Below are 856,851 nucleotides of genomic sequence, written 5' to 3' on the forward strand. Positions count from 1 at the left end.
GTGAAAACATATCAGTGTTCCAATTCCCAAATAATGGCATAGAGGTTTTATTTTTAAAACAGCATAATTCCTTCATAAGAATAGCTAAGGTTACATTAGAATTAAAAGATTTCTACAATATGTAATTTCTTTATTTGGATCTGTCTTTCTCCATTCTTACAGAAAAATGCCAAAGTTGACCCACTTGAAAATTTAGCTTAAACCTCACCTGAAAGAGACAGAGCTATTTCAAAGCTCTAACTGTGTCAACAAAAACTGTCCATTATACAATCATCCTTAAAATTTAGGAATCAATTCAGTTCATAGAACAAATTTAAGTGATATGATACTAACAACTAAGGTTACTACACCTACTTAAAAAAAATAAATAAAAGGAATAGGGACTGGGATGTAGCTTAATGGTAGAGCACTTATCTAGTATGTACAAGGCCCAAGGTTCAAGGTTCAATCCCAAGCACTGTAAAAAAGATTTTAAAAGTAATAATTGTATCATGCATATTAATGCTAAACACAATTTAATAATGCTATGGTGACATGTGATCACATGCTACAACTCAATCACTCTAAAACTCCTGTACTTTTTGAAAGACTGATGAATTGTTTGGTTTTATTATCTTTAGGTCATTAAAATGGCAAAAGAATTGAAGCATCTTGTTTTTGTTGTTATTTTTGTTTGTTTGTTTGATGAAGTACCCAGGACCCTCTACAACTGAGCTATATTGTCAACCCTTTGAGACCCTCTGAGACATGGTCTCACTGAATTGCCCAGCCTGGCCTCCAGCTTGCCATTCTTCTGGCTGTAGCTGGGATTATGAGTATGTACTACAAGGCCTGACCTGTAACTTTTTACTCTAATAGGCCCTCAAGTTGAAGAATGCCTCAATTCCTAAACCCATCCTACAGAAGTTAGCAAGCATCTTAACTTCAGATAGGAACTTCCTTTTCTTCCCAGCTGACAATTCCTTTCTGCAGGACATTAGAAAAATGTAGAATGTCCCTCTTAGCCTCTAGCAACGTTTTTTGTCTTAAAGTCTATTTTGTTTCATCTTAGCATAGGTACTCCAGCTCTCTTTTGGTTGTTATTTGCATGGAATATCTTTTACATCTGTGGTATAATAAAAAATAAACACTTGCTATTTTTTCCCTGGATCCTAGCATAGAGCTCCTAAGACCCTTGACATTTACTGTCTTCTCTAAGCTAAAGAGATGACTCATGATGGAGGGTGGGGGAATCCAGATACTTCAGGATGGGAACCAGTCAGCTGATTAGAGTCAGCCTCACTCCCTGTCTTTCAGGGAAAGGAGAGAGGATAGAGATTAAATTCAATCACCAGGGCCAATTATTTCTTAGTCATGCCTATGCAATAAAATGTAAACAATGGAGTTTATTGGGTTTCTAAGTTAGTGAACACATCTACTTGCTAGAAGGATGGTGCCCCTTGACTCTATGGGACAGATGCTCCTGTGCTAGGTACCCCTTTAGAAACTGCCTCTTGATCTGGCACCTCATTCATATCCTTTATAATAAACTGTAATAGTAAGTAGAGCATTTTCCTGAGTTCTGTGAATTGTTAAAGCAATTTATCAAATCTGAGTAGGGGATGGAACACCCAAATTTTGCTGTTGGGTGGGCAGCTTGGTTCACTTGGGAACCCTACTTGTGGATGACATCTGAAGTGGAGGCATTCTGTGGGACTAAGCCCTTTAAATTTTAGAATCTAATGTAAGTAGATAGTGTTCGCATGGGATTGAATTGTTGGAGACCCAGCTGGTGTTAGAGATTGGAGAACTGACATGGAAAATTAACATAATTGTGTTGCTAGGGAAAAAAAAAAACACCCATAATCATTTTATTTTCAATCTATTTGTAGTTTAGGATCCAAAGTGTTTCTATTACAAACAACAGAGAAATGGATCTTGTCTTTTGGCATTTGATAATTGGTACCTTCTTATAGGATTGCTTTATTCCTTCACATTTTGGCAGGAGAGAGTTGCTGGGGATTGAACCCGGGGCCTTGCACATGCAAAGCATGAATTCTACCACTGAGCTGTATCCCCAGCCCACACATTTATATTATTATTGATATCATTACACTTGTATCTCATTTTGCTTTTTAGTTTCTATATGACTTGTATCATTTTTGTTCCTCTTTTCCTTTACCATGTTCTTTTTGTGTTAAGTAGACATTTTCCAATGTATGAGTTTAGTTTTTTAATGAATTTTAGATTATTTTCGAGTGATTTTGTTAACATTCACTGTAAGGAATACATATATACATATATGTATACATATATACATATGTATACACACACACACACACACACACACACACACACACACACATATATATATATATATATATATATATATATATATATAGAGAGAGAGAGAGAGAGAGAGAGAGAGATACATTGATTTTTTTTTTTTAATACTGAGGTTCGAACCCAGGGCACTTTACCACTGAGTTATATCATTAGTCCTTTTTTTGAGACAGGGTCTCATTAAGTTGCTGAAGCTGGCCTCATATTTGCTATCCTCCTGCCTCAACCTTCCCAGTAGCTGGGATTATAAACGTGTGCCATCATGCCCAGTTTACAGTGTATATCTTAATTTATTAGAATCTACTTCAAATTTTAATTATTGACAATTCCTATGGGACATATTTGCTGCAATATGGCTTCATTGTCACTCCCTTAGATTTTTGTGCTATTATTGTCAGACACAGTTAAATTATGTATGTTTCAAACCCAAGAATACAATTCTATGGAAACAGTTTTATATGATCTTATATCTTTTTTAAAAAAGCTTAAAAAAAGAAGGAAAAAATGTGTTCATAGAATTTTTTACATGAATCTTCTAATTTATAAATTCTTATTTTCTTCTTTTATTCCTATGAGCTTGAATTACCATATAATGTCATTTACTTACTAGAATATAGTTTCAAATTAACTTCCCCCTCTATGTCAATTATATTATCAAACATATTACATATCTTATATGGTATAAATAAAGCAATACATTTTCATAGATATTATTCTATAAATTTTAAAATCAGTTAAAATAAGAAGGGAGAAGAAATATGTAATCATATTCTTATAGATAACTATATAATTATTCACCAGTTTCCTTTTTTTTTTTTTTTGCATGTGGATTCATATTACTCTCCACTTTAATTTTCTTTCAATCTTAAGAATTTCCTTTAGCATTTCTTGTAAGGTAAGTCTCCTATAAAGGAGTTCTGTTTTTGCATATCTGGGAATCCTTCATCTTTTCTTCATTTTATTATTTTAAAAAAATTTATTTGCTCTTTTTAATTCTACATGAAATTAGAATTTTAACATATTTGGAATATATCTTATTCTAGTTAGGATCCCAGTCTTGTGGATGTACATGATGTTGAGATTCACTGTGATGTATTTATATATGTACATAGGAAAGTTATGTCAGATTCATTCCACTGTCTTTTTTAAAAGATAGTCTGTGGGTGTTTTTCTTTCAGCACACTGAATGTGTTATTGCGCTCTCTTCTGGATTGCACTGATTTTGAAAAAAAAATCAGCTGCTAATGTTATTGGAAGTCACTTGAATGTGATGAAACATTTTTCTATTGGTTTTAAGATTTTCTGTTTCTCTAGGATGTGTCCAATTGTGGAAATCCTTGTCTATCATTCTTAGAACTCATTAAGTTTCTTGAGGTGCAGTTTAAACTTTTTCATCAAATTTGGGAAATTTTCAGCCTCTGTTTCTTTGAATATTTTTCACCTCCTCCCTCATCTCCTTCTGGCACTTCCCTTCCACATATTTTGGTGCTCTTCTTGCTGGCTTACATCTCTATAAGACTGTTTTTTTTTTTATTATTTTCTCCTGTTCTTTACACTGTATAATCTCTAGTGATCTCTCTTTAAATCTGCTGTTTCTTTCTTTTGCCATCAAAATCACTCTCTTGAGGGCTGGGGATGTAGGTAAGGAGTAGAGCGCTTGCTTGGTGTGCATGAATCCCTGAGTTCAATCCCCAGCACCGCCCAAACTGACAGACACCTCAGCTCTGTTGAACCCCTCCCGCAGACCCCTATGGAAACATCTCTTGGCATCACTCCTGGATGATTCCTTTTCCTAATTTCTACCTTCTAGGGATGACCTCACTGCCTCTTGGAGGCTTTCCCTGACAATTTTCATAGTCAGCATCATTGAATTCTTGCTACAACTCTCGAGTGTCTATAAGGCAAATATCATCACTTTTATTTTAAATAAATAGGAAATGTGAAGCCCAGAATTGAGTAGAAATGTGTCTAAAAAATAAAGGACTAGAAGCCAGGTCTTTGAAATTTTAACCAAGCAGTTAATGAATCACTTATGGATTTATATAAAAGATATGATTCTCATCTCCACCTACAGTGAACATGAGACAGTTATGTAACTCATCAGTGAGGAAACCATCTGGATGGAGATGATGATTCAAAGGAGCACGGGAGAGACTCACACACAGAGTGAATGAAAGAAGGGGCTGGCACACCTTGGAAATCATTTACAAAGGTGGCTAAGGTCCTGTAAGGTAAAAAAGCAACATTTGTAATCATCTTTTTTAATATAAATTATTTGTATCTCTACTATTCAAAAATTACTTGAAATGTATTTATCTGCTACAAGTTAGCATCTGATTTCATAGAATCTGGTCCTGAATCAATAGCCAAAACAAAGATACATTCCTAGAGACTTAGATAACACGTGGGTGGACCTGTTAGATAACTGTTCCACCATGAAAAGACATGCAGTCATCATTTTGCCTGATTTCCAAGTTTTGGATAATTTTTATTAATATACATAAAGTGTTTAGCACAGAGCCTGCCACAAAATAAGTGCTCAGAAATTGATTGCATGTTTATTTCTATCTTCGTAATCCTGCCTCTGCCATGTACTGCTGGATGATCTTAGTCAGTGTGCTCTTTTTGTTTTAGTTCTCTCATCCCTAAAATGAGAATAATGGGGGTTTATACCTTATAAGGATATTGAGAGGATTAAGTAAGGATTTAATATATACAGAGCATTTGGGCCTGGCACATAGTAATCACTAAATAAGTAAAAGTGAATGCTGTCATTCCCTGGGCATTTGATGTCCCACCATAGCTGATGTTTTTACAATATAAGGAAATGAAAGGGGGGAAATCATTGCTGCAATGTTGAGTGTGGGCATAGCTGGTCAGCAAGCCCAAAGGCCTTTTGTAGCTTGAATTCAAACTGAAGAGTGAGCTATTTATAGCTGGACTGGGAAACTAACTCAGTGTTGCCTCAAACATTATTAAAATAGACATATTCCAGGGATGTGAATGCAAAGATAAATTGTATGCTCTTGTTTGTCTGCTTTTTGCTCTTACACTGACACAGCAATAATGTGCAACATACTTTCACAGGTTACTATAAGAACTGTATGATGTTTCTAGACCAATCAAGGCCTATTGTGCCTATGATGTCTTCCCCTGGAGATGAAAATGTTAACTATGTTTTTTTACTAAGAGTAGCTTCCCCAACGTGTTTGCCTGCCTTATTTGGTATAGAAATAGAAAGCAAATACTGTTAACTATTTACTACACATTTTCATAGCATAATTAGCCTAGCAGCTATAGCTATTTTCATAATCACATTCCCCTGTATGAAAGGAACATCTGAAATGTGTGTAGAGGAGACTAATCATCATTGATATACAGGGGGAAATACTCTAGATCAAAGGTCAACCTATGCTGGCATAAATAAGACGTTTCTGAGATTTGTAGACCATCTCTTTTCTGTGATGAAAGACAAACAACATGATTATGAATAGATGGAATCCAGAGGTAGCCCTGTTATTTTCTCAAAACACAAATAATATTGATGAAAATAGGGTTGGTGATGGTTTTGGGGGGTACAAGTTACTAGTAAACCATCCAGAGTGTGACTCTCCACCCAGGTCAAGTTTCCTAAGTTGAGAACTAGAGAGTTCAGCACACAGTCACAGCGGGGGTGGGGGGGTTCATTTTCTTTAATAGATGTATTTCAGGAATGAGATGGGCTATAATGTGTCACTGTGTGAGCAGGTGATTAGTGTTGAAAGGTTTTTTATGACCTTTCTCAGAACTGACCTATTTATTTATTTAATCAACTATTCATTTATTTCTCCTCTAGTAATAGAGGTAATTATCAGTTGCAGATTATCCATATATCACATTAAAGCAGAAAGGAATAGCCAAAACTTACCATAATTCTAAATCTGAAGGTAACTCTACCAACAAATATATATATATATATATATATATATATATATATATATATATATATTTTGTTTGTTTTGTTTTGTTTTCTGTACTCCTAGTATCTTTTGAAGATACAGAGAAAGAGAAAATGAGGGATCAAGATCATACGTATCATATATATGGCTTATAACCTGCCTGCCAGATAAGGATTGGTTCCCATTATCTAAATCTGCATAAGAAACCAAAACTTGTTCGTTTAAAAAAAAAAAAGCAACATTGATTTTGTTCACAAGTATGCACTTTGAGCAGGGTTTGATGGGGACAGCTTATGTCTGCTCCACTTAGCATCAGGTAGGGTGGCTCAGAGGCTGGGGCTTACATTATCTAAAGGCTTCTTCCCTGTGCCTAGCCTGGTGCCTAGGCTGGAAGAATCAAACCACTGGGTCTGGAATGACTAGGGGTTCTTAGTCACCTCCCCCTGTACTCTCTCCTTGTGGTGTCTCCAGCAAGGAAGCTTCATGAGAGCTGCTCTTCTTACGAATCCAAGGACTGTGACCTGCCAGAGAAAGGACGAGGAAGAGAGAAAATTGTGTCAGCTTTTATGACATAGCTTTGGAAGTCCACAGCATCTCTTTCACATTGTTTATTAGTAATAAACCACTAGGGCCAGGCCACATTAATGGGCATGTTGGGAAGACCATGCTGAGCAAGCCCTTCCCACCTTGTTGGGAAGAATGTCAAAGAAGCTCTCAACATGTTTTAAAACCATTGGGAAACATAGCCACTACATGAATAGTTGAATAAATAAATAGTAAAGAATGGATCACTTCTGAGAAAGCATGTAACAATCTTTCAACACTAATCACCTGCTTCCATGTGTCACATGGTAGCCCATCTCATTCTTGAAATATAAAGAAAACACTTATTGTCTGAGGCAATGAACATTTGTTGGCTGAAGGAGGTTATCAAGTCATGAATATTTTCCTGTTTTAATGAATATTTTATAGTACATGTTTAAGGGCTTGCAGTATAGATATACCATAATTTATTTCACCAATTTCTTGTCACTCATTACTAGGTACTGGAATTATTTTTATAACATTCAATAGACTTTGTTTATTCATATATTTATTTATTTGGTGTGCTGTTAGGGATTGAACCCAGGACTTAACACATACTTAACATTCTATAACAGATCCCAGATACCTGAATTATTTACTTTGTTACATAGATGAGTCTATGATTAACATTTTAGGATAGAATTCTTTATTTTCTTTCAATAAATTCATGAACCTAAAATTTCTTGGCAAAAGAGATATGGGCTTAAAATTTTTGAGAAGTTACTCCAAAAAACCCAAGATTTTTTGTGTCCTTGTTGGCTACTGCAAGAACACCTGCAAGTTAGCCTGGTAAGCCAAGATATCAATACATGGTGGAAGAGCAATACAAGTTTGGAAGCAAAAACAAACATTTAAAATAAAGCTATTTTCTTTACTAGTGATAGGCCACCAAATTTGACCCATTGTTTTTCAAGGTATCAACTAAAAGAGAAAATAACAAGTAGAATCAGTAGAAGCTCCAGAGACTGGAGAGAAACTTCTCTGGTAACTATTCTGAGAGGGAACACCTCTGTTATGTGAAAGATAATAGAGGGTATCCTTACTGGCTCTGACTTACTGGACTTACTGCTTATGTATCTTCCATAAAACTAGGGACAACAACCTCAGTTTCAGAGGACTGTGTGAGAACCAAGTGCCTTGATGCACGTGAAGTGATTAGAACAGTTTCTGGTATGCACATACTCTCTGTGCTCCAGGAATTACAGCAAAGGAAGAACAGAAGATCAGCAGCTCAGAGACCGGGTCTGGAGTCACCTTGCCTGGGTTCAAACCCTAGGTCCTCCACAAACTGGCGGGTCATCAGTGGTCATGAAACATTAGCCCTGATGATCATGAGAATTCCTGCAGTGAACACATGGACAGGTAACTCCACGTTGTAACAGATCCTTGATGTCAACTAATGGCAGGCACCACACCAAGTCTCAATTCAGCAAAATCAATTATTCAGAAGGCACAGCTGTGCAGCACAGGTAGAAAGCTCTCCGAAAGTTCATCAGAAAGGATTGAAAGGTTAACAGTTGAAAGAATTGCTCAGATATTATTTTTTTTTCAATCCAGAATAAAATGGAAACCTACACCAAGTTATTCATGATTATAGTATTGTTAACCATGAAAACCACAAATTTAACCCTTGATTGACCTCTGTTATGGAAACCCAAACATGACTATCATGGTTCAAAATAGAGATTCTCAACGTTCCATTTTAACGGAATGAATTAAATTCTCCACTACTTTTTTCCCAAACACCAATTCCTGGTAGCACCTTTCTTGACTGATGTAGCTTCAGCATGCTTCTCAATGCAACAAGATGGAGATTTAGAGGGAGTATACCTTGAATGCATTAGAGAATATTAAATATATTATAATAAATTAAATCTACATATCTGTAAATGTAATAAATATATAGAATTCTACATTATATTAAATGTACATGACAAATATCTAGAATATATATTAAAATATAATTAAAACCTACAACAATGAAGTCTATGCTCTCCTGTGCAATGGGAATTAGTTTGTTTACATGGTTTTAATTCCCCATCTAGGGACTCATGGTTTCAAGCTGATATCCAATCCAAAGACTGCAGGAAATATCTTTAAAAAAATAACTTAGAAACACAAAACCATGTCAAAAAAAATGATGCTTGTTCAGATAGTATTTCATATCAGCTGTGTTTCTCTATGTAGCATTATACATTTCCTTTCCCTATTAATTATTTTGTTATGGGCAATTTTTTAAAAATGTGCATAATAATTTTTCTTACAATTAAAGGATCATAAAAAATGCAGGGTCTTATTGCATCTGAATCTGTTTCTATTAATTGAAATGAATTGCTGTCTATTGATCTATTTGTGATTTTATTTAAAATCCTCCCCCATTCTTAACATGCAGTATGAATTCTTTTATTGTTGTTGGAACTGGAAATTGTACTTCTCAATCCCAGCTTTCTTCTAGCTCTGTTTCCAATTAAAGTTCAATTTCATCCTATTGTTGGCCATATTATGAGATGTATCATATAAAATCTAATTTGCATATTGCTGAAACATTAGAAGCATACCAGAGGCACTTTTTAGTTATTTAAATTCTAAAATCATTCCCTTATCCCACATCTGGCAGAATCATGTAATGTTCACTTGTTCACGTTTTCTTATCCTTTGAAACTCCCCTGTGAGCTGTTAACATTGAATGAAATCATCCTCAAAGGCTCTGAGAACTTTATCAAACATTTGTATCTCTAGCCTCAACTTTCTTGTTGGATTCACATATAAAGAGTAAAAATTAAAAAAAAAAAGAGTGAGTCACATTAGATTGGGTAGAGAGAAGTGATGGGAGGGGAGGGGAGGGGAAGGGGGAATAGGAAGGGCAGCATAATAAAATAGACACTAGTATTGCTGTATGTAGATATGCGACTGTATGACCAATGTGATTCTGCAACCTGTACACTTGGAAAAATGAGAAATTATACCCTATTTGATTCAAATGTATGAATTGTCAAGATCATTGTACTGTCATGTGTAACTAATAAAAATATTTTTAAAAAGTACAAATTCACATGAACAATTTAGCTTACTTATTTCTAAAAGCCCTGTTGCATTCTATTTATACTTAAGAAAATGAGCAGAAACAACGATTTCTTTGGAACCTCCCTGCTCCCCTTCTTTTGTTCTCACATAGGCATCTGCCTACATAGGGTGGGACAGTCACCATTACCTGTAAAGCTAGCAGTTCAGTGACAACAGTGAGACAGAGCATTTCTTCCTGCAGATTTCCAGTGAAAGTCCTGGACTATGCCACCCTAGATTTATTTGGGTTAAGTGCTCACCCTTGAACAAACCACTGTACCCAGAGGGTGAAACCTGCTCATTCAATAGGATAGGTCACGGGTGTTCCCTGGATCCAGAGGCATGGTCAGGATCATCCAAAACACTTGATCAGGGAGTAGAGTTAGGGCCTGGTTCCCAATAAAAAAGTAAACATCTATTTACAAAAAAGTAGTAGACTATTCTGGGCAGGTACACAAAATAAATGTCTACTATACTTCCTGAATAGTTGGATCTCTCCATCCTAGCTCTGACTCTTCCATTTCACTCAGCTACTACACTTTAACTAAATAATCCAATCAGCTGGTCATCATTTGAAAATTTGCAGTGTGTTGAAATATAAAGACTCCAAATATTTCCTTTTTCAAGTAGTTATATTATCATCACATGCACATGAAGCTCAAGGTAATCAATGCAGCTCTCACTGCATCACCAATGGAAAGAGACAAACAAAAACAAACACAGTTAAAGTAACGTGTTTATCCATATTCCAAAGACTCATAAAATGACAGGAAATTTTTTATTCTTTGTGGGGAGCCATTCTGACACGTGATTGGGTGACTCCCGTTAAGGGCCTGAGGCGCTCTGGCTGTGTCGGAGCTTTCCCGACCCTTTCCTGATGAGAGAGCCCATCCGTGTGGGGGTGTGCGTGACCACTGACCCCGGAGACCCAATCACTGGCCCTGACCTTGGAGTGCAGCCCCCCCTCAACCTTCATTGGATGGAATTCTCCCCTGAATCTCTTGTCCCCCCAAATAAAAGGCTACTCCCCGGCGTGTTCGCTCTCTCTCTCTCCTGCTAGCCCAGAGTAATCCTCGCTGCCCTGCTGGGCGGCTGGAGGCGGGAACCAGGGAGGTGAGCCGTCTCGGACCTAGCAATATAAATAAGGTAACTGGTTTGTGTGTTTTATTTCAATCTCTTCTAACTAACTTTATGCCTAGAACCTCATTAATGAAACCACTGCGCAGGCCGCGTGGTAGAATTCTTTGAGTATAAATTCACTAGCACAAAGAGTCTTAGAAGAGATGACAGCAAAAAGATTTTAGAAGCTGGAAAGCAGATAGATAAGACCTGAGAAAGATAAAAACTAAATCAGCTTAGGTGGGGGAAACAGAAACAAAGCAAATCAAAACAGGAAGGTCCAAGAATTGGGGCCACCAAGTGTAGTTCAGGTGAGACTGAAAACAGAAGAATCAGATAAAAAGACAAAGAGGAGACACGTCCAGAAATGTCTCCTGATCAGAGCCGCCTGGTGACCCATCTTACTGCAGTCAGCCAGAAGAGGGGTGTAGTCTCTGGCAAGGCTGAGGGAGAGAGATGGTTCATGGGGGATCCATGTGGTGCCTGAGTTTAGGATACATTCATAAAGCATTTGGGCCTTCAAGTCTGAACTGAGAATTGAGTTCCCAGTCCACTTCCCATCAGGAATCCAAGAATCCTAAATTTGAGTCTAGTTTTCCAACTTATTATAAAGGTGTAGTTGTCAAAGTGAAAGCATAGAACATACTTTGTTTATGGCTTGACTTATTATTTTTGTTTATAGACATGCAGCCTGTGGACTCTCATTTGTGCTCTTGCCACAGGCCCTGCAAACGGAGTTCAAAGCAAATAAGAAAACATAACCTTGAAGAACACAGACAGTGTAGGAAACAGAAAAAAAAATCCTATAAATTACACTGTCATAGAGACAGGAAGAGATACAACCCAGGGATCTAATACAGAGTCTCTCCAGGGATCCTGCCTCTCCACTTGTCTACATAGCACCATGGACTTGGCTGATCAGCGCATCTTGAGCTTCTTGCAAGAACATCTCTTCAAAAGAGACTCCACATGCTCCTATGGATGCCACCTTGTCCACCTTGCACAGTCTCCACACCACCATGGGCTCTGTCTGCTCGTGGAATGGGCTATGGCCGTTAGAACCTGCCTACCTTGGTAACTGAGAAGAACCTCACAACCAGAATCTCAGCTTGATGTCTCTGAACACCCTTAAGCGGGCCCAATCACATTCTGTTCCCTAACTCTTAACCTCCGTGGTGACTTCTGTAATACAGGATCAGACACTAACTCCATCTCTGGAGAAACTTCTGCATCCTCAAGTCCTTTTTGGAAAATTCCTTCCACCTTCTGGTCCCGACGAGACATGGCTTCTCTTGAGGCTATAGCTTTTTATGTGTCTTTTTCAAGTATTAGTTGTTTTATCCTCCATATCTCACTCCAAGGTCCTGGAGGAAAGAAGGATCACCTTCCATTTCTCACTGCCATTTAAATTTCTGTTTGTCTCTCCTCCTTGATGCCTCTCACTATTCCTGAAGCTCAGGAATTCACATTCTATTATTTGCCCCTCTTGATAAGGTTCTTCTACATCTCTAGTTCTCTTCCCATCATTTCACAAAGATGTCAGCATCTAGCTTGTGCTATTTTTTTCTAACACAACTCCAGTTATAACATTTGGCAAGTAATTTGAATATGCATTTCTCCAGTGAAAATATACAAATTGCCAATAGGCACGTGTTTTAATCAGCTTTTTTGCTGTGACTAAAGGACCAAAACCAGCACAATTGTAGAGGAGGAAAAGTTTATTTGAGGGCTCATGGTTTCAGAGGTGGTAGTCCACAGACGCTTGGTTCCATTCCTTGGGCTCAAGGGAAGGCAGAACACCATGGCCAAAGAGTGTGGCAGAGAAAGTAGCTCACATGATGATCAGAAAGCAGAGAGAGAGAGAGAGGTTTCCTTTGCCAGATACAAATATATACCCCATAGCCATACCCCCAAAGAACCACTTCCTCCAGCCACACCCTACCTGCCTCCAGTTACCAGTTAATCCCATGAGGGATTAATTCACTGATTAGGATGAGACTATAACACAATCATTTCCCCTCCAAACCTTCTTGCATTGTCTCACATGTGAGCTTTTGAGGGACACCATTTTGAAACCATAATAGCACACAAAAAGATGTTCAACATCATTAGTTTTTAGTAGTCACAAATCAAAATCATTGAAATATCACTTATACCCATTAGGATGTCTATAATAAAAAAGATAGTAACAAACATTATCAAGGCTGTGAAGAATTAAGAACATCATACATTACTGGAAGGATTAAAAAAGATTCAGCCCCTTTGGAAAACAGTTTGGCAATTCCTCAAAATGTTAAATATAGCATTATCACAAGACTCCTGGTTATTTTCCCAAGATAACTGAAAACATATAGCCACATAAAAACATGTATTCAAATATTCATATTGGTACCATTATAAGTTAAAAATAGAAACAGTCCAAATGTTCATTAACTGATAAACAGATAAACAAAATTATTACATCCATGTGGTGATACATTATTTAGCCATAAAAAAGGAATGAAGTATCAATATACTGTATCAATATACTATAGTGTCAATATACTGTACCATGAATGAATCTTCAAAATAACACACAAAGTAAAGAAAACCAGTGGCAGAAAGCCATGTGTCATATGATTCTACTTACATGAAGTATTCAAGAAAAGTGAAATTCATATAAACATAAAGATAATTTGTGGCTTCTTTGTGGAACTGGAGGAAATATGAAATGACAGCTAATGGTTTGTGGTTTCTCTTTGGGATAATGAAAATATTCAGGAGTCAGATAGTGGTCATGACTGCACGATTCTGTGAATATACTAACACCCTTTCAATTGGGGCACATTAAATGGGTAAACGTTATGATATCTGAGTTGTCTCTATTTAGAGCTGATATTTTAAGTATGGGTGTGAGGTGGAGTCATTGGCTCAATCAGCTGGTCTCTGACATTCTTCAACTTTGCTGATGGACCAAGATTCATTAAAGATGTACAAGAAGTAGGCATGGAGAGAGCAGAACACAATGACTCCAGAGCTGAGAACAGCCTTCACTATACCAGCAGAATCTGCAGGGGGTAAGCCAGGATTTTCACTTCAAGACATTTTGCTCTGAAAGGCTTAAGAGAAGCAGCAGAAAAGTGAAACGTAAGGAGGTGAATAAAGACCAGAACTCGCTGGGAAGCATTGTTGCAAGAGAAAGATATTTACTTGAATACAGGCATAAAGGCAAACACACTAGCAGGGCTAGGGTAGAGGCTCGGTGTTCCCAAGCATTGTGGGTAAGAAAACATGACAGAACAGGAACCCGGTCAAGTGCTTTACGTGAGATCCTTGGAAAACTACCCAGACCTTTTCCTGCCCATACCTTTTCCATACCAATTCCTGTAGTCCAGGAATTCAGATTTTCTTTTATCTTTAGGTGTGTTATAGCTTTTTCTGAAAAGTGTTTTTAACGTTTTTTAAAAATTGCTTTTATTTTTAAAATACATGACAGTGGAATGCATCACAATTCTTATTACACATATAGAACACAATTTTTCATATCTCTGTATATAAAGTATGTTCACACCAATTCATGTCTTCATATATGTGCTTTGGATAATGATGTCCATCACATTCCTTCATCATTGCCAACCCCCTGCCTGGTCTCTTCCCCTCCCATCCCTCTGCCCTATCTAGAGTTCATCTATTCCTCCCATGCTCCCTCTACCTACCACTATGAGTCAGTCACCTTATATCAGAGAAAACATTCGCCATTTGTTTTTTTGGGATTGACTCACTTCACTTAGCATTATCTTCTCCAAATGCATCCATTTACCTATAAATGCCATGATTTTATTTTCTTTTATTGCTGAGTGATATTCCATTGTATATATATATGCAACATATACGAAAAAAATGTTCATCATCTCTAGCAATTATAGAAATGCAAATCAAAACTACTCTAAGATTTCATCTCACTCCAGTCAGAATGGCAGATATTATGAAGACAAACAACAATAAGTGTTGGTGAGGATATGGGTAAAAAGACACACTCATACATTCCTGGTGGGACTGCAAATTGGTGCAGCCACTATGGAAAGCAGTATGAAGATTTCTTGGAAAATTGGGAATGGAACCACCATTTGACCCAGCTATTCCTCTCCTCAGTCTATACCAAAGGACTTAAAAACTGCATACTACAGGGACACAGCCACATCAATGTTTATAGAAGCACAATTCACAATAGATAAACTGAAGAACCAACCTAGATGCCCCTCAGTAGATGAATGGATAAAGAAAATGTGGCATGTGTTAACATTATTTGTCATTCTTATATTTTTATTGGTGAATTTATTTCCATTTTTTCCTATTTAACAATAAACTTGAATACTCATTTTCATTGATATTCAGCAAGTATTGTTTATATTGGATGTCTTTTAGGTTAACAGTCCCAATTAGCTAATCATTTATTAGAATTATTAACTTTGTTTTTTTTTTAGTTGTTGATACACCTGTATTTTATTTATTTATATGTGGTGCTGAGAATCGAACCCAGTGTCTCACACAGGCCAGACAAGTGCGCTACCACTGAGTCCCAGTCCCAGGCCCAGCCCCAGAATTACTAACTTTTATCAAGGACAAATGTATTTTTACCCAAGATGATTTTAAGAGGTGATATATGTGTCTACTGATACAGAAAGACTGCCTGACTTGGGGCCAATAATCAGAACATTTCTTCTCAGGCCATCCTACTTAAAGTTGTCTATTTCCTTGTTATTGCTGTATAACTTGAAACCAGATTGCTGTTACAATTCAACACAGATAATTTGTTTATACACTTATTTTTTTAACAAATAAATTAGTGGAAAAAAATTATGAGATACAGGGTCATACTTAAATAGTTTTTTAAAAAATCAGTGGCTTCCAGGGAGTAATTTTAAGAAGTTCTCTGGATTCTGATACCAAATAATTTTAAAGCCAAAATTACAGCAAACTCATTATAAGCCATTTTCATTTTACAGTCCTTTCCTAAAACATTTATCCCTAAAAATTAACACTGGTTAAACTACTAAGGTATAGAGAAAAATTAAAATAGCCTATAAGAGCCATTTGTTGGATTTTATATAAGATTCTTACCCACAAATAAGAGAATCAATGAGATATTATTAACTAAATTTGAAAATAATGTTCTTTTCAAAGACAATTTTAAAAGACTTAATTGGACTGTTCAACCCCATTTTAAAGATGAGCCTCAGCAGTAGACATCAGCTTCATTTGGGAATGGAATCTTTGAAATGCCAGACATGGCATTCCCCATCTTGGGCCAAATGGAGTTCTACCAGGTCTTCCCAACCTTAACTGGTCCTTTACTGGACAGTTTTCTAATGGAATATCATCAGCAATTCTAGTTGAGTTGGGTTTAGGTCATCTCTTAGGCATTGTAATTTCTTTCATTTTGAGTAATTCAAGTTTCTCTGTAAAGTATAAAATATAACTTAAATCAATGTCAGCTGAAGCTGATGATCCACAGATGCCAAAAGTTCAAGGCTACTCATTTTTACTCCTTGTGTACAAAATGTGGCCTTTATCCTCAATTTTTACTTTTGTGTGTATATATATATATATATATATATATATATATATATATATGAAAAAGTAAAAATTAAAATAGCCTATAAGTAATGTGAAGTTGATGTTCAAGTGTTTGCTTTTACTTACTGACTCCTTGAGATCAATCCCCAGACATTAAAATATTTAAGAGAAGAGATGAAAGACAGCAGGAGGTGTTGATTTATCTGTATTTCGATTTTCATCACTGGGAGGTACAGAGAAAAAAAAGTTGGATTTTGGTTTTATATTTGTTCAAACCAAAAAAGAGAGAATAAGTTTAAAATATTAGTTATGAAAGTACACTATTTCAAAAACTACTAAAGCTTCTCACTGACTCTGAACATTTACCTTTGTATAACGGAACAACCACAAGTAGTGTGGGTTGCTTTCTAAAAAAATATTTATTGGTAATGGAGGGAGACCCTTATTGTTATACAAAATTACATATAAGAGGTTGTGAGGGGAATGGGAAAATAAACAAGGAGAGAAATGAATTAAAGTAGATGGGGTAGAGAGAGAAGATGGGAGGGGAGGGGAGGGGGATAGTAGAGGATAGGAAAGATAGCAGAAAACAACAGTTACTAATAGGGCATTATGTAAAAATGTGGATGTGTAACCGATGTGATTCTGCAATCTGTATTTGGGGTAAAATTGGGAGTTCATAACCAACTTGAATCTAATGTATGAAATATGATATGTCAAGAGCTTTGTAATGTTTAGAACAACCAATAAAAAATTTCTTTTAGTTGTACATAATACCTTTATTTTATTTATTTATTTATTTATTTATTTATTTATTTATTTATTTTTATGTGGTGCTGAGGATTGAACCCAAGGCCTTGCATGCGCTAAGTGAGCACTCTATGGTTAAGCCAAAACCCCTTCCCGCGTGGGTTGCTTTTAAGGTACTTTATACTATCTATCTTTAGGAACTCTAATACGCTACACTTGCATTATTGTCCTCACTTTTTGTTTGTTGTTTTTAGATATACATGACAGTAGAGTGTATTTATTATGACCATTTTTAACTAGAAAACGTATTCTATGTTTCAGTACATTATGCAGGTCTGTTGTTTTATTTATTTATTTATTTATTTTTTAAAGAGAGAGTGAGAGAGGAGAGTGAGAGAGAGAGAGAGAGAATTTTTTAATATTTATTTTTTAGTTCTCGGCAGACACAATATCCTCGTTGGTATGTGGTGCTGAGGATGGAACCCGGGCCGCACGCATGCCAGGCGAGCGCGCTACTGCTTGAGCCACATCCCCAGCCCTGTTGTTTTAATTACTTTGATATTTGTTAATTATACTAGAGAATACTCTTTTTAAAACTTTATTTGTAAATTATCACTAGAAACTAAACTCTGTTTAATTACTCAGTGGAAGTTAGCATTTAATAATGTTCATGAAGGTAGGGAAATCTAAATTTTTGTATCAATGTTTGTTTTGCTGCCCAGATTTAGAAATATGCATTAGCTATTAATATTGTATTTTATGTTATTTTACCAAGACATTAATCTCTATTTTTTAAAATAATTACTTAGTTAGTTAGTTGTAGTTGGACACAATACTTTTATTTTATTTATTTATTTTATGTGGTGCTAAGGATTGAACCCAGGGCCCCACACATATAAGGCAAGCGCTCTACCACAACCCCATCCCCTAATCTCTACTTTCAAGAATGTGTTTTGAAAATGCTTGTTTTACACAATCTATATCCACCAAACTTAACTTTTTATCAGTAAACACTATTGGTTGGATATTTTCAAAAATTCTGATGGAATTCTAAAGATTAACAATGGTAAGGGTAGAATTAAGACACTCTCAAATATGCAAGTTCCCCAAGCATTTATTACCCATGCAACCTTCCTTTGGAGGTTATCAGAGAATATGTTCTATCAAAACAAATGAACAATTCAAAATAGAGGAAGGAAAATCCATCAAGCAGGTGATCCAACCAAAAGAGAGATAAAATGACTCCAAGAATGGCAATAAAAATAAATTTAAAAAAACAAATTCAAGAGCAGCAAGCACCCCTGTCATAGCCACAAGGTCAAAAATCTACAGAGCCACTCTCCAAGAGATAATGCTAGAGACAGACAACCTGATAGATAAGAACATTTTAAGAGAAGATCTACATGTCTGGAGGGAAGTTTGGGGATCAAGTAGAAAAAAAAACAAAAGTTATTTTGATATTTTTTAGAACTCTCCAAAATTATCAAGTCCAAGAGAAATATACTTATATAAAATAAGAAATATAACCATAATACACCATGTGACCTAGCTATGAGTAAAATTTATGTAAGAATAGTTAATATGAGCAATGAGGATTGAGCTAACCAAATATTATTACCAAAATATGTTAGGGGTAGAGGGGGAATTGTGTGGGTGGGGAGAGATTGTGGGTAAGGGTCTGCAATATCAGAGGTCTATTTGAAAGGAAGAAAACTACATCCTCACCTTCTATTAATAGATCATAGTAATAGATTAATAACACTGCACAAACCAAAGCTACCCATATCACCATGTTATTTAGAAACTCCAAAAGAAATAGGTAACAAAGTTGAAAATGGTTGCCTGTATGAAACAGATATGGGGTATGATGTGTACGTGCTGTACTTTTACGATAAGTTCTGTAGAACTATTTGACTAACTGTAAAACATGTACAACTTTGGTTAAAAATATAAAACTATTTTAAAAGAGAAAATGTAGGGAAAAATACACTCAGAATGCACTTATTTCAGTCACTATTTAATAGTCATTCCTATGGAGGAGAGAGAAATCTTCAAGAGAAGCTCAAAATGTCTTGGACTCACCTTTAGGAAGTGGTAATGAACTTTTATGGATGATCACTGACTCCTCTCAGAATTAGACCCATATTAAGCTTTCTTTACGGGAAGGGAGGGAGTAAAAATTTCACAGTTTGACTCCCTGAATCCACTTACAGATCCTTTTGATATTAATATATCATCAATTTAAAACCTTGCTTTGGAGAAAACAATAAATATGCAGAAATATTGTCAAAGCCTGAAAATGGGCCAAGTAAAAAGAGCTCCATTCACCTGAATGAGGTTCATAAAATTGGCTCTGACAGCACAATCAGCCATGAGCCATTACATCTTTCTGTACACATCTACTGTTCCCAGTAAATCTCACATAAAACCAGCCTGGAACCTCTGAGATTGCTTCCTGTTCTCAGTGGTTTTAAGACCATGAACCGTCATTTTTCTCCTGCATTAAAAGGTCTTGTTATTTCAAGAGTAAATGCTAACGAAGAGAAGAAGAGAGAGAACTCAAATTACTAGCATACGGGATGAAAAAGGCAATATCACAACAGACACTTCAGAAATACAGAAGATAATCAGAAATTATTTTGAATCCTTATACTCCAATAAAATAGAAGATAGTGAAGGCATCGATAAATTTCTTAAGTCATATGATCTGCCCAGATTGAGTCAGGAGGATATAGACAACCTAAACAGACCAATAACAATAGAGGAAATAGAAGAAACCATCAAAAGACTACCAACTAAGAAAAGCCCAGGACCGGATGGGTATACAGCAGAGTTTTACAAAACCTTTAAAGAGGAACTAACACCAATACTTTTCAAGCTATTTAAGGAAATAGAAAGAGAGGGAGAACTTCCAAATACATTCTACGAGGCCAACATCACCCTGATGCCTAAACCAGACAAAGACACTTCAAAGAAAGAAAACTACAGACCAATATCTCTAATGAACCTAGATGCAAAAATCCTCAATAAAATCCTGGCAAATCGGATTCAAAAACATATCAAAAAAATTATACACCATGATCAAGTAGGATTCATCCCTGGGATGCAAGGCTGGTTCAATATATGGAAATCAATAAATGTTATTCACCACATCAATAGACTTAAAAACAAGAACCATATGATCATCTCGATAGATGCAGAAAAAGCATTCGACAAAGTACAGCATCCCTTTATGTTCAAAACTCTAGAAAAATTAGGGATAACAGGATCATACCTCAACATTGTAAAAGCAATCTATGATAAGCCACAGGCCAGCATCATTCTGAATGGAGAAAAATTGAAGGCATTCCCTCTAAGATCTGGTACAAGACAGGGATGCCCTCTCTCACCACTTCTGTTCAACATAGTCCTCGAAACACTGGCCAGAGCAATTAGACAGACGAAAGAAATTAAAGGCATAAAAATAGGAAAAGAAGAACTTAAATTATCACTATTTGCAGATGACATGATTCTATACCTAGCAGACCCAAAAGGGTCTACAAAGAAACTATTAGAGCTAATAAATGAATTCAGCAAAGTGGCAGGATATAAAATCAACACGCATAAATCAAATGCATTCCTGTATATCAGCGACAAATCCTCTGAAACGGAAATGAGGACAACTACTCCATTCACAATATCCCCCCCAAAAATAAAATACTTGGGAATCAACCTAACAAAAGAGGTGAAAGACTTATACAATGAAAACTACAGAACCCTAAAGAGAGATATAGAAGAAGACCTTAGAAGATGGAAAAATATACCCTGTTCATGGATAGGCAGAACTAACATCATCAAAATGGCGATATTACCAAAAGTTCTCTATAAGTTCAATGCAATGCCAATCAAAATCCCAACAGCATTTCTTGTAGAAATAGATAAAACAATCATGAAATTCATATGGAATAATAAAAGACCCAGAATAGCAAAAACAATGCTAAGCAGGAAGTGTGAATCAGGCGGTATAGCGATACCAGACTTCAAACTATACTACAGAGCAATAGTAACAAAAACAGCATGGTACTGGTACCAAAACAGGCGGGTGGACCAATGGTACAGAATAGAGGACACAGTAACCAATCCACAAAACTACAACTATCTTATATTTGATAAAGGGGCTAAAAGCATGCAATGGAGGAAGGATAGCATCTTCAACAAATGGTGCTGGGAAAACTGGAAATCCATTTGCATCAAAATGAAACTGAATCCCTTTCTCTCGCCATGCACAAAAGTTAACTCAAAATGGATCAAGGAGCTGGATATTAAATCAGAGACACGGCATCTGATAGAAGAAAAAGTTGGCTATGATCTACATACTGTGGGGTCGGGCTCCAAATTCCTCAATAGGACACCCATAGCGCAAGAGTTAACAACTAGAATCAACAAATGGGACTTATTCAAACTAAAAAGTTTTTTCTCAGCAAAAGAAACAATAAGAGAGGTAAATAGGGAGCCTACGTCCTGGGAACAAATCTTTATTCCTCACACTTCAGATAGAGCCCTAATATCCAGAGTATACAAAGAACTCAAAAAATTAGACAATAAGATAACAAATAACCCAATCAACAAATGGGCCAAGGACCTGAACAGACACTTCTCAGAGGAGGACATACAATCAATCAATAAGTACATGAAAAAATGCTCACCATCGCTAGCAGTCAGAGAAATGCAAATCAAAACCACCCTAAGATACCATCTCACTCCAGTAAGATTGGCAGCCATTATGAAGTCAAACAACAACAAGTGCTGGAGAGGATGCGGGGGAAAAGGGTACACTTGTTCATTGTTGGTGGGACTGCAAATTGGTGCAGCCAATTTGGAAAGCAGTATGGAGATTTCTTGGAAAGCTGGGAATGGAACCACCATTTGACCCAGCTATTCCCCTTCTCGGTCTATTCCCTAAAGACCTAATAAGAGCATGCTACAGGGACACTGCTACATCGATGTTCATAGCAGCACAATTCACGATAGCAAGATTGTGGAACCAACCTAGATGCCCTTCAATAGATGGATGGATAAAAAAATGTGGCATTTATACACAATGGAGTATTACTCTGCATTAAAAAATGACAAAATCATAGAATTTGGAGGGAAATGGATGGCATTAGAGCAGATTATGCTAAGTGAAGCTAGCCAATCCTTAAAAAACAAATGCCAAATGACTGCTTTGATATAAGGGGAGTAACCAAGGACAGGGTAGGGACAAAGAGCTTGAGAAGAAGATTAACATTAAACAGGGATGAGAGGTGGGAGGGAAAGGGAGTGAGAAGGGAAATTGCATGGAAATGGAAGGTGATCCTCAGGGTTTTACAAAATTACATATAAGAGGAAATGAGGGGTAAGAGAAGAATAATACAAGTGGAAGAAATGATTTACAGTGGAGGGGGTAGAGAGAGAAAAGGGGAGGGGTGGGGAGGGGAGGGGAGGGGGGATAGTAGAGAATAGGATAGACAGCAGAATACATCAGACACTAGAATGGCAATATGTAAATCAATGGAAGTGTAACTGATGTGATACAGCAATCTGTATACGGGGTAAAAATGGGAGTTCATAACCCACTTGAATCAAACTGTGAAATATGATATATTAAGAACTATGTAATGTTTTGAACGACCAACAATAAAAAAAAAAAAAGAAGGTACCCGTTGGAGGTTTGATGGTGTAGGACTGCCACACATTTCCTCCATTAGCAGTGCTTGGTTTAGTTAGAAAATGTAGGTCCACAGTTTCATCTTCTGGACCCAATTTGGCCATAAAAGATTAAAGAAACCAAAACCAGATTCTTTTCACATTAAAAATGATGAAGGCCTCATGGAATTTGGTACATGAATGTTTGCAGTAAGCACTGTAAGTCTTCAAAACACTACTGAGGCAAACCAGAATTGGCCAGGAAAACATATTTTCCAGATTTTGAATCATTGGTGGAGTCCATTTGGGCATTTTTGAGATATATTATAGAAGACACTCAAAGGGAAAAAAAAAAACCTATATTAAGAAGCATTCGGTAAAATACAGTTTAGAGTGGCTTCAAACCAGTGAGCTTTCACAGCTGCATAGTGGCTGTCTGTTGAATAAGACTTTACACCAATCTCTCCTTTCAGTTATCTGAAATTCATATAGAGCCTGCTGCCAAATTAAAAGGATGCCAAATGACATTAGTTACAAAATGCAAAAGAAAATTTGTCTCTTTTTTCCAAGCTGGCAGGCTTCACTACCTGAAGGAAAGAAATTAAGCAAGATTGTGCCAGAACAAAAACTTTATTTTCAGCTTTTTTTTGGAACTGGTCAATTACAAGACTACCCTCTCTCCCAATTTTTTTTTATATAAAAAGCTACCTCAAAATTACTAATTTTCCATATTTGGGTCTGTATTCTATTGAATTTTACCATAAAGCTCCCAATTCTTTTGCTCTTACTAAAAAAAAAAAAAAAAAGACCCTGTTGAACTGGAATAGTTATTGAGATTATTTTTCACTGTTTGTTTGTTAAGAGGCTTCCCTTTAGTGTTCCCCCCCCCCCCCCCGCACTAAATAAAACACAGAATCTTGGGCTGGGATGTAGCGCAGCAGTAAAGCACTTGCCTCACATGGGTAAAGCCTTGGGTTTGATCCCAATTCCAAAACAAAACAACAACAGAATCCCAAAGGAATTCAATAAGAAGAATTAAGAATAAAAATTTGCAAATCATACATTAATCACATGTAATGAAATTGTAGGAATCTAATATAAGGTAGGCCAGACTGTTTGCCACATGAGGGTTGACTCCTCAAAAGGCAGTTCAGAGGACTTAAAAACAGCATACTATATAGGGACACAGCCACATCAATGTTTATAGCAGCACAATTCACAATAGCTAAACTGTGGCGCCAACCTAGATGTCCTTCAGTGGATGAATGGATTAAAAAATGTGGCATATATATACACAATGGAATTTTACTCAGCAATAAAAAAGAACAAAATCATGTCATTTGCAGGTAAATGGATGGTGTTGGAGAAGATAATGCTAAGCAAAGTTAGCCAATCCCCCCCAAAAAATGCCGAATGTTTTCTCTGATATAAGGAGGCTGACTCATAGTCAGGTAGGGAAGGAGAGCCTGGGAGGAATAGATGAATTCTAGACTGGGAAGAGGGATGGGAGGGAAAGGGAGGGGGCAGGGGATTAGCAAGGATGGTGGAATGTGATGGACATCATTATACAAAGTACATGTATGAAGACTTGAATTGGGTGTCAATATACTTTATATACAAACAGAGATATGAAAAATTATGGTGCATATATATATGTATTAAGAATTATAATGCAAAAAACCCCACAAAGTACATGTATAAAGGCATGAATTGGCATGCACATACTTTATATACAGAGATATTAAAAATTGTGCTGTATATGTGTAATAAGAATTGTAATGCATTCCATTGCTGTTGTGTATTTAAAAAAATAAAATCAATAAAATATTTTTTTTAAAAAAAGGCATTTCAGAGGAGAAGATCTGTGAGCAATCCCCACCATTCCATTCTCCAGTCTACCCCTCCAGTCTCTGTCCTCTTAATCAGCAGCCAAACTGTTTTCGACACCCATTCTGAATGCTATCAGTCACCTTTTAACTAATACTGAATACCCAGAATAGGATCATTTGCAAGGGTCTTTAATAATGGTACTTTTAAGTAGTGGAAGATGGTGATAAGAAAAACAAATGTGTTCTTCCTAACTCAGAATCTCTATTTTCACTGATGACATTAGTGCCTCCTTACCACCTAAGATTTCCCCCTACATTCTTATTTATTGGTTGCTGTCAGATGTACCAGGGCTCCAATCCTTTCCATGTTAGAACTGTCTTCTGGATGGCATGATCAAGAATACAAGTTTATTTTAGCTCTGTAACCTCAATGCTTTTGTGTCATCTAATTCCTTTTTACTTCAAATATTTGAAAGGTTGCTTTATACCTTGGACTCACACAAATATACTTGGAACAAGGCAAGAACATTTCTTGCCATTCAAAAGTCTCCTCTTGATCATCCTAGAAGGGTACAGCTGATGTTCTTCATTGCCTACTGGAAAACTGTTGCTCTTGTTAACCCCAATTTTATCTGGATAATCTGCTTCTTCCAAAAAAAAAAAACTGCAAAGGTCACCAAATTGCCATGGCAGTCCTGTCCTGCTTTCAGTTTAGGAATAGTCCTATGATGTAGTCTTGGCCCATCACTCACCCCTCACTCACCTGTAGGGGTTACATGGAAAAGACACTCTTAGGTACAGAACAACCCACTTTCTCTGGGAACCTGGTTTTCTGCTTCTTTCAGAAGAGGTTGCCTAACATATTCTGAGGGTAAATCCCTTGGAACCTTACCCAGAGGATAGAGGATATTTCTCTTTGGATTTTGCCCTTGCTTTTTACTAGCATTCTCATAATTATCACCCCAGAGTGCTAATAAGCATGAAGTAAACCAAAGGGGAAAAGATCCATAGACCAGAACACTCATAAATTTTCAACTGCAGCTGGCCCTATTTCTTGCAAAAAAAATCTTGAGCTATATGTTTGGAAATATCTTAGAAAATAAGTTGTAGTACTCACTAATGAAAGAATAGCATCCCTGTTAAGTGGGTTTGTGGGCAATAACCATTTGGTCAATTATTTTCATTCATGCTGAGGATTGTTGGGCAGCCCCAAAATGGCGATCGATAGGCTCCCTCGTGGAGGCTTCCAACAGGCTATGTTTTCAGTGTGTAGTCAAGGTCATAAACACCCTGATTCACATACACCCTGTGTACTTAGGGTCATAAACATCTGTTTGTGAGCATGCACCTGCTGATATAACCTCTTGGCAGTGTGCCTTCTTTGTCTGGCCTGCATATTAAAAAAAAAAAAAAAGGTAAATAGAAATGGTTCAGGGGGCTAAATGGAACTGGCTGGGCCAAAATGAAGCTGCAGCTGCCACCTTTGAATAAAGAATGTCTACTATCCCAAGTGCATCTTAGATCTTCCTCTACCTGCCAAGATCCCAAATCTGTTTCCTGGGTTTGAGCCTCCTCCTGACAGGAATTGAAAGGAAAAAAAAAGTGACGATTCATAATAAGATCATTCAGAAGTAAGAATAAAGTGGCAGATATAAATTGAAAAGGAAGAGTAAATACTACAACACAAAAATATAGTTCTCCCCAACCAAGAGACCCTAATATAGTTTGCTTAAGAAATTTCACTTTTAAGTATATCAGGTTTTAAATGATTTTAAATGACCAATGGATATGGCCAATACACTTTATCATCAGTTCAATATTGTCTGTGTGCATGGAATTCTAAAATTCATATTCCTTTAATGAGTCTTCCAAACCTTGTGGAGATATCTACAGAGAGCAAGATATCTCCACTCACATTGATAATAAGGTTTATATATGAAATTAACATGAGCCCAACAGAGGTAGTGACCAATTGCCTTGGACTTTGGCTAGTTGCTGAAACAACATAGCATAACCCATTAGGTACAAGGATCAGTTGATCTCACACACTCCCTGTGTCTTCCTGGAACATCTGGGAGGATGTCATTCTGCTTTCTTTCAAACAGACAAAATCGACTCTTCAGATGGAGTTGATAGAAAGTGAAAGACTGAGTCTAATGTGGTAAGAAGCCGTTAAAAGATTAGTATTGGCTTTTGGTGGAAAAACAATTATGCTGAATTACAAACACATCTGCCACACACTCGGCAAACTGTCAGAGAAGCTAGATTTTCCTCACATTTTACTTCTTGGATCTTTTTCAATTTTCAAATAGAATACAGTGCTCTAGTTATTGCTTACATGCATTTTCTTTAAATAAACTCAGAACAAAACTTAGAAAGTCTGACATTATTTCCTATCAAATCTTTTTTTCCTAACCACTTACTTAGCAGGAAACAAAAATAACACCCTGTAGTTCCATAATGCTTTATACTTTTTAGGATTCTCATATAGGCATTAATCTGCTGAAGAACATAAATTAATTTATTTGCATTAATAAATTAATAAACTTGGGGGCTGGGGCTGTAGCTCAGCGGCAGAGTGCTTGCCTAGCATGCGCGAGGCACTGGGTTCGATTCTCAGCACCACATTAAAAAATAAAGTAAAACAAATACAATAAAGGCATTCTATCCATCTACAACTACAAAAAAAAAATTAAACAACAGCAACAACAACAACAAACTTGTGCTGGAGTTGTAGCTCAATGGTAGAGTGCCTGCCTAGCACATGTGAGGTCCTGGGTTGGATCCTCAGCACCACATATAGATAAATAAATAAAATAAAGGTATTGGGTCCATCTCAGCTACAAAAAATACATATATATATATATATATATATATATATATATATATATATATTATATATATAAAGAACAACAAATGCAACCAGCTTACTCCAGCTCTGCATAGAAAATTCTAAAGGACTAAAGGGTGTGCATCCGTATCTACTGCTCATTCATGCAATAAATGCTCATTGTCTTCTGTATGCCACACCCTGTTCTAAATTTTGAGAAGACAGCAGTGGAAAAAAGAAACAAATTCCTGTCTTCATGTAGTTTACAGCCTCAAGAATACAATAAAATTGTGTGACACATTTCCTTTTACTTATGGATCCATCAATACCACATAGTTTAGTTTTTCTGTGCTGCATTAAAGATGGAAGAGGGCTAAAATAAATATTTAAAATAGCAAGACCCTGAAACTAAAAAATATAGCTAGGTGACTGCTTTACAAAATGGGAAGTTTTCCAACTCATGATGGAAAAAACAAATGAGTAACCCATACTCATGTGAAGTATTTCTCAAGGCATAGAGTGAAGTTTTTTTTTAATTAATATCATAGTTTTTCTTAATCCCTTTATCACACATAGTCATTATGTGTACAGCATATTACATTTGTTTTTACTTGATTGCTTGCTCACATCAACTCTCAGAATCTAGTAAAATTATCTAAATTTTCCCAATTACACACACACACACACACACACACACACACACATGCACACACATACACACACCACAAAGAGGTGAGTAATGAGTTTAGAGTTGCAGGTTTTGGTCTCTATGACTCCAAATCCAGATATTTCCACTGAATCTTGCTATTTCTCAGGACCACCACTCACATGAACTTCAACTTTGAAGAAATAACCAAAAGAACTAATTCCTTTCCTACTGAACTTCCAAACATGTTTCCTGTATACTCCCTGTGACATTTATCACCCCAATTTTATATTAGGTTTATTGGCATTCATATCTTGTATTCTCCCCTGGACAGAAAGGACTCATTCTGGTATTCACGTCAGGACCTATGCCAAGCTTAGCTCAAAAGAATCATCCACCCTGGTTTGTTGAATGAATATGTGACTATATTTGTTTGTTTATTAAATAGAACAGTGGGTTTTACGAAATATTTCCCCCCATCAAAGAGGAGCCGAAATAGCCCAAGTAATATAAGATGGCAAGAGGAAAACCTGTAGTGGGCCACATTTTATAGGAGGATAGATAAATCATCATAATAAAGTATTATTAATATAATTTATCATTAAAAACTGTTATTTAATAATTTGTTATTATTAATAAATTTTATTGATAATTTGTTAATGATCTTATTTGTTAATAATATTTAATTTATTATTCTTATCCTTTTACAATACTGGAGATTGAACCTAGAAGCCCCCTACCAATTTAACTATATCACTAGCCCATTTTTATTTTTTATTTTGAGATAGGGTCTTGCTAAGTTGACAAGCCTGGCCTCAAACTTATGAATCTCCTGCTCAGCCTCCCAAGTCAGTGGGAATACAAATTGCACCACCATACCTAGCTAACAGTATTATTATTATTGAGCACCTACTATATATCAGGCACAATTCTAGGTGTTTACATATATTGCATGGTAGAAAATTTGTATCGAGTTTTGGTATGTGTAGTGATCAAGCACATGGACTTGAGCTAAACTGCCTTTGTTGTGTGATCAGCTCTACCACCAGCTAGTAGAGTGATCTTGGGCAAGTATTTAAACTTCCTGTGCCTCTGTTCCTTTATCTCATAAGTTTATTGTGAGGTTTTAGTAAGTTAGTGTGATAAGCTTAAAATAGTGCAGGGCAAAGAGTAAGCATTTGATAAATTTTATGTATTTACCAGTATTTCAAAAAAATTAAAGACAAGAAAACAGAGGACCAGAGAGACCAGTTGCTTGGAATTTCAAAGTTGGTAAGGACCAATCCCCTCAGAGAGACTACAGAAAGACCTGGGCCTGACCTCTCCAGAAGCTTATCACACCCAGTCAACCCTGCACACCCCAGGATTAGCTGCTACTAGAATATTTTCTCCATATTGTGTTGAAATAAGTTTAATTTGGTTCAAAAATGAAGTAGGTGGCCAGGTACCCACTAGTTAGTTCTAAGCCTATCTACTCACTTCTTTGGAGATAGGAAAATAGGGCTCTGAACATGGGATGCTCCCTCTATCAGGCAAAGACAAAGTCACAATAACAAGCAGCCCAGGGTAGGGCGAAGGTCCACTCTTGTGCAACCAAGACTGGGTTAAAGGCACCAGCGGTTGGAAAATATCAGAAACAAAACATGCTGGCTTTGAATCTCCTTGGGGTATTTGCTCTTCCTTAAGTTACCAGACATCCTTCCTGGTTCACAGAGGCAAGGCCGTGACAGGGAAGAGCCTCAGAGCTGCATCACTCCTAATGATTCTGTCTCTCCTGTGTGCACAGTTCATTGAGAACCATGTGTCCAAGGGCCTATGGTAAGGGGCCACAGTGAAGGCAGAGGGAGAGAGGAAGAGAAATAGGAGTCCTCTCTTTGGGAGAAAAATTTGTTTCTATGCAGGTCAATTTAAATTAGTAATCTCAAAAAAAAAAAAAATTAATTCGCCTTAGCACTCTGGTCACTTTTCATATCCCTCCACATGGCAAAACTTTTATCAAAGTTACTCTATGGTTTCCATTTTCCTGGGTTTGCCTTAAAAACTGAAACATTTCCTGGATCTGTTAGAATCCTGGTTAGTTAGCATTAAGGTCTTTACTTTTTCAGTCTACCCTGCTAAATATATAAGGAAGCTTTTTTGAATACATTTTAGTTTAAACGCCTTTCTTTTGAGGCTCAGCGTTGGGGTTTCCATGGGACATTTCAAGGGCAGAGCATTTTCAGGTTTGTAGAAGCCCCCCTCACTGCATGGTCCCCTCCAGAAGGCTTCCCAGAACACGCTTTTCCTTGTGTGTAGCTGGCTCTGATGTTGCTGATAGAAATGATCGTCATCTGGGGGCTTTCAGAATCACTTCACTCTGGAGTAGTCAGAAGAGCCATCATTTGGCCTCTTGGACAGGTCACTGAAACTTGTAGGTCAAGGTTCTATCTTTACATGCAGTCTGGCCATAGTCCATTTGTACATTCTGTGTCTCATCCTCACAGTGAAGGTGCCTGAGAGCCGTCTCCTCAGAGCACCAAAGGCTCAGGACTTTTCCAACTCCTTAGCCTGTAGGCACTTTTCCATTTCCCCTGAAAGCTGGAATGCTAGATAAGCTCTGGCTCTCCTTACAAAGCCCAAGAGGTCCTAGAAAGCCAAGTATACGTTCCAAGAAGCTCTGACCTGCATGCAGTATCCATCACAGACCTGGTTACAACTGCAATCCTTACAGTTTGAGAAAGGAATTCTGCGAAGGGGCCAAAGAGAATCATCTGGAGCCAGATGGGCTCTATTTACTGGTATACAAGACTAATGATAGGCAAAGAATTGTGAAATCTTCTCAGTCATCATTTAAAAGATGCAAAAATATTTACCATCCTTCCAATGATAAAAAACATACACGAGAATTTAAGACCACTGTCCTCTGTCTGTGAGTTCATCTTCCAGCCCAGGGAGACCCTTGAACTCTTGAGAGGACTGGGTTCAGCTAACAATCCTTTGTGGATATGAGGTGACGGATGTGCTGAAACCTCCTCAAGAGCCATTTCCCCCATCAGCCAGGAGTCAGGGACCAGCAGAACTGTGCGAGGCAACCTTGGCAAAGGCAGGGAAGTAAGTCACCGATGCCAAGTTCAAGAGGAGGTCAAGAGCTATGCAGTGAACACCACCCCATTATAATCTATTTGTGGAAAGCATAATGTGTATTTTTGTGAAAGGACAATTATACACGAAGGAGAACTGAGCTGGCAGCCTGGTGTACAAGGAATCTGTGTAACAGACAAATAAAGTAAGTGTAAGAGGAACCTTTCACCCTCCCACAAAAATTGACTCGAAAGAAAATGTGCTGAAATGACAGACAAAAAGCAACTAGATGTGGCATTTACTTAGGTCAAAGCGCTCAAGATGACAGAAGAGTCACACTGCTTTTTAAAATGGCCCATCCCTGAAAAAGAGGACCCTGCTCAGGCAATTCATTTACTATCCAGTCAACCAAAAACTTAACTCAGTAAAGCATGAAATTGTGTCTGGAGGTAAACTGTGGTTAACCCTATGAAGACAATTCATCACTTTCTAGGGTGGCTATAAAAAATTAAAAATAGGAAAGACACTCCATGAAAGACTAGATATGTCATTGGATGGTGAGACGAGTCAGCCTAAGAAAATAGCACAGTTCAACTTTCTGTTTACAGGATAAAGGTCAAAATGAGGAATATTTTAAGGACCTCCAGAAACAAATTCATTAAGAGAATCTTTCCCCTGGTGTTTTCAGATTCTGGCATTATGCAGTAAGGGGTAGCTGGCCAAATGACTAAAGCATTATGAGGTTGTGTTTCTGTGCTTTTTACAGAAAAATTATCAATATGCCCAATCATAAAATCACCTCTGCCTTCTGACAGTATCTAATCCAGAACAAAACCACGATTCCTTGATCTGTCGCCAAAATCACCTAACACAAATCCAGCTCCTGTAACAAATCTTCGAAAACTTCCTTACTGAGACACCCCACAATTCCACCTGGAGCAAAACAGCCCTCACTGCAACAAATTGATAAATCCAACTCTTCTTCCATTCACAGGTGTCTTTGACCAGAGAAGTGCCAGTACAACCTTGAAGTTCAAATCAAGGCAGCTCTCTACAGCTGAGGACATACATATCAACAAAACAATCTACTTAGTGGGGAAATCCAAACTCTTTTAAGACCCACTCCTAACCATCCTTTAAAACAGGATTAGAAATCATTGGTCAGAGCATCTCTGTAGCCTCATTTCCTGTCTCTGCCTCTAAGGAGAATTCCAGGCCATTCTTCTGCTCTCCCTGCCCCACATTTCCAAGGTGAAAAGATGCTGAGGGACATTAACTTCTGGCCATTGATTATGCAAAATCTAGAGAATGGAAGAGCCAATAGCAATTGGGAATATCATCAAAGGTGCAATCAGGCGAGCATGGTGGTGCACACCTGTAATCCCAGCGGCTCAGGAGGCGGAGGCAGGAGTATCAAAGGTGAGTGCAGAACAAACTCATATTAGGTCAACTCAAGAAACATGGCAGAAGTATTTGGGAAGGGATTTGTTAGTGTTGGTTGGTCAGAGACGGGTCCCTTATAATGCTCTGTAAAGGCCAGGTGGAGATGGCTAGAGGAAGAGGCCAGATTACAACTATTTCATAAAACCAAGTGTGCTAAATGAGTCCCTGTCCTCAAAGAATCCACTCTTCAGTAGAGGAGATGGACCTGATTTAAAAAAAAAAAAACAGTTTGATGTTGCAGGCCATTCATCTTCTCTCTTCCCTGAAAACTTCCATAGAGGATAGAAACACAGAAGGCAGGGATGAGATGAGGAGAGCAGCTAGAACAAGGACAAATACTAGACACTCCTGAGCCATCTTTTAGATGTAATTTATATGAAGCTCAGCTATCACATGACAATACCACTAAGGAGGTGACCTTTATAAAAAAAAATTGGAAATTTTATTTTAAAAATTGAAATCTTTCCCACTAAAATACAGGTTTTGTTTGTTTGTTTGTTTGTTTTTCTTTTTTGTTAAGAAGATGGTGGGGCTGGCATTGTGGCTCAGTGGTAGTGCGCTCGCCTAGCAAGCGCGAGGCCCTGGGTTCGATCCTCAGCACCAGATACAAACAAATAAAGGTATTGTGTCCAACTACAACTAAGAAATAAATATTTTTTTAAAATTATATATATAAAGAAGATGGTGAACAGGAGAGAGGATTGAGGGGTATGTTGTGCTTTCAGAAAGCTTCTTCACAATTTTTCCTCTGGTTTTCCACATACAATATTTCTACCACTGCCATTGCTTTAAAGTCTCTCTTCCCTGATTCCCAACTCCTCTCGGGAAGTTGGGCCCTCTGAATCCAACCTTGCAGACTCTCCCATTCTCTATCTTCCCTAGTTCAACTATTTGTTATTGATTGCACTTTTTTTTTGGTACTCGGGGTTGAACCCTGGGGTGTTTAATCACTGAGCCACATCCCCACCCCTTTTTTTATTTAGAGACAGGGTCTCACTGAGTTGCTTAGGGCCTTGCTAAGTTGCTGAGGCTGGCTTTGAACTTGCAATCTTCCTGCCTCAGCCTCCTGAGCCATTGGGATTTCAGGCATGCACCACCACACCCAGCTGCACCCATCTTCATACTTCGATAATAGAGTTGGGCCCAGAGCAGCCTCTCTATATAGTGAACTATACCCTAACTTGATATATAAACAAATTCTAACCTAACCAAAGAGTATTACTAAGAAGATAGATCTTAACCAATCATATCAATCAAATTTCAGCCAATCACAGGCTGTTCAGACTGTGCTCATATAAGGCAAAGGCCAGTTGAAGCCAATAAGGGTGTTTCTATATGTTACTTCCTGTTCTCTGGCTACAAATATAACCTATATAAGTGGTAGAGTTGGGTGGGGGGGTTCTAAAATACCCCATTTTAGAACCTTTTAAAAACTTTGTTGAATTTAACTGGTCTCAGTTTTTCTTTTAGCATTTTCTTTCTTTTCTTTCCCAGTTCAGCCCATATTTAGAATAATAATAATAACTAATGTTGTCTGTGGGCAGGGAGTTAAGTCCTTTATGTTTATTAGTCCTACTAATTTTCATAAGAATTATATTAGGTAGACATTGGTTTTGAACAATTTAAAGTTAGAAATCTGAGACTTGGAGAGGTTTGGTAATATGCCCAGAACACAGCTAGTAATTAATGAAATTACTTGAATTTGCTTCCTTGGATTTCAGGCTTTTCGCTGTTGTGCTATGAAGAACAAACTAAATTTCACACAAAACCTTTCAGTCAGGTCTTAATTTGCGTCATCTGCCCTATCTTGTAACATCTCTCTAAACTCCAGCTCAACAGGACCTCTCAGATTCTCTGCAGATGACCCCAGAACATTGCTTCTTCTGTTGCCTTCCCCCACCCCCGCCAAAAGGTACCCTATTCTACTTACCCATCTTTGAAGATCCAACTCAGAAGTCTCCTCTGTCCTAAAGCCATCTCTGCTTCCTCCACCCCTTAATTGGATGTGATCTTGTTTCTTTCTCCCATTTAGTTATAATTTTTCATACAACACATTATAGTCTGCCTGAAATAACAACAATTCTGATGTGTATCTTTTACTTTAAGCTTCTTTCACAACTAGGCATAATAACAGCAAATGTATATAACACTTATTAGGTGTCTGGGAATATGTTAAGTAATTGAATCCTTATAACAACTCTACAAGATGTGACTGTGCACACTCATCCTCTATGTTTTCAAGGTGATGGAACCAAGGCATAGACAGGATGAGGTCATAAAACTAACAACTAGCCATGGCAGGACTCGAACCCAGGCAATCTACCACCAGTGCCCCTGGGATGAGTCTTGAGTCCAGACTGGCAAAATATAGTGAGAGTCCAGTGTTTGCTAAGTCAAGGGCTGAATTAATACTGAATGAAGGCAAGCCACTCAAGTCTGTAAAATTAACCAAGCCGCTAGTACTTGATTTATTAGAATCCAATAGTCCAAAATTTGAGACATTAGAAGAAAATCATGCATTCAACATTTACTTTTTTCATTCATTCCACAGATATTTTCTGAAGACTCTGTGCCAAGGTCAGGGCTAGAAGTTGGATGAGTTTGTGCCCTCAAAAGCTCACAAGTATCCAATGAGAAGAGCTTGTAAGTAACAATAGTTTGCTCCTGGGTTGTGTAGAAATGAGATATCTGAGACTTTATAGCTACACTTGGCTTCCTTCCTGTTATAAACCATGGACTAAAAAAGCAGTGGTTCTTAACTCCTTGTTTGACATCACCTGGAGACAATTTGGTGTCACAACTGGAGTGTGGGTAATACTGGCATCTGGCAGGTAGGATCTAGGAACGCTGCTATCCATCCTGTAATGTACTGCCCCCATGACAAAGAGTGATATGGTCCAAAATATCAATAGAGATGAGACTGAGAAGCTCTGTAGGAAAAAATGTAAACCAAAATCCCCCTACCAAAAATCAAAGATGAATAAAAAGTTCCTGTTGAGGGGGTAGCCCTCAGACTCCTTGGGGAGAAGGCTTATGTAAAATTAAGAAAAACAAATTAAACCACAGCAGTGAATAATAAACAAAGCATACACAGTAAAATAAAATCAACTTAAAATATTCCTTAAATCTGAAGTAGCATTTAGCAAATTAATCTAATTACTGGGAGTTTTGCAAATGCTGTCAGTGGTGCTGGTATGCTGGCAGGAGGAAGATTCAATTTCCAGCCTCCCCCAGAAATTCACTTAGGAAACTCTATTAGTTAGCTATCCTTGCGTGATATAGGGTTGAGGCTCTAAGAGGAGCAACTGTTTCATCTGAGATAAAACATGACATTGAAACCTGAGGTGGACAGAGTGCTTAGCTCAGAAGATTCAGAAACCACATCCTGAAGACCAGCCCTCTACAGAGCAGGGTGGGCTGGTTACCCTTTTCCTGACTGTATAGAAAAGTTGGGCCTTCAAGAAGCTCTAAAGAGAGGTCCCAAGGGATACTGTCAGGTATCCCCTCACTCTTCTTTTTTCCTAAAGCACTCCTACTCCATCCTAAATGTATCTGGAAAGGAAATTTATCAGTGATTTTTTTTATTCCAGCAATTTAAAAATAGCATTTTATTAATTTCTGATGCCCTCACTTTTTTTTTAAAAGTTAGCTATTTGTTCTCCTGGTGTTCTCTGAAGATCTAGTCTGAAGCATGTTTTTTATACATTTAGATTTCTCATCTTTCTCCATTCCACAATGTGAGATGAGTAATGACCAAAGCCATGTCAGACTTATTCATCATCAGCATCTAGAATCATACCTGACATATCTATATTCAAAGCATATTTTTAAATAATTTATAAATGAATTGTGTATCATGACAATAGCTATTGGTTCTCAGTGAAATGCAAAACACAAAGTCGCCACTAAAATAGATCGAATGAACAGAGTCATTGTTTCTGGACGAGATCCATACCATCTTTCTGAGTTCACAGCACCCTTCAGATGGTTTGCACCTCTGTGCAAACCATTTTAGCCCTAGATTAAATTAAATTTCACCAGTACATAAACATTTTCTTAACCACATTTTCTTAATAGTGTTGATGAACTCTACTTACATACCCAGATAGTGACATCTGAAAACAAGAAATTAGCAGGGGTAAGTATCTTTTTAAGTTATTTATTACATTAAAGATGAAACAAGCCAAAATGTGTTCTTTTGGAATTAGCTTCAGATAAATTTACCTCATAGTGTAATCTCCAAAGAATGGAGATTTATTAAACACAGAGATTAAAAGAGCTTTCAGGTGATTTTAAGCCAATAAAGATAGTTCACCTTCTCAGAAAACATCAGGCTTAACGACCGACCATCAGAGACAGACTTTACAGATAAGTGAAATTTCTTCTCCTTGCCAAAGGGAAGGAAGATCTTATTTTTTTTAAATAAATCAAATTTTGCAGTTAAATCTCAGATACTATTTCAGCCTCAGCATATTCATATTAAAGCACAGCAGTGGTCTTGGCTGTCTACAAATGATACAGAATCAAGTTTCATGCAAGTGATTATTTTAATGACTTTTAGATTTTCTCTGTTTGACTTTATAACATGAGGCAAGTCTTTGAAGCTCAAATGTTTATCAGTCTTTAGTTATTTAATGGAAGGGTAAGAATAGACTCTACATTAGACAGAAAGACCTACTGCTGTGCCATATGCAATGAAGACTATAGAGAACTTTTAAAAAACTGACTCTTTGTTTCTGAGTCAGATTTTAAAATGTGGTTTCATTCCCCAACACAGCAACCATTTCCCAACACATGCATGTATGGGGAGTCTAGAGTCCTTACAACATATTCTTTGGGTAATCCACACCCTGGAACTGCTCTAATGATGGGAATAGCTGGGAATTGGCTATCACTGTATTTTGAGAAATCCATCTGGGACCAAGTTTTCTTAAAACCTGACATGCAGTAAAAACTTGACTTTCTTCATGTGTTTACTCAACACATATTTATTGTCTACGTATTTTGTGCTTAGGTGCTTAGGAGAGGATAGTGAATAACAGAGTAAAGGTCAAGATGATCAAGCAGGCACAGCAGGGATGCATGCCTGTAATCCTAGCACTTTGAGAGACTGAGAAAGAAGGATCATAAGTTCAAGGCCAGCTTCAGCAACTTGGACCTTGTCTCAAAATAAAAGATAAAAAAGTTCTGGGGATGTAGCTCAGTGGTAAAGGGCCTCTGGGTTCAATCCCCAAGTACAAAATATAAATAAGTAAATAAAGGTTAGGCAGTTTGCAATCAGGGGGAGAGTAGAACTTGGGAGCATGCATGAGGCTAATGATATTCTAGGACCTATGAGCATGGAGATACAGAAATTTGTGACTGTATAATGTCACAAATTATAATTCCAGTATAATGGATGCCATGGGAGGCTGACAAACTCTCATAAAAATAATTGTTCTAGCACTAAGAAAATCATCAAGCTACTGTTATTGATATTTATTTCTTTTAAGTACCTATTTATTTATTTATTTTGTGGTACTTTGAGATGCACTTTACCACTGAACTACATCCCAGCCTTTTTTATTTTGAGATTAGGTTCTCGCCAAGTTGCCCAGGCTGGCTTTGAGCTTGTGATCTTACTTTCCCCTCCAGCCTCTGGTGCAGCTGGGATTACAGGTGTGTGCTATGACAATGCTGGCAACTACTGGGTGCACACTTGCTCTGTAAAAAGACATTGCAGAGAGCACTATAGAAGCCATCTCATATCTCATCCTTTACTAACCTAATGAGATGGACACTTTCTTACTCACATAATAGATTTGGCCACAAAGCCTTGGACAAGCTAACTTGTTCAAGTTCACAGGAATAATAAATCATGGAGCCAGGGTATTAACCTAAGTCTTCCAGACAGCAGAATATTGTGTTGGTAAAGGTCAAAATATGTGATTAAGTATCCAGAATTTTTCAACAATTATTTATCCAGTATCTACCATGGGCCAGGAACTGCATCAAAATCATAGAGCCAAAGGGACCCTAAACACATTCTGGGCCAATCCTCATATTTTAGGTATGAGAAAACTGAGGCTTGCAGAAGTTAAAGGACTTACTAAAGTGCCTTGACTATCTTTGTCAGCTCTGAATGGGAAAGAAAATCTAAAAAGAACAGTGGAAATGATAGATCTATAGATTTTTATTTTAAAGCATTTAAATGATAAGGCATGTAAATATTTCCTCCAAATACCTTTCATCTCTTCAGTTAGTCACTCAGTAGAGGGAAGTTTCAATCAAGAAAACAATTAAATGGCATTAACTTTTTCCCCCTTAAAAAAAAATGCCTTCATCGAGGAAATTGTGATTCAAGTGACTTTGTGTGTTTGCATTTTCTCAGATGTGCCGAGGATCCCTTCCTGGAATTATCCTCCAACGTGCTTGTTAACGACTTTCTTTAGACTGATTGGAGACTGCTCTAATTAAAATAGCAACTCAAAGAAGCAGGTCTCCCCCAACAAAGGGCCCTTGTCTCCTTCACTGGGGTCGGGAAGACTTTAAATCATCCCTATATTGGCCCACCAAAAACTGAATGTGCAATTGCAGTGGCACCAGATGAGGTGCATTTGCTGAACTAACATCTGTGTATGGTTATCTCTCTCTTTTTTTTTTCAATCTGGAATATTTATTTTAAAGTTTGGCCCATGTGCCCCACTTATTTTTCAGAAGGTGCATAAGATTCCAAATACTTTGAGCAACCCATGGCAGGCATCAACCTGGCTTAATTCTTGGAAATCACATACAAGAGAAAAACCTCTATGAGCTAAGTCACACCCAAGTAATTTGGGCAATTGCACTGGAGAAGGAGATCGTTATTGGTACTAGTTATGTAGCAAGGATTTTCTTTATATAAACCATGAAGGTAAACCTTAATCCAGCTCCAGGAATTCTTTTGATTTCTATTCAATGCAGTCTGACTTATAGGCCACAAATTTATGTGTACAGGCCCTGGACATGATTTTTTGTCTTTGGCAAGGGAGAAATCAATGATTCAGGAGAGCTGTTTTTCAAAGTATGTTTCATAGAAAGTTGATAGGAAATAAATATATAAAAATAACAAAAGACCTTATAGGCAAATAGATTTGGCAAGCCAGATGAAATCTAAGGTAAATGAGTATTTGTACTCAGTGTTTTAGAATGGTCAACTGTTGAAAGTACCTCTCCAAACTTACTTAGAGGCAGCCTTTATTTGTAGTCCTGTAATCCCTATCTTTTCCTTGCTATATGTCATCATGTCCTAAGTCCAGTCCCTAATCATTCTAACACTCAGCTTCACTATGTCAAAACAGAGGCTCAAATACTTCATATCATGGGGTCAATATAAAGATTAAGTAAAAGTTTATGTACATACATGAATGCCCTGCAAAATGATAAGTATGATTTATTATGTAAATGTCTGTTATTAGGCATGACAATATATATCTAATGGTAAAAATTATATATATATATATTTCTTCATGCTTTTTGCTGTATTTACCCATGTAGATAGACCCTCAAATGCAAAAGAAGAAAAGCTTTGTTTTTCCTGAGCAAAAGTCACTTTGCTTAGGCTACTTTGGCCTCTGTTTCTTATAATTTTATGCACAGTCTGATTATTGCATCTGTCTCTCCTCTTGTCAATGCTTACACATATCCCAGCATTTTCCAAAGTGTGAAATTTCGGGAAAGCAGGATTAGACAATTTCAACAGATGTTACACGTCTCAGGTCAGTGGGCCATCTGAGAGCATTCATTACACAGAAGAGTATGAGCAAGGAATTATAACAGGCAGCATATTTTCCAAATTTATTTTACAATGGAACACCTTTTGTATAGAAGGTATATCTATGTGTATTAATGATTTGCAGAACACATGTTTGGAAAAACTGCCATGTAGGTTTGACAGAAATGGCTTCACTGTTAAAGACAAGGAGCACCTCAGAGCCTGTTTTCCCAATAATCTTACACTGCTCTTTGATATTGTTCTGTCATTTATGTATGACACTTAAGTGTGAAATTTTGGGAGGTAAATGTGTAAGTCATACACACTGTAATTACACTGTTATGAAAGTTTCTGAAAATATTACAGAAAACTTCAAACCAACTTCACAGACAGCAAAAATCTTGAATAAAATAAATTTCCCCGGATATAAAATAGTTTAATATATTGAATCATTTGGTTCTAATAACATTTTAGGTTAAAAATACTTATAAAGCCTATAGGTAGCTGGGCGTAGTAGCACATGCCTATAATCCTAGCAGCTCGCAAGACTGAGGCAGGAGGATTGCAAGTTTAATGACGGTCTCAGCAATTTAGCAAGGCCCTAAGAAACTCAGTGAGATCCTGTTTAAATAAAAAAATACAAAAATGGCTGAGGATGTAGCTCAGTGGTTGAGCGCCCCTGGGTTCAACCCCCAGTACCAAAAAGACAAAACAAAAAAGAAATGTTATAGCTATACTATGTAGGCTTTGCTAATTCAATAAATAAATAAGCATAACTGAAATATGTTTTGATGAGTCAATATCTTTGTTCAGGATGCTAATTGTATACAGTAATTACTAGATAGTGCTACAGAAATAGTAGGTACCTCAACATATAATAAAGGTCATTATAATAAGCCAATAGCTAACATGATACTGAATAGGGACAAGTTGAAGCTTTCTCTCTAAGGTCTGTAACAAAACAAGAGTGCCAACTTTCACCACTTTTATTGATCATAGCTTTTCTTGCTATTGTAAATGGGATTGTTTTATGATTTCTATTTCAGAAAATTTACTAATTGGCATATAGCAATGCTACTGATTTTTATATGTCAATTTTGTATCCTGCAATTTTGCTGAATTCATTTTTAGTTTAAATAATTTTGATAGATTTTAGGGTTTTCCATGTATAAGATCATGTCATCTGCAAACAGTGACAATTTGACTTCTTTTCAAATTTGGATGTGTTTTATTTCTCTCTCTTGCCTGATTGTTCTGACTATGACTTCCAGAACTATGCAACTCACCAGAGGTGATGCTAGCTGGAATAAAAGCCTGGTAGATTGGGGTTCAGTGTATTTCCCTGGCACTGGAGCTATTCCAGAAGATCCATTCACAGTAGACCTGAGAATGAGGACCATTAGCATCTGCCCAGTATTGGATCTCACTACAACCAATGCTAAATTTCAGGGCAAAGCTAGAACTTTTATTACCTTGTCCTATCCCAGCAAATGGGTTCATACATCATGCTATGCTGCCCAAGCTTGGGTAGTTGGTGAATGCAGACCCTTGGCCACCTATGCTGATGCTCAGTTGGGTTGTGCCAGAGTCTCACAGCCTACACTGTCTCAGGGGTGCACAGAGGTACACATTTCAGGCTGAGACATAGGTCTTTCCCGCTGGGGTACAGGTCTCTGCCTGGTGCTGGGGTAGTTCTAGAGCCCTGTCTGCAACAATGGCCTGGAAGTAGTTGTGCTGCTTCAGGTTGCATGACAGATGAAAGAGACAGGACCTTGGCAACCAGGGTTGACACGAAGCTGAGTTGCTTCTGAGTCTCAGGCTGCAGGGCTGACACAGACTTGGGGGGAGGGCAGGAGTCCCTGAGGTCTACACCAAGGCATGTGGGCAGCAACTAAAGTCTGTCTTACTGGCACACAGGTTTCCACCTGATGCTGGGTTGGTCTAGAGAATCCATTTGTGAGCTCTGGCCCATATATAGGGACTTCAGCTTTTATCAGGAACTCAGTCTTACCACAGAAGGTCTGGCAGTGGGCTGGGGATCCAAGACAAAGCCCTGTGCTAGCTTTTATGCCCTGCTTCACAGTGGGTGGCGTCCTCCACCCATTCTACTAGCCAAGATTGGAGAAAGGGTGGAGGAGGCAGCCAGCCACACATCTAATGCAGTTCCAGTGGTTGGGACATTGACAAGTACTGTGTTTCACTGTGGCAGAACTTGTATAGGGTTTCAAGTCTAGACCTGTACTTAATTCTCCCTTCCTCCCCAAAGTAGACGGGGTCTTTCTCCATGCTGAACTGCCTGGAGTTGGGGGAGGTTGATACAGCAACATTTTCTGTCTTCTTCAATATGTCTTTTTGTTTTGTTATATTAAAAGCAAGCCCTTTGATTTCCTTAGTTCTTCTGAAGGTGATCTGGGGTATGAATGAACAGCTGCTGTTCAACTTGGTTCAGGAGACATAGTGGAAGGATGATACTCAGCCACCATCTTGTTCTACCTCCAATAAGCTACTGTTTTTTGTTTTTGTTTTTATTTTTGGTTTTTGTTTTGTTTTTGTAGTGCTGGGGGTTGAACCCAGGACCTCACATATGTTAGGCAAATGCTCTATCACTGAGCTACACCCCCAGTCCTATCTATCTATCTATCTATCTATCTATCTATCTATCTATCATCTATCCATCCATCCATCCATTTGAGACAAGGTTTGTTATGTTTCCTGGAACTTGCCATCTTCTTGTCTTCAATAGCCAGGATTACAGTCATATGCTGCTGTACCTGGCAAGATACTTTTTAATGATGTAATTTTCTTTAATATATTATCATAACTCATTTTCCAGCTTGCAATGTGTCCTGGCTTCCTCCCTAGGGATCTCTCAGTACCTGCAGGACCTAAGGTGACAGAGGCTGCTGCAGAGTCCCCTGGGCCTGTCAGAGCCAAAGAGACCAGCCTGGAAAAGTTTCTGTTGTATTTACTGAGCACTCACAATGTGCTAGGTATCATGACAACCATTCTGCATGGATTGTATCTTTTGGACCTCAAAGAAATCCTACAAGTTAATTACTTTTCTTTTTCATCTTCTGTGCCCTAGAAAGTGAGACTGGGATGGGTTCACTATTAGCAGGTAGCAGAACATAATTTGAGCCTGAACTCTGAAGAATTGCTCCACATTGGTGCTCTTTACTAACTCCAAAGCCTGGCATTGAGCATGAAGACCTACCTTGAATAAGGCCAGAAATAGGCTGGGTCTGGTACCAGGATGACTCACAGGGACATGTCCTGGGGAAAAACTCAGCTGTAGGCAGAAAATGTTTGGGGGCACATAGGAACTCAGGTGAGTATGCCTGACCAGAAGTGTTGTGGGTGTCCTGTAGGGTCAGTGATGGTGGACTCAGGAGAAGGCAAGAAGGCTGGCATTTGGATGGCAGTGGATATGCTTACAAATAGGGTTCCTGGACTCTGATGAGGTTAGGGCACTGAGAGGAGCCTCACCAAACATGGTAGAAATTACAAGTGAGGCAGGTCATGATGATGCTTTATTCCCATCAGGGAAAGGTAGTTAAAGGCTTTGGTTATAGCAGGTGAATTGCATCTTGTAGTTAGCTGACTAACTACAGATTTGGCTGAACCATATCGATTTCTGACTCTTTGGAAAGGTCTAGCCTGATGAGTTGTTCCCTAGTGGTTTGTCTGCCATGGTACCTCTGTCTTTGTCTGATCCACACAGCATGAGATAACTCTGCGGTTGGGACTTGAAGCAAAGATAACTTCCACAAAGCATTCCACATGACTGCAAAGCAGGGGCGTTGGAGAGAAGGGTTTCTTCCTAAGGGATCTCCTAAGTAGATCCATACACCCCTTAAAAATGACAAACTAAGGAAACGTTTACTGTGCTTAACTCTTCAGGATGGAATAATTCGATGACTTTTAACAACACTCTGAGTTTAAGAAATGAGAATTATACCAGCCACAGATTGATTCTAAAAGTGGTACATAAAGAGAAGGAAGTTTCCAGAGAGAGAGAGAAACTTCCTTTCTCAGGTGCCAATCTTTCTCCATTATCATTGCTACTCATTGTATTGCTAGAGTTGTAATTTTCTTGCCTTTCTGGCTACCTATTTGTCTTTAATGTAACAAGTGTCAGCTAGAATACCTTTATATAACTTTTAGTAAAATTCTAAAATTATAGAAATCAAGCTCTAAATGTTTTCCAACAAACCTAATATTTGCGAATGAATATTCCTGCTTGCAGAACAGGCTCCAGAGTAGGGTAGAAATTTTATTTTCTTCTGTTCCTGATAGGCTAGAGAGAGACAAAAAAGAGGCACAATCCCTTTACAGTTGGGATTAGTAAATGGGATTTGTGATTGGATCAGGAGGGATCCTGCATTGCAAAGATAATTAACAGAGGATGAAACCTCAGAGAGCTAAACATGGTTAATTCCCCCAGAAAAGTCCAATCGAGGATGCTATTGAGAGAAACCTTTTAAGTTATAGATGGGAGTAAATAAGATTTAATTAATAACATGCTTTAATAAGTTAATTAGCTGTTCCAAATGTTTGAGTCAGCAGATAACCCTAGCTGCATATTAGAATCCCAGCGTTCAGGCTTCAATTGGACAAACTAAACAAAAGCTTTGGGAGTATGACTCAGATGTTAGTCTTTTAAAAATCTCCCCAGTTGAAGCCAACACGCAGCCAAAGTTGTGAGCCACTAATTTAGGCATATTTCAGAAAGAAAGATTGAGAAAATCAGCACGGATTAGTCAGATCATCCTTAGGTGGTTTCAGAGTACAAGAGTTGGAGAGAGTTGAAGTACTATGCTTCTCTAAGGAGGTAAGCCAGGCAACATCCTTCAGGGAAGGTTACAGGTGAGGCTGGCAGAGAAACAGCAGGATAGCAAAAGATCGCAACCTAATCAGCAAAACTTCTTCCATGAACAAAGTTTGTTGGAACAGTAGATATTTTCAGCAGACCAGAACTTACTGACTTATCTCTCCTTTACTATGGTGCCAACATAATGCTCAGTCTGGAGGAGTGTGTCAGACAGAAAGCAACAAGAGTTTAAGTTGTGAAAATACCAGGACTCAGCAGTAGGAAGGGCAGAAAGTAACCTAGAAGCAGGTGAAGATTTTCAACATCTCAGCTGGAAGGAGGAGAGAAACAAATCATCACATTTGAGTTACATTGACACAAAGATGTGGTCCAACCAAGGGAGCCCAAATGTTTCCATTGCAGTAGAAGCCAGCAAATTAATCAAGGCCTGCAATAGTCAAAGGCTATGGACTAAATAATGAATAAGCAAGCACATGAGAAGATTCTTAACATTGGTAATTTTTAGAGAAATGCAAATCAAAGCCACAATGGTGCCTCCCACCCATTAGGATAGCTACTATCAAAAACAAACAAGATCAAACCCAGACAAGAGCTATTTTGGAAAACTGATTTACTGTCGGTGTCAATATAAAATGTTGCAACCACATGGAAAGCACTTTAGAATTTCCTCAAAAAATTAAAAAAAAAAAGAATTATCCTATGAACCAGTAACTCCACTTCTGGGTAGGAATCCACAAGAATTAAAAGAAGAATTAGCCACACACCTAATGCAGTTCCAATGGCTCAGTCCCCAGGTACTGGTCTGGTGATAAAGGTTGGGGGCATTGACAAGCACTGGGTTTCACTGTAGCGGTCCTGTTTTCAGTCTAGGGCCTGTACTTAATTCTCCCTCCCTCCCCCAAGTGGGAGGAGCCTTTCTCCATGCTGAACTGCCTGGAGGGGAGAGGGGAGAATTCCCTCAGGCAATTCTTCCTGCCTTCTTCAATACTTCGTTTTGTTGTGTTCTATTAAAAGCAGACACTGTGGGCTCTCTCATCTGATTTCCTCAGCTCTTGTTAAGGTAATCTGGTATATGAACAGCTGTTCAACCTGGTGAACATCTTTCAGGAGAAAATCACATGTATAAATCCTGATGTTTTTTAGATGCAAAAATCAAGATGTAGTATAGCTTTTATCATTTTCAAATATTTGAGGGTTAAAAAAGGAATAAAGTAGTATAATCTGTGTTTTGCCTTGCTTTATTATATATACACATATTTTGTATCAACATCAGAAGAACAAATAGAAAATGAAAAGGTATGGAGGAGATGGGACGGTGACTTTTGGGGTATATCTTATTTATAGTTTTGACATCTGAACTACGTAACTGTGCAGCCTATTTAAAATAAGATAATAAAAAATAAGCTGAGGAGTGGAAGAGGCCCTGAGCCTGTTCAGGGGCCTAAGATTTAATGGACACACCAACAGTGGCTTCATTCCAAGTATCTGTGGCTCCCATTTGTATCTGGCAGAGACAAATGGGAAATTAAAGTGAAAATGCTTCTAGGAGACAGGTGCAAGAGCCCAAGAATTCCAAAGCAGAGACAGTGGAGCAGCCCCCCTGTTGTGGGACTAACAGGCCCAACCTCTTACTGAAGATGGAGGAATAGTGAGGTCAGGAGCAGGACTTGGAAAACTCCATGGTACATATGAAGGGACCCAGGAATGAAGTCCAGCCTGGTCAACCTGGAGGAGCAGGGAACAGAGGGCTCAGATGAGAAAGAGCAAAAGGGGACTTGAATGTTGGGATCCTACATAGAGGAAGAATGCTGGAGCGTCTCAAATGCCACTTTTTTAAGAGGAAACATTGTGTATAGAGGTTTCAGTCCCCTCAATGGAAATACAGTTTCCCAACTAATATGGTGATGGAGCAGCTCTCTTTTTGGAAATTAAATTTTCAAATTATATTCTTGCTCTGGACTCCTGCTCAGCTTGACCAAGTGTCCTTGCAGGCTTGAAAACAAGGATATTTTTCTAGGCTCTGCAGCTTTCTCTATTCCATCCCCATGGCAATGCTAATTCAACACTTGGGTCTTTAGCTGACAAAGCAATGTGGATCTCTTGAGGGGAATATTATTTTTCCTGGAAAATTGTTCTAGGGTAGCACGCATTCTTGTTGGGATGCATTTCCAGAAATAGTACTTCCAGATGAAAAGGTATGTACACTTAAAGCTCTGATAACTGTTGCCAAATTGTCTCCTAAAAAGGCCACTTCAATTTGAACTCCTTGCAACTGTGTCTGAGGTCTGCACCTGTGTTCTCACCAACATGGTGTGGAAACCAGATTTTTCTCCATTTACCAAACCGCTAGGGAAGAAATGTGACCTCTTAGCCCTCAAATTTGAGTACCAAGACTCATTTATAGTCTTCTAATATGAATTGTAATTTATGTCCATTAAGAAAATTGTGCCCTTCACTCTTAAAATGGCAATACTTTCACCAGTTTGTCTTCTGGTTTTGTGTCCTTTTAGGATGAGCAGACATTTTTTTAAAAATTCATTTTTTTCCTGCATGCTTCTTGAAACATTTTCCCCACTCTTACACTAAGTTTTTAAAAATTCTCTTGCAATTTCCAGACTTCATCTGTTTCAGTCTGGGTAGGGAACATAACAGAAACTTATTTTGAACAAAGACAGGTTTCTACCAGTTTAAAAAAAAAAAAGAAATAAAACATTTTTAAAAACTGGGTATTACTCTTATATACTGGTTTCACAAAGAAATCGTGTGTTTGTTCCCTGCCTGTCTAGGGGCATTTTCAAGTATTTCTTATAATTGTAACCTAAAAATATGTCTGCAGAAATATCGCTGCCACTGAACACATGCATGACTTATTTTCATGCTCTAGGCAGCCTCATTCTGTTCTGGCACCCAGGCAGGTTGTATTTACATTCTTAACAACAGTCTCCAGTAAACAGATCACACTGCATGGGAGAACCAAATTTGGAAGGGGACACAGTTGAACTTTCGTTATTTGTCCATTACCAGCATGGAGCCACTTCTTATGGATTTCATGTGACAGGTCATTAATATCGTGTGCTAAAATACATCCATTAAAGAATTCTCTGGGGGATGGAGAAGTAGCTCAGTGGTAGAATGAGTGCTTAGCATGCACTGAGTTCAATCCCCAGCATCACAAAAAAGGAAAACAAAAACACCAAAAAGAATTCTCTTGAAGTGTTTTATTCAGCAACATTGAGAAATGTTCCCCAAGTAATGGTTTCATAAACTTTGAAGTGGACCAACTTTTAACTTATTGTCAGTGTAATTTAGAGATTTTGAGGCTCTTCCAGAAGTAATTTATCCTAAATCCCATCTCTAGAAATGATACTCCCAAGGCCTTCTTTTGCAAACAAAATACAAAATATATTGGGCATGTTGCATCTTGGTGGTGAAAATTCCAGAATCCCTGATAGGAACTCAGTTCCCCATATAGATGTGTTTCTGAGGATCTCTACCACGAACACAGTTCAAGAAATCTGAATGAAGAGCAAAACATTCTCCTTTTTGGAATCCTCTGCTGTCTTTATGTATCTACCAGGGGCTGGTGAGCAGTGAGATGATTCTTCCAAAAGAATAAGAAATAAAGAAAATGGAATAACAGTATAAAAACTACTATTTCCCAAAGTCAAAAGCTATAGAGTCATTCATTCTCCCTCAATGCCTAGCTCAGCTCTGGACTCAAATGAGATACCCATGAAGATGATGAATCTGGACCCTCAGACAGACCCCAGTTCCACCCTCTGACTCTCAGATCATCAAGACCACATTTCCATATTGTGTTCTGGATAACCAGCACTGGGGAACATTCTTTCTCAAGTAGGGCTGCCAGATATAGCAAATAAGAATACACAAATTTGATTTCAGATAAACAATGAATAATCTTTGGCAATATTTGGGACATATACAAATATTTTTTCAACATTTATCTAAAGTTCAAATTTAGCTAGGCGTTCTGCCCCTCCAGGGCAGCCACCTTGAGATAGCTGTAATGAATAAAGAGTTCTTCCTTACCACGAAAGACCATGGGTGGTCTTCCAGATATTGACAGAGAGCTATAAAGTCAGACAGACTTGGGTTTAGTTCTGGTACTATGTGACCTTGGGCAGTTTATTTAACCTCTCTGTTTTCTTATTTCTAAAATAGTATAGTATTAATACTCAAATTACAGGGAAACCATTATTATTACAATTCTTATAAACCCCAAATAATCTCACAGTCTAGTTAAAATGGTAGTTGTAATCAGTCACAATCTTAAATAGTGTTAATGGAAATTTTAAAAAGACTTTTCACAAAGGTAAACTACTGAAATAGTTATTATCCTTTTCTTGGGCAATGAGGAGGAATATAAGGGAAATGGTTAGAGAATATCTTACCCACTGATTACCATGAAATTTAGGTTAACTCTACACTTACTCTGTGTCTGGTCATTATAAATTCCTAAATCTGTTGCCTAAAAAAGGACAACGAGTGTTCCTATCATACACGGAGTTATTAGTTAATAGTTATTTCTCAACAATAGTAGCTGCAATCCTGAGACTATCTGTTATAAAATATGAATATGAGGTACAAAATATTTTTTGTTAGCTCACCTAAAATTGAAATGAATTTGTTTATAGAAGCTATGAATATTAACATAACTGGATTTCACTAATCTGTTAGAAATTAAAGTATTCTGTATAAAACTTTGTAGATTCCTTTACTTTTCTTTTAATAATTAGTTGTTTGCATTAAAATATAATGTAAAACCTTATTCTTCCACATTATTATGTCAGTTTCCAATACTGTTCTGAACCACTTCCTGGTCCCTGGCTAGTTACCCACATTCCCCCTCTCCTCACCCCAATGCTGGGGATGGAACTCAGGGTCTTCTGCTTGCAAGGCATATGTTCTCCCACTGACTCCCACCCCCAGCCTAGCTACCCACATCTTGTAAGGAGGCTCACAGTGAACAGAACTGTGCTAGGCACTGTGGTTATCAGCTCCAGATCTTTTGGGAGCCACATCAGCAATTCACTTCCATTGTGCTGTGGACAACAACTTTTTTTTCCTTAGAGATGCTGTATATAAATTTATCTTATATCTTGAGTTTTATTTCTTCATTCCTAAACAGGTAAGACTTGCTAGATTTTAACTTTTATCTGAAGATTATAAGTATAGTCTTTTCAGATTGTTTTCCCAATTATCTTCAAAATCTTCATCTATCATCAGTATGTTTTTTAAATGTTGTATGTGGTGGGGTGGGGGTCCTGGAGATTGAACCCAGAGGCACTCTATTTCTGTGACTTACAGTCATTTATATTTCATTTTGAGACAGGGTCTTGCTAAGTTGCTGAGGCTGGCCTCAAACTTGCAATCCTATTGCCTTAGCCTCATGATTTACTGGGATCACCAGACTTAAAATGCTTCTTAATTTAGAAAATCAAACTCTGAGACAGGAATCTTAGGTTAAAAACTAAAAGAGACCCTGAGTTGAATTTTTGTATCTCCTTTTCTTACCAGCAATTAATTTTTCAGTACCCATCATTGTGGTCTATTAAAAGACAACAAGAGTAACTAGATGGGTTTTCAATTGCTTTAGTATATCTACCTCATAGCAGGACTGTGGGAGGAAGGCAGATTTTTGCAGTACTCTGAGTTCTGCAGAAAAATAGTGTTTATTTTGCATTTTCAAACAGTATTCTAGAATGCATACTAGAATTAGGTGCTGTTTTCCCCTATATTTTTCCAAAAAACTTTTGGTGGGTGTACATCACATATTGCCATAATTCCGACATTTATAATCATAAATCCAATTTTGGAACTGCTCTCAGTCTGGCAGAGAAAAGAAAAAGGCACTTTATTCCAAAGGCCATCCTTGATCTGAAGAGACTCAAGTACTACATATCAAAGAGATAAGAGGCAACTGGAAGCCAAGATCACTGATTCTTGGCACAGGACAACTCCTCTACCCGGTTGTAACCATAATTCAGTCTAATCCTAAACAGTGTTTACATGTTACCCACTAAAGCCAAGGATTTCCCTACAAAGCTGAGCACAAATCAATTCTGCATTCTGAATTTGCATCAGAATGTCAAAAACACACAGTTCTTGTTGCTTCCCTGTTGCCGTTTTAAATTCTTCTGCCTCTTCCTGAACTCTCCCTACATTTAGCTCTCACCTAAGTAATGTTTACATGAACTAACAGAATTCTTTAAATAAAAATATGTTCTTTCTCTTTTTTGTCGGTAGGGAAACAAGATGGGAAAGAATATATTTTTTAGTTTCTTTAAGTTGCAAAAGCACCCAAATTAGGAACAAATAAGGCCTGAAAAAGATCAGTAAGATAAGGACTGGCACAAACAAACAACCTAAAAGTTAACTGCACAAATAACATGGTATAGTAGAAAGACTGCCACAGGCTTTTGGCACAGCCGGAGCAGGGCTATTAAGCATGGACTTTACTTATTGAGTGGTTTTGGGCATGTAATTCTTGACCCTCAGTTTTATCAAATTTCAGAACAGCAATTTAGGATAACTAACACCTCAAAACATTGGAAAAGCATAGTTTTTGCATGAGTGACCAATCCTGTTAGCCCTTAATCTACAGTGTGAGTGTGACAGGCTGAGGAGTAGAGTCCGACTCTTCCAAATGGCTTTGTTATTCATTTGGCTTTTCTCTACAAACAATAAAAACTGGAAAACAGCTAAAAGCTGATGGGTATATTTATATTGTATGAACAAACATTTTTTATAGATTGTTTAATGACAAACATAGGCAAGCTGGTTCATAGCTGCTACAAAAATCTCTAAGCCGTGTTACTTCATTATTTGTAAAATCTCTTGGATGAACTTCAGCTCAGAGTCTGCAAAACAGTGCCCTGCTCATGAGGTGCTTGGTGCATTTTGGTTTTCTAGAGAACACTATGAAGCAGTTCCTTTGAATATGAAAGTGATCTCACTGGCACAAACCAAATGTCAAACCACGCTGGAGCATTCATACAAGGAGGGAGAGGCCACAGGGGCATGTTTTATCCAGTGCCAAATATAGTTACCCTTCTTCACAAAAGGGTATGGACCCTTTAAAGTGCATGTGCTACAAATACAGGATCCTCTGGAAGAAATCTGAATGAAATATCAACCCTCACTGGTTAAATCGTGGGAGCTCCTAGAGCAGCAAAGAAACATTTGTGTGTCAGGGACAAGGAGGACCTGTTCCTAGCCATATAAATTAATCGTTCCCCAGTGAACTGAATCTAGTATTTCCATGAACAGCAGCTTAGAGCCAATGGGGTAATAAAGGAAGGAAGTTAGAAGAAAATTAGGTAAGTCAACATTTAACTAAGATGGGATGGATACATTAGATTCTAGTGAGTTTCCAACCTGCAGTCTTCACCCCATCCATCCATTGCATGTGCCTTGGGATAGACAATCTTTGCTTGGATGCTTTCATTGTTTATTTCCAAGTATTCTAAACAACTTCTTTGCTAAAATGAAGTTTTGAAGAAAGATTCCTTTTCCAATCTAGATTGTTTTGTACCAGTAACTGAATTTTAATGAATTATCCTTTAAACCATAGATTGGTGAAAAGGACTTGAAAAAAAAATCTATAATTATATAATAATATATATAATGTATACACACACATAGACACATATTTTAGAGATTTTTAAACCAGCCTATTTATTACATAATGAAAGTAAGACCAAGACATATAATTGTGAAGATAGCCAACGTACAGAACAAGGAGAGAATATTAAAAGCTACGAGAGAAAGGAGGCAGATTACATTCAGGGGTAAACCAATTAGGTTAACGACTGATTTCTCATCACAGACTTTGAAAGCGAGAAGATCCTGGAACAATGTATTTCAAACACTGAAAAATAATGGATTCCAACCAAGAATACTGTATCCAGCAAAATTAAGCTTCAGATTTGACAATGAAATTAAAATCTTTCACGATAAACAAAAGCTAAAAGAATTCGCAGCAAGAAAACCAGCACTGCAAAGCATTTTGAGCAAAATACTACAAGAAGAGGAATTGAAAAATAGTGCCCAAAACTAACAGCAGGAGGTGTCTCAGTAAAGGGGGAGGAAAATAACCAAAAAGTAAAACCAGCCAAACTAAAATAAATAAAGAAGCATGACTGGAAGTACAAATCATATCTCAATTGTAACCTTAAATGTTAATGGCCTAAACTCACCAATCAAGAGACATAGGCTAGTAACCTGGATCAAAAAAACAAATCCAACAATATGCTGCCTTCAGGAGACTCATATTATAGGAAAAGACATACACAGGCTGAAGGTAAAAGGTTGGGAAAAATCATACCACTCACATGGCCCTCGGAAGCAAGCAGGAGTGGCCATACTCATATCGAATAAAATCAACTTTAAACCTAAGTTAATTAAGAAGGATAAAGAAGGACACTATATACTGTTAAAAGGAACCATCCACCAACAAGACATAACAATTATCAATTTGTATGCACCAAACAATGGAGCTGCAATGTTCATAAAACAAACTCTCCTCAAGTTCAAGAGTCAAATAGACCACAACACAATAATTATGGGTGACTTCAACACACCGCTCTCGCCATTAGACAGATCCTCTAGACAAAAACTGAATAAAGAAACTATAGAACTCAACAGCACAATCAATAACCTAGACTTAACCGACATATATAGAATATATCAACCATCATCAAGTGGATACATGTTCTTCTCAGCAGCACATGGATCCTACTCAAAGATAGACCATATATTATGCCATAAGGCAACTCTTAGTAAGTATAAAGGCGTGGAGATATTACCATGCACCATATCTGATCACAATGGAATGAAATTGGAAATCAATGATAAAAGAAGGAAGGAAAAATCCTACATCACATGGAAAATGAACAATATGTTACTGAATGATCAATGGGTTACAGAAGACATAAAGGAGGAGATGAAAAAATTCTTAGAGACAAATGATAATACAGACACAACATACCGGAATCTATGGGACACAATGAAAGCAGTTTTAAGAGGAAAATTCATTTCTTGGAGTTCTTTCCTCAAAAAAAGAAATAACCAACAAATAAATGAACTCACACTACACCTCAAAAACCTAGAAAAGGAAGAGCAAAACAACAGCAAATGTAGTAGAAGACAAGAAATAATTAAAATTAGAGCAGAAATCAACGAAATTGAAACAAAAAAAAACCATTGAAAAAACTGATAAAACTAAAAGTTGGTTCTTTGAAAAAATAAATAAGATAGACAAGCCCTTAGCCATGCTAACTAAGAGAAGAAGAGAGAGAACTCAAATTACAACATATGGGATGAAAAAGGCAATATCACAACAGACACTACAGAAATACAGAAGATAATTAGAAAGTATTTTGAAACCCTATATTCCAATAAAATAGAAGATAGTGAAGATATTGATAAATTTCTTAAGGCATATGATCTGCCCAGATTGAGACAGGAAGACACACACAATTTAAACAGACCAATAACAAAGGAAGAAATAGAAGAAGCCATCAAAAGACTACCAACCAAGAAAAGCCCTGGACCGGATGGGTATACAGCGGAGTTCTACAAAACCTTCAAAGAAGAATTAATACCAATACTTTTCAAGCTATTTCAAGAAATAGAAAAAGAAGGAGCTCTTCCAAATTCATTCTATGAGGCCAACATCACTCTGATCCCAAAACCAGACAAAGACACATCAAAGAAAGAAAACTACAGACCAATATCTCTAATGAACTTGGATGCAAAAATTCTCAATAAAATTCTGGCGAATCGAATACAAAAACATATCAAAAAACTTGTGCACCATGATCAAGTAGGATTCATCCCTGGGATGCAAGGCTGGTTCAATATACGGAAATCAATAAATGCTATTCACCACATCAATAGACTTAAAGACAAGAACCATATGATCATCTCGATGGATGCAGAAAAAGCATTTGACAAAGTACAGCATCCCTTTATGTTCAAAACACTAGAAAAAATAGGGATAACAGGAACTTACCTCAACATTGTAAAAGCTATCTATGCTAAACCTCAGGCTAGCATCATCCTAAACGGAGAAAAACTGAAGGCATTCCCTCTAAAATCTGGAACAAGACAGGGATGCCCTCTATCACCACTTCTATTCAATTTAGTTCTCGAAGTACTAGCCAGAGCAATTAGACAGACAAAAGAAATTAAAGGCATAAAAATAGGAAAAGAAGAAATTAAATTATCGCTATTTGTGGATGACATGATAATATACTTAACAGACCCAAAAGGGTCTACAAAGAAGCTGCTAGAGTTAATAAATGAATTCAGCAAAGTAGCAGGTTATAAAATCAACACGCATAAATCAAAGGCATTCCTGTATATCAGCAACAAAACCTCTGAAATGGAAATAAGGAAAACCACTCCATTCACAATATCCTCAAAGAAAATAAGATACTTGGGAATCAACCTAACAAAAGAGGTGAAAGATCTATACAATGAAAACTAAGAACCCTAAAGAGAGAGATAGAAGAAGATCTCAGAAGATGGAAAAATGTACCCTGTTCATGGATAGGCAGAACTAACATCATCAAAATGGCGATATTACCCAAAGTTCTCTACAGGTTTAATGCGATGCCAATCAAAATCCCAACGGCATTTCTTGTTGAAATAGATAAAGCAATCATGAAATTCATATGGAAAAACAAAAGACCCAAAATAGCAAAAGCAATTCTAAGCAGGAAGTGTGAATCTAGAGGTATAGCGATACCAGAGTTCAAACTGTACTACAAAGCAATAGTAACAAAAACAGCATGGTACTGGTACCAAAACAGGCAGGTGGACCAATGGTACAGAATAGAGGACACAGAGACTAATCCACAAAGTTACAACTATCTTATATGTGATAAAGGGGCTAAAAACATGCAATGGAGGAAGGATAGCATCTTCAACAAATGGTGTTGGGAAAACTGGAAATCCATATGCAACAAAATGAAATTGAATCCCTTTCTCTCGCCATCCACAAAAGTTAACTCAAAATGGATCAAGGAGCTAGATATCAAATCAGAGACGTTGCGTCTGATAGAAGAAAAAGTTGGCTCTGATCTACCTATTGTGGGGTCGGGCTCCAAATTCCTTAATAGGACACCCATAGCCCAAGAGTTAATAACAAGAATAAATAAATGGGACTTAGTTAAACTAAAAAGTTTTTTCTCAGCAAGAGAAACAATAAAAGAGGTAAATAGAGAGCCTACATCCTGGGAACAAATTTTTACCCCTCACACCTCAGATAGAGCCCTAATATCCAGAATGTACAAAGAACTCAAAAAATTAAACAATAAGATAACAAACAACCCAATCAACAAATGGGCCAAGGACCTGAATAGACACTTCTCAGAGGAGGGCATACAATCAATCAATAAGTACATGAAAAAATGCTCACCATCTCTAGCAGTCAGAGAAATGCAAATCAAAACCACCCTAAGATATCATATCTCACTCCAGTAAGATTGGCAGCCATTATGAAGTCAAACAATAGGTGTTGGCGGGGATGTGGGGAAAAGGGTACACTTGTACACTGCTGGTGGGACTGCAAATTGGTGAGGCCAATTTGGAAAGCAGTATGGAGATTCCTGGGAAAGCTGGGAATGGATCCACCATTTGACCCAGCTATCGCCCTTCTTGGACTATTCCCTGAGGACCTTAAAAGAGTGCACTATAGGGATACGGCCACATCAATGATTATAGCGGCACAATTCACAATAGCTAGACTGTGGAACCAACCTAGATGCCTTTCAATAGATGAATGGATAAAAAAATGTGTCATCTATACACAATGGAGTATTATGCAGCACTACGAAATGACAAAATCATAGAATTTGCAGGGAAATGGATGGCATTAGAGCAGGTTATGCTAAGTGAAGCTAGCCAAGCCCTAAAAAACAAATGCCAAATGTCTTCTTTGATATAAAGAGAGCAACTAAGAACAGAACAGGAAGGAAGAGCACGAGGAAAAGACTAACAGTAAACAAAGACGAATGGGGGGAGAGAAAAGGGAAAGCATATGGAAATTGTAGGAGACCTTCAATGATACACAAAATTATAAGAGGTTATGAGGGGCAAGGGGGAGGGGGAAAAAAGGGGAGAGAATTGAACAACAGCAGAGGAGGTAGAGAGGGAAGATGGGAGGGGAGGGGAGGGGGGATAGTAGGGGATAGGAAAGGTAGCAGAATACAACAGTCACTAATATGCCATTATGCAATAATGTGAGTATGTAACAGAAGTGATTCTGCAATCTGTATTTGGGGTAAAAATGGGAGTTCAAAACCCAATTGAGTCTAATGTATGAAAGATGATATATCATGAGCTCTGTAATGTTTTGAATAATCAATTAAAAAAAAAAGAAAGTAAGAGATTGCAGTACAGCTTTTTCTGATTTAGCATTGTGGTAGGCAGTGTTTGGAGATAACGTCAATGATTCCTGCCTCTTGGTAATCATACCCTTAAGTGTGGGCAGGAACTAGTGACATGCTTGGCAACTATGATGTGTGTCACTTCTAAACGTAGGTTATAAAAGACTCTAACCTCACCCTGATGAACTTAATGCCTTCTTGGCTTGCACACTTGCAAGCTCCATGTTGGAGGGGCCCATGGACCAAGGAAAGGAAGGTAGCCTGCTGCCCATAACCAGCAGGAACTAAGGCCCTTGGTCAAGAGCCCATGGGGAGCAGAATCTTGATGCTAGAGGCTTGATGCTTGATGCTAGAGGCTCCAGATGAACCCTAAGATGACTGTGGCTCCTGGATGACACCTTTATTTGTAGCTAATTGCAAACTTATATAAGACCCTGAAGCAGAGCTAAGCCTTGTCTAGATTCCTAACCACAAAAACTGAGTTTTAGAGCAATTCTTTATCCAGCAATAGGTAATACTACAAGTTATCATCCTATTTCTTGTTTTAAAGAGTAAAAGAATTACTGAAAGATAACTTACAGTGTCTTTGGACTTTTTGCTTAAAATTATGATTATGAATACCAAAATGAAAGCACAGTTTGGCATCCAAAACTTGAAATAACAAGCACTCACAAACTTATCAGTGATTTATTTTAAGCACTGGGGTGAATGCATAAAAATCCCACTTCCAAAATGCAGTCAAAATAATCAAATGAATGTTACTATATAAAAATCCCTCACTGAATTAAGTACTTCTCAAACATGATTTCACAAAAGCAAATGATTCTGACACTGATGTATTAAACTAACGTTTAAAAGATACATTTTCAGAGGTGTCTAAGAGAGAGCAAAAGAACACATGCATGAAAGTATTACTAACATAACTTGAAATATATTTGAGAGAGAGCATAAGGATAAATGCATAGGACTGCTTTGTGAAACACTGTATTCAAACTATACAAAAAGGAAACAGGAAAAGCATAATGTTGTTCCTTACATATCTTTATTAGATCTTTTTTTGGTGAGGTCACATTATATATGTCTGCACACCAGAAACATATTTTTGGAAACCACTTGATTTGAAAACAACACACCAAGACATAGTCAATGAAGAGTTTGACCATTTATTCAAGTATATTGTCAATGAACTGAAGCAAAAGGCAGAATATACATGTCTAATTCAAGTAAGACATTTAAGATAACCATTTGTCAGCAGAGGAGGAATCAGAAATTGATAGCTAAGTGACAGAACAACTTTGCAGGGGAACTCATTGTGCATCCTGTAATGAAGTGGAAAGGAATATTCAATATTGGCTGCCTCTGATCAGACCATCTGATGCAGCAAACTAAATTTATAAGGTTGCTATATTTTTGGAACTAGATAACTTGATGTAACATGAAACAATGGAAAATGAAACCCTCCAAAGAAGAGTCTCCATCCACCTTTAAAAAAAAAAAAAATATATATATATATATATATATATATATATATATATTAGTTGTAGGTGGACATAATACCTTTATTTTATTTTTATGTGGTACTGAGGATCAAATCCAGTGCCTCACACATACTAGGCGAGTGCTCTACCACTGAGCCACAACCCCAGACCCTCCAACAATCTTAATAAAAAGTTTGCTACTCTGCAAAATTCAGATGTGGCCTGGTTTCCTGAGAGAGGCCCATTGTAATTTCTTTCTTATAAAGTGACAACCTTTAGAGAAGAATGTGTACCCTCTGTTGTAATCCCAAGGCACAGTGGAACGAACATTGATCTTGGTTGGCATAAAAAGATCTATCTGCTCAGTCATTTTGTGGCTCTGGGACCTCTTTGGCTTCATTTACTATTCATAAAAGTCAAATAATACTTATCTACTATTTCAGTGACTGATTGGGAACCTCATATAAGATATATATATATATATATATATATATATATATATATATATATATATATATATTTGTATTCAGAGCTTTTATAAACCAAAACTGACACACAAATAAGAGACTTAAAAAATATAAGTATTAAATAAAGCTTCCTATCACGAAATTTCCCAAGAGAAACAACTCAATTTGTGATTAGATGTGTCACTGTAAAGTCTATGAAGACATGGCTTTAAGCCTATCTAGTCCTTGAAATGCACCAGTCATTTCTCAAGCAGGTAAACTGTGATTAGACCATTGCCTAGAACATAGTCCGTTGGCTGGTTACTTTTGAAACAAGCTGTTTTTAGACTGGATAATTAACATAACCATGCACATTTTCCCACCTGGCTGATCCTTTTAGAAAAGTAGTCTTTATGGTAATCCATTTTAAATTAATGCTCAGAGCCACATGTAATGAGTACATCCTAAAATACTATCCTCCTGAACCTGAGACTCCCGCATCTGTGAAAAGCCAGAACTGCACTCACACATCCCTCAGCCTGCCCAGGGCCTTCAGCATACCAACTGCAGCTGATCAGTGGCCTCTTCCACTCTCTACCCAACTCTAAGGGCTGGCCATCAGTGCTTTCTCAATGCGGATTCTGCTATTAGTGCGCACTCGTGCACATGTGAATATACATACACATACAATCAGTGAAGACTTGGAACAGCTGAGACTAATTTTTAAAGAAATACTGAAGCTACCCAAAATTCATTCTTTCAACCCTTAGACAATAATCCAAAAACAGGTTCCTGTCCGTCATAAATCTGCTTCTCTACATCGATGAACACCGCTCTAGCCTTCCATCACTCTAGCCCAAACTCCCATCAAGATACTTTCTCCCAAATCTGTTCCTCTGAATTCCATAAGGCCTGATTCTAAAGTGAAAAATGCAACCTATGCCCTCTGCTCCCTTCCACTGCTCAAATCTCCTGCTTTACTTGTTGAGCTTGATGGGGAATAAAACCCAGCTCTAGGTCAATTAACTTTATGTTCCCTCTGTTCCTAAGTAAGACTGCATGCTGGAGTTCTGAGTAACTACAAACCTATAACCTCACCTAATTCAAGCGTTCTTTAGTCAACTTAATATCTTAAACAGTGACCTCTTCCTTAATTTCCAGGCAGAAAACCACAAGTAGCTTGCTGAAGAAAATAAGTCAGTACAATGTCACTCTCACCTTCTCTTGTCTTAATCATCTCTTTTCCCATTCCTTCATATCAAAAGGCATCCCCACCTTAGCCTATTCTTCCACCTGATTATCTGGAGGATGCAACACTGGATGTGAGAAAATCAATAACCAACACATGGTCACTGTGGTAGCATAAGAGGTAGGCAGCAACTGGAACTGTGGCTCCATGAATGTTAACATGTCCCTTCAGCTTCCCCCAAACACAAGAGCTGATCAGAGTTATAATCACATACAACCACCAGCACTGGTGCACAAGTCCTTGCATCCCTCGTGTCAGAGGAAAAAGGAAGACATGTTAGAGATTACTTCTGTTCTCTGGGAAAAGATGGTTGTGAAGAGGTAGAAATATGGAAATAATTTAAAATAATGACTTCTAAAGCTGCAATGCTATCAAGGTGATCTCATAAGATGTGGAAAGAATATGATATATATATATATATATATATATATATATATATATATATATATATATATCATATATATATACATATCATTTAAAAGGAAATCAATCTTCATTGACACCAATTACAGACTGACATGGGGACCAGCCCTCCAGTGACATCTGCAGCATTTGAAGCCTCACCTCCAGTCTATATTGAAGTGAACCAAGAGCTGAGTAGAAATTCCAGTAGCTCCCAAACTCCTTACTTTCCATTTGGAATGTATAGCAAACTACAGCTATCTATGTCAAGGTGGGTGAGTGTAAATTTTTATTTAACAAACTAATCTTTAAAAAATGGCTTAAAGGGATCCCTGCAAATAAATAATGGATTGAAGTCACTTTATAATGCAAGAAACAAACAATAAAAAGAGATGACCCCCTCCTCCAAGTCTTTCATCAGGTACATCATGAATTAAAACAAAGAGAATCTCATCAGATTTGAGAAAAATCTGGCTAAGAACATTTAACTGTTAAAACTATTTGAAATACACATGTGCATCAATGTTGTTAAATCTCACTTTAAGATTAGCGAGACTTGATAGCTATTCATAAATACATACAAATACTCTAGAAGAAACTAACACACACATTACTGAAAAAATTTTATCCAAGGGAACATGGAAGTCTGGAGATGACTAGCTCAGAAGTTAGAAACTGTGGGAACCAAATCTCCTAGTCTTTGCCCTGGGGCAAAGTAGCTGTACTTTAAGAATAATAACATTCTAAAAGAATGTTTTGTTTTTATTTGGAGAAAACTTTTGAGAAACTTCTTAACCTCTACTTTCATCTCCTATGCAGTGTTCAACTTCCAATAATGAAGAACAATTAAGAGTATGAAATTCCTTTGAAGGGCTGGGGTGTAGCTCAGTGGTAGAGCACTTGCCCTTAATGTGCAAGGCCCAGGTTCAGCCCCAGCTCCAAAAAGAATGAAAAACAAAAACAAACAGGAAAAAAAATCCTTTGAACATTCTTTGTTTTAAATTCATGTTGTTTTAATTTTGCACATTTGTAGTAGTAGTAGTAAAAAAAAAAAACATGTCTATGTTGTCCCTCACACTAGATATTCAGGAATGTTATACATAGACATGAGAGTTTATGTACCTAAAATCAACCAAAATTTCAGTCTTGCAGGTTAAGTCAAAAATTTCAAAGCACTATATGAACCATTTCTTGCCCACTTTGTTGATGACTTCATTTGCTTCTAAGCAGTTTCTGGTAGTAGTCAAGTCATCTCTAACATACATAAAAAGAAAATTAAGTTACTAGAGTACTAAAGACAAAGCTGAAGTGTCTTTGCCTTCTTCATGGGGTCCTAGGTGGCAGTGTCATCAGACACACATAGAGAGAAGCAATAGGCACTTGCAAAAGCTCTGTTTGTGGGCATCAGATCACCCAGGAGACCACAAAGAACATGTACTTCAAAGCAACCTGTCAAAAGGAGCAGACAGCTGCATCTCATTTCAGTTTCCCTTGCTGCCAATATTGAAATAAAGTTTTAAAATAATCAAAAACAATAATAGGATCCATTCTTCACCTCCTCCTACCTTTTCTTTTTTCACAGGTCAATCCTAGACAGCTGGGGCCATTTCCAAGCCCTTCAACCTACCTTGGCCATAAAATTAACCACATCTGAGATTTTACTAGGCCAACTCCTTCCTGTACTGATGTCAAAGAGGATATGCTACATATGCTATTGTTTCAGAAGAAAGGAGCATTATAAAAGAACCAGTAGTTTTGATTTTTAAGACAAAAACTGTCTACTCCACGGTTTAGAATTGAGGTTAATTCCAATGTATTTTGCGAGATGGGGGTCTCACTATGTTACTCAGGTTGATTTGGAACTCCTGGGCTCAAGTGATCCTCCTGTTTCAGCCTCAAGAGAAGCTGGGACTAGAGGTTTGTGCCACCACACCTGGATCAATATTCTGCTGCTTAAAAAGAAATCGAAAAAATAGAATAAGGAAAAGAAAAGAAACATGTGCAGGGGAAGAGGCATTCCTGTTGCATTCAGTAAAACTTACAAGAGGATTCTTCAGAATTCAGTCTGAGGTTCCAGGATTATTATTAGCACAGAGGAGAGAAATAATCAGTCATCCCGTCCCTATTTCAAAAGCTCCCATGAGGGCAAATGCTGATAAGTTCCTTAAGACATCTCTGAAATATTTTAAACTACCTATCTTTTTTTCAAAAAGCTTATTTTATAACTTAAAAGGAAAATCCTTAGCTCTTTAACAGGGGTAGCATTCAAACAGGTTGAGATAAAATCATTCCCTTAAATCTGTCTTTGAAGTGGAAATGTGAGCGGATGCAAAGCTCTCCAGGAATAAAAATTCCAACTGCCTTCTCAGATGACATGTTTATAATCAAAAGCAATGACTATGTAGCACCTAATCTCATAGGTTTGAATTACACTTTCCATCACGGGTTTCCACCTGAGACCCATGCTTTGGCAAAGAAGGACTTACTACTGCTTAAAAATGGCACCAATTTATGTCATTGGAAACTCTAGACTCTTCAATGTTGGCCTCTGTTAAAAAGGCCAAGCAGGAAAAACATAATCCCTGTTCCCAAACACCACCACTGCCATTTGTTAAATTAAATTCATGAAGTTATACAGAATGCCATGACCTGTACTGCCCAGAGCAATAATCAACCATCCTAATTATATCTGATGCTATTTTCATATTTAGGAAAATTCTGTAATCTGATTTTTAAATGAATACAAGTCAGAAGAATATCACTATGTTACCTTAGTGAAATCTGTCATCCTGTCATATATATCCTAATTTCAGTTCATTTTTCAGTGATCTTTCTTATTAATTAACTGCAAGAGGGCAGGAATATTGTAACCTTAGAGGTCTCAACAGTGTCTAGCACATGGCCAGTACTTACTCAAAATATTTGCATAATGAGTGACTAACCTTATTCTAACTTCCTTTTGATATCCCCCAAATTTAGCCTGCCATACTATTAGTAAACATAAACAAATACTCTTTTTTTTTAAACCAATTAATGAACAACAGAAAAAGTTCACTTTAAATAATCAGGTATTCCATAGTCAAGTGAATATGTTTTATTAAATGCATACTAATATCTTTCTATAGTATGTGAGTATACATAATAAATTAAAATGTATATATTTATTAAATATAGGTAGATATAATACCAGAACATGATTATTTCAGATGTTCAGAAATCAAAATAAACCCATTTTAAGTATCTTTTGGTCACTCCAAATTGATACTGCTCATAAAAAAATACACCAATTTTCCCTGGGGAAAAAATTAATTCCATAGCAATGTAGTTAAGGGACATGTTTTATTTCATAGCTTTTTGCAAGCAAAATTGCTTTGTTACAAAATGAGTTCAATGATACAGGTGCTACTGTCCACTCAAGCGAAAGAAAACCTCACATTTATATGAATGCACTTTATAATTATATTCTTACATTATATTAGGTCTAACGTCCAGGATGCCTCTGGCCGCATTTAAAGCAATGGCACAGAAATGCTGCAGGGTACTTGAATATTGTGGTACTGGTAAGTGCTTGAAGTAACCTCCTGTGGGTTCTCTGTCAGATACTGCTTGAAGAACTGTGTATGGATGTGTTTGTCTTTTGCCTTCCACTTCTTAGTTTACATTTACATCATCTCAAAATATATCCCTGGTGCGTCATTTTTTGGCTATTAAGAATTTCCATAAAAATAAGAAAATGTCATGAGGTATCCTTAATGTTAGTTATCAATGTAGTGCCATGGTTGTCAGAGAGGATGCAGACTTACCTGTAGGTACAGTAACTGATTTTAGTGTATGCTCTACACAATACAGTGCAGAAGTGTTAGTTCATGTTAAACTCTTTCTTCCCCATCACATATGATGTGACTTTAACCCCAAAATATCTGACCAAAAAATGATACAGATCAAATAAAAAGACAAATACACAAATAAGGCCATCTTCAGAATTTTAAACTCACCTCTTGCAATATTTCACAATAATTTCTACATCATATTTTACATTGTTCAAACTTAAATAATAAATGAATAAGGAAGGGCCTTGGTGGAACCAATTGCACTATCTCTTTGAGGACTTGTCCAATTTGCTGGCAGGTGACTTCCTCTGAGGCGTGGGGATTTTGGAAGGCTTGGCTGTAGATGGCCGAGAACCTGCTCGGGGTGAAGGTCTGTGTGTCTGGGGGACAGTCTCCACGTCCGAGCACACGGACTGGATTTCTGAAATGTCAAAGTCTGATGCATCGCTGCCTCGGCGGCTGCTGGCCCTGCTACCAGCTTTGCTTCCTGCTCGGCTTCCTGGTCGGCTGGGAGTCTTTTTGGAATCTGAGGAAAAAAGGCAGAGATGGGTCAACCTTATTCAATTCTTGGAAACCTGACACCATCTTTTATCTGGGACATTTTTCTCCTGACACCTAGTAGGCACTTTTCTAAGACTTTGGATTTATGGCTTTTTCCTATTATGTAAGGATTAAGACGACTTACTTTAAGAAGATGTAACAGAGCAAAAGCTAGATTCACATATAAATGGTAAGTCTGGGTTTGCTCTACATATCCAGGATTCCAGGTACCTATCACTTGGGATTGTGCTTCCTAAAGAGTAGCACATGTAACCCTGTCACATGGAGCAGACTCTTAGGTGTAACTCAAAGAATGCAGGAATTTAAAAGAGAAGACTCGAAACTCTACAGAAACATCACATTTGCTGAGTTTAGAACTCAGGGGTTAGTAGTTCACTACATTTCTTCACAGGTTCACTACTATGTGAAGAAATGTAAGAGGCACTGGCATAAGGCTTGGTGTGGATAGGTTTTTCCAACCACCCCAAGCATCTCTGTACAATCTCTGAGCAAGCAGAAGAGCTACGGGCTTCAAGTGTGAAGCAGTGCTTTTTTTTTTTTTTTTCTTCTGGCCTGTAGTCATTCTCCCATCTTTCTTTGATGCTTTCCCAAAGGATTTTCTTAGTCACTTGCTCCCATGACTCATTTATTATCTACCTTTATTAGAGGATTGGGGCTACATGCTATTTCAAAAGAACACTGCATTGCCAATTCAAAAATTACTTTCCCAATTAGGAAGAAAGGGGACTAGGGACTATAATCTTCAGTTCATCATATTGCAAAAGCCTTTAAAGAAAGAAATGCACCACACTCACCAGCAAACTGTGTTCGGACTCTGGCAGCTGCGGTTGTTATCAAGCCACTGTCCTCTCCGGAGTGGAAGCCTTTCCCTGATAAATACCCTGGAAGTCGCAGCTTGCTTCCCTGTATTGGTGTTCCCTGCATTAAACCAGTGGAGAGACATTTCAAGATATTGCTCGTGCACCATGACATTCCACTGACACCACTTTATGAATGGGTGGGAACCTATACAAGACCCCTTCAGGAGATGGGAACTTTACAATTGAACAAGGCATAGGGCGCCTACTTTCCTTCCCCAACCATTAACTTTCAGCCAGAGTTTGAAAGAAACCTTTTAAAGAAAATGGATTCCCGGTTGAAATAAAAACACAAAAATGGAGGTCCCCAGTAGAATACAAAAGTGACAGCAAGGAAAACAAGACAAATTGAACTGTGAGTACATTAGTATCTTCCAGACTGTCAGTGAATGTTACAGAGTTAAGAGAGTTATTGCCACAGGATGGCAACCGCCTGGTGAAGAGAAGGGGACATTCTGTTGCTTCCAATGCTTTTAAGGAATTAGGCAGAAATAAACAGAAATAGAAGAAGTACATAAACAATGCCTAGACGGCCACTGTTTAAACAGACTTAACTGCAAAAAGAAAGAGGGATGTTTTACAGGTTAGTACCACTATGTCACTTCACTTCTTGGCTCTGTCACTTTCTATAGTCCTTACATACAAGATTCCTAGGGGACATTTGGGCATAATTCTTTTAAAATGCTACAGGAATTTGTAGAGAATGGCTGAAGCAATTATATAATTCTATGATAAGTCTAAAATCACCGCATCTTCCCAGATTCTGACAACATTTTGAAAATTCTGCCCAAGTTTAAAAAACAAATAAGTCTCTTGAGGAATACAAGCAGCATCACATTCCTCAATGAATGAACACAGAGCCAAGGAGCTATTTGGAGAAAATAAATCTATACAAATTATGTGTACATTCATAAAATATCTAATTTCCTCTTAAAGTTTTCAATGCTTAATAAAACATATGCAGGACCACCTGATATGTCAGAGCTGTATTTATTAATATGAATGTAATATTCCTACCATTCATCTACATATGTATGTCATACACACTTAAGCATAGTGTTTATACATGGTTCACATACAGTGCTCAAATTTTCAGAAGACTTTTACACATATAACCATAATTAATCACCCACCTTTCAATAAATGTAAAATATCAGGGCCCAAGGGAGGAAGTGATTTGCTTCAAGTCTAGCCGATATGGTTAAATTCCTCTCTTACAAAGAATCTCAACAGTCAACAGAGACTGACCACAGGTTATGAAGTGTATCACTTAAGGTGGTAGAAGTCAATGACCAAAATCATTCTTCTCCGATTGCCTTGATTTGATTTATTATCATAGACTCTTTCCATGAAGATATATTCTTGGTTTGTCTGGTTTGTATTAATTTTTAAATTTATTTTATATATATTTTAGTTGTAGGTGGACACAATACCTTTATTTATTTATTTTTATGTGGTGCTGTGGATCAAACCCAGTGCCCCACCCATGTTAGGCAAGCGCTGTACTGCTGAGCCACAACCCCAGCCCTGGTTTTTATTTTTAAGGTAATTTGAAATGAGACAGTTTTTTAGTGCAAACAACAGACTTTAATTTTAGGCAGTTTCTACTTAAAAAAAAATTAGAACACAGCATTTTAGCCCTAAATATTTAAAACAAATGCTAAAATGTCACTTCAGATTCTTTAAACCTTTCTCAGTTTTTGCTACTGTAGATCCAATGACTGACAGAAAACTCCATAACTAATCTATGAAACTAATATTCTCCACCTGGAAGAAAAAAGGTGGGGGTGTATAGGGGTTGGGGCAGGAAGAGCAAGGAATGAGGAAAAGCTGATGAATGGGGTGTTTCTGCCTCAGTCCTACCACCTAGCAGTGGCAGAACTGCCATCAAATCGTGAAGGTAATGAACTTTTCTCTGCCTACAACTTACTGTTGTGAGATAGGAAAGTATTTTGAAAAGCACAAAGGACATTGTAAAGGTACCATATTTCTTCATACAAGGGTCAAGTGGCCTTTTAAGATACACTTGATCATTAAGATGAAATACCTCCTTTATTTTAAGAAAAGATGTTTAGGGATTTTCCCCTAATTACTGTCACTTTAATCAAAGAGGTGATTATTTGGTGCCTATGTTTGTTATTTCATGGAGAAGTTTCTCAAAAAGATACATGGTTGACTTTTAACTGCATATGACTCTCAGATGAGAGTCAATCTTGGCAAATTTTATGTTCCCTAAATATCTTATTCTCCTATGTCATGCTATATTGAGATATAAAAGCATCCTTCAAAAATATCAGTCCTTCAAATCTGATAAAGATGCTTTTTGAAAATCACAGGTTATTTTCTTGCCTACCCCTTTGACCTCCTGCATAGATCACAGGACTTGTCACATCTACCCAGTGGTGCTGGGCAGAAACAAATGCAAAGGACATTGAAAAGGACCATGCCCAGAGTGAACATTTGCTAAAGTTTTTTTTTTTTTGTTTGTTTGTTTTACTTTTTTTACTTCTTTGTAGTACTTTGAATCCAGGGGTGCTCTATCTCTGAGCTACATCCCCAGTTCTTTGTATATTTTATTTTGATACAGGATCTCCCAATGTTGCCCAGGCTGGCTTTGAACTTACCATGCTTCTGCCTCAGTCTCCTAAAGTATCTGGGATTCCAGGTGCATGCCACTATGTCTAGCTTGGAATTCTTTTAACTGATTCTCTTCCAAATGATGCTACTTCTTACTCCTATCTAAAAGGGGTATGTTGCCTTTCTTGTCCAAATTATGTCTATCAGTGAAAGCATTCCATCAGCTTTAAAAGAAATTTTACTGAGGTCTGGATATTTTAGCAAGGCTGGTATTTCACTCTTTTAAGAGAGAAAGTAGAATTAAGTATAGGTGAGAATAAAAAAAGCAAATGAATCATAGAGCCTGCAGGTGTGACTAGGGCAAGCTGCCACTGTCTTTTCTGTTAACTCCTTACTGTCTCAGAACTTACTCTCCTTACTCTTCTCAGAACTGCCAGGCTGATGCTTATTTTACAGAAATCTATAAAAAGATGTAGCATTATCAAAAGTAAATACAGGAAGGGAGTGGTGCAGCAGTGTTAGTGGGTGGTAAGTTTCAGTTAAATGGGACTGTTAATACTGGCATCTTGGGCCTTACAATACCTCTGCAGATGACACGGGAAAGTCTGAGCACTCTGCTGGTTTACAAGGAGTTGACATTTTGCTGTTTGTCAACCATGGTTTACCATAATTGCGTGTTAAAGGATGGAGAATCTGTATGGAATAATGGCAAATCAAATGTAAAGGACAGCAGGTAAAAACAAAGCACAGAAAGAGATATTCATAGCAGAGAATCACATTTCACAGTCAGAATAATAATAATTAAAAATAAGTAGAAAGCTCTGATGGCAAATCATACACATAACAACAACAACAACAACAAAAAGAGAATGAAATTCAAAAATAAAAATCAAATCAATCTGAAAGATTAAAAAAAAAGCCCCTAATCTCTGTATGGGCCACTAGGTATATATATTTTTAAAAAGTCCTTAATTTCCTATATCATGAGAAGAAACTTACACGGAAACAGTTAATCTTAAAAATTCTAGAGACCTAAAACATTCAAAGGTATACACTCAGGACATTGGCTACTTTGGAGAAGGAAAGAATTTTATTCTGGAGTCCTACCTTGGGTGTGGTGGTGACAGGGACCTGTGGGGAGGCTGCCTGGCCAGCCTGACTGGACACAGAAGTAGATCTGTTGGGCGAAGCTGCTCGTGAGGAAGGCCGGGATCGGCGTCCCCGGGGTCGGAAAGCAGCCATACCCTGACTGGCACCATCTGCTAAAATGAACTTCTCACGAAGCTCCATGTTGGTTCTTCCTTTAGCTGGAAAACACATACACACACACACACACACACACACACACACACACACACACAGAAGGAAAAGAAGAGGTATTCAATTGTTATGGAAAGAATGACCACAGCAGCACCAGAGATCACGCTGAGAATTTCAAGAACATCTTTTTGCCATGCCAACTCCAACTCAGCATAACAAAAAGTTAAATGCATTCCTTTACAATGCATTCCTTTTGGATACAAGTGAGTTTGGGGAGGAGGAAAAAAGTGTGCTTATTCTAACACTAGACACCAGCAAAAATAACCACTATAAAAGAAAGAGTCAGCATGAAAATGGAAAGCTCATGCTAAAATACTGTTAATCCACCAGTTACTGATGCCCACATGGTTTCATTACCCTTTCACCACACCAAGAAGACAAGCCAGGAAGGCAGGGACTGTGTCTTTTGCATGTAACATTAATCTCAGGAGAATGCCAGTACTTAACACTGGGATTAATTAAACAATAGAATTACACAGAATGAGAGATGGCTCATTAGTCATGGTGACAACACATAAACTTCCAGATTTTTCACTGAAATGAGGCAGCTAGTATTTTTATTTTATGCTTTAAAAAAACTGTTTTACCAACATGCAATAACAAACACCAGACCCAAGGATCTGTTTGTTAGGTAGTCAGTGATGCAGCACTCATACAAACACGTATGCACATGGAGAACGCGCCCCAAGAACCCTATGGGCCAAGTGTCAGCATGTATTTGATCACTTACGTGACACCTGCATTTGCAACACACCAGGGATGTGTTACAGTTTCGGAATTTAAATTTGGAAGCACCAGCTCAGTTGGATATGAGTTAAGCCATACGCAATGAATGAAGCATGTTATATTTAAAAAAAATGATTAAAGCAAGAATGTAAAAGTAGGAAAGAGAAAAGGAAAGAGGCAGAGGCAAAGAGAGGGGTTGCCAACCTATAGTAGGCTGAGTAGTAGTAATTGAAGAGTTTGATTCCGAACGTAACATTTTACTCCCATGATGATGAACTAGAAAAAATGACACAGGATACCAATCACATTAAAGAATACTGTTAGCAGGAGAAGAAACAAAGTACAGTAGTTGAATATGCAAAAGGTGCTCAGATCCAGCCTTTAGCACATTTTAGAAGAAAAGTTGCATAAGGAAAAGAAGCCCTCAAAGGTCTGACTCAACAAGAACAACATCTGAAAGACTTTGCAACAGCCATGCTAACTTTACTAAGCATCCCAACACAACTGTATACATTTGAATTTGTTTCATAAGTAGAGCTGCATTTTACTTTAGGCTGCTTTATTTCCAAAATGCAGTCATGCATCACATAATGATGTTGCAGTCAACGATGGACTGCATATACAATGGTGTTCCATTAAGACTGTGGCCACCCTAATGTTCTAGCCATTGTAACGTAGGGCAATGAATTACCCACATTGGTGGTAATGCTGGCATAAACAATCCTATTTACACTGTCACTAGTATAAAAGTATAGCACACATAGTTATGCATAGAACAAAACGCTTGATGACAATAAAAAATCACTTGTTTGTTGATTTACCATATTGTATTTTTATTGTCACTTTAAAATGAGCGTATTCTTTTCATATATTAAAAAAGTAAAGCATGCTGGAAGACGGTATGCCATGTTATTATGCCAGCAGCATCCTTCTGTATCATCTCATGTTAACTGCGCCTCTTGGTGGCATTATTTTCTCCTGAGCTTGATTTAATCTTAAGTTGCTTTTTGGTCTTGGCCCTAGGCACAATACGTTATATCATGTACATACACATATATGTACATATGTGTATACCCACACATGTATTGCATATAGCAGCCAGGTGTGCAGTGAGCCATACCATGTAGGTTTGTGTAAGAATGTCTCATGTTTGCACAATAATGAAATCACCTAATAATGTATTTCTCAGAACATATCTCTATTGTTTTAAGTGATTCATCACTGTTATGATAAAATAGGAGTTTTATTCTTATTTTACTTTTCTTTTTAGGTATATTTTTAGTCTATGGAGGCCAGAGCTACTGCATATGACTATATAACAATGCATGGCAGCCTTGGCAGACAGGCCTGCTGACTCTGATAGATCTGTGTATTTAGTTACTGGGATAGAAACCCAGGGACCCCACTGGAGGATCCTTGGTCTCACATATTCATATTCTAATAGGCAGTGCTGGCACAGACCTTTAAAAACAACGACAATAAGCTCACAGGTTAAAGCAAATCATAATTCTACTGTTTCTTTTTACAAAGTCAGGAAAATGTGCCACTCAGTAGATGACACCTAATTTGAAACCTCAATCAAATGTTCACTTATAATGTAAATCAATTAAGAATTTAACAACTGACTATAGAATCTGAAAATAGGAACATTAAAAGCTAACCTAGGACTCTCAGGTTGGTAGATAGGGAACAATTATTATTATGTTATATATTATATATTATAATATGAATACATATTATTATATAATATATAGTATTATATTATAAAATATAAATATTAAATTTATATTTTTAATATTTAATATTGCAACTTGAAAGTAAGAGTAAAGTTAGCAGTTCATTATTATCTTTTAAAATTTTAAGTACTCCTTGCCTCACCACCCCATCAAGTTGTTAAAAACTCTGACTTTGGAACTTCACTACCCAGAACCTTTAGTCTTCATCACCTCATTTTTTTTCCTCCTACCTTGCTACATAATGGCAGACAGAATCCTTTCCTTTGCAAGTTAAGTATTCATTTTGAAAATTGCAGAACAGAAGGTCTCATGAAGAAAATCTAATCTAGTATTTCCTACCTACTACCTAAAGTAGTAACAAATAAAAAACTGAGAAGAACATGGTTTGTGTGACTGCCACAGTTGTTCGGGAACTTAAGGCTGAGAGACCAATGTGAAACATTCACTGCTAGAATAAAACACCCCAATTATGCTCAGAATGTTTTCGTGCTAGAAAACAATGCGAGCTTGTGCTTTTGTGGTGTCGTCTTGACATGAGTGTCTCCTTACCCCTGCACGGATCATTTTTCACTAAGAACTCATCGAGCGCCATCCATCCTCCTCCGACTCGAACCATCACTGTACTTCGCAGGATCCGAACCAGTCGCAGTTGCTGGGAGTCTCCAAACTGTGCAGGGAAGAAAGAAAGCATCTCTAATTGTCAAAAAATAATTCTAAAGTAAAGGATGATGTGCAATCTGAAGTAGCTTAAGCAACCAACTTTGATTTCTTGCTTAGTTCACAGCGATTAGTAAAATCTCAGAAAAAGGGGTTTGTCATGATCTGCGTTAGACTGCTGCATGCGGATTTAGCCCAGAGGAAACAGATTGGGAAAAGATTACAAAGGTTATCAAGTATAATATCAAAGCTCTATTCTAAAAATTATTTTTCTTTCCTATGACAGAATCAATATTAGTAAGGCAGTTATAGGAAATTGTTTCTAGAAACTAAACACAGCTATAAAAATAAGCACTGGCCTACTTGCTGAAGGCTTATACAAGATAAGATGATTCTATGGCACATTTAATAAACTGATTCATCTTCATTAGAATTATGTCTTACATGAAAACTATTTTCCATTCAAATATGTGGGAGAAATAAACTCATTTTAAGAATTTTGACTCATGGAAAATAATGTAATAAATACGTATGACTAATAAAAAATTCATAATCAACTAAAACTTCTCTACCCCTAATTATCTGGAAAACCAACTTTTTAAAGGTTGAATTAATATGCCACTTTAGATCACCATAATATTAGAATAGCCACTAGCAAAATATTAATGATACGGCTTTTAAAAACTAAATGGGGTTCTCTTAAAGGTATTTGTATCATAATACTTGAGACTAACAAGCAAATCATTTTTTTATTGCCCTTTCCATGAACGGCCAATTACTTGGGATATGCTACGAATTTTGCAAGTCCTAAATAAATGCTACACTATAGGTAGTTCTGATCATAAGTTTATTTGTTTGGAAAGCCTGTGAGAAATGATTTTACAGTTATAAATCACTTCTAATAGGCTCATGTCCAACTTATGAAAACCACCATACTAGATTTCATGGCTGCCAACCCAGCAGATACCAAAGCAAAATGAACAATTAAATATAAATAGTTTCTTTTTAAAGCAGGGAAGAAACAATTGCGACATCAACTACTTGTCTGAGCTTACTGTGATAAACAGAAAACTTTATATAGGAACCGTCCGCTACTTTTCAGTAAGCTTCAACATTAGATTTCTGTAAGAGAACCCTAAAACAAAACCAACCTATTTACAGTCAAGATCTTAAAACTCACAAGAAACTCAGAAAGAATTGGGAACAATGTAAAAGGCACCAGTGGGAACTCATGCATTTTACATCAGACCTTGTAAATAACTATTTCTAAATCTGATTTTTAAACACTGAGACTTAAATGTTCTTATCAGTGAACCTGTTCCTGAAATATAAATGTGAGTTTAAAAATGAAAATGTTTATTTTGTTAGAAAAAAATTTGGTGCTGCTAATAAGCAAAGGGAAAGGAGGGGATTTAAAGAAAATTACCCTTAAGGAACCAGATAATTCCAAGATTATGCTACAAACAAAAGCTTTTAAGAAAATAACTTTTGTAGAGATATTTCAGCTCTATTAAATAAGTAATTTTCAATTTTATTTTAAAAAGGCATTCTCCAGACAACTAACCTTGTCTTCAGAATTTTCCTAATTTTCCCAATAGGCAAATTGTGAGACAAGAAAAAACCAGATTAATCTTGTTCATTGTGTTTCTAGTAAATTACATCTCTGGAGGTAAGTGTTTATCTTATTCTTTCCACAAATACAAGATGCCAACCCACTTGCTGACTCAGAGGATAACAAGAATGTAAAAAAGTAACACTAATGGAAACTTTACCCTGATTTGATCCTTATACATTGTATACATGTACCTGTATCAAATTATTAATATGTAAATATGTATAATGATTATAGTAATTAAAAATATTTCCTGGAAAATATATTCAAAATAAGTGAATATTTCTATTTAAATTATTTGCCTAAAATAGATGGGGTAAGAGGTATTTGAAACATAAGATATAATATTGATTAAAAATGGAGTGCCAGAGTAATAATATCTAATATGATATTGTTAGGTAAATTAGATAGTACTGTTCTTTACAAAAGAATGAATTAAAAAACTTAAACTTTAATATGTTTAAATCAAAACAATTTCTCTTGCCTTCAGTTTTGAAATGACTATACTATAATGTCAATTATATTATAGGCAATTTATATTGATGTAAATGTCAATATATTTGGTCAAGTTGTCATAAAAAAGGTTTTGTATATTACATATGATAATTTTCCTCAGAAGCAATGGCATCACCTAAAACCTGCAGAGTTACTATATCTATCCAGAGGATGGAAAGCCCTAAATCAATCATTTAGGGCAAATGGAAAATAGCAGCCTTGAAAATAGCTGCATGTTACTTGTAGCTGAATGACATGGAGACCTCTTAGTACTGGGTCTTCTCATGCCACTGCCTGATGCTGATCCTTCTCTGCCACTGCACACCATGCATCCTAAATAGTGAAACATAGAGATGTGTGGAGAATTAAATTTGTATTCCAATGAATACTTGCATAAATATATACTTATAGCATTATTAAACAGGAGAATTGAAAATTACGTTTGTTAATAGTGTAGCCAACTATGTAACAATTCATTATCTGGTTTGCTTAAAAGTAATCTCCTCATTTGAGACACAAGGCAAAAAGGAATCCTGGATCAAGGACCCTTATAGCGCTGACAGAAACACCACGCCAACCAACAATGTAGTAGCTAGGGAGGCAGCATGGGAAGATTGGCCAGGGCAAGCTTTAAGGACTATGAATTAAAGGTAAAAAAAAAAAAGAAAAAGAAAAAGAAAAATCATTGGGCACTTGAGAATACATTCCACTGGTTTATACCTGATTTCCCAGGAAGAACTGATAAAAAAAATGAAAAATGGAAGAAAGACACAATTAGTTCAACAGGAAACTTTCTATGTGACTTGAGAATACACACACACTCTCTCACACTCTGGGCTTCTGGATATAGTATCTAGTTTAGAGATGTGCAGGTACCCAGGTCTCCCAACTTCAAACCAAATAACCAGAAAATTTCCTCTACAATTTTACTAAAAACACTGAGGATTTTAAATTTAAAGTTTGAATATACAAATGAATTTTTATCAATGTGAGAGTATAAAAAGAAATAATGTTGCAGTTGTAAATTCACAAAGGGAAACTCAGCACATTTCCTATCTAGCTACTACATATAAGAGATGTTCCAAAAAGGAAAATTAAAAAAGACAAAATGATGAAGTCACATTGCTCTTCTGTTTTAATGAACCAGGTTGAGAGTTTGAATAAAAGCAAAAATTACTGTGTAAATGAAAAAAATATTGCCTCTTATTCATATTTATAAAAATGAGTCAACCTTTTTAACTTTGTGGTTATGCTTTGGAATAGCTTTTCTATTTGAAATCTGGAATTTACCTCTAATCAGAATGGTAATATTATTTATAAAATTGTGTGAAGCAACAACAGAAATTATGAGATTGGAGTGTTTTATTGTGAAAAATTTTCTCATTAAAAGTAATGTTCATGTTGCAAATGTCAAGGATACATCCTAATTAAAAAATGAAGGGTATCTCTACATAACTTAAAATAATAAAAGTAGAAGTTTCATATGCCATTAAATTTTGGTATGTAAAAATAATTAGGATTCCTGGAAAACAAGGCAGATCAAATGGTACACAAATTTCAATTTATATCCTTTAAAGGAACTATGAAGTTATTTGGAAAACTTACCCTGTACTTGTTATCACCAATCTGTTCAACTTGAAATCGTTTTGCACATTTACACTTAGCTACCTGCCTTGTTACCTGCCAAAAACAATGATGAAATATTCACTTTAATGTTAATATTACACAGTGGAATCCTTACAACTTTGACACAAGAACTAAAGTGGAAATAAATAAAATGGTTGTATGGATTGCACATGATGTCCTGGCAGAACATACTATTATTTTTGTAGACAGTGGAAAGATAATGAGTACCTCATCTTCAATTTTGTCAGCATCTGTGATAGGTTTATATGCATCTTTATTTGGGTGAAGGGCTGCTACAAATTCATAGTAGTCAATGTATCCATCACCATCTCTATCAAAGATGTCTGCGACTGCACTCATCTCCAGGCGACTGGTGGGGAACTCTAGAATTTTATAAAATGATAGTAAGAAGGTAACTTGTCAATTCTCAAGCCATTCTCCATTTCACATCCTAATCTCAGTGTGCCCGGTTAGACAATCATGGTGATCAAATATGCAAAATGCTTTTCAAAAACTAATTTATATCATAACAAATGGACATTTGTATATGTGATCTGAAATTTATCTTCAATTACTATTGGGGCGAATCAAAGGAAAGTGTTTCTGTAGTTGAAACTGTTTAACATTGGCAATTTCATATGATTCAACAACTACCCTACTTAAGGAACAATTGGTTTGAAATTTACATTAAGAATGACTTCTAGCAGCATATGTCAGGGAAATTACACACAAACAACTCAAGTGTCAAACAAAAACCAAGATATTTTATGGGGTACTAATGTCTTATTAATGACAATGTGAATTAGCATGAAAAATGAAAGGGACCTGCATTTATTGACTTCCTAATATATGCCAGGCAACACAAAAAAACTAAAAATCAAACATTATGAAAATTATTACACTAGCAAGGACACAGCTTTAGTGAAGCGAAGGAACACATGTGTGGTCACACAACTAGTAAGCATACCCAAGTTCAGGACCACAGAGTTCCCCAGACACTTGTTTTGCATGGTGGTGACTTTCTAACAAGTGTAAAAGCAATGCTTTATTTGCCGGGTCCACACTTTTACACTGTGCTCATTTTCCTAAAAATGACCCCAGTTAATGTCATGACTCCTGGCACTTACTTGAGGAAAGAATTCCATCAATGAATTCCTGCCGGGTGATCTTCCCATCCTGGTCTTTGTCAATTCTTCTGAAAAAGTCCATCACTCGAGACTTCTTGTGATTCATCCACCGCATATATTTTTTGCGCCAGACGTCGAAATCGAAGTTAGCAAATTCCCTCAACTGAAAAGGATACAAAGTAACTGAGCTAGGTTAATGCTAAACTCCAATTGTATCTTAGACTATATTTCTAATGATTCTCCAGGTAATACACATCTCTCTCCCATTTCAAAGAAAGGTATGATCTTGCCAAGGGGGTTCAGAAACATTTTATCTGTGCTGTTTATTTCACTAAGAAAATCCCTAAAAACTTAAACTGAAAATTTCTGATAACAGCAAAGTCACAACAGTGGTCTGCTCCAACTTACCAGCACTAGTCCCATGCATACCGAAAGGCACAGACCCACTTCAATACTTCTCACCTAACTCCATGCTCTGTCTCACCCCACACTGTCAGCCAACTCTCTTAACTTCCCTGGACATTTGAAAATTTTCCAGTTTCAGAACCTAAAACTCCCAATCTCAAGCCACAGGATATATTTGCCAGGCAGTACCACCAGCAAACATGTCAAGTTAGAGCCTTTCTTAAGAAGTCAGCTTCTCACTATTAAAACACGAGAGTACTTTACTTTATTGATTGCCTAAATCCCGATCCCATATATCAATTTTTTAATAAAAACATACAGTCTTGGTATTCATTTTAGAAGTAAAACATGCACTCAAGGAGCAAGAGTTTGCTAATATGTGAGAAGATTGCAATTTTGGCACTGTGTCACGGTGAATGAAGGCAGGGGAACAACTTGGCCATAGATACATGAGTTTCCATACCTCCTCTAGCCTGTCCAAGGCGTCATTGAGCTTTCTCCTTCTTTCCAATGCGAGGAGCCAGACTTGCTGCCATTTGCTCACCAGTAAGTTTACCCTGGGATTCTTAGTTTCAATTTGTGTTTGTGATCCAGAGGGATATAAGCTTGATGCTGGGAAGCGTTTTCCTGTAAAAATACACTTTAGTTAGGATGGCAAGTTTCTAAGCGTTCTGATAGGTGGTAAGGCTTGGCCTTTTTTTTTTTTTTGTTCCTAGCCAGGATGAGTCAACTTAATAACTGGGTAATGCAAGCAGAAATATTATAATTTAGATGGTGCATAATGTTAAGATCTAAATCTGTATTACTTATTAAGGACCACATACTGTTCATGTAAATTAGATTCATAACTTGACAGGGGCATTTAAATATTAGAAAGCTCTCTCTAAAAATTTATGCTTAAAACATGCTCCTGCTTCAAATTCATGTTGTTTCAGTGGTAATGCCGCACCCTGTGCTCTTCCCTGTTGTTAAGGAGAGAGAAAGAAATCTCATAGGCAGACACACATCTTAGAATCAGTTACAGCAAACCCAGCTGTCCTTCTTAGAGAATAAGGCTGAAAGTAGAGGAAGTGAGAGCAGGACATACCAGGCAGTCACCAGAGTCACAGCAAGTTGCTTTATTAATCCTAGTCAAGTGTGAAAGTATGTCCAGGACCCCAACTTTCTCCCAAGTCCATTTCCCACTGAGATTATGTGTTTCCAGTGTACAGACTCTATCCAAGTTTCCTAAGTCACTCAAGTTATCTCCCTCTTTCTAGCCATTCTTCACAACTTTGTATAACTTCACGAAACAGTTATTAATTGTTGCATTTTCCTCATTTAAATAAATGATTAAATGTATCCTTGAAAAATTACTGGTCCAAACTCCCATAGGATGTTAGTATCCAGGCTGAGATTTATATGGATCACTAGTATATATTGAGTATTTAACTATAGGCCTGGAAGTACAATAAGCACTTTATAAAGATCAGCTCATCTAATTCTCAATGCAGTCCAAAGAGGTTAAAATCATCCCCTTTCACAGAAGAGGATAGTGATGCTTATAAGGAGTATAAATAATCTGTCTGAGGTTATGTCTCCCAATTGGTAAGTGGAGGGGGCAGCCAAGGAGCCTGCCTCCAGTGCTCTCAGTCACTTTACCTGGTCTCTTCCTCATGTAACACAGTACTTACAATAGCTCTGACCCCACTTAAAAAAAAAAAAAAAAAAAAAAAAAAAAAAAAAAAAAAAAAAAACAAAGACACCACTCACAAACACACAAAATATGCAATACAAATTGTGCTTTTTTTTTAACATCTTCTCCAAGCTATATTATTTTTAAGGTCATTTTGGGGGGACTCAGATTGTCTGAGAAGTACTAAATAGAACCTGAAGTCATAAGAACATGGGCAAAATCTATCAGATTGCTGGTCACTAATGAATAATTAGATTATGAACTATACCCAGGTTATGATCACTTTTGTTCCATTCAACATTAGTGCTATTTACATAGAAGAAAAATGACACAATTCAAAGGGAGTGAAGGTTTCTTCTGTACTTATGAATTTTTCTAGTTTATTCTAGTTAATCTGAAAGATAAACTTCAAGCACAGAGTTAAATACAGAAAGCTAGGCAGAGCAATTTCTTTATTTTTCAACGAGTTGCCACAATGCTTGAGCCCATGTATTCTTTCAAGAAATCTTTTATGATAGAGTGCTCATGTAGAATCACTAAGTGCTCCAAAATTTCAAATGATGCAATTTTATTTAACCATTTTCATTTCAAAGAAATTGACCACTGCTTACTTCCGGTTCGTCCCTTATCCAAGACTGGAATATGGGATTGTAACGCGGAAGGATCAGCTCCTCTCCTCTTATAGGTCTTGGTGACTTTATCAACATCAGGCTGTTTTCTGGTCATTTCCTCCATGAAGGTCTGAAATGAAAGAAATGATGTCAATTAAATAAAAGTACATTAGATTAAATTATCATTAGGAATGAACAAAAAACAAGGGTCAAAGGGCCAGGCTATTATTTCTGAAGAAGAATAAATTACCATGTCTTACCTTTAAGTGAAAAAAATATCTAAACTGGCATAAGAAAGCATTTACTAATGTTCAAAGAATGCAAAGTGTTATAGCCAGCAAAGACAATAAATTAAAAACAAAAATAATTTGTTGTAGTTCAAAGGCCAAATATAGGAGCAGTTGTGTGAATGAAATAACCTATCTGTTCACCAACCAAGTTAAAGCTTTCAAGTTCTTCCACAAGAACTTTTTTTCCCCCACAAAAATTTGTATTGAGCATTTGTCCTAAGGAACACCCCAGCTAACTGATTTCTTTGAGGCACATTTCACCTACACATTTGGAAGACTTAAGCTGCCTGTGATATATAGTGATATAAGGTATCCACATTAACTGTAGATGTATTAAAGTCATAAGCAAGCTATTTCAAGGAGGGTGAAAGTGAACCAAGTGAAGATATATTACAGTTACATTTCTTGTCACTTTTCTCAGGCTTATTATTATTACTGACTAAATATTCTAATATCTGGAATACGTGGCAAAGGCTTGAGATAAGGCAGAGACTGATAAAAAGTGATGAGGAAAAGGCAAGGCAGACAAGAGTAAAAAGGGGAAGTAAAACACATTTCTGGAATATTTATCACATTGGAAAGCTCCACTTGAACACCTCTGATACCAAAGAACACGATTTGAGACACTTAGGATCATTCCACATGTTGATACCTCAGATTTTCACCAAGATATATATATAATAATGGCAATGTTGACAGCTGAACCCATTGACTGACATTCAGTGTTTCTCCTGTAAATGCTATCAACTAAACAAGCTATAAATCAGTGAGTGTGATGCCCATTCTTTTTGCAATTAAAACAAGTTAGATGTACAGAAGAAATAATTTTTCAAAGATAATGCATTCCTTTTAGATGTGATATATTTGGAGATTTGGTGGTCATCTTGGGAGATGGATAAAATGCCAACACAAAACAATAAAACAAGTACCAGTTAAAGCCAAGGATTTGAGTGAAACTGCCAAAAGATAGAGCAGACTGAAAGGAGTAGAGAACTGAGGAAAAGATGCAGGAGAAAGAAGAGCTGGCACTGGGAAGACAAAGGTGGTGCAGGAATCACTGTGAGACAGTGTCACCTGGGAATAACTTCACAAAAAGCAAAGAAAAAAGGCTTTGCAGAAGTCCAGTGGGTAGCTGTGAAGAGGAGTTTTAGGCCCAGCTGACTGGAGCTGTGGAGTATGTGCTTAAAGAAGTGAAGGCAACAATCACAAAGCAATCTTTTAAGATGCATCACAGGAAAAGGAAGAAAACAGTGGAGGTGATGACTACCAGGGGTTAAGATTAAATTTATTTTACCTGGTGTTCTGCAATGAGGGCTTTCACCTCTTCAATCTCCTGGGGGATGACTTCTTTATCCTTATCACTTAGTGTTGTTTCGGCCCATTGCAACCAAGCCAGCAAAGCTTCCAACAATTCCTGTTTAGCAATGAGCCCAGCCAGGGCACTTGCCAATCTTTGCTGATGTTGCTTTGCCCAGGCCAGCACCTGTTGGAGAAATAGAAATTTCTTCCAACTTAGTGAATAATTATATTGATATACAATAAACACCTTTTTAATGAAAATGAGGATAACTCTGGGGTAAACCCAAAATGCTTCCAATCTTTCCAGTCCCCTTTGGTGGCATGAAGACCCAGCCCAAGGAGGTTAATGGGAGCTCTCTAGGATGTTTGTCATCTTTGGCAGTTTAAACCTGTCTATCAATCACCTAGGCTTTCTTTTGCTTTCTAATTTAAGTGCAAATATGCATTCTCTGAAGGATCAAATATGCTTATTCCATGTAGTACTAAGTGGAAATAAAAAATAGTTAAGGGCTGAAGATGCAACTCAGTGGTAGAGAGCTTGCTTAGCACATGCAATCCCTAAGTCCAATCCCCACTACCACCACCCCCCCCCCCCAAAAAAAAAGGTGAGAACTGAAGTAGAGTTAATTTACACTATACTAATTATTTAAGTTAATTTAAATTATACTAATTCACATCACAAGTATATATTGTTCTGAATCCTGGAAGTGAGAAAAAAATGTTTTCCAATGAACCAAATATCAGCCTCTTAAGGTTGTGGGGACATATCTGCAAATTCCTTTAACTTTTAAAAGAAAATTGAATTTTAGAAACTGATAGTGCACAAAAGAAAGCATTTTAAGGAATAATTTCCATGGGGAGGCCTCACTTTCCCATGCTGGCAACTGCATCTTAATAGCTGAAATTTCCCACACCCTCAAATCTCTGAGCTACTGTTCCTGTGAAGATATCTGAAACATACTGACCTCCTCGAACCTGGCCCGGATGATTGTTATCCAGTGCTTAATGGTGGTGATGGAGTCAGGGTGGCAAATGGCCAAAACAGCATCACCCATACTGGTGGCTTTATTTAATTCAGTTCTTTTTTCTTCTAGTTTCTTCATGAATTCCTACAACAGAAACAGAGACTTCAGTTAGCTGTTGGCACTAGATGAAAACAAAACTCTGCTGCTGTTTATTTACTGTTAGGGTTAAACAAATAAACAGGAACTTCAATTGTTTATTCACAGTTGGAAATAATCCACTAATTAGAGAAGAAAGGGGGGAAATGATAAATTAAGTATTTTCTAACATGTATGTCAAAATATAAGTACAAGATAATATGTCATGTTTTATTGACAATGTGCTCTGATAACATGACCTACCCTTTTCATATCTTAACCTACTTTAAAAAATATTTTAATTTTCCCCAATAGAGTCCTTAAATGAAAGAGTAAAAAAAAATAACTTAGTAGGAAGAGAAAACCATAGGTCAATAACAACTGTACTTCCTGAGGAAACCAGAGAGATCACACACTTCTAATTACTCTATGCCCCCGAAGAGCTCCAAACCAGATGGGAGGGACCACTCCCTGCCACACTGTGCTCTTCGGATCTAGTCTCAGGGTTACCTTACTGGTTGGTACTCACATGGGAAAACTTGACATTTTTAGAAATTGGATTATACTAAGAAGTCTTTAGTCCTGTGCCAAGAAATTAAATTACACAATCTGTTTTTCTTTGGTGAATGTGGAAAGGGAAGCAGTGAAAATGAACAAGAATGAATAATGTTACTGTAAAATAGTATTACTAATAAACACTTCATAAACTTACAGGTAATTCCATGCCATCTATTTAAAGATTTAGTTAAAACTATTATAAAATAATCTGTTGTAAAAAAAAACCACTCCCCCTGCTCTGGTGACTTGCTTACTAGTCCTACTGTGAGGGCAGCGATACCAACAGGTGCCCAGCAGATACTGCTACTCTGACACCCAAACCCTAGTACATTAGTGGACCTCAGTGCTGGTTGGTGGTCAGCTCACAGCAATATAATACAACCTAGATTTTTAAATATTGAACTGAATCAAAAATTTATAATAAATTTGATGTAGTTGTCCTATTCTTTAAGTTAAGCCTCCAAATTTAAAAGATATCTACTGCATTTCATTCCTCCAGATAATGTTGTACAAGTTTAGTGCACTTTTATTAATGACAAGGCAATATTTCATTGCTACAGGTTAGCCAACTCCTCTTTGAGAAAGGGTATTAATTATAAGGAGTCTCTTATAGATGATGTAATCCATGTTAAAGTGGAATGAATGATGATATAGTTCCACCCTGACCTTGAAAGGCAAGATTATTTAGTGGTGTTAAAAAGATCCTTTAAAGTTAATAGGAAATGCTGACATCAACACTACTTTGAGTATTTGCACTGCAAAGTCCTGACTTAATGAGTCAAAGGTTAAAAAACATCTGTTAAGAGCAATCTGAACCATTCTCTTAAGAATCTTGTTAACTCCATGCATCGACATGGGAAAGATCTTGGCTTGAAAATTCAATGGCTGGATTTTAACTTGGTTAGTTATTCAACCATCTGTTTACTTAGGAATTTCATTTCTTAAATTTATAATTTAAAAAATATAAATATATAATCCCAGCACTTACTTAATATGTTCTACAAAAAATTTTAAAAGGTTCTTGATTAAAAACAGAAGTCAGAGAGGCTTAAAAATAAAATTTAAAGACTTTAAATTTTACTAAATTACTTGTCTTGTTTATAAACATCCAAATTATTGATTTGTATAATTTTATGAATGCCAAACTGCTCTTTGAGGAAGTTTCATTCTTAAAATCTACATAAAAGTGCAGTACAATGAACTAATTTGGGTAGGAAGCCAAATAACTCCCTAAAAAGATCAATGTGCTTCTTACAAGGCATGAAACACAGTGACTAATTCTAGAGTTACCACTTTCACTAATGAGGAAACAAAAAGACAGCTGCACATGTATGAATGTATATGTATGGAGACACAGGTACATAAGCAAAGGATGGAGATACAATCTCAAATGTACCAGATGTTTATTAATTCTCAGGAAGGAAAATATTCATGTACTTGATATTTGTAATCCTGAGCCTATTTTCTCTACTTTATTTGATTTTTTATCATTTAGTTTTAGTTTTACTGAACATTTAGAAATTACTCACTTTATGTTGATCAATGAGAGTCCGGAGAGCATCCTCATCATCTGGGAGAACACCATGGAAACGCAGGGTTTGCTCTGCCTCGGCCAGCCATTCCAAGAGGGCATGTACCACAGAGTGAAATTCCTCTGCCTAACGGTTCAGACAGACACACATACAGACACACACACCAAGCAAGATTTCCAAATATGTCTGTTAGTAAAATTTGCTGAATTGTATAGTAGATTCTTCCCCTCAATGAAAAAACAAGTCTTAAATTTAAATAGATTAATTATGTACATTACTCCCATTAAAGAGATAAAGATACCTTGTGCTGCATTTTACAAATATAAGAAAATATCTCATATATCAATAAGGCCTATATGAAGAACAATTCACCAATTTCACAACTTGGTTTTAAATGAATGGCAGTCCATTGTACGTTCAAGCTGAAAAATTACTCAAGCAGCACTTTGAGCTGAAGATTAGTAAACCTCCCTTTGCAATTAATTTAAAGTCTTGAGAGAGGGCAGAGGAGAGGTCAAGGCAATGAGGCTACTAGACTGTCCATATTGAGAACAGAGGATCCTCACAGTTATTTACTAGAGCCATTTTTGTTGAGGTTTCAATACTTTTCTCATAACACCCAGTTATTATCTGCATGGTTTTTACCTGACGCAGAGCTGCTTCTAATCTTGTCTGCTTTGATATAGACAGGGCACACACAGTCTCCCAGCGCGTGCTTAATTCCTGCATCTGGACCTTGACCCAGGAGGAGTCATCCCGGCTGCCTTCTATGAGCTCTCGGGCTGAGCGCTTCAGTGCCTGCACACTGCTGGTCCTCTTCCCCAGTTCTTTTTGGAAAACCTGAGAAGAGCAAATTTTGTAAATTAATTTTAAAGCCTCAACAGTAACATGCGCTATCTGAAACATGTGCATAAAACAATACATACAGACACATAAGACTCACAGTTCAATAACCATATTTTTGACAAATCTTCAGAGGTTAAGAAATGCCAACTGCTTGTAGTTGAGCACCAAGAATGCAGTCTTTTTTTAAAAATATTTTCTTTTTAGTTGTAGTTGGACACAATACCTTTATTTTATTTATTTATTTTTTTTGTGGTGCTGAGGATGAACCCAGGGCCTCGCATGTGTAAGGTGAGTGCTCTGCCGCTATGCCACAATCCCAGCCCGGAGAATGCAGTCTTATATATATTTGTTTAATCTTGTAATATTTTTATGAGAGAAAAAAGATATGCATGCCTTGTTTTTTAAAATAAGACACTGGATTTAAATAATGGCAGTCAGGCTTTACTTCAATTACACACACAGATGCATCAAATTTCTTTTTTCAATGATTCTTTTGATAGGATGTCCCAATTCCTCCCAAATTATTAGTGTGACTGCCACATGCATGTTGGCCACTGCGTTACTCAGGGAACACAATGAAGAGACAAATGAATGACTAAGCAGTCCTGATGAACATCTGGAGGTCTCCAAGATAATGATGGGGAATCCACAGGGAGTTGGCAAGTAGTCCTTTTTTGTTTCTTTTTTATAGAGCAACTTTGTCTTCATGGCACCTATCCTAAATAAATTCATATTCATTCAAGATGATTCAATTTTTATTTATCATATTAGATGAAAAAGCTTTTAAGTTTTTTTTTCCCCCTTCCTAATTTTGATGAACTTCTATGTGCCAAGCGCTAAGTTGGTTTCTTTTGGCCCAGATTTATCTAGGAATTTCCAGGATTCTTTATTTCTGATCTAAGAGTCTGTATATAAAAGTAGAGCTTTCAAATGACCAACCTTCTGTCTACAATAAAATTAATATATTTTTCAAATAATCCCCCCAAATGAACATTACCATTGGGTATATCTGTGTGTTTCTATTGAGACTCAGATCAGTCACAAAAGGGAGCCCATCCAAGAATCCAAACACAGTATAGTTAATTCTTTGATTTCACTCAACCAGTGTTAAATGATATGTGTCTGCAGACAGACGGTACACACATATGTACTGCACACACACACAAGCACTGAAGGGACAATAACTAAACATTCCATTTGTGATGAAACTAGTCCCAACAGTTCTGATTAGAGATTCCAATGTACTTTTATTGAAATTTCCTGAGCCTTCCAATTGTATTACTCATGCTAAATGATTAATTCATTCTTGGTGATCTTTAACATATAAAAAAATTGGCAAGTGTCTAGGGCAGTAAATATTTAGACAGTGAGTTTATTAAAATGGCATTATGTAAAAAGTAACATTATACTATCCATTACTCACTAAATGAGTTCCAAGAAATGGAAAAGTTTGTATTAATCATGCACAAAACGTTTGTTTCAATATAAGCAATGTAATTTTTAAGATTTGTAATTTTTGTAGGCCTTGTCAATGTTCCTTATTTATTCTTTAATTTTCTAGTATAATAAAGTCTCTTTAATGGGTATAATCATAGAATAGAAAAGGAAAAAAATATGCCAAAGAACCAATTATGTTAAGAAGGACAGGTAAATCAAAATAGGGAAACATAAAGAGAACATTTAAAAATGTATACATTTTTTTGTACCAAAAAATCACAATAGGAATTAAGTCAGAGTGCTGTAAGATATTTGTTCAGAAAGTCAACTTTAATACCATAACCATTCTATATTAGTACTGTTTCATGGTGTTTCCAAGGTTAAGCTGTATTATATCGTTTGATCATAATTTAGGAACTTACACTACTATCAGCTGGGCACTTCAAATATATCTTTGCATGACAGTTTAACGTACAGATCAGGAGATTGCAAGCAAACCAATTATCTTGAAAAAAATAATAAATCCCTCGTAGCACATGCTGGTGACTCATAAATTGCTATAGTTCAAGGGACAAGGTTAAAACAGCTTTTAAAAAAGAAGGGCTTTAATCATGACCCCCACGGATCATGTCACAAATCTGCACATTTATGCAATGACCTAGTTCTGGGTCACTGAACAAATGATTTTAAATTTTATTATATAATTACTTAGATGAACAACTAAAGATAGTAAAACATGCTTGAAACGGGGTTTAAAGCACAAAAACAAAAGTATTTCACCAATAACTCAAGTAATTTTCCCCTATCACCTTTTTGGTTTTCGTTTCGGTACATGCCAGGTAAGTGCTCTACTACTGAACAACATTCCCAGTGCTCCCCAGCACTTTTTTAGTTGGCTTCCTGATTTCTGCTCAGAAGTACACAAATTTTAACAACAAAGATAGTGATGTACTATGACACAGTCTCCTGATTTTAAAGGGCTAATTTAAGCGGTACACACCCCTCTAGACTCAAAATAAGCAAATGAGATAAAATGTCCCAGAAAATACCTTGTGATTATCGATTAGATTCATCACTAAATCAATGTCTCCATGAACGGGCTGGTCTTCTGCCAGCTGGGGTTCAACCCTATACAACCAATCGATGAGGGCCTGCAGGGCATCTGTGAATTGTCCAGAAAATAGCAATGCTTCCTCCAATTTGTTCTGTCTGGGGAAAAAGGGTAGAAAAATTACTCTGAGAACAGAAGAGCTGCCTTAACATGTCTGAACATATGAAGTTCATTTATGCAGGGTGAGTGGTATTCAAGACAAGAGACAATACATAGGTATTTACTGCTGTTTCTTTACTTTCCATAGAACATAAAAATAAAAAAAAAGTTATAAAAGTTTTGTTATTAGTTAAAAATTCCTGACATCTGTTCCAGGAAAATTCCATTACCATAAACTTTGGAAATTAATGATTTTTTGAGTTTCTTCCTAAAAACATGCCTTCATAATTTAAAAAAAGATTTTTAAAAATTTGTTTTAGGTGGTCAGACAATAAACTTGACTGTTTTAGTATGCTGTTTTATGAATTTAAATACATGTGCAGATTCATATTACCATCACCATAATCAAGATACCGTTTCACCATTCCCAAGCCCCTCATGCTCTTCTTTCCTTATAGTCACACCCTGCCCTGGCATTCACTGCTCTGTTCCTCATCACTGTAACTTTCTGCCTTTTCAGAAATGTTAAAACAAAATCATTTATATGACATTGCAAAAATGATGTCCTTTTGAGATGGAAGAAGATAAAAAAAAACTAATACTGTGAAAACTTATTGTGAAGTTCTGCAGAACTGAATAATCTTTATTATTATTAAGACTTGAATTTTGCCAAACAAACCTTTTGGAAATAAAAAAGTGAAAGGAAAACATAACATTTGTTAATTTACGAGTTGTTTGAAACAGGAACACTTTCTAAAAATCATGTACAGAAATTTTATTTTAAAAATATACATCAAAAAGCAAAGAACATAAAATTCACATAAAAGATGCCATTCATCCCTGAAAAAGTATGTGGCGCGCGTGTGCGCGCGCACACACACACACACACACAATTTGTATGTACATATGTAAAAGGGCAAAAATCTGCTAAAGGAGATCAGAAGGAAAATTCCAACAACAAAAACTAAATTTTCAGGGGCCCTTATTTAATCTGGATACAGTTGAGGATCCCTGATCCAAAAATCTAAAATCCAAAAATGTTTCACAATCTGAAACTTTGTGAGGAATAATGCAATGCCACATATAGAAAATTCTATACCATGACACTTTATGGCAGGCTCAATATTATTACAAAACACTACATCAGGCTATGTGTATAAGGTATATATGAACCAAAGAATTTCATGTCTAGATTTGGGTCCCATCCCCAAGATATCTCATTCTTTAAATGCAAATATTCCAACATCTAAAAAACTTCTTAAGTACTTCAGATATGGTATACTCAACCCTTTTGGCAAAAATAACTAAAACTAAGGCTCAACAGAAAGCTTAAAAACATTTACAAGATATTTGAACTCTTGTACTTTGTACTTAAGTACTCAAAATTTTTGAAATAAGTCTTGTACCTTCCCAAAAATGTAATGAGAAAGAGGGAGACTGGAAAGGGGTAAATGGAGGCTGAAGAGAATGCTGGGGCCAGATCAGTAGTGCCTTGCTTGCCACATTAAGGAGCCTATGTCTCATCCACATCCAACAGCAAGGCTCTGAAGGGCATGAAGCAGGAATGATAAGATCCCACTGCATTTAAATAAAAAAAAAATCCTAAGTAGCTCCATGGAGGTTAGATGAAAGGAGGGATAAACCAGGTTTGGGGAGACCAGTCAGAGCAGTTTGTGTAGTCAAGTGTGAGATGACAGAGACTGGGGAAGGTATCTTTTTTTTTTCCTTCTAATGAGTAGTTAAAAATAAATAAGAATGAACAGCAAAGGCTTCTCAGAACAGGTGCTCTGTGAATGGATATTTAGGACAAGCAGATGTCCCCTAGGCAAAGAAGTTATCTAAGGTCCCTATAATGTCCCTGCAAAGTACCACTAACTTCTATTTGAGGGAGGTCTACAAAGTAACCAAACTGCCTAAAGGACATCCTACTTTCTTTTTTTAAATTTATATGATTGCGGAATGCATTACAATTATTATTACACATATAGAGCACAATTTTTCATATCTCTGGTTGTATACAAAGTATATTCACCAATTCTTGTCTCCATACACATACTTTGGATAATAATGTCCATCACATTCCACCATCATTTCTAACCCCATGTTCTCTTCCTTCCCCTCCCATCCCTCTGCCAAGTACAAGCAAGGCACTACTGATCTGGCCCCAGCATTCTAGAGTTTGTCTATTCCTTCCATGCTCCCCCTCCCTACCCCACTATGAATCAGCCTTCTTATATCAAAGAAAACATTTGGCATTTGATTTTTCGGGGATTGGCTAACTTTACTTAGCATTATCTTCTCCAACTCCATCCATTTACCTGCAAATGCCATGATTTTATTCTCTTTTACTGATAAGTAATATTCCATTGTGTATATATGCCACATTTTTTTAATCCATTAATCTACTGAAGGACATCTAGGTTGGTTCCATAGTTTAACTATTGTGAATTGTGCTGCTACAAACACTCATATGGCTGTGTCCCTGTACAATGTTGTTTTTAAGTCCTTTGGGTATAGACCAAGGAGAGGGATAGCTGGGTCAAATGGTAGTTCCATTCCCAATTTTCCAAGAAATCTCCATACTGCTTTCCATAGTGGCTGCACCAATTTGCAGCCCTACCCGCATTGTATGAGTGTACCTTTTTCCCTATATCCTCACCAACACTTATTGTTGTTTGTGTTCATAATAGTTGCCATTCTGCCTGGAGTGAGATGAAATCTTAGAGTAGTTTTGATTTGCATTTTTTAATTGCTAGCAATGATGAACATTTTTTCATATATTTGTTGACTGATTGTACATCATATTCTGAGAAGTGTCTGTTTAGGTCCTTGGCCCATTTATTGATTGGGTTATTTGTTTTTTTGGTGTTTAGATTTTTGAGTTCTTTATATACCCTAGAGATTAGTGCTTTCTATGATGTGTGAAGGGTAAAGTTTTGCTCCCAAGATATAGGCTCTCTATTCATCTCACAGATTATTACAGATTTAATGCAATTCCAGTCAAAATCTGAATGACATTCCTCATAGAAATAGAAAAAGAAATTATGAAATTCATCTGGAAAAATAAGAGATTTTTATTTTAGCAGGAAGAGTGAAGCAGGTGGCATCACTATAACAGACCTTATAAATTGTACTACAGAGCAATCATAACAAAAACAGCATGGTATTGGCACCAAAACAGATTGATAGACCAATGGTACAGAATAGAGGACACAGAGACTAACCCACAAAATTAAAATTATCTTATATTAGACAAAGGTGCCAAGAACATGCATCGGAGAAAAGATAGCCTCTTCAACAAATGGTGCTGGGAAAACTAGAAATCCATATGCAACAAAATGAAATTAAATCCCTATCTCTCACCAAGCACAAACCTCAATTCAAAATGGATCAAAGACCTAGGAATAAAATGAAAGACCCTGCGTCTAATAGAAGAAAAAGTAGGCCCTAATCTCCATCATGTGGGATTAAGCCCCAACTTTCTTAATAAGACTCCTTTGGCACATGAATTAAAATCAAGAATCAATAATGGGATGGACATCCTACCTTTCCACAGATTTTCCACATATGGTATCCCACTTGTCTCTGAGTTCACTCAGCATGTTATCCAGCTTCAGGTTGTCATCAGCTAGGGTGGTTTTCTCCTTCAGAGAACGGCCAGTTCGGTTGGTGGTATCGTAGACAGAATGCTTGGCTCCAAGGGATTTCTGAAACTCCTATATATTTAACAAGAAAACAATGTGCTTTTCTACTTGGACTAATAAACAAAATAGATAAAAGGCATTAAAGAGGCATCCCTGACAAATGGAGTCTCTGAGCCAATATGAAGGGGAAGTAAGAATGGCCCCTCTAGATTCTCATGTTTGGGCCCATGGCTTATGCCATTCTCACCATTTAGGAAGCCTATATCCTTCCTCTCTGGCTATACAAAGCCCTATCTATGTCTTAGAACATCTACAGATTGCTCTTTCAGAATCTAATGGCTACATTGCTAACATGACATCTACACCTTGCTGCCTTTTACACGGTTAGACTTTCATGTTTGTGTATGTACACATCTCTATGTGTGGAGGGATGAGTTATATTTTTTCTACACAGCTCAATTATAAGCATTTATAGACCAGAGGAACTGTCTTTGCAAGCCTTTTGTTATCCTTTTATACATAGTAGGTATTTGTAAGTGTTTAATAGAAGGTTAGGAAAAAAAGACAACTCATTGAATGTACAACCTCATGGTCAACTTAATGGGTAGCTTACAACCTTACAAAATATCAGGCAATTATAATACAGTGATTCTCAATTCAGGCAGCACACTAGAATCACACTAGGTAGTAAAATGCTCTGCAAATGTAATTTTCTCACATAATATCAAGGTTAACAATGATCTAATAAGATTTTATTGCCTGTAAAAGTTATACTTTAAATGTCCTATTACAAGACAAAATAGTATATTTTTTAATTTATTTTGAGACAGGATCTTGCTAAATGGCCCAGACAGTTCTTGAATTCGCCTGCCTCAGCCCCTGAGTAGTTGGGATTATAGGCATATATCACCAGGTTGCATTTTTTAAAAATGTAATTTTAGTTGTAGATGGACATAAAAACTTTTTATTCTACTTATTTTTGTGTGGTGCTGAGGATCAAACCCAGGGCCTTACACATGCTAGGCCAGCACTCTACCACTGAGCTACAACCCCAGCCCCCAGGTTGTTTCTTTATATAATATAATATAATATAATATAATATAATATAATATAATATAATATATATATTTGTAGCTGAACACAATTCACTTATTTATTTATTTTTATATGGTGCTGAGGATTGAACCTAAGTACCTCACACATGCTAGGCAAGTGGTCCACCACTGAGCCACAACCCCAGCCCCATAAAATGTATTTTGAGGCAACTACATCTGGAAATCTTAAAGTATTAAAATAATTATAATATCATGCTATTTCTATAGTTTATTATTCTAAATGTTATTTTTTCATGCATTCTGAACAGAATGCTTGTGTTTAGAATCACGATATTGATAAAGGCTTTCTTCACACGGTAAACACATAATAAATATTAGAGCCGAGTATTTTTAAAATACAAAAGTCCCCAAATGATGAATAAGTACAAAAGACTTCTTTGAAAATTAATAATGGACTACTATTAATTAATGGACTACCTTGAAATGTGTCTTGAAGAAATGGCTGACTTTGGCTACAGGCAATATGGGGCAAAATAGAGAATCTGTTAGATTAGTTCTGTGCATTTTCTTTATCTGGGATTCTCTATTATGCAATATACTTTCATAACACTACAAGTCCTCCATGTTCAAATTCATAAAAGGCATTCTATCTTGAGAAACAGGCTATTGTTTTTCCATCAGAGGGGAAGGATGGAAGGTGCTGTTCACTGTCACTGTGCTTCCAAGATTGGATGTGGCAGCTCCCCAGCTGCCAACAGAACAAGCCATCATAAGCCCTCATTCAGCCAAGAACAGATGTTCAATGTGTTTCCTCCAGGCATCCTCTGGTAGTGACCCTGTGAGCCTAGCCCGCCTGGGTGAAAATAATGGCTAGAATTTTCTGATGATGAACCTGATGCTGCTCCCAATTTTTCCAGCCTTTTAAAGTTATCATGTTTTAAGCAGTGATTTATCGGTAGATGCCTAAAACTGTAAAACTGTTTGCAAGAAACCAACTCTCCTTTTACCCACATCCTCACTCTCACGGTTGGTGATCACTTTACAAACAGAACTGTAAACAGACACAAATGCAAGAGTTGGGTAGCAGGGTATGTGAAAATCGAAATGCCAATGCCAACATTCAAACCACTACAAATCCTTTATGTGTTTTAGACTACAGAGGAAGTCTAGTTTTATTTTATTTATTTTCTTTTTGGTAATGCTGGCCATCAAACTTAGGATCTTGCATGTGCTAAGCAAGTGCTCTACCACTGAGTCACATCCTTAACTCCCAGTTTTAATTTTGTATTTTTTTAAGCAATTAACTCTTGAATCATTAATATAACAGTCACTAAAAGTAAAGATATTATTGCTGCCTGACTCACATCAAGTGCAATTGGTTTTAAATTTGACATAGGTTCATACTGGGTGGGCTTTTTTCTCTAGTGATGAATAAATACATAATCAAGTAAGAATCTAGATGTGATACTGAAATACATAATGATGTATTGTACAATATGCTTTTCTAATGACAGACCCACCTTATGCTGTGCAAGCTGTGTTTTTATTTTATCTGGATCATTGGCAATTTCCAGTTCAGAATCCAAACACTTTTCTGACTCTTCTAGCCATTCCATTAGTTTAGTCCAAGCTTCATGGAACTGTAAAAGAAATTCACATCTTTGTCCAGAAATTTTTGAATATACTGTATTTGATATCTAGCATATTTTAAAATAGAAATTAATATTAATGGACATATTGAATATCATTCATTCAAAATTTCCCTTGAAGAAGAAAAAAGTAAAGCTTTCTCCAGAAAATTACAAAATGTCTGGACAGTGCTTGGCATTTATGTTTGTACCCCATGGTAATTTTGTTGTAACCCATTCAACACATGGACATGAACAGAAATAGGAAGAGACCCAGTTAAGGAGCTCCAGGGAGAACTTCCTTTTTTCCTGTTCTTTATTTTTGCTCAATAATTAACACAGATTCTCAGAAAATGTTGTTTGGTCTTTTTGTTGTGTTGTGGTCCACCGTGGTCTCTTGACACATGTGGATTTACTTCTAAGGTGTTTAATTTCTTTTTTTAACATTTATTTTTTAGTTGTAGTTGGACACAATACCTTTATTTTATTTATTTATTTTTATATGGTGCTGAGGATTGAACCCAGGGCCTTGCACATGCTAGGTGAGCGCTCTACTGCTGAGCCACAACCCCAGTCCCAGGTGTTAAACTTCTAATGTGTTAAGAAAAAGGAAGGAAAGTAGAGGAGGAAGAATAAAGCTTGGAAATTGATTTTTAAAAGTAACAAGAACAAAAAGGCATTGTATTCCTACTAAACATAAAGATAATTCCACATCTTCATTTTTGCTAACAAAATTCTCATATTAATGCCTGTGTCTCACATACTGGTTTTATATGTACAAGCACGTACAATACTTCAGTTCTAACAAAATATAATTCTCACACTCTGGAGAGCTACATATTTGTGGTTTCAGCCAAGGTCTCTTTTCTATCATATAGAAGAATTAGTAGGTTCTAATTTTAGATACCAAATTGTGAAACTGGTTATAAATTATTTCTTATAATAAACTAAAATGAACATATACATAACAAAACTAAAGTAATCAACATAAAAGACTTGTCTACCAAAGAACATTAATAATGAAATAACAAAAAGACATTTATCAACATGAGCACAATCCAGGCACAGAACCACAAAGCTTCAGGGCCCACAAGAGATTATCTCATTACAAATCTGCTCTCTCTGCACATCCCTCCAAAAACTCTAATCAATTTAAACATAGAAAAAGAAAAAAGCCAGGCAGAAAGGCACATAAAATGCCAAAGTCAGAGAATTATGATCTACATTAGAGCCAAAAACTGAGATAGAATAAAAAAGAAAGAAATTAAAGAAACAGCTAGTTAAGGTGTTAGGTAGTTTGAGAATAAATAACATAGGTTGCAACACCTGGATGCTAAGTTCACTAATATAAACCATAGTTTCTAAGGAGGGTTCTGCTTTCAAAGCTATTTTTAAGCCATATAAATAGAGGGAATGCTATCCATTTCCAGTGAAACAGTGGAAAATGTTTATGAAGTGAGTTAAATGAAATGAAACCAGGAAATTGATTAAGTGAAGAATGAAGAAAGAGGATGAGTAACTGGCTATTGGTACCAAAAAACCTTTGTAAATGAGAAGTTCCAAAATCAGGAAATACCTGTACTACAGGTGGCAATGTGCCACATACTACAGAGACAAAAAAATGTTAGGCTCAGAATTAATATTTTTTTAAAATTTTTTAGTTGTTTATGCACCTTTATTTATTAATTTATATGTAGTGCTGAGAATCGAATCGGGTGCCTCACCCTGGTAGGCAAGTGTTCTACCACTGAGCCACAACCTCAACCCAAATTAATATAGTTTTGAAGAAACATTAGAAACTAACTCTGTTCCAAAGGCTTCTTTTGAGCATTGGACAAGTCATCTCTCTCACTCAAAAAGGAACATACAGCATGTAATTCTCTAATGCAATCTGCCATTTCTAAAACTTTAAAAAATTTATCCTGATAGCTATAAACAATGAAACACTTGATTCCCATGACACTTGTTATATCATGTAACTGAGCTTGCCTTAGGAAGACTGCCTTAGGAAGTACTTGGAAGTTAGTAATAAAATAAAGTATGATCCCTTGCTCTAAATATGAGAGTGGAGGCTGAAAAACAAAGGAAAAATCAACAAACACAATAACAAGATTTGGAGCTTCTTTTTGAGCTTTAATGATAATGGTCAAGGTATAATCAGTCTTTCAAGATCAGTTCCCCAGGGCCTGAAATTGCTGCCAGGTCAAAAAATGATGTCAACATGCAAAAATAGGCCATGGTCTTTTCACCTTACACTGCCCGCAATAAAAAGTACTTTAATAACATACATTTCAGTAGTTAGAACTGATCCAGTGCCAAGTTCAGAGAATTTCTGTAAAGGTTTATTACCTGCTTGGCCCTCTTCCTTGCTTCATCCAAAGATCTTCCTCTTTCTACTAACCGTTGAACCACTTTTTCCCATCGACTTTGAACACTGATGAGTAGATTCTTAATTAGGACAACATCTTGTTTCTGACTAAAATACTTCAGGTGGGTTCCAGTTTTGTCCAGTTCTATTATCTGCTCTCGGTGAGAATTTACTTCATTGGCAAAAACCTTTCCCCCAGAAAAAAGGACAAAATTAGAAACAGGAGAAAAATGCTTCTGGTGTCATAAAGCTCAAATTGTTTTAATGGTCAACAGAAGGTTTTCAAGCACCATATTCATACTTTTCCCATGAAAAGAGCCCAGCGTCTGAAAGGAGAATGCTATCCATTTGAGTCACTACATACCTTGTGCTCATCAATTTGAAACAAGACTGTGTCCAAGATAAGACTTGGCCGAGAAGCTACATTTAGGGTCTGTTCAGCCTGGGTGAGCCAGTTGATGAAGTCTTGGAGGGAATTATGGAACTCCATTGCCAAGTTGAGGGCCTCTTCCAGTTTAGTCTGTGAAGGCAGATTATTTAGTGTTTGATGCCTAAGGGTTTGGGTTATATTGTTGGTTTGTTTTAGGTTAATCATTCTTTGCAGATTCCTTTCCCTTCTACACTTTATGAATACAGTACCCATATTAACCAGTCAGATTACTTTTTTATAATGGGCCTTCACTAAAATACTAGCAAATCAAACTTCTTTATTAATTCCATCTAGTAAGAAGTATTTTCCCACAGCTAGAAAATATTTAATATACATTAAACTGTGCTAATGGACAATTTTCTGATAGCATTACTCCCAGCATTACAGATTTCTTAGATTGTTGCTCTGAAATCTCTAAAAAGTGACAAAAATTCATAATTTAACATAAATTGTAATCACTTTTGGATCAAATTTTTATGTAAATGCTCATAAAATCCAAGTAGAATCTCTTGCTCTTTCTTTGTTTCGTGGGTGTGATTAGAATTTGAGAGTTTGATAATATTTAAAAATATCCCTGAATGACACTTGAGCTATGATATGTTTTTATCTGTATTGTATAGATACCTCTTTGTTCTCCTGTCAGCATACTAGGTTCAACTGATGCCATGGAACCCCATGCATAATCCTTTTTAAACGTGAATTACTAAAAATTTTACTCTTGATAGTTCTAACTCAGAAATAAGGCAAAATCCATGCAATAAACCAACTAAAACATTGGTTCTATTATTTTAATCAAAGTACATACTTTCCTTTCATTGAGTTTGGTTTCCACTGATTCCCATTTTTCTTTCAAGTTATTTATGTCTTGGTCAATATTTGTCTCTGCAGATTCGGGGCATCTTGCAAGCATCTGCTGGCCTTTCTGCATCAGACTCTTATATGTTTCCTCTTTAACATCAAAGGCAGCACAGACTTCCTAAATTGAGATACCTTGAAGTTACATGACTTTAAAGAAAATAAAATCTAAGAATTCTCTTTCTAGGTCATCAATCCCAAACCCCTCAACAAATATTCATTCCTCTGGCATAAAGAACAATCATGACACGCAGTTAAACTTTTTTCTATATTGAAATAATTCTAAAACCTACAGCTATATCCAGTCTACTGAGAAATCTCAGAAATGGTGCTATTATTATCAATGCATTCTGCATGCCAAAGTTTGAAGCAATAATTTTCATGTTGTCAAGAAATATTTCACAGGCTGGGATTGTATCTCAGTGCAGAGTGCTCACCTAGCATGTATGAGGCACTGGATTAGATCCTCAGCACCGCATAAAAACAAATAAATAAAACAAAGTTATTGTGTCCAAATACAACTAAATATATATATATATATGTATATGTATATATATATACATATACATACATATGTATATGTATATATATATATATATATACATATACATATATATATATATATATTTTTTTTTTTTTTAAAGAAAGGTTTTACTAGCCAGGCACAGTGATGTGCACCGTTAGTCCCAGCTACTTGGGAGTCTGAGACAAGAGGATGGCAAGTTGGGAGCCAGTCTCAGAAACTTAGTGAGACCCTGTCTCAAAATAAAAAATAAAAAGGGCTGGGGTGGAACTCAGAGGTAGTGCACCCCTGGGTTCCGTCCCCAGTACAAAAGGGGAGAGGGGAGACACACAAGTATCTTCTTTTAACAGAACAAGAACATATTTTCTAGCCTTCCATGGTACTAGGTGAGAATATCATGCTTATTAAATGAACTCTGATAGGGCAAAGGGCAAGGGGAAGGTAAGGGAAGGGAGTGGGGAATAGGAGTAGGAAAGATGGTGGAATGCGATGGTCATCAATACCCTAAGTACATGTATGAAGACAAGAACAATGTGACTCTACTTTGTGTACAAATAGATATGAAAAATTGTGCTCTATATGTGTAATGTAAATTGCAATGCATTCTGTTGACATATATAACAAATTAAAATAGAAAAAACCAATAATCTTGTATATTCTGATTTATTTTGGAGATTTTTCTTTATACTTCAAGGCCCAACAGTTTAAAACCTGCACAGGATTATAACATTATCCATTTGAGCTTATCAATTTTGGGGGAAATGTTGGCTTCTAAAAAATAACTTGACTTCTAAAACCTCATGTGCTGACACATTAATCTTTGAAATAAAGAATAGGTTCTGACTTAAAATTTTTAATCGATAACTGGTATTGTTTCTTACACACAATAATCTCTGCTATAAAATCACGTATCCTTTAAAGCCTTTTCTTATTATATATAATATAACACCAGGGCCCACAAAAATGGTCAATCTGTTAATCTGAGACTAGAACTATAAGAAATCTGAACGTACCATATGGGCATTAAGTTGCTCCCTGGCCGTTTCCGGTAAACCTCCCAGAGGTTTGGATGCCAGCAGATGACGCTCTGTGTCAGTAAGCCACTGCTGTAAATCCTCGATTTCGCCATGGAACCCTTTGGCCTGCAGTGATAGGTAAGTTTTAAGTTTGAGCCACAAACACTGTCACTTTCACAGCAGAAAACAGATTTAAACAGTCCCAGCCTGCCAAGCCCCTCTCTGCATTCCCAACGGCCAGGTACCATTAAATCTGCCTGGCCCCTCAACTCAGCAGATAAGAGTATTATGCTAAGAACTGAAGAGTGCCTTCTTCTTTACTCTGTTCTTTATCCACACTCATTTCTACTACTCTCCTTAAAGTATAAAAATTAAACAGCAGTCTGTGAACTAATGAGAGAAATCCATGCTATTTTGGTCTTGAACACTACAGACTAAATCTCAGGATTTAGTCTCTTTATTCACCTGACGTAAGGCACCATCCAGCTGCTGCTTCCTTTTTTCTGTTTTTTCCAGAACATTTTGCCAGCGTTGATTTAAAACTTCAAGCTTGTGCTGAAGATTGCTTGCTTCTTCTCCTGCACTTGATTCAATTAGATTATTTCCTGCTTTATTAACCGCTTCCACTGTGGACTGATGGGCTAATACGTCATTTTGAAGCACCTGAAAATATTAAGAAAACATCATGTTTTCCAGTTGGTAACATACTGACACCACTTTTAACATAATTGTATTTTCTGTTTATGAGACATTCTGAAACAAAAACCTCAAAGCAGAGATTAACGTGAGGTTTTAAAGTGATGGAATTCATTTCACTTTATAGCTTTCCTAGATATAGTTTTAGTCTACCAACACTCCTTGAAATAATTGTGTAAGGACACCTTGCCAGTTCTTCCCATTACAATGAACTTGTAACTGATGCACTACGTATCTGGAGATTATCATTAAAGGTTCTAAATTTTTTCAATTTATTGAATCAAAATTAATTTTTATGTCTTAATTACTTAATTTAGAAATATTTTTATATATTCATTTTCAAACATAAAATTATCACTTCTAAAATATAGATATTTTATAATTAGCTTTCTAAAAGGAAAGAAAGTAACCAAAGAATATTCCTTTATTTTCTCTTATTGGAGGGGCATTAGAATTAACTGCTAATTTCAAAGGAATGTAATATTGTAAGGGTCCATTATAATCCTTCCCTATGCTTACTGGCTCATAGTTGGCAATGGTAAAGAAAAAGAACTTCAGCTCTCAGCCCATGTCAGATATCACACATTTGTAGGGGAATCAAGATAGGGATTTCAGAGAAGGGCAGTAGCCATCTGAGAGCACTGTTCTCTGACAGTATTCACTCATTTTCTAAGGCATCTGGTGAAGGAGTGTTTTCCAAAGGCTATAAAACCAAGTGAATAAGGAGTTATCTTTATAGAAAGCAGGTACTTTGATATGTTAATAGTAGGAATTCTTTCTCAAGATGGAAGAGTTAAATGTTCTTGTCCAAATTTAAAAGAAAATACTATAAAATGCAATCTTCTAAATGGTCGGGGTCTATAGGAGAATGCAGGAGAGGAAGGGGTGGAAACATTACCTTCCTTCCTCCATCCAGCAACTCTGTTAGAATTCTAAATCTTCTAACTTTTGATCTTTGAGCAATGGAAAGAAAAAAGGAACCATTTTTAACTGCTCAAAAGATAGATAAACAAAACTAGAAGGTCCTTCCAGACCCCTCACCAAAACTGGATCTGTGCCTCATCTTTCCTTCTCTACTATATATTTTATGTAGTTCATATCACTGATGTAGGTTACTTTTTGAAACAACTACCAGGTTAATGGAAACATAAATGCATCTATAAATTCACACTATGAAAATAAACATTTGGTTTCTATGAAGTTAGTCTGATCAGTCATTTTTTGCTTTAAGCAAAGGTATAATACAGACATTAAATAATGAAGCAAGCTTCTATGTAATCACTATTTATGCAAAATAATCCTAATTTCTTAATCAGATATAGCTGGTCAATGACTATCCATTTAGACAGGACCAGGCAAAAGAGGAGAAAGAATCTAAACTAGGGAGTTGTTCGCATGGGGAAAAATATGAAAGAAGGAGAACTAAAGTAAGAATAGTCAAAAACTGTATCTCATTATCTTAAATGCTATTTTTTGAATTTTACATTTATTTTTAAAATGTTAATGAAAGTAAATTATTAAATGTTTCCTCTTGATAATCAGGAAAACTTAAAAGTTCAGCTTCAGGACTTGGAAGACACTATTAGTAAGGTAAATGCTTAAGTCTAGGAAAGACTGTGGAATGTTAAGGTAAACTTTACTGTGCATTTATAAAAGTCTAGTGATTCAAGAAATAGGGAATGATCTGCTGCTAAGAATTATCAACCAGTGTCACAAAGATGACAATGACATAAAATGATTTTGCATGAGTCTCTTCAGATTAACAACTTTCATCTCATAAGCTTCAAATCAAAAAACATAAAAAACTCCTTTAAATATAAATGTTTTTAAAAACTGATTTAGAAAGGAATATGACACAAAAAGCCAGTCAAAGATAAGAGTGGCAGAGACAGAATGAAAAACCACAACATAATGAGAGATGTACAGACAGAAATCAGTTAGATACCCAAGCAGGCTAAGAGACATTGAGTGGAGACAGGAACCAGAGGAAAAACAAAATCTGTATCAAAACAACAACATTTTGAATCCCTAATTTTTTTAGGCTATGCCCAACAACTTTTAAAAATAGGTGAAGTTAACACAATAACAGGTATAATTAAGAATTTTAATCGTTCATGTTTGCCATGAAGCTCCAATAAAATTTAGCCACAAATTTCCCATCTCTGCTGTATTTGATAACAACTATACTGAACAATGAGAAAAACATTGTAATAAGAGCCTATTAAGTAGTTTAATCCTTAGTTACCAATATCAAATATGAACTTGTATTAAAACCATAACCTTGAAAAATGCATAAAGAAACATACCAAAAACTTTGATGACACTAAAAATGCACAGAAAAGAAACATAATATGTAACAATAGCTACATACGTGATGCTTGGCAAGTTCAATTTCAATGGCTTTAGGGTCTCCTCCAACAGGTTTCTGTTCACTTAGCAAGCCCTCAGTGTGTGTCAGCCATGCCAAGAGCTCATCCAGAGCATGCTGGAACTGACCCAGTGCTAACAGAGCACCCTCCAGCTTGTGCTACGAGAAAGCAGAGAGAAAGAAGATCCATCTATGAATGACCCATATTTATAAAAAAAAAAAAGGCAAAAATCAATTGTTTTCTTCTGCCAATAAGCACATCCCACTGAAAGCAATCAACATACACTGCCACATTTTTAGTTTGATCTTCTTTCTTTAAAAAATGGCATAAGCAAAAAGAGCTCTAATAAGAGAATCTGGGACTTCAAAAGTTTATTTCCATAATTTACTGATTTTATTTTTAGTAATTATTTTACATTAATGCCTAAAATCAACAATGCTTAACTTCATAACCAAAGTCTTGGTGTTTACCTGTCTGTTGATAATTCTCTCATCCAGGCTATCCCATATCAATTTCAGTTCCATTAATGGGTCTTGCACTGTGTGTTTGTCACTTTCTTCTGTTACTTTTTTCAGCAGAAGTTCTGCTTGATGGTTCAGTCTTTCCATTTCTATCTGTTGTTGATAGGCCTCTGACTTAAATTGCTATTTTAAAAAAGAAAGATACAAGGGATTTTTTTTTAACACATTGGTAATTTTAAACAAACAAAAATCTGTGGTTAAATATTTATTCCAATTCATATTTCCTATTGTAGGGAAGTGAGAAGGAATAAAAATCAAACATGGGATTAACTGATGGAAGAATACAGATAAAAAATTAAGGAAAATGTTTCCTCTTTATTCATTGTTTCTGGTGAAAAGATATTTCTATTTAAATTTTGATATTTCATTTTTGTTCTCTACAACAAAATGAATAAATATAGAAGTCTGAGCATATTCCAATATCTAATTGTACACTAAAAATGAGTTTGAAATGATAGAAAAGATGAAAATAAAATATATATTAACATATATGAAAACCAGAAAACAATGTACCTAAGAAACTCAGTATTTCTTGCTCTAAAACATACATGCACCTTGCATCCCCTGATAATTTTTTTGTGGTTATGTTACATTCATTAATATTTAGTCATTCCTACACTTCATCCTTCGCTGACACAGAGGAACACTATTCCCTGACATGGTGCCTCTTATAATACAGACATGTAGTTAATAACCTTGGCTTTGCCAATCAACAGGTTAGAAAATGGTTGCTTGTAACAGAAAATTGTCCTGTCATAAAATATCTTCATAAAATATTTTAATCTGTAATAGTAAATAATGGCTAAGCAGTTCCTTAATTTTCTTTCAAACATATGAAAATAATAAGTAAATTACAGTGAGTACTTACTATGATCAAATTACTCAACCAACTTATTACTATAAGGAAATACTCTCATCCTCCATTCACACTAAGGACACAAAAATAGAGAAGTCAGAAAACTTTCCTGAGGTCATTTGGCTAGCAAACGGATGAACTCAAACCTAAACCTAGACAACTTGATTTCAGAGTTTTCTCTCCTAACCAGCTTACTATATGAAAACCACCTGAAATAAACACAAGGATCCAAAATAAATTCTCCTTCATCGCTGTAATTGTACATATAAAGTATGTCATGTGCTTGCTATATGACAAGGCAAAGTAAAACAAAACAAAATAACAATGGTAATCATAAAATTCTCAAGAAGAAAAATTTGTTTCTACGTGAAACAGTCTGTCAGACTCAGATGAAAATGGCATAATTCTAAAGTCAGATAATTATTTTACATCAAAATCTATAGGACTTCGCTGATAGTGGTCTCTGTATGAACAATTAGGAAGGCAATAGCTGATTTTACTTCAGTAAATAATCACTCTACAGAAGAATCCAGAGAGGAAACAGTCCAGCCATTTTCACAGCTGGAAATTAAGAACCACAAAAGCAAAAATGACAGAGGAAAGCAGATGGAAACCAGTAAACATTTACAAAACAAACATCTTGGGAAATACAATTATACTATAAATGTGTCCATTAATTATTCAGAACATATGAAAGAAAAAATGTTGCTGCATGTATATTGGTGACACACTCCCCACACTTCACCATACCCCCAATATGAGGATATGTGAAAGACTATACATCAAATCTCAAGAGTACTTGCTTCTGGGTACAACATATTTTAGGAAACTTAGAAAAATTGTTTTTTTTTTCCTTTTAGCTTACTTGTATTATCCTACTTTTCTATAATAAACAAAATAACAAGAAAATAACTAGTATATTTCCTTTTTAAATGAGCATTTAGCTACTGCTTACTCTGTGTAGGCACTATTTTAAGCCCGTTTTAAAAGCAAAATGTAAATATGTTTCATGTTAGGAATCTGATGACTTGAAAACTTAAAAATGTAGTGTTAGGATATGGTTCAGTGGTAGAGCATTTGCCTAGCATGCATGAGGTCCTGGGTTCAATCCCCAGCATCAGGAGAACAAAACAAAGAAATGCAGAAAAGTCTTTGGTAAATGATGTGGCTGCCACACATACCTTTAGCTCTTCAATCTGCTGCTTGACAGTTTCAAGGTCTGTTCCAATTGGAGACATTGAAGCTAATTTACCACCTGCAATATCGACCCAGTCAAATACTGCCTGAAAGACACATTAGTGTATATGTTAATATACTAGTATATTTGAAGGTGCTACAGTATCTTATGTATTTTAGAAAAGTCTTAACTCACCATTTTTTTTTTTAGGCACTAAATATATAAAAAGTGACACTGTGCTTTAGTGAAGTTCCCAGACAATACAGTGGGGGGAAGATCTTGAAAAATATCTGAAATTGCTGCCATTAATGAACCCTAAGAACTTAAACAGCAACTTGGGAAATAAAATATTTTCTACTTCCTAATCATACCTCGGAACCTCAGAAGTACCTGGGGACTTCCATATCTATAGTGACACTAGCTGCAGGTCTTTAATGGGAGTCTTCCACCTCTAGTGACACCAGCTGCAGGTCTTTAGTAAATCCAGCTGCTCCTCAGGACCAATAGGACCTTTGATGGTCCTTGTTTTTCTAGCAGTGGAAGGACTCTTATGACTGTCCCTCTAATCTTGGAGGACAATGCAATTCAAAGATTCACCATCATGGCCTGACCTTACCAACAGGGCTGGAGTCTGATTTAATTAGTACTCAATATTAACTAATAAGTTATCACTTTGTTTAAAAAAAAGATGGGTGGAAAGTTTTAATAAGGTGTTATTTGTAATGATTTTTTTAAATATATTTCCAAAGTTCAAAACCCTTTTCAGCTAACATAAAGCCTGGCTGGTGATATTTATTTTTACAAATATAGAAATGAAATGGCATAATGAAAAAGGAAAAGATGTTCTCATCCGAACATTAAAAAGAATATTCACTCAGTGCTATGGAAATACTTAGAGAGAGGTTTTTTCCATATGGTAAGAGTGATCAAAGATTAAACTCCTGCCAGCCTGTTAGGAAATGGAACAAAGTTAAGGAAGGTAGGGAAGAAAAATCCCTGAGTTTGCCTCCACTGAAGAGAATTTTGGGTACTGAAAACACCAATTCATAAATGGTTAATGAACTGATTGACAACCTTGAAGAGATGTGAAAAACAACTATTAAAAGAAACTATATATATATGGAAAAGAAGAAAACACTTTTTACAAATCAGATTATGACTTAACAAAATGGAAATCTATTTTAGTACATGGAGAACATTGGCTTCAAATCAAATTTCTTTACTTCTGACTTTAGTTAAACTTGGTGATATTTTTAGATAGTGTTTACTCCTTTCATCTCATTCCACTCAACTTCAGAACAAAATTTAGTCTCAGTTTCATTTCACTGTTTGGTATAAAATCATGTATGAAAAATTGTTTGAGGGAACACTTATGTTCACTTTAAAAAATTAAAGTATTTCTTTTTAAAGTAAATTTCACTATGTGTTTAGATACACATTTCAATCTATACACCTGGAAGGTCAGAAAAGACATCTAAAAGGCCAAACATGAACCGGAGTAGCTGGGACAGTTACAGGAATAGATTTGGCCACAACTGCATGCACACTTGCAGTCTTGGGTTGTGCCAATGTGTAATTTTGTCGACATCAACTAGTATGATGCCTCCTTCAGCTAAAACCAGCAGACACACTGTAACCACCTTACCTGCAGTCCATCCTGGTACTGAACCGCAGCCTGCATGGCCTCCTCGAGCTTATCAATTCTGTCTTTCCAAGCTTTATTTAGAGAATCCCACGCCGAATTTAACTATGACATAAACATTATAAGTTTTTTAGGGTCAAGTTCAAAATTTTTAACTAGTTGTTAAAACATGTTAGTTAAAAATATTTGAGTTAACTAAACTGTTTCAAAGGCATCTGATAAGAGTAGAAACTAAGCCAGTTGTACCTCATCGATACTCTTCTTGACGATGGGTTTATCAGGTTCCCCACATGCAGCAATGAGTTCGGAACCCAGGTTAATGACCATGTCCAGCTCTTCCTGTAGCCCATCTATTTCTTCCCTTATGGCCTAGAATAAGAAAGTGACAGCCTTACATGTTAAGCAAAACCACCCTGAAACTAAAATGATGTATACAAAAGATACTGATAGTAATTATTTCTAGGAAGTGGGATTATGATAATTTTTATTTTCTTCCATTTCCTAAATTTCTGCAATAAATTTTCTCAACATAAAAACAAGAAATATTTTAAAGGAAAAATGGCACCATTTAAATAACAAATGCCACATTTTTATTTTAAGAACACTAATAAATAATAAATATTATAACAATACAGGAACAAATTTTGAAAAACATCAGCAATATTATAAAGTGTAGGAATATTTTGTTTTTCAAACCAAATATGTCTGACAACAAGCATTTAAAATAGACTTAAGTAAAATATAAGCTCAAAGACTTTATACAAATTAACATATGTTAGTAGATTTAGGGTAATCAAGCTTTGGATTTAATGTCTTTATTCTAAGTATGACTTATAAACTACAAAAACATTATAACAGAAATGAAGTATATTATCTTTGCTTTTATCTTCTTGGTTAAATATATATTAATTAATTTAACAAATATTTAGTAAGCATAATACAAGCCCTAAGGCACTGGGGATATAAAGAAAAATAGATCTAGTTATTCCCCTCAAGGAGCTCACAGTCCATCAGGAAAGACAGAGGTATAAGCAACAGTAAGTCAGACTATGTGTTTTATGGCAACAAAGATGGTAACTTATTCTTAGCAGATAATTCTGCTAACTATACAAAAATAGAGTTACACGGGGTAGGGGCGGTAATAATTGAGCTTAAACTTGAAGCTTGAATAGGATTTGTCACCAAAGTGGCCAAAAGAACATTCTAAGGTAAGGAAATAAAGTGTGCAAAGGCACAGATGGATGCTAGGGAAAGCACAGGAGTTTTTTGGGGATGACCCTTTCTAACTACTGCAATTGAGGGAATCTGGTAAAGAAGCATAGAATAGAAGCTTTTGGAAATAGGTCTGGGCTAGGCTGGTGCATAACAAGCTGCATACTCTGTTCTAGGAAATTTGGGTTTTATCCAGTATGCAGTGGTACCTCTGAGGGTTTTCAAGCAGCAACGTAATAAAGGCAGATACAGAGAGATGATTGGCAGCAAGGTTAGAGGCTTGGCAATTAAAGAGACTGTACTGTGGGTTACTTTGGAAGCCAAAAGGGGAGATAATGAGGCCCTGAAAAGGCAGAAGCAGTGGAGATGGAGAGAAATTATTTTAAATATGCAGTCTCCAAGCAAAATTTGTGGGTATATTCTATCTCCTACCAACATTATGCATTCTATGTTCAGAAACAAATATAAAATTTTAACAGAATAATATTCCTAACATATACCACAGGAATCCAGGTTTCATTATATATACTATTTTTTTTTAAACTTTAAATGAGATTTTCTGCTTACCTCTGCTGCTTCTTGCTGTTGTTTTACTACTGAAGGATCAATTCCAGGATCCTCCAGGTCCCGGATGAAATCTTGAGTATCTTTAGTGGTAACTACCAGTGACATGTGATCACACCAGAACTTTTCTGCTAATTCCATTACGTCCAGGAGTTTAGCTTCTCTTTCTTCCACCAATGTGTGTATGTTCTCCCAAATGAAAACCATTTGGTCAAGTTTATCCTGAACAGCTATGAAGCCAAACAGTATTAGCATAGATGTTGGCTAGCTCCATTGAAGCAATAAAGCAAAATGTTTTAGCTCACACAGAAAGCAGCGATTTAGTTAGCTAGGTATTTAACACTGGACTAGGTCTTGGCTGATTGTAGTCTGATCAGTATCACTGGGCCCAAAGATCCTATTCCAGCTAATGCAAGATCTATGGGTCTCTTGTTCTGCTGAACCAAGGCTCTTCCTGAAAAAAAATGGATGCTCAAAGCTATTTAAACTCAGAGTATACCCAAGTTTAATAAGTTTTAAGTTTGCTGAGTCTGGTCAAACTTTCTCAAAAATTAAGTAACCATGTAAACATTTGTTATGCTCTCCAACTCAAGAAAAAAGTTATCTGTTTAGTCCCAGGAATATAAAAATGTAGGATGTGTACTTCTGGCTTGCTTCTAGATACCCCTATCATGAATTGCCACTGTGCACAAGGCCAGCTCATGGCTTTAAGTTGGATGGGCTATGCTCTTGCCATTTCTGTGGTTATGGGACAGAGCAGGCATACTAGGTAAGATAAGAGAATCAGGAATGAGAAAAAAAAATTATTGAAAAACCTTGGTTTTGGCCTTATTAGCACTATGCTTTAGCCTACTTGTTTAAAAAGGCCCAGGGATTACATGGTCTTTGTATAACGGCACAGTTTGTATTCAATCAATTTCACAAACGCAGGAAGACATTAATGAGGGACTTGTATACCCAGCCCTTCCACCCTAAACACATATCTGTAATGCCTTTTCCAAGATCTGGCATTCTGTTATGCAATTGGACTATCAAAGAACAACATAAAAACTGAGAGTTGATACAAAAGCATAGCTGAATTTTTCAAAATTATTACCTTTGGCAGATATGTCTTTATCAGTGCCGCCAGATCTAGCAATCATTTCCTCTCCCCTCTGTTTAAGAGTTTCATACAGTGGTTGCAGCTTTTCCATATCTACTGATACGTTCTTATTCTCACTGATCTGCTCCTTGATCTTCTCCACCTCAGCAGAGATGGAAGGTGGCTGCCTCAGGCGCTCCACAATGCGCTCCAGGCTCTCAAGGATCTGGTCGATCTTGTCATGGAACTAGTAGTACAACAGTGGGATCATTTGGGAGCAAATAGATCTGGGATACTAAGTGTGAAATTTAAGTGGAAAAAAAATCCACTTAATTTCTTTAATTAAGAACTAAATGTGAATCTCATTTGTCAATATATTCATTCATAGAGTTAGATACAGCTGGTATATTAAGTCATGCCTAAAATCATGACTTGTATATACACTTCTGTGTGACATACACTATGTAAGTAGAATGGACTTAGTTTCTTTTAAATAATTGAGGGTATTCATTAAGAAATGATAATATATTAATTAACATATAACTGGATCACTGGAAAGCAGCATCTATTTTAACCTGTTACTTCATCCTGTTATCACAATTCAAATTTTAAAATTTATATTCAATAAACTAGATATATGTCTATCAAAACTGATTGTTTTCTTCTTTTCTAATGACTATTTTGGTATTCTAAAAACCTATATTATTAAGTGTGAAATTCACGGACAATTTTGATTTAAAAGATTCCTTAAGTTACATATTTGCTAAACTGAAAAATGTCAAAAAACTAAACACAACATTCCACAATGCTATATCAGAAATTTGGTTTTAGGGCTGGGGGTATATAGCATATGCTTAAAATGCACAAGGCCCTGGGTTCCACTCCTAGCACCAAAAAAAAAAAAAAAAAAAACAAGTTTGTATTTAATTCATGGTCAAACACAATTTAAAAAAAAATTTTTTTCTTCTTTTCTGGTACCAGGGATTGAACCCAGGAACACTTAACCACTGAGCAATATTCTCAGCCCTTTTTGAAAAACATTTTATTTGAAGACAGGGTCTTGCTGAGTTGCTTAGCACCTCACTAAGTTGCTGAGGTTAGCTTTGAACTAGTGAACCTTCTGCCTCAGGCTCCAGAGCCACTGGGATTATAGGCATGAGCCACTACACCCAGCTAAATTTGTTGTTTTTATATTAAGCAAATTTATAAAAACTAGTCCATTCACAAGTTCTACTTTATTTATTTCCAACTTCGTATTTGCTTCCTTTTTATTTGGCTTATCATTCAGCCTTCCCTCTTAGTGCCTTGAGAATGTTTTATTAATAATGACAGTAATACTTTATCTCTACCAATGGCAAATGCTACCTTCCACTTGAGATGGACATGGAATTAAATATCTGACAAAGAGAGTGACTGTATGTTTCTTAGTCACTGAAAATTATCTTTTATTGTGTCTTAAAGCAGGCACAGAAATATAAGGGCTGGGCACAAGCAAACACCACCTTTGAGAGACAAATACCCTGTGTCAATACCCTGAGTTAATGGAGTGAAATAATTCTGGTTGAAATTTAATCAGGATATCTAAGAGGATGGCTTTCCCTGCTTTGCTGTTTGGGAGGGCGGACCCAGTTCTATTTCTAGTGTACACGATTACCTGAGTTGATTGAGAAATGGCTTCATCCAGTGCCACAGCTCGCTTTTTGACATCTTCTTTAATTTGACTGTAGAGGGTGTCGGCTGCCACATACTTCTCTTGGATAGAGAAGCCTTCCCCTGGGCTCAATTCCAGTAACTGTGGCCCAGTCTTGTTCATCTTATCTATATGAGGCTTGTGTTCGGCTATCAACTCTCGAAGTTGCTATAACAAACCAAACAGCTTCTCAGAATCTCAGAGTCACACCTCCATATTACAGCTGTCCACACCCCCAACGCATCCAGCTGGCAAGAAACACCAAACAAATGCTCGCCCCACAGCAAGGCATTTAGCACATGATGGCTCACACAACTCTTTGCCAGGAAGAGATGGCCCTGACACAAATATTAAACAACAGTCTAGTCATGCCAAAGCCCCTTCAAGGGTACACACACACAATTGCTGGTTGAGTGAAATAATGAACCCAGTTCTTTATGTATTCCATGCCAATAGCAGTACACTTTGACAAGAGTATAAGCCAAGGGTCATTTTATGTGAAAGGATACTAATCTCCTATGTCCCTACAGAGACCAAACAATAACTCTTGATGTACCTCTGTATACACTTGTGATATGTACAAAAATAGGGAGAAAGGAAAAAAGAGAATGGAAAGAAGCTCAGTAGAAGGCAGGCAGTGTTGAGAGTAAAAACTCAAGATAAAAGAACATGAGGGTGATGTAAGCCCACAAGGCATTGCATTTATGTGAACCAATATAAAATGGATACACATTATACTGTATATGAATATTAGAATCTACTCTACATATATATGACATAAACATTATACATACATATGAATGAGTTTATTTCTATTCACTATTTTAAAATGTTAAAGTTGTAAGGGCAATCAACCTTTCAAATACATAGCTATATATTGTGTGAAAGGTGCATTTAAAGAAAAATGTGTCTTAGGTATATGTTGCATAATTTCACAACCTAAACAAGAGATACAATGATATTTATATTAATGAATGGAAGTGGGATCCAGGTGGAGCCCCATTCCTGCTGATGGAAATTATGGATTGAAGGCTTGAATAAAGCTGCAATATTTATATTTCATGTATCTTGGGTTCTTAGTGGAATAGCTTTTTTCATGAGTCAAGCCCCAAACCATTCCCAGGGGAGTTTTGCCTAGTTTCTCTGAGGCCAGCCTCCATGCATCACTAAGTAGCATTCCATATGTCCATGTGATAGACTGGGTTCCCTCATCAGCAGTTCCTTGTCCTCAACAGAAAGTACATCTCCAAATAGTTTGCTATCCAATCCCTAATAAGACCTTCTCTGAGAGAAATCACATTCAGGAAAGACTGTCTAGAGATAAGCTAGCCATTCTTTTCTGTACATTTAAATTTCCATTATTCATAAAGTAGAATCACCAGGATGGACATAACTGGGTTTTTTATTCAAAGTGTCCCATGAAACTAGTATTATGGATTATTGTGAGAACTTGTTGAGGAAATTAGTACATTACATCATCAACTATCCTCAGTGTAACATACTATTTTTAAAGTTTTTAAAGTTTAGGAAAGAGCTAAACAGGAATTCAATTTTAAAAGGAAGAGGATGTCTAATTGAATATACTGCAAGTAAGGACATGGGAGGCGTAGGCCTACAATCCAGCTCCTGAGTGTTTTAGGATGAGCTTTCCTTATTTTCATTTCATATAATCAAATCATCTCTTCCTGCTGCTTGACAGAATGGAGGTGGTGATGGCAATACCAGCTATGATAAAATCAAATGGGAAAGGAGAGCTGGAGACGTCACACACATTCTGGTTTCAGTATTCCACAGTTCATGCTTGGAAAACAAGTGCACACTCAGAGTAAAATGCAAAACCTTTGCTGAGGTTTCTCAGGCTGCCTAGAGATCTTATCTGTGCAGTACTACTAAGAGGTGACAGCCTGGGGAGCATGACAAGAGCCTTTTGCAGACCATTCCATGACACACAAGAGAACACCCAATGGATACCCACACTTGGGCATGTGTGGGCATGAGAATAGGGCCTCATATGGCAAAATGATCCGGGACTCCAGTCCTGCTGGAGATACTTCATTGTGATTTTAAGATATCTAAATCTTGGTAATAAGGTCCTTGGAACCAGCTTTTATTACAGACAAGAATGAACTAGATCTTCCCCCAAAACAGAAGGAGAGATGGTGAAGCTGAAGAAATGCCATTCTAGAACACTACAAATATTCTGAGAGCTTTTAATCTGAACAATCTGAAGACTTGGCTGCAAACCTTCATACTTTTCCTTATATATACAATCATAAATTTTTTTTGAATTTAAAGATTATGCAAAAAAGAGAAATCAACTCAATTTTGAAACTGTCAGCTCCATAATAGACCCTTTCTCACCATCTGATATTATGTGAAAAGCAGTTATTAAAATCACATCAGAGTAAAATAAATCCATGAAATAATTTATATTAAAAATCATTCTGCGAATAGTCATCAGGATTTCCACCACAAAAATCCTTCTACTAAAATTAAATCTGATTCTGTATAATTTCTAAGTTTTTCTATTGCTGAATGATTTAAACAGAATTCCATGAAATTTTCATTTTCCCTTAAACAAATTGTTCTCTAAAACTCTTTTCTAAATAAATACTTGTTAGAGATAGTCTTCCATGCTAGTATATTAAAATAGTAAACAAACAAGTTAATAAGTTATTCACATATTACAAACAATGATGTAATATACCCTGAAATATACCCTAAGTTCTCTCTCTCTTCCTTTCCTTCCCCCACTCCTACACTGATTAAGTCTCAGAGTACATTTTGTACAGATCTGGGAAAACAACTAGGTTCACAAGTCCATAAATAGCAAGGACTCCAAATTTTATTCTGAGTCTTGAACTTTCTCTCATACAAATCTTTGCAAAAGTTTAAGTAACATTAATAATTAAGTGATTGCTAAAATGAGGGCTTCATAATGCCATTGCACTTATGTTTATAATACATATAATTGTAGTTGTCAATATATTCCCTAATATATTCATCTACACTTAGGGGAATAGGAACTTCAAAGAATTCCATGTACACGGGGGCTGGGGGGGGGGGTGATATGTCTTTATACCTCAGCATATTTCCTTTTCACAGTTTTTGATATTGCTATTTGGATATATTTCATGATACTGTACATTTTCTCCAAGCTGTATGAAGCCTCTTCCATATATTTCTACTTTTCCTTTATAGTCTAGATGGCTCTGACCACTACATAAAAAATATAAAACTTAGTCAACATGTACAAATGGAAAGAAATTTAGCATGTGTAAACTTGAAAAAGCACTTCCAAAACTTATTTCTCTAGCATTTTGAAAAGGGAGTTTTTTCCCTACCCAGATGGTTTATACTGTGTACTCTTCTATAAAAGTCATGATGCAATTAATGGCATATACAGCATACCCTACCCACATGGGGCCTTCCATATAATTCTGGGCCACAGGTTAAACCTTTATGAGGTAAGAAAACTGTGTAGACCAGAAGACAATATTATTAAGACACTGTAGCCATGTAAGATGTCTAATGGCATTTTCAAAAACCATCAAAACCATGATGCTTTTTTAGGGGGAATATCACATTTTCTTTTACCCTCAGCTTACCCGATGTTCTTCCTGCTGTTGCCTTAGAGTGTCATACTCAAGGGCTGGGGCAGGAAGCTGAGAGATGATTTTTTGTGTTTCTGTCAGCCATGGCCAAAGTTCTTCATATGTCTCCCAGAACTGGTTAACCAGGGACTGTGCCCGTTCTAGCTGCAGATACCTCTCAGAGTTTATCTGGCAGAGGGAATCATAGTTCTTCAATAACTTGTCCAGTTTTTTCTAGAAAATCAGATGATGAAATATGTTTAATTGTCAGGCAGACTAGTACCTGTATTCCAGACTACTTTGTCTAGCACTGTACACCTGGCATAGAGAAGGTACACAACAAATGTATATGAAATGAATAAATCAATAAAAGCTATTCTAAGTAATTGTTTCTGTGTACAAAAGTTCATTCTAAATTCAAGAAGGACTGCCAGTTTTTATGAATAAGATACTAGCTCTTCAAACAAGTAGAATTCTCCACTCATTCCTATAATGCCCTTGAGGCTAGAAAACAGGTTTCATATGATTGTACCAACATAGACAGTATTTTCTTGAAAAGCAAAAGACTTTCCTTTGCAAATGAAACTGTAAAAATTGCTAATCAACAAATTAATTACATATATTAGAATCAAAGTAGAATATTGTGCTACACACAGATTTTGTGTAGCAGTCACAGTGATCTTGACTATGGTATAAATTCACAGTAAAAACTCATAGCAGTTTAAGGTCTGGTACAGTGATGGCACCTGCTTCACTCTTCCTGCTAAGGGCTGCTTTAGCTATTCTGGGTCTCTTATTTTTCCAGATGAATTTCATAATTGCTTTTTCTATTTCTATGAGGAATGTCATTGGGATTTGGATCAGAATTGCAGTAAATCTGTATAGTGCTTTTGGTAGTATGGTCATTTTGATAATATTAATTCTGCCTATATAAGAGCAAGGTAGATCTTTCCATCTTCTAAGGTCTTCTTTGATTTCTTTCTTTAGGGTTCTGTAGTTTTCATTGTATAGCTATTTCACCTCTTTCATTAAATTGATTCCCAAGTATTTTATTTTATTTTTTTTTGAGGCTATTGTAAATGGGGTAGTTTTCCTTTCTGAGGATTTGTTACTGATATACACAAATGCCTTTGATTTATGGGTGTTGATATTATATCTTGCTACTTTGCTGAGTTCATTTACTAATTCTATAAGTTTTCTGGTGAACTTTTAAGGTCTTCTAGATATAGAATCATATCATCAGCAAATAGTGTTAATTTAAGTTCTTCTTTTCCTATGCATATCCCTTTAAATTCTTTCATCTGTCTAATTGTTCTAGCCAGTGTTTCAAGAACTATGTTAAGTAGAAGTGGTAAAAGAGGGCATCCCTGTCTTGTTCCAGTTTTTAGAGGGAATGTCTTCAATTTTTTTCCATTTAGAATGATGTTGGCCTGGGGCTTAGCGTGAATAGCCTTTACGATGTTGAGATATCTTCCTGTTATCGCTAATTAAAAAAAAAAAAAAAACAGCAATGGTATTGGCACCAAAACAGACTGGTAAATCAATGGCACAGAATAGAGGACACAGACTAACCCACAAAATTACAATTATCTTATATTAGACAAAGGAGCCAAAAACATAAATTGGAGAAAAATAGTCTCTTCAACAAATGGTGCCAGGAAAATTAGAAACCCATATGCAACAAAATGAAATTAAACCCTTCTAACCATGCATAAAACTCAACTCAAAGTGAGTTGACATATGTAATAACAATGGTTTATACTGATAATAATGATAAAAATACAGTTAACATCAATCGAAGCTTAATGTGTGCCAGTTAGCCAAGAACCCAAACTTTAAGAGCTTTTTTTACGTTTATTAAAAAAGATTGTCCTCTTGGTCATTCCCTGTAGGAATATTCCTTTCATTGTTATTCTGTAAGGTGAAAACATGCCTTATCTAAAACTAATGAGTTTGCTGTTTGAACAGCAGCTGTGGATAAAAGTCTTTTGTAGCCTTAAATCTCAACACATGCTGCCTATTTAAGAGTCTCAACACCAGTCACATAGAAAAGATTATACCTTCATTGACTGTTTCTCCTCTTCACTGGATGTGGTCATGATTTTATGTCCAGATTTAACAAGTTCATCAATAATATCCTTGTGTCTCAAAATCTCCATGGTGAATGTCTGTGATTTACCAAATAAAGATTTTAAAGAAAAAAGAAACAAAGTTTGTAACTAAAAAGAAAACAATTAGGCAAAGTAGTTGAAAATACCAAGTAACACTAGAGGGGTTTTGAAAAGCAAATCATGCAAGCTTATTTCCTAGACTTGGAGCACAGCAGCAAATAATTTACAAAGCAACTGGAAATGTATCTATTCACCTTTTGAACCTGCAGCTGAGCAGAGGTCTGGTCTTGCTCAAGCCTAATGTCACCCAGAGACATCAATTTCTTTTCTGTTTCAGTAATCCAGGATAACTCAGCATCAGCCGCTTGGTCAAACTAAACAAAAGATAAATCATAAGGTCAGCAAGTTCCTGTAACTGGTGCCAGAAAAATACCTATCTACATTTCTTTTAAATATCCTTATTACACAAGTGGAGACTCTGAGCTTATCTCTTCATGGCATCCTGAAATAATTCATGAGAATGACTGAGTCATAAAGAAAGGAGAACTTTCCATAGAGCAATTAAATATAAGCTCTTAAAATGTGTTGAAGTCATACACTGCATTAATGATTTTAGGACAGTGAGTCTCACTGCCTTCTTTCCTGGTGGACCCAATCGTTTACTCCTTAGGAGTATTATCCAAATGTAACAGCAACAGACGTAAAGGGCCAGATACCATCTTTAATTACTCTGTCACCTTGACTCACACTATACCAGGTAGCAATCTGCTGTAAAAACACATGATTCCTAAGTAAAAGAATGACATATTCCCATGTACTACTATACTATATCTGTGTGTAGGAATAAATGTGCAGATATATGTCTCAATGTATATACAGTGTACTACCAAATTTTTCTTGTATAATTTTTGAACATTTCATTTAATAATGGCAGGAAACATTTTTGAGAGAATTCTTAAATATTTTAATAAGAGATTTTATTTTCCTGATCCTACTAATGATTCATGGACATGGTAAAAATTCATAAAGTACAGAAAAATATACAAAAGAAAATTAAAACCTGAAGCTAATACTGTTGGTATTTCAGTGAATTTTCTTCCAGAAGAAAGACACGTAAAGGTCTAGGATAATATACCCCACTTTTTAAATTTATTATGAACAATTTCCCAAGTCATATTTTTCAATGTGATTTTAAAATAGCACCAATGTATTCTAGCATACTCAGACATTTTTATTCAGGCTCTCCATAGATTTTTTGCTATAAGTATACCTGTATGAATATCGTATGTATAAATCTTTTGGCATGTCTAATTAGGCTCTTGGTGTAGATTCCTAGAAGTGACTATCAAGTCAAAGAGCATTTTAATTAATTTCAATGCTTACATTAGATAAAACACAACACATTTCCAGACTAGGAAATTATCATTGACAATATAGTAGGCAAGTGACACCATGGGCACCAATGGTGAATGGTAATTAACAACAGCCTCAGAATTAGTGGGGAATGGATGCTGTACGTATTCAAGCCCAATTCTGCCAGAACTTCTGATTTCTGAAGAGAAGCTGGAAATCCAGATGGGGTGGGGGAATAACTAGGAGAAGGAAGAGGAAAGACTGGAAAAGAATTTGTACTTTTCAAACTATACAATACTATGTGGACTCAGGAGATGATGGAACAGCTGAACTTTTCCTAGTTCCTCATGATACGTACAGTGTCTGCGCATTACATAAAACACACACAGGGATTACACAGAGGGAGAGAGAAGAGGGCAGAAGAGCTGTGGACCCTGGACCCTGAGGAACACCATGGTGATGAATTTTCTGGGATTCCTTTGTGCTCACCTATCCAAGACTGGATACTAGAGAAACTAGCAACCTAGACACATCAATGTGCACAGACAAAGCCCCAAGACAAGCCTGATCTCTCTAGTGAAAGGACAAGGATAAGGGCAGCCTAGCAAGTCAGAAAACTTAGGTAGTTACCACTTTTTTCCAACCAAATACCATGGGGAAAAAATGTCGCCCTCAATTCTACTTATATCAAGAAAGCTGACCAAGGAGCCTAGATGCCCACCTTCATGAGGCTACAGCAAGGTTCCCAACATCTCTGCCAGGGTAATGTTAAAGAAGGCCAAGGAGAGAGGCAGAGACCACATGTAGATCCTGGGCTTCCAACCCCAAGCAAACAGCCATGAGTTGTGCCCGTTCTTGTCTCTGAAGTGCGTCAAGGCATGCCTAATGGAAAGAGGGGGTCCTTAACGTCACTCACTCTTGAACCACTGTGGCTAATAGGTATCAGTAGAGACCACATGGGGAGCTGCAACTCCCAAACCCACCCAGCAAAAACAATGGGGCATCCCCTGAGGTGTCTAGAGAGGCTAAGTGATGAACCTGGACATCTACCCTCACCTGGCCAGCTCTTATGCCAGAGTGGAATCCAAAAAAGTCCTTAAATCAGAAAGTTAATTTTTTTTGAGGCTACTGAAAATGGGGTAGTTTTCCTTGTTTCCCTTTCTGAGGATTTGTCACTGATATACAGAAATGCCTTTGATTTATGGGTGTTGATTTTATATCCTGCTACTTTGCTGAATTCATTTACTAGCTCTAGAAGTTTTCTGGTGGAACTTTTACGGTCTTCCATGTATAGAATCATATCATCAGCAAATAGTGCCGATTTGAGTTCTTCTTTTCCTATATGTATCCCTTTAATTTCATCTAATTGCTCTGGCCAGTGTTTCAAGAACTATGTTAAATAGAAGTGGTAAAAGAGGGCATCCCAGTTTTTAGAGGGAATGCCTTCAATATTTCTCCATTTAGAATGATGTTGGCTGTGGGCTGGGGATATGGCTCAAGTGGTAGCATGCTCGCCTGGCATGCGTGCGGCCCAGGTTCGATCCTCAGCACCACATACAAACAAAGATGTTGTGTCTGCCAAAAGCTAAAAAATAAATATTAAAAAACTCTCTTTCTCTCTCTCTCTTTAAAAAAAAAATGATGTTGGCCTGGGGCTTAGCATAGATAGCCCTTATGATGTTGAGATATGTTCCTGTTATCCCTAGTTTTTCTAATGTTTTGAACATAAAGGGGTGCTGTATTTTGTCAAATGCTTTTTCTGCATCTATTGAGATGATCATATGATTCTTATCTTTAAGTCTATTGATGTGATGAATTACATTTATTGGTTTCTGTACGTTGAACCACTCTTGAAGAGACACTTCTCAGAAGATGATGTATAATCAACAAATACATGAAAAAATATGCATCATCTCTAGCAATTATAGAAATGCAAATCAAAACCACTCTTAAAATTTCATCTCACTCCAGTCAGAATGGCAGCTATTAAGAATACAAACAATAATAAGTGCTGGTGAGGATGTGGGGAAAAAGGCATACTCATAAATTGCTGGTGGGACTGCAAATTGGTGCAGCCAATATGGAAAGCAGTATGGAGATTTCTTGGAAAGTTGGGAATGGAACCACCATTTGACCTAGCTATCCCTCTCCTCGTCTATACCCAAACGACTTAAAAACAGCATGTTACAGGGACACGGCCACATCAATGTTTATAGCAGCACAATTCACAATAGCTAAACTGTGGAACCAACCTAGATGCCCTTTAATAGATGGATTAAAAAAATGTGGCATATATACACAATGGAATATTACTCAGCAATAAAAGAGAATAAAATCATGCCATTTGCAGGTAAATGGATGGAGTTAGAGAATATAATGTTAAGTGAATTTAGCCAATCCCAAATAACCAAATGCCAAATGTTTTTTTTTTTTTTTTTTTTTTTTTGATATAAGGAGACTGATTCATAGTGGGATAGGGAGAGGGAGCATAGGAGGAATAGATGAACTCTAGATAGGGCAGAGTGGTGAAAGGGGAAGGGAGGGGGCATGGGGTTTTTAATGATGGTAAATGTGATGATCATTATTATCCAAAGTACGGGTATAAAGACACAAATTGGTGTGAATATATTGTATATACAACCAGAAATATGAAAACTGTGCTCTATATGTATAATAAAAATTGTAAATGCATTCCACTGTCACATATAAATAAGAAAAGAAAAAAATCAGAAAGTTAAGATCCAAGAAATAACTTCATATGAGAACCAGAAAGATATCAAATTGAATTAAAGAAAATAATCAAACAGATGCCAGGGGCTACAGTTGTAGCTCAGTGGTAGAGTACTTGCCAAGCATGTGTGTGAGGCACTGGGTTTGATCCTCAGCACCATATAAAAATAAATAAATAAATAAACAAACAAACAAATAAAGGTATTGTGTCCATCTTAAAAAAAAAAAAAAAAACAACAGATGCCAATATCTGGATGGCAGAGATGATAGAATTATCTGATAGAGATTTTAAGTCAGCCATGATAAAAATGCTTTTGACAACCATTTCTGGATGTTCATGGTTGAAATAAATGAAAAATCAGAAGCCCTCAGCCACAAAACAGAGCCTCCACAAAGAAATGACACCTAAAGAATAAATGGAAATTTTAGAACCAAGAAACATTGGAAAATAAAACCAATGAAGGGGGCATAGATTTTTATTTTTTTATTTTATTTTATTTTTTTAGAGAGAGAGAGAGAGAGAGAGAGAGAGAGAGAGAGAGAGAGAATTTTAATATTTATTTTTTAGTTCTCGGCGGACACAACATCTTCGTTTGTATGTGGTGCTGAGGATCGAACCCGGGCCGCACGCATGCCAGGCGAGTGCACTACCGCCTGAGCCATAACCCCAGCCCCTAGATTTTTAAATATTTGTCAAATTTCTAGGTAGATTTCCTTCATTATAAGGAAACCAAAAAACCTTCTGAAAAAAAAATCTCTTAATCTGGTTTATACTTTGTATGACATTGTTCATTTCCAAATTGAAGTACTCATTAGTAATTACAGATCAATGAGGAAACATAAGAAAAACACTTCATGGACTAATCCAGCAGCCTCAGGTGTGCATAGTCCCCATGGGAAAGAAATGAAAGAGTCTTCTAATATATTTTCTGTTTTCAAGGTACATACAATACAAATGCAGGCAGAGCCTGACTATGTGGTTCACTTAGAAGAGTCTAAGACTAAGAGAAACCATCTGGGCCTTTCCATCTCACTGTAAATGCTGCAAGAGATCTAAGTAAGATTTAACAGTCATGATGTATTTTTTTCTTCTATTGATCCCGGAAAAAATAAAGCGACACATCACTGAACCTTATCTGTTTGTGTTCAAGCTGTTAAAAATATGACATTTATAATACAGTAAGTCAAGTTGTTGTTAATATTAGTTTAACATGATGGCTTCCCTTTAAAAAAAAAAAAGTACCCAATGAAAAACAGTCTGATGATACCATCTAGGTTGCCAAAATGGAAAGCTGAAACTCAAACACTGTTTCTTTAATGAAGTCAAATATTTGCTTTACTGAAAGAAAACAAGGCTTCAAGCAGAAATTTCCCTTCTGCCTTTTGAGAAATCTAAAAAATTAAATTAGCAAATATTTATTGTTAAGCAACAAATGGATCAGCCACAGGGATATGACTCATTCCAAATGACTGGTGTGTATTTCTAATGGGCCAAAAAATGGTCTCATTTTTACATGTGAGTAACACAGAGAACAACTATATGATTACCAAATTTTAATAACTTTGTTTACTGCTTGTATAAGTAGCAAAAGATGACTTTAAATAAATTGTTGATAATCTTGGCACCTTTTTTGAAACTCCATAATTGCATTCTGGGCAATGTTTTAACATTTAGCATCATTTTTTTTTTTAACCTTAGCTATTATGTTGAATTCACATTTCAGAAATTTCCTAAAAGTTACTGCAAGCCACTTTTAAGAGACTCTCTTTATTCAAAAACAAAAACAAACAAACAAAAAAAAAACCCACTGAAACCACAGCATTCTACTGAACACATTGTTCTCAGTGTTTAACAATCAGTAGCTCCCTTTATCCTGACAACAAATACATAATGTGGGAACACCATTAACTTCATTTGCAGCCAAGAAAACTGAGGAAGAGAGACGTTAATTAATTTATCAAAGAGGACACAGATAGTAAATGTTGGACCTGAGGTTTTAACCAGGTGGCCTGAGCACAGGAACTGTACTTTACCTCCCAAGTTATACAGTCTGTGCTTATATATTATTTGAGCTTTGAATTCAAAATACTCTTGTGATTTCACCAAAAATGGTTCACAATAAGCAGTAAGTAATAAGTTTTGACTTAAACATTTCTCCAATTGCTAAAATTGTTCATACTTATTCAGAAAGTTTCTAATGAGTGGTAATAAAGGTCTTTAAGACACAGCAAAGAGAAGACCTTGAACCCAAGGGCATCCTCTCTCACTCCCTTCCTCTGGCTTGAGATCTTACCATTTTCCTTTGATTAGCGTTTCCTTCCACTTTACTTTTCATCATTCCTATTTTCACTCCCTGAACACCTGGAGGGTCTAAACAAATCTCATTTCCGTAGGGGATGTTTCCTTCCGGTTTTTTAAAAGAAATAAACAGGTGGTATTTTTCTCCAAGGCAGATTCCTAATGACAGGAGCTATACTACCAACCCAGAGGCCTCAGCACCAGTGTTATTACAGGGCCCACTTACAGAAGCTAAGCAATTAGAATTGCTGGAGCCCCTCGAATTCCCAAACCTAGTGAGACGCCACAGGTAGCAACTTCTGACAATTGTACTAGAGGCAAAGAACAATGAACTACTCTGAGTTTAAACAATTACAGTGGTCTTAATTTAGGAGATATCTAAGCAAAAGTGCCTTTACCAATTTCTACAGCGCTCATTTAGTTCAATATTAGTTCAATTTGCAATTAGAGAAAGAAAGCAATACAGAAAGGCTAGTTTGTGTGGGTTTAAAGTGCAAAAGCATGTATAGTTTCTAACTCAGAAAGTGGCAAGCACTGCTAAGAGAGAGGCAGTCTAGCTCAATATCACTATATGCTCTGCCCAGATTGTTTCCTAAAAGTAATGAATGGGCCCAATTATTTTAAACAAGAATAACCTCTTCAGAATACCAATGTCTGGAAACTTGGAGAATCAGATTTGGGGGATTTGTTGACCCGAGCATATATAATTCTCACTCATTTGCTCATAAGTGAGATGATAAGCTGAGGTCAGAAGAAGAAACACATAATGATAGATAATTTGTTTATACAACATAAGATGGTACCAAATATGTGGTTAACATTCAACTCTAAAAATATATTTTTCATCACTCCTTTTATATTTCATGAATATTTATCATTGGGTGAATCAGAAATTCAGTATCCAACTGTATTATGGTCCTTATTCTAAACATCTATTATTTTATACAAGTTTACACACTAATGTTAGTGGTAAATTTGCTACTTTCTAAATTTGAAAATCATGAATTTTGAGGGTTCCCTCCTAAGGGCAAAACTGAGTCACTGCCAAACTAGAGACAGGCAACTACTCTGCTCTTAACTCGCCTAGAAAGTGATGTTCCATGATCCTTAAATGTTGCCTTGTCAAGTTTTACTATCCTTATAGTTGGAAATATTTTCATTACAGGCTTCCATTTTGCTGAAAAAAAAATGGTACTTTCTTCATATTACTGAAGAAGTTAGAAAAGCCATGGATGACTTTTCAGGATTCTTCCTATCCATATGATTCATAAGGAGGCACTCTAGTGAAGAAGAGGAGATCTGGATTAAATTCTAGTTCCAACTCTGCTACTAATTAGCTGTAGGACCAGGAAAGTTGCCTCACCAGGTATTGTTCATACACATGTTCCTCTCAGGTTTAGACACCTTTAACCTTACTGGAGGGAGTTCATTGGGCAGATTTACAGGTATTCCAAAGAAATGCAGATATAAGCACACAAGTGTACAACCAGAAGGTGGTAATGGCATTATTTCTAGCTGTGACCTACTGGTAGTACAACTTTTAGTATTCCCAAGCACACACTCTATGGAAAGGAAAGGGTGGAAAGACATACAGTCCAAACTGTTCACACATTTTTTTAATGTGTTTTTTGTAGTGCTTCAGTAAAATCTCAAAAATTCCTGTAAAGAATAATTTTCTCAAGAAACAAAAACACATACACACAACAATCATTATTTTCCTGAAGGACATATGTTTTAGGTTCCTGAAGATTTACACTGACCTGGTTACTTTTTCTTTGTTAACTTTGGAAAGCATTTGCAAAACCTTGAATAAAATTAGGCTACTGCTAATGGTCTTGACAAATATCAGAGCATACTAACCAATACAAATCAGTACTAACTCAACTTCTGACCTTACCCTTATTACCATCTCATTTCACTAAAATGACCTATCCTAATTTCTCAAGAAAGTCTTATTCCACAGGGTACGGAGTATTTGTCTTAAATTTAGCAAAGTCTTCAGTGCCAGTTCTGAAATATTTAGATACATTTCAGTGGGGGAAAAATATCAGCATTTTAAAAAGTTAAATAAATTTCACAAACACTTATTTTCCTATAATAATGAGGCATACAAATTCCTCCAAACGTTTTTAAAAACAGAGTCGGGCAAACACATTCCTCAGGCATGAATGCCCTCCTTCACAAAAATTTCTTAGGGCTTTTGCTTTTGTTGTCTTCCAGCAGCTTTTGTGAGTTTAGATCACAGTACCAAAACAAGGAATGCAGCATTGTACTTCAGAACCATATAAATTACACTTTTATGGCAACAATTTACAGCAACAATTAATTTTCAATGCTCCCACAGAATCTGCGGGATTTGTGTTTCCTGCCTTTGACTTATTAGTATAAGCTTAGTCACATACCTTCCCAAGCTCCGCTCTCAAGTACCACACTAGCCCCCACATGGAAAATCTGCAACTAGTCTGATGACTTAATGTAAATAGTCACAGAATTTCAAATAAAAGTTAATCATGACACGTATTACAAACTTCTGTTTCCAGGGTCCCCCTCACTGCTATCATATTCTGGAGCTGTGGCTAAGGGCAGGGTATCTCTAAAACCATAGAATATAAACTCTGCATAAGCCGCAGACAGGTCAGAGGCTATAATTTCTTCCCCTTCAGTCATCTTTGGAAAAAAACTCCACATCACCAACAAAACTGTTACCTTTATAAAAATGCATTTTTTTTTGCCACAGTTGCATATAAATGAATAATTGGTATTAACTTGCATACAAACTCAGTATATTTACTCACAAAAAGATTAGACTGAGTGGAGGCATAAAATAAATATTAGCGATAAGCATATATGTAGGCAAAAAGCATTCTGTTTGGCAAGCAGGGCTGATCTTCCCAGTGTCTGGTGTGGAAAGGGTAAATCTGGGAAGCATTGGACAGATGGCCATTAACAATGTACAGATTAGCCTTGCCCTAGCACTCACATGGAGCCCAGTCAAATTCTATTCAAATCCACTCTTTCATTTTTGAAGTACAACAAATGAATGGAAACACTAGTAACAGACATCTTTGTTCAGGTAAAGGCTCTGGGAACAGCTGGAGAAAATTTATTGCTTAGACAACAAACCACTTGTCCCTACCTGCTGTGATCTCAGAATGGCAGCATCGATCTCCTCCACCTTCTGGGTGATGGTGTCACTCACCAACCGGTAGCGTTCATTGTCCTCAGCCACCATTTTCTCCAGTCCTTCCCTTGCCCTCCATGGTAGCAATTCCAGCAAAGCACTGCTCACTTCATTAACAGAATCCAGTAAGGTTTTGTTGTTCTTGGCTTCCTTTTTCAGTTCCTAAAAACATACAAATATATGGGTATAAGTGTGAAAAGGTTTTTCTTTCCCTTAACTATTTTTGGGGTGACAGTCCTCTGTTGGCCACTGAGTCTATGCTTTGGCCCCCTTAGTTTTAGTTGAGTGAAACAAAGCTTTGTTATTTAAAGCTACTTTACAAAGAATAAAAAAAGCTTCGGAGAGAAGTTCAAAGAAAAATTCACTTATCAATGAGGCAACATTGAGTCTTTGAAATTTAATATAAATATTTAAAATCTAGAAAACAAAACCAAGCCAATTAACATGTATTATTCTTTGCTTTCTGGAAACCTCTAAGTAATCAGGTAACAGAAAAAGTAAAAATAATGAGTTTAATGCAAGTCAGAATTAAGTGACCTTCAAAATGAGGACATACAGGTATTAAATCACTCCACTTGAGTCATTATAGTCTCAGTGAGCCTGACCTCACTGACTCCCTTTTGCCCATATGTAATCATACATCAGGGGTGAGATAAAAGAGGCTGCTATCTCTGAAAAGAAGAATGGCCAGCAAAGCAGTGTACTACTATGTGCTATAAACAGAAAACCCGCCCCATGCTACACATCTATCTTATAGAAATGTTGTTATTCTAACCAAATGACATGTCTCTGAAATAGTGATCATTTCCCTCCCCGCTCCCGCCCCGTCTTCATCATTCTGTCTCTTCTGTAATAAACTATACTCCCAAATGTAAGTCTCTTGGAGTAAATTATAATATGCTGTTTTCATCTCTAGGTTCCTAAAAGTTTAAAGGGTTGATCTGCTGCCAATGTCTGCTGGGTCCCCGCCTACCAAGGCATCCTTCAGCATGTTAGAAATGACACAAGGCAAATATAATTTCATTGCTGTGTGAATAAGACTCCCTGAAAGAGGACAAGCAGATCCGATATGTATAAACCAGGGCATACTTTTTGTCTCACTTGTGCTTGGCTTGCTGCTTCTCCTTTCAGATCCTGAGTCTCATATGAAAGTAATTCCACCTCCACTTTGTCCAGCCAGGTACACAGCTCTTCGTGCGTGCAGTGCAGCTGCCCTGAAAGCTGCAACGCCTGCTCCACAGTCTTGGCTACGTCGGTGCTCATCGTGGTAATGTCTTTGTACTTTTCTTTAAGGGCTTCCAATTTGTCTTGAATTATTAAAACTTCATCACCTAAAATTCCAAAGATGTTATTTTTTATGAAAAGGAAAAAGAAAGGTATGTGTAGGGGGTTGGGTTTCTTTGGATATCATTGTATAATGATGAAATTTTCTTGGGAAAAAAGAAGATATTTTTATAAAGATGAGCGGACCCAAGAGAGCCCTTAATGAGGTTTTCATCTTTCCCAAGATTGCTGGCAACTCTGATCAGCTGAAAAATACAAAAGCAAAAATGGGAAAGGAATATAGTGCCTTTAGTTATGTGGAATTCAGCACCTTTGCATCCATATTATAATACTTTTAGTAATCAAAGCATGAGGATGCAAAATGCCTTGGTTTAGCTCATTAAGTTCACAGACTTCATGACTTTGAAAGCTGGGTTATTTTAGGCAGGATACTTAACTTCTCTGTGTCCTTCCTTATCATTACTCACTGGCACCATTCTAGTGGACACTCACCTGCCTCTATCTCCTGTTCACACACACAGAAATTGTGTCCTAGGTTTCAGACTTCTAATTCAAGTATCTAGATATGATATTTCTTCAACTTTTAATGAATGGTAATTGCTCCCTGTACACGCATGCTGCTGAACTGGATACAGGCACTGGGAAACCTTCCCATGGCCAAAGGAATCACTAAAACAAGTTAGTTTGAGTTGTTCCAAAATTACCTCCCACAAATGTTAAACCAAGTATTTGTGCTCTTGGTGATTCACACATGGAGAAGTTAAGCCTGTGTATTGCCACAACATGTGTCACTGCAATGCAGTCTACCTTAAAACAACTGTCTCCAACCTATGTGTTCATCTGCCTTCTGCAAGTGGAAAACCAAGGTAACTCCATTGTAGGCTTCTCTGACTAGGTCCTGTGCCAAAGTGCTTTAGGTTATGAGTAATACAAAATATCCATCAGGAACTCAAGTGAGATCATGAGAAAAAAGTGAGATCATATTCCAACCGCCCCCCTTGGTTGGTCTTCAAAGCATTCTCCAGAATAAAGTCTTGGAACAGGCTCAAAAATTATACATGGTTTTGTCTTTTTCCCCCAATCCCTAAAATATTTGAAAGCAATGCAAAATGCTGACTGCACAGTTATTTGAAAGATGGCTCACCTGTGGTTTGTTTAAGCAGTTCTAAACCATTTTGTAACACCTGATCTACATGTGGTTTCGTGAGTAGGATGTCCTCTTGTATAGCCTAAAAACAAAGGTACCATTTTTATGTGGGAGAAGAAAAAATTAAAGCAGTATTAGTATTTGTTAATCACAGAAAACTTTAAGTTCGTTTCATAGAGAAATATCTGAGGATGCCCCTCACATTTTCACATACTCATTCTCGTGTTTATGCCTCTTCTTTTTACCATTGTGCCCCATGCCCCATGCTGATCTACCATAATTCAGGGCACTCTCCTTTGTAAATACTTAGGGCCTATGAGAGTTGACTCTGTGGAGGTACTCAAGTACTGATTCAATATTAGGTCCTTGTATACACACACAAAAAAAATAACAAAATGAAAAGCTAAAAATCCAGCTCATTGGATAAGTTCAATTTCATTTAAAAGTGACATCATTAAAAATATTCTGTCTACACAGTTAGGGTATTTTCTGAGTATAGCGACTCACCTAAAACATAATGGATGTAAAACAATACATAAATAATGAAGATTAAATAATAATGAACAACTTAAATGAAAGAAATAAAATAAAAGAGATCCAAATACCCGGAGTTCAGACTGCTGCTTCCACAGTCCCTCAGTGCTGTAATCCTGGACTGAGAGCTTGCTCAGTTTATCATGCACTTCATTCAGCCAGTTCATCAGCTCAACTTCATCTTCCCCAAAAATCTTAGCATTACATAAGGCCTGCTGGAGAAGCTCAGACCTTCTGTGACTTTTCTCTTGAATCTCAATGTACCACACTTGAGAGAAGTCTAATTTATTCTGCACCAAATCTTTATCCTCCCTGGAGCTCAAAACCTTTAAGGACTGGCCAATGCTAACAGCCTGGTGTAAATGTTTATTGTGACTGGTGATGTCATCTTCTAAGGCCTAAATAAAGTTTAAAAAAAAGAAGAAGAAACACAAAAAAGAATGGACAAATAAAAATGAAATGAAAACATAAACAGAACTAAAGGATGACATTTGAAATGGATTTACTTTGCAAATATGCATAACAATAGTACATAACTGAAAATTTATGTCATAAAACCACAAAACAAATGGAAAACTGAGTCTTACTGATGTGTGATTATATCTTACTTTGTGCATTGCAATTTGCTCCTCAAGATTGGCAGCGCAGGTTCCTATGGGGTCTAATTTTGCCAGCCTCCCTTCTATGCTCGTGAGCCACACATTCAGTGGTTCTAGGGCTTCATGAAATTGCTGTGCTACCACCAAGATACCTTCCAACTGACGATTCCTACAAAAGTGCCAAGATAAAGGTCATTTAGGGACAAAGAATGTGTGAAATATTCAACAAAATTCTGTAGTTATGCTCCTCCGTTCTACTCTAAAACACTTTTTGTAGAAATCAACTAAGATTAAAATTGAAATCTCTAACATTTAAAGAACATGTTAGAATAGTCCTGTTAAAACTAAAGTTGAACAACAGATCATCCCTGAGTACCTAAATCTCAGGAAAGGTGTATTTTTTAAATAATATTCCTAATCATTTCAGCAATAATAATTAGAGTGATAATTAACAATGCTATAACAACAGCAGCAATAAAATAATTGTTGTTATGTACAGTGGTTGGTCCTATTTAAGTCCTTTATATATTAACTTCAAATGGAGCACCAGTACTGAGATCACTTTTATGCCAAATTGCCAAAACGATTTAAAGTTTGAAAGACATGTATCTATCCCCTGATTAGTAGAATTAATGCTGATTTCTACTTTATAAAAAGTACAGTGTGTCAAATTTATTTGACAGAAGCAATAGTTTATATTTTATAGTTTAAGATATGAACAGAGATGAACTGCTCAGATTTTTCTTTACAATTAGAAACACTTTTGCTCAGCAGAGGAACCATATGTAAAATCTGCTTCCAGTATCTTTGGTTGTTCTCTAACACAAATGACTGTGGTAGTCTGCAGTCAGAGTTCCTGATTTACTCCCAATCCTATAAATCCTTTCTGCCAGGATCAAGACTGATTGTTGTCTTCTTTTCATGCTTAATTTGTAGGGAATTATATGATTTGGGGAATTAGATTTCCTTGAAGACAAGATACTTATGGAACACTGGCACAAGTTGCAATGTATAATTTCTGTGTCATTATATGCTATATTATGTACAAAAAAGCTCTTAAAGTTTTCAATGGAAATATGTTTGATCAAAAAACTGAATAAAATAATCACATTTCTCTTTACTTCTGGATGATCACTATCTGACTCTTTTTTTTTCTGAATTTAAATATCCAATCATCTAGAATCAATGGAAACAATTGTTTTGTAATTGTGTTTAATTTGCCATGACTGAAATTGTAAGCCATAAGTCTAAGCATAAATTATAACTATTAGTAATATCCCTCCATTCAATATTACTCTGAAGAAGGTTTTAGGAAAAGAATACCAGTTACAGCAGTAAAGCTATAATGCAGACATTTATTCATTCATCTTAAAAATATAAATTACTGACATCATCTTCCATAGCAGCCCAGGCTTGCTGTCACCAGACATTACACAGAAGGTTTTATCTGTTGACATGTGTTAAAGAACAAGAAGATTTTTAGCATCCTTGGGAGTACCTCATTCTGTGGTCTTAAAGACTATAATTCTACTCCATAATCCAAGATAAGCAAATACTTCTCTTCACTATTCTGGTTCCAAAGAAGGTAGGAATTCATGGAACATACTTTCTGTTCAGTGGCTCATCTATGTTCAACCCAACAGTCTAGGTGACTTCAATGGAGCCACATTTAACAATGGTCAATGTAGAATTAATGCTGAAATGACATACTTAAAGCATTCTATAAGAAGAAGCATGTTGTGAGCAAGGGCCCAGTGGAACCATGTTCTAGGCTTCCTGAACTTCATGAAACTAGAAGACCCTTCCACCTAGTTAACTCCAATTCTTTCCTTAAGACGAAGCTTAGCTGTCATTTCCCTGACCCCAGTCTAGGTTCTTCCGATTATATGCTCCCACAGCACCCTGCATTTTTGCTTCCAAACATCACATTTGTCATCACTTTTCAATGGCAATAAACCCAAAAGTCTGCATCTTATCTGAGGACAGATAAGATGGACATAACCGAAAGCCTATGTCTGATATGTGGTATTCAGGCAATAACCTTGTATTAAAATGAATAAATCACCCAAGGGAAATGCTTTCTTAAAGAGTTGGGATATGGCTGGTGCAAGACCTTTCCCTTGGAGGAGTAAGAGAGATATTGTAGCCCTTGCTACCTATGTTTATACACAGGATAAACACAAGAGAATAGGATTTGAAAAAAAGTTATAACTAAAATATGCAGTAAGGTCACTGCTGCTCTTTCAAAAAAACTGGAAGTATTTATGTTACCTCATTTCAGCTTTATTAAGCAATGCTTCCCATCTACTATCCAAGAGACTCAGCTGTTTCAAAATCTTCACTTGATCTGCAGGTTCTGCTGTGGCAGCAATTTTTTCTCCTTCTCGTTTGATTACCTCCACAGTGGATTTGCGGTCATCCAACAATCTTTGGAGAAGCTTGAGACAAAACATTAAATATTTTAAACAGCAAAATAACAATTAAGCAAATATAAGGTTAAAAATATTGTAAGTACTTCTGATATTGTGACAGCAAGACACATTTTGTATCGATGCACACAAGAAAGGATCTGAGAAATGGAATTTTAAACTTATTTGGTTTAATTATTCATTAGTAATGAGTCAGGCAGTGTGGTAAGGCTTTTCACGGTAGAAAAAACTAATATCGATAAAAAGTAACAGAAAAGAAGGTGTTATTGGGATAACTCCACTAAATCTCGGGGAAAGTGCAAAATCCCTACTAGGGTTCTAACTCAGGGGCACTCAACCATTGAGCCACATCCCCAGCCCTTTTTTGTATTTATTTAGAGATAGGGTCTCACTGAGTTTCTTAGTGCCTCACTTTTGCTGAGGCTGACTCCTGCCTCAGCCTCCAGAGCCACAGGGATTACAGGCATGCACCACCACGCCTGGTCCCAGTAGTTTTTAATAAAATAGTAATGCCCTAAACATTCAACAGTTATCTACAGTCGAAGTTAAAATTATTACTATAAATAATTAATACTTTTAAAACCCTTCCCCACATTAAACAATCTGTTATAGACAAGGAAGTTTAAACTCAGTCCAAGTCCACCAGTTTTCAAGTCTTTAAAAAAAAAAAAAGACATATAAGAGGTTGTGAGGGGAAAGGAAAAAAAAAACAAGGGAGAGAATTAAATTACAGCAGATGGGATAGAGAGAGAAGATGGAAGGGGAGGGGGGAGAGTAGAGGATAGGAAAGGTAGCAGAATACAACAGTTACTAATATGGCATTATGTAAAAATGTGGATGTGTAACCGATGTGATTCTGCAATCTGTATACAGGGTGAAAATGGGAGTTCATAACCCACTTGAATCTAAAGTATGAAATATGATATGTCAAGTGCTATGTAATGTTTTGAACAACCAATTAAAAAAAAGGCTCTTGGCTCCTTTTACCAGGTGCAACTAGCTCCTAAGATCTGTTAGGAGTATGAAAACTCAAAAACAGCCTCTAAGTATTATTTCCAAAGGGAAGAGAGTGTGGAACATGTCAGAAATCTCCAAAGCTGGCCAGATAAGATTATTATTTCAGGATTTTACAGCATAAACAAAATTCAATTTAATTCTAATGGCACATTTTAAGAGGTCTGAAATGAAATGTTTGCTACAGGGAGCCAGAACTCAAGGATTACCTTGCTCTACCCTAAGGAAAAACACACAATTTCTGAGCAACTGCTATGCACAGGCACTGTATGACAGTAAGGAGGAATGCACAAGTGTGCAACACACCAAGTGCTTCATGGCTTCCTTAATCTGATCCTGAATGGCAGTTAAGGACTAAAGAAGTAAAATGTTAGAGGAACACTTTGAGAAAGACCACCAAGGCCAGAGGGAAGAGGAATGCATGTTTAAAAAGAAGGGGAAAGATGGCGAACTCTCAACACTGGTTTGAGTCATTATAAAAATCAAAGTATAGGGCTGGGGCCGTGGCTCAGTGGTAGGAGTGCCTACCTTGCATGTGTGAGGCACTGGGTTCGATCCTTAGCACCACATAAAAATAAATAAAGATATTGTGTCCGACTACAACTAAAAAATTTAAAAATAAATCAAAATATATAACAGGTGGTTTAGGCAGCTAGAGGAACTAATGAAGTGGATTACTTCTGATAAACTTTAATAGCAAAGCCTCTGGCAATCAAGAAAGCAAAATGCAAAATCAATAATAGATTTTGGGGGCTAAGCATCATTAATTAACTCTGGGAAAATAACATCAAACTGTAAAAAGTAGCAGTTCCATTATTCAAAAATCATACAAATGCAATGTGTTTGCAGTTATGTTTCCTTAATCCTTACCTCTAACTTTATTTCTAATAAGTGTACTTTCCCAATGTGCTAGTTTAAAAAAAATTAGAGATAAAATGAAATACAGATATTAAAGTATACAATAAATTTTAAATGTGGAAGTTTAAAAAAATTAACTGACATAATAATTGCATATACTTATGGAGTGCAATGCAATGTTTTGATGTATGTGTACATTCTGGAATGATTAAACTAAGATAATTAGTATATCTAGCACCTTCCCTACTTACCATTTCTTTTGTATTGAGAACACATAAAATTTTAGTAATTTTGAAACATACATTATTATTATTAACTTTGCTAAGTAAAACAAAGCCAGAATAGAAAGATATAATTAAATTTTAATTTAAAAGAATTTTAAATGAAAAAAAGTAAATTAATTAAAATTAATCTACTCCCTTTCAAAAATTCCACAGGAGAAAACTTACCACTGTGCTATGTACTAGGCCCCTTCCCATCTGTCATTTCATTTCATAGCTGACAAATTACTATTGAAAATGTCATTAAATGTTTCATAACTGACCACTACCATCAGAAGCCCAAAACTGTACATGTGGTCCTGAGTAGTTATCCTTACACAGATTGTATTTTCCCACCTTGGACATTTTTAGCACTGTCATAAAAAACAGTGGCACCTTCCTGAGCATAAATGAATCCAACATTTGCCTCATTAGCACTCATTGAACTTTAAGAAACTGCCAGTATTTTTAATCCATAAAAATGGCAATTTCATATGAATAAACCTACCATATAAAGGAGCAAAGTACACCATAGATCCCCACTCTGGCACTTCCTGCCCTCATCGCTGCTCACTTCCTGATTCCTAGCCCTCATTCCTGGCTTTATTACTGTCTTTCTAACTTATCACTGTTTATATATTTGTTTATTGTCTCGCTCCTTATCCCTCCCTTCCCACTAGACTTCAAACTCAATGAGGAATTTTCATGGTTGTTATTCAGTGATACCTCCCCAGAATAATGCCTCGGTGAGAGACGTTCAGTAAGTATTGGATGAATGACTACCAAAATAACCTCTAGAGCAGCAAGAACCAGTTAACTAAGATATCCTATCAATATAAGTAAGGAGGCACATTTTTACCCTCATCATTAGGATTTAAAATGGAACACAATACAAAAGCATCATTAACTTACCTTTTGCTCTTGTATCTGGGCCTTCACCACTTTGAACTCTGCAGATGGTGGCTTCTGATTGGCTACAAGCTCCTCAGTATCCACCATCCAGCTGAGCAGGGACTCCAGGGCATCTTGGAACCTCCCACAATGCAACAGGGCTTCCTGCAGCTGGGCTGCTCTCTGAGCCACCTGTAAAGTTTCACTTGTTTCAATTTATTTACTCTTTCCATAAAATAAAATCTGCTGCCGGCTACCCCTTTTCATGCTTCTTTTCCCATATAGTCACAAATTTTCTTTTACTTTTCACTTAAAATTAACACAAAGCAATTATAGTGGGAAGGATTTCAACTTTAGCAAGTAACACATGAAAATAAGGTTCTTATCCCAGTCAATATGGACATTAAATCTTTGAGCTTTTGGGAATGCCCAATATGTTTGTGATTAGCAATAAATGATTAAATTATTAAAAATAACCATGCATTAGTCATTTTATTATTATTGCTGGGATTCATTTTTTAAAATTTCCTACTAATGAATATCCACTTAAACTCTACTATCTTCAAGCTCTGGAGTCTCTTTTTGATAAACTAGGGCCTTTGTCTCCTAGTAAATGGAGTCTCTATGTCCTACATAGAGATATCCTCTTGCTCTTCTAATAGTCTCTCCTTTTGGACTGAAAAAGTAGTTGGCAAGTACTGTGGAATATATTTACACCCAACATGCATCCCAGTTGTGTTTAAGAAACACTACAATATGAATCAGGCTCTAAAGAGTGAAAAGTTTTTAAGACATAGCAATGACTTAAGATTTCAATGCAGGGAAAATGATAAGAACCACTACCACCATTAAATAAGCAGTGCCATCCCATAATAATCTGGTCATTTACGTCACATGAAGAGCCACTGTGTGTCAGCATTATTTCCCCAAGATTACTGAAGCATTATTTCTAGTGTTTCCTCTCATGAGAATTTATTAAAAGGTTTCATAGGTAAAATATTTAGAGTTGATGGTCTAGGGCTGCTAGAGAGACAGAGCTTCTTTCACTTACAGTGTGAAATTAGTCACCCACATTTGAAAATGGGAAGATTTCACAGAGAGAGCATAATTTCCAGTTCTTTTGAAAGTAAGTAGAGTATCTGGCAACAATGGGCCTGCATCCCTGTATGTTGATGATTTACCAAAATTAAGAAGCTACCAGGTCTCCTGACATGGGGTCACAAATAGGTCATGGCTGTCTGCCATCACACCTGTTCAGTATCTGTAGCTATATCTCTGTCAAAAGTCAAGGCAAGGGCAGGGAGAAACCCTGTTTTATCCAGCTTATTTATTTATGTTCCCTACCTAGCTCCTGTGGCACCTGAGTTGGGCCCTGCAGTTTATAGCAACATTAAATTTAAAAAAAGACATGTTTAGGGAGGTTGGGCTACTATAAATATGATTAATGGTTACAATAAATGCTACTCAAAAATGATAATGAAGGGAATAAAAAAATACCTTCTTATTGAGAGTCTTCCACCGCGTATTGACTTCGTCCAGGTCATGCTCCAAACCCTGTGTGCTGGTGCTTTTAGCAGCACTCTGAATAAGGCCTTGACCTAACCAGTTTACATCTTGCTGTTTAACCTGCAAGGGTTCGATTTCTTCTTTCTGGAATACCTGCAGTTAGAAGGGCCATAATCATATGATTTATACTATCTACAAACTACCAAAATGTATAATGAGCATTTACTTTGTCATTAGGTAGTAGGAACTATCAATCATTACAGAAGTAAAGATACTGCCGTTGCCTGTTCATAGGTCTTAGCTACCCTGGGAGCGATAGTACAAAAGTAAACAACATATACATTTGTAGCATATCAAACCAATTTGGGAATATTAAAGAATTATATTCTAATTAAATTATATATAAAACCAAAAAGACAGTCTTATCTGTCCTCTCTTTATTGCTTCATTATAATCACATGATAAATTTCCTACTTTCTCAACTGAACTCTAACAAAAGGCTTACAGAAAATGCTAAAAAACAAACTGGTAAGATGGGGTCAAATGAGCCTTACTGGGCAAGGAATTCTCATCAGCTCTCATAAGGATGGGTGCTGCTAGCTGACAAGTGAAGCTTTAGACTGAAACTGGAAATGAAGAATCACTGGCAAGACAATGAAGTGGGCCAAGAGGCCAGACACATGGCCGGCCAGAGGAACAAAAATGTAGGGCTGGAGAAAGGAAAAAGACACAGGTATGTGCCGAAATAACATAGATCTCTGCAAGTTCAGCCTCCTCTCCTCCATGCCTATAAAAATATCCATGGGCTTGCAAGAAGCACCGTGGCCTCATCCCATGGATCTGACCACACATATCAGTGGCACAACAAGTCTAGTTCCTCTTTGGTCAATGCTACCTGTGCATCTGCTCTGAGCAATTGCCCAGGGCTGCCTCACCTCCTCTCCATTACATCCAACTTATGGTCACTCAGTCACCTGTGACTAGCAAAGGATGCAATGTATTAAATAAAAGCTGCAAGTTCTGTGAAAGTACAAATTTTGGCCTATTTTCCTTATGACAGTTCTATGCCTGGGCCTACCACGGTGCCTAGCATGTTGTATGCACCCAATAATTATATGGCAAATTATTTTCAGTATGGAAATATTACATTTCTACCTTAGATGACATCAGCTCTTTAACAAATAATACTGGAGGTAAATATATCAATTCCTTCACAGATACCATGTTTGTAATATAGGACTTGGAGGAAGCCATGAGAAAGATCAATTATTTTAACTATGTAAGGAAAGTTCTGGACAGATTTTAAGATAAAGCACTGTTTGGGATTCTGAGTTATTAGAACAAAGGGCACTACATAAATAATCAATAAATGTCTAAGCAGAATATATGGAAACATAATATAGGCAAATATTAAAATAGCAATTAAGAAAAAAAATCTACAGATATTATATAAAAATTAAATTTGAAAGATGTAGAGGCCACAGGAAACAAACTCTCCAAACCCTGGCCCAAAGCCGAGCACACAGGATACTCTTGTGTTACTGTATGAATGAGTACATTAGGGAACAGCAATCAAATTACTGATCATTTCCTGTAAAAGTCCCCTCTAGCTAAAAGGCCAAGCTGCTTTTTCCACAGAAAATCCATATGGACAATTTCTATGCTGGCTAATTGTTTTTATATAACAATACTATATATAAAAATTAATTATACATAATCAAAGAAACAAGATCCCACAAATCACTGAGGAAAGAATTAAGTTTTGATGATTTTTTTAAAAAATATAACTTACCAAATAAGTCAACAGAAAGTTGCAACAAGGTGGTCAAGATAGAATTTGGCAGAATGATTCTATTTCTTTTTTATATAACTTTCTAAGTTACTAACTCTAGGCATCAGTAGCTTTGGATAAGTTTAAATATTTACAAAAACAATGGGAGGCATCAAGAAAAATTGCTATATTCTTAATTTCAGGAACTTTCATGATACACTGTAATTCAGAAAAAAAGTTTCCTCCTCTCTTACAGTTGGTTATGAGGACTCACGCACACAAACTAATATAATGTTCTCCTAAATTGCCTTAAACTCTGCTTTTGACTTTAATTTAGGGATAGATTTCAAAGAGGATTTAGATGAGTCTGGGGTCATTTCCTAAAGTGCTATAAAAATACAAAAAAAGCATATAATCCTAAAATTAATTATCATCTACAAATTAAGGACCAAATCCTTTACAGGGAAAATGCACTTTGCTAAGCTTTTAAATTAGTAGGCCATTTGTTGCATACCCAAGAAAAGGGTACGGATCACTAAAGCAATTATTTCATAGACTTAAAAATAACTGTTCTGATATTATCTAAATTCTTTATCTCTCAGTGGTAATAAGACACCTACGAAGATAGACTTCCCTCTCCCCAAACTAACCTACAGCACAGACACAGAGAAACCTAAAATAAAATCAAATTACCTCTGAGGAAAAGTTTACCAGAAGAGCTCAGTAAAAGTACTAAAATAGCTGAACTTCAATCTGAGTGGCAAGAAAAAAATTACAGGCTTGACAAACAACCTCTAGTTATTACTAGGTTGCACCCTTTACTTTCTTACCTCATCCACCACTCACAAGAAGTTAGGACTGTAATGCCTGGGAAACTAGTACAGTGACTTCTCTACTCTCACATGCGGAGCTTCTGAGAGAAATTTTTTAGTGCTTTGAAAAAGTCCTCAGTTTAGGTAGAGAAGTTTGCAGACCACAACAATATAATATTGTGTTCAGATCTTCATGACTAAGCCTGTTGAAGCTTAATATACCCAATATAACTGACCTTAAATGGCAGTATCTTAAACCACAACTTGTACAAAAGCCTCACATGAACATAAATTCACAGTGACAACATTCTGAATGAAGGGGAACAGCCAAAATCGGCACAACCAATAGCAGGGCCCCAAACACCTGGAAAAAACTGCTCCTCTTTTTAAACAAACAAACAAACAAACAAACAAACCAAAACCACACAGGGGTCCCTTAGTTAATTTGTTATAATGTTCAAATTATCAATAGCTGGCATCTTACAGGGTGCTAATCAAACATCTCAAACAAATGACTGAATTTGATCATTACTAGAAACACTGGTAACCACTCTGAAACAGAATCATAAATGTTTGGCATTGCAAAGTATCACATTTCCATTAATTACCTGGACTGATTGGAAGCCATTGCATACTGTGTCCAATATTCCTGCCTGGGTCCCTGTTTTTCTGGGCACTGCTTTCTTTCTTACTGGCATGAATTTCAGGGAGCACTTCATATGGGTCACCTCCATCTCCTGGGCAGAAAGGGGAGGCTCCAGTTCCCCTTTAGATGCTCTGTTGGGTTCTTCTGAATCATATTGTGCTGACAGTGTCACAATTTCTACCAAACTTGTGCTACCACAATCTACATCACTCTCCTCCAGGGTGGTGTGAGAGAAATCTAAACCCTTTGTAAGTTCCCTACTTTGTGCTGTCATTTGGGATTCTCCTGGTCCATAAGTGTTCTCCTCTTCCCAGGAGTTAGAAATGCACTCCTTTTCTTCATCTTTTGGCATGATTAATGGATCACCCTTAGTGCTCTCTTTCAAATCATTCTGCAGGCAACAATTTTCATCATGGATTTCCCTTTGATCATTTATAGATTTTGATTCCTCAAGTGAAGAAACATCATGCAAAATCATTTTGAAGTTATCATCAGGGTGGGCACTTCTACATGAAAGCAATGGGATTTTCTGTTCACTCATGGAATTAACAGAAAAAAATGGCCTATAGTGTTCTGTTATATGAATATCTTCAGCAGAAGATAAGCTTCTAATTTGTGACTGGTCTCCAGTTAAAATGCCCTGTTTTTCTTCCCTCTCTGCTTGAGGGCTACATAAACCAGAGTCATCCTCCTCAGAAGTCAGAGAATTAGTGCCCCATCTGCACTTGCTGGCCTTCGTAACGCCATCTGACATATCGGGAGGTTCAACAAAAGAGCTTTCACTTTTGTTTGCATAATCCATAAAATTGGCTGGGACAAACATTCGCCAAGACCGTCTATGCTCTTTCTTTTCTGCATGAGATTTGGCTTTGGGTAATCCTGTGGTTCGAATGATGTCACTATTCAGTTTGAGTGCATCAAAGATCATCTTTTCATCTAGTTTGTTAGCTTCACGACCTCTCAACTCAAATACACTGGAAGAAGTAAGGGCACCATTAGAGCATAAAGAACTAACATCCAGTGTTCTGTGACTGTAGGGTAAAGTCCGATCTGTAAAATGCCTGGAAGACAGGCTACCTTTTGAACCAGAGTCTATCTGTTCATTTAGTCTAACAGTGTCATAGATTGACCTCTGTGGGACATAACAGTCTTCAATATTTAAGTCCTCTTCTTCTTCACCCTTCCCTACACATGGAGGATTCTGACGTAAACAGTCTGGTCTACTGAGTGGCTTCCCCATTTTGTAGATAGTCAAAACAAATATTGCAGCTCTTGACACAGAAAATAAGAAACAAGGAAGGGCATCTTGCAAAAAAGTCTGCTTCTGAACAGCACTATGAAGTGTCCTCAGCATAAAGACACATACTAAAATAATACACGAAATATATGAGGTGCTTAGGGTCATTAGCAGTGCATCGGTATTAATGCAACTATCTTTTACCTGGTTGGTTTTAGAATTATTCTAAAAAGTAAAGTGCATCAAGAACAGAGAACAGAAATCTCCTTCCTCTACTTCCCCAGCCCCCAAAGTTCCCTTTCACATACTCCAAAACACAGAAATACACAACACTTAAAAGTGGCTCAAACACTCAGAACATTCCATTGTCAGTCCATTTCCCTTTTTTGTCTAATTTTGCATCTGAGGTTTCCAGATTAAAATTTCCAAATGAGCAAGCATTTTAACAGGCTGAATGTTAATTTCAGCAAAGCTCTGGTTAACTGTAATCCACTTAAAGATGGCTTGCAAAACTCCATCTCCTTTATAAATAAACCAAGTTTCAGAAACTTAAAAGACAAACAGAGACCATGTATTGTTCAGCTGAAGGCACAGACCAAGTCTTCAGAGAAAAATAAGTTAATTCTATGTAAAAAAGTTAAATTTTCCTTTTACTTTCTCTTGGGGGCAATAACTATAAATAATCTTGATTCAAAAGGCAGTTTTTCTTCCCATATTAAGCTTCTTCAAGGTTACCCAGAACTACCCACGGGGGAAATATCAGCCAGCCAGAGCAGAGCAGTACAATCCAGCAACCTTTCAAAGTAAACAGAAAGCATGTTGTACTATAATAAGCTTCTCTTTAAAAAAAAAAAAAAGTTCAAAGATTCTTATCTGATCCTCAAGAAGGCTTATTCCACCTGAGGCAACTGCAGCAAAAGAAGAGCTCCGCGGCTTCCTCTAAGGCACAGGCAGCGCAATTCACATTCAGCTGAAGACCAAGCCACTACTCTATCCTTTGAAATTGACCAACTGCTGTGGCCGCAGCTGGGTCTTCATTTCAGCTAAAGCTGGCGAGAGGGGGAGGTGGCAGTGGACGCGGCAGAAAAGGAGCTCCAGCAGGGAGCTCCTGCGTTGTCCCCGGCTCCTCAGGGCAGCGGGGTCCTGGGCAGGCATCCTCTCGAGCCAGGGCGCTCCCAGCAATGCCCTCTCTCTTCACGCAACATCTGCTAAGTCCCTGAGCCTGCAGGCTGCTCCAGACCTCGGCTTGCTCTATAGCTCCGGTGCTACGCCCTCCCGCGACTTAACTTCGCAGTCATCTTTCCTCCGACTCCTAGCCTCCTCCCCAACAGAGAGCACTTTCAGTGGGAGGTACCTTGAGGCCAGAGAGGCTGCAAAGCAACAGCTAAGCGGTGACATCAGCGCAAAACTGGACGAGTCCTGAGATTGGGGAGAGGGGCAGTACCGGGTTCAGAGATTGCTGAGATTACACCAGCTATACTTCAAAATGGGAAAGGACCCGAAGGGCTTGCAGAAGCAGAACCTGACACCAGGAGGCCCTGAAGAAATCATTTTGAGACCCAATTCACTTGATTCCTAAAAGGAAAAGGCGGTGGAGGCTACCCAGGTCTTTCAGTTTAAACTACACTCTCAGCAGCGAATCACTTGTTTAAGCAGGCTCTGCCAATCAAAGTGCAGATCACACTGAAAAGGAGTGTTTTGTCATTCTCTTTTAAAGCCCAAGTTCAAGTCTAACAGTTCTCAGGAGTCAATTATTCCTAAAAGCACTGTGCACTGCTGACATGAATATTTGTAGTTACTAACATCCAGGTAGTCCTTTTGAGATTACTGCAGGGTCCAGGCAAACATAGTAACTGACTCTAATAAAATAATCACCTCTACAGATTTTAACTACTGAACAAACACCCTTTAAAAATATTATTTCAAAGTAAAGTTCAGCAAATCAAACCTTAGCCTTTGTAGCAGAAATGATAAGTTTTATTTACTAAAATCTATCTATTTTTTATGAAATGAGTGACACCGTCAGAGTAGCAGATAGTTACAAATGAAGGCAGATAGTCTTTTTTCAATCTCATAAAACAATTATTAGAATGTGAACAAAACAGCACTGACACTCAAATGAAGAAGGCAGTTCTGTTCAAAACAACCTTATGTTTTCTCTGGTAATCCTATAGAAAAGATGTGGGAGGGAACTTTTTTATGGTTAATGAGAAAATATCACCCCAAAATTATTTTTTATAAACCTACAAGTTGCATTTAAAAATATATTTGTAACCAGAACTCCTTATAGGTAACTCATCATGCAACTCAATATGTAGCCATCATTAAGCTGAAATTGCATTTAACCATCTATCTACAAAGAAAAAAATAGGTATGAAATATCCATTAACATCACAATATCAAAGCCCATTTTTCATGGTTAAGAAGTGAAATATTTCAACAAACACCTGATTTTGTGCTTTTTAAAGCACACAGGCTGTTGTGAGGTACTGATAAGAGACAAAAAGAAAAATGTGCACACAGCTTCTGTGTTTGAACAGTGGGTTGAGCACAAGACTGGGAATTAGTAACCACCAAGGATCTTACTCCCAGCTGCCACTATCTTGATATGTAAGCCTGGAAAAGCTACCTATCATGGCAATATCAACAAAGTTTCCATGAAATCTGCATGAGTAACTTTCTCTAAACATTCTAAGGTCCTTACAGAAACTTTTCATGAGAAAGAATGGCCCTAATTCAGTCCACCTTAGACTCTGACTCATTAGCACAATATTATTCTCGCCTTATGAAAAGCTAAGAGCAACATATAACCTAACATTTGAGGTAGGCAAATATTTTAAAAACTTTATGGATGTGTGCATGAATGGATATGAAGCAACAAATCCCATCATTATATACAACTATAATGCACCAATAAAAAATGTAGAAAGAAAAAAAATGATGTAGCCAAGGGGGTAAAAAAAAACCTCATGGATAATTCATTCATAAATTCAACCATTCAACAAAAATAGTGCTCACTATCTTGCCAAATAGTAAGTGAGCACTGGGGAAATATTATGGCTGAGTGGGGAACACAGATGTAAAAATGGGCATGACACAGTTTGGAAGTAGGGAGTACTCTGGGAAAATGTGCTCTGGCCGAATATGCTTAAGCATATGCCACTTATTTAACAACTGAACTCTTATTTATTAAACTGACTTAAATTTATTTATTATATTCTGATTTAAGTTGAAACCTGTACTATTAACATCATGGTGGGATTTATAGTAATAATTCACATATATCTCTGTTACTTGAAATCACATTCCCAAGACATAGTTGGATAATAAAAGAACTCAGAGCAGAACTGGACTGGTTTATCTTTTCCTCTCTATTTGGTCTATACAGCCACTTTAAATGTTATTGTCTCTAATATTAATAAAATCAAGATGAATTAAGTTGTTCCAAATATTAATTGTGATATGTAGATTGCTCACATTTTCACGAGAAATACATAATCAATAAAATAAGCAAAGCTTTTCTGAAAAACAGTCAACACTCTTATTCCATACATAGAGAAACTACAATGCTGTTTTCAAATGCAATCTTCCCTATTTAATGTGTAGATATGATCCAGCTAAATTACCTACTACAGCAGATGATTTGGGGAAAGTACACCAATACTAACTGAATTATAAACAGAATAGTACCATACTACCGTTCTATATTTCTAAAGTTAAATTAAGTCCTTAAAAAGGAAACTTTCTGAAAATAATCTTACCACTAAGTGCAATAACCATGGAAAAGTTAAAGATTAATTTTATCAACTCAAACATGGACATTTTAGAGCTGAGTAATTGGAGATATTAAGAAATTCAAGGCAAAGTAAGAGGAAAGTGTCTGTGTAAGTAAATGCTATATTATCCATGAAAACTCCAAAAGTCCCTTGTAGTACAATAGCTCTTGAAACATAGATTATAAACTAACAAGAGATCTGTGCTTTGTACTACAAATACAAAAACAGGCATTAGGAACAACACTTTCTATTGTTCTGTTTAAAACAGATAAGTCATTAGCTAATGAAAACTGAAAGCATCCTATAGTTTTCAAACTAATGAAGTTTTTCGTATGACTAAAGGGTTTTCAAGGATATGCAGCTGATGAATATGCAATAGCTATTTACTTCACTGGAAAGTAGTTTAAAGAGAATAGAAGATTTAGACTCCGCCACAAAGAAACAAGTTTAGAAACACTCAATAGATTTATTGTCTCATCTTGGAAATTTATCTTGATATAAACCTTGGCTAATATCTTCAATAAGTACTTGTTATTTTTCTGTAAATTACTACAATACTAAGACTATGTTTTCCCACCATCTTCCATGAGGTGATTCGACATATGAATCTTATTATTTAAAATGTATGCATATATACACGAAAATACTTAAACATTCGGATTTTTAAAAGCCATTCAGAAAACGAAACTAATGCACACATTAAGAATACCATTCAGTTTCTTTCAGAGAAACTAAGACCAAGCAAAATCTGAAAATGTTATTCATATTAAAATACTGGCTAAAGAAACAAAACAGTCTTTAGAGGAAGACAATTACAGATGCATGAAAAGAGGATATGGGAGCACAGACATTTTCTTGGGGTGTCCTGGTTCTTAATGGCTCCAAAAGTTTTTTTTTTTTTTTTTTTTTTACTTAACTTAAAATTGCAGCATTTACCTATTCTGTGCTATTATTTTAACAAGTCATCAGAGACCTAGACAAAAATTTAAAAAACACCAAATGCTCTTATCAAGAAACCAATGTATAATTTCATAATAGCAATGCAAATTATCTCTGTCTCTCCCTCTCATATGTATAAACACACACACCCAGGCACCCACACCCCTTAAACAACTTTCCACAATAAAAGAAATCATGAAGGCCTTCTTTTATCTAAAGGAGGCCTGTGATAATGACAGTAAATATTATAGTTGGGCCTTTTTTTTTTTTTTTGGATCACTTTAAAATAGTGAGAGAGATTTATCCAATTAAAATCAAACCAAAAAAAGCAAACATTTAAAAAATCATTTTTTAAAAACTCTCTGGCTAAAATTGACCTCAACAACCTACTTTAATTCCTCAGTCTTAAATCAAGCAATAGAAGTTATGAGAGGCTATGTATGAGACAAGAAGGGTCAGTACATTAGCAGAACTGGAAAGAGGACCCATGTTGCCAGGTTCCCTTTTGACTGCCCTTCCAGATTAACACTGCATAGTCCTTGTGTGACACAGGAAAGAGGGCAGTTATCTGTTATGCCTGGTTAAGTACAAGGTATTAACAATACTAACCATCATATCAGCCTTGACTGGTAATAGCTAGGTGTGGTCTTTATGGGGGTAGGAGGATGTCTGCCTTGCCCTGCAGATGTAGTATAGTATTCTTTCATCCTAAAATCTTAAGTGGTACTTTGAAGTGCTTTATTAAATAGTGTGACTTTCCTACAAAAGCCCATTCATCTAGTTACAGTTTTTATGCTAAAAATATTTTCACCTTTAAAAACACCAGAGGAAGGTATTGCACAACCCCCTGGCTAATAGTCTCATTCACAAAGATCTTGTCTATCAAGAAACTGTCCCTATGAAAAACTTTTTTTCTGAAACAGTTTTATCTAATTTTCCCCTGTACTCAACAAAAGCAGAGAACAATTCCTCACTGACCTCTACCTACCAATATGAATACAACTTAAACACTGCTACTAATGCTCTCTTTGGACAGTTTAATTCTATCTTTATAAATATGGTGACATTAAAGATTTTTCCAGGTTATTTAAAAAATACCATAATAAGAAATTTGTCCAAACTGCCTGGCTTCTTGAGCCTCAAGATACTTTGCATTTTAGTTACCCAATATTCAAATAATGATGCCTGCGTTGAATAATACTTCACCTGTACCAGAAGTTATTACAGTAAAATCAGGCATGTGTTCTGGTCTATGTCTCTGGTTTCAACTTGGTTTTAAAATGCTCTGCTCTATGTAATGCCATTTCCATTTTGAAAATAAAAATAAATCTTTAGTTCAGAAAGCCCTGTACCAGAGATGTGTTCATTTGTGAGGATAAAATGAATCACAACTGGGCAGTAACAGAATGGCCAGAAGTAAATAGTAAAAGCAGGGTCTGAGGTAAGATTTTCTTTTTTAAAAAAACATGGCCTAGATAGAGAGGTAGGGAGGGGTACTAATTTAGTTAGAATGTGACTGTGTATGTTCTTCAAAACATCTAGTTTCTTTGATCTTCCCTGAAATTAAATCAATTCAATATGGTAACAGTGATTACTTCATGATGACCAGGAGATCTGATTGGCTGTTACTGGCATCACAGGAATCACAAGGACATACTCCTTCCAGAGACTGCAATTTCACATATCTTTGATAAGTAAAAGTATAGAAATGTTAATATTTCTTAATAAAAATGTGTCTTCAATTTGAAAATAACATCGAGTCAGGGGCCTTCAAACAGAAGTTAGGGGCAAAGATAACATGAAAGGAGTTTCTTTCTTCCCGGACATGTGCAGAATCTATTCACTGTTCAATTCAAAGTTTTTGACAGTGTGCACAGAATTTAACTGTAATAATTGCAAAGTATAAGCAGAAAAATGGTACTTTGAGTTATCAACACTACAAGGTTGTAACATGTCTAAAGACTAAAGAGACTGCCACTCTAGACACACTTAGTCCAATCTCCAGTATTTAGCATGAGGAACATATATGGCCACAGAACTTACAAAATCAAACAGTTTAAAAACTTCAAGCCAACTGAAGTAACACTAATTTGTTTTCAAAATCTTCAGAATAGTTTTCACTGAGAGTGAATCAGGGCCTTCTGTTCAGAATAGCAATTGTTTTCATTATATTTGAGTTGGTCCCTTAAACATAAGTGAATTTTGTCTTTTCAAGAAAACCTAAGGTCAATATGAACAGCTATTTCTTGGGCAAAAGTTTAGGGGTAAAATGGAAGCAGGGAAATTTGTCTTCCTGGTTAAAAATAATGTATTTTGCTCCCACTGAATAGGAGTGAGGCATCCTTTGTAAGTAACAGAATAATGACTATTAAGTTCCAGTCCTGGTCTGAAGGCAGTTTATTTTGCATTAAGAAAAACTGTTAGAGAATGTTATCCATGACAGTAGCTTAAAAATTAAAGCTACCTGATGAATTAATGCCAAACTGGACTATATTTTAAAAAGTCAATAATGAAAACTGGCCTAGCCCTTTGGTGCTTTTCTGTTTCCTTATCAGAAATTACAATACCTAGCTTTTTACTTAGTACAAAGCATTCCACTCAACAAATCAAAAAACTTTCTAAAAAACTATGTTGAAACTAAAGACCCAAAGAAACTCAACCAAGATTGAATAGTAAATGAGATAATTTGCCACTTTAATTAAGAAAGATAGAACCACTAAGACAATGGACTGTCTGGTTCTGTCTCAGTCACAGTAGTAGTGGGAACACTACAATCACAACCACTACCACCACCGTCATCAAGATATAGAGAGAACATCAGCTTCACACACATTTACCTTGTGTTTCTTATAGAAGCTAATTTGATAGACAGTTTCTTTAAGTAGGTGTTCCTGGTGTTTGGGATTAAAATGAACAATGGCTGGCTACTAAATGCCTAAATTAGATTACAAGCAAAGATGATGTGAAAATTCCCCAGAGAAAAATATAAGATGTGAAAATGATGAATAAAGTCCACACAAAGCATCACAGAAGCTGACACTTACTACTTGTGTGACCTTGGGCAAGTCACCTAAGACCCTAGACCTTAGGTTCTTTATAAGTGAGAGGGGGACAATAATAGCATCTCCCTCTCATGACAGCAGTGTTAAATATGAAGAGTTTAGGGTGGTGCCTGACATACAATTAGCCTATGATAGATGTTAATTACTGTAGTTGCTTTTTAAAATAAACACACACACACAAACACACACACACACACACACACACACACAAATGGAGTTATTGGTTGTATAGGCTATCATCTTTCTTTACCATAATTGTATTCTTTTTATTTTTGTTTCTTACCTATGGCACTATAATGTATTATATACAAATGATCTATCCCTTGAATCCCTCCTTTTTTTAAAAGTCACTGGATTTCAAGACACTAAATCTATGATATTCTTTATTACTGAATTTCAATAAACCAACTCCTTCCAAAATAATCAGGAAACAAACGAGCACAACATGCTAAATGGTTGATTTTAGGAGATATAACCACTATTTTTCTTCACAAACAACCAAGACAATGTCTCCTGCTATTAATGTTAATGAGCTTATTTGGTGCTGCTTTAGTTTGCAAAACACTTTCAGTGCAATGGTGAGAAAACTCCTCTCTCTTGCTTTTCCTACTTTCAGTTCTCTACATGACAGAAACACACACAGGGAGGCAGCCACCAGTAGCAGCACCAAATATTATTACTTTTGCCCACTTTCTTACAGTTCATGAACGAAAGGAAGAGAAAGGAAGACCTACTCTTTCTTTTGTTTTTGCACTACTAGGACTGATCCCAGGGTTTCCACATGCTAGGCAAGGGCTCTATCACTGAGCCATACCACCACCCTAGGGTACTCTTTTTCTCTACACAAATTCCCAGAAAACTCAGAGAAGTCACAATGATGTCTTACAAAGGCACTGAACATGGTTAAGTTTCAATAGGAATTTTAAAGTTTTATCAGGATTCTACAGAAAATTCTAAAGCTTTCTGTCAGAAGAAGAGCCATGTCTTCTGTCTTTAAAGAAGCCATAAAACTGTTTTTCTAATAGCAAATTCTCTCATATGGAATCTTTGTTTTGCAAAGAAACATGAAAATTTGACAGTGTAATGAAAGAAGTCAAGTCAACAATAAGGGAAATTCCTTCGCCTTCAAGAATCAAGATCTAAAAACAGAATCACAGATTTTTAAGCCTTGGAGGAATTAGGCTTCAAGCCATTTAATAATGGCAAATAGTAATAATAAAAAGTTACACTAAAGTTATTTTTCAAAATTCAGTAATCAAATGTTATTAAAGATAAGCAAAGAAAACGTTAGATAACAACATAGAATTTGGAAGTTCACTTGATTCACCCTCATTTCCCATGGGAAACAATTTGTGTGTTTTTTTTGTTTGTTTGTTTGTTTGTTTGTTTTTGATGCTGGAGGTTGATCCCAGGGTCTCAGGCATGCTAAAAGCACATGCTCTAGCACCGAGCTATACTTCAGCCCAATCTGTAGTTTTGGAAATCCTGTTTTTATTTGGTCTTAGTTTATTCTCTGTGCTAATGATGCAATACATATTTACCATCCCTCACCAGAAAGTAAAACACATCTCAAGATCAGAACCAGGACCCATAACAATTGTGAAGGTTTATATCATACCCCTGTAGCAAATTATTAATATATAGGACACAGAAAGCAATATATGACTTCTGATCTGTAACAAAGGAGGCCAAATTCAATGACACTGAAACTGGGCCACTATTTTAATCTAATGTTCTATTCATTAAGGATCACTGGTCAAGTGGTAGGCATTTCTTGGTCTGAGGAGCTTATATAGAGTCCAATGAAAATAATTCACACCTAATCCTCTGAGGCACGAACCCCCAAGATCTTTGTTTTATGAAATCAGGATTACAACATGAAATGCCAAATTGCCTGTTAAAAATATGAACTTTAAGAGGGAAAAAAGTTTGCAGAAGAAATTAAGAAGAATGACAAGAGGGCTGGGGATGTGGCTCAAGTGGTAGCGCGCTCGCCAGGCGTACGTGTGACCCGGGTTCCATCCTCAGCACCACATACCAACAAAGATGTTTCTCTCTCTCTCTCTCTCTCTCTCTCTCTCTCTCTCTCTCTCTCTCTCTCTCCCCTCTCTCACTCTCTCTTTAAAAAAAAAAAGAAGAATGACAAGATAAAAGAAAAGGAAAAGACTATAATTCACCACTGAAGAAAAATGTAGCGAGTTCAAAATGCAGCTCTGGTAACTACAAATGTCAGTTGTGAATGACATCAGAAATGGACTCCACATCAGTTTCTGGCTTGTTTAGAACTTTCTCTGGCACCCTCTGACCTCCATGTCCAAATCCCCAGTAGGCTTGGAACTGCCCCATGCATCTGAATATTATCCTGACATATGCTCAAACACTGTATTATAGTCATTCTTGAAGATTCTAAATAATATGTAATCACCTTTCTATGCCAATTATAAAACTTATCTTAATAATAAAAACATTCAGTAAGAATGAAGAACTCCCTACCTTGAATACATTAAGTTGCTGATTAATTGTCTCTGTTTCCATACCAACGGGACCTTGTGACTCTTCATGTTCTTCAGCCTTCTGAAGCAAAGTAGAAAAGTTGTTCAATTTGCTGTAGAATTCTTCGAGACGCTCAATTGTCCCTTCAACCTGCTCTTCTCTGGCTTGAGCTCGGTCCAGTAACTTGTTGCACCGTTTGCTTAAGGCCTCCAAGTCCCTTTTGGCTCCAACAAGGTCAGGAGAGGTTTCTTCTGTGGCTAGCATCATCTTGCAGGTTTTATTGGCATTGTCATTGTTTGCTATGAGGGCTTCTAGTTTCTTCAGAAAGGATTTTATGCCCTCCTTTTGCTTTTGCAATGTTTCCACATCTCTCCCCACTGGAGCCATGCCATCCAGTTCATCATCAAATTCTGCAAACTGGGAAAACATCTCTCGGATGGTGTTCTGGAAATGCCCAATGCCCTGAAGCTTGGTTTCCAAGAATGAACACTTCTCATCAACCTGCTGACTTAGTGTATTATGCTCTTGAGCTAAGGTTTCTACTTGTAATAAAACATCAGAGACTCCCTTTGAGTCTGAGGCTTCTACTACAAGGTCCTGTGCAAGCCTTTTGGCCACATCCACCTGATGCTTCAAAGTCTGAAGTGATTTCTGCTGAGTCTGCAACATGGTCAGATATTTGTTACTGTGAGCCTGGGGTCCCAGGGAGTCATGGACATCCAGCTGCTCCTTTGCATACTGAAGCTGCCTTTTAGCTTCTTTGGAAGATTCTTGAAATTCCTTAAACTTCTGGGCCATGTTCTCCAGGGAGAATTTCTTACTGTGAAGTTGTTCAGTGACCATGTCCACCTTCTGGACCAATGATTTATTCTCATCTGTAACAACCTCTTTATCTACCTCACAAACACTGAGCAAACTATTGGCTGTGTTGTTCAGTAATTCCACCATACCAAAGTGTTGGTCCATTTCCTTCTGCAGAGACTTTAATTTGGCAATAGAATTCTCTGTTTCAGCAGGATCCAAGCAAAATTTTACTTCCTCCAGCTTGTTTTGACATTTATCAATCCATGGCCGGAGAGTTTCTACGTGCTCTTTGTACTTGAGGGCTTTTTCCAATGAATCTTTTAACTTGTCTTCTCTTTCTTTCACCTGCTTATTAAATCCATCCCAATCAGTTTTAATAGTGTTAAGCTGTAACTGTAAGGCTGCCTTTTCAGACCCGTGTGTTTTTAATAACAAATTTTCACCTTCTGCAATGGTTTTTTCATAGATATTAGACTGAGCAATCAAAGTTTTACTGAAGTCTTTCTGATCTTTAATTAATGTCTCCAAGACATCAAGTTTGGCTGATATTGGATGACACTTGTTTTGCTCTTCTTTCTTTGTATCCAGCCAAATCTGAAAATCTCTAGACATTTGCTGAAATTGATGAGAGCTTGCACAGGCTGACTGCAGGTGCTGGACATGATTCTCTGAAAGCAAAATCACAGACATGTTTATTTTACATCAAAGTGTCAATCTATGAAAAGTCAGTAAAAAAAATCTTCAAATTAATATGCAGAGTTGTCTAAAAGCAAGGACTTCTAGCACTGACTACAAGAATTACAAGTGAACTTACTGACAGAGGGAAAGAAGAAGTAAGAGGTAAATACAACAATAAGAAAAAGGACAATTGGCAAGAAGCAGAAGGCACATAAGAGGAGAAAAGCCTTGATTTGGGAAGTACAAACGCATCAAGCTGCATGGTATGGTCACACTGCACACGGTCTGCTTTGCCAGTATCATCTACATTCCAGAATAGGGAGGAGCTAACTGCCAAGGTCTAGATTATGTTTATAATAAAACACTTCTTTGCAATGACTGTTTCATATCTATGGCTTTTACATATTGTGGAGGTTTAATTATTTGCCCAAGATTTTCCAGCTCTGAAGTGGTTAAGTCAGGATATAAACTCATGTGGTCTCTATGGGTTACATTATGCTGTCTCCATACTGAATAAAGTTTAATGTGAAATGATTGCTGTAATCAATAAACACATCCAATAATTAAAAAACATAAATTGAGTATTTACCAAGTGCAAGGTATAGTACTATTTTTCCAACAAAAATAAACATAGCAAAAAAGTTTGTCCTTCCTTGGAAAGACCCTCCTGAACTCCAACAGCACACTATGGTGTCTCTGACAAATACTAGCACAGCTGCCACAGAATTAGTGCTGCAGTAGGTGAGAGAGGAGAACAGGGAAATAAGAGAAATTTCTCTAGAAAAGTTTTCTGTGGCAGAATCAGAAAAAGTAATAGTAAATAAGAAAATGACACAAAACCTTTTGAAAAACATTCATCTATTTTTTCCCCCAGGTGAAATAAGACAATGTCACACAGCAAAAATGTTTACATCTTTTAAAAACCAATTTGGGATACCACAGATCAATGAGCCTTCGTTAAGTGAGTTTTGCTAATTTTTTTTTGATGGGAATGGAATTGCCTGACCCTTAAACTGTTCTCTGCACTTCTATGCTCAACCACCCCTTCACTTATGCTCAATGAGGCAGGGGCTCTTTAAGGTCCTGGATTATTGGCAACAGCTTGGAAACAGCAATATCTGATATTCATTTCTGTCCAGGAAATACATGTATCATAAGAGAAGACAGACAAACCTGCTTTTTGTTCAATATCCTTAAATGATTTTAAGATGCCTTCCAGTTGCCTACTGAGTTCTGCTTTCAAGTACTCTTCTTTAACCAGTGCTGACAGGTCCTCACAGAGTGCCTGAGCAAATTTTATCTGCTTTGTTTCTTGCTTTATTTCCTGCTTCAGGTTTTGAGCTGTTTCCAGCTGCTGGTTCATGGCATCAGGAAGCGTGTTCACCACCACACTGCTGGTGAGTCTGTCATCCAGCTCACTCAGCTTATCAGAAAGGCTTCTTAGCAGGCCCTGATACTGAGTGCTTTTGACAATGGCCTGGTCAATCCAGTCACATCTGTCACTCAATTGTCCTGTCAAGCCATCCCACTTTTGGGTCACAGCTGCCAATTGCTCTTTCACAATCCCATGTAAAGAAGGGTCTTCTCCAGGTCTGCTCAGAATGCCTTGACCAGATGCTGTTAGCTGTTCATACTGAGGCTTCCGGGTATCGAATTCTTGCAGCAGAATCTAAGGTAAATAAGGGTAAATAAACACAAACTACTGTATAATTGATTATAGAAGACAGAGTTTTGAACATTCAAAGAAGAAGATATGGTACCAATTAATCTAGTTTTTGTTTGTTTCCTAGTATTGCTTTCCTAGCTTTTATTTGAAGGGCAGTGCAGTTATCTTATACTAATTCCTACAGTCATGATATTTCACAGAGATAGCTTCATCTAAAATCATCACATCTCCCAAAGGGGAAGAATAACATAAATACTTTTGGTAGCCTGGGCAAAAATGAACAAAAAAGTACATGTTCAAGTTTTCACACACAAAAAGAAACACTGCCAAGAACGAGTTCATGTCACATGACCACCACATTCATCTTTTCCTATTCATGTTTTTCTCTTTGCCTAATTTATGAAATATTCAATAGCATTCCACATTAGAGAACATGTGCAATTATAATTGTGTGTCATGCTCATGATGCACTGATTTACAATTTATAAATTTTTTTAAAACTAAAGATTTATTTTTTACAGTCTATTATAATAATGTTAGAAAATCAAATTGCTCAGGAGACAGAGGTTCAACATGACTGTCATTATAAAATGAATGACCCCAGAATTTCTTTCTTTTAGTATATTTACCTACCTTTTATTGTATATTAATCTCTATTTATCCATCTCTGGGAGACTGACTAGAAACAAATATTTCCCCCTGATATTCATTTTTATCTTTTGTTTTATGTTTGATTATGAACAGATATGAACTAGATCATGTGACCCAAACTACCAAGACTTATTAGTATTTTCAGCTCATGTAATCACCTCCCTTTTCTCAAGCCACTGATCACAGATGAAGAAATCTAACTGGAATCACAATGGAGCTTCTGCTATTTATGTCTGACTTTGTAGATTCCCCACCCCTGCTTGTGGATTTTTCTACTTTGTAATTAGACTAGCCTAACACACAGGCTTCAAGTTCCCTCTCTGCTTCCCTGACTCCCTGTCCCCTTCTTATTCTGTCTCTCTCCCCCTCAGGACCGTACTGCATGAGTTTTACAAGTTTCATTATCTGCTACCACAATCAAAATGAATAAAACCTCAAAGGAGTAATTTCTAAACAATAAAATTATAACTAGCTTCTCATAAAAATATTAAATAAGCACATTAATACTTCAGAGAAGGCCTTTTTTAACAGGGTCTGCACCAACCACAATATGACTGAAATAATCAGGGGGCTTGGTCCACTCATGGGCTCAGGGAGCATACGATGGGATGCCTTATAGCTGCCATTCTCTAAAAATCATAGCTTTGGGGGGAGTTTCCACTAATCTTAGGATGGTGTCTCAGGAGCATCTGAAATATTACAAAGACACTCCAAAGCAGTTAAAGCACGTATTGCCCAAAGCTAACATGTTTATAATGAAAGCATTTGTCTTGTTAAGTCAAGGTGCTATGCCTGAGCTGGGATATTAGGTAATACTCACCTGCACCTGCTGCTTTTGTGTGTTCAGCATATTTGGGTCAATTGACAAGGGCCCAAGAACACTGACCATCAGTTCTTTCTCCACAAGCCACTGTTTTAAGTGAGCCTCTAAGGTCTGGAATTGGGTTAGATTATTGGAGGATTCTTCCAATTTTTGTTGTCTATCAACTGTTAATTGGTTGAGTTCTTGCCACTTAGAATCTAAAAGAAAAAGGATGAACTGGTATTGGTTTTTATATATTTAATACAATTATAAGAAAACTGTTTGATATTTTTCAAAATATAAATTTGGCATAGTTCCTTTCTTATAATTCTCCTTATTTAGCTAATTGAAGGTCTAACCTAAAAACAATTAAGTGCATTCAGTGACACAGATTTTATGGACCTGGTGGCTGCATATCAATGGAAGTATAATAAAAAGAACTGAATCTCATTTTAGAAGATAATATGGAATGTGGAATATTCCTTAAAGCCAACAGGATCCTGAGAGCTTTCATTCTTCGAGAAATCATTCAATCTGTTTATTCAACTACTAGAACAATAAACATTAATTTTCTTTTTTGAAGTATCAAATCTTCAAGTATCCTTTCTAGGCAAGTGGCTGCCAAATGTGCATCTATCCCCAATCATTCTCTCCTATTCAAATCACTCATTAATAACCAGCTGCTGGAAAGTTCCAATAGAAAAATCTCACCAACCCTTTAAACTCAACATTAAAACATAAAATTCATTTTACTCCTCTCAAAACTGGAGGATATTTCTGACTTTTAGATTTCTTTCAAAGGCTGCTATCTCTCCCAGGTTGCTGGGATGTAATAATTCAGAATGTTCTTTTATGACCTCCAAACTTATTGATCAAAAATGCTTTACATTCCTCCTTTACATTTCCAGTGGTGTACTCCATTTTGGTTTTTAACATATTTTGTGAACACCAGTGTTGCTTAAACTTGAGCTGCATTAGAATCACCTAGTAGTGGGGGATAATAAACACAGATGTGGGGGCAGGGTCACCTCCAGGGTTTCTGCAGTAGGTTTGGGGTCTGATAGTCTGCATTTCTAACAAGTCCCAAGGGTGGTGCTGTTCCTAGTGTGGATTCCACTGGACCCAAGAACCACAGGGCTCAGCTAATCAATCTTTTTAATGGTATTGTACTCTTAGTGCTTCTCACCTGCAATCCATGTGTTTTAAAATACTTTCCCTTATAACAATATACTAATTTTTGAACATGGCACTTGCCTGTCCATTACCTGTTCAAATCCTTGAATACTTAAATTCCTACCACACAGATGATAAAATCTGAAGATTTTTTCCCTGACATTCAGGGCTTCTCCCAATCTGGCTCTAGTCTACTGATCCTAGGGAGTTCAACTGAGGTGAATCCGCCAACCTAACCTTGCACATGTTGCTCCATAAACATTTATTGATGGGTTGTGACTAGTTGATTTTAGAGATTTTTTTTCATTTACCATAATATACTAATAGGCTGATTTTAATAGAACACAATCCCTGAATCCTTGTCTATATAATTCTACATGGTGTGTTCCAAACACAATCTGACAACAAAAGAAGTCAATTAAAAAAATGGTAGAGAAATAAAAACATCAATAAGTGTTTTTGAAATACACACTCCACACTCCCACTTCTATTCTTAAATGTCTTGATAATACTCTACCCAAGTAATTCTGATATCCCAGGGAAGGCAGTAAATTAGAAGCAAACTGGCTACAATGCAACAGGGGTCTCTTTAGCTGGATTACACATACCTATTAACTGAGATCTCTTAGGGTTAACTTTTTTCAAGCTAAAAAATATTTACAGGTTTCTAAATCTATCACAGTATATCTGATTCTAAAGAAAGGATAATACTTAGATAAATATAATGGAACATGTCAAAGTAGAGTACTTATTGTAATAATTGATGGTATAACTTAATAGCACTTACTATGTGCCTGGTACTTTCCTCTGAGCTGTACATACATTAACTTATTAAATTCTCCAAACAATAGTATGTAGGAACAAATATTATCCTTGTCTTACATTTAATTTTATATGTGTGTGTGTGTGTGTGTGTGTATGTGTGTGTGTGTATATATATATATCTTTATTTTGTTTATTCATTTATATGTGGTGCTGAGGATCAAACCCAGTGCCTCACATGTGCGAGGCAAATACTCTGCCACTGAGCCACAACCCCAGCCCTTACATTCAATTTTCAACATCATCATGATAAGACATGAAGCTTGTGAAGAAAATTCTGCATCGATAAGCAGTAGTTTTTACAGGGACAGGATGTAGGAGGATAACTGTGAGTAAGGAATGAAAATCATCAGCCTTCTGTAGCAAAGTACTTTTTGATATTGTTTGGGGGAGAGAAGAAAAGCATGTAGTACAGGGCTGCAGGAGTCCCAGAATTAACCCTAGGAAGAGAGCCAAGCCCACCTTTTTCAAATAAATGAACAAAAGAAACATGTAAAGTAAAATATAATAAAGCATAAAAATGATAATAAAGCATAAAGGTTACAAAAACTAGTAACAAGAAAAAACATTAATGAAAACAATATTATTCAATGCATGGCATTTTATTAGTACATGTGTCTATTTTCTTCATAAAATACTTATATGCCAATCCTCAGAAAAAAATATAAAAGGACACTTTTAAATATGCAAAAATGGATTCCAAAACATTAAAGAAAATCCAAAAATAAGTGAGGCTATTGGATGTTTTCTGATAAAGATGATAATTAAAAAAAATGATTGAGCTTCTGTTCATGGACTTTGCTCTAAATTGTATAACATACCTATTTCTGTCAACATCTGTTTCCATTTGGGGGCCTCAGGAGTATCTGGATTCTCCTCCAACAATTCCGTCAATTTGTCTTTCAACTCCTGTACTTTGTTTACATTTTGCTTTAGTTCTGCCTCAAATGACTAACAAGGAAAAAAAAGTAACTAAAGTATACCAACATCAAAAGACAAAAACACAATTATGATAGAACTTTTTTCCTTCTAACATGACGAAAAGAGGAAAAAAATCCACTGTTAAATGCTCAAGTGGGTGAGGGCCTGGATGCAGCAGTTAATTATTTTTCTTTCTTCCTCTCTGCTAGTCTTCAACTCTGGGATAAAGGAATCCCACAGAGGAACACTATAACCATGGAGATAATGACTCTCGTCCCCGTTACTGAGGAAGAATTTCATATTCTCAAACAAACCACCATGGAAAAAAAGCAAGATGACATCAGTAAGATCATAATTAATAAGAAAATCAGCTTTGATAAAGGCTGCCAGAATTTGAACATCTACTGGGGGATAAGCATCTTTTTGGACAAACCCATTATCCAGTTCAAATATAGATTAATAATCTGTAGAATTTTTTGCCATCATTTTCACCATGGAAAATCATTTCCCCAGTCTGGATAGCTGCGAATACCATCCACTAGAAAGGGAGACATTAGCTGCCCAAATCTATACTAGACACAACAGATCCCTAGTATACTTAGCCCTTAACTAAATATTTTTCAACAGTTGTTTGGTTAATAACCAAGATTTAAACTTATTTAAAGGTGACAAAATTTACTAATACCCAACAGGATACTCATCTTTTATTTTTGGTACTAGGGATTGTACTGAGGGGCACTTAACCACCAAGCCACATTCAGGTACTCAATCTTTATAATGCTAAAGTGCAGAAAATGTGACTATTATCAGTCTCTAGGGAAAGGTCCATTGAGCAAAACTGTTAAACTGTAGCTCTAGAAAAAATAATAAAGCTCCTGACCCCCAAGGCTCAGTTCCAAACATAAATCCACTCTATTCCATATCTTCAGAATAATATACCTTATTCTGTTCAACCTGAGTCTTCACAGCTTCAGTGTCTGTAGGTGTTGGAGTATGATGCCATTTTTTTGCAGTTTTGTTCATTTTCTCCAACCACTGCATCATTGAACTTGATTCTTCCTGAGCCTTTTGCAATTTGGAGAGTTTAGAATTCAGTTCAGTTATTTTGTCCTTGAGTAAGAGGCCAAGATCTTCATAACCATGACTTATGTCAGTCATGTCCTTTTTAATGGATGTTAAACCTAGGAGGAAAGAAAAAAAATTATACTGATATATGTTCAGAACATTGGAGAAGAGGTTTAGAAACAGAATTTGTTTTATACAGTATTTCCTTCTATTTTGTCACTCTGAAGCTTGCTATGGTAAACCATAGATCTTTTAGAACTAAAAGGCTAGATCACTTTATAATGCTATTTCATGACATATTGTATAATATAAGTGAACAAAAGACTCAAAGGAACAAAAAGGAACAAAAGACTCAAATCATAAAATGTATTCATCAGGCACCAACTCAATAAATTGGTTCAAATAATGTTATTCTAAGTGACAAAATATCTCAAATTAACCAAAAAGAAGGAAATAAAACCAAGTGTCAAACCAAATACTATGTTAATAGCAAATTATGCAAATATGATATTTATAGAAATTGTAACTACTATTTAAATACCATTTAAATAAAGTTTGAAATTTCAATATGACAATTGTTTTCCTCTAAGATTTAGTCTGTCAAAAAATACCAAGTTATGTTACTCAATAACCATTTAAAATTACTATTTACCTTTATTTGCCAAAATGTCTTGAGTATTTGTGTCTGTTCCTTCACCATTTATTATTACTCCACCTGCACAAATATAAACACTGAGGTAATCATAGATTTCTTATACATTAATTATATTACACAATAATAATGTAATAAGTGTACCTACTACTATACATTAATAATACATTACATTAAATCAAACCCCATAAGTGATGATCATTTTTAAATGTTATTACTATTCAAAAATGAATTCAAAACCCAGCAAAGGTCCAATATTTAAATACTCATCTTTACATAAAATTTGTTGTTTTGGGGTACTGGGAATCAAACCATGGTCTTGCACATACTAGGCAAACTCTCGATCATATCCTCAGCCCTAAAATTCATTCTTAAAGTAGCAACATGAGCATCTTAAACACCATAGAGTTTTAGCCCCTTTAAACTATACAAATCAATCAGTAAATATTACTTCATAGCAAATTGTGATAAAGTTGCTTTATGGCTCAAGTTACATTAATGACAAATTGCTGAAGTTCAGAAGGTGCTCAGTATATTCCTATGTCGAAGCATAAATAACTGGCCAGAATGTCCACCTTACTGAAAGTCTGAAAACTGTCTGGTGCAGTTGCATGGGGTAATCATGGGCTTAATGGAGGCAGAATGATTGAAAAAGACATGAGAGAAAAGTCAAAAGTCAAAACAAAACATAAACCCTGTTACTCAATCCACATAAAGTCAACACAGAGAAAGCGCAATGGTTGGAGTGCTAGGGCTGGGTGTATGACCCACCTAAATTTAAATCCCAGCCCCACTAATGATAGGCCATATGTGTTTGGACAAACTAATCAACCAAACTGATGAGAGCAATAAGACCTCACTTGAAAGACCACTATGGGAACTAAAGATGGTTAACTCATTGCCTAGCAAACAGGAACTACTCAGTGAGCAGTAACTAGTATTTCTCTTTTATTATATAACCATCTAGCATTGGTACCTTTCCTCATAATCAGAATATTTTTAAAAAATCAATTAAACTTTCTCATGCAAGTGTCCACTGGCTGCCTATCCAAAACACAAATGCATTTCCCAAATCAACCACATGAGAACAAGTCTAAACAAATACTTAAACATCTGAATTTAAGTTTGGTTCTTTAAAAAAAGAAAAAAATAATCTCACAACCGCATCTCAGATGGAAATGAAAACATCCTATAGCTGCTCAACATTAATTCCTATTATGGCTGCTACTTACCTAAAGTCAAAACAAATAAAGTTATTGTGTATCTATTACAAATGGAAAGGGGACACAAGGAACTAAAATAATTAATACACAACAGGATTCCTTTTCTTTAAAACAAGACAAAACAACACATTGACATTTCAGGAAATCTGATTAGTAAAGAAAGGAGAGATCATCTCACCACATATAATATGGGTTTTCCCTGAAATGGAATTAATAGAGTGGAATAAATGGTTGGTTGAGAAAGGCCCAGCTGGAACATCAGTATCACAATAGGGACAGCTGGAGGCCTGGCCAGGCTAGATAGACCACAGAGGGGACCCAGAAACTCAGAATAAGGTTAGAGATTTGCCTTCTATTTTTGGATTTTCAAATCTCAGTAGAGTATGTTTTAAAAAACACAACTCACTTAGATTGATTTTACAACAAATATTTTACACGTGACTCTCCCCTTCTGTTGAGGAGAGGGTCTCACCATGACCAAACTGTGATTCTGATATGTTGGCTTTGAAAACACTGTACAGAATAAAGTGGATAGGAATAAATAAGAGCAGTCCACTCTACAGAAAAGAGCATGTTTCCTCTCCTCACTTCCTTCATAGGTAATTAGAATTGTTTAATTAAATATTATAATGAGAATAGAAATACCTCAAATAGAATTTCAATATTTCCATTTAATTAAGGTAAAAACAAAAAAATGAATTTTACCTGGCCCCACAGTATAATGCTTCTTATTCTAATATATTAATTTGAATACATTTCATTTGTATCTTTTAATAAAATGAAACATGAGAGGAATCTGAGATTGATTATTACAGGTACTTTTCCATGACAGGTTTTAGTGTGTTTACAGATGCCTCCTATCTTGCCACTTTCACTTTGTATTTATGTCATTTGTATCATATTTATGATTTTGTTTTTAAATGGACAAAAGCTAAGATTCAGATAATCTTTCCAAATATTTCTATTTGCTTACATTTGTTTTCCTGTGGTAAATTTGGGAAATGTTTTTGTTTTGGAGAGGCAGCCAAAGGACTAACAAAGGACAAACTACTAATCAGTAACTTTTAGCTGATTTACTAATCTGTGCATTCACTTTAACATACAAATAAAATTAACATGAGTGGCTCCAATTCTTACAGTTTTTGCCTTAAATAAAGTACATACCTGATTTAACTGCTGCTATTGCTTTTGCAGGGGTAGTCACAGCACTTATAAGGTTACATAGTGAGATCCCACTGTTATTTACTTTCTGAATCTCTGGTGATTTTAAATTCCACTTTTCTTGTAATTTCTTGAGATATAAAAACACATTATTTTTCAGTTTTAATATCTTCAAAGTTGCACATTATAATTCAATTTCTTACGAATATCTTAAAACAATGACTACAGGCCCTGATTTGTGGGGCTGTGAATGGAAGAAAAAGACACCATCCCTCTTTGTTCCCACAGCCCAGGTAGCTGTTAACACTGTTAGCAGTGAGAGGGAAATGAGGTACAGCCTATTCTGCATTCTGCTCCTAGCCATGGTGGAAGTCAGGCTATGCCTGGTTCCAAAATAACTGTCAACTGTCAGTGTGTAAGACTACTAGGTACCAGCCAAGTTATAAGATGAAATTCAGTAAGAACAATAAAAATAAATACATGGGAATTCAGAATTCCATTTCACTATTAGTTTTAATCATCAAAATTTCAATGAATTTTCAAAAACATAACTTTCCTCAAATTAGGAGAGGAAAACTGTCTTAACTGGTTGTAGTTTTTATGACTTTCAGTCAGAGGACTAATGACTTGTACACTATTTGCAAAGGAAATTCAAATAACTTATATCTTTGAATACTGGTTGATATTCAAATTCTGAGTGAAAAACAGGATCTTTTACTTGCTATTATAAGAAGTTGTATGAAAATTTAAAAATGAAGTAGAAATTTTTTGGGGGAAGGAAACTTGGAAACTAGAATAGCAACTCATTAAAACATCTTTTTTTTAAGCCTATTAACTGAAAGTTTAAGCCTTTCTCAAAAGGATCAGTTAAACCCATATCATGATTCTCAAAGATAACTAAAACATACAGTACATACAGAGATCCAACTTACATGATTTTAGATTAAGGAAACTATCTTTCATTACCAACATAGGCAAACAAAAATTAGTACTAGAGACAATGAGTCACCTTAGTTTCTTCCAGGGATTTTCCTAAATCCTCTGCACCAAAAGAAGGCTGCACGATGGGAACTTGCTCTGTTGTTTCTTTTATCCAAGACTTCAATGATTTAGCAAGGGCTTGGAAAGCTTCCAGCTGTTCTTGACAAGAAGTTACAGCTTCTTTCCTGGTTAACAAAAATCATACCAAAATATAAGCCACAAAAGGAGATATACTCCTCCAAAGGAATAATTACTAATCAATAATTATTATTTCAATATTGGGCATGACATTAAAAAAATAAAACTTCCATGCAAAATCTGTTACTTTGACACCAGGGAAGAAGTTTCCTAAGTGGCGAGTGAAATCGAGCTAAGTAACTATTTGTCTCTTCCTCAGGCAAAATTCATAGATAGGAGCAGTCAAGAAATCTGCAACCCATATGTAAAGACACTCTCAAATGCTACATAAACTCTAAGACTACATAAACAACTTTAACATTAATTAGATTCAATGAGCTTTGATCTGTCCAGTTTGTATGATGCTTAACACCAGCATGCAAAGAACCAGAAAGGAAGTTGTAATATCACCAACAGGAGGAAAACATCACACCACCTAGTGGTTTCTACACTGTACTACCATCACGTTAATGGATGGGTAAACCAAGTGCTCCTGGAAGATCAGATTTAGGTCTCAAATTGAGATGAAAGCTAGTGACTAGAGAGTCTTATTGCCAACCCCCACCCCAGGCCCCATGGAGAGTCAGGAAGCTTCACAGTGAACTACAGGGATCTTCCGGTATGCTCAGCACCAGGGAGGGAGCAAACGAGCCAGCACAAGAACTATGAGTGCGGTGACACTTGGCATGTGGATGACATGTGTACATATGGGAGTGTGTGGAATACCAGATAAGAATGTGCTACAGCTGGAGTAATTAATAAAGGCTCTGTGGTTTTAAAGTTGGACCCATTTGAAAGAATAAATAACCTACAGATTACCTAAGGAAACCAAGAACACTTTTTCTGTGCAGTATGAATTAAGTAACATATGAGGAGATGGAAAATATAGCTCTGTAAGTAGTATGAACAGCACCTAAAAGTTTTAAGTGGAGAATTCTAAATAAAGAAAGAAAAGTTTCTGAAAGAGACATGGCCATTTTCTATCTTTTAGAGGGTTTGCCACATAAACCTCAGCAACAGCAGATGTGTATTCTAAAGTAACATGAGGTCAGAAATGCAAAAGTTCAGTCACAAGGTTTATCACTGTATAGCTTTTGTAGTTGAAGTTAGGTTTATTCTATTCTCTTGTTTCTTCATGGACTCATGGCTCAGCTACTTTGTTTTATTTTTGTTTTTTTGGAAACAGGGTCTCATTAAGTTGTTGAAGCTGTCCTCGAATTGTGATCCTCTTACCTCAATCACCTAAGTCACTCTCATCTATTCTTTAAAAAGTAAACTGTTATTTAAAAAGGAAAAAAAAAGGCCATTAAAATCTATATGGAAATTATACACAGCTTATGAATTGAGTCCAGAAAGCAAAGAATCATGAGCTATCTTTTCAGGTTATTTCTGTTTTTGCAAATAAAAATGTGTTATTTGACAAAGGCTTGAGGGATTACAGTGAGTTTAAATCTATTTCAGTAATCCATTACCATCACCATTTTTCATACATAATGCTTTCCACTTTTTTGGAGGAAGCATTTGAGTTTTCCTCCAAAGCATTTTAAGAAATAATATATTTAATTTTAATAGCAAAAATAAGTCAAAATATAAAAACAGGTAATAACTCTACTTATTCTTAAGTTTTTGAAATTGTTTAAGTTATCTGCATAAGTAAATAAAAGAAACTCATCTACTTACTATCAACCAGAATAAAATAAATTTTCAAGTGCTACTTACTTTTCTTTGATAGTTTCCTCCATTTCTTTGAATTTCTTTGACAAGTTATTTGTTTTTTCAAAAACCAGAGCCTTATCACCTGGTAAGCCATGGCTGGATATCTCCTTCAGGAGGTTATGTAAAACTTCAAGATCTTTCTTGTGTTCTAAGAATTCAGAAGTTGATTTCTACAAAACATTTAGATAACCAATATAGATGTTTCTGTATCCTAAAGGGAATTCCATTAAGTGGTATATACAGGACCAGAATGGCTTTATTCAGAATTTCACAGAAGAATAAATCTGCCTGGTCAACACTCTAAACATAATATGCAGATAGGCTATTTGAAAGAGAATAAAATTCATTTAATTTTAACATGTACTCTGTATTTTGTTTCTTTCTGGTTTGGTTTCTGGCATGTAAGATGATATTTATAATATCTGTGATATGTATGATAAGTGGTATTTATTTTTATATGATAGACAAAGGCTTTAAGGCAAAGATGTGATTTGTAGCTTTTAAGGGAAGAATACATAAATCTTTTGTTAGTATACAAGCAATGAAAATGATAATTTATATTTATAATTGTATTTATAATTATAATTCTGCCAATAAATTATGAGTTTGCTTTACTTATTAATCTCTTTGCTCAGTCTCAGGACTATTAAGGAAGACATACCTGCATATACTGAGACAATTCAGTAACATCTTTTCCTGGCACATCTACCTCAGAAAGAGCCTGAGTTTTTGTTTCTAAAAATGTCTGGAGCTTTTCTGAGAGGTTCTCAAAGAGTTCGACTTTGGTTTTCAGCTCCTCCATTTTGGCAAGTTTTTCTTTGTGTTTATGGCTTGCTTCTGAAAACCGAACAGATAGGTCCTTCATTTTAGCTTGCAGTGAGGAAGCAGTGGATGGATCTGTTGTTTCCATAAATTTCTTCACTTTTTCATTCATGGCATTTATACTGCTCTGGCGACCTGCAATATCCTGTTCCAACATCTGAAATACACCAAATATTACATACGCTTTATAGTGATGTTTACAAAAAATGCCAGAGTTTTAAAAATTACTATTCAAAACAACATAAGCTTGAACAACCTGTGACTAAGAAGGTTATTAGTTGAAACTAAATGACAACTTTGATTTGTCCCCTGAGGAATCCCATCCCAAATCTCTTCAAGGGGGAGTCGAGAACAGCTGGCTGGTTGCTCGAAAGAAGCAGGAGGCTGCTGCTTTTCAGCAACCCTTGGGAACCAATGGAGCCTGGGGATTAGCCATGGTCCTAATTTTTAAATGGCTAGACAACAAGAAGATTGATCTGATGAACCTCATGTGCAGCTGGCTGAAGCAATGACAAACAAGATAGGACTCAATTTAGCTATACACCCTCTCTAATAAGCAGTATTCATGAAAAAGTAAATGAAGCCCTTTCTATCCTCTATCATAGAAGAATCATTGCACACACTTGAGTTTGTGCAAGCACTGCTTTTCACACTGTATTACATGCAGGGAACATATCCTCTTCTGTTTCCTTAAATTTATGTTAAAGCTACCTATCCTTGGAGTTTACAAAACTGTTTTTTTAAACTATCAATGAAATTTTTTTTTTTTTTTTTTTTTTTTTTTGCTTTTTAAAATTGTCACTTACAGTGTTTTTACTGATGAGATCCTGAAGGGCTGCAGAGTTTAAGGGCACTTGACCTTGTTCTTTCAGAGAACTTTCCACACTTCCCATCCAGTCCAGCATTTCATCTAAGCCATCCTGCACACTCAGGGAACGGGTCAGGGTTATCTGGAGTTTTTCATTGCGTTCACTAACAGACTTGGACAGATCATCATATCTCCCAACAATGTCATCTAGTTCAAACAGAGCAGGAAATGTTAACCACAAAGCTCTCTTTGCCCTATTCCTTTTCAAAACAACACCAAGGTGAATCATAAAATTTCCATACAAAAGCTGGAAAAGGAAAAAGTTTAAATGATAAATTCATAGTGCTTAATCAGATCACTAAAATCTTTAAAAAATGAAGAAAGAAAAGAATCTAGTAGAAAATAAAAAGTTAAAAACAATTTTTAAAGTTTTATTTGTATACTCTACTTTAGGAAAGAGATTTTTGGATGTATTAACATAAGAATTGTCCAAAAGAGATGAATGATCTGAACAGCAAATCTCTGAAATAAATACTAGGTCTCAATCTGGCATTTCAAATTGGTAATACCTGTTAATATAACTATTTAGATAAAAAATGAGAGTCATAAAACTATTCTTAAGAGATGTATGTACTCATCAAGAATTAACCTTTACATCTAAAATTTATCACTCTCTCACTCACTCTGTCACACATACATATGTGCTAAGCTCCTGTCATTCTTCATAACCTGAAAAAGCATTAAAACTGGCAGATGCAAATGAATTAAGAAACAGGACAACAATGAAAATTCAATTAAAGGTGAGTTAGGCTTCTAAAGTATACACAAAGGGATTTTACTTAAAAGTTTAATAGCAAACAAAATGAGGAAATCACAAACTCAATGAGCTAATCTTTACTTTTAATTCTACAGTTGCTGAAAGATTTAAGAAAAAGAAAAACCCTTCCAGCTTAGTTTTCACTTGAATGTAAAGCTCTTCTCTTTAGCATTTCATTGTAAGCCATTGAGAAGTTCAAAGAATAGTGCTGTTTGATGTATTCACTTTTCTCTCTCTGGAAAAACAATCTTGTTTTAATTGTGAATTTAATTTATCACTTATTGTCCAAGAATTCAAAAAGTATCTTAATTATTTCTGAATGCTTTCACCTAATAACACCATAGATGCTTCAGTAGAAAAAAGCCATGACCTGAAACTCTATAAATGAAATATGTTACATTTGTGTTTGGTCCATGGAACACAATCCAAATAACAAAACATTATTTTGGGTTGTTTTAAAGATGTCAGAAAACAGCTTGACAAATTTTCACTGAATTGAGAGGTTAAGGTTAAGGGCTTGGGGATGTAGCTCAGTGGGTACAGTGCTTTCCTAAAATGCTCAAGGCCCAATCCTCAGTAACACACACACACACACACACACACACACACACACACACACACAAAAGACAGAGAGAGAGAGAGAGAGAGAGAGAGAGATGTTAACGTTCTGCAAGAGACAGTCATGCTCCAACTACCAAAACTCAGTGTTGGATCTGATGCTTCCTTTCGGTGGGGGTAAGAATGCTGAGCAGGGAGGGAAGAGGCATATCATAGGCACCAAGAGGCAAAACAAGCAGCATGAGACCTAACTCAAAGCCATGAGCAAAGTTACTCTAAACTGCAGGTTGAGGTTTGCAGGTGAGCTGCTCCTCACCTGGGCAACACCTGGACAACACCTGTACATCAACAGCATGAGTGACATCAGCGACTGTTTAGCCATGATATGCAATTTCCCACACCATCAGGCATTTCTATATAATTAACACATTTTAGTGTTATTGTTTGCTATGGACTGATTATTTATGTCCTCCTCAAATGCACATGTTGAATGAAGCCTAAGCCCCAAAGTGATAGAATTTGGAGGCAGAATCTTTGGAAGGTGTGATATTGTGATATATTTAAAAATATACATTTGATCTCTGACCATGGCTTCCTGACTTTGAGCTCTTAAAAATGTCCTGAGTAATAAGAAACACGAGAAAAATCTTTTGTTCTGATATTTGTTGATCCCACTTCCTGACACAGAGCTCCTAAGACTTTTATAATTTCCTGAGTGACAGGAGTGTCTTGACAGGGCTCCTAAATCTCTTGAAATTTCCTGGGTAAGAGAAGCATCTTTTGTTCTAATGAGGTGACTCCTAATGGGATGCTCCTTGATGGCTTCAGGATGGGGCTGGTTCTCAGGGGGACAGATCTTGTGACTGAGAGTAAACTTGCATCCTCCACCCTTTGACCTCCAGGGAGGCAGATGGGCTGAAGTCTGAGTTGACATCCATGTCCAAGGATCTAATCAGTCATACCTATGTTAATAAAGCCTTCTTTAAAACATAAAAGGACTGGTTTCTGGGAGCTTCAGGATAGCTAAACACATGGAAGTTCTGGAGAGTGACCTGCCCAGAGGAGCGAGGGAGTACTATGCCCCTTCTCCCCTACCTCACTCTGTGCATCTCTTCCATTGGCTGTTCAATATCCTCTGTAATACCCTTATAATAAATGGGTGAATATAAATAAACTATTTCCCCAAATTATGTGAATTGCTCTAGCAAATTAATTGAATCTGAGGTAATCATGGGAACCTCAATTTATAGCTGGTTGGTCAGAAGTACAGGTCTCAAAGTGGGAACTGTGATTGGCATGTGAAGGGGGAAGGAGGCAGTCTTATGGGACTATAGGATCTGATGCCTTGCCAGGTAGACAGTGTCAGGTTTATAGAAAGCTCAGCTGATTTCCACTGAAACACTGCTCGGTGTGTGGGAAAAACCCTTTTTGTATCAAAAATAGTCTGTGTTGGGCTGGGGATGTGGCTCAAGTGGTAACACGCTCGCCTGGCATGCGCGGGGTGCTGGGTTCGATCCTCAGCAGCACATAAAAATAAAATAAAGATGTTGTGTCCACTGAAAACTAAAAAAATAAATAAATATTAAGAAATTCTCTCTCTCTGTTAAAAAAAAAAAAAGAAATAGTCTGTGTTGTGTTTAGTGCTGTGTGAGAAAAACACTTAGGTTTTCCTGTCACTTGGAGGAGGTAATTGGTCATGAGAGTGGAGCCCTCTTGAGTAGGACCGTTGTCCTTATAAGAAGGACATGAGAGAGATGATCCCTCTCCACCATTCTCTACCATGCAAGGAAGGATCCATCAAGAAAGTGGCCATCTATAAATCAGGAATAATGCCCTTGCCAGGACCATGACTTACTGGCACCCTGATCTTGCACTTCCAGACTCCAAAACTATATTTGTTGTTTAAGCCATCCACTCTATGCCTTCTTATAACAGCAGCCTGAACGAAGACACTATTTGTTCTGCATTTCTTAGTGAAAAATATTGTCACGGAACTAAATTCTTTATTTTAGTGGCCAAAACATATTTTAGAAAAAGCTACAAAACAAAATCTACTATCTACTTATTTTTTTTTAAGTTGCTGGTCTTCTTAGAAGTCAGAAAGATCTTTGAGAAATTCCTCTGTATCCTAAATACAGTTTCACACATTATGAAATAATGCCAGAGAGAAACTTCAAAGTCTTAATGTAACATGAAATTTAAACAACTAAAAATGAAACTATGTACCCTTAACAATGGTGGTTGCAAGGGTGGGGGAGGGACTAAAATGGCTCTTCAAATAACAGAAATACAATTAAGATAGTCTTTCTCTTTCAAGTCCCAATAGCAGTGGTCTCTGTGTGGATGTACAAGATGGGGACAGAGGAACAAAATGTTAAAATTGCCATTTATACTTTCACCTTATATCTTAAAATTCTGTTTTGGTTTTATAATTATAATACGTGTGAAAATACAGTAATATGTGCATATAATTTATAAGTATATGTGTTTATAGAGGGGGCAGGTTGAAATTATTTATTGTTACAGGCATCTGATCAAAAAGTTTGGATGTCAATAAGAATGAAAAAAGTATCAGTGGGGGATAGGAAAGGGAGCAGAGTACAACAATTACCAATAGGGCATTATGTAAAATTGTGGATGTGTAACCGATGTGACTCTGCAATCTGCATTTGGGGTAAAATTGGGAGTTCATAACCCACTTCAGTCTAATGTATGAAGTATGATATGTCAAGTGCTTTGTAACGTTGTGAACAACCAATTAAAAAAAAAAAAGAATGAAAAAAGTATCCCCCTTCTACAGAGTGGCTTTTGAAGCATAGAGTTCTATTCTTCTATTCACATAAAATTTCCACTCAGATTTTACTTCATGCTTTATCTTGGTGAAATATATGTCCAATCACCTGCTGTGAACATTATTTTTTTAAATTTCACACATGCACATATAGAAATATATGATTCCCATATCCTGCATAACCATTTCACAGAGAAGGACCACAAGTAATACAATATATACATTTTCTCTATGTTTTTTAGAATATCTGCCTTTATAATTTACCTATGAGAAAGGAAACAAGAAAATGAATTTCTTACCCAGAGTTTTCTGGATCTCATTTTTGGCTGGAAGTGAAGATCCCCCAGAATCTAGAAGTACTTCAGCTGTTTTTTTCAGTTTCTCTATAGCAACCTGCTGACTTGATATCTGTCCTTGCAGAGCCTATAGGGTTAAACACTTTCCAATTATACTCAAGAAGACTAAATAACAGTTTTCCAATATGGAAAAAATGATTTACAATATAATAAAGTTAAACCAGACAGAGTAAACTTTCCATCATATAAACTTTCATCATTATAAACTTATTCTGGAGTTCTTAGAATAAGGCCATTATAAAGCTGCATTAGCCAGAAAAGCATCAGCCAGCCTGAATAACAAAAAAATAAGTCCTGAAATAAACTATCAGCCTATGTTCCTAATAATGTTCCGGTTCCTAACCTTAGAACCCTCTTAACTGTAGCCCGGGTTCTCCCTTAATCCTCATTTCTAGGCTTTGACAACAACTCTATTACCAAAGACATCCAGGACCATCTCTGACTCCAGGTAGGAGAAGTTAAGGACTTCCACACCAGTAGGTCCTGACTCAATACCAAGTTATATTTATGTTTGTTGATACAATAAATGTTAGCAAACATCTATCAAGAAGCCTTGCTATATTCTATGAACACAAAAATAAAATAGATACAAATCTTACAGGAATTGTAGTCTAAGGCAGGAAATGACAAGCACCAAATATGAGTAGGGAAAAAATGCTACTGGAAGTTGAGGGACAGAGCAACTAGAGAGGGAAACAGGGCCATTGCCATGGTGGTGCCATTGCAATGGGGCCTGTGGAGAGTGTGCATGTGGGGAGGGAGAGCACCTCCCCCAGAACAATCAAAAGGCACAAGGGTGGGGGCATAAAAGAAATCAGGCTGGAAAGGCCTCAAAAGCCAGGCCAAGGGCTTGCTGTTGTATCTGACAGCAATGCAGACTTATTCAGGGCTTTTGATTCAGGGCTGTCCTATAGGAAGGCTAAATTTGTAGCAATTCATGGGAAAAATCCAGTGACGGGGGAAAAAGCAAGCAGAGACCAGTCAGGTGAGGACCACTGAGGACTGAGCACCACTGCACTATCTGGTCTGTCGGGGCTGACAAAGTACAATTTGAGTCGGGAATGTCTGAGGACGCAGGACCAATACAGTAGTGGCTAACTACAGTGATTTTTCAAATGAAATAAAATAAAATTTTAAATTCAATTTCTCAATGGCAGAGCAAAATAGCCCCCAGTGACTAGTGGTTGCCATGGTAGGCAGAGCAGCTGACAGAACACCTATCATCACAAAAAGCCCCATTGACAGGCACCACTCAGAGGGCAGGAATAAAGCACAGAGGAGCCAAGAGGAGAGAAGTAGCCTGAGTTTTTAAGTCCAGGTAACACAATTGTGTTCACAAATTTATAAGCCTATTTGGGAGTTCATGACTTCAAAGAGCTTTCTGGACTTTATACATAAAGAAAAAGCAAAGCTGGCAATGGAGGAGACCCTGAACACAAATGGCACTAGATATAAAGCAGAAATCAAGACACATGAGGAGACCACTAACGGAAAAAGTTCAGAAACACCAGAGAAGGAGATTAAGCAGCACCATGATGGATACTTCTGTTTATATGACAGGGAGGGGAGACTGCACAAATGTGATCAAATAGGTAGAAATGGGCCCAGTGTGATTCTGACCCCAAGGAGAGAGAAAAATGGGAAAGTGTCAACTGGTTCAGAAAGATCATGTAAGGCAAATGATAACAAACCCTTGAATTTGCGCACAGAGGTACCTGCAGATCTGAGTGAGCAAATGCAATTCAACTGTGAGAGTGAGGAAAAATGGTGGGAGCAGAAAGTCTCCCAGAAGCTAGTTCTAGATTCCTAACACTCCTGACAGACCTCTGCCCAAGTGGGATGGCAGGACCCACGCTTGGCTTATCTTCATTCACCAAGATACTTGAGCTCTACTCTGCCCAGCATTCAGATCTCAAAGTCCCATTGTCTAAATGGAGATTAACTCATCTCTGGTCATGGGCCCAGGTTTCCAACTGCTTCTTGAATATTTCCATCTGGGTGTAAACAGCGACCTTAACACTCATTAAAAAAAAAAAAATCAAAATCTGAACTCATCATCTCACTCCCCACACCTGTACTTCCTCCTAAGTTAAATCTGATTACCTGAGAACTAAACCCGGAACTACTTCTAGACTCCATCCTCTCTTAAACCTTTTCCATGTGCAGATCAACCATCAAGTCCAGACAGTTTACATGCTTTACACTTTTTCAAAGTCAGACCCCTGCTCTGCAGTCTTCGGATCACTGCAGGGTATTCCCTCACGTGAATCACTGAAGAATGACTCCCAACTGTACAGCTGTCTCCAACAACTCCCCTGAGAGAGACCCTTATGTGTTTTATCCAAAGTAGGTTATCTGACCAAATTGCTGTTCCAGGAACTTCCCTTTGTAAGGCTAAGATTTGAGCATGCTATAAAGGGCTCAAAGTAATTTATTCCCCCATTCTATCTGCAATCTCCTCTTTCTCCATTTCCTGTTCCAGAAATGCCCAACAACACAGCTATTTCTTAGCTATTTGCTCATGCTGGACCCAATGCCTTCACATCTCTACACACTGGCCTCTTATGTAACCTGCACACCCCGCCTCCTCACCTAGTTGTGTAAGTACTCTCCTGGGAAGTCCCATAAACATACTGTGAATGTTATTGCCTTGATCTGTCTCTTCTATCAAACTGCCATCTATCTGAGAACTAGGAATTCATCCTAATCAGCTTTTTATTATCCATGCATAGCCCAGCATTTACCATATAGCAGGCCTTGATAAAAGTTTCTGGAATAAGTGAGTGAACAAATAAGTAAATAAATGAAAATATCAAGTGTAAGACCTAAAAGGCCTTCTGATATGTCAGCATTTTTTTTCATTATTTAAAATAAGTGCTTAAACCTAATGACAGAAACTTGAACTCATCTTTATAACACAAGAAACTCGAATACACACAGGCAGCCCACATAGAGGTAGAAAGGCCCTCCCAACCCTGGCCAATAAGGAATCTGTGGTCAGAGTAACAGATCTGACCTGCTTCCAGAGGAAAGAGTCTACATCAGAGTAGATGTATTTGGGAAATTCTCCCAGAGACATAGTAACAAAAAGTGGAGGAAATTCCTGGAGACATGAACTTTACCTATAATCAGACTGAAATCTGGGCCATAGGGACAGCTTATTTATATCACATGTTTATTTAAAAGATGAAATAAAGTTAAGGACATTGGTTGTTGTTGTTGTTGTTGTTGTTGTTGTTATATTTGAGTTCCCCAAGGACAGAGACAGGGTTTTAATAAATCTTAACAATGTCTTTACAAAACTTAACAATGGACCCAGAATGCAAACATTTACTGAAAAGAGTAAATATGTGTAAAAGTTACGTATAACTTTTATATGGTTCTATAAAAACATCCAGTGCCAACCAGGCTTGCACTATTATCTTTTTTAAAAAAAACATCAGAAATTTATTAGATGCTCAAAACATTACATTGATCCTGACATACCATATATCATACATTTGTTTCAAATGGGGTATGAATTCTTATTATTCCCACGTGTACAGATTGCAGGATCACATTGGTTATACCACCACGTTTATACTTACTTCCATACTAGTGTCTGTTGTGTTCTGCTGCCCTTCCTATCCCCCCTCCCCTCCCCTCTCCTCTCCTCCCCTACCTTCCCCTCCCTCTACCCCATCTACCATAACTCATTTCTCTTTCTCTCTCTCTTATTTTTTTTCTCCCCTTCTCCTCACATCCTCTTATATGTATTTTTGTATAACAATGCGGGTCTCCTTCCATCTTCCGTGCAATTCCCCTTCTCTCTTCCATTCCCTCCCACCTCTCATCCCTGTTTGATGGTAATCTTCTTGTCATGCTCTTCCTCCCTGCTCTGTTTTGAGTCACCCCCCTTATATCAAAGAAGACATTCGGCATTTGTTTTTTAGGGATTGGTTGACTTCACTTAGCATAATTTGCTCTAATGCCATCCATTTCCCTGCAAATGCCATGATTTTGTTATTTTTTAGTGCTGAGTAATATTCCATTGTGTATATATGCCACATTTTTTTATCCATTCATCTATTGAAGGGCATCTAGGTTGGTTCCACAGTCTAGCTATTGTGAATTGTGCTGCTATGAACATTGATGAAGCTGTATCCCTGTAGTATGCTCTTTTTAGGTCTTTTGGGAATAGTCCTAGAAGGGGAATAGCTGGGTCGAATGGTGATACCATTCCCAGCTTTCCGAGGAATCTGTATATCTTAAAATGGATATTATCTTAATATGAAGGAATGGATTATAAAAGAATGTCCCTTCTTCACTTCTCCTCAAAATGTCCCATGCCTTTGCTCTCCGTAATTAAATAAAAAAGAGTTAACATGTATGAGGTTGTAATGTAATGAGAATCATGTTTAACACAACTACTTTGTAACAAAACTGAAAATTAAATTATTTAAATAGATGTCTTATTTTGAATAGATTCCAATGGAATTAGCATCCATGACACAGAATACTACAAGATTATGACCTTGGTCTTCTTGCCTGCACCAGAAAAGGATGGAGCCTATGAAGCTGAGGGTCCTTTTCCGGGTCATAAAACTTTCCTGGCTTACCACCACCGGGCTCAGTGCAAGCCTCAAAGGGCTACATCATTGGTCAACATGATCTGGCCCTGTGGCCAATTCCAAACCTAGGCTTCCAGGCTGGTCTCAGAATCCTGCCTTCTCTGCCTCTGAAGGGACTAAAATCTTGTTTTATCCAGTGATTTCTCTGGAGGGGATCTTGAGGAGTGTCCTTGTAGCCTAGTGGTATCTGACTACTGACAACACAGCTAATAGTTTTTTTGTTTTGTTTTGTTTTTTTAAACAAGGCCAATAACAACATGCTATTGGATGGAAATATTTCAAATGAACTAATGAGGCCCGCCAAAATTACATTTGTTACACAGCAAAATATAAGAAGCAGCAGTAAGGGCAGGAAAGATTGATTTTTATACAGGTGCAGTTGTACACACCTATAATCCCAGCTACTCAGAAGGCTGAGGCAGGAGGATTCCAAGTTTGATGTCAGCGGGGCAACTTAGTGAGACTGTGTCTCAAAACAGAAAATATTTTTTCTAAAAAGCTAAGGATATAGCTCAGTGACAGAGCACCCAACTTGAATTCAATCCCTAGTACTGGGGAAAAAAAATCTGTAGTAGTCTTTAGTGTTTATCTTATTATTGAAAGAAATAATCATTAAATATTAATAGATACAAAAGAAACAGACTACCTAATCCTCATAAAAATCCTTACTATATATGGAGATCATCTGTGAGAAAAACAAAACATATGCCGGGAACAGCTTCAACTGCAAATTTAATTTTTAAAGTTATGCTGTGACTTAATTAAAATTCATTCTCCTTTGAGATAACTCTCTCCTCTTTGTATTTTTTTGACTGCCTTTGGACTTGAGGAGCTTTTTTCAACACTAACCAAATAACTTTTTTTCTGTTCTAAAATTAATCTCTGTATCAGTTTAATTAAAAAGCTTAGCTATCCTTTGGGTCTTTCTTTTTTTTTTATTTTGCTCTAGTTACATAAAAATTAATTTTATATAGGCCGTAATCCATTTCCTAACACAGATCTAACTTTAAAAAATTGTATTTTTACACTAGAAACACCTAACTTAAAAGATATTTCCATTATACTAAAATGCCTAACTTTCTAATTACACGTAATATCATCAATCTTAGTTAAACTATTGGCATTTCTCATCAAAACAATAGCCTTAAGTGCCACAGGATCTCCTCTGCCATTGGCATTTATGCTGTCCTTGAACACATAATCAGTGGGAACTGAAAACTTAATTAAGAACCAAACAAAAATCAGGACTGAAAATGCACACTGAAGGAAGGCAGCAACCACAGGGGGGCTGCATTAATCTGGGGACACCTACCTGGCCCAGGATACAGCCTGGTGTGCAGGTCAGATGGGGTGAACGCTCCAGCCCAGGAAAGCAGCAGTGCCCTCGGCCCTCTACCCACTCCCTGCTCCCAGCCTTCACTTCCACCCACTCCACTGCTTGGCTTTGACCTGCCACATTTACCTTAGCTAAGCAATCACCAGTCTCAGGCAATACTTGACTTTAAGCTCAACTAATAGGGGACCTTTTTTTCTTGTTAATGGCACAATGGTGGTTCATGACACTGTAACGAACATGCGATTATATTCTAAAAGGCAGTGTACTGAAAATTTTTTGTTTACTTTCTAGCTAGGGTAGCAATTAGTTGCTGCTACCCCCAGCTAAAAGAAATCATTGAATAGTTTATGAATTAGAACTTTCTAATTCAAAATTATTGATTGTTTCTAATAAGAATAAAATAGTTTAAAAACATTCTCTCTCCTTACATTAGAATTTTAAAATATGCTTTAAATTTAAGAAATAGAGATTTTCTCTAACACTGGGTCTGAATGATTATACAATTATGATATGAAGCTTGCATTTCTGAAAAGGCAGGGAGACAGTTTGCCTTGCTTTCATGGTGCTGGGGGTCAAATTAAGGAACTTGCACATGCTACCTAACTGTGCTACAATAAGCAATCCCCCCAACCCACAGGCAGATATTTTGAGAACTGTGCTGAGTAAAAATTGAAGTCTATATTTCTAGGAATCACAAGGATACTCAACAAAAACCCCAGTCCTGGCCCTTGAGAACTCTGTATTATAGTGAGATCCCTTACTCCCTTCTACCTTCCCATTTTTGAACAAATATTTATTGAGCACCTACTTTAGTCCAGGTAACAGCCCAAGCACTAGGAACATAGCAATATACAAAACTAAAACACCTATCCTCACAGAACTTAATTCTAATAGAGGAAGAAACAAAGGAACAAGATACATAAAGAGGCCTGGACAATTCTGGGTTTTACTTGAAGAGACTGGATAGTGCAGATACCCATAAGGGCAATGTCAAACCAGCTGAGTAACTCTGGGCAAGGGAGGAGACTGGAGAATCAAAGTCATAGCTCCCTCTGGAGGGAGAAGCATACTTTTCCCATCCTTCATTCCTCTACTCAAGGTAAAACAATCACAAAAGCATGAGAAACTATTTGATGGTCTTTCTTGCTTTTCTCTTTCCTTCTCCTTTTTTTCTTTCTTACCTTGGTCTCTTCTAACTGCCTCTGCAGATTTTTGGGGTCCACAGCAATAGGTTCAAGTAAATGTTTGCTCGCTATGGCCTCACAGGCCTCAAGCCCAGAAAGAAGTCCACATGAAGCATCTTCGTAGTGTTGATATTTGTCCACCAGATCTTTAAGATTATTTCCAAGAACATTGCACTAAAAAAAAAAAAAACAAGAGGCAGAATGCAAGGGAGATCAAAACCTACTATCTTCTCCCGTGTCAAATAACTCTAGGACCTATGAACTATGTAACTTGGGAAACAAAGGAATTCAACCAAAGTTGTAAAGCTTAGGTCCCCCCCACTTTACACGAAGAAGTCAAAAAGCAACTCTACAAACAAGGAAATAGTAGATTTGTATGAATTCAAACGAAGGATAAAGATATCAATCATCAGAGCAGATCTGCCAGGGCACATTCCCTGGGTATTATACACCATGTGTTTAAATTTGCATTTGATGAAAAGATTTACAAATGCTTAATAAATCATTTCCAAATATCGTATAAGATTGAGTGACACAAATAGAAGAGTGTAGAGTAAGAGTCAGTGATACTTTTAAAAGCACTTATGCCCCTTTGCCAGTCTATACACTGACACTGAAAACGGAAATAGTGCTTGGGTGGTGGTGGTTGTTTCTAAACAAAACTACTTAACTTGTCCACAGATGTTAAAAAAAAAAGTGGGGGGAGGCAACAAAACATCGTGTAAGTAATTAAGTATGCAAATAATGTACTCATCAAATATATCTGTGGGGCAGTCTTACATTTGATAAGAAAGCAGTTCCGAAGCTTGAGGCCAACAGCCCCTTTTAGTTTAGTTACACGTGATCCCCATCTGGTGGTCATATTATATATTACAGTGGTGATCCATGGCTTCCTATAAATCCCTGTCAAAACTAAGTAACTTTAGGGCACAGGTTGTGGCTCAGTGGTGGAGGGCTTGTCTCACATGTGTAGGGCACTGGGTTCAATCCTCAACACCACATACATAAAATAAATAAAATAAAGGTATTATGTCCATGTACAATTAAAAATTTTTAAAAAAACCCTAAGTAACTTTAAACTCCTAAACTTTAAACACCTCTGTCAGAAGTAAAGCAAATAAATAAAACTTAAACTATGATTTCCCCTGAATCATTTTTTTAGGCTTCCTGCTTCTAAATTCAAAATAAAAGTTACAAGGACAGCATGAAAACTATAACCATAGATTGATCTTTCCCCTAAAAAAAAAAAAATAATTAAAAAAATTACCTTAGAGTAGAGAGACCTGAAGCGATCAGTAGCATGATCCAGTTTGCTCTGGACTTCTTTGTAGGTTGCAGAAGTGTCAATGTTATCCTTGCTGACCTTGCCTCCCTCTTTCTTGCTGCAAGATTTGGCAGCTTCCAACACCCTGTTTCCAGAAATTGTGATGTACCTCAGGTCACCTTTGTGAGAAATGACATCTTCTGAGAAACTCTTCTGCCTCTTCAACTTGGCCATTAAGCCACTGAAGTCATCTGCACCTGCTTCCAGGTTTTCAAGCTCTTGCTCTGACTGCTGGAGCCAGTGCTCAAACTCACTATAATCAGTATCAAACTTCTCTAACTCTTCCTGCAGGGAGTGTGTTAACTTCATTTTCTTCTCAGACTCTGCCAGTGCAGTTTCATAATGTACCTTCAGTTCCTTCATGTTCTTTTGCAGTTTCTCTTTTTCCTCAGGAGAGAGATAGTGGCCCTGTTTTTCGAGCAGTGCTTGTGCAGACTGTGTGGCTATGATGACTGCTTGGTGCTGAGAGATGATCTTTTCGTGTTGAGCCTACGTGAAAACAAATTGACCATAATTTTAAAGCTGTCTGGAGCTCCCTGTGGCCTCAGGACTGACAGGTGTCCGTGACAAAGGGCTTCTTGCCCTGCTTCTCAAGCTGAACAATATTCTCCTTTGATGAATTTCAGAACAGCAAGAATTGTATTTTGATCTCCCTAATCTTATTTTTTAAGAAAATTTCTATACTTCTCTAATAAGTACTTACATACTAATCACAGAGGACAAATGTTTTTGAGAAGCTGGGGAAAAACATAACAAATTTCTATTCAAATTCTAAAGGAAGCAGGTATAATCTAATCACATTTTACTCATTGATCCCTGACAGCCACCCAAGAGGGACTGATAAAGTCTTTACCTTATTATTGAGTAAATGATTTTAAAAAAAAAAAATTAGGAAATGATCTCGATAAAACATTTAGTTAGGGAAAAAATAACTTGCAATTTTAAAATAATAAAAACATTTTTGTAATAATTATACATGAATGATACACACAGAAGCCAAATAGAAGTTAAAGAAGCAGATATAATAAAAGAAAATACTGGAGTGACTTAGCATCACTGGACTTCAGTTTCCAGGCTGTGGAAATGGAGACAATAACCTCTGTACAGCACAGATTTACTGTGAAGAGTATATGTGATCCATACCAAGACTACTTCCTGCAGACACTGATAGGCACTAGGTCCAGTCATTTCCATAACCAAAGGCAACACTGAGACAAGATCATTTATGTGACACTTTAAGAATGGTTCTTCAAAGGTTGCCTTTGATCCTGTAGTAGACATCCATCCTAGCTTTAATTACAACTGTTTGGAACTTTTTGAAGGGCTTTATTTTTTAATTGTTTTTTTAATAATCTCCTTTCAACAACAGCCTGCACTGTCTAGATGAGCTGAGCTCAGAAAGGGTACAAGTGAGCTCAAGACTGCTCAGCAAGCCAGTCTGTAAACATGGATTCAAACCTACCAGAGTGACTGAGGACAAAGCTAATTTTTAATCCAAACCCTCTCCCTTACAACATGTATAACTTGGGCAAGCTACTTGAGCTCTGTAAGTCACAGTTTTCCTGTAAAACGAAAATAAAAACCTTGAAGAGTAACTGGGAGGACTAAATGAGGTAAGGAAGAAAGAGTGAAGAGTATCTGGCCCATCATAATGGTCCCATGAATGTCAACTGTTACTATGGGCTCGGTTACTTGCTTATGCTACTGCCTCACTTAAGTAGAGTGCGCCATCACTAATGAGTTCTCTTTATTTTTTCTGACTCGTCTGTTATTCACTTAATCTATATTTAACATCAGGATAACAAAGGACATCCCTTTCTGTGGCCACCAAGTCTTCATATGTGCTAGGTCATTTCTATTTTTACTGACCTCGAAACAGAATCTGATGACACCACTATGTTTAAAGCCACATACCTTCACTTTCTGGTACTGCTGGTTCAGATTCTCCTCAGTGGTTCCAACATGCCCATCAAGGTCAGTTTCCAGCAAGTTACCATTGACTTCATCCTCTTCTCCCATCGCCGACCTCCCATCGCCTTCTTGAAAATGGGTCCCATTCTGCTCAATGACCTGCTTGTGTCTTGCCCCCGCCCTTTCTGAATCTTTGTCGACATTTGACAACCAGTCCAAAAGGTTTTCTATTTTGGTTTTGCTCTCTTCCAGCTGCTTCACAGCGGCAACCTGGGCAGGGAAGGTTCACACAGGTATTATGATTGCAGGCCAAGGCATGGTTTTAAGACACCCACAGAATAAATAATTATTTCGATAATTTTAGATTTTAAAAATTGGCAGTGAAAAGTTTACACATTGAAATTAAACCTTAAAGCAACAGGCAGTTTACTCTGAAGTTCTCATTGCTCTTAGAAATACATTCCAAAATTTTAATTACTATTGATGAGGGATCACACTCTCTACAAGTCCAGAGTCTCATAGCCCACTCACTTTTAAGAAGTGAAGCAAAGCCAATGTTCCAAGGCTTTTGTTGTATCTGGCCAGTTACAAACCTGGACACCCAGAATTCTAGTTCTTGGTGCTACTTACTGCTCACTACTACCCGATATCACTAAATAAAATCAAGTAGCTGCTATGTAATCATTTTTGACAAAGCAATAGTGAACCATGCATTTGAATAGGACCTTTTCAGTTTCTTCCTTGATTGCTGTCTTCACAACTTTATCCAGCTCCTTTTTCGATTGTTCTGCCTTTAAATTCAGCTGTTCACATTTTATCTTCGCTTCATTAAGTTTCTGTTCTATCAAAGCCTTATCTTCTTGGGACAGCTTTTCACCATTCTCTTTTAAGAAGTTCTCTGTGTTTTTCACTATTTCAGCCAATGCCTGTGCATTTCCCTGCATATCTTTCTGTAACTCCTGGAATATAAAAGAAAAAACAGTACATTTTTATCAACTTCACTCTTCTAGAGCTATAATTCTTAGAAGGGAAAACAGAGAGTCCAGCACATGTAGTTTGACAAAGCATTTTGAAAATGTTTATTTGAATTGGTTTATAGCAATCACAAGACTTAATATAATTTTAAATCTCACCAAAGAAGAAAAGCATGAGATTTTCATGCTTAACAAAAAAAATGTAGTTTGTGAAATTCTGAAAACACTGAAGTAGTCAGTATACATGCAAATTTGCATGTGCTGATTTTTTTTACAAGTATACCTACAAAGTTTGTAAATACATAGTAATATTTATTCTGTTGCTAAACATATATATGAGGGATATATATTTACTGCTCAGGATAAAAAGAAAATAGTTCCCCCAGTGAACTAAGATACCTCCTTCTATTAAACATCAGACCTTATAATATTTGCTTCTTTGACCTGACTGCCAGGAAGCTCAAAATTAAGATCTTTTCTCAGTAGTTTTCCCTTGTCTCAACAGAGGAGATTTTCCTATATAACTTTTTCTCTGTTATTGTGCATTTTAATTCTCTACATTATACTACATTTGAATTTTAATATTATTTTTCTCCATATCTTAAGCCTCCTAAATTTTTCTGAGAAATATCTGAATTGAAAGAGATCCTATTTATTTAGTCATTACTGTGTGACACTATGCTCATGACTTAATTCAGAATATTTACTTAACTCTTATAATAATGTAGCAATGAAAATACAACCAATGAACAAACCAAGGCTCAAAAACATTAAGTTATGAAGCTAACAATAGGTATAGTCTGGAATCTGAACAAACAGGTATCTAGTGAGTGAGAATATTCTTTATCCTGATACCAAAATAAAGATATTCTTATCTGATGTTTTTAATTTGTTTTTCATCATCCTTCAATAAAAGGAAACAAATGACAGAGAAATATGGGAGGAAGTAGCAGCAGCTAAAAAAGTGAAAACCAAGCAAACAAAAACCCCAAAGTGATGGCTAATTTTTCCTGGTCTACAAGTGAGAAGTCTAACTTTAAATGGATTCAAATTTTAATTTACCACTCAAGCTATTTCCACCATCAAACCTCCTTTAATACCTCCTCCCATCCAGTATCTTACCTAGAAAATTACCTGGCGTGCTCCAAGTTGGAAATCCAACTTTTAAAATAAAATTTAAAGTTCAGGCCGGGAACTTCTAGGTATGCCTTGCTTTTCTATTTTTCAACTATCTTATTGCCTTCCAAATGACAGTAATCAAACCTAACATGAACACAGTTATTTTGTATTTTGCTAATACAAAACCAAGTTCTACCTCTTGCTTGGACTGGTACTTCTTCAACTCCATGGTGCCATCTCCAATCACAAAGGCTTCTTGGTGACCAATGAGGCGGTTCTCAGTCTGGGTGAGGAGATCACATATCCCTTGCAGTTTCTCTTTGTATTCCTGTTGACGCTCTGCCACAATCTACAGTGGAGAAATCCCAAAACACCTTTAATGTATGTTCAAAATTACTATGTGTTATTTCTTATTAGAACAAACTTTTCAAATTTCCTCTACTAAGCTTTTATAAGTATGCCGTAAACATGATAGCAGTGGGGTACACACTGAGCCAAGTGATACAGAAAGAACGAGCATGTCCCATGTACAAGGAAAGAGATCGTGTGTGGATGAAATTGCTCAACAGAATACTGGCCATGCATATGTGTAAGAGATGGAACTTCTGACCAACAGGAAGAAACATCCCATTTTCTTAAGCTCTTGAAACCTGCGACACACATAATTAATTCTGCAAAAGGACACCAAAAGAGAAGTTAGTCGTGATTTGTCAGTCAACATATCTGATAAGTATATACAGGTTATCATGCTAGAGACAATGCCTGGGTGCTTCAGAAAATAATAAAGAAAAAATTGCATGCAATACTTTTTACTTAATCACTATGTCTAATTGCACTCCTAAATTTTTCTCATTATTGCTATTAGATATAGCACTCTAGTGCAACTCAGTAAATATTCTAAAAGATTAGTAAGTCAAAACTAATTACTTGCCTCTTTCATGTTCCTACACTAATTATTCATCTTATAGTACAACATTTCATGTTTATTAAAAACCTAGCACATGCTAAGTGTTTTACATATACTCTTTTGTCAGTGTTCATAACACTACCAGATAAACACTTATTATTTCCAATTTACCCATCAGAAAACTACAGTTAAGTGACTTGCTCTCACTCACACAAGTGAGTATGGCAGCTGTCATGCAAACTCAGGCAATTTGACCCTAAAGCCCACAATCAGAGCTGCCATATCATCTCCCAGAAGAAAAAGATACTCTTATCTTTCCTTTGCCATATGTTCATTAATTTATCCCTTGACATTTCTGAGTGCATCTATATTTCCTATTATTGGGGATAGGTGGGGGGCAGAGGATAAAGAATGGACCTACACTAACTAGTGTCAGAGAGTCTAAGCCAAATTATGGCATCGTTATAAAAAACAATATTTGTTAAACACTGCAGGGTCTCTACTTGTGTCCTGTCCATTAACACCGTCCAGAAAATCTTTCTACCAATGCTATTATCCTTGCAATCTACATCAAGTTTTCACACTAAAGTCAAAACAAAGAATTCCATCTCTACAAAGGCAAACCTTCTGATCATCGAGATCTTGTTCTAGCTGTAACTGAGTCTCTAAACGTTGCACATGAGTAGTTGCTGATTCCTGTACATCAAGAAAACACTTCTGAGTTGTATTTAAGAGCCTCAGCAGTTGTCTGCTTTGGTTGGGGGACAAATCTTGTGCATATTCAGAAATGAAGAACTGAACATCGAAGGCAGTAGTCTCCAGTTGCATTTTGGTATGTCCAAGATCTTTTAACACATTCTGTAAACAAAGTTGTAGAAGTTATCAAGAGAGAATGAAGCCATGATGAAGTTTACATTAATATGACTGACTTTTCAAATATGCTCCTTTGATCAGTAGTCAAAAGTTTAATGGCACTGTTTTCATTATTCATCATCTAGTAACATGACAATTAATTAATTAAATGCATGGTAGTTAATACACTATGTAAAATAAATAACCCTTCCAGGAATATTTTATCTTACCCTGTCGTATCACACTTAAATTCTGCCAAAAGACAAAGATCCAATTTACATATATTTATAACACTTAAGAGAACCAATGACATTAAATATCAGTCCCTAATATTCACAGCATCTTTTAATTGTGGTAACACATAAATAAGAATCCAGGAAATGTGAAATATGAATGAATTAAACAGGCCAGAATCTCAATTTTCTGATTCTGAGGAAAGGAGTCTCACCATGTTCATGGGGCATGTTGTTCAAACTAAGAGCTTGAAAATAAAAAATCATGCCAAAACTGACTACCATAGGAAAACTATTTATACTACTGTGTATAATTTATACTATTTTGTGTTTATGCGATTAAATAATACATAAACAAATATATACATACAAATCTCAATATGTCAACAGTAGTCATAGTTTGATAAAATATTTGGGACAGCATCAGAATAGCATCCACAAAGTTGTGATTATTTTTTTTAATTCTCCCCTTCACTCTTTTTTTAATTTACTTTTTAGTTATAGGTGGGCACAATATCATTATTTTATTATTTTATTTTTATGTGGTGCTGAGGATTGAACCCAGTGCCTCACGCAAGCGCTCTATCACTGAGCCACAGCCCCAGCCCCAAAAGTTGTGATTATGTTATGGTTGTGTCAACTATGAAGACACACCTCTTAGAGACAAAGGAAAGAATTCTTTTTTGTCTTAAGGAAGTCAAAAAGATTTATACAGTAAGTCAATTTTTAAACACTCACTACATACATCCATAGATTTTATAATGTACTTTGTCACATTAATTCTGGTACTTGCCTTAAGAAACGCCAAACTTTTCTTTACATGTTCAGGATCTTGAACAGTCACAGTCTCAATATCCTTCACAGATTTGCTCTTTTCTGATATCCAATCTGAGAAAGACTGAAGTTTATGCAGAAATTCCTCATGGGAAACTGCTAGTTTAGACTGGAAAATAAAGTTGTGCATTCATTTCTGTCTCCAAAATTTCAGAATTCTATAAACAGGGGTTCTTTTTTAAGGGCTTAACACTCTAAAAATAAAATACTTCATCTTGTGACTAAATTCTCAAACACCCAAATTTCATTCAAAATTTGCTGCTTTCATGCCTACCATTTCAGAGTCCACTGCAAGCATAATATGCTTCATTCTTTCTGAAGACACACTGCCAAGGGAAGAGAAGGCAGCCTGCAAGCTCTGGTGGCTCATGCTCAGCTCCTCAAGATGTCTTCTGGGGAAGTTACTGGGAAGAGACCTCAAGAACTCTTCTGCCAACTTCATATCTTTTCTTAAAATCACAGCAATTGGAGCCAATCCCAGTTCAAATGTCTGAAAAGAAACATACCCAGATCTGGTTACTGTTCAGTGAAAAACACAAACAATAAACATAAAAGTACTAAGTGCTTGCTTAGCTGATACCATAAATCCATAAATAGATAATTGTTAGAGTTTGGATTCAGGATGTCCCATGGCTGGGTACCCCAGCATGGTGCTTTGGGAAGTAGAGGCAACTTTCAGAGGTGGGAGGTCTTTAGGTCACCACAGATATGCCTTAAAGGGGCTTGTAGGTCCTTATCTTAACCCATTAAGCTCTAAGTTTTCAATTCTGTAAATAGTTCAACAAAACTGACACAGGTATACTAAAACAGGTTGGAAATTATAATCCATAGCTTATATGTATTACATTAATTAGTATCATAATTGTTGTATGATCCAATTATATTTAATTAGCATTATTATATTATATATTACAAATATGCATAAGTGTTTATAAGTGTTCCATATCTGGGAGGATACGACAAAATAGAGTAAAGGAAGTGTCTTTCGTTTGCTCTCCAGCCATACAGTAAGTGGTTTCATTCTACCACCTACTCCCCACTATAATGTGCTACCTCTCCATTGGCCTAAGAGCAACAGGGCCAGTTTAACTGATCCATAGATTGGAAACTGCAAAACTAGGAGCCCAAATAAACCTTTTCTCATTATAAGTTGGTTATTTCAGGTATGTGTTACAGTAATGTAAAGCTAACTAACAAAGCAGCAGATAATTCTTACCTCTAACTGTTTCAGTTGATTCTTTAAAGCTTCTAGATCCACAGACTCATTGTTGTCTAGGGGGGGCTTCATATCTTGAAGCAAAGCCAAATATTCGTGCATTTTTTCAGTGTGCTGTAAACACTGCTGCAACTCAGTGGAAAACTAAAAACAAATTTGGACATTTTGATTCAATCGCCTTTATGCAGATTTTTAAAGCAAATAAAATGTATGGGATTGTTCCCAAATGTTTCATGCAGGTACTTCCATATAAAACATAAAAATCGACTTACTTGTTCCACTGAGCTAACCCCAGAGGTCATTTCTTTTGATCCAGAAATACATTCCAAGTGGTTTGGGAAATCACTATAGAGCTGCTCAAGCTTTCCGTCTCTTGGTAATGCTGAAGCACACCCAGCAGAACTTTCCAGTCCAATTTCTTTTGTAGTTTGTAAGTTAAGGGAACAGAGATTTCCTTCTTTATGTTTAAGATAATCAAGAACGTGTGGCTTTTCTTCCACTATCTCACAAGCAGTACCTGTTTTTGGAGTCACGATTCCCGTCTCTTCTCCTTTTTCTGAATATCCATCAGAAAGCAGCTTGCAGAAAATCTGTTCAAGTTGCAGTGAAAGTACTCTAGATGAAATCTCTCTTTTCTCTAGGTCACAATCCGTTTGAGTTAAATCTCTCATCAACTCCAAAACTCCTGTGACTTTCTGATTCTGTTGATTTTGCTTCAGTACATCAAGGAGAAGCTCAGACTTCAGATTTGCAAAACAGAAAGCATCATCTCTCTTTTCTGCCTTCAGTTCTGATGAGTTACCCATGGGGCAAACTCCATAGTTATCATCGTTTTTACAGTCACTGGGCACACTAGATGCTTCATTTACCAACTGTGATGAACTAACCCTTTTAATTAAGTCTTGAATTAAAATTTTAGCATCATTTGCACAAGTTGAGAGGTCTCCCACCTCTTGAGGATTCCTATGGCCTTCTTTCAAACCGCTTTTTAAGATATCCTTTAAATCCTCCACAAGTACTGGAGATAAATCAGGAATCTGAACCTCCTTTTCTTGGGGTCTTAGAGACAAGGCTTGTTCTTTTGGTGACTGTTTCTCAACTCTTTCTTTCTTATCATTAATTTCTGAGGAGTAGTAGTCAGTTTCTAAAATGTTACTAGAGTTATTATTTTTTATTCCATTCATATAGAGCTCTGACTTTACAAAATTGCTATTTTCTTCAAGGTCTTCCACATTTTTAAGAGGTAGGACTGAAAGGGTGGTTTTGCTATTTTCTGGTGTGAACTGAGGAATTTGTGTTGCTCCTTCCAAGATACTTTCTTTAGTACAAAGATCATTTTGCTGAACTGTGTCATTTAGAGGCTGGTCTTCTTGGGTAGGTGTTGACTTCACTTTCATATTATTAACTTCTACCTGCATATCTTCTTTCATGGGAGGAGCAGCTATTAAGACATGCCTTGGGTTGTCTTCATTCGGTTTCAGCACATCTTTTGCTTTGATATTTTTAGCACAATGTTTTAAAGAAGTGAACAACTCAAGCTTTTTCTCAGATCCCTCAGTGAATGAACCTTCCTTGAGGCTGGTATTCCCTTCAGACAAGGTCATATGTGAAGAAATGTTATCACTGTCCACTCTGGAAACTGATGTGTCAAATATTTCTTCAAGATCCTCAAATTGAACTGGACTTTTACTAATAATTGTTTGTGCCTCCTTTGATTCATCTTTAAAAGTTACAGTTGCTTCTTTCAGGCTTCCTTTCTGATTAAGTTCTTCATTATTTGTGAGGTATGGCAATGGAAACTGAGTCTTGTCTAGCTTGAGGTTCTCTCTTTTATTAGGTAAATGTTTGAGGTATTTATTTTCTTCTTCTGGGCCTTTTAAAAGCAGTTCTCCTTGTTCTAAGCACATTTTCTGAACTGAAGTCTCATCCTCTGTTTGCATATTGCTTTTGCTGTTTTTCCCTTTAGTTGAACTTCTTCCATTTCCTTGGTGATCTCTGTCTATCACAGAGACTATGGACGACACCTGGCCTTCTGCAGGTTTTCCTGTTAACTCAGGCTCAGAACAAATGATTTTATCATAAGATGAGTCACCTTTAGATGTTACAGTCTCAAGATATTGATCTCTGCCTTTCACAAAGTCTGCAGATTCTGGCCCTTGAATCAATTTGACCTTTGTGTTCACTGGACTGCTCTCGAATTCAGAAGGTGAACTAATGTTATTTTGTGAAACACCTTCAGGACCTAAGGCGTTTTCTGATTCAGTATATTCAGTGACAGGCAGCAATAAATCTTTAAGTGCCATCTCATGACTTGACAGATTTTCTTTGCTTTTTCCAACAGCCTCAGTTATATGTTCTGGAAGGCTGCCTCTGTCAGTAACTACGTTGCCCTCGCTAGCTGATTCTAGCTGTAGAACACATACACTTTGCTGTTTTTCTAAAGAATTACAATTATACATTTCATCCAAGAGAAACATTTTACGAATATTTTGATTTTCATCACTGTTTTCCTTTCCAGCGGTGGAACAAAACTGGCAATCTTCAGCCCTATCTTGGCACATTGGTCTTCCATTCTCATCTTCCACTTCTCCCCCTTCCTCCTCACCAAGATCATCATTACCAAGATTGTCATCATCATCGTCATCATCCTGATCATTACTGTCACATATAAAATCCCCATAACTTTCTTCACTTTGCACAGAATCTAAATTATCAGTATCAGATTCAAATTCTTGTCCAGTTTCAACCTCTTGTTTTCTTCCTCTCCAACTGCCAGTGTCATCAAATTTTAAGGAAGCACCAAAGCTCTCTTCCTTTCCCACAGTTTCATTATCAGTCAATGAGTCGCACCCGTCACCTTCAAGGTCATTTGTGGGTCCCCTTTCTGATACACTCACATCTAAGTCAGCAGATCTGAAATGCTTTCTGTCACCAGAATAAAATTCAGCTTTCTCAATACCTACAAGAAAATCCTGCAGACATTGTGCTCTGCCCCTCAAATTTAAGCTACCAACTAGTTCCTCCTGGGCAACCACAAAATCTTCATTCTCTTTTGGAACATCATAAAAAATTTCACCAGGAGGCGCTGTCCCATCTGTTTCCTCTTGTAGTGTATCATAGTCCTCGGGCTGCAGACAATCATGGTCATCACCTTCAAGAAGCAGAGAATCATGGTCATCATCTTCAAACAAGGGAGTGTCATAAAAGTCATCATCACTATCAGTGTCTGTTCCTGTGTCACTCTGCTGATCATCCAGCAGTGACGTTTCATAGTCACCAGCACTGGCAATTTCTTCATGCCACAGTTTACCAGGTATGTGAGGTGGGCTGGCACTATCAGGACCACCCCCTGGAGACATGGCACAGGAGTCCTCTTCCACTTCACACTCCTTTTGCTCCTCTTCAGCTTTCGGCTGAGAAGCACCAGGCAATTTTTCATTCTCCCCAGAAGTATGTGACACATATTTATCATTGTGATATTGTACTTGAGAGGTACTACCGCCAATATTTAAAGATTTTTGTTCAGAGTGCTCTTCCTGTAAACTGATGTTAATAGCTGCAATTCCCAGAAACTGGTCTTGAAATTTTTCTCCCATTCTTTGATCTGATAACATGCTTTGGTCATTAAATGACAATGAAGAGGCTTCATATTTATTGCCATTGCTCTCTGGGGTGTGTCCATTATTTAAATCTCCCTGACTGTGCCTCAATTTATCATGGCTTAATAAGGCACTTAGCCTGGGGGAATAGTCAAAGATAGATGCATCCTGGCTGATGTTATCCTCATTCTCCAATTCATTCAAATCACAGAGTCTACCAGTTTTTAATGTCATGATAGGATTTGTTATCAAATCACTTGCAAAGTTTTGAATGTTTTTAGAACAGCTGTTTTCATCTGCATGTTCATTTGTTGCAAGTTGACTTTGACTTTCACATTTATTAAGTATGTTTTCAGAGCCATGTCTAAGCATGCTAGCTTCTCCAACTTCAGTTTGTGTCAAATATGATAAGGGATTGGGAACACATACACTGGATGAACTGTTAACTTTATTATCAATTGTTATTGTATTTGCCAGGTTGTCAGACTGGTAAGATGCACTAGTGATAACATTATTTCCCATTTCATGAAAGTCTTCATCTATGGCACACTTTCTATTTTCAGGATTCTCTTCATGTTCAGGTTCAGTGTAATGAGATTTATAAAAAGTAGCTGGTGAAGTTGCACATTCATCCTTTTCTATTCTTGGAACATTAGTAAGAACTACACCAGGGAAGCTTAAGACATCAGGACTTTCCCTTGTGGGTATGTCCTCCTCAAATTCTGCCCTACAACCTTCTAGTAGTATACCAACTGCCTCATCCAAGTCTCCATCATACAGCAAAAGCCTCTGCCCTGTGTTGGCATCCATATAACTATTTACCATCAAGTAAGATAAAAATAATTTTTTAGTTTGTTCTGAGTTCTGAGTTGTCACTGGCTCTTCTCCATCAAAAACATCCTCTTCTTGCCTGTAATCATGAACTGTAGATAGCTGGAATTTACAGAAAGAGAGCCATCTTCTGGCATTTTTACATGTCTCTAAATCTCCTAAATCAGGCATTTTATCTGGCAGTGTTATATTCTTTAAAACTGATACTGTTTTATTATCTATGATTCCGAGCTGCTTGGCAACATCCAAACCAATGACTTGAGAACTTTCTGGAATATAAAGAGCAGCTATTTTCTGTCTGCCATTCAGTATTTTGTAGGCCAACTCATTTGTAATCAACTCTTGCTGCAAGGAGGAAGATGTAGGGAATATTTCACCAGAATGGGGCCAAATGAGTCCAACATAGCCTCGCTGAGCCTCTAGAACCAAGAGAGCACTGCTGGAAGTTATCAGATCACACTGGACTGCCTCATCTACTGTTAAGCGTTTAGCGGGATTAGAGTGGATGATTCCACCTGTTTGAACCTGATAGGTGAGAATACTGTGGGCAGTGTCTCTGTCAAGCACCCCTTCTGCCATGGCTTCTTCAACAGTCAGTTTTTGACCAGAGTTACAATTGACTAGACCACCAGACAGAAGCTGAGCACCCAATAACCTAAACATGGTCTCACGGTCTATGAGACCTTCATGAGCAGCTCTTAAAATGCTTATGCTTCTTCCACATTTTAACGTTATTCTGCCCCCTTCTTGTGGTCTCACAGGTAGAAACCACATCCCAGTACTTTCCTGTAAAACACTTCTTTGTACCATATCTACTAAAGACACCTTCTCAGAGGTGCAGGGGTCAATTAGGTCCCTGCACATATTTTGCCTTTCTAGAACTTTAGAAAATAATGTTGAGGAAACCAAGTTCTGCTGGAATGCTTTGTGTAGGGTCAACTGTTCTCCTGTAGCTGGAACAACCAGAAAGCCTGTGGAAAGCAGTATCTCAAGAACTTTGACAGCCACGGATTCTGATATCACGCCTTGAGCAAGAGCATCCAGCACAGGAATTGTGGTAGATGGCACAGCAGAAATCATCTCCTTAGCTTTATTTAGCTCTTTGAGTTGGCACAAAATTTGTTCATCAATAAGGCCTTGTCTTTCGGCATCTTTGAGGTCAAAGCACTTTTTTAACTCTGGTGAAATTAGACCAGAAATCATCAGCTGAGTCTCAAGCAACCTGACTCCTGTGTCATAGTCAATGAGGCCTCTTAAAACTGCCTGAAAGACTGAAAGGACTTCTCCAGTTGTCTGATCAATGGTGCCTGCAATCACTTTATCCAGCTGAAAGGTAAAGTAAAAAAATCACAGGTCAGTCTGTTAAACAACAGCAGGGAGAGTTTCATGCAACTTAGTTTTTTTTTGTTTTTTTTTGTTTGTTTTTTTTTTAATAATACACTTCATCAAAATATCCTCTACTTACCAAGGCGCAGCAATTCTGTGAATGTTAGGCAGCTCAAATGCACAAGTGATCTATGTCAGTGATCTATTCAACAGCACAGGATGTGATAAAAGCTTTAAAAACAACATGCATCTGTGAATTGAAAACTTGATATTGTGTACATTAACAAGGTTAGTGAGGACACAACAGAGTAGATGGTGACAGAGAGAAAATAGAACACATACCTAGAAGGCCAATCATGCTTTCTGCATTTGGGTGAGATTAGAGTCTAGTGATATGAAAGAGCATCAAACCCCATGCTATTCATGTTTACAGCATACAGGTTTCTTCAAAGACAGTAAAAAACTAAGGAACCATAAAAATTGTTACATACCCCCCAAAATGTGGCAAATTATGTGGAAAGTTGTTTGCAGGAGTAACAGAATTAAATATAAAAATAAATTTTTTTGAAAATTAAATATTGGGCATGCTAACAGTCAAGTTTAAAAAATTAAGAACCAGCCAAATATTAAGCAATTCCTACTAGATTTTATGAAGGTGATAGAGCATCCTCACAGTAATGTATGACCTTAGATTATTCAAATAACTCTCATGGGTATCTCTGAAAATCAAACTCCAAAGCCCTTTAGAGGTGACCCACAGGATCTTCTTTAACATCACATTTTATAATAAAATACCTAATATGGCAATAGAAGAATGAATTTTAAAGAGAAGAGTTAGAAAAATGAATGAGTCTTTTCTTTTACCATGCAAGGCAGAGAGTAAGACGTCATGAAACTGATGACCAGCATGAGGAAGACTGTATTTAATAATGCCAGAATCTCCAGACACACAAGTAAGCCCATTCACAGTTTACCCACATACAAATGCATTTATGATTGACATCTATTTCTACAATCATGCAATTAAAATAGGCTTCTTGAAACAGCCTCATGGTTAATAAGTATTACCTTCTCCTCTACCTTTGTATCGCCTGAGGTTTGTGATTCTTGTTTCAGAGATCCACTGAATAGTAAATTATAACCTTCTTGAAGAGTTTTGACTTGTTTTTCCAATTCATTTCTTTCTTCTTCTGTCATTCTAAAATAGAAAGTAAGAAAAGAGTAATTCTAACTTTCAAGCATAAAAATTATGTACTAGGTTCAATATCATTGTCACATGTCTTAAAATCTAGCCCCACATACACATTTCTTAGTCCTTGGTCCAACTGCATGTGAAATTTAGGATGGTAAAAACATCTAGGGGTTTCCCCTTATTTGAGAAAGGCATTGAAGGAAAGTGTGTGAACTGATGTTTCAGCATGTCCCCAATATATAAACTTCCAGAATAACTGGGAAACATACTGTTCTTAGCTCCAACAAGGAAAGGGGACAGTATGGTGCCATTTCTCAAGATAAAACTTGCTTAAACTGAAGAATAAATAGACAGGGAATTTACAAGGACATTAACTTGATTCTCTAAGATGCAATATGAAGTCCTTCTGGAATAATCTTAAAGAGGGTGTCTAAAAGGGCTTTAAGACAAGTGTGGATTCCTTTCCTGAGTGATTAGTTGAAATATATGAAGTACCTTGTGGAAAAATGCAGGACCAAAACATGAAAATAGCAAAGGAAACAAAAAACATACCAACACATGTTTTGCAAAAGGTGGTCTCAGAAAATGCTCCCTAGAACTAAGACTTGACCTGGAGTTTTAGCTCTATCACCAACTCGCTACTAACCATTAGCCTCTCTGGCCTATTTTCTTATCAATAATATATGGGAATAACAGGTAAATTTCTGAGCTGTGGTACAGACAGAAGTAACAATGAACTATATTGCTAATTTTATATTCTATGTGATACGAAGTAAACTCTAATTCATTTGAATTCCATTTTTAAAATCATAATTCAAACTTACCAACTTCTTTTTTGTTCAACATTTGATTGATTGATTTAGCTATTGTGGATTGAACCCAAGGATGCTTTGCCACTGAGCTACATCCCCAGCCCCTTTTATTTTTTATTTTCAGACAGGGTTTTACTAAATTGCCAAGGTTGACTTCTAACTTGCAATCCCCCTGCCTCAACAACCCAAGTAACTGGAATTACAGGTGTGAATGACTCTGTGCCTGGCTTATTTTGCTGAACATTTTAAAGATCATGTCCCTCCTCTGAATAAAAGTGCTAATGAAAAGCAACATACTTGTCTCCATGTTTAGCCAGAAAGAGCTGCATGGTTTGAAGTGCTTCAGATAGCTGTTCTTTCTTGGCTGATATTTCCTCACTGGAAATCTGTAAGGCAAAGAAGGCATATTCAAACACACCGCTCTAAAAGACCACACAATAGTAATGTTAAAAAAACTAATCAAGTTTCAATTAAGATCCAAGTGATGGATCTACATTCTGGGTGACCCAAGTCCATAACAAATCAGTTTCTAAGCATCTGTAGGCCTGGGTAAGAAGAGTACTTTATTTAGAATGTTTAATTAAGGAAAGTGCTTTTCTCTATCCTCAGTGCCATCATTTTCACGAGGAAACATATTTCCTGCATCTGTCTAGCCCAAAGGTGAATAAAGGTGGCCATAACACTAAGGTGGTCAGAGGTTCATTGGCCCAATGTTATTCTCATACATCATGGTTCTCAGAAAGATTTGTAAATGTGGAACACCACCTCCAGAGTTTCTTCCCCCAACCTCCTAAATACAAGGTTCCCTTTGGAAAAAATAATATGGTAAAAGTATTATTCAGTATGTCTGCAGATCAAGATTAAATAATTTCTGATGCAAAGACCCTCTCTTATTAAAAGTCACCTGTGGCAGTCAGAGAAGTAAAATTGATCTGTTTGGCAAAAAGCAAGAAGTTGGAACACTGACTCCTAATCCCTCAGTATATCACTTTTGAATATATTCCAGCAATAGTCATACTTTTAAATGAGTAAAAATGTGAATAAATGATAGGCCCATGAAAGATATATTCACCTTTGACCCTGTGTATCCTATTAGAGATAATTTTTCATGGTTATAAATAATCATGAGGCCATATGGAATTCTGGCAGACACACTTAGCTCATACATCAAATTACTTAAATTTCCTTTAATGAAAAGACCATCAAGTGTTCTTAGAGAGTTATAAATAAGGCTGTGATCTACATTAAAATGTATCTGTCTCCCTTATGTACACTAGAACTGACTTAGTAATGTTTTGGAGAATCTGAAACTACAGAATGTTAAAATGATTCATGTTTCTGTAAAGAAACCTATTCTGCTGAGAAATCTTTTGCTAAGGCTTATGTGCCTATTTTCATTATCTTACTATTTTTGAGAAGAGAGAAAAAGGGGAAATATGATAAATATTTACATTAAATTATCCTGAAACTCTTGGTTTAAAACACCAAATGTAAATGCTTCTCAATATCTCATCTCTTCCATGCTACATAATACATACCATGCAAGACTGAGCTAAAACAGCTTTATTTCAACTCAATGATATTTCAAGTGAACTTGAGTCAATGAACTTCCCTAAGAGTGAATCCCAGATAAGGTATTCCTGCCCTTACATCATGGGCAAAATTAAACAAGACACTGATATCTTTCATTATAATAATATCAACAGTGTCTGTTTCAATGATTATAAGTGAGTACTGTGGCAGAGCTGGGCAAATCACTACATATCAAGGTTAAATGATAGTCTTGGATATTTCCAAATGTCAGACAGGCATAGGAGGGCAATGGTGACAAAAGTATTACTCAAAGAAAAAAATTTCCACTTATCTTAGTGGAAATTTACTTTTTGAAAATATAGCAGCAATTCCCACCGTGAGTAGCAACACTACTAGAATCTGTTCCTTAATTACCAATGTCCTAAGGGCTTCAGGTGGTACAGTTCAAGAGGCATCATGGAGCACTGGCATCTCACAGTTCCAGCCACCCAACCAATGCCAAGTAATGGGGGTTCAGAAGATAGCTCACGCACCCAAAGAATTCACTTGGTTAAAAGAAAGAAGCTAAAGTTTCCAGTGGTGGACTGTGGATACTTCCTTATGAAATACAAATGACCCAGAAAAGCACAACTAAGGTTGCTACTCAAAAATGTTAATATCCTACTTCATATTTTCACTGTTCTTGAACTTATTATGTTTATGTCTGGAAGAACGAGACTGCAACTGCGTATCTTTATGGTATGGAGTGTATGGATCACTCTAGACACAAAACAGGACAACTCCGCTCTTCAACAATTCTCACTGCAGTTCTTGGGAAGCAGATCTAAACATTAGGAAGAGCAGGGCAACCTATTTTACTAATAGCAAAACCTAGAAAGGCAGCAGAATACAACATACACTAGTATGGCAATATGTAAAACAGTGGATGTGTAACCGATGTGATTCTGCAATCTGTACACGGGGTAAAAATGGGAGTTCATAACCCACTTGAATCAAATGTGTGAAATATGATATGTAAGAACTATGTAATGTTTTGAACAACCAATAATAAAAATTTAAAAATAAATAAATAAATAAACCTAGTTTACTAATAGCAAAGTGAATATATAGTTCAGGCTTTCAAATCAGACATCACCTTCTGCCACATTCTAACTGTGATTCCTTGGGCAGTTATCTAACCTCTCTGTTCTTATGACTGCTTTCCTATAAAAACTGGGGATCAGTAAGGTAAAGAATTAGATACTGTGCAAGATTGGCTACATCATCAGCTCAGTAAGTTCTACCCACAATTATTTTCAAGCCAGGACCTCTGTGAATACCTTTTGCTTAGAGAAGGGAGATTTTCCAGCCTTCTCTCCATCTCTCAATGTCTTGTTGATATTTGATACCCATTTCTGTAATTCTTTGGCTTTTTCGACATGCTCTTTCTTTTCTTCTTCCAGTGACTTCTGACAGGTATGAGTGGTTAAAAAAAAAATTACATTCCAGTAAATAACTGCACTATTAAACTAACCTATCCACCAAAAACAAGAATGTAAAAACATTTGCTCATCACACACATGTTACTCATTTTATTCATTCACTTAACTGTATTGCATAGCAGATGTACTTACAAAATGTTTACAGTAGCAAAGAAAGCTGTGACAAACATTTTCTAATCATTGGTCTATCCTCCCAGCTGCTACATCAATACAAAAACAAACAAACAAACAAAAAAACCTTTATTCATGAGGCACTAGAAGATTTTTGCTTTGCTGCCTTTGCATTAGCATTACAATCTCCTTAACAGAAAGGTATCCAACAATGGAAAGCTGAAAGGATTAAGAATCTATACAAAGATGAAAGATGAGAAATACACAGAATGCGGAAAATCCTTCCCACTCCTCTGACAATACATTCATAACGTTAGCTTTTAATTCCAAAATCTCAACTAGGAATGAGAGATGATGGGGAATGTTTTAATATGGAAAGGTTACTACAAGCAAGAAAATACAAATTTTTTTCTTTTTCCAAAGCAATCTTACACACTGCAGCCTCAATGGGGGAGGAAATGAATTTCCATCTCTTAAGATTCTGTGGTCCTTTGTCAAGTGCTTTCAGGGAATGCAATGTGTCAGTAAATGGGAATGTGAACACCAGGCCAGTGTGAAGAAATGTTGCTGTGAACATGGTAAGTGCATCACATGTACCCCATATTCTAGGTAAAATGCATTTATTTTAGTGTGGGTAAGATTCAAAAAGCTATTCTCAAGCTAAATGGAACCATTTTAAGCGCACTAAATCTTTGGTTATGTTCAATTGAAAAATTATTGTCTAAGTAGTGAACTATTTCTAGCCTTCAAGAAATAAGCAGTGGTCAGTTTCACAGTTCCTAGACTGCATATGTAGTCAAAATACCATGCTGTAAATAGGTGGTACAAGCCCACCAGCATTGCCCCTTGCGTAAAGTTTTTTAAACATGTTCTATTAGGAAGAGTAATACAGGCTGGAAATTCCTGTCATCAAAGGTTCAGACACTTCTAAGAGTTTAAGTCCTGTGTGGAAATCAAAATCAGCTTTTTCTAAGGCTTCTTTATAATTCAGCTTTCTTTTGGTCCGGGGACATATTATATTCCGGTTATATGATTTTTGATCTTTGAGTCTTGTGGCAATGAGGACATCTATGATACCTACTTGGAGAGCCTCTTCTATGGACAACCGAGAGTGAACCTGAGGCTCCATCAAGCCCCCTGTCAAGTACTGAAATTCCAGACATCGGATTCCCATTTCCTTACTTATGATATTTGCATTCACAGCTTCTGCCACCGACATTGCTTTGTTGGTGACGGGATGGCTAATCCCCGTGATAACTAACTCACACTGTCTTAGCTGCTGGGCAAAGCCCTCATCTACTAGGCCTCTATGCAAAGCTTCAGCCACCCTGTACTTTTTGCCAGTTAGGGGATCAATTATCCCGCCTGTGCTGACCTGGGCTTCAAGGCATCGGAGGGCAGTGGTCCGATCAACCAAATTTCTCCTGGAGGCCTTTAGTAAAGAGATCCTTTCCCCACTAGCAGTCAGCCAATAGCCTGCGATGGGACTATGCATATCCTTCTTGGGAACTAATCTGCTCAGCAAAGAATCAGCAAGTTCTGTAAGTGTGATGAGGCCTTCCTGATATTTTTTGAGCAAGGCTTTGTCAATTGTTCCCTGCTCTATAGCCTCACTGATATTGAACTGTAATCCTGTTTTAGTGTCAATCAGCATTTGTGAAGGATGCCCATAGGACTCAAAAAACGTTGCTTCCTTCCACTGATACTGCTGTCCTGACAGTTCAAGATAAACACTTTTGTCAATAAGATTTCTCTGGAAAGCTTCATATGCAGTCAGTTCTGCTCCTGTTTTAACATCTACCACAGAAATTTTGTGAGTTTTCTCTACGTTGAGATTGGAAATGTCCCTCTCCCCAAATGGCAACAGAAAGCACTGGCAATCGACATCGAACACACACATTCGCAGTAATTCTGAGTAATACAGAGCTTGCTTGTTATTGGGATTAGGAAAAACCCTTGTGTTGCTGGATGGCTCATGTAAAAATTGTAAGATGGCATTATTTAATAGTCCCAGCTGCAGAGCAATTTCTGGAGGAATACGAATGCCTCTCACGGGGTCGATGACACCCCCACTGGCAATCTGGGCCTCTAAGATATGTTTACCTTTTTGTCTGTCAAGCATTCTATTTTCCATAGCTTGAAACACTGACAATGTCTTAGAAGAGTATGGATATCCAAGGACTGCCTTCTCTGCCTCAAGGAGCCTAATTCTGAATTCAGGATCAACAACCCCTTTGAGCACAGCATCTTCAACAGAATATGTCTGACCTGAAATGGGATCAATGATAAAACCTGTTGCAGCCTGAGCTTCTAAAAAGGCTAACGCCATCATTTTGTCTATTATGATTTTCTTGGCTGCTGAGGCAAATGAAATCTTTTCTTTTGTAGATTCTAAATAAAGGCCTGCAACTGAGTTAGCTTTCGTCAAAAACTTGCTAAGGGTTTTTTGAACTTCTTCAACAGTCTTCAGACCAAGTCGGAGCTGTTCAACTGTTCTCATGTCCAGAAGCTTAGCTTCAACCAACTGCCTGGCAGTCACGATATCCCTGAGACCTTGGAATTTAAATTCATCATCCCTAACTGAACAGGCCAGGTCACTATTGACATTCTGGGAAGTCTCTGGTTCTAAGCCTTTCTGCAGGAAATCTCTCTTGAGTCCATCTGACCCTCTGCATCCTTCCAGCATCCATTCTTTAGCACTGGGAGCTGAGTTCTGTTCTTGTTTTAATGTTGTGACTTCTGTATGCACAGCATACTGCTTGTCCTTAGCTATCTGCAACAGGAATTTTTAAGATGTTAAAAGTCACCTAAAGAACTTGATGTCACTTACCCATTCTCAATCAAAATATAATTACACAGATAAGTGAAGGAAAAAATTTCAAAACAAGCGGGGGTGGTTTCAGGAATAAGTAATATTATTTTAAGAGCCTGAAGTTTACTTTAGATGACAACTAATTATAGTAAAAAGGCATGTTGCACTGAGATAAAACGTGACCACAGAATATGGCCAAGGTTAAGGTTAACAGCCTGGTTCTTCTGGCTTGTTTTTATAGTCACATTTTTTGAAATACACTCCCACAGACATAACAGTATACCCATTATATCTGTGTGCTTAATGTCAAACATTTGCAAATTAAAGAATCTAACTTACTAGATTCAGGTAAATCACTAGAAAAATTACAGCATTACTTTCCTCTCAGAAATACAAAGCCAAACACATTCAAAATTGCTAAAACACTTAGTCTAGGAGAGAAAAGAAATAGAAGAAACTTGACATTAGGTAGCGGATAAGGTCTCAGAACACAGAGTATACCTCTAAGGGTGTCAAGAGCTTCACCAACTCCATTTCACATTTGCCATCCTGACACCTGGCAGGTGCTCGGCAACTGTGCAGGGCTTGATCTCTTATCTTCTCTATTTCTGATAGCCTTGTAATAGGGTTTTTCTCATCAAAAGTTATCTGTAATTCAGTGCTTGTTTGGGAAAAATACTCAGAATAACACTGCTGGTTTTTCTCTCTCTCAATTGGAGCCCCTGAAGGCCGGAACTGGACTTCTTTGGGCATTTGCTCAACAACCCGATGCTGCCATTTCTCTTCTACCTGCTGTGGTTCTTGAGTCCATCTCGACAGAGGCGGTCTGGCTGTTGAGTGAAGGTGCCCAGTGGTCCTAGAGGGGAATTCTGGAGAGTGTTGACACTCCTTCACTGTCATCTCAAATTCTGGCGTGAAGGTGCAGTTGTTGGCTGCATTCTTTTTCTGGATTTCACACTGGAGCAAAACTAACTGGTGTTCATGCTCCTTTATCTGCTGATCCATTTTTTGCTTCAGGTTTTCAACTTCACGCTTCTGGGTCATCAGCTCGTCCTCAAGTTTCCGACATTTTTGATAGTGGTTTGCTTCCATGTGCTGCCCTTGCTGCATTTGCTCACGGTACCGCTGGAGCTGCCTTTCAAGATCTTTAATATTCGTTTCACAAAGCTTGGCGTTCTCTTGAGCTCTGCAGTTTTCCCGCTGAAGAGATGCAAAGTCAAGTTTAATGCCTGAAATATCATTTTCAGTAATGACCTTGGACTCCATTAATTTTTCCATCTTTTTCCGAAACTCCTCTGCTGAACGTTTGAATTTATCAGACTCTTCCTGAAACAGAACCATCTTTCTGTGGGTCATCTGCTCTTCTATGGTCTTTAAGTGCAGTTCATCTTGTACCTTTTTCAACCTATTATTTAACTCTTGCACCTGAGCCTGTTGAAACTGAACTTTCTGTTCCCCCCTCCGCTTTTCCTCTTTGGAAGCATTCAGCTCAGCGTTCAGATTTCTAACCTCTTTCTCAGTGTTCTGGATGATAATGTTCTGTTGGTCACACTTTTGCTTGAATTCACTTACTAAGTTTTGACTCTTGGCCAAGTCTTCTTCTAGGCTTTTAATTTTTCTCTGGAAATCCTGTTCTGTTTTTGTCTGTTTATGCAAGTGCTCATTTGTGTTTCGTAACTGATCTTTAAAACCATCTGCCTGAATTTTCAGTGCTTCACATCTTTGCTGGATAGCTTGTTTCTCTAAAACTATATTCTTTGATTCTGCCTGAATTCTCTGCATCATTAATTTGGTTTCATTATTCTGCCTAGTAAGCTCATCGACTTTTTGTTTTAGCATTTCTGCACATTCATTACTCTTTTCCAATTCTTTGTTGAGCTTTTGGATCTTATCATTATTTTCTTTCTCAGCTTTAATATTCTGAAGCAACTGCTCATGGCTTTTCTCAAACTGTTCTTTTAGATGATCTGATCTTCTCTGGCAGAGCCGTCCTCTTTCATTTGACAATTCCTTCTCATCCTGGAAAGAATGAACCTGGGAATTTAAATGCTGAATATTCCTCTCAGCTAACGTGTGTGCTCTAGTGATTCTGTCTACTTCTCTTTGTAGTTTCCCTTTTTCATGATGGAGAGATTCTAATTCTAATTGATAACTGTGCTTTATTTTCTTGAGATCATTGGCTTCTTGCATGACTTCTTCAGCTTTACCTGTGGTTTGGTTCAGCTGCCTACTAAGTTCTCTGAGTTGCTGAGAATACCCTTCCTCTACCTGGTCCTTCCTCTCCAGCTCTAGCTTAAGGCACTGTAGTGTGTTATTTGTTTCATCCAGTTTATCTTTCAGCAAGCGAGCCTTTTCCTCAGATGAGGTTTTTTCAAGCTGAAGGGCGTTAAGCTCATACTTCAGCTCCCGCATGTCTTTCTCAGCCTTTCTGTTGGCGATGGTTAGTTCATCTACCTGCTGTCTGAGTTCCTCAGCTTTCTGTTTGTCATTCTCTTTCTGAATACCCACTCCTGCCCTGCACGATGTAGCCTGTGTGATCGCACAAGCAGGCAAAGCATTTTCTCTACATGAATACTGAATTTCAGTTATTTTTCTTCTGGCTTCCAATTCGATTTTTTGCTTTTCCTTCAACTGTTTCTCTGCCACCTGTTTTTGAAATGCAAGGTCTTTTTCCATCTGCTTTACCAGCCTCAAGAGTTCTTCCTCACTGTCTTTCTTCCTTCTTAATTCTTCCATCAATTTATTTTTTTGCTGCTCCAAATCATTAAGACTCAAGTCTTTCCTTTTCAGATGATCCTCCAAGGTTCTTCTTGTAAAGGTGTTCTCCTCTAACTGATTCCGAAAATTCAGGAGGTTTTCTTCCACAGCTGCTCTTTTGGCCTCGGCCTCTAAGGTGAGCTGCCTCACCCGCTCCAGTTCCCGTTGTGCGGCTTCCTTCTCCCTCACAATGGTCTCCAGTTCCCGGCGGTACTGCTTGGCCTCACTTTCAGCCCGTATCTTCTGTAAGGCTATGTCTTCTACATTTCTCTGCTGCTTTCTCAACTCATTTTCTGCAGCCTCCTTGACCTTCGGAAGTTCTTCCTCCACTCGGGACTTTTGCTTCTGCAGTTCCGCTACCATTTTTTCCAGTTCACCAATCTTTCCTGTGAGCTTGCTATTCTCCATCATTGTTGCCTTCTGACGCTGAAGCAGATCTGAGTATGCCCCATGTTCAGAAGTCTCCTTGCACCTTTTCATCTATAAGACACATTTTTGAAAGTGTCACAGCCGTTCTATTCAAATTTACTTCATGACACGTGGAGCAACGTGCCTAAAAGTACTTACAAAACCAAGAGAACCCAAACATGGCACAAGCAGCATCACCGCCACCATAGCACCACCTTCTTCAGAGAGGAAGCATCAGAGGTCAGCAGGAGTGGACAGAAAATCCTCCAGGATGGGTGTCCTGGAGAATCTTTTTTTGTCCCACAGGAATAACTTCATTTTAAAAATTAGGTAGCTCAGGGATTTATACCAAGAAAGGACCCTACAAAACATCTAGCATGACCTTTTTTTTTTAAAACAAATGAAGGGGAAATACGAGGTTAAATAATTTTGCAAACTCACACAATAGATAAGTGACAAAGTAGGAACTAAAATTCTCGCAATAGTGCCCTTTTAATTCTTGCACACAACTTAGTCCTAGGAGTCAGGAAAAACATACATTATATAGGAACCAAATAACATTAAAGAATTTAGTTTTCAGTAGCTAGCCCAGTGGGAACTTAAAATGATATTTACTTTCCCATGTTTCATGGTTAAAGAAACAAAACACACGAGTTGAGAACAGAAAGCCAAATTCAGAAATAATACTTAACGTGAGGAAGAAAGAAAAGTTACATAAAAATTTTATCCCTAAATTCCTTATGTGATTGTACTTGCCTGTGAGGACAACTACAGAAATTGGAATTGTTAATGCAAAGGCAGCTCTTGTCCCTGATAACTTTAAAGATGTGTTTCATATACTCACAGATTTGGATGGTTTTGTTAATAACAGCCTCATATGAATCCACCTTGACAAGTACCTTTAGGTACCCAGTAATTTGAAAAAAAATTGTTAAACATCAATACTCTTAAAAATATACTAAGAAGTTCAGCTCCAATTTATTAAATAAAATGTAAGAAAAACATTTTACTCTACTGATTAGAGAAACAGTCTCAGCTGGGAGGAGTCCACTTCACATTGACATCAGAACTAGGTGACCAGGATTAGTTTAGAATGACAATTTAATTTCTCTTTATTAATATCATAATGCTATTCGTTTTGAATCAACTTGACATCACTATAATTAGAAACAATTTAAATTCGAGTAGTGAAATTGCTTTAGATAGCAGACTTGTTTTCATTGAGATACTCAGATGAATTTCAAGAATTTAATTTACATTATGGACCATGCATCTCATTTTGCTTTCTTGAATTTCTTGATCACCAATAATTTTCATGAGAATTTCAGTTATTTCCTTCCCCATCTAAATGTAGTTTTTTAATAAGAATTCACATAGAAATAAATCTCATCACAAACTGCTATGCTCAACACTCTATTTTCTTTCTTCTGGTACTAGGATCAACTGTGGTGACACTAAAACACTCTATGTATTTAAAATATTAAGGTTTCAATATTTTCAAAATAATTTCAAAGAGGGTCTTTTCCATATGCTTATCAAACCTTCTTTAAAACTCAACTATTATTAAGAAGTTCAAAGCTCATATTCTGTTTCCTTTAGGAAAAAGCTTGATGAGCCCTCCATTCCTTAATTAGAGTCATCCTGGTGATTTGTTAATAAATCTCATGTTATCTCAGAACTCTGATTTTCTTGGCAAATGCTAGCTACAAAGAGTACTTGAAATAATTTAGACCACATGCTGATTTGCCTTTTTGTAGATCCTGAACTTATTTGCATAAAAATAACATTTTCTCTACATGTTCCCCTCACAATGTGATTAATACCTAAGAGTTTGCTCTCAAATTAGATGAAAAAAAAAATCTCTTTATCATAGCTAATAGCCATTACAGATACTCTACAACATTTCTCTAATTTGGCATTACCTCTGAAATTACCTGGCACCTACCTTTGATTTTATGCTTATTATGAAAAATTCTGCTTTCAGACCAAGGTTTCTCAAGATCTTCAAAACTTCAAACATACTCTTTTGAACCTAAAATATGAGCTAAATATCTTTTTTTTCTTTTTTTGGGGGGGGGAGCAATTACTGGGGATTGAACTCAGAGGCACTCAACCACTGAGCCACATTCCCATCCCTATCTTTCATTTTATTTAGAGACAGAGTTGCTTAGCACCTCAGTTTTGCTGAAGCTGGCTTTGAACTTGCCATCCTCCTATCTCAGCCTCCCAAGCCACTGAGATTACAGGCATGTACCACCATGCCCGACTTAAATATTTTTTATAGGACGATCTATTAATGTGATCCTCAAATGGTGAGGGTTTTGTAAGTCAATTTCAAATTATAGTTTTTGCATGTCTTTCATAACTAGAGTGCTTTTGATAATCAATTCACTATATAAATCTGATATTTCAGAGGATGGTAATGATGATTTGTATTTGTTTAAAGCCTTATTAAAACATCAATTGTTTCTATGCTTTCTTGTATAAGTTTTATAGTTTTAGATTTTTCATTTGAATTTATTTTTTTTCTGAGTTTATTTCTGCATGTAGCACATGGTACACACTGAAGTTCATATTTTCTGTATATGAATATCCAATTTCTCCAGCACTGTTTATTGAAAAGACCATCCTTTCTTCCTAAAATTGTCTTTGTACTTAACCAAAAATCTAAAATCAATGTGTGTTTGATCTCACTGAATTCATCTGTTTTTATGCATTAGAATGTCTTGACCTTGTAGCTTTGTAATAAGTCATGAAAGAAAATAAACAAAATATCTTCTGTTTCTATCAACTTCTGCTTTCTCAGATAAATTAAGAAAGGTGGCCCACATATGTATAATCAGATATACACTAAAAGAAAGGGACCTAAATTATTTTCTCTTACATTTACCTACAGAACATATAATTTAAAAGATATGCATACCATAGCAAGATTTCTCAAAAACTAAAAATTATGGATATATGTTCACACATAAGAGGTACATGCCAATTATTAAGACAGCCATAAATATTTTGTTTCTCCTTTCTAAGCATAAAGGAAACTGGATATAAAGTCTTGAAATCAGCTATGTTAATGATTGAGTTGCAGAAAATGATTAGCTCTGAACAGACTAAAATAGTTTACAAAAGCAGCCAAATTTTCAGAAACTAAGAGAGTAACATCTAATAAATGTCTACTACTGTTTCAGATGTTTCATTATATAAATAAGAGTTATAATTATAATCATACTCAGAATTTGAAAAATCGTCAAAGTAAGGTGGCTACACCCCACCTTTTTACTCATTTTACTTATTTCAGGATTTACTATCTTTGTCTGTTCTCAGGTTAGGAATAGAAAGCACATCAAGATAATAAAGCACAGAATAATACCATCAAGATTAGAAAAATAAGGCTTTAATGATAATTTACTGTTAATAAATGTAGAATCAAAGTTATTGAAGTGCTCCAAATCAAAGTGTTACCTAGTCTTTTTATTATGACCACATTTTGGCAAAAATATAAACAAAGCCCCAAACTCCATGATTTTTTAAAATTTAGTATTGTTTTATACAAACACCAACTCCTTCTAAGTTGATGTCTTTTTAATATATTTAAATTAAAATAACTTTTAACTCCTGGAGGATATAAATTAATTTAAAATGCATAAACAAATGTGTTCATATAATATTTCTCTAGACATCATAATAGCAGTAACCATACTTTACTGAGAAAGCTTTATCAGTGATAAAGTTGAAAATAAAATCATTTGAAACATTAACCATATCATGTTAGGTCTTAAAGGGGAATTTTGGGATGTTTGTTTGTGGTACTGGAGATTTAACCCATTGCAAGCACTCTACCACTAGGCTACATCCTCAGGCCACCTGAATTAAAAATTTTTTAAATGTTCTTCTATTCAAGAAAATCTTTAGAATGAGCAAACAAAAATCTTAGGCCTCTGCTCTTTTTCATTGAAAATTCACTGTTAATTACTTGTATATTAGCTATCAGTGATGTAAACTCATAGAACCTCTTTTTGCTTTCCCAAACCATACTGTAGTTCCTGCTTGTATCTAGATGCTTGTTATTTAGCTGTTGGTTGGTAATGGTTACCTCCTCCTCTTCCAGCCTTTTCAATGAATCACCAGCAAATTTAATATATTGTGTCATGAGGGTAACTAGAGCAGTGTACCGGGTCCGTAGGTCCATGAACTGCAAGTAAGGAAAAAATTAATAAAAATGCAATTTCCAGTTGTCCTTAACAAATTGAATAAACTGAGTAATAATTGTAATATTAACTAAGCTTTGGTAGAATTAAACACACAACACCCCAATAATTAATGGTAACTAGGTATCGATGAGCTACAGTTATGCACACCAAGTGCATGCTAATTCTAAGTTTAATCATGAAATACATTTATTTATCTTTGTAGTTAATCACTGATCCTGAATTGATCTTGATTTTAAAAAGGATTTTAAAAACTCTTAATAAAATGTAGTTATGGGTATAGATTTTCTATTTAAGATAATAAAAATTTTCTGGAAATGATTAGTGGATATGATTACACAGCACTGTGATATATTAAAATGCCATTAAACTGTACCTTTTTAAATGATTAAAATGGTATATTTTATATCATGTTTTAACATAATCAAAATAAATAAAATTGTTTAAAAATATTGTTTCACTCTTTTATGCCCCGTCCCCCTCATATTTTTATTACCTCTTGAATAATGAGATCTGCTGAGCTCTGCATTCTTCGGCGTTTCACTGGAGATTTTTGTTGTGAATCTACCATGGCCCGGTAGGTCATAGTTTGTAACTCATAGTCCTATATAAAAGAGTCAATATTATAAAATTAATTAAGGCAAGCCTAGAGCTTCATCCTACAGTGATTAAATGCAGAAAATTAAAATCTAGTTTCACTGAATGAATTTTAAATAAAACACTACAAAACTACATTTTTTAGGAATCTATCAGATCCTGGAGATGCTTCCAAGGTGTGTTGATAAAAGCAGTATGGTCAGGAAAGTTCTCAATTCTTTTTGTAACTTCATAAAAATATTTATGTGGTGGCACATGCCTATAATCCCAGGGGCTTGGGAGGCTTAGACAGGAGAATCACAAGTTCAGGGCCAGCCTTCCCAACTTAGCTAAGGCCTTAAGCAACTTAGTGAGGCCCTAAACGATTTAGTAAGACTCTGTCTCAAAATGAAAATAAAAGGGCTGGGGACTTAGCTCAGTGCTTAAGTGTACCTGGGTTCAATACTTGCACAAAATTCACACACATACACACACACACATACACACACACATAATATTTTAGTTATAAACAGTCTCCCCTTCCTCTGGCTAAACTATGGATCTAGAAAGTTGAGAAACTATAGTGATAACCAGAAAAGCATGGGAAACATCTGCTAAGTTAAAAAGTCAAAGTTTAGCCAGTACAGTGGCACACGACTATAATTTCAGCTGAAGGGGGCTGAGGCAGGAGGATCACAAGTTCAAGGCCAGCCTTGACAACTGACACAATATTTTGAAATAAAAAGTAAATGGAATAGGGATATAGCTTTATGGTAAAGTGCTCCTGAGTTCAATCCCTAGAACGAAAAAGAAAAACAACAAAAAAAGTCAAAAGCTCCCTTGATGTTAGAAAAAAAAAAAACACAAAAAAGAGGAAAAAGGGTTAGGAAACGAATTTCAGAGCTATATATTTATTCCGATATTTATGTTCATGAGGGAGGGTATGTGGGTGTGTCGGTGTGTGTGCATACATGCTCAGGCACACATGTGGCAGAGAGAGACATACACACACACACACACACACACACACACACAATGAACAAATCAGGGACTGTCATTGGACTCCAATCTCACCCAGAATTTCTAGACAAGAGTAAAAAAGTCTGAGCGTGGTAATGCACGCCTGTAATCCCAAAGGCTTAGGAGGCTGAGGCAGGAGGATCATGAGTTCAAAGCCAGCCTCAGTAAATGTGAGGTGCTAAGCGACTCAGTGAGACCCTCTCTCTACTAGCATGGATTTTAAAATACATCACAACCTTATATACTGAACATTAAATTTGACTAGAGTAACTAAATCTTACCTTTACTATAGCTGAGTATTGTTCTGCATATTTTTGACATTCATCCATTTTGCTTTGTTTCATTTCTATTTCAGACACCAGCATCTAGAAACACACACAGTTTAGAAAAAACAGGATGAGGAACTCTATGCTACTTTATTTCTTAAGATGCTTGAGAACTAAGAAATACCCACATCACTTAAAAGTACAACTCCTAAGCCCTTTGCATTTAATATGCAACTTGCCTTACAGGAAAATTACAAATTAAATACACAATTTAGCTTATGGGTAAATTATCAACTTCTAGATTAAGACTTCTAAGTGACCTATATCCTCATGAGGATTCAAAAGCAAAAATTACTAAACCCCATAGGAATTATGCAAAAGCTGTCTGGATACACTTGACTATCACCTATTCCTGATGAAAACAGAGTTAGAAATTACTAACCCCTAAAGTTAGAACAAAACTCACCAACCACGCAATGTTCTGTCCAACATCACTGTATAATTTTCTACTACTCTGTATTTTCATTTATTTGGGAACTCATGAAACTATTTTGGCCAGAAAAGTATCAAAGAGATTTCCATGCCTATGATTAAATGATCATTAGGAATTTGAAAACTTCCAAATTATTGCCAAGAAATAAAAATAAGTAATGTACATAGGTTTGGGTTGCAGAATTTCAGTATTATGTACTCCCCATTTTTCTCAAAATATCTGCTTTTAAGACAGGAAAGGAAGATAAGGGATGTGACTGACCAAATGTAGACACAACCTTGGGACAAGGAATTTTTTTACAGACCTTCTGTTGATTCAACTGTGTGGCTAGGGTTTTGCTGTTTTCAGGCTGATTTTCTTGAATCTTTCTCTGAGTAGTTTCCACCTGCTGGATCCAATCATCTAAAGGATGATAGGTGTCTCTGTAATATTTTAGTGATTTCCCAATGCCCTCCAAGTCCCGTAGCCTAAGAGAACAGAAAGAGAACAGACAGTTTCCAACAGCATCCATAAGAAGGGTAGAGGTGTAGGGAAGGGAGAGAGAAAAGCACTGTCCTATTCACCAAGCACAATAAAGGGGTATCTGTAAAGCATTCAAGGCTGCAGCACCCCAAGGTACATATCCAAGGGCCCTTCACACTGGCTTTGAGTTGAGTTGTAACTATTTTTTTCCTGGAGTTGTACAATTTAGTGATACTAGTTATTCTACCTACGAATGAGCCCAAGAGATGAAAGTTAAAAACTGGGAAAATAGGGACTTAATAATAATTATTATCAGAAAGTCTTGAACAACCAAGGTTTGCTTCAAATGGCAGCTCACTTTTGAAATAAAGAGAAGGCACTTTAAAGTGGCTCAACATGGACTCAGTGTATTTTCCAGGAGCTATGATCAAAAACTTGTTGCTATAATTCTAAAACCAGCACATTTTAACCTACAGAAACAAGACACTATATGTATGAACATTATTTCATTTCTCAATCTCATAAAAGCATCTAATTTACACTGATATAAACTAAAGATGAATGAGAAAGGACGCTAATCCATGTCTTTAAAGATGAGCCCTAAAACTATCCCATTTCATGTTTTTAAATTTTCACTGAGTGATTTAAACTTTCTTATATCTTCAATTAAAATGAACATCAGGCCATTTCAATTTATTTACATTTCTTAGGTCTAATATATGTTGTTATATAGAGCCCTAACAAATAAACATGTGATTCATGCTCTTGGTCATGTGTGGATATCATATGTTAGTAATAATTACAAAACTGTATTGTTTTCTTTTTCTTCAAAGAAAGCAATAAATTAATTCCACAAATGTCAGAAAACATCAATATTTTTAATTACACAGGATTGAAAAATGCTTATTTTGAAGTTAAATGTCTTATTAAAGTGTACCACATAGGAAAGAAATATAATTAGGTACAGCTCTTGTAGTTAACACAATTAACTATGGAATTTTTTAAAAAGCTTAAGTTTGAAGTTTATCCAATATCCATAGGTAAGACATCAAATCTGCACTTAAACTGAACCAATAATGATATGTACCTGTTGTCAATCTGCACTTGAACATTTTGCCACCTTTCAACTAACTGATCTGCTTTTTCCTTGTGCCAGTCAAAATCAAGGTCCCTTTCTTTATACGTCTTAAACATTTCATCACTGATGGCCTTTGCCTTCTGCAACTCGTCCTCCAGGGCATGGAAAACCTCTCTCTTTTCATCAACTTCAGACCGCCATTGCTAAAATACATTAATTAAAGAGAGTTATAAAATTAATCAATGAGTTATGGGGGGTGCGCATTAGTTATGCAATGTTACAATTTATTTATAAATGACACATAAAATCAGATGAAGTAAAGACTATATTTCACACACCAAGTATATTAGAGTTAACTTTATTAAATGGCCAATATCTGACTATAGTTTGATGTGTTTTGTTGTTTCTTGTTTTGTGGTACTAAAGATTGAACCCAGAGGCACTTTACCACTGGGCTATATCTCCAGCCTTTGTTATTTTTTGCCAGAGTCTTGTCAAGTTGCCAACGCTGTTATCAAATTTTCAAACCTCTTGCCTCTATCTCCCTAGTAACTAGGATTACAGGTCTGTAAAACCATACCCAGCAACTGTGCTTTGATTTTTAAAAAATGAAAATTTTATTAAGTTCAGAGTTTTCAAATTAATAAGATAAATATATTCCTTAAGTTTGTCACCTATAAATATAAAACATTTTTTTTCATTTTTTTTAATGTTACTAATCTCATTATTTAAAAATGAATACATGGGGGCTGGTGTTGTAGCTCAGTGGTTGAGCACTTCCCTTGCATGTATGAGGCACTGGGTTTGATCCTCAGCATAACATAAAAAATTAAATAAATAAAACAAAGATATAAAAAAATGAATACATGCATTAAAATTCAGAGATAACTTCACAATGTTTTGCAACTGCTCTGCTAAGTGCATTATGTACAGAAATAGTGAGTGCAATCACCAAGCTTTTTCCTTTCTTCAATTAATTCTTCTGTCTCTTTTAGTAGGTGAATTTATTATAAATAATTTCATTTTCAGGTTCAATTTCTCTTGTGATCAACATGAATTGATTATAAAAACCTACTGTCAAAAATGTTTAAGCTTCAAATAAGTATGTTGCTCATATTATGATTGAACATATTTATTTATAGTAAATTATAGAATTATAGAGATGAAATAGACTGAATACATCAAAAATATATTCCAACCAAGATACTTAGTGCTGACTTTGAAGATCTGAACTCAGTGCTAAAAAAATACTCATATGATCTTGAAAAATAGCCAAAAGTGAGACTCTTACCTTTAAAGTACTTATTAGATTCTCAATATTATTCTTGTCAGCTATAACTGCTTCTTCTTCACACAGTTTGGTTTCATAAAGTTTTACAAGGGCTTCTGCAGCTTGAGTGTTTTTTAATACCAAATTAACTGTTTTCAGCCTTTAAAAGGAAATTAAATAATAGCTCTTACTGTTGCATGTTTATTTTTGCATAATTCAGTCCTAAAGTACCATTATGACACATGGCATAATGTATTTTTCAGAGGAGAACACTGAAAATTTACTGTAAGATTGGCATTCAGCTGACTCTCTTCTGAATAGACAGTATGAACTCCAACACGTGCTCTGCCCCACAGTCAGTATTCATAAAGAGATTCCAACATAAAACAATTTCTAAGTTTGTTTAACCAAGTAAAGACAGAAACCCCTGCAGGTTAGGACTACTACACTACCAGAACCATAATGTGGGAAGATAATGCCTTAGGCACTAATCTTAAAGCATTTATATCCCCTTTCAGCATGAAGAAGTGTTATAAATCCACAGGAAAATTTAATATATTTCTTAAGACAAAATAAAATTGAATATTTCTGTTCATAAATTTTTAAATTAACAGCGTATAAAAGTGATGACATTAAGAGGCAAATTGCATGTTAGTACGGTAGTTACATACTTCTCGATGTATGTAGAAGACATAGAATAGACTTGGTTCATGTTCTGAACAACCACGCTGAGCTCAGATCTTAGGGTAGGAACAGATGAAGAGGCTGCTGCTTGACTGAAAAACTCTTCACATTTATTTGTGATGGTTCCTAAATCATCTTTAAGTCGTTCCAGCTCTTTCTTTAGTTTCTATAAGACAGTGAACATACACAGGTATTAGGTGATCACTCCAGATGGGGTAATTTTCTTAAAATAGTTTAAAAACACATTTTACATTATGGTCACTGACTTTAAAATCTACAAATTCTATAATTTTTCTTTATCAAAGAAACAAAGACTTGGAATCCAGTTTTATAATCAGTGCTGCCTATCTCCTTAGACCCAAACATAACTTATCACCCAGGTATACAGCAGGGGTATAATGACTCATTTGAGAAACCCCTCAAGATGAGTGAAAGGGCACAAGCTTGCATGTTTACCTAAGTCAGAGGTAAAATTACAGAATCACATTTTACAATCAGTATAAACACACAATCAGACTTTACCAAGTAACCAGTGTGCAAAGTTGAACCTGTATGGTTACTAAGAGAGTCCTTGATCTTATTTTTTTGCCCCAACATATTTGTAACTCTTACCTCCTGCTCTGTGATTCTGAATACACTTTCATGCAAATCATCTCTTTCCAGGGGAGTTCGGATCTGTCTGATTAGTCGATCTTCACAGTTCTCTAATCTAAGTCTAATGTTTCGAACTTCAGAGATGTAGAGATTATAAACTGATTCCTCTTGCTCCTCTGTAAAAATAAATGTTTAAAAAATACCTTGTTTTTTTTCTACCTTTGAATGATCTTATTCATGTTTTAATACAGCAATTTTCCTATTACTGGGTAACAATTTAGTCAAACTTACAGCTCCTATTATCATCACAAACTCACTTTAAAACTTAAAGTGTAAATCTTAAAAATAGGAATTTTAAAATTTAAGAAGTTAATAAAATTTCCCTAGAGCCATCTGAAGCACCAATTTCTGATTCATGCTGTCCAAAGAGAATAATATATTGTCCCTTTTTATGTTTATTTATAAACATAATGTGAATTATATAAGTTATTTATAAACATAATGTGAATTATTTAAGTTGTAGATTTTAAAAATTAAATATAATCCTTAAAAGTAAAAAGAAAATGAAGAATGTGTGAATGTTTCAGATTTTAAAAACCAGAAAATTACTAATAAAACATTTGTTATCTAAGAAACATCAAAAGAGTTATGAATAAAAATTATATTTAGGGCTAGAGCTGAGGCTCAGTGGTAGAGCACTTGCGTAGCATGAGTGAGGGAAGTTCTGGGTTCAATTCTCAGCACAGCATATAAATAAATGAATAAAATACAGATCCATCAACATCTAAAAAATATTTTTAAAGATATATATTTAATAAAATTTAACTAAACATTTTGCTTTTAATCCCTATATATAATTATACGTGAGAAAATAATTGAGTCTTTCCTATACCTGAAGGGTCACTATCCTAAACATGACCTTTCAGAAGATGTTGAAAAGGTGATGCAGTGAGGATTCATCTTTTTCATAATATTTGGCTGGCATCTTTTTGTTAATTCATCACTTAGAAATAAGCTAATCTCTCCTTGAATCTTCCTACATCAAACTTTTGGTTTTGGTAATGCAGGTGCTTGAAACTAAAGCCTTGTGTGTGCTAGGCAAATGGTCTACCATTGAGCTACTACTCCAGCCATACATTTTTGTTTTGGTGTTCCAACAATTGTATCTCTATATCACAAACTGAGTGACGTAATACAAACAAGATTAGGATTCCCACTGAGAACACTAAACTCCTGGATTAAACCAAACATCTGTGGGCGGGGGTGGAGGGACCAGAAATTCCCATGCTTTACCTCTTTCTGCAGACTTAAGAAGTTCTTGGTAATACTGTTTACATACATTAACTTCCTTTTCCAGTTGTGTTATATCAGAGCCTGAAAATACTTGGGATTCCTGGCTGTCTTCCAGAAAATCTTCAAAACGAGACTGGAGATTACTCAGAACTTGCTGATGTTCACCAGGCAACATTGTCTTGATCTAAAGAAGACCAAAGACCAATTAAATAATTATAGTAGCAAGAGTTAAATCTAAATGAGACAAATCTCTTGCTGATCTCAGTATATTCCAGTTTACATTAATAAATAGTTATAAGTAGAAGAACCATTTGAAAATTAATATTCTCTTCTGTTAACAATTTCAGGTTAAAAAACAAGTCAATAAAGTTCAATAAACTTAATTATAAACTACATAAATCTCTCCATGTCCAAACACTATGTCCTATCCTGACATCTCAGCACTAGATGAAATCTGTTATCTCCAGAATTCTCTAATTATTTGAAAGTGCCTGTACATGGCAGGCATCTAACAAATATTCACTGATGCTTGAATATCAGCAAGGGTCTGCCAGGCTTTATCCTATTCTGGAGCAAATACAAAGTCCACCCCATGCATGACAAGGCATTCCACATTTCTGGACATATAGGGTTGATGTGTACATTCCACTTACTGAAGCCACATTGCTAGCTCGAATTCTCTCAATTTCATTGATGAGATAATGCCAGGATACTACACTCTTCATGTTAATGTGAGACTCGTGCCAAAGAGTCAGGACATTTTGATACTGTTGCTCAATTCTGAAATATAAAAGAAAATACAAATCAAGTCTTTCCACACCTTCTGAAAGCATTCTACAATTTTTCCTTTTGTTTGTGAAATAATCCATGTTTACTAGTTGTAGAGTCTTCAGATTCTGAGCAGACTTGATAAAATATTGATTGTTTCTTTAACCTTCAGAAGGCCCCCAAAACAAGTTCTATGTCTTCAGCTAATAAATACAAACCTGTTTGCAAAGTCAACTGCTTCTTTATTTGGTGGAGGAACAGTGAAGCACACAGATGGGACCATGGCCTCATTCCCAGTAGGACTAATGACCTTCCATTTAGCACGATGAGAGTTATTTGCCAAAACACATTCATCATCTTTGTATATGGTTATCTGGTGTTAAATGAAGAACAGAATAACTAAATCAGATCACTATTAGCTAATTTTTTTCCCATACTCAATCCTGAGATTTGTTCTGTTTTATGAGATGGAAAAATGTCATCACTACTAAGCAACATGACCTTGTTTTATAATACATGAATAGTAACAGAAACTGGTCTGTACCTCAATTTGTCGGTAGTCACAGATAGCTTTGATTGGAATTGAAGTTTTGAGTTGACAGTCAGGATTCCTTGGCTTCAGCTGAATGATTGTTTTTGCTCTCCCCATCAGACTTGCTACTGAGCTCTTATACTGTAGAAGTTCTTCTTTCTCTTCCTACATTGTAAATAGAATGGATTTTAACAAGTGAAACACTTGTACTCTCCATTCCTTCAGAGATTTACAAATAAAATTTCACCTGAAAAGTTATTCCTTAGCCACCTGGTCTCAACTTCCAGTTCCTCCTTACCCCCTCCTGCATACTTCTTCCCTTATTTTTTGTTCAGATTTTGTTTTGTTTTTTCCTCTTTAGCATTTACCACTGCCTAATACACTACCTACATTTTATTGAACATGTTAGCACCACAAAGGTGGAGATTCTTGTCTGCTTTGTTCATTGTCCTGAAACTATAACAGTGCCTAGGGTATAGAAAGCTCCTAACAAATATTTGTGGAATAAACAACTAAACACACTCACCCAGAGTATTGTTAAAGCATCTTAAAGCATCAAGGCTATCATATAAAAAACACTTCTGTTGTGTTACCAAAAATTTCTAAACATTTAAATGCTTAATCAAATGAAGTAAGAATATATGAGTACCAATAAAATTAAGTTCTGCACATAAAGTGTAATAAATTAATTAACAATAAATTAATAAATAAAACACTAATCCAACCACTATTCTGCATTGTGGATGGAATGCATGAGTTTTTGTATGAGTACCATTGATTCCTGAACAAGGTCTTCCAGCTTGTGAATGCTGCTTGATCTATCACAGCTATACTTCCGCTGAATGGCGTCTTTTAGATTCCTTAAATAATCAGTAGCTTCTTTGGCATCACTGAAAAACTAAGAAAAGAGAAAACTTTTCAGTCAGAGCTCATTAAATGCCAGTAAAGCACAGAATTGTCAAGTTTGGATAACCAGGCCCTGTGTGTACCCCTTATTAAGCAAGAACAGAATAAAAGCACAAGATAACTTGATAGCTACACCCTTCTTGAGTCAAACAACACTTGAACTTTTGAGACAGGGTCTCGCTAAGATGCTGAGGCTAGCCTCTAATTTGTCATCCTCCTGTCTCAACCTTCTGAGTCACTGGGATTACAGGCATGTGCCACCACATTCAGCTTAAAGTAGTTTTTAAAGAAAAATTTTTCTTTTTTAACAGAATGCTGCAATCTCTCTTACAGGACATGAAATTAACCCTTATATCCTACAAGAAAACATTTCAGTTTATTCATTCTGCATACTATATACATGCTTATGTGTGTAATAACTTATGAAGAAGATTTCTGCAAGTCAGCCCAAATCACTATGCTATCTACTGGAGTCCTGGTTCTATTAACATACCTCAAAATATGCAGTGTTCTCCTTTATGTGCTGCTCCACACACTGGCAGAGTTGCAAGATCCAGCTCCACTGAGTCTGCATGGCAGCTCTGTAGGCCTTCAAGACAAAACACAGCCATTAAAACCAGATGGAGAGAATAAGGTACCTGCTGTGCTGGGGAGGTAGTCTAGGCTTAGAGTGATTTCTTAGCATCCACAAGGCCAGGGTTCAATATCCCGCACTGCAACAATCACAACAACAAAATAGGCATGTCTACACTGGTGCTTTTTAATGATAAAATATTCTATCTAAATAGATGATAAATTGCTTTAACAGTATGAGACTTGAAAAGCAGGGTAGTAAAATGTTCCTCTTATTTAAGAGTTCTCACTTATATAATCCTAAAGTTTACACATTGAGTTTTTAAATCAGCGCAGCTGATTTCTCTCAAATTTTAAACTTCTTGAATTTTTTTCCTAAAAAGACAAGAGAAAAGTTAACTCTGGCTATTTTTACATGAAAAATATTTAAAATTTAAAATAAATGCAAGATACCACTCCTATTTAGAAAACTATCTCTTTTGTTTACTCCTATGCCACTACCCTTACACCTGCGTGGTGAAATCCTCAAACATGCTTTCCTCCATGACGACTTCATCTTCTGTTTCTCTGAATTTTTACATTACTGAATCATAAAATATACCTTCTAACAGAAATAGATGGTTCTGTAAATGTTCCTCTTTGCTTTTGCTGAGGAAAGAATTGGGGAAGATGGAAAAGGAGCACACTCTTTCTTGTGCAATTTGGAGTTATAATAATTATAATCTAGGAATTATAATTTGAAAGTCTGTGGACTCAAACTTTCATTTCATGCAAAGTGTATCTTTCAAGAGGGCAAAAAGTGTAAAAAAAACATCCAACACCCTTTTATGTTTGAGGTGCAATTCACTGACTTCCAGCAGAGGGAGCTCTAAATGTTTGCACAACTTAAGTCTCTCATTTCTTTATTTGTTGTTGTTTTTATTTTCTGGTACTGGGGATTGAATGCAGGGCCTTAAGCACCCTAAGCATATGTTCTACCTCTGAATTATACCCTAACCCCTCAAATTAAGGTACTTTGAGTAAACTGGCATATCACTGTATGTTATTACATTTCTAGGGTTTTTTAGTACAAAATATGAAGTAGTGTTGATAATTAACCAAGTATTATTCATCTACCGATAATCTAACAATGAACAGGCCAATGGGGTCATAGGGATTACTAAGGCTTCATTTTACTCCTTAAGAAAATTTTAGTTAGATTATTATTCTATGTAAAAGTAATCAGATTCACATTCACACTTTTCATTCCCATCAAAATTCTATTTTCCAACAGCTTTCACCTATCTGCTCTAAGGAACACTGTATTTTTAGATTATTATTGTACAAAAGTATAGCCAGATCATGTGGATACAAACTTTAATTTGTGTGAAAGAAAGTCAAACATAACATTCCTAACTTCCTAATGAGGCCTAGAATTTTACTAACATTTTATGTACTGATGACTTCAGTGAACAAAGCGATAAGATCCCTTCCCTTAACTGCGAGTGTGAGGCACGCCAGCTTTTATGCAGAACACTTTTTCCCTCTAGCAACTTGTGACATCTGTCTGTCCCTGGTGATGATCCCCGTCCTCTTACATAACCCCAGTTCACATTCACAAAGTCATTGAGTCTGTCTAGTGCACATCAGGCCTAAAAATTAATAACTGCACAGGCAACCTGCAAATCCCACATCAACTCTCCACTTCTGCAACTGAAATGTTCACTCCACACTAAGAGGAGGAAGCTACCACAATACCCTTCACCAAACCTGTGTAGAAGTATTAAATTAAATTGCAATGTGATATTTCTGGAGAATATATTATATAATTTTCACTCTACTCAGAGGTGAGAAGAAATTATTTCTTCTCATTCTTACCACAACTCTATTGAGGGAACATAGTCCATTTTTGATAGGGATCACTTGTGCAATGTCACAGAGATGGGGAAAAACTACAATGTCAAAGTTAAGACAAGGTCATTCATGTTTACGGAAATAAATCACCATGGCCACAGGGGTTGATGAAGGTACCTAAATGATAGGTGACACACTCAGGGCAAGAAAACTGAAGGCAAGTGTCAGTAAGATTGTAAGAAACATTATTTTTCAGCCAGGCAGTAGTAATTTGGGTAGTTTGTATCTTTCAGCAATGGAAGCATCTGAAGGGTAACACTCCTATATCAATATTCAACCCATACTGTTATATCTTTGGACTCACCTCAATAGTTAACCGGGCTGGGTGGTTTTCCAGAAGGAGCTGCTCTGCTACCTCCTGAACTGATTTAATATTTTCTTCCTTTTGATCTAGTTCTCTCATTAATTCCTAATTTAAGAAAGAATTACAAAGTGTGTTAGAAAAAAAAGATCTAAACCTGAAATTCAACTTTAGCACACAAGGACAAAGGGTGCACTTACAGCATGATAATCTTTCTTTCGAGCTATGTTGGTATTTCTTTCGCTCCAATCATACGCAACTTCCTCCTCCTCTTTTTCATTTAACCAAATAAGTTCTTTAGTTGCTCGAGTTACAAAATTATGGAGTGTATCAAGGTGCTGTTCTTGATTCCTGGATGTGTTCTTTATAAGAAAAATCATTACAAGAATCATATCTCTGCCAAACAGAGATAAGGAAAAACAGAAGTTTAAAAAAAAAACAGAAAGAAAGAAACTTACCAAGAGTTTTGCATACTGACTCTCTAATCTGTGCAACTTTTCTGCATAGGTTAGCTTAAGAGGTGCTGTCATTTGAATCTATGAGATAAAAAGATCAAGATTAGGGATCTTAAGGAATTCTGACTCTCACTTCATGTATTTATTATTGAATTACAGGATTTTATGTAAAGAACAAATCAACAAAAAACTATAATGAAATATATAAAAATTTAAAATACACATACCTCACTGATTTTAGCTTCTTTAAGGCTAGATCCAAATTCTTCAATAGCTCGGTGAACATTTTTATGATTTTCTAAATGGCTTTCAACACTTGGCAAATCTGAGCCCCATTCAGTGCGATCCAGCTGCACCTTTTATAGCAAAATACTAGGTTAAAAAAACAAGCAGGGCTGGGGAAATAACTCTGTGGGTAGAGTGCTTGTCTCACATGAACAGGCCCTGGGTTCAATCCCCAGCAACATACACACACACACACACACACACACACACACACACACACACACCAAAAAAAAAAAAAACCTGACAGCAATAAAGACTAAAACACTCAGGTAGAAATCCTTTCTTACCTGCATCTCATCGACCCAATTCAAAAGATCCTGAACAAATTTCATGTTGATTTCTTCTTCTGTTAAATTCTGATCCAGCAAAGAAGACTTTAGAAGGGGTTTTCGGATCTGCATCAATTTCAGAGTCTGCAAAGAATTTGGCTCTACTCCTGAACTGAAATTTGGAACTAATCCTGATGGGAAACCAGGTGTAAAAGCTGGAGTGACAGATGGAGTCAGGCGGGATGTCATCCCTGATGACAGGCCAGAAGTCACACTAGAAGAGGTCAGGGATGGGGTTAAACTCTGGGTCAGTCCTGAGTTCAGACAGGGGTTTAAGGTCTGTGCAAATCCTGAGTTTAAACTCTGAGTGATTCCTGATATCATGAGCTTGGTCTGTTCTGTTGTCAACATGCGTCCTTTGCTGTACACAGAGGAACACTCATTCCTTAATGCCAAAATTTCATCACGCAGTTTTGCAACCCTGAAAAGAAAATCAAAAGGAATAAGGCATAATATAAAATGCAGTTGTGGTAAAGACTGAATCCTAATGTGAGCTACGGACCCTGGTTAATAAAATGTACCAACACTTCTTATTAATTCTAATATACCACCAATGCACGATGTTAATGATAGAAGAAGAGATATGGGGCATTTAAGAACTTAAATTCAATTTTTCTATAAACCTAACTGCTCATATAAATAAAACCTATTTGGAAACAGTCATTGTAACAATGTAATTGTATTGATAAAATTTTGCATCATTATCTTTTTTGTTAAATGTTGTGCTTTGAGCACTTTCAGTATTGTTAGTCTTTATAAATATCACTTACAAGGAACATAATTACTACACTGTAATGTGATTATTGTCCTGTTATTGGACATTCAGAAAAATTCCAAACTTTTGTTACAAAATATTTCTGGCATGCACATAAAGCTTTTTTTTCTATTTTTATTTATTATCCATATTTTTAATTACTATAAAATCTTAAAAGTGAAACTGCTAGGGTCAAACATGATTTAAATTCTGCTTTCATATATATATTTATATATATATATATATATATATATATATATATATATGTATGTATATATATATATATATGTATGTATATATATATATATATATATAGAGAGAGAGAGAGAGAGAGAGAGAGAGAGAGAGAGAAAGGGAGAGACTGCTGCAGCCTGAAAGGTTTCATTCCTGCACCCAAACCCACTACTCAGAAATACATATTTTTCCAAAATTTTGTTATGAACATTTTCCTATAAAATAAACACAAATCTGATTTAAAAATTAATTTTTCTTATTTTTCCACTTTCAAATGTCACATATGAGATAGATTGAGTGCTAGGGATTAAAACCAGGGTCTTACACTCTAACATTGAGCTACATTTCCATCCCCAAATATGAATATTTTTGATGCATGTAATTAACATACATGCATTTAAAATATCCATTTTAATGAGTATATTAGTTACTATGGCAGTAAATATTACATATATCACATGATTTTTTTCTACAACTGATTTTGAAGAACAAATATCTACACAACATGCCAATGGCAAAATATAACAGAAATAATGAGATACTCTTTTCAACTGAAAAGAGCTAAGAAATATATTTTGTAAGATTGTCACACTCTACATTCCTATTGCAAGCACCCAAGAACAGCTATTCAGAAGGACAAGGCGGGAAAAAGCAGCACTCTCACCTCTGTACCAACTGATCTGCCTGGTAGTATTTTCCATCGGTAAGAATCTGTATATCAATTACATGCTGGCGTAAAAAGTTCTCACATTCAACTATGTACCCAGCAATTTCTGCTTCATTTTGAAATTGTACACCTGATTCCAACCTTTTAGAATCCTGTATTGAAAAGAAGTCAATATTAATTCTGAGTTACAAGTGTTAAAACTATCCTTAAATTTGAAACTCCAAATACTGAAACAGAAGCCTAGTTGGGCTTTCTTTGTTTTCCCTTTTGATTCTTGGTTTTCCCTTTGCTCACTGTCCCTCAAGGGAGCAAATAATAACCTCAGTGAAGGACATATACCAAGAAATTGATGAAACGTTCTACAAAAGTTTTAGTTAATCCAAACACACACTGACCCCCTAACACGAACCCAGTTGCTCCTAAAATTAACTTACAGACTGGAGAGCATTTCGGGCAAGTATCAGTTTGTCTTCACAGATGACACTGTCCCTCTGAACTCGGTTGGCAATCTGCTGCAGCATTTCCAACCTAAAACAAGGGATAAAGGAAAATATAGCCTTTTCCTGTGACATCAAACAGCTCACCATCCCTGGAAAATGTTAACCAGCAGAAAGTAAAACTCAATCCCACAACAATTTCATCAATTCAATACCTGTGTCCATCAAAGGATTCATTGCCGAAGCTAATGCAGGAGTTGATGAGTGTTGGACCACAATGAACAGAGAGAAGATTTTCATTTGAATCAAGACTAGTTCGAGTGCTGGTAGTGTTACTAAACACAGAATCACTGCTACGATAGCTGTAACTACTACTGTGCATTTTTAGTCCTTAAATGATGTTCTTTGACCATTAAAAGTAGACTAAAAATTAGAAGGTCTGGAAAAAGCTCTACTTCTACTGATGAAAAGTGGCAGCTGAATTTAACAGCTTGACCAGCTCTCTTAAATATGCATCAACATGCATATGCAATATGCAGCAAATAATATGCTGATAACTATTCAAAAGAATCTCGCCTAAAGCCATTGGTTTGCTCACTGAGGTTTGTCTTTTGTAGCTTGCATTAAAAACCTGCAAGTACAGACAAAGCAGGCTGATTAGGGCGTCACTGGAAAAGATATGCCAAATACTTTCACTATGAATCATCCAATTGCAACCACCTAAAAAACAACTCAGATGCCTCACAGAAGCTCAGGTACAGCTAGTGAATTCCTAGTTAAAAGAACAAATATTCGCTAATAGCCTATCTCTTGCAAAGGGCTACTGTGTTCTGAATTACAGGAGGCAAAAAGCTGGAAATTATCAAGTACTCATAGACATTCAAATCTGATGAGAAACAAAGTACATTTCCATTTTAACCACCATGACAATTACTCATAAGATTAAATTAGAGGGGATCCAACATGGCCGCCGGTGAGGAAGCAGCGATTCCAATGTCTCCACATTAACGGGATCAGAAAGACCCATTGGAACAGTGGCAGTCTACCTACTGAGGAACTTCTAGCAAAATTCCGTGAAGAGGGGACCTGCCGGGAATTGGTAGGTTTATTAGAAGTGTCAGTTTGTCCCAGACAAGTGGATCTTGGCCGGCCACGCGGGCGCGGAGGTCCAGTCCCGCAGCCACCAGCCGCTTCAGAAAGCGGCCGGAGGCCCCGAGCGGCATGGCCCACCCGAACCCGCAAATGACACCCGCCACCTCGCCGTCCCGAGAGGCCCCGCTCTCGCTCAGCGAACGGCCACTCCACCCGCCCAGATCTTAGCCACGCGGCCGCAGCTGCCCGGCTCTACCGGCAGCCCGGTGCAGCAAGAAGTGTCCCCGCCTGGCCCAGCAGATAGCCCGTGCCCTCCCGGCTCTACTAACAGCCCCGCCCACCCGGCGAACGCCCCCCCCCCCCCAGACAGCGTGAAGGGAATATAACCAACCCTTTACAAAGTAGCGAACTGGGAACTAAAACCAGAGATTGTGTCAGACCAGAGACAAGCCAGTTCCACCCCTCCCTTCAGACACTCCGGCAAGGAGCCAGGGGCCCGCCATAGCAGAGAGGGGAAGTCACCAAAGTTCGGCCAAAGAGATTCCTTCCCAGCGGAATCTACTTTAGCAGGTGTGTGACTCCCACACACATCAGATACAAACAACTGGGAAACTTCAAAATCTCTCCGTGGGCATGACCCTAAGGGCCAAAGGACTCTCGACCCCTAACTCCCCCTACTGCCAGTGACGAGGGCGTGACTGTAGGGGCAGAGGGAAGCAGAGAAGACTCCCCACCCGCAAATCCCCCAACCGCGAACTGAGAGGGTGTGACGGTAGGGGCGGAGGGAAACAGAGGACACTCCAGACCCCCAACTCCTCATACCGCCAGCAGTGTGGTTGTGACTGTAGGGGCTGAGGGAAGTAGAGGGGATCCTAGACCCCCAACTCCTATTACCACCAGCAGCGACACCAACGGTCTTAGCTGCCAGATTCCGAAGGTGTGCCCACCAAAGGGGTCCAGAAAAATTAAACAACTGACTCCCAGACCACAGCTCCACAGCACTGGGGCTTAGATGAATGACAGCGAGAGTGCTCAGTCGTTAGGGAAATAGAGCACTCGGTGGGGCTGAAAGTGTAACCAAATCCTTGGTGAACTGCTTCCGGTGAGCAGGACCTGGCTGGCTGGCAGGAGGAAGGGGAGGAGGGGCCGTAGAAGTGAAACGGCTCTGGACCAACAGGATTGAGAGACTCCCAGGAACCGCCTTACAGGGATTGCTGTTGACACATTGAGGGCAAAACTCAGCCCGGAGGGCACAGCTTTGCCTACGGGAAGAGAAGAAAATGGATCTCTAAGACCTAATTTTATTTCCTATTTCATTTTAACTTTTTCTCTCCCTTTTCCCTCTCTCTCTCCCCTTCCAAGTTTTACGGCTCTTTCCATTCTCCTCTATGCTATCTATCTCCCTCTCCTTCTTTCTTTTCAAGAGCACCTACCTTCCCCTTCCCCCCAACTTTCATCCCAAGCATTATGTCCTCCATTTCGCGTAACTGTCTAAATACAAATAGGTGTGTGCCCTTCCCCCGCGCCTGCAAGGTAGCCGGACCTGCAACCCACCAGCAGGTCAGGCCCAGCAACCTGGGAGTGGCAGAGCCGCCCCACGCGCCTGCAAGGTAGGCGCACCTGCTACCAACCAGCAGAACAGGCCCAGCGGCCTGCCGATGTGGTAGGCACAGCGCCCCAATTGGAGGAGGAGCAGAGCCCCTGCCCGCGCATGCGCGGGAGACTTTGCAACTATACAAGAGTAATACAAATATATAGGGGGAAAATTCAACAACACAACAGTCTCAGTAAGCAGAAAGAAACGCGAACAGTATGAAGAGACAAGGAAAGAAAGGACCACAAGCAATGCAGGTCAACTCAATGTTAGAAGAGGTAATTTCTGCAGCAGATGGAATGTCAGATAAAGAATTCAGGAGACACATGCTTCAGATGATCTGGAGTCTCAAGGAAGACATTAGACAGCAAAATCAGACAATGAAAGATCTCTTCAACAATGAAATACACAAACAAATCCAGGAAGCAAAAGATCAACTATACAGGGAGATAGAAGTTATAAAAAACAAACAAACAGAAATCCTAGAAAGGCAGGAAGCAATAAACCAACTTAAAAACTCAATTGAGAATACTACCAACAGAGTAGAACACTTAGAAGATAGAACATCAGACAATGAAGACAAAGTATTTCAACTTGAAAAAAACAGACAGCTCAGCAAGACAGTTAAGAAACCATGAGCAGAACATCCAAAAGATATGGGATAACATAAAGAGACCAAACTTAAGAGTCATTGGGATACAGGAAGGCATGGAGGTCCATACCAAAGGAATAAACAATCTATTCAATGAAATAATACGAGAAAACTTCCCAGACTTGAAGAATGAGACAGAATCACAAATCCTAGAAGCCTACAGGACGCCGAATGTGCATAATCATAAGAAATCCACACCTAGACACATTATAATGAAGATGCCCAACATACAGAATAAGGAGAGAATTTTAAAAGCTACAAGAGAAAGGAAACAGATTACATTTAGGGGTAAACCAATCAGGATAACAGCTGATCTCTCAACACAGACTTTGAAAGCTAGAAGATCCTGGAATAACATATTTCAAACACTGAAAGAAAATGGGTTCCAACCAAGAATTGTGTATCCAGCAAAATTGAGCTTCAAGATGGAAGATGAAATTAAAACCTTCCATGATAAACAAAAGTTAAAAGAATTTGCAGCTAGAAAACCATCTCTTCAAAAAATCCTCAGCAAAACATTACAGGAGAGGAAATGGAAAATAACAATGAAAACCAACAGTGGGAGGTAGGACAGTAAAGGGGGGAAAATAATCAAATAGGAAAACAAACCATATTCAGAAACATAAATAAACAAATATGGCTGGAAGGATAACCCATATCTCAATAATAACCCTAAATGTTAATGGCTTAAACTCACCAATTAAGAGACACAGGCTAGTAGAATGTATCACAAAACATGACCGAACAATATGCTGCCTACAGGAGACGCATTTGATAGGAAAAGACATACATAGACTGAAGGTGAAAGGTTGGGAAAAATCATATCACTCATATGGACTTCGGAAACAAGCAGGAGTGTCCATACTCATATCAAATAAAATAGATTTCAAGCCAAAGTTAATCAAAAGGGATAAAGAGGGACACTACATACTGCTCAAGGGAACCATACACCAACAAGACATAACAATCATAAATATATATGCCCCAAACAATGGTGCAGCTATGTTCATCAAACAAACTCTTCTCAAGTTCAAGAGTCTAATAGACCACCATACAATAATCATGGGAGACTTCAACACACCTCTCTCACCACTGGACAGATCTTCCAAACAAAAGTTGAATAAGGAAACTATAGAACTCAATAACACAATTAACAACCTAGACTTAATTGACATATATAGAATATACCACCCAACATCAAGCAGTTACACTTTTTTCTCAGCAGCATATGGATCCTTCTCAAAAATAGATCATATATTATGTCACAGGGCAACTCTTAGACAATATAAAGGAGTAGAGATAATACCATGCATCTTATCTGACCATAATGGAATGAAACTGAAAATCAACGATAAAAGAAGGAAGGAAAAATCATGCATCACTTGGAGAATGAACAACAGGTTACTGAATGATCAATGGGTTATAGAAGACATTAAGGAGGAAATTAAAAAATTCTTAGAGATAAATGAAAACATAGACACAACATATCGGAATCTATGGGACACATTGAAAGCAGTTCTAAGAGGAAAATTCATTGCATGGAGTTCATTCCTTAAAAAAAGAAAAAACCAACAAATAAATGATCTCATACTTCATCTCAAAATCCTAGAAAAAGAAGAGCAAAATAACAGCAAAAGAAGTAGAAGGCAAGAAATAATTAAAATCAGAGCTGAAATTAATGAAATCGAAACAAAAGAAACAATTGAAAAAATTGATAAAACTAAAAGTTGGTTCTTTGAAAAAATAAATAAGATCGACAGACCCTTAGCCATGCTAACGAAGAGAAGAAGAGAGAGAACTCAAATTACTAGCATACAGGATGAAAAAGGCAATATCACAACAGATACTTCAGAAATACAGAAGATAATCAGAAATTATTTTGAATCCTTATACTCCAATAAAATAGAAGATAGTGAAGGCATCGATAAATTTCTTAAGTCATATGATCTGCCCAGATTGAGACAGGAGGATATAGACAACCTAAACAGACCAATATCAATTGAGGAAATAGAAGAAACCATCAAAAGATTACCAACTAAGAAAAGCCCAGGACCGGATGGGTATACAGCAGAGTTTTACAAAACCTTTAAAGAGGAACTAATACCAATACTTTTCAAGCTATTTCAGGAAATAGAAAAAGAGGGAGAACTTCCAAATTCATTCTACGAGGCCAACATCACACTGATTCCTAAACCAGACAAAGATACTTCAAAGAAAGAAAACTACAGACCTATATCTCTAATGAACCTAGACGGAAAAATCCTCAATAAAATTCTGGCGAATCGGATGCAAAATCATATCAAAAAAATTGTACACCATGATCAAGTAGGATTCATCCCTGGGATGCAAGGCTGGTTCAATATACGGAAATCAAGAAATGTTATCCACCACATCAATAGACTTAAAAATAAGAACCATATTATCATCTCGATAGATGCGGAAAACACATTCGACAAAGTACAGCATCCCTTTTTGTTCAAAACTCTCGAAAAAATAGGGATAACAGGAACATACCTCAACATTGTAAAAGCAATCTATGCTAAGCCTCAGGCTAGCATCATTCTGAATGGAGAAAAATTGAAGGCATTCCCTCTAAATTCTGGAACAAGACAGGGATGCCCCCTCTCACCACTTCTGTTCAACATAGTTCTCAAAACACTGGCCAGAGCAATTAGACAGACGAAAGAAATTAAAGGCATAAAAATAGGAAAAGAAGAACTTAAATTATCACTATTTGCAGATGACATGATTCTATACCTAGCAAACCCAAAAGGGTCTACAAAGAAACTATTAGAGCTAATAAATGAATTCAGCAAAGTGGCAGGATATAAAATCAACACGCATAAATCAAAGGCATTCCTGTATATCAGCGACAAACCCTCTGAAATGGAAATGAGGACAACCACTCCATTCACAATATCCTCAAAAACAATAAAATACTTGGGAATCAACCTAACAAAAGAGGTAAAAGATTTATACAATGAAAACTACAGAACCCTAAAGAGAGAAATTGAAGAAGATCTTAGAAGATGGAAAAATACACCCTGTTCATGGATAGGCAGAACTAACATCATCAAAATAGCGATATTACCAAAAGTTCTCTATAGGTTTAATGCAATGCCAATCAAAATCCCAATGGCATTTCTTGTAGAAATAGAGAAAGCAATCATGAAATTCATATGGAAAAATAAAAGACCCAGAATAGCAAAAACAATGCTAAGCAGGAAGTGTGAATCAGGTGGTATAGCGATACCAGACTTCAAACTATACTACAGAGCAATAGTAACAAAAACAGCATGGTACTGGTACCAAAACAGGCGGGTGGACCAATGGTACAGAATAGAGGACACAGAAACCAACCCACAAAACTATAACTTTCTTATATTTGATAAAGGGGCTAAAAGCATGCAATGGAGGAAGGATAGCATCTTCAACAAATGGTGCTGGGAAAACTGGAAATCCATATGCAACAAAATGAAACTGAATCCCTTTCTCTCGCCATGCACAAAAGTTAACTCAAAATGGATCAAGGAGCTTGATATCAAACCAGAGACAAGGCATCTGATAGAAGAAAAAGTTGGCTACGACCTACACACTGTGGGGTCGGGCTCCAAATTCCTCAATAGGACACCCATAGCACAAGAATTAATATCTAGAATCAACAAATGGGACTTGCTCAAACTAAAAAGTTTTTTCTCAGCAAAAGAAACAATAAGAGAGGTAAATAGGGAGCCTACATCCTGGGAACAAATTTTTACTCCTCACACTTTAGATAGAGCCCTAATATCCAGAGTATACAAAGAACTCAAAAAATTAGACAATAAGATAACAAATAACCCAATCAACAAATGGGCCAAGGACCTAAACAGACACTTCTCAGAGGAGGACATACAATCAATCAACAAGTACATGAAAAAATGCTCACCATCACTAGCAGTCAGAGAAATGCAAATCAAAACCACCCTAAGATATCATCTCACTCCAGTAAGATTGGCATCCATTAAGAAGTCAAACAACAACAAGTGCTGGCGAGGATGTGGGGAAAAGGGTACACTTGTACATTGTTGGTGGGACTGCAAATTGGTGCAACCAATTTGGAAAGCAGTATGGAGATTTCTTGGAAAGCTGGGAATGGAACCACCATTTGATCCAGCTATTCCCCTTCTGGGTCTATTCCCTAAAGACCTAAAAACAGCATGCTACAGGGACACTGCTACATCGATGTTCATAGCAGTACAATTCACAATAGCAAGACTGTGGAAGCAACCTAGATGCCCTTCAATAGACAAATGGATAAAAAAAAATGTGGCATTTATACACAATGGAGTATTACTCTGCATTAAAAAATGACAAAATTATAGAATTTGGAGGGAAATGGATGGCATTAGAGCAGATTATGCTAAGTGAAGCTAGCCAATCCCTAAAAAACAAATGCCAAATGTCCTCTTTGATATAAGGAGAGTAACTAAGAACAGAGTAGGGAAGAAGAGCATGAGAAGATGACTAACATTAAACAGGGATGAGAGGTGGGAGGGACAGGGAGAGAGAAGGGAAATTGCTTGGAAATGGAAGGAGACCCTCAGGGTTATACAAAATTATATACAAGAGGAAGTGAGGAGAAAGGGAAAAATAATACAAGGGGGAGAAATGAATTACAGTAGAGGGGGTAGAGAGAGAAGAGGGGAGGGGAGGGGAGGGGGGATAGTAGAGGATAGGAAAGGCAGCAGAATACAACAGACACTAGTATGGCAATATGTAAATCAGTGGAAGTGTAACTGATGTGACTCTGCAATCTGTATATGGGGTAAAAATGGGAGTTCATAACCCACTTGAATCAAAGTGTGAAATACGATATATCAAGAACTATGTAATGTTTTGAACAACCAATAAAAAAATTTAAAAAAAAAGATTAAATTAACTGGAAAATTATCCATTTACCTTTATATGCCATGCTCTCAACAATGTCACATCTCAGCTATTATAGTTATATGTTTTAAAGCCACGGTGCTAAGTAGACTATCAATGTAATGCTTGCAAATGTAATTTGTCTGTGCTTGCTTTTCTGTTCTATAGGCTGTTACATAGCACAAGAACACTGGCTCTTTCCTATATGTCTTTTACACACTCCCTGCCACACAGCTATTATTTACAATTCATAGTCAATGCCAAAAGACTTGTTGTGTCAAGAAAAATGAAGACATCTATCCAAACAAGCTTCTAAATATTTTCCTACCTCCAACACTACAAAGACAAACTGTTCCTTCTCTACTCTAAAGATAGGTAGTTTTCAAAAGGCAAGAAAGGGTAAATTTGAGAATGCTATATCATATACTGCAAGTAAACAGAATAATTCATGAAGTAATAGTAGTACTAACATTTATTAAGTAATTATTATGTTCCAGGAAATTAATCATTTTACATACATGAATCATTTTATATACATGACTATATCTTATACTCATAAACCACCAAATGTGGTTGGTACTCTTATATCCTATTCACAAATGAGAAAACTGAGGCTCAAAGAGTTCAAGAAGTTATTTAAGATCACACAATGTGGGAGCTGAGTTAACAAATGTAATCCAGGATTCACTGTTTCCTGGGCCCTGAAATCTCAACTATATTCTTTCATTAATATATTTCCATGGTTTGGATGTGTTACCTAAAGTTATTATACCATAAACTTAATCTTCAATGCAGCAGTGTTGACTGGTGGGACTTATAAATTGTAATTAGGTCAAAAACTCTGCCCTAATGGGTAATTAATGCCATTACTAAAAGAGCTGTTTTGTTACTGTAGCAGTGGGTTCCAGATAAAACTAACTTTGGCCTTCTCTTGTGCACATGAATGCTTGCCCATTTGTGTGCATATATGCACACTGTGTGTGTGCTCTCTCTCTCTCTCTCTCTGGCCTTTGCTCCTTCCATCAAGGTACAATGCAGCACTGAGGCCTCTGACTCCATATTCTTGGAGCTCATATCTAAGGAAAAGGTAGCACTTGATCAAAGAGAAATAAACAAAATTATAACCAAGCATAAGTGCTATAAAACAAAATACAGGTAAAATATGAGAGTTATAAGCAAGACATGTGAAGCAAACTGGAAGACCATGGAACGCTTCTAGAGGAAGATAACATTGAAGCTGGGGTAAAGAGTACAGAGAAACAGGGAGGAGAAAACAGTCTCCCAGCAAAGGAACAGACTGTGCAAACACCCTGTGTGTGGAGGGGGGGTGTGATCTCAGCACATGAGAGCCCCTGAGAGAAGAGTGCCTGCTCTGTAGAGAGCAAGGAGGTCAGTGAGGTATGCCTGACCACACAGGCCCCGGGATATAAAGCATGGTCCCTATGGGCCTCACAGCTAACAAGGGACACAGATCACTATTCCCACATACTACAGGCAGGCTGTGAGGCAACGACTACAAGGGAAGCAAATTTATCCAACAATGTTGGGGATACAGCGTGGGAGTAGAGTACTTGCTTGCTTAGCATGCAACAGACTCAGCTCCATCCCCAGCACTGAAACAATAAGTAAATAAAATAAAATTCAACCAATAAATGTTTCCTGGAGATTAAGCTATATCTTCCTGGGCAACAGTAGTGCAAGCAACAGAATATAACAGCCAGTGGTGATTTCATGGGATAAATGGATTTGTACAAATATGGCAGAAGAGGAAGCTGAGCTGATATTTACTTTGTGTTTTTAAGATATGAGCCCATGGCCCTTGAAATGGAGGCAAGGCTAGATTTTGGTTTCCACTGCCCTGCAGAAATAGGTCCAGGAACAAAAACGCAAGAAGAAATAAAATAACTTCTAAACTCAGAGCTTCCAGATCTAGGTCTGAGTGACTTAAAGCCACCTTTCCCAGGTTTCTATGGGTAATTTTGATTGGCTTTAAACTGTAACACCTTATATGAGACTTCACATACCAGTCCAACATACCAAGTCCTTTATATCATTAATTCACTGATCTATTTATTCCTTAAAATATCTTCAAGTTTCCTAGATAAGAAAATGGAGGATGAGAAAAACTGTGATTTACCCAAGATGATAGGACTAAGTAAATGGAAAAGGCAAATATGGGTCCTCTGTCTACCCAGTTTTAAAACTAAGGTCTGCTGCAAAACATCTGTCCTACCTTTCCACTTCTGGACGAAGCACCTTTTCCCTCTCGAGCATGGCAATGATGAGTTTTCCCCACTCTTTTTCTATGTCATTTGGATGATAACCTTGAAGGAGTTTGATGCGTCCAAATTCTATCCATATCTTGAGGGGGGTAGAAAAAAACTTTAATGTGAAGCAAAGACATTTTTTAAAATATTTTTTTAGATGTTGATGGACCTTTATTTTATTCCTTTATTTAGATGCAGTGCTAAGAATTGAACCTATAGCCTCACACATGCTAGGCAAGTGCTCTACCACTGAGCCACAACCCCAGCCCACAAAGAGATTGTTTTAAAAAAAGATTATGCTTGACAATACAAAGGAAACTTCAGCTTACCTCTAGTAGTTTATAGAGGCGTTTAATTTTTGATTTTTCTGTCTCTTTTGGTGGGATTTCTGTTTCTTTAAACTGTAAATACTGATTATAAAGTGCCTAAAATGAGAAGGAAAATAAGCTAAAGGTCAAACTTCAAAGATATATTTTCATTATCTCATTACGTCACTGCTGTAAATTGTGCCATATACATTCAGTTGAAGTCCTTTATAAAATACACACTCAAGAACAATTCCTATTAATTGGTGGCCTGGGTTATATAAGATTTGGCAAGGGTGTAATTACTGATATGAACCATGATTCAGCATGTACCACACAGGAACCTGGATAATAATAAAACCATGGCAAGTTTTACTATGGCTGTATAAAAAACTCTCTCATTGTCCAAACAAGAAAGCATATTCTTTAAAAATCTATATATACTTTCTAAATGCTAAATTTATTTCACTGACTTATTTAGTTTTTAGTTTGTGGAAAAATAACTTTATGTGATTCCTATAGAGGAAGGAAAAAAACCCACTCTATTTTACGGTTATATCCTTGAAAACAGAATTCTTAGCAGCAAAGTAGGACTAAAATCTGATTTCAATGTCCCATTGGCCAATTTAAATAGGTTTTTGTTTTGTTTTGTTTGTTTTTGCAGTACTAGGAATTGAACCCAGGGTGGCTCTACCACTAAGCTACATATCCAGCCATTTTTTATTTTTTGAGGCAAACTCTTGCTAAATTGCCCATGCTGGCCTTGAACTTGAGATCCTCCTGCCTTGGCCTCTCAAGTAGCTAGAATTATAGCACTACCACATCTGGCTTGAACAGAATTTTTTAAATAAATGAAGATAGGTGCTATTAGTTGATGGTACTATTATTATATTAGTTTGAATCAAATAGTTAAATTATCATTTTGCTTATAGATATTAATTTGGGAGTCTCTGAAATATAATTTATTGTATTTATTAAAAAGTTCCTTCATCAAAATTATCTAGATAAATAAATTTCTCCACATTTAATAACTGTGTACTAATTATTCTGTCCTAATTCATGCTGCCTTAAAACAAGACCCTAAAAATCATCAGGAAAACACACTTCTGCAGAATTCCATTCAATGGCTTACTGCCTGATAGAATTATCTGGCATTTCCTCACAAAAATATTTTCTTTCCCATGTATGTCCTATCATAGGCACTCTCAAGTAATCTGTATGGTCAAACTTCTTCCACAACCTTAAGAATCTGTACTAGTCACAGCTAATACAAATTAACCCAGGGATGCAGACTATAGGAATCCATTCAGAAATAGGTGAATTTAAACATGAAACCTGGAATTCATTTTGAACTGGAAATGCGTCTTTAGGATATCTGTTGGTTATTAAGCACTGAATGGTACGTGTACTAAAAACTGCTACTGGTACCACCTGGTAGTAGAAGGGAAAATCTTTCCCACTTTGTAAAAGTTCATGTCTACATAAAAAGCCATCATACAAACAACGTGAGAATACATTGAAAAACCTTCAGATCAACAGATGCCAAGTGATTTTGTGCCAAGGACAAACTCCCTGTGGCAATGTGAATAAGAGCTGTGCCACAGATATTCTGTACAGATGCCTGAGCACAACAAATAACTTTTAACAGGGCCCACCCTGGGTTATTAGTTTTTGTGATTCTAGTGTGATCATCAAAACAAAACTTACAAATCAAAGAATTAAGGCTTTGGAGTCAATACTCACATTATTGGTTTGTAAAAACAAAAAACACTGCTCTTTGAAATCCAAATGAACAAAATGAGAGAGGATTCTACTATCAAGAATTCTTGGCTAAGTGTACATACCTATAATGTGATTTATAGTTCTATAACACTCTTGCCTCAAAAAGCTTGACCTAAATTTTTCATAATTGGCAAATGTTTTGCTAATCCATTTAGCCTCCAACACTAGCCTACTGAGGGTTAATTGTGAATTCATTTGTACTGAAAAAGAGATAAACATTTTCAAACTCATGGTGAAATTCAGGATATATGTTGTATTCTACCAAAGATGCCTCTGAGGCAGTTTCTAAGAGGATTCATGCAGAGATGCGCTCCCAACCACTGTGTGAGAGCTTCCCACAGGTCCTCCTGCCACACCATCTGGTGAGCTTCAAGCATTGCCCACCCACCAAAAACAATGTGGCAATGTCAGTTCCAGAGACTCTCTCAAATTATACCTGTAAACTCTCAACAAATCAAAGCTCAGGGAATATAAATTTTTTAAAGATGTTGTTGCTATCATATTTTAATTAACATTTACCTTCATTTTCTCTGTAAAATAGTGAAACAAGTAAAAAATTTCCCTACTAATTAGTGGTCTACCAATAGCAGCTTTCTTGAGATTCTAACATTATAGAATTGTTCAAGCATTAGTTAAAAAGTTTATTTTCAAACCAATCCTACTCACCATAAATAACTATAAAAAGAAATAAACCCTAGTTGACTCCTCTATGATACCAACCTTTAGTTCTACAGGATTATTAGGAAATGTTCTCTCTGACATTGTGGTCACATGGTGTCTAATCCACTGGATGAGGTAGTTCACCATATTCTGGTATTCAATCCATTTGACTTCAACATCCTAAAACAATGAAATTACAGAAAAAGTTCATGTCTGTAGATAACATTCCTACCTGACACAATCAGAAGTCCTTCTGTGACTTCACTTGTCTTGAAACTGGATAGAGAAAACCAGCTAAATGTTTTCTATTCCACTCAGTCACAATCCTTTCCACACAAACAGTTTTTAAGACATGCTATCAACTTCTGGCCACCAACAGTAGCCTAATGAGTGTCAGCTCTGATCCAAAGATAGTGCTCTTCAAGGTGTTGAGGAGGTTTCTGAGATGCCATCCAAATTCTTCAGACAAAAATGTCATTATCAACTTGGGGTGTTTTCCAGGGTTCAAAAAGGGGACGTAACAGCTTACACAAGCCAGGCAAGCCATCTATGCCAACCATCTTGAATGTCAATTGCATATCTGACACTCAAAGGAGTTATACAGTATGTAGGAAACCAGACAGGAATGAATTGGATATGGTGGAGATTAGTCAAGTACTCATTAAGCAACCTTTTTACAAAGGTAAGAAACTGGAATACTGCCAACTACTATGTTCAATTAAGTATTTGATGACTATTATGTTTAAAGATTGTGCTTGTTGTTGTAATAAAAACTAAAACTTTAGGACATAAAACCTATTGTTGTCAAGGAGTTATTTTCTAAATTAGAAGACAGGGAAGATTCATGGTGTTTTTACCTTGAATTTGCAAAAGCAGTATTTAATTAAGTATTCAAATAACTGAAACAGATAGTATATGCTAGAAATTGAGATAAAAATCAGGTGAGTATACATGTGCTCTGAAAGGGCTAAAGGTTTCTGGGAAGGCAATCTGTGAGCACTTCTAAAATGATCAGGAACTAACTATATGGCTGGGAGAGGCCATGGAGAGTGTGGATAAAAGACAAGGGAATCCCAAGTAAGTGAGGACACTGAAATGGAAATGCCCCAGCTACCAGTAAACTAAACTGTTCATGGTAGAAAATCCTAGTCAAAAATGTAGGTAAGCAGAATTCTTACAGAACTTTGAATGTCAGGGTATTTAGCTGAATTTAATCTTGTGAACAATATGAGGACACTGTATGTTTTCAAGCTAAAGACCCCAGATTTTAGGCTGGTTAGTTTGGTAATCAGATGCAGAGGTGATAAGAAGAAATTTTTTTAGATGGAGATAGAAAAGACATAAGCTATCATCCTACTTCTAATGTAAATGAATAAGAGGCAGGAGTAGGGTGGAGGTAATAAGAGGATAGTGCAACAAACAGCCACAAGAAACATTTTGAAGCAACATTCAACATTGAATTGTGAGAGGTTGAGCATGGGAAAGAGTTACTTATGCTTTGGGAGAACAAGAGGAAGAGAATAGGTCTAGAACCAACAGCATACAGAGGTGACACAAGAGACTAGAAATGGGAGCCTACAAGGTAAGCTCCTACATCTTCAAGAGTAAGGAAGAAAATGTATCTGCAGGAAGAGGGAGAAGCCCAGGGTCAAAGGGGATCATCCCCAATGCAGAACACATGTTGTTTCCTGTTCTCATCCAGAAATGCACAAGCACTTGTTAGCATGACCACTACCAAACGTGTGACTAAATTAAATTACATACACCTTTGAGTAACAGTGATCTAAGGAAGACAAAACACCCAGACTGCATGTCAAAGACCTAGCTCTGTTAATACGGTCAAATCCAATAACCTGTGCCAGGTCCCTGCTTTAAATCAGAAAAATATCTAGTTAACTTATTTCATGGGGCCATATGAGTTAATGAACTTGAAATTGCTTTCAAAAGTGAGATTATCTGGTACATACATAAGGACAGGAAATAGTTATAAAACAGACCCAAAACTAAAAATGAAAATGGTTTATAGCATTTATTTGTGAAATGACCTGTAACTTTAAATAGCTTATTTTATTTGTGAGACAGAAAAATTTTTTTAGTTATACTTTAATCTTAATGGTGGAATGGTGCCATGAAATGTATATAGTATCAGTTTATTAAACAGTGCATTAATTCAAATTCTTCTAAATTTATTGGACATTTAAAAAACTGTAAAAAGAACTGTCAAAGAATTCATTCAACTGGTGACCACCAAATCAGAAGCTTCCAATACAGAAAACTCAGTACTCACATTTGCTCCAATGCCTTCGCCACCTTCAGGGACTTTAGGAAATGCATCATAGAGAGATGACACATAAGTTATTACTGATTTTTCATCAGGTGAAGAGACATCAACATCTAAAAATGGCAACATAAATTATTTACTTCATGATATCAATGGTTTGGTTTTGATCAACTTTCATGCCAGTACACATACAGACAAGAAAACAACTCACCTTCAGGGTCCAGAAGTCTAATGACACCAATTTTTTCTGCTACATAAAAAGCGTGCTCTAAATTTGCAAGATTGCTTTGAACAGCAACAGTATTCATGTCTATCAGGTCCGGCCTAGGAAAAAGTTTACGGTGTTAATTAAGTTTTTAACATGGCAATTCAACTTTATACTTATAGGTGTATCTATTTACACAACAAGTTCCACAAATAGTAATACTAAGCTGGTGTTAAAAACCAGAGATTTTCTTCAAACATTTAACACTGCTTACTTACCTCAGAAACTTATGTGTGCAGAAAGCAAACACAGCAATATAAAAGTTTGAACATACGTAACTGTCAACCAAGTCCATAAATGCCTTATACTCAGAATATACACAAATATTTATCCCATTAAGTGGATTTAAGTTCCACTGTTCCAAGAGCATCCTTCCAACAACCAGCATCCTTTTAATATTTCTCCCCCAATACATAAAGCTTATACTCAGTTCAATGTCACACCACCAGACTCCTTTCCTCCTGGCCTGCACCACTCAACTGTATCACCCAAGACAACCGTATACTTTCTCCCACTATTAATTCATTGTGTGCACATACATGTTGTTTCTCTCAAATGGTCAACTCCAATACACTGAGAACCATAGATAAATAAATTTTTGGATTTTATCTTCCTATTGAAATACATAAACACAGCAGACCCTGAACAAATATCTACCATTCAGTTGGTAAGTAGGTAGGTTAATTAGAAATTAGAATCATAAATTAATGACTAGAACAAGCACTAGTGTATACTTCATGAACAAGTAAGTGTATTCTTAGTCAAAAAACTTGATTCTTCAATGATTATTCATTCTCTCTGTGCTCATACTCTCTCTCTCACTACACACAATTTCCTAATTGTGAGACACATAATACTCGAAATGAGAGAGATACTTTCAAGCTATTTCTACCTACAGGAGACAGGAAAAGATGTCACAAATACTCCTTGTATAGAAAGTGGCAAAACATGATAGATGGAAATGTCCCCTTAAGGCCAGAAGCTAGTCAGGAAACTTTGATCTCAAGAACAAAGCATTAAAGAATACAGAAACAAATCTGGAAACAACAAAGCCTTCAAAAAGAGTAGCACCCACCCCCAAAATCACCGAGTCAGAACTTGTTTATCAATGTGCAAAGGAAGGCTCTTTATAATCCCCACAGGCAAGCTGGTTCAAAATAATCACTGGGGAACCACAGCAAGAGTGGGAGGGCTCAGAGGTGGCCTGCGAAAAATGATATGGAAATTATTTTGAGTACTATTTGGAAGACCATTTACATAAGAAACTCTTTGAAAACACATGATTAATTTTCTGAAAAGGTAAACAGCAATTTGTATTCTTATTTTTATCTGGTGATAAAGCAGGCTTCCAAAAAAGTCTACTTATACTTTGACAGCACTTTGAAGTGTTCATAACTTGGAAGTATGGCTACCAATTCCTATGTGTTCATATCCAAGGAAATTATTAGGAAATTCCTTAACAATTTTCATATGCCACCAATATGATCACTCATAAGGGATCCTACATGCATTATAGGAAAAAGAAATACACTGACAATAGAGGTAAATGACAGACCTTTAAAGACGGCATTTTTAAAGTTGCAGGGAATCATGCTGAAGAATCCATCTGCCAACATCAAGTTTACTAAACAGGTATGCGTAACAGTCTACACAAAAACAAATTCCTAAAGTTCTTTCATTAAAAAATTGTTTTGTTTTTATAAAGTTCACACATTTTTGGAGAAATAAAAAACCAGCCTTTCTGAGTCTGCCAAAACTCAAGACAAGAAACAGCATGTTATTATGAGAACCCTGCCATTAGCAAAGAAAGTAAACACTGAGTAATCCCAGAGAGAATGAATAAAGTCATTGAAGAATGAAGTTTTTTGACTAAGAGACTAAAACATAAAACTTCCTTCAGAATGACATAGTCCTTGCAGCACAAAAGCAGCTGCATAATACAAGGAGCTCTGAACAAGTCACCTCTTTTATCCTAATGTTTAACACTTTAGTGGAACAAGAATCTACAAGGTTCTCCTTCATTAAAAGACTAGAATAAAGAAGATTGATTAAACAAAAAGGAGAAAAGGGAAAAAATTAAGAACCAGTGTGAAAAAATAATAGCTTCAGAGTCTTCAAACCTCTAGTGCTCTGGCCATTTTTGGTCTTACAATGTGCCCCCCCCCCCCCCCCCCCGCCTACCTCCCTGAGAATCCAGAAGAGGCTGGGCTCTGCTCTTGCCTCTTTCTTTCTTCACAGCTCACTGGTATAAACAACCTTTAACAACTTCCAGCAATTTTTCATATACAGAGGTTTTTGGTTTTTATTTTTTTCATTCTAAAGGTTTCATTTCACTGTAACATCTCTTTTTTGTTTGGGGAACATTAGCAGAAAATTTCATTTCCATCTTAGGTTTGATTAACCAAAGAGCATTAGACTATCTTATAAGTGCAGAAGGCCTTGTTCCTGTATTATACTTTAGACAGTTGAGTATTCTAGCTTTCCTATCTTATAAAAAATCTTTTATTGAAATATCAGCCATGTAAAATAACATATACTCGGGCTAGGGTTGCTGCTCAGTGGCAGACCACTTGCCTCGCACATGTAAGGCACTGGGTTCAATTCTCAGCACCACATAAAAATAAATAAACAAAATAAAGATATTGTGTCCATGTACATATAAAAAATATAAATTTTTTAAAAAAAATAATATATACTCATCTTTTGTCATAAAAAGGGGGGCTACTTTGTTTTGTTATGCTATGATAATATATTGTTTTCTAAATGATTAAATCATTGTGGATTGTAATTTTTATTTGTATAACTTTGTCTTCCATAAATGTTTAAAAACAGCTTGAAAAGAAGTGAAAATGGAAGATGATGACATGAATATTAAACTAAAATAAAACCCAGAGAAGGCCACAAAGTTAAAAGTAAAACCAAAAAGTGAAAATCACTTATATGTATGCACAGTATCCTTAATTTGCTCAAAACCTATAAAGTCAAAAGGTATTAAAAACTCCTGTAATCCTAGCAACTCTAGAGGCTGAGGCAGGAGGACTGCAAGTTTGAGGCCAGCATCAACAACTTAGCAAGGCCCTACACAACTTAGTGAGATTCTACCTCAAAATTAAAATTAAAAAAAAAAAGGAAGAAAAAGGCTGGAATATAGCTCAGTGATAAAGCACCCCTGAGTTCAATCCTCAGTGCCCCCCTAAAAAAAAGTATTAAAAAAAAGACTGCCTCCCCAGTATCCACCACCCCCCAAACAAAAACCCTAGGAATAAATCTAACCAAGGAGGTGAAAGACCTCTACTATGAGATACAATGACAACACTGAAGAAAGAAATTCAAGAACACAAGAAGATGTAAAGACCTCCCATGTTCATGGCAGAATTAATACTGTTAAAATTGCCATTCTACCAAAAGCAATATATAGAATCCCCATCAAAATACCAATGTCCTAAAATTCATTTGGAAGAATAAAAGATCCAGCATAGCCAAAGTAATTTTAAGCCAAAAAAGCAATGCTGGAGGTATTAGAAAACCTGACTTCAAATTATTTTAAAGAGCTATAATAACAAAAACTGTGTGGGACTAACATAAAACAGACACATAGACTAACAGTACAAAATACAAAACAGAAAGACAAACCCACATATGTAATATCATCTGATTCTTGACAAAGGTGCCAAAATATATACTAGAGAAAAGATATCCTTTTTTAACAAATGGTGCTAGGAAAATTGGTTATCTATGTATAGAAAAATGAAACTAGACCCTTATTTCTTGCCTTACACAAGACTCAACTCAAAATGGATCAAAGACCTAGAAATTAGATCAGAAACTATGCATCTCCCAGAAGAAAATACTCTAACATACAGATGCAAACAATGACTTTCTCAATAGAACCCCTAAAGCTTAGAAAATAATGCAAAAGTTAATAAGTAGGATGGCATGAAGTTAAAAAACCTCTGCACAGCAAAGGAAACAATGAAGAATGTGAAGAGGGAGCATACAGAACGGGAGAACATCCTTGCTAGCTACTCTCCTGACAGAGGACTAATATCCAGAAAATAAATATATATGTAAAGAACTCGAAAAACTTAACACCCAAAACACAAATAACCCAGTCAATAAATAGGAAAAAGAACTAAACAGACACTTCTCAAAGGAAGAAATACAAGTGACCAACAAATATATAAAAATGTTCAATACCCCTCACAATCAAAGAAATGCAAATCAAAACTATACTGAGATTCCATCTCGTAGCAGTCAAAATGGCAGTCGCCAAGAATACCAATAATAAATACTGGAGAGGATATGCAGAAAAAGGAACACTTACATTGTTGGTGAGGCTATAAATTAGTATAACCACTATGGAAACCTGAATGGAGGTTCCTCAAAAGACTAGGCTTGAAGCCACCATATGACCCAACTACACCACTCTTCTGTATTAATCCTAAAGAATTAAAGTCATCATACTACAGTGGTACATGCATAGCCATGTTTATAGCAGCATAATTCATAATAGCCAAATTATGGAACTAGCCTAGATGTTGTTCATCAATGGGTAAATAATACAGAAAATGTGATTGATCTCTTTATTATTTATCCATTGATTAACAACATCTAGGCTGGTTCCATAGTGTGTACACACACACACACACACACACACACACACACACACACACACAGGAGTTTTTATCAGCCATTAAGAATGAAAATAGGTCATTTGCAGAAAAATGGATAAAACTTGAGAACATTAAGTGAAATAAGCCAAACTCAGAAAGCTAAGGGTCATGTGTTTTATCTCTTATGTGGAAGCTAGAGAGGAAAAAGGAAAAGGGAAGTTGGGGAAAATCTCCTAAAAATCAAAGGCAAATCAGTAGAAGAAAGGGACAAGAGGAAGAGTGTAGGAGAGAGAAAGAGGAAATAATGTGGAATGATATTGACCAAACAATATTGTTATATTATGTGCATGCACTAAAATGTAACAACAAATAACCCACTATGAACAAATATAATACACCAATAAAAAATTAGGGGGAAAATGGCTATTGCCATAATACAAAATAATTTTGGATAAAGGTAATGTTTTCATTTTTGATACAGCACTCATTTAAAAAGATAATCTCCCTACATTTTACACACACACACACACACACACACACACACACTCCTATACACATGCATGTATAGGAATATCTGAAAATAAATGTTAATATAGCATAAATATTTTCTACCTACACCAAGGCAATCTGTTCCAGTCCTCATATGCATTATTAATATATTAGGTCACATTAGAATTAAGTATGATTCTACGGGGAATTATGGGTCCCACAGTGTTACAAATGGCTTAAGATTATTAGCACAAAGACTACTTGAGGCTCCACATCATGATGCCAAATGCCAACACACCCAGTTACAAGGAAAATGGAACAAAGAAATTTTTAAAGAAAGCACTTAGAAACACACAACATGAAACAGTGACTAATGTAAGCTAAGAGAAGGGAGAACATAAGTAAACTGAGAGAGAAGTGTAGTATGGACACAATAGTACCAATCCTAAACAAAAAATGTGACAACAGCTGAGAGGACAGATGTGAGAAACACCAACAGTAAAGGTCCAAACCATGGTTCTTTTTTTTAAGTATGAAAAAATTAAGTAATGAAAATTCATAGGGTTTTCTAGATTGTTTCTGCTCCCAATTCACACTCAATGATTACTTAAGAGGAGAGAAATACTTAATATTTTAGCTACTCAGCCAACCGCCTTTCTATGTTTGAAAAATTTTCTTTTTAAATCTGGGGGGAAAGGAAGAATGTAAAAGCTTCCTCACTGAGGGCTCTCAACAACTTCCAGCAGTAGGTTGTGTTATAATCCTGAGCCTGGGCTGGTAACTGCTCTGTGCTGGCATTACAAACTGAGAACTAACGGAACATCCCATATGAAGCTGAGAACTAAAAATGAAGAAAATATGGAAAAAAATTAGGCTTCTGGTACCAGGGAAAAGGACCATGATGATGGCAATACGCATAAAGGGACACAAGAGAGGATGCAAAGCGCATGTGTGGGTACTGACACGCCCAGAAAAATGAGATGTAAGAAATAAGATGGAGCTCCAGGTGGTTGCCGAAACAGTACCCATGGACACATACATCCCCCTGTCTCCACACTCGGAAGGGTTTAGGGCCCCAAGCCAGATAAGAATAGAGAGGAAGCCCTGCTTACCTAATATTTTAACAAGTTTCTCTCCCTCTCCCCCAGGTAATTCTCATAAGGCAAGTTTGGGAACAAAGCCATGTTAGAATCCTTCATCTCTAATAATTCTTTGATTTTCTTTTGAGACTATAAACATTTTGTATAGGAAAAATAATCCACAAAATACCATCATATGACCATGTAACAAAACAAACACAAAGTACCCACAAATACACCTGCTTAGTGCCTTACGCCCTCAATAGGAGACAGTGAACTTATCCAGTGTTTATTTTTATTGTTTAAATCCAGAAGAAAACAATCAGTTAGTGTTGGAAGGGCATAACACTTTGTGTTAGCCTTATTCTGGAATGCATTATAAAATGACAAAGTCTAGAGAAGACAGCATTTGGTCATAGGTATTTTTTTTAAATAAGAATAAAAATACAATTTAATTATCTAATTTGAATTATCTGATCATCTGAAAAGACCCTAAATAACAATTTACTATCTCAATTTTTTTTAAAGGACAATACAGAGTATGGAATGGTGGTAAACAAGGGCTGGGTAAGAGGGTATTAGGAGTTTAATGGGTACAGAGTTTCAGTTACACAAAGAGAGTTTTGAAGATGGCTGGTAGTGGTGGTTGTATAACAATGTAAATGTACTTAATGCAACTAACTGAACTGTATACATAAAAATGGCTAAGATAATACAGTTTATGTGTATCTTAGCACAAATCTATTATTAATTTTTAAAAGACGATTTTACATATTATAGAGAAAAGACTATATTGAGGTGGGGAAAAAATAACAAAAATCAGGTGTCTGTGTTTTAGTCCTAACTTATTCTTGGTTTGACTTTGGAGACACATCATGTAACCTATGTCTCAAATCCTCCTATGAAAAAATGAAAGTCAGGAATTTCAGAAGTTAGAACAAAGTTACCTAAAATTTGAATTACACCTAGGGAGCATTTGGAAATGGGTGTGGACATGGCAGGGAGGGCATTATGGGTTGTTGCTGGCTTAAGGTTTGAAGAATCCAAATGAATGGCTTAAGATCTCAAGAGAGGATTTACGGCAAAGCAGTTGTGTAAATAAGTATATACAACAATGTATTCAGGCTACTAAGAGGTATCTACTCACCCAAAAGCATGCAACAAAAATGCAATCAGAGAAGACATAACCTGACACTTTGTTATATGCTTCATATACAAAATTCCAGTCAACAAATCAGCAAGTTCATTCATTTATTCACTCAGTACTTAATTATCAACCATGTACCAAGCAATGAGGCACTGAGAATATAATTCCTATATATATGGAGAGCTCAGAGCTTTCCAAAAGGGGGTCCCAGAGGGCACCAGGAGAAAACCTGAGGGAAATGCATGCACACATTCTGCAGATGAAGGAAGCATGACTATAAGGAGCCCCATGCATAGTCAAGGAGTCAGCCAAGGGAACATGGTGAGAGGTGAGCTAGAGGGTGGCCAGGTGCCAGGGAGAGGCCAATTCTCATGAATTTCTTAAAAGATTGCAACCTTTTTTCCTAAGAACCTTGGAAAGCCATTAAAGTATATTAAGGAGGATTAAAAGATTAAATCATCAGATATGTGTGGGATCAGATGGAGGAGAAATTTAAAGTGGTGCAGATACCTCTCATAGAATCCAGCTAGAAGACCATGATGGCTTCCAGAAGAATACTGCAGCAATGGGGAGAACTAGAGAGGTCAGAATATATTTAGAAGGTCAAATCCACAGAACTTCATTCTATAACCTTGATTACAGAATTCAACCTGTGTCTCAATAATAAGACTACAGGCATAGATGAGAGAAAATAGAAAGAATGTCAAACATGCAACCTTGAGCCTCTCAACACTTACAGTAAGAGAATTTCCAAAGAAAGAAATGCTCAACAGTGTCAAATACAAAGTAGTAGTATGAGGGTTGAAAAATGTCTACTCTTCTTGCTACATGGAAGTCACTCACGACCCTAGAAGTATTTTAGTGAATTATGAAGCCAGAACCAAATTAGAGTGGGTTGAGGAATAACACCAAGTGAAGAAATGAAGCGGATACAGAAAACTCTTTTGAGGAATTTGAGAAGGGAGTAGTTGGAAAAAAAGCTTGGTGTGAAGGCAGAGTGTTTCTGTTGACTATTTTATTAACAGAAGAGGTTTCAGCATGCTTAAAATCCAAGGAGAAACATCTCCTGAAGGGAAACGTTGAATACACATGAGTAAGAAGGTTTCTGAAGCAAAGGCTGAGAAGAAGCCACAACACAGCAAGAAGGGACTGGCTTAGGATAGGGGGGACAGAACATGGCTATACGAACAGGGAGCGCAGGTGATGAGGATGAATGCAAATGAAGGGGGATTTCAACCTTTGAGAGCAGGAGGAAAGATTTCCCACTTCTTTTCTTAATTTCCCTGAGGGCATCTAATAAGGGTGAAGAAGAGATACAGAAAGAAAGATGATGTGAAGGAAGGGGTCAGTAAAAGACAGGAAGACTACTGGCCAGACCAGTCCAGGCTGCTGCTGCTCAAATTCTATGAAACCAATCTACCCTGAAGTGTGACTTTCTCCAGCGCCTTTCACTCCTGGGGACATGTACAGACAAGGCAAATGGCTGGGCTCACACAGTCTCAAGCTTTGCTGGGGAAACAGTATATACTCAGCAGTTTGCAAGGAGCAATTGAAAAGAATTCTCTGGAAGTTTAAAACAAAAACAAAGAAAACTCCTCTGGAATTACCTGGAGAGCAGTCTTAAAAACCTCCTCTATCCTCCAGAACACAAGCTGCTCACAGACACATGAAACAGCATATATCATGTATCATCAGCTCTGCACAGAGCACACAATGAGAATACGCATTCACATGCCTCACTGCTGTGACAGCATAGCAGTTACCATAACAAATTCCTGAACATGACTGCTCTGACTAAATCAAGTTCAGACTTAGCATATTCTTACTGCTTTTATTGGTGCAACAAGCATCTCACCTACTCTTCCCCCTCCAAAAAAAAAAAAAAAATTCTGTAAAACGGTCTCCTCCCTTTTATCCCAGCAAATAAATATGAGCACATGGAAGACCCACGCATAGTTACGTAACAGGGTGTAGACATTCCTCTATGCTCATATTTGGGCACATATTGTTGAAAGAAATAAAGCCAAGAACTCCAAGGTGGCAACAAGCTATGAAGATAATTTCCCCTTGTTCTCACAACTAGATGTCTGAGTTTATTTCATATATTCTACCGTTTTCTTCCCTACAAAGACACGTTCTATTAACAACAAGGCAGAGAGCAAAGAGTAGAAACACTATAATTTACAGAAAGCTTTATTCAAGGGGTATTTCAAGGTTGGAATCTAACAAACTCAAAAATTGAAAGATAATTAATTGTGACTTTCAATTCACAAAGAATAATCTAACTCCTAATAGTCTCCTGGACTTTAATAAATACAGAATACTGGTTTTGACTGAGAAGTAAATCTTCCAGTACCTGCATTTTAGTGAACTGGTAAGAGTTAATTTTAAGTAAACCTTAGGGACTAGGGATAAATACCCCTGTCCAAAAGAGTGAGGGGAGGATCACCTTATTTTCACTCTGAAAGAAAATAAAGTCTTAAACTATTTTTTAATACATTTACTTATTTATCATTATGTGATGCTGAGGATCGAACCCAGGGCCTCACACATGATGGGTGAGAGCTCTATCACTGAGCCACAACCCCAACCCCTTAAACTATTTATACCACAGAATAAGATGAGAATATGAATCTATAAATGAGTCAAAATAAAATAAGAGTTCAAAAAATATGCAGGCCTTTGGAAAATTTATAAACACCTGCCAGCCATTCTTCTAATGTAAGAGAAATCTGATGTAAGAAAAGGGTAAGAGAATACAGAAGGGAACTGGGATGAAGGATGTGTGCACGTGGGGTTTGATAGCAAGGAGAGGTGTCAGTCAAGGGCCATCCTGAGCTCCCAGCCAGTGCCCCATCTTTAGTGCATCCACAGCAGGACGGGGAGTGGGAGTACTAATGCTCATCAACTGGAACAGTGACAGGCAGGTACGCTCACATACACTACATCAAGACAACCTCCACTGCTGGCATTCTAACTTTTTAAATAATCACATCACTCTGAAATATGCCTATTCATTTAATCATTTTGCTCCCAAACCCTTTTTCTTCCTCCTGGGGAACTGGGGATTGAGCCAGGGCCTCACGCATACACTCTACTACAGAGCTGCATCCTCGGCCCTTTCTATTTTGGGAGGCAAGACACAGTCTCATTAATCTGTCCAATCTGGCCTCGAATTTGTGATCCTCCTGTTTTAGCCTTCTGAGAACCTAGGATTACAGGTGGGCACCACGTGCCTGGCATTCCCTCCTTAACTATTTTAACACACTCATGTTTATATCAACAGCCTCCCACCAAGCAGAGTAAAAAAATAAGCCTGCAATTTCAGCTCTGGTACATCTTTAAAAGCTGAATATAAATAGCTTTGTGAATTAAAAGAGTAAAGTGAAAGAGAGAAAAAAAAAAAAGAATGGGATTTAGACCTGCTAGAAAACCATTAACAAATTAGGAAATGTATCTTTCTTAAAGGTTTCATGAAGGGGCAGTGTGGTACAGAGGAAGACAATTCAGAAATAAACTTTAAAAATTTACAGGTAATAAATAATACCCTTTATCCTAGCAATTCCACTTTTAAGGCCTTACCCTACACAGAACCCAAAGTTCAATACAATGTTTCCTATAGCAAGAAACAACATAACATACATCAGTAAGATACTATAAATGTATGTTACATGCATACAACAGAATACTGTGCAGCATTTTTTAAAATCACAGATAAAAGAAAAAGCACAACTGTGGCCAAGGAGTGCCTACCCTGGAAACTGCTACTGGGTTTACCAGGTTTCCATGAGCAGGAGAGCCTTAGACAAACCACTTTTCTGTTTTAGCCGTAAAGCTCTTTCAGTTATCTGCCTAAAAAATGGAAGTAGGAGAATGTGGGTTGTACCTTCCTTCACAACTGTAACTATTTCATTCAATAATGCGATTTTAGGATTACAGGGAATTTCTGTGAAGTAATCTGTGCAAGAGAGCCAGGAGCACAGAAAGAAAGAAAGATACGCAGGCATTTTCTCTAATATTTATATGCCAATTTATATCTCCTAAATTGTTAAAATATAGACACAATAAAATTAGTGACCAGATGTGAGACACTAACTCTCACACTTCACCTGGACAAATGCATTACATTACACACAGCAGGCATTAGCTCTTCAAGGATTTTTAGATGTGATAATGGCTATAAGTACCCATTTCTGTGGAGTTCAACCATCGTGAGTTCATTTGGTAAAGTAAATAAGCAATTTGATTTTGCTTCACAAACTGAAACGCCACAGGATTTGTAAAAAATTAAAAACTTTCAGAGCTCTGTGTGTGTGTGTGTGTGTGTGTGTGTGTCCATAAGCCACGCTCATATGTCTGGATTCTGCTGCCTCAGGACTGGGGGACTAGTCTACACTAATCCAACTTCCTGGAAGAACATTTCAAACCCTAAGGGGCCTCTTCCCAGCATTACACCAGTTCAATCCAGTTTAGCTTCTAAGGTGTGACTGAATCCCAGGAGGTGGGTGAATCACCAGCCCACAGATACTATTAAACAAGATGACTCTGACCACCGCCTCAGAGTCTAACTTTCCCAATTAAAGAACTTTAACATTTAATACAATTAAATATAATGGCCCCATTAAATTCTAATTCAAAACAAACAATGAAGAAAATAATTGCTACTCAATTACACACTGCTTAATTAGAAAACATTTAAATGGCATGCTCTTGCACATGACCTATTCCCAAAATTTCCAGTCTAACTTGGCAAACATATTTAAAACATGCCTATGAAAAGAATGCCAGGGGCCTTAAAAGGAGGTTCAAATAAATTTAAAAATAAGAACAGGCAGAAGAAACTAGTGAGCAGAAATAATCTCTCTTCAAAATCTACCCACTGGCACCTTGGTCCCAACATACAAGATGTCTTTCCGTACCACCACCTCAGGTTCTCACGGCCCTGCTGCACACCTTGTACTGCTCCTCTGGCCTGAGGTGCACAGTCATGTTCACGCCTGCTCAGGCGGACATAATTTAATGAGTGATGCTGTGCTGCTGCTTTAGAACCTGGCTTTCATTAGGTTCTAGGGCAGAGAGCCACTTGGAGAGGCTGACAAAAGTTAGAGGTGCTGAACTTTACACTGGAAGTCAGAGCTTGATCTCAGAACAAAATAAACCAATTTTACTGTGATGCCTGAGCACACCCTTAAACAAGGGCATGGTTGAACCCTCTGCTTGTAACATCTATGCTGAAGGACATTCTGTATTGAGTTTTATTTCTCTATACCCACCCCAACTCTTGGTGACTTGTTAGTCCACCCGGGTTTAGAGGAAGCCTTGGCTATTACAACTTGGTTAATTCTTTTTCATCTCTTGCTTTTAAGCTACTTAATAATCAAATGCTTCTGTGGCACAGCCTTTTGATCTAAATTCACCACATCCAATCTTGCCTATTATTCTTTTGAATGAAAGCTAAGGTTATAGACAATAGTGAGGCTTATTTTAAAAAATCTCTTTACCCATGTGATCTGCAGTGAAAAGACTTTATTATGTACTAAAGGAAATTTAAACTATATAAACAAAACAAGCAGAAACTAGTACAGGTATGTGGTATATTCATCATTTGAATACTTCCTATTGAAACTGAACAAAATAAATATAAGTTCCTAGAAAGAATCAGGAATAAAATTACCTAACACAGATTTAATGGGGAAACAATGTATTCATCAGTGATCATTTACACAGAATCTATAGAATAATGCCTTATAATCCCTTCCAGTAAATCATATTATTTTATCATTCCTCTGACCCATTGTATAACCAAGGCACTTCATCTCTTTAGAATAATAGAACATACTAAAACTGCACAACAGATCATTCTTGACTATGCTCTTACTTAGGCTAAATATTTTATTATTCTTTCATTATCTATAGTTGTCCTCACTATAAGAATTGCTAATATTGTCCCTCATTAATTTCTAACAAGGAGAAAATACCCCAGCTGACAGTTTTCAAAAGGTTGTGATGCTGAATATGTTAGTTACCCTTTGAGCCTCAGTTTAATTGATAAAATTGGAGACACACTCTATTTCGTAGGATTGTGGTTATTTAAAAAGCTAACTTATATTTTTAAAAACTGGGACAAAAACATCTACATGGGCTAGGCACAGTGGCTAATGCCTATAATCCCAGCCATGTGGGAGGCCAAGACAGGAAGATGGCAAGCTGGAAGCCAGCCTCGGCAACTCAGTGTGACCCTGTCTCAAAATAAAATAAAGGACTAGGGACATATCTCAGAAGTAAAGAGGCCCTGGGTTCAATCCCCACTAACAAAATGAAAATTAAAAAATGGGGCTAGGGCTGTGGCTTAGTGGTAGAATGTTTGCCTAGTATGTGTAAGGCACAGGGTTCTTAAGAAAGGACTTTAAAAATACAGTTCTACAGTTAAAAGGTTTCTTCTATTGAAAGAAACCACAGAAATATTACATGAAGCACAGGGTACCCTGAAAGAATTTTAGCAATAAAGAAATCACATAAACAATTCAACTTGATATGCGGTATTTTTACCAGGAATTCTAACAACAACAACAACAAAAAAGCAAACTAGGAAAACCAGAATTCAAAGTTAAACAGTTTTCTAACATGATCACTATGCCAAAGTTAAAGTTCAAAGCAAATAATATTCACAAGGTTCAAATTCTCCCTAGAGCAACTGAGCTCTATAACATTAAACTTCCCTAAGACATTTTACGACCTTTGACATACACAGTGACTTATTAAAGCCCTTAGATGAAAAATATATAGCAAATATATGCCAATTTGTTCCATGATTTTTCATGAGTACTGAAGAAAGAAGTCTCAGAAACTACTGATTTTAAAAGCAGATGATTTCAGAAGAGCTTGCTTCTCAAAAATGTTCTGATTCTATCTTAATTCAAAGAAGAGAGCAGAGAACACCCTTGAAGATGCATCTTGACATAGTCCCTTCGGTGTTACAATCAATATCTTTCTATTCAAAGGCTATGAAGATTTTTATCATCCCATGTATAGAATGTGACCAGCTACATAGTCCCCGTGTGCAGTATGTAGTGTGACAATGTGCAGTGTGACAATGGCAATGTCTATCCACTAAACCCTCTTGGCTCTGAGTTACCCAAGAGGATCTTTGTTTTGAAAAAATGCAGGCATGTTGATCTTGGGTTTTCTTCTTAATTCAGCAACCTACACTCACCTCTACTTATGTTGTTTCTTAACAAAAGGGGACAATTATAGTGCTTAAAAATAGGAACTCTTGGGTGTGGGTGCATGAAGGATTCATTACTGTTCTGTAGATGTTGAAAATTCCAACATAAAAAGGGAAAGAGAGATGAAGGAGAGAAAAGTTATGAATAATGCGACCTTGGCAGGGTGCCTCATCCATAAAATGGGATGATAACAGGTTACGCTTCATGGGAATGGTTGATTTGATAACATGTAAATCACTGAACTTCATTAACATAATTATTATTTTTATGATAATCAAATAAGTTTGTTAGTTGAATGAGTTTATAGCTTAGGTTTAGTCTATTTAGGAATATTTTCAATTCTTTGAGAAAATAACACAATCATTATAAAACTAAGGAAGATAAATGAGACCAAGAAATACATAGTTTTCAATAAACATTTTCTGGGGCTTGAGCTTCTCATAGCTAATAAAAGTACGGGACTTATCCAAAGCAATGGGACTTGTGGTCAGGGCTAGAAGCCTGCCTAGGTTTGAATCCCAGATCTACTACTTGTTGTTAGCTGTGTTTTAGGCAAATTATTTATTGTGCATTTTGCATTCTGTCCCTTAACTAGGAATGAGGACAACTGAGATATTTTGAGGATTAAACTAGTTAACAAATAAAAATTGCCTGGAACAGTGCTGGCAGTTAGTGCTATGCTAAGTGTTAATATGGATTTAGTTCTTAAAATTTTTCACCAAAAAAAACTGCTTCCCACCACAAAATTGACCATTGTTAAGCCTAGTCACTCACAAGAATAACTAGTTAATTAGGTGATTATAATTTGAAAACTTCTGAGCTATAAATCTGAACTAAACACTGTCCCACTCATCAGTACCTTGTACATACATTCTATGTCATCTACATGCAGATTCTACATAGCAGAGCTGCCTGCTAAGTTACTGGCAAAATTCAAATGCATACTATAGCTAGTTGGTCTACATGTGTACACTAAAGATTAGAACGATGATTTCTAAGTGATGGGAATGTGATATTTTTAGTTTATTTGTATTTTTCTGCCATGTAGATGCATTGTTTCCATAATAGGTTATTTTAAAATTTAGAAGTTAAAGAAACATGCCTTATGTTTGTGTAGGGAAAAAACACCACAGATTCCATGCTGAGGGCCATTGCCAAGTAGGTATGACGCATCGATATTTCCTTGCCAGCGTACCCCATGTTAAATGGACTTGCCTTGGAAATTTGCTGTGACCTTGCATGTGTGTTTGAGAAAGGTGACCCTGCTCAATGACCAGGGTGGATCCAGGATTAGGGTGTATCCTGCAGTTTGAGGAAGTATACCGCTCCTTGGGTTAAGGGCATTCCCAGTTTAAGACCTTGGGTTTTAGGGAAGTTCAATGTTGAGGATTATTGCTGCTGGAAATAGGGCGTTCCTGCTACCTGAGCTCCTTTTGAGTTCTCGTGAGATTCAGAGAGTATTTTGGGAAGAAAGCCTCGTGGAGTAGGTGAATTGGGTGGCAGCAGAACTGGGATTGCCCCAGAGCGTGTGTGGAGGCCGGTGTGAGTTCGGGAATAAAGATTGCTGTTTGAATCTACAAAGCTGTGTGGTGGCTCGTGATCTTGTGCCCAGCCAAGACTGCGGCAATTCCATACCTGTATTTATGAATGATGGCATTAAATAGTTTTCCATCTCTCCAGCAGGTAGTGAAATTTTCACACCGTATTCCAGCATAACCCTCTGTTGCCTGTTGTGTCCACAATAGCAATCTCTCTTTTGCAGACATATCCTCTGACTCTCCAGTGACATGGATATCAGATATCTAAATATAACAGAAAGTGTTGAACAATTAGGAAGGAAGGAAGTTAATGCAGATTACAAACCTACTGTGTGCCAGGCACTTCATGAGTACTGTTTTCCTCAGTCCTCATAACTTATTTAAACACTAAATATATTTCTCCATTTTACATATAGGAAAATTAAGTTTCAATCAGGCTAACAGATTTAAAAAGTTATTTGTGTCCAAGAACTTAACTATACCAAAACATCACAGTATCAGAAAATTCTACCTTCTTCTTTGCTAATCAGTTAAAAAAAAAAAAATCCTTCAGCAAATTTTTTTTCCAAATGCAAACTGATCTGAAGTAAACCTATAAATTACTCTGCACTACCACCTGCTGAGCAGAAATTGAGCCAACAGGTATTCTGTGTAAAGAATAGAGAAAGAAATAGTATATTCTTAATTATATTATATAACAATTTGGCTGCAAATCTCTTAATTTTCTCAAGAGTCTTGCTCAGCTTGTTCAACACAAAACTTTTCAACTGATTTCCCCTACATTTTTTTTTTTATTTCAATGTTTTTTAAGCTTCTTCCATCAAATAATAATATAATAACAACACTCGTGAGTGTTCATGATTTACATTTTCCAAGAGCATCACTTTGAAAAGGGTCCTCCTTGGCCTACTGATAATTACACTAAGGCACAAAGTGACTTTACCAGGAGTTGCCAGTAACTCCAAAGCTGGGATTAACACCAACAACTGCTCCCTCAGTCAGAGCAAGATGAAGAGCCAAAAGATCAAGAATGCAAGAGGCAAGCCAGAATCAGGATGGGCAAGTAAGGAGACTGGAATCAAGGTGTAGGGAGGGAAAAATAATTCTATAACAGGAACAAAATCACTAGACCAGAGTCATGTGATATGCTTCTAGCTCTGACCACAAGTCCCATAGCTTTGGATAATTCATGCCAGGTCTGTGAGTCAACTTCCTCATCTATAAAATGAGGGAGTAGGAAGCAAAAGCAGATAACATTTAAGGCCCTTTTTGGTCTAAAGTCTTACTGAGACTGTAAACACAACACAGAACTCAGAGGTCAAAATACAGAGTCAAGCAACTTAAAGGGGGGGGGGGGGACAACTCCAGACTAAAGAGACCTTTTCATCTAGCAGTTTAAAATTAAAACAGGAAACCCATTATTCCTCCCAGCTGCCACAAGGGCCAGGGGCACAGCCAACCCAGGGAGCTGGGGCAGGCCAGCTGCAGCAGTTGAGCTCTTGCCAGCCTGGCAGCCCCTAGGACACCACTTGTTGAAGATGAGGGTGGGGCCATACATGGCCTCTGCCAGTGCACAGCAGAGGTAGCACCATGCCCTGTACAGCTCAACTCCCGGCAGTGGACAAATGGCCAGGAGATAAAAGCAAAGTGTCTTAATCATCATTACTAGGAATTCATGCTAGTCTCTATAATATGACAAAGCACTGTTTGTGTGAACACATTATATAGCATATATAAGAGCAATTTTTTTTTCATGTGAAGAAAACACCACTATTTTCTGCCCAACTTCTAAGAATATTCTAATCTTAAAATTATGCTTGTGTGTCTTCCTGGCACCTCCTCTGCATTTACATCTCAGGTATTAATATGCTCAAGCTACTTAGCTGATTTAAGATTACTACCTCCTCACTTGTAAAATAATAAGGATAACAATTATTACAGTGTGAGTGGGAATTCAACATCAGCACAATGTAATACCTGGCACACAGGAAATACATGCTCAACAGAAGAGAGCTATTTAATTGTGGTGTTGTCATTCTTTTTGACAAATGGAAAAGCAAAAATTTGACTCCACTCCTCTTCCCAAAAAATGGAGGAGCTACACTGGAGTATTGACAGTGCTATTTAAAAAGGACAGAAATAACTGGAGAGTTAAGGGGGCTGTTTTTTGCTGATTCTAGAACATTCCATGCCAGTCCAGTTATAAAAGTAATCATCTATTAACTAGGGAAGTCAGTAAATTTCAACCACGGGTACCTGTGTAAAAGCATTGAGCAATACAGAGAATACTCCATCCTCAAGAAAAGAAAGAGTTGTTCAGAGGTTTGACAATGGTTAAATATCAACCAAAACCATGCATTCTTATTAAATACATTTCCAATATGTGAATTTCAGATTATATATACTACTTCAGATAACACTATTTAAAAAGGTGTAACTTTAAAAAGTATATTTATTTTATGAACCAAGCTTTAACATAACAAAGACTAATGCATTGACTCCATTTCAGCTTCCCCTGCTCTTGCCAATTAACCAAATGTCATCCTCACACAGTGATTTAAGGTATTTTTAAAAAACAGACAACATTAGCTACTATCTGAGTATATCAGATTTTTCATGATACACTGCAAATAAAGCAAAAAGGAAAAATAAATTGAATGCTAAAAATTATAAGTCTACAGTTGTAATTCACAACCCTGATCTGAAATGTGTGTGTTAGTGAAACAACCCAAGTCCTCCACGAAAGGCAGGTTGGGGACAGCTGACACTCAGAATGGACTGCAGGAAATCATAGAGTACCTCCTTACAAAACCTGGAGCCAACACAGCAATGGTAGGAGAGGGTTGCAGTTCCTATCACCTAGGGTCAAATCTCACCTCCAATGGTTAACAGAATGAATGAGCACAGACTATTCACAAAATATTTCAAAAATTCATCTTCCCATCTATGAAACTTAAACAATAGATGATCACGTCTATCTTCTTCGGTGGTTCTGAGGACTAGATGGAATAAGCACATAGAGTGCTCAGCACAGTACCTGACACAGAGAAAACTCTCCCAGCACCATTTTATTGGCAATTATTTGCCCCTAAAAGCATCTCACCAACAATCTGTCAACCAGCACCAAAACCAAAATACCTTATATCAGAGTTATTTCTGGAAACTTGAAGCCCTCATGCCTCACATCCAGGTCATGGTTGGCTACTACTCAAACCCAAGTTCTTCCTGTCACTGAGCCTGTCATGCCCATATTTCATTTGTATTTCATTTCCCCTGACCAGATTGCTATCGTTTCCAAACCTTCCAAAAATACCCATTCCCACAGTAAACAAAGTCTCTGGTATCTTCAGTACCTTACACTGCTTCTATCTCTCCAGAATCCCAGGTTCTCTCCACTACATTAACTGAAATTCCACCAAGTCCCAGACTCTACTAGGCCAATGGGCAGCACAGGTATGCTTAACTCTGCAGAGATGCAAACCCAGTGGTTTTCAAACCATTGCCTATAGGTGCAAAGACCTCATTTTTCACATTACTGTAGGACACTCTTGCTTTACCACCTTTTTCCTCTCCTCAAAAATTATCCTGTGTCTCCCAAATGTTTGGCACCCAAAAGAGTATGTGCCTGTAAGCCCACACCCGTCTCCATCTGGCTCCCATTTTCAGTCCTTTGTCTCCTCTCCACTTCAGCCACTCATGCATCCGCATCCTGGATATCATTATCTTGAACCAGAACAAGTTGCTGAACTATTGACAGCAACTTCTTGTTTTTCTAGCACTTTCATTCTCCAACTCTAGCTAAGCCAATCATCTGGCTTCAACATCATCTCACATTCCTCGCCCAGTTCTGTTCTAAACTGTGAGTTACAGGGGAAGAAAAGTAATTTTTGTCTTCAACCTTCATAAGTTCTTAGTTGGAATGGAAATTTTTCGTTGGAATAGACCCATATAATAAGGCAGGTTAACAGGAAAAAACAAACAAGTTTATTGATATATACTTGAAGATTGGCAGGGACTCTGGGAGACCAGAATAAGCTACCCAGAAATATGAATTGCTGAGATGAACACAATTAAGAAAACAGGTGCAGGAAAACTCCCTGCCCTCCATTTACCTAAAAGCAGAATACAAAAAGTGTACTGCTTGCTCCACCTTTCTATCAGAGATAAAAGATGAACTACTGAAGACAACTTTGCATGTCCGTGGGCCTGGAGATGGTTCTAGGATTCTACGTGAACAGGCTTTATTGACTTGCCTCTATCTGCCCTTTGTTTGCCTTCCCCCCGCTGCCACTCCTAGAGACTCAAAAGTTCTTTCCCCTTGTCACTTCTCTATAAATTTATTTTTCTTGGTTGAAGCTGGAACTCAAAGTCACCTCTTTGAGAACTACTCATTCTCTGTGTGTCTCCCGGGTATATGTGAAATACACATGTTAGTGAATTTCCATTTATTTTTCTCTTGTTCTGTCTGTCTGTTGTTTGTTCCAACTAAGAATTTAGGAGGTTGGTGGGAAAACATTTTTCTTCTCCTAAGGAGCCCTCCCTCATCTTTACATCCTTCTCTGCCTGATACTATATGATCCACCATTCCAACCACTCTCATCAGTATCCTCAGCTCCCCGACCCTTTACCTGGGAGCCACTCAACCACAATCTTTATCAAGGCAGCTGAGCATCTTCCCTGCTCACACCCTAAACTATGAGGTTTGGAAACCATATCAGAAAACCATCCTATAACACTGTATGTTACCACCACAAATTCCAGGTCTGCAATCTTGGGTTGCCAATAATCAAGTCTCCCATTGATGTGAAATAATCACCTTTTCTTCTTCAGAGAGAAAACAGCCCCATGAGCCAGGACTCTCTCACCTCCCTGTCCCGTTACACTCTTTACCTCCAAGTGACCTCTCTCCTCCAGTACACTTAATTCTTTCACCTTCTGCTTCCTAGAGATCTTATTCTATTATTCTCTTTCACCTGGGTCTTTCTTCTCCATATTTAAAATGCCCAAGTCTCCCCTATCCTAAAGTAAAAGTAAATAACCTTCAACTCAATTCCCTCTTATCTATCTACCTCTACACCTCTCTCTCTCTCTCTCTCTCTCTCTCTCTCTCTCTCTCTCTCTCTCTCGGAAGCTACCTAAAAGAGTATTCTGTCATTTTTTTTCTTTTTGTCTTAATTACATTCTCTTCTCTACCTGCTGTGATTTGGTTTCCATCCCCATCACTCCACTGAAACTGAGCAGAGCTGACCAGACAAGAGAATCTGGTAATTCTTCCTCATGACTATTTTCAGAGTTAAGAAGGAAATTAGTTTACAAAACATAATTAAAGTGATAGGTAGGGGAAAACTGAAGAGGTGAAAGATTGGGAGAAGTCATCTATCACCACCTCTTTCACAGACTCACTCATTCAACAAATACCTGTAAGCATATGCTTGAACCATTGATGTTCACTGGTTACACAAATGTCTTCACAAAGCATACGATGGAACCAGCAAGAATAGTTCGTAATTATTTGCCAATACCTCCATTTTCTAATCCTGATCTCTTCAAGGCACTTGTCCCTGGCAGTGATGCCACTCCTTCCTGTTTTTCCTCTGGTCTCTGGGCTTTCCTTCTCGGTCTTCATTAGAGGCTCCTCTGGAGCACAACTTTAATGCTACCCTCCAGGCCTGGGCCTCAGTCCTCTCCTCTCAGTCCTGGCTGATTTCCTCTACTACAATGCTTCCAACCATCCTTCACACTGATGACCCTAGTTCCCATGTCACACACACTATCTTATCCATAAACTCACCCCAATCCCCTAACCAACACTTTTATTGAAAGAGTAAAACTAACCACTTAAGTGAGCCAAATGCTGCTTTAAGCACTTCACAAATACCAACAGACTAGTGCTCAAAGAGGGCACTCTTAAACTGTGCTACATCTCACCTTTCCAAATTCAACATATCAAAAACTGACGTTTTCTTTCTCTTTCCTGCTCCTTCGACTATATTCCTAGCTCAGCCCCATCATTTACCCAGCTTCCCCCACATCAAAAACTCCTGAAGTCATCCTCGGTGCAGTTCATCCTGTATGCCCACACTCAACTGGTCATACTCCTATGCAGCCTCCTTCCCCCTAACACCCTCCCTTTGAAACTCCTCAGTCTAGCACAATGAACTACTTCTTTCTCTATGCCAATGTATTTCCACAGAACACTAAGCATGTATATGAGCCATCCCTACCCAGAGAATGCACTGACCCTCTAGTCCTTCTCCATGAGCTGAGTGCACCTGCAGAGTCTGGGTGAGGTGCCTGCCACCCACCCTATGCATACTGCTTTACAGGAGTATACACTGTGTACTACTTTTGCTTCTTGATAAATCTTTCCCCCCTCTAGCATATGAGCAACATACAAAGATAAACAATGTCTTATTCACTTAAGTATTACAGTGCCTGGCACATGACACTCAGCAAATACCCAATAAACAAAAGACATTGTGACCCAGTCAGACACCTTAGGAACTTGCATTAATTCATTCAGGCAACCAGGATCCTCTTGATCATTTCTACTTTATCATATGTTTCAAGGTCCCACATGGGAGGCTTTACTACCTCTGTAGGTTGTAACCCCCAACCAACATAACTGATCAACCTATAAAAATGTCACTTAACCAAGTAGGGTTTATCTGCTTCTCATTTACACAATAAAAATGACACATCGAAAACATTTTTCAAGAAATTTATCTTAGCTGGGGATATAGCTCAGTGGTAGAATGCTTGCCTAGCATAAACAAAGGCCTGAGCTCAATCCCCAGGATTACAAACAAAAACAAAAATGAAACAAATTTTATCATGACATTGTAAAAACAACCAAACTCTAGCAGTTGTTTTCCAAATTTAAGGAGAATATAATAGGGAAGCCAACGACCTGAACAAGTCCAAAGTAAACATGAATGTCAATCACAATTTAATAGTTATGACAGGCCTCAAAAGATACTGGCCTGGCCAAAGCTTCTACCTTCTTCTAGAACTGAGTTTCAATGTCAACGAATGTCTCAGGGTATGATCAAGAGGGTTCTGACCTGAGAGCTGAATGGACTACTGGAAAGTGGGACCTAGTTGCAGGAAGTAGGTCACAGGAACATACAGTGTGTGCCATTCTGGCTTTTACTCCAGGAGGAATAAGCTTCCCCATGAATTCAAATGACATCAAGATTTGGCCTATGCTATGGATAAATAGCAAAAAGCATGTGACAGTTGTGGTATTCTGTGTTAAAATGCTTTAACCAGCTCAATAATTGCATGTATTCCTTTTCACATTTATAAGATTCCAAACTTAGATTAGAAATGAGAGTCTTCAGGATTTTTATGTCAAGGCCAAATATTTTCCAGAGCCCTGACTGAAGCTAGTTTCCAAAGCACAGCCCTGGGTTACAAAAGATCCTCATAAGGCATTCTCATAAACTCCCTGGACATGTTACAATGTGGTTTTCCAAATACAGGTTCTAAACATATTATTTCTATTGGTAATAAAACAAATCTAACCCATTTGATAGGAGGACCATAAACTCATTTGGATTAGACATGTGGCTGGTAACTATATTTTTAAGATTGTAATTTTGAGCCCTCTGGGCATAAAAAAGAATCTTGATCCCCAAAATATAAAGTTATTTTCATAGTTCAGGATGCCAGGCTTTGAGAACAAAGGAGTTACCACCTCTATTTTACCTCTTCACTCCATTTATAAGCAAGCTCAAAAACTGAAATTAAAAATGCTGAAAACTTGCCTTAGCCTTAAAAAAGATTGATTCCAACAACCCTCACACTCTTTCCCACATTTGCTTCTACTTTTCCCACTTCAACTCCACCCTTACATACAACATTGATTCTTCATTCTATATTATTGCTTCTCCCTTTCAGCAGAGCTGAGATGACATCCAATGTTCAAAACATCAATAACTGGAATTAAATAGGTACAGAGGACTCCAGGTGAGGCTCTGGATAAGCAGTATTCAAACAGAAGGAAAGAGCCTGACCCCAATTCACACAGTTACAACTGTGGATTCCCCAGACACATGAACACTCCTGGATAGTCAGGGTTGTGGTTAATGAGCTGTTAGCTTTTTCACAGTGCAGGCCTGACCAAGTACCTCAGAGAGTGTGGTCAGGCAATGTGAACCACAGTCTCAATAAATGGCTAAAGGATGCAGTAAACACCTAAGAACAAGAACAACCTGTTAACTCTCCCTAGATTTTTGCAGGGAGAAGGGAATCTTATTTCCCCACTTCTTCTTTCCCACCAACAACTTGAGTTGAGGCCAACTATTATCTCTAGTCTAGATTACTGTCTTATTCTCCAATGTCAATACCAATAGCATGTTTTAAAACACAGACCTGATAGGCTTACAATGACAATGGGCTCAAGAGAGCTTCCACCTTCTTTTGAACAAAGCCTCAGTGTCTGGATTAGTAACAGCCCCCTAACCAGTCTCACTATACTAAGTCTTGCCCTACTCACATTCTCAGTCCAGTTCATCCTTTATTCTGCAGCCACAGTAATCTCATTAAGATTTGGTAGATCTCTCCAAACCCAAGCCATTCCCCTTCTATGATCAAACCGTGTGAGCATCAAGCTGTACCCACCACATGCCCTCTCTCTCCTACTTCTTCCCTTAAGATATTTCTCCCTTTAGGACATTCTCTCCATACTCAGTTCGACACAGCATCTATTAGGTGATCAACAGTATCTGCTAAATAAGAAGGATGGAAGGGAGAGAAAGAAAATAAGGAAGTAATTAAAAGAAAAAAGTGAGAAAGATCAGAAACATGTTCCATGTTTTCACTGGTATTAACCTGTCATGTAAACCTTGTCATTTTAGAAAATTAACCAGGCATGGTAGTGCACACCTATAATCCCAGCAACTAGGGAGCCTGAGGCAGGAGGATCACAAGTGCAAAAAGCCAGCCTTGGCAACTTAGTGAGGATCTAAGCAACTTAGTGAGACCCTGTCTCAAAATTAAAAATAAAAAGGACTGGAGATGTGGCTCAGTAGTTAAGTGCCCCTGGTACCAAAGATATATAAGTAGATTGATGGCAATTGTTTCATTTTCCAATAATAACAACACACTGACCACTGCACAAAAGTATTCAACGGGAAGAAAGCCCAAAGACCACTCAGTGATAACCCAATATCAAGGAGGGAAGCTGAGTTTCACCCAAATTGTTTCTCTTAAAAAAAAAAAATCACAAACAACACAATATGTAAACCTGGAGATGTCCTGTCAATGGAAAAAAAAAAGTCAATATATTCCACAGTGCTCTGATTTCACTCACAGCCTACTGCTAAATGACCCACTTACTATGAAGTGAGTTGCAACAGCCTCACCATGTTAGTCAGCTGAATCTGTAAATGTGAAGTCCTAAGAGCAAAGTCAATGCCACCAGACAACTGGGCAACAGGAACACACTATTTTTATAGATGCTGTCATGCTTATGGCATGCACTGAGAACACAAGAACAGCCGACTCTAAAGTTGACTCAGATACTCCCTGAGAGTTTATTCACATCTTATTTTAATTTTTTTGTAGTGCTAGGGATTGAACTCAGGGTCTTGTACATGCTAGACAAGTGCTCTACCATTGAGCCACATCCCCAGTCCCTCTTTACCTTTTTAAAAACAAAAATGAATTTCTTTAACATAATGCAAATAATGCAAATTTTCTTTAAAAATGCTTTAATTACTTAAAAATTTTATCAAATTTACCATTTAAATAATTTATGTGCAACAGTTCTGAAGTTAAAATAACTAAGTAGTAAGATATTCCACTTAAAGAAGTCTATAAAAAGTAAAGACCAAAAGTCATGGGAATCCAAATTGAAAGGAAGCAGGGCCATTTGATGGACTCATTCATTTTACTGGTGAACAAGCTGAGACAAAAAGAAGTGATGTGATGTGCCAAAGGTCGCACAGCATGCTGGTAGGCAGCCTAGGTCATGAAGCTAGGTCTTTAGTTCCAATTTAGAATCTCTGAGAGTAAAATTTCTCCTTCACATAAATGAGAAAAAGGGGGGGGGGATATTTTTACAACCAAGACTGATTTCCCCTCTATATCAGTAGCCACACTGGATGCTGCCAACTCAGCTTCGTTCCAGTGCACCCACAGCTGGGAAATGGCAGCACAGGCACAGATCTGAGAGGGCATCCCCCAGTCATCCCTAACAGTCAATTAAGCCCCTTTTCACTGAAGCAGCTCAGTCTGTGTGTGTATAGAGCAGCTGATATGCAGGACATTCTCACATTTTCAGCGGAAGACACGTATCTCTCACATAAACTGGTTGTCAAGGTTCATAAACAATTTCCCCACCAAGCTAGGTGCAGTGGCATGCCTATAGCCCCAGATACTCAGAAGCCTGGGGAAGGAAAACAACTCAACACCCAGAGTTCAAGGTCAGCCTAGACAACATAGCAAGGCTGTGTTTTATTAAAATAAAATAAAATCCCCACTAGACTAGTCACAGCTCTGTTACTGACAGCCTCTTCCCCCTCAGAATTGCAGATTGGCTTCTGGCCTTATATTCTCTTCCTCTCCTATATCCGAGATACTCTCATTAATACCTTTGAAATGAACCCACAGTAAGGTGTAAATAATCAAAAGCAGCTTCAAGAATTGGCTCCTCCAACAGGTATTTCTGTTTGAACAAGTTGACAGTTTTAAGCCAACCTTGGAATTTGAGAAAGATGGTCAGCACACTGACTGACACATAGTAGGTGTTCACTAAATATTTGCTGAAGAAATTAGTGAGAGGAGGTAGGATGGGGGTTGGGGAGAAGCTGGCAGCTGACCCTGCTTATGCAGAATGCTTTATGACCAGAGGAAGCAAGAAGTGTACTGGAAAGTTTTGAAAACTCACAGAGCTCTTCTTTCAGAGGGTGACTACAGGTGTTTTATCTTTTCCACAGAAGAAGACAGTAATAGGATAAAGATTATAAAGCACTTCTCAGTCTCTTATGTCTACTCCACACACAAAACCCCATTTAATTCTCACAACAAGAAACTATCCAATTTTACAGATGTGAATAAGATGACCTGGGTTAAAATTAAGTATTCTTATGCCACCCCTCATCAGTGCTCTTTCCTCTATTTCACTAAACCTACAACGGTTTCCTACAACATTCTGGAAGGAGCTTTATCCATCAATGAACCACCTCATTCTACAGAAGCAGAACCAGACTTCTGGGAAACGCAACAGATGTAGAAATGATAGGCAGCCGATTGATCTTCTGTGCAGAACACAGAATCCTTATCAATTTAGAGCATAAGATACAAAAATGCTATTGAATGAAAATTCAATTCCTTCTTGCTTTTATTAAAATAAAAATTAAGATTATATTCTAGGGGGCTGGGGATATAGTTCATTTGGTACAGTACCTCACATGCACAAGGCCCTGGGTTCAATCCCCAGCACCACAAAGAGAGAGAGAGAGAGAGAGAGAGAGAGAGAGAGAGAGAGAGAGAGAGAGAGAGAGATTATATTCTACATGAAAAAGTTGAGATATTAATAAAAGGCCTGGAATAAAACAGGTGAAGCTTGAGATTCTTCTACCTCACTTGTCTCTTAACAATTATTTCAAATCTAACTGGGAAGAAAACTGGGGCATGTCTGTGGAGAGGGAGACTTGCGTTCAATTCCTGATTCCACCATTTACTAGTCCTGTGACTTCTCTAGGCCTCAATTTCCTTTCATGTAAAATGAGGATCATAGTACCTCCTCACTGGGCTCTCGACAGACTAAGACAACACATGTACGCGGCTCAGAACAGTGCTTGTCCCACAGTGAAGGGCGGTAACTAAGAAGGGACTATGACTGCTTACTCTTTGATTCTTAACATGTGACATTACAATTAGGGAAAATTGAATTCCATACTGAATTTGTCAACACATGCAAATATTTCTTAGTCAAGATGCTTGTGTCCAAGAACCATTTCTCCCAAAATGTTTTTAACTATTTTGGCAGAAATAAACGTAATCAACACATTTTAAGTGTCTGCTTCCAAGCTTCAAAAAAAAGTGTAAAATTGCTCCAAAAAAATATTTTGAACTGCAACGATGGCTCAAACATTTTGAAAATTCTGACTTGGTACAAACTGCCTGCAGGAGAGGAAAGATTTCAATAAAGGGTCAAGCCATGAGAAAGTTGGTAAAGATCAACTGCTAATGCTCTAAACTGATGACTACATTGAGCAAATTCTCTATTCCTTATTCAAACAGAGAGAAACCCCAACATAAAAATTACTACCTTTTTTGTAGAGGAAAGGGTTTAAAACTTCTTTTGTAGGTCCTTCATTTAATTTAAAAAACAGAAGCATTAGGAATACTGAAATGGACCTCAATTCTAAACTGTAATTTTAAAGCTAGATTTTAAAAAACTAGTTATGAAATCTAAATGACAAGAAACTAGTCAAAAATCAATGAATTCATTTGTATTTTTTCAAAAGAGATCAAATTGTTCAGATAGAAATAAACCAGTCAACTATACAATGAATTACCTTTGTCTTCCAAGATCTGTGGAGCAAAACTATCATATGAAAGGTAAACCATTTAAATTTTATCCAAGTCCTTGAATTCTCAATATGAATTCTATTGTCTAAGCTTCATATTTTCAGAGAAACAATAATGAATAAACATAATTCAGAGCAACTGAGTATTAATGCATTATTCTCTTCTAAGATAGTTAATAAAAATTTTTAAGTTTTTAATATAATAATAAAATAAAAATACTCAATTCTTCATTACTCAAAATACTGATGATATAATTTTTACAATATCCATACTCCTCATTTCTCATCTTTCTTTAGGTCACTGCACTATTAATTGGCAATTCACCAGAGAATGGAAAGAAACATGGAAGTAGCTTCCTTCTTTAATATGGTCATATGGTTTTGTGGGAAGTTAAGATTCATCACCATCTCAGAAACCTAATTTTTAGGAACCTAGGTTTACGGTCCTGGTCCTGTCATTTGTTCTGAACAAACAACAGGCTATAATGCACATGGCTGTTTTACTTAACTCTAAGTGCTCAGTTTGGGTTCAATATATAATCCATAATAAATTTCTGACACAGAAATACAGGAAGAGATGGAGAAAAGAAGTGAAATAAATGAACAAACAAAAAAGCTCATGCTTACATACTTGGGTTCATGAACATTTAAAGCTGAAAAAGATGTATGTGGGAAAAGGAGGTTCAGAGTTCAACTTGGTAGACAACTTGGGGCAAATCCATGCTCCATTACTTGCTAATTAAGTGAGCTGAGCAATTTATTTAACTTTCCTGAGCCTCAATTTCCTCATCCATAATGATAAATCTAAAAAAAAGAACCACTTCATAGGCCTGCTCTGGAAGATAAGTAATGTAATGGGGAAGTGACTAGTATATTACAGGTTTCAAAAAACACCATCAGTCATAGAATCATGATCTGGTCCAAAATCCTTCTCTAGAACTAGAGAAATGAACTGCTAAGTCACACTGCTTTCTGATAGCAAAGCTTAACTATAAAGAACTCAGATCACTTGCCTTGTAGGGCCATTATCCACTACTTATCAGAAAATCTACACTGAGAAGAAAATGAGAAAGCAAATGCTAAAAGGGAAAGCAGATTCTCAAAATTTTGTGTCATCATTACCCTAAGTACATGTTTAAGATATGAATGGTGCAAAAATACTTTGTGTACGATCAGTGTCTTTAAAAATTGTGCTCTATATGTGTAATATAGAATGAATTGCATTGTGCCATCATATATAACCAATTAGAATAAAAAAACAAATCAATAAAAAAACCAGATCTACATATGTATATGCCAACATATACAACACTCTCTTCCTGCCAGGAACTATTCCAATGAAGTGAAATCTGGGGTAGGATGTTTTCAATAAACATTTCAGATGATTCCCCTGCAAGGACTCTGGGTCCAAACTCGGAGAAGAAGAGCCATAGACTAAGAATAGCAAAAAGCTTTCCATCCCCACCTGTAGAGTTCCAGCCTGATCTACTATATTAGAATCACTGGGGATGACATAAATGCACCTATATGGTTTGCAATTAACTCAGATTATTCTTACATCTGCGCAGATTAGAGATTCCCTGGTCTATGAATAGATAATTCAACTATCTTTGCTGACATCAACCTGACAAGACTGGGAAGAGGCAGAATTTGTGAAATTTTTAAAAAAGGGGGGAAAAAAGAATGTTTTATGGAAAGAGCTCAAGGGAAAAAGTAGAAGACCCTGTCATAAGGTATGAAAAGTATGTATTATATAAACCAGGGAATCCCTGAGTCCAGCCCCAATGTCCCCAAAGATAATCTACCCTCTGTCACCTCTGTTTATGACATTCATCTTTCACAGACAAGCCTATAAACATCAAATCCTGCTCTGATCTCTTCTTAGCAATCTCCTTCAGAATTCTTCCCCCTAAGAGATAAGGCTTTGCTATGTTGCCCAAGCTGGGGGGCAGGTGTGATCCCACTAATGATCAGCACATGAGTTATGATCTGCTACATCTCTGAACTGGGCCAGTTCACCCCTCCTCATGCTGAATTTAGAACAGACACCCCATCAGCATAGAGCATTACAGTCCCAAATTCCTGGGCCCATGCAATCTTCCTACCTCAGTCTCCCATTAGCTGGGACTACTGTTACACCCAAGCAGAAATTCTTTTTTTTTTTTTTTTTGGTCCCTTTTTCAGTCTCCTGGTCAATGTCACCTCCTTAGATGTCTTTTTTAAAATTATTTTATTTGTTTTAATTAGTTACACATGTCAGTACAATGATCTTGACATATCATACATTTGAATCATATGGGGTATAATTTCTCATTTTTCTGAGTGTACACACTGCAGAATCATATTGGTCATACAGTCACGTATATATATACAGCAATAATAATGTCTATTTTATTCAAGCAGAAATTCTTTGACAATTAAATGAAACAGATGTCATGCTACCATTAACATAACTAATCCTATTTACTATAGTCCCTCAGGACTTATTTAATATCTGTGAGTTTCTATTTCTTCATTCTATATAAGAAGACCTATCAATTTGGCCTATTTCATACAGTTATTGGGATGATCCTAAGGCATAATGTGTCTGCTTTTAATTTTACCAATTAAAAGAAGCATACAAATCTAAGATACTCCCCTTTTTTTTTCTTATTTACTCACCTACTTATCCTAATACATATGTAGCATGCTTATGAGATTTATACTCATCTGGCATGCAAAGAAGGGGCAGCTGCTTGGCCTCAGAGCCCCAGAGCCTGGAGGGCCACTCTAGGTCAGCCTATTATAAGGATTTAAAGAGGAGGTACACTGGTCATCCATACTGAGATTGACTAATGTCACAGGACTCAAGAAGTTCAAGTCAGGTTAAGATGAGCTCAAAGAATTGTACATTATCCACTTGGAAATTAACTCACATGTCATCAAGCCCAACCAAGCATACAACTAAGAGGAAGAATGGATCAAATAGGGAAGACATAAAAAAGTATGTGAAAGGAATAAACGAGTGTTGGCTAACCATTTCTGGAACTGAACACTAATGAAGGAGTTGGGAGCTCTCAACTGAATCTAATTTTCCAGTGAAAAGTGTGGAATCCAATGTAAGATAAAAGAGTTCTGTGGAAAGTTCTAAGCAGAGACAATTAAGCAGAGTCAAACACCTCCAAGGAAACAGAAAGAATGCTCCAACAGCAACAGCTGAACTGTTGGGTCTGGCTGTTTGTATGCCACAGAATAGTCTTCATCTGCACTGCAGGGAAGTGAGATGTCAAACTCCTCAGATAAAATAATGACTCTCCCACTCAACTCTGACTTAGCAGAAGCCAGGCTTTGTTAAGTACCTCCAAATCAATGCTTAACAATTCTGATGGCAGGTTTATGACTTATTTTCACACAGATTTTCCTCAAGTTTCAAAATCACTGGTTACACAAATTACAAACATGAGCAACATCCTAGGCCTGAGGATAAGACTAAAAAAGGGAGATGGCGCTCATATACCACTTGGGAAACAGATTTTAAGAAATTGAAAAAAATGCACTACCAACTTGAAGCCAAATTATGCAAAAAGCAGTTGGAAAATGTGAAAGTAAACCAAACATTCATAAACATAACAGCCAAAAAAAAAAAATTCTTTTTGCACCAGCCTTTTTTCCAGACCTACACAGAGAATGACAGACTGGAGGCTTTCTATTTAAAATGCCACCACTGTAAAATGTAAACAGAAGTGATGACATAATAATGGCAAGGTGTGTGGTGTGTACAAACTGGGACACCTTCAGGAGAACTCACAGCCAAGGTCAAGGATGACTGTGTACACTAACCCTGATAACACCTCATTCTATCACTATGCAAATAAATGACTTCTGCCCAAAGATACAATGACCTGCCCAGGAATGTTGAAGGTTACAAATATCACTTACATCCAGATGTTTTGGTTAAAAGTTAAAGTTAGGAATCGCTTAAAGAAAAAGCTGTCAGCTCCCAACTGGTAATATAACAAAGGTGTTTGAGTAATGCACTTCCCAGACAAGTAAATAAGTGCAGATCCTATTACTTTTAAAGACAAGTAAAAACTCCAGAGAAGAAACTTGTATGGAACTTAAATATCAACGTCAGGAATAAAGATCTCAACTTCCTGGAAGTGTGTGTCATATTCAAATTTCTATCACATGTTGTCTTAATGATTTCTTATTTCTGATGGGAGCCAAGAAATAACTCATGTAAACAAAGAGGCAGAACAGATTTAAGCAATTTCATCTGTGCCCCCACCCCCAACATACATATAGAATTGGGAGCAATTTTCTGAATGTTTTTGTACATGAAACTGAGAAAGAACTGGAATTTGGCTTTTTAAATTTGTGGGACACTAAGTCAGTATTGACTGGTAACTGTACTACATAAACATATCCAAGCTACTGAACAATATCCAAACTATTGTCTTATCATGACTGCTTTCATTTTTCAATTTTTAATTAACATATAGTAATGGTATATGTTTATGGGGCACAGTGTGGCATTTCAATATCTGTGTACAATTTGTAATGATCAATTGGCATTTCTATCATCTTAGACATTTATTATTTCTCAGTTTGGGGGAATATTCAAAATCCCCTCTACTATTTTGAAATATTTGATTGTTATGACTATTCTGTCATTTAACTCTTAACTACCATGTAGCTAAGTTTCCACAGGCTAATCCGTAAGAAAAGTCAATGAACTAGAGAAATTTTTAAAAATGCATTCTCTTAAACCAGTGCTTTTCTAATTATTCCAACAATAAGTGTACAAAATATCAAAGTAAAACTTCAAAAAAGAATACTAATAACACCAAAAAAATCACAATAATCAAATATTTGTAAGGCTAGAATAAAATAGACCAAGAACTCTATAGCTTTCACATAACAAATTACAAAACCTCAGTCTAATGCAGGTAAGTGGAACACTTATTTACACCTTAAATTCAGGCTTCACATTACACTTACCTCATCTCCATATGTGTCCTTGGAAACAGAGGACATAATAGCACAGAGCGAATGGCATCTCCTTTTTGTGAACTGAACATGGTGTGTTGCACAAGGGCAAAATCTCTCAGTGCCTGGCCTGTCTTGAACACTGCTATAACTTTCTGAGGGAATTTCAGCAGACTCACTCTTTGCAAGTGATCTCTCTCTATCACAGTGAATGGAACTTAAGCTGGCTGCCTTTCGGACAGGAAAAACATCAGTTTTTCTCTGGAATGTTATTTCTCTTGTGTTGACATCATCTAAATGCTTCTTCCTCTTTGCACAATATGGAGTGCTGTCATTTTCTGAAAGCTCTTCATCCAGGGCACTTACGTATGCTTTTATTTCTCTGTCTTTAGCAGGAGACGTGTTCACTTGGTAAGACCCACTACTTGTAGCCCTCAGCAGAAGTTTCTGTTTCACACCATCAGCTGCAACCTCTGTCTTCTCTCGCTGAACACAGTCTTCTGGTGCAGGGCCAGAGGGAGCAGAGCCCTCTGGTTCCAGTCCTCTGGATAAAAGAGTTGGCTGTTTTCTTGAAAACTGAATGTCACACTTCTTGCCTTCATTTCTACTCTTTTGCTCGACCAACTCTGGGTTCCCTACAGCTTTCTGGCTCAGTTTTCTTCTGAAATATTTTCTTCCAGGAGGATATTTTTCAGGGCTCAAAGGAATTTTGGCAGGATCGAAATACTGTTCTTCTTTCTCGGCTCTTACACAGCCACAAACATTCCCCATTTGATCTGTAGATCACAGCTCCACAAAGCCACTCATTTCAAAATCCAGGCTTAGACCTTCTCCATGAAGTCCAGAGATTCTATTCTGACTTGTAATTCCTCACAGACTTTGTGACCATCCTCTTCAGCCTGAGGCCATTTTGCTTATGAAAAAGGCACACGCAAGAAATGCTGTGGCATCTTGCCCAGCCGGGTCCCTGTGTCTCATTAGACACCGTGGCTTATTTCTGGCCACCAATCCTCTTAGACCAACATTACTGCTCACTGCCAAATGACAACACTGATGAGCTTTCAAGGCAAACCCTTGATTCACTGCTAGAGAGGATTATGACCCTCACATTAACTCTCAGCTTTCTGTAATGCAGACACGCTAACAAAGTTTGCATTAACCTTTGAAACTACTGGTGGTTCAACCAATCAGAGAGCAAACAGAAAGCAAATACCAGTCAGGAGAGATTTAGCAAAGTGCTTTTCAAATTCAGTTTCAAATAGTCTCTACTATTTACAATAAAACCCTTTTTCCTTAAAAAACACCAACTAATTCTGGTACTTTCACACAAACAAGCTCAAAAAATCCCAAATTACATTAAAGACTCTTATTCAAAACAGCACATAAAAATCTGATTCAATAATTAGCCCAAGAAGAAATAATAATACTGAATAAAATTTTAAAAAATTCTTTCTAAAATAAATCTTTTAATATAGTTTGAAATATTTTCCAAATAACATACAGTTCCAAGCCATGGCCATTATCTGATCATTAAAACTTTCATATGAGCAGATCAATGAATGATAGGATTTAAAGCAGGGAAACTTAGCCAAAGGAAACATCTGTGCATTGTTATACATGAGTAAAGGCAGTTAAACTTTATATGTAACCTTCATACTTGTACTCTAGTTAAATATTATACAGATCAGTAGGGACCTGCTGGAAAAATAATAAATTAGAATGGAACCTGATTATCTCAGGTGTGCATATTTCTAACACTGAGTCACAGATATGATACAAAAGAAACTAGCATAGCATAAAATGCACTTAACACATAGGCAAACATCATTTGACTATAAAAAAATTAAATCAGAAGATAGAACTCACTGTATTTCACTGAGTAAGAATATTCAATTAATCATCAATAATGTTGCAGATATTTGTTAGTAATAGACACCTCACTGTATTATTTTCCTGTATCATTTAAAGTAGAAATTAGGGCTCGGGTTGTGGCTCAGTGGTAGAGCATTCGCCTAGCACTTGCGAGGCCCTGGGTTTGATCCTCAGCACCACATAAAAATAAATAAAGGTATTGTGTCCAACTACAACTAAAAAATAAATATTAAAAAATAAAATAAAATAGAAATTAACATTCTCCAGTGGCAAAAACTGAAGACAATGGCAAAAGTAATGTCTTGGGATTGTCAGGTTATTGTTCATTTGATTTTAAATTTCTTCAAAGGCAACAGAACATTACTCAAAAGTATTTAAATGGGTGATGTTGGGATTCCTACTAACACGCTGGAGAGGCAACCTGTGATTTCAGTCCCCACCACCCTTCCCTCCAGCCCTGCCAAACTAAGCAACTGTCCATTTCCTCACCACATGCACCGTTTCCTCTCCCAGCAATAGCTCAACTTTAGTATCTGCCTGAGTTGGCACCATCTTGCAAAGCCTATCTCTACTAGCTATAAAAATTTCCTTTATTTTCTAATCCTTCCTAATCCTATCACAATGCTCTCTTCCTATACCTCTTTATTTCTATTTTTGTGGCCAATAGATTCATCACCCTTGATTATGATTAATTATGAACATTCTCCTAATAGACAAGACAATGTACTTAATTACCTTAATATTTCTGGACTGAGCATATGGTGACTAATGGTATAGGATTAGTGAAATGATAATGCCTCCCTGCAAAATGCCTCCCTGGAACACAGATTCAATGAGTCATGCCCATAGCAAATATTTTTAAAATAAATAAATTGGTCTTCTGAAATTACTTCCCTACTTATGTAAGGTACAGAGAGGGGAAAAAGGCTCAGTCACTCTGAGTGAGGAATGATTACCACTGTTATAAATAGCTTTATATCTTGGGATACCAGAAAACAGTTCTAATTTTCAGTTATGACAGTACTAAGAAAAGTTTTTTCATTTAAATAAGAAGAAACATTTTCATTTTTACCAAAATATAGATAGGTTCCATTTTCAATAAACCTTGTTCTAACTTTAAAATATCGATATTAATGTCTTGTAATTTAGGTCCTACAATACATTGGATTCCACAGGAACATATCAGAAGGAAATCTTCTTCTGATATTTCTTCTAACTAAACCTTCTCTTCCCTCTTGCCCATACTAAGTAAGCACTCTACCACTGAACTACACCCACGTTGTCCCAAAGAGCTTCCTTAATATGTAATTCTTCTTGAAGGATCTTTTGCTTCAAATTTCCTCAAACTTAGGGTCTAAATCCACTGCTTCTAATTCCCAGCCACATCCTCACGTATCTTTTTATTATTTTCTAATGTCTGCTCCCAACAGCATGGGAAGTGTTTTCTCCAAGATCTCCCAAATCTTCCTTACAGACAAACTATTAACCTGCACACTGATATAATCTTCTCATGGTCTCTAGCAACATTTCTTACTGTTCATCACTCTTCCATACTTGAAATTTTCTTCTCTTGGTTTTATCAATTCATCTTTCTGTTGCTTCATACACCTCTCTATATATTCCTTTCTATTTCCTCAGTAGCATCTTTTCCTGCACCTGTGAAAAGATCTTCAGATCTTCTCCATCTGTGCTCTTCTCTTGGGTCTTCTAAAGATCCTTTCTCTGTGGTCACTTCAACAACAAGCTGTATACCAATAACTCCCAAGATTATTAACACCTGTACCTCTGACTTCTCAGCTCTGTTCTGCTCACCTGCCTCCAAATACCCTATGAACAAACAGGACATCCCACCTGCCATGAAACCCACTCAGAAGGACAGTAGTTGTCCACCACCCCCTGGCCTTCACCCCCATGTCTTTTGTAGTCTACTGTTTTCTGATCTCTCAGGCTAGAGCTGAATCATCCAGTACTAAAACTCTTCTCCATCCTCTATGCCTTGTGGTCAAGTCCCTTTTTTCCTTCTTAAAAATCTGTCATCTTTTTCCAGCTCTGTGGTGCATGCCTATAACCCCAACTACTCAGCTGAGGCAGGAGGATTACAGATTTGAGGACAGACCTGGCAACTTAGTGAGACCATCTCAAAATAAAAATAAAAAAGAGCTGGAGATATGGTTCAGTGGCAGAGAGCTTGCTTAGCATATGCAAGGTCCTAGGTTCAACAACAGTACCATCACCATCACCATTACCACCAAAAAACCCTCATCTCTTGCACTGAGTTTCCCATCCTCCCCTGAGCCATGACCTTTATCACTACTGTCTGAGAACACCACCTCAGCTTCTCACTTATCTCCTGACTATGGACTCTGCTCATTTCCATCTATTTTACAAAGAAATAATAAATTCTGTCTTTTAAAACACAAATTTCCAAGCTCAGAGTGATTAAGTAATTTTCCCAATGCTATCACAGCAAGAAATAAAAAATTCAACAACAAAACTTAATTCTCCCTTCTTTTAAAGCCTGAGTGCTTTCTACTACTACTCCAGAGCAATCTTTATTCTGGTGTCCAAAATTCAGACACAGCCTGCCTCACCAGTTGGATGGTGAAGAGATTGGCTCCCTCCTGTGACAGGCCTCCAACTCTGCCATCTGGTTTTTTCTTCTTCTTCTTCTTCTTCTTATTCTTATACTAATTACTTACACACAACAGTAGAATGGATTTTGACACATCATACATAAATGGAGTATAACTCCTCTTTCTTCTGGTTGTATATGATGTAGAGTTACACAGGTCATGTAATCATATATGCACATAGGGTAATAATGTCCGATTCATTCTACTATCATTCCTACTTCCATACCCCCTCCCCTCCCTTCACTCTCCTCTATCTAATCCAAACTACCTCTCTTTTTCCCTAGCCCCGCCGCTTTTGTGAATTAGCATCTGCATAGTAGAGAAAACATTTGATCTTTGATTCTTTCAGATTGACTTATTTTGTTTATTATGATATTCTCCAGCTCCATCCATTTACCTGCAAATGACATAATTTCATTCTTCTTTATGACTGAGTAATATTCCATTGTTTATATATACCATATTACCTTTATTCATTCATCTGCTGAAAGACACCTAGGTTGGTTCCACAGTTTAGCTATTGTGAATTGAGCTGCCATGAATACTGATGTGGCTGCATCATTATAATACACTGATTTTAAGTCCTTTGGGTATAAACTTAGGAGTGGGATTATTGTGTCAAATAGTAGTTCCATTCCAAGTTTTCTGAGGGATCTCCATACTTCTCTCCATAGTGATTACACCAATTTGCAATCCTACCAGCAAGGTACGAGTACACTTTTGCCCCCACACCCTCACCGATATTTATTGTTGCTTATATTCTTGATAACATTCTGACTGGAGTGAGATGGAATCTCAATGTAGTTTTGATTTAAATTTCTTTAATTGCTAGAGATGTTGAACATTTTTTTGTATATATTTGTTTATCAACTATATTTCTTCTTCTGTAAAGTATCTGATCATTTCCTTAGCCCACTTATTGATTGGGCTATTTGTTTATTTTGGTGTTACGTTTTTAGTTCTTTAAATATCCTAGAGATGAATGCTCTATCTGAAGTGCATGTGGTAAAGATTTTCTCCCATTCTGGAGGCTCTCTCTTCACATTGATTTGTTTCCTTTGCTGTGAAGAAGGATTTTAGTATGAAAGATCCCATTTATTGATTCTTGATTTTACTTCTTGAGCTGTAGGAGACTTGTTAAGGAAGTTATTTCCCAAGCCAACATGGTGGAGACTTGGGCCTATATTTTTTTCTATTAGGCACAGGGCCTCTGTTCTAGTACCTAAGTCCTTGATCCACTCTGAGTTGAATTTTGTGCAGGGTGAGGGATCCATATGGGGTTCTTCAAGTTTTGAGCCTTCTAAAAATGTAGGGACAGGGCTGGAATTGTGGCTTAATGGTAGAGTGCTTGCTTGGCACGTGTGAGGCACTGGGTTCAATTCTCAGCACCACATATAAGTAAATTAAAAAAAAAAAAAACTCACAAAAGTCCATTGACCACTCTAAAAAAACAATGCAGGGACCCTGATCCACTTAGAAATAATGAAAGGTTCTCTGAGAAAGCTACTGAGGAACTGCACAGGAATTCAACTTTTGGGCCAGTTCTACTTAGACTTTACCCAATTCTGTTATAAGATCTGGTTATGGGCTCCATATCTAAATCCTGGCCTTATTTTTGTGCTTCATACCCGTATCCCTAAGGATGGGGCCCTCCAGTAATGATTTCAATAGTGACACTGACTGGACATTCACCTACGTTAGCCTCCCTACAGTTTAGCTAGCACCTTTCCTCCTCTTATATCTCCTCCAACGCCGTTTAGGTCCATAATCCACCTGAAATCTCCTCCCCAAAGCTCTCCATTATCTGTCATATCTCTCCCATTTCCAAATGGCCCATTCCCCTCAAATATTACATTTCAGTCAATTTTTTTAAGCCTAATTCCTCTCAAGATTTGATTGAGAACACCAATTCCTTTCTGGAGCTAGAAAACTATCTATCTTAACTTCAAGGTTCAACTGCACAGTAATCAGTAAGAGGCAAAGCATGCCTACTACAGGATGGGTTCTGTGCACACAGAACATTTCATGAGCAGACACTAGGCACAAAACAATACAGTCAGATCTCTTTAGGATAATTCTACTGCCATCTAGTGTATCTCAAAGGAACAACAATTTATTTTTAATAAGGATAAAAATTATTCCAAATAAGGATTACCTTATAAAATCTCTAAAATAGATAACATTGTCAAAATGAAAAAAAAATATGTCTGCATTCAAGAACGAAACTCTGTGCCTTCCAAATCTATGATTACAAGCACAGTCCTTAAGTCCTTAAAACTACATTCAAGCTCATGGAGAATAGGAAATGTGAAGCCAGGTTCACAGTGTTACTTGAAAGAACAATTTAAATATATTGTTTAAGAAAATAAGTCCCAAATTGATTTTTCTTTCATAGGAAATAAAAATCCTGTCATAAGAACTACCTTAAAATTAGCCATAAACGACTTAAGAAATGATATCTAAGAAAAAGTGGACTTACCTGAAAGTGCAAAATTATTGTCCATATTAATCCCAAAGTCAATTTGGGATTTCCGTCTGTTATGTCATCATTTCTAATATTCACTAATTTCACCTGTTTCATATATGGAAAAGAGAAAACTGTTATTAAACCAGTTATCTTTACCTACAGAAAAGCAATCCTTCAATATGCAAATACAGTAATCACCAAAATACTGGTTTACTGTTACCTTATTTTTGAGGGGCAGAGGAGGGGTATTAGGGACTGTACCCAGGGCCTCCTGCACTCCAGGCAAGTACTCTAGCACTGAGCTACATCTCCAACCCTCAGTTATTTTAATATAGCAAAGTACAGGGTAAACACAAAGGCAACATGGGTGTTATTGTGGTTTTGTCTTCTAAAGCAAGTACTAAAAGCATCTACTTGTCAAAAATACAACTGTAATCAGGAAGGCCTAAGTGTCTGCAATTTTAAAATTAGAAATAATTTTTCTTTCAAAATAGGTTTTTCATCCTATCATTAGATAGGAAATTGTTCTGATCCATAAAATAATTTTAACAATGTCTCACACTTCCATCACAAATGATTTAAAAAATAGCAGTATTTTTCTATCAATCTATCATAAATTAGTATATGTCATTGAGCATTTGGAAGACTGTTCAAATTAAAAAATAGTATAATACTCAGACTAAAGCTTATCAACTGCTAAACTAGGTATTCAGGTAAATTAATGTAACGATAATATCTAACATTTACTTCCTAGACAAAAGAGTCAAATATCATGTATTAATTACCAAGAATTATATAACATAATATCTAACATTTTACTTACTGGAAAAATACTACCACAAATATTTCAGGCAAGAGTGCATAAGTAACCATTAATACTTTGGAAAAGTAACCATTAATACTTTGGAAATTTCCACTAGAATGCAGAATAATGAGGCAAAAGTAGTAATATTTAAAACAGTTAAGCATTAAGTATTTACTAGCATTTAATAACTAAAAGAATTTAAATATGCACAATAAGCTAAATAAAGGAATTATAAAATCCAGTGTTCCCCTCTCCCCTTTTCCTTACTTCCTTTTTTTACCCACTCCTCTAAAAACTGTTGCCACCCAATTTCTCGTTATTTTCATTAATTTTCAACTCTCCTGCCTTTTTCTCTTGTACTTGAAAGACTTATGCTACTACAATACAAAATGCTACCTAATAAAGATCACATCCAACACTCTTTTCCAGAAACCTCAAGCTAGTTGAAGATTGCTGTCAGGAATGTTATTTAAGTTTTAATCACTCATAAACTACCTAACATTATTACTATGGTTTGAATATATACAATTCCAAAATTCAGAGGCTGCCTCTGTGATGAGGTTGAAAGGTGGACCTTTAAGAGATAATTATGGGGCTGGGGATGTAGCTCACTGTAGAGCACTTGCCAGGGCTGAGGCCTTGGGTTCCATCCCCAGCACCATGGAAAAGAGAAAAGAGAAAAAACATTAATGAATTATGTCATGAGGGCTCCTCCTCTCATGAATGTGATGAGATGCCCTTACATAAAGAGGCTTGATGAGGGACTGAGTTTGCTTTTTCACCTTCCTGTCCCTTGTCCCTTCTGATATGTGAAGACACAGGGGTCCTCTCCTCCAGAGAAAGCAGTCCTCACCAGACACCAAATGGTGGTGCCTTGATCTTGGACTTCCAGATTCCAAAATATATGAGAAATAAATTTCTGTTCTTTATGAAATACTCACTCTCAGGTATTCTAGTACAGCAGAATAAAATGGACCAAGGTAATTATCAACTTATAAAAAATAAAATATTGCCTAATCACTATTAAGTACTATGAATGCTTATACTGAGTTTTAGAAAGTATGATATAAAATGTTTTAATAAAATGAAGTGTTTTTATATACTAAGGGTAAAAAATAAAATGTTGTTTCCCCAGTACCAAGTACTGTTCATAGGCATACTTAACATTCCATTGCTACTAAAATGTCATTAACTGCCTAGGCAAATGCATTCCAATTCAAACAGAGAAAATCAGTTGCTCTCATTCAGATGAAAATGTAGCCACTTATAATTCCTTCTGAGTTTATACCTAATATTAACTTCCTTTTCTTCAGAACAAATGTTTAAAAACACTTTAAAATATTTGCCTCACCAAAGCACAGCTTCATTATTATAATTCATAGTCATGTTTAACCTTTTTCTTCCCTGACATGTTTTATGTAGATTTACTTAATCACATATGTTTATATAATTAGAGTCTGAAAACCTTCATACCTGGCGTCTTTTCAAATAGTCAAGTGCAATTTGTACATTCTGTAGCCTGTGGAAACGCATCCGACCTTTTTCTCTGGGCTAAGAACAGAAAAATGTAGGTATAAAAAGCACTGTAGTTTCTGATACCACTGCCCATGCTAATTTCATTAGACTTTCCACTCATCTGAATATATTAAAACAATATTTAAGTAAGCCCGTAAAATTTTTTAAAAAAGCTTTTAATTTCTTCATATTATCTGGGACTGAATGTAAACTACTAGGGACTTTTTCTTAATGCATTTTAAATTTAATACTTCATTCCAAAAGTTTTATCTAAACAAAAGTTAAAAGAGAAAATGCCATAGAAATATATTTTAATGTTCACTAACAGAATATTCCTAGCCCACAGATATTTAACTGTGGATGCACAAAAATAATTAAATATCATTCCCCATTTTGCCTTCTTAATAAACACTGACTGTTAGCAGGAGGGTTTTTATAATTATTGTATATATGGGATGTTAATGAAAATGAGGTAACATAGCATGCAGTTAGTATAAAAATCACCAAGTAGAAAGGAAGATTGACTTAGTATGACAGAGGAAGAAAAAAACGCAATTAAAATCACATAATATATTTCCTCTTTATTTTATTTTAGCTTTTTCACAAAACTGGACTGACTCTATGATAATGAGAAAGGACTCCACTAGTTTTACACTGCATGGGAATGGACAGGATTACTTTCTCAGTCTAAGGAAAAGTGACAAACCATCATTCTTTTCCTTAACACTGTTTCCCTTAAGAAACGATACAAGTGAGCAGAAGGAAAACATAAGGAAACAGAGCTGAGAAATGTTTAACGAAAATACAAAGAATGGAGCAGGAATCTGTCACATAAAATCTTCCCAAGGGAAAAACAAAAAAGGCAAAACTGACAGCTTAGCTTCTTAAATATGAATAGGTTACTGAAGCCAAAGGTTCCATAATAAAACAAACAGCAGACCACAGAAGGGAAATAAGTTCTGCATAACCATTGGAAAATATGTTGATAAATTCACCCCTGGAATCCAACAAAAGCACAATCTCCAAGGAAATCAGGGGCCACCTGGGATGGAGATGACAAAAGAAGCACATCTGCCTTGCCGAGGTGGGTCAATGTTAGCTGTGTGTCATGGAGATTCAACAGCTCTGTGGGTTTGGTTAGGATGCTAGATTTTAAAACCTTCCTGTCTTTAAATATGGTAAGACCTTTTAGAATGTCCACCAAACACCTACTGCCAATAGGTATGATTTAAAGCAGAAACTTAAATCCTAAATAAAATTCCTATAAGTCCTTTGAAAAAAATCAATAGTTGCCAAGTTTGAAATATCAATTCCATAGTTAAATGAGTTTGCACAAAAATTAGCATGCTTGTTCTAAGAGTTCATACATATATACAAGGTATATGAAATTCCTTAGGTAAAATGCTGTCTTATAATTTAGTCTCTCTACCCCATCTACTACGTGCGATTACCATGTGGTGCACACACAGTAATGTGTAAATAATTCATTTTAGCTCTCTAAAGATTTTTAAAGAGAAAATATTTCCTTTGTCCAGTTTTTTTTTTGTTTTGTTTTGTTTTGTTTTGTTTTGTTTTTTTGGCACACATATCCACCTCGCTGTAGGCTTTGGTTCTTCCTATACTTTTCTCAAGAGAAGCCCGTGAGTTACTGCTCTATCAGGTTAGCGCTCACCACACTGGACCCACTAGGTTAGTCGAGTTATGGGGGCCGACACCTACCCCCTTATCCTCATCCTCCACATCCTCATGCTGTTCATATGCGCATGCTTCTGTGGCACTCACCAATCGTAAGGTCTTCAAAAAATCTCGCTCCCTTGGCTAATGAATATAACAGACAGAAGAAAGGACAGCAAAGACACAAGACAGACCAGAAATGAAAAGAAGAGCATGAACAGAACGTAATGAGGGAGCACAGTAACCAAGAAGGGGAGGTAATGTTCACAAATAAGGAAATGACACATGAGGAATGAGTTAGACCATTTTTTTTCAGAAAGCAATGTTTATTTCCTTGCTATTTGTGAGTCTTTTAATGTGTGGTTATGTTATGCATCCAACTGCTGCTAAGCAAAAAAAAAAAAAAAAAAAAAACCCGAAGGTTAAAAAAAGAAAAGCAAGAGCAAAAATAGTATTTTAATGATTATACAAGCGAAGTCATCGAAGTGCTTCAAGTTTCTCAAATTCACACCATATGAAGTCTTGAGAATGCTTAGGCATCTGACCAGAACTTTTTTTTTTCCTGATAGAATTCACAGCTCAAAGGATGAATGTTGCAAAAATCCGAAAAGTCTATGTTGAAAACACACTTGTTATATGTGGAGTGGACTAAATGTTCTTCAAAATGAATTAAGAAAATTGAAACTTACCAAGGTATCTCCTGAAAGAACCTCTAAGAGAGAGATCAAATTGTGTCCGTCCCTTAAGTCTTCATAGAGATCATTCACATGTTTCCGAACCTACACAGAGAAAAGCAAAACTTTTGGTCCTACAGTTCTGGATCATTCTTCACATTCTTAAACAAGAAAGGGGGTATGTACAAAACATTCTTCGTACAGTATTTGTTCATGCGCCCATTTTTTATTTTTACTTTCTCATTACTTAAAAATTAAATTTGAATTTCAAAGCTAGAAATAGTGAACTTCAGATTTATAATTTATAAAGACAGGACTGTTAAATTTTTAGTGCAGTGAATAAACATAAGCCTGGACTATTGCACGGGGTGACCATTGCTTCCCTAAAGGCAGTACCCTGACTTTATTCATTATTCCACCTTCACCTGTGGGCTGTGCCCTTATTCCCAACCCCCTCAAATCAGTCTTCCTACTCTGCAGACCACTGAAAGATCCAGGATACAAAGGCATACACTCCACATCTTAAGAATCCATAGTAAGCTGTGCAAAGGCTACATGAGACTCTAGTATCATTCTTCCAACTTCCTGTGAACTTATAATTCTTTTTTTTTTCATTTTTTATTGGTTGTTCACAACATTACAAAGCTCTTGACATATCATATTTCATACATTAGATTGAAGTGGGTTATGAACCCCCAATTTTACCCCAAATGCAGATTGCAGAATCACGTCGGTTACACATCCACAATTTTACATAATGCCCTATTAGTAATTGTTGTATTCTGCTACCTTTCCTATCCCCTACTATCCCCCCTCCCCTCCCCTCCCATTTTCTCTCTCTACCCCATCTACTGTAATTCATTTCTCTCCTTGTTTATTTTCCCATTCCCCTCACAACCTCTTATATGTAATTTTGTATAGCAATGAGGGTCTCCCTTCATTTCCATGCAATTTCCCTTTTTAAAATATAAAGTTTTCTCAAATCCATACATGTCAGATTAGAAGGCCTCTGTCCAAATCTTCCTCTGCTCAGCACAAATCTTGTGGTGGAGAGTTTTCAAAACTCAGTAACATTAGCACAAAGTCAGTACTCAATCTGTAACAGCTTCCCTCATTCCACAGCACTGAATTCAACCTGTTATTCTAGAGCTCAAGCCATTATGACTCCTAGAAAGCTCTGTCTTTCCAGCAGGGGCAGATCCCACAAGTACTTGGCCTACTACTAAGCTTGTGCTAGATGGACAGATGTCCTCACAGGCTAAGATGGCTGTTCCACAGTGGGCAGGCACATGTGCACTTCCTCACCTGGTAACAATTCAGGGATAGGGCTAACATTACTTTTGCTACTCCCATGAAAGGAGCCAAAGAAGTGGTCTAGCAAAGAGACAGGAAGCAGAATCCCATCTACTTAACAAGTTGCACAAGCCCTGAGCACTTGCTAGTCTTTGGAGTAAAATGCTAAAGGTTTCTAAGTATGAATCAAACTTCTTTGCATTTCTCAAATGTCATGTGAACATACAGCACAAAGTAATAAAAATGTTTAAAATTCTTTTGTTGTTGTTGTTGTTGTTTTAAATATATTTTTTAGCTGTAGGTGGACACAATTCTTTTATTTTATTTTTATTGGTGCTGAGGACTGAACCTAGTGCCTCATGTGCGCTAGGCGAGCGCTCTACCACTGAGCCACAACCCCAGCCCCAAAGATATAAAATTCTGATCAAAACCATCTGATTATATAACAAGAAGCAAAAAAAAAAAAGGTCTGACGTCAACTGAAATGAAATTTCTAATGGTAAGTCTTTCACACACACACCCATATACACATACACACACAAAAAAAACTGGTTTAAATGCTGTTAAACTGCATTATTTTCATTGACTACATTTATAGTTTACAATATCTTGTTTTTGTTTTGTGGTGCTGGGGATTGAGCCCAGGTCCTTGTGCATGCTAGGCAAGTGTTCTACTACTGAGCTTCATCTCCAGTGGCGGTAGTATAAGAAAATATTTTTGATTCATGACAAAATTCCACTTAGGAGTAACATCAAATTACTGACTCCTCTACCCAACATATAGGGACTTTTTGTCAAGGTCACAGAACCTTTTAATATCCAGATACTTGTCTGGCATCATTATCCACAAATATGCAATGTATGTATTAAAGTCCACCACTAAGTAACTGCTAATGTCAGCGGTTCCTAGAAAATGGCCAGCAAAAGTAAGAGTTCATTACTATTAAACAAATATCCATCTTTACAAACCTACATTTAATTTTGATTTCCTAGTTACCAAAAAATACCAGTTAAACTTTGGTATCACAGTAAGAGAAAGTTTTAAATTACTTTATTTCTTTTCTTTTTTTTTTTAAGAGAGAGTGAGAGAGGAGAGAGAGAGAGAGAGAGAGAGAGAGAGAGAGAGAGAGAGAGAGAGAGAATTTTTAATATTTATTTTTTAGTTCTCAGCAGACACAACATCTTTGTTGGTATGTGGTGCTGAGGATCGAACCCGGGCCGCACGCATGCCAGGTGATCGCGCTACCGCTTGATCCACATCCCCAGCCCACTTTATTTCTTTTTTAAAAAATCATAACACTTCTTATTTATAATATCCATAAAAAAACAAAGTAAGTTACAAATAAACTGCATTGAAATATGTGCCTCAGGATAGATAGTATTAAATGACAATCTCCTCAAGGCCTTAATTATATTCTAGAGATGAACCAATTCTCAATGACCTTTTCAGGAATGCAACTACTATATCCATGACACATACAGGAACATAAGCCCTTGCTGAGATGAGAACTAGTACTGTAATTTTCAGGTTGCATTAAAGCACTGTATGAATTTATAAGGCCAAAATCTATACTTAAAATCAAGCTTGTGAATGTTGCACATATTAAAACATCTAGATTTATATATTTCTTACTGTACCTCCAGTGTAACCAGAAAGCAGCCTAACCCTAAAAGAGCTTGAACAGGATCACTAAGAGATCATATTTATATAAATAATATTATGCAGCTACTGATCCTCAGCCAGCTGCTTAATCTCTTGAAATAAATGGCTTTATTGTGCAGGCCTGACATCCTCGGCACACAAGGACAGCGGAAACAGGCACGTGATCAGGATGGGGCCTCCCCAAACAGTGACTAATACAGTGTTGAGAGTTCTGGTGAGCCCGCCAGACTCCACATTTCACTCCACATTTCACTTCCTGTGTCTTTCTCACTCCAGGATAGTTAAAGATGGGGTGTGATTATGAACACTTATTTCATAGGAAGGCAATTTCACAACTTGCCTTGCCAGGTTGAACTAAACCCCCTACATCAAAAAAAACTTCCAAAACCAGATGTCATTTTTCACCATTCTATTTATACAGAAAAATTAAATTAGGCATCTTTAGAAAAGGATTATAATAATACTATATCATATTAAACCAAATTAGAAAAAGAGAAATCTTGTTAAAGGGGAAAAAAATCACAATAATTAGGAGACCTGCATTTATGTCCCACTTCTGACCCTAGCCTCATGAACTTGAACCAACTACCAGGCCTCAGGGTATTTTTTGTTTTTTTGTTTTTGTTTTTGTTTTTTTCATCTGTAAAATAGAAGTCTGATAAAGAAATTCTCTCATTCAAACTAAAAAACAAAAATTCTACCATGTGAAAATAAAATTATCATTTTCTAAAATTAATGACTTGCCAATTTAAAAGAAAGCATTTAAACTGAAAAGCTATTCAAAGTCTTGTAGCTTAAGAATTTTAGAAGAAAAAATAGAAATGGAGTAATTTAATTTCTGTAATGCTTTAAAGTATTCTGAGACACTGGTTACCATGCAATCTTGCCTGCCTTTCTAATTTGAAGTGATTAATCTGAAATACTGTATATGAAAACTGTTCTACAAATGTAACACATCAGGGCTGAGGGTGTACCTCAGTAGTAGAGCACCTTACCAGCATGCATGAGGCCCTGGATTCCAGGGCAAAACAAACAAATGTAAGTTATCATTATTTACATATTTATCGTTCCATAGAAAGTAAATGTTACCATTAACAATAAAAGGCAAAAATGCATGATGAGTTGTTACATTACTAGGGGCCCAGCCCTGTGATAAATGCTTTATAAATAGCAGCTTATTTTGCTCACCATAAACAAATTAGGTAAAAAGAAATGGCATTAAAAATATTTATAATCAACATTATAATTCAAATATTATAATCAACAATGAACTGGAATAGGAAAAGTGAAGTTCTAGAGAAATATCTGATCACGAGAGCAATTTAGGAAAGAGAAAAGAGGGAAATTAAACAGTTAAACCTACACAGGAATCATTATTTTACTTTGTCCTAAGTCTGAGTCATAGACATTTGGCCTGGTAACTTTCCTTCACAGATGACTACACTAACTGCCAATAGCTTTAACCTTCTGTTTTCCATTTTCAGTAAAACATTCTTTCTTCTCTTTTTGGATAGTTTTTCCCGGTGAAACAAAAAACTGTCAGAATAAATAGTGCTAGAGAAAGTGATGAGCAATGTAGAAGCACTCTGAGGTACCTTGGGATTAAATTATATAACTTGAATTACATAATGAGAGCAAAGCATCACTTTCTGTATTTCACAAAATTCTCCCAGAATTTTGCAGTATTTTCTAAAATTTTTACTACATTGCATCTACAGTTCACCCCTAGGGGGTGCTAACCTTGTACTTAAGAGAACATCCTAAGAAAGGAAAATAAATAGACAAGAAAACCTTTCATGGGGGAAATGATTCTAAATAAGGTGCTGGTAATAACATAGGCAATATTTCAAAATTATCTTGGAGAATAAAATATAGCAGAAATATAGCAGAATATGTCAGGTCTGTATTATCCAAATGGATTAACTGATCAAAAAAAAAAAAAAATACATACACACACACGAAAACAAAACTCAAAAACAAACCAACCAAACTCCTACTCCAAAAATGTCATTTTGCTAATCATTTAGTGATTTGGTTTTACATGAGCTAAATCAAATTCCACTTTGGGGAGAACAGGAACATTGTATAGCTGCTTATTAAACTGCCTTTTTTCAAAAGTCTCACTTTGTAGTGGTTCATGTTAATCTTCACAAATGCCACAATAATTTTACTTCCCATATTTAAGCATGTTGCTACCGTGTGGCTGCAGTTCAACGGAGATCACCAAATATTTACTGAGCAACCGTAGTGAATATACTCAGAGCATGGTCAGGGAGCTTTATCCTAGTCTAAGCTCTAAGAACTCCTCCAATCAAAGAAGTCAGGAATGTTCTCCATAGAATGAAGAGCGAGAACAAGGCAAAAACTGTCTGGTGAGTTCCAGGGGGAAACAGCCTGGAAGGTGAGGCAGGAAACTGGGCCTGGACACATGGCAGCTTCATGTGCCACATTAAGAAACTTGGACTTCACCTAGGTGAAAAGAACTACTAAAGGCTTTTAAGAAAAATGAGGAAATCCTATTGTGGGAGACCAGAATATATTGCCCCAAAAATAAAGGATTGCTGAGCTAAAGACAAATGAGAAGCAGGAGACTCAGGTAAGCTCTCTACCCTTCCAACATCTGCTTAGAAGCAGGGCACAGATTTTCAAAGACAAAAGGTATCTTCTGATTGTACCAGAGAGAACAAGGGTTAACCACTGAAGAAGATTTTGAAACCTTGCTGGCCTGAGATGGTACCAGAGAATTCTACATAAATAAGCTTACTAACTCAACTATCTGTCATTCATTTTCCTTTCCCATGCTGCCACCCCAAGAGACTCAAACTCCTTTTCTTTTGTCTTGTCATTTCCCTAATATTTCATTGTTCTTGATTGAAGATGCTATGTAAACTGAAATTCAAAGCCACCTCTTGGAGAACTTCTAATCCCATGGGTATCTCCCAAGTATATGTGAAATATATGTGTTAATAAACTAGCTTTCTCTGGCAAATCTTTTGTTACAGGGGCCTACTCCAACTGAAAACCTATGGGGATCATTCTTCCCCTACTTATCTCTGATCAATACATTTTTCTTGTAAGCTATTATCTTGAGCAGACCCAAACTGCAGGTAAAGCCCAAGGCCCAATCTGTACACAGCAGTGGTGAAAAAAGGTCCCTCAGGAAAAAGTGGAATAAAGAGGACACTGGGTTAAGGAACCTTGGAAAAAAATGCATACATCCCAGCACAATAGCACCAATCAAAAGATCAGCCACATAAAGGATCCACAGTCCTCTCTTAAAGAACTTGTACATCTGAAGGACACAGTATTCGGGAAAACAATCGTCTATCTTTAGAAAAGAACATAAATAATAAAAGAAAGCTTGTCCCAAAGGAGGTCGCCTCACTGCCTTGTACTAACTGGGTGAAAAGAAAGGGGCTAGCCTGCTTTCATGAAAACTAGGAATTAAAATGCTTTCAATTCCATTTTTTTGTTTAGTATACACAAAATATAGTCATGGACAACAGACAATTAAGTTCTCCTGGAATAGCTCCCCGAAGTCCTATTTCAAAAATAGTAATAATGCGACTAACAGTATTACTACCATATCAAATATTGATAAGTAAGTTGATCCTGTGAAAATATACAAAAATCCTTTAAAATAATGTACTCTCTTTAGAAGCTCTCTAAACTGAAGAAATTTACTACAAATTTCACTACTATTTCTTCAAGAATTGAGAAAGAAGAAAAGTACAATACAGATTTTATCTAAATTATTATAAATTCTAAATCAATACACTTAATTATAATAAGGGAATTTTTTCTGATTAAAAAAGATGGTCACCTCCCAAAAACTTAGGAAATGATGCCAAGAGTTAATAAAATGGGATGGGATCAAATTAAAAAGCTTCTACATGCAAAGGAAATGATGATGAAGAATGTGAAGAAAGAATCTCAGAATGGGAGAAAATCTTTGCTACTCTTCTGAGAGAGGATTAATATCCGGAATATATAAAGAACTCAAAAAGCTTAACAACAAAACCACAAATAATCCAATCAATAAATGGGAAAAATAACTAACAGACACTTTTCAAAAGAAGGAATACAAGTGGCAACAAATATATAAAGATGTTCAGGGCTGGGGATGTGGCTCAAGTGGTAGCCCGTTCGCCTGGCATGCACGGGCGCTGGGTTTGATCCTCAGTACCATATAAAAATAAAATAAAGATGCTGTCTCCACCAAAAACTAAAAAATAAATATTAAAAAAAAATTCTCCCTCCCTCCCTCTCTTTCTCTTAAAAAAAAAAAAAAGATGTTCAACATCCCTCACAATCAAAGAAATGCAAATCAAAACTACATTGAGACTTCATCTCACATCAGTCAAAATGGCAGTCATCAAGAGTACAGATAATAATAAATGTTGGGAAGGATGTGAAGAATAAGGAACACTTTTACACTGTTAGTGGGACTGTAAATTAGTACAACAACTATGGAACTGTATAGAAGTTCCTCAAAAGACTAGGTTTGAAGCCACCATATGACCCAACTATAGCACTCCTCTGCGTTTATCCTAAAGAGTTAAAGTCATCATACTATAGTGATACATGCATATCAATGTTTATAACAGCACAATTCACAATAGCCAAACTATGGAACCAGCCTAGGTGTCCATCAACAGATAGATGGATAAAGAAAATGTGGTATATATACACACAACAGAGTGTTATTCAGAATAAAGAAAAATGAAATTATGTCATTTTCAGGAAAATGGACAGAACTTGAGAACATCATGTTCAGTGAAATAAACCGAACCCAGAAGTTCAAGGGTCATGTATTTTCTCTCATATGTAGAAGCTAGAAAGGGAAAAGGAAAAGAAAGGTGAGGGGAACTCATGAAAACTGAAGGGATATGAGTAGAGAAAAGGGACCAAGGGGTGGGAGGAGGAAAGGGAAAAGGGAAATACTGGGAAATAATGTTGGCCAAATTATATTGTTATACTGTATAATACATGTACAAATATGTAACAACAAATTTTACTACTATGTGCAACTACAATGTACCAATGTTTTAAAAGGCCATACATAATTAATCTCTTTTACTGTTTCTTTAAATATAAAATAAAGATATTGGTCATCCATGTTCTAGTATTAATGGATATAACAGTGAAATTTTTTAAACAAGTCAATGTTTGGCCTAGATAGTGTAAACAGCTCATTTATTTCATAGTGAATTCAATAAGTTAACAAAAGATTGCTTCTCTTAACCTTTCAGGTTGACAATCTATAATTAATTTTTTAAAAAAATACAAGGTCTCTTCTAGTCTTTCACAAGGTAGAACTATAAGTAATTAAATAAAACAAAAATATTTATATTACTGATAAATGCCTTTAAGATTTAGGAGCATTTTAGTCACAGTCTCACTGAGCTTTATGTTCTTCTGAACAGTATCACCATAGTTTTAGGAACCTTCCTTAAAAAGCTATTTATTTTTATTTCTTTCTCTCTTCTTTCTTTCTTTCATTTTTTTTAAGTATATAACTTTTCTATAAGTTTGGGGCCTGGGTTAGTTCTGGTTTAGATGGACTGGGTTTGGGTTTCTACCTTTCCCTCTAGCTCTTTCCTTTTATAAACAGGAAAACAAAATCCATTTTTGCATGAGTTTTTCCCTCAGCCTACAGACTTTCATCTCCTACAGCTGTACACATCTTGATATTGAGCAATTACAATGTAACTGAAAGGAAAAGAAATCAATCCAGAAACCAATATATTCTGCATAATAATATATCTGTTTTAGTATCTGCTCAATTGTTCTTTGAAGATAGATGTGTTCTAGACAACCTCCGTATCATAAAGTTAAACAAATGAGCACTGATTTGCAAAGCCATCACCGTTATCCATCCTATTAACGAGAAGACTGACTAGTAAATATTATCATATATTCTTATAAAAATACAAAAACAAAGAACTGGGAGAAGTATTTTAAGGAAGACAAAAATCTATCCAATATTCTGTTATTGAGGGTAAAACCCAGCCAAATTTGATTAAATGGCAGGAGGAAATGACCTCACCTTTTTAAAGTTTTTCAAATGTTCTGCAAGCTCATTACTCTTATAAATCTCACTTTAAATCATTTATATTTATATTTATAGCAAATGCTACCACATTTATGTATGGCAAAAAGCAATTTTTAACAACAGCTTAACCCATTAAGTTCAAAGTTTTCAATTCTGTGAATATTTCGACAAAACTGATACAAGTACATTAAAATAGGCTGAAAATCATAATCTAGTGCTTATATGTATTATTATTAGTATTAGCTTATATTATAATCATTATACTATAATTACATTCTTATCATTGTTATATAATTATATATTTTATACAGATATATAATTTTATATACAAGTTCCACATCTGGGATGATGAACAAAATAGGTTAAAGAAGTCAGAAGGAACCAATTACTAGCATTTTAAGACTCACTTTTTTTACCATTTCTTCCCAATTATTCACAATTTGGGCAGGGGGTGGGGCTAAAAAACTAGGGATCACAATCTCTTAACACACTTCTAAATGAGTAATTAATAAGCTATGTAATAAAAAGTTAGATGAAAAATTTCAATTTTGGTAACGTAACAAGACAAATAACGCCAACTAAGTAGAATGCTATTGTAATAGCCAAGTACTACTTATTTCATATATGCCATGCCTTAAAAAATAAATATTATCATATATTTATTTTGTAATATCTTTAACAAGATATCACAAAGTCTGTTTAACAGATAATTTAAAACTATGGCAGCATAATCCTATCCTTTTCCATCAATATTTTAAACATCTCACTGTACTTTCAAATTGTGAAAAATTTTTACGAAAAATATTTCAAACAGAATTGTGAATATTTTCCAATAAATATCATGTAAATGTCATTTAAAAGAATGTTAATCAGTCTTGTTTAAATTATACTCATGACCAAAATTCACAAGTAGTTAAAAATCAGATTAGATTCCCACTTAACGACTCTCTGGTAACATTATAGCAAATGTATAAACTGGGCTTAAATTAATTACTAGAAATTAGAGAGGCATTCAAGTAAATGCATTTAGTTCTTGTTTGATAGGAAAAGCAACTCTGGGACACTGCAACCTCTGCCATGCGCCTCTTAAAGCAAGGTCACTTGATTAGACTGTCTCTCCTCTTCACACCCACTCATCCTGAGTTTCAGAGAAACCTTAACCAAGGCTGGCACCAAGAAGGAATAGCTTGTGGGGCAGAAACACTGTGGTGTAGGGCATAGCAGGAATACAGAGTAAAAGGCAGTCTGAGGGTCCCCGGCAGCTGCTAAGTAGGAACAGAAGCATCCAGGAAGAGGAATATACAAAAGTGACAAACGAAAATGTCATCTACTTTGCAAATCTGATAAACATGCTGGTTGTGGTGACTACCTGAACACTTCTGAGCTGAATTTTCTCTTTTGGGTTTTGGCCACAGGAGCTCCTTTTCCAAAAAAAAAGGATTCCTGTACTTTCTGGATGGTGTCAGTCCTCAACCACTGAGCCACTTGCTGAAGGAAGTGAGGTCCCTGAAGACTGGTGAACACCAGGCAACCAACAGAATCCACTGGTGGGCAGGAGAGGTGGCACTGACTATTACAGATGACTTTTGGTCACACCATCACGGACACCAGTGTTTCTTTCAGACCATTATCTGCCAAGGTGAGAGACTACCATGGGGAGGCATGACAGTCATTTTGTCATTTTTCAAATCTTAAGAATTAAAGGATAGAGGGATCTCTAAGTAGCATATTTTACACTTTTTTTTAAATATTTATTTTTTAGTTATTGGTGGACACAACATCGTTGTTTGTATGTGGTGCTGAGGATCGAACCCAGGCCGCACGCACGCCAGACGAGCACGCTACCGCTTGAGCCACATCCCCAGCCCCACATATTTTACACTTTTAAGGCTTTCTAATACTCTCATAGTTTGCACTTACATGCAAACTAAATATAAGCCCAGTTTAAATCCTTAGAAATAAACAACTGGTTACATCCTCTTGATTAACCTTTGAAAATACCCAGGATTATGATCAAGACAACTGTCACAGAGATGAACACTAAAACTATTTTTAACGACACCCCTCAGACCATGAGATTCCGCTGCCTCTGCTACAATTCACTGTAATGCTCAACATATTTTCCCTGTCAAAGAATGTTTCCTTAAATCCAGTTGAGTGTCCATGTCCACAATACCATGATATATATGTTCTAAAATAAAATCCCTGCAAATCATATCTGGGGAAATCATTTGAAACAGAACCATAGGTCTATTCTATTAGTTACATAACAAACAAACAAAAATTGAGGCTATGGATACAGCTTTATTCAAGAGGCTGCCCAGCATATGGAAGGCCCGGGGTTCAAACCCCAGCACTACAAAACAAACAAACCAAAAACCCCATTTGACTTTGTCAGGAGTGGTGATGCAGCCTATGATTCCAGAGACTCATGAGGCTGAGGCAGGAGGATCAGAAGTTCAAAGCCAGCCTGGGAAACTTAGCAAGACCCTGTCTCAAAATAAATCTTAAAAAGAGCTAAGGGATGTGTAGTCAGGCTCAGTGGTACATACCTGTAATCCCAGCAACCTGGGAGGCCAAGGCAGGAGTATTCCAAGTTCAACACCAGTTTCAGCAATTTAGTGAGGCCCTAAGCAACTTAACAAGACCCAGTCTCAAAAAAAAAAAAAAAAAAAAAAAAAAGATTTTTTTCAATCATTTAAACAAGAGGGGCTGGGAGTGTGGTTCAGTGGTTAAGTAACTCTGGGTTCAATCCCTGTTACCTAAATAAATAGATAAAGGGCTGGGTATGCTAATACCCTGGGTTCAATCCTCAGTACTACAATCAACCAACCAACCAATAAATAAATAAATAAAATCGACACTCTTGTTATTTTCTGAAACAGAAATATGCCTTCTGTAGGAGAATTAAAACTTCCAAAGATGCCAACAATTTCTTCAAAATGATCACTTTCTAAATGTTATTACAATTCCACCAAATTTTCAGATTCCAGTCTTAAACAGTGATATATGGACCACAATGTCCAATGGCTAGTTCTTCCAGTTGTACAAGACCAGTGTCACAGAGGAGATGACTTTGTCTCATACTAAGCTTAAATATGAGTGGTATTTATTATCCCTCCAGCTCCTTTTCTGAGCACCCTTCCTTTTACAATCATCAGGGTCCCCTAGACTTGGGCTAGGCAGCAGCTAGCAAATCACAGGCCACAATTCCAAAATGAACCATGGGAAACAGTTGTGGATTTACAAGATATTTAGGTCTCAACACCCTAACAGTAGATCTCCATTTCCAATCCCAAAGACTAAGAGAATTTGAAAAGAAAGTCTATGAACGGTTTAGTTCATATTCTCAAAACCTCCACTGTCATTTCTCTGCTTACATTCATGGTATTTCTCTACTTGAAATGCTATTCTGTTCTCACTGCTCCTCTGATTATTGAAACATTACTTTTCCCTCAGGTCAAATTCTGTTATCCTCTTCTGATTACCATATTCCTTGTTTTATACTAGAACATTATTAGTCATTTTCATCTGAGTTTCATGCACACAATATATATAAACCAAAGTCTATTAAAAAGACAGCACCCTGTCTTAGGTGCTCATTGTAAATGCCTCATGCATTCCACAGGACCTTTCATATAGCAGATATTCAAAGAACTCATGTTGAATAAATAAAAGATCAGTCATCAGCACTTTGCATGTAACCTCTACCATGCTCTCAGCTGTGGGCCCTTCAGTACACTCAATCATTGGGGAAGGGAAAAGAGATTCAGAAAATAGATACAAAAACCCCATCACACCACTTCCTATTGGAATTTGTCTTTGCTCCCAAAGCCCATAATGGCATCATGTCCTGCCACCATCAGAGCTAAATAAATGCTATGTTGAATGAGGAACAGAGGGAGAGAGTCCATCTCTATATGTCTAACCTCTTACATACTTCCTGTTACCCACCTAAGTTAGTTTGTCAAATGACTTGGCAGAAAGGTGTCCGACAAATAAAATTCCAAGACTTAATGATAAATCTTAAATATTTCAATAAAAATATAGAACAATAGAACAGAATAGAGTCCAGAAATAGACCCATATGATTATGAACAACTCATTTTTTACAAAAGAACAAAGGCAGTTTACTGGAGGGTGGTCTTTTCAAGAAATGTTTCTGGGACACGGAATAGCCATACGCAAAAAAGATTCATTTGAACTTTTTCCTCCAAACAGATCACAGACTTAGATATAACAGCTAAAACCACGTAATTAGTAGATGAAATCAAAGAAGTGAACCTTTGCATCACGGGAAGACTTCTTATATATGATCAAAGAAAAGTAAATAACAAGAGTGTTTAAAGCTAATAAATTAGTCAATTTTTTGCTTAAAAATAGGCAAAGATCTTAATTATTTCACCAAAGAAATACACAAATAATTAACAAGCACATGAAAAGATGTTTGCTATCATCAGTCACGAGAGAAATACAAAATAAAACCACAATGCAAATGCAATCCACACACACTAGGACAGCTAATTCCAAAAAGACAGGGCAAGCAAGATGAGGAATCATTACATATTACCAGTGGACTTGTGAAATGGCATGTCTACTTGGGAAAATGGTTTGGCAATTTCTTAAAATGTTAAGTAGATTTACCCTACAACCCAGCAATTTGTCTCCTAGGTAAATACTCAGAAGAAAACAGAGGTCCACACAAAGACTTGTACATTTATGTTTACAGCAGTATTGTTTAGAAGAGCCAAGAAATGGAAACAATTCAAATGTTCACCCACTATGGGAGTGGATAAAGAAAATGTGATACATCCCTAGAATGGAAGACGGCTAGACAAAACAATGGAACAAAGAATGCCATAATAAGGATAAACGTCAAAAGCATTATGTTATGTGGGGAGAAAAAAAGAGACACAAAAAGATAAATGTTGCATGATTCCATTTATGTGAAATATCTAGAAAAGGCAAATTTAATAAGATGAAAAGTTCATCAGTAGTTGTGCAAATAGCTTTACTGAGATACAATTTACACACCAAAAATTCACTTATCTTGACTGTATAACTGAACAAAGTTTTTTAAACTGACAGAAGTGTGCTGCCATCACACAGGCTAACTTTCAAATATTTCTATCACCCAGAAAACGAAACCTTGTGCCATTTGCCCTGCTACCAGCCATCCACAGCTCATCTCGCCCCTTCCTAAAGTATTTAATCACATTCCCTTTGAGAAAATGGGGAGCAGCAATGTCTGCACATAGGAAATGTTTATATCCACCAAAATTCAAAAGGAATTAATAATAATCCCTGGAATACAGGACAGGGTGTTTCTGTTCTAGCAGGTCAGGACACACAAGTGAAATACTTTGAAAAGAATGGGTGATTTCTACTTATTGAAAAAGTAGTTTTAAAGATTATCCATTAACAAAAGGATAGATAATAACAAAATAAAGATGGAAGAGCTGTTGGTGTCACACTACAAAACCCTTAATCTAGACCAAAAGGGGAATATGTTATCAAGAGAGCAAAAAAGTAAACAGAAAAGTCATGTATAAAAGGTTATCAAGTGATCTAATTTGAGTGACAGAGGAAACATTTTTCCTAAGCTTTACATCAGGCTTGACCCTTACTTACTAAACTTGAAGTGGCATGTGCAATGAGCACTTCACTCATGACTAGATCTTGACTCAAGGAGGATTATCACAGAAATAAAACTGGGCCCTAAATCAATATAGTGAACTTGACTTTTCAAATAGCATTTCTTTAAGTCAAAGGGAAATTCATTCTGAAATGCAACTATGGTATAAAATTACATTCATAGAACTATAGCTGGCCTCTTAATACAGGAAAGGAAAGCCACCTTCATAAATGAATTCATTGGAAACACAAAGGCCATCCTTCCTTACCATAAGTATACACCAAACTTTACCCTAAATGATACAAAACCTTGCCCTAAGAGCATGTGGGAATTCCTGGGTTAGATTTCCAGTACTGCAAAATTAAACAGAAAATAGGTCAGTAAATTTTTTCTACAAAAGGTCAGATAAGAAATGTTTTTGGCTTTGGGATCTGTATGCTATGACAATATATAAATACAATATAAGTGAATGAGTGGAGTAGAGTTCAATACAATTTTGTTTATGAACATTATTTTAGATTTAATATAATCTTCATATGTCACAAATATTTTTCTTGTTTTGATTTGTTTTCAATTATTTAAAAACACACTCTTCCTCATTCAAGGACTATACAAAAAAAGTAGGCTGTGGCTGGGTTTGGCCCACAGGCCACGGTTTGCAGACCACTTAAGAGTCCTTGATTAAAACAAAAATATCTTTATGACATGTAGCCCATTAATTATTATCATTCCTTAATTCCTTTAAAGGAGATGAATTATCCAATTGCCTTCCCTTGTTATGGCCAACTAAGAATGAAAAGGACTTACAAAATAACATTGTCTTATTCCTTCCTGATAGTAAAAGTAACTGTAAAAAAAAAAAAAAAGAAAAGAAAAGAAAAGAAAAAACTGAAGTAGTTAAAACTAAAGGAATTATCCTCCAATGTGGGGGGAAGAAAAAGTATGAAGGTAGGTAAACAGATAAACAGTTCAATGTGTACTAAGGTAAGGAGGTTAAAGGTAGATAATATAAATATTGCTGAGATGACGACGTGGATGACTTTTGCCCGTGCCTGTTATTGCATGATAGGCTTTCCTTCAACTAGAAAAATGAAAACACGATATAAAAATCTTTTCATATTAAAACAAAATAAAAGAAATAAAACTGGTTGAAAAAAGGTGGGGAAAAATGTTTTTTAAAAAGCACTGTAATTGGAGTTGTGATAGGCCCACAAAATAGTTTCTTCAGATATTTATGAGCTGATATTTATATCTTAAATCATACTAAGGGACCCAAGATAGTGGGTAGAAGTTACAAAAGGCAAATTGTAGACAATGCAAGAAAAAACTCAGTTACAATTCAAGTGAACCAAAAATTGAGTTGTCCATAAATTAGAAAATTAATGGCCCATAAGAAGAGCTGTGACAAAATATGCCTACAATGACCAGCAAAACAACTAAATCCCATTCAAATCTGCATGTAATTCAAGTTAAGACAAAATTCATTACATTTGCTTAAAAGTGATCACTTTACAACTCTCCTGCATGGTTTCCCAAAGTGATGATAATGAACATTCTTTGACAAAAGGAATCAAAGAGTCCTGGATTAATCACCTGGGTTAAACAGGTTTCTTTATCACAGAATTTTTCAGTATTTAATATGCTAATGTGTACCATAAATCTATTCAACCAGGAAATGTTACTTTCTAAATCCTTTGGGGGATGGAAACCTTCTTATTTCTCCTTGAGACATCTGAAATCACTAGTATTCCTCAGAACCTGATTTGAAAAATGCCATCCCTCTATTATTTAAAAAAAAAAGTATGTGTTTATTTGATCTTGTCAACCCTGGGAAAAATGAATTTCCAAGTTGAACAAGAAAGTATTAACCAGAAGCTAAATAAATTTATAACAGAGAAGTCCGAAATGTCAACCCGGAAGAAACATTAAAATTATGCTATACCAGGCACAGTAAAATCAAAGTGAGGGCAAATATCATTTCTTAAGTTCTTTAAATTTGTGTGAAAATTTATAACAGAGAAGTTATAAATTAAAATATTTGGGAACAATAACAGATTGTGATATATAAGAAAGGACAATACTAAAACTCATTAACTCTGACAACAGATGAGAAGATGAGAGGCATTTCTACTTTCAGAACATGTAAGGATATCTATGCCCCCTCCTGGCATAACTGTTCTAAATCTAAATAGAATTTTTCCACTATTCTTCAAGAATTCAATACCTAGCATATGAGTTTGTTTGGTTTTTTGTTTTTGTTTTTGTTTTTGTTTTTGTTTGGGGGGGGGGCGGGTATTTAAAATACTGGAAGGCTGAGAAGGCTCTTACAGAAAACCTAAGTGCCAGATTCTCTGCTCAGCAGGAGAGTGAAGTGCCCTATGTGGCCTTGGCTCTGCTGGGCTGTTGCTGTGTGAATTATCCAACACAGGCTAAATTCAACCAGCAATACAAGGGCTCACAAATAATCCATACAGTAGGCTGCCTTGCACTCACAGCATCTCACCTCAAGCTGTCATACCCAAGAGAGAGAAGAAAGGTGTCAGCAAAGGCCTTGGCCAGACCATGAAAAACATTTTCCTTATTTAGAGTTCACCATTTAACTGGCATTCATTATTGTAATATTATTATAAAACCACTAAAGCTGCACATATGGACAGTTTCTTCAATACACAGACAAGAATATGACTCAAATCCATAATAATGCAAGAGTCAAGACCACAAAGCCCTCTGTTTTAGAAGGTGGGAGGACAAATCTGAAGCTTTTAGATGACTTTTAATTTCTATAGTTTAAAATGTAAATTATCAGCCCATTTTATACATATACATTTTCGTCATATAACACGCACTGTGTTCAAAGCCTTATCTATTTTGCTCTATTCAGTATTTTTATCTCTCTTTGATAGATGAGAAAACTAAGATTCAGAAAGGCTCAAGGTTACTCCACCAGAAAAACTAGTCTAGGAAGGACTTTCTGAAATAGCTGTACTTCTTAAGTTTGAGACTTTCTTTTGTAAAATGATGCATGATACTAGATTAAGTCATGACCACTTTCAAAGAGTTGATACTGACTTCACAAGTCACTGGTGATTTCAGATGCTTCTCAAAAATCACTGAACCACCTATCTCTTCTTCTTGAAGCTGTCTGAAATTCCACCAGAGGTTGATTTCCCTACCATTCACAGACTGTGATAGATGAATTAGGCCTCCCTCTGTCCTTCCTACCAACCACAAGACTGGGAGTCCATCATGAAAACTCTGGAAAGAAGGCACCTCAGGAGGATATGCACATGCACTCAAACCCTGCAGACAAGAGAGTGAGTCCAAGGAATGGAAACTGTAGAAAAGTCTGAAACTCAAATTTGTTTAGGGATGAAGGAAGATAACCTCTCTTTTTTTTTTCCTCAGTGTATGACACCCTAGATTCTGAAACAAAACCTCTTAACATTTGTAAAATAGGATATGCATTAAATAAGATTGACTGGGTTAGCCTGATGACAAGCCCAATATTAGAACATTTCACTCATCTAAAGAAATGCAATCTCAAATCTCAAGCCTCTAAAAATGACTTATGAAAGTCCCCATTCATATTTATATGAATACTATATAACAAAATACCATGATCTCCTTAAATTTTATGTGAAATCTAGTAGTAGATTTCCATGAATTTTTTTAAAACACAAAAGTATTTGAACAGGGCTGGGGTTGTGGCTCAGTGGTAGAGCGCTTGCCTAGCACGTGCAAGGCCCTGGGTTCAATCCTCAGCACCACATAAAAATAAATAAATAATAATAATTTTTTTTAAAAAGTATTTGAACAATTTTGATTAAAAAATTTTTTCAAGCAAATATCAGTATCAGAATATGTTAACACTGTGCATCAACATCAAAGTGCCACAAGGCAGGAATTTCAGCATTTTTAGAAGAAAGCAATAATTTTCTCAGCTTCAAAAGCTTCCCTTTGAAGTCAACCCTCTTTTCTTTCCTCGAAATACAGAATTTTTTTGTTATATTAAGATCAAATGACTATCAGTTTCCAAACACCTAGCCACTTCCTTGGTGACACACTGTCGCCTCTGATACCTGGACCACTTTCATCATTAAGCTCCCTCTCTGGAGCCCAGGGTGTCCAATGCTTCTCTGATTCTGGCCTCTGACTCCTCTGCTTCTTGTCTTCCTAGGTCTGTCCCCTTTAAAACTGAACTCTCCCTTAGGTTTGTGGTACAGCACTCTGACTAGGGCTTGGAAACAGGGTTGCTATTAAATTCTATGGGGGAAAAATGTTAGACCTTCAAAGAAATCTAACTATCTCTGTAATAAGGCTGCAGAGAATCTATCAATTTTATCAATTTATTATTAGAGAATTTCCAGGTGAGAATAATCTAGCCAATATTTTTCTAAATTCTAAACTAATGAAAATAACAGTGAATAAGTACACAAAGCGCTTTAGTATTCTCTGACACATAAATTAATCACATCTATGCATGAGTAAACCTACTCCTACCTAGCCACAAATGGAGAAACTAATTCAGTGGCAAGAACATGAAGAGTCAGAAGTCAATCCTAAGTATACTTGACTTGGGAGCTTCTATATCTAAATTGAAATAGGTTTTTTTCAGCTTTAAAAGAAGGAACTTACCATAAATGTATTCTTCCTGCAAACTACCTTTTTCTCACTCCTTAAAGCAACCCTTTTATTTCCTCTATCAAAGTAGTGGGGATAAAAGTTTAATTTGTTCCACACTCATTCATTAAACAACAAATGTTTTAGCAAAGTCTAAGGAAAAACACAGTGTATCAGGTTCAATGAGACAGACATAGCCCTGTCCTCGTGTAGCTTAGCCTAGTATTAGAAAACCAAACCAAATCTTCAGCTTTAATTTGCCTTCTACAGAATGCACACACTTCTGATGTACAGGCATGAAAAGCATGATCTTGAATATTATACACCGATGGAAGTATAATTTTTTCTTTGAAAAGGTCTTAGATGTTACTTTGTCCAGCTAAAACAATGATCTTCAGGATTGCGTTTGGCTTCTTTGCATACTTTTATCTATATCTATGAAGTCTTGCAAAGCAAACTGATTAAAGAAGAATGCAAATAGAAATGTATGTCCATATTAAGAGGCCAAAGCAAACTAGCAAAGATGTAAAATGTGAGGAAATGCTAAGAGACACTGACAATAAGTAAAGAGGTGATGTATCCCAGATCATTGCTTCCTTGTTCCACTCCTCTGCCTCTGTTTGTTCTGATCATCCAAGAATCTGTATCTTTTGACTGTGGCATAATGTGTTGATATGATGAAGTTTTTCTATAAAGCTAGAAGAACCTGGGGTAAAACTCAAGTGTGCCACATTCTAGTGACTTCATGTTGAACACATAATTTATCTTCCTTGGGCCTCAGTTTCCTCACTAGTAAACTAAGGATTAAATTAGACAATGTGTATACCACATAATATACCCAGTCTAGCATCTGGCCCAGAACAAGTACTCAATAAATGGTAGAAAGAATGGTGGTAGTTATAATGATAATAATGAGTAGGAAGTCAAGAAGAAAAAATATAATTGACCACAAGATGGAACTAAAGTTACTTGATAAAATTATGTTATAAAATTTTCATGATCTTTACTTGAAAAAAGAGTTCACAATTTTATCAATAAACACTAAATAATTTGTAACTGCTTACTTAAATGGCCTGCATAAGTAAAAAGAAAAAAGTTACTTCTTGTCATCAAATAACTTTAAGTTCAAAATATATATTGCTATTAATTCAACTTTCATTTCATATAAAGCCCTTGTCTGCATGCTTAAAAAAATGTTGATGTCATAAAAGTCTGCAGAGAGGCTGTAAAATCTGTTCCTAACTAATGCAGGTTAAAAAGAAATGACAACTAAACACAAAACCTGCCCCTGAACTGGATCCTGTCCTGAGGGTCGGGGAATGCTATGAAGGATAACTAACAAAATTGGAATATGGATATTAAAGTGTTATACCAATATAAATTTATGAAGTTGATAGATTTGTGCTTAAAAAAGAGAATATCCCTACTCTTAGAAAATAAATAGTGAAGCACTTAGGGATAGGGCCATGGTGTGTATAATTACCCCATTAGTTCAGAGTTTTAAAAAATAAAATAAAAAGGCACATGAGTATGCACAAACACACAGAGTATGAGGGAAATGCTAATAAGGTAAAACATTAACAGGAGTGCAATCTGGATAAAGAGTATAACAGTGTTAATTATGCTGTTTTTATTTTTGTAAAATTAAAACTTGAAATTATCTCAAAAGTTTTAAATACAAAAGATAGATGGGCACTATTACCCTAAGTACATGTATAAAGATACGAATGGTGTGACTCTACTTTGTGTACAACCAAAGACATGAAAAATTGTGTTCTATATGTGTACTATAAATTGAAATGTATTCTTCCGTCACGTATAACAAATTAGAATAAATAAATAAATATAAAAGACAATCTCTGTGTCTACCCTACTAATTAGTATTTCATATATCTTGTCATCTGAAAAAAATCATTTGACTTTTTTTTGGGAGGGGGCAGTGCTAGGGATTGAATACAGGAGCTTGTATGTGTTGGGCAAGTGCTCTACCACTAAGCTACATCCCCAACCTGAGCTACATCTCCAACCTGAGTCATTTGATGTTGTAATCTTGGTCTCAGAAAGTATCTTACACATCACCTAGCTCACTCTCCTACCAATGCACTAATTATTTTTACTCCATCTCTAACAGATTATAACTAAATTTCCATATTCGTGGGAATTTGGCGATGGCTAGGGAGTGCTGTATCCCAAGAATCTACTGGCAAGGACTTCATATCAGGCAGCTGTAACTGTTCATACATGTAGGAGGCTGAATGGTGGTCACAAAGATATCAGATCCTAATCTGTGGGAACTATGAATTTCTAATTTGTAAAGGGTTTCTGCAGATACGATTAACTTAAGGATTTTGTGATGGAGAGATTATCCTGGATTATCCTAGTGAGAGCCTTAAATCCAATCAAAAGTATCCTTATAAAATAGAGCTAAGGGAAATGTGACACACACAGAACAAGAAGGGGCAATGGAACCACAGAGGCAGAGACTAGGATGATGTGGCCAAGAATTGAGGAATGCTGGCAGCCACCAGAAGTCACAAGAAGTGAGGCACAATTGGCCCTAGAGACTTTGTAGGGAGCCCGGCCTTGCTGAGACCTAATTTCAGCTCAGGGGAACTGAATTCAGAATTCTGGCCCCCAGAACAGAAGGAGAATAAATGTCCTGGTTGTAAATCACCAAGTGTGTATAATATGTCACAGCAGTCATAGGAAACTAATAAGATATCCTTAGATCAAAAAAATACCTACTAAGTGCTGATTTTTGGACACTGAGGATGTCATGAGACTTCTTATTATTAAACTTAAATCTTCAACCCTGAAATTATTCAGTAATCTTCTTGTATATTATTAAATAAACCCAGAACCATGATCATTCTTAAATAACTGCCTGTCTATATCTGAAAACACCCATTGAATTTCCCTCTTATCTTCTTTTCTCAAGTCCACTCACTGCCCCATTTGTTTCCATCATTCTTCCTCCAAGTTGGTATCCAGATCCTCATCATCATGGATATCTCCTTCTAGACACTCCCCCTTAGGATGCACTGTTGAGAACTGAGCGAAACTCTTAGGATGTGACCCAACAAGGGAACAGTACAAAAGAGCTACAAACACTCAAGATAACCTAAGATGGCACTCAGATACACTACTGGGGTAAACCTGAAGTCAGCCAAGCCCCGGGTCTTACTTGTATCAATTATTGCTACATCAGACTTCCTGTATCCTTTACAGATAGATATTTCAATTATTGAGCAGAACATAACATTTTTTCAGTGTAAAATTTTGTCCTTCAGATAAGACTAAAGGTCCAACTTTCGCAATTCCTTTGAGAATGGATTTTATTGATTAATTACGCTAAGTATTCTAAGTATTCTCCTCATCTGTAGATGTGATAAGCAAGTATGTCTTCTCTGACTTTATCCAAGGATCTGCTACAGAGCAGAGAGTTCCCTGGGCTAAGCCAGCAGTCACCTCCCCAGAAGGTTCACACGTTCAGTAAACACTTACTGAGTTCCTGTTATGTGAACACACAGTCATGAATTCACAGGCACAGTCCCTTAGTGCCCATTTTAGGATTCTAAAATGTCACTCTTGTCCTCAAAAACTTCTAACAGCATCCTTCACTAGCTGATCACCACTATGTATTTTCTGGCTCGACCTTTTCACAGGGTGTGCAAGGGATTGAACGCAAGGGCATTTAACCACTGAGCCACATCCCTAGCCCTATTTTGTATTTTATTTAGAGACAAGGTCTCACTGAGTTGCTTAGCACCTTACCGTTGCTGAGGCTGGCTTTGAAATCATGATTCTCCTGTCTCAGCCTTGGAGCCTCTGGGATTATAGCCATGTGCCACCAGTCCACATCTGGCTTAACCTTTTTCTACCCTATCTGATCTCCTTCCAGCAAGCCCTGGTAGCCCAGGACTTTAGACTCACTGTGCTTCCCCACCCACCCTCTCCTGTGCTCCACTTTAAGTCAAGTTCCCTGCTCTGACACAGCCCCCACCTCCTACTGAGAGCCAACCCATCCATGTCTCTGGCTTTGACCTCTTAAAATCTTACTGTTTGGCCCTTCATTCTGGCACTTTAACCTGCCTGATTAATTATTTCATACATATATATTTAATATCTCTAACAAAATGGCAAGCTAAAGGAAAACAGAGAAGTGTATTTCAAAAACAGCCCTGATGATACCAGAAATTCAATATGGCCCTGTTGAATGTTAAGCATAGGGTTATTCTGTTTTTTTTTTTTTTTTAATGAAGAGTATTCTATTATTATTCCTCCTGATGAAAATCATTATTCTACTCAATTATCATTTTTCATGATGAAAAGATTCAGAGATTCTCAATCCTGGTCTAGTATTTATCTACACAAAACCATTTCATACTCTTCCATGTATCTCTTACAGTTCTGAAAATATCAACCATTCTTTCACATTTGTAAAAACCTGATTTGTAAGATTCGTTCCTAGATTCTATACTTGAGGCTTCTAACCAGATATTTCTTTTTTTAGTTATACATGGGCACAATCTCTTTGTTATTTTTATGTGGTGCTGAGGATCAAAACTAGTGCCTCACATGTGTGAGGCAAGCACTTTGCTATTGAGCCATAACCCAGGCCTGTAACCAGATATTAAAAAAAAAAAAATTAACCTTCCTCAACTACGTACTGTTATCTCTTAAAACACAACAGAAATAAAGTAAATAACAAGTCCTTTTTGTAAGGGAAACAATGTCCAAATGTCAAGTTCAGCTGCTCCCCATAAGCTTTAATCGGTCAATTCCAATTTTATCCTTAATAATACAGCACAGTTGAGAGAGCAAAGGACCTGGAGTCAGACAGACTGGAGTACAACCTTCACTTCCTCCTTAAACTTTTGTCCAACCTAGCAGATATAATATATTCTCTCTTAGCCTTGTTTTCCATAAGAATCCCCACCTGTATGAACTTGGAAATTATGGAATATATCTGTGCATCAGTTTTGTCATCTGTAACACAGGGATAATAACTGCCAGAACCTGTCCATTAGGAATGTTGTAAGAAATAAACACACTGCCATAAAAGTGGCAGATCCTGGGATGTGGTTAGCACTCCAGTAACATTAGCAGCCTTTACTATTAATATTGATAATAATATGGTAAAATACCTAGCATACAGCTGGGGTTCAATAAAAGACGGCTTTTATTATTTTATAAATCATATTAAAATACTTATTGGATCTGCCAAATGAAACTGATGGCTATTTACATATTGATCCATTTACCTATGACAGAGGTTCTCAAAGAACTGCCCAGCTCAGCAGCATCAGCATTTTGTTAGAAACAAAAATTTCTGTAACTTGTTAGAAATGCCAATTTTCAGGCCCCATCCCAGATCTAGTGAATCAGAAGCTCCTGAGGTGGGGCCTGTCTATTTTAACAAGTCCTCCATGTAAATATAATTCACTTAAGTTTAGGAACCACTGGTATAAATCTCAGGTCTGAAAACAATATATTGTAGACTTTAAGAGCAAAAACACTGCATTATACTTTAATAAGCAGTATTTTCATTAAATCTTCATCAAGTCAATCATCCAAAAAGTCCCATGTACCATCTGTGGCCATTAATTATTCAATAACTATGCAATGGTCAAGAACACAGATCAAAGAGTTACTTTCCCATCGTTGTCACCCACCCACCCGTGTGTGTGTGTGTGTGTGTGTGTGTGTGTGTGTGTGTGTGACCAACCTAGCATATGACTGAGTTAACTCCCCTGCTGGGCAATGTGGCCTCAGACACCCATAGTGCTAGACTGCCCCGCTCTTCTAGGGTTCCAGTGACTGTGTCTTTGTGCCCGGGCTTTGTCTTCCTACAGCCCCATGGGTGGAGCTATGCTCACCTATTACTTTGTAATATAACCCCTTGCCCTATTTAGGATAGAATGTTCCATGGAAGTGCCTTATGTGTGTCTCCTTCTCTTACTGTGCCCTTGGGTGTGGCTACCCAGATGTCAGTCAACCTGCTGACAATGGACATCATGAAGATAGACTCAGCCCCCTGAAATCTGACCCCTTGCCTCATTTGAATAGCTTCTCCTCAATAAAAGGGGTCAGCACATGCCCGCGCGCGCGCTCTCTCTCTCTCTCTCTCTCTCTCTCTCTCTCTCTCTCTCTCCTCTCTCTCTCTCTTCCTGCAGACCCTTAAGGTCAGAGAAGCCGTCACAGTGACTCAAAGAAAAAGATATTTGTGTCTCTTGTGTGGTTATTTTGCACAGCCCAGTTAGCCCAGTTTACCTGGAATGACCCCTGAGCCATTTAGTCACGAGAACAGAAACCCGACATGTGTGTGCACGCATACACACATACACACATACATACACACCTCTGTTCTCTAAAAGAAATTACTGTGTTCTCAGCTTGGGGGTTTACATTTCCTTGCAGCCACCATACGAAAAATTGTGCTGTATATGTGTAATAAGAATTATAATGCATTCCACTGTCATTTATTTCTTAAAAATCAATTAAAAATTTTTTTAAAAAAAAGAAAAGAAAGAATAGTATGATTGATTCAATGGAGCCATGAAGTCGATGACTTTGCCATGTGAGCGAAGGAAATCTGTGCCATGAGTCAACTAAGTTTTCCGAAGACATAACTGAACAGAGATAAAAATGTGATAGTCAGTTGGGTGTCTACCATGTAAAAACCAAGAAGGTTACTAACAAACAGGGTGTGGTCCAACATTGGAATCCAAGGCCTCTTTCTCTCCAAATAAATTTATGTATCAATACATTAAAGTTTGGAAAAAATAAGAAAATATTTAGAAAAAAATTCCAATGTTATGGAATAACTTTACAATGCAGCAGACAGGTGCTGTGGAATATGTTTCCATTGTAAGTTGCCAGCTGGATGAATCCTATGCAAGAAAATCACATCACATGGATTTCTCCAGATTCCAATGTTCTCCTAAAAATCATTCATCACCTTAAATTATTCCTCTTAAACACAGCCTCTCAGTCATGGCTCAAGTCCTAATTCTGATTCCAAGTAAACACTTAAAAGGAACCTTATAAACCATGGTAACTGTCAAAGTGCTTCCGAAAATAAAGTGCTTCCTTCTTTCATGACCCCCCCCCCACCAAAGACAAGTGCTAATCCATAAATACTCAAAAATTTTAGGTGTCATTTCTCCTATGAATTTCTAGATAGCAAGACAGAAATGCATGTGATCAGTAATAACAAGCAGTCATACGAGACTCTCCAGTTTCTGAACAGACAGCTATAGTGCCTCAAGCAAAATGGTTATAAATAAATGCTGTAAATAATAAAATAATATCAGTCATTTTGTATTTTGGAACAATTCTCCAGGTAAAATTTAGCTAACTGAAGTAATAGTTACCAGTTCATTCATTTTCTACTTTCACACATTTAAATTATGCTAAATAATAATATATAAACATTCCCACCACAAATAGCTAACCTAGAAACCATGATTTACAAGGTAAATAATCCAGTCTACCCATGTATGAAAAGACTTAACAGAAGCAGATCTAAGTATGTTGACTAGATTTTGTTCTTAAAAGTATTCCAAAGGATGATGAATCAAAAGAAAAACATTCTTGCCAGAACAATCACTATAAGGAAGGCTTAGTCATTCACACAAGTGAAACACCAGAACACTAAGTTAAGTACATTTGGCAAAAAGTCAGAGACAACTGCTCACCAACAAATATAAGTCTCACCTAACCAGTCTCTTTTCTTTAAACAAATGGACTTTCAGCTCTGATAAATATAAAATAACACCATATTAGATTATTTTCTGGAGAAAAAGTTATATTTTTAAAATCCTAACCAAATATTTTAAGGAAAAAGAATCTTTATACAAAGAGATGTAACTTTAAAAATCATTTCAAAGCTCTGCTATGTTTACTTTTCTCAGCCATATAAACTTTTACAAGTTGACTATGCTAGAATCATCCCTGGGCACTCACTAAGTGCTATTTTACAGCTGCAGAAATCCTAACTTCCTAAGTCACAAGAATTAATAAACAAATAGTTGAAACTGTAAGGAAGAGAAAAGTCAACAAAATCTCATGGCCCAGGGGAATGTGCAGTAGATCTGTAACATATCACAGTGCTCAAGGAAATCAAAAGTGGACACAATGCTCCCCTCACATTCAGATGCTCACTTCTTGACTTCTAGTGGCAAGCCTCCCCTCGGTTACAGGAGGGAACCAAAGGGGATGATGTGGAAGATGCCTTGCAAAGCGGGAGGACAGAAGCTGCCAACCTTTCAGAATGACAGGACTTTGCTAACTCCCCTTGTATGAGGAAGGTGTGGGAGAGCAGAAGAAGCAAAAAAGATTGAAGGCCACATCAATCCTTAAAGTCTGGGAGTGGAAGGCAGAGAGAGAGAAAGGAACCACTAAGGATCACCTCCAGTAAGCAACTGTCAGTGCCCCAGCAGGACTCTAGGGCATGGAGCGGACAGACTACCTCCTCAAGAGATGCCAAACCCAAAATTACTGCATTTTCTAAAATGAATGAACTAAAATGGAATGCACTTGAGGTAAAAAGAAGAACATGGATGAGGGAGGTAGAAGGACACTGAAGGCAAATCAGATTCGTTCTACAATTTGATTTAGAGCCACCTGTCAATCACTCTCCTATACCAGGAGCTCTCACTCACTGAGAGCTTAACAATGTGCCAAGTCTTGTGTTTTATGCTAATGGTTCATTTCATTTAAATCCTCATGCTACTCTAGCATTACCACCACATTACAGACAGACAAGGGCATAAGAAGGTTAAGTTTACACAAACTTCAAAGCCTGGACACAGCCCCATTTGCTGGACCTTGAAGGTCAGGCTCCTGGATCAGCAACTTTTGCTGCCTCTCCTGTGCTTGGGCTTACCTGCCACACAGTGGGGAAAAAAAACTTGTAGGAGACATTTTCCTTTCAACAATAATTTGCTCTCAGCACAATATGCTGTTTTATAAAATGTGGGAAAATCCAGTGAAGAAGGGCCTTTTGGGGATCCAAGTACTCTAAAGGGAATCTCACCATCCAAAGAGGCAGAACAACCAAGAACCGTTCTCCGTGGAGTCACAAGGAGAGTGAAAAGACCAGGCAATATATTAAATGCAATAATATTAAATTAATATTAATAAAATCAAATAAAATCTAGAAAACACACCCCCAAAACTGCTCTATTATTTATAAGATGAAGTATACATCCCTAGCCTGAGTCAGTACTCCTGGCATTACATGAAGCCAAGCAGTCTCCTGACCCTGGGACCATCCCAGTGTACAACTCCAGGGCTATGAGGAAGCACCCCTCCTGTACAAAGCACCCCTTTAAACTTCTCAATTGTCCCTTGCCTTCTCACCTTTCTCCTTTAAACTCCTTCCCCCTCTTCTTTAAAATATGCTGTAAGGGGCTAGGGTTGTGGCTCAGCAGTATAACGCTTGTGTAGCACGTGCAAGGCCCTGGGTTCGATCCTCAGCACAACATAACTCAATAAATAAAATAAAGGTATTGTGTCAAACTACAACTATAAATAAATATTTTTAAAAATAAAGTATGCTGTAAGGACTACTTGTGACTACATGTAAAACAAGACAAGGGAAGCCCAGTGCAGTGGCACATGCCTATAATCCAAGAGACTCAGGAGGCTGAGGTAGGAGGATTGCAAGCTCAAGGCCAGCCTCAACAAGTTAGCAACACTGTCTCAAATTTTTTAAAAAAGGAAAAGGGCTGGGGATGTAGGTCAATGGTAAAGCACCCCTAGGTTCAATTCTTAATACCAAAAAAATAAAATAAACAGACAAGATATAGAATACACACAAAAATATTCGGATTTTATCTGAATGGTTTTATTCCCAATTTCTTCTCTTTATTCATCAATAACTCTTTCATTTTTATTAATTAATTTTTCATAGCCAGACTTTTCCTTAACATTTATATAACATGATTCTATTTTTATTAAACTCTTCAAATAACTACTTTCCACTAATTGAAAGGAATGTTGCTGGGTAAGAAAGACATGGGACTTACCCTCCCTTCCCTGTTGTCCCTGAATAAGTATTTCTCATGAAGATATAAGAAAACCAACAGAGAAATATTTTCCTAATATTAAGATTCTTAACCAAAATTCACATTCGTACTTTTTAATCTCCCACTAATTGGATGACTGCCAATGGCCACCTAAAACAAAAGTGGTTTTTTTTTTCTTTTTTTTTTTTTCTTTTTGGTACCAGGGATTGAACTCAGGAGTACTCGACCACTGAGCCACATCTCCAGCCCTATTTTGTATTTTATTTAGAGACAGAATCTCACTGAGTTGCTTAGTGCCTCAGGGTTGCTGAGGCCGGCTTTGAACTCTGGATTCTCCTGTCTCAGCCTCCCAGGCTGCTGGGATTACAGGCCTGCAACACCGTGCCCAGAATCAAGATTTCTTTTAGTGAGATGTGGCTGATTACTCACTCAGTAGAACATTCTTCTCAACAACTCTCAGGTCAAACATGGAAAAGATCACATCATGACTAAACTGTCTCTGATTAACTAATTTAAAAAAAAAAATTTAAAAAAACCCTTAACACCCAGTGTCCTACCATGTTTGGAAATATTAAATTATTTCTCTTCTCTTTAGGATTAATAATGCAACAACTTCTAGATAAAAGAATAAAAGATTAAAAGGCTATGTTCTGACATTCTGGAGTTCTGTGTAAAAATTTCAGTGTAAAACTCTATGGATTAGAAAAAAGGTCTACTTTGAGCTGACAGTAAAAACAGAACAAGAATGGGAGCCAGTCTAGGGCTGGGATTGTAGCTCAGTGATAAAGCACTCATCTCGCATGTGTGAGGCACTGGGTTCAATCTTCAGAACCACATAAAAATAAATGAATAAAATAAAGGTATACTGTGTCCATCTGAATCTAAAAAAAAAAAAATTAAAAATTTTTAAAAACTACACTGTCTAGCTTTCCACTCCCCAAAGTCATTTATTAATTCGATAGAGGGTAATTTTACTTTTATTTGATCTGCTTCATTTTGCTTTTGGTGCTAGGATTGAATCCAAGGAATCATTCATTCGACCTGGTGCTCAACTACAGAACTATACCGCTAGCCAACAGTTAAAACTCTCACCTCTAACAGACTCTAAGAAATAAACAAACCAGTTTGATTTGGCAGCAGGTTACACTGGCATCTATCTATTGGCTATTGGATCTAAAATACTAATTTTTTTTTCAATTCTTACTGTATTACAGCAGAATTAAGTCTTTTTTTTTTATAAGAGAGAGTGAGAGAGGGGGGAGAGAGAGAGAGAGAATTTTCAATATTTATTTTTCAGTTCTCGGCGGACACAACATCTTTGTTGGTATGTGGTGCTGAGGATCGAACCCGGGCCGCACGCATGCCAGGCGAGCGCGCTACCGCTTGAGCCACATCCCCAGCCCAGAATTAAGTCTTAAATCTTTGAGATCTATCATAAATACACACATGAAGGTTATATATTCTAGGTAAATCCAAATTTGAACCCTTGCTACCTGATTCTACAGGTTGTGTATGACTACTAAATTAACCCTGGAGGGTTGCTGGAAGGAGTAAATGATTTAATGCACGTAATGTATATTACACATAATGTAAGTATTCTTTCCAAGAACATTGATGGGCCCTAAAAATTAGTAATATGGCCTCTGTTCTAAACCACTCATTTGGTATTTTGATATTTTTAACAAAGGCAGTCTCCTTAAATTGAATCATCCAATTCATCCTAAGATGAATGGCCAGTTCAACATGCCTGGTCCATAGTATGTTCATAGTAGGCCCGAAATATATCTGTCTAGTACCTCTAGTACCCATAATGGACCATATTTGCACTTTTACTTCTCTCTGGTGTTCACAGTCAGCAACTGCAACTTGATTACTAACTTGTAAACCTCAAGTAGCTATGCTGTAGAAGATGCAGGGCAATCCTCTATACCCCACCTACCTGTTCAGCCCCCAGCAAGCCACAAATACAAAGACTACAGCAAGCCACAAATACAAAGACTACTAGACTAGCAGCAGCCACAGAAGCCTATCTTCCTCAAAGAGCTAGCCACCCTAAAGATGAGAAAATCCTGTCGGAGGTTTCAGCTCCAAAGTCTCACACCCTAAACCTTAGCCTGCACAGGCTCCATCTCTGTCCTACCTCATGGAAAAGGGTCCATTTTACACCAGTGCATGGTACATGCAGAATGATACAAAGGTTTGGGAGACGGCAGGTGAATGCTGACATCCTTCATAAGAATTCATGATATTTTTCTTCACAAAAGCATCACTAAGCGGGTCTCAACCTTTTATCTCTTGTCAACACACTAGAAGATTTAGCTCCCAGTATTAACAGAAGTTCCCTACAGAAGTGATTCTCAACTGGGGAGTAGGTGACATGCCCTCTCTGAGGGACGCTAACAGAATTTGAGAAATGGGTTATGTTGAGTGATGAAAGAGACAGGAACTGATATGTCTCTCAGGTAATACTGACATGCTCCTGAAATAAAAATCACTCTTATAGAAGGTGATTAGATCCTATTACATTACTGGCACCACTCATAAGTTATATGATAGTTTAGATTAGCAAGCCTACAAATCTTATCTAAGAATACAATCACATTTAAAATAATGTTTCTTTGTGAGAAAATTCTTTCAACACAGAAATACTATTTTCAATTTCATGGCTGTCCATAAAAAAATGGAGGGAAAAAATTGACCAACAGTTAATTGTGAAATTCTAAGAATTTCTTACCTGAGAATTCAGAAAGGCATTAGTGGAGTCCAAAAGCTCCATGAAATGGTATGCAAATTTTGTGCACATGTGTATTTTTCTGCAGAGCTTATATATCAGATTCTCAAAGTGACCCATGGCATACAAATATATCTTCATTTAAGAACCACAACTATTATTAACTGCCTCACAGGCAGAGAAATGGAGACGTAAGACCAATGCCTGGGTTTACTAAGTGCAAGAAGCAAAACTAGTCTAGACCTGTACTTCTACAATCCAATTCTTTTCTCATCTAACTCTCTGCCAACCACTTAAATCTTATCCCAGAACTTGAATCCTGAGAGAGAGAGAGAGAGAGAGAGAGAGAGAGAGAGAGAAATCTTACTAGAAATGCAACTTTTTTTGTGCTTTAACATATAAATATTTACAGATTTCTTAAACTGAAGAGATTTTTTTTTGAGTCCAGTAATAGTAGGTTTTACTAATGTCACAGAAAGCACTGTAATCAGTGGGTACTTTTCTTCCCACTTCCATCATTACCCATAAGCCACAAACCAAATAATTACAGATCCCTGAAATGCATGTGAAATGCTCTAGAATTTAAATTCTCAAGTTGATACTCAAAAGCTATGCTTCAAACCTATACAATCAATTACTGCCCAATAAACTGGAGTATGCAAAACAATTCCAAGATATGAAAGAAATAAAAACTGACCTTCATGAGATGCTGATTTATCCATTTTGTAAATGTTTTCTTCTGAACTTTGTCCCGTTCATCTGAAAGATTAAAATAAGGTATAAGGTTGATAAGATCTATGCAAAAGACACTTTGTGATCATGCATATAAATGAAAATAGGATATCCAAGAGATATTGCTCAGTGCATTCAAATTTTCTTATTAAATGTTGGCAACTTTAGGCCATCTGCAAGAAAGCGTTAAAGGGCTATTTGTCAGATGGTCTCTTCAATGTTGTATGTGCCAGCATTAGTCCATTACAACTGCCCCTCAGTTGTACAACCCTAACTCCATCACATCCACCAGCACAAAGATGACTCTAAAAATGCTGCGGGCTTCAAGTAAGCCCTTGCACTGAACTTTTCAAAGTATTTTAACACATTCATATCCTATTTGCTCTTTGCAACCATAAGCAGGAGAGTAGATATTGTCATCCCCATTTTACAGAAGAAACCAAGTCTCTGATTTGTCCACAATTATCCAGAAAATGGTTTAAAGTCTTATTAAGGGCTGGGGATATAGCTCAGTTGATAGAGTGCTTTGCCTCACATGCACAAGACTCTGGGTTCAATCCCTAGCATCACAAAAAAAAAAAAAAAAAAAAAAAAAAAAAAAAAAAAAGTCTTGTTAAAAGGCAAGACCTAGCCTAGCTGGGCACAGTGGTGCATCCCTGTAATCCCAGCAGCTCTGGAGGCTGAAGCAGGAGAATCACAAATTCAAAGCCAGCCTCAGCAATGGCGAGGTGCTAAGCAACTCAGTGAGACCCTGTATCTAAATAAAATATTAAATAGGATTGGGGATGTGGCTCAGTGGTTGAGTGGTGTTGATTTCAATCCCTGGGACCCTCGCTACCCAGCCCCCTCATCCCCCTTACCCCCCCACCCCCGCAAAAGGCAAGACTTAAATTCAGATCCTTTGGCTTGAAGTGGGCTCTGGCTTATTTATGCTACTCCTAGAGTCCCTGTGTTGAAATGTCTGGTAACAAAGAAACACTACAATTAAGTAGCCTCACTGAGGAAAGAGATCCTGCCCAGTGCAGAGAAGAGTAAGAGAAGGCTTCTTATGCTTTAGGAAGAAAGAACAATCGAAATACTCTGATACATCAAGTAATTATTTCAAAGGAGAATCAAACTCTTCCAACACTTAGAGCTAACTTGCAAAACTACACTACCCTCTCCCTCCCCACTTCTAGGCAGCACTCCCTACCTTCTGTGTCCTTCCCTACTCCTTCTTGCATCTGGGAATACCCTTCTTTTCCCAGGTCACCTTCTTTCCTGTCCCACTACCATTCTGCTCTTCTCCAACCTTTCCTTGGGGATAAGACAAATCTTGCTCTCCTTCTTTACCTCTTTACCTCTTCATTCTTTATCCCTGAACTTCCTTAAACTGCAGTAGAACTAGGCTTGTTTTTGTTGTTGTTGTAATAGTTTTTGTTTGTTTGAAAATGCTTGTCCTGTTTATTAAAGGTATCTATGTTCCCTACAATAACTTAAACATAAGCAAAAATATAAGACAAATTAACTGATATTTATGAGACACAGATCATTAGTATAAGATCAATAATTTATTTAAGATCAACATCTTAATATGCAAGTGAGCAAAAGAAGATAGCTAATCCATTTTTTAAAATCTGCTAGGCACAGTAGCACACAACTATAATCCCAACTACTTGAGAGACCTAGGTGGGAAGGTTACACATTGAAGCCTGGGCAAAACAGGGAGGGCTTTTCTCAAAAAAGGCGGATGGGGAGGGCTAGACACAGCTAACATTGAAAACCAGAGCTGCAGACATTCCTATCAGCATGTGAATTCTTGGCAGTGTTGCTCTAGAAGAAGGTTATCAATGAGTACTGCTCTAGACCAATTTGACAATGTAGATCAAAGACCTTAAAAACATATATACCCTTTTCCAGCAAGTCTACTTCTAGAACTTATCCTAAAGTTATAATCATGGAATGTACAAATACAAGTATAAAAATGTAAATCAAAGCATTTAGAATAGCAAAATAAAAGTTTTGAAAAAACATAAATGCTCCATGATAAGGAAACTGTTGAAGAAACTTTAGTAAAGCGATCCAATCATTTGTCCAATATTTTACAAAACTATTCAAAGATGGCATGTTGCTGTTTCCTCCATTTTAATGCCAACGTGCAGCTTGTAATTTCATAAGCCTTTCTGCAAAGTACCCCCTTGAAACCCTTCCATTTCCTATCACTGTCAGAGAGAAACAAAAAGATAACCTAAATATAACCTATTATTTGATTCTGCCTGTAACAAACACTTTTTCAGTAACCAACCGTCTAGTCTTCTTCTTTACTTATTATCTAATATTACAAAATTGGAGAGGGAGTTTCAGAAAGCAGATCCAGAGGTGGAAGCTTGCTATTTCTGAATATGAATGCTTCAAATTTATGCCAAAATTGTTAAATTTGTCTGAATCCAAATGAAAATCTCAATAAAAATAACTACTATGACAACAATGATATTGATAATTGTTAACCAATATTATCTTCCACAAAATATTTACCAATTACTCTGTTGGCCCTCTAGAGTACCATCTACAGTTTCTTCTTTTCTACTATATACTAAATGCCACAATGTTTTTATGTGCTCCAATAAAAGATACCCATGATATGAATTATGCTTCAGAAAGGGCATAATTCAACTCAGGAAAACAATGCAGAATTACTTGTATTTGTAACACAGTAGCTTATAAGGCTACATATCTTGAAGTAATAATGGTGTCTTAAATGTCTATTAGCCTTGCTATTCCTAAAAAGTTCAGAAAGAATCTCAATTATACGCAAAAATATAAATATAACATAGGTTCTAGTATATTAGGCAAGAACAAAGCAAGAGGAAAAGATCTACCAATCTACCTCACTGATAAATGCAGATTTACTTCCCTCATTTTCTCACTCATTCATTCTAAGCTTTCATCAGGTCCTTTGATGAGCCCAGTGCCATGGTGGTACTGGAACCACCAGGCTGGAGAGGAACAGCATTGGCCAGGACCTCTGCAGGTCATCACCTAGAAGAACCTCTTACAGGAAGGCAGTGTGACACACACTCCAACTGAGAAAAGGACACAGCCCTCACCACATAGGTAAGCACGAAAGGGAAGAAGGTCCAGGGCACAGGGGCAGGGCTTGAAGGAGAGAAAGCAGTTTAGCCAGACACCCCTGTACAGATTTCTCCACCAAAGTTCTATGATCCCTTCTGTAGTTGCTTCCAACAACTTGGGCTGCAACAGTACCCAAAGACACTGTCATCTTTCAACCAGGAGAGCTGAACACACCTCACTCACACACAAGGAGCTGGAATATGGCCTGCTATGTGAAGTGAACTTTGGACAAGTGATTGCAAACAATGGAAGCTATGTGCCAGACTAGCACTCATATCACAATCCCAGCGGTACTTTTCTATGCCTTCAGCAAAAAGGAAACAGAAACAAGAAAAAGCTATTTCTTAGGTAGTAGTCATATTATTCCCATCCAATTAACAATCTAGAACCCTAAGGTGAAATCCTCAGGGAAGAAAAAGGTCATTAAAATATTTAATAAAAAATCTTTTTAATTCAAGAATAAACAGCTTCCATATCAAGTTATGATTAAGATATTCCTATAACTGCCCTCCAGTTTTTTTATTCATTTATTTATTTTTATGCAGTGCTAAGGATTGAACCCAGTGTCTCACACATGCTATGCAAGCGTTTTGCCACTGAGCTACAACCCCAGCCCCGAAATTTTTATTAATTTATTTAACCATTACATAATAAAGTGAGCTTTTACAAACATATTCCATTCCATTAAACTTAATACACCATATATATTATATGAACTCTACCTTCTTGAGTACAAAGTAGTTATTTTTTATTATTTTCCAAGTTAATAAAAACCAGGACTATATTTTAAGGAACATGAAGAAGCAGAACATAGGTTCTAAAGATGGACAGGCTAATTTCTGACCCATGTGGTATATGAAGAAAGATGATTTAATCAAATTATTTACCTCCTAGCACAGAAGAAAGATTTACTTACATAACAAAACTATAAAAAGTTCTTTTGATTTGATGTTTTGATGTGGTTGTTGTTGCTAGAGGTTCAAAAAGCACTGCTGAAAACTGAGATGATGCTAACCACGTGGCAGGCAACAGGTAATACTGGGAATTACTATCCACAATTAAAGCACATGATCCAGGTACAAAGACTGAGTTAACACACACATACCACATTGTAGCAGCAAATCCTGTTATTGTTTTCTGACAGTAAAAACCTAAACCTTGTCTTTTAAATCTGATAAGCCAGATGAGTGTCATTCAAGAACCAGGGGAGGCTCCATAACACTGGAATGTCACTGTACCTCACAACAATGTGAGAAGAATTAAGGTGGACTTTCAGGTTTTTGGCTTTCCTCAAGAGACCAATTTAGAATCAGGGAAAAGATTAACCCTGGGAGGATTCTGTGATTTTACCACTTTCCATACGCATTATTTCAAAAGGGAGTAGGCTAGATTACACCATCTAATTTTCCTATTACAAGTCTCACAGTGAGACTTTATTTCTTTTCAGTCAGGGATGTCTTACACCAAGATTGATATTTAGGGCAAGGCTGCTGCTATGACAGCAAAACAGGGAAAGTTATCCCTGAGCTTTTAACCAATTCCACTGGTTTTTCAGACTCTCCATTTATTATTATGAAGTTTTATAACATTCCTGTTTGAAAACCTGTCATTTGTACAGTAAGTTTTAAATGAACACATACATTTATACTGACCTTTTAAATTCATTATAGCTGAAAATATATAACAATACTGAATGCAAACAATGAATTTAGGGAGAAAAGAATATAAATATGTATATAAATATCTATAAAGAGAACAGATTATTATAACCTACACTTAACTGTACTTCAACAAAATCCATTCAAAGCTAAATGCACTCAGTATCGCACAACAACAAATATTGATATTATATAAAGGCATATTTTGTATAACAACAGAAAGGAAATTCTCTCCAGACAGCCACAGAAGTTGTCAGGATACAAACTTCTTAAAGGTGCTAGGTCTCAACTCCTGCCAGGCAAACCGAAGCAGGTAGTGCAACTTTCCTTTCCCAGTTCTGACAACATGAAAGTGGCATTAAGCTGAAACTACTAACCCATACAGCACATCAGTCCCACCAGCTTTGCGTTCCAGTCTTGATCATTTCTCACAAGCTGCCCCATCATTCTGTGGTAAATCCGGGCAACAGTTTCCCAAACTTTCTTCGTACAAGCTCGGATGTGTCAGTCCTGCTAACTTTCTATGTAGAAAGGAAAACACTGACTAGACACTCCCACTAGCAAGCTGAAAACTAGACAACACCCCCTTCTAAGCAAACATCAGCAAAGCCAGGCTCCTTTACTATTTTGTAGGGGATACATGTAACAACTACTATGACAAAGAAACTAAATTTTATGTTATTTCTCCTTTTATTCTTAAGCTATTTATAAGAAATCACTTTTAAAAGAAAGTTTTTTGGTTTTTTTTTTTTTTTTGCCATGAGGCAAACCAATAGGATGTTGGATTTTATAGCTGAACTAACTCATCACATTCTCTCTTTTAACACCCCAGGCAGAATTCTCTTGCAATAAAAGACAACGCCCAGCCCAACTTGTTTCACAGATCCCTGATATGTGTGCTATGAAAGTGATTTGGGAAGCTCACCTTTATGAGCTAAACATGGTTCAGGAAAAACCACTATCAAATATTTATGTATGGATACTTCATGGATAAGTTTTCTCTTTTTTAATATTTATTTTTTTAGTTGTAGATGGACACAATACAATTTTTTTTATTTTTTATTTTATTTTTATGTGGTGCTGAGGATTGAACCCAGGGCCTCACATGTGCTAGGCAAGCACTCTACCGCTGAGCCACAACTCCAGCCCCCATGGATAAGTTTTCATTTGAATCTTACAACAATTCTGAGTTTGGTGGTATGGTGAAAATTAAAGCTGAGAAAACCAGAGTTTAGAATCATGAAGAGCCAGGCTCAGTGGTGTATACACCTATAATCCCAACTACTTGGGGGGCTAAGGCAGGAGGATAGTGAATTCAAGGCCAGCTCAGACAACATAGTGAGAACTATGGGAAGGAAGGAAGAGAGGGTGGAAGGGAGGGGGAGTGCTAAAACTCTACTGACTAAATGAAATCTTAAATCTCATTCTAAAACCCATTTCTTCTCTATATCAAGCAATAGAATCACTAATTGAATAATGTAAGAAAAAAACAGGAACCTGCAATTTGAGACCTTCATGTCTGGATAGGAATCAATATATGGAGAATGCCAAGACATGAGAACACTTGTTCTGAACAAGCAAAAGACCAAGCATCTTTAGCATTCCTATGTTTATTTAAAACATCAGAAAAATAGAAACTATTTTCCTGCATAGAAACTATGCAAACAACAAATCCAAAACAACAAATAAAAATGATCACTATTTATTTAAAGCAGAAGGAAGACAGTAAATTTGATCATGCCAAGGGAACATCAAAAGCCTGCTAGATTAAGTTTCCAATATGCTTTGAAACATATAATGTCTAACCCTATCCTAAATAGAATAGATTGAAAAAATCATATTAGCTGCTGCTAAGAAATTCAAAGCACCTACTTAGTAAATATTCCTTCTCTCCTTTTCCAATTATCTTTATTTGTTCTATAGGCACTGCCTCCACTACAGAAAAGTCTCAGCCTGCCTATTTCTCAGGATTATAATAGCAAACACTTAAGAGCATTTAATATTTGCAGTTGTTATCCATCATATATACATACAACACATGTACACTGCACCCAGTTCTCATAATAACCCCACAAGACTATACCCATTTTTGTGATAAAGAAACTGAGGTACTCAGAGGTTAAACAACTTGCCAGGGATCACAAAGATACTAAGGGCAAGAGACGTCATTTCCAAAAGCATACTTAATATTCTAAGTTTGTACTGGATAACAAAATTCAAGCTTTAAAATAAATAAATAAATAGACAGAAAGGTAGATAGATAGATAGATAGATAGATAGATATGAAAGTTGGCCAAATCATCTATGGCATGGATACAAAAAGATGTAATTGACCTTGTGTAGATCATTGACTGTAATGAGTAGAAGGAGAAGAACCACAGTTGCTTACTATAAGAGGTTACAGCAGAATTTAAGATAGGAAGATTTCTGAATTAATAAGAATCTGGTTTGGGCTGGGGATGTGGCTCAAGTGGTAGCGTGCTCGCCTGGCATGCGCGAGGCACTGGGTTTGATCCTCAGTACCACATAAAAATAAAGATATTGTGTCCACCTAAAGCTAAAAAATAAATTTAAAAAAAGAATCTGGTTTGAATTTCATTTTTTTTTGCAATGCTGGAATCAAATTTTATTTTTATTATAATTTTTAAACTGACATAAAAATTACACATATTTGGGGGATACTGTGTGATGTTTCAATACATGTACACAATGTATAATGTTCAAATTAGGGTAAGCATATCTCCTCAAACATTTAGCATTTCTTTATAATGGAAACATTCAAAATCCTTGCCAGGCACAGTGGCACATACCTGTAATTACAGCAGCTCAGGAGGCTGAAGCAGGAGGATTCCAAATTCAAAGACTCAGCAACTTAGTGACACCCTAAGCAACTTAGCAGAATTTAAGATAGGGAGATTTCTGAATTAGTAAGAATCTGGTGTGAATTTTATTTTATTTTATTTTTGCATTGCTGGGATCAAACCCAAGCAACCTAGTAAGACCCTGTCTCTAAATTAAAAAGATTATAAAAAGGGCTGAGGATATGGCTCAGGGGTTCAATCCCCAATACCAAAACAAATTTTTTTAAAAGTTTAAATCCTTTATTCCACCTTCTTTGAAACATTTATATTATCGTTATCCAGAGCAGCCTTACTGTGCAACAGTGTGCTGTGACTTATATTTACTTAGCTGTAACTTAGTACCTATTGACCAACTCTTCCATCTCTTTCCCTCCATCCTACTCTTCCCAACATCTGAAAACTATTATTCCTCTCTCAACTTCTACGAGATCAACTGTTTTAGATTCCATGTTTGAGTGAGATCATGTGTCCTGCTGTACCTTATTTCACTTAACATACTACCTTCTTCCAGTTCCCTTCATGTTGTCACAAAAGATAGGATTTTGTCCCTTTTTACAGCTGAACTATATTTCAAAGTATACACATTTTCCTTATCCATCTGTCAGTTGATGGACACTTAGGTTAATACCATTTCTTGGTGATAGTGAGACATGAATTTTAAAAGATCAAGCAACACTTTTAAAAGGTTCTATCTTGAAAGAGAGATCAAGAAAAGAAGCTGGCCACAGTAGCATATGCCTGTAATCCCAGCAATTTGGGAGGCTAAGACTAGAGGAACACAAGTTCAAGGCCAGCCTCAGCAACTTAGTGAGATCCTGTCTCAAAACACACAAAAAAAAAAAAAAAATGAAAAGGGATGGGGATGTAGCTCAGTGGTAGAGTGCCCTGGGTTCAAGCCTCAGTCCTGCGGGGATAGGAGAAGAAAATAAGAAGAGTTGGTGTTGTGTAGAAAAAAAATATGTGGAAGGGGGTCTAATTATTTTTCCACTCCTAATAATAATTCTGTAGTATAACACAGTAACTACTGCAAATGAACAACTGTAAGACTTCTGCAGAAGAAAAAAAAAAGTAACTGGAAAAGGAGGATCAGTATGAAGTCCAGTTCTTAAAACCAACAGACAATGCAGGTGACTGGTGAAGCGGAAGCTAGTGAGAATAGGTAGAGGGGCCACGCATGGCCACCCCACCCTGCACACCAAGCCCACACCACCTGTGAGCTAGCAGCCTTCACCCAGTCCTCACCTAACAACGTGGCCACACATCCCTGGCCCACCTAACTCTACAGCCTCAGCCAACCTGACCTGTGACTGGAGGTTGCTGCTGCCCTGTCGAGGTAACGGGTATGAGAAAGGGGATTTCCATTCCCATTTCAATTGAAAAATCTTACCAAATATTCCCATAGAAACATTGTTATGGTTTATGTCTATCAGTATTGAACTACAATTGATGTTCTTGTTCCAGTTAATCCAACTTTGCTCCACTGGTCTATGAGACTCACCTATGTAGGATTACAGATTTAAAAGAAGCTACACGACATCTTAACATAGCATAAAAAGATTGGCTCTTTCTTATATAGTGGTTTTATCAATTTAAATTCTCAATGTTGGTTTTTGTTTTATAACCACTATTTGTTAGGATTTGAATCTAAACAAAATTAATATTGATTTCCTGACCAGGGCATAATCGATCTAAGCCTCTGTGCTAGAAACCAAGTATGGTTAAAAACCATACTTAAAAGGGAATTCTTGATATATTTAAACTACAGTCTTCATATAGAAGCTCTTTACATTTTCAAAAACCCTTAGTCACTCTGCTAAAAAAAAAAAAAAAAAAAACTAGAAGAAGCTTAAAGAAATTTCAAGATAAGCTTGAAACTAACAATGTATCTCAAACATACAGCTATAATAAAATCTCCAGATTCATACTACCTGACAATACATGAAGAAATTATACAACATTAGAAATGAGAAAAATTGTTAAACAGAATCATTAGAGGAAAATACATAAAAGCATGTTTTAAAAATAGTTGAGTAGGAAAACTGTTTCAAAACAAGTTATCCCATTTAAAAAAATAAACAACTGAACATATGAAGGCTAACAAGTCTGACAAACCCCTGATATAAAAGCAGATACTATAAACAAAGTTTTTATTTAAAAACTAACTGAAAGAAAATACCTTAATACATAAATAACATACATCAGGAATATATACCAAATAGATGACTAAATCCTATTTTAAAAAAGTAGAGTTCCCCCTAAACAAATGGTATGAATACATAAATCAGAGGAGACATGCAAATGACCAATAAAGATATGAGGAATAATCAATCATCCTTCTTATCAAGAAAAGCAAATGATTTCATATTGGCATAAATATATAAGAATGATAACATCTAATGCAGAGAAATAGGTAGTCCCAAACTACCATAATGTGAATATAGAAAATGGCAAAGACTTTTCTGAGGGCAATATGACAGTATCCATTATAAAGAGAAAATGCATATACTTTCTGAACTACTAATTCTACTTGTAAAAAACAGTAAGAAAATACTTGTGTGTATACGAATAGCACAGAAGGATGTTTACCATAGCAAAATATTTGAAGCAAGTTAAATGTCTGTAAATAGGGAAACGAGATGAATTACAGTTCACTCATCCTACAGAATTTTAATAAAAGAAAATCTGCACATAGTGACAGGAAAAAGATTTTCCAGACACATACTTAAGTGACAAAATAAAAAATAAAAATTATATATAAAAGATGCATATCATGAGAAAGATCAGTTCCATAGAACCTGGAAGGAGAGGGCTTAGAATGGTATCACTCATATTTCATTCGGCATGTTTCTAGATTAAGTGATTCTTGTGCAAGGAGGATGTCTTTGTGTATGACTATTAACAGTAAATGCGAGGGCAAGAGTGTTTTAAGTTCATTTATTTGTTTAGGTATTGAATACTCCACTAGACTCTTCTAGGAGATGGTGAAAAAGAACTAAGACCCAGGCTAGAATGCCTCCATTCAGGGTGGAAGGAGCCAAGCACTCCAGGTGTGGCTAGGCTTGCTCTTTTGCTGATGGAAAGGGTAAGGGAGGGGAGAGGGGAAGGGGGAGAAGTGGTGAACAAAGGTGGAGGTGCAACTGCTGACAACTTCCTTTGGGGGTGGGTGCTCAGCAGGGAAACAGAAATGATGAGATTGCAGAAAATCTCTGAAAGGAGAATCAGTAACTGAGAACATATTCAAAAATTGCCCTAAGAGGGCTTCCTTATTCAGACTTTAATTGCCATAAAACCAAATGCAGTATGGTTTCACAGGCATTTGTCAAGGATCCAGAAGCAGGCCAAGGGTAGAATGTGCAAGGTAAGCTGAGATGCAGAACAATGGTAAATCTCTCCCCACAAATGCTTTTTTGTGTCTCTCTTCTCTGCTACTCTCCCTGCCAGCCAAATCAATGATCAGATCCTATGCTTTCCTGCCCTGTAGATGCAGTTGCTGGGTGGGTAGGGATCAACAGTATTGGTGGCTGGGAACTAAGGTATATATTCTGCCTAAAAAGGAAGTTACTTGTGTCTACTATCAGCACTGATCAAGAATTCAATATAAAACTCCCAGACTCTGTCTTTAATATGCCTTCTACCTATGCATCTTAAAAACCTATGAACATGAAGATACTTCTAATTACCATTATACTGCTACAACATTTAAATACTAAATGTGATCTAATTTCTACTGATCTGCATCACTGTTATGGACAGAAAGTTTCTGAAACTCTTCATCTGTATTACACAAATTTTAAGGAATTGGACTTTTTTTCAAGTTCACAAAGCCAGCTTTTCTTTTCAGATTCAGAGATCTGGATAAAAACATATCCAAAGTCACACATATCACATAAATTGATGAAAATAAGTTGCTATGCAAGATAAACCTATTACATTTAAATGCCTTGGGGTTTTAAAATCTTTAAATTTGAAAACTTCTATAATTACAATTACTACTTACGTGTAAGAAAAATAGTTCACTTAAAATTCAAATTAGTACAAAAGTACTCAAAACTAGGACCTCCATCTGGGTGCTGTGGCACATACCTATAACCCCAGTGGCTTAGGAGGCTGAGGCAGGAGGATTGCAAGTTCAATGCCAGCCTCAACAACCCAGTGAGGCCCTAAGAAATTTAGTGAGACCCAGTTTCAAAATAAAAAGGGCTAGGCATGTGGCTCAGTGGTTGAGTGCCTCTGGGTTCAATCCTTGGTATCAAAAAAACAAGTAGGACCTCCAAGAGCTCAGATCAGATAAGAATATGAACAAATTACAGTGGATGCATATGATAGCTCAAGTTTTTTTTTACCTATATGACTTTCTGATTTCTGAATGAATCCTATTTTCTCTTACTTTTATGCTATTTCCTGCCCCCAACCAATGACGTAACTTACAGTACCTACATCTTGTAAGTTCACTAAATAATTAACTACCTTTAAGACTTCAAAATATAAAGGAACCCACACACACCCCAAACACACCCATGGTTTTACTATCTATGCTGTGTCATTTGATAGACTAAGAAGACAGCTATGAGAGGGATAAAGAGCATGACTAAGGAGTCAGCAGGAAGACCAGGAATCTATACAAATAAGGCTGTAAACCTAGCATCAACACTGGCTAGCACTTTCAGCTAGGGAAAACAACTTAACTTCCATTAATTCAAGTTTCATCATGTGTGAAAAACAGTCACCTTCTTCTTCAGGTACCTTACTAAAAACCTTTCACATAGTATTATTACTTTACTATAAACGTTCAGTACAATACCATCATATAGGAAAATAGTCCTCACAAATACTACTAGTTTTCTAGTTGCTTTGATCAATAAGGAAACATGTATCAAGTGCCTCCAAAAAATGCCAGTCACTAATCTATGTACTACAGAACTGCACATGATCTCACAATAATCCTACTACTGTATTAAACACTGTCTTTATTTTACTGATTAAACAACAAGTTAAAATAACCCAGACCAGGTTTCTGTAATCCAGTAAGGGAGCAGCAATGCTAAGGTTTGACCCAGGTTCTGTAATGCCTTTTCTATTGTAAGCAATAAGGGTGTATCAGATGCTCACAGCCTCTAATATTAAAAAACTGGGAAAGGATATATGATATATGCTTTCGTTTCTTAGTATACCAATTCCAAAAAAAAATTTTTTTTAATTTTAAAAAAGGTCCTTGGCTGTTGAACCCTTAAGTAAACTGCATAAGTTCCTGTATATATAAATTAAATTCTGCTCATGGTGACAGTGTAAATCCATACAAGGACAAAAATAAGAATGTGGCAGTTCTGGCCTTTCACTGGTACCAGACTATTAGGTTTCTGCATAATGAACTGCTCTGATTCTGTTTACCCTGAATATAATCAAAGTCTTTCTAGATAAGTATCAACAGGTACCATGTCACCATGTCGCCATGACTTATGGAATAAAACCAAACATACCTTAGTACTTGTTCTAATACTTGTCTAACTAACTTAATTTTTCATGAAACACACTGACAGAATTCTTAGTCTTTTTGTACAGATGTGATCTCTCTTATTTTAACCAAGTGTTATGAGACTACTTTCTCAGGTTGTGAGTCCACACTTCTCAGGGCAATGTAAATTATAGATATGATTCACAGGCATAACACTTTTCACTCCCATAATACAATGAAGCCAGTCTCCAAGTGAGTCAGCAACAGGGATACAAGGGTGGGGAACACCAAAAACAACTACCCTGAGCCACTGGAAAAAATGTTGAGTCCGGACTTGCTGCCTAAGAAGAGGGCCTCCCACCCAGAGTCTCTTATTTGAATCTAGTTTACTGTTGGTACCGAGAACTGCTTTAGTTACAGGATCACCTTGTATGCCCCTATAGCCTCTGTCAGAAGACACACTCTAGGTGACCCAACTGCATCCCAGAAGTACTCTGTGTGGGCCACCACCTCTGTACCACACCCATGAACAGAGACAGGCAAAAGGCACACTAGTTTTCTTGTCACTTTAATCAATCAGCAAACATGTATCAAGTGCCTCCAAAAACCTGCTAAAGTCACAGTGGCCCAGGCAGAACTGCACATCAACTGCCAGGGAACTTCTCCCCTTAGGAGTAAGGGTGAGGGAATCTCACCTGTTCAGTCAGGGACCCTTTCTACCAACCGAAGGTTACCCAAGACAGGAAATACAAAACAGATGGTGATAAAACACATCTGACTCCAAGGACAGAAGAGCTCCCAAGTTCACCATTGGACAATAACTCTTAGGGTCAATCATCTCCACAGCTCAACTTCCCAGTGAACTCTTACTACTTGAATTTCCAAAGGCAAATGCTGCATAAGTGGATGTTCTTCTTTATATTTCCAGACATTTTTTTTTAAATCACATAATTTTATTTTATTTTTTTTACATTTTTTATTGATTATTTAAAGCATTACATAGCTCATGATATATCATCTTTCATACATTTGACTCAAATTGTGTTTTGAACTCCCATTTTCACCCCAAATACAGATTGCAGAATCACATCTGTTACATATTCACATTTTTACATAATGCCATATTAGTGACTGTTGTATTCTGCTACCTTTCCTATCCCCTACTATCCCCCCATCCCCTCCCCTCCCCTCCCATCTTCCCTCTCTACCTCCCCTGCTGTTGTTCAATTCTCTCCCTTTTTTTCCCTCCCCCTTGCCCCTCATAACCTCTTATAATTTTATGTATCATTGAAGGTCTCCTACCATTTCCATATGCTTTCCCTTCTCTCTCCGTTTCTCTCCCCCCATTCGTCTTTGTTTACTGTAGTCTTTTCCTCATGCTCTTCCTTCCTGTTCTGTTCTTAGTTGCTCTCCAGACATTTTTAATATATATACCCCAGGTATATTTACTATCTACTATTAAAATAGTGGACCCAAACATTCAAATTCCATAACCACTCCTACCTATTTCCTTCTATTCCTAAAGGAGAAGGGGAAGAAGGGAGGGAGGGAAGGAAGGAAGGAAGGGAGGGAGGGAGGGAGGGAGGGAGGGAGGAAGGAAGGGAGGGAGGGTGGGTGGGTAGGTGGATCAGTATTTTTGTTTCCACACTTTTATTAAAGAGTAGATATATTACCTAATGAAAATCAGGGGTAGGAGAGCAAAGAAGAAAGAGTGAATAATAATGTGCAAATAACAAAAAATGCATATGAGGAACTTTTGCTAATAGATAAATCTGTGTGATAAAATATAGGCGCCAGTCACGCACAGGGCACACACCTGTAATCACACCAACTTGCAAGGCTGAGGCAAAAGAATTATAAGTTTGAGGCCAACCTCAGAAAATTAGCAAGACCCTGTCTCAAAAAACAAAAAGGGCTCAGTGGTAAAGGGCCCCTGGGTTCAAACCTCAGTACCCCCCCCACAAAAAAGGCACCATAGGATAGTGTTGATAAAGGTTCCACTGATATGACCTTTCAGGAATTTGTCAATGCTGACCAAAAGTTTTAAAAATATTTATAACATTCATATGTTCTATACATATAAACCTTCATATCTGTATAGGACTTACAATGTTCTAGGCCCGATTCTAAGCATTTCACATAGTTGACAATGAAGTATTGTTATTTCTACTTTGCAGATAAGGAAATTGAGGCTAAATAATCTGTTTAAGGTTGAACAAAACTAATAACTGGAGAACCTGGACTCAAACCCAGGCAGTTGGCCCTAGAATATATGCTCTTAACCCCTGAGGCTCTTGAATTGAATCTGAAGAAGATACAAAATTCAAACTAAAGTTTATATAGAAAACACATATTTCAATATTAAATACAACTGTTGCCTGATATTTATTAGGTACTGTTTGTTATTAGCTACTAATAGAAAATGTGAAATAATCTAAATATACAAAATAGAAAAATAATCAAGTGGGCTGGGGATGTGGCTCAAGCGGTAGCGTGCTCGCCTGGCATGCGTGCAGCCGGGGTTTGATCCTCAGCACCACATACAAACAAAGATGTTGTGTCCGCCGATAACTAAAAAATAAATGTTAAAATTCTCTCTCTCTCTCTCTCTCTCTCTCTCTCTCTCTCTCTCTCTCTCTCTCTCTCTTAAAAAAAATCAAATCAGTTGTGGTACAGACATGGAGAAGAAGAAGGGCTATACATTTGCTAAATAAATACTGATAAAGAAGTTTGGTATCATGGAAAAAGCTTATTTCAGAATAATAGGGGGGAAATACTTCAAAACTCTTAATAGGAAAAAAAATGTATACAGAAATTTGCCAAAATGGTATCAGTAATTAAATCTAGGTAGTGAGATTATCGGTGATTTTTATTTTCACCTTTTTTCTTCAAGTAATACATACATAATTTTCTTATAATGGAGGTGGGTGTTGTGTCACAGATGTTCTTGAGATATATTTAAGAACTTTTCAATTTGTATGGTACTTTTTAAAAAATGTCCTATAATCGGAAGCAGTGGCACACACCCAGAACCCTAATGGCTCAGGAAGCTGAGGTAGGAGGATCACAAGTTCAAAGCCAGCTTCAGCAACTTAGTGAGACCGTGTGGCTAAATTTTAAAAATGGGTGGAGGGTAGGAGATAGACCCTGAGAATGTGGCCACAAGCAGTGGTTAAGTACACCTGAGTTCAATCCCTGGTACAAAAAAAATAAAAGTCTTATACCTTCCTGATGACTAATGGGGAATCTTGAAAATGTGGAGTTAACACTGAAATCTCAGTCTCAAAGAGCCATTTAAAATGGTAAGGGATTTTTCTGGAGAGACAGATTCCTGGGTTCCCTCAGAGAACAGGGCACCACCATGCGGTCCCTTAGCTGCAGATTAACTGAGCATTCGGAAACCTCTACCTATCTACTGAAATGACATTTATAAAATAAAATTTATTTCAATAATGAAGTGCTTTCAAGGCCTCTAAGGCCAAACATGTGCCTTAGGTATATGTTTCAGAACAAATCTATCCCTCATACCCCCACAAAAAAAAAAAAAAAAAAAAGGTTGAATAGTCCTAGAAGCTTGAACTTCAAGCATCACCTGACACCTAGTGACTAAAAAACTCAGAGCAAATCATTAAAAAATACACAAACCCAGTCTATATGTGTTGCGTACATCTCTATAGCTAAGTTAATAATGGCTTGAATTACATCTCCTATGAAGCACAGATATACTTGTTTACAGTTAACACTAACCTAATAAAACAGGTCTGATTATCCAGTGACAGTAATGGCACAGTAGTAACAGCCAGTGAAATGACAAAATGTGGTCTGGGACAAACACAGTAGTGCTTTCAACAGAACTTTCCATTTACATGAACCACTTGGAAATTCACTTAACACCCCTGATAATGAAATTTTCTATTACAAAAGAAATAGAACTTTTCATTTCCTTTAGCAATAAGGACGTGAAAGAAACTAAAGTATTAAATAGAGACATATACTACTCCAACTGATCTTTGGTGGAAGTACAGAAAATTATATATAAAGTAAAACTTTTCAAAGGAAATCAACTGCAGGGTGCAGTGGCACACACCTACAATCCCAGAAACCAGGGGGACTGAAATGGGAAGACCACAAGTTAGAGGCCTGCTGAGTGAGACCCATGGCAACTTAGTAAGACCCTGTCTCAAAATAAAAAAATAAAAAAAAATTTAAAAAATTTAAAAAAATAAAAGAGGACTGGGGATGTAGCTCAGTGGTAAAGCACACTGGGTTCAATTATTGGGACCAAAAAAAAAAAAAAGAATATATAATTTATTTGTAGATGTTGGCCTTTGAAAAGTGTAAACAAAATATACTGACAACTCAATAGTGAAGGCAGATTTTTGTCTGACTTTGCACAATTTTTCTACAAAATTTTATTTCTGCACATGGGGTCTGATCCTTTTTTAAAAATTCTGAGCTCTAAACTTGCTTTACCATGTCATCTACCACAGGATCTTGGGAGTAAATCTGTTCCAGTGACTCAGAATACATACTATAACCTTTATCACTGGCTTTTGCTCAACTGCAAGCTCATGAACATTTATTAGCAAAATATACATAAAATCTGAGACTGCTAAGTAACAATCATCTAAAGATATGGTCCCTGAGAAAGTCCAAGAGCTATGTAAACACAGCCACCAAAATTTTTTTTTAAAGTTATATATGTTAGATTATAGCTTAAACAAATTCAAATTTGAATTAAAAAAAAAAAAAACTTTGAGCCAGGAATATTTGAGTCTGGTAGAAGAAATGACTTCATAGTCCCAAAATAAATTTCTAAAACCTAAAAATATTTCCTCAGAGTCAAAACTAGCTATGTTGAAGTATTTAAATCAAAACATATGTTCTTTATGTCATAAGTAAGCCCTGAATAATTTCAGTCTGTTACAATTTATTCAAAGGATAAGTGCTTTTCAGAACTATAAAAGGATGAGGTAGGAAACAGGATTATCCTGTAAAAATAATTAAATTATCCTGTCTCACCAGTTTATAGTAATACCAAGTAATGCCCATTTTTATCCACTCCCAAGGACTAGCCCCAGGACTAGAGAAAATACAAAAAGAAAATCATGGTATACATAAAAGCAGGGCTGGGAATATAGCTCAGTAATAGAGCACTTGCCTAGCATGGTCAAGGCCGGTTCAATGCCCAGTAGTGCACCAAAAAAAAAAAAAAAAGTATATGATTTATAGTTTTGCTTTATATATAGCATTTAAAATATAATGGAGGAGGCAAAGCAAAAGATAAGACAGCTGCAATGTGGGAAACCTGTCAATGACATACAGAAGAGTGACCAGTGCACCCCTGAGTACCTGGGACAGACTTATAGGCATATGGGAGGAGCGGTACACTCTAGGGACAAGCATGATTCTGGAAAGGCAAGCTAGAATGAAATCACACTTCTTTCCAAAGGTGGCAGATTTACTCACATAATCACCCCACTTTATATTCCCATATACTGTGTGTGAGGTTGACACTTAAAGATGAAGAAACTGAGGTTCCAAAAAACAGGAGCCACTTAAACCCATGCCACCTAGCTGGTAACCAGGACTTGAACACAGATCTTTGGATCACTAAATCCTTTACCAAACACTTAACAGAAAAGAGATTGACTTCAATGATATAAAGCTTAAGAAGGCAAAAATTTTGCTTGACCTATAGCAAGGATAATATGATAATATTTTTAAATTTATTCATATATCCTCTTTTGCCTTCTGGCAAAAAAAAAATTGAAATTATAGAAGTGCTTTAAAAAGATGGCAGTGATCACTTCTGATTTGCAAAACAGAATTATTCATCAAGAATATATAGTTTTGCTATAGAGTTTTGCTATTTATACTGTTGCCTGAAGTGAATTTTCCAAAATACTTCATACCTGTCTCCCCTTACTGCCTCCTTTTAATCAGGGACCCAACCTATCTCTTCTCCTCTAGAATAGAAAAGATACCCCTTCCAGCTATGACAGCAGAGCCACAGTGCTAGCTTAAAGAAGCTTATGAAACAGCCATATGAGGGAGGAAGAAGAGGTAGTCCAGAGACTTGAACCCTGCAAGATGGTGTATTCAGTGAGTGAGGAACAAAGTGGAAGGCAGAAGGGGTGCCTGAGGCTACTCCCTATTTGAAACCCTGAGAAGGAGGCTACCCTTTGTTCCCCTTGGTACGGACTAGACAGAATTAACTCTGAGAATGGCTGGAACACCTGCCAAAGGGGCCTCACAGGAGGAGGGGGCTCACCAGCCAGAGCTGAGGTGAAGTCAAGTCAATGAAGGACATGTCTGAAGGGGTCCCAAGGTCAATGGGTTCTGACTGGAGAATCACTGGCCCCCAGAGTGCCATAAAAGGAGTATAAGTCACCCAGAATGCAGAAGTACTAAAAGGCAGCAGAAAGACACTGGTAGGGATGAGTACCTTGTGTTATGGAGAAAGGCAAGGTTGCAGAAGTCACATTTCCATCTAAACAATCAGAGAAAAAGAGAAGGAGGCAAGGCTACCTGTAAGTATCACACATTTTTATGCAAGAGACAGAACAACAATCAGAGACCAATTCATATCAGACTACATTTTAAAAGGAAATTCTAATCCTATTTAAATTTAAAACAGATTTTCTGTTTTAAAGTACATGTTCTCTACTAATCAGCAGGTAGAATTCATAAAGATTTCCAAATCCACTGGAAAATCAAAGAAAAATCTGGCAATGCAGAGGACATGCTAATTGTGAACTGAATCTTTCCAACCCACTACATAGGGCAGTAAGATTGGTTTTCTACAAATGCACAGTCAGTCTTCTCTCAGGAGATATTAACAAGATGAAGGTTCTGCAGCAACGTATGTGACTAGATTGAACCAATGTCTCACAGCAAGCTTCGTCTCATCACAGGAAGGCTGATATATTCATTCACACTATTTCAATCCTAAAACAAAGGGACAAAAATATTTACAAGAAAAAAATATACATATATATCAGAGGATACTTTTAGAAAAACAGAACCTCCAACAATGCAACTTTGAACTACTGAGAAACGGTGACAGACGGCCCTATTATGCATGTTCCTAAATGGGATTGTTCCTTTTCAGGAAAGACTTTGAGAACCGAAGTTAAAACAGTGACAGTCTGTACAAAGAAGTGTGTCATCTGCCAGTAAACATCAGATGTCCCTAGAAACCCAAGTGTTTATAATACTTTAGCAAAGAGTGGCTCCATGTCTCATGTGAAGACAAACGTGCAACCCAACATGCCCAAGAGCAGCTCGGCATTACAACACTCCTTACTGCAATCTCTAAGCATCTTTTGTTTAAAGTGCAACATACATGGCCCAAGTTCTGGGAAACCACGCAGCTCTTCTCTAATGCACAGTGCATTAGAAATAGGAATGCTGATTTTGATGGGAGGACATGGTTGATTGGAATGAAAGCACACTTCTCCAGCCTTACACTCAGCCACGTGTGGCCAAATGACAAAGCTCTGGTCCATGGAATAAAAGCAGAAGCATTACATGGCAACTTCCAAAAGCTTTCTTTGAAAAATGACTGTGTGCAGCCCTGGCCCTTTCTTCCCTCATCATCCTTCCTACCTTCTGGGAAGCAGACCTCGGGGATAGGGCTCAAGTCATCCTGGTCACAGGTAGAGCTTAAAGCTGTGGCAACAAGTTAAGGAGCTTATTTATGTCACTGATGATAGTGACTATAACCATACCGTCCATCTCTGGGAGACCTTGTGCTGGACTTCTGTTATATAGGAAAAGCAAACATTCTCTTTAAACCACTATTGTTTTAATTTGCTAAATATTATTATTATTAGGAAATTCTAATCCTATTTTCCAACAAACCTGCTACTAAAAGCTCTCGACAAAGAAATTTTTCTAGGAGCAGAGAGATACCAGTTACAAAGCATAATGTAAAAAAAAATTTCTAAAATCAGGCCAACACAACTGTAGCAGAAACTACAACTTTTCCCCAAGCACATGAATTCTTCTCTCTCAAAGAAGTAGATTCCCTAATTTTTAATTAATTGCATGGTCACACAAATAAATACCTTCCTTGAGCTAGACGTGGTCATGTTCTGGCCACTGAGATGTGGAGAGTGCTCCTAGACAGCACTCTCACAAGGCAAAGGAAGTACTTCTTCACCCTAGAAGGCTGGCATGCAGATGTGGCAGTAGAACCTCGAAGAACCACGTGAGGTCACAGCAAAAATGACATAAGAAACTCGAAATTAGTTCCAGTTCCTACTGCTATGGAACAAACCACTCCAGAATTTAACTGTGTAAAACAACCTCTTTATTATGCTTATAAATTATGAATCAGAAATTCAAACCAGACATAATGAGAGCAGTTTGTCTTTGTTCCACAATATCTGGGCCTCGACTGGTAACATTCAACAACTGGATAGTACCACCCTTATACATAATTATAATGCACCAATAGATAAATAAGTAGATTTTTAAAAAATAGTTGGGTGGCTTGACAGCTGAGGCTGGCCTCATCTGAGGACACCTTCACTCATATACCTAGTAGTTGACATTAGCTATCTTCTGGAACACTCACAGGTGATCTCTATGTGTGGCCTGGACTCTTTCAGAGCATGGCAGCCCCAGGAGAATCAAACTTTTGTAGTAATGCAGAGAGTTCCAAAAGCAAGGTTCCCAGAGGGAGGCAGAAGCTATGTCACCTGACCTAAACGTGTCAGGTAAGTACATTACTAATCCTGCCTCCTTCTAGTTAGAAGTGAGCCAGGTGTCCAACCAGATTCAAGGGGAGCAGACAATAGGAAAAACGGCTGAGGAAAGGCACATATGTTTTAAAGCTACCATAGTTCCTGACCCTGAGCTCCGCCTGACCTCATGGACATTATCTGCATACCATTCTGGACTGCTTACATGAGTGGAAATAAAAGTGATCGTTTTAAGCCATTGGTGTTTTGATTCTCTGCAGCAAAAAAAAAAAAAAAAAAAGAGTACTCTGATATTTAGAAATAAGTACTAGTAGCAAAAATGTGTATCGCATTAAACTAATTTTATAACTACTAGAATGACACTGTGATTACAATTTACCTTTTATTGTTAGCTGCCGGCATATTTCTGTCCATTCAAAATTATTAACAAATATCAGAAACCCCTAATACAATACAATCCCTTTGTCAGTCATTTGCATGCTGCCAATTTCCCTTCCCAGTTTGGTGCACTAAGGGATTTCTGAGCAGAGACAATAAAGATGCTGATGTAGCCAAGAAACTGCAGCCTAAAAAACAAAGAGTTCCAGATGTGCTGTGTGAATCTGACTGAATGTGTTCAAAAGCCTCTCAGGGCTACTGCCCCAAATACCCTACCCTAAGCAAAGCAAAGCACTAGTTAGTTATACCCAAGGTTTTTGTCATTTACTTTTAATGAAGCAAAGTGATCCTTGAAACATCTAACAGTTTCATAGAAGCGTTTCAAAGTCTGATGATTTAGTATGCGTTGGATATATAATTATCCTTCTATTTTTTAAATTAACAGGCAATAGAATTTTTACCCTCTCATAGTCACTCGAAATAAAGAAGAAAACAAATTTGAGAGCATATAACAGAAGATTGTGAAAGTCTGAACATTTCAAAATACATTCAAAACCATGTATCTAACTTTGAAATATAAATCTAGCTGATAAATAGCAAAATTGATGAATTTAAATTCATAAAAATAAAGAGCTCTGGAAACAGGATAAGTTAAAATTAAAGTTCCACCACTAACTAAACAGCTGCCTAAGCTAAGGAAAGTTACTTGCCCTTCCTGAGCCTTAGTTCACTTCCAAACCACTACCAAGAAACACCACAAGGATTAAACACAATACCTGGCACAGAGCAGAAAATGAGGTGTACTCTTCGCCCTGTGCACCACCTAATCTCCTATGAATCTCTCTCAAGATTACAAATTACACAAATACAACCTTCCTAGAGGTTGTATAAAACTGTGCTGTGTTTTTAACAAGCAAAATATAGAGAAATTTACTTAATCAGAAAAAAAACAGATTTCCTTTGATAGAATGACACTATAATTTCATGAGTTGCTGATGCACAGAAATTATTCTCCAAAGAGGGTCATAGATCTGTTTTCTCTCTACTGCCTTCACTTGGAAATCATAACCAGAGTCTGGTGTCACACAATGCTATCTGATCTGCAGGCTGGCTTGGTCCTTGAGGGTCCCTGCCAGCCCAGCAATTTCTGTTGGAGACAAAAGAGATGGTGGTATGGTCAAGTACAGCCAGCAGTGTTATCCAGCAGGGCTTTGGGTTTCATTCTTCTCACTGGTGTCCACCTGCATTCAGTGATCAAGATTAAGAGCTGCCTTTGTGCCAGGTTGTGTTAGTGCACTCCTTGAGATAAGAGGATCACAAGTTCACGGACAGCCTCAGCAACTTAATGAGGCCCCATGCAATTTAGCAAGATCCTGTCTCAAAAAAATTTAAAACTTAAAAGGCTAAGGATGTGGTTCAGTGGTTAAGCACCCCTGGGTTGTGTGTGTGTGAGAGGGAGATAGAGAAATAGAGAAGGAAAGAGGAAAAGAGGGAGAGAGGGAAAGAGGGAGGGAGGGAGGGATGCATTTTTGGTCTTAAAAACATGAATATAGTCAGGCACAGTGCAGTGGTGCATGCCTGTAATCCCAGCAGCTCCAGAGGCTGAGACAGAAGGATCTTGAGTTAAAAGCCAGTCTCAGCAACTCAGTAAGGCACTAAACAACTGGGTGAGACCTGTCTCTAAATAAAATACAAAATAGGGCTGGGGATGTGGCTCAGTGGTTGAGTGCCCCTGAGTTCAACTCCCAGCACTAAATAAATAAATAAATATCATAAATCTATCCCCTAGTTTAAAAGAGACATCAACTTCAAAATGAATCCCTATATATTTTGCTGCATAGAAAAAAAATCTTAACATTAAATTCCTAGGGAGTTTTGTTGTTGTTGTTGTTGTTGTTATCAGGGATGCTTAACCACTGAGCCACATCCCCAGCCTGTTTTTTACTTTTTTATTTTAAAGCAGGGTCTTGCTAAGTTGCTCAGGGGCTTGCAAACATGCTGAAGCTGGCTTTGAATTTACGATCCTCCTACCTCAGCCTCCCAAGCTAGCTGAGATTACAGGTGTGTGCCACCACGCCTGGCTCTAGGAAACTTTTTATTACAGAAAAATTCTAACAAAAATATCAAGAAAAATATACTAAAACACATATAACTCAACCCATTATCAACTCAATCCTATTCTATCTATATCTCTAACCTATTCTTCTCACTGTGAATTATTTTGAAGTCAATCTCAGACAACATAACACTTCATCTTTGAATCTTTCAACAAGGGTCTTTAAACAGCAAAAAAAATTCTTAACATCATGGGGGAGAGTGTCCAAATTTCCCCAATAATCTGTCCATTTCTTTTTATGGTTTATTTGTTTCAGGATCCTGATGAGGTCCACGCATTGTAGTTAAACTTACATGTCTCCTTAGTCTATGGGTTCTCCCTCCTTTTCCTTTTCTTTCCCAGTTGGACTAACTGAATCATTTATCCCATGGTTTCCTAGTCTGAATTTTGGTGACTGCATCCTAATGGTGTCACTTATTGTGCTAGTATTTCCTATAAAATGGAAGTTGGAGCCAAATGACTAAGATTCAGGCACATAAAATTGATTGATCCTTTTTATTAGCGGCCTAGACATTACCTAGACAGATCATTGCCTAGACAGATCATTGCCCAGACACCGTTAGGTATTATAGAACAGTGGCATTTTCACTCTGTCACTCCTTCTTCATTTAATAGTAGATTATCTCTATAAAAAGAACCTTGCTTTCATCAAATATTTGTATACCCTGAGGCATAAGCACTGTTTATACAGGTAAATGCTTAATCCTTTCTCTTCCAGCTTTGAAAATAACCAGTTGTTAGTTGGAATTCTCCAGGACTAAGGGGCAGATAGACAACTATGGGGAAAGAATAAGTAGGAAAGCTTTGCATTCTCAATTTTCTAGAATTTGATGAGTCATATATTGAGTTAGAAAAAACACAAGGGAAAGTTTTGATAATGAAGAAGATGCTTAATTTTGAACATAGCAAGTGAAGTAGCTGGATAGACTAAATTTCTGTTTTATATTTTTACTTTTTGGTTCTAATATAACTTTTAGTTTTAAATCTTGTTTGGTAAACCAGATGCTAACTGCTAAAGTAAAACTTTGGATATTTGAAAAAATAATGAAAAGTATCTTGTTTTGTTTTGTTTTCTCTTAGGAAGTATAGTGTATGCTTTTCTTTTCCTTTTTAAGTAGAAAGAACAATCACAGCATCATCAATAAGAGTGATTGAATACAGTGAGTAAAACAATAATAATAATTCTTTGCAGAAACAGGATGATCTTGTTTCTCAAAAAACTGAGGAAAACATAAAAGTGAAATGCATGGCCATGTATGCTTTATGAGCATGGAGAAAAGTTTGGAAGAATAAACAATAAAGTGAGAACTGGAGAGACTGGGTAGAGAGGGAACGGTCTGCTGCTGGAACAAATTTGTGTTGCTTTCATAAGCTGAAGGCTGAAAATTGGAAGCTACTGCATATAAGTTAAACAATTTTCAGAGTCCAAGAATGATAAGGAGATTCCTGTACTCCTGGATGGATTGCTGAAGACCATCTGTGACATGAAAAAGTGAAGGGACAAAGAAGGCAATGGTGCCTCTCTGGGAACTGCTTATGGAGGGGTTGCTGATAAGACTATAGGATCCCTTCACAAGCTAGGAGCAGGGCAGGAGAGAGTGACTGATAAGCTAATACTTGTTTTAAAAGAATAACTGACTCTCATTTAGGAAGACAATACCAAGGTCTTTGTACTAAAAACTTATGCACCATTGCTTTCAAACTCTTTTGTTTAATTTCTTGCATTGTACTATACTTAGATACTAGGTTATTTGATATTTAGATAATTTTTCTAATTTTTAAAAATACAGCATTTCCAACAAAGCCCACTATTTGCATGAATAATACTTCATCAATAAAAATGATCTTAAAAAATAAAACAATTCATGTCAATTTTAAATGATTCAAACAGAAAGCTATCAATCACTGGCTCTGAATCACTGAAGGCATTAGAGAAAGTTAAGGAAAATATGATAACTTAGAAGCCAGAGCCACTTTGTAGGAGAGGTCATACAAACCCCAGCCATACTCCAGGTTCAGTATTCAGGAAGAGGTGGGAAAATGACCAGTGGTCAAGATACTGAGATATTCCTTTCAGTTAAGGCAGAACAGATTCGAAAGGGAACCTACACTAACAGAAAAATCAAGTGAATATTAATTCTGGAACCCACAACATACAAACTTGAAAATGTACCACATAAACATTTCAAATTCAAATACACTCTGCAGAAATAGAATTTTGATACAGATTAATCTTTATAATGCTTATATTTATTTAAAGAAATCTACCAATTAAATAAATATGACATGGTACAAACCACAATCTCCTAAGGGGAAAAATACAGCCATAATTATTCCAAGATAACTACTAAAATCAAGATGATATCCAAGGGGCAAAAAGTCAGATGTTGTCTATAAATCACACCATATAATATCTTCTCATCCTTGAATAGTCAAGGATGGACCGTTTGTAAAACCACAGTGATTCAGATGAATCTTGAGGGCCAATCTATCTGCCTTTTTCCACAGCAAATAAAGGTAAAAAGAATAAGGTGGGAGAGAAAAGAAGCCACAAGGTATATTATCCCATTTACCTAAGTGCAGATAGGACTATGCGAGACAGCAAGCAGATTCATGGGTATCTAGGGTTGGGTCAGATGGGGAGAAAGGGGAATAACTTAGGGTGACAGTTTATTTTGGAAAATGATAAAAATACTCTAAAATTGATTATAAGGATGGTTGCACAGCTCTATAATTATTCCATAAACCACTGATTTGTACACTTTAAATGGATGAATTTTAAGGCTATGTGAATTACATCTCAATGAAGTTGTTATAAAAAAGAAATGGGGAGTAGTTCTCCATAAACATGTTTCTTATAGAAATTAAGATATAGGATGATTTGTGCTTAAAATGAGATTTTGAATGTAGGAATGAGACATTTTCAAAGAATATTACAGAGAAAGGAATTATTTCATGAGTTGTGTTCCTATAGAAAAGCCTGGTATATCTTAATGTTTTATATAAAAAGATGACACTCACTTAAAACATAAATGAAATCCATCATAATCCGTGAAGACATACAATCATTGTATATTATCAATCTATTTAAAGATACTACACTTGCAGTTTTAATTTTTTATTTTGAAATAATGCCAGACAAAAAAAAAATCAAACAAAGAATTCCCATAAAGCCCCTCATCCATACACTCTAAATATTAAGATCCTTCTTCTCCTATTAGTAACCCACTCCTATTATGGCCTAAAATGATACAACAGAAGAAGCAAAAACAAAAAATGAAAAATACTAAAATACTCAATTTCCATAAATTTTACAAGCTTTCTTAGCAAAGGGGGAGATCAAGAAGTTGGTAAGGCCCTTACTGCCAATACACTATTTTAATGGCTTCTCCCTGATGTTAAATAGGGATTCCAAATGCACATGCAGATCAATACTGGTGTCAGATATTGATCAGGAGATGTCCTGGAAGTAGGATTCCAGTCCACAGAATGAATTCTCTATGCTTTCTTACAGGAAGGCAAGAGCTGGGGCAAATATAACACTCGCCTGTATTCATAGTAACTCTGGCACCAAGAGCCTTGAGCCATGGCCTCATCAGCTTGACTTTTACTTAGCCAAATTCTGGCCATCTGAGCTCAGAGCTGTGTGAAAGCTTATACACGTTCCAGTTTTAACAGAAAGATTAAGAATTGTTATACAATGGGTCTTTTGGCACTTGACAGTTGATGCAGCTGGAAAGACACAAAGAATAAAGCAGCATTTAGAGAAGCTGAGAAAAGTTGTAAATAAAATACACTGTATTTCTGATATATTAAACAGTGTGTTTCAACCATACATTGTCAAAGTTGTATTATCCCGACCTACATAATGCCAAAAATACATCCTTAAATTTCCCCTGTTCTCCCAATATAGGAATGACTGCTCTGAATACTATTACTTATCTTGAAAATAATAAAAGCTATCACATACTAAGTACTTACTATATGCCAGGATTGGTATTTAGCACTTTCATGTATTAAGTCAGTGAATCCTTCAATAACAACGTGAGACAAGTATTATAATTAAATCTTCTTTTTATGAATGAGGAGACAGAGGCACAAAAATTTAATAAACTGCATCATTTGTGTGGTCATTTTAAAATATGTCAATAAACTGACACTTCCTCCTTCACAAGTGAGGCTACTTCGAATCCCCAGGAGAGTGGGAACTCTAATAATGGAACAGAACTGATGTCACATTGGTAGATTTCCAAGACCAGGTCATTAAGAGCAATGTAGCCGCCTTCTTGCATAACTCACTCAGGGTGAGGTCAGTCATCAGGTCTTAAAGACACTTAAAACAGAACTTGGGGAGGCTCAAAGACAGCAAGAAATTGAATTCACCTGCCCTCAGCCCATGAGTGAGCCATACTGAGACAAGTCTTCCAGCCCCAGTCAAGTCTTTGGATGACTGAAGCCCTGAGAGACATCTAAATGTCAACCCACTCCTGAATTCCTGGACCACAAGAAGAGTTACAAAAAGTTTATTGTGGGGCTGCTGGTGTAGCTCAGTGGTAAAATATATGCTTGGCACATGCAAGACCCTGGGTTCAATCCCTAGCACCCAAAAAATACGAATAAAAGCTAAAATTTACTGTTTTGTTTTTTTTTAAAGAGAGAGTGAGAATTTTATTTATTTTATTTATTTATTTTTCTTTTTTGGCGGACACAACATCTTTGTTTGTATGTGGTGCTGAGGATCGAACCCGGGCCACACGCATGCCAGGCGAGCTCGCTACCGCTTGAGCCACATTCCCAGCCCAAATTTACTGTTTTGAAGTGCTAAATTACGGAAAATTTTGTTATGCAGCTAGAGATAATTAGCATCAGCTACAAGTGGCTAAGCCAGGATCAAACCCAGGCAGTTCAGGACCTAATGCTGCTACTGGCTCAAGTAAATGCAAACTGTTTAGTTATTTAAGCTATAAATGTTCCAGACACCATAAATGTCTCCAGATCCTAGCTACACAAATTGAACACGCATAGTAGACAGATTCTCAGCGCTGATGAATGTTAAAGTCATTTGTGCAACTTCTGAAAAATACCGATGCCTGGGGATCACCCTTCAAAGAGCAAACAGAGCTGGGGTCACATACTAGCATCTTAACCCCTGATTAAGAACCTGTTGAAAAACTAAAAGCTTGAGTTCTCACACTGTGCTTAAAACTTCTGACAACTAAGGTTAAAATCTTCCTTTTCCATTTTCACTCACCAACACCTCCAATGAAGAAAATCTTACATCATGATTACATTTTACCAAATAATTACATGCAGAAATTTGATTTATAAAACCAAACACAACCTTTTCTTTCAGCAACCATTAGTTATCATTTAATGCACCTTCCAGATAAGCATCAAAAATTTCTATTAGTTAACCAGCCTTCTGCTTAGTCATGGACATTTATCAACTTCAAGCAATACTCGAATTTTAAAACAGACTCACATAATTTGAAAGCAAGAAATGGCTTAACAAATCATCTTATGTCACTTGCTTGCTTTCCCAGGTCCAGCAAAGAGGTACATAGCAGATATGTGCCTCAAAAGCAGCACCATCCCTACCCCAAACTCCAGCACAGTGCTGCTACATGGACACCCTGAGTATAATTACCTCCACTCTTGATGAGCACCACATTCCTTAAGACTATTTATTAACTTCCGTCTCCCTCTCTTGATTATAAATGTCTTTAAAGACAGGAATTCTACCTTACCTTTTTTGTATTCCCTTCTTTCACTGTCTATCAGGGTTCCATTTCAGAGTCATCTAATAACTATTTGCTCAATAGAACATTGAAAAATACTAGCACAACTCCTTTCTCCTCATCTCTTCCTTTACCTCTATTCAAATTTGGGGTTTTAAAAAAAATGTGGCCCTTAGATTGGTTGGCTTGTTGAATTCATTCAACAAGATCTTTTTTTTTTGTGCCAGGGAGGATCGAACCCTTGTGCGTGTGAAGCAAGCATTCTACTAACTGATCTATATCCCCAGCCCCTCAACAAGATCTTACACTCTACACCTACTGTGCATCGAACCATAGGTAAAGTACACTTAAGAGTTAACACCTTGAGAGAAAACATTCCTCTTCATTTACTCCAGGTTCATATCTCCTTCCATATTCCAAGTCTGCTCACATAAGCATTAATCTATGCTTCATCCTCCTAATCACTTATCAAATATGTCTAAGTCCTTCATCTCTCTGCCTGGAGAAAGTCCAACACCTCCTAAATTTTCTGTATGCCAATTAATTGAGAGAGAAAAAGAGAGACTGAGGGGAGGGCAAAAACTAAAGGTTTCACCTAGCAAATCACCATTTGTCTCAAGAAATGCAGGTCCAATCCCACAAGGAACTCACCAACTTTTTTTTTTTTTTTTACTATTTGACATGTTCTCAAGTACACAATTACCTAAATTAGGCAATATTTTTGATATCTATAGTCTATAGAGTTCTAATGAAACTGAACACTATGAATAATCAGATTAATATACTCAACATAGCAGCAGTTAAAGCTCAATAATTAAGACAAGTACTAAGAAGTCTCCAGCCAAATCCTTTTCTCAACACACAGACAAGCCCTCCTCTGACCTCTTCTACCTACATGGGAGCCTCCAATAACTTCACTGCCCAGTTTTCCTGCACCCCCCAGTGGTATAATTTAAAAATGCAATCCACCAACAAGCAAAGCAAAGCAAAGTACATTCTCCCAAACATTTTCTGGTTAAATCACTTTCATAACAAACGCCATTTGCTAGTCTGTTTGTTAGGCTAGCTGCCTTTAATTCATTTCCTTTAATCATTTTAAATATGCTGTTGCTTCTGGTCCCTATCACACCTAGTTTCACCATCCATGTCCCTCTGCATTGGTGGCCTGAGGTCCCCTAGCTAAAAGACCAGATCTCTGTTGACAAGTCCAGCATTCTCAATAGTCAGAACAACGTGAGAGCAGTGGCCTTGTTTATTTACCCCTGTAAATTACAACAGTGAGCACACTACCTGGAAGAGAGAAGATATTCAAAAATTTGTGGAAAGAAGGAAAGGATGGACAGTAAGAATGAAGGCAGAAAGGAGTCAAGGGAGGAAGAAGCCAAAGACACTAAATTTAAATTTAGGAAGTAGATATTGCCAGCCACTTGCTAGCAACAGGAGCAGACAACTAATTCACCAGGCCAGGTCTCCTCATCTGTAAGATTCAGTAGTTTATGCTCTCTGAAACCTTGTGACCTATAATTTCTAATATCTATTTTACACAAATGCCCATTATGCTTGTGAAAACACAATCAGATTTTCAAAAGCAAAGTCCCTACCTCCTTTATTGTTGTCTACAGATGTCATTTTCCCATTAATGTGGTTTTTAAAGAGAAAGGGTCTGCTGCATTCAAGCAATCCTCCTGCCTCAGCCTCCTGAATAGCTGGAACTACAGAAACACAGCACTGAACCTATCTCCCACTATCTTATGTCTCCAAATATTTTTATAATTTCATAAATAGCTAAGGACATGAAATGCAGTAAGTTGGCACTTGTAATACCTTCAAACTACTGTTCTAGAATTATGGAAAATGCATTTCAGGAAAAAAATCAAGTATGAACTACAAATGCCAACAAATGAATACCAACCTAACGGAGGGCACATGTGCATGCCAGGACATCATAAAGAAGCAGGTTTTACAAAAAGGTGCAGCACAAAAGTCTGATATGAAAAAAGAGATTTCTAGTCTGAGTCTTGAGGCAGAAGTAATAAAAGACAACAAAACCTATCTGCTGAGAGCACAGAGATGTGAAGGTGAGTAAAGGAGTACAATTGATGAGACATGACAGAGATGGTGAGGCACACCACAGGGACCCAAGTTAAAGCTGTTATGAGGAGCTGGAGGAAGCCTCGAAGGATTTCAATTCTTACTCCCTGACAATTACTAGGATGAAACTTTCCAACAGTGGAGCTATGACAGCCTCCCTTTCAACCCTCCTAACCAAAAAAAAAAAAAAAAAAAAAAAGATGTGTTTCTGCATTCTAAAAATATCCAGAGTCAAAACACTCTAAAAGTATCTAAGTAACATTTCCTCTCAGACAAGTTTGGTTGGGCCTTGCTATGTTTACCTGAACTGCAGGTGGGAAACAAGAATCTGGGCAAAGTGACATATAACCAGCAACATGCACAATAATATTTCTTCTCACACAACAATCTCAAGAGATTAAAGACCCAATCCAATCACACTACCTCTGAACATCAAGCCCTGTTTCCCAAAAATTCACTAAATGAATCACAGATGCACACTGTGTAGAAAATTTATTCCCTGAGACTATAAATCAAAGGTAGTTTGCTTAATATAATTTCTGGGATACATTTTCTTAATACATTTTTCTTCTAAAATAAAGATGCATGAGTATAACAGCACCCATGTTTCACGTCATTTGCAGATCATGAACATAACTGTGATTCACTATCAATGTATTCTTTCAACAAATACCTACTGAGTCTCTTTGGTGTACCAGGTACAAAATGGCCTAGGTCCTGGGAAACAAAGGTAGTTAATGCAGGCTCTGAAACCCTGGCTGTCCACCTTTCTGAAGCTATAGTCTCTCATCAGACATAAAGTCCTTTCTCCACAATTGTTGCAGTACTGATTCTACCGGGGAAATCCAATTCTCCTAACCTAGAAACACAAATAGACAACTTCATCTTAAAAATCAAATGAGTCAGCACTTTTTCCTCCACTGACTTGCTGATGCCCTTAAGCTACTCATAAATAACACAGTAAGGAAATCTATTAATACCACCACATAAGCAGCTGCACCTTATCAAAAATCATTACATTTTCTAAAATACCATCTAAATCTGTTTTAAATTTTTACTTCGTTTTAAAAGATCCTGAGTTTAAAGAAGGCAAGATCTAATGAATTAACATCCAGCATCCTTTCATACAACCAATGCTCTCTGTCAGTCTTCAACTCATTCATTCATTCATTCATTTTTAAAAATATTTAATAAAACTACTATGTTTCATGAGCTGAAATTACATTTTAAATAAAACAAAAATCTCTGCCACTGTGGAACTAAATTCTACCAGGAGAAATACAACAGACAATAATAAAAAACAAAAAAGAAAATATATAAGAAACCAAAAGTAACGATGGCTAAGAAAATGCAAAGATAAACCACAGACTAAGAGAAAATATTTGCAAAAGACATAATTGTAAAAGATTAGCATTCAAAACTCTTAAAGGATCAATAAGAAAAAAATGCAATTAAAAAGTAGCCAAGAGATCTAAACAGAGAGCTCACCAAAGAAAATATACACATGTAAATAAGCATATGGAGAGATGCTCAACATTATGTGTTATTAGGGAACTGCAAATTAAAACAACAAAGAGATACCACTAGATACCTATCAGGATGGCTAAAATCTAAAACAATGACAATATCAACTGCTGTCAAATATGTGGAACAACAAACTCATTCATTGATAGTGGAAAAGCAAAATAGTTCAGTCTCTTTGGAAGATACTGAGCAGATTCTCATACAGCTAAACCCAGTCTTACCACACAACCCTGCCACTGCACCCCCAGGTATTTACCCAAATGATCTGACACACATTCATACAAAAACCTGCACATGAATGTTCAAAACAACTTTATCTAGAATTGTCAAAGACTAGAAGTAAACAAGATGTTGTTCAAGCAATAAATGGATAAACAAACTCACCGCATCCATATAATGGGCTATTACTTCAAGAAGGACTAAGCTACCCAGCCAGGAAAAGACAGAGTGGGGGCTTTAATATTTTGCTAAGTGAAATAAGAAGGGAATAAAAAAGCTACATACTATATGATTTCAACTTCAGCACATTCTGGGAAAGGAAAACTACAGAGACAGCAAAAGATCAGTGGTTTCCAGGGCTTGCAAGGAAGGAGAAAGGAAATCAATAGGTGAAGCAAAAGATCTTTAGGGCAGTATAACTATTTTGTTTGATATTACACCAATGATTATATGATAGGCATTTGCCAAAATTCATTAAACTATGTGATACCCTAAACAATCTTAGTTAATAATGACATTAATAATCAACACTGGTTCCATGATTGTAACCAATTTATCACAATGTTAATAATAAGGGAAATTGGACTGGGGATGTGGCTCAAACGGTAGTGCGCTCGCCTGGCATGTGTGTGGCCCGGGTTCAATCCTCAGCACCACATACAAACAAAGATGTTATGTCCGCCGAAAACTAAAAAATAAATATTAAAAATCTAAAATAATAATAATAATAATAATAATAAGGGAAATTGTGGGGAAAAGGAGGGATATGGAAACTCTATTTTCAAATCAATGTTTCTGTAAATCTAAAACTGCTCTCAAATTTGTTAATAAAAAAAGTATTCTTGTCCTCAAAAATTTTATACTTGTTATTTTATATTCATACCCTGTTCACTCCAAAAATGAGGTTAAGATCACATAAACAAAAAGGATACTAAACAACTGAAATAAAATATCAAAAATTATGTATAAAAAATGATACAACTATACCAAGATTTTGGCAAATGAGTTAAGTATGACAATTCCTTTAGTAATCTTCTTCAGGTAATTCCCCATTCTATGCTTTCACTGCATTTGAATCTGTCTTCAAAAACCTAGCATAATGATTTAATTATTGTCTATTCCTTATAAGACATAAAAATGCAGATAAAGGAATTTAACGTTATAATAGTAATCAGGAAACCATCAATTTGATAAAGAAACAGAGATGCAGAAAAGTTAAATATATCACAGAAGTTTCCAGCTTAAAAATGGCATAGCCAGGATTTCAACACTTGGTTTACTTGACTCTAAGGCCTCATGGTCTCAGCATTATACTGTAAAGCATAATTTTTGTACTATATGTTATCTTCAAGTTGTCAGAGGCAGTGATTTAATAAATTCAACTTATTTATAACTGGAAATCAGGCCAGGAGTAGTGGCGCATGCCTGTAATCACAGCAACTCAGGAAGCTGAGGTAAGAGGATCACAAGTTCAAAGCCAGACTCAACAATTTGGTGTGCCTCTGCATTAAAATAAAAAGGGCTAGGGATGTGGCTCAGTGCACCTCTCAGTTCAATCCCCCATACCAAAAAAAAAGAAAAGGAAATCAGTTTAACATAGCCAAAAAAGATCATAAATGCTCATTTGAAACCATGTTAATAAACATGTTAATAAATTAAAACTGTGTAAGATGTCCCATTTTGTTCCAGGCATCTCCCTAGAGCTGGGGTTGAGGTCCATGAGTGAATACAACATAACACTGCAATTCTTACTAATTTATTTGAATGCTGTAAAATAATAAGGTTCTGGAATGATAAACCAGGACTACACCCCAGACTAGTTTTTGCTGCACCCTTAATATGGGATTCTTACAGTAAAACTTGATGCCTTAGAAAATGTAAACAAAGAAATAATCCATCCAAGAACCTAAATTCTCCAGGGGTAAGATAAACACGGATGAAATGAACAGTGCTATTTATAAAAGTATCTCTGTGGTCAATATCAACAGAGGCTTAGAACTCACACCTCAAAATAGCTTGCCATTAAAAAAATAGTTATAAACTTTCTAGATCATTCAACTACTGAGAAGTATATTATCTATAATTACTTTTAGATAACACAGTTTAAGAGAGAATGCAATCATAAATATTACCTATAAAAAAACTGGTTTTGCTTTAGAAGTTAAATCCTTTAACACAGGGTCCCCAATTTAGGCTAATGCTAATCCTCATACTAGTAACATGACTAAAAATGTCTGAGAAGAGCAGTTGTCCAACTGACATTCTGGATCTGTCTGTAATGTAATAGTTAAAGAATGTGGTGTCACTTAGGGAGATGCTCCAATTTCATGTATTGAATGCAGAGTATTAAAAGATTGCCCTAAAACTATTATTTCTAACATTTCTAAATATGCATAAAAAGCCCTACATTGAAATATCCAGGTATATGTAATCCCATTATAGGATTACATTAAAGACTCACTAGACTTATGCTCTGGCCTCTTAGACACTGGGACAGTGACTTACACCAAAAGTATTAATATTCCAGCAAGAAAATTTAAAAAAAATACCAGTATTGCTAATAAAATGCCTTCTCTGAAAGAGAAGCTGGAACAGAGGTAGGGTAGAGTAATACACTTATACGTGGGTTCCAGGCTATTTTAGGCATTAAGATTGAGGAATGCCAAAAAAGCTAACATGACAAAATCTTAACTTTTAAAATGGGTATATTTTTAGTCTTTTTTAGCAGACTGCTGTTATATAAGCACTTCATCATTTGGCAAAACCAAATGTTACATTTATGTATTTAAAAAACATATAGAAAATCTTCAATATTACATCTGAACTATTTCACGTAATGAAAAATAAATAAAAAATACATAATTTATTTGCTTGCTGAATCACAGAGACAAATTCTGAAGGTGACATTTTTATCATGATAAGACTCAGTCCCAGAGAAGCGAGGAGCAGGAAACTGCATGCAAGGGCAGGAGCAACATTCTACAAGTCGAGTATCTTCAACCTACTCCTAGATCTGCAGTGGATCAGCAATGTGTCTCTGATCATCATTACCTTTCAGGACCTCAATTTTTAAAAGCAACAAAACTGAGGGAATGAACTAAATGATCTTTAAAACCACTATTGTATTCTAAACTTAAGATTATATCAAAAGTAAATTATAAGAATCTGGGTCCATCAGGGGAACAGAATAGTTAATCACAAGCAATTTTATTGTGATACCCTACAGGACACCCTTCAATGACATTTCGTACACAAGCTAAAATCCCTCAGAAAAGCTGTTGCAACACAGATCTTTTTTAAAATGCAAGGGTTTTTTCTAATATTTATTTTTTAGTTGTAGTTGGACACAACACCTTTATTTTATTCATTTATTTTTATGTGGTGCTGAGAATCGAACCCAGGACCTCGTACATGCTAGGCAAGCGCTCTACCACTGAGCCACAACCCCAGCCCACAACACAGATTTTGTTCCCAGAGAATATCTGTGTAGCTGTCCTCCAGGATGAATCTCAATAATCCTGCCTTCTATAATTTATACCCTTGTATAGTGTCCTCTCACACTGCACAAGAATCACACCTCTCATCCCAGCTACTCAGGAGGCTGAGGCAGGAGGATGACAAGTTCAAAGCCAGACTCAGCAACTTAACAAGGCCCTAAGCAACTCAGCAAGACCCTATCTCTAAATAAAATGTTTAAAAGGGCTACTCAGGAGTTAAACATCTCTGGGTTCAATTCCTGGTACCAAAAAGAAAAATTATACTGCAAAAATGATACACTTCCAAGGTGCCCACTCTCCCTTACTCTTGGATCTCTCCCTCTGGGGAAAGTAAGCTGCTATCCCGTGAGCATACTGTGGTTTCCAGTCAACAGCAAGCAAGGAGCTAGAGCCCGCCAACAGATTCACCAGCCAGATGGGCCTCAAGATGACTACACAGCCTGTCTGCCACCTAAGGGAACCAAACAAGGCCATGAGCCAGAAACACCCAACTACACCATTTCTCCAAGATTTCTGACCCTCAGAAATTGTATGAGGTAGTAAATATTTGTTTTAAAGTACTAGAGTTTTGGATGATTTGTTAAATAGCAATGGATAACCAATACAGTCATCTTTTTATCCTTTTACTTTTTGAGACTGTTGGATCTTCTAAGTTATAAGTCACCAGATTTACATAATTCTTCTATCACCCTCTCTCCCTACACACATACTTCTTGCATTTTCAAGAAGAAAAGTGAGTTTAGAAGGGGAAAACATTGTGATGGCTTAAGACAAAATTTGTAATGATCACAGGAATGGGATACACATGCAGATACTATTAAGACATCTCAAAAGGGCCCACTGCTACAGATGAACTCACTGTGAAGCAAGAATGCAGGGTAAATGCTGCTCATGCTCACACAGATGAAAATGCTTGTCTTTGTTGCTGACTATTCTTGACTTGGTGTTGGCCCCCAACACCCTGAATGAATTAACCCTGGTTTCCTTATGCAAATAATAAATGGCATGTAATTAAACTTACAAATGCAAGGCATAAGAGAGTATAGGCATTTGTGTTTTAAGGATTTCCAACATATAAGATCCTGGAACCAAAAAAATGAGATGAGGTAGATAAGAATGTTAACAGAAACAGGTAAGAAGGAAGAATGAGATACAAAAAATAAGAAAGTAAATGAAGAACCAAAATATTAACTTTTCTACCAATAAAATCTAAATTGGAGAACAATACTATAGATGAGTGGGTGGTTTCCAAATGCTGAACTCCATAATTATACAGACTTACTCTCCCAGTCACAAGCAGCATGATATCACATGGGCAGGACAACCCATCCCTATAAAATCCTATGGCATGATGGAATAGGGGAGGCTGTGGGCAGCCTTTCATGAAAGAAAGAGGAAAAAGTGGTTGGTTCACATAAACTGCATCTCAGTTTCAAAGTGATCTGATGTCTCCTTCCTTGATACCATGCTCCAAGTATCCCAGTTTCAGTACACTTTTAACCAAAGATGAATCAAGGATCAAGTTTCCTATGCATTGATACCAAGGAGGTCCATCAATGATAGTAAAGAAAATCACTCATCACCTCAATGTGGCCATACCATGCTTTTTAAACATTAATACAATGGGGAATCAGACAGCACCTGCCATACCTAAAGTAGGCTGAGGAAATGGAGTTACTTCAGTAAAAACTTATGGATATTACAACATCCAAGAGAAAATTGTCTAAATTCTCAACTCCATCATCAGCAAGAATCCTATTAGGAATCTTCCACTTCTTCTGATTATTCTTCTACTACAATGGGATTAGTTCTGCAGAAAAGCAGAATCTAAGTTGATCCTTATCCAAAGTGCAATTTTCTTGAAACTCTAATTGTTACATAGTGCAAAATACCTACCAACGTCTATATAGTTATTTATTTATTGAAATATTATAAAGAAACATTATATAGTCTGAAAAAGGTATAACTAACATTTATTGGATTATTAGTCACCAACAGTGCCAGGTACTTTTCCAAATTTACATGCAATAATTCATTTTATCTCACAGTAACCCTATAAAGTAGGTAGGTAGGTTCACTATTCCCATTCTGTAAATGAAGAATCTGAACCACATGATGTTCAAACCATCAGAGCACAAAAACGGAGAATGGCTGAAAGAATGGGACTTCTTACACTCCAAAGCACAAGATGACAGAAGAGACTGCTTGCTGAGTGCATGTAGCAAAATTTTCTAAGATTAATGCACATGGAATGGATAATACCCTACTTATGGAAATTAAGCATGTCCCTATTTATTATCATCTTGGTTTAAAAACTTCAGATGGGCTGGGGATGTGACTCAAGTGGTAGTGCGCTTACCTGGCATGCACCGGGCCCTGGGTTCGATCCTCAGCACCACATAAAAATAAAATAAAGATGTGTGTCCACTGAAAACTAAAAAATAAATATTAAAAAAATTCTCTCTCTCTCTCTCTCTCTCTTAAAAGAAATAAGAAATAAAACCTTCAGATAAGTAAACTGAAACACAGAGAGATCAAGTAATTTAACCAAGGCCAAAGAGAAATCTGACTTCATTTCTTCATTTGGATGTTCTAGTTCAAGAAACCAGACTGAATATTCTACATTCCTAGACACTGTACAAAATGATACAAAATAGCTAGAGATACTTTATGTGCTGAAGTACCTTATTATCTAAGATAGGCTGCAGTTCTCACCAGTGCTGGCAACAAAACATGAAACACTGTAACACATACCACAAAATACATAGACTGCCACCTTCCGAATTATAAATCAAAACTCACAGAGAAGCACAGTAATTACCCAAGGATACTTCCTGATTATTAACACTTTGTTGAAAAAAAAATAGCTTGAAAGAGATTTAAACATGGAATCAGTTAATAATAACTTTCTATATAAAAGTGAATACTATAATGTTCATCTGACTAGATGAATAAGGTACCAAGAAAAACAATTTTCGTGAACTACATACTCTATCTTAAAAATCAGACACAATAGTAATTATGCCAGTTATAAAGTACTAATTCTTTATCATCAAATATTCTGGGTATCAGAAACCCTGAAATAGGGTTTCTGTAAATAAGACCTACTTCTATTACTTTTTATCCACCTTTTAAAGACAGCTATAGTAATAAACACATTGTTGTAGTGGTGACAGTACAATATATAGTTAAGACACTTGAGTTATGCAATTTATACATGGAATCTAGTTTTTTGGAGTGTTAACAAGTAGGGAATCACGTATAGGCTGCTTCCAGGCGCTCAGATCACACTTCTTAGAGATGTCCTTCTTCTCTGTCTCTTGCTAACACTGGGGAAATCCCATTACTTCTCCAGAGACAGGATTTCCAACTTGCCAGAAAGCAAAGTTAAAAAAAAAAAAAAAACTGCCCAATCCTCTGATTTCTCATTAAATAGCTATATCAACTATGATAGGATGCCCATTTTACAAAAGAGGAATCTGAGGCTTAAGATGACATAAGGAACTCTCCTAAAGTCACAGATTTGAATGACTCATACCAAATTTGGATCTGAAGTCTGTAGTATTTAAAAGGTTGTTTTCTCCTGTGTGTGCTACATTTTATGAATTCTCTTGTTAATTCTCACTTAATATCAAAACCAGGCAAAAATTAATATTCTTCTCAGAACATCAAATTTTCATACCTTGGATACTTCATACTCTTATTCAGAATCGAGAGAGAAAAAAACACCTGTTTCCTCCTTTTAGGCTCTTGCTAAAATGCCATCAATAAATACAGCCATGTATCACTGAAAGATGGGAATACATGCCAAGAAATGTGTTGTTAGGCACATTTTATAACAGTGCAAACATGGGGTGTAATATAAGTAATATTACATGTAATATAAGTCAAATACTTAATGTGACCTCTTTGTTGTCCTCGTTTGTGAGGCTTTTGTGGTATGGGAATTGAACCCACAAGTTCCACAGTAAACTTTCTGAATAAATAAAATACACTCTAATGATAAAAATTATAGTAAATACAAAAAACACAGTCTTTTATTATAGAGTATCATATACTATACCTAATTCTGTGTGGTATACTTTTATATGACTGGTGGTGCAGTTGGTTTATTTAGACTAGCATCACCACAAATATGTGAAGAAGGACACTAAAACACCTCCCATATCATTAGGCAACAGGAAATTTTTAACCCCATTATAATCTGACAGGATCACTGTAGGATGTATGGTTCATCATCAACAGAAGCCTAGTTTTACAGTGCATGACCATACATCTGCACAGCATATTATCTTTCATTTGTTCAGAAAGAGAACTGGTTGGCAATCTGGGAACTAAATACATTTTACCACTTTTTTTTGTGTGTGTGCTGGGGATTGAGCCAAAGACCTAGTACATTTTCTAATTACTCATAAGCTGAACAAGCCTGGATGGAGAAATCTACTTCTATACTAAAAGAAATGAAAATTAGTGTGCATTGCTATGAAGCCTAAAAGTGCCCAATGTTTATACTAACCAAACAATGGAAGCAGAAAGTTTGTTGCTTTCCATAGAAATCCCTATTCCCCTGGTCCTGGCTATCTGCACCAAAGGCATTTGGATCAAGATGCTACTTATTACAGAGTAAATAACCAACCCAATAATTTCCTCCACACTTATGAATTTTCAAGGTGAGAGATGAGATGTAGAGATACCAAGAATGAAAACCGAGAAATCAATCAAGAAGGATAAGCGACTGGATGAGAGCAGCTGATGCCAAAAGCTCCCTTAGACCCAGACCAATGGGTATCCTAATCCCAAGTAGTCTTTTCCAAGTAGTCTGAGTAAATCTCTGTACCTTGAAACCAAATAAGACTGTTTATATAAAGATAAAGTAGAAACAAGACACTATTTTGCATATTGTAGGAAAGAGCAATTAGGTAAATATATTAATGCTAGAAACCAAGAAGATGGAATGGGAGAAGGTACAGAAAAAAAAACTCATAATATCAATTTGGATAGAGAAACAGTAATAAACTTGTAATGGAAAAAATATTTATCTATCTCTTAGTTAATCTTATGGAAAAGACCTACAAGCAGTGATGACAGGTAGCAATAAACACATTTAGTACCTGGATCTTGATTTCCAAAGATGAAGACCCAGGAAAATAAACCAGTACTCCATACGGAAATAACTGATGCAGAACTAGGGCAGCGAAAACATAAAGTGAGATGGAAATATGTTCTGGTACCAGAAAGCAAAGAAATGCTTAAATTCTAATGGAAACATGGTGAAAGGGCAAAAAAGTCTGCTTCTAGGCTCCAACTAGCCAAGCTGGAGACAATTTAAGAATCAAAAAGAATAGCAATGATAATGGATTCTAAGACAATGAAAAAAAAAAGCAGCATGAGTCAACAGTGACATTTTAAAAAAAGAAAAGGAGGGAATGTAGAAAAGCTCTTCTTTACAAAGTAATAAACAAGATAGATATGATTATTTTTATAATTAATAGACTCACACACACACACACCAAGGAATACTAACCACTGGAAAAAAGGCTATTAGGAAGCACGATCAGCACAAATCAGCCACAGTTTACTCATTAATCACAAAGTAGAAAATTAGCCTAAATTGTTCTTTTAACAAATTCAGATACAGTAGATCCCACTTTGATTATCAAAATTAGCACTACCATTAATGGGTTCATTCTACACCATCACCATGGTAACATTTTTTGCCAAAAAATGTTTAATTTGAATCCCATCATGAGGAAATAAGAAGACAAATCCAGAGTATGAGACATTCTATAAAGTGGTAAGGAAAAGATGGTTCTAGAATAAAGGAAATATATACACCAACAAAAAGGAATGTGAGATTTTTATTTGGATCTTGGAGTCCTGGTTGTAGAATGGGGGCAAAGAAAACCAGGGAGTTAGAGTTTGCGGAAAATCAAAAAAGAATACAATATATATATATTAGATGGTATTATGGAATTCTTAGAGTTTAACATGATATTATGATTAAGTAAGAGAAGATCCTTATTCTGATGACATACAAACTTATTGAGACAAGAGTGTCATGATGAACTTAATGGTTCAATAAAAATTAAAAATATAGCATGATACAGAACACAAATGCAGCAAAATATTACTGTATGAACCCAGGTGAAGGGTATCCATAGCATTCATACAACTAACTACTCTTTCAACTTTTCTGTAGGTTTTAGGTTTTTCAAATATAATGTTGGAACTTTCTCAAATTACCCACAGAAAATTTTAATAACAGAAGAGGTTCTAAGATAGAGGAGAACACTATTCTTTAAAAAAGAAAAGAAGCAAATATTTTTAAAAATTGTTCCTGGGAGTATAAAACTTAAAAATATGGCTTTTTATTGTCTATTGAATAGTAATTTTAGATTGGCTCTCCAAACTTAAATAAAGATGCAGTAAAGAATATGTATATTAGCCAGATGCAGTGGCACATTCCTGTAATACCAGTTGCTTGGGAGGCTGAGACAGGAGGATCCCAGGTTCAAAGCCAACCTCAGGAAAAGTGAGGCACTAAGCAATTCAATGAAGACCCTATCTCCAAATCAAATGCAAAATAGGGATGGGGGAAATGTGGCTCAGTGGTGGAGTGGCCCAGAGTTTAATCCCTGGTATCCCCCACCCCCCAAAAAAGAATATGTGTGTCATCTCTGAAATATAATAATGACAGGTAACTATCAAAAAATAGTTAAAAGATGCCAAATATGCTCTCTTATCAAATTTCTAGAAGAAGCCTAGCAATGTGGCACATTCCCGTAATCACAGTGGCTCGGGAGGGAGAGGCAGGAGAATTGCAAGTTCAAAGCCAGACTCAGCAAAAGTGAGGCACAAAGCAACTCAGTGAGACCTCTCTCTAAATAAAATACAAAATAGGACTGGGGATGTGGCTCAATGGCCAAGTGCCCCTGAGTTCAATTCCCAGTACCAAAAAAAATCTAGAAGAAAAATAATTTAAAGAAAAAGATTATACTATAGTTTATGTCTTAAATGTACATTAACAGGATAGAAATAAATTGTAATTTCTAAATTTTCTTTGTGACATCTGGATGAGGTGTAAATGGCACTAAGAAAATACTTAAAATGTTACTGTAGTATTGACTGATATTGGGAGAAATGTAAGGCTTCTTTTCGTTGAAACCAATACATTTGTTTTTAAGGTTTATAAAACAAACATTTTAATGACAGCTGTCAATCTGTGCTGCAGTAGAGGGGTTTAAATAACTCTCAGAAATTTAACTTTCATTCTGATCGCACAGCAAGATACACCACCAAACTCACCAAACACAGCTCCTGCTCAGTTTCTGCAGACACGCTTCATGTCAAGAAGTTTAACCAAAACTCAAAGTTGACGTATAAAAAAACTCATTTTGACAATCTGAGGACTTTTATCATCTCTTTATTTTTTGTCACAATCACATCATTCAGTTCTAATTAAAAGGAGCAAAGAAACACATAGTTTATCTTTAATCTCTTCTGACACTGCACTGCATTGACAGTAATGGGGTTTATTTTTAGGATATATCCCTACAAACAAGGAGAAAGGTAAAGGAGCTGATCCAACACAGGGGAGCTGGAAAGCAGAACAAGTGATACCTGACCTAAGGGAGAGCTGAAGCCTAAGCCTACAACATGGCATGGAAGACGAAGAGAAGCAACAAGACACATCTTGAAATCCTCCAAAACCCCATCAGAAATAGACAGCATTGGGTGGGGATGGAAGTTGGGGTGGGGCTTGAAACAGAAGGGACAAGTCTGAGAAGCAGCTTCTCCCTTCCTTAAATGACTGCCCAACATCCAAAAGCCTGGAGATTTATTCTGTGGAAAGAATAAAACAGACAGTATCTCTAATCTGCATGGCAAGAGATACAAATGTGGAAGTAAATTAAGCATGAGTTCACATACTAAAATTTAACATCCTCTAACCAATACCCACCCACAAAGTTCCCAAAGGTGGAGCTGAAAAGAATATTTTCTGAGGATCTGAATGGCCCAAGGAAAAGATCTCCAGATTCTGATACCAGGGTTCCTTCAGAGCAAAGACCCAGCCAGACCATCCCATAGTAAAGGTGAAAGCTGACAGACTCACCACATAGAGCATCCATATCCTTTTCATCATGAGAAGGTACAATACCAGGGGATAAAACAAAGTGATAAGGTTTTTGTTTAAGGAATTTTGAAAAAAACCAAAGCTGGAAAGGGAGATACAAACTTAAATTATTAACATCCTAGGAAAGAAGGTACACTGCATCCAAAAAATAAAAATAGAAGAAACGGAGCACAAAAAAAATGAATTCCTGGCAAAATTAAAATATGATGATAGAAAAAGGAAAACTCAATAGAGGGGTTAGAAGTTCAAACTGAGGTGATCACTTGAAAACCAAAACCCAAAGAAAAAGTTATAGAAAATCAGAGAAGAGAAGATTCGTGGAGAGCCCACTAAAGACAGACAAGTGGGCTAAGGAAAAGAAACTTAAGACTTTCCAAAATTAAAGAACGTGAACTTCCAGATTAATGAAACAATTAATTAAAAGTACAACACAGCACATAACCATGAAATTTCAGCACAATGGGGACAAGAAAAGAATCTAAGACAGTGTGGTTCTCAACTGTAGCTACATATTAGAAATACCAAAGAAGATTTGCAGAAATACATATATATGAGCACTACTCCAAACCAACTACTTCAAACCAGGATTTGATCAAGTTCCAAGACAACCCTAAAACAAAGACTGGGTTAAAGAATCACTGTCCTAAAACTTCCCAGAAAGGAAAAAAGGTGGGGTGTGGAGATGAGATTGAATGATGTTGAGATTTAACAGCAAAAGTGAAATTCAGAGGACTATTTAAATAGAGTATCAGTTTCAAAATTCTGATGGGAAAATTACTTCCAATCTAGATACTTATCCAATAATTATAAGGGCATCAATACAGATATTTTTCCAGGACTCTGAGGTTCTCACAAAAATTCTATTCCATACTGCTGCATAAAGAATTAGCACAAAAATCAGGTTGCAAACTAAGAGAGAGATGAATATAAAATCATCAAACAGATCTAACATGGAAACAGATGAAGGCATCCCCAGAACAAGTCGTCTGTGCCCAGGGATAGAGGGAAAATATCCAGAATGGACAGAACAGTACTCAAGGAGAATAAGATCCAAAAAGATAAAATACCTGATGTATTCTGAGAGAGCATTTTAATAATTGGGGATGGATTTGTGACTAGTTATATAGAAAAAGAAGCAAAAAAGCAAATATTAACTACAGAGAAAACAAGAAGTTGCATAAGAAAGGAAAAGTCATCACAATATACTCACACCCCAGCTGTGAACAGCATTTACTAAGTCACAACAAGGTAACACAGAATACAGATCCAGATAAATGAAAGCCATAACCACACAAGGACAGGCTACGGAGTACGACATGTCTGGGACAGAGCGGGTAAGGGTGAGCTAAACATTCATCTTCCAGAGATGGAATCCAACAGATAATTGTAAAACAGAATATTAAGAAGTACAACCAAAAACATATTGTTTAGTGATATGATTTAAACACCAAACAAAATGGCCAAAAGTCCCAAGTACTTGTCTCTGGGCTACAAACAGTGGTTAAGGGCAATGCAGAGTTTTGTGATAATCTCTGTACACCTACTTCACTTTTAAACTGAGTATATAAACAATCTGATAAAAAATTAAAACTATGCTCCAAAAGTATTGTTATATTCTATAGTAACAGTACTGGGAAAGAGAAAAGAAAATTGAGTATAAACAAAGTAAATCCTCATCTATCATAATAGGAATAAAAAATGTCTAGTTAGCATATTTTTCACAGTATAAACATTTAGAGACATGGAAGTAACCACCAAAAACATTAAAAAATGTTTTTAAATGGTTTTTAGAAATAGGATAGGAAAGGGGAAGAAGGAAAAACATTTATTCGTTTTCATTAAAAATCTTTCATGTTAACCATGTGCAAACATTATGTCTAAATAAAAATATTTATGTAAGCTTTTGAAAGTTATTCAAAGGTTTGTTTTTAATTTTATAACTTGCTTTATTTGCTAACCTTGAGTTAACTCTACTAACGCAATTCTAATTTTTAAACTGATACATAGTACTGATTGTCCAATTATGATTTATCCATTAATATTTATAAATTTATCCATTTGCATACAGTTTCTCCACTAAAAGCAACAATGATTAAAAAAAAGAATCTATTACTTGTACATGTGCAAAACATTCATCTGTTCAGTTGTCTTCAAAGATTTTGCCTTATGTTCCCCAAAGAATTTTAATCACTTATACATTTTTTAAACTAAATTCCAGACTTTTATTTGGATTTTTGAATTTTTATTTGTTATTTTAATATTATTATTTTTTATATTTTATATACTTTTTGTTTATTTGGATTCTTCCCACTGACATTCTCATTTTGTTCTAGAATCCCTTCCAGAGCACAACAATGCATTTAAATTGTCACATTTCCCCAGTCTCAAAAGCTATGCTTTATTTGTATGCAGGAGATACTTGTTTAACACTGTGAGCTGTGTAAGCTTAAGCAAAACATTTTAACCTCTTGGACCCAAAATTCCTTTGCTATAAAATGAGGGGACAGTATTGCCTGAGAATATCTAATAAGATAACGATATGAAAGGGTCCTATCAACTTTGTCTTCCATACTAGAAATGTATAGTGCTTTGTAGGTATTATTCACAAGCTAATCACGGGTCAGAAATGTCTTGTCTTATAAAATATCTGGAGGGAATTAAAACCCACTTTTGCTCCAAGAATATGCAACTTCATCTTTGTAATTTCATGGAGAAACCAAAGACTCTTTGTCATGTTCACAAGGGATTTGTGTTATAACAAAATGCTCAAGAAACTCTGGGGGAAAAAAAATCATTAGTCCAAAGAAGTAGTAATGTAAAGTTTACTAAATATTCTAATCTTATTGATATATGTCACATAACAATTAAGTAAAAATTAAAGATGACTGCTAATTCTTTAATATCTACTCCCATCCCTACTCCTTATTTCTTTTTTTACTACTGCATTTAATTTTTATATTTAAGGACTAATCAGAAAGCAGGTTTAAAACAGCATTATAAGCAAAATGAATGAGCCCATGAATTAGTAACATGAGTAACATATTTCCATGTTATAATACTATAAATAATTAGCATTACATTTCCTGATCTCCGTAGACAATGTGCAAAAATTTTCTTAGCTTTATATATTCAAGGACCACAATTTTTAACACTCTTTGGGAAAAGATTTAAGTTAATCCTTTAAACACCATAACAATAAGAGACTCTTTAGCAAATACCATTTTAACAAACACAGTAACACGTAAGAATTTAATAAATATTTGTGTTTGGACTTTACTATCCCTAGTTTGCTTTTGGTTTTCTTTGTAGTAAACTCAGAACATCCTAGTAAGGATTCAACTACTGAGAGTTATATCAAATATTGACTCCTAATGCTAACTAGGCTCTAATAGGGCCTCAAGACAAAGACATCTTTTAGGACAAAGCATGAGCTCATGGGAACATACTAATTTATCTTATATAGCACATCGCCCTAGTGTCTAACAGCAAGACCTTTCCCTTGCTCTACACACATTACACCCATTGATGTCCATGGGAGCCTGATGCAGGAAAGGAGCACCATGTGGCCTCTTGCAAAGGGGAAAATTGATGTCTGCTTTTGAACGTTGTTTGCACCTGGCTGCCAGCCAACCCAATATAAACATCACCATTCATGAAGTGTTGGATAATTCCTTGTCTTCAGTGAATTCCAGACTTTTGAAAAGGTCAAAATTCAACTCGAGAAAAGAGAAATCATTATACTTAAGAAGGCCAAGAACATACAAAGAATATCGTACAGTAAAACACGGTGCAATACTGACAAATGACCTAAAACATTCCACTGTCGATGACATGAAAATCTATGAAATAGTAGCTACCAGTTGGGGGGGTGTTTTTCATGTGCTAACCACTAAGCTAAATGCTTTACAGATCATCCCACTGGATTCTCATAAAAATCTTCCCACTGGGCACTATCTATATCCTGCAGGTGATGAAAGTGAAACAGTTTAACAGGCAAAGCCAACACTGTAAAAACCCTTCTTCTCTTAAAACACTATGGCATATCTATCCACTATTAACTCTAAAATGGGCAATAGTATTAACTGATATCTGGAACTAGCTTCTTCCGGTGGAAACCACTTTAAAAATGTATGCTACAACCTTATTAACAATTTACTCTGTTTTCCAGAGGAATTATTTTCCTTTTCTTAAATCTCTACATTAGTGATGCTACTGCTTCAATACACCCTCAGTTTCTTAAGTGTTCAGAAAACTGCAAAATACCATAAAAGAATCTTAAGACTCATCTCTGAATAATCTGAGTACATGCATCCTCTACCTAAGCTAACAACTTTTAATATAAGTATCAAAACTTTCACATGATCATTTTCTGCACTGCTAGAGGCAGAGCTTTCCTCAGAAAGTTATGAGGGGCCTCTGCTCCATCTCCTATAGCCTGAGTCTTAGAGGCAGACCCAAGCTGGCCAGCAAAGTCAACTCTCATCCAATGGAGCAAGAGCTCAAAACCAGTTTATTATTGTGGTAATCCCAACCTCCTGGTTATTCCAAGATCTTCTTGTTAAAACTTTAAGACAACAAACCAACATGCAGTGCCACAGGAATCAATGTGACTCATGGGGGTAATCTGAACAGAATAAGTAAGATTTTTTTTGGAACCCAATCTCCTAAAGTAAGAATTATGGTTCTAGAATGAAGGCACCCTTCCTATTACATAAATCAAGGCAAAGAACAGAGGTCGAGGGTCACAACCTCATCTCACCAAATCTCTGAAAAAATCTTGAATACCAAACCTATAATCAAATTCAGTCTTACAGATTATTACAATTTAGCCAGTGGGAATGGTTTTTTTTTTGGCAGCATGAGTTTGAATATATCACTTAAGAGTTTTGAGTCACAAAATCAGGATATCAAGACACAGGTTACTAAAGTATAAATCCTGCATAATTAAACAGCAGACCACATCAAAGGTTCTAAATTACCATTAGATTTAACTACCCTTTGATTTAGATTTTTTACCATAAGAATTGAATGCATGGCAGACACATTACCAGCAACTCTGCAATCAGAAGGATTTACATAATTTCCAAAATCTGAAAAAAGGTTATTACAGTGACTTTGAAATACATTTCTGGGAAAAGTTGCCATTCAATGATTTTTTTTAATGTAAAAAATATTTTAAGGAATTCATAGCCCTAGTTATTCAGGAATAAGTGTTTGGACACAATGAAAATTTCTCACACACTAATTAAAAGAGAAGGAAAGAATATGAAACATTCTATTCTTTCTCCAAAAATTTTTGAATTTCCTGAGGCTTTTAAATATATCTTAGTCTCTGATGATGATTAAAATTCTGATGTGGCAAAATACAGATTTACCTGAATTTCCGCTGCTATCACACATTTCTTTGGGAATATATCATAGTAGACTCTAATGGCCACACTAAAGTAGCTCCACTCAATACATTTTCACAGAGGAAATGAACCATATTAAACCAAACCCAGGTCCTGTACAAATCTTCTAGAGAGACCTTTCATTCTGGTAATAATAATTATCAGTAACCCCTTACCAATAAGAATGCTTTTCCCCGGGACTGAGTTATAAAAACAATCAAGTTTTGTTACTATATTTTTGCATGTAAAAATTGAATTTTGCTTCTACTTTACTGTCCCGTATTTCCTTTTTATTTTTTCTCTGTGGGATATTTTCTCCAGACGACTTTTACATTGGTATTACCTTTTTTCCAGTGCTGCAGCCCTGAATAAATATCTGTCTCATCGTCATGTCTGACACTGTTTAGGACATGGTAAAAGACTCCTTAGCAAATACCACTTTAACAAACATAGTAACATGTAAGAATTTAATAAATATATGTGTTTGGACGTTACTATCCCTAGTTTACTTAAGTAAACCAGACGTATTATATCAAGTAGAGATTGCTTAAATGATTTCGAATTCACTGTACAAAAATGCAGAAATTATACAGATTTTTTTAAAGAGTTTTTAATTCTTTCCCTCAAATTTCCTTTGGGGTAAAAAATTAGGATGGTTTCAGTTTATAAATATCATTTTCATATTTATAACTTGATTTTTTAAAAATTTTTATTCTAATTTATCTTATATGACAGCAGAATGCATTACAATTCATATTACACATATAAAGCATTATTTTTCATATCTCTGGTTGTATACAAAGTATATTCACTCTATTCTTGTCTTCATACATGTACTTAGGGTATTGATGCCCATCTCATCCCGCCCTCATTTATACCCCCATTTCCCCTCCTTTCTGCTCCCACCCCTTTTCCCTATCTAGAATTCATCTAATCCTCCCATGCTCCCCCTTCCAACCCCACTATGAATCAGCCTCCTTATATCAGACAAAACATTCGGCATTTGGTTTTTTGGGACTGGCTAACTTCACTTAGCATTATCTTCTCTAACTCCATCCATTTACCTGCAAATGCCATAATTTTATTCTCTTTTATTGCTGACTAACATTCCATTGTGTAGACATACCACATTTTCTTTATCCATTCATCTACTGAAGGGCATCTAGGTTGGTTCCACAGTTTAGCTACTGTGAATTGTGCTGCTATAAACATTGATGTGGCTCTATCCCTGTAGTATTCTGTTTTTAAGTCCTTTGTATATAGACTGAGGAGTGAGATAGCTGGGTCAAAATGTGGTTCCATTCCTAGTTTTCCAACAAATCTCCATATTGCTTTCCATATTGGCTGTACCAATTTGCAGTCCCACCAGCAATGTATGCGTGTGCCTTTTTCCCCACATCCTCGCCAATACTTACTGTTGTTTGTATTCTTCATAGCTGCCATTCTGACTGGAGTGAGATGAAATCTTGGAGTAGTTTTGATTTGCATTTCTCTAGTTGCTAGAGATGTTTAACATTTTTTTCTTATATTTGTTGATTGATTGTATATCACCTTCTGAGAAGTGTCTGTTCACTTTCTTGGCCCATTTATTGATTGGGTTATTTGAGGGTTTTTTATTGTTTGTTCGTTTGTTTGTTTATTTGGTTGGTTGGTTGGTTGGTTTTGGTTCTTAGCTCTTTGAGTTCTTTATAGACCTCAAACCCTAGAGATTAGTACTCCATCTGATGTGCAAGTGGTAAAGATTTGCTCCCAAGCTGTAGGCTCTCTATTCACCTCACTGATTGTTTCTTTTGCTAAGAAGAAGTTTTTTAATTTGAATCCATCTCATTTATTAATTCTTGATTTTAAGTATTGTGCTATAGGAGTCTTATTAGGGAAGCTGGGGCCTAATCCAATATGATGGAGATTTGGGCCTACTTTTTCTTCTATTAGACGCAGGGTCTCTGATTTAATTGGATCTAGGTCCTTGATCCACTTTGAGTTGAATTTTGTGCATGGTGAGAGACAGGGGTTTAATTTCATTTGTTGCATATGAATTTCCAGTTCGCCTAGCACCATTTGTTGAAGAGGCTATTTTTTCTCCAATATATGTTTTTGGTACTTTTTTCTAATATAAGATAACTGTAATTATGTGGGTTAGTCTCTGTGTCCTCTAGTCTGTACAAGTCTACCAGTCTATTTTGGTGCCAATACCATGCTGTTTTTGTTACTGTTGTTCTGTAGTATAGTTTAAGGTCCAGTATAGTGATGCTACCTGCTTCACTCTTCTTGCTAAGGATTGCTTGAGCTATTCTGGGTCTCTTATTTTTTCCAGATGAATTTCACAACTGCTTTTTATATTTCTATGAGGACTGTCATTTGGGATTTTGATTAGAATTGCATTAAATCTGAATAGTGCTTTTGGTAGTATGGTCATTTTGACAATATTAACTCTGCCTATCCAAGAACAAGGGAGATCTTTCTATCTTCTAAAGTCTTCTTTAATTCCTTTCTTTAATATTCTGTAGTTTTTATTGTAGAGGTCTTTCACATCTTTTGTTAGGTTGATTCCCAAGGTTTTTTGTTTTTTTCTTTTGAGGCTATTATAAATGGGGTAGTTTTCCTAGTTTCCCTTTCAGAGTATTTGTCACTGATAAACAGAAATGCCTTTTATTTATGGGTGTTGATTTTGTATCCTGCTATTTTGCTGAATTCATTTACTAGTTCTAGAAGTTTTCTAGTGGAATTTTTTGGGTCTTCTACGTATAGAACCATATCGTCAGTAAACAATGCTAATTTGAGTTCTTCTTTTCCTATCTCTATCCCTTTAATTTCTTTCATCTCTCTAATTGCTCTGGCCAGTGTTTCAAGAACTATATTAAATAGAAGTGGTGAAAGAGGGCATCCCTGTGTTGTTCCAATATCTAGAGGGAATGCTTCCAATTTTTCTCCATTTAGAATGATGTTGGCCTGGGGCTTAGCATAGATAGCTTTTATGATGTTGAGATATGTTCCTGTTATTCTTAGTTTTTCTAGTGTTTTGATCATGAAGTGATGCTGTATTTTGTCAATTACTTTTTCTGCATCTATTGAGACGATCATATAATTCTTATCTTTAAATCTACTGATGTGATGAATTACATTTATTGATTTACATATGTTGAACCAACCTTGCATCCCTGGGATGAACCCCACTTGATCATGGTACACTATCTTTTTGATATGTTTTTGTATTCGATTTGCCAGAATTTTATATTGAGAACTTTTGCATCTATGTTCATTAGAGATATTGGTCTGAAGTTTTCTTTTTTTGATATGTCTTTACCTGTTTGGAATCAGGGTGATATTGGCCTCATAGAATGAGTTTGGAAGTGCTCCCTCTTTTACTATTTCCTGAAATAAATTGAAGAGTACTGGTATTAGTTCTTCTTTAAAAGTCTTGTGGAACTTGGCTGTGTATCCATCTGGTCCTGGGCTTTTCATGGTTGGTAGGCTTCTGATGTTATCTTCTATTTCATTGCTTGAAATTGATCTGTTTAAATGGTGTATATCATCCTGATTCAATTTGGGAAAGTCATATGATTCTAGAAATTTGTCAATCCCTTTGATATTTTCTATTTTATTGGAGTACAGGTTTTCAAAATAATTTCTAATTATCTTCTATATTTCTGTAGTATCTATTGTGATATTTCCTTTTTCATAACATTAGTAATTTGCATTTTCTCTTTCCTTCTCCTCATTAGCATGGCTAACGGTTTGTCAATTTTATTTATTTTTCAAAGAACCAACTTTTTGTTTTGTGAATTTTTTCAATTGTTTCAATTTCAATAAATTTCATTGATTTCAGCTCTGATTTTAACTATTTCCTTTGATATTTTCTATTTTATTGGAGTACAGGTTTTCAAAATAATTTCTAATTATCTTCTATATTTCTGTAGTATCTATTGTGATATTTCTTTTTTCATAACATTAGTAATTTGCATTTTCTCTTTCCTTCTCCTCATTAGCATGGCTAACGGTTTGTCAATTTTATTTATTTTTCAAAGAACCAACTTTTTGTTTTGTGAATTTTTTCAATTGTTTCAATTTCAATAAATTTCATTGATTTCAGCTCTGATTTTAACTATTTCCTGTCTTCCACTGCTCTTGGTGTTGATTTGTTCTTCTTTTTCAAGGACTCTGAGGTGTAACGTTAAGTCATTTATTTCTTCAATAATAACCCTAACTGTTAATGGCCTAAACTCACCAATCAAAAGATATAGACTGGCAGATTGGATTTAAAAAAAAAAAAAGACCCAACAATATGATGCCTTCAAGAGACTCATCTCATAGGAAAAGACATCCATAGACTAAAGGTGAAAGGTTGGGAAAAATCATACCACTCACTTGGACTGCGGAAGCAAACTGGGGTTTCCATCCTTATATCAAATAAAGTAGACTTCAAGCCAAAGTTAATCAAAAGGTAAAAGAAGGATATTTCATACTGCTTAAAGGAAACCATTCATCAACAAGACATACCAATAATAAATTTATATGCCCCAAACACTGAAGCATCTACATTCATCAAACAAACTCTTCTCAAGTTCAAGAGTCAAATAGACCACAACACAATAATTCTGGGTGACTTTAACACATCTCTTTCACCTCTGGATAGATCTTCCAAACAAAAGCTGAACAAAGAAATTACAGAACTCAACAATACAATCAATAACTTACACTTAACTGACATATATAGAAAATTTCAGCCTTCAATGAATGAATATACTTTCTTCTCAGCAGCACATAGATCCTTTTCTAAAATAGATCATATATTATGCCACAAAGCTACTCCATGCAAATATAAAAAAGTAGAGAAAATACCCTGCATTCTATCAGAACATAATGGAATGAAATTAGAAATCAATGATAAAATAAAAAATAAAATCTATTCCAACATCTGGATACTAAATAATATGCTACTAAAAGAACAATGGGTTGCAAAAGACATCAAGGAGGAGATTAAAAAATTCTTAGAGGTGAATGAGAACACAGATAAAATGTATCGAAATCTCTGGGACATTATGAAGGCAGTTCTAAGAGGAAAGTTCATTGCATGGAGTTCATTCCTTATAATTTCATATTTTAACTTTAAACATGCAAGTAAATATGTACTTAAGTGAGCAATTATTCAAATTATTCATTAAAAGTACTCAAATTGGTTTTTTTAGTCTTTGAAACAAGTTCCAAACAACTGAGAGAGTTCTTAAGCTAACTTGATACATAATTCATAAATCATGTACATCATCAGTTTCTAAGGAAACCAAATCCTCTGGAATTGGGGAAACAAACTAGGGAGCCAAAAGTTTTGATTTCTTAAGTGGGTGTTAACAAATCAAATGCCTTCCTTATGACTCATTTAGTTTATATGGAAACAAGGTAAAACACAGGATCTCTGGAAAATCAGATTCAATATTTGAAGGTAAAATTTCCATGTTATCTTTAAAAACAGAAATAGACTTATTATTACCTAGAATTCTAAAATAATATCACCATGGAGTCAAAAGACAATCTGAGCTACTTCAGTAGTTTTGCCACTCCTAAATAAAACCAAGCATATTCACATTTTTTTTAAACTCAGTATATCCTAGTTATGAAAGATGATTAAAAAATAAAACAACTGGTTAAACCATCAATTTATCTAACTGATTTTTATTAACTCAAGCAAGGGTATGATGTCACTATTCAAACGACTAGAAAAAAATTAACTGCTAACATTTACTGAGTACCTACCACGTGCCTACTTGGCACAATTCTAAGGGTGTAACTTAATTTAATTCTAAAAATACATGGGTACTAATAATATTCTCACGCTAGAAACGAGGAAACGGATGCACAGATGGGATGTGTGCCTTGCCCAGATTTAAATGGTTAGGAAGCAGCATATTTTGTTCTAAAGCTGATACTGAATAAAATGTAACAATTATGTGATGATTCAGAAAAAGACTAGAATATTTAGTTCCAAACACAGAATATTCTTTCTGAAGCTAAGACATGAATGTACCAAAATACAGATGCCATGTAGACAGAGAACAGAGGTCCCAAATGTTCCCATAGAAATCACTTTGTATTTCCCGGAAGATCCCCAAGACCCAAGAGAGCTGACCAGCAAACCTCATGGGTAGGTTTTGATTTCCAGACAATGAACTTTCTGGTTTCATAAGACTGGGAATAACTGTATAGCCACAAGTTGATTTAGGCAACATCAAGTTATTTTCACATCTCATATTTTCAATTTTTTTAAATGGAAATAAAATGGTTTCCTGTTTTTCCCTCCACTTCTCCATAAACTGAGGCAAATTTTTAAAATACATGTCCTGTACAAAACATTTAAAATATGTTAACCCACTGTATAATACATTAAGTAATTAAGTAAGATGTATTACTTAATGATGGGTAGAACATAGACCATGGACTCAAATCTGAGTTCAGGTCATGATTCTGTCACTTACTGATGACCATGGGCAGGTTAACTTAGCTTCTGTGAGCCTCAGTTTCTTCATCTATCATATTTGGATCACACTGCATTGGTTTTATGTTGTTAAATGCAGTAATGTATATAAAGGACCTAACATTGTGTTGCAAAAGATTAGTGCATGATAAGGGCTAGTTGTCACTATCATCATCGTCCTCTTCTTCTTTTTTTTTTTTTTTTTTTTTTTGGGGGGGGGGGGGGGTACTAGAGGCACTCTCCCACCAAACCACATTCCCAGCCCTGTTTTGTAATTTATTTAGAGACAGGTCTCACTGAGTTGCTTAGTTCCTCACTGTTGCTGAGGCTGGCTTTGAGCCCACGATCCTCCTGTTTCAGCCTCCCCAGCTGCTGGGATTATAGGCCTGTGCCACCGGACACAACCTATCTACCTAGTGCCATAAAAAAAAAAAAATTATGCAAAACAGGTCATAGTTCTAAATGTTTTAAAAAACACTATAAAACTTCTAGGAGAAAATGTAGGTGAATATCATCATCATTATTATTAGAGCTTTATAGCTATACATAGTAGTTGGGTTCACCCTGACAAATTCATACATGCATGAAAATTGATTTCAGTTCACAATCACACCCCCTTCCATTTCCCCTTGCTCTTTTCCCTTCTGGCTGCTTCTCCTCTTCCATTCTCCTTCCTCTATTTACTATCTTTCACTCATCTATTAGTTCGTATTTGATTGGTTCTTTATGCTACCTTATCCTTTCTCCTCTCTCCTTCATTTTACTCTAACTTTCACATATGAGAGAAAACATTTGACCTTTGAGTTTCTAAGTTTGGCAATTTCACTTAGCATGATATTCTCCATTTCTACCCATTTGCTGGCACATAACATAATTTCATTCTTTTTTATGGCTGAACAGAACTCCATTGTATATCTATGCTACAATTTCTTAATCTATTCATCCACTGACAGGCATCTGGGTTGGTCCCATAAGTTAGCTATTGTGTAGGCAAATATCTTTATGATCTTGAGCTAGGCAAAGACGTCTTAAATATGACATCAAATGCATGAACCACAATAGGAAAAAACTGATCAACTGGATTTCACCAAAATAAAAACTCTTCTTCAAAATCATTGATGTAACTCCTATTTCCAAGCACATATTAACTTCTTGCATAGCTTTTCTGATAAGGAAAATGCACTAGTTTTCTGTCCAGCACAAATTCCAATCCACTTGACTGCTGCATTCTTTTCACTGTGTTAATAAACTGGCATTCTGGTTGACACATGGGTCACCTCAAAGTTTGTTTACCTGGAAAGGGTCAATCTCCCAGAGTAGAACATGCTGACAAAATGGTTTTTCCACAAATTTCAGAACCAGACTGTGGGCTATCATAACCTCATCCAAGTAACTCTCCAATGACTCCCAGACCACCCACTCAAACCCTAGCAAAATCTCATAACCATTATAAGGTTTTCTTCTAAAAACCAGTACCTTGCTCTAAAAACAAAAATCAACTGAGATTTCCCATGCTAATTTTTTTCAAAGATATGAAACATTGGTTTAAGTTTGTTGGACTAATGTTTGCTATTAAATGCTCCAACATAAAGTGAAAGAGAAAAATTCTGAGCCTCATTCAGAGACATGAAAAGTTTAGAATAAATTAATGAAACCTAATACCATATTTCACCACATAATTGGTGCTACCTCATTAACATATATTCACAAATATTCCATACATCCTAATCTTGCATCAAAGACAGTTTAGTTATAAATGATCTTTAAGTACTGGCACAATTGTTTTTTTTTTTTTTGGAAAAAAAAAAAAAAGCTTCACATAATGGTTGCACTCTACATTGTCCCCCCCCCCCAAAAAATATACATATAAATATATATGTTGGGGGGGCTGGCAGAAAAATCAGTAGTGAAATACAACATGAGGAAAAAAAACTTTAAAATTCATGTCTTCCATTTTCCAAAAAAAAATCGTGGAGAAGAAGGGAAAAAATGGTCTATCATTTACTTACTATCTTGTAATCATTTGTTAAAACAATGAAATTTTATACAATTAAATCTAAACAAATTTTTTTAATAAAGCTTACAATCTGCAACCTGAAATATCATTCTATTTAATCATTATTCAAATTAAATTTGATTTTCCATAACTAGTAATAAGTACTCTACAATTTGTTTTTCTTTCGTAAGCTTCAATTGAGAGGTTAAAATAAATGATCCACTGATATTTTTATAGTTAGCAGATGAAGCACAATCTAATAATAGAAATTGGACCACATTTTCTACCACCTGCTAGAAGTCCGTGTTTATTAGTCAGTGATAAGGATTTCAGTAATTTCTGGATAATGGCTAGTTGGCAGATTTGTTGCATGAGGATGGCGGATGCCAGACTGCCCAATATAAATCCCCTGGCTGCACAGCCACCCCAGCCACCCATTGCTCTCTGTGGCTGCCTGTGATGTCAAATCACTCAGCATCTGCTGGCACAGGGAACAGCTGGGAGGCAGGATGTGTGAGCACTACCTACGCTATCTTCTCCCAGTCTCCCCACCCTCTCTTCAAAGACACTCATTCTCTTTTTCCCTGTGATCTGCTTCCTTATGCTCACCCTTTGGTCTCCAGATACCACCCCACCCCAAATTCCTTCTCTCTCTCCCATTCCAAATCAGTCATTGGTCACAAATATTTAAGGAATGGGATTGGTAATGGGGAATGAATCTCAGCTGCTCCTCCCTGGGTAAAGCACAGCTTCTGGATGCTCCCAGTGTCTTTTTCTGTCAGGGTATCAGGGTGCTGTCCAGAGCCTGAAAAGGGGCCTACAAAACTTTCAATGATGTACTGAGCAATCATGGTCCACAATGCACCAGTAGATAGCATGAATTAAAATTTTAAATGAATACTGATATTTTGTATATATATGTAGCAAATTATTATGAACCAAAGAAACTGAAGCCTCCAATATAGTATCCCTCATAGATCTCTACTTAAAAGAAAAATGCAAAAATTAAATGTTTAATTAATTGTTGCTTGGTGTCAGCAAACATTTAGCTTAATCTTCTATCTTATACATGGATAGCTGATACAATCATCATAAATCTTCCACTAATGATTCACACTGTGGCAAGAAAGTTCAGTTACATCCGGCACCTTGAACTAAGAGAGAAAGAGATTGATATATTTTAGAGTTTTCAATCACAACAGTGTGACTTGAGAAATATCATTGTTTCATTTTCACCTAAGAAATTTTATAAACAATTTAAATTGTGATATGCAAATTTTAGAAACCTTAAATATAGCAATTTTACTTATTATTCCACTTTCTTATATTTATGTCACCCAGTAACAATGTGTTTAACTATAGAAAATTAAAATAGCAATGCATACTTTCAGGAAACACCTAAACCACACATTTTAGGTATAATGTCAACATGATTTTGTATAACATGATACTGTCCCCACCAGAACATCATGGCATTCTGTTAATGATATACTAAGATTATGATGTCAAATCATTCATAAAACATCAAAATTTAGAAAACATTCTAATTCTAAGGCATTTCTTGACCAATGATGGGTAAAAGGTGGTATATTCACTTGACCAATGATGGGTAAAAGGTGGTATATTCAATGTAAAAAAAAAAAAAAAAAATCTTGTTTTCCTGTCTTTTAAAAACCTAATCATTGTAATCCCCTGCTGAAATATGTGATCATTGCATATAGTGCTAAAGCAATGAAGGACTACATAGGTAGCCTAATGCAACTAGCCAGAGTAATATACTACAACTACTACAAAAAAAAAAAAAAAGGTAAGGAATTTGTCCAATGTGTGCAATAAGAAAACAGCAGCATCAAGTTACCATCAAGCATCCTGATGACTTCATTAAAGAGAACAAGAGGCAGCCCGCTCAGACTGAAATGTCTCCCAGGATTACAAGAGACCCTGACCTGAAGCCCTGCCTTCCAGGGCAGCTGCCAGGTGACCAGGTAGAGCTGCCACTTGGGGGAAAGAAAACAGGATGGCAAGCATGATATTCTAAGTCCCAACATGAAAGGGGAAGCAGGAAGCACTAGGCTCTAAGCCGGTAGAAAGGAAGAAGCCAGCAAAGTCTCAGCTGACATCAGAAAGGGATGCCGAAAAAGGGACCCAGCAAAAGGCCAACTCCTCTTCTGAGGCCTCCTGAAGGAAACAGGGTACCCAGGTGTCTGGGTTTTGTGAATGGAACAAAGGGACATACTTTTCTCATGGATGCTGTATGCCTTGGCTTCCTGCCAGAACATGTTGAGGAAACATGCCCCTATGAGCTCCAGGAAATCAGTTTTACACAGAAAACTTTTGAGACAAATCCATTTGTAAATTCAATATTTTCCTTCACTTAAAACAGAGAAGACAAAGAAATTTAAAAGAAAAAAAGGTCAGGGAAGACAATAAAAATTTCAAACAAAAAAGAAGAAATTTTTAAGAAAAAATGGAAAAGACCAAAAAAAAAAAAAAAAAAGAGCCAACTACCAGCTGATGGTGCAACTGTTGGCATCATTTTCCAACTTCCCTGGTAAACACACCCCATCCCATCAAAAGTCTGCCTTGGGCTGGGGTTGTGGCTTAGTGGTATGAAGCCCTGGGTTTGATCCTCAGCACCACATATAAATAAGTAAATAAATAAAATAAAAGATCCATTGACAACTAAAAAATATTTTTTAAAAAAGTCTGCTTTATCTTCATGGAGCCATTATCTGATTTGTCAACTTCAAGTCTAAACTGGCTAAACTGGGGGAAAAAAAGCATTTCTTTATTTACTAATAGGTAATATGATTAGAAAATTAAAAATCTGCACTTCTTAATGATGACAGGACAGTAACTAAGTCTTGACAATTACATGACAATTACATAATTAGGCTTTTCTTGTTTATTTGAAACTAAAATTACCCTAAAAAATGAATTTGAATATTTTTAGGTGACCAATTAAAAAAAATAACTAGATCATAACTAGTTCTAATTAAGATGAAATGTCTAAAAATAACAAACTGAAACAAACTATACTCCACAGAAAAGAAACATCCTGAGGTAAGATCTATAAAATACTTCAAAGGGGAGAGCTCAACTAATATGTATTTGCCAAGAACATAGATTTAAATATTCTGAAATATTTATGCTAAATAAAGTGGACAAACATATTCAATGTGGAACACAGTTAAAAACCTCAAATTCTGCAATAAAACATTGGATTACAGTCACAATATGTTTGAGTAACTTCAAACCTCTGAATAATACCTACCTAAATAACCCTAAAGGCAAATATTGTTTTATCTGAGATATTCACTTAAGAAGCAAATACTTCTTAAAATTCTATTTTAATATATTTAATTCTTCTGCTATTTGTTAAGAAGTACACATTTGCCTACAGGAACTACAAATACTAAAAATTTCTAGCTCCCCTAACAGCCAATCTTATACTATATTACAAATAAAATAAATATGTATAAGAAAATTAGTGCCCCACTATAACAAAAAGAAACAAAAATATAAATGTGGGAGATAGTTTTCAGAAAAGTAGTTCTTAATGAACAGTAGGCCCAAGAAAGGAAGGAAAATGAAAATTCAAAGATGAGACTGAATTTTATTGTCCTTGTTATTACTTGTTTTTATAATTCTACTCCTTTTGTTTAGAGTTTTCTAATCCATTGTACTACAGCTTCCTTATGATGCTCTTGAGGATCCAAAACTACATGCCCCAAAAGATTAAAACTTAAATCATTAAGAAACTTGTACAAATAAGTATCTTATTTTAACCATGGGAGAAAATAAATGTTACCATATAGTAAAATAAATTAGCGTTTTTATTACTTAAAGAAATTACTGAAATTAAACATGTTTTTGGCATTACTAACTCAAAATAAGCTGATTCCCCAAGAGAAAATAAGAAAAAGAATGCAATAATTGTGATGTCTCTAACATAGAGATAAAACTTCATATTAATTTATTTACACATTTATTACATTAATAAATGTAGATTCAAATAGGGAAGGTATGCTTCTATATGACTTCAATTTTGAAGTACAAATTCTTGGATGTGAAAAATGAGCAAAGAAAATCTATTGCACTTTGTTAAGTTTTATTTTTACTATTACACAAGATATTTTTGTATGAAATATGATGCTATGTCTCACTAAATAAATAACAAGTAAAAACACTCTTTGATCAAAATCCTGCCACAAATGGAAGGATTGAGAGAATGACAGAATGCTTCTATTTGGGGATGTCACTGCATTAAAAATTAGCAGAGTCTATCCTGGTGACAGAAATAGCACCTGCCACTAACAGTCCTTCAGAGCAGGATTTGACCTCCTATTTAGTCTATGACAGACCAAAGAAAACTCTTTTGAGGCATATCTCTTCCATCTTGCTCACCAAGAAGCAGTTTCCTCCAACAGCATTTATCACAGCCGCAGTTACAGCTGTGCTTTCAGAAAAGGAAAACCTAATTGCACCACACAACAGAGCCATCAAAAGAAAGTCCCCCCAAAAAGAAAACAAATTCTCTATTCTCAAGACTTTTGCCAGAATTTGGGAATTTCCAAGGGAACTATACAAGTATGCTGTGGTCAATACATCTTCAGAGTTTAACTGCTCAATCAAAATATGATTGAACAAAAAGAGTTACAGGCAAAATGTATGTTTAAGGGTTTATCTGTTTACTGATTCTCTGGCCATATTCAAAAATGATTTGAAGTCACTTAGGAAATGATGACCAGGGAAAGCAAAAGCAGCACAGTGGCAGAGACAGTATAGTGTATGCGAGAGAAAGGGCGCACAGACCACAGAGCCAAACAGCCTGGGTTGGAATCACAGCTCAGGACTTGCACATGTTCTTGTGTGGCCTTGGGCAAGTCATTCATCCTCACTCTGTATCATTTCTTCATCAGTAAAATGGGGATTATGACACCTCAAGAAATGCTATTTGCATTACCTTAATACAAATAAAGCATTTAGAGAAGTCCCTGGCAAGTAGTAAGTTTTACAGGAATGTCAGATTAAAAGGGAAAGGTAAGGAAGGCAACAGGTGTGAATAGGAAATGCAGCCATTAAGCAAGGCCAATGCACACAGCCCCCTATAATGTGCTGCCTACACAGATGACAGGTTTTTAATTTATCCAATTTTGCCCATCACAAGAAGGTATACAAGTGCTTACTGGAAATTTGGGGGATCTACATCCATTCTATTTTTATAAGCAGGACAACTTTAGTTTACCCTGTCTACACCAGCAAACTCATATGGCATGGGTTTGCTATGTTTTTCGAAAAAGGAGTATGACCAATTCAGGCAATTTTTAAATCACAGTAGAAGTGCTCCACTTTTAGAAGTAGGTGAAAGGTCTGTGTACATGCCCTTTAAAAATGATCCCTACAAAGGGGAATGGAAGATACATCAGAGGACCAAGTCCCAGCACCCCTGCCCCTAAGTTCAGAGCTTGAGCCATTTCAGAGGCTACCAGGAGTGTAAATGAGGTTACACTGTAACAGCAGACCCTGAAAATGATGAAATATTATAAGCATTTGATTTCTCACTTTCTGCTTGAAGTGTTTCAGTCAATAACTCAAACAATGTTAATAACTTTATTGATAGGAAAGCATAAGATTGCTATATAAAATGTATTTTTCTTTTCTTTCTCTGCCTTCCATGTGGATGAAATGAACAGTATCTATGAATTAAACAGTACTACAGGAGTCCTCTACTCCCTAATAGGATTCTAATAATAAAATGTCTCTACAGGGCTTTCCTGTTTCCCTAAAACTGTCTGCTAACTTAGTTCTAATTTTATAGCCCCATTAATAAATTTAATTCAATAACATGACATGAACCCAAATTCTAAGTGAAAAGGGTATCAATGAACTGGAGAAAACCTAGGGACTTTAGAAAACTGTTCACTCAATTTTTAGCTTCCTGTAAAACCAAACTAATGTAGTAGTCCTGCAGAACAGGAGACCCATGTTCCCATAATACATTAGCCCTCTAATGTATTCCACTGTCCACAAAGGAGGCTAAATACACCTGGCAGAGATTCAGTCAATAAAAAGAGCCAGCAGAGCTGTGGCATGTGTAAAGACACTCACCTCTGTCCCCAATGTGTTCTACCGAGCCTAGGGTTCAACTATGGAGCAACACTATAATCTCTGTTGATCATTGTAAGCATTATAAGCATCCTGGTCATTTATTAACAAGACTTATCTATGAAAGAAGCAGTAAAGAAGGAATCCCTCCTATCTGCAAGCCAGGTTGAGGGGCTGGTAGTCAGTAGTCAACACTCAACAAGCCTCAAATTCCCAGTTTGATTAATCTGTTTTCTTTCATTCATTTCATATGCTCATAAATATATTCCAAGTGGCAAAAAGCTGCTTTAAAAATTTTCCTATACTTTACATAGGGTATCTCCACCATATATAGAGTAAAGCTTGTTAACAATAATATGCATATTTAATTGTAAAATTCTCTCCGACCAAAGATCTTTGTAGTCTTTGCTCTATTCTAATTTCACACTGTTCTAAAAACCAAGTCCAGAGGCACCCCTTTGAGAGCCCGTATGAAGAACTCACTAAGCAGCGCCCAGACTCCTGACTCCTGGAATCTGTGAAGAAGTAAATACGTGCTGTTTTAAGCCACTTCAAAAACTTAAAAGTGCAAGCAATTAAATAGAAATGTTTTTCTAAATAAGGGGGTAAAGTGAGGTCTAAAAATACTTGTATGTTAAAAAAAATGCTTCAACAAGGACTATCAATTTTCACTGTGGCTTCTCCCTCGCCGAAGATAACTTCTGTTCGGTAACCTTCCTAATAGTCTTCAAGAAACATGAATTTAATTCTGAAGCAACTTAACAACATAAATAAGCTGAGAAAATAGCATAGACTTTTCCAAGAAAATCTAAGGCCACCTGAATTTTATCTCACTTTTCAGATGAAGCAAAAGATGTGTTTTCATACACGCAGAGGAATAGCTGAGAAGCAGTTTGTGACTTCTGATGGATGAGATACTTGGGAGAAAACATTTCATCATTTTTTCCCCAATCACCTTATTAATTTATTTAAAACCCCTATGCAAAAATATAAAGGCATATTTCCTTTGTTTTATTCAAAACAGCATAATACAAATTAGCCAAACTTGTCATATTTTATTATTAAAGGAAATGATGATTTAGGTTTCAGACACCACCTCTGGTTTGCATTATAATGAACCAATATGGAAAAGTGATGCTACCTGGCATTTTACCAAAAAGCTCTAAAAATGTCTGCGGCAAGTAGAATAATTATACTCTGATATGTAACCACTGACATAGAGCAAGATGAGCATGTTTTAGTGAATTGCAAATTTTCTAAATAGGTTCCCTCCCCTCATCCCAATCTCTTTTTCCAAACTGCTGACCCAGAAAAGCTTTTACTTTAATGATTAATGTATGTACAACACTTAGCCCTGAATCTGACCCTGGGTCATTGTTTAATCAATGTTTGTCCCTTTTTCCCTTCTCCTTCCTCCTTATTGAATTTTCCATTTCAAAAGGAACACTTCATCAAGCTCTTGGTTATCCATACCAAGTGATGACAAGCCTACCAGCATAACTAAAACACTTCAGAAATCTCAAATTCCCAATCTCCCAAATTCAGCTGTCAGCACCAGAAGACCTGTTCTGATACATTTTTTCTCTAGATAATTCACAACATCTAGGGCTGGGGATGTGGCTCCAGCGGTAGTGCGCTCGCCTGGCATGTGTGCGGCCCGGGTTCGATCCTCAGCACCACATACAAACAAAGATGTTGTGTCCGCCGAGAACTAAAAAATAAATATTAAAAAATTCTCTCTCTCCTCTCTCACTCTCTCTTTAAAAAAAAAAAAAAATTTCACAACATCTGTCAGAAGTACATGTGAGCTCTTGGACAGGCAAAACAACATCCCCCAAGAGAAAAAAGAGGCAAACCTAGAAAAGTCACAAAGGGAAACTTCATTCTTTAAGGATTCCAGGTCCACTGTTCTTCAAAAGAGGTTTATAGATAAACCTCTCAAACCAGTAAGACCCCATTGCTTAGAAGTTCTAAAAATTATACAGGATTTCTCATAATTCCACAAGGTCTCTTAAGTTGGAGGTTTGAAATATCAATTTTACTTAATGGAATTACAAAAACAGCATCTATTGATTCTTGATTTATAATTTTAAAAAAATTCATTACCCCTCTTCATCCTTGTAAAAACTTAGAGGGTCTTAATAAAATATCTCTGACAATACAAATCATTAATACTTTTTTAATTCAATTTTTTAAAGACAACATGAGAAAATAGCTTACTTAGTATTAAGAAAAGGACAAAATATCTTCACACATTTCATTAAAATGTGTAAAAAAAATTAAAAGATACTAAAATATTATTTGTAGATCCCAGCTATGTGTTAGACATTCTGCAAAGGTTGGGTTAATATTTCGATGAACAAAATGAACACTGTCTTTGCCTTCAGTGTTTACAAGCCATTGTCAGTTCTTCTCTTATGAACTGCCTATTTAAGTCTCTGGTCTGTTTTTCTACTGAAGACAGAAGCACTTTTCTTGCTGATTTGTATAAACATTTCCTACATTAAGGATATTAATACTTGGTCATAAATAAATTTCCAATAAATTAAAATCTGAACAATTATTGAAACAATTCATGAAATAATTCTGAAGCATGAGTTATTTACTTAAAATTTATCATAGCCTCCCATTCAAGAAATCTGTAGACTCAAGAGGCAGTGTGGCAATGTGGTTAGGAGCACAGGCTATAGATAGCTAGCTTGGTTTTGAATCTCAACTCTGCCACTTCCAAACTGTGATCTTGAACAATCTCTATGGGACTCGATTAGCACAAAATGGGGATGATTTAAGCATCTACTTTAAAATGTTACTTTGAGGATGACATAATTCACAAAGAATATTTAAACTGTGCCCAGTAGCTAGTACATGCTCAATAAGCGTTGCCTATTTTCAGTGGTACATTAGCTCGTAAGAAAACTGTTGAAATTTCAAAACTGTGTTAGTTGGTTGTTAAACACAGCTATTATTAAAAAATAAATGGCATAAACCTACACTAAAAATGACATTAAAAAGAGTAATATTCAAAACTTACCACTTACTAATTGCTTTACAACATTTTACTATAATTTTTGCTCTTGAGTTTATTTCCATCTATCACAATTGTATTATGGAAATACTACATAATGGTGTAGTTCTGTGCATCTCTTGCCAACTCTATATATGACATCAACTTGGTAGCTTTAAATTGGCCATGGTAAAAAATATGTATATTTTATACCATGGAAATGAGTAAATGCTATAAATCAAGACATTTTTCCATGGAGTGTTGATTGTCAAATGTTTACCAGCACACCAATGCCTACTATACTAAAAACTATAACAAATCATCTTTAATTTCTTTCCCCTTTAATTTCTTCCTTTTTCATAGAAAAACAAAAAGAAAGGGTGGCAAACCAAAACATGAGTTATCTTTACTTCTTGTCCCTATGGTACTATGTAAATAAATTGACTGCCAACATTGGGTTGTTTTTCAAAACTTTGTTCTAGGGGACCATAAACCTTAATCTATAACTGCACCACAGAATGTTTCTGTACTGCCAAAACCCAACAGATTCAGTGTTCTTTAAAAATAACAAGGCTAATCTGCCATGGTTCAATACAGAGGCCACCGTAAGGAGAAAAAAGCTAAGTGCCAAACTGTCATCAGATACAGTCTACACATCTCTCCAAATTGTTTTGCCCTCTGACATTACTTTGCAACTCAGGTCAGTATCAAACAGGCCCACAGTCAATCTAGCTGAAGCATTAATATTCACTTTCAAAATAATGGTCAAGTACCCCAACTGCCTTCTAATTGCAAAATGTATGTCTTATGTTAGAACCTAATGCAATATATGCATCAATAATGTGTTCAAAGGGATCAGCTAAATGCTTCAATTCATGCCATAAGTGTGGCAGTGTTTACATAGCTCAGAATGAGGCATGAGAGGAAGCAGGTTGGCTGGGACCTTTTTAATTTTTTTTATTTTTTTGGTACCAGGGGTTGAACCCAGGGGTGCTTAACCATTGAGCCACATCCCCAGCCTTTTAATATTTTGTTTAGAGACAGGGTCTTGCTGAGTTACTTAGGGCCTCACTAAGTTGCTGAGGCTGGCTTTGAACTTGTGATCCTCCTGTCTAAGCTTCCCACATGACTGGAATTATAGGTATGCACCACCCTGCCAGGCTCCTGACTTTTTATTATTTTGAAACAGGGTTTCATCAGGTTGCTGAGGCTGGCCTCCAACTTGAATCCACCTGACTTGCCTCCCCAGTCACTGGAATTACAGGAATACCACCACACCTGGCTAAATTCAGAAAAATCTTAAAGCCCTATGCCCTCAGTAGAAATTGATGCAATCACTTTTTTTATTAAGCATTTACAATATGCTAGTACCATGATAAGTAATGGAGGTATTAAAAAAAAGTAAAACAAAAAAAGTATATATTTTCTATAGTTTTCCAAACTATAAAAAATTTCAAAAGTATTCCATGGTCTGCTATTTGATAATACTATTTTTAAAAATGTAATTTGCTTTTCCTTTTTCCTACTATATTTCCATATCTTTCCACATAAGGAAATCCTGGGGTTATTTTATATTCCGGAGAAAAAGAAATTGTGCTATAAAAGAAGTCTACTGACAGCTGGATGTGGTGATGCACACCTGTAATCCCAGCTATTTTGAAGTCTGAGGCAGAAAGATTGAAAGTTCAAAGTCAGCCTGGGCAACTTAGTAAAATCCTGTCTCCAAATAAAAACGACAAGGGATGGGATAGAGCTCAGTGGTAGAGAATCTGCCTAGTATGCATTAAGCACTGGTTTCCATCCCAGCATTAGAAAAGAGGGGAAAAAAAAGTTTACTAAAATTTATTTACTCCTACTTGTCAGAGAAACAAAACGTTGTGAAACAAAGTTAAGGGTACAGAACACAATGGTCTCCCCAGGTAAAGGAGTTAAGACTCTCAGAGTATTCCCCTCTTACTGCTTGTTCAGCATCTTAATCCTGCCATGACTCATCCTGATGATTTTCCTTAATAGACCAAGATCTCCAAAGAAAAGCAACACCATCTTGTTCAACTTTGTGTATGTAATGGGCACTCAATTTTATTAAATTTTTTGAACAAATGAACAAAAAGGTAACTTTAGAAAACAAACCAGTACTCTAGCTAAGGATAGCACTCCTCAGAGAACATATTATATGTCTCAAGTCAGCATCTTCTCTTCCCATTGGAATCTGCCTAAGAAGACAGCCTGTGAGTGTAAGATCAAATCAGACACCGAAAATAATAGCCAAGGACATAATGGACCACATCAGCAGTAAACAACTGCACAAACCGTAAGTCTGTAAATTGTTTATGAAAGTGCCAGATGGTCTACCAAGTTAATGTCACTTAATACCCAACGTTGCTTATAAATTATACCTGTCGGAATCACATGGGGGATTTTTTCTAGATAAACAACAATACTTCATATGCATGCGAATATTTACTAATTTTCTTCTTTTAAACTTCCTACTTTGTGATGATGTTTATATCTGTTCCAGAAGCAATAAACATTTGTTTTAAAATGTCAAATACAGAGCTTGAAAAATAAACTCACTCTGGAGTTAGTCCCTGTTAACAGTCTGGATTCTATCCTTTCACATTTGTCTGCAAATACAATTTTTCCCTTTTAATAAAAATGCTGTGTGTGTGTGTATAAATGTGTGTGGGGGGTGGTATCCTGAGTCCTTTAATTTTTCTTATAATGTGTGGCAGAAATGTTATATAGATCAATACCTAGAGATTTAACTCATATTCATTATCACCTGCTTAATATTTTAGTATCAAAAATTTATTCAACTATCCCCAACTATAGTGATTCACATTGTTTCCAGAATTTTGTATAATAATAACAGAATAACCATCCTTACATTTAAATTCTGCCTGTAGGATAGATTCTGAAATAACTGATATGTCAAAGAGCATATGAGGGGCTGGGGTTGTGGCTCAGTGGCAGAGTGCTTGCCTTGAACATGTGAGGTGCTGGGTTCGATCCTCAGCACCACATAAAAATAAACAAAATAAAAATATTGTGTCCATTAAAAGAGAGAGAGAGCGAGAGCGAGAGCGAGAGCGAGAGAGAGAGAGAGAGAGAGAGAGAGCGAGAGCGCACACGCGCACGCATATGAGTCTTCAGCATCCACCTCCTTCCCAAAAAGGTGGTAACAAGTCACACTCTGGCCAACAGGGGAGGAGAGAACTCTCCCCACATTCTTGCTAGCACCAGATGTTTTAATAAATGCATTTAGAAGATGATGACAGAATGTGATCACCACCTTTAAAAAATACTATTTCTAATTTTTTTTCTAAAATGCTTTTCGTTTGTGCTCAAAATTTTGCCATCTGGGTGGGAGATGTGGCTCATTGAGAGGTTGCTTATCTAGCACGTGCAAAGCCATGAGTTCAAATCCCAGCACCACCCCACCAAAAAATTCACAAGCTGTCTCCAATTTACCAATGGGTTTGGCTATGGAAATTCACTTGTAAATTCCAAACAACTCTTTGAAAACATGTTTTCTCTCTAAAATCATTTAAATAAAAGATAATCCAGACTAATGCAAAGTTGTATTTATAATTTAAAAATCAGTAAATGACAACATCATCAGTGTACAATATACATTGACATTTTATAGTCAATTGGGAATAATAATCAAAATATATAACTAGATCCATTAAAAAATGCTTACTAAATACATACAACAGGCACATTCCTACTGTAAACACACTTTCCAAATCACATCCTTCTCAACTATATATACTTAACGGCTGCTCTCCTGGAGAGAGCTGAGGAAGCTGGGACAGCCAGCCATAAACACAACCAAGCAGGGGAGCAAGTAAGGAGGTAAGATGTATGTGTGCAGACCCAAAGGACAAAGACTGGATGCCATTTACCTGAAAGCCTCTATCTCCCAGCTCACTAGAAATACCAACACATAGGCTCCCTCTCCTTTCTTTCCTGACCTTTCCTTCTCCATCCTCCCTCTCCCACTCATGCACACACAACATATGCCTATTTAAGGTGAATGCAAAGCCAAACCTTCCATCCCTTCCACTGCTGCTCCTACTCTCTAAACATGTTAGAATTAAGGCCACAGTGTACCATATTCGACTCTAATATTCTCCTATCCAGTCCCGATCCAAAGAGAGGGAGGGTTCCAGATTCCACCATATTCTCAGAATGCAGGACATGGGAAGCAGTGATAGATTGGGGGTGGGGAGCAGGCAGTGTCTACTGGTCTGTCCAGATCTTATAGTTAACTAGGAAACAGCTAGAGTGATGCAAGCTTTCAACCTTTCAAGGAGGAGAATATTTTAACTACATGCTATAATTCAGTGTATATTAAGCCTAATCTAGTTCCTGAAGTCTCAGAACACTGATGAGCCTGCTGCATGCAATTTATCATCTCGGACACACTGAATTTAACACTGAAACCCGAGTGTTCCTCTCACTGCACACACATAGTACTGACATCACCATTCCTTCCTAATCCTCTAGTAGTTCTTGATATTTTCATTAGGTGGCTCAGAAATCATCATGAAAGTATTTCTTCTATTTACAAGTTAAAAATAAAACAGGATATACATCAATGCATCAATTATGAAGAACTGGAAATGAGGAGACCTCAAATTTGAGGTTTTGCTATTTCCTTTATTGACTCCATTTTTCTAGACTTCAGTTTTCTTAAATATAAAATGGAAGGACTAAAAATCAACATACTCAATGTTTCTGTCTTCTCCTTACATGGATCACAAGCAACAGTAATTCTCCAAGGATGGGCAAGTTGGGAGAGGAGACTCAGGATTAGAGGCAAAGTTCTGCTAATGGGGATTGCAGGATGGGAGACAGGGGAAGAGAGAAACAAATTCAAACTACTTCAGCAATCCCCCAGAATAAGACCCCCCCTCAAAGCGGAGGACCCTATTTCTAGATGTGAAGTTATAGCTCTGCCCAAACTCCAAAGCACTGGATTGAAAACCTTGGGGGGGGGGGGGAATGACCAATCAGGAATTGCTTGTTCAAGTTCATCATTAAAATGAAAAATTAAAAGTACCAGAAAAGAAATCTCCCATTTAACCAAATATGACGAAGGAGCCTTGGCAAGGATGACATTTTGGCCCTTCCTCAAGACTATTATGTGACGATCACTGAACTAAACACAAAAGAAACACTGACCTAGACACGCAAGAAAAACACAGCGATACAATGGGTGATAATTTTAAAAACTTCCAAAATGAGGACATTGGCACACTCTCAAAGGCACTAAGTTATATATCATGTATTCATGTAATCAGAGTGGGGAAACTTGTTAAATGTGGATTTCTTCCAAAAATTCTACTTCAATCAATACTTCAAATAAATCTTAATTCTCTAAAGTACTCTTTGATGCAGTGCCATTCAGTGTCTTGAAGATCAGTAATGAAAGACAATGCAATAATTAATTACAAACTACATCAAAAGTCTAGAAAACATTTTAAGGGGTTTTCAAAAGAAATCAATTGTAATTTATAAAAAATTTAAAATGACGAATATGGTAGCCATTTCTAAAATAGAAGATGAAGTGGATGCTATAAACAATAAATGGAAAGCATGTCAGAAAATAATGCCAACGAGGCTGAGGCAGGGGGGTCACAAGTTGAAGTCCAGACTCAGCAACTAAGGGAGACCCTGTCTCAAAATAAAAAGGCTGGAGTTGTAGCTCTGTTGTCAAGTGCCCCAGAGCAAAATAAAAGCAGGGTGGGGGACACTCAAGAAATGAATAAAGGATGAAATAATTAAGGCAATTATTATAATTAGAAACATGGGCAATCATTCATTTTAATTTATGAGCCATCCAAAATTAATCAGCATAAAAGCCAAGAATGGAAACCAGATCTCATTATTGCTTGAAAGTCATTGCATTCTTCTAGAATTCAGAGTGGTTCGATTTTTAAATTGTATATATAACTCAAGAATCAATTCAATCATCAGGCAATATTTTATAAACAATAATCACTAACTTGTCTATATATTTCCTATGACTGCTTTCTTATCTTGAACATTTTTTTTTCTGAAGCTTGTAATTAGATGGAAAAATACTAACTAATGTAATAATATTAACCAAAAACTATCAGGACACAAAACTGCTTAAACATTTCAAGATACTATTTACACCACTACATAAATAAATGCATGAATCAGTCATTAAAAATGTTATGAAGTAATACTTCAGAGCATTAGAAAATATCATATGCTAAGTGAATGAACAGGAAATGGACCTTTATACACAGTCGTCCAATTTTTTAAATTTTATATATAAAGAAGAAAAAAGTAATGGAAAAAGAGAAAAATTTGTCAGAAAATTAATTTGGATAAAAAACTTGAGATTGGTTTCTTAATTCATATTTTATACACTTTATTTTCCAAAAACGTTAGCAAAATTGTGTTACAAGTTTTCTTTCCATGTTCCCCCAACAATTTTCATAGTTCCTCCTTCAGCATTGAGTACTATAGAAATTATGTCTTGATAATCAATGGGATATCTGTATCTTTTCTGCCTAAATGTGTAAACCCCATAATTTGAATAGTTGCTTCAATCAACAACACAAACAATAGGTAATGATAATTTTTCGATCAAATATACTGTACTCTCTCCTTCCTAAATATATGGACAGAACTCTGCCAATAATGTCAGAATATATTCAATTGCTATTAACTTACACTGAAACTATTCGCTTCTCACCAAATACAGTAGAGCCCCTATGACTGATGACAATTTCTGGGTGCATTTAAGGATGGGCCACAATTATCTATAGTATTTTCTAGACTAGTTTTCAGAAGATCAGAATTCTAGTCCCCAGACAGCAACCCAGGCAATGCAATCTTGGGAGCCCAATCTCCTTGGAATAAGGGCACTCCTGCCTTACTTGCCTCAGAGAACTGGTATAAAACTTAAATCGGATCTTACAAGTAAAACCATACATAGCGAGAAGGTCCTGTAATGATTATGATCATCAATATAATACAGATTGAGGCAACCATGCTAAAAGTGTCTCATTCAATCTTTACATTTGTTGAGCCATGACTATATTTCTCACTATTAAACTCTAAGATTTGATAATATATTTGTGATATAACAGAGTTCTTAAAAATGGAGCATAAAATTTTCAATTCATCACTGATTAGCTATAAGCAAAATCTGTCTGGTTTTAACAAAATATGAATTAAGTCATTATAACAGTATTTTTCCCACTATGCAAAAAGAGTGAAGTGCAAGACTGGATTATGCAAATGAAATGGTAAGCTTGGAGGAAGGAACCTCTGCCCACATCACCCACCCCCAGAGAGCAATACAAAACCACCCCCTCACAATGCCCTCTTTCAAATGCCAACCTTGCTTGTGAACACCCCCACCCCACCCTATGTGCAGATCCTGCCTCTAGAGTAGAGTTCACTCATCAATGCAGCCAGCTCCCCTTCCTCACCAAACTGTGCTCTTTAGGAGAATACTCAATGGTGACCCTCCTCCTGCTGTAGACCCTGGTTCCTTTGCAGTTTTTAAGCACAGGATCAATGATTATTGAGAATTAAACCACAAGTTCCAAATGTGTGAATATTTCCTCCCTGCCCCAAGTGCTCTTTTCCCAGTATTTCTGGAGAAATACCAAGTATAAAATATAATGAAGCTGGAGGACAGGGGATAGTGTGTGTACTCTGTTCAATTGAAGCATATAATCAATTCATTTCTGATTAAAAATACCAGAAGGGTTGGGAACAATGCATCACAAATGTTTTTAAAGGAATGCTCTAATTGTAAAAGTATTTCACTGCATTTATCATTTTAATTCTACTGAAGCACAAATTTAAATTTCTACATAACATTTTAAATGCAAAGGGATAGGTATTAAGTACATTTTTTTAACAAAATAACTGAAAGTGACCTAGCATCCTGCTTTCTGCAATTTAGAACCTTTTAATCCTGCTTTAGATCCTTCAATAATATTCAAAGAAAAAGTAAAAAGACTACAAAGTATCTATAGTAACTAAATTATTATAGCTTCTGAAATTGCCTGAAGGACATCCAAATAACTTTGCAAAACACCTTCATGAACATAAGCCCTTGCTTAATAGAGTATAAAATTCATAACACATGTAAAATCAAACTGAGTTTCAATCACTCAGCTTTTCATCTACCAACTATCAATCTTTTCAATCTTCTCTAGTTTCTGTTAGGTAAAGTTTCCACAAAGATCACAAAATGAACGATCAAATAGCTCTTTAATCAGTCACTTTTTTCCTAGCAAAGGCAATTAAGTCTGGTGTTCTAGCATTCATGATTATTCAGGGGATGTGGATCTTCTAAAATATGCTATGAGCAAAATCTGGTAGCTTTGCTCTAAATGAACTCATATTTTAAAAATCAAACATGACCATCTACATAAAAGCATTATATTAACTCTAAGGGGTAACAGCATAAAGTTTAGGTTCTGATATAGTGTATACATACACATGACACCCATATCACCATAATAACTTTCTAAAAAATTACAACTAACTACTTTTTATCCAACTCTATTTCAGATCACATTTTAAAAGAAGTCATCCAGTATCCTGAGTTTAACTTTCACATGTTTTGCAGGACATGACTACTGATTTCAGTCTGTCCTTAAAAATAGAACAGTTCTACTAATTTTAGACTCAAGTGGTATACAGCATCATAGCTGCCAGCTAACTGGATACCTGAACTGCTGCGGCAGCCTGTATAGATACACCAAAGCAAACTGTCAGATTGCTGAACTCTGCGCCACCGGACACTGTGAAGTAGCCAAAATGCAACAGTACTTAATAACTCTGTGACCATAAGAAAGGAAATAACCAGGCCTCTATTTATCTAAATAATATCTATAACATGCAATAATGTGAAAGCACCAAAAGAAGGTAATGATATAAAAAGGCTATGACCATTTGCAAAATATATACCTAATAAAGGAGTGGTAGCCAAAATGTATACAAACATCTCTTAAAGTTCAACAGTTAGTACACAATCCCAATTGAAAGGTGGGCAAAAGCTCTGAGCAGACACCTCACCAAAGAAGATAAATAAACGGAAAATTATCACATGAAAAGATGCTCAATGTCATATGTTACTGGGGAACCGCAAATTACGACAACAGTGAAATGTCACTACAACCTATTAGAATGGCTCAAATATAGAACAGTGACAACACTGATATGGTTTGGATAAACTCATATTGAGGTTTAATGTGGCAGCCTCAGGAGGTGGGGCCTTTAAGAGGTGATTTGGTCATGGGGACACCACCCTCATGAACCGGATTGTTTTTGTCAAAAGACTGGATTACTTCTCCCAGGAGTGAATTATATCTCTGGGACTGGATCTGTTACCAAGAGAGCAAATCATTATAAAGTGAGTCTGGCACCTCCCCTTGTCTCTCTTGCACAAATGCTCCTGTACAAATCTGGTTCCCCTTTCCCCCTTTCTACTTCTGATATGGCACAGCAAGGGGCCCTCACCAGGCTGTCACATCTGACCAGATGTGGCAGCCTGAACTTAAACAGAATCATGAATCAAAATAATCCTTTTTTCTTTATAAATCATCCAGCCTCAGGAACTTTGTTACCATCAGATTAAGAAAAACACAGAATGCAGACAAGGACATGGAGCAACAGGAACTCTTTTATGTGGAAATGGAAAATGGGACCACTACTTCAGAAGAAAGCTTAACAGATTCTGATAAAAGTAAACATACCACACAATCTAGCAATTGTACGCCTTTATCCAAATGACTTGAAAACTTATGTCCACACAAAAACCTGAACACAAACGTTTACATCAGCTTTTTTAAATAACTGACAAAAAAAAAGAAAATGAAAGCAACCAAGATGCCCTTCAGTAGGTGAATGGATCAACTGTGGTACACTAGACAATGAGCTATTATTCAGGAATAAAACAATACTACTATATGATTCCAAATATATAACATTCCAGTATGTTAGAGGCAAAGCTACAGAAGCAGCAAAAAGATCAGGGGTTGTCTGGGGTTCAAGGGCTGGGGAAAGAACAGGTAGAATAGATTTTTTTTGGCAGTGAAACTATTCTGTATTGTATGTAATGACAGACACATGACATTATACATTAGTCAAATCCCACAGAACTGTACAACAGTGAACACTAATATTAACTGTGGATCTTAGTGTAGCAAATGTACCACATCAATATGTCAATAGAGGGAAACTATGGGGAAGGGGAGAGAACATATTAGAACTGAACTTTTTGTTCAACTCAGTTTCTCTTTAAACCTAAAATGTTTTGCCAGGCACAGTGGTGCACACTTTTAATCCCAATGTGTAGGAAAGCTGAGGCAGAAGGATTCAAGTTCAAAGCCAGCCTCAGCAATGGCAAGGCAAGGCACTAAGCAACTCAATGAGACCCTGTCTCTAAATAAAATACAAAATAGGTCTGGGTATGTGGCTCAGTGGTCAAGGGCCCCTGAGTTCAATCCCTGGTACCAAAAAAAAAAAAAAAAAAAATCTAAAATATAGTCTACTGATTATTGATTTTAAAAAAAAGGCTAAAAGGCTACTACTGGCCTAGAAGAAGTCAGAGCACTTGAGTTCTTAAGTCAACTCAATCACTGGCTACCTATGTAATATTTACTGCTCAGAATATTTCAAATGCCCTATTTTATCTATCACACTGGTTTAATAAATGTAGAATAAAATAAGCTACCAAGTAGCATTATTTCATGCCAAAATCAAGAATCCATATCATCACACTAGCATGGCCAGAATGGAAAACTGTAACACTAGATACAGGCCATGTTTTTAATTCCCTGTGACAATAGTATCTTTGTACAGTATCTTTAATACTAGGATCCACTGGGAAATATTTCCACCCACTAGAGAAAAATCAAGACTTTGTCAATTCCCTTTGACAGTTCCTTTCGGGAAACATTTCAGGCATGTCTCAAAGCAGCCACATTCACTGATGACATTTACCAAAGTTAATTTTTTAAAAAAATTCTTCAAACTAAATATACACTGGAAATGCTCATATTAAAAAATTTTATTTTCTTCTCATGGATATTTAATCATTAGAATCTAGCTAAGATAAAACATTTCAGGCTCCAAAATCTACTTAATATTTGAACTGATATCTCTATGAACTTTTAAACTATTAATACTTATTCCATGTGTCCATTTAAAACAGCTTAGAAAATTGTAGATTAAAATCAGATTCCATGCCTCTGTTTTATCTTATGTACAAGAAGGAGGATAACACATACTTCATAAGATCATTGCAGGGATTACATGAGATTTTTTTTTTTTAAGAGACAAGACTTGAGCCAGGCATGGTGGTGCACACCTGCAATTCCAGAAACTTGGAGGCTGAGACAGTAGGACAGCAAGTTCAAGGCCAGCCTCAGCAGTTTAGTGAGACCCTGTCTCAAAATACAAATATTTTTTTTTTTAAAAAAAGGGCTGGGGATGTAGCTCAATGTTAAGTGCCCCTGGGCTCAATACCCAGAAAAAAAGTGAAACTAAGAAAATCAGATTCCTAGTAAAAAATGTTCTCATAAAAACTTTTTGCAATATTTCCCAGTCCGTGTAATGAAATTCTAAATATATAGCTTTATGTCAAATGTACACTTGATGTTCAAATGCCACTGCTATCATCACTGACAGCCATATGATTTCAGAAAAAGTCTCTAAGCCTTAATATCCTTATTTATGAAAAGGCAGCAGTTGCAAAAAGAGAATTAAAGTTCTAATTTAGAAGCTATTTTAATATTACAGTCTCCTCCTAACTTGTGTCCTGCCTCCTAGGTATTCCTTCTGCTCAGACCTCCACACTGCTACCAGTTACCTCACTGGTCATCCTGCTGAGGGTCACCAAGGGTTCCCCTGTCCAAAAGGCCGAATCCAGTCCTGAATATGGCATTCAAGACCCTTTCAATATGGCCCAGCATAACTCTCCATCATTCATCCACTTTCATATAACTTCTACCCAATTACTCCCTCAGACCTCCTCTGCCCAGCAGCCAAAACTCAAAATGGATTCTGGGGTTATGCCAATGAGGTGGAACAGTTATGACAGGATCTCATCTTGCAGTTTTCCTCCTGATACTTTTACCTTTTCAACAAAATCTCACTTGACCCCAAGCACAAAGCTTTCTCCAAACACCCAACTTAAGCAGATTTATTTGCTTCCTCTTTGGGAGATATGGAAATAGGGTGGAAAACATCAGCAAATAAAGTGGTTAAAAAATAGACCAAAAGAGAAGGCTGGTTCATTTGATAATTTATGGAAACAATGATATACCTCAGCAAATGCGTGAAATTCCTCTTTGAAAGTAAAGAGAAAGTAATCACAAAATTACGAGGAGCCAAGAAATGGATATAGAAGTCTTTTCTTTCATTCAAAAGTCATTATAGGCGGCTGGGGATATAGCTCAGTTGGTAGAATGCCTGCCTCGCATGCACAAGGCCCTGGATTCAATCCCCAGCACCAAAAAAAAAAAAAAAAAAAAAAAAAGTCATTATAGAGAGAGAAGTCCCAAGCACGTAACAGAAGACTCTGGGTTTCTTTTTAATTAATAAACATTCTGAAGTACAAATCATCTCTCCCTTGATTTGCTCAACTGGGTTTAAAGAGTTGGATGATTCACATACATTTTCAGTACTCGTACTCAGGTGTGGAACTAGAACAGAATGACAGGGCAGCCTATCTAGTCCATCTTTGATTGCCTCTATAGCTGCAGATGTTTTCATAATCTTCAATTTCATGACTATGCTTTAGTAGAATGTTCCATCTCCCCACAGAGCCAAGCTCCTGAGGCACAGGAGACCCAAAGGCAGAAATACAAAAGCTTCGTTGCTTAACTACAAAATAACCAGTAACTAATAAACTGCTCTCATCTCTTCTCCTTGCATTTATTACCCAAAACTGTGTTGAACCCATAAATAACCATCTCCAAATGGCCCAAATTTAAAAAAAAAATTACAAGCTTTAAAAAGCATGAAGCTTTCTTTTTTAAATACCTGACTAAAGAAAAGTTGAAGTAATGCCAAATCAGAACAAAAGAAAGTAAAAACAGCATCAGTATATGTGAAGTTCAAAGTTAAATTCACTAACAATATCTCATAGTTGCTCACATTCCTAAACTGGTATGTTCTCCTCATGGCATGAGGCATAAACAAGTTCTTTAGCGTATTTAAACTCTAATTATTTTGTGGAATTTATTTTTCAAATCAATGTTGTAACATTATGAAGCATTCAATTGTGTCATTTTGAAAATCTTCAGAGAAGTCAATGGAGCTCTCAGATGTTCCTTCAAACTTCAGTAAAGTCAAACATATTGCATTATGGTTGTTAACATGTGTCCCAACTTCAAGTTTCCAATTTCAGCACAGACAGTTTATCCTCTGTGTTCCAGACACTTGCTGATTGCAAAGCCAGTAGCCATCTTTCCTTTTTCTGTACAAACACAACTTCAGTTTGGATCAGGGCACAAAATTCTTAAAATTTAAGCTTAAAAATCTATATTTTCTACCTTGCAGATGGCGGAACTGAAACACAAAGGTTGGTAGAGAAGCAGCTATCTTGGGATCACAAAACAACCACATAATATGCTGTAAGTGCTCAAGAAAGGTCCCTCTTAGCAAATGGAAGTAGTCCATACCCCTGACCTGCCTCCCTTGCAATTCCCAGTAGCTATGAAAAAGAAAACATCTATTTGGTTAAGCACCTGTTTTCTGATAGAAACAGCCAAAATCTCAAGGAACACTCAACAGATTAAACCTGTTTCATTTTTAACAGAAAAGGCCCAGATGAGTACTGTTATAACTAGCTACAACATTACATTATCTTGATGCAGCATAGAGTTCACCTATTATATAACTATTAAACCATGAATATGCTTTGGTAGAATGCTCCATCTCCCCACAGAGCCAGGCTCCTGAGGCACAGGGACCCAAAGGCAGAAATATAAAAGTTTCGTTGCTTTTGTATGAATATATCCTGAGCAGATGAAATATAAAATCAAGTGTTTGTAGAGTCCTGGAAACCAAGTGAAAACCACTGAGCAAAAAAAAAAGAAAGAAAACCACTGAGCAACATCACAGGTGTGTTATAAATAGGGAGAGAAATCCCCCAAAACCTTTATACTTCAACATTCAATTCACCTGAACAACAGGGTTGGTTTACCAATCACATGTCTAGGGAGGCATGAAACTGAACTGAAAAGGAAGACTATAGTATTCCTAGATGCTTCTGACACCATGCACATAAGCAATTACCCAGTGAAATAATAAAATCTTTGAGTTTAAGTGATATTATATATAACTAACTAAACTGTCCATTCAGCTTTCAGAGAGAACAATGTAATGCTTTTAATACAGTTGTCTAGGGAAAGCATTAATTTCAAATCAATGAAAAAATAACCATTTTGTCAGACCAAACTAATTTAACATTTTAAAAATAAGTCTAAAATGGATAGAATAAAATTTACTGGGTTCACACTGATTATCTCATTTTCTCACTTAACATCATATAAAAGAGTAACAATGTGCTAGGAAAAAAAAATCTTTCAACAACAATTTCACAGATTAAAGTGATAGCTAATTAATTTAATTATTTATAATAGTATAAATTAGTTTCCTTATGCTTGAGAAGGATGGCAAGAGAGATCATTATGCATCTTTTATGTTCAGCCCTACTAAAATATGTTATGTATTACACAGTAAATACACTGGAAAATTAACTATACAGAAAAGTTAATAACATGGACAATTTCTAGCACAAACAAAAATAGTCACATTTTATTAAAATATATATATATACCTTAATTCTCCCTAATTTTGGTATCAACTGAAGTAATATTTTTTAATCAAATGGTCCTAAATATTTTAATTATGAATATATTTTATAAGTAACAGACTAAAATATGAACTAAACACAGAACCCTTCTTTGTAGTACATAACTCTCTGTGTTATTCTAACTCAGCAAACAGTTGCCTATTTTTACTCAGAAGTAAGGACGAAAGCAAGACACAAGAATAGACCACACCATAAATAATTAGGGCTCATTCGACACTATTCTCGTTTTTCTACAGAGGGCCTGGTTTGAAGTACTTCCAAAACTGTCTCAGGACAAGGCCTAGCAAAACTCTCAACTTCTAAATCTAATATTCACAATTCCTAACATTTTACACTGGCAACAGGCAAATAATGAATTTGCTCCAGCTGACTCTACCACTTACAGTACTCAACAGCTGGGGCATATGATAACTTGGCAACCTGAGAATACACTAAATGAATGTAAACTCATTCTGTACCCAAGGAACTTTGTCAGAAATAAAAAAATCAGAATAATCTCTAGTAAGTTCAAATGAAAACATAAAATTTTTTGAACAATGCATGATTTCAGAAAATGAGCAACTGTACTTTCAAAGTTTAGTGAACTGACACTCCCTATTCAAAGCCTACAATTCTTTTCTGATTAGATCAGCCCCCATAGCAAGTCATCAGGATAATAAGCACTGTAGTGAAGTCATCATATTGGATACTGATGGGAAGTTGTAACTGGCTTCCAAACACATCGGGAAACAATGAATTTTCCAGATCTCTAGCTTTTCATGAAATACACTGGCCAATAAGCTGACTTTCTTTTCCAAGACTAAATGAAATATAGAACATCTATAAAGCAAAGTACAAACTGATGACCTAAGCATTTCAAAACCACAAAGAAAATGAGGGAAGTATTCCTCACTTTTTAAGTGAAATCTTGGGCAAAATGTTTAAAGAAGTATATGTTGGTAAGGTTATGGTTAAAATGAAGGATAGTGTAAAGTACAATTGGCTTCAGAGCTTGAATTTGCTTGTATTTACAAAGACAAATACAATGTCTGCTTCCTCCGTTACCTGAAATCACCCACATATCACTGATGTAGAACTTGATGTGACAAAAAAAAATCATACACCTGTAATTTCCTCCAAAAGCATAAAATGTATACACCGTAGAGCTTTCAGACTTTTTTCTTCCATATTTTATAGAACACAGATGTATTTCTTATGCGGTTTAAGATTTACTAATCTACATAGTAATATACTCATTTTTAAAGTTCTCAAGACAACCGATTAAGAACCTTATTTTAAAATGAAAATACAGAGGTAAACAATTACACACACACATACAAATGGTACAAATGTGCTTTAGCCTAAAATATCATTGCACTTGCTCAGTGGCAGTATTATACACAATAGAGTCTTGGCACAAAGGAATTCCAGTTGTGTGTTTACAAAATTCCATGTGGGTTTTAAGAATTTCACTTATAAAATATATTCTAGAAAAAGATAAAACATGAATGTGGATAGATTTTGAGCTCTGGGGAAATTTGAATTGTGTTATTCAGTTCAGGATTTCATATTTCTACTTTCTACTAAAAGAAATGTATGCATTTTAAACATACAATTCCATTCAATTTACAGAAATTGAGTTACCAAACTCAAAGCATGTTCAAAAGCCATTTGAACCCAATCCATGGAAAAGACACTATTCACACTAGTACACACACACACACACACACACACACACACTACCTTTGGGTACAGGGTGTTTGGGGAGTCACAATAAGAAAACAATCTAAGCACACTTAAAAAAATAATTTCAAGGGCAAAAAGCTCTTAAAGAGTGCCATATCTATTTTCTCTAACATTTAACTTACAAAATAAACATAATACTAAAATATCAATATTTGTCAGGCTGGCATAGAATTTTCTGCACTTAAAAGATAGGAAGAAAAATCTCAAAATATACTTCTTTAAATTTACAACAAACTCACTGAATAAGGTCTTTCATCCATCAGGCTATTAAATAATTTTTGCCATATGCCAGAATAAGCACACAGGCACAAACCGTAAACTTTTTTCAGATAAGTAAAATTATTTTAAGGAAAATGATTCGGTGCTGCTCTCAGCAGCAAATGGGCTATACATTTAAGATCACAAGAATCTTTTTAATAGAACTCATCAGCACCCCATGCCAAAGGAAGAACAGCAAGGCTTTAGTAATCCCACAGAGAATTAATCAGTATCCACCATCCCAGGAAGAATTATGATTATGCTTAGTACTTAAGAGCTTTTACAAAGGAAGAGAAAATGCAATGAGCTTCTTGGAAACCAACCTCCCTCCCCCATTCTATCGCCTATCCAAGGGCGTCTCCGGACCATCGCCCACCCCACCCAGCGCTGGGAGTACTCGATCCCATCCAAAAGCACCTGGGCCATACCCCAGATCGGTTCAGACACCTGTTTACAAGTGCCCCAGCAGTGGTGGCTCTGGTTAAGGAAAGGTAACGGTTGCCTCGCCGGTCCGTGCCCAAACGCGCAGCCTCAGCGCAGGGGACTACATACCTTTGTACCTCTCCAGGACATCCTCGTAGGCCTGGAGGTACTCCTGCTCCTCTACGTACAGGTAAGCAGCAGGGGAGAGGTAACCCGCCATGCCCAAGTTTATTTAAGCGATGACTGGCCAATTCCCCTCTTCCCTTCGTAACCCCAGGACAGTATGGTAGTCAGCAAGACGCAGCCTTGGGAACTGGAAAAGAGGAAGGAGCAGCAGACAAGGGGAAGAAGGCTGAAGCCGCCGGAGGCGCAAGGCAGGGGTGCGAGGGCCGGCGGCGCCGGCAGAGGAAACGCCCAGGCCCCCTGGAGGGCCGCGGTGCCGGCCGTGCGGCTCCCGGGGAGCCAGAGTCCCTCTCAGGTTTCAGCAGCGACAAATCTCGGCGAGTTCGGGGGCGGCAACGAGCAGCGCCAAACCACGCGGAGGAGCAGAAAGCGCGGCGGGGGCGGGCGGGCGCCGGCGGGCGCCCGGACCCTCTGCGGCCAGCGCGGCAGGCACCCTCGCCCGGCGCAGGGCGCCTCCTCCGGGCCCGACGGAGGCCGCGACGGCGGTGCGGGAGGACGGGCGCGCTGCCTCCGCCCGGGATGCTGCGCGGCGCATCTGCGGCATTTCCTGGCCGCCGCGCTGCAGACACTCGCCCGCGCCCCGGGAGAGAGGGAGGGAGGAGGGCGGGGGACGGAAGGGAGGGGGCGAGCGCGGCGGTCAGCGCCCCGGCGGGCTGGGCTCTGGCCCCGGCGCCGCCCGGCCCCTCCCTTCCAAGCAGAGCCGCAGCGATCCCCGGGACCCCTCCCCCGGTCCGCCCACCCGGGTTGACAGCGCTGCCAAGCACGCCCACCCCCGGACACTGGCTGCCTGGTCCCGGATCCCCAAAAGCCACGTTTCTATTTGGGACCTACAACAGGTGCCTGGAAACAAAGCCACAGATCAGGGCCACCGATATGCGCAGCCCCCTGCCGAAAAGTCAGCAGTACTCCCCGGGGAAGGGGTGACATGGAGGAATGTGGGAAACACTTTTTCAACCCGTCTTATGGCAAAGGAAGACTCCAGTCACTCTGAGGCAGCACTGGGCTCTGGGGTCCTCGCCCGGGGACATCCCGGAGCGGGGCGGGATGGCCTCTGCAGGTGGCCCGGCACATCAGGGCCTGACAGGCCTGCCGCGCCTGCGCCTTCGCCCCTGGCCGCCCAGCGGCGGCCCAAGGACCAGCCCTCGGTCCCTCCCTTCTGCCCCCCAGAGCCCGCCAGCGCATCTGCCGCTGTGCTCCGCAGAGGACCTAGGGATTCATAACATCCCCCAGATTACTTTGACACCTTCCTCTTTTTCTTTACTTATTATTCACTCCGCATAGTACTAGTATCCATTAAATTGAGTAAAATGAGTATAGTTCCCTGAAATTTGAAATGTCATATACTAAAATGCCCCGGCTAGTTTAAAAGTCCAATGAAGGAATCAGTTGGTACCCAGGCTTGTCAACAGATATGTTTAAGAATAATGACTGAAAAGGAGATAACTGGTGAACTAAATTGACAAAACTATATCGTTACATTATGTGCATGTACAAATATATAACAAAGAAGTCCACTGTTATATGTAATTATAATTCAATAATGAAAAAAAGAATAATGACTGAAGTCAGGCTATCTTGGTTGGAATCCTAGCCACTCACTAACTGCGTGACCAACTCAAGGCAAATTACTTAGACTCCCTGAGCCTCTCTTCCTCAGGAAAATATAGTTGATAACATTGCCTAACTCATAGAACTCTAAGAGTAAATGGGGTTTTGAAGAGTGCCTGGCACCCAAGCAGCACTATATAAATGTTGAGTAGCCATGAATACTATTTTTTTTTAACTTTGATACCTGGGATTGTTCCCCAGGGGTGCTTAACCACTGAGCTATATCCCCAAGCCCTTTTTATATTTTGAGACAGGGTCTCACTAAACTGCTGAGGCTGACTTGGCACTTGCCATCCTTCTGCCTCAGCCTCCCACTTCACTGGGATTATAAACGTGCGTCACCACCTCCAGTTTACTATTCTTGCTGTAATTAGATAAATCAGTTCACTGATGACCATCCTTAACCTCTTGTCTTAATCATCCCTCCCGATTCCACCTTTCATATGTACTGACCTTTTGTCCTTGATGATTTCTTTCTTTTTTGATATTGGGTTGTGAAATGTGGACCATTTTCTATTAACTCTTAAATAAAAATGAGTTACTCTTGAAAAAAGACTACATTCTCTTGGAAAATGCATTTTACTTCAGCTAGAACTAGAGCACTTAGTTCCTCCTCAGCAACTGGCCTACTTTTATTATTCCAAATAAAGCAAGACCACATCTCTCTTTTCTACCTAGACCACTCACTTATGCTCTGAGTTTGATCCCTTCTCCCACTAAGCTTTAAAGATCATGAGAGTTTGCACAAAAAAAGCAACTCAATAGGAATGCACGTGCACATTAGTTCCTGAAGTAACAAACGGGTGTCTACAGAACACCTTCTTGAAATGAAAGGGTTAGCAAGTAAATCCCTAACAGTTATTCCACTTAGAGACCACACTTGTACAGACATAGGTCATTCTAAACTGTCTTGCCCCATCTCAAAATAAGTAAGGTCATTGAAGGCATAGTCAAAGTCTTCATCAGAAACTGAATCCAATAGCATCCGGTTCTATGAATATAGACTGAGTGCACATTTAGTGATTTTTAACTGTCCATTTAAGAAGCTAGTCAAAATGAGCAGAAGCAGTATTGAGAGTTGTTTGTAAAACAGCCTCTGCCCCAAGCATTCTTGGAATGGTAATATTGGTCGATGTACTAATAATAATAGTGTATTCCCCAGGGAAAGGACAAAAGTATAGCAGCAAAGAATCCGGCCTCAGGAGTCAAGACTGACTGAATACAGATCCCAGCCCTATGACCTTGGGACATTTATCCTCCATCCTCCTCCCTCAGTAAATTCTGAGCTGAAAAATGGAGAAAATCTCAGTACCTACTTCATAGGACTCTCCGGAGGCCTAAATGAAATAACATTGTAAATGCTTAGAAGAGCAGCTGGCCATCAGTAAGTTATCATTTATAAAGCATTTTCCATGTGCCAAGGAATTTACAAAACATTTTGTATTCACCATCTTCATTGTCACAACAATTATGCTTTGATAAAGAAACTGAAGTTAAGAGAATTTCAATAAATTGTACAAGCAAAACACTAGTGAGAGAGAAGGAATTAAAATCCAAGTTTGCGTAAGTCCAAAGTCTGAGCTTTGATCATTCAATGCTAACTTCAAAACTTCTTATTTTAAAACAATAATATCGGGGTTGGAACTGTAACCCACTGGCAGAGTGCTTACCTAGCCACATGTAAGGCACTGGGTTCGATCCTTAGCACCACATAAAAATAAATAAAGCCATGCTGTCCATCTACAACTAACAAAAAAATTTTAAATACTAATATCAGTAATAAACAATGTACTTCAAGTCTGAAAAACTCAACTTATCTTGTAGCTAAGAACAGCAAATCTGTATTATTCATATATAAAAGGCATTTTTACAATGGGTACTACAAAGCCCCCTTCTTTACCTCTTGTTATTTTATTCCCACACTGACCCTGAGAAATAGGAAGTGAATATATTATAGTCTCAGATTTTAATATAAAGAAGCTACAATAAATGAACAAGCACTTTTAAAAATATACAGTGGGACTGGGAGTATAGCTCAGCGGTAGAGCACTTGCCTAACATACACCAGGGTCTGGGTCTTGAAAATCTTTCAGGGGTTCTCCACCTTTATAGCATAAATAGTGCCTCAGTACAGCATGCAAGCACCCACAGAGTTTCTGCCATTCTCTTCAGAATGATGTGCACAGTCACACACAGTACTTGCAGCTCCATTTAAACAGATCTCTCCACCTTTGTTCATGTAGTTCCGTCCCTTTGAAGTGGCAGTAGCTTTCACCCTAATTCCCTCAAGCTCTTTAAATCTCAGCTCTAGTGGCACTTCCTCTCAGGAACCTTTCAGGAACCTGCCATGCCTCCCTCCACCCAACCCCAAGTTAATTAGACTCTCCTCTGGGTTCTTTAAATGTTAGGTGCTGCGGCCATTTCAACTAATCTCTCCAACCAAGGTATAACTCTCTGACAACACATTCATTTATCATATTAAACTAACTTTTTGAAGGTAGAACTGTGTGCAATTCTCCATTTTCTTGCAGAAGCTTAGTCAGTATTATTCTATGTGGATGAATTAAAGTATCCCACGGGCCATATGGTCTTTTTAACTCAGTAGGCATTTTCACAATCTTCCACTTTTATGGCCTTAAAAAAAAAATTCAACCATCTCCTCTTTTATTACAAACATCCTCGAACCATTTCTGAATGTCACCCTAAGTCTTACAAGAGATGAATTTCAAAAAGGGATGAGTTTCAAGGACACTATGAAAATGTGCAATAAAATTAGAAATAGAATTTTTAAGGATATGTTTTCAAACTGTCCACAGCACCAGATTCCCTTAGATAAATGGTACCCTGATCACCACACTGGATAATCAGTGGTCAATTTAACTCATATCTGAATCTCATAATTCAGCCACATCAAGAATTTAACAAATATTTATGGACTGAGTATATCATCTATGTACGATTATTGCTTAGGATTTGTATTACAAACATTCAATTTGCCAGTATTTATCTAAAAGAGTAGTACACTTCCATACTGTTTGTTGTTTCATTTTATTTTGACTTATTTTTGAACCATTAGCATAATATTTAAAAGTCAATAACTTTGAGGTCTCAACCACCCATTTCATAGCCATCCCCACAAACTCAGTGGACATTTCACACTAAATAATACATGGTCCCTGCCTTTAAGGTGTCTATCATTATCACCTGTATGTCCAATGTCTCCTGTTAAAACTCCCAGTTCTCCCATTCCTTCCCTGCCTACAGTGAACACTGTGGGTTGGTAACAACTTCTCATATCTTATGCCAGGTAGTCTCCCCCAAGTTGTATAACCTCATTCCCCAACAAACACCTATCTGATCTTTTCTCACTACCAAAAGCAAACTATCCACCTTTTGTAGAAACACACAGGATCCTGTTTTGATGCCCCAAGCTTGCCATGGGCCCCCAACAACTCCCACTACCCTCCTTTCACTATTTTCTCTTTCTACTGAGGCAAATAACAGGTGTGGATAATGTCACCTCACTCTTGAGCCTCAGACCTACAGGACGGTTTTAACCAGGCAAGGAGGCAGGCCTAAGTGACTAAACACTTTTTGGTATTTGAAGAGGATAAGAGGGGGTTGAAAGTCAAGACCAAGGCCACCTCTGCTCACACTCACTTGGATCCCAGCCTCCATCCTCCCTCCTCCTCTCCTTTCCCACTCCACCCCTCCTCTTCAATGGCTGGGTGAGCCCAGCCAGCATCTCACAACAGAAGCCAAAAGAAGCTCAAGGCTGTTGCCTCAGAAACCCCGACTAGAGAATGACTGGCTAGGCTCTGTTTGTTTTTCCCGTAATCAGAAAATCCCAATGGGGGAACCCTAAGGGGGTTCTCAGCTGCCTTGGTGGTTGTAATCTGGGTCTATACCTTCCAGGCCCTTGTAGAAAACATCCCAACTTTGCCATTATCTTGGGAAGCAAAAGAAACTGTGAGGGGAAGGCCTCCCAGAGTTAGGTGTGGGGAAGAGGGGAGGAAAGGAGACCTGAACCTCTGGCTGCGGAAACAAACTCAGAAAACACCTAGCCTTTGGCCTGTGCAAGAGAATGCCCAAGGACATACTCCATCCAGCCCAGTAACCATTTCCAAGAAGGAGAAAAAAAAAAATTATTGAGGGGATGGAGGAACAACCAGCCCTGGAAGCAACTCTCAGGCAGAGAACAAATATAAACAAACCACAGGACACTGCAGGGTAGGAGGGTTTATTTCCACAGTGTTCTCAGCTGTCAGCTGGGTAAAACAAGCCATCACTTCTGGGTCAGCTTTTACAGCCAAGCAAGAGAATACCAGAATACCAGAAACACTGGCACCTCCCATATATTAATTCATCAGAAATACTGGATGGCTAAACCCTCAAAAGCACTAGGAACAGAAAACTGCTGTGGATACATGATGCTGACAGAGATGCTACATTAAAAAAAAAAAAAAAAAAAAAAAAAAAGACATCCAAGTTGCTGGAAATAAGCTCTGCAATCCTGGGTACCAAAACTCATGTCTCTACTTGAGTTAAATCTGCGTAGCTCAGTGCCCCTGAGCAAAAATGAAAATGAAGGCTGTTCTATCACAGCTTCCAGCAAATACAAGAATCACTGGAGTTCATACTTTCAGGCTGCCTGCTTGGCTACAGCATGTAAATAGGAAAGTTTAAGATAGATGTCTGTAAATATTTCCTTGCATTTTTAATAAATGGATTCATCCAACCAGAAAGCAGGGCCAAACAGCTTAGTCACCAGCAGGCATGCAAATTGCTCTATCGGTAAAAGGAGGCACAATGTAAACACAGTCATTTTCCTCCCCCACCCTGAGGTAAAATTACTGCCCAGTGCATCAGCTCCCAGATGTGGCCTCCAGGGAACAGATGGGTGCATTTCCGCAACTCTCATCCCCACTCCATCCCCTTCAGAGGAGGCGCTTACCTGCGATCCTAAGCACAGCCCTCTCAGCAGGGTCCAGCACGGAGCCCCCCTGAATCTTTCTTTTCGATCTCTCATGTTTAGGCAAATTCCAGGGTAAGGTGTCTCCCGGAGCTGGAGATGCCGAGCCCGATTTCTGGCTGAAATCATCCTCGTCAGAAAAATCCGCAGAGGAAGACATAGAGCAGCGATAGGACGCGTTCCCGGAACTCTATAGAGGATGACATAGAAAAAAAGCATTAACAGAAAAACACTCACATAAGCTCATCGATTCAAGCAGCGCATCCCCCCACCCCCCACATTGGGTCCGGCATTCTGCACCATCCTCAGAGATTTAGGGATGTACACAAACAAAATAAAATGAAACCCAGAGCTCACCATGTTTTCTTGGCCAAGTCTCCAAAACAGTAGAAACAATACCCAGGCGGTTCCAATACATGAAGATTTGCACGGAAGAAGTGTGTGGCCTGCGGTCCGGCCACCAGCTCACAAATGACTGGCCCAACAATGAAGCCAGAATCAACAGCCTTCCTGTTACAAATCTATAGTATTTGGCTCCCCCACCAGGACAGGAGAAACATTTTCCATTCCTAGACTGCTGGTTAATTCATTAACGCGACTAACTCAAGTTTCAAAAACAAAGCACAAATGCAGGATGTAGGGTCCCAATTCCTTTCCGTTTCAAGTCGCCTCACCACCAGAGCCTTCTTTTAACTAGTTGAAAGCCCCGTGTCCTCTTTATTCATTTTTCTTCATGAGACTGAAGCAGGTTCCCAGAAAAGAGCAAGGAGGGAGGGAGGGCCGATTCTGGGAAGAGCCTTTTCTTAAGACTAGGAGAACACAAAAGAGTGTTTTCAGAAGCCCAGGGCAGCTCCAATAAACAAACATCTAAACTCGGTTTGGGATCTTGACATAATTTAAACTTCTAGCATCGTAACAGCTGCCAATAATGTACATGAAAATGATGCAGTGCAGAGACAGGAAACAGATCCCTTCTCAGTGCCTGGTCCTTGCACAGTAAAATGAGAACTCGGATGCTTTTCCCAAAGCACTTTGTCTGAAGGTTATTCCCCCAGTCTCTAGCAGGAGCAAATCTGCAGGGTCATATCTTACATAAAGGGGTCACATCTTCCACAGAGAGGAAAAAAAAGCACAAGATGTTCATTATTCTTTCTTTCTTTATTGGGTTGCATCTGTGACTATTTAGAGAGCCACCAACTTACTAACAGAGGAGGATGCGATCTGGGCTGTGAACAGGGTCATAAATAAAATAAAGTATCATGGGAAAGGCTTTACTTTCCTACTCAGAATTTCTCTTTCTGAGGCTCAGGATGAAGATGCAAACCGGTATAACTTGAATTCCTGAAATGTAAGTTGCAGCCAGGAATTCCTAAGAAGCAAGTCTCAGGCAGAAATCAGTGAGGCGTGCTCCAATTTGAAGCAAAAACACTGGGCTACTCACAAAAGCAGTGGCAACTGCCGCACAAACAGGCTGTGTGAGCAACATCCCAAAGCACTCACCCAAGGCCTGTGAAATAATCCATAATTGAAGCAGGACTAGTGGTCTTACCTCAAACTATTCAAGCACGTAGCTACAAATGGTCAGCACCATCATTTTAAAAGTTCAGAGTATTTCCCACAAAGAGAAGCATGTAATATTCATCTTTAATTCCTCCCCCCAAAAGACACTCTTCCAATTGATTATATAAGAAATTGCATTGCTTTGGCTAAATTATTTTTTTACTTAGATTTTGTATACTTTCCTATTGACAATAAAGTATTAGGCAAACTTGAGGCATACGAGTAAATAAAATTGATTTTCTGTATTGCATCTACAGTCCATAGAGAGTTGTGAGTGGCATTAAGTCAGTCACCGTATGCTATTATCAATTCAATTTATTTTCCATGCCTTTCTGAAAATTCATCTTGAGCTCTCTGAGGTTTTGTTATTGGCTGGATCTGTGGGAAAAGGTGAAATTCTTGAAGACTTTTAACAGGGTATTGGGTTTCTTTGGTAGCCTTCTGTCTTCCTTAAAATGGTTTCCTACCTGTCCTTACTTACGGTCATCCTCTTTATCTGTGAGATCATATTTCTTGTTGCTTGCACTATTTTAGTGAATATAGTAATTTGATTGTTTATCTTTGCAGACAGACTTGGGGAATAACTGTTAAAGAACTCCTTTCCAAAAACCACCGGTTATTGATTTTTACGGAGTAAATTTTTTTAATGGCCAGAGTCTCAGCTGACTGAACAACAAAATGTGATTTATGCCATGACATACACACTATTAATCACATGTTGCCAGATGGGAACAGTTACTACCCCCAGACCCAAGGGTGTTGACTAGTACAGCCTCTAATCTGGTCATGTCATTGGTAAACAGATAAGAGAGAAAAGGAAGAAAAAACAATCAGCAACACTTCTTTCAGCAATTTATCACAGGAAAACATAGACCACACACACACACACACACACACACACACACACACACATATTCTCTCTCTCTCTCTCTCTCTCTCTCTCTCTCTCTCTCACACACACACACACACACACACACACACACACACACACACTAAGGAAAACCATACATGTATATAAAGGGTAAAGTCTCTCCTGGCTACACAGTTCACACATTTTAACAATCACAGTATTGGATTTTTTCCCACACACATACACAAAAAAAAAAAATGATCTTTTTTTAATTATAAGACAAACCATACAAATTTAGGCCCATTGGAACCCTGAAAATTTAGAATGGATTTAAATGAAGATGCTTTGAAGTGGATGCATCCTCTAAAATTATTATATTCTTTCATGTCACTGGGAGTTAGAGGGAATAGTGTGAGAGTACTAGTCTGTTTTGTTTGTTTGGGGAAAGCAAACACATTTTCGGACCCAAAGTCTAGAGCCCAACCTTTGATGTGGGTCTTTGAAGGTAGAACAAAGAAAGAGGGCTCCTGTGACCAGCCAAATACCAAGTTCCTACCTCTTATTTGCTCCAATACCTAAGGTTTGATTCCTATTAAAATACAAATATCTATGTGTCCATCAATAGGGGATTCATTAGATAAATCATAGTATAGCCATCCCATGGGCTATTATGCAGCAATGAAACAAAAATGTTGTTGATATGCATTTAGCAAAGATGAAAGAATTAATATAAAATGACTCCTTAAAAAGTCTGTTCAAGTGTGCATGTGTGTGGAGATAAATTGATTGATAGATATTACCAGCATGTAAACAGCGGTTATCTCTAGATGACAAAGATCATGAATTTATTAAATTGTGCTTCTTAAAATTTTTTAACCCCAAATGTACAAAAAGATTACCTAAAAGAAATGTCCAGGGAAAACCTCTATGAAGAAGCAACTTCCTAAACCAGTGTTTATAACTCTTTTGGGCTCATGGATACCCTGAAAAATTAATGGAATTAATGGAATCTATGGAAACCTCTCTCCAGAACAAAGCAAATAAGCAATTACACATAAACTTTGCATACACTCTTATGGGATTCCTAGACCCACTGACCCACTGACCCCAGGTTAAGCCTCCAATTCACAACATCATTTGTCATCACCATTTGGCATGCATGTTGAGAACAAGAAAAATAGGAAGGAGCTGTTCCACAAAGAGAGGAAAGAGTAATTAGGGTAGTGAAGACAAAGTTGGCCTTGGTCATAATATTTTTAACATTCGACCTTTGCTTTAATAAAAGACTCTGAGCTACCTCTGGAGTGAGGTTGAATCTGCAGAACTAAAAAAAAAGAAAGAAAGAAAGGAACACACTAGATGGTGATGAACAACAACAAAAAAAAAAACTGTACTGTGTCTTCTATCACCTAGTTATTAAAGTAGTTTGAACAATTGAATTAGATCACCAAAAGCTTTAATGTGACTTTCCTAATAGTCAATTCATTCATATGGTTACAAACAACCCAAATCTCCTAGAGCCAGGATAATTACATAATACAACATTTTTAGAAGGGGAACTGAACAATAACTTCTTTAATTGAAACCCCAGTGGGGGATCTGAGATAAGTACAATGGAACTGCCTAAATTGGATGTGGCCCAGCCTCAGCACCCTGATCTGTAGCAAAGTGCCAGGAAATTGTCTTGGCACTAGACATTCTCTAAGGGCAATGGGGAAACAAGTGCAGAGATAAAGATTTGTGGAAAAGCCAGACTTTTAGAATCCCAGAGGTTGGAGTGCAGATTTTCACAAGCCCACAGACTTATCATTTGTGCACAATTTTTGTCTGTGTAGCATGAAGTAAATTTCAAAAAAAGAAAAGACAGAGAAAATATGACAAATTCTGGGACATGCTACAAGACAACTGTCCTAGGTTCTGCAAAATGGTCACTGCTATGAGATATGCATACCCCAAAAGGGGGGACAGTTCTAATTCATAAAAATTGATGAAACTAAATTGAATTTTGGGTTCCTTTCTTTTAAGCTAAAAATAATACATTCCATATTACATAATTTTTACATTCTCTATGAACAAAAAGATATCAAAAAAATTGGAAAAACTGAAGATTTACTTGTGTGTAAAATTCCCTTAATTAGGTTAAGGACAAATACTAACTTCTTTCATGTTGTATAAAAATACAAAGTATTGCACAAGTCTACATAAAATTCTAGTGTTTTGTTTAGAAAGAAGTCAAAAAGGCAAGAGCACATTATCTGATTCTAAAGACTGCAAAGAAAACAATCTCTACCACAAGAAATAAATATAGAAGAAAACAGTTAAGGAAAATATAAGAAAGTATGCTTAACCCCTTGAAGACAAAATGGGATAGGGTCAATTTGGGAAATCTTGTGCTTCCTTTAGTTAAATTTTTTTCAAAATCAGTTAAGCAATTCAAGTACTTGATCAGCAAATAAATAACTTAGCAAGTCCCTCACCTGGAAAGCACCTTAAGGTAATGGTAAAGAGGTCTGGTTTGGTGAGGCCTCACTGGCTCTCAGTCTTTCCCTGTACGGGACACTCCCAGCAGCCCTTAACTCTGAGAGGCAGAAGAGCCTGGGTGGAGCTAGAGAGGAAGGGGGAATCAGACAGAGGAGAAGCCAAAAAGTTCATATCTGTTCTATCTCAGGAGAGGAGGTTTTAGGCCAAGAGTTAAGAAAGTCAAAGGTTTCTTTCTAGGTGGAGGATCCAGTACATTGCCTGTGAAAGAACACTGGAATTCAGACTCTTTCTGGGTATGAAATTGTGTGTGGTTGGAGTGTTCCTTGGTACTGTGTTTCTGGGGATATGGAGCTTGCTCTTGGGATACAGGAGGGAGAAATTTTTCAAAGATCATTTTCTTCTATGTGGTCTCTCTCACAATAATACAAGATAAGTATCAAAGATTCTTTTTCTTCCTTCTATAAAGGCTTGAAAAGTATTTTGTTGTCATAAAGACCACATTTTCTGTATCCATCCATCCATTGATGGATACTGAGGTTGATTCCACATCTTAGCTAACATGAATAATACTACAATAACCAACACAGAATATCTCTTAGACATACTAATTTCAGTTCCTGGTAGAAGCATAGTTTCGATTTATAGGCAATCCTGGCTCAGCAGTAAGATACTCTGCAAGACTTCCTTTCTTCCAGCTTAACCGGTATGTCCCACCCAGACGAGTGACTCTAGGGATCAGACTAAGCATTTTTACTTGCTATCTTACTTAATACTCACTGCAATCCAATAAGGAAACAGATGTTAAGGGAGTTTAAGTAACTTGTCCACATTCACTCTGTCTGTACAAAGTGGAGGCAAGATTTCTACCTGGGTCCTCTGGACTCCAGTGCCAACCCACACAGCACCAGTGCCCTGAAATGTAGTCCCAAACATTGGAGGAACATATAACATATTGTATGTTCACAATCCTTAAAGATATTACCATAAATTGGGAAAACCCAGAAGGATTAGACTTGATCTGGGTTCAGTACTAGGCCTGAAGCATGGAAATCACCAAGAGACAGGGCATTTTCAGCTCAAAATAAAGAAAAACCATCCAAAAATATATAACACAGTTGGCCCTTGAACAAGACAGGTTTGAACTGAGCAGGTCCACTTTTTCACACATATTTTGGGAAAGTTTTGACAATTTGAAAAAACTGTACTGTGTAGCCTAGAAATTTCAAAAAAAATAAATATTAGATATGTCATTAATTCATAAAATTTATATACAGTAGTCTATTTTTATCATTTACTACCATAAAATATACACAAATTGACAAAAAAATTTTAACAAAATGTTAAAATTTATCCAAACTTATGCATAAACACAGACCATACATGGTACCATTTGCCATTAGGAGAAAGGTAAACAAAGATGCAGGATTAAATCATAACTGCATAAAATGAACTGCAGCACATACTATAACTGCTGTCGTGATTTCATAGACATTTTCTGTTGCTACTACAGTGAGCTCAGATGTTGGAAGGATTCAAGTAGCTGCTCAGAATGTGATGATCAGATCACATCTCCATTTGAGCAGCTGGTCTCTCCATTAAATTGCTGGAGAGAAAATAAAAAGTGGTCTCTTACTGTTTTCACATGTTTTTCGCTGTACACAGTATATAGACCACACAAAATACAAGTTAATCAATTGCTTATGTTATCCATAAGATTCTCAGTCAACAGTGGGCAGTTAAGTTTTAGGGTAATCAAAAGTCATATGCTAACTTTTTACTGCGGGTGATGTAGGGGGCAACCCTAACCCCCATGTTGCACAAGGATCAGGTGCACTCACAAGGACTGCTTTGAGTGTAGGGAGTACCCTCCTACTCCAAGGGATCAAGTCTTCACTTACTCTATGGACTCTCCCAACTCTCAGATTCTTTGGTCCTCTGTGCCTGCTCACTACCACAAGTCTCCCCAAATACATCACAAAAAAAAAGAAAAACTATGTTAAGTATCCAAAGGCTGAATCTTTCTAAAATTGTAAAAGTCTTTCAAATTTTTCACAAATATCTGTTTTTGCAAGTCACCTTAATCCAACCCTATTAAAACCATAAAAATAGAGACATCAAGAACTAATTTGCATTTGAGTCTCTACCAATAGTCTTTCCAGAGGAAGGATATTTTAAATAATTTACCTAAGAGAAAAGCAAACATACCCTGAAAATAGCCCAACAAAACAGAAACACATTAGGAAGACAAATTCAAACACTGAATACTTTAACTACAGAATACTTAATCTTATATTTTAAGTAGATGTTTATTTATGTCAATCAGTTAAAAATATGTCCCAGATACCACACAGGCTTCTTCCTTGGAGGAGTTTGAAATCTAAGAAGGCAAAGGTGACTTAAATAAAAGAAAACTATCTTACTATTAAATATTATCATCTTTACATATTAAGCTTAAATATATCTTCCAGAAAATAATATATTCACAAAAATAGGGTTCATACATTTTCTTCCATACATAATCAACTAGGAGATTGGGATTGAGTCAAATAGACTGGATAACCTCAAGTCCCTTCAGAGACCAGAATGGAAAAGCAAAAACTCCTCATGTCCCTCATGCTTTGGAGAGTACGCTACCCAAAACTGACAAACCCACCAAGTAGATTCACTGTGGTTGGCCTATCTATTTAAAGGCAAATTAATGGCAAACATTTAAAAATTAGGAGATTTTATCTGAAAATTCAGATGTGGGACACCGGGCGTAGTGGTGGTTTCGTCTTTATAGAAAGGACATGTGCTTTCCAGTGTGACACAGTACCCACCTGGCCCATTTCATTCATTTATGATACCTGGCTCTGGTAGGCATATGAGTTTGGGGACCATAGCATAAAATAAGGGATGAGTGACATTGTTGCATTCAGAGTAAAAGAAAGCCCAAAGGTGCAGGAAAGGAGAAAATGATAATAGGAAGACGATGAAATTCTAAATAAAAAGAAGAAAACTAGAGAAGAGAGATAAGACAAAACAAAAAGAAAGAAGCTATTAAAATATTCAGTTAAATAGATGTCAAACAAAAAGCCAGTGATTCCATGTTTATGCTGGCACCCAAGTGCTGATCTCTTTCTGCTGTACCCCCAAGAATTCTGGTTAACATTTCAAATGCCCAAGAAATGGAAACTATGGGACGTTTGTAAATGCTGGCTTGTGATCCCCATGAGTCCAGCTGGACCCATCACTACTGCTGCTGCTGCCTCGCCTCTGGGTTGCTCCTGCCCATACCTAAGGTCAACTTACTCCCACATATTTCTCCTATCCCCCTCTGTCATGGAGGAGGTTCTGCTGCCAAGTACTTCATAGCTAAGATGTGGCTATGACTTCTGTTGGAAAAAAGATGTGACCTATGATCATTTGTTGTGAGCCCGAAGGCAGAAACAGGCCATCTGCAGAGACCAAATTCCAGCTACCTTCTATGCTGTCTACTCAGAAAGTTAAAGATATGTGCATGCTATGGCACATACCGATCTTGGGCAAAATCACATGGAAAACTGTTAGGCTTCTCTAGGCTTTGGTTTTCTTATCCAAGTAATAAGAAATATAGCAGTACCTAATGCATAGGGTTATTGTGGCAGAATAAAAACCACATGAAAAGTACTTAGTGCAATGCCCAACATATAGGAAGTATTCAGTAGATTGATGATGCCTATTCATCCTTGCTTGATCCACAGTTAGATGGACTGTCTACAGTTAAGCCAATACGATTACCACTCCATAAAATATGAAGCAACAAACACAGAGAGAGAGTAAGTTACTGAAACTAGGTCACATTAACAACAGAAGACAAGGTCCATGAAGCTCCCATATCTATCCTTCCCAAATTGGTGGCTGAATCTTCAATTCTTTAGGATGCCCCTGTATCTTTCCAATACTTTCTTTTTTCTTTCTTTTAAATGTATTGTCTCCATTACTAGAGACAACAACAAAAACTTAAACAAACACATTAGTATTTAAAATGCAATTACAGATCATCAGTTCATCCCTGTTGATACAATTAGGACCCACACAAGTGATCATAGCTCACATAGCAAGGGTCTGGCTTTATATTTCCTTTATGTTTCCATTTTCATTACCTGTCCTCACTAATGAGACTACAGAAAATTATTTTTGTTGTTTCCAGAAAATATTTTTGCTAGTAACTTTTATATAGCTATTCTTTCAAACAGTTAATACTTAAGTGGAAGAATTACTTTTTAGTAAAAGAAAAAACAAAAAAAACAGTTTTTATTATTGAACTGAAACAAAGTCTATAAAACTTGAGGTACTTAGTACTCCCACAGGCCCATTCTAGAGAAACAAGGGTGTTCACATGTGTGTTAAGTGAAAACAATTCCACAACCTAAAAGCCTGGACACAAGGAGATCCATTGCCTCCAAGCTAGTTTGCTAGAAAACTGCCTAGCTGGGATGGTAGCAAACCAATCCAACTGCAGTGTCCCCTCAGGAATAAATGCTAAGTGCATTCCAAATGCACTTAACTAGCACTTCAGTTTTCCCAAAGATCTGCCAGTCCTAGAACACTCGAGATCCTTTCAGAATTACATGGCTCAAAACTTCTACCCTACATTAAAGGCTGCCCTGGGTTTCACTTTATCTTTACAGTAGATCTTTCCTTCACAAGGTAATCTGGGCCCTTCCCTTCCTGACTCTACCCATACAGGAAGCCATGTAGCAGGGCAGGATGCAGAAGCAGTCTACAAGAGAATACCTGGTTTTTATTTTCCAAAAGCCTAAATCTGTTAAGGCTACAGTTGTAGACGGCCAGTGGTCTCTGAGCAAAAAGACATTCCCCAACCTTAAAAAAAAAAAAAAAAAAAAAAAAAAAAAGGTACTTCTCTGCTAGAGGAAGGATCTTTCTACATCAGGGACTTCTGGAGTCCCAATAGAGGATCCAGATATAAAGGACTGCTTGTGATGTCCAGGGGCACAGATCATAGAGCTATATTTTCAATGAGTCCTAAGAATAACCCAGAAGCAGACTTAGGGGCAGTGACAGGCAGCATGTCAGCATAACCTGGGAATACAAATGTTCCCTCCCATTTCCCTGATGCCTTTGCATGGCAGCTTATAGGACACCAAAACCTTAACACAACTTTAAGGTAGAGGAAGTGGGGAGCACCAGAAATGGAGTAAAGGGAGACTGTCAGTCAGAACCTGAGTTTAAAAAGTAAAGGTAACCTATTTACAACAGAGTTTATAGACTGGGACTCAAACTCACTGAGTGGGAAGTGACTGGTTCTCATAAACATCACAATCTCAGTTCTTAGGAGTGGGCCCTGGATGAAAAGTCTGTTGACATTGCTAGGCCTTTACTGGCCTAGCAGCTGGGTTTAATGTGTGTAGAGATTCAGAGAGGAAGCTCTGCAATAAGAGCTAAAATGCCCTGAGTTTCTATCTCTCGGTCTTCCTGTCTCTCTCTCTCTCTCTCTTCCTCCTCCTTGTCTCACATACACACACACAAACATACACCCACAGTCCCACCAACAGAAGTCATCACAGCAGCTACCTCCTCCTGTATCTCCTCCTTCACCCAGCATCATTTTTTATTGTAAGCCTACTTTGAACAAGGGAAGAAGGGGATTATTAGCTTGCTTGCTTATTGCCATCTTATTCCAAAACAGGTATTAAAGTAACGAAAAGAAAATAGCTGGGCTCCATGGCACACACCTGTAATCCCAGCCATTTGGGAGCTTGAGGCAGGAGGGTTGCAAGCTCAAAGCCAGCAACTAAGCAAGACCATGAACAATTTAGAGAGACCCTGTCTCAAAAATATTTTTAAAAGGGATGGGGATGTGGCTCAGTGGCTAAACACCCCTGGGTTCAACCCCTGGTACCAAAAAAAAAAAAAAAAAAAAAAATGGTAGTAGGGAGTGGGGAAAAAATGTTGTGACTTTCAAGCTATCCAACCAGAATCTCAAAATAAGAAGTAGGAAATGCACATGGTATTTTAAAAGCATAAAGTGGAAATGGCTGTGGGTGAGGCTGGGGTAGCAGGTGAGAGATAGGGAACACTGCCTGCAATGCTAGATACCAGACCTGTCTTTAGGAGCTAGAATGTTGCTGTAGGGTTTTTAGTGATCTGCTCTTATAGACTGATGGGTGACTGACAGGTGTAGAGAATGGACTAGAGCTAGGTCAAACTCAGAAAAGATTAGCCTGCATCTATTCTAACAGTCCAGCAATCAATGATGAGAGCCTAAACTAAACCAGTGATATTGGAAATGGAAAGGAGAGGATGGATTTGAGACATATGTAGAGATTTTTTTTTAAAAAAGAAGCTAGAGAAAGCCTGGGCTGTGGCTAATGGTTAGGGAGTTAAGTAGTTTCCCGATAAATTAAAAGATTGGAAGTCCAGCAGGACACTAATAGTGAGGAACCAGAGAAGAACAGGAGGTCCCAGGCAGGTCAGATAGGAAGGATTCCACACATTGAGACACTTTCTGAAAATCCACCTAGTACATGATGATTTTAATTGGCTTAAGGCACAAGGTTTGCTTAGACACTAACCTCCAAGAGACCAGCTACAGCCCTACAGTGAGCGACCCCTGGAAACCTGCTGCTCACAGAAGTTGCAGCTGGCCAGCATGCTGCAAGGCTCTGCTGAAGGCACAGCATGCTGTTAACAAAGCGTCACTGAGCCACTCAGTCCTTTATTTGTCCTTTTTCTCATACACACAGAAAACAAAAAGTATAAAGTCCCCTTTCACACTCGAATTGTATTAGAAACCACAGTAGACATGATACATTGTTTTCTTATTAGTCTTGAACATATTAGGAGCCATGATATTACTCTACTTAAAATCACAAAAATTAAAAAAAAAATTTATCCTGACTTCTGTCTGAAAGCAGTTGATAAACTGTTCCTACACTTACAAAGCAACTCCTCTCATTCTTTCACAGTAGGGTTCTCTTCTCAGTTCCAATCCTGTGCCCTAGTTTTACACCCCCATGGCTCTCTCCTCCTTGGTCATAATGTGCACTGATGATCCTTGTGAATTCCAAACCCCTGACCTGCCTCCCCTTCCCAGCTGCCCTCATGACCCTGAAATATTGCTTGAGTCTTTTTTTAATCCTCCCTTCCTCAACAGGGGCTTTCCAAAACCAGTCTAATGGCTTTCTCCAACAATAACACAGAGCAAAGAATTTCTGAAAATGCATCATTATCTATGTCCAGAAAACAATATTATGAATTTTATCAGAAATATACACACACTGGAAAGAATATATAAATAGCTGTTCCCTGTGCCCCACATCATTCTCCCCACTGAACAGGCCCGATGTGTGTCTCAGCACAGGAACCAGCTGGACTGTTGGCACTCCAGGTGAAGAATCCAGATCCTTCAAAAGTCTATTCCATGAAAATAACTGTTAATTGGTGTGATGGTTAATTTTATGTGTCAACTTAGCTAAATCATGGTACCCACTTTACGGTAAAACATCAGTATAGGTGTTGCTTTTAGATGTGCTTAACATTTTAGTTATATCATCCAAAAGTATAAATCCACAGACTTCAAGTACAGAAGATTACCCTCCACATTAGAAGTGGGCCTCACCCAATCAGTAGAAGGCTTAAGAGCAAAGTAACTAAGTTTTCCAGTAGAAGGAATTTTCCTCAAGACTGCAACACAGAAACCCTGCCTGTGCTTCCAACCTAATGCCTAAGAGAAGCTGGACTCAAAACTGTGATAACCAATCATCTGAATTTACAGCCTGCTAGCCTGACCTACAGACTTCAGATATACCAGCCCCACAATCTCATGAACTCCTTCCTTAAAATGAACAAATCTGTCCTTGTGTGTATGCATCATAACCAACACATCCCTAATGGTTTTGTTTCTGGAGAAGTCTAACTAGGACAACTGGCTACCACATTATCAGAGGTTTATGACTCCCTGTGACTACATGTCAGGGAAGTAGAAACACCTGTTACAGTGTTCCTTTTAGAATTTTGTGGAAAGAAAGAGTGTAAGACTTTTACCAGGCTATCAGGAAGCCACAGTGCTTCCTAGACTCCATTATCAACTACCTATACTACCACAAAAAAAGTTACCTAACTTCTCTAAATTGCTCATATTCTAAATGGGGATAATCACAACTACTTCACTGGATTAGATGGTATTAAAATGGAAACGTAGCCAGGCATGGTGGCGCACGCCTGTGATCCCAGCAACTCAGGAGGCTGAGGCAGGATCTCGAGTCCAAAGCCAGTCTCAGCAGATTAGTGAGGCACTTAGCAACTCAGCGAGACCCTATCTCTAAATAAAATACTAAAAAAGCGCAGGCGGTTCAGTGGCTCACTGGTTCAGCACTCCTGGGTTCAATCCCTGGTACCAAAAAATAAATAAATAATAAAAATAAAAATGTATACAAAATTTCTAATATGATACCTGCCTGACACCTAATACTAAATACATTTTAATAGCATTTCATTCCGATTAAAAGGTAGCATAACAACCAGAATAACAGTGATTATGGGCTCAGCTAGAGATCAGTGGCAGAGCATTTGCCTAGCATGTATAAGGCACTGGGTTCCATCCTCAGCACCACATCAAATAAGTAAATAAAATAAAAGTATTGTGCCCATCTACAACTTTAAAAAAAAAGTAATTTTAGTTATATCATCCATACTTTTGGAGTATAGCATTTTGAGGGCTTGAAAAAATTTTCCACCTTCCTTCATAACACCTTATAACTATTGCCTAGAATTCCAGTAATAAAGGTACATTGTTTGTTTGTTTATTATTTTGGTTTGGAGCTTTTTATTTCTAATCAAGCTTCTCACAGATGAAGAACATTAAGCTGGTATTAGTCATTTATATTTTAGCGTGAAAAAGGTAATCAGGCTACATCCTGGGGGGAAAAATGTTTTGGTAAAAAGAAAAAGGAACACTGAGGCTCCTAGAGGATTAGGAAAAATAAACTCTGTCTACTTCACAATTTTTCCTACAACTATTTCTGACCAACATAGAGACAGAGATGTAAGGAGTAAATGAGTTCTCTGTCCTAGCAGAAACACAGTCCCACCCAATTCAAAACTCCTCAAGAGAAAGACAGGCTGGAGCACAGGCTCTTAATTTAATTGTGAAAACCCACCCGTTGGCTTCTCGGGTTCAGTGGAACAGCTCCTCATGGCCACGCTGCTGAGTTCTAGAGACAGATGGCCTTATCGTCTCACCTGCCTCCCTGCTTCTCCAGGGAGAAAATTATCTGATGTGATCTGATGGGAGTCAGAAGATCTGCTACCAAAAGCTGGTGCCACAGTGTCTGAAATGCTCCCATGATAAAGTCACTCTTCAATTTTCCTCGGCCTGAGACAGACTTATAAAATGCACAAGCTTATAGGAGGGATAATAAAGCAGGCAATTTCCTCCAAAATGGACAGTGTGGATCATCTGAGAACAGCAAAGTCAAAAGGACAAAAGGCAGAAAGGGAAAGAAAAGTAAAATCCCTCGTAATTTTGTAAACTCTTTGCCTTCTCATTAAGTAGGGAAGCCTCAGATAACTGTCTATGGCTTCCGGCTTCACTCAGGGAAAAATCCAAAGCCTGTCCAAGGCTTCAGGATCTGTTCTTAAAGAACTCCTCAAATGGCAAACTGGCACCTTTGTAAAGAAAGTTCTAGGGCTGAGGATATAGCTCACTTGGTAAAGTGCTTGCCTCGCATGCACGAGGCCCAATTTTATATCACTTTACCTCCAGCTCTGTATTCCCCTTCCCATGGCACCTACCCCACCTGACAGGTGATCTATTTACTTCCTAATCTGCTTGTCATCTGTCTTACCCACATGCGCTCCCAAAAAAAGAAGCTCCAGAACTACAGGGACTTTGTTTTGTTCACTACTGTCCAGCCTAGTTGGCTCATAAAAAGTGCTTTAAAAATGCCAGTTGCCATTATTATTATTAACTAGCATCAATAAAAATGCCATTGATGTGAAATGTTTGCAGTCTTTAGAACTTCACTCCTTGTACAGTCTTATTTATGGTTATCTCTGTAGCTACAGAGAGCTGATAAAGTTCCCAGTTTTTAATAAGATTTTAAAAACAGGAAATAATGACAAGTCATTTTGTTTATGAAAAGCAGCTCTCTTATTTCAAAAAAAAAAAAAGCTATATTTCACTTCCCTGGTATCCTGAAACGTCTACATCTCAGACTTCCTGGGATTTTTTTGCTTTAATAAACAGAAAAGGTTGCCTGGAGTCATGGTGATTACTGGCATTCTGGAAAAAAACTTGAGAAATCTGTTGTCTCCTTAATACTCCCATAAATTCCAAAGATTATTTTGTAGTTTTTCTTTCTAATGTCAAAGGTCTGTGTTTCATAAATTAATTTTAAACATGGTGGGGTCAGTTCAGCTTATAAAAATGTATAAAGAAAACTTTTACTTTAGTTTATAGATATAAAAACCCAAAAATGCTTAGCTAACCATGACACACAAGTAGGGAAACAACACAGCAAGGTGTGTCCAGCTTGCAGGCCTTGTTTCCACTTGCAGCTTTGAGGTAACTGGATATTCGGTTGACATCTCAGATCACTCCTCTGTTCCTTGTTTCCTCACAGTGACTACACAGGAAAGATGGTTTTTTGAGGTTCCTAAACTGTCCAGGTATTCATCATCTCTGCAGCTCTTTTGCTGTCCAAATCCCAGTATCATTCATGTTTCCTTTTCAAACTGATGGAGAAGCTGTTTATGTTTTTACTTCGAGGTAAGTTTGAATGCCAATGAATTAGAGATAGTATGTGCAGAGTAGTACATATAATTAAAAAAGCAAAACAAAAAGAAAACATCCTCTCCTGATCCCATAACTCACTCCCGCTTCAAAAAAGTATATTCTGAATGACAAATTTTTTAGAAAGTCGTTCACTGCCAAAAAAGATCAATAAAAAAATCAATGAATAAAATAAATAAAAGATATAATAACTTGACACACAATTGCTATGTCATAATTTCTTTTATAATAAAAATATTACAAGAATGTTTTCTATATTTGAGGTTTTACGCTCAACTCCAAATTATAAAACACTGTAAAATTAAAAAGCCGATTTGGCTTAACTGAAAGGGGTGAGTATATAATGAAATTTGATACCTGAAAATAAGTGAGTCGCTGCGGTACTTTTCAATACCCTATGCAAACATGAATTCTACTCTGCATGGGAAAATGAAGCTGTTATGTCATCTGCTTAAGATTAGGAGATGAAGCCTGGTATAGTGCTTCACACCTGGAATCCCAGCAGCTCAGGAGGCTAAGCCAGAAGGATCGAAAGTTTGAGGCCAGCCTCAGCAATTTAGTAAGACCCTGTTTCAAAAAAATTTTTACAAAGGGCAAGGGTATATAACTCAGTGGTAGAACACTTATCTAGAATGCCTGAGGTCCTGAGTTCGATCTCCAGAACAGGGAGGGGGAAAAAAAATGATGAGGAGCAACTGGCTAAGTGTCTTTAACACCCTTTACAAAAAGCAAGGTCTTGGCAGACAATAACCAGTGTACCTTGAGAATAATGTCCACATTTTTTAACTGGGTGGCTATAATACACACTGCTCTGATCTGAGAAACCAATTTGGGAGAGCGTTTTTAGTTATACAAAAACAAGGCAAGGGTTTCTCAAGCCTCCTATTGCACAGTACCTAAGCATGCTGGAAAGAACAAGAATAACATCTTTCTAAATGCATCAGTGAAGTGGCAGAAAAGCACGGAAAATATTCAGACACTAAAGAGAAAAGTAAAACCACAGACACAGAAATGTTATGCTGACCTCCTGTGACCCTAAAGCTTCCCTTGGTGGCCAAGCACCTGCTCAGAGAGAAGACAAAGCCAAGGGAGTCCAATTTGAAAAAACACAAACAAAGCCTGGAAAACCCTGAACTAGAAAAACAAAACAAGATGCCCTGAGATAGAGGGATACTTGCCTGTCTCCAGTTGGAGTTTGGCTGGAATAGGGAAAAAAAAAATCACCATAACCACAAGCTGGTTGATCAGGTATATTTTGTGGCCCAAGCTTCATCCATGCATAGCATGAAAAACTCAAAAGCTGAGAATTCACTTTTAGATGTCCCTGGGTTAGTAATAGAGGCCTGGCAAAAACAAAAGATCTTTTTTGGAAAAAAAATGTACATTTTATCCAAGCTTCAAATACCACACATAGGGGCTGGGGTTGTGGCTCAGTGGTAGAGCGCTTGCCTAGCATGTGTGAGGCACTGGGTTCAATTCTCAGCACCATATATACATAAACAAATAAAAACAAAGTCCATCGACAACTAAAAAAAAAAAGTTAAAAAAAATTACCACATATAAAGTTCAATCAAACACAAGCTCATAATAAAGAGTCACAAATCACATAACAAAACAAGGTCCCAGTGGTGAAACTACACAAACAACACAGCCACACACACTCCAGACAAAAAATTATCAGATATTAAGTATATTTTATATGTTGACAAAAACAGAAAAGGGTATCAAAAGTAGAAGTTAGAAGAAAAATAAAATAACATAAATTGAGATTCAGTGAACAGAGAATATATAAAGAACACATGCAAACCAGAAAGAAAAGCATTTAAAAAAAAAAAGAAAAAGGGAAAACAAAGTGGACAGTCTGAAGAAGAAACACATATGGCTAATAAACATATGAAAAGATGATTGGCATTATTAGTGATCAGGGTGAAGCAAATTAACAGATGATACGCATTCACTCGGCAAAAATTTACAAAATCTAATTACTATGTGTGGAAGACACATGGCTCTTCATGCTTGTGTGACAATGCTGACAAAAGCATAAACTGTGCGAGTATTGTGAAAACCAGTTTGGGGTTATCTCCCTAGGCTGAACTTTCACATGTGCCCCAAGCCTCAGCACTTCACCTAGCACTTGCCCAAGAAGACACTCTCGCACGTGTGCGGTGAAAGACACCCACTAGAAAACTGAGAGCAGCACTCCTATGCCAAGGCCCAGAAACAAATGCCCACTGACAAAGAGGGACAACTGTGATCCATTCAGGCAAATGTCAAAATGAACACACCGCAGCAACAGTTGACACCCTAGCTAAACATTAGCAACAGAATAGTAAGTGAAAAAAGTAAATTCCGAATAATTACATAAAGTGGCAACCTTTTTTGTTCAGCTAAAATAACTAAGAATGTAAAACTTAAACATGTTAGGAATAGAGATGTAAAAACTCTGAAAACAGAAACAAGTATGATGGAATGTGCTTCAGATTGATGGTTACCTTGGGTAGAGGAGACCATGTGGTTAGACGTGGGTTACTGCCAAGGTCTGAGCTTTTGTTTTGAATCAGAAGGGTTAAGGATGTTTATCACATAACTAGTAACCCAGTGATCAGATTGGTTAATAAAAGTAGGTGATGTATGTGCCAATAAAAAGTGTCATGAGCAACTACTCCATTCACAATATCCCCCCAAAAAATAAAATACTTGGGAGTCAACCTAACAAAAGAGGTAAAAGACTTATACAATGAAAACTACAGAACCCTAAAGAGAGAGATAGAAGAAGATCTTAGAAGATGGAAAAATATACACTGTTCATGGATAGGCAGAACTAACATCATCAAAATGGCGATATTACCAAAAGTTCTCTATAAGTTCAATGCAATGCCAATCAAAATCCCAACAGCATTTCTTGTAGAAATAGATAAAACAATCATGAAATTCATATGGAATAATAAAAGACCCAGAATAGCAAAAACAATGCTAAGCAGGAAGTGTGAATCAGGCGGTATAGTGATACCAGACTTCAAACTATACTACAGAGCAATAGTAACAAAAACAGCATGGTACTGGTACCAAAACAGGCGGGTGGACCAATGGTACAGAATAGAGGACACAGTAACCAATCCACAAAACTACAACTATCTTATATTTGATAAAGGGGCTAAAAGCATGCAATGGAGGAAGGATAGCATCTTCAACAAATGGTGCTGGGAAAACTGGAAATCCATTTGCATCAAAATGAAACTGAATCCCTTTCTCTCGCCATGCACAAAAGTTAACTCAAAATGGATCAAGGAGCTTGATATCAAATCAGAGACTCTGCATCTGATAGAAGAAAAAGTTGGCTATGATCTACATACTGTGGGGTCGGGCTCCAAATTCCTCAATAGGACACCCATAGCACAAGAGTTAACAACTAGAATCAACAAATGGGACTTACTCAAACTAAAAAGGTTTTTCTCAGCAAAAGAAACAATAAGAGAGGTAAACAGGGAGCCTACATCCTGGGAACAAATCTTTACTCCACAGTCTTCAGATAGAGCCCTAATATCCAGAGTATACAAAGAACTCAAAAAATTAGACAATAAGATAACAAATAACCCAATCAACAAATGGGCCAAGGACCTGAACAGACACTTCTCAGAGGAGGATATACAATCAATTAATAAGTACATGAAAAAATGCTCACCATCGCTAGCAGTCAGAGAAATGCAAATCAAAACCACCCTAAGATATCATCTCACTCCAGTAAGATTGGCAGCCATTATGAAGTCCAACAACAACAAGTGCTAGAGAGGATGCGGGGAAAAGGGTACACTTGTTCATTGTTGGTGGGACTGCAAATTGGTGCAGCCAATTTGGAAAGCAGTATGGAGATTTCTTGGAAAGCTGGGAATGGAACCACCATTTGACCCAGCTATTCCCCTTCTCGGTCTATTCCCTAAAGACCTAATAAGAGCATGCTACAGGGACACTGCTACATCGATGTTCATAGCAGCACAATTCACGATAGCAAGATTGTGGAACCAACCTAGATGCCCTTCAATAGATGAATGGATAAAAAAAATGTGGCATTTATACACAATGGAGTATTACTCTGCATTAAAAAATGACAAAATCATAGAATTTGGAGGGAAATGGATGGCATTAGAGCAGATTATGCTAAGTGAAGCTAGCCAATCCTTAAAAAACAAATGCCAAATGACTGCTTTGATATAAGGGGAGTAACCAAGGACAGGGTAGGGATGAAGAGCTTGAGAAGAAGATTAACATTAAACAGGGATGAGAGGTGGGAGGGAAAGGGAGTGAGAAGGGAAATTGCATGGAAATGGAAGGTGATCCTCAGGGTTTTACAAAATTACATATAAGAGGAAATGAGGGGTAAGAGAAGAATAATACAAGTGGAAGAAATGATTTACAGTAGAGGGGGTAGAGAGAAATGGGGAGGGGAGGGGAGGGGGGATAGTAGAGAATAGGATAGACAGCAGAATACATCAGACACTAGAATGGCAATATGTAAATCAATGGAAGTGTAACTGATGTGATACAGCAATCTGTATATGGGGTAAAAATGGGAGTTCATAACCCACTTGAATCAAACTGTGAAATATGATATATTAAGAACTATGTAATGTTTTGAACGACCGACAATAAAAAAAAAAAGGGTCATGAGGGCTGGGGTTGTGGCTCAGTGGAAGAGTGCTCGCCTGTCATGTGTGAGGCACTGGGTTCTATTCTCAGCACCATATATAAATAAATAAATGAAGGTCCATCAACAACTCAAAAAAAAAATTCTCATATATCCATTATCTGGCTTCAAAATTATTTTTTAAAAAATGTGTCATGAATCTGCCATCTTTCCATCCTTTTAATCACCACCCTGTCACCTCAGACCGCTATCAATCATAACTATATTCACAGGGCATTTTATAGTATAAAACCTTGTCAAAAATGTTATCTCAGCCAGGCACCTATAGTCCCAGCTACTTGGGAAGCTAAAGCAGGAGACTGGCCCAGGAGTTCAAGGCCAGGCTGGGCAACATAGTGAGTTTGTATACTTAAAAAAAGAAAAAGGTAGGTATTATTTAGAACGTTGAATTTTGAGTTTTAAGACCTAATATAATCTGGAAAAACTGACTTATCATTTTCTCTGATATAGAAGTAGAATGGTATCATATACTTCATAAAATTGTTGTAGGGATTACATGAGATTTTATAAAAGAGACAAGTCTTGATCCAGGTGCGGTGGAGCACACTTGTAATCCCAGTAACTCGGGAGGCTAAGGCAGGAGGATTACAAGTTCAAGGCCAGACTTAGCAACTTAGTGAAGCCTTAAACAACTAATGAGATCCTGTCTCAAAATAAAAAGAGCTAGGGATATGGCTCAGTAGTAAAACACCCCTGGGCTCAATCCCAAGTACCAAAAGGAAAAAGGGAGAGAGAGAGAAGTCTTGCTAGGTTGCCCAGGATGTCCTCAACCTCCCTGGGCTCAAGTGATCCTCCTGCCTCAGCCTCCTGAGTAGCTGGGACTCCAAGCACCCACAAAGGTGCCCAGATTACCTGTCCTTTCTAATCTCCCCACACACATCTTAAATCATGTGATATTTAAGAGATCTCAAAGAAACAATAAAGTTAGAACTCCAAATCACTAAAGGTAGACAACAAAATTAATACTCTTAAGAGGTGACATTCTTCAGAATAGCACATTCCCTTCCCAGCTACCTGAACAGTTCTCTTGGGGGGGTCTGATTATCTCATTATAATCACCATCTTCAACTGCACACAAATACAAATTTTTGGAAGTTTCCTTTTAAATGGTGCATTGCAATTACACATAAAAGTGGAATTCGTTGCTACACATTTGTATATACACACAAGACAATTTGGCCATTTCATTCCCCAGGACCTCCTATTTCTCTTCCTTCTTCCCTCCCCTGCTCCCCCTCCTCTATGCTATAATTTCCCTTATATTTTCATGTGATCCTTCCACTTTTTCCCAACTTTTTCTCTTTAGCTTCCACACATAAGAGAAAAATAATAAGATCAATAAAAAAAAGAGAGAGAGAAAACGTACAACCCTTGACTTGAGTCTGGCTTATTTCATTTAATGTAATGTTCTCACTGGGGATATAGCTCAGTTGATAGAGTGCTTGCCTCACATACACAAAGTCCTGGGTTCAATCCCCAGCACCACACACACACACACACACACACACACACACAGTAATGTTCTCAAGCTTCATACATTTTCCAGCAAATTACGTAATTTCATTCTTTCTTATGGCTGAAAAAAACTCCATATGTGTGTATATCACATTTTCTTTATCCTTTCATCTAGTGAGATGAGTATGCATGTATCACTATACTATGCCGACTCTAACTCTTTTGAATAAATACCAAGGAGTGGAATAGCTGGGTCATATGGTTCTGTTCCTGGTCTTTTGAGGAAATTTCATACTGATTTCCATAATGTTGGACTAATTTACAATCCCACCCACAGTGTGTTGTTTTTTCCCCCACGTCTTCACCAGATCTATTATTTGTACTCTGGATAGCTCACATTCTAAATGGAATGAAATGAAATCTCAGTGTAGTTTTGATCTGCATTGCCCTGATTGCTAAAGATATGGAATATTTTTTCGTGTATCTAAGGGTCATCTATATTTCTTCTTTTGAGAACTGTCATTTGTCCATTTATTGATTGAGTTATTTGGTTTTTAGGTGGTAAGTTTTTTGAGTTCTTTATATATTCTGGATATTAATTTCCAGTCAGAAGAGCAGTAGGCAAAGATTTTCTTCCTTTGTGCAGTCTCTCTCTTTGAGCTCTTAATTGTTTCCTTCTCTGTGCAGAAGCTTTTTAATTTGATGCCATCGCATTTATTAACTCTTGGTATTAGGTCCTGCGCTATAGAAATGCTACTGAAGAAGTCACTGCCTTAGCAGTTGCAAAGTTTCTGGTCTAAGTTCTTGGTCTTTAACCCACTTTTTTTGTGTGGGGTGATATTCAAGGATATCAAATCATTCTTCTACATATGGATAACCAGTTTTCCCAGCACCATTCATTAAAACGGCTGTCTTTTCTCCACACAAACAGATACTTCTGAACAACTTCTGACTGGGGTTCTATTTGGAACTCAAGCAAGAGATGCTTTAAGATGTTCGCAGGGTTCTAAACACATTTTTAACAGGTTCCCTCAATGTCACATCAGACATATGATCTGACACATTCAGTACATTTTCTCCATTAAGTGAAATGGATTTTATTATTTAAATAATAAATGTTTAAGATATTTTTGTGTACCCTAAATTTCATTTATGTATAATTATTTAAGTTGAACTGTAACCTTCCATTTGAAATTATAATGCTTTTTGTAGACATTTACATACAGATTTTTAAAGTTCAAGTTCCAAACTTCTCTTATTTTGAAATCCATGATACACATCCAGGTTCCAATCATGCCAAAAGGGCTTTGAATAGACTACAGACCCTATATACCAGCTAGAGCGTCTAATGGACACACGAGTAGCTAAGAGCCCGGCTGCCAAGTACTGGTGTGAAGGGCATATGCTGTCTCCAGCAACCCAAAGTCTACCCCTACAGCTTAGAGAGGGGCAGCACCAATGGAGTTCCCACCACCACACCTCATGGCCATACTTGTATCCTGCCCTAAATTCACGACCAATGAGCAATTTTTTGTTTGTTTGTCTTGGTACTGAGGATTGAATCCAGGAGTACTTTGCTACCAAGCTATATCCCCAGTCCTTTGCTTTTCTGAGACAGGGTCTCTATAAGCTGCCACGGCCAGCCTTAAACTTTCAATTCTCTTGCCCTAGCCTCCTGAGTAAATGGGGCTGCAAGTGGGCACCAGTGCACTCAGCAATGGCAACTCTTTTCAAAGACTACCATACTCCTGCGGCTCTGTACATCCTCCACTGCTGCCCTTCCTGCCAACTCCTTCTATGTGCCCTTTAGGATCTTCATTTCAACATCAACAAGCTCCACCCTCCCCCAAACAAAGCAAATCTTTCCTTTATCAGTCCACAAGTGTTTATTACCTTCCCATTCTCTACACCACTGCATCTCTCTGGCAGAGGCTGCTCCTTCTACTGTACATCCCATCAAAGGCCTGCCCCTCCCTGAGGTCACCCAATACCACTCTCTTCCCTTCTCGGAACTATCACTGTCTGACCTCTGGCCACAACACCTCCTTCACTGAGGACTCTGGTATCTTGACTCATTGCTGCTTCTCCATTTTGATAACTGTCATCATCCAGGAAGATTCCCATACATATGTGGATGAGCCATCAGACACCTCAGCCCCCAAAGCTCCTAACCTCCCAAACTCAAGTAACCTTCAACTCTCTCCTCTTCTGCCAGCCACTCCATAGCCCCACTCTGAATGAGGACATTACCTGGAGCTGAACCTGAACCAACTCTCATTTTTTCCCCCAGTGCTGGGGATGAACCCAGGGCCTTGAGCATCGTAGGTAAGCACTCTACCAATGAGCCACATCCCCAGTCCTGGAACCTCTCATTCTAATCCAACAATACAACCTCAAATTTCTGGCTCTCCAGGCTCTCACTCCCCTTCAATCTAATCCTGACCTCCAATCCTCTTTGTTCCAGGTCACACCCAGGGCTGCCATGGAGATTTCCTACTCTTCCTCATTCACCCTCGTCATGTATCCTTTCAAGCTTTCTCTTGATATCAGCCTCCCAGCCAACTTCTCCAGAGCTATCAATTCTACCTCCAACTTGAACCAGCTGAAGCATTCCCCTTAACTCCTAATCCTGAACTGCTGAAGCCTGCTTTGAAAATATCATTCAACCAGGAAGCTTGACCCTCAACCTATGCACAATATTCCAACACCAACTGGCCCTCTGTGCTGCTCCTATTAACAGCCTCTACCTATCACAAAATCTAATCTCTGCTCTTATCTCACCTTCATTCTATCTAGGCCTGGGAAAGACCCCTTTCTTCTCCCTAAACCTCTCAAATGTCTCTCATCCTAAGAAAGACCTTTCTGAGTCCTACATCTTCCCTAGCTTACTTCCTAAATTCCTTATCAGGCAAACTTCTTTAAAGAATAATTCACAAATGCTCTTTCCATGTCCCATTCATTTTCTTCCATTCTCCCCCCACCCAAACACACACACATACTCCAGTACTAGGGATTAAACCCAGGGTGCTCTAACATTTAGCTACATTCCCAGATCCTTTTATTTTTTATTTTAAGACAGGTGCTCACTAAATTGCTAGGGCTGGCCTTAAACTTGCCATCCTCCTGCCTCAACCTCCTGTCTAGCTAGGATTACTGGCCTGTGCCATTCCACCTGCCTTCCCCATTCATTTCTAAATAGAATTTTATTTTCAAAGTAAAACATATCCATAAATTAAGACTAACAAAATGATAAAAAGCATTTGATCTAAAAGGCTCTTACTCAGATACATGGCTCCATCACTGACAAAGGTCTCTAATCAAATGTCACCTCATCAAAGAATGTTCCCTGACTGCAATATAATGCACATACTGCTATCTCTGGATTCATTTATTTTATATATTATCTATTGAGTTTCTTTTATGATAGACAAATATTATAGTTTTCTTATATAATTTGATCTTAAATTCATATTTAGTGATTTAATAATTAATTCCATGTTAATATGATTCACCACTAAATTAAATAGTGTAGTATGATTAAATTTTCTTGCTTATTCAAATCTGTAACTAGGGTAAGCCACACAATAACATTAAGAAGTTAGGATCCCCATTCTACAGTTGAGGAATCTAAGCCACAGAGAAGCTAAGTAAGTCACTTGCCCTAAAGGCAATAAGCTAGTTAAGTGCTAAATCAGAATTTAAACTCGTGACTCGCTGTGACTCCAAATGTTCCCCTCTTAGCCACTCTGTTGCATTGCTTACATTCACCAAAAGGTTTTTCCTAACTCAAAATTAAACTGGATCTAGCTCATTAATAAAATGTGTTATTGTAGCCTATGAGAAAAAATTTTAATTTCTGTTTCCACAGTAAGTAGGTAACTTTCAAAAGAGTATTGAGAAAGGTGTCTTGGATATATAAAATACAATTCAACTTGACAATCAGTCATGATAATTGAGCCTATAATTTTCCTTTTCTCCACTCCTCCTCACTCTGACTTCTCACCTTACAGATTTCTCCTACTCCATGAAAGCTAAGTAATAACTACTCAGAGAAAAAGCAGACCAGAGATTCATTATTAAATATTTATTGAAATCCTACAAGTCTTTGGGGTTAAGGTTTAAAACACAAAGCACAGTCTCTTTCCTCTAAGATGATTTAGTTTTTCTTGTTACTGAAGTTAGATTAAGAGACAGAACTACAACAAAAAAAAAAAACTGAAAAAACAATTTTATTGTGTTTCTAAGAAATCGGTACTGTTAGTTTTTCAGCTCCTCCGATTCTATTAATTAATGAAAGAGATATTTTAATATATCAATTAGTGAAATACTTGTACAATGCCTAGTAATATAAAATAACCTCTTATTCAAAGTTACATATACCTAAGGAAATAAAAGAACAAATGAAAATAACTAAGAATATAAAGCAAACAGTGTCAAAAGAATCAGACAAAGCCTGACACCCACTGACTCATCTTCCCACTCCACCTCCCACCTTCACCAACAATCTATTTTTATTTAAAAAAAAAAAAGCCAGGGTTTTTTTTAAGAGCAGGCTCTGGGCCCTGGAGTTCTAAAACGCTCAAACCACACTCAAGTCTTTTACTACCAGAAATAGGCAATCATGTAAATACAAAAACAGATCAATCTGAAATTTAATCCAAGTCATTTCTCTTTATGGGAAGAATCACAATGTCTGTAATTTGTCACTGTGGAAGAAATCAAGCTTACCTCTTATTAAATAGGTGGCTAATTTTTTGTTCCACAGAGACAAAAAAAGGTGCCAAGCAAACAGAGGGTAGGGCAGGGAAGGTGCCAAGAATCGTGGCTGACAAATTTTTGGTCACCTCTTGTTTAAAACTCCAAAGAGCTGAAGGAAAACGGAACTCCACTTTAAAGTGTATGTTCTGACTGAATGTACAATTTTTGCCCTTTAGATCTCCTGGAATGAAGGTTTATGCTCAATCATGTTCAACTTTCTTGGAATGCAGAAGAAAAGGCTAAAAATAATGTGTCAATTGATTGTTATCACAGTTTAAGGGAAGTGGCTACTCTGATGGCTAAGAGGAAAGGGCTCGTTTTCAACACTGATGCCAATCACTTAAAAATAATTATTTTCTGTGGCTGCAAGTCATGAAAATTAATAGCATGAAAGCACACATCCTACAAGGACCTCATTGCTTCTTTAATACTCCACAACTACTGTCCAGTTTTAGAGAGGGTGAACACATCTGGCAAAGCCGCTAAAACGTATGCTAAAAAAAATTATCAACTATCCATGCCCAAATATAAAGAAAACTCACAGATAATTCTACAGCATCCTAACTAATGACAGCTTCAAACTTTCTAAACTAAGCTTTAAACAGAACTAGATAAGTGTAAATCATTGGCAAAAGTATTAGCAAGAAATGAAAGCAGATGACCCACCACTGGAAAACCATCTCTTGAATAGAAAATCACATAATGGAATGTGATGTCAATATTAAAGATTAACTCAAATCGATTGGGCAACTCAATATCTTGCATTTTAGCCATCATCAAAATTTCATGAGCTCTGTGAGAAGACAGAAGTGTAATTTGCTACAATACAGTAATACAGGAATGGAAGAATTCTACTTTCTGTGAAAAACAAAATTGTTAAACCAGGTATCATTTGCATTTCAGTAAGCAAAGTCAAGCAACATGAAGGCACGCTTCTTTGAGTCAGTTTTATTTTAATAATGACTCTATTCTCATATCCATAAACCTACCAATAATAATTCTTCTTCTTAAGGAAGAATCAGCTTTTAGATAATAAAACATAAAATATGTCTACATAATTTTTTGTCCATTTGACATTATTTAAATTTTTAAATTATTTCATTTTATATGCCATTCACTAATAAGTTTTTTAAATGTTCTAAGTAAAGGGTCAAAACCTAGCAAATAGTTCTTTGTTAAAAGAAAAAAATTACAAAACATCAAAAGCTAGCCATTGGGAGCTGAGGTGGTGGCTCAGTGGTAGAGTGCTCGCCTAGCATGCATGAGGTACTGGGTTCGATCCTCGGCACCACATAAAAACAAACTAATGTATCCACCTAAAAAAACTTATACGTAAATAAATTTTTTAAAAAAGCTAGCCATGGGAATAATACCTCCTCTCTTAAAACCTTCTAATAATAAAGACCTAAAATCTAGAAATATTATTAACAAAAATTTAGGCTTTCTCCATGGAAAACAAAACTCAGAGGAACTTAATGAAGCAAAGTGTTGATGATAAAAAACTTCAAATAAAGGCTCTGTTTCCATTTTCTAATGTGTTAAATGTATCATTATGAAAATTTTCAAGATTATACAATAAAAGAAAAATAAAATGAACCCCCTTTAAATAACACCAAGCATCAACAACTACCAACATCTGGTCAGTGTTGATTCAACTTAGCCCACATTTTCTTCCCCATCCTCTGGATTATTTTAATGCCTTTTATAGGGATTTTATTATATCATTAGTAAATATTTTAGGTGCTTCTCTAAAAAAATAAGTATTTTTTCAAAATCACAATACCATTATCAGCCTAAAAATATTAATACAAAGTTATTAATACTGTCAAATATCCAGCATTCAATTTCCCCACTTTTCTCAGTAACTCTTTTTGACACTTTGTTCAACCAAATAATTCAGACACATTACACCTGGTTAGTAGCTGCCTTAGTCTCTCTCGATCTGTAGGCTGGTTACAGCTCCCATATTTGCTTCCTACAATTTATTTGCTTAAGAAACTGAGAGTATTTATTTGTCCTAGAGTTTCCCACAGTCTGATTCTGATAACTATCTGCACCATATCCTTTAACATATTCTTCTGTTTCCTATATTCTGTTTAAATCTAGAACTAGCAGTTTAAGATGATTTAGGTTCAATTTTTGGCAAGAATATTTCAGAAGTATTATTGTGCTGAGAGCCATTGCCAAGTAGGAATAACGCATGGCAATTTCTTTGTCAGCCTACTCCATGTTGCTTAGAGGAAGGATCCTCCATTGTGGAAATGGGCTTGACTTTGGACCCAGGTCATTTGCAGTGACATTGCATGTATGCTTGAGTAAGGTGACCTTGCTCAAGGACCAGGGCGGATCCGGGTTTAGGGCAGATCAGGTTTTAGGGAGTATCCTGCTCCTTCGGTTTAGGGCGGTTCCAGGTTTAAGGTGTACCCTGCTGGGAATAGGGCGGCGTATCCTGTCGCGGGCGCAGGATTCAGAGAGTATTGGGGATTCAGAACGTGGATTTCCCCAGAACGTGTGTGTAGAGTGCCGATGTGAGTTCGGGAATAAAGAATTGCTGTTTGAATCTACAAGGCTGTGAGTGGCTCGTGATTTTGTGCCCAGCCAGACTGTGGCATTATTGTATACTTTCATCAGAAGGCACATACACGTGGTTGTCTCTCTCATACATGTTAACAGTCATTGACAACCATTGTCTAGGTTCATTATTTCATTAAAGTTCGAAAAATAGTGACATTCTGATTGCATCATTTCCTCTCCCCGGAAAATTATCCGATTACCATGTAGAATAAGTTTTACAGCAAAGACAGGATAATGCTTGATTCTTTCCCTTTAACACATTTCAGAAGGTGAGTTGGCTCCCTAACATTTTTCAAAGGTCATTGATGAAGTCATTTTTTAAAATATCATAGAATTCGGGCTGGGGTTATGGCTCAGTAGTTGAGCGCTCATTTAGCATGTGTGAGGCACTGGGTGCAATCCTTAGCACCACATTAAAAAAATAAACAAAATAAAGGTATTGTGTCCATCTACAACTAAAAAATTTTTAAAAATATATATTATAGACTCATGAATTTTAAATATGTTGATGTGTTTCAACACACTGTGATTGCTATTCAAATTGACTATGCAGTAGGGGCTTTTCTAGTTGACTCCTGGTCCTTCTGACAGGACCCCAGAAGTCCTTGATGTGTCCTTGCTTTCTGGCTTCACAAGATGTTCCTGGCTCATTCTACATTTCCAGTGCCAGATCTGGAATCAACCATATCCCCAAGAAGTCCAGGATGATTTCTATGAGTGCCCTGCCTGGATGGCCTCCACCTGGCCAATAACCTCACCTCCCACCTGCTGTGAGAGTTGGCTGCTAATGGTGCACAGCTGCCCCTTCTTCAGAGCTGTCTCTAAAAGGGTCTATGGCTAATGACTGAATGCAATGAGGGACAAAAGGCTTGTTTCTAGTAGAAACGACCTACAGGGCAATTTATGAAGCAGAGCTAAGTACAAGACTGGGGTGACACTGGTCTCTGGCCAAGCCCACATCCTTGTAGATTAGATTCCACCCCCTGTCCTGACTTGTTTCCCTCGCTCCACTGCACAGCACTCTCCTTCAGAAAGTCACTTTCACAAGAATCCCCTTCCCCCAGGTTTTGTTGAAGGAAACCAACCAAAGTCACAGCCTTATAGCCTTTGTGTAAGAAATGATTTTAGGATCCTACTATATGGGTATACTACTGTTTATAGATCTCTTCAGTGGACGGAGTTAGGATATAATACATTTTTTAATGATTTAATTGAGTTCAAATTGATATTTCCAATTCCATTTTGAAATTATAGGGATTTTTGTAACTTCTCTGATTATATTTATATCTTTCTCTTTCACTGTAAATCTTAGCTCCCAATGACATCAACATGCCTATTTGCTAAAGTCTGGAGAGCTTTTTTAAAATATAAGAATACAAACTGATCATGAAATATTGCAATCTTTTGAATTAAAATGCAACTTTACATCATTTTAGGTCAATATTGTTTTTCCCGAATATAATGTTTTAGCTCACAGGGAAATGTATCATACAATATCCTTAAAGCCCCAATTAAAAGTTATATTCTATGTAGATTCTATATTATTTTGAAAAAATATTTTTAATTGTAGTTGGACACAATACCTTTATTTTATTTATTTTTATGTGGTGCTAAAGATCAAACCCAGGGCTTTGCATGTGCTAGGCAAGTGCTCTACCACTGAGCCATAACCAAGATTCTATTATTTATGAGCAGTGATCCCACCTCTCATTTCATTCATATGAATCAGTGTCTTGTCATTAGATATTCAATCCAGACATTCCCGAAAAGAGTATATAAGAAAACGTCCCCCAATCACAATTAAATCTTTTTCTTAGCATTTCCTGCTTGTAATTTCCTTTTGTTTCCTCTGTGCCTCTCATATTTCATGATAATTTGGCTTTAAAATAAGCTAAGTGTGTTTCTTCTCTAATGTTCTTAGCATTTTGGGTCCTATTTGATGAACTTTTATTTAAGTTATTTTTTTGCCTCCTTGCCTATAGTTGATCTGGTTAAACTTAATTTTTAAAATAGTGGTAAAACATATATAACATAAAAATTTCCATCCTAATAGTTTTTAACTGTACAATTCTGAAGTGTTATGTACATTGATATTACACAATCTCCAGAATTCCTGCCATCTTGCAAAACCGAAACTCATATCCATGAAACAACTCCCTTTTCACCTCTAAATACTTCATAAAAGTGGAATCATAAGAATTTGTCTTCTTTTACTTAACATAATGGCTTATTTATATCAACGTCCTCCAGATTCTTCCGTGTTTTAGCATGTGTCAGAATTCCCATCCTTTTTTAAAGGGTTGAATAACAGTTCACTCTAAGTATACATCATATTCTGTTTACCCATTAATCCATTGAAAGACACTTGGATTGCTTCTGTCTTTTGGCTATTATGAATAAAGCTGTTATGAACATGAGTATTCAATATCTCTTTGATACCCTGCTTTTGATTCTTTTGGGCATATATCCAGCAATGGAATTGAAAGTCACATAGTAATTCTATTTTCAGTTTTTTGAAGAACTGCCATACTATTTTTCCATAGCCAGCTGCACCATTTTACATTCCCACTAACAGTGCACAAGGGTGTTTAAACTTAATTGTTTAACACTAGATTAATTTAATTATCTGATCTTTATCCATCTTAGTGATGCTGAGCTACACAAAGTGGGGGATCAATGTTGATACAGTTGATATGTCAGTGGTACCCAGCATTAGCACTGATTATCTACTTTACCATTTGACAACTAAGTGGGCTGGGGTTGTGGCTCAGTGGTAGAGCGCTTGCCTATAGTATGCATGAGGCACTGGGTTCCATCCCAAAGACCACATAAAGAAATAAAATAGAAGTATTGTGTCCATGTACAACTAAAAATGTATTACCAAAGATTATACACCATGCACAAAGTGATTGTTCAGAATAAATAAGAAAACAGGGCTGGGGGTTGTGTCCTCCAAAGTAAAGGAACTTATACCCATCTTCGCAGACAATTTAAGGATTATTCTCTTTTGAGGTAAAGTAATCATCTATACCATTTTTTTTTTTTTTAGAGAGAGAGAGAATTTTTAATATTTATTTTTTAGTTCTCGGCGGACACAACATCTTTGTTGGTATGTGGTGCTGAGGATCGAACCCGGGCCGCACGCATGCCAGGCGAGCGCGCTACCGCTTGAGCCACATCCCCAGCCCTCATCTATACCATTTTAAAAGAGGTTTCATTTTCCCTTTGATACACAAGAATTTTGAAAGTGTAAGTGGCTATCTGAATATTTTAAGTTGCTTTTTTGCTTGGAGTTTAAAGAATTTAAAGTTTTAAAGATATCAGGCAACACTGAGTACAAGGAAAGCAGAACAGCAAAGAGGCCTTACTGCAATCAAAATGTGGATGTCAGAATTATAAGTTAGAAAAACAAGCCTGTTTTCCTCCAAACATAGCATGCGAGTTCCTTCACCTAGTTAATCTTTGTTTCATAAGACATTCAGGAAACCAAACACTGTCCATATTACCACTGTTTACTCAATACAGTCCACTTACTCGGCATGCTCCTGTGTACAATCATTTCCATACCTGCTGATAACAAATACGCAATAAGTGAAATTTTTTACAAGACTCCACTGATTCAGAACCTGAAGAGGCAGATGTAACAATATGTAGCAAAGACTCACTAAACATTATGAGCTTCATCTAATAAAATCCTTTTCAGGAAGTTAGCAAGAGATATTTGACTTTATTAACTCAATTCATTCTCTAGGAAGCAAAGAAAAGGAAGGTTTCCTTTTAGAGCTTGTATTTACCAATTAATTAGCCAACATAAGGTATGTGCTCTACAGTCAAGCCTTCCCCAGGAGGGGAAATATCCTGAGGTTATGCAAATAAAGCTGCCTGGTCCAACATATTTGAAAAGGAAAGGGAAAGAAAGGGAAGACCATTTCATAATCTAAGCAGGAAAAGAACAAAGAAACACCCTGCTATGTTTTCAATAAGATCAAGGATGTGCCTTTAGTCTTTTCTACATTGCAACAGGCTCCCAACAAAAAAGATGACCTAAAATCTTGGTAACACTAATTTTAAAAAATTAAAACTATGTTATGTTCCAAAATATCCTGCAGCCTTACAACAAACTAAGCTTCAATCACAAAAGTAGAAAATATCCTCAAGACGTAAAAACAACAACACACACACACACACACACACAAAAAGAAAGAAAAACAAGGGTAAGGTGAAGGAGGTTAGTGTAGGGGAGTGACCTTTTTCAGCTACTTTCTCTAGTCTACCTGAGTGACCTTCTCTTGATTTAAAATGAGTAACCTTAAACCAAAATCAGGAGCCCTGGACCCAACTCAGCTTAAAGCATCTATCTACACTTGCAAAGGAAGAAGGAGAGTATAGATATAAAGGAACTGTATTCCTTTTCACTCATTAAAAGAGAAAATTAAAACAAATTGAGTTTTTGTTGTTATTAGGGGTTTTTTTGTTTGTTTTGTGGGTTGGGTTTTTTGTTGTTGTTGTTGTTGTTGTTTTGGTGCTGGGGACTGAACCCAGTGCCTTGTGTATGCAAGGCAGGCACTCTACCAACTGAGCTACATCCCTAGCCCCACAAATCTACTTTTGAAGTACTTTTTTTTTTCTTTAGTTATAGATGGACACAGTACCATTTACTTTATCCATTTTTATGTGGTGCTAAGGATCAAACTCAGTGCCTCATCCATGCCAGTCCAGCACTCTACCACTGAGCCACAACCCCAGCCCCATAGGAAGTTCTGAATCGGCATTATTTATAATTCCAGAATCAAGCTGCAGTCCAGACCAAAAATGGTTCAGAATATTCCACCCCACCACCTGTGCAGGTTTTATTTATAGCCAGAGAAAAGGAAGTATGATAGTGAATGTAGAAATAATGTACACAGAGAGATTAATTGGATAAAATTTGGTGGCTGCCTTATTTCAACCTGATTTGAACAGCTATCTGCCTATCTCTAACTGAGGCTCTATGATTGGCTGAAATTCTGCTACTTATTACAAAACTAAGTTATTTTACATCTGTTACACAACAAGTTATGCTATACTTCACTATGTACCAAGAAACCTTTAGACCAAATTTAAAACATATATGAAGGCAGCTATAGGCCAAACTCATTTCAATGTAATAATCATGTTCCCAAACTCTCATCACTGATGGAACTCGAGGCTCATCTTCAACTCCCTTCTCTTTTCTACTAATATCCACTTCCTGGGCCATCTCATCCCGTGCCATAGATTTAAAAATATTTATGTACTAATGACTCTCAAATTCAGATTCGTATCTTCCATGATATCCAGATACTAGGATGTCTTATGGATATTTCAAACATAACATGTTCAAAATGGAAATTTGTATTTCCACCCCACAGCCCAAACCTTCTTCATCCTCTGTATTCACCATTTGAGAAAACAAAATAACTCAATCACCTGTGTCAGACCTGTCTCAACTCCTACGTCAAAATTGTCAGGTTCAATAATCCAGGTATCTGCCTATGGTAGGACCACAAAAGTAAGAGGACAGAAGCTCAAAGACCATCAAAGGAAGCAAGGTACAGCTTGGACAATGACCTGGAAGGATTCACCAAGTGAGGTTTCAGAGATTCTAATTCATGAGGAAATGGAGGCAATCCCAATGTAGCGTACAGAAAACTGGAATTAGTGAAATGTAATGGGAATAAAATAGGTTATGCTTGATTATTTACTCATGATCTAAAACTTTTATTTCCCTGTACCGAAACCCCCAACCTCAGACACGTAAATATTTCTTGGGCCTAGGAGTTGTTATATATTAGCAGGTTCGTGTGAGTAACGATAAGGAAAATGACTCCTGCTGTTTTTCTGACACAGGAAAAGCAGGCCCACCAGATGCTCTGTACATAGCTGCCATCTATGCAGATTAAAATACTTTAGGGGGGTAAAGTAAGATAATATGTAGCATAAGTAATGTGCTCATTTTGAATTTCCCATTTTCTGCTTACCCTGCATGGGGTCGTGTGTGCATAGGTCTAAGTGTTAGCTCCATTACCTACCAGCACTGTGACTTTGGAAAGCGAGCACCCATCCCAGAGAATTGCAGGGAAGAGCAAATGAGAGAAAAAAATAGTAACGATAGAGAAGAGCACAGAGAACAATGTCCAAGTATGGCCAATGACGTAAACACGCAATGCTCTTAGTTGTAAGACAATGATGTTTAAAGACTCTAGGATTCAGAAACCAAAAAAATGCTTTGTAATGTCAAAATACTAAAGCTCAAAGGGAGATTTCTTTCCTCCTCTGGGGTGGCTACAAAACTTCTAAGCTTCCTAGTAACAGATAATAATATAAGTATAAATTCTAAGATGTAACCTCAGAGAAAATCAGGATAAATTTTTTGTTTACTCAACCTTAGAGACATCTAATTCTCCAAAGGCGTGACATAAAAAAACACATGTATTATTAATTGTTTATATCAGTGATCCTCATTACAAATTCTTAGAGGCATGTCTGAGTATATAAATTATGAATTCAGAATAAGTACATGGGTCAGAGCAGCCAAAGATGCTAAGTATAACGCACCCCATGTGGCACTTCATCAAGAGGACAGTTCTACTACAATTTGTCTGAAACTGCAAAGTCACATTTTCTGATTCATTTCCTGCACAGCTACCTCTGTTTCAGTCTTTCTCACTCGTGGGCCTATGACTTATTCAGAATGCCACAAGAAATGCCTGGAGTGCTCCATATAAAATCTTTCAAATAATCCTAAATCACAGCAGCTGATTTATTTTTATTGCATCTCCAAGCCAAAACCAGAGTTGCTTTTATAGCACCATGTGCTAACACTGACTTTCTCCAAATGTGTACGTTAGAAACACCACAGATTTGGGCCTGTGGAAAAAAGGGTAGCTGTAACAGGTAGGACCAACTGCACCGAACCAAATCCATTAGATGACACAAAGCTTCAGAAGCTTCAGTTTGAGTCCCATATGAAAAAAAAAAAAAACACACAAAAAAAACACAGAAATTGAGCAGAGGCCATAATGTTCCAGAAGACTGCACAGGAATCATGTAAGACAAGTAGCCAACAGACTCCTCAATACAAACTTTGACAATTTCTTTCTCCGAGACAACTGATAGGAGATGCAGTCAGATGGAGGAAGTAAGTTCCACCTGCCCTAAATAACTCCCCATCCACCCTAACCTCCTGAATGTTGTTGTGCTCCAAGCAACTGAGTAGCCTGCACCGCTATTTCCTAACCCCTAATCTCTCACTCTTCCAAGTGCTCCTCCAGGGAAGTAAAGGCCATCCTCAGATTCCCCATCAGCAATGATATCAGATGCCAGCAGAGCATGCCAAGCTTTAGGCTGAAGTTTAGGCACTAAACACCTCACACCTAGACCTCTGCAGTGGTTACTAAACTGTCGTCCATCCTGTGTCCCTAGCTCACCCTGAACATGTTTAGTCTTCTTAAACTCCCAATACTCAACTCTTCCAGTGTCTCTATGAAGCACAGGAAGTAAACTTTAAATCGGTGGCTGTCTGGAATACACTCTGGCTCCAATCTGTCTTTCCAGCATTATTTTGTACTTATCTTAGATAAATCCCACATTCAAACAGTTCTCAGTAATTTTGCTTCTCCATTTCCTAAACCTACTCCACTACCTGCTGCCTAGCCAATTCAAACCAAAGCAATCCCAGGTCTCCCATAGATATCCCCAAACCATCCTATTTATGATATGAAAGAACCCCTCTGCATACTCTAAATTCCTATAGTACACTCATTCCCTTTGCTCTATTTCACACATAAATATTACTCATTCATTTAATCAATAAAATGCATTTGGATGCCAGATGTTAGGAGATATTCTGGACCACACAATATGGCCCTCAAAATACGAAGTCATAGTCTATGGGAGAAGAGAAAGGAAAGAAACTTACCGCTTACTGAGTGTCCATTCTAAACAGATCACCATGACATATTTTTTCAATGCATTAGTTCAGTTCATCCTCACAACTCTATGAGACAGCCACTGTCATCATACAATAAGGAAGCTGGGTCTCAAAGAGTTGAAACAACTTAGAAAGGCTACCATGTATATTTCTCACTCTGTGCTGTCCCTGTCCCCTTCTCAGGTACTCTGCCCATCTCTGCCTTGCTCTCTGTCACTGGAAGCCTGATCTCTAAGATTTGTACTATACAAGCTACTTCGCACTGTGGCTACCAGTTAGGCTGGGTCAACAGGAAGCACCACAGGGGCTAAGAGGACATGTACCCCCTCCCCCTGCTCCTTCCTGACTTATGAAAACTCAAGTAGTAGCTGCATTCCACAGCCACAGCCAGCTCCTGTGAAAGGGCTCTTCCACAGTTCCAGATCTTCCTATGAGGATCTAGCAAGACCACTGACTGCTTCCGGTTGCCTCTTAAGGTCAGGAGTAGTAGAAAGGAATGTTCCACTTGTAGACTAGAGAAGTACCTTGCCCTATCCATACCTCCATAAGTACCCTGCCCTATCTACACCTCCATAGTCCCTCTGTAAAACTCTCTCCAGCCAGGCACAGTGGCACATGCCTATAATCTTGCAGCTGAAGAGGATCGCAAGTTCAAAGCCAGCTTCAGCAATTTAACGAGGCCCTAAGCAATTTAGTGATACCCTGTCTCAAAATAAAAAATAAAAAGGACTGGGGATGCGGCTCACTGATTAAGCACCTCTGGGTTCAATCCCCGGGGGGCAGGCAGGTAGGGGGGAATTCTCTCCAGTTAAACCCACTAAGTGTGACAACCATTTCCTGCAGATATACAAAGCAGGATTTTAACCTATGTGGGTATTACTACAGAGCCCTCCTTTTTCATTGAGATGCCTGCTATGTTAAAGGTCTGTACAAAGTACTGACATTTATCGGAATGAAGGGCAGCTCATTCTAAAAATAAGGATCAGAAAAGACTTCAGTAAACATATCATGTGAGCACAAGTCAGTCTTCAAAGGTAAATCGGAGTTCACTAGGCAAGCAGAAGAAATCACATTCAAGGACAAAGTAGAGAATGGGTTCAAAGTCACAGAGACACAAAGATATCTTATTAACCACAGTAATTATCTCAAGGGTTTGTAAGAAAATAAAGGTGGTTGAGAGTTTCTAAACTGTGAAAATAATGTCTTACCTCTCTATTCTGATTCATTTGTGGAGATGAGATGCAAAGAATGAGCTGAGCACAGTGGTGAACGCCTGTAATCCCAGCAGCTCAGGAGGCTGAGGCAGAAGGTTTGTGAGTTCAAAGCCAGCCTCAGCAATTTAGCAAGGCCCTGTCTCAAAATTTAAAATATTAAAAAGAACTGGAGATGTACCTCAGTGGTTAAGCACCCCTGAGTTCAACCCCTGGTGCCACCAAAAGAACTACAGCTAGATTCTAAGCAAGAGAACAAATGCACCCATTCTCTACCTTCAACTGATGCTCATCACAGAATCATAATACACAAGCTCATAATACACAAGTCTCATTTGCCCCTACCTAACCCATACAGATTCATCGGCAACCCCTAAGTTTTTTACTGAGTCTGCCATGTCCTTTTATGCCTCTGTGCTTCTTATTTGAGACACCTACTTTTCACTTTCCACTTGATGAACTTTTTCTTACCTTTCTGTACTCATCTCAGGTGACTGCTTAGTTGTAACTACTTCTGGCCATCCAAGATGCTTCCCAGTACCTAGTGCAAAACTCTACAACAGAACTCTCATGACACAGAACATGCATTATATATACTTGTTTGCATATCTGTTGACTGACTCAGCTGTGAACTCCTAGAAACCATGTATTATATATTACTGTAGACGTAAGTGCTCGAGATCTGGAAGCAAGCTACCTGGATCCCTAAAATCTGTCCAAACCAACTGGGTCACACCTTAGGCAAATTATTTACCCTCTTTAAGCCTCAATTTCATTATCCATAAAATGGGAATAATAACAACATTGACCTTGTAGGATTGTTAAATGAGTGACATAGAATTATGCCTGTCACACTCCAAGCCCTCAATAATTATTACTAATATATTTTGTATATCCTTTATTCCTGTATAAAAAGCATACATTTATTGAATAAATAAACTTTCCATTTCCTGTTTCTCTGTATAGATACCAAATTCTACTTAGATGGCCTCTGTTTCATTAAATCAAGAAAAGACAAGACTTTCATCTCTAAATATATAGTCACATGCTACATAATGACATTTAGGTCAGTGACAGATAATATATGCAGCAGTCCCATTAGATTATAATGGAGCTGGAAAATTCCTAACACCTAGTGACATCATAGTCATCATAATATCTTGATCAATGCACTCTTCATGTGTTTGTAGTGATGCTAGTATAAAAACTCTGATGCTAGTATAAAATACTGCTGTTCACACAAAAGCACAGTACAAACAATTATGTACATAATGCTTGTTACTGAAAATCCACGATTATGTTACTGGTTTGTATGTTTACAATGCTATGTTTTTTATCATTATTTAAGAGTGTCCTCTTTCTAGTTATTAAAACAAAGCTTACTATAAGCCTGTATGCCGTGTTATGCCAGCCTCAGTTTCAGACATCATGTTTATCAAGTCTCTTGTTTGCATCATTTTCTCTCCTGCTTGATTTAGTCTGGTCCTTGGAACAAAAAGCCTAAGCCATACCACCTAGGTTTGTGTAAGTATATTCTACATTTGCAAAACAATAAAATCAATTAAAGACACATTTCTTAGAATGTGTTGCTGTCATTCAGCAACACTTTACAGTACTTACATTGCAACTGGTTAATAATAACAACCACCTTTTCTGTAAAGGAATTTAGTTCCCCACCAAAGCAATGCAAAATTATTGCATTCTTGTAATACTTTTTTTTTTTAAGTTTTTAAGTGACAGCATTTTCAAGCCCTGAATCCTTAACTCTCACAACTTTGGTTTAAAAGTCCACGTGCCAGAACCCCACCAAGAAAAACAATCAGCACCTAGAACAATGTGCTCAGGAAGTGAGAAGAATGTTGAAATCAGCTTCCAGTTGAGCCTGAGTTCCCCAGGAAAGGCAGCACCGCAGCCAGTGGAGACACAGGGCACCAAGTTAATAAAGGCACTGCTGACTTTGAACAGTCTCCAGGCCACACTGGAGAGGCACTGCCACAGTCACCGTGCTGGCTGCAAAGGGGAGCTCAGGCCTCCGGGGCCCACACACCTCCTGCAGGGATCAGTGCCCACAAGAGACTCCAGCCCCACCTGATAAGACTGGCCTTATTGCTGCCCTTTGACCAGCTCTGATGTCATCAGGACACCTCCTCTTGTTGGCACTCTAGTCCCTGTGCTCATTCTAGACCCCCACTCCAATGGAGCAGGAAAATCACCAGTTTTCATATCAATCTGCTTGACAGTGACTAACTCTCATCTTCCAAAAACTATCTGGCCTAGCACCTTTCAAGAAGCCACCGTTCTTGCTGGAATTCATGTGAGCACACAGTCACTTGTAGAAAATAACAGGACAACACCATTATTTGATCTGAATTTTTTTTTTAAACCAAGAGAATGACTACACCATTTGGTAGTATTTAATATTCTTACAAAGGACAGTTCTCTACTTACAGGCCTTCTGGTTGAGGCACCTTGAACAGAGTGGTAAAATTCTGGTTGGACTCGGCTATTTTTCTTGATTCTTCGCTTCCTCACTGAAGTTTCTTGCTCACTCTGATGGTGAGTTTCCACCACGGGCTTCACTTCTTCCAGTCGGGCAGCTGCGGCTGCTGCAACCCGCCGTCTGATGTGCCGAGGACTTGCTCTGAATCCCTGTGACAGAAAACACAACAGAACAAATCCAGATTCGTATTGTCAGTCTGGACATTCTCCGGAGCTAGTTATACAAAGAGATTCCAAAGTCACCATGCTCAACAAGGCCATTCACACCCCCTAAGTCAGCGTGTAGGAGGCTGAACATGCAAGCATATCCCTAGGTGCTCTGTGAAGCACCATGGGGCTTCAGAGCCCAGAGTTATTCTACATTAAAAAATGCTCTTACTCCAGTAAAAAAAGTTAAAGGCAGGTGGACACCCTACTTTACTTATGTATTAAGCAGACTACACGTGAGGAAGGGTATTTCCACTTTGGCATGAAGCAGGGTATAGGGAGCAGGACAGAATGCCATTCCTGGATACAGTGTCACTCTTCATTCCTGACAGCAGACTCTTTTTCAGGGAGGAAAAGTACAGATGCAGAGTATCATCACAAAACATCACAAAAGGAAGATGCAAAACTAAACTGAAGGCCTTGCATTGGAGCAAAGGGTGTATGGGTTTTGGTGTCAGAAGGTCCTGGGTCCAAATGCCAACTTGTTAACACAATTTATTAAACTGTTCCAACCTATAAGACAGTAACATTCTACTCACAGGGCTTTTAAGTTTTAAATAAGAGAGTATATGTAAAATTCTGAGCATAGTATTTGGCCAAAAAAGAGATGTTTGAAAAAAAAATGGTCATTTTCTTTCTCTCTTTGAGTAAGGTGAGTATAAGGACAACTCATTAGACAATGGAAACAAGTTCAGCTAAGCCACATTGTGCATTTGTGAATGTGCAAACAATTCTGGAAAACATCAAAAACTACATAAAACAGCTTCCGCCCTCATGTAGCTTGAAATTTGACAGGAAGCAGAAGAAATTTAACATGGAATTCATGAACACACAGGAAATAAAGAAGGGTGAAAGCTGGAAATTCAGGACTCTCAGTTCAAGCTGATCACAGAGGGGGAATCAATGAATGAAGCCAAGAATAGTGTACATTTGGCTTAGTTGAGTGGGTGGCACTTGAAGAATGAATAAAATTTATATTCCAGGCAAGGGAAACAACATAAGGAATGAATGAATAAGTGAAGTGAAGTGAAGTGAAGTGATGGATGAATGGAATATTTACATTACAAGAAGAAACTTTATTGGGGGCTGAGATTGTGGCTCAGTGGTAGAATGCTTGCCTAGCGTATGTGAGGCACTGGGTTAGATCCTCAGCACCACATTAAAAAATAATAAATAAAGTTATTTAAAAAACAAAAGAAACATTATTTGATGATGTACCAGGATGAGGGTATAAGGCAAGCATGGTAGGGAATTGGAGGAGGAGAGTAAGCAATAAATGTTCCCTAAAGGGTTTCTTTGAGTTTGTAAGTCTTCTGAATTTTAAAAGATGCTTAAAAGTTGAAGTGAGGGCATAAAAATGGGGACTGAGAATTTCAGAGAAATAAATACTACAAGAAAAGGCCTGAGCATGACTCAATGGGATAATGAAAGATTTCCATGTTCATGGGGACTTCATTCACAGGGGGACCTGGGAAATGTGCTAGCATCTGATTATGGAGACACTGGATACAAGCTAACAGATATGAAGGCAGAGGGAGTAGCGATGACCCACACAGTCAAAAGTAGCACTGAGGTCAACAGAAATCAATAAGGAGAAAACGGGGGCTGGGGATGTGGCTCAAGCGGTAGCACACTCGCCTGGCATGCGTGCGGCCCGGGTTCGATCCTCAGCACCACATACCAACAAAGATGTTGTGTCCGCTGAAAACTGAAAAATAAATATTAAAATTCTCTCTCTCTCTCCCCTCTCTCACTCTCTCTTAAAAAAAAAAAAAATAAGGAGAAAACGAAAGTAGATTTGGCAAAACAGAGGTCATCATTTGGGCTCTTTCTTCTCATCCCAAATACATTTGCCAACTCCCATCATTCTCCTGTGTGCAAGTTCAGCTGGTCCTCTTCAACTCAAAATAGTCTCAGAAGATCCCCGCATCTCGCACATAACCCAAGAGATGCCACAGCAGCTGCCGGAGAAGAGGATTAAGAAGAGGCAGCTGGAGGCAACTGCAAAACTGTGCTACAGAGCAGATTCAGACCAAGCAACGTCAGAACCAACAACCACACAGGCTGCTTTTTAAATATGCAGGTTCCTGGACATCCCACCCCCACCCCACACTCTTTCCTCCCTTCTGAATTAGACCTACTGGGAGTAATATTTCTACACTTTGAAGACTGAAAGTCTCCAGGAGCCAGGACTTAGTGTAACCACTAGATGGCACTATTAAACACAGCCCCCGCATTCTCTCTAGTTCAGAAATGTGTGTACTGGTAAAAAGAACAAAGTATTTGATAATACACTAGCTTCTAGAGTAGTCGAGTGAGTCGAGTGTACTTCTATGGTAATGATGTAAATTCTGTGTCTCTTATTAGCAACCAAATTTTACTTAATTTGAATAATTACCAAAAGTCCTTGGTTGTCTACAAATTCTAGCAACACTTAAGGAGAAAAATTGCACAAAACTCCCTTAAAGTGACAAAAAAAGAAGAGATTAAAACGTGTTGTTACAGCCACTCTGGAGAGAAAGAATCCACATGACTCCATCTGCCCTACAGAAATTTTACCAGGAATGCCCAGGGAGACATTCAATGCAGAATTATTTATGATACTAAAACAACTTAAATCGGTCTTTCTTGAACATCAGCCATTTCCATTCCACCTTCACAATGTTTTCCAGATCTGAGCCCCACTATGCAGACCTCTATGATTTCTGTTCTATCAAAGACACTTGTATTATTTTAAAATAACTTTTTAAAAACATTTATAGTATAGTTCACAAACAGCATAGCCAGAATATCAGGGTACATTACTGCCTCTGTCATTTACTAGATGAGTAATCTTGGATAGTTACTTAACTATCCTCACCTGTAAAATGGGAATTAAAAATGGTATTTCAAGCCAGGCATGGTGGCGCATAGCTGTAATCCAAGCAACTCAGGAGGTTGAGGCAGGAGGATCCCAAGTTCTAAGCAACTTAGTGAGACCCTGTCTCAAAAAAAAAGTGTTTTGGTGGGGGCGATGGCTGGGGAAGTAGCTCAGTAGTAAAGGGCTAGCCTGTCATGTATGAGTCCCTTGGTTCAATCAACAGCACTACAATAAAAATAAAATTTAAAAAAGGGCTGGGGATATAGTTCAGTGGTAAAGCATCCCTGGATTCAGTCGCCATTACAAAAAAAAAGTATTTCATAGGATTGTTGAAAAGAATAAATTAATTAATTTATGTAAAGTACTTAGAAGAATGTTTGGTGTGTATATAAGTGTTGGCTATGATTACTATGTATATTTATGTGAATAAAATACATTACTGAGCACAATCAGATGCAAAAACGAAAATGAGTCACACTGCTGTGTGCCTTGCTAACAGACACTTGTGAGGCACTGATCAAGATGAGAGCTCTTTGCTCAAGAGGGTCCCAGGCATTTATTCTCCAGTGTATCAAATCACTGGGCTTGAATGCCAGCTGTTACTTACTAAGAGAGTGGCCTTGGCTAAGTTACTTCTCTGCCTCAGAGTTTTCATTTGTAAAATGCACATGAAACCTCTCTCACAGTGTTATGGTGGTGTTCAAATGGTAGAGTCTACATTGGGTACTCAGAACAGTACATAGCATATAAATAGTAAGTTATCACTTATTCTCCATATTATTACTACATCACTTTCTGGATATTGTGGCAGCAATTTACATGTCAATAGTTCAGAGCTATGATTACAAATACTATGAACAACATTGGACAGTCACACTTTATGTTTCCCTAAATCAATGCACAGGATTATATCTCTTTGTCTATGGGGCACTTAACTTAAATACTATAAAAAAATATTACTAGGGGCTAGGGTTATGTCTCAGTGGTAGCGCTTGCCTAGCACATGTGACGTACTGGGTTCAATTCTCAACACCACACAAAAATAAATAAATAAAATAAATAAAGGTATTATATCTATCTACAACTAAAAAAAATTAAATATTTTACTAAAAATTTTATTTTAAAACAGTAGGTGGTGCTACAGGCTTTGACAGTTGTTAACAAAATTTGATGGTGTTAGTATGAAGTCCTTTTCTCTCTATTCAATTATTCATTTAATCCAGCCTAGATACTCTTTAATGGTTAGGTCCCAGACATTTGGAAGTCTCTCAGGAGGGGATACCTACCATTTTTAGGAAACTTCAATTTATCACATCTGCTGGATAATAACAATCTCTCAAGATGTGCAGTTGTGTGTGTGTGTGTGTGTGTGTAGTACATTTAATACAAAATATACTCCTAGATTTTTAATTAGGTGCACAATGTTAACTACAGGGAGAGGCACAATATTGTACAGAAGATCTCTAGAAAATATATTCATCTGCCACTGCCTCGACATGCAACTGAATCAAGGTCACTCCCTGGCTACTAAATAACCACACAGAGACAGAAAAACCTTTTTGGAGGTTCAGTGACAGTTCCTTGACCTCAGCTTCCACAAGGGAGTCAAAGAGGCAGGCAAAGAGAGAGAGCACACCTGAGACCATCCTATTTATTGAGGGGAAGGCATTCAAGAAAGTTCAACCCAAATAAGGCAAGGGATTGGGTTTCAGGGGGTTTCTTGATGATGTCTTGTGGTCAGCAGATTGACATCTTGGAAAGCCACACCCATCTCAGGTGCTGTGTGGGGATCATAAGCAGAGCGAGCAAAAAAGGACACACATGTGGCACAGCCCAGTCAGAGCAGCAGCATCAGTCCAGTCCCCTCATATACTCAAATGCGCATAGCTCACACACAGCCCATGGCTGCCTCACGCCTCGTGACATGCCACAAACAATTTCCCATTTCCACCTCCCTCCAGCCCCTGATAACCACCACCCCACTCTGATTCTATGAATTTGATTATTTGAGATATTTCACATAAGTGGAATCATGCAGTACTTTTTTTGTGACTGGGTTATTTTGTATGTAGCATAATGTCCCTCAATTTCATATGTTGCATATGGCAGGATTTCTTTATTTTAAGGCTGTTAGGATTCCACTGTAGGTATATGCCACATTTTCCTTATCCATTCATCTACTGATATTAGGTTGCTTCCATATCTTAGCTACTTCAAGAAATGCTGTAATGAACATGGGAAAGCATATATCTCTTCCAAGATCCTGATTTTAATTTTTTGGGATTAATACTCAGAAGTGGGACTATGGGATCACATAGTGATTCTCTTTCTAATTTTTTGAGGAACCACCTATTCCAATCTGCTTCCATGTGGTTGCATTACCTTACCCTCCCACCAACAGTGTATGTATATACAAGGGCTCTAATTTCTCCACACCCTTGACAACACTTGTTATCTTTTGTTTTGGTTTGGTTTTTTTGTTTGTTTTGTTTTGTTTTGTTTTGGGTTTTTTTTTTTTTTTTGATGATTGTCATGCTAACAGGAGTGAGGTGATATCTCACTGTGATTTCCTGATACACAGCTAAGTCAAGATCTGCTCTTTTAATAACCTGATATAGCTCATGGTAGGGGCCTGGACCCACTCAATAAATTAAAGTCTCTGTGCTCGGATTCTGAATATTAAATGAAGGCATGAAAAGACTGAAAAAGTCAGCAGGAATTTATTAGTTCCAGTGGCTAAAGCAAAGACCTTCTGAGGCTGCCTAGTATTGCCTGTTTTAACCAGATGTTCAGTCTTGACTGTGAGTTCTATCACACATTTGTAATTGACACTCCCTTGGTTTAAGTCAGACAGCGTCAGAATTTTTGCCTCCAAACAAAAACCTCCAGTGCATTTGCTTTGTATTATGCTTTCAGATGGTTAGCTATTTTCCTTTGACATTGAATACTCAAACTAAGCCAGGCTGTTTGGCTGTGTACACTGGCATAAAAGGAGAATATATAGTAATAGCATTTATCTACTGAGCATCATTTGGGTCACATCTAATAATATACCTACTACCAGGACAAGCAAACCGAGGCTTTTCAAGGCTAAGTAATCTATCAAAGGACAGAACTTGTAATTAGAGCTTTTTTATTTTTATTTTTTTAACAGTACTGGGGATTAAATCCAGAGCTTTATACTTGCTAAGCAAGAGCTCTTCCACTGAGCTATATCCCCAGCTCCAGAACTTGACGATTAGAAAGACCCAGATTGGAACCAAGGTTATCTAATGCCAACTAGTGCCCTTCACTTCTCTGCCTTTATGCAGAGAGAGTGTAAGACAGTAATGAATTCGGAACCTGAGGTCCATTTATATTCACAGGACTGGAAAGTGCTACAAATATAGGTTGACGGATTATAACAAGAAAAGGTCTATACACAATTTAAATAAAATTGAGAGAGACAAAAATGAACAAAAATACATTTTCAGGTAAGAATTGTTATGTAAGGTCAAACTATCATCAGGTTTACTGATGAACCACCTGAATAGATGACAACAGAACACATTGGATCACTGGGCATTTACATAGAATTGTCTTTGTGGTATTAGCATAACTGAAAAATTAAGGCACATAGCTATACAATATATAAATCTACCAGATACAGATGAAGCTCAACAACCTGTTGTTTCTAAAGTGTATAATATCCCATTAAAAAAAAAACTCAGTGATTTCCCTCATTCCAGAACAGAAGTAAGGTGTGTAGCAAGTTCTTTGGGTCTGTGAACAACATTCAAGACAAATAAGGGTATACAAAGAACTTGGACAGGGAAAAAAAATATGTCTTTATTTCCATGAGCCTCTAATAGAAATCTAGCATACAGTTCAATTATATATAGGCTATAAGTCTGTTATTAATAGCAGTACTTGTGACTTTTGCCACAAAAAAGTAATCACAGATATTTAAATATTAAATTAAAAAGGCTGCAAATATCTTTAAAACACCATATATACTCATTATTTCAGAATCAAAGGAGTTAGTAAATTTTTCACTAGATCTTGTTACTTAATGCATTAAGAAGTACATACTGGGGCTGGGATTGTGGCTCAATGGCAGAGGACTAGCCTAGCACATGTGAGGCACTGGGTTCGATCCGCAGCACCACATAAAAGTAAATAAATAAAACAAAGGTATTGTGTCCATCTACAATTTTTTAAAAAGTATTTTTTAAAAGAAGTATATATTGCTGTAAAATTGTTTTAATAATTTAAAATATTTCAATATAATTGGTTTCCTTTATGATTACATATATTTAATTTTATGCATTTAAAAACATTCTCAGAAAGAGTCCATGGGTTTCACTACTCTTCCAAAGGAGTTTAAGGAGTTTATCAAAACAAAATAGGGAAATGTCACAGAAACAGAGAAAAATAGAGAAAGTCTCAGAAATTTACATAAGGAGTTTATGACAGATACTGCTGGCTGCTCACCAAAATTCAGGTTTGCCTCTCACCAAAATTCAAGAAGCTGCTCACTAAAATTCATGCTTGCCTCTACATTTCCCAGCCTCCCTTGCAGTTAGGTAAGGTCATGTGACTGAGGTCTAGCCAAAGGAATGTGGACAAAGAATGACATATGCCTTTTCTAGACCTAGCAGATAAACACTTCCCACAGCCACTTCATTCTTTTCTCCTCTTTTGTCTGAGATGACCTCAGAGGAACCTTGAAAAACACACATTGAAGATAGCTGTGCCTCCCTCAGCCCAGGTCTCTAAATAACTACATAAAGGAAGTCACCCCTCCTATTCACCCACCTATACAGGCAACAAATCTATTTCTATCTTGTTCAACCTACTGAAGAAGTTTGCATTACCCAGATGCAGTGGTTTTCAAACTTTATGAAGCATCTGAACCACCTAGAAAGCTCATCAGAATACACATTGCTTACTTCTCCTCCACAAGAATGGTTATTATCAATAAGACTAGGACAGGGGATATAGCTCTGTGGTAGAGCACTTGCCTAGCATCTGAAAGGACCTGGGATTAATCCCCAGCACTGGGGGAAAAAAAGAAAAAAAAGAATGAAGATAACATGTGCTGGTGAGTATATGGAGATGTGTAGAAAAGGAAACTCTTGAACACTATAATAAGAATGTAAATTAGTATAGTCATTATGAGAAATGGTATGGAGTTTCCTAAAAAAAAATAAAAAAATAATCCAGCAATCCCATTACTGGGTGTGTGTGTGTGTGTGTGTGTGTGTGTATATATATATATATATATATATATATATATATTCAAGGAATATGAAGTCAGTATATCAAAAAGACATTTGTACTCCCATGTCTGTTGCAATATATTCCAATAGTTAAGAGATAAAAACAACTCATATATGCATCAATTGATGAATAAATAAAGAAAAGAGTGCTACATATACATAATGGAATACTATCCAGCCATAAGAAAGAATGAAATCCCGTCTTTTGCAACAACATGGATGGAACCGGAGATCACTATGTTAAGAGAAGTAAACCAGGTACAGGAAGACAAGCATCACATGATATCACTCATATGTAGAATCTAAAAAAGCTGATTTCATAGAAGTTGAGAGTAGAAGCTGGGAAGAGTAGCAGGGAGCAGGGATGGAGGAAGGCAGGACCAATGGCTGACCAATGGTAAGTTAGTTAGATAGAAGAAAGAAGTTCTAGTGAGATACAGTGTGCTCTTGTATGGCAGGGTGACCCTAGATAACAATAATGGACTGTACATACACACACACACACACACACACACACACACACACACATTTTAAAGTGTGATAAGCAATGATCTACAGAATTCATTCCTTCCTTACCACCCCCGCCTTTCTTCCTCCTTCTGTCATTCTTTTTTCAGCTTCTATCCTATGGCCCAGAGTCTCAGTATTTCTCCATCAAACTCTCAAAGAAGAAGCTCTGGCTCTGATAGACACAGCAAGTGTCAACACCCAGTAACCGTGACAGGATGGGTGGGATGCCATGGTAGGAGGGACTATAGATAGAGTATTATGTCCAAGAAGGAACAACTGACATCACAAGAGATTTTAAAAGATTCCCATTTATAAAAATGCATTTAAGTTGTAGTTCATTCATAATTTTAAAAACATTAAAAAAGGGGCTGGGGATGTGGCTCAAGTGGTAGTGTGCTCGCCTAGCATTCGTGAGGCACTGGATTCCATCCTCAGCACCACATAAATGTAAAATAAAGATATTGTCCACCTAAAAAAAAACTAAAAAATAAATATTAAAAACAAACATTAAAATGAATCCAGGCTCTTTGATTACCAGTCAGAGGTTCTGATCAGCAGGAACTAGGCAGCAATTGATATAATATCAGTTAATGTAAAAGAAAAACTATATTACTAACTTGTGAAAATTTATCTAAAATAAATACACAATTCCTTAGAATTTTTCAAAATAAACTTCTGGCTTCATCATACCTTTAGGAGCCTCTAGGAACGATCTGTACCAAGAATGATTTGAGAATGATTAAATATTAGAAAAGATATTAAAAAGGTAATATTTTATCCCATTTCCCCCAGGGAATACATTCTCTCTGAAAACAGAAAGGTAGCTCTAGATACATTATTTTCTTTCTCCAGCTGACAGAGTGGCTTCCAGAACCAATCTTTTAATGTAGGGTTATTAAAACCATAAGAGCTAAATTGCTCTAATCCTTAGGGTCCCTCTGCACACAGCACAATGAGATACAGTGTTATTATGATCAAAATTGCTCACTAACCACGCAGAAATGGGCAGGACCTGGTGTTAGAGCAGGATTTCTCAGAGTGTAGTCACTGGAGGACTTGCTAGAAATGCAAATTCTCAGCCCCATCCCACCTTGCTGAATCAGAATTTCAAGGGTGGGTCTTGGCAAACTTTTTAAAAATTCAATTTATTTTAACTGATACATAAAAATATAAAAAATTGTACATGTTGGAGCTGGGTTGTAGTCTCCATAGTTGGGTGATGGGGAAAAGTATAAAAGGGGACTTTTAGTTTGAAGATACTTGAGATATAGCATCTTCTTTAAAGAGCTTAAAGTGATTTTTAATTATAAATGTTAGATTAGCTAAAGCAGGGATCACAGGGTGCACTCAGAAAGCAGCTGCATTCTCCCTCCTGGTTGACCTTTCAAATCCACAATGAGGGTTTCGTTTTCTCCCAACCTTACATAAAATTTTGTGTAGATCCTATAATTTTTCTAGTCGTTCTCAGATAATTAAAAAGGGCTCCAGCCACTTCTAGTCACAAAAACAGTACCATTCCAATGAGGTCACATCACTCCTCTGGTTTCTTCTCAGACAGGGTTTTAAATGACTTCAGGCACTTTCTCCCAAGAAATCCAGAGGAAATACTCATGCGTTCTTTGCCCCAACAAATTCTAAGTTAGACTTTTCCAATTGCAGCCACATCTGTTTACTCCACTATCAAAATAGCTGGCCAGTCACTATCTCTAGCCTTTGGAATTATCACACAAGTTCTGGCACTAGTTTTCCCGTGGACTTTGTGGAAACAAGTCAAGCTTCTCCAGTGACCTAGTTAGTCTCACTAGACTTGAGAAAGTTTGGGGTGGGACTCTGCGCTAGGAGAAATTTTCTAGTTTCTAACTCTGACCTGTCTAATAGGGTAGCACCAGCTACTAGTCACATAGGGTTGTTTTCATTAATATTTAATTGAATTAAAAATCCACCAGGCACTTTCCATCCATGAATCTCTAGGTCTTCAGGGTCCTCTTGGGGGTGGTGGAGGGGAGGAAAGCAACAGGGCTATGTGTAGATGGTTTCAAGAGACAATCCCATAAATGGTACACTTTAGGGCTGGGGTTGTGGCTCAACGGCAGAGCGCTCACCTCACACATGCGAGAACCTGGGTTTGATCCTCAGCACCAAATAAAAATACATAAATAAAATAAAGGAATTGTGTCCAACTACAACTAAAAAATATTTTTTTTTTTTTTTTTTAGAAAATGGCACATATTACTTCTTACATTTCATTAAGTAGACCTCAGATACATGGCCATCAACTAACTGCAAGAGAAGCTAAAAGATTAGTGAGGCCATGTGCCTAGAAAAGAACACAAATATCCATGAGCCAAAGCAGACTACCACAGAGCTGGTGGCAAAAAAAAATTTCACAGCCACCTCCTGGGTAGGTCCCACGTAGGGGTCCAATTCCTCTCTCCAGCAATGCCAGCTTTCTGACAACAACTCTCAGGGCCTCAAACAAAACTAAGACAAAACGCAGTCCCCTAACACGACTTATTACATAGCCAAACATTATGTGAGCTCATTTATCTGATACTTTTCCACCACTGTTCAGCCATTAACTACACCCAACACTCTTAATTCTTTTCAGTTCCATAAACAATAATAATTTCTAGTTCTTAAGCATTTTACTAAGTGCCAAACATCATGTATGCATTAGCTCATTATTTCTTGTAATATTCCTAGAAGGTGAATATTGTTTTAATGCCTGTTTTACAGACAAGGAAATGGACACTTAGAAGTTTGCCCAACACTTTATAAGTATCTGCCCAAAGAATGAAACTCAGCAGCCTGACCTTGGGTCTCCTTCAGAGGTCAGCAAACTAGAGCTCTCTGGCCACATCTGATATACCATCTGTTTTTGCAAAGTTTCACTGGAACATAGCCAGTTTCATTCATTTACATATTATCTCTGACAACATCTGCACTACAAAAGAAGAACTGAATAGTTGCAAAAGAAATCATAAGGCCTACAAAGTCAAAATACTAAACAGCTCTTTCCAGAAAAATGTTGCCAACCCCTGTTCTACAGTACCTGCAGGGCTTTGAACTGCTTCTCTCTGCTTCTATCATAAACTGAAAAGTAATTTTGACTTGGTGTTTTGGTCTGCTAATCTGTACTCTCTGTCAACAACCTGTCTGTGAAATGTAAGGTCAGTCTAATTTCCCTCTGGCAGCCATGTCTACTCCATCTGTTTGTAGTTTCATAGGCAGATTAAACAGCATCTGTTATGTTGTTTCACCAAACACATAGACGACACTACCAAAGCACGCACTTGCATTATTTTTCTAATAATGATTATGTGTATCCCCTGACGATTTTTTATATTTAGACTGTAACCATCAAGAAAAAGTTTGCACCAGTTTATCAGTCCTCCTGTTTTGGGTACAATAGGCTTCAATCCTTTGCCCTCCCCACCTTCAGCTTTGGATTTTAGGGGTAAAGTCATCAGCTACTGAATGACAGTGAATTTTTATGAGAAGTGGCTGTACAACAAGGCAGGACTTATTCTGTTTGAATTCGCCTATTCTATTTTTTCTTAGATCGAGTTAATCAGCTCCATGTTTTTCATTAAAATGAAACATAAAAAGAAAATAAATATGTTTGGCCTTTAAGAGATTCTCAGAGTACAGAACCAACATTGTACATGTATTAAAACAAAGTTAAAATTAGGGTGGAAATTGCACTACATGCAAAACTATGACAGCAGTATTTTATTGGATGCTGTGGGGTACCACCCAGATGTCTCCTTCATCAGCCAAACACTCCTGTCCCCAGCTGTTGAGAGGAATGGCAGCTTTTGGCTTTCAGCTGAAGCCCTGACAACTGCCTTCAGCCTAACAGTTTACTGCCTGAGCCAGGGTCATATTCCTGTCCCCAGAGTCAGCAAAGGTCCAAGGGAAGGGGGCATGCTTGTCTCAGTTAAGGCAACTGTGAAACTTCCCATGGGATCAACAGGGCTTCCTTCACATGCACTGAAATTCAACTTCTCCCTCATTCTCTTAGGCAGGTCACTCCCCAACAAATCTGCACATACTCTCCATCTCAAAGTTTATTTCCCTGAGAAGCTGACCTGAGACAAACATGAAGTCTGATTTCCTACACAGTGTCATCAATAACATTTAGGAACCATATTTAGCATTCAATGTCATGAAAAAAATCAGCAATAAATCGCTTCTAGAGGACAGCAAATCCATCAATTCAAGAAATGAGAACAAGGGCAAAACATGGGGCAGTATATACATCCCAAATAGGTCACAACAGGATACAGAAGCAATAGCCACATGAAAGAGCAAAATAGGCAGTAGACTAGAGTTCTAGAGGAAGGCTAAACGCCACACAAAGCTAAGCAGGGCAAGTGAGGAAGGATGCCTGAGAAACAGGAGCAGCAGTTAGTACAATCTGCTCTGGCAGCAGCCAGAGCTCAGCTCCTCTCAGCAACGAGGCCCACAGCCCGGGGCCCAGACAGTCATGCGCAATGACAGGCTCTATAAATAGCACTGCAACCCAGCCTTCATAATTACAGACTATGGGACCTCAAAGATGATTCTTTAAATGTGAGCACAATCTGTTTGCATGAGACCCTTTCCTGAGATACCCACTCACAGACAATTTCACTAGCCGCCACGTCTACAAACAAAAAGTGTCACAATTTTAGAACACACACACATATATATATATATAAAGATGAGAAGCTAGGAACTATGAAATAAGTAAGCATGTTTTATGCATCGTTTAAAATTTCCCAATGGCAAATTCTGAGGAGTCAAATAACAACCAGACAGAAAGATTTCCGAAAAAGCAAATAGTAAACGATGCAAAAGCCACCAAGACCAGTCATAAGAGAGGTGACGTGATAAGAGGGATGCAATGGGAAACAAAAGAGTACGCGGAGGAAAATCAACCCAGACGGGTGAGGCTGTGCAGCCCTCGGAGTGTGCAGGACAAAGTGCAGGCAGGGTGAAGAAGGGGCAGGGAAGAATGAAAACAAGCGGGGAGGGGCTTGTGCTAATTTGCAACTTACAGAGAAGTCCTAACCTCTGGTCCCTGGGTCTTTTTCAGTGGCAATCCTTACAGAATATCCTTCTAATGCCCACCATAAATTCAAAGTTTTTTAGAGACAAAATTCAATTTATCAGACAGAGCATAAGAAACAAGACACAGGAGAAGACAATGGGTGAAGATCCAGAGGACAAAATAAAGATCTAAACATATACAAATTTAACTGCTAACACTTTATGCTAGGATGAAGGATGTGGTTAAACAACCTTACAGCTATAGCTACAGCAAGAGTGTTCTCAGTAAGCTATTCTCAAGTAATAGCTTGGTTTTCCAGTCCAATGTAATCCTAAGAAGGTACTGTTTCCATAAGAAGTTCCTAAAGTGAGGCTGACCCTATTGTGACTCAGGCAAGTTTAGCTACAAGGCAGCAGGACCTGGCTAGTTCAAGCCTAGACAGGTAGATCATAGGGGAAGCAGCAAGCCACAACTAGGATCAGGAGTATATAGAGGCAGGAGCCAATAGGCCCACCCAGCCATGAGAGGATCTAGGCATCAAATGCTCAAAGCTGGGTAAATTCAAGGTGATAAGTTCAAGCAGAGCAGAAACTGGGCAGCCACAGGAAGTGAACCCAGCACCCCTACATCCTATTATTGCAGCCTCCCTCCCAGAACTCCAGAATCCCTCTGGGTCTAGCAACTAAAATTGATCAGGATAAGCCCTTCGTTCTGATTGGTCAGTGCCCACTTTCTACTGGTTGTTAAATATTTTAAAGATCACCTCTGACAATGTATGAAGTTAATAAAAGCATCTTAAGTTTGGGGTTGTAGTGAAGGGCAGGATTTCAAGTCCCAAAGGTGAGTAACAATACTAAACAAGAAAAGCAAAGTAGCAGCATTTCCTGATCCCCCAGCCAAGAGTCAGGGGTGGATGTTTTCCAAGACTCCTGATCAAGCCCCAGGAACACTGCCTGTTACAGGAAGTCTAAAAAAGCAATGATGGTCAAAGACTCCTGGCACACATTGCTCTGACCAGAAATGTCACAGAAACATCAACTGCCTCCACCAAGGTTGCAGAGGAGAAAGGACTGACCATTCCTGCCCACAGTCTGGGGGCTGAACCTTTGCCATCAGAGATTGAGTGTGTATTTGGTCGGCATTCAAATCTTAAATGCATTTCTGGCAGCACATATCCTCTCAAAATCTGCTTACTCTGAAGGCACACTTTATCAGCAAGACAGAAAAAAAAAAATCCATGACCTAAAACCTTCTGCTTGCTAATTTACATTGAGTAAAGAGAGAAAGGAGAGCTAACAGGACCAGATTCCAAACAAAGATAGTTAATCAGAGGTTATTGAGAAATGTGTGTGGCTAATCCACGATAGGGGTGGCTATGACATCTTTTACTGTTCATCATGGATGTCAGCAAAAATTGCATGTCAGAAGTCACCTTGTACTGACTCCTTGCCCTAAGATGATGCTAGTCAATCTAGAACCAGAGCTAAAAGCTTTGAAGATTTTGTTACCGTCTTTTGCCTCTCTTGCAGTTATTTGGGCAAGAGCTATGAACTTTTTAGGCTAGATCATAAGATTCCTGTTGACTTTTCCCAATAGACTGATTTTAGTGCAGTTTATTTCAGTGTGGCTAATTTATAACATTTATCAGTTTCATTTATACAAAAAGTACTCCTGGGTCTGAAGGCTGTGATGTGCCTCTTTTTCATCTCTGTGTCCTTTACTATTCTTACTTATGTTTAGCCCAAAGTAGATTTCCAATGTTTCAATTTTAATTTTTCCTTTTCCAAGATCTATTTGTCCAAAAATTTGAGAAAATTAGAAACTTAAGTTCACCCATAACTGCAACAGTTTTCTAAAACTACTTATGTAAGTGTGAATGTCCCTGTTTTTACACCAATACATATGCCTCCAGAGTAATCACTGAGGTTATATATCATCTTGATTTTTCCTATACTTACAGAGATATTTATAGATGTATGAAAATAACAAGTTTTACATTTGGCTCTTTTTATTAATCAAAAATACAGATGCATTTCACATGTATTTTCTTTATAACAACTGAATAATTTCCAGTTTAAGGATACACACACTTCAGTTAATTATTCTACTCATTGAAATTTCAAATGTTTCTTATTATAAACAGTGCATAAATAAGATGTAGATGTATCTTTAACTAAATCTTTTTTTACTTAGAAGTGGAATTGCCAGGGCATAGAAAAGATTTCAAGGATACTGCCAAATTTTTCTCTAAAAATCTAGGGTCATGAAATAGTATTTCAATAGTATGAAAGTGTCTTTTAATCCTATTGACATCAACACTGGATAGAACAAATCTTTTTATCTGCTGTTGTGTCACTGGATAGAATAAATCTTTTTATCTGCTTGTTGAATTCCACGACTTAAACACTAAGGGTCACTCCAGGTGAACTGAGCTGCACGAAATAATCACACAGAGTCAGAGAAATACCTTTTTCTTTGGGTCCTGTGACAGCTCCTCTGACCTTAGGGGTCCTTGGAGAGAGAATGAGGAGCATGTGCTGAACCTTTTATTGGGAAGATGCCATTCAAATGAGGCAAGGGGTAGGATTACAAAGGAACAGGTGAGTGTAGCTTAACCCCCCTGAGTGCCACCTACTTCTAGGGCCACTCCCAGGGCCACATCTTATTATTCCAGCAAGGAAAAAGCCCGAGTTTGGAGTCATGGCATTATGTGCCAGACTACAGTGATCTTTCAGATCCCCGTGGCACATCAGGATTTAAAGGTGTATGCATTTGGAGTGGCTCCCCAGTCTAACAAGCAAAAAACTAGTTTTAATTTGAATTTATTAGTAAAGTTAGAGATCTTGAGCTTTGTCTTTTCCTTTTTTAAATTTTATTTATTTTTTAATTAGCTGATTGTTGTTTTGTTAATGCTGGGTATTGAACCCAGGGACACTTTACCACTGAACTACGTCCCCAGCACTTTTTAATTGTTATTTTCAGTTAAGGTTTCAACAAGTAACTGAGGCTAGTCTCAAGTGTGCAATTCTCCTGCCTTGGATCCCAGACTGCTGGGGGATAACTTATAAATGCATAACACAGTGCCTAGCAGAAATATTTTAATATTTCTATTTTCTCCTTTGTTCTTTGAATGGTCTAGTCATACACTTTGCTCATTTTTCTACTACATAATATAAAAAATAATTTGCTGTATGTACAGAAAGTATTTTTGCCTTGGTTTATATGCAGAAATTTAGAATCCTTTTGTTCAATACTGCCAACTTTTTCCTTATGACTTTTAAATTTTTTTCCCCTTAGAAAGTTTCTCACAACTGGAAATTTTAAAATATTCTCCTCTGTCTCCTTCTATCCCTTTAAGTCCTTTAACTGGATATTTATAATCCACTAATTATATGCATCTTTTCAATTCATCTAAAATTAATGTTTTACTATACTATATTTGTTCCCAAGTAGGTAACATCATCTACTAAACTATTCTTTCCCCCAACATACTGTTAAACCAGCTCTTTGAAAAAACAAACAAAAATCCCCAATGTAGGCTATTTTAGTCACAGTTTTCCAGAGAAACAGAACCAATGTAAGAGAGTCAGACAGATGGACAGACAGAAATGAAATCTTATTTTAAGAAACTGGCTCAAATGGTTATGGAGTCTGCAAAGTCCAAACCTGTTGGGTGGGGCAGTAATGAAGGAGATCTAAGGAGAGCCAAAGTTTTAGTTCAAAGGCTACTGGACAGGATGAGCCAGTTCTCCAGTCCACCTGAAGATAGGATGGTCAGATAAAGAATTATCTCTTACTCAGCAGCAGATGGAAGGAGCCATCAGTCTTTTGTTCTATTCATGCCTTCAAGTGATTGGAGGAGAACCCCACCATCGTGAAAGATAATCTGCTTTACCAAGTCAACCAATTTAAATGTCAATCGAATCCAAAAGTACTGTCACAGAAACACCCAGAATAATGTTGGATCAACTATCTGGGCATCCAAAGGTCTAGCCAAATTGACATGTAAAATTAATAGTGCTTGCTAATATCCATGATATACATACTTCTGTCATAGCTGTGATATCACCAAATGTGGAGATAGAAAGATATGCATATGACTGGCTCTCCCCAGCCAGTTCCCTCCAAATCATCATTGGATGGAGACTCAGTTTACATATGTTTATATTTGTATTTCTATATGCTTGCATATACAGATACACATAATCCAGTTATTATGTGTCCAGAGATAAATAAGAAAAATCTCAGATACTACCTTGCTGACACAATTTGTACAGTTTTCTTCTCAGGTTTGATCATCTTAGGTTTCTTTTATGGTAGAGTAAATCTTACTAAAGCAATAAATGAAATATATGTAGAGATATTCTAGAGTATTTTATATATTTTTGGCACTAAAAAAATATACAGTTCAGCTTTTCTAATTTTCAAACATATATGTGGCTTATTTTAACTTAATTACCAGAAGTATGTTTTTTTTCCCACATTACAGGAAAGGTCTCTCATCTTCCAGGTGTGTGTGTGTGTGTGTGTGTGTGTGTGTGTGTGTGTGTGTGTTTGCTTGTTTTTGAGAATGGGGTCCCATTATATTACCCAGGCTGGTCCCAAACTCATGGACTCAAGTGATCCTCTCATACTCCTGTATATCAGGGACTACTGGCATGTGCCATCACACCTGGCTTCTCATCCTCTTTTTTGTATTCTAAAATGTTCCTAAGAACTTCTAGTTCACAGCCAAAAATCAAAATAGACTTGAATGAGAGGCTACTTTCTTTCACTATGGAAATAGACTTAATTCAGCTTACCTATTTATAGTTAAAACACCTCCAGCAAATGAATGAAAACTAGACATTTCTAATAGCATTGTGAGAAACAGAAGCAAGGAGGGGTCCACCAAGTTCTATATATGACCATTTGAGATAAAAGAAAAGTTTATATTACAAATGCTTGCTTTAAAAAAAGTATTTCCATGTCAGGCGAAGTGGTGCATGCCTGTAATCCTGGTGACTCAGGAGGCTGAGGCAGCAAGATCACAAACTCGGGGCAGCAAAATTAGCAAGGCCCTGAGCAATTTTGTAAGACTCTGCCTCAAAATAAAAAATAAAAAGGTCTGGGAAAGTAGCCTAGTGGTAAAGTTCCCCTAGTTCAATCCCCATTACAAAAATAAATAAATGAAAGTATTTCCTTAATTTAATAAGGGAGGAGGGGGAAGAGGAGGAGGAGGAGGACCTGGACATTCCATTTCACACTAAACTTTGCTTTGAATTGGCTGACATTGCATTAGTGTTTGCTTTCTTTTTCACAGGGATTAAGGATAATCAATTTGGGCACCTTCATGGTCAGCTATTTCAAAAATGTTTTCTTAGCATAATAATGCTAGGCCAATAGGTCACAGTCAGTCTCTCTCTCTCACACACACACACACACACACATACATACACACACACACAAACACACACACACACACTCTCCCTCTCTCTCTCTCTAAATATATATATATATATATATATATATATATATATATATATATATATATTTAATAGCATTTAATAGGAAGAGTATTCCTTTCTCATTCAGGACCGTGGAAGTCCCAAAACCAGTTGTCAGGAGTCAGAGTTCACCCTACCCTTGGCAGAGATTGGCAGAAATGGGGAAAATATAAAAAAATCAGTGACCATCACAGGATGCAAAATCTGGGAGAGAGAGACAAAATGCGAGCTCCTCAGCTTAAAAAGTAGAGGAAAAACACAAACAAGTTAAAAAAGACCCAAGAGTCTGGGCCTTAAGACCTGGCCTAGCTCCTCATCCTACCCTACCCTACCCTCGGCACCATGGTTTTGGAGCATTGGCTAAGCTCTATACTGCTACACCTCCGACTGGGATCTAATGTACATTTAGTTCAAGGAAAAGAAGTGGCTGTGGTTCTAGTTTGTGCCTCTTTTGGAAGGGAGAAGCATCACCCTGGAAAGAACACTCTGGCTGGAGAAACCCTAAGGCCTATTTCCCTCCACCTCCATCCTGTACCACACCCCCTACAGCACAAAAGCAGACAGAAACAAGCTCTTTGGGACAGAGGGGATTCACACTAATTACAAGTAAGAATAAGCCTTCTTAGTATTGACTTGTCACGGGCCATCCATAGGCTATGTGTGGACTATGTGGCACATTGTAGCCTAATGAGGGGAAAAGTCTGGCATTGGGAGCCCCCCCCCCGGGGGCACCCCCACAGGGACTGATCGCCTGATGCAGGTGAACTTCCCCCTCAAGCTCTGCTAGAGATCTCACACAGCACCTGAGATGGGTGTGACCTGAGAAGATGCCAATCAACCTGCAGACTGCTAGACATCATAAAGCAAGACTCTGCCCTTGAAACCTTATCCCTGCCTTTGATGTACCCCCTTACATAAACCACAAGAGCCATTTATTCTTTGTCTATCTCCAGAACCCATATGGACTAGATCTATCAGGGGCTTCGCTTTTAGAAATATATTTCTGGCCATTTGTGTTTCGTTATTCATTAATTATTTAAGACTAAGTTTTAGGATAGCTTATACCCTTGTCAGCAGGAAGAAGAACCCCTCAATAAGACGCTGGCCATCATCCTGTTATTGACTAAATATAATTTCATACATCAATAAAAAGAGGAAACTTTCTTCTAAAATACCTACACTAGAGGCACAAAATACATAAATAAAATAAGATATATTTTAGGCAGGTCACATTAGTGAAGCAGTAATAAGGAACTGCAATATTTATATGGTACCAAATATTGTTGGTGGCTAAAGAGGTTCCAAAGAATTCTAAATTCCTCCCTTTGTCATCCAAACACAGATTGCCAATTAAAAAATTTCCAGCAGCTCAAAATGGGAAAACACCCAAGCTAACATAATCCCAAACTATTTATATTTATACTTTCCAGGTGGAAGCATCATGGAAATAGCTTTTTATTTCCCTCAAACCCCTCAATTTAATCCTCTGCTTTCAGGACATCTCACCTACCAATATATCTATTTTTAGCATCCCTTATTAATCCCTTTGATTCCCCCTCATCTCTACTATCGTCATTTCCTGAAGGAGGATATAATTTCCTGAGGCAGGAATAAATACAAATTTTCCAATATAAAAACTGAATTACTGTAAAGCTAGCAGAGGATTTAAGATTTTCATGGCCTTGAAAACTGTCTTTCTGACTTACTCTGATATACTTCTTCTGAGGAAGCAGATTTAGAAAGTGAGTGTGTTGCCAGAATAGAATCTACAATGTGAATATAAACCAAATGTAAATTAAATTACTCTGGATGAAATCATCGTGTTTACTTTTCATAGAGTAGAAGTGGATCATTTAAAACCCACCTTTTGGCATATGGAGCATGGTGCTAAGGTCTCTTTGGAGTCTGTTTATCCATTTGCCATTCATCTTTTTTTCTCTCCACTTTTACTTGGGTCTCATTTATTCAACAGTTCAACTACTTACTATTCTCTGAAGTTTACTATATATAAAGCACTGTGCTAAGCACCAGATACAAGAGAGAACAGGCATGGGCGCACCCTAAGGAGCAACCAGTCCAGTAATAACCAAATAATGCAATGATGAGGACATGAAGGAAGTAAGCTGGGAAGACACTATGGGGAAATCAAAGCAGAGAGGTTGAGTGGGGGAGGACAAGCACTGTGTGAGGGTCATGGCTTCAAATACCAGTGAGGACTATCAGGGTCAAGGCAAGGAAAGGCCTGCTGGTGCAAGTGAGGAAGTTGCTTGAAGATACTAAAAGTCAATCACAAGCTAGGAGCTTGGGATGAGAGCAGGATAACAAGGTGTCATTCCACGTTTTCCCTCATTCATCCTAAAGGTAGTTTAGGTGGTGACCCTGGATTTTTTTTTTAATTTTTTAAGAGGAAAACTGGAGAGGGGCTGAGGTTGTGGCTCAGCAGTAGAGTGCTTGCCTAGCACATGCGAGGCCCTGGGTTCCATCCTCAGCACCACATAAAAATAAAATAAATAAACAAAATAAAGGTATTGTGTCCAACTATAACTAAAAAATAAAATATTTTTTTTTAAAGAGGAAAACTGGAGAATCGCAAAAGTTCCTGAGTGGAAAGCTTACTGAATCTGTTTGGCTGTACCAATGGGAAGATGCATACTCCTCATGCTGGTCCTCTTAAGCAACTCCATGGTTGGAGATAAGTGTGCTTGGAAGATTCAAAAGACAAGAGAGAGGGGAGGGACAAACCAAAAAAAAAAAAAACATGAAGTGCCAGGACCCGAGATATTCCCATGATCAAATTCATGATTCCCCTAAGAAAATGCAAATATTTCTGAGGGTCATATCTCAAAAATGCATTGGTGAGTTAGTGGGTAAACTCAATGGGAACAGAATAGGAAAGGAAAAGAGGAGCAGGCAAGAAGGAGAATTACTTAAAGATATGTACAATACTTATGGGATATAAGGGCACCAGAGAAACATTGCCTGTTCAACAGTTTGGTTTGGACTAGCACTGGTACCCAAAAAAGCTATTCTTGATTAGCCCAGCTGATGCAGAACAGGGCACCCTTTTAAGTGTTAGTCATTTCTGGATTTATTTAATGAAATATATCTCCCATTACATAATACCAAGCTAGCACCAGTCCTATAAAGTCTTATAAAGGAAGACTACCAAACCTTAAAAAATAAAAACAAGACAAAACAACACAAGGCAGAAAAATTTAAAGTTAAATGCTATTTGAACCCTCCAGAGTTTGAAAAAAAACAAAGGGAAACACAAAATTTAAAAAAAAATTATTAGTTATTGATGGACCTTTATTCATTTATTTGATTATACTTCGTGCTGAGAATCGAACTCAGTGCCTCACATAAGCTAGGCAAGCACGCTAACACTAAGCCACAGCCACAGCCCAGGAAACACAAAATTTTTATAAAGCAAGCATAATATTGACATAAAAACCTGACACAGATTGACCCAAAAGAAAAACTTTATATCAGTCTCAGGAATAAATATTAATGCAAAAATCATAATTAAAATATCAATAGGCAGAAGCAGTCCATTGAAAGGGGGATTTGTTACAAGTATTCAAGAGAAGTCCAGGGTTAGAAAATCTACTATTATATCATATAGTTCTAAAGAGAAAAAACATACAAACATACCCTCTGAAATAAAAATTTTTAAAAAACACTGGAAAGAACTACAACTTCTTGGAAAAAAATATTCACTAAAATAGGAACAGATAAGTCATTTCAGATTGGGTCCTTTCAGGCAAGGATAAAGCACATTAGGTATTTCAACAAAGGAGATTTAATAAAGGAACTATTTAATTGTTTAATAAAGGTGTGGAAGATTAGAGCAGCAAGAAGACACTGAGATGACCTATACATGATAAATGTAAGGAAGCAGTTATCACTGCTGCCATCCCTGGGGTTTCAGGGACAAGGGGGGGAGAACCAGGTTACAACAACAGAAGCTTAAAGGAGGGACCTCAGAAAACTAGGGCCCATGACTGTGAGAGGAAAGGAGACTGCTCAGTTGCTGTTCCCTAAGAACTCAGAGGAGGAAAATGCCTCTGAGGTGGGCCTCATGCCTCTCAGATGGAGGCACTTGGCCGCTATCAATACCTATTTGAAGGAGAGTGATAAGGCTGGTCCTACCAATTTAGGGGGGAATGGCTGAGGTGAGATACCTTTACTGAGGCACCTTTAGCAATAAAAAAGGAAACTTGACAAGAGACAGGAAGTGCCTCTCCCTCCTTCCACCTTTCTCTCGTGCCCTGTACTGACAGAGACCCCAACTGGAAGCAGCTGTCAAAGAATACAGCAATCTGTATATGGGGTAAAAATGGGAGTTCATAACCCACTTGAATCAAACTGTGAAATATGATATATTAAGAACTATGTAATGTTTTGAACGACCAACAATAAAAAAATAAATAAAAATAAAGAAGACTGGGAAATGCAGCATGGGGAATCCCAGCCCAATCCCAAGGAGTACTGTATAGCTGGCTGAGGTGATGCAGAAAAACCAAGGGCAAATGACCAGCACAGATGGATCCTTCTGACAATAAAATGTACTTATCTCAACCCAAAGTCAGCTTATGTTAAATCAAGGAAACACCAGGAACATTCCCAGTGAAGTCAAGAATAAAAAAGGGTACCCACTCTTTTTTCTATTATTGAACATTTTGCTTTGTTCTAGCTAATATGACAATAAAAGAGAAGTAAATGAGAAATACAAACCGTGGAAAGGAGGATGTATAACAATCACTATCTGCAGACAATATAGTACTACATCTGGAAAACCTAAAAGATTCTACTAAAATCTATTATAAAAAGTATGATAATTAAATTGGCAGATTAGAAGATTAAGATAATGAAAATAATAGCTTTACACATAGAAACTGCAAACAGGCCAGATGCACACACCTTTGATCCCAGCTACCCAGGGGGCTAAGGCAGGAGATCTCAAGTTTAAGGCCAACCTGGACAACTTAGAAGACCCTGTCTCAAAACAAAAACAATATTTTAAAGGGCTGGGGAATAGCTTAGTGGTAGAGCCCTTGTCTAGAATGTGCAGGGCCCTGGGTTCAACCCTTAGTATGGTAAAGGAAAGAAAGAAGAAAGTGGGTAGGCAAATGAAAGACATAACATTGAAAATATATTTTTAATCACGACCCAAAAGATAAAATATTAGAAATAACTTTACAAAAAATATGAAAGAACTATACAAAAAAGAAGGGTTGAACAAACTGTATATGATAGGAAAACTCAAAATAATAAATATTTTTTTAAAGAGAGAGTGAGAGAGAGGGAAAGAGAGAGAGAATTTTAATATTTATTTTTTAGTATTTGGCGGACACAACATCTTTGTTTGTGTGTGGTGCTGAGGATCGAACCCGGGCCGCATGCATGCCAGGCGAGCGTGCTACCCCTTGAGCCACATCCCCAGCCCAAAATAATAAATATTTAATGTTCCTTTAATAAAACTCACATATAACATGTTCAATACAAGTACTGATATTTTCCATTAACACTAGACAACCTAATTCAAATATTCATACAGAAAAAAAAAAATAAAGCCTGTCTTAGCTTAAAAAAAAATCCCACTAATGCAGGATTACAGCACACTATGAAGCCTCAATTATTAAACCATTACGTGACAAAATAACCAAAACTGAAATATATAAACATTTGATCTTAAAATTCTTCTGGGAGTTCATCCCACACATTACATTTGCACACAAATGATGTGACTAAGATTTAACATTTCAGTATTGTTTATAATAACAAAAAAATTGGAAAAATCTAAAATGCATTACCAGAGGAATGAATGGTTAACAATATTATATTCATGTATCCAGTGGAATATATAGTTATAAAAAGTAGAATATTCTCTATGGAAAGTTCCCCAAGTGATAAAACAAAATGCAAAGAGTGTACACAGTAAATTACTACCTATATAAAACAAAATATATTTTTATTCCCTTGGAAATTTAAAAATAAATAATAAGGATTCACAAGAAACTAAGAATAATGATTACCTAAGAGATCTCTTGTTCCAAAATGAGGAATAAGAATGAGTAAAGAATTCTCACTGATATACTTTTATAATGTTTTAATTTTTGAATCTTGTGAATGTTTTATGTTTTCAATTCCATTACTAAAATTTTTCGTGTAGAGCCAGGACAAATTGAAACAAAACTAAACTAATTTACCCTTAAATTCTACATAAAAGGTACACAAACTCTCGGGAAAATGCAGGCATGGCCAAAGGAGAGAAGAAAAAAAAATATGAACATAACTTCAATGAATTATAAATTTCTTTATCTAAACACACATCACTGTAAGATATGGGAAAAGAAAAGAGTTTAGCCAAAGGTTTTATTCAACTTTATCATATTACATTGTATTACAAGAAGGCCTCTCTCAGTTGGGTTGCCAGGACCCAACTGGGAACAGCCCAGAGTGGGCTGCCCTCCCAGCTCTGGTTGTTCTGAATGGAAAAGGATAGATGGAAGAAGAAAGTGAAGGCTTGCAGAGCCCCTGGTCTCCTCTTGTAGGACTTAGTGCCCAGCCCAGGGGTCTTGCCAGATCCTGGGACCTTCTAAAAGCCTTGGGACCTTCTAAAGTAGCTGCTGCAAAGATTTAGCAAGATTTCAGCAACCAGAAGGATCTAAGGCAACACTTAATAACACTGAAGAGGGCAGCTTGAAGGAAACGTTTTCCTCACCATTTACAACAGCCCTTCTTTTGTACAAAATGTATTCTTGAAAGCACCAAAGACATAAAATGTGCAGAAATCTCATGAGAGACTTGGATTTCAGGGCCCAGAAACTGATATATAAGATTAAAAATCTTGAGTTACATCTCATCTTTTGTATACACTCTTCAATAGGAATTCCATAGTACCATATGTATTCCTTGCTTTCAATTTTTTCTCCCTCTACCCAACAAACAGACTGTAGATGGGCTTAAATCAGTGAGCATACACTTGAGACTAAGAATTTCCCCTTTTGGCTCACCTGGAGATTTTTTTTTTTTTATCTTGTCTCACGTGAATTGCTGTATGAGACCTACTTTCCTTATCACCAGGATTAGGAGTCGTTTTTCCAATGTTCATTTGTGTAAGATACAAAAAAAGCAATAAAATTTCAAACAATCACACAAACGCTGCTCAACAGACAGCAATGTTGCTGAAACTGGTTAAGACAGGCAGCTCTCAAAATATTCCTTCATCATGACTGAGTGACATAATTCAAAATGTTGTCATAAAAACCTGTTTAGGATGGATTTAATATGCTATGTGAAAGGGAAGGAGGGATGATTATACACATAGTCAGACCACCAAAACGATCTCTTCTATAGTAGAATTCAAATTTCAAACACTTCCTTCTGTCTGCCTGTCATGGATTTGCAACCAGGCACAAATTAGGTTGAACTGATAAGCTTCTGATTACAGATGTCCCTCCCTATCCTTGGGGGACTGGTTCTAAGGAACCCACTCCCAGCCTGATTGTATACCAACATCCTTGGGTGCTCAAGTCCCTTATATAAAATGGCTTGGTATTTGCATTTAACCTACACATCCTCCCATATACTTTGAATCATCTCTAGATTATTTATAATACCTAAATACAATGTCAATGTTATGTATATAGTTGTTATGCTGTATTGTTTAGGGAATAATGATAAGGGGGAAAAGTCCACACATTTTTCAGTACAGACCCTATTTTTTTTCAAATATTTTTGATCTATGATAGAATCCATAGATATGGAACCTGTGCATAGAGACGGCCAACCATATATCAACTATGTATCTAGCTGCATTCTTCAGTACAGAAAGGGCATTTTAAATGACATCAGAGGTAGAAGTTTGGGGAAGAAGGGCAAAGAATATCTTAAGCAAACTAGGAATAGGGTAGGCCTAGCTAAGGCTTTGAAGAAGGTGGTCAGGAAAACCAAAGAACAGGGATAAGGGCAACAGGCAACTAGTGGTAAGGGAAGATTGAGAAAGAGGAAGGAAAGAAAATAGCAAATCCAAATTTCAACTACTTTGTGTTTCTCAAATATGTCCAGTGACTCCGATTAGTTTACTCATTTAATTCCATTCATCTATTCATCAAATATTTGCCCAACATCACATATTCAAATAATAAGGACATATTTCATGCCAAATACTACACAAGGCAATGGAAACACAAAAATGATGTAGTACCTGTGTTGGGAAGACAGATATCCACACATCTGTCACCCTCACCAGTCTCTGGAGGAAGAATGTTTGGAAAGATTGAAGGGAGACTGAGAGATAAAGAGAAGGAAAGGGTGATGTTAATCCTCATTTTGAAGTATGGGTAGGAATCTGTCCCAAAATAAAATGTGGAGTGGAGGAATTCCAGCACAAGCAATAGCATGAAAACAGAAAGGGACAAGAAATAAGGAGTAGCTGGATTTTGCAAGAGTTTAGGATATCCATGCATTAGAGGTGTGTTGGAACTGGTACTCAGAAAAGTTATAATAATCCTGTAAGCAACAGGACACCATTAACCAAAGAGAGGCCATTAAGCAAAAGGACTAGAAGATCAGATCTGATAGCTAACTCTGCCAACAGCATAATAAAAGGTGACCTGGAAGCCAGGCCAAGGAGACAGCATAACAGGCTATTGTAAGAGCTAGTTCTTACCCTGTCTCCAGCTTTCACAATTGCCATCTTGTATTTTATTTCATTAGATGCTACTCATCTTTCTAGCTGTTGCTCTCACCAAGTAACTATGCAATTTATCCTCCAAACAAGAGCCTTTATGAAGATCAAACAGGGGCACCAATCAGATGGGATGCTAAAAAACAATAAGCATAAACTCAAATTCTCCCTGGCAGAAAAGGAGCAAGAGAATCTGACCACCACTGGGGATAGTTGACATAACACATATTTTGATGCAACAAAAATGACAACTCTTTGCTTTCCCATTTCGATTTGGTTTTGTTTGTTTTTAATTTGGAAAGCTAACAATAATACAGTAAATTCGTTTTTGGTCTGCTTGAACATATAAATTCTTATATGCCACCAGTAAATCCTTCAGCTCAAAAGGGGAACAGTTTACTAATTTGTCAATCATGAGGCCACCAGTGCATTTTACTGTGACATGTATAACACACACACACACACACACACACATATGCATGCCACAGTAAAATGCACTGGTGTGTGTGTGTGTGTGTGTGTGTGTATACACACATATAATCAAAATGGAAAGATCATAAATTTTGTGGACTACTCCCATGCTGGCTGCCCTCTGCAAATGACAATACCTCTAGTCTGACCTTGCTAATTATCGGTTAACATGTACTAAGGAAACACAAATTAATTTGAATATTAATCTTAAAAACACAATTAGGAAGCTATAGTCCCCTTAAAAATATTGTGACATATTTAAAAGTCAAATAATGATTTCCACTAAAAGAGTTTACTACTGTTTCTTTGAACAGTATAGATAACAAAGGGATATCAAATATCTGTGAAAGGAGTACAGCAAAGTGCGTAAATACATTCTACTGTCATGTATAACTAATTAGAAAAAATTTAAAAATTAAATATATATACATATGAAAAGAATTATTTTTTAGTTTTCTGGATTATTCCCATATACTCTCCCTATCAACTGGCAGCATCTCTCTGTTTTCTAAGCTACACACACTATTTCAGCTTTAATTAAAAGGCCCGTTGCCATAGTTTCTCAGAGAACAGCTTAAGGCAAGCTTGAGTCCATTATTTTCTTGAGGTTTCTAGAGAAATTGTAATATAGCAATAGTCAGCCAACATTTCCCAATTTTATCTCTCACCCAGTACAGTTTATTAGTTGGACTTATAGCTAGGCATTTAAATGTTTTTTTTTAATTCTAAACAATTAGGAATTTTATTTAAAATTTAGCCTCTGGTTCTTCTGTTCTGCCACACTGGTAATATAACCAGCAGACTGCAGCTTATAGCAGGCAAGAGGGATTCAGCTTTAAAACACACTGACTACAGCCGTGGAAAACACCAGCACATTTTTCTTATAACAATAGATAAAATGCACTGTATTTACATGTCATACATGATACATACCATTACATGATATAATAATAATCATATGCTTCATATCTTCTAACCCAGAAATGTGAATTCTAGAACACAATTGAAAAAAAGGAACTCTCAGAAAAGAGACTAAAGGGGTTGGGGTTGTGGCTCCATGGTAGAGTGCTTGCTTAGCATGTGTGAGGCACTAGGTTTGATTCTCAGCACCACATAAAAATAAATAACATAAGGGTATTGTGTTCATCTAAAAAAAATGAAAAGAAAAGAGATTAAATAACAAATTAATTTCTTCAAGAATTTCAAAAATTGAAAAATGAGACTCAAAGAATCTTATGTTTTAAAGCTGTAACTTGATTCCATCTATGTCCCAACTAGTCCTCATAGGGCAATTATCACTATCTCTAAGTCCTGAAAAACAAGCTCAAAGGTTATTCTGAGTTTCAACAGTGAAGATGAGAATAACAGTAACATTGATCCCTATAAACTTTATAAAAAGCATATGTCAGTTCAACTAGTTATAATTCAGCCCCAATTCTCTGCTCAGGTAGCTATGAGAAGGGCTGTACAAGCAGGAAGATCAGGCTTTGAGTTTCAGCTCTTGGAATCATGCGAGCTTGGAGAAGTGATGATTAAATGAGATAGGACATAAGCAAAGATGCCTGGTACAAAGGAAGTGCTCAGAAAATGTCAGCTATTATCATCTCCTTGTAACTAGGCCATCTCCAGGACAGGATGTGGGGCAGGATGGGATCTCACTATTTTCAGAAGAGCCTAAAGTCATCCTGATCCCACTCACTATGCCTTAAGAACTAATATAAACCACTCGATTACTCGTTTATCCAACTTAAATATTACAGACACTATTTAACTCCTTTTTATTCTGTATCCCTCAACTTCCTCTTATTCTATCTATTCTCAAGATGAACATTCTAAAAAGAATTTGAGAAATAAAGGACCATATTCCTGAAACAGAGGTTAGACCAGGAATACAGGGAAACTGCGATGCTTTGTGCATGTTAAGTTACAGGTATTTATTAATGAATGAATGTACAGTGAAGGAATGGAGGTTCCACTTTGTCGTAGCTATTATACTATAGATCCCTATAATATCTCTGAATTCAATAAATGTTTATAAAGAAAAAAAATGGCACACATTATCTCACTGATTCTCCCAGGGCCCCATAATAAGACAGAAATAGTTACTGCTATTCCTAGTTTATCAAGAGAAACTAAGCATCAGCATTAATATTAAGTGATTTACACAAACTTAGGTATTAAAAAACCTGAGGTTAAGCCTGAGTCAGGATCCACTCCACCATACCACTCCGATTCTCACGTGGTCCAATCACTGCACACGGAAGGGGAGGCTGAGAAACATCTCCCAAAGGAGTTTCCAGATCCCATATATTTTGTGAAAATGTATTTCTTTGGTATTAAAACAAACAAACAAAAAACCTGGAGCCTGTGGGTCTGAAGAGGACGTCTCCCACTATGCCACAGAGAAAAGGTCTGAGCTGGAATTTCAGGTTGTAGAGTTGCACTGGGAATACTTTGTGAACTACTATTTCTCCAATATCCCAGGAAATTAATAAAAAGTTATCTACAACACCATACACCTAAAACACAACAGAACTAAAGCTCAACTTGCCCTATCAAAGGCATTTCCCATGACAAAATTTTACCTGGTAGAGATTTCTAAAATAGGACAGAGGGGTGGGAAGGAAAGGGAGGGGGCATTAATGATGGTGGAATGTGATAGACATCATTATTCAAAGTACATGTATGAAGACACGAATTGGTGTGAATATATTTTATATAAAACCAGAGATATGAAAAATGGTGCTCTATATGTGTAATAAGAATTAGAATGCATTCTGCTGTCATATATTAAAAAAAATCAATTGTGTACAGATCTCTCTTTTAAAAAAAAAATTATACAAATAAGTCTAAAAGAAATGTAATGAGCCAGGTGTGGTGGCACACGCCTGTAATCCCAGCTATTCAGGAGATTGAGGCAGAAGGATTACAAAGTCAAGGCCAGCCTGGGCAACACAATGAGACCCTGTCTAAAAAAAAAAAAAAAAAAAAACACTAAAAACTAGTGATGTAATGTAACTCAGTGGTAGAGCATTTGCTCATCATGTGTGAGGCCCTGCGGGTTTAATCCCCAGTACTACAAAAAAGAAAATGTAATGAAACACTTTTTCAGTTATACCATCAAAAATGCCATAGCCTTAGCTATACTGTCAGGCAGTGATTTACAGACTTAAAGTGATAGCAAGTTTTTATAGGAGAAAAAAAATTCCCACAAGTAGGTAGGTAGGCAGGCAACAAATGGATTGATTTAAAACTAATTTTACTGAGATATAAAGTACATACAATAAACAGCATCCATATAATGTGGCAATTCTTAAAGTATGGTTCACAGCCCATACTTTGGGATCCATGAGATTCTTTCAGGGGTCCACAAGGCAAAGAACTATTTTCATAATATTGCTAAACCATCTTAGTATTGACATTCTTTGTGAATTTTAATAAGTTGTAATTTTCAAGGAATTTTCACATTTCATCCAAGTTGCCATTTTTAGCACAGAGTTACAGTATATTCCTTTAGCCTTCTAAACTCTGCAAGTGCTATAGTTATAAGTTCTCTTTTACTTGTATCATTTCATAACAGTGATATCATCAGAATACCTAGAAGTTGAGAAACTTGGTTGATCTTTTCAAAGAACCAACTTCGGCTTTACATTTGAATCACGTGTCTTTTCTCTAACTCTGCTCTTAGACCTTTGACCCCCTTTCTACTTATTTAATGTTTACTTTGCTTTTTCCTCCCTAGCTTCTTAATGTTGAGGCTTTGTTAGCTGATTTTACATCTTTTTTTCTTTTCTAATAAAAGCACGTAAAGTTACTTGTTTCCTTCTAAACACTGCTTTGGCTCTATGCTGTTTCCATTATCATTTTGTTCAAAATATTCTCTAATCTCCTTTGTACTTTCTTTTTTATTTATTCTAATTTGTTGTATATGACAGCAGAATGCACTTAAATTCATATTACACATATAGAGCACAATTTTTCATATCTCTAATTGTACACAATATAAAGTCACACCATTCGTGTCTTCATACATGTACTTAGGGTAATGATGTCTGTCTCATTCTGCCACCTTTCCTACCCCCATGCCCCCTCCCTTCCCCTCCCACCCCTTTGCCCTATCTAAAGTTCATCTATTCCTCTCATGCTCCCTGCCCCATCCCCATTATGAATCAGCATCCTTATATCAGAGAAAACATTCAGCATTTGGTTTTACTACTTCACTTAGCATTATATTGTCCAACTCCATTCATTTACCTGCAAATGCCATGATTTTATTCTCTTTTAATGCTGAGTAATATTCTATTGTGTATATATACCACATTTTCTTTATCCATTCATCTACTGAAGGGCATCTAGGTTGGTTCCACAGTTTAGCTATTGTGAATTGTGCTGCTGTAAACATTGATGTGGCTGTGTTCCTGTAGAATGCTGTATTTAAGTCCTTTGGGTATAAACTGAGGAGTGGGATAGCTGGGTCAAATGGTGTTTCCATTCCCAGTTTTCCAAGGAGTCTCCATACTGCTTTCTAGATTGGTTGCAACAATTTGCAGTCCCACCAGCAATGTATGAGTATGCCCTTTTCCCCACATGTTTGACAACACTTATTGTTGTTTGTCTTCATAATAGCTGCCATTCTGACTGGAGTGAAATGAAATCTTGGAGTAGTTTTAATTTACATTTCTCTATTAGAGATGCAGAGATGTTGAACATTTTTTCTTATATTTGTTGATTGATTGTACATAATCTTCTGAGAAGTGTCTGTTCAGTTCCTTGGCCCAATTATTGATTGGGTTATTTGTTATTTTGGTGTTAAGATTTTTGAGTTCTTTATATATCATAGAGATTAGTGCTCTATCTGATGTGTGGCAAAAATTTGCTCCCATTCTGTAGGCTCTCTATTTGTGTCTTTATTCTTAGAGTGCATTTCATGTCAATACTATATAGTCAGGCCCTGCTATTTATCCATTTTGATAATCTCTGTCTCTTAACTGGAGTATTTAATCCATTAATATTTAACGTAGTCATTGATATGGTTGGATTTACATCCACAATTTTATGATTTATCTTCAGTCTGTGTCCTCTGTTTTTGATTCTGTGTTCCCTCTTTCCTGACTTCCTCAGATTATTTCAGTACATTTTAGAATTCTATTTGGGTTCATCTACTGGCTTTGCATTATTTTCTACTATATGCTTTGGGGGGGAAAATATGCATCCTTAACTTTTCATTCTACTTAAGTTGATATACCACTTTAGATAAAATGTAAAACTTGTAGTCATGTAAAGAATCCATTTACTCCCCTCCATTTTCAAAACTATAGTCATCAAACATATATATTTGTGCATTAAACAACTTATATGTATAAAAGAAATTAAGAGGAATAAAATGGTATTTTAATTTAATTTCAAATTTGCCATTTATGATGTTCTTCATTCAAACATGCAACAATATTTCTCAAAACTATTTTAACAGATTACCAACCACACCACTTGGCCCTGACCTTTTCTCTTAATGCTTGGCACCAATGTGACTATCAACAAAACATAAATTCACGCTTTGGAAACAGATGGCAGTAAGAGCTATAGAGTGAACTGGTTATAAAGATAATCAGTACACAATTCAATATATACTTGGATGGATTTTTAGATTACAAATTGAAATGAAAACATTAAAATTTCTGTTCAAAACTCTCCAAGTATGAAAACCCTTTCATTATAAAAGAATGTCACAGAGCTGGGGTTGTGCTCAGTGGTAGAGCACTTGCCTAGCACATTTGAGGCCCTGGGTTCAATCCTCAGCACCATATAAAGATAAATAAATAAAACAAAGGTATCAAAAAAAAAAAAGTCAGGGTATATTTTCAACTTATTTTTTAAAGTGCCTGAATCTGTATCCTTGAAGCAAACAAAGGATTTTAACTAAGGCATAACTATGAGTATGTGTAAAACAACAAATGACAAGCAACTGTCTCTTTTCTCCTTAAGGAAAAGAAGGACACTTGACAAAACCCATGAGAATTAAGAATTAAGCTGACTTATAGAAAAACTCAAATATTACCTCATTCAGCCAACTTTTGATCTTTACTATGGGCCATACACTGAGCTATGAAGAGGCCATTCAGAGTGCCTTCAAGACTCTCAGAATCTTATGGGGGAGACAAAGAAAGAAACTCAATTATTATTAATATGGAGAGAGCCAAGAAAGTTTCCTCACAGTCAAGGAGTTGACTATGAACTAGTTTTTGAAAAAAAAGCAAGAGTTAGTCTTCGGTACTTGAGTATTTTTTTTTTAATTTTGTTAGAGGTAGGTGGAAAAAGATTATAAAAAAGGTTTTCTCAATTTGAAATAACATGGACAAAAACAATATTCCTAAAAGGTCATGGTCCACCTGGAGAATTACAAGAAATGTGGACAGGTGGTAGACCAGACCTAGCACAGAGACATCACTATAGGGATCTCTCCAATGCTATATTACGATGAATGAAACCTGTTACCTTGAAGGAATGGTAGCTACTAAAGGATCTTCAGCAGGGTGGCAATATGGCTTACCCAACCCTTTCTTCCTTGCCTACCTCTACTGCAGATCTTACGATGATAAAAGCTCACATAAACAGCATCCTTTGCAATAAGAGGTGCCTTGTAGTTCTGCCAGAAGAGCAAGCAGAAATCTAAATGAAAAACTTCTGGTAGCTGGGCACAGTGGAGCATTATAATCCAAGTGACTCAGGAGGCTGAGGCAGGAGGATCACAAGTTTGAGGCCAGCCTCAGCAACTTAATGAGACTCAGCAACTTAGTGAGAACAGGTCTCAAAATAAAAAATAAGAAAGGGCTGAGACATAGCTCAGTGATAAAGCAACCCCAGGCTCAATCTCCAGTGCCCGCCCCCCCCTCCAAAAAAAGCATCTGGCAAAGCTTCAGGTCTCCTGATTTATATCCCTGGCTATCTCTACCCTCTTTCCTGCCTCAAATTTGGGTATGATGTCTAGAAATGTGCCAGACATCTTGCAACTTTAAGGGAACAACCAAGACTGTCCCCAATGTACCAGCAATGAGATGGCAGAACTCAAGTGAAGCCTGTAGCCAACTTTAAACTTCTTGATGTGCAAAAATATAGATCCTTGTTTATTAATAACCCATTTTAAATTTAGTTTACTATTATTTGAATCTAAATGTCTCCACAACTGGTAAGAGTTTTAAGAATTAATTTGTACTTTAGAATGATCCTTATTAAACTAGTGTGGATGGATCATAGAGAGGATTCAGAGACTTATTAAATTAGATTACAGAGGTTTATTAAAGGGCTTGAGCTAATGAATCTCCAGTGTAGACAGTAAGGAAAGCAGAGTCCAGAGATATTTAAAAGAGAAGACAGGCCAGCATGGGTAAGAGAGCAGTCTCATATACCTTCTAGATTTCTAGTTTGAGCAATTGTGGGGTAGCCAGTACAGATTTAAGGATAGTATCAGTTTCCAAAATAGAGGCAGATATGGTATAGGACTGATAAATTTTGTTTGGGACAAATTCAGTTTGAGATGCTCATGTGAAATAAGGAAAAAATAGTTGATTTTGAATCTAGAGGTCAAGAGTGAGGTCTCAATTTGAGATGCTAATTTTTTAAATTTTTTTTTTTAGTTCTAGGTGGACACAATATCTTTTATTTTACAGTAACCATTACATGGGGATAAACTAAAAGAGCATTATGGTGAGATCCCAGAAGTAAAATTTGGATAGGCAAAAATGAGGACCAGCAAATCTAAGACAGAAAGATTAACAGTTACCTAAGGGTGAAGGGTGAAGGAAGGAAGAGATTAGAGGTGAGGAAATAACTGCTACAGGCATGGGGCTTATTTTTGGAGTGATGAAAAGCAAAACTTAAACTGCAATGATTGCACAACCTTGTGTATATACCAAAAACCACTTAATTATACACTTTAAATGGATGACCTGTATGATATGTAAATTATATCCCAATAAAGCTGCTTTAAAAAGAAAAAAGTAAACCCTTGCCAGGCACAGTGATGTATGCCTATAATTCTAGCTATTTGGGAGGCTGAGGCAGGACAATTTCGAGTTCCAATCCAGCCTGGGTGATTTAGCAAGGTCCTAAAAAACTTGGAAGACTGTCTAAAAATAAAAAAAGGGGTTGGGCCTGTAGCTCAGGGATAGAGCACCCCTGAGTTCAATCCCTAAAATCAAAAAAAGAAAGAAAAAAAAAAGTAAGCTCAAACCAGGAGTATCCAATGCAGGAACAGAAGGAGACAGGGCCAGGAAAGGACAGAAGCAGCGATTATAAGGGTATTGTCTAAAAACCAGGAAAGTAGTTCCAAAAAGGAATGCTAGTAACTTGGGGGGCTAAAGCAGGAGGATCGCAAGTTGCAAGTTCAAGGTCAGCCTGGGCAGCTTAGGAAGACCCTGTCTCAAAATAAAAGAATAAATAAAAAGAGCTAAGGATGTAGCTCAGTGGTAGAGCCCCACCACCACCACTGGGTTCAATCCCCAGAACCAAAAAAAAAAAGAAGTCATCAGTAGCCAACAGCATCAAATACTAGTAGTAGTACTAGATATACCAATTAAACCAAAGATTGAAACATTTGACTTAGCAATTTAGAAATCACTGGTGAGCTAAGTGTGAGTGATTTTAAGTAGCAGCAGCAGAAGCCAGATAATATTACTGAAGAGTAAATCAGAGGTGAGGAGTAGGATGTAACAAATAAAGGGCCTTTATCAGACAAGTTTTTTGGAGAGGGAGGTTTTGTGTTGTTATTTTCAACAGGAAGCACATATGATATTTATATATAAGTAAAAGAAGCCAACAGAAAGAGGACAATTGACGATAAGGAAGAAGGAGACCTCCTTCTTGAAACATCCTCCAAGCGACTGGAAGAAAGCAATTCCCAACATAATATCATGAAGGTCAGATGAATTTTCCATTGGCTTGAGACGAAAAGTTAAGATGGCAATTAGTTTGTAGGGACAAGAAACTTGAGCCATTCCTTGATGCATTTATATTCTCTGAGTTGGGAGACAAAGGTTACTGGCTAAGGGTGAAGGCATGGATTTGAGCAGCAGAAGGAGCCACCACATAAAATAATTCTCATGGGAGAGGAATTTTTAAGGAAGAAGTTGAAAAGTTGATCTACACATTTCAGATACTTTTAAAAAATAGTAATCTACTTCATAGCCAATAATAATGGTCTTTTAAAGGAAACCAATAGAGTAGCCCACAGGAAATCAAGGGGAGAGAGGAAGGGGAGGTACTGGGAATAAAAATGACCAAATTAGTCTATGTACAGGAACAAACATATTATGATGAATTCCACTCTTATGTAAAATGAAAATGCACATAATAAAAATTTTTAATTAAATGAAGCTTAAAAAATATTCCTATACATAATGAACTACCTACAAACATATTATAGTCGGTGCTAACCACACTAAACACATTAGAAAGCTGTCACAAACTCCTCAACAGATGGTGTCTGAAGTCAGAATACAATCCAACAATGCCTGATCCTGGAACCTCAACCACATGGTATCAAAAGCTGAACTTCAGAGTGACCAGAAAGGCACCAAACTGTTCATTTTCTCAGATTCTCCAAACCATGGGTCACTACTTTTCATTCTCCCTGAGAACAAAAAAAGAGCGTTCAGGCTGTTTTTTTATAGTAGTTAGAAAAGAAGTCAAAGGTGATTTTCACTTCTCTTAAAAAGGCTCATGGTAGGTACCATCCTAAGATGTTCAAATAAAATAATGATATATCAAAGCTTTTTGCCAACTGTAAAACAATATACAAAAATTATTTTTCTTGTAGCTGGCACATACTTATTTCCAGCTCTACATTCCTTCATGCAATCTCAAGACTCCTGTGTTCTAACATATTGTTTGCACACTGAGATCTGAAAACAGGCATGTGCTTTCCAAATCTTTGTTCTCATGCCATTCTGCCAGTCTCGGAGTTTGCTCTAGTTCCTGCTCAATCTACCCAGGTAGTTACTAGCTCACCGAAAGGCTTCAGGTTAAATACCACCGCCTCTCAGAAGACTTCTCTGATCACCCCAGCTAGATGCAATAATTTCACCAGAACTATTCCAATCCTTCCTTTCTACACATAATTTGTTACTTGGTGTTTATGCTAATTATGCATACATTTTTTTCCTTTACCTACTATAAGCATCTGGAGGGGAGGAACCATGCTTTATATGATGCCTTTTCAGTATGATGCTTTAAACACAGTAGAAACAGTCCTGAAAGGGCTTCAGAGATAATCCTTACCTTACCAGTGAGAACACAAAGTCTAAGTCTCAGAAACTCTAAGAAAGACTTGACCAGGGTTGATAGGAACAGAGCTAGAACACAGAACCAGAATTTTGAACTCCTATACTTAAATACCTTTCATGATACCAGTAGTTGTTATAATTTGGCTTCTATTTTACAATCCAAATCTCATCAAGAGAATCATTCTTGAGCATTAAGGTTGGACAAAGACTCAAACTTCTCTGAAAAAAGTTTTTATTTCACATTGAACTGGCTCAGATGAGAGCCTGAAAAAGGTTGGTAGGGGGTGGGGGAAATTCTTTTTCATTTTTCTTTTTTGCTTTCAGCTTTCAGCAATTCTGTTTTGCCACCTTACAAAGTAAGGGTCAATTATCCAGTAGTGCTGAATCTGGTGTAATAAGCTCTAGGAGTAGGGTGAATTTCTTTTTCTTACATATGTATTGGCTGCACACTTGCATACCCAGCTTCTGATGCTCTCATCACATCTATGACTCATAGTTGGAAACAGCACAGCAGTTCAGTTACCGTAACAGAAGAAACCAGTAACTATAAAATTTCAACACTGATATTGGGAATGACCTAGCAGTAATCACCACTAAGGGCAGGGAGTATAACTCAATCCTTTGTTAGCCCTAGGATCTAACACAGGAGCTCCTAAAGAAAAAATTAATGTATTTATTTTGAAAACAATTGGGGTACACAAATGAATGCCATACTATAGTGTGCAGTTACTACTTATGACTGACTTGATTAGTATAAATCAATCTAGACCTAGAATTGATTTATATTATATTATTATTTATAAAGATATTATTTATAAAGATAATCATAAAGGATAGTTCAAGGGGCTGGGGTTGTAGCTTAGTGGTAGAGCATTCGCCTAGCATATGCAAGGCCCTGGGTTCAATTCTCAGAACCACATAAAAATAAACAAATAAAGGGTATTGTGTTCAACTACAACTAAAAATAAATATTAAAAAAGAACAATTCAATAATAAAGAATGTTTGCAAATAAACCCACCACATTGTGTGATTTTTTGGTCACATTTTCAAAAATTTAAACTTGTATTTGAACTGGTGCTTTATGCTGGTGCTTTTGTTTTCATAACAAAAATTGCACATATTTGTGGGGTACCATGTGATGCTTTGATATTATATATACATTCAAATCAGGAAATTCTTACAGAAAAATGCAAATTTAATGAGAAACTCTGAAATGTGACCATTTTGCTGACCATGGTTTGGGACAAGGACACTCTGAGAACATGATGAGGCCAAAAGGACTTGGGTGGACCATCTAGGACACCTTGGATAATAAATGGGAAAAACTAATGAATTTGCCTATTCAGTTTTATAAGAAAGATCCACCAAAAACTCACTCAACTTAATTTCTTTTATTGAGAATTTAGAGTATATTTCTCTATGGGCTATGAATTATACAGTTAAGCACCACAAAACAGACAAAATGTAGACAGGCCCTCTTGTTTTAGTCCTTATCTTGCTCTGTGACTCTTCAGGAATTGCTTGAGTTAATTCTACTGGTTTCTCTGCCTGAAACAGGAAGTAAAGATATTTACCCAAATCCTGGTAGAGGAAAAACACACTCTTCTCCCTCCTCATATCAAACAAGGGTTCCCTTATTCTACTGAGCTGATGAATGGAGATCATTTACCAGTATTCACTCTGGGTATTCCCAAAGGGCATTATAATTGTCTTCATTCTATGAAGTACTTCCAACACTCTTTCTTATAACCTAGTGGTACCTCAATTGCCCATATTGCTTTCTGAAATTTCCTTAAAATCAGGACTGTCATTGCCTCACTTTCACCCCAGGAATCTAGGGTGATAGTTTACCATTGTTTAAAGTCACAGCATAAAATATTATAAATCCTCAGAGAAAATACACTTCTTAGATACTAGAATTCTAGAAATGAGAATGAACAATTGGTTTCTAGACTGTGTCCCACATCAATGTGAAATCACTTCTCTTTATTAGCTGTTCAGAACAAAACAAACACAAATATCATGTACAAGGTTTTTTCTTTTGTCTGTTTCAAGGGTTTTTGTTTGTTTGTTTTCTTTTCTTTTCTTTTGTTGTTGTTTTAAACCCAGGACCACTAAACCACTGAGCCACACCCCCAGCACTTTTTATTTTTTCTTTTGAGACAGGTCTCACTAAGTTGTTCAGGCCCTTGCTAAATTGCTGAGGCTGTCTTTGAATTTGTGATCGTCCTGCCTCAGCCTCCTGAGCCACTGGGATTACAGGCATGCACCTCCATGCCAACTACTATACAAGTTTTGATAGGCAAATACAAGACACATGTTTCTATTGGTCCTTTTTAATCTGTTGGTTTCTGAAATGGGGTTATACTGTTCAGGCCTTACTAGATAGATTAATAATTTCACATTCTCATATGCTATTACTAAAGTTTTAAAAAGTCAGTAATGATCAGTTTGCAAGCATGTGAAAATAAAATGAGTTGATATGATCAAAAGTATTCTATAAACATGTATATTATTTACATCTAGCTTCATGAGGAAGAAACTGAATTGAAGAAATGTATCTATTATACACTTAGCAGAAAAAAGCTGGAGCTCCTCAGATGAAAGAAGTGGCTTTTTCCCTAATGAGGAGCTTCCCCATGACAAACTGAGTCCTTTTCTCTGACTACTTGGGAAGGAACCCACTGAAATTTCCTGTCCATTTGGACTCCTGCTTAGGCATGTGAGTAGCAGAAGCAATATCCTCTGCCAAGCAAAGAAGCGAATCACTCACTGAACTTCTAGATCTGCTCAAGGGCTTTCCCAAAGCTCTTTAATGTTTCAAAGTGAGTCAGCAGATCCTAAACTCATTTTCCTCATTTGACCATGACAGAAAAGCTGAAAGTGAATTATCTACTTACAAAGATTGTAATGAGAACAGAAAGCACTAACAACTCAGTTCAACATGATTATGACTTGTCAGAAAATCCAAACATTCTCTCTGATAATAAAATATTTTGCAGCAGCTGCTACAAAGAAGAAGAAGAAGAAGAAGATTCCATCGCACTACTCAAAGTCTAACCTTTCTAATATACTAGAATCCAAGTAAATGGAGATGTATTACTTGAGGAGAAAAATCTTATAGGAAATGGCATTTTAATAGAAAGAGAAAAGGAAAAAAAAAATCCCTGCTTTCCTTAAGTGTAAATGTTCCATTTGTGATAAACACTGAGCAGTAATGAAATATGACATGCTTATGCAACTCAGTCTCAGAATTTTCATTTATAATACAGCATTCTTTGACTAGTTTATCAAAGAAACTTATTGATGAGTATCCCATCAATAAATTAAGCTAACACTGCATTTAATTTTCTAAAGGAAAAAAACCTCTCCAAGCTGGGCGTGGTGGCACACGCCTGTAAACCCAGCAGCTTTTCCAGGCTGAGGCAGGAGGATCCGAAATGAGAGCACCTCAGCAAAAGTGAGGCACTAAGCAACTCATGAGACCCTGTATCTAAATGAAATACAAAACAGGACTGGGGATGTGGCTCAGTGGTTGAGTGCCTGAGATCAATCCTCAGTACCAAGAGAAAAAAAAAAAAAAAAACCCTTTCCAGCTAAATCCATTTTATTATAATTAGTGACTTACATTTTAGTACAAACTCCAAAAAATTGAAAAATTTTTGGAAGGATCAAATAAGAGCAAAATTCAGCAAATGTTGAATTCTGAGAATATGCATTTTTCTTTTCTGTAAGACTCTTTGATTTCTGTTTTCAGGAACTAGTACCCATCAAGAGATTGCTCTATTCATTGGATAAATATTTCTTAAGAACCCACTATACACAAGGCACTGGGCCAGGCAGTGGGAATGCTGCTCTAAACAAGAGACATGGTCCCTGCCCTCAAGGAGCTTACAGGCTAAAAGATGAGACAAATATCAGATGCACACAAGAATCTTAAAATATAGGAATCTGGTGAAATAAGTTAAGGAATTAAACATTTATTAATGAGTTAAGTAACCAGACATTAAACCACTGACCCCAACTTTCCTAATCAAATACAAGCTCAGAACAAACTTTTAACTGAGAAAAAAAAATAAGACATAGTTTGATTTCATGTTTCCTGTTTGTACTTTAGTTGAACTGGCTGAAGACACTAGCCTTAGTAATAATAGCCTCAGTGTAATAATCCATAACAGGATCATTACTCTGTTTCTTTCATTTATGTGCATGGATCTGGTGTTGACTTTTCCTAGTCAAAACTCTACATTCTGATATTTGCATCCTGACCACTATTTACTTTTTTTGCCTCATCTGAGTTGTTCTACTGAATTAATCAGATATTCAAAAGCAATTGCTTAACAACAAATGTGGTTTATGTTGTACTGCATAAACCTGAAAATGATTGAAAATTTTACAAACATATACAAAACATAATGATGGCTACCAAGTGCTGAATCCCTTACTATAAACTAAAAAAAAAAAAAATGTGTTGTTTTTTTAACATAATTTCTTATAATCTCCCCACACACAACACTGCAAAGTGCTAGTGGCCCTCCCTGTTTTACAGATGGGAAAACTGAATTCAAAGAAATTTTTCCAGCACCACACAGCTGATTAGTGCAAAACCAGGAAAAGAACCTCTGATTCTCTGACAAGTCAACTTACTCTCTCAAGAATCCTACATTGGGAGGGGTTGGAGTTGTGGCTCAGCGGTGGCACGCTTGCCTAGCATGCATGAGGCATTGGGTTTGATTCTCAGCACCACATACAAATAAGTGAAAATAAAAGTCCATCAACAATTTAAAGAAATATATTTTTAAAAAAAGGAATCCTACATTGGGCACAGAATTCTCACCTTTAGGGCTATACACAATAGAATTACTGTACAAGATTATAATAATGTTATACTAATGCAATTGAAGCCTTTAAGCAAGCAGAATCCAATAAAACATCTGATTAGCAAATTGAAATGTGAAATAACTTCAGGTAAATGGCAAGTAAATGGAGGGTGTGTGACTACAGAGGCTTTGCTAAGATGAGTAAACTGCATCACATAGCAACCTCCAAGTCTGGCTATGTGGAACTTTGCCAGAAACAGGAAGAAAAAAAAAATTATTTTACACTAAGTGGGAGGTGGCCTGGAAACTCCTAAAGAAATGCTGGGTTAGAGAAAGCTCTTGATTTTTGTTTTCTTCTATCTCAGGGAAGCTGGCCCTACTGCAGTGTAACCTAATCACAGTGTCTGGGTCATCTGCTCTAGAGGAATGGTCCTCTTTGATGCAGCTAGTATAAGCATGTAAGCACACATCATCAAGGAAATCTCCATCACCACCACTGTTATTTTGCAAAAATCCTCACAGATAGCTTTATGAAAGAATAAGCATGCAACCCTGAAAATGCAAAATGAAATGCACATGAAACAAATTCTGCACTAACCTCCTAAAAGCTTTTCTCTGTCGTTTATCCTACTGCACAACTACAGATATAGGACAGCACCCCGAAAATGCTTTCACCTCAAATTAGGTTGTAAACTAAGCTGATATCCCTCCAGTAGCTTAGGGGCTGCCTTTCCTCCTCTTGTACAGTAACTCCACCACACAAAAATCTGTTAAAACGTTCACTGGCACTAATGTGGAATCACTTAAAAAGAAACATATCACTTTGAGCTTGGGGGCAGCATGCTCGCCATCACTGTCCTTCTTAACACGCATATGATTAATATTGGTACTCAGGAAAGAGAACTTCTTCTGACCTTGAGCGTGCGCGCTAAATAAATTACCTCAGAACGAAAGTGGTGAGATCTCAGAACCGCATCTGGGAAAAAAAAGAAAAATGAGACTTCATTTAACTCCTTGTTCTTCAACTGCAGAGTTACTAATGACTTACCTGTGAGACCAGATTCAGAAAAGCACATTGCAGACACCTCGAATTCGGTGGGCGTATTGGGATAGGGAAGCCAGGGGTACTGAGCCATCTGTCTCTAAGGGATTTCTCCACAATAAGTTTCCGGGAAAGTTCTGGGGCAGTCGGGGAGCCCCGAAATCTCCATGCCTTACTTTTTTACTCCCTAAGCTCAGGAAAATGATCGGTAAAGGCCAGGCTGCCCCGGACCTCACTGGAAATATCCTCAGGGCTTTAGCAAACTCAGGCTTTGAGTCCGTTCCTCCCCCTCCCTGCTCTCTGTATCTTGGTGGTTATCAAAATCTGGAGGAGTGGAGGGTGAAGGTGAGGGCAAAAGGGGCAAGGGGCATTAAATAGATAAATGTCAGCTTGGGGAGTGGGTAATGATGGGGGTAGGAGCGGCGAAGGAGGGAGGAAGTCGCGCTTCATTTGTCAAATAGGCTTAAATTCTTCCTTTTAGCCCAAAGAAACCCGTCGCAGCGTGTCTTACCTCGGCTTCTTGAACGACCCGAAAAGACCGATTTCATCGGATGCCTCCCTTTCTGGAGCTTGCGGTGCCAGCAGCAGAAGAAAACGATGGTGGCGATGGTGCCCAGCAGAAGCAACAAGAGAAAGAGGGCACATTGGATGCTGTAGGGTCTCAGCAAGACGAGGAAAGCGGCGGCGATCATGATGCGGGCAAGGCGGGGGGCGACTCAGCGGCGGGGCTGGAGGGCGGCGGCACAGGCACCCGCGCGGGGCGCACGCCGGGGCGGCGGGCACGGGCGAGCGCGGCTCAGCGCGTCATGCCCGGCGCTCGCGGCCCCGCGCCCAGCCCAATGGCTGCGCACCCCGCGCCAGCCGCGCTACGCGAGTGATCCAGAGCTGCGGGGAGTGCTTGGCATGACTCAGCAGACGACGACGAGGCAGCGACTTGGCGGCGTGGAGCTTTTCCCCTCCCTCCCCAGGCGCCCCCGCCCCCGTCCCAGTCCGTGCGCAGCCCCCGGGCGCAGCCCCGCCGGGGACGCGGGGAGCTGGGAGGAGCAGCGCCGCCACCGCGGATGCCCGGGCCCCGCGCATCGTCTGGTGGCTGCCGCTGGCTTCAGCATCCCCTAAGATGGGCGCACGTGGGTCGGGGCGGGGACGCGGCGCCCGGCAGCAGCCGCGGCGGCCCGCGGGGGGCGGGAATGGGGCGCCGCGACGGGGGCTCGGCTGATGACATCACGGCCGGGCTGCGGCAGCGCGGGCGCGCGGACATGGCTGCGGCGGCTTCGGTGGCGGCCGTGGGCTGCGCCCCAGCCTGAGCGCCCATCGCCCACTCCACCCAAGCCACCCGACAGTGCGCGCCGACCTCGTATCAACCGGCGGGTGCCTCTCGGCTCCCGGGGACCCGGGGCTTCCACCTGCCCAGCCTCCTTTGGCGGAATTTCTGGGGAGCCCGGCGTGAGGGGGCGCCAAGGAGCCAGGGGGAAAATCGTAAGGCGCTGGCGAGAGCCTGCAATCGGTGCTACCCCCCACTTCCCACCCTCCGGCGCCCCGCCCCGAGGTAGGGGCTTTGGAGGATGCAGCCGGGTGAGCTATTGCTTATGGGGGGGTTCCTCGCACGCCGAAGCGCGACCACCGGGAAGGGCCTTCCCTGGGAGTTGGGATCCTCTAGCAACGAGAGGCCCATCCCTCTCCAAACCCCTTTAAACTAGAAGTGCTCCGGAGAAGAACGCTCGGGTCTAGAGACTTGAACTGTCCACCCCCAAACTTGGTGCTATTTTGCCGGCGAGAAATAGGCACTTCAGATCCTCCTGTATCTTTGCGTTTACCCTAAAATCCTGACTCATTTGATGCATTTGAAGGGAGAGGCGTTTTTAAGATTTAGGGACCTAACAAATAAAGGAAGTTGGGGCTTGGCTTGTAAATATTTTGAGGAGAAATTTTTAGGCAGTGTGAAGCCATGGTGATCTGTCGCACTCTTGGACACACTTCCTTTTACTGCTATCCCCCCCTCACATTTCTTCATAATCAGCAAAAAGTATATTGTAGTTTGTGACATGGGTCACTGGTGCAATGCCAACCCAGAAGGTATAGCAGGAGCGCTGCAGTGTGCCTTTCTGCAGACAGACTTGGCCACCTGGCGAGGAAGCCGCTGCTGCAGCGGTCAGTCTGCGGCATCTTGCGGCTTTGGCGGGCCATTGCGGTATGGCGTTCTGCTGCCCCCAAGGCAATGCTGGCTTTCCCTATGTGGGGATGGGTAGTTTGTTTTCACTAACTCTCATAAGGAAACTGCAAATCACAGTGACAAGGTAACACATTACTGCATCCAACTAGATTGGACTCATTTTGGAATATTTAAGAGACTAAAGAAATTGTGTCATAAAAATAATTTGTAAAATTCTGAAATACTATTAAAGAATTGATAGGAATACTTGTTTTATTTGCATGTAAGAATCTCAAAATGAGTGTTGTTTTCTAACTGTACAAAACCAACTCTACAACTCTGCATAAAAGCTTAACCATTGATGTTGTTAAGGCCAGTAACATGTTACCAGGTATAAGCATTAAAAGAAACTCAGAAAGGTGTTTCCTAATGCAGTCTCTTCGATGCTAAATTAATAAACATGAAAAACAATGGGTATATTTTCTTATTTACAGCTGGTTTCCTAAAACAAACATTCAAATTGTTAGCATGTTGCATCTCATTTCCTTATTTGGGGCTGAAGACAGAAGAGACCTTGCTTGCAAACCGGGTATAAGATGGGAATATTGAATGTCAGAGTGTAGGCTGCATTGCATGCTAGGACAGGCTTCACAGGTTCCTGGCACTCAGAGGGGCTGACAGGTAGCTCTGCATCATGTGCACATAGCTAAGGGTTTCCTGATACCGCAGCCCACTGCAGTCAGAAACTATTCTTGTCCATTATGCAGGGGTTATTGAAAAGAATCCTGAGCCTGCAATGTGTGGCACATCAGGAAAGCAAGAATTCTCCACCACATCAACAATGGCATGGTGGAGTAATTTAAAACCACAAAACAGAATTAATCTTTTGCAAACATTGGGTGGAAACAATAGAATTTAGGAAGGTCATCTTTATGTTTCTTATTGACTAAAAATTTGTGAGCTGAGATGGATTAAATATCCTTGAACAGAAACAGGCAAAAGACTACCAACACCACATAGAAACAAATTTGCCTCAAACACTGCATTTTTAACAATAAGAAGCAACTAAATAGCAATTATGGTTCTCTGAGCTATTACTTTAGCACAATTCTTATCATCTCAGTCTTGGTGCAGCCATTTATAAGTTTCAAGAACACACAAGAACATCATTTATCTCTCTTGGCAGGCAAATGCTTAACTACCATGCAGAAGGATTATAGATACTTCTTTTTAGATGCATTCATTTCTGTTTTTTGCATCAGTTATCTTAAAGATATTAACAACAAGCAAACCAAATCCTAGAAGAGTTCAGTGCTTGGTTTCATTGTTAATTTCTGATGTATTGCTAATTAATCATTTTTTCCCAAACAATGGCATGTTATTAATTGCTTCTTTGTATTTGTGTGGTGCCTGATGCATTATGGAATTCAATAAATATTAAATCAGCCTTTTTGAAAGTTAATTTGGTAGAATTCATACCTTTTCTTTCTGCTAGGCTTTCATTTTAAAGAAAAATAATTGGCATTATATAAAAATCAAAAAAAAGTTTGAGGATAAGGTAGAAGAGGAAAATCCATGGTCAAAATTTCTCATATCAAAAAATGAAAAATCATAATGAAAAAGTGTGTATAATTTGTTGACTTTCTTGTGATAGTGAGTTAGCATTGTCACCCAGGAGAAAGACACAGGAGCCAGAGAAAATGGCATCAGACATATATAAGGTAATCCATCCCACAGCCCTCCTTCTCTTTGAATTCTCAACCAAATTGTGAAAAACTACAAGGATCCAAAAGAAATTAGAATGTTAATTTTTTCAAGGATAAGCCAAATTAAAGAACATAGCTTAGACTCAAGGCCCAAATGGGACATCTTTTCCCTCTTCCCCTAACTTAGCATGCTCACCTAGTCACATGGCTAAAGAACAGCCTGCCCAATAGTAGGGCAGGATAGAACTGGCCTGTACAAATTCCTGCACAGAAACCAGACACTAAGAGCCTAACACTTTCCAACCCACAAGGCACACACCATGAGTGAGCAAGAATCCTCTGTGAGAAGGGACCTTTATACATCTACTCTGCCCATGAGTGGCTAGCAGGCCCTTTGCAGTTTCCGCCATTACTAAGTCTTTCTGCCTTCCAAAGTCAAGAAAAAGGGGCTTTGATAAAAGGTGGAAACATCTTCCATAGTACTTCTCTAGAAGTAGGAAGTTGTGGCACAAGTTCCCAATTTATGGGCCAGAAAGAAGAAAAGTTTCCACCCAAAGCTATGTAGCAATTGAGGGAAAAGGAGTTGAAGATGACTCAAATTTTGAGGTAGGGTGGAGGAAGAGTTTGAAGGAAAAGATGACAAACTGGGTTTTAGACCTACTGAGATGGAGTTGTCAAAAGGATATCAGTATGAAAATATCCAGCAAGCCCATGGAAATGTGGGTGGAGAGGTCAGAACCAGAAGCAGATGTGGGAGTCATCTACACAGATGTTGGAGTCATAGAAATGGAGGAAATGACTAAAGAAGAGAAACTATAGGAAAAAAATTGGAATTGGAATTTTGGAGACTACTCCACCATTTGTGGACTGGTGGAGAGCAAAAGGCAGGACTGGAAGCTATATGGGAAGTGTTCCAACTCAGTGGCTTGCTTGAACCAATGCCCACATGGGAGGTTTAAAAGGGTGAGGACTGAGGACTGTTTAGTAGGAGACCTCTGGAAACCTTCCAGAGAACTGATTCGTTTGGCAGGAGAGGCTAGAATCAGAAGTTAATGGGTTGAAAGGAAATGTGAGGGAAAAAGAGTAGAAAATGGTTGTCTATGATCTTTGGAGAAATTTAAATCTAAAAGAGGATGAGTAAGTAAGCAATTGAAGCCTGAATAAAGGCCAATAGCGACCCTCTTGTCTGGATAAGGAAGGGTATTTGAACAAGGTTCTAAGGAACTTGGGAAAAAGAACAGTAGGGGGAGAGGAAGAATTGAAGAGAGGGGAGGAGTCTGCCTTCTCCTGCGACTTGTGATTCAACATATCTTGAGGACCCCTTCTCCCAAATGATTCTGCTCTCAAGCTGCTTTTGATGCTGCAGAACTAAAACTAGTGATAGCTCCCTGACCAACCCTGACTACTAATACTCAGACTTGAAGAATTCTTATTAGGGAAAGATAAGACTACCTTGGAATGTAGCCCAGGCTTTCTGTATTTATTACAAACCTACATGAAAGTGAGTAAATTACCCAATTGTTAATCACACAAGAACATCCCATTGAATATTACCTCCTTGAGAACAAAAAATTTAGGTAAGAATGCTCTAACAACAAATTGTTACAAATTAATTGTACTGGTCTTAGACTGGTGGCCTATTTGTGCCCAGGCCAAATGTTATAAGTGCATGAACTAGAAGGTAAAGTAGTTTATGTCATCTGGAATAACCTAATTTATCTAAAGTAATCTTGAAAATCTGGCAATTTTCAGTCACTAGAATCAGGAAAACCATCATGTGGATGGATTGCTATTGTCTTTTTGTCTTTTGAGTTTGGGAAGAAAAGATAATTGTCATTTTCAGTAAAATCAAACGTCATTTTCAGCAAATATACCCCGGGAAATAACTTTATATTCATTTTACCAAAATAAAAACATTTAAAATAATTTAAAGTTATCCTTATAAGAGAAAATGTCTCAAATGGAATCATTTCAGATTGTTCTTTTAACATTTTAGAAACGTTAGAGCCTAATTAAGATTTGTTATCCTATGGGTTATCAGGCTGCAGAATCCATGATAATGCTGTGAACAAAAATTTTTGTGTGAGCTTTACGGAATTTTTTAAAAAGTCTGCTGAGTTTGGGGGGCTTAAAAACATCAATATAATTGAACTCTATAATGCTTTGCAGACAGTTTTGGAAAGTAATTATTTATTATCCACAAGCAAATAGAATCATTTATATAGTTTCTACATGGAGTGTAAGATTAGTCATGCAGCAAAATACTGAGTCATTTGGCCAGAAAATTTACTCACAGTTGTATGAACTGCCAGTGGAAAATTTGAGAGCTGTTCATAAATCAAATTATAAAGCTCTTAGAGTTATAAATCACTGAGAAATATTGTTCATTATTATTCAGATAGTGTAAAATACTTCCCACCATTTCTAAGAATGTGCAATTTACAAAGCAAATTTGAAAGCTGAAAGTGTAGCCTTCTAGATCCAATAGGAGGGCTGTCATATAAGTTACAAGCCTTTCTACATTTACAAGTTAAAAAGAAAAAAAAAGAGAAAAAAGTAAGGTAGAGAGTTTACAGTAGCATTGTAAATATGTTATGAGATGAATAAAATCTTGATAAATATTTATGAAATAAATTTCATATTGTCTTGACAAAACTACAGCAACATTGAAAAGCTAGATTCTCCTATTTCTTACAATAATTCTTTGTCATTAAGGACTTTTGTATTAAATATTTTATCCTAACAGATTTGTATGCTAATGCATCAGTGTGCTCATAGCCTGAAAAAATAATGTCACTGAGAGAGCGGAAGTACCAAGTGTACCAAGGAGAACAGAAAATTACGATGAGTAACTGATGATTAGTAAAAAATGTTTCAATAACACATAGTTCCAGAGGTTATTGAAATCATCCCATTGTAATGACATTCCAGGAATCTAGGAACAGAGAGAAAAGTACATGGTAAAATGTCTTTATACGGGCTGTGGGCTGTGGCTCAGTGGTAGAGCACTTGCCTCACATGCGTGAGGCACTGGGTTTGATCCTCAGCACCACATAAAGATAAATAAATAAAATATAGATATTGTGTCAATCTACAACTAAAAAAATTTTTTTTAAAGTTAAAAAAATGTCTTTATAGCCCCCAGTACTTTGTAGAGTAAGACAGGATAACAACCAACCACCACACTAAAATGAAATATAATAGAGTTGGTATCTCAAAGAAGAAAGCCAAAAGCCTGAAACCTGTTCTTGGTGGTCCTCTCTCTTCTGTAGATGTTGTTAACCTGTAACTCATCAATGAGTTTCTTGGGATCTGAAATTATATGTAAAATATATGTCTCTTTTGAGGGATGTGATCCAGAACTTTTATTAGGTTCTTAATGAGTTGACCCCTCCCCACCAAATGAGAATCATCAGAACCATACAAATCCACACAGGTATTAACCCTTCTGAATGCAGTATCAAATCATTCTCTCCTCCACCAACATCATCATCACCTAGGTATCCTTCAGACAGGGAAAAGCTTCTCAGGCATATCAGTTGAGGGTGAGCAAAGAGGACTTTCTACTCTCACCTTTAAAAACTCAGGGAAGTCTCCCAAGTGCTGGCGAAGAGTGAACACTGGGTGTTGTGAGTTTCCTTGTCCTTCTGCAACTTTAAACATATGGGGAGGGAGATAAGTGAGTTCCCTAAGGCCACTCCCATTGGGATGTCAGTTCTAACCCTAAGAGGAGAAAGACTGGGTGAACTATATAGGACCACTTCCAAAGACTTTTGTCAAAGGAATTAGAGCTAACTTGATTCCCAAGCTGCCTTCAGATCGATTAATTAATTCAATTAATTCAATTAACTTCAATCCTACATTGCTTGTCCATTTTTAAATCCTTGTTAGATATCCTGTATATAACCAATGGCTAGGGATATAGCTCAGTTGGTAGAGTGCTTGCGTTGCATGCACAAGGCCCTGGGTTCGATCCCCAGTACCAAAAAAAAAAAAAAAAAAAGAAAGAAAGAAAGAAATCTTGTATATAACCAAACAGCATTTTTACCATTTTTTGGTAGGTATTTTAATGGATAAGCCCTTTCTGAACCAACAGCACTGGCCCTAAAATCTATTCTTGGATTCAGAGTGCAAAAATTGCCATAGTCTTAAGGCCTAAAAGAGGGATAGAAGGTCTTAGTATCAAGCTCCTAGAAACTACTCCTGGATATTCTGGTGAATGTAGCCATGGCTCTTCTTAAATCCTGCCTGAACCACAGTTTGTGAGACTTTCTGATAAACAATTTGCTGTGAGTCTTCAGACCTGGTATCTGAATGAGGGTAATTCTGTAGTTCATGGTAGGAATGCTACTCATCCATACCAAGTGCTCAGCTTTACCCAGATGTTATTTCTAACTTCCCATCAAGAGCAGAATGCTATGGTTTGAGTGTGTGGCCCTCAAAAACTCATGTTGAAATCAGATTGCCATTATAACAGTATTAGGAGATGGTACCTTTGGATGGGATTGAGTCATGAAGGCAGAGTGCTCATGGATTAATGACCTTATCTTGGGAGTAGATTTATTTTAAAAGGGCAAGTTCAATCTCTTCCCCCCCACACTTTTTCCCTGCTGCTTATGAGATGACCCAACAAGAAGCCCCTCACCAGAGGCTGACATCTTGATAGAGGACTTTGTACCCCCAGATTTGTAAGCCAATAAATTCCAATCATTATAAATTGCCCACTCAGTAGTTTTCTGTTATAGCATCAGAGAAGGGACCAAGACTCTGCCCTTGGTATTCTTGTGGACCTCTGCTTCTCCCTAACATCATTTTCCCAGGAGACTGTCTCAGTGTTCCATCATCGTGACCATATTCTATCACAGCATGAAGCTATGCTGTCATTTAGGCAACTGTCTCATTCCAGCAAGCAGGTCTAGTTTCCTGAGGAATCCTGATCTCTCAGACTGGTCAGTTCTGTTCCCTCCCATGTCCCTTCTGACCCTCTAGGCTATGAAGAGTTGACACAACTTTCATGCATTCTACACATAAACAGACTTTGAATCAACACCATTCCCTGAGTGCCTCAGAGCCCTCTGGGGCCAGTGAACACTGTTTTTGCACAATTTAATTTCATGACCATTTGTAATGTGACAGGAATCCACCATGAGAAAGCATTGCAGGGCTGTAGTAAATGCAAACGCCCCAAAGACCCGCAAACTGGTAAGCTGTTAAAAGTTAGTGCCTAAAAAAAAAAAAAAAAGTTAGTGCCTGAATTAAAGGGCACCAGTGGACCCTGGGGGTTGGTTGCTGTCATTGTTCACCTGTCCCCCTCACTGAAAAAGCATGAGTCAGCATGCACTAGTGTTCCTCATTACTGAATGTCCACCTTAGTGTGGACAATCTGGTTATCTGCAGTCAAAGCTGACTGTTAGTATCTACCTCTGCTTGACCTCTGCTAAGTGTGTTGTATGCATTAACTCATTCAATCCTCACAGCAGCCATGAGTAGGTACAACTCATCCTATTTTATAGATGAGAACTCTGAGGCTTAAAGATATAAGAAATCCCCCCAAAATCATACAGCTAGAAAATGGCATAAGGAGTCTCCAGCATTTCAAAAACCCTTTCTTTAAAATGCTTTATGATTCCTATGCCTGAGCATTAAGAACAAATTTAATTTTGACTAAAAAGTAGTGAAACTGTGGTTGGTAAAATCTATTTTCTATACATCATAGTTGTCCATTATTTTTTAGACTATCAAATGAACACCATATAAACAGGTAATTGTGTATAAATTCAGGGGTTGTTTGTTTGTTTGTTTGTTTGTTTGTTTGTTTTGATACTGGGATTGAACTCAAGGGCACTCCACTACTGAGCCACATCCCCAGCCCTTTTTTGTATTTTATTTAGAGACAGGGTCTCACTGAGTTGCTTTGTGCCTCGCTTCTGCTGAGGCTGGCTTTGAACTTGCAGTCCTCCTGTCTCAGCTTCCTGAGCCTCTGGGATTACAGGCATGTGCCACTATGCCCAGCTAAACTCACTTTTTAAGGTCACCAACTTATACTACTTAGCATTTTAGTTTTTTTTTTTAATTTGGTGACATACATTTTATTTTAACCAAATAAAATAACACTTCAATCCTACATTGCTTGTCCATTTTTAAATCCTTGTTAGATATCCTGTATATAACCAATGGCTAGGGATATAGCTCAGTTGGTAGAGGGCTTGTGTTGCATGCACAAGGCCCTGGGTTGGATCCCAGTACAAAAAAGAAGGAAATCTTGTATATAACCAAAGAGCATGTGATGTAGATGTACATAAATAGATGTAGAAGTAGATGTAAATATACTCTTTAGCTTTTAGTTTCTTTAAACTTCTCATTTAGATATATCTCTAGAATATAGTATCAACTGAAAATTTCTAATAAAGTTTTATCTCAGCTAATGAGAAATGCTGGCTATTGAAAATTCTGAGGCCAACTGTAATTCTGTTTAGTATTCTGTTAGTATTTCAGCTTACAAATTAGTCAAACAAACAAGATTGAAATTACCACCGGCCGCAATCCCACTTCTGAAGGAATTCCTCTAAGTCAGGGATTGCTGGGCAGCTGTCCCTCCTCTCTTCTGACTATCCTTAGTCAACCTTCACTCAGATTAATGAGGACCAACCTGCCACTCAAGTAGTGTCAGATGTTTATTGGCTGTGAAATCAAGATCCTCTCCTTTAACCTGTGAGGACCTAGACAACCTCTCCTAATCCTTCAACCTAACAAAATTCTTCTTATTAAAAATGTATAGTTTAGTGGCAGAGCACTTGCCTAGCATGTGTGAGGCACTAGGTTCCATCCTTAGCACAACATAAAAATGAAACAAGTTAAAGGCATGCTGTCCATCTACAACTAGAAAATAATTATAGTTTTCATTATTACAGTGTCATTGCCACTTACCCATCACTGTCACGAGAGTAAGTTCCACCTAGCACTCCCAGGAAGCTAACAAAGGCAGGAGTGGGAGTCTGGGCAGACTCCCACTTTGGAAAAGGGCCTCTATTGGTGATGCCCTGGCTCTAATCACTTTTCTTTACATTTTTATGTAAGATTGAGGTTTGTCTCATAACATCATAGATATTGAAGTCAATTAGTTCTGCTTCTTGAAGCCCTCCTCGTTCCTGCTGTTGTAAACGCCCTTTGTATTCCTATGTGATTGAGCTAACCATGTATGAGAGGAAGCTGGTCCTATTCCTTTCAGTTAATAATAAAAATATTACTGTTAATAAATTCATATGCCATTAATATAACTAAGATATCAATTCATACTGTTATTATTCCCAGTTCACAGACAGGGAAACAGAGGCACAGAAAAGTTACATAGGTAGTAAGTATTGGAGCCAAGGCTATGGATCCAAAAAGCTTGGTTCTAAAGCTGAGTTTAAAACAATTTGTGACCCTCCTTCATTTTCTAATATACTTGAAAGAAATTCAGACTGGACAAACTACCTACATGGCAAAATTTTACCTCTACCAAAAAATAGTATCTCACTAAACTTTCTGTGCTTTTATAGAAAAACAAATTTATTCGTCCCTTCTTTCTGAGAACACTATGTATGTTTGCCCAAGCTTCAGTCTGCCCCTGGCTATTCAAACAACTTTCCCGCTAATAGAGCCAAGAGCTCACAGCATTGTCCCACAATGCTACAGCTGCTGAGTCTCCTGTTGCCTCAGTCTGCAACACTCCTGGACCTTGAGGTTAGGTTGCATATTTTGAACTCATCCTTGTTTTTATATGACTTCTTGGGCCTCTGCTGGCTTAAAAAAATCCACTTCATCTCCTAGGGCTTCTTTCTTTGATCAAAAGCCATCCCTTAGCATCTGAGTGGGATTGGTTCCAGGATCCTTGAGGATACCAAAACCCATGGATGCTCAAGTGCCTTACACAAAATAGCATAGTATTTACATATAAACAAACATCATCCCAATACTGGATCACTTATATTGCCTAGTACAATATGAATATTATGTGAATATATATCAGACTGTATTGTTTAGAGAATACTGATAAGAAAAAATCTGTTCATGTTCAGTACAGAAGCAGTTTTTTTTCCAAACATGCTTTATCTGGGGACAGTTGAATCACAGATGTGGAACCCGTGGATACAAAGAGCCAACTGTACTTGCTTTCTCCATATGGAGCTAGTTTCTTGGTTTTGACTTGCCCTGCAGCTGCCCACACCCAGGCTTGCTTCTGCAACAGAGAAGCAGACAGTCCCTGGCATTCCCTTTCATGTACGTTACTCTACGAATTTATTAATAGCAAAATACTATTGCTCATAAATATGTTTTCTAAGTGACCTATATATAGGAAATAGATAGGATAAAAATGTATAATATAGTTGATCTTTTTTATTTTAATTTTGCTTCAATGTGGTATGAAGAACTATTAAGCTGGGCATGGTGGTGCATGCCTATAATCCCAGTGGCTTGGGAGGCTGAGGCAGGAGGATCACAAGTTCAAAGCCACCCTCAGCAAAATTGAGGCCCTAAGCAACTCAGTGAGATCCTGTCTCTAAATAGAATATATAAAAGGGCTGAGGATGTGTCTCAGTAGTTGAGTGGCCCTGAGTTCAATCCCCAGTAGCAAAAAAAAAAAAGAAACATTAAAATAAGAAGAGAAATGATTTGTATTGAGTAAGAGGGGGAAACCACTTAAGATGATTTATCAAGTAAATTATCTGAAATATGTGCCTCAGTATATTAATTATGTTTAGACCCAAATTTTTTAGAGTAAAATGTACAAAATTAATGGTACATTGGTAAATGGTAACCTGTTTATTTCATTAATATATGCTGTCAATATAGAGTATAATAGGATAGACATTTCAAAAAAAAATCGGCTTGTCCTTTCATTTATAATTGATTAAATTAATAGTTGAAAGTTGAATCCCTCCTGATTTTTATGCATATATATTAATTCTAGAATCAGAATTATTATATTTTGCCAATTTAAAAATTGATCTATAAGCTATTAAAGTTGTAAAATATACTCAAAATAAAAAGCATAATGATCTCATCTTGCTCTCAACTTTCGAAATGAATAAAATGTTCTACATTCCTTTAAAATATGTGAAATGGAGGATGTTTTGCATGACTTACAGTTTTCCTAAAATAAAATTTTTAATTGATTTTACTCTTGTTTTAGGCTTAACTCTGCTTTTGATGAATGAAGGAGAAAGGCATGTAAATGTTGGGAGGACAGGTAGTAAAATGGTATTTCTTAGAAACTATTTTGGAGGCCCTAGAATCATACAAAAACTTATTTAGAGCCCCTCTGAGTTCCTGTGTAAATTTTCAGATGGTTTTACCCATGGATTCTGGATTTTTGTTGACAACTGACGGAGACAGGTGACATTGTGGAGAAGTTAAGATTGTCTTCCACTGTTCCCAGTCTCTGATGTCTGTGCTGTTAACTCTCTGCTGTAGAAGTCTTCTTGAACACATCAAGATGAAAGTCAGCCAGGCACACTGTCTAAATAAGATAAAACAAAGATGGGTCACTTAGCACTTGGTTCTCTTGCCAGGTCATGAGGCCACCATTTGTGGAGTCAAGGGTACTAGGAATACCAGGGGTGTTGATCCAGTGGTAGAGATCTGAGTGCTTATGCATGAAGAAAACAGCAAATAATACCCCCTTTTCTTTGAACTAAATCTTCATCAATGGAGATAGAACTTGATCGATGGTAGGATAAGTCATGTCAGAACATGGAATCAGAAATACTAGCCTTTTCTAATACAATGATAATGCTCCAGTAAACAAATAATGTAGGTCAAGGCACATTGTCAGTATCATATGTCCCCAGGAAGATAACAGATGAGAGTGCTAGTAGCAAAAGGAATCTACTGGTTGGCAATAGATACCCAGGCAGTCAGGAGGTAGGAGGAGCCCCACCATGTTATTATCAGTCAGGGCTCTGGCAAGAAACAGATGACCCACTAAACTAGGATTTCCATAAAGTTTTAACCAAGGTACTCTTTAAGAAGGTGTGGGCTGAATACAGAGAAGCCCATGAGGGATAGAGCTGTTCGACAGGGCCAGTCATAATGGGAATGTTATCAGCCCTGGACAAAAGACAGAGGGAAGGCAGTGATTATTGCAACCTGAAAGGAGTGGGTCATATAGACAGGGACACTAAAATCTGAAGCAAACCCACAAGAAGGGAGCCAGGAGGATAAATGTTCCTAACTCACTGTTCTCTTTCCCTCTGAATTGCCACCTGGACATTCCATTGGCTGAACTCAGCCCGAAAGAGAGAAAGGGAACCCAAATAGGTCAACCTCCAGACTGAAGAGTAGAGATGGCTAAAGAAGAGATTCCTAGGTATAAAGAAAGGATGTCCAACATGGGTGTATGAGCAGGTCTATAGGCCATGATGAACCAGCCAAGTCACCATTCTCTGGAAGAACAGAACCACAAGGGCAGAGACTTAGGCAAGGGGAGCCCTGTAAGGGATTAAGTCAAGTGAAAAGCAACAACACAGTTGGAATTGATAATCTATTGCAAAGCCTACTTAATGAAAGTCCTTTAGTTTGCTTGCAGTTTAGCAACGAGGGCTCATTGCAATAGGGGACCTCAGTTCCCTCATCTTTAAAATGTAAATATAACTTGTATGTATCTCAGAGAGTTTCTGTGAGGATTAAACAAGTTTGTACAAGTTAGATGCTTAGATAGTAATAGATTAATGGAATGTTTACAATAGACATAGATGGAGGATTCAGTAAATGAAATGTAAGCTGGTTTTATTCTTATTAAGTGAAGGACAGAGGATTGGAAAAGTTTGAAGAAGTCATATAGGACATCTAGAAAGAAAAATGGTTAATATGCATGACACTGCATGATATCACTATGTATTCATTAAATTAGCTTGAATAAAATTCATCCATATTTCCAGCAACTGGAAGGACTGAGGAAGAAAGATTGCAAGTTGGAGGCCAGCCTCAACAACATAGTGAGACCCTCAGAAACTTAATGAGACCCTATCTCCAAATAAAAAATAAAAAAGAACTGAGGTAAAGCACTCCTGTATTCAATCTTCAGTCTTCCCCACCCCCACTCCCCCCAAAAAGCAAGCAAGCATATCCATCTGCTTTGACCAAATAAGAATATTTTCTTCCCTTTTCCATTATGAAAGTTTAAAGTGATTCAGGTCTATAGTCTCTCAATATGCTTAATGTTTTTTAGTTAGGCTCATGAATACTCAGCAATCCAGTCTAAGTAATGATTTGAGAGTTTGGCAGCATTGTTGAATTATCCTAAAGTATATTGACCATCTTTTTAATCAGGATATTGCAGGAATTACTTGAGAAAATTGAAAATGGAGAAATTTAAGGGCTGGGGATGTGGCTCAAGCGGTAACAAGCTCGCCTGGCATGCTCTGGGCGCTGGGTTCGATCCTCAGCACCACATAAAAATAAAATAAAGATGTTGTGTCCACTGAAAACTGAAAAATAAATATTTAAAAATTCTCTCTCTCTTCTCTCTTTCTCTTAAAAAAGAAAAGAAAATGGAGAAAGTTAAAAGAGTAAGTTAAAATATTCACTAATAGACATTAGTAAAACCTAGTAACTTCCCTCCAGAAGTTAAGAACACTCTGGTGAGAATCTCACTCCTGCATTTGTTTTGCTCAGTGAAGTGCTGTTCATGTTGAAGTACTCAGAGTGGACCAAATCAATTAGAGCCATTCCAATCCTGATTTCTGTTCTTCTAGTACATATATAATTTTTAAAAAGTACTATGGACATCTCCTTTCCCATGTCCTACTTTGCTAAGGGTCTGGGTTGAAACTAATAATCCATTTCAAAGAGATCACTACACCAGCCATGGGATATTTAGAATTACATTGGCAGTATTTTCCTGAATTTTGAGATACATTTAGAGGGGAGTCTTCAATTCATATTCTTTTCTAAGTACTGCAAGGGATCTTTTATGCCTAACATGACAAACTGATATGTATGGAAAGCAATCCAAAACTTTGGAAACCTATGAAAGGGTACTTGAGTTTATTGTAGTACTGTGTTGTTTACCTTTCGCAATCTTTATTTCATTTGTAATAGGGGATTCATATTTAAATACAAAGGCACATGAGACACTGTTGTAGGGACAAATGAGGGAAGGCACGGAAGATAGCAGGAAACAGTTTTATTGATTTATTTATTAAAACAAACCTGTGCCAGGTTCAGAGGGCACAGCTTTTGCTATAATCAATCAATCCCCTGAACCAAGAGTTCAGGTAGTTTCAGAGTTTTATACCCAGCATGTAAGGGGTGGGGATCAGCAGTTCACAGTCTGCAGAAGTTCACATAAAAGCAGCTTTTTATTTCACTGTTCTGGGCAAGTTAACCCTTCAAGGACAACACCTGAGAAGGGAGGGGTTTCTTCTCCCTTCTCTTTCCTCTCCTGCCAGCCGTTACCATGGAGCCCAATTGTAACTTATCTTAAAAATGTAGACATCTCTGTGAAGCCCAGCTCAAGGCCAGAGGCCTTGTTTGCACATTTCTTTTTCTTTTCTTTTCTTTTCTTCTTTTTCTTTCTTTCTTTCTTTTTTTTAAAGAGAGAGAGAAAATTTTTTTAATTTTTTTTTTTTTTTTAGTTATTGGCAGACACAACATCTTTGAATGTGGTGCTGAGGATCGAACCCAGGCCGCTCGCATGCCAGGCGAGCGCACACATCCCCAGCCCTCTTTTTCTTTCTTTCTTTCTTTCTTTCTTTCTTTCTTTCTTTCTTTCTTTCTTTCTTTCTTTCTTTCTTCTCTCTTTCTTTATTTCTTTCTTTCTTTTTTACATTTTCTAGCTCTTTTAATGTTTTCCTTTACATGTAATATACATGAAGCTCTTTGATTCATCACAGTTAATTGTGGGTGTGATGAGAGATGAGGAACTTCATGTGTTTTGTTTATAAATTCTGCTGATTTTGATAACTCCTTTATTTTCATGGCTTTGGCTTATTTGTCCATTATTTAACATTTTTGGGGGGAAAAGTCTGTCCTTTGTTAAATTATTTCTTGTTTTTTCCATTTAAATTTTTTTTTATTTCTTACATACATGACAATAGTGGAATGGATTACAATCATAATTATCCATTCATAGCACAATTTTTCATTAACTCTGTATATAAAGTATGTTCATGCCAAATTATGCCATTATACGTGAGCTCTCTCTCTCTCTCTCTTTTTTTTTTTTTTTTGCATTACAATTCTTAATACACCTTTATACCACAATTTATCATATCTCTGTTTGTATATAAGGTATTGTTTGCACATTTCTACTAAGTACTATACTGGATTCGTTTGTGAAAAACTAGTAAGGGGGTATCTAGCACCTGGAATTCTGGTATCTTCCTGGCCTGTGGCCAAGTAAAACAGAGCGACACAAAAATAGGAAGTTTATCTACATTGAACTCTTTTGCAGAGACTATTTTGCTGACAGTCCTAAAATCAGCCATGATAAAGATTTCTGGAGAAGTCCAGTTAAGACTTTTCTGTGGATAAAGGGGGTGCCACTTCAACACCAGAATTATATTGGATATTCACATAGTTTCCTTAAGTTTTAGTAACTTTTTTTCCTTAGAATTTCGTATTGGCTTTTGGATTCTTATATTAATTGCATTACTGATTTGTTTTGTACCAGGGATTGAACCCAGAGGACCTTAAACACTAGGCCACATCACCAACCCTTTTTTATTTTTCATTTTGAGAAAGGGTCTCACTAAGTTGTTTAGGGCCTCAATAAGTTGCTGAAGCTGCTTTTTTGGGGGGGAGGGTCTGGGGATTTAATTCAGGGGCACTTAATCACTGAGCCACATCCTCAGCCCTATTTTTTTAATATTTATTTTTTAGTTTGTTTTTCAAGTGGACACAATATTTTACATTTATGTGGTGCTGAGGATCGAACTCAGTGCCTCAAGCATGCTAGGTGAGCACTCTAACACTGAGTCACAACCCCAGCCCCCAACCCTATTTTTTAAAAAATATTTTTATTAGTTATTGATGAAATTTTATTTTATTTATTTATTTGTATGTGGTGCTGAGAATCAAGAAAGAGCTCTACCACCGAGCCACAATCCCAGCACCCCCCACCCCCAATCCTCCCACTCCGGCCCCGCAACCCTATTTTGTATTTTATTTAGAAACAAGGTCTCACTGAGTTGCTTAGTGCTCGCCCTTTCTGAGGCTGGGTTTTGAACCCGTGATTCTCCTGGCTCAGCCTCCCAAGCCGCTGGGATTACAAGAGTGTGCTACCACACCTAGTTATATCACTGATTTCTTAAAAGCAAACATAAATGCATTAAAATTCATATTTTGAACTACATTTGCTTTCATTTGTCACAAAGCTGCTCTTTGTTTCGCTACATATTGTGTTTTTCATAATTTGGCTGTTGCTTAGAACATTGTTTTTCAACTAGGGGTTATAACCCATTAGTGAGTTGTGAAGTCAATTTAATGTGCTATGATCAGTACTTTTTATTTTTAAATTATAGTTAATTTGCACATATTAATTGTACAAGTTAAGGGTTTCATTGTGACAATTCTATACATACAATGCAACACCTTTTGTGTATGTGTGTGTGTGTGTGTGTGTGTGTGTGTGTGGTGTTGGGATTGAATCCAGGGCCTTGTGCATGAGAGGCAAGCACTCTACCAAATGAGTTATACTCCCACCCTAATTCAACTCCTTTTAAAGCGAACTAAAATAGAGTAGATAAAACAGAAACTGAGAAAATACCTTGCATGTATAAGGGTAAATATGTTTAATTACGTTTTTTTTTTCTCATGTGTGTGAAAACACATGCAGGCATGCATTTTCCCAACCAATATGTAATTTTTGACCCTTCCTCCCTTTTTCTATCCCCCAAAATGCAGTTTTTCTGTGAGTTGCAGAAAAAAAAAATTGAAGGCAGGCATGGTGGCACATGTCTGTAATCTCAAGAGCTCAGGAGGCTGAGGAGGCAGAGGCAGGAGGATCACGAATTCAAAACCAGCCTCAACACCACTGAGGTGCTCAGCAACTCAGTGAGACCCTGTCTCTAAATAAAATACAAAATAGGGCTGGGGATGTGGCCGGTGTTGAGTGTCCCTGAGTTCAATCCCTAGTACTAAAAAAAAAAAAAAAAAAATTGAAAGTGACTAGCTTATATTATTAATCCAACCACACACGTATCTTGTATATTATCATGCCTGTGGTTATATTTAATTTGTCAATGTAAATAACAATCAGGTATTCTCTGAAGATGAATTCAGTTTGAAAATAGAATAGCACTGCCATGAGAATATTAAACTATGAATATATGCAAGAAAGTTGAGACCAAGGGAAGTCTTGAAAAGGCAAAATGGCAATTGCATAAGAAGTTTTGAATCAATATCTTTGGCTACAAGGATCAATAACAAAGGTTGCATTATTCTAAGATTGAGCAGATGTTCTTGGAAAAGTAATTTTTTGTGTGTGCAAACTTGCTATTTTGGTTGGGATATGAAGTGTCCCCCTAAGACGCATGTGTTGAGGGCTTGGTGGCAATGCAGCATTTTTCAGAGCTGAGATTTTGGGGAGGTGATTGGATCATAAATAAATCCAGGAATAATAGAATGGTTTACCAGAAAGCTGTGGAGGCTTTGGGAGGGGGAACCTGGTTGAAAGAGTGGATTCTTGTGGGCAAGCCCTTGGGAACTGTATCTTGTCCATGACCCCTTTCTCTGTCTCTGCTTCCTGGCTGCCATTTGGTGAACAACTTTCCTCTGCCACACCCTTCCACCATATTATTCTGCTCAAAAAATAAATCTTTTTTTTCCTCTAAGTTGTCTGTGTCAGTTCTTTTAGTCATGGCAACAAAAAGCTGACTAACAGTTGCTGGGGCCTTTGTTTAAAGTTGTGGTTCTGGTAGAGATTTTTGTGAATAGTTCTTATTATCAGGCATACATGGAGGGAATCCCCTTCTTTATAATCTCCTGGATTTTTTTAATTTAGTTTTTGGTTAGGACTTAACAAAAGTGACTCCATTTAGATTTTGACAATTTTCACAAATCTTATCCTATGCATCTACCTAGGAAATTTATCAAAGGGCAGAAAGCAATATGATAATTTTTTTTACTAGGAAACGACAATGTTTAAGACACAACCATAGTCATAACATTTCTTTTGACTTTGCTAATTGGCAGGTAATATAAATATTGAATCACCTGTTTGTGGATATTATAACAGAATATTGACCTGAATTCTAAAAGAGGTCTGATGTATACATTTATGACTGGTTTTGAGTAAATATTATGCTTATAAATAAACTTGAAGAATTGCTTTTTAACCAGGAGAAAAGTTTGACACAACTAGGAATAATACAAATGTTGTTTTTTGTAAACTAACTTTTCCCCAATTTTTTTATTGTGATAAAATGTATGTAATAAAATTTACCATCTCAACTATATGTAAATGTACAGTTACATTCATATCACTGTGCAACCATCACCACTAAAGGTCACCAGTATGCTTTTCGACTTGCAAAACTTAAATTATGGGGGCTTGGGATGTGGCTTAAGTGGTAGCACGCTCGCCTGGCATGCGTGAGGCACTGGGTTTGATCCTCAGCACCATGTAAAAAAAGAAAGATATTTAAAAAAATAATAACCTAAATTCTGTACCCATTGACCAATAGCTCATTTTCCCCTTTTCTCCAACTTCTAGCAGTACCTTTCTACTTTCTTTCTGTATGGGTTTAACTGTTCTAGGTACCTCACATAAGTGAAATTACATCGTATTTGTATTTTTGGACTGGCTTATTCAATTTAGTGTAATGTCATCAAGGTTCATGTATGTTGTAGCATGCGTCAGGTTTTTTCCTTTTAAGGCTGAATTTTATATATATATATATATATATATATATACCATCTTTTGCTTATTCATTCGTCTGTTGATGGACACTGGGTTGCTTCTACCTTTTAGCCATTGTGAATAATGGTGCTGTGAACATGGGTTCACAAGTATCTCTTCAAGACCTCGCTTTTTAATTTTCCATAGCAGCCATATCATTTTACATTTCCAACAGTGCTCAGTGGTTCCCATTTCTCCATATCTCACCAACACTTTTGATTTTGGCTTTTTATCAGTAGCTATCCTAATGGATGTAAGGTAGTATCTCATTGTGATTTTCATTTGCATTTTTCTAATGATTAAAGATAATGAGCATCTTTTCATGTAATATTGTAATATTTTCATGTAATATTGGCCATTTGTATATCTTTAATGCATAAATGCCTATTCAAGTCCCATTTTTGAGTCTAGTTGTTTGGGTTTTTGTTACATTTTAGTAGTTCTATACATTCTGGTTATTAATCCCTTATCAGATGCATAATTTGAAATATTTCCTCATATTATTCAGATTGCCTCTTTACTCCTTTTATAATGATTTGATGCACAAAATCTAAACATTTTTTATGAAGTTCAGTTTTTCTATATTTTTTGTTATCTATGTTTTTGGTGTTATAGCCAAGAAATTATCATCAAATCCAATAGCATAAATGTTTGCCTTGTTTTGTTTTGAGAGTTTTATAATTAATTTGGTTTTAATGATTTGCAAGCCAAAAGGAATTTTTAACAAGAATAAAAATTTTAATGTAACAAATCGTGAGTATTGGGGCTGGGGATGTGGCTCAAGCGGTAGCATGCTCACCTGGCGTGCGTGCGACCCGGGTTCGATCCTCAGCACCACATAGCAACAAAGATGTTGTGTCCTCCGAAAACTAAAAAATAAATATTAAAAATTCTCTCTCTCTCTCTCTCTCCCCTCTCTCACTCTCTCTTAAAAAAAAAAAAAACAAATCGTGAGTATTGAAGACCTATCTATGTAATATAAAGAATTATAAAAAAGGTTTATTATACTTTATTTCATGTACTATGTGTGATTTTTCAATTTTAAAATGAACATTGCTGCTTTCAAAATAAAAAGAAAAGAAATAGACTTCTCAATTATCACCTTCAATAGGACCGCAAACTCTGTAATCCTCAGCAGAAAACTGACATTCCATTTTGCAGTAGAAATGTATTAGTAAAGTTCTGGCTGTCATAACAAATACCATAGACTATGTAACTTTAATACCAGAAGTTTATTTCTCACACTTCTGTAAATTGGGAAGTGCAAGATCAAGGCCCATCAGACAGTTTCCTTCCTCATTGCATCCTTCATGGCAAAGAAAGAGGAGTGATCTCTTTCTTTTCCTCTTATAAGGCTACTAAGCCTATTGCACTAGGGCCCTATACTTACAATGTTATTTAAACTTAATTACCTCCTACAGTCCCTATCTCCAATCAGAGTCACATTGGGGGATAAGTCTCAACATACAAATGGGAAGGGGACACAATTCAGTGCATAGCAAGATTTTATTTCTTCTTAACAGACAAGCTTGTACAGTTGAGAAGAGGAGAAATCATAGAAAAGACAGGGAGTTACCATGTAGTTTTATAGTATAAGTGAAATTTCAAGTGGAGTATTGATCTATTTTATGAATAAGTAAAAAATAAATTGCAGTCATAAGGGCTCTACTTCACTACCTTGGGTTTACTGAAAGTGTCGTGATTAGTTGGAAAAAACATAACAACAAAAGGAGGGAGTGAGACATATGTTGAGAGAACCTGCCTAGAGGCAAATAATCTTGTCTTTTCAATTGTGGAGAAAATGAATCTCCACATAACCCTGAGTTGTTAAAAATCCAAGTGAACCAGGATTCCAGCATCTGTCATTATCACTAAATAGGTTAACAGTCTCTACAGTTATATCTGGTAAAATCCAGTTTTATCAAATAATAATTTTGGTTAGAGTTTTATAGGCTATACATGGTTGTTTCTGAAGCACTGTTTTTAATTTGTTATTGATAATGTGCAGTAATGTAAGGTACTGGAGAGGAAGGAGTTAAAGCAGCTGGCCTGCTCCCTGGAAAAAGAAATGAAAATGAAATAAAAGAAACCAAATGATATTATATAAACTCCTTTTAAAAATGATAAAACTGGACCTCTAGATCAGAGTTTAGTAAATTATGGCTTATCTGCCAGCCACCTTTTTTTTGTACAGCCTGTAAGGTAAGAATGTCTTTTACAGTTTTAAAATTTTTAAATGAATATCAAAATAACATTTTATGATATATGGATATTATATAAAAGTGAAGTTTCAGTGTCCATAAACAAACTTGAATTGGTACGCAGCCTCACTCTATGTTTATGTATTGCCAGTGGCTGCTTTTATGCTATGAGGAAATAGTTAAGTAATTGTGACAGAAATCATATGGGGCAATCTCATTGCTTTATTGTGCTTCTCAATGTACCACAAATTGCAATGATGCACTTACAATAATTTGACAACATTTTGAGTGATGTGTATATTGTCATACTATGGCATTTTATTCTTTCATAACCAGTGCATGCCAATCATGTCAAAACAAGAAAGGGGGAAAAAAAGATAAATCTGGACTTAGTGCTTTTAAAGCCGAGTGGAGTGTGAATTATTTTGTTATCAAATTTGATGGCAAAGCACTGTTTTTATTATACAATGATACTATAACTGTGCAACAAAACATGTCAACTTTACCAGACTAAATACTCATTACATTATTTCTAAGAAAACAACAGCCAGAAAATTTGGGAAAATTTAAAGGAATATCTCAAATTACATCATAACAAAATTTCTTCACAAAATAAAAAATGGAAGTGATTCTGCAACCAAATTAATTTTTTAGTAGCTCATTTATTTGTAAAGCAAGGGAAGCCATTCACTGATAGTAAGTTAATTAAATCATGCTTTTATCCAGGAAAAAAAATAAACTGACTTAAGACTATTAGTCTTTAAACAAAAATGGTTGGGTTGCTCAAAGAGTTGAGGACATAGGATCAGTACAATAATTATAAAACAAGGCAAGTTACTGAGATTTTCTTGGTTAGAGATGAGTCAACAGAAGTTACTGCTCAGTTGTATTTTATTTGAGGAACAAATGCTGAATTTAAAGTAACTAAAAAATTAGCCCCTATAAATAGTCTTTTGAAACAATTATGGGCAAGAATATTTTCAAAGAAATTAAGAAAACATTAATGTAATACAACTTTAAATGAAACATACTAAGATGTGATATAACGGTGGTAAAAATATATATGAATCAGAAAGACAAATTTACAAAGTTTATGAAAATATATGGTTATTAATTTTTTATTCATCAGCAGATACTTTGAAGAAAATATTAGAACCTATTTTATGTGTTTTTTAAAAATCTTTATTGAAATATAATTTACATACCCTGCAATTCACCCATTTAAAGTATACAATTCAGTGTGCCTTATAATTTTAAAATTTTTGCATATTCATAGAATTTTCAACTATCACTACAATCCAATTATTTCAACATTTTTCCCTTCTAAAAGAAACTTTATATGCATTACCCCTCCCTACCTATTCCCGAACCCTAAGAAACCACTAATCTACTTTCTATCTCTACAAATTTGACTATTCTTTTTCAAGATTGTTTCTGCCACTATAAGTTTCTGAGTCTCTTGCATTTCCATATAAAGTTTAAAGGATAAGCATATAGTTCAGTGGTAGAGTACTTACCTAGCACATGTGAAGTCCTAGATTCAATCTCTAGCACCACAAAAAAGAAAGAACATTTAAGATCACTTTGGTATTTTCTGAAAATATCATGTATTTTTGATCCATTAGATTTAATAGTGAGCTTCATGCTTCTGAACTCAACCACTTGAATATTTTCATAAACAAAAGTTGGAAAGTGTGGGAGTGTAGCTCAGTGATAGAGCATGCACTTAACATGTATGAGGTCCTGGGTTCAGTCCCCCAGTCCCTCCCCCTCAATTTGGATAGAAATAGAAAAATACTCTCACTTTCCCTACTACATATCATTTCAATGGCTTAGTAGTGACAGAGTCTTATTGCATGTATTTGAGTTAGGGCAAAGATTGAAATTTTTGAGAATGAGAACTGCCCTTGGTCACTCATGGAACACTAAATGACTTTGAAAATTTACTTTTGTTATAGCTTGATAATGTTTCTTAAATGAATTTATTAAGAAATTATAATCAAAATTACATGACAAAACACTTATATGCAAAGTGTATACTGAGGTTAATTCATTTCAGTAACAATTTGTGTCTCAAAAATGTCAAACTGGGCTGGGGTTGTGGCTCAGTGGTACCAGCACTTGCCTAGCATGTATGAGGCCTTGGGTTCGATCCTCAGCACCACATAAATATAAATAAATAAAGGTATTGTGTCCATCTACAACTAAAAAAATATTTAAAAAAAATGTCAAACTGCCTTATACACTTCTCCTACTGCCAAAGTTAGAAGAAGAAAGCTTTATTCTCACTTATATTTGCAATTGATATATTTTCAAGTTCAAATTATTACAGCACTGTCTTTCAAACTTCAAAGCAAATGCAAAGAAAATTTCTATATTTCAAGTCATTTTACTAAGTAATTAAGGAGTTTCCCTCTAACTTTTAATTAGAAGTATTAATCTGTAAGATAATGATACTGAAAGGCATATATCAAGAGAAGAATTTTAAAGAATTTTATAATGGTCTTCTAAAAGATAAATATGTTCACTTAAAATTTTAAACTCATATCGAGAAGTAACGATCTCCTGGTAATGATTTTAAAATATTGCAAATACATTTTTAAAAAATCATTGAATACACACTTTTAAATGGTTAAGAGGGTGAATTTTATTTATGTAAATTTTATCTCAATTAACAAAATTGAAAGCTCATAGATTAATATCAATATATTCCAGAACCTATCAGTGTGAATAACATCTTCAAAAATGAAATATGCAAAAGCTCATTACAGGTTAGACTTAAAAGATGAGCATTTGCAGTTGATTTTGATGATAGCAAAACAACTTGGAACCCAAATTAAGCAAAATGTTATTTTTAAAAATTCTGCTTTTTTATATATTTATTTTTTAGTTATAGTTGAACACAATATCTTTATTTCACTTATTTATTTTTGTGTGGTTCTGAGGATCAAACCCACTTGCCTCACGCATGCCAGGCGAGCGCGCTACTACTTGAGCCACATCCCCAGCCCCTAAAATTCTGCTCTTTACATTAGTAAATTTGTCTTATAAAAAACTCCTATTCAATTATTACATTTTGAATTTTGTGAAAAAAAAATTTGTAAAAATTTATTTCCTCTCTTGTATAAACTCATATGTTATATTCATATTTGTCTCTTGGCTTGCAATACCCACGATATTTATTATGTAAGTCCTTCACAGAGATAGTTTTTCAACTAATTATATTTACTGGGAATAAAGTTTGCATCTATGGAATGCTTTTAACAGTATATCCTTGGTTTAGGATTGCTGATGGCAATTAGGCTTTCAAATACATTAATAGTATAGAATCAGTTTGGAATCTGGATTTATCCCTCCCTCTAGAATGTCATGCAAGCTATTCAACTCTGAAATATAAAAAGAATATATGCTATGACTTTAGCACTCCCCATTGTATGAGGTGACCCTCATTGAGGTCTCACTAAGTAGTCTGGACCACAGAGTTCATACATGATATGAGAAGGAAGGACTAGATGTACTAGACCTCTACAGCAGGATGTACTAGACCTCTCCCTACTTTGCCTGTGCCTGTTTATTGCTTATATCTTTGAAATTATTAGTAAAGCTCAATATTGGGTAAGATCTCTAATGTTTGTGAGTCAGATTTGGCAATTCCTATGTGTAAGCTCACATACTATTAATGTATTTGAAAGCCTAAGAAAAGTTTCCAAAAAAGAATCACAGCAATTTTGGCAAGACATCCAAACATTATTTTTACTCTTGGGATAGAGTGTGATGACTTTCATTTAAAAGAAGCACGGGTGGGACCTGGGTTCGATTATCAGCACCACATAAAAAATAAAAGCATTGTGTTGTGTCCATCTACACCTAAAAAATAAATATAAAAAAAATTCTCTCTCTCTCTCTCTCTCTCTCTCTCTCTCTCTCTCTCTCTCTCCCCCCCCCATTTCTCCTCTTTAAAAAAAAAAGCAAAAGAACCATATTTTCTAATATAATTACTCAGTATAATTTAGCTGTTGTTGTTGTTGTTATTGTTGTTTCTTGTACTGGCACTTAACCCCTGAGCCACATTCCCAGGCCTTTTTTATATTCTATTAGAGACAGGTTCTCACTGAATTGCTTAGTGCCTCATTAAGTTGCTGAGGCTGGCTTTGAACTCATGATCCTCTTGCCTCTCAGCCTCCCTAGCTGCTGGGATTACAGGCATGCGCCACTATGCCCGGCTACTCAGTATAATTTGGTAAGAAGCAAAATGTTATCTTTTGCTCAACAGTCCACATATTTCTTGAAGATTTCTAAGCTCAGTCCCTTTTATAGTTAATTTTTTTAAATGTGAAGTCTTTTTAAAAATTAATTTATTTATATGTGTTGCTGAGAATCGAACGCAGTGCCTCATATGTGTGAGGCAAGCTCTGTACCACTGAGCCACAACCCCAGCTCATGAAAACACACCAATACATTCAAATACAAAGGATGTTCAGACCCAAGGTACTGCATCATTTGTACATATCAAAATTTAAATCATTTCAATCCTAATGTTACAATTCCTAATGTTACAGTTCCTTCTCAAGACTTCATGATTTTCTGTTAAAAACAACAAAAACTGGGCTGGGGATGTGGCTCAAGCGGTAGCAAGCTCGCCTGGCATGCATGCGGCCAGGGTTCGATCCTCAGCACCACATACAAACAAAGATGTTGTGTCTGCTGATAACTGAAAAATAAATATTAAAATTCTCTCTCTCTCTCTCTCTCTCTCTCTCTCTCTCTCTCTCTCTCTCTCTTTAAAAAAAAAAAAACTTCTAAGTAATTTTTATTGTTCTCCCTGGAATATTTAGGTCTTTGGTCCTGGTGAGTTCTGCTGTTAAATATATAACTTCAGCTGTCTCTGTGATACTATTTATATAAATTTATAATGTTTATAATAGTTTAGACTTCTCATTTTTAGACTTTTTGTCTGATAAAAAATTACAAAAATGAAAAAATGTTTACACTATTTGATTTTGTGTCAGCTTTCTGCAAATCATACCATGAACATCCTTGTGATGATAATGAAATTGAACTTCTGAATCAAATGAAACTGTGTACTAATTGGTCAGTGAAAGAAAAAACTCTAGGAAGCATTTAGTAATAGTTTGCCTGAGGGAGTAGTGCCATCGTGAAGCAGAGTTGTAAACATATTTTTGTTTTTGTTTTTGTTTTTAAGGAAAATCATTAACTTTGGGGCCTCATCCAGAGTAGCAACATCTACATGGGCATTCCCTCCTCCTACAGTTTCAGAAAACCTTTGATAACTAATTGAGAAAATGCAGAAGATCTTGCAGACAGATGAAATTACCAATATCCAAGCTTTTAGAAAAGGAAAGAGGAAAAGGACAGAGACAATGGACTCAGAAAATCCAAATAGTGACATGGAAAAAGGACAGGTTGGTTCTCTCTTACCTTGATTCAATTTTATTAAGTAGCTCAACCACAATTCCATAATTTCTCAGTTCTTTCTTCTGTTCTACTAATTTTTTCTTCCTTTAAATTCTGTATTCAGTCAAGGGAATGCAGTGTCATGTTCTCCTCTCAATCTTAGATAGGAAGAGTTAGAAACATTTGATAATCAATAAGCCTGCCTCTGTTTAATTATGGCCAAATATGCCATTGTTAAAACTTTGCTTAAAATTCTGGGAAATTAAAAGTCAGCAAACTGTCAGAAAACATTTTTTCCTTTCACAAATATATTGGAGAAATTGGAATACCTCTTTCTCCCCGCATCCCACCGCCGCCCGCCCGCCCGATTGAACTAGAGATTGAACCCAGGGATGCTCTACCACTGAGCTATATCCCTAGAACTTTTTCTTCTTCTTCCCCTTCCTTTCCTTCTCCTCCTTCTTCCTCTTCCCTATTCTTCTCCTCCTGCCTTTCTCCCTCCCCCTTCCCCTCTCCCTTCTCCTCTTCCTCCTTCTATTTTAGGACAGAGTCTCACTAAATTGCTGAGGCTGTCCTCAAACTTGTGACTCTCCTGCCTCAGGCTCCTGCGCCAATGTACCTAGCTGGAATACCTCTTCTTTAAGACACACTATTTGCTTTTCTTTTTAGATTTCAATTGGGGGCCCATCCTCATCATCCCATTCCCCTCCTATAGTTTGGACAGTCAATCAATGTGCTTATTCTGTATTTTTTTGTCACTATAATACATGTATTTGTGTATGACTTTGTAATACATGCAGTGTTTTATATTCATATATTTTTATTTAATTTGTTAAATAAATACTACATTATTATGGTTTAAAATATTTTTAAAGACAAACAATGAAAAATATTTATGTTCCTGTCTCCTTTTCACTCTGTTCATGCCTGGACCCCATCCCCACTACAGTAACCACATGTATTGCTTTCTTGTTTATCCTTCTTGCATTTCTTTGTTCAAATAAAGCAAATATAAATAGATATTCTTATCTCTCTTTGGGTCAAAAAAGGAACATACTATATATACTGCTTTGTACTTTGCTTTTTTACTTAATATATTTTGAAGCTCTTTCCATTAATAGATAGCTCTATTCCACCGTCTGTATGCACCAATCTTTATTAGTCCCCTGTGATGGATGGGGTTCTTTTTAATCTTTTTCTTAATGTGATCTACAATGCACTATATAAACTTATATATACACCATTTAGTAGTACATTGATATCATATTATAAATCTTAATTTGTTTCTGATTTTTCCATCAGTATTGCTTTATAAAAATAATTTTTATATATAAAATTTCAGGTATACAACATGTTATGGGATACATCTAAAAAGTAAAAAGGTTACTGAGTAAAACGAATTAACACTACCATCATTTCATAGAATTATTCATTTTAGTTTGTTTTTAGGGCAAAAGGAGCTAAAATCTGCTCATTTAGCATGAATCTCAAATATAGTAGTTTTGTTACCTATAGTCCTCTTGTTATACATTAGATCTCTAGACTTGTTCTGATTTGTATCCTCTGGTCTAATCTCCTAATTTCCTAACCTCTATCCTGCCTACCACTGAGGGGACCACTGCTTCTTCTCTGTCACTGTATAATTGGTTTTGTTTGCTTGTTTGTTTTGTTTTAGACTGCAGATGTAAGCAATACCATGTAGTATTTTTTATTTCTGCATCTGGCTTATTTCACTTAACATAATGTCCTTCAGGCTCATATACGTTGTGGCAAATAGCAAGATCTCATTTTAAAAAAAAAATTTTTAGATATTGATGGACCTTTATTTCATTCAGTTATTTATATGTGGTACTGAGAATTGAACCCAATGCCTCACACATGATAGGTATGCACTCTACCACTGAGCCACAACCCCAGCCCCCCATCTCGTTATTTTTAAAGGCTGAATTGTATACATATACATATACACTGTGTACATACATATATACATGCATATACATATATACATGCATTATGTATATAAATTATGGCACATACTTAAGTATGGTACATGTATGTAAATAAACTATGGATATATATATACAAATACACATGTGTATATATGTATGTGCCATATATTAACATATATATACATACTTTATCCATTCATCCATTGATGAACACTTAGGTTCTTTTCATAGCACTATTCTTAGCACCTACTATATTGCAATATGTACATCTCATCCATTGCATCTAACTGTTGCATGGTACCATTTTTTATTTATCTTTTTCTCCAATGATGACCACTTAAATTTCCTCTAGCATCAATAAAATAATCCTCATACATGTCCCTTTAAGAGACAATGTGGGGCTGGGGTTGTGGCTCAGTGGTAGAGCACTTGCCTAGTACATGTGAGGCACTGGGTTAGATTCTTATAACCACATATAAGTAAATAAATGAAATAAAGGTCCATCACCAAGTTAAAAAAATGTTTTTAAAAGTGACTGTGAAAATTTCTATGGTGTAAATACATAGGAGGATGATTTATGGTTTACATATGTATTTCTAGTTCATTTGACTAAATATTACAAAATTGCTTTTCAGAATGTTCACATCAGTCTAGATGCCCAGCAGTAATGCATAATGGGTTCCTATATTTATATTTCCCTACTAACATTTAGCATTAATATCCATTTTTCTAATTTTTACCAAATCAATCAGTGAAAATATTGTTATAATTTGCTAGTGCAGATTTGGGGGGACTCAGGGTTGCTTGAGGGGTAAAATAGTCACTTGCTCTTATAAGCCAGTTGTGTGGTTTTGTCAGCAATTTTTTTCCTCAAAAACCATAGCTTTCCAAACTACATATTTCTATTTGATTCCATTGCAATTCACTATAGCCAGAGCTCTTATTTGATCATAGATTTTAGGCCTGAAAACTCTCTTCTTTTAAGGCATCTTTTCTCGTCTTTTCTTTCCAATTTATAACAGTTACCTCACAGCCATCTGAAACAAACAAACAAAAAATCTTGAAGGTAACACCTTGAATTTAAAGCTTTTTACTGGGCTGGATACCACTGTCTGCCAGAGAACATATAAAGACAAGCTCCTGAGAAAGCCTTGAGGTTACAGTCTTACCTCCTGCTATTGAGATATGGAAGTAAAAATTTTCCCCAAACCCTTGAAGATTTAACATTGCCGAACTCAGTTAATTTAGACTATCTGCTGCACTCAAAGAGTTTTTTTGTGTACTTACAAGCTAGCTAGTGAAGTATCTGAAACACACCACAGCTCTTTTTCCAGGCTCTCTAGGCATGTGGTCTGCCTTCAAAAGTATTCCAGATGACCATTTTACCAAAAATGTCACCAAGGTCTAACAAAGTCAGTGGCTTTCCAGCATGCCACACCCTCACTCTTTTTGCCCAGCACTTGACTTTTAATTATTTTAAACATATTTCAAGTTATAGGTATTCCTACTTCTGTGTACCCATTATGGATTAGTTGTGATATGTGTTACAAAGACTGTAACAAAGACTCCAATAACAATGGCTTATATAAAATAGAAGTTCATTATTATACAATAGTGAGAGCAGTCTGGGGCTGAAAAGGCAGCTCCACAATAATGAAAATCTCTCTTACCTTGTTTATCTACCTTCCTCAACTTGCAGCCTCTGGCTCTGCGTCTAATATGACTACTCTCATTTTCAGATCCTCTTTTTCTCTCAGAAGAAAGAGAATCAGCAGGGGAAGACATGCTCGTTTTCTTAGGGTTATGGACCAGTAGTGGCGCACATAGCTTCTGCTCCTATTCTATTGGCAGGAGCATAGACAGCTGCAGTGAGTCACACTGCACATGAGTCCGGGAAATGAAGTCTTTAGCTAACAGTCAGGTAGAACCCTGTTACCAGAGAAAAAAATGGGACAAAAGATACATATAGCTAGTAGTTTCTACCACTGTCCATTTTTCTGTTGGGTTTTTGTCTTTTCTTTTGGGTTTCTTGGTCTCTTCTGGTAGGTCTTTTATCCCACTCTTAATATAAATACTTTATCTATTGTAGAAATTAGCCTACTGTGATTTAGGTTTGAGATATTACAAATATCTTCTCCCAGTTTCTATTTGTGTATTAACTGTTATCTTCTTCCTTCCATTGGTAATTACAAATGGATTTACTTTGACCAGATTCCTTTTCTTTCTAATACTTGCTGGCGAGAACAAGACCATACATTCTATTTTTTTCCAATTATCATGCATAGAATTAGGGTCTCAATAAGCATCCTTCAATTTTTAAAAAATCTTTCATTTATATTTAATTAAATACATCACTTTTTCCCTTAGGATTTATATATCTTGTGTGAGTACATTAGCTATTTGCCTACATAGAATAGTAATTTACATTATTACTATTACATATATATCCACTACTGTTATATATACATTATAGGTACATATACACATGCAAGCATTTGTATAACAATAAAATATATATACATATACTGATATTTGTTTATAAAATAAAGATTGAATATACATATCATAAATCATACAAAAGTGCAAATGAATTTTTGTCTAACTGATCTCATCTGGCTTTTAATTCTCCATTCCTGAATCATCATCATCATCATCTCCATCATCCTACAATTTGTGTTCCAGTCTTTTTTTAAAAGTCCCTTTTAGTCATTATCTCAATCACTTCAGGATTTAAGCTTCAATCAATCTTATATTTTTCACCTCTTCTGCTTTCTACTTTTTTTCTTAAAGACATGATTCAAGTTTTCAGAAGTCTTACATAACATGTACACTCGGTCTTCTATTAAGATTCTTACTTTCCTCTCTGGTTCCTAGGTGTCGTTAAGTGTTGCTGTTGAGCTAGTTCTTCCAGGTCCACTGGGGATCTTATTGGTACCTGCTGCTGAAGTTTGCCATCCTGGTACCCACTACAACCTTCCATGAGATTCTGGCACCATGTGGCCTCTGATCTACACTCTAAGCTATTTGTTTCATTAGTTTCCCTAGCACTTTCCTATCTCCTGACCAGGACGTAAGGATCCTTTGGATTCTCTAGCTGCTTTGCATTCATACCAGGGAGTCTGGGGTACTATCTCTGCTCCATTTGTCTGAAAACCAAATTGACTATTTCTGATCTGTGGGCCCAGAAAATCACCATGATACCCTGAAGTTACACTGGACATGGAGCCTCTTCAAGGAGCTTAGACTGCACAAAGAAGCAAGGAGCTATCCCTGGTGCTCTAGGATTGTCCCCGTTATCTGATTGTTTATATGATGTGCCCCAACTTCTTAAACCCCCTAAAGGGCAGGGACAGTAGAGTACAGACATTTGAACCTAATTCCCTGCCATTTCAATTCTTTATTTCCCAGCCTCTTCCAGCACCAGAATGTCTTTTTCTTCTCTGCATCAGGAACTTTCTTTATGGTATAACCTTTATTTCTATTATTCTCCTTTTTTTTTTTTTTTAAGCTTTAGGCTTCTGGGTTTTGATATTTACAAATTCCAGTTAGTACTACAATTCTCCAGCTTGGTAGAGAAAAAAAAAAGGTTAAGTATCAACACAGCTTGGATTTTACAACTCCAGTGTCTTCAAATTATGTCTTGTTATTGACATTAAAAACTATTTTTAAAATAAAAAGGTAAATGTGAATGTTTCCTTCTAGGCCAATCTGCTCTCTCTTTTCTCTGGTGCAATAAGCCCCAAATTGGTTTCATGCCATAGTCTTGACAGCGAGGCTATGAATGGAGATTAGGGAAAGAAATGCAGAATGGGGGTGAACTAAAAAGAAGGAAAATATATTGACTTCCAGCACAATAAGATTATTGGATGTCTATTATGTGCAATGCAATATGCTAGGTTTTACTCTAAATATTTCCTAGGTTATTTTATTTTTTAATTTTGAAATTAATGAGAACTGGGGATGTATCTCAGTGATAGAGCACTTGCCTAGCATGTACAGGCCCTTAGCTCCATTCCCAGAACATGCAATAATAACAACAAAAGAAAAAGAATAAGAATAATGAACTCCAATAAAACTGCTGCCCGTCTTAATACCTAAAATATTACCTTATCATAACTTATGACTATTTATATACTCCTCTCCTACCCCTGCCTGTATCAATCCAGATATAATCATAGTCAATCTCATGTATAATTTACTTGCTTGTAAGACTTATTTTTTACACTGCTGGGGATTGGGCCTCATTCATGCTGACAAGTGCTCTATCACTAAGTTGTGTCCCTAGCCCACTTTTTTGAAAATTTTCTTTTTTCAATAAATTTTTATTTGTTCTTTTTAGATAACATGACAGTAGAGTGTATTTTGATACATTATACATATGTGTAATATAACTTACTCTAATTAGGATCCCATTCTTGTGGTCGTATATGATGTGGAATTTCACAGGTGATATATTCCTATATGAACATAAGAAAGTTATGTCTGATTCATTCTACTGTCTTTCCTATTCCCATCCCTGCTCCCTTTCCTTCATTCCCCTTTGTCTAATTAAATGAACTTCTATTCTCCCCCACTCCTACTTACTGTGTGTTAGTATCCACATATCAGAGAGAACATTTGGCCTTCTGTTTTTTTGGATTGCACTTAGCATGATAATCTCTAGCTCCATCCATTTACCAGAAAAAGTCATAAAGTCATTCTTTTTTACATCTAGCCCACTTTAAAAAAAATTTGTAAAACTGAAATACATGCACACATATTGTCTCATTACACACAAATATTTATTCAATAATATGTATAATATATGTGTTAAAATATATCATTAGGTTTATTTATTTTATTTATTTTGAGATGGGATCTCACTATTTCCCAGTGGCCTTCATCTCCTGGGCTCAAGCAGTCCTCTTGCCTCAGCCTCCCAGAAAATAGGAGTACAGGCATATGCTACCATACCCAGCTTATTTATTCTTTAACTTTATAGGCTGCCCCTCCCAACCCCACTATTAATCAGCCTCTTTATATCAGAGAAAACATTCAGCATTTATTTTTTGGGGATTAGCTAACTTCACTTAGTATTCTATTCTCCAACTCCATCCATTTACCTGTAAATGCCATGATTTTATTCTCTTTTATTGCTCAGTAATATTCCATTGTGTATAATACCACATTTTTTAATCCATTCATCTACTGAAAGTTATCTAGGTTGGTTCCACGATTTAGTTATTGTGAATTGTGCTGCCATAAACATTGATGCGGCTGTGTCCCTGTAATATGTTATTTTTAAGTCCTTTGGTATAGACCAAAGAGAGGGATTGTTGGGTAAATGGTGGTTTTCCAAGGAATCTCCATACTGCTTTCCATATTGGCTGCATCAATTTGCAGTCCGACCAGCAATCCTTTTCCCCCACATTCTCACCAGCACTTATTGTTGTTTGTATTCTTAATAGCTATCATTCTGACTGAAGTGAGATGAAATCTTAGAGTATATTTTCTTGTACAACTTAAATTTTCACTTTTAATGTTTAAATTCTTAATCCATCTGAAGTGGTGTGTGTGTGTGTGTGTGTGTGTGTGTGTGTGTACACCAAGGTAGGAATGCATTTTCTTTACCTTTTCTCTTAAAGGTCAGCCAGTATTTCCAGCATCGTGTATTGAGCAAGTCCTATTTTCTTGGGTGTTTTAGTCAGCTTTTTTCATCGCTGTTATTTAAAGATCCAACCAGCACAACTGTAGAGGAAAAAAAGTTTGTTTGGGGGCTCACAGTATCAAAGGTCATAATCATAGACAGCAGACTCCATTCCTCTGGCTCAAGGTGAGGCTGAACATCATGGTGAAAGAGTGTGGCAGAGGGAAGTGGTTCATATGATGATCAGAAAACAGAAAGGGGTCTCCACTCACCAGATACAAGATATATACCCTAAAGCCACACCCCTAATGGCACCTCATCTGGCCACACTCTATCCACCTTCAGTTATCCACCCAGTTAATCACATCAGAGGATTAATCCACTGATTGGGTCAATGCTCTGGTAACCCAATCATTCTTCTCTGAACCTTCTTGCATTGTCTCACATATGAGCTTTTGCGGGACACCTCTTATCCAAACCGTAACAACGGGTGAGTTGCTATGCCACTCTGTCCTATAAGAAGTTTCTCATGTGCATGCATCTATTTTGGGCCTCTCTATTTTTGGTCATGCTATCTGTTTCTATACCAATGCCATGCTGTTTTAATTGCTCTATATTTTTAGTAAGCCCTTGCATTTGTAAAGAAAGATCCTGTTTCATTTCATATACTTCTTCAGGATTTCTTTGGATATTCTTAGGCTTTTGTTCTTTTAGATGAATTTCAGAATCAATTTATTAAGTTCCAGGTTTTTAAATTTTTATTGAAATTGCATTAACTTTTAAAGTTCAATTTAGGGATAATTACTACTTTTTAAATGAAATATTTTATCTCTGAACATGATAACTGTCTACATTGACATCATCTTTTAGTACAGCTTGTTTACTTTCTTCATAGAGATCTTTCACTTTTTTGCCATACATTAATGACACTTATTCTCAAAACAAGAATTAAACATAAATGTGAAATATTTAGGCTATATGGATTGGAAACTGTCAAAAGGTACTATTTATGTGGTACTGAGGATCAAGCCCAGAACCTCACACATGCTAGGCAAGCACTCTACCACTGAGCCATAACCCCAGCCCCTTCTTGGAGATATTTTTAAAAACATTTTATGGAAGTACAATATACATATAGAAGGTTGCAAATGTCAGAAATGTACAGCTTAATGAATTATCACAAACTAAACACATCCATGCCAGAAATTAATGAATTATCACAAACTGAACACATCCATGCCAGAAATGCACCTCAGAGATCTCCTCATGCTCCTCTCTGCTACTTTCCATCACTGGTCCCCACAGTAACTACTGTCCTGACTTAATAAATAGTGTTCTTATAGCAATACAGTGCTAATTGTAGCTGGTATGTAGAAGCAGTAACTATTGTATATCCTGCCATCTTGCTAGATTTTCCTATTTTATTGCATGATTTTTATCTATGTATTCACAGATGAAAGAAGTGAGGTTCAGATTGTGAAGCATTTGGCTCAAAACAGGCCACATCTCAGAGGAGACCTGGTGCTCTTATTGGTTATAGTCTGTTATATGACTATTCTACCTTGTATTTTTCACGGAAATGACACAGAAAGTTAGAATCCTGATTTCCACACTATCAGAGGCACTGTTTTCCCCTCATCCTGAGTTCCTCTGAATGGTGGGGTTTCAAGCTGCTGGGCTGCATGGGTTACAGGAAGTGCCTGTGGGAACAGGAGTGTGTAGTCTTGAATGAACCCCTTCAGAATACAGAACATAGGATAAACCATTAAAGGTGCTGTGAAACTTCTCTTCTTGTGCCTGCCTTGCATTTTAGAGAGATCCATATTCGGGAAATGCCTTTCTGCCTGGGGAGAGCTCCAGTGAGGATGAAGCGCCCTTAGCAGAATTATCAAAGGAGGAATTATGTGCCAAGATAAAAAACCTGAAAGAAAAACTAACAAACACCCGGAAAGAAAACAGCCGGCTTCGACAGTCTTTGGTCATGCTACAAGGTAAACTTTGAGAAAATTGGCATTTGAGATAAAAGGGAAAATTGTATAATCAGTGAAAAGAATTGGAAATGAAAAAGAGCCAGGCCCAATGGTTTATGACTGTAATCCCAGTAGCTTGGGAAGCTGAGGCAGGAGGATGACAAGTTCAAAGCCAGCCCCTGCAATTTAGTGAGGCGCTAAGCAACTCAACCTTATTAGAGACCCCATCTCTAAATAAAAAATAAAAAGGGCTGGGGATGTGACTCAGTGGTTAAGTGCCCCCTGGTTCAATTCCCATACAAGAATAAAAAAAAAGAATGAAAAAGAAAACCAGTACCTTAGAGAGCTTAAAAATCACACTTTAAGAAAATCAGCATTACAAAATTTAAATATGGCAGCACTCTTTTGAAGCATCTAGTTTATTGTTCAAAAATTTTAGATTTTTCCTACAGAATACCAAATATTATATTCATTTAACAATGTTCAACACATTTAATGTTCAACAAGTATTTATTGAGCATTTAATGTCAGCCACTCACATCCTAGGCCCTAGAGAGAAAACATTAGTCAGAGAGAGTAAATATGTTGGGGTGCTCGTGATGCACATATCTCAGATGCTTTTGCTAGAGAATGCCCTAGAAAATGAGGCTTGATGTGATCTATTATGGAAACCACTGGAATTAATGGTTTCATATTAGTTTTTCTATTGAGAACCTTGGTTTGGGAAAATAATTTCATTTCACTGGAGACACATAAAGGAAAAAGAGGAGCCTAGGCAAATTAAAAACCACTTGGCTTTTTGTAGGATCCTATGTTGTATCTGAGAGTCTGTTTTTCAAAAAGTATAGTTTCCATGGGGCATGGTGGCACACTCCTTTAATCCCCAGCTACTCAGGAGGCTGAGGAAGGAAGATGTCAAGTTCAAAGTTTAGTGTTGCTTACTACAACCTGCCTCAAAAAAAGGAAAAAAAAATAGTGATAGGGATGTAGTTCAGAGGTAAAATGCCCTTGGGTTCAATCCCAGGACAAAAAAAAAAAAAAAAAAAAAAAAAAAAAACAGAGAGAGATGGTTTCCATGGGTAAGCACTATGTGCTTCTGAATATTTAACAATTAATCCAATGCTGGGCAGCATTGTGTTATAAACCAGTAAACGCTCCAAACATTTTGAAAATAAATAGATACCTCCAGCTGCTGTGTATAGAATGGGTACAAGTGGTATAAGAAAGAAAGTTAAGAAGAGTCACCAGAAAGCTATTATAGTCATCCAGACTAACCTAGTAGCAGCCTACTGTAGCGCAATGGTGTGGGAAAAAAAGAAGACAGTTTCATGATATATTTGGAGACAAAAATGACAGAATATGGTGATGAATGAGATTGGAGATTGAGAGAAGAAAGTAATAGGTTACAGGTTTTCCTCAGAATGTTTGTTAAATTTAAGGCTTAGATTTTAGTAGAAATAGCTACATGTGAATGGAAATATGTTTATTCCATTAACAAGCCATTTTATTTTAATTAAAAAAAATTGGGGGGGACTGGGGTGGAGTGCTTGCCTTGCACGTGCAAGGCGCTGGGTTCCATCCTCAGCACCACATAAAAATAAATAAACAAAATAAAGGTATTGTGTCCATCTATAGCTAAAAAAAAAGATATTTTAAAAAAATTTGTAGTTGTAGATGGACAGCATGCCTTTTATTTATTTATTAAACTTTTTTTTAGTTGTCAATGGATTTTTATTTATTTATATGTGGTGCTGAGAATTGAAGCCAGTACTTCATACATGCCAGGCAAGTGCTCTGCCACTGAGCCACAACCTCAGCCCCTATTTATTTATTTATTATGTGGTGCTGAGGATGGAACCCAACGCCTCACATGTGCTAGGCTAGCACTCTGCCACTGAGCTATAATCCCAGCCCCTCTTGAAATTTCTTCACTTTGAATATTGCATTTTTTCGACTTTCTCCTGTTGAAGTTTTTGTGCTTTTCAAAGAAGAGATAATCCCCTAAATTCTGTCACAGAATATAGAATGAGATAAAAGCTACTTTATAAAGTTAGAAGAACTGCTTAAGAGAATCAATTTTGGAGTTATACACTTTGGTTTGAATCTCAACTCTGCTTTACTAGCTTTATGACTTTAGCCATGACACTTTACTGTGACCTCAGCCCCAGCTTCAGTTCCTCTTTTACGAAAAGGGGACAATATATGATTTCCTTGTTGCTAGGAGGATTAAATGAGATGATTTGGAGAACTGCTTTACTCAGCACTTGGCACAAGACTTGGTAATGGTAGTTATTATTTTTATTATCGAGGTTTTTATTAACAACAGAACCTGAAAAAGAAAAGTAAGATCAATTCTTGTTATAAATATTTGTGAGAAAATTTTAATTCATGAGTACCAAATCAGGCTCAATAACAGATGAAAAAGAATCGTTTACTATAACCAGTTCCCTCTCTCCCACACTCCCAGATTGCTATTTCTTTTTCTTCTCACTGCCAACTCTCTACACCTCCTCCCTTATTCTCACTTTCATTTGATGACTTTGCTTCCTACTTCATTGAGAAATAGGAGAATATGAGGAGACCATCATCTCCCAGCACCCGTCCTTTTATGCTCCATCCTTTCTTGTTATTCATGAATGAGCCATCTTTGTAGGCAACCAAAGACAATTTCTCCACCAGTGTATGAATGCATTGCCCTGAGCTTCTGTCCCTCTGTCCTGCAAAAATCAAGTCTTCCTTCTCTAATGGATCATTCCTACTATTATTTGACATACTAATATTTCTCCCATTTAAAGCAAAAAAAAAAAAAAACAAAGCACCTTGCTCGGCACAGTTGCACACACCTGTAATCCCAGCTATTCAGGATGCTGAGGCAGGAGGATCGTAAGTTCAAGCCAGCCTTCTGGGCAATTTAGCAAGACACTGTCTCAAAATAAAAAATAAATAAATAAAAGGGTCTGGGATGTAGCTGAATGGTAAAGCGCTTGTCCAGCAGGTGCTAGCTAGTTCCTGGGTTCAATCCCTGGCACTTAAAAAAATAATAATTCATTAAAAAATAAAAATAAACTCTATTTTAGGCCATTTGTTTATCTACCTTCTGACTTATTTCTCTCTTTTCTTTTATAGAAAAACTTCTTAAGAAGTTTGGCTATCCATGTTGTCTTCTTCCTCTCTTTTGTTATTTTGGAATCCCATTTAAATCAGACTCTCAATTCCATTATATTTCTCTTCTCTGATCAACCATGTCCTTCATGTATTCATTTGTTAGGACTGCCTCAGAACAGATGGCTAAAACAAAAGAAATGTATTTTCCTACAGTTTTGAAAGCTAGAATTCCAAAATCAAGTTTCCAGCAGGACCATGCTCCCCTTGAAGGCACCATTCATATTGATTGATTCCATCCATATAAACCCTATTTCAAATAAAGTCATATTCTGAGATATGGAGGTTAGGACTCCAACATACCTTTTCAAGGGAGACACAGTTCAATCTATAACATTCTACATTGCCAACCCAGTGGTCATTTCTCAACTGCCATCTTTAGCGCTTTGACACAATTGGGCAACTCTCTTTCCTTGAAAAGGTTTCTTCATTTGGCTTCCAAGATGCCACGGTTTTCCTTCTGCATTCCTAGTATTTCCACCTTAGACTATTGACTGGTTCATCATCCTACCCACTAAATATTTGATGACATACCGGTCTCAGTCCTTAGATTTCTTTCCTTTTCATCTGTATTCACTCCCTATGTGATCCTATCCAATCATGTGGTGTTAAAATTCATCTACAAGCTAGGATTCTCAGATTTCTGTCTCCTGCCTGGACCTCTCCAGCTCGTTGTCTAACTGCCTACTTGCTGTGACTGATAACCATCTCAGACTAATGCATCTCATAGCACATTCCTGACCTTCAGCCTCTTTCTCTTTCTTCCTCCTCTTGGTCAATGCTAACTCCACTGTTTCAGTTCCTCAAGCCAAAAACCATGATGTAATCCTCTATTTCTATGTCTTTTACATCTCAATTCAGTTTATCAACAAATCTTACTGGTTTTGCCTTCAATATATGTCTGGAGCTCAATCCTTCTACCACCACTGCTGTTGGCAGTCTGGTCTGAAGCACCATTATCTCTCATTCAGATTATTATTATTTTGATGTCCCTACTTCTGCTCTTGCTCCTGGGCACTGTATCCTCAACCCAGCAGTAAGAATAAAACTGTAAATTATAGATCTGTTTGTGTCACTCCTTTGCTTAAAATCCTCCAGTGAATTACCTCCTTACTCAGGGTAAGAACTAGAGTCCTTTTTATGATCTTGGAATCATAACCATGATCTGGTTATCTCCCTTCCCTTCCTTCTCTGGCTTTGCATTCTGCTGCTCTTCTCTGTTGCTGTCCGCAGGATACACTGGCCCACTTGCTTTCCCTTTAAAGACATCAGACATGATCTTAACTTCAAGTGTCTTTATACAAGTGTCTTTCCTATTGCCTAGAAGATTCTTTCCATGTATCAACAGGGCTTGAACCCTCACTCACTTTAGGCCTTCACTCCAAATTCATATTTTCCTTGACTCCCAACATCTAAAATTTCAACCTCTCTTTTCCCAATGTTTTTCTTTTCTTTTTAATTCTTTAGTTGTAGATGAACACAATATCTTTATTTTTTAATTTATTTTTATGTGGCACTGAGGATTGAACCCAGTGCCTCACACAAACTAGGCAAGCACTCTACCACTGAGCTACAACCCTAGCCCCTTCCAGTGTTTTTTTTTTTTAATTATTTATTTATTTATTTATTTATTTATTTTTAAAGTATTTTTTCTTTTTTTTATTTTTTATTTTTTTTATTGGTTGTTCACAACGTTACAAAGCACTTGACATATCATACTTCATACATTAGACTGAAGTGGGTTATGAACTCCCAATTTTACCCCAAATGCAATCCTCCTCTCCTGCTTTGTTTCCCAGGGCACTTTTAAGCCTATATAACCTATTACATATTTAATACTGTCTCTCTAGCCCCCTCTACTGCCTGTAATGTGAACTTATAAACAAAGTAGTAAAGTTGTTCTTGGCTGGACTTCAGGCAACTGGAAAAGTCAGAGGGCCTACAGATGCTCCAGTGTTCATTCATGGGTTTATTCATCAATAAATATTATAAAATCCTTACTATATTTAGGTCCCGTGCACTACCTGGGAAAATGAATGAAGAAACAAATATTTCTGTTTTCTTTCTTTCTTTTTACATGGGGACTCTTTATAAGCGATACATCCCAGATCTTTTCATTTTATTTTGAGACACAGTCTCACCAAGTTCCCAACACTGACCTTGAACTCATGATCCTGCTGCCTCAACCTCCTGAGTATCTGGGATTACAGGCATGGCCACTATGCCCAGCTAAGATTCCTGCTTTAATTGACCTTATGTTCGTGTGTGTGTGTGTGTGTGTGTGTGTGTGTGTGTGTGTAAGGGGGAGATAATTTAAAAAACATTTAAAAAAATAATGAAGTAAATTATATAATAAGTTCATTTCATATAATTATATAATATGTTCAGTCTCTGAGAGAAGACTGTGTACTAGTTATTTTGTTTGCAATAATGTTCCCAATAACTTTGAACTAGGATCAGGGCTACTTCTTTTGTTTATGAAGCCTAAGAAAAATGTCAGCATATATACATGTTATTGTGCTGTTCTATACAGTCTAAATGGGAAATGAGTGTGTGCTAAACAGTTGAAACATAATCTTCTGGATGAGAACTGATAAGCTCAATATGTGAAAGAAAAATGAGTGATATTATCTATCACATAAGAGGGTATTAAGTTGTTGTTATTTATCAAAAATGAATGTACACCTAGGAAACACAAAAAATCAGCCAAAATCACAACTCTTGTAACTAATAAGATTTCAGTTAAGAATCAAAAAACAGTATGTTTTGGGCTGGGGATGTAGCTCAGTGGTAAAGCACTAGCCTAATGTGCATGAGGTCCCATGTTCAATCCCTAGCACTGAAACAAAACAAAAACAGAAAGCAGGAAGTGTTGTTCAGCTTCATTTAAATATGATGGGAAGTTTAAGTTAAATATGTTTGAATTTCCCTCCTGCCTTGAAACCCCTTTCAAAAAATATATTGAAGACATGCAAAAGCACAAGAACCAGGAGAACTCAAGAGAAGATCACAACAAATTTTTTAAAATGCCAATAAAATTTTAGAAGCTGAAAAGTAGATGGATAAATGGTGACTGACTTTATGTGGGAAAAAACTGAACTTTTAGGTCTGTGGTGTGGGGACAGGAGAAAGGTAGAGAAATTACAAAGAAATAATCCAAAGCATACCACAGAACTACAAAAAGCTGCAGAAATTATATCTGTGAAAAGGCTTATGGTAGTGTGAAAATGAGGGGAAACATTGAAAAACCTACATAAACACCCTTTCAGACCATAAATCCACAAGCACATCCTTCCACTGTAGCCTTCAACTATCACTTCTTCACTATATCAAAAACCAAAGATTTTCTCTCAGGAGACGTTGAACCAAAGCTGTGAACTCAGGGACAATGGAGAGTTGGAAAAGGGGATGTGATTATTTGAGAAAATCCATGTTTTAAGAAGGCAGGTAGCAGAATAAAACTCCACTAAGAAAAAAAAAAAAAGATTGCATCCACGAAACGAGAGGAGGGTACTTCTAAAAAAGAATATTCAGGAAGCAAGGTGGTGGTGGGGAAACCTAGAAATTCAATAGAATTGTTTGGAAGTTAAAGTTAAAAACATGTTGTAGATATTAGAGCAAGAAGACAAAGGAAAATATAAAAGATAAGAAAAATAGTCCAAGAGTCCTAACATCCAAAGAGAAAAGGTCTTAAAAGAGAACAGAGGGAGAAGATACTTTTAAGAAACCAAGCCAGGTGTAGTGTTTCATGCCTGTAATCTCAGCTACTCAGGAGAATCTCAAGTTCTAGGCCAGCCTGGGCAATTTAGCAAGACCCTGTCTCAAAATAGGGGTGGGGTGTAACTCAGTGAAGGAGCACTTGCTCAGCATGTAGAAGGCCCTGGGTTCAATCCGTAGTACCAAAAAACCAACACCAAAACCAAAAATCCCACAATACAATAAACCAAAGAGCACAAATTTCTAGGTCAAAAGATAGCACCAAAGGAAGGAACAGAGAAAGAGAGGAGAGAAAGAAAGGGGGAAATACTAGGGACTGGATTAGAGCAAAATATGTTCCATGCTTTTATAATTACATCAAAACAAATCTTAATGTTATATATAACTAAAAAAGAACCAATAAAAAAGATGCCACTAGAAATGCAGATAAGTTTATTTGCTAAGTGTTTAAAACATTTTTCTAAAATTTTACAGTGCATACTTAAGGTATACAATGACATTTTGCAGGTACATAGTGAAATGATTAAAATAGTCCAGCTAATTAACATATCCATCATCTCACATAGGTACAAAAATGTGGCAAGAGCTTAGCCTGAAAACAATAATTTGAGACTGGAAGACAATATAATCACCTTAGTTTTAGATAAATGTTTCATCATTTTCTCATAGTAAATTATACTTTGGGTTGGAAATAATGATTAGAGAGTAAAACTGTTAATGATTTTAACTATGCTGAATTGACTTTATTTATAGATTTAAGTAAAACTTTCATAAAATAAAATAATCAAGATTCCACTAAAATCCCAATCTAACAGAGGAAAATGGACTCGCTCTAAAGCATAGCATTGTGAAATTTCAGAACAGCAAAAGCAAAGAAGAGCTCCCAAGGCTTTCGGAGAGAACAAGCATGTCACAAACCAAGGACTGGGAATCTGAATGGCACTGGACTTTTTAATAGCAAAACTGGAAGCTCCAAGACAATTAAGCAATGCCTTCAAAATTCTGAAAGGAGATATTCAAACCTAGAATTCTAACCCAGTGTAATCACTGACTGAATGTCAAAGAAGGGTAATAATATTTTCACACTTAACAAAACCTCAAAAATGTGCTTCCCATGATTTCTTTTATAGAATCTAAAAATACAGATTGTGCTTCTCCAAAATGAGAGAACAAACCTATAAAGAGAAAGACAGTAACCAGAAAACGGGTGATCCATTTCAGGAGAGACACAGGGAAGTCCCAGGATGACAAGCATACAGCTAACCCAGGTATAGAGGGTTCCAGGAGCAAGATTTCCAAGAAAAAATGGATGACATGATGAATCCAAACACATCACAAGGATATTGATGGGGACTTATGAGATGTGTTAGTGAAAGAAGCAATAAAAAATATTAAACAAACTATTAACATAAGACAATTATTGACTTCAGGGCAAAACATTTATAAAGAAAAGGAATTGTGAATAATATTTACATTACTATAATAACATAAGTGCAATATTGGTTGAACTAGCAATCCTATTATAATATTCAAGGATGATGGAAAAGGAGAAAAGTGTGGGTATGTTTGCATGTGAGTACTGTGCCTGTGGGGTTTTGGGTGGTTTTTTTTTGTTGTTGTTGTTGGTTGTTCAAAACATTACAAAGCTCATGACATATCATCTTTCATACATTTGATTCAAGTGAGTTATGAACTCCCATTTTTACCCCAAATACAAATTGCAGAATCACATCAGTTACACACTCACATTTTTACATAATGGCAATTTGTGACTGTTGTATTCTACTGCCTTTCCTATCCCCTACTATCCCCCCTCCCCTCCCCTCCCATCTTCCCTCTCTACCTCATCTGCTGTTGTTCAATTCTCTCCCTTGTTTCCCCCCCCTTTCCCCTCACAACCTCTTATATGTAATTTTGTGTAACATTGAGGGTCTCCTACCATTTCCATATGCTTTCCCTTCTCTCTCCCTTTCTCTCCCCCCACTCGTCTCTGTTTAATGTTAATCTTTTCCTCATGCTCTTCCTCCCTGTTCTGTTCTTAGTTGCTCTCTTTATATCAAAGAAGACATTTGGCATTTGTTTTTTAAGGATTGGCTAGCTTCGCTTAGCATAATCTGTTCTAATGCCATCCATTTCCCTGCAAATTCTATGACTTTGTCATTTTTTAGTGCTGCATAATACTCCATTGTGTATAGATGCCACATTTTTTTTATCCATTCATCTATTGAAGGGCATCTAGGTTGGTTCCACAGTCTAGCTATTGTGAATTGTGCTGCTATGATCATTGATGTGGCAGTATCCTTATAGTACGCTCTTTTAAGATCCTCAGGGAATAGTCCGAGAAGGGCGATAGCTGGGTCAAATGGTGGTTCCATTCCCAGCTTTCCCAGGAATCTCCATACTGCTTTCCAAATTGGCCTCACCAATTTGCAATCCCACCAGCAGTGCACAAGTGTACCCTTTTCCCCACATCCTCGCCAACACTTATTGTTGTTTGACTTCATAATGGCTGCCAATCTTACTGGAGTGAGATGGTATCTTAGGGTGGTTTTGATTTGCATTTCTCTGACTGTTAGAGATGGTGAGCATTTTTTCATGTACTTGTTGATTGATTGTATGTCCTCCTCTGTGAAGTGTCTGTTCTTTTGCTTATGTTTGTTGGAGGGTTTTGTGGGTTTTTTGTTTGTTTGTTTGTTTTTGTTTTGTTTTGTAGATAATAGAGAAATCAAAGAAGAGCTACCTTGTCATATTACATAGCTGAAAGTCAGCAAATAATTTTCTGAATCTGAAAAAATGAGAAATAGTTGTATATGCATATTATTATTTAAGACAATGAAGGGGCAAATACCAGAAAAAAGGGTAAATTAATGGGAAGTGAAGGTGTCTAGGAGTGAAAATCATGAATGGCGAGTGATAAGGCAGAGGACCATTGCTCTGATAAGCCTATTTTTATTTTAAAAGTAACAAATCCTTGATACATAAAAGATGCCCAATATCTAGTATCTACCGTTTAAAAAAAATCAGTAATTTCCTTATATATCAGAAATTATCAGCTATTTTCCTAAAAGAAGAAAAAGAAAGTGTACCCTTTTCCCCACATCCCCGCCAACACTTGTTGTTGTTTGACTTCATAATGGCTGCCAATCTTACTGGAGTGAGATGGTATCTTAGGGTGGTTTTGATTTGCATTTCTCTGATTGCTAGAGATGGTGAGCATTTTTTCATGTACTTGTTGATTGATTGTATGTCCTCCTCTGAGAAGTGTCTGTTGAGGTCCTTGGCCCATTTGTTAATTGGGTTATTTGTTATCTTATTGTTTAATTTTTTGAGTTCTTTGTACATTCTGGATATTAGGGCTCTATCGGAGGTGTGGGGGGTAAAGATTTGTTCCCAGGATGTAGGCTCTCTATTTACCTCTTTTATTGTTTCTCTTGCTGAGAAAAAACTTTTTAGTTTAAGTAAGTCCCATTTGTTTATTCTTGTTGTTAACTCTTGGGCTATGGGTGTCCTATTAAGGAATTTGGAGCCTGACCCCACAATTTGTAGATCGTAGCCAACTTTTTCTTCTATCAGATGCAGTGTCTCTGATTTGATACCTAGCTCCTTGATCCATTTTGAGTTAATTTTTGTGGATGGCGAGAGAAAGGGATTCAATTTCATTTTGTTGCATATGGATTTTCAATTTTCCCAGCACCATTTGTTGAAAATGCTATCCTTCCTCCATTGCATGCTTTTAGCCCCTTTATCAAATATAAGATAGTTGTAACTTTGTGGATTAGTCTCTGTGTCTTCTATTCTGTACCATTGGTCTACCCACCTGTTTTGGTACCAGTACCATGCTGTTTTTGTTACTATTGCTTTGTAGTACAGTTTGACCTCTGGTATCGCTATGCCTCCAGATTCACACTTCCTGCTTAGAATTGCTTTTGCTATTCTGGGTCTTTTGTTTTTCCATATGAATTTCATGATTGCTTTATCTATTTCTACAAGAAATGCCATTGGGATTTTGATTGGCATCGCATTGGCCAATTTGGAAAGCAGTATGGAGATTCCTGGGAAAGCTGGGAATGGAACCACCATTTGACCCAGCTATCGCACTTCTCGGACTATTCCCTGAGGACCTTAAAAGAGCGCACTATAGGGATACGGCTGCATCAATGATTATAGCGGCACAATTCACAATAGCTAGACTGTGGAACCAACCTAGATGCCCTTCAATTGATGAATGGATAAAAAAAATGTGGCATCTATACACAATGGAGTATTATGCAGCACTAAGAAATGACAAAATCATAGAATTTGCAGGGAAATGGATGGCATTAGAGCAGATTATGCTAAGCGAAGCTAGCCAAGCCCTAAAAAACAAATGCCAAATGTCTGCTTTGATATAAAGAAAACAACTAAGAACAGAACAGGAAGAAAGAGCATGAGGAAAAGACTACAGTAAACAAAGACGAATGGGGGGAGAGAAACGGAGAGAGAAGGGAAAGCATATGGAAATGGTAGGAGACCTTCAAGGATACATAAAATTATAAGAGGTTATGAGGGGCAAGGGGGAGGGAAAAAAAAGGGAGAGAATTGAACAACAGCAGGGGAGGTAGAGAGGGAAGATGGGAGGGGAGGGGAGGGGAGGGGGGATAGTAGGGGATAGGAAAGGTAGCAGAATACAACAGTCACTAATATGGCATTATGTAAAAATGTGAATATGTAACAGATGTGATTCTGCAATCTGTATTTGGGGTGAAAATGGGAGTTCAAAGCACAATTTGAGTCTAATGTATGAAAGATGATATATCATGAACTATGTAATGCGATAAATAATCAATAAAAAAATTTAAAAAAAAAAAGAAAAAGAAAATATATTCACATTAATTACAAACAACTATAAAATATTGACTAATTACCCTAGCCAGAAATGTGTGGGAATCTGTGAAGAAAAATGTAAAAACTGAGAAATGAAGAAACCTAAATAAATGGAGAGACATGTCACATTTATAGGTGGGAAGAAAAGTTGCCAGCTCATCCCAAAATAACTAGTAGGTTGAATGCAGTCACAATCAAAATACCAGTGGCTGTTTTGGTTCTGTATTTTTTTAATCAAATCCATTCTTTTTTTAAATATTTTTTTAGTTGTAGTTGGACACAACATCTTTATTCTATTTATTTTTATGTGGTGTTGAGATCGAACCCAGAGCCTCACACATGCTAGGCAAATGCTCTACCGCTGAGCTACAGCCCCAGCCCCTTCTGTCTTTTAATAATTGACAAATTTTATTCTAAAGTTAAACTGAGCTGAGCACAATGACACACACCTGTAATTCCAGGCACTGGGAGGCTAAGACAGGAATATGGCAAGCTCAAGGCCAGCCTGCCAATTTAACGAGATCTTGTCTCAAAATATAAAGGGCTGGGGATGTTGCTCAATGGTAAGGTGCCCATGGATTCAATCTTCAGTACTGGAATGAATGAATGAATGAATGAATGAATGAACGAACGAATAAATAAATAAATAAATAAATAAATAAATAAAGTTAATCTGAAGGAATAAACAGGCAAGATCAATTATGAACATTCTAAGAAAAAAGTACGAGTACAAAATGTGTCCATATTAAATTGTATAATAAGTAAATCTTATACAGTACTTGCTAGGTATCAGACTGTTCTGAGTCTTATCTCTCACCCTTGTGAGTAGTTTTAGTACTTCTATTTTAGAGATTAAGAAATTGAGAAATAGAGGAGTTAAATAGCTTGCCAAGGTTACAGAGCTAGTAGTGGGCGGAGCCTATTATCCAATGATTTAAAGTCCAAGAGTTAGCAGATCTATGGAGAAGAATGCATATCCCACCCCCCAACAGAACCCAATATATGATAAAAGTCCTAGAGGCAGCATGACACAGAGATAAATACTATGGATTTGGGAGGCAGCATGTAGGTTCAAGCCCTAGCCCTACCACATACTGACCGCTGTTGTGTAAGTTGTTCAACAGCTCTGTGCCATTTTAGAGAAAAGAGTGTCCTCATCTCTGAAATTTGTCACCTGGAGAGAGGTTAATCATTCTGAATGGAGTTAAGGACATAGAGAGTACTTTATAAAAATTTGCTACTATTATGTTTGCTATCAGAAGTCAGCAAGGCCACCTTCCTGGGTATGTGAATCATGTAGTCACACAGGGCCCTGCTTTTACTGGTCTAAGGTTTTATTGTCATCCTCTTAAAATTCTTAAGAAGTTTTGGGGCTGGGTTGTGGCTAAGTGGTGCCTATCATGTGTGAGGCACTGGGTTCAATTCTCAGCACCATATATAAACAAATAAATTAATAAAGGTTCATCAATAACTAATAAAAAATTTTTAAAAAGTTCTTAAGAAGTTTTGGGCTCTGCATATTCATGTTGCACTGGATCCTGCAAATGTAGCTATATAGTGAGCCCTGCAAGTCAATGAGGAAAATCATTGATTATTCAGCAAATGGTGTTGGAAAAACTGATATTCCAAGTTAGGTTCTCATTTTGCACCAAGTAGCACATGAAAACATGCCTATGCAGTTTAAATAAAAACTACACATTCTGAATTTGAATGGGAAGTATTTGTTTGAAGAGTTGATGAACTTTGTCTTTAAAAATGTAACATCATATATTTCCTAATACTATTCACTAAATAGGACTAGAAACAAGAACTCAATAGCAAAGGACATTTCTAGCACCTGGATGTAGTCTTATAGCATTATTCCCCACTAAAAGAAACTCAAGATCCTTGAAGAAAAGGCTGATTTGATATCTGCACATGGAATACACCACATGAGCCTTGTCAGGGGCTTTGAACAGGAAATAGGAACATCTTGCCATACCAGTGAGGAAGTATAGCAAAGACTGTGATTGTGTCAACTAGAAGAGCTTCCTACTAACCAAAGAAGTGCAGATTGAGCATCAAAAAGAATAATAACCACACTAATTAGAACAAATGTAAAAATTAAAATAAAATAAAAAAAGAATGATAATCACAATAGATAGAAACATATTGTACATGTTTAAGCGTATGAGTTAATAATCTAATAGTCATCTGAAAAAAGCGACTAATTACGTTGAAAACTGGCAAAAACAGACCCCCCCAAATGAAGCATTTATCCTGTCATTACTATATGAAATGAACCTCTGAGTGACCAAATAGTTGGTAAGAGGGAGCTTCCCTTTCTAAAAGAATTTCAGCTAATTAGAAAAAAAATAAAATAATTAGAATATCACCATTCGGGGACCTCTTATGACATAATGAACCTAAGCAGTGATCATCGTGGCTTATAATATCATAAAAGAGCTAACCACGCATTAAATGCAACCTGATGGAAATGAAAGTACTTCTTGAATCTGATAAGACTTCAGATCTAACTATTAATCTACATCAAATACAAAGAACAGAAGAATATGTTAAATGCCTACTTAGCCGTAAAATCAGCAAAATCCAGACCAAGTGAAATCCTCCAAACAAATGACTCAGTTTTTTAAACTAATAAATTGCAAGGGAGAAAACTAGGAGAGGAAGAGGAAACCTATAGTTCCTATGAAACAGCAAATAATTGTAATGCACAGTCATTATTGGGTCCTGATTCAAACTGTTAAAAAACAAAAACAAAACCAACTTGGCAAAGAAATTTAAACATTGACCAGGTTTTTTTAAAGAATTATTTTTAATTATTTCTTACTTTGACAGTGGTGTTACAGTTATATTTTTTAATTTTTCACCTTTTAGAAATACATACTTATAAATAGAATGAATGTCTATAGATACTAATATTTACAAATAAAATGAGATGATGTGTGTGACTCGAATCAAATAATCTTGGGAAGAAAGTAGTTGGGAAAATAGAACAAGATTGGCCTTACTTGAGCAGAAACTAGAGTATTTTACCATTTTTTGTCTGTGTTTAAATTTTTCCATTAAAAGTTTAAAATATATATGTGAGGAGAAAACATTTCTAAAAATATGTTACAATTATTCAATATATGAATGAATATTTGAATAATTTTCAAGCATAAAATAAAATGACAATATACTAAGAAAATACCACTACTTTTAACTAGAATAAAGACTCAAACTGGGCGTGTGCACACACATTTATTTATTTAATTTTAAAGGCAGGGTCTCCCTATGTTGCCCAGCCAGGCTTCATAATCTTGGGCTTAAGGGATCTTCCTGCCTCAGACTCCAAGTGATTGGGACTACAGAGGTGCACACTGTCACACTAGGCTTTTGTGTATGCTTTTAAAATGTGATAACATTAAGAGAGAAACATTCTGAGAAAGGTAATCACAACTTAATACAAATAAAAGATTAGGATGCTAATATACAAATAATGCTAACATACAAATAATTAAATTGCTGATATACAAAGGAGTTAACAGCAATAACTTATACATTGTACACTAGGCAGTCTTGTAAGAATTTTACATAGGCCATGTAAGTTTTTAAAAAACAGAAAAAAGTACTGGTGCCAATAGTCTCATAGGTAATTCTTAAAAGAAATTCAAACACTCAAAAAAACCAAATAAATATATATTTAACTTCACACTAATTAAATAATCACAACTTAAATTGTACTAAGACTTTAACCTCTCAAAAAATGAAGATTATTGTTAATGACTAAAGCTTTTTGTTAGTGGTACAATGTCTTACATTTTTAATGGAAATGTAAATCATAAAAAGTCTTTCTGGAGAGAATTTAGTAACTAAATGAATCTTGAAAACATTTATACCTCTTGACCCTAATATAATGCTTTGAGAAATGTCTAGAATTGACATGATCAGAGATGCACATGAAGATGTATGTGCTAGAAGGCTGGTCAGAGTTTTGTTTGTAATAAAGAAAACTTGGAGGGCTGGGGATGTGGGTCAAGCGGTGGCACAGCTCGCCTGGCATGCTTGCGGCCTGGGTTCCATCCTCCGCACCACATACAAACAAAGATGTTGTGTCCACCAATAACTAAAAAATAAATATTAAAATTTTTTTCTCTCTCTCTCTCTCTCTCTCCCTCCTCACTCTTAAAAAAAATTGGAAGCAACCTAATCTCTAAGAAGAAAAAATGGAGCATTTAAGTAAATTATACAACATCAATATCTTAGAATATTAGGGAACAATTAAAATTATGTATCAATGGTAAATAATTAATCAATAGATGATTAGATACATTTGTTGCAGAGTATTAATTGTGAAGTAATGGAATATAGTCATTGACAAAAAGGAATTAATTACTTATTCATACAACAACCAAAATAAATCAAGTATTAAACCAAATTCCCTTTTTGTCTTGACATTATAGCTTTAGTCTTCTTTCAGTTCTTCAAATACAGATCTTGCGTTTTCTGTGCCTATAATGACCTTCCCTCAGTCTCTTCAGCTCTTTAATTCCTATTGGGTCTTTAGCTCTCAGATCAATGCCTCTTCTTTGTGTAACTTCAGAATTATAATTTTTATTTCTTTGCATGTACAAGTTAGTCAAATTGCAAGGTCAAGGGCACTGTCCTCCAGACTGCCACATCTGTCCAAGACTTCTGTCACCAAGTACAAAACTTGGGGATTTCCTAATACCACCCTCACATTTAATAATTTGATAGAAAAATTCGTAGAACTCACTGAAGCCTATTTAAAGTCATGATTGTATTACAAAGTAAGGACACAAGTTAGAATATGAGGAGGGTAGAATCTAGGAGGTTTTTAAATATGGAGTTCTGTAGTCCTCAGGAAGTCTTACCCTCCTGGATCTATGTGTGACCATAAGCAGACAGTAATGCTCCTTCAGGAAGCCCATTGGAGTTCTGATATCCAAAGTTTTGAATGAGGCTTCATATGGGCATGACTGATTGATTGTCCACATGCTTGAATTCAGTCTCTAAATTACATGGTGGATCTTTCTAGATTTCTAGTTGTGGTCACCTTCCACCCTCTGGATATTGGGTACAAAAGACCTTACTCTGAATTACCTTATTAGCTATAAACTACCAGGTGTGGTCCCAGGTGCTCACCATGATTAACAAAGATAAATCTATCCTTCAGGAAACCCCAAAGGGTTTAGAAGTTACCATCTAGGAGTTGGCACAAAGGCCAGACCCTCTTTGAGCAAGACAAAATTCTTACTGTACTGCATGGCTATGTGAATAATGTCTTCCCCTTCACCCCACTCCACCATATTTAGTAGACTTGCCTATGAATATAGTACAAGATGTATTAATTTTGATTTGTCATAAATTATTCTAAAGAGTATAGCTCAATAATATGCTTAAGAAAAATACATAAGAAAGGAGAGAAAGAGAGAGAGAGAGAAGAGAGAAAGATTATCCACCATATTCTGAGTTCCAAAAGGGCAAGGGTCACATCTGGTTTTGCTCCCAGTTTTTTCCCCTAGCACTTCACATAGTGGTTGGCAAATATTGAGAGTCTGTAAAACATGGATGTGGGTACTGACAGCCTGAATCTGGCTCTTCTGGACAAGTTACTTATCCTCTAATTGACCTCTTCTGCAATGAGGGTTGATTGAGTGAACATCACAGGAATTCTCAGAATAGTTTGTGGCACAGAGAAAAAGTTAGATAAATATTTTACATTATTAAATGCTCAATAAATAAACACTGATTGAATAAGTGTCTGTCACCATAAGAGATGCTTAGTGAATATTTATTGAAAGAATAAGGAACTATAAATTCTTCTTTAGTAGAGTTGCCTATTCATATAGTACAAGATGTATTAATTTTGATTTGTCATAAATTATTCTAAAGAGTATAGCTCAATAATATGCTAGAGAGAGAGAGAGAGAGAGAGAGAGAGAGAGAGAGAGAGAGAGAGGGGAGAGAAAGATTATTTCAGTTTGTTTCAGAGTCTCTTTCACTTCTCCAGCAAGCAGTGCCCTTGACATTTGATTGAGGAATATAATTAGACAGGGTTCAAGATCTCTTGTTATTTGTCCTTAGGAAACAAACTAGATATAACAACAGAGAAGACCATTTTACATGGAAGCATGAAAACTTTGAATGTGTAAGTTTCCAATAACAAACAAAAAGGGACAAAGTGAATATTCAGTTGATTAGCAAAATTCGTCTTTAATACATGACAACATAGATTTGAATTGCAGCAGTGTATTTTTATTAATTTGATAGAATTTGACCGTGGTGGTGGACCATACACAAAGGTTGTGGAAAATTTATTTGAATCTGTAAGAATTTGTTGATTTTATCTTGGCATTTAAACTGGCCTAGTGTGAGCTTCCAGAAGGTGATTGATAATAGAATCAGACACGTCTCCAAATGACAGATTCAACACCTTCAAATATAGAAAAAAAAGAATCAACTTTTTAAGTATCAACTTTTTAGCTTCAAAGTAATACATATACACTTAAATACAATGACCAAATGTTTTAAAATTGATTTATTATTATTAAACAATTATCAAGTTATTCAATAATAAAAAATCAATGTTTCACCCTCCCACTATGTTTATTTACCAAAGGTAGAAAATATTGACAATTTATTCCTCATAGTTCTGTGCACATATACAGAATAAAAATGTGTAAATATGCACCCTTATGAACATGTCTGTAAAATGCTACTTTCTCTTGCCATTCCAGTGTTACCACAAGCCGTCACCCAGTTTGAAGAATTGGTTAGCATGGCGGAAACCTTGCTTAAGGGTGGAGGGACCATGTCCACATCTGCGTCCACTCTCTGGAGAGCAACAAATAATTCCTCACCAGATTCATTTGCCTCAACAGGCAGTAATTCCAATTCTAATTCTAGTTCACCAGTTTCCTTGAAGGCTGAGGAGGAGCATCATCCTGAAGAGAAGCAGGTCAGTTGGAATACTTGCCCTATCGTTCTCTGGAAAATAGTTAAATGCAAAAATTAAAATAAAGGCAGAAATGATCATTGTTGTGTCAGATAAGTTTTTAGGTAAGTTTAGGACATAACCTTAATATTCTTATTATATTGAACTATTTTATCTATGCAATGAAAATTAATTTCTGAAAGCAAATACCCAGTGTAAAAGACTAAAGACAAATTGTAGAAAAATGATCAAGTTTTTAAGCTATTACATTCTAAAACCAATAACTGGAGGATACTTAGGCATCAACATTTATAAAATTTTATATAATTGAGAGAAGATAAATTTGAGCCTCTGTGCACTGGAGGATCACAATTCCTTTTTTATTTTTTTTGCAGTTTCTCTTAATGAAAAAATCAGAAACCAAAAAAGATAAGGTTTTGTTAAAATCTCAGATCAGCCTTGGAAATTATGCCTTCAAAGGGGATAATGAAATATTAACAATCTAACATTCAGAATATTTGAGTCATAGTATACCAATTTCCTATTGCTATGTAACAGATTACCACAATTTAGTGACTTCAAATAACATAAATTTAGTATCTCATATTTTTGTAGGTCCAAAATCTGGAACAGGCTTCACTGAACTAAAATCAGAGGTCAGCAGGAACATTCCTGAAGACTGTAAAGGAGAATCTGTTTCCTGTTCATTTGTGTTGCAGGACTTAGTTTCTTGCATGTAGAACTGAATTTCCCATTTTCTTGCTGGCTCTAAACTAAAGGCCATTCCCATAGCTAGAGGCAATCACAACCCTTGGGGTCATGGCCCACTTCTCCTGCCTACAGAGCCAGCCATGACACATAAGTCTCTCTTTCTATCTTTCCTCCTTTTTGTGTCTCTCTTTTCTGACCCACTCTTCTGCCTCCCTCTTCTGTTTTTAAGTACTTATATGAGTAGATTAAGCTCACACGAGCAATCCAGGATAATTTCCCATCTCAAAGTACTTACCTTTAATCTCATTTTACAAAATTGCTTTTGTACTGTGAGGTAATATAGTCACAGTACAGGGATTAGGCTGTGATCTTCAGAGACCATTATTCTGCTTACCACACTTGGTATGTAGTGCTGAGGATAGGATTGATCCTTGAAGCACCAAATCCAGATTACATGACAAGAATTTACATGAACCCTGGAACAAATATCTCATAAATACTGAGAATTATCTCAAAGATAACATTAAGCTCTAACCCCTGAAGTGTAAAGCATATATTAAAGTATAATATGTCACCTTAAATAATGTTGATATTGTTTGCTGGCACATCTTAATTAGTAATATATTTCTCCAGACACCATTTTTCTTTTCCTAACTTCAACTATTTCATTTTCTTAATTTTTTAGTTCAAGATTGAAAAATGGCAGATTGCCCGTTGTAATAAGAGCAAGCCTCAGAAGTTTATTAATGATTTAATGCAAGTACTTTACACGAACGAATACATGGCCACACATAGCCTGACAGGGGCAAAATCCTCTACTTCAAGGGACAAAGCCGTAAAACCAGCTATGAATCAGAATGAAGTTCAAGAAATCATAGGTGATAATATCATTATATTATATTGTCACACAAATTTGAAATTGTGTTACCATTCAAGGTCAAGTTATTCTTTCATGGTCCTTTTTATTTTGTTTCAAATTTATTGCTCTATGAAAGAAAAATTTTAGAATAGTATAATGCTTTCATTAAACATGGAAAAATTTATGGAAAATTTTTATTAAAATAAAACTGAAGGTCATATGACCAAAAAGTTTGAATTAATAACATTTGTGGCTTTCAAAAATAAAAAAGTTTAAAATAAAATTTCAATAACAATTTCCATTTTTCTCTTTCTTGGTTATATCCTTCATCTTTTATTCTAGAAAGATGAAGGTTAATTTGACTATACTATTTGTGGTTTTTAAATTAATAAACCTTCTTACATATAATCATCTAGATTATTTAAAAAAAAAGATTTTTTTTTTTTGCAATCATCCAACAAATTTAGAGAGTCTCTGAATCCGAATTCTATGTATGTCATTTCTTAGCTGGAAAAAGATAATTTGGAATCTAGTTGTTTCAACTGATGTTAGGAATGGATAAAAATAAATACCTAACATTATGGATCAAAAAGATTTCAGGTTGGAAGTAAGGAGCAGGGTTATAGTTGAATGGTGCCATAGGAAGACAAAAGTATATTCTGCTTTTACAATATGGACCTTCTGGGGCTGGGGTTGTGGCTCAGTAGCAGAGTGCTTGCCTCGCACACGTGAGGCACTGGGTTCCATCCTCAGCACCACATAAAAAAAATAAATAAACAAAGATATTTGTGTCCATGTATAATTAAAAAAAACCAGACAATATGGACCCTCTGTTATCTCTTGTTTTGTTTTGAAAACAAAATCATTTAAATACCTCATGGGAATTGGGGTACTTTTGTAAAATGGAGACAAAATTACAATGTAGGATGTTTAATGTTTTGCCTCAGTTTGTGCTTTAAGATCCAAAAGTCTCATAAAGTGTTTTGGGGTGTTATTGTTGTCTTTTACAGGAGTAACAAAACAGTTATTTCCCAATACGGATGATGTTTCAATTAGGAGAATGATAGGGCAAAAACTAAACAACTGTACCAAGAAGCCAAGTTTAAGCAAAAATCTTAACTCTCAGGATATTAAGTAGATCTTTTGGTAAGTTTTTACATCTTCACAATCCTTTCAATGTGACAATAAAATGTGCTATTTTTATCTCTGAAACAGCATTTTCCAAATACTCCACTGGAGAGTACTCTTTTCCTCCTTCTCTTTTTTGCTTTCACACCATGAGGTAAGAGCTTGCTCCGCCACACGCCCTCACCACAAGCCCAAAGGCAACCAGACCAAAACATCATGGACTGAGACCCCCAAAACTGGGAGCCAAAATAAAGCTATTCTTTTCGTAAACTGATTATCTTGGATATTTGTTGTAATAATAGAAAACTAACTAACATGCTCTCCATTATTTTGATGGGAAATATGTATGATCATGTTATTAATAGCTTCATTGAGGTATATGTAGGTAACACACAAGAGTAAGATTCACACGTTTGGAAGATATCCCTTCTCCCTGCCCCCCCACCCCCATTTTTGAAAATATTTTCAATTGTAGATGGACACAACACCTTTATTTTGTTTATTCAGGTTTTTTTTTTTTTTAATGTGGTGCTGGGGATCCTACCAGTGCCTCATGCATGTTAGGCAAGGGCTCTACCACTGAGTCCCAGCCCCAGCCCTCCCCCTACTTTCTTTACTTCTCTTTGACTTCTATTTTGTCTGTTTCCTGACTAACTGGAGTCACCATCAACACCATTTTATTTGTCTTCATTTCTTCTGACCAAGTTTTAAGTGGGACATGGAGTTATATATGTAGTGCAGCAACTTCCTCCTCCGTCTACCCATTGCTGTCACTACCATCCTCCTCAAGGGTCCTTCATCTGTTTTGTTATACAAGTAACGCCAGCTCCATTGAGAGCCAACAAGAGTCTCTCTTCCTTAAAAAAAAATACTACTTACAATAACTGCAGTGAGATTCTTCCTGTTGGCTCACACATACTGGAGACTGACTTCACGAGTTATAAAAGATAAGGATATCTGGATCCTTTTTCTCCCCATGGGATTATAAATTTCAGTAGATTGTGAATCTCATAACTTTCCAATTATGAAATAATTTCGTAAATGTGCCCTAGAACTTCTCATTTTGACATGAGACAAGCCAGATATCCTGAATATATTCAGGGCAATATTCAGAAATGTGACCTTTCTGAATGCTATGAAACTAGAACTCCAACTCATGAAGCTATCTTCTGGAGCACATTATTATATTTCTGAATTCCATAAGTCACTTTAATATCCTAAGCTCTGTCTTTTTTAATATCTTAGACTACCAAGGATAGTAACAAAACACATATCTGACTTTATCAGCCAGCAGGGTATTGAAGAAATGAATATTAAAAGATTTTTATATCAGTTTTGCTTGTGCCTGCCAGTTATTAAGCCTCCTGACTATGGCATTAATTAAAATTGAAACAAAGGAAAAACCTTTTGCTTTGAACACAATATGTTCTTGCGTCTCTGGGCCTGAGCCTTGCTTTGTACTGACTGCCAGGTTACCTTGATTAGGAATGCATGTTTTGAATCAGAAGTGGAGATTAACATAAATGCAAATTCTGTTTAATTTGGCAGATATCTTTAACTTAAAGTATAGCTAAATTCAACTTATATCCAAAGGACTGAAGAAAATATGCTACTGGGAAAGACATGGTCACATACAACCTTAATTTGTAAGTGCTTGATGAATTAGGCAGATACAGCACCACCTACTGGACTACTGCTGTATTTTTTCTTCCTTGGGTCATTGAACCCACAGGAACATAAATGTGATACATTTATTCAAATAAACCATACTCCCACTCTGTCCTGTCACCAAAAAAAATATTCCCTGGGAAAATGACTTTCCTAGTATTGGTATTAGCAAGGCAAGAGGTACTGAAAAATCATGCAAATGTCTACAAATTCCTGTGCATCAAGAAGCCTAATGGTCCCCCCATAGTTCCTATGGTAGACTGTGTCCATGTCCCAGGACTAAGCTCAGGTCCTTGTTGGTGACTTATTTATTTATTTTTAGAGAGAGAGAAAGAATATTTTTTGTTGTAGATGGACACAACACAATGCCTTTATTTTTATATGGTGCTGAGAATCCAACCTGGGTCTCACCCGTGCTAGGGGAGCGCTCTACCACTGAGCCACAATCCCAGCCCGGTTGTTAGTGATTTATGAATTGAAAGTCATTTTCTAGATAAGGTTCATTTCTGTTGGAGTAAGAGCTAAATTCTGTCCCTCTCAATTTAAAAAAGTCTATTCTCCTATTCCTGTGATTGCCCTCAATTTGCCTCAGCTCTCACTTGCCAAGAGCTTGAAGTTATCAATCTTTCTGGCCTTTCTCTATTTTTTTTTTACTTCTTTCTTATAAGAACTGAAGAAAAATTTATTTATAAGAATTACAGAATATTAGGCTACCACCTGTTTTTTTAATAAACAATGACTTTTTTAATATTTATTTTTCGGTGTAGATGGACACAACACAATGCATTTTATTTTTATGTGGTGCTGAGGATCGAACCTGGGTCCTGCCCGTGCTAGGTGAGCACTCTACCTACTGCTGATCCACAACCCCAGCCCTACCACCTGTTTTAAAAAAATATTTTTTTAGTTATACATGCTCACAATATATTTGTTTATTTATTTTTATGTGATGCTGAGGATGGAACCCAGTGCCTCATGTGTGCAAGGCAAGCGTTCTGCCACTGAGGCACAACCCCAACCCTAGGCTACTATCTCTTAACTCAACCTACGAAGTGATCAACAGCCTTCTCCTGAAATGTCCAAAGCTACCTCAATGTTGATCATCTCAACATACTATCACATATGCATATATTATTGCTTAGAGCTAATCTAACATAATGGCACTCACATAGCAGGTAGGCAGGCTATTTTGCCCCTTTCCATTCTCTCATCAGGGGATATTTGGAAGTGTCTTGAAGATTGTTCTGGTTGTCACAACTGGGTAGTACTACTGGCATCTGGTGAACAGAAGTCAGGAAGAGTCGATTTTGCCTCTTGGGTCCAAAGGCAGTTTGGAGGCAAAATTCTTTCTTCCTTGTGGGACTTTGGTGGTTTCTCTTAAGCCCCTCTTAAGAGTAGGGAAGGCAATCTGCTTTGTTCAAATGACTGATATGTTAATCTCATCTAAAAATATCTTCAAAGCAACATCTAGGCTGCCATTTGACCAGACAATTTACACCATGGTTGACACATGAAATTAACCATCATTACTAATGTGTTAGGGAAGGAAAGTCAGGTTTGAAAGGCTGCTGCACCTTTTAATAACAGTGAACTTTGTAAAGTCACATGACTTCTCTAAACTTCAATTAAAACAGGGATAATAGTACCATATATCTCAGATCCAGGACTTCTGGAACCTGAATCTGAATTGAATTTGCAGAGTCCTCTTTAAGGGAAGGAATGCAAAGTATGAATACATAATTGGTTCCAGCTCCATATATTGATTTAGAAGAAAAATAAATCATGAAAACTACATTGTTAGGTGTTAACAAATTTCTCAGATATCACATATATATAATGTAGAGAAAATGACATCTTATTTTTTATTGGTTGTTCAAAACATTACAAAGCTCTTGACATATCATATTTTATACATTTGATTCAAGTGGGTTATGAACTCCCATTTTTACCCCGTATACAGATTGCAGAATCATATCGGTTACACATCCACGTTTTTACATATTGCCATACTAGTGACTGTTGTATTCTGCTATCTTTCCTATCCTCTACTATCCCCCCTCCCCTCCCCTCCCATCTTCTCTCTCTACCCCATCTACTGTAATTCATTTCTCTCCCTTGATTTTTTTCCCTTTCCCCTCACATCTTCTTATATGTAATTTTGTATAACAATGAGGGTCTCCTTCCATTTCCATGCCATTTCCCTTCTGTCTCCCTTTCCCTCCCACCTCTCATCCGTGTTTAATGTTAATCTTTTTCTCGTGCTCTTCCTCCCTGCTCTGTTTTCAGTTGCTCTCAATATATCAAAGAAGATATTTGGCATTTGTTTTTTAGGGATTGGCTAGCTTCACTTAGCATAATCTGCTCTAATGCTATCCATTTCCCTGCAAATTCCATGATTTTGTCATTTTTTTAGTGCTGAGTAATACTCCATTGTGTATAAATGCCACATTTTTTAATCCATTCATCTATTGAAGGGCATCTAAGTTGGTTCCACAGTCTAGCTATTTTGAATTGTGCTGCTATGAACATCGATGTAGCAATATCCCTATAGTACGCTCTTTTAAGGTCTTCAAGGAATAGTCCAAGAAGGGCAATAGCTGGGTCAAATGGTGGTTCCATTCCCAGCTTTCCCAGGAATCTCCATACTGCTTTCCAAATTGGCCACACCAATTTTCAGCCCCACCAGCAATGTACAAGTGTACCCTTTTCCGCACATCCTCGCCAGCACTTGTTGTTGTTTGACTTCATAATGGCTGCCAATCTTACTGGAGTGAGATGGTATCTTAGGGTGGTTTTGATTTGCATTTCTCTGACTGCTAGAGATGGTGAGCATTTTTTCATGTACTTGTTGATTGATTGTATGTCCTCCTCTGATAAGTGTCTGTTCAGGTCCTTGGCCCATTTGTTGATTGGGTTATTTGTTTTCTTATTGCTTAATTTTTTGAGTTCTTTGTATATTCTGGATATTAGGGCTCTATCTGAAGTGTGAGGAGTAAAGATTTGTTCCCAGGATGTAGGCTCCCTATTTACCTCTCTTATTGTTTCTCTTGCTGAGAAAAAACTTTTTAGTTTGAGTAAGTCCCATTTGTTTATTCTGGTTGTTAACTCTTGTGCTATGGGTGTCCTATTGAGGAATTTGGAGCCCGACCCCACAATAGGTAGATCAGAGCCAACATTTTCTTCTATCAGACGCAGAGTCTCTGATTTGATATCAAGCTCCTTGATCCGTTTTGAATTAACTTTTGTGCATGGCGAGAGAAAGGGATTCAGTTTCATTTTGTTGCATATGGATTTCCAATTTTCCCAGCACCATTTGTTGAAGATGCTATCCTTCCTCCATTGCATGCTTTTAGCCCCTTTATTGAATATAAGATAGTTGTAATTTTGTGGATTGGTTTCTGTGTCCTCTATTCTGTACCATTGGTCCACCCGCCTGTTTTGGTACCAGTACCATGCTGTTTTTGTTACTATTGCTCTGTAATACAGTTTGAAATCCAGTATCGCTATACCTCCTGATTCACACTTCCTGCTTAGAATTGCTTTTGCTATTTTGGGTCTTTTATTTTTTCATATGAATTTCATGATTGCTTTATCTATTTCTACAAGAAATGCCATTAGGATTTTGATTGGCATTGCATTGAACCTATAGAGAACTTTTGGTAATATCGTCATTTTGATGATGTTAGTTCTGCCTATCCATGAACAGGGTATATTTTTCCATCTTCTAAGATCTTCTTCTATTTCTCTCTTTAGGGTTCTGTAGTTTTCATTGTATAAATCTTTCACGTCTTTTGTTAGGTTGATTCCCAAGTATTTTTTTTTTTTTGAGGATATTGTGAATGGGGTGGTTTTCCTCATTTCTAGTTCAGAAGATTTGTCGCTGATATACAGGAATGCCTTTGATTTATTCGTGTTGATTTTATATCCTGCCACTTTGCTGAATTCATTTATTAGCTCTAGTAGTTTCTTTGTAGACCCTTTTGTGTCTTCTAGGTATAGGATCATATCATCCGCAAATAGTGATAATTTAAGTTCTTCTTTTCCTATCTTAATGCCTTTAATTTCTTTTGTCTAATTGCTCTGGCCAGTGTTTCAAGAACTATATTGAATAGAAGTGGTGAGAGAGGGCATCCCTGTTTTGTTCCAGATTTTAGAGGGAATGCCTTCAGTTTTTCTCTGTTTAGGATGATGCTAGCCTGAGGTTTAGCATACATAGCTTTTACAATGTTGAGGTAAGTTCCTGTTATCCCTAGTTTTTCTAGTGTTTTGAACATACAGGGATGCTGTACTTTGTCGAATGCTTTTTCTGCATCTATCGAGATGATCATATGGTTCTTATCTTTAAGTCTATTGATGTGGTGAATAATGTTTATTGATTTCCGTATATTGAACCATCCTTGCATCCCAGGGATGAATCCTACTTGATCATGGTGCACGACCTTTTTGATATGTTTTTGTATCTGATTTGCCAGAATTTTATTGAGGATTTCTGCATCTAAATTCATTAGGGATATTGGTCTGTAGTTTTCTTTCTTTGAGGTGTCTTTATCTGGTTTAGGAATCAGGGTGATATTGGCCTCATAGAATGAATTTGGAAGTTCTCCCTCTTTTTCTATCTCCTGAAATAGATTCTAGAGTATTGGTATTAGTTCTTCTTTAAAGTTCTTGTAAAACTCTGCTGTATATCCATCCGGTCCAGGGCTTTTCTTGGTTGGTAGTCTTTTGATGGCTTCTTCTATTTCCTCACTTGATATTGGTCTGTTTAGGTTGTTTATATCATCCTGACTCCATCTGGGTAGTTCATATGTCTTAAGGAATTTATCGATGCCTTCACTATCTTCTATTTTATTAGAGTATAGGGTTTCAAAATAATTTCTAATTATCTTCTGTATTTCTGAATTGTCTGTTGTGATGTTGCCTTTTTCATCCTGTAAGCTAGTAATTTGGGTTCTCTCTCTTCTTCTCTTTGTTAGCGTGGCTAGTGGTCTATCAATCTTATGTATTTTTTCAAAGAACCAACTTTTAGTTTTGTCAATTTTTTCGATTGTTTCTTTTGTTTTGATTTCATTGATTTCAGCTCTAATATTAATTATTTCTTGCCTTCTACTGTATTTGCTGCTGATTTGTTCTTCTTTTTCTAAGGCTTTGAGGTGTAGTGTGAGTTCATTTATTTGTTGGCTTTTCCTTCTTTTAAGGAATAAACTCCATGAAATGAATTTTCCTCTTAGTACTGCTTTCATAGTGTCCCAGAGATTTTGATATGTTGTGTCTGAGTTTTCATTTACCTCTAAGAATTTTTTAATTTCCTCTTTGATGTCTTCTGTAACCCTTTGTTCATTCGGTAGCATATTGTTTAATCTCCATGCGAATGACATCATATTAACAGCTGTACAATATCCTACTTTATTTAGTTGTGTACACACTGATTGCCTCTTCTTTTTTAAAATTTTTTTATAGTTGTAATTAGACAGCATGCCTTTATTTTATGTTTATTTTTATGTAGTGCTGTCTCCACGAGCTAGGCAAGCACTCTGCCACTGAGCTACAGCCCAAGCCCTGCCTATTCTTTTATTGTCTCTGCATTTGATGAGAATCTTGTAATGGCATTTTCTGTAGGAGGAATAGAAAAAATTATTTAGACTATTCTCTAAATATTTTATGGAAATTTGCTTTCTATTTTTCTCTTTGACAATTTTCTTTTACTGAGGTTTCTTTTACATTCTCAATTCTTTGTTAGTAATATGTAATTTTTAGGATTGTTGTAAAATTTGGAGAAACTTTGCCAGGCATGGTGGCACACATCTTTTACCCCAGTGACTTAAGAGACTGAGCCAGGAGGACTGCAAGTTCAAAGCCAGCCCCAGCAACTTAATGAGGCCCTAAGTAACTTAGTGAGACCCTGTTTCCAAATAAATGGGGAGATGTGGCTCTGTGGTTAAGTGCCCCTGGGTTAAAAAAAATGGGGGAACCTCTGTTGAGTCTCTTTCATATCTAAATCAGAATATGTCAGGTCTTTTTGGGTCTTCTCTGAATGCCTGCTCTTAAATGTTCTCTGAATTAACCATATTCAGAATATTCCTAGAAGACATACCAAACTGAGATGACCAACAAAAATGTAACTATATGTGGATGAAATTGCAAAGCACACAAAATACATACTGGTCAACCCTTTATTAATGGTCATTTATTTTATTAAGATCATAGAAATGGTTACTGTTGCTCCATAGTTACAATAAGAGGACAAATTATCACTAAGAGACAGTTGAAATGGAAAGAGCCAGCTGTCTAAACTGGTTGTGGTTGAAATATTTTATTTTTGCAAACTTAACAAAATACAGTCATGCGTCAGGTAATGTTGTTTCTGGTCAATATTTCCTGGGAAAATGACTTTCCTACTATTGGTATTAGCAAAGCAAGAGGTACTGAAAAATCATGCAAATGTCTACAAATTCCTGTGCATCCAGAAGCCTAGTGATGGACTGAATATACAACAGTGGTCCCTTAAGATTATAATGGAGCTGAAGATTTCATAGTGATGTTTTGGCCATCATAACACATCACCAATGTTTTTGTGGTGACATCAGTTTAAACAAACATATTTGGTTGCCGGTTATATAAAAGCAAGATACATATAATTATGCACAGTGTATAATGCTTGGTGATAAGTAACTGTTATCAATTTCTTTACTTACTATATCATAGTATTTATAATTAGATGGCACTCTTTCTACTTATTAAAAAAAAGTTTATCATAAAACAGTATGCAATGTTATGACAGCAGTAGTCTCATTCACTCCCTTGATTGGATTGATTTCTCTTGTGCTAGATGTAGTCTAGTGTTGCTTTGTTCATCCTGGCCCTTGGGGCAATAGGCTATACCACTTTTACACTATACAGCCTATGTGCATAGGCTCCACCATCTAGGTTTGTTTGAGTATGACAAAAATGTCTAACTATGCATTTCTCAGAACACGTCCAGTTCTTAAATGACAGTGTGACTGTATATAAACACATAAAGATACTGATAGGGCCTCTTTTTTGAAGGTACCCAGGCAAGTAAGCTTTCAAAGTATCATAGTAATTCTGCCTCTAACCTTGCTCATTTGATTCTTCTGTGTTTTGAATGAGGTAAAGCAGGTGTGGAAAACTGCCAGACACTTAATAAGCAGTAAATAAGCATTATTGAACAATAACAGAATTGTGAATAATATTTTTAAGATGGTTGATTATTTTGCATATGGGGTGTAATTTTTGAAATTTACCTAGTTTGGGGTCTTTTAAAATTTACTTAATAAAAAGTTTTTTAAAAGTCACTTCAGGGCTGGGGATATGGCTTAGTTGGTTAGAGTGCTTGCCTCGCATGCACAAGGCCCAGGGTTCAATCCTCAGCACCACCACCAAAAAAAAAAAAAAAAAAAAAAGTCTTTAAAAAAAGTCACTTCAGGGCTGGGGATGTGGCTCAAGCGGTAGCACGCTCGCCTGGCATGCGTGCGGCCCGGGTTCGATCCTCAGCACCACATACCAACAAAGATGTTGTGTCCGCCGAGAACTAAAAAATAAATATTAAAAAATTGTCTCTCTCTCTCTCTCTCTCTCTCTCTCTCTCTCTCTCTCTCTCTCTCTCTCTCCTCTCTTTAAAAAAAAAAGTCACTTCAGATAAAAATTAATATGAAATACTTTAACCATTTTCTGTGCTGAAATTTTATTGCACAAAATAAAATAATCACTAATACACTTTACTAGTAATAGTTCTTATCAACAATTTGTATTTTTAAAAATATTTTTAGTTGTAGATAATACAATACCTTTGTTATTTAGTTTTTTTATGTGCTGCTAGGGAATGCATCCAGTTACTCACATGTGCTAGGCAAGCTCTCTACCACTGAGCCCCAGCCCAGCCCAACAATCTGTATTTTAAACACAAATTTGTAATAGATATAAAAATAAATAATTCACACAATTCTTAAAGTACTATAAAGCCTGTAACACAAATTTTCCCTCTTTTTCTTTTTTTGAAATTTTCTTTTTTATAGGTATGACAGGTATCTGAAGCAAAGCACCTTCAGTTTTAAGACTAACATTGGACTAGAGAATTTGCAACCTCCCTGGCAGTGAGCATAGAGAGATATGTGCAGTGACAGGCTATAAGTCATCTGTAACATCGCTGGACTCTCCTGATGGAGTAAGAAGCTTGCTGAAGAAGCTGCATGTCAATTCCACCCTGAATACCAGTGATGCATCAAACCAGAGAAATTCTACCAGTCAAATAAGCATGCAGTATGGTTTCTTTGGAAATATGCATTTCCCTATTCCCAAATACTTCTCTGTACAGCTGAGCAGGATAGTCAGAGCTCTTACATTAGCAACAAAACTTCAATCCCTCAGATCAGTCATTGTCCTAACAAAACATTGTATATTTATAATTACCAGTGACTCCCCATTATAGGTTTTGGATCTTTAGCATAAGCACATGTTTGGAAAAGTAAACAGAAATAATCAACATTCACAAAGAGGAGAATGGCAAAGTGAGCCTGCACTCTAGTAGCCTGTCAAACCAAGTAATAATGTTTCAGAAATAATATTATTCTGTTATCTAAAAATGCATAAAAAAGGAATCTGGGGAAAACGAGAACAGCGAAACCTTTTTAACAGTAAACTATTCTACCACACTCCTGAAAAACAAATGAGCCCAAGATTGTGTGTGTGTGTGTGTGTGTGTGTGTGTGTGTGTGAAAACAGTGTATCAATCTCCAATATAATCTTTGAGTTTGCTTAGCTGATATGCTTCTTTTTATTGTCCAAAATAAGCTATGTCTAATATAAAACATCCATACCACCTAAAACATCCTATATAAGATATAACATCATATGTGTTTGATTCGTTATATTGCTACACTGCTTAGTTTTAACTGGTTTGTTTTCATGGTAGCAAAGGAAAAATTCATTGAAAAACATCAATATGGGTTTGATAATCACACAAAAAAGACAAGTGCCATTCTGTAAAAAATCAACAAAAGACAACATTCTTCAAGAGGCTTCTCACTTGATGTCAGGTTGTCACAGATGACCACTCTGCAAGGTACAGCTGTGCTTCTTCAGTGTACACAGTCATGTTTAAACTTGGAAAAGAGGATGCTACAATAGTTACAAAGTTCTGTATCATGGACCCAGGGAACATTCCATAAATGTTGCTTGATAACCATGTGGTTGTACAAAATAAAGTTCTTAAGAAAATGACTTACATAACATTTGCTACTTTTAATTAAACATAAATAAATCCTATTGAAAAGAGAAATGGCATTTTTTTATTTCTTTACTAATGTATAAAATTCAGAGAAATTTCTTTTTCTAAGCATATGGCCTCTTCACTGAGGTATTACCTTTATAATTTGACTCTCTGGTTATGGTTTGTTTGTCTTGAGTCACACTATACAGGAGATATAGATAATGTCCCAGAAGGTAAATATATTTAATATTTTCATTGAAAAAATGGTAATCTTACTAATCTTATATTATTTCTTCTTTTAAAAAGCCTACTTGATAATATGCCAGGTTTCTGTTCTCTCGACTAAAAGGCTCAGGGGTCACTCCAGTTGAAGTGGGCTAATTGGGCTGCACAAAATAACCACACAAGAGACACAAATACCTTTTTCTTTGGTGTCGCTGTGACGGCTCCTCTGACCTTAAGGGTCCCCAGAAAGAGAGAGAGAGGGAGAGCAAGCGCTGACCCCTTTTATTGAGGAGAAGCTATTCAAATGAGGCAAGGGGTCAGGTTTCAGGGGGCTGAGTCTATCTTCATGATGTCCACTGTCAGCAGGCTGACTGACACCTGGGTAGGCCACACCCAAGGGCACAGTAAGAGAAGGGGACACACACAAGGCACTTCCATGGAAGATTCTATCCTAAACAGGGCAAGGGGTTATATTACAAAGGAACAGGTGAGCGTAGCTTCACCCATATGGGGCTATAGGAAGACACACCTCATGGAACCCTAGAAGAGCGGGGCACTCTAGCAGCATGGGTGCCTGACGCCACGTCACCCAGCAGGGGAATTAACTTAGTCACATGGGAGGTTGGTCTCCCACAATAATAGAAGTATTGTCTACTAAAGGTAAATAAAATTGCCTTTGCAAAACATAACCATATTATTCAAACATAATTTGTATGGTCATTATTTTGATATATATTGATGTCTTTAGAGATAAGAGAATAAATGTATTTTTTAAATTCAGCTTTGTACATTGGTCCTTAATGAATTCGAAAATCATAAAAACCAAAGCAGAATCTCAGAAAGTCATGTATACATATGTATGTGTATATATGTGTTTTCACATTTATAAGAATTTAGAACACAGTAGAACTTTAATAAGTAGGGAAAGAAAGGTTTACTCAATAAATGAAAAAATGTCATATTCGTACTTCAAACTATCTTCTATGATTCCATATGTATTTCATATTTCATTTTCCATATTTGTGTTCTCTGAATGGGAAGCACATTCTCATTCCAAGGCTACTGCCATGAAAAGACCAAAGAAAAATCATCAGTTGAAGTCTGGCTTACAGCAGGCTTGCACTCAGTTATTAGATTTATAGGTTATAAATTTTCCATTTCTAAGTGCTTTCTTTTCAGAATATATTTTTTGCTTATGCTTTCTGAGATCCACTACTTAGGAGACAACTTGATATTTTCCTTGCATTTGCTGCCCAATGTAATTTAGTTCAGTCTTTTAAAGTATGGATTTTGAGACTTTTCTGTCACTTACGTTGCTAAAAATAGAGTACATGTGTTTTGTTATTCTTCTATTTTTATTTCTCCGAGGTGCTTTTTAAAATTAACATTTCTGGGCAGGGACTGTGGCTCAGTGGCAAAGGGCTTGCCTGGGATGTGTGAGGCACTGGGTTCGATCCTCAGCACCACATAAAAATAAATAAAGACATTGTGTATCCATCTACAACTAAAAAAATATTAAAAATAAGTAAATAAATAAAATAAAATTAACATCTCTTAGAGGATGGAAAAGGTAAGTAATCTACTAGCCTATTCCTTTTAAAAAATTTTTTAATATTTACTTTTTAGTTGTAGTTGGACACAATACCTTTTATCTATCTATTTATTTATTTATATGTGGTGCTGAGGATCGAACCTGGGGCCTTGCATGTGCTAGGTGAATGCTTTACCGTTGAGCCACAACCCCAGCCCTCCTAGCATATTCCTACCGGAGAGTTATTTTCAATGTCGCTACTGTAGAATTGCTGAATAAATATGGAACACCTGGTGTGATTTGAATCAGATGAACTATAAATACCATAAATTTGGGATATACATATACTAAACAATTATTCAGGCACCTAAAATTCAAATTCAATTGAATTTTTTATGTAATTTTTACCTTTAGTAGGCAATATATTATCAAGTAGGCTTTTTAAAAAAAGAAATACTATACTTTTAGTAAGATCATCCTTTTTTCAATGAAATATTAAATTTTGGACATTATCTATATCTCCTGCATAGCATGACTCAAGACAACTATAATTATATATTTTTATATAATTTTTATCCAAATAATTTGGATCTTAAATGTCCCCTACAAGCTCATATGTGGAAGACTTGGTCCCCAGTGCCTGTGTTCAGAAGTGGGGCCTTTTGGGAGATGACTGCATCAGATCTTAATGGGCATTAGAAGGTGGTAGTGGAGACTTTAAGGGTAGGGCTTAGTTACAAGAAATAGGTCACTGGGGTTTGTCCTTGAAGGGTATAGTTTTTTCCTGGCCTCTCTCTGTCCTGCTTCTTTGCTTCTCAGCTGCCATTGGGTGAGCAACTTTGCTCCACCATACACTCCCCACCATGATGTTCTGCTTCATCACAAGCTCAGAAACAATGGAGCCAGGTGACCAGGAATTTAAAACACTGAAACTGTGAGCCAATAAATAGTTTCTTCTTTAAGTTGATTTTCTCAGTTATTTTGTCATAGCAACAGAAAGCTAATACATGTCCAATATTTTTATTTACCAAATCTGGCTTTGTTATTAAGCCTAATGTCATTTTAACTTTTGTTATTTTATTTATAATACATTTATCTACATGCTTGTATATGCATGTACTATTGCTATGGTCTGGGTGTATTTTTATGAAAAAAAGCAGATAATAATAAATAGTTCTTAGAAATTAAAGTTTTGATGATCGAAGTAAAAATTTGGGGCTCAGGGTATATAGCTCAGTGGTAGAGGCTTACCTAGAATGTGCAAGGCCCTTGGTTTAATTGCCAGCATTGTAAAAACAAACAAACAAAACCCCAAATTAATAAATGGACTTGAAGATACATAACTGAGAAAAGTCTCCCAGAAAGCAGAAAAAAAGGAGATTAAAAAATACAAAATAAGAGACTTAGAGAATCAATACATGATAATTAAATTTAAAAATTTGAATACTGGGGGCCGGGATTGTGGCTCAGTGGTAGAGCACTTGCATAGATTGCATAAGACACTGGGTTCACCCTGGCACCACATAAAAATAAACAAATAAAATAAAGGTATTGTGTCTACAACTAAAAATATATTTTTAAAAAATTTTGAATACTGGGTATAATTGTGTATATGTTTCTATTCATCACCAAAATTAAAGAATGTGACTATCCAGTTTGAAGAGATGCATCACCCACGAAAAGAATAAAAAAGAACACAAAAGAATTTCATCCAATTCTAAATATCAGGGAAAGAGATAGGACAATAGCTCACTCGAGTGAGCTTATGTTGTCTCTAAGGAATTACATCTGTAGGTACATAAAATCCATTTGTCTTTTAATCATGATTAAAAATTTTAATCATCTTGTCAATGCATTGTCCATTTTTAAGAAAGTGATGTAGTTAGTGTTTATCTCCTTGCAATTTATAAGGAATCTGTGGGGTAATATTATGATAACATGTAAATATCTTCTTCTCTTGAAACTTATACTTCAAGATTTATTATCTACTGATGATTCTTGTTTTAAAAAATGATGGTGCAAAATAGTCATTTTCTAACTCTACCAATCTTTCCTTCTCCCTTACTTGTAAGTTATCTATTCTTTATGGGTATGGATTCCTATTTATTCAGTGGTTTGTAATCCATTTATATTCCAACTTATTCTGATTATCAGTTGTCCCAGATTCAGCCAGTTTGAGTATCTTTTTACTGGGTCATGTGACCATCATTTTTGAGCAAATCCTTACTTTTTGGCATAGCAAAATATTCTAAGTGAATTTTTCTTTTTAATATTTATTTTTTAGTTGTAGTTGCACACAATACCTTTAATTTATTTACTTATTTTTATGTGGTGCTGAAGATTGAACCCAGGGCCTCACGCGTGCTAGGCGAGCGCTCTACCTCTGAGCCACAACCCCAGTCCCCCTCTAACTGAATCTTGTACATTCTTTACCATGCCCTGAAATCAGCCATTTTTACAAGGAACCATTTCTCATTTGGTGGGAAATGGTATTTAGAAACCAATATCCACATGAGATGGGAGGGAAAGGGAGAGAAAAGGGAAATTGCATGGAAATGAAGGGAGACCCTCATTGCTATACAAAATTACATATAAGAGGTTGTGAGGGGAATGGGAAAATAAACAAGGAGAGAAATGAATTACAGTAGATGGGGTAGAGAGAGAAGATGGGAGGGGAGGGGAGGGGGGATAGTAGGGGATAGGAAAGGTAGCAGAATACAACAATTACTAATAGGGTGTTATGTAAAATTGTGGATGTGTAACCGACGTGATTCTGCAATCTGCATTTGGGGTAAAATTGGGGGTTCATAACCCACTTCAATCTAATGTATGAAATATGATATGTCAAGAGCTTTGTAATGTTGTGAACAACCAATAAAAAAAAAATGAAAAAAAAAAAAGAAACCAATATCCGGGTGTTAGGTGTACTCATTGTCTGAGCTGGTGCAAGGAGTTGTATTCTGACCAGGGAGACATAATCTGAATGTGATTACCAGGAAACATTAACAACCTCAACAGAGGTTATTTCTATAAAATAACTGGGAAGGCTGAGCCAGGAGGTTCACAAGTTTAAGGCCAGCCTCAGCAATTTGGTGAGACCCTCAGTAATTTAGCAAGCTCTGTCTCAAAAAAAAAAAAAAGACTACGGATATAGTTTGGTGTTAAAGCGCACACCTTAGTTCAATATCTAATATCAAAAATACAAAAAAGCCAATTTCATGATAGATAGAAAAGGCTAGAGATTGTTTCAAATTAAAGAATAATAAAGTTATGAAAATTAAATGCACTGTGTGATAATGGACTAGACGTTTTTGTGAAACAACAGCCCTCTAGATACTGTATGTCAAACGTTCAATGACAGTGATTCTTGTGTCCCTACTTAATGTTTGTAGAAAATTTCTGAGCCATAAAGCAGGAAAAAAACCTCAGGAATTGGGGAGATGAAAGTCTATAGAAACTAAGGTAGTTGTGGTCCACAAAGAGCAGCCTAGAGGAAAATCACACAAAGAACTCCAGATACTTGCAGAACTCCTGGAGCGCTGAGTCCAATCTGCACACACATGAGGAAACTACCACACCAGAACGTACACAGCACAGATTTCAGAAGATAACTGCTGAAAACTGAAAGTGGGAAGGGCTCAGGGCTTGGAGTCCTTCACCACCTATCCCTTCTGTTCCTCTTTTTACTGATTCAATCACCTCAGGCATTTGGCCACTTCTAGGAGATAGGTCATTGCTGTGACCTTTTGCATTTGGCTTTCCAGACTACTTGCAGTCTGATGAATTGTACCTTTTATGGAAGAAACTGCTCAACAATCAGTCGACAGCTTCACTCTACTCCCTTATTCTTTCCTTGTATACACTCCTTTGTAAGTTATTGTTGCCTTCATAAGATTATGCTATGTAGCTTCCCTCATAATAGGATTATCTTTACTAGGCTGCAACTTGGTATGATTAGGATAAAGGGGTGAGAGGTTATACAGATTTATTTTGAAAAATTTGAAAATTGTGAATTCTTTTCTTGAACTGGCAAAATGCCTTTGGTTTTCTATTATTATTATTATTATTATTATTATAAATTATTATTATTATTTTGGTATGTCCTGATGAAGGAAACCTTGGAGATTGCAAACTTAATTCTGGTTAAGTTGTGTGTAAATGTTTTTCTATGAAATGCTTTCTACACCTTAAACCCAATCCTTTAGGTAAACAGTTCTGGGTGAGAATAGGGAATGATTGGAGGAAAAATGTGTGAAGTTATAGTTAATGAATCAGGACACAGATTTTTGCAGGAGAGCAAAAATCTCTGATAACTGAAGAGTAAGCTTTCGACTCTGGAAAGTATGGGGGAGATGGGAAAGCAATTGTAGTTTGGATCTGAAATGTTCCCCAAAAGCCCATGTGTAGGCTTGGTCCCCATCCTGTAACACTGCATCTAGGTGGAGGAAGTTAGGTCAATGTGGGCATTCCCTTCCAGGACATAATGGGAATCTGGCTCCTTTGTCTCTCTCTTGGATTCCCAGCCACCATGAAGTAAATAGATCTCCTTCACCATACACTCCTGCCATTATGTACTGTGCTGCTTCGAGCCCAAAACAACAGAACCTCTGAAACCATGCCCCAAATAAACCTTTCCTCCTTTCAAGTTGATTATCTCTGATATTTTGTCACAGTGACAGAAAGTTGAATAACAGCAATAATGACTTATTCTTAAGAACTGCTCATGGAAGAGTTCTCCTCTCTAATAAACAAAAATCAAACGCACAAAAAACCCTACTCCTATGCTTTTCCTAAATTTACTGAAAAATTTCTAAAAGTAAACTAGCTGCTAAGGCTGAAATCCCCTGCCTGGCCACAAGAAAGCAGGTGATGACCCCAACTCCTGCATGTTTACATAAAATAGCCCATGTGAAATGTAATGCATCATTTGTGGGGAATATGAATCGACATACAAAAATAAGATGTTTTTCTATGTGCTAGCAACAAACAATCAGAAAAAGGCAGGAGTTGCCTGGGCAACTTAATGAGAACCTCTCTCAATAAAATAAAATGGCTAGGATGTAGCTCAGTGGTACAGTGCTCTGGGTTCAGTACTCATACCTAGAAAGAAATATAGACATATATTCAGATACACACACACGCATACACACACACACACACACACACACCCACCCCTGAAATAGGCTGGGAATATAGCTGAATAGTGGAGTACTTGCCAGCATGCACACAGCATGGTCCCCAGTGTGGGAAGCCATTCTGACACGTGATTGGGTGACTCCCGTTAAGGGCCTGAGGCGCTTTGGCTATGTCGAAGCTTTCCCGACCCTTTCCTGATGAGAGAGCCCATCCATGTGGAGGTGTGCCTGACCACTGACCCCAGGGACCCAATCACTGACCCTGACCTTGGAGTGCAGCCCCCCCTCAACCTTCATTGGATGGAATTCTCCCCAGAATCTCTTGTTCCCCAATAAAGGGCTACTCTCTCTCCTGCTAGCCCTGAGTAATCCTTGCTGCCCTGCTGGGCGGTTAGAGGAGGGAACCAGAGAGGGGAGCCGTCTCAGACCTAGCAATAGAAATAAGGTAACTGAGTCTGTGTGTTTTATTTCGATCTCTTCTAACTAACTTTATGCTTAGAACCTCATTAATGAAACCACTGCGCAGGCCTGCATGGTAGACCCCAGCACAGCAAAAACAAAAATTTCAAAATATAAGAAATACTTAGAGATGAATCTGATGAAATATGAAAAACATTAATACACTAAAAAAAATTCCCCCAAAATAAAGAATTACGACAACATGAAAAATAAGACAAAGTTGGAAAACTACCTATTTTCAAGACTTACTACTAATATATCTGTTAAAGGACTTATCGGGAGAATAAATAAGCAAATCTCAAATTTCAATAAAAAACAGAATATTCATTTAAATAATGGATAAATGTGCTTAGACACTACCAATTAAGATATAAGAGTAGCCAATAAAACATGAAAGGATTTTTTTAAGAGAGAGAGAGAATTTAATATTTACTTTTTAGTTTTCAGCAGACACAACATCTTTATTTGTATGTGGTGCTGAGGATTGAACCCAGTGCTGCACGCATGCTAGGTAAGCGCGCTACCGCTTGAGCCACATCCCCAGCCCTGAAAGGATGTTTAACATGACTTTCTAGTCATTAGGTTAATTGCAAGTTAAATCACAATGAGAAATCACTACACATCTATTAGAATGTTTGGAATAAAAGGACCATCTTTGAAATAGCTACTGAATTGGGATGGGGATATAGCTCAGTTGGTAGAGTGTTTGCCTCACATGCACCAAGGCCCTGGATTCAATTCCCAGCACCACAAAAGAAAAAGAAAAAGAAAAAAAAAAGCTACTGAATTGAAGAGTAGGAGCACATCCAGAATCTAGTCACATAATGCACATGAGGAAAATCTTTTGTACTGGGGACTGAACCCAGAGCCTCATGCTTGCTAGGCAAGAGCTCCACCACAGAGCTACATCCCAAGCCCCTCCTCCTCTCAGTTAAAATTTTGTTTGAGACAGGGTCAAACTAAGTTGCCCAGGCTGGTCTCAAATGGTGTCCTTCTACCTCAGCTTCCCACGAGGAAAATCTTTAATATACAAGTTGCTCCTAGGCATTTAAGTAATTTAGAAATGGTTAATTTCCATTAGGCATTGGGGTGCTCATTGTGACAGGTCTCCTTTTGTTCTCAGCTTTTTATGCAAGTGCTTTCCTTAAATTTAGTCAGCAGGCTTAACGTTTTATGTGGAGATGCAAGAAATGAAACAGATTAATGTAATACTAACTGCAAACACAAGTAATCACATGCTATGTTCCCATTTAGACCTGAAAAAAATAGGTCTCAAACTGAGAAAGTAATTATCCACTGCATCATTTATCAGGCAAAATTAACAGATTAAGTCAGCTGCAAAATTAACAAAAGATGACTTTTCCCCCCCCAAAAGAAATACTGCACTTATAAAGAATCAAGATGACTAGGAACTACTTCACTCTTACTGAGAAAATATGTTCTCTAAAATCATAGACTACCAAAAACTTTGTTGTTTGAAAATTTATCAGAAAGACAAAAGTGAGCCTGTCTCTTGGCTGGAGATGCTACATCACTCTGACATACAGATCCAACTTCATATTTCAAAGCTAGTGCACGGGATACACGTAGGGAATTTCTGAGATCAACATTCCCTGTTTTAGGTTTGTAGTTTTCAAGTTAACAAGACCTTGGGCCACTTTGCAGTCCACACACAACATCAAACCTTTTGCACACAGTCCTAATCAAATTGAATCTATTAAAACATTGCCTCATTCAGGCTGGGGTTGTGGCTCAGTGGCAGAGCGCTTGCCCCACAAATGTGAGGCACTGGGTTCGATCCTTAGCACCACATAAAAATAAGTAAACAAAAATAAAGATATCGTGCCAATGTATAACTAAAATAAATAAATAAATAAATAAATAAATAAATAAATAAATAAATAAATAAATAAATAAAATTGCCTCATTTCTATTTCACCTATTTCTACACTTTCTTAAAATCTTATAATCATGCCGTCTTATCCTTTGAATGGTGAGATGTCCCATAGTTCCTCAGTTGTACGAGTTTGCTCATTGTAAGTCATCATCAAAATCTCAAAAGTGATTTCTGGAGCTACAGAATTATCAACTAGAAGTGGCCCTAGGCTATTAAGGCTAGGGGGGAAACAAGTTTTAAAAGAATGTTCTCAGTTAAAATTTGTTTTCATAAATTTCATCTATTTACTAAAATTTTGTGGTAATATTGAAAGAGGTGGGCCATAACTTTGCTAAGGCAATATCTGAACAAACAACGAAGAAGTACTTTAATCACATTTATCTTTATATAGACCAAATATGTCCGTAAAAACAAAACAAAACACCCCCACCAACCCCTCAGTCATTCCCTCTGAGAGGAACGGCAAAGAGGGGGCGCAAGCGCAGAAGCCCAAGGTCCTTTCCCACTCAGCGCCCACGCGCAGGGAGGCTCTGTGTCTGGCTTAACTACAATTCCCAGCATCCTGCGAGGTGCGGGGAAGGAGAGCCAGAGGCTCCGGAGATAGCGGGCCAGGGAGGGCCGCTCCTCCTTCTCTGGCGGTTTTGCACCTGGTTGCGCTTGACCAGAGTTCCAGTTAGAGATAACGCTGTGGCAAGTGGTGGTGCCTTGAGGCGGTGCAAGGTGGGAAGGGAAGTCGCGGCGGCGGCAGGGACAGCAGTAGTGGTGGTGCTGTCAAGCCGTTGGAGAAATGGGAGACCCAGGGTCGGAGGTGAGTAGCAGAGCCTTGGGCCTTCGCGTTCTGGGAGCCGAACCGCGGAGGGTTTCGAGATTGGTGGGTTGAGGCCTGTGCTCGGCCGCAGCCTCGGGGCGCTGCGCCTCAGCATCTAGGGCGGAGCGGGGCCTTCGGGCCTGCTGCTTGCGTGCCCCGGGAACCTGCGGCAACAATGGCCGCCCCCGGCCCCTGAACTGGCCCCGAGTTCCTGCTGCCGCCGCTCTGCCCCGGGAGCCCAGCGACGGCTGAAGTCAGGATTGCCCTTGGGTAGCGAGCTTGCATCCCTGCTCCTGGAGTAGGTGGGGACCTTCTGAGCGCTGGTCACTCCTTTTCCAGGGCCATTCACTACAGCTGCACGACGCCTTAGCAAAACCGAGCTCCCTCGACTCAGTTCTTCGTGGCGTTTGCGTGCGTTTGTGCTCAGTTTCCGTCCAAGCTTTTGTCTCAATCGTCCTTTTTGGAAAAATCTCTCCCTACAAGTGTGTGGCTGAATAGATAAGCATGTTTTGGCTTATTTTTGTAGATAATAGAATCTGCCCCTCCAGCTGGGCCTGAGGCATCTGAATCAACAACGGATGAAAACGAAGATGACATTCAGTTTGTTAGTGTAAGTAGCTACTGATAATCGGGTTTTTCCCAGAGTAAAAGACTGTGTAAGGCATTGTGCAGTTCTACTGACCTGGTCATTCATCATTCAACGAATAGTAAGGATGTCTCCTGGGTGGTGGACACTGTGGGACATGGTGTAGGATTAAGGAGTTTACCAGGAAAGGTATCTGAACCACCACAATAGCCATCACAAAGAGCATGGCCTATTGAACGTATTGGGCTCTTATTGAGGTTTCCGGTGCCCTCATTTGGATCCATTTTATGATTACTCTAGACAAAATTCTGGTCTCTGTAAACTTACAGACTGTGTGATTTTAAATGGGGGCAAGAATGCCTTCTCAAAGGTGACACACAGGTCTAGGAGGGAGGGAGAGAGGTGGAAAACAAGGTGTGTAGGAACTCAGCTTGAGGACTTCACTAACCTCTGAGATCATCATGTTACAGCATAGTGCAACAATTGCACATAATGAATCCTGCATCACCAGGAGCATGCTATCTTTTCTGTTTTTGTCCTTTGCCACAGGCAGTAGTTTTCAAGTGTTAGGAAGTGGAAACCTTCAAATTCTTGAGCCCAACTCCAGATTTACTGAGTCAGAAAGAAATTCAAAGTCGGGCTTAGGAATCTCCATTTTTGAATAAGTTCAGGACATTTGAATCTCTGAACACACTTAATAAAGCATTGATTTGGAAAATGGAAGGAAATGCCCTAAATATTTTGGGATGATTTTCATTCAGTGCTGTTAAAGTTTTACAAAGGCTTTGCTTATCATAGTATCTCAGCTACCTAAAAACAGTTCTGCCTCAAAACTGTTCTTTTACTGAGTTATGTGATCAGTTAGTTTGTATTAAGTCTGTATAGTTTTTCTTTATAATAGAGTGCCTGTCTGATGTTTGTGTGTTTTTAGTGGCAGTAGTTTAGGTTGACTTTGGAAGTCACTTATTTTTTTAAGTCAAACAAAATTTGCTCCCTGACAATTATGTAGTTAACATTGTTGTTTGTTCTATAAGATTTATGTAGAAAGTGTTCACAAAATCATATCTTTGGCATTTTTTATAATATAATTTTTCAGTTGTAGATGAACACAAATCTTTTATTTATTTATTTTTATATGATGCTGAGGATCAAACCCAATGCTTGTGCTAGGCAAGCACTCTACCACAGAGCTACAACCCCAGCCCATCTTTGGCATTCTTTTTTAAAATAATTTTTTTAGTTATAGATGACCACAATATCTTTATTTTTTATGTGGTGCTGAGGATCGAACCCAGTGCCTCATACATGTTAGGCAAGTGCTGTACCACTGAGCCACAATCCTAGCCCTGGCATTCTTTCTTGAAATACATGAATAGTGAATATGGTGTTCTAGTCTTGATACTTAGAACCTTTATAAATTTGAGGGTACCATGAGAAGTAGTATGCTTACTCTTCACTTTTGTGATTAGTTAAGTGATGTAACTGGAAATCGAAGAGTCATAGTTTTGTTTTGTACTGAAAAAAGTTGGAAAGAGGATGTCATGGGTCTTTAGGAAAAATAATTTTGATTTTTCCTGACTATCCCACGAGTGATTGGGATGTTCTGATCTTGATAATGTTTTGTGCAATTCTCAGTAGGAATGACACACATCATCTTTATGATCTGTCTGCCTCACTTGAGAAACACAAAAACAATCTACAATTAAGGTTGAAAAATAAATAGGTGTAAGTTTGTGTAATACCCTGAAGAATAATTATATTTTAAGTTTTGACTGAGCTTATATATGACTGAGCTTATGTGGGGGATTGTTCTTAGGCTTCTCTCTAATACCAATATCTGTGAATGCTCAAACCCTTTATGTAAAATGTCCTAGTATTCTCCTATAACCTCTGCGCAATCTCCTATAGGTATAAATCATCTCTAGATTTCAAATAATAACAAATACAATGTAAATTCTATGTAAGTAGTTGTTACATTGTATGGGGAATAATGATAAGAAAAAAATCTTTACGTGTTCGGTGTGGACACTTTTTGATTAAAAAAGTTTTATTTTATGAAAAATATTATCAATCCATGGTTGGTTGAATCCATAGATATGGAACCCATGGATATGGAGGGTTGATATGCTTTAAATGTAGAGAATCATTTGCATCTTTGCATACAAAGTCTTGAATAGATGAGAACCTCATATTTTATCCTGTTCCAAATAGAGGATCAAAGGCTTGATAGCCTCAGATGGGAAATAAATGATATGCTGTAAAGGAAATTGCATATCAGAAAGTACTTAAAAAAATTCCTGTTTCATTTGTGCATTGTTATTATTGTCACTATTATTTTTTGTGTGGGGATCTAATCCAGGACCTCAAAGCATGCTGAATGAGTGTTCTACATCCCCAGCCCTCCTGTTGCATTTAAATGGTGCCAAGAAAAAGACTATTGACTTTAATTCTATTTTAAAATGCATTTAGATACAGAATCTATCACTTTATTCTGTAATACCATCCTATAGTCCACTAGGATATGCTTTTGCTTTTTTAAAAATATTTTTTATAGTACCCTCCATTACGGATTATATGGTGCTGGATTTAGTTCTTTTCTTAAGGGTTATACAGATACAGAAAAGAATGTTAATATGTTAATTCTTGATATTCTGATTTTTATTTCTTAGTTGTTTCATATAAATCTTGATTTTTTTCACCCCCCCCCTTGATTTTATTCTACATTGTGGCACAGCATCCTTTTTGTGGTATGCTAAGTATTCAGCCCCAAATTAAACATAATATACTGAAATAAAGGAATGACAAAATTGATTGGGGAATACAAAAAGAGCTCTTATCTTTGATATAAATTTTATTAAACTATAGTATGCATTTAGGGAAAAAAAACGTATATTTCCTCATTGTTCTCCTTGCCATCACCTTACTTTAGTACCATATTAGCCTTTTCCTGGATTGATTATTTGGATTATCTTACTTGTATTTGCTCAGTACTCTCCTATATGATCAATCTTCTTGAAACAGAGTTCTCATAATATTCCTATCTTAACATTATTTGTTGATCTTTTATCCTTGGATAAAGTCTAATATTTTAACTTGAGATATTTATGGCCTCATCTATGAAGGAAAGTATTGTGTATGTAAAGAAAGGATAGAAAAAAAAATTGTTTGATTGTTTAACAGTTTAGGGGTAGTGTGGGTGAAGAAATTCATGAATTTTGGCTAGGGTTGTAGCTCAGTGGTAGAGCACTTGCCTAGCATGGGTGAGGCATTAGGTTTGATCCTCAGCATCACATAAAAATAAATAAATAAATAAACGTATTTTATTCATCTACAACCAAAAAAAAGGGGGGGAGGGAAGAATCATTGAGCTTAAGGTATCTCAAACATTATTGATAAAACTGTTCCAGTTTTTAAATGCTGTACTATTAAATCCGTGTCTTTTTTAATACTGTCTCTGTACTGTTGCCCGTTCCGAAAGGAAGCCACATGGCTTTATTCCTCTGTGTACATTTAAGCTCTTTGTGGCTGGCTTTTGTCATTATTACATATTTATATACTCTCTTTTTCCTGTGCCTCTTTTGTTTCTGTCTATGCCATTTGCAAGATTTCTTATTCAGAGTAATTTTTGCAAATTTTAATTAAAACAAACAAAAACTCCCCACTGATTGTAAATGTGAGTTTAATTGATTGTTAATAACATAAATTTACCACTCTCTTTTTTAGGAAGGACTGTCGAGACCTGTTCTTGAATACATTGATCTGGTTTGTGGTGATGATGAAGAGTCTAACCTGCACCATAGTGATGTAAGCACATTATATTTCTGTTTCAGTTCTTCTAGTAAGTGTAATAGTGTGCTGGAGGTCCTTGAACTGTATTATAAGAATCTATTGTTAGATTTTTCTGGAATTTCGTGAGTTGACTATAAACATAGCCGTTATTCAAAATTAAAGTATATAAATATATGGTATACATTATCATTACATTTAACCTAATACTCAAACTCATCATATCCTAGCATCTGTATACTTGAAGTTATTTGCATCTGTTGTGTCTGTTGGATAGAAATGCCACACTAGGTAGTGTGCTGGTACCACAAAAAAGGAGTATTTACCTCATGGTAATTGGGAAAATAGAAATCAGGGCTTGATTTGTTATATGTTGGTGGTCTAAACTCAAAAGATAAAATGTTAATCCAGATTAAATTTCAGAATGTGATATGACTCTTCTTAACTGCTAAAATGTGTGTAGCACAACAAATTGAGGAAATTGCCTTGTGATATTGAAAACTGTTAATTCAGCAAAGATTTGATGTTGTCATTGAAAAATGAATGGAAGTCTAACATATGTCTTCATTGTTTCATTTTCATCTTATTTATTCTTGTAAATGAAAATACCACCCACTCTTCATATTGGAATTACACTCATTTGCAAATCATGTGACCTGTGTTTCTGACTGAATTGGATCATAATGAAACATTCATAGTCAGATTTTGTGATACTGTTGTTGGCAATAGACGTTTTTTAAAATCTGATAGTGGATTTTTCAAGAAATAGCAAGTGACATTGAAGTTATAGGTAAAAATGAACATCAAGGTAAGCATTTTAGTTTAAATTTTATTTCTAAAATTATTTAAATAAATTACTAAGAGAACATTTTACATTAGCCTTTCAAATGTTATCATGAATTTTACTTATACATGTAAAATTATTTTTCAGGTTCTATTCCCTAAAATGCCAAAACGACAGGGTGACATCTTGCACTTTTTAAATGTGAAGAAGGCTAAAACAGACACAGAAAGTAATGATAGGAACAAAAATCATTGTGGACTGTCTAAGTCAAAGGAACCAAATTTAGAATGTATTGAACAACCAATCATTGAACAAAAGCCATCATGTTCATCAAAGGAAGAAATAGATAATCTTATGCTTCCAGATTGTTGGAATGAAAAACAAGCATTTATGTTTACAGAACAGTATAAGTGGCTTGAAATTAAAGAAGGTAAATTAGGATGTAAGGATTGTTCAACAGTTCGGCATTTGGGATCGAAAGCAGAAAAGCATGTCCATGTATCCAAGGAATGGATTTCATATTTAGTAACCCCTAATGGCAGTAATAAAACTACCAGACAAGCTTCTTTGCGGAAAAAAATTAGGGAGCATGATATATCTAAAGCTCATGGTAAAATTCAAGATTTATTAAAGGAATCGGTTAATGATTCAATTTCTAATATAGTGCCTAAACAAAATAATAAAAATATTGATGCTACTGTAAAAGTTTTCAATACTGTTTACAGTTTAGTAAAACATAATAGACCTTTATCTGATATTGAAGGGGCAATAGAATTACAGGAGAAAAATGGAGAGGTCAATTGTTTAAATACCCGCTACAGTGCAACACGAATAGCAGAACATATTGCAAAAGAAATGAAGATGAAGATATTTAAGAATATCATTGAAGAGAAAGCCAAAATCTGTATCATAATTGATGAGACATCTACAGTTTCAAAGAAAAGCACCCTTGTGATTTATCTCCAGTGCGCAATTCAGTCAGCTCCTGCACCTGTTACATTATTTGTTGCTTTAAAAGAATTAGTATCAACCACAGCAGAGTACATTTTAAATACATTATTGACTACTTTAAATGATTATGGCTTTACAAATGAATATTTGAAAGCAAATTTAATTGCATTTTGTTCTGATGGTGCTAACCTGATTCTGGGAAGAAAGTCTGGTATAGGTACAAAATTGTTAGAAAAATTTCCTGAAATCATTATGTGGAACTGTTTAAACCATCGATTGCAATTGTCACTTGATGATTCAGTATCTGAAATAAAACAAGTTAATCATTTTAAGATATTTCTTGATAAAATTTATTCTCTTTATCATCAATCTAATACAAATCAAACCAAGCTATTAGGATCTGTAGCTAAAGACCTTGAAATTGAAATTATTAAAATTGGTCGGGTAATGGGACCAAGATGGGCTGCATGTAGTTTACAAGCTGCTACTGCTGTATGGCGTGCATATCCTGTATTATATATGCATTTTTCTAATTCTTATTCTGGTTTGGCAGAGAGGTTAGCTAATACTAATTTTTTACAAGACCTTGCTTTGATGATTGACATTCTTGAAGAATTTTCCTTGCTTTCAACTGCATTACAGTCAAGATCAACTAATATTCAGAAAGCACAAAAATTGATCAAACGAACCATAAGATCTTTGGAAAATTTAAAAATTGATACTGGAAAATATGAATCACAGGTTGAAGATTTGATTAAGTCAGAGAAGTTTAGAGATATTCCGTTTAGTAAGAATAATAAATTTAATGCTCTTCCTAGGAATATGTTGCTAGAAAATATAATTCAACACATGAACTTACGCCTTTTTTCTGATAGAAACCATAATGAAAGTATTTTTAATTATTTTGATTTGCTAGAACCTTCCACATGGCCTTATGAAGAAATGACTTTACCATGGACAGCTGGTGAAAAAAAATTATCTCATTTGTGTGAAATTTTAAAATACAAAATTGATTTGAATGATTTTCAGGAATTTATAAATAATAATATAAAATCAGATAATGTTTCAATTCCTACAACTATACAAAAAGCTAAGAAGATAGTTAGCACTATCGCAGTCAATAATGCTGAAGCTGAAAGAGGTTTCAGTTTGATGAATATAATTTGTACAAGGGTGAGAAACAGTTTAACAATAGATCACATATCTGATTTAATGACAATAAATTTATTGGGGAAGGAATTAGCAGATTGGGATGCAACTCCATTTGTAAAATCTTGGTCAAATTGCAACCATAGATTGGCCACAGATACAAGAGTTCGACAAAAATCAACAAAAGTCTTCTATGAGAATTAGCTGGCTATAAGAAACTTACAGTAAAAAATATCCTTTATGTTTTTATCATTTGTAAGTTTTGTGCCACACATCCTTTACAAGTGTTTTTGAAAGCCAGTTAAACTATTATCAGCATTTTGCTGTTTAAATGACATTCTTTAAAGAGATAAAGCTGATGATAATTGTTTTTAGAACTGTAAATTTTTAGAGTTTGACCCATGTCTGCTAGAATGGGTCATTATATATTCCAAAAAGTCTTATATAGAACTTCCAACCATTTACACTTTTTGCACTGTTTTACATTAAATAAGGATACAAAAAAAAAAAGTGACTCACATCTAAGTTCTAAACCTTGAAGTTTTATCAAATAAAAGAGAAATGGGATAAAAACTAAGCCTTTTGGCTCTAGTCTTTCTCATTTTTATACCTGCACTATACAGTATTGTAGCCACTAGCTTCAGTGACTGACTATTAGGCACTTGAGATGAGTTCGTTAGGACTAAGGAAGTAAGAATTATTTAATTTTAATCTTGTAAAAACTGAAGCAACATAAAATATTTTTCTGCATAACTTTTTTGGGAACACATTTTCCTTTGTTACCTTGCATAAAATATGATTGTAGTATGCTTGTCAAACTTCTGTATCATTTCTAATATTACATATAAACATATCACTAATTAAGTCTGACAACAGACAGATCAATACAAATTATTTTTTCTACAATGATGTAACATTATACCATGTTTTTCCTGAACGTATTATGCAGACCACAGGAATTATAGTGATACTTATGTAAATCAATTGCTGATTAAATTGAAATGCTTATTTTGATTATAATTATTTTTCTAGTTTTCACATGAATATCAACAAATTTTTAAATTTAAAATGAAGACATACTGAAAAAAGAATAAGTAGAGATGGAGAAGCTAGTATATCAGTAACAGCTAACAAAAAGAAACTGGAAGAAGATATATTGCAGATTTCATGATGAATGGCAGTTGCAGTTTGCTATGGCAGAAAAGCAAGCTGATAATTAAGAAAAAATTAGATATGAATGTATTCATATCTACTTTGTATTCAGAAAGTGCAAAATGAATTAGACAAATTACCTTTCTAAGGACAAAAAAGAAACTAGCACATTGTATCCTCACAAATATGTACTCCTATGTATCAATTAAAAAATAAAATTAGTCATCTGAAATCAGAATTAAATGTCTAACAAGACAAATTTTTAACAATTTTTATAGGATCTGAGCTTTTAAGTTTGGCCTGATGAATTTAAAACATCTTGAATTCTTGCATTAAAGAGAACTAGTTTTTAGATGGATTAATAGTAAATTATGTAGTTGTAGAAATTGTTAGAAAATTACGAGTAAAACCTAAGATAGTTTATAAAAACATGCAGGGGCTGAGCGCCATCACGCACCTGTAATCCCAGCTACTTGGGAGGCTGAGGCAGGAGGATTGCAAGTTTGAGATCAGCCTCTGCAATTTAGCAAGACGCGCTGTCTGAAAACAAAAAGGTCTGGGAATGTAGCTAAGTGGTAAAATGTCCCTGGGTTTGATTCCCAGTACTTGAGACAGGCACGCAGGGCCTTCAGTTAAGCCATCACTTGCTTATACAATATGTACCTAACAGTATCAAAGATTGATTCAAAATCTGAAAAGTTGCAGATAGCTTTAGGTGAGTATGTAAGAGATACTTCCCAATTAATAATCCTAAGTATATTTTATCTCATAGGACTTAAAAATTATAAGGAAGTAATTTAAATTCATAACCTAAAAAATAATCATGCAGCTGTTTTTTTAGTCTTTTACATATGTCATGCAGCATCCAACACGGCCCAACCCTCCAGCTCCACCTGTTCTTGGGGTTTTAGACTTCTCTGTCTATGTGGCCATGTAAGCTGAGTCTTCAAAATGAATTTCTTAATACATGCATGTGCCATGATGGGAGTTTCAACTAGATGTGGGAAAAAAAAAAAAAAAAAAACCTTTCACAATAGAGAACACTCTGGCTAGGTGAGGTAAAAAATTGTATTTCTTTGGAATTTCAAAATAAGCCTGATGGGGGCTAGGGATGTAGTTCAGTAATAGAGCATTTGCCTCTCATGCAAGAGGCCTTGGGTTCAACACCCAGCACCACACACACATACACAGCCAAAGAATAAGCCTGGTGTTTTCCTTATTTCTTTCTGTTTTTTTTTTTGTTTGTTTGTTTGTTTTTAATACCAGGGATTGAATTGAACTCAGGAGCACTCAACCACTGAGACACATCCCCAGTCCAGTTTTGTATTTTGTTAGAGACAGGGTCTCACTGAGTTGCTTAGCACATCACCATTGCTGAGGGTGGCTTTGAACTCACAATCTTCCTGTCTTAGCCTGAGCTGCTTAGATTGCAGGTGTGTGCTACCATGCCCAGCTTCCTTATTTCTTTGTTCTATTGCATGATGCAGTATGAAAATATTTTTGCTCAATTTTTTGTTTTGTGTTTTGATATTGGGGATTGAACCAGTGGTGCTCTTGACCATTGAACTATATTCCCCAGCCCTTTGTAGTTCGGGACAGAGTCTTGCTAGGTTATCCATGCTGATACCAAACTTTCAATCATCCTGTCTCAATCTCCTGAGTAGCTGGGATCATAGGTGTGCACCACGATACCCAACTTGTGCTCATTTTGTTTCTTTTCTTTTTTTGAGAGAGAATATGAATCTTTTTTGTAGATGGACACAACACAATACCTTTATTTTTTTTATGTAGTGCTGAGAATTGAACCCAGGTCCCACCTGTGCTAGGCGAGCGCTTTACTGCTGAGCCACGATTCCAGTCCCTGTGCTCAGTTTTTTGAAATGGGTTCTATGACAAGTGTTATAGAACATTTAAGTAGTTGTTCACAAATGCAGACAGTGTGGCAATGAATTAGGGCAATGAATTTAGTGATCTTACATGCTCTGCCAGTTGGTGAAATTGTGGAAGAGTTATACAAAATTTAATGTACTTTTAACTTCAGCTCAGGATTTTCTTGAAACAGAAATGGGAGGAGAGTACTTAATAAGAACAAAAATGGTAGTTTTGTTTTCTCCCCAATATCACATGGCATATGAAGGATCTAAATTTGAAGTTCTAAGGCTAGGGGAAAAAAAACTGTTTTTTTTTTTTTTTAACTAGACAAATACTAGAATTTACATTGAAATCAAATCTTTAAACAATGAAAATTAGTAAGAATCTTACACTTTTTCTTATTCTTCTTTGTGTGTGTGTGTGTGTGTGTGTCACTGAGAATTGAACCCCTAGCTATTCTACTATTGAGCTCCATCCCCAACTCTGTTTTACTTTTATTTTGAGACAGGGTTTCACTTTGAGGCTGGCTTCAAATTTGTGATCCTCCTGCTTTAGTCTCTGGAGTCAATAGGATTAAAGTACTATGCCATTGTACCTGGCAAATAATTTTATTTATTTATCTATCTGTCTATATATTTATTTATTTATATGTGTGTGTGTGTATATAATACTGGGTATGGAACCCAGGGCTTTACACATGCTAACAAAGCACTCTACCACTGAGCCACATTCCCAGCCCACACTTTTTTTTTTAGTGAGGGGGTTCCAGGGACTGAACTCAGGGTACTCGACCACTGAACCACATCCCCAGCCCTAGTTTGTATTTTATTTAGAGACAGGGTCTCACTGAGTTGCCTACTGCCTCACTTCTTGCTGAACTGGCTTTGAACTTCATTACAATCCTCCAGTCTCAGCCTTCTAAGCTGCATGTGCCATCACGCCTAGCACATGTTTTTTTTTTTTTTTTTTTTTTAACATGAACCAATGTGTACAAGATTTTCAATGTATTTGAAAGTGTTATGGAAATTTACTACAAAAACCACAAGAAAATTTTGAAAACTCCTTTATTGATGAATTTAGAGTTGCTTTTCAATTTATTCAGCCAACTCTGAAATCAGTGTTAATACTAAATTGGCGTAAAATTTATTGAATTTACTCAAATGGTTTCAAAGTGATAATGCTTTTGGTCTGAAGTCAAATCAGTTATTTTTAAAAAAGATGAATGGTATATATTCATACCTATAGACTGAATTTTATTTGTTTTTGAAAATTAACTTTTACCTTTAGCCTATGTGACTTTCCCATGTTAAAAGCCAAATGTGCCAAGTGCTGTGGTGCGCACCTATAATCCCAGTGGCTCTGGAGGCTGAGGCAGGAGGATCTTGAGTTCAAAGCCAGCCTCAGCCAAAGCGAGGTGCTAAGCAATTCAGTGAGTCACTGTCTCTAAATAAAATACAAAATAGGGATGGGAATGTGGCTCAGAGGCAGAGTGCCCCTGAGTTCAGTCCCCAGTACCAAAAGAAAAAAGAAGCCAAGTGAGACACCTTACTGTTGGAAGTTGTTGAAGTTACTTATTGTGGGTAGAAACATCCTGTCAAGTGAAATAGTTTTATAGGCATGGGTCTTCTCTCCCCAAAAGGGTGGGTAAAATACATTAATTTGGCTAGGGCATAATATTTAAACTTCCATAAAGTGCTCATCCACTTTGTGATTTGTACATGAAAAGTCCCAAAATAAAAATGGCACTTCCATCATGAAAACCCTTTCATCCTTCTTGTCCTAAATAAACCAAAGGGCACTGGTTAGTATGGGGATCTTTTGGAATTTGGAAAGCAGACAGCTTTACTTTATAAAATTGAAACAGCAGCAGCAGCATCCATAAAATATAAACCCAAATCTTACTTTTTTTTTTTTTTTTAAGGATGGGCTGGGGTTGTGGCTCATGGTAGAGCACTCACCTTGCACATGCAAGGGCCTGGGTTCAATCCTTAGCATCATGGAAAAATGAATGAATGGAATAAAGGTATTGTGTCCAACTACAGCTAAAAGATAAATATTTTTAAAACATAAAATAAAAAGGGATTTTTTTTCAGCATGGATATGAAAACTAAAGTAAAAGAATAACTGTTTGGAATAATTTGAGTATGTGACTCTACTTTTTCACTTGTGACTTTATGAAATTTATACACAGATCAAGTATTTGTGATGAAAAAGGCATTTGGAGGAATTGATATATGCTTTAAGTGTAAAATACACATTGCATTTTAAAGACTTAGTATGTAAATTATCACATTAATTTATGTTGATAATATGTTGAAATTTAGATACATTGGGTTAAATAAAATATTAAAATTAATTTTATGTATTTAGTTTTACTTTAGAAGTACATAAATTGCTTGCATTGTAGTTCTGTTGGTCAGCACTATTCTATATGGTATTTATCAAACCCAAGTTTCTGCAATCTAGACTTTACTTCTGACTTTAAGATCCATAGCCAACCATCTTTTCATCATTTTCAAAATCTCATTCCATAGGCAATGCAAAGTAAATATACTCAAAGCTGAATTTATCAATCCCTTCGTATATCTGCTGTAGAGAATGGCTCAACCACCTTCTTGTCACTCAAACTAGAAAGAGAAAACATTTGCAAACTTCTTCATCCAGCTTGCTGTGTCTCTTCCACTTCTCCCACTGTAGTTAACTTATCCACACTCTTGGTTTTCTTTCTTGGAGTACTATAATAGCTTCCTAACAAGCTTCCCTGCCTTCATTCTTGACATTTCTTAATCTAGCTTCCACAGAAACATGAGAATGCCATTCTAGAGTACACATTTATACTTTTGTATGGTGCTAATGATTGAATCCAGGGCCTCCCATATGCCAGGCATACCCAGCCCACATTTATTCTTTTAACTTTTTTTTAGCTGTGTTGCCCATGCTGGCCTCAAACTTGCAATCCTCCTGCCTGCAAATCCAGAGTATCTGGGATTACAAATCAGGCATATATTACCACACCCAGCTTTCTTATAACTTTTATTAGGCAGTAAGATATTCACTCAACAGAAAACCCAACTTAAATCACTTAAATGGACTTATAACCTTGTATAACAAGAAATTTGGAGATGGCTGTGGGTTTTTTTTTTTTCTGAGTAGTTTAATATTGTCATTGGGATGATTTTGGTCTTTTCCTCATGGGAAAGATGGCAGGATAGCTGACATAGTTTTAGACCTGCTTGATTTAAGCCAGCATGGTAAAAGGTGGAGTAAGTCCTGTGTGAGTCAGAAAATCAAAAGCTTTGTTAGAAGCTTTTCCAAGTAGGAAAACACTGACAGAGTTGTATTAGCATGACCATCCTTATCACAAGGGAGACTTGGGATGTGAACTTCTACCTTCCTTAGCTTCAATAGTAGAGATAGGTAAGAGAGAAAAAATTGGAAATGGATGATAGCTTAGCCAGTCTATGAGATCTATCATGTTCCTTTCCTGAAAATCTTTCACTGGCTCTCTACTTCCTTTAAGATAACTGTATTCAATGTTTACTATAAACTTAGAGTTAAGTAGCTGTTTCCTCCAGCCAGTACTGAGCTCAGGTAACTCCCATTGGCCTAGTTATGAAAAGGCAATTTAAAGATGATCTAATAGGACCTCCTTATTTTATATGTAGTGAAACCATATTTCAAGAGATTATGATTTCAATAGTCATAAGTTTTTATTTTTTTAATGAACAGATAACCAATGGTATATAATTCTTTGTATTTCCTATCTTAATGTCTTGGAGACTGAAATATTTTTTTGGTTTTTTGTTTTTTGATGCTTGGAATCCATGGAACCCAAGGCATGCTAGGCAAGCATTCTACCACTGAGCTAAATTACAAGCCCTGAAAATGTGATTTTTAGAATCATAATCCACCTTTTTGTGTGTATGTGTGGTATCAAGGATTGAACCCAAGGGTGCTTAACCACTAAGCCACATCCCCAGACCTTTTTATTTTTGAGACAGGGTCTTGCTAAGTTGCTTAGGGCTTTACTAAATTGCTGAAGCTGGCTTTCAACTTTTAATTCTCCTGCCTCAGCCTCCCAAGCCACTGGGATTACAGGCATGCACCACGGTGCATGGCCCATCTTTTAATATCTAGGTAACTTTGGAAAGTTAGTTGATAGCTCTGAACTTCAATTTGTTCATCCTTCAATGAGGATAATAATAATTATGTCATGAGTGGTTCCAGGTTTTGTGGGGCCTATTGATTATTGAATTTGGCACCCATTTTAGGGGAAAAAACCCCCACAAAATTACAAACACACCAAATCATTGAAATATTTATTTACATGAAGGAAATAAATCACTGCAAGCTTCATAAGATTTAAAAATTAATATTATAAAATATAGAGGAGAAAGAGATATGATTTTTTTTATAATTTATACCACCATAATATTTTTTTCTACTTTTAAAAAACTTTTTAATAGTAGATAGACATGGTATCATCGTTTATTTGTTTTTTTATGTGGTGCTGAGAATTGAAACCAGTGCCTCACATGTGCTAGGCAAGCATTCTACACTGAGCCACAACCCCGCCTCTACTTTTGATGTGCACACACTTGATTTTATAACTCATTTTTTATAGAGGAATAGAAGGATAATTTAGAATATCTTCTAGAATAGTTAATGGAAAATTGCTTTTTATTTTTGATAGTCTACAGAAGTTTCAAATTCTCAACTCTTTATTTCTTTTTTTTATTGGTTGTTCAAAACATTACAAAGCTCATGACATATCATCTTTCATACATTTGATTCAAGTGGGTTATGAACTCCCATTTTTACCCCAAATACAAATTGCAGAATCACATCGGTAGCAGAATACAACAGTCACTAATATGGCATTATGTAAAAATGTGGATGTGTAACCGATGTGATTCAACTCTTTATTTCTAATTTAATGTAGTTTTTAGAATTGTCAGATTCAGGGAAACTTCTATGGTGAATCTTTCATACCTGAGCTGTAAGATATCAGGGTATTTCATGTTTTCTGTTGTGTGACTGCTCTTAAATACTCTCTGAATTGATCGTAGTATTGCTAGGGGACATTCTATAGTGAGATGGCAAGTAATAGTGTAACTATACATGGAAGAGATGTCAAAGCACAAAAACATATTGCAGTCCAGCCCTTAACAAGATCTCGGAAATGCCTACTGTGTACTCCAGGGTTATAACATGAGGGGAAAGTATGAAGAACAGGCAGTTGACATATGACATAGAAAGAGACAGCAGTCTTTAGTGGTTATGGTTGAAATATCTTATTTTTATAAATTTAGCACAAATTTGTGAGAATATAATGCTATGGCCCGTTTTTTCAAAGGTATCCATCAGAGTAAGCTTCATTGGTTTTACAGTGATTTCTGACCTCCATCATTAGATGTTTTGGAGTTTTGTTTTGTTTTTCAGTACTTGGGTCTCAGTCATGCTAGGCAAGCACTCTACCACTGAGCATCACCCCAGCCCTTTTTAGGTTATGAGACAGTACTGGGTAAGTTGCCTAGGTTAGACTCAACTTTAAGTCCTCCTACTGTAGCCTCTTGAAGGTTTTTTTTTTTTTTTTAGTTCTAAATGAGGAAAGGCAGATTTAGAAATAGCTAGGCACTTAAGCAATTAATTAAATGTTTTCTAAAAATGTTAAAATTTGGCTGGGGTTATGGCGCAGTGGTAGAGTGCTCACCTGGCATGTGCAAGGCCCTGGGCTCGATCCTCAACACCACATAAAAAAAAATAAAATAAACAAAATAAAGGTATAAAATGTTAGAATTATGGATAATTTTAATGTGAATGTTGAGTATGTGTATACATAGGGATGGGCTTTGTTTTACTTTGTGTAAATTTCTCTAATAAAAAGTTTTTGTAGGGGCTGGGGGTTGTGGCTCAGTGGTAGAGCTTTTGCCTAGCATGTGTGAGGCACTGGGTTCAATATTCAGCAAAAAGTTCTATCAACAACTAAAAAAATATATATATAAAAGTTTTTGTGAATATTACTTGGTCCAGCTGTGGTGGTGCATACCTTACCCTTAGCAACTTGGGAGGCTGAGGCAGAAGGTTACAAGTTTAAGACAAGTTTCAGCAATTTAGTGAGACCCAGTCACAAAATTTTTAAAAATACAAAAAAGAATGGAATGTAGCTCTTTGGTAAGGTGCCCCTGAATCCAATCCCCAGTACCAAAATAGTCATAATAATAAATAAAATCACTTTGAAGATGGATGCATGGGTCTATGCCTGTAATCTCCAAGAGGCTGAGGCATGAGAATTATAAATTTGAGGACAGCCTCACCAATTAGAAAGATCCTGTCTCAAAATAAAATTTAGAAAAGTGGTGGGGATTTAGCTCAGTGTGTTTGCCTAGCATGTGCTAGGCCAGCTGGTTCAATCCCGTTACTTAAATAACTTAAAATTAACTGTTTTCTATGCTGGAATTCCTGTGATAGATTATATAATCCCTAACTCACCTCAATAACAATAGTATGATTAGAAATTTGTAGTTTTAAGCAAAAAAGAAAAAAAATCATAGTAGGTACAAAAATAACAACTATTTTTAAAATGGCATAAAACAATGACATGAATTTATCCTACTTGTAAAAATTTGCTTTTTTAAGGTATACTGATCTGAAGCAAAGCACCTTCAGTGTTTTTTGTTTTGTTTCATTTGGTACCAGGGATTAAAATCAAGGACAGTCAACCACTGAGCCACATCCCCTTCAGTTTTAAGTCTAACATTGGATTTATTGGAGAATCTGCAACCTCCCTGACAGTGATCATGTAGACAGATGTGCAATGATAGGCTATAGGCCATCTGTAATATTCTTGGATTCTCCTGATGGAGCAAGAAGCTTGGTGAAGAAGCTGCATGTGGATTCCACACTAAATATAAGTGATGTATCAAACTACTAGAGAATTTCTATCAAATAAGTATGCGGCATGTTTCCTTTGGAGATACACATTTTCTCATCCCCAAATACAGTTGTGGTATGAAAAAAACAAAAGGTATATTTCTTCTAAGAGTAAACATCGAAGTGATAAATAAAAGTAGAAATTGGTGTATATTTTTATGTTATTTGGATGAGAAGGACATTCTTAGTATAAAGATAGTGCAGCAAAAATGCCAAAGGAGAACTTATCAGTGTATGGGTTCCTGCCTGTGTGTTCTATAGTTTTCCCACACACAAAGGTGTAGTTCCATTAAGAATCTTACCCCATGGTGGAGGTGTGGTCAGCATTTTTATCTGTTCTGTAATGACATTGTTTCTTGTGAATGTTTCTCATATACATTCATTTGTCAATTTTTTAAATTTTTTTTTATTGGTTGTTCACAACATTACAAAGCTCTTGACATATCATATTTCATACATTAGATTGAAGTGGGTTATGAACCCCCATTTTTACCCCAAACGCAGATTGCAGAATCACGTCGGTTACACATCCACAATTTTACATAATGCCCTATTAGTAATTGTTGTATTCTGCTACCTTTCCTATCCCCTACTATCCCCCCTCCGCTCCCCTCTCATCTTCTCTCTCTACCCCATCTACTGTAATTCATTTCTCTCCTTGTTTATTTTCCCATTCCCCTCACAACCTCTTATATGTAATTTTATATAGCAATAAGGGTCTCCCTACATTTCCATGCAATTTCCCTTTTCTCTCCCTTTCCCTCCCATCTCATGTCTCTGTTTAATGTTAATCTTTTCTTCCTGCTCTTCCTCCCTGCTCTGTTCATAGTTGCTCTCATTATATCAAAGAAGACATTTGGTATTTGTTTTTTAGGGATTGGCTAGCTTCACTACGCATAATCTGCTCTAGTGCCATCGATTTCCCTGCAAATTCTATGATTTTGTCATTTTTTATTGCTGCATAGTACTCCATTGTGTATAGATGCCACATTTTTTTTATCCATTCATCTATTGAAGGGCATCTGGGTTGGTTCCACAGTCCAGCTATTGTGAATTGTGCTGCTATGAACATCGATGTGGCAGTATCCCTGTAGCATGCTCTTTTAAGGTCTTCAGGGAATAGTCCGAGAAGGGCAATAGCAGGGTCAAACGGTGATTCCATTCCCATCTTTCCCAGGAATCTCCAAACTGCTTTCCAAATTGGCTGCACCAATTTGCAGTCCCACCAGCAATGTACAAGTGTACCCTTTTCTCCACATCCTCGCTAGCACTTGTTGTTGTTTGACTTCATAGTGGCTGCCAATCTTACTGGAGTGAGATGGTATCTTAGGGTGGTTTTGATTTGCATTTCTCTGACTGCTAGAGATGGTGAGCATTTTTTCATGTACTTGTTGATTGATTGTATATCCTCCTCTGATAAGTGTCTGTTCAGGTCCTTGGCCCATTTGTTGATGGGTTATTTGTTATCTTATTGTCTAATTTTTTGAGTTCTTTGTATATTCTGGATATTAGGGCTCTATCTGAAGTGTGAGGAGTAAAAATTTGTTCCCAGGATGTAGGCTCCCTATTTACCTCTCTTATTGTTTCTCTTGCTGAGAAAAAAACTTTTTAGTTTAAGTAAGTCCCATTTGTTGATTCTTGTTATTAACTCTTGTGCTATGGGTGTCCTATTAAGGAATTTGGAGCCCGACCCCACAATCTGTAGATCGGAGCCAACTTTTTCTTCTATCAGACGCAGAGTCTCTGATTTGATATCAAGCTCCTTGATCCATTTTGAGTTAACTTTTGTGCATGGCGAGAGAAAGGGATTCAGTTTCATTTTGTTGCATATGGATTTCCAGTTTTCCCAACACCATTTGTTGAAGATGCTATCCTTCCTCCATTGCATGCTTTTAGCCCCTTTATCAAATATAAGATAGTTGTAACTTTGTGGATTAGTCTCTGTGCCCTCTATTCTATACCATTGGTCCACCCGCCTGTTTTGGTACCAGTACCATGCTGTTTTTGTCACTATTGCTCTGTAATATAGTTTGAAATCTGGTATCGCTATACCGCCTGATTCACACTTCCTGTTTAGAATTGCTTTTGCTATTCTGGGTCTTTTATTTTTCCATATGAATTTCATGATTGCTTTATCTATTTCTACAAGAAATGCCGTTGGGATTTTGATTGGCATTGCATTGAACCTATAGAGAACTTTTGGTAATATCGCCATTTTGATGATGTTAGTTCTGCCTATCCATGAACAGGGTATATTTTTCCATCTTGTAAGATCTTCTTCTACTTCTCTCTTTAGGGTTCTGTAGTTTTCATTGTATAAATCTTTCACCTCTTTTGTTAGGTTGATACCCAAGTATTTTATTTTTTTTGAGGATATTGTGAATGGAGTGTTTTTCCTCATTTCCGTTTCAGAAGTTTTGTCGCTGATATACAGAAATGCCTTTGATTTATGCGTGTTGATTTTATATCCTGCCACTTTGCTGAATTCATTTATTAGTTCTAGTAGTTTCTTTGTAGACCCTTTTGGGTCTTCTAGGTATAGAATCATGTCATCTGCAAATAGTGATAATTTAAGTTCTTCTTTTCCTATTTTTATGCCTTTAATTTCTTCTGTCTAATTGCCCTGGCCAGTGTTTTGAGAACTATATTGAATAGAAGTGGTGATAGAGGGCATCCCTGTCTTGCTCCAGATTTTAGAGGGAATGCCTTTAACTTTTGTCCATTCAGAATGATGCTAGCCTGAGGCTTAGCATAGATAGCTTTTACAATGTCAAGGTAAGTTCCTGTTATCCCTAGTTTTTCTAATGTTTTGAACATAAAGTGATGCTGTACTTTGTCGAATGCTTTCTCTGCATCTATCGAGACGATCATATGGTTCTTATCTTTGAGTCTATTGATGTGGTGAATAACATTTATTGATTTCCGTATATTGAACCATCCTTGCATCCCAGGGATGAATCCTACTTGATCATGGTGCACAATTTTTTTGATGTGTTTTTGTGTTTGATTCACCAGAATTTTATTGAGGATTTTTGCATCTAGGTTCATTAGAGATATTGGTCTGTAGTTTTCTTTCTTTGAGATGTCTTTGTCTGGTTTCGGAATCAGGGTGATGTTGGCCTCATAGAATGAATTTGGAAGAGCTCCCTCTTTTTCTACTTCCTGAAATAACTTGAAAAGTATTGGTATTAATTCGTCTTTAAAGGTTTTGTAAAACTCCGCTGTATACCCATCCGGTCCTGGGCTTTTCTTGGTTGGTAGTCTTTTGATGGCTTCTTCAATTTCATCCATTGATATTGGTCTGTTCTAATTGTGTGTATCCTCCTGACTCAGCCTGGGCAAATCATATGACTTAAGAAATTTATCGATGTCTTCACTATCTTCTATTTTATTGGAATATAGGTTTTCAAAATAATTTCTAATTGTCTTCTGTATTTCTGTAGCATCTGTTGTGATATTGCCTTTTTCATCCCGTATGTTAGTAGTTTGAGTTCTCTCTCTTCTTCTCTTCATTAGCATGGCTAAAGGTCTGTTGATCTTATTTATTTTTTTGAAGAACCAACTTTTAGTTTTGTTAATTTTTTCAATAGTTTCTTTTGTTTCAATTTCATTGATTTCCGCTCTGATTTTAATTATTTCTTGCCTTCTGCTACATTTGCTGTTGTTTTGCTCTTCCTTTTCTAGGGCTTTGAGATGAAGTGTGAGCTCATTTATTTGTTGTTTTTTTCTTTTTTTGAGGAATGACCACCAGGCGATGAATTTCCCTCTTTAAACTGCTTTCATTGTGTCCCATAGATTCCGATATGTTGTGTCTGTATTTTCATTTATCTCTAAGAATTTTTTGATTTCCTCCTTTATGTCTTCTGAAACCCATTGATCATTCAGTAACATATTGTTCATTTTCCATGTGATGTAGGATTTTTCCTTCCTTCTTTTATCATTGATTTCCAGTTTCCTTCCATTATGATCAGATAAAATGCAAGGTATTATCTCCACCCCTTTATATTTACTGAGGGTTGCCCTATGGCATAATATATGGTCTATTATTGAGAAGGATCCATGTGCTGCTGAGAAAAAAGTGTATCAATTTGATGATGGTTGATATATTCTATATATGTCAGTTAAGTCTAGGTTATTGATTGTGATATTGAGTTCTATAGTTTCTTTATTCAACTTTTGTTTGGAGGATCTGTCCAATGGTGAGAGAGGTGTGTTGAAGTCACCCATAATTATTGTGTTGTGGTCTATTTGATTCTTGAACTTGAGGAGAATTTGTTTTATGAATGTCGCAGCACCATTATTTGGTGCATAAATATTGATAATTGTTATGTCTTGTTGGTGAATGGTTCCTTTTCACAGTATATAATGTCCTTCTTTATCCCTTTTGATTAAGTTAGTCTTGAAGTCGATTTTATTCGACATGAGGATGGCCAACCAGGGTGTGCATGGTATATTTTTTCCCATCCTTTCAACTTCAGTCTGTGTATGTCTTTTCTAATCAGATGTGTCTCCTGGAGGCAGCATATTGTTGGATTTGTTTTTTTAATCCATTATACCAGCCTATGTCGCTTTATTGGAGAGTTTAAGCCATTAACATTCAGAGTTACTATTGATATATGGTTTGTACTTCCATCCATGTTTGATTATTTATCCTTTTTTAAAAAAATTTAGTTTGTTTCTCCATGATTATCTTTCCCCTCGCCCTCTGTCTTTACCGAGGCACTTCCTACTGATGGTTTTGGTTATTGTTTTTCATTTCTTCCTCGTGTAGTGTTTTGCTCAAAATGCTTTGCAATGCTGGTTTTCTGGCTGCAAATTCTTTTAACTTTTGTTTATCATGAAAGATTTTTATTTCGTTGTCAGTACCTGAAGCTTAATTTTGCTGGATCCAGAATTCTTGGTTGGCATCCATTGTCTTTCAGTGTTTGAAATACATTGTTCCATGACCTTCTTGCTTTCAGTGTCTGTGATGAAAAATCCGTTGTTAACCTTATTGGTTTACCCCTGAATGTAATCTGTCTCCTTTCTCTTGTAGCTTTTAATATTTTCTCTTTGTTCTGTATATTGGATATCTTCATAACAATGTGTCTTGGCGTTGGTCTACTGTGATTTTGTGTGCTCGGTGTCCTGTATGCATCTTCAATTTGTATATCTGTTTCCTTTTTTATTTCTGGAAAGTTTTCTGTAATTATTTCATTCAGCAGGTTACTCATTCCCTTGGTTTGAATCTCTGTACCTTCTTCTATCCCAATGACTCGTAAGTTTGGTTTTTTTATGTTATCCCATAACTCTTGGATGTTTTTCTCATGATTTTTTACCAGCCTTTCTGAGTTGGCTAGACTCTTTTCAAGATGATATATTTTGTCTTCATTATCTGTCGTTCTGACTTCTACTTGCTCCACTCTGTTAGTGATACTCTCAATTGAGTTTTTAATTTGGTTTATCATTTCCTTCATTTCTAGAATTATTGTTTGATTATTTTTTATAATCTCTATCTCCTGATAAAGATGCTTAACTTCTTCTTTTATCTGTTTATGTAATTCATTCTCAATGTGTTCTTTCGCTGCATGAATTTGCTGTCTTGTATCCTCTTTAAGGTTCCATTCCATCTGTCTAAGGTGTTCCTTGAGTTCTTTATATGACCATTTTTCCGATGACTCTAGGTCCTCCTGAATATTTAGGCTGTCCTGCATTGTTTGTACTCCTTTTCTTCCTTGCTTTTTGAAGCTGCTCCCGTTACTACTTGTTCTGTTTGACTGATGAGTTACTGTTTACTCTTATAAATTTATTAGATGCTGTAGCCGCAGGTTTCAATGAAGTTATCTCCTCCGCCGCAGTCTGATGACGTCAGTTCTCTCCCATGGTGGTATCTCTTGCAAATGGCGACAGTTCGTTTCCCTTTGCCGGGCGACCAATGTAACGGGTGGGTCCTTACTGTCTCTCCCAAGCCCCGTTTCAAACCTGTGGCCACTACCTATGAAGGCTCAGTAGGCATTTACCTCTGTAGGAACAGAAGGGCCGACCAGTTGTTTCAGCCGGATGGATTAGTGCTGAGTCACAGCTGTTTGTCTGCGGGAAGCAGGTGAACGGGCGCTTGAATTCAGCCGATCCGGGCTCAGAGTGTGTTCTGAGAGGCCCAGACTGTTTGCCCCAGATCCACGTCAGCTCAGCATTGCCTAGTGATCCTGAGCAAACAGATTTAGGTTGTTTATGACTCCCTATGCCTGCACAGCTGAAGAGGTCAGAGACTTGATCTCTCTGCGCCCGCCGCCATGTTGGAATCTCCTCATTTGTCAATTTTATAGATCTTTTTCATGTTATTTATCCCCCTTATAAAATCTTAATGGATATTGAGCTATCACCTTTTTTTTTTTTTTTTTTTTTGCTGCACTGGAGATTGAACCAATGACTTTGAGCATGTTAGGCAGATGCTCTACCACTAAGCCATATCCCCAGCCCCACAGATGCTTATTTTTTAGTGGCATCATTTTCCTGGTCCAGCAATTTGTAGGTGGGTTCTTGGATTGACAGAAGGCTCCAGGGTTTCCTTCCAGGTTTTAAATCTTTGAGAAGCCCTCATTTTGTGGTAACAGGGACTGGTGGGTATGGGTTTTCAAGAAATTATTTCATGTAGCTCTGATTTCTCTGGTTGTCTGATCCAATCTGAGTCTGGAATGGTTTCTGTCAGTCCCCAGGCCCATTAGTAGCTGTAAAGGACAGAAGCTCTGCAATTAAAGATGAGCCATTCACTTTCAGGCAGTATGTTTTTGCTAGACTTTTCTGAGATGTACTGCTAAGAACCCTCTAGATAACCCTGTGCCTTTCTCTCTGCATCTCAACTTTGTGACTTCTGAAGTTCAGCTTAAGAGAGCCCTGCGGTCACTTAATTGTTATATTTATGAATTAAAGATTTTACATTACTTGGTAAGTTCCTCCTTTTCAGGAAGTATAATTTTGCTGATGCTTTCTGAATCTGCCACTGATGAGAAATCTTGATATTCATTTTCTGCATTTTCTTCTCACTTTTAATTTTTCCTTTGGATTTTTAGATTTTATGGCACCTATCTGCTGAAAGAAAAAAAAAGAGGGACAATATTTTTTAAATCTATGTTTTGTTTCCTCTTCTTGTTTCTTGTTTGGTGTCTCTAAGAGTAGGAGAAGAAAGAGTAAGGTTAGCTACTGTGTGTTCATACCAGAGAGGTACATCCTGTGTAACTATTCAGAAGCCTAATACAACTCTGAGTCTCATTCTTCTCTTCAGAAGCTATGTACCCCTACTTCTTGAGGCTTTTTAAATCTTTTTCATTGATATATTAGAATTGCCTCTTCTACATCTTTTTCATATGTTGTGCTGGATACATGATGGATACTTGTATTTTTTGCTTCTGGGAAAATTATTTTTACTTTTGGTATAGTTTCTATATGATTTCCCATCACATTTCATTTTGTCACTTTTGGAAATTACAGTTAGACTGGGAATCAGTTATCATGGGCTGAATCTCTCTGTGTCCTATCTTTTTTCCTATGACTTTTTTTAAAATCTTTTTTTTTTTCTGTTTCTGGCAGATTCCTTAACTATATAATTCCCAGTCTACTATATTTTTAAGCTCAAGTATACATTTCTTGTTACCAAGAGTTGTTTCTTGTTCTATGTTTGTTTCTTTTTTCATTAAGTATTATACTTTTTGCTTAATTGAAGGATCCACTTTACTTATCCTCTGAAAATATTAGCGGTGTTTTGTTTAGTCTTGGCGCTGGGGTTCAAACCTAGGGCCTTGCACATACTAAGCATTTGTTTTACCTCTAAGTTACATCCCAAGCACCAATATTAGCTTTTTAAAAAATATATATTTTTAGTTGTAGATGGACACAATACCTTTATTTTATTTTTATGTGGTGCTGAGGATCAAATCCATTGCCTCATACTTGCTAGGTAAGTGCTCTCCCACTGAGCTTCAGCCCAAGCCCCCAATATTAGCTTTTTAAAATATTTTTTGGGCAATATTTGTTTTACTGAAGTTTTTTCTCATATTGAATTTACTTTGCTGTCTGGGGCATTTCTATCTGATCCTTGGATGTTCTTTCATATACAATGACTTTTAATATGTGTTATTGGGTGGAAATCCAGTAGTTTTGTTGAGGTATCTTATATATTAGTCTGATGTTGATTATTTTTGTTGATACTGAGTGTTCTCCAGAAGTTTTCTTAGTTGATAATATTTTGCATACAGGACTTGGAAAAGGGACTGAAGTAACAATGTTAAAAATAGACTTTCAGCTGGGTGTGTATCCCTGGGCTGGGGAGGCTGTCCTTGCAGTATTGCAAATTCAAAACCAGCCTCAGCAATTTAGCAAGGCCCTAGGCAACTTAGCAAGACTCTGTCTCAAAATAAAAAAAAAAAAAAGGACTGGGGACGTGGCTCAGTGGTTAAGCTCCCCCTGGTTTCCCCTGGTTTCAATCCCTGATACCAAAGAAAAAGAAAAAAGACGTTCAGTGAATTCTATTTCCAGCTTTTACTTAGGTTCACACTACACATGATGTCCAGGGTCTTATTTGAATTCTTTTAACTTGATGCGGAAAGTGCCTTGTGAATAGATATGTGGAGATGTGTGGGATGAAGGACTTATAATTCTTGAATACAGTCTTTCAACCTCTCTCTTTGGTATGTGGCACCTGACCTCCATCATGGATTGCACATAGTATTATGATTCCTGGATTTCCTGGGACAAATTGGTTTCTTTTTTTTTTAATATTTATTTTTTAATTGTAGTTGGACACAATACCTTTATTTCACTTATTTATTTTTATGTGGTGCTGAGGATGGAACCCAGGGCCTGGCAAGTGGGAGGTGAACACTCTACCACTGAGCCACAATCCCACCCCGACAAATTGGTTTCTTCCTATGCCCTGTGGAATCATTATTACTTCACTTAGTTTTGTGTCCCAAAGTTTTCTCAAATGTCTACTAAAGATAAAACCAACTAATACCTACCTTACAAGGTTATTGTATGGATTAAATAAGGTTATGTGTGTAATATAGCATCTGCCATGGAGTAATAATTTTATAAATGGTAGTTATTAGGGCCTGGCGCAGTGGCACAGCTGTAATCCCAGCGGCTCTCAGAAGGTGGAGGCAGGAGGATCGCAAATTCAAAGCCAGCCTTAGCAAATTAGGGAGACGCTAAGCAACTCAGTGAGACCCTATCTTTAATAAAATACAGAGTAGGGCTAGGGATGTGACTAAGTGTTCTAGTACCCCTGAGTTCAATCCCTGGTACCCCTCCCCCCCAAAAAACCCACAAAAAATTTTTTTAAAAAGGTAGTTGTTAGTATATTTAGCTTTTCAATAACCCAGAGAGTCCTTGCTTTATTAATTCCCTGGATGATAATGCCAAAAACATCCATTGCTGCTTTGGGAAGTATTTCTTTATGTTCATTTCAGTAAAATATTTGGAAGAAAAATGAAATAGGTTAATGCTTTAATCTGTCATATATAGTGTCTTAATTACTAGTGATTTTTAATAAATTATTACATCTAATAGTTAAAATTATCTGTATTTTTCAAAAGCATTTAGACTATTTTAATAAGTATATTAATCCAGATTAGCTTTACAGGTTTTTTTTGAGGCAGGGTCTTGCTATATTGAAATATACATATAAAAGTGCATGGATTAGGTCAGGGGCTGTAGCTCAGTGGCAGAGTGCTTGCATAGCACATGTGAGGCACTGGGTTCGATGCTTAGCACCACATAAAATAAAACAAAGACATTCTGTTAAAAAAAATAAGCAAATGATGAAAAAAGGAAAAAAGAATTTTAAAAAGGTGCATGGATTAAAGATGTATAGTTATGATTTTCTATTAAACCAAAAAACTGTGTAATGAGAACCAGTATTCCAGAAAACCCCTCAGCATCCCTTTCCAGTCACTAATTTAGTCACTATTTCCCAAATACAACCACTATCCTAATTTCTAATTTTATATTATTTAAATGTTTCTCTCATATAATGTGCCATAATTTATTTGAAAGTTCACTAATGATGGATATAGATGTTTCCAGTATTCTTAAATTGTTACATACAACATCACTAGGAATATCTTATGCATGTGCTATTTCAAACCTTGCAGATACATCTGAAGGAAAATTCCTAGGAATGAGTATTGTATTATAAATTTTGGTAGATATTTCCAATCTTTGTGCCTTTAACTTCCTTTTCTTGTCTTACTGCACTGGCTAGAATTCCATCACTATGTTGAATAAAAGTAGTAAGAGTAGAAACCCTTGTCACCTTCTTGTTCTTAAGGGAAAAGTATTCAGTATCATATCATTAAGTATAATGTTAACTATAGTTTTTTGAAAAAATTTGACATGAATGATAGGAAACAAAAAGTTTACAAACTGGAAAGGAAGAAAACTTGTCCCTATTTCCAGATGACACAATTTACTACATAGAAAATCCCAAAGAATCTACAAACAAGCAATAAAAAAAATCCCCCCAAAACCTAAAACTAGAAGGTGAGTTCAGTAAGATTGCAAGATATAAAATAAATATAGAAAATTGAGCTCTATTTTTATGTTCTAGCAATAACCATATAAATGCCAGGTTTAAAAATCAATACTATCTACTGTTGCTTTCTCTTAAAAAAAAATAAGAAGAATGAAAGAGAAAAGAAAAAAAAGAAATGCTTAGGTGTACAATTAGCAAAACATACAGGACTGGTATGCTAAAAACTGCACAATGCTGATTAAAGAAATCACAAGTTACAGAAGATCTAAATAAATGGAAAGAAATATTGTATTCAAGGATCCCAATACTCAACATAGCAAGAATGTCCCTTCAGCTTGAACTTTTTAATTATGTTTGAATACTTAATTTAGTAGCTTTCCCAGGATTTTTTATACAAAAAATATGTCATATGTGAATGGAGATATACTTTTACAATCCAATATGGATGTCTTTTATTTCCTTTTATTACCCAATTTCCCTGGCTTGCATAATGTTGAATAGAAGTATTGAAAGAGGATAAAGCATCCAGTCTTTAACCTATAGCTGTGGGTTTTCCATAGATGTCTTTTATTGAGAAAGTTTCCTTCTAGGTTTATTGTCTTTTCCTTTCATCATGAAAAAAATAAATTGATAATACACTGAAGATATAATACATCTTAAAGATGATCATGTGATCTTAATTTTTTAATTCTATCAATTTAGTGTATTAATTTATTTTTGGATGCTAAACTAACCTTGTATTTCCTGGTAGAAATCTCACTTGGTCATGGTTTATAATTCTTTTTACTGCCAGATTTGGTCATGTAGTGTTTTGTCGAAAATTTTTGAGTCTACATTTCAGAAGAGATATTGCTTTAAAATTTTCTTTTCCTGTGTTTTTTTCTAGTTTTGTTATCACTATAATATTGGCCTTATAAGATAAGTTGGGAAGTGTTCCCTGCTCTGCTATTTTTTGGAAGATCTTGTAAAGAATTGGTGTTCAGGGGCTGGGGTTGTGGCTAGCACGCATGAGGCACTGGGTTCAATCCCCAGTACAACGTGAAAATAAACAAAATAAAGGTATTGTGTTCATCTACAACTAAAAAAAAATTTTTTTAAAAAGAGTTGGCATTCATTTTTATATAGTTGTTTTGTTGAATTCAGCATTCAAGCTACCTGGCCCTGGGCTTTTTCTTTGTGGGTAGGTTTATAATTACAGATACAATCTCTTGTTATAGCTCTATTAAGGCTAGTATTTCTTCTTGAGTTATTTTAGTAGTTTGTGTCTTTCTAGAAATATATCCATCTTATCTAAGTTATCTAATTTTTTGATGTACAATTGTTCATTGTAATCCTCACAATCTTTTTTTTTTTTTTTTTTTTTTTTGTATAGCAAAGTTTATTAGGAAAGAAAGCACTCTCAAGAGGGAGGGAGAGAATGGGTGATCTATAAGAGGAGAGAGAAACCCCTTACAATCTTGTGTTATTTCTTTAAAGTTGGTAGAAATAAACCCTCTTTCATTTCTGATTTAGTAATTTGAGTCTTCTGTTTTTATTGGCCAAACTAGCTAAAGGTTTTTCAGTTTGCTGATCTTTTAAACAGCTTTTGGTGTCATTGATTTTTCTGTTTTCTAGTTTCTATTTTATGAATTTCTGCTCTATTCTTTATTATTTCCTTCCTCCTTGTTGTTTTAGTTTTAGCTAGCCCTCCTTTCCTCAGGGATTTAGGAAGTAAGGCTAGCTTATTGATTTGAGACCTTTTGCCTTTTCAGAAAAATAATTTTTAGATTGAAAAATAAAAATTATATATTTGTGGTATACAGTATGATGTTTTGAAACATGTATACATTTTTGTCTTTTTTAATATAGGCATTTTAATTTTTATTTAATTAAAAAAATTTTTTTTGTAGTTGTAGATAGACAGCATGACTTTATTTTATTTGTTTATTTTTATGTGGTGCTGAGGATCAAACCCAGTGCCTCACACATGCAAGGCAAGCGCTCTGCCACTGAGCTATAGCCCCAGCCCAATATAGGCATTTTTAATTATAAAGTTTCCTCTAAGCTCTGCTTTAGCCTACCGTCAGTTTTAGTATATTGTATATTTTCATTGATCTCAAAATAGTTTCTGGTTCCTGTTTTGCTTTCTTCTTTGACTTATAGATCTTTTTGACTAGACCATTCGATCTATTCACATTTACTATAATTATTGATGTAATCTATACATGATATATTTCTGCTGTTTTACTTTATGCTCTCTGTGTGTGTCAGATCTTTTTGTTCCTCAGTTGCTCCTTCCTTCCTTCCTTTTACATTATTGATAACATTTTCTAATGTAGCATTTTAATGTAATGATTTTGTTCACTTTTTTTAAAAAAGTGTTTGTTCTTATGTTTATCATACACATCAGAATCAGCTTTAGATTTGTACTAGCTTATATGTTCCAGTTATATGTAGAAATGTTACTCCTATATAGCTTTAGTCCCTTCACTCCTTTCTAAAATATTATTGTTATGCCTATTACATTTGTCATAAAAACCAACAAAGTGTTACTATAATTATAAATTTATTATCTGTAGTTATTTCTTTTTTATATTTATGTTTTAGTTGAACACAGTATCTTTATTTTATTTATTCATTTTTATGTGGTGCTGAGGATCAAACCCAGGGTCTCGTGTGTGCTAGGCGAGTGCTCTACCGCTGAGCCCCAATCTCAGCCCTTATAGTTATTTCTTTAGCCCAGTAAAACTTTGCTCCTACAAACTTTTGTGCTGTTATTGAATAATATATTACACGTATATTACATTTCTATGTTACAGGCTTAGTAATAGCAATGATACATAATATACAATCAGTTAAGAGGAGAAAATATGCATTGATGCTGCTCTTATAATTATATAATTAACCTTATGCGTGCTCTCATTTTTTTAGTGTGTAGACCTGAGTTAACACTCTCTCTGCCTAAAGAATTTCTGATAAGGCAGGTCTTCTAGCAACAAATTTTCTCATTTTTTTGTTTATATAGGAAAGATTTTATTTCACTTTTGTATTTGAAAGGAACTTTGTCAGATGTAGGATTATTAGTTCACTGTTTTTTTTTTCTTAAGTACTTTTAACACTCCTTCTCACCTCCATTGTTTTTTCTGAGAAGTCAGCTGTTAATCTTTTTTGTTTTCCATTAGAAATAAGGAGCTATTTTTCTGCAGCTGTTTTCATGAGTTTTCTTCAGTGTTTTTACTATGATTTTGTTAAGCCACAGCACAAAGAAAAGACCACCGACTCCAATTTTAAATCAAATTAAAGCAAGCTTGTAATTGTGTACACAGGAGCTGGCCAGGACTGTCTCTCCTGAAAACCCCGAGCTCGAGATCAGTCCCCCAGCTTTCCAGGAACATGATTTTATAGCACAAAAAGTTGCAAAGGTGGGTGTCTTGAGAACTTAGAGCTAACAGAATTTTGACAAGCATAATACAAAGGCAGATAGCAGGTTAATGATCTACATGGCATGATATTTCAAGGTAGGGAGTAAATTTAGATCTCAACATTAGAATTTATGAGGCGCCACTCAGGTTTCAGAGAGGGTTGTTATCTGGTCAGGTGGAGCCAGGATTTATGAGGTTTTAGAGAGAGTTGTTATCTGGTCAGGGAAAGCCAGGCATGGGTGAGAGTTCAAGGCACAGGCAGGAATTCTAAACAAATTTAGAAATTGCAGTAATTTATAGTAAAACAGAAATTAACTTTTCATGACTTTGTGACGAGATGGATCCCAATCTTAAAATGGAATTAGGCTGGGTTCATCAATGTGTCTGTTTAGGCTCTGTTTGTGTTTATCCCACTTAGTCCATTGAGCTTCTAGTATGTTTGGGTTATTGCTGTTCAATAAGTTTGGCAAGTTTCCAGCAGTTATTTCTCTAAATATTTTTTCTGGTACCCTCATTATGCGTATGTTGGTGTGATTAATGGTGTTGTACATTTCTAAGACTCCCATTTTTCATTCTTCTCTTTGTTCTTTGAATTGAATAATCTTTATCAATTTATCTTCAAGTTTCCTTAGTCTTTTTTTCTGACAGTGCAAATCTACCTTTGAGCCTCTTTAGTGAATTTTTAAAAAGTTTTCATCTCTTATCCTTTTCAATTTCAGAATTTCATTTGTTTTCTATAATTTTAATCTCTTTACTGATATTCCATTTGATGTATCATTGTCATTATACCGTCCTTTCCTTTTTAGTCATGTTTTCACTTAATTCTGAGAACTTGTATATGACTACTTCCTGGGATTCTTATGCAGAGAGTTAGGGCACCACCAGGGTGTTTAGCAGGAAGCAGGGCCAGCACTGACCTAATGGATTCATTTCTAAAGCCCTAAACACAGAAGGCATTGCCTTGTATGCCTTTTGTTAGTTCCTCCTTACTTGCTAGTTCTTTGCCTTGCATATAAAATAAAACACATTCTGATGGGGCATTCTATTTCTATAATATAGAGTTGCAACAATGTTACAACAGTTGTGGAATGTGCATACTAATATTGAGGGTGTCATGTTATCTTTCCTTTGTTCTGAGACAGTCCCTACCACATATTTCTTTTACTTTTTTTGTAGTGCTGGGGATTGAACCCAGGACCTTGCAAATGTTAGGCAAGTGATCTACTGCTGAGCTATTTATTATTCCCCAGCCCTGAAGCTTTTCTTGAATCCACAGGCCCTTAACTACTGAGCCACATCCCCATCCCTTTGTTTATTTTTTATTTTGGGACAGAGTCTCACTGAGTTGCTTGGGACTTGGCTAAGTTGCCGAGGCTGGCTTTGAACTTGCAGTCCTCCTGCCTCAGCCTCCAGAGTTGCTGGGATTACAGATGTGCGCCATCATGCCTGGATTTCTTTTCTTTTTCTTTCTTTCTTTTTTTTTTTTAAACTAATGTGTCATAGACAGTTTCTGTTGCCTGTTTTTTATGATTTTTTTATTTTGTTATTTTTGGTGAATAGGTCACACTTTCCTATTCCTTTGCTTGCCATGTACATTTTTTGTTGAAAATTGGACATTTTTGGTAATACAAAGAATTGTGTTAACTCTTTATATGGATATTACCCTCCCTCTAAGATTTTCTATTGGTATTCGTTCATTTATGTGTTCAGTGATAAGCTAGATTGTTTTAGAGTGTAGCCTCTATGTTGCTCCTCCGGGAGTTGCAGCATCTCCACAGTCCCTATGGAATAAAATGAATTTGGATAGAGCCTGCTTCCTCACTTTCCTTATCTATTACCAGTTGTTAAACTCCATTAATTGTTGCTGATTATTCTGTTGTGTCTTATAATACTCTGGGGGATAAATTGCTCTGCAAAGTCATCCAAATTCTGGCTTCTTTGAAGAATAGTGTCTGAGGTCAGCGTTCAATATTTGTTTTCATCCCTAGGGGCGCATATAAACTACCTTAGTCTATTGTTCTCCTGAAAACTAGGTAACCTACTGGTTGCCTGGTATCTTGAATATCCTCTCAGTTGCCATTCATCACTATCTTGGTCTTGAGAGCACCCTTAGGATTGAACTTCTCCATTCTCTGTTAACAAAAGAAGTCATCTCCTTTATGAGAAGATTCGTGACTTTTTTTTTCTTTTTCTTTTCTTTTTTTGAACCTGGGATTGAACCAAGGGTGCTTAACAACTAAGCCATATCCCCTGCTCTTTTTATTTTGAGAAAGGGTCTTGCTAAATTGTTTAGGGTAGTCTGGAGTCTGTCTTACTGATCTGGCAGTGGGATGGTAGCAATGAAAGCTACTTATGTGATTCTGAGTATTTGCATGCTCTTTAAAATTATAAAATAATGTAATGAAAGGTTTTAAAAAAGGAAACCAATGAATTTGTACCTATGATAAATTTTTATAAAGTAAGAGGCAAGAAAAAGGTGAAAATGTCAAGAGAACAATAGTGTTACCATTTGCAACCATCATATAAAAAGTTATGTACAAGCAACCATAATATAAAACCATCATAAAAAATGGTACATGCAAAAATTATCAGAAGATGCCGTATCTAAGACATAAGATTATGAAGAGCATGGTGTTTGCAAGGCCTCAAAGTATATCACCACAGATTGCTTATTAGTTGTAAAGGGAAAAATAGTACTACTAATTTGATACGATTAGTCACTGAATGTTACCTTCACCAGATGACTAAAATTAAATGTCCTCGATGAGGGGCAGATAGCCATAATAATGTGATAATCTAAAATGTTTCAGTGTCACAGTGTTTTGTCTGGTAAATATGATCTATCTTAAATCATGACCATATGTCTGACAAACCAAAATTGAGGAATATTTTATAAAATAATTGGCCATGACTTCTCAAAAACATCAATATCATATAGACAAAGGTTGGAAAGAGAAGAATAAGAAGACCCAACAACTGAATGCATGGTGTGATTCTGGATTGGATATTATAATGTGGATAACTGACAAAATATGAGGATCATAAATTAGGAAAGAAGTTCTTTATCAATGTTAAATTTCCAGATTTTGTTATTTATTATAGTACATCAAAAAAAGATCCTTGTTCTTAGGATGGAAATATTGAGGATAAGGATGAATGATAGGAAAAAATGTATAGACAGACAACAAATATAGATTAGAGGATATGCTAAAGCAAATGTTGTTATTTGCAACTCTTCTATAAGTGTGAAATCATAGCAGGATGTTTTGCTTCTGCTTAGAACTTTTTACTATCCTTCACCTTATGGGAAGAAACAAATAATAGTTACATTGCTTTAAATTAATCCATAGTTGCTCTTTGGTAAAAGGATTTTTGACAACTATTTTAACATTATAGATTATTGTAAACAAAATTAGACTTAATTTAATAGATACTGCCTTCCAACAAGATTCTTACAATTATGCCTACCCTTACACTTTGCTACAAACCACTTCTTTTATTGAATATAAATAGTTCTAATACTTTTGGTTATCAATGGTGTTTTAAAAACCCTAGTGATCCACCACAAGTTGAAGTTTTGTTCAGTGGTCTGACACGGAGGAATAGTATTCAATGATCTGAATAGGGTGAACTGTCATGTCATCCTCCAAATATTTCAAGAAAGGAGATGAGAGGTATTGCAAAATTTTCACAATGTTTAATAACAACAAAACTACTCTCATCTGTTTAAGTACAAATGCATTTTGTTTGAAAGGGAAAATGTCCATATGTATGTATGACAGCTTGCTCTAATGAAACAAGCAGCTTGTATTTATGAATTGACCATAGAAATGAGCCGCCTTCTTTTGTGCTGTGCTCCAAATGGCTTTTTTCCTTATGTGCGTAACTTGTGCAGAATTCCAGACCTGAAAGAAGCAGAGAAATTGCATGATAGACTTGTGGACTAATTCTTTATACTCTTTCAAAGCCAATTGCTCTTTAATTCTGCTCATATAACTCCCAAGCAATACCAAAGACACCTGACGCCTGAGTTATTTTATTCCTTCAAGAATATTTTGTTTTGGAATGAATGCCTCTAAACCATTTCTTACTTTGTCAGGAATTGTTAATAAAACAATTTGAATTGTCGGATCTTTAAATGAAAGCATTTAAATCCAAACCAAATGTGGGTTTAATTTTTTTTTTCAGTATTGGAATTGAACCCAGGGCCTCCTGCATGCTAGGCAAGCATTCTACCATTGGGATACTTCCCCAGCCCCTTGAAATGTGCTTCTTAATAAAATAATTACATTGAAAGTGATTGTATTTTACTAAAGCATAACAAAATTTGGAGCTGTGTATAAATAAACTCTTCTGCCCAAATTAATTATTCCTTAAATAAACTAGAGGTTCATGCTAGTCAGTTGGATGTCAATCCTGAAATTTTCCTTTTTTTTTTCTGAGATTTATCAGATAATTATTCTTAATGGGAGTTTTAAATTCTGATTTATTTAATGTTCCTCTTGGTGGCATATCCTCAGTCAAGAAACAGTTTTTCAGAATTTTAAATGCTACTGAGCAACTATTGTTCAGACATGTTTCACTATGTAATTGTTCAATAAAAATAGCAAAAAAGTCAATGGAGAAATGATGAAAACTAATGTTGAAGCTCTAGAATTCTTGATACATAATGCGTTGAAGGAAGAATATCAACATAAGGTTGCTAGTACAGATCATTTCAGACATAGTTTGCTTGGTGGTTTGACATGCTTTCAATCATACATATAGCTTACATTTTTCAAAAATAAGCTTTCAGAAATTTTAGGTAAACATATTCAATGGCAATAAAAGTCTATATAGTGATTATGTATCAAAATTTAACCATTCCATTCCCAAGTTATTAGACATTCTGATATTTTTGCTATTATAAACAAACCATAAATCCCTTAACTACAATTATTGAATTGAATAGTATTAATGTTTTTTTCTTTGGCTCTATCCATAGACTGACTGGTTTTGAAGGGTTTTACCAATTTAACTCCTACATGCAACCAATTAAATATTTTACTGAACTCTCATTAAGACAATCTTTTAAAAGTTTTGAGTACACATTTAAAAGTTTTAGTGATGTTCAGTTTAAATGTACAACTTTTGAGGGGCTGGGGATATAGATCAGTTGGTAGAGTGCTTGCCTCGAATGTACAAGACCCTGGGTTCAATCCCCTGCTCCCCCCAAAAATGGCTCGGAATGTGACTCAGCAGTTAAATACCCCTGGGTTCAATCCCTGGCATAATAATAAATGTACAACTTTTGAAGAATTCACAGTTCAAGTTGCCAGCTCTCAATTGGCCTGTACAATTTACAGGCAATTTTCAAATTTACTTGGTAGAAAAACAAGTGATATCATAAAGCACTTAATGGAGATTCAGGAAATATCAAATATTAAAAAAACAATTACTGAGGCTGGGGTTGTAGCTCAGTGGTGGAGCACTTGCCTAGCATATGTGAGGCACTGGGTTTGATTCTCAGCACCATATATAAATAAAAATAAACAACTAAAAAAATTTTAAAAAAAAACCTATTACTACAGTCATAAGCAATCAGTTGATTGTTTTGTATATAAACAGAGAAAAACAGGCACTTAAGACTTAATTTTCTCACTTACATTCTTTTTAAAAACCTCATTGACCACTGTTTATGTGTTAAAAAAAAACTTTTAAAAAATAAGGCATTATCTGATAAAAAAATGAAAAGAGTTGAATTTGATCTATTTTGTAGACTGGTATATGAGTGTAAACTGAAAAAAAAAGGTTAAATTTTATTTTAGTTGGGTATCCTGAGAATATTTTGAAAAAGTACATCTTAAAATTACAAGTCTAGGGTTAGTGATAAAGCTAGCTAGACTTTGGCTGCCTTTTCTAATTGATCCTTTTCTAATTGATTCTTCACTTCACCCATTTTCTTCACTGAGTTTTCTTCCTCAGTTGTGTTGATATCTCCTTGAGTTAGTTCTGCTTCCTCACATGTTGAAGTATAACATTAGAGAAACATGCAGAGGCAAGCATGTACAACAGAGAAAAGGGGTAACATAGTCTTCTCCTGGGAGAGAGAAGAGGGCCATAGCTGGTATCCCCAAAATTGAGGTGTTCTGCCTGTTTTATATGTCCTAGGCTTTCTTTGTTCTGCTCTCTTCCCCTTATCTCTCTCCTTCCTGTGACTAGGTCCAGGAGGCACTCAATGGGATGGCCAAAAGGTGAGAAGCGGTTGGAGGAGGGAGTCATGGATGGAGCAGCCCAGGACACATGAATTAACAATTTTATAACTCCCTGTAGGGAAGAGCAATTCCTGGAACAGGTTAACTTAGCAATAGGTTGGAGCTGGGGCAGGTTATCTTGCTAGGGTGGAGGAAGGGCTTTGAAGGCTGTTCAGTCCCCCAGAGAGCAGTCTCCAACCTCACAGGCTCACTCAAATTGGCCTCCTAGAGCTGACCTGACCTGATTTACCTATCTATACTGACTGCCTGTCTAATTCTGGCTTCAGGGTTTGCACTTGGCTAGGGCTGCAAGACTGAAGCTGTTATGCTTTGGATTTTAAATCCAAACCCAAAGCTCACATGTTAAAGGCTTGGTCCACCAGGCAGCACTGTTCAGAGGCACAGCCTTTGGAAGGTGATTGGATAGTGACCATTCTACCCTCATCAGTGGCTTAATCCATCAGTGAGTTCATAAAGTAAAGGAAGTAAAGCCTATTTGGAGGCGATGGATCCTGGAGGAATGCTGGGGAAAGCTACATCTGTCCTCTTGTCTCTTCTCTCTGGTTCTTGTTTGCCATGTGGTGAGCCAGCTTTCTTCCACTAGGCACTCCTAACTATGATGTTCTTTCTCATCACAAGCTCAGAAACAATTAAGCCAAGTTGACTGATGGACTGAAAAACCTCTGAAACTGTGAATCAAAATAAACCTTTCTTGCTTTAAATTGTTTATCTTAGGTATTTTGTCACAGAGATAGAAATCTGAGTAACATACAGGAGGAGAGTTTAATAAGGGCACTTCACATTCAATTCTTCACCTAAACAGACACCCCCCCCCTCCTCAATGAGAAAGAGACAGAGACAGGGCCAGGGCGGAGAATAAGAAAACAGAGATATTATTTTCTACCTCCTGCCTCTAGGGCTAAAACATAAAATTATTAGTGAGCTTCTCTTTCACAACCATTAAAACTTTTGTCCCTAGCACTAGCAAGTCTGTTTGCATCATTCCTCAAATATTAACCAGTAAATGAGCTTGCCAGAAAATAATGAGGGGGAAACATCATAGAACAATAGTGGTCCTCCCAATCAGTAACCTTTCTTTAGGTCGTAGTAATCTTCCTTTAGTTATTCAGGAACCAGAAACTCTTGGTGACCTGTGGACAACATCCAAACCACGTCAAAAGAATTGATTACTCAGCTGGGCACGTGGTGGGGCAAACCGGTAAGCCCAGCGATTCAGGAGGCTGAGGCAGGAGGATCACAAGTTTGAGGCCAGCCTCAGCAACCGTAGATTCTGTCTCAAAAAAAAAAAATAAAATAAAATAAAAATAAGGGGCTGGGGATATGCTCAGTTGGTACAGTGCTTGCTTTGTATGCACAAGCCCTGAGTTCAATCCCCAGCACCTCAATAAATAAATAAATAAATAAAAAGGGCTGGTGATGTGGTTCAGTGTAAATTGCCCTGAAGTTAGATCCCCAGTACAAAACCAACCAAACAATAACAACAACAAAACCCCCACTACCACCAAAATTACCTTCCCATTGATTACTCCACGAATTAAAAGACCATTTCAGTGTCCACTTGGCTGTGGGTAAAACTGGACTCCCTGCATTTGCACCTACGACCACTAAATGGAATGTGGGTGAAAGGCCTTCCCTTTTCCACCTGCCAGTTTATTGCCAATAAAGCTTTCTTCTCCCATTCCTGTCTCTCGAGTTATTGTCTTAGCCTATGGGAGCCAGACTTTTCACGTTTACAACCAAGTGGAGAACCTCCTCCACATCCTACGCGATCTTCCTGCACTTCATCCAACAGAATCCAGTCTTGCCCAGGGCTTTGCCCAGCTATGGCTGATATCTGCTAGGTGGAGCGCATGCGCGGCATTGAGGGCCCCTTGTTAGCTCTTTTCCACCCAAGCAGTGGGGGAGCGGTTTCAAGGCCAATGGGAACTACAATTCCCACCATTCTGTGCGGTGCGGGGAGGGCAGGCCTGGAGTGTACTAAAGAGGCTCCGGGGTATAGCGGGCCTGTGAGGACCGCTGCTCTTTTCCTTGTGGTTTGCGTCTCGTGTTGCCTGCGGCGTCAGCTGCGTAAGCGCTCACGCAGGGGCGGGTCAGGGTGGTGCAGGGCGGGAAGGGAAGTCGTGGCGGAGGCGGCAGCGGGGACAGCAGCGGCTGCTGCAGCGGCGGCGGCGGCAGGGACAGCAGTAGTGGTGGTGCTGTCAAGCCGTTGGAGAAATGGGAGACCCAGGGTCGGAGGTGAGTAGCAGAGCCTTGGGCCTTCGCGTTCTGGGAGCCGAACCGCGGAGGGTTTCGAGATTGGTGGGTTGAGGCCTGTGCTCGGCCGCAGCCTCGGGGCGCTGCGCCTCAGCATCTAGGGCGGAGCGGGGCCTTCGGGCCTGCTGCTTGCGTGCCCCGGGAACCTGCGGCAACAATGGCCGCCCCCGGCCCCTGAACTGGCCCCGAGTTCCTGCTGCCGCCGCTCTGCCCCGGGAGCCCAGCGACGGCTGAAGTCAGGATTGCCCTTGGGTAGCGAGCTTGCATCCCTGCTCCTGGAGTAGGTGGGGACCTTCTGAGCGCTGGTCACTCCTTTTCCAGGGCCATTCACTACAGCTGCACGACGCCTTAGCAAAACCGAGCTCCCTCGACTCAGTTCTTCGTGGCGTTTGCGTGCGTTTGTGCTCAGTTTCCGTCCAAGCTTTTGTCTCAATCGTCCTTTTTGGAAAAATCTCTCCCTACAAGTGTGTGGCTGAATAGATAAGCATGTTTTGGCTTATTTTTGTAGATAATAGAATCTGCCCCTCCAGCTGGGCCTGAGGCATCTGAATCAACAACGGATGAAAACGAAGATGACATTCAGTTTGTTAGTGTAAGTAGCTACTGATAATCGGGTTTTTCCCAGAGTAAAAGACTGTGTAAGGCATTGTGCAGTTCTACTGACCTGGTCATTCATCATTCAACGAATAGTAAGGATGTCTCCTGGGTGGTGGACACTGTGGGACATGGTGTAGGATTAAGGAGTTTACCAGGAAAGGTATCTGAACCACCACAATAGCCATCACAAAGAGCATGGCCTATTGAACGTATTGGGCTCTTATTGAGGTTTCCGGTGCCCTCATTTGGATCCATTTTATGATTACTCTAGACAAAATTCTGGTCTCTGTAAACTTACAGACTGTGTGATTTTAAATGGGGGCAAGAATGCCTTCTCAAAGGTGACACACAGGTCTAGGAGGGAGGGAGAGAGGTGGAAAACAAGGTGTGTAGGAACTCAGCTTGAGGACTTCACTAACCTCTGAGATCATCATGTTACAGCATAGTGCAACAATTGCACATAATGAATCCTGCATCACCAGGAGCATGCTATCTTTTCTGTTTTTGTCCTTTGCCACAGGCAGTAGTTTTCAAGTGTTAGGAAGTGGAAACCTTCAAATTCTTGAGCCCAACTCCAGATTTACTGAGTCAGAAAGAAATTCAAAGTCGGGCTTAGGAATCTCCATTTTTGAGCAAGTTCAGGACATTTGGATCTCTGAACACAATAAAGCTTTGGGAAAAACAGCATGTGGTGTATTTTGCGTGATTTTTATCTGTAGCTGTTAAGTTTTTACAGTGACTTTGCTTAAAGCTATAGAGAATCCTTCCCCATACTCTCTTTTGGAATGAAATAGTTGTAGTTTTTATAATTTTTCTTTGTACATCTGTTGTGTATTTGTGGATGTTGTTGGCCAACTATATAAAAGTGGTTATTGAACAATATTTTCCCCAACATTGGGCCATTGTAGTGAACTGTTGTTGTATGGTGTTTTAATATTTGTTGTGAAGGGACTCCTTTCCAAGATTGTTTTCTTGACTTTGTTCCCCATTGCCAGTGCCCATTGTACTATATCATTTTTGTCTGGAACTTTAAGAATTTGGGGTGAGTGCATTATATCCTGCTACTTTCTTCACTCTGTACTGAAGTATTTTTTGTTGGGGCAGGATGCTGGAGATGGAACCTAGGGCTTGGGCACTCTAAGCATGGGCTGAAGTATGTTTTGTTTTTTGGTGCTGAGGACTGAACCTAGGGGTAGTTTACCATTGAGCTACATCTCACTCCATCCTCCTTTTTTTTATGGAGTCAGGGTCTTGCTAAGTTATTTAGAGCCTTGCTAAATTGGTGAGCCTGGCCTTGAACTTGTGATCCTTCTGCCTCAGTCTCCAGAGTTGCTGGGATTACAGGTATGTAGTAATTCGCCTGGCGGAAGTATGTTCGATAATAGGATTTTATGGGTTCTTAGGACACACATTTCCATTTTTTCGGAATCTGTATATTTGTGAACAAACTATTTACTTTGATGTCTCATGCAAATAAAATTAGGAATAATACTCTGAACTTTTGAAAAACAGACATAATATATAAAAATAAGGTTCAAAGAATAAATTTTTTTTGTACCCTTTGAATGAAGAGTTGCATTATAGCTTGTAACTAGTTATTATAGGGTTTTGTTTAGCTTAAACGTAGTCTTTTAATTTAAATTTTATTTTAAAATAGAAAGTTACTAATATCTTTGCAGGAAGAATAAAGAATGTACAGTATATTGAACTTGATACTCTCTCTCTCTTTCTCCAGATAAAGATTCAGTGATTTGACTGCCCTAAATGGAAAATGAATTACATGTTTTAAGTGTGGTTAGAATACTAGAAGGAAGCTATTAAAATACATTTCTTTGTGTTTAAGTGGTAATGCTTAAATGACAACCATACCTTAATAATTAAAATTCAGAGGCAGAATCTTGTACTTTTTTCTGTAACCCAGTTATACATTTGAGTCCTCCATGTAATGTTTAATCCAGCAATGATGAAAAATAGTTACCTGCTTGAGTTCTTAAGATAACAAAAAGTGTATTATGTGATCACTTCTTGATTACTCTGGTTTGGATTTCTTAGCCTCATTCAAATCTAATTTTCCTACCTTGAATTTACAAGGTTGCACAGCAGACTTTCTGTGGTTTGCAAAATATTGAACCTGAAGCCAAATACAATATACCTGAAGGAAAGGAATGATACAGATGTGGGGATATGAAAATGAGCCCATTCATTTAAATTGTGATGAAATACATTGAGATGTGCACAGTTCAGTAAGTGTACTTACTTGATTGATTTTTACAAGGCCAATATACCCATTTGAACAGTGCCCAAATGAAGAATGGTATTCTAACAAAATTTTTTCATTTAGATCTGTTACTTGCATTTTCTGTGTAGTAATAATGCTTCTTTTATCCAACCACCACCTTTGTGTCTTTCTTTGAAACAGTAGGTCTTTTCTGATTTGCTTCCAAAAAAACTGTTCAGCTAATAGCTGTTAACAGCTAATAGCTGTTGTTTCTTTTGCCACTATAAATATAAAGGTATAAAAACTGCTGAGGGAACCTATTGTAAGCTTCATAACAGCACAGAAGATGTCAGTTTTAGTCAGGATTATTGATTTATATAGGCTCATTGAAAATGTGGGAATAATCAATAATGTCAAGACAGAATTTCATAAATAACTTGAGGGGCCTGTAGTTAAAAGTAAGTACTAATACGAGGGATTTTTGTAAAAAGTGAGGTTATCTTTTGCTGATTTCTTGCATTGTAATTCACTTATTAAACAAAAGTAGTGTTGCAGTTTATAGTGCAAAGCTGTGAGTGAAGTACCTTAGACCTAAATAGATTAATTGGAAATATATTCTACCCTTAAATATCAATATTTTAGTGGAGGTGCTGAGATAGGAGAAGAGAATTAAGTAGATAACTCAAAGTGATAGTAGAAAGATCTTTTATAAAGAGTACTTAGTGCTTTAAAAATGATTTTTAGAAGATTTTACAGTTTGTCACTGTAGCATAGGTGGTAGTTTATTGTATATTTAATGGTTATTTGTATACATTTAAAAGGGCAATTTGGAATAGAAGGAGAAGGACATGAAAATGGGTAAACAGGATTATGTGTGCTTGGAGGATGAGATATTTTTGTTTTTAAAGTGGGGCCAATGATACAGAACTTGAGTACTGGACCAAATTTAAATTATAAAGTAGACTGCGGAAGTAAAATAAGCCCCTACTTTCCTATATGGAATAAACAACAATACATTATTTAGGGTTTTAGGTTAGGTTTTTACTTTTACACTTAAATCATAGTCCTTGTTTTAGAGAATTCTTTGTTTGAATTAAACTATTTTTTTTCTGTAGGCCATATTTTAATGTATTAATCTCTCTTTCCAAGTAGAAAATTGGTGTTTGCACTCTGAGAATCAAGTTTTCTAATTACAGGAATGAAAACTTTTTTTTTTTTTTTTTTTTTTGTTAAAAGTATATTTTTAAAAATTACAATGTTAGTTAAACTGTGTTCCTCAAATGTTTTGTCATGCTTGTGCATGTGCCTCTGCTGCTAACTTGTATGGCATTAGAAGTTGAATCCTTATTGGTATCAGAGGGTATGAGGATGATTTATTAGTTAATAGCATAAATTCAAATAAAAAATAGCTGGAGGACCACATGCATTTGTAGTTGCTAAGGATAAAATCATAAATATAGAGATTTTTTCCTTGGTATTTGCATTATAGGTATTACTTTTTGGGTATTATTAGTAGTTTATGTTTGGTCAGTGTTATAATATTCAGAAATGGGGGCAATAGCAGGTAGTCCTTTTTTTCTTATTGAAGGAAAAGAAAATATGTTGTCTTGGAAACAGGTAATAATCATTGGTTTAAAAATAGGATTATACTTTCAAATGTCTCAGAATTATAGTGAATACAGAACCAATTATGCGTTTAGATAATCATGTGTACCTCAATAAGTTTTATCCTCTTTTAAATGGGATAATTCAGAATCTCACTTTTAAAACGGTTTAGAGGATTGGGATGAGATAATGTGCATGAAGTTTATTACAGTGCTTGAAACAGGGCTTAGTAAGTGTTATATAGTAGTAAAATAAATGGAGGACTGAATATTTGATAAGTTTATGGTGGAAGTTTTGTGAATTTATAGTGAAAATTAGCTAGAGGATGATGTATCTATGTATAAACTTGTCTTTCCTTTTTCATTTAGCCTATGCATTGTTTGTGTTTCCTTTCTCATTCTACATTTGTAAATCAGTAATTATTTGTTGAGTGAATGGATATTCTAATTCACAATTTTGATTTTTTAAAATCTCGATTCTTTTATTTTTCTGTCTTAATTACTATGAATTGTATGGAATTGTCTTTTATAGTTTGAAAATGGTTCATTCTAGTAAATTTCTGATAGTGGTCTCACTATCCCTACTCTTGGTCTTTCTTCTATTTCTGCATTTTTAAAAGTATGTTTTGTTGTTGATGTTGTTTTGTGATATTGAGGATTGAACTCATGGCCTTGCATGTGCTAGGCAAACACTCTTACATGAGTTACACCCCGAGCCCTTTGTAGCTACTTTTTAGTCTGATTTGTGACCATTTTTTTCCCTTATTACATTTTTTTCTTGCCTCTTTGACTTTGCCTTATGTCTTATTACCTTTTGTCTCCCTTTTTTCTTTACCTACTTTCTGTTCATGGAAATTCTGCCCTTGCCTCTGTATTTCTGGTTACTTGGGGACTTTCTTCTTTACTATTTACTCTAATGAAAGGTCCTAAATCACATTTCTTGAGGAGAGGAAATGATGTGAATGGGAAAAGTGTTACATTTTATCTCCTGCTTCTTTCTTGAGTTGAAAATATGATTTTGACTTAATATCAGGGTTAGGTTTTAGACTTTTTAAAAAATTTTTATTTCTTACATACATGACAATAATGGAATGCATTACAATCATAATTATCCATTCATAGCACAATTTTTCGTAACTCTATGTATAAAGTATGTTCACGCCAGTAGGTTTTAGTCTTAAGACAGGTAATGTAGCTTTATTGACCATATATTTGAGAATATCTGTTCTCCTGTTCTTTTCTTCTGTTCTCCTTGCCTTTCCTTTCCTTTCCTTTTTCTTTTACTTCTCTTTCTCTTATTCATCTTTACAACTTTGAGCAAAAATTCTCATTCTTAATTGCAGTTCCCTGCCTAGAAGTTTTGCCCATTGATTTTCTCTTAGTGTCTGGATCACTCCCCAAAAGGTTAGCAGTTTTCCAGTTGGGCAGAACTCATAGCCTAGGAAGAAAAAAAGCCATCTTGCTGCTTTTAGGGGGGGAAAAAAAAGAATAATTAACTAGATATCTAGTCAGCACCTGTCTCCATTTTAAGAAATCTTTTTCTCTCAGCCATATTTTTGTCCCATGTTTCTTTTTTTTTTTTTTTGTTCCTTTTTCCTAAATTTCTTGAAAGAATAATCTTTACTAATGATCCTTTCTACCTCATTCTCTTCTTACTTTTTCTACATTCTCTCTGGTTTCTGTGCTCATTATTTTATTTAGCATTGCTATCAGAAAGACATTTAAAAATGTACTGTTGCCAAATTTAGTGATATCTTCTTGGAACTTAATGTTTCTGGCCATGTTTAGCATTGATTATTATTCATTGAAGCAATATCACAGTTTCAATTTAGTTCTAGAGTTTAGTAGTCTTTTAGGGGAGCAGCTTCCAAATATCTTATTTGCAGGTATGTTCATATCCCAGGTTATAAGCCTGCATTTGCAGCTGTCTGCCAGATACCTCTGTGTACCACTGTTATTTCAGTCAATATGTCTAAAAAAAAAATCAGCTTTCTGTTTATGCATTGTGGATTTATATTAATGGCATTAGTATTCTGGCCACTGGAGCTTAAAACCTCTTTGACTCTTTGGTTTTATTTTGTATTTAATAGCCAGTCCTCCCCCCCCCCCCCCCGCCCTTGTGTTACTCATAGTCTCTTATATATCTATTCCATCACTTCTTACCATTACCACTGTTCTGCATTATTATGTACCTGTAGCTCTCTTTTATCTATTTGGCTTTCCCTGTGATTCCTACTATTCTATGAGATTAATCTTCCTGAAGCACAGCTCGTAAGTATTTTGCTCTTTTCCCTATAGAATAGAACATAGGTTTTTAAGCTTGACATTCAAAGCCTGGTCTATGAAAATGTCAGCATGAATGGAAAGAATCTGGGTTTGATGTTTAAATCTGTTGGATTGGGAGATGAAGCTAAGCTGTTGGTCAAAGATATCTCCATATTTCGACTGTCTTTTTTTTTTTTTTTTTCTTGTGTGGTGCTGAGGATTGACAGGGCCTTGCAAATGTAAGGCAGGTGCTTTACCACTGAGCTATATCACCATTCCTTGAGCTTGGATATCTTAACGGACTGTTGATACCCATCCCAACTAAGAAATATTGGATTGCAGTGTTTGTGTCTTTTTTGCACTATTCTTGTATTTATTTTCCTTTTTACAAGCAATTTTTATGGCCTTAATACTCTGTAGGGGTTTAGGCTCTTTTTTTAAGTCCTATCATCATTTTTTACTTACACACACTGAATATTTTCCTGTTTCTTTTGTTCTAGTTATTTCTGCTACCCACAAGGCTTCCTCTTCAGAGCCAATCCCAACTGAAAAAGTAAAAACAATAATAAAAAAGTCATTGATTTAAATGCTATTTTGGTTTAAGTAATTGTTCATGACTGGTAAATTTACTCAATTCTTTTATAGGAAGGACCATTAAGACCTGTTCTTGAATACATTGATCTGGTCAGCAGTGATGATGAAGAACCTAGTACCTCTCATAGTGATGTAAGTATATTACATTTGATTTGCATTTTTTAAAATCAGTGATGGCTGTGTTTAGGAACTATTGTGCCTTAGAGAATGGCCCATTTCTGTTAAAATGGCCCATAATAGGTAGTCTAGAAGTCTTTTGTTAAGAACATCTCCTACTCCAATTTTGTTCCGTTATCTCACTGAGGATGTGAAAAGTTAAAATGGTTCTAGGAAGTTCTAAGCCCTGGAAATGATATATAATAAGAGGAAAATATAACAACAGCTGTGGTTTTGTGGCTCCTCTTGCCTTTTTTCTTTTCTATGCTTTCCTCTGGTGCCCTGTAGAACTGGATCCCTTTCTTCCAAAACTGTGGCCACAGAAAACTTGTTTTATCTCATAAGAAAGGATATCCAAAGATCCTTTAGGAAATAATGTGGGAAGGGGTTTATAGCTCGTGTATAACTTTAGTCTACATCCCTTTTAACCTCCTCTTTCCCCCATGTATTTGAAATTATTCATCCTAACTGTGACTTGCTAGTTGTGGGTTTGGTCATTAAATCAGTACTTTCTTACTCTGAAAATTAAATTAATTGAATTCCTTTGTCATAGTCTTGCCTTTGATTTGACTTTGCCTTAGCCCCAAATTTTATTAATGGGCTGTTTTCTTGATGGATTAGAGAACTCCTGACACTTGCTCATAGTGGCCAGAAAGCTTCTTGCTCTGTGATAAAGGGGGTTGAGACTTGGACTTGGAATCAAAATATCTGGAGTCAAAATACCTGAGTTTGAGAGCCAGCTTTACTCCTTACTAATTCTGTGAGTTTGTATCAATTAAGAAACCTTTTAGCCTCAGTTGTGTTTGTTTTATAATTAGATGAAAATAGTACCTACCTCACAGGGTTGTTGTGAGGAAGAAATAAGGTAATAACTATGTAAGCTCCTTCAAACTAGAAACCATGAAGTAGGAATATACAACTGGAAAGTTTTGAAAATTCATGGAAAGTGAATGACCAAAAATAAGGGGCTTAAAAATGACTAAAAAGGGAGTTTTAGAACAATTTTTTTCTTCTCGGTGAGACTTTCCTCAAGTTTTCTCTGCCATCATTAGCTCACACTTACTGACTTATATATGTTCAGTGGGGTTTTTCTTTTATTAATTGTTGTTACCTGGTCTCATCATTCTATCAGCACAGGACCAAGCAGCAAGCCAGGGTAGCACCACTTTGAATTTAGCATATGTTTACCTTCTGCTTTTTAATAGCCAGAGCTCCATATTAATGCCCAAAGTTCATATTGGGGTTGGGGTAGTGAAGCTTGTGGATTTGACTTCTGTTACCTCTTTACTGACCTGTAGTGGATATGTCTTTCTTTTTTATTTATAATAATTTAAAAATTGATTCTACTTACTGGACATGCATCTCTGCACTTGAAAGTTAACATATTAAAAGCATATTTTTTTTCTTCCTTGGTTTTTTGTTCATGTGGATAACCCAGAGAATGCCTGAATCTAAGGTGCCATCCTCTGAGAATCATCGCCCAGAAATGTGCTCTAGCTGCAATGTTCTTCTTCCCATTGGAGACAGCAGCTCCTCCTCTGGGAGTTGTGCCAACAGTCCACAAAGGACAGTTTCTCAACCTTCTGCTGTTGAGAACCCATTGGAGAAACAGAAAAATGATCAAAATCATTCAGATATTAAGATCTCTGAGACAGAGGCACTTAAATCATCACAAAATTATCAGACTCTGCCTTCATCTCCACCTCTGGTCCCCCAAGAGTCTTTGGCCTCTTCTGAGGACAAAGAAGATTTACCTTTAGAATCTTCTTCAGCTTCACAACATGGACAGGATGCCATCCTGTATCTCCAGACACAAGTGGCTGAGATGTCCAGAGTGATACGTGATCTGCAGTCCCGGAGCTGTTTTAGATTTCATCATTCTAGGCCAAGTGAGAATTCCTCAGTTCCTTGGGACATCTCCACTTCTAAGGAAGAAAATTTATCCACAGTTGAAGAAGAAACTGATTGCAAATCCCCATCAGCAGATGACAAAGGGCAGCCAACTGACCCCACCCAATCCAGTTTTACAGGTCTTTTGAAGAGAATGGAACAAAGAGGTGTTATAAAGAGGGTAACCTTACAATCTGAAGCAGAATCCTGTGAAGGGAAACCTGATTGTGTGACCTCTAAAAAACGCCTGGTTCCTCCCTTGCATCCTCTTTTGAGAATTGCCACCACTGAAGTTTTTAAGGACCCTGCTGATTGCCATCCTTCTTCCTTCATGGGACACAGGGTATATCCTGTGGCCAAGGATACCTCTCCTTTCCAACCAAATCCACCAGCTGAGGGCCCCATTGTAGAAGCACTGGAGCACAGCAAAAGAGGAAATACAACATCTCCTCTAGATTCTACCTCAAAAGAAATGGAGATCATGGGTTGTAGGTTCTACCATGCTGCCTCCATTGCAGCTCGAGCTGCTAGCTACATGGCCTATATGACTCAGTATCAACGAAAACTCTGGGAAGACATGGAGGATCTGGTTCATGATCCCGAGTTTGATCGTGGAAAAGCAAGGTGTATAATATCTGATGGTATGGACGCAGGTCTTTGGCAACTTTGTACTACTAGGGACATAATGGATTCTGTAGTTAGAGTCATGGCCATGGCAATTGATTACAGGAGGCAAGCCTGGCTCCGACTTACATCTCTCACTAAGAAAACCCAGGAAAAGATCTCACACTTACCCTTTGATGGTACTTCCCTTTTTGGACAAGATGTGAATGCTGTTGTTGCAGAAGAAAACAGTATTAAAGAAAATGACTATAGGGATCACAGTAAATACTACAACCAGCATCGATACTTTTATAGTCATGATCAGAAAGCACATTATCACAATAGAGGATACTCCAAAGGAGATTGGTACAAACCTCGAAACCACCCCTATAGATACAGAAAAAAGGGAGAATCTCCAGAACGCCATGGGTACAAGAATTAATAACCTGTTCATGTTCATCAGAATACTCATCCAAGATTCTAACTATCTTACTTGCCCCACCCCCCAGCTCAAAACGGGATCTACAGGTAGGAGGTCATTGCAAAACTGAATTCGTGTCTGGAATGATGACAGCTAATGTTTGAATTTTTGACTTTTGGAATGAGTTTATGATAAAGACTGATTATTGGCCAAGTTAGCAGTGGAGACTTTCCTGTAAAGAGGGTTGGACAAGGTTTATCCATTATTTCTGGTCCAAAATATGTCGAGAGGAGGGCACTCAGGAATCTGAATCCTCTTGTGATTAAAAGAAAATATATAGATTTGTTCCTCAGGAAAATCTTGTTGGTGAGAACTAGCAGATTTTGGATATGGAAACAATCTACTTACTGTTATATCTCTGTTTACTAAGACCAGAGGTAAATCCTTCATTTTTAGGTCATCTGTGCTTCCTTGTTCAGGCTTCAGCTTGGTAGATCTTCATGAAATGTCAAATTTGTTACAGTCTCTGGGTCAAGATTATCACCTCACCAAGAGTTTATACTCCTATCAAGCTCTATGAGACTTCAGAACTGGCCACCAAGCTATGTGCCAACTGGAATTCAAATAAAATTTTGCTGAATCCTGTTTGCTTCCAGTTGGAATGGCTAGATGTCACAGGTACATTATGGATACCAGCTGGGAAGAGACTTTCCTACTTGTAATATCACTAGAAATTTTCACAGTAACTTTCATCGACACTGATGGCCATAATACCATCACCATTCATAAAGCTACATGTGAGACAGTTCTTTGTTGTCATCAATCCTAGTAGTCTTTTACCTATCAAGCTCTTATGTCAACAAGCTGTGAGACTCAGTCATAGAGGTCTTACTGTAATCTGGGCCTTTCACTAAGGATGAACTTCTTAAACCTGTCTTCTAAAAAGTTAATTCCTTTGAATTTGATAATGTGTCACACATTAAATGCAGTAAAGACATGCACATCAGTGCCCTGGAAATAAAGGATATTTATTATTTTCATAATCGAGGCATGCAAGTCTGAACTCTCTTAAGAGTAAAAATTCTAAACATGCCTGACAATCTGGTCCCCTATCAAAATGAAGAGAGATACCATCAATCTAGATTTTGTTGAGAAATCCTCAAGGTTTAAAGTGTCACTATCTTGAAGAGAACAAGCTGCATAGCTCTGTTTTTGGATATTTAAATGATAATATCTGCTAATGATTTCTTGAAAGACTGAAATTGAGACAGAGATGTGTCTTGATTTATTGATCACCTAGTCTAGACTCACTATAAGAGATGACTTGTGTTTTTGCTCCCAATAATAGTTTTCCACTCTACTGGAACTGACAGCAGATACCTCAATTATATGTTCCACAGTATCTTCTCTTCAATCTCAAGGCAATGGCTGTATCGTATACCAGCCTTTAGATCTTTGTCTTCACAGAGTGACTTTGGGAATGGAGAAAATATAAGTTTGAGGGGTCTGAATACATTACCACCTAGTGTTAATTTGCTTGGAAGCCAAAAAAAAAAAAAAAAAAAAAAAAATTCCAGGGGTTGGGGGTACAATCTGTAATTTCTTGGTTTGTTAAACATATGTGTTTTTTATCTGCTTGATCAAGGTGTTTTGGATACTGTTAATGGAATATAGCACTATTTTACGAGTTTATGTGGTTTCTGTTTCTTCATGCCATAGATCCTGCACAGTAGTAATTGGCATTTTGTGATGTCCCACTTTTTAATAGTTTATTATTGGAAGTTCATTCTTCTTCCCCATCATAATCATATTTAGCACTCCTGTTTTATCTGCCTTTCTTCCTCTTAGTGTTTGTGCCATAGAGGTTAAAGGCATAAATTTCCCTACTAGGAAGAAATTAATTTGTCAGATAATTTTAGGATACTGTATTGGTCCTGTTTGTCCCTTTTGTAGATTAAACCTAAACTAGTCTTAATACAGATTTAGCAAATTTAGCCAAGTTGTATCTAGAATCAATATTTACCTTTTCTGTATTTTTCAGAGTTTACATCCACTTCTTTAAATCCATGCTAATGCTCAGTTTGAAACTCTGTCAAATGAACTCTAGAAGAACATTGATTACTGAAAAGAAACAAGGGCCAAGAAATCAGATACAGATTTTTGTAGCTATATAGAGCGTGTTGTACCAGTGAAGAAGTCTTGTGTCCTTGACACTGACATTGTAGTTTTCTTTGGTGAAAGAACTAGCCACTGGGATGTCATTGGAGAGAGAGACCTTAGAAAGATTTTATGTGGCTGCACAAAATGTTCCTGACTGTTTAAGTCTACTTCACACTGTTCTGTTCCTACTTTTCCCTTTTTCCCTGAATTAGATGGTATGTCACAAACTTGATGATTTTTGAGATACCCATACTTTCCAAAAACTAAACCAAAATAAATGATACTTGCAGATGCGATTCTCTGAAACTGCTTTGGCTTTTCAATTTTACATGCTTCTACTTTTTCTTCCCCTTTTAAATAGTGATTAAGGAGAAAAATATGTATATGTACACACACAAATATATATAACCTAGCACCTTAACCATTTTTTAAGTTAAATATATTCACGTTGTTGTACAGCTCTTCCTTTCTTAAATATTTTTAAAACACATAGACAACATTGCTATTATGTTCCTTTTGTGATATTTATGTTGCTCAATAATAAAGTGAAAATAACATTACTTAACCACTTCAATTGATAAGCTCAAGTGTTTCCAGAGAATTGAATACTTTGAAAGTGAAAAGGTATTGGGAATCATCAAATGGGTGACTAAATAGGAAACTTAATGAAGGTATCTGACAGTTGAATGGGGATGAGGACAGAATGCAGGAGGATGGGCATAGCTTTTAGTTCTAGATTTGTTTCTTGACTGTAGAAGAAACAATATCCCAGTGTCCTTAGCCCATTTATCTTTTTTAAAAAATTCTTTTTAAAAAATCTGGCATACTTGAATGATGATGGTGTTATAAAACTAAAAGTGGGTACTTTGTCAGGAAGACAACCCCAATAGAATATAGAGTTCATAATTAGATAATATTCATATTGTGCCTGCAATGTGCAGAGCCTGGGACAGAATTCTCTATTACCCTAACATCTGATTTGAAATGCCTCTAGTTTTTTTTTTTTAGGAGGCCTTGAAATAGTTGCAAGTTTAATGATTTGGTATTCTCAAAATGGATGTGTCTAATGATCCTTTTTCTTCGAAATGTTATTCTTGACTAGACATAAAATGTATATGGAGACAATATGATTTCTTATAGTTACTATGTATAGAGAAATACTATTTCCATTAATTGTTATATGAAGTGCCTTTTTAAATTTCACATTTATGTTTAAAAGTTAAATTTTGAAGTCTCACATATATTGCTGGTGATATTTATGTGAATTTTGTATGGTGATTTAATTTTTTGGTTTATTATCTATAAAATTGCACTATCTAAATGTACTCTCCTTCTGAATGGTTGTTTTCTCTTAGCACTGTTGATTAATTTCAGAAGGTTGTGGAGTATACTTCCCTCCACCTTATTTAATTAACGTCACAGGAGGTTTTTTTAGTTTTTAGTGATTTGCCCAGTTTTCTAGGCATTAAGGCAGCTTTGTTTTCTCTCTTTGTGTTCTGGATTTTCTGATTTGAGTCATTTGTCTCCTATCTAACCTTGTTAGCCATGGTAACACAGCTTATATTTGATAAGTGAATGTTCCACTTGGTTAGAAGAAGCAAGGATATTTTTAAAAAAGCAGTAAATTTGCCAACACTTTACACATACACAACATATATACATACATACATATATATATTTTAGATGTATGACAGCTTCCTTATCAGTGTAATTACATTATATTTAATTTTTTTTTTAATGGAGTGGCAGCTTCTTTATCAGTATAATTCATTTATTAGCCCTCAAAATGTCTTTTTGAGGGAAGCATAAACTCTTTCAGGCTACTTGGATACTGTAGAGTACTCTATATTAGGACTACATTAATAATTTATATTGGACAACACTAATAATTTACTGAAGTGTACCTAAGTGACCTGATTGATAATGTCTTTAAAGGGCCTGACACATCCAGGATAACCTCTCAGGTATTGTAAACAGTGAGGTTGAAAAAGACAAACTTCAGAATCCCTTCTAAATGTAAAGTTGGGTACTGATATGGACGATTATAGGGTTAAATGACAAGTTTATTATTATTGAAGATATAATTAATTGGGATTCTGATGAAGGTTTGAAATTATAGATTAGATATTTTTAGAAGATTGCAATAACTGAAAACTTTTTTTTTTAAATGCAAGGCATATTTTGCCCCAGTTTTTGCACTGTTTTGTGTTCCATTATCTTTTGAAATTTACTATTATGTACTTAATGTTAGTAGCTAGTCCAATAATGGGTTGTCACATATGCATGTCATTTATTTGGCCAAATCTATTCTATATGGTGTTTAGTACATACACAAACCAACCAGTTCTTTTTTAGTTAAGAAAATATACAGATGGAAGTTATCAGTAAACTGATGACGATTACTATACTGAATGCAAATCTTGCAGTTATTTTTTTCCAGTTACAGCAAACTATGTAAACCATTAAAATATGTCCCTTCCTGGATAGATGATGATAACATTGTTTTATTAAATCTTTTTTTCTTATTACTGAGATAATGTTTTTGTACTTTGTCTTTTTATTTGCTTTACTGTATTGTAATGAAAGCTTTTTAATAGTAATGCTTGATAACATTGAGATATCTTATTACTGGAAATTATGTTTGCTTCCTGTGAGATATATCCAGGTGTGGTCATAGTCCAGTCATGTCCTTATAATGTTAGCATATTACTTATTTTATTCTTTGTATTGATCTTTTCTTCACCTTTATACTATACTTCTCTTTAAAAGGATGTCTGATCTCTTCTTAATCTCTTTGATGTAGATTATATTTTTTAATTCTACCAGTGTACAGTAGCCAGATTTTGATGTGGCTTTGTATTTGTATACCTAAATACGATGTCTTAGGCTTTATTGTAAGAGATTTTCTAATTTTCCATAATGCTTTTTTTAAAAAAACAAAACAAAAACAAACATATATAACCAGTTCAGTCTCAAAGTGTTTTTTGGTTATTTTCATCAATTTTTAATGCCTTCTTTTTTAATGGCAGGCAGTGTTTTCTCATTTCTACATATTCACACAAATGTATTACTTATGGTCAAATTTATTTGAAAAATTTGAAGTGCATTGCCATGGATTCTTGATATATTGTATATTACAGTTCTCTGGTTTTCTCTAGGTCTCGAGGGTTTTACTGTTTTCACTGAGGTAACTTTCAAGTGGCTTATTGGATAGATTTTCAGATGACTTATGAAGAGTTCAGAGTTTTTAAGTTTCTTTTGGAACTTTGACTATCTCTCAAGTGGTCTTGTTTTCTAATATTCTTTGAGTATATTCCTTGGTAAAAGTGAAAGGAACTGTTTTGTATTTAGTGATAATTTTAAAAATTCTACTTTGACCTTAAAGGCTTCAGGTGTTGCTATGTAATAGGTCTCTTACTAGTCTTTTTATGAGACTAATTTCCACATGCTATTTTTTCCCCATAAGCTATCTTTTTTCTTTCATTACCCAGAAGAATGGCTGCATTATAGTGTTCAGTTTTAAGGGCTATAAATAGACCTCCTTTTAACTCCCACTTTTATCTGTGATGGTTCACTAGTTTGATTTATAATGTAGTTATGTGTTACATAACAATCATGTTGTGGTTCCTTTGTATTTTAATTATTTAGGCAGTAGTGATGTGGATGATGAAATAAAAACATCCCAGCTCATTAAACAGAGTTTGAAGTTTTCAATTCCTTTTTTAAAAAAATATGTTTTAATTGCATTAAGTAAGTTCTTGCTAATAAGTGTGCAACCCATTCCTTTCTGTATTGGGTAAGAATATAGTTAATATGTTAGTCTATTTTATATTCTTAGCATGGAATTGCCTGTGTTGACATTTCTGTAATGGCTTATAACAACTCCCATGTATTCTGAAATGTCCTGGAACCACCTTGATAGCCTTGTGTCCAATCATCATCTTCCTACCTGGGAAGGAAGTAGAAGAAAAAATCTACTTTAGTAGCACCTATATGTTCTAAACATTCTTGAGATAGAAATTCATCCTTATTTTGCAGTCATTGAGCAACTGTCTCGAGTGTTGTAACTGAGCTTTAATGTACACTTCTTCCAGAGTGTCCCTTAAGCACTGTGCTAGGCTGCCTCTATGTGTTTTTCAAGGCCCTAGACAAGTTTTACCTCTTTGATAAATGCTAACTTTTTTCTTCCTTGAACTTTGTGTTTATTGGTATACTCCCACTCCTCATAACTTGATGTCTTTAGTCAGGAACCCTGTTCTCTGACTTCTGTTTTACTTATTGCTTATTTGTATTTCATTCATTTTTAGACTTTACCATTTGAATCATAATTCCTGTTTTTTTTACTTTGGTCTGTGTTTTTTGTTTGCTGCACTCATTTTGTTTCAGATATATACTGAAAATTTCTTTACTGACATCTTGAGGATATTGGCTTAATGGAAAGAAGATGGAATGGTGCAAATCATGTGGTGTTTGAGTACCTAAGGCCTTGGTCTCAGTAGTAACAAGTCACTTCTTATGCCTTCGTTTTTCTACTCTCAAATGAGGTGATACCTGGAAGTACTTTGAAAATATTTAATCTTAATACAGATTTTCTTTTATAAGTCATTGTGCTATTTTTCTCTACATCCTTAGATTTCTTATAACTGTGGGATGATATTGGATATGGATAATTATATACATTTATAAACATATTTAATAGCATGTGATTGTTCATTTCATGCCATATGATCATGTTCCTCATGTTTACATTTTAAGGCTATATTACAAGTCTAATAATGGACTAAGTCTCTTTTCTGAAGTAGAAGCTAAGAAATGCTTGTGTTAAACAATAAGAATAATAAAGGAGAATGGAGATTGAAGAGCTTGTGTGCATAGGTATGCATATTTGATTTTTGATGGATGTTATTTTGCAGTTATGTTGGAAACAGTCATCTTTTCATTTGTCAGACTCCTTTTTCAGCACCTACCTATATATGGAAGGTCTGGGAATACTGAGAGTTAGTAAGACAGTATATTCTCTTAAGAGAAGCAAATAATACGAGATAGTGGAAACTGCTTTATTTAGAGGAAAACCTGTGGTGGAGTATGAACAAAAGAAAGGGTCAGATAGAGGAGTCAGGGAAACTTTTCTTTCTTAATAATGCTTGAGCTGAGTTTTGGGGGATGGTTAGTAAAGAGTTAGTTCGTCCAGTGGAGAAGCAGAAGCCAGGCATTAAGATAGAGGGATTATTATATGCAAAGATGGAAACATCATGAGGTGTGTCTGGTTTCAGAATTATAAGAAATAGCCTTTAGGAGGATAGAAATGAAGGAGATTAAGCTGAGGAGAAAGGATAAATTATCCATGTAAATGTATTGGTTCCTGCAAGGATACTGTTTGTACTTGTAAGGTTATAGAAGTAGTTTGTCTAGGAATTGGTTTGTATCATAGTCATTTACAGCCACAGAACAGCTTATTCGTTTTTTTCCTGAACTGAACCTAAGGAGAACTCTTCAACAGTGCACTTCTGCCCCTGGGGCAGCTTAAATAATGAGAGAAAATTGAGACATTGGTAGAGTGTAACTTTGAAGATGGACAGGATACTCTGCATAAGTGGAGTATGGCATACCTTGTGAACACTTCAGTCAGCTGGCAGCATCTCCCTCAGTATAGCCAAATGTGGCCAGTTTCTCTCTGTGTTGATATATGGATAATTTCTGGGTGAACTTGGAAAAAATGAAGATAGTTATAAGAAGGATACTGCGTTGACATTTTGCAGGAGTTGTAGCAACTGTGAACCTTATGCCAGTGGTTCTCTCCAGCAGCTCCCAAACACATTTTGTCAACTGTTTGCTTTTTCTCCTTTCTTTCCTTGCTATTGTTGCCCCTTTCATGTTTTCTTCCCTATATTGTTATTTTTTTCTTTCCTTTTTACCCTCCTTGTGCAGGAGGCAGTGCAGTGCAGTGGCACTCAGGGTTAAAAAGTAACTCCTCTTTGTCACAGTGTCATACTCAGAGATATTAAGAAATTAAGAAATTAATATTAAGATATTAAGAAGTTCCAAAGTTGTACTCTTTTTTTGTTGTTGAAATTGATGGAGGATCAAAGTCATTTTCTTAGGATTTTTTTACAGAAAGATTGGCAGTTTGATTATCAGAATATAGGAATCTTGTTTAACAGGTTTGGTGGTATTCAGTTAAGCTTTCTTAACTGAATAAAGTACTTTACAGATTGGGATATATCTGTATGTATGTTTTTCACCCTGTCACATAAAACAGATGTTCTATGTACTTTGTATTTGTAAACAATAAATAGTAAAGGGTGGGGAAAGGAGATTGCTTTGTAAAAAGAGAGTGTCTTGGTTCAAAAACTTTGCTGCTGGATATGGTAAATAAATATTGTACTGCTTTGCTGTGTTTATCTCTTTTGTTTTGTCTGTATTTGGATATAAAATTCTTGTGAAAAACTGTTGACCTTCACATCATTATTTGGGGTTATGTTGGTTACAAGAGTAAACACAGTGTTTGGGAATGCAAATTTCACACCAAACAAGGGACTGAAGCTTTAGAATGGGCAATTAATAAATAGGCTTTGAAATTTGTAATGCATTTATTTCAGGAATTCTTTTCAAAAGAAGTACCTGGTCATGTGGATGACAGGATGATTTGTAAAGCAAATTCCTTACATTTTTTGCAATTGGTTGCTATTTTGGATTTCCTTTGAATTCAGTTTTCCTTACAAAGAAGATAAAGTTGAGGGAGGAAATAGTCATTCTCTGCCTAGTTACTGCTACCTGATATTCAGGGAGATGGAACAATAAATAAACCTCTGCCTTGAATTCTATATATAGCCCTTTCACTCAATCCCCTGCCCATTACAGATTTCTTCTTTCCTTAATACTGCTTTTTCAGAGTTCCAAAATTGCCTTTGGTAAGTCAGATAGGAAACTTGGTTAGTTGTGGTCACTTCTTTGTGTAATAGTTTTGCAAAGTACATTCTTCCTATGTTCTGTCACCCTGTGTAGTAGGTGGAGTAGAATTATTCTATTTTTCAGGAAGATCCTGTGGATATATTCATATTTCTATTAAAATAATTATGAAAGGCTGGTTGTGGTAGTGCATGCCTGTAAATTGAGCCACTGAAGAGGCAGAGGGCAACTAGGTGAGATCTTGTCTCAAAATTGAAAAAAGGCTAGTAATATTGGTTAGTGGTAGAGCACTTGCCTAGCATGCATGAGTCCCTGGGTTCAGGCCTACCACACACATACACACAAAAAAAGGTAATTTTGTGGGCTGGGGTTGTGGCCCTGGGTTTGATCCTCAGCACCACATAAAAATAAAATAAAGGTATTTAAAAAAGGAAATTTTGTAAGAAATGTAAAGTGTAATCATTTTCATTAAGAACTAAAATGCTTTTAGAGGAGAATATTAATGATTTAAAAATATACCGGGGCTGGGGATGTGGCTCAAGCGGTAGCGTGCTCGCCTGGCATTTTTAAAAGAATAAAAATAAATAAAAATAAAAATATACCGTCTGTTCACTTAAAAAGCCACCACTAATACAGTGCTACAAGTTATAAAATGATTTCAGTATTGTTTTTATAGAAATCGCTTTGCAAAAGCAGAATCACTCTTTTTTTAAATTTTTTTTTGAGAGAGAGTTTTTAATAAAGTGACTTAGGGATTCAACTTTTGGGTGAGCAGTTGTATGATGAGTAATATGAAAGATCTTGCCTGTATTTAATATTTGAGAAAATATGGGACCTTGAATAGTTTTTAATAAAACAGTGTAGATCCAGTTTTCTCAGCATTCAATACCAAGCCCTTTCTTTCTTTTATTTTTTAATATATTTTTTAGTTGTAGTTGGACACAATATCTTTATTTTATTTTTATGTGGTGCTGAGGATTGAGCCCAGGGCCTTGCACATGCTAGGCGAGTGCTCTTCTGCTGAGCCACAACCCCAGCCCCAAATATCAGGGCCTTTCTTAACTACTAAAGGAGAGTTGATTCTACACCATAATCCATTTCAGAATTGATAGTGCGCAGTTCAAGAAGAAAGCATATGTGGATTAATTTTAAAAGAAAGTTCACCTGTGAAGTTACTTATGTATATATTAATCTAAGACCAGTGAGAAATTTTTAGCTTCCAGTAAAAATTTCTTTTGGAATGTAATTAGCTTTCTTTTAAATACACTCATTAAAACTTAGAACTTACCTTTGTGATTAGAACAGCTAAGAATATTGTTTCCTATATTTACATTCAGACATCAGTTGAGAAAGGTCAGGTCTAAGTTAAGTAAGTTAATATTTTCAGATTTCAACTTTCAATTTAATTATGCTTTTTTTTTTTTTTTTTTTTTTTTGCTACTGGGGATTGAACCCAGGGGCGCTTAACCACTGAGCCACAACCCCAGCTCTTTTTATATTTTATTTAGAGGCAGGGTCTCACTGAGTTGGTTGGGACCTCCCTAGGTTGATGAGGTGGCTTTGAACTCTTTTGAACTCTTGATCATCCTGCCTCAGCCTCCCTAGCTACTGGGATTAAAGGCATGTGCCACCTCACCTGGCTAATTATGTATATTTTTAGTGTTTTACTATGTACAATGTTAGTTCATGTGCTTTGGGTTTTTTGAAAAAATCATGTGAGCTGGGTGCAGTGGCAAGTGCTTGTAGGTCTGAGTTGCTTGGGAAGCTGAAGAGAGGGTTTCTTGAGACCAGAAGTATGAAACCAGTGTGGGCAACATACTGAGAGCCTGGGATGTAGCTCAGTGGCAAAGCATCTGCCTTAGCATTCACAAATCCCTGGGTTTGACCCCGAGGTAAAAAAAACAAAAAAACAAACAAACAAACAAAAAAAACTACTTATGAGCCAGGTGTGGTGGCATGTGCCTACAATCCTAGTAAACTTGGGAGCCTGAGGTAGGAGGATTGCAAGTTCGAGGCCAGCCTCAGCAGTTTAGGGAGACCCTATCTCAAAATAAAAAATTATTGGTGATGTGGCTCAGTATTTAAGTACTCCTGGAGTATAATCCCCTGTACCAAAAACCAAAACAGACATTTTTACTAAACATTTTTTGCTTTAAAGTGATAATGGTGTTTGTCTTCAAACCTATGAGAATATTTTTTTGAGAGAGGTATTGCTGTGTTGCCTAGACTGGTTTCCCAACATGTAGGCTGAAGATTTTTCCACCTCATCCTTTTGAGTAGCTGGGATTATAGGCATGCAGCACTATGCCTGCCTTTTATTTTTAATGTCTTTCTGTTAGGGTTGGAAAAAATGTAACCTAGTCATTATACCTCCAGGGACAATTTTTTTTTTATTTGTTAAATGAAATTTATCAGTAGATGTCATAAGAAAGCCCTCTTTCTTGCCCAAGTTACACTCTATTTCCAGACTCCAATTTTTTTGCTGTAATTCTTCAAGCTATAATAAAACATAAACATTGTTCTTTAGAACAAAAAATATTCTTTTTTCTTTACTTTGACTTGTAATTACTTAGATTTCATGAACATGTATACACAGTTTTAACCAGTATCCTAAATTTGAATGTCAATTCTTTTTTTTTTTTTTTTTGAGACAGAGAGAGAGGAGAGAGAGAGAGAATTTTTTAATATTTATTTTTTAGTTCTCGGCAGACACAACATCTTCGTTGGTATGTGGTGCTGAGGATCGAACCCGGGCCGCACGCATGCCAGGCGAGCGCACTACCGCTTGAGCCACATCCCCAGCCCTTGAATGTCATTTCTAGGACACACCCCAAATTGCTTTGTACATGTTTTACCTCAAGTTTTAAATAAAAATGTAAAGAAATATACTTGACAATATTAGAATTTCATACTGACTAAACCAGAATCTGCCTTTTAAACTCCTGACTTTTACATCTTCTTTAATTCTGTGCAGATCTGAGTATGGAGGAAAACTGGTACAGAGTGATCTAAAATATAGACAAATTTTAGAGACATTATTCCCAATATTTTTCCTAAGACTTTCCTATGCTTCTCTCAAGAAATAACTGAATGAATTGATGGCTTATCATTTACTGTAATGTGGATTCTTTAGTATTACTGTCTATCCTACAGAGAAATTAGTCCTGAGTAACATAATGAGGTAATTCAAAAAGGATGATCTTGGAGCTTCTATAGCTGCCAGTAATCTAAATGAAACATAAATCCTGTTATGGTCACTATGGATTCAGAGTCAATTTAGGTCTAGCTTAGGAAGTACCTATGTGATTGCCAGACTTTTCTTAGAAAAGCTCCAAGAACCTAAGTGATAATTCCATCAATAGACTTTGGGGCAGGTGACAAATCAAGCTTAAGAAGACCAGTCCTGGAATTTTATTTTATGATTTCATGTTAAAATTACAATTTAGCATATTGGCACTAATGGAATGGTGGGAATTCCCAATCCTAAGAATTGAGTAACCCCCTTTATTTTAGTTTTGTAGGAAGCATTTAAGGTATTTTCATCTACCCTGAAATTAATTTGCATTTTGCCCATATTCCTGACAATACCAAACCTTTGGTTTTGCAGTTGATTTGGTAACAAAATCATGTTTTCTTTCCCTTACATTCTGATCATTTGAAATTTGTTTCTGTAGGTTTAATTCTTTATTTTTTTTATTGTTGGTCGTTCAAAACATTACATAGTTCTTAATATATCATATTTCACAGTTTGATTCAAGTGGGTTATGAACTCCCATTTTTACCCCGTATACAGATTGCTGTATCACATCAGTTACACTTCCATTGATTTACATATTGCCATTCTAGTGACTGATGTATTCTGCTGTCTATCCTATTCTCTACTATCCCCCTTCCCCTCCCCTCCCCTCCCCTCCCCTTTTCTCTCTCTACCCCCTCTACTGTAAATCATTTCTTCCACTTGTATTATTTTTCTCTTACCCCTCCTTTCCTCTTATATGTAATTTTGTATAACCCTGAGGATCACCTTCCATTTCCATGCGATTTCCCTTCTCACTCCCTTTCCCTCCCACCTCTCATCCCTGTTTAATGTTAATCTTCTTCTCAAGCTCTTCGTCCCTACCCTGTCCTTGGTTACTCCCCATATATCAAAGCAGTCATTTGGCATTTGTTTTTTAAGGATTGGCTAGCTTCACTTAGCATAATCTGCTCTAATGCCATCCATTTCCCTCCAAATTCTATGATTTTGTCATTTTTTAAAGCAGAGTAATACTCCATTGTGTATAAATGCCACATTTTTTTTATCCATTCATCTATTGAAGGGCATCTAGGTTGGTTCCACAATCTTGCTATCGTGAATTGTGCTGCTATGAACATCGATGTAGCGGTGTCCCTGTAGCATGCTCTTATTAGGTCTTTAGGGAATAGACCGAGAAGGGGAATAGCTGGGTCAAATGGTGGTTCCATTCCCAGCTTTCCAAGAAATCTCCATACTGCTTTCCAAATTGGCTGCACCAATTTGCAGTCCCACCAACAATGAACAAGTGTACCCTTTTCCCCACATCCTCTCCAGCACTTGTTGTTGTTTGACTTCCTAATGGCTGCCAATCTTACTGGAGTGAGATGGTAACTTAGGGTGGTTTTGATTTGCATTTCTCTGACTGCTAGCGATGGTGAGCATTTTTTCATGTACTTATTGATTGATTGTATGTCCTCCTCTGAGAAGTGTCTGTTCAGGTCCTTGGCCCATTTGTTGATTGGGTTATTTGTTATCTTATTGTCTAATTTTTTGAGTTCTTTGTATACTCTGGATATTAGGGCTCTATCTGAAGTGTGTGGAGTAAAGATTTGTTCCCAGGATGTAGGCTCCCTGTTTATCTCTCTTATTGTTTCTTTTGCTGAGAAAAAACTTTTTAGTTTGAGTAAGTCACATTTGTTGATTCTAGTTGTTAACTCTTGCGCTATGGGTGGCCTATTGAGGAATTTGGAGCCCGACCCCACAGTATGTAGATCATAGCCAACTTTTTCTTCTATCAGATGTCGTGTCTCTGATTTAATATCAAGCTCCTTGATCCATTTTGAGTTAAGTTTTGTGCATGGCGAGAGAAAGGGATTCAGTTTCATTTTGATGCAAATGGATTTCCAATTTTCCCAGCACCATTTGTTGAAGATGCTATCCTTCCTCCATTGCATGCTTTTAGCCCCTTTATCAAATATAAGATAGTTGTAGTTTTGTGGATTGGTTTCTGTGTCCTCTATTCTGTACCATTGGTCCACCCGCCTGTTTTGGTACCAGTACCATGCTGTTTTTGTTACTATTGCTCTGTAGTATAGTTTGAAGTCTGGTATCGGTATACCGCCTGATTCACACTTCCTGCTTAGCATTGTTTTTGCTATTCTGGGTCTTTTATTATTCCATATGAATTTCATGATTGTTTTATCTATTTCTACAAGAAATGCTGTTGGGATTTTGATTGGCATAGCATTGAACTTATAGAGAACTTTTGGTAATATCACCATTTTGATGATGTTAGTTCTGCCTATCCATGAACAGGGTATATTTTTCCATCTTCTGAGGTCTTCTTCTATATCTCTCTTTAGGGTTCTGTGGTTTTCATTGTATAAATCTTTCACCTCTTTTGTTAGGTTGATTCCCAAGTATTTTATTTTTTTTTTGGAGGATATTGTGAATGGAGTGTTTTTCCTCATTTCCATTTCAGAGGATTTGTCGCTGATATACAGGAATGCCTTTGATTTATGCGTGTTGATTTTATATCCTGCCACTTTGCTAAATTCATTTATTAGCTCTAATAGTTTCTTTGTAGACCCTTTTGGGTCTGCTAGGTATAGAATTATGTCATCTGCAAATAGTGATAATTTAAGTTCTTCTTTTCCTATTTTTATGCCTTTAATTTCTTTCGTCTGTCTAATTGCTCTGGCCAGTGTTTCAAGGACTATGTTGAACAGAAGTGGTGAGAGAGGGCATCCCTGTCTTGTTCCAGATTTTACAGGGAATGCCTTCAATTTTTCTCCATTCAGAATGATGCTAGCCTGAGGCTTAGCATAGATTGCTTTTACAATATTGAGGTATGTTCCTGTTATCCCTAGTTTTTCTAGAGTTTTGAACATAAAGGGATGCTGTACTTTGTTGAATGCTTTTTCTGCATCTATCGAGATGATCATGTGGTTCTTAATTTTAAGTCTGTTGATGTGGTGAATAACATTTATTGATTTCCGTATATTGAACCAGCCTTGCATCCCAGGGATGAATCCTACTTGATCATGGTGTATAATTTTTTTGATATGATTTTGTATCCGATTCGCCAGAATTTTATTGAGGATTTTTGCGTCTAGGTTCATTAGAGATATAGGTCTGTAGTTTTCTATCTTTGAAGTGTCTTTGTCTGGTTTAGGAATCGGGGTGATGTTGGCCTCGTAGAATGAATTTGGAAGTTCTCCCTCTTTTTCTATTCCTGAAATAGCTTGAAAAGTATTGGTATTAGTTCCTCTTTAAAGGTTTTGTAAAACTCTGCTGTATACCCATCCGGTCCTGGGCTTTTCTTAGTTGGTAATCTTTTGATGATTTCTTCTATTTCCTCAATTGATATTGGTCTGTTTTGGTTGTCTATATCCTCCTGTCTCAATCTGGGCAGATCATATGACTTAAAAAATTTATCGATGCCTTCACTATCTTCTATTTTATTGGAGTATAAGGATTCAAAATAATTTGTGATTATCTTCTGTATTTCTGAAGTGTCTGTTGTGATATTGCCTTTTTCATCCTGTATGCTAGTAATTTGAGTTCTCTCTCTTCTTCTCTTTGTTGGCATGGCTAAGGGTCTGTCGATCTTATTTACTTTTTCAAAGAACCAACTTTTAGTTTTATCAATTTTTTCAATTGTTTCTTTTGTTTCGATTTCATTAATTTCAGCTCTGATTTTAATTATTTCTTGCCTTCTACTTCTTTTGCTGCTGTTTTGCTCTTCTTTTTCTAGGATTTTGAGATGAAGTATGAGATCATTAATTTGTTGGTTTTTTCTTTTTTTAAGGAATGAGCTCCAAGCAATGAATTTTCCTCTTAGAACTGCTTTCAATGTGTCCCATAGATTCCGATATGTTGTGTCTGTGTTTTCATTTAACTCTAAGAAGTTTTTAATTTCCTTCTTAATGTCTTCTATAACCCATTGATCATTCAGTAACCTATTGTTCATTCTCCAAGTGATGCATGATTTTTCCTTCCTTCTTTTATCGTTGATTTTCAGTTTCATTCCATTATGATCAGATAAGATGCATGGTATTATCTCTACTCCTTTATATTTTCTAAGAGTTGCCCTGTGACATAATATATGATCTATTTCTGAGAAGGATCCATGTGCTGCTGAGAAAAAAGTGTAACTACTTGATGTTGGGTGGTATATTCTATATACGTCAATTAAGTCTAGGTTGTTAATTGTGTTATTGAGTTCTATAGTTTCCTTATTTAACTTTTGTTTGGAAGATCTGTCCAGTGGTGAGAGAGGTGTGTTGAAGTCTCCCATGATTATTGTATGGTGGTCTATTAGACTCTTGAACTTGAGAAGAGTTTGCTTGATGAACATAGCTGCACCATTGTTTGGGGCATATATATTTATGATTGTTATGTCTTGTTGGTGTATGGTTCCCTTGAGCAGTATGCAGTGTCCCTCTTTATCCCTTTTGATTAACTTTGGCTTGAAATCTATTTTATTTGATATGAGTATGGACACTCCTGCTTGTTTCCGCAGTCCATATGAGTGGAATGATTTTTCCCAACCTTTCACCTTCAGTCTATGTATATCTTTTCCTATCAAATGTGTCTCCTGTAGGCAGCATATTGTTGGGTCTTGTTTTGTGATCCATTCAACTAACCTGTGTCTCTTAATTGGTGAGTTTAAGCCATTAACATTTAGGGTTATTATTGAGATATGGTTTGTTCCTCCAGCCATATTTGTTTATTAATGTTACTAAACCTGATTTGTTTTCCTCTTTGATTACTTTCCCCCCTTTACTGTCCTACCTCCCACTGTTGGTTTTCAATGTTATTTTCCATTTCCTCTTCCTGTAATGTTTTGCCAAGGATTTTTTGAAGAGATGGTTTTCTAGCTGCAAATTCTTTTAACTTTTGTTTATCGTGGAAGGTTTTAATTTCATCTTCCATCCTGAAGCTTAATTTCGCTGGATACACGATTCTTGGTTGGAACCCATTTTCTTTCAGTGTTTGAAATATGTTATTACAGGATCTTCTAGCTTTCAGAGTCTGTGTTGAGAGGTCAGCTGTTATCCTGATTGGTTTACCCCTAAATGTAATCTGCTTCCTTTCTCTTGTAGCTTTTAAAATTCTCTCCTTATTCTGTATGTTGGGCATCTTCATTATAATGTGTCTAGGTGTGGATCTCTTATGATTTTGCACATTCGGTGTCCTGTAGGCTTCTACGATTTGGCATTCTGTCTCTTTCTTGAAGTCTGGGAAGTTTTCTCGTATTATTTCATTGAATAGATTGTTTATTCCTTTGGTTTGGAGCTCTGTGCCTTCCTGTATCCCAATGACTCTTAAGTTTGGTCTTTTAATGTTATCCCATATTTCTTGGATGTTCTGCTCATGGTTTCTTAGCAGACTTGCTGAGCTGTCTATGTTCTTTTCAAGTTGAAATACTTTGTCTTCATTGTCTGATATTCTATCTTCTAAGTGATCTACTCTGCTGGTAGTATTGTCAATTGAGGTTTTAAGTTGGTTTATTGCTTCCTGCATTTCTAGGATTTCTATTTGTTTTTTATTACCTCTATCTCCCTGTGAAATTGATCTTTTACTTCCTGTATTTGTTTTTGTAGTTCCTTGTCAAAGTGATCTTTCATTGTCTGATTTTGCTGTCTCATGTCTTCCTTGAGACTCCAGATCATCTGAAGCATGTATATCCTGAACTCTTTATCTAACATTCCATCTATTGCAGCTATTACCTCTTCTAAAGTTAAGTTGACCTGCATTGCTTGTGGTCCTTTCTTTCCTTGTCTTTTCATACTGCTTGCGTTTCTTTCTGCTTGGTGAAACTGTTGTGTTTTTGAAATTTTCCCCCTATTTATTTATATTGCTCTTGTATAGTTGGGAGATCTCCCTTGCAGGGCAGCTCTGCTCTGCCCCCACTCCAATTGTGGTGATGTAACTACTACGCCCTCGGGTCGTTGGTCCTGATCCGGATGTGGGCGGCAGCTCTGCTCCGCCCCTACTCCAATTGGTGTGACGTGTCTACCACACTGGTCGGCCTCTAAGCCTCTTCCGCTGGTGGGTCGCAGTTCTGCCTACCTTGCGGGCTCGGGCGGCAGTTCTGCTCAGCCCCCACTCCCAGTGGGGGTACCTGACTGCCTCTCCAACGGGTCGCTGGGCCTTTTCCGGACACGGGCGGTGGCTCTGCTCCACCCCCACTTCAACCAGTGTGACGTGACTGCCTCGGTGCTACTTGTCCACCACACTGGCAGGCTGCCGGGCCTGTCCTGCCAGTGGGTCGCAGGTCTGCCTATCTTGCAGGCTCAGACGGCGGCTCTGCACAGCCCCCACTCCAAATGGGGTGATTTGGCGACCGTGCCGTCGGGTCGCTGGTCCTGTTCCAGGCGAGGGCGGCTACTCTCCTCGGCCCCAGCTGCAGTTGGGGTGTCGTGATACCACGCCGGCGGGTCACTTGGCCTGCTCTGGGCGCAGGCGGCAGCTCCACTCTGCCCCCCAGGCCCCCACAGCACCCAGCAGGACCCGGACCGAGAAGCAGTCCCCGCAGGGTCCCCAGCCCTGTGCCAAAGCAGCTTCGGGAGCCAGAACCCGGCCTCTCCGATCCCGGCCACGCACCGCTAGGAGCAGGCTCCACAGAGCGACCCCCGCGGGTTCCCCAGCCCCAGGCCAAAGCAGCCCCGGGAGCCCGAGCCCGGCCGCTCCAAACTCTCCCAGCTCGGTGCACGCTCCCCTAGGAGCAGGCCAAAGATGCTGTCTCCGCGGGCTCCCCAGCCCTGGGCCAAAACTGTTCCGGGAGTCAGAGCCCAGCCGCCCCTCAGCGCAGGTTCCACTTGGAGCTGGCCTCAGCACGCAGTCCCCGCAGGTTCCCCAGCCCTGGGCCAAAGCAGCCCGGGGAACCAGAATCTGGCCGCTCAAAGCCCGGCGTACGCCTTGCCAGGAGCGAGCCCCGAGGAGTATTCTCCTCAGGTTCTCCAGCCCCGAGCCTGAGCGATCTGTCTACGCAGGCAAATACCAGCCTGAAATCACCTGTTCCGTAGCTGAATGAGCTGAGATCAGTAGAAAACAGGGATGATTACATCAGCTCTCCAAGATGGCGGCTGCTGTCCTCCTCCGTGGTCCGACCGGTCTAGAGAACCGAACTGGACCGCTTCTCTCCTCTGTCTCAAAGCCGGAACTCAGCACTAAGCACGGCCATTGCACTGCTGGCAGGAGCCCCCAGAATCCGCATCGCTGTACTCCTGCTCCGGTACCTTGCCGCTACCCAGCACGCGCCGCAGACTCCATCCGCGGGGCAGTCCGCCGACCAGGCTCTGCTACCCTCCGTGCGGAGAAATCGCCCGCGACCAAGCCCCCGCAGCCGAACCCCGCGCAATGTAAATCCGTCCTCTAGATTCTGGAGCACCTCAATTTCACTGGAAATTCCCAACAAGGTAGCCTTCAGCCGTTTCACCTCGTCTTTCTCCCGCACAGTGACGCGGCGCACTGGGGTGATGCACTCCCATCGCCGCCATCTTCCCTTCTCAAGTTTAATTCTTTAAATTACCTGCTTTACAGCTGTGCAAAATAGGGGTTTCTGTGACTTATGGGTAAATTCTCTAACATTTTTATAGCAGTGATCTCTCTGCTTTTTTCAATGCCAATATCTTTTCCCAGAATGATAGAAGAGTATAATTCATTGACATCTAGAGATCACTCCTCAGTATCATTAGCAGAGAAACTTGTCTTTCTGGAAAAAGGGATAGTATTCTTATATAAATTTTTACTCATGCCTGACTTATCTAGCAACCTCCATCCATCCTCTATGCGGGGGATTCAGTCCAGGACCTCAAGCACTCTTCCACTGATCCACACTTCCAGCCCCAATCAACAGAACCTCACCCAACCCAGAGGTGTGATGGAAAAATATCATATGACTTTTATAATCTGCTTCATATATACTATGTCCCCCAGTTAAAGAGAAAATTCCTTTTCTCAGTTTTAGAGTGCTAACTTTAATATTGGCAAAAATTTCAAAGTTGAAATGCTTGTTCTCTCTAGTTACCATTCCTTTTCTCCCAGATTTTTCAATGTAGGTAGTCAGAATTTCTTTTTTGGTTGTTTTCTTTTCAAGAAGAAAGTAGAAACTTTCTCCATGGGGAAAAGGAAAAGGAGACCACACTCAGTTCTAAGATGTCTTCTGTTTTCAGACTCAGGGATATGCGTCTTTTCAGCTCTTACAACTTGTAAATGATAATTGGATGAGCAGAACTGGTCAGAAAGAAATGGTCTTTTTATTGAGATAGAACCATACTGTTAAATAAAAGGTAATGTAGGCTATGGATAGTTAAATAATGGTAGTAAACAATTTAGTAACAATTCTAACAGTTTTACTTAACTTTCAAGGTGTAATGGTCATGATAAATATTTAAGGTGGAAATGCTAATTACCATGATGTAATCATCATACATTGTATACATATATTGAATGATCACACTGTACCCCATAATTTAACACATTTACATATTTTACTAATTTTTTCAAATAAAGGTAATGGTTTAGGACTATAGATTAATTTTGGAGTAAAGTTGAAGAGATCTAAATGAAGGTTTAAATGTTGCTTAAAGGCTAAACTACTTGACATTCCTAGCATTATAAATTTGTTTTGATGACATATGGGTGTAATTTGAAGGTAATAAAGCTTTCAGAATATACTTATATTTTGTGATTAGAAGATTATTAAAATTTGCTCATTAATACATATTTGCTATATTTCTGAATTAGAACTACTAAATGCTTTAATGTAAAATTTAAGAAGAGTAAACATGTGAAGTTTTTCTGAATAATTACAATTCAAAAAGTAATTCAGAATGTTTTTGTTGTGGCCTAGGAAAAAGTTAAATGACAGTGGGGCCATCAATTCGAGGATAGGTTTTCCTGGATTAGGATTACCTTAATTTATCTAAAACATGATTGCCTTCCTGTCCACAGAATATTCACATTACCTAAAGTGGTCTTGTAAACATTCTTTACTCCAAAGTGTAGCATCATGCTGAAAAGACCAATTAGGCCTTTTTTTTTTTCGAATTGAGCCCAGGTGCCTTCTACTATAACACAGGGTCGTGTGGGTACCTTAGGGTTCTTATCTCATGCACTTGAAGAATGAAGTATGCAGACTACAAGGGTGAGAATTCAGTAGCAGATTTAATAGAAGCAAGCAAGGAAAGCTCCCAAAGATGGGTACTGTTGTTGGCTCTAGATATTTTTGTAGTGTTTTGATGAAAAACTAACCTTTCTTTGGAGAGTTCTCTTTCTCTGATTCAACTGAAAGTATATAATTTTAATTTCATATTCCCATAATGAGATGATTTAATGTATATGTTAACCTGAGTTTGTTCTGTAGTTTTTCCTTAAAACAAAAGAATTGCTGAGTTCATAACAACTCATTGGGGTTGAATAATGTTAGGGTAGTCATGGAAACCTGGAGGAACAACAGAATGTATGGGCATCCAAGCCTGAGTTGGACCTTCCTGTTAGACAGCCACAACAGAAAAAAAAAAACAAGGTTTAGCCTAGGATTTAATATTGGGTGGTGGGTCCTGCCTTACTACCACTGAGCTACATCCCCAGCCCTTTTAATTTTTATTTTGGAATAGGGTCTAAGTTGCCTGGGCTGATCTTGAACTTGGGATCCTCCTTAATCAGCCTCCTAAATAGCTGGGATTATTGGCATGTGCCACCACACCTAGCAATTTGGCTGTTTTTTAAATATGCACACTTCAATATAATTTCCCTCTGTTTGCAGAAATAACACTTAGTGTTTGACTTTAAATTAAAATTGGGTTATATGTATGTGACTGGTTTGCCTAAAGAATATGAGTCACCCAATCTTGTAGAAAGTCAGGTAAGATCATTTCTTTTTTAAAATGAACTTTTTCCTTTTATTCTTTGTCCCCAACCCCGCTTTCTGCATGATTCTAGGGATCTAACCCACGACCTTGTTACTTGTGAAGTAAATGCTATACAACTGTACTCCCAGCCCTAAAATAGCTTTTTTTTTTTTTTCCCTTTAAGAACAGTTTTAGATTTATAGCACAGTTGAATGGAATGTAGGTATGGTTCCCATATAGGTCCTGCCCCTTTGCCCATTCACAACCACCCCTACAGTCCATATCCTAATAACATTTGTTACAGCAAATGAATCTATATTAATGCATTATTATCATCCAGAGTCTAAAGGTTATATTAGGGTTCATTCTTAGTGTTATACATTTTCTGGGTTTTGACATACATGTAATGACATGTAACTACCATAATAGTATTATAGAGAATAATTTCACTGCCCTAAAAACCTGTGCTCTGCCCATTTATCCCTCCCTCCCCTCTAACTCATGGTAACCACGGATATTTTAACTGTTAACATAGTTTTATATTTTCCAGAATACTATATAATATTCTGATCATATGATATGTAGCTTCAGATTAGCTTTTTTTTTTTTGCTTAAATAATATGCTCTTAAGGTTCCTCCGTATCTTTTCAAGGTGATAGCTTACTTCTTATTATCTGGATGTTCCAAAGTTTATTTATCCATTCACCTACTGATGAATATCCTGGTTGTTTTATAAGTTTGGGCTGTTAAAAAGAAAGGTGTTTTAAACAACTGTGTGCCGGTTTTTCTATGGACTTAAATTTTAATTTCATTAGGTAAATATCAAGGAGCCTAATGACTGGTAAGGGCATATTTAATACAGTAAGAAACTGTCCAGCTGTTCTTTGAAGCACCTGTATAATTTTGAATTTCCACTAGAAATGTCTAAGGAGTCTCTGTTACTCTGCATCCTTGTCAACATTTGGTATTGTCAGTGTTTTGGATTTGGGTCAGTCTAATAAGAGTATATGGTATATCATTGTTTTAGTTTGTACTTTACCAATGACATGATGTTGAACATCTTTTTACATGCTTAATTTGCTATCTATGTATCATCTTTACTGAAATGTTTCTTTAGGTCTTTTGCCCATGTTTTAATTGGGCTATTCGTTTTCCTATTGTTGATTTTTATAAAGAGTTCTGTGTATATAGTGAATTACAGTTTTTTATCTTGTATCTGTTTTTTTCTCTGTTGTGTGTTTTCATTCTCTTGATAATGTTTTATGCAGACAACTTTTTAATTTTAAAGTCTATTTTATCATGCCTTTGGTGTTATATCTAAAAAGTCATTGTTACAGCCAAGGTCATCTGGATTTTCTCCTGTGTTATCTTCTGGGAGTTTTATAATTCTGTGTTTTATGTTAGTTCTGTAGTTTATTTTGTGTTCATTTGTTTGTGAAGAGTATAAGATCAGGGTCTAATTTTTTTTCTTGCATGCAAATGTCTGGTTTTTCAATACCATTTGAAAAGATTATCTGTTCTCCATTATCTTGTGTTTGCTCTTTAGTCATAGATCAGTTTATTATATTTACATGGGTCTTTTTCTGTGTCATTGATCTATTTGTTTATTCTTTTTCTAGTATCACATAGTTTTATTTCTGTAGCTTTCAGTAACTTTAAAGTCAAGTACTTTTAGACCTCCAACTTTGTTTTTCAGTATTGCATTGGTTGTTGTGGGCCTTTTACCTGTCTCTGAGTGAGTTTGTCAGAAAACAGAAAATGACCTGCTGTGATTTTGATTGGGATTGCGTACACACCCAAACCCACACACACACCCCCTTTACACATAAATATAAATATAAATGTCTCTGTATATATGTCTATGTAGAGAGATCAAGTTGGGAAGAACTGACATCTCGACAATATCTAGTCTTCCTATCTATAAACATGGATTTCTTACCCTCTCCCCATTTTTGTTTGTTTGTTTATTTGTTTTGTATTGAGGGTTAAACCCAAGGACGCTTTATCACTCAGCTTTATCCCTACTCCTTTTTATTTTTTGAGACAGGTCTTACTAAATTGTGAGGCTGGCCTGAAACTTGAAATCCTCCTGCCTCAGCCTCCTGAGTCACTGGGATTATAGGCGTGTGCTAGCATGCCCAGCTTGTTTAGGGGATTATTAATGTAAATAGCAATAATTTTTAATTTTAAATTCTACCTGCTCATTGCTGCTTTATAGAAAAGTGATCCACTTTTGTAAATTAGTATCCTGCAACCATGCTAATCACTTATTAATTCCAGGAGTCTTTTTTCTGTCATTTTCAATTTTTTCAATTATGTTATCTAAAACAAGGAGTTTTATTTCTTCAGCTCCAATCAAAATGCCTTTCATTTCCTTCTCATTTCAGTGGCTTGGATTTCCAGTATATTGTTGAAAAGGAGTAGTGAGAGGGAACATCCTTGCCTTATTCCCTATCTTTGTATGAGAACTTGAGTTTTTCACTACAAAGTGTGAAGTTAGTTGTAATTTTTTTTGATTATCAAGTTGAAGAAATTCCTATGTATTCCTAATTTGCTTAGAAGTTTTTATTTTTATTATTTTAATCACGTAAGGGCATTGAATTTTGTCAAATGCTTTTTCTGCTTATACAATCATGTGATTTTCCTTGTTTAGCCTATGGATATGATAGATTCTACTAATTTTTTAAAAATGGTTCACCAGCTTTTGCATACCTGGGATAAATCCTACTTAATTATGATATGTTATTCTTTGTATACATTATTGAGTTTTGTTTGCTAAAATTATGTTGAGAATTTTTAGATCTACTGTGTTCATGAGCAATATTTCTTTGTAGTTTTTTTTCACTACCTTTATTTTATTTATTTATTTTTATGTGGTGCTGAGGATTGAATCCAGCACCTCACACATGCTAGGCAAGTGCTCTACCACTGAGCCACAATCCCAGCCCCTTTTATAGTTTTGTTATAGTGCCTGTGTCTGGTTTTGTATTAGGGCAATACTGGCTTTTTAAATTAGGAAGTAATCCTTCTTCTGTCTACTGGTAGAAATTGTAGAGATTTGGTATAATATTTTTTTCTTAAATGTTTGGTAGAATTTAGCAGTGAATTCATCTGATCCTAGAGTTATTTTTTAAAATTATATTTTTCATTGTAGTTGGATATAATAATTTTATTTTATTTATTTTTTATGTGGTGCTGAGGATCAAACCCAGTATGCCAGGCAAGTGTCCTATCACTGAGCAACAACCCCAGACTTAGTGCTTTCTATTTTGAGAAGTTATTTATTTTTTTAATTTAATAGTTATAGGCTTTTTGATATTGTTTTATTTCTTTGTGAATTTTTACAGATTATGTCTTTCAAGAAATTGATCCATTTTCTCTAGATTATTGAATTTGTGGGTATAGAAGTGTTTATAGTATTCCTGTATTATCCTTTGACATCCCTGATAACTTTGCTTGCTTTAAAATGTGCTGTCTAGAATTGATGTAGCTACTCCCACTTTCTTTCTTCCCCCACCCCCCCAACTAATATCACAACAATTTATTATACTACTATGGGCATTTGGAAGAAGAAAGAAACTGCAGATATGTGGTTAAAAAAATCTGTAAAGAATGTAAAATTAAGGTTATTCACAGATTTTATGACTGTATACCTGGAAGAGTGACAATCAACTAAAATTACTTCAGAATTGTAACAAGATTCAAATTCACACAGTAATTAATGGCTCTCATTTGTAATATTAAAAGAAAAACTATGGAGGATGGGATGTATATGTTCCATCACCAGTATTGGGGGGTTGGGAACAAAACTTTATTTTAACTTTTTTTTTCTTTTTAGATAATCATGACAGAGTATATTTTGACATATTATACATACATGGAGTATAACTTCCCATTCTTGTGGTTGTACATGATGTGCAGTTACACTGGTCCTGTATTTATATATGAACATAGGAAACTTATGTCTGATTCATTCTACTCTCTTTCTTATTCCCATCCCCCTACATCCACTTCCCTTTATTTCCCTTTGTCTAATCCATTGAACTTCTGTGTGTCCTCGTGGTGTCCCCTGTTCTGCCTCTATGCCTTATTGTGTATCCAAAAGCATCTGCCTATCAGAACATTAGGCCTTTGGCTTTTGGGGGTTGGCTTATTTCACTTAGCATGATAGTCTCCAGTTCCATCCATTTATGGGCAGATGCCATAACTGCATTCTTCTTTATGGCTGAGTAATATTCCATTGTATATATATACCACATTTTCTTTATCCATTCATCTAGGTTGGTTCCATAGCTGAGCTATTGTCCCAATTTCTTTTAATTTGTGTTAGCAAATATCTTTTTCATTTCTTTGCTTTTACTTTGTATTTTTTTTTGTAATTTAAAGAGGGTTTGTTAAGGACCACATACATTTGGATTTTTAAAAATCTTTTCTGACAATCTATTAATTGGTATATTTAGACCATTGACATTTAAAATGATTGTTGATATATTTCTTACTGTTTTTTTATTGTGCTTTCCCCCCTTATTTTGTCTTCTCATGTTCCCTATGATTTTAATTGAGAATTTCATATTTTATTTTTTCTCCTTTTTTAGTGTATCAATTATACTTGACTGACTTACAACATATCACGTAAAATATACCAAGATAGGTTCTTAGAAATAATCAAAGAAGTAAATGATTCTTTAGCATAATAGCTGTTTGACAAATGGAGATGTTACCAAATGCTAATTTTGTATTAAAAGGAATGAAAAAATGTTTTTTCCATCATAGGATAATTTTAAACATAAAGACTATATTGACCATCAGAAGGATAAAGTTGCATTAACTCTGGCTCGTCTAGCCCGTCATGTTGAAGTAGAGAAACAGCAAAAAGAAGAGAAGAATAGAGCATTCAGGGTAGGTGGCTATTTTAATTGATATTTTACTACTTTATAGAATTGTTTTGAATACAGATGTAACGAGAAAACTTTGATAAGAAAATTTATGATTGACTCAAATTTCAGCATGTACTCTAGATAGCTTATCAATTCAGTAGTAATTCTTACAGGCTTTTGTTTTTAATATTGGGGGTTAGACCCAGGATTGCTTTACTACTGAGTTACATCCCCAGTTATTTTTATTTTTGAGACAAAGAGTCTTAAGTTACTGAGGCTGATCCTCCTGCCTCAGCCTCCCAGGCTGCTGGGATTATAGGTATGCACCACTCTGCCTAGCTCATATAGCTTTTTACATTTTTGTTTTTAGTTTGTTGGATGTGTATCCCCTGTGTGCATAGGAAATAAGAAAACATACAAATAACCGAATGGACTTTGATTTGGAGAATGAAAAATCATGACATTTCTTAAGGCAGATAAGTAGTTAAATGTTTTGGGTTACTTTATTACATGAGTAAAAGATTTTATCAGGCATTTTATAGAATAAGTTATTGAAAGGTTATTCACTTTTATAAGGATTGAACTCAGTGCCTTGCACATGCTAGGCAAGTGCTTTGCACTGAGCTATAGCCCCAGTCCATGAAAGGTCATTTTCTACCAAATAGAGCCAAATCACTTTCTCAAAACTCACACTCTTGTCTCCAACTTACATAACTAGTAAAAAGAAGTAATTTGAAGTGGGGTTGTAGAAGAGCTATGTAAAACAAAGCCTAATGTAGAATCTTTTGTTACAAATTTTTTAATTGACTTGCTTTAGAAGGCACCAAATGAATTACTTAAAGAATTCCTTCAGTGACTAGCAAAAATCTATTAAACGTAAAAAGTTAATGCACTGGGTAAAACAAGTCTCTATAGTAGAGTTATAAAAAGGTTTATTATCATAACTGTCAGCAGCTGTTTGGATTTCATCAGATCCTTAATTTTTGTAGACTTCGGTTTTTATTCTATAAAGAAACAAGTTGAAGATGTTCTCCCAGGTCAAAATAAGCACTAGGATTTTATAATTTTGTTAAAATATTTATTTATTTTAGTTGTTAATGGACTTTTATTTATTTTTTATATTTATTTTTAATTTTTTTTTAGTCGACAGTGGACTTTATTTTTATTTTTTAAACCCAGTGCCTCACACATACTAGGCAAGTGCTTACCAACTAAGTCACAACTCCAGCCCTGGATTTTTTTTATTTACAAGCGATGCTGAGAATCAAATCCAGTGCCTCGTGATATTTGAGGCAAGTGCTCTACCACTGAGCCACAACCCCAGCCCCGGATTTTATAATTTTAATGTCATGTTTTTGATTCCTTGTTTCATTGATTATTAAAAAGAAGTTTATATTTCTGTAGCATCTGTTTTAATATCTTCCAGCTGATAATGCAAACTGATCTTGTGCAGGGGTTGTAGCTCAGCAGTAGAATACTTGCCTAGAATGCATGAGGCCCTGAATTTGATCCCCAGCACTGCAAAAACGAATGAATGAATGAATGAATTAATGAATTAATGAATAAAGTACACAAATCTTTAAATTTAGATGTGGGTCAGTTCAGGGTCTTTAACTTTTTGGTATAATAGTAATTAAATTAGACTATGTATTCTACTTGTGTATTTAAAATGTTTATTTGTAAAAATACAAAGTTATTTTTCTATCCTGGTAGAAACACTATTCAATTAAATTTCTTTTTTCTTTTGGCATTACTGGGGATTGAACTCAAGGGTACTCTACCCTTGTACTACATTCACATCCCTTTTAAAATACTTTTTCAATTTTGAGACAGGGTCTCACAAATTGCTGAGGGTGATCTTTGAGTCTTGAGTTGCTGGAATTACAGGCGTGCACCTCCATGTGTGACTACAGAAATAATTTTTGCAGAATTGTAGTGAGTGATAATTCTAGGTAAAAATAGATATAGAAATTGTCTTCTATTTTAGGCTTTTTGAATTGTGTCTTTATTAATAAAGTAGATTGTCCTTTTTAATTTTTATTTTATTTTAATTTTTTAATTTTTAAAAAATACTTATTTTTTTAGGTGTAGATGGACACAACACAATGCCTTTATTTTTATGTGGTGCTGAGGAGTGAACCTGGGCCCCGCCCATGCTAGGCAAGAGCTCTACTGCTGAGCCACAATCCCAGCCCAAGATTTTCCTTTTTTTAATGAAGAGATTTGTGTGTGTGTGTGTGTGTGTGTGTGTGTGAGAGAGAGAGAGAGAGAGAGTGTGTGTGTTTGAGCTCACTGAGCCACATCCCCAGCCCTTCTAAAAATTTTTTTGAGACAGTCTTGCTCATGGCCTTGTAAGTTGCTTAGGCTGGCTTTGAAGTTATGATCCTCCTGCCTCAGCCTCCGAGTTGCTAGAATTACAGGCATGCACCACCATGCCTGACCAATGAAGAGGTTTTAAAGAGAAAAGATTTATTAAAATCTTCACTGGATACTTCAGTTTCTGAGATCATGTATTATGCTGATCAGGTAACCAGCTGTCAGCTTTGTTTATTGACTTGTAAGAAGAACTATAACCCTGAAGTCTGTGGAAGTAGTTTGTGACAAAGGAGAAAAGGGTGGCTAATTTTTGGAATAATTTCAGTCACTAAATATTTTGGGGCATTAATTATGCATGTTCACAGAATTTAAATCCTATTATAAGAAATGCCAGATAACTTTTTAGAAAAGGTTAATTTTAATATTAGAAATTGCCTAAGTAGACTGTTAACTGACATGTACTAATATTTAATCTCCATTTTACTATTTTTTCAAAAAAATTTTAAAGGTTTTTTGTTGTTGTTGTAGATGGACACAATATCTTTGTTTTATTTATTTATTTTTTTATATGGTGCTGAGGATCGAACCCAGTGTTTATACATACATGTGAGGCAAGCACTCAACCACTGAGCTACAACCCCAGCCCCTCCATTTTACTATTTTATTTGAAGGGTTTTATTGGAATAAATTTTTCTGAGCAACTGATTTGTGAATTTGGGAAACTATTTGCTTTATGTATGGAAAAATCACAGTGTACATTAGCACTTTGAACTTCAGAAGCTTGTATGAAATGAATATTTTTTTTATTAGAACCAGTTTTTATATACTTACATAATTTGATTACAGAGAATTTTAAATAATGTTTATAATGCATACTAATATCCTTAAGAATTAGTATTCTGTGGCTGTCCTTTTAATAATTTTTTGTGAATTTTTTTCACATTAATATCTTTTTCTTTTTTGGCCGTTCTGGGGATTGAACCCAGGAAGCCTTGTGCGTGTGAGGCAAGACTCTACCAACTGAGCTATATCTATATCCTCAGCCTTGCATTAATATCTTGATCCACCTTTTCCCTTCACTTACCCTTCCTTATAGAAAATTTTGTTATATTGCTAACTAGACCATGTACTATTCTGGCCTGCATCTTTCAAATTCAGTGTTTCTGACTCTGAGATTTCTTTTTAAGCACCATTGTGGGGGATTGGTTCCTAGAAAAAATTTGCGGATATTCAAGTCCCTAATAAAAAAATGGCTTGTTATCTGCATATAACCTACACACATCCTCCTGTATATTTTAAATCTCTCTAGGTTATTTGTAATACCTAATGCAATACAAGTGCTATCTATGCAAATCTTTGTTACGCTGTATTGTTTAGGGAATGATGACAAGAAAAAAAGTATGTGTTCAGTACAGATGCAGTTTGTTTTCTGACATGTTTGGTTAGAGATTGGTTGAATTTATGCACATGGAACACATGGATATGAGGGGCTTACTATACATATAAATGTTTTTTGAGAGGCAGTGTGATATGCTCATTTAGTGCATGGATTCTAAAATCAGATTGCCAGAATTTGAATCCTGACATTGTTATATATCCTTGGGCAATATATCTGACATGTCTGTATCTCAGTCTTTCCATCATAACATGGACATGATAATAGTACCTATTTCATAGGGTTACTGTGAGAATTAAATATAAAGTCTTTTTATAACAATGCCTGGTATGTGTTAGATGGTCAGCAATTACTAATTGTTACATACAACATGATTAATGAATATAAAAATAGATTTATGGGTTACATAAGTAAAAAAAATTGAGACTTTTAACGTTTTAAAGCATCTTTTTCAGTAATTGGCACTGGCTGCCTGTTTATACGTAAGGCTCACTGGAACCGTCATACTCATTAGTTTGCATATGGTCTGTGGTTGTGCTATATAGCATCAGAGTTGAGAAGTTGTATTGGAGACTGTGTAGCTTGCCAAGCCCATGAAATATTCTCTGACCCTTTTTGAAATAGATCTAGAAGCAACGAATGCTTTATACTAGCACATATTAAGTGCTAATGAGTACCTGATACTAATAGTATTCAATGAACAAGTATTTATTATCCTTTTGTGTATTTCAGGCTAAATATGGAATATTTAGAAAAAAGTGCATAAAAGTTTAAAAATAAAAATAATCCTTAATATTTCCATTCCTGCACATAGCCATATAACTTTAATAACATTTAGTGTATATAGTTTTAGCTTTATTCCCCTCTTTGGATGTAATTGTGCATAAATTGAGATTAGTTTTTGTTTACATTTTGCCTTATCTGCTTAATACAATTTGATGATCTACTTGATATCAAAAGTATATTCTTGAACAGCACTGGAAATTTTTAGTGTTTCTAATGACTTCTGACAAATACAAGGACCCTAATCACTTAAACAATATCCTATTGTTGAAGATATAGTTTGTAGCAAACTATGAGCAAATAATATTAAGATCATCATCATCTTAGAATATGAACCTTTATTATGATATATGTATAACTTTAGGATAGATTTCTAGATGTGTAATTCTTGGGATAAGGAGTGCTCTGTATTTTCTGATCATTGATGTATCAAAATCTTTATCCTAAGGAAACCAGGTAGCAATCAAAGTCAATTGAATTTTTTCTTAATATCTTTAGGAAAAAATCGATTTTCAACATGCGCATGGGTTACAAGAATTGGAATTTATTCAAGGACATTCTGATACAGAAGCAGCAAGACAGTGTGTGGACCAGTGGCTAAAAATGCCAGGTATTCTTTAGAAATTATGTTAAGGTTACTAAGCTTCCAGAAAGCCCTAAGGCAGAAAGTATGTCTGTTTCATTCATTTGCTAATAAGCATGTAAGGTGTTGAAATTTAGTTTTAGTGATAGTAATATCAGTTCATAATGGCTTACTTTATAATGGCCTCCTTCATCAGTTGTGTTTCTTCTTTGGCAGAAGTATATTTTGAGAAGAAGCAATATAGATAGATCATCTCTGAGCTCAGAAGACACTGTTTATAATTCATTCATATATTTCATATTTATTGCATAAAGTAGTATGTATCTGTCAGAGGCTGTATAGCAGTTTATTTGTGATCAGAAAAGGCCTAAGAAAATGAAATTTAAACTATTATCTAGAGGATTATTGTTTATGTATTCATCAATGCAGCCTACGTAGATATTTTGTAAGGAAATATCTGCTACTCACTCTTTGCAGACCTGAACTTTCTGGAAGCATTACTGTGAAATAGTTCTTCCCCAGCTAGATAATTTGGAATTTTCAACAGCTATTAGGAGAACCCCACTGTGACAGCTTTTCTAGCCTTCTTATAGTATATCCACAGGAATCTTACTTATGAATTTAATCTAGAATGTCTCATTGCAAAAAATCATCAGAAATCTATGTGTGAAGTGCTTAACTTTGTTGAACCTAGATATCTTATCATCCCAAAGTTAATTATCAGGGGGCTTTCCTTTGACTACAGTTACCACTTACAAAATAATTTATATTTATTGATATTTAGCAGTTATCACGGATACAATATTCTTTTTGACAGTTGGCCACCACTCAAACTATATTTTCTTCTTTTTTTTAATATTTATTTTTTAGTTGTAGGTGGACACACAATCTTTATTTCATTTTTATGTGGTGCTGAGGATCGAACCCAGTGCCTCATGTGTGGTAGGCAAGCGCTTTACCACTGAGCCACAACCCCAGCCCCTATATTTCCTTCTTAACCCTCAATCTGCTTGTGTATAACAAACTTCCACTCAGCCTATCCCAACCCACACATCTTTTAAAGTAACTTTCACTTTTTTCTTCTTATTTGTCTGTAAGGCTAATACATATTTCCTGTTCCTCCAGTACTCAGTACTGGGGATTGCTGAGTTTATTTATGGTTGTCGTATGTCATGTTTAATTATGTGTTAAGCCTATCTTGGTTTATTTTGAATAGGGTTAGTTGCTCAGCCCCCTTGAGCTACTATCTTATAGTACCTTATTTGTTTCTTTAATGCAGTATTTACTTACTCTTTTATGTTGAATTGATCTGTTTCTGTTTGTCTCTTCCAGTAGACAATATGTTCTTTGAGGACAGAGAACAAGTTTTTTATAGTGTCAGTTCATATAAAGAATACCCAGCACAGATATGCTCTATGTCTGTTGGTTGACTGTTGTATTGAGGTGGGCTATAAGTATTTGCATAATAAACATGGAAGCCTAGAACTTGGTTTCCAAACTAGACGATTAGCAGTTAAACAAACAAATGTTATGGCATTCCAGACCACCTTTACCTTTGGAAAATTTGATAAATGATTTTGCCTCTTGAGATGTTCTTTTAAAGTTTATAGTTAAAAAAAAATACCTCTTAATGTGAAGTCATTTCTCAGTGGAAGAAGTTACTGATTAGCTCAGTGGTTTCACCTTGACTGCATTAGAATCACCTGGGAACTTGTAAACATATGCCTAGGCCCCATTATCTCCAGAGGATCTTTTAGAGTATCTGCAGTTTGGGGAATATTTCTGGGTAGACAGGAAAATGGGCTAAAACTACAAGCCTGTGTTATTTAAGACTGCTTCTAAAAATCACCAATCTCGTATATGAGTCTAACCATATAGAATGTTTGTTGGGTCAGTAATATGTTCTTTTAGACCTAATTCATGGCTTCTAGAGTGTCAGAATTTTTTAAGGCATAGTAAATTCAATTCTTGAACATTTAATTATTTATTTTCCTGAGCAGACCTGAGTTTTTTAGTTGTGTCTTTATGGTACTAAGAAGACTAGGTATACTCTCTACCTTCAGGTCATGCCTGGCTCGCTGATACCAGATAAACTTGAGTTCAGTGTTAAATTCTGCAGTTATCTCTGTGTGATAGTGTGTGTGTGTGTGTGTGTGTGTGTGTGTGTGTGTTAGACAGAGAGAGAGAGAGAGAGATATGGTTTTTGAGACAATATAAAAATGAAGTTTGAATTCATTGCTAGAAAAGCTGCTTTGTTGTTGGGCTGTAATTGGTATGTTGCCGTTCCTTAGTTGGGCTTTATTTAGACCTTTTAAGAGGGTATAACTGGGAGAAACAGAGAGGAGTTGTGGTTTTGTTTATAAAAAATGTGATCCTAGTGGCTGGAGTTGTGGCTCAGCCGTACTGCGCTTACCTAGTCTGTTCAGGGCCCTGGGTTCCATCTTCAGCACTACACATAAATAAAATAAAGGTATTATGTCTACCTACAACTAAAAACATATTTTAAAAAAATGAGATTCTACTTCTTAGTAGTTTTAAAGTACTCATTCAATCTTATTTCAAAGTACTCAGCTATTATAATTCAGTTTTTTAAATTAAAGCTACTTTAAGTATTTTATAATCACTCAGACTTTGGACATTTTTTGTTGTTATTATTATTTCTTGTTTGTAGTGCTGGGGATTGAATCCAGGACCTAGTGCATGCTCGACAAGTGTTCTACTCTGAGCCACACCCCTAGCCCTGGACCGTCTATTTTTTATGGACCTTTATAGTTGAGCCAGTTGCATACATTTAAATACTAAATAATTTTAAGGCATTGCACCCAAAACTATTTAAGGAAAAAAGCTTTTTAATCTTTGTGTTTTGTTCTTCCATGGGGAATATTTATTTTCTTTTGATAGGTTGTTTTTTTTCCAACTTAATTTTTATTGAGTTGCTGTTTGTAGTTAAATAAAGGTCCTAATGGAAGACATCTGGAATATGAATGGATAGATGTAAAAACTGTCATACTCTGACTGCATTAAAAAAGTTAAAGATAGGACTGGGTATATAGCTGAATGGTAGAGTATTTATCTTGCCTTGTGTGTTCCAGGCTCTCTGACTTCAGCCCCTAGCACCACACATGCAGGCTTAAAGATAAAAGGTGCATTAACATTTAATGCCTCATTAAAACTAAAATATGATTAAGGCTGTGGTATCCATTATTTGTTGTCAGAATACATTTAAAAACATTTTGATAGTTTAATAGAGGCATTCCCCCCATTAAGACTAAAACAGCAGAAAAGCAGTTAAAACCTTAAACATTTACACCCATTTTTGGGATTTAAAAATTAGATTATGTTAAAGGAATAATTCTAGTCCAGTAAATGTTTAGGGACTTTGTAGAAACTACCCAATTTTCCATTGTTATGGAATATTCAAGGCATTTAAATGAAACAGTTCATAAGAGATAATAATAAAAGATAGTAATCAAACTATCATTGCATCAGAATCCTCCTGACATTATAATTTTTTTTATACAACATAACTCTAAATTTCCCATCATATATCAAGTGTTGGGAGTTTCTGAGAGCAAATTTTGACTAGGGAGATTAGTCTAAAGAGTTGTGTAGCTATATAACCAAGATGGTAAAGAATGAACGCATTATTAATATTGGGTTCAGAGAGAGAGCAACATTAAACAAATCTCTGCTTTATATTCTATAAATTTGTTGTTACTGACATTGCATTACTTGATGTCCAGGTTGGAAATGATTGATCAGTGGCTAGATTTGTCAGAAAATAGCACTCTTATCTTCCTTTGCCTCTCTGCTTTCTTTATTCCTAGCCTTCACTTCATTTACATTGTTTAACACAATTTTCACAAAACGCAAGTACTCTATAAGACAAGCTCAACCTTTTCTTTTTTTTTTTCTTTTTCTTTAATATTTTTTTACTTGTAGATGGACATAGTACCTTTATTTTTAATTTGGTACTGAAGATTGAACCCAGTGCCTCACACATGCCAGCCAAATGCTCTACCACTGGATAAGCTCAACCTTTAAATCTGTTTAAGACAGTTAAAAGAGAAAATAAGAATTGGAAGAAATGATCTTGGCAAATATATATGAATGAGATGAAGGAAGTCGGGGCTTTATTTTGTAGGGCATTTTATCCTCAACATTTCTTGGCTGTTGAATTTAAGAAGATGGATTTATCTATTCTAAGAGTAGATATTCTTTTTCTAAAGAAGAAAATGCTTGTGGAAAAGTTAAGGACTGTTTTTGTCCAAAATAACTAACTAACTTTAAAGTTATTTTATCTTTTTATAAGAGATATTATAAACAATTACAATTAGAATCATACACTTGATGTTGTATTCTAATTTTCATTGTTTTGCCATAATTTTGATTGTCATTCCAAAGGACAATTATCTGAAAATAGTAACTTAAGAATTTATATTCTGATGATGCAGGACTCAAAACAGGTACAATTAATTCTGGAACAAAAAGTTCATTCCAAAGAGGAGGCCAAACGCGGAAGTGTGGGAAGCCAATTTCATGTCCTATAATGCACTGTAACAAGGAATTTGACAATGGGCACCTTCTCTTAGGGCATTTGAAAAGGTAAGTAGGATATTCAGAATAAAGGACACTTATGAACAAGTGAAGTACAAAGCAAAATTATGTATTTATTTATTGTGCTCTCGGGGATCAAATCCAGGCTTGCATGTGCTAAATTAATGCTTTACCACTGGGCTACATCCCCAGCTCCTGCAGTAATTTTGTTAAATGAAAGTGTAATATACTTCTGTTGTTGTGATTATAGCTATATATTTGAAATTCAAGATGTTTTGTGCTATCTTGATGTAATTATTTCTAATTTATATTTAGGTTCCCTAAAAAAGCTGGGTGAAGTCAGATTTTTCTAGTGATATTCTGTCTTTATGGGTATAGCCTTTTAAGTATGTATTTTTCCCTAATATGTCTCTTAAAATGCTGAGCAGCCTTTACATTGAACTGCAGTTGAATTTGTTATAGCCCATAAATGTAAATTTTTTTATATTTATTTTTTAGTTGTAGTTTAGTTGGACACAATACCTTTGTTTTTATTTATTTTTATGTGGTGTTAAGGATCAAACCCAGGGCCTCGCACGTGCTATATAAGCACTCTAACATTGAGCCCCAACCCCAGCCCCCATAAATGTAAATTTTAAGAGATGCAGAACACTTTCAGATATTGGTCTATCCTAAAGTTGTTAGTAGGCATTTAAAAAAATACTAAAGGCAAACCAGTGGAAATAAAATTAATAATAAGGAAATACTCTGTGAAACTCATTTAATCAATTTACTGAGATTTTTCATAGAAGAACAGAAGAAAGTGAAGGTGGCATAAAGATAGTAGACATTCTTTTCTCCACAGTCTCCCTTTCTAATAGTTGAAAGGGGGGAAGTTGAGAATTTGGGGCTCCAAACCATGTCTTTCCCAGGTGTCCTACTCTACTTATGCCTGCCTTTACCTTTATTTATTTATTTTTTTATTGGTGCATTATAATTACACATAACAGTGGGATTCAGTATGCCATATTTTACCTTACCTTTAAAAGGTCTTTGAGGCAGTTTAAAATGGCACAGATTTGGTCTGGGGCTGGGACTTAGTGGCAGAGTGCTTGCCTGGCACCATGATGCATTTTATTTTATAAAAATAAAATAAAGGTATTATGTTTACCTGTAACTTAAAAAATACATATTAAAAAAATGACACAGATTTAAGTGGTTAAAGTGAACACTGAAAGGATTAAAAACCATTTGTAGGTGCTCAGGATTGAACCCAAGACCTCTCCTATGCTAGGCAAGTACTCTACCACTGAGCCATAATCCCAGTCCATGCCACAAATCTTAACATGAGATTATTATTGCAGTGATTTATTTAAAGTTATTTGTGAGTCTTACGGTAATCAAAGCAAGAAGGAAAACTTAATAGGCTTATAATTTTCAAACTGGAAGTTTACTAGTCTGGCAAGAAATATTTAAATCCATTTTATTGGATCTTGAGTATTTTTATGAAATCTTGAGTTAACTGTTGACCACTGAGGATATTGGAGCCACTTGAAAGTTCTTGAACTTGAAGAACATTATTTAAGATTTCAGTGAAGTAGTACAAAAAGTTTTGAGTATGTGTGTGTGTTTAGCTTCACAAAGCAAAATAATTTATCCTCTAGAATGTAGATCTTTCTAATGTCCCTTCTCTTTTGCTGTGTAGGTTTGATCACTCTCCATGTGATCCAACCATTACATTACGTGGACCTTTCTCCAGTTCCTTTGCTTGTGTAATATGTTGTAAAAATTTTGTTACTCAGCAGCAATATAGGGATCATCTTTTTGCTAAGGTAAGAGCATATTCTAAGAGTAGATATTCTTTTTCTAAATAAACTTGGAGTTGGGTATAGGTTTATGTTCATACTGCTTTTAAGCTTGCAATCACATGTAAGGTTAGAATGTACTCTCTACTGAAAATAATATGATTGTGGCACTAAATTATTGTGAGCAGGTAAGCTTCATAGCTGAGAGCCAGTAGTCTGAGTTTATATTGAAAGCTTTCCTTTCATGCAGTTACTCTATGAAATTAAATTAAACTGCCTTGTTTAAGATGCTCTATGAGTTGGTCACATGTGAGAAATAGAGTCATATTTTGAAGCCTACTATATGTAGTAAGTCTGCCCCCAGTTAGTAAATGAAAACTTTTATTTATGCTAGAATTAATAACTTATTAATGCTAGTATTAAGAAATAGTATTAATATTTATAAAACTTTGTTTTTTAATTCTCCTTAAAGTGTTTAAAGAGACATGAATTGATTCCTGGATATGCACATCAAGGGATTGGGATATAGCCCTGTGGGATAGAGTACTCACTTTGCATGGATATTAAGCTCCTTATAATACAGAACTCTCATGGGTTTTTACCATATTATATAGTAGATATATTTAATGACTTATTAACATTACAAAAGTATCTATATCCTCCATCTGTGGATTCAACAAACTGGATCAAAAATATATATATTTTAAATTGTATCTTTAATAAATATGTACAATCCTTTTTTCTTAACATTATTTCCAAAACAATACCATATAACAACTATTTATTGAGCATTACATTGTATTGGGTATTATAAGTAATCTTGAGATGACTTAAAATACACAGGAGCAGGTGCAGAGGTTGTATCAAGTATTGTGCCATTTTATATAAGGGACTTGAGCATCAGATTTTGGTATCTGCAGTTGGTCCTGGAATCAGTCCCCCACAAGATACTGAGGGATGACTGTATGTGTTTATATTTAAAATCTAACAGAAGGAAATTAAGAACTCATTTTATTCTCAGTTAACGATTGTTAATAATGTGATATATGTCTTTAATATTCTCCATATTTTTGGAGCCAGGGTTGTGGCTCAGTGGTAGAGCACTTGCCTAGCATGCATGAGGCACTGGGTTTGATCCCCAGCACCACATTAAAAATATATAGAGAGAGCGAAACAATAAAATAAAGGTATTGTGTCCCTATAACTAAAAAAAAAAATTTGTAAAAATATTCTCCATATTTTTCATATAAGATAAGGTATCTAAATTTCCTTGGGATTCAAAATAGCAGAGTGTTGTGAAAATAAATCCAGAGTTACTGAATATATTCATATATTTCTACTTTTTAAAATCAATGAATAGTGCTCTCTGTATGAATATATTAGTTTACTTAATTAATTTCCTTTGGATTTATTAATTTTTTATCATTAAAACAATACCACATTAAATATCCTGGTGACTTAAAGCCTTTGAGAAGATCTATATTTGATGTATTACTGAGTGAAGAGTAGTTTTTGCAATAGGGATGTGCTAGTATGCACATCCCTATTGCAAATTTTAATTTTAATTGTGCTTTCACAATTTGCTTATATCTAGAACTATATCTGAAACTTAATGTAGGGAATAGCTCGAATTTTGTGTAGGTTCACAGTACAGAATTAAAGCTTATAATCTAAATTATATCTAATTGAGTTCTGTAGTCTTCCCATCCTGTGCTCCAGCTCTAGAGAACATTTTGAGAACATACATACAGTCAGTCATTAACTTTTAAGAGCCTTCATCTATAGTATAAGAGAAATCAACCGTAGTTCTTACACACAGCTTGTGCTCCAAAACAAAAAGTCTTGTTGGTAAAACATAAAGTAAAATAGGAACTAAGAGAAAGGGGAGAGAAGTGTCAGAGAATTTTGCAGTGCATTATGAAAAACAGTAGGTCTTCAAAGATGGGATGTGGTAAGATGGAAAGTGCGAGTGATGAAATTCAGATAAGTTTGAAGAGCCTGAACAGAATAAGCAACTTTAGAAAGCGACTGTGCAGAAGAGTTAATAGGCCTGAGACTACCATCCTTAGAAAGACTTGCTTGCAATGTTGGCTCTCAACTGATGTATAAGAACTTGGATTTGGGGGAGAATTTCCATTATTCTTTTGATATGAGAGGCTCACTTTGCCTGAATTCTGTGTGCAAACATTATGGTTTATGCCAAGCACCTGCTTTCCTTATAGGAGCCTAGAATTTTGATACATGCTAGGCTGAGACTGCCTTTAGTAATAGCCCTTGAATACTAAATCTCTAGTAAATTTCTGTAGTAGACCACAGTTGGAATGTGTCTATCACTTTGTTGGTAGAGGAAATAAATGTGCCTATATGACTACACTGAGACAGATTCCTTGGAATATTATTTTTTTTTCTTTTTTTTATTGTTGGTTGTTCAAAACCTTACATAATTCTTGACATATTTCACATTTTGATTCAAGTGGGTTATGAACTCCCATTTTTACCCCGTATACAGATTGCAGAATCACATCAGTTACACTTCCATTCATTTACATATTGCCATACTAGTGTCTATTGTATTCTGCTGCCTTTCCTATCCTCTACTATCCCCCCTCCCCCCCTCCTCTCCCCTCTTCTCTCTCTACCCCCTCTACTGTAATTCATTTCTCCCCCTTGTATTATTTTTCCCTTTCCCCTCACTTCCTCTTGTAAGTAATTTTGTGTAACCATGAGGGTCTCCTTCCATTTCCATGCAATTTCCCTTCCCTCTCGCTTTCCCTCCCACCCCTTATCCCTGTTTAATGTTAATCTTCTTCTCATGCTCTTGGTCCCTACTCTGTTCTTAGTTACTCTCCTTATATCAAAGAAGACATTTGGCATTTGTTTTTTAGGGATTGGCTGGCTTCACTTAGCATAATCTGCTCTAATGCCATCCATTTCCCTCCAAATTCTATGATTTTGTCATTTTTTAATGCAGAGTAATACTCCATTGTGTATAGATGCCACATTTTTTTTTATCCATTCATCTATTGAAGGGCATCTAGGTTGGTTCCACAGTCTTGCTATTGTGAATTGTGCTGCTATGAACATCGATGTAGCAGTGTCCCTGTAGCATGCTCTTTTTAGGTCTTTAGGGAATCGACCGAGAAGGGGAATAGCTGTGTCAAATGGTGGTTCCATTCCCAGTTTTCCAAGAAATCTCCATACTGCTTTCCAAATTGGCTGCACCAATTTGCAGTCCCACCAACAATGAGCAAGTGTACCCTTTTCCCCACATCCTCGCCAGCACTTGTTGTTGTTTGACTTCCTAATGGCTGCCAATCTTACTGGAGTGAGATGGTATCTTAGGGTGGTTTTGATTTGCATTTCTCTGACTGCTAGAGATGGTGAGCATTTTTTCATGTACTTGTTGATTGATAGTATGTCCTCCTCTGAGAAGTGTCTGTTCAGGTCCTTGGCCCATCTGTTGATTGGGTTATTTGTTATCTTATTGTCTAATTTTTTGAGTTCTTTGTATACTCTGGATATTAGGGCTCTATCTGAAGTGTGAGGAGTAAAGATTTGTTCCCAGGACGTAGGCTCCCTATTTACCTCTCTTATTGTTTCTTTTGCTGAGAAAAAAACTTTTCAGTTTGAGTAAGTCCCATTTGTTGATTCTAGTTATTAACTCTTGTGCTATGGGTGTCCTATTGAGGAATTTGGGGCCCGACCCCACAGTATGTAGATCGTAGCCAACTTTTTCTTCTATCAGACGCTGTGTCTCTGATTTGATATCAAGCTCCCTGATCCATTTTGAGTTAACTTTTGTGCATGGCGAGAGAAAGGGATTCAGTTTCATTTTGATGCATATGGATTTCCAGTTTTCCCAGCACCATTTGTTGAAGATGCTTCCTTCCTCCATTGCATGCTTTTAGCCCCTTTATCAAATATAAGATAGTTGTAGTTTTGTGGATTAGTTTCTGTGTCCTCTATTCTGTACCATTGGTCCACCTGCCTGTTTTGGTACCAGTACCATGCTGTTTTTGTTACTGTTGCTCTGTAGTATAGTTTGAAGTCTGGTATCGGTATACCGCCTGATTCACACTTCCTGCTTAGCATTGTTTTTGCTATTCTGGGTCTTTTGTTTTTCCATATGAATGTCATGATTGCTTTATCTATTTCTACAAGAAATGCCGTTGGGATTTTGATTGGCATTGCATTAAACCTATAGAGAACTTTTGGTAGTATCACCATTTTGATGATGTTAGTTCTGCCTATCCATGAACAGGGTATATTTTTCCATCTTCTGAGATCTTCTTCTATATCTCTCTTTAGGGTTCTGTAGTTTTCATTGTATAAATCTTTCACGTCTTTTGTTAGGTTGATTCCCAAGTATTTTATTTTTTTTTGAGGATATTGTGAATGGAGTGTTTTTCCTCATTTCCATTTCAGAGGATTTGTCGCTGATATACAGGAATGCCTTTGATTTATGCGTGTTGATTTTATATCCTGCCACTTTGCTAAATTCATTTATTAGCTCTAATAGTTTCTTTGTAGACCCTTTTGGGTCTGCTAGGTATAGAATTATGTCATCTACAAATAGTGATAATTTAAGTTCTTCTTTTCCTATTTTTATGCCTTTAATTTCTTTCGTCTGTCTAATTGCTCTGGCCAGTGTTTCGAGGACTATGTTGAACAGAAGTGGTGAGAGAGGGCATCCCTGTCTTGTTCCAGATTTTACAGGGAATGCCTTCAATTTTTCTCCATTCAGAATGATGCTAGCCTGAGGCTTAGCATAGATTGCTTTTACAATGTTGAGGTATGTTCCTGTTATCCCTAGTTTTTCTAGAGTTTTGAACATAAAGGGCTGCTGTACTTTGTTGAATGCTTTTTCTGCATCTATCGAGATGATCATGTGGTTCTTAATTTTAAGTCTGTTGATGTGGTGAATAACATTTATTGATTTCCGTATATTGAACCAGCCTTGCATCCCAGGGATGAATCCTACTTGATCATGGTGTATAATTTTTTTGATATGTTTTTGAATCCGATTTGCCAGAATTTTATTGAGGATTTTTGCATCTAGGTTCATTAGAGATATTGGTCTGTAGTTTTCTTTCTTTGAAGTATGTCTGTCTGGATTAGGCATCAGGGTGATGTTGGCCTCGTAGAATGTATTTGGAAGTTCTCCCTCTTTTTCTATTTCCTGAAATAGCTTGAAAAGTATTGGTGTTAGTTCCTCTTTAAAGGTTTTGTAAAACTCTGCTCTGTACCCATCCGGTCCTGGGCTTTTCTTAGTTGGTAGTCTTTTGATGGCTTCTTGTATTTCCTCTATTTTTATTGGTCTGTTTAGGTTGTCTATATCCTCCTGTCTCAATCTGGGCAGATCATATGACTTAAGAAATTTATTGATGCCTTCACTATCTTCTATTTTATTGGAGTATAAGGATTCAAAATAATTTCTGATTATCTTCTGTATTTCTGAAGTGTCTGTTGTGATGTTCCCTTTTTCATCCCGTATGCTAGTAATGTGAGTTCTCTCTCTTCTTCTCTTTGTTAGCATGGCTAAGGGTCTGTCGATTTTATTTATTTTTTCAAAGAACCAACTTTTAGTTTTGTCAATTTTTTCAATTGTTTCTTTTGTTTCGATTTCATTAATTTCAGCTCTGATTTTAATTATTTCTTGCCTTCTACTTCTTTTGCTGTTGTTTTGCTCTTCTTTTTCTAGGATTTTGAGATAAAGTATGAGATCATTAATTTGTTGGTTTTTTCTTTTTTTAAGGAATGAACTCCAAGCCATGAATTTTCCTCTTAGAACTGCTTTCAATGTGTCCCATAGATTCCGATATGTTACGTCTGTGTTTTCATTTATCTCTAAGAATTTTTTTTTAAATTTTTTTAAATTTTTTATTTTTTTTATTGTCGGTCGTTCAAAACATTACATAGTTCTTAATATATCATATTTCACAGTTTGATTCAAGTGGGTTATGAACTCCCATTTTTACCCCGTATACAGATTGCTGTATCACATCAGTTACACTTCCATTGATTTACATATTGCCATTCTAGTGTCTGATGTATTCTGCTGTCTATCCTATTCTCTACTATCCCCCCTCCCCTCCCCTCCCCTCTCCTCTTCTCTGTCTACCCCCTCTACTGTAAATCATTTCTTCCACTTGTATTATTCTTCTCTTACCCCTCATTTCCTCTTATATGTAATTTTGTATAACCCTGAGGATCACCTTCCATTTCCATGCAGTTTCCCTTCTCTCTCTCTTTGCCTCCCACCTCTCATCCCTGTTTAATGTTAATCTTCTTCTCAAGCTCTTTGTCCCTACTCTGTCCTTAGTTACTCCCCTTATATCAAAGAAGTCATTTGGCATTTGTTTTTTATGGATTGGCTAGCTTCACCTAGCATAATCTGCTCTAATGCCATCCATTTCCCTCCAAATTCTATGATTTTGTCATTTTTTAATGCAGAGTAATACTCCATTGTGTATAAATGCCACATTTTTTTAATCCATTCATCTATTGAAGGGCATTAAAAAATTCTTAGAGTTAAATGAAAACACAGACACAACATATCGGAATCTATGGGACACATTGAAAGCAGTTCTAAGAGGAAAATTCATTGCTTGGAGTTCATTCCTTAAAAAAAGAAAATCTAAGAATTTTTTAATTTCCTCCTTGATGTCTTCTATAACCTATTGATCATTCAGTAACCTACTGTTCATTCTCCAAGTGATGCATGATTTTTCCTTCCTTTTATCGTTCATTTTCAGTTTCATTCCATTATGATCAGATAAGATGCATGGTATTATCTCTACTCCTTTATATTGTCTAAGAGTTGCCCTGTGACATAATATATGATCTATTTTTGAGAAGGATCCATGTGCTGCTGAGGAAAAAAGTGTAACTGCTTGATGTTGGGTGGTATATTCTATATATGTCAATTAAGTCTAGGTTATTAATTGTGTTATTGAGTTCTATAGTTTCCTTATTCAACTTTTGTTTGGAAGATCTGTCCAGTGGTGAGAGAGGTGTGTTGAAGTCTCCCATGATTATTGTATGGTGGGCTATTAGACTCTTGAACTTGAGAAGAGTTTGCTTGATGAACATAGCTGCACCATTGTTTGGAGCATATATATTTATGATTGTTATGTCTTGTTGGTGTATGGTTCCCTTGAGCAGTATGCAGTGTCCCTCTTTATCCCTTTTGATTAACTTTGGCTTGAAATCTATTTTATTTGATATGAGTATGGACACTCCTGCTTGTTTCCGCAGTCCATATGAGTGGAATGATTTTTCCCAACCTTTCACCTTCAGTCTATGTATATCTTTTCCTATCAAATGTGTCTCCTGTAGGCAGCATATTGTTGGGTCTTGTTTTGTGATCCATTCAACTAGCCTGTGTCTCTTAATTGGTGAGTTTAAGCCATTAATATTTAGGGTTATTATTGAGATATGGTTTGTTCTTCCAGCCATATTTGTTTATTATGTTACTAAACATGGTTTGTTTTCCTCTTTGATTATTTTCCCCCCTTTAGTGTCCTACCTCCCACTGTTGGTTTTCATTGTTGTTTTCCATTTCCTCTTCCTGAAATGTTTTGCCAAGGATGTTTTGAAGAGATGGTTTTCTAGCTGCAAATTCTTTTAACTTTTGTTTATCGTGGAAGGTTTTAATTTCATCTTCCATCTTGAAGCTTAATTTCGGTGGATACACGATTCTTGGTTGGAACCCATTTTCTTTCAGAGTTTGAAATATGTTATTACAGGATCTTCTAGCTTTCAGAGTCTGTGTTGAAAGATCAGCTGTTATCCTGATTGGTTCACTCCTAAATGTAATCTGCTTCCTTTCTCTTGTAGCTTTTAAAATTCTCTCCTTATTCTGTATGCTGGGCATCTTCATTATAATGTGTCTAGGTATGGATCTCTTATGATTTTGCACATTCGGTGTCCTGTAGGCTTCTACGATTTGGCATTCTGTCTCTTTCTTGAAGTCTGGGAAGTTTTCTCGTATTATTTCATTGAATAGATTGCTCATTCCTTTGGTTTGGAGCTCTATACCTTCCTGTATCCCAATGACTCTTAAGTTTGGTCTCTTTATGTTATCCCATATTTCTTGAATGTTCTGCTCATGGTTCCTTAACAGTCTTGCTGAGCTGTCTATGTTCTTTTCAAGTTGAAATACTTTGTCTTCATTGTCTGATGTTCTATCTTCTAAGTGTTCTACTCTGCTGGTAGTATTCTCAATTGAGTTTTTAAGTTGGTTTATTGCTTCCTGCATTTCTAGGATTCTGTTTGTTTGTTTTTTATTACCTCTATCTCCCTGTATAGTTGATCTTTTGCTTCTTGGATTTGTTTATGTAATTCATTGTCGAAGTGATCTTTCATTGTCTGATTTTGCTGTCTAATGTCTTCCTTGAGACTCCAGATCATCTGAAGCGTGTATATCCTGAATTCTTTATCTGACATTCCATCTGCTGCAGCTATTACCTCTTCTAAAGTTGAGTTGACCTGCATTGCTTGTGGTCCTTTCTTTCCTTGTCGTTTCATACTGCTCGCGTTTCTTTCTGCTTGGTGAAACTGTTGTGTTTTTGAAATTTCCCCCTATATATTTATATTGCTCTTGTATAGTTGAAAAGTCTCCCTTGCAGGGCGGGCAGCGGCTGTGCTCCTCCTCCAGTTGGTGTGACGTGTCTACCATGCCCGCGGACCCCTGGGTCTGTTCTGCCGGTCGGTCGCAGGTCTGCCTTCCTTGCAGGCGCGGGCGGCAGCTCTGCTCTGCCCTTACACCAATTGGGGTGACGTGTCTACCACGCCGGGAGGTCGCTGGGCGTGTTCCAGGCGTGGGCGGCGGCTCTGCTCTACCCCTATTCCAATTGGTGTGACGTAACTACCACGCTGGCGGGCCACTGGGCCTGTTCAGGGTGCGGGCAGTGGCTCTGCTCTGCCCCTACTCCAATTGGGGTGACGTGACTACCACGCCGGCGGGCCTCTGGGCCTGTTCCGGGCGTGGGCGGCGGCTCTCCTCTGCCCCTCCTCCAATTGGTGTAACGTGTCTATCACACCTGCGGACCCCTGGGACTGTTGTGCCGGTCGGTCGCAGGTCTGCCTACCTTGCGGGCTCGGGTGGCGGCTCTGCTCTGCCCCTACTCAATTGGTGTGACGTGTCTACCACGCTGGCAGGCCGCTGGGCCTGTCCTGCTGGTCGGTCGCAGGTCTGCGTACCTTGCGGGCTCGGGCGACAGCTCTGCTCGGCCCCTACTGCAGTTGGGGTGAAGAGATATCACACCGGCGAGTCGGTAGGCCTGTTCTGGGCGTGGGCGGCGGCTCTGCTCTGCCCCTACTCCAATAGGTGTGTCGTGTCTACCACACCGGCAGGCCGCTGGGCCTGTTCCACCAGTCGGTCGCAGGTCTGCCTATCTTGCGGGCTCGGGCGGCGGCTCTGCTCGGCCCCCACTGCAGTTGGGGTGAAGCGATACCACGCCGGCGGGTCACTAGGCCTGTTCCGGGTGCAGGCGGCGGCCCTGCTTTGCCCCTACTCCCATTGGTGTGACGTGTCTACCACGCTGGCAGGTCGATGGGCCCGTTCCGCCGATCAGCTGGTGGTCTGCTTACCTTGCGGGCTCAGGCGGCAGCTCTGCTCAGCCCCCACCGCAGTTGGGGTGAAGTGATACCACACCGGCGGGTCGCTGGGGCTGTTCCGGACACGGGCTGCAGCTCTGCTCTGCCCCTCTGGCCCCCACAGCACTCAGCAGGATCCGGACCGAGAAGCAGTCTCCGTGGGTTCCTCAGCCCTGGGTCAGAGCAGCTCCGGGAGCCAGAACTCGGCCGCTCTGGGCTCCATGCATGCTCTGATAGGAGCAGGCTGCAAGAAGCAGCCTCCGCAGGCTCTTTAGCCCTGGTCGAGAGCAGTTCCGGGAGCCAGAATTTGGCCGCCCCAGGCTCCGTGTATGTTCTGATAGGAGCAGGCCCCAAGAAGCAGTTTCCGTGGATTCTTCAGCCCTGGGCCACAGCAGTTCCGGGAGCCAGAACCCAGCCGCTGTGGGCTCTGTGCATGCTCTGATAGGACCAGGCTCCAAGAAGCAGCCTCCGCAGGCTCCTTAGCCCTGGGCCAGAGCAGTTCCGGGAGCCAGAATTCGGCCACCCCGGGCTCCATGTATGTTCTGATAGGAGCAGGCCCCAAGAAGCAGTTTCCGCGGGTTCTTTAGCACTGCGCCTGAGTAATTTGTCTGCGAGACGCAGGCAAATGGCAGCCTGAAATTACCTGTTGTATGGTTGAATGAGCTGCAATCAGTCGAAAACCTCCTTGGAATATTATACCTGGACTTTGCCCCTTGTACTTTTTTCCTCTGCTGATTTTACATATCCTTGCACTCAAAAGTTTTGGCTGTGAGTATGACAGTGTACTTTGACTTGTAAGTTCTCTTGGCAAAGTGTTGAACCCCTGAGGGTAATCTTATAACATAGATTAATAATCTTTTAACATATTCCTCTACTAACCTGATTGTAAAGACACAGGATTTTAAATCTGATATTGGCAAGAAGGAGCCATTATAGAACCATTATAGATGGAACACTGTTGTAGAACAATGACATGATGAAAATAATGATTTATACCTTTAGAACTGGAAGCATTTATAATTTTTCAACCCAGTTTCTTTCTTGTTTTTAGGGACACCAAGAAGACTGAATGGTATTAGAGTAATAGTTGTGTTCAGAGTGGACTCAAAGATGTGGACAGGAGACCAGTTTAGGTGACTTTTGCAGTAATTTAGTTTTTTATTTTTTAATTGTCAGTGGATCTTTATTTATATGTGGAGAATTGAACCCAGCGCCTCACACATGCTAAGCAAGTACTCTACCACTGAGCCTCAAACCCAGCCTAAAAAAAATTCAGTTTTGAGATGAGAAAAAGCTTTGACTTAAATACTGATATTTAGAATGAAAACCTTAACATGAAGCCGAAAAACATGTTGAAGGAAAAAATGATAGAGGGCTATCTGTTGCCACTACAGATGGAAAGTTTGGGTAAAGAAGGGAGAAAGGGTACAAGAGACTGCATTCCATAATTTTTTTTAGTGTTTCTAGTAGTTCACTAATATTCTGACTTTTTAGAACTAGAGTTCTTTTGGGGCATGTTTCTCTATTCCATGCTCTAAGTATTTTTTCTGTTTTTTTTCTTTTTTTTATTGGTTGTTCACAACATTACACAGCTCTTGACATATCATATTTCATACATTAGATTCAAGTGGGTTATGAACTCCAAATTTTTACCCCAAATGCAGATTGCAGAATCACGTCGGTTACACATCCACAATTTTACATGATGCCCTATTAGTAACTGTTGTATTCTGCTACCTTTCCTATCCTCTACTATCCCCCCTCCCCTCCCCTCCCATCTTCTCTCTCTACCCCATCTACTGTAATTTATTACTCTCATTCTTTATTTTCCCATTCCCCTCACAACCTCTTATATGTAATTTTGTATAGCAATGAGGGTCTCCCTTCATTTCCATGCAATTTCCCTTTTCTCGCCCTTTCCCTCCCATCTCATGTCTCTGTTTAATGTTAATCTTTTCTTCCTGCTCTTCCTCCCTGCTCTGTTCATAGTTGCTCTCATTATATCAAAGAAGACATTTGGTATTTGTTTTTTAGGAATTGGATAGCTTCACTAAGCATAATCTGTTCTAGTGCCATCCATTTCCCTGCCAATTCCATGATTTTGACATTTTTTAGTGCTGCGTAATACTCCATGGTGTATAAATGCCACATTTTTTTTATCCATTTATCTACTGAAGGGCATCTAGGTTGGTTCCACAGTCTAGCTATTGTGAATTGTGCTGCTATGAACATCGATGTGGCAGTATCCCTGTAGTACGCTCTTTTAAGGTCTTCAGGGAAGAGTCCGAGAAGGGCAATAGCTGGGTCAAATGGTGATTCCATTCCCAGCTTTACCAGGAATCTCCATACTGCTTTCCAAATTGGTCGCACCAATTTTCAGTCCCACCAGCAATGTACAAGAGTACCCATTTCCCCACATCCTCGCTAGCACTTGTTGTTGTTTGACTTCATAATGGCTGCCAATCTTACTGGAGTGAGATGGTATCTTAGGGTGATTTTGATTTGCATTTCTCTGACTGCTAGAGATGGTGAGCATTTTTTCATGTACTTGTTGATTGATTGTATATCCTCCTGTGATAAGTGTCTGTTCAGGTCCTTGGCCCATTTGTTGATGGGTTATTTGTTATCTTATTGTCTAATTTTTTGAGTTCTTTGTATACTCTGGATATTAGGGCTCTATATGAAGTGTGAGGAGTAAAAATTTGTTCCCAGCATGTAGGCTCCCTGTTTACCTCTCTTATTGTTTCTCTTGCTGAGAAAAAACTTTTTAGTTTAAGTAGGTCCCATTTGTTGATTCTTGTTATTAACTCTTGAGCTATGGGTGTCCTATTAAGGAATTTGGAGCCCGACCCCACAATATGTAGATCAGAGCCAACTTTTTCTTCCATCAGACGCCGTGTCTCTGATTTGATATCAAGCTCCTTGGTCCATTTTGAGTTAACTTTTGTGCATGGCGAGAGAAAGGGATTCAGTTTCATTTTGTTGCATATGGATTTCCAGTTTTCCCAACACCATTTGTTGAAGATGCTATCCTTCTTCCATTGCATGCTTTTAGCCCCTTTGTCAAATATAAGATAGTTGTAACTTTGTGGATTAGTCTCTGTGTCCTCTATTCTGTACCATTGGTCAACCCACCTGTTTTGGTACCAGTACCATGCTGTTTTTGTTACTATTGCTCTATAGTATAGTTTGAAGTCTGGTATCGGTATACCTCCTGATTCACACTTCCTGCTTAGAATTGCTTTTGCTATTCTGGGTCTTTTATTTTTCCATATGAATTTCATGATTGCTTTATCTATTTCTACAAGAAATGCCGTTGGGATTTTGATTGGCATTGCATTAAACCTATAGAGAACTTTTGGTAATATCATATTTTGATGATGTTAGTTCTGCCTATCCATGAACAGGGTATATTTTTCCTTCTTGTAAGATCTTCTTCTACTTCTCTCTTTAGGGTTCTGTAGTTTTCATTGTATAAATCTTTCACCTCTTTTGTTAGGTTGATTCCCAAGTATTTTATTTTTTTTTGAGAATATTGTGAATGGAGTGTTTTTCCTCATTTCCATTTCAGAAGATTTGTCGCTGATATACAGAAATGCCTTTGATTTATGCGTGTTGATTTTATATCCTGCCACTTTGCTGAATTCATTTATTAGTTCTAGTAGTTTTTTTTGTAGGCTCTTTTGGGTCTTCTAGGTATAGAATCATGTCATCCGCAAATAGTGACAATTTAAGTTCTTTTTTTCCTTTTTTTATGCCTTTAATTTCTTTCGTCTGTCTAATTGCTCTGGTCAGTGTTTCGAGAATTATATTGAATAGAAGTGGTGATAGAGGGCATCCCTGTCTTGTTGCAGATTTTAGAGGGAATTCCTTCAATTTTTCTCCATTCAGAATGATGCTAGCCTGAGGCTTAGCATAGATAACTTTTACAATGTTGAGGTAAGTTCCTGTTATCCCTAGTTTTTCTAATATTTTGAACATAAAGGGATGCTGTACTTTTTCTGCGTCTATCGAGATGATCATATGGTTGTTATCTTTGAGTCTATTGATGTGGTGAATAACATTTATTTATTTCCGTATATTGAACCATCCTTGCATTCCAGGGATGAATCCCAGTTGATCATGGTGCACAATTTTTTTGATGTGCCTTTTGTATCCGATTCGCCAGATTTTATTGAGGATTTTTGCATCTAGGTTCATCAGAGATATTGGTCTGTAGTTTTTTTTCTTTGAGGTGTCTTTGTCTGGTTTCAGAATCAGGGTGATGTTGGCTTCATAGAATGAATTTGGAAGAGCTCCCTCTTTTTCTATTTCCTGAAATAACTTGAAAAGTATTGGTATTAATTCTTCTTTAAAGGTTTTGTAAAACTCCGCTGTATACCCATCCGGTCCTTGGCTTTTCTTGGTTGGTAGTCTTTTGATTGCTTCTTCTATTTCATCCATTGATATTCGTCTGTTCAAATTGTGTGTATCCTCCTGACTCAGTCTGGGCAAATCACATGACTTAAGAAATTTATCGATGTCTTCACTATCTTCTATCTTATTGGAATATAGGTTTTCAAAATAATTTCTAATTGCCTTCTGTATTTCTGTAGCACCTGTTGTGATATTGCCTTTTTCATCCCGTATGTTAGTATTTTGAGTTCTCTCTATTCTTCTCTTCGTTAGCATCGCTAAGGGTCTGTCGATCTTATTTATTTTTTCGAAGAACCAACTTTTAGTTTTGTTAATTTTTTCAATAGTTTCTTTTTTTCAATTTCGTTGATTTCCGCTCTGATTTTAATTATTTCTTGCCTTCTGCTACATTTGCTGTTGTTTTGCTCTTCCTTTTCTACGGCTTTGAGATGAAGTTTGAGCTCATTTTTTTGTTGGTTTTTCCTTTTTTTGAGGAATGACCTCCAGGCGATGAATTTCCCTCTTTAAACTGCTTTCATAGTGTCCCATAGATTCTGATATGTTGTGTCTGTATTTTAATTTATCTCTAAGAATTTTTTGATTTCCTCCTTTATGTCTTCTGTAACCCATTGATCATTCAGTAACATATTGTTCATTTTCCATGTGATGTAGGATTTTTCCCTTCTTCTTTTATCATTGATTTCCAGTTTCATTCCATTATGGTCAGATAAAATGCATGGTATTATCTCCACCCCTTTATATTTACTGAGGGTTGCCCTATGGCATAATATATGGTCTGTTTTTGAGAAGGATCCATGTGCTGCTGAGAAAAAAGTATATCCACTTGATGATGGTTGATATATTCTATATATATATCAGTTAAGTCTAGGTTATTGATTGTGATAATGAGTTCTATAGTTTCTTGTTTGGAGGATCTGCCCAATGGTGAGAGAGGTGTGTTGAAGTCACCCATAATTATTGTGTTGTGGTCTATTTGATTCTTGAACTTGTGGAGCATTTGTTTTATTAACGTTGCAGCACCATTATTTGGTGCATAAATATTGATAATTGTTATGTCTTATTGGTTAATGGTTCCTTTTAACAGTATATAATGTCCTTCCTTATCCCTTTTGATTAACTTAGTCTTGAAGTTGATTTTATTCGATATGAGGATGGCCATCCCTGCTTGCTTACGAGGACTGTGTGCATGGTATATTTTTTCCCAACCTTTCACCTTCAGCCTGTGTATGACTTTTCCAAACAGATGTGTCTCCTGGAGGCAGCATATTGTCGGATTTGTTTTTTTAATCCATGTTAACAGCCTATGTCGATTTATTGGAGAGTTTAAGCCATTAACGCTTAGAGTTACTATTGATATATGGTTTGTACTTCCAGCCATGGTTGATTATTTATCTTTTTTTTTCTAATTTAGTTTGTTTCTCCATGATTATCTTTCCCCTCGCCCTCTGTCTTTACCGAGGCACTTCCCACTGATGGTTTTGGTTATTGTTTGTCATTTCTTCCTCTGTAGTGTTTTGCTCAATACGCTTTGCAATGCTGGTTTTCTGGCTGCAAATTCTTTTAACTTTTGTTTATCATGAAAGATTTTTATTTCGTTGTCGTACCTGAAGCTTAATTTTGCTGGATCCAGAATTCTTGGTTGGCATCCATTGTCTTTCAGTGTTTGAAATACATTGTTCCATGACCTTCTTGCTTTCAGTGTCTGTGATGAAAAATCCGTTGTTAACCTTATTGGTTTTCCCCTGAATGTAATCTGTCTCCTTTCTCTTGTAGCTTTTAATATTTTCTCTTTGTTCTGTATATTGGATATCTTCATAACAATGTGTCTTGGCGTTGGTCTGCTGTGATTTTGTGTGCTCGGTGTCCTGTATGCATCTACAATTTGTATATTCGTTTCCTTTTTTATTTCTGGAAAGTTTTCTGTAATTATTTCATTCAGCAGGTTATTCATTCCCTTGGATTGAATCTCTGTGCCTTCTTCTATCCCGTTGACTCTTAAATTTGTTTTTTTTATGTTATCCCATATCTCTTGGATGTTTTTCTCGTGATTTTCAACCAGCCTTTCTGAGTTGGCTAGACTCTTTTCGAGATGATATATTTTGTCTTTATTATCTGATGTTCTGGCTTCTATTTGCTCCACTCTGTTAGTGATACTCTCATTTGAGTTTTTAATTTGGTTTATAGTTTCTTTCATTTCTAGAATTATTGTTTGATATTTTTTTTATAATCTCTATCTCCTGATAAAGATGCTTAACTTCTTCTTTTATCTGTTTATGTAATTCATTTTCAATGTATTCTTTCACTGTTTGAATTTGCTGTCTCGTATCCTCTTTAAGGTTCCATTCCATCTGTCTAAGATATTCCTTGAGTTCCTTATATGACCATTTTTCTGATGGCTCTAGGTCCTCCTGAATATATAGGCTGTCCTGCATTGTTTGTACTCCTTTTCTTCCTTGCTTTTTCATGCTGGTCATGTTACTTCTTGTTCTGTTTGACTGCTGAGTTACTGTTTACTCCTATATATTTATTTGGTGCTTGGGAGAAAAGGTATTAGAAGGGAAGGGAAGAAGTCACTAAAGAGAATGAGAGTAAGCAGATAGAATTCAAGGAAGGGGGAATACGAGAATTGAAAAGAAATGAAAAGACAAATAATAATTAAAAAATGAAAATTAAAATTAAAAAAAATTTTTAAAAAATTTAAAAAAATATTTAGAAAACAACAGCAAAAAAATGAAAATGAAGAAAAACCCCCAAAATTAAAAAAAAAAAGAAAAGAAAAAAAATTAATAAATGCAATCTTAGAGTTTGATTAACTTCTCTTCCAGTAGGTGGAGCTGTGCCCACTGGGCCAAACTTCTCCTCTCAGTAGGCGCGAACCAATCACTGTGCAGCAGCTCTTCCTCCCAGACTGGGCGGGTCTCCAATCCTGGGTGCCTAGGGCCTTCTCTTGTGTCTAGACACTTCCCCTCTTTTCCTCAAGCCAGGCCCCGCTCACTGGTGACGCTCACCACAATACTGGCTACACGCCAGGTGTGCTGCTCCTGGGAGCTCTGTTTTCATGAACGCCTGGGCACAGTCTCCCTGTTTGCCATTCCCTCGGACCCTAAGTTTGCAGAGCTTGGGGCTGAGAACCCCCAGCGAATTTGTTTGCCCTCTGGTAGCCACGCCCCCAGTAGCTGGTGCAAGGGACCTCAGTTGTCAGCAGTGGGAGCGGTAGCTGGGAGTTCCGCGCCGCGAGTCCCGCGCCACTCCTGGTTCCCTTGGTTTGGCTATCGCGCTCACAGGAGAGCTGGGAGGGGGGAGGGGCCCTTAAGGTTTCCCCGCTGTGTGGAGAGGGAAGGCTAGGGGATTACACACCTTCTGCCGTTGGTTTCAATGAATTTATCTCCTCCACCGCGTTTTGGTGATGTCAGTTCTCTGCCATGGTGGTATCCCATGCAAATGGTGACAGTTCGTTCCCTTTGCTGTGTGAGCAATGCAACGGGTGGGTCCTGTCTGTCTGTCCCAAGCCCCCCTTCCATCCTGTGGCCACTGCCTATGCAGGCTCGGTTGGCATTTACTTCCGTAGGATCAGACGGGCCGACCAGTTGTTTCGGTGGGATCGTTAGTGCTGAGTCATATCGGTTTGGCTTCGAGAAGCAGGCGAACGAGAGCTTGAATGCAGCCGATCCCGGCTCGGTGTGTGTTCTGAGAGGCCCAGACTGTTCGCCCCAGATCCACGTCAGCTCTGCATTGTCTAGTGATCCTGAGCAAACAGCATTTAGACAGTTTACGACTCCCTATGCCCGCACAGCTGAAGGGGTCAGAGACTTGATCTCTCCGTGCCCGCCACCATGTTGGATTCCCAGTATTTTTTCTGTTGTAATGAACGTACTTATATTTTATTTTTTTTAGAAAATGTGAATAGGTGATTTATAATTAAAATTAATTCTTTCATTTGTGTTTCCCTGTATTTCATTAATTTGCTCATTTTCTTTCTGAGAAAGAAAATCAAACATTCCATGCTATTTTGCTCTCTCTTTTGTCTTTTCTCCGGAAGTAGATTTATGACATTCATCCTGCTGAGAGGCAATATTCTACAATACAGAAAAGACTTTGATGTCAAACCTGGGTTTCATTTTAATTGGTGTATTATAGTTATATGTAATGATGGGATTTGTTGTTACATATTGGTACATTCATATAATACAAAATAAAACAATATAATTTGGCCCATATCACTCAGCATCATTTTCTCCCTCCCTCCCTTCTTCCTACTCCCTGGTGCTTTTTATCTACTTATCTCCCTTTGATTTTCATGATATCCCTGTCTGCCAACCTTTCTTTTCCTTTTTTCCTGTCTAGCTTATGAGAGAAAACATAATGACCCTTGCTTCCTTCCGAGTTTGGCTTATTTCACCTAATATGATTGTAAGTTCCATTCACTTTTGTGCAAATGATATAATTTCATTTTTCTTATGGCTGAATTAAACTCCATTGTGTATATAAACCACATTTTTGTTATCCATTCATCCATTGATGGACACCTAGTTTGGTTCCATGGTTTGGCCTTTGTGAATTGTGCTGTTATAAATATAGGTGTGCCCTTATCACTATAGTATACTGACATTGATCCTTTTTATTTTTATTTTTTTTGGTATTCAGGATTGAACCCAGAGGTACTTAACCTCTGAGCTACATCCCCAGTTCTTTTTATTTTTTATTTTGAGACATTGTAGGGCATCTAGGTTGCTTTCACAGTTTAGCTATTGTGAAAAGAGCTGCTATAAACATTGATGTGGCTGTGTTACTATACTATGCTGATTTAAGTCCTTTGAGTATAGACCAATGAGTGGGATAGCTGGGTCAAATGGTGGTTTCATTCCAAGTTTTCTAAGGAATCGCCATACTGCTTTCCAGAGTGGTTGCACCAATTTGCAGTCCCAAGAGTAAAGTATGAGTATGCCTTTTCCCCACTTCCTCATCAACACTTATTGTTGTTTGTATTCTTGATAACTGCCATTCTGACTCGTGTGAGATGAAATCTTAGAGTAATTTTGATATGCCTTCCTCTAATTACTAGAGATGTTGAACATTTTTTCATATATTTATTGATCAGATGTATATATATCTTTTTGTGAGAAGTGTCTGTTCAGCTCCTTAGCCCATTTATTGATGGGATTGTTTGTTTTTTTGGTGTTAAGTTTTTTGAGTTCTTTATATATCCTGGAGATTAGTGCTATATCTGATGTGCGTGTGGCAAGTTGCTTAGGGCCTCACTAAGTTGCTGAGGCTGGCCTTGAAATTGTAATCTTCCTGCCTCAGCCTTTCTAGTTGCTGGGATTACAGATCTGCCCCACCATGCCTGGCCTGATTTTGATTCTTTAGGGTAAATAACGAGGAGTAGTATAGTTGGATCATAGGATGGTTCCATTTTAGTCTTCTGAGGAACATCCATATTGATTTCCAAACGGTTATACTAATTTAGTTCCTTTTTCTCCACATCTTCTCCAGCATTTATTATTATTTGTATTCTTGATGATTGCCATTCTGATAGAAGATGAAATCTCAGTGTAGTTTTAATTTGCATTTCTGCAATTAGCATGTATTCATTGGCTATTTGTATTTGTATTCCTTCTTTTGAGTTGATTCTGTTTAATTCATTTGCCCACTTATTAATTGGGTTATTTCATGTTTTTGTGTTAAGTTTTTTGAGTTCTTTATATATTCTAGATATTAATCCTCTGTCAGAAGAGTAACTAGCAAAGATTTTCTCCCATTCTGAAGTTTTCTATTCACATTCTTCATCGTTTCCTTTGGTGTGAAAAAATTTTTAATTTGATACCATCACATTTATTAACTCATGGCATTATGTCCTGAGCTTTAGGAATCCTACTGAGAAAGCCATTGCCTGTGCCTATATGCTGGAGTGTTGGCCCCATGTCTTCTTCTATTAGATGCATAGTTTCTAGTTTAATTCCTAGGTGTTTGATCTGTTTTGCATTGATTTTTGTACAGGGTAAGAGATAAGTGTATAGTCTCATTCTTCTGCATATGGATAACCAGTTTTCCCAGAACCATTTGTTAAAAAGTCTGTCTTTTCTCCAAAGTATGTTTTTGGCATCTTTGTCAAGGATCAGATGACTATAGATATGTGGATTAGTCTCCGTGTCTTCTTTTCTGTATCGTTGATCTGTTTGTCTGTTCTTATGCAAGTCCCATGCAGTTTTTGTTACTTTAACCCTGTACTATTATTTGAAGTCAGGTATTGAGACGCCTCCAGCATTGTTTTTTTTTTTTTTTTTTTTTTTTGGCTTAGAATTGCTTTGGCCATTCTCATTCCTATGAAGAATGTCATTGGTATTTTGATGGGAATTACATTGAATCTGAATATTGCTTATGGCAGTATGGTCATTTTAGCAATATTAATTCTGCCTATTCATGAACATGGGAAGCATTTCTACCTTCTGAGGTCTTCTTCAATTTCTTCAATGTTCTAGAGTTTTCATTGTAGAGGTCTTTCACTTCCTTGATTAGATTTATTCCTAGGTATTTAATTTTTTGAGACTATTGTAAATGGAATTGCTTTCCTGATTTCTTTCTTAATGGATTCATTGTTGGTATATAGAAAAGCTATTGATTTTTGTATGTTGATTTTGCAACCTGCTGCTTTGCCAAATTTGTTTATTAGCTCTAGCAGTCTTTTGTTGGAGTGTTTTTTTTTTTTAATCTTCTAGGTATAGGAGCACATCATCTATAAACAGTGATAATTTGACTTCTTCCTTCCTTTTTTTTTTTTTTTTTTTGAACTCAGGAGCATTTGACCACTGAGCCACATCCCCAGCCCTATTTTGTATTTTATTTATAGACAGTCTCACTGAATTGCTTAGTGCCTAGCTTTTACAGAGGCTGGCTTTGAACTCGCAATCCTCCTGCCTCAGCTTCCTGAACCACTGGGATTAAAATTGTACACAACCATGCCCAGCTTCCTTTCCTATTTTTATCCCTTTATTTCTTTCTCTTGCCTAATTGTTCTGATTAGAATTTCTAGCACTATGTTAAAATAGAAGTTGTAATAGTTGGCATCTTGTCTTGTCCCAGATTTTAAAGAAATGCCTTCAATTTTTTCCCCATTTACTATGCGATTGGCTTTGGTATTTTTGTGTATAGCCTTTATGAGGTTGAGGTAGGTTCCTTCTGTCTCTAGTCTCTTCAGTGTTTTTATCATGAATGGGTGCTGAATTGTATTGAAGGCCTTCTGTGTATCTGTTGAGATGACTATATTTATGTGGATTTTGTTGTGTTGATTTCTGTATGCTGAAGTATTGGCCCCATATCTTCTTCTATTAGATGCATAGTTTCTAGTTTAATTCCTAGATAAGATGCAAAGAATTATATCAGTTTTTTTTATATTTGTTAAGAGTTACTTTGTGGCCTAAAATATAGTCTCTTTTGGAGAAGGCTCCTTGAGCCACTGATAAGAAAATGTATTCAGCTGTTGTTGGATAGAGTGTTTTGTAAATGTCTATTACGTTCATTTGATTTATAATATTTTTCAGGTCCAAAGAGTCCTGAGTTTATATCTATATGACCCATCTATTGAGACAGATGTGTTAAATCTAGTATTATTGTACTAGGGTGTTTTCTGAGATTAAATTTGATTTGTGTCTCTTTTATGTAGCTAGTAGCACCCACATTTGGGGTATAAATATTTATTATTATTATTTCTTCTTTTGGGATTGTTTCCTTTACCAGTATGAAATAACCTTCTTTGTCTCTTCTGATTAATTTTGGTTTGAAGTTTGCTTTTTCAGAAATGAGAGTAGTATTCCTCCTTGTTTTCATGCTCCTTTCATGTAATTTGTATGTAGAACAAGGTGTGCTATCTTTTGGCTGTTTAGTTCAGCCCCAGAGTCTCTACCTTGTTTACTTGTAGTGTCTCTGTAAGTTCCTACCACCTCATAGAATAGGGCCACAACATGGAACATTTCACAAATTTACATATCATCCTTGTGCAGAGGCCACGTTAATCTTCTCAGTATTGTTCCAATTATAGTATATGTGCTCCTGAAGTGGGTACTCCACTGTCACTTTTATAAGCTAAATGTTCTTAAGTTATTAAATGTTTCTTGAATTTAGTTTCTTTATCTCTAAAATGGTGTTATTACACTTAAACATACAAGGTTAAGAGAAGATATAATAGTCTGTAAGGTACTTTGGGCCTGACTTATAGACTTTAATTAATACTCCTTATTGCATATTCCTAGGTATATCAGTCATGAGGACTCTAATCAAACTTGGACTCTAAACCTTTAGACTAGTATGTATTTGGTTGTAATTGCCTTTCCCACCAACCAGAAAAGGTTGCTGGAAGATTGTATAAGCCACATTGTTTTTTATACCTATGAGTTATATTTTTGTAAAGATGGCATCCCTCAATGAAGGAGTTAAGTTATTTGCAATTAGTGTTATTTTCCTTGCCTGTCTCTCCTTTTCTTTCATTTCCAATTTCTTCCCTCAGGGCCAATCTTCTTAAACTTTAATGTGCATATGAATAACTTAGAATGACTGCATGTTAACAATTTGTAGGAGATATTTGCAGATATGCCATACTTTTATAATAGGTATGTTCTGACAAAATTTATTTATTTATTTGTAGTTGTAAATGGACAGAATGCCTTTATTTTATTTGTTTATTTTTATGTGGTGCTGAAGATCGAACCCAGGGCCTCGTAGGTGCTGGGCAAGCAACTCTACCACTGAGCCCTCCAACAAAATTTTATGTATATTCACATTTTGGTTCTTTTGAGCAAATCATTTAAACTTTTTTTTTAAAATCTATTTGTAATTCTCTTTGGTGCACACCTGTAATCCCAGTGGCTCTGGAGGCTGAGACAGGAGGATTGCGGGTTCAGAGCCAGCCTCAGCAACAGCTGTTTCCCTGTTTCTAAATAAAATACAAAATAGGGCGGGGGATGTGGCTCAGTGGTTGAGTGCCCCTGAGTTCAATCCTTAGTACCCTGCTCCAAAATCTATTTATAACTCTCAATTGAAGTAAAATTGATTTATTTACTTTGTTTAAGTCTCTTCAAGTAGCCTTAAACTTATTAAATTGATGGTTAGTAAATGGCTTTGTTGTTCATGTCATTTAGAATCTTCTAGCTTCAAAATGTCCTTCTGGGTGTTTCTTCTTTTGCATGGGACACAACTTCATGAAATTAAAACAGGTGTTGTAGGGAATGGTGAAAAGCGCATAGAATTTATAACGAAGGATACAAAACCAGGTTTGAATGATAGGTTTGTCTCTTCTATGGGTACAATTTGTGGGGTGGTTAATATTGGTAATTGTAAATAATTAAAATGGTACCTCATGGGGTTTTGATAAGAATTAAATGTATAAATATGTTCAGAATACTTGTGTGAGGCTTGAAAAGTACTCAATATAAATGTAATCTGTTATCTTGCTGCATCCGATAAGCATCATGTAAACTGTTGCATACTTAATGATTAGTAAATACAAGAAGGCACAGTAGGGCTGGGGTTATGGCTCAGTGGTAGAGTGCTTGCGTAGCATGAGTGAGACACTGGGTTTGATCTCAGAACCAAATAAATGAATGAATGAATGAATAAATAAATAGATAGATAAAAATAAAATAAGGTATTGTGTCCATTTACAACTAAAAAAATTATAAAAAGAAGAAGGCAGCATAATATAATTTTTAGGGCTTTTATTCTAAAGACTTAATAAGAAGTTAAATTATACTTCTAATAAGCACCCACACACTTATAAATGTACACTTTTCTTTTATAGTTTCCAGTTTTAAGATAGAGGAGACTTGAACCAAGTTTGGAAACTCAGATGCTAGAAGAGGTGTACCTCTTTGATTATGTCAGAATTTTGAGAGTGACCATAAACAAAATTAGTGGATAAATGTTTGGGGAAATAATTGCAGAATGGAAGATGACATAGAAGAGTTGATTCTAGTAACAAAGGACTAATATAAATTATTTCAGAAGGGTTGAAAACAAAACAATTAAAAAATAAGGTTAAAGAATACAAACCAAGAATTTTACAGAACACACACACAAGCTAGGTATGGTGGCACACACCTGTAATTCCCGTGGCTCTGAGGCTGAGGCAAGAAGATCGAAAGTTCAAAGCCAGCCTCAGCAACTTAGTGAGGCCCTAAGCAACTTAGACCCTGTCTCGCTCAGTGGTTGAGTGTCCCAGAATTTAGTCCCTGGTACCAAAAAAACCAACCAAACAAAAACATATCTACATACCCAGCAAATGTGTAAATTAAGGCTCATGCTCAATTATAGACAGGAAATGCAAATTAAAATAACATTGAGTATTATACCTGGTAGACTAGCAAAAATGAAAGATACATAATCTGTTTCTGACAGGCACATTCAGTACTAAGTGTATTAGGTTGTTTGTAATAGCATTGTTTATATGGGAAAAGAAATCCCAAACCAAAAAAAACCTAGAAATGAGTGGTTGAATCATACTTTACAACCAGTAAGAGGTCTGATTTACACCTATACCATAGGAATTCCATTATTTGTTATGGAATGAGAAAACTAGTAGGCAGAAGTCTATAAGATGACAATATCTGATAAAACAGTGCCTTTCCTGCTTGTAAGTTTATTTCTATATGTCTTTTTAAATGATTACATAGAAAAGTTTATGAAAGAATTTATTTGTAAATATCAGTTATATTGCAGGAGAGTAAACAAAGCAAACCATGAGAAAGAGTGCATGTTCTATGATTACATTTCTGTATTAATATATTACATATGAATTGTATGTAAGAAATGAAAAATGTGCTTTTTATATTATCACAGAAAGATGGCTATAATTTGTTCTTGAAGAAAAATTTAAATTTCACCTGTTACTTTGTTTGTGATAAAAGTTCTGTAATTCACACTAAGGAAGAAAAATTTTTTAAAAAATATTTATTTTTTAGTTGTAGTTGGACACAATACCTTTATTTATTTGTTTGTTTGTTTATTTATTTATATGTGGTGCTGAGGATCAAACCCAGGGCCTCACATGTGGTAGGTGAACACTCTACTGCTGAGCCCCAGCCCCGGGGAAGAAAAGTTTTCATATTAAAAATTAATACAGAATTTTCCAGATAAGTAGGAAAACTTGAAAGTTAATTTTTTAAAAATTGAGTATTGATTTTAGTTGTCTGTAATACAACTTTGCCTTATATTTTAGGAAGCTGAAGATGATGGACATAACAACAACCTTCTTCCTCAGGTTATTCAGTGTTTTGCATGTCCAAGTTGCTTTCTTCTTTTTAGCAATAAGGATGACTGTCTAAAGCATATGTCTGGAAAGAACCATTTCCACCAAAGCTTTAAGAATCATTTCCATCAAAGCTTTAAACTGGGCGGTATGTTAATATCTTCTGCTGCAAATTATTAAACCACATTAATGTTACTTAACTAATTTATCATACTTCTTTACCATTCTTTTTTTCTTTTTTGGGGGAGGTGGTGAGGAGGAGTACCAGGGATCGAACCTAGGGGGGCAGTCAGCCACTGAGCCACATCCCCATCCCTATTTTATTTAGAGAGAGGGTCTCAATAAGTTGCTTATTAGCACCTCACCTTTGCTGAGGCTGTCTCTGAACTCACGATCCTCCTGCCTCAGCCTCCCAAGCAACACCGCACTCCGCTTCTTATACCATTCTTTATGTTGCTTATTTTCCTAATAGTTTTAAAAGCTATGAAAGTGAAAGATTTTCATTTGAATTCTTATTTTTAATAAAGATTCTCAATATTTGAGTAAGGATTGCTTTGAGGAGGACTACTTTGAAGAGTGAAGAGAAACTTGGAAAGAAAACATTTATTCAGTATATATGTTATATTCATGATATCTTGGAAACTGGGTATTTCTCTACATTTTATGCTCAATTTCTAATTTGAGTATAGGGCATCTCTTGTATTTAAGGCTAGAAAGTGACTTCCCTTATAATTTCATCTACATTGTTTTACTTAATTCAACTGATGTTGAGAAAGGGAAAGGGGAGAAAGATTAGATCATTGTATATTCAAATAACTTTGCAAGTTATCATTTATTTTGTCTTTCAGCTGACAAGGGAATAGCACATCCAGTATCATTTCCATCTTATGCAAAGAAACTTTTGATCTCTTTGTGCAAAGATGTTCCATTTCAAGTAAAATGTGTGGCTTGCCACCAGACACTGCGTTCTCATATGGAGCTCACTGCCCATTTCAGGTTGGTACAGTTCTAGTCTTAAGCTGTTAGGATATCCTTATGAGCTCGTTCATCAGTGGGAAGATTCGAGAAATACTTTCCTATTCATGTTTTTCTACTTTTCAAATAAGAATATACATTTTCTTGGAAATTAACCAAATTTAGCATAGTGAGAGAAAGGTGTAGCTTGGTGATAAAGCACTCTAGGTTCAGTCTCCAGTACTGCCAAAACAAACAAAACCAATTATTTTTTAAAAAAATATTATTTTAGTTATAGATGGATAGAATATCTTTATTTGCTTTTATGTGGTGCTAAGGATTGAACCCAGGGCCCTACATGTGCAAGGCAAGTGCTCTACCACTGAGCTACAGCCCCGGCCCAAAACCACTAATTTTTTAAGGTGTCTTATAGTATCACATTTTTTTTAAAGCCCTTTTCAGCCAGGCTCGGTGGCATATGCCTATAATCCCATGGCTCAGAAGGCTGAGGCAGGAGGATCGTGAGTTCAAAGACAGCCTCAGCAAAATCAAGGCACCAAGCAACTCAGTGAGAATCCTATCTTTAATAAAATACAAAATTGGTCTGGGGATGTGGCTCAGTGGTTGAGTGGCCCCGAATTCAATCCCCGGTTTAAAAAAAAAAAAAAAGCCCCTTTCATTTATAGTACAACTGAAGTACTTAACAGATGAAATGGAATGATATCTAGGATTTACTTCAAAATAATTAACTTGTGGAGGTTAGGAATATAAATCAAACATGACTGTTATTATGATAACTATTAAAAGCAGGTTGTAAAAGTTACAGTGGTGGTCTTTATACTATTCTCCCTACTTTCATGTATAACTTAAAAAGATTATATTGTAAAGACAAAGCAAAAGCATATTGGAATCCTCCTTCATTACTCAATAAATTTAGCCTATCACTGAGACTTAATCTTTCACATGTGTATGATATTTTCCAGTTAACTTAAAGCCCAGGCACTATTTTAACCCTGTCACCTCCCATTCACAGAACACATACACAACTTAGAACTATTAGCTTGTAATTTGTTTATCAGTTCTCATGTTGATGGACATGTAGGGTTTCTTTTTGCAGTTTATAGCTATTATGAAAAAACTGCTAGGAACATTTTACACAAGTCTTTTTGTAGATATATATTTTCATTTCTCTTAGGTAAACATGTAAGAGTGGAATTGCTGATTAAAAAGTAGATATATATTTAACTTTATAAGAAATGATTAAATATTTTCCCAAAGTAGTTGTATCACTTTACATTTATACGAGCAAGGTATGAAAGTTCTAATTTCATGCTTGCCAACATTTCCTTTTACCTATTCTTATGTTTCATTGTGATTTTAATTATCAAGTTTTTTTGATGAAAGATATTGAGCACTAATTGCTTATGAAAAGTCTGTTGAAGGATTGTGCCTATTTTAAAAATAGGATTGTTTGATCTTTTAGTAGTGAGCTGGGGTTCTTCATATATACAAACTTTTGTCAAATTTCTGTTTAGATTATGGGACTTTCTAGAATTATATGTGTCATGGTTGGTACCCCAAAGGTTCATGTGCTGGAAGCTTGGTCCCCCATTATTGAGAAGTAGTAGAACCTTTAAGAAGTAAGTAGGTTATGAGTGCACCACCCTGAGAGGAGATTGATGCCTGTTTCATGGAGAAGGTGAGGTCTCATGGGACTGGATAAGTCACCCTGAGGGTGGGTTGTTGTAAAGCAAGGCCTCTTCTACATGCAACTGCTGTCCTCTCTCACAGATAGATGTTTCTGCCTTTGCTAGATGCAGAGATCTTGAACTTCTCTGCTTCCAAAACTGTGGGTTAAGTAAATCCCTTTGTAATAATACTCAGCTTCAAGTATTTTGTTGTATATACATAAAGACAATACAAATATTTTTTTAGTTCTAGATTCACATTTTTTTAAATTTATTTATCTTTATGTGGTGCTGAGGATTGAACTCAGTTCCTCACAGATGCAAGGCAAGCACTCTACCCCTGAGCTACAACCCCAGCCCTCAAATATTCTTGAATATATTTTCCCAGTCTATTATTTGTATATTCATATTAATAATTATATCTTTTGAAGAACAGACTCTCTTAACCTCATTGAGTATAATTTGTGTTTGCCTGTTCTTGCTTCAAGAATATATTCTATTTTATTTTGGGGGTGTACTGGGGATTGAACTCAGGGACACTGAGCCATATCCCCAGCCCTATTTTGTATTTTGTTTAGAGGCATGGTCTCACTGAGTTGCTTAGCACCTTGGGTTTTGTGAACCTGGCTTTGAATTCGCGATCCTCCTACCTCAGCCTCCAGAGCTGCTGGGATTATAGGCATATGCCACCACACCGACTTTTTAAAAAAATATTAGCATTTAAAGGTATAGATTTCCCTCTAAGCACTGTATTACCTGCATTCCATAGATTTTGATGAATTATGATTTCTTTTGCATTCAGTTAAAAATATTTTTTTCTTAAATAATTAAAAATAGTTATTGTATGAGTTGGCAATTTCCACTTCTAGAGATACAGCCAAAAAAAATGAAAACATAGGCCCATGCAAATAATTTATGTTTGTTTGAAGCTGCATTATTCATGATTCTTTCAACTGACAAAGAAAATGTGGCATATCCATACAATGGAGTATCATTTGACTTTAAAAAGGAATGAAATACTGTGCATGCTACAACCTAAGGAACCTTGAAAACATGATAAATGATATAAGCCAGTCAGAAGAGTCCACTTACTATATAATTTCATTCATATAACATTCCAGAATGGGGAAATTCACAGAAATGGAAAGTAGTTGCACAGGGCTTAGTGATTGTTTTGGGGTTGGGAAGCATTAGGGTGAAAAGGATAGTTACAGTGTGTGTAATTTCTTTTTGATGTGATATGGTGTTCTCAAACTGTAATAATGGTTGTGCATATTTATTATTGAATTTTGCTCTTTAGGCAGGCATATTCCTGATGTAAAATTAATCAGGTAAATACAAGGTTATCTGCGGCCTTATGTTAGTGTTCCTCCAAATAGTTTTAATTGCTTGGAGAGTCAATTTGTTTGTCTGATAAAGGTGATAAGGTCATGTATCAGTGCATTTGATTCTGACTTTAATTTTCTTGTGTTTACTTGGATATTTTTTAATCTTCTGATTCTAGTTTTAACTTTTTGTGTATGGGTTAGAAATAGACAAAATATAGATAATACTTAGGTACTTTGAGATGATACAGTATCATTAAATTTCCTGTATCCTTATTGAAAAATATGTATCAGTATTTATATGTTAGTTATTTAAAAATACCTGTCATAAAAAGCAAAAATGGTATATTTGGAAAATTCTTACAAAGGAATGTTTTGTTTCGTTTTAATCCAATTTAGGGTTCGTTGTCGTAGTGCTGGACCTGTAGCTATAGCTGAGAAAAGCATTACTCAGGTTGCAGAAAAATTCATATTAAGAGGCTATTGTCCAAATTGCAACCAGGTCTTTATGGATGAAACCAGCACCCTAATTCACAAGCAGAATTCAGGACACAAAATCCGAGTCGCTAACTCAGTCCAAGAATCAGTCTTACTATATTGCCACAGTAGTGAAGGGAACAGACCTCCATCTGACTTGAATTTATTAGATCAACCACAGCTTTCATCACTTAAAAGAACTATGTCTATTAAAGAATCTAGCTCACAGGATTGCAGCATGATTCCAAAAAAGAAGATGAATTTAGAAGATAAAAGGCATGAAGGTGTGGTTTGTGTCCAGAAAGAAAGGTCAGTAATTAAAACCTGGTTTTGTGAATGCAGTCAGCGATTCCCAAGTGAAGATGCAGTAGAAAAGCATGTTTTTTCAGCAAACACAATGTGTTACAAGTGTGTGGTCTGTGGAAAGGTGTGCGAAGATTCAGGGGTCATCCGTTTACACATGAGTCGTATTCATGGAGGGGCACATTTAAATAACTTTCTTTTTTGGTGTCGGACATGCAAAAAGGAGTTAATGAAGAAAGATTCTATCATGGCACATGTGACTGAATATCATAATGGGCACAGATATTTTTATGAGATGGATGAGATACAAGATGAAACTTTGCCATCATCCTCTATGGTGAGTAATTTGGCTGCTAACAAACCTCCTTCAGCTATTACTGTTGATCATATCCCAGCAAATAGCCCTCCAAGAGGCAAATGGCAATGCCGAATTTGTGAAGATATGTTTGATTCCCAAGAATGTGTGAAAAAACACTGCTTGTCTTTGGCAAGTCACCAATTTCATAGATACAGCTGTGCCCATTGCAAAAAGACTTTTCATAAGATAGAAACCTTATACCGGCATTGCCAAGATGAACATAACAATGAAATAAAGATTAAATACTTCTGTGGACTTTGTGATCTTATCTTTAATGTGGAAGAAGCATTTCTGAGTCATTATAAGGAGCACCACAGCACAGATTATGTGTTTGTGTCAGAAAAAACTGAAACTTCAATTAAAACTGAGGAAGATTTTCCAGTTATAGAGACCGGTAACCTGTTAACCTGTGGTTGCCGTGAGAGTTACATCTGTAAAGTCAACAGAAAGGAAGATTATGGTAGATGTCTTCAAATCATGCTAGATAAAGGTAAACTATGGTTTCGCTGCAATTTGTGTTCAGCAACAGCACAGAATTTAGCCAGCATGAACACTCATATCCTTCAAGTACATGGAGAAGAAAAGAGGGATAAAGAGGAGCAGCAGTATGTAATCAAGTGTGGCATTTGCACCAAAGCATTTCATAATCCTGAGAGTGCTCAGCAGCACTTCCATAGAAAACATGGCTTCTTACAGAAACCCAGCGTGGCTCATTTTGGATCTGAAAAAGGGAGCACATACAAGTTTACTGCCAGTGCCCCACGTACAGAGAAAAAACCAAAACAGGCAGTGAGTTGTCCAAAAAACTCAGACATCGAGAAAGGAGCTGAAAATGACCTAAGCTGGCAGAATATAGGTATGGCTTTACAATTCTGCACATTTCACATAGTAATATAAAAACTTGTATGCAGTGCATCCACCATTTTTGTGAAAGTTAAAGATTCAGTTTTGAAGTAAGAAACAAGATGATACATCATTCACTTAATTACTGCAGCATATATTTTTGGGGGATTTGTATTCCTACTACTCTCTTCATCCACTTTCTAAACTTAAGAGGGGGGAGAGTGTTGGCTTTAAATAATACATATTTTAGATCTCATTTCTTTTACAAAAGGCATGGGGATTTTCAGAAAAAGGAAGTTGATAGTTTTTCTGAAAGATTTGAAATTCTGAACCTTACTATCATTTAGATTTTTCGGTACCATTTATTTAGATTCATTAAAAAATAAAATAGATTAAAAATTATTTTTATTGTCTGGCCTGTTTGTTTAAGTATGAGAAATCTTAAAGGCAATTTCAGCATTTATATATTTTTGTTGCAGTTTATTTGAAAGTAAAGCTTTAACATACAGCTAAAATAGCAATTAGAAGTAGAATTAAAAGTGGTAGAAACTAGAGATAAATTGAGATGAATCCCCTTGTTTATACATATTCTGAACTTTATTTCTTTCATATTGTAGGATTCAGTAAGTAGTATAGTGATTTGATTTTGTTTAGAAGTTTAAGCGCCTGTTGTTTTAGAGTGTAATTTTAAGTCCGTAGCCTTTTAAACAAATATTAGTTCATGGTGAGTTATATAATGGATAGCGGAGATGATGAGAACATGTGAAAATTTTGGCTTATAAAATGTTTTTGTGAACCATTGCATTATTGTTTATTTGTTTATTTTTAGAAACAGAGTCTGTTTTGCTCAGGCTGATCAAACTTGTGGGCTCAAGTGATCCTTCTACCTTAGCCTCCTGAGTAGCTGGGACTACAGGTGTGCACCACCACACCCAGCTATGAACCACTGAATTTTTATAGGCTTGCACACATAAAATCAACATTACCTTTTTTTATCATGGCACGTTTTCAGTAAGAAAGAATTAAATCGTGTCCAGCATAGTCAACTCTACTACTCTAGATAGTGAAAATAGTGGTCACACCATTTTATGTTTTTATGTTTGGCTTTTGCTTTTCTCAGTAATTTTGCATTAATCTATCTTTGATAAAAGATGACTAATATATAAATATAGAATTATTAAGAACTTGAAGATATAAAGTGGCTTGGAAATGGAAGGGGATGGTAGTAATATATTTGAAGAAAACTATTAGGCAGAGTAAAAACTTCATTTTTAAGATAATTTAATATTTTAAAGTCTGCATTACTAATACTGGAAACAGGAAGTTCTTGTCAAGGTAAAAGAGTATGAAATAAGGGAAAGGAGAGAGAGAGAATGAGGGAGAATGGAAGGAGATGAAAGAATTTGAGAGAACCAAGAAAGATATATCTATAATTAAAGGTATTAATGGGCAACTACCACCTGTTTCTACCACTGTTTTATGGCAATTGGGTTGTTGGTTATCTTATTTCTGCTCTCTAGGGAATTTTCTATTCTTTCCTTTCCTTTTCTTTCCTCTTCTTTCTTTTGAACCTAGGGGTTCCTAGGTTCAAAAGAAACCAGCTACATCCCCAGCCCTTTTTATTTTTTATTTTAAAACAGGTTCTCACTAAGTTGCTGAGGCTAATTGCAACTTGAAATCCTCCTGCCTCAACCTCCCAAGTCACTGGGATTACAAACATGTGGCACCATGCTTGGCTTTCTAGGGGATTTAATCTTAGAGCCAGGGGGCTCCTAATAAATCAGTCTAAATTAGGAAAAGAAGCAAATTCTAGTGGCAAGGACATTCTTGCCAGTCACCTTGAAATTTTATTTTGGTGGATGTTGTGAATTGTAAGTTCTTGGTTATATACTGTTGACACTTGATTTTCTAGTACATTGATTTGTTTAAAACTTTTTTTTATGAATGACTTAAATAATAATAAAATGACATTATTTTTTTAAATCAAAGATATTTATAAAATATATATAATCAAGTATTTAAGCATAAACCATTACCATGTATAAATTTGAATTACCTTAAAAGTATTAGATAGATGAATTAATATATAAAATTAATTATTTTGCCTGTTAGGCCTGTAATATCTTTTAGACTGAGAAAATAGAATGTTTATAGCAGAGTCTTACTAAATTCATGTTAATGTTTCTGTATTCTTAGAGGAAGAAGTTGAGCTTCCAGATTTGGATTACCTGCGAACCATGACTCATATAGTCTTTGTAGATTTTGATAATTGGTCAAACTTTTTTGGTCATCTACCAGGGCATCTTAACCAAGGAACATTTATTTGGGGCTTTCAAGGTATGATCAATAAGGAAAACGTGAGATAACCTCTCTCCATAATGATTTCTTTTAAGAAATTCCATAGAACCTTCTTGAACATGAGAACATAATTTGAATAGTGTTACTTTGCATTATGTTAAGTTTGCTAGAATATTTTTCTTTTTACATGTCTTTATGGTAAACATTAGCTCTTTTTGGTGACCCAAAGTTTATAAATCTTTTTTTTTGGGGGGGGGGCGGCGGCTACTAGGGATTATACTGAAGGGCACTTGACCACTGAGCCACATCTCCAGCCTTATTTTGTATTTTATTTATTTATTTATTTGTTTATTTTAATATTTTTTTAGTTATACATGGGCACAATATCTTTATTTTTGTTTGTTTATTTTTATGTGGTGCTGAGGATTGAACCCAGGGTCTCACGCATGAGAGGCGAGTGCTCTACCGCTGAGCCACAACTCCAGCCCCTTATTTTGTATTTTATTTAAAGACAGGATCTCACTGAGTTTCTTAGAGCCTTGCTAAGTTGCTGAGGCTGGCTTTGAATTTGCACTCCTTCTGCCTTAGCCTCCCAAGTTGCTGTGATTACAGGCGTGTGCCACTGTGTCTGGCAATATACATCTTTTGATACAGAGTAAAAAAGATTTTATTCACCACCTATAATGTGCCAGACTCTACTGCTTGATACAAACACGGATACTGATTATTATTATTTTTTTAAAATACAAGGAAACAGACTGACAAGTTTATTATTTTTTTAAAGTGATAACTAATAAAAAGCAGTAGAATTAGTGTTATTTTCAACATGCCACAACTGCCTCTTCAGTTCATCCTTCCTTTCTTAAGTATGTACCTTCATCTAAATCTCTTTATAAACCAAACCACGGACCAGACCTGAGGGAGATGATTTTGGGTTTGCAGAGCTTTTAGTATAGTGAGTATCTAATATAGTTTATATTTGAGAGGAAATGGCTTATATAGAGGATGATTAGGATTAAAGATAGAAATATACTGCCCTATATAAATTAGCCAGTATAAAGTTTTATTAGGTCTAGCTTTCCTGATTGCTCATCATTTCTGTCCACTGCTCATCTGTGTCATGTTTGTAAAAAACATTAATTTGCATTCATGTAGAATAATGCCTTCAAAGAATTTTCACACATATTACTTTAGATTTTATTTAACATCCCTGTGAATTTTCACACGAGTAGGCAGATCAGGGAATTTGGCCTACATTTCCAAGATGTAGTATCAAGATGGTGATGCCTATACAAGACCTGCGTTCCCCACATTCTATCTAGTACTTTCTCTCTAGAAAAAAAAAAAAAGTTTAGTGTTTCCTTTGATACAGTTTTTAGTCTTTTCCTCCTGTTTGACTGTCATTTTACCTTTTCTAAAATTATTAGGAGGAAACACGAACTGGAAGCCTCCACTCAACTGTAAGATCTATAATTACTTGAACAGAATTGGATGCTTCTTCCTTCATCCTCGCTGTAGTAAAAGAAAAGATGCTGCTGATTTTGCCATATGTATGCATGTGAGTCATTGTTTAATTCAAAATGTAATGTGAATCCAGGATCCACTTGAATTTTTTCCCCATTTGAACTGTATGTAATGTCAGTATAGATCATTCTTCAGTACTATATTTTTGAATGAAACCTATGTCAGGTTCTACTTTTGACTACTGTGAGAGTAGAGGCCTGTGGCATGTTGTTTACTGCTATAGCCCCCAATTCCCAGCAGACCCTCAACTATACATAGTAGATCTACCTTCATTATTTATGGAATGAGTGATTGAGATGATACTGTACTTTATTTATGCTAAGTTACTTCACATTTGTATTTCTGACATTCAGAGACACTGTTCACAGTCACTGTTGACTGAGATAGAATTTTCATTTACATCTGTCTCTGCCAGTTACCTAGAGAAACCACTGACCTAGGGCCCATTTTATATTAAATTCTCTACTAGAAACTTTGTCACACTGATAATGTGAATGTATTCATGTTGATTTATTAATGTGAAGGTAAACCACAAGAGATTAAACCACAAGAGATTTCCTTTCCCTTCTATCCAGTGCCAAGATTGAATCATGCAGATTACCTTGCTTCCCTTTTCTCTATTATGGATTTATTTCTTATTTTCCCTTACATTGAGTGTGTAGTCCTTTGGAGTTACTGCTTTATGTGGATCCTCCTGTTGGACTTCATTTTGGCTTTTTCTTTTACCTTGATCGTATAAATGATGGCATCTTATATTTGGTTAAATGTGGCATATTTCATTTATGAAGACGTAGGCTAGGAAATAAGCCTAGTGTGCTTTTTTAGATATGTGAAGTAGATGTAACTTGATTTGAAACTCATATTGATTTTTACAACCTATTCCATTTGTTCCAACATAGGCTGGCCGTCTAGATGAACAACTACCCAAGCAAATTCCTTTCACCATCCTCTCAGGAGATCAAGGTTTTCTGGAGCTAGAGAATCAATTTAAGAAGACTCAGAGGCCAGCTCATATACTAAACCCTCACCACTTAGAGGGAGATATGATGTGTGCCTTGTTAAATAGCATTTCTGATACCACCAAAGGTATGCAGCTGCAGTCACAGTGCAAACCACCCAAGAGGAGGAGACTTCACTGCTGAGAGAAACCAATAAACTGCTGTCCTCTAGTGAACTTTTGCCTGTTTATAAACCTTCATGTTGTCATACTTCTATCTTATTTATCTTTTCCCTATTTCCCTTTAATTCTTTAGTGTTTTAGAAGGACAATAATTCACAGTAATTTTCCATAGCCTTTTTTAAAATCTAGTATATAAAAAACCATACTCATGGGCTGGGGTTGTGGCTCAGTGGTAGAGTATTCGTCTAGCACATGTGAGGCCCTGGATTTGATCCTCAGCACCACATAATAAATAAAATTAAGGTATTGTATCCAACTATAACTAAAAAATAAATATAAAAAATCATCTATATAAAATATATAGTTATAGGTTGAAATATTATAATTTTAGAAACTTCAGAATTCAGATCTTTGTTTCTGAAATTTCAGATTTAGCTTCAGTTATGTCTATATATTTATTGTGGTGCTGGGGATTGAACCCAGGGCCTTGTGCATGCTAGGCAAGCATTCTACCAACTGAGCTGTATCCCCCAGTCCCTTTTTATTTTTTATTTTGAGACAAGGTCTTTAAATTACTATGATGGGTCTCCAACTTGCAATCCTCCTGCCTCATCCTCTGAGTCACTGGGATTATAGCTACCATGCCTGTTGGTACATCCTATCTTATTGCTGTAACTCATTATTATGAAATTGAAAGGAATGCTAATGATGGCTAGTTTTACTTCTCATTATTTAGGGATTCAGAAGATTTGGTTCCCACCACACACACCTCCCCAGTACTGGGAATCAAACCCAGGGTCTTTTTAAAAATGTTAATTTTGAGACTGGGTTTGCTAATTTGGGTCATCTGGTCTCCAACTTGCCATCTTCCTGCCTCAGGCTCCCAAGTGGCTGGGATTAAAGGCATGCACCATTATACCTGACCACATTCAATTTTTCATAATTTCTGAAATAAATATGGGAGAATAAAAACAATAAAATAATAATTTTTACTTCTCCTAATAGTTTGAATTCATAAATAAAATTTGAAGATATTAATGAATGATTAAATAACAAACAGTGGCTACTTTTTGGCATTTTGTTTTATGCCTTTAAATTTTCCAACTCTGCTTGCTTTTCAGTTATTTTTTTTTCTTTTAATATATTTGGAACCATATTTTAAATTGAAAGTCCATTCTGAAGAATCTTGCTCTCTTCACTAATAACAGTGGATCAATACACTTTTGCAAAATTGAGAATTGGTAATCTACTTAGCACAACTATACTCTTTATCAAAGTACTGATGCAAGGTTATAAAGGAAAATGACCTTTTACATATTTATGTTACATGTTAGTGCTGAATATTATCTTCCTGTTCTGTATTTTTCATTTTAATCAACTTTAAAAAAATTTTTTTTTAGTTGATGGACCTTTATTTTATTTATTTATATGTAGTACTGAGAATCAAACCCAATGCCTCATATGTGTTAGGCAAGCACTCTACCACTGAGCTACAATCCCAGCCCCTCCTCCACTCTTTATATATTGGTTTCCTTTTTATAAAAATTATTTTCTTCCATTCTTTTATCACCCTTTCCTTTATCCTCAACAACATAATATTCTATATTCTATAAAATACTTTTATAAATATTCTATAAAATACTTAAATTTTTACCTTTTCCACACTAGGCCAACTTCCTTTTCCTTCTCTTATGCTGCTTCTTTGGGGAACATTTCTTTTTAAATTTATAATGTAAAACCTGTTATGAATTTCCCTCTATTTCTGTTCAACTTGAATGAGAGCTGTATATGAGAAGGCCTGCATGGATACATTAGGGTTGGAGGTAAAATATGGTTTATTAATATGCTCATTAAACCCTTCTGAATGTATTCTATTATATATATTTATATATATATGTATATATGTATGTATGTATACATATATATATATATATATAGTAGTTGGGCACAATACCTTTATTTATTTTTATGTGGTGCTGAGAATCGAACCCAGGGCCTCACATGTGCTAGGCGAGCACTCTACCACTGAACCACAACCCCAGCCCTCTTTTTTTAATATTTATTTTTTAGTTGTAGTTGAACACAATACCTTTATGTCACTTATTTATTTTTTCGTGGTGCTGAGGAACGAACCCAGGGTCTCGCATGTGTAAGGCGAGCGCTCTACTGCTGAGCCACCACCCCAGCCCCTCTTTTTTTTTTTTTTTAATATTTTTTAGTTACAGATGGACACAATACCTTTTTTTTCTTAAATTTATTTTTATGTGGTGCTGAGGCTCAAACCCAGTGCCTCACACATGCTAGGCAAGTACTCTACCACTGAGCTATAATCCCAGCCCACTCTATGTACTCTTTATCATTCATATGTAGTACTTATTTGAATATACTGCTTTTTGAAAACACATGTATACTTTATTCTGAATTTTTGTGAAATGCAGAGATCGTGCAATACATAAAGAAGGGCATGGGTTTTGAGTGCTAACTTTGCTACTTCCTAGCAGTGTGATTTCAGGCAAGTTACTTAATTTTTTCAGAATCTCATTGTTTGTATCTTTTTGGTTATAAGAATTAGTGATCTATGTAAAATGTCTAGCACAGCATATAAAGCATACTATGGACTCAACAAATGGTAGCTCTTTGTATTAGTACTATCATAAAAAGAAAATAAGACTCCTCGCCACTACATTTTATGTATGCATTTTTAGTTGTTGGTGGACACAATACCTTTATTTTTATGTGGTGCCAAGGATCGAACCACCTCACACATGCCAGGCGAGCATTCTATTACTGAGCCACAGCCACAGCCCACCCCAGCCCCAGCCTTAACCACTACATTTTTAAAGTAATGAAAATAATTAAGTGCTTGATGAAGAAGTGTAGTATCTTTAAAACAGAAGATTTTACCTTTACCTAGATTTAAGGATCAAATGAATAATGCTTTCAAAACTCTAAAATTAAAAAAAAAAAGTTATATGAAAACAGTATATTCAAAGTTTAGTTATCTGAATCAATATCAAATTTTTTCTTTATTCCATCATTTTTCCTAGTAAATGGCTTTGTGAATGGTAGAATAATAGTTTGTAATGGAGTGGTATTTAATATATATTTTGGTATTTTAAAAATCTTTCAGTGTCCACTAATCATTTTATTTATTTACATACTTATTTAGAGATGTGGTGTCTCACTATGATGTTCAGGCTGACCTTGAACTCTGGGGCTCAAGTGATTCTCTTGGCCTCACCCATCCAGGTAGCTGGGACTACTGGTGTATTCCCCCATGCCTGGCTTCCCACTAGTTTTTCTCACTGGGTCTTTAGATAGTTTCAGTCACCACAAGAATGCCAGAATAACTCCTTGCATGTAGTTTAGCATTGGTGTTCTTGTCTTCAGATTTGACAGTTTGTTAAAGGTTTTGTGGTTTTGGGGTGGGATACTGAGATCTTTTTGAGAATCAGATAAAAGTTTTCTTACCCCCCAAATAAACAGCCTGTATGTACAACATTACTTAAAATTTCAGGGGATTTGTGGTCTTAGCATTCCTGTTTACTAACCAACAAACAACTCTCATCTTTTAGGATATAGGGAGAAATTGATGTTGTATGTAACAGTGAGAAGTTCTCTCATACTTACTATTACGCAGACAGTCTGGTGATTTTACATGTTTTTAAATTTTCCACTAGAGCATAAAGAAATGATACAAGTTTGTGTTTCTTATTCTGAGTTTTCAGAAAGTTAGACTGGATATTCCTTTGTAATCAGAAAGAATCTGTGGGATAGTGTCATGAGGATCAATGGTCATGAGATATTTTATACTTGGAGAGTTCAGCCTTTGCCTCTTATCTGTTAATTGAAAAAATTTCAGGAGATACTTAGTAAAAATAGAGATATTTGGAGTAGCTTTTCCGTATATTGAGTTCTGGTCATTTGACCCTAAGGCATTACTTTTTGTTGATAGGGAAGGGAAAGGTAGATAGTTTTACTATGGTATTTTTTTTTTTTTTTAGGCGTCTGACTTGCTTACATCAAGTAAATCTGTATTAGATGAACCTTTAGAGAAAGTTCAAGGTTTGGTTGTGTCATGGGTTTTGCTGTATTTTTTCTCTAAGCTCTCCAGTGTTCCAGTTACCAACATTTTGATTATAGCTATGATAAATAGTATAAATCCTTTTAAAGACATATAAAAGTATCCAGTGATCTGTCCTTAATTGACCCTTTGGTGGCCTTATCCTTCATCAGTTCTTTTATTTTTTTCAATTTTATTTTTTTTATTTTTTTATTTATTTATTTTTTTTTTTTTAAGAGAGAGTGATGAGAGAGAGAGAGAGAGAGAGAGAGAGAGAGAGAGAGAGAATTTTTAACATTTATTTTTTAGTTCTCGGCGGACACAACATCTTTGTTGGTATGTGGTGCTGAGGATCGAACCCGGGCTGCACGCATGCCAGGCGAGCGCGCTACCGCTTGAGCCACATCCCCAGCCCCTCAATTTTATTTTTTATTGCAGTCATTTGCACTTTCTTAAAACTTAGCAAATGGATCCTTTCTGGTAATCTTTATCAGAGGAGCCAGGTAGACTTTGCTTTAGACCTTTTACATTTTATTCACAAGTACATCTTCCTTCTAACTTAAGTCTCATGTTTCAGAGTTGGGGATGTAACCTGACATTTTAATATTCAGTTTTAAAGAGAAATGAACTAAACTTTATTGAGGATATATTATGTGCCAGCCAACATGCTAGCTCCTTTTATAGTTGTTTAAACATTTAAAGATATTTAAACACTTTTTTATTTTTAATTTTAGTTTGTTATATATGACAACAGAATGCATTACAATTCATATTACACTTATAGATCACAATTTTTCGTATCTCTGGTTGTATACTTTAAACACATTTTAAGAGCTTCTTCCATGTATTTTTAAATCCTCTTTGCATTCTGTGAGGTAGGATATGTTACATTACCCCATTTTACAGATGAGGAAATAGAGGTTCAGAGAGTTTAAATAACCTATATGTGGCCATGAAGTGCTTTTTATCAGTATTAACTGCTATAGGTAAAGCTTTCATTGACAGACTTGATTTCATGGTGTAGAAATAGCCACCCAGTGTGAATTAGTGATACTTACCATGTCCTTGAAGAGTGAAGATAATGAGAGATGTTCTGCCATAGTCTTAACAACATTGCAGAATTAATATTAAGATATTAAACATGTTTTTTTAAAAAATAACATTAAGGAACCTGATATTTTGGTGAGAAGATAAAATTATTTGGTTGTTGGGAGTTCTGATACTTTTAAAAGTAAACTAATTAAATGTCCAGCATAGGTCAAGGAAAACGATTGGCAGTGTTACTCTCATAATTAAACCAACATTTCTGTCTTTAGAGGCTGGGCAGGATATTGGCCAAGAACTTTAAGCACTAGAGTGAGCTATTTCATTAGTACAACATGCAGTTCTAAAAAATTCACTAGAAATCCCCTTCCATTATATCTTCCACCTTTACTCGCTGTAAATGTTTCAAAATAAGTACAAGTTAGTATAGTCAGTATTTGCCCCGGGTAAGGAATTTGTTTGACGCAGGAGCAATTTTGTTTGTTCTTTTTTTCTATTTTTAAAATTGGTTCATTATACTTGTACATAGTGATGGGAATTTTTATATTCATACATGTAAACAATATAGCAGTATAATCTAGCTAATATCACAGGAGCACTGTTAATTAAAACTGTGGTGTTTTCTCCATACAGATGATTTTCAAAATACAAAAAAAAACTTTGTCACCATTTTTAATATTTTTTGGTAAGCATTAAAAAAATCAAACCCCTGGTTAAATGATATAATACTAATGAACTGTAACTAGTGAGCTTGGGTATGAAAGAAATCATTGAAAACAGTATTGTTTGAGAATATGTAATTTATGGTACAATAACTTTTTCAGAAATACATTTGCATTTATTGATTCTGTCTTACAGAATGTGACAGTGATGATAATGTGGGAGCAAAAGGTACTTCAGTTGAAGAATTCAGTTCCACAGAAGGTAACCTAATAAAATTAATCCTTATTTTTCTGTTTTAAAAAATTTCTCCCTGTGTCAGCCCTTCACCTTCTCCACCCTTAAAACAACCAACAACAAAAGTTTTCTCAGTTTAAGAGATTTCTTGCATTTTATTACATATGATGATTTAAATTTAAAGGTAAACCTAGTTCTAAGACTAGAACAGGTATCAATCCATTATGGTTTTTGTGCCAAATATAGTATACCACCTGGCTTTATAAACAAAAGTTTTAGCTGCACAGACTATTTTCTCTCTTCTTGAAAGAAAGGCTCTTTCCTTCTATAAATTAGAGAAAGTTTTTGTGTTACTTGACATGAATTCCTGGCTGTACCACTATTTGTACCATATAACCATTTTTTACTTTGGCCTTTCCATAATAAGCTGAATTTTTTAATAACCAGGGAGGAAATGAGATGATGCTTTTAGCTGCATTGAAGGAGTGGAAAGTATTATATTAGTGTCTTTGGCATTAAAATAGTAGAAGTCTTTATATAGATTCCAGTATACTAGTGTTTATGGTTGGAGATTTGAGGATGGGAATTTGGAGGCTGGAAAGTAAGGAAGGAAATGTGGCTTAACACACAAACCGATAGCCTAGTTGATTTGTTTTCTGTGCATTTATGTGCTCTCTCATTTAATGCAGTTAGTTTCACTAAGGGCATAGTAGAGCTTTGTGCTATTAGGATTCAGAAATTTGAGTATGGCAGTGAAATTGATTCATCTTTTTGATGAAGTAGAAAACTCTTATCTTTCTTAATAGCCAAAATTCATTGATTAAACAAAGTTGACAGAAAATGCACAATCTAATTGGAAACGAGGTGGGTTTTTTTGCCCAATTTTTTTTTCCAACATGGGTTTTTCAAGATTTAGCTCAATGCTTAGCAGCCACATAATAAGAAGTTAGATAAATAAAAGAACTTTTGTGAGCTTTAAACAAAATCTGCCAAGTAAGTTGTTTATCAGAGCCACTAAAAGATAAACACTGTTGAACATCTAAGTTCAGATTTTGCATCCATGAATAATTCCAGGAAAATGCCAGTCAGAGTTAAAACTTAAGTAACCATGCTTTGGAAGCTTTTACAGTTTTATGGGCTTCTGGCTTACCCAAGAACTCTGAGATGTGTATAGCTGGATATGTATCAGAACGTATGCCATTCTATTTAATCTGTGCAATGCATTATGTGGTTTAGGGATTGAGATTTTTTTACGTTTTTATAATACTTTACTTTGGAAAAATAATTATTACCAAAGGATTCAAGAAAAGATCATTTAAACTTTTCACTAGTTGTTATTTGAGGTGGCAACATAGGACCTCATTCCAAGAAAATTAAAGGACACATATGTTTGAGCTTTCTTTTATTTTCTGATGCATCTGTATCGAGTTAAGTGTGAGGAGTATGCAATGTTCCATGCAGGTTAAGGAATATGGTCTCCTATGCACTTTCCTTTAATAACCTTCTTTTTTTTACTCTTCTTTACCCAACAAGAAACAGCTCAAATGTCATCTCTTAGGTTGAACCACATAAAATTACCATTTTTGTGTCATCAGTGCCTGTTCTAGATTTTTGGTCTTTAAACAGAGCTAACCACTGCTTCTGCTAGGCTCCCACGGTTAAGTACCAAATAGATTTAAAATATTTCTGTCTACATTTTTTATTTTTCACCGGGTTCCTCAAGGAGTCAGAATCACATTTTATTTACTTTCCTTCAGTAGTACCTAGCATAGCGTTTAGTACTAAATTATTACTTGTTGAATAAACAAACATAAAACATGTTAGAGCCACCAGGACCCTTCTTCCTACAACTGGTTAAGGAAAATTAATACAGGAAAGTTTGGAAGAATATTGAGTGATTTGCTGACCCTGCACCATGGAACAAGTAATGTTCTTATCTGGAGCTGATAAGACTCACAAGTCTCTTCTCTTCTGTCTCCTCCTAAGACAACATAGTGAGTGCTTAACAAATAGTGGCAAAAGGAAGGATAAATTTGCTTGTGGCTTTTGCCTTGTGGGGAGGGCTAACCTCCTCCATCATGATTTGTTTCCTTCTTTGTTGTTCTCGATATATCAATACAAAATTCTGATCACCCAGGCTAATAATAGCAGTCCCATATAATCTCTTTTGGTTATTAGATAAGGGAAGCTACATGGTGTGGTGATGAAGAGTACAGATATTGGATTCAGGCTGCCTACGTTAAAATTCAGCTTTGCTGCTTATAAGTTGTGTAATATTGGGCAAGTCATTTAATGTCATACTTTCTTGTTTATTTATATTCTTTTTGTTCTTGTTTTTGTTGTTGAAAATTAGATATTCAATTATTGTCATTTGGCACCTCTGGAAATCATTCTTCCCTTTCCCCAGGGTTCACTGTTTTGGGTTGTTGGATGCTATAGATGTGCATCTAACTTCATTGTGCTTCATTTTCTTTATTTTAAAAATGGGAACACTAGCATACCTACCTTAATAGAATAATGTGGTAAACTTATACAGTGTATGTATAAGTTGTTGCTGCTGTTAGTGTGACCATAATTATCCTTATTACCACTGTTCACTTATCTTCATCCAAAGTTTGCTGTGAAGGTATGCCTACTCAAAACCCTGGGAAACAGGACAGCACTGTGTGAATTAAATGTCAGCAATTTAACTTACTCTTAGAGTTCTTTCAGTTAATATAGTCATCTACATTTTATTGATATAGCATAAATACTAAAAACTACTTAATGTAGCCAATTTTTAAAGAACAAATGAAGAATAAGAGACCAGTGTTAATTTTTAAAATTTGTTTGCTCTTTAACAAACACTACTTTTAAAACTGCTCTTAACTTCTGAAAGTCAAAACATTCATTCCATATATTTTAAAAAACAGGCTTCTAAACATTAAGTAATTTAGCTTCCCATTCACAGCTTGAAAATGATTTGTTATAGGTCTTCTAGTTCTTATTACTGGTTCTTTCTTAATCTGCCATGATTACAACTTCCATATAGTGCAGTTAAAGCAGAGGAAAAGGACAGTAAGAGGAACATAGAACTAGCCACAGAATAAAAAGGGGAAAAGAGGCCAAACCAGATTTTAGACAAAGTACTTTTTATTTCTGCTTGTGACTTCAGATTACTACTTTCTTTTGTTCTTTAATCTCAGTCTAAATGATTCCTTTTAGCATTTCTTGTATGACAGGTTTATTAGTAATGAATGAACTCTTTTTATTTCTTTAAATCTGGTTTCTTCTTCATTCTGAAGATAAGTTTTGGCAGATAAAGAATTCTTCATTAAACAGGTTATTTGGTTTTTATTTCAGCACTTTATGTTATCCACTGTCTTCTGGCTTCCATGGCTTTTGTTGAAAAATCAGCTATTAATCTTAACTGGGGATCTTTTATATGTGATGAGTTGCTACTTTTTCTCATCATGTTATCTTTGTCTTTTGGCAATTTGACTGTAACATCTCAGTGTGAATCTCTTTGAGTTTATCCTTCTTGGAATTCATGGGTATCTTGGATGTGTTAATTCATATCTTTCATCAAATTTTGGATTTTTTTCAGCCATTATTTCAATAAATACTCTTTCTGTTCCTGTCTTGTTCTTGTTTTGAGACATGCATAATATGCATGTTAGTCTACTTGATGGTGGTCCCTTAGATTCTTTTTTCATTTTTCTTTCTGTTTCTTACACTGGATAATTTAAATCCTTCTGTCTTCAAATTTGTTGATTCATTCTTCTTAGTAGGTCAGATCTGTTAAACTCATCAAAAGAATTTTTCATTTTAGTTATCGGTACTTTCAGCTGAGGAGCTGAGGACTTTTATTATATTTTCTGTTTTATTGATACTATAATTTTGTTCATATGTTCATGTTTTCTTGTTTGTTTTTGTTCTTGTTTCATTGTTGAAAACTAGATAATTGAATATTATAACGTGTTACCTCTGGAAATCATGTTCTTTTTCTTTTCCAGGGTTTGCGGTTCTTGATCGTTGAATTCAGCAGCTTTCTTGATTGTTAAATTGAGCAGTTGTGCATTTTTTGCTTACTTTTCCATATTACTTTTGCAAAAACTGTATTCCTTGTATGCAATCACTGAAGTCTCTCTTCCTTTAGTTTGTGTTCAGCTAGTGTTTTCACAGATTTCTTTGAATGCCAGGGGCTCAAAACAAACAAAAACATACCATTCCTAATCTTTGCAGGTTGGCTCTATGCTAGGGGCCTTCCTTTGCACATTTATTCAGACTCACATTAACTCTATAGACCGGGCAGTGATGAAAGTTAAGGGTCTTTTCGGATGTTTTCTCAGCTTATATCTTGTCCTGGGCACATACTTGGCTTTCTAAATTGCTCAGTACACACAACCACTTTTCAGTGCTTTATTTCCTAAAGAAATTCTCTTCCTGGGTTTTCCTTCAAGGCTTTAGGTAGTCTACCCATAATCTTTTGACCCAATTTCTGTGGGCCTTACAGTTTTTCCAGCACTACTTGGTGTGAAATAGATGAATAGGTCCTAAGCTAGGTGAAATAGATGAATGCTTTGAGCTTGTCCTTCAGCTAGCTCCCAGATAGATTAAAACAAACACAACAATTTGTGAGTAAGATTTTTGCTCTCTCTGGAACCAGGGACCAGAATCCCATACTGGGAATAGGCTGCTGTCTTCAAGACTACTGCCAAGTTGGGGAGGAAATAGTGGGGAAAAGGCAAAATACAGATACCAGAGGCTTTCCTGCTGTCTTTATGTTGTCATTTTTCTTTCTCTCCTTTTTAATTCAGCACTTGCTTGGTTGCTGCAAACCTTTGTTGTTTTCCAGAGTTTTGATAAAATTATTTCTGCCAGTGTTTCAGTGTATCCCTGACGGTATGTGTATTTGGAGCTGACTACAGTCCCACTGTATTAAATTCACCCCAAGAGTGGTTTTTATTTCTTTCTTAAATGTTTCATAGAATTCACTGATGAACTATCTAGCCTGGATTTTTTTTTAAATCTATCTGTAGATACACAGATTTTTCAGTTTTCATTTTATGTCACTTTGGAGTTTTGTGATTTTCAAGAAATTTGTACATTTTACCTAAATTTTCAAATGTCCCAATGTGAATGTGCTCAGAATAATATTTCATTGTAATATTTTTTTAAAATATTGTAGATGTACAGCATGCCTTTATTTATTTTTTATGTGGTGCTCAGGATTAAACCCAGTACCTCACACATGCTAGGCAAGGGCTGTGCCACTGAGCTACAGCCCTAGCCCTGTAATATATTTTTATTTCTGCTAAATTCAGACTTCAAACTGTTCCCCCAACAGCAAGCAACAGCTAAAATTGCTTATTTTGAAGTTTTGGGTTTCCAGCTGTTGATTTTCACTGGGGAATGAATCTTTTCTCATGTATGATGCATACTTACACTTCTGAAGTAAACCCAGTACTTATAGACTTAGGGGAACCTTCTTTGTTGCTTTCTCATTTCTCTGGGATAAACCTCTTTTTAAAAAAATATTTATTACTTGCATTTGGACACAATACCTTTATTTTATTTACTTATTTTTATGTGGTGCTGAGTATCGAACCCAGGGCCTTGCACGGGCCAGGCAAGCGCTCTACTGCTGAGCCCCAGCCCCAGCCCTGGGATATACCTCTTATACCCCATCCCCACCCCCACACTTTCTAGCTTTTCTGTAGATGGACACCCTATCTTGATTACTTAAGCCACTAAGAGTTTGGCTTTCTAAATGAAGTCTGTTCATCTTACTGCATAAGGAATGGAAAGTACCCTAAGGCAAAACTGATAAAGCTATAAATTTAACCTTGTAATATTCATTTATTTTAAGGGTCAACATCTGTTTGTTTGCACCTGTTTTTCTTTCTTTCTTTTTTTCTTTGTTTCTTTATTACTCTACAGTGTCTTGAAGTAGTATATAGTTGTATCTGTGGGGACTGGTTGTGGTGGAGCAATGGTGGAGCACTTGCCTAGTACACAAAAGTTCCTGGGTTTAATGCCAAGTACAGGGAAAAATATCTTCGTGCACGCACACAGACACCACACACATGTGTGTATATAATCTTATCTGTGGGAGGATTAATCCAATATAAGCTACTCTGCTGTTATTGGAAGTGAAACCATATAGTTGTTTTTTGGTTTTTATCCAGTTGTAATTGGCAAGTTTAATTCATATAAGCTCACTGTAGATACTGGTATGTTTGTATTTATTTTTTTGCCACTTCAGTCTAAGCTTTCTCTTTTTTAAAAAATTGGTTAGCAAGTTTTTTTATGGTTACCTTCAAATTTTACCACACCCCACACACCATAATTTAAAAACTAAACTATACCTGTATCTTGTCCACCTCTTGCAGTAAAAGGACTTTAGAACACTTCAACTTTGGTCCTCTCCTCCTAACTTACATGCTGGTATTTTCTAGAACTTGATTCTGTGTGTGTGTGCATGTGTGATATAATGCACACACAAAATATACAAAACATCTTATAAAGTAGCTAACCACCTCTCTGGTTAAAAAGTAAATCACCTCCAATATTTTAGTTTCCTAAGGCTTCCTTAACAAATTACTACAAACTGAGTGGGTTCAAACAATAGAAATTTAATTTCTATCAGTTTGGAAGCTAAATGTTTAAAATCAAGCTTTCAACAGGACTATGTACCCTCTTGTAGCTTTTGGCAATTACTGACAATCCTAGGCATTTTTTTAGTTTATATATTTATCACTTCAGTATCTGCCTCCATTTTCATGTGGTCCTCTTCTCCCTGTATGTCTGCCTTTGCATGGTATTTTCCTCCTCTTATAAGGATAACAGTCTCAATAGACTAATCCTACAGCTAAGACTAATAAAACTAACCCTAGGTCTGGGGGTATAGCTCAGTAGTATAATGCTTGCCTAGCATGTACCAGGCTCTGGATTCAATCCCCAGCACTGCAGGGGGTGGGGGAAGACACCCAAATAACCTCGTTTTAATTATACTTGCAAAGACCTTATTTTCAAATCAGATTATTTTCTAGAAATAATGTCTAATTGCTATGTCAAATGTCTCCCCCAAAACTATTCAAATTTAATTGTCATTGTGATGGTATTAATAAGTAGAAAGTGGAACTAAACAGGCAATTATGGTATGAGGCCTTCATAAATGAATTGATGTTATCTTGGGACTGGGTTTATTTAGAGTGGGTGGTTATAAAATCAAGTTCAGCCCTCTCTTGCTATTTTGTGCACGTGCTTTCTTGCCCTTCTGTCTTCTGCCCTGGGATGATGCAACAAGAAGGCCCTCACCAGATGCAGGCCCCTTGACCCTGGACTTCTAAACCTCCAGAATTGTAAGAAATAATTTCTTTTCTTTATATTTACCCAGCCTCAGGTATTCTGGTATAGCAACACAAAAATGGGCTAAGACATGGGGGGTGGGTAGGACATATCTTTTACAGGGACACAATTCAGCCCTTAACAGTTAGTACACTAGAAGGGTCCCCCTCATGTTCTCTTCTAGTTACTTCCCCTCTTCTCCTTTCTAAAGCTTAGTAACCACTTTGTAACTTAAACACGATAGTAGTGCTTGATTTTTAACTTAATTTAGATGGGATCTTATGGACCATTACTGTCCAAATATGGTCCACTATGGTTGCCACCAGTCACATGGGTATTAAGCACTTGAAATGGAACTTGATTGAGATATTGAATTTAAATTTCATTTAATTTTAATTAATTTTTAAATATAAATAGCCTCATAAGTTAGTGTCCATCATATTGAATATAAGTATAGGCTATAGTATTCTGGGTCTGGTTTCCTTTAATCAACATTGATTTAGAGATTCATCTGTGTTTTGTTATGTAGCTTTGGTTTATTTCTTTTTTTGGGGGGGGGTTTATTTCTAATACTTATGTAATAATCGATGTATATACTACAACCAATTATTTATAGACTTTAAAAATTTTTTTATTTGTTTTTTTTAGATATACATGACAGTAGAATATGTTTTGACATATTATGCATACATGGAGTATAAACTTCCCATTCTCGTGGTTGTACATGATGTGGAGTGTGGGAGGCCATCCTCGCATGTGATTTGAGTTACCTCCCTGGCTGGGTGAGAGGCGCTTAGACACAGCTGTGTTAAAAGCCTTCCCCACCCTTTCCCAGGTCCAAGGGCTTGTTGGTGTAGAGACGTGCCTGGCCACTGCCCTGAAGACCCAATTATCATCCTTGACCTTGGGATGCTGCCCCCCTTAACCTTCATTGGATGGGATTTTCCCTGGAATTTTTTGTTCCCCAATAAAAGCTCACTCCCTGGCGTGCTCTCCCTCTCTCGCCAGTCTCTTCTGTAAACCTCACCACCGCATTAGGTGGCTGGAGGCGGGAGGTAGGAGAAGCCATCTCGGAGCTGGTGTTAAAGGTAATGAGAGTCTGTCTCTTTAATTCAAAACTCACTAGCAGTTTCTTATGAACCGAACCTTCTTTCATGAAGAGTGGAGTTACACTTGTTGTGTGTTCACATATGAACATAGGAAAGTTATGTCCAATTCATTCCACTATTTTTCCTATTCCCATCTCCCTTCTCTTAATTTATACTTCGTGGCTAAGATAAGTAATTCAGCTGTGAACATTCCTGTTTTTTTCTTTTTGTCTTTTTTTTTTTTTTTTTGGCGGGGGTACTGGGGATTGAACCCAGAGGCTTTCTTCCACTAAGCTATATTTCTAGTCCTTTTTATTTTTTGAGATATTGACCCACTAGGTTACCTAGACTGGTTTCAGAACTCTGGGCTCAAGTGATCCTCATGCCTCAGCCTCCCAAGTGTAATGGCTGTAATGGCACCTTTTGGTGGGCACAATTTTAATTCAGTGGAATTCACCATCATTTCCATAATGGTTTTTGAATTTTGTTTAATCTTCATCTACACTGATCATAAACATACTGCCCTATATTTTCTCATAAAAGCTTTTTCATTTTGCCTCTCACAGATATATAGAATATGAGAAATATGTTTTTGTGTATTCCTTAAGATAGGGATAAAATTATTTTTCCTATATGACTTATCATTTGATCTACCACCATTTATTAAAAAGACCCTATTTCCCTTGTATGTTGTAGTATTATCTTTGCAATTAAAGTGTACATATAATCATGGGTCTGTTTCTGAAATTCCTCTGCTGTTCTTTTGGTCTCTTTGTATATTCTTACACTAGTACCACATTCTTTCTTACTGTAACTACATAATAACATTTTCTATCTTATACAGTCTTATCACTTGTTCTTCACTAGAAATGTCTTGGCTTTACTTTGTGTTAACTCATCCCTTTGAGTTCATCTCAGGGCAACTCTGTGACCTTAGAATGTACCTTTAATTTAATGCACAGTTTATACTAGTTTGTAGTATTTTAAATTGCAGACACCGTAACAAACCAGTGCCCCTGCTCAGAGGAAACTACACTTGCATCCTAGAGGAATCACTGGTGCCTGTAAACTAAGGAGGCTCTGGGAGGCTGTGAACCATGTATGATAAGATAAATCTGGTATGAGAAATCAGTGAAAGGAAGGAGTTGACACCTAATTCTACCCTCCTAGGTTTTAGAAGCATTCCCAGGGAAGAGATGCAGAGAGACCTGTTGAGCCCAATGATGTCTTTCTTGTTTGCTGTTATATTCTTGTTCCTGGTATATGGTGGGCATTCAATAAATATTGGTTAAATGAGTTGTGTGTGTATACATACATTTCTCAGATAACATTATATAGCCATGAGTTTCACTCTGCCCAAGATGCTAGAAAGTTTAGAGCTGATTTTTCTCATCAGGCTTTATTGGAGTATAGTTGACAAATCAAAAAGTAAAATTTAATAACCTGTGAGATTTTTGCTGTTTCATAGTGTTAACCTTTCTGTTTCAACTTCATCTTTATATGTATCACTTCAAGTCTTTTAGGAAATAAGTGATAAGGATTTCTTTCAGTATTGAAACAAGTGATTATGTATGTGTGAGTGACTGAAAATTTGTTGACTTTCTGCATCCCTAAATAGAAATAAACTTTTAAGTTCAAATATATGGTTATTATCATATCCAGATACTCAGTTCAAAATATTCAAATATTACAGAGAAACTCCAACATAGCCTAAGTTCTTCAATTTTGATTTTTCTTTCCTTCTTGAAAAGATGAATATAGTTGATTAAACTTACATAAAGAACATGTTGATTAGTTTTCTGCCCTAAGTTTTAAAATTCTGTTTTTTAATACAGATGTGGAATTAGAAGAAGCTATTAGAAGAAGTCTTGAGGAAATGTAATTAAAGATATAACCACAAAACATCAAGTGGCCTTGAAGAGACTCAGGATAATGAATTCTTGAGTTTGTTTTCTAAAGGAGACCAGAAACCTACTAGTATAAACGTATCTGAAAACATGTTTTTGTGTTGATATGTTCACAATCTCATATTTGCTTTGTATTTTTTTGTGCTACTGTACAAAATTGTATCGAAGGAATAGAATACATGTTAATGCATATATAGATCATGTATTCTAATATATAGGTATCACAGATTCCCAACTAACTTAGAATTCATATATTTAGGTTAAAAGGATTAAAGAAAAAAAGGAAAGTTTTGCCTATTGTTTGGTTTCCAAGTATCATTAGTTCCTTTTTTTCTTTTTTTCTTTTTTTGTACTATATAGATGATTCTAGTTTATTTTTTTAGGATTGAAAAATGAGTATAAATAAAGGTGCCATAACTCAAGTTTTTCCGTAAATTCTATGTCTCATGTGGCACTAATGTATAATACCTTTGAGATCTTTGGTTATGATTATTAGAAGAGGGTAATGGAAATTGATAATGAAAACAGATTAAAAATTTTACCAGTGATGTTCTTTGTGGGTATCACACAGATATATATTCTTGCTTTATTTAGAGAATCTCATTGCTAAAATAAAAGCACACTTTTTTCAAAAAAACTAAAATGAAACCTTTTCCATTCTTTTTACGTGCTTAGACTTTTATGTGACTTGTATGATCTACTGTTTAAAGGAATGTCAAAATATATGCATAGAATTAAACTTATTTTAATAATATTACTCTTCTTATATATTTTTATATGCGTAATTTTCTCCAAAAGTAATGTTTGTTGCTGGGCAAATGTGTAATTCCAGCAGCTTTGGAGGCTGAGGCAGGAGGATCATGGCCTGGGCAACTTAGCAAGACTTGTGTCTCAAAGTGAAGTAAAAAGGACTGGGGATATTGCTCAATTGTAGAATGCTTGGCTAGAATATGTGAGGCTAAGGGTTCAATTCCCAGTACTACAAAAAATAAATAAATAAAATAATAATAGTAATGGAAATGTTGAGGGTCTTCTCAGGAATAATTTTCCTTAACTCTCTAAAATTTTGTTTCATATGGAGTATCTTCATTTTAGTTATTCAAATTCACTGAATTGTCTATTTCATACATTTGGTATTCCCTATTTTTAAATGTTGAAGCCTTGTTATAATTTTTGTAAAATTGCATAAGTGGAAAACTAAAAAGGACTGATATTATCTTCACATATGCTTCATGTTATTTAACCAAAAACATCTTCATCTCTAAAAATTTTTAGTAATTATTTACTAAATGTAAAAAATATTTCTATACAGTTTTTCTTTATATTTCAGATAGAAAGATATCATGGCTAAAATTTTGTTTTTTTCTCTGACACTAGATATTTTAATGTTTAACAGATTGCTGGTTTATTAACTATAGTCTTTTCAATCTATATTTGAAACCAGATTGTGTTTTTATTTCTTTAATGTCATTTCTCTTCCTACTTGCATTTTTTTAAGGTTGGCATTGTATATTGAGGATTTATTAATCATGTTTCTAAAATGACCACATTGTGCATTTAATTTTTATGTTAAAGTTGTCAGGCACTAGGCTATACAGTAATGGAGCTGGACCTTAAACACATCTGCAGGAGTTTGCTAAATAGTGAGAAGCAGAAGGGACGTTCCAGAGAGAAGAGTGGTTAAGTGGATGTGGGGCAAGAGCAGGTAGCATCTCTGTTAGCGATGACACAGAGGTGTGATGAAAACAGGTGCTCTGTTAAAGTTTCTTGGTGTGTTATGCTAGTAACTGAAGCTTTTGGTGTAATAAGAAAGGAGTTTTTCACCTTAAGTAAAGATAATTGGGTTATTTAATGTTTAAATTTATAATTGTCACTGATTGTATTTCTACTCATTAATTAAAATCATTTTAAAATTATAATTTGGACTTAACTTAGACATAGGAGATGTAACTAGTAGAATATATTAAGGAAAGGTATATTATCAAAAGTAAATGTTTCTAATCCTGACACAGATGCTGATTTTTTTCATTCCACCATTCATTTATTCACCATCTACTAACAAAATATTTATTGAATACCTACTATATGCAAGCAACAGTTCTCAGCAAATGACACACACCAGTGAGCAAAACAAAGCTCCATGCCGGGTATGGAACACACACTGTGGGAGTATTAAATAGTAAACAAGTAAATAAAACAGTGTATCTGATGGTGATAAGTATAATGAAGTAAATAAAGAAGGAAGGATATAAACAGTGCAGGGAGCTGAGGGAGGGAAGGCTCTCTATTAGGATAGTCAAGAAAGATCTCATTGATCAGTGAACTTGAGCAAAGACCTGAGGAAGGTGAAGGAATGAGCCATGCAAATATATACAGGTGGTCCCTGACTTAGGGTGGTTTGACTTATTTATTTGGACTTTAGGATGGTGCAAAAACTATATACATTCAGGAGAAACCATATTTTGAATCTTGATCTTGTCCCAGGTTAATATGTTTTGCCATACTCTCTCAGGCCCTGCATGGGCGAGTTGCAGCTCCCTGGATGAGGGTATGCCGTGCCCTGTACCACTGAGCAATGTTGTTCAGTAGGTTGAGTGTATTAAGCCTACTGTTTAGTAGGTTGAGTGCATTTTTGATTTATGATATTTTCAACTTACATCAGAATGTAACCTCATTCTAACTGGGGAGTATCTATATAGAGAGGAAAATGAGAAAGGTGGAAAATGAGAAAGTCTAGAGGGGAAGTTGGTATATTCAAGGAAAAGCAAAATGTCAGTATGACTAAAGCAGGATGAGTTTAAGAGAGTAAGAGACAAGTCCTTACGGCTTTTTTTTGGGGACCTTGGCTTTTACTGTGAAATGAGAAGCCATTAAAGGTTTCTGAGAATAAGTGGTGTGGTGTACCTTATTTGGTTATATTGAAAATACATAAGAGGCAAAGGTAGAAACAGAGGCCAGAGAGGAAGGAATTGCAATAATCCAGGTGCAACTGACTAAGTGACTTGGACTGGAATGGTGTAAGTCCAATGAGAAGGAAGAATCTATTCTGAAGGCAAAAATGACGGGATTTTTTTTTTAAAGAGAGAGAATTTTTTTAATATTTATTTTTTTAGTTTTCGGCGGACACAACATCTTTCTTTGTATGTGGTGCTGAGGATCGAACCCGGGCTGCATGCACGCCAGGCGAGCGCACTACCACTTGAGCCACATCCCCAGCCCCAATGACGGTATTTATTAATGGATTGGATCTAGAATGTGACAGATTCCAGGATGATTGTAAAGTCAAATTATAAGACTTTCAGACTATTCACACAGTGTGTTTATATTTCAAGTTTCTGTCATGAAATGACAAATAACATTTAATGAAGTCAAATAATACCATGCCTTCGGGTGGAATTGGGATCCAGGGTTAAGATAACTTTGATCTCTGATAAAAGGTCGTGATTCAGCTTCAAAGATTTATTATTTATTATTTTCTGTGCCCTGTACATTTTCATCTCCGTAGTATGCGGCACAGAACTATCATAAGAGGGAACTAAAGCACAATTTTTTAAATAAAAAATCTTTTTATTCTTTTATCTTTTTATTCCTAGCCCTAGTCGGTCCTTTACTGACCTCTAAGCATCTGACCTAAGGGCCTACTGCATCTTTATATTGTTAACAGGAGACTTAAGTTGGATGTGAAGTGGCTTAACTAATCAATACCGATTATTTCCACTCAAATACTAACAGATAGTTTTTTCAATAAGAAAAACAAAGTCACTAAAAAATCCCTTCGTTAGGGTGGAAGTGGAGTCAGTTCACCTTATTTCCCACATGTAGACAGGGAAAGATGTGGTAGCTTTTTCTTTAACTTTGCCTCAGTGTTGTCCAGGCTTTCATTTTTCTCATCTCAGGAAAATGGTAACCCAACTTGTTAGGCCAGTGTAAACTGCCAGCGGTGTAGAGACCTTCTGTTTCACAGAGGGACCTTTTTTCCACATATCAAAGGATCCAGTGGGTTTTGTTCTGGCTGTGAATGTGGGTACTGGAGAACAAATGAAGCCATTAGTGGGCAGTGCAGCTCCTGCCTGTCTGCCGTTAGGTACCTTCGCAGGCGGATATCCTTTCAGGCTGCACGGAAAGTCGGGGCCACAAGCTAGGCTGGGTGTTCAGGGGTGCCCCCCGCCCCGGTTTAGGGTTGCGCGGCCCGAGTCCGCTGGGGGAGGCAGCCGCCAGCTCAGGACCTCCCCTTTCTGCGGCGGCCTGGCGGCGTCTGAGGCCCCGGGCCCCACCGGCCCCTCGGCGAGCCCCCTCCCCGACTCGTACCCTTGCCGCAGGCGGTGCGCCTGTCCTTCTTTGGCCACGCGGCAGCGGCGGAGTCGGCGCGTCCGCCCGGGCCGCCCCCACGGGCGTCAGCGGGAGGCGGGCGCCCCGCGCGGTGACGGCGACGCCCGCGGCCCCGGGAGCGCTCTGCTCGCCACCGCCTGAGAGGCCGGTGACCTCTCTGCCGCCCCGCCTCGGAGGCTCAGATGGCTCAGGCGAAGATCAACGCCAAAGCCAACGAGGGGCGCTTCTGCCGCTCCTCCTCCATGGCCGACCGCTCCAGCCGCCTGCTGGAGAGTCTAGACCAGCTGGAGCTCAGGTGAGCCGCCGAGCCCTCGCGGGCGGCGCGGGCAGAGGCCGCGGGCGTCCCGGGCCCAGTCCCGGGCAGGCTGCGGCGGGACGGGTTGCTTGTGGCGATTTGTTGTGGGTGGAGAGGATGCAGTTTGTTTCGCAGCGGATATTCCTCCCCTGGTCGGAGAGAAAAATGCATCCGATTCAATTAAACCTGTGAGCGCGGTGGCCACGTTCTCACTAAAACACCTGGGCGTGCGTTTGGGAGCGCAGAAAAATCAGAAGAGATGGTGACATCACTAGGGATTAAGATGGCACCTTGGGTCTATAGAACTTCTAGAACCTTCTGCGTGGTCCCAGCTTCCTTAAGCTTAACTCTTTCCCAATTATGCACTTTTAAAGGAGGCAGCAGTTTCTAGTGGCTCCTGGTGTGCTATGAGGGTTTTTTTTGCTCTAAAACACTTGACAGCAAAAAAGAAAGGTGAGTTGGGGGGGTCCAGGAATCCCCTCTAGAGCCAGAGTTAGAGAGGGGTGAGATAAACCAAGGGATGAACGCAGTTGGCTTGTACTCCCCTAACCTCCTGTATGGTACTCTGCCAGTCCCTTAGTCTCAGTATTTATTGAGCACCTCCTAGCATGGAAGATACTGCTCACACCTTTAAAGTGCCAGTCCTTGGCCTAAAAGTGTGAAAAGGTAGTCTCTTCACCTGCTTATGGTTTTACTAAGAAATCAGACTTGTATAGAATTTCTTTATTTCATTGGTTAGAATTTTCTAAATAATTGAGTATTAGTAAATTTTGAAAACATTTTTCTTTAACTGTGTTTGCCAAATTTTATGTACTTAATGTGAACGTTTTTAAACATCCTGTAAATATCGCTGAAATTACTGTGTAAATTTTTTTAAATATTTTTTATTATTTTTTAGTTATAGGTGGACACAATATCTTTATTTTTATGTGGTGTTGAGGTGTTGAGGATTGAACCCAGTGCCTCACGAATGCAAGGCAAAAGCTCTCCCTCTGAGCCACAATCCCAGCTCCATTGTGTAAATTTTTATTGTACGCAGGTATAAATAATGAAAATCTTGCTAAGGCGCCTGCAGTCTCCTGAAACTGCATAGTTTTTTTGCCAGGTTCTGGATAAAGATAGGAGAATGTGAGCCAGAAAGCTTAAGAAGCACTTGCCTGTGTCTTTATCTCCCTGTAATCATAAGCCAAAACACCCCACATAACACATTAATAACCACATTATCTCCTGGCATTTTAGGTATTTGTTACTACTGGGAGAAAAGTGCTAGAAAGTGAGAAATTTTCCACCCACAGCATTTTTATGAACTGCACCAGATAGAGAAACTAGGGCCCTGCACCTGGTTCTGGGGATCTGCTCAGAATGAGACAAATGGAAGGGAGAGGTAATGCTGTTTAAGGGATCTCACAAAAATATCAACTCACCAGCTCAACTGGCAGAGAAAGTGGAGCAAAATTGGGGAACTACAGATCAGTGGCCCCAGCTACTGATAAAAAGCCCTCTGAGGAATAGTTCTTTTCTTGTAGCAGTGATCCACAGTCTTTAGATCTTTGAGAATATTCTCAATCATTTCAGTCTCTCTTGGATAGTCAGAAAGAAAACTTTTTCTTAAAGCCTTGAGGAGGATGTTTTTGCCTCTTTGCTTCAAGCTGAGTCATTGTACTCAAACTTGAATTAATGCCTCCCATGTATGTGGTAAGTACAAAAGTACTCAAGTGCTTCTTTTTAAAAGCAAACCTCTGATTTTGAGTATTATTATATTCTAATGTTTAATTAATGAAAATAACTTGCTTAACACTTGCACCAAAGAGGAAAACCTAATTAATATATGTGTCTAATTGTCCATTTTAAGGAATTTTTTATTCTTCCTTTAAAAAAGTAATACTAAAAAGTAAAGAAGTATTTCAGAAGGTAAGCAAAAACGGAAAAATGCTAATGCTGCTCCCATTAATTCTTTTTTCTCTTTTTGAAGCTATAAGGGCAGTGTCACAGACCCCTACACTATTAAAAACTAGACTTGTGCCCAGGGGGAGATTGACTTTTAGAAAAACACATGAAACTTAAATGTAATTTTGCTTTTCTACTTTGATTTCATATTGATTATGACTTTAAAGTAGTAGGCTGGGTAAACAGTGTAGTCTGTACCTAATTCCTCATCCACACTGATTCTGCTGGTTGTAGAAGAAACTTCTTCCATCTATGAAACTAAAAACAGGATTATACCAAATGCTCTATGACTTGGGGTATAAACTGGCCTATAAGATGTTTAAAATGCCTTAAATTGTTTGGCCATGGTCTACAGACTTAAAACTTGCCATTGGTTTCTAATATTTTATTACACTAGCCTTTAAAAATCTTTTTTCCCCCGTCAGTTCATCTCCTTTACTGCTTCCTCTTTTTTTTTTTTTTTAAGAGAGAGTGAGAGAGGAGAGAGAGAGAGAGAATTTTTAATATTTATTTTTTAGTTCTCGGCGGACACAACATCTTTGTTGGTATGTGGTGCTGAGAATCGAACCCGGGCCGCACGCATGCCAGGCGAGCGCGCCACCACTTGAGCCACATCCCCAGCCCCTGCTTCCTCTTAATAAACCAATTCTGTGGAATCTGGAGTTCACATTTGCCTGTGGCTCAAGACACCCTGCTTATTATTGTTATTTCTAACAGTAATAATAACTTAGAAGTAATATGTTAACATTTACTCATTTAATGAGCACTGTCTAAATATCTATATATAATGCCCCATGCTATTATCTCCAATCTACAGATGAGAAATTGAGGCTAACACATAGATGACTTGTCTAAAGCCACACAGCTAAAGAGTAGTGGACTTAAAATTTGAACACTGGAAGACTGGCTCTCCAGGCTCTAACACTTTGTGCCTGAATTTTCTTAAATATGTCCTGTTCCATAATGTTGGGTTGGTTGTATGAATGGATATATGATTTTACTAAAAAAAGATGAAAATTATATTAAACTTCCATTCAGTAAACACTAAATACCCACTGTGTGACAGGCGTAGTGACTCCTAGAAGGCCCAGGGAGAAAAGGAAAATGTTTAGGGGATGGGTGTTAGAGACTGGCAGAGGGGAAATAGGGAGATTGGCTTTTGTCACATTCCCCCAAACTAATCATAGTCATTCCTTCCTTTGTCACATCAGCTGTGGGCACAGCTGGGAAATGAAGGGTTGGGCAGGAGATGAAGTGTATCATTCCTGTGGCTTAAAGATTCTCAGTCTGTCATGGTGTGTGAAATGTTCCAGGACTCAAAAAGCAAGATAACATCATAGTTAATTCTGCATAACAGCCTATAATTTAAAAGAACACCTTCCATAAAAATTGTCATTGAAAACTTAGAAACCTTTGAGGTAGGAGGAGGGCACATATTATTATCTCTTAGAAATGAGGGAACTAAGGTCTAGAGGGATTAAATGGCTTGCCTGAGGCCTCGTTACTGCTGAGTAGCTATTAACAGGAAAATACCCATCCCTTTTTTATACCAGTATCTTGATAGTGAATGAACTTTAATGTTAAAAAAGTATATTTTTAGTTGTAGATGAATATAATGCCTTTATCTTATTTATTTATTTATTTATTTTTATGTGGTGCTGGGGCTCAAACTCAGTCCCTCACTGTGCTAGGTTATAGTCCCAGCCCAAACTTTAATATATTTTTTTTTTTAGAGAGAGAGAATTTTAATATTTATTTTTTAGTTTTCGGCAGACACAACATCTTTGTATGTGGTGCTGAGGATTGAACCCGGGCCACACGCATGCCAGGCGAGCGCGCTATCGCTTGAGCCACATCCCCAGCCCCAAACTTTACTATTTTAATGATTAGAAAAACCCTTCAATTTTTTCACATTGCCCAAAATATTAAGGGAATATTGTTGCAGTTTTTTAAAATGCAGGAGTATCAAATAAGATACTGTTTTGGAAATTATTTCTTTCAGATAAATCCATAATGTGAGCATTTCCCATTTTCCCTCCATTTGATGAAAACACAAATTCTTGTTATTAATAAATGAGTTTGTGGTGATGGTAAGTACATAATAACTGCTGTGAAGCTGATGTATGCCAGCACCAATTCTAAGCACATCATACATATGAAAAAAAAAATATATATATATATATATTTTTTTTAAATCACTGCACCAGTCACTGCATTAAACTCATCACCTCTTTACTTTATTTAGTTAGCCACCATCTCCTCATTATCCCTTTTTCATAGGTGAGGGAATTGTAGCCAAGAGTGAATAAGTACTCAAAGCCATATAGCCAGAAAGTGGCAGCACAAGACAGTTTTCACTGCACACTTTATTAGCTAATGTATCAGTAGCTCCAGGTTAGGTTTGCACCTTTCCCAAGTCTCCCACCAATTTGTCTTCTTGATACCTAAGCTGCAGAAATTTTGTATGGTGCCCAAGACCTGGGGACTACCTTAGGTTGCATACACTCCAGTTTTGTCCTCAGTAATATTCTGATGAAAGTGGGGCTTGCTTTTGTTTGTATGTAAAGCCTGCTTAGAAGCCCATTTCAGTGGGGCAACCTGTAATCCCAGTGATTTTGGAGGTTGAGGCAGGAGGATTGTAAGTACAAGGCCAGTCTCCGTAACTTAGCAAGACCCCGTCTCAGTAAAAGAAAGCTTGGGGGCTGAGGTTGTAGCTCAGTGGTAGAGTGCTCGCCTAGCATGCATGAGGCATTGAGTTTGGTCCTCAGCACCACATAAATATAAAATAAGGATATTGTGTCCACCTAAAACTAAAAAATAAATATTAAAAAAAAAAAAGCTGGGATGGTAGAGCACCCCTGGGTTCAATCCCCAGGATTAGGGTTGAAGGGGGGTGGGAGAGCCTGCTTAGTTGTGATTTAACATGGAGAGTTTTCCAAGAGCACAGCCCAGACCAGCCTTGATGTGAGGATAAGTTCTTTCCCAATTTGGACATGTAGCTGCTTCCAAGATCTGTTAGTAAATACAGAACTGCCCTTTGCCGCCAAGAGAAGTGTTGTCAGATGAGATACTAAAAGCATGAAGGAAAAAGTGAGGTGGCCCAAGTGAGATGAAACCAGAGTTCCAGAAGAAAATAATTGAAAGGGAGACAGGAATATTCAAGGATACAATAGCTAAGAATTTTCTGGAATTAATGAAAAAGCTATAGACAAATCTATACTAGCTGATAAACAGTACAAATACTACTGCTACTACTACACTACACAGATGAACAATGCCAAAGGTGTTAATTACCTCAAGGGGCAGGAAGGAGGAGTTGTTAAGGAAACAGTTCCTGTCAAAGGGGCTTTGGGTTTTGAAAAAGATCACCTAGTAGATAAGGGTCTAAGGGTGGGGGAGAGAAGGTGGCAGGAAGAAGGAAGAGTAAAAAGTAAAAAGCCCCTGGTGCCAACACCCCTGGAATCCACATTGTGAAGAATGGCAGTTTATTTTTGCCTTGAAAGGGAAAAGGTACAAGAAGTTCTTTAAAGATCAAATCTGTTTTTTGCGAGGAAAAGGCCCTGGCACTTTCTGTTCTGTATAAAGAAGTTTTATGGGGAAAAAAAAAATCCCCCATAAATCGAGTTCTAGCTGATTTCATTTGGTCTTATTCATTGATAAAATTTCTCTTTATATGACATATTTACATTTTTTCTACATTTTTCTTTTAATCTGTTAACAATTCCACAAACTCACTATTGTATGTACAGCCTGCCTTGTAGCATTCAATTCTGTCTTTATCATCTTACATGTGAATACAAACTCAGGAGTGTTAAAAAAAATTATTATTCTCATTTACCAATCACATGATTCTTTTGTGTCAGTTATCTAAATATTAGTCATGGTGTTTTTAGTATAAATATCTCATTAGTGGCTACTCAGTCTCTTTCACGTATATCTGTGAGACTTTGTAAAATATTTGAATAAATGGTGAGTGGTGCAGGAAGAGGGCCTGATACTGCATTATTACCACTTTATGGAATATTATATTTGATTGTGTCTTCCAGCCAGATTTGTCACATAAGATTCTTACCAGCTCTTTGCTTTTACTGGTTCCTATAAACACAGAATCCTACACATATTTAATATCTTGAAGAATAACCATGCTGTGGTTATACAGCCTTTCAGTGCTATTTTGGGGTATAACAGGTGGGTGAGTGGATGGAAAAAAAGCATGTTCGGAGCTGGGGTGAGAGGTGAGGGATCCTTTCACAGAATTGACATGCCCAAACATTGGTGAGTTGTTCCTTCTGTGCCCACGTTAGGCACAATCTAGCTTAGATCTCCCATGATCCTGTATTTCTAGGATCATCCAAATTCTGAGGATAAGTCTGACACTGTCATTTTACAAGATTTGGTACCTTAGTTACCGTAACCTTTCAAAAGCAAATGTCAGACAACTTTTAATTATGCAGCATGTCATTTTTTTCTTCCTGCTTTCATAATTCTACCACCTAGTTTTTTAGTGAATGGGCGTGTTCTTGTGTTTGTATAGTGAAGGAGGCATGTGTGTCTAGTTGAAGGGGGTGAAGAAAGAGTGCTTCTATAGTTTGATCAGGGCTTCATACCAAAAACCTACCAAAGCTTGCCTTTAAATCTATGAAAAAGACAAAAGATGCTCCCAACACCACCACCATTTCATATAATACCAGAGGACCTTAGTACTACAAAGGAAAAAACAAGAGCTATTTGGATTGGAAAGGAGAAGACACAAGCGGTCTTTTTTTTTTTTTTTCCGCCAATGATATGATCATCATCCTAGAAGAACCAAGAGAATCAACAGAGACACCATTAAAATTAATCAGTATAAATCAAGGATTCCAGTTACAATCTTGAACCTACAAAAACAGCATTTTTTGAACTAACAGTCATTGATTAGAAATGTAATTGGAGTTATCCACAACATCAACTATATCTACAATGTATCTAGAACACTCAAGAGTCCACAAGGCTACTATGGAGAATTTTTCAAAACTCTAATAAAGAATATAGAAGATCTAAATGAAGAGATGTATCATACCCCTGAGTGAAATGACTCTTATTATAAAGATGTCAAATTTCTCCCAATTTTTTTTAGAACCCAATAAACTTACTGAACAGTTTGTACAATGGAAAAAGTTCCCATTAAATAGCTAAGTTATCTTTAAAGAAAATTGGGCAGTTGGGGGAGGCTACTCTACCAAATATTAAGGCAAAATGCAAGACTGGGGTTATGGCTCAGTAGCAGAGTGCTTGCCTCACACATGTGAGGTACTGGGTTCAATTTTCAGCACCACATAAAAATAAATACATAAAAAATACATAAAATAAAGATATTGCGTCCATGTATAATTAAAAAAATTTAAATGGGTGTTGGTATAAAAACAGTTAAATATACTAATATATGGAATACAGATTTCAGAAATAACACAAATTGTAGGGAAAGATCAATTGTGTGGTAAATAATTTGGGGGGAAATGTCTCATTATTTGGATAAAAATAAAATATTTATGTAACCACATATAAGAATGGGTTCTAGTGGATTAAATAAACATGAGAAAGATAAAACTATGAACTTAATGGAGCAAAATATCTTATGACCTAGGGGTGGGAAAGGCCTTAAACAAAACTTTAAAGCATAAACCACAAATGAGAGACTAACCCATCCCATCATCATAAGGACCTCATAACTGGGCATTGTGGCATATGTGTAAAATCCCAGCTGTTGGGGAGGCTGAGGCAAGAGGCTTTTGAGTTTGAGACCAACCTGAGCAGCTTAGCATCTCAGAAAAAGAAAAAAAAAAAAAACCCAGGATCTCAAGTGAAGGCAATCCCAGACTAGGTGAATATGTGAATATGACAAGATGAAAGCAGGTATTGCAGTGTCTGTTGCCAACCAGAAATTAATATGCAAATTCTCAGGCCCATAGGGGACATGTTGTCAACTTTAAGTGTTATTGCCTTAATGAGAAGATGGTAGACATTCTGAGTGCCCATCTCTGGGAATGGACAGACAACATCAGATGTTTATACATATGCAGTAATTAGAAGCTACTGCTTAGACATACACCCCAAATCCTGGATGATTCTGAACAAAATGGAAATTTTAAAAATGGGATAAGGTATAAATTTAAAATATGCAAATATACAAATAATACAGATTTTGTAATAACAGAGAAACAACAAATAGAATAATTGTTCTATGGGCAGAGATGAAAGTGGGAGTGAAGTAAGTGAATTAAAAAAAGTAGAAAAATGATATGTTTAAAAAGGTCTAAAGAAATTTTAAAATACATTCCTAATGATCTTTAAGACTGACTTGGATTGAATGAGAAAATGAAGAAAATTAATAAAAAGAACACCGTCCATATAATTAATGACTGTTCTGTTTTCCCAATTTACATAGGGTTGAAGCTTTAAGAGAAGCAGCAACTGCTGTTGAGCAAGAGAAAGAAATCCTCTTGGAAATGATCCACAGTATCCAAAATAGCCAGGACATGAGGCAGATCAGTGACGGTGAGCCATTTCCACAGAAGGGGGCTCCTCTCTTACACTGCTTTAGGGGATTTGTGATAAGCATGGGCCAGTTTTTGTCTGACTTCTGGTATGCGTACACTAGGCTTCAGCATTTCACGTGAGCTACATGGAGCAGCTGTGGCTGTCAATTACAGCAGCCACTTATGTAGAGATCATTGTTCCTATGTGCTGCCTACCCCAGATCTGGAAAAGGCCTGAAAGCTCTGGAAGAGTGGGGCCCAAGCCTTAAGGCCATGTGTCTCCTGTCAGGTTCACACTCTTAACTTCAATTTTTCCAAGTTCCTGGACTCGGAAAAGCAGAGGATAAAGCAGAGAATAAAGGGGAAAGTGGAGGCAGAGGAGAGCAAAAAAGAGATGAATTGAGGTGTAAGTTAGAGAGGAAATAGAGAAAATTCAGAGGAAAGGTAAATTACAGGACCAAAAGAAGACACTGATGTGCTGTCCTCTTCATTTGAAGAACGCCACTGCCTGTGGAGGAATAGGGCCCTGGGGTGTTCTTCCCTTGGCATTGGATTCCCAACTGGGCTCCTTTGGTGCTCCACAGGGAAAGCCAGTGGGTCATAACAGTAAGCTTAACTTCATATCCAAACTGGTAAACATCCACAGTGGGTCATGATCTAGTTTTTCTCTTCATTATTGTGGCCCAAGGTCATGAGTTAGGAATGAGGTTATAGGACAAAGAAGAGATCATGGGCTTTTTCATATAGTGCACTGTTGACAGAGCCCTGTTTACCATCATTGCCTCCTTGTGCCAGTCACGATTCGGGACCTCTGATCTTCCTCAGACTGCCTGGAGGGGATGAAGTCAGTGCTTGGTTTTGAGGCCAGCTTATTCTCTACTGTCATGGCTCTGACTCCTTGGCCACACCTGCACACTCTCATAGGGGACAGTCTCATCACCACAGCTCTACCCAGCACAAACCCTAGTTATGCTCCTTGCTTACAATGATGTGATTGTTCTTCATCTCAGACACAAACCTGCACACACTTGTGCAGACATGTGAACCTGAAAAATCATTTGGTACACTGTCACAAATTTTCAGAGGAAGGTATTCTGCGACCTCTAGTATTTCGTCTGTTAATCTTACATGCTGTAGTTTTAGTCTTCACCTTAAAATTTTCACAGCACAAGTTCTTATAGAAAATAAATCTAGCCATAAATGAATGCCTTAGTGTTCTTGACATGAATAAGCTGTGTCCCATATTGATTGATATTTCAAAACTTTTTATGTTTAGGAGAAAGAGAAGAATTAAATCTGACTGCAAACCGTTTGATGGGACGAACCCTCACCGTTGAAGTTTCAGTAGAAACAATTAGAAATCCCCAACAGCAAGAATCCCTAAAGCATGCCACAAGGATTATAGATGAGGTGGTCAATAAGTTTCTGGATGATTTGGGAAATGCCAAGAATCATTTAATGTCACTCTACAGTGCATGTTTGTCTGAGGTGCCACCTGGGCCTGTTGATCAAAAATTTCAATCTATAGTAATTGGCTGTGCTCTTGAAGATCAGAAGAAAATTAAGAGAAGATTAGAGACTCTGCTTAGAAATATTGAAAATTCTGACAAGGCCATCAAGCTATTGGAGCATTCTAAAGGAGCTGGTTCTAAAACTCTGCAACAAAATGCTGAAAGCAAATTTAAGTAGTTTTGAAACCTAAGGATACCTACAAATGATGATATAAAAATAATGAGATGCTATTTTAGTTCTTTGTCAGGTATAACCACTTACTTGATACAGTTGTTTCAGATGAGGAAAATACTCCAGTGTTAACATTTTTGCAAATAATAATTAAAATTTAAAGTATTTTAATTATCTAGAAGTTTTTAGATTGAATTCTTATCTTGTACTAGGATCTAGCACTATATATTTTACTATTTTGTGGATGAATGAATACATAGTATGTAGAAAAAAATGTAGTCAGCGGGGTTAAAGCATTCCTGGACTTTGTCTGGCATGTAAACACATAGGCACATGAGCATTTAGTTAGCTAGAAATTCCTTACCCTAACAGTACACACATGTGCATGCACGTACACACACACCCCACATACACACACGCAATACACTCAAGTACTAAATACTGTGCTTAGAGGGATAAAAGGAATCACAACATAAGGACCTTTACCTGCATTTACATGATTATTTTGTTTTTAAGATTTGTGCATCTCACGGTATGAATGTATTTTGTATATACATGGCAACATGAGAAAAAGCAGCTTTAATTTTGCAACAGTTGAACAATTATATATCCACTTGATCTCTCAAATGCATTAGTTGTCTAAAATTTCAGTGTTGAACCTTGCCTTTTATTTTTTTCTTCCTTTAAGCCACTATAAAGGCTGCTTAATTGCAGTTTCAAAAGCTCTATTTTGTGTAGTGGTCCAACTTGTTGCTATTACTGCAACTCAACTAAGCTTTATCCTTTGTTTCTGATTTTTGTACAAATTCTCAGCAGGTGGATTTATTGGGTCAAAGGGTATATAGATTTTCATGGCCTAACACATATTTATAAATTGAGAACTTTTATACAAAGAATTCAGAAATATGTCTGTCTTCAGTAATTAAAGTGTAGTTAGTTATTTCACTGAAATTCTAGCATTGAGCCTTAAATTTTTCTAGTTGTAGACTTAAAACACCTGAATTTAATTTGCATCTTGCTTACTAACAAGGCTGATTAATGTATTGATCCTTCTTTTATAAATGAAGTACAGCACAACTTTGTTAAAATTAACTAGTGCTTTTGAGCACAACTTCCCCAAATACTGTGAAACAAATACTTCAATTCAATTTCTATTAGAATATAGGTAATCACAAAAAATATTCAGATTGATTTTATATATCTATATTCCTCAGTGCAAACAACATTGAGCAGAATTTTCTGTACAAAAGATGCCAAGTTAGTTGGGGGTAGGGGTTAAAAAAAAAAAAGATGCCAAGTTAGATATACTCAGGACATTCATAGTTGATCTTTGCCATTTGCTCATTTAAGTCTTTCTATTTTGGGGAAATGTTAATTCTATCTGTGGCAATAGTTCTTGGTTTGTAAATGGATTCTGAGTTGCTGTCATCAGGTTGCACAGATGAAAAAAAAAATTGTGCCACCTTGTTTTTTAGCAGCTTTTTGAAAATTAAGAACGGGATGATCAAGTTTTCCTCAGATTCTCTAGTGTTGTCAGTTTTGGAAAGCCCTTTCCCCTCTGGGTGGTACCCCCCGCCCTCTACCCTCCCATTCCATTCACTCCATATCAGTCCAGGACTTTTTCCTTCACAAAATATTGTTGTCATGCTTCCTTGACTTGTATTCTTTGCTACATGAGCCACATGATAGATAATGATAGATAATAGACTTGAAGGACATTTAGAGTATGTTTTGACTTATCACAATCCAACACAATTTAAGAATGTAACATGCAATTTGAGGACAGCTCTTTGTCTTATTTCCATCCCTGTCTGTCCCAAGGCTTCTCCATAAAGCCTGCTTTCTGCCTTCATTTTTAACGATAGGCTTTCTGAAGTATGGTAGCTAGCAAACTGACCTGCAAAGGAGACGTTAACTCAAATTCATCAACTGAGGACAAAGTGAAAATCCACCTAGTTAAGTATGGCAAATATAGAACTGAGCTTTGTGGTGTTTTAATTTAGGGACTCTGATATTGAAAAAGTTCCTAGTGCTTTTAAGTGGCAAGGGGACCTTTAACAGCAATGAATTTGAACTTGAGGTTTCCAATGGCCTTTGCCTTTCCACTGATGGACTCTCTCTTAAAAAAAAAAAATTATTTAGTTGTAGATGAACACACAGTATCTTTATTTATTTTTATGTGGTGCTGAGGATTGAACCCAGTGCCTCACACATACGAGGCAAGCACTTTACCACTGAGCTACAGCCTCAGCCCTTCCACTATTGGATTCTCTAGGACACATGGAATCCTGTGAATGGGCTCTTCCTTTTCATTTAATGAAACATTAGTCAAGTATGATGCACAAGGACAAACACTTGAGTGCAGGCATGATACCCTGTTGATGCAGCTCAGTCTAGCATTGACCAGAGTGCTTAAAATCTGCCCTAAAGAGGTTAACAACTAATGAAATTCTGTTTAATGTATTTATACCCTTTAAATGACTGACTGATAAATGTGGACACATTTCATATATGTGAAAATGCTGTCTCTGAAGGCAGAATTTTACAATTACCCAAAGACACAAAATAAGGTAAAAGAGCTAAGAATCTTGGGAAAGAAAAGGCAACAAAGGTGTGAGTAAATGTAGGCTCAGCCACCTCTGTATTTGTGTGTGTGTACTCACACCAAAGAAGCCAAAGGAAAATGGATAAAACAGAAAACAGGCACAGTACTACTGGTTAATAAGCATCCCTGCAAGACGTAGCCTGAGCGCCCAACTCCATCTCTTACCAGCAGAGGGCCCAGGAGCATTTCCTTTAACAAGAATCCTGCCCTTGGCAACTGAAAAATCTGGGTTACAAGGCTCCTTCAAGCTTTTATGTGTAAGAGATACCACATGCTCACATGTGGAAAAAAACTTGTGAAATCAATTAGAACTATATGGTTATTTTATACCACAAGACAAAGTAAATGTGTTATTTGGAGGACTAAAAGCCTCAGAACAAGACAAAATAAAAGTTGCTAAAATGCTAGAAGAAACATCTATGTGCCATGGTGCTACTAAGTTGCATTAAATAACCAATAACAAAATGAATATATTCCATACTGATCCATTATCAGGAGTATGAACTATTTTTAGGTTATTTTTATTTTTAAAGAAGTTACATTATACCTTTTACTACTGAGTTTCACCTTGGTGATAACATCACACATATCACATGAAATTCTAGCTTTGAAATGCATGTTTTTTTTTTAATTATTGGAATTCATCTCCACTGAAATTTTAATCAAATAGCACATTTTAAATTAATCTTGAGGGCATAACTGCTACTCAGTACAAATTCATACAAGTGGTTTTCCATTTAAATTTACAAAAGTATTATTACTCACAAAAAATATAGAAGTGGTTCAGTTTTCCTTTTAATCCAGTTTTTATTTTTAAAATACCATTTACCAACATTCTGTTAGAGATACTTAAAGAAAGCCAAAAAGGGGCACTAGCTGGTAAAAGGGTATCATAGTCAGATTACCCAGTTACTCAGGTGTTTGATGACTGGGTATCTTAAAGACTACTAGGGTTTTAAATATTTTTTTGTTGTTTACAAATTCAATTTTATGTAGATATACAAGTTTTATATATGAAAGCCTAAAGAGTGACAATAAGTACACATGATATTCATAATTACTGAGGAAATCTACCTGTTTATCAAACGACTGTGCAATGAAAGACAAGCTTTCACCACATCAGTTCATTTTGTTTTCAGAGAAATACCCTAATGATACATTTCAGAAAGTAATAACTATTTCAAAAGTTTGAAGAAAACGCTAACAATATCTTACATTAAAACAGTACAATGTTTGAAGTTAGAACATTAGGTTCTAAGAACAACTCCTCACTAGAAGATTTTCAAAAAAGGTCCCAGTCCCTAAAGCCCCAGGTGCAATGGAATACATATTACTGAGATTTCTTTCTCACTGCATTGCCAACTTTGGAACAACCACATAGCTTCACTCCATAATGAAGAAAGTTGCTCGTCCTTTTTAATGCTGTTAAGCTTTATTCTGAAAAACCACATGTGCTTCCAATTTTGAACAGGTAAAAAGAACCTTTTAAAATATACTGCCTTATATGGACTATTTTGTACATACTATTTAATTCACAGGCAGAGACTGAAAAAGGAAATCAGAGGAACTGAAATATGGCAGTTGTTCCACAGCTATATGTCTGTATGCTAAAAATTACCCATAAAAGTAGACTGGAGCACAAATGCATGCTAACCCAGAGTCTTAGTCGTGTCTCTTTAGTATCCAGAGTTTCATGATAAGTTAATAAAATTACTTAAAAGAGTAAAGGATCACAAAGGAAAAATATCAATCTTTAAAGTTTTAGAAGATTAAATTGAGAATTTATTTAACATATCACTGGTTTTCAGACCTTTTATTTTAAATGATTATGATTAGGTGTAAAATATAATAATGTCAAGTAAAAATTTAGGTCTCTTCAGTTCTCATAAGGAAAAACAAGGATAAACCAAACATAACTACAATCATCATTGGAGATTACAATTTTTATACAGAGAAGTAACACACATTTATCCACACAATTAATATGAAATTGAACTACAACACATTATATAACAAGAGATTTTCTTCTGATAAAGATCATGAGATTATTTGACAAATATTTTTTGTGCAAAAATTAAAGAGTAAAAAAGATGCATTCCTTAGCAGATTATCATTGTAAGAAGCTGAGTTTTTTCCCCCAACACTTGTCCCACTGCCAGCAATGGGAGTGGTAACAACTGATGACATAAAAATAAACTTTTTATATTACTTTGAAATAGATAATGCCAGATTATTTCAATATTATGAAAAGCAAACATTCATACTTCATCACTTAACCAAGACATACCGCAGGAAATTCTACATGTTTTCAATATTAATCTGGACAAAAGGATGAGGGTGGTGCAGATGGAAGACTTAAAAAAAGAAAAATATATAAAACACATGTATTTAGTATAAACAATGAAAATGATTTCATGACACATTATTTAAGAGAAATTTTTGCATATTTTAAAATCCTGTAAAAAGGAGATATATTGAAATGGGTTAATTATATATTAAAAAATAACCACGGATGAATGATAATCAGAATTATAATCGATTACAGAGTTCATGCGATTATCTTTGTTTGAAAGGCTACTGTCCCAAGTCACAAAATTTATTCTCTGATACATCCTTTCATATTAGATTGTTTCTTATTATTCTGTATGTGGTGCTGACAGCTCTTGAGAAAGTGCTAAACAAACCAAAGGCTATAGAAATTTTTAAGCAATAATGGTAAAATAATATATGAAAGTATGTAAACAAAAGGATGCTTCAGAGTTGCAGGTTATTATAAAATCCCTAACTTAGATTAGGACTAAAGATCATATTTTAAAAATAGTTAGCATACTCTTAAAAGCTCAAAGTTGGGTTCTCAGTCAGCAGCAAAAGGTGCTAGATGCACAAACTTCGTAGGACCTCCTGAATGACCGTGCATGAACAGTGTACCTTCTTGGGACTTGGCTAACCTATGACAGCATGAATGCACCATGTTTACAGTGACCACACAGAAAAGATTTTGCAATAAGGCTCATACCAGGAAGATGCTCTAGCAATAAAAATATTTATATTCCCCTTTTATCTGCCTATCAGAGAACTGCTTTTAAAAGACACTATAAACAATAAAAATTTTGATAGTAAAGCACTGTAAAAATTAGGTGATATTTTTGGCACAAAGCACATTTTTAAATCTAAGCTCATTTTGCAAAATATATGTCAGGAACTTTTCATTTGAAAATAAAAACGTACACATTGTGTAAATGGTTTACAAATGAATTAATTAAAATCTACATTCCCTTAAATACTGCACATACCTTCAGTTTGCTTCAGTACCAGATATCTGCATGCACACTTCCACATTCTAATTTTTAGATATTGCACAAGTAACATTGCCAAAATACATACTAGTGCAGTCTGATAAGATAGGGTTTGCCTTTCAGCATTATTTTTCCCAAGTATTTGGGTTCAACACTATTATCTAGAAAAGCTAGATGGCCAATTTCAGAAAAAGAATGCTTGTTTTCTTTTCCTTTATCCATATTAAAATCTGTACCAATATATTTAGGCATTGCATATATGTTTTCCAGCATTTAAAATTCAGCAAAACCTGTTTTGACATTTCGTAATAACATTCCTTCAAAAACAGGAGAAGCCTCGTCTAATGTAAAAAAAAAAAAAAATTAAAATTACAGGGCAGTAATTTTTCCACCAGAGGTCTCACTCTACATTCTGAAAAGCACTGCAGAGCAATGTTTAAATCTGTCAGCTTTCAGAAAGCCATTAGGTACAAAGATTGCTAAAACACTTGTAGCATACTGTGACAGCTGGATGTGTTTCTTAGTGAAGTGTACAATATAATTCAACTTTTTCATCCCTAAAATATTTTAAGGTATGCTACAGCTGCTAAAAGGATTTCTGTTTTTCTTGGTCCTTTGTTTGTTAGGTCTAAGATTGATGACATCTCCACCATTAAGAGTACTTGAATTCTGACCCGAGTGACTTCCACCAGATGTATTAAAGACACCTGTATAAATTGAAGGAAAACACAGAGATTGATACACCCTAGTTACCTGTTGCATTCAGCTTATTAGTAAATCAGAATATTTTTAAGTATTTGTAATTATTTTCAGTTTTTATTATAATGAAGTATAAATAACAAAATATACTATCTTAACCTTTTTTAAGTGTGCAGTTTAGTGCTATTAAGAACATTCATAATATTATACAACCATCACTACCATCCATCTCCATGATCTTTGTGTCTTTAAAACTGAAACTCTATACCTATTAACAATAACTCGACATTCTCCCTCCCATCAGCCCCTGGCAACTACCAATCTACTTTTTGTCTCTGTGACTTTGACTACTTCATATAAATGGAATCATACTGTGTTTTTTAGCATCTGGCTTATTTCATTTAGTGTAATATCTTTGATTCATTCATATGATAGCATACTACAGAATTTCCTTGCTTTTTAAGGATAATATTTCATTGTATGTAGATAACATATTTTGTTTATCTTTATCCATTGAGATGTCAATGGGTATTTTAGTACTGAATTTGTGTGTGTGTGTGTGTGTGTGTGTGTGTGTATGCATGTTTTAATACAAAGTTGTGCATGGACAGTGTGCACTGTTAGTCCCAGCACTCGATACTGAGGCAGGAGGACTGATAGTTTAAGGCCAGCCTGGGCAACACAGAAAAATTTTAGCAGCCCACCTACAATTTAAAAAATGAATACACAGGGTACAAAGGAGGTCACAGTGAAGTGTTCCTTTTCACCACCCTACCTTGCCAGTTTTCTTTCACTAAGGCAAACATGTTAGCAGTTTTCCTTTGTATCCTTCCAGGGATATTTTATGCAGATGTAATTAGAAACACACACACACACACATATATCTTTTATCCTGTTCTACCCAAATTGTAGCATACACTACATGCCTTTTTCTACACACATCTTTTTCTATTTTCAAAATTTAGAATATGCAAATATAATCATTTTAATGACTTCACTTATTCATTATATACCACATAACTTCCTCAAGAATACCTGATCTGTATTTAACAACAGTACTTGTGAGAATTTATGTTAATAATAACATTGCCATGTAAAAGCTGGTGAAATATAGATTTTTCCTATGTTGGCTAAAACAACAGAAAAGTGGTCTACAGCAACAGTAGATAAGAAGAGATGAACTAAACAGAAACCTTTTCTATTTTAATTCACATTTTGAACTATGCTAGTCACAAAATGTAAATCACACACAATTTATGAACTACTTAGCATGTATGATACACAAAACTCTGGGCCAGAGACAATAAACAATATCAGGGATACAAACATGACCAATTTTGGCCCACAAGAAGTTTGCAACTTAATAAGTGAGATAAGACAGAATACAGATAAGTATTGCTAGAGACATTATATGTTAAGTGTCAGAAAGGAGAGACAAGATCTCATAGATGGTTCAAAGGAAGAACTAATTAAATTTGATTCATTCATATGATAGCATACTACAGAATTTCAAAAGAACGAAAAACTACATGAAAGTAGAACTGGACATCTGACAATGCCCTGGACTTTAATTTCTATTCTGTTAGAGGAAAAGTATGAAGGCTGTGGCTTCAGCCAGATAAAAAGCTGAGAGAGCTTTCTAGGTAATCCCTGAAGAATGAATTGTTCTTTGAAAAAAGATGGGAAAGAGAGGTCACTCTCAATATAAGTAACAAAATGTGCAAAAGTGAAGCAGCAGCACTGGCTTTTCTTCTCAGGAAAGAAAAAGACCTCCGCAGAACCCAGCAAACGGGGTGCATAGCGATGCATGAAGCTGGAATGAGAATGGACAAACTATCTTTAAATGTTGGCGTGAAGGGAATCTATCAGTGAATTAGAAGGAGACATGAAGGGGGCCAAGCAGACCAGACCAACTATACACTCATGCAAGAGTCCTATCTTGTTCACAAGGCATTTGAGATGTCCAATGGCAGTTATATATGCAACAAAAATGGAATTAAAAAAAGCCAGAGCCAAGGAAAAAGGACAGAATGTAGATAACAAAGTCCCTAAGAGACTACACAGAACTTCAGAACCAGCACATTTGGCTCTCATCTCCCTGGAAACCAACATACACCGACAGTTACTGTAAAAGAGAAGACAACACACTTGTTCTTTAGGCAATGCTAAAGTTCTGCTAGCATTTAACATGTAAAAGAAAAAACAATAGCCTTGCACAGTGACACACATCTGTAACTTCAGAGACTCTGGAGGCTGAGGCAGGAGGATCGCAAGTTCAAAGCCAGCCTCAGCAACTTAGCAAGGCCCTAAGCAACTCAGCAAGACCTTGTCTCGAAATAAAATCTAAAAAAGGGATGGGAATGTGGCTCAGTGGCTGAGTGTCCCTGGGTTCATTCCCTGTAACCAAAAAAAAAAAAAAAAAGAAAAAAAAAAAAGAAAAAAGAAAAAAGAATCAACAGGTTTAATAAGCAAGATAGTCAGGAAGAGAAAAGACAAGTATAGAATGAAAAGAACAAGTAATATAAAGCTCCTTTATATAAAGGATAGACCTTTATAAAAAAGTATTTACATCTCAATTTAACAAGAGATCTGATACTCTTAAATTTAATAATTTTTAATCTAACACTTTTAAATCACATTTTTAAAAGAAATGTGCACATTATATATAAAAAAAGTAAATATAATAATGGATTCAGAATAAATACCAGATAAGCATGGGGAAAAATTTCCTGAGCACTTACCAATTTTGTTACTACTTGAATGCGTTAGTTCTGGATCCTCAGTTATTTGTTGTTTGAGTTTTTGAAGATATTTTTCAGCCAAGTATTTAAAAACTAGAAAACACACACACACACACACACACACACAGTCAATATGATTTATACCAATAAATGTATTATTTCATATTACTTATAATTTTATACTTACTAAATGAAGATACAATTAAATTGACATTTAGTTAAAAATTCAACTTTCAAAAATTAATTGAGGGATATTTGAGAACAATGATAATACTAGAATAATAGTAAAGAAATGAAATATTATTTGTAGACATTTGGCTATTCATTTAAAATCATCCAACTGATTCAGACTTGAAGAAGTGTCTAGTTTTTCAGGTGAAGAAACTACCCAGAATAAACACTGAAGCCACAACCTAGTTGCAATCTAATAAGTGACAATTCTGGAATGAGAAAAGTCATAATTTTCTTTCTCTAATCTCACTTTCTTAAACTGGGAAATATTATTAAACAAATTAAGGTCATTGTAATTACCTAATGAAATATCTATTACCAAGGAGTACTAAAACAGTTCAGTAATTTTTAAAAGGTATACATGAAAAACATACATACACACATATTTATAACTTAAATTTTCAAAGATAATGATAAAACTTAAAGTACCACTATAAATTGCTATAGGGAAAGTTTCAAGGACATTAATTAAATAACCAAGGACTTTTTAAATCAAAGAAGCAGAATGTCTTTAAATTTTACTTAATGTTAGGTGACAAAAAGAAAACGTTCTCAATTTTTTTTTCTAACAACACAATAGGAAAGACATTAAGAAGAATAAAACAAATTTCCTATTGCAATATATATTTTTGAAGATGCAATTTACCTTCACTCACGTTTAGGTCTTCTTTCACTGATGTTCTGTAGAATCTTAACTTTAACCTTTTTGCCAGAGCCTCAGCTTCCTCACTGCACACCAATAAAAGAGAGAGAGAGAGAGAGAGAGAGAGAGAGAGAGAAGAGAGAGAGAGAAGCAGCAGCTTCTGAAAGCTTGTTTTAAAAAGTTACTTTTAAAAATTACACTTATTAAGATTGGTAGGGTACAGTAGAATAAGGATAGGGAGGTGGAGCAGATCTTTCAGATAATGTTCATGTTTCTTTTTAAAATCAGCTTGATATTGATGCCCAAATAAATAAAAGTGTTTAAAGTGAAGTTCTCAGTGCTTGAGCAGGATTTTTAGCTTCATTCCTCTTGAGGGATAAACACCAACCACCTATATTGTAAATAGGACACTTTTCTATAAAGTCACTAATTAAAATAATTAAATATCACTTTTATTTATATAATTAGAGTGGGGGGTACTGGTGATTGAACTCAGGGGCACTTAACTACTGACCTAAATCCCTAGTCCTTTTTAAAAAATTTTGAAACAGGATTTTACAAAGTTGCCGAAGTCTGGAACTTAAGATCGGCCTGCCTCAGCTTCTTGAATGGCTAGGATAGATCATCAAATGCAGCTTTTATGTAGAATTTTAATTAATTTTCTCTCTTTTCTTTTTGAGAATAATTGGATTTAATTATACTTTGAATAACTTGTTATATTATTCTTGGCCATGAAATAACTTTGCTGCCCAAAGCCAAAGTCAGCCTATTAATGGTTGAGTCTGTAAGAGTGGACCCTTTTAAGCTGTATTAGAATTCTAGTAGCCATGCTCCAGAATGGCTCCTGGTCTTCAAACTCTTGTATAGCCTCTTCCTACCCGTAATCAAGTTTGGTCTGTGTGCCCAACAAAATACAATAAAAATGACAGTATGTGATTTCTGAGAATAGGTCTTTTAAGAAGCATTGTGGTTTCTGCCTTGCTCTCTTTTGAATCACCTGCCCTGGGGAAACAGCTGCCTTGTCGTGTGAATACTCAAGCAGCCCTAAGAAGAAGCCCACAGTGCAAGGAATTAAAGCCTCCTGCAGCAAGACAGCCATCTTAGAAATGGATCTTCCAGCACCTTTTATTATTATTATTTATTCAAAACAACTTTTATATAAATCAGTGTTGAACTCATCTTTGAAACACTGCTTATTTCTCAAGCTTGTGACTAGTCAACATATTGACTATAACCGAACATAAAACCACTGAGCTAAGCCACTCCCAAATTACTGATCCACAGAAACTGAGATAGAAAAAATATTTTCTGTACAATGTTGTACAGGTTAAACATATCTACCTTCTGATACATTTATCCTTTCTCTATGGCGAAACTTTCAATATACTTTCCTCCAGTTTTTTTGAAATGTACAGTTTAGTATTATTATTTATTATCACCTTCTATGCTCATTTAAACATAAACCAATCACAAATAGCTCACAGATAAGTAAATTAAAGCCTATAAATAATTAAAACCTCTAGAACTTAAATATAAAAATTTTACTTTTGTAAGTCTAAGCAAAAATTTGTTTTAACTTTACAGAATTAATACCCTTTTCCCCAAAAAGCAGCCATCTTACTTCTTTATACAAGAATCATCCAAAAGGTCAATCTTGTTTTGTACAAGCACAGTTGGTATATCTCCAACTTCAGCTACTACTTTTTCTTTCCAGCTAGAAACTGCTTCAAAAGACTCTCTGTCTGTAGTAGAAAATACAAGTACACAAGCCTGGGCTCCTGTAAGGTCACAAAATAAAAATGTTATTTACATTAATAAAACAAACCTATGTAGGGTGGGGGCAACTTTTAATTTATTCAAAACAACTTTTATGTAAATCAATGTTGAACTCATCTTTGAAACACTATTTATTTTTCAACATAAACATTATTTTCAAATTCAAAGAACTAATTTACATCAAGAACAATTGCCAAAAATGTTAAAGTATCCAGATACCCCCCCAAACTATACACTCTTCTTTTTAGAACACCACATATTTAATTCTACTGTAAGAGTTAAAGAGACTGTTAAACCTAGCATGAATGATAGACTATTGCTAAGTTTTTCCTGTTAAGATTTCTTTCTTTTAGCACAGATTTAAGAAAAATATATGAGAAAACAAATATAATTTGTCATCAATTTATTTTGTATTATTTTAGGAAAAAGAGCGGTAATCCTAATATAATTTAAGAACCAGTACCAGAAGTTTAAAAAAAAAAAAAAAAGATCTGTATCTTTCTATCCACCCATCTATCTGATAAAGGAAGGACTTAATTTAGCTTTTATCCTGTTTAACTGCATAATTTCCATAATGTAACTATTACTGTCATGTAACTATCAATTGTCATTTTAGGCCAATAATATCTAAAATTAAAACTAAGCAACAACCTCCTGAAACAAGCTGTTTTAGAAACTAGCTGCTGGTTCAGGAAACATGGTGACAGAAACAAGTGTGTAGGTGACAAAAGAAAATCATCCCCAGGCTCAAGAGAATTTCCTGGAATTCAGGCATGTTTTCTTACTGTTACTTCTCCTTCTAGATCCCTCTGGTATTTAGAGTTTCCTACCACAACTCAGGACATGCCTAGCCTACCTAAGACAAAAATAGCTTGTATATCACCAGAGAGGATACTGTAGAAAGCCAAAGAGAACAGAATGAAAGAAAAACATCAGTCTGCTATTACTATAAAGGCAGAAGACTCATATGGGAAATAGTTTATGAACAAGTTTTAAACTTAATGAATTAATTATACAAAATCCAGGGAGAAATTGAGACCATCTCAGAATTTAAGAAGGAAAAAAACTGTCAAAGTGTTCCCAAAACTTGTACATGTTCTTTTTAGAACACCACGAAATGACATATTTAATTCTATCATAAAAGGTAGACAGAATGGTATCTAAGCATGAGTGGAGGCTATTGCTAAGTTCTTCCTATTAAGTGCTTCAATATTAAAACAACCCCCCCAAATTAGTATTCATGAATAAATGTATACTTACTTGAATTGTATCATTTACTAAAGCTATAAATACGAAAACATTAATCAGATTTTAAGAAATTGTTCTTTATTATAAAGTTCTATTTGTTAGCTTTAAGCCTAGAATTTTATAACCAGCCAATTATCATTTCAATTTGAGGATACAATAGGGTATTTCCAAGTATACAAGGTCTCAGACTTGGAAAACAAAAATAAAAAACCTCTTAGAGGAAAAAGTATATGATAATAATAATTTAAAAAATCTAAACAGATGATGCCAAAGATGTGACCAGTAAGAATGATTAATATGAACAATAAGAATGAAAAGTTCAATGTTATTTTTAAAAATTGAGGACCAAAGGAAAAAAAGAAAAAGCATATCCAGAACGTTTAAATTATTTAGTAGGGGATAGAATGGGGAGAGACTAAAGGAATGTGAAAACATGCTGAAATGCTTGTCTGAAGAAGATGTAATATTGAAATGATGTTTAAATAATCAAGGGGGGTAAATAAACAATGCAGTGAACACCTGTGGCCCTCAAGCCCCTGTTTTTGGCCACAGTTGTGGAAGACAGTTCTGTGTCTATTGCTAGTATCCTATCTCAAGTACATGCTGCAGGTAGCTCTCTGTTCTACCTCAGGGCTTTTTCTGATGTTTCTTAAGAGCCTGATCACCAAAGGGAACTAGTGTCTCCAGAGGAAAGGTTTATCTGCAGGACCAGTAAATACCTCAGCCTCCTGGGGCTTATCTACCTGATTCATCAGAGGAACTGACTGACCCCTAGTTACCTACAGTGATATTATCAGAATCCTTTGTTGTATTTTTCCCCCTTTCCTGCCTCACTTTCCCTTCTTCTTCCTAGGATCATATCCCAAATAAACCACTAGCATCAAGGAGTGTGGGAGGAAGTAGGGGGAAAGGGGGGGGGGAGGGGGTATTCTCAAACTAAGACAGTTAATGTCTTAGTTAAAGGCAATTACTGTAAGAATAATAAGAGAATTCATGATTATTAAATCACACTAGAAAACTGAATTCATCCCATGTAAAAAAGTAATGTAGATACAAAAACAAAAGCAACCAAAACAGAGCTACGGAAAAAGTTAAACCCGAAATAAGATGTCAAAAATAAGTCCTAAGAATAGCAATTAACTATCTCTGGAAAGAGAACCATGCACAAATCTCCAAGGCAGGATGATTCTAAGCCTTCAGATCAGATGCTACAATCACCCTGTCTAATTTAACCTAAATATATTGCTAAAATGATAAAATAAAAACCAACAGACAATCTGGGTTACTTTTATGGTTCTAATAATTCTAACAAATGTTGGACAATTTGTTTTAATTTCCTCTAACTGAATATTATCCATTACACAAAATGTACTCTGCCAAACAGTGATCCATCTTGGTTCTTTTGTACTTAATGACCAAATGACCCTTTCTAATATATAATTTTAAAAAATTAAAAGATTCCCTTCTTTAAGAATTATGTTTTTTAGTTGTAGGTGGACATAATATCTTCATTTTATTTATTTATTTTTTATGTGGTGCTGAGAATCAAACCCAGTGCCTCACATGTGCAAAGCAAACACTCTACCACTGAGACACAACCCCAGCCCTCCCTTTTTTAAAAAACAAAATTTTGGCGGAGGTACAATAAAATAGATGACAAAGACCAGATTCCAAAGTGTATGAGAGAGAGATCATTAACTTTAGAGTACACAAAGGAAAAACCTGTTATACAATTCTGAAATTCCTTCAAGTACTCCAAGAATTCTGTTTTATTTTGCTTTTTTAACTGAGAAAGGGTTGAAAAGAGAATTGTAAAAGAGTTCTTAAGAGAAAGTACTATTCTCCAAACCCTCTCTCTCTTCCAAGAAGATGGGCTGGGATGAAGGAGGGTACTATCACTGCCACCTTTATCTCAAACCTTGGGGGAGAATGGACTTCAATAAGATCAATTAAGGAATCTGATGTGTTCCCAGTAACTGGAAAACAGTCTGGATTAGTGGTGTTTCAATTCAAGCTTGAGGAAGGTGCAGCATTAAGACCAAAAGACAAAGACAGACTGCATCTGGAAAGAAATCTGCTCCCATCAAATGGCAGGGCAAAGAACGCAAATCAATTTCCTAAGGGAAATTGATCATCTAAACAGTGATGGAGTTCAGAACATGCTTCCCCAAAATGTGACTCCTGGGGTATTTTTCCAGAAACAGGTCACAGAACCCTCTGACCTTTCCTTCAGGCTGGTCATGAGACCCTCACTTGAAAGGGGCCCTTCATCCTTATTTCTGAAGATGAAAGGTCTCAAAGAGGACTCCAAAACAAGTCTTGCCAAGTTTCTCCCACTTTACTACATTTACCTCATACTCTACCCTATCAGTTTTCTTCAAGGACTCTCTACTCTTCATCAAACCTACCATTAAAAACACTAAAGTTTAACTGTTTCTTTGGGTCTTCATTTCCTTATGAAAGTTCCTGTGTCATAAATTACATATATTAAAGCTGTATGCTTTTCTCTTGTTAGTCTGCCTTTTGGCATGGGGCCCAGGTCATAAACTTTAGAGGGTTAGAAGGAAAAGATTTCTCACCCCTTCACCAGCATGAGGTCATTTAAAATTATGTTCAGTAGGATATTTAGCAGGTGACAGCAGCTAGCCGTAACAGTGGAATTCTTATGAAGGGGTCCAGAAAATTATTTTAAGTAAAAGGAATCTGAGTTCCTGGAACCCCTTATCTGCATTAAAAAAGAGCTTGCTAAAAAGCACTCAATTGTCATATATCCCCAGAACAGAGAAGAGACTCTTATGATCACCACATACCCAAATAATCATTGTCACAAAACTGTCACATCCCACATCTGTTCTCTTAAGTACCCATTTATCTTTCCAAAAAGTCATTTGTTTCCCTGTAAGTGTCCTTCTTTCCCTCCCCTTCCCCTATTAAGATTGTTTATAGGTTTAAATGCTTCCTTGAGTCACATATTGCTGTGAATTTCCATATGCACATTAGATTAAATTTTGTTTTTTCATCTGCTAATCTATCATTTTCCAGTTTAATTTGCAAGCCCCTGATCACTGAATCCAAGAGGGTATATGAAGTTTTTTCTCCCCTACACTTGATTCTCATGGGTTACAAGCACCTGCCAATATAGAGTTTACATACCCAGAATAAATCATCTGGGATTCCAAAAAGCTTCTTAATATGATACATGCACTGTTATAACCTATTTATAAGGTCATATTTCAACATGTCTCATTGAACAATTAAGCCAGCAATCCCTGTCTATAAAATAATGTCTCTGAGCAATGGTTTTGGTTATTTCTTAAATTATATAGAATTTTTAAGTTTTTAATTTATTGATTTTTATGCATCATGAGTAATTCTTTTTGGATTTAAATCAGTGAGTCATAAAACTGAATAAAGCAGTTTTTCAATCACCAAATTTGTATCTTAACTCATCTTCCTAATTACATTATTATCTCAATCTATACTAGTAGTAGATATTATCACTTGCCTAGCTGACATCCCTTCCTAACAACATCTTCCCCCAATATATAATGCCATATGGTTTAGGAAGACTAAACCTAACTTCTGTGGGAGGAGGGGTTTTTGTGGATGTGGGGTAGGTGATCCAAGCCAATTAATCACATTCCCTTGACTATTGTAATCAGGTCAAGGCTGGTCTAATCAGAGAAAAGCTTGAGACTTTTGATCTATTGTTGTGAGAAGCAATCTTCTCTCCCCAAGGATATAAACAAAGCATGTGGCGTTCATTGCTCCTGGTAGCAATCTTGCAGTCAAGGAGAAAATCTACATGAGAGGAATTCCATACAGGGAGGAGGCAAAGCCAGGCGATTAAGTGAAGTTGCAGTCTAAACAAACCACAATTAAAAGTTATGCTACTTTCAGACTTTTCTATGAAACAAATCAATATACCCTGTTTGTAGTTTAAGTTATAAAATTTGAAAATGCTTTTCTGTTTTCAGCAACCAAAGCATTCCGATGGAACTCCAAATAAAAGCATAAAAGAATGTTCAATATAGCATTTCTTAAATTTATGTAAAACTGTCACTGTTTCTTCCTTAATTCAAGGTGCACTGTGAAGACCTAAGTTTCCCACCCTCTTTGTCATTTTAATAAGTTGGCTAAAAAAAGGTAATGTTATTAAGTCCTCCCCCACCACCAGGGATTAAAACCAGGGGCACTCTAGCACTGAGCCACATCTCCAGCCCTATTATTTTTATTTTTTGAGACAGAGTCTCACTAAGTTGCTTAGGGCCTCTCTAGCTTGCTTAGGCTGGCTTTGAACCTGGGATTCTGCCAGGTGTGTGCCTGGCTAAGAAAAGCTTTTAACAGACATTTATTTAGAAGCTTAGGGCAACTTTGAGTTAAACTGTTAAATATAGGGAAACCAAATTTTAAGCCTTTTAATCCAAGTGAAATACAGGGGGAAGTAATTTAAACATCATTCATAGTAAATTAAGATATAAATACTAATAAAGATGGCTCACTCTTTAATTCTGGTATATGTGGAGATCTAAAAAGTACTAAACTACATTAACTATACAATAAACTAGATGATCCAAACAAAACAACTAAATAATAAAAAACCTGGACGGTCTTATAGTAAAAATCGGTGAAAGCAGGAATAATACCTAAACTACAATGGGAAATTAAAATACTTTTAGTTATCTAGTCCTTTTAAAAAAATCGTCAGGGACCCAAATCATTTACTTAACTAGATAGTTCCAACATTTTCTTTATACTTATACACAAATTAAATCATGTTTTTACATTTGGCCAGATTTTTTTTTTTTCTTCAGTGGTAGGGATTGAAACCAGGGCTACTTAGTTATATCCCCAGTCCTTTTTTCATTTTGAGACAGGGCCTCCCTACTTTACTGAGACTCACCTTGAACTTGCAGTCTTTCTGACTCAGCTTCCTGAATCACTGGAATTACAGGCATGTACCACTATACCTAGCTAATTTCTAAAGTAAACTTTTAATTAGGGATAACTATAGATTCACACAGTTTTGCTTTTTTTTTTTTTTAAGTATATGTATACAATGGCCCAAAAATAACTACTGGGCTAAAAAAATAATACTCCCATATGAAATTGTCAAAATCTTAAAAGGAAATAACACAAGATTTTTCCTAATATCCATATAGGGCTGGGGTTGTAACTCAGTGTACAGTGGTCACCTGGCATGTGTGAGGCACTGGGTTTGATCCCCAGCACCACATAAAAATAAAAAATAAAAAATAAATCAAGATATGTGTCCACCTGAAACTAAAAGATACATATTTTTTAAAAAAGCTCTTTTTAAAAAAAGAACATATATTTCATATAGAAAGTCTACAGAACAAAAGAGAATAAAAATAGTGAAAATCTCATGTAATTACTATTTTTGGTATTTATACCTCTGGTTTTTTTGTTTATTTTTTCCTTAGAAAAAAACAGGTAAGCAGATGGTGAGAATAACCCCATTAAAAAATATGAATAGGGCCAGGTGCCATGGCACAGGCCTGTAATCCCAGCAACTTGGGAGGTTGAGGTAGAAGAATTCCAAGTTTAAGGCCACCCTCAGCAACTTAGTGAGACTCTGTCTCACTAAGTTAAAAGAGCTGGGGATGTGGCTCAGTGGTAAGGCATGCCTGGGTTCAATCCCCAGCACCAAAAAAACAAAACCAAAAAATCCAATCTAGGGGCTGAGGTTGTGGCTCAGTAGTAAAGTGCTTGCCTAGCACACATGAGGCACTGGGTTCAATCCTCAAGCACCACATAAAAATAAATAAATAAAGGTATTGTGTTCATCTATAACTAAAAAATTAAAACAAAAAAACTACTCTAAGAGCTTGAAGTAGTAATAACATAATTCTCAACCCTACAGCATGAATACAGGTGCACAAGATACAAATTGGCAACCATACACAATGATAAAGCCATTCTGATGGGAAGCTGTATAAGTTAGCTTTTTACTGCTGTGACCAAAACACATGACAATAACAACTTAAAAGAGGAAGGATTTATTTTGGCTCATAGTTTCTCAGGTTTCAATCCATGGTTAGCTAACCCCAACCATGCTTTAGGTTTCAGGGGAGGCAGAACATCATGGTGGAAGGTTGTGGAAAGTTGCTCAACTTAGAGCAGCAAGGAAGGAGGAAGGCAGAGAGACAGCTTGAAAGAACACACCAGGCACAAGAAATACCCTTGTAGGGCATCCTTCCAGGGACCTACTTCCCCCAACTTGGTCCCACTTCCTACAATTTCTAGTCCACTCAAATGATTAACATATCAAATGGACTAATATACTGATATGCTTACAGCCCTGGAGATCCAATCATTTCCTCAAAGCCTCACCTCTGAATATTGCTAAGCAGGGAACCAAGCCCTCAACACATGTGTCTTTGGGGGACACTTCAAATCCAAACTATGACAAACCTCTAAGGACAGAATAAATAGAGTGAATAGTAAGCAGGGACATGTAGTCTTAGGATGACACTTATGAGGTATACCACTCTCCTCAAAAAATTAAAATGTTATTTCTCAGAGTAGGCAGTGGAAGTCAATTTTCCTTGGTACCAATTTAGAAAGGCAACTTTAAATATCAGTGAAATTATGTTTTTATTAGATCTCAGTTATTTACTATAATTCTACATTTTCAGAAGTGGAAAAAATAAGATATATATTCAAAAGCTGCCTGAATTCATCCTGCTTCTCAAGGATACATATTTTATATCATATGTGTGAATTTACAAATAGAGTAGCAAGCTATTTCAATAAAATCAGTGGTAAATCCCATCTGAAAGTAGAAAAGTTTATGCACTTGCATGAAACTATATCCAAATAATCATTAACACTGCCAATTCAAACTGGCTATTTAATATACCTATTCTATTTCAAGTATTGCTCAGATAATCCATTTCACATACACATTCCCTTTCAAGTTGTGTACAATGACATGTCAAATAAGTTAAGACCTTAACGAAGAAATCAGTAGAATTTCCATTGTATACAACTGTTATTTCAGTTTCATTAAAACTAAGGTAGGTTATTTTAAGAGACTTTGAACAGATAATCATTACTGATTCTAAAGTCTTTGGGATTATTTAAATTGCTATCATTCTAATTACTAAGATAAAATACATTTTAAGTTTTACAATTTAAAGAGTAGATTTTAAAACAGAAAAACAAATTTAAGATGTGAAAAAAGGGGGCTGGGGATGTGGCTCAAGCGGTAGCGCGCTTGCCTGGCATGCGTGTGGCCGGGGTTCGATCCTCAGCACCACATACAAACAAAGATGTTATGCCCGCCGAAAACTAAAAAATAAATATTAAAAAATTCTCTCTCTCTCTCTCTCTCACTCTCTCTTAAAAAAAAAAAAAGATGTGAAAAAAGGATTATCTTTAAGGAAAACTTTTTGGATGTATTTCCAAGAAATGTTACTAGATGAATATAAATACAAGACAAAACAAGGAAACAGGATTAGATTACAATGCCTACAATCTACCTAGAACACACAAGACACTACATACTCAATACACATTTGCTAAAGGAAACTTTAAATCTTGAGTAACAGGCATAGAGCCAATAATAAAACATATATTATCCTCCTTTCTTGGGGCTTCTAGTGAGAGAGCAAATACTTTTAAGTGAAATAATTTATATTTACAAATGTGTACATATACTATTTTGCCTGTAGCTTAAAGTCAGAACGAAATATCTGTTAGGTAAAAATTTTTATACAATTAAAAAAATTAACCAAATGAATTGGCCTCCTAAGAGCAACTGAATTCACTTGAGCCAACATGGGCTATGCAAATGAGCTGAGGAAAAAAAGACAAAAACCAAAACAAAATAGACCCTACAACTCTGCAGCTCCATTAGTAGAAGTAACTCAGTCTGTTAGGGATAAACATGCAAACACTATATAATGATAAATTCAATAATCATAAAGAAGTAGCTCAAAAGAAAGTGATTAATCTTTTCAGGTGTGGGGGCCATAAAAGGTTTCATAGATTTCTGAGCTGTTCACACTTTAAGGTAGAAGGTCAAAAGTGACAAAAAAGAATTTCAGGCACTGTGAAAAAATAATCTGGAGATTTCACAGGAGTAAAGTGCATATGAGGAATCAGCAGGAGATGAGGCTAGATACACAAAGAGAAACACAACTATAAAGTTTTCTTACACCATGCTAAAATGCCTGAACTATTTTCTCAAACGAGGTTACTAGGAGTTTAACCAAAGGACATGATTTGACAATGACAAGAATAAGATAATTTTCATTTGACTGCATTTAATTTCTCAAATATGAAGCAAGGAAGTCATCTGAGAATGGAAAAAAAAAAAAGGGATCCTAAAGATTAAAGACAAGAGAAGGCATAAAATAAATATCTCTTTTGGATAACAACAGGGACTTGAGTAGTGTATAAAGGTATGTGGACACTGAATATTCATTAAAGCTATGTGATCATAACTTCAAAGTTCAGTCAAAATGGTCCTGATATTCATGAATAAGGTTCAGTGCTTGGATACAGACTGGTAGATAGTGGGGTTTAACTGGGTTGAACATTTTACAGAACAAGAATTACACAGGGAGTGCAGTGCAGGGAGTTAAAGCAAATATTTACAGAATGAGAAAAACTAAGTTGAGAAAGGAAAGAAGTAAAATCATGTGAAAAGTTATAGTAAAAAGAGTAGTAAGGTCAGTGAACAGAAGGGCTCAACAAGTTCAAGGATAGTTAAAAGAATATGGAGGGGCTGGGGATGTGGTTCAAGCGGTAGCGCGCTCGCCTGGCGTGCGTGCGGCCCGGGTTCGATCCTCAGTACCACATACCAACAAAGATGTTGTGTCCGCCGAGAACTAAAAAATAAATATTAAAAAAAAAATTCTCTCTCTCTCTCTCTCTCCTCTCTCACTCTCTCTTTAAAAAAAAAAAAAGAATATGGATATTAAAGTTAGCAAACTAGAATCATAAGAACTTGTAATCATCAAGTGGGAGTTTATAGAGGTTTAAATTTTAGAAGTAATAAAAAGATCATTGACCTTGTGAAGGGCAAGGAAATGAGTAATAAACTGAATTTTCAGAAAGTAATAATAGGTAGAGGTGTAAGCCTAGTCCTGGATTCAATCCCCGGCACCACACACAAAAAATAAACTGAACAATTCTAAAGGAAAAAAAAATGATCCAGACACCACTGTTACCAGGAAGGAGACATGAAGTTGATAAACCATGGTAACCAGGGAGGTAGGTAAAACTCTCATGACTGAATTTTAAGATGCTGAGGTTTCAAAAAGAAGAGAAATGGTTTGGAAACAGAAATGAGAAAGAAAGACACTCCTGCAACAACATCCATCAAGTTTTGAAAAACATGAAGATGTGGGGATGTGAGCAAGAAGACAACTTCCACTAGAGAAGGTAGCAGGGATAACAGCATTTTTAGGAAATGAATCAAATTTTAGTTAGAACAAGAAGGTTAGACAAAGAGGAAATGTCACAGAAGAAAGGGAAATCAGTACGTTTAATTGAGCCTTTCTTTATGAATTTAAGCATACATTTTAGAATTCACTTGAGCCAACATGGGCTATGCAAATGTTGTCATGATTTCTTCCTCTCACATGTATATATCACACTTTCTGGGGGGAGGGGGGTACCAGGGATTGAACTCAGGGGCACTCAACCGCTGAGCCACATCCCCAGCCCTATTTTGTATTTTATTTAGAGACAGGGTCTCACTGAGTTACTTAGTGCCTTGCCGTTGCTGAGGCTGGCTTTGAACTCTGGATCCTCCTACTTCAGCCTCTGGAGTTGATAGGATTACAGGCAAACCACATCTGGCACACTTTTGTGAATGTTTATAACACAGCACTAGTAGGCTTTAGCGCTCAGTTTCATGTGTCACTGTCCCTTTACCTCTTCAACAGCATCTGGGAAATGCAGAGTATTAAACAACTATTGATATGAATTACCAAATCCTTATTAAGCATCAAAAGATCATGCTTGGGGCTGGGGTTGTGGCTCTAGTGGCAGAGCGCTCGCCTTGCACATGCAAGGCTCTGGGTTCAATCCTCAGCACCACATAAAATAAATAAATAAAATAAAGGTATTGTGTCCTAACTAAAAAAAAAAGATCATGCTATATGATACTAGATCAAGCTTTCAGTTATTGTTTTTCATTTCAGAAACCATTGGTAGTGAGTTGGAAGAACACTGAAAATGTCCTTTTAAATTCCGAAAGAAAAGGGCTAAGTATGGTAGCACATCTTAGTCCCAGCTACTCTGGAGGCTGAGGCAGGAGGACCACAAGCTTGAGGCCAACCTGGAAAACTTACAAAGACCTTGTCTCAAATGAAAAAAAGAAATGGCTAGGGATGCAACTCAGTGGTAGAGCACTTGTCTAGCATGCCCAAGGCCCTGGGTTCAATTGGCAGTACTGAAAAAGTGAAAATGCAAATTTAAAAATTCCAAAAGGACAAAATTTTATAGGAAATATTAAAGGACACTAAGCTCCATTTATAAGTTCAATTGAAACTCTCTTTAGGAATTTAAGCTCATATTTTAAAACCTTAAATTCTCTTGTTGTGGCTCCTTCCTCTCCACGTATACTTAACACTTCCCTGAACTATTCTTTAGCATTGCACTAATAAGAATTACCGTGTCATTTACTTTTAATTAAGCAAAATGCCATCTTATTTTCAGGGGCTTTACTTTTTATATGTTAAGTTTTCACTCGGAAAGTACAGTAATTTCTTTGTGTGTCAGGGTAGACATTTAATAGTTTCTGTCTTGATTCAGTCTGATTTATCTATATATGAGTCACATAATTCTAAGACAGAAATAAGCTATCTACAGTATGAAGTGTTATTTGACACTCCACAAGATCTTTAGAATAATAATGAACTGGCACAATAGCTAAACTGTGGAGCCAACCTAGATGTCCTTCGGTGGATGAATGGATAAAAAAATATATGGCATTTATACACAATGGAATATTACTCTACACTAAAAAAGAATAAGATCATGGCATTTGCAGGGAAATGGATGGCACTAGAGAAGATTATGCTAAGTGAAATTAGCCAATCCCAAAAAAACAAATGCCGAATGTTTTCTCTGATATAAGGGGGGTGACTCAAAGTGGGGTAGGGAGGAAGAGCATGGGTAAAAATTACCTCTAGATGTAGGGAATAGGGATGGGAGGGAAAGGGTGGAAGAAGGGGAATAGCAAGGATAGTGGAAGGAGACAGTCATCATTATACAAAATTCATGTATGAAGATGTGAATTTGGTGTCAACATACCATATATACAAACAGATTTGATAAATTGTGGTATAAAGGTGTATTAAGAATTGGAATGCAAAAAAATTATAAATGTAATGCACTCCACTATTGTCATGTATGTAAGAAAAAAAAGAATAATGAACTGGGATTTTTAAGAAATACTTTGAAATTAGTTTAGCTATTCTTTTTATTTATTTATTTGTGTGTGTGTGTGTGTGTGTGTGTGTGTGTTGCCGAGAATCAAACCCAGTGCTTTGTGTATGTTAGACAAGCACTCTACCATTGAGCTGTGTTCCCAGCTCTATTTTAACTATTCTTAAAGAGAAATCCTTATGTGGGAAACATGAAGAGCAAAGTTTTTTATTCAGCCAAAAGAACACACCCAAGGGGTTGGGGTTGTTGCTCAGCAGTAGAGTGTTTGCCTAGAATGTGTGAGGAGCTGAGTTCAATCCTTAGCACCATATAAAAATAAATAAATTAATTAAAGATACTGTGTCCAACTACAATTAAATGTGTGTGTGTGTGTGTGTGTGTGTGTGTGTGTGTGTGTGTATGGGGCTGGGCTTGTGTCTCAGCGGTAGAGTGCTTGCCTAGCACACGTGAGACATGGCTTCGATTCTCAGCACCACATGAAAATAAAGGTTATTGTGTCCACATACAACTAAAACAAATATTTTAAAAACACATACATACATACATATAGATATAGATATTTATTTATTTTTTAAAGAACACACCAAGCAAAAAATATAAGTCTCACATTTTACCTCGATAGTAGGCTTTGGTTATTGCATCAAATTCCTCTTGACCTGCAGTATCCCATAACATTAGTCTAACATCTTCATCATTAACTCTGAAAGGAGAGATGAATTTATTCCATAGGAATGAAAATATTTTTTGTAACTTAGCTTTGTGTGCATTTTTATTTTTCACATCCAAAAGTATTAAAACTACATTGTCAGTTTCACTCTGAAAAAGTCTATGAGTTCAGTATTTTTAAATGTTGATACTATTCCCAATAGTGAAAGCAAAACTATATAGCTTTACATATGATTTGGATTTATCTGCCACTTTTCTCCTTCAACAATAGTCATGAATGATAGTGGCTCTGAGATTAGGAAGTATTGGCAAAGGGGAATTCCCTTAGGCCAGTGTTTATTCTTCTCTCGCTACACCATTTTAATGGGTTCTGATGCCCTAGTGATAGAATGAGAATAAGAGAAAGCAGCTTACCTGCTTGTTACCCTCCAACTAAAAAATTTTCTCTACTTTGTCATATTGTTAATTCTCATTATTTATAGGAGCTATGATCTAAAATATCACTATATATATATATTTGTCTGTGTGTGTGTGTATGTAGTGCTGGAAATCAAACATAAGGCCTCTCACTTGTTAGGCAAGTGCTCTACCACTAAGATACAACTCCAGTCCCATAATATCACTTTGAACACCAAATAAGCACTGAACCACACCACTCCTAGGGGAATTATAGGGTTAGGTTCCTGAGAACCCCTAGTTACATTTCATCACCTTATTTTATATGTGTTTTTAAGTACAGATACTTATTAATATAATTGTTAATTCATTAATGTTCAATTAATATCCAATAGCAAGCACTATAGACCAATAACACTCTTATCTATGTCTGAACAAAGCTTGCCTAACACAAGTATTTTTCTCCATGAGGCACATCATACCTTCAATACAATACAAACTTCAGTACTATACCTAGGGGCCATTTTAAACAGTAATATCACTAACAAAAGAGCAGTAAATAAATAAATCCAAGATTATGTCCATCTACAACTAAAAAAATAAAAATTTTTAAAAAGCATAAAATGTGAAAAATATGGCATTATAAGGAACACAAAAAAGACAAGTGTTCATTGTGTGAGAACTGAAACAAGAAAGAAAAGTAACACCTTGGTTTGACCTCAGCTAGGAAGGTACATGTTGGGTAACCCATATGCTGCTCTGCACATGTCCACAAATAACTACAAAAATACTCAAGTACTTACTTTGTGATTACAAGTAAATTTTACCAAGTAGATGAATTTGCAAATAAAGAACCTACGAATAATGAGGATCAACTATATACTTAAAATATTAATTTGGCTTCAGGTAATAAGTACAAGAAATATATACCATCAAGACTTAAAATGAACCTTCTTAAAATATGTTCCAAGAAAGCAAGCAAATATGGAAGTACAAAAAAGCATCCCAGAACAGATTAAAAATTCATCTTTAAAACAATAAAACACAGGGCTCGGGTTGTAGCTCAGTGGTAGAGTGCTCACCTTGCACACAGAGGATGCTGGTTTCGATCCTCAGCACCACATAAAAATAAAAGGTACTGTGTCCATCTACAACTAAAAAAATATTTTCAAAATGATAAACACAGTTATCTTTACTTGATGTTAGTATCTAGGCCAATGAATCAGATGTTTAATGTTCTTATTTTCTTTTGTCTCCTACAACCTAAAACAGTCTTTAAAGTTATCAAGATTGATGACAAAAACTATTACTGAGGTGTTTTAGAAATTCAACTGGATTTCCTGAAGTAGGATTTCCTTTTCATGGGCAAATTTAATCCTCCCAAATCTGTCTTCTCTTATACCTTTAGAATAAAAGCAAATTATTATTTCCTTAACTTCTAAGTAGTATTGCCCAGTTTTAAAAAGAGAAGAGACATTCTAAACAAAAGACACCTGTAATGTAAGAGATGAAAACTTTATTTTGAGACAGGTAACTTTCCTTCTAAATAAAATAGGAAGAAACAAAAATCTGTTTAAAGTCTATCACCATTTTATGTAATAAATATTCAAGTTATCACTAATAAATATAAAACATAAGAAAAAATGGGGAAAGGGAGCACAGTAAAAATGAAAAAACAAGAGAAAGAGGAAAAGAAGATGAAAGGAAAAACAAGGATAAAGATATATATGCTAATGAATAACTGAAAACGACCATCAACTGTCACATGAGTCACTGCCACTTAACCTTGGACTACTATACTATAATTAGTTACTATTACTACAATGAAAGTCTTGGATATAGTTCACAACTCAAAACCAAAGGGATAAAGCAGTCAACTACATACTGGATTTGTCGCTCTAAAAAGTCAACTCCAATGGTTTTCTTGTAGTCTTTTGTAAAAATGCCTTTGCAATATCGCTGAATCATACTTGATTTTCCAACTGCTCCATTGCCTACAACCACCATCTTGATGGCCACTTCCATATCTTCCTCCAACATTTTTGAAGTAGAAATGGTTTCAGTACCAACTCCAATTCCAAGTGATCAGAACTTCTCTTTCACACCTGTAGTTTAAAATGAAATTATTCTTTGTGTCACAAAAATTGTACAAAATAAAATAAACCATAACTGTTTTATCAATAAATAACACTACAAGAATTAGTTTCCAAGACTAGGGTCTCATTCTACCTCTTTTAGATAAATTTTTTGGAAGATAAAACAATAATTTTTGATACCACATCAACAGCACAATGCATGACATTCATATATCAACAAATGCCTAATTCTACATAGCATTCTGTTTCATACAGACCAAGCCTATGGGCATTGCAACTGAGGCTTGATTTAAAGTTACCACTTACTAGTAATGTACTCTTGGTGAAGTTATTGCCTAACCTCTTTAAGCTTCTGTATCCTGGCAATAAAATCTACCTCACAGTGTTGTTGATCATGGATACATATAAAGGACTTACCATAGTGAAAGTTAAACATGCAAAACTTAGTAGTTTTACGTAGCATAATAAATACCCCCACAGTATTACACCAAATGGGTAGCAAATGTAAAATCTGATAAAAATGTTTTTTAACCTTATAGGTAATAATTAGCATCCCTAGAAAAACACCCCAAAGAAAGGTTTACAATGAATCCTGTACAATTTTTTTATTTTAATTTTTCACACTTTTTTATTAGTGCATTATAGTAGTACATTAATGATGAGTTTTACTGCTACATATGCATACATATACACAATATAACAATATAATTCGGCCAATATCACTTGGATATTGTTCATAATCAATTCCCCCTTTCCTGCCCACCTCACAACCCCTTGGTCTACACAAATCTTATACCATATATTCTTTCTTTAGTTTTGGACCAGTTACAGTTAATTACTAGTTAGGCCCCTGCCGTACTTATTATATTCTAACTACCTTAACTGAAAACTCTTTATACAACCACTACACAAAACAAATCTGAAATGTGAAGAAAATTCCTTTCTTTTTCCTTAGTAGAGTCTCAGCAATTGCCCCTGGTACTTCACAAACTTGCCTGATCATAAGAATCACCTGTCAGTACTTGCTAAAGTAGAGGCTCTAAGTCGGTGATATAATTCATCAGAAATCTCAGAGCACTAGCTGCAATTCTGAAATTTTTAAAATGAGCACAGAAGTATACAATTTAATTATCCTTTCAAAAGAAATGCTATGTTGAGTGTGCAAGCACCACACCTTTAGGATCTATTGCACTACCACTTCTTTTAAGGCCATACTCTCCCCAAGTGAAGAGCAAACAGGAAGGACAACTGTGCCCAACATGAGTCAGGCCAATTCTGCTCCATGTGGGATTCCTTTTTGTGCAGGGTCTCCCCATCAAACTGGTTGAGGTTTTCTGGCAGCCGCAGACTGGGGCTCTTTCCATTCAATCCTCCTTTCTCCTTTCATAGGCATCAAACTGGCATTGCAGTCTCAAGGACTCCTCTTGATCATTTTTGCATTTCCGCCAATAACTCTCTTATGCTTATAATTCCTTCCTGACATTTGCTTTTTGAAGGACTCAAATAGGCAAGTGATTTTATAATTAGACAAATGATATAACTGTTACCTTAGGCTAGTGACTCTAAACCTTGACTATACACTGGAATAACCTAGAGAACTTTAAAAATTACTAATGCTTGGATCCTTTCTCTTAGAATATGATTTAAGTGGTCTAGGATACAAGCTGGATATCAAGTACCACCACCCTTCTACTCTATGAAAAGGTTTGTCTTTCAGGATACTTACAGTAAAAATCAAAAATTCCTACCATGATCTGACCCCTATTCATCTAGCTTTATCTCACACCAGTTGAGTTCTTGGAAGGCAATTTCCTTCTCTCTACCTAAACAATTATTTATGCCAAAAGATTATGAAGTTTAAAATAATAATAATAAAAAAGCTACAACAAAATGTATCATAGTTTACCCTTTTAAAAATACATACTTCAGAGATCTGTTTCTAAAAGAATAGACATCTCTTTCCCTATTCATTAATTTTATGTATAATTTAAAACTCTGGATATTATACATAAAACAAACATAAGGTTCTAAAAAGTAGAAAGAAGGGACCCAGGTGCAACAGCATATACCTATAATCTCTGTGACTCAGGAGGATGAGGAAGGAGGATCAAAAATTTGAGGTTAGCCTCAGCAACTTAGTGAGACCCTGTGTCAAAATTTAAAAAAGAAAAAAAAAAAAAAAAAAAAAAAACCCAGGGCTGGGGATGTGGCTCAAGCAGTAGCGTGCTCGCCTGGCATGCATGCGGCTTGGGTTCGATCCTCAGCACCACATACAAAGATGTTGTGTCCACTGAAAACTAAAAAATAAATATTAAAAATTCTCTCTCTCTCTCTCTCTTAAAAAAAAAAAAAAAAAAAAAAAGAAGGAAGATTGGCTATGTACCTGGCTATGGACAACAGGATACAAGGAACAAAGTAGTAAATTTTCCTTGAGTTTCTCATATATCTCAGACTGGATTATGGAGGCGCCAATAACCAAGAAATGCTAATAAAAAAAAGACCCAACAAAAGTCTACTCTTTTTAGCTAAAGGACCAGAAAAAGTGCAGCCTAGCAAGAGCAAGACAGAAAAAATACTCTTGTGAGAAATATAATGATGTGACCTAATTCCCCCATGAGGTGATATCAGAGAAGACCAACTGAAGAGCCACCACTTTCATCCCCATTGGGAGGTCATGAAGGGACCCTCAACCCCAAACCACCATCATATGGGGAGCCTAGACATCCACCCCATCCAGCAGTTGTCATCTCTATTCACCTTTATGTCCCTTTCCTTGCTGGGATAGTGTTAGAAGATGCCTATTAGAAAGGCAAAACTTTCACCAACTTCCCTCAACATAGAGTGTGTTCACTGAAATCAAACTAGAAATCACTAACAGAAAAGTAACAGGGAAATCTCCAGACATTTGAAACCAGAAACACACACTTCTCTATGGATCAAAGTAATCTAAAGAGAAGTTACAAACATTTTTTTAAATAAAAATAAGAGAACAACATATGAAAATGTGTAAGATACAACAGATTTCAGAGTTACCTTAGAAAAGAGTAACTCAAAAACCAATCTAAGCTCCCACCTCAAGAAAACAGAAAAAGGGCAAAATAAACCCAAATCAAACAAAAGGAAGAAAATAATAAAGAACAGAAATTAATTTAAAAGAAACTAAAAGCTAATTTTGGAAAAAGTTCAATAAAAATGACAAATCTTTAGCAAGATTACTAAAGAAAAAAAAAAGCAGACACAAATTACCAATATCAAGGATGAAATGGCAGAGGCCAGAAAGATATTTCAAATATAATACAATTTCAGACATAAAAATAAACAACTCTTCACACATGTATCTGACAACCTACATGAAATGGAGATCAAAAAGTATAAACTGCCACAACTTACACAATAAGAAATAAGATTATTTGAATGGTTCTATAACTATGAAGGAGATTAAATTTGTAACTTTAAAACTCAGGGAAAAAAATCTTCAAACTCAGGAGATTTCAAAGGAGAACCTCATAATACATTTGAAAAATTAAAACCAATGACAAAAAATCTCTTTCAGAATAGACAGAGGAGAGAAACAATTCCCAATTCATTTTATGAAGCCAACATTATCTTGAAACCACACAAAAGTACCAAAAAGAAAAATAGACAAATAACCTCTTATGAACAAAGATGCAAATTTCTCAACAAAATATTAAAGTGAATTGAGTAATATAAAAATAACAATACACCACAACCAAATGGGCTTTATTCTGGGGGAAAGGAAGCTGGTTTAATATTTGAAAATTAGTTAATGTAATACACCACATTAGGCTGGGAGGGGGAATGCATCACAATATCAACTTAACATCCTTTTTTTTTGGGGGGGGGGAGTGGACAACTCCCAGCAAACTAGAATCCATAAGACTTTTCAACCTAATAAAGAGCACTGAAAACATAAAACCTACAGTTAACATCATACTTAATTCTCAAAGACTTAATAGCTTTTCCCTTAGACTGGGAACATGGTAAGGAAGTTCACTCTCACTACTGTATATCATACACAAAATCCTAACCAGTGCAACAGCCAACAAAATTTTTTTAAAAATTTAGAAAATAAATAAAACTGTCTCTATTCACAAATGACAGGATTATCTCTGTAGAAATATCCAAAGAATCCCAAAGAATCTACAAAACAATAAACAAAAGAAAACAAAACACCCTGCAACTAATATTAGTGAGTTTAGCAAGGTCACAGGATACAAGGGCAACACATAAAATTTAACTATACTTTTATATAATAACAATGTACAATTTGAAAGCAGAATTTAAAATATCAGATTTATAAAAGCTCCCAAAACTTTTAAAAATTACAAAAAAAAAACCCTAAAAACTACAAAACATACAGGATCTGTATACTGAAAATTACAAAACACTACTAAACATAATAATAAATAGAACGACACAACATGTTAATGGACTGGAAGACTCTACAAAGTAAAAACAGCAATTCTTGGAGCTGGGGTTGTGACTCAGAGGTAAAGTCGCCTACCATGTGTGAGGCACTGGGTTTGATCCTCAGCACCACATAAAAATAAAATAAAGATATTGTGTCTACCTATAACTAAAAAATAAATGGTAAAAAACCCAGCAATTCTCAAATTGATCTATTTAATGCATTTCCAATCAAAGTATCAACAAGATTTCCCAGACAAGCTAGCTTTACAACTTATATGGAAAGGCAAAGAAAGAAAATTGGAGGAAATCATAATGCCTAATTTAAAGACATTGTAAACCTAACTTAATCAAGAAAGTGTGATACTGGCAAAGGGAAAGTACATTAATCAATGCAACAGAATAGAGGGCTCAAAATAGATCCACACAAAAACAACCAATTGATTTTGACAAAGGTGGGAAAAACAATTCAATGGAGAAAAGAGAGTCTTTCAAAATATGGTGATGAAAAATTATACATCCACATGCAAAAAAGTAAAAGTTTCATCTAAACTTCACAAACAACTCAAAATGAATCACAAAGCTAAATGTAAAACTGTTAACTTTAACAACAAACAAATTTTTTTAGAAGGAAGAAATTTTTCTTTCTTTTTTTTTTTTTTTAAAGAGAGAGAGAGAGGAGAGAGAGAATTTTTTTTTTAATATTTATTTTTTAGTTATCGGCGGACACAACATCTTTGTTTGTATGTGGTGCTGAGGATCGAACCTGGGCCGCACGCATACCAGGCGCGCTACCGCTTGAGCCACATCCCCAGCCCGGAAGAAAATTTTCTTGACCTGGTGTTAGACAAAGAGTTCTTGGACATAATGCCCAAAAGACACATTTAAAGGAAAAACTTATAAACTGGACTTCAGTAACATTAAAATCGTCACAATAACAAAAAGACAAACTAAAGACTGGGAGAAAACATTTGCAAAACACTTACGTGACATAAAATTTGTAACCAGACATATAAAGAATCCTCAAATCTCAACATAAGAAAACAACTCAAAATTGGGCAAAAGACTTGGCTACATAACTCACCAAAAGGATATACATATCAAATGAACATATCAAAAGATATTCAACACCTTTGACCATTGGTTAAAGCCAATGAGATACCACTATGACATACTACTACGCAACTGAGTGTATAACTTTACAACTTAGAAACTCAGAGGAAAAAAAAAATGTCTAGGCTCAGTGATTTCAGACTGGGAAAGTTAAAATTACTGACAAAAGTCAGACATGGGAGGAACACTTGAGCCCAAGAGCTCAAGACCAGCCTGCAGGGAGACCTTCCTTAAAAAAAAAAAAAAAAAAAAAGACAGTGTCAAGTACTGGGAAAAATGTGAAAGGATGTGGAGAAACTAGAATTCTCACCTTTTGCTGGTGGGACTGCAAAACGACACAGCCACTCTGGAAAATGGTTTGACAGTCAATGAGTTAAACATAGATTAACTATATAATCCTAAAATCTCACAGGTAGCATTACCCTAGAAAAATGAAAAGTTCACATAAAAATCTGTACCATGTATTTATAGCAGCTCTATTCATAACTGTCTAAAACTGAAAACAACCTAAATGTTCTTTAATGGATGGATGTATAAATGAGTAGATGAATGTGACATATCAAGCTAAGGAAATACTACTTGGAAGGAAGGGAGAAAGGAAAGAGTTAGTAATTGATGGATGTGGTGGTAGTGCAAATCATAAATTCAAAGCCAACAATGGCAATTTGAGACCCTGTATCCAATAAGAAAAAAAAAAGATGGGGGTGCTAGAGATGTAACTCAGTTCATCAGGCCCTGGGTTCAATCTCCAATACCACAAAAGAAAGAAAAAAAAAATTATCCTAACATGAAACAACTTGGGAGGGATCTCAGAGCATCATGGTTAGTGAAAGAAGCAGTATCAAAAGGTCTCATTCAACATCTTTGGGCATTGGTTAAAGCCATATTAAAATCACAATGAGATACCACTACACAACTGAGTGTATAACTTTACAACTTACCAAATCTCAGTGGTAGAGCGATTGCCTAGCATGGGTGAGGCACTGGGTTCAATTCCAGGAACCACATAAAAAAAATAAACAAATAAAATAAAGATACTGTGTCCATCTACAACTAAAAATATATTTTAAAAAAACTCAGAAAAAAATGTCTAGGCTCAAGTGATTTCAGGTATGATGGCAAAGTTAAAATTACTGACAAAAGTCATGATATGGGAGGATCACTTGAGCCCAGGAGTTCAAAGACCAGCCTGCAGGGAGACCTTGACTAATGATTCAATTTAAATGACATTCTGGAAAAGAACAGTCATTGACAGGAGTTAGGGATAAGGAGTGAGATATAAAGGAATAACATGATTTTTTTGTGTGTGGTGGTAGAACTGCTTTATGTCCTGACTGTAGTAGTGGTTACATGAATCTAAAATTCACATAATTGTACATCCTCCTCAAAAGTCAATTTTACCATAAATTTCAAAAATAAAATTGAAAGAAAAAAGTGAAAGCAGATCTTAACATAACTCTTGAGATTTTTCAGTCACTACAAACTTAAAACCCTACATCAAAACAATGATGTCCTTAGAAAAGCCGAATTCTGAGTATAATTAAAACCTTGACAGTAATGCTTTTATGTAAGCACCCTTTCCCTACAAACAATTTTAAAATTAATTGGCCAAACAATTAATTAGAAATGAAAAGGATGCGTCAACTCTGATCAAAAAGTGTTTTTTCGTTAACAACTTGTAATTAAAAACTTCCTAGAGTCAATGAAGTTACCTAGAACATAACATATTAGAAAGTTATGTAAAAACTAGAGAAGTAAATAGCCTACTTTGGACCCCACCGCCACTTCCCTAGCTCCTGATTCTTAACTCTCTCACACTCGGGTACATATTCCTGGAAACTACGGTAGTTAAATCTCTGAGTAAAGAAATTCTGTGGCAGCCAGCGTCAATGAAACAGTGCAGTCTGGCTCATTCATATTTTAGCAGTTGGAGCGAGAAACTAGGGAAGGGTGGGGCCGCGGCTAAGGAGGGGCCCCCACTGCGGGGAGACTAGGGGTCTGAAAGCCCAGCCAGGGCAGACCTGGGACCCTCTTCCCGCGCAAACCTAACCCGGCACTCTAGGTCCCCCGCTGGTGCGTCGCCCGGCTGGGCCGCCCCTTTCTCCATTTGGGGCTGGGGGACTGCAAGAAGCTGGATGCTCAGCCAGCCGGAGGGATGGACGTGGGGAGACGGCGCCTCGCTCCACCCCACTCTTTCCCGCCCACAAGGTAATCTCTGGCACCGCCGCCCACACAGATCCGACCACTGGGAGCTGAGAATGGGCGCCGGGCCCCCCACCTCCTCCCTCAAACTTGGGCTCTGTTCAGCAGGGGGGGGGATGGGAGCCGGGCCTGGAGGCCCCTGCCCCCACGCCCCTCTCCGCAGCTCGGCGCAAGGCGCTTCCCGGGACCCCAAGAGAAGCGGGTCCTTCCCCAGCGGAGGCCGAGAACCTCAGGCGGCCCTGGAGAGGGCAGATGAGCGCAGCGACGCTACCCCGGAGCGCGAGCCGCTACTCACCGTCCCTCGCCAGCAGCGGACCCGCCGGCCGGCGCGACCGGCTCCTCCTGGTCGCGGCGCAACCGCCACCGCCTCCCAACGCTCCAGCTCCCCAGGGGGGCCGCCCGACTGCCTCGCACCTTCTTTCTCTCTTTTAAAAATGACTATGGATTTTAAACTAACTTTATTAGCACTGAGGTCTCAGGTCGAATGGCTAAGCGGGTGGCTCCACCAGGGATGGCGGGGCGCGGGAGACTCGACTCCCCTCAACTGTGGACCCACCGCACTGTGGAGCATGCGCCGGGCTTGTTCTGCGCATGCTCCGCGCCAAACCGTGCCCCGCCCCACCCCTGCACCGGCTGGTGGTGGAGTGGGCGGCTGCAGTGGGATCCCTGTCTCCTTTCCGGCCGCGTACACCCAGAATTCCAGAGATGAGAAGGATTTGCTAGCCCATAGGGTCTGGAAGAAAGAACTCAAACGAAGAAGGTTCGCATAAGTTTACCGAAACAGCGATCAGACTCCGGAGTCCTCAAAGCTCTTTCCTCGCCCCCAGTGCACACCTATTTTCTTGAGTTGGAGACATCCAAGTAACAGAGTGAATAAAAGTGTCAAGCAAAGTGAAAATGCACTCACAGCCAACAGGATTTGGATGGACGAGGTAGAAGCCTGAGTTAGTTAGTAATTCAGAAAACCAACTCCCAAGCTAAGAGGTCCTGCAAAAAGCAACCAAACTTGTCCCAGTTGCCTCTAATTTCCAAATAAAATAGGAAAAAAATGATGGAAAATACCTAGTGTTGGCGAGTATCTGAAGTTATTGCAAGTAACTGAATTATTTTACCTTACTCCTTGGATGTAAAGTGGAATAATAATTGAGAAACAAACACTATTCGCTAAAGGTGCATATTTGACCCTGCCGTTCAGACCCTACACTTCCAGCTGAGAGAAATGTATTTATAGGTGCAGCGACATGCAAGTATCAGAATGCTCATAGCTGCATTTGTTGTAATAGGCCCAAAGGTCAGTATCTCAAAAGACCATCAACAGTAAGTAAACAGATTCTCACAATGTTCACAGGAACACTACATGGCAATGCAAAGAACCATTTGCAACTATAGGCAACAGCATGGAGGAACGATGGAAACCCAAAGTTGAGTATAAAAATTTAGACACAAAAGTACATACTAACGTTTCCCCCCTCCCTATTGTTAAGTCAAAGTTCTTGAGACTATGGGTTCTCTGAAATAAAAGGGCTTATTGAGCCATTGCAGATATCAGCCAGAAAAAAAAAAGGACCCAGTCCTGGGAAAAGATCCCCAACAACCAGTAGCGGTTGGAAATATGTCTGCTGGAACTAAGAGCCAAGGGCATTTAAAAAATGAAAATTTGAGAAAGAAAAGCATTAATAGCTTATGTTGAACCTACATTGCCTATACATAAGAGGAGTGATTTAACAAAACAGAGAAAGTTTTAAGATAGGAGAACAGTCCATAAAGAAAAGTACTTGTTGCTTCTGGATTGGTTGGAGTTAATAACCTGGGAAATCCATTTGTAAGAGAATTGGTGAGACCTGGTGATCAACTGCCTTGGGACTTTCTTTTATTTTCCCCTTGCTTCTTGTACTAAGCATTGAACCCAAGGCCTTATACATGCAGGCAAATGCTCTACCTTTGAGTCCATCCCTCAAAATTTTTGAAAATTTTGAGTCAGTGTCACACTAAGTTGTCTAGACCAACCCAGAATTTTTGCTCCTCCTGCCGTAGCCTCTGGAGTAGTTGGAATTATAGGCATGGTTTGCCTTGGGTTTTGGGTTAAGATCTCAACATACATTCAGGAATGTGCAGCAGTCTTACTGATTTTGGCCAGTAGATATTAACTGATTAACTTGCCATATCTCTTCCCAACTCTATCCTCTGGCCCTTGTAATCAAATTTAAGACACGTCAGAGGAGGAAATTAAGACATCAACAGGAGAAAAATGAAGCTGTTGAAAATTACTGTAATGGTTACCTTGGCGGATAGGCTATAGTGATTGGAAGGGTTAATAACTGGAAGAGGGGTTTCTAGGATGCTTGTAAGGTTCTCTCTGTTGGTCTTGGTGCTAGTTACACGTGTCTATTTGTGAAAATCCAAACTGTACTCTTATGTACACTTGGGGGGTATGATGTGAATTATACTTCACATGTAGCAATTTTTAAAATTAAACATTTAAAATTTAAGGAGTGATTATGTACCTGTAATGATGACATTATTTGCACCAAAATTAAAGTCAATATGCAACAGATTTATCTCTAGGATTTGGATGGCAGTTAGTTATGCCCCCCACAAAGGCATAGAAACTGGTTTATTTAGATAAGTAGGTAACATATTCAAGGGAGAATGTGGGCTATCTCCAGAAGAAGAGGCAGACTGGCAGTATTTCTTAAACTTTAGGGCAATGTATTATTTCCCTTTAAAAGAAAAGGGTGGGGGCAACAATAAGTGGGCAAACTTGAAGAGACATTTCTCCAAGAAAGATAAACATGGGCCAACAAGTACATGAAAAGAGGTGAAACATCACTAATCACTAGGGAAATGAAAATCAAAACCATATGAGATACCACTTTACAAAGTTAGGATAGCTGTTATAAACAAAAAAGGAGGCCGTGGTGGCAGCACAACCTGTAATCCCTGAGATTTGGGAGGCTAAGGCAGGAGAATTGCAAGTTTGAGGCCAGCCTCAACAATTTAGTGAAAGCTTGTCTCAAAATAAAAAAGAAGAAAAGGACTGGGAATGTAGCTCAGTGGTATAATGCCCCAGGGTTTAATTCTCAATACCCCAAAGTAAATGAACAAACAAAAACAAAAAACCCCAACCAGAAAATAATAAGTGTTAGCAAAAATGTGGAGAAATTGTAACCCTTGTGCACTGCTGGAAGGAATGTAAAATGGCACAGTCCTACTAGGGAAAACAGTATTGCTCACAAAAAATCATAAGTGGAATTTCAGTATGACCCAGGAATTTCACTTCCAGGTATATACAAAAAGACTTGAAAGCAGAACTTTAAACAGATATTTGTACAAGCACATTCATAGCAGCATTATTCACAAGAGCGAAAAGTTGAAAGAAACACAAGTGTCCATCAGTGGATGAATGGAGGAACAAAATGTGATATAGAAAATAAAATAGAATATTACTTGACCTTCAAAAGGTGGAAAGTTCTGACACATGCTTCAAATGGAACAAACTTAAGGTTATAATTTATGCTGAGTAAAACAACACGGCCACAGAAGAACAAATGCTATCTAATCCAAGTTACATAAGGTGCGTAGGGCAGTTAGATTTACAGAGAAAGAAAATAGAATGGTGGTTGCTAGAGGCTTGGAAAGAGGAGAATGGGGAGTTAGTGTTTAATGTGTATAGAGTTTCAGCTTTACAAGATGAAAAAAGATCTGGAGGTAGATGATGTGATGATTGCACAACAATTGCATGTAATTAATGCTCTGAAACTGTACACTTAAAAATGGCTGATATGGGGCTGGGGGCGTAGCTCAGTGGTGGAGCCCTTGCCCAGAATGCATGTAGTATTGGATTCAATCCCTAGCACCACAAAAAAACAAACAAACAAACAAAATCAGCGGGCTGGGGGACAGGCAGCAATGTGGATGCTAAAATGGTAAATCTTATGGGTATTCTACCTTAATTTTTGTAAAACGGGAAAGTAAAGCAGAAAAAGGAAAAAAAAATTCTACAAGTTCTCAGAATATGTCTGAGGATCCAAATTTGAGCAAACCCTACAGAAGGGTATCTCCAAAATTTGTTTTTTTGCTCTCCTTACCTGCTCTTTCAGTTTCTGAGTATTGTTGGATACTGAAGAAGATCAGATCCTGAGTTAATGCAGGAGTGAAATGATTGGATTATGAGACTGTTAACCTAATCAGTGGGTTAATCCATTTGCTGGCTTAGTGATTTGAATAGATTACTGTGGTCACTAGGCAAGTGGGACATGGCTGGAAGAAGTGGGTCCCTGGGGTATACATACCTCTGGGATTATGTATTTTTGTCCCTGGCTCCTCCTATTTTCTCTATGATTCCAGGCTACCATGAAGTGAGCAACGTTGCTCCACAGCACCTTTCTTTTGCTATGATGTTCTGCCTCATCTAGGCCCAGAGCAATGGAGCAGGCTGACCATGAACTGAACCTCTAAAATCGTGAGCCCCAATGAATTTTTCCTGCTCTAAGTTGTTCTTGTCAGATATTTTAGTCACGACTACAAAAAGCTGACTATAATAGTCACTTTGGCATGAGGTATGTTTGAGCTAAAGAAACAAATTAGAAATTGTAGACACCAATTGCTTTTCCCCTTTCTTCCTAAAAGTAGAGTATAAATATCTTGTTTGAAGGTATCCTAGTACTTGAATCTTAGATCAGAGGTCTGACTCTTGAGGTCCCAACAAACTAGGTCCAGACACTCATTCCAAAAAACAAACAGAAAAATAATGATGAAAACAGGAAAAGAACTTTACTCAATATGGCCATATTGGGATGGTAAAGTAAGATGCAACATTTCAGCCCTATTGAGATGGGGGCAAGAGGTATGCATAACTAAGCAGTGGTCAAACTGGTCTGGTTGATTATTATTTTATTTCTGATTTTATGAGGTAGCTCTGGAGAAGTCCTTATTGCTTGAAGTGGGGGTAATTATCCACTTGCTGTTCAAGATATTTATCTCTCATACCTGTGATCCTGGAAGGGGGCAGTTCAATCACAAGAGGTGATCTTCCTGTTCCCAGGGGCAGTCTCATGGTGGGGCTATGTGCCTGCCTTCCACTGTTCCTGAAAGGGACAGGATAATGACCAAAAAATTCCAGGAGCTGCTCCAAGGACCTGAAAACAGGATGCTATGAATATCACTGAAAATCTGGCCTCAGTCTTGAAGCAGAAAAAGATAGGCTAGGTAAATTGAGGGCTAATAAACCTTGTATTTCTAGTTTTTAGATGTATATTTCTTTTTTGTCTTTTTAAATTTGTCCTAATTAGTTATGCATGACAGTAGAATGCATTTTTTGGTGGGGGGGGGTGTTACCAGGAAATAAACTCAGGTCCACTCAACCACTGAGCTACATCCCCAGCCCTTTTTTGTATTTTCCTTAGAGACAGGGTCACACTGAGTTGCTTAGTGCCTTGTTTTTGCTGAGGCTGGCTTTGAACTTGCGATCCCCCTGCCTCACCCTGCCAAGCCGCTGGGATTATAGGTGTGCATCACTGTGCCTGGCAAATAGAAAACATTTTGACACGTTGTACACAAATGGAGCACAGCTTCTCCTTCCTCTGGCTGAACATGGTGCAGAGTCACACCAGTTGTATAATCATACATGTATATAGGGTAATAATATCTGTCTCATTCCACTATCCTTCCCACCCCCACACTCCTTTCCCTTTCCTCACTCCCCTCTGCCCAATCCAAAGTTCCTTCATTCTTCCCTACACCCCACCTCCCATTATGGTTCAGCATCCGTTTATCAGAGAAAACATCTGGCCTTTGGATTTTGGGGATTCCTTTGTTTCCACTTAGCATAATATTCTCCAGCTCCATCCATTTACCTGCAAATGCCATAATTCCATACTTCTTTAAGACTGAGTAATATTCCGTTGTGTATATATAGTACATTTTCTTTATCCATTCATCTGTTGAAGGGCATCTAGGCTGGTTCAATAGTTTAGCTATTGTGAATTGAGCTGCTATAAATATTGATGTGGCTATGTCCCTGTAGTATGCTGATTTTTAAGTTTTTAGGGTATAAACCTAGGAGTGGGATGCCTGGGTCAAATGATGGTTCCATTCCAAGTTTTCTGAGGAATCTCCATACTGCTGTCCATAGTGGTTGCACCAATTTGCATTCCTACCAGCAATATACGAGTGTACCTTTTTCTCCACATCCTTGCCAACACTTATTATTGCTTGTACTGTTTGTTTGTTTGTGGTACTGGGGATTGAACCCAAGGCCTTATGCATGTGAGGCAAGCACTCTACCAACTGAGCTATATCCCCAGCCCTGTATTCTTGATAATTGCCATTCTGACTGGAGTTAGATGAAGTCTTAGAGTAATTTTGATTTGCATTTCTGTAATTGTTAGAGATGTTGAACATATTTTCATCTTTTTGTTGATGGATTCTGTGCAGTGTCCTTCAGTTCCTTAGCCCAATTATTGATTGGGTTATTCATTTTTCTTGGTATTAATTTTTTTTGAGTTCTTTATATATCCTAGAGATGAGTGCTCTACCGGAAGTAAATGTGGTAAAGATTTTCTCCCAGATGTGTATTTCTTAAATAATTAACATGCCTATAGGAAGAGCTGAGCAGGGACCTGATGCAAAGTTTAAGGTAATAAAGGAGATAGCTGCAAAATGAAGACAGAGATGCAGAGATTTATTCTGCTTTTAGCTACTTGTAAGGCATCTGTAGGCCTAGTAAAGAGTACTTTTAGCAAAGGCAGCCCCTCTATATCCTTGTTATACTCCCTTCCCCCTCCTACTCCCAGATATATGTAAACATAAGTATATAAATAAATTTATATATTTATGTAACAAAATTATATAACATGTATTTTATTATAAATATACTAAAATATATTTATATTTATATTCTTGAGGAAGAAACCCTTGAAAATTTTACTATTTAGACTATAAGTATAAATACTGCATACACATATGAACGCATACACATATGAATGCAGTTGCCCAGGCTAGACATCGGTAGAAATCTAATAGAAACCACTGTGTTGGTATAGACAGTAATAGTCTACGAGTCTTGGCTAAACTATCAGAATTGAATAGACCACATTGTAAAAAAAAAATCTAATATTGTTCCTATTTACTTATTTATTTTTGCTAAGGATCAAACAAGGGCCATGAGCATGCTGGGCAAGTGCTTTGCCGCTGAATTATACTCCCAGTACTTATAGATACCTTTTTGTGTGTGTGTGGTACTGGGATGGAACCTCAGGCCTCATGCATGTCAGACAAGCACTACTACCTCTGAGTTACTTCCCTAACCCTTTTTATTTTATTTTGAGACAAGGTATCTCTAAGTTTCCCAGGCTAGCCTTAAATTTGAATCCTCCTGCTTCAGCCTCTCTAGCAACTGGGATTATAGGCATGCACCACCTCACCCAGGACTATGACCAATAATTTACAAAGAATGGATCTGTTCCAGTTTTTAAAAATTGCTTAACTCTGGATATTAGGGTTCTCATCTGTAATAAGGAGTGATATAACTGACAGGGTCATTTATCCATTAATTTTTTTCATTGTGCCAATATTATGCTAAGCAATAGGTATTCCTCTTTTGTTTTTTCCCTCTTTTTTGGTACTGGGGATTGCTTTACCACTGTGCTATATCCTCAGCCCTTTTTATTTTTTACTTTGAAATGGTGTCTCACTAAGTTGCCCAGGCTAGGCTTGAACTTCCAATCATCCTGCATCAGCCTCCCAAGTTGCTGGAATTATAGGCATGCACCACCAAGCCCAGCAAGCAATGGATATTCCTTAATGAATAAAAGAGGAAGGTGGTTTTTGTTCTTTTGGAGTTTATAATCTTGTAAGCGAGAACAAAACAAAAAAGCACATAAACACATGCACACATAAATAAGTAATTACATACTCTTAGATATAATATAAAATAAAATAATTTGTGTGATAGGAATGGGGGCCCTAATTTAAAATTGGATTCCAGAGAAGGACTGTATGACAGAATGACATTTGATCTGTTATCTGAAGGATAAATGAGTTGGCTAGGTAAAGAATAGGCAGCAAAAGATTTTAAGTATAGAACACAGCTAACAATGGTCTGGTGCAGGAAACCATTCAGTGGATTTGAAGAGTTGAAAGGGACCTAATATGCAGGCATGAGTTGAAAAAGAGTATAAAATGAAATAGTGACAGAGGCAAGGCCAGATCATAAAGATCTTGTGAGTAATATTAAACAATTTGTATTATATTTCAAGAATCTTGAGGAGCCTTTTTGGTGAAAGGATAAGGAGATCCTCTTGACAATTCTAAAAGATTTATCCAGATGCTCTCCAGGGAAAGCATAGAGTAGAGGAAAGCAGGTGAGAGATGATGGGTGAAAAGAAAGTGACCACAACACTCGGAGCGACCAAGAGATCTTTATTGCAGTAGTGCAACAGAGGAGAAAAAGAGAGAAAGTGAGCAGGAGAAGAGAGAGAGAGAGAGAGAGAGAGAGAGAGAGAGAGAGAGAGAGAGAGAGAGAAGCGAGAGAAGAAAGAGAGAGCAAGAGCAAGGGAGCAAGAGCAAGAGAGACAGAGAGAGCAAGAACAAGAGAAAGGGACTGGGCAGGAGGGAGTTTTTATAGCCCAAATCTAATGGGGTCTCTGGGTCTGCAAGCTGCCTTGTTGGCACAAAGGGGGTTAAGTATTCAGCCTTGAGAGGGGGTTGAGTGTTCAGCCTTGAGTGGAGTTGAGTGTTCAGACTTGATGCAAACAGGTGATAAAGGACCAGACAGAGTGGGGGTTGAGTGCTTGGGTTATCCTGCAGCTAACATTCGTTCAGCCTGCCCTGCAGACAACTTAGTTCAGCCTGTCCTGCACCTAACAATGGGGGGTTAAACTGAAGAAGTCAGAGGAGTGATGCAGAAAAGTGGATACATTTGATTTTAGCTATGTAGGTGGAATCTACAGGACTTGCCTATGATATAAGAACAAGATAAAATATCAAGAATTATTTACAGGTTTCTTGAATGAGCACCTTGCTGATAGTGGTCACTAAGCGTCCTGGTCTATTTTATGTTGCTATACCAGGACTATGACTAATAATTTACAAAAAGTGGAGGTTTATTTATCTCATGGTGGTAGAGGCTGGGAAATGCCAGAACATAGTGCTATCATCTGTTCAACACCTGCTGAGGACCTTATTGCTGCATCATAACATTGAAAAAGGCATCACATGGTATTTTTTTTTTTTTTAGAGAGAGAGAGAGAAATTTTTTAACATTTATTTTTTAGTTTTCGGCGGACACAACATCTTTGTTTGTATGTGGTGCTGAGGATCGAACCCGGGCTGCATGCACGCCAGGTGAGCGTGCTACTGCTTGAGCCACATCCCCAGCCCCCATCACATGGTATTTTATTAGCTTTTCTGTCACTGGGACCAAGATACCTAACAAGAACAAATTAGAGAATGGAAGATTTATTTGGGTTAAGTAAGGTTATTAGGGTTTACTTGGGCCCCCTGGAATCACACCTGCAGTGGCCTCTGAATGCCTATGTGGCTCAGCATGGTTAAGAAACTTCCTAGGGCCCCCCTTTGAAAGCAGGGTACCCCTATGATCTCTTCTTAAAGGAATTTTTCCTTCAACATCCTTGAGCCTGCCATGGGTGTTGTCATGCAATTCCTGATAATCTCACATCTTTCCTGTCGTCTCTGTGTAAAGTACTTAGCATCTCTTTGGGGGCCATAATTTCTTCAAAAAGCACACCTTCCTTGCTCCAGGTTTACATATATTTTCTGGTGAAGCTGCAAGTTTTAAAAATCCTTAGCTCTGTTTTCTGCTCCCAATGTTTAAGCAAAAATGACTAAAACTTGCCAGCAATATCCATGCCACTGATTGAATGCTATGCTGCCTTGAAATTTCTTCCACCAGATTAATTAGTTCATAATTTTTAAATTCAGCTCACATAAAGTCTCAGGACATGAGCAAAATATAGACAAGTTCTTGACCAGAGTATAACATGAGTGATCTCTAGTCTAATTCCCAACAGAATCCTCATTTCCCTCTGAAACCTCATGAGCACAGTCCACATTCTTATTGCCATTCTGGTCTTCTGAGCTCCTACCAGAATCGCTCATAAAGCTCTTCTTATAATCTTTTAAAGCTGTTCTGGCTTTCATCTCTAAATTTTTTGAAATTTCTGCTGCACATTGGCTCCAAAGGCTTCGGAACTACATGATCAGGTTAGTCACAACCTGTGACTCCACTTCTTGTTACCAATTTCTATTTTAGTTAGCTTTTGCATTATTCTGACCAAAATACCCAAAAAGAACAACTTAAGAGGAGAGAAGGCTTATTTGTGGCTCGTGATTTCAGAGGTCTCAGTCCATAGATGGCTGACTCCATTGCTCTGGGCCCAAGATGAAGTAATACACCATGGGGAAGGGCCCAATGGAGGAGAGCTGTTCAGCTAATGGTAGGGTCAGGAAGCAGAGAGAGATGGGGAACTTTTTCAGGTTAAGCAACTTCCTAATGATGCCCCCAGTGATCTACCTCCTTTAGCCATGCCAGTTACCACCCAGTCCATTCAAATTAGAATGGTATGATTAGATTCAAGCTCTCATAATCCAATCAATTTGCCACTAAATATTCCTTCATTAACAGCTGCTTTGGGAGATATGTCATACTCAAACCATAACACATGGTGAGAAATAACATGCACTTCAGAGAGATCTCATGTTTATAGCAAAGTCACCCCACCATACACCATTAAACTATCTATCAATGGATTTGTCTACTCATGAGGACGCCAGTCACCTCCCAAAGGTCCCCCCTCTCAACACTGCTGCACTGGGGGCTATGATTCCAATACATGAAATCTGGGGGACACATTCAAACCATAGCATTTAGGAACTGGTTATTACTCCTACTAATGTGAGCCAAAGAATCGTCTATCCATTCTAGATTACCTTTTATTTTAACCTAGATTACCTTTTATTTTAACCTAGATTGTTCTTGTCTCACATGGACCAGTCAGTTGCATTTTTTGTTTGTTTGTTTTGTTTTGTTATTGGGGTTAGAACCCAGGGGTGCTGAGCAACATCTCCAGTCCTCTTTTTAAATTTTTGAGACAGGCTCTCACTAAATTGCTGAGTCTGGCCTTGAACTTGCAATCCTCCTGTCTCAGCCTACCAAGTCACTGGGATTACAGGTATATAACACCATGCCTGCCTCACATGGGCCAGTATGTACCACCATATATACTTATAGTTTTAGATTCCTTATTAATAAAGGAATTTTTAGAAAATTAATATATTTTCCCCCTTTACTGCCCAAGTCTTTCTCATATAGTGTATATATTTTCTTGTTGAAAAGTTATAGTGTTCTGAAAGTCCTCTCTAATTGAAAACCTGGACAATTTGGTCAACTCTATGACTTTTAAAAACTTCACCAATGACATAGAAGAGCACACCTATGTGATGTTCTTCCTTGTACATTTTTTGGAACATTTGTTTAGCTAGCATTTCAATGATCTGGTAGTTAATACCTTTTCAAGAGCTTATCCCAATCAGTATTCTGTTATTCATTCCTTAGCTTCAATTCCCAGTGCTTTCACAAAATAAGGAGACTATATGATTAACCCTATTTTTAGATGCAAATGAAGTAGATAAAAATCACATGTCCTGAAAGTAGATTAGGTAACAATCTCTCTTGATCAATCTCTTGATTAGGTCCAATTCTCTTAATGGCCAATTATGAATTCAGACTCATCCAGTTGTATATTCCCTAGTGTTTCAGTTAACTTTTGCATTGCTGTGACTAAAATACCCAACAAGAGCAACTTAGAGTGGGAAAAATTTATTTAGGGCATACAGTTTCAGGGGTCTATAGATGGCTGACTCTATTGCTCTGGGTCTAAGGCAAGGCAATACATCATGTCAGAAGAGCTCCACAGAGGAAAGGTGCTCAGCCCATGGAACAGTCAGTAAAACAGAGAAAGAGAGGAAAGGATAAAGGGAAGATGCCCCAAGGAAGCCCAAGGAAGATGTACCCTTCCAGGGTACACTGTCAGTGACCCACCTCCTCTAGCCAAACCCCACCTGCCTACAGTTACCACCCTGTCCATTCAAACTAGGATGAACTAACCAGATTACAGTTTTCATAATCCAATCATTTCATCTCTGAATATTCTTGCATTAACAGGCGCTTTTGGGGGACACCTCATATCCAAACCATAATATCTGGATTTGTATTAAGTCACACACAATGTTGGAGAAAGTTCTACTTATGCTAATAACCAAATACTTGACGTCCACAACAATTTTTTTCCCAGTTTCCAGTCTAGTCCTTTCTACATTCATCTGTGATTGGAGTTTCATATCAAAGTTATTTTTAAAATTGAGTTGCCATCATTCTGAAAGACAAAAAGAAAAAACTACAAAAAACAAACAGATTGGAGTTGGGGATAGTTGGAATGAGAAGGGAATTGATTCAAAGATGAGATACATGTGATAATGATACCATTGCACTTTGTAGATTGCAAAATTGGTCTTACACTCAAGTATATGCTATTGGGCTCTTATTGTGTTTTCGGGCTTTGGATTCAGAATGCCTGGATTTGAATTCCAGCTCTACTACTTACTAGCTGTATTACCATAGACAAGTTACTTAAATCTTTCTCTGTTCCAGTTTCATAATTGTAGTACTTCTTAGGGTTGTTACTAGAATTTAATGAACTAACAAAGCACTTGAAAGAATGCCAGTCCTCAAAAAATGTTAGTAGGGGTATTTGAAATCTACTGGTGATATAGCAATGGAAAGTATAGAAATATCTCCAGACTGGCACATCTTTAGGTGGTGAAGTGCCAATAATATCTTTTTTCCTCCTCTGGTTGCTTTGATGAATTTTCCTTCATCTTTGATGTTCTGTAGTATCTAGGTATGGATTAGTTTTATTTTACCTACAGAATTTGGCGTGCTACTTCAATTGTATCTTTTTTCAATTCTAGAAAATGCTCTACCATTGTTTCTTCAATATTGGCTCCAAGATTCTATTTTCTTTATCTGAAGCTCCAATTAAGAGAGGTTGATCCTAAATCATTTTCTATTTTTCTAAGTTTATTATGTGTAATAACTTATCCTTTAGTTTGCTAATTTTCTCACCATAATTTCTATTCTATGAGTTGTTCTGGGGAGTTAACTCGGTGGTAGATTTGCCTAGCATGCACGAGGTCCTGGGTTCAATCCTCAGTACTGTAGAAGGAAGAAAATTAAAGTATCCTTTGGGTTTATAATTTAAGTGAATACTTTTTAAAAATTCCAGATGTTCCTTATTTCATTAAAATCTCTATTCTCTTCTCCTGTAGTGAAATACTTTTTTTCATTATGCTTTTTTTCCTATATTTTTTATTGGTGTATTTTTATACACTAGACATGCATACAATAGAACAATATAATTTGACTAATATCATTTTCCAGTATTCTCCCTTCCTCTCCTCTCCTCCCTTCCCCTGGTTGCTTTCATCTACTCTACTGATCTCCCCCTCAATTTTCATGATACCCACCACCTTTCTTTTACTCTTTACTCTCTAGCTTCCATATATGAGAGAAAATATATGACCTTTGATTTTCTTAGTTTGGCTTATTTTGCTTCTTACAGTGTTATCCATTTTCCTGAAAATGATATAATTTCATTTTTATTTATGAATAAAATGCCATTATGTTTATATATCATCTTTTTGTTATCCATTAATGGACTCCTAGGTTGGATCCACAGTTTGGTTATTGTGAATTGTATCGCGGTAAATGTGGGTATGCATGTATCACTATAGTATTCAGATTTAAGTTCTTTAGGATAAATACCAAGGAGTATTATAACTGGGTCATAGATTGGTTCCATTCCTAGTCTTTTGAGGAACCACCATATTAATTTCCATAGTAGTTTTAATAATTTACAACCCCAACAGTGTAAAAGTGTTCCTTCTTCTCTACATCCTCTTCAACATTTAATATCATTTGTGTTTTTTCTTTATTTTTTAAAAAAAATTTTTAGTTGTAGATGGAAACAATACCTTAATTTTATTTATTTTTTGTTACTGTGCTGAGGATCAACCCAGTGCCTCATACATGCTAGGCAAGCGCTCTACCACTGAGCCACAACCTTAGCTCTTTTGTGTTTTTGATGGCTGCCTTTCTAACTGAAGTGAGATGAAATCTCAGTGTAGTTTGATTTGCATTTCCCCATCTGCTAACAATATCGAACATTTTTTCATATATTTGTTTGGCCATTTGTATTTCTTCTTTTGAGAAACATCTGTTTCGTTCATTTGCCCATTTATTAATTGGATTATTTGTTTTTTCATTGCTTTAATTATTTTAGTGCCACATACTTATTTTGAAATTACTTCATTATTTCTAATGCTCTTTATTATTGCATCTGATGACTCTCCCTCATCATGACTCCTTGAAGGTTTATAATTTAGGTTTATAATTTATGACTCAGATTAGAATTAATTTGATATAAAAAAATAAATCAAGACCTCCTGTTTCTGTGACAAGGCTGAGTTGCTATCAACCCTCCCTCTATATATACATACCTTTGGTGAACTTACTTTACTGGGACTACATTTCTTATGGGAATTCCAAACACAAAAGTTTGGTATCTGCTTTTGATATTTTAAGCCAGTTTTTTCAGAATGTTCATGGATCTGGGACCAGAATTGATGTTAAATTCTCCACTTGGAATTTGTATACCACATAACTAGTATAAATTCAGAAACAATACCTACCTATGGTATAGGTTTGGGGGTTTTATTCCTCCCCAAAACTTTTCCCCATTCAGAACCTTAGGGAAAGGCAAGCTTCCTTCTTGTTTCTGTGTACCCCAGATGGAATTTTTCTAACTCCTTTTCCCCGGATTCAGTGGCTCTCTCAGAGCTTCATCTTTACATCAGTGCCTCCCCTCCAGCTTTCTCTTTCCTCTAGGTCAGGACATCTTTTCAGCCGTTTAGGGGGAACTAAAGCTCGTCTAAGTCTCAGGCACGGCATATTCTTGGCAGTTGAGGCCCCTGGGGATTCTCCTCTTTCCTTTAAGTTATATATTGTTTTTGTTATTATTATAGTTTATCTTATACATTTATTTAAGTTCACCAAAGGTATGTATATATATATATATAGAGGGAGGGTTGATAGCAACTCAGCCTTGTCACAAAAACAGGAGGTCTTGATTTATTTTCTTTATATCAAATTAATTCTAATCTGAGTCATAATTTGCCAGAGTTATAAGATTAACAATATGAATCTTTAAATTAGAGATTTCCTTCTTCTTTTCATAGTTGCACAAGAGTTGTCAGAGTTACGACAGTTTGAAATCTTGGGGATAGAGCTCTGGTACTCCCTTGTCATCATCACTAAGCTGTAAATTGCCCAAGTTCACTGAGTATATTTGAATAAATCCACATCCTTTATGCCACATTTGGTCCTAAGTATCTTTTACCTAAATACCCAGGGTTATGGGGTTTAGTGTTCATATCCCTAGCACCCACAAACTGAAGCAACACCAGAGGCTCTACTATATCTAGTGGCAAAGCTCAGACACCCATAGTTTTCAGAACCTACTGCCTTCATCAGTCTCCAGGAAGCTAGTCCAATCTTTTCAAATCTAAGAATCTATCTCTTGGTGAGAATGATTGGGACATTTAAAATGTGTAGGTGATTTCTTTTTGTGTGTGTGTGTGTGTGTGTGTGTGGTGCTGGGAACTGAACCCAGGGCCTTATGAATGATAGGAAGGCACTCTACCACTGAGCCATAACCTCTAGCCCTTTTTATTTATTTATTTTTTATGAGATCTCAGTAAGATATCTAGGCTGGCCCTAACTTGTGATCCTCCTGCCTCAGCCTCTCCTATATATAGCTAGGACTACAGGCCTGCACCACCATGCCAATTTTTTTTTTTTTTTTTAGTAATCTAATAACTATGGAATGCTCTTGAAATTTAGTCCCTAGAAATCAGGGATACCCAATTAAGCTTTCCAGAAATGCCATTAGATTTTTCTTTGAGAAACATTGTCTTGCTCCATCCATCTCTGAGATGGTCTACTTTAATCATCTTTGAAAGACTAGGCCAAAAATAGTTTTTGCTTCTTTCCTAATGAAAGAGCTAGGTGTAATGAGCTTAGATCAGTTTTTTTTTTATTATTGTTTTTGTAGTACTAAGGATTGAACCGATGAACATGTGCTAAGCAAGTGCTCTACCGCTGAGCCACATCCCTAGTCTTTTTTTAATATTTTTGTCTTCAGACAGCAGTTCACTAAGTTGCCTAGGCTGAACTTGAACTTTCAAGCCTCCTGCCTCAGCTTCACAAGTGTCTGGGATTATAAGAGTGTGCCACCACATAGGACTGAGCTCAGACCTTTGAAAAAACATAACATTAGGCTTTCTTTCATGTGGTGAGAAGGGGAATATTTTCTTGGTAAATATTTGTTGTCTCAAAACACTCATATTAAAGTACAAAAATGATGCAAAAGACAAAAACAAACTAAGAAAAATGCTATTAATGTTTGGCATACAAGGGCTAATTTCATTGGTGTATCAAGATCTCTTATAAATTGATAAGAAAAATATCATCAGTTGAATAGAAAAGTAGGTGAAGCATCTACATTGCCAGATACTGAAAAGAAATATAATTGCCTACTGGCATGATGCTATATTTAATTTTATTTATAATTGAAGAAATACAAATTAACCAAGTATACAGTTTTCCTGGTATTTCATTGGAAAAGTTAAATACGTTAAAAATAGGGGCTGGGGATGTGGCTCCAGCGGTAGCGTGCTCGCCTGGCATGCGTGCGGCCCGGGTTCGATCCTCAGCACCACATACCAACAAAGATGTTGTGTCCGCCGAGAACTAAAAAATAAATATTAAAAAAAAAATTCTCTCTCTCTCTCTCTCTCCTCTCTCACTCTCTCTTTAAAAAAAAACTCATCATTAAAAAAATAAGTTAAAAATATTTAATGTGCAAGAGAATATGAAGAAGCAAATATTTTGTTTGTATATAAATGGAATCAACCCTTTCAGAGAACAATTTGGCAAAGTCCATCTGTTATGTCTCGGATATGAGATGTCCCCTGAAAAGCTCATGTGGCACTGCAGGAATGTTCAGAGGTGAAATGATTAGATTATGAGAATTGTAACCTCGTCAGTGGATTAATTCATTTGATGGGTTAATACTCTGAACGGATTACTGGGTGGGAACTGGCTGTAGGTCATTAGGATGTGTCCTTGGGAATTACATTTTGTGTCTGCTCTCTCTTCTTCCTAGATGTCATGAGCTGAGTAGGTTTCTTCCCCCAGGGCCTCTGCCATGATATTTTCTGCCTTACCTCAGGCCCAGAACAATGGAGTCAGCCGTCTATAGACTTGAACCTCTGAAACCGTGAGTCCAAAATAAACTTTTCCTCCTATAAGTTGTTTTTGTTAGCTATTGGCTCTGCAACAACCAACTGAATAACATACCATCAAAACTGTAAATGTTGTGGACTGGGGTTGTGGCTCAGTAGTAGAGCACTTGCCTAGCATGTGTGAGGCACTGGGTTCGATTCTCAGAACTGCATACAAATAAATGAATAAAATAAAAGTCCATCAACATCTAAAAAATTTTTATAAACTGTAAATATATTGTTCCACGTTTAACAACTTCATTTACACTATATAAGAGTACAACAATACAAGAACAATCAACTGAATTATCACAGATTCTCAGGTCAAATGGATATGGAATCTGTGGTCTGAACAAAATAGTAAATGCTTTTCTTTCTATCTTAAATTATAGTTCTGGGGCTGGAGCTGTGGCTCAATGGCAGAGCACTTGCCTAGCATGTTTGAGGCCCTGGGTTCGATTCTCAGCACCTCATATAAATAAATGAATAAAATAAAGATCCATCAACATCTAAAAAAATATTTTTAAAAAATTATAGTTGTTTTTTTCCCCAAACATAAAGGCTAAATTCTGATATTACCATATCTTCAGAGATTCAGATACTCTTCTATTTGAGATTATAGTATGTCCTGAATTTTTTCCTAGGGTATATTTTTCCTCATGCAGAATTATTTAAATGAAGACAGAAAGAATATAGAACAAGACAAGTATTGTATTGCTGATGATTATAGAGGCTGAGCTTCAGAACCACATTGGTGGGCCTAGATTCTGGTCTGGAATTTTTTTTTAAAGACTAGGGATTTGAACACAGGAGTATTTTATTTATTTAAAAGAGAAAGTGAGAGAATTTTTAATATTTATTTTTTAGTTCTCGGCAGACACAACATCTTTGTATGTGGTGCTGAGGATCGAACCCGGGCCGCACGCATCCCAGGCGAGCGCTACCGCTTGAGTCACATCCCCAGCCCCACACAGGAGTATTTTATCACTGAGCTAAATCCCCAGCCCTTTTTATTTTTTATTTTGAGATAGGGTTTTGATAAGTTTCCCAGGCTGGCCTTAATCCTGTGATCCTCCTGCCTCAGCTTCCTGAATTGTGGGATTACAGCGAGCACTGTCATGTCTTGCTGGAATTTGTATATTTAAGAATTAAATTTTACTGGTTCATTAAAGAAATGATTAAGTTCTCAGATTCCTACCATCCTACCAGAGGCATATACATAAACCCAAAAGGTAGTTTATTCATATGCAATATATACAAAATATGACAGCCAGATGTGAAAATTTCTCCAATAAGTACCCTTTCTTGCTTAAAAATAAAAGAAGCCTCTCCTATTTTTCTTTTGTTATGAATTTTTTCTTTCTGGCGAGCAGGCACACTTTAGACACCAAATTGTGACTTAGAAAGTTGCTGGTTATACAAAAAATTAAGGGAATTTGATACTTTTTAAATGGATTTCTAGCACACTAAGGAGGACCAATTAATTGTCCTTCCACATTTTAGAGGCACTTTTTTCTAAAAAGCTGGGCCATCAGTCAAGAATCACAATATCCTTTCTTTGGCTAATGCAGGAGAAATAATATATATTTTTTCTAGTTTCTATTACAAACCATCATATTCTTCTGTATAAAATCATCTCCTCACAGATATGTTGGAGTCCTATCATAGCCTATTGTGCATTTGTTATATTTTGCTTTTTTTTTTTTTTTTTTTTTTTTTTTGGTGCTAGGGATTGAACTGGGGCCTTGTGCCATGGTAGGCATGCACTCTACCAACTGAGCTACATCCCCAGCTGTTATATTTTGAATTGATATTTTTGGCAGGAATTTCATATATATTCTGGTCTTAGTGCAATTTTGTCTCAGAGAAGATTTCTGGGACAGTTTTCTACAGATGGGCTAATTTCATGCATTTTACTTTGCTTTTTTTCCATTCCAAAAGGACAATATGTTCATTTATGCACCTAATATTTATTGAGTGCCATAATTTGTAAAGCATAATTAAGAATACAACAATATATGACACATTGTTCCAAAATTTATTTACTCTTTGTCTTTTATCTAGACTATGTACTATTTAAAAAGCTAAACTAGTTTTTATAATTATGAAAGTACAATATGCACCTAATAAAAGTTCAAACACTAGGGCCAGTGTGTAGCTCAGTGGTAGACCACCTGCCTAATATGCAGAATGCCCTGAGTTTGATCCCCAGCTCTACAAAGAACAACAAATTACACAAAATAACAAATGAACAGTAAATGTCAATCCCTTCTGTAGGTATGCCTGATTCCTGTCACACTGCTAATGGTAACATCTGTTCACTTCTTCCAGAAATTTTTTTTTTGTGAATGAATATATATATATATATATATATATATATATATATATATATATATATATATATGACATTCTGCCAAATGCTATAATCAACCATATAATGATGGGTAATTCTCTATTTGGAGTATAAACTACATTTCATAAAAACACAGTGTTTTAGTCAGCCTTTTCGTCATTATGACCACAAGACTAGAAAATAATAATTTTAAGGAGCAAAAGGAGATGGTGGAGGAAAGCAGCTAAGGACATGACATCAGGAAACAGAGAAAAAGAGACTCCTCACCACAGATAAAATATAAACCCCAAAGGCATACCCCCCACCAGTGACCCACCTCCTCCATTTAAAAAAAATTTTTTTTTTAATTTTACTTATTTATATGCGGTGCTGAGATTGAACCCAGTGCCTCACACATGCCAGGCAATTGTGCTACCTCTGAGCCCCAATTCCAGTCCCCCGACCTCCTCCATTTTACAGTTACCACCCAGTTAATCCCTATCAGGGGATTAAGCAATGATTAGGTTAAGGCTCTCATAATCCATTTATTTCACTTTTAAGCTTTCTTGCTTTGTCTCATACATGAGCTTTTGGGGATCATCCAATATCAAAACCATAACACATATCTAGCTGTAGATCTTTAGACGAATGGTTCATTAGGCAGGCATGAGGAAAATCTATGGTCTTTGTAATGTGTCCAGATTTACAGAATTTTAATGATGATACATGTGAAAAAAAATTTGTATAGGGACAGTCAAAAAATCAGGATGTTAAGATATTTTCTTCCTTGCATAAACCTAACATATTAAACCCCAAAGAGTAAATGTCTAAAGTGTTTTGCTTTTTTCAATTTTTCATATTAAGTCACAATTATGTTTTCATTTTTTTAATTGGTTAAGCAAAGTCAAAGACTGAATTTAATTTTCCCACTTTTTTATGTTGTTCTATGTGTAAATTCTCTATTGCTTTTCCTACTAATCTTTGTGCTATCATTAAGTGTGCATATATTTTAAAAAATACATATATTTTTTAGTTGTAGATGAATACACAGTATCTTTATTTTCATATGGTGCCAGGGATCGAACCCAGTGCCTCACACATGCGAGGCAAGTGCTTTACCACTGAGCTACAGCCCCAAACCCCAAGTGTTCATATATTTTATCTCTTCTAATTAGAAAGTGTTGTTTAAACATTTTACTTTTAAAATAGTTATGAGGCTACTTTTCTATTAAATTGTGAGTTTAAAAACCATGTCATACAATCTTGAAAATTTCTATTATTGCTTTAACACAGATTATAAATTACATTGAGTAGAATATATATTATAAGCAAACATATAAATATGTAATATTTATTGCTGAACAAAATTAAAGAAGATAAATAGATGGAGAGATATGTTATGTACATGGGTTAGAATACTTAATATTGTTTTGTTGTCAGTTCTCTACAAATTGACTTATTGATTCAATGCAACTTCAATAAAAATTCTAGTAGGACTTGCTAAAATTTTCCCAACTGATATAAAAGTTATACAAATAATCTATATAGCCAAAATAATTTTGAAAAAATAACAAAGTTGAACTTAGACTTTTGATTTTAAGAATTTCAGTAAAACTACAGGAAAAAAGACACATGGAACAATGAAACATGGTCTAGGCATAGACCCACACCAGTATGGTCAGTTGATTTTCAAGAAAGACTCCAAAACAATTCAGTAGGGAAAGGGAAATGGTACTGGAAATATATATATATATATATGTGTGTATATATATATATATATATTATACATATATATATATATATATATATATACACACACACACACACATATACATATGTATATATTTTTTTTCAAAACAGTGTCAGGCCTTATACAAAACAGTGTCACCTTTTACAATATTCAAAAAGTAATCTGTGATGGATTATTAATCTCAATATAGAAACTCAAACTGGAAGAAGAAACATGGGAGAATATTTTCATAACCTTCAGGCAAGCAAATATTTCTTAGGATTCAAAAAGCATTACCTGTAAAAGAAAATATTAATAAGTTAAACATAATAAAAATTAAAAGCTTCTGTTAGGCATCATGGAGCAATCCTGTAATCTCAGCAATTTGGGAGGCTGAGACAGGAGCATTGTAAATTGCAGGCCAGATTCAGCAATTTAGCAAGACCCTCAGGACTAGGGAGTAGCTTAGTGATAAAACTCTTCTGGGTTTAATCCTGAGTACCAAGAAATAAAAAAAAAATTTGGGAGCTGGGGTTGTGGCTTAGCGGTAGAGCGCTCGCCTCACATGTTTGAGACCCTGGTTTGATCCTCAGCTCCACATAAAAATAAATAAGTGAAATAAAGATACTGTGTCCAACTATAACCAAAAAATAAATATTTTTTAAAAATTTGCAACTTTCAATCATCAAAAGACCTGGTTAAAAAAATGAGTAGACAAACCACAGACTGGGAGAAAATATTCATAATAATCATGTTTAATGAATGATTTATATTCATAATATACATAAAATTTTTAAAAATACCTGTAACTCACAAAAGACAACCCAATTAAATTTGGACAAAATGCTTTAGTGGACATTTTACAAAGAGAGGCATATGAACGGGCACTAAGTACATGAAAAGGTATTCAAAATCATTGGTCATCAAGGAAATGCAAATTCATATGATAAAATATTATAGCACACCTTCAAAAGAGCTAAATTAAAGACTGACAGTACCAAAGTTTTATATAGATGTGTGGAGCAACTGGAACGCTGGTTCAACCACTTTAGAAAAGTAATTTCCAAATTATAAAATTAAAAACATATTGTCTCTATGACCTAACAATTTCACTTCTAGGTATTTACACAAGAGAAATAACATTTTATGGGGCTGGGGATGTGGCTCAAGTGGTAGCGCGCTCGCCTGGCATGCGTGCGGCCCGGGTTCGATCCTCAGCACCACATACCAACAAAGATGTTGTGTCCGCCGAGAACTAAAAAATAAATATTAAAAATTCTCTCTCTCTCTCTCTCTCTCCCCTCTCTCTCACTCTCTCTTAAAAAAAAAAAAAGAAATAACATTTTATGTACATGTAAAGAGTTACAGAGAATGTTCATGATAGCTTTATTCTAAGTCAAAGTAGAATAATTCAAATATCTAATAAAATTATTCAAATTATAGTACATTTGTTGAGTGGATTACTAATCAACAATTAAAAGAACAAATTACTACTATAAAAAATACAAATAAATCTGAAAAACTTTATACTGAATAAAAAGTTTGGTACAAAAGAGTATTACTGCATAATTTTCTTTATATGAAGTTTGTAACAAAGAAATTGAATCAAAGATGAAAAATTAGAATAGAGGCCATGCATTGCCCAGGAAAAGGCATAAGAGAATTTTCTTGGGTGAGGGAAATACTTTATGTCTTAATGGATGTGTGGACCTGAATTTTTCAAAGCTCATTGAAAGATCTGTTTAATATCTATATATTTTACTTTGTGTAAGTTATATCTCAATAAAAAATTAGAAAAACATTGCTATATTTCTTATCTAGGAAACATTGCTTTAGCAATATGAATTATACTTAAATTAGTAGTTCTTTGGAATTTCTTTCCAAGAAGGATTATAGAGTGAACACTATTATTTGGATATCTTTTATAGAAACCAACCAAAATGGGCAAAATATATAAAATCAAGGAAAATCCTAAATAGTAGACAGTCCCTGCTATCATTTGGATCTGGAATGTCTTTCTAAGGCCCATGTGTTAAAGATTTGGTTCCCAGCTTGGTGCTATTGGGAAATAAGAGGTGGGTCATTAGGATGTTTGTCCATAAAGGGGATTGTGGGACCCTGGTCTCTTCCTCTTTCCTCCCTGTGGCTTCTTGGCCATGAGGTGAGTGGTTTTGTTCTGCTGCATGCTCCTGTCATGATGTGCTGCTTTGCCATAGGCCTAAAAGCAACAGTCATCCAATCCTAGACCAAAACTTCTAAAACTGTGAGCCAAAATAGATCTTTTCTCTTTATAAACTGATTATCTCAAGTATTTGTTATAATAATGAAAAAGTGACTAACACAGTCTCCAAAGATGATCTCCAAATAATTCTGCCCCTCCCTATATATACACACAGCTACTTCCATCAGGAGAGAGGGCTTATGTTTCATTCTCTTGTATCTGACCTGAGTGTGTAACTGTTTTGTCCATTTGAATGCAGAGGAAGTAACATTTTGGGACCTCTAAGTCAAAACATTAATAAACTATCTGCTTCATTTCTTGGAAATCCTGAAGCCATGCTGTAAAGAAACTTAAAATAGTCAAGTGAAAATGCAAAGAATAAAGGTCCCCAGCTAACAGCCCCAGCTGAGCTCCCAGTGTGATAGCCAGCACCAACCTAGAGCCATCTTGGAAAGGATCCTCCAGCCTCAGTGAAGCCAATCTTGTTAGTGACATGTAGAGCAGAGATTAATTGTCCTTTTGAGGGCTGCAGAAATTTCAAAATCACAACCAAATAAATTATGATTGTCTTAAGCTGCCAAATTAACTTAATTTAGTAATTAGTAATTGTGTTACATTACAATTAAGAATTAAAACAACTTGCATTAACACTGGGTCATGAAGAAAAAGTACCATCCACATGCCCTAAACTTCAAGGAATCTCACTCAGATAGTGTATATGGATCCAGACTGAAGAAAGACAATCTGGGCTTGCTTACAATTCCCTTCCTGAGGAAGGAGTACTGGGCTCCAGAGAGGTAACTAGAGAAAATTGTGTTGAAACATTCCATGGGACCCCTTTAGGATTGTGGCTGGAAGTGAATAAACGTTATAGATTAATTTGGGTTGTGTTATAATTTAGATATGAGGTGTCCCCAAAGAGCTCATGAGTGAGACAATGAAAGAATTTTCAGAGGTGAAATGATTGTGTAATAAGAGAATTAACCAAATCAGTGGATTAGACCACTGATATGGATTAGTGGAATAGGAACTGTAGGCAGAGGGGGTGTGGCTGGAGGAGATAGGTCTCTATGGTGTGCCTTTGAGGTTTATATTTTGTTCCTGGTTAACAGAGCCCAACAGCTCTATTCCTTCCACTTGGTTTGGAAGTTTGAATTGTGTTATGGATGTCAGTCACTATTTCCCAAGCAGGCTTTCCCTTTTCATTTATTCAATTTTTCCTTCAGTCTTGTCCTATCTGCACTCAGTCTTAGAAAAATTGCTATGGTGTATACCTTCAATTTTTCCCCTTTTTATATTGCACTGATCATTTCAATGGCATTTGAAAACATGACTCACCCCATAAAATGAGAAGTTTCAGAATTGTCTTTCTTAAGCAGATATCTAATTATAAACAAATCGTAATGGCTTTCCATAAAATCCAAATGCCTATCTTAGGCTTCAAAGCTTCTCTCCAATTCACTTTCCTGCTGTTTCCAAGTGTCTGATATTCTAACCAAATGAGTTACTCACCACTTTTTTTTTAAAGAGAGAGAGAAGAGAGAGAGAGAGAGAGAGAGAGAGAGAGAGAATTTTTTTTTAATATTTATTTCTTAGTTCTCAGCGGACACAACATCTTTGTTGGTATGTGGTGCTGAGGATCGAACCCGGGCCGCACGCATGCCAGGCGAGCGCCCTACCGCTTGAGCCACATCCCCAGCCCCATCACCACTTTTAATTTTGTGCTTTTTTACATCTTAGACCTTTTTCATCAATTTCCCTGACCTGAAAGTCTGCTCATTTATCATAGAGTTATTTAGTGCTTTCCCTGTGCCAAACCTTGTAAATAACAGCACTGTTATGTTCTTTCCATTTCTTTCTCTCACTTCCCATCCCTTTCCTTTCCTTTCCCTTCTCTCCCCTCCCTTTCCTCCCCTTTTCTCTCTCTTCCTCTCTCCTTCTCTCTCTCTCTCTCTCCTCTCTCTCTCTCTCTCTCTTTTTCTCTCTCTTTCTTTCATAAACCAAGCTTAAAACCTAGGAGGAAAACATTTTATTTGATCACACTGTATTTTGTCTGTCTAGATGTTCAAAAACTCTAATTATAAAACTGGAACTAGGTAACATGCAGAGTTCATATTTAGCCGTGAGCTGAGTTAGTACATCCATTCACATGTAGGGAAGTGAGCTAAGCTCAGTTTGCTAATGCCCTGGGACAAGGAGGCATAAGCAGTATTAGTCAACAGTAAATTATAAACCAAAAAAATAACATTGGAGTAGTTTGTATGTTTGTAATGAAGACTATTCCTTAAATAATAACTGTAAACAACATGACAAGAGATATGGGGGATTCTGTTTCTGCCAGAAGTTCAACTGTAGACCAATTATAGATGTCAGGGAAAAATAGTAGGTACAGAATCCTAAACTCGTCTAAGTTATCTATGAACATAAACTATAGACTTTCACAAGAGACATCCAGGATAGCAGAAGCAATGCTTCGATTCGTGCCACAGCCAAAGCAAACTGGAGAACATCAAAGTATCTCAGCCTGGTAACCTACAAATGGTAAAGGAGTTTTGCTGCTCTACCCCTAACTCGGCCCCACCTCAGAAGCCAGTATGTTAACTTGGGCCAACAGAGAAATCCTTTGTTCTCCAAGGTCAAGATCTAGAGAATCTTTAGGAGGGATACAGGAAGAATAGCAGAATGTGTCCAGGAAAAATAGAAGTGGGAACTGTCCTCCTCCCAGATCAGATATATTACCAATAGACAAGTACCTTGATTTAGGATGAGAAATGACTCAGTGACACTACTCTGTCCTGATTCTCCACCCAACACTTGGACTATGCCTTGGACATCTTCTTGCTGTCATTCTCTGTGGTCATCCTCTTCTTAAGGTTGGTTTCCATAGGTTCTGTCCTAGGACTGAACTCTTTCCTTCTCACAATATGGTTCCTGAGTAATTTTTATTTGTATGCTTGGTTGCAACTATTGACCTTTATAGTCAACTGATCATTGGTCATCCCGGTTTTGATCCCGATACTTCCTATAAACGTAGTACCCTCTGTCCTGAATTTAACATGTCTTCCTCACATGAAATCTGCCTTATTTTTTTTAGCTTCACTGATTCAATGAATTCACCTAATTTAATGGCTAAATTTAGATACCTGGGAGTTGTCTTTGACACAACTTATTCTCACTATTCATGTCCAAATCTGACCTATCAATTCTTCTTCTTGTATAGTTCCTTGGTCTATCTTCTCTTCACTCATTGGCCTTCTTGTCTCTCATCTCCATCTCTCATCCTACACTCTTCCATCATTCTGTCAGAATGCTATTTCTAAGTAGAAAGACCACCTGCTTAAGAGCTTTGAATGATGGGCTGGGGATATAGCTCAGTTGGTAGAGTACTTGCCTCAAATGCACAAAGCCTTGAGTTCAATCCCCAGCACCACCAAACAACAAAACAAACAACAACAACAACAAAAAAAAACCCACAAAGCTTTAAATGACTCTTCCTTGCCATATTATTGTTTGACTTTGCCCCTGTCTTGCTCTTTAGTCTCCTCCCTCTCCACATTATGCAATGTGTTCTCTGTTAACATATTGTATATGTTAAGAATGTATTATATTACCCAATGTCTCTGTGATTTTAAACATGCTGATTTTTTTCCTAGAATTCCCCTCCCCTCCTTTTTTGCCTTAATAACTTTTTATGCTGTTACAGAATTTTTTTGAGCCCACCCTCAGGAACTTCTCCCTTTACATGCTAAACTGAATTAAATGCCTTTATCTCTTCTCTTCTAATTTCTTAATTATATTTCTATCATACTATCTCTTAATCTTCAATGTGAATTTTGGTTTGTGTCAGTTAACTAATACTCTTGAGCATCTAAAGTGTTATCACATAATCTTAAATGTAAGCAGTAGAGTATTGATCAATAAAGGTTTTGCCTTTATGGAGCTTAGAGACCGTAGAGAAGGCAGATATCAAGCAAGTGATCACAAGTGCTCTGAAGAGAGGTATAAATTCTTTAATAGGTATAACAGGAGAACCTAGGGAATCAGGAATTTTTAGGTTCAGACATTTCTGTCTCTCCAGTAGACTATTAGCATCTTGAGATTAAGGAGAAAACTATGTTGTTCTAAAGGGCACTTGATGAAGATTTGTGAATGAGGTGTTTTTGTTTTGTTTTGTTTTGTTTTGTTTTGCAGTACTAGGGATTGAACTCAGGGCCTTGTACATGCTATGCAACAACTCTACCACTGAGCTATATTCCCAACCCAAGGTCTGTGAATTATACGTAAGCTCCATGATGGAAAACTATTTTATGTCACATCACTTTCCATATTCAAGTTGGTGTGTGTGTGTGTGTGTGTGTGTGTGTGTGTATATGTATATATTTTTTTGAGCTGAAAAATCTGTTTAAAATTTCTACTCATGGTTCCTAGGTATGATCTATAGAGGAACACAGGGTAAATTTACTCTTTATTCCATGAGGAAGCTCTTTAAATATTTTAAGATACTGCTATGGTCTGAATGTTCATGTCCACAAAATTCCTATGTTGAAGTCTAATATCCAATGTGCTCAAAGTGATATTATTAAGAGGTGGGGGTCTTTGGAAAATAATTAAGTGATAGGGATCCACCCTTGTGAATGAGAAGGTGAGTACCCTTCAAAGAGGCTCAAGTTTGGGCCGGGGTTGTGGCTCAGTGGTAGAGCGCTTGCCTAGCATGTGTGAAGCACTGGGTTCAATCCCCAGCACCACATAAAAACAAATAAATAAAATAAAGGTATTGTGTCCATCTACACCTAAAAAATTTCTTTTTAAGAAGAGGCTCAAGTGAGAGTTTCCTTCCCCTCCTGCCTCATGAGGTCAGAGATGGCACCATCTATGAGGAGTAGATCTTCACCAGACCTCAAATGTGCTGGTGTTTTGATCTTGGACTTCCCAGCCTCCAGAACTATGAGCAGTAAATTTCCATTGTTTATGAATTATGTAGTCTAAGACATTTTGTTATAGAAGCCTAAATGGAGTATGATAAGTTACAGAGCTCAGCCAGATTGGAATTTTATTTGGCTTAGGTGCGTATTTTGGTTTTGGTGGGAGTGGGCTAGGATCAGATGCTTGATGGTTCTCATTCTTTCACACTTAGAAGGACAAGTTTTCTCTGGGAATCTAAGAATCCTCAAAGAATAGACCTAAAAATCTTGGTAATTCAGTTAGATTCTTCTATGAAAAGCCCACCAGTGGACAAGGTCTGCCCGTGTGTTATAATTTTATGAGGTGTCACCTCAAAGCTCCTGTGTTAAGGCAAGAATGTTTAGAGGTGAAATGATTGGATGGTGAGAGCTAGCAGGAAGGTGGGACATGGCTAGAGAATACCTCATTACTGTTGGTATGCCCTGAAAAGGTGAATCTTCCCCGGACCTCTTCTTCCCCCCAACCTCTTTTCTCTTTCTGCTTCCTGACCCTGCCATGAGCTGACAGCCCTCCTCTGCTGGGTCCTTCTGCCATGATATACTTGTCTCACCTTAAGTTCAAAGCAAAGGAGTCAGCCATCTATGGACTGAGACTTCTGGAACCATGAGCCCCAAGTAAACCTTCCCTCCTCTATGTTGTTCTTGTTTGTGTCTTTTGGTTACAACAATGCAAAAACTGACTAAAACAGAAACTGATACCAAGAAGTGGGGTCATTGCTGTGACTAATGTAAGGTCAGGCGCCGGTGATCAAACAGAGGCAGATTAAAAGCAGCTGAACAAGGCTTTATGGAGATTTGCTCCTAGGCGAGACCCTCCAGTCCAACAGAGCAGGTCCAGGGGAATCGCACCCAGGCTCAGCCAGATTGGAATTTTATTGGGCTTAGGGCAGAAAGGGAGGGCTCAGGACAGGAAAGGGAGGTTTTTAGAATCCCTTGTCCTCCTGGAGGTGGTCAGCTGATCTTGCTGAGATCCATGTCCTCCCAGGATTGGTCAGGAGACCCTACTGATTGGCAGGTGGTTATAAGGCACCATCACTGCTTGTCTCTCGGCACCTGATTGGTTGTTCTTTCGAGCATGGGTAGCCTAGTACTTTGTTCCTTTAGCCACCTCAAACCCACCTAACAACTAACCTGATCATGTGGTTCAGAAGTCTTTGGAGCTGATTTGCAAGATGAATTTTGAAAAGTTTAGAGATGCAAGCTGGAAAAGTTTTAGAATGTTGTAAGCAGAGCTTAATGGGTGATTCTGGTGATTCTGACAATAGGAACGTGGAATGTGCTCATGAAGATTCAGATGGAAATTAGAACTCTACTGGGAATTTGAGTAGAGGCTATTCATGTTACCTTCTACAAAGAATTTGTCTACAATTTACCTATGTTCTGAGAGATTTTGTGCGAGACTGAATTCAGTCAGTAGCATGAATATTGCTGGCAACTTCTTTTACTGTGAGAATTGGGAGCAGAAAATAGGACTAAAGGATTTTAAAAACTTGCAGCTTGACTAGAAAAGCTTGTGTAAATCTGAAGCCAGGGAAAGTGTGCTCATTGAAGTGATTATAGCCCCTTAAGAGATGCTAAGTACTTTGCAGGGAGGCCCTAGGAAAGATGCCTTGAGGGCATCTCAGGAATTTTCAAGACCACACCCACTTCAAGCTCAAGGTTGTAGAAGGTAATGGGGTTTTCTGCTCCCACAGGGGACCCTAGGAATTTGTTTCAACACACTGAGCTCACTCAGAGGCCACTACAACCATGATCCCAGGGGCCTGTTTTAATCTTTTTTTTTTTTTTCTGCTGTGACTAAAGGATCTGACCAGAACAATTTTAAAGGAGGAAAAGTTTATTCGAGGGCTCATGGTTTTAGAGGTCTAAATCCATAGACAGCAGCCTCCATTCCTCAGGTCTTGAAGTGAGGTAGAACATCATGGCAGAAGAGTGTGGTGGAGGGAAGCAGCTCACATGGTGATCAGAAAGCAGAGACGGTGGGTCGGGGAAATAGCTCAGTTGGTAGAGTTCTTGCCTAGCATGCACAAAGCCCTGGGTTAAGATCCCCAGCACCATCCAAAAAAAAAAAAAAACAAAAAAAAACAGAAAGTAGAGACAGACTCCACTTGCCAGAGACAAATATGTACCTAAAGCCATACCCCAACTCCCACCTCCTCCAGCCACACCCTACCACCTTAAGTAAAACTCAGTTAATCTCTATCAGGGGATGAAATAACTGATTGGGTTAAGACTCAATCATTTCTATTTTGAGTCTCTTTGAACCTTCTTGCAGTGTCTCACACATGGGCTTTTGGGGGACACCTCACATCCAAACCATAATGGGGTCCAAGTACTGTGAGTTGGCAGCAGGCAGCAAATCTTGGCTTCATCCTAGTGGTGCTGTTTTTACAAGAATTAAGGATATACAAAAGGTCATGGAAACTGCCACTGAAATTTCAGAGGAAGGCCTGGGAGATGCAAATAGCAGAGCCAAAGTCCCTCCAGGCTGCCCCCGAGAGGGTGATGGGTGAAGCGCTGAATGTGAAGCTGAAGCATATAGAACCTAGGAAATGAGAGATACTAGTAACATGGATCATCTGCCAAGAAAAGTTACAGACTGTGGAGAGAGCCAGGCTAAAAGAGAGCCCCTGTGTACTGCAACTGGCAAGGTCAAAGGGCAGGGACTACCCAAGCTCTTTGGAGAGCACATCTCACAGCCATGTGTCCTAGGTGCTGTACTCAGAGTTTACAGGTGGAGTGTCAGGACCTGTTTTTCCGTCTAGGTTTTGGTCTTGCCTCTGTTTTACCCTTCTTTCTATGCCCTTATTTCTCCCTTTTGAAATGGGAATATTTACTCTGTGCCACTGGATATTGGATATATGTAACTTGCTTTTGACTTTCACAAGGGCTCACAGCCAAGAGTTTGCTTTGGGTCTCAGAGGAGACTTTGGACTTGGATAGGACTTTGGGTTACAGTCTAAACTGTTAAGACTGTGGGACCCATGGAGATGAACTAAATGCATTTTAGAGATAGACATGTGCCTGGGACAGAATGTTATGGTTTGAATGTGAGGTATCTCCCAAAAGCTCTGAGTATTAATGCAGTAATGTTCAGATGTGAAATGACTAGACTGTGAGAGTTGTAACCAAATCATCACCCCTGCCCCCACTAGTTTGAATGGTTTCTGTAGGTGGAATTGTAGGTAGGTGGGGCATGGTTAGAGGAGGTAGATTACTGAGGGTGTGCCTCGCAGGGGTTCATCTTCCCTGCAACCCCTTTGTTCTCACCCCTTTCTCTCTGTTTCCTGACCCTGTCATGGGCTGAGCAGCTTTTTTTCACCAGACAGTCCCTTCTCCCATGACGTGCTGCCTCACTGTGAGCCTTGAGTTATGAAGTGGCCATCTATGGGCTGAGACCTCTGAAACTGTGAGCTCCAAATAAATTATTCCTCCTTTAAGTTGTCAGGTCTTTTGTTCACAGCAATGCAAAAACTGTCTAAATCATCATGCGTACAGAGCTTCAAATCAGGCTTGAGTGCTCCATTCTTAAATATGTGAGTAATCAACACATTTGAATAAATAAATCCTCCACCATCTCTAACAGAGACAAGATCGAAATATAAACTAGAACTTAGAGAAAATCATAGTCAGAGAGAGAAGTTGAGGAAAAAAAACCTAACTCATTAATAACTTTAGGGAGGTAAGAAAAAATAATATATTTATGATGCATAACTATATGACATAATAAAGAAAAATTGTGAGAACAAGAAAGAACTCTTGAAAACTTAAAATATGGTAGTAGAAAAAAACTTGGAAGAATTGAAAGGCAAATGTGAGGAAATCTTCCCCAAAGTGGAACAAAACCAGAAAGAGATATAAAGTGAGAGTGAATGAATAAGAAAATCAGAGGACTGATCAAAATTTAATCCAACATTCATAAATAAGTGTTCCAGAAAGACTAAGAAAGAGACCATTGGTGAAGAATTCATCAAAGAAATAATTCAAGACAAATTTCAAGATTGGAACAACCTGCTGTTACAGCTTGAAAGTGCTCCCTATGTTCATAACACAGATGTGAAAAGACGTAAATCAAAGCACTTAATGGCGAAATTTCAGAACACTTGGGACAAAGAGATCTTAATGGATTTCAGAAAGAAAAACAGATCACTTCTAAAGAATCAGGAGTGAGTACTGTTTCAGACTTCTGAAGAGAAACAAGAGAAACCAGAAGATAATGGAGTGGGGTCTTTAATTTCTGAGGTTACAGGATTCTTGATCCAGAATTCTTCCCTATCTAGTAAATGTGAGGGTAGAACCAAAACATTTTCAGAGATGCAAGGTCTCAAAAATTATCTTCCATACATGCTTTCTTATGAAGTTACTGGTGAAGATGCTGTATTAAAATTAAAGAGTAAACAAAGAAAGAGGAATATAAGGGACTCCAGAAGTGGAGGACCCAGTGAAGATGAGCAGAATAGGGAATTCCCAAGACAGCAGATATCTGGGACAGAGAGAGCAACACATCCCTGTAGGCAGAAGATGTAGAAAGCTCCAGAATGGCTGTCTCCAAGAAGATAAAATTGAGTTTGTAACCTGGGAAATACATCGAGAGAAGATTGACATTTCTAGAGGAGAGTTTAGAATATATTAGCAAAAGATATACAAGAAACTGAGCAAATAAATATTGGGAAAATAAAAAGTCGTATGAGACAGGAAATGTAATCAATCAGATGACTCAGACATGAAACTATTTTATGTCATAACATTGTAAATTCTGACTATTGAGCTAATCAAAAAGTAAAACTATAATTCATTATGAGGAAGAAGGGGATTACATGTATGTCGAGAAGAGCTTACAGGTTAGAAAGCCAATTTCTCATCGTTAGTATAGGAAGTTGATACAAATGTACAACTGAAAACGTATAAGTAGCATAATTGTTTTTTTTTTTTTTTTGCATAATTGTTTTGATACCAAAAGCACAGTCCTTGTTCCTGATGCCAATCCAATAATGAGGGCAAGTTTTTCAGAAAAAGACAAAGAAGTTTTCTCAGTAGAGTTCTGTCTCAGAGGTTGTTTCTAACTGCCAGGGGAAACGGTGGGCTTTTAAAGAGGGGATGTAAGGCTACATTCCAGCTGTGCCCTGTAATTTATCTATAGCTAAAGAGATGGCCATTTCTTAGATCCACAGATGACAGCCCCAAAGCCTGGATTCCTTCATTTCTAGGGTCCATGAGCAGAAGGACTGACAACTCTGCCTAGGATGGGAAGAAGGTTAACCTTGCTTCTCCCATGGTTGGGCAGGGGAGAGGGAGAAGACGAATGAAAAACCAAAACAGCAGGAAAAACTTGTCCATTTTAAAATAAGACACAGTAGCCGAGCAGCAAGGGTTATATTCAAAGAATAAAGTGGACCCTAGTTACTGTTTAACAATACCGAAATGACTAAATTGCCAAAAGAAACAGAAAAAAGTGTTGAAAGTTGGTTTTTGAAATAAGAATTGGGTTAGGGGTACCAAATTGCATAGTAAACTTGGTAGAACTATTTGATTTTTGTAAAAATTATAAACATATAAGTAAAGAGAAACTTACATTAAATTTTCCTTATAAACTATACAGTGACAGATAAGAGCTCTTTACTATTAATAATATTAACAAAAATGAACTGTTCCTTCAATTGAGTTGGTACAGTGTTTTAAAATGACATCATACACATTAATGGCTGAAACACTCTGCTTGTATACAGGAAATGCTCAATAAATAATGATTGCTTTCTTCCAGTGTTTCTAAGTGAAAGTACCTAAAAACTTTCCTCCTCCCAAAATGTGTTAGAAGCCTTTAATAAAACATTAAAAATTCACTGCCGGTTAAATATAATACTATATTGTGTTAACAAGTATAACATTTTAAAAAAAGAAATGGAAGAGAAAGAAGTGAGCTGTTTTGATGTGTGTGTGTGTGTTATGAGGGAATTACTATAATATAAATTAGGTTATTTTTAAGAACAATAATTTAATACTGAAAAAAGTTACATTGTGTGGCTATTTCATGGAAATAACTTGTGATTGATTTACATCGTTTCATATTTTCCCAAGCCAATGTGATGGTTACCAAATCAGAAGGAAAAACATGCTAGTTAATCATAGCATAAGCTTTTTTCCTAATATGGTATAAACAATTTTAAAGTTCTTACTGTATGACATCTTAGGGTGTGTATTAAGTCTCAGAGGAAGATTAGTAACATATCATGTGCCTCTCTCTTTCCCTCTTTTTTTTTTTTTTTAAGAGAGAGTGAGAGAGGAGAGAGAGTGAGAGAGAATTTTTAATATTTATTTTTTAGTTCTTGTTTGTATGTGGTGCTGAGGATCGAACCCGGGCCGCACACATGCCAGGCGAGCGCGCTACGGCTTGAGCCACATCCCCAGCCCATCTCTTTCCCTCTTTAACCAATATTGCTATCCAAACTTTATTTGGAGTCCTGAAAAGCCCAGGTTTTTTATATTATAATTAAGCAGTGATGGGCTGGGGATGTGGCTCAAGCAGTAGCGTGCTCGCCTGGCATGCGTGCGGCCCGGTTCGATCCTCAGCACCACATACCAACAAAGATGTTGTGTCCGCCAAGAACTAAAAAAAAAATAAATATTTAAAAAATTAAAAAAAAATTGTTTAAAAAAAATAATTAAGCAGTGATGTAATCTGATCTGGATTTGAGGAAATAACCAGGCAATCTAACAGTGTGATATTTGCTTTGAGTTTTTTTTTAGGAATGAATGCTCACAGAAAAGAAGAATTTTCTAGGAATTATAGTGTTTTTTCCCCCCACCCAGTGCTGAGGATTCAACCTGGGGCACTGTATCACTGAACTATATTCCTAGATGTTTTTTGTTTGTTTAAATTTTATTTTGTGACGGAGTCTTGTTAAATTGCCAAGGCTGGCCTTGAACTTGTGATCCTCCTGCCTCTGGCCCCAAGTAGCTGGAATTACAGGCCTGTGCCACCACACCTGGCTTAGAAATTCTGTTTTAAATATCTTTCGTGAATTTCTCAACCAATATGGTACTAAGTTGTTCCAAAACCCAGGTTCTTTTTTTTTTTTTTTTTTTTTTTTTAGAGAGAGTGAGAGAGGAGAGAGAGAGAGAGAGAGAGAGAGAATTTTTAATATTTATTTTTTAGTTCTCCGCGGACACAACATCTTTGTTGGTATGTGGTGCTGAGGATCGAACCCGGGCCGCACGCATGCCAGGCGAGCGAGCTACCGCTTGAGCCACATCCCCAGCCCCCCAGGTTCCTTAATTTAGTATCAACCATCAATACCATCTCCCAAGGCTAGCTCTCTATGATGTATGAAGGGTTCTTAGAAGGTTTTTAATACCTAATCTCCTCTCATATGTGATCTATAATTCACCATTTCACATTTTCACACATTCTGAATGCCAATATGACATGTCCTCTGAAAATGCAAATTGTGAAAAGAAATGCAAATCACAATGGTCATTTGCTACATACTATTTTTCTTTTATTTATTTATTTTTAAAAATATTTTTTAGTTGTTGATGGGCCTTTATTTTATTTATAAATGGGGCTGAGATTCGAACCCAGGGCCTCACACATGCCAGGCAAGCACTCTACCACTGAGCCACAATCCCAGCCCCTATTTTTCTTGTGATAACTGCCTATGATCAGGAAAAGAGATTTATTGGAGAAATGAGAATGTTGAGGAGTGTATGGGTGGTATCAATGATGGGCGGCTATTGATAGCCTGAGTATAGAAGAGGATGCTGTATGTACGGAAAAGGGGAAAGAAGGATGTGAAAGGGATGGCACTGGTTTTCTAAAATAAAGATCAAGAGGGTATGTTAATGGGAATATTAGCACAGATGAAGAGGTTAAATCCTGTCTTAAAACTGAATGTACGGAATGAGACACGTTGACTCAGTGTCCATCTCAAAATAGATTCCTTTCTATAATCATTTAAACCTGACTGACATAATGGAGAAACACAGATATCTCAATTCTTGAGAGACTTTTCCTGTCCTCCTTCATCCTCTCAATATATTCTTTTTTTCCAAGTGTTTATTGAGGTTGAATCTTATACATATTTGTGTGATTATTTTATTTTACTATTCTCACCCATTTGCTACAAGTTCCCTAAGGAGAAACACCTTGTTTTGTTTTGTTTGGCTTACAATTGTATCCCAATGTCTGGCAATGCACCATAGTGCATGGTAGATTGTTCATAGTGAGTTATTGAGTGAATCAACAAGCATACATTTTTATAGGGGCTGGGGTTGTGGCTCAGTGGTAGAGCGCCTGCCTAGCATGTGCAAGGCCCTGGGTTCGATCCTCCATACCACATAAAAATAAATAAATAAAATAAAGATATTGTGTCCAACTATAACTAAAAAATAAATGTTTAAAAAAAAAGAATACATTTTTACTGAAAAAGTCATCTCATTCCAAAATAAGTCATTGTCATGAAAAAAAAGCCCCACACATAGATTCTGTCACTAATTAGCATGCATGATGACTTTGAACTCCTTCCTTGCCATAAAGAATGTTAGCCACAGAGCACAGTGGGGTCAGCTGTGGCCAGTGCACTTCAGTGAAATAGTGTACTGGGTGGTAATGGGGCTTACTTATCACTGTAGAAATGGCACTAGACCCATTGCCAAAAGTAAAAGGTGCCAAGTACCCATATCCTAAGGTGCTAAGCATACTACACATTTCCAGAATGGTACATGCATTCCTAGGTCTTACCAGGAACTGGCAGTCAATTACCTCATTTCATTCCATCCCATATAAACAGAAGGCTGGGAAGAGAAAAGAGGCGATGGAATGGGGTAGGAACCCAGTGAGAGTGAGGCTCACAGTGAGAGGGTACCCTTCCCATGGCAGGAGAGGGGCCACTTATCCTTTCTCACAAACCAAGAGTTGAAAGCACTCACAAATGATCCAGAATGATGGAAGATGCCTACAAGAAAGGGAAGGAATTGTCAATCTGCTGTGTGCTTTTTCACTCAGCAGTCAAAGCTGGTGCATTGATGGCTCCGTCTCATCAGTACTTCTTTTTTTTTTTTTTTTTTTTTAAATATTTATTTATTTATTTTAGTTCTCGGCGGACACAACATCTTTGTTGGTATGTGGTGCTGAGGATCGAACCCTGGGCCGCACGCATGCCAGGCAAGCGCACTACCGCTTGAGCCACATCCCCAGCCCTCATCAGTACTTCTGTACGTGTGTCAGCCACTGAGGCCAATGTCTGCAGAGTGTCTAGGAAACCTCTGATCAATTGGAGCAATTTACAGGAACATGGGAATGATGCAGTTTTGTGTGACTCTTTTCTCTTTATCTTGTAATGCAGAACCAAATTCTACTTGCTCAATGACATGAAGCAGTCAATTAATACCACACTTACCTAGCTCAGATTGCAGTACTGAGGAATGGGCTTTGAACAGCATAGCAGGAAACTGAGTAAAAATTACACACCATTTAAATGGATTTTTTCATTTAATTAGAAAAGGTAATGAAGCTTTTTGTCTTGTTTCATTTTATGGATAATCATCACTAATATAATTGTCAGTAGGGCCACATTTATAATGAGAAGACAATGAGGGAAAACAAAAATCCATAGTTAATATTAACAATTTAAAATTAATATTATTAATATAATTAATAAATCATAAAAATCTATATTTTTAGCTTTCATGTCACTATGCTTAGTGTACCCATTAGGCAAACATATATCTGATAAGGAGTATTCTTTAAAGTTTTGATATTGGCTATTGGTTCAAAAATTATATACCTACTTTTTTAAAGTAGATAACTACTTTCATTTTTTAAAACTTAAAAAAAAGACTATTTTTCATTTGTTTTGCTGCTGGGAATTGAACCTAGGGCTTCATGCATGCTAAGCAGGCACAGTACTACTTACTGGGCTTCATACCCAGCTCCAAAATTACTATTATTTTTATTGACAAATCATAATTACACACATCCATGGATACAATGGGCTGCTCTGATTATACAATGTGGCATGATTAAACCAAACAAGTTAACATGTTCATTACCTCACATACCTATATTTTTTATAGTGAGATATTTGAAATTTATTCCCATAGTTATTTTGATTTCTATAATACACGATATTGATTATAGTGACCCTGCTGTGCAATAGAGCTCAAAAGCTATTCTTCCTGTCTATATGAAACATCCTACCATAATTCCCATTCATAACTCCTCCCCATGCTCCCAGTCTTTGGTAACCACCATTCTCCCCTCTACTTTTGTGAGTTCAACTTTATTAGATTCACTTAGTTTTTCATTATTTATACCACATTTTCTTTACTCATTCACTGATGGACACTTAGAACCTGTTTTCATATCTTGGCTATTGTGGATAATGCTGCAATGAACGTGGAGGCACAGATATCCCTTTGACATAATTGATTCAGTTCCTTTGAAAACATACCAGAGTAAGATTCCTGAGTTGTATGGCAGTTCTGTTTATGTTTTTTTTTTTTTTTTTTTTTTTTTTTTAGGAAACTTCATATCATTTCCTATAATGGCTATACTAATTTACATTTCCACCAATTATGTACGAGGATTCTCTTTGAATCTTCTGTATCTTCTCTAATTTGCTATCTTTCCTTTTTTTTTTTTTTTGATAAATGCTTTATAACAGACAAAGGTGATATCTCATTGTGGTTTTAATTTGTGTCTCCCTAATGGTTAGTGATACTGAACATTGCCATTGGCCATTTGTATGTTTTATTTTGAGGAATGTCTGCTTGGGTTCTTTGCCCATTTTACAAAAAATGTGGGTTCTTTGTTTTCTTGCTATTGAGTTGTTTGAATTCTTTGTATGTTTTGGATAATAGATGTTTGGTTTCCAAATATTTTCTCTGATTCTATGAGTTGTCTTTTTAGTTTGTCAATTATTTCCTTTGCTGTGCGTTTAGAACTGTTTATGTGATATGATCCCATTCGCCTATTTTTGTTTTTGCAGGGTTTTTGGGGTCATATCCAAAAAATTTATTGCCTGACCTAAAACTGTAAAACCACTAGAAGAAAACATAGAGGGAAAGCTCTGTGTTTCTTTTTTAAATGAATTTTATCAACACCTCTTTCGATAATCTTTTTGAAATTTGCTAAGAAACAAGATTCATTCTCTCTTCCCCTACTGAATAACACATCCTTTCTCCCTTATGGGTTCTGGACCAAAACTGCACTCTCATCCCCTGAACCCTCTGTTCCCTCACTGACCCATAGCAATTCCTGCAGGATTGAACATATTCAAGTATAATTCTAATATTTTAAGAAACTAGAAAGTGGTATTCCTAGTCCCTGCCTTGTAAGCGCTCTCTTCTTTCCTTTGTGGAATTCAGTTTAATACACAGTAATATATATCCCTCCATATATGTAGGGTAAGGTTTGGTGATTGACAACCCTTTCATAACAACATGGAGTAGGGGCAATGTGTGCTGGAGGCAGATTCTACTAACTTCATAAGGGAAAATTGTGCATATTTTCCTCAATTCTGTGTTCTTTGACACCAATTTCAAGTCAGTCATGATGGGTATATTCACATCATAGAAAATAGCAAATATTAAAAATCAGGTTTTCTTTACCCATTGGGAAACTTTTATCAGTGTACCATTGCTAGTGGAGGCTCAATTTCTCAAAGAACAGATGGGGCAGGGAGAGGGATTCTGGGTAGACAGAAACACCAAATGTCCTCTACACCTTCAAAAGAAGATTACAATTCTTAACATTTAACAATACAAATGGATGAATAAAATTAAAATGATAAACATTAATGACAAGCAGAGGATACATCAAACTAATACGGCTACTGTAATGGAACTTTAAGGAGTATGATTTCTAGAATCTAACATAAAGGGGAAAAAAAGCAATTATTAACCCTGCTTCATGTTATAGATAATTAGTTTCAAATTTGTGGCAGCAAGAGTTGACACTGAGTAACCTAGTGTATTCACTGGCACTGGAAAACCAGGAAACCTTTAAGCAATAGCATCTGTGGGGGCCCCCATCCACACCAAGCCATATGACCTCTACTATCTCCTTTTCAATAGCTTTTGTTTTTACTTACCTCATATTTCATGCACCTTCCACCTGATGACACTGAACTGATTGATACTTTGTTGAGGTAAATATTAAATTTAATAATACCTGAGAAACTAGAAACATATTGCTTCATTAAATAGTCTTCCATATTTCTGCTGTTAATGTATTTTTTTAACCACCTGTGTGAATAAGGTCATCAGGAACAGAATTATGAATAAACAGGGTGAGTGTATAGTCACTTTCACACTTGACTTTAGAGACATGACGAAGGCTTTTCTGCTCCATTGCTTCACAAAAGAAAAAATAAATAAATCCCAGGGTTCTGGGATGATGTGAACAATCAAATAGTTGAAATCCAGTCCTTTGGGTTAACCCTTCCTCCAGGCTGGTACATAAATAGCAGCACTTGGCACAAAATAAAACTATAGAACTCCTTGTCCACAGAGTAGGTAAAAGTCAGGCAGACTGATGTGTGCCTACTATTCCAGCTACCCCTGAGATTGAGGTGGAAGGACTTCAAGTTTGAGATCATTATGGGCAATATAGTGAGACCTGTTTCAAACAGAGTGGGGAAAAGTACTGTTACAGGTACAAAAAAGAAACTTTCCTTTAAAAATTCTTTACTTGGGGCTGGAGTTGTAGCTCAGTGACAGAGCATTTGTCTAGCACGTATGAAGCACTGGGTAATCCTCAGCAGCACATAAAAATAAATAAGTAAAATAAAGGTATTGTATTCATATATAATTAAAAATATAAAAAAGTTTTATTTATGAAACAATAAAAATAATAGTGATATACACAAACTAAGTAACAACATGAGCTTACAAACTATAAATCAGCATTTTTGATGTCATAATTTTACATAATGTAATAAATAATAATATGTGATTAATATGCTGATCCTCAGAATTTACTAATTTACATTTCTGCACATTAATTCAGGCTATCTAAAACTTAGACTTTTCACAACTTCATTTTTAATTGACATGTTAAAAGTAATGCCAGCTGCAATTGGCAAATGTAATATCACAAGTGATTTTTTTTTTTTTTTTTACAGTTTTTAGTTTTGAGATATCCTGAGGGCAACTGTTACTAGAGGTTTTAAGATTATTTTATAGGATGTAACAACATTAATATAAATTTCTAATTGTTTTGAAATATGAAATTTAGTACATCTAGAGCCTATGATTTTCATGGAATACATTTTCTAGAAAGATTTAACTTCATGAAAATCTCTTTGTGTTAGTCTGAGTTTGAATTTATACCAAAGCATTTTAATGTTTCTTCCAACATTTCCTGTAACTTGTGGAGGCTGTAAAGAACCTGAAAATAGCTTCCTGGTTTGTATATAATTCGAAAGGCCTAATTATGCATTTTATTGCTTTATCTTTAATTATAAGAAAAAAAATCTTTAAATGACTTTCCTAATTAATAGTTGTTTCATCTAAAGTTTCATGAGAATAATGTTCTTTTCCATAACTTTGATAATCTTTGCATTCAATTTGTTTCTAAGTTTGTAGATATGTGCTCTGCAGATCTGTAGCAGTTTTCAAAACCCAAGATTCTAAACTCTTTAAAGAATTTTGAAAACTTCCTGAAATGCTTTATTGCAATGTCCAAGTATATACTTTCATTTTATAACAATTGTGGATATTGTTTACTGAGTTTACTGCTTAAGAATGGCAGTTCCTATGGCAGCAAAGGGCAGGTACAGACTTCAGATTTGTGCAGTCACCCCAGGGATTGGGAGGAGGGGCCCATTTAGGGTTGTGCTGGTAATCAGCCCTCCCTCTGAGGGTCCAGTAGAGGCTCTCCTCTTTCTTGTGCTGCTTCTGCCTTTCCCTTTGGTACCCTGAACTGCCTCAAGGCATGCATGCTCCGTGTAGCCAGGTCAGGTAGCCAGGATGCTAGGTTGTTCTATTCCTTTGCTCTGCATGCCACTGTCCCATCACACTTTACTACAAAACACAAGTGTAGTGGTCAAATTATTAATAATTTCAAGGCAGCATAGGTCTTAGTGCTATCCTTGTGCCACTGAAAAGATCTCACAGCCATGAAGCCCATTCTGCCCACCTCTTACTATGCTTTTTGGGCTAACTGTCCATCGTTTGAGGTGCCAGTAAACACAGAACCTTTGTCAGGGGCCAGGGTAACCAAATCACCTAGGGAGCTGGGGAACTGCAACAATGCGCCACTTTCCAACCTCCCAGACCTTTCTTCAACCCCTCTTGCAGGTTTTTAGCCTAGATTCGTTTTCTTTAGCTCTTAGAGATTGTCCAGTTTAGGCTCCAGGTTTAGCACAACTGCTGGTTTCTCAGATCTACCTCCCCTTCTCTGGGAAGGAAGGGATCAAACAGTAGCCCCGCAAGAATGTGATTATCAGGTCAAGAGATTTTGAGATAATGAAGATTTCAGAGTATGGAAGAGAGGGAGGTAGGATTGGGAGAATGAGAGCTTGCCTAGAGGACTTGATTATAATGGATGCTAAACTTGGAAAAAAAATTTTAAGGCTTTGTCAGGATATGCTGCCAAAGCTGACCTTAGCTTGGAATCCTCTGGCCTCAGCCTCCCAGTAGCTGTTATTACAGGTGTGTGCCACCACAGTGGGCCCAGAACATTGAAATTTTAATAAAAAATTATAATTTTCATATGGCTAAGAAAGTAATATTGATTATTTAGAGTGTTACTCTAAGTCATTGAAAACAAACAAATCTAGTACTGGTTTGTTTCAAAAGAGTCCTCTTATTCTAGTGGTTGCTCATTTATTGCATCACAGGTATGTCTATTTACAGAATCTACATATCATATATTTCAACACTAAAAAAATCAGTTTCCTTAGAGATAAGTTTTTTTTTCCCATTATTTATTATTCTAAGATTCTTTCAAATAACTGTTTAAATGTTAACAAGATATGTTGTAGGCAATGGAATTTTATTCAGCCATAGAGAAAAATGAAATTAAGCCATTTACAAAAAATGGATAGAACTTGAGAATATTATGTTAAGTGATATAAGCCAAAGTCAGATAACTTCTCTATTCTATCATCTTGAGACGTGTGTGTGTGTGTGTGTGTGTGGGGGGGGGGTATCTCTTGAAAATCAAAGGAAGATCACTAGAATAGAGAAAAGGACCAGAGAATCATAGGAAGGGAAGTAAATGGAAATACTGGGGAATGATATTGGTCGTATTATATTGCGATATTGTATGCATGTATGGATATGTACCAACCATGCCCACCTGTATTACTGGTCTAGTTCTCTTCTGACCCAAATTATTAATGTTGAAAAAAAAAAGGAGAAAAAATAAGATATGTTGTAGGAGTTCATGCCATTAGTTCTATAGACCATTGATGGTGAAATTTTATTACAAGTTTTCATGGTCTGTGTTTCAAGGGATCAATCTGTTCCTATATAATTTCTTACATCCTGAAGTACAATACAAAATCAGTTGCTTTCGTTTCTCCCAGGGGTGAATAGGAAATGACTATGAAACTAGTGATAGTGATACCCCCCCCCCCCCATGAAAATCAATTAGGGCCGACTTCCATTTCCCCAGATGTGAAGATCGAACACCCTAGAAATGCTGAGGCAAGCATAGAAAGCAAGTTTTATTTAAAGGATAGAACAAAGATTTCTCTGCAGAGAAGGGACCCCAGAGCTGGATATTGGGGTATCCTGGCCCTTTTACACATTTTAGAATTCCTTTGTTCTCATGCCTTCCTTCTCCCCTTATCTTGTCTTTCTCCCCTCCCCATCCTGCATCTGTGACATGTGGCCAAAAGGTGAAGGTGGAGAGATGCCAGAGTGAAAACAAAGCTGCCCAGGGGCATGGGCAGGAAGGGACCAGCCCAGGAGGCATTAATTAACAACTCTTTCAACTCCCTGCAGGGAGGAACAATTAGGGCAGGTTACCTTAGCAGCATGTTAGAGGAGGAAAGGGAAGGGCTTTGGTGATATCATCATTTGATTTCCTTTCCTTTCCAACCAGCCCCCATCTTCCCAGTCCCACCCAATTATGTATTATCTACACTGTCTTTTTGCTCCCTAGCCTCAATTACTATTCTACCTTGGCCTACCTATGTTTCTGAAATGTTAATGCAAAAATGCTTGAACTGAGAGGAGAAAGTAACTGGCCTAGTTCTCTTCTGACCCCAAATTATTCATCACTTACCAGCAACTTCCCCTGTTTTGGAGATCGGAGAAAGGAAGTTGCCGATAGGATATGTTATGCTCGAATTCGGGATCCCCAAAAGACCACCAGAGACCAAGATCGATGTAAGCAGCAAAGAGGTGTTTATTGCGAGCTAGCTGGGTCCTCCGTGGCGCGCACACACAGCAACTGGTGACGCTGAGAGGCCCCGAGCCCAGGGTTTGCAGCAGTTTTATACATTTTATATTCTTTGGAGAAGGCAGGGACCCCCACATACATCATAGCATCTCTTAGCAAATCATCACACACCGAGGGAAAATCAAATAACAACTCTAAAACATGATTAGCACATTCACTGGTGGGAACAAGTTGGGTAGGGGTGGTTGGTTTAAGCCAAGAGGGGTGTACTGCTGAACTGGTTTCCCAACACGTTATCAACCACTGTAAACTACTGGGAGGGTCATCTGGCATCCCAGGTATTTCCCTGTCTCATGCTGATTGGTGGCTGCTAGGGGGTTGCTATGGGTACCCACCTAGCCTGACTGAGTCAGGGACACCTGGCACAGCAGATCTCTCCTGTTATTTGTAGATAAACAATTTAGCAGGGTGGGAATGTGCTTAGAAGTGCTCTGTGGGTCTTTCCAAGGACAAAGGTGATGTCCCTTCCTTGGACAAGTTTTGCTCTGAGGTAGAGGCTGGTTTTTCAGATACATTTGATATTTTCCTTTTGGTGATTGGGAAGACTCAGGAGTAAAATGCAGAAACCCAGAGCTGAATGTGCTCAGGGAATAGGATACTATGGTTTACTCAGCCTGTTTCTTAAGTCTGTTCTTGTACCCTGGTGGGTGGGGTGCGGAATAGTGAGGGGAGAGGCAGCCCAACCAGGTTGAAGAGGGAGGGTGTTATGGTTTGAATATGAGGTGTCTCCCAAAAGCTCATGTGTGAGACAAACAAGAATGTTCAGAGTTTAAATGATTAGATTATGAGAGCTATAACCTAATCAGTGGAATAATCCACATGAATGGACTAACTGGGTGGCATCTTTAGGCAGATAGAGTGTGGTTAGAGAAAGTAGGTCACTGTTACCGCTGTTGACCGGTGACGAGTCCTTGCTTCCCCGATGTTGAAGAATAACACCAAAGAAGCACGCCGAGGCAAGGTCAGAGTAGAAAGTAGAAGTTTATTAAAGGACAGCAGAAAAGACTTCTCCCGGAGGAAGAAGGGGACCCAATAGGTGGAATCCAGTTGGCGGGCAAATGTGTTCCCCTTTTTATAGTTTTGGTGATGGAATGTAGGTGGGAGGGGTTGGGACACAGGTGGGCCAAAAGGACAGGGAGGACTTTTGGGATGGGCTATCTTTAAGTTTGCTGGGGGCTGTTCATTAACACTTCTTTGAGATGGACTTTGGCCTAGGGCCTTTTCGGGACTTCGTCATCATTCCATGAATTGTCCTGTGTTTTCCCTGAGTCATTCCCAGCATGGCCTCCATTTTAGATTTCACTCGGTATTAGACCCGATTTACCTAACTACACTGACTACCTAACTTTAAATCTGACTTCATCACCAGGGGTGTGCTTTTGGGGGTTGTATTTTGTCCCTGCCCCCCTTCCTTCTTTCTCTCTCTGGCTGTCCTGAACTGAACTGCTTTCTTCCACCACACCCTTCTCCCGTGATGTTCTGCCTCATCTTGGTTTCAGCAATGGAGTTGGCTGATCATGGACTGAACCTATCAAACCATGAGCCAAAATAAACTTCCTCCTCTGTGTGGTCCTTGTTGGGTATATTTGTCACAGCAATGGAAAGCTAAATCAGAGGGGCAGCTCACCATTGCAAAGAGTGCAGGAGGATATCTACCTAGAATAACTGCACTTGCTCATATTCTCACCTGCTAGTTTTTGCAATGTCCATACAATGCAGGTGCTCCTTCCTGTTACAGAGGACCTCCCGGGACTTGACTTTATTTTTATTTTTTTGAAGTGCTGGGTTTTGAACTCAGGGTCTTGCACATGTAAGACAAACTGTGCCACTGAACTACATCTCCAGTCAGTCCCAGGACTTGACTTCCTGATCACTTAAATTTAGGGTATGTGTTATCTCTCCTACTTGATGGACAGCTAGCCTTAGCTCTTTCTGGCCAACCTGTCTTCATTGCTATCCTATGAGGAGTAACAGTGATTGAGTTGTATAAAATGATTCATCACTTCTCTGACCTGGATAGATTGAAATAAGTTTTCGGGCTTGTCAAATTTCAAAGCTCTGTTTCATACCACACATATTATTGGGATTTGAAAGGTGCTTAATAATTATTTATCAATGAGTAAGCTTTGAAAGGAGATTAAAAAGTATTATGAAATAAATTACAGAGTAATAATTGAGGCTTATTCAGAGCAAAATTATCTTTGGTATATTTCAAGCAGTAGATAAATGTCAAAGGCATCAGCAAAAAAAAAAAAGGCAAAATTGCTGAAATGGCATAAATTCACATTTATAGGGGCTGCTGGTGAAAGATGGGATTGGTCTGTATGAAAAACAGTTTCAAAGAACTATCAAAATTCCATCTAGGATGTCATTTTGGATACTAATATTTTTCAAGTAATGATTTACGAAATTTTGAGGTTTTCTTTTGGCATAACCTAGAAACCTTTGGCATTTCTTCTGTATGACTGAAAAGATTTCCCCTAGAGGGAAACCCTATTATTTGGGCTTTTGAAAAATAAATTTTGTCCCTTTGGATGCATTTGTAGCCCTGGCTAATGAGTGAGTTTGAAATTCTTAGGGAATATTGAGGTTAAAGAAAAATCAAGACACTGGGCACAATAACACTTGTCAACATAACAAATAATTTAATATATGCTTGAGAATTTTGAATTTAATAAAAAAAGTGATTGGATCCATTACAGGGGCCAGTGATCAAAATGAGACCAGGTGTGGAATTGAGGAATGCATATAAAATCCTGGATTATATAAATTGTATAATTATGTGGCATTACTTTGAATTGGAACTACAAAGAGTTGGTTGGGAAACAGTAGTGCTCAGGCACCCATTAAGTCAACACTGAAACCAGATGGTGGGAAGAGTTTGAAACCAAGCCAAGCTCTTTGGAAACCAAAGAAATCTTCAAATTCATTTTGCTATCCATGAAGAGAGATAAATCCCACCTATTAACTTATCTAATTGTCCTTAGCTAGCAATATTAGGTTCAGCCTTGTATTCCTTTGACTTTCATTTAATATGGAAAGCAATATTTTGATATCACTGGAAAATAACAGAATTCATTGAACAGTACATATACCAATTTGCTTAGCATTTGTTCTCTGAAGAACTAATGGTCACCTTCTTCCCTGACTTTTTTTTTTTTAGTAGTGGTGATTGAGGCCACTTGCTAGGCAAGTGCTCTACCACTGAGTTACACCACCAGCCCTTTTAAAATTTTATTTTGAGAGAGGGACTTTCTAAATTGCTCAGGCTGTCCTAAAACTTGAAATCCTATTGCTTCAGCCTCCCAAGTCACTGGGATTACGGTAATGCACCACCACACTCACCCACCTCCTCACTTTTGAAACCATGTTAATACATTGAGGAAACCTACTCAACTTTGAACAATGATCCAAGGACAACAATGAAAACATTTGAGTTTGAAAGACTAGAAAATGATACCACAAATTTTAAAATAATTGTCTTCCAAAAACATCTGTAGCTTGGATGTTCTAAATATGAACATTTTATAAGGAGCAATAATCTAAAATAGCTTTTATTTTCCTTTCTGCTTCTTCAAAAAGCATACTCCCCACCCTCACCCAAACATATTTGCTCAAGAAATCTTTCTTTATTATCAAAACTAGGTCAGTTGTGGAAAAAAAAAATAAGTCTTTTTTTCTGGTTGAATTACTTGTTTAGGAGCTTTGACTATTTTAGATGGAAACAAAGAGTAGCCCCAACCTGCCTGGTCAGAGTGGGCCAGGTTTACCAAGATGGGTGATAGTCTATCCAAAGAGAGATGAGGAATGCCCAGGTTAATGTACCAGTAAAGGCTGGAGGCAAAAGGTTGGATAGAGCTTGAAGCTGGCACATCACGTTTGAGAACTGAGACTGGACAGAAAGTCTTGCATGGAATATTGTAACTGCAGAGGTGCAGAGTTGTTCTACAATGGGCCTGATACTCCTGAAATATTACATCCTGGCTGAACTAAATCTTGGCTTTCTTGTTATTAGAAACATCAGTAAATAAAATTCATATTTCCCGTTTCAATGCAAGTTTCACTGTGGCTTAGATTGATCATATGGTGGTTTAGAGTACAAGTCCTGGGAGATATAGAAATGGACTATTGTAGTTTGATTCACTTATTTCTGTGTGCCTAGAAACTACATAGTCCTGACTGGTTTGTTTTTCATTCCCTGAATAAATCAGTTATTTAAAAAAAAAATCTCATGCCCACCACTTTGAAGAAAATGACCCAGTTGTCTTCTTTCTCATCAGTGTCATCCTTTTCTTATCAGAATAAACGTTGCCTGCTTTCTTAAAACCTGCACAATCTTGGTTATTACGCTAGTTAATCAGCTTCCTTTCTAAAATTCAATTATGAACTTCCTTTAAGTTTTACTTCCTCTAAATGAAGAAATCCTTAACTAACTCCATTTTTTATTGTTCTTTTAGTTATGATACAATATCAGTAAACATCTTGACATAATCACAAAAGCATTGTACCCAAGAGCAAGCCCCTGCCCTGCTCCCCTCCCTCCACTCCTTCTTCAATCCATTTATAGTTGTTTTATTTTTTTAATTGGTGTCCTGTGGATATACCTGTTGCCAGGACTCACTGTGGCACATCCAGGTACACATATGTGAAAGTCTGGTCAGCTTCATTCCAATGTTCTTCCCTTTTCCTGTCCTTCCTTCTCCCTCCTCAATTCCCTTTGAGTACTGATTTTTTCTCTATTTTGATGAAATTTCCTCTCCCCTCTTTTTTTCCCATTCTTTCTCTCTCTTGTTTTTTTTTAATCCCTTCCCCCTTATTTTGTATTAGCTTCCACATGTCAGAAAAAACATTGACTTTGGGGGACTGGCTTATTTCACTTAGCATGATAGTCTCCAGTTCCACCGATTTACTGGCAAATGCCATAATATCATTTTTCTTTGTGGCTGAGTAATAATCCATTGTGTATGTATACCACATTTTATTTCTCTATTCATCTGTTGAAGGGCACCTAGGTTTTTTAATTCCACTCTTTACTACTTTCCCCCTAGTTCTGAATTCCTGTCTGGCTTAATTCAGCCAACCAAAACCCTTAGCCTTGCTTGTACAGTTGACTAGCATCAATCTTTAGCCCTTTAAACTCCAGGACTTTGCTGCATTGAAGATGAAGACACATCTTCTGTCTTTGAATTCATCACAGCATAACGCTGACTGTATTCCTTTCTGAATGATACACAAAACCAATAATCTCTCCCTCCTCAGGAGTACTTTTATGTTTTTAGAAGGCAATACTAACTTAACACTTGATTCTGTTTTGAACATTGCCCTTTAATTGGTCTACAGGTGTGTAGTTTATTCCAAGGTGCTGAGGGCCATTGCCAAGTAGGAATGACGCATCAAAATTTCCTTGCTAGCGTACCCCATGTTAAATGGATTTCGCTGTTGACATTGCATGTAGGGTGACCTTGCTCAAGGACCAAGGCGGATCCGGGTTTAGAGCTGATCAGGTTTGAGGAAGTATCCCGGTCCTTGGGTTTAGGGCGTTCCCAGTTTAAGACAATAGGGGTTTTAGGGAAGTTGGAGGTTGAAGATTATTGCTGCTGGGATTAGGGTGTTCCTGCTGCTTGTTCCCGATGAGTTCTCATGAGATTCAAAGGGGATATTGGAGAAGAAAGCCTTGTGGAGTAGGTGAATTGGGCGGCAGCAGAACTTGGATTTCCCCAGAACGTGTGTGTAGAGGCCGGTGTGAGTTCGGGAATAAAGATTGCTGTTTGAATCTACAAGGTGTGTGGTGGCTCGTGATCTTGTGCCCAGCCAAGACATTGGCATTTTGGTGGCCCGTACGCGGAGCGTCTGAAACTTGGAGGTAAGTGAAATTCCTCGCCCCTGAGGGAAGGCGAGAGAATGGGTGACCATTTCAAAAAACAATGTGTTCTTGTTTTGATTTATTTCGTTTTTGTTTCAAGCTGCCTGTCCCTAGAAATTTCTCAGGCAAACTGGGAACAATGGTTGGCTCAAGGTTTGAAGTTTGTCAGCCCAGAGAAAAAGAAAATTGATACAGCGAATTTTTATTCAGTTTTTGTTTCATTCAGTTGTGGTTTTGTTTTGTGTTATCTTATTGGGTTGAGTTATCTTTATAGAAGATCAGAAATTAGTAAAAAAGAAACCGAAAAGGTGTTAAGTAAATTGTTAGAGATTCAGACCATGGAGAAAGACATTTTAGATCAAGCAAAAGAGAAGGTCTCTCGAGCTAGTCAGAGAGAGGAAGAAAATTTAAAGGAAAAGGGGTTATTAGGAAAAAGGCCACAACAAGAGGCTGTTACTAACTCCGTTTTATTACCAGAGGGCTTAATTCAACCAACAGCCCCACCGATGGAAACAGCTGAGTGGCCCTCAAACCCCGTAGTTGATAAGTGGGATCCTGAGACAGGACCTCAAAGATTAGCATGCCCCGTACTTGAACAGGTAGGAGGGCAGCGAATTCACCGTGCTTTAGATTTTAAAACAGTGAAGCAGTTAAAGGAGGCTATAACAACCTACGGTCCCCAAGCTCCCTTCACGGTAAGCATGGTCGAGTCCATTACTAACTTGGACATGACGCCAGCAGATTGGGCTAGCATGTGTAAATCTGTGCTAAATGGAGGACAATATTTGTTATGGAAAGTTGCCAATGAGGAATTTTGCACAGAGACAGCTAGGCGAAATGCAGCAGCCGGTTACCCTCAAAGAAATCTAGATATGCTATTAGGAAAAGGACCTTATGAGGGTCAACGGCAACAAATTGAATATGATCCTGCTATATATGCACAAATTGCTGCAGACGCAGTTAGGGCATGGAAGACTTTACAAGGACATGGAGATTTACAAGGTCAGCTATCTAAGGTAATACAGAGACCTAATTAACCTTACGCTGACTTTGTAGATAGGCTTATTCAAACAGCTGCCAAAATTTTGGGGGATACAGATCAAGCAATGCCATTAATAAAACAACTGGCTTATGACCAAGCAAATCGTTGCTGCAGAGAGGTTATTAGACCATGGAGACATGAAGACTTAAATACATATATTAAATTATGTAGAGATATTAATGAACAAGGGCAAGTCTTGGCAGCTGCAGAACAACAGGCTTTAGATGCCAGGCCAGAAACATGCTATAATTGTGAACAAACAGGACATTTTAAAAGGAGTTGTCCCATAAGAGGAGGGTTTAACAAAACTAGAAATCAAAGGAATAGAATACCGGGTATTTGCCCACGATGCCGTAGAGGGAGACATTGGGCTAATGAATGCCATTCTCAAACCACCATAGAAGGTACTCCCTTATCAAAAAACGGACAAGGATCAGGTATTTACCCACGATATCGTGGAGAAAGACATCAGGCTTCATTGCCAAAAAATGGACTGGGGGGCCCAATGCTCCGGGGCCCACAACCACAAATATACGGGCAGTGGAGGAACCCAGCAACACCATCAGGGTGGTGCCCAGGACACATTGTCCATTAAATCCCTCATCAGACAAACCCGAGGGAGCGCAGGGTTGGACATCTGCGCCTCTGCCAGAGCAGTACTAACTCCAGAGATGGGAGTTCAAATCATTCCTATAGGAGTAAAAGGACCTCTTCCCCAAGGAACAGTAGGCTTATTATTGGGACGTAGTTCATCTACATTAAAAGGACTTATGATAAGTCCTGGGGTAATTGATCCCGATTATGAGGGTGAAATAAAAATTATAGCTAGTTCTCCAGGAGGTATATCAGTAATTTCACCTGGAGATAGAATAGCACAGTTGTTAATAATACCCAGCCTACATAATAAGTTCTCTAGTCTTAATGTAGAAAGAGGTTCTAGGGGATTAGGCTCCACAGGTGTAGATTGGGCTATGTTGTCTTTAAATTTAGATTCTCACCCGATGCTAAAACTAAATATTCAGGGTCATGAGTTTAATGGGCTGCTGGACACAGGTGCTGACCTTAGCATTATATCTCTTCAAGAATGGCCAAAACATTGGCCATTACAACAAGCCACTCAAAAGCTTCGAGGCCTAGGAGTGGCGACTAATCCCCATAGAAGTGCTATGGTATTAGATTGGAAGGATCCTGAAGGATGTGAAGGAACTATACAGCCATATGTTTTGGATCACCTTCCTATTAATTTATGGGGACGAGATGTCCTAGATCAACTAGGTTTGATGTTAACAAATAACATCAATCCTAATGCGCCCACTACTAGGGCTAGACAAGGTGTTGGGAAAGAAAAAAGATTAGGAAAACAAGAACAAGGTATAGCAGCACCAATTCAATTAGATCAAGGAACAGACAGACATGGGTCGGATTTTCAGAAAGGGCCACTGAGACAATCAAAATTACTTGGAAATCAGAAAGACCAGTGTGGGTTCCTCAGTGGCCCTTGACTAAAGAAAAGATACAAGTAGCCCATGATCTGGTCAAACAACAATTAGCGGAAGGACATTTACAACCTTCCGTATCTCCCCATAATACTCCCATTTTTGTCATCAAAAAGAAATCGGGTAAATGGAGATTATTGCAAGATTTAAGAGCCATTAATAATGAGATGGTTATTATGGGACCTGCTCAATCAGGGATTCCTCATTTGTCTGCTTTACCAAAAACGTGGCATGTTTTAGCTATAGATATTAAAGATTGTTTTTTTTCAATCCGAATTCATCCCGAGGATAGTCCACATTTTGCATTTACTATCCCTGCATTAAATCATGAAGGTCCTGATGAGAGATATGAATGGAAAGTACTCCCTCAAGGAATGGCTAACAGTCCAACTATGTGTCAAATCTATGTTAATAAAGCAATCCAGCCACTTAGAAATCAAAATCCTGAACTAAAAATATTTCACTATATGGATGATGTATTATTAGCACATGAAGATAAAAACATATTGCTGGAATGTTATGCCACACTTACGAACTTATTAAAAAATTATAATCTAGAGATAGGAATAGATAAAGTACAATTAAATTTTCCAATTAATTATTTAGGAGTTCTATTATCCTCAACCATGGTCCGTCCACCAAAAATTCAAATACGAGTAGATCAACTCAAATCACTTAACGATTTTCAAAAGTTATTGGGAAACATAAATTGGATAAGGCCTTATCTAGGCATACCAACAGGAGAGTTGGGACCTTTATTTGATATTCTAAAAGGTCCATCAGATCCAAATTCACCCCGAATGTTAACTCCTAAAGCTAGAAAGGCATTAAAAATTATTGAAACATATATGGAAAATATGCATCTAGATAGAATTGATATAAGTTTGCCTTTATTATTTATTGTACTACCAACAAAAAATATTCCTACAGGAGTATTTTGGCAAGAAGGTCCATTATTGTGGATACATTTATCTTATTCTCCTAACACTATTCTTACTAGGTATCCTGAGGCTGTAGGACAATTAATACTCAAAGGAATAAGAGCAGCAAAGGGAGTGTTTGTAATTTCTCCCAATAAAATTATTACTCCATATACTATGGATCAAATTGATGAGTTAGCTAATGAGTTAAATACTTGGACAATAATCATGTGTAAATCTAATGTTTCATTTGATAATCATTTACCATCAAATCCTTTGTTGTCTTTTTGGTCTAAGCATCCTGTAGTTTTTCCTAAAATGACAAGGAAAACACCTATCATGAATGCTCCAAATATATTCACTGATGGGTCTAATAATGGCACAGCAGCCGTAGTTACCCCTGATCAAACGTTTACATTTTTAGTACCCAAACAATCAGCTCAAAAGGTAGAGCTTAATGCAGTTTTACAAGCTTTTGTGATGTTCAAAGATTCTGTATTTAATTTATTTTCTGATAGTCAGTATATAGTTAATGCTATAATATCCCTTGAAGATGCTGGTAGGATTTCCCCTTCCTCTACTGTTTTCTCTTTGTTTTCCACTATACAAAGTCTAATCTGGGACAGAAAAGATCCATTCTTTATAGGACATATTAGGGCACATACAGGATTGCCTGGAGCCCTTAGTTTGGGCAATGATTTAGCAGATAAAACTACACATGACGTCCATATTTTCTCTACACTAGAAGAAGCTACAAATTTTCATAAAAGGTTTCATGTTAATGCTAATACTTTACAAAAGCGTTTTAAAATAACTAAGGAACAAGCCAGGCATGTAATAAAACAATGTCAAAATTGTGTGACTTTTTACCACAAGTTAATCTTGGAGTCAATCCTAGAGGACTGATACCTAACCATATTTGGCAGATGGATGTCACACACTTGCCAGAATTTGGAAAATTAAAATATTTACATGTTACAGTTGATACTTCTTCTGGATTTTTGATGGGCTCCCTTCATGCCGGAGAAAAAACTAAAGATGTTATAGCTCATTGCTTACAAAATTTTGCCACTGTGGGCGTTCCTAAACAGTTAAAAACTGATAACCATCCTGGTTATACTTCTACCTCTTTAAACAATTTTGCTCATCATTTGGTATTACTCATATAACAGGAATCCCATACAATCCACAGGGACAAGGCATAGTTGAAAGAGCTCATCAAACTATTAAAATGTACCTATTAAAGCAAAAAGAGGGAATTGGAAAGGGGTATATATCCCCCAAACATAAACTTAAAATAACCCTTTTTACTCTAAACTTTTTAAATTTGGATTCATCAGGACTTAGTGCTGCGGAAAGACATATGTACCCGAAAAATGTACATAAGCCTAAGGTACTTTGGAAAGATATTCTAACAGGACAATGGAAAGGTCCTGATCCAGTTATTGTCTGGAGTCGGGTTCCGTATGTGTGTTTCCACAGGGAGAACAGCAGCCGATTTGGATTCCAGAGAGATTAACTAAAGCAATTTCTACAGAAAAAGAAGATGATTTGACTCAAATCCATAACAGCTGATATCCAGAGCTCCAGCTTGGCTATTTTTACATCTGAGACAATGATTAACCATGGTGCTTTTTTCAATATCTATTTTATTATTGCATTTTTCCCACATCGTAAAGTTCTATTTTATTTTTTGAGCTCATACAAACCTAGGTTAATGTTTTTCTGATCAGTTTTATTTTTTGACTGTGTTTTATTTTTTGACTAGAGTTTTTAAACATTGCAATGGAGATTTCACCTAGGTAAAGCTACAAGGCCTTTATTGTCTTATGTGTTGTATGTTATGTGTGCACTGTTTTGTGTTGTATGTCTGTATGTGTGTATGTCCATATTTCATATATGAGGAGCGCTCATGAAAAAATGGATCCGAATTTTTTTTTTATTCACGTGATTTATATGGTTTAATTTAAATTAGGTGAACAGCTGTTAAGGATTGTTTTTAAAGGTGGTTAACAGATCTGTTTGCTTACTAATTTAAATTAGGTAAACAGTTGTTAAGGATTGTGTTTAAAGGTGGTTAACATATCTGTTTGTTTACTTTCACCTTTCCTTTTCATTATATTTAATAATTCTGTTCAGGATAATGTCTCTTTAGCGTCATTGCCAGAATTTCCATCTCCATCCCAATTCCGGTGAAGACTAAGATAAAACCAAACTACAGCTTCTATGATAGCTATCACAGTAAACTGTATAAACTGATGCATCAATGAATATAACTCAACAAGTAATGCTCAATCAAGGACTTGATTTACTTTGGGAGGAAACGGACATATTGATAGACTCCTCCGATTTGAACTGCCTGCAGAACTTGCCTGGACTATATATCAGTTGCATGCATTGTGAAATATCGTCTGGTGCAGCGAATTGTGGTACTGCTGGCATATCTTTGCTGATGGTGTCACCAGTGATGCAATTTCCTTGCCAGCGCACCCCATGTTAATTGTGGTAATGCTGGCATATCTTTGCTGATGGTGTCACCAGTGACGCAATTTTTCCAAAGGAGCCGTCAATTGGCTTGGTGTCGTGGCATTTCTGTATCTTCCTCCCTTCTACTAGTGATGGTCTAAAATTTGGGGGCCAACAGAGGTGAGGCAAAGAACCTCACCCCCCCACTGGCACCAAGGCTAAATTTGGGGGCCAACAGAGGTGAGGCAAGAACCTCACCCCCCCACTGGTGCATAGGCCTATCCACAAGCATGGCTGAATGCTGGACCGGTAGTCAGTGACGGGTTGATTTGATTGCAGTGGTATCAACCTAAGACAGGAAGCTGACGCCTAAAGGTCAGTTCTCCCATGACGGGTAAGAACCATATGTTGAATTGGACAACCTACCAGGCACGGTCCTTAAGCCACATTGCTTGTTGTTTAATTAATCAGAAGGGGGGAGATGCTGAGGGCCATTGCCAAGTAGGAATGACGCATCAAAATTTCCTTGCTAGCGTACCCCATGTTAAATGGATTTCGCTGTTGACATTGCATGTAGGGTGACCTTGCTCAAGGACCAAGGCGGATCCGGGTTTAGAGCTGATCAGGTTTGAGGAAGTATCCCGGTCCTTGGGTTTAGGGTGTTCCCGGTTTAAGACAATAGGGGTTTTAGGGAAGTTGGAGGTTGAAGATTATTGCTGCTGGGATTAGGGTGTTCCTGCTGCTTGTTCCCGATGAGTTCTCATGAGATTCAAAGGGGATATTGGAGAAGAAAGCCTCGTGGAGTAGGTGAATTGGGCGGCAGCAGAACTTGAATTTCCCCAGAACGTGTGTGTAGAGGCCGGTGTGAGTTCGGGAATAAAGATTGCTGTTTGAATCTACAAGGTGTGTGGTGGCTCGTGATCTTGTGCCCAGCCAAGACATTGGCACCAAGGAATGCAAATTCCAAGTCCTCCTACTTATTGAGGTTCGCTATGTACTGGAAACTCTGCTTTGTACTTTTATGTGCATTACCATTTAACCTCTATGAGGTAGTTGTTATTATCTCTGAGATCACAGAGCTAATAACAGTCTTACCTAATCCTGGAACCAATGTGGTTGAGTCTCCAATCTCTTGCCTTGGCCTCCATTCTATACTGAGACACTTTAATACATTGGTACATCTGGTATTCCACTTTGGCTCTGTACTTTCTCAGTTCTCCAACCTTTCATAATGGGTGTCTCTCATCCTGCCTTGTTGCCTTCTCCGTTGTGGGCTTTTGGGTTGCATCAGAAAAGAGATCTATTTTATTGAAGGAAAGAAATACATTAGGTACGGTAGTTAATAGAAATAGGATATGTTAGCTCAATCAAATCAGGAGAGGTACTGAAAGGAGCAGACAAGAGGACAAGTCTCCCAGTGTTTACATCTCTGGGACTGGAGAGTGCAGACAGCCAAGAACAGAGCTGAAGGATGGCCAGGAGGAGGAGAGGGTCCAACTCTAATTGAATTCTGCAAGGACCACAGCCAGTTGTTTGGGTTTCTCCTCCTCTTTTTCCCAAGAAAAACAACATGCAAATCAAGGACACACAGTAGTTGGGTTGAAGTAGCCTGTGTAATTAGGGCTGAAGTGAACAGTGGTATTGTGAGCTTAATTTAGAGAATATCTCAGAGGCAGTGTGGGAAGGGTTTGTCTCACAACAAAGGAGAAGACTTGATATAAAATCAGAAAGCTTAGTTGGGTACGGTGGTACTTGCCTGTAATCCCAGTGACTAGGGAGGCTGAGGCAGATCATGAGTACTGCAATAAACAAACAAACATAAATAAATAAAATAAAAAAGGGCTGGGGTAGAGCTCAGTGTGAAGCACCCTAAATTTAATCCCCAGTTAAAAAAAAAAGTTCAAATTAAACCCATGAACTTTAATGCTTCTTGGATAACATGCTGCTGGACTGATTTTGGTCAGTCTACGGATAAACTGGGAAATTGTTAGTTTGGGTACTGAGGTTGTGTGGAAGGAGGATAGCCGCCTCTACCCTTCAGCAATGAGAAGTTGGAGCTTGTTCTGTTGGTGGTTTCAGTGAATTAATCTGAATTAGTATATATCATTATTAATAGCTATCCATAGTGAAATTAGAACTGTGATATATTGATATTATAGCTATTGTTATTTGTCCAGAAGCTACCCCTGCCCCAAGCCCAGCCCCCTTGATAGAAACTAAGGGAGAGAGAGACAACTACTCAGGGCTGACCGCAGACTTTATGCCGTTATAAACAAACTTGATCCTGCCCTCTGGGCCTTTCTCCTTAGCTCCCTGCAGTTTTTGGCTTTAGTGGAATCTAGATCTCAGAGGCAACCAAAGCAAAGGTTGTGAAAATGAATGAGTAGGTGATGACCTGTTGCTGAGATCTCTCCAGGACAACTTTATACCAGTTGTTGTCCAACTTTGGCAACATTTGCATCATTGGGAGGGGTGGTTAAAACACAGCTTTCTGAGCTCCATCTTCATTCCTGATTTAGTAGATGTGAGGGAGAGCCTAGAATTTGCATTTCTTTCCAGTTTCTAGTGATGTTGGTGCTGTGGTCTGGGATCCACTGTTAGAAATCATCAGGGAGAAATCATTATCACTCCTGTGAAATGCTCGTCTTCCATGCAGCATCTGGCTGTCATCTACTGACATTCAGTCACTCTTTTTTTTTTTTTTTTTTAATCATCCAGTCACTCTTGTGCACAGCCTGGGAAGATCCTATGGTACAAAGGTTACTGTCATCACCTGAATTTGTCCTAGGATTTCAACACCTGAGGAACCTTCTAGCACCCCAGATTTCAGAACACATTTACCTCCTCAGTTCAGTAGATTTTCACCTCAACTCTTAAATCTCATTTCCGTAGCCTACTCCAGAGTCACTCTGAACTTCTCCACATACAATATAAATTTAAACTTGTCTTCTTTATAACCCAAACTTCTGCTCCTTTGAATTCTCACAGCTCCTGACCGCAACCTCACCTACATTTTGAGCACAAGGAAAGCTTGATTATATCAGATCTTGCCATGTCACCCAGGCTGGCCCCAAAATCCTGGGCTTAAAAGATCCTGCTTTAACCTCCTGGGTAGCTAGAGCAGTAGGCATGTACCATCATGCCTGGCTTTAATCCATTTGTTTAATTCATCATGATTTCTTCTTGGCTCCTAGCCCTTCTTTATAGAGCATAGAACCAAGTTGACCGTGAAAATTACTCTCAATTAATTCGCATCCCTATGTTTCCACCTCTTTCCAATGATCATTGCTAAGCCATTGCCACAAAATGTCTTCTCTATTTTTACACTGGGTGGGTGGTGGGCTGGGGGAGACAAACAAGTAACTACAGTGTGCAACAGTGTACCATGAAATTCATAAGCATAATATAGAAACCCATGAACTTGTAAAGGTATGAAAGAGAACATCCAATTAGGATGATCATAAAAAACCTTTAAGGCTATTAAAGGAGATAGAAATATGAATGGTAGACTCTAAGCTCTGTAAGTATAAGAATCATATAATTTGTATTCATTTTTGATAGCACTTTATGTTTTTTGAAAAGAGAATTCATCATGAATTGTGATTATTTGTTCATTGTGTAATACAGTGTGAAATACCCTAAGGGCGCTCAAGTGCTTACTGAATATATTTTAAGAAGAAATTTATCATTTATCTCTCTCTCTCTCTCTCTCTCTCTCTCTCTCTCTCTCTCTGTGTGTGTGTGTGTGTGTGTGTGTGTGTGTGTGTGTTGTATAAATGTAGAATATTCTGAGGAGGATAAATACTGGCTTGCTTTATCGATCAGCATATTGATTACATTTGTGATAAGGTAAATGCCCCTTTTTGTAATTTAAATTTCTGCAGTATAAACAAAAATGTTATTTTTGAAGAAAAAGGCAATTAGCTTACTTTTAGCAAAAGTGATAGAAATAATTAAACTTTGTCTATTTCCTGAGACCCTGCTGTGTGTCTCCTGTGTGCTACCTCATTTACTTCTTGGCACCTGTCACAAGGCTGTTGTAAGACTCACTTTGCAAATGAGTCTCAGAGAAATTATTGTATTTCATGAATTATAAAATCAAAATTTCTTTGAAATTTGTATGAATCTTATCATTCGTGGTATATTAGATTTAATACATAAGATAAGTTGTGCTGTTGTTAAGTATTGGATACAGTATCTAACTCACGGTTTATTTGTCTCTAAATTCTGTACTTTTCCCCCATTAAATTGCATTATTTAGCAAAAGCAGACTTTGGCTCCTTTTCTAAGTTTTCTTTCTTTCTTCCTTTTATGCCCATTCTCTCCCTCTCTCTTACAAACTTAAAATTCCCTCTTCATCAGATGCTCTATCTTACATTCAAGGCTTTTGCTATTTGAGTTTAGCCACAGTAAGCTTCATCTGTCTATTACTGTATTAGTCTTCTTTCTCCTGCTAAATGACTCAATTAATCTATTTTATTCAATTCTATCATCCATAACCCTTTAGAATCATTGGGGAATAACTACTATTTTTTATATATTTGGTTAATTGACCAAACTAATTCTGATAACTACAATAAAGGTATTTTATTTTTTCTTGGGAAGTTAGCTGCTCTGAGACAGTGTGTCTTAAACTGGGCAGGCCATAAGTGAATATTTTGGGAGCAACATCTTTTTTAAAATATATATATTTTTTTGTTTTAGTTGTAGATAGACACAATACCTTAAGTTTTTGTTTGTTTGTTTGTTTTTATGTGGTGCTGGGGATTGAACCCAATGCCTCATGCATGCTAGGCAAGCGCTCTACCACTGAGCTACAACAGTTTTATTGAAAGATGTACTTGAAAGGGAAGCAGAAGTGGGACATTGAAAAATGTCAACAAACATCATTGAAAGAAGTATTTTTTTTAACTTAAAGGAAATAGAAAATTTTATGAATCAGAATGAAATTATTCATATATATTTAAGGGGAAAGTTAATAAAAATTTGAACTGGTGGTGACTTATCACAACAATTTGTGGTTGAAACCATAGACTTTGGTTAAGACTTTGAATCCTTGTTTCTCCCTTTTCTAGGTATGTGTCTTTGAGCTAGTTGGTTCAACTCCTTGTGTCTCAGTTTCTCAGTTTTCTCATCTGTTCAGTAGGGCTAATAATATCACCTGCCTCAATGGGATTGTCTTGAGACTTAAGTGATGAGTATACATTAAATGGTAGAAGAGTGGCTGGTACATTGTGGACTTTCATTAATATATTTTAATTTTATTTATGCTTCTAGATATAACAGAGGTTCTTCTTTTGTTATTCTCCTTTGTTAAGTTGTCTTGAAACAAAAGTTCAAGAAGTCCTGCTTTAGCTCTTATCCCAGGATTCTCTCCAATATGTTGCACTTAATTCTGTTCTGTTGGGTCGTTCATAATGACTCAGGAATGCACTGGTTTTTTTTCTCCTCCCTCTCCTCCTCCTCTTCCTCCTCCCCTTTTGGTAGCAACATTAAAAACAAAGAGTAGCTGTTTTAGGAATGTGGGAAATGAAGGAAAATTACTTTTAGTTTCACTCACGTTTAAAATGAAATAATCATTAGGAATGGTGTGTCACAGTTAAGATTTCAGAGGTAGAGAAGTAAAGATTTTCAAAGTCTCAACTTCTTTTTGGTACTATAGCTTGCACCCACTGGTCATAAAATATCAAGTCCATACTTAAAACTTTCTCTCATAAGCCAAGGGATATTTATAGTCTCATCTAGTTATGGCTCATGTAGGAATAAATTTTCTGACGCAACTGAGTTAAAAAAAAGTGTCTCTTTATTTGGTTAACACTAATTCTGTACTTTGTTTTTCCTTGTTGACTTTAAAAGGAAGAGAAAAAAAAGCAAAACACTTTTCCAAAATTTGACAGTAGAATTTCAGTGAATGAAAAATTCCCCACCTACAGCAATGTTTGAAGTGGCTGACAGTTGAGGACCTTGTAGGTTATTCTTGACACATCAGAATACCATATTATGCAAAATTCAAATAGCCTGAAAGTCACAGAAAAGATCAATGTGAGAGTAAGGGGCACTTCTTCTGTTCTCTCCTCTGTCTTTCATCTGATAAAATCTTTGGCTCAATAGAGGGCAAATACTCCAATTTATCAATGAAATTGCTGGAACCAACCTTGCCATCTCCTCCAGAAACTAAACACTTGGAGAACAGAGGACAGGATAAGTGTAACCTGAAGTTTTAGAGAGTGGTCTAATTGACACATCCTTTGCTGTTTCCATTTCCCACCAATATGTTCTAGGTTTATATTTTTTTTCTACTAGAAATAAAAGCATATGAAGATTGACCATAACTCATGGTAATTGCTTCTAAATTGCCATGTACCATACTAAACTCACAACTACATTATGGAGCATACATTATTATTTCTATATCAAGGGTAAACTTAAGACTGAAAAAAAAATTTGGATAAATTGTTCAAGGTTACAAGTAGGTCATGGGCCAGGAACTGGAACAGATCTGACTGTTGAATTAGAGCCTGATGTATTGACTTGCTATTGATGCATAATGAACCACATCACAATCATTGCCAGGCATGGTGGCACACATCTGTAATCTCAGTGGTTTGGGAGGCTGAGGTAGGAGGATGGCAAGTTCAAAGCCAGCCTCAGCAACTTAGCGAGGCCCTGTCTCAAAATAAAAAATAATAATAATAAAAAGGCTGGGGATGTATGTGGCTCAGTGGTTAAGTACCCTTGGGTTCAATACCTGATACAAATAATAATAATAATATCATAATCATAATTTATTTCTAATATATCTATAGGTCATCCTCTGGATTGGTTGATCCACGCTGAGATTGGGAGTGTGGCTGACCAGGGTAATTATGCTCTTTATGCCTTTCTTTTTCCACCTGAAACCTCTATATCTTAAGAAGGACATGCATAAGAAGTAAATTTAAAATATGCATGGTATCTTATGGCCTTACAGAACTTATGCCTCCTTCTACTGGTTAAGACAAGTTACAAGGCTAAGCCCAATGTAAAGGAGCAAAGAGACACGGTCACATTTATGTGATGTTGTGGATGCTGTGGTACTACCTGATACCTTTTTGGAAACAGGGTACTTACTCCCTGAGCTGCTACTAATATTACTTACTGATGTTAGCTCATAGATAGCCTGCTCATCATCCTCTGACTCCCAGCCTTCCACTCCTACCACCTTGAATCTCTCATCTCTGCCAGGGATGATTTCAGCTGAAAGGTGCTGATTTGCCTTTGCCAACCTATAATCAATGATGGGTCGAAAGTGAGTACAAGTGTGATTTCTTGCCTTAATTCAAGACATCCTAGCTCCAGAGCTTCCCATGGGATTGGCTGAGGCCAAGTTGCAACTAAGTCCCATTATTCTTTGCCAAATCTTGCTTCCCTCACTCCCTTACAATGATTGTTCCCCAAAGCACTACTCAATAATTAACACATGCTGATCTAATTTTCAGTGTGGGAGGAATGTGCAAGTCAATGGTAAAGGACACAGATATAGTATAGGAAACAATCAGGACCAATAATGCAATCTACCACCCCTTTGCATTTAACAACCAGACTAAACTGCATCCCACCTTAGAGCAAAAGTATATAGTGTAGCAAACCTGATTGTCTGAAATGTTCTGATATATATTTAGACCATTGACATTTCACCTTGAAATATGATTGAGGTGGAACTCAGTTTGCAAAGGCAGATGAAACTAAAGAGTTTTAGGTAGGGCTGGGGATGTGGCTCAAGTGGTAGCGTGCTCGCCTGGCATGTGTGTGATCCGGGTTCGATACTCAGCACCACATACAAATAAAGATGTTGTGTCTGCCAAAAACTAAAAAATAAATATTAAAAAAAAGAGTTTTAGGTAAATGGAAAACTTTGTGTATCATTATTTATTCTAAATGCATAGTAAAAGTTTCAAATTCTAAAGTAAAAAATGCAGTAACTTATTTTGCCAATAATTACTTTAATAACTTTCTGAGTTTTCTATGACAAGTTTTATACATCAGCAATTTGTTTCTTTTTCTGAACACACTTTGCTTTTTTATAATTCCACATATATGAAAATATAGCATGATGTTGTAAATTTATCTTTTTCGTCTGACTCTTAGTGGATCTCATTTGCACCAATTTTAAGTTGACATGACCCTAAGTGAGGTCAAGGAACTCTGAGGAAAGGTGCAGGCGTGTGATTGTTGGAAATGACCATTATGGATAAAATTAACAGGACAGACAAACATCCCAGGAGAAGAAATTGTGATTAAGTAGTGTTCCTTGAGTTAAAAGCCCAAAGAAGAAAACAGTCAATTTGCTCTACTCAGGGATAGAAATTGATGAAATTGTTATAGCAGAAGGGAAGCTCAGTAGGAAATGAAGGGTTCCAATAGAATATTGCTTATATGACTTTTTATGATCTCCAGGGAAATCATGTGAAGAGAAAGCTGGCTCTAAAAGTAGATCTGAACAGTGGTGGTTGAGAAACAGGAGGCTACAGTGAGAAGACGGAGCAACAGACTCACAATAGTGACAGATTCTACTAAAGTTCATTCTTGTACCTATGATATGCAAGTTATGTTGACATTCATTTTCCTCATTGTTTTCTGGGAAAGTTGATAGTTTCTGATTTGAGTTTCCTTTATCAATCAAGGTCCAGCAATATTCTTGGTATTGTAAACAGAGGGGACTTAATACAAGAAATTGAACGCATGGAGACGACACACAAAGAAGACTGAAGTCCAACAGTGAGGCAGTCTAGATAATCTAGATCAGGAAGCTGCTACCACATCTAAAGCTTAAAGGAAAAAGGATCCAGACTACCAAGCAGAATCTAGAGCCACAGTGGGCCTTGCAACAATAGCTGAGTCCAGTGAAGAGGCAGCTACAGCCAGAGACAGTGCTAGAAGTCGAGAGGAAGGGGAAGAACTAACCTGGCTTCTCCATATCTGCCCTTCCTTCAAGGCCTCCCACTGGCTGAACTGATTCTGAAACCATAGGGCAAAGGAACCTGGGGGAAGTAATTCTCCATGATACAGAACAGGGCAAAGTAAGGCAGGGAATAGATCTGAGAGTAACACAGGACAAGACTAGCATGTGGCCTCAACTTCCCTGCTCTCCACAGAAATGTCTTATTCCTCTCCCATCTATGTGTGTGTCTCTTATTCCTCCACCTGCCCCATGCAGGCTCCCTTGACTGCTGGTTCCCAGATGGGCACAGCCAGTTGGTGGCATGGGCAGGAGACTGGAGGGGGAAAAGAGAAGTCAGGTTCTTTTCCCCTACTCCCACCCTCTCTGGCAGGGGTGGTGGCCCTCCATGATCTTGCTCATGGCTTCTCCAAAACTCACTAGGAGTGATTTCTTCTATTGGCTGGTCACTAGGCATCTCTATCCCTTGTTGATTCCCTGGATCCAACCCACAGGTATGTTAGTAGAATTTTACTACTGTCTTCATTTGAACAATTTGGGTTGAATTCTGTTTCACACCAGAATGCTGGCTGATGCTCTTACATACTGCATACTTTTCCAAACTTCTTGTAAGACTTATATTTTCCCTTCTGCCCAGCTCAACAGTGGCATCGTCAAAAGAGAACTGGCCTTTGTGACATACAGATGTGGTATTTAAGGTTAAATATGTTTCTCAGTGTTATCGCTGCTAAAGTGGAAGGTAGGGGTGATGATAGCTTTTAGTTAGGTTTTTTTGGAAATTCTGCATCTGATCCATGCATTCCAGGTGTGGTCAGCTCATTGTCACAAAACAAGGTCTTCATTTTATATTTTGCTTTTTAATGGCATGAATCCCCTCCCTACTTGATGGGAGGAAATTAACTCCCTTCGAATTATTTCTAGTCATTTCTAGAATTTTTCAAAGACATCTGTTTGCTAAACTGTCTTTCTTTTGTGGCTACCATGGGCTTCCGCCCTTTTATTTTTCTTCTGCACCAGCTCCTACATGTCTAGCTTCTGCTTTCAAAGCCACTTGCTAAGGCTTTACCAATACTGAAATTTTTCCAGGGTCACTGCCCATCTTAAGAACACAGCTCATGCCAAGGGTGTTGACTATTACTGATCCCAAAAATTCTGGTCACTGGAAAACTTCCATTTGACCTAGTTCTGAGGAGCAGGGGGGAGAATAGTCTCTATGGGCTCTAAACCATGTTAGCCTAAATATGCTGGGTTTGTGCCTAAATCCTCTCACCTTGTTTCCTGTGAAAAACAAGGCAACACACAGAGGTTCTGAAACTTACTTCCAACTTCTCTTCTAGAAGGAGATCATAGCCAGTACCAGAAGGGAACAGATGCTTTCGCATCTGCTCTGTCCTCTCCCCTCTCTCCTGCACTACTCTGTCCAAGCCCCTTCCCTCCTTTTCTTCCATTTACCAAACTCAAAACTTCTATCCATATCAACATTGTGGGAGAGAAGAAGGAGTTAATGAGGAAGATCACAGCCAGTTGCCCTCTGTTTACGAGACAGAGGCCAATCCAATTAGTTATGAGTGACTACTAGTCCAATACCTGGCACAGAATAGATTCTCAATAAATGGTAAATGCTATTACCATGTGAATGAACAAACCATTTCCTGCCATTTGGATGCTATAGGTTTTCTTTTCTTTCTTTCTTTTTTGAGATGAGGCCTCACTACATTCCCCAGGCTGGACTTGATCTTTCTGCCTGAGCTTCCTAACTAGCTGGGACTATAAGCACAGGCATTCACACCTGATCTCATCCTGCAAGTTCAAGGTTCAATTTATATGCCACTTCTTGCAAGAAGTCTGCTCTTATTCTTTTAGCATGGAAGTAATCTCTCCCTCTGTATTCGTTACCTAGAACTGCAGTAACAAAGTTCCCAAACCTGGGTGGCTTGAAACAACAGAAAGATTGAAGCTGAGGTTTCAGAAGAGTCAGCTCTGATGACTCTAGGGGAGAATACGCTTTGCCTCTAGCTTCTGGTGGTTCTCAGCAGTCATTGGGTTTCCTTGATATGTAGCTACAAGTCTTCAATACCTGTCTGCTGTTGTGTGACCATCTTCTCCTTGTGTCTCTGTCTTTACATGGCATCTTCTCTAAGGACACCAGAAAGAGTGGATCAGGCCCTTTAGTGACCTCATTTTAACTTGATTATGACCACAAAGGCTGTATTTCTGCATAAGATCACATTCTGAGATACTGGAGGTTAGGATTTCACCACTTCTTTGGGGATGCAAGTCTATTCACAATACTTTCCAATAATATTCTAAAAATTGAATAGCAACAATCTTAATTTCTCTTTTGACATTTAACACATCTAGCTTATTTTACAGTGATTTATTGTTCATCTTCCCCCACCATACTGAATTCTCCAAGGACAGAATCTATTTCTGATTTACTTTTGTGTTCCTGACAATAGTTAACAAATGCCTCGGTTGAGGCTCACACCTCCCTTTTCTGACTCACGACCAATTCATTAGACTAGAGCATACTGCTGCCTCCTGCTTCATGCATTTGTGAGTTCCTTGTGTTTTCAGCTCTTTTGTTGATTTCTTTTCTTGAAAGAATATAGAGAGAGATCAGGAGGATGGATTTGGCTAGCTGAAATAGCTGGTTACAGCCTGCCTTGGGTGTTCAATATTTACGTTTTTTAAGAGTTAACAATGGGCTTTATTCTACCTTAGAAAGGGTCTTGTTTGTCCCCAGTTTATAGCTCTCTTTTTCTCTTTTGCACTTTTAGCATCCTGATGATGTCCGTAGTGACAGTTGCTATGGAAGTATTTTAGTGTTTCCTGCAGTGTTGGGTGGTGTGATACCTGGAGCTCTCATTAGTGCAGATTTATGATATTGCCTAAGCCCTGGGTTTCACTTTTGTGCTAGTTTTCTGGTCTAGTAACTGGCTATTATCAGGGGAGTGATGTGCATTTGTTTTGCACAGTGTGTCTTATTGCAGTGATATTTTTCCTTTTCATTGTTCCTAAAGTGTTCCTCATTATCTTAAATACTCAACCTATTGTTTCACAGAATATAATGGCAGAGTTGGGACTATCATTCTGTCATTGAATAAACTGATAAACATATGCTGTCTCTCTGATACCAAGGTGATCAAGGGAGGTCTAGTCTTTCTAAAGTCACAGTCTTTTAAGGACATACAGCTTAAGGAATGAGACTGAGTAATAGATGAAGCAGAGAAAACTGGGTTATCTGAAGATTTAGACTCTGGTTTCTTCTATAACAGGGCCTAGTAATAGTAACCTATGTCCCACCTACTGATAGAATTATTGAGGGTCACATGATTCATGGATATGAAAACACTTTGTAAGCTGTGCAGTGCTCTAAAGTCTTCAGAAGTGTCACCATTAATAACAACCAGAATTTTAATAGTCCTGACTCTGCCTTTCACCTGGGTGAAAATGGGGAAGCCACCTAATCTGTGGTCAAGATCTGAGATGACCACAACTGAACCATCTGGGCAATGTTCAGGTCATTATGCAGTACTTTCAAGATCATCAGCCTTTGTGTGATAACCCCTTCCATTCTTCCCTCACTTTTTATTTGGGGGAGAAGCAAACTATTTTATTTATTAGATTGAAGAGGAGAAATCTTGATTTCTTAATATCTTCTTCAAATTAGTTCTTTAATATAGAGTCTCCCTGATACATTTGTTGCCAGTTTAACACACTGACACATGTCAGCATAATCTCTAAAATGTTTTGTTTTTGCATATGCTTTGGTTTATGGTAGAAACTCAAACACTACTAGAATATACTTACACACGCAAACTTTGACAACTCTGGGAAAAGTTCTGAATGTGTCAAGTGACTTAACATATGTAATCTAGTTTTTAAAAACTGTCATTTTATTCTAGAATTGCACCAGAAATTAATGTCATTACAATTAAATAAGATCTGTTATGGGTAGTGTGGTACCTTGAGCTCTCATCAGTGCAGATTTATGATATTGCCTAAGCCCTGGGTTTCACTTTTGTGCCTGACAACTCTCTATATATTTATTATGCAGCTTATCTTGAAGAATTTCCAATTCTTTCATTTGGAGCAAATTTTGTGGGTTAAATGCAGTTGGTTCCTAGACACTGACTCATTTTCTAAATCTGAGTACACTTTTTTCCCAGTTGACTTTCTCCTGCCAGTATGTGGTCCAACTCTGCTTTCATGTGCTGTCAGAATATGGTTAGCTCATCATTAACAGGAAACAGGCTTCTTGCCCACTGTTATGAAAGCAGAATGAAGTCAGATAATTTGGTTTTTAAATTATAAGAAAAGGAGAATAAAAAAATGAACAGTTGGAAACCTAGCTAATTTTCAGACTCAAGACTGTTATTATAAGGAGCCTGAACAAATGAGACACTCTGAAACAAAAGGAAAACCTGCAATTTGTATGGTTTTGAGTAGAGTGCAACAGAATTTCCCCTTACTTAAAATATCAAGTATCTGCAATATACTGCAAGTCAGTATAAATAAGCTTTATAGAGGACAACAGTAGTCTCACGTGGACAGTTTCATGTGTTTAAACATCTCAATGTGAATACTTGACCATATGCTGAAGACACTCTGTATTTAGATTTTGGGTATAAATTTCACCTCTGTCTCTAGGAAACAAGCCCAGAAGGCCTACAGAGTCAAGAGTGAAGGACTCCTTTTACTGAAGTCTAATAATGTCAGCTCCAAAAATGTCAGGGTTTTCATTAATCAAATAATCAGCTTGACAGTTCTTGCAGCAACAGTTGCTTATGGAACTGACCAAAGTGACCATTTGTTTGAGACTGAGTCTGAGGTTAGTCAGATATAAAAACATCAGTGTAGACTTGATCCAACCATAAAGCTAATCTACCCCACATAGGTTTTCATGAATTCCCTGGAGAGAAGTAATATACTGCTACTGAATGATATGTCCTGATCCTCTACCTCATTTTGGATGTGCATGTCCTTCATCAGAATAACATTTTTGTAGGGTAATAATAGTTTATGTTATCTCAGATTTTCTCTGCTTGTCAGTTCAAACCTTCTCTTTAATGTTTGTTGATGTCAATTTGGTACTAATCTCTTTGAGCCTCAATTTCAGCATTTGTGGAGTGGATATAGTAGGGCCTGGTATATAGTAAATATTCACTAATTCTGAACTATTTTTACTTTAAAAAAAATCTTTATTTATTGTTATGTGGTGTGAAGGATCAAACCCAGTGCCTCACATGTGCTAGGCGAGCACTCTACCACTGAGCCACAACCCTAGCCCCTGAACTATTTTTACTTTTATTATTAAAAATGTGACCTTGGAAGTCATTAAGCTTTTATAGTCCAGTTCTTTAACATTGAAAGACAAATGTTTTAATATGTCTGAAAATACTCTTAAAATGAATATAGTGCCTCTATATGTATAGAATTTAAGCCATTATCCTCAAGTATTAATCAAGACATTAGTGTATTGATGGATATATGCTTTGGAGCAGAACTTGCACAATTGTTCACTTTGCTTGGAAAAAAATATCTATATCTATCTATCTATCTATCTATATATATATATATATAATTTTCTTTTTGCTATTTACTACCTACTGTGATGTGATAAAAATTTGAGTACAAGTTTATTAGGAGGTGATCCTAGAAAGCATGATCCAAGAGTGGGAAATACCTGCAAGAGCAGGAGACCATCAAAGGCTACTGTAAGCTGTTACTGTAGTGGGCAAGTGGGCTCAGTCTCACTGGTGTCCCTCTGAGAGACTGCGTAAAATCTGTTGTCACTGAGTAACCTCATCTATTCAGTGTAGTGCCAAGCTAATGTTATCACTTTCTGTGAGTGTCACCATGTGAAAGGTTTGGGCAGCGTTGCATAAAGAGTGGTTGAGAGATTTGCAGAGACCTTTATAATAGGGTCACAATGGGAACAGAAAGAAGTTGGAGGCTATGACCTTTGTATACTTAGAAAGCTGTATGGGAGAGAATAATGTAAGTAAAAACAGTATCAAATAGGGCTGGGGATGTGGCTCTAAGGTAGCATGCTCGCCTGGCATGCGCGGGGCGCTGGGTTCAATCCTCAACACCACATAAAAATAAAATAAAGATATTGTTTGGATACAAAAACACATCAAAAAAATTGTGCACCATGATCAAGTAGGATTCATCCCTGGGATGCAAGGATGGTTCAATATACAGAAATCAATAAATGTTATTCACCACATCAATAGACTTAAAGATAAGAACCATATGATCATCTCGATAGATGCAGAAAAAGCATTCGACAAAGTACAGCATCCCTTTATGTTCAAAACATTAGAAAAACTAGGGATAACAGGAACTTACCTCAACATCGTAAAAGCTATCTATGCTAAGCCTCAGGCTAGCATCATTCTGAATGGAGAAAAATTGAAGGAATTCCCTCTAAAATCTGGAACAAAACAGGGATGCCCTCTATCACCACTTCTATTCAATATAGTTCTCGAAACACTGGCCAGAGCAATTAGGCAGACAAAAGAAATTAAAGGCATAAAAATAGGAAAAGAAGAACTTAAATTATCACTATTTGCAGATGATATGATTCTATACCTAGAAGACCCAAAAGGGTCTACAAAGAAACTACTAGAACTAATAAATGAATTCAGCAAAGTGGCAGGATATAAAATCAACATGCATAAATCAAAGGCATTCATTTATCAGCAACAAAACTTCTGAAACGGAAATGAGGAAAAACACTCCATTCACAATATCCTCAAAAATAATAAAATACTTGGGAATCAACCTAACAAAAGAGGTGAAAGATTTATACAATGAAAACTACAGAACCCTAAAGAGAGAGATAGAAGAAGATCTTAGAAGATGGAAAAATATACCCTGTTCATGGATAGGCAGAACTAACATCATCAAAATGGTGATACTACCAAAAGTTCTCTATAGGTTTAATGCAATGCCAATCAAAATCCCAACGGCATTTCTTGTAGAAATAGATAAAGCAATCATGAAATTCATATGGAAAAATAAAAGACCCAGAATAGCAAAAGCAACTCTAAGCAGGAAGTGTGAATCGGGCGGCATAGCGATACCAGATTTCAAACTATATTACAGAGCAATAGTAACAAAAACAGCATGGTACTGGTACCAGAACAGGCGGGTGGACCAATGGTATAGAATAGAGGACACAGAGACTAATCCACAAAGTTACAACTATCTTATATTTGATAAAGGGGCTAAAAGCATGCAATGGAGGAAGGATAGCATCTTCAATAAATGGTGCTGGGAAAACTGGAAATCCTTATGCAACAAAATGAAACTGAATCCCCTTCTCTCGCCATGCACAAAAGTTAACTCAAAATGGATCAAGGAGCTTGATATCAAATCAGAGACTCTGCGTCTGATAGAAGAAAAAGTTGGCTACGACCTACATATTGTGGGGTCAGGCTCCAAATTCCTTAATAGGACACCCATAGCACAAGAGTTAATAACAAGAATCAACAAATGTGACTTACTCAAACTAAAAAGTTTTTTCTCAGCAAGAGAAACAATCAGAGAGGTAAATAGGCAGACTACATCATGGGAACAAATTTTTACTCCTCACACTTCAGATAGAGCCCTAACATCCAGAGTATACAAAGAACTAAAAAAATTAAAAAATAAGATAACAAATAACCCAATCAACAAATGGGCCAAGGACCTGAATAGACACTTCTCAGAGGAGGACATACAATCAATCAACAAGTACATGAAAAAATGCTCACCATTGCTAGCAGTCAGAGAAATGCAAATCAAAACCACCCTAAGATAGCATCTCACTCCAGTAAGATTGGCAGCCACTATGAAGTCAAACAACAACAAGTGCTGGCGAGGATGTGGGGAAAAGGGTACTCTTCTACATTGCTGGTGGGACTGCAAATTGGTGTGGCCAATTTGGAAAGCAGTATGGAGATTCCTGGGAAAGCTGGGAATGGAACCACCATTTGACCCAGCTATTGCCCTTCTCGGACTATTCCCTGAAGACCTTAAAAGAGCATACTACAGGGATACTGCCACATCGATGTTCATAGCAGCACAATTCACAAGAGCTAGACTGTGGAACCAACCCAGATGCCCTTCAATAGATGAATGGATAAAAAATGTGGCATCTATACACAATGGAGTATTATGCAGCACTAAAAAATGACAAAATCATGGAATTTGCAGGGAAATGGATGGTATTAGAACAGATTATGCTAAGTGAAGCTAGCCAATCCCTAAAAAACAAATGCCAAATGTCTTCTTTGATATAATGAGAGCAACTAAGAACAGAGCAGGGAGGAAGAGCAGGAGGAAAAGATTAACATTAAACAGAGACATGAGGTGGGAGGGAAAGGGAGAGAAAAGGGAAATTGCATGGAAATGGAAGGAGACCCTCATTGTTATACAAAATTACATATAAGAGGTTGTGAGGGGAATGGGAAAATAAACAAGGAGAGAAATGAATTACAGTAGATGGGGTAGAGAGAGAAGATGGGAGGGGAGGGGAGGGAGGATAGTAGAGGATAGGAAAGGTAGCAGAATACAACAGTCACTAATATGGCAGTATGTAAAAATGTGGATGTGTAACCGATGTGATTCTGCAATCTGTATTTGGGGTAAAAATGGGAGTTCGTAACCCACTTGAATCTAATGTATGAAATATGATATGTCAAGAGCTTTGTAATGTTTTGAACAACCAATAAAAAAAATAAAAAAATAAAAAGGTAAAAAAAATTAAAAAAATATATTGTGTCCACCTAAAACTAAAAAATAAATATTTTTTAAAAACAGCATCAACTAATAGAGAGCACAGAGAGGTAAATGAAAGTTTCCATCAGAGTGGTCTCAAAGATAAAGTAAACAACCTCATAAAGGGCAGTACATTATCTCATTTAATTCTCACAGCAGTCATGATTATAGGAATATTTACTTCCCCCAAGTCTCCAGGCATATTGTTTTACAGATGAGGAAATGGAAACTTCAGAGGCTTTGTTATTAATGCAAGATCACAAACTAGTAATGACAAGTGGGAAGATTAGGATATAAGTTTGATTATTAGAATTATTATTATTATTAGGTCAGAATTTTTCTCTCTCCCCAGAATTTTCAAGGAAATACTGGTTATCTCCTCGGAAATTGTAGGAGGGATTCCAGTGCCATTTATTATTGCATAATGTTGTGAAATAACTGTCATGCAAAGCCCTCAAAACTTTCTCCACATAACTTAAGAATTCAAATGCTAACACTAAGTTCTCATTTATTTTAATTGACATTAAATGTTTGAGTCACTCAATTTGATGCTAGTAAAAATAGTCTTGTTAATTGTTTAAAGCGATTGTCAGAAGCTTCTCTCTTTAATTAGATTGAAATATGTCATTTGAATCATTAATATCCTCAGGAACCAGAGGTAATTAAAAATATTCAAGAAGGAAAAGGTTGTAAATTAGTAAAACACTAGAAATTGATAGCAAAAATTAAGTGCAGACATAGAAAAGGGAGAAGGAAAGATTAAAGTGTGTTGCCAAAGATGTAGGATTCACACACAAAAAATGAAGTCATTGTCGTAGGACTGTTGTAAAAAAAAAAGTTCGTTGGGCCGTTAAGATCTGAGCACATGGGAGCAGAAACATGACTCTTGTTTACTCAGTGTTTAGATCTATTTATGGCTTTGCAGTTACAGTGAGATGGATTTATTATTATTAAGTTTGGTATGAATGGAAGGTTGTTGGTATGGATGGAAGGTTCTGTGAGTTATGTAAGTTGTCACTTCCGTCTCAGTCAAGGGGGATACACCCATTCCCCTTGACCTCAAAGAACTAAAATGCAATCTGCTGTTATTTATACCTAATTAAAATAAATTAATTAATTTTAAAAAAAGAATGAAAAAAAATATTGTTTCCTTCAAGTCAGGAACATAGCCGGAGTGCCCACTAGGTGGTGCTCAAATTACTGTACAGACCAGCAAAATCCTGCAGGATATAAGCGTAAGAAATTTAGAATCAAGAACGCAGAAAATATTGTACAACTTAAACCTTAAGACATGAACATTTCAAATAATAAAAAAATGAAGATTTTATATATTGGAACAACTAACATGACTTTTTAAACTAATTGCATGTTATCAAAATGTCTATACATAAAAGGTAAGAAAAGCTATTTTAGATCTAAGGTTAACATTTCTTGGTAGGAAAGTAAATTATACTGAAAGAAAAAAAAATTTTTTTGGTACTGGGGATTGAACTCAGGGGTGCTTTACCACATTCCCAGACATTTTCACTTTTTATTTTGACACAAAGTCTTGCTAAGTTGCTTAGGGTCTCACTAAGTTGCTGAGGTTGGTCTTGAGCTTTCAATCCTTCTGCCTCAGCTCCTTCCCCTACCCAAGATACTGGGGTAACAGGTTGGCACCACTGCATGCAGCTCAATAGTTTTTCTATTGAGCTTTGAAAAGAATTCTAATACATTAGGCATTATGAGGATCTTCATTTGTATTGTTATTTCTTTTGATTATTATACCTTTTCTTAACATTGTTAAGAACCCTCTTTATACATATGATTTTCTAAAAATTTCATTTCAAGAATGAAAAGATGTAGATCAATAATTCTGCCCAAAGGAATGATTTTGGAGAAAAAAATGTGAAAAGGGCAAGGAGAATGAGTTATGAATTGTTGAGGCAAGAAAACAAGACCAGAGTTAAAAGGAGATAACATTATCTCAAAACCAAAAGTGAACAATGAAATAAAACAAGCAAATAGAGGTAGTGTACTAGAATATTTAATTATTCATAATTAATTACAGATGACAAAATTTTTTAAAAATATAGATTTTCCCTGAAACCCATCGCTGAATGAATTGAATTATTTGCTTTGTCCAGTCTCCGTATGTACTGCTACTCTCCTAGAGAAACATCTCCTAGTATAGTAGTCTGGTGCCATTACTAAGTCAAGAATTTGGACAGAGGCTCTGGAAAGAGGGCAACTTGAATGCATTCGTCATCTCTTTCAATGCCAAACCAACACAGCTACTGCTCCTGAGCTGTTGAGGTTCTGGGCCTACAGTAGCTAGAGGGTGCTTCTCTGTTGGGGTCTTGATAAAAAGTGCAATTGTTTTTTCTGCCTGGGGGAACCAACTGGAACTTCCCTTCCCTCCTATCAAAATGACAACAAAAATGTCCATAGCCACAGTGTTCATACTAGTAAAAATTTAAAACCACATACATTTCAACTAGTAGCAAAATGAATTAATCAGTGTTCACACTTATATATTAAAATATAGCAGTGATAATGAAGGAACTAGGGCACTGTGTTTCCACATAAATAAGTCTCAAAACCAAAAGTGAACAATGAAATAAAACAAGCAAATAGAGGTAGTGTACTAGAATATTTACTTGTTCATAATTAATCATGGTTAATAAAAAGTTAAAAGTGTAAAGCAATAAATACTACATGTACATAATATATATAATAGTAAAGAAACAAAGGGTAGTTGAAGTATCTTCAATTGTAAGCTGAACAGTGGATGGAGAAATGATTATTAAGATAAATTTATATTGTTTTGTATATCCTAAACAAGTTAAAGAAAAATGGTGGAGGAAACAAAGTGGGTAAAGAAAAAGAGGGGAATGAGAAAAAGAGGAGGAAAATGGGAAGTCCAAAATGCAAGGATGAAGAATAGGAGGCTCTTTGAGGAGGAGCCTCTCCCTCTCTGTTTGTTCTATCCTTTAAATAAAACAATTTTGCTCTTGCAAAAAAAAAAAAAAAGAAAGAAAAAAGAAAAAAAAAGAACAGGAGGCTCATGAGTTCCATGAGGCATGTGGTTTTAGGCAAGAAGTCCTGTTATTGTTTGGGTCTTGAATATCCTCTAAAGACCCACGTGTTAAAGGCTTGGTCCTCAGCCAGTGGAGGAGACTATTGGGAGAAGGTGGAACTTTTGGGAGGTGGGGTTTAATAGAAGGTCTTTGGGGGTGTGGTCTTGAAGGGGCTATTGAGTCCCTGGTTCCTCCTCTTTCTTTTACTTCCTGGCCACTACCAGGTAAGCTTCCTTCCATGTGCTCCCACTGTGATGCACTGTGACATCACAGACCCAAAGCAACAGCACCATGGACTGAAACCATGAGTCAAATTAGAGCTTTTCCTTTATTAAGTGTTGACCTCAGACATTTTGTCACAGTGATGGAAAGTTGACTAATGCAGTTGCTATCACTAAAGCTCAGTACTAAAGAGGGAACACTGAGAGGATGAATCTGAGATCAGAGTGTGTTTTTGCTAGGAAAAACTCAGTGAAATAGGATAGAAAGTATTCTTTCAAGTGGGAAGATTCCATTCATCCATTCAACATATATTTATTAATCATATATGATAGGCATTGTTCTAGGACACAGCAGTGAACAAAACAGCTAAAAATCCACCCCTAAGGAGCTTAGGTATCCTGACAGGTAAATTCTTTCTGTGTGTAGCCTGTTTGTATACTTACCAGAAAGTTGCCCAGGAGAGATATCAAGCCACTTCATAAGTCTGTTAAGCATTGCTGGATGTGGGGTATGGAATGAGTCCCTGTTTTCAAGAAACTTCTAATACACTGAGGAAAGTCATGCATATACTTAGACGTTTGCAGTTCAGTGTGTTGGAGGCATGTACAGGGTCCCTTGGGATGCGCAGAGGAAGAGATGGGTTTGAGGGGATTGTTGGGAGCCTGCTTCTGCTTGGAAATACAGTTGACAATCTTAGAGGACCACGATGGGAATTCAGAGTTAGTAACAGTTAGTTCATTAGCCTGGATTAAAGATTCTGTCTATGAAGAATATATCTAAGATTAGCCATATGCTTTCAGGTATTGGGAAGAGTCTGACATCCCAAACCATTTCCCTTATCCTTGCATGTGCCTTCCTGGCACTGGTCTTTTGCCACTAGGAATTCATTCTATTGCATCAATCTATTTTATTGTTTTGAATAAAAAAACTATTGTGTTGAAAGTATTTTATAAATAATTTATGATCTGATTTGTAACCTTAATCTTTTGACAAGAGCTGTGTCCCAAAATGTCTTGTTACTAAAAACACATAAAAATCTATGACATTCTGAGAGACATAATATCTATAAAATCTGGAAAAGATGTGTCTATGTTTTTTATTTCCTTATTTTTTTTTCTTCCTCATGTTTCCTAAATCATAAAGAATACAGTAGGGAAAAGAAAAGTTATGGATGAGGGAGTGGCTTGAGCCAGGAGAGTGTCCATGAAGGAGGAGGGAAATGTTGTCCAGTAGATGGGGAAGTAAAAGGGCATGGCTGCTGGGAACAACATTGCTCCACAACACTATGGAACATTTTCTGTCATGTGATAACTATGCAGACACAGTGAAATAAATAAAGAAAAAAATGTATTTATTCAATGATTTTTGTGTGTGTTTAATGTTGGGCATTGTGATAGGCAGTGGGGGTACAGTCTGAAGCACCCATTAAAGGCTGTTTATTGTTACTGCTTTTAGTTTTTCTTCTGTTACCCAAAGGGGCAAGATTATGGTCTGTGAAACTCTAAACCCAATTTACTGAAGGCATGATATTTAAGGTTTGGCTTCCAAAATGGTTTAAAATCATGTTTCCAAGTCCTGTCTTAGGAAGGACTTGAGCCTGTAAAGATTTTATGTGAGGGAAACCACACATTAGAACTGGAAAATCTTACAGCATAGTTTACTGCTTTTTTTTTTTTTTTTAAGCTTCTGGAAACTGCATTCACTGTTCTGGGAGAAAAAGGAAATCCTTGTTTCATGCACTTTTCAATTCTCAGATGGGGTAGTTTGCTTCAAAGCTGTAGAGAACTAGCTTAAGGACTATTGAGAAAAGTCTTTCAGCATTGGGAATAGAGGAACCTTTTGTGGGTCAGTAACTGCAGTGTCTTTGGGAGAATTTCTGGGGATTCATGACTGCTGAATTGACCTTTCCTAGGCAGGATCCAGTCACCACTTTTGGATAACTATGTGATTAGATTGTGGTAAATGTCTCTTTGCTTATAGGAATATTAGGGTAAGGAGGTGGTGGTGCTAGAGGGAAAATAATGAATATGTTGGATGAAATTAGTCTCATTCAAAAAAGTGTGAAGCCTACTATGTGTTAGCACTTGAAAGTGGGACAGAACACAGAGCTCTTGCCCTTAAGGAGCTCACAGACAAGTAAATGAAACAGGTGGATGTGTGATAAAAGCTAAATGCAAAGTGTGGTATTATGGTAGTGGGGGGTTGAGTGGGAACTTCCAGAGAGGCTGTGACTGAACTGAATCCTAGGCAGTAGTCTTTTTAACAAGGGGTAAAGTGTGGAGAGAGCTTTCCAAATTGAAGACTTCCTCCATGCATGGGGTAGATTGGGGGCCTGTAAGTGTTTGCAGATAACTAGAAGGGAAGAAGCCAGGCTGAAGCTGAAGAGAGAGAGAGAGAGCCCCAGATACTATGAGCCTTTGTCTGCCATGCTAAGAAATGTGGACTCTTGGGGCTGGGGTTGTGGCTCAGAGGTAGAGCACTGGCCTAGCATGTGTGAGGCACTGGGTTCAATCCTCAGCAGAACATAAAAATAAAATAAAAAGATATTGTGTACACCTATAACTAAAAAATAAATATTAAAACATAATTGGATTCCTGTTTATGATTCTACAGAGACCCTGAGGGATATTAAATAAGGTGGTGGGAATTTAAAAATGGTTTTTGTTCACATATTTAAATCTTTGCTTTTTTTCTTATAAAATTTATTTGTTTGTTTGTTTGTTTTTGAAATGGGGTCTTGCCTTGTTGCACAGGCTGACCTTAAATTCTCAATCATCTCATTCCAGATTTCTGAGTAGCTGGGATTACATGTATGTGCCACTGTGTCCAGATTTTTTTTCCTATAAAATTTAAACATTCTTCAGGAATACAATTTAGAGGTTATAGTGAGGTATAAATAGAAAATTCAACTACCATTGCTAGTTTTAGTATATTTGATATATATCTTTTTATATATTTGTGATTACTTCCTATATAAAACTCTACATTTTGATTTTTTCAATAACATTATGTCCTGGACATTTCCATACTGTCTGTTCTTTTTTTTTAAACAAACTTTTATTTTTGAAATAATATTAGACTTCTGTAAGTGTTGCAAAAATAATGCAAAGAAATCCTGTGTTCTTTACCTGGCCTTCCTAAGTATTAGCATCTTACTTTCTTTCCCGTCTCTTAAAAATGTACCTGCCTCTATCATATTTCCACTGAGTGACCACTGACTAGATGGGAGAACTGACCCAGGGTACTGTAAGTTCATGGACATTCCCAGCCTGAAATGTAATTATACTTGAAGGGTTTTCTTGGAGACTCAGTGCATTAACCTGGGGAAGTGGGCACTGGGGACAAAGCATGCTAGACAGGGAGGTGCTCCTGGGAAGACAGGACTTTTAGAACCCTACATCTTAGCCTGTGTATGGGAGCAGCTGGATGTACTACTCTCAGAGGAATCCTCACTCCCTAAGATATTGATAAGTGATTGCCAGGTCTTTGTCCTTATGTTTATATTTTAAAAAGCCACAAAACTGAGTTTTTGTGTGATCTTGACCAGTTTTAACCTGGAGTCTGATACAATCTCACTGACATTGCTCAAAGACAATACTAAAGGGGTTATGCTCAGTTCTAAACTCCTGGGTTAAATCACTGATTCTCACAGATTGTCCAAGGAAAGCATCACATACTGGCAAAATCACCACTAATGGTAGGGAAAAAATTATCCCCATGCTTGGGTCCTAGCCCCTCAGCTTGTTCCTTTTCACCATCCAATGTGATTACTTCCTTTTCCCAGCACTGTTAACATTCATCTTCTCTTTAGATCATTTTCATGTCTTCCATTTTTACAGGTATGTCTCTGTGTATTTTTTTTTATTATTTTTGCATTTCTTGAGGGCAGAATTGTATCTTCTTCCTTTTGACATGTTTCATAGTGTCAAGCACAACACCTTATATTCATTCTTTCGAGTTTGTTAATTCTTTTGAGCTTGTTAATTCTTTCATTCTTTGCCTTGAAGGAGTCATGGAATCTCATGGCTTCAACTAATACTCTTTTGGGTATCTCCATCTACTTCCTGAATGATAACCTACTTTCGTTGCAAATTCCAAAAGGCTAATATTGAAATAATCCTCCATCCTATTCCCTTTTTGTTATAGACTGAATAGAATTCATACGTTGTATTCTTGGGCTGGGGAAATAGCTCAGTTGGTAGAGTGCTTGCCTAACCTGTATAAGACACAAGGTTCAATCCCCAGCACCAGAAAAAAAAAAGAATTTATATATGTTGAATTCTAATACCTGGTACCTCAGAATGTGCCTGTACTTGGAGATAAAATTTTTAAAGAGATAATTAAAATAAAATGAGGTCAGATGGATGGGCCCTAGTCAAATATGACTGGCTTTCTTTAATGAGAAGACATTATGATACCCAGAGAGGGAAGACCCTGTGAAGACACAGAGAAAATGGCCATCTATGATCCAAGGAGAGAGGCCTCAAAAGAAACCATCCCTCTCTCGCTTTGGGAACTCTAGCCTACAAAATGGTGAAGAAATACACTTCTGTTGCTTAAATCACACAGCCCGTGACACTTTACCTGAGCTCACTAATACACTTTTTTTACTGTAATTGTTAACAAGTTTCCTAATTTACCTCCACATTTCTTATACTTATCAACATCTCTTTTTTAAAAAAAATGGATTTTTTTACCTTTAATTAATTAATTAATTATTTTTAATGTGGTGCTGAAGATTGAACCTAGTGCCTCACACATGTTAGGCAAGTGCTCTACCACTGAGCTATACCCCCAGCCCTATCAACATCTCTTGAACACAAATATTTGGAGTCTTCTTTTCTAACATTCTTACTTGTCTCACTGTCATTGTGTGTTTTGCTTTCTTCTCCCCCATTATTGGCATTGTTCTTATTCTATTCCACTTCCATTTTGATTCTTATTTTATAGTCTCAACACATTGCCCTCAAATATAGTTTACACAGATCTCATTATCTGATATATCATCTGTGATACAGTCCTGCTCTGAGTGACACTCAATAACAGTTTGACATGTCTTTGCCCAGATTATTGCCTCTTTTGGAAGTTTCCTTTCTTCTCATCTCTGATGCCTGGTAATTTGTGTTATATGGACATATAGCTACATACCTTCTTGCTGACTTCCTGTCTCATCTCTACTTTTTTTTAAAAAAATTATTTATTTATTTTAATTAGGTATATATGACAGCAAAATGCATTTTGATTCATTGTACACAACTGCAGCACAATTTTTCATTTCTCTGGTTGTACACAATGTAGTGTCACACCATATGTATAGTCATACATGTACCTAGGGTAATGGTGTCCATCTCATTCCACCATTCTCCTGTCCTCATGCACCAGCCCCACCCTCTCTCCCCTTTGCTCAATCTAAGTTCTTCCATTTTTCCCATGCACACTATGGCTCAGCATTCATTTATTAGAGAGAACATTTGGCCTTTGGTTTTTTGGGATTGGCTTACTTCACTTAGCATGATATTTTCCAACTCTGTTTACTTGCAAATGCCATAATTTTATTCTCTTTTAATGCTGAGTAATATTCCATTGTGCATATATACCACAATTTCTTTATCCATTCATCTATTGAAGGGCTTCTAGGTGCTTCCACAGTCTAGCTATTGTGAATTGAGCTGCTATGAACATTGATGTGGCTGCATTACTATAGTATGCTGATTTTAAGTCCTCTGGGTATAGATAGAGGAGGGGGATAGCTGGGTCAAATGGTGGTTCCATTCTAAGTTTCCTAAGGAATCTCCATACTGCTTTCCAGATGGTTGCACCAATTTGCAGTGTCACCAACCCTTATTGTTGTTTATATTCTTGATAACTGCCAATCTGACTGGCATGAGATGAAATCTTAGAGTAGTTTTGATTTGCATTTCTCTAATTACTAGAGATGTTGAACATTTTTTCATATATTTGTTGATTGAATGTTTATCTTCTTCTGAGAAGTGTCTGTTCAGCTCCTTAGCCCATTTATTTATTGGGTTGTTTTTTTTGGTGTTAAGTTTTTTGAGTTCTTTATATATCCTGAAGATTAGTCCTCTCTCTGATGTGCATATGGCAAAAATTTGCTCCCCAAATGTAGGCTCTCTGTTCACCTCATTGACTGTTTCTTTTTTGAGAAGCTTTTTAGTTTGAGTCCATCCCATTTATTAATTTTATATTTTATTTCTTGCACTTTAGGAATCTTGTTAAGGAAGTTGGGGCCTAATCTGATAGGATACAGATTCGGGCCTAGGTCTGTGGTCTAATTCCCAGGTCCTGGCTCCACTTTGAGTTAAGTTGTGTGCATGGTGAGAGATAGGGGTTTCGTTTCATTTTGCTCCATATGGATTTCTGGTTCTTCCAGAACGATTTGTTGAAGAGGCTATCTTTTCTCCAATGTATATTTTTTGGCAGCTTTGTCTAGTATGAGGTATTGGCACCAAAAATAGAGATATAGACCAATAGTACAGAATAGAAGACACACCCACATAAATACAGTTATACTTCTGATTTTGGTATCTAAGCCTTCTCTAGTCTCAATCTCAAAATCTGTCTCTTCATACCAGTTATAATTTAAAAGATCAACTTTATTTTGAACATCTGTTGTAACAGAAGAGGTACCTCTTCATGTATAGGAGGCAGATACTGAGGGTTAACATAATGTTAAGTTAGAGTTTTAGTTTCATCTCAGCCTTTTACTAGCTCTGCGTTTTTTAGGTCGTTCTACAATATTTTCAGCCTCAACTCTAAAATTAACATAATAATGTTTAATTTTACTTGAGTCTTCCAAAGAAAAAGAGATTAACAATGTGATATATTTGTAAACATGAAGAAAGCAATCTTTGATGTTATTTGTTATATTTGGTCTTCTTGATGTTTCCCTATTATCTTGTATTGCCACTGGTTGGTCCTGTTTTCTGGGAAACTTTTCAAGGGCCCAGATCATGGGCAATATGTTTTTTTTCCTGACTCCTACAGAACCTAGTGTTTGATAATATTGAAAAAATTAAAAAAATAACCCCTAAAATAAGAGTAGTCAAAAGCCTTTTAAGTAGGGTGATTATTCAATCTACTTTGAAGAGGTGGCTGTGGTTTGCCCTTGTTATCCCATTATCATCACTAAGCACCTTCTTGCCCTCAGAAGTGTGCTTGTTTGGAGGATACATGATGCTGTTACCCCCTATTGTGAAGTGTCCCTGCTCAACAGAACCATCATAGTTTGGTTCACTAAGACGGACAATGGACACGGTTAACTTTTCCGAGGAGAAGAAAAGCCTGAAGATAGAGGGGGAGGTGAATTCCAAAGTAAGGGTTCTATTTGGGAGAATATTTCAGTTAATGGGGGTTATAAAGTTGGTGGATCAGTCCGCTGATTGGATGTCAGATAAGACAAGCCAGCTGCACTGGACTGCAATGTCGCCAAGTTTGGTCTTTTGAGTTTCGCTTTTGGCAACCATGCTTGGATGCTGTTCAGCCCTAAAAGCTATTAATCATAGTGTTAAAATGTTTTGTTAAAAGTTAAAGATGGAGGGCTGAGATTGTGGCTCTGCGGTAGAGTGCTTGCCTAGCACCTGCGAGGTCCTGGGTTCAATCCTCAGCACCACATTAAAATAAATAAATAAATAAACAAAGTAAAGGTATTGTGTCCAACTACAACTAAAAAATAAATATTAAAAAAAAGTTAAAGATGGAGTCTGTTTTTTTTAAAAAAAAAACAAAACTTATTTTTGATGCTGGGAATTAAACCTAGGGCCTTGGAACCCAGCCCAAATATTCAGGTTTTATTTTATCTATCTAACTATATCTATCTATCTATTTATCTTGTAGATGGACACAACACCCTTATTTTACTTATTTATTTTTCTATGTGGTGCTGAGGATTGAACCCAGTGCCTTACACAAGTTGGGCAAGCGCTCTGCCACTGAGCCACAACCCTATCCCAGTGGTCAGTTTTTAAAGGTTTTTGTTTGTTTTAATTACCTGAAGCATACATGCACATAGTTTAATTGTAGCTAGTTAAAATGATATCAAGGGCTGGGGATGTGGCTCAAGCGGTAGCGCGCTTGCCTGGCATGCGTGCGGCCCGGGTTCGATTCTCAGCACCACATACAGACAAAGATGTTGTGTCCGCCAATAACTAAAAAATAAATATTAAAACTCTCTCTCTCTCTCTCCCTCTCTCACTCTCTCTTTTAAAAAAAATGATATCAAAATCTATAGGTTAAAAATAAATCTCTAGCTCCATCCTCCTTCTCCTCTCATTTATCCAATCTTACTTTTTCATATTCAAACCAATTTCAACC

The 856,851-nt window shown here is 36.8% G+C and overlaps 5 protein-coding genes across 33 annotated transcripts; 3 read left to right on the top strand and 2 right to left on the bottom strand.

Moving 5' to 3' along the window:
- Window positions 1-64,441: 64,441 nt before the first annotated feature.
- DST (dystonin) lies at window positions 64,442-500,054 on the bottom strand. Of its 12 annotated transcripts, none has more exons than XM_081294336.1 (104): window positions 499,701-500,054; window positions 499,089-499,123; window positions 454,474-454,674; window positions 413,689-413,896; window positions 321,159-321,220; window positions 288,446-288,535; window positions 287,802-287,900; window positions 286,041-286,118; window positions 283,775-283,867; window positions 259,378-259,544; window positions 243,135-243,247; window positions 242,930-243,036; window positions 240,703-240,822; window positions 238,225-238,320; window positions 237,862-237,989; window positions 227,383-227,476; window positions 226,946-227,100; window positions 225,252-225,714; window positions 224,907-225,035; window positions 224,683-224,760; window positions 224,425-224,586; window positions 224,228-224,332; window positions 221,951-222,046; window positions 221,324-221,449; window positions 220,564-220,716; window positions 220,238-220,392; window positions 219,905-220,031; window positions 219,252-219,435; window positions 217,977-218,134; window positions 217,352-217,530; window positions 216,702-216,840; window positions 215,420-215,613; window positions 214,175-214,337; window positions 213,393-213,476; window positions 212,012-212,119; window positions 211,401-211,499; window positions 201,058-201,186; window positions 198,503-198,591; window positions 197,270-197,399; window positions 190,718-196,201; window positions 190,446-190,589; window positions 189,504-189,719; window positions 189,189-189,338; window positions 187,935-188,168; window positions 186,600-186,752; window positions 185,036-185,269; window positions 184,314-184,580; window positions 182,343-182,888; window positions 181,073-181,249; window positions 173,889-174,012; window positions 169,422-169,630; window positions 168,455-168,772; window positions 167,797-167,963; window positions 165,929-166,085; window positions 164,923-165,049; window positions 162,536-162,598; window positions 161,758-161,999; window positions 160,719-160,848; window positions 157,921-158,120; window positions 155,957-156,452; window positions 153,302-154,773; window positions 138,557-138,718; window positions 137,081-137,251; window positions 133,879-134,045; window positions 131,617-131,776; window positions 131,080-131,406; window positions 130,472-130,556; window positions 129,133-129,374; window positions 127,999-128,205; window positions 118,735-118,854; window positions 118,430-118,537; window positions 116,385-116,603; window positions 112,741-112,944; window positions 111,102-111,333; window positions 110,009-110,235; window positions 108,476-108,598; window positions 108,233-108,334; window positions 106,592-106,693; window positions 104,504-104,677; window positions 104,036-104,191; window positions 101,434-101,631; window positions 100,966-101,094; window positions 99,380-99,550; window positions 98,509-98,664; window positions 98,126-98,332; window positions 95,669-95,788; window positions 92,996-93,165; window positions 89,289-89,448; window positions 86,602-86,796; window positions 85,954-86,082; window positions 83,732-83,875; window positions 82,762-82,950; window positions 81,178-81,307; window positions 79,355-79,518; window positions 78,487-78,649; window positions 77,588-77,742; window positions 77,339-77,413; window positions 76,454-76,471; window positions 73,519-73,636; window positions 71,438-71,509; window positions 70,295-70,494; window positions 69,770-69,880; window positions 66,548-66,671; window positions 64,442-65,718 (listed from the first exon to the last, which is right to left on the bottom strand). In XM_081294336.1, exons 1-104 carry the CDS (start codon window positions 499,879-499,881, stop codon window positions 65,456-65,458), a joined length of 23,436 nt encoding a protein of 7,811 aa, XP_081150462.1. In that variant the 5' UTR covers window positions 499,882-500,054; the 3' UTR covers window positions 64,442-65,455. The 12 variants fall into 12 exon arrangements, with proteins under 12 accessions (XP_081150462.1, XP_081150458.1, XP_081150465.1 ...); XM_081294332.1 differs by having other exon boundaries at window positions 499,062-499,123; XM_081294339.1 differs by lacking the exon at window positions 287,802-287,900.
- A 326-nt stretch (window positions 500,055-500,380) lies between these two features.
- Window positions 500,381-569,269, top strand: BEND6 (BEN domain containing 6). The gene is made up of 6 exons (XM_081294344.1): window positions 500,381-500,761; window positions 536,934-537,111; window positions 555,576-555,796; window positions 557,169-557,361; window positions 558,353-558,488; window positions 568,172-569,269. The coding sequence occupies exons 1-5, from the start codon at window positions 500,405-500,407 to the stop codon at window positions 558,478-558,480; spliced, it is 1,077 nt and encodes a 358-aa protein (XP_081150470.1). The 5' UTR covers window positions 500,381-500,404; the 3' UTR covers window positions 558,481-558,488; window positions 568,172-569,269.
- A 9,899-nt stretch (window positions 569,270-579,168) lies between these two features.
- ZNF451 (zinc finger protein 451) lies at window positions 579,169-722,381 on the top strand. Of its 14 annotated transcripts, none has more exons than XR_014022340.1 (20): window positions 579,169-579,419; window positions 579,946-580,029; window positions 583,729-583,809; window positions 619,556-619,639; window positions 626,377-626,457; window positions 656,336-656,461; window positions 661,433-661,544; window positions 665,972-666,122; window positions 667,759-667,885; window positions 686,219-686,284; window positions 693,081-693,258; window positions 693,959-694,106; window positions 697,477-699,071; window positions 701,255-701,395; window positions 702,784-702,914; window positions 703,780-703,966; window positions 709,966-710,031; window positions 717,296-717,350; window positions 719,595-719,690; window positions 720,260-720,302. XR_014022340.1 is itself a non-coding variant. In XM_081296589.1 (19 exons), the coding sequence occupies exons 1-18, from the start codon at window positions 579,399-579,401 to the stop codon at window positions 717,322-717,324; spliced, it is 3,408 nt and encodes a 1,135-aa protein (XP_081152715.1). In that variant the 5' UTR covers window positions 579,169-579,398; the 3' UTR covers window positions 717,325-717,350; window positions 720,260-722,376. The 14 variants fall into 14 exon arrangements, 10 of the variants coding, with proteins under 10 accessions (XP_081152715.1, XP_081152717.1, XP_081152708.1 ...); XR_014022341.1 differs by having other exon boundaries at window positions 717,299-717,350; XR_014022342.1 differs by lacking the exon at window positions 720,260-720,302 and adding an exon at window positions 717,985-718,118 and having other exon boundaries at window positions 719,595-719,675.
- Window positions 722,382-724,690: 2,309 nt separating this feature from the next.
- On the top strand, window positions 724,691-735,278 carry BAG2 (BAG cochaperone 2). Its single transcript, XM_081294435.1, has 3 exons — window positions 724,691-724,955; window positions 733,327-733,436; window positions 734,694-735,278. Exons 1-3 carry the CDS (start codon window positions 724,843-724,845, stop codon window positions 735,104-735,106), a joined length of 636 nt encoding a protein of 211 aa, XP_081150561.1. The 5' UTR covers window positions 724,691-724,842; the 3' UTR covers window positions 735,107-735,278.
- Window positions 735,279-741,134: 5,856 nt separating this feature from the next.
- On the bottom strand, window positions 741,135-771,230 carry RAB23 (RAB23, member RAS oncogene family). 5 transcript variants are annotated; one of them, XM_081294431.1, is made up of 8 exons: window positions 770,963-771,224; window positions 768,776-768,811; window positions 762,714-762,933; window positions 760,381-760,466; window positions 746,937-747,093; window positions 745,319-745,401; window positions 744,442-744,534; window positions 741,135-741,708 (listed from the first exon to the last, which is right to left on the bottom strand). In XM_081294431.1, exons 3-8 carry the CDS (start codon window positions 762,866-762,868, stop codon window positions 741,569-741,571), a joined length of 714 nt encoding a protein of 237 aa, XP_081150557.1. In that variant the 5' UTR covers window positions 762,869-762,933; window positions 768,776-768,811; window positions 770,963-771,224; the 3' UTR covers window positions 741,135-741,568. The 5 variants fall into 5 exon arrangements, with proteins under 5 accessions (XP_081150557.1, XP_081150558.1, XP_081150560.1 ...); XM_081294432.1 differs by lacking the exon at window positions 768,776-768,811 and adding an exon at window positions 769,407-769,448; XM_081294434.1 differs by having other exon boundaries at window positions 771,125-771,140.
- Between the last annotated feature and the right edge of the window lie 85,621 nt (window positions 771,231-856,851).

The sequence above is a fragment of the Spermophilus citellus genome (assembly GCF_964194105.1).
Source record: "Spermophilus citellus genome assembly, chromosome: 5".
In the NCBI taxonomy this organism is placed as follows: Eukaryota; Metazoa; Chordata; class Mammalia; order Rodentia; family Sciuridae; genus Spermophilus; species Spermophilus citellus.

What these genes read in the sequence shown, in the direction of transcription:
- DST (XM_081294332.1), bottom strand. Translation starts at nt 499,881, where the DNA reads ATGATCGCCGCCGCTTTCCTCGTCTTGCTGAGACCCTACAGCATCCAA. An exon ending in GTGCCTCAACCAGAAGGCCT is followed by an intron (nt 413,897 to 454,473) that starts GTAAGTAGAGAA and finishes CATCCTCTATAG; the next exon opens with AGTTCCGGGAACGCGTCCTA. An exon ending in AGTCCGAACACAGTTTGCTG is followed by an intron (nt 65,719 to 66,547) that starts GTGAGTGTGGTG and finishes TTTTTTCCTCAG; the next exon opens with ATTCCAAAAAGACTCCCAGC.
- BEND6 (XM_081294344.1), top strand. Translation starts at nt 500,405, where the DNA reads ATGACATCACGGCCGGGCTGCGGCAGCGCGGGCGCGCGGACATGGCTG. An exon ending in GCTTTGGAGGATGCAGCCGG is followed by an intron (nt 500,762 to 536,933) that starts GTGAGCTATTGC and finishes CTTGCATTTTAG; the next exon opens with AGAGATCCATATTCGGGAAA. An exon ending in GTCTTTGGTCATGCTACAAG is followed by an intron (nt 537,112 to 555,575) that starts GTAAACTTTGAG and finishes TTGCCATTCCAG; the next exon opens with TGTTACCACAAGCCGTCACC.
- ZNF451 (XM_081296582.1), top strand. Translation starts at nt 579,399, where the DNA reads ATGGGAGACCCAGGGTCGGAG. An exon ending in CCAGTGGCTAAAAATGCCAG is followed by an intron (nt 661,545 to 665,971) that starts GTATTCTTTAGA and finishes CTGATGATGCAG; the next exon opens with GACTCAAAACAGGTACAATT. An exon ending in AGAATTCAGTTCCACAGAAG is followed by an intron (nt 710,032 to 719,594) that starts GTAACCTAATAA and finishes CTACCCTCCTAG; the next exon opens with GTTTTAGAAGCATTCCCAGG.
- BAG2 (XM_081294435.1), top strand. Translation starts at nt 724,843, where the DNA reads ATGGCTCAGGCGAAGATCAACGCCAAAGCCAACGAGGGGCGCTTCTGC. An exon ending in CTAGACCAGCTGGAGCTCAG is followed by an intron (nt 724,956 to 733,326) that starts GTGAGCCGCCGA and finishes CAATTTACATAG; the next exon opens with GGTTGAAGCTTTAAGAGAAG. An exon ending in CATGAGGCAGATCAGTGACG is followed by an intron (nt 733,437 to 734,693) that starts GTGAGCCATTTC and finishes TTTTATGTTTAG; the next exon opens with GAGAAAGAGAAGAATTAAAT.
- RAB23 (XM_081294433.1), bottom strand. Translation starts at nt 762,868, where the DNA reads ATGTTGGAGGAAGATATGGAAGTGGCCATCAAGATGGTGGTTGTAGGC. An exon ending in AACCAAAGCCTACTATCGAG is followed by an intron (nt 747,094 to 760,380) that starts GTAAAATGTGAG and finishes GTGACCTTACAG; the next exon opens with GAGCCCAGGCTTGTGTACTT. An exon ending in TTCAAGTAGTAACAAAATTG is followed by an intron (nt 741,709 to 744,441) that starts GTAAGTGCTCAG and finishes CAATTTATACAG; the next exon opens with GTGTCTTTAATACATCTGGT.